Source organism: Pristiophorus japonicus, chromosome 21 (genome assembly GCF_044704955.1).
Source record: "Pristiophorus japonicus isolate sPriJap1 chromosome 21, sPriJap1.hap1, whole genome shotgun sequence".
NCBI classification, from domain to species: domain Eukaryota; kingdom Metazoa; phylum Chordata; class Chondrichthyes; family Pristiophoridae; genus Pristiophorus; species Pristiophorus japonicus.
Window position 1 is genome coordinate 4,787,199 of NC_091997.1, and position 1,043,407 is coordinate 5,830,605.

The window sequence follows — 1,043,407 nt, forward strand, 5'->3', positions numbered from 1 at the left end:
TTCTCCCCATTCAAATAATATTCCCTTTTACTGTTTTTTTTCCCCAAGGTGGATGACCTCACACTTTCCGACATTGTATTCCATCTGCCAAACCTTAGCCCATTCGCTTAACCTATCCAAATCTCCTTGCAGCCTCTCTGTGTCCTCTACACAACCCGCTTTCCCACTAATCTTAGTGTCATCTGCAAATTTTGTAGCACTACACTCTGTCCCCTCTTCTAGGTCATCGATGTATATTGTAAACAGTTGTGGTCCCAGCACTGATCCCTGTGGCACATCACTAACCACTGATTTCCAACCGGAAAAGGACCCATTTATCCCGACTCTCTGCTTTCTGTTCGCCAGCCAATTCTCTATCCATGCTAATACATTTCCTCTGACTCCGCGTACCTTTATCTTCTGCAGTAATCTTTTGTGTGGCATCTTATCGAATGCCTTTTGGAAATCTAAATACACCACATCCATCGGTACATCTCTATCCACCATGCTCGTTATATCCTCAAAGAATTCCAGTAAGTTAGTTAAACATGATTTCCCTTTCATGAATCCATGCTGCGTCTGCTTGATTGCACTATTCCTATCGAGATGTCCCACTAATGATGTCTTCCTTAATGATAGTTTCAAGCATTTTCCCCACTACAGATGTTAAACTAACCGGCCTATAGTTACCTGCCTTTTGCCTGCCCCCTTTTTTAAACAGAGGCGTTACATTAGCTGCTTTCCAATCCGATGGTGCCTCCCCAGAGTCCAGAGAATTTTGGTAGATTATAATGAATGCATCTGCTATAACTTCCGCCATCTCTTTTAATACCCTAGGATGCATTTCATCAGGACCAGGGGACTTGTCTACCTTCAGTCCCATTAGCCTGTCCAGCACTACCCCCCTAGTGATAGTGATTGTCTCAAGGTCCTCCCTTCCCACATTCCTGTGACCAGCAATTTCTGGCATGGTTTGTGTGTCCTCCACTGTGAAGACCGAAGCAAAATAATTGTTTAAGGTCTCAGCCATTTCCACATTTCCCATTATTAAATCCCCCTTCTCATCTTCTAAGGGACCAACATTTACTTTAGTCACTCTTTTCCGTTTTCTATATCTGTAAAAGCTTTTACTATCCGTTTTTATGTTTTGCGCAAGTTTACCTTTGTAATCTATCTTTCCTTTCTTTATTGCTTTCTTAGTCATTCTTTGCTGTCGTTTAAAATTTTCCCAATCTTCTATTTTCCCACTAACCTTGGCCACTTTATACGCATTGGTTTTTAATTTGATACTCTCCTTAATTTCCCTGGTTATCCACGGCTGGTTATCCCTTCTCTTACCGCCTTTCTTTTTCATTGGAATATATTTTTGTTGAGCACTATGAAAGAGCTCCTTAAAAGTCCTCCACTGTTCCTCAATTGTGCCACCGTTAAGTCTGTGTTCCCAGTCTACTTTAGCCAACTCTGCCCTCATCCCACTGTAGTCCCCTTTGTTTAAGCATAGTACGCTCGTTTGAGACACTACTTCCTCACCCTCAATTTGTATTATAAATTCAACCATAATCACTCATTCCGAGAGGATCTTTTACTAGGAGATCGTTTATTATTCCTGTCTCATTACACAGGACCAGATCTAAGATAGCTTGCTCCCTTGTAGGTTCTGTAACATACTGTTCTAAGAAACAATCCCGTATGCATTCTATGAATTCCTCCTCCAGGCTACCCCGTGCGATTTGATTTGACCAATCGATATGTAGATCTTATGGAGACGTGCAAGATGCAGGTTCGGGGATAGGATGGGGGAAGCCTATGGGAGGTTTGGCTTGGTGGGAAAGGAGAACTGCTGGCTGAAGCAACAGCGGCAGTTGAACAGATAGTCTCAATTGTAGTGTCAAAGAAGTTCATGAGCTCCTCGCAGTGGGAAGTGAGGTTTGAGGGGGGTAGGAGAGAGGGGAGAAAACAAACCGGGGGTTAAATGTTTTTCTCTCCGGGGTGCTCCTGGAATAGTGGGTGTTTTGACAGAAGACAGCAGGGCCTTCTAGCACTTGCTGTGGTCCAGCTAGATCTGGCGATGGACTGGTAAACTAGTTGTGCATCAGATACATCCAAGTCTGCATCTCATGGACTTGAGGGTGCAATGCTAGTGGGCCACTCACTCAGTGTACCAATCGTCACTATAACGTCCAGCCCTGAGTCTGAAGGGCGGGAACTCCCTGCTTGGGGAGCCTCTCAATGGTTGTCATTTGTCTTGTAAGGAAAAACAACGGTAGAGACCGAGTACAACCTGCTGTCCTCCATTTTTCTGGTATTCTACCAAAACCCTGTGGAATTTCAGAACCAGGAAAAAAAAGAAAGATTTGCATTTATATATTGCCTTTCACAACCTCAGGACTTTCCAATGCGCCTTACAACCCATGAAGTACTTTAAGAGTGCAGTCACTGTTGTAAGGTAGGCAATGCGGCAGACAATTTGCACACAGCAAGCTGCCATAAACAGCAATGTGATAATGACCAGATAATCTGTTTCAGTGATGTTATTTGAGGGATAAATATTGGCCATGACACCTGTGAGAACTCCCCTGTGCATCTTTGAATAATGTAATGGGATCTTTTACATCCACCTGAGGGGACAGACGGGGCCTCGGTTTAAACGTCTCATCTGAAAGAATACACCTCCGACAATGCAGCACTCCCTCAGTACTGCACTGAAGTGTCAGCCTAGACTGTGTCTCTGAAGTGGGGCTTGAACCCATAAATGTCTGACTCAGACGTGAGACTGCTGCCAGTGAGCTAAGGCTGACACCAGCAAGTCTAAAAGTGACAGAAAAGATAGACTCATGGGACTGACACTAGTGACAGGTATGACGGAAAAGGAGAGATACTTGTACAAATGGTATGCTATATGCAAGACTTTTATTGTACACAGATAAGAACATATATTTTCCATCCGTCTCCATTATATATTTTCTTTTACACTAAGAACCACAGAGAATGCGGGGGGGTGTGCGGGGGTGGGGGGGGGCGATTGGGGGCTGGGGGTGGTTGTGGTAGAGCTTGTGCCAGGCTCTTATCAACATTACTCTAAACAAAAGCTCCAAAATTTGTCAGGGCCATTGGCCTTCTGTTTCTTCTTGTTAGGCTGTGCTTTGTTTCCACAAAGTGCCTCTCCTGATGGATCAGATGATATTGGTAACTTCCTGCATGGGGAATTGCAAGCACAGACTCATATCCTATCATATTCCAGGGACTTGAGCACATAATTCTAGGCTGACATTCCAGTGCAGTGCTGAGGGAGTGCTGCACTGTCGAACATGCCATCTTTCGGATGAGACATTAAATTGAGGTTCCGGCTGTTCTCTCAGGTGGACGTAAAAGATCCCATGGCACAATTTGAAGAAGAGCAGGGGAATTATGCCCGGTGTCCTGGCCAATATTTATTCCTCAATCATCATTTAAAAAAATCAGATTATCTGGTCATTATCACGTTGTTGTTTGTGGGAACTTGCTGTGCATAAATTAGCTGCTGCGTTTCCCACATTACACCAGTGGTTGCACTTCAAAAGTACTTCATTGGCTGTAAAGGGCTTTGAGACGTCCGGTGGTCGTGAAGGGCACTGTATAAATCCAAGTCTTTCTTTTTTTACGAATGAGTGGAACATGCTTTCAGGCACCAATGTGTCATTCTAATAAGGCAGATTTACCAGACGTTGATTGAGGATTGGTCCTGAGGGAAGATCCGCCCTCCATTTTGACAACCATTTCAACAGTACTGTATTTCGAAAACATTTCCACAAATAAATTACAGTTCTTCCACAACACTCTGATAAATGGGAAACTGATATTGTGGAAAAAGCGTCTCAATTTGGACAGGAAGGCATTGTACGCTCAAAAAACATTTGTCCAAGAAGTAGACGATAAGCTGATGATTAGCCAAGGATGAAGGAACAAAAGCAGAATCAGAAAGAGCCACACGTCAAATGAAAAGAATCTCATGGAGCTCAGGACTCACAGATTATAAACCTTTTCCAAATGTGTCAACATTTTCTGTGTATTTTTAATACAAGTTGAATGGGGCAGTCATTTTTGTACATGCCTATTGTTATTCCTGCAAAGGTCTTATTTCTCTGCATCAACTTTTCAAATTACATTTATTTACAATTCATCCTGATTACATAGCGGGGGATAAGAAAATTATAGCCCTTTCTCAGTTGGGTTATTAATTCCAAAATTACAGCCCACATAAACCAACAAAGGGTCATTCCTCTAAATCACAAAGAAAAGTCCTTTTGCTGCCCCTCCTCCCTACTGCTCCACACCAACCTACAATTAAAACCAATTAAACAAGAGATGAAAACAGTGCCTTGAACCTAGGCCTCAGGGCTGCCCTGGAAGCCCGGATAACTCAGGTGCCTTGTCATTATCAGGAATAAGAAACAACTATCAAAGAGAAATTTGTGAATTGCAATGGAAGCCTCTTGCTGGGAGCATTCAAGTGGATGTGACTGTGACTTTCTTGTGACTGTGGCTCTCGATCTACAAGATAATAAACTGACCCGAGCCGCAAGTACCAAATCGGAGTGTGGAGTGAACGATCCTTAAGGGACAGTTTTGGCTGATCTGCATCTAGCCGGTGCCAATATAACCAGCAGGTGGTTTAACCAGGAGTGCTTCTGGTTTAACTAGGGCAGTAAAGCATTTCAATAAATCAAATATAGTGGATGTGTTGTGGGTGGGAACTTCCATTACTTACACAAGGAATTCAGGACATATATTTGGCCAGTGGAATTCAATCAGAAGTAATCGGCAAAAGAACCAGAGGTGGCATAAGGACATTTTTATTTTACACAGTGAGTTGTTGCGATCTGGAATGCGCTGCCTGAACGGACGGTGGAAGCAGATTCAATAGTAACTTTCAAAAAGGGAATTAAATAAATACTGGAAGGGGAAAACTTTGCCGGGCTGTGGGGAAAGTGCAGGGAGCGGGATTAAGTGGATCGCTCTTTCAAAGAGCCAGTACAGACACGATGGGCCGAATTGTCTCCTTCTGTGCTGCAAGATTCTGCGATTCTATGAGAAGTTCCATAAAATTATACATGGTTAAAGCTCATATCAACTAAACTGCAAACGCCACTACATGAACGTGATGATTTAAAATTATTCCCTGACTTTCCCTGCTTCTCTGTGGAAAATGCCTGGCCCCTGCTCCACCATTTCTCCCAGTGGCACAACATTGCAAACTCACTGGACAGGAAATGATGGTCGTGAGCTCACTTCCTGCCACTCTGCAGCACAGAGTGCTGGTATTCCTTCTGTTATGTCTGTAATGTACCTATGAATGACTCCACGAGGCAATGTGTTGCACTCAGACTGTAGTGACCTTGGTCCTTTATTCATAACTCCAGAGTGAGGCACAAGCCTGGTGGGCAGCCTTTTATACTGGGCCCTGCACACCTATGCAGGTGACCCTCAGATCTCCCACCGCAGTGCCCTCTGGTGGACAGCCTCTGCCACAGGGGCAGGAAACCCCGGTCTCCACCAGTTGCATCCCCTAGTGGTGCCAGCATAGTATATACACAGTGTGAACATTATTGATAGTACATCAGGTAACAAGTCTCCATCTTATGCAACTATACAGTGACTACACAGAGAGTATATCTATAGTCTGCATATATAACACCATCAGCCTGCAACTGCACCTTCAATATCCTTACTAAATTGGAAATGTATGAATGGGAACATCCGTGTATCAAACAAAATACCCACTTTATCCAATAGTCCCTTTTAGCTAACCTTAGTGAATGTATGGGGAATGAATCAGTATATGAGTGAAAATCCCAATTAACAGGCATCCTTTGAGTGAACTTCACTAGTAACAGGGGATCCTTTGAATGAATGTCCCCATTAACTTCTCTTCTTCTTATGCGGTCCCTCGTATCGAGGATGACTTGCTTCCACACCAAAAAGGGATGAGTTCACAGATGTTTCAAAGAAGGACCCGAACTACATGTTGAAGGGTGGAAGATGCCTGTGCGTGGATTGTTTTAACGTGGGGTGGCCGTTGCACACCAGCCACCACATGGGCTTGACAGAGCTAGGTCTTGGTCCAGTAGCAAGGATTACCCAAGACGACGGGAGACCAGCTCTGCTGCACGGACCTAGTGCGTGTGGGCTGGCCCGTGCTGCCCCAGGGCCTTCGCCTCTCCTGGGCCCCGATCACGTCGCTCTACAATCTCTCACCGTTCTTTCACCCCGACCTCGCCGCTCCTGCTGTACCTGCCCACGCTCTAATCACCGACCTGGACCTTGTTGATGTCCAATCCTGGCACCCTCCTCCAAGACGTCGCTCTCCTGCACCAGCTCGTGCTGCTCCCTGAAATGGTACACCGCCACGCTGGTTCCAGGGCCGCTCGCCTTTAATGGCCCCGACCTGCCTCTGGTGTTTCCTTGCAGGTTGGGGCCGCCAGGCTGTGCACCATAAAAGGCGAGCGGTGAACGGCCCTTGAACCAGCGTGGCAGCTCCCCATTAACAGGCAGCCTTTGAGTGAACTTCGCTAGTAATAGGGAATCCTTTGAATGAATGTCCCCATTAACAGGCAGCCTTTGAGCAAACGTCCCCATTCTTTGAATGAGTATCCTGATTAATGGATATCCTTTGAATTAATATCTCCATTAATGAGATACCTTTGAATGAAAAATCACAATTAATGGGTTTCTCTGAATGAAGATCCCATTGACAGGCATCCTTTACGTGGATAATTGGACATTGGAACCAGTTCTGGGGGAAGTGGGACCTGTACAAAAGGGACAGTCTGCACTTGGGCAGGACTGGAACTGATGTCCGAGGGGTAACATTTGCTAATGCAGTTCGGGAGTGTTTAAACTAATACGGCAGGGGGACGGGAACCTATGCAGTGAGATAGGGCGAAGTAATATGGAGTCAGAAACAGATGGTAGAAAGGTAAAAAGCAATAATGGAAGGCCGAGTAAACAAAGGCAAGAAACAAAAAGGGCCACACTACATCATAATTCTAAAAGGACAAAGGGTGTTAAAAAAACAAGCCTGAAGGCTTTGTGTCTTAATGCAAGGAGTATCCGTAATAAGGTGGATGAATTAACTGTGTAAATAGATGTCAACGGATATGATGTGATTGGGATTACAGAGACGTGGCTCCAGGATGATCAGGACTGGGAACTCAACATGCATGGGTATTCAACATTGAGGAAGGATAGAATAAAAGGAAAAGGAGGTGGGGTAGTATTGCTGGTCAAAGAGGAGATTAATGCAATAGTTAGGAAGGACATTAGCTTGGATGATGTGGAATCTATATGGGTAGAGCTGCAGAACACCAAAGGGCAAAAAACGTTAGTGGGAGTTGCGTACAGACCTTCAAACAGTAGTAGTGATGTTGGGGAGGGCATCAAACAGGAAATTAGGGGTGCATGCAATAAAGGTGCAGCAGTTATCATGGGGGACTTTAATATGCATATAGATTGGGCTAACCAAACCGGAAGCAATACGGTGGAGGAGGATTTCCTGGAGTGCATAAGGGATGGTTTTCTAGACCAATATGTCGAGGAACCAACTAGGGGGGAGGCCATCTTAGACTGGGTGTTGTGTAATGAGAGAGGATTAATTAGCAATCTCGTTGTGCGAGGCCCCTTGGGGAAGAGTGACCATAATATGGTGGAATTCTACATTAGGATGGAGAATGAAACAGTTAATTCAGAGACCATGATCCAGAACTTAAAGAAGGGTAACTTTGAAGGTATGAGGCGTGAATTGGCTAGGATAGATTGGCGAATGATACTGAAGGGGTTGACTGTGGATGGGCAATGGCAGACATTTAGAGACCGCATGGATGAACTACAACAATTGTACATCCCTGACTGGCGTAAAAATAAAAAAGGGAAGGTGGCTCAACCGTGGCTATCAAGGGAAATCAGGGATAGTATTATTAGTCAGGAAATTGTGTTGGGGAAATTGATGGAATTGAAGGCCGATAAATCCCCAGAGCCTGATGGACTGCCTTCCAGAGTACTTAAGGAGGTAGCCTTGGAAATAGCGGATTCATTGACAGTCATTTTCCAACATTCCGTAGAGTCTCGATCAGTTCTTATCGAGTGGAGGGTAACCAAAGTAACCCCACTTTTTAAAAAAGGAGGGAGAGAGAAAACAGGGAATTATAGACCGGTCAGCCTGACATCGGTAGTGGGTAAAATGATGGAATCAATTATTAAGGATGTCATAACAGCGCATTTGGAAAGAGGTGACAAGATAGGTCCAAGTCAGCATGGATTTGTGAAAGGGAAATCATGCTTGACAAATCTTCTGGAATTTTTTGAGGTTGTTTCCAGTAGAGTGGACAAGGGAGAACCAGTTGATGTGGTATATTTGGACTTTCAGAAGGCTTTCGACAAGGTCCCACACAAGAGATTAATGTGCAAAGTTAAAGCACATGGGATTGGGGGTATTGTGCTGACATGGATTGAGAACTGGTTGTCAGACAGGAAGCAAAGAGTAGGAGTAAATGGGTACTTTTCAGAATGGCAGGCAGTGACTAGTGGGGTACCGCAAGGTTCTGTGCTGGGGCCCCAGCTGTTTACATTGTACATTAATGATTTAGACGAGGGGATTAAATGTAGTATCTCCAAATTTGCGGATGACACTAAGTTGGGTGGCAGTGTGAGCTGCGAGGAGGATGCTATGAGGCTGCAGAGTGACTTGGATGGATTAGGCGAGTGGGCAAATGCATGGCAGATGAAGTATAATATGGATAAATGTGAGGTTATCCACTTTGGTGGTAAAAACAGAGAGACAGACTATTATCTGAATGGTGACAGATTAGGAAAAGGGCAGGTGCAAAGAGACCTGGGTGTAATGTTACATCAGTCATTGAAGGTTGGCATGCAGGTACAGCAGGCGGTTAAGAAAGCAAATGGCATGTTGGCCTTCATAGCGAGGGGATTTGAGTACAGGGGCAAGGAGGTGTTGCTACAGTTGTACAGGGCCTTGGTGAGGCCACACCTGGAGTATTGTGTACAGTTTTGGTCTCCTAACTTGAGGAAGGACATTCTTGCTATTGAGGGAGTGCAGCGAAGGTTCACCAGACTGATTCCCGGGATGGCGGGACTGACATATCAAGAAAGACTGGATCAACTGGGCTTGTATTCACTGGAGTTCAGAAGAATGAGAGGGGATCTCATAGAAACGTTTAAAATTCTGACGGGTTTCGACAGGTTAGATGCAGGAAGAATGTTCCCAATGTTGGGGAAGTCCAGAACCAGGGGTCACAGTCTGAGGATAAGGGGTAAGCCATTTAGGACCGAGATGAGGAGAAACTTCTTCACCCAGAGAGTGGTGAACCTGTGGAATTCTCTACCACAGAAAGTAGTTGAGGCCAATTCACTAAATATATTCAAAAAGGAGTTAGATGAAGTCCTTACTACTCGGGGGATCAAGGGGAAACTTGGGCCCTATGTGTCTATGTTTCTATAACCCCATTAAGAAGCAGTTCATTAACTGATACGTGTACTATTGACTGCTCCATAATGGCTGCTGTCATTGAAGAAATCCAAGCCGTCAATTGTTTATCACTCTGTGTTTGATGCTGATTATTTAAATGATGGCTCTTGATGTATCTTATGTAAGAACACAAGAATATATCACCATGTCTTACTGTGCTTCCTGAGACCAGGAGCTTGTTATAGTTTAAAGGGCCCAAGTTTCCACATGATTTGCGCCTGATTTTTAGGAGCAACTGGTGGAGAACGGACTATCTTAGAAATCGCAATTCTCCACATTTTTTATTCTGCAGTTCTGGTCAGGTAGAACAGTTCCACTTTGGAACAGAATTTTTTCTTCAAAAGGGGGCGTGTCCGGCCACTGACGCCGGATTTCAAAGTTTCCACAGTGAAAACGTACTCCAAACTAAGTTAGAATGGAGCAAGTGAAGATTTTTGTAGAACTGAAAAAACCTGTTCTACACATTAAAAAATCAGGCGCAGGTTACAAATTAGGCGTCCAGAACGAGGTGGGAGGGGGAGGGGAGGGGAAGTCATTAAATTCGACAATAAATCCTTATTTATACTTCTACAAATATTATACAAATAAATCCAACCTGAATAAACATTTATAAGCAAAGAAAAGATTAAATAAACCATCTTCCTACCTGTGTGAAAGTGCTTCAGGCAGGCCTTTCGAGACTTCGGGCAGGGCCCGTCCCCAGCACCAGATTTACAGGTAGGGTCGGGTCGGGGGGGAGGGAGGGAGGGAGAGGGAGGGAGAGAGAGGGGGGGGGAGGGAGGGAGGGAGAGAGAGGGGGGGGGAGGGAGGGAGGGAGAGAGAGGAGGGGGAGAGGGGGGGGAGGGAGGGAGGGAGAGAGAGGGGGGAAGGAGGGAGAGAGAGAGAGGGGGGAAGGAGGGAGAGAGAGAGAGGGGGGAAGGAGGGAGAGAGAGAGAGGGGGGAGGGAGGGAGAGAGAGAGAGGGGGGAAGGAGGGAGAGAGAGAGAGCGGGGGAGGGAGGGAGGGGGAGGTCAGGTCGGATCGAGTCCGGGGGCGGGAGTTGAGTTGGGTCGGGTCGGGTCGGGGGAGCGGAAACAGGAGCACGGGTCAGGTCGGTCCGGTCCGGGGGGGGGGTGGGGGGAGCGGGAGCGGGAGCGGGAATCGGGTCGGGTCCAGTCCGGGGGGGGGGTGGGGGAGGGAGAGCGGGTGTCGGGTCTGGTCGGGGGGGGGTGGGGGGAAGCAGGAGCTGGCCGTGGGAGGAGCCTTATTCACGCAGCCCCAGTGAGGCCATTGGGCCAGGGCTAGGGGCTGCGTGCTTCGGGCCCCTCCCACACAGTTCGGCGCCTGGAGCTACTGCACATGCGCGCCCACTGTAGCGCGCATGTGCAGAGGTCCCGGCACTGTTTTCAGTGCAGGGACCTGGCTCCGCCCCCTACAGCTCCTGCTGCGCTGCGCCGAGGGCCAGAGGACCTGCAGGGAGCTGGAGAATACCGATGATTTTTTTAGGCGCACTTTGTGGCGCGAAAAACGGGCGTCCAGGTCGGGACTGCGCCGTTCTAGGCGCGTGTGGAAACTTGGGCCCAAAGAATTACTGGCTCCATTCATCTTTAAATTGTTTACTTATTTAAAGATGTTAATACTGCTGAATGTTTTCAGCCAAATGGCATATTGGTAATAGGTTTCTGCCCAAGGCGGCATTGCAATTAAACAGTAGCCACTTAAATCACTGCACTGGATGGTCGACAATCCACACATTAAACATGGACCGTTTTCTCTCCTGTTTTATAAACCGGTTTCCCTTGGATATGTCAAAAGCCAGGGGGTGTAGTAATTCCCTTCATTACAATACTCATCTTTCTCTCCATTTAATTACTAAGATGTTTTGCAGCTCTTGTAAAACCCTCTGGTAAATGCACTATTTGCTCACTTATTTAGGCCACCCGGGTTGTTGCCATGACATTATTCTCCTGAAGCATTGTGGTTAATTAACACCGCCACTGCTTTCGCGTTTAAGCTGTTTACCCATAATCCTTCGCAGTGAAAGACAAAGATATGGCAACCAGAGTGCATTAATGGAGACTGTGAGCACAGAGTGCTCTGACCACAGGCACTTGAACCATAACTGAACGTGTGCCAATGTGTAATATAATGTGAGGAGGAATCCAAAAAGGTAAATTTAACCTGGAAAGTCCTACTGGTAAGATTCAGATGTGAATTATGTTCTGAATCCCTCCAAAGAAGAAATATGCTCATGTGCCTTGAAAACCTATTGGGGAACAAAAGTGCCTACCATATTTGTCTGAAATTCTCTGTCTGCCATTTTGAAAGAAAGTTAGCATTTTCATTAAAACGGTGAACAAAGATATTTGATAGGAACACATTCAAAGAGCAGGATCTCAAGGCAATGATTCCTAGAACAGGTTTATTAATGTGTCTGAAGAACACACACATTCAGTTAAAAGCGCAGGAGAAGGATTCTGGGATTGCCATTGAAAGAAGGGTTTCCAGCTGCTTCCGGAGATGGCCTGCAAACGAACTGTTCATAATGGAACGGTTCTGGAACAGAACGACTTTTTCTTATAACAGGGCACAACCAAAGGGTCTGTGCAGATATTTTACATTCTGTACAATACGGGGTAAATGTTGTGAACTCTGGGTGGCTGATGGTGGTTTGCATGTACCAGAGTGCCCGCACTTTCCCGATATTTACTGACTTTATGCGAGGCTCCAGAAATGGTGTAGGATGTGACAAAATGTACTTATGTTTTTATCATAAAGGCTCCGATCTGTTATTGTGTCCCTGATAAATCTACATCTGGTTCAACAAAGGAAAAGATTAAAGGTAATGCCACTGAGTGACCCAACAAAAAGTTTATATACAAATATTCTTAATCAGTTTTTCTTTGCCAATCAGAGTATGATATATATAATCACTTTCAAGGATAGGGTCAAGGGTGATTATAACAGGGTGCTATTCTTGTTGTATGTTCTGGTGCCTTTTAAGTATCCCTTCCAGTAAAGGGGAGGGCCGTTGCACACTCTGCAGGGCCTCTGATGGCCTCCACTGGGTCAGCAGGGCGGTGCGCAGCACCAGGCTGCACGATGGCGGCCAGACCACGCCACGGAGCAGTAAGCCAGGTGAGTCGGCCAAATCGAGAAAATTGCAGCGCGCCTCCCCTTTAACCTCTGCCCCAGGCGCGGAGGGCGGCCCGGTTCGCGACCCGCGAGGCTGGTGCTGACACTGCTCGCGGGGCGCTGGCCAATTTCCGCCACGGGGCGGAAAGGGGATGCCACAGGGCGCTAAGGGGTCGCCGCGCACGGCGATGACGTGTTAGTGCCTCCGTTAACTCTCGCGCAATTTGGCGGGAGCCAGTAGCGCTCCCCCACTGCCCCGCCCCTGAGCGAAAACAGGTTCGCGTCCCATTAGCGCCCCCTGAAGGCGCTAAGGGGAGGCGCACAACAGGGGAATTTTGCCCCGAGTGTATTAAACTGTTCTTTGATTTAAAGTACTTCCCACTGTAGCCAATTGATGTCAACTTGAATAATTCAGAACGATACAACAGGGTTGCCCATCCTAAGTATTATAGCAGATAGGATTCAATTTCATATTCCCGACAAACTGTTGGGTGTGCCTTGTCCTCCAAGGGGACCAATCAGAAATATGGTCCAATCTACTTGTGTTACAAATAGACAGAGCCTTCTTTCCTTCAGTGCCCTGTGTAGACTGGAGCCCAGTTAAGGTGACTACCTTTCTGAAGGGGCACTCAGAGTAGGGATCCCTGCTTGAACCATTCTCAGCATTTCCACACCATCTGAAGATGCAAAGTACAGAATATAATTTTGCACGACTGAGTGTTGGAAACAGAAACATCCTTCCAATCACAAACACTTACAATTAAATTAAATAAAACATGAATTCATCCAACCATTACTACATTAACCATTATTTTCTTGAGGCTTTTATCTGTACCAAGATAGAGTAGAATATTGCCCTTTTAAAAAGAATGAGATTTTGGTTAAGGGCCAAGGTGCATAGTACAGCTCACCACCAAAGTTAAAAAGAGGTTGATGAGGAAAATCAAGACGCAATGATTAGGTGACACCAAGGTTGAGATTTAAAAGTGTGATCAGACGTCTCTGCTTTAATCAATAGAGGTTTGATTAGTGTCGGACTGTAAACTTTTCAATCTGTTTTTCTTTGCTATTGGAAATATAATTGATTTATTCCCCTCAACAGTGGTCATGATGCGGTCTGATATAAGACGTACAGTATTTATAAGAGGTGCAGCCCCGACCTGTGTGAGAACACCACCGCAGGTCGGGTCTATAAATAGAGCTGGAGCACCGGGCCCTGGAACATCGTGGGTGAATGAGGGTACGGGGCCCAGAAGAGCCGAGGGCCCAGGGGCAGCACGGGCCCAGCCCACACTGCGATATGTGTGCACATGGTCCGTGCAGCAGAGCAGGTCTCCAGTCGTCCTGGTTCAATCCTCGCCACTGGATAAAGACCTAGCTCTGTCGAGCCCGTGTGGTGGCTGATGTACAACGGTCACCACACGTTAAAAAAATCCACGCACAGACATCTTCCACCCCCTCAACTGGAGTTCAGGACCTGAACATCGGGTCCTTCATTGAAACATCTGTGAACTCTCGTGGAAGCAAGTCATCCTCGCTCGAGGGACAGCCTATGAATTACAATATCTGAGTGTACGCTTTGCACAGCCTGGACCAAGCTTTTCTGTGTGGGAGATCTCCTGAAAATTTTAACACACTGCAGGGAACTGTTGTCTTCATTTCCAAAAGACAGTGTCAGCTATCCAAAGGAAAACAATGCAATCATTGCAGAAAACCAACGAGTGGAGAAAAATACAGAAATCTGATGACGAGCAGACAGATGTCGGACAATCCTCCGTTTGAAAGCCTATAACCTCGGCTGTAAAGATATAGTGCAGGGTTTGAACTGAGAGCCCACTGCACAACATGTCACTCCAAATCGCAACAGCTCTTCTTCGCGGCTCGGCCTGTGACAGACTGATCGTGACAGATATTAAAACAACTAATTGACAATGTCCCCCTTGTGAATGTTTTTAAACGATTCCTTTCCAACGATAGGATATTTACATTTTACAGCAGTCATCATTCTCACTCCTTGCACTGTGGACAACATGGTGATCAATGGCTGCCACATTTAGAATTCATGGAAATGACCTGATACTAGATGGTCAGACAAGGGGAGCTGAAGCTTTAGTATTGAAGAATTATTTTGTGCTGCAGAAATTTGTCAGCTGTTTATGAGACAAGAATGTGATTTATTTTACACTGTACTGCGCAACTCTCTGGTAATGTATGTAGTTAGGTGGTGTGGTGCGTATTACATAAATATGACCCAGTTGGAGTTTGATCGTGGACAGGACCTTTTGCTCATTTGTATCCATTTTCCAGGTCTCCCTGCTAATCTAAATTGAAGTGAAGAAATAAGTATTGGATATTTGACAGGCAACGAAGATTTATGAATAATAAAGCCATCGTTTATAGGCCGTGTCTATGGTCTCTGAAAGGCATGGGTTAATCTCCCAAAAACAGTGCACCAAAGGCAACCTTTTCACGAGCCATTATGCTATCACATTTTGTCAGAGCCATATAAACAAGTCTCCATAAAGTGTCTAAGAAAGCTTGGAGGTAATTTGGAAGTTATGCCCCAATCGGACGTGACGTTGATAGTGTATCTGAGGTGTCCGCCCAAAGCCACCAGTGGGAGGCCCAAACCACGTTCAGGTTTACGCCTCATTTGAATTTAACCATCAAGCTGCGGGCACCAAACGTGGCACTCTGTTGCTACAGGCTGAAAATTGGAGCTGGCTGGTAGGTTCGGCCTGGTGGGGCTGGCTGGTGGGCAGAGGGGGGGGCGGCTGTGAAGTGGAGCTGAACGGGGGAAGAGGGGACGAGAACCGGCCAGCAGTGGGCCACTCTACTTTTGTTTTGCCAGGAGAAGTATGCCTGCTTCTCCGGGCCCCACAACATTCCCCTTGCAAAAATTGCGAGGTTGCTTTTGAAGTTGGCTCCAGCCTCTTTAAGGATCGCTGGTTTGGCCACTCAATGCCTGGTGGAACTAGGCCAAGCATGCTGCACGAAAATGGCAATCAGCGTCCTATAACTGGGGTAGAACCTCAATTTGCATCTGTACACATGGCCGTCCATTTAAAAGCCCACCTGAAAATTGAACCAGGCAGGCCTTGGGTAACATAGGGGTGTCCAACGCCCAACCCAATTTATCTCTTCCAGTTGCCTGTTCGTGAGATGAGAAATGGGCAGCCAGCAGTTGAAAATCACTCCTGTTAGTATTCTTCTCTCAGAACAACGGTTTTCATAGTATTTGACCAAAAAATGCATCTTGGTTACAGCAACAACTTGCATTTATATAGCACCTTTAACAGAGTAAAACATTCCAAGGCGCTTCACAGGAACGTAATCAAGCAATGTTTGACACGGAGTCACATAAGTTTAGAAGGTTTTAAGGAGCATCTTAAAGAAGGCGAGAGGCTTAGGGAGGTAATTCAGGAGCTTAGGGACTAGGCAGCTGAAGGCATGGTTGCCAATGGGGGAGCGATTAAAATTGGGCATGCGCAAAAGGCCAGGATCAGAGGAGTGCAGAGATCTCGAAGGGGTTGTAGGGATGGAGAAGATTACAGAGATAGGGAGGGGTAAGGCCATGGTGGGATTTGAAAACAAGGATGAGAATTTTAAAATCAAGGTGTTGTCTGACCAGGAGTCAATGTACGTCAGCGAGCACAGGGGTGATGGGTCAAATGGACTTGGTGTGAGTTAGGATAGGGGCAGCCGAGTTTTGGATGAGCTCCAGGTTATATAGGGTGAAAGATGGGAGGCCGACCAGGAGAGCATTGAAATAGTCAAGTCTAGAGGTAACAAAGGCATGGATGAGGGTTTCAGCAGCGGATGAGCTGAGGCAGGGCGGAGTCGGACGATGTTATGTCGGGGGAAGTAGGCAGTCATGGTGATGGAGCGGACATGTGGTCGGAAGCTCATCTCGGGGTCAAATATGACACCAAGGTTGCGTACAGCCTGATTCAGCCTCAGACAGTCGTCAGGAAGAGGAATGGAGTCGGTGGCTAGGGAATGGAGTTTGCGACGAGGACCAAAGACAATGGCTATCCAATATTTAGATGGAGGAAATTTCTGCTCATCCAGTAGTGGATGTTAGACAAGCATTGACAAATCAGAGAGAGTGGAGGTGTCGGGAAAGGTGGTGTTGAGGTAGGGCTGGGTGTCGTCAGCCTGCATGTGGAACCTGGCATTGTGTTTTCGGATAATGTTGCCGAGGGGCATCATGTAGATGGGAAATAGCAGGGGGCCAAGGCCAATATTCCCTTTTAATTTTTTTTGAGTACGCGGCCGCTTTAACAGGCTGTGTGGCTCATTCAAATTCTCGCGCATGCACTGTGTTTCCTATCATAAAGCCAGCAAGTGGCCTGCGCGAGAGCTCCAGACAGCTGCGTGAGCATATGCCTTGAAGGGTTTATTGGCCAAGGATAGATCTTTGGAGGACTCTGGAGGTAACGGGGCGGGATGTGAAGCCTTTGCAGGTGAATCCCTGGCTACGACTGGACAAATAAAATGGAACCAGGCAAGGTGGTCTCACCCAGCTGGATGACAGAGGAGAGGCGTTGGAAGAGGCTGGTGTGGTAAACCGTGTGAAAGGATTCAGACAGGTCAAGAAGGATGAGGAGTTTACCACAGTCACAGTCACATAGGATGTCACTTGTGACTTTGATAAAGGCCATTTCAGTACTGTGGCAGGACGGAAACCTGATTGGAAGGAATCAAACTATGGCGGGAACGGTGGGCACTGATTTGTTAAGGACTTTGGAGAGGAACAGGAAATGGGGCATAGTTTGCAAGGACAGAGAGGTCAAGAGTGTTTTTTTTTGAGGAGGTGAGTGATGACGGCGGATTTGAAGGGGAGGGGTCAGTACCTGAGGAGGGGTAACCGTTAACAATATTAGCTAACATAAGGGCCAGGAACGAAAGAAAGAAAGACTTGTATTTATATAGCGCCTTTCATGACCACCGGACATCTCAAAGCGTTTTACAGCCAATGAAGTACTTTTGGAGTGTTGTAATGTGGGAAATGTGGCAATTTGTGCATAGGAAGCTCCCACAAACAGCAATGTGATGATGACCAGATAATCTATTTTTGTTATGTTGATTGAGGGATAAATATTGGCCAGGACACCGGGGATAACTCCCTGCTCTTTGAAATAGTGCCATGGGATATTTTACATCCACCTGAGAGAGCAGACGGGGCCTCGGTTTAACGTCTCATCCAAAAGACGTCACCTCCGACAGTGCAGCACACCCTCAGCACTGCACTGGTGTGGCAGTCTAGATTTATGTGCTCCAGTCCCTGGAGTGGGACTTGACCCCACAACCGTCTGACTTCGAGGCGAGTGTGCTGCCCACTGAGCCACAGCTGACACTGTGAAAGAGAAGGGGAGCTGGATGGCCAGCAGTTTTGTGGGAATAGGGTCAAGGAAGCAAGAGGTAGGTCACAAGGTGAGCTCGGAGAGGGCATAAAGGGAGATAGGAGAGAAATTAGAGAAAGATGCAAATTCAGGGATTGGACAGGTGGGAACCTTGGGGGAAATTTGGCCTGGTGAGCTAGGGGAAGGGAGGGAAGTGGCAGAGGCAGCTAACTGGATCATCTCAGCTTAGAAATTTGGGTAATTTGCGCCTCCTGTTAGCGCCCCCAGGGGGCGCAAACAATCTTTTTGCCCCGGGCGCGGCGCCGCTAACGACTCCCGTTAAATTCGGTCGGAGTTTAGTTGCGGCGGTAACCCGTAGCGCCCCGCTGCGCTGGCAATGATGATGTCATCACCGTGCGCAGTGCCCCGTTAGCACCGCGGACCCTAACTTGGGGAGCGCCCCCTGAAGCTGCGCCGGGCGATGACAGCTTCAGGGGACGTGAACCGAGCGGGGGGGGGGGGGGGGGGGTGGGGCGGGGGGGGGGGGGGGCGCTTGTGGGGCGATAGTTAAAGGCGAGGTGCAGTGCTTTTAAAACAAAATGCTGCCACTTTTTCCTGCGCCCTGTTGGTGCTTTGAACGCGGGGTCTGTGTAGTGATCGGTCAGCCCGGCAATCTGTTCGAGTACTGGGCTTTTGCCACGGGACCCCTGCTCCCCGGTGGTCTGGGTCGGACATTTTTATAATGTAGAGTTTACAGCTTGTGCCTTTTCCCTTTAATTAAGGGAGAGCCCCTCCTGTGCGGCAGCGCTACACACTGCGCCTCGCTCCTGACGCGTCTGCCCCAGAAAGGAGGAGGAGCACGCCTTTTTGCTTTCTTTCGGGGGCAGTAACCCCAATTTCGTAACCCCAAATTGCACTTGGGGCAGCATGCAATTTTTCCCCTCAACCTTTCTGAGAAAATCTAACGGCTAAAATAGAAATTAAAAAGCAACGTCTGCATTCATATCATTGACTCACCTCTACTTGTTCCAGCCTAGATGCTTTGACTGTGTGTTCTCTGTGTCCGCCATAAGTTGACAGCTACTGTTACAGCTGACCAACCAGGGCCCTGCCTTTTCACTGAGCAGGGAGATTAGCTAGAAGGTCATGTCTGGCACAATGTCACAACTGAGGGGTTTTTGTGAGACATTTAATACTATTTGACCAAGACATGTGGATGCAGTTAAGATACAGTTCAGCCATAATCTAATTGAATGGTGGAATAGGCCCGAGCGGATGAATGGCCTACTCCTGATCCTATTTTCACACAAGCTGCACCATAGTGCACTAAAACAGAGGCTCGATAATCACTTTTTAAAAATAAAACTTTCAAACTGAAGCTCCAGAAGTTTTCTCTTTATGTTTTAGATACATTAATGTCAATCATATTTCCAGCCAAACTGGTGAACAGGTGACCTTGCCCTGAGTCTCTGTTGCACCACTGTGTGAACAGGCACGAGACATGTGTCAGAGTAGTTATCCTCTGATTTACGCGTCCTGCATATGAGAAAGTATTTTGCAATGGATCAGGGCTCCTACCCTTACGATTCAGTCAAAATGAGGGAAACTACCCTGTCGAAAACCACGGAGTGAAGCTGTTTCTCGCCAATAAATCAAATTCTGGATGATCCCCTCGTTATTTAGATACACAGTTCTCCCGTTTCAAAACTATCTGAGGGCTGTGAATTTGCCTGTGAGCTTATCGTGTGTTTCTCTTTATAATCGTTCAGCAGCCATGGAACTTGTAACAGGCCAACACACGAATGGACAGAGAGCACAGTTTTACAGTTCTAACCTCCTCACTGCAATCATATGATCACTCGCTGATGCAGATAAAGGAAATTGAAGGGAAATCATTTGTTTTCGAGAAACTGTAGCCACTTACCTGGTTGAATGTTCTGCATTGATCCCCACTGGGGGATAGTACGGAGGGTGCATTACCAATACAAACATATGCAATTACTGCCAGTGTTAAGGGATTGAGAGCAAATGAAGAATCCATTTTGTAAGTAAGGAATCCATTTTGTATTAAGGCCCTATTGTTAAACACCTGCAGAATTTTTCCAACAGTGCAATCATCAGTGAAGTCACAAACAGCTTGATCTTGAGGTTAAACTATACATTGATAACATTTAGCTTGTGACTTTCATACAGTTATTGCATAGTAAGGGACTAACTTATCTACAGCATAGCCATAATAGAGTACACTCTACACCTTGCTAAAATTTGAAACATCTGACCTGGTCCCAGGCTGGTGTTTGAGAGTTTGGAAATTCTTGATAAAGACTGGAGAGAACTGGTGCAAAGTGCATCAAGATCATGTGAAATAATATAGTTAGAAAGATATAAAAATGGCGTAAATATAACGTGAGATTTGACGGTGAAGTAGAAGAGATCTAGAATGTTGAGCTCATCGACTGTAATTTGTGACTTCTACAGCAAAACAGCGACGTGTTGCTGTATGTTCATGTAACCCTTAATAAATGTGTAAATGTGTGACTTCTGCATTTAGATGCCTAATTTCTTGCATAGAGTCTAAGGGGGAACAATTTCTGTTGTTTGCGTCTCCTATTAGCGTCCACAGGGGATGCTAATGCGGGAGTTTAGGGGCGACATCAGTAGTGCCTCGGGCCGCTGTGTCAGCAATGACAATGGCAGCGACCCGTTTTTGGCCGAGTGAAAATTTTGTAGCGCCTCATGAAGCTGCAGTGGGTGATGCCCACGACAGCTTCGCGGGGCGTGTACTGGGCTGTCGGCCGCTCGTGGGGCGAGAATTAAAGGGTAGGTGTGGCAGTGACAAGTAAAAAAATGGCCGACTTACTTCGCTGCACTGCCTTGCAGCCTGGCACTCCGATTGTGTGCTGGGCTGCTGCCATGGACCCCGCTCCCTGGAGGTCCAGCGATGGTCCCTTCTCCCTCCTGCAGAGTCTGCAGATGGCCCTCCCCTTTAATGGAAGGGGAGGGCCCTGTCTTCCCGCCAGCGGTACGCGTCCCTCCACGGAACGCTGGAAAATTCATGTCCCGGTCCCACTCCTGTCCCGCCCCCGACAGGAAGTGGAGCATGAGATTTTGTGCTCCACTTCCTCTTGGGAGCAGTAAGCCCAACATAGCTCGCGGGATGAGACTTCTGCGTCAGACACAGGAACCCCCGCCTCGCGGCTGGTACTGCCCCGACCAAACTTTCAGCCGTACAGCTCAGCAACAGGCCATTCAGCCCAACTGGTGCGGTGGTGAAAAATTAAACAACGCCTGACTTACCGGTCGCGGAATTCTTCACTGCATTTATGCTCCACACGAGCCTCCTTCCATCACATTTCATCCTATTATATCAGCAAAACCTTCCAATCCTTTCTCGCTCATCCAGCTGGTACATAGACAAGGGCAGCAACTTCGGTCTCTTATAACCAGGGAATATTCAGAAAAAGTGTCTGAGGCAGCTGCTTTTAGGGATAGAGGATTATGTAAGGTGAGTTGGATCCACAGTTACTTTCACTGGAGTGTCCTATCATACGCCTCCCTAACTCAAGTTTGGCCAAAGCTCCAAAAAATGAGTCGTGGCTTAAATATATAGTTAAACCATTTACTTGTTTCTTTTCACATGTCCCATTCACTGTAGAGTAATCTGCTGTTAACCTGGATTTACTACTTTCACAGGCTACGAAAGGACAACATCATTGTCTTGTTCCACGGGGTCCTGATTCTAAAATATGCTTCCGGCAATTCCAGCGGACACCAGTTCAATAAGAACTACACTAAATGATTTTGTTTTAAATACTGAACACTTGGGGCCATCAAACCTGCAAAATCTTTCTTATGCCACACATCGCTTTTAAATCAAATGCCAATTGCATGAGGTAAACTGGTCTAATTGATGAGATTGCCAAAATGGCTTTGTAGTGAGGTTGGAAGATTTTAATTTGTAGACACACTTAACTCTGTTGAGCATGTACCCATCTCCCCGACATACTCCCATTTACATTTCTGCATTTTTAAGAATGTATTTTATCTAAAAATAGTAAAAAGTAAATGCATTGTGCCAAGTGTTAGAGTTTTGACTCCTATTGAGAAGGTCCAAGTTTGAACTTCAGCCTTGAGTACTGTTTGAGCGAATCCCTTTGTGAGTCACGGTGCTGGACACAGTATCAGGTGTTAATCAGAAGGCGGTAATTCAGCAGTGGAATCTGTCCAAACCTATACAGAGAGGGAATGTTGCCGATGTTGTCCATGGAGAAGCCCACAGTATATCATGTGTCCCCTTTATGGATGATGGAGGCATGAAGGTAGAGGAATGAGGAAATATTAAAATGAAAGAAAGAAAAATACCAATAAACCAATATTGGACCTTCTTCAGCTGAACATCTCCAATTTGAAAAATACTGTTTCTAACAATTATTGCAGTGTGGTTTTGTCGACACTGCATGTTGGTGCATTGACATAGTGCATCATGGGTTGGTAAAACCAGCGAACACAACTTCACAATTGCTTAAACAGTGAATTCCCACATAAACAGTCAGATCCCAGGTTCAGCCGGGGTAATGTGACAGGTCACCAAGCAGATATGAGGAATCTCCCCCACTGGAGGTCAGGGCAATGTGCATCACTCTTGTACTGGACAAAGTTGGAAAAGTGGGGCTCAACAATTAAATTACAAGAAGATATAAACTTTTCTTCTGAGTGTTCCAGTACATGAACCCAGCCACGAACCCCATTTTTGTAAGTGTACAAAATGTGTGTGTGGAGGGTGGGCGGAGGGGCGGGGGGGAGGTTCCAGAAACAGGACAGGCAGGAAATCCTGCAGGTGACGTCACCCCACCAGTTCTGCCTCCTCATTCCTCATCTGGTCGAGGGTTGGCCTTAGGAAGTGCCTCTGAGGGAACCCTGGGGCAACTGCCCACTGCCTCAATCTCCATCCTTACTAGCCCCCGGCTGTGACTATACCATCAGCAGCCCCCCATTCCCGAGGATATTTGGGACCCTCATTTCTCCCTGTGTCACATCGCCATGTACTCAGAGTTAAGATGCAAAACTGACAGGATCAGCAGCATAATGGAAACATGGCCGTTTTCAGTTTTCAATGCAATCTTATTTTGTAGATAAAAATAAATTTGACTTTTGTGGAAGACCAGCATTTGATTTATTAAACTTGAAATATTACATTTTCATCCAAGTGTTCACTCTGTATTATTATGAGGCCCTTTCCAGGGGAATGATGGACTGGTGGCAGCCCGCGTTGACAGAAAAATTGTTATTAGCAAAATACTTTTCAACAGTTGTTCTATTTTCAAATATCACATAAATGACAGCCCAAAGAGAACATTACACGATTGGTCACAATCCTGCATTGTTCTCTAACCAAACGGAGGTACATGGTCACATGACTCCAAATAGTTAACAACATTCAGACACAAGAACTATGACCCATTGACCGATGGCATTTTGAGCTCGGGGGAGCAGTTAGATGATATTCACAGTGTTTATTTCAATCTCACATTAAGGGAGTCGCAGGTAAATCTGGAGCCGTGGAAGAGCGTTTTATTAAAAATAATTGACGAGAAAGTATAAGAACTGAAGGTTAGCATTTAGTCCACGTATTAGACACCCCCAGTTCCTTTTGTATGTTTCACACAAAGGTAACATGATAATGATGAGTGCTATGAAACCAATTACCTTCTATATGAAACAAATGATCAGTTCAGGTTTTGTAGCATATTTGTATGGATGTGAAAAAATTATAATTGTAGAATATCAACATGGAGGCCACCAGAAAAACTATTTTGCAAAAAAACCCCTTAAAAAATCCAATATCTCAACCTATACAAATTACACGGCAAAACAGTACAAGCTGTGTTAATGCATTTGTATGGAAGTATTTATGCTACTTTTTCCATTGAGTTGCTGTCATCAACCAAGCAAAACAGGGTAGGCAAATAGGATGTGGGTTTCTCCATAACTTCAGACACCTGTGTAATTCTGTGACGTTTTCCGATGGTAAGACAGAGTGCCAGTTGTTCCCAGTGAGTCAACACTTCTCCCAGCAGAGAAGTAGGCCAGTAGAAATTCTTAAGAGTCATCAAGCGAGCATCAGTTGGAAGACCATATTGGACAAATAAAAAGTTACTTCTTTTGGCAAAATGCGTATCCTTACTAGCCTTACTGCTGACTCAGAGGGGGGAGTTTTAACCGCAAAATAGCAGATTGGGTACGAGGTTAAAGTGTTAAAAAACTGAATCCTGACTCCAACCAGCTTAACTCCGGTTTTCACAGAGGTGGGTCAGGTGATGGGCAGCCAATCCACTCCCAGAAAGCTGGTCGCCCATTTAAATATTATAATGAGGCTGGCGTGCCTCATGGTGATCTACCATTACAAATTTAACTCTGGCTGGTTGAGTTTTCTGGGCCTTGGGGAAACTGGCAGCTAAAGGTGAACACTGCCGGATCCAGGAGGTAAGTGGCATTCCCACTTACCATCTGAATCCAGTGTCCCTGCCCCCTGCCTCTCCCTCCCCCCCCACCCCCGAGACCTCCGATCACCACCCCCCCCACCCCCACCCCAAGACCTCCGATCTCCCCGCCGCTGAGACCCCGGATCTCCCACACGAGGTCTCCGATCCCCTCCCACTGATGCTCCTCCGTTGAGTCCCGACCAACCCCCATCCGAATCTCCTCCACGCCCGAGTCCTGACCACCACCTCACCCTGCTGATGTTCCTCTGGCTCGCAACCACCCCCCCGACCCGAACCCCCTCAGTTCCTCCTGTCATGTATTCAACCAGCATTGTAACCCATGTATAATCTGACCTAAGTTGTACACTGTGAGAACAATGACCACTAGGTGGGAGACACTCCTAACCTGGACCTTCAGATATAAAAGGGGAAGCTCCACTCACCTTCATCACTTGAGTGTTAAGGAATAAAGGACAGGTCACAGAGTGGGCTTCTCTCAAGCATGGGCCTCGTGTGCATTTATACTGTGTAGTAAGGACGTATCAATGGCGACGAGAAACTGGGATTTAAACCACGCGAGCATGGCCACTAGCAGAACAGACGAGAGGTACTGTGTTAAGGAATGGTTGGGACAGAGATTCAACATTGTTAAAGCAGCACAAAGTTCTCCAGGCAGACAAGGGCAGTCGGGCATGCCCCAACATGTAGTCGAACCCAGAGGGGGAGTTCGACAGAGACAATGGCAAGCTGAACGGCGATTCACGCCATTGCAAGGGACAATGCGGCCAGTAATGGGGCCATCAACACCTGTTAATGGCGCATTCAAGGACAGTCACAGGGGCAGTCAGGGACGATCGACTGGCAAGGGACCTTTTGTTTCCAACAACAGCTCATGTTGGGGGCATGGAGTCACACACTCAGCCGGAGTATGCAGAGATGAGCAAAATACCTGCAGAAATTGCAGAAATGAACGCTGGGGGAAATCGCTGGAAGCTGAAGTTCAGCGAGTACATGTGGAGCACGTATACAGTTCACACACCAGGACGCCACCGATAATGATGAAAGTGCTCCTCAATGGCATCCCAATATCAATGGAGTTAGACACGTGGGCCAGCCAGTCCCTGATGGGTATCAAACAGTTCGAAAAGTTGTGGGCGTCCAAGGCCAGGAGGCCAAAATTATCGCTGATTGACGCACAGCTATGGACTTACACAAAGCAGATCATTCCGGTGCTGGGCAGCGCCACGGTAGTCGTGACCCACAAAGATTCGGAGAACAGGTTGCCACTCTGGATTGTCCTAGGGGATGGTCCCGCACTACTGGGGAGGAGTTGGCTTGCTGTCATAAACTGGAAATGGGGCGATGTCAATGCAATTTCTTCTGTGGAGCGAGTATCATGATCACAGATCCTGGACAAATTTGACTCATTATTTCAACCCGGCATCGGCACTTTCATGGGGGCCAAGGTGGTGATTCACATAAACCCGGACGCCAGGCCAGTACACCACAAGGCCAGAGCGGTGCCGTACGTGATGCGGGAAAAGATAGAAAGCGATTTGGTCCGCCTGCTGAGGGAAGGCATCATCTCGCCAGTCGAATTCAGTGACTGGGCGAGCCCGATCGTGCCGGTGCTCAAGGAGGATGGGTCGATCAGGATATGTGGTGATTACAAGGCCACCATCAATCGGGTGTCACTCCAAGACCAGTACCCGCTACCGAGAGCAGAGGACCTCTTTGCGACGCTATCCGGTGGCAAACTTTTTTCAAAATTGGACCTGACCTCAGCTTACATGACCCAGGAGCTGGCGAGTGAGTCGAAGAAGCTGACCACCATCACGACACACAAGGGGTTGTTTGAGTACAACAGATGTCCGTTCGGGATTCGCTCGGCCGCCGCGATCTTCCAACGAAATATGGAAAGCCTCCTCAAGTCGATTCCAGGGACGGTGGTTTTTCAGGACGACATCGTCATCACGGGTTACGATACTGAAGAAGACCTCCACAACCTGGAGGAGGTGCTACGCAGACTGGACCGGGTAGGGCTGCGACTGAAAAAGGCGAAGTGCGTCTTCCTAGCTCCAGAGGTAGAATTCCTGGGGATGAGGGTAGCAGCAGACGGGGTTAGCCCTACTGCGTCCAAGACGGAAGCGATCCAGAGAGCACCCAGACCCAGTAACACGACGGAGCTGCGTTCGTTCCTGGGGCTCCTGAACTATTTTGGTAACTTTCTTCCCAAATTGAGCACGCTGCTAGAGCCGCTACACGTGCTCTTACGCAAAGGTCGCGAATGGGTCTGGGGGGACAGCCAGGAAAGGGCTTTGAATAGAGCACGCAATTTGTTATGTTCCAACAATCTGTTAACGCTATATGACCCATGTAAGAAACTTGTGTTAACGTGCGATGCGTCGTCCTATGGTGTCAGGTGTGTGTTGCAGCATGTCAATGTCAAGGGTCAGTTACAGCCGGTAGCTTATGCCTCCAGGAGTCTGTCCCAGGCAGAAAGGGGTTATGGGATGGTAGAAAAGGAGGCGCTCGCATGTGTATATGCGGTAAAGAAAATGCACCAGTACCTGTTTGGCACGAAATTTGAGCTGGAGACAGATCACAAACCCCTAACGTCCCTTTTGGCTGACAACAAGGCCATAAATGCAAACGCATCGGCCCGCATACAGAGGTGGGCGCTCACGTTAGCCGCCTATGACTATACAATTCGGCACAGACCGGGCACCGAAAACTGCGCCGATGCACTCAGCAGGCCCCCACTAGCCACCACTGAGGGGGCTACCGAGCATGCTGCTGAGATGGTCATGGCTGTTGAAGCTTTCGGAAGCGAAGGCTCACCCGTGACAGCCCGTCAGATTAAAGTCTGGAGAAATAGAGACCCGCTATTGTCTCTCGTCAAGAAATGTGTCCTGAATGGGGACTGGGCAGCCACGTACAGGGCATGCCCTGAGGAATTTAAACCATTTCACAGGCGCAAGGATATACTCTCGATTCAGGCCGATTGCCTACTGTGGGGAAACCGAGTAATCATGCCCCAGATGGGCAGAGAGGTGTTCATCAGAGAACTCCACAATGAGCACCCGGGCATTGTCATGATGAAGGCAATTGCCAGATCACATGTTTGGTGGCCAGGGATAGACTCAGATCTGGAACTTTGTGTTCGCAGGTGCAACACGTGTGCCCAGCTGGACAATGCACCCAGGAAAGCCCCCCTTAGTCCCTGGCCATGGCCCGCCAAGCCTTGGTCATGCATCCATGTGGACTACGCAGGTCCTTTCATGGGAAAAATGTTTTTGGTTGTAGTAGACGCCTCCTCCAAATGGATCGAGTGTGTCATTTTAAATTCAAGCACAGCCTCTGCCACGGTAGAAAGCCTACGGGCAATGTTCGCCGCCCACGGTCTACTAGACGTCTTGGTCAGCGACAATGGCCCGTGCTTCACAAGCACTTAATTCCAGGACTTCATGGCAGGCAATGGAATCAACCATGTCAGAACGGCACCGTTCAAGCCGGCCTCAAACGGCCAGGCAGAACGAGCCGTGCAGATAATCAAACAGGGGATGCTCAGAATCCAAGGGGGTTCTCTACAAAGCCGTTTATCATGCCTCCTGTTGGCCTATAGATCCCGACCACACTCGCTCACAGGAGTTCCACCCGCAGAGCTGCTAATGAAAAGGACGCTCAAAACCCAGCTGTCCCTTATACACCCCACCATGAAAGAAATTGTCGAGAGCAGGCGCCAGTCACAATATGACTACCATGACAGGAATGCGAGGGTGCGATGTATTGAAGTAAATGATCTTGTTTTTGTCCTCAACTACGGTGCAGGGCCCAAATGGCTCGCAGGCACTGTGATTGCCAAAGAGGGAAATAGGATTCTGGTAGTTAAACTTACCGATGGACAAATCTGCCGCAAACACGTGGATCAAACAAAAAGGAGGTTCAGCAACCCCATAGAAGAAGCAGAGGAAGAACATGCTGTAGAGTTCACTCCACCACAGGTGACCGAACACCAGAACCAAAGGGAGGAGAGCCCAATCACTGTGGGCAGTCCGGACAAGCCTGAGGCACCGCAAACAGCAGACACTCAGGCCAGCGCCCAACAACCGGAGCCCCAACTCAGGCGCTCTACAAGGGAGCGTAAACACCAGAGAGACTTAACCTGTGATCCCAATAAGACTTTGGGGGGGAGGTGATGTCATGTATTCAACCAGCATTGTAACCCATGTATAAACTGACCTAAGTTGTACACTGTGAGAACACTGACCACTAGGTGGGAGACACTCCTAACCTGGACCTTCAGGTATAAAAGGGGAAGCTCCACCCACCTTCATCACTTGAGTGCTAAGGAATAAAGGACAGGTCACAGACTGACCTTCTCTCAAGCATGGGCCTCGTGTGCATTTATACTGTGTAGTAAGGACGTATCACCTCCCTCCTTCCTTTCTGTGTTCTGGGGCTGTAGGCCCTCCTGCCCACAGTCAGGCAGCCTCTCCATCTGGCTGGCTGCGGGTGGTAATCAGTGATTTCAAATGCTAATGGTGCCCTTCCATTCTCCCTTGTTTCCTGAGGCTTTCCAGCCCTGCACCCCCATCCCCGCTCCTGTCCCGCCTCCAGATTGAAATTCCGGCCAGCATGATTGAACCAAATTCCAATCCTCAAATGAATAAAACTGGGGCTTTGGCGTAAAATAGTGAATACCAAGTAATGAGTTTTGGTCTAACTCAAAATAATTTGAATCAGATTTAATTTTGATTTGCTGTCACTGCACTTCAAATACTATTTATTATCTGAAGTGCTTTGCGCAATCTCAAAGCTGCTGTATAAATGTGTATGACCCTTTCAACAAAGTTGGCACTTACACGTATAAAATGTACCTCTATAGTTTTTGAAACTATTCAACATTAAAACATGAACTTTGCCAGAAAATTAAATGGCCTGTGTGACATAAAACATAAACTAATATTTTAAGCAAATAATTTCGCTTTGAATGTTATCAAGATGTTTTAAATAGAATTTATTAAAAATGGTGGTAACCTATTCATCTAAAATGCTGGAACATATGATATGGTTATTTGATGCCGTCTTTCACCATTATTTTCTTGTTGGGTCTGCGAGAGCAGACAGCAATAAACTCAGTACACATAGACAGTGTGCTCATTATTCCAATTATCATCAAATACACTAAACCCTGAAATGTTTCAGATAATATTCTGTTGTATCCACTTCCAGCCGTTACACATGGGCTTGAGATTTGTGGAGCTCCCAGGATGATGGGTGATGATAACTGCCGGATGATGGGCCAGTACAGGAAAGTCAGTTGTAATACTGGACTTCTTGGTATTGCCTTCAAGTTGCCTCCTGAACTTCTATATCAAGAAAGTACTCTTAGCTGCCATGGGGGTGATATTTCATTTCCTCCATGTTATCAACCCAAACAGGCGATTGAACTGGGACCACGCTTGTGCTATGGGTTCATGTTTCCTTCCTTGGACAACAGCAAGCCCTGTAATGTGCTACTGATTTTTCATCAACCATTTTGGTTTCAAAATCATTTTTCTTCAAAATGTTCTTTTTTTTCAGATTTTTGTTTCTTTTTCTATAAAAAAAACCGCCCTCACACAGAATACCTTTGCTAATGACTGACACATGTTAAAGAACTCACAAAAATATTGTGCAAAAAAGACTGGTAATCCATGGTTCTACCAGAAATCTACGCACATCTACATCAGCTCTGTAATAGATTTTGTAACTGAAACCATATTTTCTTAATATGAAGTTCATCTAAATATATTTGCAGTATAAAACTGCTGATAATAGATTTTTAAGCAAGGAGGCAGAGTTCTGCCATGCATAACTTATAATGTTCACATTTATGACTGCATAGTTCCCTTTTATTTTCCAAAATGTCTAATGATTTGAACCCTGAAGTCAATATGGTGCAAAAATAAATGGTGTATGTGTTGCCCTCAGAGGACCTGGAGTGGCTCTGAAGAAGGCTGGCCCAAGAAATGGTGTCTGGAAGAGTGTGGTCGGTCGAAGGGCGAGGTTTGGCAAAGCACAGACAGCAGCTGCTGTTAGAGGGTTTGGTAAGAAACCAGTTGCCAATGGTTTTGCGAGATGCTTCTGAAAAGCCAACTTTGTCTGTGGAAAGAAAACACATAAAAATGATTAAGTTGTCTCAACCATTCCTGCCAATACCGGACTTAAATAGACTTCTTATGGTTCTCCTCAGCTTAGTCCTCGTCAGGACTCTTAACATATTGAGCATATGGAGTATAAAAGTAGGGAAGTCCTGCTACAACTGTACAGGGTGTTGGTGAGACCACACCTGGAGTACTGCGTGCAGTTTTGGTCTCCTTATTTAAGGAGGGATATACTTGCATTGAAGGCAGTTCAGAGAAGGTTCACGAGGTTGATTCCTGAGATGATGCGGTTGTCCAATGAGTATAGGCCTAACCTGCTCAAGAAAGGTTGAGCAGGTTAGGCCTATACTCATTGGAGTTTAGAAGAATGAGAGGTGATCTTATTGAAACGTATAAGATTCTGAGGGAGCTTGACAGGGTAGATGCAGAGAGGATGTTTCCCCTCGTGGGGGAATCTAGAACTAGGGGGCATAGTTTCAGAATAAGGGGTCATCGATTTAAAACGGAGATGAGGAAGAATTTCTTCTCTCAGGGCCGTGAATCTTTAGAATTCTCTACCCCAGAGAGCTCTGGAGGCTGGATCATTGAATATATTTAAGGTGGAGGTAGACAGATTTTTGAAAGATAAGGGCCTGCTCCTATTTCTTATGTTCTTTACAGCACAGAAGGAGGCCATTCAGCCCATCTGTACTGGCTCTTTGCTAGAGCAATCCAAAACACTGACCAGCTCTCTTCCGATTGCTCTGTATCTTTCTCTGCTTAAAATACTGAACCACTTGTCCTTCAGAAGATACAATGGTCTCTGCCTCATGTTCTCCCTGTGGCAAACTATTTTATGCTCTAATAACCCTCTGTAAAGAAATTTCTCCCAATCTCTCTACTAATTTTTTCAGTGACAATTTTAAATTGATAACCCCTCGTCACAAATTCGCCAACCAGAGGCAATAGCATGACCCTACAAATAAAACCTTCGTAATTTAAAAAACCTCCAATAAATGTATTCTTGGCCTTCTCTGCTCCTGTGGAAATAATCTCAATATACCAATCCCCTCAAAGGCTCTGGTGTCTCATTACTGATATCATCCTGACCTGATGACATCGTGGCCCAGGAGTGGCGGGGTCGGGGCCCAGGAACGAGCTGGAGCCCAGCAGCGAGGTCAAGGCCCAAGAGTGGTGCAGTGTGTAACAACAATGGGGTCAGGGCCCTGGGAGGGTGCAGCCTGGGCCAACAGCGAGGCCGTGAGGCCCACACTGTGTCCTATGAGTATGTGTGCGCACTAGGCCCGTGCAGCGGAGCCTGGTCTCAAGTCGTCTTGAATCTCCTTGCCACTGGACCAAGACCTTGCTCTGTCAAGCCCATGTAATGGCTGGTGTGCAACGGCCACCCCACGTTAAAATAATTCACGCACAGACATCTTCCAACCTTCAAAATGAAGTTCGGGACCTGGAACCTCAGGTCCCTCATGGAAACACCTGAGAACGAATGTTTTGGTCTGGAAGCAGTCATCCTCCACCCCAAGGGACTGCCTAATACCTACTATATCATACATCTTGACCTGGGTTTTGTTACTGTTGTAATATTACTATATATAGGTGAAGTTGACCCTTTTTTAAAAACTTTATTTGTATTTTTCCTCATACGTTATAGCTTTTATTATGCAATTCAAAATTCCAAAATCTAAAAAAAAAATCTGGGCTCAACCTTTCTGGAGAGAAGGAGGTAGATGTTGTGTTCTTTAAGATCTCAGTAGTGGAAGTTGGATCTTATAAGGCACTTCCAGATCAGGTACAATATATATTTTCAATTGTACTTTGTATAGTGTATGCACCTGTGAGGATGCTCACAGATTTGTAGAGCAGTTGCATTGTGAGTGGCTTAGCCAGTCACATGATGTTCACACGACCCAATAAAACCACAGTCAGTTGGGTCTAGGGTATACAATTGTGAGCCTAGTGGATGAACTGGTAATGTGTCATCATCATCATAGGCAGTCCCTCGGAATCGAGGAGGACTTGCTTCCACTCTTAACATGAGTTCTTAGGTGGCTGAACAGTCCAATACGAGAACCACAGTCCCTGTCACAGGTGGGGCAGATAGTCATTGAGGGAGGGGGTGGGTGGTACAGATTTGCCGCACATTCTTTCCGCTGCACTTGATTTCTGCATGCTCTCGGCGATGAGACTCGAGGTGCTCAGCGCCCTCCCGGATGCACTTCTTCCACTTAGGGCGGTCTCTGGCCGGGGACTCCCAGGTGTCAGTGGGGATGTTGCACTTTATCAGGGAGGCTTTGAGGGTGTCCTTGTAACGTTTCCTCTGCCCACCTTTGGCTCGTTTGCCGTGAAGGAGTTCCGAGTAGAGCGCTTGCTTGGGAGTCTTGTGTCAGGAATTGAGTGTAATATCTCCAAGTTTGCAGATGACACTAAACTGGGTGGCGGTGTGAGCTGTGAGGAGGACGCTAAGAGGCTGCAGGGTGACTTGGACAGGTTAGGTGAGTGGGCAAATGCATGGCAGATGCAGTATAATGTGGATAAATGTGAGGTTATCCACTTTGGGGGCAAAAACACGAAGGCAGAATATTATCTGAATGGTGGCAGATTAGGAAAAGGGGAGGTACAACGAGACCTGGGTGTCATGGTTCATCAGTCATTGAAAGTTGGCATGCAGGTACAGCAGGCGCAGAAGAAGGCAACTGGTATGTTGTCCTTCATAGCTAGGGGATTTGAGTATAGGAGCAGGGAGGTCTTACTGCAATTATACAGGGCCTTGGTGAGGCCTCACCTGGAATATTGTGTCAGTTTTAGTCTCCTAATCTGAGGAAGGACGTTCTTGCTATTGAGGAAGTGCAGCGAAGGTTCACCAGACTGATTCCAGGGATGGCTGGACTGACATATGAGGAGAGACTGGATCAACTGAGCCTGTATTCACTGGAGTTTAGAAGGATGAGAGGGGATCTCATAGCAACGTATAAGATTCTGACAGGACGGGACTGGTTAGATGCAGGAAGAATGTTCCCAATGTTGGGGAAGTCCAGAACCAGGGGACATAGTCTTAGGATAAGGGGTAGGCCATTTAGGATTGAGATGAGGAGAAACTTATTCACTCAGAGCGTTGTTAACCTGTGGAATTCCCTGCCGCAGAGAGTTGTTGATGCCAGTTCATTGGATATATTCAAGAGGGAGTTAGATATGGCCCTTACGGCCAAAGGGATCAAGGGGTATGGAGAGAAAGCAGGAAAGGGTTACTGAGGGAATGATCAGCCATGATCCTATTGAATGGCGGTGCAGGCTCGAAGGGCCGAATGGCCTACTCCCACACCTATTTTCTATGTTTTTATGTTTCTATGCGAACAATGTGGCCTGTCCAGCAGGGCTGGTCAAGTGTGGTCAGTGCTTCAATGCTGGGGATTTTGGCCTGGCCTGGTAATGTGTAGTGTGATTGTGAAACCTTTGTTAATAAACCAACTAGTTCTTAATAGCAATGTGTTGCTATGAATTCTTAAGCAAAGAACCCATGAAGCAAATGCAATACACTTTGTATCATCATATCATCAGAGGCGGTCCCTCGAACAGGATGACTTGCTTCCACGAGTTCACAGATGTTTCAATGAAGGACCCGAAATTCCAGTCCTGAACTCCAATTGAGGGGGTGGAAGAAGCCTGTACGTGGATTTTGTTTTAACGTGTGGTGACCATTGCACATCAGCCACCACACGGGCTTGACAGAGCTAGGCCTTTATCCAGTGGCAAGGATTATTTAACTCTTCTGAGTGTATCTTTTCAAATGACAGCCATCATTGTTCTACAGCAAGTGACGTTCATTGTACCTTTGAAGTGCAACTTTATCCCAACGTCAAAGATATTTTCTAGGATAAAACGTAGATTTATGCTGCAGCTGTTTAGTTGATTCTAAACTCCGAGATTGCGTCAGGAGGAGAAACTCGGTCAAGTAAAAGTAACGTTATGTACCTCATGAGAAATGGTCTCTTCAACATGGAGATCACCTGGGTCCAAGAGGATGAAGTCAGGCAATATTTGCCCACCTGCAGATTTTTTTTTTTTAAAAGGACTTTCTCAGAACCTCTACAGAAGTTACATTCTGAATAAAGCAATTCGGACCTTGTGGACATTGCTCAATACATTTATGTTGGGTTATTGTATTGTTTTAATATTACCAAATTAATTTATGCTTCTTTTTGCATATATTTGTTATTTTAAAAAAAGTATTTTTTTTTAGTTGTTTTGGTTTATAAAATCTCTGGTCTGAGTTTAACATTCCACCAAGTGATGATGGCAGTGTCGTAAACAGATTATGGCAGTTGGGATCATTGTTAACTATGGCTCATGGAAGTCTGCATTGAGCAGATTATCAATAAAAATACAGCTTCTGGATCAAAGCCCCCTTTACAGAATTACTTTCAAAGTGTTGAGAGAGAAATGGTACATTAGAGTACAGGTAATACCCAGTAACAACTGAATTCTATTTGCGTAGCGGAGTTCTACTCAAACCATTTTTTGTTGATCTATCACGATAAATATTATAATGTTTTTGTTTGTTGTAATGTGATATTACAAGCTCCCATGGACTGTTCAGTGTATGTGACAGTGTTCAGTCTTTGGGGTAGGGCAGCCAATGTAATATGGTCAGAATGCATCGGAGCCTCTATGGAGGCAGCACCCAACGTGGTTATAAACTTGCAATCATTCCGCAATCCTCCGAAAATGTCAATAAACAAACTGGGATTAGATTACTCACTGCTAACACCGCAGTCTGTTGAAGCTTGGTATAAGGACTGTATTTGGGCTTGGATGGTTTTCCTGTAAGCCTCTCCTTATGTCTTCTACTGGTCATATGCTGCATTGGAAATCAAACAGACTTAAAAATAAACAGCAATACAAAAACAAAATACTGCGGATGCTGGAAATCTCTATTAAAAAGAGAAAATGCTGGAAATACGCAGCAGGTCAGGCAGCGTCCGTGGAGAGAGGAATGGACAGCAGCTGTTGGTGATTCTTGCCATCTACAGCTCCTCTAGACATTTAGGGGCGGAAATTGCCCCTTTCAATAAGGCCTCTGACTGCCAGAAAGCAGCGACCACGGAGGGCCATTTTAACAATTGCCCTTCCTCAGGAGCGGAGTGTCCGGGACCACTCTGCCTGTTTTCCCGCCGCGGCGTGCATGCGCCGACCCCTTACCGTTGGGTGGGGCCTGCCCTCGCGAAATTGGCCCTTACCCGCAATTGCCCCGGGGGAGCAGCCCCACCACCGGCCGATGCCCTCGACAGCTTTTACTCTCGATGCACTCGCTGTGAAATGGTACCACGGCCGCCTTTAAAGGGGAGGGCGTGCTTCCGTGGCTGCCATGTTATTTTGTTTTGTCGACCAACTGCCAGGTCGGCCCGACAATTGTGCCCCCAGGTTGGGCTGGGCCACCAACAGGCAGCCTGGCGACCCCTCTTACGTGCCAGGCCCCCGGCCCGGCCGATACCCTCCCTGCTGACCCAGTGGACTGAACTAAAATGAATGCACAGTTTGCAGCGGCCCTCCCCTTTAACTGAAGGGGAGAGTCGGTGTGACGCACCAGCGCCATGACTGACATCTGCAGACACTCCGTCCCACCCCCCCCATTTCCGCACCGCTAGTGAAGACCACTGCGCTCTGCTCCCACTTCCGCCCCCAAGATGATCCACTTCCGCCCCGCTGGAATCCCCCCTCCCCCCATTCCCGAGGACCTGAATTTCACCGGCTAGGCCACCGCATCCATTGCGCCGGCCAGAACACTTCCCAATGGGTGTTGTGAGCCTTAACTGGCAACAAACGTCATCCAAGTAACATCCACGCCTTATAATTCAAACTTACTTCATTCAAATTATCTGATAATTCAACAATTTTTTTTTTGTACTAAATTCCCAACTGCTGATATGTGTTTTTTCATTCAAATTATTGTCGAATTCAAATGTTTTTTTAGTGCAGGAATAGTCTAATCAAAAACGGTAGGTGTGCCCCGTTTCCGGCGGAGGGCAATTTCTGCCCCTTAATCTCCCCTGCCTTGCACCCTATCACAGACCTTCCCTTTTGTCCTTTGCTCCTTTCCCCTGCCTCTGCACTTGCTTAAAACCTGTCACACACCTAATTTTTTTTCCAGTTCTGATGAAAGGTTATCGAGCTGAAATGTTAACTCTATTTCTCTCTCCACAGATACTGCTTGACCCACTGAGTGTTTCCAGCAATTTCTGCTTTTGTTAAAAATAAACAGAGTGCTTGAAAGAAGTACTTTGTTCAGTAATTTTACTGAAAGCACAATAATGTGATTATATTGCTAGCCCCTTGTCTTCATACAACTTTTAAATAACATTTACATTTTGCCATAACCTTTTAATCTGTTAAACAGATCTATTGCAAAAGGGCGAGCCCTATAATGACTTCATCTATCAGACATTACATTATCAGTAATATGTTCCTTATCAGAAGTGCAAGGGGCAAGCTACAATTTAAAAAATAAAGGTATTGCTTATTAACTGCCACGGTAACCTTACTTTGTTCTGTAATTTAGTTCAGTTGTAATCAACGAAAAGCTCAAAAACATCTGTGATCTTGCCTTGCCTGATCAATATCTGCCGTTTGAGATGTCTGCTGGTCGTGAAAGATGCTAAACAAGTGGCAGTCTTTCTTTTTTCTTTCTATTTAATTGCAACAGTAGATTCTCAGAATCCTTTTACAGTCTTCAGCAGCTTGCTTCCATCTCTTCATCTTACTCCTCACAAGATCTCTTTTATAGAACCTCAGCTACTACAGATTTTTATCTAGTTCACCTAGGAGATATCTGAGCACCTACCAATGCCAGCTCTCTCTGACTTTGCAGAGCTCAAAAACACTGTAGGATATTTAACTGCTGTAAAGCCCTTAGAAATCCCAGCTTCTCTTGGGTCCACTTTGGCTGCTGTGGAGATGAGTCACGGAGGTTCTGCATGTATCCGGGACAGCCAATCAATGGCAGTTGCTTACATCAGAAGTCTTGCCAGAATCAGACCTGCAATCTTCAACTGGATCTCTATTACATTTGTGTTGACTTTCTCCAATCATTTCCATATATCAATCTAATTAACTTTGCTGGGCTGCTGATAATATCCATGGAAGTATGGGGAAGGTTTGTGTATTTCTATTGAGAGTAGTAGCATGATATCCACCATGGAACACTCCAACATATGTCGCTGTTCCTTCATGGTTTCTGGGTCAATATCCTAGAATCCTACGGAATGGCACTGCGGGAGTATCTTCACCACGTGGATGGCAGTGGTTCAGGAAGGCAGCTCACCACCACCAACATCACAAGGGAAACTAGGGATGGGAAATAAATGCTGGCCTTGCTGGTAACACCCACATCCCGAGATGTCAAAATATTAACGCGTAATGCTGAAGCACATTGAACAATTTGTGAATGTTGGTTTGCTATCTCAAAATGATTGCACATAGATTTTTCCTCTACATACTTTGGTTATATTTCAGCAGAGGAAACACCACTGCATCACAATGCCAGAGCCTCTGGATGATAATCAGAGCACAAGGCATAGAATATTTCGCAGCATAGTGTAACTTTTAGTGCAACATGAAGCTCCAAAAGTTTTGTGAGTCTACAATAACAGTGAAGGAACAACAAGAAATCGCCTGGTCATGTATCAGTGAAGGTTTTGCTTTATGTCAATGTGACTGCAGCTTTTATGTCTCAGTAAAAGTTGACACTCCAAATTGGCAATCAGAATGGTGATGAATTTCATTGGCTCTCAGCTAGCGGTGGAAACTGAAGGAAATACACCTCTCCTATGTTCCTCTCCCTGGCTGATCTGTCGGGCAGCATTGAATCACAGCTCAACACTCAGTAATTCAGCTTACGGGCTCCTTGGCTGAAGGTTAATAGTTGCAGTTATGAAAGGAGAATCAGAGATAGAGGAAATGTAAGAAAAGTATTTTTTTAAAGTACCTCTTTTAGCCTAAAATCTCGTTTATTCATGGCTCAGTTGGTAGCTCTCTTGCATCTGAGTCAGAGGTTGTGGGTTCAAGTCCCACTCCAGAGACTTGAGCACAAAAATCTATGCTGACATTCCAGTGCAGTGCTGAGGGAGTGCTGCACTGTCAGAGATGCCATATTTTGGATGAAACATTAAACTGAGGCCCCATCTCCTCTATCAGGTGGACGTAAAAGATTCCACGGCACTATTTCGAAAAAGAGCAGGGTTTCCTGGCCAATATTTATTCCTCAATCAACATCATAAAAAAAAAAATTATCTGGTCATTATCACATTGCTATTTGTGGGAGTTTGCTGTGCGTAAATTGGCTGCTATGTTTCCCACATTAAAGCAGTGACTACAATTCAAAAGCACTTCATTAGCTGTAAAGCGCTTTGGGACATCCTGAGGTTGTGAAAGGTGCTATATAAATGCAAGTCTTTCTTTTTATTCTTTCTAAAGCTTGAGCCTTGTACACTGTACAAATAAATCCTGAAGCTGATATTTAGCCCAATCATTAAACACAGCTAATGTATATACAAATTACCTGAACACAACAATTAACATATTTCTAAAAATCTATAGCTTCATAGTTTTTCTGAATATTTTATGTAACCAGATGGATTTATTCTTTGCCATTGAATGACCTTTTCAGTGATTGTTAAAGAGTGAAACATAGTTGAAGGGTGTATTTGTCTAATTAAACTAGTTTGCATGTTAGCCTCTGTATATTTTGTTTGAAGTTTTCAGGTATGCACGGATGAGTCACTCACTGTATATAATCCTGTTAGGTATTGTTAGGTATTGAGTTGAGTTATTGTATGTATTGAGAAATTGTGTGTATTTAGGGCCTTATACAACTAGCAAAGACGTCGTGGCCATAGAGGTTGTATTAGGGCGATGTTGCTGGAGTGAGTAGTCAAGGGGGAAGGGTTAGGGTCAGAGAGTTGCAGAGGTTGACATTTTTAGTTAAATGAGACCAAGCAAAGGTCCAATTTTAAAAATTAATAACAACAGCTCACAACTTTGTACCACCTTTCCCGTAATGAAACATCCCACGATGCTTTACAGGGAAGTTGGAGAACCTGAGCTGGAAGAGGGAGAGAAATGAGGGGCAAGGTCAAAATGGTTGTTTTTGAATAGGCTTTCATGGAGCAAAAGATAGCGAAGCGGAGGAGAATTGCAGACTCAAGGGGGTGGTGGCTGTAACCTCTGCTGGCTAGGGTCACCAACTCTGGTTGGACGTGTTCCTGAAGGTTTAGTCACAAGACCTCCCACCTCTGACAGCCCGACATCATCAAATAGATTTTTTTTTTACACTTCCAATATTTCTATAACTAATAAACAAAAGTATTTCAAGAATATGAAAAAAAACATAATTTTTTTAATGCCCGTAAGATTTTCCTCCTAAGTTGCTCGCAGAAGTGTTCAGGAAATTAATCTTAAATTTCTGTAGACTCCAGAGAAATCCTGCTGGGTTGGCAACCCTACTACGGTCCTGGCCTGCGGGACCGTCGGCAGGCCGGGGCCATTGGGGGGAGCAGCGTACGGTGGCATACCACTGCAGGGAGCAGCGCGTGCTGCTACAGGAGGGCGACGGCTGCGAAGCCAGGTCGCTGATTGCAGTGCGGGCAGGCACAGCAGGAGGGGGCGAAGGAACAGCAAGAGTTTGTAGAGGGAAGTGACCGGGGCCCAGGAGAGGTGTGAATCTGGGGCCCAGAAGAGGCAAGGGCCCAGGGGCAGCACAGGCCCAGCCCACACTGCGATATGTGCGCATGCTCGGTCTGTACAGCAGAGCTGGTCTCCAGTTAGTCTTGGGTAATCCTTGCCACTGGACCAAGACCTAGCTCTATCAAGCCCGTGTGGTGGCTGGTGTTCAACGGCCACCACACGTTAAAAACATCCAAGTACAGGCATCTTCCACCCTTCAAGATGTAGTTCGGGATCTGGAATATTAAGTCCTTCATTTAAACACTTGTGAACTTATCCCATTTTGGCGTGGAAGCAAGTCATCCTCGTTTCGAAGGACTGCCTATGATGATGATGACTGGGACTAGTAGAGTGGAGGAGGTGGGGGGCCGGTGGCAGAGAGTCAGAAGAATAGAGGGTGCATGCTGGGGTGTAGGGTTGGAATAGATTGCAAATGGACAAAGGAACATTAGCTGCACTAAAACTGCTTGCTTGGAATTCAGTAAAGCAAGTTCCATCTGCTTCCACGTGACCAGAGATTGTACGAACTTTACTGTACAGGTCGCTTTAGAAACTGCATTTACCCAGTCAACTACTGAGCCATGAAAAGCACTCTTTAAGTAATGAAATTCTTTGGACAAATGCACAAAGTGAAATTCAAGACCTCAGCTTCATAAATCTCAGGAGAAATAATCCCAACTTTAACTCACCTGTTTGAGTTGTGTTTCCGAGTTGACATATATTTCACAGATATTACAGTGAAAAGCCTTGCTCTGTAGGCCAACGCTCCCCTTGTTACCAATCCGCTTGGTTTTGTACAAAGTCCGAGGGAACAGTCTCAGTCTGCTTCTTCTGCTGTGACTGTTCTGACCCTGCAGCATTGACTTATGCTTGGACCCTAAAAAAAACAACCAAATAACTATTTTACAACAGACTTTTAACTGTGCCATTTTTAGTTACAGCAACACTAGTCACAAAGCTTTTATAAATACATATGATCAAACAAAACCATTGCACAGTGAGCTTGTTCAAATTCAATTACCAACTGTGTGAATTCAATTACCAATAGCATTTCAGTATTACAACTGCAGATTGTTTAAGATTAAAATTCAAATTCCTTTAGAACGTACTGGAATACATTAATGCCTTGCTCTGATCTGAAAATATGTTTCTCATTTTTTTTAGAGCCTTGTCCCTTTGTTTATGTGTTAATGGTTGGAGGTTTTACAAAAAGACTGCCGGGAATTTCCTTAGTGGAACATGGGGGCGTTTCCTGATTGGCTGCTATAACTTCAGTGGAAACCTCAGGGTAGATGAATAAACCGGGTTTCAGCCGATCTTTTCCCTTGAAGTTACAGCAGCTGATCAGGAGGATGCTTGAGGCTAGTCCCGGCTGATGTCTATGATTGCAGCAGTAAATCATTTTTATTTTTATAGGATAGTGGTGTCAACATATTTGACTCAGTGACACTCTTGCCTCTGAGTCAGGAAGTTGTGGCTTCAAATCCCACTCCAAAGACTTGAGCACAAAAATCTAGACTGACTCTCCAGTGCAGTGCTGAGGGAATGCTGCACTGTTAGAGGTGCCATCTTTCAGATAAGATGTTAAATTTTGAAGAACAAGGGAGTTATCCCTGGTGTCCTGGTCAATCGACATAACAAAAACAGATTATCTGGTCATTATCACATTGCTGTTTGTGGGAGCTTGCTGTGCACAATTGCGGTCACGTTTCCTACATTACAACAGTGACTACACTCCAAAAGTACTTCATTGGCTGTAAGGTGTTTTGGAATGTCCTGAGGTCAGGAAAGATGCTATATACATGTAAGTCATTTTTTGTTGTTGCAGATTCATTGGCTGTAGAGCACATTGGGATGTCCTGAGATTGAGAAATGCTAGTTCATTCATTTCTTTTCTAGACTGGACAGGCTAAAAATTAGACTTCCCAATAATAGTGGAAACATGTTTGATGCATTTGCATGACATTCCTCCACCCATTACTTTAATGAAAGTGTTAATCTGCATAATTTATTGCTTCTGTTGAAATAGTGAACACAGGAACAACAATGAATGTGTTAAATATTTTCCTGCGGCTATGAGCAACAGTAATTTCTAGCCTTCCCTCTTTTGAGAAATTACTTGTTTTGTAGTATTGAGTTTATTAAACTCATACCAAAATATCCCATCAGACATCAGGCATCCAACAATTCTATACAATTGATGTACATTTTTGGATCTAACACTAATGAAAACAGATTATTTGGACATTATGATGTTGTTGTTTGTGGGAGCTTGCTGTGCGCAATTGGCTTTGCATTTCCTACATTACAACAGTGACTACACTTCAAAAGTACTTAATTGGCTGTAAAGCGCTTTGGGACGTCCTGAGGTTGTGAAAGGCGCTATATAAATGCAAGTCTTTCTTTTATATCTACTTCAATGGAACTGTGCAATTACCAGCGTTGGCTCCACAGTATAACTGCACATTGACTTTGGAGTCAATGACATTAATTTCCAAGTAGAAGTACTTTCACAAGGGTGACCTACACTTTTACTTAAGTGAATGGAGCGAACAATCTGATAGATGACTAAATGCTACACACAATTGTTCTAATCCTCCCACACCCTCGTCACTATCTGTTTGAAGCAAGAAAAGGGAACAGTGTAAAGAAGATCAATACACGCTACCACAGACCTTCTGAGTCTGAATAATAAGAGGATCTTGGAATCAAGCACTATATTTTACTCAGAAGGATCCAAATCAACAAATTCTTTCTTTTGCCAATAAAATGTCAAATCAGTATTAATTCATTCTGTGGTTTTGGTTTTCTTGCTTCAGGCTGTCAGTTCTTACCCCTCCTTCTCAGTTGGTGGTTCTGGTGGTATTTAAAGGTCCCGCCTGGCATCCAGATAGAGCTGTTGTGAATTTTGACCAATAAGAGCAGGTGATTTACAAAGTTGGTCAAGGATGGGATTCAAATTCACAATCCTTTGGCTGGGCCACCAATTATCTTTATTTTAATTTTGCAATTTTTGATCCTTATCCCTTCTCTCTTCAAAGTGATAATTCATTTTCGCCCTGAAACTTTAACTCTGTTTCTCTCTCCACAGATGCTGCTAAATATTTCCGGTATTTCCTGTTTCAATTCGTTCTCTGGTATGGTTTTTTAGGAAATGGCCGGATCTTGCCCAAATGAATGTTCCATTGTGCGAGCCTAGCACTTTGCCTTTTTATAGTCTTTCGGGACAAGCTTAAGGATAAGATTGGCACAATTTTTAATGTACCGGTACTTTGTAGATTAATTTAAAGCTCCTTTTTTCTTGATTAAGTAATTTCTTCAAATTCATAATCCATTCCCTACCATACTTTTAGGGTCTTCCTCCGCTGATGCCTCCCAGAGACAAATAGCAGGATAGTCTGGGTACAAATCTCTCTGTAATGGGTGTAATACTTTATGTGATTATCAGTCAAGAGATGTGCTACTATGGAGAACAACTAGTCTTCTCAGATTCACTTGACTCCTCCAAGATGGAATGCTCTGTTGTCATGCAGTACCCCATCTTTCAGCCAGCTGAGGACTGGTGGCATTAACCCAATGAGAGCTGTTGTGCAACATCGTGGGTTGAGGATGGTACACAAACCTCTACCTGTTGTTTTCTGATAAGAGAGCTTATTGTGACTGTACAAGAGGCAGGAATGGAATCAGAACTAAAACAATTTGAGGGGAAGCCAGATTAGTACATGAGGGAGAAAGGAATAGAAGGTTCATCATCATCATCATAGGCAGTCCCTTGGAATTGAGGAAGACTTGCTTCCACTCTTAACATCAGTCCTCAGGTGGCTGTACAGTCCAATATGAGAACCACAGTCTCTGTCACAGGTGGGACAGATAGTCGTTGAGGGAAGGGGAGGGTGGGACTGGTTTGCCGCACGCTCTTTCCGCTGCCTGCGCTTGATTTCTGCATGCTCTCGGCGTTGAGACTCGAGGTGCTCAGCGCCCTCCCGGATGCGCTTCCTCCACTTAGGGCGGTCTTTAGCCAGGGACTCCCAGGTGTCAGTGGGGACGTTGCACTTTATCAGGGAGTCTTTGAGTGTGTCCTACTCGGCGCTCTACTTGGAAACCCTTCACGGCAAATGAGCCAAAGGTGGGCAGCGGAAATATTACAAGGACACCCTCAATAGAAGGTTATGCTGATAGGGTTAAATGAAATAGGGTGGGAGGAGGCTCGTGTGGAGCAAAAACATTGGCATAGACCAGTTGGGCCTAATGGCCTGTTTCTGTGCTGTAATTTGTGTAATATGCACCTGAATAAAAATCACTCCTTTTCCCTCTGGGCACTGTTACTCTTTCCTACATAACTGTACACAGCTGTGTTTCACAGAGGTCAAGCAGTAAGGACACTTACCATTGTTGTGTGCCTCGAGTTGCGATACGGAGTTCACCGTCACTTTGCAAACTGCACAGTAGAGCTGTTGTTTTGTTTTCTCTCCCTCTTTCTCACTCTCAGGGACCGAGCTAACACTGTCGGTACCCTCACTTCTAATGATCTCTGCGGTGTGTACAACTGAGGTGGCGATGCCATTTTCCGACCTGGCGTTAGTGGCTTCTGAACAGGAGAATGTAGCGGATGTCTTGGTACCAGCAGATTCCATCACAAACATTTTTGATACGTGAACCAATGAGGTAGTATTACCTTTTGCTTTCTCAACTGTTGGTGCTGTCGGATAATCCTCTGCAAATCAAACAAAGAACACAATAGGTTGAGCGAGTATAACCTTTTACATGTACCGATATTTTTTTGACGGAGAAGGAGCTGCATTTAAATTTGAATTCGATTATTTTCACGTATTCCGTATATTAATGCTTAATTTAAGTCATTTTGGATTTATAATCTGCTACATCTCTTGTCTATCGGCAGCTTCCAAACATAGTGTCTGAACCGCTTGTTCTTATTATGGAATATCATCTTCTACAATGTGAACACTGTTAATGTAAAAAGTAAATTAACTGGAAAAGGTTGGCTCTTCAGAAGGTAAATGTCATTCAGACTTCAAAATGCTGCAAATTCAATACTACACCGCAGAATTATAAAGTCAGCACCTCCCACTGAAAGCAAGTTTCCCAATCTAAATTACAAGGAGCAATTTCAACACTGACAAGTTGTGGATCCCATATTAAAGTTCTAAAGTTCAAAAGCTTAAAATTACAGATGTAATGCTATGTTGCTCTCAAGTTCCAAATAAACTGTTGTACTGATGGTATCACTGATGGATTTCAGCCAAACTCTTCACATTTTCTTTTCAATTCAGAACATTATTGAATAACACATAATTCACCAGGAAAACTAGTGAGGATGAATTTGCCTGGGTCTTATTTGCAGCCACCAGGGTTTGGAAAATAAAGTGCCCACCCTGGTGTACCTGATTTGTGGGCTTCTGATTTTCCGACTGTCCAACTTTGTAAAAACTGGGTGCATTGAAGCCGAAACTGGAGAGGCCAGTTTTGTTGGCCATCTTAAGCATTGACAAAGAAAGTTTTCTTTTGTTTTTTCTGAGTGTTTTGGTACCCTCGGCTGCATTATGCTCCACGCTGGGTCAGGCATTCATTTCTGCACATTTGGGTTTTTCCCCTGCCAAAGTTTTTTTTTCGGTTTCTACTGGCTTTGCCATAGCAGCTTACAAAGAGGTGAAGCTGGACACCCCTTTGGAGATTCTGAATGTAATGCATAATTGAGATTGGGAAGAGGAGTTTGTAAGGAGCCAACAAATCAGGTGCAAACAAACCTCGAGATATGTTGGTCACATCTGTCGCTACCCCATTCATGTGCAACTGGAAGTGGTAGCACTTGGGGCCTTCCTGGTCTGCCTTGCTCACTAGTACACTGGTCTTGCTCACTAGTACACTGGTCTTGCTCACTAGTACACTGGCCTTGCTCACTAGTACACTGGTCTCGCTCACTATTACACTGGTCTTGCTCACTATTACACTGGTCTTGCTCACTAGTACACTGGCCTTGCTCACTAGTATACTGGTCCTGCTCACTATTACACTGGTCTTGCTCACTAGTACACTGGCCTTGCTCACTAGTACACTGGCCTTGCTCACTAGTACACTGGCCTTGCTCACTAGTACACTGGATGTTGTAGCCAACCAGGGCTTTGCTTCTTTGGGGAAAAATTGAAGAACCAGATTATTGAGTGAAGAGTAAACAATTAGTTTGGATTTGATAAATTTTAATACATTTTTATGTTAATGAGAAAAATACACTCCCACCATTATAGCTGTTTAGTTAATAGATCGATTTCAAATCAATGAGGAATACTCTCAGAAAACACATCAAGTGAGTTGAAATGCTACATGTGTTCTGATTTTAAGCCTGCTTATTCCATACCTGTTTTAGCTTTGTGAAAATAGCTGTAGCTTATCCTGTTGAGAGATGAAACATGAAAATCTCAAGGGAAAAAACTACTATGGCTAAAATCTTTAAACAGCTTCATATTATATTTTATAGTGACATTCTTCGCTGTGGTATTTGAATAAAGATTCGGAAAGTACCAGAACATTTATATGGTGTAATACCAGGCAATTTATTATTTGATACTTCTCAAATGAAATGTAAATTTCATTTTCAATTTGGTTGCACATTGCAAGTCCAATTTCATACCAAGTGTGATGTTATATATCACTTCATGCAGAGAAATCCTCTCTACAATTATGTACAACTGATCTCATGTATTTTGATACGCAATAAAAATATTAAATATCTAACATCCAGAGATTTGATTGCCATGTTGCAGCTCAAAGGGGCCAACTCACAGTTGTCTGTGGGGAGTACAGGAGCAGTTAGAGGAATAAGCAATCGCATTTACCCCGACCTGTCATTCTGAAAACCACCATAAGGTTAAAACCAGCGGCATTCCAAGCTATTACGAAAACAAGCTATGTATTTGTATGCAGATTCTGTGGAGCTTGATTTCTTTTGAAATGACTAAATATAACATCAAATGGACTACTTAGGACTTTCAAGTAGATTTGGCACATAATGTGCAACAGGTTTATTTCTAGGCAAATGAAAAGGACTTTTAAACATCTATATCATTATGGCCCTGCTATGAGCTGTAAGTAGCACTCTGATCATCCTGACACGATAATGATCATGTTGCACTTGGAATGAGCTGTAGCTTTTGTCCACCACTGTTTTAGCCTTTCTGCGTTATGTGGAGGCTCACAGATCGAACATGCTCTCACAGAAGAAAAGATGACTGAGAGGGGACACAAGCCAGGTTTAAAAAATATTGAAAGGCATGGGTAATATAGATACCCCATACAGTATAACCAAGCTACATAACTTGAATTGTGTGCACTGAACTGAAGTATAAGTATTAAGTTGACAAGTCTTCCAGCAGAGTATTGAATACGTGGAACCGACTCACAACAAAAGTTGACAGTATTAACTCTTAAAAAGGGCTAGAAAAATATTGGGTTAGGAATGGGATGGAAAGTTATAAACATAAGTGTAAGGGGATGTGGTAAAATAATCCAAGGCATGGCAGTTCTTGCGCTGTTGGGACCATGCAGTTGTCAACTATAGACAATTGGTCAGGGCTGGATAATATAGAGGTTAAATATACTGGAGTTTAGCTTGATTACCTTTGCAGGCAAGAATAAATTTTGCAGCACTTTCCCTTGGGAAAATTGCACAGTCTGGAGAAGAAAAGGGCTTAATTATGTGTCCTTATTTTGAGCTTTCTAATTAGAATTGCCACCTCATCAGTTATTTAGTTCTATTTACAGGGACATGTGCAGAACATAAGAAAAAAGAGGACCATATGTACCAGATGGAGGAAATTACAAAGCAGTAATTGATAGGGCCCAGATGACGCTACAAATGTTTTTTGAACTTACATATTAGAGTTAATTCCTTGTTAAGTCTCTGATAGTTGTAATCTATCTTTTTATTTGGTAGTGATGTTTGAAAATGAAGTGATTAGAGATTGAGTAACGTGGTGGGTTAACACCTAGGAGTTAGATTCAAATCCAGCCCAGGCTGATGAGTTGAAAGTTGTGTCTCTCAATTGGCTGTAAGAATCCGATGTAAATTGTGTTTGGCTAGACCCAACTCAGTTCTTATTGGGTGCAGATCAACAGCACAAAAGCCTTCACAACTTAGCACTAAAGTTTCAAAAGATACAAAGCAAAAGCTATGGCCCTGGACAACATCCTGGCTGTAGTGTTGAAGATCTGTGCACCAGAGCTATCCACTCCCCTAGCCAAGCAGTTCCAGTGCAGCTATGATGCTGTCATTTATCCCACAACATGAAAGATTGTCCAGATATGTATTATCCACAAAAAACAGATCACCCCATGACCTTCAGTGGCACCACCATCACTGAGTTCCCCACCATCAATATCTTGGGGTCACTACTGACCAAAGGCAGAACTGGTCCAGCCACATTAACACTAAGGCTACACGAGCAGGGCAGAAGCTGGGTGTTCTATGACAGGCTCACCTCCTGATCCCCCGCCCACTTCCGCAAAGTCTCTGCACCATCTACAGGGATCAAATCAGGAGTATGACTGAATACTCACTACTTACCATGCCTGAATAGGTGCAGCCACAACAGTACTCAAGACACTCAACATTATCCAAAGCAGAACAGTTTGTTTGATCAGTGCCCCTGCCACTGGACTCAATATCCACCCCCTGCACCACCAGCCTACTGCGGCTGCCTTATGTACGATCAATAGGATGCAGTACAGCAATTCATCTAGGTTACTTCGATAGCAATTCCCTCCTCTGCAACCTCTAGCATCGAAAATGAGAAGAGCAACAATATTATGGGAACAACATCACCTCCAAATTTCCCTTCAAGTCATACACTGTCCTGATTTGGACATATATCTCCACTTCTTCATCATCACTGGATCAATATCCTGGAATTCCCTACCGAACACCATGCAATCTGACATCAGCTGTCTTTTGTTGGTTCAATATCAGCAGAGCCACTTGTGCTACAGCCACACTAGCTTTCATCAGTATGTAATGTTTGCCATCCAATGGAACTGCACCCAACAGTGTTTTTGTCGCCTGATGGAACTGAGAAATATAACAAATAGAATAGAGAAGTATAGCAGAGAATTCTTCCATGGGGTAAGGCGTGCTGAATCACGATATGGCTTTACTCTATATCCACACATTAAAAAAAATTCATTGCTGATAATAGTCTAGCTGTTTCTTTTACTCAGGATCTATTTATGTTTTTACAGTCCATCATTTTGTCACTTTCTGTTTTACACTTATCCAGATCCATTGCACGATTCCTGCCAACACGGTTCTATTTATTCTTTGTTCAATACAAATAAAGACAGGCAGGAGGAAATGCCGTATTGTTGTTGCACAGGCTCTAGCCATTATAAAGAGTCCTTTCATGAAAGTATAAAGCTCTTGTGGGGCGCTTACAGCACCTTGTATCAACTTCTTTCCAAACACAATAATGAAAATAAATCTTTGGCTAATAACTGTTTCCATCTCTAGATTTATAGAGGTATCTTTCTTAAAATAATAAAAAACCCAGCAAATCCATGTTCTGTCTTGCATTCTTTTGTCTAAATCCAATTGAAATTTGATTTGGGCGTGGATGCCAAATGGATGGTCTCGCATTGGTCGCCTGTTGACCTCAATGGATCAGAGTATTGGACAGGGCGTATACCGACGGCAAATGTGATTCATAGAAACATAGAAACATAGAAAATAGATGCAGGAGTAGGCCATTCGGCCCTTCTAGCCTGCACCGCCATTCAATGAGTTCATGGCCGAACATGCAACTTCAGTACCCCATTCCTGCTTTCTCACCATACCCCTTGATTTCCCTAGTAGTAAGGACTTCATCTAACTCTTTTTTGAATATATTTAGTGAATTGGCCTCAACAACTTTCTGTGGTAGAGAATTCCACAGGTTCACCACTCTCTGGGTGAAGAAATTCCTCCTCATCTCGGTCCTAAATGGCTTCCTCCTTATCCTTAGACTGTGTCCTCTGGTTCTGGACTTCCCCAACATTGGGAACATTCTTCCTGCATCTAACCTGTCTAAACCCGTCAGAATTTTAAACGTTTCTATGAGGTCCCCTCTCATTCTTCTGAACTCCAGTGAATACAAGCCCAGTTGATCCAGTCTTTCTTGATAGGTCAGTCCCGCCATCCCGGGAATCAGTCTGGTGAACCTTCGCTGCACTCCCTCAATAGCAAGAATGTCCTTCCTCAGGTTAGGAGACCAAAACTGTAGACAATACTCCAGGTGTGGCCTCACCAAGGCCCTGTACAATTGCAGCAACACCTCCCTGCCCTTGTACTCAAATCCCCTCGCTATGAAGGCCAACATGCCATTTGCTTTCTTAACCGCCTGCTGTACCTGCATGCCAACCTTCAATGACTGATGTACCATGACACCCAGGTCTCTTTGCACCTGCCCTTTTCCTAATCTGTCACCATTCAGATAATAGTCTGTCTCTCTGTTTTTACCACCAAAGTGGATAACCTCACATTTATCCACATTATACTTCATCTGCCATGCATTTGCCCACTCACCTAACCTATCCAAGTCGCTCTGCAGCCTCATAGAATCCTCCTTGCAGCTCACACTGCCACCCAACTTCGTGTCATCCGCAAATTTGGAGATACTACATTTAATCCCCTCGTCTAAATCATTAATGTACAGTGTAAACAGCTGGGGCCCCAGCACAGAACCTTGCGGTACCCCACTAGTCACTGCCTGCCATTCTGAAAAGTCCCCATTTACTCCTACTCTTTGCTTCCTGTCTGACAACCAGTTCTCAATCCATGTCAGCACACTACCCCCAATCCCATGTGCTTTAACTTTGCACATTAATCTCTTGTGTGGGACCTTGTCGAAAGCCTTCTGAAAGTCCAAATATACCACATCAACTGGTTCTCCCTTGTCCACTCTACTGGAAACATCCTCAAAAAATTCCAGAAGATTTGTCAAGCATGATTTCCCTTTCACAAATCCATGCTGACTTGGACCTATCATGTCACCGCTTTCCAAATGCGCTGCTATGACATCCTTAATAATTAATTCCATCATTTTACCCACTACCGATGTCAGGCTGACCGGTCTGTAATTCCCTGTTTTCTCTCTCCCTCCTTTTTTAAAAAGTGGGGTTACATTGGCTACCCTCCACTCCATAGGAACTGATCCAGAGTCAATGGAATGTTGGAAAATGACTGTCAATGCATCCACTATTTCCAAGGCCACCTCCTTAAGTACTCTGGGATGCAGTCCATCAGGCCCTGGGGATTTATCGGCCTTCAATCCCATCAATTTCCCCAACACAATTTCCCAACTAATAAGGATTTCCCTCAGTTCCTCCTCCTTACTAGACCCTCTGACCCCTTTTATATCCGGAAGGTTGTTTGTGTCCTCCTCAGTGAATACCGAACCAAAGTACTTGTTCAATTGGTCCGCCATTTCTTTGTTCCCCGTTATGACTTCTCTTGATTCTGACTGCAGGGGACCTACGTTTGTCTTTACTAACCTTTTTCTCTTTACATATCTATAGAAACTTTTGCAATCCACGGTGCTGAACTTCAGGCACGCCATAAAGCTGGCGCACCAACGATTTCTTACCTGTTTTTTTCTGCCGGGAGCGATGAGGTGAACTCTGGATCGATTTTAGGCACTTTGAAATTTTTTTGATGTCGGACCGGAAGTCGGTCATAGTGGGGGCAGAAGTGCGTCGGTAAGTCCTGCTGAGGGACGGAAGTTGGGGCGGGATCGAGACTCCGCCCCTGTCACTCAGCGGCGTAGCGGTGGTGATGTCACTGTGCGTGTGCGTCACCACGCTCTCTTCCCTCCGTTAAAGGGGAGAGAATCGGGGATTTTTTTAGCTTCGCCCACTGGGCCACCAGGGAGGGTTTTGGCCGGGCCAGCGGCCTGGCACCCAAGAGCGGGTGTCAGGTTGCCTGTTGGCGGCCCGGCCGAACCCGGGGGCCACAATTTGCCGGACGATCGGGAAGTCGGCCGGCAAAAATAACAACTCGGCAGCCGCGGCAGTGGGCCCTCACCTTGAAGGGCCACCGCGCTGCCGGGCCGCGCACACACACAGGACAAGGAGCCCCGACAGAAAAAGCTGTCGGGGGCACCATCCAGCGGCTCGTGGATTTTTTTTTACCTAAATTTGGGGCGGATTAAAATGTAGGTGCGAGATAGTGGCGGTGCACGCTTTGATGATGCGCTTGCGGCGTCGGCAGCAGTGGGGACAGGCCGAAAAATCCCCGAGCTGAATTTGGGCCAATGGACTGCAATGTGGCGGCCACTCGATTCCGCCGCATGGCTGCTGCAAAAACGGCGGAAACGGGCCTTATACGGACCCTGGGTCTCGGCCCCCGCCTGTTTTGCAAACCCCGCCCAAGTCACATTTCAACCCCATTTCTCTTTTGTTATTCTTTTCGATTAATGAAATCAGCTTCAAGCAGCATTTGAATTTATTCCTGGTTGTCTCAAAGGGTGGAATTGTGGCCCCAAAAAACAGGTGGGTTGGGGGCGGGTGGGAAGTTAAAATGGTAAAAACCTGAATCCCGAGCACAGCCCACTTCCAAGCCGCCCACTTCAGGTTTCAATGAGTTAGGAGGGTCAGCCATTTAAATATTATAATGAGGCTGGCCTGCCTCAGATTTAACCAGCATCTAATATTTAACTGTGGCTGGCTGGGTTTCTCAGGCCTCGGGAAACCCGACAGCTAATGGAAGGTGAGGACTGCTGGATCCAGGAGGTTAGGTGGCTTTACACTTAACTTCTGGATCCAGCGTCCATGCCTAAACCACCCCCTGTGATCGGAGACACCCCCATGAGTCCTCCTATCCCCCCCTGATCCCCCCAGACTCCCGCCCCCACTAGGCCTCCGGCCTCCCCCTCCCCCACCGGATTGTTCTCCAGGCCGGCCCCGATATTCTCCCCCTCCCCCCAATGGTTGGGTCCGGCTCCCGACCACCCCCCCCCCCCGGCCCCCACTTGATCCCTCCCTCCCTCCTCTCTGCGCCTTAGTGCCATAGGCCTACTTGCCTGCAGCCAGCTAGTCTCTCCATCTGGTTGGCTGCGGGTAGGAAACCGAAGTTTCAAATGCTGTTAAATTTGACAGGGCCCTGCAGGAAACCCACTCTCCCGGGTTTCCCGACTGCTTCCTAGCCCCCCCCCTGCTCCCAACCCTCCTCCTGATGAAAACTCTGCCCAGTATCTCCAGTGTGATTGTGAGGAATGGTTCCATAAACTTTCTACCGAGTCAAACAACGGTCTTTGACACAGGTATCTCTGAAGTGATATCAAACCCAATATCTAAATAACAAGCAAGAAAAATCTGATGTGAGGAGAATGTCTGGCTGTCTTTATGTGCCTTCTTCACGCTGGTGATTGGCAAGTGCACTTCATAGTATCTGAGGTCTCTGCATGGGTGGGCTGTGTCAACATCTGATGTTATACTTATCCCTATTCCATCATACCACCTAGCCATAGCCTTTGCCTGCTCCTTCAATTATTACCATTGACTTTTTCAGACAGTAACAGCCCCCACAACAGAATTCCTCAGGTACCCCAAATAATGTGTACATGGTTGAAAAATTCAGTTGAGACTATTTACCCCATGTAGTCAAATGTTAGGTTAGCTTTCAGCAAATGTTGGTTCCTGGTTGTTGCAGACAATTTGCTTGGTAACTCGCCAATGTGAAAATACCTTTAAGTGAAGGTCAGCATTTATAAACACCCATCATGATATCATTACTCATGATCAGAAAAGTGAAACACATAATGGAGAAAGAGTTTCCTTGTTACACAGATGGGGCACTGTGTGTGATGTACATTAACCTACATCCCCTTATTATCGCCAGTGAAGTTATGCTGGCTGATTTCTTCTCAAATTTAAAGAATCACTTTTCAGGGGCTGGCACACACATGTGGCGCCAGGCATTGCATTGACAGCATGCCAGTATACGTCCATCGCTGTTCTTGTTTCGGAAGAGACCAGGGCAGCCAGTGTGGTCCAGTTCGGGAAAGGGAAATTGGATTTGCAGTGGTGAGCATCAGGGCAGTTTAAAAACAAGTCAAGAGAGATGTTAGGGTAGAGCAGATAAACTGCACGTAGTGGAGCTGACCCAGGATTATGTTGAGTCTTATTTACTCTAGCGGTGCTGAGGCACCTATTTAAACGGGTCTCAATTAGGGTTGCCAACTCTCCAGGATTGTCCTGGAGTCTCCGGGAATTGAAGATGGATCTCCAGGTCACAGCTGTGAGCAACCCCAGAGAAAAACCACAGGAGCATTAAAAAAGCTGTGCACCCTTTTATCATTGTCTTTGAAAACATTTTTCTATTACTCCTAAAAAAAATATATAGAAGTTGACAATCGAGAACCATCAAGGATCATTCAATTGTGTCATAACGAGTCTGTTCACTGTCCAACTAGTATAGGAAGATGGCGCGTCAGGAGGATGGGTGTGTCGGGCAACCAGTGGCAGGAGTGTAGAGACGGGGCAGCCATGGGAGGTGGGACTTCAAGTAATGAAACCTCTAGGAATACATCCAACTAGAGTTGGCACCTCTAGTCTCAATGGAAGCAGAGCAGCTGCCACAGATTATAATTTGAAAACGTTACACTATGATCTTCATGCCAAATTTTCCTGCTACAGACAAAAGTTTGGCATGAAAATCTTGGCAGGCAAAAATGGTCAACTGCTCAATTGTGTGGAGGTGAGGGAACTTTCTTAGCACTGCTGTGATTCCAAGAGATACTGACTCAAAGGTACAGGTAGATAAGGTGGTTAAGAAAGCATACGGATACTTGCCTTTATTAGCTGAGGCATAGAGTATATGAGCAGGGAGGTTATGGTTGATCTGTATAAAACACTAGTTAGAGTACTGCGTGCAGTTCTGGTCACCACATTACAGGAAAGATGTGATTGCACTAGAGAGGGTACAGAGAAGATTTACGAGGATGTTGCCTGGACTGGAGAATTTTAGCTATGAGGAAAAATTGGATAGGCTGGGTTTGTTTTCTTTGGAACAGAAGAGGCCAAGGGGAGACGTTATTGAGGTGTATAAAATTATGAGGGGCCTAGATAGATAGGAAGCACCTATTTCCCTTAGCAGAGGGGTCAATAATCCAGGGGTATTGATTTAAAGTAAATGGTAGGAGGTTTAGAGGGGATTTGAGGAAAATTGAGGGAGGTGGGGGTCTGGAACTCACTGCCTGAAAGCATGGTAGAGGCAGAAACCCTCACCACATTTAAAAAGTACTTGGATATGCACTTGAAGTGCCGTAATCTACAAGGCTACGGACCAAGAGCTGGAAAGTGGGATTAGGCTGGATAGCTCTTTGTCGGCCAGCACGGACACGATGGGTCGAAATGGCCTCCTTCCATGCTGTAAGTTTCTATGATTCTATGACAGAATAAAATGGCAACTAAGCTCATGTTGCCAATGTGGAGCTTCTGGTCGGGAGATTCATGGACTGGCACCACGCTCCCATTTTTAGTCTCAACGGAGCTACTGACCTGACTGCCCTGGCTGTCACTTACAAGGAGACGAGTAGCTGGGTGATGGGATGATAACTTTAAAAAACTAGCAGGGACCTACTGAATGTGAGAAGCAAACTGAGGACTTGTGTGACGGCTAACACTGAATCATAACAAATCGGCTCTTAAGCTAAAGTTCCCTTGTAATTATATCCTCTCTGCTACTATAACTTCACCAGAAGTGTGATGGAAAGCCTGTTTATTTTTGTAAATTAACAATCGATCATTCATTGCTAATGAAATATTTACATTCTAAAATAGAACCTGAATTATCCGCAATAATGCTGGAACCGCCTATTAGATATTAGAAATTGATTGCTAATCAAAAGTATCCAACTTGCCAGTACTGATAAATATCTGAGACATTACATTACTGAACTGACCAGTATTTTTTACTTCTACAGTAGTTTACTGTTTAAAAACAGTGAGTGGAGTCTCGAACACATTGCAGTTTTTGAACCAAAGCCACCATATCAACAACAAAAATTATAGTCCGGATTCAGGTCTGACGGGTATCTGCAAAGTATCAGTAAGACCCAAGTTATATTGCCGGTTGTGCCTCATTCTGGATCACATGGAGCAGAGACAAAGGGCACTGTTCATGCTTCCTTGGAAATAGGTGCGGAGCTTCACTTGAGTTCAGCATTACGTGAGTGAGGTTGAGAGTAACCTTTCACTCATTGCATGTAAAATAGTCAAAAGTTAGTTTATAAAGTTCCGAGAAATTTGAATGAAACACCTGACACTTTTACTATATGGCCTTCGGCCGCCTGAGGAAAAGAGTATTTGAAGACCAGACCCTCAAAACTGCCACCAAGCACATGGTCTACAAGGCTGTAGTAATACCCGCCCTCCTATATGGCTCAGAGACATGTACAGCAGATATCTCAAGTCGCTGGAGAGATACCACCAACGATGTCTCCGCAAGATCCTACAAATCCCCTGGGAGGTCAGACGCACCAACATCAGCGTCCATGGCCAGGCTAACATCCCCAGCATTGAAGCCCTGACCACACTTGATTAGCTCCGTTCGGTGGGCCACATTGTTCGCATGCCTGACACGAGACTCCCAAAGCAAGCTCTCTACTCGGAACTCCTTCACGGCAAACAAGCCAAAGGTGGGCAGAGGAAACATTACAAGGACACCCTCAAAGCCTCCCTGATAAAGTGCAACGTCCCCACTGACACCTGGGAGTCCCTGGCCAAAGACCGCCCTAAGTGGAAGAAGTGCATCCGGGAGGGCGCTGAGCACCTCGAGTCTCATTGCTGAGAGCATGCAGAAAACAAGCGCAGGCAGCGGAAAGAGCGTGCGGCAAACCAGTCCCATCCACCCCTTCCCTCAACCACTGTCTGTCCCACCTGTGACAGAGTCTGTGGTTCTCGTATTGGACTGTTCAGCCACCCAAGAACTCATTTTAAGAGTGGAAGCAAGTGTTCCTTGATTCTGAGGGACTGCCTATGATGATGATGATGGCTTTGCACAGGATTGGAGTTATACTGCAGCTGGTGTGAAGGTCAAGAAGTGTAAGGCAACACATTAGAGGTGGTCTCACATCTCTTGCTTTACTACACTCTGGTGTCAGATTGCTAACCTGACACTTCCATGTTGATGTGCCCCAAAGCCATTTTGCATCAAAGCAAAAGTGAAATGGCAGCCTTGGGACAATAGTGATTAAAAGTATAAAATGCACAAAGTCAGCCATCTCTAATAGAAATGGGGCAATTAACCTGTTTTCTCTGGATCGCTCATGGTGTCATCAAGGTTGTGAATGGATTGTGTCATGTTGTCCTCCTTGGATGCTGCAATTTTCTGCTTATTTTTCAGGGCCTCCAGTGCTTTGAGTTTTCGAGCGTGTTTGTGACCCTTGTAGTGGGCCTCAGCCTGGTTCTACAAAGTAAAACAAAATGAACCATTCAGTTAAGACCAAAATAGCTTGATCAGAATGCTTTTCATGCAATCTAACCTTTGTATAAAGATGAGTGCATATAATGTCATCAATCAAAAGCCAGAGATGTCACTAGGTTATTTAATGTATTGGTACCAATATGCTATAAGAAGAAAAAAAATCACATAAAAGCCAATTCACCTCTTTGGCGATCTTCCCCTCATATCCCATCCACTGATATTATACAGAACTGTAACCACCAGTACTTCATTCTATCATTCAGCTTAAAATGCTCTCTACAGGACAACCCAGGTTTCAAGGATAAAATCTATAGTCCAACTGTACTACTAAGTTCAAGTACAAACATTTTCAACACCCACCAATACATTTTGCTGAAGTCCTCGGGATAATAATGAAAACAGACGCAGCAACAAACATTGGTTTTCTCCAGATGATAATGGACACCAAATGTTCTGAGTTCATTTGGGCTCTATCATATTTATTAGATTAATAATAAATATTACCTTACTTAAAGGTAGTCTTATCAGAGAGACATTTTTTCTTCATTTTAGAAACACTTCATTAAAAAAATATTACGAATCCATTCACATATTGCAGAGTGAGACAAAGGGCAAACATACTGTTAGAAATCATTACAGGAAGCCAATTATGAGCCTAGGGTTCGCAAGTCTTGTTGAGCGATATCTATTTCACCACAACCTCTGCAGAATACGATTTAACCCCTTTGTTCTTTTCACTCCATAAATAAGCTGTTCCTATTTGTTGACATGCAGTATCTCACTCAAACACGAACGCTGGAAGATGAAATAGGTTTCTGAGCTATCAGCAAACTCACTTTGATCTGGATTCAAGTTAGACAGATTCCCTCAGGGTACACAGCTCATCCTCAAAGCTTCTTTCAGAAACTCAAGCACTCTCTTGCAAAAATGTCCCCAATGTGGGACATTCCACAAGGGTATGCAGGACAATGCCTTCCTTCTCCCCCAGCCATTAGTACCCTTTTTTAAAATCAGTGACAAAGGGTTCTGATTCATTTGAACGTCTTTTTGTTTACTTCTGTCAACATACTCATACCCAGCAGAGCTCGACAGAATAATTTAGCGTTTGGAAGAGGCAGCTCTTAAAAAAACAAACAGTCGCCAACTCACAGCAGCTGGTGGCCTGGAACTCAAGCCCCTCAGGGCAACCACTGACTTCATTTCCGTCTTCACGTCCACACACCCTGCATTACTCACTCAGTTACTAGCATTGGCATTTTTCATTATGTCGTATCTTATTACAGGCGGAAGAAATATATCAAATCAGCCAACTGACAACTGACAATTCTGATCATATTTTTCTTTGTGGCGGATTTGAATGTGTCCAAATAGTAAGAGGCCAACCAAATTATCTTTGTTTTTTTAGTGTTCATCAGCAATATTGGTGCTGATAACAGCTTACATTTATAAAGTACACTTCATGTAGAAAAATGACTTCGGTGGGGGAGGAATAAAGACTCTGAAGGCACTTTAAAAAAAAACAACTTGTATTTATATAGCACCTTTAACTGAGTGAAACATCTCAAGGTGCTTCACAGGAGTATTAAGAGATAAAAAATTTGACACCGAGCCGCAGAAGTAGAAATTAGCGCAGCTGACTGAAAGCTTGGTCAAAGAGGTATGTTTGAAGGAGCGTCTTGAAGGAGGAAAGAGAGGTAGAGAGGTGGAGAGGTTTAGGCAGGGAGTTACAGAGTTTGGGGCCTAGGCAACAGAAGGCATTAATGATTGAACGATTATAATCAGCGATGCTCAAGAGGGCAGAATTGATGGAGCGCAGACATTTTGGGCTGGAGGAGATTACAGAGATAGGGAGGGGGCGAGGCCATGGAGGGATTTGAAAATAAGGATGAGAATTTTGAAATTGAGGCATTGCTTAACCAGAAGCCAATGTAGGTCAGCGAGCACGGGTGTGATGGGTGAGTGGGACTTGGTGCGAGTTAGGACATGGGCAGCCGAGTTTTGGATCACCTCTGGTTTATGTAGAGTAGAATGTAGGGATATAAAGGAGACATTCGAAAGCAGGCAAGGGGTGGTGGGGTGGAGGTAGTGAGGTGAAGAGAATTGCAGAGGGCAGAGGCTCAGAGGCTTAAAAATTGGCCTCTATGCGCCCAGGTTTGCCCTCCCCCGCTTCGAACGGCGCACCTCATTTGTAGAAGAAAAACCGTGCCTAAAACTTACCTTGGTATTCTCCTAGAGTGTACGCACATGTGCAGTAGATCCTCACCCCCGCAATCTCTGCAGGCTGTGTGGGAGGGGCCCTAAGCACGCCGCCCCTAACCCTGGCCAAATGGGTTCCCTCATCGGCGGCCCGTTGCTGTATCCAGCCACACACATGTTGACCTGGGAAACCCGGCTGCTGAAGGGAGATGAGATCAGCTGGATGAAACAGGTTAAGTGTCTTTTCAGCACTGCTTGTGGGTCAGAAAAAGCAGGAGTGCTGCCCCCGGCCCACCAAGCTCACCTGTAAGCCACCCGTGATCAGACCCCTGTAATCAGCCGACTCCCCCCCCACGATCGGACATGCCTCCCCCCACCCGTCCCGATGTCAGCTCCCCTCCCAATAGCGGACGCCAGCTGTGGCCTGGAGCTGCAGGCCTACCCACCCGACAGCCAGGGGAGGTGCGTCGGAGGCCAAAATCGGTCAAAGAACCCGGCATGGCCAGGGACGTGGAGGCCCCGCGCTCCCACCCCACCCCGCCCGCTCACAGGTCTCCCTGCCTCCCCGTCCAACCGGTAGCTTCCCCCCGCACCCCCCCCCCCAGGTCTCCCAATCGACAGCCTTCTAATCACTGACCAGGGCTGATGCTCCCTTCCCAGTTCTGGGGACCAAACCCAAGGGTCCCAGGCTGCAGTCTCCTGCCACAGGTGGTCCCATCCACCCACCAACCAGACTGTCCATTCGGCCGGCAGCTGGGCAGGAGACGGTATAGACTCTGTGCAACACTACCCAGCTGCTCGTGTTTTTCTGCTGTAAACCTTTGCTGAAGGTAGGACTTCTATTTTGTATTTGTTTATTTATTTATTTATTGATTGATTATGTGATCCTAAATTCTTGTTTGATTTACATTCAAGTTTACTCTTTATCTGCTTTCAAAAGAAATTCGATAAAATAGTTTGGGTGAAATTCTATTTACAGGACTTGCTATAATGTATTTGCTAGTTTACCAATCTATTTTTAATCTAGTTGTTTAGTGCTTTGTAAGTCTTGGTGCTATGTGCAGGTCCTCTCAGCTTCCTTGTATTTTTTATTTGTTTTTGGTGCTTTAAATGTACTTACCTGTGCTGATTTTTTAGCTCACCACAAGGTTTTACTGTGCGGCCACAAGTGGCCACATACGCTGGCCTAAGTTAGTTTGGAGTAACTTTTAGCTGTCTAAACATGCTTAACTGGCCAAAACAGGCGTAAGTGGCTGGTAATGCCCCCTTTTGAAAAAAAAACGAAACCAAAAAAAAAACTAAAAAAAAAATTAAATGGGTAGAATTGCGATTTTTAAGATATTCCAAAAAATCTAGTTGCTCCAAAAAAAACAGAGCAACTCCTGGGCAAACTTGGGCCCTAAGGGGAGGTGGAGGTGGAGGTGGGGGGGGAAAGTGCAGAACGTTAAACAGACGAGCCTGCCCGGGTCCCATCCTACTCATATCTTGCCCCCAATCTCTTTGCTTTCCTGCTATCCCCTGCTCCCCGAACATCTCTGAGACAGTCCCAAGGAACACTCGATGGCCTCAGTCATCTTCCTTCTTGATGGTCACTTTTGCCAGCTCCTTCTCCCTTTTTTTGTTTGGCTTTCTGTTCCCGGGATCTCCTGTCTCCGATGACGGACATTGCCGTCTGTTCCCTCGCAGGTCGCGGCGGGGAGCCCATTCGGCCAGGGCTAGGGGTGGCGTGCTTCGGGCCCCTCCCACACAGCCTGCGGCACACGCACACGGAACCTGGGGGCCAGGAGCTACTGCACGTGTGCGCACACTCTCGCGCGCATGTGCAGAGGTCCTGGTACTGTTCTCAGCGCTGGGACCTGGCTCCACCCCCGCTGGTGCTGCTGCACTCCGCCGAGTCCGAAGGAGGCCTGATGATCGTGGAGAATACCACGGTAAGGATTAGGCATGCTTTTTGTTCCAGAACGTCGGCGTACCTCACAGAGGTGCACCGTTCTAAGCGTCGGTGGAAACTTGGCCCCTAAGTGTGGAGTGAAGGTGCAGGTTCCAAGTATTAATCCAGAGTCAGAAGAGGGCAGCATTGGGGCTCAGTGTATGACTAGGGAGGATTTCTTAGATGGGAACAAATAAAACAATGTGGAGAATGTGAAGACACACAGGGTGTTTTTCCACCTTTGATCTAACTTCAACATTAAGTACTCTCAGTACAGGTACAGTACAACCAAGTCTATTTATTCTGTCCTAATAATGTGCATTAACCGTAGTCTCAGAAGGGCAACCTCTATTGCAGCAGTGTAATGGTCTCGGAAACATTTATCCAGCCGGTGTGAGTGAGACATTGATTTAGTTAGTGCGAGTGAGACTAAACTGAGCTGTTGTGAGTAAATCATTTACATAGCTAGTGTGAGCGAGACATTTGTTTAGTTAACGTGAGTGAGATGCATCAGAAAATCCTTTATTCACTTTGACTAGGTTACAATCCCTGGTCACAGAAGCATGCCCGTTTCCTCTAAAACTTGTGAACTTAATTGGGTTTCCATTGTTCTCTAGTCAAAATTTTATGACTCATAAATAAGAAAATTAATTGGAAACAAGTTGAATTAAAATGCTATCTTATTCTATTGACTGCACTGTTATTCACAACGCACTTCTCACAATTGACTTAATCCATAAGGCATTTGGTCATCTATTTATATGTCTTTTATGTTGAGTTCAGTTTTGTTTATTTGGTTTTTCCCTGGTCTGCTGCCTCTCAAATCTGACTGTTCCCAAATTTGAAAGCATGTTGGAATGGGATTTAAATGGAAAAGCACCTATCATTGAGGACTTGCCCATCTGCTTAAAGTTGATAATACCTCATATTATTTCTAGCCAACATCGTGTTTTACATATCGTGGCTGTGCTGCATTATTGGTTTGTGGACTAGTAATGCATAATAAAATAGGCGGTCATTCACAAAATCTCAGCTTCATCTTCTTAATAAATCTTACTGAGGCAATGTGTGATTTAAAAATTCATCCTACACAAAACATTGACTGATACGGTAATTATAAACACAGTGCACTGTGAGTAGCGATAAGGACATCTGGTAACAAACTGACCAGTTCTGTTCTTGAAAAATAGTTTCAACACTAACCAAAAGCATACAATGGACTGCTGATGTATAAGTAATATTCGAAATGGCATATTTTATCACACAAATACTCGCTCTGTATGTGATTTATATGCATAATTGTGCTTTGCATGGGAGCAAGCATAAAATGTGAAGGTACAAAATTGATTGTACAGCCCAAAGATAATATTTTAAGCACAGAAGTGTTACTTAAATTTGACAAAAAGCTGGCAAAATTTGAAAATGTATATCGGACAATTTGGGGTTTATAAAGATCATGCTCAAACACTGACAGGACCTTTTCAGTCCTAATGAGCGTAATTAAAAAGGTATTTATTTTCTTTCATTAATATATTTATGCAAAGTAACCATAAGGCTTGTCAAACACAATGATAAAAGACAAAAGAAAAAATTAACTACATGGAAAAAAAGTGTCTAGAGCAACAAGCATGGCTATATTAGACTAACAAACGATATATCAACATGTCTTATCCTTGCCAGTCTTGCTACAGGTCAGTGGCAATCATAATCACTTGTGATGCAGTCCATCTAAGACAATTATTGAGTGCCCTCTTGACTTCTACATTTCATTTTTTGTAAACTAGAGAAGTGCATGGGCAGAATGATGATCCCAAGTCCAAATTAGATCAGTGAACAGCATCGGGAGCTAAATCACCTGCACAAGATCACCTTGTCAACTTGTATGACCTTGAAATATGGGATATCATCCCACTACATAACTCGTGTCTTCCATCACAACAATAGCAAGCTGGATGCAAATCCAGTTTGCAAATTGAGATACAAAAGTGAAATTTGGATATTTTTAGCCAAAATAAATGATGGACTCAAGCACCTCTGTAACTTATCCCATCATAACCTGTTATTTTTTAAAATAATATATGAACAAGGTACATTTCTCTCTTGTTTGCATGGTGATAAACAGGCAGAATACGAGACTGCACAAGGAGCCCATTGATAACAAAGATATATAGGCATGGAATATCACAGGCGCTACCACGGAAGTACTGATTTGATGACAGGATTGTAAAATCTAGGACAGTAATCTATCCCTCCTGAGAAAAGAGTATGAGGTTAAAGGGATATAGGGGGCCATTTTGTTCTCCCTAATGCCCCGTGCGTGACAATTCTAGGTGTTATGTAAAAGTCAAAGTTGCGGAGACCCGTAATGTTGGGTTTCAACCTCCCACCCCCTTTGCCTTTAATACACGTTTCCTGGGGCATTCCTAGTATGGCTGAAAGTTCTTGTCTCAAAGAGGCCTTTAAATTGTATGTAAATGATGCAGGCCTTTGAGGCCACAACATCCCTCCCTCAACCTGCTGACAGCATTACCCAGGATATGACAATGAGCTAATTCCAGATATACTGGTGGATTCAGCCAAGGTCAAGTCGGGTGCCTGTGAAAAGCACACCATCTAACTTATGCTGGATGGGGTGAGGAAGGCAAATCTGCCCCTACATGGGTCAAAAATACAGGAGATAATATGCCTGGTATATATTCACATCATAATTGCACATGTGCTATCTGAAGACATAATAAAAATGTCTTCTCTGTCCTGTTTACATGCCTTTATTGAGATACTTCAGATTGACAAGTGTGTCACTGTGACTGTAAAAAATGATAGTGTTCAGAATTGGTCATTGAGTCAAAGTCGTAATTTAACAGACAGAACCAGAGCACTGTGTGTATAAGCATTACAGAAGAAGAAATAAATAAAGATTTCCATTTATATAGCACCTCTCATGACCTCAGGATGTCCTCAATCGCTTTACAGCCAATAACGTATTTTTGCGGTGTAGTCACTGTTGCAATCTAGAAAACGCGGCAGCCAATTTGAGCACAGCAAGATCCCACAAACAGCACTGTGTTAATGAGCAGATAATCTGTTATTAGTGACGTTGTTTGAGTGATAAATATTGGCCAGGACACCAGGGAGAACTCCTCTGCTCTTCTTAGAAATAGAATGATGCTCAGATTTATCCACATGTACTACATAGGGTGGAACTATGTGACAAAACATAATTCCACCCTATGTATCATATTGTATCATATTACTGCACATTATTCACTCAGCAACCAGATCTGACTAAATCTGAACTCAGCCAACATATCTGAAGCCTACACAAGCCAGCTCTTTGAATGCTTTCCCTTTGGTTTGATAATATTGTTCCTAACACAAATTCAAATCATTTTAGTCTGTTTGGTAAGTACTAGTGAATCCCCCGGGCCTTTGCTCACAATTAGTCAGAAGATATGGTGGCTCCTATATTCTTTGAAAATGCGCTCCGCCAACTTGGCCTGCCAAGCCCCCGAATTCTACCTGTAAGAAGAGCAGAAGAGTTCCCCCCAGTGTCCTGGCCAATATTTATCACCCAAGGCTATTAATATGGTGGCCTGTAGGCCTGTATCCTGGCAGGGTCCTGCACTGGGGATTAGAGGCGTGATCAAGGGTGCAGCTATAGTGCAGCAGGGGATCTTCACCTTGTTGCCGAGACCCAGTGCAAGGCATAGAATCAGCTTCCTTTGGAGTCACTAAAAATGGGCATCCATTGGTCATAGAGAAATTGAGGCTGAAGGACCAGGACTGTCTTTTTCATCTCATTTCGAATACAACGCTAGGCTTATGCCCATTTCGACAAGCCCCAGGAATTCCAGGACAGCACACAGTAGGTGAAGATCTTATGACACAGGTCTCTGCCCTCATTTTCTCTTTGTAGCACCTTGGACAATGAGTACAACCCTGGTGCTATACAAAGGAAGATTGGTTCGGTGTTTTTAGCTGTGCTTTTTTGTTACAGGCTGCAAGAGATTATAGCACCACATCAGAAACAAGTAAAAATAACAGGAAAACAAAATGCAAAATATTGCTGAAAATCTGAAATAAAAACACGAAATACCAGAAACACCCAGGTCACGCAGCATCCATGGAGAGAAGGCCGGGTTAACAGTTCAGGCCAATGACCTATCATCACAACCGGACGATGTCAATGAAGAAGAGCTTATGAGGAGAAGCAGAGTTCATCAGCAATGTGTGCAGAGATTAATCTTTGACCCCAAGCAGCCATTCCCAATTTCCTGTCAGGGTGGAATAGTGAGGGGATGGATGAGTGTTGCTGGATGAAGCCATTGTTACACATACTTGTGAAACTGGCACAGACCTACACGATCCTCCTGTGGTGATCACATGCCAACCCTTCCAGTTAACATAAGCTGCTGGCTCATGTTCTGTTGCCTTGATGGCTAAACGAGTGCAATCTAATAACACCCTGGATACGAGGGAAGCCAGCCACTGCTGCAAATTCCAGAGCTCTCTCATTTTGAGTGCTGACATCCATAGGAAAGGTGATGCATTGGTTGGCCTTGGCAAATGGGGCGTTAGTGACCTGCTGGATGCTGCTGCACACTACAGACTGGGAGATATGGGTGATGTTCCCGGCAACAGCCTGGGAGGAACCTGGGCCAGCAGGCAGTAGGCCCTGTTGCTACAGGCTACATGGATCAGCAACAGCCTGCCTGGTGATGCAGTGTTCCTCGGTCATACCCAGAAAAGTAGCCCTTGGCCTACAGATCCCGTGAGCTGGATAAGGCCTTCTACGAGCGTGTTGTCTTCTAACAGACCCACCTGCTGCTCCTCTTCCTCCAACTGTTTCACCATCCAAATCAACGATGCAAAAAAATGGCACCCATGATAAGCTGAGAGGGTTAAGGCAGAACAATACAAACACAAGCACTCTCCAAGCTGAAATATCTCTTGGAGATCCACTAAGCCCAATAGCACATAGATCCATATCACCGGAGTGGCTCCAGCTCAGTGCCCCTTTAAATCGTACTTCGAGTGTAGTCAGTCATTGCCTGACGCCAATTCTGCGAGGTTTTCTCACCATGGGTTGGCTGCTGCCCACTCAGTTAAAATCACAACTGGGGTCCTAACTATATCATAGGATCCCGAGTTGCACGCAGTTCATGAAAGCAACTCAGCCATCAAGATGGAATGAGCAGTTAAAATGCCGGCCAGCACAAGAAATAGACGGGTAAGACTTTAAATGCCACCCACCCGAGTCCCGCTGGATGGGTTGGGTTAAAATCGACCGCATTCTTTCTTTTGAGGTAGCAGAACCTTGCTGTGAAGGAATGAAGAATAATAGCTGTTACTGCAACGCTCATTGCCACTTACCATTACACCGTTATATCTATTTCAATGGACTAGGGATATTACAGCATTATCAATAAGGAATTTATTATATATTTTAATATGTGTGTGTAATGTATGATGATGAGATATCCCACCTTCCGCAATTAGCTGTAAATATCTGTTTCCATACAATCCAAAAAAATAATTAAGGATTTACAAGTAATTGGATGGATTGTACTGCCTAAATAAGGTCAGATTGACTAAGGGTGATAAATAGACTTTAAACGGTTTCCTTGACTGGCATAAGGTCTTAAATTGTAGCAATTTGCCATTTCCTACAGTGATTCACTATTCTGATCAATACATGGGGTTAGATTTTAATCCTACTTGACCTGTGGAAACCAGGCGGTTAAATATGAGCAAGCTACTTAATCACCGCGACCCCGACCATCTCCAACCGCTTGCAATGTTAACCCTGAGGCTGCTACTTAAAGCAGGGAGGAGCTTCAAACATTTATGCCAATCGGGGCCCTATTATGTCAATGGTACTCCGATGCAATTTTAACTGGAGCTTGAGCCAGAAAGCTGCAGAGGCTTTCTCACAAGGCAGACGCAGGTCTGCGGTTGGTCCGGAGACAGAAGTGACCCTTCTGGTAAGTCTAAAGCTTTCTTCCGGGCCCCACAGGGGAAGTTGCGGCCTCCCCCGCCCCGGAATCCCCCCACTTCCCTCCTGCAAATCCTTTCCGACAGCCCCTCCGCGTCACTTAACTCGGAAGCCGATGGGCCACCATAAACTATCTCCGAGTTAAATCTCTCGTAGGCCGTCCCTCGTATCGAGGATGATTTGCTTCCACACCAAAAAGGGATGAGTTCACAGGTGTTTCAATGAAGGACCTGACATTCCAGGTTCCCGAACTATATATTGAAGGGTGAATTCTTTTAACGTGGGGTGGCCGTTGCACACCAGCCACCACACGGGCTTGACAGAGCGAGGTCTTGGTCCAGTGGCAAGGATTACCCAAGACGACTGGAGACCAGCTCTGCTGCACGGACCTAGTGCGCGCACATATCGCAGTGTGGGCTGGGCCGTGCTCCCCCTGGGCCCTCGCCTCTCCTGGGCCCTGAACCAACGCCTCTCCTGGGGCCCCGACCAGCGTGGCAGCCCCGAACTGCGTGAGAACACCAGCAGCAGGTCGGGGCCATAAAAGGAGCGGAGCTGCGGGCCCTGAAACCAGCGTGGCGGAATAGCAGCTCAGGGAGCAGCGTGAGCTGGTGCAGGAGAGCGGCTGGATTGGACATTGCCACAACCCAGGTCGGTGATTGGAGTGTAGGCAGGTACAGCAGGAGCGGCGAGAGGTTGCAGAGCCACCGAGTTAAAATCCAGCCCGTGACAATCACTTGCTTCTGTAGGTTTACACATGACTGAAAAACCAAGCTGCATATTTTCCAAAATAATCCCTAATTTTTCAAATTAAATTCCTGTTTTTCCCTTTTGGGACAGGTCATGACACTTCTTCACATCATACAAACCCGAGAAGCATTCCCAAAACCGGATTAATTATTGTACGATACCACAGCAAAATAGGTTATTAATAATTTTGAAAGTTGTACATGGAGTGGTGGCACTGTGTGTTGGTATTGGACCATGGGGTGGTGGCACTGTGTGTTGGTATTGGACCATGGAGTGGTGGCACTGTGTGTTGGTATTGGACCATGGAGTGGTGGCACTGTGTGTTGGTACTGAACCATGGAGTGGTGGCATTGTGTGTTGGTACTGGACCATGGGGTGGCACTGTGTGTTGGTACTGGACCATGGGGTGGTGGCATTGTGTGTTGGTACTGAACCATGGGGTGGTGGCACTGTGTGTTGGTACTGGACCATGGGGTGATGGCATTGTGTGTTGGTACTGAACCATGGGGTGGTGGCATTGTGTGTTGGTACTGGACCATGGGGTGGTGGCACTGTGTGTTGGTATTGGACCATGGGGTGGTGGCACTGTGTGTTGGTATTGGACCATGGAGTGGTGGCACTGTGTGTTGGTACTGGACCATGGATTGGTGGCACTGTGTGTTGGTACTGGACCATGGAGTGGCGGTCTGTGCAATATTGCCCGACATTCTCCACTTGGCAAGTTTTTCCAATTTCAATGGGAGTACAGTGAAGGGATCTATGTCCAATTGAACTGGAAGCAGGCCCACTACACATTTATCAGTGCTGGATACTCCTTGCGAGTATCCCCTGTGGTAGAGGCTTTAGTCTAATAGCCTCTGAAGAGTTTTAGTTCCTTTTTAACCTTCTATGCAGCTCACCAGGTGGCTCTTCATCTGGAATGATAATTTAGAGATCAGCCTGAATGCTCGAATTCCCCAGAGGAATTCCACAATGTCAGGATAAGGGTCTGACTAATCTTCACATAGACACACAAGATTTTAAATTGTATAAAATGTTATTTATTTGGTAATTCACATCCTGTACTATGTTTCTACATTTGTGTTGAAACTTGTCCTAAGTAATCATGTAGGGCACAGCAAAATTCTTTTCTGGGGAGCGATAAACCTTAATAGATAACAAGGATTTTTAATAAAAAAAAGGTCCCAAAGGTATTTAGATTCAAAAGCCTGATTATGATTTACAATGGTTAAACTGAAGTGAGGCCAAAGTGCCTAATCATTGCTGAAATCAGCATTTCAAGGTCAGCTTGAATGCTAGGATTTCCCCAAGAAGTTGTAAGATTCTGCAAAGCCAGGGTTTGGAACAGAGTAATCATCATGACAAGCTTGCTGATCTACATTGGCTCACAGTTCGACATTACCTCAATTTTAAAATTTTATCCTTGTTTTCAAATCCCTCCGTGGCCTCGCCCCTCCCTATCTCTGTAACCTCCTCCAGCCCCACAACCCTTTAAGGTTGCTGGTGCTGGTTCCCATCACTTCTGTGCCAACTGACCTACATTGGCTCTCGGTTGAACAACGCCTCGATTTTAAAATTCTAATCCTTGTTTTCAAATCCCTCCGTGGCCTCGCCCCTCCCTATCTCTGTAACCTCCTCCAGCCCCACAACACCCCCACCCCCCACCGAGATCTCTGCACTCCTCCAATTTTGGCCTCTTGCCCATCCCCCGATTTCCATCGCTCCACTGTTGGTGGCCGTGTCTTTAGCTGCCTGGGCCCCAAACTCTGGAATTCCCTCCCTAAACCTCTCTCTCTTCCTTTAGGACACTCCTTAAAATCTACCTCTTTGGCCAAACTTCTGATCGCCTGTCCTAATATCTACTTATGTGGCTCGGTGTCAAATTTTGTTTTGTAACGATCCTGTGTAGCGCCTTGGGACATTTTGCTACATTAAAGGCGCTGTGAAAATACAAGTTGTTTTTTTATATATAGATATATAAAGGTGCAACGTCCCGAATCCGGAACTCCGAAAACTGGAATTGTCTGAAAACCGGAAATTTTGCGCATAGTTGATGGAGTTGTGCGGAATCCGGAATTATTGTCCAAAAAACGGACATTTTTGATGTGGCCAAGATGGCGGCATCGGGCAGCGAGGGACAAAGAAACTGGTAAAACGTGCAGCTCCGGGGGCCCCTGGGCGGTGGGAATTGGTGGCCGGCAAGGAGCGGAGTGAATCGGCGGGGGGGGGGGGGCGAAGTCTTCCAGACAAGAAAATCAATCGTCTGAAATCCGGAATCCTCGAGGGAATTCGTGCCGGGTTTCAAGTTTTGCCAGATTTCGGACCTCGCTGCTCAAAACCCGGCATTAATTCACTCGAGGATTCCGGATTTCAGACGACTGATTTTCTTGTCTGAAATCCAGAAAAACCCAAAACCCGGCACAGACTCGATCCCGAGGATTCCAGACTTTGGTCGTTGTACCATAATTCCTGTACTATTTTGCTGTGATAACTTTGAAACTTACCATAAAAATAAATAAGCAGACACCCCAATGTCTGAGGAATGAAGGGTGAGAATTCTGTTTTTGTAATTCACCTTTGGTTGTAATGATCTATGGGTTAGATTAACCTAAATTTGTTTTTAAGTTTCTGCTCTTTGATGGAAAAATTAAAATCTTTATAATCCCAGAAATATCTGGGTTCAATCGTCCAGGCAGCCTGGTAAATGCAGTGTTGCTCACTGGAATTTAAATCATGGCAGGAGAGTCATTACCAACCTGAAAATGACATTTCCTGGATTTTCTTTTATATTCAGGAAGGTGTTGCAGTTCCTATATAAAAACATAAGAAATAGGAAGAGGAGTAGGCCATTTGGCCCCTCAAGCCTGCCCTGCCATTCAGTGAGATTGGGGACAAAAACACAAAGGCAGAATATTATCTGAATGGCAGCAGATTAGGAAAAGGGAAGGTGCAACAAGACCTGGGTGTCATTGTACATCAATCATTGAAAGTTGGCATGCAGGTACAGCAGGTGGTGAAGAAGGCAAATGGTATGTTGGCCTTCATAGCTAGGGGATTTGAGTAGAGGAGCAGGGAGGTCTTACTGCAGTTGTACAGGGCCTTGGTGGGGCCTCACCTGGAATATTGTGTTCAGTTTTGGTCTCCTAATCTGAGGAAGGTCGTTCTTGCTATTGAGGGAGTGCAGCGAAGGTTCACCAGACTGATTCCAGGGATGGCTGGATTGTCATATGTGGAGAGACTGGATCAACTGGGCCTTTATTCACTGGAGTTTAGAAGGATGAGAGGGGATCTCATAAAAACGTATAAAATTCTGACGGGACTGGACAGGTTAGATGCGGGAAGTATGTTCCCAATGTTGTGGAAGTCCAGAACCAGGGGACATAGTCTTCGGATAAGCGGTAGGCTATTTAGAACGGAGATGAGGAGAAGCTTCTTCACTCAGAGAGTTGTTAACCTGTGGAATTCCCTGCCGCAGAGAGTTGTTGATGCCAGTTCATTGGATATATTTAAGAGGGAGTTAGATATGGCTCCTTCGGCTAAGGGAATCAAGGGGTATGGAGAAAAAGCAGGAAAGGGGTACTGAAGGAATGATCAGCCATGATCTTATTGGATGGTGGTGCAGGCTCAAAGGGCTGAATGGCCTACTCCTTCACCTATTTTCTATGTTTCTATGATCTGATCATGGACTCAGCTCCACTTCCCTGCCCGCTCCCCATAATCCTTTACTCCCTTATCGCTCAAAAATCTGTCTATCTCCGCCTTAAATATATTCAATGACCCAGCCTCCACAGCTCTCTGGGGCAGAGAATCCACAGATTTACAACCCTCAGAGAAGAAATTCCTCCTCATCTCAGTTTTAAATGGGCAGCTCCTTATTCTAAGACTATGTCCCCTAGTTTTAATTTCCCCTATGAGTGGAAATATCCTCTCTGCATCCATCTTGTTGAGCCTCCTCATTATCTTATGTTTCAATAAGAGCACCTCTCATTCTTCTGAACTCCAATGAGTATGGGCCCAACTTACTCAATCTATCTTCATAAGTCAACCCCCTCATCTCCCGAATCAACATAGTGAACCTTCTCTGAACAGCCTCCAAGCAAGTATATCCTTCCTTAACTACGGAGACAAAAACTGCATGCAGTACTCTAGGTGTGGCCTCACCAATACCCTGTACAGTTGTAGCAGGACTTCTCTGCTTTTATACTCTATCCCTTTTGCAATAAAGGCTAATATTCCATTTGCCTTCCTGATTACTTGCTGTACCTGCATACTCACTTTTTGTGTTTCATGCACAAGGATCCCCAGGTCTCTCTGTACTGCAGCACTTTGCAATTTTTCTCCATTTAAATTACAATTTGCTTTTCTGTTATTTCTACCAAAGTGGATAACCTCACATATTCCCACATTGTACTCCATCTGCCAAATTTTTGCCCACTCACTTAGCCTGTCTATATCCCTTTGCAGATTTTTTGTGTCCTCCTCACAATTTGCTTTCCCACCCATCTTTGTATCATCAGCAAACTTGGCTACATTACACTCGGTCCCTTCATCCAAGTCATTAATATAGATTGTAAATAGTTGAGGACCCAACACTGATCCCTGCGGCACCCCACTAGTCACTGTTTGCCAACCGGAAAATGACCTATTTATCCCGACTCTGTTTTCTGTTAGTTAGCCAATCCTCTATCCATGCTAATATATTACCCCCAACCCTGACTGAGTTACAATGACTGCCAGAACCAAATGCACTCCAGATGAGAAGAATTGGAAGAGAAAGGATGAAGAGGATTATTTGAAATGTTAAAAGGTCAGACATATTCTGTTAAATGGCCGTTGTTGGGAGCAAAGTTCATCAACATCTAATAGAAAATTAAGTTGCCAAAACAAATAGAACAGAAAGTTGAGGGAGTGGAGAAACAAATTAACTGTAAAATAAAAGGAACTGGGTAAGAGGAGGAAATAAACAAATACAAGTTGTTGTTTTTTATATATATATATATATATAAATATAAAATTCCTGTCTCGCTCTACGAGCAAAGTGCAACCCGATTCGCCTGTGGCAGACTCACGTAGCACAACCCATTTTCTGACATGGGTTGAAAAGGTGTCACCACGTACAGCGATGACATCATCGGCGGAGGCTCAGTGGCCTGGGGAACTACCAGCAAGGGCACGGCGCTACTGGTTTGGCGCCTCTGCTCACTCCTGCGCAATTTAGCGGGAGCCAGTAGCACCCTCCCCCCCCCCCCCCAGGAGGCACTAATGGCGGGCGCACAGCAGGGGAATTTCGCCCCCGGGAGTGTGAGGGGGTGAAATTGCCCCATGCCCCGAATCAAGGGCGGTAATCTTCCGGAGCCGGGACTTTTATCAGCCGGCCCAGAAGTCCCCTCCCCGACGCGGAATCGGTCCGAGCGCCCCTAACGGATACGGAGGGCTGACGCTGGCCATCTGCGCCCTTTGTGGGTGGTGTCAGGGCTGTAACGCGCCACGGAGCCCGGCACTAGGCGGATACTCCATGTAGCGCTAATGCGGAGTGCCGGGCCGCACGATGGTGGCTGCCATCGTCGAGCTCCCCCACGAGTCAACCAACAAAAAAGCTCTCAGCCCGGGGCACTGCAGGCCTCCCCTTTAAACAGCGTCCCGCGAGCGGATGTCAGCCAGCCTCGCAGCCTGTGGGGCTGTTTCCCCCCGCGGGGCGGTGAGAGGTCGCCGTGCACGGCGATGACATCATTGCTTCTTGCGCGGTGGCCCGGGGCTCTAACTGCTGGGTGCAGTGCTGCCAAGGCAACACCTCCCAAAACCTCCGGGGAAAAACTGCTGTGAGCCCCATTAGCGCCCCCCAGAGGCACTAACGGGGCTATAAAAAGTGATAATTTAACCCGTTGAAAATTTTGTGATGTGCCGCCAAGAGGAGAGACAAGTGTCTTTCACCTCATGCTGCCATTACTCTGTCAATGTGTATACAAAGTGTTTCATATCCATTTGAAGTGGCTCTATAACTGTACTCGTAGGCGGGGGTTTCCAGCGCTCTTCTGGCGAAGCTACATTAGCATATTGGAAAGAGCTTAGAGGAAATTCCTGTCTTATTTTCCTAGCAGATGCCATCTTTGCTTGTGAGCAACAGAGTAGGTTCATATCAGTAACTCTGACATGTCCTATAAGAGCGCAGGAAATTATAGGACGAGAACAGATTCTGTGCTCCATCTGGCTGGCCCCCAAATTAATACCTCTCAATGGTCCAGTCCCTCAAATATATAGCCAAATCTCCCATATATTTTTCTGCACCTTTTCCATGGGTAGTCCATTCTACACATTCAGCACTCCCTGCATAAAGTAAAATAAAGAGCTGCATTTATATAGCACCTTTCAAAATCTGAAGATGTTTCAAAGCGCTTTATAACCAATGAAATACTTTATTTGTTGCAATTTGAGAATTGTGGCAACCAATTTGTGCACAGCAAGGTCCTGCATAAATCTAAACTGTTGGTGTACCTTCCCTCTTCTAAGTTTGAGCCCGTGTCCCTTGAATCTAGAGTTTGTGGCAATGTCAAACATGTTATCAGGGCCCAATTTATCTATTTCCTTAACAATCTTAAATATTTGAATAATATCTCCATTGAGCATTTCTTTCTCCAGATTAAACAACCTCAGTATCTTCATAGTTCTCATAGTTCAGATACCTTAAACTAGATATTAGTTGGGTTGTCCTTTTCTGCACTGCCTCCAATGTCGGGATGTTCTTGCTGCAGTATGATGACCAGAATTGTATACAGTGCTCTTGCTGTGGTCATACCAGCTTTGCTTCGGTCCCCAGCCCCGAGTCATTTCTATATGCTGTAGACAGCAGTGGCACCATCACTGAGTCCTGTGGCACCCACTCGTGACTCTATGCTGTGTTGAGACAACTCCATTCATAACATCCACGCAAGTGTTCCTTGCTTTAGCTAATTTTCAGTCAACCTCAGAATCTTGCTCTCATGCAACGCCTTCCTATCTAATCGATTGTGTGACTCAATATCAAAAGCTTTGCTGAAATCATATTCCTCACTTCTACAGAATGTCAGTCTGCAAGGCCTGTTCATTCCTCAAGGAACTCCAACAAATTTGTTAGAAAGTACCTTCCTTCCTGTAAATCAATATCTATTTTTGCTTACCATACCAAACCTATTTAATTGTTCATTATCTTTTCTCTGCAGACTGCCTTCTAATTCTGTACCCACAACAGATGTTAGACTCATTTGCTTGGAACTTCCAAGGCCATGCCTATGCTCCTTTTTGAAGACTGGCATAAACTCCCAATCCTCAGGCAGTATTCCTCTTTCTAATAAATCTCTAAAGGATGTCTCCGATTTCACTAGCCTTTTTTTTAAGTATCCTTGCATGAAGTCAATCAGGATGTACTGTCTCAGCTTCTTTAACTTCTTCATTTTATCAGTGATCACCTTTTCTGACAGTTTTATTTCTTTCGTACTTTGTCCATTCCCCCACCAGAAATGTAATTTCTATGTTCAAGGATTGCCCATGGTTTCTTCGATGAATGTGGAGAAGAAGTCATTTAGTATATTTTCTATCCCTTGGTTACTTGATACCATGTCAGCTTTGGGACCTTTCAATGTTCGTACCCTATTACCTTTAATAACTGTTTGCCGTGAGTCTATTAATAGAAATCTTTGACCTATCTTTTAATATCCCTTGCTACCTCCTAACCTAATTTCCTATTTTAGCTCTCCCGAGACCAGCTTCTTAACCTCATTTAACTTTTATATTTATCTTGCTGCACTAAGCTATCTTTAGCTTTATACATTGGGGACATTCTCTTTTTTTTGCCTGCTATCAAATAACTTACTGTGCAAATGTAAAATCTTTAAATACAAAACGAGCAAGAAAATATGCAATTCTACATCTTGTAAACATCGAATCAGCATCCTCATGAACTAGCACAACTTTTCTCCCCAGTGAAGGATAGAATTCATTAATGATTTTCACTTCACTTATTATAATTAAATTTACTTCAGTTCGGTGAAACAGGTTCCTGACATTCTTTATCCCATCAGCCGTGTATCTTTTATCACTCTACTTCATCACATTTTATTAGAATTCCACAAAATTTCATTGGTACCATTAAAATGCAAATTATACAGCAAGTTTAACCATGGAACTTCAATAAGACAAAAATGAATTGAGTCATAAAAGCAATTTTCACTGCATCACTGTTCCCGAAGGACATTGAATGCAATTATGCACAAAGGAAAGGGCTTCAGTATGACTCTCTGCTTCATTCACTCTCCCTGCTCCCGCCAAACATATTGTGGCCACATTAACGGAAAGCTTCAAGACCACCTGGCCAAATGTGTACAGGGTTTGGGAGGGCGCAGGCAGAAATACCTATTGATGGACATGTTCATATTGATGGGCAGCTACAAACTTCGCGTTGGTTTGTATCTCAGCGTAGTTATCATTATCGCTTCAATTCTAAGAATGCTGCTGAGAAAAGGAAAACTCCAACATCTGAGGCCAGGGCTAGATGGAAAGGCTTTAAAAAGTATCTTCTTGGAGCACAAACACGGCCCCACACAACAAGGAGATGAGCATAACTCCTGCTACTAGTTGCAAGGAGATGCGTTTCCCCCTTCTGTGGCCAAAATTGGGCTGAAACATTTATGATTTTTTTTTTACATGGGACTTTGGGATTTTTACTAGTGCTTTGAGGGATCACATTCCACAATTCCCCATGGCCCTTGGTGAATAAGTAAAACTCCATTTTTATTATATGGGATCATGGGGTTTTCCAGGATTTTTACCAATGTTTCTGGTATTATATTCCGTGATTCTGTCCATTCTTCCACACAAACTGCAAATCAGTGAGTTTCAGCAGCACCTAACACCCCGCCCTCGCCCAAATCCAACTGATCAAGCGATGAAGAACAAACTAATTGCCTCAGTCCCTAAACTCACATTGCTCCCAGTATGAGCATAGTTACGCCAAGAAATCTAAATACATTCCTCTCGTAAGCTCTCCATAATCAAAATGTACACATTTCCTAAACTATATATGTGAATGTACATTCTTCAGAATTCAACAAAAAAAAGGCACCAAAATTCCATGGGCGGCAATCACGGTTGGGATCATGCCCACCAGCCCTGTTCAACACTAATCGCTGCCAAACAGTGTGGGGTCAGTGGAAGGGCACCTCATTTGCATGTGGGGCACCTCAGTTACATGTGGAACTAAGCAAGGGCAGTCCCACAGAGCTGGATAGTGGAGGAAAGGCACTGGCGGAAGATGGTGCGGTCAACTTTGTCAAAGGCTGCAGAGGAGGCTGAGGGAAGATGATGGTCACAGTTACAGAGGGTGACATTTTTGAATTTGGTTAGAGCCATTTCAGTTCTGAGGCAGGGGTAGAAACATGATTAGAGAGATTCAAACATGGAGTTGCAGGAAAGATATGCACTGATTTGGGAGGTGACAATATCTTCAAGGTTGTGCGAGAGGAAAGGGAGATTAGAGCAGGGGCTGTAGTTGGCTAGGACACAAGGGATGAAGGTCATTTTCTTTTGAGAAGTGGGGTGATGACAGTGGTTTTGAGATGGAACCTTTACAATGCCAGCTAGCAAGGAAGAGAAGTTGGGTGGTTAGCAGTTCAGTGGGAATGGATCAAAGGTACAGGAGGTTTGGCACACTGGGCTGGAAATTTGGTATCGCTCATTTTGAGGCATTAATCATGTCGGGGCGGTAACTGCAGCACCCTCTGAAAGTTCGCGCCGCCTACCGCGAAATTAGGTCACAGCGCCCCAAGAGGGAAAGGGAGTGCTAACTCAGTCGTTGACCAATTCTCTTAGGGCAGTGGAATCAAAGATCCTCACAGATGAAATTCCACAATGAATGCACAAGCTGCGAAGGCCACTGTACATCCCGTGCACAGCCGATTCTTAAAGGCGCGGTAAGATAAGTATGCGCAGACGCAGTTCCAACTGCTCAGTCTGCTCAGAGTGGGAAAATGGAGGAGGAAGTAGATCGCCAGAGTGCCCACTGCTTCTTGGTTGTCGAGACATTAGTGGAGGGAGTGGAGAGGCGGTGGAATGTGCAGCGATGTGGAAGGAGGCCTGTCCCTACAGAGAGAGGTGGCCCAGCACGTCTCCGCCAAGTGGCAAGAAGTTCAACAGCTTCACTAGGGTCATCAGGGTGAGTACCCTTTCTAGTAACGTTGCCATGCCATAATGTGAACCTCACTGTCTCACACAATGTCAGGTCTTTGCAGTACCTGCTCCTTCACTATGTGTATCAGACCATGGTCTTCATTGGTGACGACACCATAAAAGTTCAGGCCATGTTCAGCAGCCATGCCCTGGCCATCCAATTGTCGCTGACCTTCTTGTTCCCTACTCAGCCTGACCTTTCCTCGCACTACCGTTTCACTCTCGATATGCATTGGCAACACTGCAGCCCCATCCTTCCTTAGGTGGTTGTCCCCCAATCCCACCGTTCACACAGCCACTCTGCGCAGCCACGCAGGTTCAAATGAAGATCTGCACACTTCCATACAGAAGCAGCTATTCAACTATGGAAGGCACCTGTGGTACACGATGAGCTGCACTCTCACTCACACTTTTTTGTGTTTGTTATTGCAGTCGAAACTGGCACACAACAGGCGTGTGCAGCAGCGCACCGAAGGAAGGGGAGCCTGACATCCAGGACATCACAGAGGTGGAGGAGCGAGTGTCTGCTCTCATTGCAACAGTGACTACACTCCAAAAGTACTTCATTGTCTGTAAAGCGCTTTGAGACGTCCGGTGGTTATGAAAGGCGCTATATAAATGTAAGTCTTTCTTTCTTTTTCTTTCATGGGCACCCCAGTTGGTGCAGTAGTGGCCGTGAAGTCGAGCCCCCTGGGGACAGTGACAGTATGATAATGCCCTTTGTGGTTTATGTGAGGTCCTTTATCCTTGATACCACATGCATTACCTCTTTTACATGTAAATGTCCCAAGCCAACTCCTTCGTCTCTTCCTGCCCCCTCCCATGCAGTCCTGTTGCGTTGTGCTTACAGATTGTCATGTATCTAGACATGTTACTGTCTGTACTATTACCTATGATGTGTCACCAGAGGGCACTACTATGGGAAACTTGTACACCAGCTGTATGGTCACTAAGGTGTGCCACCAGAGGGCACTGCAGTGGGAGGCTTGTAGGTTATCTGTACAGGTGTGCCAGGCCTAGTATAAAAGGCAGGCCACCATGTGTGATCCTCACCCTGGAGTTACATTAAATGGACTAAGGTCACTACAGTTCAAGTACAATACATTGCCTCGTGGAGTCATTATCAGAGCATCCAAAGACATAACACAGATGATGAACCAGAAGTGCAGCAGCCTGCTCGTGAGCCCTCCACATCCAACAACGGGGGAGACGATGAGGAAGGGGACGAAAGAGTTGCATCAGAACGGGACCCTCCATCAGCAGTGTGGACACCACTTTGGTGGAAAACACGATATTCCTGGGCTTTGAAGAGCCTGAGGCTCCTGGCCCAAGTGGCCATTCGAGATGCATTAACGCCCCTCTGGGGTGCAAAATGAGGCACTACACAGTCAAATTTCTCGCCCACTATCTTTCATGAAAAGTAGCTAGATAAAATGTTTATTTTGGCTTGAGAACAGCAAAGAACGAGGCATTAATCTTGTCACCATGACATTCCGTGCAAGTGCTGTAATTCAATGTGACTTACATCAACTCATTCTGAGTTTGTTAACATCATAAATAGTTGTCACGCAGTTTCATGGTGAAGTTGTCCCTTTAAATTCCTTATATTAATCCACGTTTTTAAAGCTGGGTTATGATACCATGCAAAATAACGTAATGCTCGTGAGCAATAAAATCTGAATTATCAGGAGACTATTTATGAAGATGCTTTTCTCCATGTCACACATCATTAGCATTCTGGTTTCTTTCTGCAGTAAAACTTTGGATTTTATTGATGTAGAACATTCTGTCTTGCTGCATGATGTTCCAGTGAACATACTTATAACGGAGTACTGAGAATAAATGCTGAAGTCAAATTTGAAAAAAATGAGTGCAATAATTCAGGTTGATAAACTACATTATAGAATTGGAAAATGTGGGATTTTGATGCTTGATTCCCCAAGTACCAAGTCTTGATTTGAGTCGTCAGGGAAGCTTTGAGTGGCGATATACCACTCCCTAGCATGCAAGGGAATGAAACTAGAAGGATAGGTTAATCTGGGTGGTGCTTCCATACCTTCTGTCAGGCTAATATTGAGTGGTACTGGCATAGGTATGGGAATCAGCTGCATGCCATCGCACCCAGGAATATTGTAAGGCACTGGGCACCTAAGGAGGAGCAGTAAACCAATCTTAAAAAATAAGGGGAGGAAAATTTAACAAAAGGCAAATAATAATTTTAATAAACAATCGGAGGTGAAAAGGTAGAAATTCCTCTGCAACAACAAAAACTTGTATTTATATAACGCCTTTAATATAGTGAAACATCCCAAGGTGCTTTGCAGGAATATTATAAGACAAAATTTGACACCAAGCCACATAAGAAGAAATTAGGGCAGGTGACCAAAAGCTTGTTCAAAGAGATAGGATTTAAGGAGGGTCTTAAAGGAGGAAAGAGAGGGGTAGAGAGGTGGAGAGGTTTAGGGAGGGAGGGAATTCCAGAAGGCACAGCCACCAGTGGTTGAGCGATTATAATTGGGGATGCTCAAGAGGGCAGAATTAGAGGAGCGCAGATATCTCGGGGTGGGGGGGGGGGGGGGGGGTTGTGGGGCTGGAAGAGATTACAGAGATAGGGAGGGGCGAGGCCATGGAGGGATTTGAAAATAAGGAAGAGAATTTTGAAATCGACCATTAACTGGGAGCCAATGTAGGTCAACGAGCACAGGGGCTCTGACACAGCAAGTGAGCCCCAGGTGGGCAGAGGAAACACTTCTAGTGATATGTCCTTACTATACAGTATAAATGCACACGAGGCCCATACTTGAAAGAAGGTCACTTTGTGACCAGTTACCTTTATTACCAAGATCTCAAGTGATGAAGGTGGGTGGAGCTTCCCCTTTTATACCTGAAAGTCCAGGTTAGGAGTGTCTCCCACAAGTTCCCCCCTTGTGGTCAATGTTCTCAAGGTGTACAACTTAGGTCAGCTTATACATGGGTTACAATGATAGTTGAATACATGACATCACCTCCCCCCAAAGTCTTATTGGGATCACAGGTTAAGTCTCTCTGATGGTTTACGCTCCCTTGTAGAGCGCCTGAGTTGGGGCTCCGGTTGTTGGGCACTGGCCTGAGTGTCTGCTGTTTGCGGTGCCTCAGGCCTGTCCGGACTGCCCACAGTGACTGGGCTCTCCTCCACTTGGTTCGGTGTTCGGTCACCTGTGGTGGAGTGAACTCTACGTCGTGTTCTTCCTCTGCTTCTTCTATGGGGTTGCTAAACCTCCTTTTAGTTTGATCCACGTGTTTGCGGCAGATTTGTCCATTGGTAAGTTTAACTACCAAAACCATATTCCCCTCTTTGACAATCACAGTGCCTGTGAGCCATTTGGGCATAATTAAGGACAAAAACAGGGTCATTGACATCAATACATCGTGCCCTCGCATTCCTGTCATGGTAGTCACATTGTGACTGACGCCTGCTCTCAACAATTTCTTTCATAGTGGGGTGTATAAGGGATAACCTGGTTTTGAGCATCCTTTTCATTAGCAGCTCTGCGGGTGGAACCCCTGTGAGCGAGTGTGGTCGAGATCTATTGGCCAACAGGAGGCATGATAAGCGGCTTTGTAGGGAACCCCTTGGATTCTGAGCATCCCCTGTTTGATTATCTGCACTGCTCCTTCTGCCTGGCTGTTTGAGGCCAGTTTGAAGGGTGCCATTTTGACATGGTTGATTCCATTGCTTGCCATAAAGTCCTAGAATTCAGTGCTTGTGAAGCACGGGCTATTGTCGCTGACCAAGACATCCGGTAGACCGTGGGCGGCGAACATTGCCCGTAGACTTTCTATCGTGGCAGAGGACGTGCTTGAATTTAAAATGGCACACTCAATCCATTTGGAGTAGGCGTCGACTACAACCAAAAACATTTTTCCCATGAAAGGACCTGTGTAGTCCACATGGATGCGTGACCATGGTTTGGCGGGCCAAGACCAGGGGCTAAGGGGGGCTTCACTGGGTGCGCTGCCCAGCTGAGCACACGTGTTGCACCTGCGAATACAAAGTTCCAGGTCTGCATCTGGCCACCAAACGTGTGACCTGGCAATTGCCTTCATCAAGACAATGCCCGGGTGCTCATTGTGAAGTTCTCTGATAAACACCTCTCTGCCCATCTGGGGCATGACTACTCGGTTTCCCCACAGTAGGCAATCGGCCTGAATTGAGTGTCCATCCTTGCGCCTATGAAACGGTTTAAATTCCTCAGGGCATGCCCCGTACATAGCTGCCCAGTCCCCATTCAGGACACATTTCTTAACTAAAGACAGTAGCGGGTCTTTATTTATCCAGCCATGACCATCTCAGCATCATGCTCAGTTGCCCCCTCAGTGGTGGCTAGTGGGAGCCTGCTGAGTGCATCGGCGCAGTTTTCAGTGCCTGGTCTGTGCCGAATGGTGTAGTCATAGGCGGCTAACATGAGTGCCCACCTCTGTATGCGGGCCGATATATTCGCATTTATGGCCTTGTTGTCGGCCAAAAGGGACGTTAGGGGTTTGTGATCTGTCTCCAGCTCAAATTTTCTGCCAAACAGGTGCTGGTGCATTTTTTTTACTGCATATACACATGCTAGCGCTTTCTTTTCTACCATCCCGTAGCCTCTTTCTGCCTGGGACAGACTTCTGGAGGCATAAGCTACCGGCTGTACTGACCATTGGCATTCACATGCTGCAACACACACCCGACCCCATAGGACGACGCATTGCACGTTAAAACAAGTTTCTTACATGGGTCATATAATGTTAACAGTTTGTTGGAGCATAACAAATTGAGTGCTCTATCAAAAGCCCTTTCCTGGCTGTTCCCCCAGACCCAATCGCGACCTTTGGGTAGGAGCACGTGTAGCGGCTCTAACAGCGTGCTCAATTTGGGAAGAAAGTTACCAAAATAGTTCAGGAGCCCCAGGGAACGAACGCAGCTCCGTCGTGTTATGGGGTCTGGGTGCTCTCTGGATCGCATCCATTTTGGACGCAGTAGGTCTGATCCCATCTGCTGCTACCCTCATCCCCAGGAATTCTACCTCTGGAGCTAGGAAGACGCACTTCGCCTTTTTCAGTCACAGCCCTACCCGGTCCAGTCTGCGTAGCACCTCCTCCAGGTTGTGGAGGTGTTCTTCAGTATCGCGACCTGTGATGAGGATGTCGTCTTGAAAAACCAGCGTCCTTGGAATCGACTTGAGGAGGCTTTCCATATTTTGCTGAAAGATCGCGGCGGCCGAGCGAATCCCGAACGGACATCTGTTATACTCAAACAACCCCTTGTGTGTCGTGATGGTGGTCAACTTCTTCGACTCACTCGCCAGCTCCTGGGTCATGTAAGCTGAGGTCAGGTCCAATTTTGAAAAAAGTTTGCCACTGGATAGCATCGCAAAGAAGTCCTCCGCTCTCGGTAGCGGGTGCTGGTCTTGGAGTGACACGCGATTGATGGTGGCCTTGTAATCGCCACATATCCTGACCGACCCATCCGCCTTGAGCACCGGCACAATTTAGCTCGCCCAGTCACTGAATTCGACTGGCGAGATGATGCCTTCCCTCAGCAGGCGGTCCAATTCGCCTTCTAACTTTTCCCGCATCACGTACGGCACCGCTCTGGCCTTGTGGTGTACTGGCCTGGCGTCCGGGTTTAAGTGACTCATTATCTTGGTCCCAATGAAAGTGCCGATGCCGGGTTGAAATAATGAGTCAAATTTGTCCAGGACCTGTGAGCATGGTACTCGCTCTACAGAAGAAATTGCATTGACATCGCCCCATTTCCAGTTCATGACAGCAAGCCAACTCCTCCCCAGTAGTGGGGGACCTTCAACCAGGACAATCCAGAGTGGCAAATTGTTCTCCGAATCTTTGTGGGTCACGACTACCGTGGCGCTGCCTAGCACTGGAATCAACTCCTTTGTATATGTCCGTAGCTGTGCGTCAATCGGCAATAATTTTGGCCTCCTGGCCTTGGACACCCACAACATTTTGAACTGTTTGATACTCATCAAGGACTGGCTGGCCCCCGTGTCTAGCTCCATTAATACCGGGATGCCATTGAGGAGCACTTTCATCATTATCGGTGGCGTCCTGGTATATGAACTGTTCATGTGCTGCACATGAACTCGCTGAACTGCAGCTTCCAGCGATTTCCCCCAGTATTCATTTGGCCTCGTAGGGCTAACATCGGGCCCGTCCTCCTCGTACATCAACCTGGCTGCAGGCTTCCTGCACATACGCGCCAAGTGACCGCTGACGTTGCAGTTTCTGCAGGTATATTGCTGATACCTGCAAGCTCTGGCTGGGTGTTTGCCTCCACACCTCCAGCATGAGCAGGAGGCCCCGTTGTTGGAAACAAAAGGTCCATTACCAGTCGATCATCTCTGACTGTCTCTGTGACTGTCCTTAAGCGCACCATTAACAGGTGTTGATGGCCCCATTACTGGCCGCATTGTCCATTGCGATGGTATGAATCGCTGTTCAGCTAGCCATTGTCTCTACTGAATTACCCCTTTGGGTTCGACTACATGCTGGGGCATGTCCGATTGCCCTTGTCTGCCTAGAGAACTGTGTGCCGCATTAACAATGTTGACTCCCTGGTCGTTTGCCGCATTTGAGCCAAGATTTTGTCATACATCATTCTGGTCTCTTCCTCCCCTGTGATAAATGTCTGGGCTATCAGAGCCGCCGCTTCCAAGGTCAAGTCTTTGGTCTCAATCAGTTTCCTGAAAACCCCAGCGTGCCCGATGCCCTCAATAAAAAAGTCTTGCAGCATCTCCGCTCTGCATGCATCTGGGAACTTACATAGGCTCGCCAGTCACCGGAGGTCTGCCACGAAGTCTGGAACGCTTTGCCCTTCTCGCCGCTGGTGCGTGTAAAACCGGTGTCTCGCCATGTGCATGCTGCTCGCCGATGTTCCCCGATCAACTTACTGAGCTCTTCGAACGTCTTGTCCACCGGCTTCTCTGGCGCTAGAAGGTCCTTCATCAGGGAGTACGTTCTGGATCCACAAACCGTCAGGAGATGAGCCCTGCGTTTGTCGGCCGAATCCTGGCTCAACCATTCCTTAGTGACAAAACTTTGCTGTAGTCTCTCAATAATCACCAACACAGTACCTCTCTTCTGTGCTGCTAGTGGCCATGTTCGCGTGGTTTAAATCCCAGTTTCTCATCGCCAATGATATGTCCTTACTATACAGTATAAATGCATACGAGGCCCATACTTGAGAGAAGGTCACTTTGTGACCAGTTACCTTTATTACCAAGTGATGAAGGTGGGTGGAGCTTCCCCTTTTATACCTGAAAGTCCAGGTTAGGAGTGTCTCCCACAAATTCGCCCCTTGTGGTCAATGTTCTCAAGGTGTACAACTTAGGTCAGCTTATACATGGGTTACAATGATCGTTGAATACATGACATCAAGGACAAACTCAAAGCCTCCTTGAAAAAGTGCAACATCCCCACTGACACCTGGGAATCCCTGGCCCAAGATCGCTCAAAGTGGAGGAGCGGCATTGGGAAGGCGCTGAACACCTCGAGCCTCTTCGCCGGGAGCACGCGGAAGCCAAGAGCAAACAGCGGAAGAAGTGTGCGACAACCGAAGTACCCCAGCCACCCGTCCTTCCAACCACTGTCTACCCCACCTGTGACAGAGACTGTAGGTCCCACACTGGACTCATCAGTCATCTGAGAACTCATTCGTGTGGAAGCAAGTCATCCTAGACTCCAAGGGACTGTCTAAGAGAGAGAGAGAGATGGGTGAACCCTCATCATCATCATCATAGGCAGTCCCTTGGAATCGAGGAAGACTTGCTTCCACTCTTAAAAAATGTGTTCTTAGGTGGCTGAACAGTTCAATATGAGAGCCACAGTCCCTGTCACAGGTGGGACAGATAGTCGTTGAGGGAAGGGGTGGGTGGGACTGATTTGCTCTTTCCGCTGCCTGCGCTTGATTTCTGCATGCTCTCGGCGATGAGACTCGAGGAGCTCAGCGCCCTCCCGGATGCACTTCCTCCACTTAGGGCGATCTTTGGCCAGAGACTCCCAGGTGTCAGTGGGGATGTTGCACTTTATCAGGGAGGCTTTGAGGATGTCCTTGTAATGTTTTCGTTATAGGTGAACCCTATTGGTTAACAAACTGGTTAATTGGGTCAAGTAAATTGCCATGGTGTGCTGTTTTAAAGAAGTTGGCAACCCAACTTAGTTAATATTGGCCTTGAAATCGCAGCCTCACCGGGTCCATACGCAATGCACATGCGCCGAAAACCGGCTTTTCCAATCTATCAAGTTTTACCTTGACAGATCAAACGCATCTTTGGGAGAAGGATATTTGCACGGGTAAGATTGGGCTATTTGCCCAACGAATGTCCTTCAAACTCTTGCACGTGGTAAAAGCTAGCGCATAGCCTACTTTTACCAACATAAGAGTTTAAAACATATAAAAATAATATTAAAAAACATATTTTTATGTTAAAAACCCTGTCCACTAAGGTAAGTTTATTTTAAACACTAATTACACTTTTTAAAAAAAAAAAATTTTTTTTTTTCTAACACATTTCATTAACTTTAATTTAAATTAATGTTAAGTATTAAGTGTTTTAAAAATTTTTTATGATGTGCTTGAATGTTTGCGGGGGGAGTTTTTCATTCATAACAATGAGAGCTCCTACTTACGGAGTTTCCATTATTATGAATGAGAATACTGTACCTTCATTGGCTGCCCAGTGCCACGTGACTGCAGCTTCTCCCTCCGCATCTCCAAGACAAAGTCCTCAAACCGGGATCGCTGGAGTGCGGAGGAGCAACAGATAGCTGCGGGTTATTTTTCTTATTTACAGGCAAACACCCACGGGAACACCAGGACCGGGATTTCAGGCCCATAATGTCCAAAGGAATTTCTACTCGAAATGGTTAAGTGGAACCAGCTCCTTTACAGCACAGAGTGACGGCATCGTCATTCAAAATTTGAATATTTTTGTAGGATTCATCAAGGCTTTAGTTGACATTGCCAAGTATTTAACAGGAAAAATAACTAGCTGCGTTTACGACGTACAACAACAACTTGTATTTATATAGCGCCTTTAACGTAGTGAAACGTCCCAAGACAGGAGTACTATGAGATAAAAACAATTTGACACCGAGCTGCATAAGTAAAAAGTGCATAGTTGAAATAAACTAATGGGTCTACTTAAAAATGTTGTAGAATTTGTATGACAGGAGATTTTAGCAGCCATACTAAGTGCACTCCACAGCATCACATAGCATCAGTCAATGTTCCCTCTTATTTTTTTGGTGCGCGGCCTCTTTAAGTGGCTGGGCGGACCATTCAAACTTTTGCACATGCGTGGCTTCTCCCATATAAAAGCTGATGAGCGGCCTGAGAGGGACCTCCAGATCACTGCGTGGCTGCACAGCTTAGTGGGAACATTGGCCTCAGTGCAGTCACTCGATATTACCTGGCACAAGTAGGTTTTAAAGCTCTTACTTAGAAATATAGGCTATGGACTAAATTTTCCAAGTGCCTGTTGGTGGTGAGCCTCTTACATTTCTTTGTATCAGTGCAAAAAGTTGCGTTACCAGCTATGAGCATCTTACTGCGTTTAGAGATGGACAGTTTATTAACATCACAGAGAATAGGCAGAGCTGAAGAGATGGGAACTGGGTCCTGAAGGATAAGTTATGCTTCTTTATCTATAAAGAAATGACTGATTAAGGCTTCCAAAGCATGCTCTGGGCTTCATCATGTCTCCACATGCCTTCATCATGACCTCTGCTAATTTGCCATATTCCCCAGATATGGACCCTGTAAGAACCTGGGCCAATTGAGCATTTCATTTTACTGCATTATTCATGACGCATGTTGTGCAAAGAGACTAAGCGGGGGATAATTTATTCTATTTTTGAGGAAGCCAGGTTTCCTCACATGTGTTAGAACAATTCTGTTCTCCAAGGTTCTATTATAAATAGTGTCTATTTAAACACAGAGTGCTTAGCAAGAAATTGTTGCATATTTTGTATGTTTAAAACTTGCATTTATTTTTGCACCAGTTGCTAAGATCAGAAAATATCCATGGACGTAGATAGAATTGCTTTATATCAAATTGTCTGACAAGAGGTGCATGAAAATGCTTTGTGACTGACCCTCCCTCAGGACATGCCTGAACTCTATTTGGTAGCACAGCGAAGATTGGAAAACTCACTGGGTGTAGTTTATTTGCTTCATGGGTTCTTTGCTTAAGAATTCACAGCTACACATTTGCTGTAAAGAACTAGCTGGTTTATTAGCAAAGGTTTAAAATCAAACTGAACACTGCCAGCTCATCCACCAGGCTCACAACTGCATGCCTCATCGTGGAGAACCACGACTCAATTAACTGGGGTTTTACTGCGCCTTGTGAACATCACAGCCACTCACAGTGCAACAGCTCTACAACTATTTTTGTTGCAAACAGTAATACAAGTGCTCCCTGATTAAAGAAGGGACACTAAAATCAACACATTAAATTTTTGCCAGTAAACTTAAAATGTGGTTGCCGGGGGTGATGATGCACTCCAGTCCCTCCGGCGCCCACCTCTCACGGAAGGCCGCGAGTGTACCGGTGGACACCGCGTGCTCCATCTCCAGGGACACCCTGTCTCGGATGTAACCGCGGAGGAGAAGCAGGCAGTCGGGCTGAATGACCCCCTTGACCGCCCGCTGCCTGGACCGGCTGATGGCCCCCTTGGCCAGGCCCAGGAGCAGTCCTACGAGGGGGCCTTCCGACCTGCCCACTCCCCTCTGCACAGGGTGCCCAAAGATCAGGAGTGTGGGACTGAAGTGCGGGCAGAATTTGAGGAGCAGCCCCTTCAAATAATGGAAGAGGGGCTGCAACCTCACACATACAACATACACATGAAAATGGACTCCTCTAGACCGCAGAAATTACAGGTGGCCTGGGAGTCCGTGAAACTTATTGCACAGGACTGCTCTGTGCAACACCCTCCAGGCCAAGTCCCCAATAAATAAAGGGATGACTCCTGCATAGAGAGCACTCCACTGGGGACCCCCGCCTCCTCCGGCAACAGCTCCACAAACCTATGAGCATGCTCACAGGTGCATACATTACACGGGTGGTAGAGTTTCCGCTAGGTTGCGCTGATATTTTCAGCGCAATTCGCCTAAAATGGGCTAAAGATTGCTGAATTTCAAGCGCAATTTACGCTCAGGACATTTTGAGTTCCTGCGATCTTTAACGCTGGTTTAAAAAACATCGCACTGGCAGCCGGCCCCGCCAACAAATCTGGCCACGCCCCCAGATTGAATTAATCACCATGATAAGCTGCTGCTAATAGCACTTGTTTATGGACCTTCGAGGGAGCTCTTAAAATTAAGGTGCATGGGCACTAATAGACACCTTTTAAATATTAAAAAATATTTAATTTACTCAGAAACTGACTACTGCACACCAATGAAACAAGTAAATGGTGCTGTATAGTTTTTAAAGTAATTTTCAGTTATTTAAAATCGAGTTACTCACAGGTGGTGGATATGCACTCTTATTAAAAATACTTTTTTTTGGTGGTAAATCTATTTTCAACTGTATTCATAAAACTGCACCAGGTAAACCAAACGCAGGCAGCGGAAGGAGCGTGTGGCAAACCAGTCCCACCCACCCCTTCCCTCAGCAACTACCTGTCCCACCTGTGACAGAGTCTGTAGCTCTCGTATTGGACTGTTCAGCCACCAAAGAACACACTTCAGGAGTGGAAGCAAGTCTTCCTCGACTCCGAGGGACTGCCTATGAAGACTACTCTTAAATATATCAAGGAATATTTTTTTGATACAAGGAAAGAATTACGCTCTCTTATGCTGCCCGATTGTACTGGTTCATGGGACAATTTTATGTTTGTGAATATGCAAATGAGTTTGAGCGGAAACTTGAACCCCGGGCTCAATTTGGAAAACTAGCGCAATTTTAAGCGCGATTTGCGTCCGGATTGCCGATTGCGCCCAAAGCGGAAATTCTTCCTCACTATGTCAGGGAATGTGAAGGTTTACTCCTGCAACAAAAGCCCATGTCCCACCATTCCATGTTGTCATTTGAATAGTAAATTTGTTAATTTTTTTTTTGTAACTGCAGCACAATACAAACAGCACAAAACAAACACAGGTAATGGCTCTCAGATGGTTCCTACAGAAAGAAACACCTTACCTCCGAGTTGAATCTCAGATGGCAGATGTTGCAAGAGATAACCTGTTTCTTTTTTGGTGGTAGTGTAACGCCAAATGTGTGATTTATTACTGCCTTTTGTACTGGATCCATCTGCAATTTAAAAAAAAAACATTTGCAAGCATGATTAACCTTGTTAAATATTGCGAAATAAACTATCGGCCGAAAATTTGGCTCCAGCCGCAAGGCAGGGGTTCCTGCGCCAGGCGCGGAAAGTCCCGCCCCGCGAGCTATATTGGGCTTACTGCCCCCGAGAGGAAGTGGAATGCAATATCACACGCTTCACTTCCTCTCGGGGGCGGGAGCAGGCCGCAAAGGGACGCAAATTTTCCAGCGCTACATGGTAGGACGCGTAGCACTGGTGGAAGATGGGGCCCTCCCCTTCCCTTAAAGGGGAGGGCCAAGCTACCGTCTCTGTGGGAGGGAGAAGGGGCCATCGCTGGACCACCAGGGAGCGGGATGCAGTGGCAACAGCCCGGCACGAAAGTGGAGTGCCAGGCTGCGAGATCGCGGCACGGAGCCCCCGCGATCTGCAAGCAAGAGGGCCGCGACCAGTGAGTCGGCCATTTTTGTACTTTTCACCCCCTGCACCTCCACTTTAATTGTCGCCCCGCGAGCGGCCTACAGCCCGGTACGCGCCCCGCGAAGTTGTCGCAGTCATCGCCCGTGGCAGCTTCAGGGGGCACCACCGGATTTTTGGTCCGGGGCGAAAACGGGTCACTCCGCACGGTGATGACGCTGTCACCATGGCGGCCCGGGGCACTACCGGTTAGTGCCGCCGCTAAACTCTCGCGGAATTCCGCGGGAGTCGGTAGTGGTGTGCGCCCGGGCAAAAAGTCGTTTGCGCCCCATTTAGCGCCCCCTAGGGGTGCTAAGGGGAGGCGCAGAGGACCCGAATTTTTCCCCCCATGTTTTATCATCTTAAAAGTGAAACAGAAACATAATATACAATAAAAAAGGCTCCCCTGACAGCTGAATTAGTAAAGGCAATGTGCAGCTAAGCCATATCGACTTGGAGGTCCCAGGTTTGATTCTCCAGGGGTAATTTAACCTAACCCTCCCAGTGAGACACGGATGGGTTTGGTTTGGCTGTTTGTTTTACACCTTGCCAGATTTTACTTACGTTGCCCATGAAAGGATGTCTATGACACACAAGTTGTCTGCAGTTCGGCCTCCAAGAGATGGAACTTCGGGAGCATTGTTAGCACCTTCTGCCCAAGACTCTGGCACCCCCCCTGCCAATGAGGGGACGGAGGAGACAGAGTGTTTGCCCAGAGACCACCCTGGCACCACCTATGGTCCCATTGAATCCCATGAGCAAGTGGCTAATCACTGGCTCCCCTTCCAGCCTCAAGGGTGGGAATTCTCAGCTACAGAGCGCCTGGTCCTGGGTCCACCACCTGGCTGGCATTTGCCTTTTAAGGCTGCATTCACTTGGCACTATTTGAGTGCTTTGTTGGTTTGGGAATTGTTGACCTTTCTTTTGCCTAATGGCGTTGTTTCTGTTTTGTTGAACATGAGAAGTGAAATACTCGAATCTTAAAGCTCTCTCTCCCTTGGATCATCAAATAGTCTCAGTTATTTATTCTCAGGTTGGACATTGTCCGTAGACCACTGTACTCTGACCTGCTTGCTATTTGTGAGCATATTGGTATACAAGGGCCGATTTGCTGATCGTTGGGGAAAAGCAGCCTTGGTCATGGTGCTCGTGTCCTGATGGAGTAGCTGCAGACACTGCCAAGTTGACACTGCCAAGTTCAGTGAGCTCACTTGGTTTAAATAATGCCACCACATGTGGACTGGTATGAGTTGAAGGCATCATTGCTACTGCCCGTTCACCTGCATTAGTCTGTTTTTGTAGTCTGATACCGTCCTTTATGCTGATAGAATGAAAGCCTTTCTGAATCACCTATGTCACAGGATTGTCATTAGGGGCCTTGATGGTTAGCTATGCCATCAATGAGGTCCTGTCACTTGATAAATGCACTGCACCCATTCTTCCTGTTGCCTCTTTTCATTGGAATATGTGACAAAAATGGTACCGTGCCAAACAGGGAACCTGTAACCTGATTGATGCATCGGTGGACCGAGGGGTGACTAATGTGACAAAGGTGGCTTGAAAGAATCCAACAGCATAAACATTTGTGGCTGTGCGGTGGGAAGGGCTGTTCCTGTATGAGATCTTCTCTGCAAGTAAAGTTCCATTTAATACCATAACTATGCACAGTCTCCCTCGTGAAGCAAAAATGACAAAGGCAGATCTCCACAGACCTGACTAGTTAGGAGTGCTGGGGTCTGAAAAATTTAGTTCCATGGCCAAAACCAAATGGGCACCAGGTATCTAAGATGCAGGTACAGCTGCCTTTCCTCCCATTGCCCGAATGCCTTTTCCTCCTCCAAATTCATAACAGCTATGGCAAGGCCCAATGGAATGGCCATGCTGAGCAGAGCTGAGATTAGCAGCTACTTGTTTGATTCTATGATGCACGTGATGGTTGCTTCCTGAATAAATTACCTCTGTCTAAAATACCTGGGCCACCCCCCCAAAAGTGCAAATCTTGACCCAGGGAATTTGGAGCTGCACTGTTTATTGCTTAATCAGTTTAGCTGATAAATGTGATGTATTGCATTTTGGGAGGAAGAATAGGGAGGTTACTTATTACTTGGAAGGTGAGAATCTGGGTGGGGTAGAGGAGCAAAGGGATCTCGGAGCACAAATACACAAATCACTAAATTGCAGGTTAACAAAAAAGCAAACCAGGAACTAGGGTGTATTTCGAGAGCGATAGAATTGAAAAGTAGTGAATTTATGCTAAACTTGTATTGAACGTTGGTTGGACCACACTTGGAGCACTGCATACAATTCTGGTCACCATATTATAAAAAGAATATAGAGGCACTGGAGAGAGTGCAGAGAAGATTTACAAGGATGATACCAGAAATGCGAGGGTATATATATCAGGAAAGGATGAACAGGCTGGGTCTCTTCAAAAAAGGCGGCTCACGGGTGACCTAATAGAGGTCTTTAAAATGATGGAAGGTTTTGATAGAGTAGACACAGAATGGGTGTTTCCACTTTTGGGGAAGAGCATAACTAGAGGCCATCAATATAAGATAGTCACCAAGAAATCAAGTAGGGAATTCAGAGGAAACTTCCTTCCCCAGAGAGTGGTGAGAATGTGGAACTCGCTATCACAAGAAGCGGTTGAGGCAAATAGTATAGCTGCATTTAAGGGGAGGCTAGATAATCATATGAAGGAGAAGGGACTAGAGGGTTATGTTGATATAGTTAGATGAGGAAAGATGGAAAGAGGCTCGAGTGGATCAGAAATGCCGCATGGATTGGTTGGGCCGAATGGCCTGTTTCTGTGCCAGATATCCGATTTAATCCTATGTAACTACAATGCAATTGTTACCAGGTAAGAGGGAACAGTCAAGTAACTTCCTATACTTGACTATGAATGCAATATTAAACAAGGTTGATGCATTGGATAAAAACAATGAAAAAGTAATGGTGTCAAGTATGTAAAAATTCAAATAAAACTAGTTTGTATAATAAGGCTTGTGTTTGCAATTAGTGCAGCCTTGACAATGCCAGGAAATGTCTTCCCCATAATATGTGGCACACTGCAAATCAGGTGCTCTATCAAAATTTATTTTCATTATACATCTGAAACAGGGAATATAAAAGTGACAAGTGTTCAAGAAAACCTACATGTACTTTGCAATAAATGACTGCTGAATACAAGGTATACCTTTCCCTTGAACCACAGCATTTATTCATTTAATGCCTCATAAATTCAGGTATTCCTAATTATACATTTATCACTTAATTAACCTTTACACTGTTGCTAATCCAACATGTGGCATAAAGTGGTGAGCTGCTCTTAAATGGAATGGAATTAATTGTTCAGAATTTGTTGGAGCGGGGCATCTTGCAATGTGCCCTGTTAGGGAGACTTTCCCCTCACCTTTCAGCCCAAATGTTTTTTGCCCTGTAAGTTGCTGGAAGTACGAGCTGATAATGGGGTAACGAGGGCAACGGGACATCTGGAACCTTAGTGAATGACAAGACCAGGGGCTGGATTTTACCAACCCCGGCGGGTCCATGGCCGGTGATGTCGATGGTGGGTCCCAATCCCGTTGCTGGCTCCAGTCCACTGTGTAGAATGAATGTACCTTGATTGTTAAGCCTGCCCTGCATGATTCCAGGCCAATTAGAGGAAGTGGGTCTGATAACGTCATTTGATGACGTGTCATCAGCTGGTTTCCTTAAAGGGACCATGGCCAACTTTAAATTGTCATTTGTGCTGTCAGTGTTCCACAGCATTGAGGTGCTGCAAACACTGACAAGCATTGTACAGAGGTGCACAGCTGCACCCAGGCTCTCCCATGATTCCCTCCATGTGTTTATGGAGGGAGTCACAACATCCAGGGAGATCCTCTTCCCTTTCCATGGGCGGAAGGAACCTTCCCAAGAGATCAACACAGTCTGGTTGCACATTGCAGAGGGCACAAGCAGGGATGTGGTCAGGAGGACCTGACTGCAGTGCTGCAAACATTTTAATGATCTCAGTAGATCAAGAAATATTACTACAAAGCCACACTCAACCTCATCCTGCTGTGCCACTCATCACATCCCCATCACTCTTCCCTACCCTACTCCTGCACATCCTTACTCACACCAACTTACCTTACACCTCTATCCATTCCTCTCTATCTACATTATCACTTCCCCATCTCACTAGCTCCCCCCTTACACTCACCCTCATCCTAGTCCAATCATACCAACTAACAACACATAAGTGTAGGCACTTGGGTCTTTTAGCCAACGTTCATGTGAAGTTTCTGTTAATGTGCTGTCAAACATTGAAATCTTTATTTTCAACACTTTGCTTTCTTGGACAGATGTGTGTGCACCTTTGGAAATGGCTTAGTGAGTTGCAGTGAATGGTGAGACATAATGGTAGCCCCCGCTATGCTGATGAGAGTGAAAGGAATGGCTTGGGCATTGTAGGGATGCTTTATGTTGTTGGTGTGGGGCGATGCCAACCTGGCACATCATATGGCAGCCAGGGTGTGCGGCATCAAGTGAAGTAAATCTGGCCATGGTGGGGCCATCCCTGGCGTCCGGGCATCAATGTGGTCGGGTGCTGATGCCTTGTGTCCTGTGCAGTATCAGGTGATTGCGGAGAAGGTTGGTGTGGTTGTTGGTGCTGCTGGTGTGCCTGGTGACGCTGGTGTTGGGGATGATCGTGGTCAGATTCTGAGGACCAAGGTGAGAGAGTATAAAGTACACCCATTCTGATGGAATAGATGGCAGGTGAAGTAGAGATGTCTGAAACGATCTGTCAATGGTGGGAAAGATCGTAAGGTCAGACTGCATCGATACTTGTGTAAAGGCTTGTAGCATCCTGAATCTGTAGTGGAAATGCAGTTTAGAGATGCTAGTGCTTGAGGGAAGACATCTGAATCAGCTGGTAGCTTTGAGTTGCCATTTGAAGCTGTCAATTCATCAGCTGATTCAATGGCCACTGACCTCCTGTCTCAGCTTCACTGACAAGGTCTCGGCACAGCGGGAAACCGGTGGGAGACCTGTGAAAGTTAAAAAGCTGGGGAAAAATGCATTAAGTGTCTGTAAACAAGCCAATAATATTTTGAATTGGGACCCCTGCCACTGCCTATCGGCTCTGCTCAGCACTGGCAGACCTGCCATCAGGAAATGCAGGTGAACGCATTTTGACAGCGGGTTCCCGGCCCGCTGTCAATCATTTTAACTTGCACAGCTGACCCACCACCCATCCTGTCTGCTGAGTGCCGGCAAAATCGCGGCCCAACTTTCTGTGATGAGGTTAAATGGCAATTAATGCGCAAAGGCAGCAATTTCATGAAACTAACGAGGAGTTTGAGGTGGAGCTGACATTTTTGCAAAGCCATCGACAGAGCAGCGCAAATCGTCCATCAATTTGTGGCGATTCACAATTCACGGAGAATCTCTTCATTGCCACGAGCTGCTGCACTAGTTACACATTAAATAACGCTGAGCACCATGAAACTCGCTGTTATTTCGGCAGCAAATTCTGGGCCAATGCTTTTTTAATGTAAGGTAACTATAATAGGTGACTAATGTTTTATTTGGTGAAAATCCATATGTGTTGTTAAAAATGGAACATTAGCTTATCGGCACTTTATAGAAACAGTTTATTGAGGCAACAGAATAGGTCATTAATAACTGATCAAGACAGCCAACTGAAGCTGAATATTATGGTCCTGTATTCGGAGTTCACAATGTGTTTATGGTTATCATGGCATGAACGTGGCATTAAAATTCTAGTATAGTGTTGCTAAATTCGTAGCACCTCTGACTCCACTGCAACCTATCTATGGTGGGTCCTTATATTGCTTTGTACGTATTCCCAAAATGGTACCAGCCTGCGTTCCATTTCCGAGGTGGCCCTGATTTACTTTGATTCTTAATGCACAATTTGAACAGGGTCATATTCAGTAGTGGTAACTTGAAGCAAAAGGATGAGTTCTCACAAGGATTCTACAAATAAAGCGGCTTGACAAAACTAGAATTTCTGTTTTAGCCTCACATCTCCTGTATTATATATGTCTTTTAAAAGTTGTGCCCAGTTCTGAGAGGAACTCTGCTTATTTTGATGAGATTTAAAATGGTGTGAGATGATTTGTCTGATTCATAGCTACAATATTCTGTGATCAAGAATTAGTCAAGATACTCTGATGGGACAATTGGGGTATTTCTCAGCTGAAAAATGGGCAGCTGCAATTAAAAATCTGGGGGTGGGGGTCACCTTGGCTACTTCATTAACACTCAAGGCCCCAGCCTGTTGCAATTTATCAGATGGGCCTGTAAATGGGTGAGCCACCAACCCTCCCGATAGATAAGAACATAAGAGCATAAGAAACAGGAGCAGGAATAGGCCTTATGGCCCCTTCGAGCCTGCTCCGCCATTCAATACGATCATGGCTGATCAGATCATGGACTCAGGTCCACTTCCCTGCCCGCTCCCCATAACCCCTTATCGGTTAAGATGTGGGAGGCTGCTACATATGTAAACAGGGGCTGCTTGCAAGTTGTAGGACCCTGATTGTAATTTTCACACAAATGCGGTTAACTGTATGCTGTGCATGCTCCGCCTAGTTATCCTGCGCACTGAACAGCCTGCTGACTGGCAGTCCTTAAAGGGGCTGCTGGAGATACTCGCAAACAACGTGGGAAACTTGCAAATTCCTTTTTAGATGTGTCCAGGAGGAGCAGGAGTGCTGTAACTGGACGCCCCCCCCCCCCCACCACACACAAAAAAAACTCCATTCCGCTGCCGGCCAGTTTGAGGGTATCCCCCAGGATCGCCTTGGGCCCGAGTTACCGGCTGGCTCAATATAGGAGCTGGCCAATTTCCCACCCTCTCGGAACTAGCGAGCTGCAGTGGGAGGAGCCCACTCGGTATTTGCAGTTTGACAGCGGCATGCTAATGGGGTCATGGGCCTCAAAATGGCTCAGGCTTCGAGCCGGCGAGAAGGCCATTCGACTGGCTTGGGTCCATTTCGGGAGCTAGTTTAAAAACATCCACAATGTGTCCAAGGTGCTAATGACAGCCTCCAGGGTGTTAACTGCTCAGCACTCTACTTACACTGTAAGTTAGACTATTGTATTTGTTAAAGGGTTCCATTTCAACTGTATCCAGTTTACTCCCGGTGCTATTGTATGTTAATCACAGGGGAAATATTATTATGTCACAGGGTAAAACTGCATTGTTACTTTGATATTTGAGTTAATTAAGGTTGATGGGTATTCCCATTTTCTAAAGGAGAACTATCCTTACAAACAGCACCATGTCCACAGGCCTAAAGTTCTCTTTCTCTGTCTAAGCATGTCAGAAGAGAGAAGCTGTAATATAAACCTATTTTAAGTACATTATCGCTATGGGAAACATCCCACAATCAAAAGACATTTCTATAAAGCTTTGTGGACTTTTTATATCTACCTAGACCAAGTCTGAGACTTATAACGGATAATTATTACTTGATGGACGATATCCAAATTTTTTATAGTTATCGTGCCATATAATATTTTGTCTATATCTTTTGTTCCCTAAAGGGCTAATAATAAATTCGATCAATATTTTAAATTTGCATAGAGTGTGTCTAGTGTTGGTTATTTTCAAGCACCACGGCTGACAGGAGATGTTGTGGAAATTTGACGTAAGTTCCAGTGTGCAATGTTAGTGCTGGAAGGGGTAATTGCTAGCCCAGGCCTGTGCGAATCCAATAAGGCATCGAGTGAAATACCACAGATTGCAGATAATAATCAATGTGATCCTCATCAGAAAACTGTTGTCAGATCTTTGGCATGAAAAGGCAAGGTTGAAAAAACTCAGCACTAACAGCAGTAATATTGACAACACAACCCCAGTAAACTTTAAAACCAACTCTCAAAGCAGCATAAAATCCAAGTCTAGGCATCTGTTGGGTTGAGCTGGTTGTTACTATGTCAAATCCAAAACTAGACAGAATCATGGACTGCGGCAAGTTCCCATGTTTCCTTTGCTTATGATAAAAATTCACTGATGGTATTTAAAATGAATGACAGCACATCATAAGATGGGAGATGGGGGAAATGGATTTATTTCTTAAAAAACGGACTCTGGTGTTTTGAAATTCCTTTGAACAAAAATAATTGGGGAATACCTGTTTTCCTTTCATTAATGGGCCGATAATTGAATCACGAGAAGCCACAGAATGTGGAGGTTAAATTGGTCTCGGGCGGTTGCAGTAAACGGGCCACAGCGAATCGCCGGCCTATTTTATACCCCACTCGATTTTCTTTTCCATTGACTGACTTCAAAGTAAGAAAGACCGTGGATTCCTACCACGCCTCTTATGATCTCGGGCCATCCCAAAGCACTTCACAGCCATTGAGGTTACTTTTCAAGTGTAGTTGTAATATATGGAATTGTGGCAGCCAATTTGTGCATAATTAGTGTTGGCCAGGACACTGGAAGAACTTCCCTGTTCTCATTTGAATAGTGCTGTGGGATCTTTTACATCCACCTGAGAGGGTAGATGGGGCTTCAGTTTAATATCTCATCTGAGAGTTGTCCTGTGGTGAAATAGCTTGATGACACTTATTACCCAGGATTATGTATGAAAGGGGCCATTTAGATGAGATGCAGGTATCTAAGAAACTGTACTGCAGCACGGGTCAGTACACATGGAGAAGGTAGTAAAGGGGAGATACCTGGGGCAACAAAAATCTCCATATGGGAGATGAGTCAAAACATCTTAAGAAGAGCTTAAAGCCAGCGCTATAGTTGCTTTAAGCACATGGTCTTTCTCAATATAAGGTACCAATAGCAGGAATTCACTCACTGCAGATAGAAATACCTTCCCCCTCTGGCAAACTAGAGTCCACAATACAGTTACTGCTTTATGCTCCTGAGGAACACAGAGCTATCTGTTTGGTTTCTTTGTCAGTCCCTTTCCTCCTTCCCAACACAAATACACAATATCGGATTGCCTTTCAGTGTATTTAATTACAAAGGCAGGTGCATCAGTCTCCGAGGCACACGTCTGCACAGAAAAACCATTATCAGGACACTGAATTCCATTCCAGGACTGAGCAGACAGGTGATTACAGAATTATCAACCCACAGACTGTCTCAGCTCACTATGACTTGCTCGTAGCCTGCCCCTTTCCTGGGCTTTGTTCCAAAAGTTAGTTAGCAGCCACAGTACAAAGACTGTAAAAATAAAGATTTGCTAAAATAGATGCTGACAGTAAATTAGCCAGAGAACCGTCTTTGTTCAAAGACTGCACTAATCAGATGGAAACGCCGCGTTGACCTGAATTCCTGCTGACAAAGGAAAACAATTACAGTCAGGAGCATGTAATCCATTTCTGAAATGTAACATATCGCATAAATATTCATCATGTCTTTCTCCCTGTACAAATTACGCAAGTGAAACCAAGAGCTTTTCAGTCAATGTGATCCAATCCATACCAGGAAATACACCTTTTGCCTTTTCACTGTCATCTGGCCCAAAAATATATTTTCTACCAAATTCCAGGTTTCATTAACTGCCAAAATGCTATTAGTCAATAGGTATGTTACCAGCACAGCAGATAACACTTGTCGTCAAGTCCAAGAAAGGACAGGACCAGAATAGGAGTAAGGCAGAGGGTGAGATCATGGCTGAAGTTCTGATAACTGCTTTGCTGCTGCTGATATTTCATTGGAAACCTTAATAATTAATGCCTCCAGATCTCAGAGGGCAGAAGTGAAGAAAAGAAAATAGACTCAAAGACAGAAAAGCCAGCACAAGAGGTCATTTGGCCCTTCTTGGCTGTATTGACTTTAGGTCCCCCTTAAGGGCTGATTTTACATAGTCCCAAGTCCTTTTTCTTGCATTCTCCTTGTAACCTTTTGTATTTTTAAGTAATTTTAGTCACGTAATTAGTTCAAGTGAATACAGCCCGAGTTGTGCTAGTCTTTTCTCATAACTAAGACTCCTTGGCCCCGATATTTACTGGTGTGGGGTTTTGGAGTGGGGGGGTGGGGGGGGGGGGTGGGAAGGGGGGGGGGAGGAGGGAGGAGTTATGCTCAAGAAACCCGGAAGTTCAGGAATGCCGTGGAGCTTTAATAGATTTCCTGCCTGGCAAGTAAGGCTCCGGAAAAGGCCATACCTGAAGATCAGGTAGGTTTTGTGGCTGTTGGGGATAGAAATTGCAAAGACAGGGAGAGGGGAGGGGCCACAGTGGGTAGATTAAAAAGTAGGACCTCAAAAGTAGTAATCTCAGGATTGCTATCAGTGCCACTTGCTAGTCAGAGTAGGAATCGCAGGATAGCTCAGTGGCTTGAGGAGTGGTGCAGAAGGGAGGGATTCAAATTCCTGGGACATTGGAACTGGTTCTGGGGGAGGTGGGACCAGTACAAACCGGACGGTCTGCACCTGGGCAGGACCAGAACCAATGTCCTAGGGGGAGTGTTTGCTAGTGCTGTTGGGGAGGAGTTAAATTAATATGGCAGGGGGATGGGAACCTATGCAGGGAGACAGAGGGAAGTAGAATGGAGACAGAAGCAAAAGAGAGAAAGAAGAAAAGTAAAAGTGGAGGGTAGAGAAACCCAAGGCATAAAGCAAAAAGGGCCAAATTACAGCAAAATTCTAAAGGGGCAAAGTGTGTTAAAAAGACAAGCCTGAAGGCTCTGTGCCTTAATGCGAGGAGTATTCGGAATAAGGTGGATGAATTAACTGTGCAGATAGCAGTTAACGGATATGATGTAATTGGCATCACAGAGACATGGCTCCAGGGTGACCAAGGCTGGGAACTCAACATCCAGGGGTATTCAACATTCAGGAAGGATAGACAGAAAGGAAAAGGAGATAGGGTGGCATTGCTGGTTAAAGAAGAAATTAATGCAATAGTAAGGAAGCACATTAGCTTAGATGATGTGGAATCGGTATGGGTGGAGCTACGGAATACCAAAGGGCAGAAAACGCTAGTGGGAGTTGTGTACAGACCACCAAACAGTGGTAGTGAGGTTGGGGACAGCATCAAATAAGAAATTAGGGATGCGTGCAATAAAGGTACAGCAGTTATCATGGGTGACTTTAATCAACATATTGATTGGGCTAACCAAACTGATAGCAATGCGGTGGAGGAGGATTTCCTGGAGTGTATTAGGGATGGTTTTCTAGACCAATATGTCGAGGAACCAACTAGAGGGCTGGCCATCCTAGACTGGGTGATGTGTAATGAGAAGGGACTAATTAGCAATCGTGTTGTGCGAGGCTCCTTGGCGAAGAGTGACCACAATATGGTAAAATTCTTTATTAAGATGGAGAGTGACACAGTTAATTCAGAGACTAGGATCCTGAACTTAAGGAAAGGTAACTTCGATGGTAAGGGACGTGAATTGGCTAGAATAGACTGGCGAGTGATACTTAAAGGGTTGACGGTGGATAGGCAATGGCAAACATTTAAAGATCAGATGGATGAATTTCAACAATTGAACATACCTGTCTGGAGTAAAAATAAAATGGGGAAGTTGGCTCAACCGTGGCTAACAAGGGAAATTAAGGATAGTGTTAAATCCAAGGAAGAGGTATATAAATTGGCCAGAAAAAGCTGAGGACTGCGAGAATTTTGTAATACAGCAGAGGAGGACAAAGGGTTTAATTCGGAGGGGAAAAATAGAATATGAGAGGAAACTTGCTGGGAACATAAAAACTGACTGCAAAAGCTTCTATAGATATGTGAAAAGAAAAAGATTAGTGAAAACAAACGTAGGTCTCTTGCAGTCAGATTCAGGTGATTTATAATGGGGAACAAAGAAATGGCGGACCAGTTAAACAAGTATTTTGGTTCTGTCTTCACGAAGGAAGACACAAATAACCTTCTGGAAATACAGGAAACCGAGGGTCTAGTGAGAAGGAGGAACTGAAGGAAATCCTTATTAGGCGGGAAATGGTGTTAGGAAAATTGATGGGATTGAAGGCCGATAAATCCCTGGGGCCTGATAGTCTGCATCCCAGAGTATTTAAGGAAGTAGCCCTAGAAATAGTGGATGCATTGGTGATCATTTTCCAACAGTCTATCGACTCTGGATCAGTTCCTATGGACTGGAGGGCAACTAATGGAACATCATTTTTTAAGAAAGGAGGGAGAGAGAAAATGGGGAATTAGAGACCGGTTAGCCTGTCATCAGTAGTGGGAAAAATATTGGAATCAATTATTAAAGATGAAATAGCAGCACTTTTGGAAAGCAGTGACGGGATCGGCCCAAGTCAGCATGGATTTATGAAAGGGAAATCCTTCTTGACAAATCTTCTGGAATTCTTTGAGGATGTAACTGGTAGAGTGGACAAGGGAGAACCAGTGGATGTGGTATATTTGGATTTTCAAAAGGCTTTTGACAAGGTCCCACACAAGAGATTGGTGTGCAAAATTAAAGCACATGGTATTGGGGATAATGTACTGACGTGGATAGAGAACTGGTTGGCAGACAGGAAGCAGAGAGTCGGGATAAACGGGTCCTTTTCAGAATGGCAGGCAGTGATTAGTGGGGTACCACAGGGCTCAGTGCTGGGACCCCAGCTATTTACAATATACATTAATGATTTGGATGAGGGAATTGAGTGTAATATCTCCAAGTTTGCAGATGACACTAAGCTGGGTGGCAGTGTGAGCTGTGAGGAGGACGCTAAAAGGCTGCAGGATGACTTGGACAGGTTAAGTGAGTGGGCAAATGCATGGCAGATGCAGTATTATGTGGATAAATGTGAGGTTATCCACTTTGGTGGCAAAAACACGAAGGCAGAATATTATCTGAATGGTGGCAGATTAGGAAAAGGGGAGGTGCAGCGAGACCTGGGTGTCATGGTACATCAGTCATTGAAAGTTGGCATACAGGTACAGCAGGCGGTGAAGAAGGCAAATGGTATGTCGGCCTTCATAGCTAGGGGGTTTGAGTATAAGAGCAGGGAGGTCTTACTGCAGTTGTACAGGGCCTTAGTGAGGTCTCACCTGGAATATTGTGTTCAGTTTTGGTCTCCTAATCTGAAGAAGGACGTTCTTATTATTGAGGGAGTGCAGCGAAGGTTCACCAGACTGATTCCTGGGATGGCAGGACTGACATATGAGGAGAGACTGGATCAACTGGGCCTGTATTCACTGGAGTTTAGAAGGATGAGAGGGGATCTCATAGAAACATATAAAATTCTGATGGGACTGGACAAGTTAGATGCAGGAAGAATGTTCCAGATGTTGGGGAAGTCCAGAACCAGGGGACATAGTCTAAGGATAAAGGGTAAGCTATTTAGGACTGAGATGAGGAGAAACTTCTTCACTCAGAGAGTTGTTAACCTGTGGAATTCCCTACTGCAGAGAGTTGTTGATGCCAGTTCATTGGATATGTTCAAGAGGGAGTTAGATATGGCCCTTACGGCTGAAGGGATGAAGGGGTATGGAGAGAAAGCAGGAAAGGGGTACTGAAGTGAATGATCAGCCATGATGTTATTGAATGGTGGTGCAGGCTCAAATGGGCCGAATGGCCTACCCCTGCACCTATTTTCTATGTTTCTATTGTGGTTGGGCTGATCGCGGGGGTGGGGGTGGGGGTTAAAGATCACAGGGGGCCGGGGTAGATTGAAGGGGTGGGGGGGAGGGGGTCAGGGGTACATCAAATGGGGAGTTGGAGATCGGGGAGGGATTGTGGCGGGGGGAGGGGTCGGTGAAGAGTCCGAGATCGCGCCGGAGATCATGGACCAGTGATGGGAGGGTCGCTGATCATGAGGGTGGGTCATGGCGGTGGGGGTGGGGAGTTCGGTGATGAGGAGGGGATGTCAGGGGGAGATTGTGGTGGTGGGGCTATGGATAAGTTTGTTAGGCCTGGATGACAGGCTCCTGCTCGTCCTGGTCCACAAGCAGTCCTATAAAGGCTCTTACCTGATGGATTCAGTCCTTCTCGCCTCCTTTTATCTGCCAGGTTTCCCGAGGCCCAGGAAACCTGACCAACATGGGTTAAAAATAGAAAAACTATAAAAATAGAAGTATGCAGCTTCCTTAAAAGATTTCAACGACCAATTCGCCTCCTGTGAGTAGATTTATTGCCTGCCCCTCATCCCATCTCTGTTAAAATCAGAAGTGGGTGGATTGAAGGCGGGTTGGCTTCCTGTTTCAGATTTTTAACATTTTAACCTCCCACCTGAACCAAACCCACTGTTTTTTTGGGGGGGGTTTAAAATCACAGGCTTTATTCCTGGTATCATCCGGGTGCTTTTCCTGGGACTATTATAACTGTCCTGTAGTGAGAAGCCCTAAACTAACCACAATGGTGCAGATGTGGCCTAATCATCATTTCATCCAGTCATTATATATTTGCTTTTGTATTCAATCCTTTTCAATATAAACCTCCAAATCCCATTTTCTACCTAATGCCTTATTTTTTTCACCTGTGAACCCACTTTGAAAGATTTACGTGTCTGTTTTGATGTTTGTTTTTCATTTCAGAAACTTCTGATATACTCAAAATCCAAGTGCCCAATTATAAACTAGACACACGATAACCCCAAGGATAATACACAAAACCTCTAGACTCGGCATCATCTTCACTTAAAAAAAAAAGAAATATTTAGTCTGGAAAATATCACAAATTTGAATCAGTTTTGTGCAGAAACTGTGTAGCACGTCAATCACTCACTGCAGTCACTTAACAACCTGAAGCCATTTTTATTTCATTTATAAAGGACATAAATTGTATGGAGGCCAATCTCTCTAATTTAGTATTCCTTCTGAATAGCATTTCGGCTTTGTTCCTGCAGTCTTTTTTGATCAGATCTAGCTTCGTGAAGGCAGTTTTGCCGCTGCCATATTAGATTTTAACTGAACAAAACCTTGATAAGAACACCTGGCGGATTGATTTATTACCGAGATGAATAAGCTCAATTAACATTAGATAAAAAATAGAAGGATTATCAGTCTGCACTACACAGATTAAAAACAAACTGAAAATTGAAATGATGCTTAAAACTATTTGAGTTGATGGGGCTGATCCCAGCACAGCGCAGCCATGGAGGTATTGAGTGGGCCTTCTTGCAAAGCCAGTCCACCAACATAAATAATAAATGATTGGATGCTAAGTTGGGTGGGCTTGGTTGCGCTCATGTAATCCTTCCCTCCTGATTTTCCTGCTTGCACTGCACCAAGGTGATCCAATGCACCCAAACACAACAGCAAGAACATCTGTCCCACTACATACAGGAAATGAGAATGCACAAAACCTCAGCCAACTATTGGCGACGTGAACCAGTGGCTCACAGATGTCATCCCCATTTCCTGTGGAACTCTGGGCAAATGCATTATCACCTTTAAATGCCTTAATTTTAGCCAAGACCATTTCAGCACACTTACTCTTTACCATCAGGAATACAGCATCATTTTAAGAAGTGAAAACAAATGCAAGGTATCTATTTAACATATCAGCAATTCAGTTTGGTGTGGGATGTGTTGCTGTCAATAGAAACTGAGGCTCCTTCAAATGAAGAGTATTTTAATGGAAAACGATTTACTAAAGTCTACAAGTGACATGTCAGTAGCTTTAATGGACAAGTGACTTGTAATGTTCTTGTAAAGTGAGAGTTTTGCACTAAAGACTGTAATGTATTTGCTGCATGTGTTCTTTGCTTAAGAATTCATAGCAACACATTGCAATTAAGAACTAGTTGGTTTATTATCGAAAGGTTTATCAATCACACTACACATTACCAGTTCATCCACCAGGCTCACAACCCCCTGCCTCATCGCGGATTCCCTGAACCCAACTGGCTGGAGTTTTATTGAGTCTTGTGAACATCACGTGACTGGCTAAGCTCTACAACTATTTTGTTGTATCTGTAAAACAATAAATCATTAAATCAAGTGCCCCCTGATTAAAGGGGGGGGGGGGGTTTGGGTGTGGGGGGGCACTAAAACCGACAAACTTAAACAAATGAAACTTTAGACATTACGTGGTTCAAATTAAAATTTTGTTGCTGGGGGTGATGATGCACTCCAGTCCCTCCGGCGCCCACCTCTCGGAGAAGGCCGCGAGCGTACCGGTGGACCCCGCGTGCTCCATCTCCAGGGACACCCTGGTTCGGATGTAACCGCGGAAGAGAGGCAGGCAGTCGGGCTGAACGACCCCCTCGACCGCCCGCTGCCCAGACCAGTTGATGGCCATCTTGGCTAAGCTCTACAAATCTGTGAGCATACTCACAGGTGCATACGTTACAAAGACAAATATAACTAAATGGCAATTTCAGTTGCATTTCATCATTGAAAGTCACATGTATGAATCTTACTTATAGAAGGCTTAAAGCAGTAATCATCGGGCCATTGTGTATTTGAAAAGTTTTAAGGCAAGCATAGTTCCTGGAATGGATGGGACTAAAACCAGTTTCTTCTGGTTGCAAGGACGCTACATGAAATCACTTAATCTTGCCCTCCTATTTCTCATCTACATGCTATTCTTTGGTGACATCATCCAAAAACTTGTCAGGTTCCACATATACACTGACACCACCCAACTCTACCACAACACCACTTCTCTTGGCCCCTCCACTCTCTCTAAATTGTCAGACTGCTTGTCCGACGTCCAGTACTGGATGAGCAAAAATTTTCTCCAACTATATATTGGTAAGACCGAAGTCATTGTCCTCGGTCCCTGCCACAAACTTTGTTCCCTAGCCATCAACTCCATCCCTCTCCCTGGCAACTGTCTGGGGCTGAACCTGACTGTTCAAGACCTTGGTATCATATTTGACCCCGAGATTAGCTTCCAACCACATATCTAAGACCGCATATTTCCACCTCTGTAACATCGACCAACTCCGTTCCTGTCTCAGCTCATCTTCGGTTGAAACCCTCATCCATACCTTTACTACCTCTACATTTGACTATTCCAATGCACCTCTGACCATCTTCAACCCTCCATAAACTTAAGCTGATCCACAGCTCTGCTGCCCATATGCTAACTCACACCAAAGTTCTCCCCTGTGATTGCTGACCAATACTGGCTCCAGTTAAGCAATGCATTTTAAAATTCTCATTGTTGTTTTTGAATCCCTCCATGGCCTCGCCCCCTGTATCTCTGTAACCTCCTCCAGCCCTACAATCTCCAGAGATCTCTGTGCTCCTCCAATTCTGGCCTCTTGCACATCTCCGATTTTAATCGCTCAACAATTGGCACAGGTGCCATCAGCTGCCAAAGCCCTAAGCTATGGAATTCCCTCCCTAAATCTCCCTGCCTCTCTACTTCTCATTCCTCCTTAAAGACGCTCCATAAAAACCTCTCTCTCTGACCAAGCTTTGGGCCATCTGTCCTAATATCTCCTTACGTGGCTCGGTGTCAAATTATGTTTGATAACGCTCCTGTGAAACACCTTGGGACATTTTACTACTTTAAAGGTGCTATATAAATGCAATTTGATGTTGTTATCTCAACCTATTTTCTACTGGGCTTGAGTGCACAGTGCTAAACATTCCCTTAACTTGGCTCTACTTGGCACTCAGACAGGAGAGCTGGTGTGGAAAGTAGAAAGTAGCAAACTTCACACTGGTACATTACAGCAAAAGGTGCTTTCTTGAAGTTGTGGAGTGCTGTTGTGGCAGAAGAAAGGGAATTTTGCTTTGCAACTGGCTGTGCTGTATCTACCTGGGAGTATTTGATGTTGACATCAATGATAACATTGGATAAAGTATTCCACTACCCAACAGCGATATTCTTCAATTTAATGAGTACAAAATTCACCTCCCAATTTTTATTTGTAACAGTCACAGTTATATAAGTTTTTTTGTTTTATATTACCAGATGAAAGTAACATTTTTTTTCTCTTCTCCAATCTACCTTTACATTTTTTTCCTCGCTCATCTCTCCTGAAGGCACCGATGCATGTTCATTGCATTGGTTCTGACACCTCACCTAAATGGCCACATTTCACATGTGGGCCTTGAGAGTGAGTTGCACCAGGCTGTTTCACTGTGGGTACCACAAGCCCAATCCTGTCCTCAGCTAATGTCTATTACACATGTGTAACGTAGGCACCTGCCGAGTGTGGTCAGTGCTTCGATGCTGGGGATGTTGGCCTGAACGAGGACACTGACGTTGGCGCATCTATCCTCCCAGTGTATTTGCAGGATCTTGCGGAGGTAGCGCTGATGGTACTTTTCCAGCGCTTTGCGGTTTCTACTGTGTATGGGCCTCGTCTCTGAGCCATATAGGAGGGCGGCTATCACTGCTGCCCTGTAGACCATAAGCTTGGTGCCAGATTTGAGGTCATGGTCTTCAAACACTCTCTTCCTCAGGCAACCGAAGGCTCGACCACACTCGACCAGCTCCGTTGGGCGGGTCACATCATCCACATGCCCGACACGAGATTCCCAAAGCAAGCTCTACTCGGAACTCCTACACGGCAAGCCAACCCCAGGTGGGCAGAGGAAACATTTCAAGGACACCTTCAAAGCCTCCTTGATAAAGTGCAACATCCCCACCGGCACCTGGGATTACCTGGCCCAAGACCGCCCTAATTGGAGGAAGAGCATCCAGGAAGGCGCTGAGCACCTCGAGTCTTATCGCTGAGAGCATGCAGAAACAGCGGAAGGAGCGTGCGGCAAACCAGACTCCCCACCCACCCTTTCCTTCAAACACTGTCTGTCCCACCTGTGACAGAGATTGTAATTCCCGTATTGGACTGTACAGTCACCTGAGAACTCACTTTTAGAATAGAAGCTAGTCTTCCTCGATTTTCAGGTACTGCCTATGATGATGATGCACCTGTGAGTATGTTCACAAGTTTGTAGAGCTGTTGAGACTACGGCGATACTAGTCTGAAAAAGCCCAATCTCGTCTGATCTCGTATGTGAAACAGAGTGGCATCAGGACCGCCATGTAGGGGCTGCCTGTCTTTTACCAGGAACTCATCAGGGTCTGGAACAGAGTCGCCACCAAGCGCAGCTCTCCACCGTCTGGAGTGGCGACTGTCCTGCAGGAGCCGTACCTCCACAACCGAGGTTTTAGGTGGCGGTCGGACGAGAGGGCTGTGGCTGGCGAGGTGACCAGGGTCAGGGACCTGCTCGATGGCGGAGGAGCGGGCTGGATGGCGCCAGACGAGCTGGCACGGCGCCTAAACTGGGCCGACGTCCGGCGCACGGCCAATGCCATCGAGTCGCTAAAAACAGCGCTGGGTCCTGACTCCGTTAGGTGTGTCGAGGAGCTCAAGCACGTAGGGAGATCCCGTCCGAACTGACTGGACGGAATTCCTCCTCAGCACAAAGCCCCGAAACCTCCCTCGGGAGCCGGTGCTCACAACTTGAGCCGCCTCGGGGAAATTCCCTCCGTGCCTTTCAGTTCTGTGCGGAGGGGTTTCCTGTACGGGCTGCTCCTGCACACTCTCAACTTTGCCATCCTCGCCTGCCGTCCGGACACGCCATGGCGTACCATCTTGCTGTCCGGAGGAGGCGGGGGTCTCCAATGGAGTGCACTCTACGCGGGAGTCCTCCCCCTATTTATTGGGGACTTGGCCTGGAGGGTGGTGCATTGGGCAATAAATTTTTGTCGGTTCACGGACTCCCAGACCGCCTGCAATTTCTGCAGTCTGGAGGAGTCCATGTTCCACGTTTTTATGGAATGTGTGAAGTTGCAGCCCCTATTCCATTATTTGAAGGGGCTGCTCCTCAAATTCTGGTTGCACTTCAGTCCCACACTCCTGATCTTTGGGCACCCTGTGCGGAGGGGAGCGGGTAGGTCCGAGGGCCTCCTCGTAGGACTGCTCCTGGGCACGGCCAAGGGGGCCATCAGCCGGTCCAGGCAGCGGGCGGTCGAGGGGGTCATTCAGCCCGACTGCCTGCCTCTCTTCTGCGCGTACATCTGAGCCAGGGTGTCCCTGGAGATGGAGCACGCGGTGTCCACCGGTATGCTCGCGGCCTTCCGCGAGAGGTGGGCACCGGAGGGACTGGAATGCATCATCACCCCCGGCAACCAATTTTAATTTGATTATTATGGTTTAAAGTTTAATTTGTGTTAATTGCTGGTATTAATGTGTCCCCCTTTGTATAATTTGTGTTTTTAGTGCCCCAAAAAAAAGCACTTGAAAAGTGTTTGGAGTGTCCTCCCCTTTAATTAGGGGGCACGTGATTTAATGTTTATATTTTTGATCTCAACAAAAGAGTTGTAGAGCTACTGAGTTGGGAGTGGCTTAGCCAGTAATGTGATGTTCACAAGACTCAATAAAACCCCAGCCATTTGGGTTCGGGGGATCCACGATGGGGCAGGTGGTTGTGAGCCTGGTGGATGAACTGTAATGTGTAGTGTGATTGTTAAACCTTTGCTAATAAACCAACTAGTTCTTAATAGCAATGTGTTGCTATGAATTCTTAAGCAAAGAACCCATGAAGCAAATACACTAAAAACATGCACTTCAGGAGCAGGCATCTTGGCCATGCTTTGAGTCTGGGGACACTGAGACTAGATATGCCACAACGACCATTTAGATCAGCTAACATAGTTTAAAGAATGTTGTGATTTTAGCCAGAAATTTTATACAAGGTTGCAAATTTTGCTATTATGCTGTCCATGATAACAGGCTTGAGTGTGTGTGTATATACAAGACCATCAGCAGGCCGGGGCCATTAGAGGGAGCTGCGACAACATACCACTGCAGGGAGCAGCGCGTGGAAGAGCGGCGAGGTCAGAGTGAAGGAGCGGCAAGAGTTCGTAGAGGGATGTGACCGGGGCCCAGGAGAGGCGAGAGTTCAGGGCCCAGAGGAGGCGAGCGCCTAGGGGCAGCACGGGCCCAGCCCACACTGCGATATGTGTACGCGCTCGGTCCGTGCAGCAGAGCTGGTCTCCAGTCGTCCTGGTTGATCCTTGCCACTGGACCAAGACCTAACTCTGTCAAGCCCGTGTGGTGGCTGGTGTGCAACGGCCACCCCACGTTAAAACAATCCACGCACAGGCATCTTCCACCCTTCAGGATGTAGTTCAGGACCTGGAATACTAGGTCCTTCATTGAAACACCTGTGAACTCATCCCTTTTCGACATGGAAAAAAGATCCTTGTTTCGAGGGACTGCCTTTGATGATGATGTATATATTCATGTAGACAAAGATCAGAACTTCTGCCCCCATTTCTTTCAGACAGCATTGTTGCTGAAGATTCTGCTATTCCCGTTTACACCTTCTCTAGACCCATCTTTTGCTTCTTTACCTGTCCCATTACCATCTCCTTTTGCCTCGCACCATCACCCCTTTGGTCATTTAATCTCTCCTGCCTTCCACCCTGTCACAGACTTTCCCTTTTATTCTTTCCACCCCTCCCCGCTTTCCCTGCCTCTGTACGTGCACGAAAACCTGTTACATCTCTAACTTTTTCTAGATCTCATGAAAGGTCACACAGACGCTGCCTGACCCGATGAGCATTTCCAGCATTTTCTGTTTTTATTTCAGATTTCCAGCATCCGCAGTATTTTGCTTTTGTATGTAGATGTCATGAATGGTTAGTTTCAATTCTATTGACCATTCCTTTTTAAACCTGAGAGATCAGCAATCCAAAACACAGGGGGCTGAATTTCAGGCCATCCACCATGCAGGCTCCACAAAACCAGCCGGGCCCTATGATATTATGGTGGCCTGGAGCCAACGGGCTGCCCCAGGGGGCTCAGTTTCCAGTGGCAACCAGCCAGCCTGATGCTGATGATGTCCAGCCTCCTGGTGGGACCAGCGTCCAACATGTTCCGCCGTACGGCCGTCTGAAGTCCTCCCCTGGATACTCTGGCTACTCTTTGCCAATATTTAAGAGAGATGACTTTGATTGAATGCATGGTAAAAGAAAGACTTGCATTTATATAGCATCTTTCATAACCACCAGATTTTTTTTTTTTTTTTGAAATTCGTAGCCAATCGTTCCAATTCTTTGTCAAATCACAAACGCCAGAGGTCACCTTGCACACGCCAAGGATCACTCTGCGCCAATGCTCTTAGCCAAAAGGCCTAGAGCCACTGCACCGTTCCTGGAAGTACTGCAATACCAGGTTCGTGCCATGGAGGTGGATGGGTCAGGTCCCCCACACACCTCCGTGGAGGTGGATGGGTCAAGCCACCCCACCCACCTCCTGTTTTCTCTCACCAGATGTCTCAAAGCACTGTTTGGAGTGTAGTCACTGTTGTAATGGGGGAAAACACAGCAGGCAACTTGCACACAGCAAACTCCCACATACAGCAATGTGATAATGACCAGATAATCTGTTTTTGTGATGTTGATTGAGGGATAAATATTGCCAAGGACACCAGGGGTAACTCCCCTGCTCTTCTTTGAAATAGTGCCATGGGATTTTTTACATCCTCCTGAGGGAGCAGGCAAGGGCCTTGGTTTAAATGTCTCATTTGAAAGACAGCACCTCCATCAGTGCAGTGCAGTACTCCCTCAGCAGTGTCAGTCTAGATTTATGTGCTCAAGTCCCTGGAGTGGGATTGTAAACCCACAACCTTCTAACTCAGAGACAAGTGTGCTACCCAACTGAGCCACAGCGGACACTGGCAGTGAAAAACTTCTCCCAAAGAAGGCACTCAGCTGTTTGATCAGTTCAGGAGAGGAACACTCGAAAAGGGAGGGCGACTGTAGGCCAAAACTTTGAAGAGGGGGGGGGAGGGATTTTTTAAAATTAACCTAAGATGCTAAACATCTTTGTTCTTGTGCATTTGCTCGGAAACCGCCACCTGTCTTTTAGTCTAACCCAACTGGAATCAGTTGGTCGTGTAACATTATGCTTACTCCGTTGTCTGCAGCTGCAATACCACTGGACCTTGAGACATTTCAGTCTATTTAATATATTGTAAGTTTGCTTCAAATTTCACACTTTAAACGAAGTATACTTTGAATATTCTAGACCAAAATTACTTTTTTTTGTTAATCGGAAGGATTTACTTATTGTGCTTCATGTTATGTATCTTAAACCTTAATCAATATATGTCTCAAACACAACATGTTAATCCGTCTGGCTGGTCTGAGCACCCAACAAGTTAGAGTTAAAAATATTTTTTTGGCACTGTAAAAAGATAGCCTTGGGATGAATGCTGAATTTTCTTTGCTCCCATTCAGCACTGTGCCTGAAAACATCGTTTCTCACTTGCATTTCCAGCATTTCCTGCTTTTACTTCAGCTTTCCAACATTCATTGCTTTTTTTCTTATCTCTAGTTTTGAAAGTTTTCTTCCTGTCATCCTTTTTGTTTTGATGCTCCCTGCTGCAAGCAAGTCCCAAATGACTGAGTAGGCTAATGACCTTTTCCCAAGCTTCTGCTACAGTGCTCTTGAACTGGCAGCTTGAAGGTGCACAGGAATGGTTTGAGGCAGCACACCTGCCAATCTTCTATCTCTCCCAGTGAGTAAATACCCATCCTTTGCTCAGCATGTTAGAACAGCACAGAGATAGCATGCTACCTTTCTGCGTTGGACTTTAAAAGCAATTTGAATAGTTAAAGGGATACTTCCTTCATGAAAATTGTATTTGGTAAACATTCGCCATTTGCTTGCAAACACCCAGGGGCCTATCCTTAACAGCCTAAGTGGACCAGTTCCTGGGTGCATTGAGGACAGGAAGTGGGGCAGAGACCAGGAATGCTGAGTCTCTGCCAACTAATGCTTACTTGCTGAGCCCATATGGGCATCGGCAGCAAATAAGCAGGCAGCACTGAAATACTTTTAAATGATACTGAAGTGACATTACAGTCCCTTATGCAGTACGTTCTGCAGTAGTAGTTGTGGGACTGCATTTTCAAAAGATTTATAAAGAGGCAGCCATCAATTTCCACTTTCTTTGGTGCTGCAAGGCTAATTTCTCACCATTTTGTTTGGCAGGACAGCACTGTGACTGACATAACTATGTAGTGACATCATTTGCAAGAAAATATCCAACTTCCTTACGATAAAATGATGCATGGCTTTTTCTCCCATACATAAAAAGCTCTCCAAACACATTTTCCATGACGATGGGTCTCTTTGAATGCTGGTCACTTCTTTATGCCTTGCCTTTCATTGAGCCTAGCCATGGCTCAGTGGGTAGCATGCTTGCCTTTGAGTTACAAAGGTTGTAGGTTCAAATCCCACTCCAGAGACTTGAGCACAAACATCTAAGCTGATGTGTGAATGCAGTGCTGAGGGTATGCTGGACTGTCAGAGGTGCCATCTTTCAGATGAGATATTAAACTGAGGCCCCATCAACTCCCTCTGGTGAACATAAAATATCCCAGGACACTACTTCAAAGAAGAGTAGGGGAGTTATCTCTAGTGACCTGACTACTATTTATCTTTCAATTAACATCACTAAAACAGATCATTACATTAGTGACTACACTTAAAAAGTACTTCATTGGCTGAAAAGCGCTTAGGGATGTCCTGAGGTTGTGAAAGTCGCTATATAAATGCAAGTTTTTCTTTTTTCTTTTCCCTCCGTTAAATTGAGAAGTGATCATACAACCTTAAAGCATATTGGCATATGAACAATTTTTCTTAAAGCTTACTGGTACCAACAGAATAAATAAACCTAGTGACTATGCTATGGGGGTTTTGAGGCTGTGTGCCATTTCCAAGAGGTTTGTCCTCGCTCCTTGTTACTTCCACGACAACGAATTCCAAATGCTGCTCACTGAGACAAGCATTCTTTCTGCTTGAGGACGCAACTGCTACAGGACCAGCAGCCGTTTCCACTTCACTCTGCCACATTCTGTAGATGCCAACCTTGAGTCTGCCGGTTTGTAACTGTCTGGTTAATTTGAAAACACTGCGACAGTACACGTTATTGCTGTGCATTATATATGTACGGCAAAATAAAATGGAGTGTCTTGCCAAATCTGCAAGAACCCTTTGTAAATATCAAGTTTTCCTCACTAAATACATTTTCAATAAAAATATACTTCAGACAATTTTGCTCCTGAGTTGCATCTGATGGATAGGAAACTTCTCATAAGTCAAACTGGATGCAAATGAGACAAATAAGACCTACCTAAATCTTTCAGAATCTGAACAAGTTGGGAAATCTATTTTAGTTCGCAGCTCGTCCCTATTGTTTGATTTCATTCTCACAGAAAAATAATGCGCCATACTCATTAAATATTAACTCTTTATTCTAAGAGCTGGAGCGGCGGGCCTTGGGACATCGTGTCCCTCCGACCTGCGAGAGAGCAGCTCCGCAGGTCGGGCTATAAAAGAGCTGTAGCGGAGTATTGCTTCAACCTCCAGCGCGAGCTGCTCCAAGTGTGCGACAATTTTGAGATGGGCGACTGGCTGACGTCATCAAAACCCTGGTCGCCGTTTTGGAGCGTGGGCAGGAACATCGGGAGGACCCAGGTACAGAGGAGTGGGAAGGTCGGGGCGGAGGAGCGGCGAGTGTTTGTGGCGGAGGTGCGACAGATGAGGGTGCGGGGCCAGAAGAGCCGAGGGCCCAGGGGCAGCACGGGGCCAGCCCACACTGCGATATGTGCGCGCACTAGGCCCGTGCAGCAGAGCAGGTCTCCAGTCGTCCTGGTTAACCCTTGCCACTGGACCAAGACCTCGCTCTGTCAAGCCCGTGTGGTGGCTGGTGTGCAACGGCCACCACATGTTAAATAAATCCACCCACAGGCATCTTCCACCCCCTCAATTGGAGTTCAGTCCTTCATCGAAACACCTGTGAACTCGTGGAAGCAAGTCATCCTCGTTCGAGGGACCGCCTGTGATAACTCTCTATTGGCTACAGTTAAACCATTTAGAAATAAAACTTGGTGATGATTTTCAAAACTCTCCAGGTAACTCTGAAAAATGAAACTAGTGCAGTGTCCTTAACAACACTTTTAAATAGCATGATTATTATTTCTGGTTCACACTGGGGTTGACACTCAGGGTGAGAACCTCCACTTTTATGCTTATCGCCCAAAAATGGGCGTTATTTCCGGCGTGGGCTTTAAAAAAGGGTTTTCAGATCAACGGCTTCTCGCCCATTCTCAAAACACCTAGTTTACATTTTTGAAAATGGGCGTTACCGTGAGCGATATCAAATGGGCGGTAACGTTAAATTTTTTTGACCTTCTGCCGTAAAGTGTGGCCCTGCTTAGCAAGTCCCGCGATTCAGGAGGTCAAGGGTCATCAAGACATGCGCAGAAGAGGAGACAGAGAGAGAGGGAGCTCAGAGGCATTCAAAGCATGTGTGGCTGTGGTGTGTGTTTGTCTGGCTGTTGTGGGAGGCACGAGGGAGATTCACCAGCAGCAAAAAGGCTACTAAGCACCAAGAACTTAGTTGGCACCGAGTTTTTGTCCAACAAATAATATATAACATGGAAGGGATGGAGGAGGCCCTGGAGCTGGTAGCCAGGAACACTGGTGACAGAGGGCTCCTAATGGTCCCGGAGCACCGCACTGCACCCCAAAGTGCCACACCCCCATTGCCAACCACACGAGAGCCAGCAGCAACATCCTGCTTATGGCTCGGAGCACGTTCCTACCTCGGGACCATCCTCTCCCGTATCCGTCCAAGCAGCGGTTCGGCCATCATCCCACCGCCCCCAATGAAGCATCGCCTGAGGACCTCCTCGGCCAGGCGGCTTGGAGTCAGGAGGGGAAGGGGAAGGGGTAGAGGTGGGGAGGAGAAGTGGGGTGGGGGGGGTGTGGTGGGGAGAAAGGGTTGGTTTGTACAGAAATATTGATGACTTCAGACTAATGTTCGGTTTAAATGTTTTTTATTTAACAAAACCTTCTAGCACATTGACTCAGATAGCTACACCATTACTGATGATTCCTTTACATCAAAGGGTATAATCACACTTAACTTCAATCAAATTAAACTTTAACTGTCACCAAGGTAATGCCTACCATTGATGTATGACCTGCACACCCAGCAGTTTGTCAGCCTTGTAAATAACACCAGCACTCCTTCAGGCAAAGTGATCATTGATGAGCACCTGACGTAAGGCTCTTACAGCTATCATGCCACCATGGGCCCTTTCATGTGGTCTACAGGGGGTCAGGAGCATGGCTTCAGCGCCAGCCTGATTGTCTGGGCTGATGTCAGCGTCCGTCTCCTCGTCCTCCTCTGCCTCTCTCTAATGAGGTGGACTGTCAGACTCATCAGGCAATTCTAGGGGGATCAAGGGGTATGGCGAGAAAGCAGGAATGGGGTTCTGAAGTTGCATGTTCAGCCATGAACTCATTGAATGGCGGTGCAGGCTCAAAGGGCCGAATGGCCTACTCCTGCACCTATTTTCTATGTTTCTATGTTTCTATGTTTGTCCCCTCCTGATAGCCAAGTTGTGTAGCATGGAGCACACCACCACGAATTGAGCTATCTGCTCAGGGTGGTATTGGAGCTCACCTCCTGAGTGGTCCAGGCATCTAAAGCTCTGCTTCAGCACTCCAATGGTTTTCTCCATGATATTGCGAGTTGCTCTGTGGCTCTCTCTCTGTGGCTCTCAAACCACAAGGTGATAGGAAGGGACAATATGTATGAATATAAAGGGGCTGTAGGAGGGGTCAAAACTAAAAATCATGGTTTAAAAACTAGTATTAAAACACTCTACCTAAACGCACGCAGCATTTAAAACAAAGTAAGTGAGTTGACGGCACAAATCATTACAAATGGGTATGATTTGGTGGCCATTACTGAAACGTGGTTGCAGGGTGGCCAAGTCTGGGAATTAAACATACAGGGGTATTCTGACAATTCGGAAAGATAGACAAGAAGGGAAAGGAGGTGGGGTAGCTCTGTAAATAAAGGATGATATCAGGGCAGTTGTGAGAGATGATATTGGCTCTAATGAACAAAATGTTGAATCATTGTGGGTGGAGATTAGAGATAGTAAGGGGAAAAAGTCATTGGTGGCCGTAGTTTACAGGCCCCCAAATAATAACTTCACGATGGGGCGGACAATAATCAAGGGAATAATGGAGGTATGCGAAAAAGGAACGGCTGTAATCATGGGGGATTTTAACCTACATATCGATTGGTCAAATCAAATCGCACAGGGTAGCCTTGAGGAGGAATTCATAGAATGCACACGGAATTGTTTCTTAGAACAGTATGTTACAGAACCTACAAGGGAGCAAGCTATCTTAGATCTGGTCCTGTGTAATGAGACAGGAATAGTAAACGATCTCCTAGTAAAAGATCCTCTCGGAATGAGTGATCACATGATCTCGGAATGGTTGAATTTGTAATATAGATTGGGGATGAGGAAGTAGTGTCTCAAACGAGCGTACTATGCTTAAACAAAGGGGACGACAGTGGGATGAGGGCAGAGTTGGCTAAAGTAGATTGGGAACACAGACTAAATGGTGGCACAATTGAGGAACAGTGGAGGACTTTTAAGGAGCTCTTTCATAGTGCCCAACAAAAATATATTCCAGTGAAAAAAGACGGTTAGAGAAGGGATAACCAGCCGTGGATAACTAAGGAAATTAAGGAGAGTATCAAATTAAAAACCAATGCGTATAAGGTGGCCAAGGTTAGTGGAAAACTAGAAGATTGGGAAAATTTTAAACGACAGCAAAGAATGACTAAGAAAGCAATAAAGAAAGGAAAGATAGATTATGAAAGTAAATTGCGCAAAACATAAAAACAGATAGTAAAAGCTTTTACCGATATATAAAACAGAAAAGAGTGACTAAAGTAATTGTTGGTCCCTTAGAAGATGAGAAGGGGGATTTAATAATGGGAAATGTGGAAATGGCTGAGACCTTAAACAATTATTTTGCTTCAGTCTTCACAGTGGAAGACACAAAAACCATGATAAAAATTGCTGGTCACGGGAATGTGGGAAGGGAGGACCTTGAGACAATCACTATCACTAGGGAGGTAGTGCTGGACAGGCTAATGGATATCAAGGTAGACAAGTCCTCTGGTCCTGATGAAATACATCCCAGGGTATTAAAAGAGATGGCGGAAGTTATAGCAGATGCATTCGTTATAATCTACCAAAATTCTCTGGACTCTGGGGAGGTACCAGCGGATTGGAAAGCAGCTAATGTAACGCCTCTGTTTAAAAAAGGGGGCAGACAAAAGGCAGGTAACTATAAGCCGGTTAGTTTAACATCTGTAGTGGGGAAAATGCTTGAAGCTATCATTAAGGAAGAAATAGCGGGACATCTAGATAGGAATAGTACAATCAAGCAGACACAACATGGATTCATGAAGGGGAAATCATGTTTAACTAATTTACTGGAATTCTTTGAGGATATAACGAGCATGGTGGATAGAGGTGTACCGATGGATGTGGTGTATTTAGATTTCCAAAAGGTATTTGATAAGGTGCCACACAAAAGGTTACTGCAGAAGATAAAGGTACGCGGAGTCAGAGGAAATGTATTAGCATGGATAGAGAATTGGCTGGCTAACAGAAAGCAGAGAGTCGGGATAAATGGGTCCTTTTCGGGTTGGAAATCGGTGGTTAGTGGTGTGCCACAGGGATCGGTGCTGGGACCACAACTGTTTACAATATACATAGATGAACTGGAAGAGGGGACAGAGTGTAGTGTAACAAAATTTGCAGATGACACAAAGATTAGTGGGAAAGCGGGTTGTGTAGAGGACGCAGAGAGGCTGCAAAGAGATTTAGATAGGTTAAGCGAATGGGCTAAGGTTTGGCAGATGGAATACAATGTCGGAAAATGTGAGGTCATCCACCTTGGAAAAAAAAACAGTAAAAGGGAATATTATTTGAATGGGGAGAAATTACAACATGCTGCGGTGCAGAGGGACCTGGGGGTCCTTGTGCATGAATCCCAAAAAGTTAGTTTGCAGGTGCAGCAGGTAATCAGGAAGGCGAATGGAATGTTGGCCTTCATTGCAAGAGGGATGGAGTACAAAAGCAAGGAGGTCCTGCTGCAACTGTACAGGGTATTGGTGAGGCCGCACCTGGAGTACTGCGTGCAGTTTTGGTCACCTTACTTAAGGAAGGATATACTGGCTTTGGAGGGGGTACAGAGACGATTCACTAGGCTGATTCCGGAGATGAGGGGGTTACCTTATGATGATAGATTGAGTAGATTGGGTCTTTACTCGTTGGAGTTCAGAAGGATGAGGGGTGATCTTATAGAAATATTTAAAATAATGAAAGGGATAGACAAGATAGAGGCAGAGAGGTTGTTTCCACTGGTCGGGGAGACTAGAACTAGGGGGCACAGCCTCAAAATACAGGGGAGCCAATTTAAAACCGAGTTGAGAAGGAATTTCTTCTCCCAGAGGGTTGTGAATCTGTGGAATTCTCTGCCCAAGGAAGCAGTTGAGGCTAGCTCATTGAATGTATTCAAATCACAGATAGATAGATTTTTAACCAATAAGGGAATTAAGGGTTACGGGGAGCGGGCGGGTAAGTGGAGCTGAGTCCACGGCCAGATCAGCCATGATCTTGTTGAATGGTGGAGCAGGCTCGAGGGGCTAGATGGCCTACTCCTGTTCCTAATTCTTATGTTCTTATGTTTATGTTCTCGTTGTATCACCTCTCGGCCTCAGTGTGGGTGTCACACAGGGGGGTTATCAGCCAGGTGGCGAGGCCATAGCCTTTGTCCCCAAGCATCCAGCATTGACCTTGTGGCTCATTGTTAAACAAGTCAGATACTCTGCTCTCACGCAGGATGTGAGCATCATGGATGCTGCCCGGAAATTGAGCATTCACTGCCAGTATAATTTGCTGGTGGTCGACAACCAGTTGGACATTCAGGGAGTAGAATCCCTTGCGGTTCCCGAAAACCTCAGTATCCTGAAAAGGTGCCCGCATCGCGATGTGCATACAGTCTATTGCTCCCTGCACCTTGGGGAAATTTGCAATTCTGGAGAATCCTTGAGCCCTCACACTCTGTGCCTTCCTGGTCTTAGGGAAGCTGATCAAGTCCTCCTGTGTCCGTACAGGGCTTCAGTGACCTGTCTAATGCAGCGATGTGTGGCATGCTGAGAAAGTCCGCAAACATCGCCAGCTGTGGCCTGAAAAGAACCCGAGGTGTAGAATGACAGTGCTGCAGTGACTTTGACCTCGATGGACAGTGCAGCACTGATGGTGCTGGCAGGCTGCAGATCTGCCCTGATCAGCTGGCATACCTCAGTGATAACCTCTTTGTGGAAGTGTAGTCTCCGAAGGCAGGTGGTGTCGGGCAAGTTGAGATAGAAACATAGAAATTAGGTGCAGGAGTTGGCCATTCAGCCCTTCGAGCCTGCACCGCCATTCAATAAGATCATGGCTGATCATTCAACCTCAGTACCCCTTTCCTGCTTTGTCTCCATACCCCTTAATGCCTTTGGCCGTAAGGACCATATCTAACTCCCTTTTGAATATATCTAACGAACTGGCCTCAACAAAGATAAGAATGCTTCTCCTTGTACTTGCGGGGGGTGTAACATCTGGTCCTCCTCATCTGTCTGTCACTTCTTACATTGGGCACATAATGCAATGGAGCGTTTCTTCGGCGATGTCGAGTCTGCTGCATGTATTTGGTCACCAAGAGAGGGTGAGAAAGGACAGGCCCCACTGCAGTAGCTCTCTGTTTTCCACCGATTGCTCACAAACAAGGAATGTCCCAATGAACACACCTCTTCAATTCCAATCTGTCACAGTGTAGTCAAGATGTCTTTAGAGATGTTCACATCAACTCCAATGACCGGCAGAGTATAAGCGAACTCCGCCAAGACTGAAGCACAGCGGCCTTTTAAAGGACGCGACATGTGATCTAGAACATGGCGTCCATAACGCTGGGATTCGTTCCGCTTAGTCCCACTTTTTCTGGGTGGTTTTTTGGGCGAGCAATATTGTGGGCGATATGTGTGTGAGGTGGTTAAATTAACGATGGGAGATCTCCATGGCCGCTAGTTTGGGCAAATATACCTTTACGACAAAAAATAGTGGGCGGGCGTTAATATTGAATCTCGGCGTTAATTCCGTGCGGAAAGTAACGCTGGGCGATATTATGGCCGTTGAATTTGCCCATTCTGCTGATTCCGCCCCCAAAAAATGGGCGGGCGGTAATATTTATTTTCGGCGTTAGGCTCATGGGGAAAGTAACGCTCGCCGAGAAGTTTCCGGGAAATGCCCATCAGTTTCCATTTTGTGCCAAAATGGGCGATATATGGTCATTATATGTCATTTCAGTGGTAAAATGGACGTTAAGTGGGTGTTAAGCATGCAAAAAAGGTGGAAGTTCTAGCCCACAGATACAAACAGGCATCCTCATTCATTGATATGAACACCAAAACCTATTTGGGATTACACCAGATGAAATATCCATCACCAACTATCAGGGTTAAATATAAATGTCCTTAATGTGCAGATTGGGACTGTCCATTTGATCTGCTCTCTGTCAGCAGGTCCACAGGCTTATTTTACGCCCTCTTACTTGCAAGTAGGTGCCACTTGCATGGATCAAAAACAAGGTTAAATTGGGGCTGTTTATTAATATGTGGCAGGGCAGTGGTCGGATAGCAGGGAAGTGAATGTGGTGAGTGAATAGGGTAGATGCAGTGTATGGAATCACTGGATTTGTTGAAAAGGATTTCAGTCATGAATAGGATTGCTACTGTTATATATGTAAACCTGTAAATATCTTGTTTAACCACCAGAGGGCTCATTCCCTGGAGTCCCAAGGGATCCCACAATACCTTGGGAGCACCGGTACTTAAGGAGGCCTCACAGGCTGGAGTGGCACTCTGGAGACCTGTAATAAAAGACTAAGGTTACACGTTACAGTATCTGGTCAGACTCTTTATTCATATACAACAACTGGCAACGAGATACAGATGACGAACCCCATCGCAACAATGCAGAGAACAGTGGGCATCCTGGAGAAATTTTTGGAGGGAGATGATTGGGAAACCTTCGTGGAGTGACTTGACCAATACTTCGTGGCCAACGAACTGAAAGGAGAAGCGAACGCTGCCAAACAAAGGGCGATTCTCCTCACCATTTGCGGGGCACCAACGTATGGCCTCATGAAAAATCTGCTTGCTCCAGCAAAACCCACAGAGAAATAGTATGATGACGTGCACACTGATCCAGGAGCAACTTAACCCAAAGGAAAGTGTTCTGATGGCGAGGTACCGGTACAAGAGGTCTGAAGGCCAGGAAGTGGCGAGCTATGTCGCCGAGCTAAGACGCCTTGAAGGACATTTGGAGCACATGCTCAGGGACTTCTTTGTACTTGGCATTGGCCATGAAGTAATACTTTGCAAACTTTTGATTGTAAAGACCCCAACCTTGAGTAAAGCCATAGCGATAGCCCAGGCGTTCATCGCCACCAGTGACAATACTAAGCAAATCTCTCAGCACACGAGTGCTGCTACAAGTACTGTGAACAAAGTGATGTTGTTTTCGAATCGTAACGTACAGGGCAGGCCTCACATGCCTGCAGCTGCACATCCGCAGATGTCTCAGAGTCCACCATCAAGGGTGATGAATGCTAGGCCATTAACACCTTGTTGGCACTGTGAGGGTGATCATCGTTTCCATTCATGCCGCTTCAAAGGGTACGTTTGCAAGGGCTGTGGAACAATGGGACATCTCCAACGTATGTGCAGTCGAGCTGCAAACCCTGCTAATCATGCAAACCACCATGTTGCAGAGGAGGACAGATCCACGGCGGATCACGACGAACCAGAGCCTGAGACCAAGGAGGCAGAGGTATATGGGGTGCACACATTTATCACAAAGTGTCCCCCGATAATGCTGAAGGTTAAATTAAATGGACTCCCGGTGTCAATGGAGCTGGACACGGGCGCAAGCCAGTACATTATGAGCAAAAAGACTTTCGATAAATTGTGGTGCAGCAAGGCTTCAAGGCCAGTCCTGACTCCCATTCGCACTAAACTGAGAGCTTACACAATGGAACTGATTCCCGTAATCGGCAGTGCTACTGTAAAGGTCTCCTACGATGGAGCGGTGCACAAGCTACCACTCTGGGTGGTACCGGGCAATGGTCCCACGCTGCTCGGCAGGAGCTGGCTGGGGAAGATACGCTGGAACTGGGATGACGTCCGAGCGCTCTCGTCCATCGATGACACTTTGTGTGCCCAGGTCCTAAACAAGTTCCCCTCGCTGTTTGAACCAGGCATCGGGAAGTTCCAAGGAGCAAAAATGCAGATCCACCTAAGTCCGGGGGCGCAACCCATCCATCACAAGGCGAGAGCAGTACCGTACATGATGAGAGAGAGGGTGGAGCTCGAGCTGGATTGGCTGCGACGAGAGGGCATAATTTCGCCGATCGAATTCAATGAGTGGGCCAGTCCGATTGTTCCAGTCCTCAAGGGAGACGGCACCGTCAGAATCTGTGATGATTACAAAGTAACTATCAATCATTTCTCTCTGCAGGATCAATACCCACTACCAAAGGCAGATGACCTTTTTGCGACGCTGGCAGGAGGAAAGACATTCACGAAGCTGGACTTGACCTTGGCCTACATGACGCAGGAGCTGGAGGAATCATCGAAGGGCCTCACCTGCATCAACACGCACAAAGGTCTCTTCATTTATAACAGATGCCCGTTTGGGATTCGATCAGCTGTGGCGAAATTCCAGAGAAACATGGAAAGCTTACTGAAGTCGGACCTGCGCACGGTCTTCCAGGGCGACATCTTGGTTACAGGTCGGGACACAGTTGAGCATCTGCAGAACCTGGAGGAGGTTCTTAGTCGGCTCAACCGCATGGGGCTCAGGTTAAAACGCTCGAAGTGCTTTTTACTGGCGCTTGAAGTGGAGTTCCTGGGGAGAAGAATCGCGGTGGACGGGATCAGGCCCACCGATTCGAAGACGGAGGCAATCGAGAACGCACCGAGGCCACAGAATGTGACGGAGCTGTGGTTGTTTCTAGGACTCCTGAACTACTTTGGTAACTTCTTACCGGGTCTCAGCACACTGTTAGAACCAATGCACATCTTACTGCATAAAGGAGATGAATGGGTATGGGGTAAAAGCCAAGAAAATGCCTTTGTAAAAGTTAGAAAACGATTATGCTCAAACAAATTGCTTGTGTTGTATGATCCATGTAAGCGTTGGGTCCTAGCATGTGATGCGTCATCGTACGGTGTCGGGTGTGTAATGCAACAAGCCAATGAATCTGGGAAATTGCAACCGGTTGCTTATGCATCCAGAAGTCTATGTAAGGCTAAGAGGGCCTACAGCATGATTGAAAAAGGAGTGTTAGTGTGTGTATGGGGTAAAGAAAATGCATCAATATCTGTTTGGGCTCAAATTTGAATTGAAAACTGACCATAAGCCCCTGATATCCCTCTTTTCTGAAAGTAAGGGATAAATACGAATATATCGGCCCGCAACCAGAGATGGGCGCTCACGTTGTCCGCATACAACTACGCCATCCGCCACTGGCCAGGCACAGAAAACTGTGCCGATGCTCTCAGTAGGCTGCCATTGCCCACCACGGGGGTGAAAATGGTGCAGCCCGCAGGTTTAGTCATGGTAGTGGAAGCATTCGAGAGTGAGCAATCACCCGTTACCGCCCGACAGATTAGAACCTGGACGAGCCAGGACCCCTTACTGTCCTCAGTAAAAAACGGTGTGCTTTACGGGAGCTGGTCCAGTGTCCTATTAGAAACGTAGGAAGGAATAAAGCTGTATCAGTGGCGCAAAGATGAAATTCTATACAGGCAGACGGCCTTCTGTGGGGTAATCGGGTAGCGGTGCCTAAAATGGCAGGAACACTTTCATTAGTGATCTCCACAGTACCCACCCAGGCATTGTAATGATGAAAGCGAAAAACCAGATCCCACGTGTGGTGGCCCGGTATCGATGCAGACTTAAAGTCCTGCTTGCACAAATGTAACACATGTTCACAGTTAAGCAATGCACCCAGGGAGGCGCCACTAAGTTTATGGTCTTGGCCCTCCAAACCGTAGTTTAGGGTTCATGTCGACTATGCAAGCCCGTTCTTGGGTAAAATGTTCCTAGCGGCTGTAGATGTGTACTCCAAATGAATCGAATGTGAGTTAATGTCGGCAAGCACGTCCGCTACCACCACTGAAAGCCTGCGGGTGTATGGCAAAGGGGGTGGTAATGGGACACAAAAAGAAACAAAAGAGGGGTCTAGAGGAGCTGTAAATGGCAACAGTGGAATCATTACCAGCCCCCGCTGTCGGAAAAAATGGGAGCAGTGGTTATGATCTCGATGTTGAGTCCGGAAGGTTGTAAAGTGGCGAATCGAAAGGTGACGTGCTATTCAGCGACTTTTCGTTGAGCTTTACTGGAACAGTGTTGGAGGCCGAGGACAGAGAGGTTAAAGTGGAAGAATTAAAATTGCAAGCGACCGGAAGCTCAGGTTTATGCTTGCGGATTGAATGGAGGGTGTTGTGCAAAGCGATGATCCAATCTATGTTGGGTCTCCCCAATGTAGAGGAGTCCGCATCGTGAGCAGCGAATACAATATTTTAAATTGGAAGAAGTACAAGAAAATTGCTTGCATTTGGAAGGAGTTTTTGGAAATGTTCCACTTAATTTTTTGGGGTGGTGCATGACCTCTTTAAGGGTCTGCGCAGCCCATTCACATCATGGGCAAAACGTAACAACGGTGCCGGGCTCCATGGGACCAACAGAGAGTTCAGCTTAGAGGGAACACTGGTGTATGGGACCCTGGACCCAAACACTCCTTCCAGAGGTGTTGGCCTTTAGATGACATGTTAAATCAAGGCCCCAATGGAGCAAAATACTACTGGTGTCCTGACCAAAATTAGAACATAAGAACATAAGAAATAGGAGCAGGAGTAGGCCATTTGGCCCCTCGAGCCTGTTCCGCCATTCAATAAGATCATGGCTGATCTGAACCTGGCCTCAACTCCACTTCCCTGCCCGCTCCCCATAACCCTTGACTCCCTTAACATTCAAAAATCTGTCTATCTCCTCCTTAGATATATTCAATGACCCAGCCTCCACAGCTCTCTGGGGTAGAGAATTCCAAATATTCATGACCCTCTGAGAGAAGAAATTCCTCCTCATCTCAGCTTTAATTGGGCAACCCCTTATTCTGAAACTATAGAAACATAGAAACATAGAAAATAGGTGCAGGAGTAGGCCATTCGGCCCTTCGAGCCTGCACCACCATTTGATAAGATCATGGCTGATCATTCCCTCAGTACCCCTTTCCTGCTTTCCCTCCATACCCCTTTAGCCGTAAGGGCCATATCCAACTCCCTCTTGAATATATCCAATGAACTGGCATCAACAACTCTCTGCGGCAGGGAATTCCACAGGTTAACAACTCTCTGAGTGAAGAGGTTTCTCCTCATCTCAGTCCTAAATGGCCTACCCCTTATCCTAAGACTGTGTCCCCTGGTTCTGGACTTCCCCAACATTGGGAACAATCTACTCGCATCTAACCTGTCCAGTCCCGTCAGAATCTTGTATGTTTCTATGAGATCCCCTCTCATCCTTCTAAACTCCAATGTATAAAGGCCCAGTTGATCCAGTCTCTCCTCATATGTCAGTCCGGCCATCCCGGGAATCAGTCTGGTGAACCTTCGCTGCACTCCCTCAATAGCAAGAACGTCCTTCCTAAGATTAGGAGACCAAAGTTGAACACAATATTCCAGGTGAGGCCTCACTAAGGTCCTGTACAACTGCAGTAAGACCTCCCTGCTCCTATACTCAAATCCCCGAGCTATGAAGGCCAACATACCACTTGCCTTCTTCACCGCCTGCTGTACCTACATGCCAACTTTCAATGACTGATGAACCATGACACCTAGGTCTCGTTGCACCTCCCCTTTTCCTAATCTGCCACCATTCAGATAATATTCTGTCTTCGTGTTTTTACCCCCAAAGTGGATAACCTCACATTTATCCACATTATACTGCATCTGCCATGCATTTGCCCACTCACCTAACCTGTCTAAGTCACCCTGCAGCCTCTTAGCGTCCCCCTCACAGCTCACACCGCCACCCAGTTTAGTGTCATCTGCAAACTCAATTCCTTCATCTAAATCATTGATGTATATTGTAAAGAGCTGGGGTCCCAGCACTGAGCCCTGCGGCACTCCACTAGTCACTGCCTGCCATTCTGAAAAGGACCCGTTTATCCCGACTCTCTGCTTCCTGTCTGCCAACCAGTTCTCTATCCACATCAGTACATTACCCCCAATACCATGCGCTTTGATTTTGCACACCAATCTCTTGTGTGGGACCTTGTCAAAAACCTTTTGAAAGTCCAAATACACCACATCCACTGGTTCTCCCTTGTCCACTCTACTGGTTACATCCTAGTTCTATAATCCCCAATGAGGGGAAACATCCTCTCTGCATCTACCCTGTCAAGCCCCCTCAAAATCTTATATATTTCAATAAGATCATCTCTCATTCTTCTAAACTCCAATGAGTATAGGCCCAACCTGCTCAACCTTTCTTCATATGATCACCCTTCATCTCAGGAATCAACCTTGTGAACCTTTTCTGAACAGCCTCCAATGCAAATATATCCTTCCTTAAATAAGGAGACCAAAACTGTATGCAATCCTCCAGGTGTGGTCTTACCAATATCCTGTACAGTTGGAGCAGGATTTCCCTACTTTTATACTCCATCCCCTTTGCAATAAAGGCCAGCATTCCATTTGCCTTCCTGATTATTTGCTGTACCTGCATGCTAACTTTTTGCGTTTCATGCACAAGGACCCCCAGATCCCTCTGTTCTACAGCATTTTGTAATCGCTCCCCATTTAAATAATAATTTGCTTTTTTATTTTTCCTACCAAAGTGGATAACCTCACATTTTCCTACATTATAGTCCATCTGCCAAATTTTTGCTCACTCACTGAGCCTATCTATATCCCTTTGTAGATTCTTTGTGTCATCCTCACAACTTGCTTTCCCACCTATCTTTGTATCATCAGCAAATTTAGCTACATTATACTTGGTCCCTTCATCCATATCATTAATATAAATTGTAAATAGTTGAGGCCCCAGCACTGATCCCTGTGGCAGCGCACTAGTTACAGTTTTCCCAACTGCATATGACTCATTTATTCCCACTCTCTGTCTTCTGTTCATTAGCCAATCCTCTATCCATTCTAATATATTACCCCGTGAGCTCTTATCTTGTGCAGTAACCTTTTGTGTGGCACCTTATCGAATGCTTTCTGGAAATCCAAATATATGACATCAACTGGTTCTCCTTTATCCACTCTCCTTGTTACATCCTCAAAGAACTCCAGCAGATTTGTCAAACATGATTTCCCAGTCATAAAACCATGCTGACTCTGCTTGACTGTATTATGATTTTCTAACTGGTCTATAGTTTTCTGTTTTCTGTCTCCCTCCTTTCTTAAATACACTTCTGTCAAGTGTAGGTTTTCCAACCCTCCTGGATTGTGCGGGAGTTTCCCAGAATGGAAGATGAATCACATGGGCACTGCTGCTAGCAAGCTGGGATCAAAGGAGAACTTCACGCCTGTGGTTTTCACAAGTGCACTTCCTTCCCTCCTCCATTTTTTTCTTTTTGTGGATCTGAAAAACGTGACAGAAGTGGTCTTGCCCAATTGTATTGCACTTTTGTCCATTGCCTTTCAGATCCCAGAAGTCATGCCCTTGGTGTAAATAGTGCTTCTTGACTCAGTTCCGGAATCTGCCTGCTTACTTTTCATAGGTGCTAAATGAGATCACAGATTGGTTCTGAGCAAAAGTCTTTGGCGGACCAGGTGATTAGTCAGTGTTCGCCGGCAAAGTGGTTGCTCCCTGGGGGAGTGATGTAGTGGAGGTGCGGCAAATGAGGGTACGGGGCCCGAAGAGCTGAGGGCCCAGGGGCAGCACGGGCCTGCCCACACTGTGATATGTGTGTGCACTAGATCTGTACAGCAGAGCAGGTCTCCAGTCGTCCTGGTTAAACCTTGCCAGTGGATAGAGGCCTAGCTCTGTCGAGCCCGTGTGGTGGCTGATGGGCAATGGTCACCACACGTTAAAAAAATCCACGCACAGGCATCTTCCACCCCTTCAAATGGAGTTCAGGACTGGAATATTGGGTCCTTCATTGAAACATCTGTGAACCCATGTGGAAGCAAGTCATCCTCGTTCGAGGGACCGCCTATGATGATGATGATGATGGAAGGTCAAGTGCTGAATGGGTAATCAGGGGCCCTGACTAATAGCGTCGCCAGCTCTCCCGGACTGTCTGGGAGTTGAACGACGAATAGCCTGGATACTGCTGCCAGCAACCTGTGAGAAAGGTGGAGTTTGCACTTTGCAGTCGCAGCTCGCGCCTGTGTTCTTTCTTCTCCTGCGCGTGGGTGGCCTCCTGGTTCTTGGGACATGTCGCACAACAGCTGCTGGTGCAAAAACCACAAAAAAATATACTCGCCCGCAGGGGACACAACCATTATATGGTACATGCAGTAACATTTGCAAATTTTGGGGGGCTCGTCACATGACCATGCGTCATGTGATCTAACCTCCAGGAATACCTCCAACCAGAGTTGGCAACTGTAGTCAACCAATACCACGAAAAAAACAGATTAGCTGGTCATTCATTTTATTACTGTTTGTGGTACCTTGGTACACAACAAATGGCTGCCATGTTTAACAACACAGCATTCACTGCACTACAAAGCAATTCAAGTTATGTACTAATCTCACTTTTTAAATATGGATGGGTGACCCAAGTCTCTAAATCTTCTTCTTAGGCAGTTCTTCGGCGTCGAGGATGACTTACTTCCACACCAAAGATGAGTTCTCAGGTGACTGAAGAGTCCAATGCAGGGACCTATAGTCTCTGTCACAGGTGGGGCAGACGGTGGTTGAAGGAACAGGAGGGTGGGGAGGTCTGGTTTGCCGCACGTTCCTTCTGCTGTCGACGCTTGGCTTCAGCTTGCTCTCAGCAAAGAGACTCGAGGTGTTCAGCGCCTTCCCGGATGCTTTTCCTCCACTTAGGGCGGTCTTGGACCAGGGATTCCCAGGTGTCGGTGGGGATGTTGCACTTTTTCAAGGAGGCTTCGAGGATGTCCTTGAAGCATTTCCTTTGCCCACCTGGGGCTCACTTGCCGTGTCAGAGCTCTGAGTAGAGCGCTTGTTTTGGGAGTCTTGTGTCAGGCATGCGGACGATGTGGCCCATCCATTGGAGCTGGTTGAGCGTGGTCAATGCTTCAATGCTGGGGATGTTGGCCTGGTCGAGAACACTGACGTTGGTGCGCCTATCCTGCCAATGGATTTGCGGGATCTCGCAGAGGCAACGGTGGTGGTACTTTTCCTGTGTCTTGAGGTGTCTGCTGTACATAGTCCATGTCTCTGAGCCATATAGGAGGATATCACTACTGCTCTGTAGACCATGACCTTGGTGCCAGGTTTGAGGTACTGGTCTTCAAACACTCTCTTCCTCAGGTGACTGAAGGCTGCACTGGCACACTGAAGGCGGTGTTGGACCTCATCGTCGATGTCTGCCCTTGTTGACAGTAGGCTCCCGAGGTATGGAAAATGGTCCACATTGTCCAAGGCCTCGTTGAGGATTTTGATGACTGGGGGGCAGTGCTTTGTGGCGGGGGCCAGGTTGGTAGAGGACCTTTGTCTTACAGATGTTTAGTGTAAGGCCCATGCTCTCGTATGCCTCGGTGAAGATGATGATAATAGCTTGGAACTCGGCCTCCGAGTGTGCACAGACGCAGGCGTTGTCTGTGCACTGTAATTTGATGATGGAGGATGGGACGACCTTGGATCTGGCCTGGAGGTGGCGGAGGTTGAACAGATTCCCATTCGTCCTGTAATTTAGCTCCACTCCAGCGGGGAGCTTGCTGAGGTTGAGATGGATAAGGAAATGTTTAAATAGAACTAATTCCCAATTGGTCCTGGTGTGCAAATTCTCCAAGTGTTAGGTTTCCTTGAAACCAGGACTGATTCAAAACAAAAATTCACAGAATTTCTGCTGGCTTTACATAGATTCCAGCTCTAATCCAGCCCCCAATTGCTAGTTTAAATGGGGTTAGTTTCAATGAGTAACCTGTCAAGGGGCCCCACCATTCATTAAACTCAGAAACCTGTTCCATTTTCTGCGAAACCAGTCTGCTTTCCCCTGGAGGCAGAATCCTCAGCAGGGAGGGAACCTCTATCAACGCTTTTCATCTGGACATGAATTTATTGACTTGCAGTCATTTTTAGCGATTGAGTGTTGTTTTGTGAGCAATCAGGAGTCCAGTGAGCACTTAATAGATTTTGTGCCCCTAGAAAAGCTTTATAAAGTACTGCAAAGCGTGTTAGACGGTTGCAATAAACAGCAAACTGTACGGAAAGTTATCAAAGCACAATTTAAATAACCAAAAATGCAACAGTTTTTAACATTGATCTATTGCATTCTTGTGTTTACTAGATCCTGCTGCCCATTCCCAGGCCTTGTGATGATGATGATGGTCCTACTTCTCTACGTTTCCAGTTTGTCCCGTTCTCTGTTTTCTGGATACAATGAACTGCTTCCCAAACTATCTTACTTGTCACTATCCCTGTTCTAATCTCACTACCCTGTCCCATTTTCTTTTGTTTTCTCTGTCTCACTAACTGCTCCTGCACACTCTCTCAGTATTGTACATTGTGCTATTGTTCACAGTCTGCTCTGCTCCTATATGGTTGTGGACTGTCTATTTCTACATTCAAAATGATTATCCGCGCGCATTTTTGTGTCCTTCCACGCAGTTAATTAAATAAATCTGGAATAAAAAGCTAGCATCAGTAATGGTGACCATGGAACTACCGGATTGTCGTAAAACCCATCTGGTTCACTATTGTCCTTTCGGGAAGGAAATCTGCCACCCTTACCCGGTCTGGCCTATATGTAATTCCAGACCTACAGCAATGTGGCTGACTCTTAATTGCCCTCTGAAATGGCCTAGCAAGCCACTCTGTTGTACACAACCGCTCAGAAAAACAGTAATAAGAATAAAACCGGACGGAGCACCCGGCATCAACCTCGGCACTGGCTTCGGACACGACAACGGCACGCCCAGCCCAGCCGACCCGGCAAAGTCCTCCTCGCCAACATCTGCGGACATGTGCCAAAATTGGGAGAGCTGTCCCACGGACTAGTCATGCAACAGCCTGACATAGTCATACTCACAGAATCATACCTTTAAGCCAATGTCCCAGATTCCTCCATTACCATCCCACTGGCAGGGCAGACGTAGCAGGAGTGGTGGCACAGTGATATACAGTCGGGAGGGAGTGGCCCTGGGAGTCCTCAACATTGACTGTGGACCCCATGGAGTCTCATGGCTTTCGGTCAAGCATAGGCAAGGAAACCTCCTGCTGATTACCACTGTAAGATTAGGATCACAGGTCACACACAGATACCCAAAGGGTCTTAGAAGTTGTAAGGTATTTTATTAAGGAGTGGCAGTTCAAATATAGTCAAGTACAACACACAATCAGGATAGACATAGTACATACAACCCATGACAGATGAGAAAGATCTACAGCCCCGAAACGGAACAGTCGGACGTTGAGGCAGAACGGTAGTCTCCGAGCTGGTGGAAGTGTTAGGCCGAAGTCAGCGTGGGGGAGTCCACCTCAGAGGTTTGAGCTTGACCAAGGTGTTAGGCTGAAGCATGAGATCCACCTTGAGGAAATTCTCTCCTCAGTCTGTCTGTTTCTCTCTCGGTTGCCCATTTTTATACCTTGCATCAATCATTTTTTTTACCCATTGAATTGTCCAATCACAGGGGAAAGTGTACTTATGAGGTAATTTTCTTCTTTATTTCTGTCTGAATGTCTTGTTGCCTTTTCAAGAGACAGCTTGTTTATCTTTAAGGCTTCTTGCTAAATCTTTTATTGCCAAAGCAAGGCCTTGAAGGCCTAATTTTCTGACTTGACCCTAGCTCTCTGTGTCTGCTGAGCTGACACAAGTATTTATTTTATTATTTCTTTTATAATTCGCAATTTCTTTGGGTTTAAAAATGTTCTACACCACCTACCGCCCTGTCTCAGTTGATGAATGAGTACTCCAAGTTGAACACCACTTGGAAGAAGCACTGAGAGTAGCAAGGGCACTGAATGTACTCTGGATGGGGGACTTCAATGTCCATCACCAAGAATGGCTCAGTAGCACCAGTGCTGACCGAGCTGGCCGAGTCCTGAAGGACATAGCTGCCTGACTGGGCCTGCGGCAGGTGGTGAGAGAACCAACACAAGGGAAAAACCTACTTGACCTTGTCCTCACCAATCTACCTGTCTCTGTCCATTGGTAGCAGTGACCACCGCACAGTCATTGTGTAGATGAAGTCCCATCTTCACACTGAGGACACCCTCCATCGTGTTGTGTGGCACCACTACTGTGCTAAATGGAATAGATTCAGAACAGATCGAGCAGCTCAAAACTGTGCATCCATGAGGCACTGTGGGTCATCAGCAGCAGCAGAATTGTATTTCACCACAATCTGTAACCTCGGCCCGGCATATCCCTCACTCTACCATTACCATCAAGCCAGGGGACTAACCCTAGTTCAATGAGGAGTGTAGAAGATCATGCCAGGAGCAGCACCAGGTGTACCTAACAATGAGGTGCCAACCTGGGGAAACTGCAACACAGGACTATGTGCATGCTAAAAAGCAGAAGCAGTATGCTATAGACAGGACTAAGCGATCCCACAATCAACGGATCAGATCAAAGCTCTGCAGTCCTGCCACATCTAGTCGTGAATGGTGGTGGACAATTATACAACTAATGGAAGGAGGAGGCTCCATGAATATCCACATTCTTAATGATGGCGGACCCCTGCACCTGAGTGCAAAAGACAAGGCTGAAACATTTACAACCATCTTCAGCCAGTAGGGCCGAGTGGATGATCCGTATTGGCCTCCTCCTGAGGTCCCCACCATCACAGAAGCCAGTCTTCAGCCAATTCGATTCACTTCACGTGATATCAAGAAATGACTGAGTGCACTGGATACAGCAAAGACTATGGGCCCCGACATCATCCCAGCTGTCATGCTGAAGATTGTGCTCCAGAACTAGCTGCGCCTCTCGCCAAGATGTTCCAGTACAGCTACAACACTGGCATCTATCCGACAATGTGGAAAACTGCCCAGGTATGTCCTGTCCATAAAAAACAAGACAATTTCAATCCGGCCAATTACCACCCCATCAAGCTACCCTCAATCATCCCCAAAGTGATGGAAGATGTCGCTGACAGGGCTAGCAAGCGGCACTTACACACCAATAACCTGCTCACTGATGCCCAGTTTGGGTTCCGCCAGGACCGCTTCACTCCAGACCTCATCACAGCTTTGGTCGAAACATGGACAAAAGAGCTGAATTCCAGAGGTGAGATGAGAGTGACTGCCCTTGATATCAAGGCAGCATTTGACCGAGTGTGGCATCAAGGAGCCCTAATAGTTGCCTTGGCCCCAAGCTCTGGAATTCCCTGCATAAACCTCTCCACCTCTCTACCTCTCTTTCCTCCTTCAACACGCTCCTTAAAACCTACCTCTTTGAGCAAGCTTTTGGTCACCTGCGCTAATTTCTACTTATGCGGCTCGGTGGCAAATTTTTTATCACATAATACTCCTGTGAAGCGCCCTGGGACGTTTCACTACGTTAAACGTGCTATATAAATACAAGTTGTTGTTGTTGAGGTGTTCTGCAGCACTGACTGTACAGGCAAGGCATGGGGTGGGGGAATAAGATTATTACACAAAACAGCACACAGCAAGTCACTCATAATGAAATACTGTGTTATATGCAGCTCCAGGACATCGCTGCAGGAGTTCCTCAGGGCAGTGTCCTGGGCCCAACCATCTTCAGCTTCTTCATCAATGACTTTCCCTCCATTATAAGGTCAGAAGTGGGGATGTTCGCTGATGATTGCACAGTGCTCAGTGCCCGTGCCCTCATGCAGCAAGACCTGGATGACATTCAGGCTTGGGCTGATAAGTGGCAAGTAACATTCGCGCCATGCAAGCGCCAGGCAATGACTATCTCCAACAAGCGAGTGTCTAACCATCTCCCATACATTCAATGGCATTACCATCGCCGAATCCCCCATGATCAACATCCTGGGGGTCACCGCTGACCAGAAACTTAACTGGACAAGCCACATAAATACTGTGGCAACAAGAGCAGGTCAGAGGCTGAGTATTGTCCGGCGAGTGTCTCACCTCCTGACTCCCCAAAGCCTTTCCACCATCTACAAGGGACAAGTCAGGATTGTGATGGAATACTCTCCACTTGCCTGGATGAGTGCAGCTCCAACAACACTCAAGAAGCTCGACACCATCCAGGACAAAGCAGCCCATTTGATTGGTACCTCGTCCATCACTCCCTCCACCACCGGCGTACTGTGGCTGCAGTATGTACCATTTACAAGATATACTGCAGCAATTTGCCAAGGCTTCTTCGACAACACCTCCCAAACCCACGATGTCTACCACCTAGAAGGACAATGGCAGCAGGCGCATGGGAACACCACCACCTCCACGTTCCCTTCCAAGTCACACACCATTCTGATTTGGAAATATATCAGCCGTTCCTTCATCGTCGCTGGTCAAAATCCTGGAATTCCCTCCCTAACAGCTCTGTGGGAGCACCTTCACCACACGGACTGCAGCGGTTCAAGAAGGAGGCTCACCACCACCTTCTCAAGGGATGGGCAATAAATGCCAGCGACGCCCACATCCCATGAACAAATTTAAAAAATGCGCGCAGGCGGGCCTGCCCCTTTTGCGCATGTGCACGGTCACTGAGGTCCATGAGCAGTAGCCCACAGTTGCGGCTGCAGTGCATTGTGGGCCACGTTGTGTTCAGCTTCGGGGTTCGAGAAGGCCCATGGATTGAGGCCCAGGAGAAGATTGGATCGAAAGTCGAGAGAGAGGGGGAGGAATCGAAGAGAGTGAGAGAAAAGAGGGGGGGGGGGGGGGATTGGCGAGAGAGAGGAGAGGGGGGTGGGGGGAATCAGAGAGAAAGTGGAGAGAGAAAGAGAGGGGGGAATCGGAGAGAGTGAGAGAAAAGAGGGGGGGGGGGATTGGCGAGAGAGAGGAGAGGGGGGTGGGGGGGATCAGAGAGAAAGTGGAGAGAGAAAGAGAGGGGGGAATCGGAGAGAGGGGGAATCAGAAAGAGGGTGAGGGGGGGATCGGAGAGAGAGAGAGAGAGGGGGGATCAGAGAGAGAGAGGGGATCAGAGAGAGAGAGAGGGGGGAAGAGAGAGGGAGGATCGGAGAGAGAGAGGGGAATTGGAGAGGGGAGAGAGAGAGTGGGGATCAGAGAGAGAGGGGGAGAGAGAGAGGGGAGATCTGAGAGAGAGAGGGGGGATTGGAGAGAGAGAGAGAGAGAGAGGGGAGAGAGAGAGGGGCATTGGAGAGACAGGGGAGAGAGTGGGGATCAGAGAGGGGATAGAGTGGGAATCAGAGAGAGAGGGGGGAAGAGAGAGGGAGAATCGGAGAGAGGGGGGGAGAGAGGGAGGGATTGGAGAGGGGGGGGAGAATCAGAGAAAGAGGGGAAAGGGAGAGGGGGGATCGGAGAGAGAGGGGGGCGACTCAGAGAGAGAGGGGAGGAGGGGATCGGAGAAAGGGGGAATCAGAAAAAGGGGAGAGAAAGAGGGGGATTGGGGAAAGAGAGCGAGAGGGATCAGAAAGAGAGAGGGGGAGAGGGGAGGATGGAAGAGAGAGATGGGAGAGAGAGGGAGAGAGCGGAAGTGGAAAAGGAGAGGAGGGATCAGAGAGAGAGGGGGATTGGAGTGGGAGAGACGGGAGGATTGGAGAGAGAGAAGGGGATTGGAGATAGGGGGGAAGGAGAGCGAGATATGGGGGTCTGAGAGAGCGAGTGGGGAATCGGAGAGAGATATATGGGGGTCCGAGAGAGAGGAGGGATCGGAGCGAGAGGGGGATTGGAGTGGGAGAGACGGGAGGATTGGAGAGAGAAGGGGATTGGAGATGGGGGGGAATGGAGAGAGAGAGAGGGGGGAAAGAGAGCGCGATTGGAGAGAGAGATATGGGGGTCTGAGAGGGAAAGAGAGAGAGGGGGGATCGGAGAGCGAGATATGGGGGTCTGAGAGAGAGAGGGGGGCATCGGAGAGAGATATATGGAGGTCCGAGAGTGAGGAGGGATCGGAGTGGGAGGGACGGGGGGTGGGGGAGGGGAGGGATTGGAGAGAGAGAGGGGGGGAATCGGAGAGAGAGGGGGTTTGGAGAGAGGTAGTATCGGGGAAAAAGGGCCGAATCAGAGAGAGAGGGGGAGAGGGGAGATCGGAGAAGGGGGAAAGGGAGGGGAATCGGTGAGAGAGAGGGGATTGGAAGGAGACCGAAAGCGGGGATTGGACGGTGAGAGAGGGAGATGGGAGGGGGTGGGGGGGGGGGGGGGGAGAGAGGTCAGGAACTCGATTGGGGGGGGGAGGGTAAAGAGTACAGAGAGCATAGTGGGGATGGAAGAATATGATCCAGGTCTAAAGGGGTGGGGGTGTGGGGGGGGGGGAGGGTTGAGAGCGAGAACGTGATCCAGATGGTAAGATTGGACGAAATCCAGAGGTCACGACACTGTCACTATTCGGTTCATACCCAATAGACCTGTTAATAATCCGTGACCCACATAAATGCCCCATGTATGGCGGAGGGCAGGGCTGGGGGTGTGGGGGGGGGGGGGAAGTCAGGAACTTGTTGGGGGAGAAGGTCATGAATCCATGGGGGAAGAACTTGGGCAGGGGGAGGTCAGGAACCCGAGGTGGGGGAAGAAGGTCAGGAACTTGGGCGGTAGGGGGCAGGAACCTTTTGGGGTGATGGGAGAAGGTCTAACCCGTGAGAGTGAGCCCTGTCTGTTCCAAGTGAGCTCTGTTCTATCTGGAGTCGCATTCAGAATGGCTCGAATTACACTTTGCAAAGAAAAACTGTTCGGTATGTCTAATCCTCCAAGGGGACCAATCAGCAATCAGGACCTGTCATCAAGGGGGCCCAATCAGAGCTTTAGGTGTTGCAAATTAACGCATCCTTCTACATTTGGCTAACTGGTATGTGTCAGTATTCTGCCTGCTTCGCTGCCAGAGTCTATTAAAGTTGGTGCATGAAGAATCATGTAACATAGAAAAAGAAAACACCAACAGCATTACAGAAGCAAGAGGGAAAGATGGCACATGCTTCAAACAAGAAAAATCAAAACTATCTGGTTAGAATCAGCTCTACATGTGTATTATAGAACACATATATAAAGGACTTTGAAGCACTGTCTGGGTTAACACTTGTAGTGGCTAGGCCCTTTCATCGTCAGATGCCAGAGGTATGAAATCAGAAGTTCAAAGGAACAATTATCATCCAACAAGTAACAGCATCCTGACTGAGACAGTGTTATAAGGAACAGTTGTATTTTGAAGACCGACTGCAGCTGTAAAAGATTTATTAAATATTGTACTGTATGAATGCTGCATTAAACTGAGTTCGCTTAAAGTCATTTTAAATATTAATTCTGGAGGATCCCAGAGAATATAGCCATCATCTGTGACGTAGTTAGTTGAGATTCTAGACTTCTTGGTCTAAAAATACAGATGTGTTTATTCAGGCACAACTCACACAAGCAGAGCAGCACGAACAGAAAAATAATCTCTCACACTCAAGCTTATGTACCATGTAGCAGCAGAATGAAAAGCAAGGACAGCAAATGTAAAGGCTCAAGCACATCCTCCCACTGCTAAATGGAAAGTGAAAGAACATTTTAAAAATCTGGACAACATCATCTGTCCCTCATGAAACCAAATCATGTGAGTCAGTGGTTGATAAACAAAGCTTGAGGACATTTTCTATTAATGCCCTCCCTCTCTTGCATAGTTACGAGCTCAGTAGTAAAGAGCGTTAGAATTCTTAAGGATAGGAAGAAATTCAACTAGGCCCAAAGCCCATTTTTTTTTCACAGATCAACTCCAGCTACCTACTTTCATATCACCCTTCTGTTTCATAAGAAACAGGTAATTGCCTCTTGAACCCATTTATACTGTTTGCTTCAACAGCATTTCTTGATAATTACCATCAATGCTTTCCTATTGATGCTGCTTGGCAAATCAGCCCACACTTGCTGTGTTACTTCACCTCCCATTTCTCAAGCATTCAGAATTTGGTGGGAGTTTCCAACATTTGGGGTGAGATTATGAAAAACACGCTCAGAAATGTTTGGTAAAATGTAGCTGTTTTGACATCATCGTTGCAATATAGTAACTAGCCAAATCAGGGTAAAAAATCCATTAAGAATAACAATTGGGAAAACATTTAAGCTCTTTAGAAAGAAAATTGCAAACATGTTCTTTATGCTGGCATTTACAATTTAGTTACAAATAGCAAATAGTGGAAATCTTCCCACATTGTTATTTGCAGCAAAACATGTTCATAGTAAACACCCACGAGACTGATGTTTGGTGGTCTTTACTGGCAGGTAGGGTTAAGTGTGCATTAGCTTAATAATCAAGTACTGATATTATTCAGTGGCGTACAGAGATAGTGGCATGCTTTTATTTAGTGTGGAGATTGGTGCAGGATTTTGTGACATGCCACTCTGCAGTGAGTGAAGAATGAAATCTTCATTAATGGTGTCTCGCGTAATCTGTAGTTAGCTGGTGTATGGGCTTCACTCATGTGCCACAACCATGTGGCACCATGCCATTAACCTGAGTATATATTTAAATAGGTAAATAAAAATACTTCACAAATATTTATCCAGCTTTATTTTGTCTCAGCCCTACTACAGAGGGTCAAATGTTTATTAGAATCTCCTCCTCCATGTAAGGACATTGCTCCCCCCGGCAATGTGTATAATTTTGGTAGCTGCAATATGCAAAGTGCACTGAAAAGATATTAAAGCAAGGGCCCAAATAAACCTTCAGTGGCACAAAGCACTGTAATTTATTACAAAATAAAAATTTATTTAGTTTTACCACCGGCACAAATCTCAAAACAAGCACCAAAAGGTAACATGCCCTCTGCGATTTCTTATTACAGATTTGAGTCCGAGTCAATAATACATTGTTCGGATCTCATTTACTGGTAACTATATACCTGTGTGCAGGTGGTCTTTGAGACAAGCTCCACAGTGTTATCCGTGATGAAGCTAAATACCACAGCAAGAACAATTTTCAGAATGAGGTTGCAGCTCAATGCTTAGAGTTAATGACTGGTAAAACTAATTACGATGAAAGGATGATAGTAGATGCAGTTCAGAGTCAAGCCCCTGGGTTAATCTGCTTCTTTCACAAAGAGCAAGTCAGCCTCTTGGCAGATTTCTTTTGATGTTTTCTTCCAGCTCAAATGCACTCCTAAAACTGGGTTGCTTTTTGATATCTTCAGGATTCAGTTTTCTTATTTTTTTTAAGCTACAGCCTCAGTAACAGTTGTGTTATTGGCACCAATACACCCTGATTGGTACCTATGACTCCTCATCTTTCTGAGTTCCCAAGCTCTGTTGATCACGAGACAGTGGGAATGACAGGAAGCCAGCCCAGTACTGGATTGGGAGACACACATACTGAGTCAATGTGGGCTGCTTTCAGAAAGGAGTACAGGATAGTTGTGCCAGAGGCCTGGGCAGTGGTCACCTGCCCTCTCGGGTAGCAGGATGCTGCATTCCATGGGGAGGGTGTAATATATGCACCTGTGAGTATTCTCACAGGTTGATTGAGCAGTTGAGTTGTGAGTGGTTTAGCCAGTCACATGATGTTCACAAGACTCAATAAAACCCCAGCCAGTTGGGTTTGGGGGATGCACGATGAGGCAAGTGGTTGTGAGCCTGGTGGATGAATTGTAATGTGTAGTGTGATTGTTAAACCTTTGATAATAAACCAACTAGTTATTAATAGCAATGTGTTGCTATGAATTCTTAAGCAAAGAACCCATAAAGCAAATACATTTCAGGGGGAAAGGAACCCAAACGGATGAGAGGATCATAAAAATAAAAAGTATGTGAGAAAGGATAATTGCTAGTTTAGAATTTCATGAAAAGACTGCAAGAAAATCACAATTTTCAACACACTGAGATAGAATATAACTGTGAAAGCTTGCAACTTCCCCAGACTGACTGCACGGTGAATCTGTGGCCTCGACAGTATGTAGTGCTTAGGATATTTATTTCAGTGGTTATGATGTTGGGATGTCACTCTGGCCTATCCGAAACAGATGAGCCGGACAGACCTTTTTGTTGAATTAAGTTGCACACTGAATGTCTCTCAATAACTTTTTGCAGTTAACATCTTTAATACTCCCATTGAGCTAAGACTGGTGTCATATATTTTTTAAAAATTCATTAGCCCCGATTTTAACTCTGGGCAGGATTGCGGTGTGTGGGGTCTGGGCTGAAGCGAGCGGCAAGCGTTGGTGTGAAGCCCGGACCATTTTAACTTCCGGGCCTCATGTGAATGCTACAAGGCTGATTCTCACCCAGATCCAGCGGGAATGATGATGTGGCTGGCTGGCGGGAGCGGGATTTTGTTCGGTAGGAGTTTGCTGCGAGGGTCCCAAGGGAACAGTCCCTGCGTATTTACTTGCTAAAATGGGCGAAGGGTTTCTGCAAAGCCGGTTGATTTAAGGAGCTGAGATTAATGAGGTTATAAAGCCCCACTACCATGCACACTTTAGCAGCAATTGGAGTGTGCAAGGATTGAAATGGACGGGATTAATTAGCTGCAAATGAATGGGGATTAGAAGATTGGTGTCACCTGACACCATTTGGAGCTAAATACTAAAAAGTATTGATATTGACATTGACACTGGTATGGGTATTGGTAAGCCAGGCCCTGATTCCAACAAGGGGACAAAAAGTCTGGGAAAGGAAAACAATGGGAAAAGATGGCTGGGAAAAGTTTCACGATGGATACTAAATTTCAGGGTGATTTAGTAAAAGTAGTATCACAAAGCATTCTGGGTATAACTGACATGAATGTTTTCAGGTGGGACTTTGACTAAGCTGTATACAACCACCAATGTTTAAGATCTGACCATATTTATTTTACAAGAGTCCTGCATAATCTCTCTGTTTCTGAATTTTTGTAGATGATATGATTTGTTCCCGAGGATGTTACATCGTACAAACTACTTCATAGTCAAGGCTTTCCCTTTTGTTTTGGCAGCATCCTGACATTGAAACATAGGAATGTACAGGACCAGGAAAGACCATTTGCAATCCATCTAATTAATCCTTTCACTCATCTTACATAAATATATTTTCTAGTTAACAAATACTGCTAAATATATTCTCAACAATAAATCGGTTCAGTCTGAATTTGTCAAATTATCAAATTGTTGCACTTAGTAATATTGGAAAAGGAAGGGCAACAATTCAGATATGGTTTTATGACAAACATTTATTGCAAGTACTTCAAAATCTTTTGTCATAAAACAGCTCAATGTATCGAAATAAACAGGCCTGTGTGTTGGCATAACAGATTGGTATGCCAATGTACTCCGCCAGGAAGACTAGCGTTCTGGGCTTGCAATGTCCACACAGCAAGTTTGTTATCTTGGCTACAGAGAGATGCCTTAAGAAGTGAGTTGGTTTCTCACAGGGAAGGAGAGAGGAAAAAATAAAAAGTTATTCAACTCAGGCTTTTGTCATTCCTTTTAGCATGCATTTATAGAGTAGTTTACCTTCTGCTTCGGAGTGGGGAAATATATGTCATCATCTACAGAATGGGAGAAAATATAATTATATACATGTATAATGGGCAGCCGATCCACTCCCGCCTGTGTTATACCCCCCACTAAAGTTGAAAGTTCCGGCCATGGTCTTTTCTACCGCACTCCCACCTTTAAAGGTTTATGTATCTGCATCCCATAAATCTCTCTGTTCCTCCACTCTGCTAACAGTCTTATCATTTAAGGTATTCTTCTGTTCACTGATCTTTTTCTCAAAATGTACAGCTTAATGTTTCTCTGCAGTGAACTGCATCAATCATCTAACTTTGCTAATCTGTCCACATTCCCCAGTTTGTTATATCCCTCAATCAGCATGCTCCTGTCTGTGCCCGTGTCCAATTCATTTACATAAATTAAACCAAAAGAGATCCCAGTACAGATCCCTGGGAACACCACTACTGATATCACCACAATCTGAAAATTATCCATTTACCAACAACCAAAAGAATGTATCATAAAGGTCTTGCGATATTCCTCATATTAACGTTTTCTTAATTAAATGTTGACATGCAAGAGACTGCAGATGGACCTTTTGTATTTTAAAATTGATTGCCAGTAAGAATGACCATTCGCAGAATGTGATGGCTTGCTGTTTGCAAATTTCATTCCTTCCCCAGTCTGGTGATGAAACAAAACCAACAAAGCCATTATTAGGACCAGTTAATACAGCAGTTCAGGAGATCGAGGCCCTGATAAAAGGGCGCGGAGCTCGGGAGGAGGAGCAACAGTTCAGGAGATCGAGGCCAAAGGTAAAACAAAGAAATAAAACAAAATTGAAGTGTGACGTCACAGCCAAGCGGGTAAGTGATTGGCTAGTGGATTGGTGAGTATTTAATCTTTTTCTTTTTCTTTTTCTTTCCTTATCAGTAGGTAACCTTTGACATTGTTGCCAAATTAAGTTAATTTTAGGGTTAAGTCATGGCAGGAGAGCCCAGATCCATGTCATGCTCCTCCTGTGCTATGTGGGAAGTCAGGGACGCTTCCAGTGTCCCTGACTACTATGTGTGCGGGAAGTGCATCCAGCTGCAGCTCCTGACAGACCGCATTGTGGCACTGGAGCTGCGCATGGATCCGCGATGCTGAGGATGTCATGAATAACATGTTTAGTGAGTTGGTCACACCGCAGGTAAAGGTTACTCAGGCAGATAGGGAATGGGTGACCATCAGGCAGAGCAATGGAAGGAAGGTAGTGCAGGGGTCCCCTGCGGTCATCCCCCTCCAAAACAGATTCACCACCTTGGGTGGCTCTGCTGCACAGGAAGGCAGAAAAAAGAGTGGGAGAGCTATAGTGGTAGGGGATTCTATTGTAAGGGGAATAAATAGATGTTTCTGCGGCCGCAATTGAGACTCCAGGATGGTATGTTGCCTCCCTGGTGCAAGGGTCAAGGATGTCTTGGAGCGGCTGCAGGATATTTTGGAGGGGGAGGGTGAACAGCCAGTTGTCATGGTGCATATAGGTACCAACGATATAGGTAAAAAACAGGATGAGGTCCTACAAGCTGAATTTAGGGAACTAGGAGTTAAATTAAAAAGCAGGACCTCAAAGGTAGTAATCTCAGGATTACTACCAGTGCCACGTGCTAGTCAGAGTAGAAATAGCAGGATAGCTAAGATGAATACGGGGCTTGAGGAGTGCTGCAGGAGGGAGGGATTCAAATTACTGGGACATTGGAACCGGTTCTGGGGGAGATGGGACCAGTACATTCTGGAGGGTCTGTACCTGGGCAGGACCGGAATCAATGTCCTAGGGGGAGTGTTTGCTAGTGCTGTTGGGGAGGGGTTAAACTAATATGGCAGTGGGATGGGAACCTATGCAGGGAGACAGAGGGAAGTAAAATGGGGGCAGAAGCAAAAGATAGAAAGAAGAAAAGTAAAAGTGGAGGGCAGAGAAACCCAAGGCAAAAATCACAAAGGGCCACATTACAGCAAAATTCTAAAGGGAAAAAGTGTGTTAAAAAAACAAGCCTGAAGGCTCTGTGCCTCAATGCGAAGAGTATTCGTTATAAGGTAGATGAATTAACTGCACAGGCAGCTATTAACGAATATGATGTAATTGGCATCACGGAGACATGGCTCCAGGGTGACCATGGCTGGGAACTCAACATCTAGGGGTATTCAACATTCAGGAAGGATAGACAGAAAGGAAAAGGAGGTGGGGTAGCATTGCTGGTTAAAGAGGAAATTAACGCAATAGTAAGGAAGGACATTAGCTTGGATGATGTGGAATCGGTCTGGGTGGAGCTACGGAATACCAAAGGGCAGAAAACTCTAGTGGGAGTTGTGTACAGACCACCAAACAGTAATAGTGAGGTTGGGGACAGCATCAAACAAGAAATTAGGGATGCGTGCAATAAAGGTACAGCAGTTATCATGGGTGACTTTAATCTACATATAGATTGGGCTAACCAAACTGGTAGCAATACGGTGGAGGAGGATTTCCTGGAGTGTATTAGGGATGGCTTTTTAGACCACTATGTTGAGGAACCAACTAGAGGGCTGGCTATCCTCAACTGTGTGATGTGTAATAAGAAAGGACTAATTAGAAATCTTGTTGTGCGAAGCCTCTTGGGGAAGAGTGACCACAATATGGTAGAATTCTTTATTAAGATGGAGAGTGACACAGTTAATTCAGAGACTAGGGTTCTGAACTTAAGGAAAGGTAACTTCGATGGTATGAGACGTGAATTGGCTAGAATAGACTGGTGAATGATACTTAAAGGGTTGACGGATAGGCAATGGCAAACATTTAAAAGTCACATGGATGAACTTCGACAATTGTACATCCCTGTCTGGAGTAAAAATAAAATGGGGAAGCTGGTTCAACTGTGGCTAACAAGGGAAATTTGGGATAGTGTTAAATTCGAGGAAGAGGCATATAAATTGGCCAGAAAAAGCAGCAAACCTGAGGACTGGGAGAAATGTAGAATTCAGCAGAGGAGGACAAAGGGTTTAATTAGGAGGGGGAAAATAGAGTATGAGAGGAAGCTTGCTGGGAACATAAAAACTGACCGCAAAAGCTTCTTTAGATATGTGAAGAGAAAAAGATTAGTGAAGATAAACGTAGGTCCCTTGCAGTCAGAATCAGGTGAACTTATAACGGGGAACAAAGAAGTGGCAGACCAATTGAACAAATACTTTGGTTCTGTCTTCACAAAGGAAGACACAAATAACCTTCTGGAAATAATAGGGTACCGAGGGTCTAATGAGAAGGAGGAACTGAAGGAAATCCTTATTAGGCGGGGAATTGTGTTAGGGAAATTGATGGGATTGAAGGCCGATAAGTCCCCAGGGCCTGATAGGCTGCATCCCAGAGTACTTAAGGAAGTGACCCTAGAAATTGTGGATGCATTGGTGATCATTTTCTAACATTCTATAGACTCTGGATCAGTTCCTATGGGCTGGAGGTAGCTAATGTAACACCACTTTTTAAAAAAGGAGGGAGAGAGAAAATGGGGAATTATAGACCAGTTAGCCTGACATCAGTAGTGGGGAAAATGTTGGAATCAATTATCAATTATTAAAGATGAAATAGCAGCGCATTTGGAAAGTAGTGACAGGACCTGGGGACTGGGAGAAATTTAGAACTCAGCAGAGGAGGACAAAGGGTTTGATTAGGGCAGGGAAAATGGAGTACGAGAAGAAGCTTGCAGGGAACATTAAGGCGGATTGCAAAAGTTTCTATAGGTATGTAAAGAGAAAAAGGTTAGTAAAGACAAACGTAGGTCCCCTGCAGTCAGAATCAGGGGAAGTCATAACGGGGAACAAAGAAATGGCAGACCAATTGAACAAGTACTTTGGTTCGGTATTCACTAAGGAGGATACAAACAACCTTCCGGATATAAAAGGGGTCAGAGGGTCTAGTAAGGAGGGGGAACTGAGGGAAATCTTTATTAGTCGGGAAATTGTGTTGGGGAAATTGATGGGATTGAAGGCTGATAAATCCCCAGGGCCTGATGGACTGCATCCCAGAGTACTTAAGGAGGTGGCCTTGGAAATAGTGGATGCATTGACAGTCATTTTCCAACATTCCATTGACTCTGGATCAGTTCCTATGGAGTGGAGGGTAGCCAATGTAACCCCACTTTTTAAAAAAGGAGGGAGAGAATTATAGACCGGTCAGCCTGACCTCAGTAGTGGGTAAAATGATGGAATCAATTATTAACGATGTCATAGCAGTGCATCTGGAAAATGGTGACATGATAGGTCCAAGTCAGCATGGATTTGTGAAAGGGAAATCATGCTTGACAAATCTTCTGGAATTTTTTGAGGATGTTTCCAGTAAAGTGGACAAAGGAGAACCAGTTGATGTGGTATATTTGGACTTTCAGAAGGCTTTCGACAAGGTCCCACACAAGAGATTAATGTGCAAAGTTAATGCACATGGGATTGGGGGTAGTGTGCTGACATGGATTGAGAACCGGTTGTCAGACAGGAAGCAAAGAGTAGGAGTAAATGGGGACTTTTCAGAATGGCTGGCAGTGATTAGTGGGGTGCCGCAAGGTTCTGTGCTGGGGCCCCAGCTGTTTACATTGTACATTAATGATTTAGACGAGGGGATTAAATGCAGTATCTCCAAATTTGCGGATGACACTAAGTTGGGTGGCAGTGTGAGCTGCGAGGAGGATGCTATTAGGCTGCAGAGTGACTTGGATAGGTTAGGTGAGTGGGCAAATGCATGGCAGATGAAGTATAATGTGGATAAATGTGAGGTTATCCACTTTGGTGGTAAAAACAGAGAGACAGACTATTATCTGAATGGTGACAGATTAGGAAAAGGGAAGGTGCAACGAGACCTGGGTGTCATGGTACATCAGTCATTGAAGGTTCGCATGCAGGTACAGCAGGCGGTTAAGAAAGCAAATGGCATGTTGGCCTTCATAGCGAGGGGATTTGAATACAGGGGCAGGGAGGTGTTGCTACAGTTGTACAGGGCCTTGGTGAGGCCACACCTGGAGTATTGTGTACAGTTTTGGTCTCCTAACTTGAGGAAGGACATTCTTGCTATTGAGGGAGTGCAGCGAAGATTCACCAGACTGATTCCCGGGATGGCGGGACTGACCTATCAAGAAAGACTGGATCAACTGGGCTTGTATTCACTGGAGTTCAGAAGAATGAGAGGAGACCTCATGGAAACGTTTAAAATTCTGATGGGTTTAGACAGGTTAGATGCAGGAAGAATGTTCCCAATGTTGGGGAAGTCCAGAACCAGGGGTCACAGTCTGAGGATAAGGGGTAAGCCATTTAAGACCGAGATGAGGAGAAACTTCTTCACCCAGAGAGTGGTGAACCTGTGGAATTCTCTACCACAGAAAGTAGTTGAGGCCAATTCACTAAATATATTCAAAAGGGAGTTAGATGAAGTCCTTACTACTCGGGGGATCAAGCGTTATGGCGAGAAAGCAGGAAGGGGGTACTGAAGTTTCATGTTCAGCCATGAACTCATTGAATGGCGGTGCAGGCTAGAAGGGCTGAATGGCCTGCTCCTGCACCTATTTTCTATGTTTCTATGTTTCTATGACCGGTCCAAGTCAGCATGGATTTATGAAAGGGAAATCATGCTTGACAAATCTTCTAGAATTTTTTGAGGATGTAACTAATAGAGTGGACAAGGGAGAACCAGTGGATGTGGTGTATTTGGACTTTCAAAAGACTTTTGACAAGGTCCCACACAAGAGATTGGTGTGCAAAATTAAAGCAAATGATATTGGGGGTAATGTATTGACGTGGATAGAGAACTGGCTGGCAGACAGGAGGCAGAGAGTTGGGATAAACAGGTACTTTTCAGAATGGCGGGCAGTGACTAGTGGGGTGCCGCAGGGCTCAGTGCTGGGACCCCAGCTCTTTACAATATACATCGATGATTTTGATGTAGGAATTGAGTGTAATATCTCCAAGTTTGCAGATGACACTAAGCTGGGTGGCGGTGTGAGCTGTGAGGATGCTAAGCGGCTTCAGGGCGACTTGGACAGGTTAGGTGAGTGGGCCAATGCATGGGAGATGCAGTATAATGTGGATAAATGTGAGGTTATCCACTTTGATGGCAAAAACATGAAGGCAGAATATTATCGGAATGATAGCAAATTAGGAAAAGGGAGGTGCAACAAGACCTGGGTGTCATGGTACATCAGTCATTGAAAGTTGGCATACAGGTACAGCAGGCGGTGAAGAAGGCAAATGGCATGTTGGCCTTCATAGCTAGGGGATTTGAGTATAGGAGCAGGGAGGTCTTACTACAGTTGTACAGGGCCTTGGTGAGGCCTCACCTGGAGTATTGTGTACAGTTTTGGTCTCCTAATCTGAGAAAGGACGTTCTTGCTATTGAGGGAGTGCAGCGAAGGTTCACCAGACTGATTCCCGGGATGGCAGGACTGACATATGAGGGGAGACTGGATCGACTGGGCCTATATTCACTGGAGCTTAGAAGAATGAGAGGGTATCTCAGAGAAACATATAAAATTTTGACGGGACTGGACAGGTTAGATGCAGGAAGAATGTTCCCGATGTTGGGGAAGTCCAGAACCAGGGGTCACAGTCTAAGGATAAGGGGTAGGCCATTTAGGACCGAGATGTGGAGAAACTTCTTCACCCAGAGAGTTGTTAACCTCTGGAATTCTCTACCTCAGAGAGTTGTTGATGCCAGTTCGTTAGATATATTCAAGATGGAGTTAGATATGGCTCTTATGGCTAAAGGAATCAGGGGTGTGGAGAGAAAACAGGAAAGGGGTACTGAGGTGAATAATCAGCCATGATTTTATTGAATAGTGGTGCAGGCTCAAAGGGCCGAATGGCCTACTCCTGCACCTATTTTCTATGTTTCTATGTTAAGTTGTATTTTTAACATATAACAATAAACAAAGTAAAGCAGGGTCTTTTGAGCTATATTTGAGGTACTTTTGAAAGGAAAACGAATGTAACGAACTATAAACAAGGGCTTGTAATATTAATAAACATTAATAGTGTAAATAAGCTATTTTTGATACAGATCCAAACCTGTCCCTGTCCCCAGCCTCAACCAGTTGATATCTCCCTGCTCAGTCTGTCTCAGGAATCTCTCTGCTCTCAGTATCACCTTCTGACCTCTGCCCCAGGAAAGCCACTGCTCCTGGCTTCAGCCCCAACCCAAGGGATTTCGCTCATGGCTTTTGCCACAGGGACACTTTTGCTCCTGGCCTCTGCTCTAAGAATGCCTCTGCTCCTAGCTCGGTCACGTGAATGGCCTTAAACCCAGGAATGCGTATATTTTTGCTCTTAGCCCTAGGAATACCTTTCTTCTTGGCCCCAGTTTCGCAGTCTCAGCTCCAGCAACATTTATAGCTGCTTCAGGCCCAGGTGTTTGCCACTTCCAGTTACCAGCTGACAGGAAACTGACCCGTCTCTATCCCTTGGGTCTCATGTCCCACTTCAGCTTCCAGTTCACCCAACTCTCGAGCTCCATGTTACATTTCCTAACGGCCTTCAGCTCCCACTCCATGCTTTATTACCCACCTGACAGCTTCACTCCCTGGCCAGTGGACTACATGTGAGTAATGTCACAGGAGTTCTAAAGTTTTTTTTTTAAAAGACATTAAATTTAGCAAAGTTCTGGACTGGTGGAAGCTTTACAGTGCTTCCATAGAACAAAGATCTTTATCACATATCAAGCATAAAAATGGAAAGACTGAAGGCAATAGACTAAGATAACAGAGTATGTCAGTTAAACAATTTAAATGTATCTGAAGATAACTATCACTTTATTATGTCTGTGCTGCACTCAGGTGAGCTGTAGCAAAGTAGATGTCGTTATACCATAAACCACATACTTCTCAGGACAAATGATCATAGGTGAATTAATGGCATTATATTATTTGTCTAATGAAATATTGCAACTTATTGGCCAGATTTTTGCATACAACGCTCACCGTTATCATGGAGTAAATCAGACTGCAACTTCCGGTGTCCGGACATGCGCAGTTAAATGCAGAAACCAGGAAGTTGCTGTCCAATTGACCCTGCTCCTTCCCAAGCTACACCGGTACCTTGTCAACAGATTCGCCATTCAAATCTATGAAGGACAAGAAATTGCGGTACTTACTCACCAAACACGCGAGATAAAGTTCGGGGTGGTGCATTCAGGTGTAAGTGAATTTTTAATACCGTGATAAATCTTAATTGCTGTCAAACAATCGCTCTGAAAAATAACTTTTACAAATGTGGGGGTAGAAATTCATCCCACCGGAAACCTGCCGCACTGACCGTTTTCCAAGTGTTTTTACCGTCGCGTCAGACAAGGCGGACTCTTGATCCATTTTCAGCTCTTTGGCAATTTTTTGGGAGCGGACCAGAAGTCGGTCATAATGGGGGCGGAAGTGCGGCAGTAAGTACTGGTGAGGGGCGGAAGTGGGGGCAGGGCGGGGTCGCCACCGCTGACAGTAATGATGTCAGAGCGCGTGTATGTCACCACATCTCTCCCCTCATTTAAAGGGGAGAGAAACAGCGATTATTTAGGTTCGGCCCACTGGGCCACCAGGGAGGGTTTCGGCCGGGCCAACAGCCTGGCACCTAAGAGGGGGAGCCAGGCGGCCTGTTAGCGGCCCGGCCGAACCCGGGGCCACAACTGTCCGGCCGATCGGGAATTCGGCTGGCAAAAAAAAAAACATGCCGGCTGCGGCAATGCACCCTCCCCTTGAAGGACCGCTGCGCTGCCGTGACTCACACACACAGAACACAAGGTGCACTGTCAGAAAAAGCTGTCGGGGCCACCGCGCGGCAGATCATGGGTTTTATCACCAAAATTCGCAGGGGGTGCCATGGAGATGTGGGAGAGCAGTGGTGCGCCCTTTGATAACGCGCTTAAGGCAGTCGGCAGCAGCGGGAAGGAAACTGGGACTGCCAGAAAAGTCCCCGGGGATGAATTTCGATCGTGGCGGCCATTGGACTGGAAGTTGGCGGCTACGCAATTCCGCCGCCTAACTGCCGCTTTCTGGCGGTAAGTGGCTATTTTGGGAGGCTGAATTTTGGCCCCGTGGTCTCTCATTCCTTCACATTCTAATTATTGATGGAGATTTATCTGTCTCTTTTATCTCTCTCTTAATCCCATCTTTCTTTCCTTCACTTTATTTTGCTTTCTTTTCATAATCTTACAATGAATTAAAAATTCTAATTTATACTTCCTGGTTTGGATTCTGTTTATTACACTAGATGCCAAAGTGAGAACATTTTGAAATCTGCTGCCTTGAGAATCATACAATTATTATTATTAAAAAAAGAAAAACCTAACTCACATTTATATAGTGACTTATTATGACCTCATGATGTCACAAACTGCTTCACAACCAATGAATTACTTTTGAAATGTAGTCAATTTTACTATATAGGCATATGTGATAGGCCAGCAAAATCCCACAAACAGTAAGTGAGCTGAGTAACCAGATAATCTGTTGTTCGGTGTGTTGGTTGTGGGAAGAATGTTGGCCTGGACACGGAGAATTTTCCAGTTGTCAGCTGTGGCTCAGTGGGTAATGTTTCTGCCTCTGAGTTGGAAGGCTGATGGTTCAAGGCCTGCTTCAGAGACTTGAGCACATAGTCTAGGCTGGCACTTAAGTGCAGTACTGAGGGAGTGCTGCACCGTCAGAGATTTCACCTTTCAAATGAGATGTTAAATTGAAGTCCCATCAGGTCTTCTCAGGAAGAAATAAAAGAACGCGTGGCATTATTTCGCAGAAGATACTAGCCAGTATTTGTCTCTCAACCAACATCACAAAAACATATCGGGCCTGAATTTGCGGTCAGAGGCTTCCTGCGGCCTCCGAACTGCAAGAAAAGTACAAACATACCTGATGGTCCCAGAGGTCCACCCATACACTTGCGTAAAAGCGCACACTGTTCGCAAGCTCCCCTGGGATCATGTGGGCCGGCCCAACCAATCAAAAAGGGGAATTCCCACTATGTTTAAGGGGATTTAATTTACGTATGAAATCCCCATTAGCATGAACAGGAATCCCCGAAAAACACAATTACACACCAGATAAATAAAAATAAATCATTACATGAAATACAATTTAATTAAATATTTAAAACAAAAATGTAATTTTTAAAAAAATAAATGTAATAATTTTAAAGTTGCTAAAAATAACTTAAACTAATTTTAAAGGTAATTAAAATTAAATTATTTGAATATTTAAACACCAGCGAATGTCCATTTCCCAGGGATGTGGTAAATCTGTCAAACTGAAACTTGACAGATCCCAAGTTCTGGGTTTTCGCGCATGTGCATTATACGCAGAAACCCAGAACCTACAGGGTACTTACGGCTGCGTACTCACTGTGTGTGCGCTCATCGGCCCCGGAAAATCTGGGCCATTATCTGGTCATTATCACATTGCCTTTTGTGGGATCTTACTGTGCGTAAGTTGACTGCCGCGTGTCCTACATTACAACACTACCTGCACTTCAATTATACTTCATTGGTTGTAAAGTGCTGATGTCATGAAAGACATCTGTAAGTCTTCCTCTTCTTTCTTTCCTGCTCTTCTTTGAATAGTGCCCTGGCATCGTTTATGACCACCTGAACAGATAAGTGGAGCCACAGCTTAAGGTCTCATCTGATCAACGACGGGGAAAGATTCTTTAAACGGGCTTCTAGAAATGGTTGCCAACATTTTTATTCTGGACGTTTGGCAATATTTTCACAGCAGATGAAATACTTCAAATTTTGATCGTTTTTTTTTAACCATATTCCCGTATGTTATTTTCAAGTGCTCAATTTTTACGCAGTGCTCGGTCGCCCAGTTGGTTGTGCACTCGGGATTTGAATAGCAGCCAGGTTTACTCAGTCTTTCAGCCTTCCCCACAATGGATAAAATGTGCACGATATCTGGGATGTGAAAGAAGAATGCGAAATTTCAGAGACTGTGCAATGCTTGCCACACGTCATATTGTCTGCCTTTGGACACTCCTGGCTGTCAGCAAAAGAAATGGAAATCAGCACTACCTTATGCTACCTTGCGGCAGCAATGAGATAAAGCTCACTCTCCCAATTTTTTTATTTCTAATAACACTTTTATTTCTAATAAAAATGAGATCACTGGTGGTACAACAGCAACACTGTGTGTGGCTAAAAGGTTGTAAAGCCCCACTATGATTTCTCAGATGCTTGAATTACATTTTTCATTAGCTGTTAGTTAGTTAGAACCCTACTCAGCATAGATATTCAGCCTCAACACTGATATAACCTGTCAAGGTGATATAGTAACAATAATGAACTCAAAGCTGTATTGGGACCATTACTATTCCAATCACTACTGTACTCATTTGCTTTTTGTCACTTGGCAAACCTATTATTTGCATGGTACACATGCCTATGTTTTTCATTATTGGCTAGCTAGTCTTTTAATTCCTCTATAAATCTGCAGAATAATCGTGAATTGTACGATGAGGCTAAAGTGATGACAGCACACAATCTTTCTCATCTTTCCTTATTTTTTCAATACCCTTATTGTCCTTCTAGAGATTTTCAGGAACTCTGTCTTCTATCTTGGTTTCTCATTAGGTATGTTCTTTAGGCAAGTTTTATCTTTAAATTATACTTTATGTTAATTTTTGGATGATTTTTACAGTAGTTTTATTTATTTTATCTTCACGGTCTCCCACTACCACTTTTCAGCACCTGCCCATCTGCCTCTGGGCACTTCAACTGTGGCTACTGCAACTGCAACTATCGGAAAAAAACAATAGTGTGGTAATGAACAAGAGATACAGGAGATCTTTCAGAACAAGGTCACAGGCAAAATGATAATTGTTTGTGATGAAAACATTAATGGCAGATGTGTTCCTTAATCTAGCTCCTGTTTAAATGTGCATCCGGTGTCTTGCATAGTAATGCGTCAATGTCATACAGAACAGCATTTAGATCTTTTACATTGCATTGCAGTAAGTGCTTATGCCTATCAAGGATAAGGATTGATATAATTGTCGACCACATCCAATTTGATGGGGAGAACAACCATATCCCCATCCAGACTGCTAGGAATTGGATGCATCCCCTCCCCACTCAGGAATGAAAACTCACACTCCTCTATATCACCAGAGATGAGGTTCCATCCCCACATCTAGACCACCATGACGCACAGATGCACTAATAAAAATGGATGCAACTCCCTCTACTCAAGGCCACTAGCCATCAGTTGCATACAAGTTGGGGCATTTACTAATCAGAAAGCTAGAAAGTTGGATCACATGCATCAGACAGCATGGAAGCTTACATACTAACCAGACTACCAGGAAGATGGCCATGTACCTCCATATTCCCATAAACTGTTTGGGTATGCACTTTCTTCTTCTTAGGCAGTCCCTCGAATCGAGGAAGACTTGCTTCCACTCTTAACATCAGTCCTTAGGTGGCTGAACAGTCCAATACGAGAACCACAGTCTCTGTCACAGGTGGGGCAGATAGTCGTTGAGGGAAAGGGTGGGTGGGACTGGTTTGCCGCACGCTCTTTCCACTGCCTACACTTGATTTCTGCATGCTCTTGGCGACGAGACTCGAGGTGCTCAGTGCCCTCCCAGATGTGCTTCCTCCACTTAGGGCGGTCCCCTTGGGCCAGGGACTCCCAGGTGTCAGTGCGGACGTTGCACTTTATCAGGGAGGCTTTGAGGGTGTCCTTATAACGTTTCCGCTGCCCACCTTTGGCTCATTTACCGTGAAGGAGTTCCGAGTAGAGCGCTTGCTTTGGGAGTCTCGTGTCTAGCATGCGAACTATGTGGCCTGCACAGCGGAGCTGAGCAAGTGTGGTCAGTGCTTCGATTCTGGGGATGCTGGCCTGGTCGAGGACGCTAATGTTAGTGCATCTGTCCTCCCAGGTGATTTGTAGGATCTTGCGGAGACATCGTTGGTGGTATTTCTCCAGAGACTTGAGGAGTCTACTGTACATGGTCCATGTTTCTGAGCCTTACTGGAGGGCGGGTATCACTACAGCCCTGTAGACCATGAGCTTGGTGGCAGTTTTGAGGGCCTGGTCTTCAAACACTCTTTTCCTCATGCGGCCGAAGGCTGCACTAGCGCACTGGAGGTGGTATTGGATTTTTTCGTCAATGCCTGCTCTTGTTGATAGGAGGCTCCTGAGATATGGGAAGTGGTCCACGGTGTCCAGAGCCACGCCGTGGATCTTGATGACTGGGGGACAGTGATGTGTGCTAAGGACAGGCTGGTGGAGGACCTTTGTCTTGCTGATGTTTAGCGTAAGGCCCATGTTATTGTATGCCTCAGTAAATACATCGACTATGTCCTGGAGTTCAGCCTCTGTATGTGCGCAGACGCAGGAGTCGTTCGCGTGCTGTAACTCAACGACAGAGGTTGGGGTGTCTTGGACATGGCCTGGAGACAGCGAAGGTTGCACAGATTCCCACTGGTTTTATAGTTTAGTTCCAATCCAATGGGGAGCTTGTCAACTGTGAGGTGGAGCATGGCAGCGACGAACTGCATATTGAAGGGTGGAAGATGCCTGTGCGTGGATTTTTTTAACGTGTGGTGACCGTTGCACACCAGCCACCACACGGACTTGACAGAGCTTGGTTTTGGTCCAGTGGCAGCAGTTAACCAAGACGACTGGAGACCAGCTCTGCTGCATGGACCTAATGCGGACACATATCGCAGTGTGGGCTGACCCGTGCTGCCCCTGGGCTCACGCCTCTTCTGTGCCCCGAACTCACGCCTCTTCTGCGCCCCGATCATGTCACTCTGTGATCACTCGTCGCTCCTTCGGCCCAACCTCGCTGCACATGCTGTACCTGCCCACTCTCCAATCATCAACCTGGACACTGGTGATGTCCAATCCTGTCGCCCCCTTCACCACTGTTGCCCTCCTGCAGCAACGCACGCTGCTCCCTGGAGTGGTATGCTCCTTTTAAGGGCCCGCCCTGCCGCTGATGTTCCCGTGCTGATGGAACCTGCACCACCAGGAATTTGGCCACATATCCACAAAATCTCCAGGATGTTGGAGGCATACCGGGGAAGATGCAACACGTCCATTTATCAAGGGGAATGTGAATAACGTGCTGCCTGTCCTATACAGAATCAGTGGTTCAATTACTTGCTAATTAAAATCTATACTCCAGTTAGTCAAACTGTAAACCCTGTCATATAGCAGGTTATCTTGGCAATGAAAATATTTGAAGGAAAGGAAGTGATTTCTTTGGTTGCTTTTACACTCGTCAATTTAGGAAAGTCCAAGGGTAGGTTGGGGGCAGGCATTGGGAGGGTCAGTGGTCGGCTGGAGTGCGGTTGGGAGGTGAGTAAGGAGTGGGAGAGTGGGAGAGTCACAGCCATTATGCTCACCAGTTAGAAGAGGCCATGTCATCAGTGGGGAAGGACAGGTCCAGCCGTAGTCGAGGAGAGGCCTGATCACTACTGGAGGGATGTAGGCCCGCCGCTGGAGTGAGGGTGATGTCCCAGCCGCTGGAGGGAGGGTGATGTCCCAGTCGCTGGAGGGAGGGTGATGTCCCAGTCGCTGGAGGGAGGGTGATATCCCAGTCGCTGGAGGGAGGGTGATGTCCCAGCCGCTGGAGGGAGGGTGATATCCCAGTCGCGTGGTCGGAGGCTCATCTGCTCGCCGGGCGTCGTCGCTGATGGGTGGCATGGTGAAGCCTGAGGTAGGCCCGAACCCGTGGGATTCGCAGGGTTGACAAATTCATTGGGTTTAGAGCAGGGACTTAAGTGTCCAAGACTCCCTATTAGGGTCTATTAGGGCTAGGGGAGGTTTAGAAAGTGAGAGGGGGAGGCTGGGGGTGGGAAGTTGCCAGATGGCAGAAGATGTGATTATGCATTCCTGGTGTGCAGAGCTCCATGTTGTCATCACTGTGATGGCCGCCGGGATCAAACAGGGCTGCATCATCGCCCCAAACCTTTTCTCAATCTTTCTCGCTGCCATGCTCCACCTCACAGTCAACAAGCTCCCCGCTGGAATGGAACTAAACTACAGAACCAGTGGGAACCTGTTCACCCTTCGCCATCTCCAGGCCAGGTCCAAGACCGCCCCAACCTCTGTCGTTGAGCTACAGTACGCGGACGACGCCTGCGTCTGTGCACATTCAGAGGCGAACTCCAGGACATAGTCGACATATTTACTGAGGCGTATGAAAGCATGGGCCTTACGCTAAACATCCGTAAGACAAAGGTCCTCCACCAGCCTGTCCTCGCGGCACAGCACTGCCCCCCAGTCAGCAAATCTACGGCGCGGCCCTGGACAACGTGGACCATTTCCCATATCTCGGGAGCCTCTTATCAACAAGAGCAGACATTGACGACGAGATTCAACAGCGCCTCCAGTGCGCCAGCGCATCCTTCGGCCGCCTGAGGAAAAGAGTGTTCGAAGACCAGGCTCTCAAATCTACCACCAAGCTCATGGTCTACAGGGCTGTAGTAATACCCGCCCTCCTGTATGGCTCAGAGACATGGGCCATGTACAGTAGACACCTCAAGTCTCTGGAGAAATACCACCAACGATGCCTCCACAAGATTCTACAATCCCCTGGGAGGACAGACGCACCAACATTAGCGTCCTCGACCAGGCCAACATCCCCTGCATTGAAGCACTGACCACGCTTGATCAGCTCCGCTAGGCAGGCCACATTGTCCGCATGCCAGACACAAGACTCCCAAAGCAAGCGCTCTACTCGGAACTCCTTCACGGCAAACGAGTCAAAGGTGGACAGAGGAACCGTTACAAGGACACCCTCAAAGCCTCCCTGATAAATTGCAACATCCCTACTGACACCTGGGAGTCCCTGGCCAAAGACGGCCCTAAGTGGAGGAAGTGCATCCGGGAGGGCGCTGAGCACCTCGAGTCTCATCGCTGAGAGCGTGCAGAAAGCAAGCGCAGGCAGCGGAAGGAGCGTGCGGCAAACCTGTCCTACCCTCAACGACTATCTGTCCTACCTGTGACGGGACTGTGGTTCTCGTATTGGACTGTTCAGCCACCTAAGGACTTATTCGACAAGTGGAAGCAAGTCTTCCTCGATTCCGAGGGACTGCCTATGATGATGATTAGGAAAGTAGTTTTCAAATTTTTCTCTGTGTCTTCTCAGAAGCTAGCTGTAATCCATCAGACTGGCAGGTAGCAGGAGTGTACCCAATACAAGTCTCTCAAAGAAAAGTGAATTCATATCCTGTAAAGTACCTTTAAAAAGAAATTGCTGCCAGACTATTATAGAATGGGTGGAAGAGTGCAATAAAATCAATGGTAAAAACAAAAGTCCCTGGGAGTTCTACTGCTGGCTTGATTAGTAAAGACACTGCCCAGTGTGGAGCGAGCATTTCCTCCAAGCTGTGCAGCGGTCTGGAGGTCCCACACAGGCTGCTCACCATAATTTCATTGGAAATAACTGCGCATGTGCGGAAATTTCAATGGGCTGTGCAGCCAGTTAAAGGATCTGGGGCTCAAAAATATAATTACAGGGAACATTGGTGTGGAACTGAGCTATTATTTCAGTTATTTCAAAGTCCCATGTTTTATTCCAGGTCTGTGCTGAGTTAGATAATCTCATCCATAGTGAAGGTAATAGTGTTATAATTGGCCTCAGGATCCGAGGCTAAGGAAGGCGAAAAATGAGTCATGGTTTTGGCTCCAGATCCCCATGCAGTGACCATTTATCAAGTGGAATTTGTGTAACATACTGGCTGTCCTTTACAGAATCAGTGGCTCAATTACTTGCCAATTAAAATCTGTACTCCACTTAGTCAAACTGTAAATCCTGTTGTATACTAAGTTACCTCAGCAATGAAACCATTTAGTGATTTATAACTTGCGGAAATGGAAGTGATTTATTTGGCGAATTTGATGCTAAGGTAGGGCAGTAGTTTTCAAACTTTTCTGTGTGGGAAATTCCTGCAAATCTTGAAGTACTTCTGAGGACTGCTGAAATATGAACACAGGTCCAGAGACCCCTATCCTAACTTCCAGAGGATGGTGTCAGCTGTCCAAAGAAAATTGGTGTGTCAATTGAGGATTTTTTTCATTAGTACAAATGGAAATCTAATGGCAAGATCCCAAGGGTCAAAATCGCAGTTTGAAACCCTTTGAAATAAGGGATATTATTGCTGGGGATTGGTACACGGACCCCACTTTGAACATAGTGTCAAGACCATGTATTCCCAGATTAGGTATAGTACAGGCTAGTTGTTACTGTTGCTCACCTGCAACAATTTTCATTAATCTCAATTTTGGGTTTTCCAACTTCATCAATGCATTTTTTTCTAGGTCAGCCACCAACCACCTTCATGCTCTCCTTGAGTGAAGCTGCCAATTCAGAGCAAAACTGTGACCAATTTTCTGCTGTCAATCACCCAAAGGAACTGGGCTGATGTATTCAAAATTATTTCATGGAGAGTCTTTGCATCCGATGAAGAGAAAAGACTTTCATCCCATCATGATAGGATCAAAATCGAGTCCCAAAGCTGAGATTACTTTTCAAACCTAGTCTGGGGTAGAGTTTTTACTGCTCTTACTTTAGTGCTTTATATTAAAACAAATTGATCTTCTGAAAACATTTCAAGCCTGCAAAACACTAGATGCCAAATGCAGCTCACATCAACTAGCGTCTATAAAATCCTGTTGAAGGTACCACTGATGAAGATAACTCTTTTTGTCTGACAGGTGACCTTGTTTTAGGTCCATATTATCCAGTATGTTTTAGAGCAACAGGCAAGGAGGGGCAGCTTTCCCAGTGTCAGCCCCTAAATCTGTTGGTAGAGGTGTGGTCCCTTATAAACCCAGGAGCTTTATAGACTACTTACTGTGCATTTCAGATGCCAGATTAAAGAGCAGATACTCATTTTTCCCCCTCGATGCTGTATTAAGCATTGTGCACTTTACAGTTCTTAAAAATGAAAAAGTACAAACTATAATAGCACTTACTGTGTTGAAATTGGGAAATAATCCAACGGGGGACGGGGTGTTTAGTCGAAAAGGGAGGAAGTGTTTGATATCGAGAGCTGGCTGCATGACTCGTCCTTGCAGCTGTAAGGATGCTAAAAGACTATTGTTTTGGCTTGTGGAACCTGCAGAAACACAGAAGGAAGATACAGTGATTAATTATAATTGCTTTGCTAACTATGCCAAGCTTATAAAGCACATACACAGCACATGCCACCCATTCAGCAGCAGATTTGAAATAATTGTTCAGTATTTAGCATTTTGAAGTAAAGGTTTGCTGGCAAAATCAATGCCAGGTGAGCCTTCCCTTTTCAAAGTATGTCACGAGCTATTTCAAGAACATATCTCAAACAAAATGAATTTCCCCATGGAGTATGCCATTCCTGAGCTTCAAGTGAAAGCAGACACCTGTTTGTGAGCGTGCAAAACTTGGCACTGCATTCCTGAACTTTGAAACAAGAACTCTTTTCACATTTTGGATTTATCTGAAGCAAACCTACCTCCATAACCTATCCGAATAGCCATAGTTCATGTTGAACCGAGAGAGTGAAGGTCCAATTTAAACCTGGAGCAGTAATTGGGCGGATGGAGCGTAAGGTCAGTGCCACACCCCCTTGGTCTCGGCAGTGTGAATTTCAGAGATTTTAATTTCTGGGCCTCATCTGTGTTGTGTATCTGCACTCCCATGTTCCGCCACCAGGGAGCTCATCCCCTAAAGTCCCAAGGGATCCCAGCATCCCTTGGGAGCACTGTATATAAGCCGGCCCCTCAGGCCTGTTCCTCACTCTGGAGTGTCTTATTAAAGACTGAGGTCACCGTTACTTTAACCTTCCTGTGTGCAGCCTCATCTGTGTTAGAAACACAATAACTGGCGACGAGTATACGAATCCAATGCAAAGATGCAGAAAACTGTGGGCATCTTGGAGAAGTTCTCGGAGGGTGAGGACTGGGAAGCCTATGTCGAACGGCTAGACCAGTACTTTGTAGCCAACGAGCTGGACGGAGAAGGAAGCGCTGCAAAAAGGAGAGCAGTCCTCCTCATAGTCTGCGGGGCACCGACCTACACCTTCATGAAGAATCTTCTGGCTCCGGTGAAACCCACAGATAAGTCGTATGAAGAGCTGTGTACACTGGTTTGGGAGCAAGCTACAAAGCCGAGCTAAGGCAACTTGCAGGACAATGTGAGTTTGATGGCTACCTGGAGCAAATGCTCAGAGACCTTTATGTACTGGGCACTAGCCACGAGACCATCCTACAAAAACTTTTGACTGTAGAGACACCGACCCTCAGTAAGGCCATTGCAATAGCACAGTGATAACACCAAACAAATCTCTCAGCACACAAATGCTAGCAATGTTCATAAATTAACTGGAACTGTGTTTGCGAGCAGAAATGTACAGGGCAGAACCCACAAGTCTGCTACTGCCAGCAGGCCCCAGGTGACCCAGATGACTCAGAGTCCCCAACAAAGGATGAATGCAAGGCAATTCACACCTTGTTGGCATTGTGGAGGCTTCCATTCAGCCTATTCATGTCTCTTCAAAGGGTATGTTTGCAAGAGCTGTGGAACAATGAGGCACCTCCAACGAGCTTGCAAACGAGCTGCAAACTCTGCAAAACCTGCTAACCACCACGTGGCAGAGGAAGATCGGTCCATGGTGGATCAAAGCAATTTCGGGCCTCAGAGAGAGGAGGCAGATGCTGAAGTACACGGGGTGCACACATTTTCGACGAAATGTCCACCTATAATGCCAAACATAAAATTAAATGGCTTACCCGTAGCCATGGAACTGGACACTGGCGCTAGCCAATCTATCATGAGTAAAAAGATGTTTGAGAGACTGTGGTGCAACAAGGCAGTCAGACCAGCCCTGAGCCCCATCCACATAAAACTGAGAACGTACACCAAAGAGCTTATCACTGTCCTGGGCAGCACCATGGTCAAGGTCGCCTATGAGGGTACGGTGCATGAATTGTCCCGGGCGATGGCCCCACACTGTTTGGAAGGAGCTGGCTGGGCAAAATCCGCTGGAACTGGGATGACATCCGAGCGCTATCACATGTCGATGAGGCCTCATGTACCCAGGTTCTGAACAAATTTCCTTCCCTTTTTGAGCCAGGCATTGGAAACTTTTCCGGGGCGAAGGTGTGGATCCGCTTGGTCCCAGAGGCACGACCCATTCACCACAAGGCGCGAGCGGTACCTCACATGATGAGGGAGAGAGTGGAAATCGAGCTGGACAGGCTGCAATGCAAGGGCATCATCTCCCCAGTGGAATTCAGCGAGTGAGCCAGCCCGATTGTTCCAGTACTCAAAAGTGTTGGCACGGTCAGGATTTGCGGCAATTATAAAGTAACTATTAATCGTTTCTCGCGACAGGACCAATACCCGCTATCTAAGGCTACCTATTTGTGACGCTGGCAGGAGGCAAGACGTTCACCAAGCTCGACCTGGCTTCGGCCTACATAACGCAGGAGCTGGAGGAGTCTTCGAAGGGCCTCACCTGCATCAACACGCACAAGGGACTGTTCATCTACAACAGATGCCCGTTTGGAATTCGGTCGGCTGCAACAATCTTGCAGAGAAACATGGAGAGCCTACTCAAGTCGGTACCACACACGGTGGTCTTTCAGGACGACATATTGGTCATGGGCGGGACACCACCGAGCACCTACAAAACCTGGAGGAGGTTCTCCAGTGACTGGATCGCGTAGGGCTGCGGCTGAAGAGGTCGAAATGTGTCTTCATGGCAACAGAAGTGGAGTTTTTGGGGAGAACGATCGCGACGGACGGCATTCGGCCCACAGACGCCAAGACAGAGGCTATCAGGAACGCGCCCAGGCCACACAATGTCACGGAGCTGCGGTCGTTCCTGGGACTCCTCAACTATTTTTGTAACTTCCTACTGGGGTTAAGCAACCTTTTAGAGCCCCTCCATGTGTTATTGCGTAAAGGTGAGAACTGGGAATGGGGAAAAAAAACAAGAGAAAGCCAGAACCATTTTATGCTCCAACAAGCTGCTTGTATCGTATAACCCGTGTAAAAGACATGTGCTAGCATGTGACGCGTCGTCGTACGGAGTCGGGTGTGTATTACAACAAGCTAACGTTGCAGGGAAGTTGCAACCTGTCGCCTATGGCTCCAGGAGCTTGTCTAAGGCTGAGAGGGCCTACAGCATGATTGAGAAAGAGGCATTAGCGCGTGTGTTCGGGGTAAAGAAAATGCATCAGTACCTGTTTGGCCTCAAGTTTGAGCTGGAAACCGATCACAAGCCCCTCACATTTCTGTTCGCTGAAAACAAGGGGATAAATACTAATGCCTCAGCCCGCATACAAAGGTGGGCACTCGCGCGATCAGCATATAACTATACCATCCGCCATAGGCCAGGCACCGAGAACTGTGCGGATGCTCTCAGTCGGCTACCATTGCCCACCACGGGGGTGGAAATGGCGCAGCCTGCAAACTTGTTGATGGTGGCGCAGCCCGCAGACTTGTTGATGGTCTTGGAAGCGTTTGAAAATGATAAATCACCTGTCACGGCCTGCCAGTTTAGGACTTGGACCAGCCAAGATCCTTTGCTGTCCCTAGTAAAAAACTGTGCACTGCATGGGAGCTGGGCCAGCATCCCTGTTGAAATGCAAGAGCCAATCAAGCCATTCCAGCGGCGAAATGACGAGCTGTCCATTCAGGCAGACTGCCTGTTGTGGGGTAACCGCGTAGTGCTACCAAAAAAAGGCAGGGAGACGTTCATCTTGGATCTCCACAGCACACACCCGGGTATAGTAATGATGAAAGCTATAGCCAGATCCCACAAGTGGTGGCCCGGTATCAACACTGACTTAGAGTCCTGTGTACAGCAATGCAGCGTATGTGCTCAGTTGAGCAACAAGCTCAAAGCTAAATGGGACCAGCATTTTAAACATCAGGCTCTGATCCTAAATAGTTGACGGCATTTCAACCAATCAGGCTGCCAGCGGGGTGCTGAGAATTGTATTGTAGAGTAGTGGCCTTGCACTGTGTCAGCTTGCCCAGAGAGGCACCACTAAGTTTGTGGTCCTGGCCCTCCAGACCATGGTCGAGGATCCATGTTGACTATGTGGGCCCGTTTCTCAGTAAAATGTCCCTGGTGGTGGTGGATGCTTTTTCAAAATGGATTGAAGGTGAAATAATGTCGGGAAGCACCGCCACCGCCACCATTGAAAGCCTGAGGGCCATGTTTGCCACCCACGGCCTGCCTGACATAGTGGTTAGTGACAACGGGCCATGTTTCACCAGTGCTGAATTTAAAGAATTCATGACCCGCAATGGGATCAAACATGTCACCTCGGCCCCGTTTAAACCAGCCTCCAACGGACAGGCAGAGCGGGCAGTACAAACAATCAAACAGAGCCTTAAACGAGTCACAGAAGGCTCACTCCAAACCCGCCTGTCCCGAGTACTGCTCAGCTACCGCACGAGACCCCACTTGCTCGCAGAGGTGCCCCCAGCTGAGCTACTCATGAAAAGGACACTTAAAACCAGACTCTCGCTGGTTCACCCCAACCTGCATGATCAGGTAGAGAGCAGGCGGCAGCAACAAAATGTAAACGATGGTCGCGCCACTGTGTCACGGGAAATTGATCTGAATGACCCTGTGTATGTGCTAAACTATGGACATGGTCCCAAGTGGATCGCGGGCACAGTGATAGCTAAAGAAGGGAGCAGGGTGTTTGTAGTCAAACTAGACAATGGACAAATTTGCAGAAAGCACCTGGACCAAACGAGGCTGCGGTTCACAGACTGCCCTGAACAACCCACAGCAGACACCACCTTTTTCGAGCCCACAACACACACCCAAAGGATCAACGACACCACGCCGGACCAGGAAATCAAACCTATCACGCCCAACAGCCCAGCAAGGCCAACAACACGCCAGCCCAGCGAGGGCACAGCCAACACATCAGAACAGACATTTGTACCGAGGCGGTCCACCAGGGAAAGAAAGGCTCCCGACCGCCTCACCTTGTAAATAGTTTTTACTTTGACTTTGGGGGGAGTGATGTTGTGTATCTGTAAAGCATGCGCTCCCATGTTCTGCCACCAGGGAGCTCATCCCCGGAAGTCCCAAGGGATCCCAGCATCCCCTGCAAGCACTGTATATAAGCCAGCCCCTAAGGCCTGTTCCTCACTCTGGAGTGTCTTATTAAAGAATGAGGTCACTGTTACTTTAACCTCCCTGTGTGCAGTCTCATCTGTGTTAGGAACACAATAACCTGCATGCCCAGTTCAGTTGCCCGCCCAAAACCGGTCAGAAGCGGACACTCACCGCCGGCTGGACCGAAAGAATGGTCGCTGGCCCTCAGATAAGTCACGGGGCGGGGGTTTCGAGAGAGTCTCCCGATAGGGGATGTTGGTGGTGCCCAGGGCAGGGAAGTCCTAAACTTTCCTTGTGGGGCCCGGAGGAACAATTCTGCTCCTCTGGACTCACAAGAACATTTTTTTTTTAATGACCTGTTTAGGCCTCTGCTGGCCTCGGCTACTCTTCCTGCTAGCTTCACCCGACGGGAAAGCTACAATGTCTTCCTTGCTCAGGCCAGCAGTTAAAATTGCTGTCAGGGGCCCGATGACACCAATAGAAGACAGCGGGAACACAAGCGGAGGTAAAAACCCCTAGCTGATATTAGCTGCCTGGTTTCCGCTGCATGGGGAGGGTTAAAATCGGCCCTCGAGTGTCAGCAGGATATGTGATCATCGAAGGATATCTCAGGTGTGCCAGATTCTGTCCTTACCCTTATGCCTGTGTATGTTCAGAATGATTGGAATTGGACTGCCATCTTATTCGAATTGGTGTCAGCCAGTAGTGTATAGAAAGATTGTAAGACTGCGCACTGAGTAGTTCAACCAAATGTAGACCTTGTGAACACTCTCAATCTAAAGTTGTATGGAGCGCTATTTCTAATCCTAAAATATATTTTCTAAATCCCATATTAAACTTAAAGGCTCTAGAGATCTATAAAATATAACAGTAAGTGTAACTCCAGTCTCACTTCGCCCCTGCCCTGTATCTTTACACATCACTTGCTCGTTTCCTCATATTTTATTTAACAGAAGATTGTTTACAGCTGCTTTTCTTCACAGTTCATTTGCAAGCTGACTCAGTGCAAGGCCACTACTCTACAATACAATTCTCAGCACCCCGCTGGCAGCCTGATTGGTTGAAATGCCGTCAACTATTTAGGATCAGAGCCTGATGTTTAAAATGCTGGTCCCATTTAGCTTTGAGCTTGTTGGTTCCCATCACTCCTGTGCTCACTGACCTACATTGGCTCTCAGTTGAGAAACCCCTCCATTTTAAACTTCTCATCCTTGTTTTCAAATCCCTCCATGGCCTCGTCCCATCCTATCTCTGTGACTTCCTCCAGCCCTACAACCCTTCGAGATCTCTGTGCTCTTCCAATTCTGGCCTCTTGATCATCCCTGCTCCATCATTGACGGCTGTTGCTTCAGCGGCTGTGGCGCTAAGCTCTGGAGCTCCCTCCCGAAACTCTCAACCTCTCTACCTCTCTTTCCTTCTTTAAGATGCTCCTTAAAACCTACCTCTTTGACCAAGCTTTTGGTCATCTGCCCTAATATCTCCATATGTGGCTCGGTGTCAAATTCGGTTTGATAACGCTCCTGTGAAACTCCTTGAGGCGTTTTACTATGTTAAAGGCGCTATATAAATACAAGTTGGTATTGTTTCTGAGAGACATGATTACATTGTATGTAAGCAGAATGACTTTCTCTATATAGGCAGTGGCTGCCCTCCGGGACTTTACTCAAAAGACCATTTTTCATGTGTGCATCCAAACAACGAATGCTGACAGGTTAGTGAACTGTGGAGGCATCACAGGTAAGCCCAAACAAGTCCTCACTAAACATTCACACAGGACAACAATCAGAAGCAGGGATCCGCTGTTTGCACCCCCACCCACCCCCCACCCCCGTTGCCCCACCTAACCAAGACTCAGTGATATAACTGTAGGACCACTACTGCCAGGTTGGCTCAGATCAGTTAATTCAGCACAGATGAGGGATTAGACCTGTTATATATGCAACCCTATGCAACCAGTATTCTACCGCCACCAGAGGGCGTATCTGCTGGAGTCCCAAGGGATCCCAGCATCCCTTGGGAGCACTGTATATAAGCAGGCCTCCCATGCTGTACAAGTACTCTGGAGTTAGAATAAAGAGACTAAGGTCACACTTACTCATGTCTACAGTACTCAGTCACATTGCTTTATTCAAGAAATAACAACTAGCGACGAGATAACGAACCATCACGCGAAAATGCAAAGAACTGTTGGTATCCTGGAGAAATTCTCAGAAGGAGATGATCGGGAGGCCTTTGTGGAGCGACTCGACCAATACTTCGTGGCCAACCTGCTGGAAGGGAGTGTGAATGCTGCCAAACGAAGGGCGATCCTCCTCAGTGTCTGCGGGGCAACAACCTGTGGCCTCATGAAGGATCTTCTTGCTCCGGTGAAACCAACAACCAAATCGTATTAAGAACTGTGTACACTGGTCCGGGAGCACCTAAATCCGAAGGAGAGGGTTCTGATGGCAAGGTATTGATTTTATACATGAAGGCCAGAAAGTGGCGAGCTACGTTGCCGAACTAAGGCGCCTTACAGGACATTGCGAATTCGATGGATTCCTGGAGCAAATGCTAAGATACTTTTTTTTGTTCTTGGCACTGGCCATGAGGTTATCCTCCACAAACTATTGACTGTTGAAACACCGAACCTGAGCAAAGGCATTTATGTCCACCAGCGATAACACCAAACAAATTTTGCAGCATAAAGATGTTTCGGTAAGTACTGTACACAAAGTAACGTCGTTTTCAGGCAGGAATGCATGTGGCAGAACGGACATGCCTGCAGCTGCAAGACTTCCGATGACCCAGAGTCCGCCATCAGGCATGAATGCGAGGCAATCAACACCCTGTTGGCACTGCGGAGGTGATCATCGAGCCAATCAATGCCGCTTCAAACACTATGCGTGCAAAGGGTGTGGAACAATGGGACACCTCCAGTGAATGTGCAGACGAGCTGCAAACCCTGCAAACCACCACGTTGCAGAGGAAGACCGATCCATGGCGGATTAAATGGAACTAGAGACTCAAACCGAGGAGGCAGAAGTGTACGGGGTACACACCTTCACCACGAAATGTCCACCGATCATGTTAAAAGTTGAACTGAACGGAATTCCAGTATCCATGGAATTGGACACGGGTGCGAGTCAGTCCATTATGAGCAAAAAGGCCTTCAACAGGCTGTGGTGCAACAAGGCACACAGGCCCAAGCTGAGCCCTATTCATACCAAGCTGAGAACTTACACTAAAGAGCTGATCCCTGTAATTGGCAGCGCAGCAGTAAGAGTCTCCTATGATGGAGCAGTGCATGAACTACCACTATGGATTGTACCAGGAGATGGCCCCACAGTGTTCGGCAGAAGCTGGCTAGGAAAAATCCACTGGAACTGGGACGACATCCGAGCGCTTTCGTCCGTCGACGATGTCTCATGTGCCCAGGTTCTGAGCAAGTTTCTGTCGTTGTTTGAGCCAGGCATCGGAAGCTTCTCGGGGGCGAAGGTGCAAATCCACTTGATTCCCGGTACACGACCCATCCACCACAAGGCATGGGCGGTGCCATATATGATGCGAGAGAAAGTGGAGATCGAGCTAGGCAGGCTGCAGTGAGAAGGCATCATCGCGCTGGTGGAGTTCAACGAGTGGGCCAGTCCGATTGTTCTAGTTCTCAAGGGCGATGGCACGGTCAGAATTTGTGGGGACTATATGCAATTTCACACCCTATGAATCTCCACTGTGGCTGGGCCGTTGAAGTTCTTTTGTCAGAGGTTAGTTACCTAGTTGTATTTTATCTCTTAAGGGCACTACAAGGAGAACATCGAGCAGAAGGTTATTCTTTCCTTCAGCTATTTCCTTCACCCCTCCCCATCTTTTCTGAAGGCACTGACTCTTGGGATGGAGTTCCATGGGCGGGAGTAGCCCTCTGATGCCTTGCCTAAGTTGGCCTTTTCAGTGTACCACTTAAACGTGTAGACAGCTCCTTTCTTGCATCCTTCTATCGCAATGTCATTAGTGCCCGGGAAGAATGATGCAGCCATTGCTAGTTACTCACGAATGCTTTCCCGGTGATCACCGGTGTGCCAGCATTGATGACAGTGCATTTGAGATTGAGCATACAACGCATATGAGTAATGATGAACAGGTAAAGACCACCTGGTGCATCAAGCCTGTCCCACACAATTGCGATACCCCGTGCATCGCAACATATACACTCCACCCCACCCGAAACCATGTGATATCCTGGGTGAGGCAAAAAAACAGATTAAAAAACCCAGACCAATTTGGGGAAAAAAATCTGAAATTCCTCTCCGACCCATCTAGGCAATCAAAACTAGTGCAGGAGATCACTCTGGCCTTTAAGTTCCCTGCAGTACCAACCTTCTGAAAGAGTTAATCTCCGCTGCAGCCAAAAACAAATCCAGCTCTCGCTTGAAGGAATTCAGTGAGTCTGCATCCACCACATGAAACGGCAGCTTGTTCCAGAGCTCTACTCTGGGAAACAAACCACCTCCTACCTAGATCTAGCCTTATACAACTTAAATTTTTGTCCCCTGGTTCTGCCTAACCTATTTAATTGAAATAAACGGAACACCATCTATTCCCTTCATTATCTTATGAACGTCAATCATATCCCCCCACTAAGTTTACGCTGCTCTAAGGTAAAGACTCCCAACTCTTTTAACCTGTCTTGATGACTAAGATGCTTTAGACTTGGAATTAGTCTAGTGACCCTTTTGTAGGGTGTTTATTTTTCCCTCTACTCTGATTCTTAAACCTCGGAACTTATAGTGGGAAAGGACAACACGTGGCACAAAATTTAGGCTTAACCCAGTGTCAGTTTTATTACGCACAAGAAACTACTAAAACTACAGGACTAAACTTATGAGAGAAATCGACTGAAAATATACAATCACCCTTCCTGGCTGTAGCTATTGTAGGTTCGTGGTCATTGGTTCCGTGACCGGTTGGTGGTTCTTCTGGCCGTTCTCTGCAGTGCTGTTCCTTTCGTGTACGTTCCGTACTACATGTCCTTCCGTCCGTTCATCTGTTCGTTCTTTTGACCTGTGTCCGTCTGTACACGTGTCCTTCTACTTCTTCTGTGTGCTTCTTCTTCCGTCTGATCCTGTCCTCCTTCCGTCTTCTGCTGAGCTGCTTCTAGCTCACATATTTATATCCAGGTTTGACTGATCTCTCGTCACTGCGGTTTCTGACAAAGTGTTTGCATCAATGCATTGTTTTGTGATCCCCTTGGTTGATTGACTGCAATAATGAACTTGTCTGCTTTCCCATTTGCACACTGAGTCTGCAAGGCTCAAGATGATTTCCCATCTTAACACCTCGTTCCCAAAAAATGTGCAGCTGGTGTGGTTCTTTTGTTGTCCGGTCTTTTTACAGACTTGGTGTCTCTACTGGGCTTGTTTTCCCCACCCTGGTCAATCAAGTCCAAGGCCTCATGCAACAACTCCATTGTTGTTAAGCATGAAGTCAGTTTTGGTTCCTGACCACAGAATGTCCTTAATTGTCCAGCTTAATTCCAAAAGCTTGTATTAAATTCAAAAAGCTTGTATCTTGTATTGATCAATTTTTAGTTCATGGTCTCCTTCTGTGCTTTTCTAAAGATTAGTAACCGTAAGAAAGCAAATGGCATGTTGGCCTTCATAGCGAGGGGATTTGAGTACAGGGGCAGGGAGGTGTTGCTACAGTTGTACAGGGCATTGGTGAGGCCACACCTGGAGTATTGTGTACAGTTTTGGTCTCCTAACCTGAGGAAGGACATTCTTGCTATTGAGGGAGTGCAGCGAAGGTTCACCAGACTGATTCCCGGGATGGCGGGACTGACCTATCAAGAAAGACTGGATCAACTGGGCTTGTATTCACTGGAGTTCAGAAGAATGAGAGGGGACCTCATAGAAACATTTAAAATTCTGACGGGGTTAGACAAGTTAGATGCAGGAAGAATGTTCCCAATGTTGGGGAAGTCCAGAACCAGGGGTCACAGTCTAAGGATAAGGGGTAAGCCATTTAGGACCGAGATGCGGAGGAACTTCTTCACCCAGAGAGTGGTGAACCTGTGGAATTCTCTACCACAGAAAGTTGTTGAGGCCAATTCACTAAATATATTCAAAAAGGAGTTAGATGAGGTCCTTACTACTAGGGGGATCAAGGGGTATGGCGAGAAAGCAGGAATGGGGTACTGAAGTTGAATGTTCAGCCATGAACTCATTGAATGGCGGTGCAGGCTAGAAGGGCCGAATGGCCTACTCCTGCACCTATTTTCTATGTTTCTATGTTTCTATAAAGTAACGATTAACCATTTTTCACTGCAGGACCAGTACTCGCTACCCAAGGCAGACGACCTATTTGCGACGCTGGCAGGAGGAAAGACGTTCACCAAGTTGGACCTGACCTTGGCCGACATGACGCAGGAGCTGGCGGAATCTTCGAAAAGCCTCACCTGCATCAACATGCAAAAAGGTCTGTTCGTCTACAATAGATGCCCGTTTGGGATTCGATCGGCCACGATTATTTTTCAGAGGAACATGGAGAGTCTGCTAAAGTCGATTCCGTGCACCGTGATTTTCCAAGACGACATATTGATCACAGGTCGGGACCCCATCGAACACTTGCGGAACCTGCAAGAGGTTCTAAGTCAGCTAGCTCATGTGGGACTAAGATTGAAACGCTCAAAGTGTGTTTTCCTGGCACCAGAGGTCGAGTTCTTCGGGAGAAGAATCGCGGCAGACGGCATTAGATCCACCGACGCCAAGATGGAGGCCATCAAGAACGTGGACGGAGCTGCGATCGTTCCTGGGAATCCTCAATTATTTTGGTAATTTCCTACCCGGGTTAAGCACCTTGCTAGAACCTCTACACGTGTTGCTACACAAGGGAGATAACTGGGTATGGGGGAAATCACAAGAGACAGCTTTTGAGAAAGCCTGAAATCTGTTATGTTCCAACAAACTGCTTGTCCTGTACGATCCTTGTAAACGTTTGTGCTAGCTTGCGATATATCTTCGTACGGGGTTGGGTGTGTGTTGCAACAAGCAAACGAATTGGGAACATTGCAACCGTTCGCTTATGCATCCAGGAGCTTGTCCAAGGCCGAAAGGGCCTACAGTATGCTTGAAAAAGAAGCTCTGGCATGCGTTTACGGGGTAAAAAAAATGCATCAGTATCTGTTTGGGCTTAAGTTTGAGTTAGAAACTGACCATAAGCCGCTCATATCGCTATTCTCAGAGAGCAAAGGTATCAATACAAATGCCTCTGCTCGTATCCAAAGATGGGCGCTCACACTGTCTGCATATAACTATGTAATTTGCCACAGGCCAGGCACAGAGAACTGCGCTGATACCCTCAGTCGGCTACCATTGCCCACCACCGGGGTGGAAATAGCACAGCCTGCAGACTTGCTCTTGGTGATGGATGCATTTGAAAATGAAAAGTCACCCGTTACAGCCTGCCAGATCAGGACCTGGACCAGCCAGGATCCTTTACTGTCCCTTGTAAAAAACTGTGTCCTCCATGGGAGCTGCTCCAGCGTCCCAGCGGAGATGCATGAAGAGATCAAACCGTTCCAGCGGCGTAAAGACGAAATGTCCATACAGGCGGACTGTCTTTTCTGGGGTAATCACGTGGTTTTGCCCAAGGAAAAATTCATATGCGACCGACACAGTACCCACTCAGGCATAGTAAGGATGAAAGCTATTCCCAGTTTCCATGTGTGGTGGCCCGGCATTGACTCAGATTTGGAGCCTTGCGTGTGCCAATGCAACACTTGCTCTCAACTGAGCAATGCACCCAGGGAGGCACCGCTAAGTTTGTGGTCATGGCCCTCCAAACCGTGGTCTAGGATCCACGTTGACTTCGCTGGCCCGTTTCTAGGCAAAATGTTCTTGGTTGTTGTGGATGCTTATTCAAAATGGATTGAGTGTATAATAATGTCTGTAAGCACGTTCACTGCCATCATCAAAAACCTACGAGCCATGTTTGCCATGTACGGCCTGCCTGATGTCCTTGTCAGCGACAATGGGCCGTGCTTCACCAGCGCTGAATTCAAGGAATTCATGACCCGCAATGGGATCAAGCACGTCACATCTGCCCCATTCAAGCCCGCATCCAACGGCAAGGTAGAACGGGCAGTCCAAACTGTTGTGTATCTGTAAAGCATGCACTCCCATGTTCCACCACCAGGGAACTCATCCCCTGAAGTCCCAAGAGATCCCAGCATCCCTTGGGAGCACTGTATATAAGCCGGCCCCTAAGGCCTGTTCCTCACTCTGGAGTGTCTTATTAAAGACTGAGGTCACTGTTACTTTAACCTGCACTGTGTGCAGCCTCATCTGTGTTCGGAACACAATAACTGGCGACGAGTATACGAATCCAACGCAAAGATGCAGCAAACTGTGGGCATCCTGGAGAAGTTCTCGGAGGGTGAGGACTGGGAAGCCTATGTCGAACGACTAGACCAGTACTTTGTAGCCAACGAGCTGGACGGAGAAGGAAGCGCTGCAAAAAGGAGAGCGGTCCTCCTCACAGTCTGCGGGGCACCGACCTACAGCCTCATGAAGAATCTTCTGGCTCCGGTGAAACCCACAGATTAGTTGTATGAGGAGCTGTGTACACTGGTTCGGGAGCATCTTAACCCGAGGGAGAGCATGCTGATGGCGAGGTATCGGTTCTACACGTGCCAGCGATCTGAAGGTTAGGAAGTGGCGAGCTACGTCGCCGAGCTAAGGCGACTTGCAGGACAACGTGAGTTTGATGGCTACCTGGAGCAAATGGTCAGAGACTTTTTTGTGCTGGGCATTGGTCACGAGACCATCCTACGAAAACTTTTCACTGTAGAGACACTGACCCTCAGTAAGGCCATTGCGATAGCACAGGCGTTTATGTCCACCAGTGATAACACCAAACAAATCTCTCAGCACACAAGTGCTAGCAATGTTCATAAATTAACTGGAACTGTGTTTGCGAGCAGAAATGTACAGGGCAGAAGCCACGAGAGTCTGCAACTGCCAGCAGGCCTCAGGTGATCCAGATGACTCAGAATCCCCAACAAAGGATGAATGCAAGGCAATTCACACCTTGTTGGCGTTGTGAAGGCTTCCATTCAGCCTATTCATGCCGCTTCAAAGGGTATGTTTGCAAGAGCTGTAGAACAATGGGGCACCTCCAACGAGCTTGAAAACGAGCTGCAAGCTCTGCAAAACCTGCTAACCACCACGTGGCAAAGGAAGATTGGTCCATGGTGGATCAAAGCAATTTCGAGCCTCAGAGAGAGGAGGCAGATGCTGAAGTACACAGGGTGCACACAATTTCAATGAAATGTCCACCTATAGTGCTTAATGTAAAATTGAATGGCTTACACATAGCCATGGAACTGGACACTGGCGCTAGCCAATCCATCATGAGTAAAAAGATGTTGGAGAGACTGTGGTGCAACAAGGCATTCAGACCAGCCCTGAGCCCCATCCACACGAAACTGAGAACGTACACCAAAGAGCTTATCACTGTCCTGGGCAGCACCATGGTCAAGGTCACCTACGAGGGCACGGTGCACGAACTGCCACTCTGGATTGTCCCGGGCGATGGCCCCACACTGCTTGGAAGGAGCTGGCTTGGCAAAATCTGCTGGAACTGGGATGACATCCGAGCGCTATCACATGTCGATGAGGCCTCATGTATCCAGGTTCTTAACAAATTTCCTTCCCTTTTTGAGCCAGGCATTGGAAACTTTTCCGAGGCGAAGGTGCAGATCCACTTGGTCCCAGAGGCACGACCCATTCACCACAAGGCGCGAGCGGTACCTCACATGATGAGGGAGAGAGTGGAAATCGAGCAGGACAGGCTGCAATGCGAGGGCATCATCTCCCCAGTGGAATTCAGCAAGTGGGCCAGCCCGATTGTTCCAGTACTCACAAGTGATGGCATGGTCAGGATTTGCGGCGATTATAAAGTAACTATTAATCGTTTCTTGCTACAGGACCAATACCCGCTACCTAAGGTAGATGATCTATTTGCGATGTTGGCAGGAGGCAAGACGTTCACCAAGCTTGACCTGACTTCGGCCTACATGAGGCAGAAGCTAGAGGAGACTTCGAAGGGCCTCACCTGCATCAACAAGCAAAAGGGACTGTTCATCTACAACAGATGCCTGTTTGGAATTCGGTCGGCTGCAGCGATCTTCCAGAGAAACATGGAGAGCCTACTCAAGTCGGTACCACACACGGTGGTCTTTCAGGACAACATATAGGTCACGGGTCAGGACACCATCGAGCACCTACAAAACCTGGAGGAGGTCCTCCAGCGACTGGATCGCGTAGGGCTGCGGCTGAAGAGGTCGAAATGTGTCTTCATGGCAACAGAAGTGGAGTTTTTGGGGAGAAAGATTGCGGCGGACGGCATTCGGCCCACAGACGCCAAGACAGAGGCTATCAGGAATGTGCCCAGGCCACAGAAGGTCACAGAGCTGCGGTCGTTCCTGGGACTCCTCAACTATTTTGGTAACTTCCTACTGGGGTTAAGCACCCTTTTAGAGCCCCTTCATGTGTTATTGCGCAAAGGTGAGAACTGGGTATGGGGAAAAAAACAAAGTAATTGCTTTTGAGAAAGCCAGAAACATTTTATGCTCCAACAAGCTGCTTGTATTGTATAACACGTGTAAAAGACTTGTGCTAGCATGTGACGCGTCGCCGTATGGAGTCGGGTGTATATTACAACAAGCTAACGTTGCGGGGAAGTTGCAACCTGTCGCCTATGCTTCCAGGAGCTTGCCGAAGGCCGAGAGGGCCTACAGCATGATTGAGAAAGAGGCATTAGCGTGTGTGTTCGGGGTAAAGAAAATGCATCAGTACATGTTTGGCCTCAAATTTGAGCTGGAAACCGATCACAAGCCCCTCACATTCTTGTTCGCTGAAAACAAGGGGATAAATACTAATGCCTCAGCCCGCAAACAAAGGTGGGCACTCGCACTATCAGCGTATAACTATACCATCCGCCACAGGCCAGGCACCGAGAACTGTGCGGATGCTCTCAGTCGGCTACCAATGCCCACCACGGGGGTGGAAATGGCGCAGCCTGCAAACTTGTTGATGGTGGCGCAGCCCGCAGACTTGTTGATGGTCATGGAAGCGTTTGAAAATAATAAATCACCTGTCACGGCCCGCCAGATTAGGACTTGGACCAGCCAAGATCCTCTGCTGTCCCTAGTAAAGAACTGTGTACTGCATGGGAGCTGGGCCAACATCCCTGTTGAAATGCAAGAGCCAAAAAAGCCATTCCAGCGGCGAAAGGACGGGCTGTCTATTCAGGCAGACTGCCTGTTGTGGAGTAACCGCGTAGTGCTACCAAAAAAGGGCAGGGAGACGTTCATCTCGGATCTCCACAGCACACACCAGGATATAGTAATGATGAAAGTGATAGCCAGATCCCACGTGTGGTGGCCCGGTATCGACTCTGACTTGGAGTCCTGTGTACGGCAGTGCAGCGTATGTGCTCAGTTGAGCAACGCGCCCAGAGAGGCACCACTAAGTTTGTGGTCCTGGCCCTCCAGACCATGGTCGAGGATCCATGTCGACTATGCGGGCCCATTTCTCGGTAAAATGTTCCTGGTGGTGGTGGATGCTTTTTCAAAATGGATTGAATGTGAAATAATGTCGGGAAGCACCGCCACCGCCACCATTGAAAGCCTGAGGGCCATGTTTGCCACCCACGGCCTGCCTGACATTCTGGTCAGTGACAACGGGCCATGTTTCACCAGTGCCGAATTTAAAGAATTCATGACCCGCAATGGGATCAAACATGTCACCTCGGCCCCGTTTAAACCAGCCTCCAATGGGCAGGCAGAGCGGGCAGTACAAACCATCAAACAGAGCCTTAAACGAGTCACAGAAGGCTCACTTCAAACCCGCCTGTCCCGAGTACTGCTCAGCTACCGCACGAGACCCCACTCGCTCACAGGGGTGCCCCCGGCTGAGCTACTCATGAAAAGGACACTTAAAACCAGACTCTCGCTGGTTCACCCCAACCTGCATGATCAGGTAGAGAGCAGGCGGCAGCAACAAAATATAAACGATGGTCGCGCCACTGTGTCACGGGAAATTGATCTGAATGACCCTGTCTATGTGCTAAACTGTGGACATGGTCCAAAGTGGATCGCGAGCACGGTGATAGCTAAAGAAGGGAATAGGGTGTTTGTAGTCAAACTAGACAATGGACAAATTTGCAGAAAGCACCTGGACCAAGCGAGACTGAGGTTCACAGACTGCCCTGAACAACCCACAGCAGACACCATCTTTTTCAAGCCCAAAACACACACTCAAAGGATCAACGACACCACGCCGGACCAGGAAATCGATCCCATCACGCCCAACAGCCCAGCAAGGCCAGGCTCACCTAGCTTCCCTGCAGGGCCAACAACACGTCAGCCCAGCGAGGGCACAGCCAACACACCAGAACAGACATTTGTACCGAGGCGGTCCTCCAGGGAAAGAAAGGCTCCCGACTACCTCAGCTTGTAAATAGTTTTCACTTTGACTTTGGGGGGGAGTGATGTTGTGTATCTGTAAAGCATGCACTCCCATGTTCCGCCACCAGGGAGCTCATCCCCTGAAGTTTCAAGGGATCCCAGCATCCCTTGGGAGCACTGTATATAAGCCGGCCCCTAAGGCCTGTTCCTCACTCTGGAGTGTCTTAATAAAGACTGAGGTTACTGTTACTTTAACCTCCCTGCGTGCAGCCTCATCTGTGTTAGGAACACAATACAAACCATCAAGCAAAGCTTGAAACGCGTTTTGGAAGGCTCCCTGCAGACCCGCCTATCCTGAGTCCTGTTCAGCTACCGCATTAGACCCCACTCGCTCACCGGGGTTCCTCCAGCAGATCTGTTCATGTAAAGGGCGCTCAAAACAAGGCTCTCTCTCGTCCACCCTGATCTCCATGATCACGTTGAGGGCAGGCGGCATTAACAAAGCATGTACCATGATCGCGCAAATTTGTCACGTGATATTGAAGTCAATGACCCTGTATTTGTACTCAACTATAGACATGGTCCCAAATGGCTTGCTGGCACTGTCACAGCCAAAGAATGGAGTAGGGTGTTTCAGGTCAAACTCGCAAATGAACTAACTTGCAGAACGCATTTGGATCAAACCAAACTGCGATTCACAGACAGCCATGAGCAACCTGAAGAGGATACCACCAACTCAATCCTCCGACACACACACAAGTGGCAACCGACATCACGGTTGACTACGAAGCTGAACTCATCATCCCCAGTAGTCCAGCAAGTCCAAATGCGCAGCATCCCAGCGAAGAACCGACCAACTCACCTGCACCTGCATTTGTACCGAGGCGATCGACTAGGGAGCGGAAAGCCCCAGATCGTCTCACCCTGTAAATAAGTGTACTATTGACTTTGGGAGGGAGTGATGTTATGTATGCAACCCTATGTAACCAGCATTCTACCACCACCAAAGGGCGTATCTGTTGGAGTCCCAAGGGATCCCAGCATACCTTGGGAGCACTGTATATAAGCAGGCCTCCCATGCTATACCAGTACTCTGGCGTTAGAATAAAGAGACTAAGGTCACACTTACTTATGTCTACAGTACTCAGTCACATTGCTTTATTCAATATATAACAGGACCGAAGACCTTCCTGGGATCAACAAATTTACCAAAAGAGCCATTGCAAGACCTCATTTGCAATTGCAATCACCAACAGCAGGGCACTATGAAAGAGACACACCAACTGCTATCACACAAGCTCACAATTTTCATTCGCTACTGTTTCCCTTCAGGAGGTATGCAGTGTATCCAATGCATTTTCTCACTATTTGGCTCTATTAAATCGAATGCAAGGCTTACTGCTTCGGCTGCTTCAGATGTGAAATAATTTTAATAAGAATTTAAGTAAATATTGTTTTTTAAAAAATCCACACTGATCAGAAAAAAATCATTGCAGAAACTTAAATGGGAACTGCTGTGCATTTGCCTGGAGTTTAAACAGATTGGCTGGTATTTGCGGTTTCAGTGTTCCAGGCGCAGACTGGGAACGCATATTGCGAAATTCCACATCCCCAGCCCGTAATGTTTCAGTCATTAATTTAATGGTCTGAAAGTCACAGGCTGGGGGTGTATAATTTCCTCATACTTGCTCACCACACTGTTCCAGGAGTTCAGAAGCAAAATATTCCAGCCATTGTATCTAGGTTTATAAAACACTTGAAATAAATTGTGATCAATGAATATAACAGAACAAAAATCCGATTCATACCTTGCAAATAACTAGTCCTGTTCTTTCCATCTATAGTCTTTGACAAAGTATTCTGATGTTTCACAAATATTAAATCTCATATTCCTACAGATTTCAGGATCAACCAACTAAAAGTGATTCTTCTTACCTTATTCCTCTTAAACAGGGTATTCCAGTGCTTAACGTATGTGATCCAGATGGTTTAGCATTCCACACATGCTTTTAAATTTCTACCCTTTCAATTTAGTCTTGTCGACTGAATGAAGAAATGAATACACTACTCAGTGATTTCGCAGATCGGCAAAGCCCATGGTCACAAAAGGCATTTGTGTAAATAGTTGTGTGTAACTGCCAAAAACCCAATGGGATTGGGCCTTGTTCATAACCCATGACCTCCACCAAACATTACTGGCGCCAGGGGAGAATTTGATTAACTGTACTTACCTGTGCACAGCTATATCTATGTGCCATATATTCCTTGTTTATTGTTGGTCTGAAGAAACTGAAATTGTCTGTGTCTGCAGTAGTTTGACTTTTAGTGTTACATAAATGAATATGACCTCTTTGAACAAGGAGGCTTTTTAAAAATGCAGTCTAGCCAACATTAAAGGGAAACTATTCCAAAGGGAAGGAAACAGTATGGGAGAGTTCATCATAACTTTCAATACAATGACACGGTTGATGATGTTTTTGCAATATTCATTATGTTATTGTGACATATTGATAAACACAGTGAACTATGCTAATAAGTTTAGAACAGCAGTGAGCCTCTCTAAGGTTAATCCATGATTATAGACTGAATGGACAGAAATTAAAACGGGGAAGTGTCAGCTTGGCTCAGTGACAACACTCTTGCTTCTAAATCAGAAGGTTATGGGGTGAAGTTGGGGCGGATTATTTCAATTAACTGAAGATTTAGCGCCAGTAGGAATGGTGCGGAGAATGGAGCAATATTCAGGACCTGGGTTTTTGGGAAGCTTCCCAGCGCTCTCGGGCGCTGCTGAAGACGGGAGTGGGGTGGAACAGAGTCGGGAGCGGGGCAGGACACAGTCGGGAGCGGGGCGGGACACAGTCAGGAGCAGGGAGGCAGAGTCGGGAGCGGGTTGGGGGGGGGGGGACGGAGTTGGGAGTGGGGCGGGACACAGTCAGGAGCGGGGCGGGACAGAATCGGGAGTGGGGCGGGACACAGTCAGGAGCAGGGAGGCAGAGTCGGGAGCGGAGGGGGGGGGGGGGACAGAGTCGGTGGCGGGTGGGGGCCGGGGAGGGGCGGTGTCGGGAGTGGGGCGGAAGGCAGGCGGTGTCATTTAGCGCCACGCTGAGCACGACGCAGTGTCCCTTCCTTCACTTAAAGGGGAGGGCCACTGTGAGGCCTAATGAGTCCGGACCAGCGGCCACCATTGTTGTGCCAGCTCCAGAGTCAGCCGACAATTAAAACAAAATGGCGGCTCCGGCGGTATGCCCTCCCCTTTAAGGGCGACCACAGTGCCCAGCCACCGGCAGCTTCAAGCCCCGCAAAACTGTCGGGGACTGGCACAAACTGCGCTCCCGCGGGGCTATTCCCGCGCTCCTCCCCCCCACCCTCCCTTCTGGGCTCACCACTAAAAGGCCTTCAAGGTGCGCAGTGGCCTCCTCTTTAAATGAAGTCCAGCGCGCACCTGCCCTGGGAGTGCCCCTCTAAGAAGCGGAGCATCGGAGACAGCTCCTCCGCTTCCTTTGAGGGGTGCACGTGCCCAATTCCACGTCGGGGGTGGGACTTCCGGGCTGGGCGCTAACAGTCCCAGCCCCGGAAGGTTATCGCCCTCAATCAGGGCGAGGGGCAATTTCAGCCCCGAAATCTGATGTTGGTATTACAATGCAGTGCTGATAGAGTGTCACATTGATGGAGGTGCTATTTTACAGTTGAGGCCTTAGCTGCCTATTCAGGTAGATGCAGGCTAAGGCAGAAAGTTCTCCAATTGTCCTGACCAACATTCATCCCTCTACCAAAAATCATTGCTATTGTTGGGACCTTGCTTTGAGGAAGTGCACAGTGCTGATTCTCCAAATAGCCCAGATCTCTTTCAGAGGAATGGCCGATGAACAGAAAACAGAGAATAGGAATAAATGGTTCATTCTCGAGTTGGCAATCAGTAACCAGTGGGGTGCCGCAGGGATCAGCTCTGGGACCCCAACTATTTACAATCTATATTAATGACTTGGAGGAAGGGGCTGAGTGTAACGTATCCAAGTATGCCGATGATACAAAGATGGGAGGAAAAGTACTATGTGAGGAGAGCACAAAAAATTTGCAAAAGGACATAGACAGGCTGTGTGTGGGCAAAAATTTGGCAGATGGAGTATAATATTGGAAAGTGTGAGATCATGCTCTTTGGCAGGAAAAATCAAAGAGCAAGTTATTATTTAAATAGAGAAAGATTGCAAAGTACAGTGAACCTGGGGGGTACTTGTGCATGAAACACAGGTTAGTATGCACGTAAAGCAAGTGATCAGGAAGGCCAATGGAATCTTGGCCTTTATTGCAAAGGGGATGGAGTATAAAAGCAGGGAAGTCTTGCTACAGTTATACAGGGTATTGGTGAGTCCACGCCTGGAATGCTGCGTGCAGTTTTGGTTTCCATATTTACGAAAGGATATACTTGTTTTGGAGGCAGTTCAGAGAAGGTTCACTAGGTTGATTCCAGAGATGAGGGGGTTGACTTATGAGGAAACGTTGAGTAAGTTGGGCCTCTACTCATTGGAGTTCAGAAGAATGAGAGGTGATCTTATCGACAGGTATAAGATTATGAGAGGGCTTGACAAGGTGCATGCAGAGAGGATGTTTCCACTGATGGGGGAGACTAGAACTAGAGGGTATAATCTTAGAATAAGGGGCCGCCCATTTAAAACTGAGATGAGGAGAAATTTCTTCTCTCAGAGGGTTGTGGAATTCGCTGCCTCAGTGAGCTGTGGAAGCTGGGACATTGAGTAAATTTAAGACAGAAATAGACTTTCTTAAACGATAAGGGAATAAGGGGTTATGGAGAGCAGGCAGGGAAGTGGATCTGAGTCCATAATCGGATCAGCCATAATCGTATTAAATGGTGGAGCAGGCTTGAGGGGTCGTATGGCCTACTCCTGCTCCTATTTCTTATGTTCTTATGTTCTAACTTGACCTTTGGCCGGATGAGCATCATTCATATATATCCTTCTATTTACTCTTCTACTTTTGCAGTGCCTTCTAATTATCTGTATTGAATTTTCATCTACCACCATTCTGCCCAATTACAGGTTTTATCCAGCTCATTTTGTAGGCCCTTGGCTGCCTCATCAGGCATGACTGCTCCTGCTGCACCCCAGTTTACTATTGTCTGTAAACCAACATTGTTGTGCATTGTTAGACAATGTTACACAACTTTGAGCAAAGTGGGCCACATAGGAGGGAGAGTCAGTCCTACTTTTAAAAATTGAGAAAAACAGGTGAAGGGCAAAGGCCCATAGTACTGTTTGAAAAGTGTAAAAACAAATGAGGTCAATCAGGATGTAATAGTTAAGTGAAGCCAAGCTTAGGTTTTATAAATCTGTGGATTGCAGATGGAAGGAAATCTCGAACTCCACAATTTTGAAATTCTGGGAAAGAATGTAAGAGTAAAAGACACAATGACGGGGGAAAGGACATGGAGGATGGAGCTTAAGACAAGCAAGAGAGGAAAGTTCAGAGGAGCACTGATCTTATTAGCATCGACAAAATATATAGAGGTAAGAAATGTTGTTATGTCTGTAATGTACCTATGAATGACTCCACGAGGCAATGTGTTGTACTCAAACTGTAGTGACCTTGGTCCTTTTATTTGTAACTTCAGAGTGAGGCACAAGCATGGTGGGCAGCCTTTTATACTGGGCCCTGCACACCTATGCAGGTGACCCTCGGGTCGCCCACCGCAGTGCCCTCTGTTGTCAGCCTCTGCCACAGGGGCAAGAAACCCTGGTCTCCACCAGTTGCACCCTCTAGTGGTGCCAGCATAGTATATACACAGTGTAAACCTTATTGATAGCACATCAGGTAACAAGTCTTCATCTTATGCAACTATACAGTGACTATAAAGAGAGTATAACTATAGTATGCATATATAACATCTTACATCAGACTGAGGGAGATTAGAGGCTCAAGGTGCAAGGGAAATCATGTTCAGATGACACTCTTTTGCCTGTATCCTGGCCAGAACTAGGAGGCAGTTATTTGGAGAGCTTCCCCAAATATGAGAGCAGATTCAATTCTTGGACAGATTTGTTGAGGTGAAAAGAAGTGGTTGAAATGAAACAAGAAACCATGCTTCTCGGAGGCAGCTTTAGCCAAAGAGGATGGAAGAGAGACAGGGGGATGTTTGGTGTGGATCTCCCCTCTCAGGTTCAGCACAGAGGGAGGAAGTCTCTGGAGGTTGAGGTTTGCTGAACTGTTATTAGGTCACATGACTTTGCGCTCACACATTTCATTCCAAGGTTCACCTTTTCTTTTTGTGGATGCCTAAACTGCTGATGTAACCTATGTAACCACAGGGACAGAGAAAGCAGAGATAAGCAGCTTCCCTAAAGCGAGGGAGGGATAGCCACAGGGAGAGCTACCCTCACACACCCCCTAGTGCTAAACACAGAGGAGCAATGCTGTGGCCTGAGAGCAAGACGATTGTTCTCTCCAATATGGATGGTGCCAATTCCAAGGAAAGCAGAGAAAGAAGGAACGGTTGGCCACAAAAGAGAAAAAAATTAGCAACCCTCATTCCGACGACATCTCTAGCTGCAATATTTTGAACTTCTCAATTGCTCTGCCACAGAGTAGTTGCCTCTGCCACATCCAGGAAAGGAATACAGAGCAGGGTCGAGTCTAAAAAGGGACACAAATACGATTTAGCATCTGTGCCTTAAATTTGTTTTGACCGTTTTTCTGCCCCATTTCAGTCAGTTCTGATTTATTCCCACAGCAGCAGATGCTGTTTCTTTGGCAGAGGATGTTTTGTTCTTTCTCAGCACCTGCAACTCTTGAAGCATGAACTCTCCCTGGCAGCTGCTGGCCTGAATCAATATGATTTTACTGAAATCACCTCTTTTAACCACTTGACAGCTACTATCATCCTGCATATTAAAAATGCATGCACTATGGCTATCTGGAGCTATTTCTTGCTTTATTGGCTCCCACAACCATCAGCCTCATGGCATTGCGCTGTTGGGTTGATGTCAACGTCACCAGGATGGAGTGTACGCAAAGAATCTTATGTCATGAAGCACTTGATTAATTTGCTTACGTTTACTGACATGAATGCCAGTAGAATATATCAGCCATTGCCTATAAATGTATTTACTTATTTTATTGCACACTCATGGGAACAGGAGAAGGCCATTCTGCCCCTTGAGCCTGTTCCACCATTCAATTAGATCATGGCTAATCTGTACCTTAACTCCATCTACCCACTTTGGTTCTGTATTCCTTAATACCCTTGCCGAACAAATACCTATCAATCTCAGTCTTTACATTTTGAGTTGACGTTTTGGAGGAAGTTTTTTGGTGGAAGAGGGTTCCAGATTTCCACGACTTTTTGTGTGAAGAAGTGCTTCTTGACATCATTCTTCAATTGCCTAGCTCTAATGTTAAGGTTATGCCCGCTTGTTTTAGGCCTTCCCATCGCAGGAAATAGGTTCTCTCTATCTACTTCTTCATATGTTTGCTTTCTATCTTCAGATACACAATAATATATAAGTACTCCCAACCAGTATTTTCCCCCATTCATAAATAAAATATATAATGCATACGTATACAGTAATGTGATAAAGGAACCTAACTGGCAGGAGAAAACCTACAATGGATTAAAAAAATTAAACTCAAAAAATATCTGACTCAACTGTCCTGTCTCCAAATCTCCTTTTGTGTTTGAAACTCATTTGACATCACTTTCAGTTTTATTAACAATACTCCACCCCAGATTTATAGTGAAGGCGATCTCTGTCAGTTCTTACAGTAGGAGGTCTTAATTAAACTATCTGTCTAATGCTTGCTCTATGTATTTTAATTTACAATTGAAATCCACTGGAGATTCACATCGGGCTTCTGTATTAATGTGATAAATCTTCTTTTTATCTCAAGCACAGCTGAAGGAAGTCTAGGCCCCAAGCGCTGGAATTTCCTCCCTAAACCTCTCTACCTCTTTTTTCTCCTTTGACATCCCTTAAAACCTACCTCTTTGTCCAAGCTTTTGGTCACTTGTCCTAATATCTCCTTATGTGACTCGGTGTCGAATCTCGTTCAATAACACTCCTGTGAAGTGCCTTGGAACTTTCTATGTTAAAGTTACTATATAAATGCAAGTTGTTGTTGAACTGGGAACTTTTAACTTGATTGGAGCAAATAACACTCCATCTTCACATTTCCAACACTGCTACAATTATGCTGAACATTTCCAGTGTATGTGAATTTCCAGGCCTTGCACATCTTTCAGTGAAATACAACACATAACCCAATCATTGTGGGGTTCAGATCACATCACAAATCCAAAAAAATCAAAGCTTGAGTGGGCTTATGTTTCTTAACAAAACCGAGAGGCTGGAGCATCAAAATTCACCAAGCAAAGCATTTGTTGCTTTTTCTACTTCATACACAAAGGTAGTGTATTTTATGTACAGTTTTTAAGCCACTCTCATTCTATATCTTCAGGTCTACCTCTGTGGAATTGATGTTTCTTTATGCTGCATCTTGACATGGAATTCTGAAGTGATAGAGCTATCTGCTAGTGCTACAGTGGAAGTACTAAATGAATGAGAGTGGATACAAAAATGATGTTGAATGCAATTGTAATTTCTGTGTTTAAACCTTGATTTCTGGACACTTTAGTCAACTGTGATTTTGGCTCAATGGAGCAGATGGAAGCGAGATACAAAAAATGCACACTTCCAATTCAATAAGGTCATGTTATTTTTTTCTGTCCGTCATTGTGGTCAAAGGTTGTGAATGAAGCCGATTGAGATCACATACATTGTTTATTTATATTGGCCTGGAATTTGCAGTCCCGATGACAGCGAACTGGCAATGTTTGCCGTAATTTTGTCTTTGAAACTGGCGACAACTTCAGGAATTCGCGCATGCGCAGCCCGACGCTGAAATCTTGAAGTTGCGGTCTGTCATTCACTGCTCCTCCGCATGCTACAGGGCCCAGAAGAGCCGAGGGCCCAGGGGCAGCACGGGCCCAGCCCACACTGCGATTTGTGTGCGCACTAGGTCCGTGCAGCAGAGCAGGTCTCCAGTCGTCCTTGTTCAACCCTTGCCACTGGATAAAGACCTAGTTCTGTCGAGCCCGTGTGGTGACTGATGTGCAACGGTCACCACACGTTAAAAAAATCCACGCACAGACATCTTCCACCCCCTCAATTGGAGTTCAGGACTGGAATATCGGGTCCTTCATTGAAACATCTGTGAACTCATGTGGAAGCAAGGTATCCTCGCTCGAAGGACCGCCTATGATGACATGCTGCGCTGTGACCCCCTCTCCCCCAAACATCCCCCAGAGTCAGCAATCAGTGTAATCTGTCAAATCCTTGAAACTGCTGAAAACGTTGGCGCTTCCATGGTAATACTGCTGTTAAACTGCCCTTTAAAAATTAGACCCTTTTGAATTAGATATAACTTGGGTTTTAACAGCATAATGACTGCTCAACAAAGGTTGTGACCCTGTGGAGTGTCAAATCTATCCATTTTAAATAAATGTACAATTTTTAAGAAACTTTAAAAAAAGTTATATTTTTTCAAAGTTTATCCATCTTTATTTCAGGTTTACCGTTTGCCCATGAGGGCGTCCCGATCTTTGTTTTGCTCTCACACATTAAAAAAAAATGAGAATGAAAGGAGCTTACCCACTTCCTGGTTTGCTGTCTGTGAAAAGTCTGCATTGATTGGTTGCTTAGATATCTTGTTGATGTCACAGCAGCTCGAGCTATGGGATTCCCCATTAACTGCCGTTGATTTCAATTATGCATCACAAAACCTGAACCTCTCAACTCAGAAATTGGGAGATCTTTGTGTGAAGCTTACATTGGAGTCGGCAGCGAATGGCTTTGCTTCGCCACTGACCGCAACTTATGGGCCACAATATTACATAATCTCTTTAAACAAGGTGTGCTGAATTTAGGCCTGGCTAACAAATAGGCACTGTAACAGTTAATTTGACAGAAATCCAGTAGCACATACAGAAATACTGCTTTCTTGTCGATTACTGTAGTGCAGATTTGATCACGAAATCAATGTTGAAGTCTATATCATTGTTTCCACCTAGAAAATCCATTCATGGTGCTGGGGGTGGCTACCATTGTCTTTCGGCCTATGACATGCCATGAAACTCTTCATTGTAAGTTCCATGACTAGCCTTGCTGCCAGAACTCAAGGAGGAATTAGTGGGATTGATTTTCATGTGTGGCGTACATCAGGCATGTGGTGGCTGGGTCAACTGCTGCACCCGTCGAATTACATCTGTTCCACCCACCCGAATACATCCGTTCCACCTGTCCAAATATATCTGTTCCAATCGCCCGAATACATCTGCTTCACCCGCCAGAATACATTAGCTGGAGGCCCAAACAATTTTTGTAATCTGACCTCAGTTAAATTTGACTGGTGAGCTGCCGGCACTCATTGAACTGTTGATAGTCACCTCGCCTTATGAGAGGGTGGGAAATTTGGCACTTTTTAAAGCCAGCCTGCACCTCTTAAAGGTGGGGTGTGGAAATTGTGTTCCTGGGGCAGCAGCCAAACTTTCGGCAGTCAGGGTATCCCGATATTACGACACTGCTGTGGAGGTGCTTACTGAACAAGGAAAGGCCAGGAAGGAGGTCCTGTTTCCTTCAAATGGCAGACTGATGCCGAGCCAAGTAGGTGAGGCAACAAATGGAGAGGTGGCTGAGCAGGGCAGCATCTTTCCCAAGACCTGGCTGCAGTGCTGGAAAAAATGTAATGACCTTACCAGGTCTGCCAAGGTGAACCTGCTCTTCACATTTTGCTGACTCTGAAAACAGCCATGATTCAAAATAACATAAATCTCACTATTTCTATTCATATTTACCCCATAACGTAAGTGTGAGTTCTCTGCCTTAGTCAAGGCCTGCATCTTGTAATGAGGCGGGAGAGCATCGGCTTGTCAGTGGGCAGAATTCACCACATATTCCCAGCCAATGGGTGAAATTCCATCGATTTTGAAGGAATTCAGCTTGGGTTACAAGCATAAAATAGGTCAGATTACAGCTGACACATTACTTAAAATTTGCTTTGAACTTTGAAAATGAAACGGCCTGGAAAGATATCTTTGCAGAAATTCAAATGACAACTGTTTTGTTGATTTATCTGGAGTCAACTGTATTTCCTGGAAACAAAAATTTATCAAATGCTAACTTTTATTTCTGGGTCTTTTGAATGAGTCGATTTTTAATTCATTTTTCTAGGTTTCTCCTTGTTAATTACTAATAAGATTAACATTCAGACCATTTTCCCCATCCTGTTTTATCACCTCCTGAAAGTACTGACACTTGCTGGTATATGATGTCTGTAAGGGTTACATGTTTCATGATCAGGGCACAGCAAGAGGCCACGGACTGATATAGTTTAAAACAAAAAGCTGTGGGACTGTTGGGCGGGAGAAAGAGTACCAGCCGGGGGCAAGTGGTAACTCATAACTGATTAATGCAATTTCTGCAATCAGGAGCGAGACCCGATTCACATCGAGACAAAAGGTTTTGATAAAATCAAACAGCGAAGCCCATGGATTAATTGGCTGGAGGGGAAAAACCAGTTCCCCATGGAGACTACAATCTGTGAAAATCCAGGAACGCAAAGGATCCCACAAGGCGTGCATTTTTGGATAGCGAGGCACAAAAGATAAGGAGTTATCTTTAGCCCTGTTGATTGCGTGCACAGACAAGTGGTGGAAGCAAAAGTTAACGAGGTGCGAATTGTGGCCATCCAAAACAGATCCAAACCCATCATTACAGCCATCGAGACCCATCCAGACGCATTAACTGACAGCAGCCCTGCAGGAGACATGTATAATTGAATGGATATATATGAAGGAGCTCACAGAAGTAAAACACATCAGAACAACAGGTCAAAGGAACAATGACCACGAAGAAGAACAATGGAAAGAAGACCAAGGAGAGACGACAAGAAGGAAACACAAGTAGGAGGAGAGACAAGCAGAGAAGCACTCAGGAACCAACCATCTCCCGAGCTCCACGAGCCTACAATTGACAACAGCAGCAACTGGCTGGATGGGTGATTGTATGTCTTCGAACAATCTCTAAGAAGTCTTGTTCTGTAATTTTTAGTTGTTTTTTGTGTAATAAACTAACAGTTGGGTTTAAGCCTAAACTTTGCGTTACATGGAGTCCTTCCTGTAATTCCCGAGGTCTATGAATCAAAGTAGAGTGGAAAATGAACAGCCTACACGCCATAGGTTTCACTGACCCATGTAATCGTGCATTAGCCTGGATAGTGCTGCCAGACTCTTCAACCTTGGGAACGTCAGAGTCCATTCGATCCTGTCCTCACCCTGATATCTTGATCACTATCCAGTCAGCCCTTTGAAACGTCATGTGTGCAGAGCAGGAACCCCGGGCGATTTCTGCCCTTCCGGATGCAGAGATACTGCGATCAATCTCAGCAACCTTGGTGGCATCCTGATGGAGATCAGTTATTTGAGCACAGACCAGGGCACAAACCTGAGACCTTGGTGGCTCAGTGCTACACCAGAAAGTGCATTTATCAACCACGCCACTGAGGGAGCTCTGAAATTCTTTAGAAAGGTGAAACAGCATCTTCTTTTAGCTGCAGTAATTTAAAAATGGCCAAGCTGAAAGTATGTTTTTAAAAAAAACCTTTTGGGTGGATGAGAATGAACTGCTGCTTCAGATGGAATTTACTGTCAAGACTATTATTTTAATCTGGAAATGTAACTAAATGTAAGTAATGCAAGAACATTTGGCAATGGGAATTTTGCTAAGTAATTAAAGCTGCTGGATAAACCAGTAATGTAGTCAAGGTATAAATATAGCATCAAGTAAATTACAGCACAGAGGTCATTAGGGCTAGTGTGCTTGTGCCAGTGTTAGTTTTTCAACTGGAGCTATCTGCTGTAATCCAATTTCCCTGCCCTTTCCCTGAATCCTTTTATATTATTACTTTTCAAATTACTTGTCCAATTCCCTTTTAAATTATGTTACAATATTTGCGTCAATAGCCACCTGTGGTAAAGCATTCCAGGTTTCAATAGTGATGAAAAAGATTCCATCTAATATCCATCTTCATTCTTCTGGTGATAACCCTGTTTCTCTGCCCCTTTGGTACCAATTCTCCAAACAGTGGGAACAATCTTTCACTATTTGCCATCTCACTGCTTTTCCTAATTTTTAAAAACCTCTATTAAAATTGTCCATTAACTCTTTCTGTACCAGGAAAAAAACAAAATGTTTCAAACCGTTCTTAATAACTCTCATTCCTGGTATAACTCTAGTAAATTTTCACTGTCATTTCCATGGCTCTAATATTCGTCCTGTAATGGGTTGTCTAGAACTGCATGCAATATTACAACTGTGAGCTAACCAATGTCTTTCACAAATGTAAAATCATTTACTTTGCTTTTCTATTAAACGCCCCTATGTAAAAAATCCAGAATCACTTTTTGACCTGCTCCCACCTTTAGACTCTATGGCCTCGATTTAAAGGGAAGCACGAGCACATTGTGTGCGAGCCCCAAAGCAGGCAGCGCGCCAAGAAAGTCCAGGGACTCGGAGGCCCAGCCGATCCTAAAAGCTGGACCTCATTAACATAAATGTTCCCGGAGTCCTACCCCAAACCAGCCAGGAGTTTGGCGGCTAGAGGAGGCATCCGATGACCTGTGAGAACAGTCCCCAGCAGTCAGTGGGGAGAGGGGTCTGGAGGCGAGTGGGGGTTGCAGCCACCATTGGGGATTGGGTTTCCATCGTGATTGGTGTTGAGTTCCACTGCATTCTGGGAGGGAGGGGGAAGGGGGGAAGCCGGGGTTGGGGAGGCCCAAGGACCCCTTGCAGGGTCTGTAGGGAGCATTGCTCATTTAAAAAATTTACCTTGCCCTCTTCTGGTCAGGTGGTGCCTCCCGCTGTGGTTCAGCTGTTGGGTTTTACACATTTTGGGACTCATGCCTGACAAGACGTTAAGATCACGTCGTGACACTGGTAACGTTATTGAGCCACGATTTTTGAAATTAAAGTAGCCCCCCACCTGCCTGAAGCAGGTGCCTTGGCCGACTTGAAAATCAGCGAAGATTTAATAGCACCAAGCGGGAGCAGTGACCTCAGGCCGTTAAATCAATTCAGCCTAATCTTAACCCCTTCTACGCACCATTCTCGCTCGCTAAAGGAGGATTAAAATCATGGTCATATGTACCTAGATCCCAATTTTATTCACTCTAGTAAGGGTCTTATTGTTTAGGGTATAATTTCTTTCACAGTGTTTCTTGTAAAATATACTATGCATTAAACTGTATGTGCCACTTATCGGCCCACTCAGTTGACCTGTCTTTGCTCCATTGTATTCTTCCTTACAGTTTGTTATGCTCCATCTGCCCTAATGTACATATTTGCATATAACCTTGAGCTTACTAATTGAAATTGTTTGGCCCCTTCACTGTACTGATTTTTAACCCTCCTTCATATGCTACAAGATTTGCCCCTTCTCTCTTCCTTACCAGTTTAAGTGCCTCACCGCTGCTTTATTTGCATGAATTATCAAGTTATTAGAATTTAGTTAAAAAAAAACATGACACACCAGTTTCAAAAATGGTAGATCACATTTGGTAATTGTTTGTGTTGGGAAACATAATGAGCTCTAGATAAATATACTCCTGATTCAAACAAAACTCTGACCACAGCAGATAAAACAAATGGAACAAACCACTTCCTATTTATTCTCACTGTAGAATTCCAGTGGACGAAGCCACTTCCCACTTCTTCCCATTCTATTGAGATTGCAATGGGAAAGCATTTCCTATTCACTCCCACTGTACATAATTCTTGATCCTGGTATAATATTAAAATATAAAATCACATTCCAAGCAAAAGAATTGCAGGTGGTTGCACAGTTTGGAAGTCCTATGATGTTTGGTTAATTGTATGTCTCTGTTCAGCTTAATATCTTTTTAATGTTTTCACTGATTTGCTGAATCAATGGACTGAAATACATAGGTTTTCTGAGCTATTTTTATCTGAGTTAATGGAAATCCTGAGCAAATATAATTCTTATTAAAGTATAATCTTTTACAAACTTTAATCAACATCCAAAAAACACTATGCAATTTAAATATTTATTCTAAATTAGATATGTATTTGAATATCCAAAGAAGACAATGGAAGTGAATTTTCCTCGTAGGCAAGTGTGACCTCTTTAAGGAAGAATGCACAAATTCTTGCAGGAACTGTCCTGAAGCAAGAAACAACCATAGGGTAAAAAAATTACTGCTCGGTTCATCTAATGCATGACAATCAAATTAGTTTTGAATATGCCAGAAGGTACGTTGAGAAATGTGAAAATAGTGAAAACTACATAAATTGGAAATAATATATTAACCTTCTGAAGGCTGGAGCACAGTTTTTTTTGCATCAGATCATTAAATATGACAAGGTTACTGTTGAAAAGAGAATTCAGCCCTCCAGGGAACAACATCCAAGACTCACTTTGCAATTACAATCTTGTCATCACAAGCTATGTCTGTTGAAACAAGATAGAGGTTATTTATTTGCTCGACTTTCTAAGCATTTAAAATCTCATTGTGTCGGAAAAGACATTGACCACAGCAGATTACCAAGGGACCAATCTCAGGTTAGATTTTCTTTTAAAATTCAATGCCTTTGAATTGAACCTTAAGAATAATCATATCCTCCAATAATGAAAAAGACTGAGTGCACAATAAAACTGGATGCGGTTTAAAACGATATGGTAGCACACTAGATTTGCAGCTCGAATGCATTACACCAAAGAGTGGTACAGGAGTTCGGTGAAAATCAGAAGGATATTATCATAAAATCTGAATTTGTTGTTGTCACAAACATTGTACGAGTTTCATCATCATCACAGGCAGTCCCTCGAATCGAGGATGACTTGCTTCCACGTCAAAAAGTAAAGGGGTGTTTCAATGCAGGACCTAAAATTCCAGGACCCAACTACATCTTGAAGGGTGGAAGATGCCTGTGCGTGGATTTTTTTAACGTGGGGTGGCCGTTGCACACCAGCCACCACACGGACTTGACAGAGCTAGGTCTTGGTCCAGTGGCAAGGATTACCCAAGACGACGGGAGACCAGCCCTGCTGAACAGACCTAGTGCGCACACAGATTGCAGTGTGGGCTGGGCCCGTGCTGCCCCTGGGCCCTCGCCTCTTCTGGGCCCTGAACTCACGCCTCTCCTGGGCCCTGATCACATCGCTCCTCTCTCTGTTTATTACTCACATGGCAAACTCACAATCCGAATGGTGCTAACGAAGGGAGGAGATACGTGCTTCACCTTAGAGAAGGGGTAGAATTTAGTGCTGCATCATTCAAGGCTAATTTCATACACTTCATAGTCATTGATTCAAGAGTAACATTGGTAGAGGGTTGGGGGCTAGTTGTCTGTATACTGGCATAACTGGGATCATATGCATGATATTGCAGAGGGTGTGGAGCCTAAAACAGGAAGAAATATATTTATCTTTTCAGTGAGCACAGGTGACATGGTGGTTTCCCAGCATATTGGAGCACCAATGTATAGCATCACTAATTGATGTGAGGTGATCTCACCACTATGAATGGCTAGACTACATGAGTTCCAAATCTTAATTACATCACGTGGAGAATACTGAGCTGACTGACAGAGTATGAGAGGAAAACTGGAGGAAGCAGTTGCTATTTCCCGCATCCTAGCAACTGGTTACAAAGCAGCATCAGTAAAAACTTGGGAGTAGATTACCAAGTCTTGCATCTTGAATGGGGATGGTGCAAGGCTGTGAAGATCCAATTGGAGAAAGAAGAAAACAATGACTTTAAAATAGTTTTGAAAACAAAACAAAATAATACCTTTTACATGTTACATTAATGGAATATATTAATGTTAATTACAATATAAGTGACAACAACAAATTCAGATTTGATGATAATATCCTTCTGACTTTCACCAGGCTCCTGTTTCTCTTCTACCTTCTGTGCATGTCTTTATTAGAGCACTTTCCTAATAATAAAACATCTTCAAAGTCTAGACTTCCTTGAACTGGTAAGATGCTGGGATATCTGTAGCCTAGATATCTGACGTGAATCTGTACACTGCATGGAGGAATCATGTTTTCCCTCCTCCTTTGATTCTGCATGTCAAAGATAAGTATAAAGAGCCTATGGGGCCAAAATTGCCCCTTTTTATAGCCCCGTTAGCCCTTATGGGGGGGCGCTAATGGGGCTGAATGCCGTTTTCACCCAAGGGAGATGGGCGTTACTGCCTCTAAGGAAATTGCCCCAGAGTTTTGGGGTTGCGCTATGCTGACCTTTCACCGCCCCATGCTGACCCCTTTCTGCCCCGCGGGGGAAATTGCCCCATGAGTCACGAGGCTGCCACGGGCGGATGTCAACGCCAGCTTCGCTATCCACTGCCAGTGCCTTATTTAAAGGGGAGGTCTTTAGCGCCCCGGGCTGCCATCTTTATTTGTCGGCTGACTCTTGGGTCGGCCCGGCAATGGCGGCCCTAGCGCGACCGAGTCACCATCGTGCAGCCCGGCAATCGTTTTAGGTGCCAGGTCTAATGTATCTCTGGTGGCCCAGTGGCGTCCACCAAAGGGCCATGCAGAGTGCGCAGTGGCCCTCTCCTTTAATAGACTCAGCACCTCGCTACTGTCCCGGGAGCGCCCCTCAAAGGAAGCGGAGCACCTGAAACCGCTCAGCTTACTTTGAGGGGTGTGGCCCAATTCCGCATTGGGGACGGGCCTTCCGTGTCGGGAGCGGACCTTCTGGGCCGGGTGATAAAAGTCCCATCCCCGGAAGGTTACCGCCCGAATTGGGGTGAAGAGCAATTTCGCCTCTCATAAACTAAGAGGGGGCATACATTCTCCCACCACCACCCAAATGTAACATAGAGCTGATAATTTAACCAATAGATATTTGAAAGGTACAATGCTTGTTCTCCTTAATATTTATATTTATAGAGTAATGTTCCTGTTGAAGTTCTTCACACTGTGAATTACTTTAGGAGTATAGGTCCTGTTACATAGGCCAACGTTATAGTCATTCTGCCTCAACTACGACCCACAACCAGAATTGAGGTTAATCTGTTTCCTTGGTCGGTAATTGTTAAGGGAAGAACCTTGAACAGGACACCAGAAGAATCTTCTTATATCCTTTTATTCATGCCATGGGATCTTTAACATCCACTTGGACATGCAGATGTGACCCCAGTTTAACATCTCACCTGAAGGGAGATACCTCCAACAATGCAGCACTCCATCAGTACATTTTTTTAATAACCAAATAACTTTTCTGCATGGTTACCGGAAGCAGTGGCCAAGAGATTAATCTTTAATTCCTGGAGAGTCCAGAACAATCCTGCAGTGTTGGCAACCCTGCTCTCATCAGTGACTTTGAGCAGGTAAAGTGGGCACTCTACCCACCGCATTGACTGCCACATCCAATATTAGTATTAAATATTTAATGTGCAGCATAAAGAGATTACATGATGATCAATATGATCTACCTGGGGTACAGTAAGCAATTATAAAATAATTTAGTTTCATTGGAAGAAATATTCTCTAATAACAATCTTTGGATTGAATTCAAATGCTTTAAATAAAATTAAATGCTAGTACTGTGTACTAATTTAGAACTGAAAAGGATCTATTAAAAAACATTTTCTGACATTTAACCTAAACACTGCCTTAGGAAACTTTAGCACTGGTAGGGCCAGATAGAGGCCTTGTTAATGAAAACTTTTCTAATGGGATTCTGAAGAACATTAGACTGTGTCTTAAATTAGTTTATAGGTCACTGGAGATTAAGTAGAGAAAAATGGATACTGTGGCCAAATTGCCAGGCAGTATTCTCATCAAAGTGGTTCAGGTGGCAATATAAGTAGTGAAAACTGGGAGCAAGCGAGAGATAAATGAGCTGAGCTACACAAAGCAAGTGGGCTAACATGTTGGAGTATGATGCTTGTTAACTGCACTTCAGTTTAACCACCAGAGGAAGTACATTTTCACTTTGCCAACTATTCATCTTTCTAAATGTACAGGCCTGCTCATATTATACACTGTGTGATGTTGTCATAATGATGTGTTGACATAGCAAAAGCACCAATTATACAGCCAGCACAAGGGGCCTGAATGCCACACATTCACACACCCCAGAGGATGATTGATTGCCTGGGTATTTAATGGCATCCATCTTCTGTTACATTTCTTGCTCCAACATATGTTCCTTTTATTTCTGCTTGTGGGAGGGGTCCGCACATAAGTGGTAGCTCATGTGAGAGTTCCTGTTAACTGTACAGAGGCTGTTAGTGCTGGATGTAGCCCGAGATCAGACAAGGACTATTCCTATATATTAGCCATCAGACTCAGGAGGAGCAGGACCAGGGGAGGTGGGAAAGGGACCTGGCTGTATGGATTTTTGTCAGCGAAGGTTGACTGGGCTCTCCGAGTGCTGCATGGTAGCATGTACGACTCAAGCATAGGTACCATTATGAATGCTATGACTGAGGCTCTACAGATTGAGGGCTACAATAAACAGCAGTCTGTCTTGTCGGAATTCACCATGTTAGGGAATCTGAGACAGCCATGACACAGGTCTTTAATAACCTTATTATTGTCCTGCAGTCTCATCTCGCACAGATCTTTATCTGCATTGAGGGAGTGATCAGCATGAGTGAGATTATAGAATCAGAGAAACTTACAGCACAGAAGAGGGCCCATTATGCTTGTGCAGGCTCATTGAAACAGCAGTCGTGCTTAGTCCCACATCCCTGCTTTTTGTCTGTAACCCTATAAGTTCATCATCCTCAAGCACCTGTCCAATTCCCTGGTAAAATTATTTATGGAATCCTGACAACTCAGTGAAAATGTTTTCTCTCATCTCCCCTCGAGATCTATTGCCAATGATTTTGAATCTATGACCTCTAACTATTGACCCACTCGCCAGGGGGAATAATTTTTCTCTATCTATTCTATCAAAATCTCTCATCGTCTTGTAAACCTCTATTAGGTCGCTTCTTAACCTTCTCTGTTCCAAGGAGAACAGTCTTAACTTTTCCAACCTCTCCTCATGGCTGAAGTCCCTCATCCCTGGTAACCTCCTGGTAAACCTCCTCTGCACCCTTTCTAAGATGTCTCCTGAGGTAACATTACACCTGCATCTCCCTCCCATGCCATTGATGATTCCTGTTAACTGAGCTGTTTGTTGAACAGCCAAGAGTCCTGTCTCACGGTTGGGCTCATCCACTTCCTTTGATTGTTGCAGCCTTCCTTCGCTATGGCTGTGTATTTTTGTAGAGCAAAGTTGTGCAGAACACTGCGGGCTACAGCACTCCTCTGTCCAGGTTTCTGAATCACTGCTTCAGCAACAACTGGCATTTATATAACACCTATTACATAGTAAAATATTCTAAGGCGCTTCACAGGAGCATAATCAGACAAACAAATCAAGATGCTGATGGCGTGCTTGACTGAGAGCTGAGTGCAATGCATTGAACTTTTTCCCAGATCTTGTTTTGGGGTTATGCAGTGGTATCAGGGGTAAGGGTACGTTTGGCCACATGAGTACAGTCAATCTTGTCACATAGCAGAAATTAAGGGGTCTTTCCTGTTGTTGGCTGCTTTCCAAAGGGATACTGATGATTTCATTGGCCCTGGCAAACAATGCATCAGTGACCTGGACGACACATGTTGGTTTAAAAATGTGAAAGTTCTCCTGTGGGTGCCAGTATAGAGCTTGTATATAAAGTTCAGCAAAATGGTAACGTTCACAACCACTGACAGAACAGTTTGTGTTCTGGAACTGGTTCCCAAGTCCGGCTACATAGTGTGCATAATTCAGTTATGGCCCCTTTCGTGAATGCTAAACTCCATATGCAAGTGTCTTCTGATATGTCCTGATTTAAGAGTCAGATCCTGTACACATAAACAGCAGCATAAGGACAGGTTCTAATGAAGTATCTAAACTGAGAATGCACCTATCTGGCTTGCCTCCTCTGATTCTCCTCCTTCTCACCAAAACCTGGTATGCCATAGGTATGTCCATAGCCCCTTGCAAATCAGCACAGAAGAACAGTTCATTGAGCAAACAGGCACAAATTACTTTAAGAAGCTGTCAAGGAGCTCCTGGAAAATTCCTTGGCTTCCTTTGTTCAACAACAGCAATGTAACATAGAAACAGTGACTTGCAAACCGATACACCAGTAAAGCAAATGAGCAAGAACCTTATCGAGAGGAAATGGCCTTCCCTGCAGTGCCCTATTTACGTGGCCATGTAATCTATGCAGTGATGTTCAGGTGCTCCATTCTCATTATGAGAATCTTCCCTCATTTGTTTCTGAATCAGGACTTTAAGGAGTCCAGAGCACAATTAGTACACGTGATCCAAATTCCTGAGACAGTTCTGGGCTATCAAGTGCTGTGTGTATTGGGTACTCCGTTGAACTCTGCACCCCATAATGTGAGGAGCTGATACCTGGATCTGAGCAGGCCATCAGCAATGTGACATGGGCTTCCTTTAAAAATGTTTCTTTCTGGAAGCCCAGATGGAGGCAAAATTCTTTAACAGCAAATTACATAATTATAAGACCATCACATTTCGTAGGAAGTCTTAAAAGAAAAACTATTTTTGATGTGATAAAGGCAAGCTCTTCCTAATCAGGTTTATATTATATTGTATAAACTAGTTTCATATATATATGAGATTGGATAGATGAGTGTGGATTACAAGGCAGTGATTCTATTGAGTAGGTTCAGATGAGATCATAAATCACAAAGTAAAGCTTCAATAATCAGTCATCTGAATTCCAAAATCTGTACTTAATATCCGTGATCCTCTGCCTTCAGTCAGCTTGTGTTTGTATTATGAGGATTTTCCTCTTTTAGCTACTGTTAATGCCACCGCTTCTCTCTTTGTGTTGCTGTTCAGCGATGACACAAAATGACGAGAGACAACACGAAAATATCTTGACATATGGTTTCTGATCAAACCCCAAAATCTGAAACAATAACCTACCTGGAGATAATGAAGGGAGGGTTTGGGGCAGAGGGTGGGAGTTTTGAAATCATCACCGATGTGAATTGAATAGTTTCACGAGACCAAACTAGACTATTGGACAAGATTGGGGACAGTAAACTAAGCTTCATCAAAGCAACAGCAGAAATATCTGCGCTCTGCTGTTGGGAGAATATGTGGATCAAGTTAGAGATCTCTAGATCTTTGTAAATTACACAAAATATATCTTCAAAATCCACATAATTGGGTCAATTTGACCATGGAAGAGGAACAAATATATTTCCCAGGAAGGAAAGATTTGCAATGGATTTTATTAACAATATTCTTTTATGTTAGCCAAACAAAAATCATGAAGAATATAAATTTTTTAGACATTGAATTTTCCTAATTGATGGGAAGAAACATAGAAACATAGAAACATAGAAAATAGATGCAGGAGTAGGCCATTCGGCCCTTCTAGCCTGCACCGCCATTCAATGAGTTCATGGCTGAACATTCAACTTCAGTACCCCATTCCTGCTTTCTCGCCATACCCCTTGATCCCCCTAGTAGTAAGGACCTCATCTAACTCCTTTTTGAATATATTTAGTGAATTGGCCTCAACAACTTTCTGTGGTAGAGAATTCCACAGGTTCACCACTCTCTGGGTGAAGAAGTTCCTCCGCATCTCGGTCCTAAATGGCTTACCCCTTATCCTTAGACTGTGACCTCTGGTTCTGGACTTCCCCAACATTGGGAACATTCTTCCTGCATCTAACCTGTCTAACCCCGTCAGAATTTTAAATGTTTCCATGAGGTCCCCTCTCATTCTTCTGAACTCCAGTGAATACAAGCCCAGTTGATCCAGTCTTTCTTGATAGGTCAGTCCCGCCATCCCGGGAATCAGTCTGGTGAACCTTCGCTGCCCTCCCTCAATAGCAAGAATGTCCTTCCTCAGGTTAGGAGAACAAAACTGTACACAATACTCCAGGTGTGGCCTCACCAATGCCCTGTACAACTGTAGCAACACCTCCCTGCCCCTGTACTCAAATCCCCTCGCTATGAAGGCCAACATGCCATTTGCTTTCTTAACCGCCTGCTGCACCTGCATGCCAACCTTCAATGACTGATGTACCATGACACCCAGGTCTCTTTGCACCTCCCCTTTTCCTAATCTGTCACCATTCAGATAATAGTCTGTCTCTCTGTTTTTACCACCAAAGTGGATAACCTCACATTTATCCACATTATACTTCATCTGCCATGCATTTGCCCACTCACCTAACCTATCCAAGTCGCTCTGCAGCCTCACAGCATCCTCCTCGCAGCTCACACTGCCACCCAACTTAGTGTCATCCGCAAATTTGGAGATACTACATTTAATCCCCTAATCTAAATCATTAATGTACAGTGTAAACAGCTGGGGCCCCAGCACAGAACCTTGCGGTACCCCAGTAGTCACTGCCTGCCATTCTGAAAAGTACCCATTTACTCCTACTCTTTGCTTCCTGTCTGACAACCAGTTCTCAATCCACGTCAGCACACTACCCCCAATCCCATGTGCTTTAACTTTGCACATCAATCTCTTGTGTGGGACCTTGTCGAACGCCTTCTGAAAGTCCAAATATACCACATCAACTGGTTCTCCCTTGTCCACTCTACTGGAAACATCCTCAAAAAATTCCAGAAGATTTGTCAAGCATGATTTCCCTTTTACAAATCCATGCTGACTTGGACCTATCATGTCACCTCTTTCCAAATGCACTGTTATGACATCCTTAATAATTGATTCCATCATTTTACCCACTACCGATGTCAGGCTGACCGGTCTATAATTCCCTGTTTTCTCTCTCCCTCCTTTTTTAAAAAGTGGGGTTACATTGGCAACCCTCCACTCGAGAAGAACTGATCCAGAGTCAATGGAATGTTGGAAAATGACTGTCATTGCATCCACTATTTCCAAGGCCACCTCCTTAAGTACTCTGGGATGCAGTCCATCAGGCCCTGGGGATTTATCAGCCTTCAATCCCATCAATTTCCCCAACACAATTTCCTGGCTAATAAGGATTTCCCTCAGTTCCTCCTCCTTACTAGACCCCCCAACCCCTTTTATAACCAGAAGGTTGTTTGTGTCCTCCTTCGTGAATACCGAACCAAAGTACTTGTTCAATTGGTCCGACATTTCTTTGTTCCCCGTTATGACTTCCCCTGATTCTGACTGCAGGGGACCTACGTTTGTCTTTACTAACCTTTTTCTCTTTACATATCTATAGAAAGTTTTGCAATCCGTCTTAATGTTCCCTGCAAGCTTCTTCTCATACTCCATTTTCCCTGCCCTAATCAAACCCTTTGTCCTCCTCTGCTGAGTTCTAAATTTCTCCCAGTCCCCAGGTTCGCTGCTATTTCTGGCCAATTTGTATGCCACTTCCTTGGCTTTAATACTATCCCTGATTTCCCTTGATAGCCACGGTTGAGCCACCTTCCCTTTTTTATTTTTATGCCAGACAGGAATGTACAATTGTTGTAGTTCATCCATGCAGTCTCTAAATGTCTGCCATTGCCCATCCACAGTCAACCTCTTAAGTATCATTCGCCAATCCATCCCAGCCAATTCATGCCGCATACCTTCAAAGTTAGCCTTCTTTAAGTTCTGGACCATGGTCTCTGAATTAACTGTTTCATTCTCCATCCTAATGCAGAATTCCACCATATTATGGTCACTCTTCCCCAAGGGGCCTCGCACAACGAGATTGCTAATTAATCCTCTCTCATTACATAACACCCAGTCTAAGATGGCCTCCCCCCTAGTTGGTTCCTCGACATATTGGTCTAGAAAACCATCCCTTATGCACTCCAGGAAATCCTCCTCCACCGTATTGCTTCCAGTTTGGTTAGCCCAATCTATGTGCATATTAAAGTCACCCATTATAACTGCTGCACCTTTATTGCATGCACCCCTAATTTCCTGTTTGGATTGTTTGTGTAGAAGACTAAGGACATGTATATAGGAGGAAAACCAATTGAATAAAGTTTTTTTTTCCAAGACCATTATTTGAAAAGTTCCTTCTATTCACTGAATCAACAACCAGGGAAACCATTAAACACAAGCTAGTTAATGCAAGAGTTAAGGGTTGCAAAGTCAATATTTTTAGTCTAGTCCAGTCACCCAGACAAGTTTCCACTCAGACATACACAATATTGACAACATAAACATAAAACGAAGTCGACAATACTGAAAATAACCACCTCAGGAAGATGCGGTAAAAGCAGCTAATGAAAAACACTCAGTTATCTGTCTGGGAATGTGTAATCAAACCCAGTCTAGGATGGACTGAAAAAAGACCAAAACCTGCAAATTATCATTGGCAACATTAGCGAACAAAATGCCTAACAGGTTTGTGTAACATTCCTTTGTCCTCAATTCTAGTGAAGCACTATCACCTTTAAAATAGACAAACACATACTTAAAAATAATGGACAGAAGAATGTCATACGTGCGCATTAAGTGTACCCCCATTAATGCTGTCAACAGATATTTCTAGGCTTAATTAAAATAATGTAAATGTTGGAGAGAAATATTATTATGCAAAAAATATATGCAAGAAATCAACAATTTCTTCTCTGTCGCACAAAATCAGCTGAGGGACTGCAGCCCTTCAGGTTATATAGGAAACATGTTTTCCCATTCAGTGATAATGGAAGAAAATAGTGCTACATTCTTTAGCTTCTACACTGTCCCGACAACACAACAATATTGGAATTGGTGCAGCAGTGTAGAATTCCAATGTGTCGTGCGAGATAAAATGTATTGACATATGTCCTGGAAAGTCACATTCTCATTACGGTAGCAGCTTCTGCTTCTTGGGGCTGTGTTGTTTTTTGGGATTATTCGCAAGTCAACTTCAGTCTACCGCAGCCAAAGCTGGCACTATATCAATCCAACATGGATAGGGTAAGATTGGAGAGAATGTACCATCAATCTGAACAGGACAGTAGGGCATTGAGGAGAATTTAGTGGCAATTAATGTGAGCAAGGAAGAGAATAATTTTGTAGTGACTGCTTCAAGTAGCTGTATTTCTAATATCTGTCCTTCAAGACCAGTGATGGATGGATGTGCATGTTATAAATACTGATACAACCACCACACATTAAAAATATATTTACTTTATCACATTGCTGTCTGTGGGAGCTCGCTGTCTGCAATTGGCTGCTGCATTTCCTACCATCATTATCATAGGCGGTCCTGCAAACAAGGATGACTTGCTTCCACATGGGTTCACAGATGTTTCAATGAAGGACCCGATGTTCCAGTCCTGAACTCCAATTGAGGGGGTGGAAGATGCCTGTGCGTAGATTTTTTTAACGTGTGGTGACCGTTGCACATCAGCCACCACACGGGCTTGACAGAGCTCGGCCTTTATCCAGTGGCAAGGGTTAACCAGGATGACTGGAGACCTGCTCTGCTGCACGGATCTAGTGCGCTCACATATCGCAGTGTGGGCTGGGCCCGTGCTGCCCCTGGGCCCTCGGCTCTTCTGGGCCCCGTACGCTCATTCGCCGCTCCTCCAACACGATCTCTCGCCGCTCCTCCGCCACAAAAACATTCGGCGCACCTCTGTCACGATCTCTCATTGCTTATCCGTCCCAACCTGCCCGCTCTTCTGCTGTACCTGGGCCCCGCCGATGTTCCTACCCACGCTCCAAATGGCGACCTGCGTTTTGATGACGTCACCCAGTCGCCCACTTCGAAGCCATTGCACACTTGTAGCAGCTTGCACTGGAATCTGCAGTGGTATGCTCTTTTATCCTCCCAACGTGCGGTGGTGTCCTCTCGCAGGTCGGAGTGGCCCACAATGTTCCAGGGGCCCGCACTGCTCTTTTATCCTCCTGACCCGCGGTGGTGACTTTCTACATTATATCATGACTACACTTCAAAAAGTACTTCATTGGCTGTAAAGTGCTTTGGGACGCTCTGAGGTCGTGAAAGGTGCTATATAAATGCAAATTTTTCTTTATTTTACACTAAATAGGAATGTAGGAAAGTATATGGCAAAGTGGAAGGGCGACAAGCCACCTAGCTGACTGAGAACCTCCCAGGTGTGACAAAAAAATTCCGAACCAGAACCCTAGCCAAACAAAAAGGGAAACACAGTAAACTGTGGATACGGCACCTCAGGAGCAACTTCGCAAGACTCCACTCCCGGATAATTCTGTGACCCAAGTTGCCATCTCATGAGGCTCCATGACAGATGCCTTGCTTCTCAAAATTAACCCTTTGCTGCTAAACCTTCCACTCACGAGTATATCAACAATGTAAGATTTTGATGGAGTAATTGGTTTATGCTTTCAGTTGTTTAAACCTGGATGTATATTCACTTTTCTCTTTTTCTGCAGTTCTTACCCAAAGCAGGTCACTCGGGTCAATTCTGTATTATATTCTTTATACCCTTTAGCCTTTTTCAGACATGTAGCTTGGAATAATTTCCATGAGTACAAAATCTCTACACTTACATATATGTCAAAGTCACACATACCTTCATAGTTAAAAATTCAGAACTGGCTTACATAATATAAAGACATTAGTAATCTGAATAGACTACATCTGTCATCAAGCTTTCCTTGTTATAGCTATCCATCCCACTTCCCATGCGTACCTGATTTTTCTTTCTCATCCCTATTTCTGTATTGGGACTGTACTCCTCTACTTCAATCTACGTTATAACCGCTCTAGAATAGTTTATTTGGTGACAGTTTATTCTACCCAAAGGTTCTTGCTATCAGTGAAGACGTACAAAACTAGAAGTGAATGACTCCAAGTAGGTGCAAAGTACAGCACATTGTACAGTAAGTTGAAGTAATGTCCCAGGAACTGGATAATGAATGCCCAGTACTCAAACCTATACTACATTTTTGGAATGAGTTTTGGAAATCAATATGTAACCCTAAAAGAACAGTCAGGGCTACAGGATGAAAACACCATAGTTTACCGCATAGAAGGATGCCAAAGTGGGGAATTTTGCGGGAGGTCAGCGGGCATGATTGGTGACAGTGGATCGGGACCCCACTGTCAACCCACCGCCACGCGCCTTTCCCAAATGTCAGGTCTGTCAGCGCTGAGCAGACCCAACACGAAGCGGCGGCCTTTCAAACTATCTCACCTTGGTTCTCAGAATCCCACCAAGATCAGCCCCAACACCAGCAGCACCAGGCACACCAGCAGCACCTTCTCCCGCAATTAACTGATGTTGCACAGGACACAGGGCATCAGCACCCAATATCATTGCTGCTCGGGAGACCAGGGATGGCCTCACCATGGCCAGATGTACTTCGCTTGACGCTGTACATTATGCGCCAGGTTGGCACCATCTCACACCAATATCATAAAGCATCCCTCCAATGCCCAAGCCATTCCTTTCACACATTACCATTGCGGGGTTACTGTTCAGTCTCACCATTCACTGCAACTCACTAAGCCACTTCCAAAGGTGCACACAGATCTGTCCAAGAACGCAAAGTGTTGAAAATAAAGGTTTCAATGTTTGACACCACATTAACAGAAACTCTACATGAACATTGCATAAAACACCCCAGTGCTTACCCTTGTGAGTTGTTAGTTGCTATGATTGGACTAGGATAAGGGTGAATGTGAGAGGTGGCTAGTGAGATGGGGAAGTGATAATGTAGATAGAGAGGGATGAGTGGAAGTGCAAGGTAAGTTAGTTTGAGTAAGGATGTGCAGGAGTAGGTCAGGGAAGGCAGAGTGATGGGGATGTGATGAGTGGCACAGCAAGATGAGGTTTTATGTAGTTTGCAGTAACGTTTTGTGATCTACTAAGATCATTGAACGGTTTGTGTCACTGCAGCCTGGTCTTCCTGACGACAACCCTGCTTATGTCCTTCTGTACAATGTGCAACCAGGCTGCGTTGGTCTCCTGGGGTGGTCTCTTCCACCCATTGGAAGGGAAGAGAACCTCTCTGCGTGTTGTGACTCCCTCCATAAGCAGACATTGTCAGTGTTTGCAGCACCTCAATGCTGCAAACACTGACAGCACAACTGTCAAAATTAATTTACGCATGGTCCCTTTAAGGAAACCGTCTGATGACGTGTCATCAAATGACATCATCAGACCCGCTTCCCTCAATTGGCAGGCAAACGGCGCTGGGCAGGCTTAACTAGCCCAATCAGGGGACAATCGTTTTGACAGCAGGTTGAGGCCAGCAGGGAGGTCGGGACCCGACACCGACATTGCTCGCCACAGACCCCCGAGGTCGGTAAAATCCAGCCCATCGAGTTTGTGCTGGCTCTTTGCGACAGCAATCCAAAACTAATCTACGACCCTGCTCTCTCCCCAAACCCTCTGATTTAAAAGTTTATCTAATTTCACCTTAAAGGATGCAATGGCCTTTGCCTTGTATACTCCCTGTGGCAAGCCATTCCACGCTCCAGTGAATCTCTGCATAAAGAGATTTCTCCTAACCTCGCTCCTCAATCTCTCTGTGACAGTTTTAAATTGATGACCCCTTGACACTGGCTCCCCAAGCAAAGAAAATGGATTTTCCCTATTCATTCCATCAAAACCTTTCATCATTTTAAAAAAGCTTTCTTAAATCTTTTAGCCCTCTCTGTTCCAGTGGAAATAGTCTCAGTATCTCAAGTCTCTTCTCATAACGAAGGTTTTTCATCCTTGCTATCATCTTGGTTAATCCCCATTTTATTCGCACACAGTGCTCTAACTGTGGCCTAACCATTACCTTATATAAACTTAACATTTTGTGGCACTTCCATCAGCCGCTCCTGGTCCTTTTTTCGCTGCTCTCTGATCCCCTGCCTGCTCCTTGTGGCCTCAGGCCCGGGGGTTACGTGCTTTCTACCCCCACTGTACTCCCTGCCACTGGGAAACGGGCAATTTGTTCTTAAAGCACTTGAAGCTTGAACCTCTGCTGCTGTATGGGCAGCATGGCATTGCACCCTTCCAGCCACCATGCAGGTGTAGGATGCGACAAATGTGCGGCCGGCCTGAGGGACAGCACTATCACAACAAAAACAGAAAATGCTGGAAGCACTCAGCAGGTCTGGCAGCATCTGCGGAGAGAAACAGAGTTAACGTTTCAGGTCGATGACCTTTCGTCAGAACTGTAAAAAAAAGTTCTAAAACTGGTTTTAAGCAAGTGCAGAGGTCGGGAAAGTGGGGGGGGGGCGGGGGGTCATTCAAACCAATCTCCAGCCGTGCCACTAAACTGGCCACGAGCTCCGCACAGCCACTGATCTGTGGGAAGGAAGACTTAATAGTTCCTGATGTCTGGAACTACCTTGAATTATTTTGATTAGACTAACACCAAAAACTACAGCAGGGTCAGCCCATTTCATACTGGGTGAGCGGGAATTAGGATTTTTCCTATCTCTGCTTGGAAAATCTAGGCTGTTGATTTGCTGGGTACGGTTTCACAGCTGGAAGTTGATCTCTGGTATTTTTTCCAAGTAACATTATTCATGTGTGGACTGTGACAATGTTGGTAGGCTCTTTTTTCAGAAGGGGCATCATAACTGTACCTCACTTTGTCCTCGCCTGATGTCCACCCATTTATATTTCCAGCAGAGGTTACTGGATAACGATGAGGGACAAGGGCAAGAATCCTGTCTGGTTTTTCCCTCCCTCACCCGGGCCAACTGTACCACGCCCGACTGTCAGCCTAGCTCATATCATTTGGCACACCCTGGGAAATGAATGGAGGACCTTCCAGCTCTTGTATGGCTCAGCTGTTCATGGGATTACCTGTGTAAAGCCATCACGGAGTCTTGAGCCCTACAATAACAAGGTGTTGAAACTATCAAGACTCCACAAGGTTGGGCTATGAGTCAGGCAATGCAAACAAGCAAGTAGAGGCAAAAATTATTTTGCACATAGAACAAACGGTGGCACAATTTCAGACTGAACACACAGTGTTAGAGAGAATGGCATTTACTGTAACCTTTTGCTGCCTTCATTAAATTCAGCTAAAGGGTGGAAACATGGTTCAGTAACTTCTTTGGACAAAGAAATAAAAATGCACAATTTTATGTGACTTGCATTCAATATCCAGACTAAGAAACATAAAGAACAGATATTGACTGCTGCAGATCAGTCAGCCAGAAAGCTGATCATTTTCAGGCAGGCAACATGGTTCTAATAAAAATGTAAATAGATAATGTCCACGATTTACTCAAAAAAGCATTGCCTGAAGATAAATGGCTTAATGCTGTCTTATAAAATGCTACTGAGAATGGAATTAGAGGTCAATCAGTAGCTGATGGAGAAAGACAAGTTAATGTTTTGCGTGATGCTGGGAAGCCATCATATCAGGACTGCCATCTGCCTGTTTCATTATATCGGCAGAGGCACTGCAAGGTTACACTTGTGTTTTTTTTGTAGCTGACTCCTGATCACCCCATGAACATTGTTGCCCTTTACTCTCTGATTTGATCCTTGGCACTGCTCCTGATTCTGTCCTAATGCTGCCATGCTCGGAGATCTAACTCTGCCGCAAGCTGAGAGTGTGAATTCCTGATGGCGTCATAGTTTTCCAACATCAGGACTTCCACCTACAGGCCGGAACTTCCCAGCCCTGCGAGTGCAGGTTTGGAGGCCCTGATTGACAGAAGTCATAGAAACATAGAAACATAGAAAATAGGTGCAGGAGTAGGCCATTCGGCCCTTCGAGCCTGCACCGCCATTCAATGAGTTCATGGCTGAACATTCAACTTCAGTACCCCATTCCTGCTTTCTCGCCATACCCCTTGATCCCCCTAGTAGTAAGGACCTCATCTAACTCCTTTTTGACTATATTTAGTGAATTGGCCTCAACAACTTTCTGTGGTAGAGAATTCCACAGGTTCACCACTCTCTGGGTGAAGAAGTTCCTCCGCATCTCGGTCCTAAATGGCTTACCCCTTATCCTTAGACTGTGACCTCTGGTTCTGGACTTCCCCAACATTGGGAACATTCTTCCTGCATCTAACCTGTCTAACCCCATCAGAATTTTAAATGTTTCTATGAGGTCCCCTCTCATTCTTCTGAACTCCAGTGAATACAAGCCCAGTTGATCCAGTCTTTCTTGATAGGTCAGTCCCGCCATCCCGGGAATCAGTCTGGTGAACCTTCGCTGCACTCCCTCAATAGCAAGAATGTCCTTCCTCAGGTTAGGAGACCAAAACTGTCCGCTCTGAATCCGCCTCCTTGTCAGTTTCTCAAGTGTCGGGTCTGCCTGCGGATCGCAAGCCCAACACCAAGTCGCGGGCTAGCCAATTAAGATCATTGAGAGGCACTTTAAAGGTAATTTAAATACATTTTACCAAGTTTTTAACAAGTTTGCTGTCCCTCGAGTTTCACGCCAGGTAAGTGACTGGCGTGACTCAGTGACTCAGTGACTCTCCATTGCTTTGACTAGTTGACAGCTGCAGAAGTGGTATAAAAGTTACCATTTCACAGCTGTTCATTTTCCAATCTCAGAAGCTGAAGCCTTCAGGATTTGGAAGATACTTTTGAGCTGTATGCAGTTTGGAAGAGTTTGCAGTGAACTCTCTATGCATTATCACCTGCTTGGAGCAACCTCTCTCACCATTGACAGATTGCTTCTGTCACCTCAACTTCAGCTGCCATCTATTCCAGCAACATTGGTGCCCTTGAAAAAATCTCTCCTCAGAATTGCACCTCGATCAGCCCCAACATCACTAAGCACACCAGCATCACCAACAACAACACCAACCTTATCCGCAATCACCTGATGCTGCACAGGACACAGGGCATCAGCACCCGACCACATGGCTGCCTGGGATGCCTGAGATGGCCTCACCATGGCCATTTTTACTTCACTTCACACTGTACACCCTGGCTGCCACATGATGCGCCAGGTTGGCACCACCCCACACCAGCATCATAAAGCATTCCTGTAATGTCCAAGCCATTCCTTTCACACTCACCACCATTGTGTGGGGGGGGGGGGGGGGGGAGGGGGGTTACCGTTATGTCTGACCATTTACTATAACTCACTAAGCCACTTCCAAAGGTGCACAGAAATCTGTCCAAGAACACAAAGTGTTGAAAATAAAGATTTCAATGTTTGACAACACATTAGCAGAAACTCTACATGAACATTGGTTAAAACACTCAAGTGCCTACCCTTGTGTTTTATTTGTTGGTATGCTTGCACTAGGATGATGGTGAGTGTGAGGGATGGCTCGTGAAATGGGGATGTGATAATGTAGATAGAGAGGTGGTGGTAGGTGGAAGTGCAGATAGGTGGTGTGAGTAAAGATGTGCAGGATTAGGGTAGGGAAGGCAGAGTGATGGGGATGTGATGAGAGGCACAGCAGGATGAGGTTGAGTGTGGCTTTGCAGTAACGTTTCGTGATCTGCTGAGATCATTGAAAGGTTTGTGCCACTGCAGTCAGGTCCTCCTGACGACATCCCGACTTGTGTCCTCCTGTGCAATGTGAAACCAGGCTGCGTTGGTGTCCATTGGAAGGGAAGAGAACCTCGCTGTGTGCTGTGACTCCCTCCATAAGCATCTAGAGGGAGTTATGGGAGAGCCCGGGTGCAGCCGTGCCCCTTTGTGCAGAGTTTGTCAGTGTTTGCAGCAGCTCAATGCTGTAGAACACTTGCAGCACTACTGTTAAAAAAAAATGTTGTCATCAAATGACGTCATCAGACCTGCTTCCTGTTAATTGCCCGGGAACCTCGCAGAGCGGGCTTAACAAGCCCCATCAATGCAAAATTGTTGTGAGAGGGCGGACTGGAGCCGGGATGCCTTCCCCACTTGTCACTGTTGTCAAAATCGCGGCCACAGTGTGCAGCAGATTTGGATCCTCTGCAGCAGCAGAAGATAATAGCCATAAGTAACACTGAGGGGCAAATTATGAGAAGACGAGTATCTTCTGTGAATTGAAGTGGGGCGGGGGGAAGGGGGGGCTTTGCAATGTTTCAAGAAGAAAGCCCACCATCATCACCTTCTCAAGTGCAACTGGGGATGGACAATAAAAGACTCCTTTTCAGTGATGCCCACATCACGAGAATGATTTTTGTTTTAAATTGGGACCTCTGAATCTCAGGGTCACTAACATTTATGCTCTGTGGATTACCAATTAAAATAATGACTCCCTTTCCCTTTCAGATGCTGATCGACCTTATCATTTGCAGCATTTGGATGAATAAAGCCATAAGGGAAAAATTGAGGGTGAGGAACGAGGCATACCTTAAGTACATGGACAGCAAGGGAGAGCATGATGAAGGAAAATATGAAGAGATTAGGAAAGAAGTCAAAAAAAAATTAGGAAGGCAAAGAGGAACTATGAAATTAAATTATCAAGGAACATAAAATAAAATAGTAAAATATTTTACAGATACTTCAATACAAAAAGGAAGGCCAGGATGGAAATAGGGCCACTAAGGGATGGACAGGGCAATACCAAAGGCAGTGATGGAGAGATAGCAGCAATATTAATAAATACTTTGACTCAGTATTTACCATGGAGATAGAACAGGTGGACATGACATTGGATCATGAGATTAGTAATGAAATAATTGCATTTAAAATAAAAAGAGGAGATATATTAAATAAACTAATCAAACTCAACGAGGAAAACAACCCCTGGTCTGGATGGATTACATCCGCGCATTTTAAAAGAATCTAGGGAAGGGATAGCAGAGGCATTACTACACATATTTAATAATTCATTAGAAAAAGGTATAGTGCTAGAGGACTGGTGGATAGCTACTGTAATACCTGTATTTAAGAAGGGAAATAGAGCATGTCCCGGGAACTACAGACCAATCAACTTAACATCAGTGGTAGGAAAAGTAATGGAATCTACAGCTGCAACTCATTACTGAAGATCCCTTTAAATAATGTCCCTGGAGCCAGTTTCCTGTTGCTTCATGCCAGCTCTCCCTGTCACTGTTTCTTCCAGGCGCTAAGGTAGGTGGCGACAATCAATTTTGCAGATCGGGCGCTCAGTGAGCGATGCACACTCACTGACGTCATGATCCACCTGGCGTTGAGGCTCCTGGCGATAATTGTTAGAGGCAGCGCTGCGGGGGAGGGTGACTGGATTTGACGTGTGGCGTTTGATTCGCCTCGCCCTGGCGATAATGCTCTCGTGCCTCATTAGCGCCATCTGCTGGTGTGACAGGAGGTGCTAAGGTATTGAATTATTTCCCCCATAATGCTTTCTTATTGTACCATCTTTCTCCCCTGGTCTGAATGGAAGCGCGGTTATCGACAGAAAAAGAGCTCAAACATCAATAAGATTAACTATTCTGTGTTTCCTTGTGCATTTGAAGTGAAGACTTTGACTGCAGATCACTGTAGACTTTAGATAATGCATGTTAGATTCTAAAATATGACATGCACGTGTAGATAGATTTTGACCATCATTTTGTTTAACAGATGCAAATCCAAGCAAAAGAAGATTTTCTACTTGTTGCAATTGAGATATATTAATGGATTTAAAACCCAGCCCATATAGACTGTTAAACAATATTGGCCCCATTTAATTCCACACAGACAAATGTACCAAGTTGGGCACATTAGTTCATTATTAGTATATAAATGACTTTGGTATAAAACAGCATGGATATCATGGTGGTAATGTTGTCAGTATGCAATCTCCTGCAAGGAATCTCCCTTGCTATCAGGGCAAATTAGAAAATACTTCCCACTGTTACTCCTCTATTTGATCTGTCAACTTTTCCATCCAATTAACTTCAGTTAAGTCTCCGTTAGTTTGCTCTATGCCAATGTGAAGGTCCATATAAGTACTAGATAATCGGTTATAGATAATATTGTGAATGTTAAGCCACTAGTTGATCCAACAACTATTCATGAGGCATCTTTTAATATATTTTTATTGTCTTTTGTTGATAGTGGAGCGATGTGATTGGGTGAGGGCCCAGGGGGAGCACGGGCCCAGCCCACACTGCGATATGTGCGCACTAGGTCCGTGCAGCAGAGCTGGTCTCCAGTCGTCTTGGTTAATCCTTGCTACTGGACCAAGACCTCGCTCTGTCAAGCCCGTGTGGTGGCTGGTGTGCAACGGTCACCCCACGTTAAAAAAATCCACGCACAGGCATCTTCCACCCTTCAAGATTTAGTTCGGGACCTGGAATATTAGGTCCTTCATTGAAACGCCTGTGAACTTTTTTGCGTGGAAGCAAGTCATCCTCGATTCGAGGGACTGCCTATGATGATGATGATGATGATGATGATGAAATAATAGGGCCTTCAACTTCTTTCAGGCAAAGTTCCAAGCACAGCTTTGCACGTAGAACTGGGCGTATTTCACAATAATGAATAGCAATAATACAAATTAGCAACTGCAACAGCAATTGGTCTTTCAACTGTCTGTTTCTATCTCCATAGAATCGTTTGGATCTTGCCTTATATACCCTGCTATCCCCAGGGGTGGGAGGGGCAGAACTTCACTTTCCCATAGCCCACTCCTGGAGGACTGTTACACCACTCAGTAATTTTGCTTTTCACTTTGTATTTATCTTTAATCTTCTGACTATCGACTTAATTATGTTATTGTTGTGTATGGAGAGTCAGACTGAACAGTGTGAACTCAAAGTAAAATGTGACCTTCGTCTTTTATTGCAGGTCTCCAGAGTCCTCTCCAACCTGTGAAGCCTTCTTAAATACCTGTGCTCCCAAGGGATTATGGGATCCCTTGGGACTCCGGGGAATGAGCCCTCTGGTGGATGTACAGAGTAAATACAAGTCCACATATATAACAACATTCCCCCCCCCCCCAAAGTCAATACTGTAACTATTTACAATGTGAGTCGATCTGAGGCCCTTCTTGCCCTGGTTGATCATCTCGGTGTGAAAGCTGGTGGTGTTGACTCATTTGTTGGGCCCTCGCTGGGCTGCTGTGCAGCTGGCCTTGCTGGGCTGCCTGGTGTGTTGGGCCCTGCAGGGCTGCTGTGGATGATGGGTTCTGCTTCGTGGTCAACCGTGGTGTCGGTTGCCTCTGGTGTGTATGTATTGGGGGATCAAAAAAGGGAAGGTCCAAGGTGGATTGCTCAGGGTAGTCCGTGAATCTGAGTTTGATTTGGTCCAAGTGTTTCCGGTGAATGAGTCCATTTGAAAGTTTGACCCGAAACACCCTGCTCCCCTCTTTGGCCACGACAGTGCCGGGAAGCCACTTGGGACCTTGTCCATAATTTAATACAAATACAGGATCATTGACTTCAATCTTGCGTGACACGTTTGCGCTATCATGGTGTGCACTTTGTTGAAGCCGCTTGCTCTCTACCTGTTCATGTAGATCAGGCTGAACTAACGAGAGCCTTGTGTTAAGTGCTCTTTTCATGAGCAGTTCAGCAGGTGGGATCCCAGCGAGTGAGTGTGGTCTCGTGCGGTAGCTAAGCAGGACTCGGGATAGGCGAGTCTGCAGTGAGCCTTCAGTTACCCTCTTCAAGCCCTGCTTGATGGTTTGCACTGCTCTCTCTGCCTGACCATTGGACGCTGGTTTAAACGGGGCAGATGTGACATGTTTGATCCCGTTACGGGTCATGAATTCTTTGAACTCAGCACTGGTAAAACATGGCCCATTGTCACTCACCAGGACATTGGGTAAGCCGTGTGTGGCAAACACGGCCCGCAGGCTTTCAGTGGTGGCAGCGGACGTGCTAACCGATATTATCTCACATTCGATCCACTTGGAGTACGCGTCTACAACCACAAGGAACATTTTACCCAAGAACGGGCCTGCATAGTCGACGTGTACCCTAGACCACGGTTTGGAAGGCTAAGACCATAAACTTAGCGGTGTTTCCCTGAGTACATTGCTTAATTGCGAGCATGTATTACATCTGTGAACGCAGGACTCTAAGTCCGCATTGGTACCGGGCCACCACACGTGGGATCTGGCTATCGCTTTCATCATTACGATGCCTGGGTGGGTACTGTGGAGGTCATTGATGAAGGTGTCTCTGCCCTTCTTGATTGCCCCACAGAAGGCAGTCTGCCTGTATAGACATTTCACCTTTGCGCCGCTGGAACGGCTTTATCCCTTTCTGCATTTCCACTGGGACACTGGACCAGCTCCCGTGAAGCACACAGCTTTTGACTAGAGATAATAAGGGGTCCTGGCTTGTCCAGGTTTTGATCTGCCGGGCAGTGATGGGTAATTGCTCACTCTCAAATGCTTCCATAACCATGGCTAGGTCTGCGGGCTGCGCCATTTCCACCCCCGTGGTGGGCAATGGCATCCTACTGAGAGCATCAGCGCAGTTTTCTGTGCCTGACCTGTGGCGGATGGCACAGTTGTGTGCGGAAAACGTGAGCGCCCATCTCTGGATGCGGGCTGATGCGTTGGTATTTATCCCTTTACTCTCGGAAAACAGGGATATAAGTGGCTTATGGTCAGTTTCCAATTCGACTTTTAGCCCAAACAGGTATTGATGCATTTTCTTTACCCCATAGGCACACGCTAACGCTTCTTTTTCAATCATGCTATAGGCTCTCTCGGCCTTCGACAGACTCCTGGATGAATAAGCAACCTGTTGCAGTTTATGAAATCATTAGCTTATTGCAAAACACACCCGACGCCATATGACGACGCATCACATTCTAGTACCAAATGCTTACACGGATCATATAACACAAACAATTTGTTTGAGCATAACAATTTGCTCGCTTTTACAAAGGCATTTTCTTGGCTTTTGCCCCAAACCCATTAGCCCCCTTTTCGTAGTAAGACATGTAGTAGTTCTAGCAGTGTGCTGAGACCTGGTAAGAAATTACCAAAGTAACTCAAGAGTCCCAGAAACGACCGCAGCTCCGTCACATTCTGTGGCCTCGGTGCGTTCTCAATTGCCTCCATCTTCGCATTGGTGGGCCTGATGCCGTCCGCCGCAATCCTCCTTCCCAGGAACTCCACTTCAGGCGCCAGGAAAATGCACTTCAAGCGTTTTAACTGAGCCCCACGTGGTTGAGTCGACTAAGAACCTCTTCCAGGTTCTGCAGGTGCTCGACATGTGACCAAGATGTCGTCCTGGAAGACCACGGTGTGCAGGACAGACTTCAGTAAACTTTCCATGTTTCTCTGGAATATCGCCGCCGCTGATTGGATTCCAAACGGGCACCTGTTATAAACAAAAAGACCTTTGTGCGCGTTGATGCAGGTGAGGGCCTTCGATGATTCCTCCAGGTCCTGCGTCATGTAGGCTGAAGTCAGATCCAGCTTCGTGAATGTCTTTCCTCCCGCCAGCGTTGCAAAGAGGTCGCCGGCCTTTGGTAGTGAGTATTGGTCCTGTAGGGAAAAACGATTCGTAGTTACTTTGTAATCGTCACAAATTCTGACAATGCCGTCTCCCTTGAGGACTGGGACAATAGGACTGGCCCACTCGCTGAACTCGATCGGTGAAATGATGCCCTCTCGTTGCAGCCGGTCTAGCTCGATCTCTATCCTTTCTCTCATCATGTATGGTACTGCTCTCGCCTTGTGATGGATGGGTCGTGTCCCCGGAATTAGATGGATCCGCACTTTTGCTCCTTGGAATTTTCCGATGCCTGGTTTGAACAGCGAAGGAAATTTGTTTAAGACCTGGGCACACGAAGTGTCGTCAGCGGGCGATTGCGCTCAGACGTTGTTCCAGTTCCAGCGTATCTTTCCCAGCCAGCTCCTGCCGAGCAGCGTGGGACCATCGCCCGGTACCACCCAGAGTGGCAGCTTGTGCACCGCTCCATCGTAGGAGACCTTTACGGTAGCACTGCCGATTACAGGAATCAGTTCTTTAGTGTAAGTTCTTAGTCTCGTGCGAACTGGAGTTAAGACTGGCCTTGAGGCCTTGTTGCACCACAACCTTTCGAAAGTCTTTTTGCCCATGATGGACTGGCTCGAGCCCGTGTCCAGCTCCATTGACACTGGGAGTCCATTTAGTTCAACATTCAGCATTATCGGGGGACAATTCGTGGTGAATGTGTGTACCCCATGTACCTCTGCCTCCTCGATCTGAGGCTCTGGTTCGTAGTGATCCTCTGTGGATCTGTCCTCTTCTGCAACGTGGTGGTTTGCAGGTTTAACAGGCCTGCACACTCGTCAGAGGTGACCCATTGTTCCACAGCCCTTGCAAACGTATCCTTTGAATCGGCATGAATGGAAATGATGATCACCCCCGCAGTGCCAACAAGGTGTTCATGGCCTTGCATTCATCACCCTTGATGGTGGACTCTGACATCTGCGGACGTGTAGCTGCAGGTATGTGTGACCTGCCCTGTACGTTAGGATTCGGAAACAACATCACTTTGTTCACAGTACTTGTCGCAGCACTTATGTGCTGAGATATTTGCTTAGTATTGTCACTGGTGGCAATGAACGCCTGGGCTATCGCTATGGCCATACTCAAGGTTGGGATCTCTACAGTCAAAAGCTAGCGAAGTATGGTTTCGTGGCCAATGCGAAGTACGAAAAAGTCTCTCAGCATGTTTTCCAAATATCCTTCAAATTCACAATGTCCTGCAAGGCGTCTTAGCTCGGCGACATAACTAACTACTTCCTGCCCTTCAGACTTTTTGTAGGTGTAGAACCAGTACCTCGCCATCAGAATGCTTTCCTTCGGGTTCAAATGCTCTCGGACCAGTGTGCACAAATTGTCGTACGATTTCTCCGTGGGTTTCGTTGGAGTGAGCAGATTCTTCATGAGGCCATACGTTGGTGCCCCACAGACGGTGAGGAGGATCTCTCTACGTTTGGCAGCGCTCTCTTCCCCATCTAGCTCGTTGCCTACGAAGTATTGGTCGAGTCACTCCACAAAAGTTTCCCAATCATCTCCCTCCGAAAATTTCTCCAGGATACTCACTGTTCTCTGCATCTTTGGGTTCGCCACCTGTATCTCGTCGCCAGTTGTTATGTATGGAGAAAGAGTCAGACTGAACACTGTGAGCTCAAAGTAAAGTGTGACCGTTGTCTTTTATTGCAGGTCTCCAGAGTGCCTCTTCAACCTGTGAAGCCTTCTTAAATACCTGTGCTCCCAAGGGATTATGGGATCCCTTGGGACTCCAGGGAATGAGCCCTCTGGTGGCTGTACAGAGTAAATACAAGTCCACATATATAACAGTTATGATCCCTAGCTCCTAAATGTTCTCCAATGTTCAGGTTTCTTACTTGCTCTGGTTTGTTACCCAGAGCCAGCCAAGTAATGCATCTTTCCACTTTGGACTTGTAACATACTAATTTAGAAAACAGTCCTGAATACTGTCGATGAACCATTCCCTGTAACCACCATTATTGATGTATCATAGTCCACTTCTGGTAAAGTTAACGACCCCATTATCGCCGCCTAATTTTTCACCAAGCCTCCTTCAATTATGTACAAATCTCTTTCTCTACTTCTTCACTATGTGGTAGTCTAGAATGGATGCTCAGTATTGTTGCAGAGCCCCAATTATTTCTCAATTCGATCCAGAGGGACTAAGCCTGAACACTACTTCAATAATACCCTTTCTTTCTAATGATGTAACTGTGCAGCACTAAAATCTTAGTTCCATCTTGCGCTCTTTGAAGCCATTTCCATCAAAACCATGACATATGTCCCTAAAGCAATTAGCCCTTCTAAGTACCCAATTTTATTCCTAATTCTTCATCCATTTATATTCTATACACTGATACCATTTTTCGTTGGTATCCTTTTCCCTTCTACTTGTTATCGCTGCCATATTAAAGAAAGAAATAATTTGCATTTATATTGCACCTTTCAAGTCGTCTGGATATGTCAAAGTACTCTACAGCTAATAAATCATTTTGAAGTGTAGTTACTGTTGTTATATAGGCAAATACAGCAGCTAATTTGCACAACGCAAGGTCCTGCAAACAACAATGAGATAAGTTCCGAATGATTCAATTTTTGATGGCATTAGCTCAGGGATAAGTATTGACTAAGACACCTGGAGAATTCCCTTGCTGTTCCGTGAATAGTGCTATGGGATCTTTATCATCCACCTAAACAGCAGACTCATTTTAACTTTTCATCTGAAATATAGCACCTTTGACAATGCAACACTCCCTCAATATAGCACTGGAGTGACAGCCTGGATTTTGTGCTCAAGTCTCTGGACCGGTCTTTGAACCCACAGCCTTCTACCTCAGAGGAGGTGAAAGTACTACCACTAGGTCAAGCTGATATTAATTATTCTTAACTCCTACCCTATCTGCTAGAAGGTAAGTCTCTCCGCCCTCCTCAGCTTACCAGTTTATACTCACATCCACAGCTTTATTTAGTCTTGCTGCCAGGATTTTGGTTTGTTTCAGATGGAGCCTTAACCTGCTGCATTGCTATCTCCCATTCCAAAACTAGTTCCATGGTCCCCGAGTCTTGAAACCCTCCCTTCCATATCACCATTCCAACCATGCATTCAGTTGCTTAATCTTTCTCTGTCTATCGGTCCTAGCATGTGACATAAATAGTATTCTGAAGAAAATTAATCTTGAATCTGTAAAGTCCTTACACAATACCACAGATCCACACAAGGCACATTCTATGGACAAGGTCACTACGTGACCTGAACCTTTATTCACAGGACCAAAAGTGCTGACCCTGCGTGGGACCTCCCTTTATATACCTGGATGACCAGGTGAGGAGTGTCTCCCACAGGTTCACCCCCCGTGGTCAAGGTGTGCATTTCTTACGTATATACAGTGTACGGTGTTGTTACATAAAGATTACATACATGACATCGCCTCCCCCTCAACATCTTATTGGGATCATAGGTTAAGTCTCTCGGGTGGTCGACGCTCTCTCGTGGAGCGCCGCAGTTGGGGCTCTGGTTGTTGAGCCTTAGTATGCGTGTCTGTCACCTGTGGTGATTCCGGCCTGTCCGGACTGACCGCAGGGACTGTGCATGCTGCTGAATGTTCTTGTTGCTCGTTCACTGACGGTGGTGTGAATACCATCTCATGATCTTCCTCAGGTTCCTCCGTGTCCATGCTGAACCTTTTTTTTACTTGGTCCAGATGCTTGCGGCATATCTGCTCATTGTTAAGTTTAACCACTATGACCCTATTCCCCTCTTTGTCTATTACAGTACCCTCAAGCTATTTGGGCCCCAAAGCGTGATTGAGAACAAATACGGGGTCATCAATTTCTATACATCTCCCCCTTGAATTACGGTCATGATACTCGTTTTGGGATTGGCGCTTGCCCTCAACAATGTCGGACAGGACTGGATGAATGAGGGGCAGCCGAGTTTTGAGTGTTCGTTTCATGAGTAGCTCCGCGGGCGGGACCCCCGTGAGCGAGTGCGGTCGGGACCTATAGACCAGCAGGAGGCGCGATAGGCGGCATTGAAGAGAGGGTCCTTGAATCCGGAGCATGCCTTGTTTTATGATTTGACCGCACGTTCCGCCTGGCCATTGGAGGCTGGCTTGAACGGTGCTGTCCTGACATGGTTAATGCCATTACCCGACATGAACTCCCGGAATTCGTAGCTTATGAAACATGGGCCATTATCGCTAATAAGGATGTCCGGCAAGCCATGAGTCGCAAAGACCGCACGTAGACTATCCACAGTGGTGGATGTCGTGCACGAATTCAAAATGATGCACTCGATCCATTTCGAGTGCATCAACAACAATGAGAAACATTTTTCCCATGAACGGGCCTGTGTAGTCTACGTGAATACGTGACCATGGCTTGGTGGGCCAGGGCCACGGGCTGAGTGGGGCCTCCCTGGGGGCATTACCTAGCTTGGCACATCCCGTGCACCTGCGAACACAGTGTTCCAGGTCTGAATCAATTCCCGGCCACCACACATGTGACCGGGCAATGGCCTTCATCAGCACGATGCCTGGGTGCTCACTGTGGAGTTCCCTGATGAATGCTTCCCTGCCCCTCTGGGGCATGACTACCTGGCTGCCCCATAGTAGGCAGTCGGCTTGGATGGAGAGCTCATCCATCCGTCTGTGAAACGATCTGACCTCTTCAGGGCATGCTCCGTGTGCGGGCGCCCAATCCCCAGTCAAGACACATTTCTTAATCAAGGATAGGAGGGGATCTCTGTTGGTCCAGATTTTGATCTGGCGGGCTGTGATGGGGGAGCCTGCGCTGTCAAAGGCATCGACAGCTATGACCATCTCAGCACTTTGCTCCGCTGCCCCCTCAGTGGTGGCCAGTGGAAGCTTGCTGAGCACGTCAGCGCAATTTTCAGTGCCGGGCCAGTGCCGGATGGAGTAGTCATACGCAGCGAGTGTGAGAGCCCATCGCTGTATGCGAGCTGACGCATTGGCATTGACAGCCTTGCTGTCTGACAGCAGGGATGTTAACGGCTTGTGGTCCGTTTCTAATTTGAACCTCCTGCCAAAAAGGTACTGATGCATCTTTTTCTCCCCATAGACACATGTGAGTGCTTCCTTCTCAACCATCCCATATCCCCGTTCAGTTTGAGAGAGCGACCTGGAGGCATAGGCCACAGGTTGGAGTTGGCCCTCAGCATTGCCCTGCTGCAACACGCACCCAACCCCATAGGATGATGCATCACATGTCAGAACCAATTTCTTACAGGGGTTGTACAGAGTCAACAACTTATTTGAACAAAGTAGGTTCTGCGCCCGATTGAAAGCCCGTTCCTGACAGTCTCCCCAAAACCAATCGCAACCCTTAGGCAGGAGCACGTGTAGCGGCTCCAACAATGTGCTTAAGTTCGGCAGAAAGTTCCCGAAATAGTTCAAGAGTCCCAGAAATGAACGCAACTCCGATGTGTTGCAGGGCCTGGGTGCTCGTCGAATCGCCTCCGTTTTGGATTCGGTGGGCCGAATCCCGTCTGCGGCAACCCTCCTGCCCAGAAACTCGACCTCGGGAGCCAAAAACACACATTTAGACTTCTTGAGTCACAGGCCTACCTGGTCCAGTCGGCGTAGCACCTCCTCCAGGTTGTGGAGGTGTTCCTCGGTGTCACGACCGGTGATGAGGATGTCGTCCTGAAATACGATTGTTCCAGGAATGGATTTGAGCAGGCTTTCCATGTTTCTTTGAAAAATCGCGGCCGCTGATTGAATGCCAAACAGACACCTGTTGTAAACAAACAGTCCCTTGTGCGTGGTGATGGTGGTCAGTAGTTTAGATTCGTCGGCCAGTTCTTGGGTCATGTAGGCTGAAATGGGGTCCAACTTGGTGAACAGCTTGCCGCCTGCCAGCGTGGCAAAAAGGTCCTCTGCTCTCGGGAGCGGGTATTGGTCTTGTAGGGACACCCGGTTGATTGTGGCCTTGTAGTCGCCACAGATCCTGACCGAGCCATCCGCTTTTAGGACGGGAACGATGGGGCTCGCCCAGTTACTGAATTCAACGGGCGAGATGATGCCATCTCTCAGCAACCGGTCCAATTCACTCTCAATTTTCTCCCACATCACATACGGCACAGCTCTGGCAATGTGGTGCACTGGTCCAGCGTCCGGGGTGATGCGTATCACTACTTTTGTACTTTTGAACGTTCCGACGCCAGGTTGAAATAGTGACTCAAATTGCTGTAGGACCTGTGAGCATGAACTTCGCTCCACAGATGACATGGCGTGCACATCCCCCCATTTCCAGTTCATCTCAGCTAACCAGCTCCTCCCCAACAGTGCGGGACAATCCAGAGGGGCAGCCGGTTCACCGATCCATTGTGTGTGACCGCCAACATTACACTGCCTAGCACTGGAATGATTTCTTTGGTGTACGTCTGTAATTGTGTCTCAATGCGTTCTAGTTTGGGTCTGCTGGCTTTGAGTGGCCGCAGTTTTTCGAATTGTTGAACACTCATGAGTGACTGGCTGTCCCCCGTGTCCAGCTCCATGCGTACAGGGACGCCGTTTAATAGGAATTTCATCATCATAGGTGGCGTTTTGGTATATGAGCTGTGAATGTTTGCCACATGAACCCGCTGAACTTCAGCGTCCATTAATTTGCCCGAAGCATCATCCTGCCTCGCAGACCCCTCATCTGGTTCATCTGCCTCGTATATTAGCCTGGTTACAGGCTTTCTGCACAATATGGCTAAATGGCCACTGAGGTTACAATTTCTGCAGACAAACTGTTGAAACCTGCAAGTCCTGACAGCATGTCTGCCCCCACACCTCCAGCATGAACTGAGATTCCCATTGTTGTGAACAAAAGAGCTGTTACAAGACATTCCTCGCTGATTGTCCTTTGACTGCTCTTGAGCACCCTGTTAGTGGGTGTCAATGGCCCCATCCCGGGCCGCATTGTCCACTGGGGGGGGGCGTAAATGTCCGTTCAGCCTGCCATTGTCTCTGTTGGAGACTTACTCTGGGGTCTATTGCTGCCTGGGGTGTCTCGAACTGCCCTTGCCTGCCTGCGGGGCTCTGAGTCGCGTTTATGATATTGACTCCCTGATCCAGGAGGCAGAATTGCGCGCGTATATTATCTTGGTTTCCTCCTCCCCCACCATAAAAGTCTGAGCCATCAACACCGCTGCTTCCAAGGTCAAGTCCTTGGTCTCAATTAGCTTTCTGAAAATCCCAGCATGACCAATGCCCTCAATAAAGAAATCCTTTAGCATCTCCCCCCTGCAGGCGTCTGTGAACTTACAGAGGCTGGCCAAGGTCCGCAACGAAATCCGGTATGCTCTGTCCTTCCCGACGTCGGTGGGTATAGAATCTGTGTTGGGCTATTTGTAACCTGCTCGCCAGTTTGAGGTGCTCACCGATTAGTTTGCTGAGCTCTTCAAAGGTTTTGTCCGCCGGCTTCTCAGGTGCTAGCAGGTCTTTCATGAGCGCGTAAGTCTTAGGTCCACAGCTGGTCAGCAGATGAGCCCTTCACTTGTCGGCCGCTGCGTCTCCCAGCCAGTCCTTCGTGACAAAACTCTGCTGGAGCCTCTCAATGAAATCGTCCCAGTCCTCACCAACACAGTATCGTTCATCTGTGCTGCCGGTGGCCATTCTCGTGGGTCGCTGATTCCCGTTTCTCGTCGCCAATGTAAAGTCCTTACACAATACCACAAATCCACACGCGGCACATTCTATGGACAAGGTCACTCCATGACCTGAACCTTTATTCACAGGACCAAGAAGTGATGACCCTGCGTGGGACCTCTGGATGACCATGTGAGGAGTGTCTCCCACAAGTTCACCCCCTGTGGTCAAGGTGTGCATTTCTTACGTATATACAGTATTGCAGTGTTGTTACATAAAGGTTACATACATGACAGAATCAACCTGAGGAACCGACTCCCGACAGAGATGGAGGGAGCAGTTAGTATTGATTCATTCAAATGCAAATTAGACAGATTTATTTCAGAAAATAACATTTTGGGATTCAGTGTATGAGTCATTTGAGACATGACATGTGGTAAGTGTAGCATGCTTGGGAGGAAAAAGGTGACTTTGGATCTATGGTTCGCAAATCTCTCCACAACTAGGGTTTTGAGTTCTTTCTGGGTCTGTTAAAGACTAATTGGCAGAGATTGATTGCTGTCATTAGTCAACAACTCTATTATCATTAATAACAAATCGTTCATCAAGCGATCACAAGGATGGTACAAGGTGAACTAGATGCATGATCTTTTTTCATCTTCTAATTCCTATGTTCCTTGAAGTCTTGTTCATTGCTTTCTTCCTAGTTCCTTATATTCCTGTGCAAAACCCCTTCCTCAGTTCTACCTAAATCATTAGTTTCCACATGACTATGGTTTGATCCCTGTCTGCGCTGAATTGATTGATTTTAGCTGCGACAACAATAGCTTGGCCCACATAGAACTGGTCTCAGGGCCCTTGGATCAGGCAGAGGAAAGTCTGGCATAGTTCCTGCTTCCTGGTCACTATCCAGTAACTGCGGCCGGGACGTGCGTGTGCATGTTAAAGGGCTCAATGTTCCCCAAAGCTGTTTTTTGGTGTACTTGAAGAGTTACGCCCGTTTTTTGGGGCCCATCTACGGCAAAAAAAAAATCTTCCACGGTTCCCAGTTTGAATTCTTCATTTTGTCACCGCCTAGCCTATCCTTTAGTTTTGGGGGCGGAGCCCAAGATCTGCGCCAAAAAGATCGGGTTGCCACGATAACCAGGGACACCATGTGGGCTGAGGCTGGAAAGTGAAACAGACAGCCAGCTCACAGTAACCTGCACAAGCACATTACAGCAACTTACCTTCATTAAATGATTAAACCCCCTCCTCACCCCCCCCCCAATGCTGATGCCGGTCCCTGCACCTATCCCTGGCCAAATGGCCTCCACCCACCCCCACTCCCCCACCCCGGTCCCTGCTCCTAACTATACCCGAAAGGCTCCCCCCTCCCTCCCCACTCTCTCTCACCTCTCCTGCTGCTGCTATCCGTGACATGGAACTACATCTGCTGCGCTAATTTACTTACCTGTGCCGATTTTCTTAACTCACCAGAAGGTTTTTCTACAGAGGCCACATACCCCGTCCTAAGAAGAATTGGAGTAAATCGGAGCTGGCTAAACTTGCCTAAATGGCCAGAATTGGCGTGGGCGGCAGGTTACGCCTCCTATGACTCAAATAAAAAAACTAACCTAAAAAGAGCGTAACTAACTGAGTTACGCTGGCGCACATTGATTGGGGAAACTAGTATTTTGTAACTTAGGCCAAAAAAACAGTGCAAATCACCGAGGTAGGAACCAGACTGACTTGGTTACAATGTATCCCACAACTACTGATAATCATAATTTAAGCCCACACAGGAATCATGGACACTTGGGACAAGATACCAAAAATCAGCCAGTGCCTGTGGAACTATACCCAGCACTCAGAGGAGGAGGGAAAAGCAGTGGGGGCAAGGAGTAGAGGGTTGGGATTGGTGTGGCTGGAGGATTTCCTTCCACTATAATAACAATGGGGTTCTTACAATTTATATTACAGTAAAATATTTGATACCCTGAATTGAGCACAACTTCAGGTTGTTAATATTTTTCGAAGTCGGTTAGTGACTGTTTTCTCTCAGAAGTTCACCTTGTTTGATTTTTAATTTAGAAAACTTCTTACATGAACTGATTTGTAATAGAAAACCAAATCACACAGAGCATGTGGGCTGAAAATTCATCAGGTCTTAAATGAAGAGATTCAAATTGCACCATATAAGCCAGCTTCCTAACTGCTGCCAATGCTCTCGTTTCAAGATAATGTACAGCTAACATGCTATTTTTAACTTAATTCATCTGTGACTTCAGAGCACAGTCAGATAAAACTGCAGATACATGACATTGTTTAATCTGTGTTTTAAAATTACAGTTGAGCTGTGGAGGGGTGACTAGGAATAAGATCATTCTGGTTTACAAGATGAATTACAAAAAAACGATGTTGCAATGATTTCAATATTCCAAAAATAAATATTTGTACGATCTGAAAGAGCCGATTTTCCTCCAACATCCTTTCAGCAGTGTGTGATCTGTGCCTGCTCTTGCTTGTGCTCCTGACCCTAGCTAATTTTCCAGGTTGCCCTGAATATTTTCAGCAGTCCCCTGCAGGATTGGGGATTGTTGTGGGCAAGATTCGGGTACAATCGAGTACCCTACGATCGACGAGATTCTTTCGTGGCCGTAAAAATGCAAACACCCCTTCCCCTGCTACGCCAACCCTGGATTCCCGGAACATGAGCAGGATTCCAAGTACCTAGCACTGCTCTGGTGGAAATGTATGACACATTCTCATTTGCAATTCATTTGCAATTCATCTGTCGATGTTTGAGCAGATGTAACGTGCACCTTTCATCACATCTGATGGGAAATTCTGGAACTGGTGGCAGCTGATGGGGAGCCAGTGGAGCAGTGCCCCACCCAATTTTCCTCACTGCCCGCTGGAATTATTGATGGATTAGTGTAACTGCCAGAGAAAAATCTACCCTAAAGTACCTTAATTTTATAATGAATATATTGGCCCCGAAATTGTTGTCTCCATGACAGTGTAAGAATACGTCATTGTAATCCATCTGAAAGGTCCCGCAATGTCTGGATTTCCGCAAGCGCTTGCACATGTGCGATATCCGGAATTTACGATCCACCAAGGTATGCTCGACAGATCATCCGAACTGCCTGAAAACTGATATTGCTGGTGCAGAGATGGGCTATTTGCCCAACAACTGCCCACGCAACTCTTGCGGCTGGTAAAAGCAGACATAGGGCCTGCTTGCATCAGCATAAGGTTATATATAAGGCTTAAATAAAACATTAAAAAATCCAAAATTATGCACAGTTTGGCCGGATGGTCAGCGGGTGCGATCGTTGGCGGGTTGGCTGGGAAAGTGTGTTTTTTTTTTACCCCGCTGTAACCCCCACGTGTCTTTCCCGATGTCGGGTCTGTCAGCGCTGAGCAGACCCAACAGGCAGCGGTGGGCGACCCAATTCAGGTAATTAGTGGCTTGTTTACAGCCACCTAAGAATAATTTTCAGCTTACCTGTTGCATGTGACAGTTCGCCCATGGGGTCCATGCTGGTCGTGCACTCTGTCTGTCAAGCTGTCAGTGGCCATTCAATCAGCTGTTGAGTTGACAGCTTTAAACGTGGAAATCTCCTACCTTACATAAGAACATAAGAAATAGGAGCAGGAGTAGGCAGTTTGGCTCCTCGAACCTGCTCCACCATTCAATAAGATCATGGCTGATCTGATCTTGGCCTCAACTCCACTTGCCTGCCCGCTCCCCATAACCCTTGACTCCCTTATCATTCAAAAATCTCCACCATAAGCCTCCACAGTTCTCTGGAGTGGGAAATTCCAAATATTCACGACCCTCAGAGAGGAAATTCCTCCTCATTTCTGTTTTACAGAGATATCTTCCCTCAGCCCCATGCTGTTTCTCACTGCATTTCCATAGATTCACCATGCTGCAAGTCTTTACACAAGTATCCATCCAGTCTGACCTCATTACGCCTCTCACCACTGACAGACCGCTTCTGTCATCTCTACTTCACCATCTATTCCATCAGCATGGGTGCCCTTTATACTATCTCACCGTGGTCTTCAGAACCCCACCACGATCAGCCTCAGGTAATACCAGCAGCCTCAGGTAATACCAGCAGCATCAGGTAACCAGCAGCACCAACAACCACACTCTCCTTCTCTGCAATCAATAGATGGTGCACAGGACAGAGGCCATCAGCACCCGACCACATTGCTGATCGGGAGGCCAGAGATGGCCTCACCATGGCCAGGTTTACTTCACTTGAAACTGTACATGATGCGCCAGGTTGGCATCACCCCACACCAACAGCATAAAGCATCCCTACAATGCCCAAGCTATTCCTTTCATTGTGGGGGGTACCATTATGTCTCACCATTCATTGCGACTCACTAAAGCCTCTTTCAAAGGTGCACATAAATCTGTCCAAGAATGCAAAGTCTTGAAAATAAAGGTGTCAATGTTGGACAGCACATTAACAGAAACTTTACATGAATATTGCATAAAACACCCAGAAACTTTACATGAATATTGCATAAAACACCCAAGTGTCTACCCTTGTGTTGCTAGTTGGTATGATTGCACTAGGATGAGGGTGAGTGTGAGTGGGAGCTAGTGAGATGGGGATGTGATAATTTAGATAGAGAGGGATGAGTGGAGGTCCAAGGTAGGTTGGTGTGAGTAAGGATGTGCAGGAGTAGGATAGGGAAGGCAGAGTGATGGGGATGTGATGAGAGGCACAGCAGGATGAGGTTGAGTGTGGCTTTGTACAATGTTTCATGATCTACTGTGATCATTGAAACATTTAGGGGACCACAACCAAGTCCTCCTGACCACATTCCTGCTTGTGCCCTCCTCTGCAATGTGCAACCAGGCTGTGTTGATCTCCTGGGACGGTCCCTTCCACCCATGAGAAGGGAAGAGGACCTTCCTGCATGCTCTGATTCCCTCTATAAGCATAAGGAGAGATTCATGGGAGATCCTGGGTGCAGCCCCATGCCTTTGTGCAGTCATTGTCAGTGTTTGCAACACCTCAGTGAGGTCCCTTTAAGGAAATCGGCTGATAATGTGTCATCAAATGACATCACCAGACCCGTTTCCTCTAATTGGCTGGGAAATGCACTGGGCGGACTTAACAAGCCCTATCAAGGGACCCGCCACTGATGTCACCCCTCACGTCTCTGCCGAGGTCGGCAAAATCGCGGCTTTTAAGTGGATTTTTACAAATATTGGCCCTGATTAAGATGTTCAAAATTATTTATCAGCAAGTTACATTTTTATTGAAGTTGGTGCCATGAGAGAACTTTATAAATAAATTTGCAATTCAGTAAACATGGTTTAATTATTAAAATTCTGTATATTCAATGATTATTTGGGGATTCCATTCCATATCATAAGGGGATTTCCTTCATAAATGAATGCAATGGAATTCTCCTTTGTCAATGGGGTACTGGGCCCATGTGATCCCAGGGATGCTTCCGAACCTGAATCCCTGAATCTATCGGCCTTTACGTTGCCATCTGCCTGGAGGTCTGAGACCGGAACTCTTCGCAGCCTGGACGCCAGGTGATAATTTCGGAATTGTTTCGCGGGTCGGAGGGGTACTCCAGAGGTACGTCTCTGGCTGCAATTTCTAGGCCAATATTCTGTGGGAAAGTAATTTCATTTCCGTCAAGCTTTCAGAGCTTCATGTTGACATACTGTTGCACTGAGTTGGAAATAAGTATTGATACAGCTCCTGCAAATGGCACAGTGGTTAACGCCAGAGTGCAATTCAGCCATTTAGACATGATAGTTCAAAGTTCAATCCTTGGCCTAACATAAGAACATAACAATTAGGAACAGGAGTAGGCCATCTAGCCCCTCGAGCCTGCTCCGCCATTCAAAAAGATCATGGCTGATCTGGCCGTGGACTCAGCTCCACTTACCCGCCCGCTCCCCGTAACCCTTAATTCCCTTATTGGTTAAAAATCTATCTATCTGTGACTTGAATACATTCAATGAGCTAGCCTCAACTGCTTCCTTGGGCAGAGAATTCCACAGATTCACAACCCTCTGGGAGAAGAAATTCCTTCTCAACTCGGTTTTAAATTGGCTCCCCCATATTTTGAGGCTGTGCCCCCTAGTTCTAGTCTCCCCGACCAGTGGAAACAACCTCTCTGCCTCAATCTTGTCTATCCCTTTCATTATTTTAAATGTTTCTATAAGATCACCCCTCATCCTTCTGAACTCCAACGAGTAAAGACCCAGTCTACTCAATCTATCATCATAAGGTAACCCCCTCATCTCCGGAATCAGCCTAGTGAATCGTCTCTGTACCCCCTCCAAAGCCAGTATATCCTTCCTTAAGTAAGGTAACCAAAACTGCACGCAGTACTCCAGTTGCGGCCTTACCAATACTCTGTATAGTTGCAGCAGGACCTCCCTGCTTTTGTACTCCATCCCTCTCGCAATGAAGGCCAACATTCCATTCGCCTTCCTGATTACCTGCTGCACCTGCAAACTAACTTTTTGGGATTCATTCACAAGGACCCCCAGGTCCCTCTGTACCTCAGCATGTTGTAATTTCTCCCCATTCAAATAATATTCCCTTTTACTGTTTTTTTTCCCAAGGTGGATGACCTCACACTTTCCGACATTGTATTCCATCTGCCAAACCTTAGCCCATTCGCTTAACCTATCTAAATCTCTTTGCAGCCTCTCTGTGTCCACTACATAACACGCTTTCCCACTAATCTTAGTGTCATCTGCAAATTTTGTTACACTGCACTCTGTCCCCTCTTCCAGGTCATCTATGTATATTGTAAACAGTTGTGGTCCCAGCACCGATCCCTGTGGCACACCACTAACCACTGATTTCCAACCCGAAAAGGACCCATTTATCCCGACTCTCTGCTTTCTGTTCGCCAGCCAATTCTCTATCCATGCTAATACATTTCCTCTGACTCCGCGTACCTTTATCTTCTGCAGTAACCTTTTGTGTGGCACCTTATCGAATGCCTTTTGGAAATCTAAATACACCACATCCATCAGTGCACCTCTATCCACCATGCTCGTTATATCCTCAAAGAATTCTAGTAAATTAATTAAACATGATTTCCCCTTCATGAATCCATGCTGCGTCTGCCTGATTGCACTATTCTATCTAGATGTCCTGCTATTTCTTCCTTAATGATAGTTTCAAGCATTTTCCCCACTACAGATGTTAAACTAACCGGCATATAGTTACCTGCCTTTTGTCTGCCCCCTTTTTTAAACAGAGGCGTTACATTAGCTGCTCTCCAATCCGCTGGTACCTCCCCAGAGTCCAGAGAATTTTGGTAGATTATAACGAATGCAACTGCTATAACTTCCGCCATCTCTTTTAATACCCTGGGATGCATTTCATCAGGACCAGGGGACTTGTCTACCTTGAGTCCCATTAGCCTGTCCAGCACTACCCCCCTAGCGATAGTGATTGTCTCAAGGTCTTCCCTTCCCACATTCCCGTGACCAGCAATTTTTGGCATGGTTTTTGTGTCTTCCACTGTGAAGACCGAAACAAAATAATTGTTTAAGGTCTCAGCCATTTCCACATTTCCCATTATTAACTCCCCCTTCTCATCTTCTGTGCTGAGTTAGCTTGTTAGTTCTGTTCCCTCGAGCTAGGGAGGAGAAAATCAGCTGGAGTTGCTGCCCCTAATCGTGATCTACTGATCCTGCTGGAAAGGGCCCATTGGATGATGAGTAGGTTGGATTAAACAACCACTCTCTCTGTGTTCAACTAACCTGCTTAAGCTCATCAAAGACGAAGGGGCACTTGACCAAGTTACTGCAGGGTGACTGGCATTTGTAGAACAACACCCAGTAGGAGAGAACAACAACAACAACAACAACTTGCATTTATATTACTTCCTCAGGTTGGTCTCCTAACCTGAGGAAGGACATTCATGCTATTGAGGGAGTGCAGCGAAGGTTCACCAGACTGATTCCCGGGATGGCGGGACTGACCTATCAAGAAAGACTGGATCAACTGGGCTTGTATTCACTGGAGTTCAGAAGAATGAGAGGGGATCTCATAGAAACGTTTAAAATTCTGACGGGTTTAGACAGGTTAGATGCAGGAAGAATGTTCCCAATGTTGGGGAAGTCCAGAACCAGGGGACACAGTCTAAGGATAAGTGGTAAGCCATTTAGGACCGAGATGAGGAGGAATTTCTTCACCCAGAGAGTGGTGAACCTGTGGAATTCTCGACCACAGAAAGTTGTTGAGGCCAATTCACTAAATATATTCAAAAAGGAGTTAGATGGAGTCCTTACTACTCGGGGGATCAAGAGGTATGGTGAGAAAGCAGGAATGGGGTACTGAAGTTGCATGTTCAGCCATGAACTCATTGAATGGTGGTGCAGGCTAGAAGGGCCGAATGGCCTACTCCTGCACCTATTTTCTATGTTTCTATGTTTCTATAGCGCCTTTAACATAGTGAAACATCCGAAGGCACTTCATAGGAGTATTATGAGATAAAAAATTTGACACCGAGCCGCACAAGTAGAAATTAGCGGAGGTGACTAAAAGCTTCAGCAAAGAAGTATATTTTAAGGAGCGTCTTGAAGTGGAAAGGGAGGTAGAGAGGGAAAGGTTTAGGCAGGGAGTTCCAGAGCTTGGGGCCTAGGCAACAGAAGGCACGGCCACCAATGGTTGGGCAATTATAATCAGGGATGCTGAAGAGGGCAGAATTAAAGGAGCGCAGACATCTCGGGGGGTGGAGTTGTGGGGCTGGAGATGATTACAGAGATAGGGAGGGACGAGGCCAGGGAGGGATTTGAAAACAAGGATGAGAATTTTGAAATCGAAGCGTTGCTTAACCGGGAGCCAATGTAGGTCAGCGAGCACAGGGTGATGATGGGGGAACGAGTTAGGACGCGGGCAGCCGAGTTTTGGATGACCTCAAGTTTACGTAGGGTGGATCGTAGGAGGCTCGCCAGGTGTGCATTGGAATAGTCAAGTCTAGAGGTAACAAATGCATGGATGAGGGCTTCAGCAGTGGAAGGGCGGAGGCGGGCGATGTTACGGAGGTGGAAATAGGTGGTTTTAGTTATGCTGCAGTTATGAAGGAAGAAATAGAAGAAAATTCGTAATTTAAAGAAAGGATATACCATCATAATAGAAGACTAGAAAGTACCTTCAACATACCCAACAGCACTGAAACCCCTCATTCCTAAGTACTGGTAGTCAACACCTCTCAAAGATACCAGTGTTTCTCAATGAGCAGCATTCAAGGATGATTAAACATGAAACAGTAGGCCCTTCAGAGAGTACTCTGAAATACTAGCTGACAGGCACATGATAGCTGGCTGACAGATGGGTGTAGTAGTGCAGAATATCTTTACTGGTTTTTACATGTTAATGCTCTTAGACAAATGACAAAAAGACCCTTGGATGGTCTGGAAGCCCAAGGAGTTTCAAAACAATTACAGTTGCCAAGATATTTGACTCCAAAAGGAAAAAAAAATACGTTTTTAAAGAATTAAAAATTCAGCTTGATCAAAGTTTGTTCTTCGACAAAAACAAATCTATAACGGCAAGTTCCTTCCATCTTTCTATCTAAATATGGTAGTCTTTCTTTCTTAGAGTTGTGATGGCATTAATGCACTTACATCTCACTAACGAAATTAAGCCATAAACAACGTTCTATTTCTGTACGTAAGCTGCTGGCCAATTTCAATTTATATTTTAAGTTTTGATATTTATACCAGGTCACAGATTTAAGCATTCCCACAAGCTCCATGACTCAGAGGAATTATGTTTTATTTCAATGTAACACGATGCACAAATTTAATGTTTAATCCTACTTTGGGGATTTTCAAGATAATATGCCAATGCCTTTTTTTAAACCTTAAGTATTAGCCTGGAAATGATTCTCAGTGATGTTAATGTACAAAGGCTTCACCTACTTGTATTCCATTCTTCCTTCTGCTTTTTAAAACATGTGCCAACTGGTTATTTTAATTGGTTAAAACAGTGGAGAGACAAATTAGATGCAAATGTGCTGAGCATATGTACAATTACGTCGGTGCACAGTCATTTCAAGGCTATTATTTTTAACCACTATATACTTGTTTCCTCATCTACACGTTGTCCCTTGGCGACATCATCTGAAAACACAGCTTCAGTTTCCACATGTACGGTGATGACACCCAGCTCTACCTCACAATCACTTCTCTCGACCCCGTCACAGTCTCGAAATTGTCAGACTGCTTATCCAACATTCAGTTCTGGATGAGCAGAAATTTTCTCCCAATTAAATATTAGGAAGACCGAAGCCATTGTTTTTGATCCCCACCACAAACTCCGTTCCATAGCCACTGACTCCATCCACCTCCATAACATCTGACTGAGGCTGAACCACACAGTTCGCAACCTTGGTGTCATATGTGACCCTGAAATGAGCTTCCGGCCACATATCCGTGGTATAACTAAGACCGCCTATTTCCATCTCCTTAACATCGCTCTTGCCTCAGCTCATCCGCTGCTGAAACCCTTAACCATGCCTTTGTTACCTCTAGACTTGACTGTTGCAATGCATCACTGGTTAGCCTCCCATGATCTACTCTATGTAAACTTGAGGTCATGAAAAACTCAGCTGCCCGTGTCCTAACTTGCACCAAGTCCCGTTCCCCCATCACCCCTGTGCTCGCTGACCTTCATTGGCTCCCAGTTAAGCAACGCCTTAATTTCAAAATTGTCATCCTTATTTTCAAATCCCTCCCTGGCCTCACCCCTCTCTATCTCTGTAATCTCCTCCAGCCCCACAATCGCCAACCCCCCCCACTCCCAGATATCTGCATTCCTCTAATTCTGCCCTCTTGAGCATCCTTGATTATAATCGCTCAACCATCGGTGGCCGTGCCTTCTGTTGCCTAGGTCTCAATCTCTGGAATGCCCTGCCTAAACCTCTCTTTCCTCCTTTATGACGCTCCTTAAAACCTACCTCTGTGACCAAGCTTTTGGCCATCTGCTATAATTTCTCCTTATGTGGCTTGGTGTTAAATGTTTTGTATTACAATACTCCTGTGAAGCGTCTTGCGATGTTTTGCTATGTTAAGGGCGCTATATAAATACGAGTTGTTGTTGTTGTTTTGAATTCATTCCAATCATGCATCAGTATCAGCTAGTTCATCTGCAAATGTTGCAATGTTGTTAATATATAAGCTACTTTTCCTAAGTACCTGTCAGCAGCAAGCAGCGGAAAGCCATTAGTTTGGTACTAATATTTGTGTTGGATAGAATTCATCTGAATGCAGTCTTCAGCCATTAGTGAATATCTTGCCAAAGCAGCTGCATCGCAAGATCAAAGATAACTACAGATGGGGAAGGCCGTTTGCCCATTTTAGTTCATCCATTCAGAAAGATCCCACCTCTCCACAATGCAGCAATGCAATGGTTCGAAAATGATTACAGGCTTTCCTTCTCTGCTACTCGTTGTGGGATTCCATTCCCTGTGATTTTCGCTCTTGCTGTGAGGAAGAATTCCTGACATCAGCCCCATATTTGCTTTTTATTAGTTTAACCTCTGACCCCTGACGCGATCGTCACACTCTAATTAGAAGTAATTTTCTGGATTTACCTTTTCCATAATGATTATTATCTTACATTAAAAAAGATGATTAAAAAATATATATATATAATTAAATAATATACATTGGGGAGACCAAACGCAGATTGGGTGACCACTTTGTGGAACGCCTCCATTCTGTCCGTAAGTGTGACCTTCGAGCTTCCAGTCGCCTGTCACTTTAATTCTCCGCTCCACTCCCACTCTGATCTCTCCGTCCTCGGCCTCTTACACGGTTCCAACGAAGCTCAAGGAACAGCGTCTCATCTTTCGATTAGGCACTTTACAGCCTTCTGGACTCAACATCCAATTCAACAATTTCAGACCATAACCTCTGCCCCTATTTTTTTCATATAGCAGCTGTTAATGATTCTATCATTCCCATTTACACCTTATCTCGACTCATCTTTTGTTTCTTAACTTGTCCCAATACCATCTCCTTTTGCCTTGCACCATTATTCCTTTTGTCATTTAATCTCGCCTGCCTTCCGCCCTGTCACAGAGCTTCCCTTTTGTTCTTTCCTCCCTTCCCACCTTTCCCTGCCCCTACACTTGCTTAAAAATCTGTTACATCTCTAACTTGTTCCAGTTCTGATGAAGGGTCATCGACCTCAAACATCAACTCTGTTCTCTCTCCACAGATGCTGCCTGACCTGCTGAGTATTTCCAGCATTTTCTGTTTTTATTTCAGATTTCCAGCATTCGCAGTATTTTGCTTTTGTTTATATAAATAATATTGCATTACCCTCTCGCATACATAATTCCCCATTTAAAGACATAAAGAGGGAATTACTTTTGCAGGAAAGACTGAAGAGACTTGGACTTTGAAAGGAGATATTTTAGATATGATCTTATAGAGGTGTACAAGATACCGCTTTAAATTTCTTGATCTCAAGGACGGTAATAACAGACACATTAAAAAAAGAGAATTTGTGGGAAGAAAGGGAGCACGAGAAACACAGTGGGACTACTGAAATGGATTTGCTATGAATTATAAGAGAGAGACTCACCCTCCAGCACTCTTAACTTTCAAATTACAATGTTTAGTTTATAAAGCTTTCCTCTATAGGCTGGATTATTTACTACCTGGACACCAGGAATAGCCCCGTTAGCGCCCTCGGGAATTGCCCCGGGATGCTGTGGGCGAAAATGGATTTGTGCTGCGCCCCTTACCTTTTGCCCTGGGTGGGGGTGCACACGACGATGATGTAATCACTGTGCGCGCCGATCCTTATTGCCCCCGCGGGGCAACCGGTCAAAACGGGCATCCAGGGGCAGCTCACCAGTATTGGGCCAGTGAGGGAACTTGCAGAGGGAGGGGTTTCATGAGAGTTTTGTGGGACGGAAGAGAGGGCAGCAACACAAACTTTCTTTGCAGGGTGCAGGGGAGCACTCCTGCTTTTGCTAGCCCCACAAAGAAAAGTTGAGTGTCCGCTGGGTATTGCAGGGCGGAGCGTTTACGGAGCATGCTCAGTGAGCAGTTAAAACTGCATCAGGATCGTATCGACATCATAGGACCCCAATTTACATTTCGTCATGAGACCCCTGCCCGAGTCAGGTGGGCACTTCAATCTCCCAAGCAAACTGCAGAATGGGAAACAAGTGGTAAGTCCAGCACTTGGAGTTTAACCCCCATTCCATCTGAGACACATTTAGAGAGTAAACGGTGGATAGGAAATGTAGTATAGGGAGGGCAGTTGGGCAGAAAATGAAACACAGGGCTAGGGAGTAGAACAAGAATGGAGTGGGAACGAGTTGAAGCAGGGCAGCGTGAGATTGGTTTGCTGCCATGCAGGAGTGACAAAGTTCCAGAGCTGAGGTGTTTTTGGGGCTGTGTACGGGAGCGATGTCTTGCTTGGAGCTATGCCTGAGAGAAAAGACGGTCCTTGGGCTATTCCTGTGAGATGAGGCATTCCTGGGACTGAGGTCAGGAGTGAAGGTGCTCCTGGGATTGAGGAGGCTGGTGAGAGCAGCAGGGTCAGATGTGAATAATATATACCATTTTTGCATTATTATTCTATTATATTTTACAGGCCGTAGTACTTTGAAAAATGACAGATGCAGCAATTTCCCATTTCGTGCAACAAATGCCAGCATCATACTTTCCCCAGTTAATCTGACATTTCTATTGCCCATGCATATTATCATCCAGGTGTCAGAGTGAGATGGCCATTTTAGTACCAATTTTGTGCAATGGGCTCATGCCCACTAAAACTCATTTCACAGAACATCTTTATAGGAAAGCAGGCAAGCGAGACTTTCATCCCATTAATTGAGTCTGGATTTAAAGCTAGGACTCAGCAGTGAAAGGACAGAGCGCTAACAGAGGAACAGGAGGAGGCCATTCAGCCCCCCAAGCTTGATCTGCGACCTAACTCAATATACCCGCCTTTGGCCCATATCCTTTAATGCCTTTGGTTAACAAAAAGCTATCAATCTCAGATTTAAAATTAACAATTGATCTAGCATTAATTGCCATTTGTGGAAGAAAGTTCTAAACTTCTACCAACCAATGGGCTCAAGTTTCCCCAGGAGTTTTTTTTGGAGCAACTCGATTTTTTTGGAGTAACTTAAAAATCACAATTCTCCCCATTTAATTTGCTCCAGTGTGAGTGAGTTAGTTAGGTTTTTTTTTAGTTTAATTTTTTTTTCAAAAGGGGGCGTTCCCAGCCACTTACACCTGTTTTGGCCATTTAAGCAAGTTGTTTAGCCAGCTAAAAGTTACTCCAAACTAACTAAGGCCAGCGTATGTGGTCACTTGTGTCCGCTCAGAAAAACCTTGTGGTGAATTAAGAAATCAGCGCAGGTAGCCAGAGATAGGGGGCCGGGGTGGGGGTAAGGGAAGTGAGAGGATTTTGCAAAGCACGAAATACCTTCACAACAACATTAAAGATGCATAAAAACCATCATCAATAATAATTGAAAAATAAATCAATTACTAAAAAATACAAAGTCCTACCTTGCCGACTGCAGCAGGCACCGGCAAGCCCTCCGGCCCGTGCTAGGGGCAGGAGGCTCACAACAAGCAGCAGGAGAGCCCTCCAGGGCACGACATGCTGCAGCGGCAAGCCCTCCGGCCCGTGCTAGGGGCAGGAGGCTCACAACAAGCAGCAGGAGAGCCCTCCAGGGCACGACATGCTGCAGCGGCAAGCCCTTCGGTCAGGGCTACGGGTGGGAGACTTGCAACAAGCAGCAGGAGAGGCCATTACCCATGCAGGAGACCAGACAGTGTCAGCACACTGTTCAAAGATATGAGGCTCCACAGCAGAACCCAATCCAGTCCTCAATCGACCCCTTAAATTTTTCCAACATGGATCAGTCTGTAATAATCAGGAGTAGCAGCTCTGATTTTTCTCCTATTCTACCCAAGGATATGGAAGACTTGCGTGGCGCCCTTAGTAACCGAGATCAATTAACGCAGCACAGATTGACAATATAAGTTGGGAGCTTTTTAATCTGTACGAATCAGTACAGGTACCAACAGTACAGTCCACTGACCTACTGAGCCCATCATACACCTCTGAGCTAAAAAAAATTTAGAGGGAATATTTTTCATTGCAAACCTTTCTACTTTACCTCACAGTGCAGAGCAAGTTGTAGCTTGGCAGCAGAGGATGCAGGCAATGGGGGTGCAGGTGCAGGAAGGCAGCGGCTGGCCTGTGCATTAGGCCACTCAGCCCGGGTTAGGGGCGGCGAACATCCGGTCGTCCCTTCGGCCAGGCATAGGGGCGGCGAGCATCGGGACGCGCTGGGAGGGCGAGGAGCTACTGCGCATGCGCGCAGACTCCACTGCGCATGCACACAGCTGCCGGCACTGTTTTCAGTGCAGGGCTGTAGCTCCGTCCCCCACTCAAACAGAAACACCGCCCCAGGACTCAGGACACACAGAAGAGCTGCCAGAATACGCAGTAAGTTTTTTGGCGCCGTTTTGAGCACACAAAGTCGGCGCATCTCGTGTTAGTGCATCGGAAAAAGGGGTTGGGGAAACTTGAGCCCTTTGTGTGGTAAAAGTGTTTCCTAATTTCACACCTGAAAGGTCTGGCTCTAATTTTTAGACTATGCCCCCCTAGTCCTAGACTCCCCAACCAGCGGAAATAGTTTCTCTCTATCTACCCTATCTGTTCCCCTCAATATCTTGAAAACTTAGATCAGTTCATCCTTTAACCTTCTAAATTCTTGGAATACAACCCTAATTTATGTAATCTCTCCTCGTAACTTAACCTTTGAAGTCCAGCTATCACTCTGGTAAACTTAATCTATATTCCCTCCAAGGCCAATATATCCGTCCTAAGCTGTGGTGCCCAGAACTGCTCACAATACTCCAGGTGTGGTCCAACCAAGGTTTTGTATAGCTGCAGCAGAAGTTCTACCCCCTAGCATTCTAGTCCTCCAGATATAAAAGCCAGCATTCCATTAATCCCATTAGCCTTTTTGATTATTTTTGGTAGCTGTTCATGACATTTTAATGATCTATGTACCAGGACCCCCAAGTCCCTTTGGACAGCCACTGTTTTAGCTTTTCACCATTTAGAAAGTACCCTGTTCTATCCTTTTTAGGTTCAAAGTGGATGATCTCACATTTGCTTACATTGAAATCCATTTGCCACTGTTTTGCCCATTCACTTAATCTGTCAATATCCTTTTGTAATTTTATGCTTTCATCTACACTGCCTACAATGCTGCCTATCTTTGTGTCATTGGCAAATTTGCTTATATGACTTTCTATACCATCATCTAAATTGTTAATAAATATTGTGAATAGTTGAAGCCCCAACACAGATCCCTGCGGGACACCACTATTCACCTACTGCCAATTTGTGTACCTACCCATTATCCCTACCCTCTGTCTCCTGCAGCTCAGTCAAGTTCCTAACCAGATCAATATTTTCCCTTAATTCTATGGGCTTCTACCTTAGATAACAGTCCCTTATGTGGGACCTTATCAAATGCCTTCTGGAAGTCCATATAAACAATATCCATAAACATTCCCCTCTCCACTACTTTAGTCACCTCTTCAAAAAATTTCATTTCAGGTTTGTCAGGCATGATCTACCTTTCACAAATCCATGCTGACTCTCTCTGATCAACTGAAAATTTTCAGTCACTCTTTCCTTAATTATAGACTCTAGCAATTTCCCAACAGCAGATATTAGGCTAACTGGTCTATAATTCCCTGGTTTCCTTCTCTTGACATTCTTAAATAGTGGACTGACATGCGCAATTTTCCAATCTAAAGGAACGGTTCCTGAATCTAGAGAACTTTGGAAGATTATAGTTAGGGCATCTGCAATGTGTTCATTTACTTCCTTTGAAACCCTGGGATGCAAACCATCTGGTCCTGGAGATTTGTCACTCTTTAGTGCCATTATTTTCTTCTATTCCTATTATTTTATTTACGTTAATTTCATTGAATTCCTGTTCCTGATTCAATATTAGTTTCTTTGGGATTTCCGACATGCTATCCTCTTCCTCTACTATAAATACTAACGCAGAGTAATTATACAACATGTCCGCCATTTCCTTATTATTATTGACAATATCACAGCTTCCAGTTTTTAAGGGGCCAACATTGCTACTGACTACCTTCTTTCTCCTAATGTAATTGTATCCCACTGTGTCACCTAGTTCCCCCCCAAGAAATATTACCTACCCACAAAAGAGTCACCTTTAACAACATATAGTGAGCATGGTGTTTCAATATTTGAGAGTTTGAGTGAAATGTCATTAATATCAATAGCACTGGAAAAGTAGTATAACTAAAGGCATTTGTGTGTATGTGCCAATATAGTAGACTGAGATGGAGGAGCTAAGTGTACACAGGTTTGGCTGGTCGTAATTGGTAAATCAATTCAATTAGGCCATGAATCAGGTTGTAAAACACAAGTTAATGTGTCTGCAATTTTCATGGCACAGTTTAGTTTCAGAAGATTGCTGGTACTTTCAAAAACAAATATTTATCTTTAACTCTTTGTCATCTCAGTACAAATAAACTCTATCAGATCACTTTCAAAAAGCTAATTCTAGTGAAAGAAAACGCAGAATACAGAGCAAGTAAGGAAACAGCTCTGCTCCAAAAAACTATAAAATAAAATAAACAAATAAAACACTCCAACTTTATAACCCAATTCATTTTTTTTACCTAAAACTACTCGATCACATCTATCTTGATGATGAATTATAACTCTGTAATACTTCATACACACTGATAACTAGATATATGTGACAAATGTTGTGTATATGGTCGGAATGACATATTTAGTGCACAAGTGTCAATAGGCTTACATGTAGCGGTGTAAGTGTCAGTGCTCTAAGATTCCCTTTGAGACCAGTTCTTTATTGAATGCTATGTTGCATTACATTGGTTTGATGTGCGTTTTCTTACACAGCAACCTCAGTTTTACTTTTAGATAGCTCTCCCAGGTAGAAGAGGAAATAAATAAGTGTATGAACGTTTCTAAGCAGCTTACTTCTGTGCATCTGCTAATGATGAATTTCAACAGTGGCACTGGGACAGAAATTGGATACATCACTTGACCACTGTCCTGGATGGGGAGGAGACTAAAACGTAGCACAAAATAAGTTAAAATGGGTAAAAACAAAATTTCCTGTTGCTTTCTCCTATTAGAATAAAATAATTGTCAAAATAGAGCCTTAGGCAGTAATTTCTGCTTCTCGATGCCCCAGCCCACAGCTTCCTGCTCATCTATTTTAATGGGCAGGAAAATCGTGGATTACGGTTTGCAGAAGTGGAAATTCCTGGCCTTTTGTGTTTGTAAATAGGTGGTTAGAAATTCCTGCATTCATTATAAATATGCATATATAACAATCCATGCACTTCAAAAAGTTGTGCAAAACACTGAGAGTTTGATATGCAATGAATATACAAACATTATCCATCCCCTGGGCAAAGGCGTGCAAAATTGCTTGTGGAATAAATTTAATGCATGGAAAAATTTCATGGCACAAATCTTAATACTTTTGATAACAAAATGGTGTGATAAAAAAATACTAAATACAATTCCAGTTTATAATGTGAGTTCGATAGCCTAGTGGTTATGGTACTAGATTAGCATACCTGAAGTCATAAATTAAGATCCCACCATGGCAAATTGTAAAATTGAATTCAATAAAACTGGTCATTTGTGGGTTGGCACCAGGAAAACAATAACTATGATGGTGATTAGCAATCTTGTAAGTGGTCCCAGCACATGTTGAAATGCTGTACAGTGCTTCCCCTATCTCTGCGCAAGTCACTTTACCCAGTAAGCCTGCTCACCCTGATCAAAGAGAGATGCAAATCGTTAGCCAGAGGGAGGGATTAGATCTGTGCAGTGAAAAAATGAAACACTTGGGACATAGATTGACTGAGCTCTTATGGTCCATTCTGTGAAGGATTTTTTATATAAGATTGTGCGTACGATCAACTTTTTATTTGACCAATAAGAACTGATTGTACGAATGGCTTCACTTGGTGGAAACTGCAAATAAAATCAAACAATTGTGACTAACATATAGAATTGTTGTTGACCTAATGCAGCAAATTCAGGCAGGGTGTCATCATCCTCAAACTCAACAACATTTGGTGCTGTGTGTGGTGCAGTGTAAATCTGTGCAGTAAAATAATTTACCAGTTGACTGTGCCCGTTTAATTAGGAAATTGTCACTCACTATTAAAAAATCTGGAACTGAAGTGGGTTATAAACTTTATAATCAAATTGAGGAGATTGAGTTATTATAAACTGCTAAGTCAAAGTTTGCGATTGTGTATATTAAAGAACATGCACTTATATAACACCTTGTCACATTGTTTGATGTCCCAAAGCACTTCACATACAATGAAGTGCAGTCACTGTTATTATGTAGGCATAGGTATGATTGTCTCCTAACCCTAACCCTGAAATTCAATCCCAGCCTCAAAATCACATTAATGGGCAAAAATCGCGGTCTCTACAGGCACATACAATGTGTGCACACACCCGTAGAGGCCCCAAAAGTGCCGGTTCTCGGCATGTATCAAAATCCAATACTTGCGAATTTTTGACAGTTCCAACGCAACCTCGGGAGAAATGTCTTAGCGGGCGGAGATTTGGGCTATTTGCCCAACTTCCACCCAGCGAATGTTCTTCAGACTCTTATCCTTGGTAAAATCAGGTGTAAGGCCTGCTTTTATCAGCGTAAAAGTTTTAATAGACAGAATAAATAATTGTTAATACTTATTTTTATATTAAAAACCCTGTCTATGAATGTAAGTTTATTTTTAACACTATTAAAACATTTTCTTTTTAAATTCCAAAAAATTATTTTTTCTCTAATTTCTATTAATTTAAAAAAACTGGGTTTTTAAAAAATTTATGTTTGTGTTTCATTTGATTTTATGAGTATTCTCATGGACAGTAATGGGAGCTCAGGGCACCCATTACTATGAATGAGGATACTACTTTGTGATTGGTGGTCCAGGCCCACATGATCCCAGGATACGCATACGCCCCTGAAATACGTGGGCCCCTACGCTGGGGTATGAGGCTAGACCTCGGAGCGCAAGTCTACGTTCCTCTGGGACCACCAGGTAATTTTGTAAAAAAACATTTTGGTTGGAGGCATCTGCCCACGGGAAGCCTTTGACTGCGATCTTTGGCCCATAGTTTCTGACATTTTGCTTATGTCATTACATTTGTTTGTTTTTCGGCTGTGGTGATGATCCTGGAAATCGGGTGAGAGAAGGAAGCTGGGATTTGTTTCACATCCATCATTTTTTTTTTGCAGGTCACAGTTGTGTTTGCTCATAAAAATATTTACCTCCATTGACAACAGTGATAAAATAGGATTGACAGAAGCAGAGATTTGTGTTCCTTTGTTGTTACCGTTTTTGAGGCACTGTTTTTTTCAGTCCCTGTGCTAAGCTGACAATCAGCGATGTGCCAGTCACAATTGGGTATTAAGGGTAGTTGTGAAGTCATTACTTCAAGTTTACAAAGAAATAAGCTGCAGTTGATTGCAGCAAAATTGTTGTGCAGCATATATTACAAACCAATCAAATGCCTATTTTTCATTATGGCATATTTGAACCGTTATCTATAAGAACCCCACTTTGACTGGTCGTGTACAGCATAAACATCACTTTGTGTGAACCTATTTTGGATTCTCCCAGAAAATCAAATATATACAGATTTTAATTCATACAAACTTCCCTTGTCAGAAAGTCCCTGATGACTGGGTTTGATAAAAACTGTTGCATTGGTGCCTGGAGTGTTTACAGTAACAAGTGAAAAAAGATGGCAGTTGAATAATGAAGTAGTTTGGATGCTGTTGACATTTCCATCATTTAAAATCTCAAAAAGCCCTGCATGGATCATTAAAAGGATTCAGAGCCTGTATTCGGGGAATGTTGTGTATGACATACATTTCAAAACTGGGCTGTTGGCCAAGAAAATAAGCATTAGAGATTTATAAAATTATCCTAAATGTTCTGGTGGCACAGAGGGTAATGGGCTTGCTCCATAATGAAATGGCCAACGGTACATTTCTTGGCAGAGTTACACTTCCTGGCTGATGTGTGATGGATATTTTATGCTGAGCTACCAGATGGAGGATACCAGACTGTGAAAATACCAGTTCTGTATTAATCCATCGCAGCCACACATACATACCACCTCACTGCTTCAACCAAGCCTGTTTCTTTCTATTTTATTTCTACTACTGCTCCTCAGAAATATCCACTTTTGTTCCTCATAAGCCACCAACACGCAATTCTACATGCTCTTCCTCTCTGCATCCTCATTGTGTTGGAATTAAAGATTTATCACACTGTCTTCTACTCTCATTATTTTCCAGGATCTCTAAACTTCTCATCGTCTTCAGTCTTCCCTTCTTGCTACAATCTTAAAACCTTTTAAACAAAAACCCAGGCCTCGATATTTACAGGGTGGTGGGGAGGTGTGGGAGTGGTGAGGGCAGGGGGTGGGGGAAGGGAGGAAGGTGTGGTGGCCGGGAAATCTGGAAGTGCAGAGTTAATTTTTTTGACTTCATTTCCAGATTGAGAGGCTGGCGGGCTATCAGGCGGGGAGCAGAGAGGAGGGAGGCTGGGAGAGGGAGAGATTGTGGGTTGGGGGTGGGGCCATCGCGGGAGGCTGTGGATAGATCGCGGGCCAGATAGATCGGGGAGGGAGCCATAGAGAGATCGGTTGGAGGTCGGAGTGATCGGTTGGAGGGTCAGAGAGATCGGTTGGAGGGTCAGAGAGATCGGTTGGAGGGTCGGAGAGATCGGTTGGAGGTCGGAGAGATCGGTTGGAGGTCAGAGAGATTGGTTGGAGGGTCAGAGAGATCGGTTGGAGGGTCAGAGAGATCGGTTGGAGGTTGGAGGTCGGAGAGATCGGGGTGGGGGGGAGGCATTGCGGAGCAATCGGTCTGGGGCCAGAGAGATCGAGGGGTGCAGAGAAATCGGTCAGGGGCCAGGGAGATCAGTCAGAGGTCAGGGAGGTCGGTCCGGGGTCAAGGAGATCGGTCAGGGAGATCGGTCAGGGGTCAGGGAGATCGGTCAGAGGTCAGGGAGATCGGTCCGGGGTCAGGGAGATCGGTCAGGGGCCAGGGAGATCGGTCAGGGGCCAGGGAGATCAGTCAGGGGTCAGGGAGATCGGTCAGGGGTCAGGGAGATCGGTCAGGGGCCAGGGAGATCGGTCAAGGGACAGGGAGGTCGGTCCGGGGTCAAGGAGATCGGTCAGGGAGATCGGTCAGAGGTCAGGGAGATTGGTCAGAGGTCAGGGAGATCGGTCCGGGGTCAGGGAGATCGGTCAGGGGCCAGGGAGATCGGTCAGGGGCCAGGGAGATCAGTCAGGGGTCAGGGAGGTCGGTCCGGGGTCAAGGAGATCGGTCAGGGGTCAGGGGGATCGGTCAGGGGCCAGGGAGATCGGTCAGGGGTCAGGGAGATCGGTCAGGGGCCAGGGAGATCGGTCAGGGGCCAGGGAGATCGGTCAGGGGCCAGGGAGATCAGTCAGGGAGGTCGGTCTGGGGTCAAGGAGATCGGTCAGGGGTCAGAGAGATTGGTCAGGGGCCAGGGAGATCGGTCAGGGATCAGGGAGATCGGTCGGGGGTCAGGGGTCATCAGGGAGATCGATCAGGGAGATCAGTCAGGGGTCAGGGAGACCAGTCAGGGGCCGGGGAGATCAGTCAGGGGCCGGGGAGATCGGTTAAGGGTCAGGGAGATCGGTCAGGGGCCAGGGAGATTGGTCAGGGGCCACGGAGATTATGAGGTGCGGAGAGATCGGTCAAGGGCCAAGGAGCTTACCCCTTCGTGTTACCTACTTATTACTCTCCAATTTAATTTGACATTTTAAAGCTCCTTCGCGTCCAATCTTATGAGCACTGGCTCTTCATTTAGGTTTCTCAGTGAAAAAGCAATAGGGATAAATTTATGGTGTAAGTAAAGCTCAAGTCTGATCACATTAACTTCGGCTAATGTGTGGACCTACCTCCCTCCCTCCCCCCCTTCCCATCTTGGTTGCTCATGCATCCCTCTCCCTCTACTATAGACAGGATATATTATTCACTGTCTGGGAAATAGTGACATATCTTTTCCTTTTCCACTGGATAACCAGGATGCTGACATTAACTCTGCCATGAAACCAGCAAAGATTGGATTATTTAACTATTAAAGGGTTGAAATTCCCCATTGCACTATTTTGTTCGTGCACTGGTTGAAGCATCCGTGTCAAAGTCCTGTGTGCACTATTTTAACCAGGGCATTAAGATATCTTAAACAGTTTAATGACTTCACCCCTTGGATGTGACCAGTAGGCACACCTCCAATTATTAATTAGTTTTTTTAAAGACACCTAACGTTGATGCTGTGATTGCAGCACCAGACAGCAACCACTGCAATACCATGAGAAACTTAAGATGTGATCTTGAAAATAAGAGTTTGGAAAAAGTGGAGCACCAACAATGTCATTGCCACAAACTGCAATACAGACAGTTTTATGATTCATCATCTTTAAAACTGAAACAGATTCTTTCATTTGGATGAAAAGTCAATGAAGGATGAATCCACATGACTGTCCCTCACTATCTTTCAATTACTTGCTTGAAAATGCCAGTTGAGCATGGCAGTGGATGCAGCTATCCCACATCTGGGCTGTTGAAGAGTAAAATGCTCTCTGATATTGGACAATGTAGTCATGAGCGACTACCACAAGGGAAGAAAGTAAGTGAAAAGTATCGCACAATTGTTTGAAAGCTCTAACAAAGCTATTGTTTACAAAAAAAAACTGTCACTTAGCAAAGAAATACAACAGCCTTTCGCGTCATATCAACTGGATATGTTTTGTCATCTTTTAGTAGATTTGGGTTAATTTTACTGAAAGCAAGAAGAGTACTGGGTCACTTGCAGTCAATCTACATTAATGCATTATTAACAGACTTTTCTGCTATCTCATAAGCTGCCACATTGTTTCCTCTTCATGTGAATAAGCGTCTATTTACTTCTATATGCTTGTACAAAGTAAGATATTTTGTAATAATGTGACAAAATTGCCCAATATATACATGCATCATGCAAATAACATCACCCTGTCTAGTAGACAATAAAAATTTCAAAACTCAAGGGGATATCACATAGATATTTGTGCTGATAATGTCAAAATGTGAGTCTTTAATCATTAGCATGCGTGGTGGTTCCAAAATATGTTATTAATGATAGATTTCATTTGTCCCTGCTTCTAGGTGTACAATTCAGAACAACGACATTGTCTGCGGAGAGGAGGCGTGTAGGTAGCGATGGTTTTCAGCTGGGTGGAGACAGGGCAATATACAATGTGCTCATCTATCAGCTTGGCATTTCTTCACTTTCTCATCTCAGTGCTGCACTTTTTCTTCATCTCAGCTGGTCTGCATTTGAACCACAGAATTCTTGATAGCTTGTACTGGAATTTGGTGAACATAATCATATTGCTTTGGGACTGGCTGATCGATTTATCCACTGTTCTCACATCTCACATCTGGTAGAAATTATACCTCTGCCAAGTATCTTAGCAAAATTGGAATTGCTCCATATGCTTCTGACTGGCATTAAGATATTTTCAAGTATGTAATCATTTTTCTGGGTTCTATTTTTTAGTCCAGCTTCTACACTGGATTCATCAGCAATGTGAAGTTTTGCTGCTCGACAGGAACACCACTACTCTCATTGGTGTTTCCTGATTTTTATTTGGTGAAACAAAAGATTATACTAAAAACAATTTGGATTTATATATCTTCTTTAACGTAGAAATATGGCCAAAGCCTCTGGGAATGGTACCATAGTGGTTACGTGTAATGTATTTGCTTCATGGGTTCTTTGACATCGCTATTAAGAACTATAAACAGAAAATGCTTGAAATCTCAGTGGGTCAGGCAGCATCTGTGGAGAGAGAAACAGAGTTAATGTTTCAGGTCGATGATCTTTCGTCAGTTCTGAAGAAGGGTCATCGACATGAAATGTTTCTCTCTACAGATGTGCCTGACCTGCTGAGATTTTCAGCATTTTCTGTTTTTATTTCAGATTCCAGCATCCGCAGTATTTTGCTTTTGTGCTATTAAGAATGAGTTGGTTTATTAACAAAGGTTTAACAATCAAACTACACATTACCAGTTCATTCACAAGTCTCACAACTGCCTACCTCATCGCTGATGACCTAGACCCAACTGGCTGGGGTTTTATTGAGTCTTGTGACCATCACGTGACTGGCTAAGCCACTCACAATGCAACAGTTCTATAAACCTGTAAGCATACTCACAGGTGCATATATTACATTATGTTACCAGACTAGTAATCCAGAGGCCTGGACTAATGATCCAGAGACATGAGTTCAAATCCCACCACATCAGCTGGGGAATTTCAATACACTTAATTAGATAAATCTTGAATAAAAAGCTAGTATCAATAATGATGATCATGAAACTACCAAAACTACTGTTGTTCTGGTTCACTGCCATCCTTACCCATTCTGGCCTATATGTGACTCCAGACCCACAGCAATATGGTTGACTCTAAACTGCCCTCTGAAATGGCCTAGCAAGCCACTCAGTTGTATCAAACCGCTAGGAATACCAATAATAAAACCAGATGGACCACCCGGCATCGACCTAGGCACCGGATTCGGACACAGCAAAGGCACACCCAGCTCCGTTAACTCTGCAAAGTCCACCTCACTAACATCGAGGGACTTGGGCCAAAATTGGGAGCGCTGTACTACAGACTTTCAAGCAATAGCTTGACATAGTCATACTCATAAAATCATATCTTTCAGCCATGGTCCTAGGGTTGTCGAGTGACCTCTGCACAACCCTTGTGGAGACAAAGTCCTGTCTTCACACTGAGGGCACAATTCATAGTGTTGTGTGGCACTACCACCGTGCTAAATGGGATAGATTCAGAATCGATCTAGCAGCTATCGATGAGGCGCTATGGGCCATCAGCAGCAGCAGAGTTGTATTCCACCACAATCTGTAACCTCATGGCCGGCATATCCCTCACTCTACCATTACCATCAAGCCAGGGGACCAGCCCTGATTCAATGAGGTACTAGAAGCAGCACCAGGCATACATAAAATTAAGCTGCAATCTAGGGAAGCTGCAACACAGAATTACATGGATGCCAAACAGCGGAAGCAGCATGCTATAAACCAATGGATCAGATCAAAGCTCTGCAGTCCAGCCGCACCCAGTCATGAATGGTGGTGGACAATTAAACAACTCCAGAAGAAGACTCCATGACCTCAATAATGGCAGAGCCCAGCACTTTAGTACAAAATACAAGGCTGAAGTGTTTGCAACCATCTTCAGCCAGAAGGGCCGAGTGGATGATCCATATCGGCCTCCTCCTGAGGTCCCCACCATCACAGAAGCCGGTCTTCAGTCAATTCGATTCACTTTACGTGATATCAAGAAGTGGCTGAGCGGACTGGATACAGCAAAGGCTATGGGTCCCGACACCATCCTGGCTGTAGTGCTGAAGACTTGTGCTCCAGAACTAGCCGCACCTCTAGCCAAGCTGTTCCAGTACAGCCGCAACACTACCCGACAATGTGGAAAACTGTCCACAAAATGCAGGACAAATTCAATACGGCCAATTACCGCCCTATCAGCCTACTCTCAAACATCAGCAAAGTGATGGAAAGTGTCATCGATAGTGCTATTAAGCGGCATTTACTCACCAATAACCTGCTCACCAAAGTTCAGTTTGAGTTTCGCCAGGACCACTCGGCTCCAGACCACATTACAGCCTCGGTCCAAACATGGACAAAAGAGCTAAGTTCTGAGGTGAGATGAGAGTAACTGCCCTTGACATCAATGCACCATTTGACTGAGTGTGGCATCAAGGAGCCCCAGTAACACTGAAGTCAATGGGAATCAGGGAGAGAACTCTCAACTGGCTGGAATCATGCCTAACATGTGGGAGGCAAATCATCTCAGCCCCAGGACATTGCTGCAGGGGTTCCTCAGGGCAGTGTCCTAGGCCCAACCATCTTCAGCTGGTTCATCAATGACCTTCCCTCCATCATAAGGTCAGAAGTGGGGATGTTCGCTGATGATTGCACAGTGTTCAGTTCCATTCGCAACTCCTCAGATAATGGAGCAGTCCGCACCCGCATGCAGCAAGATCTGGATGATATTCAGGCTTGGGCTGATAAGTGGCAAGTCACATTCGCGCCACACAAGTGCCAGGCAACAACCATCTCCAACAAGCGAGAGTCTAGCCATTGCACCTTGACATTCAACAGGATAACCATTGTCGAATTCCCCACCATCAACATCCTGGCGGTCACTACTGAGCAGAAACGTAACTGGACCAGGCACGTAAATACTGTGGCTGCAAGAGCAGGTCAGAGCAGGGTATTTTGTGCCGAGTGTCTCACCTCCTGACTCTCCCTGACTCTGCTACATACAAGACACAAGTTAGGAGTGTGATGGAATATTCTCCACTTGCCTGGATGAGTGCAGCTCCAACAGCACTCAAGATGCTCGACACCATCCAGGACAAAACAGCCCACTTGACTGGCACCCCATCCACCACCTTAAATATTCACTCCCTCCACCACCGGCGTACTGTGGCTGAAGTGTGTGCCATCTATAAGGTGCACTGCGGCAACTCGCCAAGGTTTCTTCGACAGCACCTCCTAAACTCGCGACCTAGAAGGACAAGGACAAGGGCAACAGGCACATATGAACACCACCACCTGTCAGTCCCCTTTAAGTCACACACCATCCTAACCTGGAAATATATCGGCCGTTCCTTCATCGTCGTTGGGTAAAAATCCTGGAATTCCCTCCCTAACAGCACTGTGGGAGTACCTTCACTACACAGACTGCAGTGGTTCAAGAAGGCAGCTCACCACCACCTACTCAAGGGCAATTAGGGATGGGCAATAAATGCTGGCCTTGCCAGCGATGCCCACATCCCGTGAATGAATGAAAAAAATAACTTCACAGAGCTGTAATCAGAAAAAATGACTATTGTTGAGAAATGCACAATGGCACAGATTTTCACAACTTTATCTCACATGCTGTGAGACAGGCTAAGCCAGCTATATGTGCAGCGCCGTGCTGATGTGTCACAACGCCCCTCCCCTTCAGTTAAACGGGAGAGCCACTGTGAACTCTGGCAAACACTGGGCCACCAGGGAGGGTTTCGGCCAGGCCAGCAGTCCGGTACTCAAGCGGGGGTACCGGGCTGCCAGCTGAGTCCGTGGCCACCATTGTCGGGCCAATCTGACAGTCGGCCAACAATTAAAATGAAATGACGGCCGCGGCAGTGCGCGGGGTGTAAAGGGGATCGCCGCTGGTCCGTAATGGGTTGACGGGGCGGCAACACGGGCAAGGTGGAGATGTTCTCTGCCGGGAAAATCCACGAGGGCAATTTTCAAAATGGTGGCCCCTCCGCGCCGACCAAACAGTGAGTGCTTACCGACCCGTGGCCGTCTCTTTGGGCAGTCAGGGCTCTTACAGAAAGCGGCAACTTTGGCCCCCAACTTTCTGACTTTGCACTGCCCATTATGAATATATTTTGAAAACTTGGTGCAATTTAAATAATCAAAAAAGCACGTGTAACACATGCTTGGATTACCTGGAGTACTGCTGCGGGCAGCATGAAGATGGAATCACCACTATGAGCAGTTTCATCCTTTCTAAGAGGTAGAGATAAGATACATGCCAAAAATATAATTTTGTGGGTTCTGGGCAGACTGGACTGCAGAAGATATATCGAAGAACTGATCACAAGAAACTGAAGATTTGCAAAAGATCAGTTTATGTGTGGATCTTTATCAGGGACACAGACAAGCCTGTTACCTATACTCGGCTCTACAGATGTTGAGCTGCAGTAGCCTCTATCGATACAGATTGAGGGCGTCAAAAACATCCCCATCTTCTACCTCTCCTAAATTTCACCCATGTATCTAAAAAACCCTTTTTTTTTCATAAGAAGAAACCACTTAATGAAGTCAATTTGAAGCCGCTATCTGCACCACTGGACCAAACAGTCTGAGGAGATTCCTCTTTCACCTTGCTCCCAGTGAAGTATTCCTCTCTGCATTTAGTTACATGCTGACTGATGGTCATGATCTGCCTGCGCTGCATTCTTCCAGCAGATGCTTACTGCATGCGCACTTACACCCTCACCAATATGCCGTCCGGCGCGACACGCATCAGAAGTGTGCGCGCGCCGCGGACACCATTTTGGACCTCATAGCGTCCAAAATCCGGGCGCAGCAGATCCGAAATTTGCGGCCAATGTCTTTCATTTAAATGCACAATGCTTCATTCCATGAACCGCTAATTCTCTATTTGTACTTTCATTTATAAACTCGGGAGGTTCCAATTCCCAATCCACTCTGGATTGCAAATGTCATTATTGACAAAGAAGATAACTCATGCAGTGGACTAGATTATCTTGACTTGTGAAGCTTAGTCAGTTTCAGTTGGATCTGGAATAAAATTAGAATAGTTCCCATTCCTTGCACCAGAAGCAGTGTAAGCAGGTCAGAAGAATTGATTTCATTCCCATTATGAATGCAACCTACTAGATTAGATACAATTAGTTGCATAAATTGCGATTTGCTCCTTATTTGGAAGTAAATAAGCATTTTAATTAATTTCTGATTTCTCTTCGAAAACTTTATTGATAATCGTAACAAACACACAAATGTAATGATCCTAGAAAAAGATACAATTCATTTAAAGTCACTTGTTCGCTTAACCTGCTTATTTTGCAGTAGTTAATGATCCTGACGTTATACAATTAAGCAGATCATGTAATAAAGAGTAATGAAATGGAAAAACACAATCAAAATACCAGTGAAGGCTTAAGATTTTGGTCAGATTTTTGGTTCCAAATGAATTATTTCTTGCTAGGGCAGTTCAGTGCTTTCAAATTAAAAAAATGTCAACCTACCTCTAGTACAGTACTGATCATAAGGGTTATACTGAGGAACACCATGCAGATGTTCAGTGAACACAAGTACTAGGATCTTATGAGATAAAACATGCAAATGCATAATAGGGATACAAATACATTTCGATGATAAACTATTTTGTACTTAAACCTATGCGTTTCTTTTATTCATTGGTATTGTTTATATGGATATGTAATAGAAACAGGTAAAGGTACATTGATTACAGTCATCAGATATCCAAGTGTGTAACAGCTGAATGGAAAGGGGGCATGTGAAATGTGGCAGTAAATATTGTTGAAGAAGATTACATTGCTAAGAGAAATGTCCTTAGCTGAACTGACATACGATGAAGTTGTAACAAGCCTCCTTGTCATCAACAATAAAAATAACAACTTGTATTTGTATAGCTCCTTTAATGTAGTAAAACATCCCAAGGCGCTTAACAGGAGTATTATAAGACAAAAAATTTGACACCGAACCACATAAGGAGACGTTAGGGCAGGTGACCACAGGCTTGGTCAAAGAGGTAGGTTTTAAGGAGCGTCTTAAAGGAGCAAAGAGAGGTGAAGAGATTTAGGCCGGAAATTCCAGAGCTTGGGGCCTAGGCAACACAAGGCACGGCCACCAATGGTTGAGCGATTATAATCAGGGATGCTTAAGAGGGCAGAATTAGAGGAATCCGATGTCTCGGGGGGTTGTGGGGCTGAAGGAGATTACAGAGATAGGGAGGGGTGAGGCCAGGGAGGGATTTGAAAACAAGAATGCGAATTTTAAAATTGAGGCGTTGCTTACCCGGGAGCCAATGTAGGTCAGCGAGCACAGGGGTAATGGGGGTACGGGACTTGATGCGAGTTACGACACGGACAGCCAAGTTTTGGATCACCTCTAGTTTATGTAGGGTAGAATGTGGGAGGCCAGCCAGGAGTGCATTGGAATAGTCAAGTCTAGAGGTAAAAGGCATGGATGAGGGTTGCAACAGCTGTGGCAAAGGCGGAGACAGGCGATGTTACGGAGGTGGAACTAGGCAGTCTTAGTTATGGCGGCGATATGTGGTCGGATACTCACTTCAGGATCAAATATAACACCAAGGTTGCGAACAGCCTCAGACAGATTTTAGGGAGAGGGATGGAGTCAGTGGCTAGGGAACGGAGTTTGTGGCAGGTCTTTGGTCTTCCTCAATATTTAATCCTTAGTGCACACTGATGGAGCTCCACCTAATCCATAACAGGTCTGGTTCTTGCTCATATCAATATTGGAGCCCGCCTGAATGGCAAGATTATATAGTATGCAGCTCAATATAGAGTTTATGCATTTTGGACGGTTTGTACTGCCAAATCACCTCTTTAGCAACTAACTGTTTACAATTAAATAAACTACATCGGTCCACGAACCTGGCTGTACCTATTTGGCATAATGTAACATGGCGAAAACCTGTGGTCTCTTAAAAGCCAGTGTGAAGTTGGTTATCTAATTCAAATAAAACAGGCCAAGAATGAAGGATATATGTGTTGACTTCAAGAATTTGACAGTCATCAGGAGAATCATTTGCTGAGCCAATGCCTTACTAAAAGGATGGAAACCCTTAGATGCCATTTAATTAACTGATGATATCTAGAACACCAATCTGTCACATCCAAGACTCTAGTTATGTGCCCAAATGCTTTTCACTCTTGGAGAAATGAATGAAACTGTTGACTTTCCAGTGTCTCCGTTCTTGCTGCAATACAGCTGGACATGATACTTTGACTAAAGTCCTTCTGATGCCTAAAAAAACTCTGTAGTCAAACAAAGTGGACTACTGTGAGTAGCAGCCACAGGCAGGGCAGTTAGAGTCACTGGCATGTTTGCCCAATCTGTAGCCAGCATTTCACATTAATTACCTCCCTGGTGAACTCATACTTTCAAATGCACTGCTTCTCTCATAAGGTCTGGCAGTTCATTCATGGCCTGTACAGCTTTTCATGAGGGAACAGCCATCTCTTTGCTATGTGTGTTGCATTCTCTGTTCCTTCTTAGACAGCACAATGGCTAACATGATTTGTAAACCGTGATTGGACTGTGTTTTGTCGGTCGGCAGGATTATTCTAAATATAACTTTGGTGCTGGTATCATATGTTAATTTTAAAAGTTTGGACTATGGCTACTGCATTTAAGACAATCGAAGATCTGCCCTCGTATAATTGATACTTTTTAATTTGAAAGCAGTATTTATACTGTTGCATTAAATATGTATCAGAATGTGACAAACATTCTGCTTGGCAGTAAGATTACTGGCACTCTGAATTAATATCTGTCCTATTATTTCTGACATTTCACAAAATAAAATGAAAACCTGAATTTTGGTAACACTGCTGCAAAAAAAATTAATAAGTATATTTAATTTAAAAGAGCACTTTATAATGTAATTGCTGTGCTGTTTATTTGAAGTTGGTTAAAAAAGTGATAGGTCAATAAAATGACCTTGTTTGTCAGTGAAATAGCTTAAGAAAAGCGGTTAGCAAGCCGGATCCAATTGTAAACTGCATTATAGTCTCCTAATTTTCCCCAGAATGTACTTTCAGAGACCTGATGTGTATCAACATGGAACTCCTAATCAGATTATATTCTATGACAGGCTTTCAGTCTAACACAGTTAACCTCTTTGCTCAGCACTGACTAATTTTGCTGAGGGGCTCTCAAACAGATGTTAAGCCCCTCGTTAGAATATGTAAGAGGCCCAACCCCTGTTTAAGGCAGCTGCCCAGGATACTTAAAAAGTGTCTGAGGTCAATATGGTGTCAAATGCACTTCCGATATCCATCTGGTGCAGGTTTTAAACCCCGGTTACCGCCCAGAAAACGGGCGCAACCAGGACCAATTTCAAACCCTTTTTGCATTTTGATCACCATAAGTGCACCTCACTTTGTTAACTTTATATTTATCATCAAAATGAGACACTAATAATAACACACTATCTCTTAACTTAAATTTAGGAGTTACCCTTTTCCATTGTATCATGGAACCTAAGGTTACACACAGGAAAAAAACCCAAACATTTCAAATCAATTTTAATTTCCCAGTAAAATCCATCTGTCCTAGAGAAAATTTGTACTCCAGCCAAGCAGCTGCCAAAATTGAATGCAACAACGCTCACTTTATCGAACTGACACCAGAATACATTATTCTAATCACACTCTCTATATCTTACTTCACTCTATACTCCTATTAACATTAAGTGAATTTGGATTGATTCAGTGCCTAATGAACTCAGTCCACAGTAGAAAAACAACAGATGTAAAATTTAGCAATCAGTTATGACAAATAGTCAATATATGGTCAATTTATTGAAATTTTGTTTTTAATCACACTTCTTTTCTTTATTTTTTTGTATGTGTATTTTAGTCTCCTTTATTAACCTCTCATCTCTGCTTTCATAAACCTTTATCAAGAAGAGTAAAATCTCAGTTGCAATGGTTTCTTCTATGATACTGGTGTTAGGCTCCAGTACTATGTGGTGTGTTTTGCATTTCTTATGGTATTGACTAGGTTAGGTGACGTCATTGGTTGTAGAATCAAATGCTGTCACCATTGTGGAGTAATGCTTGTACTGCTGGCGCTGTGTTCCATATAGTTTGATAATAATGTCACTTCCAATCCTAGCACAATCCTGCGTAGAGAACAAAAGGCTAGACATAATACAGCAAGAGGGCAAAATTGGGTGATGCCCTGTTTGAGAGGGGGAGGTAACCGACAGGAGGTGGGATGTCCTGCGCCCCTCGAGCCTGCTCCGCTATTCAATAAGATCATGGCTGATCTGATCATGGACTCAGCTCCATTTCCCTGCCCGCTCCCCATAACCCTTTACTCCCTTAACTCCCTTATCGCTCAAAAATCTGTCTATTTCCATCTTAAATATATTCAATGACCCAGCCTCCACAGTTCTCTGGGGCAGGGAATTCCATAGATTTACAATCCTCTGCGAGAAGAAATTCCTCCTCATCTCAGCTTTAATTGGGCAACCCCCTATTCTAAAACGATACCCCTTAGTTCTAGATTCCCCCATGAGTGGAAGCATCCTCTCGAGGCCCCTCATTATCTTATATATCTTAATAAGATCACCTCTCAGTCTTCTGAACTTCAATGAGTATAGGCCCAACCTTCTCAACCTTTCTTCATAAGTCAACCCCTTCATCTCAGGAATCAACCGAGTGAACCTTCTCTGAAGTACTTCCAATGCAAGTATATCCTTCCTTAAATAAGGAAACCAAAACTATATGCTGCACTCTAGGTGTGATCTTACCAATACCCTGTACAGTTGTAACAGGACTTTTCAGCTTTTATACTCTATCCCCCTTGCAACAAAGGCCAAAATTCCATTTGCCTTCCTGATTACTTGCTGTACCTGCATACTAACGTTTTGTGTTTCATGCACAGGGACCCCCAGGTGCCTCTGTACTGCAGCATTTTGTATTTTTTCTCCATTTAAATAATAATTTGCTTTTTTATTTTTTCTGCCAAAGTGGATAACCTCACATTTTCCCACATTATACTCCATCTGCCAATTTTTTGCCCACTCACTTAGCCCTGTCTATATCCCTTTGCAGATTTATTGTGTCCTCCTCACAACTTATTTCCCACCCATCTTTGTATTATCAGCAAACTAGACTACATTACACTCGGTCCCATCATCCAAATCATTAATACAGATTGTAAATAGTTGAGGCCCCAGCATCGATCCCTGTGGCACCCCACTAGTTACTGTTTGCCAACCGGAAAATGACCCATTTATCCTGATTTTCTGTTTTCTGTTAGTTAGCCAATCCTCTATCCATGCGAATATATTACCCCCAACCCTGTGAACTTTCATCTTGTGCAGTAACCTTTTATGTGGCACCTTATCAAATGCCTTTTGTAAATCCAAATACACCACATCCACTGGTTCCCCCTTATCCACCCTGCTCGTTACATCCTCAAAGAACTCCAGCAAATTTGTCAAACATGATTTCCCTTTCATAAAACCATGCTGACTCTGTTTGACTAAGTTATGCTTTTCCAAATGTCCTGCTACTGCTTTCTTAGTAATAGACTCCAGCATTTTCCCAATGACAGATGTTAGGCTAACTGGTCTATAGTTTACTGCTTTCTGTCTGCCTCCTTTTTTAAATAAGGAGTCCCGCTCCGGCCATGAAATTGCAGTTACCGCCCCTCACAGGTATTGGAACGCAATGTCGCGCACTCCACTTCCCTTTTGGGCGGGCTCGGGGGCACTACTCAGGCATAGTGCTGATGCGTTTCAATGGCCCTCCCCTTCTGTTAAAGGGGAGGGATGCTGCGAACTCTGCACGGCCACTTCAAGGCTTTCACTGGGTCACCAGGACTGCATAGTGTCGTGGCCACAGCCCGGCACCAAGACGGAGTGCCAGGCTACACAATGGCAGCCTAGACCACATGATAGCAAAGCACAACGGGCCGACCAATGAGTCGGCAAAAGAAAAAAAATGGCACCGCGCGGTGCAGCGCACCTCCCCTTTAATTTCCGCCCCACGAGCGGCGTCAGTCCGGTTCGCGACCCCGCGAGGCTGAAGCTGACATTGCCCATGGCAGTCTTGTTGGGCACTGGCCAATTTACGGTGCGGGGTGAAAAGGGGTCGCCGCGCACGGCAATGACATCATTGCTGGAGGCACGGCGGCCTGGGGCACTACCACCGGGGTGTGGCGCTTCTGTGTTCACAAGTCCGCTAACTCCCGTGAAATTACGTGGGAACCGGTAGCGCTCCCCCCGCGGCGAAAACTGTTTCGTGCCTCGTTAACACCCCCGGAGGCGCGAACGGGAGGTGCAGAACAGGGGAATTCTGGTCCCCAAGTGTATTCAGCCTAATATTTGAATGCTGAGCACAGCCAGGACATGCCTCAAATGAACAGTATGAATAGTCTGATGCATGTGGCCATCACATTTGACCACTAAACTGCCAAGACATTGGGAGAAGAATACAATGCTGCAAATACCGCAAGAACATAACATCCCTCTACTACGCGCTACTGTCTGTATTTTATGTCTCTGTGTCACGTAATATCACAGAATCTCAGCTGTAAGCACCTGACACTGCTGATGTATTGCATAAAGGGTACATTAGTGACTCCGCAGTCATGGGCAATCTCAAAAGATTACTTTGTGTATTAACCCTGACGAGCCAGAAGAAGAAAACTGATGGTGGATTATTTTTTATATTGCAAGGAAAGAAAGCTGTATGCTTGTTCCAATGGATTTCTATCAAACATCTGCCACTCCACTGTTCATTCCTGGAAAATTGCATCATACCATTGCATAGGCTTGTGAAGAATGACACGTACTTACACTAAACATGACAAGCACATGTTAAAAGTCTCACCTTCTTGCACAGATTGAAGTGCACACATTGTTTTCTCAGGGAGGAAAGGAGCTATTTTACTCCAACAACTATTAGAATCATAGAATAATACTGCACAGAAGGAGGCATTCGTCTCATCATGCCTCTGCCAGCTCTTTGGTAGAACTATCTAATTAATCCCACTCCCCTCCCCGTAGCCCTGTACATATTTTCCCTTCAAGTATTTATCCAATTCTTTTTTGAATGTTACTATTGAATCTGCTTCCACCGCCCTTTCAGGCAGTGCCTTGCTCGCGGTGTAAAAAAAATGTCGTATTTTATTCCCCCAAAAATGTTGTGGACTTCATGATATAAAACCAAAACAGAGAAATTCAACCATACACTATTTACTGGGGTTCTTAATACACGGGGGTACAAAGCAAAGCTGTGAATGCTGGGGACCTGAAATTAATGGCTTACTATTTTTTCTGGACTGACATTGTCCAAGACTAACGGTATTTTAGAGCACAACAATTCCGAGAGCCCGAAATCGGTGAAACCCAAGGCCTGCCCAAAGGATCACCGATGGCCGCCGAGAGACCGGGCGGCACTTTGCCAGGAAGATTCCACTAAAAGTGTTGGCAGTACCACCCGGCGGCAAAATAACAGCTTACGCCGTCAATCTGGGCGGTAGCGGACAGGAGCTCTCAATCTCGGCGGCAGAGGTGCTTGCCGCCCAAGTGCCATCAAGGATGGAGTCGGGCCCAGGGAAGGTGGAAGACCTGAAAATAAAAATAATTAAAAAGGAAAAAAAAAAAAACACTATCAGGGGACCCCATCCAGGTAAATCGCTGTAAAAATGTTTTTAAAAAAGATGTTCACTAACCTTTTATTGCAGGTCTTCTTACTTACCGTTGGGGGTTGGACCAGCCTCCATGCAGTGGTCCTTCCCCCTGCTGGCACCGACTCCTGCCTACACCAGTCTGGCAGCTCGGTGGGCGGGAGGTCACTTACGCTACTTGGCCACCAGCAGCCTGTCAGTCCCGGCGGTACTCTCCTCCCGCCCACTCCAGCCCAAGTGGAAACTGGCACAGAGGGGAGACCAGAGGCAAAACTCGACGGCAGTGGGCAGTAAGGCCACCAATATCGGGGCCTAATACTTATTGGGCTAATTTGCCTGCTCAGCAGATTTCTAATATCAGAACTGCCTCAAAGGAAGCAAGAGTCAGTTTTATAGTTAATCGACATGAATCACTTGGGGGGAAAAAATGAGAGCTTAAATTGTTTTTTTTCAGCCTTCCTGTAAATACTATATAAAGCCACATTTTAGCCTTGCCATGCAGCTGTGAATTTTTCATCTGTCAGAGTCAGAAACTATGTAATGGTTCCTCCCTTCCATCTATCTCTCCCCTGAACTGCCACCAAAGATCCATATTTTAATTAATTCTAGTTATGCATGTGAGAGACAATGCTTCATAAAGTGCCGGGTTCCATGTTTCTCCTTCTGTTGCACTTTCTTCTGCTTGTTCTAAAAAAACAAAACAGGAAAACTTGGCAAGCAGATCTGTCCCACCAAGAACAGGACTTGACCTGTTTTCCTTAGATGAAGCTTCCAGAATTGTCGTATCAAACGCTAAGGTCTCCACCTCTCCAATCTCTAGTTAGACTTTGCTCTGCCTTCTTCAGCACTGGGGAAATTTGAGTTTGATTGTCGAGGCTGATTCTCTTTTTCTAGACTTCTCCCACAGCTTTACTTTCTTTTCGCTGAGCCTTGGCAGTAAACTAAGAATGAAAGAGAACATGGAACAAGAAAGGTCATTTGACCTACCAAGCTCTCTCCTTGGGTACACTATTTCAATGTTTACAATAAACCCCAGTATGGATTCTGCCCTGTCCATTTAATCTCCTGAACAGAAGTGCTATATAAATACTGTTTGCTCTCCAAAAGCTAGCCAGCAAAACTCCAGTATATTTATTCATACCAACATTTCCAATATTCACCTCTGGACCTCTACTCAGACAACAGAGGCGAGTTGTAGGTACATGTGTAGATCCAACAGGAGGAGAGCACGGAGCCAATACCGCACACACTGATTAGGTGAATTTTCAACTTGGTGGAATTTCTTAGGTCCATTTCATTGTAATAACTTGAGAGCACTCTCCATGTGAATAAAGCCTCCAGTTAGGAGCTTGTTGATTGAGAGTAGCATGTGTGTGTGTGTGTGTGTGTGTGTGTGGGGGGGGAGGGGCATGAAGCGGAAAATCTAACCGCATTGTAGATCTTAAACTCCTGTATCATCACTTTGAGGTTATTTTTTGATGGTCAAATTGCATAAAACTTCACTGTTAAATTTGTAGTGACAAACGAAATGTCAACTTACAGAGAAACAGTACCAAGAGCCTTCAGAATCACCGATGTTTCAGTAGTAGCACTGACCGAGCAAGTGCACCAGAAAACTGTGGCACTCTGTCGCCTCTGTGCTTCAGCTACACAGGCAAGCAGCACAGACTGCGTACAAAGAGGTAACAACACATGTCAATGCTGAACTGAGCATTCAAAAGGATCTGAACATAGGTCAAAAAGTTTACACACCTCACCAGGTCAGCCAAGGTAGAAGTAGCTTTCATGACATATGCTAATTAGCTGTCCGAAGTATGCGTGTTACAGATCAGTTCTCCCCCTCACACTATCTTAGAAACATAGAAAATAGGTGCAGGAGTAGGCCATTCAGCCCTTCGAGCCTGCACCACCATTCAATATGATCATGGCTGATCATGCAACTTCAGTACCCCTTTCCTGCTTTTTCTCCATACCCCTTGATCCCTTTAGCCGTAAGGGCCACATCTAACTCCCTTTTGAATATATCTAACGAACTGGCCTCAACAACTTTCTGTGGTAGAGAATTCCACAGATTCACAATTCTCTGAGTGAAGAAGTTTCTCCTCATCTCGGTCCTAAATGGCTTACCCCTTATCCTTAGACTGTGACCCCTGGTTCTGGACTTCCCCAACATCGGGAACATTTTCCTGCATCTAACCTGTCCAATCCCATCAGAATTTTATATGTTTCTATGAGATCCCCTCTCATTCTTCTAAATTCCAGTGAATATAAGCCTAGTTGATCAAGTCTTTCTTCATATGTCAGTCCTGCCATCCCGGGAATCAGTCTGGTGAACCTTCGCTGCACTCCCGCAATAGCAAGAATGTCCTTCCTCAGATTAGGAGACCAAAACTGCACACAATACTCAAGGTGTGGTCTCACCAAGACCCTACACAACTGCAGTAAGATCTCCCTGCTCCCATACTCAAATCCCCTCGCTATGAAGGCCAGTATGCCAATTGCTTTCTTTACCGCCTGCTGTACCTACATGCCTATCGTCAATGACTGATGTACCATGACACCCAGGTCTTGTTGCACCTCCCCTTTTACGAATCTGTCATCATTCAGATAATAATCTGCCTTCCTGTTTTTGCCACCAAAGTGGATAATCTCACACTTATCCACATTATACCGCAATAAGGTGGATGAATTAACTGTGCAAATAGATGTTAACAAATATGATGTGATTGGGATTACGGAGACGTGACTCCAGGATGATCAGGGCTGGGAACTCAACATCCAGGAGTATTCAACATTCAGGAAGGATAGAATAAAAGGAAAAGGAGGTGGGGTACCATTGCTGGTTAAAGAGGAGATTAATGCAATAATTAGGAAAGACATTAGCTTGGATGATGTGGAATCTATATGGGTAGAGCTGCAGAATACCAAAGGGCAAAAAATGTTAGTGGGAGTTGTGTACAGACCTCCAAACAGTAGTAGTGATGCTCGAGAGGGTATCAAACAGGAAATTAGGGGTGCATGCAATAAAGGTGCAGCAGTTATAATGGGTGACTTTAATATGCACATAGATTGGGCGAGCCAAACTGGAAGCAATACGGTGGAGGAGGATTTCCTGAAGTGCATAAGGGATGGTTTTCTAGACCAATATGTCAAGGAACAAACTAGGGGGGAGGCCATCTTAGACTGGGTGTTGTGTAATGAGAGAGGATTAATTAGCAATCTCATTGTGCGAGGCCCCTTGGGGAAGAGTGACCATAATATGGTGGAATTCTGCATTAGGATGGAGAATGAAACAGTTAATTCAGAGACCATGGTCCAGAACTTAAAGAAGGGTAACTTTGAAGGTATGAGGCGTGAATTGGCTAGGATAGATTGGCGAATGATACTGAAGGGGTTGACTGTGGATGGGCAATGGCAGACATTTAGAGACCGCATGGATGAACTACAACAATTGTACATTCCTGTCTGGCGTAAAAATAAAAAAGGGAAGGTGGCTCAACCGTGGCTATCAAGGGAAATCAGGGATAGTATTAAAGCCAAGGAAGTGGCATACAAATTGGCCAGAAATAGCAGCGAACCCAGGGACTGGGAGAAATTTAGAACTCAGCAGAGGAGGACAAAGGGTTTGATTAGGGCAGGGAAAATGGAGTACGAGAAGAAGCTTGCAGGGAACATTAAGGCGGATTGCAAAAGTTTCTATAGGTATGTAAAGAGAAAAAGGTTAGTAAAGACAAACGTAGGTCCCCTGCAGTCAGAATCAGGGGAAGTCATAACGGGGAACAAAGAAATGGCAGACCAATTGAACAAATACTTTGGTTCGGTATTCACTAAGGAGGACACCAACAACCTTCCGGATATAAAAGGGGTCAGAGGGTCTAGTAAGGAGGAGGAACTGAGGGAAATCTTTATTAGTCGGGAAATTGTGTTGCGGAAATTGATGGGATTGAAGGCTGATAAATCCCCAGGGCCTGATGGACTGCATTCCAGAGTACTTAAGGAGGTGGCCTTGGAAATAGCGGATGCATTGACAGTCATTTTCCAACATTCCATTGACTCTGGATCAGTTCCTATCGAGTGGAGGGTAGCCAATGTAACCCCACTTTTTAAAAAAGGAGGGAGAGAGAAAACAGGGAATTTTCTGACCACTGACCTCAGTAGTGGGTAAAATGATGGAATCAATTATTAAGGATGTCACAGCAGTGCATTTGGAAAATGGTGACATGATAGGTCCAAGTCAGCATGGATTTGTGAAAGGGAAATCATGCTTGACAAACCTTCTGGAATTTTTTGAGGATGTTTCCAGTAAAGTGGACAAGGGAGAACCAGTTGATGTGCTATATTTGGACTTTCAGAAGGCTTTCGACAAGGTCCCACACAAGAGATTAATGTGAAAAGTTAAAGCACATGGGATTGGGGGTAGTGTGCTGACGTGGATTGAGAACTGGTTGTCAGACAGGAAGCAAAGAGTAGGAGTAAATGGATACTTTTCAGAATGGCAGGCAGTGACTAGTAGGGTACCGCAAGGTTCTGTGCTGGGGCCCCAGCTGTTTACATTGTACATTAATGATTTAGATGAGGGGATTAAATGTAGTATCTCCAAATTTGCAGATGACACTAAGTTGGGTGGCAGTGTGAGCTGCGAGGAGGATGCTATAAGGCTGCAGAGTGACTTGGATAGGTTAGGTGAGTGGGCAAATGCATGGCAGATGAAGTATAATGTGGATAAATGTGAGGTTATCCACTTTGGTGGTAAAAACAGAGAGACAGACTATTATCTGAATGGTGACAGATTAGGAAAAGGGGAGGTGCAACGAGACCTGGGTGTCATGGTACATCAGTCATTGAAGGTTGGCATGCAGGTACAGCAGGCGGTTAAGAAAGAAAATGGCATGTTGGCCTTCATAGCGAGAGGATTTGAGTACAGGGGCAGGGAGGTGTTGCTACAGTTGTACAGGGCATTGGTGAGGCCACACCTGGAGTATTGTGTACAGTTTTGGTCTCCTAACTTGAGGAAGGACATTCTTGCTGTTGAGGGAGTGCAGTGAAGATTCACCAGACTGATTCCCGGGATGATAGGACTGACCTATCAAGAAAGACTGGATCAACTGGGCTTGTATTCACTGGAGTTCAGAAGAATGAGAGGGGACCTCATAGAAACGTTTAAAATTCTGACGGGTTTAGACAGGTTAGATGCAGGAAGAATGTTCCCAATGTTGGGGAAGTCCAGAACCAGGGGTCACAGTCTAAGGATAAGGGGTAAGCCATTTAGGACCGAGATGAGGAGAAACTTCTTCATCCAGAGAGTGGTGAACCTGTGGAATTCTCTACCACAGAAAGTTGTTGAGGCCAATTCACTAAATGTATTCAAAAGGGAGTTAGATGAAGTCCTTACTACTCGGGGGATCAAGGGGTATGGCGAGAAAGCAGGAAGGGGGTACTGAAGTTGCATGTTCAGCCATGAACTCATTGAATGGCAGTGCAGGCTAGAAGGGCTGAATGACCTACTCCTGCATCTATTTTCTATGTTTCTATGTTTCTATGCATCTGCCATGCATTTGCCCATTCATCTAACCTGTCCAAGTCACCCTGCAGCCTCCCAGCATCCTCCTCGCAGCTCGCACTGCCACCCAGCTTAGTGTTATCTGCAAACTTGGAGATATTACATTCAATTCCTTCGTCCAAATCATTAATGTATATTGTAAATAGCTGGGGTCCCAGCACTGAACCCTGCGACACCTCACTAGTCACTGCCTGCCATTCTGAAAAGGACCCATTTATTCCCACTCTTTGCTTCCTGTCGGCCAATCAGTTCTCTATCCACGTCAATATATTACCCCCAATACCATGTGCTTTAATTTTGTACACTAATGTGGGACCTTGTCAAAAGCCTTTTGAAAGTCCAAATACACTACATCCACTGCTTCTCCCCTATCTACTCTACTAGTCACATCCTCAAAAAACTCCAGAAGATTTGTTAAGCATGATTTCTCTTTCATAAATCCATGCTGATTTGGACCGATCCTGTCACTGCTTTCCAAATGCACTGCTATTACATCTTTACTAATTGATTCCAGTATTTTCCCCATCACCGATGTCAGGCTAACCGGTCTATAATTCCATGTTTTCTCTCTCCCTCCTTTTTTAAAAAGTGGGGTTACATTAGCTTCCCTCCAGTCCATAGGAACTGAACCAGAGTCCATGTAGTACATTAAAAGATAATTACGTGTGGGAATTATGCATCAATAACTTACACGTGTAAGTATTCCGTCAACTGTAGTCTTAAAGGGATTCACCTGAATCAAATGTTTTCATCTTAATACATTTTCATGATGCATGGACGTACTATCACTTCTATATGACTGTGTTTCCTCCTGCCTATTTTAACTTCTCAATTCAGTGTCTTCATTTGTGGGAGAAAGCTGCACATAACAAAAGTAAACAAATACAAACAAGAGGAGGACATTCATCAATTTTGGGAAGGTCTCCCATCCAGATCATTGCCATGTCGTCACTTTGGGAATTGATGATCGTGAAGTTCGAGGCCCCTCAGCAGCTAAGGGTTTAATATTTTCCTTCTATAGTTCATCCTACTCAACCCTACTCACTGCCGCCATAAAGCATAAACTCAAACACAATACCATGTGACTCATTATGCCGTAAGCTATATTTCAAATGTTGCCTTGATGACAGTAGTGTAACCTCCTCTCTTTAGGTATGCCCAGGAACCTGAGCCACTGTCCAGTGGCCTTTTGCTCAGAAGCCTTGGCTCCACGATGGAGCCAGCTCCCTTGTCTGGTTCCTAGACGGTTGGTAATTACATCAAGAAAATCATTACTCATGGCTTTACTGCTCTTATTGGTGCCATCAGCTCTGTTAGCTCACTGATCAGTAGGCGTGATGAAACAGTAGCCAGTGTTAAGGGCATGGTTAGAGTTGACACAGATGAAGTCTCTTGCAATAGCATCACATCCACAGGCCACCGCCTTCTGTTGACTGCACACATGGTTAGAAGCGTGCAGTATCAGGCAACACACACAGCTGCACACGAGTTAGGCTGCACTTTAATGTTTCATCCAAAAGATAGCATCTCTGACCTCGGGTTGCCAATCCTCCAGGATTGTCCTGGAGTCTCCAGGAATTAAAGATTAATCTCCGGCGCACTGCTATGAGCAACCCAGGAGAAAAAGCACAAGGACAATTTTTAAAAAAGAGTAATTTTTAAACATTTTCTTTGAACACGTTGATTTATTAGTGATAAAAATATTGGAGATGGGATTAAAAAGGCTGTTTGATTGACAATGAAGCATCATCAGACTGTGAGGATAGACTTGTCGGGTGACCAATGGCATGAGTGTGGGGGCGGGGCAATTGTCGGCAGGAGGTCATGTGATGAAACCTCAAGGAATACGTCCAACCAGAGGTTGGCAACCCTAGCTGCACTGCTTCAGTGATCCTCACCTACTTGAGATGGATTTTGCACCCACCACAGTGACAGTCGGAAGAGGGGGCTCATTCCAGAACTGAGACCAGCCCCTGTGCAGCCTTTCTGACATACAAAGGGAGGTCACATGCAATATTTTCAAGCAGTCGCCAGTGGTGAATACATTTTAAAAAGTCTGTACTCACACTCAGGTAATTCTACCTTATTGAATAAACGGCATACGCCTTGCAGCTACATGACTGGAGATTACTATCTCCTGCCTGACATCCTGGTTGGATGTTAATCAAAGGTTGCTTAAGGGTGAAAATGAGCTGTGAGCTACCTAACAGCAGATTGGTTTCATACCTTTTTGTTAATAAAAGAAAATATCAAGCATTTTTCCTTGTATGCTTTATATAGCACTTATAAATTATTTATTGAAGAAAAAGTATTTTTCCTCCAACATGTAGTTTACAGATAACTAACGTACACTTGCCGTGTTCTAGTCTGTAACCTTTAACCTGTATAGGTTGAAAGGATATCTCTGTCGGTTATTTGGCCAACAATTTATATGAGTATGAAGTAAAGGAAATATGTGCAGTTCACCTTTAATTAAATGTGCTTGAAATGATAGCACAGATAATGACGACCGCAGTCTTGCTGATGCTCATCTTAACACCAGCACTCTTCAACACAGAAGGTCACACTGCCCATTCACAGATTTCTCATAGCCACCACCAGACAACATCCGACTTTTAAATCAGAGGACTTTCCTCTTGGAACAAAGGCCTTAATAAACCAGATAATTACCTCAGCCGCTAATGTGTCAAGCACAGTAGAATTTGGAGGTAACTGAATATCTGCTTTAAGTGATTAGCAAACATTTTATGCCTTATTAACCAGATCAACAAAGAGCTCTCTTACCAGTCAGCTTGCTGCTATGTTGCAGTAAAATCTTGATATGTTTTCCTAGCAAGTGGTTGCCTGTTTCAGCGTCTACCAAATATTTTTTTGATGATGAGCACTTAAGATAACAAGTACAGTATAATGAGCTCTGCGGACATTCATTCAAAAGGTATTATGACCATACTTTATCATAGTAAGTAAACTGAGATTGAATCCAGTTTCAACCTTGCTCGGCACTGAAAAAGGCTGCTCGACTTTTCTGTCGTGTTGCTATCTGTATAATCACAAGCTGAGCAATGCTATTACTTTGCCAGAAAGAAGCAGAAATTCCACTATTCACTGAGCTTAAAGTTCCCATTCCTTTTCTTACTTACCGAGTAGCATTTTTTCATAAAATGAAGTTGTTGGAATCCTGCTGTTTGTTCAAATGTTGGGAAATCAGCCAAAACAAAGACCTCCTTGAAAAGAATACCTCTCCCGGCCAACTTAATTCCAAATGCTACAGTTACACCTTAAAACTCAGCGCTCCACTGCTCTTTTGCCTTTAGGGGAGCAGAATGTCCTCTGCAGCTACTGGCCTCGTTTAACCCAATCACAAGGGGAGATGAGAATTAACAGCCATAGCCTTTCCCACCAAAGGTCCCGCAGACAAAAGGGAAAAATCAGCATGAGAATTAGAGGGGAGGGAACACAAGTGACTGAAGTTCAAATATCTCTCTTCACAGTGTAACGCACACTGGCACTCTTTCTCTCTTCAGGATCAGCTCAGTATAAACTGCGGAGCTGCCAGAGCACAGAAGCCTCCAGAACGAGGGGGCACAACTGCATCAATCACATCCCGAGAATCCCTCTCCTTTTCCTGTCTGCATTAACATGCAAGACAGCACCTTCGAAACACAGGAACTTAAATAGAGTTATTCATCTTTCCTGCCTCCGATACTGCCTCCCGTTCTCCACAGCTATATGCACCAGACTGGCAGAGGATGCCTGACGGAAGGGTGAAAGATGACAGCTGGTCAATTTATTTTCTTTTATACAAGAATCATAACATTCCTGTGAAATGAAAGAGCTTCTCTGTCTGACGTTCACTGTACATACTTGCCGGCTTACCAATTCGGGCTGTAGGTCTGCCTGACTGAAGCTGTTTTGAGTGCTGTGGTGCTAACAGACCTTCAGTGTCTCATTGTATTCTTTGAAAAGCTTTGGTACAGCATTGCATTCTGACTCGTGAACCCATGGTTGAAGTTCTCTTTCCTTTGCAATTATTATTTTTAATAACAAACTCCATTAAATGCTTTGTCACACTTGGTTTTTCTCACGTTTTACAGGTGATAATTTTTTTATGATCTTGTAGCAAAGAAAACCCAGCAGAGATGTATATATAGGTTTGCATTGTCTTGGAGGTATTTAAATAAAACAAAAACTCTCCTTGATGGCTCAGTGGATGAATATACTGTTTGGCATTGACATCAGGACAAGGGAGGTCTCAGTGTCCCGAAGGATTGGGATTGCTATCTAGTAATCCCGAACCAAAAAAAAGCATGTGAGTGTGTATGAGAGGAGAACACCATTGGACTTGTTTGTGGTACTGCTGCCCCATTCAAACAGCCTGCCAACACTGATTGTGCAAGTTTACATGGAGGATGGCAACTTGGGTGGGAATCCAGCAGCCTGCTCCTGCCCATTGATCTGTACCCAAGCATGAATCGCCTTCTTCAGGAGAAGAGGGCAGGAAGATTATATATCAACCAAAAATATGTAAACCATCTTAGGAAATCTCCAAAAACAAAATAACAAGTTTAAGAAGACAAAGTTCTTATATTAAAAAACTCAAAAGAAAATTAAATGTAAAAAAAAGTAGCGAAGCTTGCCTTAAAACTTAAAGAAAAGGTTAGTTAAAATAAAACAACTGAAATGGCTGCCATGGTGTTCTGCGGCCTAATGCAACCAGAAAAAGATGGTGTGGTGAATTTATCACCACAGAGGACAATGGATTGGACTAGGTGTAATCATTACCTGGGAAACAGATTTTCCATCGAAAACACCACATAGATATTGGGATGCATTCATCATCATCACAGGCAGTCCCTCGGGATCGAGGAGGACTTGCTTCCACTCCCAAAGTGAGTTCTTTGACGGCTGAACAGTCCGATACGAGAGCCACAGACCCTGTTACAGGTGGGACAGACATTCGTCGAGAGAAGGGGTCGGTAGGGCTGGTTTGCCGCGCGCTCCTTCCGCTGCCTGCGCTTGGCCTCTTCACGCTCTTTGCATTGAGACTCGAGGAGCTCAACGCCCTCCCGGATGGACTTTCTCCACCTCGGGCAGTCTGCGGCCAGGGTCTCCCAGGTGTCAGTGGTGATGTCGCACTTTACCAGGGAGGCTTTGAGGATGTCCTTATAACGTTTCCGCTGCCCACCTTTGGCTCGTTTACCATGAAGGAGCTCTGCATAAAGCATTTGCTTAGGGAGTCTCGTATCTGGCATGCGAACTATGTGGCCTGCCCAGCAAAGCTGATCGAGTGTGGTCAGTGCTTCAATATTGGGGATGTTAGCCTGGTCGAGGACACTGATGTTGGTGCGCCTGTCCTCCCAGGGGATTTGCAGGATCTTGCGGAGACATCGTTGGTGATATATCTCCAGTGACTTGAGGTGCCTTCTATACATGGTCCATGCCTCAGATCCATACAGGAGGGCGGGTATTACTACAGCCCTGTAGACCATGAGTTTGGTGGTAGATTTAAGGGCCTGGTCTTCAAACACTCTTTTCTTCAGATGGCCGAAGGCTGCACTGGCGCACTGGAGGCGATGCTGAATCTCCGCATCAATGTCTGCCTCTGTTGATAAGAGGCTCCCGTGGTATGGGAAATGGTCCACGTTGTCCAGGGCCGCGCCGTGGATCTTGATGATTGGAGGGCAGTGCTTTGCGGCAGTGACAGGCTGGTGGAGGATCTTTGTATTACGGATGTTAAGCGTGAGGCCCATGCTTTCATATGCCTCGGTGAATACATTGACTATATCCTGGAGTTCAGTCTCTGAATGTGCGCAGACGCAGGTGTCGTCCGCGTACTGCAGCTCAACGACAGAGGTTGGGGTGATCTTGGACCTGGCCTGGAGGCGGCGTAGGTTAAACAGCTTCCCACTGGTTCTGTAGTTTAGGACCACACAACCAACAAACTAAAAAATTACTCTCGTGCAAAGAAGCTGAAATGCAAGTGCATGTTGAAAGAAGCTGCTACATCGACAACCTACATATGAATATTGAAAACCTCCAGCCTCCCTACCTCCCCTCCCAACCTACCCCCACACCCTCCCCCCCCTCACCTCCAGTGAAATGCCACAACACTTACACCCCTCACATACCGGAAAACTCCACTCTTCCATGCTAAATAGGTCTTCCATGTTGAATGTAAAATTCTCTGCATCTCCCTGCCAACTCACAAAACCTCACTGGTAACCTTCCCCACCCACCGAGGTGGCAGTCATGCTTTGGTCCCTCATCTGAGGCAACATTCGCACTCCACTGCCTGCCTCCCCCATCCCCACTGACTTACAAATTGCAATTTCCTCCACTCACCTCACTCCACCTTATCCCCATCCTCACTCACTCTCCTCTCACCCTCCCTTCCCTCCTCTTCATTGCATCTCCAGTGCCCTTCCCCCTCCTCACCCTCTCCTCCCTCCTATTTGCCACAATTCAATTATCCTTGGTTTAATTATCTTCCTACCTTCTAACCCTATTTTACCTGAACAGTTCCATGTGCGTGCGTGTGCATATATTCTGCTGCTCCTTCATGGTGCTGCTTACTAATAGTGTGGGACCTGGATCTCAGTTACGATGTCCCACACCAAGCCAGGGAGTGAAACACAGTGCGGAGAGAGTACATGTCCAGAAACTTAAAATTAAAATCACTGGACCTCAGGAATAGTAGGGTTTACCCTTTTGACACTCAAACACAAAAAAACATGCAAAATGGTATCATTACAAATATTGGGGGCGAAATTGGGCCTTTTTCAGAGGCCCCTTAGCACCTCTGGGGGGGGGGTGCTAACAGGGCACGAGACACTTTTCACCCGGGAGAGGTGCCCCGGAGTTTGCAGTGACCCCTCAGCGCAGCGTGTCGACCCCTTACCGCCGCGCAGGGCCTGTGGGGCTGGCGCGAGTGGGTGTCAATGCCAGCTTTGCGGGTTGTGAAGCTGGCCGACATCCGCTTGCGGGACGGAAGGTAAAGTGGAGGTCACCAGCGCCCCGCCATCTCTGATTTTTTTTTGCCGACACTCGGGTGGGCTCACCAACCTGTTTTGTGCCGTGGGCCGGGCCGCCATCGTGCAGCCTGACACTCCGCTTTGGCTGCTGGGCTGCTGGCCCGGTCCCACACTGCCCTGGTGGCCCAGTGGAGGCCATCCGAGGCCTTGCAGAGTGTGCGGCAGCCCTCCCCTTTAAGCGAAGGGGAGGGGCGTTGAAGCGAGTCAGCGCTACGCGGAGCATCTGCGTATCACTGCACAACTCACCCCAGCATCGCCCGGGGACTCGCCCCTAAAGGAAGTGGAGCGCACGGGATTGTACACCACTTCCTTTGAGGGGTGGGAAGCCCAATTCAGTGGCTGGGGCGGGACGTCTGCACCTGGCGCAGGAAATCGCGGCCCCAGCAGGTTATCGCCCCAATCTGGGTGCAGGGAAATTTCACCCCCATTATATCTGTGAGGCTTGCATTTTCAGAATTGGTAAGTATCATGTCCATCAGATTGACATATACTGTCACTGGTGTGGTCTCCATTTATAGTGTACCAGTGTGACATGGATTAAAATTGCCTATGTTTAAGCATCTGTCACAGTAACCAGGCTGGAAACTTTTTTCCTTCACTCTTAGGCAGGATTAGCGAGGTAGAACATCTGCACTTTAAAATATACGGTGGATTACAATTAAAGTTTTGTCATGTAAAACACTCCTATCATTATGTAACATCTGTCCTCTGACTTACCATGCTGCACAACATCACCTGATATATAAAACTTTGACATTCTTCTCTTGCACCTCAGGCATCACACTTTGGCACAAATGCAAATTTAAATCTAACTTGAAAATTATGGAAAAGAAAGCTGGATCTGACTTTGAAGAGGAGACAGTTGTTTACAAGCAGCTGTTTACAAAAATAAATACTGTTTACTCTCTAATTGACCTTAAATTGCACCTGAAGATTTAACCTGTAATAATCTCAAGAAATGCCTATTTACAGCAATGAAGACATTATGGTCTTAAAGATATAGGCTAGGTTACACATAGCCCCACTTCAGAAACAAAATAATATATTATGCATTATATGGTATAATACTTTCATGCCTTTAAAATAGTGTATCATCCAACTCTGTGAACAATGTCTGGACCTGATATATGGCTTTGATGTTCACAACAATGTTCTTGCTGGAACCGATGCAAAACTGCAGTTCATCCAACACGAGCAATCCATCACATGACTGACGTGAAGCAAAAATATCACACATGGTATTGATATCGAACAACGCAAGCCTCATAGATACATTTGCAATGCTATTTAACTCCCTATTTATGATGCATGTCTTATGCATGCATAATCTTAAAATTAAAAGCTAGGCCATTCAGGAAAAAATCAGGAAACACATTTTCACACAAAGGGTAATAAAATATGGACCTCTCTCCCTAAAAGGCTGTAGATGTTGGGTCAATTGAAATTTTCAAGACTGAAATTAATAAATTTTTGTTAGGTAATTGTGATATATTCACAGAGCACAAGCACACACAGCTTCCTACATGGCAGGCAGCTCTCTCAGAAATCTGCCTGGTCTGTTTAATGATTAACTATGCAGTTGCAGTACACAATTCGTCCACATCCACAGTGTGGAGCTACAAACATTACAAGCTTACAGACATTACACTTCTCCCTCCTTAATGAAGAAGTTATTATAACAAATATCATACATAACTTTCATGTTTATACATAACACAGGATATAAACTTATTTTTTTCCATATTTACAAATTTAACTTTACCACTTGTTTTCTGTTTCGAAGAGGATACCTTCGCTCTTGAACAGAATCTTCCAAACATGGTGTCGATTTCACACTCATTCGAGGCTCATCCTGAGGAACGTTTTCCTCCACGGAATTTCCTTGATTTTCATTTGAACTCACTCTAACTTCAGGCTCTTTGTTTTCCTGACTCGGACTCAGACTTTCATTCTGATTCTCTCCTGGATTTGTTTCTAGTATATTGGATTTAGGATTTGCTACTGGTGTATCAAAACTATCTGATGAGTCAGAAATAATTGAATCATTCCCACCTTCAACTCCTTCCATGTCTGTAGGTAAAATATGATCAATATGAACAATCCTAACCTGTCCATTATCAAACATCTTTACCGAATATCTGCGAGGACCACATATCTTCACCACTCTTCCTGGTAACCACTTTAACCATTTATGGTGATGGTTCTTCATTCTCACCTTCTGGTTTAATTTCACACTTCTCTCTTTTACTCTACCTCGATCATGATTCTCTTTCTGTCTTAATTGTGTCTCTTCTACGGACTGTGCCAAATTTGGTTTTAACAACGAGAATCTGGTTCGTGGCTGTCGTTTGAGAAACAACTCTGCTGGTGTTCTACCAGTTGTTGTATGAGGAGTATTTCGATATGTAATCAAAAAATTAGCCAATTTGTGATCCATTGACAACTGTCATTTCCTTGGATTTGGATCTAACATTTGTTTTATGAGGGCACGTTTTACAATTTGTACAGTGTGCTCTGCTGCACCATTCGAAGCAGGATGGTATGGTGGAACCTTGGTATGTTTCACTCCATTTTTGCTCGTGAATTGTGCAAATTCTTCTGAACAAAATTGTGGTCCATTATCCGAAACAATTTCTTCAGGGAGGTCAAATGAAGAAAATAATTTTCTAAAATGTCCAATGTTTTACTTGTTATTTCCCACATTGGAAACACCTCAACCCACTTCGAATGGCTATCATTCACACTGAACAATTGTTGTCCTTCTAACTCAGCAAAATCAATATGTAGCCTTTGCCACACCCTGGGAGGTCATTTCCATGGCTGTAATGGTACTGGTGGTGGTTGCTTGCTTACCGATTGACATGTCGTACACTGACTCACGATGTACTTTATATCTTTATCAAGACCTGGCCACCATAAATAACTGCATGCAAAACTCTTGGCCAAGCACATTCCCAGGTGCTGGTCATAGAGGTCTCCTTATAATTTGGACCTGAATTTATTTGGTATAACCACTCTTGCACCCCACATGATAAAATCTTTATTGACTGATAATTCATTCCGACGAATGACGAATGGATGTGTATCTTTGTCTGTTACCTGGTTTGGCCATCCATTTGCAATATACTCATACACCTTTGACACCTGGGTCACGTTTGGTTGCTCTACCAATCTCCTCAGCTGTGACTGGCAGTTCATCAATGTATGAAAAATAAAACACTTCTTCCCTATCGGGTGTAACTTGTGATGGGGAAGGCAATCTAGACATTGCATCAGCATTACTGTGATCAGCTGATCGTCTGTATTCAATATCATATGTATATGCTTACAAAATCAAAGCACATCTCTGCATTCGGGCTGCAGCTAATGTGGGAACTGGGGACTTTGGATGGAGGATTGCTGTTAGGGGCTTTTGGTCCGTAACGATGGTAAACTTACGACCATACAAGTATTTGTGAAACTTCTTGACCCCAAAAACTAATGCCAAAGCTTCCCTTTCAATTTGGGCATAATTACTCTCACTGGCACTGAGAGTGCGTGAAGCAAAAGCAATTGGTCTCTCCTCCCCACTACTTAATACATGAGAGATTACTGCACGAACTCCATACGGAGAGGCATCACATGCTAGCTTAATCTCCTTAGATATGTCATAGTGAACTAACATGGTGCTCTCTACCAATTTGCTTTTACACTCCTTGGATGCTATATCGCATTCTTTTGACCATTTCCAATGGACCTGTTTTTTCAAAAGTTCATTCAGTGGATGTAATACTGTCGCCAAATTTGGTAGGAACTTCCCATAATAGTTCAAAAGACCCAAGAATGAACGAAGTTCAGTGGCATTCCTGGGAGTGGGTGCATTTCTGATCGCATCCAATTTTTCCATGGTTGGATGTAAACCATCTTTATCTACTCTGTACCCTAAGTACTCCACTGAGTTTTTAAATAACTCACACTTACGAGCAGACACTCGTACTCTGTGCTTCTCTAGCCGTTTGAGGACTTCATTCAATATGTTATTATGAATTTGCCTATTTGCTGCTGAAATTAGTATATCATCCAAATAACATACTATCCCTTCAATACCTTGTAAAATCTGGTTCATCACCCTTTGGAATATGGCAGGGGCAGAAGACACTCCAAATGGTAGCCTATTAAATTGATATAGGCCTAGATGAGTATTTATAGTCAAACATGACTTAGACTCCTCATCTAGTTCAAGCTGTATGTAGGCATTCGTAAGATCCAGTTTTGAGAAGATCTGACCACCTGTCAGTGTTGTGAACAAATCTTCTATATTCGGCAATGTATTGGGGACATTACCCTCTAGAACCTGGTTTACGGTTACTTTATAATCACCACACAATCTTACCTTACCATCGGACTTAGGTACAACAACAATGGGTGTAACCCAATTACATCGATCTATCTTACAAATAATGTTCTCAGTCTCTAGTCTTTTGAGTTCTTGCTCAACTTTCTCCTTGAGTGCATATGGTACGGAACATGGCTTGTAGTAAACCGATCTAGCGTCCTTCTGTACCCTGACACTCGCCTTGAAGCCTTGGATCGGACTGCCCGTTTCGCAGAACACCTTCGGATACTGCTTGATAACCTCATCCGTTGATGAAAATCTCGCTTCCACACAGAAAATCTTACTCCAATCCAGCTTCAATGAGCTCAACCAATTTCTTCCTAGTAAGGCAGACTTGTCTCCTTTCACTACTATTAGAGGCAAGTTCTGAAATTGATCTTTACATTTCACCGGTACAGTGATACGACCTACTACAGGAATTTTCTCTCCCGAGTAGCCTCGCAGCTCTATCTTGGATTTCTCCAGTTGGAAATCACGCAATTTGTTGAGGTACAGTGACTCCGTTACTACACTCACGGATGCACCGTGTCAATTTCCATTGGTATCTTGAATCCCGCAACATCTATGTGGATTTTGATGCTTTCCGAATCGCTGTCCGTTAACCTCGTGCTCCTGATGACGTGTAACTCTAACATCTCCTCGTCCTGTTGTTGTTCTTCCATGCTATGTAGTCTCTTGGGATTTTTACTCATAGCTTTGAATGCTGGACTCATAGCTTTAAAACTGGTTTAACCTTCCGTCGGCATGCCTTCGCAAGATGCCCAGTCTTTCTGCGGAAGAAACACTCTGCCTTCACGTATGGACAACTTTGAGCAATGTGTTGTCCCAGGCACCTATAGCACGACTTCGACGCTCTGTTAGAATTTCCAGTTTCTGAGACTTTGGGCCATGGCTGTCTTTTACTTTGAACCTGCAGGTGATTTACCTCGGTTGACTGATGACCGTAATCATTATTTAATTCTCAGGAATATTGTTCGGCCATGCCCATTGACCTCGCTGTCTGACAAGCAATCTCAAAAGTCAAGTCATCCGTCGTCAATAACTTCCTTCTGATCGCATCATTTTTCACCCCACAAACAAAACGATCCTGTAATGCTCGGTTTTGAAAGTTTCCAAAATTACAGTGCAGCGATAGCTTTTTTAATGCTACGATGTAATCACTGATAATTTCATCAGCCTTTTGATTCCGAATCCTGAAATGATAGCTTTCAGCAATTTCTAACGGTTTGGGGTTATAGTGCTGCTCCAGCTTCATTAAAATCTCTAAGCGTTGTGTCCTTTGGCTTGTCAGGCACAAGCAGATTTACAAGGGTTTCGTACAATGTCGGATCCACCTCCGATAAGAAGATCGCTTTCTTACGTTCCAACACAGCCCGGTTCTGGACTGCATTGTGTGGAACTTCAATTATGTTATTTGCAGTGAAATACATTTCTAGCCGATCCACATAGGCTTTAAAACGTTCCCGGTCGTGTCTATATTCCCCCAAATGTCCAATTACACCTGCCATTTTAATCTCTAGCTGTTCACACCGTGTGCTGTATTTTACCTCGGATTTTGTAGCTTTTTTCCAAAGACAGAAACTTCCAAAGTCTCTGTCGGCTGGCTGAACCCTTCACCAACAAAATTTAAGCTTTAAATCATCCGAAAAATCCCATCTCACCGCCAAATGTGATATATTCACAGAGCACAGCACACACAGCTTCCTACATGGCAGGCAGCTCTCTCGGAAGCCTCCGGAAATCTGCCTGGTTCTGTTTAATGATTAACTCTGCAATTGCAGTACACAATATGTCCATATCCACAGTGTGGAGCTACAAACATTACAAGCTTACAGACATTACAGTAATAGTACCGAGGGATTTGCTTAAAGGCAGGTAAATGGAGTTGAGGAACAGATCAGCCATGATCTAACTGAATGGTGGAATAGGCTCGAGGGGTGAATAGCCTGCCCCTGTTCCTATGTTTAGCATCCAAAGACATAGAGAGAAGGGTGGCCTATATGGGGGAAACTGTAGGTATTTCTAACATTAAATAACGAGTATCATTCATAAGTGTAAGGTCTTGTTTGTTACATGTGATCCTTATCCTTTGTAGTAGAGAGTATTTTCCATGGCGAAGTTGGACATCTTTGACACATAGCTGTTGGAGGGGCCTCCGATCCTGCCGACAAATACTGAACTTGGTGCTGGCTGATATTTGCTGCCTTTTTAAAATCAATAAGGATGCTCAGAGGTTGATTATCCGGTAAGGTTTGAAGGGTGGTGGAAAGTATGTGGATTGGAAGTAGATGATATGATCATCCACTTTATTACTGGTCCCTTTTAACCATGAAGGATTGGTTGCCATAAGTGAAACATAGTTACATTTTAACACCTGCGCATCTCACAGGAGAAATGTAGGCAAATGATGCAGCTTATCTGGCTGGAAATCACTTATTTCATCTCTATAACTTAACTCATCAGTGTTTCTGTGATAGGTTTATCGGAATGAAAAAAAACAATGAATAAATAGACCACACTTTGGCAAATGCTAGGTTGTTCTTGTTAAGGAAGAAATTTCAAGAAAGCATGGAGCCATTGTGGCCTCTAGATCAATGCCCCAAATTGCATGGTCATCCTGATGCCCAAGAGGAAATAGCTGAGGCGTTTCCAAAAATAACTATAACTGGAATGACTGTAGTGAAAGGTTCACTGATGCAGAAATGTCTGCCAAAGACAAAACTTCCTTTAACAATTAAAGAGATGGAAGAGCAATTGCTAGGCCAACAAACATTGAACCTTCAGATGTAAAGGTGCCTCAACTATATTGAATAGTACCCATTGAGATGGCTTGTGGTGTATATCTTGGCACCGAGCCCCCCATTGATTCGGCAGATTCTGCTAAGTCATTACATTTAAAAGCTTAAAATATTAACGGCGTTTCAACACTGAAATGTGACTGTGTAACTTTAATCCTTGTGCAATCATATATAATTAAGATATTTTGTCCAGTTTCACAATTCTCCCAGTAATGCAAAGAGCATTCATTTAGTAATTTGAAGTTTATAATAAATGCAGTGTTCTCTCACTCCATGTATGCAGTACTTTGTTTAATTGATGAGCCTGGACTTTTTGGAATGACATTATCAACACTTAGTGCAGGAACATACTGACACAACCATAGAGGGTCAGATGAGCCAAAGGAACATAAGCCACTGTCAATTGGGGACATTTCATTTATTTTGCTCGGCCAGGCTTGCTAAACAGCAGATATAAGTATGGGTCATAGGAGATTCTATGGGGAGACATGAGCATCACCATCCCCAAGACCGTAAATCAGGCACAATGACAAAATCAACCATCAAGATATCCATCGTGTCAGCCATGGCTGAGTGGTAGCACTCTCGCCTCTGCGTCAAAAGGTTGTGGGTTCAAGTCCACTCCACAGACATCAGTACAAAAATCTAGGTTCACACTGCAGTGCACGACTGAAGGAGTGCTGCACTGTTGGAGGTGCTGTCTTTTGGATGAGATATTAAACTGAGGTCCCATCTGCCCTGTCAGGTGGACATAAAAGATCACATGGCACTATTCGAAGAAGAGCAGGTGAATTATCCCGGTGTTCTGGCCAATATTTATTCCTCAATCAACTTCACTAAAAACAGATGATCTCATTGCTGTTTGTGGGACTTTGGCTCACTTCCTACATTACAACAGTGACAACACTTCAAAAGTACTTCATTGCTTTGGGACATCCTGCGGACATGAAAGGTGTTGCATAAATCCAAGTATTTCCTTCTAAATAGCAATCTCTGTCGAACTTTTTAATCTGCAAGCAGCTTCATGGCTATGGTATTGGACTAACAACCCAGAATTCATAATCCCACCAGTGCAACTTGAATTTAATAAATGTTGGTAATGGGCCAGCACGAGATCAATAACCGCAAAAGCTTCTGAATTGTTACAGAATTGTTCAGTAATGCCCTTCAGGAAGTAAGCCTGCCACCTTTACCTGGTCTGTCCTTCATATGACTCCAGTACTTGACTGTTAATGCCCTCTGAAGTCACCATTGACCAGAAGCTGAACTTGACCATATATAGCAACAGCATGGCTACAAGAGGAGACCAGAGTGTGGGCACTCTGTGATAAGTGGCTCATCTCCCGATCCCTCAGTCACTTCACCATCTACAAGACTCAAGTCAGAAGGGAGATGGAATATTTTTGACATTCAAGATACAGTTTGATGAGAATTGCAGAAATATAGGATACTTTCTGGATTGGTTCATCCAGATGGACATTTATGCCAAATGTATTAGCTCATCTGGTACAAACTACCAAAGAAGTTTGACTTGGTGACCAAGTGATTGATGGAACTAGTCATAAAACTGCTCAAAGATAAACCCATCAAGCTGGCCAAGTAATACCAATGGCGTTACTGAAGGATACGTCGAGACTTTTTCAGGTACTACTTCAGGTAGATTCCAGCCAGAACTTCTCCACCTGCAGTTCTGTAAGATGTAGCATGGAGTTGTTGCTGACAGCAGGGTAAAATATGTCATCATCATCGCAGGCAGTCCCTCGAAGTGAGGATGACTTGCTTCCACGCCAAAAAGGGATGAGTTCACAGGTGGTTCAATGAAGGACCTAATATTCCAGGTCCCGAACTACATTCTGAAGGGTGGAAGATGCCTGTGCGTGGATTTTTTTAATGTGTGGTGGCCGTTGCACACCAGCCACCACACGGGCTTGACAGAGCTAGGTCTTGGTCCAGTGGCAAGGATTACCCAAGACGACTGGAGACCAGCTCTGCTGCACGGACCCAGCGCGTACATATCGCAGTGTGGGCTGGCCGTGCTGCCCCTGGGCCCTCGCCTCTTCTGGCTCTGAAGTCACGGTCAATACATGGCCAGCGAAGTAAATATGAATGTTTAAAATGTGCAACATCATTGCTTAAATTTGTTTTGTTCATTTTTTTATGTTGAATTAGATTCTAAATTTGTTTTGGTAATTCAAAACAATTTCTATTTTTCATTGGGCCAATGAGGCTGTGAGGGGTTTATGCTGGACAATCCTTCCAGTTCTTTACGAGCCATTCTTGCCATGATTGAGACGGGATTGCTTTTATTGCGCTTACCCATAATATGAGTATCGATTTTCATTATTTTTAAAAGCCAACACATCTCTTGTGGTGTTGCTTGTGGTAAGTTGCATGATGTACTGTTTTATTATGACAAGATTGCTATACCATGAAGTAACACAGTGCATTTTTCTGTTGCTAAGTTGGTGCTTGTACAAACTGCTCACTCCTTTAAGACCAGGAAGCCTAATTGCTATAAGTAAACACAGCCTGAGGTCAGGGTTTACTTGTTAGTTGATGAGGTAGTTTGCAGATTGGAAATTGCATATAAATGTCTGATAGAAGTCAGAAAAAAAAACTTTTGACACTTTGAAATGTTCATGCTAACAATTTTAATATTTAATATATTGGATTTGTATGACATGGGCAGCAGGAAGAATGATCTGTACCTGTAGTTTATATTTGGTGTTAATCTGATTACGACAGGTTCATAACCAACATTGCTGGGTTGCTATAGCACCAAAGACAAAATATACTATCCCTTTTCTGGAAGGTTGAACGTGGATCCATGCTGAATGGTGACAGCTCGCATACTATGAATGTTTTGCAGACTTTCTCAGGATCATACTGAAGGGCGCTGTCTGAGCTGCCAACACATTATATATGTACTTTCAATAACTGCATATCTGTGCTAGCAAAAGTTGTGGAGGCTGACTAGAGAAGTCATTAACGATATCCTGAAATCTTTCATCTGTCTCAAATACGTTGAAGGGAAACATAATGAAGGAGTCAAATGTAAAACCATGGTAATCTGCATATGCGTGTGTGATGGCATTTTTAGCATCAGTTGCATACCATAGGCTAAAATCCCTTCCTTTTTTGTACATGAAATGATTGCAGTTAGATGTACCTTGACATTCACTAGTATCCTGGATCCCGTAGATCTAGCAATAACATAAAATCATTACCGAGTTTCCACTTGTTGCTGCTGCTTAGCTTTAGGAGTCAAAATACGATTGTGTGCACTTGTAGGCAATGTAAAATGAACTTTGCAGATGAATAAAGAGAGCATGTAGCACCAAAGTTAACAGCACCTGTCACCTTCACAGGTACTGGAAATGCAGACTTAAATTATAGATTGAGATTGTAAATCCCTCTGCAATTCTTCATACAGGTCAGTCAGAACTTAATCTTAAACACTGCATCCCGATAAAGAGTCAGATAACTCAACCCTGGTGTAATACATCCTGGTGATATGGTAATGTTTGCAGCTCTTGGGTTCATTATCAAATAAGATCTAGGGTTCTCCGAGGGTGTGTTCTGTGAGAACACTTCAACAGCACTCTGGTGGGATTGAATCCAGTTTTTACTTGGACTAAACCTCACTAGTGTTGGAAATTGTCACTGAAAGTAGCAAAGAATTTAAGTCGTTCTGTCCCTTCATTATAGCTTGCCTCTGAAGCTCCTTTTTTACTAGCATTTGAAAACAGTTTGAAGTTCCTGCCAATCTAATTTTCTCCAGACAGTGGGCTCAATTTTCCACAGGCCCGTTTTTTAGCGTACTTGCCCGACTTGCGCCGCTTTATTAGGTCAGTAAATGCCCAGAAAAAAATCTTCGGACTTGCACCGATGTTTGGCCTTTACTCTGGACCTGCGCAGCGTGGCCAGTCACCTCGGGGGTGGAGCCTGCGGTCTGCGCCGGAAAAATGTGCCGGGACGTCTGCGCATGCGCGTTGGCAGTTCAGCACGACCCTTGAGTGAAAGGCTGTGTTCAAACTGCTTTTGAAGTGGCAAACCTGAGTGTCGAGCTCCCAGCCAACAAACTGCGCTGCAACAGGTAATGCCATCGGTACAGCAAAACGCTGCAATCACCATATTGTTAAGAGACTGAAGGCTGTTTGTTCAAAATACCACGGCTGAGGGAATAGTTGAGGGACTGCGTTGAAAATGGTCTCATTGTTGAAGTCACTCACACTACCTCGTTCATATTCCTTAACAAGAGATTAATTACATTAGGACATACACAATATTGTGACCGTGCTTATTGTTAAAGGGGCTGTATGGCGTGCTATTGTTTACCGGGTTGTTGGAGGGTCTGTATGCTCCCTTCCTCCCCCCCCCCACCCCACTGCCATCCCCAGCTTCTACGTTGACTTGCCGCCGCTCTGTGGCCCTGATGCCGGCCAGTTCGCTCCCTCCCGCCCCTAGCCCAGGCCGAGTGGCCTCCCGCCCCTAGCCCAGGCCGAGTGGCCTCCCGCCCCTAGCCCAGGCCGAGTGGCCTCCCGCACCGGCCCAGTGCAGAAAGGTGAATTGGAGTTTGATGCTGAAGGTACGGCTTCAATCTGTTATTTCTTATAGAATTGCAGTAATGATTATTTCTTGATTATTTTAATTGTGCGAAGGATGGTTTTGCAAGTCTGTTCCCTCTGAGAGGTGGCGTTTCTATTGAATAGATTTTATTTTTCAATGTCTCGTTAGTAGTTTTTGTTTGCACATGCACTCCGCAATGATTTATTTAACATTGCTAAGGCTCGGTTGGTTCAGGTCCAGGTCCTCTCCGCTTCCCGCCCTTATCCCAGGCCGAATGGCCTCCGATGTACTTACCTGCGCCGATTTCTTTATCTCTCCGCAAGAGTTTTCTCGAGTGGCCACATACGCTGGCCTAAGTAGAAATGGAGTAACTATTAACTGGTCAAAGTTGCCTAAATGGCCAGAACTGGCGTAGGTGGCTGGTAACCCACCCTTTTGAGAAAAAAATGTACCTAAAAAAAAACGTAACTAAGTCAGTTACGCTGGTGCAAATTGATTGGGGAAACTGGGGATTTTTAAGTTAGGCCAGAAAAAGCAGCCTACTCCATGAAAAATGGAGCAAATACTGGGGAAAATTGAGCCCAGTATAACCAACATGGGCTGCCTATAGAGTGACTACCTACAAATCTGTAATTATTGGTGGAAACTAGGACCATCCAACATCTACTGTCCCCTGAGAAATAGAATTAACAGGTGCATTATTTACTCTAGTATAAACTCCGAGTTGCTGATAAATATTCTATGTGCATATTTACTACTGGAAAAAAACCTATCATTAACACCAATTGCTGCACATGAGAAAACCTAACCTACATGTGGCACAATAAACAAGAACACCGAAGTGATGCTCTAAAAGGAATGTCTCAAAAAATTATACAACAAACTTTACTCGTGTGATCTCAGAGGACACACGAATGATACTGTGCAACATTAATAACAAACTTAAAATGTTCGGACAAAATTTATTTTATTTAACACAGAGATAACCTGTTTCAAAAATGGTAAATGTGCTTTACTAATAGTGCAAAACACAATTGGAACCCAATGCCATATTTTCTTAAGTACTATACTTTGATCATCCACCCAGCCAATACATTTGACTTCCTAGGATTTTTAAGGATAGATTAAACTTTTCTATTAAAATACATACTTGCACGATGAATAGGTTTTATTGGTAACGTGTAATGGGTTAACCTATTATATTTAGTTTCTACCTATGTCATCCTCGACTCCGGGGGACTGCCTAAGAAGGAAGACGTTTGTATATGTAGTACAGGTTGAACCTCCCTTATTGGGGACTCACTTATCCGACACCACCCCTCCCCCAAAAACACAACCGGATTGTTTTCTGAAAATTATCAAAAATTATAAGCTCCATGAGAAACCATAATTTCAGAACTGATTAAGAAAAATGAGTAATTCAAAAAGCACCAAAATGCTGTACCTCTGAGGAATGTAAATACACCAATGTCTTATTGGAGACGTACTTTAAAAAAATATTTTGCGTTTGCTGCATGAATTCCCAAGTGTTTCATGCCAGAGTCAACAGCTTCAAGGGTCTGATTTTCGATTTGCTTTAGAAACTGTTTCTTTTATCATCGGTAGTAGTGTTGGTTTACACTGTTACACACTGTGCTCTATTTCTGTTCCCTGAGGCAGCCCAGCATAAACTCTTGACAAATTCATATTGATTTAGAAGAAGTAGCTGCAGCTTTTCTGGCTTGGTGAGTGCATCATTGAAAAAGTAATTGGTGCAATTTAAAGTATATTTCAGCATAATCTGCACTAATAGATCGACTCTAATAAAAGAATACCGTTGTGTTTTGAAGTCTCCATCCGTCGCTGCACCCTCCCCCCACTCCCCTGTTCTACAATCTCCGGGCACCTCTCAAGTGACCATACCTCACGTGTAATGCTGGACTCAGTGAGTGTGGTGAGTGCAAGTATGGGGAGTGCACTTTATAGTAGCTATCGGTGGATGGCAATCTGGAACAGGAACCGTAACTGATTTCTCTGCTCCAAGCCCATGGGTACTAGTGCTGTATATGGAATCCCGAATGCTGCCCCAATTGCGATCTGTTGACTCAGCACAGAATGCTTAAAACAGGACAGCTCCACAATGGAAAGGGCTGCTTTTCCCACCCTTAGTGGTTTTGCTGTGAACATCTAGCGGGAGGTGGAGGGCGGCAGCTATCATTGTTGGTACCGAGAGTTGAAATGGCATGTGGCACCAGGGGAGGGAAAATGGGATGGATGTAACAGGGTTGATTTGCATCAAGTTTGCCGCCCTCTTAGAGTAGCATCTGAATCAGCGGCACTGTCAAACCAGCCCTTGGTGGCACCTGTTTACACTGGCACAGATTCTGAGTGTACGTCAGCTTTAAGAAAATTCTCCTTTAATTGATCCCATGTTTTGAACTGACCTTCAAGCTGTAGTGTGACTATTGGATAGGTTTAAATCCAACTTAAAATATTCCCTGCATTGCAGCCAGCCCCATAATGATTAAGGTTAACACAAAACCAATTCTACTTCAACTGCTTAAGATCACCGTTTCAAGTTTAGTGCCATACAGGATTAAACCTTCACGACTGCTGTACCATCTACAAAGTCAGATCAGCTGCTAAGAATTAAGGTTTTTTTTTTAAACATTATTTAAACGCATTTATTACTGATTTTTTTCCAAATGTCTTTGGGAGGGATTTTCATTCTAGAATTTGTGACAATTATTCGAGCATCTTGTGGCAATGGAGGGAATTTTAACCCCAAAAAACGGGTGGGGTGAGAAGTCAAAATGTTAAAAATCTGAATCCTGACCCCAACCCGCTCACTTCTGGTTTTAACAGGGGGCAGGCAGTCAACCTGCTCCCAGGAGGCGGGACACCTTATATTATAATGATGCTGGCAGACCTCAGATTTACCCATCATTTTAAATTTAACAATGGCTGGTTGGGTTTTGCAGGCCTTATGAAGCCTGCCAGCTAATGCAAGGCGAGGACTGCTGGATGCCTGTACACTTACCTCCTGGATCCAGCGTCCCTGCTTCACCCACCCCGGCAATCAGAAATCCCCCCCCACAAGGCCTCTGATTTCCCCTCCCCCACAAGACCTCAGATTCCCCCATTCCCACAAGGCCTCTGATTTCCCCTCCCCCACAAGACCTCAGATTCCCGCATTCCCACAAGGCCTCTGATTTCCCCACCCCCACAAGGCCTCAGATTTCCCTCCCCCACAAGATCTCAGATTCCCCTCCACCACAAGGCCTCTGATTTCCCCACCCCCACAAGGCCTCAGATTTCCCTCCCCCACAAGGCCTCTGGTTTCCCCTCCCCCACAAGACCTCAGATTCCCCCATTCCCACAAGGCCTCTGATTTCCCCACCCCCACAAGGCCTCAGATTCCCCACCCCCACAAGGCCTCAGATTTCCCTCCCCCACAAGGCCTCTGATTTCCCCTCCCCCACAAGGTCTCAGATTTCCCTCCCCCACAAGGTCTCAGATTCCCCTCCCCCACAAGGCCTCAGATTCCCCTCCCCCACAAGGCCTCAGATTTCCCCACCCCCACAAGGCCTGCAATTCCCCTCCCAGGCTTACAATCGCCTTACTGGCCTCCCGGCCCCCTCCATGTTCCTCTGGGTCCCCGATGTCATCTGCCTCCTCCCTCCCGATGCTTCCCTGGCCCCCCCCAGGTAATCCCCCCCTCCCTCTTCTGTGTGGCCTGGTGCTGCAGGCCTACCTGCCCGCAGCCAGTCAGCCTGTCCATCTGGCTTGCTGCAGGTGGGAAACAGCGGTTTCAAATGCAAATCAGGCCCTGCTGTTAAATTAGTCAGGGCCTGCGATAAACCCGTTCTCTTAGGTTTCCCGACCGCCTCGGAGCCCCTCTCCGCGCCCCCCCCCTACCCCCTCACCCCGGGCTGCCAACCTGCAGAAATATAAAAATTCAGGCCAATGTTCCAGTGTTTTTGTTGCAGTGTCAAAGATGCTTTCTTGCAAACGTGTCATATTTTCTCAGCAGATGTCATTTTCAAATCAATGCTTTTGTCACAATTCCTTGACTTGTAACAAAAGAGATTTAAGGGCAGTGTGTCTCCAGATGAAAGAGGAAAATCAGACGAGTTGTGTGTGACTTTGTTACAATATCACGTACAAGTGGCACGATGATGTATTTCAACAAGATTTACACAATAATGTTGTGAGTTTGCCAAAAAAAGATGTAAAAGATCTGACAAATACATTTCCACAAAAAGACTGTTTTGGCATCTTCCAGAATTGTCGCAGTGAAGGTGGCAATGATGGCAATAAGAGGAACTGTGAAGGACTATTAGACACTTCAGAAATGTAAGTCAGTAGACACATGCATCATATCGTGGCATCACTTACACTATGTAATGGGATACATAAATCACAGTTGCTTTCATTTGTGATGACCAAATTGGAGAAAATGAGTGCTTTGGGTTATCGATTTATTTTTTAGAAAAGAATAAAAAATACTTTTATTCTGAAATTCAGGGCCTTAAACTAAACTGAGATTATCTTTGAGAAATCTAAATTAATATTCAAGTTTCTGCACTAACAGCATTGCGGTGTGAGAGAGACTAATGTCACTGTATACAGTATAAGGTTATATAATACTTTCCTAACATGCAATCTTTCAGACTATGAGACACGCATAGCATGATGTAACATAAATTCAGTTATTTTATGGGATACTGTAGAAAGCTGCTGTACATGTCTCACCACCATGTATATATTCTTAATAAATGAGATTGGTTCATGCACCATGGTGACTTAAAGATTTATACTGAACCAGCAGGAATAAAATGGACGACGGTTTTAGACATTGGCGTGACTTCAATTCCAGATTTTACAGTGGCAGCTTTGCTATATTTTTAAAAAGCCTCAAGTCCTCCCTAGTTCCATCAATCGGTGATGTCACATTGTAATTGTGCCAGAAGAGACCAAAACAATCTTGAGCCAATTGGCCCTGATATTCGGGGGAGGTGGGGAGGGTGCGGGTGAGGCCAAAAACAGACGAAGAACCAAGCTAGCCTGGGGATGTGGAGGCCCCCACCAAACTTAATGGCAGGACCTCATTAACATTTTTGGGGTCAATGAAAATCTTGGCCCGGATTTTGCGGTGGGTAATGGCAGTGAACTTTCAGCGTTCGCCGTCATTGCCCCTCTGAAACTGACCGCGACTTCAGGATTGAGCGCGTTGGCATCTAAACACGGAAATCCTGAGGTGGCGGTCAGTTATTCAATGCTCCGACACTGGCTGTGCTGTGGACCCCCTCCCCATAGCCGGCAATCAGAGGAAACCAAAACTTGGGCTTTTCGCCATTAAACACCCCATTAACACCGCATTGACTGGTAAATAAGCATTCTGGCCCTGAAAAACTAATTTTTATATTTGTGGAATGTCAAATTTCTCCACTATTTAAAAAATTGTAATTTTTATAATAAATGTAACAATTATTTTAAAAAGTTTGCTCATGATATTTCAGCTTCTACCTTATCCCCAGGTGGAAGTCCCAGGGGTCTGGATTTTTGGTTCCTGGCTGCCTCTGTTTTTGCCCCAGAATAGCGGCAGTGGTGGTGGTGAGCTCTTCAAGCTTCCAGCGCCCGCCGGGGTTTTTGGTGTCGGTTTTGGCAGGGCGCCCGGAAGAGGCGAACCGACGTGCAGCACACCTTGTTGTGACACCGGCTCGGTTTTTGACTCCCGCCTGTGAAAACAGGCGGTCCCAGCAATACCGGCTGCAATGAGGTAAGTAATGTCCACTTCAAGTAAGTGTGATTTTTTATTTTGCGATTTATGATGTGGTGGCGTGGGCAATGTATTTAGAATCTCTTTATGCTTTTTTTTTCTCCCCAGGCCTCTCTTAGAGTGCTCCCAGGCCGGCTGTTTAGCTCGGGATTTTCGGATGCTAAGCCGACTTCGCGCCCTCAGAGAGGTGTTCAATGCCTCACTTACCACTTTGCCCCACACTCAGGGCCCAGCTGCCCAATTTTGCTGGCTGAGGTGCAAACCTTTTCCAGGCAGTATTAGGATCGCCCCACCGTCATTAACGCCCCGAAAATCCAGCACTCAATTTTTTATTTTGGTTTCTGTAACATTTTTTAAAAGTGTGGATAAAGCTGTTTGTCATTTCCTGGTTTGCTGTCTGTGATAATTCTTCAATATGATTGGCTGCTTAGACAGCTTGTTGACGTCACTGCAGCTCTTTGCGGGGGATTCCCATTACACAGCGCTACAAATTGCATGTCAAGAAAGGCAAACCTTGTCACAGGGATCGTGAGATCTCTGTGAGCAGCTTTCTTCAAGGTTAGTGGCGACAGCCTTAGCCTGCCAGTGACCGCAAATTACAGGCCATAGTTTCTTTCAATTCTACAAAGACACTGTTTCTTCAAGTCTCTTGCAAGTCTAACCAATTGTCTAACCAATAACCTTTACGTAAGAACATAAGAAATAGGAATAGGAGTAGGCCATACGGCCCCTCGATCCTGCTCCGCTATTCAATAAGATCATGGCTGATCTGATCATGGACTCAGCTCCACTTCCCCGCCCGTTCTCCATAACCTCTTATCGTTTAAGAAACTGTCTATTTCTGTCTTAAATTTATTCAATGTCCCAGCTCCCACAGCTCTATGATGCAGCGAATTCCACAGATTTACAACCCTCAGAAGAAATTTCTCCTCATCTCTGTTTTAAATGGGCGGCCCCTTATTCTAAGATCGTGTCCTCTAGTTCTAGTCTCCCCCATCAGTGGAAACATCTTCTCTGCATCCACCTTGTCAAGCCCCCTCATACTCTTATATGTTTCGATAAGATCACCTCTCATTCTTCTGAATTCCAATGAGTAGAGGCCCAACCTAGTCAACCTTTCCTCATAAGTCAATCCCCTCATCCCCGGAATCAACCTCCTCTGAACTGCCTCCAAAGCAAGTATATCCTTTCGTAAATATGGAAACCAAAACTGCACGCAGTATTCCAGGTGTGGCCTCACCAATACCTTATATAGCTGTAGTAAGACTTCCCTGCTTTTATACTCCATCCCCTTTGCAATAAAGGCCACGATACCATTGGCCTTCCTGATCACTTGCTGTACCTGCATACTATCCTTTTGCGTTTCATGCACATGTACCCCAGGTCCCACTGTATTGCGGCACTTTGCAATCTTTCTCCATTTAAATAATAACTTGCTCTTTGATTTTTTCTGCCAAAGTGCATGACCTCACACTTTCCAACATTATACTCCATCTACCAAATTTTTCCTCACTCACTTAGCCTGTCTATGTCCTTTTGCAGATTTTTTGTATCCTCCTCACATATTTACCATTGATAGATTTACCTTTGTTCATCAATATTCCTGGCCTTACTATCTCCACTGCTCTCAAAAGGAAATCCTTTACCTCCTCTATTAGTAAAACTGCCTTCAAAAAGCTTGGTTTCCTTATTTTACCGAAAGATTAATTTTCCCATCAGCAATTCTTAACTCTCTATACAGCGTAGGTCTATTCAGGAGTTCAGTATCGCGTTCATATCTGGGGGGGGCTCATCTAGCAACTTTTTCAAACTGCTGAACCGAATGCAATGAAAAAAAAAGCTCGTCATCTCATAGCCGACAAGATTTCCAACAGCGTTCTGAAATTAACATATCTGAGAGGTGGTACAAGAGAACAGTGTGGGGTGATGCTTCTGAAAAAAAACAACAAAAACCTCTGTACACATTAGCTTCATACATGCTAAAGGCAGCCCTGAATTTAGGCTCATGATCAGGGACACAAGTTTTTGGTGACTGACTGGGGATAAATTTTCATTTTAATTGACAGGTAGGATTCAGGCAGGTGGATCACCCACTCTTCATAGAACCACTGAAATCAATGGAAATAAAATCAAGCGGGCTCCATAAAAGATGGACAATCCACCCTGCCAGATTATCGCCCAGGCACCAACGACAAAAATCGATCTCAATAAGTCAACTTATATTTTAATAACATGAGATTTTTACTAGTGCTTTGAAGATCGCTTCCAAAGATTTCATCTGTTCGTTGTGAACACCAAAATCTAGTGCAGGTAGTATTACCTGTGACATGTGAAAACAAGTAATTGCACTGAAAATGCAATAAAATCTTGTTTATTGTAATTTAACTGCAGCTTCAATGAAAAGAAAAATCGGTCGAGGTGTATAACAGGCGGCCAATTCGCTAACACTTATTTCACTCTCGCTCATTATCTCCAATATATATTAAATGCAGACTGCCCATGTATGCATGAAGTTCCTGTAGTGTGATTTCAAATCCACCACTATCCTGACATGGAGCTACTGTTTTTATCTTGGTTTCCACCTGCCTTGCGCCCTGTTGTGTATGGAGAGTCAGACTGAACACTGTGAGCTCAAAGTAACGTGTGACCTTAGTCTTTTATTGCAGGTCTCCAGAGTCCTCGCCAACCTGTGAAGCCTCCTTAAATACCTTTGCTCCCAAGGGATTATGGGATCTCTTGGGACTCCGGGGAATAAGCCCTCTGGTGGCTGTACAGAGTAAATAGAAGTCCACATATATAACAACATTCACCCCCAACGTCAATAGTGTAACCATTTACAATGTGAGTCGATCTGGGGCCCTTCTTGCCCTGGTTGATCGTCTCAGTGTGAAAGCTGGTGTTGTTGAATCATTTGTTGGACCCTCGCTGGGCTGCTGTGCAGCTGGCCTTGCTGGGCTGCCTGGTGTGTTGGGTCCTGCAGGGCTGCTGTGGATGATGGGTTCTGCTTCGTAATCAACCGTGGTGTCAGTTGCCACTGGTGTGTGTGTTGGGGGATCAAAAAAGGTAGGGTCCAAGGTGGGTTGCTCAGGGTAGTCCGTGAATCGAAGTTTGATTTGGTCCAAGTGTTTCCAGTGAATGAGTCCATTTGAAAGTTTGACCCGAAACACCCTGTTCCCCTCTTTGGCCACGACAGTGCCGGGAAGCCACTTGGGACCTTGTCCATGATTTAAAACAAATACAGGATCATTGACTTCAATCTCGCGTGACACATTTGCACTATCATGTATGCACTTTGTTGAAGCCGCTTGCTCTCTACCTGTTCATGTAGATCAGGGTGAACTAATGAGAGCCTTGTCTTGAGTGCTCTTTTCATGAGCAGTTCAGTAGGTGGGATCCCAGTGAGTAAGTGGGGTCTCGTGCGGTAACTAAGCAGGGCTCGGGATAGGTGAGTCTGCAGTGAGCCTTCAGTTACCTTCTTCAAGCCTTGCTTGATGGTTTGCACTGCTCTCTCTGCCTGACCATTGGATGCTGGTTTAAACGGGGCAGATGTGACATGTTTGATCCCGTTACGGGTCATGAATTCTTTGAACTCAGCACTGTTAAAACATGGCCCATTGTCACTCACCAGGACATCGGGTAAGCCGTGAGTGGCAAACATGGCCCGCAGGCTTTCAGTGGTGGCAGCGGACGTGCTAGCCGACATTATCTCACATTCAATTCACTTGGAGTATGCATCTACAACCACAAGGAACATTTTACCCAAGAACGGGTCTGCATAGTCGACGGGTACCCTAGACCAAGGTTTGGAGGGCCAAGACCATAAACTTAGCAGCGCCTCCCTGAGTACATTGCTTAATTGCGAGCATGTATTACATCTGTGAACGCAGGGCTCTAAGTCCGCATCGATACCGGGTCACCACACATGGGATCTGGCTATCGCTTTCATCATTACGATGCCTGGGTGGGTACTGTGGAGGTCATTGATGAAGGTGTCTCTGCCCTTCTTGGGGACCACTACTCGATTGCCCCACAGAAGGCAGTCTGCCTGTTTAGACATTTCATCTTTGTGCTGCTGGAAAGGCTTTATCTCTTCCTGCGTTTCCACTGAGACACTGGACCAGCTCCCGTGAAGCACACAGCTTTTGACTAGAGATAATAAGGGGTCCTGGCTTGTCCAGGTTTTGATCTGCCGGGCAGTGACGGGTGATTGCTCACTCTCAAATGCTTCCATAACCATGGCTAGATCTGCGGGTTGTGCCATTTCCACCCCCGTGGTGGGCAACAGCAGCCTACTGAGAGCATCGGCGCAGTTTTCTGTGCCTGGCCTGTCGCGGATGGCGTAGTTGTATGCGGACAACGTGAGAACCTATCTCTGGATGCGGGCCGATGCATTGGTATTTATCCCTTTACTCTCGGAAAACAGGGATATAAGTGGCTCATGGTCAGTTTCCAATTTGAATTTTAGCCCAAACAGGTATTGATGCATTTTCTTTACCCCATAGACACACACTAACGCTTCTTTTTCAATCATGCTGTCGGCTCTCTCAGCCTTAGACAGACTCCTGGATGCATAAGCGACCGGTTGCAGTTTCCCGAAATCATTAGCTTGTTGCAATACACACCCGACGCCATATGACGAAGCATCACATGCTAGTACCAAACGCTTACATGGATCATACAACACAAGCAATTTGTTTGAGCATAACAATTTTCTCGCTTTTACAAAAGCATTTTCTTGGCTTTTGCCCCAAACCCATTCGCCCCCTTTTCATAGTAAGACATGTAGTGGTTCTAACAGTGTGCTGAGACCCGGTAAGAAGTTACCAAAGTAGTTCAGGAGTCCCAGAAACGACCGCAGCTCCGTCACGTTCTATGGCCTCGGTGTGTTCTCGATTGTCTCCGTCTTCGCATTGGTGGGCCTGATGCCGTCCGCCGCAATCCTCCTTCCCAGGAACTCCTTTTCAGGCACCAGGAAAACGCACTTCGAGACCCATGCGGTTGAGTTGACTAAGAACCTCCTCCAGCTTCTGCAGATGCTCGACTGTGTTCCGACCTGTGACCAAGATGTCATCCTGGAAGACCACGGTGTGGGGGACCGACTTCAGTAAACTTTCCATGTTTCTCTGGAATATCGCCGCCGCTGATCGGATTCCAAATGGGCATCTGTTATAAACAAAAAGACCTTTGTGTATGTTGATGCAGGTGAGGGCCTTCGATGATTCTTCCAGTTCCTGCGTCATGTAGGCTGAAGTCAGATCCAGCTTCGTGAACGTCTTTCCTCCCGCCAGCGTTGCAAAGAGGTTGTCGGCTTTTGGTAGTGAGTATTGGTCCTGCAGGGAGAAACGATAGTTACTTTGTAATTGCCACAGATTCTGAGGGTGCCGTCTCCCAATAGGACTGGCCCACTCGCTGAACTCGATCGGTGAAATGATGCCCTCTCATTGCAGCCGGTCTAGCTCAATCTCTACCCTTTCTCTCATCATGTACGGTACTGCTCTCGCCTTGTGATAGATGGGTCGCGCCCCCGGAATTAGGTGGATCTGCACTTTAGCTCCTTGGAATTTCCTGATGCCTGATTCGAACAGCGAAGGAAATTTGTTTAAGACCTGGGCACACGAAGTGTCGTCAGCGGGCAATAGCGCTCGGACGTCGTCCCAGTTCCAGCGTATCTTTCCCAGCCAGCTCCTGCCGAGCAGCGTGGGACCATCGCCCGGTAACACCCAGAGTGGTAGCTTGTGCACCGCTCCATCGTAGGAGACCTTTACAGTAGCACTGCCGATTACAGGAATCAGTTCTTTAGTGTAAGTTTTTAGTTTCGTGCGAATTGGAGTTAAGACTGGCCTTGAGGCCTTGTTGCATCACAACCTTTCGAAAGTCTTTTTGCCCATGATAGACTGGCTAATGCCCGTGTCCAGCTCCATTGACACCGGGAGTCCATTTAGTTCAACATTCAGCATTATCGGGAGACAATTCGTGGTGAATGTGTGTACCCCATGTACCTCTGCCTCCTCTATCTGAGGCTCCGTTTCATCGTGATCCTCCTCTGCAACATGGTGGTTTGCAGGTTTAACAGGCTTTGCAGCTCGCCTGCACACTCGTTGGAGGTGTCCCATTGTTCCACAGCCCTTGCAAACGTATCCTTTGAATCGGCATGAATGGAAACGATGATCACCCCCGCAGCGCCAACAAGGTGTTAATGGCCTTGCATTCATCACCCTTGATGGTGGACTCTGAGACATCTGCGGATGTATAGCTGCAGGTATGTGTGATCTGCCCTGTACGTTACGATTCAAAGACAACATCACTTTGTTCACAGCACTTTTAGCAGCACTTGTGTGCTGAGATTTGTTTCATATTGTCACTGGGCTATCGCTATGGCCTTACTCAAGGTTGGGGTCTCTACAGTCAAAAGTTTGCGAAGTATGGTTTCGTGGCCAATGCCAAGTACGAAAAAGTCTCTGAGCATGTGCTCCAAATGTCCTTCAAATTCGCAATGTCCTGCAAGGTGTCTTAGCTCGGCGACATAACTCGCCACTTCCTGGCCTTCAGACCTTTTGTAGGTGTAGAACCGGTATCTCGCCATCAGAACGCTTTCCTTCGGGTTCAAATGCTCTCGGACCAGTGTGCACAAATCGTCATACGATTTCTCCGTGGGTTTTGCTGGAGAGAGCAGATTCTTCATGAGGCCATACGTTGGTGCCCCACAGACGGTGAGGAGGATCGCCCTTCGTTTGGCAGCGCTCTCTTCCCCATCTAGCTCGTTGGCCACGGTCAAGTCCCTCCACAAATGTTTCCCAATCATCTCCCTCCGAAAATTTCTCCAGGATGCCCATTGTTCTCTGCATCTTTGGGTTCACTATCTGTATCTCGTCACCAGTTGTTGTGTATGGAGAAAGAGTCAGACTGAATACTGTGAGCTCAAAGTAAAGTGTGATCGTAGTCTTTTATTGCAGGTCTCCAGAGTGCCTCTCCAACCTGTGAAGCCTTCTTAAATACATGTGCTCCCAAGGGATTATGGGATCCCTTGGGACTCCAGGGAATGAGCCCTCTGGTGGCTGTACAGAGTAAATACAAGTCCACATATTTAACACACCCAACTTAAGAACAATAATTTATTTCCCACTAATAAAACCTCCAAACCATTTTTTCTGCTCCTAGCATCTTCCAGTACTTTGGGATGGGGACTGGAAACCCTTCCCCATATGTTCAACACTAAGAGAATGGACAAAGTTAAAATATCACTGGCCACAGAAGTTTTCCTGTCAAGTACCTGCATGTCGAGGATGACTGCTGGAGATCTTTTCAGATTGATTCTAAAGCTGTCAGATTCATTAAATATTCTTTAAATTGTTAAAACATTCTATTTAAATATATGGAATCAATGGGACATATACTGCAAATCCACTGTGTCTTATTCAATCTATTCTACCAAGTGCTGGAGCATGCACAGAACAAAGGAAAGGAACGGACTTGTATTTAAATCGTGCCATTCATGGCCTCAGAATGTCCCAAAGCTCTTTACAGCCAATGAAGTACTTTTGAAGTATAGTCACTGGTGTAATTTGCACACAGCGAACCCCTCCGCTCTTCTTTGAATAGTGTCATGGGATCTTTTAAGACCAACTGAGAAGGCAGATGGGCCCTCGGTTTAACATCTCATCTGGAAAATGGCACCTCTGACAGTGCATCACTACCTCAGTACGGAACTGAAGTGTCAGCCTGGATAAGTACTCAAGTCTTGAACCCATGACCTTCTGACTCAGAGGCAAGAGTGCTATCACTCAGTTGAGACTCTTAGTAAAACTGAGCTAGGGTAACCTTGGAGAAGTGTGTCTTGATAATCAGGAACACATACAGATAAGTTGACACTGGTCCAATTTGCTAAATATCCATGTAAAATACAGATGGTTGCCGTGTGTGCAATTTGGAAATGGCAGTGACTTTGATGATGAAAATAATTGGAGTCACACATTGAAAAGGTGCCCACAATAGAAACCAAATAAGTTGTTAGGAATATAAGTAGGCCATTCAGCCCCTCGAGCCTGTTCTGCCATTCAATGAGATCACGGCTGATCTGTGACCTAACTCTATGTATCCGCCTTTGGCCATATCACTACATATCTTTGATTAACAAAAATCTATCTATCTCAGATTTAAAATTAACAATTGATTGTTCCTCCCACCTTTTCTTGGACAACTTTTCCCGCACCCACAATGTGAACACTTCTATACCATTTGGAACTACTCCTTCTGCAAAACAGATTTGGTGGAAAACTTTGTCTAATGCTTGAATTTTGAAAGTAATTAGCGATGGATTGTGAAGTAAATTTAACAGTCTGTTTGGACGACACCTGTAAATGTGTCTTAACTCATCTTTATAGCTTTCTTCTTTCATTTAAGCAGCAAGAAAGACTGTACTTGGCTGAGAATAAGATGTTTCTTTCTTCTGCTGAATGTCTTTTATTAGATTCAGGCGTCTTTAGGCTTTGTTACATATCTGAGCTTTAAAAGTGCCTGTTCATGACATAGTTATTACTGTAACTAAAGTTATCACTTCAGGGTATTACTTTAAACGGAATAATTCAACCATTGTCCAGATATTGCATATTAGGGGAGCCGTGAGTCAGTTTTTCCCATGGATAATGCAGTCATTATAACCAATGAGTGACACAATCACTCATGTAGGAAAGTTTAACTTAGAAGAGCAACAAGTTTTGTGCTTTTACTGTACTGCATTGCAGACTGTACGTTGATTCAATATTTTGTCCCAGTGGGAGTTTATAAGCTTAGGGCAGTTAAACAATTCCTATGGTGCCTCTGTGAATTACTGCAGATGGGTCAAATTTATTCACTGACGCGCAGAATCTAATCATGCCTGCTGTAAAGGAAAGACGGGCTGGGAATCGCCAGTCTCATGGTTTCAACAGGGTTCAAAAGCCTTTGGGAATGTCAGACTATAAAAATATAAAATAATATAACAAGTAATGAGAGCAAAATGAGAGAAATGGAAATAGAGAAATAGAATATGAAAGCCAAGGGGTACGTACCGACTATGACAGAAGAGATTTTGTCCTAAAGGTAGTTCCAAACAGTCTAAACTGGATCAGACTGGAACTGAGCATGGGTGGTGAGCATCTGAAAAGTTTGTACAGTGTCCCCTTGTCCTTGCTTGCTGATTGCAAATAACATTTTAGTTACATAATTTATTTTTCCAGGTATAAAGCATAATAAACCCAAATTTTAAGTGGCAAAGCTGACTCCTTGTTAACAATCATGGGCAATCCGTGCACTCAGATGGGTAATACATTGTTTTATCCCCCATTGATAACCAAGGCAGAGGGCCAAGCTCAGAATACAGAATGTCATAAAGGTTGAAAAGAGTAAAAAAGGATGAGGTAAAACAGGAAGTCATGGTTAGGTATTGGTAAGCTGGGGTTTTGCAGCCTCTAGATCATAGGAGGAAAGAATGGTTAAGGGAGGCAAGAAGTTCCACAGTCGGGATATACAGAACAGAAACATCATGTCGGATAATATATTTAGAGAATAGTAGTACTGATCGCAGTAGCATTGAGAAATTAGAAAAAGTCAAGAAAGATTCATGATAGCGAGAGACAGAGACACTAGTGGCTACATGTGGGGGAGGAATCACTGATCTGATGGCTAGCCTTTTCTTTTAACCTGTGAAAAATGCTGTAAGAGACTTGCCCGATATTGGCGCAGTAATAATGTTTTGGATTGACTTGTGGTTATAAAGAATTACGAGGTGTTTAAGGGAAAAGAAATGTTTGGCAGAAAATAGGAAACAAAATCACTTGGCAGCCGCTTCAGCAATGGAGAAGTGGGCCTGTCAGTCAGATCCAAGGTGATAGTATGGTGAAGGATGTAGTTGGATGAATACACAAGGGCCGAATGTAACCCCCGCACCTGGCAAGCCGGTGGTGCATGTGGAGGGTTAAAATAAGGGCAGCAACCTGCCCTCTGACTTGGTGCTGCAATCTTGCCGGCCATAATAACTCTTGGGTTCCAGGAAGCGTGCGAGTTACCTCATTAAATATTGAAAACTAGAGGTCCAATAATGTCAACCGGATCCCAACTAAATTTTAACGCACAGTTCAGTGCCAGCATTACCAGGAAAGTCTGGCATCACTTGGGAGCAGGCCCAGAAGAGGGTCGTTGAGGCAAGTTACTTTAAATTTTATAAGTTACTTTGCAGGTTAGAAAGAGCAGGATGAAATACATTTTCCTTCTCTGATGGCTATAAGGATTATTGATAAAAATGAATTTGGACTATCTCAATCCAAATCCTAATGAGTACCAATGCGTAGCGCAAAAGGTCTCCTAAAGTCAGCACTAATTGTTACTAAATTAAGTGTCATGTATTCAACTGTCATTGTAATCCATGTATAAACTGATCTAAGTTGTACACGCTGAGAACACTGACCACTAGGTGGTGAACTTGTGGGAGATACTCCTAACCTGGACTTTCAGGTATAAAAGGGAAAGCTCCACCCACCACTTCAGTGCTGAAATACAGGTTACTGGTCACAGAGTGACCTTCTCTCAAGTATGGGCCTCGTGTGCATTTGTACTGTATAGTAAGGACATATCATTAAGAGCCTCAGAGAAACTGCAGGGATGGTTGACCTGGGAGTGCCCAATGCTGACATTGAATGCTGAAGAGAAAAGTGATCCATTCCACAATACTGGCACCTTGCAGCTTGACGAGCGCCATTAGCCTTCCTGTCTTTTACAGCAAGCACTTTCACCAGCTCCTCTCCATATCATTATCAACTTTCAGACTCAACAAAGAACATGTGATCATCCGTGCAAAGTGTGGTCCAACATTGTCATGTTCTCTAATTGAGCTGCAAAACAAAATGCTCCTGAACTTTGAACTCACATAATTTATAAATGCTATTTAAAACTAATCTGCAGATTAAAAAGCAGCTGCTGTACAAACCATTATTTCAGCACTTCTTCAATCTATACTTTTTAATGTGTAGATGCAAGATGCCTTTGATGCTAATACATGACTTGCAAAGCTCAACATTGAGGCTTCCTACTTAAAGGGGAAGAATAGGGTAAAATGAATGCTCTGATCTAAATTAACTTTTTAACTGCCTTCTTAGTTGCTGGGCTGCTAAACCCAAGAAGACCAACATATGCTGGAGATGACAGACAATTAATCTTCAAAGAGTATGGCGGCGAAATTGCCCTGTTTTGCGCCTCTGCGGGGCGCCAACGAGGTGCAAAACTGTTGGCGTCCGGGGGGGGGGGGGGGGGAGGGGGGAGGAGAGAGGGGGTGCTACTGGCTCTCGCGAAACTGTACGGGAATTAGCGGAGACGCTGACATGGTAGCGACATGCCCCGGGCCACCGCGCAACTGGTGATGGTGTAATCGCCATGGGCGACGACCCCTTTCTGCCCTGTGGGAGAAATTGGCCAGCACCTCACGAGGCTGCCGCGAGCGGTGTACCGGGCCGACCTCCGCTTGCGGGGCGGAAGTTGAAGAGGAGGTGGGGAGCACCACATGCCGCAATTTTGAACGTTTGGCCGACTCACCGGTTGGCTCGTCTTGCTGCTCCGTTACATGGTCTGGGCCGCCATCGTGCAGCCCGGTGATCCGTTTGGGTGCCAGACTGTGGCCTCGGCACCCACACCGCCCTGGTGGCCCAGTGGAGGTCATCAGAGGCCGTGCAGAGTGCACAGCGGCCCTCCCCGTTAACGGAAGGGGAGGGGCATTGAAACATAAGAACATAAGAACATAAGAACATAAGAATTAGGAACAGGAGTAGGCCATCTAGCCCCTCAAGCCTGCTCCGCCATTCAACAAGATCATGGCTGATCTGGCCGTGGACTCAGCTCCACTTACCCGCCCTCTCCCCGTAACCCTTAATTCCCTTATTGGTTAAAAATCTATCTATCTGTGATTTGAATACATTCAATGAGCTAGCCTCAACTGCTTCCTTGGGCAGAGAATTCCACAGATTCACAACCCTCTGGGAGAAGAAATTCCTTCTCAACTCGGTTTTAAATTGGCTCTCCCGTATTTTGAGGCTGTGCCCCCTAGTTCTAGTCTCCCCGACCAGTGGAAACAACCTCTCTGCCTCTATCTTGTCTATCCCTTTCATTATTTTAAATGTTTCTATAAGATCACCCCTCATCCTTCTGAACTCTAACGAGTAAAGACCCATTCTGCTCAATCTATCATCATAAGGTAACCCCCTCATCTCCGGAATCAGCCTAGTGAATCGTCTCGGTACCCCCTCCAAGGCCAGTATATCCTTCCTTAAGTAAGGTGACCAAACCCGTCAGTGCTACGCAGAGCGGCTGCGTAGTGCCTCTGAACGCGCCCAAGTAGTGCCCCCGAATCTGCCCCAACAGGAACTGGACCACGCGACATTGCGCTCCACTTCCTGAGAGGGGCGGTAACCGCAATTTCGCGGCCGGGGTGGGTATTCCGTACCGGACTCAGGAAGTCCCGCCCCCACTCGGTTGCCGGCCCCAAATTGGGCGCTGGGGTATTTTGCTCCCTATGACTAATATTTCCCACCATTTTCAGACTAATTAAAATGCCATTTAAAATTTTTATACGGACTCCATTAAGCTTTGACTATTTAGCAGAGAGTCAGGGAAGGCAGAGTTAAAAAAAAACGACCGCTAAATTCGGCAACTTGTGGCCTGCTGGTAAGGCCAGTTTTGATAGAAAAATGGCGTCCGTCTCGCTTCCGCCCATTTCCGGCACAGGCTGTGGTGGCCACCACTTTGAGAAGGTCGGTAGCGCGGCCATTGCAGTCAAGAGGCTGTTCGCAGAAGGCCTCACCTACCTCGAGTCTTCCGAGAGTACTTCTGCTACCTGCACTTAAACCAGGAGCAGTGTATTAGGAGGCTCCACTTCATCAAGGATTCGGTGCCACATTTTGGAACTAGACCTGCAGCCTCAGAGCAGGGCGACAACAACACTGCCATTGGCCCTCAAGGTCACCGTGGCTCTCAACATTTGTGCCACCGAATCCTTCCAGTATGGAGCAGGAGACGTAGCTAACATCTTCCAGTTTACAGTCCATCGCTGTATCCGGGAGATCACAGAGGCTCTGCACTCCAGGAGAGGGGACATAATTGTGTTCTCTCTGAACAGAGAGAAACAGGAGGTGCGCGCATGTGGCTTTGCCAGGCTATCAGGTTTGTCATAGTGCAGGGCGCCATCGACTGCACACACGTGGCTCTGCATATCAATCCTGAGATGTACCACAACCGCAAAGGCTACTACTCACTTAATGTACAGTTGGTGTGCGACAACACCCAGCACATTATGATGGTCAATGCCTGGTATCCTGGCAACAGTCATGATGCCTTCATACTACGCCAGTCCGGTGTGCCAGCAATCTTCCAGCCATCACATCAAACCCGAGGGTGACTGCTCAGAGACAGGGACTATCCGCTCTACGCCTGGCTGATGACTCCCCTCCGCAACCCCACCACTGGCCGCCAGCAAACCCATAATGAGAGCCATGCTGCCACCAGGAATCTAAAGCAATGGTTCCGCTGCCTTGACCATTCAGGAGGAGCCCTCCAGTACACGCCAGACAGGGTATCCCATTTCGTGGTAGTCTGCTGCATCCTCCACAATTTGGCCATTATGAGGGCATAGCCCCCGTCACCATAGGTTCTGCGACCACCTCAGGAGGAGGAGGAGGAAGGGAGGAAAAATAAAGGGAGACATATTTTTATAGCGCCTTTCACGACCTGAGGACATCCCAAAGCACTGTACTGAAGTGTAGTCACTGATGAAATGTAGAAAGCGCAGCAGTCAATTTGCACACAGCAAGCTCCCACAAACATAAATACGATAATGACCAGATAATCTGTTTTTGTGATGTTGGCCAGGACACCGGGGATAACTCCCCTGCTCTTTATCAAAATAGTGCCATGGGATCTTTTACGCCCACCTGAGAGAGCAGAGGGGGCCTTGGTTTAACGTCTCATCTGAAAGACGGCACCTCTGCCAGTGCAGCACTCCCTCAGCATTGCCCTGGAGTGTCAGCGAAGATTCTATGTGTGGCATTTCCTCATTCCTAACTCTTATGGTGCCAGAGGAGACAGGAGTGCAAGTGGGATCTGACAGTGTGGAACAGAAGCTTCACAGAATTCATCCCTTGGCTCTTGAACCTTTTTTTTAATTCATTGACGGAATGTGGGTGTCGCTGGTATTGCCCTTGAGAAGGTGGTGGTGAGCCACCCTACTTTAACTGTTGCAGTCCATGTGGCGAAGGTACTCCCACAGTGCTATTAGGGAGGGAGCTCCAAGATTTTGACCCAGCGATGATGAAGGAACAGCGATATATTTCCAAGTCAGGATGGTGTGTGACTTGGAGGGGAACTTGGAGGTGATGTTGTTCCCATGCGCCTGCTGCCTTTGTCCTTTCTAGGTGGTAGATGTCACAGGTTTTGGAGATGCTGTCAAAGAAGCCTTGGTGAGTTGCTGCAGTGCATCTTCTAGATGGTACACACTGCAAACATGGTGCGCTGGTGATAGAGCGAGTGAATGTTTGAAGTGGTGGATGGGGTGCCAATAAAGCAGATGCTTTGTCCTGGATGGTGTTGAGCTTCTTGAGTTTTGGAGCTGCACTCATCCAGGCAAGTGGAGAATATTCCATCACATTGCTTCCTTGTGCTTTGTGGATGGTGGAAAGTCTTTGGGGAGTCAGGAGGTGAGACACCTGCCACAGAATACCCAGCCTCTGACCCGCTCTTGTAGCCACAGTATTTATGTGGCTGGTCCAGTTAAGTTTCTGGTCAATGGTGACCCCCAGGATGTTGATGTTGAGGGATTTGGCGATGGTAATTATCGTGTCCCTAACACAGATAAGACTGCACACAGGGAGGTTAAAGTAACAGTGACCTCAGTCTTTATTAAGACACTCCAGAGTGAGGAACAGACCTTAGGGGCCGGCTTATATACAGTGCTCCCAAGGGATGCTGGGATCCCTTGGGACTTCAGAGGATGCGCTTCCTGGTGGCGGAACATGGGAGTGCATGCTTTACACACATCACTCCCCCGCCAAAGTTAAAGTGAAAACTATTTGCAAGGTGAGGCGGTCGGGAGCCTTTCTTTCCCTGGTGCACCGCCTCGGTACAAATGTCTGTTCTGGTGTGTTGGCTGTGCCCTCGCTGGGCTGGCATGTTGTTGGCCCTGCAGGGCTGCTAGGTGAGCCTGGCCTTGCTGGGCTGTTGGGCGTGATGGGTTCGACTTCCTGGTCCGGGGTGGTGTCATTGATCCTTTGGGTATGTGTTGTGGGCTCGAAAAAGTGGTGTCTGCTGTGGGTTGTTCAGGGCAGTCTGTGAACCGCAGCCTCGTTTGGTCCAGGTGCTTTCTGCAAATTTGTCCATTGTCTAGTTTGACTACAAACACCCTGCTCCCTTCTTTAGCTATCATCGTGCCCGCGATCCACTTGGGACCATGTCCATAGTTTAGCACATACACAGGGTCATTCAGATCAATTTCCCGTGACACAGTGGCGCGACCATCGTTTATATTTTGTTGCTGCCGCCTGCTCTCTACCTGATCGTGCAGGTTGGGGTGAACCAGTCAGAGTCTGGTTTTAAGTGTCATTTTCATGAGTAGCTCAGCCTGGGGCACCCCTGTGAGCGAGTGGGGTCTCGTGCGGTAGCTGAGCAGTACTCGGGACAGGCGGGTTTGGAGTGAGCCTTCTGTGACTCGTTTAAGGCTCTGTTTGATTGTTTGTACTGCCCGCTCTGCCTGCCCATTGGAGGCTGGTTTAAACGGGGCCAAGGTGACATGTTTGATCCCATTGCAGGTCATGAATTCTTTAAATTCGACACTGGTGAAACATGGCCCATTGTCACTGACCAGTATGTCAGGCAGGCCGTGGGTGGCAAACATGGCCCTCAGGCTTTCAATGGTGGCGGTGGCGGTGCTTCCCGACATTATTTCACATTCAATCCATTTTGAAAAAGCATCCACCACCACCAGGAACATTTTACCAAGAAACGGGCCCGCATAGTTGACATGGATCCTTGACCATGGTCTGGAGGGCCAGGACCACAAATTTAGTGGTGCCTCTCTGGGCGCGTTGCTCAACTGAGCACACACGCTGCATTGCCGTACACAGGACTCTAAGTCAGAGTCGATACCGGGCCACCACACGTGGGATCTGGCTATCGCTTTCATCATTACTATACCCGGGTGTGTGCTGTGGAGATCCGAGATGAACGTCTCCCTGCCCTTTTTGGGTAACACTACGCGGTTACCCCACAACAGGCAGTCTGCCTGAATGGACAGCTTGTCCGTTCGCCGCTGGAATGGCTTGATTAGTTCTTGCATTTCAACGGGGATGTTGGCCCAGCTCCCATGCAGTACACAGTTTTTTACTAGGGACAGCAGAGGATCTTGGCTGGTCCAAGTCATAATCTGGCGGGCCGTGACAGGTGATTTATCATTTTCAAATGCTTCCAATACCATCAACAAGTCTGCGGGCTGCGCCACCGTCAACAAGTTTGCAGATTGTGTCATTTCCACCCCCGTGGTGGGCAATGGTAGCCGACTGAGAGCATCCGCACAGGCTGATAGCGCAAGTGCCTACCTTTGTATGCGGGCTGAGGCATTAGTATTTATCCCCTTGTTTTCAGCGAACAGGGATATGAGGGGCGTGTGATCGGTTTCCAGCTCAAATTTGAGGCCACACAGGTACTGATGCATTTTCTTTACCCCGAACACACACGCTAATGCCTCTTTCTCAATCATGCTGTAGGCCCTCTCGGCCTTAGACAAGCTCCTGGAAGCATAGGCCACAGGTTGTAACTCCCCCGCAACGTTAGCTTGTTGTAATACACACCCGACTCCGTACGACGACGCATCACATGCTAGCACATGTCTTTTACACAGGTTATGCAATACAAGCAGCTTGTTGGAGCATAAAATGTTTCTGGCTTTCTCAAAAGCAATTACTTGTTTTTTTTCCCCATACCCAGTTCTCACCTTTACGCAATACCACATGTAGGGGCTCTAAGAGAGTGCTTAACCCCGGTAGGAAGTTGCCAAAATAGTTGAGGAGTCCCAGGAACGACCGCAGCTCCATGACGTTCTGTGGCCTGGGCGCGTTCCTGATAGCCTCTGTCTCGGCGTCTGTGGGCCGAATGCCATCCGCCGCGATCTTTCTCCCCAAAAACTCCACTTCTGTATGCCATGAAGACGCATTTCGACCTCTTCAGCCGCAGCCCTACGCGATCCAGTCGCTGGAGGACCTCCTCCAGGTTTTGTAGGTGCTCGACGGTGTCCCGACCCGTGACCAATATGTCGTCCTGAAAAACCACCGTGTGTGGTACCGACTTGAGTAGGCTCTCCATGTTTCTCTGGAAGATCGCAGCAGCCGACCGAATTCCAAACGGGCATCTGTTGTAGATGAACAGTCCCTTGTGCGTGTTGATGCAGGTGAGGCCCTTCGAAGACTCCTCCAGCTCCTGCTTTATGTAGGCCGAAGCCAGGTCGAACTTGGTGAACATCTTGCCTCCTGCCAGTGTCGCAAATAGGTCGTCTGTCTTAGGTAGCGGGTATTGGTCCTGTAGCGAGAAACAATTCATAGTTACTTTATAATCGCCGCAAATCCTGACCGTGCCATCACTTTTGAGTACTGAAACAATCGGGCTGGCCCACTCACTGAATTCCACTGGGGAGATGATGCCCTCGCGTTGCAGTCTGTCCAGCTCGATTTCCACTCTCTCCCTCATCATGTGAGGTACCGCTCGCGCCTTGTGGTGAATGGGTTGTGCCTCTGGGACCAAGTGGATCCGCACCTTCGCCCCGGAAATGTTTCCAATGCCTGGCTCAAAAAGGGAAGGAAATTTGTTCAGAACCTGGCCTCATCGACATGTGATAGCGCTCGGATGTCATCCCAGTTCCAGCGGATTTTGCCAAGCCAGCTCCTTCCAAGCAGTGTGGGGCCATCGCCCGGGACAATCCAGAGTGGCAGTTCGTGCACCGTGCCCTCGTAGGTGACCTTGACCATGGCGCTGCCCAGGACAGTGATAAGCTCTTTGGTGTACATTCTCAGTTTCATGTGGATGGGGCTCAGGGCTGCTCTGAGTGCCTTGGTGCACCAGTCTCTGAAACATGTTTTTACTCATGATGGATTTGCTAGCGCCAGTGTCCAGTTCCATGGCTACGGGTAAGCCATTCAATTTTAGATTTAGCATTATAGGTGGACAATTCGTCGAAAATGTGTGCACCCTGTGTACTTCAGCATCTGCTTCCTCTCTCTGAGGCTCGAAATTGCTTTGATCCACCATGGACCGATCTTCCTCTGCCACGTGGTGCTTAGCAGGTTTTGAGCTGCAAGCTCGTTGGAGGTGCCCTATTGTTCCACAGCTCTTGCAAACATACCCTTTGAAGCGGCATGAATAGGCTGAATGGAAGCCTCCACAACGCCAACAAGGTGTGAATTGTCTTGCATTCATCCTTTGTTGCGGATTCTGAGTCATCTGGGTCACCTGAGGCCTGCTGGCAGTTGCAGACTCGTGGTTTCTTCCTTGTACATTTCTGCTCGCAAACAGTTCCAGTTAATTTATGAACATTGCTAGCACTTGTGTGCTGAGAGATTAGTTTGGTGTTAACACTGGTGGACATAAACGCCTGTGCTATCGCAATGGCTTTACTGAGGGTCGGTGTCTCTACAGTCAAAAGTTTTCGTAGGATGGTCTCTTGGCCAATGCCCAGCACAAAAAAGTCTCTGAGCATTTGCTCCAGGTAGCCATCAAACTCACATTGTCCTGCAAGTCAACTTAGCTTGGCGACGTAGCTCACCACTTCCTGACCTTCAGATCGCTGGCACGTGTAGAACCAATACCTCGGCATCAGCACGATCTCCCTCGGGTTAAGATGCTCCCGAACCAGTGTACACAGCTCCTCATATGACTTATCTGTGGGTTTCACCGGAGCCAGAAGATTCTTCATGAGGCTGTAGGTCGGTGCCCTGCAGATTGTGAGGAGGACCGCTCTCCTTTTTGCAGCGCTTCCTTCTCCGTCCAGCTCGTTGGCTACAAAGTACTGGTCTAGCCGTTCGACTTAGGCTTCCCAGTCCTCACCCTCCGAGAACTTCTCCAGGATGCCCACAGTTTGCTGCATCTTTGCGTTGGATTCGTATACTCGTTGCCAGTTATTGTGTTCCTAACACAGATGAGGCTGCACACAGGAAGGTTAAAGTAACAGTGACCTCAGTCTTTATTAAGACACTCCAGAGTGAGGAACAGGCCTGAGGGGCCGGCTTATATACAGTGCTCCCAATGGATGCTGGGATCCCTTGGGACTTCAGGGGATGCACTCCCTGGTGGTGGAACAGGGAGTGCATGCTTTACAGATACACAACAATAATGCCATTGAATATCAAGGGGCAGTGGTTAGACATTCCCTTGTTGGAGACAGTCACTGCCTGGCCCTTGTTGGCGCAAATTTTACATGCTACTTATGAGCCCAAGCCTGAATCTCATCCAGGTCTTGCTGCATGCGGGTATGGACTGCTTCTTTATCTGAGGAGTTGCGAATGGAACTGAACACTGTGCAATCATCAGCGAACATCCCCATTTCTGAAGTTATGATGGAGGGAAGGTCATTGATGAAGCGGCTGAAGATGGTTGTGCTGCGGAACTCCTGCAGCAGTGTCCTGAGCATGAGATGATTGGCCTCCAACAACCACAACCATCTTCCTTTGTGCTAGATATGACTCCAGCCAGTGGAGAGCTTTCCCCGATTCCCACTGGCTTCGATTTTACTCGGGCTCCTTGATGTCACACTCGGTCAAATGCTGAGTCACTCTCACCTCACCTGTGGATTCAGCTCTTTTGTCCATGTCTGTAATGCGTTCTGGAGCAGAGTGGTCCTGGCGAAACCCGAACTGAGCATTGGTGAGCAGGTTCTTGGTGAGTAAGTGCCGCTTGATAGCACTGCTGACAACACCTTCCATCACTTTGTTGATGATTGAGAATAAACTGATGGGGCGGTAACTGGCTGGATTGGATTTGTTCTGCTTTTTGTGGACAGGGCAAACCTGGGCAGTTTTCTACATTGTTGAGTAGATGCCAGTGTTGTAGCTGTACTGGAACAACTTGGCTAGAGATGTGGCTAGTTCTGGAGCACAAGTCTTCAGCACAACACCCAGAATATTTTCGGGGTCCATAGCCTTTGCTGTATCCAGTGTGCTCAGCCGTTTCTTGATATCACGTAGAGTGAATCGAATTGGCTGAAGACTGGCTTCTGTAATGGTGGGGACCTCAGGAGGAGGCCGATATGGATCATCCACTCGGCACTTCTGGCTGACGATGGTTGCAAACACTTCAGCCTTGTCTTTTGCCTCCTGCTCCCATTAGTTCTTTAATGGTTCACCACCATTTCCGACTGGATGTGCAGGACTGCAGAGTTTTGATCTGATCCATTGATTGTGGGATCACTTAGCTCTGTTTATAGCTTGCTGCTTCCGCTGCTTAGCATGCATGTAGTCCTATGTTGCTGCTTCCTCAGGTTGGCACCTCATTTTTAGGTACACCTGGTGCCGCTCCTAGCATGCTCTTCTACATTCCTCATTGAACTAGGGCTGGTCGCCTGGCTTGATGGTAATGTTAGAGTGAGTAATATGCTGGGCCATGAGGTTACAGATTGTGGTGGAACACAACTCTGCTGCGGCTGATGCCCAGATTTGAGCTGCTAGATCTGTTCTGAATCTATCCCATTTGGCAGGGTGGTAGTGCCACACAACACGATGGAGTTTGTCCTCAGTGTGAAGACGGGGCTTCGTCACCATAAGGACTGTGCGGTGGTCAAAGCTACCAATATTGTCATAGATAGATGCATCTGCGTCAGGTGGATTGGTGAGGATGAGGTCAAGTAGGTTTTTCCGCGTTGGTTTTCTCACCACCTGCTGCAGACCGAGTCAGGCAGCGATGATCTTCCGGATTGCCAGCTCGGTCAGTATTGGTGCTACCGAGCCACTCTTGGTGATGGACTTTGAAATACCTCGCCTAGGGTATAATCTGTGCCCTTGTTACCCTCAGTGCTTCTTCCAAGTGGTAGGTGGTTATCAGCAGGAGGTTTCCTTGCCCATGTTTGACCTGATGCCATGAGACTTCATGGGGTCCGGAGTTAATGTTGGGGCCTCCCAGGGCCACTCCCTCCTGACTGTATACCACTGTGCTGCCACCTCTGGTGGGTCTTCCGGATGGTGGGACAGGATGTGATGGTGATGGAGGAGTCTGGGACATTGGCTGAAAGGTATGGTTCTGTGAGTATGACTATGCCAGGCTGTTGCTTGTGGGACAGTTCTCCCAATTTTGGCACAAAGTCCCCAGATGTTTGTGAGCGGGATGTTGCAGGGTGGACTGGGTTGGGCGTGCTGTTGTCATGTCTGAAGCCAGTGCCGAGGTCAATGCCGGGTGGTCCGTTTGGTTTTATTCTTATTATTGCTTTTTGTAGTGGTTTGTTACAACCGACTGACTTGCTAAGCCATTTCTGAAGGCAGTTGGGAGTCAACTACATTGTTGTGGGTCTGGAGTCACATATAGACCAGACCAGGTAAGGACGGCAGATTTCCTTCCCTAAAGGACATTTAGTGAATCAGATGGGTTTTTATGGCAATCTAGCAGTTTCATGGTCACAATTACTGATACTAAACTAATGGTGCAGTTGGTGGGATTATGGCATTTGAAAATGCATTCACTTACCTTGACCACTCGTGCGAGGTCATTACATTTCTTGCGGCACTGGGTCCAGGTCCTGTGGGCAACACAGGTGGCACTGATGGGTTCTGCTAGCTCCTCCCATTTCATTCTATCGTTCTGCCTGGATGGCCTCCTGCCTCCCTGTGCGTGGAGGACCTATCTTCTTCTGTGTACCCCCTGGACCAAAACCTCCAGTGTTGCATCGGAGAAGCACCTTGCCTTTTCTTTTCCCTATTGCGATATGGCTTCATCCAGAGTGACAATGAGGTGTTTCTGCAACAAAGCACTTCCCTTTTATGAACCCGAGGCAAAATGTGTTATTGGCCAGTAGACTGCACCCGATATTCGATCCCTGTTGCGCACTGAGCCAACCAGCAGCGCGATTAGCACTGAGCTCAGTGCTTCAGTCATTATAATGAGCAGGCAGGACTAATTATGCATGCTGCCTGCACCGCTTTGAACGGGCGTGGGCAGATCCAATTCCACCCCCAAAATATCTTCATAACTGTCTGAAAACAGACTAGGTAGACTCAATGATAGCATAGCAGTAATACTCCCCTGCGGCAGATATCACTAGAACAGATCCTCAAAGGTGAACTGCACATCTTCTGAATTTCATGGGGCCCCATGCACAATTCTATGAAAATAGAGTGGACTGTTTAATAATAACCACGCATGCTACACGAAGGCTAAGTATTTTATACTGAGAGTAAAGTTACCTTCATCGGTAGACCCTCTGCAATAGCAATATACATTGGGGTAGAATTTCCGTTTTGGCCGCAATTGTAGATCTGGGCGCGAATTGCTCTAGTTTTGAGAAGTATTTTTCTTTCTCAAGTTTCTGCTCAAACTAATTTGCATATTGCCGAACATAAAATCTATCATGAACCAGCACAATTGAGCAGTGGTTGAGAACGTAATTTAAAAATAATGTTTAAAAAAATATTCTTTGGTATATTTAAGAATGGTAGTTTGTGCAGTTTGATTAATACAGGTAAAAATGGGTTTATCACAAAAAAATAAGCATTTTAATCAGTGAATAGTTCACCAGCTGCGAATAACCTGACAGAACCATTTCCTAGTTATATTGGTGTACAGTTGTCTGTTTCTTCATAAATCAAAAAAAAGTTAGGTTCAAAAGCTCTTAAAACATGTCTACTAATGTCCTTGGACCTAAAAAAAAAGCTTAATTTTTAAAACCTCCTTGAAATCACAGAAACGAGTACAATTACCAAAACTGGTCGCTCTGGGGGCGCGACCAGTTTTGTGGACGGGGCTTCTTGCACAATGTTTTTTAAACCAGCGCAAAAGATCGCAGAATCTCGAGTTTCACTGAATGTAATTTGTGCTTAAAATTCTGCGATCTTTTGTGCTGATTCGGCTGGTTTCAGGTGCACTGCGCCAAAAAAACAGCACAACCTAGCGGAAGTTCCAGGTCAGTAACTTCAGCCACTGGAATGCTTCCTTCTGTGACTGTACAACATCATCCAATTTGAAGCACCATAAAATCTGCTGTGCAAGTTTCACATTCCTGCAAGTTTATGATGCCCTCTAAATATACACCTTTATTTGCACATTTTGTTTCTCCGCCCTACAGGTTGCACGTGTACTGCTCCCAGGTCACTGCTGATGTCCAAAGTGGCTTGGTGAAGCTTCACCACTCATTCACATCACCAATACTGCTTAAAGATTTCTATCTTGTAATTTTCTTCCATCCTCTCCTGAAGAAATTAAGTCAACACCATGTGTGTGAGTTTCCCAAGTGGACCTTCGTCACGTGTCAGCCTACATAGCGAGTGTTAGCAGGCTAGTTCTGGGAAAGCAGAGCCAAGCCCCATACTGTACTTACTTGATGTCCGCATGTGCACTTCTTCCAGGACAATTCACTGGTTAGCGGGCATGAGCAGTGTCATGTATGTAACCATCATACAACTGTAACCTTCATGTAACTGTAAGCTTCATGTAACCACTGCACACTGTACATATATCCTAGAAATGCACACCTTGACCACAGGGGGTGAACTTGTGGGAGACACTCCTCACCTGGGCATTCAGGTATTTAAAGGGAGGTCCCACGCAGGGTCAGCACTTCTTGGTCCTGGGAATAAAGGTTAAGGTCACGTAGTGACTGTGTCTGCAGTACATGCCTCGTGTGATTTTGTAGCAAGGTGCAGGGACACCACATTTGGCGATGAGAAACGGGAATCACCGAACCACGAGGATGGCCACTGGTAACACAGAGGAACGTTACTGTGTGGATGAGGACTGGGACGATTTTGTGGATAGACTCCAGCAGAGCTTTGTCACGAAGGACTGGCTGGGAGCGACAGCGGCTGACAAACGGAGGGTGCATCTACTGACTAGCTGTGGACCACAGACGCATGCGCTGATGAAAGACCTGCTCGCACCCCAGAAGCCGGCGGACAAGTGCTTCGAAGAGCTCAGCCAGCTGATCAGTGAGCATCTCAAATCGGCGAGTAGCGTACACATGGCCCGGCACCGGTTCTACACACACCGGTGTCCGGAGGGGCAAAACATCTCGGACTTCGTTGCGGACCTGCAGCGCTTGGCCAGCCTCTGTAAGTTCACAGACGCCTGCAGGGGGGAGATGTTAAGGGATTTCTTCATTGAGGGCATTAGTCATGCCGGGATTTTCAGGAAGCTCATAGAGACCAAGGACTTGACTTTAGAAAGGGTGGCGTTGATAGCTCAGACCTTCATGGCAGGGGAAGAGGAGACCAAGCTAATTTACGCGCGCAGCCCTAGTTCCAACGTGGCGATGGACCAAAGAGTTAACATTGTGAACACGGCTCAGGACTCCGCAGGCAGGCAAGGGCATTTCGAAACCGCCCAGGCAGCAACAAACTCTAGGGTGGGCCCGCAACAGGGACAATGGAAAAGGGATCAGCAATTCACGCCATCATGAGGAACAATGCGTCCCGTGATGGGACCATTGACACCCACCATCAGAGTGCTTAGAAACAACCAAAGGGATAATCAGAGAGGAATGTCTGGTAACAGTCCTTTTGTAAACAACAATCTCAGCTCATGCTGGAGGTGCGGGGGTAGACATACTGCGAAAAGCCTCAGGTTCCAGCAATTTATCTGTAGGAATTGTAACGTCAGTGGACATTTGGCCAGAATGTGCAGAAAGGCAGTAGCGAGGCTAATCTATGATATAGAGGAACCATACGAGGGGTCTGCAATGCAGGATGATGCTTGGGGCAAAACCATGGATGCTGAGGTTCAGCGGTTCATGTTGCTGACGTCCACAGCTCATACACCAAAATGCCACCCATGATGATGAAAGTTTTATGAATGGCATCCCGGTGCACATGGAGCTGGATACGGGAGCTAGCCAGTCACTTATGAGCGCCCAACAATTTGAGAGACTATGGACACACAGAGCTAGCAGGCCCAAACTGGAACGCATTGACACGCAGCTACGGACATACACCAAAGAGATCATCCCAGTGCTAGGCAGTGCAAACTTGGTGGTAACACATAATGGATCACAGAACCAGCTGCCACTCTGGATTGTCCCGGGAAATGGCCCCGCGCTTTTGGGGAGGAGCTGGCTAGCCGAGATAAACTGGAAATGGGGGGATGTGCACGCCATTTCATCTGTGGAGCGAAGTTCATGCTCACAGGTCCTACAAAAATTCGAGTCACTGTTTCAACCCGGTGTCGGAACTTTCAAGGGCACCAAAGTAGTGATACGCATCACCCCGGACGCCAGACCAGTGCACCACAAAGCCAGAGCGGTGCCGTATGTGATGCGTGAGAAAATTGAAAGTGAATTGGACAGGCTGTTCAGAGAGGGCATAATTTCACCCGTGGAATTCAGTGACTGGGCAAGCCCCATCGTTCTTGTCCTTAAAGCAGATGGCTCGGTCAGGATTTGTGGTGACTAGAAGGCCACCATCAACCGAGTGTCACTGCAAGACCAATACCCGCCCCCGAGAGCGGAGAACCTTTTTGCCACGCTGGCAGGTGGTAAGCTGTTCACGAAGCTGGACCTCACTTCGGCCTACATGACTCAGGAACTGGCTGAAGAATCCAAGCTACTGACCACCATCACGACGCACAAGGCGCTATTTATCTACAACAGGTGTCCGTTTGGCATTCGTTCGGCGGCCGCTATCTTTCAGAGGAACATGAAAAGCCTGCTCAAATCCATTCCTGGAACAATCGTATTCCAAGACGTCATCCTAATAACGGGTCCAGACACCGAGGAACACCTCCACAATCTGGAGGAGGTGCTATGCCGACTGGACCGGGTAGGCTTGCGGCTGAAAAAGGCCAAGTGTGTGTTTTTGGCCCCAGAGGTCGAGTTTTTGGGCAGGAGGGTTGCCGCAGATGGGATCCGGCCCACCGAAGCTAAAACGGAGGCGATCTGTTGTGCGCCCAGGCCCGGCAACACATCGGAGTTGCGATTATTCCTGGGACTTTTGAACTATTTCGGGAACTTTCTGCCGAGCTTCAGCACATTGTTGGAGCCGTTACACGTGTTCCTGCATAAAGGTTGTGAATGGTTTTGGGGGGACTGTCAAGAGCGGGCTTTCAATAGGGCGAGGAACCTGCTTTGTTCTAACAAGCTATTGACCTTGTACGACCCCTGTAAAAAACTGGTTTTAACATGTGATGCATCATCCTACGGGGTTGGGTGCGTGTTGCAGCAGGGCAACGATGACGGCCGACTCCAACCGGTGGCTTATGCCTCCAGGTCGCTCTCCCAGGCAGAGCGTGGATACGGCATGGTCGAGAAGGAAGCACTCGCTTGTGTTTACGGTGTGAAAATGATGCACCAGTACCTTTTCGGTAGATGGTTCGAGTTAGAAACAGACCACAAGCCGTTAACATCCCTATTGTCCGACAGCAAGGCTGTCAATGCCAATGCGTTAGCTCGCATACAGCAATGGGCTCTCACGCTGGCTGCGTATGACTACACCATACGGCACCGGCCAGGCATCGAAAATTGCGCTGACGCGCTCAGCAGGCTCCCACTGGCCACCACGGAGGGGGCGTCGGAGCAAAGCGCTGAGATGGTCATGGCCGTTGAGGCTTTTGACACTGCAGGCTCCGCTATCACAGCCCGCCAGATTAAAATCTGGACCAACAGAGACCCCCTTCTGTCCATGATAAAGAAATGTGTTCTGACTGGGGATTGGGCGCCCGCACACAGGGCGTGCACTGAGGAGGTCAGACCGTTTCACAGACGGATGGATGAGCTCTCCATCCAAGCTGACTGCCCGCTATGCGGCAGCCGGGTAGTCATGCCCCAGAAAGGAAGGGAAGCATTCATCAGGGAACTCCACAGCGAGCACCCTGGCATCGTGCTAATAAAGGCCATTGCCCGATCACATGTATGGTGGCTGGGAATTGACTCAGACCTGGAACACTGGGTTCGCAGGTGCACGACGTGCGCCCAGCTGGGCAATGCCTCCAGGGAGGCCCCACTCAGCCCGTGGCCCTGGCCCACCAGGCCATGATCATGTATGCACATAGACTATGCGGGCCCGTTCATGGGAAAAATGTTCCTGATTGTTGTCAATGCGTACTCGAAATGGATCGAGTGCATCATGTTAAACTCCTGCACGACATCCATCACCGTGGAGAGTCTGCGTACGATTTTCGCGACCCACGGCTTGCCAGACATCCTGGTCAGCGACAATGGGCCGTGCTTCACCAGCCATGAATTCCAGGAGTTTATGTTGGGGAATGGTATCAAACACATCCGGACAGCGCCGTTCAAGCCGGCTTCCAATGGCCAGGCGGAACGTGCGGTCCAAGTCATAAAACAAGGCATGCTCGGTATCCAAGGACCCTCCCTTCAGTACCGCCTATCGTGCCTCTTGCTGGCCTATAGATCCCGTCCGCACTCGCTCACGGGAGTCCCGCCAGCGGAACTCCTCATGAAACGTACGCTTAAAACGCAGCTGTCCCTCATTCATCCAGCCCTGGCAGACATTGTTGAGGGCAAGCGCCAGTCCCAAACCGAGTGCCATGATCGAAACTCAAGGGGGAGGTGTATAGAAATGGACGACCCGGTATTTATTCTTAACCATGCTTTGGGACCCAAGTGGCTTGAGAACACCGTAATTGGCAAAGAGGGGAATAGGGTCATAGTGGTCAGACTCAACAATGGGCAGATATGCCGCAAACATTTGGATCAAGTAAAGAAATGGTTCAGCATAGACACTGAGGAACCTGAAGAAGAGCATGAGATGTCACCCACACCACTGCCAGTGGACGAGCAACAAGGACATTCACCAACATGCACACTCCCTGCGGCCAGCCCGGACAGGCCGGAACCATCTCAGGTGACAGAGACGCACGCCAAGGCTCAGCCACCAGAGCCACAACTGCAGCGCTCCACGAGAGAGCGTCGACCACCTGATAGACTTAACCTTTGACACAAAAAGATGTGAGGGGGGGAGGTGATGTCATGTATGTAACCATCATACAACTGTAACCTTCATGTAACCACTGCACACTGTACGTATATCCTAGAAATGCACACCTTGACCACAGGGGGTGAACTTGTGGGAGATACTCCTCACCTGGACATTCAGGTATTTAAAGGAAGGTCCCACACAGGGTCAGCACTTCGTGGTCCTGGGAATAAAAGTTAAGGTCACGTAGTGACTGTGTCTGCAGTACATGCCTCGTGTGATTTTGTAGCAAGGTGCAGGGACACCACAAGCAGGGACCCTGAATAATTTTTCTCTTCCCTAGCCCACAGGCACTGAAGCCAATTGTAATGCCCCAATTATTTGAGATCAACCAACTCAGTATCTAGAACCTTCCTAGTCTGTTATGTCCTGGTTCCATATCAAGCAGTGTACTTACCAACTGAGCCATCAGGGACACAAAGCAAATTTTTAAATTGAAAAGCCAACTATAATATCTGAAGCTTATACACTGTGAATTTCACATAGAGTTTTGCCTCAAGCATTTTCTATGAAGCAAGTGAAAAAGCTAATTGTTTTTTCAGTAAATAAATAAAAAAGTTAATGTACAATCTTGGTTGAAACAGCATAGAATACGTTTCTAAGACAACTAGTACTGATATTAAAAGAATTAAAATGAGTCAATAATTATATTAGTCCCAAATTGTTGAAGCACCATCAATAAGTGCAGCACCTGAAAGACATTCTGGATATGTCCACATATGTGTTTGTCTCCTTCGGGACTCTCTATAAATGCACATTTGTGAACCTTAGTAACAATCTCCCTGGATAAGCCGCTGGTGTATTAATGAAACTTGCGGCTGACTTCTCTAGATAATTGCCTTGAATGCCAAGGGACTGCTACTGCTACTGTGCTTTTCTAAAATATAAATTTTTACTCCTACTTTCTTTTCTCTTTCTGAACTCACTGACTTCCTCACTGGGATATGATTTCACAAGAGGTGATTACCCTCCTGTATCTCACTAAGTGGTTATTATTCATGCATGAGTGCCAGTTGAATATCTAATGCTGAGGCACATACAGCTAAGCCTGATCCTGTCCTCAGCTGGAAGGAGAAATTCAAATCACGGAGATCTATTTTGTACTTAAAAAAACAGATGGCCAGGAGTTGAAAATCGTCCGTGATGGGGTGGGGGGGGGAGGGGTTGGGAACTAGGGTGGATAATTCAGCCACTGCACTGACGCCCAGGACCCACCTGATGCCACATTCAGGCAGGCCTGTAACTGGGTGTGCAGCCCATCTGGTTGAAACAAGCATAATGCTGGTTGTAGGGTCCCTGATGCAAAATTTAGGAACAAATAGGCTTACTGTGACGCAAGCTATGCCTGCTTGTACCAGGTCTTGTGCGGCTTATTTTGGGGCTTACAATACATTCTAGATGTGATCAAGTGAATGTTTGTACGATATGTAACTTCTTGCACAGTAATTTTGTAGATCAATGAACTGAAATGTTTTCTTGAAATATCAGCCACCGAGAGGACAATAAATGCCAAAATGAAAGGGTAGAAGATATCTTCAAATCAGTTTTAAAATCACACCAAGCAACACATTTACTGATGATATCCTCTATGCTTTCCACATTTCAGCATTCTCCAAGACAGACTAATCAACTAGTGTCTTCTGTGAACTTTGGTTGGCTTAGAGACAAATCTGTCAATAAAACACTGCTAGAAGTAGTGATAACATAATTATTGCAATCAAATGCAAGATAAAATGTACCTGTAAAAGACTTATTCACATCTTGAAAAGGTGAAACTACATACAGTACTTCTGCATGTTTTATAAGAGGCTGCACTTCACAGTATTAGAACATAAGAATATAAGAAATAGGTACAGGAGTAGGCTATTTGGCACCCTTGAGGCTGCTCCTCCTTTCAATAAGATCATGGCTGATCTTCTACCTCAACTCCACTTGCCTGCATTATTCCCATATCCCTAGATTCCCTTAATATCCAAAAATCTATCATCTCTGTCTTGATTATACTCAACGACTGAGCCTCCACAGCCCTCTGGGGAAGAGAATTCCAAAGATTCACCACCTTCTGAGCATATAAATTTCTCCTCATCTCAATCCTAAATGGCAAACGCCTTGTTCTGAGACTACCTGGTTCTAGACTCCCCAGCCAGGAGAAACATCCTCCCTGCATCTACTCTGTCAAGCTCTGTAAGAATTTTGTATGTTTCAATGAGATCACCTTTCTTTTTCTTCTAAACTCTAGAGAATATAGGCCTGGTCTACTCAATCTCTCCTCATAAGACAATCCCCGACATTCCAGCAATCAGTCTGGTGAACTTTTGTTGCAAGTATATCTTCCACAGGTAAGGAGACCAAAACTGTACACAATACTCCAGGTGCAGTCTCATCAGGGCCCTATATAATTGCAGTAAGACGTCTTTACTCTTATACTCAAATCCTCTTGTAATAAAGGTCAAAATAACATTTGCTTTCTTAATTGCTTACTGTCCCTGCATGTTAACTTTCAATGATTCGTGAACAAGGACACCCAGGTCCCTCTGAACACCAACTTTTCCCAATCTCTCACCATTTAAAAAATACTCTGCTTTTCTATTTTTCCTATCAAAGTGGATAACGTCACATTTCTCCACATTATATTCCATTTGCCATGTTCTTGCCCACTCACGTAGCCTGTCTATATCCCCTTGAAGCCTCTTTGCATCCTCCTCACAACTTACATTCCCACCTAGCTTTGCATCATCAGCAAACTTGGATATATTACATTTGGTCCCCTCATCAAAATCATTGATATAGATTGTAAATAGCTGGGGCCCCAGCACTGATCCTTGCGGTATTCCACTAGTTACAGTCTGCCAACCCGAAAATGACCCGTTTATTCCTACTCTCTGTTTTCTGTCCGTTAACCAATCCTCAATCCACGCTAGTATATTACCCCCAATCCCATGAGCCCTAATTTTGTTTAATAACCTCTTTGTCTGCTATGTTGACAGCAGCGGATGTTTTTTGTGCACGCAGTTCTTGGGAAGGCTGCAATGCTTCCCTATCACCTATAAGCAGAGACACAACTGAGATCGCCGAGAATAACTTATAATTTACTTGGAGATTTGTGCCATGAGGCTGGTTAGGTCACGTACAAAACACCCTTAAGGGCCCTTGCCACAATATTACCAAATAGATAGTCATTGCAATTTGCAGATAATTGTTCAAACAACTACGGGTATGTTACATTTCCAGCTGAAGTGTGAGAGCAAAGAAAGTGTATGCACCCCTTTTTATGACCATTGTAAATCTCTTGTGCAGCAGCAGCTAATGGAAATATAGAATAAGTAGAACAGTGACATGAAGTCCTGACTCCTGCTGCTATTGTCCTGACCCTGACTCAACTCATACTGTTCTCTGAATCCTTGCCAACTCCTGTGGCTTTCTATCCTGCCCCAACACTTGTGGTTCGTCTGATGTTGCCTGAACTCTTTCTCCTTTCCCGACCAAATCCTGACTTCTACTCCACTGACTGCCTTTCACTCTCTCTATTCTCTTGATCTTGTTCTAACTCTCACTTTTCTCTTGACAATGTTCTGACTCATGCTGCCAACTCCTGCTCTTCTTAAGACCCTTGCTTGACTTCCACTGATCTCCCTACCCTGTCCTAATTCCCATTGTTGCTCTGACCGTATCCCAGTTTTGCTGTTGTCCTGATCCCATACAACAAAATTTTTCATGGATAGATGAATAAATAGAACATTTAGGTTTTATTGTAAAAAGGAAAAATGCTAATGCTGGGGATCTGAAATAACAGAAAATACTAGAAATACATGTTGATGTTTGGAATGCACTGTTCAGAGGACACACCTGAAATGTTAACCGCCTTCCTTCTTTAGATGCAGACAGACCTGCTGTGCAGTCCCAGCACTTTCAGTTTTTGTTACACCAAATACTTGTTAGGTCATTTATGGATCAATATCAAGTTCACAAGGCTACATCCCTCTTCTATTTTTTACACTGGTGTGTTTATAGGAATTGGTTGATCCACCCATCACACACACACTCCTTGATACTAGAAATTTACCGAATTATAAACCCTAAAAATATCAGATGAATTGTTTCAATAAGAAAATTAATTTTGAACTGAGAAACACTTTAATTTGGTTTGGAATTTTTAAATGAGTTCAATGTTTGAGGGAACGCTGATATGATTGCTGCTACTCAGATCATCTACAATCTGTTTTATTTACAACAACAACTTACATTCATGTAGCGCCTTTAACATAGTAAAACAACACAAGATGCTTCACTGGAACAAAATTTGACACTGAGCCACTTATGGAGCTATTAGGGCAGATGACCAAAATCTTGGTCAAAGAGGTAGGTTTTAAGGAGTGTAAAAATCGGGGAGAAAAAATTAGAAATAGAAGTGATGGGCTCGGGTCTGGAGCAGCAGCCAAAACCCGCGTGCAAATGGACATCGGGAAACTCAAGTTACATCGGCCTGTTTAGCTAGCAAGATTAGGATAGACATCAGAGTCTAGACATTAGTATCAGTAGGCTCTTTGACCATTAGGTGGATGGGAATGAGGGAATGAAAAGAAAAGGAGGAAGAAAAAAAAAATTACATCGGAGGCAAATCACGTGTGATGCACAAACACACACACTAGCTGTAGTGCCTGCACCCCAATTTCAATCAAGATTTGAAATATAAGAAATGCAGCAGAAAAGACTGAATATGAGATTTTCTTGGTTTGTTTGTCTCCGTACCACATCATAAAATGCTTTTAACCACCGAGCTATTCTCGAGTTCCATCATAGAGCTGGTCTTTCTTTAGTAACTGATTATGGAGACCCAGCAGTGGTAGTGGTGCTCAATTGAGTGGAATGAGTGCAATCTGACCATTAACGCACATGCTTTCATGTAGCCAGCAGGATAGTATGGGTGTATGTGCACATGCATACATGTGTGTAGGGTTTATACTTTGGGTTACATGGGCAAAACACTTTACAGGTTTTAAAACCCCCCACAAATGCATGGTAGATTAGATACTGACCCTCAAAACAAAATTCCTATGTATTCTCAAAACCACAATAGGTAAACAAAAATAAAGTTCACCAATGGCTCAGTACATTTTTCCAGTGGTTAACTGACTAAAAAGGCCCCAGTTTCAATCCCTGGTTTATTAATTAATTAAACTCAACATAGGCATGCGTATGAGAGCTACAACTGGCCTTAGAGCCTGTGGTCTGGGAAGAGATAAAATTCAACAGGGTTGTTGCTGTCTGTTGGAAGTATGGGCGTGGATGTCAAATGAGAATTGGATCAGGGTCAGTCATAATGTCTCATGCAGCTGAATACCCAATATTTGCTGTCAAGGCTTATACATGCTTAATGGCCACTTGAGTCAAACACCAGAGGGCAACCAGAGCACCTGCATCCATACCCCAGCAAATAGTCAGTGTGTAAGAAAATTGACAAAAAGTCCTGAGATAAATTTTTGCTTGACAGAAGGGGCAATCGGCAAAAATTAAAAAAAATAAAGATTATTCTTGTGGATAGAGATGGAAGATGGGAAACATTCCAGATTGTTAATATGTTAATCTACGCAAGCAACATTTTTGCAGATTACACCCTTGGGATATTTGACAAATGAACCATCAAACTGTCGATGTTTTTGTGCAGCAGATAACACAGTCGACCTGTATTTTAACATCTGTTCTTATCTTTTCAATTTAAAAATAATCTTCAGAAATCCTGGAAGTACTTTTGATCCATGTAAACTACATTGTTGGACCTAGAATAACATTACCGATCGCTGGCAATTAGACTGTTTTACAATTTTTTTCCAGTGATAAAATGTCGAATAATAGATACAATCACAATGATTATAAAGAAGTAATCAGCTGGAAGGATTAATGTAACATGATGAACCATAAATGTGCCTTTTGCAGGAATTTTAGCCAGATTTTAAAGGTCAAACTGAGATTCTCTGCTTATTTGTTACTGTATATAATTAACAGTTTCAATTTTATGTGCCTACCTTATTCAATTCTGGGTCAGTAACGGTCATTGTGACTGCCAGCTATCTGTACACTCTCAGCTCTTGATGAGAGTTGACATTCACACAAGAGCATTAACAATTTGGACATCATTACTATCAGGAAAGAACTTGCAGTTAACTGCTGAAAAATTCTTTAACCAACATATATTGTCCAGAAACAGCAGTCTTTAACTGAATATGTATGGAGTTAATAATGGTCAGGAAATGCATGAAAGATTTTCAACCCAACACAAAACAATGTTTCGTTTTGAAATATTCACTATATTGTATTATTTCCATTTTGTCTTGCTTCATTCGGTTCCCTTCTCCTCCAATCATGCCACACATCATTCCCCAACAGAAAGAGCCTCTGGCTCTCTGCCATTGCTAGCGATGACTTGGCCAACAAGAAGTGTGCAAGTGTAATGTGGATTGACTTGGCCTTTGAATTTTATTTCCTACCTCTGGGGAAGTGTCTGATGTCTGCTTGACAACTCCCCTGGATAGCTCAGCTGAAACCACGGACTGTATGTGTGTGTGGAATCACTGTTTGTGTTTCTTTAAGCTGTTGTGTCATCTGTCTTCTTGCTTCCAGCAAGGATGCAGACAATGAACATTAATAGAGTAAGGTCCTTGCTGCTTACAAGGTAGCAGGTTCAGCAACTTTAAACATGGCAGTAACATATCAAGTCTACCTAATGTTGCATTTTTTCCTTCCAGCCAGAAACAAATGAGATCACAGTTCTAAAGTCAACATGCACTGGACAACCGTGACTATTTCTTTGAACTGGAATATTGCTTGATCTTGTTGATGAATCACAGAGCTGTATCTTGGAATGTGAGTGAGGCCATATGATTGCAGATTGGCTGTTACCATACTCATCTTCCATATAGTTGGCCAAGGCTGGTGCTAAGCACCTTCTGCTTCTATTTACTATAATTAACACTCAATGTGGTGGTGTCACACTCCGCTAAATCTCTCCTAATATATTTTTCTATGTTTTGAATATAATGATTGAAAGAATATTTTAACAGAAAGCAACATTACAATAAACCTTTTGATTTCAGTGATTGAAAAATGTTAGTGAAATACAGAAGAACTATTGCTGACAGTACAGATATTCTTTACCCTAGAGATGCAACAGCATGTCTATGAAGCTGAGATACATTGGTTGCGGACCTGACTGCAGGGCCTGTTGACATCCCCCATCCCCACCCCCCTCTCCATAGAAGGAGCCTCATTAATGTGTATCAGTGCTGCCCTCTCCAGTTCGCAGGGCATGATTGTCTAGGTGACCTCAAGTTATTACTGTCATATGTCAACTGGCAGGAAACGGAACTCAAGCAGGGCAAGGCAGAAAATGACAGTGCTCCATTCCATCTCCCATCCCCAATCACCTTCTTTTGTATGATGCTCAGGCAAGTGGTCTAAAGCCCATTCCATTGAAAGAAGTGAGCTTGAATGATAGGTAGCCCTGAAATGTGAACTGGTGGGCATTTGTTTGGAAGTCAAACAGTCAATCACTTAAGCTACTGAACTTCCCTAGGCAAACTGTATTTTGTTTATAAAGGGAAGAAAAAGGAACCGTAGAATCAAAACTACTTTAGATGTTTGGTTTGCACGGAAACCACTCACCTTACTAATTGCTTGAGGCAATTGGCTGCTGCACTGAGGTAACAAATATTAAAACAGTGCCTTAAACCCAATTTTACCAAATAGCAATTCTAAGATGCTGCTTAATAATGCACTTCACACTTAATTACATTTTTATTATTGTACTATATGGTAATGCATGATTTTCTCCATTAACTTTTACCAATATAATTTTTTCCCACCCAAAGGCAGAAGTGATGAACTGATCTGCAGGCACTATCCATGAAAGTTTTGGAAGTGGTTTCTAGATCTGGATGATAGATCTGGATGAACAAGGCCATCCTGCCTATTTCAGCTCATCCATTCAGAAAGAATCCCCGCTCCTCCATCATGGCATCCCACTGTTTCTTAAAGGAGTCTTTGGCTCCACGATCCTACCTGAAAATCCATTCCATGTGTTGATACCTATCCATGTGAAGAAGAATTTCTTGAAACCTGTCCTGAGTTTATCTTTCACTAGTTCAAATGTGAGCCACCTTTAGCTGCCATTAATTTAATTTAGTATCCAAAGAAGTACGTGGTACAATACAAAACCAATACATACCCTTAAAAGGTAAAAGCTCCATTTGTGTAGTTAAGCAACCATGGTTAACAAACTAGGTAGATGGTATCAATTCTAAAAGTAAAGGTTTAACCAAATGCAAGGAAAAGTGGAAATCTAGCAGACTGGGAGAGCAATAAAAAGCAACAAAAGAATACACAGAAAGTAATAAGAGGTGCAAAAAGGGAATTATGGAGAAAACTTACAATGGATATCAAAGCTAACAGCAAAAGTGTCTTATAAATATATGAAGACAAAAAGAGCAATAAAGGGGAATGTGGACCTATTAAAGATGATGCAGACAAAACTATAATGGCTAATAAGGAAATAACAGACTTGTTAAAAGGAGTACATTGTACCTGTTTTCACAGTGAGTGAAGATGACAAAATACTAGCAGTACAAGGCAACCTAAAAATAACCAAAGGGCAGGAACTAAGTGGATTTGGTATAAGTAAAAAATATGCTAATGGAGAAAATATAAGGTAGCCACCCCAAGGGTATTAATAAAAACAGTTGAGGAAATTTCAGATGCATTAGTCATAATTTTCCAAAGCTCTCTAGATTCAAGAATTGTGCATTTTAGATTGGAAAATTTCACTCCATTATTTAAGATGGGAGGGAGCGAGGGAGAAACTAGGAGCTCAATTTTCCCCGTTCATTTGCGCCGTTCTTTTGCTGTGCGCCACTTTTTTTTGGCGTAAGTTTTTAAATTTAAGTTTCCTCAAGGAATCTGCGGCATGGGGGCGTTACCTCATGTCTGTGCCAGTTTTTTAATCATTTTTCAAAGTTTGCCCCCAAAAAAATGTATCCTCGGTCGGCGTATCTGGCCACTCCCGAGAAAGCTTCTGGTGAGTTACGAGAAAGCAGCGCACATTGAAAAATCGGCGCAGAAAGACGCCATTATTTTTCATCGAAGTTTTGGAAGGAGATAAAAACACTTTAAATATGCATAATAAAGATTAAATTTTTTTACCTTACAGCGGAGTAGATGGAAGTTTGATGGAATTCTGAACTTTTCGTTTTTTTTTAAACTCACGCCACCACCACCACCACCGACGCTGGAGGGTCGGAGTGTCGGCCGGCAGAATCAACCCCATGCCTGGACACAGGGCCTCGGGACTTGGCTGCAAAACAAGCCCAGGGAGGGGAGGGGAGGTGGGGGGGGGGGCGGGGTGCTGGGGGAAGGTGGCGATTGGAATACTGCACTCGGCATCAAATGAGCCCGAGGTTTGGGAGGGTGGACGGGGGAGGTGGAAGGTGCTGTTGAACGCGGTCGGAAGAAGTCGCAAGACTGCAATGAGTCCAGGGGGTTGGGGGTTGGGGTTCCCGATCATGGCGCTTGCTCAGACCTGGGTGTGGTGCATACAGACCTTGGGGAGAGAGAACACCGAACCTGTCCTGCCTTCCTGCCGCTTTGAGTTTCTTGCAAAGGTATAATTTAAGTATGGGGGCAATACTGACAATGATATACCTTGTGCGAGCCTTCTACTGCGGAGGAGACAATTGATTCGATGTCATTGCATCAGGAACATCAGAGCCCGTAGGGTGCTGGGCAGGAGGCCTTACCCACCTCGGGACAGGCATTTGTACCACCGCCTGAGTGATGCAGACTGTGTCAGAAGGTTGCATTTCCACAAATAAATTGTAATTGAGATCTGCGAGTTGGTCAAAGCAGACCTGCAACCAAGAAGCATCAGAAGGACTGCTTTGTCAGTTGAAGTGAAGGTTATATCTGCACTTTCATTATATGCATCCGAATCCTTCCAAGCTACAACTGGGGGATGTGTGCACCATTTCTCAACATGCAACATCTGTCTGCATTCGGCAGGTGACTGCTGCACTATATGCCTGGAGGAATAATTATATAAAGTTCCCCATGACCGCCCAGGCAATGCGTGACAGGGCTGTGCGCTTCTCCAGGATTGCTATCTTCCCAAAGGTACAGGGCTGCATTGATTATACTCACATTGCCTTGCGAGCACCTTTGTAGGATCAAGAGATGTACAAGAGCAGAAAAGGCTTCCATTCCATTAATGTACAGCTCGTGCATCATGCCAGTCGATGCAAGATACCCTGGGAGCACCCATGATGCGTTCATCCTACAACAGCACATTATATCTGCCACGTTTCAGCAGCAGCCAGAAGGGCAGAACTGGCTGCTGGGAGACAAAGTGTACGGCCTCGCCACCTGGCTCATGACGCCCCTACGCATATGGCGAGAAAGCAGGAATGGGGTACTGAAGTTGAATGTTCAGCCATGAACTCATTGAATGGCGGTGCAGGCTAGAAGGGCCGAATGGCCTACTCCTGCACCTATTTTCTATGTTTCTATGTTTCTAACGCAGACGGAAGCTGACACGGAATCTAATATGTTGTACATTGTGACATGCAGCATCATAGAGAGGACCATTGGCATCTTGAAACAGCCTTTCCCCCGATGCCAGGACCATTCCGGAGGCTACTTGCTATACTCCCCTGAGATTGTCGGTCAGTTCACTGTTGTGTGCTGCATGCTGCATAACTTAGCCATCATGAGGCAGCAGCAGCTGGTAGTAGAAGACCCACCTGTAGTGAGAGTGGCTGATGATAATGATGAGGAAGATGCAGATGATGAGCAGGAGGAGCAGGAGGAGGAGGAGGAGGAAGCCAACTGCAACTACCTGAACCCAGAGCACGACAGCGGAGGAGGGCGGGCCGTCGTGCCCCTTTAACGATTGCTCGAGCCTTGCGCCAGCAGCTCATCCGTGAACGCTTTGCTGTCTGAAGGCTCAGCGGCAACTGGTCCACACGGATCATGTTTACTGTTTGGACCTGTTCCGTAATGTTGTGTTGTGTTAATGGAGCAAATAATGGAAATGATTCTTGTTTACTTCAAAAGTTGTGTTAATAATAGAGCAAATAATGTAAATGATTCAATTATAATTTAAAATATATTTTATTCAAAAGTTTAACAAACATTTGTACTTAACTTAAATAAAAATAGTCTTGTATCAAACTTTTTAGTTTGATCACTTACAAACTTTAAGATCACTTACAAACTTTAAGATCACTTACAAACTCTAAGATCACTTAAAAACTTTAAACTTGTAAATTTACATAACTTACAAAAAAACTTTTAATTTGAGAACAGTTACAACAGTAACAACAATAATAACAACAGTAACAACAACAGCAACAAAGAAAGGCAGAACCCATCTCTCCTCCACCTTATTCTAAGACCGCCCGCCGCGCTTGTCCTGGTGACTCCACCACCCCTGCCCGCAGGCAGTGGCGCAGTGTTTCTGGGGTTGGTACCAAGCTTGTTCTTTCTAACATCTTGGAAAATGCACACCCGTTGAGGGAGGGGGAGATGGGGGGGGCGGCAGGTGGCAATATGGAGGGTCCGGTTTCGGGCTCTTCAGAGACTGGTCTGGGGATTGGAGTGGGAGTGGCAGTTGATTCATGGGCGCGGGGTCTGTTCGTGTTCCCTTATTGCAGCAGCTAACTCCAACATGCCTGCCCTCATGTCTTAACTACCTGTGACATTCCCTCCCTCATGTTCACTGACATGGTTTCAGTTGACTGAGACATTCCCTCACTTATGATCCCGGCCATCGTTCCCATTTCTCGTGAGCGTGTTGTTATTTCTCCCGACAGTCCCGATACCTCATCACCCACCCCACTGATGGTGTCCAGGAGTGATCGCGTAAGGTCAATGCTCTCCGCACTCATTGCCATCATGTGAACCACGTCTGTCAGATCCTGCACCTCAGGAGAGCACAGTCGAGCTCTCCTTCCCCTCCTTGCAGGGTATGGCTCACAGCATCCCAGTGGGACCCGCAGCCTGGGACGGTGGGGTCCTGGGTGTGCCTCGCTGCACCCCACTGGAATTTCCAGCCTCGGACGGTGGGAAACCATGGAATGTCCCACCCAACATTCAAACCACTAGTAAGGGAAGGGGCTGGCACCTCCTCAAAAGTGAGTTCAACGATGGGGGCTTCATCCATCCCCTCCCCCTCACCCGTGGAAGGTGGGATTGGAAGATGTTCTCTTCAGGCTCGTCCTTGTCTGAATCTTCTTCTGCATCATCAGGGTTGGCCTCAAATTCTGCAAAATATAACAGAACAGACAAAGGGTTATCAGCAGAGGAGGGGGCAGGGTGGGTGGTATGAGTAGGCTCACACAGCGCAGGCAGCAGGCTCATTTGAAGGACCACGATGAACGACAACACATTGCATCAACCCAAGCATAGCCGACGGAGACATCCCATGAACCGATGCGTGGCTAGCCCGCGCAGTGTTTAACATTTAGAAAAGCCAGACTGTAGAATTTGCAGGACTTACCCTCTCCCTCGAGTGTGGGCCCAGCTTGTGCAGTGGTGGTTGCTTTTCTCCAGGCAGGACCTACCAAAGCAGCGACCCTCTCTTCCAAGGGTATCAGTGGGTGCAGATTTGCCGGGCCTCCTCCTGTTCGAGTTCTTTCCCTTTTGTTATGTGCCACCTTCCTCTGCAAAGATGAAAATACAACTTTTTAAGAGCAGGTGTCTTTCTGCTGGGTGGGGCATATACAGCTGGTCACATTTACATTATAATTGCAATTGCATTGAATAAATGAAAATATTACTTACACTAATTACTTGACCAAGGTCCTGCCACTTCTTTTTGCACTGGCCTCCAGGCCTCGGGGTGGTCACCAGTGCACAGTGATCTTCTGCAACTTGGTTCCAGCGTTTCTTCATTTCTTTGGGTGGAACTTTTATGTGACCTCTGCTGGTGTCCAGCTCCTGCCATCTGGCCTCAGTCACAGTAACTAGTGCCTCCACTTCATCCTATAAGAAATTCTTGGTCCTTGCATTGCATTGCATCTTGTATTGCAGCTCCGATTTTTCCAATGTTCACATCCAGCACTCAACATTCTCACACACACAATTGGCTCTATAAAAATGGGTGATTGCAAACCGGGAGCTGTACTGCGCATGCATGCCCATAGGAATAACATCAAAAATGGCCTTTTATTTGCGCATGCGCAGAAGGTGCGGAATCGTTTTTTCGGTGCAGACAGCAGGCTCCACCCTCTGAGGCGACTGTACAGACTGTGTGGCACCAATTTTGAAAAATACAGTGGGAAACTTGGCACAAATATTTTTGGAATATTTCTAGCCTAGAAAAATGGGCATAACTCTGGCAATATGCCAAAAAACGGCTTTGGGCAAAATTGAGCCCCAGGTAACGACAGACCTGTCAATGTAACATCAATTGTGAAGAATTTACTGAAATCTATCAAAAACAACTTGATTGGGTACTTGCGTAAGTATAAGCTGATCAAAGAGAGTTAGCATGGATTTGTGAAGGGTAGGTTATATCTGAATAATATAGTTCAATTCTTTGAGGAGATCACGAGCATGCTGGATAGGGAAGTGTCCATGGATGCGGTCTATATGGACTTCAGAAACGCATTTAATTAATTTTCCGCACAAGAGATTATTAGCAAAAATGAGAGTGCACAAAATTGAAAGTAGCCTAGTGGCATGGGTCAACAATTGGTTGGGAGGTAGGAGACAGAGAGTCGGGAGAGTTTGTTCTCCAATTGGCGGGATGTGACAAGTGGTGTTCCCCAGGGATCTGTACTGGGTCCTCAGCTTTTCACCACATATATTCATGATTTGGATCAAGAAATAGAGAGCTGCATAGACAAGTTTGCAACTCCACCTTCAAGCAGCTGCGGCACAATGAAAGTGTTTGTGCAAAAGGCATTTTCTGTGCACAATACTTTAAATAATACTTCCCAATTCCCAATTTAGGTTTGTATCAAGTTTGATGTTGAACAACATACTTACCTTTGACGTGTTCCTGATAGGATCTTCAACTAGGTAAAAGGAACCTGGGTGAGTGCACTGATTTTATTCGTGTTCTCCGTTTATGTAGCTGCCATTTGTACTTATTCCTGGGAGGGGTGTCCTTCAACCTCAAATAGGGCTTCCCTCTTTCAGTACATTTTTTCAGCAGGACATCCAGATCTTCAGCATCAAAGGGAACAGTGTTACCCATTATGAACTTTTCTATGGAGCCTCTCTATGGGATATGGAGCGACGGTGGGTAAATGGAGTTGAGGTACAGATCAGTCATGATCTAACTGAATGACAGAACAGGCTCGAGGGGCTGAATGGCCCACTTCTGTTCCTATGTTCCTACATTCCTATGTTCTGCCCCCATCACATCTACCCCTTTAATGGAAAGCTGCAGCTCTTTAAGTGCTGCTTCCCAATTGGATTTTGCATTCTACAGGCCAAGCTCTCTGCCAAATTATCCCTTGTCAGTATCTATTCAAATTAGCAGCAGGAACTCCCATTGCAAAATTCAGCACTGCCTCCTACCCCCGAAGATTGCTAGCACAGAGTTACTAAAACCATGGGCCAATTAAAGCCGATTTTTGCCACTCTCACAAGATTGGGGCTATGATCTATGGCTGCTCATTCAGGTTGCTTGTTTTCTTTTCATGTTTTGAGTCATTTTGAACAATGTTGAATACAGAGTATTGCTCATTGTCCTGGACTTTAATAAATACAGGCAATTGAGTTGCATTTGATGTAATATTCGGATTTTACTGTGACTAGCTGTCTGCAAAAGTAAGTCATTTTTTCTACTGAATGCTGAGTTGCAGTGACAGCTTTACACTCGACTACATATCCCTTCACATTAGCTAAATCACTTGCCCTTCTTTTTATGACGTTATGAGGCTATTCAAGCTCACTATACAGGACGTGAGAATTGACAATAAGACTGCAGGCTTTGGAATATGGAATTTGGACCACTTGCCTGGCATAATCATGGTTTCTGCTTTTTTAGATCCTTTAAGTTAGTGAACCCCTGATCCTCCTGAGGTCTGAAGACATGCTGATATTTTAGAAATCTCAAATGGCCGTTTCTGGACTCAATCTGCCAGTGTTTTCTATCTAAGGATATTAAAACATTGATATGCATAGCATTGAATTTCAACACATTTTCTGAAGCACTGACATTCCCGGTGGGAATATCATTTTGTCTCATTATTAAACGTTGCCATTGAGCATTAGTTGTTATATCCATCAGCTGATTAAATTTTTGTTTCAGCTGATGGGAGTTAAATCCTTATTAGTTTATTTATAACCCACAAACAAAAAGCACACATTTGTTCTTTCAGTTTGTGATCTGTTTGCAACTGACCCTGACAAACACATGGTGAGCTTTATTTCACACACATTAATTTCCAAGTAAACATGGATACTGTACTCTACAAAAGTATGCACTCCACATTTTGGCCATGTATATTGTGCTACATATTGAACCTTTAGATGTTCAAGTTAACATTGATTATGTAGTATTTGTCTACATCACTAAAGCTCTCGTCTCCAGGGGAAAGACTTACAGTATGTCCAAGGATGAACCCACAATTAAAAAAAAATTCATATATAGCAAAACTATAGGCCAAATTAATTCTCTGACAGTTGGCATATGTTCTTGGCTATGGCTTGCTTCCATGCTGTCTGGTTCCTTGTTGATATACATGTCTGCATTTTTCTTTGTTACATTTTGTGTTTGGCTAACCTGAAGTTCAATGGGGAATGAGAGACGAAATCCAACTTCATTTGAATGCTCATACGCTGTTCCTCTTTACCAATCCATGATCCTGAGCTGCCTCTTTACTAATCCATGGAACAGTATAGGAAACATGAGCATATGTGCAACCAAGTAAGATGCTCAGTACCCAGAATGGCAGACTAAAAAGACTGAAAAATCAGAGATATATAAAAAAGAACTGAGACGAGAAGAAGACATACATAGAAATGAAGTGCTGCCATAATCATAATAATAGCGATGAGTAGGAAACTGTGTCTGAAGTCTGACTGCACCAGCCTTTGGAGAGTTCAAAACTTCAAATGTACAGCTCTGATTTAACACAATGACATGTTCATGTGGAGTTATAATCACACAACTGTGTTCTCCGCAGTTCTGATAAACATTTTACGGCTCAGAAAAGCTTTGTTGCAAATATATAGATTATTATATGTTCACAACTGAGGGTTTCCTTTCCGGCAGTCAGTAAAGGTTGTTTACACTTGAGCAAATGTGTGGTTTAGGAGGAAGAAAGGGGAGGAGTATTAAGACTTGCGTAACAATTTTAAAGATGATGACTCCTCAATTTGGAGCCAGCTTCTAATCCAGTGAGTTTGAATCAATTTTGTGAAAATAACTAAAAATCAGAACCAAAGCTAGCTGTTGTGGGAAGTTATTTTGTTGTTATTTAATTTTATCGGGCTATAACAGATAAAGATTTAGTTGCGCAAGCAACTATTTTAGACGCCTTAAGTGATAGATGTCAAATATACACAGATTATCTATTTGTGGCACAGTCTGAACAACTTGATTGAAACATGATGACAAAGCAGTAACACATCTATTTACTAGTGATAAACTAGTGACACTCCAGCATAGGATGAACATTTAAATGCATCAACACTTCAACTCTTGTTATGCATTTCAATGTGAATACTTAAATTATATAAAGAATACTTATATTCTTTGGAAACAAAATACAATGGATGGTTGACTCCAAGTAACAGGTACCTGATCCAAACCCAGAGTTTGAATCACTTCTATTTCATACAAGAATGCTGATCTAAATGCAACATTTAAATATATGATCCTGATCTGAGCATAAAATGTTCCTCAATTATTGGATGTCTTCATCACTCAGCACTCTCTATATTTCAGTTCAGCACTTTAATACCTTTGACACATTAACAACTTCCTGGTAAAGATTTGCACAACAAATTGTTTTAGTCTAATCTAAATTGCAGAATGGGAGGTTAAATGGACTAAATCACAAATATATATTTTTAAGAATCATTTAACAGCATCCTACAGAATTTGTGATTTGAGGATAGCAGTTAGTAGCAATCTAATTCTAAGATTCAAAAGTAACACATGAACTAAAAACAATGATTTTTTTCTTGTAACAAAAAACAATACATTTCATCAACAAGCTTATTTCAGCAACATTCTCGGTCCATGGTTCTCCAATTTACTGGCACCCAAGGCATATAAATATATAGTGGAGCAAACAGGGGGTATCTACATCGTGTGCCTACATCATACTTTGCCAAGTACAGTTTTCAATAGTCAATATTTATGATATTATTGTGCTTTAGAGTAAATTACACTGGTCTAATGCACACCAGAAATTACTGTGCATCAAAAATAAAATGCTTACCAGGAGTGAATAAAAAAGGGTCAGCCATCAATTTGTCATCATCTGTACCTTAATATTGGAAATTCAATTTAGCTTTACATTTTCAAGTGCTGCATTTTATAGGGATCCTTGAACTCTAAATTTATGTCACTCAGATCTACCATCCAAATACTTGTTTTACTTAACAGTTTCATTCTAAAAGCTAATTCTGTATTAAAAAGTCACAGCATCAATATTCTATGGATATCATTGGGTACCAAATTTTATGAAAATTAAATGTGATTACTACTGCTCCATCTTATCTGTATCCTGATATGTCAATAAGGTGTAATGTTTTCTCATTCACAAAAAGAACAAACTTAAAACAGAACATACAGTGCACTCTATTTGATCAATACCATCAGGTACAACACCATCAACATGAAGCTCCACTACTAGTTTGTAAGTGAAGTCAGTTCACAAAAGCCTTTTCTGTTGTAAAGACTGACATATTGATTCTAAGAAATCTCACTATAATATTTCCTTTCACATAAACGGTAACTACTGCAACGCACACGAAAGACCAATATAAAAAAACTCCATAAACATACCTCTCTTCAGAAGTCCTGCCCACATTGTTTTAGGTTTTCACTTGTGTTGTTAAAGAGTGTTTTAAAGTCTGACTGCAAAAAGCACAGGAACACTTGTTTGTGATGTGCTTGAGGTTTAGGAAATGAGAATGAGAATGAGAATGAGAACACACGTTCTTGGATATCCATAGTACATCTTGCCAGAGTGCGTTACCTTCACAGAGTCACTCAGCTGATCCAGGCAAATGTGGCCTGGCAGCAAAAAACAGCTGTGGTCTCTCGCACAATGGCAAACTAAACCAAGAAATCCTAAACCAGGGCTGCATGATTATTCGATTACAGAATTGCATCATCAATTAGTTCTTACCAATTGAGGGGGGCTTTACACTGTTATTGATTTACTATACATCAGTTGGTGTCAGTTTGCTTTGGCTAATAATTGGAAAGCTAAGCAAAATTTTGAATGTCACCATTTGAAATGTCCTTTGCAGTCACTTGAAGGAGACACCCTGGAAGACAGTTTGAAGAAATATTTTCCCCTCTTTCCTATCACATGCAGAAACCGAATAGAGTTTTCTTGTGTTAAAAATTCAATGGTTGTGGGTTGAAGCCATAAATAAAGACTTGTGCCTATCTGACTGCAAAGAAACATGCTTCTGCCAGTTAATCTGAAAACACAATTTGCACTGGGGAGGCAAAAGCAACTCTAATTCACTCAATAGGGAATGTATTCATGGTTAAAAAATGGGTAAAGTTGGGTAAAGACTAAAAGGAAACAAACATAGGTCAAGAACTAGAACACAACACAAACATACAACAAGGTGCAATTTGATTTGAATTTGACTGAAAGAGTATTAAAAGATTTTTGGAATTATTACAAAATTATAATTTTGCACCTATGCACCAGGAGGTCAAAGCCTTAGTGAAATTCAAACTTACTCACATCTTCAAAACTATCCTCATTTAATGAAAATATTAGACATGAAATGAAAAAAAAATCAAATGTTGGCAATCTGAAATAAAACAGAAAACGATTCTCAGTCAGCATCTGAAAAAAAAAATAGGCGAATGTTTTGAGTTGAACCCTTGACCAGAACTAATCAGAACTCTGATGCTGAGCACCATCCAAAATGTTATCCTATCTTTTCTTTCCAGATATTAACTGAACCTCTGCATATTTCCAGTACTTTCTGTTTTAATTACTTGAAACGTTGAAATTGGAGATCAACTAGGCTACAAATATTTCTGTATTACATCTTTTCACATTATTTGTTAGCTATCCGAATATGGATTCTTTGAAGGACAATTCATACTTTGCTTTTATATTTTGCCTTCAATCAGTGAGGTGTCAAAAAATGCAAGCTTGCAGACGCAGCTATTATCTCTAATGGCTGACCTATCAGAAGTAAGATTTATTCTACAGGACAACGATCTGGTGCTTTGCTTTACAAATCAGTCAGATTGTGGAAAGATGATTATGCCTTGTCAAAACAGTCAATGAGTGGATGAAGCCTGGACAAGGTGTCAACTGTGGCTCCTGAAATCAAGCCAGGTTCAAGATGCTGCACTCGAACTTTGGTCTGGTTCTCTATCCAGTGGCTGAAGGATGAGGGAAAACATTTTGCAGGCTGTTGGCCATTTCTTAACTTCATTTGTTTCAACCATTTATGGCCACATAATGACTGTGAGATAAATGTTCATGGGGTCAAGGCATGCTCCATGCAAAGAAATATCAAATGACCTATTTAAGAGGACTCTGAAAAGTACCAATTCAAGTTAATAACTGTATTACCTTTAACCTGAACTATATAGTATGACAGTATGGTGTTTTTTGTCTCTCAAATAAATCAGGTGTATAGTGAACATTTCATACGAATTCCATTATGCAATCCAGCAATACGAGGTATATCATTAGCCCTAAGGCACAAGCACTACATGCTTTAAGTTATGTTTAGCCTCATGGATTCACCTAGGGAAACTGCATTTTGTAGAATGGAGGGAATGGTAACACAAACTACCCAGAGAAAAGCAGGAGACAGAGTAAGGCATCTCTCATCTGCTGAATGCTCCCCTGAGGTTTAGAGACGTAGTTGTTCCAACATTTAATCTCTAGGTGACTGCTCATTATTGGATGGCAGTAGATCAGATCAGATGAAGGAAGAGGACAGGAGACTAATTGGTAACAACTAAAGATTACACAGTAAAGCTGTCAACTCCCCAATGTATTATGGGACAGTCAAATAATTTATGATGATGTGTAGTGTAATTTTGGTGAAAAGTTATTTGTGGCACACTTGGGTGAGAGACGCAAGACTATTTTCAGGACATAGGCTCACACCAGTTGGGCTCACACCAGTTGGGCATCACAATCGCTGTGATGCTAATGTTAAATGCATTTCCATTCGCTCTCTGCTCACATTAAAATTTACCAGGCAATTAGAAGCCAGTTACCAAATCTCTAACAAATATGTACAATTGATACAGGTACTGGTCTGAGACCAGCATCTGCAGAATAAACAACAACTTTAAAATAAATACTTTCCCTACATTATCTTTTTTCATACATAGTATTTGGAGTATAACCATATGATTTGTTAGTTTTTCATAGAAACAAGGCTGGAATGTTTGGCTATCACAAATTAATGCAGACAAAAGTCTCACATGAGCTGAGCTCAGAAACCCAGAATGAAGAGTGGCAGCTGTTAAGCAACAATATACAATGATTCCGTCCTAAGGCGGTCATTGTCCACATTAAATAGAAATAAATTGAAGCATAAAAGTGACTCGCCCCGAAGCACTTTTGTCCTAGTATCACAATTTTAATAAAAGATATTCATGTTTGGTTTTCAATCATTTTGTTCCAGGTTTAAAAATGATTTATTAATGGTGTTTAGGGATTTTTACAGACATAAGACCTTTGTTTGTCAATCTAAGGTTACACAGTAATTTGTACGTGACTGTCCCTAACTCAAGCCTGAGGGTAGGTGCGTCACAGAGAACTTGTTTCATTTATTCAGGTTAAATTATGGCTCATTGCTCATTTTCATTGAATTTAATCTTTTCTCCTCGGGATTTAATAGGCATTTGTCTGTGTTTGACTACAGAAAGAAGCTCTATTTAAATGTAATAATTTAACTGCAGGCTTTGAATGATAACTCCAGTGGAAGAATGCTGGACTTTTGTGCTGGGGACCCGGAACTGAATCCAAAACTCAACTGACATTTGAACGTGGTTATCCCTGGTTGATAAGTTTCCTTGGGTTGCAGTTAAGTCACTCCAAGGAGGACTCACATCAAAAGGGAGGAGGAATTTGTAACAAGGTCCATCACCATCACACACTGTCTTGCTACTGCTGGCCAGTTTGGAGCAATATTGGTAACAGTTGTAGACACGCTTACTAAGAGATGAGATCGTGGCCATGGGAAGCGAAGGTAGCAGAGTAGGGACAAAAAGGTTGCAAATTATTTCAAAGCTTTACAAAAAAACACAGCAGCAAGATTCTGCATGTTGTCGTCCCAAAATATAATGGGCTGGATCTTACTGGAGCGGGAAATCTCGCAGCATGCCCTGTTAGTTAGACTTTTTCCTGTACCCTTCAGCTCAAAGAATATTTGGCCGTCACATGCTGGAAGTGCAAGCTGATAATGGTGTGGCAAAGGCAATGGGGCATCTGGAAACTCAATGAATGATGGGACCAACTGTTTATCTCTTTAACCAATTAGATTTAAGGATTGAGAAAGAAAGAATGTGAGAAGGAGGGTGAAATAGAGTGTGTGAATTAGAGTCAAATCAGGTACAGAAAGAGAAAAAGAGAGGGAAAGAAAGACTAGATTAAGAGATTAAAAAAAAGAAAAGAAAAGTAAGAAGAAAATTAAATGATTTAAAATTTGACATTTAAAAAGTCTCGAAGAATAATTTACTACCTGAAGGAATGAGACTTCATAGTTTAAATTGTTCACTTGCTGAGCCAGAGGCCAGAATTTTGCAGCCGCTCAGTGGGTGGCAGGTCAGTTGTTAAATTTAAAATGATTGACAGCGGATCAGTGATAGGAAGGGGATGGGGTAGTGAGCAGGTAAAGCAGTTAGGAACGTGTTGGGAGCAAGGGGGTGGGGGTAAGTAAGAGTGACTGAGAGAAGGGACGGGTAGGGAGCTAATGAGGCCCACAGTTTCACCACAACCCCACCCAAAATGCAGCCTGCAGCCATTTATGGATCCTTTTCCTGCCAAACCACACCACCTGAAAGGAAAAGTGAAAAAATGAAAAAGAGAGAAAAGCAGAAGGCGAAAGAGAGAAGCCAAAAGAGTAAGGGAGAGATGGGGGGGAATTTTGAGGAGGTGGAGTGGGGGTCAGCGGGCGTGATTGGTGGTGGATCGGGTCGGGACTGAGCAGATCCGACAGGCAATTCAGGTCATTATGACCTTGTCACAGATGATTAAGAACTATTTTCAGCTCACCTTCAGTTTACGAGGTCGGCCGCAGGGTCCATGTTGCTCGGGGATCATGTCAGGTAAGCAGGGCGGGAGTTGAATGGCCATGGAATCATCTCATTACTTGACAGCTGGAAATGTGCTATAAAAGCACCCATCTCACAGCTGTTCACTTTCCAAGCTCAGAAGCTGTAGCTTACTGCATTTGGAAGACAATTTGAGCTTTATGCAGGTTGCAAGTGTTTGGAGTAAAGCCTCTATCCAGTGTCATCTCATTGGAACAACCTCTCTCACCATTGACAGATCGCGTCTTTCATCTCAAGGTCACCTGCCATTTTACAGATCAGCAACAGTGCCCTTGAAATTATCTCACCTTGGTCCTCAGAATCCCACCATGATCAGTCCAACACAAGCAGCACCAGGCACACCAGCAGCACCAACCAAGTGTTGAAAATAAAGGTTTCAATGTTTGACAGCACATTAACAGAAACTTTACATGAACATTGCATAAAATACCCAACTGCCTACCCTTGTGTGTTGCTAGTTGGTATGATTGGACAAGGATGAGGGTGTGTGAGCGTGAGGGTAGCTAGTGAGATGGGGAAGTGACAATGTAGATAGAAAGGGATGGATGGAGGTGCAAGGTAAGTTGGTGTGAGTCAGGATGTGCAGGACTGGGTGGAGAAGGCAGAGTGATGGGGATGTGAAATGTGGCACAGCAGGATGAGGCAGGCGGGCTTAACAAGCACAATCAGGGGCAAATCATTTTGGACAGCAGGTTGGAGCCAACAGCGAGGCCCGGACCCGACTCCGACATCACCCGCCACAGACCCGCCGAGATTGGTTAAAACCAGCCCACAGTAGCCGGAACAGAGAGACAGACAGAAGCAGAAGAGGACAGACAAAAAGCAAAACAGGAGCTTGAGTGCAGCTGAGACAGGTCAGGGAGACCATATTCTCTGACTTACTGTGCACTACACCATGGGGGATTGACTAACAAGAGCCATTTTCACCATTGCTTTTAAAGCTTTGTATTATTAAAATGACTCTTACTCTTATCTGTTTTGCCAAATTCAGATTTCTGATTACTCTTTTTAAACTGGGGCATCATCATTGCTATACCATCAGATTTGTGTTTATTTTTCTGTATGCTGGACAACATTTCAATAATGTACTGCTCCAAGATGTCTGTGGCAGTGGAATGCTCTTCACAGAGCTGGCACATCACCTTTAATTGACTGTAATGCCGTTGTAATCTCTGGCATCAGCACTCTGAGGCTGATTAAAATGAGAAAACTAGGTGCCACATTGGGTTAGCAAAATGTCCTTTCAATTTTAGAACCTAGATTTTCAATGCAGCTTGTGCTGATGGTCGACATTTTTCTGCTATTTTTGTTTAAAAGGGGTTTAAGGGAAATCAAACAAAAATAGAAGATGCTGGAAATGCAGCTGTTCAGTTGACATCTTTAAAGAGAAAAGACAGGTTAATCTTTAAAATGCAACCCTTCATCAGAACTGAAAACTTAAAGATTAGCAAATATTCTGACAGAATTGAGCAAAAAAAGGGGAAATAAAGAGCAGACATTCCAATCACAGAGAGGATGTTCATAGGTTGAACGATCTACAAACTGCTTAACTGAAAACAATGAATATAAAAACTCGCCTCAAAAGGGGCAAGTCAAATGACTAGGGAGAGGCCCACACATAGAAAAAGGCAACAAAATGGGGAAAATTGGAAAAAGCTAGACAGCAAGCAAGAGCCCTTCAGATGTAGGAGGATGGAAATAAAAATAAAAGCTCAGCGGGGTATATCTTGACTTAAGCAATGGACATAAAAATTGGGAGAGATGTAAAACAGGTTGCCAGTTCACTATCACCCGTTTTACACAATCACACAAATCAAGGTCTATCCCATTAAGTCTGCCTTGAAGATAAAATAAAACTGTTTTCTGACCAAAGGGTCTACCTCTGAAATGTCAACTAGCTCCCACTCCCTCCACACACTGACAGACCTGGCCCACATTACTAGCACTCCCCGCTGTAAAGAAAATGGGGCTAAAGCTAAAGTCTGAAGGTACACAAGGCAATGTTCAAATACAGAGAAAGAGGAGATGGCCTAGATTTCTGGTCAGCAGTGAAGGAACGGCGCTAGCCGTTCATTATACTTACACTTGCCTCCAGATTTTCTATGGGGTTTTGTACTAGAATTTGCAGTGATTTGAGCGTAGTGCCCTCTATAGGAGATCTGGGACTTGTGTGGACAGGACAAGCAACTGTGTAACATCTTAACCAATCAGATTGAAGAATCCTTTCTGTGACAAGCAGTCCGAACCAGGAAATGTAAGTTGGAATATTTAATTCAAATGTAAAATCATGTACAGATAAGGAAATAAAGAGAGGGAAAGAAAGATGGGATTAAGAGGGAGAGATAAAAGAGACAGATAAAAGAGTCATTTAAATGTTTTAAAATCTCCAACCATAACTAAAATCGAATGAGGCGCTACACTTGTCAAAGTTAATTTTCAGTGCCAAAAAAGTTGGTTGGCAGTAATTAAGACTTATCATGCCATTAAAAATCTACTTCCACTGGTATGGACAAGCACTAACTTTTCCCAGCATGCAAAGTGGGTATCAAAAGTACTGCAATTTCATGGCCATCGTGGTGTTTGAATGGCGAGTCTCTCAGTGAGAAGCTTCTGGAGGAGCAGCGCAACTTGTCAGCAACTTCCTGCTTTCTGTGTTTAACTGCGGCTGTGCTGGCACCAGAAGTTGCTGTCTGATTTACTCTTCAATAATGGTGAGCGCTGACACGCCACCATTATTTTTATCGCAAAATCCGGACCAATGTTCCTGACGCTTGTGTTCAGCCTTGTTATAAAAGTAGGAACCCAAAAGAGAAATCATAATTCAAATGGTGAGCCACATGTAGTCCAGAGTCACACACATGGACAGACTGAAAGTGTTCGACAAAGTGATCGCCTAGTTTGCGCTAAGTCTCCCTATTTCATTTGGATGGGCATACCTACTGCATGTTTCTACTATTTCCTGCTTTCATTTCATTACTGCAGTTGCATTTTTCTTTTTGTTTCTTTATCATTCTCCAAATTCCTATTTTCGTGCCTTTTACATATGGGCCTTGAATTTGCCGTTGGAGGCTTCCCGCGGGGAAATGCCTCCGATCCGCAAATAAGATGCCCGCATACCTGGTGGTCCGGGAGGTACGGAGATTCGTGGTCCTGGGCCTCTCCGGCTTCCCGCGGGTAGAGACCCATGTATTCCAGGGGCGCACGCAGTTCGCAAGCGCCCCTGGGATCACGTGGGCCGGCCCGACCAGTAAAAGGGATTCCCCATTCATTCTTCTGGGGATTCGCTATGTATAGAAACACCATGGGCTAGAGTGTCCACTTTTTTTGCATGCTTAACGCCCATTTAACATCCATTTTACCGCTGAAATGACGTATAAAGCCCATATATCGCCCATTTCGCCACGAAATGGAAACTGACGGGCATTTTTCAGAAACTTATCGGCGAGCATTACTTTCCCCATGTGTGTAACGTCGAGGTTCAATAATACCGCCCTCCCACTTTTTTTGGGCGGAATCATCAGAATGGGCGAAATCAACGGCCATAATATCGCCCAGCGTTCGTTTCCACACGGAATTAACGCCGAGGTTCAATAATACCGCCCGTCCATTTTTTTTTTGTCAAAAAGATCATATTTGCTGAAACTAGCAGCCATGAGATCGGCCAGCGTCACTTTCACCACCTCGCACACATATCGCCCACAATATCGCTCGCCCAAAAAACTGGAACTAATCGGAAAAAGTGGAACTAATCGGAAAAAGTGGAACCAATCGGAACTAAGCACAGCGTTATGGACACCATGTTCTACATCACATGTCGCGTCCTTTAAAAGGCTGCTGTGCTTCAACCTCGGGAGAGTTCTAATGTACTCTGGAGGTCGTTGGTGTTGATGTAAACATCTGTAAAACATCTTGACCATACTGTGACCGAATAGAATTTAATAGGTGTCTTCGTCGGGACATTCATTGTTTGTGATCAATCGGTGGAAAACAGAGAGCTATTGCAATGGAGTCTATCCTTTCTCACCCTCTCTTGATGACCAATTACATGCTGCAGACTCGAGATGGCCGAAGGTACGTTCCACAGCATTGTGTGCCCAATGTAAGATGTGCCAAACTGATGAGGAGGACCAGACGTTACAACCCCCGCAAGTACAGGGAAGCGGTCTTACCTCGACTTGCCCGACACCACCTGCCTTTGGAGACTGCACTTCCACAAAGGGGTTATCTCTGAGGTATGCCAGCTCATAAGGAGAGATCTGCAGCCTGCCAGCACCATCAGTACTGCACTGTCCGTCGAGGTCAAAGTCAACGCGGCACTGTCGTTCTACGCCTCGGGTTCTTTTCAGGCCTCAGCTGGCGACATTTGTGGTCTGTCTCAGCATGCCACAAATTGCTGTATTAGACAGATCACTGAAGCCCTGTATGCACGCAGGAGGACTTGATCAGCTTCCCTATGACCAGGGAGGCACAGAGTGAGAGGGCTCTAGGATTCTCCAGAATTGCAAACTTCCCCAAGGTGCAGGGAGCAATAGACTGTACGCACATCGCGATGCGGGCACCTTTTCAGGATGCTGAGGTTTTCAGGAACCGCAAGGGATTCCACTCCCTGAATGTCCAACTCGTTGTCGACCACCAGCAAATTATAATGGCAGTGAATGCTCAATTTCCGGCAGCATCCATGATGCTCACATTCTGCGTGAGAGCACTGTATCTGACATGTTTAATGATCAGCCACAAGGTCAATGCTGGATGCTTGGTGACAATGGATATGGCCTCGCCTCCTGGCTGATGACCCTCCTGCCTGACACCCACACCGAAGCCGAGAGGCAATACAATGAGAACCACAGAGCCACTCGCAATATCATGAAGAAAACCACTGGAGTGCTTAAGCAGCGCTTTAGATGCCTGGACCACTCAGGAGGCGAGCTCCAATACCACCCTGAGCAGGTAGCTCAATTCGTGATGGTGTGCTCCATGCTGCACAACTTGGCTATCAGGAGGGGACAAGAATTGCCTGATGAGTCTTACCAGAGAGAGGAAGATGAGGATGAGGAGATGTTGCTGACATCGGCCCAGACAATCAGGCTGATGCTGAAGCCATGCCACTGCCCCCCTGTAGACTGCGTGAAAGGCCCGTGGTGGCATGATAGCTGCAAGAGCCTTACGCCAGGAGCTCATCAATGAGCGCTTTGCCTGAAAGAACGTTGGTTGTATTTACAAGGCTGACACACTGCTGGGTGTGCAGGTCATACATCAATGGTGGGCATCACCTTGGTGACAGTTAAAGTTTAAGTTGATTGAAGTTAAGTGTAATTATATCTTTTGATGTTAAGGAATCACCAGCGTGTAATGGTGCAGTTATCTGAGCCAATGCGCAACAAGGTTTTGTTAAATAAAAAACATTTAAACTGAACAGTTGTCTGAAATCATTAGTATTTCTGTAAAAAAAAACATGCCACCCCCCCCCCCCCCGCTTCTCCTCCCCACCTCTATCCCTTCCCCTCCTGACTCCAAGCCACCTGGCCGAGGAGCTCCTCAGGCGATGCTTCATTGGGAGGGGGGGGGGGGGTGATGGCCGAACCGCTGCTTGGATGGATACGGGAGAGGACGGTCCCGAGGTGGGAACGTGCTCCGAGCCAGAAGCAAGATGTTGCTCCTGGTTCTCATGTGTGATTGGCAATGGGGGTGTGGCACCTTGGGGTGCAGTGCCACGTGCCGGGACCACTGGGTGCCCTCTGTCACCAGTGTTCCTGGCTACCAGCTCCAGGGCTTCCTCCATCCCTTCCATGTTATATCTTATTTGTTGGACAAAAACTCGGTTCCAACTATGTTCTTCGTGCTTAGTAGGCTTTTTGCTGCTGGTGAATCTCCCTCGTGCCTCCCACAACAGACCACACCCACACACGCTTTCAGTCCCTCTCAGCTCCCTCTCTCTCTGTCTCCTCTTCTGCGCATGTCATGATGACCCTTAACCTCCTGAATCGTGGGAATCAAGCGTTGCCATGCTGTTGCTAAGGACGACAACACTTTACGGCAGAAGGTCAGCGAGATTTAACGCAACCGCCCATTTCATATCGCTCGCGGTAACGCCCAATTTCAAAAATGGAGACTAGGTGCTTTGAGAATGGGCGAGAAGCCAGCGATCTGAAAACTCATTTTTACTGCCCAGGCCGGAAATAACGCCCATTTTTGGGCGATAAGTACAAAAGTGTAAAATCTAGCCCCAGAAGCCTGAATGGGAATAACCCTCAAAATACAAAAAAAATACATTACATATTTAAAATGAATTAAAATGCAGTTTAAATAAATAATTAAAACAAAACTGTAAGTTTTTGAAAAATAAATTGAAATGTTGTAAAGGGGCTAAAATAAACTTATCTTATTATACAGGTTTTCTAATGTATAAATGATTTCTAAAAATTTATTTTAATGTTTTTTTAAACTCTTACGTTGCTAAAAGCAGGCCTTGCACCTGCCTTTACCAAGTGTAAGAGTTTCACGGGCATTCGCTGGGCAGAAGTTCTCAGCCTGTGAATACACTTTGCCCGGGGATGCGTTGGCTCCGATTGTAAGTTCTGGGTTTTCTCGCATGTGCTTTGCGCTCGAAGACCCGGAACTTGCATGTCCCTAATGGGCGTGTGCGCAAATTGTATGCGCCGTAGCGGCTGCAAATTACGGCCCATTGTGTTTCCATTGCCACTCGGAGATGATCTTACAGCAGTTTGCAGGTGATTCAAACCATGAGCAATATTTCTGTGCTTTGTTTCTTAATCCTACTACATTACAACAGTGGATACACTTCAAAAAGTACTTAATTGGCTGTAAAGCACTTTGTGATGTCCTGAAGTCATGAAAGGCGCTATATAAATGCAAGACTTTCTGGGCTAGAAATTCAGTCGTGCCCCGGTTGGAAAGTAGAAAAAGTAGCGCCAGGCACAATTGATTCTCTCCTGCCGGGAAATTCAGCTTTAGTGCTCCAAGAGGGAAGCGGAGCGCTAAATCAAGCGCTAACCACTTCTCTTAGGGCGCTAAAGTCCGAGAGTGGGGCAGTAGTGGCAGAGTGCTGAACAATTCAGAATGCAGCGCATCAGAGTCTGCTTCCCTCGCTCAAAGTGACGGGCCAATGATGGTGCTCAACCTATTTGGCAGCAGTTCTGCGTTGCAAAGTGACCTGCGCGACTGCCATTACAGCCCCAAACGCTCTCATAAAGTGGAGGGCTGGGACATCTTGCAGTCATGAAACATGAAAAACTTTGAGCCGTCCTCAGACTGGTGCAAATAATAAAGGCCGGCCTACCTGAAAACCATTCCATTTAATTAGCGCTCCCCAAGCGGACAGCCGAGTGGACAACGCCTCCTCTTCCTGCCGTTGTTCACGCCCGGCGATACAGCAGGGAGCGGGAGGCAATATCACATCCGGGGTGGTAACGGGGCGCTGTGCACTTTATGATGTCATGATCTGCGAGGCGCTAGAGGCCCAGGTGGTAAGAGTTAGCACCAGCGCTAAACCGGCAATGAAGTTCGCGGGCGTCGCTGCGTTCACCATGCCCGGTTGCTAACTCCTTAGTGCCATGTTAACACCGCCCCCCACCCAGGTGCTAACAGGAGGTGCTAAGCAGCCGAATTTCACCCCCTCTTTCTTTTACTAAAATGCTTGTTTATCGTTCAGTTTTCAGTACCTGAAATGTTACCCATCGTTTCTCTTTACAGATGCTGTTGGATCTGCTGTGTATTTCCAGCATTTTCTGTTTCTGTTTCAGATTTGCAGTTTCTTTCTTTATGTTGCTATGCAAAAGTTTGGGAGTCTCAACCCAGTGCCTGGTAATGAGTGGGTCGGTAGCACAATATTTGGCAAAATTTGGCAGTAAATGGATTGTTTCACTCACTTACTATGAGATAGATGACACAACTTATGTGCAACAGTTCCAGTAGACTTTGATAGTTTATGAATAACAAGGTTTTCACTGAACATCAAACAGAATGTGCAGCTGATTGTACCACTGAGTGCATGCAATCACCTTGATTGTGTCGCTAATGGAATGGGCTTCCAAAGAAATGAACAGGGAAAAAGTTGTCTTTAAATGAACCAATGCCACCAACAGGTACATATTTCAATGCAGAATAAATGGTGCAGAATAATAGAATATAAAAGGGAAAAATGATTGTATTTCATAGACTGCTCTACCAAATAATTTGCATTTTATTATTATAACATTGGTCTAACAGAGTTTTATTTATGTCAATTGTTAAAATTTCATTACTGTTTTGCATGTTTTGGATGAGACGTTAACCTATTCACTCAGGTGGATGTAAAAGATTCCATGACACTAATTCGAAGAAGAGCAGGGGAGTTCCACTCAGTATCCTGGCCAATATTTATCCCTTAACCAACATCAATAACGATAGATTAACTGGTCATTTATTTCATCGCTGTTTGTGGGAGCTTGCTGTGCGCAAATTGGCTGCCGGGTTTCCTATATTACAACAGGTGACTACACTTTAAAAGTACTTCATTGGCTGTAAGGTGGATTGAGAAGTCTTGAGGTAGTAAAAGGTGCTATATAAATGCAAGTCTCTCTTTCTTTCTTTCAATGTTGTTTATTTCTACTTTTGATTCAGTCTATCCATAACATGTAACTTCCCATTTAAATTTACTCTACGATAATTGTGCTAAAAGTTTGCATGTAATTAAAAGGTATAAACATTCCTAAGCCAGAAAAATAATATTCACTTAGCTTACATTACAACAAAAAGTATCTAGCTAACAGCAGGCTTATACATAATATGTATATATATATATTTTAACTTTCCTGTTTGTATTTACTTGTTTGGATTCTCAACATTACTTTCCCCAAAGCTCTGTCTTATCAGTGTGATCCAGCACTGCTCAGAGGTCACCATCCGGATTTAATCATTTACGGTTATCATTATTGGGCAGGGTTTTTGTATTACCTTAATCCCCTGTATCAGAGAATCCAGCCTGGTTTGCAGTTGCAACCATCACAGGTAAACGGGATCTTTTTTATTCCATTAGCGCAGAGGCTAGCTCATGGTAATGGATCCTTGTGGGAATCATTTCACTGGAAGTATTCCTACAACCTTGAATCTTGTAGCACAACTGAATCAAATACCTGAGCTGTACTGGTACCAGATGTACACAAACTAAAAGGCCTTATCATTGCTGACTTGTTTAGGATAGGCCCTGCTGCAATGTAGTGGCTGTTCCACTATTTTTCTGTCAGCAGTTGACTGAAACCAAAATCTATAGATACTGCCAATATTTTAAGCCTCTAAGTTGTTCAAAGTCATATCAAATGTCTGAAGGTGTTTGGTTTTTCCATTATTGAAACTACAAATCACTGTAAAAATGACTCCAACTCCCCTTAATCCTGAGCGTACAGTGTACTCAGTAATGGCGAAATAGAAATATGGAATTAACTGAATGCATCTGGTCTATTCCAACAGCTGCTGACACCTCAGCTTCAATGTTAACCCTTTAGGGTCTTCCATGGAATTTCTGCACTGAAATATAACACTACTTTTTAAATTGATTATTCATAGAATACAGCATATTAAGATGTGTGCTGCTTGCATTATGTAATTCTGCAGATTTACCGTAAATACATTTTACTGATGCAAATTGGTAGGAAACTTTGACCATTGCAAACAACATTGAGCATTCAATATGTGGTTTACATGACACCCCAAACCTTGGAGAATCCAGTTAAAAATGTTTGCTCAAGAAATCCGTGAGGAACGTTCCAAGGAATTGGAAGTGGGGGATAACTTTTTAATTTGTCAATACAATGTGCTTCAATTAAATGCAGCAATAGGAAAATAAAATTCAACTAGATTCACATGAAATCAGTGTCTCATACATCTCAGACACAAATTTCTCACATGACGTTGTAACAAGTACACAGTACTGTGAATTATTCTTAACTTCTTTCAATGTGTTCATTCTAATTAATCTTTGTACAGCTGAATAAGCTCTACAGATGGTTTGTTTCCAGTTTTAGCGATGATAAGAATGGAGTTCTACGCTCCATCAACATCGTCGAAAAGTTTAAATAATGACGGCTTGCTTCATTGAACATCCAACTGCAACAAATTTATTTAAACGAACAAGAAAAATGAGGTAGTTATGAAATATCAACGTTTACAGTATTGATGCTCAGTGACATCGGTAGCCTGAATGAGTTAATAATGGCACTGGCTGACCCAATCGGCTTTGATCCTGGATTCTGGGAGTCAAACACACTTCACTAACACATTCAGGACAGTAAACAATATTTCACTGCCAGTCCACATGTGCAGTAATCAACATCATACTGCAGTAATGCCATAACACCAGATTCACACCAGTTTAACAGACCAATCTGTTAAACAGACTAAAAGTATGGGAGCGATTTTTGTCTCCATTTGAGTGGGAACAGGGCAATTGTGATTTGAAAATTGGAGTACGCTACTTACATCCCCGTTCCCAGCTGCCGTGCATTTGGAGTGGGCCAAGAAACAGTCAAGCATTGCTCCTGCCCAATACAGGCGGGATCCTACTTATATATCCTTTGCCATCTGTGGGGTCCCGATGCAATTTTAGCGTTCCGCTGGGAAGAGCATGTGCTCCGACTTGTGTAACTGAGCATTGAACGGTCATACCAGTGGTCTTCAAGTTGCTCAGAAGGGGCACAAATGCCTCAAAAAAAGTCTTTTCACTTGCAGCTGGTCCCTCCATGACCTCTCACCCCGCCCCTTTTAAGGGTCTACATCTGACTCAGCTCCGCACAGGAGCCACCAAATTTCCTGCCCGCTTGATTGGTGAGATGTCTATGTGGTCGCAGCTCGCCAAAAGTATTCTAATAAGGCCTGACCTTGAAAATGATTCAAGCCTCTCACTGGTGCCATACACAGTGCACATAAAATGAAAATCAGTTGTGTGTGAATATTCATTTGATTCAGTGGATTATCAATACTATGTAGAAAATCAATGTTTTTCAAAAGGTCCATTAAACAAACATTACAATATAATGCCAATGTCCTCCACTTGTACATTATGGTTTATCCCATTGGTTCGTGCAATTACCCAAATCTACGAAAAATGCAATAATTCTGGCACTAATAAATGGATCCTTTTTGAATATGCTTCATGTATTACAGTTAGTATCTTAAGACTGAGTAAAAACATGTACAGCAAAATCTGGTTAATGTGTTTGCTTGATAATTCTAATCAAAGGGCTCATTTTGTGGGAGGAAAAAAATCAATTGCTCCAGCTCATTATAATCATCATGGTGAATAAATGAAGACACAAACTCAAATGTGTATGATTTATGAAACATTTATTGCTAGAGCCACTTCAGCAATATACAGTCTTGTGCTGTTTGGATGTGATTGCTAATGAACAGAATTCAGAAGAAAATGACAACCTCCTGAGCTGATGATAATGTGCCCATAATGCAGCAGAATGAAAATCAGGCCATAACATTTAAAACAATTTTATGCCCAAAGTATATTTTGGGCATGCACAAGACAATCTTGCTGCTCAAGCATGTTTAATGCATAGATGTGCAATATTTGTCTTTCCTTTCAAAATTCATTGCTGCAAATTACAATATGTAAGCTGGCGTGGGTCCCAGCATTACATGCCCAAATCAAAATGCACCTTCAAGCCAGCCTTCAAGCCCATAGGGCTTCTTGGAAGCACCCTCCAGGTTGGGAAATTTCAATGGCAATATTAGCCTAACACATTCGTATAATATTCCTCTGTCCTCTATTTTAATGGAGTAGTAATTCCGTTCATTTTCAATATGTTAATACCTCCATTAAAATAACAAGTAGAAAAATGAATTAAGCATTCATCCATTAATATTGTCAAAGATTTCTAAGCTTAGAACTTCACAAATTTATAAAAATTCCTCCTTGTTCAAATCAATTGACAAGCAATTTAAACTGACTTTTTTTGTTTTGTTTATATTGTAGAAGCTTAAGTACATTTTAAATGGTACATTGCTGTTGGTAGATTGGTAATTGTTACCCTTAAATGGCCAAAGGCTCCACAGCAAATGTAATTAAACTTTTACAAGCAGTGCAAATCAGCAAACAAAAGCTAAAATCACATGAGTTGGTATTGCTAAAGACTGCAAGAGCAAGGTAGGCTGCTCGAGTGTTTATTTTTGTGACACAAACTGATCCTGGGCAGAGTTCCCACAGAGGGCTGATTATATAATTAAACAAAAAAATCAAACTCAGCAATTCCATGAACTGATGAATCACACAAAGCAGTTTCGACTGTGCAGGTTTAATTTTTTTTTTAACTATCCATACTTTTTCTTCTACTGAGAGACTGACTGAAATGTTCTTGCTAGCCATATTGCTCATTTGTACCGAGTCTGTGGGACAGGAGACAAAAGAATGCATCTGCAACTTCAAGTTAGCATATCTGGGGCATAATGAGTTAAAATAAAAGACTTAATTGTGGTAATTGGATGAGTGTAAAATCATGCAGCTATGTGCCATGCTCAAGTTGCCAACTCTGGTTAGACAGAGCCATGGAGATTTGATCACGTAACAATCATGTGATGTTTGTCCCCTGTTATTGCATTTACTTTCACTGAGTGTCTCAGTATCACCAAAGGCTGTTTAAAATATTTAATTCTTCTCGTTTTGCAGAATACAAAGATTTCAGTGAGATGAATTACAACTTAATTTGTAAATCAAAGCAAGACTGCAAACTAGAAAGATTTAAGGATAAATAATTTTAAAATAAAAATTCCTGTGATGTTTCTACACTACTGACCACAATGAGACACACCAAGTAAATTCCACTGATTCTACAAAATCATTGCTATAAATAACTTCTAACCGATGTTTTCGTGCAATTTTACCTTTTTTCAATACACAGCAAGTTGTAAAAATAATAAATAAAACCAAAACCAAACCTAATTCAATTCACTGACTCCCACACCTCACCACAGAAACCCAATTTCAAGTATGTGAGGCTCAGTCCTCAAGGGAGAATCACTAAAGCTGCCTGACTCCCATAATAAAACACATTCTAGAACAGCGCACAGCACAGGCCGACATGAACTGTTCCTCTCCCACCGACCGGGTTAGTTCGCCCGGGGCCTCCTGCTGGGGGCTTATCTCCTTCCTTCTCTCCTTCAGTCACTGGAGAACAGGTCACATTTAGTGCATGCATCATCCACTTCACCTCAGCTTGCTTTTAATGATTCAAATGTTGATCCCGAATCTCGCAGGCTGGTTTATAGACAGAGAGCAGAGTTGAAATTCTCAGAATTGAAAGCGGGCAGGGAATTTCCTCCTGGCTGTTCTTGCTCCACGAGGCACATTTCTGGCGATGTTGCATTGTTGGGGGTCACAGGGCGGGACCAGCTACGAAGAAATTCCTGGCCGGTTCTTGAAATGGGATGCTGGGAATGGCTGGGATCTCCTCCAGGAGACAGCCAAGATTGAAAGAGTAACGCTTTTTATATAGAGTAGAATTGGATCTAGAGAGGCAACAGATCTTTTCTATTGACAGTCACAGCTAATGTACAGAAACACTCAAAAATCCCTTTATTCTGAATAAAATAACCTCAAAAATTGTCCATGATGAATATTTTAAGCGTCATATTTTCTAGGCAGAGATTGTATACAAGCAAACCTCGTCTTTCTCCAATGAAGTTTGAGATTAACATTTGGACAAAAAGATTGTCTCTCCCCTATGTGTGTTTGTGAGTAGCAAACCCAATAGGATTGTTTCTGTTAAAGGATAAGCCAGATGTTCTAGTTTATGGGATATCCTTTTTTCAGCACATCTAGTTCCAACCTTACCTTGGTTTGTGGGCATTTTTCCATTATGAAGCTTTTTTAGTCGTTTTTGGTGGGATTTGCCATTGTAGTGGATCTGGGCCTGAGCAGCTGAGTTGAGTTGAATGTTACACACCCCACAAAGAGTGTAAGTCTGTGGTTTTCTTTCTTGCTTCTGTCCGCTGTCTGTAGAAACAGATTGCAATTCCGTGTCGTCGTCATTCACCAAGGAACCATCAACATCACCACTTTCAGGAGGTAGAGGAGGACTTAATGGTCGTTTCATACCTTTAAGAAGAAAGGTCATTAACTGTATTTTTGATTATAGAAAGATTTTTTCAGCTTTCAAACTGAGTGTCTCTTTCCTGTTACATAGGATCTACAAAACTGAATTTATTCTCAATATCAATGTAGGAAATCAGATTCAGAGAAACGTAGAAGATCAAAAAACGTAATACATTCTATCCAATTTTTTAGGTCTCGTGCATGGCGTGCCATTTTCTATCCCAGAGTGAGTAAGCAACAGGCCCGCAAGTCTCTCTAAACATTGCAATTCATTCACATTTGAAACATGAACACAGTGATACAGTGAGATGGAGCATCACTGCACTGCACCAGTATGCCTAATTTCAGACTTCCCTTAATTCTTCAAATGATAACTGCGAGCTTTCAATGCTTTTTAAAAAATATGAATCAAAATGGTAATTCCTGCTGAAGGCATTTTCTATATTAATTTGTAATATGTTATCTTTTTTTGTAATTTGTAGGGGGAAACAGCTAACTATACCAATAAATATTAATACAAAGATTAGTGTTGCCAATTAAATAGGAATTTCTTAATTTAAATGTATGTTTTACATTGGTAGTACTGATTTAAACCATATCGAGGAGAAATGGACTAACATAGCACCAGAGACTTAATGAGCCATTCCACCCAGCCCTTGCTCCTGGCTGTAGCAGCTGAAAACGTGTCCATGTCAGTAACCATATTAGGAATCGCAGTACTAGAAGTGGGTGAGTATCTGTTTTTAGAATTTTGGTGGAAAGCTAGAGTAGGGACACCTGTTTGTCTCCAAAAATTGAAATGAGGAGGCGGGGCAATGGACTAAATATCATGGGCCACTGATAAAGATATCAAAATACGATTGCTGCAACTTTAGGCACAAGATTCACACAGATTTACATTTCTGTTTCATTTTCATTGTGGTATGGTATGTGAATCCACATATTGGCTGATGAGTTCTTTAGTAGCAGTGTAAATGGAATATAATCTCCAAACATTGCTTTTAGCTGCATGGTGGTTACAATGCTTTGCTTTAATCCTTAGATTTGAATACATATCTTGCCAATACCAGCTGTAATATAAGTTCACACTGTTGCAAGGTGCTTGTCACATTTATTACATATTGCTGTTTATTTAACAGGGTTTAAACCTTTTGGATATTTGTGCAGCATTCTGTTAATTTAGTGTGAATAGAAAAGGCAATGTATACTGAGCATTTTTGTTAAATAGTCATTGATAAAATAGCAAGCTAGAAATTACATTCAAGGATGCTATCACAGCATCAAATCCTAGAGCAACAGTTGCTACTATGGCATCACAACTGGCTAATGAATGATCAACACAGAATAAAATCAATCTTCAGTATTTTATTTGAAGGCTATAGTTTACACACATATGTTCATAAAGCAGGAGTGGGAGAGGAGGAGAGCGAAGAGGAGAGGGAGGAGGTGGAGGAGAAGACAGTGCGAGAGGATAGGACAGGGGAGGCGAGAGGATGAGAAGATGAAGGGAGGAGGTGAAAAGGAGAGAAGAGGGGGAAGGGAATGCTGAGGAAAGGGAATTCAGATCAGTAGAGGTGGACGGATTGAAGTATAGAAGAGCCAGTCATCAGGAGAGGAGAACTATAGAAAGTAGGGATGGGCTTCCTCTGGATCGTAAATCCATTCGGGGAGGGGGAGGTTTATGTAAAAGAGGGTAGGGGTAGCCTGTAAGTGAGAATTGTGGGCTTCAGAGGGGTTAGGAATGGCAGTCAATGGATGGGTTGAAATGGAAAAGATGGACGGCTTTGCTTGGATTATTTGTTTTGGGGTTTTGGGTTGATGGGTACTTTTCCTCTGCTGTTCTTTCCTCTTCTGTTTTTACCCGTGCTATTTAGCATCTTTAAAATTTTTAACGTTTTGGCTTTAACTTTGGCTTTTCAATTTTTAAATGAAATGTGAATTGAATTCTCCCGAAAGTGATAGGCCTGTCATGTAGAAAGATAGGAACAGGAGTAGGCCATTGAGCCCCTCGAGTCTGTTCCATTATTCAATGAGATCATGGCTGATCTGTGACCTAACTCTTTAGCCCATATCCCCTAATGCCATTGGTTAACAGAAAGCTATCAATCTCAGATTTAATATTAACAATTGATCTAGCATCAATTGCCGTTTGCGGATGGGAGTTCCAAACTTCTACCATCCTTTGTGTGTAGAAGTGTTTCCTAATTTCACTCCTGAAAGGTCTGGCTCTAATTTTTAGACTGTGCCCCCTAGTCCTAGACTCCCCAACCAGCGGAAATAGTTTATCTCTATCCACTCTATCTGTTTCCTTTAATATCTTGAAAACTTCGATCAGATCGCCACTTAACCTTATAAATTCTAGGGAATACAACCCTAATTTGTGTAATCTCTCCTCGTGACTTAACTCTTGAAGTCCGGGTATCATTCTGGTAAACCTACGCTGCATTCTCTCCAAGGGCCAATATATCTTTCCTAAGGTATGGTGACCAGAACTGCTCACAGTATACCAGGTGTGGTCTAACCAGGGTTTTGTAAAACTGCAGCATAACTTCTACCCCTTTGTATTCTAGATATAAAGGCCAGCATTCCATTAGCCTTTTTGATTATTTCCTGTACCTGTTCCTGACATTTTAATGGTCTATGGTACCTGGACCCCAAGTCTCTTTTTACTTCCACTGTTTTTAGCCTTTCACCATTTAGAAAGTACCCTGTTCTATTCTTTTTAGGTCCAAAATGGATGACCTCACATTTGCCTACATTGAAATCCATTTGCCACAGTTTTGCCCATTCACTTAATCTGTCGATATCCCTTTGTAATTTTATGCTTCCATCTACATTGTTTAATATGCAACCTATCTTTGTATCATCAGCAAATATGGATATATGACTTTTTCTATACCATCATCTGAGTCGTTAACAAATATTGTGAATAGTTGAGGCCCCAACACAGATCCCTGTGGGACACCACTATTCACCTCCTGCCAATTTGTGTACCTACCCATTATCCCTACCCTCTGTCTCTTGCTGCTCAGCCAAGTTCCTAACCAGGTCAATAATTTGCCTTCAATTCTGTGGCCTTCTAGTTAACAGTCTCTTATGTGGGACTTCATCCAATACCTTCTGAAAGTCCATATAATTAACATCCATAGACATTCCCCTGTCCACTTCTTTAGTCACCTGCTCAACAAGTTCAATCAGGTTTGTCAGACATGACCTACCTTTCACATATCCATACTGGCTCTCTCTGATCAACTGAAAATTTGAGGTGTTCAGCCACCCTATCCTTAATTATAGACTCTAGTAATTTCAAGACAACAGATGTTAGGCTAACTAGTCTATCATTCCCTGGTTTCCATCTCTCACCATTTTAAATAGCGGAGTGACATTCACAATTTTCAAATCTAAAGGAATGGTTCCTGAATCAAGAGAACTTTAGAAGATTATAGTTAGGGCATCTGCAATGTCCTCACCTACTGTTATGTATGCAACACTATGTAACCTGCATTCTACCGCCACCAGAGAACATTTCTGTTAGAGTCCCAAGGGATCCCAGCATCCCTTGGGAGCACTGTATATAAACAGGCCTCCCACACTGTACCAGCACTCTGGAGTTAGAATAAAGAAACTAAGGTCACACTTACTCACATCTATAGTACTCAGTTACATTGCTTTATTCGAGACATAACACCAACTTCCTTTAAAATGCTGGGATGGAAACCATTTGGTCCTGGGAATTTGTCACTCTATAGTGCCATTATTTTCTTCATTACTGTTATTTTATTTACATTAATTTAATTGCATCCCTGATTCAGTATTAGATGCAGTATTGCCTAGCGTAGCGTTAGGTAAAATAACTTTACACTGACAGTGTCACCTACAGCTGCAGTTCAAATTGCAACCAGTTTTTAATATATAATAGATTTAAAAAATACAGACAACTCTCGATTATCCGCACACGGATGCAACGGGAAACCGTTGTAACGGCATTTAAAATTCCGCATGTGTGCACGCTGCTGCATCCGCTGTCTCTCGCGGCCGCCGCAGACGTCGGAGTCCTTTCAGCCTGGGAAGGCATCGGGCCGGTGTGTTCAGAGTCCTTTCGGCCCGGGAAGGCAGCGCGCTCCAGAACCCTGGAGCTAGAAAATCTCCTCCTCGAGGCCACCTGCATGCTTGCTGGTAATGTCCATACTTAACTGCCTTGTTACTGTTGTATCTGATTGCACAGTATTTATTCATTGACGTTTTAACTTTATAATGTCAACTCGCTCTAACGGAGAAATCGTTTACCCGGCATAGCCCAATCCCCGAGGGACCCGGATAATCGAGAGTTGCCTGCAGTACAATTACCAGAGCCCTGGGATGAAGTTATCCATCCCATTGCTTGATCTCAAATTAATGATGTGGGAAAATCTATGGAGAATCTACAGTGGAGCAAGGAATGGATTTATTGCAAAATAAATGAGAGTATCAATGAAATTAATATTTTGACTGCAGTTATTATTTTAAATTAATTAAAAATATATATAGTTCCACTACTTTGTATAGCACAATGGATACTTTATTACGGAAACAAACATTCAGTGATCAGAGGAAAATTATGTTTTTTCTTTTTAAAATATGTTTCCAAGTTTCTCCTTATTGATTCACAACATTACCATTCTCCTTTACATAAGAACATAAGAACATAAGAAATAGGAGCAGGAGAAGGCCATACGGCCCCTCGAGTCTACTCCGCCATTTAATACGATCGTGGCTGATCCGATCATGGACTCAGGTCCACTTCCCTGCCCGTTCTCCATAACCCCTTATTCCCTTATCGTCAATTTCTGTCTTAAATTTATTCATTGTCCCGGCTTCCACAGATCCACAATCCTCTGAGAGAAGAAATTTCTCCTCATCTCAGTTTTAAATGGGCGGCCCCTTATTCTAAGATTATGTCCTCTAGTTCTAGTCTCCCCTATCAGTTGAAATATCCTCTCTGCATCCACCTTGTCAAGCCCCCTCATAATCTTATATGTTTCGATAAGATCACCTCTCATTCTTCTGAATTCCAATGAGTGGATGCCCAACCTACTCAACCTTTCCTCATAAGTCAACCCCCCTCATCTCTGGAATCAAACTTGTGAACCTTCTCTGAACTGCCTCCAAAGCAAGTATATCCTTTCATAAATATGGAAACCAAAACTGCACGCTGTATTCCAGGTGTGGCCTCACCAATACCTTATATAGATGCAGCATAACGTCCCTGTTTTTATACTCCATCCCCTTTGCAATAAAGGCCAAGATTCCATTGGACTTCCTGATCACTTGCTGTACCTGCATACTAATCTTTTGTGTTTCATGTACAAGTACCCCTAGGTCCAGCTGTACTGCAGCACTTTACAATCTTTCTCCATTTAAATAATAACTTGCTCTGAGTTTTTTCTGCCAAAGTGCATGACCTCACACTTTCCAACATTATACTCCATCTGCCAAATTTTTGCCTACTCACTGAGCCTGCAGATTTTGTGTGTCCTCCTCACATATTGTTTTTTCTCCCATCTTTGTATTGTTGGCAAACTTGGTTACGTTACACTCAGTCCCTCCCTCCAAGTCATTAATATAGATTGTAAATAGTTGGGGTCCCAGCACTGATCCCTGCGGCACCCCACTGGTTACTGGTTGCCAACCAGAGAATGAACCATTTATCCCGACTCTCTGTTTTCTGTTCGTTAGCCAATCCTCTATCCATGTTAATATATTACCCCCAATTCCGTGATCATTTATCTTGTGCAGTAACCTATGTGGCACCTTGTCAAATGCCTTCTGGAAGTCCAAATACACCACATCCACTGGTTCCCCTCTATCCACCCTGTTCATTACATCCTCAAAGAATTCCAACAAATTTGTCAAACATGACTTCCCCTTCATAAATCCATGCTGACTCTGCCTGACCAAATTTTGCTTTTCCTAATGTCCTGCTACTGCCTCTTTAATAATGGACTCCAACATTTTCCCAACCACAGATGTTAGGCTAACTAGTCTATAGTTTCCTGCTTTTTGTCTGCCTGCTTTTTTAAATAGGGGTGTTACATTTGCAGTTTTCCAATCTGCTGGGACCTCCCCAGAATCCTGGGAATTTTGGTAAATTACAACCAATGTATCCACTATCCCTGTCGTTACTTCTCTTAAGACCCTAGGATGCAAGCCATCAGGTCCAGGGGATTTATCTGCCTTTAGTCCCATTATCTTACCGAGTACCACCTCCTTAGTGATTGTGATTGTGTTACGTTCCTCCCTCCCTATAGCCCCTTGACTATCCACTGTCGGAATATTGTTAGTGTCCTCTACCGTAAAGACTGATACAAAATATTTGTTCAGAGTTTCTGCCATCTCCATGTTCCCCATTACTAATTCCCCGGTCTCAGCCTCCAAGGGACCAACATTTACTCTAGCCACTCTTTTCCTTTTTATATACCTATAGAAACTCTTTAAAAATTCTTCTTTTTTTATCTACACGCTGCAATCTCAACCTTATATATCTACAGAAAATTCAGTGTTACATGACAGAAAGCTTTGAGCCACAGTCAGCATTCAAAGGAACTGCTGCACTTACAAGTGTCTTTCAACATTTCAAAGGTGCAATTCCTTTTTGAAAAGCTTTCACATGATAAATAAGCTGACAATCTATTTGTGAACCGGATAAATTCAGATTCTGAAAACTGGGATGTCTGCAGATTGTCAAATATATTTTGTAGCAATCTTTCAAACAGATAATTCTACAGCAGTTATTATCAGATTATGTGAGCACCATCACAAAACTGAGTCGTCCACAGATATCACATAGAATTTAATAGAATTTTACAGCACAGAAACCGGTTATTTGGTCTAAGGTCTCTGCCGGTTTTTATTCTCCCCATGAGCCTCCTCCCACCTTTATCCTTTTTCTCTCATGTATTTATCAAGCTTCTCCCTCAAGGCATCTATGAAGTCGTCTCAACCACTCCCTGTGGCAGCGAGTTCCACATTCTCACCACTCTCTTGCTAAAGAAGATTCTCTTGAATTCCTTATTGGAGTTATTAGTGACTATTATATTTATGGCCCATAGTTTTGGAGTCCCCCACAAGTTGAAACATCTTCTCTACATCTACCCTGTCAAACCCCTTCATAATTTTAAAGACGTCTATCAGGTCACCTCGCATTCTTCTGTTTTCTAGAGAAAAAGAGACCAGGTCTGTTCAGTCTTTGCTGATAGATCAATAAAAACATCCAAGTCAATGGTTTCCGCTATTTACTCATTTTAGCAAGAATGTAAATGAGTAAGAGTGCACTACTGGTGAAAAACACTAGCATATTATTTAGTTGTGCTTAGTGCTGCTCTAAGTATTCCTATCTCTCCAAAAGAAAACTAGAAAACAAAATCCTGAACAAAGTCCATTTTGCCAGTTACGGCCTTGTCACAGGTGAATTGTGGGAAGAAAGTGAGGAGGATAGTGAGTAGTTAACTCCACGTTAGACTTGGACTCTGAGTTTAGTGGAGAGGAAGATTTCAAAGCATCATCGCGGCAGTAACACAGCAGTTTTTTGCCCAAAATCATGGGTGCAGTGCCCATTGCCTGACATCAAACAGTGCAGCAGTAAGAAGAGTAGAAGAGGGCAGTTAGATGGGCAGATGGAACACATTACTTGCCACAAAACAGCCCCGTGCAGCAGGTCTACCTGAACAGAGCCAACTAGATGGACGTCATGAAACAGCAGTGCATTAGCAGGCTCAAGCTCAGCATGAAGGCTGTGACTGCAGTCTACAATCTGCTCCAAGACAATCAACCATTCACACTGCATTACCAGTGCCAGTGAGAGCCACCATTGCTCCCAACTTCTGTAGTATGCACTGCTCCATTAACAAAATTACTAAAGCCCTGTTTCTCCAAGCACCTGATTACATACATTTCAGTAGCAACTACCAGCAATAGCCAACCAGATATTTTTTCCAAAGTATTGCCTCCTAGTGTCAGGCTTGGCTCAGTAATAGCACAGTCACCTCTGAGTCAGACGGTTGCAGGTTCAAACCCCACTACAGAGACTTGAGCATAGAATCTAGGCTGACACCTCAGTGCTGTACGGAGACAGAGCTGCACTGTCGAGGTGCCGTCTTTCAAATGAAATGTTAAACCAAAGCCGTGTATTGCTTCTCGGGGGATATAAACTATTCCATGGCACTTTTTGAATAAGAGCAGAATGAGTTATCCTGGTATTTATATCTCAACCAAAACCACCAAAAACAGAGTGGTCATTTATTTCATTCCTGTTTGAGGGACCTTGCTGTGTGTAAATTGGTTGCTGCCGTTTCCATATATTACACCATCGGAGCAGGCTGGGGAGCGGAAGGAGTAGTGTGGCAGTGTATCACTCCAGGGAGCAGCACGTGCTGGAGCAGGAGAGCAGCCGGCAGTGAAAAGGGACATCATCAAGGTCCAGGTCGGCGATTGGAGCGTGGGCAGGTACAGCAGGAGCGGCGAGGCCAGGGTGAAGGAGCGATGAGAGATTGCAGAGGGACGTGATCGGGGCCCAGGAGAGGCACAGGCCCAGGGGCAGCTCAGGCCAACCCACACTGCGATATGTGTGCGCACTAGGTTTGTGCAGCAGAGCTGGTCTCCAGTCGTCTTAGTTAATCTTTGCTACTGGACCAAGACCTGGCTCTGTCAAGCCCGTGTGGTGGCTGGTGTGCAACGGCCACCTCATGTTAAAACAATCCACGCACAGGCATCTTCCACCCTTCAAGATTTAGTTTGGGATCTGGAATTTTAGATCCTTCATTGAAACACCTGTGAATTTTTTGACGTGGAAGCAAGTTATCCTCGATTCGAGGGACTGCCTATGATGGTGATGACTAGTGACATTGCATCAAATGGTGAAGCACTTTGAGATGTCCTGAGGTCATAAAAGGAACTATATAAATGCAAGTTATTTCTTTCTAACAGGACATTCATGACTATATATATATATATACAGCGACGTGCACCCACAATCAACCTAATGGCATCCATAAATAGAAAGGGCAATTGTTTCGTGAACAAATGGCAAGTGCCCGCCATCAGAAACTAAAGCACCCCGATGCACAGTTCCTTGTGGTACCCACTTTAGAAAATAATGCGCCATTCCTGGGGGTATCATGATGCTTTCATGGCAGTAGAACATGATCCAGCTCATAAGGGAGAAGGAACATTGGCTTGGTCCCTGGAGGCATGGGTCATTCAATTCCACAGTAACTGATAACATGTCTGCACAAACCCACTAACCCCAAGCAGAGAACAGATATAATGAGAGCATGTGGAAGAACACAGCTTTCATTGGGCAGATATTTGGAGTGATAAAGCATCATGTTAGATGCTTGAAGAAATCAGAGGTCTTGCAAATGCCCCAGAGGTCTGGGCAATTAGGGCAACATGCAGTACAATACTATTATAGACAAAAGTCTCACTATGGACATGGACAATAAGAAGCTACAGGCCTTGGAAGAGGAAGATAAATATCATGTGTAGAAACCAACTGGAGAAAACTGGCTGTAATGTATTTGCTTCATGGGTTCTTTGCCTAAGAATTCATAGCAACACATTGCGATTAAGAACTAGTTGGTTTATTAACAAAGGTTTAAGAATCACACTACACATTACCAGTACATCCACTAAGCTCACAATGCATTCCTCATTGTGGATGACCTTGACCCAACCTGACTGGGGTTTTATTGAGTCTTGTGAACATCATGTGACTGGCTAAGCTGCTCACAATGCAACAGCTCTATAACTATTTTGAGTTGTAACTTAAATCAAGTGCCCCCTGATTAAAGGGGGGGGGGGGGGGAGGGGGTGCGAGGCAGTGGGGGGCACACTTCAAAAACTTTTCAAGTACCCACTTGTGTTTTTTTGAGGTTTTTTTTGAGGACATTAAAACACAAATTATACAAGTTCCGCCTGGCTAAAAGGGGAGCGGGAGGGTGGGTGAGACTAAAACCGACAAATTAAGCTTCAGACATAAAAATAAAATTGAAATTTGGTTGCTGGGGGTGATGATGCACTCCAGTCCCTCCGGCGCCCACCTCTCGTGGAAGTGGGATCAAGGGGTATGGCGAGAAAGCAGGAATGGGGTACTGAAGTTGCATGTTCAGCCATGAACTCATTGAATGGCGGTGCAGGCTCGAAGGGCCGAATGGCCTACTCCTGCACCTATTTTCTATGTTTCTAATTAAATCAAGTGCCCCCTGATGAAAAGGGGGGGGGGACACTCCAAACAGTTTTCAAGTGCCCTTTTTTTTGTGTTTTATTTTTGTGTTTTCTTTTGGGCACTAAAACCACAAATATACAAGTGCCCCCTGGCTAAAAGGGAGGGGACACTAAAACCCGGCACAATAAAACAAATTAAACTTTAAAACATATAAAATCAAATTAAAATTTGGTCGCCGGGGGTGATGATGCACTCCAGTCCCTCCGGTGCCCAACTCTCGTGGAAGGCCGCGAGCGTACCGGTGGACACCGCGTGCGCAACAGCTCTCCAAACCTGTGAATATACTCACAGGTGTATACATTGACTACTTCCCCCCTTTTTGTTAGAAGCAAGGTATTTATACAATATTTCAAAAGATTACTTATGATTACAATTTTACAAATTTGACTGCTGAGCCTGAGTATCTTGTTGTAAGTATTGTGTTCCTAACACAGATGAGGCTGCACACAGGGAGGTTAAAGTAAGAGTGACCTCAGTCTTTATTAAGACACTCCAGAGTGAGGAACAGGCCTTAGGGGCCGGCTTATATACAGTGCTCCCAAGGGATGCCGGGATCCCTTGGGACTTCAGGAGATGCGCTCCCTGGTGGTGTAACGTGGGAGTGCATGCTTTACAGATACACATCACTCCCCCCGCAAAGTCAAAGTGAAAACGATTTACAAGGTGAGGCGGTCGGGAGCCTTTCTTTCCCTGGTGGACCGCCTCGGTACAAATGTCTGTTCTGGTGTGTTGGCTGTGCCCTCACTGGGCTGACGTGTTGTTAGCCCTGCAGGGCTGCTGGGTGAGCCTGGCCTTGCTGGGCTGTTGGGCGTGATGGGTTCAATTTCCTGGTCCGGGGTGGTGTCGTTGATCCTTTGGGTGTGTGTTGTGGGCTCGAAAAAGGTGGTGTCTGCTGTGGGTTGTTCAGGGCAGTCTGTGAACCAGAGCCTCGTTTGGTCCAGGTGCTTTCTGCAAATTTGTCCATTGTCTCGTTTGACTACAAACACCCTGCTCCCTTCTTTAGCTATCACTGTGCCCACGATCCATTTTGGACCATGTCGATAGTTTAGCACATACACAGGGTCATTCAGATCAATTTCCCGTGACACAGTGGCGCGACCATTGTTTACATTTTGTTGCTGCCGCCTGCTCTCTACCTGATCATGCAGGTTGGGGTGAACCAGCGAGAGTCTGGTTTTAAGTGTCCATTTCATGAGTAGCTCAGCCGGGGGCACCCCTGTGAGCGAGTGGGGTCTCGTGCGGTAGCTGAGCAGTACTCGGGACAGGCGGGTTTGGAGTGAGCCTTCTGTGACTCGTTTAAGGCTCTGTTTGATGGTTTGTACTGCCCGCTCTGTCTGCCCATTGGAGGCTGGTTTAAACGGGGCCGAGGTGACATGTTTGATCCCATTGCGGGTCATGAATTATTTAAATTCGGCCCATTTTCACTGATCAGTGTGTCAGGCAGGCCGTGGGTGGCAAACATGGCCCTCAGGCTTTCAATGGTGGCGGTGGCGATGCTTGCCGACATTATTTCACATTCAATCCATTTTGAAAAGCCATCCACCACCACCAGGAACATTTTACTGAGAAACGGGCCCGCATAGTCGACATGGATCCTCGACCATGGTCTGGAGGGCCAGGACCACAAACTTAGTGGTGCCTCTCTGGGTGCGTTGCTCAACTGAGCACATACGCTGCATTGCCGTGCACAGGACTCTAAATCAGAGTCAATACCGGGCCACCACATGTGGGATCTGGCTATCGCTTTCATCATTACTATACCCGGGTGTGTGCTGTGGAGATCTGGGATGAACGTCTCCCTGCCCTTTTTGAGTAGCACTATGCGGTTACCCCACAACAGGCAGTCTGCCTGAATGGACAGCTCGTCCTTTCGCCGCTGGAATGGCTTGATTAGCTCTTGCATTTCAATGGGGATACTGGCCCAGCTCCCATGCAGTACACAGTTTTTTACTAGGGACAGCAGAGGATCTTGGCTGGTCCAAGTCCTAATCTGGCGGGCCGTGACAGGTGATTTATCATTTTCAAACGCTTCCATGACCATCAACAAGTCTGCAGGCTGCGCCACCATCAACAAGTTTGCAGGCTGTGCCATTTCCACCCCCGTGGTGGGCAATGGTAGCCGACTGAGAGCATCCACAGTTCTTGGTGCCTGGCCTGTGGCGGATGGTATAGTTACCCGCTGATAGCGCGAGTGCCCACCTTTGTATGCGGGCTGAGGCATTAGTATTTATCCCCTTGTTTTCAGCGAACAGAGATGTGAGGGGCTTGTGATCAGTTTCCAGTCAAATTTGAGGCCAAACAGGTACTGATGCATTTTCTTTACCTCGAACACACACGCTAATGCCTCTTGTTTTTTTCCCCATACCCAGTTCTCACCTTTACGCAATAACACATGTAGGGCCACTAAGAGGGTGCTTAACCCCAGTAGGAAGTTACCAAAATAGTTGACGTTCTGTGGCCTGGGCACGTTCCTGATAGCCTCTGTCTCGGCGTCTGTGGGCCGAATGCCGTCCACCGTGATCTTTCTCCCCAAAAACTCCACTTCTGTTGCCATGAAGACACATTTCGACCTCTTCAGCCGCAGCCCTACGCGACCCAGTCGCTGGAGGACCTCCTCCAGGTTTTGTAGGTGCTCGACGGTGTCCCGACCTGTGACCAATATGTCGTCCTGAAAAACCACCGTGTGCGGTACCGACTTGAGTAGGCACTCCATGTTTCTCTGGAAGATCGCTGCAGCCGACCGAATTCCAAACGGGCATTTATTGTAGATGAACAGTCCCTTGTGCGTGTTCATGCAGGTGAGGCCCTTCGAAGACTCCTCCAGCTCCTGCGTCATGTAGGCCGAAGTCAGGTCGAGCTTGGTGAACGTCTTGCCTCCTGCCAGCGTCGCAAATAGGTCGTCTGCCTTAGGTAGCAGGTGTTGGTCCTGTAGCGAGAAACGATTAACAGTTACTTTATAATCACCGCAAATCCTGACCGTGCCATCACTTTTGAGTTCTGGAACAATCGGGCTGGCTCACTCACTGAATTCCACTGGGGAGATGATGCCCTCGCATTGCAGCCTGTCCAGTTTGATTTCCACTCTCTCCCTCATCATGTGAGGTACCGCTCGCGCCTTGTGGTGAATGGGTCATGCCTCTGGGACCAAGTGGATCCGCACCTTCGCCCCTGAAAAGTTTCCAATGCCTGGCTCAAAAAGGGAAGGAAATTTGTTAAGAACCTGGGTACATGAGGCCTCATCGACATGTGATAGCGCTCGGATGTCATCCCAGTTCCAGCGGATTTTGCCCAGCCAGCTCCTTCCAAGCAGTGTGGGGCCATCGCCCGGGACAATCCAGAGTGGCAGTTCGTGCACCGTGCCCTCGTAGTGACCTTGACCATGGCGCTGCCCAGGACAGTGATGAGCTCTTTGGTGCACATTCTCAGTTTCGTGTGGATGGGACTCAGGGCTGGTCTGAGTGCCTTGTTGCACCACAGTCTCTCAAACATCTTTTTACTCATGATGGATTGGCTAGCGCCAGTGTCCAGTTCCGTGGCTACGGGTAAGCCATTCAATTTTACATTTCGCATTATAGGCGGACATTTCGTTGAAAATGTGTGCACCCCGTGTACTTCAGCATCTGCCTCCTCTCTCTGAGGCTCGAAATTGCTTTGATCCAACATGGACCGATCTTCCTCTGCCACGTGGTGGTTAGCAGGTTTTGTAGAGCTTGCAGCTCATCTGCAAGCTCGTTGGAGGTGCCCCATTTTTCCACAGCTCTTGCAAACATATCATTTGAAGTGGCATGAATTGGCTGAATGGAAGCCTCCACAATACCAATAAGATGTGAACTGCCTTGCATTCATCCTTTGTTGCAGACTCTGAGTCATCTGGGTCACCTGAGGCCTGCTGGCAGTTGCAGACTTGTGGTTTCTGTCCTGTACATTTCTGCTCGCAAACATAGTTCAAGTTAATTTATGAACATTGCTAGCACTTGTGTGCTGAGAGATTTGTTTGGTGTTATCACTGGTGGACATAAACGCCTGTGCTATCGCAATGGCCTTACTGAGGGTCGGTGTCTTTACAGTCAAAAGTTTTCGTAGGATGGTCTCATGGCCAATGCCCAGTAAAAAAAGTCTCTGAGCATTTGCTCGAGGTAGCCATCAAACTCACATTGTCCTGCAAGTCTCCTTAGCTCGGCGACGTAGCTCGCCACTTCCTGACCTTCAGATCACTGGCACGTGTAGAATCGATACCTCGCCATCAGCACGCTCTCCCTCGGGTTAAGATGCTCCCGAACCAGTGTACACAGCTCCTCATACGACTTATCTGTGGGTTTCACCGGAGCCGGAAGATTCTTCATGAGGCTGTAGGTCGGTGCCCCGCAGACCGTGAGGAGGACCGCTCTCCTTTTTGCAGCGCTTCCTTCTCCGTCCAGCTCGTTGGTTACAAAGTACTGATCTAGCCGTTCGACATAGGCTTCCCAGTCTTCACCCTCCGAGAACTTCTCCAGGATGCCCACAGTTTGCTGCATCTTTGCGTTGGATTCGTATACTCGTCGCCAGTTATTGTGTTCCTAACACAGATGAGACTGCACACAGGGAGGTTAAAGTAACAGTGACCTCAGTCTTTATTAAGAAACTCCAGAGTGAGGAACAGGCCTTAGGTGCCGGCTTATATACAGTGCTCCCAAGGGATGCTGGGATCCCTTGAGACTTCAGGGGATGCGCTCCCTGGTGGTGGAACATGGGAGTGCATGCTTTACAGATACACAGCACTAAGCTTTTAGCTTCCTCCTGCTCCGACTTCTATTTCTTTACAATTGGCTGGCTATGCCCATTTTCTATATTCTTATTTGACTCAGGAGACTGTCTTGAGGATTTTCTGTTTTCAGGGCTTGCCGCCCAAGATTCCTGACCTCTATCTTCCGGTGTCTTCTTGAGTTTCCTTGAAACCCTTACATCAGTCCTAGTGTTAGCTTTCATCCTAAGATCTTGATATTCCCAGTTATCAATATCCTGTCTAGTTGGTTTGCGCTTTCTCATTGATCTTCTCAACTGAACCCCAACTCCACCTCCCCCCTCGGAAAATACAGAGTCTCTGTGAAATTGTCCCATACCCTACAGCATGGGCCCGGGAAGTGGAGCTGAGCCCAAGATCAGATCAGTCATGATCTTATTAAATGGCGGAGCAGACTCGAGGGGCCAAATGGCCTACTCCTGCTCCTGTTTCTTATGTTCTTATATACCTGTAGAACGGCCTTCAGTGGGCTGCATCTGAGTTGGTGGGGATATGGACACTGTGTTCGTTGAAGTCCTTGGACCTGCCAACTCACTCTGATCATCGTCCAATTCAGACTCAATCATCCACTTGTGGTACCGAATGTGCATCACTCGCTAGAAAAATTTGATTCACCTGAACCTTCCTGATGTATTCACCAATTTTGACTAAGTACTGTTTGGTGCTTCATACTCACATAATTATACCAATGTCCCATTTGAGTAGACTTGCACTTTTCGACAGACTGAGAACTCCGACGTAATCACCCTTCTGAAAGCACCGCTCTTTAATGCTGGAATAACAATGACTGTACCGATTGTGCCTTCTCTACCTTATCAGACAAGTTCGGTTGCAGTAAACTGAGAAATGTCCTCGGCCTACGGCTTCATCAGTAATTCAGCAGGTATGTACCCTGTTGTAGAATGGGGCATAGTTCTATATTTGAAGAGAAAATTCGCTAACCTATGCTTCATGCTCACCGATGATCCAGTCTGAAAAACTTGTTTCTGCAAAACCTCCTTGACAATCCTGATCGACCTTTCAGCTGCACCATTCGAAGCGGGATGGTATGGTGCTACCGACGTGTGTTTGATACCGTTGTGTTTGGCAAAATTCGCAAATTATGTGGACCGAAATTGCAGCCCATAATCTGACACCATTTCTTCAGGCAGGCCATGGCTTGCAAAAATCTCCTGTAATTCATCCAACGTACATCCTGTAGTCATAGATAACCCCATATGCCATACTTCCAGCCATTTCAAATGGCTATCGATTAGAAGAAGAAAATTATCAATGCCCCTCTCGCAAAAATCAATACATATTCTTTGGAATGGTCTCGTTGGCCAAGTCCAATGTTAGCTGGCATGGTCTTGCAGTCTTGGCAGATAGTACATTTACTTACTAATACTTCTCATCCAACCCAGGCCAATAAACAAAACCTCAGGCCATCGCTTTCATGCCCACGATGCCAGTATGCTCAGCGTGAAGTTCCATTCAGACTTTGGCCTGTACTGCACTGGGAACGACCACTCTCGGGCCCCATTTTAGATATCCCTGCTCACATGATACTTCATGCCGACGATGATAAAAGAGCTTTATCCCCTCATCTAAATGTGTCTGATCTTCAGACCACCCTCGCAGGGTGTGCTCATAGGCCCACTGTAACGTGGCATCTTTCTGTGTGTGCTCTGCAATAACAGAGGTGGTGACTGGAAAGTCCACATCAATGACATCTCGAGTAAAGGTTAAGTGTTCGCGGACAATTTCGGAATCCTCATCAGGCAATCTTGAAAGGGCATCATGAGTCAGATTATAATGGACAAGAAGAGGACTACTGCTCAAGCGTCGCTTGCATGTGTTGTATGCATTCTGTTGCTCTTTATCCCATATCCAACACACACGTTTCTTTAATAAATAATGGAGTAGTGCGAGCACCGTTGCTAGTCCTGGAAGGAAACGAGCATAATGTTGGACCAAGCCTAAAAAGGATTGAAATTCAGTCACATTTTTTTGGCTCCGGAGCCTTCATGCCGGCTTGCACTTTCTCCTTAACTGGTTGGAGACCATTTTAATCTACCCACAATCCTAGATAAACCACCTCACGCTGTATGAATGCACAGTTACTCCTCTTCTGCTTCAGATTATGGTCATTGAACCGTCTGATTACTTAAACAGTGATTTATTCCTTGTAAGATCTGATCCATGGTAGTCTCAAATATCTTTGGTGAGAACTTGATATCATAGGGGCAACTTTGTGCATGAATATAAACCTTTGTGTGTGTGTTGACTGTCAGATACTGCTGACAAACGTTGTCAACATGGACGTGAGCATAGGCGTGGGAGAGATCCAGTTTTGTGAAGACTTTCGCTCCCGCCAGCTCTGCATACAGGTCCTGTGATGTCGGTAAAGGGTACTGTTCAACATCAACTGCTTGATTCAGGGTCATTTTAGAATCCCTACTGAGCAGTACCGTTTTGGTTGCCTTAGGAACTACAACGAACAGGGTGGCCCATTCACTCCTATCAGTCTTCACTAAAACTCTGTTTTTCTCCATTTTACCAAACTCTTGCTCAACCTGTGACTTTAATGCATATGGTACGTGCCTTGGTCGACAAAAAGTAGGTTTGACATCCGACCTAATCCGAAAATGTGCATTGGTATGAGTCCTCAAACATGTTAGCATATTTCTCCAGCAGAGTATTTGGTTGAGACTTAACCATTTCTGTACTTACAGATGCTGTACCAATCCAAACAAAGCACTCTTAGCCAATCTTTGCCTATAAGTGTCGGCCGATTGACGTATTTCACTATAATAATAAATAATCTTGCTTGTTGCCCCTGGTATTGTACTATACATTCCATTTGTCCAAGCGTCTGCAGTTTTTTCCCTGAATATGTTTTCAGCTTTGCTGAGCTCATATGCTCTGAAATTCTTGTAATACGCATCCTGACTCACCAGTGAGCAATCAGCCACTGTATCTATTGTCATATTAATCCATCGATTATTAAACAGTACTAATGTTCTAAAATCCTTACGTAAGGAAGGCATTGTCTTGCCCTTTACTGCATATACATCAAAAAACTACACTGTTTGGATCAGTTTCCACCCAGTGAAGTTTCTGATTATCGTTGGGCCTGACCTTGGCTTTACATGCAGCTGCAAAGTGTCCCCTTACTTGGCACCAGTAGCATCTTGCCCACTTGAACCGACACTGTTGTGCGGTATGGTTGCCTTTACACCTATAAAAACTATTCGTCTTGGGTTCATAACTCTCCCTCCGACGAGGGCTCATAATCTTCTGCGTTTCTACAGCCCTGTGGCTGTGAACTACTACTACTGCCGGTAAATGGGTGTAATTCCTTAATATTTTTTTCTGCCATTTCCATGGAGGTAGCTATCTTGCAAGCTCTCTCAAAAGAGAAATCATCCATACTTAACAATTTTGACTGGATGCGTTCTTCTGTTAATCCACGCACAAATTTATCTCGAAGGGCCTGTTTTAGGAATCCTCCAAAATTGCACTGAAGAGATAATTTTCTTATGGCAACAATGTATTCACTGATAGTTTCACATTGCAAACTTATAGCTCCCTGCTATTTCTAAATGCTGTGGATCAAAATGATTCTCCAATATTTGTAGTATGTCTGAGAACGAAGCATCCTTAACCTTTCTCCAGGTTTACAAATTCACTAAGATACCACAATTCTCTGCTCCAATCATGACTGACAGAATAGCTTTCATTTCTCCTGAACTGCTTCATACCTTAATTGCGAATCAGCCACACCTGCTGGGACTTCAATGACATCATTAGCTCTAAAAAAGGTTCTCCACTTTGGCAGTAAAAATAGAAAAGCAAATTTTAATTTAAATGGAGAAAAATTGTAGTGTTGTAGTACAGAGGGACCTGGGGGTCCTTGTGCATGAAACACAAAAAGTTAGTATGCAGGTTCAGCAAGTAATGAGGAAGGCAAATGGAATGTTGGCCTTTATTGCAAGGGGGATAGAGTATAAACTCTTTTAGGTATAAAAGCAGAGAAGTCCTGCTACAGCTGTACAGAGTATTGGTGAGGCCACACCTAGAGTACTGCATGCAGTTTTGATCTCCGTATTTAAGGTGTCATGTATCCTACATGGCTACTGTTTGTACCAGAGGGCACAGCAGTGGGAGACTTGTAGGTTACCTGTACAGGTGTGCCTGGCCTAATATAAAAGGCAGGCCACCAGGTGTGATCCTCACTCTGGAGTTATCAATAAAGGACTAAGGTCACGACAGTTCAAGTACAACACATTGCCTCGTGGAGTCATTATCAGAGCATCCCAGGACATAACAATTGGCGATGAGATTACGGAGTTTCACGCGAAAATGGCTACCCTTGGTACGTTGCAGCAGTTCGCCGATGGTGATGACTGGGACGCCTTTGTGCAGAGGCTCGACCATTTCTTCACAGCAAACGACCTGGCAGGAGACAACCCGGCCACACTGGCTGGCAAGCGCAGAGCTATCCTGCTAACCAGTTGTGGGCCCACTGTCTATGGGCTCGTCAGGGACTTGCTGGCACCAGCGAAGACCATGACCAAGAAGTACGAGGAGCTCGTAACACTGATCCATGAGCAACTTAAGCCCAAGGGGAGCATCCTCACAGCCAGACACTGCTTCTACACCCACCGACGGCCCGAAGGCCAGGAAATCGCGAAATACACTGCAGACCTCAGGAGGCTGGCGGCACTGTGTGAGTTTGGCGACCAGCCACACTGCAGAAGGCCATCTCTGTGAGCCAGGCATTCATGACCTCGACCTGCGGCTCCAGGCAGATGACTCATCCTCAGGACTCAAACCCGGCAAGTACTGTGCACAGAGTTTTAGAGGCTGGACTGTAGAACGCGAACCTCCTTAGGGAAGAGTGAACAGGCCCCACGAGTCCCTTAATTCAGAATCTGCCGAGGGGGGGCTAACCGAGTAGCCCCATGCTGGCGTTGTGGAGGGAATCACGGGGCTCACCAGTGCCGTTTTAAAGACTATGTGGGTAAAGGCTGCAGCACAAAGGGCCACCTGTAGTGAATGTGTAAGTGAAATATGACTCACTGTATCGATGGAGAGTCTGCAGATGGCCATGAATCCAGCGTGGATTATGAAACGATAGGTAGAGAGGCAGTTCAGCCCCACGACGAGGTATATGGCATGTTTACCTGCACCACCGAATGTTCCCCATTGAGGATGGAAGTCGAGATAGATGGCATTCCAGTCTTCATGGAAGTGGACATAGGGGCGAGTCAGTCAGTAATGAATCAAGACGCCTTTGAGAGGCTGTGGGACAATCAAGCTGAACGACCCAAGTTGGTCCCGGTTCAGGCAAAGCTGCGCACCTACACTAATGAACTTATCCCAGTCGTTGGTAGCGCAGATGTAAAGGTACTCCATGATGGCACGGTGCACAAGTTACCTCTGTGGATTGTTGCAGGTGATGGACCAACGCTACTTGGAAGAAGGTGGATGGAGAAGATCCATTGGAAGTGGGAAGACTTCATCCCTCCAGCGATCGATGTCCTCTGCGCTCAGAGGCAAAGCAAGCCCCCACCTGAGGGTGGACCCTGCACCAGAGAGCAGACCAGCACAGCACCCGAGGCACAGACCGCTCAGCACGACTGCGTGGAGATGATCCAGCTGGGACGACCTGAACGCACCTTCCAGGCTCCAGTGGCAGGATTCCGGAGGAAGAAAATCGGATCCAAAGGCGACTTCCCAGCTTCAGAACCTGGGGAGAAGAGGATCACCGCAGTCGACATCGTGGATGGAGGAAAGATGGCGCCCGAAGCACGAGCTGAGGCGCTGAAGAAAAAGATGGCGGCAGCGGCCAGACCACGAGGTGCAGCGCTGATGGAGCAACACGTGGCACCAAACGGAGAAGAGGATTGGGGTAAAGAAAGCAAGGCTGTCTTAAAGGAGGCCTGCAACCCACCACACTTAAAGGGACAATTCCACACACTCAAGCGATGTAATAGCAACTGTGAGTTAGAGGTAAAATGTGTAACTGATGATCAGAGTTGTGTACATGCAACAAGCAAGAAAAAGTCATGCAATTGTGATCGGAGCTACAGGTTATTCACAATAAGTAATGAAACATTGTGCGATGTAGGATTTCTACTGCATACAGCCAATGCAGCGGGCAAACACTCATTGGGAGCACACAGGTCCAGCGAGCTATCCAACGCTGTGGCCTGCATCCCTGAGACCAGAGTTATGCACCATGGAGTGTGGCCACAAGCAGCCAATACACACAAGCTGCAGATCAAGCGATCTCAGGAGGGCAACGGCACTGGTATTGATACCCTACCCCTGATCGGCTCCACCTCTCAGGCACCCGATGGCACCAAGCGCCACGAGCCTGAAAGAGCAGACTGTGCTAAGGCGCAGCCCCCAGACCCCATCGCCACCAAGGCCATACCCGGGAACGAAGGGTCACCCGCAACAGTTCTCCCAAAGGGGACCGGGACCAGCCAGGATCCCAAACCAAACAACGCCCAGGCCAGCGAGTCAGCAGTTCCCTGTGCACTGCGAGACGACAGCTCCTCAGGGGGCAGCAGCGACCCGGGGCGCAAAGAAAGGACAGGGAGGTCACAGGCATCTGTGAACCTGCCCGACGCTAGGAGCAATGGCATCAGCCCCGAGAGCAGGCAGCTCGAGCCAACCGGGTTCCCACTGCCAGCACTGGGCACCGCGCTGCCACCAGACTGCAGGGACACCATCCAGCAGTTCTGGAACTAGTTTGTCCTCACGCACCGGTTACCGATCCCCAATACGTATCAATAATGTACCTCACCAGTCTAATGTACTTGTCTCACAACTGAACCACAAATGTAATGCAAACTTGTTTTTCTGGACTTGAATGTATGTGAATGCAACGACCCTTCGGCATAATCTATTTGTGGTGCGGGGGGAGAGAATGGAGTGGTTAGGGACACACACAAACAGCAACCACCAGCACTCTACTGCCAACGAAACACCAACCATTCACCCAAGATAGAAACGACCCGCCAGGAGTCAATCAGATAGAGCTAAGCCCAGAGCACAGTCAATGCAGAGGTGATTTACACTAAAGACTTAGGGGGACAGTGATGTCATGTATCCTACAAGGCTACTGTTTGTACTATCACAAGGTGTGCCACCAGAGGGCACAGCAGTGGGAGACTTGCAGGTTACCTGTACAGGTGTGCCAGGCCTAGTATAAAGGCAGGCCACCAGGTGTGATCCTCACTCTGGAGTTATCAATAAAGGACTAAGGTCACTACAGTTCAAATACAATACATTACCTTGTGGAGTCATTATCAGAGCATCCCAGGACATAGCATAAGGAAGGATATACTTCCATTAGAGGCTGTTCAGATTCAGAGAAGGTTCACTAGTTTGATTCCAGAGATGAGGGGGTTGACTAATGAAGATAGATTGAGTAGGTTGGGCCTATACACATTGGAGTTCAGAATCTTATCGAAAACATATAAGATACTGAGGGTACTCGACAAGGTGGATGCAGAGAGGATATTTCCACTCATAGGGGAAACTAAAACTAGGGGACATAGTCTCCGAATAAGGGGCCGCCCATTTAAAACTGAGATGAGGAGGAATTTCTTCTCTCAGAGGGTTGTAAATCTTTGGAATTCTCTGCCCCAGAGAGCTGTGAAGGCTGGGTCATTGAATATATTTCAGGCGGAGATAGACAGATTTTTGAGTGATAAGGGAGTACAGGGTTATGGGGAGCGGGCAGGGAAGTGGTGCTGAGTCCATGATCAGATCAGCCATGATCTTATTAAATGGTGGAGCAGGCTCGAGGGGCCAGGTGGCTAATCCTGCCCCTATTTCTTATGTTCTTAAAACGTTTGCAATCTTTCCCTGTAGGATCCAAATGTTTCCTTATTCTTGTTAAAAGCTCCCAAATTAGTGACATAACTCGTTGTCACATCCATGTTGCCTTCTTAGCTTAATAGCCATTAATCACTCAATAATCTTGAATTGCTTTTCAATGACTCTAAATGGCTTTCCGCAGCTCTTTTTGTCAGTTCCACAGCTCTTTTTGTCAGTTCCACACTGTTCACTAATCACGAAAAAAATGGCACTTGCCAGACTCTCATTCGGGAACCATGCTGCCGGTATATCTTCTTGCACTGCTTCATTTGCGTTTGCCTTCAAAAGAAATTCCACCGACATTTCTTCATGAAGAAACTCCCATTCTCATCGCCATTTTGTAAGGTATTTGCTTCATGGGTACTTTGCTTAGGAATTCATAGCAACACATCGCTATTAAGAACTAATTGGTTTATTAACAAAGATTTATCAATCACACTACACATTGTCAATTCATCCACTAGGCTCACAACTGCATACCTCACAAGACTCAATAAAACCCCAGTCAGTTGGGTTGCTAAGACCCAACTGACTGGAGTTTTATTGAGTCTTGTGAACATCATGTGACTGGCTAAGCCACTCACAATGCAACAGCTCTACAACTATTTTAGTTGTATCAATAATCAATTGGGGGTGGGGGGCACAATCCAAAAATGTTTCAAGTGCCCCCTTGTTTTTTTTTGAGGGCATTAGAAACACAAATTATACAAGTGCCCCCTGGTTAAAAGGGGGTAAGGGGGGGCCCACTAAAACCGACAAACTCGGAATCGAGGAAGACTTGCTTCCACTCTTAACATGAGTTCTTAGGTGACTGTACAGTCCAATACGAGAACCACAGTCTCTGTCATAGGTGGGACAGATAGTCGTTGAGGGAAGGAGAGGGTGGGACTGGTTTGCCGCACGCTCTTTCCGCAGCCTACGCCTGATTTCTACATGCTCTCGGCAATGAGACACGAGGAGCTCAGCGCCCTCCCGAATGCACTTCCTCCACTTCGGGCGGTCTTTGGCCAGGGACTCAGGTGTCAGTGGGGATGTTGCACTTTATCAGGGAGGCTTTGAGGGTGTCCTTGTAACGTTTCCGCTGCCCACCTTTGGCTCGTTTGCCGTGAAGGAGTTCCGAGTAGAGCGCTTGCTTTGGGAGTCTCGTGTCTGGCATGCGAACAGTGTGGTCAGTGCTTCAATGCTGGGGATGTTGGCCTGGTCAAGGGCACTAACGTTGGTGCGTCTGTCCTCCCAGGGGATTTGTAGGATCTTGCGGAGACATCGTTGGTGGTATTTCTCCATCGATTTGAAGTGTCTACTGTACATGGCCCATGTCTCTGAGCCATACAGGAGGGCAGGTATTACTACAGCCCTGTAGACCATGAGTTTGGTGACAGTTTTGAGGGAACGTACATCAACAACAAGAAGTTATATTTATAAAGCGCTTTTAACATCGTAAAATGTCCCAAGGCGCTTCACAGGAGCATTATGAGGCAAAATAGTTTGACATCATAGAATATCTGAATAATATGGTACCTGTCACATACTCTGTGCAGTCCTCTAATCTCCACAGACCACACACCTTCCAAACACATCCTTCCAAGCTGTTTTAAATCTGGGGCTTCATCATCTTTTGCACAGTGCCAACTCCAGTTATCTGCAAATGTAGCCTCTAATCATACGAGCAATAAAGACTGAGATAAGCGATTTGGATCATGCAAAATCATAATATATTCTCCTTGCCAGCATAGTGCATATGTCATTTGCATAACACTGCTATTTTCACTTCTTCAATCTTGCTAACATATCTCTGTAACCTCTTCTAGCCCTACAACTTTCTGAGATCTCTGTGCTCCTTCAATTCTGGCCTCTTGTGCATCAGCTATTTTGATCACTCCAACATCGGCGGCCCTGCTTTCAGCTGCCTAGGTCCTAATCTCTGGAATACCCTCCCTAACCCTCTCCGCCTCTCTACCTCTCTTTCCTTCTTTAAGATGCTCCTTAAAATCTATCTCTATGACCAGGCATCTGTCCTAATATCTCCTTATGTGGCTCGATGTCCAATTTTGTTTGATAACTCTCCTATGAAATGCTTAGGGATGTTTGACTATGTTAAAGTCGCTATATAAATGCAAGTCATTGTTGTTAAGTCTGGGTTTTTTTGTATGTGACCATGAAAATCCTTAGGCCTGCTTCACTGGCATAAATGCAACGGAGCAGGTGCTGCTGCAAGGCACTGGTCACCCCACTTGAATAAACAGGTTTCGGCTGGGTCACATATTAATGTACATTGGGCACTGCCCCTCCCTCCCCACCACCCAACCCTCCACCAAAGTGTAGCCTGTTCTGCTGATTGGCCTCCTTTACAGGAGGATGAATCGAAACTTTGCAGTGCACCACTTCTAAGATCTTTCCGTCCTTGACCTGCCTGGAGTCCCTGGTGGTTCACACTTTGGTTTCTTGCCTGACCTGTATGTATACGTTAATCTGGCATCCAGATTGCCTGGTGGTAGGGTGGCAAGAGCTGAGGAAGTTCCCAGTGTGGCAATTCCCTCCCCTCAACTCCGACCCCTTTGATGTCAGTGGCCATGTTTGGGCTAGGTAACGGCCCACCTTTCCCCCAGGCCCCTGTGCAAATTGGGAGGCAGCTGTCTTCTGGGTATGTGTCCCATTTGAATTTAGGGCTGCACCGGGTCTCTAAAGCCCGACTTCCTCCAGGGAACGACTGCAGACCCGAGGGTGCTTGGTACCTAAATCTTTAACAATTCCTCCTTCCCCTCATGCGCAGATATGTTCTGTACTTCTCTCTTGCGAAAGTACATTCATGCCTTACCTTAGCGCTCATTTTACATCACAGAGCTTCTGGACCTCCCATCAGGCTCTCCGAGTTGTTGAGACCACAGTGACTGTCACTTCTCGACATGCTTGTTCCCTCCTTTGCAATATTGTACAGCTTGAGTACAGGACCTGAGTACCGGAACAGAGACTTTTCCGGAGCACGGGAGGTCACGCCAAGCCTAGGCTTACCGGTACCTGAAGGCAGCGCCCGGGCTCCTGAACGCTTCTGCCATGCTCCAGCTCCGGCTCCGAAACCCAGGCCTCGCTCTCTCTCTCTCTCTCTCTCTCCCTCCATGTAGAAATCTCCCAGCCACATTTGTTAATTAACACGCTGGTTTGGTGCTCTTTTTTTTTTAATAAACCCTCCTCTCCCCTCAGGCCCAGCTTTGGCGCCTCAGTCAGCCGCCTGCCTTCCCCTTTCCTTGCCTGGCCACCTCACTGAAGCGCGGGAAACCGGGACACCACGCACGCAAAGCGACAGTTGCGCACTGATCAATGGGAGCCAGGAAGCACAGGAAACCGATGCCGAACCTGAACCATGGATGTTTCCGGACCAGAGAATACCGGACCAGGGAGGTCTAACCTGTACTTTACAATACAGTGATATAGACATCATTATGTAGTAATGCCCTGTAAATAGCTGTAAAGGATTAATGACAGTACCAGTTGAGCCACAACATTTGAAATCAGAATATTTCAAAACTTTTGACCAATTTAATAGCTTCAGAGTTTAAAGTCAAGATAACTGTCACAAACTGTATTATTGCAAACAAATGATGAAAAGAAAATTGAGAACAAGGTCATGCACAACCAACACCATCAAGAATAGAGTGGCTGGTCTCATTTGTCTCAGTGCTGTTTGTGGGATATTGCTATAAGCAAAATGACTGCTGTGCTTGTCCACATATCAATTATTGTACATCAAAGTAATTCATTGTGCCTGAGATGTTTCTTGGAAGATGATAAGGCTCTATATAAATATAAATATTTCTTCAAAGATGAAATAATTGCAGAATGTGTACATTTATTCTGTTGGAGCGTGTGATTCAAGTTGTGGTCTTATATTGAAAGAATATTCAGGTTTATGTAGAAATTGGAAACCACTCTGATGCTTCACATCTCTACTGCTGAACACATACCTGATGCTAAAATCTTAATTTTATTCCAATGTTGACAGCAACCTTCAATAATTCCCCCCTGTGTACATTTCACAGAAACTGAAATTGCACGAGAAATAAAACATCAGTCATTTGTGCCAATTATGCCTCAAGATGGCACTGCTGATCTACATTCAAGAATTCCTTGACTGAACAGAAGATAATGGGGACTGCAATCTGAGGAAGGCATCATCTAGAAATAACACTCATTATTTTAATAACAGCCATTAAGGAGAAGATTATGAAACAATTTTGAATCTTTCTTTTCCAGAGAAATCATCCAGGGAAATACGAAAAGAAAAGATGATGTGCTGCATTGTAGTATCAGGTATTTGCTTTTTTAAAAAACAGTGTCTGTCTTTGTAGAATTTATAACTTCATTTCAACTCATGAGCAGGGCTGATTGAATGCTCAGAATAAGAGGATTCTGGATGTGTTTTATGTCACAATTACTGCAACCATCTTCAGCTGCTTCATCAATGACCTTCCCTCCATCATAAGGTCAGAAGTGGGGATGTTCGCTGATGATTGCACAGTGTTCAGTTCCATTCATAATTCCTCAGAAAATGAATCAGTCCATGCCTGCATGCAACAAGGCATTCAGGCTTGGGCTGAGAATTGGCAAGTAACATTCGCACCACATAAGTGCCAGGCAATGACTATTTCCAACAGAGATAGTCTAAACGTCTTCACTTGACATTCAGCGGCATTACCATTGTCAAATCCCTCATCAACATCCTGGATGCCACCATTGACCAGAAACTTATTGGACCAGCCACATAAATACTGTGGCTGCAAGAGTAGTTCAGAGGCTGGGTATTCTGCAGCGAGTCACTCACCTCCTGACTCCCCAAAAAGACTTTCCACCATCTATGAGGCACAAGTCAGGAGTGTGATGGAATAGCCTCCACTTGTCTGGTCTGTGCAATCATTAGCGAACATCTCCACTTCTGATGCAGCTCCAACAACACTCAAGAAGCTCGACACCATCCAGAACAAAGTAGCCCACTTGATTGGCACCCCTTCCACCATCTTAAACATTCAGTCCCTCCACCATTGGCGCACCGTGGCTGCAGCGTGTATCATCCATGAGATGCACTGCGGAAACTTGCCAAGGTTTCTTTGACAGCACCTGCCAAACCTGCGATCTCTACCACCTAGAAGGACAAGGGCAGCAGGCGCAGGGGAACACCATGACCTCCATGTTCCCCACCAAGTCACACACCATTCTAACTTGGAAATATATCGCCATTCCTTCATCGTCGCTAAGTCAAAATCCTGGAACTCCCTACCTAACAGCACCGTGGATGCATCTTCAATGCAAGGACTGCTGCAGTTCAAGAAGTTAGCTCACCACCACCTTCTGAAGGGCAATAAATGCGGGCCTTACCAATGACGCCCACATGAATGAATTAAAAAAAACATGGTTGTGATGTTTAGCTGCTAATAAGGGTACACTGGTAGGCCTTCCTCTTGGAATAGAGCATGTCTGGGAGAATGAGCAGAGGCAACAGAGAGCAGGATAAGCTGCTTGAAGAGGGAGGAGGAGGAGGGGGAGAAGGGCTCTCAGAAGGAGGCCATATCTGCCCAGGGTGTTTAGGGAACCATTCACCTACCCGAACCTCAACGACAACCAATGTTTGAGATGTCTGCGTTTCACTAAGGAGGTCGTCACTGAAATCTGTCACCTGCTGCAGCCATAAGTCCAGCCTCAGAGCAGTGTAAAGACCTCCTTGCCAATGGCTGTGAAGGTGGCGTGGCTATGAACTTTTAAGCATCTGGCTCCTTCAAGGCTGCTGCTGGAGATAGAAGCAACATCGCGGAGTTATCAGTGCACTGCTGCATAAGGGTAGTCACTGAGTCTCTCTATGCAAAGAGAGAGAACCTAATTTCATGCCCTCTTGCCAGAGAGAAGCAGGCAGAGTGAGCACGAGGGTTTGCTCAATTGCAAGCTTCCCCATGGTGCAGAGTGTCATTGACTAGACATATATTACTTTGCATGTGCCTCATGTCAATACTGCCATATACCTGAACCAAAAGTGATTCCGCTCCCTCAAAGTGCAGCTTTTGTGTGACCATAGGCAGAGCATCACCCAGGTCAATGCTCAGCAGCCTGACAGCAGTCATGATACCTTCATTCTATGGCAGTTCGCTGTGCCACATTTATTTCAGCCACCATGTCAAACCAAGGGGTGGCTATTGGGCAGCAAGGGCTATGCGTTGATGACATGGTTCGCAACACACGCAAATGTGCTGCCACAAGAAATCTGATAGAACAGGTCATCGCCATCCTGAAGCAACGAATCTGTTGCCTGGACTGCACTGGAGGAGCTCTGCAGTTCTCGGCTAAGCGAGTCTCAAGTTTTGTGGTGGTATGCTGCATGCTGCACAGCCTTGCCACCTTGAGGGAACAGTCCATGCCACTACCTATCAGGCGAGAAGCTGAGGAGGAGGTGGAGGAGGTAGAGGTGGAGGTGGAGTTGGAGGAGGAGGAGGTGAAGGAGGAGGAGGAGGAAGAGGAAGAGGCTGCAACCGTGACAGCCCCTTTTTGTCCGGGCTGCATGTGAAGAACTAATTCAAGTACGATACCAGTAACCTCAACCCCAATTCCCCATTCACCAACAGTCCTACACTCCTTACCTTTCCTCGGTCACTGACCATCACATCGTCCTCTTGCGCATAATGGAAAAATAAAAGCCAACACATTCCAATCCAAATTTATAAATTCAATCATGACATAATGCATACAAAGGTCAACCAATCACCCTTGAGCATTCCCTTAGTGTCTGTCTTCCGTGTGCCTTTGCCTCGCCTACTGCTCCTACCCCAGTGGCTGCAGCATGGTTGGTGGAAGGCTCCTGACTTTCAGTGGAGGAGACTGCAGATGCCCTTGGAGGATGACCTGGGCCTAGAAGGCCAGGTTTCAGACTGCACCATCTCGACATGTGGGGTAGCACTCTGGGCTGGCTGGCTGACAGGCAACAGCAAGGGCACTGGTGGAGCGACAGGGGTACGAGCACAAATGCTGTCATCCTGAGAGGGGACAGCAGGTTCATGCTCCATGGAGCCATTGCCACTCTCCTGGCGCGGCACCCTCAGCAATCCTAGTAATCTGTTTTAGGACAGATTGCTGGATTGCTATGACACCCTGGAAGCCCCTTGAGCACTGGTATCCAGAGCCATAATGGCAGCAAGCCAAGTCTCCGCTTCCATTGCAGCACTCAGATTTTTGGTGGAAGCTGCTTGTACTGTAATCGAAGCTGAGACCTTGCCTCGGCCATCAGGTGCTGCACAAGTGTTTTGATGGAGTTGGCCACAATTCTGTGCTGGAATGGATGGGTTCCAAGCTGTCTAAGACCTGTGGTAAGTTGATGCTAGACTCCTTCCTGCTCCTTGACATTGAACGCAGGCTTTCTGGCAAGCTTCAGAATGCACCAAGCATTTTGGTGTGTTCACCCATCAGTCTTCTTCTGTAGCCTGTCCCAATTGAAGTTCTCATCTGAGTCCTTTGCAGCAGAACCCATGTCCGACCGCGCCCCACAGTGAGCTGGTACCTGGGCTATCCTTGCCTCCTGCCCTGGCTACCAGCACACTTGTGCCCAGTGTCTCACCATGTGCATATCCCGCCTCTATGCTATGTCAGTATCTGTCTTCATCATCACTGTCTTCCTGCTCTTCCGTCATTGCCTGGACAGGTTGCAGTTCTTAAAAAAGGGACAAAGCTTGGGTTGTGGTGAGGGCGGAGGAGAAAGTAAAAAGTGTATGCTTACACAATCTGCAGCTTGTAAGTCAGAAGAGAGTTAGCGATAAGAGAGAAGTGGGATGTGCAAAGAAGGGTTAGGTATGAGGATACCGTCATCTTCAATGGATTCAGCAATGACCCTTCCCATAATGGCCAGCACCATCTCCTCAATGGGTGTTGGAACATGCAGGCGCATCTCTTCCCCTCCAGTTAGTTCTTGCTCCATCTGATTGTGCGGCATCTTCTCCTGCAAGAGGGTGGGGGGGGGGGGAAAGAGTGTGTCGTGCAATGTTTGGGTGATGTGGCTGTCGTAGTTAAATAGCTGCCATTTCTGTGCAAGCTGTGAGATGTGGGTTTGAGGCTTGCAACAGTGCTCAGTGTGACGGTGACGGTTATGAATGTTAGTTATGAGTCCTGATTGTCCGTAGGTGAGTGACGGGAGTATGGCGAATTGAGCATTTGCTGAGGCGAGTGGTGCAATTGGTGGGATAGGGCATTTGAAGCTGTAGTCACTGACCTTGACCACTAGTGTGAGGTCATTAAACTTCTTGTGGCACTGTATCCAGGGCCTTGGAGCTAAACTCTTGGCATTGACCTCCGCGGCTATCTGTTGCCACTGCTTGAGAAGAATTTGCATTTGAAAATGAAGTGCTGCTTTTCAAAACATTTTCTCGAAATTGTTCCTGGATGTTTTACTGACTCTCATTCCAGTTAAAGGCTACTGCAGACATTTTGGAAGACTTTGCTTTGCCTTGTGGAAATATAATTTTAGTCAAATAAATGTGCAAAAAGAACTGTGACTAACAGCAATGCATCACTGCTTCACTGATAATATAGCAAACTCTTTACTATTTACAACCTGGTAAAGCATCTTAGATAATGTACCATTGTTCTTTTAACATCTTGTTTACCCTATTTCATAGGGATATTGCCACAGTAAATTATGAGTACAGATTTAATAGCCTTGAATTAACAGCATACATAAAACAAAGCATCATTGAGAAATGCTCATTAATTTAATGACAGCAATTAAGGAAAATAAGACTAGTCGCTTTTCAGAAGCTGACTTTTCTGTGGGTGGTAAAAAAAATGATCATTCCAGATTAGTTGGAAGAATTGACTAATAGGTGCTGCAAATAGTAGAAGCCTTTTAATGGCAACACTCCCGTGGTGAACTAAGCATTCCTTCCAGCCAGAAAAAAACAGAAAATGCTGCAAACGCTCAGGAGGTCAGGCAGCATCTGCAAAGAGAGGAAAGTCAAGTTAATGTTTGAGGTCGATGAGCTTTCTTCTGACAGGTTAGGCCGGATCTTGCTGGAAAAATAACTTGAACCTCACTTATCCGGAACTCTCGGGACCCGGCCTGTTCTGGATAAGGGATTTTTCCGAACGAGGGGAGGTCACGTTAAATTGGATGGGACAGGTACTAAGCAAGGGGATATCGGGGCTGGCTGGCTTGGGGCTGGAAGTGCAGCAGACAGATCATGGGAGAGCAGGGCAGGCGGGGGCGGGGGAGCGGTGGTTGGTGGATCGCGGGGCGGGGGGGGGTGGGGGGTCAGGCCAACGATTGTGGGAGTCGGCAGTGAGGAAGGACTTCAATTTGTTCATGTTGGAGTTCTGCGCATGCGCCACCCGGTGGTCGGGAATGGTTCCGGATGAGGGGTGGTTCCGGATAAGGGAGTTCTGTATAAGGGAGGTTCAACCTGTATTCATGTACAAATCGGCCAGCAAAATCCACAAATTGCATCTTGCTCTTTGCCTTCCCATTATTTTTTAAAGTTTGCTGGATTTGCACATTAATTGCCCATTAAACCCGCCGCAGAAAGTTAGGGCTGGAATTTGATAGCGCAGGTACTTTTTAAATAATGTGATCATTGTTAATGCGATGCCAATCAACCCCTCTGGCCCAAAATGGGAACAATGTAAACTGTTCTCATTCCTGCAGGTAGCAAATTGTTCTAGAGGTTTTAAAAAAGTGGTAAATTAAATAAAAAAAATGTTTTTCTTACTTTTCCGTTGCCGCTTTTTTCTCTCTGTTAATCCGATCTTTCCCTCTCTTTATTTCTCTTTCTCTACCTGATTTGACTCTAATTCACCCTCCTTCTCCATCGATCCTCTGTTTCTTTCTCAATCCTTAATTCTCATTGGTGAAGGAGATGGACTGCTGGTCCCGCTGTTCACGGAGGTTCCAGATGCCTCACTGCCCTCACCGAGCTGTTATAAGCTCGCAATTCCAGCACATTACGGCACAAAAGAATTTCGAGCTGAAGGGTGCAAGAAGAAGTCTAACACTGTACGCTGCGAGATACCTCACTCCAGCAAGATTCTGCCCTACGTTAACCCGACCTTTCTCTCTCCACAGATGCTGTCTGACCTGCTGAGGGTTTCCAGCAAATTTTATTTTTATTTCAAATTTCCAGCTTCCACAGCATTTTGCTTTTTATTTTTTGGAGCTAATCTTTCCTATTGAGCAAACACTACTCAAGGTATGTATACTGATCTTGATCGGCAGTAACTTCTCTTGTGTTAAATGTCCAGGAACTAAAGTCATTAATTTAATATTAAATTATAAGACTGTGTAAAAATGGCCCATTGAGCGCCTCAGGACTGGGCTGATTGTATACTTTTATGACTTCTTTATGAGGACAAAGCTTTTAAAGACGGCCTTTATACCCCAGTTATATTGCACAACCATTTCTACTTGAATTAATTTTGCAATTTCCAATGGCTGACCCTTTGAATTCACTTAATTCAAATCAGAACTGAGAAATAACTTTTGTGCAGGTGGATTAGCACTATGATCTAATCAGCAAACCACTGTAATATGAGAAAGGAAAGAAAGGAAGGAAGGAAGGAAGGAAAGCAAGAAAGAAAGAAAAAATAAATAAATGCATTTATATAGCACTGAATGAGATAAAGTGTAAAAGAAAAATACTACAAGGTATGGGAAAGGGCAGAAACAGATTTAGAGCAGATAGTTCCTATGTAGAGTCAGCACCAGATTTGGCCTCATATTGTGCTGAAAAATATATGATTTAATGATTATGGCCAGGTTTGTGGACAGCAAATTTAGAATTATGTATACCCCTTGCAAGCAATCCCATCCTACCCCCACCTGCTACTCATTGGCAGGCATATTTCCAGGTGGGTCCATGTCATGCTCTTCTTGACAATCTTGATTTCTTACATGAAAAATCATATGTTCTGATTAAATTTTTTAAAATATTGGAAAAATAAGTGACAATCACTTAGACCATCACATTCAAAAAAAAGTATTTTCTCCCTGGCATAGAAGCACTCTTTGCCTTTTAACCTCTCCTCCACCAATGCTTCTCCTTCAAACTCTTGTCCACAAACTCTTGCCCACAGAGGCATTCTCCCTTTTACATGACCTTCGCAGTGCCTATCTTGATTCTGCTCTGGCGGAGGACTCCGTGGTGCAGATGAAAATTCCTGATCTGCCCTACTTGCAACTTGAGGCACAGAATCGACCTCCGAGAGAAGCAGCATAGCCAGACATGAGTTGCAGCTGTGGCAGGCAGTGTGAAGTTCATTCAGGAGCAAGGTGGCACACAATATATATAAAAAAATCAGCTGTTGCATTATTAGCTCATCAATTTTCCCTCCTGGGGAATAAAAAATGCATGAATTTATGAATGATGCACATTTCTGACTGTACTACTAATAAAACAATCAAACGATAATCAAGTTTCTGTGAAATTTCATGAATCCTGTTATTTCTGTGATACTTAATCTCTTTTGTCCAGGTTAAAAGACTATACATAGTTGTGATATTTTATGATAACCATAACAGATTTTACCTATTACAGTGCAACAGTACTTAACATTTGTACACTGGTAGTTGAGTTGAATCCACTTCACACTGCACTGCAGAGTACAATATCCCATAAAAGCAGGGCATTATAAAAGTCATACTTAAACCCAGGATGTGCATGTAAATTTGCAAAAGCTAAATGTGATTCCTGTTGGACAAACTTCAGAAGCTTCATTAAATCAAAGAATGTAATGCACGTTTGATTGGTGGACATTCAATGCATCGTGAATAATGAAAAGATTGCTTGTATTTAAGAGAATAGCAAAATGTGGAATGCAGCAATGCCTGATTGCACAGTACACTGGTGCTATGTCGGTTTACGGCCACAGTTCTACTTGCTGCTTAGCCATATCGCAGTGGGCAAAGTGCTACCCCACAGAGAAGGAAAGGAAAATCAATGTGGGAAGCATTTATGGGTCTGGCTATTGGTTCAGAGCTCCACAACAGCACGCGTGAGAGCTGGGTTCTCATCCTCTCGGTTACAGATGATGTGTGGAAGAGGAAGAGGAGTCATGGGGACAAAAGAGAGTTATCCTTACCTTAATGTTTTCCGAAGTATATGGAACCAATAAATAGGTCATTCATTCCATTAAACCCACTTCTTCCAACAGAGAACTGTCATGGGAATATCCACAAATGAAATTCAGCATGACAACAAAAGTCTTTGCACAAAATTGCCAGGATATTAATTTAACATTGCAGTCAATGTTATTCAAATACTAGCTGCATTCCATAGGTAACATTCTATTGTTTCAAGAGGACAAGTGCAATAACATTATATAGTCTATTTGATCACTAACTTTCATTTGCTTTGAAACCAGATGTCTGTCCCAATTATTGTCACAGTAAAAATACTTTTGATGTTGCTTTATTCTACATATTTGCTAAGGTGTTAGGAAAACTTCTTCAATCTTTTGTCTTAATTGAGGTTTTCCAATTTTGAACTCACAACTTGCAGTCCTGCAATCACAATTTAAATTAAATCATGTCAGACAGATTGATTGTGATGTTGGCAATCTATCTATGTTGTTTAAGGCTACCAGCCTTTCTTCAGCTTCAGAAATACAAAGATCACAGCCAAGAGATTATTGCAACAGAATAGTGGTGGATGTGTTGTAATCTGGGGTTGAACCTGTACCTGCCATGTTTCTGTCCCATTTCTACTGCCACGAAATCCTAGTATAGGGCAGGGGTTTCATATGACTGCCAACTATACATCTTGGCAGCAGTTTGGGGGCATTCCTGTGCTACCTGGTAATTTTGAAAGAGGTATCCTGGATAGACCCAGCAAGTTGTATAGGTCCTATTCTGCTCTAAAAGTGCACAATCCAATGATAATCAATCCAGTTACTGAGTGGTACTGCTATTCACGGGAAAAATGTGAGTTATTATGACCTTTTGCTTTGGTATGATCTTGAGTCTCTGGCTCCACCTTATGGAGTGTCAGAATGATGTTCCAAGTTCAGCTTCCTTACATGGAACCTGTTGCACGAGTAGCGCAACAGTTATTTAACTGATCTTGCTCCTAGGATCTAGGATGGAGTCATGACCAGAACATAGAACTTCCAACAATATAAAAGTGCAAAGAGATTTCTGGGCTCAGTTGCTTAGCATATTAATCATATTTAATCTACACAGGGTTTAACGAGTCGTGACAATAGTTGGAAAAGCTGGCAAATGAATGAGAATCTTCAAAAACACAGGACCCCATTTGTCACCATTGGTAACCTCAAAGTTATGCAAAGTCAGTGATGGATTAATAGACCTGTGTTGACAGGCTGCAGGGAAGAGAAAACCCAGTTCTTGCTTCTGGATGAATGACCACCCAGTCTAAGTACTTTGATAAAGTGGTATGCCAAAGTTCATTTTCTAGAACATCAGAAAGATCTAGTCAGGCTACAAGTCCCAAAAAGGGCTATGACGGAGCAGCATCATGTGAAATGTTAAAGCTCTATTATTTTTGCTATAAACACAATTTTTGCATCAATCCAAGAGGTCTACAGAGATTTCCAATGAAGTTGCGTACATAATTTATCATGTCTTATGGACTTTTTCTCAGACAGGATTGTTGCCTCAAACGATTGTTCTATGAATATACAAGACAAAATATAGAATTAATCATCCCTTGCTTATTCACTGCTACTGGGTTAGGATTTTGGAAATCGGTAACTTGCTCACTGATGGCCCAGTATAATTTTTCCAAGGCTTAGAAACATAGAAACATAGAAAATAGGTGCAGGAGCAGGCCATTCGGCCCTTCTAGCCTGCACCGCCATTCAATGAGTTCATGGCTGAACATGCAACTTCAGTACCCCCTTCCTGCTTTCTCACCATACCCCTTGATTCCCCTAATAGTCAGCAAGCTCAAATTTGTGAGGCATTTATCCTTGTTACAGTTGTCACCAGTTGCATCCTGTTGTTATGTCACCCAGTAGCCAATTTAATAAAATCTTGCTCACATCCACATTAGCCATAACTTTCAACATATTGCAAGTCTAGTTCTATCAGCTTATTCAGAAAACGTAAGCAGAGATTTTCCTTACCTCAGCGGGTCCGGTGCGGTTGGGGTTGGTGGCAGCTCACGGCCCTGCTGCTGGCTCCATCCCACTCTGGAAATTGAATTTCTGTTGATAGGGCTTGTTAAGCCCACCCAGTGCGTTTCCCGGTCCAGTTAGAGGAAGCGGGACTGGTGACATAATTCATGACATGTCATCAGCCGGATTCCTTAAAGGGACCATGGACAAATTTCTTTTGACATTTGTGCTGTCAGTGTTCTACAGGACTGAAGTGCTGCAAACACTGATAATGACTGCACAGAGGTGCACGGCTACACCCAGTCTCTCCCATGACTCTTTCCATATGCTTATGGAGGGCGTCAGAGCACACAGGAAGGACCTCCCCCTTTCCAATGGGCCGAAGAGACCTCCCCAGGAGCCCAACACAGCCTGATTGCACATGGCACAGGGAGGCACAAGCAAGAATGTCGTCATGAGGACCTGGGTGCAATGGCACATATCTTTCAATTATCTCATTAGATCACGAAAGGTTAGTACAAAGCCACACTCACCCTCATCCTGCTGTGCCTCTCATCACATTCCCATCACTCTGCCTTCTCTAACCTATCCCTGCACATCCTTACTCACACCAACTTGCCTTGCACTTCCATCCATCCCTCTCTATCTGCATTATCACATCCCCATCTCACTAGCCGTCCCTCACACTCACCCTCATCCTAGTGCAATCATACCAACTAACAACACACTAGGGTAGGAACTTGGGTGTTTTATCCAATGTTCATGTAAAGTTTCTGTTAATGTGTTGTCAAACATTGAAATCTTTATTTTCAAGACTTTGCCTTCTTGGACAGATGTGTGCACACCTTTGGAAGTGGCTCAGTGAGATGTAGTGAGTGGTGAGACATAACGGTATTCCTGCAATGGTGGTGAGTATGAAAGGACGGCTTGGGCATTGTAGGGATGCTTTATGGTGTTGGTGTGGGGTGGTGCCAACCTGGTGCATCAGCTGGCAGCCAGGCTGTACGGTATCAAGTGAAGTAAATCTGTCCATGGTGAGGCCATCCTGGCCTCCCAGGCAGCAATGTGCTCGGGTGCTGCTGTCCTGTGTACTGTGCAGCATCAGGTGTTTGCAGAGAAAATGTGCCTGGTGCTGCAGGTCAGGTTGGGGCTGATCGAGGTCAGATTCTGAGGACCAAAGTGAGACAGTATAGAGGGCACGGCCCACGTTGATGGAATAGAAAGCAGATGAAGTAGAGATGACAAATCTCAATGTTGAAAGAGTTCTTTCAAAGATGTACGAGTGGATGGAGAATGGAAAGTGGAAAGCCTGCAGAATCTATGCTGGAAATGGTCTGAGAAACAGCTTGTGGCTGAGGAAAGTGATGATCTGTTAGGTGGGAGTTTCACTGTATATTTGAAGCTGTCAAGTAATCAGCTGGAGCAATGGCCACTGAACTTCCACCTCAGGTTGACAGATGTGGTCCCCGAACAGCATGGTTCCCGTGGTCATGCAGTTAAAGTCAAATGGTAAGTTAAAAAGCATGTTAGTCATCTGTCATCTAGATGCTAATGAGTTTAATTGGGTTGCCCGCCACTGCCTGTCGGGTTTGCTCAGCGTTGACAAATCCAACATTGGAAAAGGCGCATTGTGGTGGGTTAACAGCGGGTTCATGAACCGCTGTCAAAAGAAAACATTTGCCCACGCGACCTGCCACTGATCCTGCCCGCTGACCCCCTGGAAAATCTCAACCATGGTCTCTGTTCTTCTCTGACTCCAGTTGAAAGAATCAACAAATTCTTTGACAGCCCCTCTCGAGCACCTCACCTCTCAAACCCGTGACCTCTGCCACTTAGAATGACAAGGGCAGCAGGCGCATGGGAACACCATCTCCTCCAAGTTACACACGATCCTAACTTGGAAATATATCACTGTTCCTTCATCATCGCTGGGTCAAAATCCTGGAACTCTCTCTCTAACAGCACCAAGGCAATAAATGCTGGCCTTGCTAGCAACGCCTACATCCCAGGAACAAATGTTAAAAATGGTTTTGAGTGTAGGATATACAGTCAAACTTAAAATCGGAAAAATTCTGCTAAAATATTAAGACCATAGAACGCACGTCAACAACATAATTAACAGCACATTAAAACAAAGGTTATAATAATGATGGAGCAGTCTTTGTAGCAAAACCACAAGAAACCAAACATTGTCTAATAGAGCATCACCTACACTGGTATCTTCCATAACTTCACCGACATGGATTGAGCCAAATGTTTATGCCTCAACAATCATGCCAGGCAATGACCTTCTTCAACAAGAGAGAGTCTAACCACCTCCCCTTGACATTAAATTACATTACCATCGAATCTCCCACCAGCAACAACAACTTGTATTTATATAGCGCCTTTAATGTAGTAAAACAACCCAAGGTGCTCCATGGGACCATTATCAAACAAAATCTGAAACCAAGCCAGATAAGGGGATATTAGGGCAAATGACCAAAAGCTTGGTCAACGTTGTAAGTTTTAAGGAGCATCTTAAAGGAGGAGAGAGAGGTAGGGAGGTGGAGTGGTAGGGAGGTAGGGAGGTGGAGAGGTGGAGAGGTAGAGAGGTGGAGAGGTAGGGAGGTGGAGAGGTAGGGAGGTGGAGAGGTGGAGAGGTGGAGAGGTAGAGAGGTAGAGAGGTAGAGAGGTGGAGAGGTAGGAAGGTGGAGAGGTAGAGAGGTAGAGAGGTAGAGAGGTAGGGAGGTAGAGAGGTAGGGAGGTAGAGAGGTAGAGAGGTGGAGAGGTAGGAAGGTGGAGAGGTAGAGAGGTAGAGAGGTAGAGAGGTAGAGAGGTAGGGAGGTAGGGAGGTGGAGAGGTAGAGAGGTGGAGAGGTAGGAAGGTGGAGAGGTAGAGAGGTAGGGAGGTAGGGAGGTGGAGAGGTAGGGAGGTGGAGAGGTAGGGAGGTGGAGAGGTAGGGAGGTGGAGAGGTAGGAAGGTGGAGAGGTAGGGAGGTGGAGAGGTGGAGAGGTAGGGAGGTGGAGAGGTAGGGAGGTGGAGAGGTAGGGAGGTGGAGAGGTGGAGAGGTGGAGAGGTGGAGAGGTGGAGAGGTGGAGAGGTGGAGAGGTGGAGAGGTGGAGAGGTGGAGAGGTAGGGAGGAAATTCTGGAGCTTAGGGCCTAGGCAACTGTAGGCACGGCTGTCAATGGTGGAGCGATCAAAATCGGGGATGCACAAGAGGCCAAAATTGGAGGAGCGCAGATACCTCGGTGGTTTGTAGGGCTGGAGGATACAAAGATAAGGAGGGGTGAGACCAGGGAGAGATTTGATAACCAAGATGAAAATTTTAAAATCGAGGCATTGCTTAACCGGGAGCCAATGTAGGTCAACGAGCACAGGGCTGATCAACATCTTGGAGGTCACCACTGACCAGATACTTAAGTGGACCAATCACATAAATATTGCTGCTACAAGAACAAGTCAGAGACTTGGCATTTTGTGGCAAGTGACTCACCTCCTGACTCCCCAAAATGCCTTTCCACCATCTTCAAGACATAAGTCAGGAGTGTGTTACTCTCCACTTGCCTGGATGAGTGCAGCTCCCACAACATTCAAGACGTTCGATCCAATTCAAGACAAAGCAGCATGCTTGATTGGCACCCCATCCACCACCTTAAACATTCAGTCCCTCCACCACTGGCACATCCTGGCTTCAGTGTGTACCATTTACAAGATGCACTGCAGCATCGCGCCAGGGTTTCTTTGACAGAATCTTCCAAACCTGCAACCTCTACAACCTAGAAAGGCAAGGGCAGCAGGCGCATGAAAACAACACCACGTGCAAGTTCCCCTCCAAGTCACACACCAACCTGACTTGGTAATATAATGCCGTTCCATCACTGTCGCTGGGTCAAATCCTGGAACGCCCTCCCTGATAGCACTGTGGGTGCACTCTCCCTGATAGCACTGTGGGTGTACTCTCCCTGATAGCACTGTGGGTGCACCCTCCCAGATAGCACTGTGGGTGCACCCTCCCTGATAGCACTGTGGGTGCACTCTCCCTGATAGCACTGTGGGTGCACCCTCCCTGATAGCACTGTGGGTGCACTCTCCCTGATAGCACTGTGGGTGTACTCTCCCTGATAGCACTGTGGGTGCACCCTCCCAGATAGCACTGTGGGTGCACCCTCCCTGATAGCACTGTGGGTGCACCCTCCCTGATAGCACTGTGGGTGCACTCTCCCTGATAGCACTGTGGGTGCACCCTCCCTGATAGCACTGTGGGTGCACTCTCCCTGATAGCACTGTGGGTGCACCCTCCCAGATAGCACTGTGGGTGCACCCTCCCTGATAGCACTGTGGGTGCACTCTCCCTGATAGCACTGTGGGTGCACCCTCCCTGATAGCACTGTGGGTGCACTCTCCCTTATAGCACTGTGGGTGCACTCTTCCTGATAGCGCTGTGGGTGCACCCTCCCTGATAGCACTGTGGGTGCACTCTCCCTGATAGCACTGTGGGTGTACTCTCCCTGATAGCACTGTGGGTGCACCCTCCCAGATAGCACTGTGGGTGCACCCTCCCTGATAGCACTGTGGGTGCACCCTCCCTGATAGCACTGTGGGTGCACTCTCCCTGATAGCACTGTGGGTGCACCCTCCCTGATAGCACTGTGGGTGCACTCTCCCTGATAGCACTGTGGGTGCACCCTCCCAGATAGCACTGTGGGTGCACCCTCCCTGATAGCACTGTGGGTGCACTCTCCCTGATAGCACTGTGGGTGCACCCTCCCTGATAGCACTGTGGGTGCACTCTCCCTTATAGCACTGTGGGTGCACTCTTCCTGATAGCGCTGTGGGTGCACCCTCCCTGATAGCGCTGTGGGTGCACCCTCCCTGATAGCGCTGTGGGTGCACTCTCCCTGATAGCACTGTGGGTGCACCCTCCCTGATAGCACTGTGGGTGCACCCTCCCTGATAGCACTGTGGGTGCACTCTCCCTGATAGCACTGTGGGTGCACTCTCCCTGATAGCGCTGTGGGTGTACTCTCCCTGATAGCACTGTGGGTGCACTCTCCCTGATAGCGCTGTGGGTGCACCCTCCCTGATAGCACTGTGGGTGCACCCTCCCTGATAGCGCTGTGGGTGCACCCTCCCTGATAGCGCTGTGGGTGCACCCTCCCTGATAGCGCTGTGGGTGCACCCTCCCTGATAGCACTGTGGGTGCACCCTCCCTGATAGCACTGTGGGTGCACCCTCCCTGATAGCACTGTGGGTGCACCCTCACCACACAGACTGTAGTGGTTCAGGAAGGTGGCTCACCACCTTCAAGGCCAATTAGGGATGGACAATAAATGTTGGCCTTGCCCTGTGACACCCAAACCACATGCATCAATAAACAAAAATCCACAATTAATGCTAGCCAATTTAGTAAATTTTAATCTCAAGTATTGAGGCTGTGTAATCTTCTACAGCTGTATTATTTTAACTTGTTCTGATCCGTTTTTTGATTGCCCTAGAGTGCCAAACAAGTAATTTTCTTTCTTGTCCAGTATAGCCTTGTGATATTGATTTAGATTTAATCACAGGCAAAATGCAAGTAACTGGATTAATGTGTAGAAACTATTATTTCTATTTTTCAATCTGCTTGAGAGCTGTGACCCAGAAACCATTAAGGCCAAGTGCATTTATTTACTATTTTCAGAAAGTGTGTTTGATTCTCAGCATAAAACAAAGACAACAGTTCATTTAAATTCCTCTGCTGTAACACCATTTCTGTTAGTATTTGCCATTTAAGAATGATTCTACTTTTGTGAATTCAATTTTACTTTGGTAAATAATATTTTTTCTACAGGCTTGATACATCTATATAATACCTTAACTAAATCTACTGCTTACTTTGTAAAACACTCTACATAAAGCAATATGGCATAGATAATCCAAAACACTGATGTCTGAATGTACAGATCTATATAATGGTTAGTTGTGGGATATGCATTTTCACTCCCAGGAGCAAAACAAACAGCCTATTCAAGGGGATGATTGAATGAGCGCTGATATGATAACCTGGTTTCAGTTAAAGTTGAACTGATTCAAAACTACTGAACCCATTGCTGGAAATGGCCCTGAAAGCACTGCATCTGACTTGATCAACCTGCTAGCCACACTGCCAGGCCAGTTCGTTTATTACGCACTGCTAACCTACATCAACACACACCTTATATTTATGTTATTACTAAAGCAAAAAACTGCTGGAAATCTGGGGAAAAAAACTGAAAATGCTGGCAATACTCAGCAGGTCAAGCAGCAACTGTGGAGAGAGGAACAGAGTTTCAGTGACCTGAAAGGGAATTTTCCAGGGGATTCAACGGGCAGGATCAGTGGAGGGTCGGTGGGAAATGTGATTTTTTTTTTGACAGCGGGTCGGGACTCCGCTATCAACCCACTGCCACACGTCTTTCCCAATGTCGGGTCTGTCAGTGCTGAGCAGACCCGACAGGCAGGAGCGGGTGACCCAATTAAACTCATTAGCATCTAGTTGACAGATAATTAAGAGGATTTAAAAAAACTTATCTTCTGACTTTAACTGCATGACCATGGGAACCACGTTGTTCGGGGACCACGGCTGTCAACCTGAGGAGGGAGTTCAGTGGTCATTGCTCCAGCTGATTACTTGACAGCTTCAAATGTACAGTAAAAGCTCCCACTGGACAGATCATCACTGTCCTCAGCCACAAGCTGTTTTTTAACCCATTTCCAGCACAGATTCTACAGGCTTTCTACTCTCCATCCACTCTTACCTCATTGGAAGAACTCACTCACTATTGACAGAATGCTTCTGTCATCTCTACCTCACCTGCCATCTATTCCATCAACATGGGTGCCTTTTATACTGTCTCACCTTGGTCCTCAGAATCCAACCACGATCAGCCCCAACACCAGCAGCACCAGGCACATCATAAAGCATCCCTACAATGTCCAAGCCATTCCTTTCACACTCACCACCATTGCAGTGGGTCCCGTTATGTCTCACCATTCACTGCAACTTACTAAGCCACTTCCAAAGGTGCACACAAATCTGTCCAAGAATGCAAAGTGTTGAAAATAAAGTTTCAATGTTTGACAACACATTAACACAAACTTTACATGAACATTGGATAAATTACCCAAGTGGCTAGCCTTGTGTGTTGTTAGCTGGTATGATTGCACTAAGATGACGATGAGTGTGAGGGATGGCTAGTGAGATGGTGATGTGATAATGTAGATAGAGAAATAGGGATGGGTGGAGTTCCACGGTAAATTGATGTGAGTAAGGATGTGTAGAGTAGGCAGAGTGATGGAGATGTGATGAGATGCTCAGTAGATGAAGGCGAGTGTGTCTTTGTTCTAACGTTCGTGATCTAGTGAGATCATTGAAAGGTTTGTGCTACTGCACCCAGGTCCCCCAACGACATCCCTGCTTGTGCCCTCCTGTGCAATGTGCAACCAGGCTACGTTGGTGTCCTGGGGAGGTCTCTTCCGCCCATGCTGTAGAACACTGACAGCACAAATGGCAAAAGAAGGTTGACTATGGTCCCTTTAAGCAAACCGGCTGATGGCGTGCCATGAATGATGTCACCAGACTCGCTTCCTCTAATTGAACCAGAAAATGCGCTGGGCAGGTTTAACAAGCCCTATCAATGTAAAATCATTTTCCAGAGCAGATGGAGCCAGCAGCGGGGTTGGGAGCCACCGATGTGGCTCGCCCTGGACTCACCGAGGTAAGGAAACTCTCGGCCTCTGTGTCTCTCGCCACAGATGCTCCCTGACCTCCTGATTATTTCCAGCATTTTCTGTGTTTACACCTTTATGTTGCACTAGTATAAAAAGTGCAATGTATATAAAACTAATGCAAAAAGCTGAACTTTCTCAAATATCTTTTGCACCTGTTACTGTTACTGCGAACCCGTAGCATTGCCCAGGGTCCCGCATGCTCCATTTTCATGCCACAACAGAAAGGGGCTGAACGTTTGTTTCTTTACCCATAAATACATGGAGGCATTTGTGTAAACTCAAATGGTGAAATTGGCCAAGGGCGTTAGCACAAAACGACGGTAGTGAATCGGCTGTCCGTGTTACACCCCGTCCGATTTTCTTTCTTACTGAAGTCAATGGAAAAGTCATGGGGCAGAGTGTAAAATGTGCTCGCCATTTTGCGCTTACGTCCAAGACCAATTTCCCCCAATGAATGCATGCTAAATCTGCAAGTGCACGAAAAATACTGGAAGTAATTCAAGTCGCCCTGCTGTGGTTTTGAGTGCAAGCACAACTGTTGCAGATGGTACTCAAAAGGTAAAACATTATTCCAAAGACCAACCTAAACACTTTAAACCTGAAAACAAATCCAGAAAGTACAATTTCATGTATAAATTCAAATCCTCCCGACACACACACACAATATTATGTCAAGTCTGTGTAAAAAAATGTTTCACAGTGAAACGTAGAGCAAGGAGCATGGGTTCAATAAAAACAAGCTTTATTCAAACACAACAATATCAACTTGCCTTTATATTGTGACTTTAATGTAGTAAAATGCCCCATGGCGCTTCACAGAGGTTAAGTCACAAAAGAACTGACTCCAAGGGCTGCTAATCCAGTGGACAAATTCATTTTGCTGCACTCCGACATTACTGTAATAATTGAGGTTGAAGTTAGAGCATCAGGCGTTTCAACCTGGGTCCCGAATTCCCAGTTCTGAACTTTGCCAGAAATGGGGGAACAAAATGTGCTGGCGATATTTAAAAAATATATATAATTAAATCCTATTCCCTAGTTTTGTTTTAGTCAGCAAACAATTAAGGGAATGACCTACTGAAAGGTTCACCTCCTCCCCAAATATTAGATGGTACAAGAACAGGATACTCTTCGACACAGTTGTCGCAAAAATAGATCTCTAATCAACTTCTCTCTGGTTGTTGCTGGGAGAACAGTTGGAGAAATTGTGTTCAGATACCAGCAGGGAGACCCGGTATTTCCCCAAAGCTAACTGCATGTTGTAGCAACCCTGGTTTAGCAAGGGATGGTAAACTGTGGAACAAGCAATCACTGCTCAGCATCTTTGTTGGCCTCCACCAATTAGTAATAGCTGTACTTGACTGGTACAAAAACTTGTAACAAAAACTTCCATTTGCGGACATTGCAGTCACTCTCTGTCAGAGTGTCAGCTGTGGCTCAGTGGATAGCACCCTTGCTTCTGAGTCAGAAGGTTATGGGTTCAAGTCCCAGGTTCCCGCACACACTCCAGGGACTTGAGCACAACAAACCATCTAGGCTGACCCTCCAGTGCAGTGCTGAGGGAGCGCTGCAATGTCAAAAGTGCCATCTTTTGGATGAGATGTTAAACCGAGGTTCCCTCTGCTCCCTCAATTGGACGTAAAAGAGCCCATCGCACTATTTCGAAGACGACCAAGGGAGTTTTCTCTGGTGTCCTGGCTAATATTTATCCCTCAATCAATATAACAAAAAAATCCAGATTATCTGGTCATTATCACATTGCTGTTTGTGGGAGCTTGCTGTGCGCATACTGGCTGCCGCATTTCCCTCATTACAACAGTGACTACACTCCAAAAGTACTTCGTTGGCTGTAAAATGCTTTGAGACCTCTGGTGGTTGTGAAATGTGCTTTATAAATCCAAGTCTTCTTTCTTTCATTATGGTCTTTGGCATGTTCTTAATCAATCCTTTCAAAATGAACATCTGGGGGATGCGAATGTAGCAATACTCAAAATGATATTACTGTTCTTATTGTTAATTCATGCACCCTGTTCCAACTTCTTTGTTATGGCGGCATTATTTATGAAGTTTTCATCAACTGAATGAAACCCTTTTCCAGTTTGTCAGACTCCAACAACTTGCATTTATATAGTGCCATTAATGTTGTAAAACATCCCAAGGTGCTTCGCTTGAGCATTATCAGACAAAATTTTACAACCAGCCACACAAAGAGATGTTGGGACATTGGCCAAAGTGGTAGGTTTAAAGGGATCTCTTAAAGGAGGAGAGAGAAGTAGAAATGTAGAGAGATTTAGGGAGGAAATTCCAAAGCTTAGGGCCAAGGCAGCTGAAGGCATGGCCACTAATGGTGGGGCGACTAAAATCTGGGATGCACAAGAGGCCAGAATTGGAGCAACGCAGAGATCTCAGAGGGTTGTAGAGCTGGAGGAGGTTACAAAGATAGGGAGGGGCAAAGCTATGGAGGAATTTGAACTCAAGAAAAGGAATTTTATATTCAAGGTGTTGCTGGACCGGAAGTCAATGGTGCCGAAATTGGTGGCCTTGCTGCCCACTGTCGCCGATTGCCGCTGAGATTCCTTTTCGAGTTGCGCCCAGTGCCAGTTTCGATTTGGTCTGGAGCAAGTGGGAGGGGAGAACTGCTGGGAATGGCCAAGTGGCGCAACTGACCTCTCGCCCGCCGAGATGCCAGATTGATGCGGGCGGGAGTCGGCGCTCGAACGGGGAAGGACCACTGCAAGGAAGCTGGTCTGTCCCCGACGGTGAGTATGAAGAGCTGAAAAAAAAGGTTAGTAAACAATTTTAGAAAGTTTTCTTTACAGCGACTTACCTTAATGGGGTCCCCTGAAGGTCTTCCGATGTTTTCTTTTGATGCTTTTTATTTGCGGCTCTTTGACCCGCCTTGGGCGGCAAGTGCCTTTGCCGCCGAGAATGAGAGCTGCCGCCCAGATTGACGGCGTAGGTCCCTCTTTTGCCGCCGGCTGCCCTTTCATGGACATTTTTGCCGAACACTCCGCCCTGAGCACCTCGAGTCTCAATGCCGAGAGCATGCAGAAATCAAGCGCAGGCAGCGAAAAGAGCATGTGGAAAACCAGTCCCACCCACCCTTTCCCTCAACGACTATCTGTCCTATCTGTGACAGAGTCTGTGGCTCTCATATTGGACTGTTCAGCCACCAAAGAACTCACTTCAGGAGTGGAAGCAAGTTTTCCTCGATTCCGAAGAACTGCCTATGATGATGATGATGATGATGGACCCAACCATGGTGCAGGGTCTGATGGCTGAGCTTCCATTGCAGCACAAGCAGAAGCAACCCAACGTCTGAGTGTTGCAGTAAAAGCTCAGACTGCTCTCATGCAGGCTCAGCTTGGTGCTACGAAAGCTAAGACTACTGTCACTGTGGCTGCATTTACCAGTGTTGAAAGGGGCTCACAGGGTTTGACATCAGTCCAGCAATCTGTCCTCCAACAGATTACTAGGATTGCTGAAGCACCGCCCTGAGAAGCGGCAGTGGCTCATGAACCCGCTGTCCGCTCTCAGGAGGACAACATTCATCCTCCCATCACTGCCATGGATGAACTACAACAATTGTACATTCCTGTCTGGCGTAAAAATAAAAAAGGGAAGGTGGCTCAACCGTGGCTATCAAGGGAAATCAGGGATAGCATTAAAGCCAAGGAAGTGGCATACAAATTGGCCAGAAATAGCAGCGAACCCGGGGACTGGGAGAAATTTAGAACTCAGCAGAGGAGGACAAAGGGTTTGATTAGGGCAGGGAAAATGGAGTACGAGAAGAAGCTTGCAGGGAACATTAAGACGGATTGCAAAAGTTTCCATAGATATGTAAAGAGAAAAAGATTAGTAAAGACAAACGTAGGTCCCCTGCAGTCAGAATCAGGGGAAGTCATAACGGGGAACAAAGAAATGGCGGACCAATTGAACAAGTACTTTGGTTCGGTATTCACTGAGGAGGACACAAACAACCTTCCGGATATAAAAGGGGTCAGAGGGTCTAGTAAGGAGGAGGAACTGAGGGAAATCCTTATTAGTCGGGAAATTGTGTTGGGGAAATTGATGGGATTGAAGGCCGATAAATCCCCAGGGCCTGATGGACTGCATCCCAGAGTACTTAAGGAGGTGGCCTTGGAAATAGTGGATGCGTTGACAGTCATTTTCCAACATTCCATTGACTCTGGATCAGTTCCTATGGAGTGGAGGGTAGCCAATGTAACCCCACTTTTTAAAAAAGGAGGGAGAGAGAAAACAGGGAATTATAGACCGGTCAGCCTGACATCGGTAGTGGGTAAAATGATGGAATCAATTATTAAGGATGTCATAGCAGTGCATTTGGAAAGAGGTAATATGATAGGTCCAAGTCAGCATGGATTTGTGAAAGGGAAATCATGTTTGACAAATCTTCTGGAATTTTTTGAGGATGTTTCCAGTAGAGTGGACAAGGGAGAACCAGTTGATGTGGTATATTTGGACTTTCAGAAGGCTTTCGACAAGGTCCCACACAAGAGATTAATGTGCAAAGTTAAAGCACATGGGATTGGGGGTAGTGTGCTGACATGGATTGAGAACTGGTTGTCAGACAGGAAGCAAAGAGTAGGAGTAAATGGGGAGTTTTCAGAATGGCAGGCAGTGACTAGTGGGATACCGCAAGGTTCTGTGCTGGGGCCCCAGCTGTTTACACTGTACATTAATGATTTAGACGAGGGGATTAAATGTAGTATCTCCAAATTTGCGGATGACACTAAGTTGGGTGGCAGTGAGAGCTGCGAGGAGGATGCTATGAGGCTGCAGAGTGACTTGGATAGGTTAGGTGAGTGGGCAAATGCATGGCAGATGAAGTATAATGTGGATAAATGTGAGGTTATCCACTTTGGTGATAAAAACAGAGAGACAGACTATTATCTGAATGGTGACAGATTAGGAAAAGGGGAGGTGCAAACAGACCTGGGTGTCATGGTACATCAGTCATTGAAGGTTGGCATGCAGGTACAGCAGGCGGTTAAGAAAGCAAATGGCATGTTGGCCTTCATAGCGAGGGGATTTGAGTACAGGGGCAGGGAGGTATTGCTACAATTGTACAGGGCCTTGGTGAGGCCACACCTGGAGTATTGTGTACAGTTTTAGTCTCCTAACCTGAGGAAGGACATTCTTGCTATTGAGGGAGTGCAGCGAAGGTTCACCAGACTGATTCCCGGGATGGCGGGACTGACCTATCAAGAAAGACTGGATCAACTGGGCTTGTATTCACTGGAGTTCAGAAGAATGAGAGGGGATCTCATAGAAACGTTTAAAATTCTGACGGGGTTAGACAGGTTAGATGCAGGAAGAATGTTCCCAATGTTGGGGAAGTCCAGAACCAGGGGACATAGTCTAAGGATAAGGGGGAAGCCATTTAGGACTGAGATGAGGAGGAATTTCTTCACCCAGAGAGTGGTGAACCTGTGGAATTCTCTACCACAGAAAGTTGTTGAGGCCAATTCACTAAATATATTCAAAAAGGAGTTAGATGAAGTCCTTACTACTAGGGGAATCAAGGGGTATGGTGAGAAAGCAGAAATGGGGTACTGAAGTTGCATGTTCAGCCATGAACTCATTGAATGGCGGTGCAGGCTAGAAGGGCCGAATGGCCTACTCCTGCACCTATTTTCTATGTTTCTATGTTTCTATGTTTCTATGCCACTCAGCAAGTGCCCTTGCTGTTGCCTGTCAGCCAGCCAGCCCAGACTGCTGCCATCCATCCAAGGTAGTGCAGTCCATAGCCAGACCTTCTAGGCCCAGAGCTGTTCGAGGTCGACCTGCAAGGCCATCTGCAGTCTCGCCCTATGAAAGTCAGCAGCCTTCCACCAGCTGGGCTAGCACTTGGGAGGAGCACTAGGACAGGCAAAGCCACATGGAATACAGGCACTAAGGGAATGCATAAGGGTGATTAGTTGACTGTATTGTGTAATACTGGATTGGTTGATTTATAAATCTGGTTTGGAATGTTGGTTTTGTGGTGGCTTTCATTTCACCATTGTGCTCAAGAGGACACTGTGATGTTCCGTGGATGGTAAGGTGGGAAAGTGTTGAGCAACGGGGAACTGAGATTTCAGTCAGGGGAACTGGAGTCTGATTATTCGCTCACGGACAGCCTGTCCGGAACATGGATGTGCAGGCTGCCTCCTCCCTTCATCCTCCTTCTCCTTTCTCTGCCACAGCTTGTCTTCTTTGCTGCCTCTGCTCCATCTCCCTGTCATGCTGCATCCCAAGGGGGGCTGTAACTATAGCCCCCATGACGTGGTGAACTCAGAGGCTTTCCACTAGCAGTCAATGCCTTCAGAAGGTCCAGCCACAGTCCCTGCACACTTTACCAACTTTTCTAATCTCTGCCTGCAATCCAGTACTCTTACAAACTCAAGAACCAGTATATAGCACTAAGCAATCAACCTGCAAGTTGGATGTATCCCTATAAGTAGTGCTGGTGAAGGGTCCTTCATGCAGCTGAACACAGGTACAGCTGTTCATATTTAGGAGAGGACGTTGAATAGAGCGGCAAGCTTGAAAATGGCAGGTCGTGCGTCAAATCAGCGTTATACGATGACCGACGTCACGATTTGCCTACTCTGCCTACTGCCGGCACACGCACGTCTCGCCCACGCTATCGCCCTCACCAAGATGCCGTTCACCGCCGGCCACAACAGAGGTGGGTGGAAGCAAGGCAAACGCTATTTTATTCTTCAAAACCTGCCAAAACTACCAGCACTATGGAGCCTAATTTCGTAGCCTATGACTTTCCTAAAAAAAAATGTTATCCTGCATAGGTATTAAAAATGCTATAAAAATAGATTGAGGAACAACATGGTAACTACTGATAAATCACACACTGAGCAACAGGTGAGTAAAGAGCTCCTTTCCCAACTCTAGGTCAGAGGTTCGAAGCCAGCCATGAAGAAAGTGGAAGTCAGAGAATCGGTGCTACAATGTCCTGATTCCATCATTGAAGTGTGCTCCCTGTGACAATGTGTCCCCACTAGGAGCACAGGATCACTGAATTCACTCTCTCATGCCTGCTAATGGCTGGCATTTCTCACTACTGGCTGTTTCTATGATGAGTACCAGTCATTTTTGTCCAGACATGGACATCCTGTTGGACTCAATGAAATATTTGATCTGTTTAATTGAATAGGAGGGACTGTGTGTCTGCGTGGGTAGATATGTGCATGTATGTACATGTTTCAACTGGAAAAATATTTTAAAGTTATCCAACTGACAAAGGGGACCTATTTCAGAAAAAAGCAAACAACTTACCTAAATTAAAGGGCTGTACAAGAAAGTTTAATATATTGTACTCCTCTCTTCCAATTTTTGTACAAAACTAGATTTATTATTCCCTTGCTATAGTTTCAAGGAGATCCACCATTTTGGGTCTGAAAACTGGCAAAAATCTGCTTCTCTGATGTTAGCAGTGATCCATCTGTGAATAGCTGAATTGAGTCAGTGGAATCGATATCTGTTTCAGCCTTGGATCAACACCTCAGTACTAGCTGTCATTGAATTTTAAAATCGCTGGCACCTTTCAATTGGCACCCAGCCTAAAATGGATCCTAATTGCTGCTGATCTAAGCAGACAATCAGAGATGACAAAAGCCCATTTCATGGCTGATTGTTAAAACTCCAGACATTGGCTACCCATAAGACTCAGGGGTAGAAATTGGTCATCGTTGCACTCTTTTTCCGGATGGAAAATGGGGGAAAAATGACCAATTTTGCACGGCTGTGCCTTGCATCCCAAGCACAGATGAAAATGTCCGACACCATTTCGGCATCAGACGATTTTCAGGCGTCCGGGGAAACTGTCTAAAAACAGGTGTTAGACCCCTGTGCATACACATATGAGGGGCTTAACGCACCACAAGTGCCGGCTGTTTGCCTAAATTATTGAAATGAGGGCTGAGGCAGAATTTCAGGGTACAATGCTTATGCAATGCTGATTCTGAGCCCAAACACAGGCCCAGACGAATTTCTATCCCTCTCAAACCAATTTCTTCTACCAGTTAGGAGAGATTAAAATGACTCATGTAACAGTCGTGTAAGGGGAGAGTGCCTTAATGTAAAGAACACCCTGCTACAGTAGTGTCACCATTTAATTTTTTTATCCAGCAAAAATGTCTCGTCTTTTAACAAGAAAAGGTGAATCTTAAAAAGAAACAGAGTACACCTTTTGGTGTGGACAAGGAATCACTCGGTGGATTAGGAGAGTTTCAATGAGCTTCACGGGATGCTTAAAAAAACACTGTTGAAAGAAAGATTTGGATTTATATAGCGCCTTTCACGACCACCGGACGTCTCAAAGCGCTTTACAGGCATTGAAGTATTTTGTGACGTGTAGTCACTGCTATAATGTGAGAAATTAGAGATTGATCAAGCGAAAAAGAAATAAAAAATTGATATCAAGTGAGTGGTCTGGTTTTCAGCTTTGCTAAATATAGAAAGTAACTCATATGTGGCTAACTGGTGAGTGCAATTTTCCAGTCCCGATAATGGGTGTATGTGTATCTAGTCACTTCTATCATATGCAGTATTTATATTACAATATTTTCACAGACATCAAGTTTTCCCTAGCACCTTAATAGATTGCTTCATACTGCAGTTTAGTATTCCATAGTATACAGATAGTTTATTTTGCTAACTCTGCTCCCAAAGTATTCATCAGTGTTAAGGTTAGTATTAGTTGGCACTACACAAACATTCAGAGTATTTTTTAGATTGCACTGACAACATCAGTTGTTGTAAAGGGCAGCCTTGCTCTAGGGGCTGATTAACAGACATAAATGTAATAATCTACTTCCCTGGACTTGAAGTTTGTTGCTGATACGGATCATGTCTCAGTGTAATGCTTTTTTTTTGTACATGATGACTTCAGTTTCTCCATACCATCTTTAGACATAACGGTAAGAATACAAATGTGCCAGAAAATAAAACACAATTAATTTTAAAGCTCAAATTTTGATGGAAAACAAATTGCATCTGACTGGGGCCAAATCCCAACAGCTGGCTTAGTTTTATATATCTGAAATGATCAGGTTGGGACTTGAGAACATTTTCAGAGCCTACTTTGGCCACATGGACACCGGAGTCCGGATTTTGTTCTCTTATTTACCAGTTGCAGTGGAATAAATCGAGGGAGGTGGCAGCGGGGCAGGTGGGGGTTGGGGGGGGGGGGGGGGGTGGGGAGTAGCAGAACTTGGGTGCGAACTCCAGTCCACCAGAACTCCACCTACTTTGTCCCTGCCCTATTTTACATATCAGTAGGTTGGAGAAGCGCCAGACAGCACCGGCCATTATACAGAGAGCACCCGCCATTATACAGACAGCACCGGCCATTATACAGACAGCACCGGCCATTATACAGAGAGCACCCGCCATTATACAGACAGCACCCGCCATTATACAGACAGCACCGCCCATTATACAGACAGCACCGGCCATTATACAGAGAGCACCCGCCATTATACAGACAGCACCCGCCATTATACAGACAGCACCGCCCATTATACAGACAGCACCGGCCATTATACAGACAGCACCGGCCATTATACAGACAGCACCCGCCATTATACAGACAGCACCGGCCATTATACAGACAGCACCGGCCATTATACAGACAGCACCCGCCATTATACAGACAGCACCCGCCATTATACAGACAGCACCGGCCATTATACAGACAGCACCGGCTATTATACAGACAGCACCGGCCATTATACAGACAGCACCGGCCATTATACAGACAGCACCTGCCATTATACAGACAGCACCCGCCATTATACAGACAGCACCCGCCATTATACAGACAGCACCCGCCATTATACAGACAGCACCCGCCATTATACAGACAGCACTGGCCATTATACAGATACACTGCGCTCGGTTCCTTCATCTAAGCCATTAAAAGAAATTGTAAATAGCTGGGGTCCCAGCACTGATCCTTACGGCACCCCACTAGTTACAGCCTACCAACCTGAAAATGACCCGTTTATTTTTATTCTCTTAACGTTTCGGGTCGACGACCCTTTGCTGATCCAAAACGTTAACTTTGTTTTTCTCTCCACAGATGCTGCCTGACCCGCTGAGATTTCTAGTATTCTGTTTTTATTTCAGATTCCAGCATCCGCAGTATTTTGCTTTTGTATTCTTACTCTCTGTTTTCTGTCTGTTAACCAATCCTCAATCCAATTTAATATATTGCCCAATTGCTTGAGCACTAATTTTGTGTAATAACCTTTTGCGTGGCACCTTATCGAGTGCTTTTTGAAATTCCAAATACATTACCTCCACTGGTTTCCCCTTGTTTACCCTGCTAGTTACAACCTCAAAAAACTCCATTAGATTTGTCAAACACGGTTTCCCTTTCATAAATCTGTGTTGACTCTGCCCAATCATATTATAATTTTCTAAGTGCCCTGTTACCACATCTTTAAAAATAGATTCTAGCAATTTCCCTACTACTGATGTCAGGCCAACTGGTATATAGCTTCCTGCTTTCTCTCTCCCTCCTTTTTGAATAGTGGGGTTACATTTGCTACCTTACAATCTGCGGAGACTGTTCTTGAATCTAGGAAATTATGGAAGGTGAAAACCAAAGCATCCACTGCCTCTGTAACTACCTCTTTTAAAACCCTAGGATATGGGTCATCATGTCCAGGGGATTTGTTGCCTTTTAGTCCCATTGATATCTCCAGTACTATTTCTTTACTAATACTAATTTCTTTAAGTTCCTCATTCTCACTAAATCCTTGGTTCGACACTACTTCCGGAATGTTTTTTGTGTATTTTTCCGTGAAGACGAATACAAAATATTTTGCTTACACATGCATGTGCGTCCCCTCTGCCCCACATTCTAACTCCCCTGAGCTGGTGCCTTGGAAGGAGAGAGTGAATGGTGGTGCACACAGCAAAATGCTGGATGCCGAGAAGCCCATTTCTGGTTCACGCAGTAGCACGTGTCGGAAAGGAGAGGTTCGAATGGTTTCTGGAGGAGTGGAGCTCATTTTCAGTAGAAGGTGAAACCTAATGGTTCATTAACACTGAATGTAGGGTACAACAGGAAGATTAGGCAGGGTGCCATGCAAAACCCTCAGGTGGGGCATGTCTTTCTATTACTTTTTCACTGACACCCTCAGATTTCCCTTCCAAGAACTGCAAAACCTTCACCTCATAGGGAGTGAAAGGTCTCTATTTTTGGTCTCATAATACTCCTGTGAAGCGCATTGGGACGTTTTACTACGTTAAAGGCGCTATATAAATACAAGTCGATGTGTTGTTGTCGCCACCGCCTGTCACTGATTCCTGCTGGCTGTTATGAGCTGCCTGCTCATTGAAAAGGAATGCAAAACATGAGAATTACTCTTTGTTCCTATGCCATGCAATTAAACCCAGTGTCAGCATGCAACCAATGATGAGCTTGATGACAGGCGAATGTAGCAAGCAGTTCCCTGTGAGGATTTTGTGGGGTGAATGTACTTAAGGATGTGAGTGAAGGAACATTGTAAATGACAGATAATCCTTGTATAATGTATTCTTGAAATGTGTAGCGGACTCCCCTTACCTTGCCTGAACTGCAACAGTCATGAAGCTTTTTGCAGCCTAGAATGGCCATGTGTGGAGTAACTGACCATTTCCTATTAATCTGTTGTAACTCTACTTTTGTTGGCTCCAAAGACAGCCTTCCTCCTTAGCCTAACCTACTGAAGCAGCATTTCAAATGTGGTGTCAGCTGTGGCTCTGTTGTTAGAACTCTCGCCGCTGAGTCAGAATGTTGGAGGTTCAGGTCCCACTCCAGCACCATAAATCTAGGCTGACACTCCAGTGCGGTGCTGAGGGAGTGTTGCACTGTTGGAGGTGCTGTATTTCGGGTTGACGTAAAAGATCCGATGGCGCTATTTCGAAGAAGAGCAGGGGAGTTATCGCTGGTGTCCTGAGAAATATTTTCCCTCAATCAGTATCAATAAAAACAGATTAGCTGGTCAGTATTACATTGCTGTTTGTGGGGGCTTGCTGTGCACAAATTGGCCTACATGACAACAGTGACTATACTTCAAAAGTAATTCATTAAGGCTATAAAGCACTTTGGGATGTCCTGCGGTCGTAAAAGGCGCTATATAAATGCAAGTCTTTGTCAATGTCGGAATTCATAAAACAGGGCTCTTTGGTCCTTGCAGCTGACCTTTCTCACATTTGAATAGCAAAGTTCTTTCAGTTAAAATGATATTGAGAATTCCGAACCAGAATATTTAAACTTCCTAGGAATTTAAGTCCCACAGAAGCACAGACTATTTCCAACCCCCAATGGGTGCGCTCTCAATCAGAGGTGCCTACAAGTTATACAAGTATATATCTAAATTAGCAGTGGATGATAAAACATACCCTATGATGGGTCTACTTTGTGCTGGTGCTGATGAGATTTACAAGCTAAGGCCTGATCCTAGGGGTTAATCTGTACTTAGAGAGCAGCAGCATCATGGAAATAATGTAAAAAAATTATATCTCAAGAACACCCTATGACTTGATCATGATAATTACGTGCTCTCCTCCTGCTGGTACAAAGTTTAAGGTGTTATTACTTTCCCATTTGGAACAAGAGACCGTCTAACCTCCGCCCCTTGACAGTCAACGGTATTACCATTGCTGAATCGCCCAACATCAACATCCTGGGGATCACCATTGACCAGAAACTTAACTGGACCAGCCACATAAATACTGTGGCTCCAAGAGTAGGTCAGAGGCTCAGTATTTTGTGGCAAGTGTCTCACTTCCTGATTCTCCAAAGCCTTTCCGCCATCTACAAGGCACAAGTCAGGAGTGTGATGGAATACTCTCCACTAGCCTTGTCCACAAGGTTGCAGCTCCAACAGCACTCAAGAAACTCAACACGATCCAGGTCAAAGCAGCCTGCTTGATTGGCATTCCATCCACCACCTTAAACATTCACTCCCTCCACCACTGGTGAACCATGGCTGCAGTGTGCACCAGCTACAAGATGCACTGCAGCAACTCGCCAAGCCTTCTACAACAGCAACGGGAATGGTGGCATAGTGGTTATTTCACTGGCTTAATAATCGAGAGGCTTTCATTAATGATCAGGAGACATGAGTTCAAGTCCCACCACAGCAGCTGTGGAATTTGAATTCAGTTAATTAAATAAATCTGGAGTAAAAAGCTAGTATTAGTAATGGTGACCATGAAACTACCAGATTGTCATAAAAACCCATCTTTTTCTTTAGGGAAGGAAATCTGCTGTCCTTACCTAGTCTGGCCTATATGTGACTCCGGCCCCGCATCAATGGTTGACTCTTAACTGAAATGGCCTAGCAAGCCACTCAAGGGCAATTAGGGACAGGCAATAAATGCTGGCCTTGCCAGCGATTCCCACATCCCGTGAATGAATTTTTAAAAAAACCCCTCCCAAACCCCCACCTGGAAGGTGCATGGGAACACCATCACCCCAAGTCACACACTATCCTGACTTGGAAATATATCGTTGTTCCTTCATCGTCGCTGGGGCAAATTCCTGGAACTCCCTCTCTAACAGCACTATGGGAGTAGCTTCACACAGGGACTGCAGTGGTTCAAGAAGACAGCTCACCACCACCTTTTCTGGGCAATTAGGGATAGGCACTAAATGCCGGCCTTGCCAGCGATGCCCACAATGAATTTTTAAAAAGTACTACTATCCTGCATTTACGCGGCAATATGGAGTGAGCTTCCACACCTGCAATTACCTTCAGTGGATATTACAACCTTTTCAGCAATGTGCACATACCGACGTTTTTGTGGTGTGAGTTTAAAGTTATCTGACACTGAGCTGGCACCATGATGTAAGCGTGCTGCTAAACTGAACTAGCTCCACAGGCAGCAAATGAAGCTCCAAGCACCGACAGAAGTTTGTGAGGCCCAGGAAAAAAGCTGTGTCTCTGCTATAGCTGGATCCACGAAGATGTTTGATAAAATCGTTGATTGTACACGTTCCAAGTGTCAGAATTTGATGAGCACTACAACAATTTACGTGCCTTCAAATTATTATGTAAAGCAGTGCAAAAGCACCTTTACTTAGTAATCTCTTCTACTTAGTAATCTGAATATAATTAAAAATAGAAGATGGTCCTGAGAAAGAATATACAATACTTGTTTCAGCAACAAAATATTAGCTATATTTCCAATACCAACTGCTGCTTTTTCACTGAAGACTGTTATCCTAGTTTCAGGGGTGTTTGTCCGAGGTGCTAAACACATTATGCATGGTCAAAACATTAGTGGAATGGATGAGAAATCTGGACAATGTATCAATACCTGTTACATAGCAGAATATGCAATATCCCAGTGCTATTAATAAAGGATGATCCACAGGCGGAGGATCTGAATTCTGTGGGTTGACTGAGAATTGCGCTAAATTTAAGGTTGTCTAGGTCACTCCCTGTCTCCTTGAGGTTACAGAACTTAGTCATAGTGGGCCCAAGTTTCCACAAGAAAAAAAACGGGCGCCCCTCCGAGCTGGGCGCCCGTTTTTCGCGCCTAAAACGGCGCCTAAAAAGAAAATCGCGATTCTGGAGCGTTCTGCAGCTCCTTGTCTGCCTGGCGCGGCGCCCGGGGGGCGGAGCCTACACTCGTGCCGATTTTGTAAGTGGGAGGGGGCGGGTACTATTTAAATTAGTTTTTTTTCCTGCCGGCAACGCTGTGCGTGCACGTTGGAGCGTTCGCGCATGCTCAGTGTGAAAAAAACATTGGCACTCGGCCATTTTTGTAGTTCTTTGTAATTCTTTGTAGCTGTTTAGTTTTTAAAATTTTTTTAATAAAAGTACATTGCCATCAGCACAGAGGCTTCTTGTAGCAGTGAGAAGGCTGCAGGAAGCCGCAGAAAGTTGAGGCAGTCGTTTCCCGACGACCTCCCCCTTTTGCCGTCCGGAAATGGCTCCTCAATTTCTGAGGCTTCCTGCAGCCTTCTCTCTTTCCCGCCAGCCGTCTGGAACGGCTCCATTTCCTTCCCCCCGCCGTGTTCGTCGGCTCCCTCCCTCCACCACCCCCACCCGCCCCCCCCGCGTTCGGTCGGCTCCCTCCTCCCTCCTCCCTCCTCCCCCCCCCCCACCCGCGTTCGTCGGCTCCCTCCCTCCACCACCCCCACCCGCCCCCCTCGCGTTCGGTCGGCTCCCTCCTCCCTCCTCCCTCCTCCCCCTCCCCCCACCCGCGTTCGTCGGCTCCCTCCCTCCACCACCCCCACCCCCCCCCCCCCGCGTTCGGTCAGCTCCCTCGTTTCGTGAGGCTTGCTGCACCATTCTCCCTGGCTGAAGCACTTTCACACAGGTAGGAAGATGGTTTATTTAATCTTTTCCTTGCTTATAAATGTTTATTCAGGTTGGATTTATTTGTATAATATTTGTATAAGTATAAATAAGGATTGATTGTAGAATTTAATGAGTTCCCTTCCCCCCCCCTACCCCCCCCCACCTCGTTCTGGACGCCTGATTTGTAACCTGAGCCTGATTTTTTAATGTGTAGAACAAGTTTTTTCAGTTCTACAAAAATCTTCACTTGCTCCATTCTACTTTAGTTTGGAGTACGTTTTCACTGTGGAAACTTTCAAATCAGGCATCAGTGGCCGTACACGCCCCCTTTTGAAGAAAAAATTCTGTTCCAAAGTAGAACTGTTCTACCTGACTAGAACTGCAGAAAAAAAAATGTGGAGAATTGCGATTTCTAAGATAGTCCGTTCTCCACCAGTTGCTCCTAAAAATCAGGCGCAAATCATGTGGAAACTTGGGCCCAGTGTGTCATCTTAGCTCAGCTGGTTACATTCTTCCTTCCGAGTCAGAAATTTGCACGTTTAAGTTCCACACAATTCAATACTGAGCAGTGCTGTCCTTAAGACGGAACATTAAACCAAGGTTCTGTCTACTTGTTCAGGTACACATTAAAGATCCTGTGACATAATTCAAAGAAGAGCATGGAGTTCTCCCGATGCCTTGACCAACATTGTTCCTTCAACCAATTCCACAAAAAAAGAAAGATTTATTGGCCATTACTGTTGTTAAATGTTGTTGGTATAGAACACCTGCTGCATTCCCTACATAACAACAGTCATTCTTTGTGTGACACATTTTAAAATACATTTCAATGATGTAATATTATGCTATAAAAATATAATCATTTGGGGTTTTTTCAGACTTTGTGCATCTAGTGCCATTTACATTGCATAATCATATTAATGAATAGTGACGACATACGTACAATGTTGCAAAACTTTTGTAACACAGATTTACAGTAAAATAGCATAAATTTGTCCCGACAATAGGTTTAGCCTTCATCTTGAAAGCATGAAGTTATTACTGGATGCTGCCCTCTATTAGCCTTTTGAAGTCCATATTTTGTTAGCAGCATGGACCTGAATGAAAGACTGGGATCACTTGTCCTTAATCTGTCTAACTTTTGTTGTTCATGAGATTCTCCATTAATATTTCTCATTTCATACGGGAATGCAGTGTTGCTTCATGTTAGATTACATAATCTACAGTCATAATTCATGCAGCACATAATAAACCTTGTTACTTGACCCCCTTTGACCTTTACTGAGCATGTCGGAATACCACCCCTCTTAGTGACAGGTGAAATAACATATTGTCAATTTATCATTTGGCCTTGTACCACTGAATGATGTGCGCTCATTAACACAGCACTCAGAACATGTGCTCCCAATAGCACACGACACTGACCCTACAAATATGACATTTACTTCAAATCCACAAGCACAATGTTGCCAAGCCAAATCTGCGGTAATATAATTACTCATCAATTAGCAGATTCTTTTTTGAGAACAGCTACAGACCAGTAACTCTACTTCAATTTCATGAGGGAATATTTGTAAGCAGCAAGGGAAAGAACGTCCAGCTCTTCAGCGTTGCAAACTTCTGTTTGGGCTGTTCCTGGAGCTTGTGTGTTTGCTCTTTGGGTCAGAAAACCTCATTTTTGCCTGTTTCACAAAATCAAGAATTGTGGTGATAAGTGCACACTCGTACCAGAGGATGGCTCTTCTGAATACTAATGTGACAAGTTTGTTGGAATAAAAACAGATGGTCCAGGAATTTCAAACAACAATTTGTGAAGAAGGATATGACATTTACTTCAAATCCATAAGGCCAAATGTCACCAGGCCAAATCTGTGGTTCTGTAGTTACTCATTAATTAGCTAATTTAATCTCAAAGTGTAGAAAGAACTGGATTTATGACCCAATTTTTTTTACAGGAACATTTGGGAACATCTGTTGGAAAAGAGAAATTAAGTTCATAGAAACAAAACTGCAGTACTTGCTGATTGCTTTTTAAAGTCCAATTCCTAGACGGCTTATTATGCTTTTTATTGTCTCAAGGAAGTAGAACTGACACAAGTATTGTATTCTATAGACTGCAACAACTTCACCTGGCAGTAACTGTGAAAATATGCTTTTATAGCAGTAAGTAAAGTTTAAAAATCCAGCCTTATTTTTAGCAGAGGTTAACAGACATGTGCAAAATTTCTCATGCGTCTATTTAACAAAATTGTTCGCTCCACTAATTCAAAATGTCATTAAAACTGCCTGGGAATGTGGGCTGGTGGGGGGTGGGGGGTTAGTGGGGAGAAGACAGAATGAATGGAACATATTCCCCTTACATTTTTTGGCAAGAGTTATGTATCCCCTTCTCAAAATCCTGCAATTGATCACAATGTCCCACCCAACCCTTAATATATGGCTGAGTTCTGTGCACAGGGATGGGATAAAAAAAAAAGTGTTAATCAGTGTATAGAGATATCAATCTATTTATTTAAAATGTGCTAATATCACCTTTAAAAATCATACATAGGAACCACAATCTTGATGGCATGCTAATACAGTAGTCAAACAATACAATTTTAACACCAAAGGATGTTAAAGAAAGGGATGCGTACTCTTTTCAGTGAGGACCAAAAGAAACATGTTATAGCAAAGGTTATTATATTCAGCATCATAGGAGGGGGCTTGTGTAAGTGTTAAACACTTCTATTCAGAACTGCTTTCATTTGAACAAGGCAAGAAAACATCATAATCATCATAGCAAGAAAAGTTCGACGAGTAAAGGGCCAATTCTGCAAAGGCTATTTGCAAGTTGCCCAGCCTAAAGGCACTAATGGCCACTCTACATAGCATTATAGAGTCATGGGGGCGAAATTCAGTTACGCCCCATTTGGGTGATAACCGAGGGGGGAAAGTCCCGCCCCGGCCGTGAAATTGCGGTTACCACCCCTCACAGGAAGCGGAGAGCAATGTTGCGCACTCCACTTAGCTTTGGAGCGGGTTTGAGGGCGCTACTTGGCCGGGTTCTGCAACGCCTGTCCCCTTCCGTTAAAGGGGATGAACGCTCCGAACTCTGCCGGCCATTTGAAGACCTCCACCGGGCCACCAGGTCTAAGGGATGCCGTGGCCACAGCCTGGAACCGTAACGGAGTGCCGGGCTGTGCGATGGTGGCTCGGACCCCGAGAAAGGAGCAGCAATCGGCCTGACCGGTGAGTCGGGGAAAAAAACACGATTGTGCCGCGCATTGCAACGCACCTCCCCTTTAAGATTTGCCCCGCAATGGGCCATCGGCCCAGTTCGTGACCCGTGAGGCTCGCGCAGTCACTGCCTTTGCGGCCTCGTGGGGTGGAAAGGGGTCGCCGCGCACGCCGATGATGTCATCGCCGGAGGCGCATCTGCTATCAGCGGGGGCATAGAGCTACTGTAGTGCCGTCCCCCGTTTCCCCCCCCCCCCCCCCACCCCGGGCGAAAACAGTTTCGCACCCCGTTAGCGCCCTCTGGAGGCGCTAATGGGAGGCCCAGAAGAGTGGAATTTCGGCCCCATAGAATTTTACAGCACAAGAGGCCCATTTCGCCCATGAAGCCTGTGCTCGCTCTCTGAAAGAGCTATTCCCTTAGACCCAACCCCCTGCCTTTTCCCCATATCCTTTAATGATTCATTTATCCATTTCCCTTTTAAAAACTATTATGGATCCTTTTTCCACTCCTGTTTCTAGCAGGGTATGCCATATCCTGACAACCCTCTGTGGGGGAAAAAAAATGTTCCTACTAACCTCTCCCTTTGAGCTTAAATTCATGCACTTTAGTTACCGTCACACCAACTAGTGGAAATAATTTTTCCCAATTTACCTCATTATAATGCTTCAATTTTGAGCAACTCTATCAGATCTTTGTTCTAATGAAAGAGACAAGTTTCTCCGGTCTCTCCTCATAACTAAACAGTTCTGACGAAAGGTCAATGGCCTGAAACATTGGCCAGGATGTTACTAAACTCAGCGGGTCTGTAGCAGGCGATGTCGGTGATGGGTCACAAACCTATTGCTGGCTTCATCCCACTCTGTGAAATAAATTTCCCTTGATTGGGCTGTTAAGCCCGCCCAACGCGTTTCCTGGTCCAATAAGAGGAAGTGGGTCTGATGACATAATTTGATAAAGCGTCATCAGCCAATTTCCTTCAAGGGAACATGTCCAAATTTATTTTGACATTTGTGCTGTCAGTGTACTACAGCATTGAGGTGCTGCAAACACTGACAATCATTGTATGGCTGCACCCAAGCTCTCCCATGGCTTCTTCCATGTGCTTATGGAGGGAGTCACAGCACGCAGGGGGTCCTCTTCCCTTCCAATGGGCGGAAGAGACCTCCCCAGGATATCAACACAGCATGATTGCACATTGCAGAGGAGGGTACAAGCAGGGATGTGGTCAGGAGGACCTGGGTACAGTGCCACAAATGTTTCAATGATCTCAAAAGATCACGAAACATTAGTACAAAGCCACACTCAAACTCATCTAGCTGCACCACTCATCACATCCCAATTATCCTGCCTCCCTACCCTACTCCTGCTCATCCTTACTCACAGCAACTTACCTCGCACCTCCACCCATCCCTCTCTATCTATATTATCACATTCCCAACTCACTAGCCAGCACTCACACTCATCATCTTCATAGGCAGTCCCTCGAATCGAGGATGACTTGCTTCCACGTCAAAAGGTTCACAGGTGTTTCAATGAAGGACCTAAAATTCCAGATTCAAACTAAATCTTGGAGGGTGGAAGATGCCTGTGCACGGATTTTTTTAACGTGTGGTGACTGTTGCACACCAGCCACCACACAGGCTTGACAGAGCTAGATCTTGGCCCAGTGGCAAGGATTAACTAAGACGACTGGAGACCTGCTCTGCTGCACGGACCTAGTGCACACACATATCGCAGTGTGGGCTGGCCCGTGCTGCCCCTGGGCCCGAATTCACGCCTCTCCTGGGCCCCAATCACGTCCCCCTGCAATCTCTCGCCGCTCCTTCGCCCCGACCTCGCCGCTCCTGCAGTACCTGCCCACTCTCCAATCACCGACCTGGACCTTGGTGACATCCCTTTTCACTGCCGTTGCTCTCCTGCTCCAGCACATAGACATACAAACATAGAATTTAGGTGCAGGAGAAGGCCATTCGGTCCTTCGAGGCTGCACCGCCATTCAATAAGATCATGCTGATCATTTTCAACCTCAGTACCCCTTTCCTGCTTTCTCTCCATACCCCTTGATCCCTTTGGCGGTAAGGGCCATATCTAACTCCCTTTTGAATATATGTAACGAACTGGCCTCAACAACTTTCTGCAGTAGAGAATTCCATAGGTTAACCACTCTCTGAGTGAAGAGGTTTCTCCTTATCTCAGTCCTAAATGGCTTACCCCTTATTCTTAGACTGTGACCCCTGGTTCTGGAACTCCCCAGCAACGGCAACATTCTTCCTGCCTCTAACCTATCCAATCCCGTCAGAATTTTATATGTTTCTATGAGATCCCCTCATCCTTCTAAACTCCAGTGGATACAATCCCACTTGATCCAGTCTCTCCTCATATGACAGTCCTGCCATCCCGGGAATCAGTCTGGTGAACCTTTGCTGTACTCCCTCGATAGCAAGAAAGTCCTTCCTCAGATTAGAAGAACAAAACTGAACACAATATTCTAGGTGAGGCCTCACCAAAGCCCTGTATAACACCAGTAACACCTCCCTGCTCCTATACTCAAATCCCCTCGCTATGAAGGCCAACATGCCATTTTCCTTTTTCAATGCCTGCTGTACCTGCATGCCAACCTTCAATGACTGATGTACCATGACACCCAGGTCTCGTTGCACTTCCCCTTTTCCTAATCTGTCACCATTCAAATAATATTCTGTCTTCCTGTTTTTGCCACCAAAGTGGATAACCTCACATTTATCCACATTATACTGCATCTGCCATGCATTTGCCCACTCACCTAACCTGTCCAAGTCACCCTGCAGCCTCTTAGCATCCTCCTCGCAGCTCACACTACCACCCAGCTTATTATCATTTGCAAACTTGGAGATATTACACTCAATTCCTTCACCTAAATCATTGATGTATATTGTAAATAGCTGGGGTCCCAGCACGGAACCCTGTGGCACCCCACTGGTCACTGCCTGCCATTCTGAAAAGGACCTGTTTATTCTGACTCTCTGTTTCCTGTCTGCCAACCAGGTCTCTATCCACGTTAATACATTACCCCCAATACCATGTGCTTTAATTTTGCACACCAATCTCTGGTGTCGGACTTTGTCAAAAGCCTTTTGAAAGTCCAAATATACCACATCCACTGGTTCTCCCTTGTCCATTCTACTAGTTACATCCTCAAAAAATTCCAGAAGATTTGTCGAGCATGATTTCCCTTTCATAAATCCATGCTGACTTGGACCGATCCTGTTACTGCTTTCCCAATGCGCTGCTATTTCATCTTTAACAATTGATTCCAACATTTTCCCACCAATGATGTCAGGCTAACCGGTCTATAATTACCTGTTTTCTCTCTCCCTCCTTTTTTAAAAAGTGGTGTTACATTAGCTACCCTCTAGTCCATGGGAACTGATGGGAACAAAAATTGAAACCTTTATTTTCAACACGTTACGTTCTTGGACAGATTTGTGTGCATCTTTGGAAGTGGCTTAATGAGTTGCAGTGAATGGAAAGACATAACGGTACCCCCTGCAATGATGATGAGTGTGAAAGAAATGGCTTGGGCATTATAGGGATGCTTTATGGTGTTGGCATGGGCTGGTGCCAACCTGCCCTATCATGTGGCAGCCAGGGTGTACAGCATCAAGTGATGTAAATCTGGCCATGGAGTGGCCATCCCTGGTCTCCCGGGCAGCAATGTGATCGGGTGCGGTGAGAGAGTATGAAGGGCTGAAGGAATAGATCGCAGGTTGAGTAGAGATGACAGAAGTAATCTGTCAATGGTGGGAGAGTTGATGAGGTCAGACTGGATGGAGACTTGTGTAAAGACTCCCAGCACGGTGAATCTGTTGTGGAAGTGCAGTGAGGAACTGTTTGTGGCTGAGGGAAGATTTCTCGGTAAGGTGAGAGCTTTTACTTTACATTTCAAGCTGTCAACTCAACAGCTGATTCAATGGCTACCGAACCCCCACCTCAGCTTGACAGACGTGGTGCACAACCAATGTGGTCTCCGTAGGCGAGCTGTCAAGTGCAAAAGGTAAGCTGAAAATCATTCTTAAGTGGCTCTAAACAAGCCACTAATTACCTGAATTAGGTCGCCCGCTGCCGCCTATTGGGTCTGCTCAGCGCTGACAGACCCGACATCAGGAGAAACGTGTGGCGTTGGGTTCACAGCAGGGACTCGACTCGCTGCCAAAAATATCACATTTCTCACCTGACCCCCCCACCCCCCCGGAAAATTCTGGCCTTAAACTCTGTTTCTCTCTCTCCACAGATACTGCCTGACCTGCTGAGTATTTCCAGCATTTTCTGTTTATAAATTGTAGAAATACAATGGGGCTGAAATTGATGGCCTTACCGCTCACTGCTGCCGAGATCCCACTGACATTCCTCTCCGGGTTACGCCCAGTGCCAGCCTGCACTTGAGCTGGAGCGGGAGGGAGGGGAGAACCGACGGGAACCGCCCATTGATGTCAGCGGACGGCCAAGTGACGCAAGTGACCTCCCGCTCGCCGAGATTCCAGATTGGTGCAGGCGGGAGTCGGCGGGAATCGGCGCCAGCAGGGGGAAGGAACGCTGCATGGAAGCTGGTCTAACTCCCAATGTAAGTTTAAAAAACTTTTTAAAAAAAAGGTTAATGAACTTTTTAATAAATTATTTTTGACAGTGACTTACCTTAATGGGTTCCCCTGAAGGTCTTCTGGGTAATTTATTTTCCCCAATCATTTTTATTTGAACGTCTTCGACCCTCCGTGGGCCCGACTCCATCCTCGGCGGCACTTGGGCGGCAAGAGCCTTTGCCGTCGAGAATGGGAGCTTCCGCCTCGGCGTACGTCGCTCGTTTGCCGCCGGCCCAACTTTTAAATTATTTTTGATCAATTTCCCGCCCAAAGTGCCACCCGGTCTCTCGGCGGCCTTTTGGACAGCACTTGGGCGGGACTTGGCCTTCGCCAAGTTCGGCCCCAGTGTTTGTTCATCTTGTTGAAGGGATTGAGGAAACATGTGTGTCCCTACAGTATTCCTTTTTGGACATCATAGCCGTTACCTGGATATACATACACGTAGTGCACTGACTGGTTTTAATCACGACTACATTTGGAGGGAGTGTAGAGTACATGGGCCGACCACTAACATTGCCATCACTACTGTACTGCATTAGTGACAACTATCAGTTCCGAATCCATATAGACTTTTTCTGCACATCAGTAATTATCTGTTTGCTGAACTCAAGGTGCCCAGGATATTATCTATCCTCTAAAACCAGATAAATCATTTGGATAGCAATAGATTCTGAAAGGATGGTGCTGTCTCCTCATCTTAGGCCCTTGTCTTTGAGATGAGCTTGTGTCAATAGATTTATAAAGCTTTGTCAGTAAGGACAGGTGAGGCTGGTGAATGCTGCTCTAAATGCTACTAGCAATTACAGCTATAAGTGATGAAGGACAACTGTAACTGTAGCTTTACTATACACAATACCCTCTCAATAATGGCTCTCAATTGTATTTTTTGATGGATTTACAGCTTGTATTTTGGCACAGACTCTGGCATTAGTGGAAATAACACCCACTTTCAGACACAAAAATATATTAGCGCTGACAGCAAGCCTGCATAAGACTGAAGTCAAATGTCAAACCCCACCCACTTTAAATTAATGTGGATAACACCAACCCTCTAAAATGTGTTTCTTTAATCTTCTTTGCATTGGAATACCTTTGAAGTACTACTAATGACTTTTTTCTCTGCACATTCATAAATAGAGGATAGTACGGAGTGGGTAATGGGATAAAGAAAGATGAAGAGGTATTGGATTTCATATGATTGCAGTGCAGTGAGCTCTATGGGTACTCAGTACTGATAGAGGCTTGAAATACCTCACGACCAAGTAATGGAGTTATACTGCTTATACTGCTTTATTTTGTGGCATTTAGGAACCATGGCCTAGAAAATCTGCAGGATGAGTGGATGGGGCTACGAGGAGGGAGTCTTTGAACGCAATGGAAATGACTATAAAAAGTTTGTTGTCCAGTGTGTGTGTGTGTGTGTGTGGGGGGGGCGCGCATGGGGTTTGGTGCTGCTGAATATTTAGTAGCACTTCGAAGGAATCCCTCTCTGGAAAGGTGATGAGAGGGGACCACTTGTAAAAAATTCTGTCCCTCTAATTACCAGGAGCGAGGCGATGTGTACCTGCGCTGACTAAGGGTTGAACAGTCTGACTTAGGTAGACCCTGCACCTGACCCTAACACCTCCCCCGCAAGGTCATCTTTGAAACTGCAGCCACATTAGTGCCAGTTTCTGCCAGCTCCCACCAAAAACATAACGGAAGTCCGCCAGAACAGGTTGTACATTTTTTGGAGCCCATAGAACCAAGTTAGTTTAATGCTCACAAAGGCACCATTCAGCCCATTGCATCCGTGCAGGCTTTTTGTTAGAATAATTCAATACTAATCACATTTCCCTGAATCTTGCTCCATTTCCGATATTTATCATAATTTTCCTGTAAAGGAAGCAGTGTTTCTTTCTCAGCAATGCCCTGGAGTAAGGCAATCCATATTCTACGGAGAGCGAGATTGGTAGCTAGTTTGAAGATACTGCATCTGTAGAGGTTGTGCACTCTGCATACAATCATAGAATAGTACAGCGCAGGAGCCTGCCATTCGGCCAATCGAGTTTGCGTCAGCTCATGCAAAGAGCAATCCAGTTAGTCCCACTCCCCTGCTCTTTCCCCATATTCTTGCAATTTTTTCTCCTTCAAGTATTTATCCAATTCTCTTTTGAAGGTGACTACTGAATCTGTATCCACCAGCCTATCAAACAGTGCATTTCAAATCCTAACCACGTGTGTCACCTCTGGTTCTTTTGCCAATCACCTTAAATCTGTGCCCTCTGGTTATCAACCCTTCAGACATTAGAAGCGGTTTCTTTTTTTTACTCTAGCGAAACCCTTCATGATTTTAAACACCTCGATCAAATCTCCTCTTAAATGATATGTTAAAGATGGCAAGATAGTGACAACCATGTCACACTAGAAACATTCTCTGCTCTAAATCTGACTTGGCAATTGAATTTGGAAATACTGTTTTTGAAATAAAAAGGCTGCACATAAATAATGATGTTAGGATAAAAAGTTATGGATCAGTTGGCAGTTCCTGTGATCACTGAGCTTGTTATAACATCATGCCTGTCTAAAGAGGTGATGTTAATATTTGTATTAGGCAAACTAAACATGTAGTTCATGCGCATACTTTCCTTTGTTCAATAAATGATATGTTAAAGATGGTACGATAGTGACAACCATGTCACACTAGAAACATTCAATGGGTAATCTAACACAAGTTAGTAGTTAGAAGTTCAAGGGATTTATAAGTAGCTAGCAGGAATTTTACATCAATACTTTTGACAACAGAGTTCAAAGCATACATAATCTATTATTCTAGGAAACCGAGTGTCAGTACAGAGCAACAGTATTACAAATGTGTGTTGAGTTTTTGGATTTCAATGTATGCTGTTAGACATGTGTGACTATAGTCAATCATCATTGGTAGACACGCTAATAAAGACCCCTCCTCTTTTTTTCATTTTAGCTTATCTAATTGTAAGCTCTGGCTTGCTTCCACATTTCTGACACACCATCTCAAAATATATTTTACAGATACGGTTCAATGAAGGTACTGTGGGGGCTTTAATAATCTCTGCGCTATGTTCCTTCAGTCACTTGTAACAGTTTAAATCCCCATGAAATGCAATACTGATGCCACTTAGTGGGTACCAAAAATAAAGCAATGACTTTCACAATAACCTTCAAATTAATCAATAAAGTCAAACTATTCTGGATTAATAAGTGTCACAAATTAAGAAATTTATGGTCTATTTTTATTGCTGAAAAAAAACCATTAGCAGCTATCAGCAGAATGGTTATTTATCATTCAAAGAGGCCCAAACACACCACCCTGAATTACCAAAATTAATTAACCCTTTTTGAAATATTAAATTATCTTCACTACTGTGAAAGTTTATATCCTATTACAGCTAATAATTCTGTACATCTGGAATTTTGTTTAAAGGCAGTTTGTTAATTGATTGATGTCAGACAAGAATGCAGTTTGCAACTGGTGTGATGTGTCAAACTGCCACCCCCCCCCCAAAACCCCCTTGGCTTTATGCGTTCCTGTGATTTCTGGAGCCTCATGTCAATGTCAACTTTGTCAATTGTGTACATTGCTGTAAACTAATCAATGTTGGCTGTTAAAGATTATAAAATGTTTCTTAGAGTTCATCAATACTTAGCAGTATTCGATATGCATGTTTCGATATAAGAACATCAAGCAGTTGGCATATATGTTACAACAATAGATTATGTTATTTCAAGAGGTTGCCTGAAGTAGTTGGGAGAACAGGTTTTTTTAGGCAGACATAGGGGCTGCCATTTTATTCTAGCTAAAACCTCTGCCTGCCTGTGCAGCCCAACAATCCAATTTTCTCATTGTTCAGCTATGCAGACCTTCCTTCAACATCAGGAAAGCCCACAACCAGCACCATAAAGTTTCAAATGCAACAGTCATACTTGCAGCTATAACTGAAAAACACTTCCAATTTATAAGGACCCTTATCACATCTCTCAGAAATGTGGTGCGACAGTAACATGCTATAGTGCCTATTAATTAATTTCAAAAACACTGACTGCTGTTATCTAGGCAAGTGCAGATGTGGATTTGCACACAGCAAGATCCCACACACAACCAAACAAAATGCCTGATACGTTTCATGACAGGCAAAGGCTCGGTTCAATGTCTTATCCAAAAAATGGCACCTCAAGCAATTCTACACTTTCTCATTGCAGCTCTGGATTGTCAGCCGAGATGATCCTGGGGGTCGAAAGTGCGACAACCGTTAGCGCTTCCGGGGGGGGTGGGGGGGCTAAAGGGGCTAAAAACTGTTTTCGCCCAGATGCGGAGGGGTGGGGCTATCGATTCCCGCGAAATTGCACGGGAGTTAGCGGAGGCGTTGCCACGGGAGCACTGTGCCCTGCCGATAGCGCCCAGGCCCCCCGCTCAACCGCCGATAACGTCATTGCTGTGTGCGGCGACCCCTTAGCGCCCCGTGACGGAAATTGGCCAACGTCCCACGAGAGCGGGAGGTCGAGGCCCAGATAAAAGAGCCCGAGAGTCGGGAGGAGCCAGCTGGTGCAGGGATAAAGAGTAAAAAAAAATCAAAATTTAAAGATCACATGGATGAACTTCAACAATTGTACATCCCTGTCTGGAGTAAAAATAAAACGGGGAAGGTGGCTCAACCGTGGCTAACAAGGGAAATTAAGGATAGTGTTAAATCCAAGGAAGAGGCATATAAATTGGCCAGAAAAAGCAGCAAACCTGAGGGCCGGGAGAAATGTAGAATTCAGCAGAGGAGGACAAAGGGTTTAATTAGGAGGGGGAAAATAGAGTACGAGAGGAAGCTTGCAGGGAACATAAAAACTGACTGCAAAAGCTTCTGTAGATATGTGAAGAGAAAAAGATTAGCGAAGACAAACTTAGGTCCCTTGCAGTCAGAGTCAGGTGAATTTATAACGGGGAACAAAGAAATGGCAGACCAATTGAACAAATACTTTGGTTCTGTCTTCATCAAGAAAGACACAAATAACCTTCCGGAAATACTAGGGGACCGAGGGTCTAGCGAGAAGGAGGAACTGAAGGAAATCCTTATTAGCCAGGAAATTGTGTTAGGGAAATTGATGGGATTGAAGGCCAATAAATCCCCAGGGCCTGATAGCCTGCATCCCAGAGTACTTAAGGAAGTGGCCCTAGAAATAGTGGATGCATTGGTGATCATTTTCCAACAGTCTATCGATTCTGGATCAGTTCCTATGGACTGGAGGGTAGCTAATGTAACACCGCTTTTTAAAAAAGGAGGGAGAGAGAAAAATAGCGAATTATAGACCGGTTAGCCTGACATCGGTAGTGGGGAAAATGTTGGAATCAATTATTAAAGATGAAATAGCAGCGCATTTGGAAAGCAGTGACAGGATTGGTCCAAGTCAGCGTGGATTTATGAAGGAGAAATCAAGCTTGACAAATCTTCTGGAATTTTTTTGAGGATGTAACTAGTAGAGTGGACAAGGGAGAATCAGTGGATGTGGTGTATTTGGACTTTCAAAAGGCATTTGACAAGGTCCCACACAAGAGATTGATGTGCAAAATTAAAGCACATGGTATTGGGGGTAATGTATTGACATGGATAGAGACCTGGTTGGCAGACAGGAAGCAGAGAGTGGGGATAATTGGGTCCTTTTCAGAATGGCGGGCAGTGACTAGTGGGGTGCCGCAGGGCTCAGTGCTGGGACCCCAGCTATTTACAATATACATCAATGATTTAGATGAAGGAATTGAGTGTAATATCTCCAAGTTTGCAGATGACACTAAGCTGAGTGGTGGTGTGAGCTGTGAGGAGGATGCTAAGAGGCTGCAGGGTGACTTGGACAGGTTAGGTGAGTGGGCAAATGCATGGCAGATGCAGTATAATGTGGATAAATGTGAGGTTATCGACTTGTGGCAAAAACATGAAAGGCAAAATGTTATCTGAATGGCGACAGATTAGGAGAAGGGGAGATGCAACGAGACCTGGGTGTCATGGTACATTGAAAGTTGGCATGCAGGTACAGCAAGCGGTGAAGAAGGCAAATGGCATGTTGGCCTTCATAGCGAGAGGATTTGAGTATAGGAGCAGGGAGGTCTTACTGCAGTTGTACAGGGGCTTAGTAAGGCCTCACCTGGAATATTGTGTTCAGTTTTGGTCTCCTAATCTGAGGAAGGACATTCTTGCTATTGAGGGAGTGCAACGAAGGTTCACCAGACTGATTCCCGGGATGGCAGGACTGACATATGAGGAGAGACTGGATCGACTGGGCCTTTATTCACTGGAGTTTAGAAGAATGAGAGGGGATCTCATAGAAACTATTGTGTTCCTAACAGAGATGAAGCTGCACGCAGGGAGGTTAAAGTAACAGTGACCTCAGTCTTTATTAAGACACTCCAGAGTGAGGAACAGGCCTTAGGATCCCTTGGGACTTCAGGGGATGCGCTCCCTGGTGGCGGAACATGGGAGTGCATGCTTTACAGATACACAACAGAAATGTATAAAATTCTGACGGGACTGGACAGGTTAGATGCATGAAGAATGTTCCCGATGTTGCGGAAGTCCAGAACCAGGGGTCACAGTCTAATGATAAGGGGTAAGCCATTTAGGACCGAGATGAGGAGAAACTTCTTCACTCACAGAGTTGTTAACCTGTGGAATTCTCTACCACAGAGAGTTGTTGATGCCAGTTCGTTGGATGTATTCAAGAGGGAGTTAGATATGGCCCTTACTGCTAAAGGGATCAAGGGGTATGGAGAGAAAGCTGGAAAGGGGTACTGAGGTGAATGATCAACCATGATCCTCATATGGCCTACTCCTGCACCTATTTTCTATATTTCTATGTTTCTAAAATCGAAGTGTGACAGCCAAGCTGGTAAGTGATTGGCTGGTGGATTGGTGAGTATTTTTCTTTTTCTTTTTCTTTTTCTTTTCAGGAGGAAACCTTTGGCATTGTTGTAAGTCGGATCTGCCAGTAAATATATGTGATCTTTATTATCTAAGGAGAGCCAGTTAATTAGTTCGACTGTTTGCTGAGTAGCGGCTGGGTGTGTTGTGCTAAGATTTAGAGTTTAGTTTGATTTGATAGTTGCGAGTGTAACTAGAGGGATGGCAGGGCAGTTTAGTCTCGTGGACTGCACATCCTGTGGCATGTGGGAAGTCCTGGATGCTTCGCACGGCCGGGACGACCATGTGTGCAGGAGGTGTCTCCTGCTGCACCAATTCGAGCTCTCTGTTTTGGAGCTTGAGCGGCAGCTGGGGTCACTGCGGTGTATCCGCGAGACCGAGAGCAACGTGGATAGCACGTGTCTGGAGGCGGTCACCCCACAGCTTAAGAGTATGCAGGCAGATAGGGTTTGGGTGACCCCTGGACAGAAGAGGAGGACTAGGCAGGTCCCCTGAGTCCATCTCGCTCTCCAACCGGTACTCTGTTCTGAGCATCGGTGGGGGCGATGGTGGCTCTGGGGAGTGCAGCCAGAGCCAAGTCCATGGCATCTCGAGTGGCTCAGCTGCACGGGGGGGCGGGGAGGAAAAAGAATGGAAGAGCTATAGTTGTAGGGGATTCGCTAGTCAGGGGAGCAGACAGGCATTTCTGCGGCCGCAGACATGACTCCAGGATGGTATGTTGCCTCCCTGGTGCCAGGGTCAAAGATGTCACTGAGCGGCTGCAGGGCATTCTGGGGGGAGCCGGTGAACAGCCAGAGGTTGTGGTCCACATCAGCACCAATGACATAGGTAGGAAGAGGGATGAGTTTAGGAAGAGGAGAGAGATTAAAAAGCAGGACCTTAAAAGGTAGTAATCTCCAAATTACTCCCAGTGCCACGAGCTAGTGAGTACAGAAATAGGAGGATAGAGCAGATGAATACGTGGCTGGAGAGATGGTGTATTAGTTTCCTGAGGCATTGGGACCGCTTCTGGGGGAGGTGGGACCTGTACAAGCCGGATCGGTTGCACCTCAACAGAGCCGGGACCAATATCCTCGCGGAGGGGTTTGCTAGTGCTGTTGGGGAGGGTTTAAACTAGCTTGGCAGGGGGATGTCTGAAAATAGATTCAGTAGGGAGGGGAGTAAAGCTGGAATTAGAAAGCAAAAATAAAGAAAGTGAGTTTGAAGGAGAGAGGAAACAAGCAGGAAAAAAGGGTAAAAAAACAAACTTAAAGGCACTTTGTCTAAATGCATGTAGCATTTGTAACAAAATAGATAAGTTGACGGCACAAATTGAGACAAATGGGAATGATCCGATAGCCATTACAGAGACGTGGTTGCAAGGTGACCAGGACTGGGAATCAAATATTCAGGGGTACTTGACAATCCGGAAGGACAGGCGGAATGGAAAAGGAGGTGGGGTAGTTCTATTGATAAAGGATGGAATCACTGCAATAGTAAGAAACGATATTGGCTCAGATGATCAGGATGTTGAAACAGTTTGGGTGGAGATAAGGAACAATAAGGGGAAAAAGTCACTGGTTGGCGTAGTCTATAGGCCCCCTAACAGTAGCAACTCTGTTGGTCAGAGCATAAACCAGGAAATAGTGGGGGCTTGTAAAAAGGGAACAGCAATAATCATGGGTGATTTTAACCTCCATATTGATTGGACAAATCAAATTGATCAGGGTAGCCTTGAGGAGGGGTTCATAGAGTGCGTAAGGGATGGGTTCCTTGTGCAGTATGTAACGGAACCAAACAGGGAGCAGGCTATCTTAGATCTGGTCCTGTGTAATGAGACAGGATTAATAATCAATCTTCTAGTAAAGGATCCCCTCGGAATGAGTGATCATAGCATGGTTGAATTTCAAATTCAGATGGAGGGTGAGAAAGTTGGATCTCTAACCAGCGTACTAAGCTTAAATAAAGGAGACTATGAAGGTATGAGGGCAGAGTTGGGTAAAGTGGACGGGGAAAATCGATTAAAGTGTAGGACGGTTGATGAACAGTGGTGTACAGTTAAGGAGATATTTCACAACTCTCAAAAAAAAAAATATTCCAGTGAGGAGGAAAGGGTGTAAGAGAAAAGATAGCCATCCGTGGGTAACTAAAGAAATAAAGGACGGTATCCAACTAAAAACAAGGGTATACAAAGTGGCTAAAACTAGTGGGAGGACAGAAGACTGGGAAACTTTTGAAAGCCAGCAAAGAATGCCTAAAAAAATGATTAAGAAAGGGAAGATAGACTACGAAAGTAAACTAGCACAAAATATAAAAACAGATAGCAAGAGTTTCTATCGGTATATAAAAAGGAAAAGAGTGGCTAAAGTAAATGTTGGTCCCTTAGAGGATGAGACCGGGGAATTAGTAATGGGGAACATGGAGATGGCAGAAACTCTGAACAAATATTTTGTATCAGTCTTTACGGTAGAGGACACTAACAATATTCCGACAGTGGATAGTCAAGGGGCTATAGGTGAGGGGGAGGAACTTAACACAATCACAATCACTAAGGATGTGGTACTCAGTAAGATAATGGGACTAAAGGCAGATAAATCCCCTGGACCTGATGGCTTGCATCCTAGGGTCTTAAGAGAAGTAGCGGCAGGGATTGTGGATGCATTGGTTGTAATTTACCAAAATTCCCTGGATTCTGGGAAGGTCCCAGCAGATTGGAAAACTGCAAATGTAACGCTCCTATTTAAAAAAGGAGGCAGACAAAAAGCAGGAAACTATAGACCAGTTAGTTTAACATCTGTGGTTGGGAAAATGTTGGAGTCCATTATTAAAGAAGCAGCAGGACATTTGGAAAAGCAAAATTTGGTCAGGCAGAGTCAACATGGATTTATGAAGGGGAAGTCATATTGGCCAAATTTGCTGGAGTTCTTTGAGGATGTAATGAACAGGGTGGATAAAGGGGAACCAGTGGATGTGGTGTATTTGGACTTCCAGAAGGCACTTGACAAGGTGCCACATAAAAGATTACTGCACAAGATAAAAGTTCACGGGGTTGGGGGCATGTATAGAGGATTGGCTAACTAACAGAGAACAGAGAGTCGGGATAAATGGTTCATTCACTGGTTGGCAACCAGTAACTAGTGGGGTGCCACAGGGATCAGTGCTGGGACCCCAACTATTTACAATCTATATTAATGACATGGAAGAAGGGACTGAGTGTAACGTAGCCAAGTTTGCTGATGATACAAAGATGGGAGGAAAAGCAATGAGTGAGGAGGACACAAAAAATCTCCAAAAGGACATTGACAGGCTAACTGAGTGGGCAAAAATTTGGCAGATGGAGTATAATGTTGGAAAGTGTGAGGTCATGCACTTTGGCAGAAAAATATCAAAGAGCAACTTATTATTTAAATGGAGAAAGATTGCAAAGAGCCGCAGTACAGCGGGGCCTGGGGGTACTTGTGCATGAAACACAAAAGGTTAGTATGCAGGTACAGCAAGTGATCAGGAAGGCCAATGGTATCTTGGCCTTTATTGCAAAGGGGATAGAGTATAAAAGCAGGGAAGTCTTGCTATAGTTATATAAGGTATTGGTGAGGCCACACCTGGAATACTGCGTGCAGTTTTGGTTTCTATATTTACGAAAGGATATACTTGCTTTGGAGATAGTTCAGAGAAGGTTCACTAGGCTGATTCTGGGGATGAGGGGGTTGACTTATGAGAAAAGGTTGAGTAGGTTGGGCCTCTACTCATTGCAATTCAGAAGAATGAGAGGTGATCTTATCGAAACGTATAAGATTATGAGGGGGCTTGACAAGGTGGAGGCAGAGAGGAATTTCTTCTCTCTGAGGGTTGTAAATCTGTGGAATTCGCTGCCTCAGAGAGCTGTGGAAGCCGGGACACCGAATGAATTTAAGAAAGAAATAGACGGTTTCTTAAATGATAAGGGGATAAGGGGTTATGGGGAGCGGGCGGGGAAGTGGAGCTGAGTCCATGATCAGATCAGCCATGATCGTATTAAATGGTGGAGCAGGCTCGAGGGGCCGTATGGCCGACTCCTGCTCCTATTTCTTAAGAGACTGCCGTGAGCGGTGTCAGTGCCAGCCTCGCGGGTCACGAACCAGGCCGACATCCGCTCGAGAGGTAGGGAGTGCCGCGTCCCGCCTTTTGTTTTCTCGCTGACACACCGGTCGGGCCCTTGTTTCTTTGGCATGGTCTGGGCCGCCATCGTGCAGCCTGGCACTCCGTTTGGGTGCTGGGCTGCGACGTCGGCAGCACGCTGCCCAGGTGGCCCAGTGGAAGCCATCATAGGCACGGCTGATTGCACCAAGGCCCTCCCCTTTAAGCACTGACGAACGAGCCCGAGTAGCGCCTCTGACCCCGCCCTAACAGGAAGTGGAGCGTTCGACATTGCGCTCCACTTACCGAGAGGGGCGGTAACTGCAATTTCGCGCCTGGGGAAAATCCCACCCCGAGTCTGTTACTGCCCCCAATCGGGGCGCTGGGGAATTTCTTCCCCCTGCTGTCAAACTTGAATCTTGTGACTTAACAAACAACAAACTAAGCCAAGCTGACACCTGCTTCAAGTCGTATTTACAACTTTTGGATGACTTTGCATGTGTAAACCCTGCACTACTGCAGCTGTTCCAATGTTGTTGCTGATGCTCTGAGTCTGTCCCACAGTGTAAGCAGGTTGAATTCAGAATGCCAGCAATATTATTATATCAGAGATCTGCTTTCAGTGGGAGCAAGACTTTATTCTGGGGTTTATTGGCAATTATCCTTGAATAAAATGTAAAAAATATTCAATTGTAACTGAACAAAAGGTAATATTTAGATTAGTTGATGTCTTTACTTTCAATAGGGCTATACAATAGACTTCTCCTTCGGAAACAAACAAAATAATTATTTAAACTGACCATCTAATCGGTGTCACCATCTTTAATGCCCAAAACTGTGCAGTGAATCATTGGAATGATTTTCTACTTTCGCCCAAAACAGGTGCGAAGTGGACACGCACATGATGACATCGGCGAGAGGTATGCGCCTCATTCCCATTGAAAGGCCCAGCTGTCAGTGCTGCTCATGTTAATTGGCATCTCACCAATGGAGGTGGTGGGGCGTTGGGAATCCAGCACCTCCTCGGTGGAACTCAGCATTAAGTTAAATTCGGGGTGGGGTGGAGGGGGGAAGCAGCAGAGGCAGCTGAGAGGGGACTGCAGACATGTGGGGAGCGGGTGGTTTAAAACTTTTGTGAGGCCAGGAGGAGTATTAATGTTCCTCCTAGCAAACCCCCTCAAAAAAAAAAGTTTCAGCTACTTCTTTTTTTAAGCTACCTGCAGCGATTTCTTTTTAAGGACTGCTGATTAGTCTGCTCAATGTCTGGTGCCAAAGGGTGCAACTTGAGCAGTGCACCGTTTCCCCCATTGCTACCTGAAAATTGCATCAGGGCTCTATAACCAGCATAGGACGATGAGTTAAATGTTGAGTCAGCCGTCCATTTCAAAGCCCATCTGAAAATCACATTGCTCGGACCTGGGGCAGACAATGGGTGGGTGTTTTGTTTTCCAAATTTCTGCTGCTAGCTTCCCCGTTTTCCAGCGTGAATGGGGCGTACACAAGTTGAAAATCACCCCTATGATCTCCTGGACTAGTTTCGATCGCCTGGATGGGTCAGAGAGGAATTTTCCCAGATTTTTTTCTCCCTAAATTGGCCTGGGTTTTTATCTAGTTTTTGCCTCCCCCAGGAGATCACATGGCTCCGGTTGGGATGGAGTGTAGAATGTTTTGGTACAAGGGATGTCGCAGTTGTGTGGGGTGGACTGGTTGGGCCGGGTGCTCTTTGCCTTTCCGCCATTGTTCATCGTTCATAGGTTTATATGTAACCTTCAGGGCTCTTTGTCGGCCGGCGCGGACACGATTGGCCAAAATGGCCTCCTTCTGCGTTGTAAATATCTATGTTTCTATGCTGCCCAGCCTGGAATCAGTGTGACCCTTTCCTGGAGGATAAAATCATATCAGATTTTATTTGATAATTATATAGCAATAATAGACTAGAGATAAAGAAAATGATAATTAGTCCTGGAAATATGAACTGTAAACAGAAAATGCTGGAAATGCATTGCAGGCCTGTCAGCATTTGAAGCTAAAATATTTCAGGTAAAGGGAAGATGCAAAACATTAATCTATCTTTCCCTTTCAGGTATTAACTGGCCTGCTGTGAATTTCCAGCTTTCTTGTGTAGAATTATAGCTGCCCCTTGCATCAAAAAGGACTGGACCATCAGGAATTTCTCAGGTTCTTTGGTGTAATGGCTGACAATGCCAGATAGACAATTTGCAATAAGTTGCTTTCTTTATCCCTTTTAACAGTTTTATGGTTTTCTTATTTCCAACTCAACCAGCACAGGTGTTTATTTTGATTTTTAGCAACTTCCAAGGAACGATTTGCAAGCTGCTGTTGCCATTATTTATCCTGGGGAAGATAACTAAGTATCTAGCCGTGACTCTGTGGTCCCACGCTCTCAGTGGGGAGCCTGCTTTGCAGGAAGCATGGGCCGGAGAACTGGGAGCACAATATTGTGGCCATAGCTCTGGCCTGGCTCCCTCGGAGAGCTGCATGTCCCTCAAAATTTAAAACATTGATATTTAACTTGCTTCCTCGGGTATCACTTCAATTGATCCATATTAGTTTCTATGTTGCTATACAAATACTCCCTCAAGTCATAGATATTGAGAAGAGATGAACAGATCCATTGCCCATGATTACACCATAGCAACAGCTAAATTCCAATCTGAGTGATTAAATGCATGCTTGTTATTAACTGTGTTCGTTCAATCACGTGAATCTAATTTTCAGAATCCAAAATAGCTTTCTCAGTGAATATGAAGGGTGTCTAAAACTTACCCCCCTCAAAAGAAAATCAAAGAAACTGTTCATTTCTATAGCAGCTTTCATGTCCTTTGGATGTCCCATGTGCTTTACAACCAATTAATTATTTTTGAAGTGTATTTTTTAGGCAAACATTGCAGGCAATTTTCACACAGCAAGGTCCCACAACAGTAATGAGATAAATGATCAGGTAATGTGTTTTTGGTGATGTTGGTTAAAGAATAAATGTTGACCAGGACACCACGAGATCGCCAATAAAAATAGAAAATGCTGAAAACACTCAGATGGTGAGGCAGTATCTGTGGAGAGAGGAAGGCAGTGTTAACATTCCAGGTCTATGACCTTTCGATAGAGTCCTTTCCTCAACGACTCTCTGTCCCACCTGTGACAGAGTCTGTGGTTCTTGTATTGGACTGTTCAACCACCTAAGAACTCATTTTAAGAGTAGACTGCCTGTGATGATGATTCTAAGAATAGGAGAACTTCCCTACTCTTCTTCAAATAGTGTGCTAAGGGATCTTTTGCATCCGCCTGAAAAGGCAAATAGGGTCTTAGTTTAACATCTCATCCAAAACATGGCACCTCCAACAATGCAGCACTCCCTCAGTATTGCACTGAACTGTCAGCCTAGATCATATGTTTAAGTCCTTGAGTGAGGCTTGAACCCACGGCCTTCTGACTCAATTGTGAGCGTGCTACCAATGTGTTAAGGCTGCCATTTATGTATTATATCTCCCACTTATCAGACTTTACAAGCAAACTTGAATAAAGATCTGCAAGGAACATCTCATTTTCATGAATAATTCATCCATCCATTAGTTTGAGCATTTTGTGCTTTGCCCACCACTGCAAACTGAAGTTGACAAGTTGATTCAACGAGTACACTAACAGCAATATTTTCTGTGATGACATCGCACAAGCTGTTGTTTTCATGCTTCGGAGATCAAAAAGGAAATACCTGGCAACATAAAATAAGGGCTCTGTGATTTCTGTTTAGATTTTGTTACAAATTCAGCAGCTGCCATAGTGAAAGAGAAACTGTTGAAACAGACCTTGGATTTGCTTCAAAATGGTTGTGAACATAATGAGTAGGAGGCCATTAATGTAAGAACCCTTCCTTAATGTACTGCTATTTTATATTTCTGAACAACAGCAAGGGCACTCTGCATATAAACAAACAGTTATTTACAAATTATCTTTGTTTTAAGGGCACTATTTTACATGCGTGGCTTGTGATGTACTTGTTTCTCTTCCTTTTATGGAAAAGCAATTGTCATTTTGGTTGTGCCCGATGTTCACAGTAAATTACTTTGTGTAAAAATGTAATTGCAAAATTCTGAATATCTTCCAGTTCGCAACAATAAACTAGTCACCTGGAAAGCAGTGCTCAAATGGGTTTCTCCTTCAGTGATGATAAACTGATAAATATTTTCATCAGGCCAACCCAACTGTGCTGGATTTATTCATATCAGTGTGTACACAGCTTCAAAATTATCTGGAGCAGCAGTGCAAGCGGTCTCTTCCAGTAGATACATCCCTTATAATTCACACTGGTTTCAGTCATAAAACTTTAAAATAAATTGGCAATCGTTTTAAAAATATGAGAAGTTTGTTTTAAACAAGAGACGAGATTAATACCCCCAGGATACCAAACATTGGGTGTGTGTTTGAAAAGAGACAGCATGTTGTTATTAGAATTAGACAATGACTGCTTGTGAATTATAGTTCAGGACATGTTCTTCACTGGTGTAATACTCTTACTTGATAGATTCTGCTTCCGAACCCCAGTAAGCAGCTGTTTTCCATTATACCTTAGGCTATATTTTCACATATAAAATCAAAGTAATTTTTTTAGAACTAATTTTACTTCTACTTAAAATTCTAATAAAAAATCGTTTAACAGCAATTTAATGCCCACTGAACTTTCTAGCTAATAGCTATTACATTTTCATTACATCTGCGTGTAGTTATCCAAGAATAGCAGAATGATTGATATGATTGATAGTTAAAGAGGCTCTTGCATTCTTGGACAGGATACAAGAAAACATTGTCATTGGATAGACAATCCTTCTCCATACTCAATTTCTCTTTCTCTCTCTTTCACTCCATTGCAACCTTTATTGTTTTGACTCTATTAATACCACTCTGGTTCCTTCCAAGCTCCATATATACCATCCTATAAGTTCCTTCCCCTGCATGAATCCTTACTGTGATGAAATCAAGTCTCGTTGCACTCCCATTTACGCTAATTTTTCCCAATATCTCAAAACTAGAGCTGTTTACTTTTGTTAGTATCTCCTACTTTTACCATCTGCAGGCTTTTTGCAACCTAATTTTTGCATCATCCAAGTCACTATTTAATAATCGTATTGTCTTCTCTCCTGCTCTTACTAAGCCTCAGTTGTGGCCTGAACTATGAGCTGTAGTTCTTCATATAAATTTATAAGTATTGTCCATGAAACATGTGATTTTGTAATTTTCAATCCTCGTGTTTTATTGGAAGATGTTTTTCAAATACTTCCCTGCAGGCAATGTAGATTTTGCAGGAAAATATACCTTTGCTTCCCCATCTGTTTGCACTTGATCATGCTCTCACTTAGATGTCCATATATGTGCACTTCCATCAGTTGTCATCATACAGTAATTCAGAAGCAAGAATGCTGGCCGATTTCCCACTTCCTAAATCACGGGTGCCGTAGGCAGTTGTAGAACCCTTGCACTTCCTTTGCGAGGTCAAGGATTCAAACCCGTGACCTTCTTGGTCGGTTTAACTCAGCTGCTTATTGCCTTAATCAGCTGAGTCATCTGGGGTGGGGATCCTACTCAGAATTCTAAATGATCAGAAGTCTCAATATGTCCCCAAATTGGGTCTCTATCCAAATTGCACCACAACCAAGATCAGCCAAGTTTCATCTTAAATTGAAGCTTAACTTGGAAATGGTCGAACTTATGTACACAAAAAAATGGAATATACAATTGCCTAAGCAATTCCAGACACTAACTACTGGTGGAATGACAACTCTGGCAGTCTGACTCTGTAATAAGGATTTAAAAGTTGGAATTGCAGAAAGATAGCTACTATATTCACAAGAATACGTCCTCTTCAGGTCATCGCAAATATTAACCTTTAACAAGATTGTAAGAGTATGAACCATCAGACACTAATATCACACTGGACAACCCTTAGCTATGCTCTAAAACAGATATTAGATGGTTTTCAGGGATACAAGGAGAAAACAAATGAATTCCAATTTGTTTAGTGGGACTGAAGGCTGATGGCAGTGATTGAACACATTATTCTGTGAGCTGTGCAAATCTGTCTGCCACAAAAATATATACAGTATTTTAAATTACACCTCCTTCTTTGAAGCAGGACACCAATTTTTTTCCACTCACTGTTTACTGCAGCACACTATTAAACTGGCTGCTGGTAAAGCCAACCTTATACTATTTCTGGTACTCACTTTTTAACACCTTCTCTCCAAGACCAGATGATAGCCTATATTTTATTACCACTGCACTGCTTGCTAAATTGCATTTGTTCAGTGGTCCGAACTGCTGTGCATAACCCACATGATTAGCAGTGGTATAGGTTTCTTACAGCATGTTGCTGGGGAGGGGTAATCTTCATGCAACACTGGTGGCAAAACATTTTTTCACTTGTTGAATATTTCGCATCAATAAACAGTACATGCCACTCATAAAATAGCAAGTGTAGAACTAATTTAATTGCAGCTGGCTCATCATACAGTGTAATTTGCATTTGTGTGCAGCCAAATGAAAGTACAATGGAATTTAATTCTCTTGTGCATTTCAAGATGGTGGTCCATGCAACACACTACACTGCACCTGTAAAATCCATGGTGCACTGATCTCTTCCCCCTCACTGCCAGTACCACCTCCTCCATGGAGGCACAGCACCATTTTGCTATTCTCAGCAATATGTTAAAAGGTTTTTTTTATACTTACTTGACCTAGATGGGACAAGGAATTCCAAAGGCTACAATGCCATCTTTGAATATATTTTCTCAAACAGAAAATGCCTTTCTAAATCTCTGCCAGAGAACAAGATCATTTCCTTCTTCTGTATATCTGATAGGCCGAATGGTCTGATAATGACTCTATTCCTGCAACGAGTCTACATTTGAGTGACCAACATGCCAAAAGCATGCTAAGAATGAGTGTAATTGAATTAATTGGGCACCATAGAATAGTTTTTTTTACACTGTGTTGCATGGAATTCTGCTCCATGTCACTTTAGCAGTGACGTAATCAGTACAAAGATATATATATATTTTTCAAAGCACAGTCTAAAATCACACATTTTAGTCAGCAACACTCTAGCTCCCTCTTTATCTCAATATAGACAACAGCCACTTCCCGACACTCCATGCATCATCCTGAAGTTTTGCCACAGAAAAGCTGGTCCACTTAATTGATTATAATAAATCAACAAAAATTTCAATAACTGATTAATGAGCTTGAAGCTGAGCCACCTGGCATGTGCATGACAGAACTCTGCACACATTTGATATGGTCATTCATATCTGTTTTATAGAAAGATGCTCACAGCTACAATAAGCACACAAACTTTGGAATATATCTATCATCCTTATTGTCAATAGCTGGATCATTAACATACGTATTGACTTTGGCTCGTTCACAGTCTGTGAGAAAGGCATTGAACCCAATTTCTACCAGAGAATTATACACTGTTGTACTGGTTTAATATATCTTGAGTATTTGATTCATACTTCAAAAAGGACGGCTATCTGATAGCCATAGCAAATTTACAGTTTAAATTTGTTGTAAATTATTGCTGATGCAACTGAACACTTCAGAAAAATCTCTAATGATATTTTACATCAGTCCATATTTGCTATGCTTTCTTCTACAATCCAACCTTCTGTGATGCGTGGCATTTTAATTATAACATTAAAATGTAGGGAACAAGAAAAAGCCATTTGACTCATCAAACCTGCTTTTTCCAACAGACTGCTCTGTCATCAATGCACAATTCGTAGGTGTAATATTTTCAGTTGTAAACGCATACCCAAGGTGTCGACTTGTGATAAACAAACACGATTAAAAGCAGCAGAGACAACAGTCGCATGGACAACCGAGATAGCCAAGAGAATTTAAAAGAAAAAAAACTTGCATTTATACAGTACCTTTCACAACCTTAGGATGTCCCAAAGCGCTTTATATGCAACTAAGTACTTTTGAAGTGTAGTCACTGTTGTAATGTAGGAAATGCAGCAGCTAATTTGTGCACAAGTTGCCTCAAACAATGTGATAATGACCAGATAATTTGTTTTTTAGTGATATTGGTTGAGGTATAAATATTGGCCAGGACACCAGGGAGAACTCCCCTGCACTTCTTTGAAATAGTGCCATGGGATCTTTTAAGAACACCTGAATGGGCAGATGGGGCCTCGGCTTTAATGGCTCATCCGAAAGATGGCACCTCCGACAGTGCAGCACTCCCTCAGTGCACTGGAGTGTCAGCCTAGATTTTGTGCTCAAGTCTCTGAATAATAGCTGTCTCTCCTCGCTTATTCTATTTTTGTTTCTGCCTTTTTTTCTTTCTCTCTTCATTGCCCACATGGCTGTATGATTTGAGAGTGTTTTCCTTGCTTTTATTCATTATAAAAAGTGATGAAAAGCAGGATGGGAGAGCTAGCCCAGCATTCACAGCAACAGCAGAAGCCCTCCGAAACTATTGCTATACCCAGAGACCAGGGGCTGGATTTTAGCAACCTCAGCGAGTCCGGGACAGATGACATACTTGGTGAATCCCGACCGGGCAGCTGTGTTGATCCTGGCCCCCGACATGATTTTACCCTGATTGGGCTCGTTAAAGCCCTCCCTGTGAGTTTTCCGGACAATTAAAAGGATGCGGGGTCCGATGACATCATCTGATGACATCATCTGATGATGCGTCATCAGTCGGTTTCCTTAAAGGGACCATGTCCACATTCATTTTAACAGTTGTGGGAGCCGATATTCAGTGCCGCCAGAAAGCTTTTCCCCGATTAGCGGCGCTATGGTTGCGGCGGCCACTGGATCCAAATTCAGCTTTTTGACCCCAAAAAAGTCCTCCAGCGCTGATAGCACTTCAAAACTGACAGTTTGCAACGGTGTGGGTGGGTTGATTGGGGCGGTATTCCCACAGGGAAATTCACCCTTAGGGTGATGGGTAGCCAACGAGCGATGCCGATGAGGGTAAGTGAAGGCCCTTCTTTAATATCTCTCTGAATGCTGCAGCAACTACCGTGCCTTTGCCTCTGAAAGTCTGCTATTTATAGGCTGCATGTGTAAATTCCCCAGCTCCCCCACACAGCAGGCCTTCTCCCACGTATGTTTGCAGATGAGATCCCACCCTGTGGGCTCCGGTACTGGCGGTACCGATGTGGGCATTATGGGTAAGTGGAGGCCTTCCTTTAATGCCAGCTCTCCCTGAAAGCGACAGCGCACACTCTGCTTTCCTCCTGAAAGTCTGCTAGTTGCAGGCTCCATGCCTCAACCCCCTACCTCCCCCTCACGGCAGCCCTTCTCTCATCGGTGCTTGCAGATGAGAGGCCGAGGGGCAGGCGAGGCGAGGGAGAGGATCCTGCTGAAGGACCGTCGCCAGGCCTGCACCAGACCCCTGATGAGAGCCAGCCAGGAGAGCTTACTGACAGCATTGAGGACACTGAGTTTTCGAGCATTGCTGACACCCTGGATCTGACTCCATCTTTTGGCGACCTGAGTGATGAGGAAGAGGGAGGACAGTGCTGAGAGCACCACGTCATTGCTTCCACCCACACGCGCCAGCTCAGATACTGGGAGTGCGCGGTCCGATGTAGTTAGTGTAGTACAGGGGTCTGCACTGGGTGTTACACTGGGGCCTAGCGGGCTGCAGCATGGTGACAGGGCTAGGCAACCTCAGGTACCACCTCTCCGGGGGGAGAGTCCGCACCGGAGTTCTGCTGAGGAGGACTCAGGTGAGCCCATCGATGTTGCGGCTTATGAGACAAGGGTGGAGGCCAGGCATTCCCAGCTGTCAGGGGCACTGGCAAGGTGCCAGCGAGCCTGTGGGAAATGGTGAGGAACGTGGAGGAGTCTGTCTCCCGCATTGTCAGCAGCTCTGCGCACTCCATGGAGCCCATCGTTGCCAGAAGGTGGTGGACTCCCAGAATGTCCGTGCGGATCCAGCTGTGATGCCGCAACCTGCAGGTGATGTGGCAGCTGCCATTGCAGCACAGGCGCGAGGGAACGAGCGTATCGGTGCTGCTTTGGAGAGGATGGCCGCAGCTCTGCAAGAGTCGACACAGCGTCGAATGTGGTGGCTTTGATAGTCTGGCTGCTCTCATGCAGTCTCAGGGCGATGTCACCCAAGGCCTCAGTGTTGCTATCGCGGCTGGGTCCACCAGGGGCCACCGGGGGACCTTCCGGTGTGGCACCACAGCACCGACCTGAGCTCCCTCGGATTGGTGGTGGTGCTATTGTGCCGCCCCCCGGTGAGTGACTCAGGCTCCTCGGGCCAGGATACGGAAGATGCGCTCCCTCCGGCTCGCAGCATTCCTGGCCCCAGACCTATCCACTCTGCCAGTGCCTCCACGCATGGCCTCACCCAAGCCAAGCCAGACTGAACCCTCCCAGGAGGGTGTTGACCAATCTCCAGCCAGGCCTTTCAGGCCCAAAGCTGCTCGAGGGCGTCCTAGAAGGACATCTGCAGTTTCCACACAGGGAACACAGCAGCCTTCCCAGACCCAAGAGGCAGCCACAGGGGAGACACTGAGGCGCAGTAGTAAGGTAGGCACACGTAAGAGGGGTTATTTGGAATTGCACACGGATGGTAAATGATGTGTATAAGTTACTTTTCTGCACTCTTTATTGTTCTGTTAGTTGTTTGGAATTATATTGATTATGTATTAAATCTTTATTTTTTGCACCTATATCTGTATAATGTGACGGTGGGCAATGATGTATCAAGGCACTCATTGGGATGGCCATGGAAAGTAGAATTTGAAAGGTCATGTGGGGTTGAAATTATCGTAATCGAGCAGCAATCAGACGTGAATGGACTTCCCTTGCAGGACTGGGATGGTGATGACACCTCCTGGGTGGCTCAGGACGCTCCTCCTTCTCCTCCTCCTGTTGCGCCTCCTCCTCCTGAGGTTCATCAAAATTAAAATCAAAGGTTGGTTCGGCCTCGAGCTGATGTCAACTCATGACAGCCAGGTTATGCAGCATGCAGCAGACGACCACAAAGATGGAGACCCGTTCAGGCGAGTACTGCTATGCACCACCAGGCAATGGAACCTTTGTTTCAGCAAGCCAATGCAGTGTCCGATGATGCACCTGGTCCCAGAATGAGCGTCGTTATAGGCACGCTTGGCTGCAGTCCTGGGGTTGCGAAGTGGAGTGCGCAGGTAAGTGGACAGGGGATATCCCTTCTCCCCAAGCAGCCACCCACAGTCCTGGTTTGGCCCAGTGAAGAGGGCGGGCACACTGCTCTGGCGCAGGATGAAGGCATCATGGCTGCTGCCTGGATACCTGGCATCAACTGCCAGGATCCTCCGCTGGTGGTCGCACACCAACTGAACATTCAGGGGGTGGTATCCCTTTCTGTTGATAAACAGTTCGGGATGGTGTTGTGGTGCCCTCAGTCCGACATGTGCGCAGTCGATGGCCCCTTGCACCCTGGGGAATCCGGACAAATCCGGCCTGGCGCTCCACCTGTTTCTCCCTGGTCATGGGGAAGGAGATATATTGCACTCTTCCCTTGTTACAGCGCATTGGTGACCTGCCAGATGGAGCGATGGGCGGAGAATTGGGAGATGTGCGAGGTATCTGCACTTGCAGACTGGAACGAGCCCGTTGCATAAAAGTTCAAAGCTATCGTTATTTTGGTCTCCACGCTGAGCGCTGTCCTCAGCCTTGTGTGAGGCTCCAGATCTGGCCGCAGGACATTGCAGAGCTCGGTCAAGACATCCTTCGTGAATGTCAGCCTGCGCACACATTGCTCGTTGCTGAGCTATAGGAACGAGAACTTGCGGCGGTAGACCCTAGGACGGTAGGGCCTCCTTGCCAGAGGTATGTGCTGGGTCCCTCCCATGCCAGCTCCCCCTCACGCCATCTCCCTGCTGTCCAGCCTCTGGACGCTGACGTCTGTGGCCATCTGCAGGCCCTTCTACATGTTGGGCAGCCATGGCTGCTGCCTCCCTTGCCCGCTGCCTGAGGAATCGTTGGTGCCAGTGTTGCCTCCTCCCGCCTGCCTCCCTGCCTCTGAAAATCTGAAGCAGGCATTCCCCTGCCAAAACTGAGCCCATTATGGGTGGTGGCTCTGTGCAGCAGAGATTTATTCCCATCCGGCCGCGACGAATGATAGACAGGGGGAAAAAATCTCCACTCAGCGAAAGTGTTCCGAATCCTGCTGCCCTTGTTGAGATGTTGAACAAAAAGCTCCGATAAATTTTGATGAACAAAAAAAACTCTCAAGACACCAACTGGCGCTCTCTTACTGGCTGCTTGGGGATCAGGGCTCTCCCCTGTACTTTGCTGACAGTGGCGGAGGCTTACAGAAAAAGGACCGGCTTTTTAAAGCTGAAAATGGATTCGGGGGCGGAGCAGCTGCGGTACGCACTTTGATCGTGTCATCACTGTCGCAAGCCCCACACCACCACAAAAGTCTGTTGATCGAGGCGACGGCCCACACCGCCACAAAACCTCCCGGGTCAAATTTCTGTCGTGGCGGCCAGTTGACAGCAAACCCCGGCGGACCACGGCTGTCAGTGTTCTGCCACATTGGGGTTACTGCAAACAGTGACAAGCACAGCACAAAGGTGCATGGCTGGACCCAGGCTCTCCCATGACTCCTTCCATATGCTTATGGAGTGAGTCACAGCACGGAGGGAGGTTCTCTTCCCTTCCAATGCCACTTCCAAAGGTGCACGCAAGTCTGTCCAAGAAGGCAAAAGTGTTGAAAATAAAGATTTCAATGTTTGACAACAACACATTATCAGAAACCTCCCCAGGCCACCAAAGCAACCTGGTTGCAAACTGCACAGGAGGGCAGAAGCAGGGCATCGTCAGGAGGAGCTGGCTGCAGTGGCACAAACCTTTCAATGATCTCAGCAGATCGTGAAACATTACTGTAAAGCCACACTCAACCTCATCCTGCTGTGCCACATATCACATCCCCATCACTCTGCCTTCCCTACCCTACCCCTGCACAACGTTACTCACGTTAATTTACCTTGCACTCCACCCATCCCACTCTATCTACATTAATACTTCCCCATCTCACTAGCCGCCCCTCACATTCCTTGTCCAATCATATCAACTAACAACACACAAGGGTAGGCACTTGGGTGTTGGCGCCAATGTTCACGTAAGGTTTCTGATAATGTGGTTGTCAAACATTGAAATTATTTATTTTCAACACTTTGCCTTCTTGGACAGACTTGTGTGCACCTTTGGAGGTGGCTTAGTGAGTTGCAGTGAATGGTGAGACTGAACAGTACCCCGCCCCGCCCCCCTCCCCACCCACAATGTGGTGAGTGTGAAAGGAATGGCTTGGTCATTGTAGGGATGCTTTATGCTGTTGGTGTGAGTTGGTGTCACCCTGGAGCATTCAGGGTAAACAGCCTCAAGTAAAGTCAATCTGGCCATAGTGAGGCCTTCCATGACCTCTTGGGCAACAATGTGGTCATGTGCTGAGGATCGTGGTGGGATTCTGAGGAGCAAAGTGAGATTTTTTTCCAAGGGCACCGATGCTACTGGAATAGATGGCAGCTGAAGTTGAGATGACAGAAATGATCATGTCAATGGTGAGAGAGGTTGCCCGAAGGAGGTGACAATGGATAGTGTTCACTGCAAACATTTCAAACCCGCATAAAGCTTGAACAGCTGTGAAATGGTTTCTTTTTGTACCACTTTTGCAGCTGTCAACTATTCACAGCAATAGGGAGTCACTGAGAACCCGACACACTTGTCTGATGTGATCCCCGAGCGCCAGGAATCTCGTAACAAAACTTGGAAACATCGTTAGTGTTATATATGTATACTTGTATTTACTCTGTACAGCCACCAGAGGGCTCATCCCCTGGAGTCCCAAGGGATCCCATAATCCCTTGGGAGTACAGGTATTTAAGGAGGCTTCACAGGTTGGAGAGGCACTCTGGAGACCTGCAATAAAAGACTACGGTCACACTTTACTTTGAGCTCATAGTTCAGTCTGACTCTTTCTCCATACATTACAACTGGCGACGAGATACAGATAGTGAACCCAAAGATGCAGAGAACAGTGGGCACTGGAGAAATTCTCGAAGGGAGATGATTGGGAAACTTTTGTGGAGCGACTCGATCAATACTTCGTGGCCAATGAGCTGGATGGGGAAGAGAGCGCTGCCAAACGAAGGGCGATCCTCCTCACCGTCTGTGGGGCACCAACGTATGGCCTCATGAAGAATCTGCTCACTCCAGCGAAACCCACGGAGAAATCGTACGACGATTTGTGCACACTGGTCCGAGAGCATTTGAACCCAAAGAAAAGCGTTCTGATAGCAAGGTACCGGTTCTACAGCTACAAAAGGTCTGAAGGCCAGGAAGTGGCGAGTTATGTCGCCGAGCTAAGACGCCTCGCAGGACATTGCGAGTTTGAAGGACATTTGGAGCATATGCTCAGAGACTTTTTCGTACTTGGCATTGGCCACGAAACCATACTTCACAAACTTTTGACTGTACAGACCCCAACCTTGAGTAAGGCCATAGCGATAGACCAGGCGTTCATTGCCACCAGTGACAATACGAAGCAAATCTCTCAGCACACAAGTGCTGCTAAAAGTACTGTGAACAAAGTGATGTTGTTTTCGAATCGTAACGTACAGGGCAGGTCACACACACCTGCAGCTACACCTCCGCAGATGTCTCAGAATCCACCATCAAGGGTGATGAATGCAAGGCCATTAACACCTTGTTGGCGCTGTGGGGGTGATCATCGTTTCCATTCATGCCGATTCAAAGAGTACGTTTGCAAGGGCTGTGGAACAATGGGACACCTCCAATGAGTGTGCAGGTGAGCTGCTAGGCCTGCTAAACCTGCAAACCAACATGTTGCAGAGGAGGATAGATCCATGGAGGATCACGACGAACCAGAGCCTCAGATCGAGGAGGCACAGGTACTTGGGGTGCACACATTAACCACTAATTGTCCCCCGATAATGCTGAATGTTGAACTAAATGGACTCCTGGTGTCAATGGAGCTGAACACGGGCGCGAGCCAGTCCATCATGGGCAAAAAGACTTTCGAAAGATTGTGGTGCAATAAGGCCTCAAGGCCAGTCTTAACTTCAGTTCGCACGAAACTAAGAACTTACACAAAATAACTGATTCCTGTGATCGGCAGTGCTACCGTAAAGGTCTCCTACGATGGAGCGGTGCACAAGCTACCACTCTGGGGGGTACCGGGCGATGGTCCCACGCTGCTCGGCAGGAGCTGGCTGGGAAAGATACACTGGAACTGGGACGACATCCGAGCGCTATCGCCCGCTGACGACACTTTGTGTGCCCAGGTCTTAAACAAATTTCCTTCGCTGTTGTAACCAGGCATCAGGAAATTCCAAGGAGCAAATTCCGGGGGTGTGACCCATCCATCACAAGGCGAGAGCAGTACCGTACATGATGAGAGCAAGGGTAGAGATTGAGCTAGACCGGCTGCAAAGAAAGGGCATCATTTCCCCGATCGAGTTCAGCGAGTGGGCCGCTCCTATCGTCCCAGTGGTGAAGGGAGATGGCACCGTCAGAATCTGTGGCGATTACAAAGTAACTATCAATCGTTTCTCCCTGCAGGACCAATACCCACTACCAAAGGCCGACGACCCTTTTGCAACGCTGGCAGGAGGAAAGACATTCACGAAGCTGGATCTGACTTCAGCCTACATGACACAGGAACTGGAGGAATCATCGAAGGCCCTCACCTGCATCAACATGCACAAAGGTCTTTTTGTTTATAACAGATGCCCGTTTGGAATCCGATCGGCCGAGGCGATATTCCAGAGAAACATGGCAAGCTTACTGAAGTCGGTCCTGCCTACCGTGGTCTTCCAGGCTGACATATTGGTCACAGGTCAGAACACAGTCAAGCATCTGCAGAAGCTGGAGGAGGTTCTTAGTCGACTCAACCGCATGGGGCTCAGGTTAAAGTGCTCGAAGTGCGTTTTCGTGGCGCCTGAAGTGGAGTTCCTGGGAAGGAGGATTGCGGCGGACGGCATCAGGCCCACCAACGCAAAGACGGAGACAATCGAGAACGCACCGAGGCCACAGAACGTGACAGAGCTGCATTTGTTTCTGCGGCTCCTGAACAACTTTGGTAACTTCTTACCGGGTCTCAGCACACTGTTAGAACCACTGTATTCTTACTACGAAAAGGGGACGAATGGGTTTGGGGCAAAAGCCAAGAAAATGCCTTTGTAAAAGCGAAAAAATTGTTATGCTGAAACAAATTGCTTGTGTTGTATGATCCATGTAAGCGTTTGGTACGAGCATATGATGCGTCGTCATATGGCGTCGGGTGTGTATTGCAACAAACTAATGATTTCGGGAAATTGCAACTGGTTGCTTATGCATCCAGGAGTCTGTCTAAGGCTGAGAGAGCCTACAGCATGATTGAGAAAGAAGTGTTAGCGTGTGTCTATGAGGTAAAGAATATACATCAATACCTATTTGGGCTAAAATTCGAATTGAAAACTGACCATAAGCCACTTATATCCCTGTTTTCCGAGAGTAAAGGGATAAACACCAACGTATCGGCCCACATCCAGAGATGGGCGCTCACGTTGTCTGCATACAACTACACCATCCGCCATAGGCCAGGCACAGAAAACTGCGCCGATGCTCTCAGTAGACTGCCATTGCCCACCACAGGGGTGGAAATGGCGTGGCCCACAGATCTAGCCATGATTAAGGAAGCATTTGAGAGTGAGCAATCACCCGTCACTGCCCGGCAAATCAAAACCTGGACAAGCCAGGACACCTTATTATCTCTAGTCAAAAGCTGTGTGCTTCACGGGAGCTGGTCCAGTGTCTCAGTAGAAATGCAGGAAGAGACAAAGCCGTTCCAGCGGCGCAAAGATGAAATGCCTATACAGGCAGACTGCCTTCTGTGGGGCAATCGAGTAGTGGTCCCCAAAAAGGGCAGAGACACCTTCATCAATGACCTCCACAGTAACCACCCAGGTATCGTAATGATGAAAGCGATATCCAGATCCCACGTGTGGTGGCCCGGTATCGATGCGGACTTAGAGTCCTGCGTTCACAGATGTAATACATGCTCGCAGTTAAGCAATGTACCCAGAGAGGCACCGCTAAGTTTATGGTCTTGGCCCTCCAAACTGTGGTCTAGGGTACACGTCGACTATGCAGGCCCGTTCTTGGGTAAAATGTTCCTTGTGGTTGTAGATGCGTACTTCAAGTGGATTGAATGTGAGAATGTGAGGGTGAACAGCCAGTTGTATGGTGTCTATAGATACCAACGATACAGGTAAAAAATGGGATGAGGTCCTACAAGCTGAATTTAGGGAGCTAGGAGTTACATTAAAAAGTAGGCCCTCAAAGGTAGTAATCTCAGGATTCTTACCAGTGCCACGTGCTAGTCAGAGTAGGAATCGCAGGATAGCTCAGATGAATACGTGGCTTGAGGAGTGGTGCAGCAGGGAGGGATTCAAATTCCTGGGACATTGGAACCGGTTCTGCGGGAGGTGGGACCAGTACAAATCTGATGGTCTGCACCTGGGCAGGACCGGAACCAATGTCCGAAGGGGAGTGTTTGCTAGTGCTGTTGGGGAGGGATTAAACTACTATGGCAGGGGGATAGGAATCTATGCAGGGAGACAGAGGGAAGTAGAATGGGAGCAGAAGCAAAAGGTAGAAAGAGGAAAAGTAAAAGTGGAGGGCAGAGAAACCCAAGGCAAAAATCCAAAAGGGCCACATTACAGCAAAATTCTAAATGGTCAAAGTGTGTTAAAAAGACAAGCCTTGAAGGCTCTGTGCCTCAATGCGAGGAGTATTTGTAATAAGGTGGACGAATTAACTGCACAGTTAATGAATATGATATAATTGGCATCACGGAGACATGGCTCTAGGGTGACCAAGGCTGGGAACTCAACATCCAGGGTTATTCAACAATCAGGAAGGATAGACAGAAATGAAAAGGAGGTGGGGCAGCGTTGCTGGTTAAAGAGGAAATTAACGCAATAGTAAGGAAGGACATTAGCTTGGATGATGTGGAATCGGTATGGGTGGAGCTGCGGAATACCAAAGGGCAGAAAATGCTAGTGGGAGTTGTGTACAGACCACCAAACAGTAGTAGTGAGGTTGGGGACAGCATCAAACAAGAAATTAGAGATGTGTGCAATAAAGATACAGCAGTTATCATGGGCGACTTTAATGTACAGATAGATTGGGCTAACCAAACTGGTAGCATTGCGGTGGAGGAGGATTTCCTGGAGTGTATTAGGGATGGTTTTCTAGACTAGTATGTCGAAGAACCAACTCGAGGGCTGGCCATCCTAGACTGGGTGATGTGTAATGAGAAAGGACTAATTAGCAATCTTGTTGTGCGAGGCCCCTTGGGGGAAGAGTGACCATAATATGGTAGAATTCTTTATTAAGATGGAGAGTGAGAGTGTTAATTCAGAAACTAGGGTCCTGAACTTAAGGAAAGGTAACTTCAATGGTATGAGACGTGAATTGGCTAGAATAGACTGGCAAATGATATTTAAAGTGTTGACAGTGAATAGGCAATGGCAAACATTTAAAGATCACATGGATGAGCTTCAACAATTGTACATCCCTGTCTGGAGTAAAAATAAAATGGGGAAGGTGGCTCAACCCGTGGCTAACAAGGGAAATTAAGGATAGTGTTAAATCCAAGGAAGAGGCTTATAAATTGGCCAGAAAAAGCAGCAAACCTGAGGATTGGGAGAAATTTAGAATTCAGCAGAAGAGGACAAAGGGTTTAATTAGGAGAGGAAAAATAGAGTATGAGAGGAAGCTTGCCAGGAACATAAAAACTGACTGCAAAAGCTTCTATAAATATGTGAAGAAAAAAAAGATTAGTGAAGACAAACGTAGGTCCCTTGCAGTCAGATTCAGGTGAATTTATAATGGGGAACAAAGAAATGGCAGACCAGTTGAACAAATACTTTGATTCTATCTTCACGAAGGAAGACACAAATAAACTTCCGGAACTGAAGGAAATTGTGTTCGGGAAATTGATGGGATTGAAGGCCGATAAATCCCCGGGGCCTGATAGGCTGCATCCCAGAGTACTTAAGGAAGTGGCCCTAGAAATAGTGGATGCATTGGTGATCATTTCCCAACAATCTATCGACTCTGGGTCAGTTCCTATGGACTGGAGCGTAGCTAATGTAACACCACTTTTTAAGAAAGGAGGGAGAGAGAAAACGTGTAATTATAGACCGGTTAGCCTGACATCAGTAGTGGGGAAAATGTTGAAATCAATTATTAAAGATGAAATAGCAGCGCATTTGGAAAGCAGTGACAGGATCAGTCCAAGTTAGCATGGATTTATGAAAGGGAAATCATGCTTGACAAATCTTCTGGAATTTTTTGAGGATGTAACTAGTAGAGTGGACAAGGGAGAACCAGTGGATGTGGTGTATTTGGACTTTCAAAAGGCTTTTGACAAGGTCCCACACAAGAGATTGGTGTGCAAAATTAAAGCACATGGTATTGGGGGTAATATACTGACGTGGATAGAGAACTGGTTGGCAGACAGGAAGCAGAGAGTCAGGATAAACGGTCCTTTTCAGAATGGCAGGCAGTGACTAGTGGGGTGCCGCAGGGCTCAGTGCTGGGACCCCAGCTCTTTACAATATACATCAATGATTTAGATGAGGGAATTGAATGTAATATCTCCAAGTTTGCAGATGACACTAAGCTGGGTGGCGGTGTGAGCCGTGAGGAGGATGTTAAGAGGCTGCAGGGTGACTTGGACAGGTTAGGTGAGTGGGCAAATGCATGACAGATGCAGTATAATGTGGATAAATGTGAGGTTATCCACTTTGGGCGCAAAAACACGAAGGCAGAATATTATCTGAATGGCGGTCGATTAGGAAAAGGGGAGCCGCAATGAGACCTGGGTGTCATGGTACATCAGTCATTGAAAGTTGGCATGCAGGTACAGCAGGTGGTGAAGAAGGCAAATGGTATGTTGGCCTTCATAGCTAGGGGATTTGAGTATAGGAGAAGGGAGGTCTTACTGCAGTTGTACAGGACCTTGGTGAGGCTTCACCTGGAATATTGTGTTCAGTTTTGGTCTCCTAATCTGAGGAAGGACGTTCTTGCTATTGAGGGAGTGCAGCGAAGGTTCACCAGACTGATTCCCGGGATGGCAGGACTGACATATGAGGAGAGACTGGATCGACTGGTTCTGTATTCACTGGAGTTTCGAAGGATGATAGGGGATGTCATAGAAACATATAAAATTCTGACGGGACTGGACAGGTTATTTGCAGGAAGAATGTTCCCGATGTTGGGGAAGTCCAGAACCAGGGGACACAGTCTAAAGATAAAGGTAAGCCATTTAGGACTGAGATGGGGAGAAACTTCTTCACTCAGAGAGTTGTTAATCTGTGGAATTCCCTACCACAGAGATTTGTTGATGCCAGTTCATTGGATATGTTCAAGAGGGAGTTAGATATGGTCCTAACGGCTAAAGGGATCAAGGGGTATGGAGTGAAAGCAGGAAAGGGGTACTGAGGTGAATGATCAGCCATGATCTTATTGAATGGTGGTGCAGATCGAAGGGCCGAATGGCCTACTCCTGCACCTATTTTCTATGTTTTTATGTTTATATAATGTCGGCTAGCATGTCCGCTGCCACTACTGAATGCCTGCGGGCCATGTTTGCCACACATGGCCTACCCGATATCCTGGTGAGCGAAAACGGGCCATGTTTTACCAGTGCTGAGTTCAAAGAATTCATGACCTGTAACGGGATCAAACATGTCACATCTGCCCCGTTTAAACCAGCGTCCAATGGTCAGGCAGAGAGAGCAGTGCAAACCATCAAGCAAGGCTTGAAGAGGGTAACTGAAGGCTCACTGCAGACTCGCCTATCCCGAGACCTGCTTAGCTACCGCACGTGACCCCACTCACTCACTGGGATCCCACCTTCTGAACTGCTCATGAAAAGAGCACATCAGACAAGGCTCTCGTTAGTTCACCCTGATCTACATGAACAGGTAGAGAGCAGGCGGCTTCAACAAAGTGCATACCATGATTGCGCATATGTGTCAAGCGAGATTGAAATCAATGATCCTGTATTTGTATTAAATTATGGACAAGGTCCCAAGTGGCCAAAGAGGGGAGCAGGGTGTTTCGGGTCAAACTTTCAAATGGACTCATTCACCGGAAACATTTGGATCAAATCAAACTCAGATTCACGGACTATCCTGAGCAACCCATCTTGGACCCTACCTTTTCTGATCCCCCAACATACACACCAGTGGCAACCGGCACCACGGTTGACCATGAAGCAGAACCCATCATCCACAATAGCTAAGCAGGGCCCAATACAGCAGACAGCTCAGAAAGGCTAGCTGCGCAGCAGCCCAGTGAGGGCCCAAAAAATGATTGAACAACACCAGCTTTCACACCGAGACGATCAACCAGGGCAAGAAGGGCCCCAGATCGACTCACATTGTAAATAGTTGCACTATTGACTTTGGCGGGGGGAGTGTTGTTATATATGTGGACTTGTATTTACTCTGTACAGCCACCAGAGGGCTCATCCCTTGGAGTTGCAAGGGATCCCATAATCCCTTGGGGGTACAGGTATTTAAGGAGGCTTCACAGGTTGGAGAGGCACTCTGGAGACCTGCAATAAACGACTACGGTCACACTTTATTTTGAGCTCACAGTGTTCAGTCTGACTCTTTCTCCATACACAACAGTTAGCACCTAGTAAAATGCTGCTTAAGTATCTTTAAGCAGCTTAAGTATTTCAAATTGCCTGACCCGCCGCTTAGTGCCGGGTCTGCAAACCGCAGGCAGAGTCGTCACTTGGGAAATGAAGAAGGAGGCGGGTTCAGAGTGAACTTCCACCCCGTTGTCAATCACAGCCATTTTGACAGCAAATGTTTTGAGCCAAAGGTGGGCAGAGGAGACCTTACAAGGACACCCTCAAAGCCTCCCTGATAAAGTGCAACATCCCCACTGACACCTGGGAGTCCCTGGCCAAAGACCGCCCTAAGTGAAGGAAGTGCATCCGGGAGGGCGCTGAGCACCTCGAGTCTCATCGCCGAGAGCAAGCAGAAATCAAGCGCAGGCAGCGGAAAGAGCAGTCCCACCTACCCCTTCCCTCAACGACTATCTGTCCCACCTGTGACAGGGACTGTTCAGCCACCTAAGGACTCATTTTTAGAGTGGAAGCAAGTCTTCCTCGATTTTGAGGGACTGACGATGATTTGACAGAGACCCGCCTCCAAACTTGCACTCGCAGCGCCGGTAAGATTCCGGCCCATAACGGCAGTGGAAATTGCAGCGAGTAAATCATTTCACCAATGTTGACCACTGTCCACAGAAATATAGGACATTTGTACACCTCATCTATCAGAGTACCAAATCCCTGTAATTTATAACTGCTATTACAATAACTAAAACTTTCGACACCAGCAAAGACATTCTGATTCACCTCTAAAAGGATCTCAGTACCGAACGCAAACTGACAGAAAAAACAGCTTTTCATAATATCCGTAAGGAATTGAAGTTCAGATCATTTTGCATTTAGTGAGGCAGCCTTTCACTTCAGAAGATGATCACATTCAAATTACTAAGTATTTAATATCGACTGGGAAGAACGTAACAAACAGATTGATTTTGAATAGTGGGAAATTGGACTACCAACAGTACAATCCGACAGGGAGGAGGGGTGGTAATTGTTTTTAGTACACAGTGGTAGAAGGCAAGGCTCCCCGTTGTCAGTGCAGACTTGGAAAATTATCTCCCACCCTCTGAATCTGAACCCAATCCCAAATGCTATTCAAATTCAGGCCCCCTTTACAATGACTTTTGTCAGTTCTCAGTTGGAGTCCTTGATGGAGCAGTTCATAATTGTGCCATGCTCCATCTTAGGCTAGAGAAATAAGAGTAAACATTGGCAGGATTAACCCTACCTCACACGTGTTACAGACTAAACACAGGCATTTACAAAATTTGCTGGGCTCTGGGGAAAGAGTGGGGAAGTGAGACTAATTGGATAGCTTTTTCAAAGAGCCGGCACAGACACGTGCTGTGCTGTATCATTCTATGATTCTATATCCAATGACAACAGAATTAGACTTGACCCGAATTCCCTCAGTGTTGATAGCCTGCTGACACTGAGGGCTGGATTTTTGTTGGGCTTGCGCCTCTACTGACGCCCCGGAAATTTGGTGCAGGTTTTGCGGGGGCGATGAGCAGTACATAAGAACATAAGAATATAAGAATTAGGAACAGGAGTAGGCCATCTAGCCCCTCGAGCCTGCTCCGCCATTCAACAAGATCATGACTGATCTGGTCGTGGACTCAGCTCCACTTACCCGCCCTCTCCCCGTAACCCTTAATTCCCTTATTGGTTAAAAATCTATCCATCTGTGATTTGAATACATTCAATGAGCTAGCCTCAACTGCTTCCTTGGGCAGAGAATTCCACAGATTCACAACCCTCTGGGAGAAGAAATTCCTTCTCAACTTGGTTTTAAATTGGCTCCCCCGTATTTTGAGGCTGTGCCCCCTAGTTCTAGTCTCCCCGACCAGTGGAAACAACCTCTCTGCCTCTATCTTGTCTATCCCTTTCATTATTTTAAATGTTTCTATAAGATCACCCCTCATCCTTCTGAACTCCAACGAGTAAAGACCCAGTCTACTCAATCTATCATCATAAGGTAACCCCCTCATCTCCGGAATCAGCCTAGTGAATCGTCTCTGTACCCTCTCCAAAGCTAGTATATCCTTCCTGAAGTAAGGTGACCAAAACTGCACGCAGTACTCCAGGTGCGGCCTTACCAATACCCCATACAGTTGCAGCAGGACCTCCCTGCTTTTGTACTCCATCCCTCTCGCAATGAAGGCCAACATTCCATTCGCCTTCCTGATTGCCTGCTGCACCTGCAAACTAACTTTTTGGGATTCATGCACAAGGAACCCCAGGTCCCTCTGCACTGCAGCATGTTGTAATTTCTCCCCATTCAAATAATATTCCCTTTTACTGTTTTTTTTCCCAAGGTGGATGACCTCACACTTTCCGACATTGTATTCCATCTGCCAAACCTTAGCCCATTCACTTAACCTATCTAACTCTCTTTGCAGCCTCTCTGTGTCCTCTACACAACCCGCTTTCCCACTAATCTTTGTGTCATCTGCAAATTTTGTTACACTGCACTCTGTCCCCTCTTCCAGGTCATCGATGTATATTGTAAACAGTTGTGGTCCCAGCACCGATCCCTGTGGCACACCACTAACCACCGATTTCCAACCCGAAAAGGACCCATTTATCCCGACTCTCTGCTTTCTGTTAGCCAGCCAATTCTCGATCCATGCTAATACATTTCCTCTGACTCCGCGTACCTTTATCTTTTGTGTGGCACCTTATCGAATGCCTTTTGAAAATCTAAATACACCACATCTATCGGTACACCTCTATCCACCATGCTCGTTATATCCTCAAAGAATTCCAGTAAATTAGTTAAACATGATTTCCCCTTCATGAATCCATGTTGCGTCTGCTTGATTGCACTATTCCTATCTAGATGTCACGCTACTTCTTCCTTAATGATAGCTTCAAGCATTTTCCCCACTACAGATGTTAAATTAACCGGCCTATAGTTACCTGCCTTTTGTCTGCCCCCTTTTTTAAACAGAGGCGTTACATTGGCTGCTTTCCAATCCGCTGGTACCTTCCCAGAGTCCAGAGAATTTTGGTAGATTATAACGAATGCGTCTGCTATAACTTCAGCCATCTCTTTTAATACCCTGGGATGCATTTCATCAGGACCAGGAGACTTGTCTACCTTGAGTCCCATTAGCCTGTCCAGCACTACCTTCCTAGTGATAGTGATTGTCTCAAGGTCCTCCCTTCCCACATTCCCGTGACCAGCAATTTTTGGCATGGTTTTTGTGTCTTCCACTGTGAAGACCGAAGCAAAATAATTGTTTAAGGTCTCAGCCATTTCCACATTTCCCATTATTAAATCCCCCTTCTCATCTTCTAAGGGACCAACATTTACTTTAGTCACTCTTTTCCGTTTTATATATCTGTAAAAGCTTTTACTATCCGTTTTTATGTTTTGTGCAAGTTTACCTTCGTAATCTATCTTTCCTTTCTTTATTGCTTTCTTAGTCATTCTTTGCTGTCGTACCGCCCGAGAGTTTCGAGCCAGTGTACAACGTCCCCGGTTGTGACAGCGCGGAGAAATTTGTTTCGAGCGGGACCCACAGTGCCCCCTAGTGGGACCGCCTGGGAAAGCGGGCGGTCCGAGCTGTTCCAACGGCCGTGAGGGAAGGAAGTGAGGGACGGCCTGAGGTAAGTGTGATTGTTTTTTTTTGTTTTATTTCTGCGATTTCTCTTTATGTGGGGTGAGCAAGGTATTGGGAATGTTTTTTGTGGTTTTTTGGGCGATTCTTTTCCCCAGGGAAGCCTCTCTTAGGCCGCTCCGTGGACATAAGAACATAAGAATTAGGAACAGGAGTAGGCCATCTAGCCCCTCGAGCCTGCTCCGCCATTCAACAAGATCATGGCTGATCTGGCCGTGGACTCAGCTCCACTTACCCGCCCGCTCCCCGTAACCCTTAATTCCCTTATTGGTTAAAATTACGGCTCTTTAGCTCAGGATTTTCAATTGCTCAGCTGGCCTAGCGCCCTCAGAGAGGTGAGCAATGCCTCCCTTAGCGCTCCGCTCCACACTTAGGGCCCAGCTGATGAATTTTGTGGCTCCAGACACAAACCATTTCCCGGCGCAAACTTTACCGCTCCGCCGCCATTATCGCTGGAAAAACACTCGTACCGAAAATCCAGCCCTGACGGTCTTGGCTCACTATTTGGGCAAGATTCAAGAGAGCTGCTGGAAACTATGCAATTATATCCCAGCATAATGCACAACCTTCAGGAATACAGTTGAGTAAAGAAGAAAAAGTGCTGGTTGTGGTTGGGGTTGGGACAAGTCTGTAGATTTAAGTAACAGCCTGTAATCAAATATAGTAAATTCTGAATCAGTTGAGATATTCAAAGGAAATTACATTAACTAAGCAGGGAGTAAAGACCTGGTCTAAGAAGCATAAACCACGAAACAAAGAAAGTTCACGGGATCCATCAATTCCATTTTTGCCACTGACCATGTACAATCGATCATCGTGGACTCTACCCATGAAAGATCAAAAAAGATGAGACCTTGAATGACAAGAGCAAGTTTAATAGTCTAATGACCTAGTCTTGTTCGCACATTCTTATGTCTTTATTAGCTTGACTTTCAAAGTGTACTTGGTAGGACAAAACACGAGAGATGTAAAGCTAAAATAAAAGCTTAATTGATCCAAAATAAAGCTCTAAATTGGATTATTAATTAGATAGATAATAGAGAAGAATGAGGATAGTAGCCAATGATAATAGTTCCAATTGGGCAGCTGCGAGCAGGCTTGTTCCCTCAAGACTTAATAACCTTGACAAAGATATTGTAAATAGAATGTCTACAATTGAGAATGACACTAAGATGTGCCGAAAAGCAGGATGTTCCTACGTGAGGAATTATTGTTAAAAGAGATCTTCAAGACACTAACCAGGCAGATGAGTATCAAATTACATTAAATCAAGAGCAATGAGAGACTATTGACGTTTAAAATGGAAAATATAAGCACCGATTTTAACCTAGGGCGCCAAGATTGTGTGGGGCTCAGTGATCAAGCTGCAGACTCACCCTGATTTGCCAGTGCGAGGCCGCTGGTTATTTTAACTCCTGAGCCCCATTAATATAGTGCAGGCCTGATCTGGCCCGAACCAGGCGGAAATGACATGAAGCCATTGGGCAAGTGTGGCGGGGGGGGGGGGGGGGGAACACCCGCAGTCAGCTGAGTGGATCGGGCGGGGGGAGAGGATAAGGGGGGTTGGAGTAGGTGGCTGGGGGCGGGGCGCGGGGGGGGGACGGGTTGGGGAAGCTCGGGGAGGCCGAGGACCGAGGATTCCTTTTGGGGGCCCGGTGGAGTGCTCTTGCTTCTCCTAGCCCACAAGGAAACCTTTTGAATTTTTTTAAGTTACCTGGGCCTCGTCTAGCCCTGGGGCCTTCTCATGCTTGATTCTCCCTGCTGGATTTTTGGGTCGTTTTGCGCTCTGGTTTTCACCGGGTTTTGAGCCTCCGCGACGGAAAATGTGTCGGTGAGGTCTTTTGCGGCTGCGTTTTGCCGGGCGTGTAACGGCTCTCCTTGCGACACCGGCAGAAGTTTTGACTCGCACCCGATCCATATGCCCCGAAACACGCCCCGCGATGACCGCCCGGGAAAACACAGTGGTCCAGCCCTGCCGGCAGCAGTGAGGTGGATAAGCTGCAAAAAAGTTAAGTTCCAGTTTTTAATCTTTTATGTTTTTGTAGCGATTTGTGCTGCAAGGGCGTTGGCAATATTTTTTGTATGTTTTTGTGAATCTTTTTTTTTCTCCCTCCCCGGGCCTCTCTCCGATCGCTCCCGGCCCCTGCACTTTAGTTGGCGAGGTTCCCGCTCTTGTGCCGCGAAGGTCGTACAACGCCTCCCTTTGCGCTGCCCTGCTGGCACAGGAGCCAAATGACAAAAGTTGCTCCACACAGCGCCAACGTTAATCGGGTGGGACCTTTCCCACCCTGCCTCCGTTTTCACCCCGAAACAGGCAACGCCGAAAATTCAGTCCGGATCCAAGTGCAATCGCTGCTGTGAGCGAGCTGTGCGGCCCGGGGTTAAAATAAAACCGCCCTCAGATCCTGACCCCCCGTTGCACATCAATGTGCGTCTGAGACCGTTAAAATGGCATGCCGCACGAAGCCAACGTGAAGCTGATGAGTTGCACGCTGTCGCAATACCCCGCATGCCCTGTTCTCAGTACACACAGGCTGTCAAAATCAGGGCCGTAGTTTCACAACGAGCGAAATAAGATTAAATATGGTGCATTACCCAGTCAGCAAACAGAGGAATCACAAACAACAGTTCCAAGCGTGAAGAAGTTATCATTTAATTAAATTCAGCTGGAATGTAGCAAGGTTGCAAGCAGCAATTTAAAGTGCTAACATATTGGGGCCAAGTTTCGGCCTGAGTTGCTCCTGTTTTTTTGGAGCAACTGGTTTAGAACAGAGTATCTTAGAAATTGCAATTCTCGGCATTTAGTTTGCTCCAGTTCTAGTCAGTTAGAACAGTTTCAGTTTGGAACAGATTTTTTTTCAAAAGGCGGGGGGTGTCCGGCCACTTACGCCCATTTTGAAAGTTTAGGCAGTGAAAACTTACTCTAAACTAATTTAGAATGGACTAAGTGTAGATTTTTGTACGCTCAGAAAAATCTTGTCTACACTTAGAAAATCAGGCATAGGTTACAAATCAGGCGTAGGGAACAGAGGGGGGGGTGGTTTAAAGGGAAGTTTACAAACATTAAACACTTCAGTTTTACAAATAAAGAGCCATCATCAATAATAAATGATAAATACATCAATAAATCAACCAATAAATCAATCCAAAAAAATTCATAAAAAATAAAAAAAATAAAAAAATCAATAAATAAAACATTTTCTACTCACTGACTGCAGCACCGGGAGCCCTCCAACAGCGTGCTGGGACGGCCCCCCAGTGTGTCTCTGTCAGTGTCTCTATCTCTCTCTGTCTGTCTGTGTGTCTCTCACTCTCTGTCTGTCAGTGTCTGTGTCTCTGATAGCGAGGGGAGGGGGAGAAGGGGGGTGGGAGGGGGAGAGGGGGGGAGGGGGGGAGGGAAGGAGAGAGAGAGGGAGGGGAGGAGGGAGGGAGGAAGGGAAGGAGAGGGGAGGGGAGGGAGGGAGAGAAGGAGGCTGAACGGCCGGGCCCAAGACTTCGGGCTCGATTTACAGGTAGGTGGCGTCGGGTCTCGGGTCCCGGGGTGGGGTGTTGCAGAGGTCGGGGGGGGGGGGGTTGCAGAGGTCAGGGGGGAGGGGTCGCGGAGGTCGGGTCGGGTCGAGATCGGGTCGGGTCGCCGGGGGGAGCGGAGTTCGGGGGCGGGGGGAGAGCAGAGGTCGGGTCGGGTCGGGGGGGGGGGGGGAAGAGTGGAGGTCGGGTCACCGGGGGGGTAGCGGAGGTCGGGTCGGGGGGGGGAGCGGAGGTCGGGTCGCCAGGGGGAGCGGAGTTCAGGGGGGGGGAAGAGCGGAGGTCGGGTCGGGTCGGGGGGGGGGGGAGGGGGGAGCGGAGGTCGGGTCACTGGGAAGGGGGGGGAGCGGAGGTCGGGTCGCCGGGGGGGGGTGGTGGAGCGGAGGTCGGGTCGCCGGGGGGGGGGGGGGAGCGGAGGTCGGGTCGCCGGGGGCGGGGGGGGGGGAGCGGAGGTCGGGTCGGGGGGGGGGGGGAGGGGGGAGCGGAGGTCGGGTCACTGGGAAGGGGGGGGAGCGGAGGTCGGGTCGCCGGCGGGTGCGGAGTTCGGGGGCGGGGGGAGAGCAGAGGTCGGGTCGCCAGGAGGAGCGGAGTTCAGGGGGGGGGGGGAAAGCGGAGGTCGGGTCGGGTCGGGGGGGGAGGGGTAGCGGAGGTCGGGTCACTGGGAAGGGGGGGGAGCGGAGGTCGGGTTGCCGGTGGTGGGGGGTGGTGGAGCGGAGGTCGGGTCGCCGGTGTGGGGGGTAGCGGAGGTCGGGTCGCCGGGGGGGGGGGGGGATGGGGGAGTGGAGGCCGGGTCGGGTCGGATCCGGTCGGGTGGGAGGTGAGCCTTATGCACGCAGCCCCAGCGAGGCCATTCGGCCAGGGCTAGGGAATGAGTGCTTCAGGCCCCTCTCACAGTTTTGGGCGCCTGGAGCTACTACACATGCGCGCCCACTGTAGCGCGCATGTGCAGAGGTCCCGGCACTGTTTTTAGCATAGGGACCTGGCTCCGCCCCCACAGCTCCTGCTGCGCCGCGCCCAGCTCAGAGGACCTGCAGGGAGCCAGAGAATAGGTGAGTTTTTTTTAGGAGCACTTTGAGGCATGAAAAACGGGCATCCAGGGCCGGGCTGCGCCATTTTATGCACGGCCCGAAACTTGGGCCCTTTGTACTTCAATCATTGCCAAGGGGAAAAAAAAGTTATAAAATCAGACTGATGGTGTACAATTTAGAGACCATTACACTGATACGATATGAATTATTTGAAACATAACATTTGGAATAGTGTAAATGTTTGCATCACCATATTTACAAAGAGATACGGGGCTATTACGTGAGGATCAAGAGGAGCAACGAGAGTGGTAACAGGTTTCAAATGAATAATTTTTGAAGAGAGACTGAGACAGCTTCTGCCAGAGTATAGTCGGTAAACACACCAGGACTAGAAGCCCCCATATTTAATTGCCATTAGTGCTGAGTTAGTTGATCTCAGCTAGTACAAACTTAGGACAGTGTCAACCATGGCTCAGTGGGTCGCACTCTTGCCTTTGAGTCAGAAGGTTGTGGATTTAAGTCCCACTCCGGAGACTGGGGCCGAAATTCAGCTTCCCAAAAATGCTTCTTACGGCTGGAAAGCGGCAGGCGCGCGGCGGAATCGAACGGCCGCCGTTTTGGAGTTGAATGGCCGCTGCTCGCGAAATTCTCCTTGGTGCTTTTCCCAGCAGTCCTTACTTCTGCCCCACTGCTGCCGTCCCCTCCTAAGTGCGCCATTAAACGCACACCGCCGGTCTCCCGCACCTCAAGTTAAATTCAGGGGAAAATAATCTTCGTGCCGTTGAGCGGTACGCTGCGTGTGCGAAATGGCTGTGCGGCGGGCATTTAAGGGGAGGGCGCACTGCCGCGGCCGCCATTTTTTTTTTGTCTGCCGACTGCCAGGCCAGCCACACAATTATGCCCCCAGGTTGGGCCGGGCCACCAACAGGCGGCCCGGCACCCCGCCAAAACCCTCCCTGGTGGTCCAGTGTATCTAACTAAAATAATCGCAGAGCTCGAAGCTGCCCTCCCCTTTAGGTGATCCACAACGTCAAGACGTCATCAGCACTGCACTGATGACTGACAGCGGCGGAGCCTCCGTCTCGCCTCCACCTCCGCCCCACTTGTGATCGACCTTCTGCTCTCCGCCCCATTTCCGCCCCCATTTTGACCGACATCCACCCCGCGTGAAGGAAAATGACAAAGAGGTCACCTCATCCACCGCGGTGGTGAAAACACAACAAAAGCGGTCGGTGCAACTCGGTTCGGGCAGCAGTGAATTTCGGCCCTTTGAGCACAAAACTTAGCAGAAACTGCGGTGCGCTACTGAGGGAGTGCTGCATTGTTGGTAGGTGCTGTAAGATCCCATGGAACTTTTTCGAAGATGATCAGGGGAGTTTTTCCGGTGTCCTGGTCAATAGTTACCCCTCGATCACTATCACTAAAACATTAATCTGGTAATTTTCACATTGCTGTTTGTCTGAGTTTGCTGTGCTCAAATTGGCTGCCATGTTTCCTACATTACAACATTGACTACACTTCAAAAGTACTTCATTGGCTGTAAAGTGCTTTGGGGCATCCTGTGGTTGTGAAGGGTGCTATATAAATGCAAGTCTTTCTCTTTACAATTGACCTCATTCTCCTGGGCTATGATGCGAGCGATTACCCTCATCGCTATCCAGTGACACTGGTAGAATTTGCATATCTAAAGAAATCAGAGATCAAAAAAGTTTGGAAAATAAAGTTAAAACGAGGGTAAGGATTCTAATTCTGTTTCCATTGGAAAATAGACTAAGAATGTAGATTCATTCAGTTTATTTTTTCCAAATCAGAAATGGCATTAACGGTAGAGGAGTTTTTTTTGTGTGGAATGAGAAAATAGGAACGGGAGATATCTTGAGAAGCCACTGGTACTTCTCTCATGGTTGACTAGCCTGCAGACATTCATTCACCTTGTTAAGTTTATGATGGATGATGATGATGATGATTATGCTTGGAAAGTAGATACTTGGCTCAGGCACAACATGGGCCATGGCTGGGGTGGGATAGTTGATGGATGAGCTTTGAAAAGCCAAATGGTCTTTTCTCATCCCTGATTTCTGTTGCATTACTACGCTCAGTATGATTATTCCACTTCAAGGGCCCAAGTTTCCCCCCCCCACCCCAACCCTGTAAAAACGGAGCATCTCCGTGAGGTGTGCCGACTTTCTAGACTAAAAAGGGCGCCGAAAAGTTACCTTCCGATTCTCCCTGCTCCTCAGGATGTCTTCGGCCTTGGCGTGGTACATCACATCCAGTGGGGGGGGGGGCGGAGCCAGGTCCCGGCGGTGAAAACAGTGTCGGGACCTCTGCACATGCGCGCTAGAGTGTGCGCACATGTGCAGTAGCTCCTCGCAGCTCGAATCTCTGCGACGCTCTCCAGGCTGTGTGGGAGGGGCCCGAAGCATGCCGCCCCTACCCCTGGCCGAATGGACACCCTCATCTGCGACCTGCTGCGTTCCCTAAGGTAGGACTTCTATTTTTTTATTTGTTATTTATTGATTGATTGATTGCTTATTACTTTGGTCTTGGTGCTTTAGGTACAGGATTCCTTCTATGTTTTATTTGTTAATTAATTGCTTATTACTTTTTGTGCTTTGCTTAGTGCTTTGTAAGTCTTGGTGCTAGGTGCAGGTCTCAGCTTCCTTGTATTTTTTATTTGTTATTGAATGCTTATTTTTGCGCTTTGTTTAGTGCTTGGTGCTTTAAATGTATTTATGCTTCTTTAATGTTGTTGTGAAGGTGTTTAGTGCTTTGCAAGGTCCACTCACTTCCTCTCCCCTGCCGCCCCCCTACCTCCCAACCTTTGGCTACCTGCGCTGATTTCTTAGCTCACTGCAAGATTTTTCTGTGCGGACACAAGTGGCCACATACACTGGCCTAAGTTAGTTTGGACTAACTTTTAGCTGTCTAAACTTGCTTAAATGGCCAAAACAGGCGTAAGTGGCTGGTAACGCCCCCTTTTGAAAAAAAAACTAAACTAAAAAAAAAACCTAACTAACTCACTTACACTGGGGCAAATTAAATAGGCAGAATTGCAATTTTTAAGATACTCCAAAAAAATTTAGTTGCTCCAAAAAAAACAGAGCAACTCCTGGGGAAACTTGGGCCCAATAAGAGGAGAGAAAATTCAGGTATATCAGTGAAAAAAGATGGGCTTAATGATACGTCACACTCCTTTGTGTTTTGGTTGCGGTATAGCCGAAGGCACTGCTAATTGGCCTACTGTTGTGTGATTTAAGTGGGATGCTTATACTTTCAATATTTGCTTCAGTCAAATTGTCAAAGAAAACTAGTTTCAATAATTAGAATGTGATGTGACAAGGTTTGAAAAATATTTAACAGAAATGAAATTATATATGGTATAAAAGAAGGATTCGTAGTCTTACAAAAATTGCAAAACGAAACCTTCACAGAATTACGGTGCAATTGCAACTCATCTTCCTGAATGTTTGAGAAAAATTGGAATGAAACCTGTTATTTTCACCTCCTGCTGATTGTCAGTTTTTTTTGATTGCCAAATTGATTGCAACAGTAAAAGGGCTTCAATGTAGAAAGTAAATGTGCATTCAATTCCAATTAAGTCACAGATAAAATAGAAATTGAAGTACAGTATGTGCTACTGGTTGTGGCTAGAACACAAAAATCAAAGTTCTTTAGTGAAGAATAATACCACGGAATTGAAGATCCTGCCAGGCAAAGAATTGACTATAACTTAACCCCTTCAACATTACAGACAAGTTGTTTTGTCTAGGGATGATCAGGCTATCCTGCCTGGATGTTGCATTTCAAGCAGAAATTGAGCATTGTTCCTTCCCCGTGCTCTCTCCAGCAAATGAAAGCCAAGGACCTCTTAAGATGCAGGGCTATCTCAAGATTCATGACACAAATAATAGAGCATTTCACTGGCATTTGAGACAGTCCCAACCCCCAAAAGAAAGAAAAAGAGGAAGTAAGAAGAGAAGAAAAAAAGAGACACAAAGAAAAAAATGGAGTGAGAAAACACACAACAAAGAGAGGTAGAACTAACTAAAACAGATGAAGATGGGAAATATAATCCTCTTCTCTCTTTCCTGGTCATTTTTATCATGTCTTTTTCTTCCCCGATGTACACTTTCTCCATCCAAGAAACACATTAGAATGCTACTCAATAACCAGCCAGTAGGAAATAAGCCTTGTGGCCAACTAAGTTCCCTCTTCTGTGGGGAGCATGTGGCTTCCATTTGGTAACTTCTTATTGTAATAAGGTTTAATTCAGTAGTTCACAATGTGGGGAAACATAGGTACAAGACTGCATCTCTTCATTCCAAGGTGCCTTCAAGAAAGTGGTCTTGTGCAAGATTGGGAAGATGACCTACGATAAGAGGTTTGCGAGTAAGACTGTCGGGAGCCTATACTTTGAATGCGTAGGATCAAAATCTGACTGATTTTTTTTTAAACCATAAGATTCCAGGGGATTTTCACCATTACACTAACAACAGACTCTACTCCTTTATTGGAACCTATAAAACATTCAAGAAGCATACAATTTTAATTCACCCTGGAGAATAAAACGCCAGCTGAAAAACTAGCTACAACAGTAAATATTTCAAGAGTGTACTAAACTAAGCTTTTATCTGCCATAAGCAAGCAAGCTGAGGTCATTTACAGTATCTACATTTCCTGCTGCCTGAGTTTCACGCATATTCCTTATTACGTTGATTTTTTTTTTTGTTTAAGCTGACTTTGACGGTGAATGCCAAGATCTCTAGAATTGCCCTTAAACCACCTTAGAAGTACTGAAATGCATGGATCAGGTAGAGAACAAATAATGCTCCCATAGTATTTAGTGGAAAACAGGGAGTAAATCTCCCGTAGCTGGCTGACTGTACAGTGGTCCTATTGAGAATGGATGTGTGTGTATCTTCATCATACTTGTGTGGTCTGGCACCTGTGGAAGAAAAAATCTTTTCACAGTTGCCACATCATCAAGTAGCATACTGGCATAGTTGACCCATGACAGATCTTCCAGTAGCTGAAATTCTCATTTTATTAAGGCCATTAAAATAAAAATCCGTGGCAACTCCATGAATTACTGGTGAAGCAAGAGGTTTCGGGTCATGAGCGTACAATAAATGTAACAATTAGAAAGAATGAGGATAGACTAGGGGGAATATTTTCAGTACAAAATACTTTGTATTTGTATAATTTAGCAAGAAAAATTGAGGAATGTATCTCCTTCCACACCATCAACACAATTCACTGAATTGGAGATGTTTCATCATCAATTAGGAACATGTTATCCCACTATGATTGTGGAATGTAACTCGGGGAGCAATTGGCATGTTAGCTTGTAAAAAAAAAAGAGGCTGTAAAATGTTCGCCTTTCTACACATTTCTGCCATAATCCTGACCCGGATACGCCAGGTCCCAGCCTGCATGGAGAGTCACTACACAGTCTTGTAGAGGGCGGAGTCGCTGCCTGTCCCTTATAAGGCCAGTGACGCCGGGAGATCTCCTCACATTGGGAGTGGGGTTGTGAGAGGCCTACCTTGGAGTCGTGGCTGGAATCCCTGAGGATTTACAGTAAGTGGATTATTTTTGTTTACTGGGGGCTGAATCTAACAGTTTCCGGGGGTGGGGGGGGGGGGAGAAGTGGCACCCCAGATATCCTGGGCATCCTGTCCACACTTTGTGGCATCCAGTGGCAGGCAGGGACACGAGATGCATCCGTTGTGATGTGAGCACCTGTCACCTGTATTTGAATGAGGTGACCTCTGTTGCTGACCCCAATATTCCAGCAAGGTCAGCAGCACAGGTCATTGGTGGGCACGATCCTGCTGTAATTTCCTTGAGGAATTTCTAAGTTAATACATCAGGAATTTGTTGGTCAACAGCAGCACAACTAAGTTCAGTATCCTTCTACTGGGAAATAATGATGCACTAATAAAACCAGCACGGACACGAGGGGCTGAATGGCCTCCTTCCGTGTCGTCATTTTTCTATAATTCTATGAACAACTGTTTGCATTTATCCAGCACCTTTACAGTATTAGAAAACTACCAATGCTGCACATTGGAGGCAATGGACGCTGAGCAGAGGTTGAAGTATTCGGGGAGGTGACAAAAGGCACGGTTAAACAAGTAGGTTTTGAAGGAACAAAAAGAGTGTGCAGAGTGGTGGGAGAGCTCGGTCTAGGGCCAAAATGACTGAAAGCTCTGCCACCAAAGGTGTGGCAAAGGGTTTTTAGAGATGTTGGGAGTCAGACAAATGTAGAGACTGGTGATGCGGCGGAGTTGGAGGGCTGCCTTCTGCCTGTTGTACATCGTGCTCAGGGCAGGTGTGGGCAACGGACAGCAATTTATTTTTTAAAAAGCAATGCAAGCTTCCCTTCAGTGCCTGGTTCCAAATAGGCGCTATGCAGCTGGAGCATTAAGTAACATTAAGTTAGTGGGCAAATGAGCCGAGCACACAGCGGTCCCCAGTCCACTTTGCACTCCTCGCCTGTACTGGTGTGTACCGAGGGCCTCTGGTCTCCCCATCTGAATATCCAGAGGCATCTGCCATCAGTTTATTGGTACCAGTTGCCGAGGTGGTGGACAGAATATGGGGTTTGAACTTCAGCTTATGTTCAAAGTATGATACAAGGCTTGTGCAATTTGGTGTCCTGTCTAAGCTAGCAGCCAAAGGAGGGGATAGAATTGGAACTAGCTTTAGGAATTTTTGGCTGGAATCTAAAGAGCAGGCCATTGTATTTGCCAAAGTTAACCCATTGAGAAGAATTGTGTTGAGCTGGTTATGAAGTTGGATTTGGTAAAAGATGTAAAAGAAGAAACAAAGAAAGCGTGATGAAAAATTCCACATTCAGACTCTGTTCTGGTGTCAATCTGCCACGATTAGGCTGGTATATAGACAATAGCAAATAGTGTTTGTTGCACCACAGTTATTTGAGAGAATGTCATTCAAATCATAAATGTCAGATGGAGTCTTGTCATAAAAATAATGTAACTTCACATTGGACTGTATTTTCTAGCCATAAAACATAAATTGCCATTGTATTATAAAAAAATAGAATAACAAACGGTAAAAGCTGTCCAGCATACAGCCCCAACATATAGGACGCACAAATGCTAATCTTATGGATTCAGTAGACTTAAGAGGATTTAGGGCTGTTTTCTGAATTAAAACGGAGGTGGACCAACGTTACGAATATCTTGCATTTATTTATTTCTCCCCAAGTCACTTAATCACCGAAGTGATCCCCAACCAGCCACTCATGACCTGTAAAATATTTGTCATATAAAATATATGCTGTTGTTTATTTACTGTTAAGTTTCCTGAAATGTGTGAAAACAAACTTAAGATAATTATAGGCAATAAAAGACGGTTTATTTCATTGATCGATAGTCTCTGACCTTATGAGCTGGAAAGTACTAGCTTGTTTCTAAACAAAATGATGTGTGTATCGTCCCAGTACCTTAAATGTAATGTAAGCACTATGCCACACCACAGAGGGCACTGCGGTGGGAAACCCTGGTAGTACCTGTAATAAGGACTATATAAGGCTGACCACCACACATGGGAGGCACTCTGGAGCTGAACAATAAAGGACGAAGGTCACAGCAGTTAGATTAACACCAGACCGTGTGGAGTCAGTGATTTGTGTGCTACATACACCACATTGGCGACAAGGAAGTGGACGAACTCCACGCAACCATGGCTACTCTAGGCTCGCTAAAGGATTTTACCGTGGGCAATGATTGGGAGGCCTTTACGGAAAGGCTCGAGTACTACTTCACAGCAAACGACCTGACGGAGGACACGAACGCACTGAGAGAGAAGCGTAAGGCGATATTGCTCTCCAGTTGTGGAGATGAGGTTTACTGTCTCGTCAGGGATTTGCTGGCACCCGCGAGCGCCAGGGACAAGTCATACGAGGAGCTGACTGAACTCATTCGTGACCAGTTGAAACCGAAGGAGAGCATCCTCATGGCCAGATACAAGTTTTACCATCACTGCAGACCTGAGGGCCAGGATATCACCAAATATGCTGCGGACCTCAGGAGACTCGCGGCGCCGTGTGATTTTGGGGCACACCTTGATGAGGCTTTGCGGGACGTTTTCGTTATGGGGATTGGCCACGAGGGCCTCCTTCATAAGCTGCTAGCCACGGAACCCACAGTCACTCTGACAAAGGCCATCGCCATCAGCCGGGCATATATGATCTCGACTTGCAGCACCAAGCAGATGATCCACACAGTCTCGAAGCCGGCAGGCACTGTCCACAGGATAGCGCCCACCATGGACAAAACTGCAGAACGTGGCTCTGCCCGGGGCAGAGAGCACGGACCTCGGGATCCTGGAGCTCAGAGTCCGCCAAGGGGGGCCAATCAAGCAGCACCATGCTGGCGTTGTGGAGGAAGCCATGGGGCTCACTGGTGCAGGTTTGCGGAGTACACGTGAAATACCTGCCACCTTCAGCGTATGTGTAAAAGAAATCGGACTCACCATGTGGCTGAGGAGATGGGGGATGATCCACTGTTCAGCGAGGAGCAGGCAGAAGAAGATGAGGTGTTTGGACTGTACACGTGCACCGACGATTCACCCCCAGTGATAAGGGAAGTAAAAATCAACGGAGTCCCTGTGAGTATGGAAGTGGACACGGGCTCGGGTCCGTCGTTGATGAGTCGGAGAACTTTTGATAAACTGTGGATGAACCCAGCTGCACGACCCAAGCTGGTCCCGGTCACGGTGAAGCTGCGTACCTACACCAGGGAACTGATACCTGTTCTCGGCAGAGCGATGGTGCAGGTATCCCACGGGGACGAGATGCACGCTTTACCTCTGTGGGTCGTTGCAGGCGATGGGCCGACACACCTCGGCCGGAGGTGGATGGGGACGGTCCGTGGGAGCTGGGAAGACTTCATTCCTCCACAGGCTGCTGCTCCCCGGGGTGCTGCCGTGCCCCGGGTCCCTAGAGAGTGGGGCCACATGCAATGTGCTACCTCTTAGATACTTACCAAAAAGCTTAAAGATAAAAGAATCCAGGACAATACTGTCATTATATGACAACCATGCAACCATTCCAGTGGTAGGGATGTGTAATGTGCACTGTAAAATATAAAGAACAAGCAAACGTACATTGTGCCCTTTGTGATCATTGAGGGCCAAAGTGCACGACTGATTGGCTCACGCACTGCTCAACAGCTACAACTGGTAAAAGTGCAGCATCAGAATATCGCGGTAGTTAATGAACCACGTGAATCGCAAACTATGAACAAGGCAAGCATCTCGCTAGCTTCAAAAACTGATGTCAACAATGTGTATCCGGATGTGTTTAAGGGACTTGGACACATGCCAGGGACAGTTCACCTTGAACTTAATGAATCAGCGACACCAGGTGTAGCGCCCCCCAGACGGGTGCCAATAGCGATCAAACAAACGCTAAAAGAGGAATGCGATTGTTTGGAAAATTGACAAATCATCACGAAAGTTGTTGAACTGATGGACTGGGTATCCAGTCTAATGACTGTACAAAAAACAAATGGAAAGATATGAGTATGTATCAACCCTCAAGATCTGAACAATGCCCTGAAACGTGCACACTATCCACTTCCTGTAATCGATGATATCCTGCCACAGATGTCAAATGTAAAGGTCTTCACTAAAGCAGACAGCAAGGAGGGTTTCTTGCAATGTGAACTAGACAGAGTCCTCCTACCTCACAACTTTACAGACTCCATGGGGATGATATTGATATAATAGAATGCCATTTGGCATCAGTCCTGCCCCAGAAATCTTCCAGCAGAAGCTAGATGGAGTCGACAAGATTGCAGATGATATCTTGATCACTGGAGGTGGTGAGACACTTAGAGGCCAATCACGATCATGACGCAAACTTACGCAAATTCATGCAGAGAGGCAGAGAGCAAAACATCAAACTAAACTTCGATAAGTTCGAATATAAGAGCTCCCAAGTGAATACATGGGACACATACTGTCGAGTGATGGACCCAAAGCCAACCCAAGCAAAATCGTCGCAATCAACAAAATGCAGAAACCGCAGGATGTCGCAAGTATACAACGATTTGTCGGCATGACAAAGTACCTCGCAAAATTCTTGGTAGATCTTTCAGACCTCAGTGAGCCTCTGCGACAGCTTACTCAAAGGCCACGGTCTGGAGATGGGCTGACGAACAAGACAAAGTGTTTGAAGCTATCAAACAACGCATGACAGATTCTCCAGTGCTCAGGTACTTTGACCACAAACTTGCAACCGAAGGTCAAGGAGATGCTTCGAGCAAGGGTCTTGGGTTCGTCCTTCTGCAACAGGGACAACTGATTGCATATGCGAGCCGAGCGCTCACTCCAGCAGAAACACGATACTCTCAAATCGAAAAGGAGCTGCTTGCTCAAGTCTTCGGAATGGAACAAAATCATCAATATGTATACAGTCGCAAGATCACACGATGGACAGACCATAAGCCTTTGGTTGCAATACGATGCAAGCCGTTATCTGCAACACCCAAGTGACTACAACATCTGCTCATTTGGCTCAACCAATGTGACGTTAAAATAAAGTATCAACCAGGAAAAGAAATGTACCTAGCCGACACCCTCTCGCGCGCATACCTTGAAAACGTGGAGAGATCACCAACAGAAATTACAGTGGGATACATCCACATGGTGGACTTTCTCCCTCTCCAAACAAGGACTGACTACCATACAACACGCAACTGCAAGCGACTCCACACTACAACTGGTCATACAACAAATCACAACGGGATGGCCAGGAATGACACGTGAATGCCCGCCTGAAATGCATACATACCTCAAAGTTCGTGACAAATTCACAACACAGGATGGCATAGTCTTCAAAGGCTATCGCTGTGTCATACCAAAATCCCTGAGGTCCGACATTCATCAGCGACTTCATGCTGCTCACACTGGTGTCGAGAACACTCTTCAACATGCCAGAGAATCTGTTTACTGGCCAGGACTGAACAGTGATATAAAAGATGATGTTTTGAAGTGTGAAACATGCAACACTTGGATGAAGAATCAATAAGACAAAGTTTTGTTGTTGTTTGTTAAACTTGCAGTTGTTTAATACATGTATTCATAAGCAGTTAACTACCTGTTTATATTGAAGCTAACTTTAATTCATTTTTGTTTCTTATGAAAGCAAAGGTGTAACGAGATAATGTATAGCGTCCTAGTTAGGAAGTATAGATATAATATATAGCACCCTCTAGCCAGGAATTATAGGGGAGCTGTATTGGGAGAGAGGGTCTGTGAAGGAATGTCATTTTAAAGCTCCATATGGCTGTCTGAGATCTCCCAAATAAATACAGTTAAGTTGAAGTAAGAGTGTTCAAGAGACTATAAAATACAGACGGGACGTCCATGCCTGGCGCAGGAAGACCCACCTCTCCTCGGGTACTGCCCCCAAATGGGATGGTACCAAATTTCGCCCCCTTTTACTCTTGTATTCCAATCCCTTTGTAATAAAAGCCGACATACCATTTGCTTTCCTAACTGCTGTACCTGCATGTTAACTTTCTGTACAAGGACATCCAGGTCCCTCGGAATACCAACATTTCCCAGTCTCTCACCTTTAAAAAATATATTCTGCTTTTCTATTTTTCCTACCAAAGTGGCTAACTTCACAGTTCTCCACAATATATTCCATTTGTCACGTTCTTGCCCATTCACTTTAACCTGTCCCTTCACAGCCTCTATGGGTCCTCCTCACAGCTTACTTTCCCATCTAGCTTTCAACACAAGAAAGGATTGAACAAGAGAAGGCCATTCGGTCCATCTAGCCAATACCTTTCTCAATCTGCTTCAGCACAGGTTCTGCCCAATCCACTTAATTACTTGGAGATCGATTTTTCAAAACATTTTTCCTGCCAACCCCTTCAAGAAAGATAAATGAAACAAAATCCAAGAATACCCATATAACTTTACATTCTATATCCTAGGCCAGTTATTTTCCTTGGCCCCGACATTCTGTGTCCCCCAACAGATCCACAGCTGGACGTAACATTCGATAATGCCGATCAGTAATGATTTTTTTCTTAATGATCCTCAATGTAAGTTTCAATCCATAATCACAGTCCAGGCAATTTATGTAGAGCTCTTAGCATTGTTGGAAAGGCCAATATCACTGGTCTACTGCCACCAAAATAGCAGATACAAACAAGCCAAAATATTAGATATCTTTTGGTTGAAGTTAAATCGGAGGGGTCTGAATGGAGAACACAAATGGTGATACATAGAAACATAGCAAATAGGTGCAGGAGTAGGCCATTCGGCCCTTTGAGCCTGCACCGTCATTCAATGAGTTCATGGCTGAACATGCAACTTCAGTACCCCATTCCTGCTTTCTCGCCATACCCCTTGATCCCCCTAGTAGTAAGGACTTCATCTAACTCCTTTTTGAATATATTTAGTGAATTGGCCTCAACTACTTTCTGTGGTAGAGAATTCCACAGGTTTACCATTCTCTGGGTGAAGAAGTTTCTCCTCATCTCGGTCCTAAATGGCTTACCACTTATCCTTAGACTGTGACCCCTGGTTCTGGACTTCCCCAACATTGGGAACATTCTTCCTGCATCTAACCTGTCTGAACCCATCAGAATTTTAAACGTTTCTATGGAGTAGGAAATGTATTATGGCAGTGGCACAAGAGTTGTATAAACATTACATTCCATTCTGATGATTGTTCTGGTCAGGTTGCTCTGATAGAAATTGTGATCCTCGCCACCCCCGTCCATCCGCCCCCAACCCCTCCCCCCGCTCCCCCCAACCCCACAGTTCTGTTAACGAACAGTCATGCTATTGGGATGCTGGAAGCTTGTCTCGGCCTAGAGGAGAGGCTTTTGTGGAGTTTGCATATAACAACATAAGAACATAAGAAATGGGAGCAGGAGTAGTCCACCTGGCCCCTTGAGCCTGCTCTGCCATTTAATATCACGGCTGATCTGATCATGGACTCAGCTCCACTTCTCAGCCCACTCCCCAGAACTCTTTATTCCCTTATTGCTCAAAAATCTGTCCATCCCTGCCTTAAATATATTCAATGACCCAGCCTCTACAGCTCTCTGGGACAGAGAATTCCACAGATTTACAACCCTCAGAGAATAAATTCCTCCTCATCTCAGTTTTAAATGGGCAGCCCCTTAATCTGAGACTATGTCCCCTAGTTTTAGTTTCCCCTATGAGTAGAAATATCCTCTTTGCATCCACCTTGTCGATCCCCCCTCATTATTTTATGTTTCAATAAGATCACCTCTCATTCTTCTGAGCTCCAATGTGTATAGCCCAACCTACTCTCTCAACCTATTTTGATAAGTCAACCCCCTCATCACCGGAATCAACCTAGTGAACGTTCTCTGAACAGCCTCTAATGCAAGTATATCCTTCCTTAAATACAGAGACCAAAGCTGTACGCGGTACTCTTGGTGTGGCCTCACCAATACCCTGTACAGGTGTAGCAGGACTTTTCTGTTTTTATACTCTCTCCCCCTTGCAATAAAGATCAACATTCCATTTGCCTTCCTGATTACTTGCTGTATCTGCATACTAACTTTTTATGTTTCATGCACAAGGACCCCCAGGTCCCTCTGTACTGCAGCACTTTGCAATTTTTCTCCATTTAAATTATAATTTGCTTTTCTATTTTTTCTGCCAAAGTAGATAACGTCACATTTTCCCACATTATACACCATCTGCCAAATTTTTGCCCACTCACTTAGCCTGTCTACAGACCTTTGCAGATTTTTTGTGTCCTTCTCACAATTTGCTTTCCCACCCATCTTTGTATCATCAGCAAATTTAGCTACATTACACTCGGTTACTTCATCTAAGTCATTAATATAGATTGTAAATAGTTGAGGACCCAGCACCGATCCCTGCGGCACCCCACTAGTCACTGTTTGCCAACCAAAAAATTACCCAATTATCCCGACTCTGTTTCCTGTTAGTTAGCCAATCCTCTATCCATGCTAATATATTACCCCCAACCCCGTGAACTTTTATCTTGTGCAGTAACCTTTCATGTGGCATCTTATCGAATGCCTCCTGGAAATCCAAATACACCACATCTACTGGTCCCCCTTTATCCACCTTGCTTGTTATGTCCTCAAAGAACTCCAGCAAATTTGTCAAACACAATTTCCCTTTCATAAAACTATGCTGACTCTGCTTGATTGAATCATGCTTTTCCAAATGTCCCGCTACTGCTTCCTTAATAATGGACTTCAGCATTTTCCCAACGACAGATGTTAGGCTAACTGATCTATAGTTTCCTGCTTTTTGTCTGTCTCCTTTTTAAAATAGGGTCGTTACATTTGCAGTTTTACATTCTGCTGGGACCTCCCCAGAACCCAAGGAATTTTGGTAGCTTACAACCAATGCATCCACTATCTCTGCAACCACTTCTTTTGTAAGCCATCAGGTCCAGGCAACTTGTCCGTCTTTAGTCCCATTATTTTACCGAGTACTACTTCGTTAGTGATGGTGATTGTATTAAGTTCCTCCCTCCCTATAGCCCCTTGATTATCCACTATTGGGATGTTTTTAGTGTTTTCTACCGTGAAGACCGATACAAAATATTTGTTCAACGTCTCTGCTGTTTCCCTGTTCCCCATTATTAATTCCCCAGTCTCATCCTCTAGGGACCAACATTTACTTTAGCCACTCTTTTCCTTTTTATGTACCTGTAGAAACTCTTACTATCTGTTTTTATATTTCGTGCTCGTTTACTTTCATAATCTATCTTCCCTCTCTTTATAATTTTTTTAGTCACTCTTTGCTGGCTTTTAAAAGTTTCCCAAAGCTCTGGCCTCCCAATAGTCTTGGCCACATTGTATGCCCTTGTTTTCAATGTGATACCATCCCTTATTTCCTTAGTTAGCCATGGATGGTTATCCCTTCTCTTACAGTCTTTCCTTCTCATTGGGATATATTTTTGTTGCGAGTTATGAAATATCTCCTTAAATGTCTGCCACTGCTCATCAACCGTCCCATACTTGAATCTATTTTCCCAGTCCACTTTGACTAACTCTGCCCTCATACCTTTGTACTCTCCTTTATTTAAGCTTAGGACACTGGTTTGAGAACTAACTTTCTCACCCTCCAACTGAATTTGAAATTCAACCATGTTATGTTCACTCATTCCTCAGGGATCCTTTACTGCGAGATCATTTATTAATCCCGTCTCATTATACAGTACCAAATCTAAGATAGCCTGCTCCCTGGTTGGTTCCACAAAGTACTGTGCATGGGCTAATAGAGATCATTCTTACAGCAGAAGATTGTATTGAAAATGCTTTTGAGAAAGAGGTATACTGTGGGGAGTTAAAGATTGACAGTTGAACAGCAAAATTGTGCAGTAACATGAATATAAGTCCTTGGTTTCAAGGCATGCTGGGAACTCTTGGATGAGCATTACAGTTCCCAATTTTCATGATATAAGTACTTGTGTGAAGAGAGTATTTAATACTTTCAGCACATTAAATCGAGAATAGACCATATTTGTAAAATATATTTTTTAAGGGCTGTTTAGAATGTGAGTGCAGTATATGCTGATTTGGGGAAACTATTTCTCGGAGTTTTTTATACAATATAAAGTACCATCTTGTGGACGATAAAATAAAAGGTTTATTTTTGAGTAAAATACTGCATCACATTTATTTTAATTCTCAAGATATGACCATTCATTAACACCACTTTTTTTTCTTATAAACATTCTCCTGCCACATGATGTGAAACCAAACGACAAAAGTTGGGAGCCGTTCTCCTACACAGCTTTAAAAAATTCCCATGGGTGTTAATATGAAAACATTGCAATTGTGGCCCAGCTTTTTTCTAAGTAATAAATATTGTGACTCATCCACATTTAACATTACAAAACATTAAAACAAAGAATTAAGAAAATAATTATACACAATAAACATTTAAAAGCTACTTCTAAACCTAACAATCCATTTCTGAAATGATGATTAAATTAAAAGATTGTTTAATGTAAATTAATTATGAAAAATAAAGAACTAGTCATGAAATGTAAGGAGACAGCAATTAATTTACAAGATAAGGCTATTATAATATTTCCACGGTGTCTCCGATGATCTGCAGCCTGTTTTTCTGAAGAGTCACGGCCAACTGGATTTTAGGTGCTCTGGTTTAAATCATGTTTCCAGTTTTCTTCCTTTTCACAAGACACTCGGGCCAGAATCCGCTGTCGCTGAAGGGTCAGAATCCAGTGTCGCTGAAGGGCCAGAATCCAGTGTCGCTGAAGGGCCAGAATCCAGTGTCGCTGAAGGGCCAGAATCCAGTGTCACTGAAGGGCCAGAATCCAGTGTCGCTGAAGGGTCAGAATCCAGTGTCGCTGAAGGGCCAGAATCCAGTGTCGCTGAAGGGCCAGAATCCAGTGTCGCTGAAGGGCCAGAATCCAGTGTCGCTGAAGGGCCAGAATCCAGTGTCGCTGAAGGGCCAGAATCCAGTGTCGCTGAAGGGCCAGAATCCGCTGTCGCTGAAGGGCCAGAATCCAGTGTCGCTGAAGGGCCAGAATCCAGTGTCGCTGAAGGGTCAGAATCCAGTGTCGCTGAAGGGCCAGAATCCGCTGTCGTTGAAGGGCCAGAATCCAGTGTCGCTGAAGGGCCAGAGTCCAGTGTTGCTGAAGGGTCAGAATCCAGTGTTGCTGAAGGGCCAGAGTCCAGTGTTGCTGAAGGGCCAGAATCCAGTGTTGCTGAAGGGCCAGAATCCACTGTCGTTGAAGGGCCAGAATCTAGTGTTGCTGAAGGGCCAGAGTCCAGTGTTGCTGAAGGGCCAGAATCCAGTGTTGCTGAAGGGCCAGAATCCAGTGTTGCTGAAGGGCCAGAATCCAGTGTCGCTGAAGGGCCAGAATCCGCTGTCGCTGAAGGGCCAGAATCCAGTGTCGCTGAAGGGCCAGAATCCGCTGTTGCTGAAGGGTCAGAATCCGCTGTCGCTGAAGGGTCAGAATCCAGTGTCGCTGAAGGGCCAGAATCCAGTGTCGCTGAAGGGCCAGAATCCAGTGTCGCTGAAGGGCCAGAATCCAGTGTCGCTGAAGGGCCAGAATCCAGTGTCGCTGAAGGGCCAGAATCCAGTGTCGCTGAAGGGCCAGAATCCAGTGTCGCTGAAGGGTCAGAATCCAGTGTCGCTGAAGGGCCAGAATCCGCTGTCGTTGAAGGGCCAGAATCCAGTGTCGCTGAAGGGCCAGAGTCCAGTGTTGCTGAAGGGTCAGAATCCAGTGTTGCTGAAGGGCCAGAGTCCAGTGTTGCTGAAGGGCCAGAATCCAGTGTTGCTGAAGGGCCAGAATCCACTGTCGTTGAAGGGCCAGAATCCAGTGTTGCTGAAGGGCCAGAATCCAGTGTCGCTGAAGGGCCAGAATCCGCTGTCGCTGAAGGGCCAGAATCCAGTGTCGCTGAAGGGCCAGAATCCGCTGTCGCTGAAGGGCCAGAATCCAGTGTCGCTGAAGGGCCAGAATCCGCTGTCGCTGAAGGGACAGTTACCGTGGGGTTTAGGCAGCCAATTGAAAAAAATCGAACGGCCACCGCGTCCAGTTATTTTTTTTCCTCCTTGAGCCATATTCAGCTCGGGGGGGGATTCTAGCGGTGCACACTTGCGCCACAAACGGTGGGGTGAAGCCACGTAAAGGTCGCTGTGTAGCGGTGATCTCAGCAGTGTGCAGGCCACTGACATGCAGCCACACCGGCGATACTGAGCATCAAAACAGTAGGATTTTTCCCAGTGGCCCTGTGCCGTTTTTTAATTGGTCCTCAGACACGACACCACTGGATTCTTCTCGCAATCGGATCCATTTATTCGTTTTTGTTTCTCAATAAGATAGTCCCAGGAATGAGAGGCTTGAACCATGAACATAGTGTAAATAAATTGGAGCTCTGTTCATCGGAACAAAGGAGGTTAAGAGTAGATCGGATTGAGGTCTTAAAAACTCATGAAGAGTTTGATAAGGTGAACTAGGAAAAAAATATTTCCACTGGTCAGTGAGTCATTTATTGTAAGGCATAAATGTAAGATCTTACTAAAAGAATGAGGGGGGAGGATAGGCAATATTCTTTAGAAACAGTAATTGTTAGACAAAAAAAGACTAAGGCCCATCTACTTCGACTGCTACTATCCTGGTTGTTGCAGGTATAATGATAAAGGAGCAGGGTTTTTTTTGCCTCCATTGAAAGTGTAATGTCCTTACTCTACAGCATGAAACCACACGAGGCACATTCCAGGGACACGGCCACTCTGTGACCTTAGCTCTTTATTACAGGACTCCAGAAGTGATGACACTGCATGGGACCTCCCTTTATATACCTGTGTGATCAGGTAAGGAGTGTCTCCCACACGTTCACCCCCCTATGGTCAAGGTGTGCATCTAAGTTGAGTGTATACAGTAATACAGTGGTGTTACATGGTAGTTACAAACATGACAGAAAGAGGTTTTGAGAGACTTTTGGAGGACTTTCCGGTCTGACTCTTTAGTAGAGGCCTGTAGGCCTCATTCTGGGCTCCAGTAGACCTGCTTGGCAGGGTGCACCCTGAGGATGGGATCAGGGCAACACCTGGTCAGACGCAGGGTGGCATGCAGAAGAAGGCGTTGCCATCCGCACCGTGCAGAGAGGCAGCGGGCAAGGGAAGCAGCAGCTATGGCTGCCCAACAGAGAGAAGGGCGTGCAGATGTGCGCAGACCTGCAGCTAGAGAGGGTAGCCAGGAGGGAGATGGCAACAGGAGGAGGGTGAGGGATGCTGACCTCCCCCATGCAAGTACTGGGAGAGGAGGCTTTGCAGCAAGAGCCTGCAGAGGAGCCCGAGGGAGATGGCCAGCAGGCAACTGCCAGGGGAGGTGGCCAATGCAAACATGGGGGAAGGAGGCCCTACCCTCAAAGGGTCTACAGACCTCAATTCTCCTTTCTTCAGTTCAGTGAGAGAACATAGAAACATAGAAACTTACAGCGCGGAAGGAGGCCATTTCGGCCCATCGTGTCCGTGCCGGCCGACAAAGAGCCGCACGGCCCTCGGTCAGCAGCCCTGAAGGTTACATATAAACCAATGAACAATGGCGGAAAGGTAAAGAGCACCCAGCCCAACCAGTCCGCCCCACACAACTGCGACACCCCTTACACTAAAACATTCTACATTCCACCCCAATGCTTGCGAAGGCTAAGCTTCTGGAGAGAAGTATTCAGGGAGCTCTGCACTGTGATAAGATCTGCAGCCTCAAACAAGGCTCAGGATCGCCCTCACCATGGAGACCAAGCTCACTATCACCTTGAATTTTAATGCCATGGGGTCTTTCCAGTCTGCCACTAGAGCCATTGGCAACATCTTCCAATTCTCGGCACATCGGTGCATCTGGCAGGTGACAGATGCACTGTACAGGAGAAGGGTCCAGTACGTCTCCTTCCTGATGACAAGGGAGAAACAGGTGAAGCAGCAGGCCGGATTTGCCCGAACTGCAGGTTTCCCGAGGGTGCAGGGTGCCATTGACTGCACACAGGTTGGGCTGAGGGTGCCACAAAAATCACCCCGAGATCTTTGTGAACCGCAAAGGCTTCTACTCGCTGAATGTGCAGCTCATGTGTGACCACCAGCGTCGGATTCTGGCAGTTGATGCGAGATAGCCAGGCAGTAGCCATGATTCGTTCATTCTGTGTCGGACCAGTGTGCCCGCCGTCTTCACCGGCCCGAATAGGATTGCGGTTGGCTGCTTGAGGACAAGGGACATCCCCTGTCGACTTGGCTGCTCACTCCACTGCGGAACCCTAGGACAACCCCAGAGCATGCATACAATGACGCTCATTGTGAAACCAGGTGCATCATCGAGCAGTGCATAGGCATCCTTAAGCAGAGGTTCCGGTGCCTGGACCGCTCTGGTGCCACCTTGCCGTACTCTCCTCAAACGGTCTCCATAATCATCGTGGTCTGCTGCATGCTGCACAACCTGGCCATCATAAGGGGACAGCCACTGGAGGTTGAGCCAGCAGTACCACCTGAGGAGAAGCAGGAGGAGGAGGAGGATCTCCTTCACCCCAGAGCTAGGAGGCATCGTCCCCATCGCAACCCTGGAAGTGAGGTGCAGCTGCGTCTCATAGCTGCTTGCTTCAGATAATCCCATCCAACATGACCCTTCAGATCCCACTTTCAATGGCCATCGCAATGAATGCCTTCATGCAGAATTGCCCAGTCCCAAATAAAACACCTGGTCAGATATATGTGCCAAAATTAAAGATTTATCAAATTATCCAAATGACTGCAAAAACAGAACATAAAGAACAATATAATACTCTAATAATTTTTTACCTCTGTGCATCTCACTATAACACCTGTTAAACGTGACTACTCTAATACCACACCCAAGTGTCTTCCATGTTGCTGCATCATGGGTCCGGGAAGGCTGCTATGGTTGTTGTCTGGGACCTACAGCCGTCCTTCTAGGATGCCCTGGAACACCACTGGGCCTGGAAGGGCTGGGTTCAGACTGGCCAGCACCCTCCTGGAAGGGTGCGTCCTCACATATATGGAGGTGCCTGACACCTTCCCTGCAATCTCCCTCCATGCATTATGTACTGGCGGTCTTCCAGGTGTCCCCACGTCAGGAAACAGTATTCTTCTTCTGTCCTCCACACTGTCCATCAGTGTCTCCAGCTCCCTATCAGTGAACCTGTTGGCTCTCCTTGCACCTCTTACACCTGCCATCCTTCCAAACTGTTTCTAAACTCCTTTCCCTCTCAGGGCCTTGCTGCAAACCCTGGCCTTTTAAACCCTTACCTGCGTGCTGAATTTCTCAGTGGTGATAGCGCTCCAATTAAGACAGCCACACCATTCAAAAAATCCACTTTGAAAGGGTTCATTCGCGCTGGAACCCATTTTTTCACTTTTGGAGCTGAATATGGGGTGGCCCAACCACGAAAAAATGTTGGCGCTAATGGCCCCACAAAGGTGGGGGGGCGGAGCACCAGCTTTCCAGCGGTACTGAATTTCGAGCCCATTGAGTCAAGTTGAGGAGCAATCTCATGGTTACCTGCAACATTCCAGTCCCTCATGTACATAATCATTATTGTAAGTCTTGATTGGAAGTACTGTCAAATTATTTCACCCCAGGGGATATGACAGCAGAGCCTAATCCTGTCCCCATGTGACATCCATACATACACACATTCAGCAGTGGGGTAGTAATCAGAAGCAGGAACTTTGCCTGGTCTTCGTTCTCCCTAGCCTGTAGATTCTGAGGTCAAATGTAGTGTCCCTACTGCTATCTGTCCAGCTGAGATCAGCTAATTCAGAACAGACACGGGATCCAACTGATCTATATGTTTCACTACTGTACCATGCAGTAAATCTACCAACCAAGGAGGAGAGGGAGGTGGAGATGTGGGGGGAAGGGGTGGGGTGGGGTGGGGCGTTAGGAAGGGAAGTCCAGAGAGAAGACATAGCCACCAATGGTGGGGCTGTGAGGGATGGGGTGGCTGGGGGGTGGGCGGGGGGTGAGGAGAGATAACGACAAAACTGGAGGCCTGAGTCAGAGGGGTATGATTGTAGGTTGGAAGAGGTTACAGAGATAGGGAAGGACAAGGCATTGCAGGGAATTAAACACAAGGAATAAAATATTTTAAGCGAGGCATTGGGGCACTGGGAACCAATGCAAGGTCAGCTTGATGGCTGACCTACTCAATGGTAACTGATTTCACAACAGCATCCTTCAATAAGCATTAGGCTCTTTGAATATGTAAATTAAGGGTCGAATGCCTGTTAAAGAACCCTCTATAATTCATGCATGATTATGCTGTTTAAGTGTGCGTCTTGGAGGGAACCACAGAAAGACCATAAAGCAAGGAAGGAAAGAGACAAATTGGCAGAAAAGAATCTGAGTTGAAGATACATTGGAAAGTCTATATTAATGCAGGTAAGAGAACAGGAAGGCAAAACATGAATGCTGATAATGCAGAACAGTGAAGAATTGTAGAGATAATAGTGTTTTTACATGACTAGACTGATGGCCTCTTTTTTTTTTAAATGCGTAAGTGTGGTGTTCTTTATTATTCTTTCCCTTTTGCCCTCTTTATTTCTTCCTGCATAGTTCATTGTGTCGGTGACCCAGGGGAGGGAGAGAACCTGCTCCCAGTGAGTGTTGATCACAATAAAACTGCAGGAGAAGTGCATAGCTTAGGAAAAGTCTTTCACATCCCTTTTCTGTACTGAAGCACCGAGATCTTGTTCTGCTTGCTGATGGCGGAAGAAATATCTCCCTCACATTACATGGATGTCTCCTCTATTTATAAATGAATCAAATCAACACCAGTGGCAGTGGATACATTGGAACTCACCTTGGGAGAGGTTTCCACTGGTGCCTTCGCCAATAATTCTAACAAGCTTGGGCCTGCCATTGTGCGTTCAGCCACAGATGGATAGATCTCTCAGCTGTCCGCACAAGACACCAGTGTATTTTCAAGACTGCTGGCTTGTAGTGAGCTCAGACCTAAAGTGGATAGCTTCCTGGTCAAATCCTCAAAGTAGCAAATGCAACTTTGCACTAACTGTGGATGAGTGCTTGTGACTCTGGAGCCACTGTGCATGCACAAAACTCAGATATGTGCAGTTTAAAACTTTCTTGCCAAATTTACCCCACAGTATAAATTACACCAATTTAGCTAAAGTAACTGGTTATATTACAGAACCACTTCCAATGGAATTGGTTCTTTTATGTAAACGGGCTATAATATGGAAATTCAGCATGTGCCAAATTAAATAGAAACATTTGCATTTATATAAGCACCTTATCATGTCTCTCAAACGTTTCTCATAAAATGAATCACTTTGAAGTTATTTGACTGTTATGTAGGTGATGCAGCAGGTGCATTGCACACAGGCAAGATCTCTCAAATAGCAACGCTATGATTGACCAGTAAATGGGACGGCAGAGGCACCAACATGTATCTTTGTGGGGCTAAGGGAGCAGGAGTGCTTCCCCAGACCCCAAAAGAAAATGTTTATACTTACCTTTAGGGTCCTTTTCTTCTGCTCATTCAGATTTTACTGGTAGGAGCATTCAGGGCAGATGGACCAGCCAGTAGATCATTACAATTGCCTCGGGGTCCTATCTGAGTAATAGGATCCCAATTTGCAGGATGCTTTAACCATTAGTTGTGGAGGGATATCCGTGAGGCAAAAAGTACCGCATCACTTTAACTCCTGTTCCGCCCAGTTTCTGCCTGGTGGAGGTGTGCGTATGGGGGGGGGGGGGTTAAAATCCACACCACACCCTCCATGACCCTTCACACCTTGTCCATTAATACATGTCAGCAGCTACATGTTGGAGTATATTTACACATGCCCCAAAATATAAAACTATTGCTTTCAGGTTGAAGTTCAGCTCAGAGTGGAAAATTCCTCATAATTCATTCTTTCCCCCCGCCCGCCCGGCCGAGTGCGTGAATTTTCTTAAATCTAAAAATCAAATCAGTTCAACGCAATTCCAACACTAGATGGTTTCTGCAATCAAACCTACTTCCCCCGAGAGCTAGAAACTTAAAAATGTGTGAAATAACATACAAGATGGAATCAATCTACCACATCAGCCTCCTGGGAGGAGCTTAATGGCTCCTACACAGTGTTAGTCTATCTTGTATATAGAAAAACAAATACATCGAGAAAGTCCTGGTAAGGGAATGCATATTTTCTTCCGAAGAAACTGCTTCCTATCACGCAATTCTTTTACAAGAGTACTTTTGTTACTTGGCTGGTCAATATACACTTTTCGGTTTAATGCCCCTTGAGCAGACTACTTTTTTATTTTTAAAATGGAAACTGGGCTTCAAAATCAAATGTTCTGGATTCTTGTCCTGTTTTTAACCCATTTTTGTCAGATTAGTTTTAGTATTGCAGAATCTGCAGTAAAATATTAAAATCGGACTAAGCTAAAATATTCCAGTAACTGCAAAACCACCAACAAATAGAGGTGCAGTCAGCTCTAGCTATAAAAATATCAATTGTTTAAACAGAGAAAAAGTGCAAAACAATACCCTGTATTACACTTGGGGAGAAATACAATACAAACACGAAACAATAATAAGGAGTCAGAGACACTGCATCTTAATCTGGTGCTTTTAAATAAAGGCAGGAATCGGGAAATCCTGAAACAACAAAGAGACTGCATTGAGTGTTGAGACCACGTAATAATTGGAACAGTGGTAGGCAAATTAAGCCCCTAGAGATTGTCCCACCGTTCAGTTAGTTCAAGGCTGATCTGTATTTCAACTCAATTTATTTGCCTTTGATCCATATCCCTTTTAGTCACAATTCTGTGACCCGTCTTCCCGATGAGCATGGATCTCCAGCAGGAAGGTGCAATTGTGGAATTTATTCTATAATGCCCTTTAAACCCCAAGACTTTGCTACAGCTTTGTAACATATTCAAACCCAACTACTATTCTGTACGGAGCACACTGCCACCCATCTGTTACTTTCTATATAATACAAAATAGATATGGGAGTTAAATTGGATAAGACGGCAAAATGAGCGCAGGTATGCATCAGCAGAGGGTCCGATATCGCGAATGCCTAGTGCTACCTAAAGTCAGCCTGCACCTCTTAAAGGGGAGGTGCATTGTGGCTGCTGGAGTCGGTGAGAGTATTTTCATAAGTGTGCTGTGAAAGATTCAACAACTGCTCACCATAGTAGACAGAGTGCACCAAGGATTTCAGACACTGCACTGGAGGTCTTGGTGGAACGGAGGATAGATAGAATCATAGACACTTACGGCCCAGAAGGAGGCCATTCGGCCCATCATCTGTGTCAACTGAAAAAGAGCTATCCTGCCTAATCCCATTTTCCAGTTCTTGGTTCGTAGCCCTATAGGTTGCAACACTTCAAGTACATATCCAAGTACTTTTAAATGTGATGAGTGTTTCTGCCTCAATCACCCTTTTAAGTAGTGAGTTCCAGACCCCCACCACCCTCTGAGTGAAACCGTTTCCCCTCAACTCTTCTCTAATCCTTCGACCAATTACTTTAAATCTATGCCCCCTAGTTATTGACCTCTCTGCTAAGGGAAATAGGTCCTTCCTATCCACTCTATCTAGGCCCCACATAATTTTATACACCAACACCTGCAAAGCTGCAAAGAGTACTCTTGGTCCTCAAAGGATTTATTTATTTATGTAGTTCTGACACTAAAATGACAGAGTGAGTTGCATGTATTTTTCATTGACAGAATGCCTTACTAACATGTAGAACCCATTAAACCAAGATTTCAATATTCTCACTGCTAGCTATAAGGCTGGTATTTTTGTTGCAACAACTCACTCCAATATTAAAATTCATCAAATAGTTTAAAATGCATTTTAATGTTGTGGTGTCTTTAATTAAATAAAGGACATTGTAAACTCACCCTATATAGACTATGTACGTATAACAAAACTAAATGCAAATGTCCCGTTTCCTCGGGGACAGGAGGCCCTCCAGATACATGCTCAGGAGGCAGTGGGAAGAGATAGCGGCAGAAGTCAATGCCAGTAGTATAGCAGAAAGAACCTGGATGCTATGCAGGAAGAAGTTTAATGTTCTTACACGAGTTGCCAAGATCAGTGAGTTTATCTTCAAATGCCATATCCCTGCAACTGCACCACAAGCTTCATCCGTTGCCCGGTTCTCGATATCGCCTTCACCCATCTACCAACAATCTCTATCAACCAGGACTCAACCCTACCATTCACACGCTTTATGTGACCGTCACACTGTTGCAAGCCTCACACTCACATCTCACAGCTTGCACAAACTGGCAGCTATTCAACCATGACTGCCGCATCACGCAAACATATTACAAGACACTCCTCAAGCGCAGATATCCATGCTCACAGTCCAAGTGCAGTACTGAGATTGATGGAGCTGAAAATGGCTGGTAAGTATTTTTTAATTCATTTTATTTGGCAGTGCATCTACTTGGGCGGGATGGGGTTCAAATGCTGCATTGTCGGAGGTGTCGTCTTTCGGAGAAGACATTAAACCGAGGCTCCAGCTGCTCTCTCTGGTGGATGTAAAAGATCCCATGGCACTATTTTGACGAAGAGCAGGGGAGTTATCCCTGGGGGCCGAAATTCAGGGTCTCAACGAGACCCGTTAAAGCCCGTTTGCAGCGGCCATTCCTAAAAATCGAATGGCCGCCGCTTTGGGGTCAAGAGGCCGACCCAATCAAAATTCAGATCAGGGATTTTTTGGCTTGAACCCCACCCCGCTCATGTAGATGCATTGCCAAATAAAATGAATTAAAAAATACTTACCAGCCATTTTCAGCTCCATCCGTTGATCCCCCGCTGTGCGGTGGACCCTCTGAAGACTGTGTCCGGCCAGCAGTGCGGCTGCCCTTAAAGGAGAGGGCCCACTGCCACGGCCGCAATGCAAACATTTTTGCCGGCCAACATGCCGATCGGCCGGCAAAATACCGCCCCCGGGTTTGGCCGGGCCGCCAACGGGCAGCCTGACAACCCCTCTTGGGTGCTGTAACGAGGTAATGTATAGCGCCCTCTCGCTAGGAGGTATCGGCAGCTGTATTGAGAGAGAGGGTCTGTGAAGGAACGCCATCTTAAGCTCCACACGGCTGTCTGAGATCTCCCAAATAAATAGAGTTTAGTTGAACTAAGAGTGTTCCAGAGTGTTCAAGAGACTATAAAATACAGGTGCCAGGCCGCTGGGCTGGCCAAAACCCTCCCTGGTCACCCAGTGGCCAAGGTTAAAAAATGCTCGAATCTCTCCCCTTTAACGGACGGCCCATCCGACCCATTTTCAGCCAGTCAGCCTGGCTTTGAGTCTAAGGTCCGCCCCCATTGTGATCCATTTCCTGCAGGACTTTGAAAAAAATTCAAAGTCCTCCTGAAAATGGATCTACTTACCAACAGTTCCAGCAGTGAGTAGGCCCCTGGTGTCTTGGCCAATATTTGTCCCTCAACCAACATCACTAAAACAAATTATCTGATGATTATCACATTACTCTTTGTGTGAGCTTGCTGTGTGCAAATTGGCTGTCGCGTTTTCTACATTACAACAGTGACTACACTCCAAAAGTACTTCATTGGCTGTAAAGCGCTTTGCAACATCCGGTGGTCGTGAAAGGCGCTATATAAATGCAAGTCTTTTGTTCTTTCACTCACTGACATTGCTTTGCATCCACCTGATGTCATCGCTGCCATTTTCCTGAACCGAAAGGGATTCCATTCCCTCAATGTGCAGCTGGTGCAAAGCAATATGCAGTCAGTCAGTGGCACCCTACACCATGGGGAAGCCTGCAATCGAGCAAACCTTCGTGCTTGCTCCGCTTGCTTGTCTCTGGCAAGAGGGAATGAGATGAAGTTGTCTCTCTGTACAGAAAGTGTCAGTGACTGCAGACTGTGAGATGCTGCTTATATCTCCAGCCTGGAAGGAGCCAGATGCATAAAGCTTCAGAGCCACAGTCACCTTGACAGCCACAGGCAATGTGGTCCTTGCCCTGTTCTGAGGTTAGAACTGCGTGGCTGCACCAGTTGGTTATTTCAGACATGATCTATTTCGTGAAGCGCAGACGCCTCAAGCATTGGTCGACAATTACTCCCTGATTACCCTCTGCGGATATAGCCTCCTGCTGAGAGTCCTTCTCCCCTACCCCCTCCTCCCTCTTCTAGAAGCTTGTCCTGCTCTGCGTGGCCTCTCTTCATTCTCACAGTTATGCTCAATTGCAAGAGGAAAACCTGCTTGGCCACCCATGTCTACAAACTGTAGAAATATAATTTGCTCCTTAGTAAGATAGTTTAAACTCATTGTATTAGAATAAAACCTGATTAAATGCAATTATTACATCTCAAGAGATGAATTCAAGTTATGGTTAAAATTGCCAACATCGGGAAATATCAACTTTGGCATACTGCCATTATAGTGCAATGCGTTCACCCACATTTTCTTTTCGGCATGGGCAGCACTTCATCAGCAGTGTCAGCACAAGAGTACACCTTCAGTTTCCTATGTCACAGACATCTGAATTTGTGCATCTGTGAGGTTAATTTTACAGCATCTTGAGTCAGTGTAAAAACATAATTTGCTCCTTCGTAAAATAGTCTAAACGCCTGGGGCTGGATTTTGCCGTTACTCAGCGGGCGGGTTTGGAGGTGGGTCCACTGTCAAAATCTAAAAGATTGGTGGTGGGGCGGAATCCCACTCTGAACCCGCCTCTGTGGATCTGCCTGCGCTTTACAAACTTGCCACTAATTGGCGGGTGAGCCAATTGAAATAGTTAAGAGGGTGTTTAAAGGTAGTTGAACAGCATTTTACCACTTCCAAACCATTTTTCCAACTTTTTCACGAGGTTCCATGTCGCTCAGGGATCACGTCAGGTAAGTAGATTGGGTTTTAAACAACTCTCCATTGCTTTGAATAGGTAACAGCTGCAAAGGTGGTATAAAGGCTATCATTTCACAGCTGTTCGCTTTCCAATGTTAGAAGCTGGAGCCTTCAGGATTTGGAAGAGATTTTTCAGCTTTATGCATTTTGGAAGTGTTTGGAGTAAACTCTCTATTCACTGTCACCTCCTTGGAACAACATATTTCACCATTGACAAATTGCTTCAGTCATCTCAACTTCAGCTGCCATCTATTCCAGCAGCATCAGTGCCCTTGAAAAAAATCTCACCTTGGTCCTCAGAATCCCACCACAATCAGCCCCAACACCAACATCACCAGACGCACCTGCAACACCACCAACCTGCTCCCCAACACCAACATCACCAGACACACCAGCAACACCACCAACCTGCTCCCCAACACCAACATCACCAGACACACCAGCAACACCACCAACCTGCTCCCCAACACCAACATCACCAGACACACCAGCAACACCACCAACCTGCTCCCCAACACCAACATCACCAGACACACCAGCAACACCACCAACCTGCTCCCCAACACCAACATCACCAGACACACCAGCAACACCACCAACCTGCTCCCCAACACCAACATCACCAGACACACCAGCAACACCACCAACCTGCTCCACAATCACCCGATGCGGCACAGGACACAGGCTATCGGCACATGACCACATTGCTGCCTGGGAGGCCAGGGATGGCCTCACCATGGCCAGGTTTACTTCACTTGACGCTGTAAACCCTGGCTGCCATATGATGCGCCAGGCTGGTACCATCCCACACCAGCACCATAAGGCATCCCTGCTGTGACCAAGCCATTACTTTCACACTCGTCACCATTGTGGGGGGGGGGGGGGGCCTTATGTCTCACCATTCACTACAACTCACTAAGCTACTTCCAAAGGCACACACAAATCTGTCCAAGAAGGCAAAGTGTTCAAAATAAAGATTTCAATCTTTGACATCACATTAGCAGAAACTCTACATGAACATTGGCTAAAAGACCCAAGTGCCTACCTTTGTGTGTTGTTAGTTGGTATGATTGGACAAATATGAGGGTGAAGTGTGAGGGATGCCTCGTGAGATGGGGAAGTTGATAATGTAGATAGAGAGGGATGGGTGGAGGTGCAAGGTAAGTTGGTGTGAGTAAGGGTGTGCAGGAGTAAGGTAGGGAAGGCAGAGTGATGGGAATGTGACGAGTGGCAGATCAGGATGAGATAGAGTATGGCTATTACACTCATAATAAAGGGTGAGACTGAGTACTGTGTGTAATGAGCAAGTGTAATCTTAGCTCCTTTAATAAGATTCCTGAGTGCAGGTACCTTGTGGGTGGCCTGCTTATATACTGTGCTCCCAAGGGATGCTGGGATCCCTTGGGACTCCAACAGGTGGGCCCTCTGGTGGTCAGGTGTCATGCAGGTTACAATGGGTTAAATACACAACAGTGGCTTTGCAGTAACCTTTCATCATCTACTGAAATCATTGAAAGGTTTGTGCCATTGCAGCCAGGTTCTCTTGACGTCATCCCTGCTTGTGCTCTCCTGTGCAATGTGCAACCAGGTTGCATTGGTGTCCTCGGGAGGTCTCTTCCTCCCACTGGAAGGGAAGAGAACCTCCCTCCATGCTGAGATTCCATCCATAAGCATTTTGAGAGAGTCATGGGAGAGCCTGGGTGCAGCCATGCATCTCTGTGCAGTGCCTGTCAGTGTTTGCAGCACCTCAATGCTGTAGAACACTGACAGCACAACGGTCACAATAAATGTGCGCATGGTCCCTTTAAGGAAAACATAGAAACATAGAAAATAGGTGCAGGAGTAGGACATTCAGCCCTTCAAGCCTGCACCACCATTCAATATGATCATGGCTGATCATGCAACTTCAGTACCCCATTCCTGCTTACTCTCCATACCCCTTGATCCCTTTAGCTGTAAGGGCCACATCTAACTCCCTTTTGACTATATCTAATGAACTGGCCTCAACAACTTTCTGTGGTAGAGAATTCCACAGGTTCACAATTCTCTGAGTGAAGAAGTTTCTCCTCACCTCGGTCCTAAATGGCTTACCCCTTATCCTTAGACTGTGACATCTGGTCCTGGACTTCCCCAACATCAGGAACATTCTTCCTGCATCTGACCTGTCCAATCCCGTGAGAATTTTATATGTTTCTATGAGGTCCCCTCTCATTCTTCTAAATTCCAGTGAATATAAGCCTAGTCAATCCAGTCTTTCTTCATATGTCAGTCCTGCCAGGAATCAGTCTGGTGAATCCGCGCTGCATTCCCTCAATAGCAAGAATGTCCTTCCTCAGGTTAGAAGACCAAAACTGTACACAATATTCAAGGTGTGACCTCACCAAGGCCCTGTACAACTGCAGTAAGACCTCCCTGCTCCTATACTCAAATCCTCTCGCTATGAAGGCCAACATGCCATTTGCCTTCTTCACCGCCTGCTGTACCTGCATGCCAACTTTCAATGACTGATGTACCATGACACTCAGGTCTCTTTGCACCTCCCCTTTTCCTAATCTGTCACCTTTCAGATAATATTCTGCCTTCGTGTTTTTGCCACCAAAGTGGATAACCTCACACTTATCTACATTATACTGCATCTGCCATGCATTTGCCCACTCACCTAACATGTCCAAGTCACCCTGCAGCCTCTTAGCATCCTCCTCACAGCTCACACTGCCACCCAGCTTAGTGTCATCTGCAAACTTGGAGATACTACATTCAATTCCTTCATCTAAATCGTTAATGTATATTGTAAATAGTTGGGGTCCCAGCATTGAACCTTGCGGTACCCCACTAGTCACTGCCTGCCATTCTGAAAAGGACCCATTTATTCCTACTCTTTGCTTCCTGTCTGCCAACCAGTTCTCGATTCACGTCAAAACATTACCCGCAATACCATGTGCTTTAATTTTGCAAACTAATCTCCTGTGTGGGACCTTGTCAAAAGCATTTTGAAAGTCCAAATACAGCACATCCACTGGTTCTCCCTTGTCCACTCCACTAGTTACATCCTCAAAAAATTCTAGAAGATTTGTCAAGCATGATTTCCCTTTCATAAATCCACGTTGACTTGGACCGATCTTGTCACTGCTTCCCAAATGCGTTGCTATTACATCTTTAATAATTGATTCCAACATTTTCCCCATTACCGATGTCAGGCTAACCGGTCTATAATTCCCTGTTTTCTCTCTCCCTCCTTTTTAAAAAAGTGGTGTTACATTAGCTACCCTCCAATCCATAGAAACTGATCCAGATTCTATAGAATGTTGGAAAATGACCACCAAAGCATCCACTATTTCCAGGGCCACTTCCTTAAGTACTCTGGGATGCAGCCTATCAGGCCCTGGAGATTCATCAGCCTTCAATCCCATCAATTTCCCTAACACAATTTTCTGACTAATAAGGATTTCCTTCAGTTCCTCCTTCTCGCTAGACCCTCGGTCCCTTAGTATTTCTGGAAGGTTATTTGTGTCTTCCTTAGTGAAGACAGAACCAAAGAATTTGTTCAATTGGTCTGCCATTTCTTTGTTCCCCATTATAAATTCACCTGATTCTGACTGCAAGGGACCTACATTTGTCTTTACTAATCTTTTTCTCTTCACATATCTATAGAAGCTTTTGCAGTTAGTTTTTATGTTTCCGGCAAGCTTCCTCTCATACTCTATTTTCCCCCTCCTAATTAAACCCTTTGTCCTCCTCTGCTGAATTCTAAATTTCTCCCAGTCCTCAGGTTTGCTGCTTTTTCTGGCCAATTTATATGCCTCTTCTTTGGTTTTAACACTATCCCTAATTTCCCTTGTTAGCCAGGGTTGAGCCACCTTCACCGTTTTATTTTTACGCCAGACAGGGATGTACAATTGTTGAAGTTCATCCATGTGATCTTTAAATGTCTGCCATTGCCTATCCACCGTCAACCCTTTAAATATCATTCGCCAGTCTATTCTAGCCAATTCATGTCTCATACCATCGAAGTTACCTTTCTTTAAGTTCAGGACCCTAGTCTCTGAATTAACTGTGTCACTCTCCATCTTAATGAAGAATTCTATCATATTATGGTCACTCTTCCCCAAGGGGCCTCGCACAACAAGATTGCTAATTAATCCTCTCTCATTACACAAGACCCAGTCTAGGATGGCCAGCTTTCTAGTTGGTTCCTCGACATATGATGACGTCATTTGATGACGGGTCTGATGACACGTCATCACATGACATCATCTGACTCGCTTCCTTTTAATTGCCTGGGAACCTCGTAGGGCGGGCTTAACAAACCCAATCCGAGCAAAATCACTTCAACAGAGCACGATGGAACCGTTAGTGGGGTCGCAATCCGCCACCTACCTCGGCTGCACTTAGTCCACCTCGGTAGCGGAATCCCGGCCCTGGTGTCAGAATAAAACCTGATTGAACCCAATAATTTACACACAAGTTCCATAGGAGATAGGAGCTAATGATGCAGCTGGTGATGCATATCAATTTTTTGGCATTATACTTTATGAAGACAATTGTAAGTGTCTATTATTTGAAGTAGTTTAATTGTCCCTTCCAAATCATTTTGCTGATTAAACCCAAAGCTTCCGGTTTTATTTTTGACCTAAAAAAACAATTCACAGAGTTTTTATGACCCAAATTCAGGAAAAAGATAACTTAACTATGCAAAGTCATTTATTCCATATGTATTATATGAAAATTTGAAGACAGGAAAAACTTGATATCTTTGGCTTGGGAAGATGTTAATTGTCTATCCAGGTTAACACACTCAGCAACATCTACTCCTTTTGGATGTGCTTGATTCTTTATAATTTGAGTGAATTTCAGAGCGCACTTTCATAAGATTAACTATTAGCATCATAAAGAGTGGGGGGAGAACGGGAAGGAAAGGACACAAATATGATTGTTTTGTTTTCCCACTCGTCCCGCTCCTCTACACAGCCTTAATGGACAAATATGATTGCTTGGATATGGATGTCACATTCCTATGCACCAACCGAGGTCCCTAATGGTAGGCCGAGAAAGAATCCATTAAAAAACCTCGGAGAAACTCCCTGAGAAAGTAGCTCAGCAGGGAAGGGGATGCTGAAGCAGGGACACGAGTAAATGGAATCATGTTCAGACAGGACAAACTCTGTCCTGGACAAAAAAAATAAAACAGGATATTTCTCAGATCCTGTTACCAACACAAGAAATCAATACTCTTATCCTTGTCATTTATTTCGCAGTCTCCGATATAATAAAAATTACAGGAAAATATAAATGCATGTTCATGGAAAAGAGAATCTGGGTTCAGAATACAAGATAAAGCTACTCAATGCATGAATAATTTAAGATACTTTATGTCCTACATAAATAGAATTGTAACATCACAAATTAAACTTGCACAGCATTCCTTTTAGAAAATCTTTATTTAAATTGGATCAAATCTGAAGATCATGATCCTTCAAGATTAAAAAAAGATAAATTCAGGAAGATAAAATCTTGTTTTAAGGTTTAAAGTTTTACAGCATGACGAGTTTGCAATTATTTTAATTTGCCTCTTGTACTGCAGATCAGCTCTTACTTGAAAGATTGTGCAAAGTGTTGAGGCTCCTGGAGGCACAGTCTGGATCGCAGCTTTCATTTTCTGGGTTTCGGACCCTAACAGGAGTGACTTGGAGGAGCCGAAGTTCAGGGTCCCGATAAGGCCCGTTCCCGCCAGAAAGCAGCGACCAGGCGGCAGAGTCGAGCGGCCGCTGACTTCCGGTCCAATGGCTGCCTCCAGCGAAATGCACCTCGGGGAATTTTCTGGCAGCCCCCACTTACTCCCTGCTGCTGCTGACCATCTGAAAGACGTTATCAAAGGGTGCACCGCCAATTTCCCACCTCCCCGCAAAATGTAGGTACTGTATAATAACCATCAACCCGCCGCGCGGTGCCCCCCGACAGCTTTTTCTGTTGGCGCACCTTGTTTTCTGTGTGTGAGCCACGGCAGCGTGACGGCCCTTCAAGGGGAGGGCGCACTGCTGCGGTCGCCATGTTTTTTTTTTTGCCGGCCAACTTCCAGATTGGCCAGCCAAATATGCCCCCCCCCAGGCCTGCCAACAGGCAGCCTGGCACCCGCTCTTGGGTGCCAGGCCGCTGGCCCAGCCAAACCCCTCCCTGGTGGCCCAGTGGACCGATGTCTCAAAATGCTGAACGCTCCCCCCTTTAAGTCAAGGGGAGAGCGCGGTGACACACACATGCGTCGTGACGTCATCTCCGCTCCGCTGCTGACTGACAGCGGCGGAGACTCCGTCCCATCCCCACTTCCACCCCCCATTATGACCAATTTCTGGTCCACTCAAAAAAAATTGCCAAAGAGCTGAAAATCAGGAAAGAGTCCACCTTGCGACGGTAAAAACACTTAGAAAATGGTAGGTGCGCCAGGTTTCCGGCGGGGGTGAATTTCTCCAGGACACTGCTGCAAGCCACCAAGGAGAAAAATTATCAGGGCATTAGAAAATAATTGTGGTTTTGTTTTCATTTTCTTTGAACACTTTCGCTTATTAGTTATAAAATTATTGGAGATGATTCTTGACTTTCAATCGAGTAACGAAGAAGCTGTTAATTTCCCAATTGCTGTGGGAAGGCAGTGCGCAGTGAGGATGGACGTGTTGGGCCATCAATGGCGTGAGGGTGGGGCAGTTTGAGGCAGGAGGTCATGTGATGAAACCTCCAGGAATACGTCCAACCAATGTGGGTAATCCTAGCCCAACGGTCTAAACATCAACACCCTGTTCACAATAATCTGTTAAAACTTAAAAACGGTAAGTGCCCACAATATCGTAATGATACTGTAATTGAACGTGGCGCTTAAAACATAATGTTAGCTGATCAATTGATTATTACATACAACCAACACACAGAAACAACAACCATCAAGCCCCCAACACTGAGCAAGATTACAGGCCTAAACCCCAACTTGCTACAGAGGAAGTCTTCATATCTTAAACCCCCTCCCTCAACCCAGTCTGGCTTTCAACACACAATCCCATTGAGATTAATGCAAACCCCCACCAGCCCTCCAAAATGAGCCTGTTTTCTGTTCTCAACTGCACCCTGCACCCCGCCACCCCACCCCCACGTTTTGTGTTTTCAACCCCTACCTCTTCAACTGAGCAAGGTTTCAGCCCCATTTCCACCGCATCCCACACCCACCCTGATGAACAAAGTTTCAACCCCTTCCACCTCCCCATCCTATTTGCTCCTCTCCCCTGCCCCCTCCCCACCGTCCTTGCTCCCCAGATTGGTTTCATTATCCCCCACTCTCTAACCCGGTTTGACCTGAAAAAAATCACATTGGTCTTCACTATCCGTGTGAAATGCCATAAGAGACTGACTAGTAATTCAGATAAAACAATTGGTGCCACAGCTTTGAACTATGCATCACTTGAGTAGGTTTAGCATCCTTGCTAAATGCTTTGTAGCACCAGTTATGCAAAGTAGCAACATCTGCTATGTAAAGCGACAACTTCTAATTGCAGCCACATTCAATTTTTCTTTATTTTGAATGCAGAAAATAAAATGTAGTGAGATCTATTGAGAACTAATCTCAATTAAGACCATTTTTCTCTCTGCCAAACCATATTTTGTTTATAATCTCTTAAGACTGCTGGCAGGTTGAGGGAAAACCCCGTCACACTCTGGACAGATTGGTTCTCTGTTTTCATGTCAAACACCAAGAAAAACTATCGGAGTAATCAAGCTATTTGAATATTCAGGCTAAACAACTGTAATAAGCACGCAAAATACAATGCTAACATTACCTGTGTACATATCCCCCTCCCCTTCTGTTCAATCTGACCTATCATATCTGACCTCTATAATGTTACTTTTACTCTTCGAACTAATATACTCTTCTATCTATTCTTTCAAAACCATTAAATTTTTTTCTTCGGACTTCAAATTTGGAAGTGGATGCAACTTCATAAATTTGCCATTTTACAGGATAAATGGTTGGCTCCAAAAGTTTCTTTTTCAGCCTATCAAATGGCATAGAGATGGAGATTGCTGCAGCCATGACAATGTTTAACACACTTTTCAGCATCAAACCAGGGGTGGCTGCCAACAAGCATTTTTGTTGGTAGCCAAGAAGTGTCAAGGTGAGTAAAGCCCTTTCTGTGGCATTTGAAAAGTTCAGAGGATGTGCCAACCTAATGGTTTTGGTAATAGGTTAATGAGTGAGAGGTTGAGAGTTGAAATCCCACCAGGGAAAGCTGGGAAACTAAATTCAGTAAAACTGACTATTTGCAGGTTGGCACCAGATAAAATGACCATGATAACTGGTTTGCTAACGTCAATCAGTATGGGAATGTGCCACACCTACCCGACCTGGCCCTACAGGTGACTTCAATCCATACCACATGCTTAACTCTTAAATTAGTCCCCTCGGGAAAGCGAGGGGTGAGCAATTAATGCAGCTTTTCCACTGACACCCACATTGAGAATATTAAACAAAAATTGACAGGTGGTGTTTTATTAGCTTCAATGACATAAAATGAAAGAGTTCCCAACAATATTGGACATTTGCCAGGTGGAGTGAGAATTTCTGTAGGTCTTACAGGCCGCTTGCAAGAAATGATGGGTGAAATTAAAGGGATAAGCCACTTAAATTGAGTGGCTGCATATGGAATAAAAAATGTTGGTCAACTCTACAGAGGCTTCTAATATCTGTAATGTATATTTCAGGATTTACAAAGGCTGTTTGGGCAACAAAATTGGCTGACAAAATCCAGTGGCTGGCACAATAAATGTGGAAACAGAGCATGGCCATGTGATGAAATGACGCAACACCTTGTTTGATGGCTGGCAAAATGCAGATGGTGTAGAATGAGGAGGTGTCGAGGAGGGTGACCACTTCTCTTATTGTGGCATCGCAGATGCCGGGATCAGATGCAGTAGATGTTTTTTTTAGAAACACAACTTGTAAAGTTCCCAAGCAAAATGAATCACGATGATCAAAATATTAAAAAAGGACAACATTTCCATCAATTTGTTCAGCTGAAAAAGCTTAGCTAAAGCTTTACTTTTAATATATTTAGCTCCTTTAATAAAAAGTACAAAGAAACCTTTTAGGATGATTTCTCCTAATGAAAATATTGTCGGTATTTACATTTGTCACAGGATATAACTTGGGCTTTTTCATACTGGAGGTATTATTGGAATGCACACAGACAATTTTTAGGAGTAGAATTTCTTTGATGGTATTTTCCCTTCTTTTTTTCTTGGGGCCCTCTGTGTCCTGCACTATCCCTAACTAAGAAAGCAGGGAATGATTTCCTCCCAGTACTCTGCTACTCTGAAAACAACTCGTAGGAGTAACCTAGGGTCAATCTCTGAATCTCCTATCAATTTTCTTATACTCTCTTTAGAAAATGCCTGGAAATTTTCTCATAAGCCCCCCAAAACCATAGAGTGGAGATCAAGAATCAGTACATGAATCCTATCACTCCATGCATCACCCTGGCACTTATTAACAACAGAACTGCATTTATAGAACACCTTTAATATAACATCCTGAGGCGTTTCACAGAAAAATTCTAATCATTTTTCCAAATACCATAATTCACAACAAAATGAATCATGTGGCTAAAATACCATTTTGTTGAAGGTGAGGTGAGCCTATTCCAATGGGCAATCCTTCCCAGTGGTCAAGACGGTGCTTCTTATCGCAGTTTAAATTTAATCAGAAAAAAAATTCTAATTTGTAGTCATTGGACAGCCCGTCAGGAAGTCTGCTTCACACAAACTAAGCTGCCTTCTTCCAGTTCCAACCTAAAACTCTAGGGGTTGAAGTTCCTCACTACTGTTGGCATATCATATCATTGTGTATTCAGTAAATTTTTGTGGCAGAAAAAAAGAAATCAGGCGGAAGCCATTTTTGACATTTTTCCACCATTGGATTAGTTCCTCCGAATTCCCTTGCACTTTTTGGCCCTTCCCTCAATCCACCCACCATCTTCCAAGTACCCTCACGGGATAAATGAAGGTCAGCGGCACTGCAGCTGCAAGTTTCCTGCTTCTGACAGGGTCAGAACCACCGGCAGATCTCGCTCCCTCCACAAACCACAAAGAAGGCTTCTCAGGAGCAGGTATGGCATTATCATGATTGAGGAGGATGAACAGCACTGAACGGAGCAAGTGAGAGTCGGGCAGTAGTCAACAAGCACACTGTCCAACAAAATGTATCTCTCTCTTCCGTTCCCCCGCACATTAGAATATACAGATAGCAGAGGTTATATGAGGACCTTATTGAGGAGATGTGTACAAGAAGATTGCATTTCACCAACGAGACAATGGCACTGGCTCATTTCAGACAATCTTGGGTGATCTATGTAATACCGCAAGGGTCTATGGAGCGTCCTCCTCCGTTTCGGATGCTCCCAAAAGTTCGTCAACATCCTCCGCCTGCTCCACGACGACATGCAGGCCGTGATCCTTACCAACGGATCCACCACAGACCCAATCCACGTCCGGACCAAGCTCAAACAGGGCTGCGTCATCGCCCCAACCCTCTTCTCAATCTTCCTCACGCCATGTTCCACCTCACACTCCCAGCTGGAGTGGAACTAAACTACAGAACCAGTGGGAACCTGTTCAACCTTTGCTGCCTCCAGGCCAGGTCTAAGACCACCCCAACCTTTGCCGTCACCCAGAGCTGCAGCACAGTCAAGCATTAATCAGGTGGCTGATACACTATACAGGAGAACTAGTAAATTCATCATCTTTGGCATCACAGCAAGGCATCTGCAAGATAGGGCCATTCATTTTTATAGGGTTGCTGGCTTCCTCCAGGTCCAATATGCAATTGTTGCCACCCACCTTGCTTTGCGAGATCCCACAGAAACCCTCAATTAACTCAACAGGTAGGGTTTCCACTTCCTCAATGTACAGATTACGTGTGACAACATGTAGAGGATCCTACAAGATAATGCCAGATATGTTGGAGGTTGGCACAATGCATTCATACTTCTGGGAAGAAAATCACATCAATAGATGACATCTGACTGACAAATACTTCCTTCTGCTCCCATGGAGAATGACCCCACTAAGAGTGGCCCAAACACCAGGAGAGAAGCTCTACCATGAGGTACATGCTTCTGCTAAACTGCTCATCAAGAGCACCCTTGGGCTCTTAGATACGCTTGCACTAATGTAAAGGGACAATGCAGTATGCTGCAGATTGTGTGTCATGAATAGTTGTTGTAGGCTCAAGAGACTGACCTCAGAGCCTGCACATAGGCGTTCTTCAATTATTCATCTTTTCAAGTGAGTACCCAGGAGTTCTGGCTCCAATGACTCCAAAAGCATAGGCAGACTTCTGTTCAGCCTCCGCTGGGAAGATGGCACACTCTCATCCATTTCCCAATGCTCGGTTAACCCAGTGCTCTCTGAATCACTCAGTGCCACATCCTCATTATCGAATAGACTCCGGGCGGATGCGTCTGATGTGGTGCCTGGGGATGAAGAAGCAAGTAGCAAGTTAGAGGGGTGTAGGGCAGAGTAGCACAGGGCTGGAAGCCTCTGCAAGAACTCATGGGTGGACTTCAGTCCAACTTTATCTCCCGCTTCATTGTCATTCACAAGAAGGCAGCTATGTCTTCTTGTTCCTGCTCTTGTGCCTCCTGTTGCAGTAGTGGCTCTGCAGCAAAGGAGGGTAGAAGCCAACAATGGGTGAACATTACCCTTTTGGAATTAAGGGCAGCAAAGGAAGTAGGTGGAAGCCTGAGCTTGTGTTATGCTTCACAGAGAAGCCAGGCTGCGGTGTTCAGTCACAAACTTGGCTTTGGCAATATGCCTCAACCTTGCTATCACCCACAGCAAGAGCAGAGTGCCTCCTAATGAGCTCCATGACATTCTCATAGGACATCAGGGTCGGGGCAAAATTTCCCCTTTTTTGCCCTCCATTAGCGCCTCCAAGCAGTTTTCACCCGGGGGAGGAGGGCTCTACCGCCTCCCGGAAAATCGCTCCACACCAACCCCTTAATGCCTTGCGTGGGCGGATGTCAACAAAGCTGGCAGACATAAACTCCGGGGCCTGGAGGAGGCCTGCAGCGCCTCGGGCCCACATCTTTATTGTCAGTCAAATCTCGGGTGAGCCCGACCATGGCGACCCCAGCGTGGTCCGGGCCGCCATCGTGCAGCCTGGCACTCCATTTTGGGGGTCAGGTTGGTAGCCCGGTCTCACACTGACCTGGTGGCCAAATGGCAGCCACCAAAGACCCATGTAGGGTGCACAGCGGCCCTCCCCTTTAATCCAAGGTGAGGGACATTGTAGTGCATCAGAACTACGCGGCGCATCCGCATAGCGCCGGCATCAGTACCGCATTACCACCCCAGGACCGTCCCTCAAAGCCGATAGGCTCAATTCTGCGTCGGAGGCGGGACTTCCGGGCTGGGTGATAAAAGTCTTTACCCCGGAGGTTTTACCACCCCCAAGCAGTGTTTAATTGTAGGGATGCCCAATCCAGCCCTGACCTCCCGGCAGTGGCCTATCCCTCGTGGTCATTTTGTTTCAATTTTCACAGTCAACAAGTTCCCCGCTGGAGTCTAACTAAACTGCAGAGCCAGTGGGAGCCTGTTCAACCCTCGTCGACTGCAGGCCAGGTCCAAGACCGCCCCAACCTTTGTCGTCGACCTACAGTACGCGGACGACGCCTGCGTCTGCGCACATATAGAGGCTGAACTCCAGGTCATAGTCAACGTATTTAGTGAGGCATACAAAAAGCATGGGCCTTACGCTAAACATCCGTACGACAAAGGTCCTCCACCAACCTGTCCTCGCTGCACAGTACTCCCCCACCCCCCCCCCCCCCCCGCCCCAGTCATTAAGATCCACGGCGCGGCCCTGGACAACGTGGACCATTTCCGGGAGCCTATCAAGAAGAGCAGACATTGACGACGAGATTCAACATCGCCTCCAGTGTGCCAGTGCAGCCTTCGTCCGCCTGAGGAAAAGAGTGTTTGAAGACCAGGCTCTCAAATCCATCACCAAGCTCATGGTCTACAGGGCTGTAGTAATACCCACCCTCCTGTATGGCTCAGAGACATGGGCCATGTAAAGTCCTTACTCGACAATATGAAACCACACGAGGCACATTCTGGAGACAAGGTCACTCTGTGACCTTCTCTTTATTCACAGGACTCCAAAGACGATGACCTTGCATGGGACCTCCCTCTTTATACCTGAGTGATCAGGTAAGGAGTGTCTCCCACAAGTTCACCCCTTGTGGTCAAGGTGTGCATCTAGGTTGAGTGTATACAGTAAAAAAGTGGTGTTACATTGTGGTTACATACATGACATCACCTCCACCCCCCACCCCCAAAGTTTTATTGGGATCATAGGTTTAGTCTTTCAGGTGGTCTACGCTCCCTCGTGGAGCGCCGCAGTTGGGGCTCTGGTTGTTGGACGCTGACGTGAGTGTCTGTCACCTGTGGTGATTCCGGCCTGTCCGGGCTGACCGCAGGGACTGTGCATTCTTCTGATTGCTCTTGTTGCTCGTTCACTGGCGGTGTTGTGAGCTCCATCTCATGGTCTTCTTCAGGTTCCTCCGTGACGATGCTGAACCTTTTTTTTTACTTGGTCCAGATGCTTACGGCATATCTGACCATTGTTAAGTTTTACCACGATGACCTATTCCCCTCTTTGTCAATTACAGTGCTCTCAAGCCATTTGGGCCTCATGGCGTGATTGAGGACGAATACAAGATCATTTATTTCTAGACATCTCCCCCTCGAATTACGGTCATGGTACTCGTTTTGTGACTTGCGCTTGCCCTCAACTATGTCGGTCAGGACTGGGTGAATGAGGGACAACCGAGTTTTGAATGTCCATTTCATTAGTAGCTCTGCGGGCGGGACCCCCGTGAGCGAGTGCGGTCGGGATCTATAGGCCAGCAGGAGACGCGATAGACGGTATTGTAGGGAGGGTCCTTGAATCCTGAGCATACCTCGCTTAACGATTTTGACCGCACGTTCCGCCTGGCCATTGGAGGCCGGCTTGAACGGCACAGTCCTGACGTGGTTGATGCCACTGCCCGACATAAACTCTCGGAATTCGTAGCTTGTGAAACATGGGCCATTATCACTAACCAGGATGTCCGGCAAGCCATGGGTTGCAAAGATCGCACGTAGGCTTTCCACGGTGGTGGATGACGTGCGTGAATTCAGAATGATGCACTCGATCCATTTCGAGTATGCATCTACCACAATAAGGAACATCTTACCCATGAACGGGCCCGCGTAGTCAACATGAATCCGTGACCATGGCCTGGTGGGCCAGGGTCACGGGCTGAGCGGGGCCTCCCTGGGGGCACTCCCCAGCTGGGCACACGTCGTGCACCTGCGAACACAGTGTTCCAGGTCTGAATCAATTCCAGGCCACCAAACGTGTGACCGGGCAATGGCCTTCATCAGCACAATGCCTGGGTGCTCGCTGTGGAGTTCCCTGATGAATGCCTCCCTACCCTTCTGGGGCATAACTACCCGGCTGCCCCATAGTAGGCAGTCGGCTTGTAAGGAGAGCTCATCCATCCATCTGTCCGACCTCCTCAGGGCATGCTCCGTGTGCGGGCGCCCAATCCCCAGTCAGGACACATTTCTTAAATCAGGGATAGGAGGGGATCTCGGTTTGTCCAGATTTTGATCTGGCGGGCTGTGATGGGGAAGCCTGCGCTGTCAAAGGCATCGACAGCCATGACCATCTCGGCGCTTTGCTTCGCTGCCCCCTCAGTGGTGGCCAGTGGAAACCTGCTGAGCGCGTCAGTGCAGTTTTCAGTGCCGGGCCAGTGCCGGATGGAGTAGTCATAAGCAGCGAGCGTGAGAGCCCATCGCTGTATGCGAGCTGATGCGCTGGCATTGACAGCCTTGCTGTCTGACAACAGGGATGTTAATGGCTTGTGGTCCGTCTCTAATTCAAACTTCCTACCAAAGAGGTACTGATGCATTTTTATTACACCATGGACACATGCAAGCACTTCCTTCTCGACCATCCCATATCCCTGTCCTGCTTGAGAGAGTGACCTGGAGGGATAAGCCACAGGTTGTAGTTGACCCTCAGCATTGCCCTGCTGCAACATGCACCCAACCCCATCGGACGATGCATCACATGTGAGAACCAATTTTTTACAGGGGTTGTACAGGGTCAACAACTTGTTTGAACAAAGTAGGTTTCGCGCCCGATCAAAAGCCCGTTCCTGACAGTCTCCCCAAAACCAATCGCAACCCTTACGCAGGAGCACTTGTAGCGGCTCCAACAACGTGCTCAAGTTCGGCAGAAAGTTCCCGAAATAGTTCAACAGTCCCAGGAATGAACGCAACTCCGATGTATTGCAGGGCCTGGGTGCTCGGTGAATCGCCTCTGTTTTGGATTCGGTGGGCCGAATCCCATCTGCAGCAACCCTCCTGCCCGGAAACTCAACCTCAGGAGCTAAGAACACACATTTAGACTTTTTGAGTCGCAGGCTATCCGGTCCAGTCGGCACCTCCTCCAGGTTGTGGAGGTGTTCCTCGGTGTCTCGACCCGTGATGAAGATGTCATCCTGGAATACGATCGTTCCAGGAATGGATTTAAGCAGGCTTTCCATGTTTCGTTGAAAAATCGCAGCCGCTGATCGAATGCCAAACATGCACCTGTTATACGCAAACAGTCCCTTGTGCGTGGTGATGGTGGTCAGTAGTTTAGATTCGTCGGCCAGTTCCTGGGTCATATCGGCTGAAGTGAGGTCCAACTTGGTGAACAGCTTGCCACCTGCCAGCGTGGCGAAGAGGTCCTCCGCTCTCGGGAGCGGGTATTGGTCTTGTAGGGACACCCGATTGATGGTGGCCTTGTAGTCGCCACAGATCCTGACAGAGCCATCCGCTTTTAGGACGGGAACGATGGGGCTCGCCAGTTGCTGAATTCAACAGGCGAGATGATGCCCTCTCTCAACAGCCGGTCCAATTCACTCTCACATCACATACGGCACCGCTCTGGCTTTGTGGTGCACTGGCCTGGCGTCCGGGGTGATGTGTATCACTACTTTAGTGCCTTTGAAAGTCCCGATGCCAGGTTGGAATAGTGAATCGAATTATTGTAGGACTTGTGAGCACGAACTTCGCTCCACAGATGACATTGCGTGAACATCCCCCCATTTCTAGTTCATCTCGGCTAACCAGCTCCTCCCCAACAGTGTGGGACCATTGCCCGGGACAATCCAGAGTGGCAGCCGCTTCAATAACCCATTGTGTGTGACAGCCAGCATTGCACTGCCTAGCACCGAAATGATTTCTTTAGTGTTAGTCCGTAATTGTGTCTCAATACGTGCTAATTTGGGTCTACTGGCTTTAAGTGGCCATAGCTTCTCAAATTGCAGAACGCCTATGAGTGACTGGCTGGCCCCAGTGTTCAGCTCCATGCATACTGGGATACCGTTTAATGAAACCCTCATTATCATTGGTGGCGTTCTGGTGTATGAACTGTGAACATTCACCCGCTGAACCTCGGCGTCCATCGATTTGCCCCAAAAGTCATCCTGCCTCAAACAACCCTCTTCTGGTCTATCTGCCTCATATATTAGTCTGGTTGCAGACTTCCTGCACATTCGAGCTAAGTGGCCACTGAGATTGCAGTTCCTGTAGACAAACTGTTGAAATCTGCAAGATCTGGCTGAATGTTTTCCCCCACACCTCCAGCAGGAGTTAAAGTTTCCATTGTTGAGAACAAAAGGACTATGGCCAGGCATTCCGCGCTGACTGTCCCTTTGACTGCTCTTAAGTACCCTATTGGTGGGTATCAATGGCCCCATCCCGGGCCGCATTGTCCACTGCGATGGAATGAATGTCCGCTCAGCCTGCCATTGTCTCTGTTGAAGTCCCACTCTGGTGTCTATTGCTGCCTGGGGAGTGTCGGACTGCACCTGCCTGCCTGCGGGGCTCTGAGTCGCATTGATGATGTTGCCTTCCTGATGCATCGCCGTGTTTAGAGGCAGAATTGAGCGCGTATATTATTTTCGTCTCTTCCTCCCCCGCCATGAAAGTTTGAGCCATCAACGCCGCCGCTTCCAAGGTCAAATCCTTGGTCTCAATTAATTTGCGGAAAATTCCCGCATTACCGATGCCCTCGATAAAGAAGTCCCTTAGCATCTACCCCCTGCAGGCGTCTGTGAACTTAGAGGCTGGCCAAACGCCGGAGGTCCGCTACGAAGTCCGGTATGCTCTGTCCTTCACGACGTTGGTGGGTGTAGAATCTGTGTCCTGCCATATGTATGCTACTCGCCGGTTTGAGGTGCTCCCCGATCAATTTACTAAGTTCTTCAAAGGTTTTGTCCGCCGGCTTTTCGGGTGCGAGTAAGTCCTTCATGAGCGCGTAAGTCTTTGGTCCGCAGCTGGTCAAAAGATGAGCCCTTCGCTTGTCGGCTGCTGCATCCCCCAGCCATTCTTTCGTAACGAAGCTTTGCTGAAGCCTCTCGACAAAATCGTCCCAGTCTTCCCCAACACAGTACCGTTCCTCTGTGCTACCGGTGGCCATTCTCGTGGGTCGTGAATTCCCGTTTCTCGTCGCCAATGTAAAGTTCTTACTCTACAGCGTGAAACCACACGAGGCACATTCTGGGGACAAGGTCACTCTGTGACCTTCTCTTTATTCACAGGACTCCAAAGACGATGACCCTGCATGGAACCTCCCTCTTTATACCTGTGTGATCAGGTAAGGAGTGTCTCCCACAAGTTCACCCCTTGTGGTCAAGGTGTGCATCTAGGTTGAGTGTATACAGTAATACAGTGGTGTTACATTGTGGTTACATACATGACAGACCATGTACAGTAGACACCTCAAGTCGCTGGAGAAATACCACCAACGATGTCTCCGCAAAATCCTACAAATCCCCTGGGAAGACAGACGCACCAACATTAGCGTCCTAGACCAGGTCAACATCCCCAGCATTGAAGTACTGACCACACTTGATCAGCTCCGCTGGGCAGGCCACATCGTTCGCATGCCAGACACGAGGCTCCCAAAGCAAGCGCTCTACTTGGAACTCCTTCAGGGCAAGCGAGCCAAAGGTGGGCAGAGGAAACGTTACAAGGACACCCTCAAAGCCTCCCTGATAAAGTGCAACATCCCCACCGACACCTGAGAATCCCTGGCCAAAGACCGCCCTAAGTGGAGGAAGTGCATCCGGGAGGACACTGAACACCTCAAGTCTCGTCGCCTAGAACATGCAGAAATCAAGCGCAGGCAGCGGAAAGAGCTTGCGGCAAACCAATCCCACCCACCCTTTTCCTCAATGACTATCTGTTCCACCTGTGGCTCTCGTATTGGACTGTTCAGCCACCTAAGGACTCATTTTTAGAGTGGAAGCAAGTCTTCATTGATTCCGAGGGACTGCCTATAATGATGATGATGATCTCTCGTGGTCATTTTGGTACAATTTTCTGCTGTTACTGAGTAAATGAGGGGAAGGCTCGTAATTGAGTGGAATGCGCCAAGTGTGATGACAGATAAGTGAGGTGGGAATTTTAGCCTATTAAAGTGAAGGAATGGATTTTAGCGCTGTGCGTATAAGCAGTTACTGTGAGGGAAGCTAAGTTGCCATAGTGCAAGATCTATAGTTAACCAATCTCAAGCAGAGTGCATTGTGAAGGGTTAGTTGTACAACTGCTTCTGTTGGAGAGTGAAGAATGTGCTTGTGCACACGGTGACCAAGAAAGAAAAGGGAGAGTCTGATGTGTTACCCTGCCTACCCCGCTGAGCTCATCAAACTTCTTGAAGGACTTGCCTGCAGTGCTGGGGATGAGAGATAGCATTCAATGTCAGTGCCTTATCCTCAAGCTGTGAGGTTCCCGACAGGTTTTCTTTCAGCAACACGCAGCAGTCTGTGGTTCCTTAAACTCAATTTCCTCAAAACAGAGCTTGCAAATCAGAGTCTGTGAAATCCTGGGTGGTTCTTCTGTGCCTGGACGCCATGCCCTGCTGCCTTGTTTGACTGCTTGTTCCAGCTGTTCCTGTTGTAAACATTCTTGCAAAGCATGGGAACTAGATTGATGACTCTCAGCTAACTTCACTGCATGTCTCAAGTGAGTGAGTCAAGCACTTACTTATCTGCTTGTCCCCCCACTCTGCCGCTGAAGTGTTCAGTCAGACCTATCTTCTTAAAGGTTGCTCTCTAATTTCCATACACTCCCACAGATTCTACTTGTTTGACACAGGATTTATGCCAATCGCTACTGCAATGGATATTCAAATGAGCTAACCCAAGGAACCGTCATTTAAAAACCTCTAAACCTCTGAATAGCATTGAGGGGAACAGGGCGGGGGGGGGCGAGCAATACATTTTCATTGGTGTAAAAGCGGTACAGAAATTTCCCCCCCCCCCCTCTATAACTTTATAGAGAAATAGCAGATGATGAATTTCACTTTGTTAGTGCATCTGAACAATCTGGTGTCTCTCCTAACCGAACATACTATATTAGTCATTGACGTACTCATGACTTCGGCCCATTAAGCCTTCGATACTTTCTCCCCCCACCAAGGGGATCTTTTTGAATGCATTTATGAATTCACAGCAATTCCTCACAATACTTAGAAACATAGAAAATAGGTGCAGGAGTAGGCCATTCGGCCCTTCGAGCCTGCACCACCATTCAATGAGTTCATGGCTGAACATGCAACCTCAGTACCCCATTCCTACTTTCTCGCCATACCCCTTGATCCCCCTAGTAGTAAGGACTACATCTAACTCCTTTTTGAATATATTTAGTGAATTGGCCTCAACAACTTTCTGTGGTAGAGAATTCCACAGATTCACCACTCTCTGGGTAAAGAAGTTTCTCCTGATCTCGGTCCTAAATGGCTTACCCCTTATCTTTAGACTGTGACCCCTGGTTCTGGACTTCCCCAACATTGGGAACATTCTTCCTGCATCTAACCTGTCTAAACCCGTCGGAATTTTAAACGTTTCTATGAGATCCCCTCTCATTCTTCTGAACTCCAGTGAATACAAGCCCAGTTGATCCAGTCTTTCTTGATATGTCAGTCTCGCCATCCCGGGAATCAGTCTGGTGAACCTTCGCTGCACTCCCTCAATAGCAAGAATGTCCTTCCTCAGGTTAGGAGACCAAAACTGTACACAATACTCTAGGTGTGGCCTCACCAAGGCCCTGTACAACTGTAGCAACACCTCCCTGCCCCTGTACTCAAATCCCCTCGCTATGAAGGCCAACATGCCATTTGCTTTCTTAACCGCCTGCTGTACCTGCATGCCAACCTTCAATGACTGATGTACCACGACACCCAGGTCTCGTTGCACCTTCCCTTTTCCTAATCTGTCACCATTCAGATAATAGTCTGTCTCTCTGTTTTTACCACCAAAGTGGATAACCTCACATTTATCCACATTATACTTCATCTGCCATGCATTTGCCCACTCACCTAACCTATCCAAGTCACTCTGCAGCCTCATAGCATCCTCCTCGCAGCTCACACTGCCACCCAACTTAGTGTCATCTGCAAATTTGGAGATACTACATTTAATCCCCTCGTCCAAATCATTAATGTACAATGTAACTTGACTGACTAAAACCTTTTGATCAGTCGAGACATCACTTAAGTTTCAAAACCCGTTTCCCATAGCACACCATTCGGGTCTAAAGTTTCTGAAACAGCTTTGGTGCCAAAAATTGTGGACAAAATAAATGACAGCAACACTAGTATGCGAGGCATAATTCATGTTTCTGATGCGCAAGAGATAATCCACACAGACTGGCTCTAATATAACATGGACAAGCAAGTGGATAATGCGCAAACTGGCTCCAAATTTGGGTGGACCGGTTGATAAAGGATTAATTGATGTCTAAAACAAAATGCATACATTATTAAAATCACATCCAACATTTAACTAATTTTTAATTATGCCCATTTATTCATAATTTATTTTTAAAATTTGGATGAGAACAGAAATTGTACCTGCATTCTGTTTTTCTCAATAATTATTATGCAAGGACCTCTGTAGGAATTAAATAAACATAAATTAATCAGCGGAACTCTGTGCAAATGTGTTTAAACTGATTAAATGTCATTCAGGATCAGTCAATCAGACTTGCACCAATCCTGTCCAGATTCATTTATCCTCTTCTTATGAAACTGTAGAAAAAGGAATATGCTAAAAGGCACATAATCTCTAATTATATATTAAAGATTTCTTTGTGAATGCTCTTTGTCCAAATTGTGTGATGGTGGTGCAGTGGTAAACATGGTTGCCTTCCAAGCAGTTGACCTGGATTCGATTCCCATCGCATCTCTTACTTTCTTACAGTTTTGGTCTCCTTATTTAAGGAAGGATATACTTGCACTGGAGGCAGTTCAGAGAAGGTTCACGAGGTTGATTCCTGAGGTGAACGGGTTGTTATATGAAGAAAGGTTGAGCAGGTTGGGTCTATACTCCTTGGAATTTAGAAAAATGAGAGGTGATCTTATTGAAACATATAGGATTCTGAAGGGGCTTGACGGGGTAGATGCAGAGAGGAGGAATCTAGAACTAGGGGGCATAGTTTCAGAATAAGGGGTTGCCCATTTAAAACGGAAATGAGGAGGAATTTCTTCTCTCAGAGGGTCGTGAATCTTTGGAATTCTCTACCCCAGAGAGCTGTGGAGACTGGGTCATTGAATATTTTTAAGGCGGAGATAGACAGATTTTTGAAAGATAAGGGAGTCAAGGGTTATGGGGAACGGGCGGGGAAGTGGAATTGAGGCCAGGATCAGATCAACCATGATCTTATTGAATGGTGGAGCAAGCTCGAGGGGCCAAATGGCCTACTCCTGCTCCTATTTCTTCTGTTCTTATGTAAATACTTCACACAAGAGCCGAATAAACAAAATGCTAAACCAGCTTTACTGTGCTTTAGCTAAAGTAATACTTATGTAACTTTTCACTGTAGAACAGCAGAAATCTAAGCAGGATACTGTAAATATCCATGAATGCATTTCCATAGATGTGTATGGACATCTTAGCGTGAATGGTCGGGCTATGGGCTAAGTGTTTGATTACATTCTCTAGGCTCCAAGTTTCCCCAGGAATTGCTCCTTTTTTTTTTGGAGCAACTTGATTTTTCGGAAGTATTTTAAAAGTCGCAACTCTGCACATTTAATTTTGTAAGTGAGTTAGTTAGGATTTTTTTCGTTTAGTTTAGTTTTGTTCAAAAAGGGGCGTTACCAGCCACCTACGCTTGTTTTGGCCATTTAAGCCAGTTTGGCCAGCTAATAGTTGCTCCAAACTAACTTAGGCCAGCATATGTGGCCACTTGTGTCCGCACAGAAAAACCTTATGGAGAGTTAAGAAATCAGTGCAGGTAGACAGAGATGGGGGGGGAGGGAATCACAGAGGACCTTGCAAAGTACTAAACACCTTCTCAACAACATTTATGAATCATAAAAACCATCAATAATAATTAAAAAGTAAATAAATAAAAAATAAAAATAAAAAATAAAAGTCCTACCTTCACACTGGGCTGGGGAAGTCAGTGGGCCGGGAGGCCACTCGGCTGGGGATAGGGCGGGAGAACTCACCCAGGAGAATGAACCGATAGGCAGGCAGGCAGGAGAGAGAATTCACAGAACACACCGGCAGGCGAATGCAGGGGCAAGCCCTTCAGCCAGGGCTAGGTACGGCAAGTCGGCAGGACGCTGGGAGGGCGAGGAGCTACTGCGCATGCGCGCAGACTCCACTGCGCATGCGGACAGCTGCCGGCACTGTTTTTGGCGCAGGGCTGTAGCTCCGCCCCCCCACTGCTTTTGCCATACCACGCCAAGCCCTAGGACGGTCCACGGAGCGGGAAGAATCCAGAGCTACATTTTCGGCGCCGTTTTTGGAGTAGAAAGTTGGCGCACCACGGGTAAGTGCGCTGGAAAAAGGGGTTGGGGAAACTTGGGGCCAAGAGCACTGTGGAGAAACAGCAAACTATCAAGGTTGCTCTTGGAGGGGAAAAAGTACTGGATTATAAGAACACTTCTGTTTTAAATAGCTTTTTAAAATGAAAGGATGTCCTTACTCATTACACTTAAAAGTGTTTTTAAATGTATTTCAATGAAAAGCTTGTAGTAAGTCAGCTGCACAGTCCTCTGAGGTACAATAACAGATGCAGTGGTGTGCCTGTCGAGTAGGAGTGAATATTCTGAGTTATTTAATGTTCTGGCTTCACAATTCAGTGCAAGACAGCCTTGCTAGAGCACCCAGAAACATAGGTATAACCCAGTCACTAGAACATGATGGATTCAGCATATATTCACTTTGCAGACTACCAAACAGCATCGATGTATAGCAACCGTAAGATTTTAAGCACACGTTATTTTGCAGAAGAAAAATAAAACAGACCGTTGTCGTGTTGCTCCAGCAACAATTGGTAACTGCCACCAAAACTAACTGCTAAGATAGTAACCAATGGCAGTATAGGCACATCCAAATCTAAAGTAGTTATTGGCTAAATTTGAAAATTCAGCAAATTACTCCCCCAAAAGCTACTAATTTGGAATACTTTGTAATTCCATTTGATTCTCAGTCAGAAATATCATGCCACATGGGAAACTAGTGCATACTTTAACAGTCAAATAGCTTTTTTTTGTTCCATGCTCTACGGGGGCAATATTAACCTAACCCACTTTCGGAAAGCTGATGGGATCAGGTGGAACACTGATTTAACACCCTGCCTGGATTTACTCTCCACTGAAGTCGAATCAATCGTGTGGGCTTCCCGCCCGACAAGATAGGTTAAAATTTACCCCCTGTGTTTTTATGATTACAGGAGGAATAGTAGTGTACAGCTCTAGCAGGTCTACTTTAACATCCTCCGGTCACACAGGAAACCGGAGAGGCTGGACATCAGTCAAACAATTAACACCAACATATATATCATGATGTGCTCCTCAATCATGTACAGCTTTTACCATATGACATTGGTTAGGGATAATAAGGAAGGGTGATCAACACCAGGCATGCTTGAGAATAAAACTGAGAAATCAGAGGAAGTATATTTCAGCAATAGGATCTGATACTTAGAGGAATTTATATTTTCAGTTATAGAAAGAACTTGCATTTACATAGGACCTTTCACATCCTCAGGATGTCCCCAAATATTTACGGGCAATTAATTACTTCTAAAATATGATCATTGTTGTTTTGTTGACAAATACAGCAGCTCATTTGCATAGAGGAAGGTCCGATAAGCAGCAAGAGGAATTGCCATTTGATCCGTTTTCGATGGTGTTGGTTGAGGAATAAATTCTATACTGTGATGGCAACATTTTAATGCAAGGGAGCTGGATGGTGCAATGGGCTAGCACATTGTCCCATTCATCTCTGCCCCTAGGTTCAAATCCAGAATAATGAAAGTAGAAGAATTAGGAACGTTGACCAAATGTATGGTCGAAAAGATAGGTTTTGAGTAGGAAAAGGAGGTAAGTACCAGATCCTAAAAGCTCTGCCACCCAACGAGAGGTGGGGGTGGCTACACAACGGGCCAGACTCAGAGGATCAGAGGGTGTTGCCTCCATGTTGAATTTGGCAAAGTGTTTTTTCAAACTTAGAACACTGGAATCTTTACCAAGAAGAAGGATGAATGGATGTATTTATTTTCCTTTTAAAAGGAGTGTTACATAAAATGTGTTAGGACACACGAAACCCACTTCCCAATAGCTTGGAAACCACCAAAAGTTTAGCACGAACGATAAATCTCATCGAGTGGCAGTTAGGGTGGAAAGTGTGGGAAATGGAACCATGCACGGGTAGGGAGGGCTGCTTGTCTGAGATTTAAAGTTAATTTTAAGCTTTGCATTGCATCTGTCTGTGCTAAACCTTAATTGGGAATATCTAATCTGAACACTGGCTGCAAAAAACTGGATAAGTGTTCCATTCCTTGCTAGTAACAATCCTCACCTTGATGAGCACAAGAATGGAGCACAAATATACATATTTAAACAAATAGAAGTTGGAGTAACCATTGTGATCTGTCACACAGCTGCTTTATAGATCTTATACAAGCTTATAAAACATAGCAATTAATCAACAGAATTTACTATTTCATAGAATCATAGAATAATATAGCATAGGAGGCCAGTCTGCCCATTGTGCCTGTGCCAATCTCTTTGAAAGAGCTATCCAATTAGATCCACTCCTTGCTCCTTCCCCATAGCCCTGCAAATCCAGTATTGATTGTACTGGATCTTGCAGATTTGTACGAAAAACAAATTGTCCTAAAAATTCAACTATTGGCTTATAAGATCTATGTTGAAAATATATTTTAGAAGGAAAGTAAATACATCCAATCTTCCTTGTTCTTGGTAAAGATTCCAAATGTTCTTAAGTTTGAAAAAGAACCATGCCAAATTCATCATGGAGCAACACCCTCCTATCAACAAGAGCAGTCATTGATGACGAGATCCAACTCCGCCTCCAGTGCACCAGTGCAGCCTTCGGCCACCAAAGGAAAAGGGTGTTTGAAGACCAGGCCCTCAAAACTGCCACCAAGCTCATAGTCTACAGGGCTGTAATAATATCTGCCCTCCTGTATGGCTCAGAAACATGGACCATGTACAGTAGACACCTCATGTCGCTGGAGAAGTACCATCAATGATGTCTCCGCAAGATCCTACAAATCCCCTGGGAGGACAGACGCACCAACGTTAGCGTCCTCGACCAGGCCAACATCCCCAGCATTGAAGCACTGACCATACTTGATCAGCTCCGCTGGGCAGGCCACAAGACTCCTAAAGCAAGCGCTCTACTCGGAACTCCTTCACGGCAAACGAGCCAAAGGTGGGCAGCGGAAATGTTACAAGGGCACCCTCAAAGCCTCCCTGATAAAGTGCAACATCCCCACTGACAACTGGGAGTCCCTGGCCAAAGATCGCCCTAAGTGGAGGAAGTGCATCCAGGAGGGTGCTGAGCACCTCGAGTCTCATCGCCGAGAGCATGCAGAAATCAAGCGCAGGCAGCGGAAAGAGCGTGTGGCAAACCAGTCCCACCCACCCCTTCCCTCAACGACTATTTGTCTCACCTGTGACAGAGACTGTGGTTCTCGTATTGGATTGTTCAGCCACCTAAGAACCTACGTTAAGAGTGGATATAAGTCTTCCTCGATTCCGAGGGACTGCCTATGATGATGATGATGATCCTCTGACGCTGGCCTATCATGTGGCCATCTCCAACCCTTCCATCCCTTGCTGGGTGACAGAAATCTCCATCCTAGGATCCGAAACTACCTCCTTTTCCTCCTCAAAACCTAACTTTTCGATCATGCATTTGGCCAAAGCTCCTAATTTCATTCTCTCCTGTGTAAAGTGCTTTGGCACCATTATGTTAAACATGGTTTACAAATGCACATTGTTGTGGGAGACAGCTTGATGTCAAGAAGCCAGTGAGGAATCTATAGCCATCAGGTCTTCTGCATCTACATACAAAAGTTCCTCTTCACTTTGTAGACCCTGTTTCATTGGATCAGTAATTCTCATCATATTCTCCCCAGTATATCAGTACTATACTAGATAGTGGATATCAGCAGCATTTAATTTTAATTTAATTTAATTTCAAATTAATATAACTTGAATGAAAGGAGCAGTTAGATCGACTTAGTATTTCCTTCTCAATTTGACTGGCCTTTAACAATGTGCAAGCATTCATAATTTCTCCATCTGCTATGAATGTACCGTCAGTGTCTCAGAATCTCATTCTTTGGCTGTCTGCATCACTCCTTAAGCCTGGAGTCTTAAGAAATTGAAGGAGAGTATCAACAGATCATATTGCTGGTTTAATTCACATTCAATTGAATTTTAATAGGCATCAGCAGCATCAGAATGATTTTCAAATTTAAATTGAATTTTATTATTCTGGATATTAGACATTCAGTAAAGTATGATTAGAATTATTATTAGAATAACAATGAAGGGAAAGTCTGCAAAGCAAACAGAAATAGGAATTTCAGGAAATAGAGTGTACTGCAATTGTTCCATCTTTTCAGTTCATGAAGCAATGGAGAATTCAACAGTATCTTGCTTTACATTCAAACCAGGATTGAGATTTTATAGGCACAAGTGTGAGAAATATTACAAACCCACTGAAATATATTCGACCTGTGTGGTTGAAATCATCCTGGGTGATATTAGTAATAAACCCTGTTAAAATAAATGGACAAAGAAATGTTATACAAATGCATCAACAAGTTAATTTTAACATGTTCATTGCTAATGTAGCACAGCATATGATTTCAACCCACTGGCGTTGTTTTCCAAGAGTGACATATAGATTAGAAACAAATTGCCATTTAACCAAGAGAGTCTTAATTACAAACAGAGAGATTTGAGAGCTTTCCAATATCATAGAAAGAAAATAAAGGCTTGGATTTATATATCGCATTTCATGACCACCGGATGTCTCAAAGCGCTTCACAGACAATTAAGTACTTTTTGAAGTGTAGTCACTGTTGTAATGTGGGAAACATGGCAGCCAATTTGCACACAAGCAAGCTCCTGCAAGCTCCCACAAACAGCAATGATTATTTGTTTTTTTTGTTATGTTGATTGAGGGATAAATATTGGCCAGAACACCGGGGATAACTCTCCTGCTCTTCTTCGAAATAGTGCCATGGGATCTTTTACGTCCATTTGAGAGAGCAGACGGGGCCTCGGTTTAACGTCTTATCTGAAAGATGGCACCTCCAAGGAAAAGCTTCACATTGGGCGCATTGGCAACCATCAGTGACCCCTGTACTTTGGGAAATGCACTAGTGTGACCACATTGGGCAATCACATCTTCCTATTTTCGTCATACTATTTAGAGAGATGAATGTGCTGGCCATGCTGAGTAATTCGTCAGTCAACTGTTTGGTCCGTGACTGAGCAACTCTATTTGCACTTCCCTCAATCAACATAACAAAAACAGATTATCTGGTTATTATCACATTGCTGTTTGTGGGAGCTTGCTTGTGTGCAAATTGGCTGCCGCGTTTCCTACATTACAACAGTGACTACACTCCAAATTGGCTGTAAAGTACTTTGAGATATCTGGTGGATGTGAAAGGCTATATAAATGCAAGTCTTTCTTTCTTCCCCGTGTGTTAGTAAGTGATCGTGTGTGTATGTGCAATAGTTTGATGCAAGGCATGAATGTGACAGGCTTTTAACTGTACATTTATCTTGACTCTGTACTCTGCTGGGGTAAATGTATGCAAGAGATGCAATGGATCAGATCAAAGCTCTGCAGTCCTACCACATCCAGTCATGAATGATGGAGGACCATTAAACAACCAACAGGAGGAGGAGGCTCCATGAATTTCCCCATCCTCAATGTTGGCGGAGCCCAGCACATGAGTGCAAAAGACAAGGCTGAAGCATTTGCAACCACCTTTAGCCAGAAGTGCCAAGTGAAAGATCCATATTGGCCTCCTCTGAGGTCCCCATCATCACAGAAGCTAACCTTCAGTCAAATAAATTCCACGTGATAGCAAGAAACGGCTGAACGCACTACATACAGCAAAGGCTATGGGCACCAACAACATCCCGGCTGTTGTGCTGAAGACTTGTGCTTCAGAACTAGCCGTACCTTTAGCTAAGCTGTTCCAGTACAGCTACAACACTGGCATCGATCAGACCATGTGGAAAACTGCCCAGGTGTCTTCTGTCAACAAAAAGCAGGAGAAATCCAATTCGGCCAATTACCGCCCCATCAGGTTACTCTCAATCATCAGCAAAATGATGGAAGGTGTCATCGACAGTGCTATCAAGTGGTACATACTCACCAATAACCTGCTCACCGATGTCCAGTTTGGGTTCTGCCAGGACCACTTGGCTCCAGACCTCATTACAGCCTTGGTCCAAACATAGACAAAAGAGCTGAATTTCAGAGGTGAGGTGAGAGTGACTGCCGTTGACATCAAGGCAGCATTTGACCGAGTGTGGCATCAAGGAGCCCTAGTAAAACTGTAGTCAATGGGAATCAGGGGGAAAACTCTACACTGGTTGGAGTCATACCTAGCACAAGGAAGATGGCTGTGGTGATTGGAGGTCAATCATCACAGCCACAGGACATTGCTGCATCAGTTCCTCAGGGCAATGCCCTAGGCACAACCATCTTCAGCTGTTTCATCAATGACCATCCCTCCATCACAAGGTCAGAAGTGACGATGCTCGCTGATGACTGCACAGTGTTCAGTTCCATTCGCAGCTCCTCAGATAATGAAGGAGTCGATGCCCACATACAGCAAGACCTGGACGACGCTCAGGCTTGGACTGATAAGTGGTAAATAACATTCGAGCCAGACAATGACTATCTCCAACAACTGAGAGTCTAACCACTGCTCCTTAACATTCAATGGTATTACCACCACCGAATCCCCCACCATCCTGGGGGTCACCATTGACCAGAAACTTAACTGGACCAGCCACATAAATACTGTGGCAACAAGAGCAAGTTAGAGGCTGGGTATTCTGCAGCGAGTGTCTCACCTCCTGACTCCCCAAAGCCTTTCATAGAAACATAGAAACATAGAAAATAGGTGCAGGAGTAGGCCATTCGGCCTTTCGAGCCTGCACCGCCATTCAATGAGTTCATAGCTGAACATGCAACTTCAGTACCCGATTCCTGCTTTCTCGCCATACCCCTTGATCCCCCGAGTAGTAAGGACTTCATCTAACTCCTTTTTGAATATATTTAGTGAATTGGCCTCAACAACTTTCTGTGGTAGAGAATTCCACAGGTTCACCACTCTCTGGGTGAAGAAGTTTCTCCTCATCTCGGTCCTAAATGGCTTACCCCTTATCCTTAGACTGTGACCCCTAGTTCTGGACTTCCCCAACATTGGGATCATTTTTCCTGCATCTAACCTGTCTAAACCCATCAGAATTTTAAACGTTTCTATGAGGTCCCCTCTCATTCTTCTGAACTCCAGTGAATACAAGCCCAGTTGATCCAGTCTTTCTTGATAGGTCAGTCCTGCCATCCCGGGAATCAGTCTGGTGAACCTTCGCTGCACTCCCTCAATAGCAAGAATGTCCTTCCTCAGGTTAGGAGACCAAAACTGTACACAATACTCCAGGTGTGGCCTCACCAAGGCCCTGTACAACTGTAGCAACACCTCCCTGCCCCTGTACTCAAATCCCCTCGCTATGAAGGCCAACATGCCATTTGCTTTCTTAACCACCTGCTGTACCTGTTGCCAACCTTCAATGACTGATGTACCATGACACCTAGGTCTCGTTGCACCTCCCCTTTCCCTAATCTGTCACCATTCAGATAATAGTCTGTCTCTCTGTTTTTACCACCAAAGTGGATAACCTCACATTTATCCACATTATACTTCATCTGCCATGCATTTGCCCACTCACCTAACCTATCCAAGTCGCTCTGCAGCCTCATAGCATCCTCCTCGCAGCTCACACTACCACCCAACTTAGTGTCATCCGCAAATTTGGAGACACTACATTTAATCCTCTCGTCTAAATCATTAATGTACAGTGTAAACAGCTGGGGACCCAGCACAGAACCTTGCGGTACCCCACTAGTCACTGCCTGCCATTCTGAAAAGTACCCATTTACTCCTACTCTTTGCTTCCTGTCTGACAACCAGTTCTCAATCCATGTCAGCACACTACCCCCAATCCCATGTGCTTTAACTTTGCACATTAATCTCTTGTGTGGGACCTTGTCGAAAGCCTTCTGAAAGTCCAAATATACCACATCAACTGGTTCTCCCTTGGAAACATCCTCAAAAATTCCAGAAGATTTGTCAAGCATGATTTCCCTTTCACAAATCCATGCTGACTTGGACCTATCATGTCACCTCTTTCCAAATGCGCTGCTATGACATCCTTAATAATTGATTCCATCATTTTACCCACTACTGAGGTCAGGCTGACCGGTCTATAATTCCCTGTTTTTTCTCTCCCTCCTTTTTTAAAAAGTGGGGTTACATTGGCTACCCTCCACTCGATAGGAACTGATCCAGAGTCAATGGAATGTTGGAAAATGACTGTCAATGCATCCGCTATTTCCAAGGCCACCTCCTTAAGTACTCTGGGATGTAGTCCATCAGGCCCTGGGGATTTATCGGCTTTCAATCCCATCAATTTCCCCAACACAATTTCCCGACTAATAAGGATTTCCCTCAGTTCCTCCTCCTTACTAGACCCTCTGACCCCTTTTATATCCGGAAGGTTGTTTGTGTCCTCCTTAGTGAATACAGAACCAAAGTACTTGTTCAATTGGTCCGCCATTTCTTTGTTCCCCGTTATGACTTCCCCTGATTCTGACTGCAGGGGACCTACGTTTGTCTTTACTAACCTTTTTCTCTTTACATATCTATGGAAACTTTTGCAATCCGTCTTAATGTTCCCTGCAAGCTTCTTCTCGTACTCCATTTTCCCTGCCCTAATCAAACCCTTTGTCCTCCTCTGCTGAGTTCTAAATTTCTCCCAGTCCCCGGGTTCGCTGCTATTTCTGGCCAATTTGTATGCCACTTCCTTGGCTTTAACGCTATCCCTGATTTCCCTTGATAGCCACGGTTGAGCCACCTTCCCTTTTTTATTTTTACGCCAGACAGGAATGCACAATTGTTGTAGTTCATCCATGCGGTCTCTAAATGTCTGCCATTGCCCATCCACAGTCAACCCCTTAAGTATCATTCCACCATCTACAAGGCACAAGTCAGAATGTGATGGAATACTCTCTACCTGCCTGGATGAGTGCAACTCCAACAACACTCGAAGAGCTCGACACCATCCAGGACAAAGCAGCCCCGCTTGATTGGCACCCCATCCACCACCTTAAACATTCACTTCCTCCACCACCGGTGCACCGTGGCTGCAGTGTGCACCATCTACAAGATGCACTGCAGCAACTCAGCAAGACTTCTTCGGCAGCACCTCCCAAACCCGCAACCTCTACCACCTAGAGGGACAAGGGCAGCAGGGGCATGGGAACACCACCACCTCCACGTTCCCCTCCAAGTCACACACCAAGACGTACATGTCTGCAGAGATCCGGCTGCCCTCCTGCACAACCTGCTCAAGCAGAGGTGGGAAGGGGCAGGGGTGCGGGCCGCCATCTTGAAGGCGGGTCAAAGAAGAGGATGATGGGCCTCACATCAAGAGAGGTGGCGGTAGTAGGTCGAGGGGTGGGTGTCGGTGGTGCAGATATTCGTAAATTCTGTAAGGTTGTGTCATTTTTGTAATTACGCACTTTTAAATACAGTCACAATGTTCACCCTCTCTTGGTCAGTGTCTCATTTCCACGTGATGTGTGATGCCTCAGGGGTTCTGCTGCATCAGGAATATATTGCATTCCACATATGATTCCACTGTATAATGGGTCCCGTCATCAGGACATCGCAACACGACAAGGGCGACCAATGCAGAAAGGCTGCCATCCAATCAGAGTCACTTGAACTACTTGCAGGGCACACAATAACGCTTGCAGGTCAAGCCATTTTTTAAGACGGCAAACATGGCGGAGTGCCACCCTGAGATGACATGTTCATCATCTACATTGCAGTACATTATATGTATTCTGCCCTCTTCCACACCTCATGTCATGATGTTCTCAGTATCAGTTACAGCTCTGTGTCATAGCTTGACATCCTATCACTTTTGCATAATAACTCTGGCATAAGCTCATACCATCTGCGCAGTCACATCAGTCACTAAATAGGTTCCGCATGAAATGGTCTCCAAACTCTTGCAGGGCATCTCCATTGAGCCTTCACCATCTTCCGCGACTCATTGCCGCTTCCTCCACCACACCTTCCCTTCAACGGAGTCAAGGGGAGTAACATATCTGAACTCTCTCTGGGCAGATCAAGGTCCATCACCTCAATATTTATGTGTGACTGATAATGCTGCAGGATGTGAATGATATCCGGGAAGTGCAGCGCTGCAGCACTCTGAGCGAGTCTCCCTGCCACCCGACTCACAGCCAGCTCAGACCCCGCTTTACCCCAGCGGTCCTCCTGGCGGGCGGCAGGGGCCATATTCGATGGTCCTCGGTGAGGAAAAAGCCGGATTTCCAGCCTCCGGCATGGGCGGGTAGCAGGCCGGCGTGCCGGGGGAACCACCGGGACCAATCTAGCGGCGGCCGGAACGCGGGCGGCAGAATTGCCAAAAAAAACGTCATTTCTGACGGAAGCTCGGCGGCTGTGGGCGGGACTTCCACCAATATCGGGGCCATGGAATCTTGTGTCATCTATCTGGCACATGGGACTGTTGGTTAATCTTACTTTGCCAGATTCCTTAAAGTGTGCCATCTTACCCCACGTTTCTTTCCATGTTCCGCAGGTACTGTACACATCACTCAGCCTGACTGTCACCTCCTGCCATGTATAGCGCTTTGAGTTGCCGAGTAGGACAACCCTCCAAGCATTCAACACATGCAGCAGAATTTCCACTTGACAGTCATCAAACAGCCAGTGTGTCATGTGACCAGACTGCACCTCATGTGTTATTGTCCTTTCAGCTTTGGTTATCATTTCTTACCTCCCTTACAGCCTTTGCACAGACTTATAACCTTATTGAGCCTTTAACAAGGTTCACATTTTTTGCTCCATCATTTTTAGCTCTTTAACTTGGAGCAACCACCTTTCAAGGACTGTACTCTCCCAATATTCTCTGACATGCCCTTTATCATGCCCCTTTTGTAAGGCTTAAGCTGCACAGGGGAGCATATTCAAATGAGATTCTTGAGCTGATGTCACTGCATTAGGTGAGCTCTGCTCATCAATCTGCCGGCCTGGTTTGGATCTCGAATTGCAGTCTCAGTGGCATTTTAACTGTGGGATGGCTGAATCATCCCTTAATTTAAATAGTAAAAATAAGGTTAAAAAAGATCAAGAAACCCGTGAAATTAAATTGTAGGATAATTATGAACACTTAATGTGTTTGTCTAAAATTTTATTTCTCCACTATTTATTTTACTTGCCTCTGTTAAAAGTAGATGACCGAGGAATATCAGCTTAATGCATTCAGGCGCAATTATCCCATGGTACAATTTCAAGGCCAAAGTTTTTCATAAAACCGGCTTTGCCTGTGTTTAAACTTAAATTTGCTAATGGTGTTTTGAACCAAAAGGGAATTCTAATCACCCAAATGTTATTTCTGAATCTTGCCGAATTATATTCCTCATTCCTCTTTGTATAAGAAAGCTAATGAACCATTTATTTCACATTCAAGAGTGTGACAGCCCTAAAAAGTGTTTTTTTTTTAATCATTCACAAATCATACATTGAGCAAAATGTTTTAACATTAACTGGTTACCGAGGACAGGTTGAACCTCTCTTATCCAGGACCCCCTCATCCGACACCACCCCTCGTCCGGCACCATTCCCGGCCGGGGGTCGGGTCTGTGTGTGAAAGGGGCGGGAGCTGCTGCAGTATCGAATGTGGCATGGCCGGTGTTCTGGAGAATCAGTGCCAGCCTCCCCCCCTCCCTCACCGACTCCCCCACACCCACAGCCCCCGAGAGAGAGGGAGACAGCCCGACACTCACACAGACAACTGCAGCCATCAAGCTGCAAAACGCTTGCCATTTTGCAGCATTCCAGCGTCGGCAAACCCAACCTGGGTTAAAGCAGCCAGGTCTCTTGGTGCGAGGTCAAGCCCAGCGGCGGTTACGGGGTCCAGAAGAGGTCGGGGTCCAGAAGAGGTCGGCGAGCAGCAGGAAGAGAGGAGGTCGGAGAGCAGCGGGAGGTGAGGAGGTCGGAGAGCAGCGGGAGGTGAGGAGGTCGGAGAGCAGCGGGAGGCGAGGAGGTCGGAGAGCAGCGGGAGGTGAGGAGGTCAGTGAGCAGCGGGAGGTGAGCAGGTCGAAGAGCAGCGGGAGGCGAGGAGGTCGGAGAGCAGCGGGAGGTGAGGAGGTCAGTGAGCAGCGGGAGGTGAGCAGGTCGGAGAGCAGCGGGAGGTGAGCAGGTCGGAGAGCAGCAGGAGGTGAGGAGGTCGGAGAGCAGCGGGAGGTGAGGAGGTCGGAGAGCAGCGGGAGGTGAGGAGGTCGGAGAGCAGCGGGAGGTGAGGAGGTCGGAGAGCAGCGGGAAGCGAGGAGGTCGGAGAGCAGCGGGAGGTGAGGAGGTCGGAGAGCAGCGGGAGGTGAGGAGGTCGGAGAGCAGTGGGAGGTGAGGAGGTCGGAGAGCAGTGGGAGGTGAGGAGGTCGGAGAGCAGCGGGAGGCGAGGAGGTCGGAGAGCAGCGGGAGGTGAGGAGGTCAGCGAGCAGCAGGAGGTGAGGAGGTCGGAGAGCAGTGGGAGGTGAGGAGGTCGGAGAGCAGCGGGAGGCGAGGAGGTCGGAGAGCAGCGGGAGGTGAGGAGGTCAGCGAGCAGCAGGAGGTGAGGAGGTCGGAGAGCAGCGGGAAGCGAGGAGGTCGGCCCGAGGACACAGCGTGGGTGTTGTTGGTGCCCCAGGTCAGCAGTACCTGGTAAGGCTTGCGGGGGGGGGTCGGCATGACCTCCCATTGTCCGGCAAAATCCCTTATCCGGCACAGGGCAGGTCCCGAGGGTGCCAGATAAGAGAGGTCCAACCTGTATTACATCGTATTTACAGCACAGAAACAGGCCATTCGGCCCAACTGGTTTATGCTCAACAAGCACCTCCCACCCCACTTCATCCAACCACATCAGCATAACCCTCCATTCTCTTCTCCCTCGTGTAATTATCCAGCTTCCCATAAATTCATCTATGCCATTCACCTTAACCACTCCATGTGGACCAAGTTCCACATTCTAACCCAACTCTGGGCAAAGACGTTTCTCTTGAATTCCGTATTGGATTAATTAGTGACGATCTTACATTCATATCCCCCAGTTTTGGACTTCTCCACAAGTGGAAGCATCTGCTCTACCTCCACTCTACCAAACCCCTTCCTATTCCCATTTAGGTCACCCCTCAGCCTTTGTTTTTCTAGAGAAAGGAGCCCTTGCCGTTTAGTCCCCTCTGATAGTTATAGCCTCTCAGTTCTGGTATCGTCCTTGTAAATCCCTCTTGAACCTATTGATATTTTTCATCCGTTGGTTGGCTATTAATTGATTTGTGGCAATTCAGTAAGTAGAGCATCCACAGTATAGCTCAAGTACTATACAGATGGTCTGAATATTAATTTAAATCTGAACATCTGCTTCAAAGTCCAAGCTTCAGGTTGTCGTAAACCTGGAGAATTGGACTTCATGGTAGTTTCTAAAAACTTGACCCTAAATATGACTATATTTTCTCCTCTTTTTCCCTGGCTGCACACCATGAAGAAGATTTCCCCGTCCCTGAACCTGGCTGTATTTGAATATAGAAAAATCAGGTGGGGAGGAGCACTCGTCCATAAGCCAGTCCCCCTGATTTTCAATGGACAGAAAATTGAGACAGGCTCCCCTAATAGGCATGTGCTCTAACCACCCAATGTTCTTTGTTGTTGTGCCCTGGTGATACAATATGCCCAGGCACTGGATGAGGAAAAATCTACCGCCCTATCTCAGCCAAGTGGGAAGCCAGGCACACAGATCCAGCCCTATGCCAATGCTAATCCATAACCAGCTACATAGATACAGAAGCTGTGCCAGAGAACTGGAGGATTGGCAGCACATCACCTCTGGTCAAAAAGAGAGAAAGGGATAAACCAAGTAACCATCAAACAGTCAGTCTAATGGTAGTTCATAAGCTTCCAGATGTCATAGTATAAAATTAATGTTCACCTAGAATGACATGCATTTATAAAAGACAGCCAGCATTAATTTCTGATGCCAAGTAACTACTTGGATCGTGAGTTTAGAAATTTTGGGAGCAGTTATCGCTCCTTTTCTCTTTCCTCTCCTAAAAGCATGTGTAAAAGTAGTGCAGCAAAAGCAGAAGTTACTTGGATGATAGAAAAAAAATTAAAATGAGACTTCAAAAATAGGCATATGACAAGTCTAGGGCTAATAATACAAGAGACAATCAAGTTGAAAATAGAAAGTATAGAGGGAATGCAAAAAAGATTAGAAAGTCTAAGGGAGAGTATGAAGGAAGGCTGGCTTTTAATGTAAAGGATTTTACAAAGACAAACAGTAAAAAAATAGCTAAAAGATAAGGGCAATTACAGATGAAAAACAAAATCTTATGGAGGATGAAGAAATGGGACAGATAATAAATTAATACTTTGCTTTAATTTTCACAGAAGATTGTGGCAGTGGGAATGAATAGGCACAAGAGTAGGTGGAACAATTAGATAGGATAACAATAGATAAGTAAATAGTTCTGAAATGTCAGTGGAACTCAAAGTGGAATAGGTATTGGACATTGATCATAAGCAATCTAGAATGATCAGAGAAGTCAGAGAAGAAATGCAAAGATTCTGACCATAATCTTTCAAACATCCTTGGATGTGCAAGTTATGCCAGAGGAGTCATCATCATAGGTGGTCCCTCGTATTGAGAATTACTTGCTTCCACGCCAAAAAGGAATAAGCTCACAGGGTTTCAATGAAGGACCTAATATTCAAGGTCCCGAACTACATCCTGAAGGGTGGAAGATGCCTGTGCGTGGATTTTTTTAACATGTGGTGGCCGTTGCACACCAGCCACCACACGGGCTTGACAGAGCTAGGTCTTGATCCAGAGGCAAGGATTAACCAAGACGACTGGAGACCAGCTCCGCTATACGGACCCAGTGCGCACACATATCGCAGTGTGGGCTGGGCCGTGCTGCCCCTGGGCCCTCGCCTCTCCTGGGCCCCGATCACGTCGCTCCACGATCACTCGCCGCTCCTGCCGTACCTGCCCACGCCCCAATCAGCAACCTGGATCTTGCTGACAGCCAATCCAGTCGCCCTCTTCACAGCCGTCGCTCTCTAGCACACGCTGTACCTTTGAAGGTCCCGATCTGCTGACGGTCCTTGCAGGCTGGGGCCGCCACACCGCGTTGCACATCTACACTGCACTGTTAATATATTAATGTACATTAAATGGTAGGACACTGAGAAGTGTAGAGGAGCCTAAGTAACCCCTCTATTCAAACAGGGCGAAAGGGATATCCTCAGCCACTACAGATCAGTCAGTCTAACACGGGTATTTGGTATGCTTCTAGATTAACAACAAATATTTACATAGCGCCGTTAATATAATAAAACATCCCAAGACACTTCACAGGAGCGTTATCAAAAAATAAACCAGGATAAAGTTAGTTGTCACCTAGAAAGACCTGGGTTATGTATTAGCATTGGCATAGGGCTGGACTTGTGTGCCTGGCTTCCCTCTTGGCTGAGATAATGGATTTTGTGCCTGACAAATTTAATAGTGCTCTTGGAGGAAATAAGAGAAATGCTGTTGATGTTGTGTGCATGAATTTTCAAAAGGCAATTTATAAGGTACTATATCGGAGACTTGTTGCTAAAATTAAAGCACACGGTATTAAAGGGACTGTGGCAGCATGGATAGAATGTTGGTTAAAGGACAGAAAACAGAGAGTAGTAGTTAATGGATATTTTTCAGACTGGGGGGATGCAAACTGCTATCCCCTCGGGATCAATTTTGGAACTATTCCCAAGGGACAGCATGTAGATGAGCAAGAGGAGGATGGCTACGATACATCCTTGGGTGTCTTGGGAGGCGATGGTGCAAGAAACAACAACAACTTTTATTTATATAGCACCTTTAACGTAGTGAAACGTCCCAAAGCGCCTCACAGAAGTAATATGAGATTAAAAAGTTAACACCGAGCCACATAAGGAGAAATTAGGGAAGGTGACCGGTCACGAGGTCGGTTTTAAGGAGCATCTTTAAGGAGGAAAGAGAGGTAGAGAGGCAAAGAGGTTTAGGCAGGGAATTGTAGAGCTTGAGGCCTTGGCAACAGAAGGCACGGCCACCAATGATTGAGCGATTATAATCAGGGATGGTCAAGAAGCCAGAATTTGAGGAGCGCAGACATCTCGGGGGGTTGTGGAGCTGGAGGAGATTACAGAGATAGGGAGGGGCAAAGCCATGGATGGATTTGAAAGCAAGAAAGAGAATTTTGAAATCGAGGTGTTGCTTAACCGGGAGCCAATGTAGGTCAGCGAGCACAGGGGTAATGGGTGAGCGGGAGTTAGCACATGGGTAGCCGAGTTTTGGATCACCTCTAGTTTACATAGGAGGCAAGCCAGGAGTTCGATGGAATAGTCAAGTCTAGAGGTAAGGAAGGCATGGATGAGGGCTTCAGCAGCGGATGAGCTGAGGCAAGGGTGGTTTGGGCAATGTTATGGAGGTGGAAATAGGCGGTCTTAGTTAAGCTGTGGATATGTGGTTGAAAGCTCATTTCAGGGATAAATATGACACCTAGGTTGCGAACAGTCTGGTTCAGCCTCAGACAGGAGTTGGGGAGAGGGATGGAGTCAGTGGCTAGGGAACGAAGTTTGTCCCGGGGACCAAAAACAATGGCTTCGGTCTTCCCAATATTCAAGAAAGGGAAGAGATGCCATTGCTGGAGATGTGCTGGCTATATTCAGATATTAATTTAGCAACTGAACCATCAGGGGAGCAATAAAATACTGTTAAAGGAATAATGTGCCTTAAGTGCCATTGGTGGTCGCAGTATTGCTAATAATGTGCTTTTACTATAAACAAAAAATCATTAAAATATTCAATTGAATACAATTTTTTATATTACACCAGAGTCACCTGTTAAAGGTCTCTTATTTTCAATGCAGGTAGAGAGTGATACGACTGCTCAAACAGCCACGAAAGCCTCTGCTGTATTGCTTCTTATTCCCTAATCAAGTAGGAGCAATTGCTAACGTAATCATTTCATCCTTTAATGACTCCAAATCATTTGTTAACATGTCGAACCATATTCTATTTGTGGCATTTTGAATAAAAAGTTAAGTGCAGCTGCATTCTCCAGCCAGCCAGCCAGCGGCAGCTACTTCACAGGCAGTTAAAGATGCTTGTTTTTCCAGCCTATTCAGGGTAGAGAACTCTGGGAAACTATAATAAACCATTTTAAAAACAGCCCATTCACGTGTGTGTGGAGAAAATACTGCTCCTTTAAATAAAAACAGAAAATGCTGGCACAAGGTCAGTCAGCAAATGAAAAAGAAAAAGCGGGTCATTGTTTCGGGTGTGACCTTTCACAACTCATCAACCCTTCTTTTTTGTTTCCAGGATTTTCTATTTTTATTTTAGATTTTTAACATTCGTTGTTTTTCTTTTCTAAAATCATTTAAACACTTGTGCACCAACCCTCAATAGACGCTGCACAAATTATGTAATACAACCATTATAATGGAAAAGATGTAGAGCTGGATTTTTGGCTGGCTTGACGCCTCAGTTACCGCCCAGCCCCCTAGGTTCACTGAGATCATGACGTCAATCGTCGAACAACACGCCGTTAACACCCCAGATTTAAAATTTGGCCTCAACGCCTCATTAAACGCCCGCCCCAGGAAACGTCTGAAAAGCTAGGCATTCCCAATATGCAGCAGGCGGTATTGGTGGCGTATTTAAATGGTGGGAGGAGGATCCAACATCGCAGGTCACGCTGACTGCAACGGCTGCACACATCACGCTGCGTGACGCCCTGACTTGAAAGCGGCAGTTTTATCTGCCATTACAATGTCCTTGCAACGTCAGAGAGAGAATTTAATGAGGGCATTATTAGTTCGCCAGCGTGTCATGTTGCATGCTATTGCCAGGCAGTGTCAAAGCTAGAAGAAGGGCTCTTGGCCATGTCGCCCCACGGGTGAGGAGAGGCCAACGATGTCTGGGGAGGAGGGCTTACCCTCCCACGGGTTTACAGGCACCAATGCTCATACCTCGAGCTCTCTGAGGAGCAGTGTGTGAGAAGGCTGCGCTTGCGAGAGGAAGTGCTGACAGAGATATGCCGTCTCCGACAGGCAGATCGATGCCTGGACCGCTCTGGAGGCAGCCTTCAATACTCCCATCAACAGGTTTCTGAATTAATTGTGATGCGCTGCATGTCGCACAGCTTGGCCATTGTGAGGGGCCAGGCATTGCCCCTGGGGATTGCAGGCCCACCTCAAGAGGAGGACGATGAAGGGGAGCATTGGATAGCCACACCACCCACGGGAGAGGCAGCGTGGAAATGCTGCCGGAGTCATGTGTCCCCAGCTCATAACGGACCAGTTCTCCTAAATGGAGGAAACTGACAGATGGAGCTAATACTGGACACGCTATGTGCACTGATAAAGGCACATCTCCGGTGAACATTGGAATGATACACAAGACACCAAAGGATCAAACAGACATTTTACTGCAACAAAGTAACACAAACTCCCCCCACCAAATGAAAACCATACAATATACAACATTATGTTGCAGGCACTAAACAACAAAAGTGCCTTAAATCAAAGAAACTATTTATAAGTGTAATCAACAAACATCAGGGCATCTGCATAACCTTGTCCTGCACCTTATTCTGACTTATTTAAAGCTGCCATTTTAGGCTGGAGTGCAAAAATCTCCTTGTGTTATGCCTGATTTTACTCCTGATCATGGAACCTCATTTTTTGCCGAATTTTGCAGACAAGGGCGCAAACTTTTTCCGGGCGGTATCAGGACAGTCCTGTCGCCATTACTGCCCCAAAATCTCAAAAGCCGTAAATCCAGCTTATAAACTGTAAACTTAATACATGTTAGTATTTAACATAGGGAGTGTCATCCACTGCCTGCAATGTTGCTGAATGAACCTGTAACGTTAAGACTCTCACCATACACCTTACATATACCAGCTCACAGCTTGTCGGCTCCAATTTGCCTCAATGGAAATTAGGGAATTATTTTATTAAATGCTAATGTGGCCTTCATTTGGCTTTGAGTAATATTTGCTGCATTAAACGCTTAGAACTTCCGTCCCAAAGGGAACCAATAACTGCAACCATTAATGAGGTTTGATTCCCATTAAAGATGCTTTAAACTTAAGTGCTACTGACAAAAAGGGATGCTCCAGATAGTGCAGTCTTTGCTTTTCCTATTGTGATGACTAACATTTTTGACTTCTTCTGACAAATTTTAATAATGATTTGAAACTTGCGGTGATCAGTAGCACCTCAAGTTGCAGCTGAAATTTCTATTTAGAGGAAACATTTTCAAATCAGATCAGTTTAAAGATATATTCACTCGCTAATTCCACCTATTTTAGGAGGACAGGGTGTAAGGGGCTGATTTTGATGAACTTACCACCCACTGCCGCCGACTGCCACCGACATTCCTCTGCTCGAACTGCCCAGTGCCACTTTTGACGTGGCCTGGGGCGGACGGGAGGGGAGAGTCGCCGGGAAGCGCCTGCGGACGTCAGCGGACGGCCGATGCGCGTAAGTAGACTCCTTACCCGTCGTGATGCCAGATTGGTGTGGGCGGGAGTCGGCTGGAGTTGGCGGCAGGGCGGCGATGGACCCCTGCGTGGAGGCTGCTCCGTCCTGAATGGTGGGTGACAAGATTCTGTAAAAAAGGTAAGTGGAATGTTTTTAAATTATTTCTGTTGAGTCCTTAACTCTTAAACATAACCACACGAGGCATGTACTGCAGACACAGTCACTCTGTGACCTTCACCTTTATTGCCTGGACCAAGGAGTGCTGGCCCTGCGAGGGATCTCCCCTTATATATCTGAATCTCCAGGTAAGGAGTGTCTCCCACAAGTACACCCCCTGTGGTCAAGGTGTGCATTTCTAGTAAGTATGTACAGTATGTAGTGGTTACATGAGGGTTACAATTGTATAAGGGTTACAGTAGTATGCTGGTTACATACATGACATCACCTCCCCCCTCACGTCTTTTTGACTCAAAGGTTAAGTCTATCAGGTGGTCGACGCTCTCTCGTGGAGCGCCGCAGTTGAGGCTCTGGTGGCTGAGCCTTGGCATGCTTTTCTGTCACCTGAGGTGATTCCAGCCTGTCCGGGCTGGCCGCAGGGACTGTGCATGCTGTGGACTGTCCTTGTTGCTCGTCCACTGGCAGTGGTGTGGTTGACATCTCATGCTCTTCTTCATGTTCATCGGTGTCTATGCTGAACCTTTTCTTTCCTTGGCCCAAGTGTTTGCGGCATATCTGCCCATTATTGAGTCTGACCATTATGACCCTGTTTCCCTCTTTACCAATTACGATGCCCTCCAGCCACTTGGGTCCCAATGCATCGTTAAGTACAAATACCGGATCATCCATTTCTATACACCTCTCCCTTGAGTTACGATCGTGGCACTCAGTTTGGGACTGGCGCCTGCCCTCAACAATGTTTGCCAGGGTTGGGTGGACGAGGGACAGCCGTGTTTTGAGTGTACGTTTCATGAGGAGTTCCGCTGGCTGTGAGTGAGTGCGGCCGGGACCTATAGGCCAACAGGAGGCGCGATAGGCAGTACTGCAGAGAGGGTCCTTGGATGCGGAGCATGCCTTGCTTTATGACTTGGACCGCACATTCCGCCTGGCCATTGGAAGCCGGCTTGAACGGCGCTGTCCGGATGTGTTTGGTGCCATTAGCCGACATAAACTCCTGGAATCCATGGCTGGTGAAACACGGGCCATTGTCGCTGACCAGAATGACCGGTAAGCCATGGGTCGCGAAAACTGTGCGCAGGCTCTCCACGGTGATGGATGTCGTGCACGAGTTTAATATGATGAACTCGATCCATTTCGAGTATGTATCGACAATTATCAAGAACATTTTTCCCATGAACGGGCCCGCATAGTCCACGTGAATACGTGACCATGGCCTGGTGGGCCAGGGCCACGGGCTGAGTGGGGCCTCTCTGGGGGCATTTCTCAGCTGGGCACATGTCGTGCACCTGCGAACCCAGTGTTCCAGGTCTGAGTCAATCCACGGCCACCATACATGTGACCGGGCAATTGTCTTCATTAGCACAATTCCAGGGTGCTCGCTGTGGAGTTCCCTGATGAATGCTTCCCTCCCCTTCTGGGGCATGACCACTCGGCTGCCCCATAGCAGACAGTCGGCTTGGATGGAGAGCTCACCAATCCGTCTCTGAAACAGACTGACCTCCTCGGGGCACGCCCCGTGCGTGGGCGCCCAATGCCCCGTCAGGACACATTTCTTTATCATGGATAGGAGGGGGTCCCTATTGGTCCAGAGTTTGATCTGGCGGGCTGTGATAGCGGAGCCTGCGGTGTCGAAAGCCTCAACGGCCATGACCATCTCCGCGCTTTGCTCCGACGCCCCCTCAGTGGTCGCCAGTGGAAGCCTGCTGTGCGCGTCAGCGCAATTTTCGGTGCCTGGCCGGTGCCGTATGGTGTATCATACGCAGCCAGCGTGAGAGCCCATCGCTGTATGCGAGCTGACGCATTTGCATTGACCGCCTTGCTGTCGGACAACAGAGAAGTTAATGGCTTGTGGTCCGTTTCTAACTCGAACGGTCTGTCGAAAAGGTATTGGTGCATTTTTTTCACACCATAAACGCAAGCGAGTGCTTCCTTTTCGGACATGCCGTACCCACGCTCTGCCTGGGAGAGCGACCTGGAGGCATAAGCCACCGGTTGGAGTTATGCGTCTCCATTACCCTGCTGCAACACACACCCAACCCCGTATGATGATGCATCGCATGTTAAAACTAGTTTTTTTACAGGGATCATACAACGTTAACCGTTTGTTGGAACAAAGCAGGTTCCGCGTCCTGTTGAAAGCCCGTTCTTGACAGTCCCCCCAAAACCATTCGCAACCCTTACGCAGGAGCACGTGTTACGGCTCCAACAATGTGCTTAAGTTCGTCAGGAAGTTCCCGAAATAGTTCAAAAGTCCCAGGAACGATCGCAACTCCGATGTGTTGCCGGGCCTGGGCGCGCGACGGATCGCCTCCGTTTTGGATTCGGTAGGCCGGATCCCGTCTGCGGCAACCCTCCTGCCCAAAAACTCGACCTCTGTGGCCAAAAACACACACTTGGCCTTCTTCAGCCGCAGGCCTACCCGGTCCAGTCGGCGTAGCACCTCCTCCAGGTTGTGGAGGTGTTCCTCGGCGTCTCGACTCGTTATTAGAATGTCGTCCTGGAATACGATTGTGCCGGGAATGGATTTCAGCAAGCTTTCCATGTTTCTCTGAAAGATGGCGGTCGCCGAACGGATACCAAAAGGACACCTGTTGTAGATGAATAACCCCTTGTGCGTCGTGATGGTAGTCAGAAGCTTGGATTCTTCAGCCAGTTCCTGAGTCATGTAGGCCGAAGTGAGGTCCAATTTAGTGAACAGCTTGCACCTGCCAACATGGCAAAAAAGGTCCTCCGCCCTCGGGAGTGGGTATTGGTCCTGCAGGGACGCCCGGTTGATGGTGGCTTTGTAGTCACCGCAGATCCTGACCGAGCCATCTGCTTTAAGGACAGGAACAATGGGACTTGCCCAGTCACTGAATTCAACGGGCGAAATTATGCCCTCTCTGAGCAGCCTGTCCAGTTCACTCTCAATTTTCTCATGCATCATGTACGGCACCGCTCTGGCTTTGTGGTGCAGTGGTCTGGAGTCCGGGGTGATGTGTATAACTACTTTTGTGCCCTTGAACGTTCCGACACCGGGTTAAAACAGTGACCTGAATTTTTGTAGTGCCTGTGAGCATGAGCTTCGCTCCACAGATGAAATGGCGTGCATATCCCCCCATTTCCAGTTCAGCTCAGTTAGCCAGCTCCTTCCCAAAAGCGCGGGGCCATCTCCTGGAACGATCCAGAGTGGCAGCCGGTTCTGTGACCCATTGTGTGTTACCACCACATTGGCACTGCCCAGCACTGGAATGATCTCTTGGGTGTACGTCCGTAGCTGCGTATTAATTAGTTCCAGTTTGGGCCTGCTAGCTCTGTGTGGCCATAGTTTCTCAAATTGTTGTGCACTCATGAGGGACTGGCTATCTCCCGTGTCCAGCTCCATGTGCACCGAGATGCCATTCAATAAAACTTTCATCATCATGGGTGGTGTTTTGGTGTATGAGCTGTGGACGTCAGCCACAATAACCCGCTGAACTTCAGCATCCATAGCTTTACCCCAGGCATTGTCCCGCACTGCAAGCCCCTCGCCTGATTCCTCTGTTTCATAGATTAGCCTCGCTACCGGCTGTTTGCAAACCCTAGCCAAATGTCCTCTAGCATTACAATTCCTACAGACGAACTGATGAAATTTGCAGCTTTTCGCATAATGTCTGCCCCTGCATCCCCAGCATTGGCTGAGATTGTTGTTCACAAAAAGATTGTTAGCAGGCATTCCTCTCTGATTGTTCCCTTGGTTGTTTCTAAACACTCTGATGGTGGGTGTTAATGGTTCCCTTGATGGCGTGAATTGCTGCTCCCCTCTCCATTGTCCCTGTCGGGGGCCCACCTTAGTATCGGTTTCAGCTTGGGCAGTTACAAAATGCCTTTGTCTGACTGCTGCAGTTTCAAAATGCCTTTGCCTGACTGCGAGATCTTGAGCCGCGTTTATCACGTTAATTCCTTGGTCCGTCGCCACGTTGGACAAAGGACTACTTGCGTAAATTAGCTTGGTCTCTTCTTCCCCGGCTATGAAAGTTTGAGCTATCAATGCTGCCCCTTCTAGAGTTAAGTCCTTGGTCTCTATGAGCTTCCTGAAGATCCCGGCATGGCTAATGCCCTCAATGAAAAAATCCCTTAAAATCTCCCCCCTGCAGGCGTCTGAGAACTTACAGAGGCTGGCCAAGCGCCGCAAGTCTGCCACGAAGTCCGAGATGTTTAGCCCTTCCCGACGTCGGTGTGTGTAGAACCGGTGCCGGGCCATGTGTATGCTGCTCACCGGTTTTAAGTATTCGTTGATCAGCTGGCTGAGCTCTTCAAAAGACTTGTCGGCTGGTTTGCGGGGTGCGAGCAGGTCCTTCATCACCGCGTACGTTTTTGTCCCGCAGCTTGTTAGTAGATGCGCCCTCCGCTTGTCAGCCACATCCTCTCCCAGCCAGTCCTTCATGACAAAGGTCTGCTGGAGTCTCTCCACAAAATCGTCCCAGTCTTCACCCACACAGTAACGTTCCTCTGAGCTACCGGTGGCCATCCTCTGGGTTCAGTGATTCCCGTTTCCCGTCGCCAGGTGTCGAGTCCTTAACTCTTTAACATAATCACACAAGGCACGTACTGTAGACACAGTCACTCTGTGACCTTCACCTTTACTACCTGGGCCAAGGAGTGCTGGCCCTGCGAGGGACCTCCCCTGATATACCTGAATCTCCAGGTAAGGAGTGTCTCCCACAAGTACACCCCCTGTGGTCAAGGTGTGCATTTCTAGTAAGCATGTACAGTATGTAGTGGTTCAATGAGGGTTACAATTGTATAAGGGTTACAGTAGCATGCTGGTTACATACATGACAATTTCTTTACAGGCAGTTACCTGGATGGGGTCCCTGAAGGTCCTCAGATGTTTTTTTTTTGTTGGAGAACATTTTTATTTTGACCTTTTTGCCCCTCCGTGGGCCCGACTCCATCCTCGGCGGCAACTGGGCGGCAAGTGCCTCAGCCGCCGAGAATGAGACCTCCCGCCTGCTGCCGCCCAGGTTGGCGGTGTACGTCGTTGATTTGCCGGCTGCCGACCTTCGAGGGACCTCGGTGATGAAAACCCTGCCGAAAGTACCGTCCGGTACCTCAGCGGCCATCGGCGGCACTTGGGCAGGCGGAGGCCTGACCAAACTCTGCCCCTTAGTTTCCAACAAGAATTTTTTTTTGATATTTTACAAAGTGAAGCATGAAGTCCAAGGTATTAGCCAATGAAAAATATAAAGATCAGCATCAATATGGTAAATTTTAAGCCAACACTACCATAAAAAGGAAATTGATGTAAGCTGCTTTATAAAGTATCAGTTAAAAAAAAGTATTTATCATAGACAAATGTCATACCAATAAATTGGGCTTGGGCTTAGCAAGCCAAGAATTTTGTTGGCATTCCATTAAGAATCGAATGCTTAAATTATTTTCTTAAAACTTTATTACTAAGTAATAAATGACTACCAGGGCAACCCCAAGTTATTTATAATTAATGTTGATGTTGATCTGTGATGCAGAGCATGGTTGGTGCCATTGAGTCTCAGACTGCTCTCATGCAGTCTCAGCTGGATGCCACACAAGTTCTGACTGCTGCCATCGCCGCTGGCTCCACCATTGCCGGGGATCTCACAGTGTCTGCAGCAGCCCATTAATCTGTTCTCCGGCAGATTGGTGGGGATGCTGAGGTGCAGCCCCGGGGGAGTGGCAGTGGGTCAGTGGAGCAGGGACCTGCTGTCCTCTTTCAGGACGACAGCATTCCTGATCCCACCACTGCCACTCTGCCACGGCACTTGTCGCTACCTGTCACCCAGCCAGCCCCGGCTGCCCCAGCCCAGCAGAGGTGGTGCAGTCTGCAGCCGGGCCTTCCAGGCCCAGAGCTGGTCGAGGGCAGCCTGCAAGGCCATCTGTAGTCTCTGACCCTGACACACAGCCTTCCACCAGCCGTGCTGCAGCCAAAGGGGACATGCTGCGGAGGAGTCATAGAATAGTTAAACCAAAGAGGGGATATAAGGAAATGCACAAGGATGATTCATAAATACATTTGTTCTTTATGATACTGTTAATTGTTATTACACAAATTTTAATTGGAATGTTTCATCTTAGCTGGTGTCTCTCATTTCAATTTTGGGGCTTACATATGGAAGGGCAAATTGAGGTGGTGATGGGGACACCCAGAGGAACTGGGAAGTGGGATGGAATTCACTGGAACTGAAGTCTGATGAGATGGTTGCGCACTGCCCTTCCAGAATCCCAGTTGGAGAGATAGCTGCACAGAGGAAGAGGACTGCAATCAGGTTCTCTGATGACTCCCTCATTATGCTTGAGGAGGGAGTCAGGGCACGCAGGGAGGTCCTCTTCCCTTCCAAAGGGGTGGAAGAGACCTCCCAAGAGCCTCCAAATTGCACACGAGATCAACAGCAGGGATGTGTGCCCGAGGACCTGGGTGCAGTGCCGCAAATGTTTCAATGATCCCATTCGATCTGGAAATGTGAGTACAAAACCACACTCAACTTCCTCCTGCTGTGTTGCTCATTACAGCCCCATCACTCTGCAATCCCCACCCTACTCTTGCACATCCTTAAACACACATCAACATATCTTGCATGAGCACCCATCATAAGAACATAAGAATTAGGAGCAGGAGTAGGCCATTCGGCCCCTTGAGCCTGCTCCACCATTCAATGATATCATGGCTGATCTTCAACTCAACTCTACTTTCCTGCACTGTCCCCATATCCCTTGATTCCATTAATATCCAAAAATCTATCGATCTCTGCCTTGAATATACTCAAAAGACTCAGCATCCATAGCCCTCTGAGGTAGAGAATTCCAAAGATTCACCACCCTCTGAGTGAAGAAGTTTCTCATCTCAGTCCTAAATGGCCGACCCCTTATTCTGAGACTCTGATCCCTGGTTCTAGACTCCCCAGCCAGGGGAGACATCCTCCCTGCATCTACCCTGTCAAGCCCTGTAAGAATGTAGTATGTTTTAATGAGATCACCTCTCATTCTTCGAAACACTAGAGAATATAGGCCTAGTCTACTCAATCTCTCTGCATAGGACAATCCCCCCATCCCAGGAATCAGTCTGGTTAACCTTTTCTGCACTCCTTCTATGGTAAGTGTATCCTTCCTTAGTTAAGAAGACCAGCCATCTCTTGCTACCTTCATTATCACATCCCCATCTTCCCAGCCACCCATCGCAATCACCATCAACCTAATGCAATCATACCAACTAACAAGCAAGTAGCCCATTCCTTACACTCATTCCAACACTCTCACTCAACCTTCTCTTCATTCCTTCCTTGCAGAAGGGAGCGCGCAGTAAAAGGGAGAGGGAGAGAAATGGAGATGGGCCTCCATCATTTGCCACCCTCACAACAGCAGAGGAGGCTGCATTGGAAGTCTCGAGAGTGGCTGAGCAGCTGGAGCTGGGAGACGGAGAGAGGGGGACATCTCAGAAAACCGGTGACAGAATTATATATCATACAGCTACATGGCATACATCAGTCACTCAAATGGGGACTGATGCCAGCAGCCATGAATGGTCATCATGTGCATAATAGTATGTGCACCCATTCTTCATGTGGCATATCTAACTTATTTCTTCACCCCCCTGCAGGTCCATCAAGAAGAGCCCTCCCCCCCCCCCCGCACCACTGTCCAGGAGGAAGAGCAAGATGATCCCTCAGAGGAGCCTCCAGCCTCCAGGGGCACATCGTCACCAGACATGAGCGCACACAGCACCAGCACGGAGACACACATCTCAATAGGTCCAACGCGAGACAGAGTAGAGTCGTCATCGGGTCCATCACAAGTGAGCACGGGCAGATGGTGGAGACAGGGACAGCAGTGGGGACTCCTCGCGAGAGGGCGCAGGGCACTCCGAGCTCTGCTTGGCTGCATGCAGATGCTGAGCCTCGGGGGCCTTTCAGAAAGAGGGCAATTCAAGAGGTGCGGCAAAAAGTGCAGGAGGCTCGGACAGGTTTTGCAATCGTGATGTCTGCAAATGTTCAGAGAATGGGAGTCCATCTCCAACATGAGCACCACTGTGTCGCAGGCGATGGTGAGTGTCGGTTCTTCCATGGATAGGAAGGCCACCTGCATGGAGTAGCTAATAAGCCACTCACAGAAGCACATTCTATCGATGAAGAATAGATGGTTATCTATGGAGAATAGATCTCAGGAACATACAGCCGAGACTTATAGACCTCTTGTCTAGGAGGGATGTCAGCATAGACGTGGATCCTCATGGCCCCACTACTGTGCAGCAAGATGCTCTCCAGCTCCTCGTTAGCAGGGAAGTGTGGGCGGCCCATGAGAGGATGACGGTGAGAGGGGAGAGGGAAGTGCGTGTGGCCCATGAGCGGGATCACAGTGAGAGGGGACATGGAAGTGTGGGCTCCTCTCAATGCGCTTATACTTCTCCCCCATTGCCACCCCCTCAGTCACAGCCTCCTCGATAGCGATGGCTGAGTCGGCCCCTGCACAGTCACAGGAGGAGCAGACTTTGGCGGGCCCATCACAGGCGCCAAAACCCAGAGGCTGTCCGCCAAGAGTGTCTAAGCAGTCACAGCAGGGAAGTGAGCAGGTTGTTCTACCTCTGCTGAAGTCGCAGCTCATAGAAGCACACAGAAGAGGAAAATGACACACAAGTAGATTCACAAAGGTAGCCACTTGGGTGGTTTCGTCAATGTTCATGGCAAGATTCCATTAATGTATTGTCAACCATTAAAATCTTTATTTTCACCACTTTGTGCCATCTTGGATACATTTGTGTGCACCTTTGGAAGTGGCTTAGTGAGTTGCAGTGAATGGTGAGACATGATGGCACCTCAAGCAGTCGTGGTCAGTGTGAAAGGAATGGCTTGGTTATTGTATGGGTCCTTCATGGTGTTGCTGTGGAGTGGTGCCAACCTGGCGCAGCATGTAGCAGCTATATGGGTGTACAGCGTAAAGTTAAGTAAATCTGGGCATGATGAGGGCATCCTTGGCCTCCCGGGCAGCAATGTGCTCGGGTGCTGATGCCCTTTGTCCTATGCAGCATTAGGTGGTTGCGGAGAAGGTTGGTGGTGTTGTTGTTAGTGCTGCTGGTGTGCCTGGTGCTGCTGGTGTTGGGGCTCATCTGCACCGATACTGAGGGCCAAGGTGGGACAGTATTAAACGACAACCATGCAGATGGAATAGATGGCAGGTCAAGTAGAGTTGATAGAAGAAACCTGTCAATGGTGAGAGAGGTTCTTCCAATGAGGTGTCACTGGATGAAGACTTTGCTGGAAACACTTGCAGCCTGCAGAAAGTTAATTCTGTGCTGGCAATTTAGTCAGCAACAGCTTCTGCCTGAGGAAAGTGATCAGCTGTGAGGTTGGAGCTTTTGCTATACATTTGATGCTGTCAAATAATCAGCTGGAGCAATGGCCACTCAACTCCTGCCTCGGGCTGGCATAGATGGTTCCCAAGCTGCGTGAATCCCGTGGCCATGCAGGGAAATTTGAAATGTAGGGGGAGAAGGGCTCTTAAGTGTCTGACAACAAACTTATAATGATTTCAATTAGGTCGCCTGTCTCTGCCGGTCGAGTCGCTGCCACACCGGCAAACTCGCCCGAAGGAAAGGCGCGTGGGGGCAGGACGGTGCCAGGTTCCTGACCCGCTTCGACTTCTTTCAAATTTCCCACCTGACCCGCCGGCGATCCCGCCCACATGGACCACAGAAAACTTTGGCCTTAGACCTTGGAATCAAAAATACAATTTCTAAATTTGCAGATGTTACCAAATTGGTGGGGGAAGAGTCAATACTGAGGAGGTCTGTAACAAATTACAGGAAGACATTAATAAACTTGCAGAATGGCCAAATGATTGGCAAATGAATTTCAACACAGACAAATGTGAGGCATTACATTTTGGTAAGAAAAGTAAGGAGGTCACAAATTACTTGGAAAGTAAGAATCTAAATGGGCTGGAGCAGCAAAGAGATCTCGGAGTACAAATACACAAATCACTAAAAGTAGCGACGCATGTTAATAAGGCTATTTTAAAAGCAAACGAGGCACTAGGCTTTATTTCTAGAGGGATAGAATTGAAAAGTAGAGAGATTATGCTAAACTTGTATCAAACCTTAGTTAGATCACACCTGGGGCACTGTGTACAAATCTGGTCGCCATCTTATAAAAAGGATATAGAGGCACTAGAATGGGTGCAAAAAAGATTTACAAGGATGATACCAGAAATGCGAGGTTATACCTATCAGGTAAGGATGAAAAGGCTGCGAAAGAGAATGCTGAGGTCTTTAAAATTATGAAAGGTTTTGACAGAGTAGACACAGAGAGAATGTTTCAACTTGTGGAGAAGAGCAAACTAGAGACCATCAATATAAGATAGTCACCAAGAAATCAAATAGAGAATTCAGAAGACATTTTTTTAGCCAGAGAGTGATGAGAATGTGGAACTCGTTCCCACAAGGTGTGGTTGAAGCGAATAGTATAGATGCATTTAGGGGAGGCTAGATAAGAATATGAGGGAAAAGGGAAGAGGGTTATGCTCGAGTTAGATGAGGAAAGATGCGAGGCTCTAATGGAGCCAGTATGTAACAAGCCCAACAAGGGAGGGGGCGGTTCTGGACTTGGTTTTGGGGAAAGAAGAGGGGCAGGTGGAAGGGGTATCAGTGGGAGAGCATTTTGGTGCTAGTGATCAGAATTCAGTAAGATTTAGGGTAGTTATGGAAAAGGAAAAAAAATTCTCAATGGGGTAAAGCCAATTTTGTTGAGCTGACATGGGATTTGGACTGGAAACGGCTACTTGACGGTAAATCAGTGTCAGAGCAGTGGGAAGGCATTCAAGGAGGAGATCCTGAGGGTACAGAGCAAGTATGTTCCCTTAAAAAAAATGGTGGAGCTAACAAATCTAGAGCCCCCTGGATGTCAAGGGACATACAGAGTAAAGTAAAGAAAAAAATTGAAGCTTATGACGGATTCCGAGAACTCAATACTGCAGAGACTCTAGAGGAGTATAAGAAGTGCAGGGATGCAATTAAAAAAGATATCAGGAAAGCAAAGAGAGAGTATGAAAGAATGTTGGTAAGTAAAATCAGGGGAAACCCAAATATGTTTTATAAATACATTAAGAGCAAGAAGATAACTAGAGAAAGAGGTGGGCCTATTAGAGATCACAAAGGAAATCTGTGTGTGGAGGCAGAAGATGTGGGTATGACTCTTAAAGAACTCTGTTTTCATAAGAGAGGGGAGATGCAGACTTTGCAATGAGGGAGGAGGAGTGTGAAATATTAGATGAGATAAACCTAGTGAGAGAGGAAATATTAAGGGGCTTGGCAGCTTTGAAAGTGGATAATTCCCCAGGCCCGGATGAAATGTATCCCAGGCTGTTAAGAGAAACAAAAGAGGAAATAGCAGAGGCCTTGACCATTATTTTCCAGTCCTCCCTGGCTACAGGTGTGGTGCCAGCAGACTGGAGAACTGCTAATGTTGTACTATACTTTTGTTTACAAAGGGAGAACGGCATAGACCGAATAATTACAGGCCAGTCAGCCTAACCTCAGTGGTGGGAAAATTATTGGAAAAAGTCCTGAGGGACAAGATACATCTTCATTTGGAAAGACACAGATTAATCAAAGACAGTCAGCATGGATTTGTCAAGGGAAGGTCGTGTCTGACTAACTTGATTGAATTTTTCGAGAAGGTAACCAGGAGGGTTGATGACGTCAGTGCGTACGATGTAGTTTATTTGGATTTTAGCAAAGCTTTTGATAAGATCCCACATGTCAGACTGGTCACAAAAATAAAAGCCCATGGGATCCGGGGCAAAGTGGCAAACTGGATCCAAAATTGGCTCAGAGACAGAAAGCAAAGGGTAATGGTTGATGGGTGTTTTTGTGACTGGAAGGCTGTATCCAGTGGGGTTCCATGCTGGGTCCCTTGCTTTTATGGTAGTCAAGGCTTGGAATACAAGAGCAAAGACGTTATGCTTGAACTGTATAAAACACTGGTTAGGCCGCAGCTGGAGTACTGTGTGCAGTTTTGATCACCACATTACAGGAAAGATGTGATTGCATTGGAAAGGGTGCAGAGGAGATTTACAAGAATGTTGCTGGACTGGAGAATTTTGGCTATGAGGAAAGATTGGAGATGCTGGGACTGTTTTCTTTGGAACAGAGGAGGCTAAGGGGAGACCTGATTGAGGTGTATAAAATTATGAGGGGCCTGGATAGAGTGGTTAGGAAAGACCTGTTTCCCTTGGCAGAGGGGTCAACAACCAGGGGACATAGATTTAAAGTAATTGGGGGGAGGTTTAGAGGATATATGAGGGGAAATGTCTTCACCCAGAGGGTGGGGGTCTGGAACTCACTGCCTGAAAGGGTGGTAGAGGCAGAAACCCTTACCACATTTAAAAAATACTTAGATATGCACTTAAAATGCCATAACCTACAGGGCTACGGACCAAGAGCTGAAAAGTGGGATTAGGCTGGATAGCCTCTTGGTCGGCCGATGTGGACACGATGGGCCAAAATGGCCTCTTTCCATGCTGTAAATTTCTATGATTCTATGATTCTATGATAAGCGCCGGCATGAATTGGTTGGGCCGAATGGCTGTTTCTGTGGTGTATATCCCATGTAATCCTATGCAAAAATCTACTTAAACTCCATACATGCACACTAATGACAGCAGGCTACCTGCTCAGTTATTTCCCACTCCACTATGCACAGTTGAGGCAGATATTGAGAAACGGTGAACAGGATGACTCCACTTGTGTCTCAGTCTTAAACTTTGATTAGTAAATATAGGTATGTACTTGCGAGGCTAGCTCAAATATCGAATGCAGTATTTGCAATACACAGGAAAAAATGATTAGACGCATTTAGCAGTCAGTATGGGCCAGATTCAAATGAGCTCTTTTGAAGATCAATTCATAGCCACAGCAAATAAAATACAGTTGTTGTTAGCTGAGCAATGATGCCTTTACTCTGCAAATCATGGGAAATAGTCATGACTAAAGTTTAGAGTGTCAGTGCAAAGGTTCGACTGTTTGCTTTGGAAGGCAATTTGTCATTAAACAAGGATCAAAGCAGCTGCTGCAAACTCTGAAACCTGGAGTGTAAAACAGCAGGACAGAGACTCCTTTATCGACACCCTGCAGCGTGAGCATATGTCCATAATCACTCCAACCTGTACACAAAAGTCTTCCTGTACTTAGGAGTGGCCAGCAGATTGAAAACGGCATACATGCTGTACCACAGACTGCACACCGTCTGTTCCCTGACCAGCCCTGCACCAGCCAACATCAGCAGAGCACAATCCACCCCTTCACAGCATATAAAAGAGGGCACTGATTGCTGAGCCCAGTGCACAAGGAATCCACTAAAACAGACCCATTTACACAAGCCAAAAAATAAATCTCAGATTGCCATGACAAGAATTTAGGCAACCATTCAAGCACATTCCTTAACTACTTATGTATGGAAACCTTCATTTAGAATCTCCAATTATGACACGTGAAATTGTTGGACACTTCCAAGTCCCTCTTTCAGATTCATATTCATGCAGTATTGAATGCGCTCTCTCTTCCACCCCTTGTGGATTAAAAGAGGAATGACTGATTAATTATAAACATTTAGGGGGTAAAATTTAACCCAATAGTGCCCATTTTCCAGGCATAAAATGGGGACAGAAAATACTAATTTCCCAGTACTGTCTCCCATGCCTCAAGAACACCTGAAATAGATCCAATGTCCAATTGGGTTGGGCATTATACAGGCATCGGTACTGGCTGCCCAAAACAGGCGTTAGTCCTCTTGCCGATGTTAATGAGGGGCTCAATGCCTGTTTCAGGATCTCTCCTTTAATTTCGTTGGGACTAAGTGGAACCATGTGCCAAGCATTACTAACAGCCACTGCCTGCCCCACGCTTATCCACCTTCTGACTTTCCTCCACCCCATCCCAGGAATTACCTCAAAACAGCTGCTGGCAAGGCTGCCTGCACAAATTAATCCTCTTCAAACTGGCGAGTTGCCTTTGGACACCCGATTGATGTCTGCTTTTCACCGTAAGTATGAGGCAGGAGGCCAGAGGCCCAATTTTGGTCAAACTGCGACCCACCAGTTTCTGGATCCCAGTGCCATCCATTCTACTACCGAAAACCAGCCAAAATTAATTTAGTGTTATAGTCAATTTTATAATACACAACCCACAGTAAGCAGAATATCACTGCATAATGTTGTCTTTGGGAATCGTCCAGAAAGGTCATTATAGCAAAGGGTAGAGATGACTGAATCTGAAGTCTAAATACAAACAAAGTACTCTATATAGAACTTAGAGCCTTTAAATTCTAATCTTAAATTTAAATTGACATATATGCAAGCAGGAAGGTCTCTTCTAAATCCCTGGAGACTGGGGAATTGGAAGTAATTGCTAAAGCTGTACAGTGTATTGGTCAGATCACACTTTGAATACTGTATCTAGTTCTGTTCACATGGGCCGGAATTTTCTGGATGTTCAGTGGGTATAATCGATGGCGGGTCGGGTGGGGAAGTGTTTTTTTTTTGTCAGCACGTTGGGAACCCGTTGCCACGCGCCAATGTCGGGTCTATCAACACTGAGCAGACCCGACCAGCAGCGGTGGGGGACTTAATTAAAACGATTAATATCTAGTTGCCAGATGCTTTTAAACTTATCCTTTGTCTTTAACTTCATCGTCATGGGATCCTCGCTGTGCGCAGACCACGGCTGTCAACCTGAGGTGGGAGTTCAGTAGCCATTGCTCCAGCTGATTACATGACAGCTTCAAATGTACACAAAAGCTCCCAACTGACTGATAGTCACTTTCCTCAGGCAGAAGCTTTTTCCCACTCCATTTCCAGCACACATTCTGCAAGCTTTCCACTTTCCACTCTCCAACCACTCTCACCTCTTTGGAAGAACTCTCTCACCTTTGACAGGATGCTACTGTCATCTCTACTTCACCTGCCAACTATTCCATCAGCATTGGTGCCCTTGATCATCACCTTGGTCATCAGAATCTGACCACGATCAGCCCCAACACCAGCATCATCAGGTACACCAGCAGTACCAACAACACCAACCTTCTCCGCAATCAACTGATGCTATACAGGACAGAGGGCATCAGCACCCAACCATATTGCTGCCTGGGATGCCATGGATGGCCTCACCATGGCCAGATTTAATTCACTTGATGTTGTACATCATGATGTTCACATGATGCGCCAGGTTGGCACCACCCCACACCAACACCATAGAACATCCCTACAATGCCCAAGCCATTAACAGAAACTTTACATGGACATTGCATCAAACACCCAATTGCCTACCCTTGTGCGTTGTTAGTTAGTATGATTGGACTAGGATGAGGGTGAGTGTGAGCTGTTGCTAGTGAGATGGGGAAGTGATAATGTAGATAGAGAGGGATGGGTGAAGGTGCAAGTTAAGTTGGTGTGAGTACGACGTGTGAGAGTAGGGTAGGGAAGGCAGAGTGATGTGGATGTGATGACTGGCACAGCAAGATGAGATGGGTTTGTACTAACACTTTGTGATCTACTGAGATAATTGAAACATTTGCAGCACCGTACCCAGGTCCTCTTGATCACATCCCTGCTTGTACCCTACTCTGCAATGTGCAACCAGGCTGTGTTGATCTCCTGGGGAGGTCGCTTCCACCCATGGGAAGGGAAGAGGGCCTCCCTGTATGCTGTCACTCCCTCTGCGAGCATATGGAGGGGGTCATGGGAGAGTCTGGGTGCAGCCCTGTGCCTTTGTGAAGTCACTGCCAGTGTTTGCAGCACCTCAATGCAGTAGAACACTGACAGAGCAAATGTCAAAATAAATTTGGACGTGGTCCCTTGAAGAAAACCGGCTGATGACACATCATCAAATGATGTCACCAGACCTGCTTCCTCTAATTGGCCATGAAATGCACCAGGCGGGCTTAACAAGCCCTATTAACGGAAAGTCATTTCACAGAGCTGGATGAATCAGCAATGGGGTCAGGACCTGCCACTGATATCGCCCACCATGGACCCGCCGAGCTGAGCAAACTCCTGGTGTATGACATTACGGAGACATTCCAGTCCTGGGAACGAGTAGAGAAAACAGCCATGAGACTTATCCCCATCATCAGAAAACAGAGTTGTAAAGAAAGACTGGAGAAACTTGTACCTTTGAACTTGAAAAGAGGCAACTGAGAAGTGATCTTTGAAGTATACAAGATAGTAAACAGTATAAAAAAGATAAATCCAAAACACTAGTTTAAACTGAACCATGAGAATGTCAAGGGGGCACATGTTTGAACTGATAAAAGGGAAATTTAGGACTACTGCAACAAAAACTTGCATTTATATAGTGCCTTTAACATAGTAAAATGTCCCAAGGTGCTTTACAGGAATGTTATTAAACAATTTTGACTCTGAGTCACATAAAGAGGTAGGACAGGTGATTAAAAGCTTGGTCAGAGGTAGGTTTTAAGAAGTGTCTTAAAGGAGGAGAGAGAGGTTGAGAGGCAGAGAGATTTAACAAGGGAATTCCAGAACTTAGGCTTAGGCAGCTAAAGGCATGGCCGCCAATGGTGGGGCGATGTAAATCAGTGATACACAAGAGGCTAGAATTGGAGAAGAGAGAGAGATCTCAGAGAGTTGTAGGGCTGGAGGAGGTTACATGGGTAACATGGGGTGAGACTATGGAGGGATTTGAACAAAGTTGTAGAAGGTGTGAAGCCGGCCAAGAGAGCACTGAAATAGTTGAGTCTGGAGGTAATAACGGCCTTGGTGAGGGTTGCAGCAGCCGATGACTGAGGCATAGGAGGAAACGGGCGATATGAATAATGCAAGAGGTTCTTCGTCACATAACGAGCGATCAATGCATAAAATAGACATCTAGGTAGAGTAGTGGGGGTGAAAATCCTGATTCATTGCATAACAGCTGAATGCTGTGATGGGGTGACTATAGGGTCTTTCTGAATGAATGAGATGATCTAAATGACTTACATATTTATCTATCTTTTGATCTTGTGACTCAGAATATTATTATAACTGGATGCATTGACCCATCTGAAACACCAAAATACTACTTGGAGATTGAGTGTACAAGAACTTTCTTTATGATTGTACATTCCTGTCTGGAGTAAAAATAAAACGGGGAAGGTGGCTCAACCATGGCTAACAAGGGAAATTAAGGATAGTGTTAAAGCCAAGGAAAAGGCATATAATTTGGCTAGAAAAAGCAACAAACCTGAGGACTGGGAGAAATTTAGAATTCAACAGAGGAGGACTAAGGGTTTAATTAAGAGGGGGAAAATAGAGTACGAGAGGAAGCTTGCAGGGAACATAAAAACTGACTGCAAAAGCTTCTATAAATATGTGAAGAGAAAAAGATTAGTGAAGACAAATGTAGGTCCCTTACAGTCAGAATCAGGTGAATTTATAATGGGGAACAAAGAAATGGCAGACCAATTGAACAAATTCTTTGGTTCTGTCTTCACTAAGGAAGACACAAATAACCTTCCGATTGTACTAGGGGACAACTGAAGGATATCCTTATTAGGCAGGAAATTGTGTTAGAGAAATTGATGGGATTGAAGGCCGATAAATCCCCGGGGCCTGATAGTCTGCATCCCAGAGTACTTAAGGAAGTGGCACTAGAAATAGTGAATGCATTGGTGATCATTTTCCAACAGGCTATCGACTCTGGATCAGTTCCTATGGACTGGAGGGTAGCTAATGTAACACCACTTTTTAAAAAAGGAGGGAGAGAGAAAACAGGTAATTATAGACCGGTTAACCTGACATCGGTAGTGGGGAAAATGTTGGAATCAATCATTAAGGATGAAATAGCAGCGCATTTGGAAAGCAGTAACAGGATCGGACCGAGTCAGCATGGATTTATGAAAGGGAAATCACGCTTGACAAATCTTCTGGAATTTTTTGAGGATGTAACGAGCAGAGTGGACAAGGGAGAACCAGTGGATGTGGTGTATTTGGACTTTCAAAAGGCTTTTGACAAGGTCCCGCACAAGAGATTGGTGTGCAAAAACAAAGCGCGTGGTATTGGGGGTAGTGTACTGACGTGGATAGAGAACTGTTGACAGACAGGAAGTAGAGAGTCGGGATAAACGGGTCCTTTTCAGAATGCCTGGTGGTGACTAGTGGAGTGCCGCAGGGCTCAGTGCTGGGACCCCAGCTCTTTACAATATACATTAATGATTCAGATGAAGGAATTGAGTGTAATATCTCCAAGTCTGCGGATGACATTAAACTGGGTGGCGGTATGAGCTGTGAGGAGGACGCTAAGCGGCTGCAGGGTGACTTGGACAGGTTAGGTGAGTGGGCAAATGCATGGCAGATGCAGTATAATGTGGATAAATGTGAGGTTATCCATTTTGGGGGCAAAAATACGAAGGCAGAATATTATCTGGATGGCGGCAGATTAAGAAAAGGAAAGGTGCAACAAGACCTGGGTGTCATGGTTCATCAGTCACTGAAAGTGGGCATGCAGGTACAGCAGGCGGTGAAGAAGGCAAATGGTATGTTGGCCTTCATAGCTAGGGGATTTGAGTATAGAAGCAGGGAGGTCTTATTGCAGTTGTACAGGGCCTTAGTGAGGCTTCACCTGGAATATTGTGTTCAGTTTTGGTCTCCTAATCTGAGGAAGGACGTTCTTGCTATTGAGGGAGTGCAGCGAAGGTTCACCGGACTGATTCCAGGGATGGCTGGACTGTAATATGAGGAGAGACTGGATCAACTGGGCCTTTATTCACTGGAGTTTAGAAGGATGAGAGGGGATCTCATAGAAACGTTTAAGAATCTGACGGGACTGGACAGGTTAGATGCGGGAAGAATGTTCCCGATGGTGGGGAAGTCCAGAACCTGGGGACATAGTCTTAGGATAAGCGGTAGGCCATTTAGGACTGAGATGAGGAGAAACTTCTTCACTCAGAGAGTTGTTAACCTATGGAATTCCCTGCCGCAGAGAGTTGTTGATGCCAGTTCATTGGATATGTTCAAGAGGGAGTTAGATATGGCCCTTACGGCTAAGGGGATCAAGAGGTATGGAGAGAAAGCAGGAAAGGGTTACTGAGGGAATTATCAGCCATGATCTTATTGAATGGCGCTGCAGGCTCGAAGGGCCGAATGGCCTACTCCTGCACCTATTTTCTATGTTTCTATGATCCCCAGGTCTCTAAAACATACTGCTGTTAGAGGTAACCAGAAGCAATGCAATCCTTTCATCCTAGATCTCCATGATGCATGCCCACTAGGAGTGGAGCACATACCCAAATTAAAAACAATAACTGATTTAAACATCAACCACCTTTCAAGCCCCAACCTGAGATCCTGGATATAAAGGAATCTTTTCATGAGATGTTGACTATGGATGTACAGAAGTTAATCTGCATAGGTGTGGACCACTGAATACCATCATTGTGCATGAGCAAAGTGACCATTTTGTTCAGTATTTGAAGTAACCAAAATTTGTATTCTGCCCAAATTCAGATAAAGCTACATTAAGACTGAAGTACTTATTCCTAACAGAAAGAATGTTTTCTCTGGCTTTTATAGTAAAAACGAATTCAGAAAAAGTCCATAAAGGGGATGTTTGTTCTGTCAGAGGTAATATCAGAGTGTTATATTCAAGGACTGCTGCATTTATGATTTGAAAAAGCAGGCTTTCATGATGAAATCTCCAACTTTCAGAAATACTCATTACTCATACTCTAAAACCCATTTCACATTCCTCAAAGGAAAAATCTGTCTCAATTTTGCTTAATGATGAAGGTTTACTCTTATCTGGAAAATTCCTAAGCATTTTGCAAATGGTTGTGCACAGCTTCATTTGTAACTCCATTTACAGAAATACGACTAAACATTATTGTACAGTACTAGTGAAGGATTATAATATAATTTGCTATTTAAATAATGAAAATAGGACACAGTAGTGGCCAAACAGTTACCTGAATAAACAAATTTGAAGTATGAGATTGTTACACCGCAAAGCAAGCCATTTGACTTATCGATAATACACTAGTGTTTTTCTCCACGAGTTGCCTAGTCTAATTGCACTCTCCTTACTTCTGTATTATATGTCTTTAAATATAAATCTAAAGTTTCCATTTGTCATTTTTAAGCCCTTGCCACGCTGGCACTGTTCCTTTAATGTCCTATGGAGCTGCATACCAAGGCTCCGCTATCATTCAAAATCTTACCACATAATACCTGTTGTATATTTTCTTTTTTCTACAGTGGCACTGAACTGCCCTTCCTGTTATGTTTTCCTGCAGATTTTTACAATCTGCAATTTGCCATACACTTCTCCCAATTTGGTGTCATCAGCAATTTCAGTATTGTTCCCTCCATTCCCAAGTCCAGACCATTTATATATACTAAACAAGAGTGGCCCCAACAAGGAACCCTATGGATTTCCAACCACCACAACTTTTCCATTGAGAAACATCCTTTCAGTCCTACCTTTTACTTTCTGCCCTCCAACCATTCCCCTTAATTCCATGTGCTATTATCTTTACCATAAAATGTATGTGGTACTCTTCCAAGTGCTTTTTGAAAATCCATATCAATCATATATATCCTGTTATTTCTACAAAGAATTCTATATGGTTGATGAATACAACCTACCTATTAAAAATTCACATTGACTGGCACCATTACTCCAAGCGTTTAGTAATTTCATCCCGTATTATAGTTTACCAACAAATAAAGAAAGATTAACTGGCCTATAATTTTCTGATTTAAGTCCAATCTCACTTTTGGAAGAGAGGTGTCGCATTAACCATCCTCCGATTCACTAGTACAATTCGGAAAATTATAGTTGAAGTATTTCCTTAGCTTATACAAGATCCTTGGATATAAGGTTCAAATAATTTGCCTGCCTTAAGTTTGAATAACTTCAGTATCATTTATCTTTGCATAATAACCATTAACTGTTCTGAATTGACTTCTGGTAATTCTACAATCTCAATATCCTCTTCTTCTGTAAAAACTGAGGCATACGGCAAGAAGTCCCGCCCGGCGAGCTATATTTGGATTACTGCCCCGAGAGGAAGGAAGCTCTACTTGGCCTGCAGAGCAGGTAGGCAACTTCAATATGAGGAAACATTTGGGATGCAATGAGCGCAATAAAATTAGATTCAATGTAAAAATAGAAAAAGAAAGAAAGAAAAGTCAAGAACAAGGGTACTCATGAAAAATAATACCCTTGTTCTTGACTTTTCCTTCTTTTTCTATTTTTACATTGAATCTAATTTTATTATGCTCGCTGCATCCCAAATGGTTCCTTACATTTAGATTGCCTACCTGCTCTGTATCATTTTCCTTAAGCAGGCCAAGTAGTGCTTCCTTCTGTCATGTATTCAACCAGCATTGTAACCCATGTATAATCTGACCTAAGTTGTACACTGTGAGAACAATGACCACTAGGTGGTGAACTTGTGGGAGACACACCTAACCTGGACCTTCAGATATAAAAGGGGAAGCTCCACCCACTTCCATCACTGGAGTGCTATGGAATAAAGGACAGGTCACAGACTGACCTTCTCTCAAGCATGGGCCTCGTTTGCATTTATACTGTATAGTAAGGACATATCACCTTCCTTGTTGGACTAGCAACATACTGACTGAAAAAAAATGTTCCAAACCCACTGAAAAATAAAAACCTTTCCCTTTCTCAATACAAATATTTTCTTTATCCCAGTCTGTTTCTGGATGATTAAAATATCCTACAACTCTAATGCTATGTTAATGTGCGCTTAATTTGGCTGAAAGTTTCAGCCTTAATTTCCTTTCCACCATTCATCACTCTGTAATATCCTCCCATGTAACCAATCACTTGCTATTCTTCAGCCCAATCCAAAAGAATTCTGATTGGACCACTTCTCTATTTAAATCCTTATGCTCCAGTGCGATGATATTTCATTAATTAATATTTCTGTCTCTTTTCTATGTTAGATCTTGTTCACTTTAATACTGTCATCATCCCTCTAATTTTCTCATGACAGTTTATAAGGGAAAGTGACATGAAGTGGAGACTGAGAAAGTGTCTTCTCACATGATGTAAATCTTAATGGAATAGGCTGATAATTGGCAGATAAAGTGCATGTCAAAGATAGCCCGTCAGCAAATAATACTAAAAAGGGCCATACTTTAGATATGTGTTTCTGGGTGACCATTATAATTTATGATTTCCATTACCTAAAGAAAGCTTTAAATGACCTGCATGCAGTCTCATTCACCACAGGTTACATAAATGTCATCTGTATATGGCCACATTAAGAATTCCTGGGGCCCTGGGCACTAAACATTCAAGGCCCACCTGCACAGTATTTCCAATGTTGTGTGTTACCCAGCCGTGAGGAGGCATTAGCTTGTGTATTAGAATTGGTGGTTTGCTGCTCTAGATTGTCCCCTGCCATAGAGTTTAATAAAGAAAGACTTGAATTTATATAGCATCTTTCACAACCACAAGACGTCCCAAAGTGCTTTACAGCCAATGAAGTACTTTTTGAAGTGTAGTCACTGTTGTAATATAGGAAATGCAGCAGCCAATTTGCACACAGCAATGTGTTAATGACCAGATAATCATTTTTTAGTGATGTTGATTGAGGATAAATATTGGCCAAGATACCAGGGAGAACTCCTCTGCTCTTCTTCAGAATAGTGCCATAGGATCTTTTACGTCCACCTGAGAGAGCAGATGGGGCTTCGATTTAATGTCTCATCCAAAAGACGGCACCTCTGACAGTGCAGCACTCCCTCAGTACTGCACTGGAGTGTCAGCCTAGATTTCTGTGCTCATATCTTTGGAGTGGGTCTCAAACCCACAACCTTCTGACTCAGAGGCGAGGGTGCTACCAACTGAGCTGGCATACAATCCGATTATCTACATTCTACATTACTAGCCAGCACACCAACATTAACATACTTTATTTAAGATAACATAACAAAAAATGAAGCCCCACAAAACACCAAGTAAGTTATATCCACTTCTACTTCACAAGAGAAGCTACCAACAGGGAAGAGAGAAGGACAAAGAGGAAGAAGAAGAATAATTCCAAGTCACTGCAGACTGTAAGACTGGGTATGGGAATATTTGATTTTAGAAGCTGCCATTTCTTGTGGAAGTAGGTCAACATCCAGTACGTTTAAGCCGCATGTTTGGTACGTAAACATTAAAATCTATCTCCGTATTTTCTTACACACCAAAGCCCGGTTGCTATACCGTTGGCGGTGAAGAATCAACAACCAAAAACCATCTCGGTTCGCATCCGTGATCCTACTCTCGAACAATTCCCAGGTTGCTTGCAGCAGCCTGGCAGATCATAAGGCTCCATATTGGACTGTGCCCCCGGGTACAGGCCACATAGACCTGTGCATTAATCCGCCCTGCCTCTGTATATTTGTCTCACAACAAAAGCAGCTTCCAAATTAACTTTGGAGTCAGTACATCTCATCTACTGATTGTCATCCATGGATCAGTCCTGCTAGTAGTTTTGGTACAGAGATAATTTATATACTTTTTTTTCCTTGATGTCGTCATATGCAAGTTCAATATGGCAAGAAATAAATTACATTTTGGAACTGTGGCTTTCACTGCTCAAGGGAGCTAATCACTTGCCATTACTTGTTCAATCCCAACCATTCTGGCATTTAGTTAATGTTTACATGTGACCAGAATCAGAAACTAATGAATGACAATTGTACATTTTAGGTGAAAGGTTCAATTAATCACACATGCACTTCAGTTGTTCGGCAGCCCTGGATTCAATTCAGGTGCTTTTCAGAGACAGACAGAGGCTCAGTGAGCTGTTCAATAAAATATATATTAAAAGGCTCATACATCCCTGCTTGCCATGGATTGTGAGAGCTTACATTATCATTAACTAGTCAGTCATTAGAATATTTGGCTAAAAATCGTTTTTCCCTGTTACTTAAACACCTACCTCATTTGGCCAAGGAATAAACATATATGTTGATGTGGGTGGTACTTTTAACAGAGAGCTTAACTAATAAACCGTACTGACAGAGAACTGAAAGTCACCGACTCATGGGTACTTATAACAAGACAGTTCTGCTGTTAAGGACGGCCTAGCAGTCAGATACGAGTGCCATAGAGCTTCATAACCTCATTCTTTTGCCCATTTTGCAGAAACAGGAAATGTCGCCCAAAATGACAAACCTGAACATAACACAAAAAATGTGTTTACCTCAGTTACAATTCCTCCAAACCACACAAGTGGGAAGCACAAACACTCCCAGTTCTGCTGCTCAATTCAGTTTGATCAGCTTGTTTAAATGTAAGCTAGTTCATATTCTGAAACACTTGCCAGAAGTTACACTTAGTCAGCTAAGCTCTTAGGCCTTGAAATTACAACATGCTGTATTGCTAAGTGCACTCAAACAAAATTCTTTTGTCCATTATTTAAAAAAGGCATCAATCAGTTTAAAATAAATGGGTTAATGCTTCTGTAAAAATAGCTGACATTGGAATTTTTTAGAAATACATAAGCATTTGTACTGTTATCATACAGCATAATTTCAACTTTCTTTACTGAATGCAATAAAACATACTTCTAATTTTGGTTGCTTAAATAGAGGCAAAAATAGTTACAGCCATATGATTACCAGCAAGGCCTGATGGCATAATGCGTCAGCTCATTGTGCCATGTACTGGGAGGCCAGAGTTCAAATCGCACCTAATGTTCAAACTCAGGCTTCCTCCCCCTCAACAATTTTCTGCTAATTGTTTCAGGAATCATCAGGCAGAGCAATAAGGGCAAGCCAAAGGGAAAGATTTCTTCTGTTTTCTATGTGTACAGCAATTGCAATGTGTGTACAAAAAATTGGGCAGATTTTTGTCTTTACTGCCTGGATGATATATGTCACCTGGGTGGAGGGCGGAAGGATAAATCTGGCCAGGGACAGTCATGTGTCAGTAAGAGAGCCTGCCTGATGTTCTTTCCATTTAAATGAATGGCAGGCTCTGTAAACAGTATGCAATCCTTCCCAACCCGGACTTCCTCAACGATCTCTGCCCAGGTGATGTTCAAAGACAAAAATCTACTCCAATGTGTTAACAATTTCATTAGAAATAACAAACTGAGGAAGTATTTCCCACAAATGTCTCGCCAACAGGAGGTTCACTGGGAGATTTTCCTTTGAATCATGCTTCAACATACTTGTACAGTCTCAATGGAGTAAGCCATAGGGCTCAATTTTCCCCAAAGCTGTTTTTTGCCGTACTTGAAGAGTTACGCCCGTTTTTTGGGGGCCCCAAGTACGCCAAAAAAAAAATCTTCCAAGTTTCCCCGTTTGATTTCTTCATTTTAGCACAGCCGAGCCTGTCATTTAGTTTTGGGGGTGGAGCCTTGATCTGCGCCAAAATGATCGGGTTGCCACGGTAACCAGGGACACAATGCGGACTGAGGCTGGAATGTGACACCTACAGGGAGCTCACAGCAAGCTGCACAAGCACATTAAACATTGCAGCAACTTACCTCCATTAAAATCCCCCCCCCATGCTGGTCCCAGTCCCCACCCATATCCCAGGCCGAATGGCCTCCTGGTCCCAGTCCCTGCTCCTAATTATACCCGAAAGGTTCCCCCCCCCATCTCTCCCACTCTTTCTTACCTCTCTGCTGCTGCTGTCTGGGCATCTACTGCGTTGATTTACTTACCTGCGCTGATTTTCTTAACTCACCAGAAGGTTTTTCTACAGAGGCTACATACGCCGGCCGAAGAAGAACTGGAGTAAATCGGAGCTGGCCAAACTTGCCTAACTGGCCAGAATTGGCGCAGGTGGCAGGTTACGCCCCTTTCACTCAAAAAAAATGAATCTAAAAAAATCATAACTAACTGAGTTACACTCGTGCAAATTGATGGGGAAACTTGTATTTTTTAAACTTAGGCCAAAAAAAAGCAGCACAAATCACTGGGGAAAATTGAACCCATAGACTCACCGTGCAACTACCTGCCGATGTTATCAAATAATGTCATGGTAGCACTTGTTATACTGAGATGGCTTTTGTGGAACCTAGAGCTTTACATTTTATGTTGGCAATAGTAAATTGATGGTTACAATTTTTTGTTAAATCAGGATAAAACTGATTCCTGCCACCATATCAGCAAGCTACTAGATCATCAGATAACTGCTCGAACATGAAAAGATTTGAGACACCTATAATATTGTCAACAGCACTAAAATTACAATACCATTTTCCTTTTTCTAAGTGTTCATCTAAAGGTTATTTTTTTCTATACTGCAAAAGATTTCCACCAAAATTGATGTCACAGTTAATGTCTGTTTAGTAACTTTTTCCGCCATGCTGGTGCATTCTAAACAGGGTTAATCAACAATTATACTGTGACTTTTGAATAACTCAGGAAGGTCACCTCACACGGTTTGTTCAGACTGTGTGGAATATGGTGTAATGTCAAGCTACATTTAAAAGGTGCCACTGCTGTATATGTTAGAGATCGGGCTGGATTTTTCACTGCTGTCCGCCTCTGATTTCGCCCCGGAGGGGCGGCAATGAGCTCTTCCGGGGCGGGCAGCCAGCTTCCAGCGCCGCCCCACCCCCCACTCCCCCCCGGGGTTTTCGGGGCCGGTTTCAGCAGGTAGCGGAGCATTCCCGCCCAGAAGAGGTGAGCCGGTGTGCAATGCCCCTGGTTGCGACACCGGCTCGACTTTTGACTCCCGCTCAACCCATAGCGCCCCGGTGGGGAAGCGGGCATTCCAAGTAGTAGCAGCAGTAATGCGGTAAATAATGCCGAACTCAGGTAAGTGTGATTGTTTCTTCTTTTTTTTTTGCGATTTATGTTGTGGTGGCGTGAGCTATGTATTGGGAATGTTTTTGGTGGTTTTTTTTCTCCCCAGACCTCTCTTAGAGCACTCCCAGGCCGGCTCTTTAGCTCGGGATTTTCAGATGCTCAGCAGGTCTAGCGCCCGAAGAGAGGTCTCCCTTAGCAATTCACCCCACACTCAGGGCCCAGCTGCCCAATTTTGCTGACTAAGGCGCAAACTTTTTCCAGGTGTTAACAGGACTGCCCTGCCGTCATTAATGCCCCGAAAACGGAAAATCCAGCCCATGGTATGTACAGAAAAATGCAAGATGACTAATTTTATCAACATAGCAGCTAGGTGTCAGCTGTGGCTCAGTGGGTGGCACACTCGCTTCTGAGTCAGCAGGTTGTGGGTTCAAGTTCCACTTCAGGGACTTGAGCCCATTAATCCAGGCTGACACTCCAGTGCAGTGCTGAGGGAGCGCTGCGCTGTCAGAGGTGCCGCCTTCTGGATGAGACGTTAAACCGAGGCCCCATCTGTTCTCTCAGGAGTCCACAGGATTGTGTCTGTGTTTACAGAGAGTCTACCAGAATGTGCCAGTGTTTACAGTGGGTCAATCTGTGTGTGGCAGAGAAGTCCTGCTACAACTGTACAGGGTATTGGTGAGGTCACAGCTAGAGTACTGTGTACAGTTTTTGTCTCCGTATTTAAGGAAGGATATACTTGCATTGGAAACAATTCAGAAAAGGTTCACTTGGTTGATTCCGGAGATGAGGGGATTGACTTATGAAGATAGGTTGAGTAGGTTGGGCCTATACTCATTGGAGCTCAGAAGAATGAGAGGTGATCTTATCAAAACATATAATATAATGAGGGGGCTCGACAAGGTGGATGCAGAGAGGATATTTCCACTCCCTTGGGGAAACTAAAACTAGGGGACATAGTCTCAGAATAAGAGGCCGCCCATTTAAAACTGAGATGAGGAGGAAGTTCTTCTCTCAGAGGGTTGTAAATCTATGGAATTCTCTGCCCCAGAGAGCTGTGAAAGCTGGGTCATTGAATATATTTAAGGCTGAGATAAGACAGATTTTTGAGCGGTAAGGGAATAAAGGGTTATGAGGAGCGGGCAGAGAAGTGGAACTGAGTCCATGATCAGATCAGCTATGATCTTATTAAATGGCAGAGCAGGCTCGAGGGACCAGGTGGCCTAATCCTGCTCCTATTTCTTATGTTCTTATGTCAGTGGCACTATTTCAAAGAAAAGCAGGGGAGTTATCCCCGGTGTCAGATTATCTGGTCATTATCACACTGCTGTTTGTGGGAGCTTGCTGTGCGCAAATTGTCTGCCACGTTTCCCACATTACAACAGTGACTGCACTCCAAAAGTACTTCATTGGCTGTAAGGTGCTTTGAGACGTCTGGTGGTCATGAAAGGCGCTATATAATTGCAAGTCTTTCTTTTTATCTTAAAGTCAGCTTGGCATTCTTACCTCTGAGTCAAGGTTATGGATTCAAGCCACACTCCAGGACTTGAGCATCTAGGTGTTTCAGTGCTAAGGGAGTACCGCATTGCTGGAGGAGCTGTCATTCAGATGAGGCATTAAAGTGAGGCTCAACTGCCTGCTCAGGTGTACGTAAAAGATGAAAAAGAGGAGCAGTAAGTTATCTTGGTGTCCTGGCTAACCTTCATCTTCCATCCAACACCGCCAAAAGCAGATTAACTGATCATTCATGTCATTGCTGTTTGTGGGACCTTGCTGTGTGCAAATTGGCTGTTGCGTTTGCCTATGTAACTACACTTCAAAATTAATGAATTGGCCATGAAATATTTTGAGACTATCTACTATAGTGCTCTTTAAATCCACGTCCATAATGATACCATCCCCAACAACCTGATTTGACTGGGCATTCACTATATGGGTAGAGTTCTAGTATATTCAATCTCTGTCTCTTTCGCTACTCAGTTATTTCCACTTTACCCTACTGTCTCTCATTTCAATGTTTCTATGTAAATCAAGTCCACATTTTTCTTTAAAAAATGTTGATCCCTCAATAAAACTGAAAGGACCATTATTGTACATTTTATGTTACCGTTGGTATATTTCTGCCTGTGGTTTGTTGTAACAGATGGCTCGATGTTCATACTAAAAACTGCCATGTTCGCCTCAACTGCATAACCTTATTCATAAAATTAAGCTAATATACACGAGTAATATTTACTTTGCGTTATATAAATTAGTGAGTGATTTTGAAAACTTGCTGGAAAAGGTGTTTAAAACATGAAATACAGGAATTTTTAACTCTGTTGGACACCAATGACTTTAATATAGGACATTAGTCAAGTAATTGTTAAAAATACTGTACTAATTAGAAAAACATTTAGTAGAGATGTGTCGGATCAATGCTTTCAGTGATCAGTGCAAACTGATGTAGTCATTAAAAACACACCGAGACTGAGAAATCTTTTGATACTTGGGGCTGTCAAAGAGCTCACCCAGCTCAGACCTGGAACGTACTCCCAGGTCACTCACACTTGCTTATTATGATTGGATGAAGTCAGTTAATTTTGTGTAGGGCAACCAGAGGAATGCTGCAAGAAAGTGGACTGCTCTCCATTTTGCCACTCTTGATCGGAACCTCTTTCCAGCCATGCATAATTCCAGATTATCCCATGCTTCTAACTGGAGAAGGATGTAAAATGGCAAGCAACCAGAAAAAAGGAGAGGCAACTTAAAGAGAAATATAAAAATAAAGTGCATTTTTGGCCTGAGAGGGGACACTTTTGGGTAATTTTAGCATTGAGCTTCATGCTCTACAAGGATTTATCGGGTACTTGAGCAGATGCCTCAAAATTTTTCCGGCCATTCATTCTTTCTGTGAGTGTAAATTTAGTATTAGAATTTGCATACAGATTGCAAGCACTCAGAATCTACACAAGTACTCACACAGACTTTTAAACTGCATGTACAGAAAATATTCTTAAGGAATGAAATTACAGACCTAATTTAGTGAAACAATGATTCCTTAAACAGGGGACATCTTTTCTGTCCACGATGCCTTTATGGAGGTGGGTAGAGTGTACATTACTTATAGTGAGGCAAGCAATCCTCAAAGAATGAAACCATGCTTCTCATGGGCTTACACTCCTGACAAATTGAGTCAAAGGATATACTTGCCATAGAGGGTTCACCAGACTGATTCCTGGGATGGCAGGACTGTCGTATGAGGAGAGATTGGGTCGACTAGGTCTGTATTCACTAGAGTTTAGAAAAATGAGAGGGGATCGCATTGAAATGTATAACATTCTGACTGGGTTGGATAGACTGGATGCGGGGAGGATGTTTCCCCGGGGCTGGGAAGTCTAGAACAAGGGGTCACAGTCTGAGGATATGGGGTAGGAAATTTAGGACTAAGATGAGGAGAAACGTTTTCACTTAGGGGGTGGGGAACCCGTGGAATTCTCTACCACAGAAGACTGTGGAGGCCAAGTCACTGAATATATTTAAGAGGGAGATAGATAGATTTCTAGAAACAAAAGGGTATGGGGAAAAAGCAGGAATATGATGTTGAGATAGAGGATCAGCCATGATCATATTGAATGGCGGTGCAGACTCGAAGGGCCTACTACTGCTTCTATTTTCTATGTTTCTATGTTTTATAAAGTATTCATTGTGCTTATGCATCATTCTGCCTCTACTACAGATTCTCACATGTACAGGGCAGTTGATAGTTCCTGTGCTATACAGATAGGCTGTTGACCTTATGTAGATTATAATCAAAAACCTAATAAGCAAACACTCAATATGCAGCTGAGATTTTCAGAACTTCACATACTCTGTCCAGGAAACAATTATTAGCTATAGTCCTACTGATTAAAGATATTTTGATTTTTTTTCCCCCCAAACTGGAGTAGATTAAACTCACCAGTAAAAAGTCTCATCGGGGCATTAGATGAATGAAAGAGCAAACTGTTTCACATTGAATCTGGGCCAGATCTCAAGAGGTAAAAATGCATTTCTTTCCTTCAGCTCAAAGGCAGCATCAAAAGTTGATTCACTGATGAAGGTGAACCTATCAGTGCTCACATTTGGCGCAGATCATTTAAATTCAGTTACACCTGGATTTGTTCTCATCTCTGTACATCATTAAAGTCACATCATCAGGATTTACTCCAGAGTAATAACTCATTTGATCTGTTACTACTGTTTTGGCTTTGGTATAAATACAAATTGAATGATACCTAAATAGTAAAATAGAAACATAGAAACATAGAAACATAGAAAATAGGTGCAGGAGTAGGCCATTCGACCCTTCTAGCCTGCACCGCCATTCAATGAGTTCATGGCTGAACATTCAACTTCAGTACCCCATTCCTGCTTTCTCGCCATACCCCTTGATCCCCCTAGCAGTAAGGACCTCATCTAACTCCTTTTTGAATATATTTAGTGAATTGGCCTCAACAACTTTCTGTGGTAGAGAATTCCACAGGTTCACCACTCTCTGGGTGAAGAAGTTCCTCCGCATCTCGGTCCTAAATGGCTTACCCCTTATCCTTAGACTGTGACCCCTGGTTCTGGACTTCCCCAACATTGGGAACATTCTTCCTGCATCTAACCTGTCTAACCCCGTCAGAATTTTATATGTTTCTATGAGGTCCCCTCTCATTCTTCTGAACTCCAGTGAATACAAGCCCAGTTTATCCAGTCTTTCTTGATAGGTCAGTCCCGCCATCCCGGGAATCAGTCTGGTGAACCTTCGCTGCACTCCCTCAATAGCAAGAATGTCCTTCCTCAGGTTAGGAGACCAAAACTGTACACAATACTCCAGGTGTGGCCTCACCAATGCCCTGTACAACTGTAGCAACACCTCCCTGCCCCTGTACTCAAATCCCCTTGCTATGAAGGCCAACATGCCATTTGCTTTCTTAACCGCCTGCTGCACCTGCATGCCAACCTTCAATGACTGATGTACCATGACACCCAGGTCTCTTTGCACCTCCCCTTTTCCTAATCTGTCACCATTCAGATAATAGTCTGTCTCTCTGTTTTTACCACCAAAGTGGATAACCTCACATTTATCCACATTATACTTCATCTGCCATGCATTTGCCCACTCACCTAACCTATCCAAGTCGCTCTGCAGCCTCACAGCATCCTCCTCGCAGCTCACACTGCCATCCAACTTAGTGTCATCCGCAAATTTGGAGATACTACATTTAATCCCCTCATCTAAATCATTAATGTACAGTGTAAACAGCTGGGGCCCCAGCACAGAACCTTGCGGTACCCCACTAGTCACTGCCTGCCATTCTGAAAAGTACCCATTTACTCCTACTCTTTGCTTCCTGTCTGACAACCAGTTCTCAATCCATGTCAGTACACTACCCCCAATCCCATGTGCTCTAACTTTGCACATCAATCTCTTGTGTGGGACCTTGTCGAACGCCTTCTGAAAGTCCAAATATACCACATCAACTGGTTCTCCCTTATCCACTCTACTGGAAACATCCTCAAAAAATTCCAGAAGATTTGTCAAGCATGATTTCCCTTTCACAAATCCATGCTGACTTGGACCTATCATGTCACCTCTTTCCAAATGCACTGCTATGACATCCTTAATAATTGATTCCATCATTTTACCCACTACCGATGTCAGGCTGACCGGTCTATAATTCCCTGTTTTCTCTCTCCCTCCTTTTTTAAAAAGTGGGGTTACATTGGCTACCCTCCACTCCATAGGAACTGATCCAGAGTCAATGGAATGTTGGAAAATGACTGTCAACGCATCCACTATTTCCAAGGCCACCTCCTTAAGTACTCTGGGATGCAGTCCATCAGGCCCTGGGGATTTATCGGCCTTCAATCCCATCAATTTCCCCAACACAATTTCCCGGCTAATAAGGATTTCCCTCAGTTCCTCCTCCTTACTAGACCCCCCGACCCCTTTTATAACCGGAAGGTTGTTCGTGTCCTCCTTCGTGAATACCGAACCAAAGTACTTGTTCAATTGGTCCGCCATTTCTTTGTTCCCCGTTATGACTTCCCCTGATTCTGACTGCAGGGGACCTACATTTGTCTTTACTAACCTTTTTCTCTTTACATATCTATATGTAGACTGGAGTCTAATTTGAACAGGCCTAAAGATCCAAGCAAAAAAAAGACACCGGTGCTATGATGTGACTTCACCATACTCAAGACTTCCTGGGTATCATAGCCATTTAAACTATGCAAACAGAAAAAACATTTACTTTATGGAACAAAGCTATAAATAATAACTATGTAGTCTATGGTAAGTTTAGGTTTAGGCAGCTGCCTGAGTTGAACAGGATACCTTACAAAAACCCCAGTTCCTCCACCCCAATAACTGAACATGTGATTATTGCTCTCCTACACATTTCATATACAGGCGACAATCGGAATTAAACAACTATTTGTTTCACCAGGAACAACTATGCAATGGGAAATAAACATTTCCACTGTAAAAATTCTTGTGACAATATGGTTAGAGTGTCAGCTTTGTCTCAGTAGTGGCACTTGCACCTCTGTCAGAAGATCATGGATTCAATAATATACAGGAACTGTACCACTTGGTAAAACTGCACAGCATTCTCAAACTGCTACCAACTATCCACAAGGAAAGAGAAGATGCTTGCTTGAGCAACACAGTATTCAATAACTTGCTTTATATATCCAGGTACAGCGTACTGAGGACTGAATAATGTAGGTGACATCAGCAGTGACACTTTCGAATGACCCACAGGCACATGTTAGAACTGATGTGACTTTCGCAGCCACTGCAGTGCTGTGTCTGTGGATGAGTTTGGCTGCAGAACACTTTGCAGAATGTGGCACAACTCAGACACAGCGTCTCTTGTGAACCTGTGCAAGCACTGCTCCTGTGACAGATGATAGTATATGCACCTTGGTCTGTAAGTACAGTAGCACCAAATGGCTGCAGAGTGCCTTTTATGGAGCCTCGCCTGCCTGGCATTCTTAATTTGGCCCTTCCTCCAAAAAACTACAAACACAGGGGATTCCCATGAGGAAACCCCCTGCAGTTCTATTAATGAAATTGCAACAAAAATGGCACTGGCCCAACAGTTGACTCAAGGGTATCGGAACAGCATAATGACTAAAAACAAAAGACAATAATAAAGGTTAATAAATGACATGTAAATTCTCCTTGCAGCCTTTAGGCAGGACCCTTTAAAAGCACTTCTGTCAATACTCAGATCGTAGTAACCCTAGATGTCTATTTGATATGAAAAGATTGATGAAAATAACCCAGCAAGAATAACAGGAAATTGCCTGAACGACGTTAATACATTGTAGAGGCCTCACTTCTATACGAAACGTTCAAACTTGTGGGTAATAACAATGCCAGAATAAAATACTGGCAGGAATATGCATGGAACTATGGCCCTAAGTTTCCACATGATAAAAAACGGGCGCCCCTCCGAGCTGGGCGCCCGTTGTTTTTCGCGCCGAAAACGGCGCCGGAAAAAAAAACGCGCGATTCTGGAGCGCCCTGCAGCTCCATGTCTGCTTGGCGCGGAGCCCAGGGGGGCGGAGCCTACCACTCGCGCCGATTTTGTAAGTGGGAGGGGGCGGGTACCATTTAAATTAGTTTTTTTCCTGCCGGCAACCCTGCGCGTGCACGTTGGAGCGTTCGCGCACGCGCAGTGTGAAGGAAACATTGGCACTCGGCCATTTTTGTCGTTCTTTGTAGCTGTTTAATTTTTGAACATTTTTTAATAAAAGCACATTGCCATCAGCACATCAGCACTGAGGCTTCCTGCAGCAGTGAGAAGGCTGCAGGAAACCTCAGAAAGTTGAGGCAGCCGTTTCCCGACGGCCTCCCGCCCCCCTGCCGTCGGGGAATGGCTGCTCAACTTGTGAGGCTTCCTGCAGCCTTCTCACTATCTCCTTCCCCCCCCGCCCACCGTCTGGAACGGCTTCCTCCCCCCCCCCCCCCCCCCCCCCCCCGCTGCGATCGGTCAGTCGGGCCCGCACTCCCTCCCTCCCCCCCCCACCCCCCCGGCGGGAACGGCTGCCTCAACTTGTGAGGCTTCCTGCACCATTCTCCCTGGCTGAAGCACTTTCACACAGGTAGGAAGATGGTTTATTTAATCTTTTCTTTGCTTATAAATTTTTATTCAGGTTGGATTTATTTGTATAATATTTGTATAATTATAAATAAGGATTTATTATAGAATTTAATGACTTCCCTTCCCCCCCCCACCTCGTTCTGGACGCCTAATTTGTAACTTGTGCCTGATTTTTTAATGTGTCGACAAGGTTTTTTCAGTTCTACAAAAATCTTCACTTGCTCCATTCTAAGTTAGTTTGGAGTACGTTTTCACTGTGGAAACTTTGAAATCAGGCGTCAGTGGCCGGACACGCCCCCTTTTGAAGAAAAAATTCTGTTCCAAAATGAAACTGTTCTAACTGACTAGAACTGCAGAAAAAAAAATGTGGAGAATTGCGATTTCTAAGATAGTCCGTTCTCCACCAGTTGCTCCTAAAAATCAGGCGCAAATCATGTGGAAACTTGGGCCCTATAAGTGGGTTGAGAAGTGGTGCCATCAAATATTACGCAATAATATTTGTTAATGTCTCTTTTTTTGGTTTTGTTTCCAGGGACTATTGAATGTAACATTCAGGGACCTAAATACAAGTGTATAGCATTCATAATCACACAAGAACACATCCGAAACAAAACGTAATTATGTGATAGGAATAACGGTGAGGTTATCAGCGGTCCGGAATCTGGAAGTTGCTGTCTGATTTGTCCTGATCCTCCACAAGCTTTACTACTCCGGTACTTCACCGATAAATACATGAAAGGCATGAAGTTGCAGTACTCTCCCACTAGTTACCCACTAAACACGCCAGAAAAAGTTACAGCTGGTACATTCAGATGTATGTGCATTTTTAATGGCATGATAAGTCTTAATTACATAGGCTTTACAAGTGTGGAGTCTTATTCTTTCAGAATGTAATTACTCTGTATTGTTGGAGATTAAAAAAAAAATTACTGCATCTTTCTGTCCCTTTTATTTCTCTATCTTTTAATTCTTAATCCCATCTTTCTTTCCCTCTCTTTATTTTGCTTTCTGTACATGATTTTACATACAATAAAATATTCTAATTTATACTTCCTGGTTTAGATGCTGAGCGAGAATTCTGCAATCTGTTTGGTTGAAGACACACGCTGTTGCTTTCCCTGCTCACACATGCCATAGATGCCTGTAGATAGTGCGGCACTGAGAAGACTCTCTAAATACCGCAGGTTGCCGCTCAAAAGCCCACAAAAAGTCTGTGGACAGCTGCAGGCATAATAAACGGCAAGTGTCGTTCCTTCACCACTGACCGCAAAATCCAGGCCATTATATGAGGCAAGTAAAAATGATTTTACCTGAATGCTGTTTCTCTTCAAAACTGGCAAAATAATTCATTTTCTTTCATCCTTCCCAAACAAGTGGCATTAGAAGCATTTTATTTTTTTAGCACAATCATACAAGGAAAAATTTAATACCCTACTCTTAAGAATAATTAAGCTATTCTGTCAAGACATTCTCTCAAGCTACAACTGAGATTCATAAATTAAAATAGCAAATAAGCAGTTGTTCTATGGATCCCACAAACAATGTTGCTATCTTTACAAAATATTCTGATTCCAAGAATTCAAATGAAAATAAAACACAAAGAAATCAGACTTACCATTTGAATTCTGTTTCCAAATGCAGCTGGCACTTTTAAAACAACGGTTGCCACTGAAAATCGACATCAGCCCCACCAGCCAATAAACTCAATGAAAGAGCTGCCCCATCATTCATAATGGCTGTCTGCACAAATCACAAATGAAAGTAAAATTCTGACAATCCTGCCAAAATGCCCACAGCTCGAAACCTCTGCCACAAACTATATCACTGCTACTTGAACTCATCTGTCAATCACTCAATCTGAACTTTTCAAAACTGCCGCACAACGAAACCAAATCAATAAAGCATTCCTAAAGTGTTCATGCTGCATAAAAGTCCCAAATTGCCTTCATCATTGCTTCCCTCTATTTTCTTCTTTATCTTCTTAATAGAAAATAGGGACATTCTGTAAGCCCAAAGCGAAGCCACACTCACAGGGTATGGCTACAATATCATGGCCTAAGTTATAGTTTGAGAACCGGATTACCGGTGTAGAGATGAAGGATGTCTGTGTTGGAGAATGGAACACTTTTGCATCTTTGGAGTGTTAGCAGCAAGTATTCACTGGCGAGGTATAGGATAGGCCAAAGTACAATAGGATTCTCTTTTATCTTTCGCATTCAAGTATCTAATTTCCGAGTGGAAAATAGCATCCTACTATATCTGTGCAATATTTTTTCTTTTCTCCTATCAGCCATCTTTGTGGATTCCCTGAGTAAAAATGACATTTTAGTGCTGAATTGTGAATAATTTTGCACTCTGGACTCACTGGACTTCTCAAACTCATTTCAGTTAAGTTTATTACATCTGGCAGAGATATGAAACATTGAGCTGAATTTCAAGCACAAGTCCCAGAATTGGAAGCACAACATGCTAAATCACTGTAGAGCCAAAGATAATGTTTGTCTTCAGTCATTCTTAATGAAAGCTATATGGACTTTATATCATAGAAATGTCAAAAGTTATCCATAGGTCATCAAAATATTATGCCAATATCTATTAAGTTCACTAATGAATAATTTGTAGCTCTGTCCCATAATTACAGTACTGTATTTTCTATCCTTACTTGCAATGTAAGGTAGAAACAATGTGAACCCACAGTAAGAAGGAGGAAGTAAACTGAAGCAACTCCAAAAGCTTGTGCTAAACACTATTCTTTAGAGACAGGCAAAGAGCCCCTGGTTGAGATAGTTGCTACAGTTCAATCTAATCCGATCTAATTTAATTGAATCCAAGGCACGTTAGAAATCAACCACAACAGCTTGTATTTATATAGTGCCTTTAACATAGTAAAACATCACGAGGCGCTTCACGGGATTATTATCAGATAGAAAATTGACACCGAGCCACAAAAGAAATGAGAGCAGATGACCAAAAGCTTGGTCAAAGAGTTAGGTTGTAAGCAGCTTCGACTGCTCGAGCTCCGCGTTTTGGAGTTGGAGCAGCAGGTGGAGTCAATACGACACATCCGCGAGGCTGAGAATTACGTGGCTAGCACGTTTCAGGAGATGGTCACCCCGCAGCTTAAAGGTGTGCAGGTAGAGGGGAAGTGGGTGACCACCAGACATAGTAACTGTGCTAGGCAGGTAGCGCAGGAGTCCCCCCGTGAGTCCATCTCACTTTCAAACCGATATTCACTTCTGAGTATCGGTAAGGACGATGGTGCCTCTGGGGAGTGCAGCCAGAGCCAATTCCGAGGCACCCCGGGTGGCTCAGCTACAGAGGGGGAGGGACAAAGAACACAATGGCCCTAGTGATAGGGGAGTCTATAGTTAGGGGAACAGACAGGCGTTTCTGCGGCCGTAGACGTGACTCCCGAATGGTTGTGTGCCCCCCTGATGCCAGGGTCAAGGATGTCAAGAGCAGACGCAGGGCATCCTGTGGTGGGGGGAGGGTAAACTGCTAGAGGTCGTGGTCCATATTGGGACCAATGACACAGGTAAAATGAGGGATGAGGTGCTACAGGAAGAATTCAGGGAGCTAGGAAGAAAATTAAAGGGTAGGATCTCAAAGGTAGTAATCTCCAGGTGCCACCAGATAATGAGTATTAGAATAGAATGATAGAGAGGATGAACACATGGCTGGTGTCGGAGGGAGGCTTTAAATTCTTGAGGCGTTGGGATCGCTTCTGGGGGGGAGATGGGACCTGTACAAACCGGACGGGTTGCACCTCAACAGCCCCGGGACCAATAGGGGAGTTTTGCTAGTGCTGTTGGGGGAGAGTTTAAGCTAGCTTGGCATGGGGATGGGAACCTGAGAATTAATTCAAAAGGGAAGGAAGTAAAGCAGAAATTGGATAGCAAGAATCTAGAAAGTGAATCTGTAAGACAGAGGAAACAGGGCTTAGTATGTGGTAAGCAAGGAGATCTTCCTATGTTGAATGGTATATACTTTAATGCAAGGAGCATGGCGAATAAGGCGGATGAGCGAAGAGCACAGGTAGACACTATAGGAGTATGACATTATAGCCATTACAGAAACATGGCTGAAAGAGGGGCAGGTTTGGCAGATCAATATTCCTGGCTACAGGATTTTTTTCACAAGCTAGAGAAGGGGGTAAAAAGCGGGGGGGGGGCATTGTGGTACTGATTAAATAAACTATTACAGTGGTGAGGAGGGATGATATGTTAGAGGGATCATCAAATGAGGCCATATAGGTCGAATTGAAAAATAAAAAAGGGGCGATCACACTGCTGGGCGTGTATTATAGACCCCCAAACAGTGGGCGGGAGATAGAGGAGCAAATATGTCGGCAAATTGTTGTGAAGTCTAAAAACCTGAGAAGTAATAGTAGGGGATTTTAACTATCCAAATATTGATTGAGACAAATATTAAGGGTATGGAGGGTGCGGAATTCTTGAAATGCATTCAACAGAACTTTTATAGTCAGTATGTAGCAAGCCCAACTTGAGAGGGGGCGGTCTTGGATTTAGTTTTGGGGAATGAAGCTGGGCAGGTGGAAGGAGTATTAGTGGGAGAGCACTTGGCTGCCCATGACCATAATCAGTCAGATTCAAGTTGGTTATGAATAAGGACAAGAATAGGCCTGGAATTAAAGTTGCGAATTGGGGAAAAGCTAATTTTGCTAAGTTAAGGAGCGATTTGGCCATAGTGGACTGGAAACAGTTAGTTGTGGGTAAATCAATGTTGGAACAGTGGGAGGCATTCAAGGAGGAGATCCGGAAGGCTCAGGCCAAACATGTGCCCTTAAAGAAAAAAACTGGGAAAAATAATTCTAGAGCCCCTGGATGTCTAGGGACTTATAGCGGAGGATTAAGAAAAAAAGGGACAGTTATGTCATATACCAACAGCTAAATACTTTAGAATCTTTAGAGGAATATAGAAAGTTAAGAGACAAAATTAAAAAGGATATTAGGAATGCTAAGAGAGAGCACGAGAAATTCTTGGCCAGTAAAATTAAGGAAAACCCCAAGATGTTCTATAAATATATTAAGAATAAGAGGGTAACTAAAGAAAGGGTAGGGTCTATTAGAGACCATGAGGGTAATCTTTGTGTGGAGGCGGAAGATGTTGGGAGGGTTCTTAACGAACACTTTGCATCTGTTTTCACAAAGGAAAGGGGTAATGCAGATACTGCTTTCGAGGAGGAGTGTGATATTCTGGATGAAATAAATATAGTGAGAGAGGAAGTATTAAGGGGTTTAGCAGTTTTTAAAGTAGATAAGTCCCCAGGCCTGGATGAAATGCATCCCAAGCTGTTGAGCAAAGTAAAAGAGGAAATAGCAGAGGCCTTGACCATCATTTTCCAGTCCTCTTTGGATCTGGGCATGTGTTGGAGGATTGGAGGACTGCTAATGTAGTACCCTTGTTTAAGAAGGGAAAAAGGGATAGGCCGAGTAATTACAGGCCTGTCAGCCCAACTCAGTGGTGTGAAAATTATTGGAAAAAATCCTGAAAGACAGGATAAACCTGCATTTGGAAAGGCAAGGATTAATTAGGGACAGTCAGCACCGATTTGTTAAGGGAAGATCGTGTTTGACTAACCAGATTGAATTTTTTGAGGAGGTCACCAAGAGGATCGCTGAGGGTAGTGCGTACAATGTAGTATATATGGACTTTACCAAGGCTTTTGATAAAGTCCCACATGGTAGACTGGTCATGAAGGTTAAAGCCCATGGGATACAGGGCAAAGTGGCAAGTTGGATCCAAAATTGGCCTGGAAGCAGGAAGCAAAGGGTAATGATTAATGGATGTTTTTGTGACTGGAAGAATGTTTTCAGTGGGGTTCTGCAGGGCTCAGTTCTGGGTCTCTTGCTTTTTGTGGTATGTATCAACGATTTAGATTTGAATATAAGGAGTATGATTAAGAAGTTTGCAGACGACACTAAAATTGGCTGTGTGGTTGATAATGAAGAGGAATGTCATGGGCTGCAGGAGGATATCAATCTACTGGTCAGGTGGGCAGAGCAGTGGCAACTGGAATTTAATTCAACGAAGTGTGAGATGATGCACTCTGGGAGGGCTAATAAGGAAAGAGTATACATATTAAGCGGTAGGCCATTAAATAGTGTAGATGAACAAAAAGACCTTGGAGTGGTTGTCCACAGATCCCTGAAAGTAGCAGGCCAGGTGGATAAGGTGGTTAAGAAGGCATACGGAATGCTTGCCTTTATTGGCCGAGGCATAGATTATAAGAGCAGGGAGATTATGCTTAAATTGTACAATACTTTGGTCAGGCCACAGCTGGAGTACTACGTGCAGTTCTGGTCGCCAAATTATAGGAAGGATGTGATTGCACTAGAGAGGGTGCAGAGGAGATTTACTCGGATGCTGCCTGGAATGGAGAATCTTAGTTATGAGGACAGATTGGATAGGCTGGGTTTGTTCTCATTGGAACAGAGGAGGTTGAGAGGAGACTTCATCGAGGTGTACAAAATATTGAGGGGCCTAGACATAGTGGATAGTAAGGGTCTATTTCCACTAGTGGAGGGGTCTATTACGAGGGGGCATAGTTTTAAGGTGGTTGGTGGAAGGTTTAGAGGGGATTTGAGGGGGGGGCTTCTTTACGCAGAGGGTTGTGGGGATCTGGAACTCGCTGTCTGGTAGAGTGGTGGATGCAGAAACCCTCACCACTTTTAAGAGATGGTTGGATGGGCACTTAGAGTGCAGTAACCTGCAGGGTTACGGACCTAGAGCTGGTAATTGGGATTAGACTGGATGACCTTTTGTTGGACGGCGCATATATAATGGTAAGTACTGCAGGGAATAGAATATGGCCAGGGTGATCTCCTGGACTAGTGTCGATCGCCTGGATGGGTCGGAGAGGAATTTTGCCAGATTTTTTTCTCCCTCCCTAAATTGGCCTGGGTTTTTATCTGGTTTTTGCCTCTCCCAGGAGATCACATGGCTCTGGTTGGGGTGGAGTGTAGAATGTTTTCAGTATAAGAGATGTTGCAGTTATGTGAGGCAGACTGGTTGGGCTGGGTGCTCTTTGCCTTTCCGCCATTGTTCATAGGTTTATATATAACCTTTAGGGCTGCTGACCAAGGGCTGTGCGGCTCTTTTCGGCCGGCGTGGACACGATGGACCGAAATGGTCTCCTTCTCTGCTGTAAATTTCCATGTTTCTATGTTTGTATGTTAACGGAGGAAAGAGAGGTAGGAGAGGTTTAGGTAAGGAATTCCAGGGCTTGGGGCCTAGGCAACAGAAGGCGCGGTTGCCGATGGTTGAGTGATTATAATCAGGGATGCTCAAGAGGGCAGAATTTGAGGAGCGCAGATATCTCGGAGGGTTGTGGAGCTTAAGGAGATCACAGAGATAGGGAGGGGTGAGGCTATGGAAGGATTTGAAAACAAGGATGAGAATTTTGAAATCGAGGCATTGCTTAACCGGGAGCTAATGTAGGTCAGCGAGTGCAGGGCTGATGGGTGAGCGGGACTTGGTTCGAGTATGGACATGGGCAGCCAAGTTTTGGATGACCTCAAGTTTACGCAGGGTAGAATGTGGGAGGCCAGCCAGGAGTGCGTTGGAATAGTCACTTAAAAATCACTTAAAAACACAGTAAAATTCAACAGTACAAATTAAAACTTGCATGACCTTTTGTCTGCGAGAGTGAGAAAGAGGCTGAATGAGAGAGAATGTATGCTCATCGATATGTGTATTTCGTTCAGACTTTGCACTTCGTACAGAATAAATGTATATCCTTTCTTAGAATCTTTACCAGAATTAGCATTAGGTTTGTATACTTTCATTAACAACATTTAATCACTGTTTTAAATATTGAGAATTAACATAAAATCATTTTTGAGCAATGCTCACTTTTGGCTGACCTCCATTAACACTACAAGATTCAGATTATCTTGAAATTCTGGCCTAGATTACGCTCATTCCTTCTTTTCATCGCACGAGCTGGAAATGTGTTTTTTTCTTCTTCTGGCCTTAAGCTGGACTTCATTTGCTGGATATATTAACTATCCATTTAAAGCATTGTTGTCCAATACAGTAGCCACATGTGGCTAATTGAGAATCCAGATGTGGCTAATTGCATTTCCGATTAGTAAAAAAAAATGAGTAATAGGCACCAGCATGTGATCCAAATACTTATATTCGCATGATGTATCATGTGTACTTTAACCATTATGTGCGTTTGTTGGTAAAATGTTACGATGAAAAGCAGAGTGTGGGAGTGTTTTTTGATCATTGTGAGTGCTTTACATCCTTGGTTACAGAACAGTGATCAATGTTTGTTAATATACATATGTGAAATACATTTATCTGTTATCATGTGAGTGTATAAGAACATAACGTAAGAAATAGGATCAGGAAAAGGCCATATGGCCCCTCGAGCCTGCTTCACCATTCAATAAGATCATGGCTGATCTGATCATGGATTCACTCCACATCCCCGCCCGCTCCCCGGAAGCCCTTATCCCCTTATCGTTTAAGAAACTGTCTATTTCTGTCTTAAATTTATTCAATGTCCTAGCTTCAGCAGCTCTCTGAGGCAGCGAACTCCACAGATTTACAACCCTCTGAGAGAAGAAATTTCTCCTCATCTGTTTTAAATGGGCGGCCCCTTATTCTAAGATCATGCCCTCTAGTTCTAGTCTCCCCATTAGTGGAAACATCCTCTCTGCATCCACCTTGTCAAGCTCCCTCATAATCTTATACGTTTCGATAAGATCACCTCTCATTCTTTTGAATTCCAATGAGTAGAGGCCCAACCTATTCAAACTTTCCTCATAACCCCCTCATCTCTGGAATCAACCTAGTGAACCTTTTCTGAATTGCCTCCAAAGCAAGTATATCTTTTCGTAAATATGGAAACCAAAACTGCACACAGTATTCCAGATGTGGCCTCACCAATACCCTGTATAGCTGTAGCAAGACTTCCCTGCTTTTATACTCCATCCCCTTTGCAATAAAGCCAAGATACCATTGGCCTTCCTGATCACTTGCTGTACCTGCATACTATCCTTTTGTGTTTCATGCACAAGTACCCCCAGGTCCCGCTGTACTGCAGCACTTTGCAATCTTTCTTCATTTAAATAATAACTTGCTCTTTGATTTTTTTCTGCCAAAGTGCATGACCTCACACTTTGCGACATTATACTCCAACTGCCAAATTTTTGCCTACTCACTTAGCCTGTCTATGTATGGTCTTTTCTACTAAAAATGCATCTGACTAAAATGGTGTGAATTTCTATTGGACAACACTTTGGCTATTTTCTCCTGAAACCATAATCACATTTCTATTAAATATGGTTCCTCAACCTCTTTCTGACTTCATGTTGCTGATGTATCAAAGACATTGCTCTTTTTGAGGAAAAAAACACATTAAACTTTAATGCGTTTTCATAATACATTCACGCAGTCAGCTGTTTTGAATCAACTTCACCAGTCTTAACTTCTGTTCATTTTGGCTCCAACAAATAAAACTTCAAAACATCTTTAGGGCCATTTTTCAAGTGGCCAGAAGCAGTCCCTTTAGGGACCACTGTTTAGGCCGCTCAACGTCAAGACACATGGGGTGGAACATGTGCAGTGCCACCCATATGTTGCTTGAAATTGCAATCGAGGACCTAGCTACGTCATAGGACTTTGATTTTCATAGTAAAGATCCACTGCCTTATACAGATGGACACTCCAGCAGCCCATGAGATGACCCCTTAAAATGGCAGTGAAAGGTGTTATGTTCAGAATAACTCCACAAGACTGTATTTTAAGCTCAAACCATTGTGACCTTGGTCTCTTTAATGTAACTCCAAAGTGAGGATGCAACCTGGTAGACTGCCTTTTATACCTGCTTGCCCAGTGTGCACAGGTGACCCTTAGGTCGCCCACAAGTGTGCCTCCTGGTGGCAGGTCTTACACATTGGTGAGGTTTGCATACATAACAAAAGGATTGTTGGTGTTAACGGAACTGTAAGTGTACAAAACCACATTTTAAGAATGTTATCACATTGTTAACTGGGATTTTGGCGAGTTAAAATTGTCCCCATTGTCTGAGCACGTGGGGCGGAATAATCACTTGAATGAGGCACTAGCATGAGTCACTGCCTGTGGGAGAAAAAGGGAGAGGGGGATAAAATTGTTTTTCTTCCCTACTTTAGGTGCCATATGTGCCATAAACTATTATCCAACCGAGAGGGTGAACAGGTGACATGCTCCCATGTGTTTGCCAATAATGTTCTTTAAGAACTTACACAAAAAGTATTCCAGCTAACTTGTTCTCAAATGTTATTTCTTCTTTTGGGGAAACATCCTTTACTCTGCTGTCTGTCTTCCCCCAATTGCCTCGCTGACATGGAGGGAATCATGATTGTTTTGAATTACATGACACAATCACATTACATAGAAATTACAACACAGAAACAGACCTTTTGGTCCAACCAGCCCATGTTGGTGTTTATTCTCCACACAAGGTGTAGTTCTAATCCCATTTCTCCACCCTATTTCTCTATCTAATTAAACCCTCCTCCTTCAGTCACCATCTATCTAACCTGTTGTTAAATGCTGGCATGATCTTTGCTTCAGTGTGTCGGCCGTGGCTCAGTGGGTAGCACCCTTGTCTCTGCGTCAGAACGTTATGGGTTGAGGTCCCATTCCAGGGACTTGAGCATATAAATCTGGGCTGACACTCCAGTGCAGTGCTGAGAGACCGCTGCACTGATGGAGGTGGCATCCTTCAGATGAGACATTAAACCGAGGTCCTGTCTGCCCTCTCAGGTGGACATAAAAGATACTATGGCAATTTTTCGAAGACGAGCAGGAGAGTTATCCCTGGTGCCCTGGCCAATATTTATCCCTCAATCAACATCACAAAAACAGATTATCAGGTCATTATCACGTTGCTGTTGCTGGGAGCTTGCTGGAAGCAAATTGGCTGCTGCTTTTCCCACATTACAACAGTGACTACACTCTAAAAGTACTTCATTGGCTGTAAAACATTTTGAGACGTCCGGTGGTCGTGAAAGGTGCTATATAAATGTACGTCTTTCTTTCAATCATTGTGTATTCCAAAGCTTCATAGCCCTCTGTGTAACAATAATTCTCCTCCTCTCTGTTCTGAGTGCTTTGCAGTCAATCTATGTATTAAACCTATATTAGCTTGTAACTTTGATCAGCCTCAGGTATAGTCGGATTGAAAAGCAAACCGTCTACATGTTTTCCACCATCTAACAAAACAAAAATGATAGCAGTTTCTAAATTAGTCTGACTCTCACAGCATTCCCATCCCAAAGCAAACTAATTGGTACAATCCAACATCCAACCGTGCAGCCTAAATTACACAGCACCCTGCCACTCCAACTGCTACATCACACGACTCAAAAAGTTGAGTGTAATGTATTTGCTTCATGGGTTGTTTGCTTAAGAATTCATAGTAACATATTGCTATTAAGAACTAGTTGGTTTATTAGCAAAGGTTTAACAATCACACTGCAAGCGGATGATGCCTGCGTCTGTGCACACAGAGGCTCAACTCCAGGACAGAGTCGACGTATTTACTGAGGCATACGAAAACATGGGCCTTATGCTAAACATCAGTAAGACAAAGATCCTCCACCAACCTGTCCTCGCTGCACAGCACTGCATCCCAGTCACCAAGATCCACGGCACGGCACTGGACAACGTGGACCACTTTCCATATCTCGGGAGCCTCCTATCAACAAGAGCAGGCATTGACGACGAGATCCAACACTGCCTCCAGTGCACCAGTGCAGCCTTCGGCCGCCTGAGGAAAAGAGTGTTTGAAGGCCAGGCCTTCAAAATTGTCACCAAGCTCACAGTCTACAGGGCCATAATAATATCCACCCTCCTGTATGACTCAGAGACGTGGACCATGTACAGTAGACACCTCAAGTTGCTGGAGAAATACCACCAACGATGTTTCCGCAAGATCCTACAAATCCCCTGGGAGGACAGACGCACCAACATTAGCGTCCTCGACCAGGCTAACATCCCCAGCATTGAAGCACTGACCACACTTGATCAGCTCCATTGGGCAGGCCACATAGTTCGCATGCCACACTTAATAAAAATGTGGAACACGGACTCCTCTAGACCGCAGAAATTACAGGCGGCCTGGGAGCCCGTGAACCGATCTTAAAACTTATTGCACGCGACTGCTCCGTGCAACACTCTCCAGACCAAGTCTCCAATAAATAGAGGGAGGACTCCCGCATAGAGTGCACTCCATTGGGGATCCTCGCTTCCTCTGGACGGCAAGAGGGTGCGCTATGCCGTGTCCAGATAGCAGACGAGGATGGCAACGTGGAGTGTGTGCAAGAGCAGCCCGTACAGGAAACCCCTCCGCGCAGAATTGAAAGACAAGGAGGGGATTTCCCGGAGGAGGTTCAAGTTGTGAGGCACCGGCTCCCGAGGGAGGTTTCAGGGCTTGGTGCTGATGAGGAATTCCGCGCGGACGGGATCTCCTAAAGTGCTTGAGCCTCCTCGACACACCTAACGGAATCAGGGTTGAGTGCTGTTTTTAGCGACTTCAACAGCTCTACAACTATTTTGTTGTAATCTGTTAAAACATAAATCGTTAACTCAAATGCCCCCTGATTAAAGGGGCACTAAAACAGAAACTTTCAAACAATTGCCCCCTTGTTTTTTTGAGAGCACCAACACAAAGATTATACAAGTGCCCCCGGCTAAAAAGGGGGTGGGGGGGGGGGCACTGAAACCGACACAATAAACAAATTCAATTTTGGACATTAAATCAAATTATAAACTTGGTTGCCGGGGGTGATGATGCACTCCAGTCCCTCCGGCGCCCACCTCTCACGGAAGGCCGCGAGCGTACCGCGTGCTCCATCTCCAGGGACACCCTGGCTCAGATGTAACTGTGGAAGAGAGGCAGGCAGTCGGGCTGAACGACCCCTCAACCACCCTGGACCGGTCAATGGCTCTCTTGACCATGCCCAGGAGCATGCCTATGAGGATGCCTTCCCACCTGCCTGCACCCCTCCGCACAGGTCGCCCAATGACCAGGAATGTGGGACGGAAGTGCAACCAGAATTTGAGGAGTAGCCCCTGCAAATATTGGACGAGGGGCTGCAACCTCGCACATTCAATAAAAAAGTGGAGCAAGGACTCTTCCAGACCGCAGAAATTGCAGACGGCCTGGGAGCCAGTGAACTGACTTATAAACTTATTGCATGGGACTGCTCCGTGCAACACCCTCCAGGCCAAGTCCCCAATAAATAGAGGGAGAACTCCCGCGTAAAGTGCACTCCATTCGGGACCCCCACCTCCTCCGGACGGCAAGATGGTGCGCCATGGTGTGTCCGGACGGCAGACGAGGATGGCAACATGGAGTGTGTGCAAGAGCAGTCCGTACAGGAATCCCCTCCGTGCAGAACTGAAAGGTACAGAGGGGATTTCCCGGAGGAGGCTCAGGTTGTGAGGCGCCGGCTCCCAAGGGAGGTTTCAGGGTTTGGCGCCGATGAGGAATTCCGCCCGGACGGGATCTCCTGACATGCTTGAGCCTCCTCGGCACACCTAACGGAGTCAGGGCCAGTGCTGTTTTTAGCGATTTCAACAGCTTACAAGTATTTTTGTTGTAATCTGTTGAAACATAAATCGTTAACTCAAATGCCCTCTGAATAAAGTGGGGGGGGGGGGGGGGCACTAAAACAGAAACTGTCAAACAAGTACCCCCTTGTTTTTTTTTGTTGTTTTTTTTCTGAGTGTACCAACACACAAATTATACAAGTGCCCCCTGGCTAAAAGGAGTGGGGGACACTAAAACCGACACAATAAACAAATTACATTTTGGACATTAAATCAAATCAAAATTTGGTTGCCGGGGGTGATGATGCACTCCAGTCCCTCCGACGCCCACCTCTCACGGAAGGCCGCGAGCGTAGCGGTGGACACCGTGTACTCCATCTCCAGGTACACCCTGGCTTGGATGTAACCGCGTAAGAGAGGCAGGCAGTCGGGCTGAACGACCCCCTCGACCGCCCGCTGCCTGGACCAGCTGATGGCCCCCTCGGTCGTGCCCAGGAGCAGTCCTACGAGGAGGCCCTCGGACCTACCCACTCCCCTCCGAACAGGGTGCCCAAAGATCAGGAGTGTGGGACTGAAGTGCAACCAGAATTGAGGAGCAGCCCCTTCAAATAATGGAATAGGGGCTGCAACCTCGCACATTCCATAAAGACGTGGAACACGGACTCCTCCAGACCGCAGAAATTGCAGGCGGCCTGGGAGCCCGTGAACCGACTTAAAAATTTATTGCACGGGACTGCCCCGTGCACCACCCTCCAGTCAACAGCTCTCAAATCTTTGAGCGTACTCACAGGTACATACATTACATCTAGCTTTACTGACTAGCAGTCTACACCTAACAAGACTGACACAGAGACCCCACCTTAGCCTGATTCATGTAGGGTCCCTCTCCAAAAACTCCAATTAGCTTGAATGATACAGAACTTAACCCCACTTGTTGAATTGAAATGTATTCCTTTCCGTTAAAGTATTCTAATGCAATGTGACAACAGGGAATAATGACGTTTATGTCTTGAAGGCACATGAAATATTTATGTCATAGGCCATGGTATTTGCAACACAATTTAAACAAATCCAATAAAAAGGCATTCACACAGACACAAACACGTTTTTAGTTTTTAATGAATATAAATGTAGAAAAATCCAAGCTCCCATTAAAACAATGATCAGCTGTAAAAGAATTATAAACCACTTTATTTGACTAAAGACTGAAATTAGATTTATTGCAAGATGTTTGACAACATTAAATCGGTTAACTACTAGGTGTTAATTAAATCCCTATTTAAAATCATAACAACAGCTATTTGTAGGTCCCATATGAATAGAAATGTAAACTCTGATGTAAATGACTATTTTTATGGTCAGAGGTAAGAGCTAAACAGTGCTGCAAAATTAAATGGCATTTCGCAGCCAGTTAGATACAAACGTGATCCATCTAAACTGTTCAACCATAGGATTCTGAAGCATCTTAATCACTCAGCATTTACTCCCATCATATAGAATTCCTGATTCTCGTAGGGCAATTGGATGCATAAACACGAAATGAGGATCAAATATTTAATAGTTCTCTAAGCAGTCATTGCAAAACACACCAATCACTGTACGCCTAACGCACAGTTGATCTTTCTTACACTAACAACCTGCAAGAAGAAAATGTTTGCAAAGTTAATAGATTCAGCTATAGCAGGAGTATATCAATGAATTACAGTACATATACTATCAAAATAAAATTATAATTTCATAAGTAGTCTCTATAAATCTTGATCTAAACAATACATTTATTCCTTAGCAAACTAGTGCCGTATTCACCAATGTTTATACCATATATATGGGTTTACCAGCAGTGTTTTGCAGGTCCCAGCAGTCACTGGCTAGAACTATAATTTTAACCGTTTCAGTATATGTGCCAATCCCATCCACCGCTTTATATTTATTCAGTTGCCTTCTGGCCACTCAACTCTTTTCAATGTTTCTCTGTCTTTCTCATGGTCTGTCCCTCACCACAGTGTTTCTTTCTCCTGGCTCTCTTTCCTCCGCAATGTTTTCCATTTCAGTTTTTTCTCCTACAAGCTCCCTGATGTGAACTGAGACACACATGGTAGCCTCGGGAAACTGAGCAAAGAACGAGAGAACCATGGGAGTTTACAAGATGGAAGAGGGTAATTGGTCATCATGTTCATGCCAGGTTTTTGCTTGAGCAATACAAAACTAATCAGTCCTGCTCTCTCCTTATAGCCCTATTTCTCCATCCATTTTTGAATATGAATCCACTGTTCCCTTCAAAGACGCAATGGCTTTTGCCTCATCTATTCCTTGTGGCAAAACACTCCATGCTACGACCTATAAAGAGCCACAACATCACTGGCATCAAAATGATCATCATTCCCCATCTGTGCTGCACAGAGGAATCTAAATAAAATCAGCATTAAACTTAATACATTTTACAAAACACAAACAACGGGGCAGAGAAAGTATTTATTCTATGTTATGCTTAATCATTCCCAACATCCTGTAATTTATGCTGATTTTAGGAAGTCCCTGAATGCCCTTGTACACAAGTTCCTGATGCACTCTAATTCACAAAACAATAGTTAGTATTAAAGGTCTCACAAATAGCATTAGTATACTCACAGGGATTCATAAAAATAGATATAGTTGAAGGCCCAGCAATTATAGTAATTTAAGGACACACATCAGGGGTGTTCAGTACAGTTGATTCAGTATTAATTCATTAGGTGGATGTCAACAAATAATGCATAAATAGTGGAATCACAGGTGCTCTTGGATTGGAGCCAATGGGTCTCTCGTATATTTATTGTTCATAAGAACATACGAAATAGGAGCAGGAGCAGGCCATTTGGCCCCTTGAGCCTGTTCCGCCATTCGATAAGATCATGGCGGATCTGATCATGGGCTCAGCTCCACTTCCCTGTCCGCTCCCCATAACCCTTTACTCCCTTATCGCTCAAAAACCTGTCAATCTCCACCTTAAATATATTCAATGACCCAGCCTCCACAGCTCTCATACAAGGAGTACAAACAGAAATCTTGTAAAGCACCTTGTGCATTCTCAGAATGACCCGAAATGCCTCACAGGCAATGAATTAACCTAGAAATGTAATCACAGTTGTAGGCAAACGCACCAGCAATTTTCACACAGCAAGATCTCAAAAAGCAACAAATGAGGTAAGCACAACATAATATGTGTTGCCTAAGGGATAAATATTGGTCAAGGCACAAGAAGCATGTCATGCTCTTCTTCAAATAGTGCTATGGGATCTTACAGATCCATTTGAACAAACGGACAGTATCTTAGTTTCACCTTTCTTCTGAAAGATGGTGACTGGGAATCTCTTCTTCAGGGTATAGTTAAAGCCAGGAAAAAATTTCCACCCATCCCTAACTCATTTCCCTCGGTCAAGGCTCATCAGAAATGCACAGCAGGCTCCCAGCGGGATTCCTGTCAGCAAGAGGGAACATGCTGGTGTGAAGAATAGAATGTTGATGTGAATACAGATACAAAATCAGAAAACCCAGAGAGGGAACTTAAAAGGACCCAAGTTCCCAAAGATGATGTCCCACTAAAGAGCTTGGCTGAGACTGAGACCTTCAGCAGATGTGTTATGGGGCCGGTCTACGAGGCCCTCCCTTGCCATGGGGGCACGGCAGGGCTGTTATTGCCACCAACCATCACTTTCCACTTGGCAACCGCAGGACAAGGGGGAAATCTGCCAGGTCCCATTCCAACAACCATTTCAATGTGACAGGCGGTGACGGACAGGCTAGCGGTGGTCTCGGCTGGGGTGGGGCAGGGAAATACAGGTCGGCTAGTGAGGCGGCGCTAAGCTGCATTAGATCTCCGCCACGACCCCAACCAATTTCAGGTGGGATCGCTGAGGAGAATGCTGGCTGGTGCCTCTACCAGAACGCACTGAAGCATCAGTTGAGGTTACGTGCCAACGTCCTGGAGTGTAGCTGAAATTACAACTTTTTGATTCAAAGACAAGAGTGCTATCACTGAGGCAAACAATGAATGTTACAGCTGAGAGGTCAGAAAACAGAAATATAATGAGAATCACTGCAGATTAAAACAATGTGGCAGATGGTGATGTAATGATGTCATAGAAAATGTGGTGTCATCTAAAGGCAGTTCAATTATTGGTTGTGTAATTGTTGTCATGGTTTTGAATATGCAGTCATTCAATTTAAGTCTGTTTATTGGTGGCATTTTGTTCACGAAGGGAACATTTTCTGAGGCACACGGTTCAACGAGGAACAAGTGTTACATTTTAAATATTCAGTATATACAGTCGTGTCCATATAAGGAACAAAAATATTTCTGCAAAAACTATTGCTGATGGTGTTACTTTATAGGCAAAAGAATGCAACCTATGGTGTAAATTATACTATTCTGTGCTTAAATTAATATCTATGAATCAAAAAATCCATCGGTGGCTTTCTATTTCCACATGCACAGATGGTGCCCGTCAGTGTGCCAAGGGATGAGTGAATAAAGCTATTACCAAATCGTCTTTACTTCGGACTGGTAGCATAGACAGATTGCACACCACCATATTGTCACAGTGCCCAGTGCTTCATGCATTTTACTTTTATCCGTCTATACATGTAAAACCTCTAAGATTACACCAACTGTGCTGGATAGATACTGTCTTGATCACATTTTATTGATAGTATATAATTATACTTGCATTTATATAGCACCTTGTACATTGAAACATCTCAAAGTGCAACATACAATGAATTAATTTTGGATATGCAGCAACTGATTGTATGTATGCAAAAATAGCAGCCATTCTGTGCTAACGCGAGGTGAATGACCAGCCTGTTTTTAGCAGGTTTAGTTTGCAGTGTAACTATTTTACTGCACTTTTTTTGACAGACCTGCATCTGTCAAGCCCCTCCCCCCCTCCCCCTCCCAGCACCGAATCATTTCCTCCACGTGGTGGCGAGAAACAGGACCTAAGGCTCCGACTTTCTTCGCCTGCTCAGGCCCCAGCCCCTGTCCTCTCTCCCCCCCCCCCCCACCGACTCTCTCCCCACCACCCCCCGATTCTCTACTCCTCAACTCGTCTCTCACCCCCGAGTCTCCTCACTTCCTTGGCATGGGGCCGAGCTACCGGCAGCGGTGAGCAGAGAAGCGGCGGGGGGCCTGGGGGGAGAAAGAGAGAGAGGCTCGGGGGAGAGAAAGAGACTGAGGGGAGAAAGAGAGAGAGAGGCTGGGGGGGGGAGGGAGTGAGAGAGACTGGAGGGAGAGTGAGAGAAAGGCTGGGGGAGAGTGTGAGAGAGAGAGGCTGGGGAGAGAGTGAGAGAGACTTGGGGGGTGGGGGGAGAGGCTGGGGGCAAAGAGAGAGAGAGGTTGGGGGGAGAATGAGAGAGACTGGGAGAGAGAGAGAGACTGGGAGAGAGAGAGAGACTGGGAGAGAGAGAGAGACTGGGGGGGCTGGGGGAGAGAGAGAGAGGCTGGGGAGAGAGAGGCTGGGGGGAGAGTGAGAGAGAAACTGGGAGGGGGGGAGAGTTAGAAAGACACAGGTGGGATGGGGGGGGGGGAGACACGGGGGGGGGGGGGAATTGGAGGGGAGAGAGGGAACTCAGGGAAGATGATCACGTTCTTCCAACCCCCTTCAAGGGACATTGTTGGAGTGGATGATATCCAGAAGTCACGACACTGTCACTATTCACTTCATACCCAATAAACCTGTTAACAATCCTGCCCCATCTATGGTGGGGTGGGGGAGGAGGGATGCACTTGCGCTGGGGTTAAGGCACTTTGGTTGGGGGAGGCATGCACTTGGACTGGGGTAAGGCACTTCGGCTGGGGGAGGCATGCAGTTGGACTGGGGTAAGGCTCTTTCACTGGCCCTTGCAGTCTTCTGGGGACTTCAGGAAGTAAAAGTGGATCGAGTTACAATTTGCAAAGTCAGTGAGACCTTGGGATGGGTGGTTCCAATTACACATTCCAGTGAAACTTCAGGGTGTGGCTGATCCTCCAAGGGAACCAATCATAGACAAAGGGTGGAGCATGGTGGCCATTTTTGCAGTACAAATAAGCGCATTCTTTAGTTTGCGGGGGAAATGTTGGCCAGAACACCTGGAGAACTCCTTGTTCTTATCAGATACTATACTAAGTGCTGTGGAATTTTCAACAGCCACCTGAACAGTTGAAACAGACAAACACATTTCCGTTCATCCTCTCATCCAAAAAATGAATTTCTGTGTTGATCTTGTGTTCAAGGTAATACACCACAGAACAGCAAGGGATATTCTAAGTTTTCAAATGCTACAGCTCAGACCTGAAATGTTTTGTCTTGTCTCAGAAGAGTCTGTGAGCATCATGATGTGTAAAGGGTTGCAATTAAGTGGTAAGCAGAAGTTGTTGCACACCATGCAAAGCATCTGCTTAAGAAGGAATGCCAGAAGAAATTGCATAAGCAAGACTAGAGAGCAGCTAGTGATAACCAACTGCCAATTCAGAAAGGTGACATAGAATGATTATACAGTAAATTATACAATTATTATTTCTGACCAAATGATACAAATATAGCCTACAAAATCTTTTTATATATTTTGAATTATAACATAGATCTGCAAACATATTTTTGAAATATGTTATCCTGAGAGAAACAAACCTTCCACTGCCTCATCTTCTGACCTCTTAAGCATGACATCATTTTGTTTATATTCTAAAACTGAAAATCTACTGCTGGCCAAATTTGCAAACACTTAACTCATTCATTTAACATTCCTCTGTCTGCTACTGAAAATAAATGGGTTAACACCTGCATTAAGATAGCAAGAAAAACCCTGTGTTTTAAGTAATTTAAGAACTTGTTTGTTAATAATGCCAACAGTAATTTCGAGATTAAATCTTGTTAATATAGTGCAAGCATGAAGGAACAGGGGGTGGCTGAAGATTCTTTTGAGAGCATCTACAATAGGTTCAACTGCATATGTATTTTTCTGACATTATTAAATTGACTTATATTGTTAGAAGTTTTAATTTTAGCTTAGCTGACCCCCTAGTACCTGGAGAGTACTGAAAGTCCACAAACAGATATTTTAATCTTTATCATCCTACTTGTTGGGATAGTGAGGAATGTCCTTATTCTAGGTGTGCTGGAGAGTTATGCCACTACATGTCAATTAATTGTCATAATTAACATCGCAGCATACAGCTCTCTGACCTACTATTCTGACATAAAAGACACTCGGATGTTCATTATATTTGCCCGATTGATGGGTTTAGATTGTGACAGTAAACCTCAAATGGAGTGATTTTTTTCTTACTGAAAACAGGACATACATGGTTTTCTCCATAACTAACAACCCACTAACCCATTTGCATTCTCAGAAATCACAAAACCATATATTTTCCTGATATTTGAGAGTGGGTTGTTAAGTACAAAGAAGTAGTAAGTAGTAAAGGAACAATCAGTAGATGATAGAATACTCCAATTTCTTGAGATTCACTGTGTTGGATGAGTGTGTCTCTGCTGTATTCTCAAGTGTAAGAGTTCTTGCCCTACCCCATCGGTTAAATCTTAGGAATATGACTGTGAAAAGGAGAAGGGATCATCTCTGACATGGAAGTTGACTTTGGTTAGCTTCAGAAACAGGAACGAGTGAAAACTCTAAATTATTGGAGGGACACCAAGTTGAAAAAAAATACATAACTTAAATATTTTGGAGCAAAATACTTTAAATTATTCATTCCTGCTGCCCAGATTTTGTACATACTCCCCCCACCCCCCCGCCATCAAGAGTCTTTATGTCCATTGGCACCACATGCCATTTCAAGAGAAACAGGAACCTGTGCCCATAGGCTCTGCCAATGCTGGTCTTGCCTGGCCAATGGGAAGTTTGCGCGAGGTATATGCTGATCTCCCTGCCTCTCCTCAGCAACTCTTCCCGATGACCTGATTGAGATTGGAATGTACAGAGCAAAGAATCCTGAGCGAGATCCCTGAACAAACTTTTTTTTTCTCAGAATATGAGGACTTCAAAATGCCTACCCAATGATAAAAACAATAACAACTGAAAAATAATTATATCCAGTTTTTTTTTAGGAAAACAAGTTCCATTATATAAAAATATATTTCATGCAGTGATAAATGTCACATCCACTGAAAACATTAAAAAGTACTTTGAGAGTTAAAATGGGGGGTTAAATCAGCATAACTGTTTCAACTCCAGGTATAAAAAGTCAATAGCTCAAAGTTAGAATATCATAGAAGTTGTACACCAGTTATTTTCACAATGATAAAAATGTAATTAAAATGATTTTCAAAATAAATATCTATAATCCACCTAACTAGTATCTCCTCTTTCTAATTATTACAACTGATCCCAACGGAACTCGCACAGACAAATGGACAAAGGGTGAAAACACACTGCCAAAGCACCGAGGTCCTTTTCATTTCAGAATAAGATTACAAGGATGCTTTAGATGCCCCTAGTGCAGTAGCTGCGATGTATTTCACAAAACTGGATTACCCACAGAAAAAAAGAGGACTGAGCAAGTGTCTAACGTCTTTGGTTAGCTGTTTGAAATGCCGACGACATCGCTGGCTATTCCCTGAGGCTTTCATGATTTGAACCAATTTAACAAACTATTAATGAAATGCAATTCCCCTGCAGTGAAACTTTTGAACACAAGAAATCTAGACAACACAAGCAGGATATTTATATCGCCTCGCACACGTTCATTCAGAATACAGTCCAATATTGACAAGCTTTTTAAAAAAAAAATGCCTAGTTTGTACATCAAGCGAAATGTATTTGAAAAATACAACGAGGCTGGCAGCAGCAGCACAAGTTTATCTCTCTGAGATGGGGGGAGGGTTTTACTCATTTTGCAATCAAATGTTTGACATACTATTCATGTTTGCAAATGATTTCAGTGGAACTCCGTGCATTAAAAGCAGCCAGAGAGAAAAAAAACTTCGACCAAAATAGGGTGGGATAGCATCATTTCCACACGCTCTGTCCCATACCTGAATCTTTCTGGACCTCTCAGCTTTGCTCTCTTCAGAGAGGATTCACACTCAATATTATCTGGCAGGCAATATCATTTGGTTTGGGGTGGGGGGGGGGGGTGGTTTGGAAAGAAAAAGAACAGTTTCAGAAATGTGTGATCATTCCCTAATCTAAATATTGTATTCTGCTTTTTTAATATATATATGTACATGTGGGTAGAAACAAAAAAAAAGTCATCCTACCTGCTGTGTTTATCCCGAGCTCTATCTCCTTCGCTGCCTCTAACATTCTTTCAATCCAGACTGAGCAGTGAGCAGCAGCAGGCGCGCCGCCGACAGCAGCAGCAGCAGCGCGCGCGGGCGCGGGCGCGCACGTGCGTGCACGCGCACCAGAGGGAGGGCTGGGGTGGGTGGGCGCGCGTGCTCCAGGGAGGACCAGAGCAGCGATTCCCGGGCTGGGCTGGGGGCACCTGTAGGCAGTGCAGAGTGACAGGCAACCCATGGCAGCGCGGAGCATCCTCTGTCTCTCTCTCTGTCTCTCTCTCTGCACCCTTTGCAGATACATAGTAGTCGTTTCTCTCTCTGTCTGCACCCCACCCGTTTGCAGATACATAATAGTCGTAATAATCCAGTGCATGAATATGCAGGGAGCATGATAATATTGTATCATTATCGGATTAAAGCGGCGTGTGCATCAGCTCTTGGACCAGGAGCTCCCCCCCCCTGTGCACACCCAACAAATAACAAAACACCGCGCCGTCAGAACCAGCCTGCACCAATACACCAGGCTGTTTGTGCCAGTCTGTCAGCATTATCACCAGCAACATTATTTTGTTTTGGCATGCCAAATTTAATGTGGTATCCTCACGGCGCTCCCTGAACTATTCGTTATATAAGTATATATATGCCCCGTTTCCCCATCCCTGATTTTTTTTTTTAAGAACAGGCTTTTATGTGCCAACTTCGGATAATCCTGGAGGATTCAGATATTTGAGCGTCGGTCGTCTTTGGCTCTTCAGCCCTAAATGTGCTGTTGCAACGATGGGCATTTTTCACTCTAATTATGGAACGCCTGGTGTAACAGGAGAGAGCACGCTGCTGGGATAGAAATCATGGTCAGAGAAATCATGGTCAGTCAACACCTTCGGCTATTTTCCTCTCTACGTTTGGGCAGGTGAGAACAAACACATAAATAACCGGGAGGATAGTTCTCCTTCAACGCCGGAGAACTTGAGAAGGATCTAAAGTAACAGGTTATAATGTTGTCATATCCTGGGAATATTGCTACAGTCGTGGAATCTCTTGAAAGTTTTAACATATCACATATAGGATCATTTTACTTATTGAATACAGCTCAACAATTAATTACTTTCCCAAAGCTATCATGCTGTATACTTTAAATACATTATTAATTAAATGAACGTTTATAATTTTCTTATTAAAAAAGATTGAATTAAAAATTATTTTTTTTGCTTAAAAAAGAACTTGAATTTCCATCACATCTTTAATATCATCCATACATTGCTAAGTGCTTCACTTAACCTTTGAAGTATTGTCAGCATTGCTTTGTTGGTTAAGGTTTCCCGACAGCAAGGCAATGAGATGAATGGCCAGTTAATCTGCTTGTAGTAATACTGGTTCAGGATGAAAGTTAGCCAGAATGCCCTGCTGTTCTTCGAAAAACCATTGCTGTTCTTCGAAAAACACAATGGAATCCTTTACACGCCTACCTGAACAAGTAGATGGGGCTTTGGTTTAACAGCTCACCTGGAAGACAGCACCTCCTACAATGCAGTATTCCATCAATACAGCACTGAAGTATGCTCCAGTCCTCGAATAGGGCTTAAGCTCAAATACCTCTGATTCAGAGGCAAGCGTAATACTTCTGAGCCAAACTGACTATCTACTATAAACATAATATTATAATATTGGTTAAAGAAACAGTACAGCTGTGAGGAAGGATGTTAGAAGAATCATCAAATGATGCCAAATGGGTTGAACTGAATAACAAAAAAGGGACAGTCACATTATTCGTTGGTGTATTATAGACCTCCAAATAGTCAGAGGGAGATAGAAGAGCAAATATGTAGCCTAATTTCTGAGAAGTGCAAAAAATAGGACAGTAATAGTTAGGGATTTCAACTACCCTAAAATTAAATGGGATAGAATCAGTGTAAAAGGTATAGAGGGCGCAGAATTCTTAAAATGCATTTAAGAGAACTTTTTTAGCCAGTACGTAGCAAGCCTAACAAGAGAGGGGGCAGTTCCGGACTGAGTTTTAGGGAATGAAACTGGGCAGGTGGAAGGGTATTTTGGTGGTAGTGATCATAATTCAGTTAGAATTAGTGTAGTTATGGAAAAGGACAAAGATAGACCAGGAGCAAATGTTTTTCGGGAAAGGCTAATTTTGCTAAGCTGAGATGTGATTTAGCAAAATTGCACTTGAAACTGCTACTTGAAGATAAGTCAGTGTCAGAGCAGTGGTAGGCATTCTAAGAGGAGATAGTGAAGTTTCAGAGCAAATATGTTCCAACAAAGAAAAAGCCCCCACAAATCTAGAGCCCCCAGGATTTCAAGGAGCATACAGGGCAGAATAAGGAACAAAAGGAAAGCTTTTGTCAGATACCAAGAGCTCAATACTGCAGAAAGCCTGGAGGAGTATAGAAAGTGCAGGGGTGAAATTAAAAAGGAAATTAGGAAAGCAAAGAGAGGGCATGAAAACATATTGGCAAGTAAAATGAAGGAGAACCAAAGATATTCTATAAATACATAAAGAGCAAGAGGATAACTAAGGAAAGAGTAGTGCCTATTAGAGACCAAAAAGGTAATCTATGTGTGGAGATGGAAGATGTGGGTATGGTTCTGAATTAATACTTTGCCTCTATCTTCACACAAGAGGGGGACGATGTAGATATTGTAGTTAAGGAGGAGGAGTGTGAAATATTAGATGAAATAAACACAGTGAGAGAGGCTATATTAAGGGGTTTAGCATCTTTGAAAGTAGATAAATCACCAGGCCCAGATGAAATGTATCCCAGGCTGTTAAGAGAAGCAAGGGAGGAAATAGCAGAGGCTCTAACCATCATTTTCCAACCTCTCTGGCTATAGGCATGGTGCTGGAGGACTGCTAATGTTGTACCATTGTTTAAGAAGGGAGAAAGGGATAGACCAAGTAATTATAGGTCAGTCAGTCCAACCTCGGTGCTGGGCAAATTATTGGAAAAAATTCTGAGGAACCATATTAATCAACATTTAGAAAGGCACAGATTAATCAAGGCAAGTGATTTGTTAAGGGAAGGTCATGTCTGACTTACTTGATTGAATTTTTTGAGGAAGTAACAAGGAGACTCGGTGAGGGTAGCACGTTTGATGTAGTCTACATGGATTTTAGCAAAGCTTTTGAAAAGGTGTCACATCACAGACTGGTCAGAAAAGTAAAAGCTCATGGGATCCAAGGGACACTGGCAAATTTGGATCCAAAATTGGCTCAGTGGCAGGAAGCAAAGGGTAATGGTCGACGGATGTTTTTGTGACTGGGAGGCTGTTTCCAGTAGGGTTTCACAGGGCTCAGTACTAGGTCCCTTGCTTTTTGTGGTATATATCAATGATTTAGACTTCAATGATTAAGAAGTTTGCAGATGATGCAAAAATTGACCGTGCGGCTGATAGTGAGGAAGAAAGCTGCAGACTGCAGGGAGATATCAATGGACTGGTCAGGTGGGCAGAAAAGTGGCAAAATGGTATTCAATCCGGAGAAATGTGAGATAATGCATTGGGGAGGGCTAACAAGGCAAGAGAATACACAATAAATTTTAGGATACTAAGAAGTGTAGAGGAACAGAGAGACCTTGGAGTGCATGTCCACAGATCCCTGAAGGTAGCAGGACAGGTAACTAAGATGGTTAAGAAGGCATATGGGATACTTTCCTTTATTAGCCGAGGCATAGAATATAAGAGCAGGGACGTTATGCTTGAAATGTATAAAACAATAATTAGGCCACAGCTAGAGTACTGCGTACAGTTGTGGTCACCACATTACAGAAAAGATGTGATTGCACTAGAGAGGATACAGAGAAGATTTACGAGGATGCTGCCAAGACTGGAGAATGTTATCTACGAAGAAAGATTGGATAGGCTGGGGTTGTTTTCTTTGGAATAGAGGAGGCTGAGGAGACATTTAATTGAGGTGTATAAAATTATGACAGGCCTAGATAGAGTGAATAGGAATGACCTATTTCCCTGAGCAGAGAGGTCAATAACCAGAGGGCATAGATTTAAAGTAATTGGTAGAAGGGTTTGAGGGGAGTTGAGAATTTTTTTCACTCAGAAGGTGGTGGGGATCTGGAACTCACTACCTGAGAGAGTAGTAGAGGCAGAAACCTCATTGCATTTAAAAAGTACTTAGATATGCACTTGAAGACATGATGGGCCGAATGGCCTCCTGTTGTGCTGTAAACTTCTATGATTCTATGATTATGATTATTGCATTGTATAGTTTCCTAACTGATATATGTCTGAAATCCCATAACAACTGTACAGTGTATTAAACATACACCCTGATTAGAGTTATTCTTTTTATAAAATTTACGTAATATAAACCATAGATAGAATAATGATAGGGAAAGCACCCAGAGGGGATTTGTATCATTAATTTGTTATGACCCTCTCACACCCATTCTAAGTCAGTGGTAAGTGTGCAATGATGTGTTAGAATAGTATTTATAGAAAATCATTTACTGTACATGTTTTACTATAGACAAGGCCACTGATTTGCAAGTTTCGTGAAAAAATGGATGGAGTCACAGACTGCGGTCTCTAAAATGCTGCCGTTAAACTAGAATTTGACTTTTTTTCTGTTACCATAAACTAATCGGCCTAATTATAAATCGACAGAATTGAAGAATACAATCCCAAAACACTGGTAAAAATCCTGTAATTAAAAACGGAATGTAATTTATTCAATCATGATAGAAAGGTGGCCATGACTATATCAAGTAAGTGCCAAGGCGGCCAAAGACCACAGGATTCTCACAGGCACAGGAAAACCTGACTCAAAATTTGCTCTGAGCAGGAACATACCCTCTCCACGCACTACCACTGTTGTTCCAGGTCAGTCCTCTTTCAGCAGATACACGTGTCAGGAGGAACGGGTTGTATATGGTCTGGATATTAATGTTTTCAGTATAAATTATCTGAATAATTAGCTATGAAGCAGTCAATATTTAATATTTAACTAAATAGTATCACAATTACAATGTTTCTATATTTAACATTGTACTTAGCTTTTTACAGTGTGCGAAAAAAGAACATGAAGGTGTAAAGATACAGTAGAACATTTTGTTGCAAAGTAGTAACACATTAGATTAACTCATAAACTAGTAGCTGAAAGGTTCAACAGTGTATTGATGTTATCTGAATTCAAACCTGTGCAATTCTAAATACCATTGGCAGGCAGAGGAGGGACATTGTTACATTTTACAAAGGTTCTTTTGCTGACAGCAGACTTGTGCACTCAACTACTTGACTTGAAGGGAAGTGCTACAGCATTGATCTAACTGGCAATGTGTAATTAGGATTGATCACCGTAATAGCTCACCAATGTAAATAAAACTTAGTGAAATATTTAAAAGTCACAAAATGAATTTAATACTCATCGTGATGCAATATCATATCAGGAATATGTGGTGAGGATGACAAAGAAAGTGCGCCACCGTGGGCATAGCATTGTAAAGGAAAAGAAAACTTGCATTTATATAGCACCTTTCACGACCAACGGACATTTCAAAGCGCTTTACAGTAATTTTGGAGTGTAGTCATTATTGTAATGTAGTTATGTTGCGTTATGGATGGAGCTTACATGTGCAGTTTGTATGTTTGGAGTATTTAGAATTTTTAGCCACAGTCCTATAGCTAAAGGCAGCATGAGAGAGATGTGACTTATTTTGATCCGACCTTTATTTTTAGATGCTACTTTCATCTGTCTTAATATTGCTGAGGGAGCTAAAAACTTTAAATGAAGGATTAAAGTCTGGGGAAGAATCCCCTAATCCAGACAATCCTTATTTTACCCAACATCCAAACAAGGCCGAATAGCAGATACCATGGGAAGCCCATGATTACAAAGCCAATGGTATCCACTGCTCCTTCAAATCTGCCAAACACACTCATTTGGATTTGATTACTTTGGTAGCATAGTTACATATATACTTGTTGATCAGATTATAAATCGGATAGAGGTGAGAATTCAAGATTTTGTTTAGAGACATTAAGTAAAATAATCTCTCACTAGAAAGTTCTTGAAAATTACACTTTGAATTAACTATATAAGCAAAATTAAAATGTGTAAAATTACAAATTTGAAATTAGTTTTTTATCCTATTATATTATTAAAAAATATACCTGATGAGTAGAACTAAGATCAGAATTGCAAATATATTATAATTAATTTGTAGAATGTATTGGGAATGAATCTCCAATCAAGCTAATCATGATCCTTTTAAAGTATCATTAAACTGCTAAAATTAAAAATTTTACATCTAACATGTGACCAGAGTCACAACTAAAATGTAACCTCAGAAGTAAAACAGCTCACGATATTATATCTCTTGCGTGACACCTCCAAGCTTCACACATCTGTCACAATATAATAACCAAATGACTAAATGGAAACAAATCAAAACTAGCAAAAATTATCAATGAGGAATAAGTATCCAGGAGAAAACCAAGCGATCAAATCACTCAATTATTTTCAAAGCTACTATTCACGAACCAGCAAGTAATATAAAACTAGCAGTCAAACTGGCCAAAAATTGTTCTCATAATGTAGTCAGGTGCCCTTTTCCTTTATCTCTCAGGTGAGCACATGCAGTCACTAACATTATCAATGTAGAAAAAAACTCTTATCCAATAAACTTAGCCATAAATTGGTAATTTAAGAAGTTTTTCTGACATAATCCTGCCGTTCTGTCCATGGCCCAGGGCTTCAGATAGAAATTTCACTTTGGCCTTGGATGCTGAAATTTCAGATGCCGTGGGCCAATTGGAGGAAAATGTGTATCATGTGAGTTGTCGTTTTCACACACTGCTACTGCGAAACTACAATGGCCAGAATGCACCATGAGAATCTGTCTCACATATCAACCAGGTAGACAATAACTGGGAGGTTATACCCTTGTGTGGACAAGTTGTGTCCATATGGGATTTATAGGGCCTGAAATTGATCACCTTACTGCCCACTGCCACCGACATTCCTCGTGAAGATCTGCCCAGTGCCATTTTCGATGCGGGCGTAAGGGGAGAGCCGCCAGGAACTGCCCGCTGACGTCAGCGGGCTGCCGAGTAGCGTTAAGTGGACTCCCACCTGCCAAGATGCCAGACTCATGCGGGCGGGAGTCGGCGCCAGAACGGGGGCGGACTTCTGCGAGGAGGCTGGTCTGTCCCCGACAACCGGTATGAAGATCCTGAAAAAAAGATTAGTAAACGTTAAAAAAAATTTGCACGATGACTTACCTCAATGATGTCCCCTGAAGGTGTTCCAATGGATTTTTTTGCTGATGATTTTAATTTTCAGTTCTTTGACCCTCCGTGGGTCCGACTCCATCGTCACTTGGGCGGCAGGTGCCTTTGCCGCCGAGAATGAGAGCTCCCGCTGGCTGCCGCCCAGATTGGCGACATACGTCGCAGATTTGCCGCCCGCCAACCTGCGAGGGACCTGGGTGATGAAAACCCTGGCCAAAGAACCGTCAGGGACTTCGACGGCCATCGGCGGTTCTTTTGGGCGGCACTTGGGGGGCGGGCCGGGGCCTTCCTCAAATTCGGGCCCATAGTTTTCACTCTGGAACTACAATACCCAGAGTGCACTGTGCTAACCAGGCAGAAACTTTAACACAAGATACGGGGAATAAAAATGAAATACTTTCAAGTTTTTTTTAAGTGTCTATATAGAGTTGAAACCATTAAATAAAAATGATGTGCTAATGGTGTTTTTTGGGATGGGACTTATCCTGTCACTGAGGGAGCCTGATGTTTGAGACAGGACTAGAAGGAAACATTTGTGAGCTGCTTTGATGCTGAGCTCATAATGGAATCAGTCCATCAGACCCACACGATGGAAAATGACTGACTGCACAGATACTGGCCCTTTGAGACTCAATTGTTGGAAAGAAATATCTGGGCAGTCTGACACCAACAGCCTCAGCAAGATTTACAAATCTACCATGGGAAGGGGAAGAAAAATAACTTTTATAAATCATGTAATTAACTGAGAAAAGGGGAAAGGTTTTGGGGAGGTCAGAGCAAAGACAGATCAAACAATCATACTGCACAGAAAGAGGCCGTTCGGCCCATTGTGCATCTTACGGCTCTTTGAAAGAGCTATCCAATTACATCCCTCCTCTTTCCCCACAGCCTTGCAAATGTTTCCTTTTCAAGTATTTATCCCTTTTGAAAGCCACTATTGAATCTGCTTCCACCATCCTTTCAGGCAGTGCATTTCAGATCATAACAACTCAAAGTGTAAATAAATTCTCTGGTTCTTTTACCAATTCCCATAAACCTGTATCCTCTGGTTATCAATCCTCCTGCCACTGGAAACAGTTGCTCCTTATTTACTCTATCAAAATCCTTACTATTACGTTAAGTAAATACTGTGAATCCATCCAGGAAGGTAGAACAAAAACTATTTTATAAATAGCAGTGATTAAGAGATTTGTGAGGGAGGAATAAGGTTACTTGTAACTTAAGCAAGTTTTGTAACAAGGAGGTAAATAGTATTATTATATCTGTGAGGCATGTGTCTTTGGTATCAGTAAGGTGTGTAACATTTTTACCTCCAGTAGATCATATGATATACTGCTTCAGGAAATTTGCTGTATTACAGTGATGGGTAAACCATTATCATGTTTATGTAGCAATGAACTATGAAAAACATCAGAAACTGTGCATCGGGACTTGTACTATCCATGAGCAATACATTTGGAGATCTACTAGTAAAAATGAAATTTCAGAACAGTTGGTAGTCAAAAGTTTAATTAAATTATTCATGTCTGAAACATGAGAGTTGTATAATGAGGAATGAAGATCAATACCTGATAATGAATTGTAAGTCAATGTTCATTATTTGTTAATTTTTAAAATCACAATGTTTCATTCTGCCATGGTAACATATTACCGTAATTTGTTGTGAGGGCACATGCATTGTCATTTCACCTCATCTATTTCTTTCTCCCTTTTGATTGTTTTCACAGATGAAAAAACTGCTGTTGGTGCAGTGATTTTCACAGACTGAGCGTTACAAGCCATACTTTCCTGAAGGTTACATTTGCCTACAGGGCTAAGAGAATGTCAGGGAGGCCGATTCCATTTCAGGAGCATAAATAGCCATTTCCCACTAGATCAAACCCATTTTTCATGTAATGTAATGTAATTCAGAAATTTTAACATTTCACTGTTGAGACAATGTCCCTTTTGTTAGTCTACATAAATTGTTATTTAATTACTGTTAAAAATCAAACGTACACAAGGGAAAAGCAGTATGGTGGGCGAAGACATGCCCTTTACAGATCCCAGCATGGCTGATTCTGCAGCCTAGCAACACCATAAAAGCATAACAACATAAGAAATAGGAGCACGAGTAGGCCATATGGTCCTTCGAGCCTGCTCCGCCATTCAATAAGATCGTGGCTGATCTGATCATGGACTCAGCTCCACTTCCCCGCCCACTCCCCATAACCCCTTATCCCCTTATCGTTTAAGAAACTGTCTATTTCTGTCTTAAATTTATTCAATGTCCCAGCTTCCACAGCTCTCTGAGGCAGCGAATTCCACAGAATTACAACCCTCTGAGAGAAGAAATTTCTCCTCCTCTCAGTTTTAAATGGGCGGCCCCTTATTCTAAGATCATGCCCTCTAGTTCTAGTCTCCCCCATCAGTGGAAACATCCTCTCTGCATCCACCTTGTCAAGCCCCCTCATAATCTTATACGTTTCATAGAAACATAGAAACATAGAAAATAGGTGCAGGAGCAGGCCATTCAGCCCTTCTAGCCTGCACCGCCATTCAACGAGTTCATGGCTGAACATGAAACTTCAGTACCCACTTCCTGCTTTCACGCCATACCCCTTGATCCCCCGAGTACTAAGGACTTCATCTAACTCCCTTTTGAATATATTTAGTGAATTGGCCTCAACTACTTCCTGTGGTAGAGAATTCCACAGGTTCACCACTCTCTGGGTGAAGAAGTTTCTCCTTATCTCGGTCCTAAATGGCTTACCCCTTATCCTTAGACTGTGACCCCTGGTTCTGGACTTCCCCAACATTGGGAACATTCTTCCTGCATCCAACCTGTCCAAACCCGTCAGAATTTTAAACGTTTCTATGAGGTCCCCTCTCACTCTTCTGAACTCCAGTGAATACAAGCCCAGTTGATTCAGTCTTTCTTGATAGGTCAGTCCCACCATCCCGGGAATCAGTCTGGTGAATCTTCGCTGCACTCCCTCAACAGCAAGTATGTCCTTCCTCAAGTTAGGAGACCAAAACTGTACACAATACTCCAGGTGTGGCCTCACCAAGGCCCTGTACAACTGTAGCAACACCTCCCTGCCCCTGTACTCAAATCCCCTCGCTATGAAGGCCAACATGCCATTTGCTTTCTTAACCGCCTGCTGTACCTGCATGCCAACCTTCAATGACTGATGTACCATGACACCCAGGTCTCGTTGCACCTTCCCTTTTCCTAATCTGTCACCATTCAGATAATAGTCTGTCTCTCTGTTTTTACCACCAAAGTGGATAACCTCACATTTATCCACATTATACTTCATCTGCCACGCATTTGCCCACTCACCTAACCTATCCAAGTCACTCTGTAGCCTCATAGCATCCTCCTCGCAGCTCACACTGCCACCCAACTTAGTGTCATCCGCAAATTTGGAGATACTACATTTAATCCCTTCGTCTAAATCATTAATGTATAATGTAAACAGCTGGGGCCCCAGCACAGAACCCTGCGGTACCCCACTAGTCACTGCCTGCCATTCCGAAAAGTACCCATTTACTCCTACTCTTTGCTTCCTGTCTGACAACCAGTTCTCAATCCACGTCAGCACACTACCCCCAATCCCATGTGCTTTAACTTTGCACATTAATCTCCTGTGTGGGACCTTGTCGAAAGCCTTCTGAAAGTCCAAATATACCACATCAACTGGTACTCCTTTGTCCACTTTATTGGAAACATCCTCAAAAAATTCCAGAAGATTTGTCAAGCATGATCTCCCTTTTACAAATCCATGCTGACTTGGACCTATCATGTCACCATTTTCCAAATGCGCTGCTATGACATCCTTAATAATTGATTCCATCATTTTACCCACTACTGAGGTCAGGCTGACCGGTCTATAATTCCCTGTTTTCTCTCTCCCTCCTTTTTTAAAAAGTGGGGTTACATTGGCTACCCTCCACTCGATAGGAACTGATCCAGAGTCAATGGAATGTTGGAAAATGACTGTCAATGCATCCGCTATTTCCAAGGCCACCTCCTTAAGTACTCTGGGATGCAGTCCATCAGGCCCTGGGGATTTATCGGCCTTCAATCCCATCAATTTCCCCAACACAATTTCCCGACTAATAAAGATTTCCCTCAGTTCCTCCTCTTTAATAGACCCTCTGACCACTTTTATATACGGAAGGTTGTTTGTGTCCTCCTTAGTGAATACTGAACCAAAGTACTTGTTCAATTGGTCTGCCATTTCTTTGTTCCCCGTTATGACTTCCCCTGATTCTGACTGCAGGGGACCTACGTTTGTTTTTACTAACCTCTTTCTCTTTACATACCTATAGAAACTTTTGCAATCCGCCTTAATGTTCCCTGCAAGCTTCTTCTCGTACTCCATTTTCCCTGCCCTAATCAAACCCTTTGTCCTCCTCTGCTGAGTTCTAAATTTCTCCCAGTCCTCAGGTTCGCTGCTATTTCTGGCCAATTTGTATGCCACTTCCTTGGCTTTAATACTATCCCTGATTTCCCTAGATAGCCACGGTTGAGCCACCTTCCCTTTTTTATTTTTACGCCAGACAGGAATGTACAATTGTTGTAATTCATCCATGCGTTCTCTAAATGTCTGCCATTGCCCATCCACAGTCAACCCCTTAAGTATCATTAGCCAATCTATCTTAGCCAATTCATGCCTCATACCTTCAAAGTTACCCTTCTTTAAGTTCTGGACCATGGTCTCTGAATTAACTGTTTCATTCTCCATCCTAATGCAGAATTCCACCATATTATGGTCACTCTTCCCCAAGGGGCCTCGCACAATGAGATTGCTAATTAATCCTCTCTCATTACACAACACCCAGTCTAAGATGGCCTCCCCCCTAGTTGGTTCCTCGACATATTGGTCTAGAAAACCATCCCTTATGCATTCCAGGAAATCCTCCTCCACCGTATTGCTTCCAGTTTGGCTAGCCCAATCTATGTGCATATTAAAGTCACCCATTATAACTGCTGCACCTTTATTGCATGCACTCCTAATTTCCTGTTTGATGCCCTCCCCAACATCACTACTACTGTTTGGAGGTCTGTACACAACTCCCACTAACGATTTTTGCCCTTTAGTGTTCTGCAGCTCCACCCATATAGATTCCACATCATCCAAGCTAATGTCTTTCCTAACTATTGCATTAATCTCCTCTTTAACCAGTAATGCTACCCCACCTCCTTTTCCTTTTATTCTATCCTTCCTGAATGTTGAATACCCCTGGATGTTGAGTTCCCAGCCCTGATCATCCTGGAGCCACGTCTCCGTAATCCCAATCACATCATATTTGTTAACATCTATTTGCACAATTAATTCATCCACCTTATTGCGGATACTCCTTGCATTAAGACACAAAGCCTTCAGGCTTGTTTTTTTAACACCCTTTGTCCTTTTAGAATTTTGCTGTACAGTGGCCCTTTTTGTTCTTTGCCTTGGGTTTCTCTGCCCTCCACTTTTCCTCATCTCCTTTCTGTCTTTTGCTTTTGCTTCCTTTTTGTCTCCCTCTGTCTCCCTGTATAGGTTCCCATCCCCCTGCAATATTAGTTTAACTCCTCCCCAACAGCATTAGCAAACACTCCCCCTAGGACATTGGTTCCGGACCTGCCCAGGTGCAGACCGTCCGGTTTGTACTGGTCCCACCTCCCCCAGAACCGGTTCCAATGCCCCAAGAATTTGAATCCCTCCCTGCTGCACCACTGCTCAAGCCATGTATTCACCTCTCATTCTTCTGAATTCCAATGAGTAGAGGCCCAACCTACTCAACCTTTCCTCATAAGTCAACCCCCTCATCTCTGGAATCAACCTAGGTGAACCTTCTCTGAACTGCCTCCAAAGCAAGTATATCCTTTCATAAATATGGAAACCAAACCTGCACGTAGTATTCCAAGTGTGGCCTCACCAATACCTTGTACAGCTGTAGCAAGACTTCCCTGCTTTTATACTCCATCCCCTTTGCCATAAAGGCCAAGATTCCATTGGCCTTCCTGATCACTTGCTGAACCTGCATACTATCCTTTTGCGTTTCATGCACAAGTACCCCCACTTTGCAATCTTTCTCCATTTAAATAATAGCTTGCTCTTGGAGTTTTTTTCTGCCAAAGTGCATGACCTCACACTTTCCAACCTTATACTTCATCTGCCAAATTTTTGCCCACTCACTTAGTCTATGTCCTTTTTCAGATTTTTTGTGTCCTCCTCACATATTGCTTTTCCTCCCATCTTTGTATCGTCAGCAAACGTGGCTACGTTACACTCAGTCCCTTCTTCCAAGTTGTTAATATAGATTGTAAATAGTTGGGGTCCCAGCACTGATCCCTGCGGCACCCCACTAGTTACTGGTTGCCAACCAGAGAATGAACCATTTATCCCGACTCTCTGTTTCTATCACCATATGTGATGAATTCCATCAGGTTATAGTTGGACAGTGACAGAGGTCTAACCAATATGGGGAAAAATAACAATTCTACTGCAGTTTACCAGGAAATTATGAACTTAGATTATAATTTTGGATTTATATAGATTACTTATTTTTAAAAGTTAATAAGAAAAGTTGTAACATTTTGCACTTCAGCCCACTAATCATTCAGGCTACAACAGAATATAAATTAACAATGGTCTTTACTCAGAGAGTAATGTGCACTATTCGATATAATGAATTTCTGCTAGACTGACAATATTTATATATTCTGGGCAATAAAAACATGAATGACAGGAGAACATTTTATTCTAGGGCCAGAATTATATATGAAAGTAATGTAACATTGTGGGTTTGATTCAAGGGGTTCACAAAAGACCCACATTACAAGGCTTAAATATATCGCTGCACAACAGGTATCAGTAATTTTGTTGTTCTAGTGGTCTGCATGTACATCAGAATGTACATGGTTTAGGGTAGAGTATTTGCTAGTATTTAATTGCATATACAAACAAAAGTATCACACTTGGTAAGTTATTTTCGATTCTGACTGCCTGCTCTGGAGGTTAAGATGGATATTAAAGATCCAGTGGCAGTATTCAAATAAAATCAGAGCATTTGGGTAGTGCAGTAGGTCTGCACATGACACTGTACCTTCTGGGACCCATGTTTAAATGTGGAATCATGAGATGAAAGTCCTCACTCTTATAGCTGTAAAGGCCTTGTGTGTGTGTGTGTGGGTTGGGGATGGGGGGAGGGGAAGCTTTGCCCTCTAGCTGTTTATCAGTGACTTAGAAGATTCTGGAAAAAAATCAAAAGATTGAGGTTTGGTTATCATGTAAGTCCAGCATTGTACTGCTGGTTACTTGCTGTACAATTTTGCTTCTGCAATGATCTTACTTTAAATAAATTCCACTATTAATTTTATATTGCACACAATGGTCAGACAGTATGGTATTTGCCACGCTTTGAAGTGGACAGGACATTGTGATGGGCAGCCCCTGTAATCTCCAGTGCAAAATACTGAGGTTCAAAAGGATAATCTTTGGTCCTGTGGTACTCTACCTCATTCATGCCATGCATAAGATTTCAAGTTTCAGTTTATAGAAGCTGCAGGTCCATTTATGGGAACTGACTTACTGCTGTGAGTCTGAATTATAAGATGTAAAGGAACCTCAGTTGTAAAACTCGCTGCCCCAGATCATGTCGTGAGTCAGCAGACCAGTAGAACAGCAGAGTTACTGACTGTGAAGGATTATTGGCAATAATATAATAAAGCCACTTCGGCTCTTTTTAGGATGTGGTCTTCCTGAATCAAACATATGTTACAATTGTGTAAAAAATAATTCTTGGGTTGTAGGCGTTGCTGATAAAGCCTGCATTTATTGCCCATCCCTTGCAGTTAATATGTAATAAATGAGTATGGTTCAAGAAGAAAATGTTCCCCGATTATTCATGGGTTGTATAATAATCTAGAACATTGTGCACATAAAGGAAATAGCTAACTGAAGTGAATAAGCTCTCCCGAACGTAGTTTTGTGCAGTATTGTTATTGGGTCAGGAACAGGAATTAATTGGAAAGAATTGGTAATTGATTAATTTATGTGAAGTTAATGCAGTAACCACAGTGCAACAGACCCTAATACCTTGAGCATGCAATCCACATACTACTGGAAATGGATCTAAGCTCTTAACAATCCAAATGAGTGACACAATGCCCAGTATAGAACTGACCCATGCAGACCAGATTGTCTGAGGTTCAATCCCCAGTCTGTATTAAGTTAGCTGACCTCAACTGTGGTAATGGGACTACAATTGGTATCAAATTAGCCATTCCTGATTTAGTGGAAACGGCATGTTTGTGAAGGTTAGCTATTGAACAGTGGTTGGTGCATGTGGAATTGTATCCCAGCATCAGTCAGCAGCTAAACAGAGAGCAAATCAAATAACTTCAAAAATGGATTTGCGCTGAATGCTATTTTTCCAGAAGCAGTCTTCTTTAGGTTTTACATACGTTTCAACATAGCACAATTGCTGGATTACAGTTTTAACTTTATACTGTTAATTTTTTTCTGATCAAAAAAGGTGCCTCCCACTGTTTTGACTATAACTTCACATTGTGATAAAAGTTATGGAAAAAAAATCACCTACTAGTTTGCTTGTCCTTTCAGCCGTGGCCCAGTGGGTAGCACACTCGCTTATGAGCCAGAAAGTTGTGGCTTTGAGACCTACTACAGGAACGTGAGCACATAAATCTAGGCTGACACTCCAGTGCAATGCTGAGGGAGTGCTGCACTGTCGAAAGTGCCGTCTTTCGGATGAGATCTTAAATCGAGGCGCCGTCTGCTATGTCAGGTGGATGTAAAAGATCCCATGGCACTATTTTGAAGAAGAGCAGGGGAGTTATCTCCAGTATCCTAGCCAAAATTTATTCCTCAATCAACAAAAAAACAGATTATCTGGTCATTAACACATTGCTGTTTTTTTGGAGCTTGCTGTGCACAAATTGGCTGCCGCGATTCCCACGTTACAATAGTGACTACACTTTAAAAAGTACTTCATTGCCTATAAAGTGCTTTGAGACTTCTGTTAGTTGTGAAAGGCGCTATTTAAATGCAAGTCTTTTCTTTCATTAGAAAAGAATTTGTGGAGGTCATTGCCTATGAGGGACACAATAAACTAAATAAAAATGGCATGTACTCTTTTCTCTGGGAATCTAGCCAGGCTCAAGTGATGAAGATTGCCCCATTACTGTCAAGATTCATAAATCAATTTTGGCCAGTCTAAGAATACTCCCTAGTCTCTATTCCCGCCCCAAATTCCAATCATTTTGATGCATCTTTTTGGTATTCCTACACCTCACACAGAAACCCCTCTCAGGTTTCTGTTAGGGCTAGTCTTCCGCAGAACACGAGCAGATGCTTTAGAGTAACGCATGGTGACTCAGCATCTGATTTTCCCTTCTGTCGCTGGGGACAAATGGCTGGCCTTGGCTCAGTGCCCCCTCTGACAGCACAGTCCATTTCAGCACCAATTTGCTGAATCTACATAACTCCCTCCATTTACGTTGAGTTGCACAAATTAATTGAGGATATAAAGTAAAGGGTACAATCCTAAAGGGGGTGCATGAACAAAGAGACCTGGGGGTATATGTGCACAAATCGTTGAAGGTGGAAAGCAGGTTGAGAGAGCAGGTAAAAAAGCTTATGGGATCCTGGGCTTCATGAATAGAGGTATAATAGAGTACAAAAGTGTGGAAATTCAGATGAACCTTTATGAAACACTGGTTTGGCCTCAACTAAAGTATTGTGTCAAATTCTGGGCACTGCACTTTCGGAAGGATGTGAAGGCCTTAGAGAGGGTGCAGAAAAGATTTATGAGAATGATTCCAAGGATGAGGGACTTCAGTTATGTGGATAGACTGGAGAAGCTGGGATTGTTCTCCTTAGAGCAGAGAAGATTGAGAGGAGATTTGATAGAGGCGTTCAAAATCATGAGGGGTCTAGACATTGTTGATAGAGAGAAACTGTTCCCATTGGCAGAAGGGTCGAGAACCTGAGGACACAGATTTAAGGTGAATGGCAAAAGAACCAAAGGCGACATAAGAAAAAGCTTTTTTACGCATCGAGTGGATAGGATCTGGAATACACTGCCTGAAAGGTTCGTTGAGGCAGACTCAATCATGCCTTTCAAAGGGAGTTGGATAATACCTGAATGAAAAACAATTGCAGGGCTACGGGGAAAAGGTGGTGGAGTTGGACTAGCTGAGGTACTCTTGCAGAGAGCCAGCATGGACTCAGTGGGCTGAATGGCCTTCTTCTGTGCTGTAACCATTCTATGATTCTATAGCTGAAGAGCACTACTCTGAATTTGAAGTTGACAATGTGTCAGGAGTATCTTGTCTTTGTGGTGACTTGTTACTTTCCCTCATCATTAATCACTATGTATGAATGTATGTAGCAGGAAAATTCCCTAAAATCATACCAGGCATGGTTTATACCTACCTTGTAGTTTAATATTGCTGTTATTTTGCTCCATAATCTTCAACTTTTCCCCCTAAACCCTTCCACTTTGTTACATCTTTTCCCACCTTCCAAAACCTCCTTAAATTGCACCTCTGACCACCTTCCATAAGTTCTCTCCTATTCCTCTCAAGTCTTTTTAATGTATATTGCAATGCTAAATGCACTATGTAAGTGCAAGTTATTGATGTCTAGCTGAATTTGTTCATTATCACAGTTGTACCCTGTATTTGGCTTCAGTGCAGCACAATCCATTGTCTCACTCCAACACCAAACATGCAGCAGAACATTAATTAATAAATTAGCAACTGGTGGTAAGAACTAATGCTATCCTATTAGTTATTTTCTGTCACTAAAAAAATCTGCCTTCAAGAGATTAGCCAGAAGAGATTGTGCAAAGTTTGTGAGCCAAGTGCATGTGTTGAGCCCTACTTTCCTCTGTGAACTAATAATGCTAGTAGGCAGTATAATTGCTGTGGCTGCTTGCACCATCATTAAAGATGCACCCAACATTGTACCATTTAGTGCAGTATTACTGGGATGATGGACTTCAGTTATGTGGAGAGACTAGAGAGCCTGGGATTGTTCTCCTTGGAGCAGAGAAGGTTGAGAGGAGATTTAATAGAGATATTCAAAATTATGAGAGGTTTTGATAGCATAATTAAGGAGAGACTGTTTCCACTGGTCGTTAACCAGAGAACATAGATTTAAGGTAATTGGCAAAAGAACCAGAGGGAAGATGAGGGCACATTAAGGGAATAACAAGAGCAAGAATTATTCTGTATTCAGTTATTCACTGTCTTGAATATGGAAAATATTTCCTTAAAAATTACTCCTGAATATCTGAGTTAACGGACTTATTTCTACCCCTTTACATGGAAGTTAGTTCCAAGTAGACGAGAGCTCAATTGAGACAGAAAGATAGCTCATCTGGAGATTTTATACTTCCTCATTTCAGTATCTAAAGGTAATGCGCCAAGAAGGAAAATACAGATTCTCCCAGCTAATAGCGCCAGCTAAAAGATAACGCAGCAGAAAGCAGTCGTCAGTGCTGCTACCTATAACTCAGAGGTAATGACACTGAAGAATTTAAGCCACTTTTATATAGGCATTGCTTAATTCAAATTCCAGGAGACTAGCATATGTGAGATGGCTCCCAGATAGCTAAGCTGCTAAATCCAACTCCCTTATCCTGCTTATAGATCGTGGCATTCCGGAATCTAAATTAAAGCAGAAGCTATCGATTCCATAACTAGTTTGTTCTGCTCGGGTTTCCTACTCAAATTAAAATCCCAGAGGAGATAAACCTGCCCTAATCAGCTTTCTAGGTTGGAATTATAGAACTGCTCTTCATAGTTGTACTGTTGATTATTTTTAACATATTCAGGTATGGCTTTTGCTTTTGTTTCTAGCAACACTACTATCCCTATTTTTCAGGTTAATTAACAATACTGTTTTCTGCTTTGAACTCTTGTGTTGTTTGCTGGGAGTAATCTTTTTTTAATACATTTTGAGATTAATGTTCATGCTGAAAATCTCAGTTTCCCTCTGATAATCCCAGTTTCACACTTCTAAGGTAGTTTAATAGCCACATAACTAATGTAGCAACTAAGGTCATGAGGTCAATGGAATCAATGGATTGGAAAAGGTGGTGGTTTCTGTAACGGGTGCCCAATCTGAGCACCAGTTTTACAGTCCAGTGCTCAATTGAAAATTAACCCCTTGGTCTCCTAACAACTGTCTGTTTGTTCATCAAGAATTTCAAATAATGTAAGGTAATGTGAGGGAACATAGGTGCTCTCTGGATAACTGGCAGTAATAATAGGATCACATTTCTGTGGTCTGAAACCATTTGATGTCTGCATTAAGGTTGCCCTGATGGCCAAATGGATTCCATCTATAATGGGAAGACTGCCAGGCAGTAACGTTCTATGCCCTGTCCAATCAGTGCCTCCTTTCCACCGGAAAAGTGATGAAAGATTTTTCCCCCTTAAACATCATGTCAGTCACTTGCTTTAAACAAAGTATGTGCTATGTACTCCCCCCCCCCCCCCCACCCCCCAAAGACTTCTGTACAAGTTATTTACAAGTTGAGGCAATCTGGAACTCTGCGTCCCCGGGTCGATCGCCTGAGTTGGAGTCCTGGCATGGGTGAGTTGATCGGATCATTGCTGCACGGCCGCACAGCTGGTCTGATCGGACTGACAGGCATGGTGGGTTCATTCTCGTGGTTGACAGTGAGGTTCGATTGTGTTAGTGGGTCGCTGGGGGCCAGGTCCTTTCACAGTGGTTCCTGGTTATCTGTAGTTCGCAGTTTGGTCTGGTCCAAATGCTTCACAACAAACACTCCATTTTCATCACAAACACTCCATTCCCCTCTGTAAAGTCCTGACCCTGCAGTACAAATTCATACGAGGCACATGCTGAAGTCAAGGTCACTCAGGACCTGCACCTTTATTACACAGCTCTCGAGTGCCACACTTGCCTGAGACCTGTCCTTATATACCTGTCTGGGACAGGTATCCAGTGTCTCCTGCAAGTGCACCCCTGGTGGTAAGGTAAGCTAGTGGTTACAGGTCGTCTCTAGTTACAGTCATGTATAGCATGGTAAGATACTGTTATGTACAGTAGTGTGAGATACATGACATCACCCTCCCCCAAGGTCTTATTGTCTTTATAGGTTCAGTCTCTCAGGTGGTCTACACTCGCGCGGAGTGTCTTAGTTGTGGTTCAGTTGTTTGCCTTGGTGCCTGTTTTTCTTTCGGTGTGATTGCTGGTATCTCGCCTGGGCTGTCTGTTTCGTTTATTATTATTGTTGGTGTCTCGCCTGGGCTGTCTGTTGGGATTGCCCTTTCCTCAGGTTGTTCCCTCTGTCTGTCCACCAGGTGTGGTGTGAGTTCCACATTGTTGCCTACTTCTGGTTCAGCAGTGTTGTTGGTAAATCTACTTTTGATTTGGTCTACATGCTTCCAGCAGGTTTGGCCATTGTCCATTTGTATTACCAGTAGCCTGTTTCCTTCCTTGCCTGTTACTGTCCCTGCAAGCCATTTTGGACCCCTGCCATAATTTAGCACAAACACTTTGTCCCCTATCTCATTCCACCTCCCCCTCGAATTTCGGTCATGGTGCTCAGTTAGCTTACGGCGCTTTGCCTTAACGATTTCATGCATGTCTGGGAGGATTAATGAAAGTTGTCTTTAAGGTCCATTTCATCAATAGTTGCACGGGGGGAACTCCAGTCAATGAATGCGGACGAGATCTGTATGCCAGCAGCAGTCGCGACAGGCGGCCCTGTAGCGTGGGACATTGGATTTTGAACATTGTTTAATGATCTGCACTGTTCACTCCGCCTGGCCATTGGAGGCCGGCTTGAACGGTGTCCTCCTAACGTGATTTATGCCGTGGTCACTCATGAAATCTTGGAATTCTGCGCTGGTGAAGCACGGTCCATTATCACTGACCAATATGTCAGGAACATGGTTCCAAGGCTCTCCACAGTGGTGGAGGTGGTGCTCGAGTTTAAAATGGTGCATTCGATCCACTTTGAAAATGCATCTACAACTACGAGGAACATTTTGCCCATGAATGGGCCCGCGTAGTCTACGTGCATCCGCGACCACGGTTTGGTGGGCTAGGGCCAGGGGCTCAGGGGGGCCTCCCTGGGGGCATTACTGAGTTGGGCACAAATGGTGCACCGTCGGACGCAGAGCTCCAAGTCCGCGTCAATGCCAGGCCACCAGACGTGGGATCTGGCTATGGCCTTCATGAGAACGATCCCCGGGTGCTCGCGGTGGAACTCCCGGACAAATGCCTCTCTGCCTCGCAGAGGCATGACTACTCGGCTGCCCCACATCAGGCAGTCTGCTTGTAGTGACAGCTCATGCATGCACCTATGGAAAGGTTTGATCTCCTCGGGGCAGGCATCACGAGCCTCTGCCCAGTCACCAGTTAAGACACATCTTTTTACTAGGGATAACGTGGGGTTGCTGGCCGTCCAGGCTCTGATTTGGCGAGCCGTCATGGGCGAACCTGTGGACTCAAAAGCATTGATTGCCATGACTATCTCACAGTCCTGTTCGTCAGACCCTTCCGTGGTCACCAGGGGTAGCCTGCTAAGCGCGTCGGCGCAGTTGTCTGTGCCTGGTCTGTGCCTCATGGTGTAATCGTAAGAGGCCAGCATGCGTGCCCACCGTTGAATGCGCGCCGAGGCGTTGCCGTTTAGTGCCTTGCTGTCGGATAGTAGGGATGTGAGGCGCTTGTGGTCGGTTTATAACACGAACTTGGCCCCGAAAAGGTATTGGTGCATCTTTTTGACACCGTACACGCACGCGAGCGCCTCCTTCTCTACCATTCCGTACCCGCGCTCCGCCCGCAAAAGTGACCTGGAGGCATAAGCTATGGGTTGTAATTTACCCGCACTGTTGACATGTTGCAAAACGCACCCGACCCCGTACGCTGATACATCACATGTAAGAACTAGCTTTTTACCTGGATCAAAGAAAGCCAAAACACTGTTGGAACACAGAAGTTTGCGTGCCTTGTTGAAGGCGCGTTCTTGGGCGTCCCCTCAAAACCAATTGTACCCCTTTCTGAGTAGCACATGGAGAGGCTCCAGCAGCATGCTTAAGTTCTGCATAAAGTTCCCAAAGTAATTGAGCAGCCCGAGAAAGGCGCGCAGTTCTGAGACATTCCGGGGCCTGGGTGCCAGGCGAATTGCTTCTGTTTTGGACTCTGTTGGGCGGATTCCATCAGCGGCAATCCTTCTGCCCAAAAATTCAACCTCGGGCACGAGAAACAGGCATTTGGATTTCTTAACTCTTAGGCCTACCCGATCCAACCGCTTTAGTACTTCCTCCAAATTGCAGAGATGGGAGTCGGTGTCACTGCCCATGATAAGTATGTCGTCTTGAAATACAACCGTCCCCGGGATGGACTTGAGCAGACTCTCCATGTTGCGCTGGAATATAGCAGCTGCTGACCTGATGCCGAATGGGCATCGATTGTACATGAAAAGGCCTCGATGTGTGTTGATGGTGGTGAGTAGCTTGGATTCCTCGGTCAATTCTTGCGTCATATACGCAGATGTGAGATCTAGTTTTGAGAAAAGTTTTCCTCCAGCCAATGTGGCAAATAAGTCCTCCGCTCTGGGCAGCGGGTATTGGTCCTGTCGGGAGACTCTGTTTATGGTAGATTTGTAGTCCCCACAGATTCGTACGGATCCATCAGGCTTCATGACTGGGATGATGGGACTTGCCCAGTCGCTAAATTCCATGGGTGAGATAATGCATTCCCGCAGAAGCCTGTCCAGTTCATGTTCAATCTTTTCCCTCATCACATAAGGTACAGCTCTAGCCTTGTGATGGACCGGTCTAGCATCCTGTGTGATGTAGATTTTAACTTTAGCCCCTTTGACGGTGCCCACACCTGGCTGAAAGAGATGTTCAACTGTTGAGCAGGAGATCCGTTCCTCTGACGACATGGCGTGAACATCATCCCATTTCCAGTTTAGTTTTGCCAGCCAGCTTCTCCCCAGCAGTGCTGGAAGATCTCCGGGGACAATCCACAGGGGAAGTCGGTTCACCGTCCCTTTGTATGTGACTGAGAGCATGGCGCTGCCAAGGACTGGGACGATTTCTTTGGTATAGGTCCTTAGTTTGGTGTCGGCTTTTGTGAGCTTTGGTCTGTCTCTTTTGTGCGGCCACAGCTGTTCAAATTGTTGAGCGCTCATGAGAGATTGACTCGCTCCCGTATCCATCTCCATGTTGACGGGTATTCCGTTGAGTAGGACTCTCATCATTATTGGAGGCGTCTTGTTGTAAGAGCAGTGACCATTGATCGTGTTGACCTGCTGTACCTTGGTGTCCCGGGTCTTGTCCCCACCTTCTTCTGATCCGCTTTCCGACCCTTCCGATTCGTATACCAGCCAAGCTGCCGTTTTTCTGCACATGCAAGCCAGATGCCCTGTATAGTCACAGTTTCTGCAAACAGCATGCTGAAATCGACACCCCCTTGATGAGTGCCTTCCCCCACATCTCCAGCACAGACCGCTTCCATTGTTTCCAAAGGATGAGCTGCGCCTGGCTGATCTCTCTTGAGCTTCTCTCAGTTTGTAGTTGATTGCTCGCATTGTGGGTTGATGAGGTGTGAACGGTCGTTCATGTTGCCCTTGATGGTTTCTGGCGCCACTGCCTGCTGTTGAGGGCCTGCTCTCCTGCCTTTGTCTGTGTGTGGGGGTAGCGGCTTGTTTCACGCTGTGAACCCCTTGTTCCGATGTTTCGTTAGTTGTCGTATCCGCAGTGTAGGTCAACCTCGTTTCTTCTTCTCCTGCCAAGAATGTCTGTGCGACCAGTGCTGCTGCCTCTAGGGTCAAGTTCTTGGTCTCTATGAGCTTTCGGAATATAACTGCGTGGCCTATTCCTTCAATAAAAAAGTCTCTCAGTACTTCTCTCCTTAGTTCATCGGAGAACTCACATAAGCTAGCCAACCTCCGAAGTTCCGCCACGAAGTTGGGTATGTTCTGGCCCACACAGCGTCTGTAGTTGTAGAACCTGTGTCTGGCCATGTGTAGGCTGCTCGCTGGCTTCAGGTGGTCTCTCACCAGTGTGCTCAACTCTTCAAATGACTTGCTTGCTGGTTTCTCGGGTGCCAGCAGGTCCTTCATCAAGGCTTATGTTTTCGAGCCACAGCTGGTCAAGAGATGGGCTCTTCTCTTGTCTGCCTTATCGTCGCCCAACCAGTCTTTGGTTACGAAGCTTTGCTGGAGCCTTTCTATAAAGTCCTCCCAATTATCTCCAGCATTGTATTTTTCATCTGAACCGTTGGTAGCCATTCTGTGGATTCTGTGATCCCGTAACTCGTCGCCACTGTAAAGTCCTGACCCTGCAGTACAGACTTACACGAGGCACATGCTGAAGTCAAGGTCACTCAGGACCTGCACCTTTATTACACAGCTCTCGAATAACACACTTGCCTGAGACCTGTCTTTATATACCTGTCTGGGATAGGTATCCAGTGTCTCCCGCAAGTGCACCCCTGATGGTAAGGTAAGCTAGTGGTTACAGGTCATCTCTAGTTACAGTCATGTATAGCATGGTAAGATACAGTTATGTACAGTAGTGTGAGATACATGACACCCTCTTTGGCTAGCACAGTGCTAGGAGCCCATCTGGGGCCATTTACATGGTCTACATTATTTATTCTGATGTCGCGTGGAGGAGCCTTGCGAACATGGTATATTCTCTGCTGATAGCATCCTAAGGCTCGGTTCTGAGTGATTCTGTCCAGTGACTGCATAGCACCCAGGATAGCCGGGTCTGTAGGGAGTCCACCGTGACACATGTAGTGCTTGGCTTTATGATTTGGGCTGCCCACTCCGGACTATTGTCGCTGACCCTAAGGTCTCGCAAGCCAAGAATGGCCGATGTGGCCTTGAGACTTTCAGTAGTGGCGGGAGGCCACGTGGTCCCCGTGGACCTTGGGCCATGGTATGGAGGCCCCGGACCACCGTCTCTGTGTAGCCTCCCTGCCTTTCTTTGCTACGTTGCAGGGTTGCCCTATAGGGGGAAATCTGATGGGATGAGCATTTCGTCTTTGCGACGGATAAGCTGCAACATCCCCGTCTAGCGGTTCGCCGTTAGCAGGGGTAACGTGGGATCCTGGCTGGTCCAGGTCCTAAACTGGGGAGCCATTACGGTTGTCCCCTCGCTCTCTAGCACTTTCATAACAACGAGCAGGACTGCGGGCTGTGCCGTTTCCACCCTGGTGGTCGGCAACAGTAGCCAACTGAGGGCATCAGCGCCGTTCTCAGTGCCAGGCCGATAGTGCCTCTGCTCTCCAAAAACTGTGGGATGGGCAGCTTGTCTGACTCAAGCAAATATTGGGACATTCTTTGGTACGTCTCTTTTGTCCCATGAACGCAGGCTACTTTCTTGGTTAACTTATTGGATACATGTACAACTGATTGGGGCTCACCCACTACTTTGGCATGCTGCACAACACGCCCGACCCCATGGGATAACACATTACTTGCTACAAATACTTTGTTAGATACATATACAATTGGTTGGGGTTCGTGCGCTACTTTGGCTTGCTGTACAACACGCCCGATCCTGTGTGATAACACATCACTTGCTACAAGTACTTTGTCAGATACATATACGACCGGTTGGTGTTCGCCCGCTACTTTGGCTTGTTGTAAGGTACTCCCGACCCCATATGATAATACATCATTGGCCGCGAAAGAGCGCTCACATGGGTTACACAATGCCAACAACTTATTGGAACGTAGTGGCTTCCTGGCCTTCTCAGCGGCCGCCCCTTTACCTTTGCCCCAAGCCCAGTTGTCTTCCTTGCTGGACAACACATGCCTCTGTTTCGTTGCGGCGACATCCTGTGGTCTGGAAGCTCTCTCATCCCATGGTCTGGACGCACTCTCGTCCCGTGGTCTGGATGTTCTTTCGTTCCGTGGTCTGGATGCACTGTCGTCCGTGATGCCGACTGCCGCGATCTTCCTCCCCAGGGATTTTGCCTCTGGCGTCGGGAAGACGCATTCGGATCGTTTCGGCTGGAGTCCCACTCTGCTTGGTCGACCTGGGGCCTCTTCCATCGTCGCGAAGAGGTCATCGGCTTTGGGTGGTGGTTACCGCGCCTGTACCGCTGCTTGGTTGATTTTCACCTCCTCGTGGTCGTGATGAGCGGCCTGTGCCTCGGGGATCTGCAAATGGATCTGCACTTCGATGCCTGGTTCAGCTGAAGGTGGGGGCTTGCTCAGCCTTTGATTAAGGGAGACGTCGTTCACCGGAGAAGGTACACCGAGGTCTTCCCAGTTCCATTGAATCTTCCCCATCCACCTCCTGCCAAGCAACGTTGGCCCATCACCTGAAACAATCCACAGCGGTAAATCGTGCACCGCTCCCTCATGGGATACTCTTATGTCCGCACTACCAATAACTGGTATCGGTTCCTTGGTGTAGGTGCGCAGCTTTGCCTGAATCGGGATCAGCTTGGGTCATTGTGCTCTGTCGCTCCACAGCCTCTTGAATGCCTTCTGGCTCATTATTGATTGACTCGTCCCCGTGTCCAATTCCATGGAGACTGGAGTGCCATTGAGTTTAAATTTTAACATTATTGGAGGGCTTTTGGCGGTGAAGATGTGTATCCATATACTTCCTCTTCATCCTCAGGTTGAGTTGCTTCTCCTGCTCGTTCCGCGTGATCCTCGCTGGATCGGTTGTCCTCTCCTGACTCTGCCATGTGGTGAATCACAGGTCATTTGCATATTCGCTGGAGGTGCCCCATTGTTCCACAGCCCTTGCACACATAGTGCTTGAATCAACATTGATGGGCTCTATGACTGCCCCCGCAGCACCAACATGGTGTTAATGGATATGCATTCACGCCCCATGGGTCTGATCTCTGCGGTCGTGTAGGCCCTGCCATGTACAGTTCTGCCTGCTGAAAGCATTATTTTATGCACAGTACTTGCTGGTGAGCTTTGATTCTGTGAAGATATCTGTTTCGTGTTGTTGCTCATGGATATGAAAGCCTGGGCTATCGTGATGGCCTTGCTCAGATCTAGGGATTTGGCAGACAGCAGTTTGCAAAGAATGACTTCGTAGCCGATTCCAAGCACGAAAAAGTCTTGCAACATTTCCCCCAAAGATCCTGCAAATTCACACTGTCCCGCAAGGCGTCTTAGGTCAGCGACAAAGCTCACACCTTCTGGCCCTTGGAGCGATGGTGCGTGTAAAAGCGATACCTGGCCATTAAGATGCTCTCCTTCAGCTTGAGGTGTTCACGAACCAGCGTGCGCAGCTTTGTGTAAGTCTAGTCTGTTGGTTTGTCTGGTGCCAGCAGATTTTTGAGGAGGCCATATATCGAAGACCCACATACCGTGAGAAGAATCGCCCTGCGCTAGACCACCGTCTCAGCCTTGTCCAGTTCGTTGGCCACGAAGTACTGGTCGAGACGCTCAACGAAGGCTTCCCAATCATTACCCTCAACAAATCTCTCAAGAATACCAACGGCAGCCATTACCACGTGAAAGTTCGTGATCCGTTACTCGTCGCCAATTGTTATGTTCAGAATAACTCCACCACACTGTATTGTAAGCTCAAACTGTTGTGACCTTGGTCTCTTTATTCAGACTCCAGAGTGAGGAAGCAACATGGTAGATTACCTTTTATACCTGCTTGCCCAGGGTGCACAGGTGACCCTTAGGTCTCCCACAGGTGTGCCCCCTGGTGGCAAGTCTTACATATTTGTGAGGTTTACATACATACATAACAGTATGAACTACAGATTGGCTTACCTGACAGATATCCCCTGTGGTGGCATGGAAGAGTTCTGTTACATAGAAGCTAATGCTATTGTGACCTTTGCAACTATGGTAAGAACAATTCCTGGTCCTTGAAGTTATCTGGAATGCAGCCTATAGTCTACAGCATAGCTCAGTCACTGCCTCTGCAGTGAAGCATTGGAGCAAAAACCAGTCTCATCTGACATACCCAAGTAGGAGAGCATGCCTTGTAAACATGTCCTTCAACATTAATAGAAGCGAACTTGATCGAACCAACATCACAAAAACATACTATCTGGTCATTTTATCTCATTGCTGTTTGTAGAGCCTTGCTGTGTGCACATTGGCTGCCACGTTTCCTACATTACAACAGTGGCTACGCTTCAAAAAGTAATTAATTCGCTGTAAAGTGCCTAGGGATGTCCTGAGATTGTGAAAAGTGTTATATAAATGCACATCCTATCTTTGATGTGTTGGACTCCTTGGACATGCAGATTTGGCCCCTCATAAATTGGTCTTCTTCATCCAGTTCATGCAACACTTTGGGAATACCCAAAGGGAATTCCAGTCTCCCAACATCATTAGCTGCACCTTGCATTGCAGCACCAATTGCCAAGGCTTTAGGAGTGTTACTTAGCAAATTCTAGAGTCCAGCAAAAAGGCAGAAATGTACAGAGAGAAGGAACATAAGAATACAAGAAATAGGAGCAGGATTAGGCAATTTGGCCCATCGAGCCTGCTCCGCCATTCCATAAGAACATGGCTGATCTGATCATGGACTCAGCTCCGCTTCCCTGCCCACTCCCCATAACCCTTTATTCCCTTATCGCTCATAAATCTGTCTATCTCCGCCTTAAATATATTCAATGACCCAGCCTCCACAGTTCTCTGGGGCAGAGAATTCCACAGATTTACAACCCTCTGAGAGAAGACATTCGTCCTCATCTCAGTTTTAAATAGGTGGCCCCTTATTCTGAGACTATGTCCGCTAGCTTTAGTTTCCCCTATGAGTGGAAATATACTCTCTGCATCCACCTTGTCGAGCCCCCTCATTATCATATGTTTCCATAAGATCACCTCTCATTCTTCTGAACTCCAATGTGTGTAGGCCCAACCTACTCAACCTATCTTCATAAGTCAACCCCCTCATCTCCCGAATCAACCTAGTGAACCTTCTCTGAACAGCCTCCAATGCAAGTATATCCTTCCTTAAATACGGAGACCAAAACTGTACGCAGTACTCCAGGTGTAGCCTTACCAATACCCTGTACAGTTGTAGCAGGACTTCTCTGCTTTTATACTCTATCCCTCTTGCAATAAAGACCAACATTCCATTTGCCTTCCTGACTACTTGCTGTACCTGCATACTAACTTTTTGTGTTTCACAGGTCCCTCTGTACTGCAACACTTTGCAAATTTTCTCCATTTAAATTATAATTTGCTTTTCTATTTTTTCTGCCAAAGTGGATAACCTCACATTTTCCCACATTATACTCCATCAGCCAGATTTTTGCCCACTCACTTAGCCTGTCTCTATCCCTTTGCAGATTTTTTGTGTCCTCCTCATAATTTGCTTTCCAATATGCAAAATGTTCAGTGCAGAGGATGATAAATGTTCTCTGCCAAAAAAAATCGACACTTCAACACAAACGAGTTTTAAGAATGAATTCAAATCAAGCCAGGCACCCATTTTATTTGGATAAGCTGTGCATTGGGGACAGAGTCTCAACCAAAGTCATGGGGCTAGATTTTCCATTATTTTTGCATGCATTTTCCAACTTATGAACTTATTTACACCACCAGCAAGATATGGTGCTATGAGTAAAGATTGGGCTTGAGGTCTAGAATTAACTTTTAAATAATGCATAAGAAATACCAGTTTGTGTGCAATATTAGCATAATAACATTTAATCATTTTAAATGAGTTAACGGCTCTTGTTGAAATAGCAAAGTAATATCAATGTTTTTAATATCAGAATTAGTAATTTCTAGCCTACCTTGCTTTAATGAAGTAAGGTTATTACGAGTGATTTATCTGTTCTATTTGCAGGTTATTTTCTGTGATCATAAAGTAAAAAATGGGACCTGGTACTCTGATGGAAGCAATGACTCCACTCAGTCTGAAGGAGAGAACTGTGCCCTCTGTGCTTCTCAACATCTGACTGCATCTTTATCAAATTACACCTTAATACCAGCAAAACCAAAAGAGTAAGATTACCTCAGCCTTACCAAGAAATCCATTTTCTGCTATTTGAAATGTGCTGCAGGAACAGGTTGCCACTGTGCTGCTCCTCGCTGAATAACAAAAACATCAGTAAGTGAAAATGGTTTCTCAGGTAGTTTCAATCAGCTTATCCTCCATCTTAAACATTTTATTCACTGTACATTTATAGTTAGAAGCAATACGGCACACTGGTGAATGCACTGAGATTGGACATGAGGGTAGTTGGATCAGCAACATGCAGTCTCTTTGGGAACTATATAAAAAGTATGTTATAGCAGGGATATGTTTGTATACATATAAATAAATACCTAACCGTTAATGCTTGAATCAAGGGTCAAAGCCTAATCAAAATCAAGCCTTCTCTAATACGTCAATTGTAGTTGAATACTTACAACATCTAATTACTCACTTTCAAATGATTTTTAAGGCAATGAACACTGGCACATCAAATAGCAATTGAACTGAATCATTAATGGGTACAAAGAAAAAGAGAGATTGGTCCATTATAAAAAATTGTAACACAATTATTGGGTTTTATCTTTTGCCCTAAAGCAACCATGTTATGAAAAAGATTTAACAATTTATTTCTAAACATTTATAGGATTAACTTAGTTAAGCACAACAACACTGACCTTTTCATTTAGTCTATTAATTTGCAACAATTATCTCTTTCATAGAATCATAGAATGGTTACAGCATGGAAGAAGGCCATTCGGCCCGTCGAGCCCGTGCCGGCTCTCTGAAAGACCACCTCAGCTCGGCCCACTCCCCCGCCCTTTCCCCATAGCCCTGCAATTTTTTTTTTCTTTCATGTACTTATCCAATGTGTACATCTTGTACAAAGAAAAATAGGGCTGGAGATATTGCATACAGAAGTAGTACAAAAGTCAACAATGCAACAGTACTACTGGAACTTCCCCGCTAGCTCCTCCCACTGTGCCAATGCTAAGTAAATCCTTATTGTTTTCTAGTTACAGCTTCAGGATGAGTTGGCACCAGTGCAATTCTTTATTATGGAAAACTGTGCATCAGCTCAGTGGAGCTTTGAGATGTTCAAAGAGGCAGCTCGCTCGCTGAAGCATCAATAAGTGAAAATAGTTTCTCAGGTAGTTTCAATAAGTTCATCCTCCATCTTAAGGAAGAACCCTTCTCAGGGATGCCCCATTATTCCAATTCTGAATTTGGAGTTGCTGAAAGTACATTCCCATATTGCAGCTTTGAAGATTGAGTCTCACCTTTAGTAAATCAAACAGTTATACATTTTGGGAATAGTTTGAATTTTTGATGGTATTTGGTTAAGCATGTTTTGGTTTTGTTCTGTTTTTCTCTTTTCCTTTCCTAAGTTTATGATAAAGTTTAAATTCCAGTTAAAGTGACTTACAGTTAACTTCAAAATCATTTTCTTTTCACTGTTGTTTTGTCTGAATATTTTTGTTCAAAAGCACACGATACTGTTGTGAAGATGCAATGCAAAAATTCCACTTTAATTAAAAAGATCACAACTTCTTTTGCTTGTTACTACAAATCAGCACTATTAAAAAGCTGTTACACGAGGAGTGAATCGCCAGAAAGAGAAACATAACTGATGTTGGCAGCAATCCTCTCGGTGAGTAATTCCATTGAGTTAGTGTAGATTAGGCTCACTCTCACTGCTGGAGACAATAACAATTGAAGATTTTAATGACTGCTCGATACTGCTATGTGACCAAAAGAGCAAAACTAAATGGGCCAAAAATAACATTGGAAGGAAGCTTACAATAGAATACAAAACATTCTTGCCTCTGTGAAAGTTCTATCTTTTAAAAAAAAAATGAGCCTTTCAAACAAAATCGCTGTGAAAGAAATAAAACAAACCATCTCACTAACCTTTCCTTGCAGGTCATCATACCTATCGTTCCGGTAAGACCTACCTCCACGCAGTGGTCTTTTCTCCTGCTGGAGCGGAGGACCGCCCGGACCAATCTCGGGTGGGAGCAGGCGGGAGGACTTTTTTCGGCGTTGCACGCCGGCGCACACCAACGGACGCTCCCCAGCGGTTTTCTCACACCACTGGCGCGAGGGCCTCACCAAACCCGCTCGGAGAGGATAGCGCCGAAAAAACAGGGAGACTGCCGAGAAAACTCAGTGGCAGCCAGCGGTAGGTTCACCAAATACGGGCCCATGGTCTGTTAACACAATGTTATATTGAATAAACGTTATATTATTTGTATGCAATAAAATAATAATTTGTTTTTGAATACTTGGGCTATTTTCATTAGTTAATGTTTTGATCTTTTGTTCATTGGCTGTATTGCAATTGCTGAGGAAATAATTGTTTTAATCTACAATTTTTTATTACGTGCAGATAGAAAGCAAACACTAGCATCTGAAATATTCACTGCTCTATCATTCTCATAAACAACAGCAATTCTATGAAATCAGAAATGATGGGTGCTGTAGATGAACTAATGCCCTTGGTATGCCCCTGCATCTTTTTCAATATCTGCTATTAGAATACTACAGTTCTTTAAATTCAGCAGACTATTGAATTAATGCTGAAATGCCAACCATCAGGGAGGAGGAAACTTGGGGGCCAAAATTAGTGAAGGCCAAAGGTCGCCCAAAGGACTGCCGAGATACCTGACGGTACTTTGGGCGGGAATTTCGGCAAAAAGTCCTTTGAAAGTCCCAGCGGCAAAAGAGGGACTTACGCTGTCAATCTGGGCAGCAGTGGGTGGGAGCACTCATTCTCGGCGGCAAAGACGCTTGCCGCCCAAAGTGCCGCCAAGGATGGAGTCGGGCCCAGGGAGGGTTGAACAGCTGGAAATAAAAATCATCAAAAAACATCGGAACACCGTCAGGGGACCCCATTCAGGTAAGTCGCTGTAAAGAAAACATTTTAAAAATGTTTACTAACCTTTTCTTGCAGGTCTTCATACCTACCGTCGGGGATAGGCCAGCCTCCTCACAGCGGTCCTTCCTCATCCTGGCACCGACTCCCGCCCGCACCAATCTGGCATCTCGGCGGGCCGGAGGTCAGTCGCGCCACTTGGCCGTCCGCTGACGTCAGTGGGCGGTTCCCGGTGGTTCTGCCCTCCCGCCCGCTCCAGACCAATTGGGAACTTATACAGGGCGGAACCCAAGGTGTAATGTCGGTGGATCTCAGCGGCAGTGGGCGGTAAGGCCGTTAATTTCGGCCCCTTGGAACTTTACAGCAAGCAGGTGCACCCTTGGACACATAATGGCAAAGCTTTCAACCACAGCAAAATGGTTACTGTTTACTCAATGATTCATTAGGTTAATGCACTCTATGGTGTGGCACAGGACCATAGAAACCAATATATCCCTAGATTTGACTCCAAAAACAGTGACGGCTGCTCTACTTGACCACAGTATTGCCAGATTGCAGAAGGAAAAACATGACCATGGTGCCTACTTGCTGCTGGAAGCCTACAGGCATGGATATAGGCTGCAAACAGGACTAGGCTGGCAGCGACAGCCCCTGCAGTTGTATGGCCTGCTGACATTTACTGTTCTGGCTCAAGCAGGATGATTGGCCATTTGGGTCAGGAACATTTGCCAACTTCAGGAAAGGAGAAATAAAGGGAAAAGAAGGGAAGAAAACAAAAATGACTTCTGCTGGTAGGTCAGTGTGTGGCGGCTGCTGTCAGAGAAGAGAGATTAGACATTTCTAACCGCAGTGTCAGCTGTGGCTCAGTGGGTAGCATGCTTGCCTCTGAGTCAGAAGGTTGTTGGTTCAGGTCCCACTCCAGGGACTTGAGTACAAAAAATCTAGGCTGACACTCTGAGGGAGTGCTGCACTGTTGGAGGTGCTGTCTTTCGGATTAAACCAAGGCCCTGTCTCCTCTCTCAAGTGGGCAGAAAAGATTCCATGGCACTAGTTTAAAAAAAGAGCAGGGGAGTTATCCCTGGTGTCTTGGCCAATATTTATCCATCAATCAACATAACAAAAAAACAGATTATCTGGTCATCATCACATTGCTGTTTGTGGAGCTTGTCGTGTGCAAATTGGCTGCTGCGTTTCCTACATTACAACAGTGACTGTACTTCATTGGCTGTAAAGCGCATTGAAACGTCCAGTGGTCGTGAAAGGCGCTATATAAATCCATCTTTCTTTCTTGATATGTACACAAACCATTTATATCTTCTTGTTTTTAATAATACATTTAAACACAGCACTATTTATTTGGTTAGTATATAATTTAAAAAGGAATAATATGCTGGAAATAGAACATTTCAACAAAATCTGGATGTTGTGATGTGTGCTATTGTTGCTAAATTTTTCACCGTCAGCATTTTGAGATCATTTAAAGTTAATTTTGTTCATATTCACACAGCAGTGGTTCCACAATACTTTTGCTAGAATAATTTTATTTTCCTCATTATGAATAGCATACCTACTCGTTCCTATCAGAGAGCAAGTCCTCTAAATAGTTACTTGCCAGCTATTATTGCATTTCTGCTTGGTCAGCTTCAGACCCGAAAAGATTGTCTAAGAATGATTTCCCTTTCCCTGCTAAGGCATGGGTACACTGCCACAGTTGGTAGCACCGCGACCGGTGCTTTTGCTACAACAACAAAAACATCAACTTGTATTTGTATAGCACTTTTAACATAGTAATACATCCCAAGGCGCTTCACAAGAGTATTATAAGACAAAAACATTGACACCGAGCCATATAAGGAGAAATTAGGACAGGTGACTAAAAGCTTGGTCAAAGAGGTATGTTTTGAGGAGCATCTTAAAGGAGGAAAGAGAAGTGGAGAGGCGTGAGATGATTAGAAACACAGAAAATAGGTGCAGGAGTAGGCCATTCGGCCCTTCTAGCCTGCACCGCCATTCAATGAGTTCATGGCTGGGAATTCCAGAGATTCCAGAGATTAGGGCCGAGGCAACACAAGGCACGGCCACCAATGGTTGAGCGATTACAGTGAGGGATGCTCAAGAGGGCAGAATTAGAGGAGCGCCGATATCTCGGGGTTGTGGAGCTGAAAGAGGTTACAGAGATAGGGAGGGGCGAGGCCAGGGAGGGATTTGAAAGCGAGGTTGAGAATTTTGAAATTGCTAAATGGCTGATCTTCATACATGGGCCTAGACGCTATTCAACTCCAGAAGAACTTGAGCCCAAACCATTCCTCACCGGATGGTAATAATAGGGGACAAACGATCAATGTGTTCTGATGACATCCCTCTGCTGTTTTAACGGAGGCCTGCATCAGTTTATTTGAAATGAGTTCATGCATTCCATTAAATTAGCAGACAGACAGTGTTATGTCTTTAGATGCTCTGATAATGACTCCACGAGGCAATGTATTGTACTTGAACTGTAGTGTCCTTAGTCCATTTAATGTGACTCCAGAGTGAGGATCACACATGGTGGCCTGCCTTTTATACTAGGCCTGGCACACCTGTACAGGTAACCTACAAGTCTCCCACTGCAGTGCCCTCTGGTGGCACACCTTGGTGACCATACAGCTGGTGTACAAGTTTCCCATAGTAGTGCCCTCTGGTGGCACATCATATGTAATAGTACAGGCAGTAACATGTCTAGATACATGACATCACTCTCCCCCAAGTCCTTAGTGCAAATCGCCTTCACGCATTGACTGTGCTCTGGGCTTAGCTCTGTCTGGTTAACCCTTGTGAGGTCATTTCCATCTTGGGTGAGTAGGTGGTGTTTCATTGACAGTAGAGGTGCTGGTGGTTTCTGTTTGTGAGTCCATGACCATTCCATTCTCCCCACCCCCGCCCCACATATAGATTATGCCGGTAGCTAGTTACATTCATATACATTTGTGGTACAGTTGTGAGGCAAGTACATTTGACTGGTGAGGTACATTCTTGATACATACTTGGACTCAGTACTGGTGTCAGCACCGGTGCGTGAGGACAAGCTAGTTCCAGAACTGCTGGGTGGTGTCTGGGTAGTCTGGTGGCGGCGCGGTGCCCAGTGCTGGCAGTAGGGGCCCGGTTGGCTCAAGTTGCCTGCTCTCTGGGCCTTTGCCGTTGCTCCGAGCGTTGGGCAGGTTCACAGATGCCTGTGACCTCCCTGTCCTTTCCTTGTGCCCCGGGTCGCTGCTGCTCCCTGAGGGGCAGTCGTCTAGCAGTGCGCAGGGAACTGCTGACTCGCTTGCCTGGGCATTCTTTGGGTTGGGATCCTGGCTGATCCCGGTCCCATTTGGGAGGACCATTGCGGGTGACCCTTTGTTCCCGGGTGTAGCCTTAGGGGCGATAGGGTCTGGGGGCTGCGCCGTAGTGTGATTTGCTCTTTCAGGTTTGTGGCGGTTGGTGCCATCGGGTGCCTGAAAGGTGGAGCCAATCAGGGGCAGGGTATCGATACCGGTGCCATTACCCTCCTGAGATCACTTGCTCTGCAGCTTGTCTATTTTAGCTGCTTGTGGCCACACTCCGTGGTGCATCACTCTGGTTCCAGGGACGCAGGCTACAGCATTGGGTAGCCCGCTGGACCTGTGAGAATTAGAGGAGCACAGATATCTCAGGGGGTTGTGGAGCTGAAAGAGGTTACAGAGATAGGAAGGGGTGAGGCCAGGGAGGGATTTGAAAGTGAGGTTGAGAATTTTGAAATTGCTAAATGGCTGATCTTCATACATGGGCCTAGACGCTATTCAACTCCAGAAGAACTTGAGCCCAAACCATTCCTCACCGGATGGTAATAATAGGGGACAAACGATCAATGTGTTCTGATGACATTCCTCTGCTGTTTTAACGGAGGCCTGCATCAGTTTATTTGAAATGAGTTCATGCATTCCATTAAATTAGTAGACAGACGGTGTTATGTCTTTAGATGCTCTGATAATGACTCCACGAGGCAATGTATTGTACTTGAACTGGAGTGTCCTCAGTCCATTTAATGTGACTCCAGAGTGAGCTGTTTGCCCGCTACATGATCAGAATACTGTTGAAATTCTACATCGCACAACGTTTCATTACTCATTGTAGATAAACTCTATCTCCTATCGCAATCGCATGACTTTCCTTAGCTTATTACATATATAAAACTCTGATCATCAATTACAAGCTTTACATTTAACTTACAGTTGCTATTATATTGTTTGAGACTGTGGAACTGTCCCTTTAAGTGTGGTGGGTTGCAGGCCTCCTTCAAGAGAGCCTTGCTATCTTTACCCCAATCTTCTTCTTCACTTGGTACCACATGTTGCTCCATCAGCGCTGCACCTCGTGGTCTGGCCACCGCCATCTTTTTCTTCAACGCTTCACCTCGTGGTTTGGGAGCCATCTTTATTCCTTCCACGATGTCGACTGCGGTGATCCTCTTCTCCCCGGGTTCTGCCACCGAAGCTGGGAAGTCGCCTTTGGATCCGATTTTCCTCCTCCGGAGTCCTGCCACTGGAGCCTGGAAGGTGCGTTCAGGTCGTCTCAGCTGGATCATCTCCACGCAGTCGTGCTGAGCGGTCTGTGCCTCGGGTGCTGTGCTGGTCTGCTCTCTGGTGCCAGGTCCAACCTCAGGTGGGGGCTTGCTTTGCCTCTGAGCGCGGGGGATGTCGATCGCTGGAGGGATGAAATCTTCCCAGCTCCAATGGATCTTCTCCATCCACCTTCTTCCGAGTAGCGTTGGTCCATCACCTGCAACAATCCACTGTGGTAAGTTGTGCACCGCGCCATCATGTAGTACCTTTACAGTCGCACTACCAACGACTGGGATAAGTTCATTAGTGTAGGTGCGCAGCTTTGCCTGAACCGGGACCAACTTGGGTCATTCAGCTTGATTGTCCCATAGCCTCTCAAAGGCGTCTTGATTCATTACTGACTGGCTCGCCCCCCCCTGTCCGCTTCCATGAAGACCGCCGGAATGATGTTTATCTCGACATCCATCCTCAACGGGGAACATTCTGTGGTGCAGGTAAACATGCCATGCACCTCATCGTGGGGCTGAGCTGCCTCTGACTATCGCTTCATAATCCGCTCTGGATTCATGGCCCTCTGCAGACTCTTCATCAACACACTGAGTCATATTTCTTTTACACATTCGCTGGAGGTGGGTGGCCCTTTGTACTGCAGCCTTTACCCACATAGTCCTTAAAACGGCACTGGTGAGCCCTGTGATTCCCTCCACAACGCCAGCATGGTGCTACTCGATTAGCCCCCCTCAGCGGACTCTGGGTTAAAGATCCCGGGGGCCTGTTCTCTCTCCCCTGAGGCACCACTCTGTGTACAGTACTTGCTGGGTTTGAGTCCTGAGGATGTCATCCGTCTAGAACCTCAGGTCGAGGTCATGAATGCCTGGCTCACGGAGATGGCCTTCTGCAGTGTGACTGTGGTATCCGCAGATAGTAGCCTGTGAAGAAGGCCCTCATGGCGGATTCCGTTAACAAACATATCCTGCAGCGCTTCGGTGAGGTGGTTGCCGAAATCACACGGTGCCACCAGCCTCCTGGGGTCTGCAGCATATTTCTCGATGTCCTGGCCTTCGGGCTGTCGGTGGGTATAAAACCTGTGTCTGGCTGTGGGGATGCTCTCTTTGGGCTTAAGTTGTTCTTGGATCAGTGCTACAAGCTCCTCATACGTCTTGGGTCGTTGTCTTCACTGGTGCCAGCAAGTCCCTGACGAGGCTAGAGACGGTGGGCCCACAACTGGTTAGTAGGATAGCTCTGCACTTATCAGCCAGTGTGGCCGGATTGTCGCCTGCCAGGTCGTTTGCTGTGAAGAAATGGTCAAGCCTCTCCACAAAGGGATCCCAATCATCACCATCGGTGAACTGCTGCAATGTGCCAAGATTAGCCTTTTTCGCGTGAAAGTCCATAATCTCGTCGCCAATTGTTATGTCTTTAGATGCTCTGATAATGACTCCATGAGGCAATGTAATGTACTTAAACTGTCGTGACCTTAGTCCATTCAATGTAACTCCAGAGTGAGGATCACACATGGTGGCCCGCCTTTTATACTAGGCCTGTCCCACCTGTACAGGTAACCTACAAGTCTCCCACTGCAGTGCCCTCTGGTGGCACACCTTAGAGACCATACAGCTGGTGTACAAGTTTCCCATAGCAATGCCCTCTGGTGACACATCATATGTAATAATTCAGGCAGTACATGTCTAGATACATGACAGACGGAATATCATGTGAATGCATGAAGCAATTATTCTCAACACTGATATCAACTGTCTGATGTTCATTTTGAACATGAATTCGGCATGGTCTTTTATCCTTCCTTAGCCCAAGGGTGCTGAGGCCACATCTACCATGTTGCCACATCCTCAGGTTAGTTTAGCAATTCAGCATAAACCGTGAAATCAAACCCGGGGTCTTCCTAGACTATAATTCAGGGCCGCATCATGTAACATCTTGACCCACTACGTCATTTGGGAACTTTAGATTAAAAAAAAAGGTCTGGAAATATTTAATTTATAATTGCAAAGTTGACACTATGGGGGTAGAATCTCAACTTGCCCCTTGGATGTAAAGCTGGCAATGAGCCTGTTATGCAAGGTGCCCAATTTTCATTTCTCTTGTGGGAATGAAAACTAGATGGTATCTATAGTGATCCAATCTGCAATGGCAGTTCCACGCCCAGATGGCAAGTTAAAAATCTACCCCAATCTATCTTGTGATATATAAACAACAAGTGAATAACCCACTCTTACCCTTTGCTCATTGGTCAGAACCATCCCGTTTTTGCCCTCTGTAAGTGGCATAGATACATATACAAGGTGCAGAGGACAGTGGTTCATACAATGACTCAACTAGACCCAAGAACGATGTTAGATACTTCACCAATATGTAAGTTGAGGCTTCATGGATAGGTAAATATGCATCTGATATTTCGTAAATACTGGGGCCAAAATTGTTCCTTTTTCTAAGGCCTCTGGCCGCCTGAAAGCAGCGGCCACAGGTCGGTGCAGAATGGCCGCCGTGTCTCCGCGGAGAGGCTGCCATTTTTGAAATTGCCCTTCCTCAGTTTTGGAATGGTGTAGGGGGACCGCTCTGCCCATTTTCCCACCGTGGTGTGAACACGCCGACCCCTTACCAACCAGCGGCGACCCCTTCCCAAAATTGCCCCGCGGGAAATTGCCCCGCGGGAGCGGCACTGCCACTGGCCGGTGCCCCCGACAGCTTTTGATGTCGGTATGCTCTCTGTGGCTTGGCAGTGCGGCCGCCCTTAAAGGGGAGGTGGTGCTGCTGGCGACGCATGTTATTTTTTTTTTGTCGGCCGACAAAACCATCTCCGGTGGCCCAGTGTTTGCCACTAAAGTGGCTGCAGAGTTCGCAGCGGCCCCTCCCCTTTAACTGTTGGGGAGGGACATTGTGATGCGCCTGCGCGATGACATCATCAGCGCGGCGCTGATGCCTTGCAGCGTCGTTCACTTTGCCCTGCCCCCACTTCCACCCCGTTAGTGATGGCCACTTCACCGCACACCCATTTCCGCCCCTATGATGAGGCCACTTCCGCCCTGCTCCAGAAAACACCGAAATGGGGAATTTCTCCGGTTTGGCCGCTCCATGCATTGGGGTGGCCGGATCGCATCAAAAACAGTAGATGCGACTCGTTTCGGGCGGTGAGCAATTTCAGCCCCACCGTGTTGTGCAAGTTGTTTTGTTGAAAGAACTGATACCTCTTCTACCTTGGGGGAAAGCAATGGCCTGCGGAAAAGTGATGCGGCCATTATCAATGGCACTCTGAAATGTAAATGGTGAGAGTCGTGGAGTTTCAAGGGCTCGTGGGTCTTGCAGGTTAGATTGGTGGGGTGCATCTTACACCCTAGAGCAGCTTCATTTGGACTGACCTGGGGACTTAACTGGAATAGCCCAATCCTAGGAAATATACTGTTTGCAAAGTATGTAGTATAGCCAGCCAGTACCATGTTTCCTGGCGTCTGTTCAGCAGTTCCCTTGCTTCCAGGTTATCTTAATTTAATATATTTTTTCTCAGCAACACAACTATAGGCCCTATTACACAAAATGAAATATACCTCAATTGCATAGACTTGAAGGAACTCATGGGTAGAAATTCGCATGGTTTGTGCCTTCCCTTGGTGGTAACGGGGTGCCAAGGGGTTACCAACCCGGCGTGGTGAATTCACCGATGTCGGCGAACCTCCCTGGTGGGCTTGTGCTGGTACTAAAACTTACCGCCTCGCTCTCTTGTGCCCTGTAGATCGTGACATCATTCGGTGCGCAGCGCCCCGTTAGCGCCCCGGATGTGATATTCATTCCCGCCCCCGCTCCTCCCCCCCACCCCACCCCCCCCCCCCCGCAGCATCACTGGGTGTCAACAATGGCAGCTGCAGGAGGCATTGGCACCGAGGCCGGCCGCTCGGGAAGTGATTTTTAAAGGCAATGGTGGTCAGGTAGAGCAAAAATTATTAATCTGCCCAGTCTGGTGCCTTCCGATTGATTTTAAACCCGTGATTCCTCAGCCCTCCACTCTCTTAGAGTGCTTGGAGTTGTTATGCACGTCGCACAGCTCCCCTGGCCCCACAGAGAGAGCAGCAAAATACATTCAACCCATCATTGGCCCTTCCCTTTAAGCGAGGGAAGGGGCCTCAAAAGAAGGCAGCGCTGCACGGAACATTCTTCAGCGCTCTGCCGTTACCGCCCCTCTCGCTCACTCTCGTGTTCTAATCCATTTCCCTCTTGGAGCGCTAAAGCGGATGTTGCTGGAAGTACAAAATATTTTTCGTCTGTCGACACTTTTGCGCTCCTTCCAAACTTGTCGCCCCAAACAGGGTGCTACACAATCTCTAGCCCTCAAACTGTGGAACATCTCTCACTCGCTCAGAGTTAGTTCTACCGTGAAATCTGTACCATATGTTGCATTTCTTCAAGCCACCATTTGACATTCACGGTGCAGCATTTATTCCATTTGGATTTCAGCAGATGTTGGGTTATTTCTGCTATTAAAAGGGCAAAATAAATAGGGTATAATTAAGATTGGAAGAGCGCCAAGAGACAAAAGCTGAAACCAAGAACCAAACAAAATGCAGTGGGTGGAACCAGCTGTCTGCCTACAGATTTATGTGGTCTGCAAATTGGACTAACTTGAAGGGCTAACTGACAGCGAGGCCACTTGCATAATTTGTTACAAGGATGTTTTGCTATTGTGCAGATGGTGCAAAGCAAACTGCATGGCACTCATCAGAATTTCAATGCACTGAGTCCTGAAGTGGGGTCATTTCTTACTTCCTTCCAGTTCTGGTATTAACAGTAGATCAGGGCATGGATACCTATATTTGATTTTTTGCGTGATGTATTGAGGTGGCTGCTCAGATGACCTTCACATTTGGCAATGAGGATCATAGAATGGAGGGCTGTCCTTCCTGCATCTGTTCCTTGAATGTTGGTTTTCTAATGGTCACAGATTCTATCTCTGCCTTTTCCCTTGAATAATCTGATTAATTTTCCTCTTCCCCTCTGCAGACAAGAGAATGAAAAAAATAAAACTGGAAGACAAATAGTGGGGGGGATTTTATTTTCTAATAACGCAAGTGAGTCGAACTTTGGATTCATGTCCTGTTCCAGTGGATACATTGCTGGTTAATGATTGCATTTACAAAGGCAGATACACAGAAACACACATCTGTCTGGGTTGGGATAACAATACAGCATTTAAATGTAAAATTAAAATTTAGTTTTTATTCCAAAATGACTTCACAGAAAAATATAATAACTTGTTGATTTTATTTCACTGTTAATTTTAAGGAAAAAAAACTCTTCTCTGAAAGTGACTTTTGGTATCATACTACTACCCATTATCGACGTAAGGGTCTGATATCGCAGAAAAGACCAGCACTGATATCTGATTTCTCCTTTAGTAAGCTCATTATTATTCCAGGACCTATTTATAACCTCTCTCTAATGTGTCATCAATAATTCAACATAGTCCAACAACACTTAGACTAAAAGGTTAGGGTTGTGTACTTATTAACAACTTTTCACCCAATTGTGGGGTTTTGATGAATGAAAATTCGCACACAAAAAAGTCCTCAATATGCATTATTTTTTGCTCTTAAAATTAAAGTCAAATGTACATCATGAGGTCAAGTAATGAAACATTAGAAAGGTCACAGGGACCATTGGGTAAAGTCTGTTTTCAAAATCCACAAAAAGCCCGTCAGCCTTCTCCTTTCCAGGCTAAAAGAGATTTTATTGGTCCAAAATTCTTTGCAATTTCTTTGTTCCAAGAGGAGACTGCCCAAGCATAAACTGTCCAACAAGATGGATCACCAGTCTGACAGGGTGGATGATATTCAGAATGTGACTTTGTACCAATATAAAGTTATGTACTTGCCAGTTGATTGCTACAAAAGCAAAACACCACGGATGCTGGCAATCTGAAACAAAAGCAGAAAATGCTGGAAATGCTCAGCAGGTCAGGCAGCATCTGTGGAGAGAGAAACAGAGAGAAACAAAGTCAATGACCTCTGTCAGAACTGAAAACAATTCGATATGTAACAGGTTTTAAGCAAGTGCAGAGGCAGGGAAAGTAGGGAGGGGACGAAAGAACAAAAGGGAAGGTCAGTGATATGGTGGAAGACAGGAGAGATAAAAAGACAAAATGGATGATGGGCATCTTATTGTTACTTAACTGATCTCTAGTCACAGGAGAACATTGTTTTTGCATCTCTTAATAAGTCCAAAGGCACTCTTTCCCATGATTGATAAAGCACTTTGCCCTTCCTTCACCAGACATCTTGTTTACATGATGAGAGGCACTATAATCACCCCGATCTAGATCACTAGCCTAAACAGCTTCCGATGATTCTCCCAGTCTTCATAAGATGTTGTGAATTAGATCAACTGCAAAAAGCAAACCCACCTATAATTAAAAGTTTTACATCTAGTACATGTCTGTAGCATGCGTGAAACTTGCAAAAACGCTTGCAAAACATCACACTTGCAAAGTATCCCTCACACTTGATTGGCTTAAATAACCACTATCTGTTGGGCAAATCCGCATGGTTAGCATAAGAATAAACGTAACGGAAAAACAATCAATGACCAGCACACAGGTAGGAAATATCACACAATTCTGGATAAGTTACAGAAAGAAAGAATTTGCACTCATACAGCATCTTATCACATCATTCAGGAGATCACAAAATGCTTCATATATATATATAGGGAATTTATTTTAGAATTGCAGTTATTATGGCTAATGTGGCTGCCATTTTGCCACAAATGGCAGCAAAATAAATCACTGATTTTTGGTGGTGTTGGTTAAGGGATAAAATGTTGACCAGGACATCAGGAGAACTTCCTGTTTTTCTTCAAATAATGCCATTGGATCTTTAACGTACATCCAAATGCCAGATAGAGTCTTGGTTTAATGTTTCATTGAAGAATGGCACCTGCAACAGTGCAGCACTCCCTCGGTAGGGCACTGGAGTGTCAGCCTAGATTATGCACTGGATTCAAACTTGAACCCAAAACTTTCTGACTCTGAGGTGAGAATGCTACTACTCAGAAAAGCCACATCTAATGTAAGCAACTGAGATTGAGAGAGAACAAAGTTACTTGCATCATAAGCAAGTTTTGTCAAATGAAAGAAAGAAAAAATTGCATTTACATTGTACCTTTCACGACCACCAGATGTCCCAAAGCGCTTTTCAGCCAATGAAGTACTTTTGGAGTGTAGTCACTGTTGTAATGTAGGAAATACAGCAGCCAATTTGCACACAGCAAGCTCCCACAAACAGCAATGTGATAATGTCCAGAAAATTTGTTTCAGTAGTGCTGATTGAGAGATAAATATTGGTCAGGACATCAGGGATAACTCCCCTGCTATTCTTCGAAACTGTGTCATGGGATCTTCTACGTCCACCTGAGAGAGCAAACGGGACTTTGATTTAATGTCTCATCCGAAAGATGGAATGATAGGTAAATACAAATATAATATCCTCGAGGGAGTTGAATCAAGGGAAAGTGTCTCTGGTGACACAAACAGAAGATGTTGGAAGTGTCAGCGGGTCAGGCAGCATTTGTGGGCAGTAACAGAGTTAACGGTTTGGGTCAGCGACCCTTCGTCAGAACTGGAGAGTGTTGGGAAAGAACAGATCCTGAAGGAGCACTAAAAGGGGGAGGGGAAGAAAGAACAATAGGAAAGGTCTGTGATAGGCTCTCCCCCAGCAGGGGCTCCAGCCCAGCGGAGACACCGAGAGAGCAGGGGCTCCAGCCCAGCGGAGACACCGAGAGAGCAGGGGCTCCAGCCCAGAGGAGACACCGAGAGAGCAGGGGCTCTGTAAAGTCCTGTCCCTGCAGTACAGACTTACACGAGGCACATGCTGAAGTCAAGGTCACTCAGGACCTGCACCTTTATTTCACAGCTCTCGATTGCCACACTTGCCTGAGACCTGCCTTTATATACCTGTGTGGGACAGGTCTCCTGCAAGTGCACCCCTGGTGGTAAGGTATGCTTGTGGTTACAGGTCATATCTAGTTACAGTCATGTATAGTATGGTAAGATACAGTTATATACAGTGGTGTGAGATACATGACATCACCCTCCCCCAAGGTCTTATTGTCTTTATAGGTTCAGTCTCTCAGGTGGTCTACGCTCTTGCATGGAGCGTCTTAGTTGTGGTTCAGTTGTTTGCCTTGGTGCCTATTTTACTTTTAGTATGATTGCTGGTATCTCGCCTGGGCTGTCTGTTCATTCAGTATGATTGCTGGTATCTCGCCTGGGCTGTCTGTTCATTCAGTATGATTGCTGGTATCTCGCCTGGGCTGTCTGTTCATTCAGTATGATTGCTGGTATCTCACCTGGGCTATCTGTTGAGATTGCCCTTTCCTCAGGTTGTTCCCTCTGTCTGTCCACCAGGTGTGGTGTGAGTTCCACATTGTAGTCTGCCTCTGGTTCTGCAGTGTTGTTGGTGAATCTACTTTTTACTTGGTCTACATGCCTCCGGCAGGTTTGGCCATTGTCCATTTGTATAACCAGTAGCCTGTTTCCTTCCTTGCCTGTTACTGTCCCTGCAAAGCCATTTGGGACTCCTGCCATAGTTTACTACAAACACTTTGTCCCCTATCTCATTCCATCTCCCCCTCGAATTTCAGTCATGGTACTCAGTTAGCTTCCGGCGCTTTGCCTCAACAATTTCATGCATGTCTGGGAGGATTAACGAGAGCCTAGTCTTTAAGGTCCATTTCATCAATAGTTGCGCGGGGGGAACCCCAGTCAACAAATGTGCACGAGATCTGTATGCCAGCAGCAGTCGCGACAGGCGGCTCTGCAGCATGGGACCTTGGATTTTAAGCATGCCTTGTTTAATGATTTGCACTGCTCGCTCCGCCTGGCCATTGGAGGCCGGCTTGAACGATGCCATCTTAATGTGATTTATGCCGTGGTCAACTATAAAATCTTGGAATTCTGCGCACGGACCATTATCACTGACCAATATATCAGGAATTCCGTGCATTGCAAACAGTGGTGGAGGTGGTGCTCGAGTTAAAAATGGTGCATTCGATCCACTTTGAAAATGCATCGACGACTACGAGGAACATTTTGCCCATGAATGGGCCCACATAGTCTATGTGCACCCTCGACCATGGTTTGATGGGCCAGGGCCAGGGGCTCAGGGGGGCCTCCCTGGGGCTATTGCTGAGTTGGGCACAAATGGTGCACCGTCGGACGCAGAGCTCCAAGTCCGCGTCAATGCCAGGCCACCAGACGTGGGATCTGGCTATGGTCTTCATGAGAACGATCCCCGGGTGCTTGCGGTGGAGCTCCCGGACAAATGCCTCTCTGCCTCGCAAAGGCATGACTACTCGGCTGCTCCACATCAGGCAGTCTGCCTGTAGTGATAGTTCATGCATGCGCCTATGGAATGGTTTGATCTCCTCGGGGCAGGCATCGCGAGCCTCTGCCCAGTCACCAGGTAAAACACATCTTTTGACTTAAGATAACGTGGGGTCGCTGGTCGTCCAGGCTCTGATTTGGCGAGCCGTCATGGGCGAACCTGTGGACTCAAAGGCATTGATTGCCATGACCATCTCACAGTCCTGTTCGTCGGACCCTTCCGTGGTCGCCAGGGGTAGCCTGCTAAGCGCGTCGGCACAGTTGTCTGTGCCTGGCCTGTGCCTTATTGTGTAGTCGTAAGACGCCAGCATGAGTGCCCACCGTTGAATGCGCGCCGAGGCGTTGGCGTTTATTGCCTTGCTCTCGGATAGTAGGGACGTGAGGGGTTTGTGGTCGGTTTCTAACGCGAACTTGGCCCTGAAAAGGTATTGGTGCATCTTTTTGACACCGTACACGCACGCGAGCGCCTCCTTCTCAACCATACCGTACCTGCGCTCCGCCCGCGAAAGTGACCTGGAGGCATAAGCAATGGGTTGTAATTTACCCGCACCATTGACATGCTGTAAAACACACCTGACCCCGTACGCTGACGCATCACATGTAAGAACTCGCTTTTTACCTGGGTCGAAAAAAGTCAAAACACTGTTGGAACATAGAAGGTTGCGTGCCTTATTGAAGGCGCGTTCTTGGGTGTCCCCCCAAAACCAATTGCACCCCTTTCTGAGTAGCACGTGGAGAGGCTCCAGCAGCATGCTTAAGTTCTGCATAAAGTTCCCAAAGTAATTGAGTAGCCCGAGAAAGGCGCGCAGTTCCGAGACATTCCGGGGCCTGGGTGCCAGATGAATTGCTTCGGTTTTGGATTCTGTTGGGCGGATCCCATCAGCGGCAATCCTTCTGCCCAAAAATTCAACCTCAGGCTCGAGAAACAGACACTTGGATTTCTTAACTCTTACGCCTACCCGATCCAATCGCTTTAGTACTTCCTCCAAATTGCGGAGATGGGAGTCGTGTCCCTGCCCGTGATGAGTATGTCGTCTTGAAACACAACCGTCCCCTGGATGGACTTGAGCAGACTCTCCATGTTGCGCTGGAATATGGCAGCTGCCGACCTGATGCCGAATGGGCATCGATTGTACATGAGAAGGCCTCGATGTGTGTTGATGGTGTTGAGTAGCTTAGACTCTTCGATCAGTTATTGCGTCATATACGCAGATGTGAGATCTAGTTTCGAGAAAAGTTTTCCTCCAGGCAATGTGGCAAATAGGTCCTCCGCTCTGGGCAGCGGGTACTGGTCCTGTAGGGAGACTCTGTTTATGGTAGACTTGTAATCCCCACAGATTCATACGGATCCATCAGGCTTCATGGCGGGGACGATGGGACTTGCCCAATCGCTAAATTCCACGGGTGAGATAATGCCTTCCCGCAGAAGCCGGTCCAGTTCTTTTCAATCTTTTCCCTCATCACATAAGGCACAGCTCTGGCCTTGTGATGGACCAGTGTAGCATCCTGTGTGATGTAGATTTTAACTTTAGCCCCTTTGAAGGTGCCCACACCTGGCTGAAAGAGATGTTCAAATCGACTTAGAACTGTTGAGCAGGAGGTCCGTTCCTCTGACGACATGGCGTGAACATCATCCCATTTCCAATTTAGTTTTGCCAGCCAGCTTCTCCCCAACAGTGCTGGGAGATCTCCGGGGACAATCCACAGGGGAAGTCAGTTCACCGTCCGTTTGTGTGTGACTGAGAGCATGGCGCTGCCAAGGACTGGGACGATTTCTTTGGTATAGGTCCTTAGTTTGGTGTCGACCCTTGTGAGTTTTGGTCTGTTGCTTTTGTGTGGCCACAGCTGTTCAAATTGTTGGACGCTCATGAGAGATTGACTCGCTCCCGTGTCCAGTTCCATGTTGACAGGTATCCTGTTGAGTAGGACCCTCATCATTATTGGAGGCGTCTTGTTGTAATAACAGTGGACATTGATCGTGTTGACCCGCTGTACCTTGGTGTCCCGGGCACTGTCCCCACCATCTTCTGGTCCGCTTTCCGACCCTTCCGATTCGTATACCAGCCGAGCTGCAGTTTTTCTGCAAATGCGGGCCAGATGCCCTGTATCGTTGCAGTTTCTGCAAACGGCATGGTGAAATCGACACCCCCTTGATGAGTGCCTTCCCCCACATCTCCAGTACAGACCGCTTCCATTGTTTCCGAAGGATGAGCTGCGTCTGGCTGATCTCTCTTGAGCTTCTCTCAGTCTGTGGTTGATTGCTCGCATTGTGGGTTGATGATGTGTGAACGGCCGTTCATGTGGCCCTTGATGGCTTCTGGCGCCACTGCCTGCTGTTGAAGGCCTGCTCTCCTGCCTTTGTCTGTGTGTGGGGGTAGCGGCTTGTTGCACGCTATGAACCCCTTGTTCTGATGTTTTGTTAGTTGTCGTACCCGCAGTATAGATCAACCTCGTTTCTTCTTCTCCTGCCAAGAATGTCTGTGCGACCAGTGCTGCTGCCTCTAGGGTCAAGTTCTTGGTCTCTATAAGCTTTCGGAATATGCCTGCGTGGTCTACTCCTTCAATAAAAAAGTCTCTCAGTACTTCTCTCCTTAGTTCATCGGAGAACTCACATAAACTAGCCAGCCTCCGAAGTTCCGCCACAAAGTCGGGTATGCTCTGGCCCACACAGTGTCTGTAGTTGTAGAACCTGTGTCTGGCCATGTGTAGGCTGCTCGCTGGCTTCAGGTGGTCTCTCACCAGTCTGCTCAACTCTTCAAACGACTTGCTTGCTGGTTTCTAGCAGGTCCTTCATTAAGGCGTATGTTTTCGAGCCACAGCTGGTCAAGAGATTGGGCTCTTCTCTTGTCTGCTTTATCGTCGCCTAACCAGTCTTTGGTTACGAAGCTTTGCTGGAGCCTTTCTATAAAGTCCTCCCAATTATCTCCAGCATTGTATTTCTCATCTGAGCCGTTGGTAGCCATTCTGTGGATTCTGTGATCCCGTAACTCGTCGCCACTGTAAAGTCCTGACCCTGCAGTACAGACTTACACGAGGCACATGCTGAAGTCAAGGTCACTCAGGACCTGCACCTTTATTTCACAGCTCTGGAATGCCACACTTGCCTGAGACCTGTCTTTATATACCTGTGTGGGACAGGTATGCAGTGTCTCCTGCAAGTGCACCCCTGGTGGTAAGGTATGCTTGTGGTTACAGGTCATATCTAGTTACAGTCATGTATAGCATGGTAAGATACAGTTATATACAGTGGTGAGAGATACATGACAGGCTCCAGCCCAGCGGAGCTCCAGGGACACCAGCCGCACCCAGACCACCGACACCAGCACCTTCAAGCCTGCTCAGCGGGATATTGACCAGAAATGCGGCCCAACCTCAGCAGCTGAGCCGGAGACTGACTGTATCCATCTGTCCCCACCCGAAGGGACTCTGCACCGTCCTGGACCAAAGGGACTCTGCACTGGATTCGGAGGGCGTCTGGCCGGCCGAGGGGACACTGGGACGACCTGCCAAAGGGACTCGAGGACGTGGGGCCGGCTGAAGGGACCGAGACGTGGCGTCGTCTCATACTCCCAACCAACTTTTAATTAATTTTTAAACTTTTAGCCAACTTTTAAACTTATTAAACAATTTGGGAGAACTTTTAAAACTTACATTTTAGACTCTCAACCGAAATACTTTTAAACATCTATTATTAACTTACATCTTTGACTTTTAACAACTTTTTGAAACTTTTTAAAATGGGAAAACTTTTATAATCTATTAATGATTTACATCTTAGATTTTTAACAACTCTTAGAAACTTCTTAAAACGTTTTAACAACTCTTAGAAACTTTTGAAATAAATTGGGAACCTTTATCAACTTTTAATCTTTTAAAATAACTTTGGAAGTCACCTTCCTAATGCCTGCCCCCGCAACCAAGCCTCGGGCCATCTACCATCAATGGCGCTACCCGGCGCCGAGCTTGTGGCCAATACTTCGCCGTAGGCAATTAGGCTTATCGAGCTGTGCCTGGTCTCCAGTTGTCTTGAACCCCCTTGCCACTGCACCAAGACCTTGCTCAGCTAAGCCCGTGTGGTGCCGGTGTGCAGCGGCCACCCCACGTTAAAAGAACTCACACACAGGCATCTTCCACTTCGTCAGTATGAAGTTCGGGACCTGGAACCTCAGGACCCTCATGGACAATCCCAACAGCAACAGGCCGGAACGCCGCACCGCCATAGTTGCCCGGGAACTCAGATGTTTTGACATTGACATCACCGCCCTAAGCGAGACTCGGCGGGCAGGGGAAGGCCAGTTGAAGGAACATGGTGGAGGTTACACCTTCTTCTGGAAAGGGAAACCAAAGGCAGAATGCCGCCTTCATGGAGTCGGCTTTGCCGTCAAGAATGAGCTGGTCAACCGCCTCAAAGACTCCCCCTGTGGGGTCAACAAATGCCTCATGACTCTCCGTATCACCCTATCTCGGAACCAATGTGCCACAGTCACCAGTGCGTACGCCCCCACACTCGGTGCAACGGATGAGGCTAAAGAGGGTTTTTATTCCAACCTTGAGACATCCTTGTCCTGTGTCCCCATGGGCGACAAATTGATCCTCCTGGGTGATTTTAATGCCAGGGTTGGCAAAGACACAGCCCTCTGGGGAGGCGTGATTGGCAGAGAGGGGGTAGGGAAAGCCAATTCCAGTGGTACCCTACTCCTGACAAAATGTCTAGAACATGAACTCCTCATTACCAACACCTTGTTCCGCCAGAGGGACAAATACAAGGCATTGTGGCAACACCCTCACTCCAAACACTGGCACCTGCCTGACTATGTCATCGTCCGAGCCAGGGATCGCAAGGATGTGCGCATCACCCGCGCCATGACAGGAGCTGTCGACTGCTGGATGGACCTGCTGCCTAGTCCGATCCATCATCAACATTAACATTGCCCCAAAGCAAAGGGGACAGCAGAAGCAGTTCCGCAAAAAAGTTAATGCCGGGGCACTTAAGAGACCCAGCTAAGAGAGCCGTATACAGCCAGCGCCTCACAGCCAATTTGATATGCCTTGATGACCCTAAGATGCTGAATCCCAATAACACTTGGTCTGCCCTCCAGGCCTCTATAACCAGTGCCTGTGAAGAGACACTTGGTCACTCAACCAGAAAACATCAGGACTGGTTTATGAAAATGATCAGGAGATCGAAGAACTAATAGACCGCAAGCTCAAAGCATTTCTGAGTTTCAAGCAACAGCCCAACTCGGGAGCTGCAAAACAACATTACAGACAGCTCAAGGCTCGGGTCCAACAAAAAACTTGGGATGTAAAGAACAGGTGGTGGATGGAGAAAGCACAGGAGATAAAACAACTGGCCGACAGCCACGATATGCGAGGATTCTTCGCTGCAGGCAAGGCCACCTACGGTCCAAACTCCCAAGGCCCCACCCCACTCCTGGCCAAGAACGGGAAACACTCATCAAGGACACCGAGGCTGTCAGGGCCCGATGGAAGGAGCACTTTGAAGATCTCCTCAATCGAGACTCTGCCTTTGACTTGCGTGTTCTCGATTCCATCCCGCAGCATGCGACCCGTCACCAACTCAGTGAAACTCCAACATTGCACGAGGTAGGCAAAGCCATAAAACAGCTTAAGAATAACAAGGCTACGGGTGTGGATCGAATCCCTGCTGAGATGCTAAAATATGGTGGAGAGGTGCTGTTGGCGCGGATACATGACCTCATCTCTCTCATCTGGAAGAAGGAGAGCATGCCGGGTGATCTGAGAGATGCAGTGATTGTGACCAATTTTAAAAAGGGGGACAAATCCGACTGCAACTACAGGGGAATCTCCTTGCTATCAGCCACTGGGAAAGTTGTCGCTCGAGTTCTCAATCGTCTTCTCCCTGTGGCGAGGAGCTCCTCCCGGAATCACAGTGCGGATTTCGTCCCCCACGGGGCACAACAGACATGATCTTTGCAGCGCGACAGTTGCAGGAAAAATGCAGGGAGCAGCGCCAGACCTTATACATGGCCTATTTCGATCTTACAAAGGCCTTTGACATTGTCAACCGCGAGGGTCTATGGAGCATCCTCCTCCGTTTCGGATGCCCCCAAAAGTTTGTCAACATCCTTCGCCTGCTCCACGATGACATGCAGGCCGTGATCCTTACCAATGGATTCATTACAGACCCAATCCACGTCCGGACCGGGGTCAAACAGGGCTGCGTTATCGCTCCAATCCTCTTCTCAATCTTCCTCGCCGTCATGCTCCACCTCACAGTCAACCAGCTCCCCGCTGGAGTGGAATTAAACTACAGAACCAGTGGGAAGCTGTTTAACCTACGCCACCTCCAAGCCAGGTCCAAGATCACCCCAACCTCTGTCATTGAGCTGCAGTACGCGGACGACTCCTGCGTCTGTGCATATTCAGAGGCTGAACTCCAGGATATAGTCAATGTATTCACTGAGGCATATGAAAGCATGGGCCTCACGCTTAACATCCGTAAGACAAAGGTCCTTCACCAGCCTGTCATCACCGCAAAGCACTGCCCTCCAATCATCAAGATCCACGGCATGGCCCTGGACAACGTGGATATTTCCCATATCTCGGGAGCCTCTTATCAACAAAGGCAGACATTGATGCGGAGATTCAGCATCGCCTCCAGTGCGCCAATGCAGCCTTTGGCTGCCTATGGAAAAGAGTGTTTGAAGACCAGGCCCTCAGACCTAGCACCAAACCCATGGTCTACAGGGCTGTAATAAAATCGGCCCTCCTGTATGGGTCTGAGGCATAGACGATGTACAGAAGGCACCTCAAGTCGCTGGAGATATATCACCAACGATGTCTCCGCAAGATCCTGCAAATCCCCTGGGAGGACAGGCGCACCAACATCAGTGTCCTCGACCAGGCTAACATCCCCAGTATTGAAGCGCTGACCACACTCGATCAGCTTCGCTGGGCAGGCCACATAGTACGCATGCCAGATTCGAGACTCCCTAAGCAAATGCTTTATGCAGAGCTCCTTCATGGTAAACGAGACAAAGGAGGACAGCGGAAACGTTATAAGGACACCCTCAAAGCCTTGCTGGTAAAGTGCGAAATCACCACTGACACCTGGGAGACCCTGGCCACAGACCGCCCGAGGTGGATAAAGTCCATCCGGGAGGGCGTTGAGCTCTCTGAGTCTCGACGCAAGGAGTATGAAGAGGCCAGGCGCAGGCAGCGGAAGGAGCGCGCGGCAAACCAGCCCTACCGACCCCTTCCCCCGACGAATGTCTGTCCCACCTGTAGCAGGGTCTGTGGCTCTCGTATCGGACTGTTCAGCCATCAAAGAACTCACTTTTGGAGTGGAAGCAAGCCTTCCTCGATGCCTATGATGATGATGATGAATCCTGTATCTTTCAGTACTTATAAAGTTGTTATTTTAGTCATGTGATATATTGGTTCAATAAATTTGCCGTATGACAGCAGTGAAGGAATCACTGTTGTGTTTCCCGGTAAAGATCAGAAATTGCACTCAAGGTTCCAGACGACACGTGAGCAATGCTGATTTAAATCAAAGCACATGGAAGTTTCATTTCCTTTCAGCATGCTGAGAGTGCATTAAATGCTATTTAATATTTAGTCCTTTTTGATGCACTAGAAAGACTATGTAACTTTACTCAACATTGCTATGAGGTCAATACATTACAATGCATGAGTAAGTGAGAGCCCAATCAGAATGCAACTAAAATAATGTTGCTAAGTAATTAAGCTGCTAATCATGCAGTTAATGAGCTAACACCTGCAAAAATTGGCTAATTTCCCAATGTTGCGTGCATCCCTCTAGCGTATTTTGTTTTGATTGGCTTGCGAGAAGTGTACCCAGAAGGACCCACGTTAGCTCAGTCCCGTGAATGGCAACCGCTCTGCTTTTTACTTATATGAAAAAAGTAGAACGCGTTGAAATAATTATGCACCAAAGCACTCCCACCTGCCCTTTTCATACAGCTTATCTCCAGCTAGGTAATACATATGCACTGACTCATTGAACAGGTCAGTAATTTTTCAAATTGTGATGATGAAATCTTATAATGTGTCTCAATAGGATGTATGTGCGAGGAATAATAAAATCTATCGGGTCATGTGTAGGAAATGCAATGAAGCATTTAAAAGGAAATAAAATTGAAAACTGACATAAAAAGCAGAACATGTTAGAAATATATGGCAGGTCCATCAGCATCTGAAAAGAAAAATGTACATTTCAGGTACAGACCCTTTCATTGGTTCTGATGAAAGGTCTCTACCTGAAATATGAACCTATGTTTTATCTTTTTGGAATCTAAAAGACCGGCAGTGTATTTCCACCATATTCTGTTTTTATTTCCAATGTAATTAAGTCATGCCTGTCATAATGTGACAAATCTTAATAAAATCAAATTCATGATATTTGCAAACTTGTCACTATTTTGTACTGTATGTAATGGAAAAGTGTGCAAATATTCTGGAACTGGCAGCAATAGTAGACAAATCATATGATCAGTTCAGAAATAAATTCTTTTTACACATCACAACCTGATGAACCATCTGATGCTGAAATACATTTTCAGGTAGCCTGTAGTGTATGGAAAAGTTAAATTCAATCATTCTATCATCACAGCAAGTGCAATGTTAACAGGTATAGCACATGTCAACAATCCTGATAATAATATGCTGATTCCGAGTACATAATCATTCACAATGCAAAATTCCCATTTTCACAGAATATTGTGCTAATTTTTTTTTAGTTCTACCTTCTCAATAACAGGCATGCTGTATGATAGCAACATAACTGTGTTGACATTAATGCACTCATATGAGGGTGCTTGCAGTACCTGGAATGCTTTTCTATCAGGACAGTCTGAATTTTCTGCACTTTCCTTGCGACACCATGCATTTGTCTCAAGCTTTTCCACTGGTCCACATGCTGGTCATGTCTATTTTATGTCACTTTATGCACCATTCTACCAGCTGCTCTATTGCGAGCTTTGAACAGACACGATTACACCTTTCCAAGTAAAAGCCAATCCTTATGAACTTAAGAAGAAAGCCTTCAGTTGCTCTTCAGGCTCACTGTGTTGATGGTGTTACATCCATTTAATCTGCTTTAGCAGCATGAACAAACTTTAGCAATGCTCCATAATCCCAAAATTCTTACACCTCAATGGTGAATTAATGCATGCACTAGCTCTAGTGAGACAAAGAAAATTAACCCCCACATGTAAAGTGGCTTTGAGCTGCTGGGTTCACAGAATGACTCACTGTCATCTTAGAAATATTAAAGTATGAACATGATCATCAACCCCCTTTTTGAGGAATGGTCCTGGTTACAGCACTTTTAATTGTAAATATGCACAGAAGTGCACAGAGTTACATTATTTTCTACGTCCATATATGGTGATTTATCAAGGGAAACTTAAACTACTAAATCAGAACACATTTGTAATAATTATTTTAACAAGGTTAGGAAATTGTAAATAGAACCATTAGTGTCCCCAAATTGTGGAAACAACTGATGATTTTAATTAGGACGAGGTGATCCAGAGGAAGCCAGCCATATTTGAGAGGAGAGTCAATCAATTCCCCCTCTCCCCTTTGGCCTCAGCCAAGGAATGAACACCCAGATAATCTACAACATCCTGTGCAGTTTCAAACCCCATTTGACAGGACAAGGAATGTTTGTTCAGTATTGTGCCAAAGATGGTCTCAACTCCAAGCTGCACATGACCTGGAGCCACAGCAGAAATAATTTTGCTCTCCAGTGAGGTGTCAGATGGTCTCGGCTGCAACAGCAGTTTAGGATACTGCCCCACCAATCAGCTCTATGTACGGATTTGGATGTGCCCACATACATTAACTAGTTAACACAGGTCAAACACAAAAGGGTCACACACAAAACCAAAAATAAGCTCATATTGAGAAGGAGCTCCTGAAGATGACATAACAGAACATAATGAACAGAATTCAGACACAAACATTTTATGATAAAGTTGGACTACGTATGTGTGATATATAATTTGAACCTTTTAATATCAAGTATATTTAAAGGCACAAATGTATCACATAAAAGTTCATTTCTTGGCACAAAATTGATAAGTTTCAAGGCAGTTTATAAAGTCATCTAGGTTACATTGCATATTTTTTGTCTGGAAGGTATAAATTGAAAACAAGTTGTAGTTTTTTTTCTGTTATTATTACCATAGTAAAGGTTATTGCTATTGTATCATTCCTGTTGATTTTCAGCCTTCACACACTGCGACCATTTCTGTCCTCAGGGTTTGATGCAATTTCCAATTTCAAGGTGTTTTACATGTCGGCCACGAATTACGTGAAGTGTGTGCCTATTAAATTTGCATGCATCTCCTTTGCCATTGCCTGGTAGTCTCCTTTGGTTACTGACTGTTGGAGTTTACTGTCCTCCATGGCAATAGTTGATATCTGAATGCCCTCTGAATTCTCTATGTTAAGGATCCTTCTGTATAGTCATATTATGGAACATATGCCATGCAATAAAACGATTATTCACTTTAGGTAGTACAGTATATATCAGACGACATCTTTTGTTGCCATTATTATGAATGGTTAAAGCGTCTCGGGGGCTATTTTTCAGATTAGATATTCAATCGAGGTCCCATCTGCCCACTCAGATGGATGTAAAATATCCCACGGCACTATTTCAAAGAAGAGTAGGGAAGTTCTCCTCGATGTCCAGGCCAATATTTATCCCTCAACCAACATCACTAAAATGGATTATCTAGTCATAATTATATTGCTGTTTGTGAGACCTTGCTGTGCGTAAATTGGTGTTCCCTACGTTACAACAGTGACCACACTTCAAAAGCACTGTATTGGTTATGAAGCACTTTGGGATGTCCTGAGGTCGTGAAAAGCGCTATATAAATGCAAGTCTTTCTTTTTTTTAAATGGTTGGTCATTCGACATGTCTTGGGCAACAGTTCTGCTATGGGGCTTGCGAATGCTAAAATATTGTCATTAGCCAGCTATTCAGCCTCATGAGATTGTACAGATTAACTTAATGTGAAAACATCATGAGAAAAATCAAAAAAAACTTGGCATCCCTTGCAGGATGTAATTTTTTGCATTGAACAGTTAAAACCTGTATGTTAAGAGTGACATTGCTTACCAAGGAAGCTGAATTAATGCCCTTATTTCTATACGCAATTAGCCCACCACCAAAACCCACATAAAAGTGTTACTAGGTGGCAAGTGGTTGATTACAAGTTTATGGAAAGGATGTGAATCATTATGTCTGCACAGCAAGAATATCTATCACCTATGACGGTGTGTGCATTACTGGTGTAGTCTTCTCATAGTGCCTTGAAAGATCCTATAGCATAAAAATGAATAATTATCTTCACTGGAGCAAGTAATCATCTGGGGCAATTCCACTTAAGCATGTACTTGATGCAGGTGAGTGCACCCCTGGCAAAAATAAAACCAGCAGACACAATGCTGCTCAATCAAGGCCGAATATATAATAATACTTGCATTTATATAATGCATTTCACATTGGAACATCTCAAAGTGCTTTACAGTGTGAATTGTATTTTTGAAGTGCAGCGACTGTTATGTAGCCATTCTCAGCAAGATCCCATGAAGAGCCATGAGGTGAATGATCAATCTCCTTTAGGTGGTATGGTGAGGGAGGAATATTAACCAGGACAATGGAAGAACTACTTTATTTTCTTTGAGTAATTCGTTCCTGGCTTATAAACTTTTGTCAAGTATATACTTTCCTCCAGTCACCTTTGTACCTATCCCTTCTCTTCTGCTACACAACATCAGTGACCAAAGTGATCACGTCACTCTTGAAACGTTTGCAAACTCAGATGTAATCTGGACATTCAATTTCTTTATAGCCTATTTAAATTTGATCCAAATACAACACAAATGATGAAGCTCGTGGAAACTTGAGACTATTATTTTCACACAGTTAATTCACACCGAGTCTTCTAATAATTGCCCTAATTGGTATTTAAGTCAATGGAGGGAATTTTAACCTAAAAAAAATAGGTGGGTTGAGGGGATGTTTGAAGTTAAAGTGTAAAAAATCTGAATCCCGACCTGAACCTGCCTCCAACCCGGTCCCTACCTAACCATCTAAATTGTCAAGACTGCTTGACCAACATCCATAGAAACATAGAAAATAGGTGCAGGAGTAGGCCATTCGGCCCTTCGAGCCTGCACCACCATTCAATCTGATCATTCACCTAAGTACCCCTTTCCCGCTTTCTCTCCATACCCCTTGATCCCTTTAGCCATAAGGGCCATATCTAACTCCCTCTTGAATATATCCAATGAACTAACATCAACAACTCTCTGCGGTAGAGAATTCCACAGGTTAACAACTCTCTGAGTGAAGAAGTTTCTCCTCATCTCAGCCCTAAATGGCTTATCCTCAGATTATGTCCCCTGGTTCTGGACTTCACCAACATCTGGAACATTCTTCCTGTCAGAATTTTACATGTTTCTATGAGATCCCCTCTCATCCTTCTAAACTCCAGTGAATACAGGCCCAGTTGATCCAATCTCTCCTCATATGTCAGTCTTGCCATCCTGGGAATCAGTCTGATGAACCTTCGCTGCACTCCCTCAATAGCAAGAACGTCCTTCCTCAGATTAGGAGACCAAACTGAACACAATATTCCAGGTGAGGCCTCACTAAGGCCCTGTACAACTGCAATAAGACCTCCCTGCTCCTATACTCAAATCCCCTAGCTACGAAGGCCAACATACCATTTGCCTTCTTCACCGCCTGCTGTACCTGAATGCCAACTTTCAATGACTGATGTACCATGACACCCAGGTCTCATTGCACCTCCCCTTTTCCTAATCTGCCACCATTCAGATAATATTCTGCCTTTGTGTTTTTGCCACCAAAGTGGATAACCTCACATTTATCCACATTATACTGCATCTGCCACGCGTTTGCTCACTCAACTAACCTGTCCAAGTCACCCTGCAGCCTCTTAGCATCCTCCTCACAGCTCACACCGCCACCCAGCTTAGTGTCATCTGCAAACTTGGAGATATTACACTCAATTTCCTCATCATTAATGTATATTGTAAATAGCTGGGGTCCCAGCACTGAGCCCTGCAGCACCCCACTAGTCACTGCCTGCCATTCTGAAAAGGACCCGTTTATCCCGACTCTCTGCTTCCTGTCTGCCAACCAGTTCTCTATCCACTTCAGTACACTACCCCCAATACCATGTGCTTTAATTTTGCACACCAATCTCTTGTGTGGAACCTTGTCAAAAGCCTTTTGAAAGTCCAAATACACCACATCCACTGGTTCTCCCTTGTCCACTCTACCAGTTACATCCTCAAAAAATTCCAGAAGATTTATCACGCAGGATTTCCAGTTCTGGACGAACAGAAATTTTCTCGAATTAAATATTGAGAAGACCGAACCCATTGTTTTTGGTCCCAGCCACAAACTCCGTTCCCCAGCCACTGACTCCGTCCCTCTCCTCAACATCTGTCTGAGGCTGAACCAGACTGTTCGCAACCTTGGTGACATATTTGACCCTGAAGTGAGCTTCCGACCACATATCTGCGGCATAACTAAGACCGCTTATTTCCACCTCCGTAACATCACCTGTCTCTGCCCTTGCCTCAGCTCATCCGCTGCTGAAACCCTCATCCATGCCTTTGTTACCTCTAGACTTGACTATTCCAACGCACACCTGGCTGGCCTCCCACATTCTACCCGAGTAAACTTGAGGTCATCCAAAACTTGGCTCCCCGTGTCCTAACTCGCACCAAGTCCCGCTCACCCATCACCCCTGTGTTTGCTGATCTACATTGGCTCCAAATGCCTCGATTTCAAAATTCTCATCCTTGTTCAGAAATCCCTCCATGGCCTCACCCCTCCCTATCTCTGTCATCCCCTCCAGCCCTACAACCCCCTTGAGATATCTGTGCTCCTCTAATTCTGCCCTCTTGAGCATCCCTGAATATAATCGCTCAACGATCGGTGGTCGTGCCTTCAGCTGCCTAGGCCCCAAACTCTGTAACTCCCTGCCTAAACATCTCCACCTCTCTTAGCTCTCTTTCCTCCAATATCCTTGTGGGGAGTTTTGCTAGTGTTGTTGGGGAGAGTTTAAACTAGCTTGGCAGGGGGATGGGAACCTGAGAACAAATTCAAAAGGGAAGGAAGTAAAGCTGAAATAGCAAGAATCTAGAAAGCGAATTTGTAAGACAGAGGAAACAGGGCTTAGTATGTAGTAAGCAAGGAGGTTTTCCTGTGCTGAATGGTATTTACTTTAATGCAAGGAGCATGGTGAATAAGGCGGATGAGCTAAGAGCACAGGTAGACACTATAGGAGTATGACATTATAGCCATTACAGAAACATGGCTGAAAGAGAGGCAGGTTTGGCAGATCAATATTCCTGGCTACAGGATTTTTAGACAAGATAGAGAGGGGGTTAAAAAGGGGGCGGGGTGGTGGGTCACGGTACTGATTAAAGAAACTATTACAGCGGTGAGGAGGAATGATATGTTAGAGGGATCATCAAATGAGGCCATATAGGTCGAATTGAAAAATAAAAAAGGGGCGATCACACTGCTGGGTGTGTATTATAGACCCCCAAACAGTGGGAGAGAGAAAGAGGAGAAAATATATAGACAAATTGCTGTGAAGTCCAAAAATCATAGGGTAGTAATAGTAGGGGATTTTAACTATCCAAATATTGATTGAGACAAATTTAGTGTGAAGGGTATAAAGGGTGCGGAATTCTTGAAATGCATTCAAGAGAACTTTTTTAGTCAGTACGTAGCAAGCCTAATACGAGAGGGGGTGGTCTTGGATTTAGTTTTGGGGAATGAAGCTGGGCAGGTGGAAGGGGTATTAGTGGGAGAGCACTTGGCTGCCAGTGACAATAATTCAGTCAGATTCAAGTTGGTTATGGATAAGGACAAGGATAGGCCTGGAATAAATGTTCTGAATTGGGGAAAAGCTAATTTTGCTAAGTTAAGGAGTGATTTGGCCATAGTGGACTGGAAACAGCTACTTGTGGGTAAATCAGTGTCAGAGGCATTCAAGGAGTAGATCCGGAAGACTCAGGCCAAACATGTGCCTCAAAGAAAAAGGCTGGGAAAAATAATTCTCGAGCCTCCTGGAAGTCTAGGGACTTACAGGAGAGGATTAAGAAAAAAAAGGGCCGCTTATGTCATATATCCAATGGCTAAATACTTTAGAATCTTTAGAGGAATATAGAAAGTTAAGAGGCAAAATTAAAAAGGGTATTAGGAATGCTAAGAGAGTGCACGAGAAATTCTTGGCCAGTAAAATTAAGGAAAACCCTAAGATGTTCTAAAATATAACAAGAATAAGAGGGTAACTAAAGAAAGGGTAGGGTCTATTAGAGACCATGAGGGTAATCTTTGTGTGGAGGCGGAAGATGTTGGTAGGGTTCTTAACGAACACTTTGCATCTGTTTTCACAAAGGAAAGGGGTAATGCAGATACTGCTATCGAGAAGGAGTGTGATATTCTGGATGAAATAAATATCGTGAGAGAGGAAGTATTAAGGGGTTTAGCAGCTTTGAAAGTAGATAAGTCCCCAGGCCCAGATGAAATGCATCCCAGGCTGTTGAACGAAGTAAAAGAGGAAATAGCAGAGGCCTTGACCTTCATTTTCCAGTCCTCTTTGGATCTGGGCATGGTGCTGGAGGATTGGAGGACTGCTGATGTAGTACCCTTGTTTAAGAAGGAAAAAAGGGATAGGCCGAGTAATTACAGGCCTGTCAGCCTAACTTCAGTGGTGGGAAAATTATTGGAAAAAATCCTGAAAGACAGGATAAATCTACATTTGGAAAGGCAAGGATTAATTAGGGACAGTCAGCATGGATTTGTTAAGGGAAGATTGTGTTTGACTAACCTGATTGAATTTTTTGAGGAGGTAACTAAGAGAGTCGATGAGCGTAGTGTGTATACGATGTAGTATATATGGACTTTAGCAAGGCTTTAGACTGGTCATGAAGGTTAAAGTCCATGGGATACATGGCAAAGTTGAAAGTTGGATCCAAAATTGGCTTGGAGGTAGGAAGCAAAGGGTAATGGTTGATGGATGTTTTTGTGACTGGAAGGATGTTTCCAGTGGGGTTCCGCAGGGCTCAGTACTGGGTCCCTTGCTTTTTATGGTATATATCAATGATTTGGATTTGAATATAGGGAGTATGATTAAGAAGTTTGCTGACGACACTAAAATTGGCTGTGTGGTTGATAATGAAGAGGATAGTCATGGGCTGCAGGAGGCTATCAATCTACTGGTCAGGTGGGCAGAGCAGTGGCAAATGGAATTTAATTCAGAGAAGTGTGAGGTGATGCACTTTGTGAGGGCTAATAAGGAAATGGTATAAACATTAAGCGGTAGGCCACTTAATAGTGTAGATGAACAAAAGTACCTTGGAGTGTTTATCATTAGATTCCTGAAAGTAGCAGGCCAGGGGGATAAGGTGGTTAAGAAGGCATAAGGAATGTTTGCCTTTATTGGCCGTGGCATAAAATATAAGAGCAGGGAGGTTATGCTTAAATTGTTCAATATTTTGGTTAGGCCACAGCTGGAGTACTGCGTGCAGTTCTGGGCGCCATATTATAGGAAGGATGAGATTGCACTAGAGAGGGTGCAGAGATTTACTAGGATGCTGCCTGGAATGGAGAACCTTCATTATGAGGACAGATTGGATAGGTTGGGTTTGTTCTCATTGGAACAGAGGTAGTTGAGAGGAGACCTTATTGAGGTGTACAAAATATTGAGTGGCCTAGACATAGTGGATAGTAAGGGCCTATTTCCATTGGTGGAGGGGTCTATTACAATGGGGCATAGTTTTAAGGGGATTTGAGGGGGGGGGGCTTCTTTATGCTGAGGGTTGTGAGGATCTCGAACTCCTGCCTGGAAGAGTGGTGGATGCAGAAACCCTCACCACTTTTAAGAGATGGTTGAATGGGCACTTAGATGATTGGCTAACTAACAGAGAACAGAGAGTCGGGATAAATGGTTTATTCTCTGTAACTAGTGGGGTGCCGCAGGAATCAGTGCTGCAGAAATAGACAGTTTCTTAAATGATAAGGGGATAAGGGGTTATGGGGAGCGGGCGGGGAAGTGGAGCTGAGTCCATGATCAGATCAGCCATGATCTTATTGAATGGCGGAGCAGGCTCAAGGGGCCGTATGGTCTACTCCTGTTCCTATTTCTTATGTTCTTATGTTCATAGGTTCTTAAAGTGCAGTAACCTGCAGGGTTACAGACCTAGAGTTGGTAATTGGGATTAGACTGGATGACCTTTTGTTGGACGGAGCAGATATAATGGTAAGTACTGCAGGGACTAGAATACGGCCAGGCTGATCTCCTGGACTAGTGTCGATCGCCTGGATGGGTCGGAGAGGAATTTTCCCAGATTTTTTCTCCCTAAATTGGCCTGGGTTTTTATCTGATTTTTGCCTCTCCCAGGAAATCACGTGGCTCTGGTTGGGGTGGAGTATAGAATGTTTCAGTATAAGGGGTGTCACAGTTGTGTGAGGCGGACTGGTTGGGCTGGGTACTCTTTGCCTTTCCGCCATTGTTCATTGGTTTATATATAACCTTCAGGGCTGCTGACCGAGGGCCAGGCGGCTCTTTGTCGGCCGGCGCGGACACGATGGGCTGAAATGGCCTCCTTCTGTGCTGTAAATTTCTATGTTTCTATGTTTAAAACGCTGATTAAAACCTGAAGTGTTTTGTCGTATAATACTCCTGTGAAGTGCCTTGGGACGTTTTCCGACTTTAAAGGTGCTATATAAATATATAAATGCAAGTTGTTGTTGTAACCCATCCTCCGCGATCGGAGAGCCTCTCCCCCGTGAGGCCTCCTCCCCCCCCGCCCCCACCTTGCTCCTCCGGTCCTCCAGTGTCATCTGCAGCCCCCCCTGCTCCTCCTCCTCCTCCTCCTCTCCCCCACCACTTCAGACTGCTCCCCCCCCCCCACACTCTCGTGCGGCACCCGGTCCGCCGTTCCTCACCCGACACCCCCCCCCTCCCCACCGCCCGTGCTCATCCTGGCCCATGATCTCTTCTGACGCACCCCCCCGCCCCATGCTGGTTCCTGTCCCCAATCCTCACCCAGCTCTCTCCTATGCTGCTCCCGGCCCCCGATCTCCTCTGATCCCCCTCCACCACCATCAGCCACACCATGATCTCTTCAGATTCCCTCGTTCCTCCAACCGCCCCCCCCTGACCCCAATATGATTCCTCCCTCCCTCCTCTCTGCGCCTGCCCTTACATTTGGCAGGGTCTGCGGGAAACCGTTCTTGCGGGATTCCGGACTGGGTCAGTGCGCCACCAACCTCCCCCCCCCCCCCCGCCCCACACTCCTGATCCGCCTTCTCCAATAAAATTCATCCCAATGTGTGGTGCTCTATAACTGTTTGAAGGAATCTTTTAAGAAACTAAGGAGAGCTGGCAATTACTGTAAGTGCTGAGTTACCATCAGTATTAACATACTGTAAGCAATGGTAAATGCAGAGTAAAATGACCACACGCACAATCATCCAGGCACAATTAGCTACTATGAATTATGGTCAACTTTAGCATCTTCGGGTGGGGGTGGGGGTTTTTTGTTTATGATTAAGGAGATTGTCTGGGAAGAGCTACTGAGTCTGACAGGATGTTGGTCCTGATTTAGCATCCCAAAGGGATTTCAATAATTGTGTTATTTGAACTGCATCCATTAATGGAGCTCCTTCACACTCCTGGAATCAGTGGAACATATTTTTGTCTTCTTTTTTACTAGGTAAATTAATCTATCACCTGCTTTAGACAGGAATGTCTACTACTTGCCCAGTGTCAAATGGAAAATCTAACGGACAGAAAGTAGGCTGAAATCAAGTGCATTTGTCTCAGTTTCCCCATTGTTCCACATGCTAATCTTGTCTATTTCAGGTCACTTTATGGATCTGACCATTTGTTTAACTGCTGCAATGCCAGTAGAGACTAAATATTGATTTGAGACCAGCAGAACCCTCAGGGAATGTTGGGGTCTCCTTCTCCACTTGATTTTAAACGTACACTAATCTTGCAGGTCACTGGTCCTCATAGAAGTTAATCCAATCAGTGACCTTGGATTGAAGGATCAGTATTCCAATATTTTAGGATGATGCACTTTGCTTACATAATCCATGCCATAACTAATTACAATTGTTGGTTGGTTTTATTAAGTATCTGAATTGAATCACCTAGAATATCCATCAATCACTCTGTAAGGGTTCTGGCAGTATCCCAACCAAACTCAAGACAATCACAACAAGGCATACAAGAGTTGACATAAAATCTGTGCCAGTGTGGCCCAGCCCCTTTCACAATGTCAATACTGAATCATTGATCAATTCTGGCCTCTTGTGCGTCCCTGATTTTAACCACTCTACCATTGGCGGCCAGGTCTTCACGTGTCTAGTTCCTAAGATTTGGAATTCCCTCCTTAAACTTCTTCATCTCTTTACCTCTCTCTCCTCCTTCACGTTGCTCCTTAAAACCTACCTCTTTAACCAAACTTTTGGTCACCTGTCCAAATATCTCTTTATGTGGCTCGGTGTCAAATTTTGTCTGATAATGCTCTTGTGGAATGTTTTGCAATGTTTTTACTATGTTAAAGCACTATATAAATACAAGAATAGTAGAATTTTGAATTTTACAGCACAGAAAGAGGCCATTCAACCCGTTCTGAAAGAGCTATTCACTTAGCCCCATTCCCCACCTTTCTCTTAGACCTTTACATTTTTTTAATCTCAAATGTTTATCCACTTTCCTTTCACAAGTTATTGTAGATGCTGCCTCCACCAATGTTTCTTGTCGGACATCCCCTGCACTAACAACCCTCCACATAAAAAAAATCTCCTAATCTCTCTTTGTAGGATGCCCCTGTTCTAAAACAGTTGCAATTTCAATTTTGTTCCAGCTTCTTTGGTGGATGTAGAGCCATCCCTATAAGCATTCTGTCACCATAACGGTACCTCAATCATTTCTCATCTTCATTTCAATCTGCCCATAGATGGGAAATCATTGTCATAAGTATTGATAAGTCTTTTAATGAACTGTATGAGATCACACGGTAAATAATTCAATGATTGTGATTATTTAGTAATGTCAAATATGGATGTTAAAAAGGTATTTGGCATTATGGAGAGCTTTTATTGAGTGAAGTCAAATGAAATAGATAGAACTCAGAGTGATCTTTTTCTCAACATTCCCGAGAAAGTATCTTAAAAATATGAAAAATTTCCAGACTATTTCTGTGTTACATACCAGCCAAATGGATCAGTGCACACATACAAATCCATCTGGAGATAGCTGCATGGATATTACTTGTGGATAAAGAGTAACTATTAAGGTTACAGTAAAGTGCGTTAATGGACTAAAAGAGCAGGACTGAGGTAACTGTATTGTATTAAATTGGGTCGTGGTTTTGTGGGTTTTCTCCACAATTTATTAATGTGCTTATTAAGATGAAAGTAAACATCTACACTAGGTTTATGGCTTTTGTTGAGATATTCATGATGGAACATGTAATGTAAGCAATGTGTGGTTACAACAATATTTTTTTCTGTTCCTTTATAGATCCATCATTCATTTTAAAACAACCGAGGGGCAGAGAGGCTGTAGACAACCCTGCTGTTGAGTGCCAATATTGCTGCATTTTTCTGTCCGCACCCTTACCTTTCTTCTGCCACATTCCTGGACCATGACAACCCTCTCCTCTTTGCCAAATCTTCCGTGCTTCCCTCCTCCCTCCGCAATTCACATACCCTCTGGACCCATCACTTGAGTCTATAATTGTCCCATTATCACCTCCTTTTGCCTTGCACCATCATCCCTTCTGTCATTTAATCACTCTTGCCCTCCAGCCTAGCACAGACCTCTCCTTTTTGTTCTTTCCCGGCCCCCCTTTTCCTTGGATCTGTACTTGCTTAAAAGCTGTTCATCTCTAACATCTTCCAGTTCTGATGAAAAGTCATTGACCTGAAACGCTAACTCTGTTTCTCTTTCCACAGTTGCTGCCTGATCTGCTGAGCATTTTCTGTTTGTATTTTAGATTTCCAGCATCCGCGTTATTTTACTTCTTGTTCATTTTTCCATCAGTTTTCACTCCTCTCCTGCAGATTTCGACCGTCTGCTGGGATCGAGTTCCACAGGCACTGATCACCCTCAATTGGTACTTCAGCCAAGTGGGTGTTACTCATGCGCTAGCCTCGGTTGTGAATGTCAGTGGGCTATTTCGCTGCGGGAAGGAGCATTGCAACCGAACTCGATCCGGTCTTCATTCCACGCCCACACACGTACACCTTCAGCAGCAGCAAGAGCAGAAACCCTGGCTGACTTCCCCCTCCTTAAGTCAGGGAGGCCAGTTTGCCACATCTCTACTGCAGGTGGAACTTGGAAAGTTTTCCGGTCTGCCTGGCTCAGATAGTCACTGTGACCGGGACCCGGGAGAGGCGTGAGTTCGGGGCCAGAAGAGGTGAGGGCCCAGGGGCAGCACAGGCCAGCCCACACTGCAACATGTGTGTGCACTAGGCCTGTGCAGCAGAGCTGGCCTCCAGTCGTCTTGGGTAACCCTTGCCACTGGACCAAGACCTAGCTCTGTCAAGCCCGTGTGGTGGCTGGTGTGCAACGGCCACCACACGTTAAAAAAATCCACGCACAGGCATCTTCCACCCTTCAGGATGTAGTTTGAGATCTGGAATATTAGGTCCTTCATTGAAACACCTGTGAACTCATCCCTTTTTGGCGTAGAAGCAAGTCATCCTCGTTTCAAGGGACTGCCTATGATTGATGCTATCAGGGGATACTGACACAATTCATCTAACAGAATAGACGCAGGTGCCAATGTTTGCAGGAGCTATACATGCATGCACAATGGGTATATTGGAGCGCTAAATTTTTACTTCAGAATAATTTTAAATGTCACAAAAATCATCTGAAATACTAACTATTACCCTTGGCTCACCTTAATTGGTATGATTTTAAAACTATATGTTCGAAATGCTTGTCTGAGATGACAGCACCAAAAATGTAATACCACAGGAAGGATAATTGGTTGACAAGCCTGAGGCTTGAAGTGAATTAATAGTTAATTTTCCCCAGTGATTTGTGCCATTTTTTTTGAGCAGGCTGCTTTTTTTGGCCTAAGTTAAAAAAAACACAGTTTTCCCGATCAGTTTGCACCAGCGTAACTCACTTAGTTACGGTTTTTTTAGGTAAGTTTTTTTTTCAGCCAAAGGGGGTGTTATGTTCAGAATAACTCCACAAGACTGTATGCTGCAAGCTCAAATTGTTGTGACCTTGGTCTCTTTAATGTAACTGCAGAGTGAAGAAGCAGCATGCTGGACTGCCTTTTATACCTGCTTGCTAGGGATGTGCAGGTGACCCTTGGGTCTCCCACAGATGCTCCCCCTGGTGACAATTCTTACACACTATTTAAAGTTTACATACATAACATCACTCCCCTCCCCCCCCCCCCTCCCCCCCCCCCCCCAAAGCCTTAGATACAAGTTATTTACAAGTTGAGGCGATCTGGGGCTTTACGTTCCCGGGTTGATCGCCTGAGTTTAAGTCCTGGCGTGGGCGAGTTGGTCTGATCATTGCTGCACTGCAGCACGGCTGGTCTGATTGGACTGTCGACCATGGTGGGTTCATCGTCGTGGTTGACTGTGAGGTCGATTGCTGGTTGGGTGTGTGTGGGTGGATCATTGATGGTAATGTCCTCTTCAAACTGTTCTTGGTTGTCAGTGAATCACAGTTTGGTCTGATCCAAATGTTTTCTGCACGTTTGTCCATTCAAATGTTTGACAACAAACATGCTATTCCCCTCCTTGGCTAACACAGTGCCAGCAACTCATTTGGGACCATGACCGTAATTAAGAACAAACACGGGGTCATTAATCTCAATGTCACATGATACAGCCGCGCGATCGTGGTACACGTTATGCCGGTGACGCCGGGTTTCTACATGATCATTGAGATACGGGTGGACTAAGGAGAGCCTGGTTTTGAGTGCTCTCTTCGTTAACAATTTTGCAGGGGGAACACCAGTAAGCGAGTGGGGTCGTATCCTTTAACTGAGCAGAATCCGAGATAACTGGGTCTGCAGGGAACCGTCCGTCACACGTTTCAAGCTCTGCTTGATAGTTTGGACTGCCCGTCCCGCTTGACCATTGGATGTGGGCTTAAACGGGGCAAACCTGAAATGCTTGATGCCATTGCGGGTCATGAACTCGTTGAATTCCGAGCTTGTGAAACATGGTCCATTGTCACTAACAAGGACATCTGGCAAAATCATGGGTGGCGAACATGGCCCAGAGGCTTTCAATGGTGGCAGTGGATGTACATGACGACATTATTATACATTCAATCCATTTAGCATAAGCGTCCACTGCTACTAGGAACATCTTTCCTAGAAAGGGGCCAGCGAAATCTACGTGGAGCATGGACCACGGTTTGGAGGGCCATGACCACAGACTCAGTGGGGCCTCCCTTGGTGCATTGCTCAACTGTGAGCAAGTGTTACATTGGTGTACGCATGACTCCAATTCCGAGTCAATGTCGGGCTACCAAACGTGCGACCTGGCGATAGCCTTCATCATGACTATGCCTGGGTGAGTACTGTATAGGTTGGGTATAAACGTTTTCTTGCATTTTTTTGGCAAAACTACGTGATTCCCCCATAGGAGACAGTCCAAATGGATGGACATTTCATCCTTGCATCGGTAAAACGGCTTAATTTCATCTTGCATTTCCCCGGGAACAACCGACCAACTCCCATTAAGGACGCAGCTTTTTACTAGCGATAGCACAGGGGCCTGGCTAGTCCAGGTCCTGATCTGGCGAGCCGTGATGGGTGATCCCTCGCTCTCAAAAGCATCCATTTCCACCCCAGTGGTGGGCAATGGCAGCCGACTGAGGGTATCAGCACAGTTCTCAGTGCCTGGTCTGTGGCGGATTACATAGTCATACGCAGATAACGTTAGTGCCCATCTTTGGATGCGGGATGAAGCATTGGTGTTAATACCTTTGCTTTCTGAGAACCACAAAATGAGCGGCTTGTGGTCGGTTTAGAGTTTGAACCAGAGCCCAAATAGTTTTTGGTGCATTTTCTTAACCCCCGTATATGCATGCTAATGTTTCTTTCTCAACCATATTGTAGGCTCTTTCAGCCTTAGATAAGCTTCTGGATGCATATGCAACCGGTTGCAGTTTGCCTGACACATTCGCTTGCTGTAACACACAACCGACCCTGTACGAAGATGCATCACAAGCTAGTACTAAACATTTACACGGGTCATACAATACAAGTAACTTGTTAGAACATAGCAGGTTTCTGGCCTTATTAAAGGCTGTCTCTTGAGATTTACCCCAAACTCAGTCGTCACCCTTACATAGCAATAAATGCAAAGGTTCCAGCAAAGTGCTCAACCCCGGTAGAAAGTTACCAAAATAGTTGAGGAGTCCCAGGAACGAACACAGCTCCGTCACATTCTGTGGTCTGGGTGCATTCTTGATGGCCTCCGTCTTGGAGTCCGTGGGTCTGATGCCGTCCATCGCAATCTTTCTCCCCAGAAATTCGACCTCTGGTGCCAGGAAAACACACGGAGCATTTCAGCCTGAGTCCCACTCTGTCCAGACGCTTTAGAACTTCTTCCAGGTTGTGCAAGTGTTCGGTGGTGTTGCGACCCGTGATCAGGATGTCGTCTTGAAACACCACGGTGCGCGGAACTGATTTCAGCAGACTCTCCATGTTCCTCTGGAAGGTGGCTGCAGCTGAGCGAATCCCAAAAGGGCATCTGTGGTATATGAACAGTCCTTTGTGCGTGTTGATGCATGTCAATTTTTTCGAAGGTGCAGCCAGCTCCTATGTCATGTAAGCAGAGGTTAGATCCAGCTTGGTGAACTACTTCCCCCCTGCTAGTGTTGCGAACAGGTCATCTGCTTTGGGTAGTGGATACTGGTCCTGTAACGAGACTCAGTTGATCGTTATCTTGTAGTCTCCGCAGATTCTGACCGTCCCATTGCTTTTCAACACCGGAACAATTGGACTGGCCCACTCGTTGAACTCGACCGGCAATATGATCCCCTCTCGTTGAAGTCGATCTTGACTTTCTCTCACATCATATATGGAACCGCTCGGACCTTGTGATAAACGGGTCGTGGATCAGGGCCTAGATGGATCTGCACTTTGGCGCCTGTGAAGTTGCCGATGCCTGGCTCAAATAACGACGAGAATTTGTTTAGCACTTGGGTGCACGAGGCGTCATCCACCGAAGACGGTGCTTTGATGTCGTCCCAGTTCCATCGGATCTTTCCTAGCCAGCTTCTGCCGAACAGCATTGGGCCATCACTCCACAGTGATAAATCATGCACAGTTCCATCGTACGATATTTGTTATGTATGGAGCAAGAGTCAGACTGAACACTGTAAGCTCAAAGTAAAGTGTGACCGTAGTCTTTTACTGCAGGTCTCCAGAGTCCTCTCCAACCTGTGAGGCCTCCTTAAATACCTTTGCTCCCAAGGGATTATGGGATCCCTTGGGACTCCAGGGGATGAGCCCTCTGGTGGCTGTACAGAGTAAATACAAGTTCACATGTATAACAACACTTCCCCCCCCCCCCCCCCTCTCCCAAAAGTCAATAGTGTAACTATTTACAATGTGAATCAATCTGGGGCCCTTCTTGCCTTGGTTGATCGTCTCGGTATGAAAGCTGGTATTGTTTAATCATTTGTTGGGCCCTCGCTGGGCTGCTGTGCAGCTGGCCTTGCTAGGCTGCCTGGTGTGTTGGGTCCTGCTGGGCTGCTGTGGATAATGGGCTCTGCTTCGTGGTCAACCGTGGTGCCGGTTGCCACTGGTGTGTATGTTGGGGGATCAAAAAAGGTAGGGTCCAAGGTGGGTTGCTCAGGATAGTCCGTGAATCTGAGTTTGATTTGGTCCAAGTGCTTCCGGTGAATGAGTCCATTTGAAAGTTTGACCCAAAACACCCTGCTCCCCTCTTTGGCCACGACAGTCCCAGGAAGCCACTTGGGACCTTGTCCATAATTCAATACAAATACAGGATCATTGATTTCAATCTCGCGTGACACATTTGCGTTATCATGGTATGTACTTTGTTGAAGCCGCCTGCTCTCTACCTGTTCATGTAGATCAGGGTGAACTAACGAGAGCCTTGTCTTAAGTGTCCTTTTCATGAGCATTTCAGCAGGTAAAATCCTAGTGAGCAAGTGGGGGCTCGTGCGGTAGCTAAGCAGGATTCGGGATAGGCGAGTCTGCAGTGAACCTTCAGTTACCCTCTTCAAGCCTTGCTTGATGGTTTGCACTGCTCTCTTTGCCTGACCATTGGACGCTGGTTTAAACGGGGCAGATGTGACATGTTTGATCCCATTACGGGTCATGAATTCTTTGAACTCGGCACTGGTAAAACATGGCCCGTTGTCACTCACCAGGACATCGGGTAAGCCGTGAGTGGCAAACATGGCCCGCAGGCTTTCAGCCATAGCAGCGGACGTGCTAGCCGACATTATCTCACATTCAATCCACTTGGAATATGCGTCTACAACCACAAGAAATATTTTACCCAAGAACGGGCCTGCATAGTCGACGTGTATCCTAGACCACGGTTTGGAGATCCAAGACCATAAACTTAGTGGTGCCTCCCTGGGTACATTGCTTAACTGCGAGCATGTATTACATCTGTGAACACAGGACTCTAAGTCCGCATCGATACTGGGCCACCACACGTGGGATTTGGCTATCGCTTTCATCATTACGATGCCTGGGTGGGTACTGTGGAGGTCATTGATGAAGGTGTCTCTGACCTTCTTGGGGACCACTACTCGATTGCCCCACAGAAGGCAGTCTGCCTGTTTAGACATTTCATCTTTGTGCTGCTGGAAAGGCTTTATCTCTTCCTGCGTTTCCACTGGGACACTGGACCAGCTCCCGTGAAGCACATAGCTTTTGACGAGAGATAATAAGGGGTCCTGGCTTGTCCAGGTTTTGATCTGCTGGGCAGTGACAGGTGATTGCTCACTCTCAAATGCTTCCATAACCATGGCTAGATCTGCGGGCTGCGCCATTTCCATCCCGTGGTGGGCAATGGCAGCCTACTGAGAGCATCGGCACAGTTTTCTGTGCTTGGCTTGTGGCAGATTGCATAGTTGTATGCGGACATTATGAGTGCCATCTCTGGATGTGGACCGATGCATTGGTATTTATCCTTTTACTCTCAGAAAACAGGGATATAAGTGGCTTATGGTCAGTTTCCAATTCGAATTTTAGCCCAAACAGGCATTGATGCATTTTCTTTACCCCATAGTCACACGCTAAAGCTTCTTTCTCAATCATGCTGTAGGCTCTCTCAGCCTTAGACAGACTCCTGGATGCATAAGCAATCATTAGCTTGTTGCATTACACACGCGACGCCATATGACGATGCATCACATGCTAGTACCAAACGCTTACACGGATCATACAACACAAGCAATTTGTTTGAGCATAACAATTTTCTCGCTTTTACAAAGGCATTTTCTTGGCTTTTGCCCCAAACCCATTCATCCCCTTTTCATAGTAAAACATGCAGTGGTTCTAGCAAGGTGCTAAGACCCAGTAAGAAGTTACCGAAGTAGTTCAGGAGTCCCAGAAACGACCGCAGTTCAGTCATGTTCTGTGGCCTCGGTGCGTTCTCGATTGCCTCCATCTTCGCGTTGGTGGGCCTGATGCCGTCCGTCACAATCCTCCTTCCCAGGAACTCCACTTCAGGTGCCAGGAAAACGCATTTCGAGCGTTTTAACCTGAGCCCCACGCGGTTGAGTCGACTAAGAACCTCCTCCAGGTGCTACAGATGCTCGACTGTGTTCCGACCTGTGACCAAGATGTCGTCCTGGAAGACCACGGTGTGCGGGACCGACGTCAGTAAACTTTCCATGTTTCTCTGGAATATCGCCGCCACTGATCGGATTCCAAATCGGGCACCTGTTATAAACAAAAAGACCTTTGTGCGTGTTGATGCAGGTGGGGGGCTTCGATGATTCCTCCAGTTCCTGTGTCATGTAGGCTGAAGTCAGATCCAGCTTCGTGAACGTCTTTCCTCCCGCCAGCATTGCAAAGAGGTCGTTGGCCTTTGTAGTGGGTATTGGTTTTGCAAGGAGAAACGATTGATAGTTACTTTGTAATCGCCACAGATTCTGATGGTGCCATCTCCCTTGAGGACAGGAACGATCGGACTGGCCCACTCGTTGAACTCGATCGGTGAAATGATGCCCTCTCTTTGCAGCCGGTCTAGCTCGATCTCTACCCTTTCTCTCATCATGTACGGTACTGCTCTCTCCTTGTGATGGATGGGTCGCGCCCCCAGAATTAGGTGGATCTGCACTTTTGCTGCTTGGAATTTCCCGATGCCTGGTTCGAACAGCGAAGGAAATTTGTTTAAGACTTGGGCACACGAAGTGTCGTCAGCGGGCGATGGCGCTCGGACGTCGTCCCAGTTCCAGCGTATCTTTCCCAGCCAGCTCCTGCCGAGCAGCGTGGGACCATCGCCCGGTACCACCCAGAGTGGTAGCTTGTGCACCGCTCCATCGTAGGAGACCTTTACGGTAGCACTGCCGATTACAGGAATCAGTTCTTTTGTGTAAGTTCTTAGTTTCGTGTAAACTGGAGTTAAGACTGGCCTTGAGGCCTTGTTGCACCACAATCTTTCGAAAGTCTTTTTGCCCATGATGGACTGGCTCGCGCCTGTGTCCAGCTCCATTGACACCGGGAGTCCATTTAGTTCAACATTCAGCATTATCGGGGGACAATTCATGGTGAATGTGTGCGCCCCATGTACCTCTGCCTCCTCGGTCTGAGGCTCTGGTTCGTCGTGATCCTCCATGGATCTGTCCTCCTCTGCAACGTGGTGGTTTGCAGGTGTAACAGGACTTTCAGCTCGCCTGCACACTCTTTGTGTCCCATTGTTCCACAGCCCTTGCAAACGTACCCTTTGAATCGGCATGAATGGAACCGATGATCACCCCCGCAGCGCCAACAAGGTGTTAATGGCCTTGCATTCATCACCCTTGATGGTGGACTCTGAGACATCTGCAGACGTGCAGCTGCAGGTATGTGTGAACTGCCCTGTACGTTACGATTCAAAGACAACATCACTTTGTTCACAGTACTTGTAGCAGCACTTATGTGCTGAGAGATTTGCTTCATATTGTCACTGGTGGCAATGAAGGCCTGGGCTATCGCTATGACCTTACTCAAGGTTGGGGTCTCTACAGTCAAAAGTTTGCGAAGTATGGTTTCGTGACCAATGCCAAGTACAAAAAAAGTCTCTGAGCATGTGCTCCAAATGTCCTTCAAACTCGCAATGTCCTGCGAGGCGTCTTAGCTCGGCGACATAACTCACCACTTCCTGGCCTTAAGACCTTTTGTAGCTGTAGAACCAGTACCTTGCCATCAGAACGCTTTCCTTCGGGTTCAAATTCTCTCGGACCAATGTTCACAAATCGTCGCATGATTTCTCCGTGGGTTTTGCTGGAGTGAGCAGATTCTTCATGAGGCCATACGTTGGTGCCTCACAGACGGTGAGGAGGATCGCCCTTCGTTTGTCAGCGTTCTCTTCCCCATCTAGCTCGTGACTACGAAGTATTGGTCGCGTTGATCCACAAAAGTTTCCCAATCATCCGCCTCCGAGAATTTCTCCAGGATGCCCACTGTTCTCTGCATCTTTGGGTTCGCTATCTGTATCTCGTCGCCAGTTGTTATGTATGGAGAAAGAGTCAGACTGAACACTGTGAGTGCAAAGTAAAGTGTGACCGTAGTCTTTTATTACAGGTCTCCAGAGTCCTCTCCAACTTGTGAGGCCTCCTTAAATACCTGTGCTCCCAAGGGATTCTGGGATCCCTTGGGACTCCAGGGGATGAGCCCTCTGGTGGCTGTACAGAGTAAATACAAGCTCACATATATAACAATACCTTCACTGCCACATTGCCAATGACTGGCATGAGCTCTTTGGTGTACCATTGTCAAATTGTGCAACTCTCCATTTGAAAGTTTTTGATGAGGTAACAAAGAGGGTTGATATGAGGGCAATGCGGTTGATGTGGTATATATGGACTTCCAAAAGGGATTTGATAAAGTGCCACATAATAGGCTTTCCAGCAAAGTTGAAGCCCATGTAATAAAAAGGGAGAGCGGCAGCATGGATACAAAATTGGCTAAGTGACAGGATACAGAGAGTAGTGGTGAATGGTTGTTTTTCAGATTGGAGGAAGGTATGCAGTGGTGTTCCCCACAGGTCGATACTAAGACCACTGCTTCAATATATATTCATGACTATGGAGCCGAAATTCATGGTTGACTGTCGCCCATTGCCGCCGACATTCCTCCTCGAGTTGTGACCAGTGCCAGTTTCGATATTTTTCCCCTTCAAGTATTTATCCAATTCCCTCTCGAAAGTTTCTATTGAATCTATTTCCACCACCCTTTCAGGCAGTGCATTTTACCAAATACTTGGAGCGGGCAGGAGGGGAGAACCGCCAGGAACCGTTTGCTGACGTCAGCGGACGGCCAAGTGTTGCAACTGACCTCCTGCCCGCCGAGATGCGGGCAGGAGTCGGCGGGAGTCGGTGCCAGAACGAGGAAGGGCCGCTGGTCTGGAGGCTGGTCTGTCCCCGACGGTGAGTATGAATAGCTGAAAAAAAAGGTTAGTAAACAATTTCTAAAAATGTTCTTTACAGCGACTTACCTTAATGGGGTCCCCTGAAGGTCTTCCGATGTTTTTTTTTTATGCTTTTTATTTGCAACTCTTTGACCCTCCGTGGGCCCGACTCTATCCTTGGCGGCACTTTGGGCGGCAAGCGCCTTTGCCGTCGAGAATGAGACCTCCCGCCCACTGCTGCACAGATTGACAGCGTAAGTCCCTCTTTTGCTGCTGGCTGCCCTTTCAAGGACCTTTTTTGCCAAAAACCCTGCCCAGAGTACCGTCAGGTATCTCGGCGGCCATCAGTGGTCCTTTGGGTGGCCCTTCCCCTTCACCAATTTCAGACCCTTGGACTTTGGTGCACAGGGCACAATCAAAATTTGCAGGTGACACAAAACTTGGAAGTGTAGTGAACAGTGAGGAGGATAGTGATAGACATCAAGAGGACATAGACAGGCTGGTCAAATGGGCGGACCTTGGCAGATGAAATTTAACATAGAAAAGTGCGAAGTGATACATTTTGGTTGGAAGAACAGGGAAAGGCAATATAAACTAAAGGGTACAATTCTAAAGTGGGTGCAGGAACAAAAAGACCTAGGAGTATATGTGCACAAATCGTGAAGGCCTTAGAGAGGGTGCAGAAAAGATTGACGAGAATGGTTCCAGGGATGAGGGACTTCAGTTACGTGGATAGACTGGAGAAGCTGGGGTTGTTCTCCTTAGAGCAGAGAAAGTTGAGAGAAGATTTGATAGAGGTGTTCAAAATCATGAGGGGTCTAGACAGAGTAGATAGAGAGAAATTGTTCCCATTGGCAGGAGGGCCGAGAACCAGAGGGCACAGATTTAAGGTGAATGGCAGAAGAACCAAAGTCAACATGAGGAAAAACTGTTTTACGCAGCGAGTGGTTAGGATCTGGAATGCACGGCCTGAGAGGGTGGTGGAGGCAGATTCAATCGTGGCTTTCAAAAGGGAATTGGATAAGTACCTGAAGGAAAGATTTTTGCAGGGCTCCGGGGAAAGGACGCTGGAGTGAACTAGCTATAGTGCTCTTGCAGAGAGCGGGCACGGGCTTAACGGATCGAATGGCCTCCTTCTGTGCTGTAACCATTCTATGATTCTATGAACAAATAATTCCTATCTGTATTTATCTCATCATTTATGTACAAGCACTGAATGCGCGTGTAATATCTTCCTGTGTACACTATTGTTACACAGGTGCTAGGTTAGTTGAAATAAATAGGTAAACACCTGTGTAAAGGTAATGCATGCAGGAAGGTAGCAAGTATACTTTACATGAACTTCTGCCGTATAGTGACATAGTAAATAAGAGAAAAAGACTTGCATGTCTATAGCATCTTCCTCAACCTCAGTACCTGGTGCACGAGGGCGACGGCAGCGAAGAGTGAAGTCACCAAGGTCCAGGTCGGTGATTGGAGCGTGGGCAGGTACAGCAGGAGCGGCGAGGTCGGGGTGAAGGAGCGGCGAGAGATTGCAGGGGGACGTGATCGGGGCCCGGGAAAGGCGAGAGTTCGGGGCCAGAAGAGCCGAGGGCCCAGGGGCAGCACGGGCCCAGCCCACACTGCGATATGTGTGCACTAGGTCCGTGCAGCAGAGCAGGTCTCCAGTCGTCCTGGTTAACCCTTGCCACTGGACCAAGTCCTAGCTCTGTCAAGCCCGTGTGGTGGCTGGTGTGCAACGACCACCTCACGCTAAAAAAATTCCACGCACAGGCATCTTCCACCCTTCAAGATGTAGTTCAGGACCTGGAATTGAAACACCTGTGAACTCATCCTTTTTTAGCATGGAATCAAGTCATCCTCGTTTCGAGGGACTGCCTATGATGATGATGATTTGTGCACAGAATGGCTGCTGTGTTGTCTACAAAATTATGGTCTTTGTTAGTCATTGTGTGAAGTACTTTGAGACATTTCTGAGTGAGGTGATCAGTTGCTCTATAAAAGCAAATTTTTCTTTTCTATTTTAACATTTGCTTCAATTTAAACCATAAAGTATTTATTTTCAATGACACATACCTATTTTGCTTGCCTGTACCTATGCAGTGTTCATTTTGGGGTTAGGGCTCACATCTTTAAAATCTGTGTCTGATTAGTTAAAAATTTAGAGGTTTAAATCAACACTGGTCTTATTGATATCTGTGCCGATCACCTCAGGAACATGATAGGTCAAAGGAAGCCATCTTTTCCTGGAACTGAAACAAAACCACTGCCGCTCAATATGATCATTTATTGGCAGCTTTGGCACGTGATCTCACTGAAGTGAGATAACTGCTGAGTGACATTCTGAGGCTGATTTCTGAGATAAGATTTTCTAAACTGTAAGCAACCTATTAAGGTCGCGGCTTTAACTTCTCGCAATTCTGTAAAATATTGAACTAAAGAAGAAACAATTCACATTCTTTATAAAGTGTCAATGTAATTCAGGCTGCAGACATGGTAATGCATGCAATCTGACCTAAAATGATTCACTCAAACGAGTCAATAAAATGTCTGCAGATAGAAAATGAAATTGGAAATTTCAGTTTCCACAGAGAGTAATAACTTATCAGCCATTCAGGAAAATAGACTGAACAACAAATGAGTTTGAATTCTGTTGTCCTTTAGTGCAGTCACTAGTATCTCTAAAAGTTAAATGGTACCATTCTCTAGGAGAGAGGTTTATCTTTTCTTACACTGGTGTGACAGCACAAGACACTTCAGTGAAGACATGTTCAAGGACAAAGTGAATTTTCATTAAGATCCAGAAAAGCAGTCAGTAGCCCAATGTAAATGTTTCACATGTGACTTATAAACTTCAGCACGAGTCATTCGAGATAGCGGGAAATGAACATTGATTACACTTTCTTTAACACCTTCACCCGTATTCATGTCAGCTTGAGTTAGATCACAAATGCTGACCCCAGACTTTCATCAATTACAAACAAAGGAGAAATTACTCTCTCTCTGTATATAGCCTTGTTAATTAAGGAAAAAGTGCTAGCCACAGTAAGGGAATCTTTTAAATCAATGCTGGTGCTCAAATGCAGTCTGTTTTGGTACAGCTTAGAATAATAAGGGGTCTTATTATTCGTCCTGGGTCCTCGTGTGAGTTGACATTGTAAATGCTCCCCTCTCCTCAAGTGCTGTTCCCTCCCTTTCAAATCTGCCGTCATCACCCAGTCTTCAAAAAACCCAAGCTGGACTTCTTTGTCTTTGCAAATTACTGCCCTATCTCCAACCTGCCTTTCCTCTCCAAATTCCTTGACCGTGTTGTCACCAATGTTCCCTGTAAGCTGCGCTTTGTTCTGCGTGGCCTGTTCCTTTTAGTGCATGCACGGTATTCCCAATGCTGAGCGGGCGGCACGGGGCCGTTCCCACTTAAATCCATGCCTATCCTTGCTGAGACTCCATGGCCGAGATTTTTCAGGGGCTCAGCGGGTGTATTCGATGACGGGTTGGGTGGGAAAATATTTTTTCTGACAGTAGGTTGGGAACTCGCTGTCAACCCACTACCACACTACTTTACCAGATGTCGGGCCTGTCAGGGCTGAACAGACACAACACGCAGCGGCGGGGGAGGCAAGTTAGGTCATTATGACCTTGTTAACAGACAATTAATCAGTATTTTGAGCTCACCTTACCATTTTACCAGCTCATCCACAGGGTCTACACTGCTCGGGGGTCACGTCAGATAAAGAGGTCGGGAATTGTGTCATCGTGAATTCATTTCTTTACTTGACAGCTGTAAATGTGCTATAAAAGCTGCTATCTCACAGCTGTTCGCTTTCCAAGATCAAAAGCTATTGCATACTACACTTGGAAGACAGATTGATCTTTATGCAGGTTGCAAATGTTTGGAGTAAATTCTCTATCCAGTGTCACCTCAATGGAACAACCTCTCTCACCATTAACAGATCGCTTTTGTCATCTCAAGCTCACTGCCATCTATTACTTCAGCATCGGTGCTCTTGAAACTATCCCATCTTGGTCCCCAAAAATCCCACCATGATCAGGCCCAACATCAGCATCACCAGACACATCAGCAGCACCAACAACAACACCAACCTTCTCCGCAATCACCTGATGCTGCACAGGACACAGGACATCAGCACCCGACCACATTGCTGCCTGGGACGCCAGGGATGGCTTCATCACGGCCAGATTGTCTTCACTTGACGCTGTACACCCTGGCTGCCACATGATGCGCCAGGTTGGCATCACCTCACACCAACACTGTAAAGCATCCCTACAATGCCCAAGCCATTCATTTCACACTCATCACCATTGCGTGTCTCACCATTTGTTACAACTCACAAAGCCACTTCCAAAGGTGCACACAGATCTGTCCAAGAAGGCAAAATGTTGAAAATAAAGATTTCAATGCTTGACAACACATTAACAGAAACTTTACATGAAACTGGATAAAACACTCAAGTGGCTACCCTTGTGTATTGTTAGTTGGTATGATTGAACTAGGATGAGGGCGAGTGTGAGGGATGGCTAGTGAGATGGGGAAGTGATAATGTAGGTAGAGAGGGATGGGTGGAGGTGCAAGGTAAGTTGGTGTGAGTAAGGATGTGCAGGAGTAGGGTAGGGAAGGCAGAGTGATGGGGATGTGGTGAGAGACACAGCAGGATGAGGTTGAGTGTGGCTTTGCAGTAACATGTTGTGATCCACTGAGATCATTGAAAGGTTTGTGTCACTGCAGCCTGGTCCTCTGACCACATCCCTGCTTGTGTCCTCCTGTGCAATGTCTAACCAGGCTGCGTTGGTCTCCTGGGGAGGTCTCTTCCACCCATTGGAAGAGAAGACAACTTCCCTCTGTGCTCTGACTCCTTCCATAAGCATAAATGTCAAAATAAATTTGCGCATGGTCCCTTTAAGGAAACCAGCTGATGACGCATCATCAAGTGACTTCATCAGAACTGGAACGGCCCGAATAAAAGTCACAAATGGCATTATCTGTGAATGTGACCAAGGTGCATTTTCCCTCCGTATCCTTCTCAACCTGACTGCAGCCTTTGAAATAGTCGACCATGCCATCCTCCTCAAACGCCTCTCCTCCATTCCCCAGCGGAGTAGAACAGCCCTTGCTTGGTTCCACTCTTATTTTTCCAGATATCCAGAAATTCTCCTGCTGGGGCTTCTCTTTTCAGCCCTGCACTGTCACCTCTGGAGTGCCTCAAAGATCCTTGACCCCCTCCTACTTCTCATGTACCAGCTGCCCCTCAATGACATCTTCCAAAAATACGGCACTAGATTTTTGGTCCTCTGCCGTCCCGGTTAGTGCCCCAGAGGGGCGGCAATGGCGGCGACGGTGAGCACTTTCGGGCGGACGGCCGGCTTCCAGCACCCCACCAGGACATTCGGTGCTGGTTTCGAGGGAGCATTACCGCCTGGAAGTGGCAAGCCGGTGTGCATCGTCGGCCCAATACTTGGATCACGTCTGACCCTTAGCGCTCCATGGTGCCCCTGGTGGCAACGCCGGTGGAAGCTGGCGATCCAAGCTGTAGTGGCCGCAGTGAGGTAAGTAATGTTGACCTGAGGTAAGTGCGATTGGTTGTTTTTGTGATTTATGTTGTGGTGGCGTGAGTTAGTTATTGGGAATGTTTTTGGTCGGGGTTATTTTCAGATTTTTTTTTCCCTCCGAGGCCTCTGTTATGGCGCTCCAAGGCCGGCTGTTTAGCTCAAGATTTTCCCTTGCTCAGCCGGCCTAGCGCCCTAAAAGAGCGTGCAACGTCTCCCTTAGCGCCCCGCTCCAAACTCAGGGCCCAGCTGATGAACTTTGCAGCGGCAGACGCAAACCATTTGCCGGCGCAAAATTTACCGCTCCGCCCGGAGTAATGTCGCGACTGAATTTCCACCCCATGATGTCAGGTTCCAGATATATGCTGATTACATCCAGCTCTACCTCAGCACCTCCTCACTCAGCCCCTCCACTGCCTCTGTGTTTTCAACTTGCTTGTCCAACATCCAGTCTTAGATGAGCCACAATTTCCTCCAATTAAACATTTGGAAGACCAAAGCCATTGTCTTCGGGCCCTGCCACAAACTCAGTTGCCTCGCTGCTGTTTTCATCCCCCAATCTGGCCAATGTCATCTGCAAAATCACAAATGCAAAATCATCCATGGTGGACCAGTGCAATCGTAACAGAACGTAATGGTTTCCTTTTTTTTTCAATTAAAAAGTATTCCTTGATGTTTTAAAGAATGGTAACCTGGTGCAGTTTTATTAATTCAGCTGAAAATGGGATTATAACTAAAGACAAACATTTTAATAAAAGTTAAAATTCCTCCATTTGTGAGTAACCTGATTTAAAATCACTGCAAATTACTTTAAAAAGAACTATATTGAATTGTTTAATAGTTTCATTGACTAGTCAGTAGCTTAATAAATTAAATATATTTTGATATGAGAAAACTTTTAAAACGTGGCTCCTAGTCTTTGCGCAACTTAGAAAATGAAGAGCCTTCCCGAACCAGTGCAATTGCCGGAGTCTTGCAATTTCTTCCTGGGGATGTGACTAGGTTTGGGCACAGCTTGATTTGGGCAAATCGACCCTTGAACCAACGTAAAAGATCGGGGGAAAAAGGAATGCAAGTGGCCATAATTAACTTGCATTTAAAATTTCCCAATCTTTTGCATTGCTTCAGCCAATCCCACCTGGATTGTGCTGATGTTACTGGTGTAAACAAGCGTCAGCTTTACACCCATGATGCTGAATGTGGTATCATTCTGAGCTACGGAATAGCACACAACAGAGGGGCGGGGAGGGTTACGGGGGCGACGGGGGGGGGGGGAAACGGGGACGAGCAGAGCACAGTGAGGGTTACAGGGGAGGGGAGGGGGGAGCAGAGCACAGTGGGGGTTACAGGGGAGGGGGGAGCAGAGCACAGTGGGGGTTACAGGGGAGGGGGGAGCAGAGCACAGTGGGGGTTACGGGGGGGGAGAGGTAACGAAGGGGAGCGGGGTGGGAGTGGGGCACCAATTTTTTTAAATTAACGTGGTTTAGTTGAATATTTACAAATATGGCAATTTTTAATTCCTAAAGAAATTCTGAAAGTTCAAAAATTACCTACTTCAGGGTCAATTTTAAAATAAAACTTTTAATGAATATCATCTGGCAACCTCACTCTACAAATTACAATATCATTTCAATTTGCTGACTTTTAATGGAAGATATCCAAGAGTTGGTGAGTAATCTATCCCCCGCTGAATTGTTAAGATATATTTGTACTCCTTGAAAAACAAATACTTGGATTTACCTGAGCCTGATAGGATGCTATTTTTATCCAACTTATTAACCAGACTTCCATAACCTACTTGTGATTCATTCTCTTGTGTATTAGTTGGTTGGGTTCATGAGCTCCATTAAAATCCTACACAATAGCCTGCAACCTTGATGCAGTGTATCAGCTCTCTACTGCTTAGAATGGCAGAAAGTGGCTGTTGCAATTTGCCCATGAGAAATAGGCCACTTCACATTGTTAAAAGGTGTCATTTGTAAAAACGACGTATTTTACTGCGTAAAATCATCTGCTGAATGCTTTCACAAGCAATACTATCACTTCCTTTAAGTAGTTGTTTTACTTCAGCAAATTAAGTTCGCATTTATTTAACCTTTCTTGTTACACGTATTCAGGTAAGTAGTTAGTTAAAATGTATTCTTTCATGGGCTGTTTATTATAATAAATTGATGACTCATTGGCAGGATGCAGTAGAACAGCCTCTTTTTACAAATGGAACTCTTCTCTCTCTGATAACTATTAAGGATTCTGAGTGAAATGCGTTGGCTATCTTAATCCCATTTCCAGGTTTGAATGAGTCCAGAGCATCAAACACATCAAATTCAACATTTGCTGATATTTGTTCAGAGAGTCTACGAGGAAAGAAAGGAAGTGAGTGAGTGAAATAATAGTTATGGTGGTATAAATTGCGCCTCTTTGGGTATTGAGTGTGGTGCTAATGTTCATAGACACCTAATGGCACCTGGACATTTCATATCTCCTACCTAACCCGAGTTAGGTTGTTGCTGTGGAAACAATAAAAAGTTGCATTTATATTGTGCCTTTAATGGAGAAAATTGTCTCAAGGTGCTCCATAGAGACGCAGTCATAAGTAAAATGGATGCCAAGCCAAAGAAGGAGATGTTAGGAAGGGGTAACCGAAAGTTTCATCAAAGAGGTGGATTTTGAGGAGTGTCTTATAGGAGGAATGGGAGCTGGAAAGGCAGAATGGTTTCGGGAAGAAATTCCAGAGTGTGGGGCCTAGGTTGCTGAAAGCACAGCTGCCAATGATAGGGTGAAGGGAGAGGGGAAGCACAAGAGGCCAGTCAGAGCCAAAGAGAGGGGTATTGTAGGGCTGGAGGCATAAGGGAATGGTGAGGCTCTGGAGTGATTTAAAAATGAAGATAAGAATTTTAAATTTAAGGTATTGGGAACCAGGAGCCAATGTAGATCAACAAGAACAGGACGTGGTGTGGGATAGAACATTGGCAGCAGAATATTGGATCAGCTGAAGTTTCTGGAGGGTGAAGGATGGCCTGGAGAGTATTGCAATAGTTGAAGCTGGAGATGACTGAAGCATGGATGAGAGTTTCAATGGCAGGGATGGAGGCAAGTCATGTTACGGAGGTGAAAGTTTTTGTGATGGCCAGGTTATGTGATCGGAAGCTCAGCTTGGGTTTGAACTTAAAGAAAGAAAAGAAAGAAAGAATGTGTACAAAAACCAACTTCAATTAACAGTAGAGAGTAAAAACATTTTTACTATTAGAGAAGGCCTTGGTTTCCACAAAGTTGTAATAAAAAAACGTTATAATTTATCACAATGCACTTGACAAAACTATACATTATACATTTCCGTCAGATTACCACCGGACTATTCTTCTCCTTTTAACCAGAAAAAATATTAAGTAGCCCTGAACTTAGTCCATCATTAAGCCTTAAGTAGACAATCAGATCTGGAGGGTAGCGGTGCTTGGGAGGGATGGTACCAGCCGATGGCAATCAGGGAGGGCAGAGACTGGGATCAAAGGGGGCAGAAGGTGGGATCAGCCAGTATATGGGAGCAGGGGGAGGGGAGCGGGGCGTGGAAACACGGTGATCTGCTGGGTGGCAGGGAGCAATGGCCGCCAGAGGCCCGCAGCGTTCGAGTGTGGTGCCAGGAGGAGTAGTCCCCCTCCATCTACCCGCCTCCACATTCAGGTAACCATATTTTAAAATCTTACCACGTTGATTGCAGGCATATAGACCTGGTTTTCCTGAATGCAGACGGCTGCCTCGGAATAAACCAATATTGCAGAGGGGGCTTATGTAAAGGGTCCAATGCCTGTTTTAGGCCTCCAATTTTTTTATGTCTATGCCAATATGGCAGGCTCACCACCAGCTCTCTCAGCCCCTCCATTGGTGGTCAGAACGTCCAGCTGGCAATGAGCAAGCGTTTCCTACTCACCATATTGGAGGCTTCGGAGGCCGTTTAGTGGCTGAAAAACAGCTGCCCTGCCAAATTCCTAGGCCACAAGATGGCAAGATCTTTTGATTCCCTCGCTTTCTGCTACATTTGAACTAAAATCCCAGCTAAGCCGGGGCAATGATGATAGTTAACACTCAACCACCATTTGGAGTTTTCAGTTTCATTTTATACAGTAGAATGATTGTGGAGATTAAATGTATTTTTAAAGATAAACACAATTTGAGATTACGTAATTTCCAGTTTCATAACTTTACGTGTACAGAAATAGTGCCAGCCACTTGTCAGTTAAATGTTATTGTTAAAAGAAAGCTGAAAGTGCAGCTGTTTCTGCTAATATTACAAAGTTTAACAAGTTCAAAGGAGGTTCAGTGAGCTTTTCTTTGAACTTGGCTTCACATAGGACTGTAGTTATATCACATCAGATGTGAAACCAAGGGGTAGATTTTCACTGCCACCTATAGGCTCCCGATCTGTCCAACGCCAACTTAAGAAGGGCCTACTGCTGGGTAGCAGAAGCACCCGCCTGAGTCAGTGATAGGCCAATTTAATATGCAAATTGCAGTCTTATAATGTATGCTGGACCCCGATAGCCATTTTAGGACAGTACTAGGAGGAGCTGTGTATGCTCCATCCAATATCAGCTGGCAGTCAAGCCAAAGAGGAGCCCAACAGGTAAGTGTTAATTTATTTTTGTGAGGCTTGGAGGAACAACTATGTCCCCTAGGGCTCCACAAAACCAATCTGGCCCGCTAACGCACCAGGTTCCCTCTCCCCTCCCCCACACTCGATAATGGACGCCCTCTAGAATATACATTCTTGTGGACATGAGGCCGGCTGGGTCATCCGATATAGCGGCAGCCCAGAGATGATGGGCTGCCCCAGGGGTGTTACTTTACTGGCTGCAGTCTGCTAGCCCTGGTAACGAGGCCTGGCCATCAAAATGGACCAAGCCTCCCCTCGGGTGGCCAGCCAGCCAGCGAGCTTCACCAGTTGGTCGCCGATCGTTAAATCTCCCCCTCGAGTGTGCAAGTCTCCCTTCTGCCTTGAGTGTTTCTGCAGGGGAACAGGGACATCACACCCAGATTATAGTGCACAATTTTTATTGGTGTGAAACTGCCTTTAAATTATGTCATCATCATCATCATCATCATCATCATAGGCAGTCCCTCAGAATCGAGAAAGACTTGCTTCCACTCTTAGCATGAGTTCTTAGGTGGCTGTACAATCCAATACGGGAACCACAGTCTCTTTCACAGGTCGGACAGTTAGTCGTTGAGGGAAAGGGTGGGTGGAGAGCCTGGTTTGCCGCACGCTCCTTCCGCTGCCTGCGCTTGATTTCTGCACGCTCTCGGCGATGATACTCGAAGAGCTCAGCGCCCTCCCGAATGCACTTCCTCCACTTAGGGCGGTCTATGGCCAGGGACTCCCAGGTGTCAGTGGGGATGTCGCACTTTATCAGGGAGGCTTTGAGGGTGGGTGTCCTTGTAATGTTTCCTCTGCCCGCCTTTGGCTCGTTTGCCGTGGACGAGTTCCGAGTAGAGCGCTTGCTTTGGGAGTCTCGTGTCGGGGCATGCGGACAATGTGGCCTGCCCAGCGGAGCTGGTCAAGTGTGGTCAGTGTTTCAATGCTGGGGATGTTGGCCTGGACGAGGACGCTAACGTTGGTGTGTCTGTCCTCCCAGGGGATTTGCAGGATCTTGCGGAGACATCGCTGGTGGTATTTCTCCAGCAACTTGAGGTGTCCACTGTACATGGTCCACGTCTCTGAGCCATACAGGAGGGCGGGTATTACTGCGGCCTTGTAGACCATGAGCTTGGTGACAGTTTTGAGGGACTGATCTTCAAACAATCTTTTCCTCAGGCGGCCGAAGGCTGTACTGGCGCAGTGGAGGCGGTGTTGGATCTCATCATCAATGCCTGCTCTTGTTGATAGGAGGCTCCCGAGATAAGGGAAGTGGTCCACATTGTCCAGGGCCGTGCCGTGGATCTTGATGTTGTAAATTGTATGTAACAGTCCAAATGAAGCACAGCACTGCATCAATCTATTCTGTTGTACTGTTTCACATGATGTTTTATCAAAGGTAAACCTACACTATCCATGGATTCACCCCTCTCCCGCCCACACAAAAGATCTTACCATCATTCCACTGCATTTCTGGACCAGTAAACCTGCCTGTAATTAGTACCATCCCCTTCTCTGGGCCTCGGATAAATCTCTAGAAATATATTACTTTTGCCCACGTGCTCTTTAACAAATCTTACATTTTTTTTCTTACCTCTTTGGTTTCATAGATTTATATCAAAATAAATTCAAGCGTCCCTTCCTCTGGGGTTAAATTATCTTCTTTTTGATTAGTATCAGATTCTCATTTGTGAGCAATGTCACCCCTTCTCCGACCTATTTTTCTATTATCCCTATAAACCCTCCTGCTTATCATTCATGTCAATCCTTCGGATTTCACCACATCTCACGTTAAGCAATTATGTACGTAAGTAGAAGGCAGATGTGACCTTGAAGCTTCTCACAGGAGTAGCGTGGTTTACCACCAGTAATCACCACTGCAGCTCCTATACTCTTTGTGGTTTTATCAATAATTGGCCCACAGGTAAAAGTTCAAGAGGAACAATTATTTTCAATCAAATGGGTCTGTTCCCAAACATGTCAGTATGCGCAGGATCTGCTGTTGTAGTTGGCAAGCCTTGAACAATGAATCATGCTTTCAGTCCGACTAAATGAGGGCGCAGTTAAATTATTACTTTCACATTTGATTGTTTGACTCAGAGTTTGAAACGACTTCAAAAGTTGCTCACTCAAAATAACTTAATTAAGAATCTCGCACTTTGTGCCAATTGAATATGTTTTTTTTTGTGTTTTTTTGGTTCATGGAGATTGGCTATAAATAGTTGCACTTATTTGACATGTTCCAGTTGTTGTGTAAATCCTTTGAATTTAAGGACATAGATAAATGCGAGTGCAATACTTTTTTGGACAATCTTAACAGCTGATTACATTCTTCCAGAAGAGAGGAGGCCCAGTCTTAAAGCAAACATGATCATTTTCATTGGCAGCTTTTTCTTGGGGGTGGGTGGGATGAACTCTCCCAATTTTTAATGCGACACATATCACACACCATTTCCCACGTTGAGTCTGTGAGCAGGTACAAAATGTGTGATTTACTTTTCTAGAGTCAATGATTAGGTGATGTGTAGCAGCAGCCAAGACTAACCCTTTGGTGCTCTCTCCTTTGGGATGCAGCTGACCTCTATTCTATGCTTCTCTGTGGCCAAGACTAGGACCACGTGACCTGCAATGTATTATTTTAATGTAACATTTACCGTGAACCTTACAAATGCCTTTATTCAGTTTAGGTTTTTTTGCTGTCAGCAAAGCTACTGAGAGCCATTGCATGGCAGGTAGCAGAGGTTATGGTGTGGAACCATAATATTCCAAGGGCACTTCACTATTAGACAGCACTGTCAGAATAACAATACTTGACATAACGTTACGCAACAGACCCATTCTGAACACCCTCAATTCAACACTTGATAGATTGCTAAAGGAGCTTCTTACCCCAATAATTCCCTAGGTTAAAAATGTACTAAAGTTTGCCTAACAGAACAGGAAAGTAAGAATTGTAAAAAAAAAATCACCTGAAAAGAAAGCAAATGCCCTGAACTGTGTGTACTGTGGGAAATTGACTAGGAATGTTTAGGTGTAAATTACATCGGAATGTACAGGACCGGAAAAGAGCACTTTAGTCCTCCTGGCCAGTCCTAGTGTCATGTTCTATGGTACTCCCATCATACTCATACACCAGTTTTTTCTGGAAGTAATTTATTGTTGCTCTGTCAGCTTGGCTCAGTTGGTAGTACTCTTGCTTGTGGTTCAGACAGCTGTGGCTTTGAATCCCCAGACTTGAACCTGTAACTCGAGCTGATACTCCATTGCTGTCTTTCAGATAAGGCATTAAAGTCTGGTCCTGTGGTTCAAGGGCATGTTAAGGATCCCATGGCATTGTTTGAAGAGCAGGGGTTTGTTGGTGCCCCAGCTAACATTTCTCCCTCAACCAACACCCCCAATAAAACTGATTAACTGGGAGTTCATCTAATTTCTGATCATGGGACTTTATATACAGTATTGTAAATCTTAGAGAAGTAATCAACGATGGATGTATGCCTAAAATAAAAAATTTGCAGGGCTATGGGGAAAGAGTAGTGGAGTGGAACTAATTGGATAGCTCTTTCAAAGAGCCGACATACACACGATGGGCCGAATGGCCTCCTTCTGTGCTGTACAACTCTATGATTATTCGGAATTAAAATGCCCGGTGTATATAATATACTTAATAGCTGAGGTTACATTGTGAAATAACTATTATTCTGTCTTTCAGTCTATTTTTAAATGTATAAAATCTACGAAAATAAGAAAAATTGCAACACGTGCATATTTTAAAAGTTGTACGCTGCATAGAAGGTTAAGCTGAACAGAAATATAGATCAACACAGGAGGCAAACGTTGGAAATAAAAATAAAACAGCACAACAAGACAGGGACCATCTGTAAAGAGGAGAGTGTTAGGTAAAGGGGAATAAAAATCATAGGCATAAGGGGCCCAAATTTCCCCAGGAGTTGCTCCGTTTTTTTTGGAGCAACTTGATTTTTCTGGAGTATCTTTTTAGTTGCAATTCTGGGCATTTAAGTTGCACCAGTGTAAGTGAGTTAGTTAGGTTTTTTTTTCAGTTTCGTTTTTTTTTCAAAAGGGGGCGTTCCCAGCCATTTATGCCTGTTTTGGCCATTTAAGCGAGTTTGGCCAGCATAGTTGCTCCAAACTAACTTAGGCCGGAGTAAGTGTCCACTTTTGCACGTTCTAAAAAACCTTGTGGGCACTTTAGAAATCAGGTGCATAACCAAAGTTGGGGGAGTGGGGGGCAGTGGGGAGGGGTTGGGGAGGGAAGTTAGATGATTTTCCAAAGCAGTAAACACTTCAGTTTAAAAAAATAAAGAACCATCATCAATAATAAATGATAAAATCAATCAATCAATCAATAAATAAAAAATTTTAAGTTCCTACCTCACCTACTGCAACATACTTAGTCATCGTGTAAAATGCTGATACATAGACATCAAAGGGGTAAGTTCTGGCAGGGCTGCTAATCGAAGAACAAAGGGTCCTGCTTCCTGAAAAGAATGCTAGGTAAATATGTCATATTTGCATGCTCAAAGTAATTAAGTTTATATACTGGAGTATATTATATAGACTGCCAACATTATTTCCTTAGCACGGCAAACAAAGTGGCCTAAATCTCCCTGTGTACACGCTCCATACTGCCGTGTTGCCATGGGAACTGTTCAGGGAGTGCCGGAAGGCAGCGGCCGACCTGTGCGGCAGGCCACTCGGCCCAGGATAGGGGCGGCGAACATCGCGTCGTCCCTTTGGCGAGGGATAGGGTTGCCTGGAGACAGGGCGCGCTGGGAGAGCCAGGAGCTACTGCGCACGCGCGCAGACTCCACTGCGCATGCGCGCAGCTGCCGGTACTCTTTTTGGCGCAGGGGCTGTAGCTCCGCCACCAGAAGCTCCTGCTGCACCGAGTCCAAAGCAGGCCTGGTCATGGTGGAGAATACCGAGGTAAATATTAGGCGCGCTTTTCGTTCTAGAAAGTCGGCGGACCTCTCGGAGCTGCGCTGTTCTACAGGTCGGTCGAAAGTTGGGCCCAAGGAAACCACATTCTCAGGGCAACTCGTGATGGGCAATAAATGTGGCTTTGCCACCATCACAAGACATATAATATAGATCTATATACAGGATATAGATACCCTTAATAAATGCCCTGTATCTGTCTGAAAGCCAATTTCAACCCTTTTGGTGTCCAGATAGGTACTTTTTGAAATCCTCAGAGACTCATAAAGCTTATGAGGAGAGGGAAATGTTTTAAAACAAAAGTAAAACATTATCCGTTGAGCTGTACAACAGCAAGAATAGTGTTTCTGGAGCAGAGGGAAGTATAAAAACAAGGGACAGTGGCAGCATGGATACGAAATTGTCTAAGAGACAGGAAACAGAGAGTAGTGGTGAACAGTTGTTTTTCAGACTGGAGGAAGGTATACAGTGGTGTTCCCCAGGGGTCGGTACTGGGACCACTGCTCTTCTTGATATATATTAATGACTTAGACTTGGGTGTACAGAGCACAATTTCAAAATTTGCAGATGACACAAAACTTGGAAGTATAGTGAACAGTGAGGAGGATAGTGAGAGACTTCAAGAAGACATAGACAGGCTGGTGGAATGGATGGACACGTGGCAGGTGAAATTTAATGCAGAGAAATGCAAAGTGATACATTTTGGTAGGAATAACAACGAGAGGCAATATAAACTAAAGGGTACAATCCTAAAGGGGGTGCATGAGCAGAGATACCTGGATGTTAAAGATCCCATGTGCACAAATCGTTGAAGATGTCAGGGAAGGTTAAGAAAGTGATTAAAAAAGCATCCAGGATCCTGGGCTTCATAAATAGAGGCATAGAGTACAAAAGCAAGGAAGTTATGATGAACCTTTATAAAATACTGGCTTGCTCTCAACTGGAGTATTGTGTCCAATTCTGGGCACCGCACTTTAGGAAGGATGTGAAGGCCTTAGAGAGGGTGCAGAAAAGATTTACAAGAATGGTTCCAGGGATGAGGTACTTCAGTTACATGGATAGACTGGAGAAGCTGGTTATTCTCCTTAGAGCAGAGAAGATTGAGAGGAGATTTCATCGAGGCGTTCAAATTCATGAGGGGTCTAGACAGAGTAGATAGAGAGAGAAACTGTTCCCATTAGCGGAAGGGTTGAGAACCAGAGGACACAGATTTAAGGTGATTGGCAAAAGGTCCAAAGGCGACATGAGGAAAAACTTTTTTACGCAGCGAGAGGTTAGGATCGGGAATGCACTGGCTGAAAGGGTGGAAGCAGATTTAACCATGGCTTTCAAAAGGTAATTGGATAAGTACCTGAAGGAATAGAATTTGCAAGGCTGTGGGAAAAGGACGGGGGAGTGGGACTAGCTGAAGTGCTCTTTCAGAGAGCCGGTACAGGCTCGACGGGCCGAATGGCCTCTTTCTGTGCTGTAACCATTCGAAGGGGGAAAAAAAAGAGACAGACAGAATGATAGAGAGACAGGTAGTTAGACACGATCAACAGATGGAGTAATAGATAGGGAGAAGTGATCAGCATACATATGGACATCCTGATTGATGGATAGATGGAAACAACGATAAATTGTTTGACACAGCAATAGAAAGAAAGACAGAGTGACAGATATTTATCCGCTGACCACTCACCGAATTAATATTTTTTTCCCAGTGTCTTATATTTGACAGGCATGGAGATGATTTTTTTTGGCATATGTATGTTGGGACGAAACTTGACGTTCTGCTGATTCTCCTCTTCCTGAGCCTAGAGCTGAAAGCACAGAACAATCTGAAACACTGCCATAAAATTCCAAAGTTAGCCTTGAAGCTGTGTGAGTGGAAACCATTCTTGTTGATAGCTGCACATTAAGCATGAGGGATTTTGACACATTCAATTATAAAGCAAAGACGTAACAGAATCTGAATGTCTGATATTTAGTTCGTGGAATTTTGTATTCCACCTTTTCAGATTTTTTTATAGCTACAACGAGCTTCAACAAACTTTGAAAGAGATACTTCTGCTTACATTTAACAAGACTGCAATGAGTCGTGTTATGGAATAATTAACTAACATAAGGAAAAAGGTACAAGAGATTTGCAAATAGAAGGCTTGAGTCATGCTGTATGATATTAGCATGTAAACAATTCAAATGTTGATATAAAATAACTTTGTGAACTATTTTAATACATATTGATCCCTATTTTCCTCTTTTGCATTTGGACATAAATAATGACCTTGGTAGAGCACACAGAGGAACATTGGACAGGAAGGTCACATGCCGACAGTAGAACTCACCCAATTTTCCATTCATTTAAATTCGCTGCTGTGTTCTCGTCCCAATTTAAGAATCACTGGCGGGGATTTTGGGTTAAGAATAATGGTGAGGCTATCAGCGCTCACTGTTATCATGAAGTAAATCAGACAGCAACTTCTGGAGTCTGCACAGAAATTTGGAAGTTGCTGTCCGATTCTCCCGGCTCCTCCACAAGCTACGCTACACTGGTACCTCACTGAGAGACTCGGCATTAAGAAAGAAAGAAAGAAAGAAGAAAGACTTGGATTTATATAGCGCCTTTCATGACCACCGGACGTCTCAAGCACTTTACAGCCAATGAGGTACTTTTGGAGTGTAGTCACTGTTGTAATGTAGGAAGCATATTAAAATACATATAAAGGTGTGAAGTTGCGATACTTACCCACTAGTTACCCACTAAACACGCCAGAAAAAATTAGGGCTGGTGCATTCAAGTGTAAGTGATTTTTTTAAAGGCGTGATCAGTCTTAAATACTGCCTCTGAAATTTAAATTTTACAAGTGTGAAGTCTCATTCCTTCCAAATTTAATTACTGTTGGAGATTTTTTTTAAAATTAAGAATTAAAATACTTTTTTTTACTTTTACTCTTTGTCTCTTTTATCTCTCTCTCTTAATCCCATCTTTCTTTCCCTCTCTTCTATACATGATTTTACATTGAATTAACTATTCTAATTTATATATCCTGGTTTAGCCTCTACAGAGGTGTGCGGGACCCGATAGCATGTGCAAAACCCGGAAATATGTTAAACACTTCTGCCAGTGCCTTTTTAACGCAGCTACTTCATTAGCATTTTATTTCCGGTTTCATAGAAACATAGAAAATAGGAGCAGGAGTAGGCCATTCGGCCCTTCGAGCCTGCACCACCATTCAATAAGATCATGGCTGATCATCACCTCAGTACCCCTTTCCTGCTTTTTCTCCATACCCCGTGATCCCTTTAGCCATAAGGGCCATATCTAACTCCCTCTTGAATATATCCAATGAACTGGCCTCAACAACTCTCTGCAGTAGGGAATTCCACAGGTTAACAACTCTCTGAGTGAAGAAGTTTCTCCTCATCTCGGTCCTAAATGGCTTACCCCTTATCCTTAAACTGTGTCCCCTGGTTCTGGACTTCCCCAACATCGGGAACATTCTTCCTGCTTCTAACCTGTCCAGTCCCATCAGTATTTTATATGTTTCTATAAGATCCCCTCTCATTCTTCTAAACTCCAGTGAATACAGGCCCAGTTGATCCAGTCTCTCCTCATATGTCAGTCCAGCCATCCCGGGAATCAGTCTGGTGAACCTTCGCAGCACTCCCTCAATAGCAAGAACGTCCTTCCTCAGATTAGGAGACCAAAACTGAACACAATATTCCAGATGAGGCCTCACCAAGGCCCTGTACAACTGCAGTAAGACCTCTCTGCTCCTATACTTAAATTCCTTAGCTATGAAGACCAACATGCCATTTGCCTTCTTCATGGCCTGCTGTACCTGCATGCCAACTTTCAATGACTGATGTAACATGACATCCAGATCTCGTTGCACCTCCCCTTTTCCTAATCTGCCGCCATTCAGATAATATTCTGCCCTCATGTTTTTGCCACCAAACCTCACATTTATCCACATTATACTGCATCTGCCATACATTTGCCCACTCACCTAACCTGTCCAGGTCACCTTGCAGCCTCTTAACATCCTCCTCACAGCTCACACTGCCACCCAGCTTAGTGTCATCTGCAAACTTGGGAGATATTACACTCAATTCCTTCATCTAAATCATTGATGTACATTGTAAATAGCTGGGGTCCCAGCACTGAGCCCTGCGGCACCCCACTAGTCACTGTCTGCCATTCTGAAAAGGACCCGTTTATCCCGACTCTCTGCTTCCTGTCTGCCAACAAGTTCTCTATCCATGTCAATACATTACCCCCAATACCATGTGCTTTAATTTTGCGCACCAATCTCTTCTGTGGGACCTTAACAAAAGCCTTTTGAAAGTCCAAATACACCACATCCATTGGTTCTCCCCTGTCCACTCTACGGGCCCAAGTTTCCACATGATTTGCGCCTGATTTTTAGGAGCAACTGGTGGAGAACGGACTATCTTAGAAATCGCAATTCTCCACATTTCTTTTTCTGCAGTTCTAGTCAGGTAGAACAGTTCTACTTTGGAACAGAATTTTTTCTTCAAAAGGGGGCGTGTCTGGCCACTGACGCCTGATTTGAAAGTTTCCACAGTGAAAACTAAGTTAGAATGGAGCAAGTGAAGATTTTTGTAGAACTGAAAAAACCTGCTCTACACATTAAAAAATCAGGCGCAGGTTACAAATTAGGCGTCCAGAACGAGGTGGGGGGGGGGGGGAGGGAACTCATTAAATTCTATAATAAATCCTTATTTATACTTATACAAATATTATACAAATAAATCCAACCTGAATAAACATTTATAAGCAAAGAAAAGATTAAATAAACCATCTTCCTACCTGTGTGAAAGTGCTTCAGGCAGGCCTTTCGGGACCGAAGGCTGAACGGGCTGGCTCGAGACTTCGGGCAGGGCCCGTCCCCAGCACCAGATTTACAGGTAGGTGGCGTTGGGTTGGGTCGGGTCGGGGAGGGGAGGTTCGGTTCGGGTCGGGGGGGAGAGAGAGAGAGGGAGAGAGAGGGGGGGGAGAGAGAGGGGAGGGGGGAGAGAGAGGGGAGGGGGGAGAGAGAGGGAGGGGGGGGAGGGAGGGAGAGAGAGATAGGGAGGGGGGAGGGAGAGAGAGAGGGAGGGGGGGAGGTCAGGTCGGGTCCAGTGGGGGGGGGAGCGCGGGTCGGGTCGGGTCCAGGCGGGGAGCGGGAACAGGAGCACGGGTCGAGTCGGGTCAGTCGAGGGGGGGGGGGCGCGGGTGTTGGGTCTGGTCCGGAGGCGGGGGGGGGGGGCGGGGAGCGGGTGTCGGGTCTGGTCTGGTCCGGAGGCGGGGTGGGGGGGAGTGGGTGTCGGGTCTGGTCGTGGGGGGGGGGAGCAGGAGCGGGCCGTGGGAGGAGCCTTATGCACGCAGCCCCAGTGAGGTCATTCGGCCAGGGCTAGGGGCTGCGTGCTTCGGGCCCCTCCCACACAGTTCGGCGCCTGGAGCTACTGCACTGTAGCGCCCACTATAGCACGCATGTGCAGAGGTCCCGGCACTGTTTTCAGCGCAGGGACCTGGCTCCGCCCCCCCACAGCTCGTGCTGGCTGCGCCGAGGGCCAGAGGACCTGCAGGGAGGTGGAGGATACCGAGGATTTTTTTAGGCGCACTTTGTGGCGCGAAGAACGGGCGTCCAGGTCGGGACTGCGCTGTTCTAGGCGCATGTGGAAACTTGGGCCCTACTAGTTACATCCTCAAAAAATTCTAGAGGATTTGTCAAGCATGATTTCCCTTTCATAAATCCATGCTGACTTGGACCGATCCTGTCACTGCTTTCCAAATGCGTTGCTATTTCATCTTTAATAATTGATTCCAACATTTTCCCCACTACTGATGTCAGGCTAACTGGTCTATAATTCCCCGTTTTCTCTCTCCCTCCTTTCTTAAAAAGTCGTGTTACATTAGCTACCCTCCAGTCCATAGGAACTGATCCAGAGTCGATAGACTGCTGGAAAATGATCACCAATGCACCCACTATTTCTAGGGCCACTTCTTTAAATACTCTGAGATGCAGACTATCAGGCCCTGGGGATTTATCGGCCTTCAATCCCATCAATTTCCCTAACACAATTTCTTGACTAATAAGGATTTCCTTCAGTTCCTCCTTCTCACTAGATCCTCTGTCCCCTAGTATTTCCGGAAGGTTATTTGTGTCTTCCTTCGTGAAGACAGAACCAAAGTATTTGTTCAATTGGTCTGCCATTTCCTTGTTCCCCATTATATGTTCACCTGATTCTGACTGCAAGGGACCTACGTTTGTCTTCATTAATCTTTTTCTCTTCACATATCTATAGAAGCTTTTGCAGTCAGTCTTTATGTTCCCAGCAAGCTTCCTCTCATACTCTATTTTCCCCCTCCCAATTAAACCCTTTGTCCTCCTCTGCCGAATTCTAAATTTCTCCCGGCCCTCAGATTTGCTGCTTTTTCTGGCCAATTTATATGCCTCTTCCTTGGATTTAACACTATCCTTAATTTCCCTTGTTAGCCACGGTTGAGCCACCTTCCCCGTTTTATTTTTACTCCAGACAGGGATGTACAATTGTTGAAGTTCATCCATGTGATCTTTAGTGTTTGCCATTGTCTATCCACCGTCAACCCTTTTAGTATTATTCGCCAGTCTATTCCTGTCCAATCAGCATCAGGACGCGATGACAACCCACATGACGCAATCTCAACTCCAGTATTTAAAGGGACAACCAAAGATGCAAGTTGAGGATGTTGGAGTTGAGAAGAAGGGGGAAGCTCAAAAATGGAAGCAAGATGTCAAAGGATGCGCCCCGCTTCACGGACATCTCCCTGCCTGTGCTGCTGGAGGCTGTAATGACCAGAGGGAGAGACTCTTCACTAGCAACGGGAGGAAGGCGACTGCTGGGGACACCAAGAAGGTGTGGTTGGAGGTGACCGAAGAGGTCAGCATCAGGAGCATAGTACTCTCCTCCTGGATCCAGTGCAGAAAGTGGTTTAATGACCTAACCAGATGAGGAAAGGTAAGATCAGTGGTACATTCACCTACATGCTGCTGTGCATATCATCCAACCTCCTCACTCCTCCTACCAACTTAGCTTGCAGGTGTATTCATCACTTTCTGACGATGCATTTCCCCATATCCCCATCTATCCATCGGGTCACTCATAGGTCACTTCCTTAACCCATCTTCAGCATACGGATGGCTTGTTCGTCGACACATCTGGTGGTCATATGCATTCGTTGTAGTGCTCCTGGGCCTTGTTCCTCAGGTTTCTGAGAGGTGCCATCAGCCACGTTTTAAGTGGGTATCCCTTGTCTCCGAGCAGCCAACTGATAACTCTGCTTCCAGGTACGAAGACGTTTGGGGGCGTGGACTGCCGCAGGACAAAAGCATCATGCCCAGGAATCTTGCATATACCTGCATAAAGCACTTTTTGTGGTTGTGCAGCAGCTGCACATTGATGGATGGAAGCTCTCGCGGTTGACCAACACTCCCGGGTGATCTATGGGTGCCCTAGTTGCCACGTGTGTGAAGTCGATAACGCCCTGCACCTGTGAGAAGCCAACCAGAGCCGCAAACCTGAGACCTTGCTCATTCTGACTGGTGTATTCGCTGGCAAAGTTGACATAATTGTCAGCCCAGGCAAAACGGCCATCAGTCACCTGTCTTACAAATCTGTGTGCCGTTGACAGGGAGATCCTGCAAATATCTCCGGCAGAGCCCTGGAAGGATCCAAAGGCAAAAATGTTGAGGGCGGTGGTGACTTTGACAGCCACTGGTAAAGCATGGCCACCAGGTCCTGCTGGCAGCAAGTCTTGTGCCAGCAGGCTACAAATGTCTGCCACCACCTGACGCGACACCCTGAGCCTCCTGAGACACTGTTGGTTAAACATGTCGAGGAAGCTTACCCTCTGCCTGCAGGCCCTGTGTGTCGGGTATGGCCTCCTGTGAGCGGCACCTATCTGCTGCTCCCCTCGCTCCTGTGGAGCTGCAGGTCTGTGGGAGCAATCTGCTGCTGTTGCTGGTCATCTTGGTCCTGATCTGAGGTCCAATCAAAGGCAGCATAAGTGGCACCCATCCTGATCTGATAGATCAGATCTTCAAAGTGTGGAAGAACCCTCTAAAGTGTGTAAGTTAACCTCTCAGCAAAAGTAATGAGAGAAAAGCATTTCCCACAAGCAGGGAAGTAAGTAGCTGTAAGCACTGAGTATTTATTGGCCTATTTCCCTGCGATTGCTTCAGTCCCCTCAATTGCTGCCATGCCCCCGCCTTGCTTTCACTGGTGAGTTCCAGGAAGCCCAGGAAACCAAGGTTAAAGTGAAAAATCAGTGTCAATATCGCTCAAATTGAGCGACTACCATATGTTAATAGGCAACCCGCCTCTCCTGAGGGGGTTACGCGCAGGCAGCCTAACGCACTGGAGCGAAACCTGGAAGTTGGCGGGTTGGAGCCGGCTTCCTGATGCACTGCCAATTTTGCTGATTTTTAAACCCTCCCTACCTCATCCCCGCTCCCAAACCCACACGCTCCTGCACATTAAAATCCAGCTCTGTGTGTCTCAGTGAGGATTCTTCAATCTGATTGGTTGAAGAGACACGTCACAGATCCCCTGTAGAGGACGCCACGCTGAAATAAAACTCTAAATACCGTACACTCAAAAGCCCGCAAAAGGTCTACGGGCTGGTGCAAGCGGACTGAACGGTAAGCGCCATTCCTCCCCCGCTTTCCGCAAAATCTGGACCAATATTTTTCTCTTTGGTCTTTCCTGGAGAGAAAGAGAAGCAGCGAGATGAGGTCACACAGAGAAAGGTCAGGGGAGAAAGAGCATGCGACAGGTCAGCAGGGCAGAAATCAGCACTGAAAGACAACAAAGGGAGGCACAGATCAGGTGAAAAAAAGTGATTGATACACAGAGATCAGAGGAACAGAGACCGAGGGGAAAGAAGATCAGAAACAGATGGACATCAATTAGGTACACAGGCATCAGCAAGATAGAGAGACTGAGATCTGGAAGGGGCAGAGAAAGAAAGACAGAGAAAGAGAGATAGTGAGATAGCAAAAGATAGGGTGTAAATACGGATGCAACTATTTGTACTGCATTTCTTTTGTGCATGCATCTGTCAAGCTCCTCCCCCCCCCCCAATATGGTGTCTGTCAAGCTCTGCCCCCTGCCCCCCCTCAGCCCCGCATCATTCACTCCACGTGGTGCCGAGAAGCAGTACCTGAGACCCGAGACCGCCGACCTGATCTTGGCGGGGGCCGAGAGCAGTGGTGGGGGCGGGGGCCGAGAGGGAGTGGAAGAGAGAAAGAGACTGGGGGAGGGAGAGGGAGAGAGATTGGGGAGTTAGAGACAGAGAGATCACAGCAACATAATGAGAGCCGCACAGATATCAGGGACAAAGACCTCACCATGAGAGAGCTACTAGAATAAAGACATGGTTTTCTCACACAATTTAGGCATTTTGTTACTTGTGGCGAGATTGATATCAGTAACAATATTGGCCCTGAAATTCCGATGTCCCGGGTCCGTAAGAGGTTCCTACGCACTCGGGAAGGCATCGGAAAAGCCAATGCACATGCGCTGGAAACCGACATTTCAGATCTGTCAAGTTTTTGGCATCTCGGGAGCGAGGACACTTGCAGGGTAAGATTTCTGATATTTACGAATATCTTGCCCTGCAAATGTCCTTTAAAATCCTGTGCCTGAAAAAGCAGGCATATAGCCTACTTTTACAGGCACAAGTGGTTAAAAGTACACATACAAATAAAAAATAAAGTTATAAAAGCACTTTTTATGTTTAAAAACCCTCCCCACTACGGTAAGTTTATTTTAAGTGTTAATAAAAAATGTTTAAGTTGGAAAACTATTTTTTTTATAACAATTTTAATTTAAATTTGTATACTTTATTTTCTATTTTTTATTGGTTCTTAAGTGTTTGGGGGGGGAGCGGTTCTCATTCATAGCAATAAGGAATACCATACTTACGGAACTCCTATTGCTATGAATGAGAAACTATACTGTACCTGATTGGCTGCTGTCACTAGATCCCGGCCTACGTGCACGAGCTGCGTGCGCAGTCACCTCTGGGCCTCAGGCTCGGAAGTTCGGACAGTCGCAGCAGCGGCGGGTATGTGTGAATCTTTTCGCATTTTTTAGGTCTTTTCCCCGTGGGAATGGAATTTCAGGGCCATTGTTTATGTACTTTTTGTACTAAGCTCTTCTTTTCATTAATGACCTGTGATCAGTGATCAAGGAGGGTACACAAAGCACATGTTACACACATATCCGTCCTGTTGATCTGGTCCATCCCATACCTGCTCTAAGCAGAATGTTGTTGTGAGATACAAAGGCCCCAAGTTTCCACATGATTTGCTCCTGATTTTTCGGAGCAACTGGTGTAGAACGGAGTATCTTAGAAATCGGAATTCTCGCCATTTAGTTTGCTCCAGTTCTAGTCAGTTCGATCAGTTTCACTTTGGAACAGAATTTTTTTTTCCAAAAGGGGGCATGTCCGGCCACTTACGCCTGTTTTCAAAGTTTCGTCAGTGAAAACTTACTCCAAACTAACTTAGAATGGAGTAAGTAAAGATTTTTGTAGGCTCGAAAAAACCTTGTCTACACTTTAGAAAATCAGGCGTAGGTTACAAATCAGGCGTAGGGAATGGTGGTGGGGGGGGAGGTTTAAAGGGAAGTTTACAAACATTAAACACTTCAGTTTTACAAATAAAGAGCCATCATCAATAATAAATGATAAATACATCAATAAATCAACCAATAAATCAATCAAAAAAAATTTATAAGAATTAATAAGAAAAAATTAATAAGAAATAATTTTTTTTTTAAATCAATAAATAAAACATTTTCTACTTACCGACTTCAGCACTGGGAGCCCTCCAACAGCGTGCTGGGGTGCCCCCCCACCAGTGTGTCTCTGTCAGTGTCTCTATCTCTCTGTCTGTCTGTGTGTCTCTCACTCTCTGTCTGTCAGTGTCTGTGTTTCTGACAGTGAGGGAAGGGGGAGGAGGGGGGTAGAGGGAAGGGGGAGGAGGGGGGTAGAGGGAGAGAGGGGGAGAGCAGAGGGAGGGAAGGGGGAGGAGGGGGGTAGAGGGAGAGAGGGGGAGAGCAGAGGGAGGGAAGGGGGAGGGATGGGGGAGAAGGGGGAGGGATGGGAGAGAAGGGGGAGGGAGGTAGAAGGGGATAAAGGGGAGAAAGGAGATGGGGGGAAAAGGAGATGGAGGGGGGGAAAAATAGATGGAGGGGGGAAATGAGATGGAGGAGGGGGAAAAGGAGATGGAGGGGGGGAAAGGAGAAGGGGGGAAGGAGATTGGGGGGGGAAAGGAGATTGGGGGGGAAAGGAGAAGGGGGGGAAGGAGAAGGGGGAGGGAGGCTGAACGTGCCGGGCCCGAGACTTTGGGCAGGGCCCGACCCCAGCACCAGATTTACAGGTAGGTGGCGTTGGGTCGGGTCGGGGGGAGCGCGGGTCGGGGGGTGTGGTGGGAGGGAGGTCGGTTCGGTTCGGGTCGGGGGGAGGGAGGGAGAGGGAGGTCAGGTCGGGGGGAGGAAGGTCAGGTCGGGGGGAGGGAGGGAGGGAGAGGGAGGTCAGGTCGGGGGGAGCGAGGTCAGGTCGGATCCAGTCCGGAGTTGGAGTTGGAGGCGGAGGTGGAGGGCGGGGGGGAGCACGGGTCGGTGTCGGTGTCGGGTCCGGTCCAGAGGCGGAGGCGGGGGGGGGGAGCGGGAGTCAGGTCGGGGTCGGTGTCGGGTCCAGTCCGGAGGCGGGGGCGGGGGTCGGGTTGGGTCCGGTCCAGGGGCAGGGGCGGGGGGCGGGAAGCGGGAGTCGAGTCGGGTCGGGAGGAAGCAGGAGCTGGCTGTGGGAGGAGCCTTATTCACGCAGCCCCAGTGAGGCCATTGGGCCAGGGCTAGGGGCTGCGTGCTTCAGCCCCTCCCACACAGTTCGGCGCCTTGAGCTACTGAGCATGCGCGCCCACTGTAGCGCGCATGTGCAGAGGTCCCGGCACTGCTTTCAGCGCAGGGACCTGGCTCCGCCCCCCCACAGCTCGTGCTGCGCTGCGCCGAGGGCCAGAGGACCTGCAGGGAGCTGGAGAATCTGGAGGTTTTTTTTAGGCGCACTTTGTGGCGCGAAAAACGGGCGTCCAGGTCGGGACTGCGCCGTTCTAGGCGCGGCTCGAAACTTGGGCCCAAAGTGGGGCATAAATCTATTTTCTCAGCAGACCGTGATAAACCCATTTAGAAATAAATACCTGTGTGTATTCCTTTGGTGTAAGTTTTTTTCAGTTACAGTTAGGCTTTGAGTGTAGCACACACTATGAAATAATTGTTCTTTCCAACTTGGATGCAGCACACATATAAATGGTCTACTGCCTTCTGTTTTTACTAGAGCATCACATTGGAAAGGAATGCACTGTATAAATAGAATACAAGTCAAGGATTGATGGTTCAATTAAAAATAAACAACTCTTGATAGCCGTCAAAGTCATAAGCATCCATTTATGACAAAATGGTTTATTTTTCATTGCAAACTTCTCTCTATCCTGAATCATTTTGATTTTCAATTTTCTTTAAGTACTGCAGAATGCCAGTTCTGTTGTTTGAGATTCTGTTGTTTGAGATCACCCTTAAATAATATTGCGATGCGCTGTGATGATTATTTCACATAGTAATCTGAAAAAAATGTCTTAAGTTCCATCTTTAAAATGCATAGAGGAAACATTCACCTCAGTTAATTGGCATTGTGTGAAATGCAAATGCATTATTTTCAATAAAACTTTTACCATAATGCTTATATCTCCAGTATTGTGGTGTTGATTTTCTGCAAAGTTCGCTGTACACCGCAGTATGGCTGCTGGAGCTGCCCAGACATTTACTAGAAAAATAACCTGGATTGAAATTAATGCAAAACTATTAAACAGATACGGGAAAATGTTATGACTTCATATACCCAGCACAGACCTTTCCTTGGAAAGACCACATATTAGGAATGCCAGTAAGAATTTTAGATTGTCCTACAGGATTTTCCATCTATTAAACTGAATAGACAGAAAATCTTCACTGTATAGTATCATGCCCTAAATTATCTCCAACAACATAGAAAAAGGTGAATACGTAGAATTACAGGAATTTACAGCACAGAAACAGGCCGTTCGGGCCCAGTGGCCTGTTCTGGTGTCTAACCCTTACCCTTTGACCTCTGTGCCCAAATACACTCTGTGAGCGAAGTTCTCCACCAGGAGTGCAAATCTGTAGAATTTATCTTACATAGGCTATGAAAGTGCCCCTAAAGGGAAAACAGTAATAGACCTCCTCCTGCTCAACTTCAATGCTAAATGAGTTATGCAACTCTGTACTCTTTAAACCGATAAACAGGGCTTTAAACTAATTAGTGGGGGGAGGATTCAGGTGAGTGAAAATGTAAATAGTCAAAGAATAAGGAGAAGGCATTAGAGCAGGGTAGCACTGGGGGAAATGAAAACCAGAGCGTGACAGGAAGTGACACAATGTATAAACATAAAAGTGAATCAGAAAGTGGGGTCAAAGCAGGAAAAAATGGTAAAAATACAAATTTAAAAGCTCTTTATCCGAATGCACGCAGCATTCGTAACAAAATAGATGAGTTGACGGCACAAGTAGATACAAATGGGTATGATCTAATAGCCATTACAGAGATGTGGTTGCAAGGTGACCAAGGCTGGGAACTAAATATTCAGGGGTATTTGACAATTCGGACGGACAGACAGAACGGAAAAGGAGGTGGGGTAGCACTGTTAATAAAGGATGAGATCAGTGCGTTAGTGAGAAACGATATTGGCTCAGAAGATCAAGATGTTGAATCAGTTTCGGTGGAGATAAGGAATAATAAGGAGAAAAAGTCGCTGGTGGGCATAGACTATGGGCCCCCTAACAGTAGCTACATTGTAGGATGGAGTATAAATCGAGAAATAATGGAGGCTTGTAAAAAAGGAACAACAATAATCCTGGGTGATTTTAACCTTCATATAGATTAGACAGAGCAGATTGGCCAGGGTAGCCTTGAAAAAGAATTCATAGAGTGTATCCGGGATAGTTTCCTTGAACAGTACGTTGCTGAACCAACCAGGGAGCAGGCTATCTTAGATCTGGTATGGAGACAGGATTAATAAACAATCTCCTCGTAAAGGATCCTCTAGGAATGAGTGACCATAACATGGTTGATTTTCAAATTCAGTTGGAGGGTGAGAAAGTTGGATCTCAAGCCAGTGTTTTAAATGAAGGAGACTACAAAGGTATGAAGGCAGAGTTGGCTAAAGTGGACTGAGAAAATAGATTAAAGTATGGGATGGTTGATGAGCAGTGGCAGACATTTAAGGAGATAGAAACATAGAAACATAGAAACATAGAAAATAGATGCAGGAGTAGGCCATTCGGCCCTTCGAGCCTGCACCGCCATTCAATGAGTTCATGGTTGATCATTCCCTCAGTACCCATTTCCTGCTTTCTCTCCATACCCCTTGATCCCTTTAGCCGTAAGGGCCATATCGAACTCCCTCTTGAATATATCCAATCAACTGGCATCAACAACTCTCTGCGGTACGGAATTCCACAGGTTAATAACTCTCTGGGTGAAGAGGTTTCTCCTCATCTCAGTCCTAAATGGCCTACCCCTTATCCTTAGTCTGTGTCCCCTGGTTCTGGACTTCCCCATCATCAGGAACTTCTTCCTGCATCTAACCTGTTCAGTCCCGCCAGTATTTTATATGTTTCTATGAGATCCCCTCTCATCCTTCTAAACTCCAGTGTACAAAGGCCCAGTCGATCCAGTCTCTCCTCATATATCAGTCCAGCCATCCCGGGAATCAGCCTGGTGAACCTTCGCTGCACTCCCTCAATAGCAAGAACGTCCTTCCTCAGATTAGGAGACCAAAACAGAACACAATATTCCAGGCGAGGCCTCACCAAGGCCCTGTACAACAGCAGTAAGACCTCCCTGCTCCTATACTCAAATCCCCTAGCTATGAAGGCCAACATATCATTTGCCTTCTTCACCATCTGCTGTACCTGCATGCCAACTTTCAATGACTGATGAACCATGACACCCAGGTCTCGGTGCACCTCCCCTTTTCCTAATCTGCCGCCATTCAGCTAATATTCTGCCTTCGTGTTTTTGCCCCCAAAGTGGATAACCTCACATTTATCCACATTATACTGCATCTGCCATGCGTTTGCCCACTCACCTAACCTGTCCAAGTCACCCTGCAGCCTTTTAGTGTCCTCCTCACAGCTCACATTGCCACCCAGTTTAGTGTCATCTGCAAACTTGGAGATATTACACTCAATTCCTTCATCTAAATCATTAATGTATATTGCAAAGAGTTGAGGTCCCAGCACTGAACCCTGCGGCACCCCACTAGTCGCTGCCTGCCATTCTGCAAAGGATACATTTATCCCGACTCTCTGCTTCCTGTCTGCCAACCAGTTCTCTATCCACGTCAGTACATTACCCGCAATACCATGCGCTTTGATTTTGCACACCAGTCTCTTGTGTGGGACTTTGTCAAAAACCTTTTGAAAGTCCAAATACACCACATCCACTGGTTCTCCCTTGTCCTCTCTACTAGTTATATCCTCAAAAAATTCCAGAAGATTTGTCAAGCATGGTTTCCCTTTCATAAATCCATGCTGACTTGGACCGATCCTGTCACTGCTTTCCAAATGTGTTGCTATTTCATCTTTAATAATTGATTCCAACATTTTCCCCACTACTGATGTCAGGCTAACTGGTCTATAATTACCCGTTTTCTCTCTCCCTCCTTTTTTAAACTCGCAACAAAGATATATCCCAATGAGAAGGAAAGACTGTAAGAGAAGGGATAACCATCCGTGATTAACTAAGGAAATAAGGGATGGTATCAAATTGAAAACAAGGGCATACAATGTGGCCAAGACTAGTGGGAGGCCAAGGATTGGGAAACTTTTAAAAGCCAGCAAAGAACGACTAAAAAAAAATAAAAGAGAGGGAAGATGGATTATGAAAGTAAACTAGCACAAAATATAAAAACAAGGAAAAGAGTGGCTAAAGTTAATGTTGGTCCCCTAGAGGATGAGACTGTGGAATTAATAATGGGAAACAGGGAATTGGCAGAGATGTTGAACAATATTTTGTATCGGTCTTCACACGGTACAAGACACTAAAAACATTCCAATAGTGGATAATCAAGGGGCTATAGGGAGGGAGGAAATTAATACAATCACTATCACTAAACAAATAGTACTCGTTAAAATAATGGGACTCAAGGCGGACAAGTCACCTGGACCTGATGGCTTACGAAAGAAGTGGCTGCAGAGATAGTGGATGCATTGGTTGTAAGCTACCAAAATTCCTTGGGTTCTGGGGAGGTCCCAGCAGAATATAAAACTGCAAATGTAACGCCCCTACTTAAAAAAGGAGGCAGACAAAAAGCAGGAAACTATAGACCAGTTAGCCTAACATCTGTCGTTGGGAAAATGCTGGAGTCCATTATTAAGGAAGCAGCAGCGGGACATTTGGCAAAGCATAATTCAATCAAACAGAGGCAATGTGGTTTTATGAATTGGAAATCATGTTTAACAAATTTGCTGAAGTTCTTTGAGGATGTAACGGGCAGGGTGGATAAGGGGGAACCAGTGGATGTGGTGTATTTAGATTTCAAGAAGGCATTCGATAAGGTGCCACATAAAAAGTTACTGCACAAGATAAAAGTTCATGGGGTTGGGGGTAATATATTGGCATGGATAGAGGATTGGCTAACTAACAGAAAACAGAGAGTCGGGATAAATGGGTCGTTTTCCAGTTGACAAACAGTGACTAGTGGGGTGCCGCAGGGATCAGTGCTGGGGCCTCAACTATTTACAATCTATATTAATGACTTGGATGAAGGGACCAAGTATAATGTAGCCAAGTTTGCTGATGATTCAAAGATGGGTGGGAAAGTAAATTGTGAGGAGGACACAAACAATCTGCAAAGGGATATAGACAGGCTAAGTGGGCAAAAATTTGGCAGATGGAGTATAATGTGGTAAAATGTGAGGTTATCCACTCTGGCAGAAAAAATAGAAAAGCAAATTATAATTTAAATGGAGAAAAATTGCAAAGTGCTACAGTACAGAGGGACCTGGGGGTCATTGTGCATGAAGCACAAAAAGTTAGTATGCAGGTTCAGCAAGTAATCAGGAAGGCAAATGGAATGTTGGCTTTTATTGCAAGGGGGATAGAGTATAAAAGCAGAGAAGTCCTGCTGCAACTGTACAGGATATTGGTGAGGCCACACCTAGAGTACTGCGTACAGTTTTGGTCTCCGTATTTAAGGAAGGATATACTTGCATTGGTGGCTGTTCAGAGAAGGTTCACAGATTGATTCCGGAGATGAGGGGGTTGACTTATGAAGATAAGTTGAGTAGGTTGGGCCTATACACATTGGAGTTCATAAGAATGAGAGGTGATCTTATCGAAACATGTAAGATAATGAGGGGGCTCGACAAGGTGGTTGCAGAGAGGATATTTCCACTCATAGGGGAAACTAAAACTAGGGGACATAGTCTCAGAATAAAGGGCCACCCATTTAAAACTGAGATGAGGAGGAATTTCTTCTCTCAGAGGATTGTAAATCTGTGGAATTCTCTGCCTCAGAGAGCTGTGGAGGCTGGGTTGTTGAATTTATTTAAGGCAGAGATCGACAAATTTTTGAGCGATAAGGGACTAAAGAGTTATGGGGAGCGGGCAGGGAAGTGGAGCTGAGTCCATGATCAGATCTTATTAAATGGTGGAGCAGGCTCGAGGGGCCAAATAGCCTACTCCTGCTCCTATTTCTTATGTTCTTACAAATAATAAATGATTGTACCTCATTTTCTTCCAAAACAGACCTGATGACTCTTTACGCTAGAATTGAGGCACAAGAGGAAATTTAACTTTCTTTCTTCTGATCAGGACTTCACTGTGTGGTATCATGCCTCAAGTTATCCCCAGCAACAAAGAAAATGTGATTACGTAGAAGTACTAAGAATTTACAGCACAGAAACAGACCATTCCGTTCTCCCTCGTGTGCTTATCTAACTTCCCCTTAAATGTATCTATGCTATTCACCTCAACCACTCCTTGTGGTAGTGAGTTCCACATTCTCGCCACTCTTTAGGTAAAGAAGTTTCTCCTGATCTCCTTTTTGGATTTATTAGTGGCTATATTATATTACGGAGTGACTGCTGCCAATGAACCGGAAGCTACCAGAAGCTGCCGGAAGAAATTCAACATTAGTCGACAGAAACACCAATTCAAATTTTAATTTTAATTTTATTTTTGGCTCAGTTCGGCAACAGCGATTTTTTTCCTTACCCCCTCCCTATTGTTGGTAATATTTAACATTAAACCATCGTCAGTCATGCCTATTATTACTTACAGTTAAACCTCAGTGTAGCTGATTGTTGACAGACTCCAGGAGCTTTCACTTCTCAAGCACACCAGCTCCACGGGAGGATCCCGGAGCCAAGCCGGACTGCACTATCAAACCACCACATCGGTGACCAGAAATGCATTAGAAATTACCGGAAACTGTCAATATCTTCACTTTTAATAATTACAAAAATGACTTATTGTATGAAACATAGAAACATAGAAAATAGGAGTAGGCCATTCGGCCCTTCGAGCATGCACCGCCATTCAATAAGATCCCCTCTCATCCTTCTAAAATCCAGTGAATAAAGGTCCAGTTGATCCAGTCTCTCCTCATATGACAGTCCAGCCATCCCTGGAATCAGTCTGGTGAACCTTCGCCGCACTCCCTCAATTGCAAGAACGTCCTTCCTCAGATTAGGAGACCAAAACTGAAGACAATATTCCAGGTGAGGCCTCACTAAGGCCCTGTACAACTGCAGTAAGACTTCCCTGCTCCTATCCTCAAATCCCCTAGCTATGAAGGCCAACATACCATTTGCCTTCTTCACCGCTGTACCTGAACATGAATATATCAGAGTGACTGCTGCCTACAAAGTCCGCCAAGAACAACCAAGAAACCATTGGAACTGCACACACGCAATTACTTTATGTCATTTGCAGTAGTAACGTCCATTAAATTAATGGCTCTTCATTTTGGACACCCCCACAAATGGAAATATCTTCTCTACATCTACCCTATTAAGTTCTTTCGTAACCTTAAAGACCGCTATCAGGTTGCCTCTACAACAACTTGCATTTATATAGCACCTTTAATGTAGTAAAACATTCCGAGATGATTCACAGGAGTGCCATCAAACAAAATTTGACAACAAGCCACATAAGGGGATATTAGGATAGGTTTGTTAAATAGGTAGATTTTAAGCAGCATCTAAATGGCGGAAAGGGAGGCAGAGAGGTTTAAGGAGAGAATTTCAGAAGTCAGGGTCCAGATAACTGGAGGCATGGCCGCCAATGGTGGAATGAAGAAAATCGGGGCCAGAACTGGAGAACTGAAGAGACCTCAGAGGATATTGTTATTTTTATATGTCGGTAACTCCCAAATCCATGACCTCTCCCACCTAGAAGGACAAGGGCAGCAGGTGCCTGGGGCCACCATCACCCCCATGTTCCCCTCCAAGTCACTCACCATCCTGACTTGGAAATATATCGCCATTCCTTCATCTCTGCTGGGTCAAAATCCTGAAACTCCGTCCCTAACAGCACTGTGGGAGCACCTTCACCACACGGACTGCAGCGATTCAAGAAGGTGGATCAACACCACCTCTCAAGGGCAATTAGGGATGGGCAATAAATGCTGGGCTTACCAGCGAAGCCTACATCCTATAAACAAATAAAAAAAACCCTGCAAAATGTCATTTTTGCATTCATCTGAGAAACAGTTCCATCAATTGCAAAGACATTGTAAGTCAAAAGAAAGTGTTCAAAGTGCTGCAGGTGGATTGTTAATGTGAGATGCAATGAGATTCAAAGCCTTGCTCATCCTCAATCAATTTGACTTTGTATTTATACACAGGGAGGCTAATTTAGATATTGCGGTTGATGTGAACAGTTCATTTCATCTGTGTATTCAAAGTTTAGCATTGGTGTCGGTGGAGAGATTTAGTATTAGCTGCAATAGGCTGACAATTAGTTCGTAGAACTATCTCAAATCCCCAAAAGATTTCTGGGCTAATCATAGGTTAACTCAGCCGAATGAAGGTAGACAACATACCACATATACCCAGGGACTCTGGGGAATATTAAAAGATGGCCGAATTAGCATTGGCTGCTAATCACATTCCAAAACTAACAGTGCTTCACTCCCCAGTCAATAGGAGATGATGAGATAAACTAAAAGTTACCCTTAAATAAAAACAGAAAGTGCTGGAAATACTCAGCAGGCCAGGCAGCATCTGTGGTGAGAGAAACAGAGTTAGAGTTTCAGGCCTTTTGTCAGAACATTTATTTCAAATTTCCAGCATCCGCAGTATTTTGCTTTTGTCGAGGTTACCTTTGCCTAAGGAGAGCAAGTTCAGCTGTACATCTTAAGGTTTAAGTGCCTGCACTAGGGAACACTTGGTCAACAGTTTAACCTGCTGAAAGGGAACTGTAAAGTCCTGTCCCCTCAGTACAGATTCACACGAGGCATGTAGTGAAGTCAAGGTCACTCTGGACCTGCACCTTTATTTCACAGCTCTGGAATGCTGCACTTGCCTGAGACCTGTCCTTATATACCTGTCTCTTGCAAGTGCACCCCTGGTGGTAAGGTATGCTGGTGGTTACAGGTCATATCTTATTACAGTCATGTATAGCATGTTGGGATACAGTTATATATAATAATGTAAGATACATGACAGGAACTCATTCTGATTCAAAATATCTAATCAGGTAATTAGAATTTTGGTTCTGATGGGGTGAGCTCCCCAGTCAACCAAAGTATTCAATCAGATGATTGGACTTTCTAATGTCGAGTTAAGTTGTACCCTCATGTAGAATTAATTGCCCCACGTCAGGATATCTTGGACACTTTTGTAACATCTTTGGTTTTAGTCACATTGCCTTGGGGGGGGGGGGGAAAGAACAAAATGTGTTCTCTGCCCTCTCTTACACAGCGCAGTATTGGCATCGTAGTTCAGGATAGCTTTATGAGCATGAACCCTCTGGAATCAATGCCTTAATAATTTATCTATAGCTATACTCAGTCTTCAACTTATGGCACCTGGAGTTAGCTTTTGATCCAACCACAAAACACCCTTTAAATTCTTCCCTTGGTGTTTGCAAATAGCTCATGAATAAAATGTAATAGGCAGATACGAAAAACATACACATTTTATGGAACAATTTTGTCAGCAAAATAAATGTTTCTTCTGAGTCAATCCCACCTCCCCCTCGACATCCTTGCAACACTTTGCACAGTTCCAGCAGGTTAGATCAGCTATTTTACATCAAATTTTGTTTACTAAGCATCCTACAACAGTTGATTATATACTGGAGTTATATACACTGAAGAGTTGCATTATTCTACGTTATCTGAAATTTAAAAAGCAACATCTTCTTGAAAAGATAGATGAAGGCAAACAGCTCCAGAATTTTGGTATTTATGGAAGAAAGGATTGTGAAAATGCTGTCACATCTTGGCAAAAGAAACAGTTTTTGTGAATTAACCTGGGACAGCTGTGAGCTGATCTGGGAAACACAGCCAAAGGAGGAATCTGTTTGAAAGGTCCAATGTGGAATTATGCCAATTGAAATGAGAAAATATAGTCCTCGGGAGGCAACATCCTCCCATGCAGGAAAAGGCATACTTGCAGAGTGTTTTTGTGCTTGCCACTTCTGTAGATGGTTTGATGGTGCGATGCAGAGCAGTATTCAATGCTGCAAAAATAGAATAGATACAATTTCAAATGTGTGACCCATTTTCACTCGTAGAGATGTGAGTTTTATACCAGCCTGTGAAAAATTTCGAAGAGAGTTGCTGTCTTTACAGGCCGAAAATTCCAAGGGCTGGATTTTTATTTGCCTAACGTCTCAGTTGGCGGCCAGAGGGAGCGTTAATGGAAGCATAAGAGGTTACTGACCGGGAGCTGTGTTTAGCGCCCCGACCAAAAATTCATTAGCGGCTCCCCAGGGGTGCAAACTAGTAGTGCCTGGCTGCTGACGATCACTCCGATCAGGATGTATTCCTGGTGCCAAGCCCACGCTTGCACCCAGTTCGGTAAATTAGATGTGGCCGCCTCATTTAGCGACCGTCAATAATCACGTTTGAAAAAAAACAGTCAGTACAGCCTTTCAGAGGCGTTACACGGTGGCTACTTAAAGGGGTGAAGAAGCGCTTCCCTCAGAGGTCACAGTCAGTGCAATGTTTACAAAAAGCACGGTGCGTGAACCTCTGGGTTTGCAGCCGGCAGACAGGCATAACAGTACAGGTGGGAAAAAAGTGATTTTGAAAACTTCAATGGGTGCATTACTATACCATGCCTTTAAGACTCGGCTTTTCCCGGGATCTGAATCGGAGTTCGGCGCATGAACAATGGCTCCGCAAAATTTTCCGCAAACTTTCATTATCCTCCCCCTCCCCCTCCCCCCTCACCTCCAAGTCAAGTGTGTAATGGCTGATTCAGTGTCCCTGTCAGGTCATCGTCCACTTCTGCCGAATTTCTGGGCGGAGGGTGCAAATTTTTTCAAGGCGATAAAATTACTGCTCCACCTGGGTTACCGCCCCAAATGAGACGCGACCGAATTTCCATCCCCAAGTCTCCATGGAGATATGTATGTTGGAGGCAGTTTCACGGATGTGTCGAGAGTAATGATACCTGCTCATGAATCAAGATACAATCGGGTTTTTTTACTAAACTGGAGCAGATGGATACCTGAACCAGAGAAATATACAGGGCTATTGGGAAAGGGTAGCAAAGTGAGATTCATCTTGGCTTGCTTTGACAAAACGCCAGACAGACACGATGGACCAAATGCTCTCCTTCTGCAATTTAAACTTCTATGCTCCTAAACAGAAAATATTGAACTATATTTCCAGACTATCTGTCATGATTCTGATTTAGTCCTGTTCAATTTAACGTATCGCTTTTTCCCCCACTTTTGGCAATTTAGGTGATTAGTATGTCTCTTGGACCCACCAGAGATTGGCAATTAAGACAGCAAGTCCTGACACACTATGAATATCCAGTTATGCCATCCACAATAAAACATTCTTTCAACTGCCAGCACAGGTGAATGCCTCAAGCTGCAGTTTGCTGCCTTATTGGCTCTCCTCACCTGATAATAAATCTTAGAAGCTGCACAGATCCAAGATTCAGGCTTTCATGCAGGTCTCAAATCAAATATTTTATTGCAGGTATCTCAAACACAGACAATGCTATTTTATAGATAAGTTTTATAACATAATGTTGCATTTTGTTTGTCACGTACATTACAAACCTCAATTCCACAGTAAGTGCTCAGTTTAGTGGTGAAATCAGGATGGAGGCCGAAAGAGTTTTCAAATTTATTTGGCGCAATTTGATTTGTTGTTGTTGTGTTCATACTCTGTTACATGACACTAGACAGGCATTAGGACCCTGCGGGAGTTATTCCCATACTGCTGTAAACATGCTGGTTCATGCTGGTTTTGGGACACCATTTTGGGAGTTGCTATAAAGGACACAGTTAGTTACATTTCTCCTGTTCCAGTTAATCTGTTTATTTACGTACACAACAGTTGTCCTATTCTTTATTTGTAAATTTCACTGACTGCTTCTGTTTTCATAATGTCCTTAGATCCTCGTTGGAAGTTTATCTACCGGCTTTCCTCGCATTGGATTCATACATTTTCAACTTCTTCAATTGTGATTTTTTGTTACTTTACGAATATGAAATTTAAGCTGCAAGACATTTGTACATAAAAATGTGTGATGCAAAGAGTAATGGGAAAAGTTGTGGCAGAGAAAGTACAATGTGCTGGAAATAATGTGCACCGGATGCAACATTTTCATATACAAATAGATTGGTGTAAGGGCTGATTCGCTAAAGGACACCTGTTTTGATGGGAAGTGGATTTGTTTTGTGTCTCTTAGCAACAGATTGTGGAGAACTATTCAAGAAATTTTCTAATCAGGAAAATAGCATCCTACTTACACTTTTGTTTATAATTCAAGTTGCTTATGCCAGACATCATTAAAAGCTATCATTAAAAAGCCCTGTGGGAAAAAAAACACTCAAGAAACCAAAATTCCGATTACATTGAGCTAAAAATCACTGACACGGATTCTTAAGTATATTAGCTGTGAAATGTATTATAAAAAGAGACTATATTAAATTGTGTATCTGTGCTGTTATACAGTGATATATTGTTCTTCAAGTACCATTGGAATATAAATCAACCACTCGTGAGAACAGATTAAAACCCATAGCCCATTTACTATTAAATACTGTATTTTGAAGAGTGTAGCATTCTGTCATCCAGATAATCAAATATCTTTTGTTCTTAGCTAATTAGGTCTTCTAATGGATTTACTGCTGAAATGTGGTTCATCATGCATTAGGAGTTGGTTAATTTAATTACATAATACGCAATTCAATCGTGAATGGTTTGTCTGTCTAAACCCCTATAAAGGAGGTAATCGTGCATACAAGGTTTACACAGATGTTCATTCACCAGTCCCCCACTGGAACTTACTTCTCCTCCACTTAAAACCTCATTGGCACAACTGCTCTGAAGTTTATGAAACTTTTTAATGCCGATGTGAGGAAGCTGAGGTAAAGACTCTAGTGACCCGCACAATGCGGCTTTCAAATGGGAAAGAAAGCTAGAAGGGTTCTAATTCACTGAGCTAGACTTGTTTTAGTGGAGCATTGAGGTGGAGTTGCTGCTTCGATTTATTTTTCCCTCCCTAAAAGAAAAATATACATTTTCTTTTCATATTTTTCCCCCGTGTCTTTTTAAATCGACCTGACTTTCCTTCCCGTTCCTCACCTCAAGGCACCAGCCCTTACTCCAGGGGATTCAAGGGACATGGGGGTCGGGTGGGAAAGTGGAGCTCAGGTCGAAGATCAGCCATGATTTTATTGAATGGCGGAGCAGGCCCGAGGGGCTTTATGGCCTACTCCTGATGTACCACCCTCAAGTACCTTGTCTAAATGACCACTCTTCCCATGTAATCCTGCAAGTTGGCAGGCTATTTGATAACGAAGGACTTCCTAGCTGAACCGAATGCTTGTCTTAATCTCAACATCCACACTTTGCAGAAGAAGTTGCTGGATAGCGATCACAAAGAGGAGGCTTGGCTGATGTATCCCTTGTTAACCTGGGAGAACCGAAGCCAATTGTACTTCCCACCTGAGATCAGCTAACTCAACAGCAGCAACTTGAACTTGGGATATTCCTGTTGGCACGGTGCACTTAGCAACTAAACAACCAGGGGAACTCCATAAGCACTGATTCTTAGAGGGAAAAAAAGTCTTGCTGGTGATTGAATATCACCTGTCACTGGGTGTTTCACTCTCTGCACATAAGTGGGCACCGTGGTGGGGGCAGAAAACATTTTGGGGCCGAAATTCACTTCTGCAAGAAAGCTGGTGCACCTCCCGACTTTTTGAGACCATCGGCGCCGAAATTTTTTTGGCGGTGTCCCGATCGAGATTCAGCCAAAAAAGTTTTTAAAAGGGTCCCTGCGTTAATGAGCATCTCCAAACTGCACTCTGCCGGGGTGTGGGTGTGTTAATTGAAGCGGGATCACCATGGAGAAATTCAGCATGTTGGTAATGTGGATCTAACAAGCCAACTGCTCTCTGGCCTTCTTAAAGGTCAGGGTTCACAGCTAGGCCCTGAGCAGGGAAGGAGTTTACTTTGAGGATGGCTGGTGTTAGAGGAGCAAGGAGGGCAAGCCATTCACTGATGCAGAGTTGGAGACCCTTACGCAAGGTGTGGAGGGCAGGAGGAGACTGCTGTATCCCGACATGAGGAGACCAACTCGGGAGGTCTTGAGTCATGCATGGAGGGAGATAGCAGAGGAGGTCTCAGGCACCTCCATTCATGGGAGGACTCCCGTGCAGTGCAGGAAATAATTTCACGATATCATCCATCTTATGAAAGTGAGTACCTCTTCCACCAACTGCTGACCTTGTATCTGCAAGTCCCTCCTTCAACATTCTCTTAATTCCCATCCTCACTGTTTAGTCACTCAAGCAGCAATTCATTGTTCACGCCTCCATACATATATATGTGGGTTTGCGCAATGAAGGCTCCCTTTCATCTCACAGCTGCATGTCAGGGACAAAGACTTGTGCACTCATTTCTGATGCGTAATCATAGTGGTACTCACCAACCATTCTTTTGCAGGCCAAACTGGCACACAATAGAGCTGAGCAAAGGAGGACTGGTGGTGCCGAGGCAGACACGCAGGTCCTCACACCTTTGGAGGAGAGGGTTGAGGCACTCGTCGGTGGACATGGTGCCTTCCCTGTGGGCGAAGGTCGTGCTGACGCGGATGTGGGAAAATGAAGGCCCTCCTTTAATGCGCCAACGCCTCCTGTTCCTTTCCTTCATGGAAGTCTGCTAGTTGCATCCTCCATGCCTTCATCCCCTACTTCCCCCTCACAGCAGCCCTTCTCCCATTTATGCTTGCAGATGAGATGCCCCCTGTAGGACTGGTGACACCAATGTGGGCAGCATGGGTAAGTGAGGCCGTCCTTGAATGCGCTCTCTATTGAATGCGCCAGTGCCTACTGTGCCTTTTCTTCTGGAAGTCTGCTATTTAAAGACTCCATGCATTAATCCCCCACCTCCCCCTCACGGCAGCCCTTCTCCCATTAATGCTTGCAGATGACAGACTGAGTGGCAGCACACCCAGCACAGTTGCCAGTCACGAGAGACATCGCAGGTCAGCTGGAGGCCTGCATCACACCCTTCTCCACATAAGGCCTGAAATTTCAAGTTGCAGCAGTGAGGACAGTGAGGGTTCAAGCCCTTCTGAGAGCATCCATAGCACTCTATTGTTTGGGGAGGCCATTGAGGTGGAAGAGAAAGAGGAGGACACTGATGGCACCAATGCATCACTGCTTCCACCCACACGCGTCAGCTCAGATACTGGGAGTGCGCGGTGTGAAATAGATAAGGTAATACAGGGGTCTGCACTGGGTGTTGCACCGGGGCCTAGCGAGCTGCTGCATGGTGTCGGAGCTAGGCAACCTCAGGTGCCATCTCTCCGGGTGGAGAGTACGCACCGGAGTTCTGCCAACGAGGACTTAAATGATGCCATCGATGTAACAGCTTATGAGAGAAGGGTGGAGGCCATGCATTCCCAGATGTTGGGGACACTGGCAAGGGTGCCCGAGAGCCTGTCGGAAGTGGTGAGGAGCGTGGAGGAGTCCACCTCCCGCATAGTCGACAGCTCTGCGCACTCCACGGAACCCATCATTGCCAGTGTGCAGGCGATGGTGGACTCCCAGAGAGACTGTGCCGATCCAGATGTGAGGCCGCGGTGGTGTGGCAGCTGTTATTTCAGCGCAGGCGAGAGGGAACGAGTGTAGCGGTGCTGGTTTGGAGAGGATGGCCGCGGCCTTGGAAGCCCAGAATGCTCTGGTGCACTCTGGGCAACAGGCCGTGGGGCGTCAAACTGCTGCCCAGTCTGCACCCAGCCTTTCCAGGCCCAAAGGTGTTCGAGGGCGTCTGACAAGGACATCTGTGGCTCCCACACAACAACCACAGCAGCCTTCCCAGACCCATGATGCAGCCACAAGGGAGACACTTAGGCGTGGTGTTAGGATGGGCATACATAAGAGGTGTTATAAGGAGGCGCACAGGGGTAAAAAAAATGATTATTTGTGTTCGTTTATGGTAGTATTTTTAGTTCTGTTATGTTTTTGCACTGACTTGATCAATCTTTATTTTTAGCACATATATCTGGCCAGATGTTTCATTTTGGAGTGGGCAATTCTGAGTGAAGGGCCTCATTGGGATGGCCATGGAAAGTAGGAGCTGAAGGGTTATGTGCGGATGAGATTATGTGAATCGAGCAGCAATGAGACGTCATTGCACCTCCCTTGCAGGGTTGCGATGGGGACACCGCCTCCTGGCTGGGCGGCAATGGGGATCCTTCTCCTCCTCCTGTGCCTCCTCCTCAGATCGTACTGCTGGATCAACCTCCAGCGGCTGGCCCCTCATGAGGGCCAGGTTGTGCAGCATGCAGCAGAACAACACAAATATGGAGACCCGTTCAGGAGAGTACTGCAAGGCGCCCCCAGACCGGTCCAGGCAACGGAACCTCTGTTTGAAGATCCCAATGTAGTGCTCGGTGATGCACCTGGTGCCAGAATGAGGGTCGTTGTATGCATGCTCTGTCCTGGGATTCCGCAGTGGAGTGAGCAGCCAAGTGGACGGGGGATATCCCTTGTCGCTAAGCAGCCAACCACAATCCTGATTTGGGCTGATGAAGAGGGCGGGCACACCGGTCTGGAGCAGAATGAAGGAATCATGGCTGCTGCCTGGGGTGCCTCGCATCAACTGCCAGGATCCGACGCTGGTGGTCACACACGAGCTGCACATTGAGGGAGTGGAACCCCTTGCGGTGGTTGACAAAGATCTCGTGGTGGTGTTGTGGCGTCCTCAGCCCAACGTGTGTGCAGCTGATCGCACCCTGCACCCTGGGGAACCCTGCAATGTGGGCCAATCCGGCCTGCCGCTCCACCTGCTTGTCCCTCATCATCGGGCATGAGATGTAGCCCACTCTTCTCCTATACAGTGCATCGGTAACCTGCCGGATGGAGCGATGGGCAGAGAATTGAGAAATTTTGGAAATGTCTGCAGTCGTAGACTGGAAACACGCTGTAGCATAAAAGTTCAGTGCTATGGTGATCTTGGTCTCAATGGTCAGAGCGGTCCTGAGCCTCATGTGAGGCTCCAATTCTTGGTGCAAGACATTGCGGAGCTCCCTCAGTGCCTCCTTTCTGAATCTCAGTCTTCGCAGGCATTGCTCATCACTGAGCTCGAGGAAGGAGAATTGACGTCTGTAGACCCTTTGAGGGTAGGGTCTCCTTCTCCCAGCTCGGTGCTGGCCACTTCCCATGGCAGCTGGATGATGGCCATCTCGCTGGTCCTCCTCATGTTCGGGTGCCTCTACAGGCTGTTGCTCACCGCTGAAACCCCCCCCCCCCCACCCCCGTGCTGAATATGCGTCTGGGGGTGGGGGGGGGGGGGGGAGTCAATCGACCAGAATGCGGCGGCCAATCGATTTTACCGAATGGCCTCCGAAAACCCGCGATAACGGTCCTTCCCGGGACCCTGAATTTCGGCCCTGTATCTTTTAAGAGAAAATTGGACAAATATTTAAATCAAATGATACAAGGATAGACAGCAAAATAATGGAATTAGTTTTGGATTGCTCTGGAAAATGCAATCACTCATGAAGGGCCTCACTTCTGTACTGTAAACTCCAATGGTTTCACGTCAATCTAGAAAACTCATGAAAGGTGACCAGCAACATCAAAAAAGTGGACACTCAAACAATTTCAAATATCTGCCTGGAACAGACAAAAGTAAGTAATTACAGTAAAAGTGGAATACGGGCTTGTAAATTGAACTGTAGATGTATTCAATATTCAGTCATTCATATCGGAGACAAAAGAGTGAAAGTATATGAAAGTCTGAATGGCAAACAAGTATTGAAGGCACAAAGCTCCACATAAATTTGAACACCTCCATTAAACCTTCTCAGCTTCTCTAGTTTTTCCAGGTAACTGAAAGCTCTTCAACTATTTTAGTATAACGTAAAATCAGGTGCCCCCTTTAGGCGAGGGCAACACAACCAACAAATTTCAAATGAAACTTTACCAGTAACTTACATCAAATTTAAATTTGGTTGCCGGGGGTGATGACGCACTCCAGTCCCTTCGGCGCCCACCTCTCGCGGAAGGCCGCGAGCGTACCGGTGGACACCACGTGCTCCATCTCCAGGGACACCCTGGCTCGAATGTAACGGCAGAACAGAGGTAGGCAGTCGGGCTGAACGACCCCCTCGACCGCCCGCTGCCTGCTTCATCCCTGGTTGGTAGCATTCTACTACATCTCCTCTGCACTCTCCCCAAGGCCCTGGCGTCCTTTCTAAAGTGAGATGCCAGAGGCTGCCATCGCCTGTGAAAATGTACGTCAGCCTCCGGAGAGAAGGGGGGAAAAATAATATACTGAAAAAATATGGGATTTAGTGGCCCTGAATGCCACCTGTTGAACACTGACTCACTTCATTTGAAATAGGGGCGATAATGGAACCAGCCAAGTAAATGAGCATCATTATAATTAGAACTCAGCATCTAAACTGCCTCTCTCCACACCCGTCACCTGTTCTCAAATTGAGCCCCGCCTAACTTCTCTCACTTCCTGGTTGACAAACGTATTTTGAGACCTTTTATTGGATGAAAGGCACAATATAAATTTAAGTTGTTTGCTTTTGGAATTAATTAACTTGCCAATTGAAAGAAAATCTTATGATTCTACTGTGCACGTTCGGCTTGGTACAGTACATTGTAAAATGGGACAGATTTATTCCATACCAATGACTAATGGTTGTGTGATATATTTACCTTCAGTAAAAACTAAATCCTAATCTTTTCTTGGAATATCAGGCAAAGCACACCAGAAAAAGCTCTTGTGTGAAGGACATTTCTTTACTTTTCTACATTAGATGTATACACAAGCCTTCAAATCAGGCACTTAGACAAGCATTGAATGATTGATGACGGGAAATAATAATGGAGAGCCTGTGACAGCCCTGCCTCTCACTCGAGGCTTCTCACCTATTTCTCGCTGTTGGAGCTGCTTGGCTCCTGTTTCCTTTAACCACTACACTTCTGCATTTACAGGAATCCCATTCACGTCATCATTTTCAGTCCGCACTGTGCATCACAGTCAAAAAAGATTCAGTTGCTGAAATTGTCCTAACTAGAGATTATAAAAATAAATATTTTAATAATTTACACTGTCAGCTCCACACCAAAATCAAAAGTGCGGCAAACAGATAAAAAAATGAAAGGAATTGTATTGGAGAGGGAATGGATCAAAAATTCTGTGGACAGATCAGGGAGTTGAGTAGGAATAATAAAATTATTCTGGGAGCTTTTAATTGACCACCCATTGACTGGGAGTAAACGGAGCAAAGGGAATGGAACTCCTAAAACGTGTTTAGGACTCCTTCCGCAATCGATATGTTTGCATGTTTACAAAAGGATAGGCATTGCTGGATCCCATTATAAGCAAAAAAAATAGGTCAAGTAAACAAGTTAAATTTGGATGAGCTCCTTGGGAGCAGTGACTATAATATGATAAGCTTTATAGGTCCAAATTGAAACATAGAAAGTGTGTGCAAAAACAAGGGCACACGATTGGAATAGGGCAGATTTTAGAAAGATCAGGAGTGAGCTAGCTGAGGTGAGGTGGAAAGAGAAATTAGCACACAGGACTCGAGATAACAATAGAATATTTTTAAAAAGGAGATTGTAAACGAGATGAATAAATATATACCATTATAAAAGGCGATTATTTCCCGTTTTAGGATGCTATGGATAAATAAAGAGGGTAGAAACAAACTAAAGTTGTAGAAGAGGGCACATGGGGCCTATATGTATGGTAAGGAGAGAGTTTTGAGCAAGTAAGGAAAGAGGTTAAGAGAGGAATAAGGAAAGCAAGTAGGGGGTATGAGGAGAGAACCTCAAAAAATATTAAAAAGAACAGTTAAAGTATTCTACAAATAAAACAGTAAAAAGAGAATTGTTAAACGTGGTGTGGGTGCCCCTGAGGGAAGAGGATAGTGAAATTGCAGGAGGACGAGGGCCGGAGAAGTCTGTGTGGCTAGTGGTGCAATTGGTAAGAGATGACTTTTGAAGATGCATTCACTGACCTTGACCACTGGTCTGAGGACATGAAGCTTCTTTGGGCACTGGGGCCAGGGGATGGAGCGACACTGCTGACAGTGATGTCCCCTGTGACGTGGTCCCACATCCTTCTTTCTGGAGGGCCTCTTTACCCCTGCAGATAGAGGACCTTTCTTGCAATGTTGATCCCTGCACAAAGCTGGAATGCTGCGTGTGAGATACTGGGTGCCCCTTCCCGAGCTTGCTGAGCCATTTATGTTAGTGCTGAAGCCCTTTTTCCCATTTTTGTTTAGGTGCGGAAGGGAATTCAGCTTGAAGAGCTGAAGACTCCCATTTTGGAATTCTTTTTAATGTTAATCTTTTTTCAGTTGAGCTGTAAGGGTAAAAATTGCCTACTTTATATCATTTTTATTTTTATCATTTCAGAAGGCATTGTCCTTTTAAGAAAACGGCAGTGCATTGCCCTTTTAAGATCCCACAATTCTTTGCAAAATCACATCCTCACTTTCAGAGGCTGTTGAAGCAGCAATGCCACTTATGCACGCCACATTGGGGCCTGCTGCCGGGACAAACACCACCAGGACGGTGTTACACCGTGAGTTTAGCACTGGGCTAAGGACAATTAGTCCCCAGTGCCAATTATTTGGTCCTGCTATCGCTACCATTTTCGGTGGCAGTTAATGCCCGGCCAAGGTGGTACCGGTAGCTTTTGTGGCGGCCACAAAATTTCTAGGCCAGTATGATTACAGTGTGTGTTGCCCAATTCCCAACTGCCCATAATGTGTAACTAATTGCCACAGTGCCACACTCTCGCCTCGGAGCCAAAAGATTGTGGGTTCAAGTCCTACTCCAGAGAATTGAGCACAAAAAAAATCTAGGCTGATACGCCAGGGCAGTGCTGCCGTCTTTTGGATGCGACGTTAAACCGAGATCCCGTCTGCTCTCTCAGATGGACATAAAAGATCCCATGACACTATTTTGTAAAAGAGTGGGGGAAATTATCCCTGGTGTCCTGGCCAATATTTATCCTTCAATCAACATAACAAAAAAACCCCAAATTATCTGGTCATTATCACATTGCTGTTTGTGGGAGCTTGCTTGTGTGCAAATTGGCTGCCGTGTTTCCTACATTACAACGGTAACTACACTCCAAAAGTACTGAATTGGCTGTGAAATGCTTTGAAATGTCAGGTGGTTGTGAAAGGTGCTGTATAAATACGTCTTTTTTTCTTTTCATTAAATTGGTAATCACACTCAGTGAAGTTGTAAGGATGGCTGTGTAATCAATGGAAAAGTCAAACTGATGCAATGGGAAATAGTCTACTAAGTTCGCAGCTGAGGCACATTGTTGAGAGACAGAATCATGGAAGCTTTAGTCTGCGCAATGCTATATCTTGGAGTACTCAATACCAACACTAGCAATTCAAAGTAGAAAAATGTTTCTTTATTGAGTGCTGGCATACTTCAACTAAGGTTAGCAGAACATTGCATCAAAATTAAAATTAAAAAAAACATTACTAATTAGAATTCTTATGCCTGTGATCTGTTGGTCCCAAACCTACATTCTGTCAATAATCTATTGGGATAATCTCAGGAGAGAAAGTCTTAATAACTGTAAATTCAAAACAATTGATTGAAGATAAATGATTAAATGGTTCATTCATTTTCATCTACAGTCATCATCTATCGCTTTTGCAATGTTCTTTCCAAAGGATTAACCTTTTGATAACTAGCAGTATTTATGAATCTAGAAAAAAATTACAACCTTTTAATTTGTTCCTTTTGTTCAGACAATACAGTGAGTTTTCTATTCAAAAGTATTCAATGGCTTGACCAAATGCACCGATATGTAAATTATCTATGTGGAAACTCCATTTATATACAAGGTTTGCCCTATTTAAAAACCCTGATATCTCTCCCATTCTCATCTATTTAATTAAAGATTCTGTATACAACAATACAATGTATGGAGGGAACAATATAAAATGAGGGGCAATGCCAATTTATAAACAAGTGTTACAATTTCAGGTTTTTATGCAACCCTCTTTTCTTCATAGAACAGCAATTTCTGTAGGTGGACCATGCACCCTACACATGGGAACTGTCCATTTTCTATTGTCTGCCTTTAGAATTGTGTACACAATGGAATAAAAATTATACCATTTACAGTCAGCAGCCTAGTGGGATTAACATAGTTTTGCAATGCATTACATAAAGACCAGGGGGTTATGTTAAAATAAACATCCATATAATTTTAAAAAGTGTGTTTTGGGCCAAGTGCCCTTTATGGCAATATATTTGAATGGAACTATAAAAGTTTGCAATGGATAAGAAATCTTACAGTCTACCCTCCGCCTGCAAATATTGGAAAGTCGTGAGTGTACTGTTCACAATTCTGTGATCAGCACTGCTAGCAGGCGACATTCCTCACTCCATCTGTGTACTGGCAACATTATCTCAATAAAACTGACCATTAATAGTCATTGATGTTTGGTTATTCCTTTGAAAGCCACATTATAAAACATTTATGATTGAAATAGTAATACAATAAATTATCTATTTTTGGTTAAGGGAAAAATAATTACATCTTTAAATTGCCTCATTTGCTTATTCTCCTATCAATTTTACAAAAACTATTAGCAGGATTTTCCTATTTTGATCTCAAGCTGCCTCTTCCACGTAATTATCGCTCTTCTATATCTATATTTCACTGGTCTTTATAGTACTCAACATGAGACAGGCCTCATATCTTTCTGCGCGGTTTGAAAGGTTTAAAAGAGCAAGTGCCTAAAGTGTTAATGCAAACCTGCCAGCTGGCACATGAGACTACAATTCCTCAATTTAATATCTCCTCTATAAATGCTTTTTATAAATATATTGCTCTACTTTGATTAGGACCAGTAGGAAACGATTTTATCCCTTCTTGCTCTTAGGGGAAATGGTTTTATTTTAATCGGTTGTATCCCTAGAGTACTGACATACTAACACCACACGTTAACTGATCAAGCTGAGCTGGGGAGCGGAAGGGAAGGAAAATACCAAACAAATTCCTTTCATTCTAAAAAAATCAATCACAAGTTTCCACCTAGGAAAAAAAAATTCCAAGAATGCACGAGATAGTTTCATTACCTGATGATATACAACATTATACACATGGTACAGTGGGATCGTTTATAATTCACAGAGGCACATCTCAGCATTCTACTGGTCCCAAGTCAGTTGTTCTATTTATATCATGTTTGCAAGAGACAAATAATATTACAATTAAAAAATAATTGTGGCAGTTTTGGCACCTCGCATCACTTGAAGCCATTTTTCCCCAATATTTCCTGGTTAGAAAAAAAACTGAAAATAATCCAACTTCATTGAAGAGTTATTTTGTTATTTTGGTGCTCAAATTAACTTTTTTTTTGTACCATGTACGGGCACTTGAAAGAAGTTGGTGAGAGATGTTAACCTCGAGGATGGAATTCTTTCCGTTTTGAGCCCTAAGCGTCAGTGTACATGTACTCACAGGTGATGGATAACACAGTTCGTTGCATAATAAATCTCCCTCTGCTCTGTCCCAATAATGCACCTCAGTCCCAGAAGATCACCACCCCCCCACCCTCCGCCCCCCCCATTTCATCAGTGTGACTTTTTGATTTCACACGCCAGGTAGGCTTTAACCGTTGAGTTAAGTTGTTACCTTAAAAACAAACTATCCACAGCTGGCTTCTCAATTGAGAGTTGGCAAAATTACTGACTTAAAAAATAATTTGGATATAATGGTAAAAGGCATCTTTCACAGATATTCCAAGGTAAGGCTAGTGTCACTTAACAGTAAGCTTTGAGTTTTTTTGAGGTCAGCCAAATTATTAAAAAGTTAACAAAGTTTTGTAAAAGTGATTATTGTATTTGCACTAATTTTATTCAGTAACAGAATGTAACCAGTACAAAATGCTTTAGTTCCACAACTGTCATTGAACAGGATCCTTAATTGTCACTATCAAACTGCCTTGAATAATACTATTGCACATCCTCGAGCCATGCAAGCGAATGTTCTCTTATTTGCATGATGATACCAAATAAACACATCAAAGGCTGCCTTTAAGTGTTTTAATGGTGCAGCAATCACATTATTGGAGAAGCTTATCTCGATATACCCCACAAACACTCAGCTGGCAACTTCCATTATAAAGAAACACCTCTGGTTTAAGTTTTAAGTTTTAGAGGTTAAATTGCAATTAGTTTTGACAACATTTTATATTTCTGTTGCATCTTAAATATCACCAGACATTATCTAGCACAGTCCTATGATGATTACGTGAAATAACTGCTATATTTCAACAAGTGCGATGCAGTCTTCAATCTGTCATCATGCCTTAGCACCATCTCGCCTTGTATAATAGATTGTGCACTCAATCACAGCCATTGAAAATGAAACCGATATTCATGTGCCAGGGTCATAATATTACATTTCTTTCATGTCTTGCTGCTAGGTGTATTTTGTTGGTGCTATTTTGGATTTCTGCAGTCACATGAGGAGCTATTGTCAACTCTCACAAAGCAGAAGGTAGAAATGATAGCAATCAGCATCATTCTTCAAGACTACAGCTGCCAGAATTGCATCAAGGACAATCATAAGTGGCTGAGATATGTATTTTAGTTTATTCTGACAGAAAAAGGCTTGAGGAATATTCTTGAGCCTTTTGTTAAACTCTTGACTTTCTTTTTCTAAGTTGCTTTTCTTTCCTCGAGGTATCCTCACATCCTGCAACTTCTTCAGCTGAAAGGAAATAGATTCCTGCCCTCAGGTCTCTAGCACTGCAAAGAGCATTTGACTTGGGGCTGGAATGGATTGAGACTTAAATGTGCGGTGCCATGGATGTAGGTCTGTGCTACAATTCACCACATGGGGTGAGCTTGTTGGGGCCAACTGTGTTGCCATGGTATGGCGCCAGTTGGAGACTAGACACTTCCCCACAGGCAGTGCATGAAAATGGCCCAGAGCTAATCACCCTTGCATTCTTCCTCCATTCCTTTATAAAAATGCTTGGCCACTGACTGCTGGGTTTCCACAGTAACATGGTTGTGGATTGGGAGCCTGTTCTGCTCTACTTGTCTTCGGCATAGTGCAGTGGCACTCCAATACACTGTGCCACCAAACCCTGCTCCTACACTTATGATTGACATGAGGTATCACTCTTCGTTTCCAGATGGGCAGGATCCAAGCTCAAATATTGGAAATTAATTGAAAATATTTTACAATCCAGCTATACTCTTCAACTTAAAGTCATCTAAAATTAACAATTGATTAAAATACAACAACAGTGATACAAGATAATAACAGACGTTCACCGAATATAATCTGCCTATAAATTCCTTTATTGAATCTAAATAACTCCCCTGTAATGCAAAAAATGATTCCATGTTTAGACAGCCAATTGTGTCCTGTAAATACAATGCAATATTCTTTCTATACAGTGTGCAAAATATCTGCAGTAAATTCCTCAGTTATCATTGAGGGGCCAAGCTTCAGTCATCAGAAGAAATGTTAGTACCTTTTATTGCCATTAGTTACTGTCATGTATTCAACTGTCATTGTAACCCATGTATAAGCTGACCTAAGTTGTATACCTTGAGAACACTGACCACAGGGGGCGAACTTGTGGGAGACACTCCTAACCTGGACTTTCCGGTATAAAAGGGGAAGCTCCACCCACCATCTGCCTCTTGAGGTCTTGGTAATAAAGGTAACTGGTCACAGAGTGATCTTTTCTCAAGTATGGGCCTCGTTTGCATTTATACTGTATAGTAAGGACATATTATTGGCGATGAGAAACTGGGATTTAAACCACGCGAGCATGGCCACTAGCAGCACAGAAGAGAGGTACTGTGTTGGTGATAATTGGGACGACTTTATTGAGAGACTACAGCAAAGTTTTGTCACTAAGGAATGGTTGGGACAGGATTCGGCCGACAAATGCAGGGCTCATCTCCTGACGGTTTGTGGATCCAGAATGTACTCCCTGATGAAGGACCTTCTAGCGCCAGAGAAGCCGTGGACAAGACGTTCGAAGAGCTCAGTAAGTTGATCGGGGAACACCTTAAACCGGGGAGCAGCATGCACATGGCGAGACATCGGTTTTACACGCACTGACGGCAAGAAGGGCAAAGCGTTCCAGACTTCGTGGCAGATTTCAGGTGACTGGCGAGACTATGTAAGTTCCCAGGCGCATGCAGAGCGGAGATGCTGCGAGATTTTTTTATTGAGGGCATCGGGCACGCTGGGGTTTTCAGGAAACTGATTGAGACCAAAGACTTGACCTTGGAAGCGGCGGCTCTGATAGCCCAGACAATTATCTCAGGGGAGGAAGAGACCAGAATGACTTATGGCAAAAATCTTGGCTCAAATGCGGCAAACGACCAGGGAGTCAACATTGTTAATGTGGCACACAGTTCTCTCACAGACAAGGGCAATCGAACATGCCCCAGCATGCAGTCGAACCCAAAGGGGGAAGTCAACAGAGACAATGGCTAGCTGAACGGCGATTCATGCCATCGCAATGGACAATGCGGCCAGTAATGGGGCCATCAACACCTGTTAATGGTGCGCTTAAGGACAGTTACAGAGACAGTCAGAGATGATTGACTGGTAATGGACCTTTTGTTTCCAACAATGGGGCCTCTAGCTCATGCTGGAGGTGTGGAGGCAAACACCCAGCCAGAACTTGCAGGTATCAGCAATATACCTGCAGAAACTGCAATGTCAGCGGTCACTTGGCACGTATGTGCAGGAAGCCTACAGCCAGGTTGATGTACGAGGAGGACAGGCCCGATGTAAGCCCTACGAGGCCAAATGAATACTGGGGGAAGTTCAGCAAGATCATGTGGAGCACATATACAGTTCATTTACCAGGACGCCACTGATAATGATGAAAGTGCTCCTCAATGGCATCCCAGTATTAATGGAGCTAGACACGGGGGCCAGCCAGTCCCTGATGAGTATCAAACAGTTCGAAAGGTTGTGGGTGTCCAAGGCCAGGAGGCCAAAATTATTACCGATTGATGCACTGCTACGGACATATACAAAGGAGATCATTCCAGTGCTAGGCAGCGCCACGGTAGTCGTGACCCACAAAGATTCGGAGAACAGGTTGCCACTCTGGATTGTCCCGGGGGACGGTCCTGCACTACTGGGGAGAAGTTGGCTTGCTGTTATGAACTGGAAATGGGGCGATGTCAATGCAATTTCTTCTGTGGAGCGAGTATCATGCTCACAGTCCTGGACAAATTTGATTTATTATTTCAAACCCGCATCGGCATTTTCATGGGGGCCAAGGTAGTGATTCACATAAACCCGGACGCCAGGCCAGTACACCACAAGGCTGTACGTGATGCAGGAAAAGATAGAAGGCGAATTGGACCACCTGCTGAGGGAAGGCATCATCTCGCCAGTCGAATTCAGTGACTGGGCAAGCCCAATTGTGCCGGTGCTCAAGGCGGATGGGTCGGTCAGGATATGTGGCGATTACAAGGCCACCATCAATCGGGTGTCACTCTAAGACCAGTACCCGCTACCGAGAGCGGAGGACCTCTTTGCGACGCTATCCGGTGGCAAACTTTTTTCAAAATTGGACCTGACCTCAGCTTACATGACCCAGGAGCTGGCGAGTGAGTCGAAGAAGCTGACCACCATCACGACACACAAGGGGTTGTTTGAGTATAACACATGTCCGTTCGGGATTCGTTCAGCCGCCGCGATCTTTCAGCGAAATTTGGAAAGCCTCCTCAAGTTGATTCCAAGGACGGTGGTTTTTCAGGACGACATCCTCATCACGGGTCACGATACTGAAGAACACCTCCACAACCTGGAGGAGGTGCTACGCAGACTGGACCGGGTAGGGCTGCGACTGAAAAAGGCGAAGTGCGTCTTCCTAGCTCCAGAGGTAGAATTCCTGGGGATGAGAGTAGCAGCAGATGGGATCAGCCCTACTGCGTCCAAAAGGGAAGCGATCCAGAGAGCACCCAGACCCCATAACACGATGGAGCTGCGTTCGTTTCTGGGGCTCCTGAACTATTTTGGCAAATTTCTTCCCAAATTGAGCACGCTGCTAGAGCCGCTACACGTGCTCCTACGCAAAGGTCGCGATTGGGTCTGGGGGGACAGCCAGGAAAGGGCTTTTGATAGAGCACGCAATTTGTTATGCTCCAACAAACTATTAACGTTACATGACCCGTGTAAGAAACTTGTTTTAACGTGCGATGCGTCGTCCTATGGGGTTGGGTGTGTGTTGCAGCATGTGAATGCCAATGGTTAGTTACAGCCGGTAGCTTATGCCTCCAGAAGTCTGTCCCGGGCAGAAAGGGGCTACGGGATGGTAGAAAAGGAAGCGCTAGCATGTGTATATGCAGCAAAAAAAAATGCACCAGTACCTGTTTGGCAGGAAATTTGAGCTGGAGACAGATCACAAACCCCTAACGTCCCTTTTGGCTGACAACAAGGACATAAATGCGAATGCATCGGCCTGCATACAGAGGTGGGCACTTACGTTAGCCGCCTATGACTACACAATTCGGCACAGACCGGGACTGAAAACTGTGCCGATGCACTCAGCAGGCTCCCACTAGCCACCACTGAGGGGGCAGCTGAGCATGCTGCTGAGATGGTCATGGCTGTTGAAGCTTTCGAAAGCAAAGGCTCACCCGTGACAGCGCATTAGATCAAAGTCTGGACAAATAGCGACCTGCTACTATCTTTAGTTAAGAAATGTGTCCTGAATGGGGACTGGGCAGCCACATATGGGGCATGCCCTGAGGAGTTTAAACCGTTTCATAGGTGCAAGGATGAACTCTCGATTCAGGCCGATTGCCTACTGTGGGGAAACCGAGTAGTCATGCCCCAGAAGGGCAGAGAGGTGTTTATCAGAGAACTTCACAATGAGCACCTGGGCATTGTCATAATGAAGGCAATTGCCAGGTCACACGTTTGGTGGCCAGGGATAGATGCGGACCTGGAACTTTGTGTTCGCAGGTGCAACACGTGTGCTCAGCTAGGCAACGCACCCAGGGAAGCCCCCCTTAGCCCCTGGTCCTGGCCCGCCAAGCCATGGTCACGCATCCATGTGGACTATGCAGGTCCTTTCATGGGAAAAATTTTTTTGGTTGTAGTAGACGCCTCCTCCAAATGGATTGAGTGTGCCTTTTTAAATTCAAGCACATCCTGTGCCACATTAGAAAGTCTACGGGCAATGTTCGCCGCCCATGATCTACCGGATGTCTTGGTCAGCGACAATGGCCCGTGCTTCACAAGCACTGAATTCCAGGACTTCGTGGCAGGCAATGGAATCAACCATGTCAGAACGGCACCGTTCAAGCCGGCCTCAAACAGCCAGGCGGAACGAGCAGTGCAGATAATCAAACAGGGGATGCTCAGAATCCAAGGGAGTTCCCTACAAAGCCACTTATCACGCCTCCTGTTGGCCAATAGATCCCGACCACACTCGCTCACAGGGGTTCCACCCGCAGAGCTGCTGATGAAAAGGACGCTCAAAACCAGGTTATTCCTTATACGCCCTACTATGAAAGAAATTTTTGAGAGCAGGCGTCAGTCACAATGTGACTACGATGACAGGAATGTGAGGGCGCGATGTATTGATGTCAATGACCCTGTTTTTGTCCTTAATTACGCTGCAGGGCCCAAATGGCTCGCAGGCACTGTGGTTGCCAAAGAGGAGAATAGGGTTTTGGTAGTTAAACTTACCAATGGACAAATCTGCCGCAAACATGTGGATCAAACTAAAAGGAGGTTCAGCAACCCCATAGAAGAAGCAGAGGATGAACACGACGTAGAGTTTACTCCACCACAGGTGACCGAACACCGGAACCAAGTGGAGGAGAGCCCAGTCACTGTGGGCAGTCCGGACAGGCCTGAGGCACCGCAAACAGCAGACACTCAGGCCAGCGCCCAACAACCGGAGCCCCAACTCAGGCGCTCTACAAGGGAGCGTAAACCACCAGAGAGACTTAACCTGTGATCCCAATAAGGCTTTGGGGGTGGAGGTGATGTCATGTATTCAACTGTCATTGTAACCCATATATAAGCTGACCTAAGTTGTATACCTTGAGAACACTGACCACAGGGGGCGAACTTGTGGGAGACACTCCTAACCTGGACTTTCTGGTATAAAAGGGGAAGCTCCACCCACGGTCTGTCTCTTGTGGTCTTGGTAATAAAGGTAACTGGTCACAGAGTGACCTTCTCTCAAGTATGGGCCTCGTGTGCATTTATACTGTATAGTAAGGACATATTAGTTACAGTAGAAACATAGAAACATAGAAACATAGAAAATAGGTGCAGGAGCAGGCCATTCAGCCCTTCTAGCCTGCACCGCCATTCAACGAGTTCATGGCTGAACATGAAACTTCAGTACCCACTTCCTGCTTTCACGCCATACCCCTTGATCCCCCGAGTAGTAAGGACTTCATCTAACTCCCTTTTGAATATATTACACAGCATTGAGGCGAATAGCATAGATGCATTTAAGGGGAAGCTCGATAAACATATGAGGGAGAAAGGAATAGAAGGATATGTTAATAGAGTTAGATAAAGAAGGGTGTGAGGAGGCTTGTGTAGAGCATAAACACCGGTATGGACCTGTTGGGGCAAATGTTTTGTTTCTATGCTGTAACTATTTTGTAATATAAGATTGGGACCTTTTGCACCGAGCCAGTAAAGAGTAATTTATTCTGGGGCAACCATTATTATAAGCTAAAAATCAGGTCTTATCATCTGCAAAATCTTCTTGAATGATACTAGAACTTTAAAACAAGAAGGCACATTAACCATGACCAAAATGAGATGTTCAATTAGGTAACAGAATCATATGCTTAAACACAGCGATTCTGGGCACATGGTTTAATGGTTTGCTAATTTTTTTCACCCCATTTAGAGATACCTTGCACCATGGAAATTATCATTTAGAAATATTAATTAGAATATATAATCAATATATTCTTAAATGCATCTATGCTATATCTATCACTATAGAAGTAGTACTCAGTAAAATAATGGGACTAAAGGCGGACAAGTTCCCTGGACCCGATGGCTTACACCCTAGGGTCTTAAAAGAAGTGGCTGAAGAGACAGTGGATGCATTGGTTGTAATCTACCAAAATTCCCTAGATTCTGGGGCGGTGCCAGCGGATTGGAAAACCGCAAATGTAACGCACCTATTTAAAAAAGGAGGTAGACAAAAAGCAGAAAACTATAGACCAGTTAGCCTAACAGCTGTCGTTGGGAGAATGTTGGAGTCCATTATTAAGGAATCAGTAGCAGGACATTTGGCAAAGCATGTTTCAATCAAACAGAGTCAGCATGGTTTTATGAAAGGGAAATCATGTTTGACAAATTTGCTGGAGTTCTTTGAGGATGTAACGATGTAATAAGGGGGAACCAGTGGATGTGGTGTATTTGGATTTCCAGAAGGCATTCGATAAGGTGCCACATAAAAGGTTACTGCACAAGATAAAGGTTCATGGGGTTGGGGGTAATATATTAGAATGGATAGAGGATTGGCTAACTAACAGAAAACAGAGAGTCCGGAATAAAGGGGTCATTTTCCGGTTGGCAAACAGTCACTAGTGGGGTGCCGCAGAGATCAGTGCTGGATCCTCAACTATTTGCAATCTATATTAATGACTTGGATGAAGGGACCGAGTGTAATGTAGCCAAGTTTGCTGATGATACAAAGATGGGTGGGAAAGCAAATTGTGAGGAGGACACAAAACATCTGCAAAAGATATAGACAGGCTAAGTGAGTGGGCAAAAATTTGGCCGATGGAGTGTAATGTGAGAAAATGTGACATTATCCACTTTGGCAGAAAAAGTAGAAAAGCAAATTATAACTTAAATGGAGAAAAATTGCAAAGTGCTGCAGTACAGAGGGACCTGGGGGTCCTTGTGCATGAAACACAAAAAGTTAGAATGCAGGTACAGCAAGTAATCAGGAAGGCAAATGGAATATTGGCCTTTATTACAAAGGGGATAGAGTATAAAAGCAGAGAAGTCCTGCTACACCTGTACAGGGTATTGGCGAGGCCACACCTAGAGTACTGTGTACAGTTTTGGACTCCGTATTTATGGAAGGATATACTTGCACTGGCGGCTGTTTAGAGAAAGTTCACTAGGTTGATTCTGGAGATGAGGGGATTGACTTTTGAAGATAGGTTGAGTAGGTTGGGTCTCTACACATTGAAGTTCAGAAGAATGAGAGGTGATCTTGTCGAAACATATAAGATAATGTGGGGGCTCGACAAGATGGATGCAGAGAGGATATTTCCACTCATAGGGGAAGCTAAAACTAGGGGACATAGTCTCAAAATAAGAGGCCTCCCATTTAAAACTATGAGGAGGAATTTCTTCTCTCAGAGGGTTGTAAATCCATGGAATTCTCTGCCCAGAGAGTTGTGGAGGCTGGGTCATTGAATATATTTAAGGCGGGGATGGACAGATGTTTGAGCGATAAGGGAATAAAGGGTTCTCGGGAGTGGGCAGGGAAGTGGAGCTGGGTCCATAATCAGATCAGCCATGATCTTATTAAATGGCGGAGCAGGCTCGAGGAGCCAGGTGGACGTGCTCTCCAAGATGGGGTTTGGGGAGGGTATCCGCAATTGGATCCAACTGCTCTACACAGACATCAGTAGCACAGTTCTAATCAACGGGTGGGAAACTGAAAGCTTTCTGATCAGGTCTGGAGTCAGGCAAGGCTGTCCCCTCTCCTCTGTCTTGTTTGTGTGCTGTATCGAGCCCTTTGCCAAGTCCATCAGGAAGGATGCGGGCATTAGAGGGGTGACGATCCCAGGCAGCGGAGGCGCTCAGGTCAAGACCTCCCTGTACATGGACGACGTCACCGTCTTTTGCTCGGATCCGCAGTCGGTCCGCAGATTGCTCACAATCTGCGACCAGTTTGAACTGGCCTCGGGAGCGAAGGTCAATCGCAGCAAAAGCGAGGTCATGCTCTTCGGCAACTGGGCCGACCGATCCTTTATTCCCTTCACCGTTAAGCCAGATTACCTGAAGGTGTTGGGAATATGGTTCGGAGCGGACAAAACTGGGAAGAGCGTATCGCCAAAGTGAAGAAAAAACTGGGATGGTGGAAGCTGTGCTTCCTGGTCATCTGGAGTGAGGTGCTCTCGGTGGTGTTGTACGTGGCACAGGTCTGGCCCATCTCTCACTCCTGTGCCGCGGCAGTCACCCGGGCCGTCTTCCACTTTGTCTGGAGGTCCAAAATGGAACGTGTCCGCAGAGACGATGTACAAATCTCTGGACAGTGGAGGAAAGGATGTTCCGAACGTGGCCCTCATCCTGATGGCCACCTTTGTGTGCGGCTGCATCAAGCTGTGCACAGACCCCCGGTATGCAAACACCGAGTGTCACTACGTGCGGAGGTTCTACCTGTCCCCGGTGTTGCGAAGGATGGGTCTGGCCACGCTGCCGCGAAACGCCCCACCAGTTGCACCATGCCTGTCCACCTGTCCTTCGTGGAAATGTTTTTCAGAAAAAATCTCTTTGACCACAAGGCCATAAAGCAGTGGTCGGCACGTAAGGTCCTGGACGCCTTATGAAAGAAGGAGAGGGTGGACCCTGTCGGGTGGTTCCCCGAGCAAACTGTCAAACTCGTCTGGCAGAACGTCTCATCGCCAGAGCTTTCACACAAGCACCAAGACGTAGCTTGGTTGGCGGTGAGGAGGGCCCTAACCGTCAGATCCTTCATGCACAGCCGGGGTTTCAGAGACACGGCACTCTGCCCCCGAGTTGGCTGTGGTGCAGACGAGACAATCATCCATCTCCTTTGGGATTGGCCCTTTGCAAGGCAGGTCTGGAAGGAGATGCAGTGGTTGCTGTCGAGGTTCATCCCAAGCAGCTCCGTAACACAGGACTCTGTGCTCTACGGGCTGTTCCCAGGGACACACACCGAGACAGACATCATCTGCTGCTGGAGGGCCATCAACTCGGTCAAAGACGCTCTTTGGTCTTGCCGAAACTTGCTGGTCTTCCAGAGCAAGGAGATGTCCATGTCTGCGTGTTGCAGACTGGCGCAATCCAAGATCCAGGAATACGAGCTGAGGGACGCACTTAAAATTGGTGCAGTCGCCGCAAAGGCACGGTGGGGAAGGGCCACAGTTTAAAGCCCTTCTGCCACGGTAAACCCCGGGGCAGGAATCAGTACAAAACTCCCCTCGGGCCGTACTTGTAAACTTTCTGTATACATAGAGCACCGTGATCTGAAAAAACCTATGTAGTGCCATGTATAATGCAAGTTCTGTTTAGTAATGTATGTTGCAAAGAAATGTAACTGTACCCTCACCCATTCCGTGTACCGTATAGTGCCACTAGTAAATTAATTTGATGACTGTATTACAATGTATCCTGGATTGTACTGAAATGTACCTCGAAATGTAAAGCAAGCAAATGAAAAGAACGGAACTGCCATCAGCATCCAAACATATTGTATGGAATTGCTGACTGCATCCAAACGTACTGAACTGTCTTCCAATGTATTGTGCAAATTTTTTAGATGAATAAAGTATATTTTGGAAAAAAAAATATTTAAGGCGGAGATAGACAGATTTTTGAGCGATAAAGGGTTATGGGGAGTGGGCAGGGAAGTGGAGCTGAGTCCATGATCAGATCAGCCATGATCTTATTGAATGGCGGAGCAGGCTCGAGGGGCCAAATGGCCTACTCCTGCTCCTATTTCTTATGTTCTTATGTTCTTATATACTTGAGAAAAGCAATTGGAAGTTGCTCTGGGTTTCTGCCAATGTTGCTTTGTAACCAGCCACCAGGCAGCATGGACGTGACCAACTTTCTGATTGCCCATTGCTGCAGATGCAGAGCTCCGCTGGTCTGAGCCCAGGAGCAGCGAAGGTAATCAGTATAATCGAGGCTGTGCACTTGTGCCGCTGTCAGGAGTACCTCAGGTGTGGTACCTTTTGCCCGAATACACCAGGGCCAAGACATTGCAAAATGATCCAAATCCGCTTCGGTCCTCATCAGCTGCCCTGGCCTCTACACCGGATGCTTATCACCCCTATATAAAGGGTGACATAAACAGATCATTATATTTCTGAACAAGGAACAAATGCTTCACGGACCTGAAAAATTATTTAAAAACCGTGGCGTTTTTTAAATCAGAATTTTCCATGCTGATACTCCCTTCCAATCCCGACATTATCCCTTTTTATTATCCCACTGATGTGGTCCTGCTGGAATAGCCATTTTGCTGCAACGACTAGAACAAGCTCAACATTCTTTTGCGGCTTTTGAGATTAGGCCTAGTGGGCATTTGTTTTCTTTCAAGTAAATTCCCAACCTCAATTACTGGTAAAAGGAAACTTTTTTACAATTCAGAGAATTATTTTAATCTTCAAATGTTTAAACACCTGGATGTACAGCTTTCATTTTATTTTTTATGTTTCTCCTCATAAAAGTTCCATCTGTTGTCGATGATTCGGACACTGTTAATTCAGATGGGTACAGCACAGGCAAGATGTAGTTAAGTGCATGTACAATTACCCCAACTAACTTAATTCAGTTTCCCTCTCAATTCTGATGGTGCTTTCAAGGCAGATAGAAAATTTAGTGCCCCATAGGGCTGGATTAAGGAATAGCTTTGTGCTGTGGATTTGTTTCCAATGGGAACTGAATCAAACTTCTCTGAGCTATACATAACAATCCGTCTTTTTAAACACAACACAACGTCTGATTGGAACAAAACCGCTGTAGCTCAAACCATTATATCAACATACTAAAACAGACAGGAAAGGACCAAATGATCCATCCAACCTGTCCCAGCCAGGCGTGGTGTCATTTACACAAACTATCACCACACTCCTCTTCCTACCAGCCACCCGCCTGTCACCCCACCTACACACAATATACTGAGTGGCGCAAAAATATCAGAGGAACAAAAGTTACGCCAATTTAGGAACAAACTTAGGGGAATTAATTTATCTGATGGTACAGTTCCAGAAGCTATCTTTTACTTGATTTCACTTGGCACAATACGTGTTCCTAATTCTCTGAGCCAATACAAATAATTGCGCTGGTCTCAGACGCCATAAAGAATAGCCAGAATTCCTTGTACAGAACCAGTCTCCACGTCGCTTCCCCTGGGTAGGGCTTTTAATAGACTCACAGCGATTAAGAAAAAGCTGAAAAAATTAACATCCTGAGTTGGCTCCTTTTTAATAATCAGCCCTCCTCATTTACGGTGCCAATCATGTGAAAAAGAGGTACTCTGATGCAGCTCCTCGCTACAATGCATAGCCAGGAGTTCAAAAACATCTCAAAATAATCAACAAAAACACATTTATATAGCGCCTTTAACGCAGTAGAAATGTCCCGAGGCTCATTACTGGAATGCTAACAGACAAAATTAGACATCGAGCCATATAAAGAGATATTAGGATAGCTGACCAAAAACTTGGTCAAAGAGATAGTTTTTAAGTCCCATCATTATCATATTGATATACTGTCTCCTCCAATCTAGACAGTTCTATTCTAAAGTTGAAATTTTGCACTAACTAAACACTATTTATTGATTTTTCTTGTTTTTTTTATCCTACTATTTGGATGTTAATGGCGTCCTACGCAATGGGCTTTAGTCCTGCACCTTTCTCAATTGAAAAGCTCTCAGAAAAATGGGCATATTACTGTTCTATTTTTTTCTTAGCTGTTGTCCTTGATGGTTGAGAGCGAACATAATCTCTTTGATTCTAAAGATCACACCAGAAACAAGCAAAATGTTGGGATCATGCTCTTCACCAGATTTTGAGACGGATAGATGAGGGGGCGCGGCACAACAGAACAGTTCAGACTGCGATGATTTAACTGCCAACCAAATTGAAAGGTTCCATCCTCACTCTTTAAATTGCTCATTTCAGAATTTCCAAAGAGCCTTTTATCTCACAACTTGTGAACAGAGACGAAGATGTAGCTCCAATAGTCACACCCCTTTGTACTCGAATCGAATCTTGAGTGCACTTGTTAAAAGCACTAAGAGTGACTCAAATATTGCACCCTGTACTCTGGTGCTAATTGGTAGCTATTTTACACGTCACAAAACAAATGCCTCTCATTGATTGACTTTTACGTGGGACACCAGTGCACCATGATGTACTGAAAGTCTGTTGTTTGATTCTGGTTTTTCATTTTGTTTGGAACAAAACTAAATGCAAATGAAACCAGCAATTAATAAATTCATTTAACAATTGTGATTCCTAATCCAATGCCACCTATCGTGCAGTAATCACTGTTATTTGTGATCCATTCAAAGTAAGCAATCTTAAAATCATCTAATACTGTCTTTGTGCTACCCACACAACATTAGTCTCAGAATTCAGTGTTCTCGCTCAGGCCAACATCCCCAGCATTGAAGCACTGACCACGCTCGATCAGCTCCGCTGGGCAGGCCACATCGCCCGCATGCCTGACATGGGACTCCCAAAACAAGCGCTCTACTCGGAGCTCCGACACGGCAAGTGAGCCCCAGGTGGGCAGAGGAAATGCTTCAAGGACGCCCTCAAAGCCTCCTTGAAAAAATGCAACATCCCCACCGACACCTGGGAATCCCCGGCCCAAGACCGCCTAAAGTAGAGGAAAAGCATCCGGGAAGGCGCTGAACACCTCGAATCTCTTCGCCGAGTGCAAGCTTAAGCCAAGCGTCGACAGCGGAAAGAACACGCAGCAATCCAGACATCCCACCCACCCGTTCCTTCAACCACCGTTTGACCCACCTGTGACAGAGACTATAGGTCCCGCATTGGACTCTACAGTCACCTGAGAACTCATTTCTAGTGTGGAATCCTCGACTCCGAGGGACTGCCTATGATGATGAGTCTCAGAACCCACTTAAAGTGCATAGATTAAGACATGTAGACTTTCACAATCCAGCAAACAGAAAAATATAAAACCAATGAACATCTCCTGCAGTGGATCAGTAAATACGCATAACTGAACAGAAAAGGCTTGCTAATTCCAGCTGGGGAAATGGTATAGATGCTATGAGTAAATGGGGAAAGAGCAGGGGAGTGGGATTAATTGGATACCTCTGCCATAGGCCCAACGGGCCAAATGGTCCCCTCCTGTGCTGTATCATTTGATGATTCTATGAATTGGCGTGAGCAGTCCAGGTTAGGTAATACGAAAAAGAAAGAAAAGAATCAGCCAGCATTGTTGCAGCTGATGATGACTGCGTTGACTCCTGCGAGAAAGTAAGTACGTATATATAAAGCAGATCTACATGAAATTTGATTAAAATAGTTTCCCGCAATTTTATGCTTATTTTATGATAAATGCACAATAGCATTTTAAAAATCAATTTTTTATAAAGTGAAACTCACTTTAAGAAACCAAGCGAGAAGTTAATCTGCTTCATTAGGATTAGGTTTCTAATCTGCTTTGAAAGTCCCAGAGAACCCGTGTCTCAAATCCTCCCTGAGGAAAATAATCAGGGTCTTTTACGCATAATTTACAAAAATATTCCCAGCTGCCTGAAAGCTTTGCCACCAGTCTCCAAGGTTACGGTTCAGACAATATACATATGTAAAATTTTCCAATAATCGTTGCAGATTATTTTTTAATGCAGTACAGGTTACAACTAATAGACGCAAGGGCCGTATTTTAATTTGGAGGCGATAGTGAGCGGACGGGCTGGAAAGTGCCTGGGCCGGCTTCCTTCAGGCCCTGATGAATTTAATGGCAGGGCCTGATTAGCATTTCAAAGCACTGATTCGCGGCCACAGCCAGCCAGGTAGAGAGGCTGGCTGGTCGTCGAGTAGGTAAGCCTGTGGCACCAGGCTACAGAGAGGAGGGAGGGACCGGGGGGGTGGGGTGAGGGGGCGTTGGAGGCCGGAGGAAGATTGGGGGCCAGAGGAAGGCAGGTCGGAAGGGGATCAGAGGCCGGAGGGGGAGATTGGAAGTGCATTGGGGGCCGGAGGGGGGGAGCTCGGAAGGGGATCATGGCCGAGAGGTGGGAAGTTTAGAAATGGATTGGGGCCAGAGCAGGGCAATGTCGGAAGGGGATCGAGGACAGAGGGGGTCAGAAGGGATTCGGGGGTCGGAGGCCAGAAGAGGATCAGGGAGATGGGGGAGGGGAGGCAGGTTGGAAGGGGATAGGGGGCCGGAGGGAGTATTGGGGACCGGGGATTGGAGGCTGGGTGGGGTGGTGGGTGGAGAAAAAATTGGAAATTGGAGGGCTCATGGGGAGGGCTCGGGGAAAAGATCGGAGGCCTCGGGGGGCGGTGGGGGTGGGGGGGGAGATTGGAAGGATTGGGGTGGAGGGGCTCCGATCGCGGGGGGTGGCGAGACTGGGGTGCTGGATCCAGCAGGTTCTTGGAGAGGCACATAGCTCCTGGATGCAGTAGTCCCCGCCTTCCTTCAGCTGCCGGTTCCCCCAGGCCCGGGAAACCCGACCTGCCAGTGTTAAATTTAAAATGGTGGATTGCTGTGAGGCATGGAGCCTCATTATAATATTTAAAATGCCAACCTGCCTACCGGTAGTGGGATGGCTGCCCAATTTGGTATAAGGCACATCAAATAGGCATTAGGCCCCTCAACTACATACACAGAGCCCCTACCTCCTGGTTCAGGCACGGGACGCCTCTTTATACCAATATGGTACCGGAACACTTCCAGCGCAGAATGTGCGTGCTCATACTGCTGCTTTGGTGCCCATTTACACCAGTCAAATGGGCAGGGTGGCATTAAATTTCTAGGCCTGAGTGTCAGCAACTTATTCAATTGTGTGAGGCACCACAACTGATCCCAATGCTATCCTCACCTGCATGTGATGTCAGGGGTGGGTTCCTCGCCTGGAAGTCAGCCTGATTGACAGACTGGCTTCCAGTTGTGCGGGGCACTTGGAGGAGGAGGCTGCAGCAACAGGCAAGTACTGGGCCCAAGATGGGGGGGGTGGGGGGGGCGGTGGTCAGGTCCCATCAGGGGGCTCCGATCCCCAGCTTAAAGTAGAGGTTTCAGGGCCTCATTATAATATTTAAATTGCCAACCCCGCCTCCTGGCAGTGGGTTGGCAGTCCACTCTCCCCCTCCCCCCACACCCCCCCCCCGCCCCCCCCACCCCCCGTCCCTCCTGAGTTAAGGGTGAAAGTGGGCGGGTTGTGGTCGGGGCCCACATTTTTTCAACTTTTACTTCCTCCCCCACTCCTCCAACCCACCCGCTCGTACCTCTGAAAATTCTGGCCAGATTATCTGGTCGTTATCATATTGCTGTTTGTGGGACCTTGCTGTGCGCAAAGTAGCTGCCGCGTTTCCTACATTACAACAGTGACTACACTTCAAAAGTACATTAGTGGCTGCAAAGCACTTTGGGACGTCCTGAAGTAGTGAAAGCTGCTATATAAATGCAAGTTTTATAAATGTGGCTGGTGTAAAGGGTGAGGACCGCATTGAGTATGTGCCCCTCATGACCTCATTCCGTTTTGTTGTCGGCCGTTCCATCTAGGTAACAACAACTTGTAATTACCTCTTCATAAGCTGTTTATTCAGTAGCTGATATATAATCTTCTGTTGGTTTCTAGTTATTACACGTACTCATTATTATCCCTTATTGATTCCGTTGTTTACTGTCTGCCGCAGTACACAGGAGGAAACAAGCAAAATAAAATTGATCTGGTCAGGGCCCAGCAAATGACTAAGGCATTTCTTTTAATAAGGTCAATCATGTCATCATTCTGTTGATAGTAATCAGATCTGTCTGTCCATTGCTGCTTAGTGTTATAGTTCAATAACCCATTTTATGCAAAATCGCTTATCAGGAATTCAGAATTAAATATTAGTAACATTCATTGCATGATTTCTACTAATTACATTGAATGATCTATAAAGCGCAAGATGTTATGTTACCATTGTTACTATCTAATTTAGTGGATTGGCTAAATGACAGAAGTGGTGAAGGGTCGATAACCAGAGGGCAGAGATTTAAGGTGATTGGCAAAAGAGCCTGAGGCGACATGAGGAAAAACTTTGTTACACAATGAGTGGTTAGGATTTGGAATGCACTGCCTGAGAGGAAACAGATTCAATAGTAGCTTTCAAAAGGCAATTGGATAAATATTTGAAGGAAAAAACATTGCAGGGATACAAGGAAAGAACCGAACAGTGGGACTAACTTCCAATGAGCCAGTGCAGTCTCGATGGACCAAATGGCCTCCTTCTGTGCTGTACTATTCTATGAATGTATGTTGTCACAATTTGTCTAATAATGCTCCAATGAAGCACCGTGTGATGTTTTTACTACATTAAAGGTGCTATATAAATGCAAGTTGAAATCATATACAGATTACAACATGGGTCCAAATATAACACAATATTTAATCGCACAGTGGATCTAACTAGATGTCATACTTATATTTGTCATATGCTTGTTACATGGTTGGATGAAATCTTTACACTGGGATCAATGTATCTATGCTCCACTTGATTGAGAGGCTGGGTGATTTTTGCATCCCCAAGAATGACATGGTGCCCTGTTTTATTTTAATGTTGTCAATCCAATTTGTAATATGGCTGCTCAGTGAAGAGCAATGCATCAAAAGAGCAGCAGAGTTGTTGACAAGGCACAGAAATATTACAACCTTCGCAAGCAGCAGCTCAAGATGGTGCCAGAGAAAGAGGCTTAAAAAAAACATATCAGGCAGCTGAAAATACCCAGTTGGAAATATTCGGTGCATGTTGTAGCTGTTGTGAACCATGGGGAGAGGCAGTAAACTGGGTAATAATTGGGTAATTTAAGAGCAGTGAATACTAAATTGGCTGGAAAATTAATCTGAAACAGACACTCATCATCTCCAGAGGAACAGGCATTTGTTTCTTGGGTTACATTGAAGCCAATGGGGACATTGATGCAAAAATCAATGTGATATCTTAAAACTGCAGCAGTACTTACATGTACGAGAGACCTTGGTTGCAAAGCCATTTTCTAAAATTGGGTTACAAGAGTTATCGAACAATGAAAAAGAAGAGGAAGTAATTATTCAAAAAGGTAATTCAATTCAGGCATTTTTTTCTTTTTAACTGACTTCAAATCTCAATTAATTTGAACAACCAGTGCCATAAAAAAGGAAAAGAAGAAAAGGCTTTTCTGTCTGTTTTCACACTGGGCAGATAACCCAGCAGCGAGGTATATTTCCTCTGAGTGTTAATGGAAATTAAATGTTCATGTGTGCAGTATTAAGTACAAAATACTTTCTATTTTTAAAGCGTGGTGAGCAATTAGTCCTTGCTTTTGTCATTGTGCTGAAATGGGTTGCTTCAAAAATGTCACAGAGACTTTATACAGATGCCTGTCAGCAAGCAGGCAATTTACAGCGCTTACGTTTCGCATCAGGTTTTTGTGCAACTTAGCGGAAGTTCTGCTGCCGCTTTTACGTCAATTTATTTGAATTTTCTGCCGTTTTTAAACTTAAGTTGGGGAGCGTTTTTAATGTTTTGAGAAGACAGGCATTCCCAATGGGCAGAGCTCAGTCCTGCCCGACTGTGCGATTTCTAAAAATCAGATGAGTTCTATGACAGGTGAGTGATGCGTACACCAGTTTACTGCCACACTGAAGGTGAAAATTACCCCCAATATTAAGTGTAATAGAACTTGAAAATCTATTGCCATTTACTCCTCTAAACGCTCGTATCTGCTCCTCTTGAGCACTATATACACCACATGCTATTCTTCCTCCCTCCATCCCCACTGTGTTGAAATGAAGCAATATCACGCTGTCTCCAACTCTAAGTCATTCTTTGCAAGACCTCAAAACAACAGAATTCCTTACCTCGGTCAATCTCACTTCCCTCTACAAACTATAAGCTTTTAAACCCACACTTTGCATCACTTAATTACTAGTTCTCAGTTTACTGCTTCCTCTCCCCTACTGTTTTCAATCTTGGTGATGTCCTGCACAATGACCCCAGGCCTTTGGTCGAAGGTTCTCTGTTTAGAAAAAAATCTACACAGTATCTTTGGAGAGAGAAACCGAGTTAACGTTTCCGGTCAGTTCTGACAAAAGGTCATCGACCTGAAGCATTTACTCTGTTTCTCTTTCCACAATTGCTGCCTGACCTGCTGAGTGTTTCCAGCATTTTCTGTTTTTATTAACAGTATCTTTGTTGCTTGTGTGTATTCAGTTGGGTCTGATTGCATAAATATCACATCCAATGGCAGCTAGTTAGATGTATCAGAAATAAATATTAGAAACATCAGAGAACAGGCTTACAGCAAATATTAAGGTGGTGCAGAGTGTTGTGACGTCATGATGTCCTGAACAATGTGGGAGTATATCCTTCCCCATTAGCCCATTTTAGTGAAGAAGTAGAATTGTGTATAAAGATTTCCCGCGTCCCTGCATTATACTCACAACTACTATTTAACTAAAATTATTCAACGCAGTAAAATTATCAGCTTTGTCGTGGCTGTGATTGGTGGAACCATCTTAATAAGTGAATTTGAATCCCGCATTCATTGGCTGGAGTTACATGGTTGCTAGGGAAATAAATCTCTGTTAAGCCAATATAAGGAATAAAGAGGTCATGGTTCAGATGATAGCTAGGCATCTCCTAATTTACAAATTTGTCCAAACTCTCCAAAGAGATTGTAGCCTTAACATAATTTCAGGCATCCGTTACGGTCTATATGATCCAAAGTATTTGTTTTTCGGAAGTCTTTCTCCCTCAAAAGAGGTCAATCATAGCACGCGAAGACCATATAAGTTAAGTCAAAGGAGAAAAAAAACAGCCTTTAATCTGACAGGATAATATTGGAATAGCATGACAGATTTCATTCCAGTTAATAGCATGCTACCTGCAATTCAGTAAATCAGGTCATTTAAACAGAATCGAAGGATTTCAGCACTGGGTCAATGATTATCTTATTAAATGAGTGACTGAACTGTATCATCTCTAATATAACAAAGCATCAGAGTTTAGAACAGCTTTCATAATCTGGAACAGAGCTGCTTCAGAACGACCTCCTTTGAAATAGAATTTACATCAACATTGCATGACTCGACAGGGCAGGATGCAGCACAGATTTTTAATGTTTTCTTTGAAATTCACTAGATTGCTACATGTTAGTAAATTCCATTTAAAGTGACTGTGCAGCAAAATTGATATTCAGGTCGTCACTCCTGATGCTCTGAATTTGCATGTACTAGTGATTATTTACAATGGCGAATTCTTGATTCATAATGCTCTTCGCTGTAAACCCATAACAACTGCAAGCTATTAACAGACACAGAACTATTGGAGTTTTTTTTCCCCAAAAAGCACCATACCTCAGAATCTAATGGATAAAAAAACAAATTGGATGTGTCATCATCAAAGGCAGTCCCTCGAAATCGAGGAAGACTTGCTTCCGCTCTAAAAATGAGTCCTTAACTGGCTGAACAGTCCAATACGAGAACCACAATCCCTGTCACAAGTGGGACAGACAGTCGTTGAAGGAAAGGGTGGGTGGGACAGGTTTGCCGCACGCTCCTTCCACTGCCTGCGCTTGATTTCTGCATGCTCTCGGCGATGAGACTTGAGGTGCTCAGCGCCCTCCGGGATGCACTTCCCCCACTTAGGGTGGTCTTTGGCCATGGTCTCCCAGGTGTCAGTGGGGATGTTGCACTTTATCAGGGAGGCTTTGAGGGTGTCCTTGTAACGGTTCCTCTGCCCACCTTTGGCTCGTTTGCCGCGAAGGAGTTCCGAGTAGAGCGCTCGCTTTGGGAGTCTCGTGTCTGGCATGTGGATGAAATGGCCCGCCCAGCGGAGCTGATCAAGTGTGGTCAGTGCTTCGATGCTGGGGATGTTGGTCTGGTCGAGGAGGCTAATGTTGGTGCGTCTGTCCTCCGCCATATTGGGTAGGAGTTTAGCGCCGGCACTAAGGCTTTGTGCCCCCATCTCCTGCGCCTGGAGATCATCGCGGCGCACATTGCCCTGTTAGTGCCCGGCCCTGAAATTCATTTTCGCCCTCTGCAGCAGCGCTAGGTGAATGCACCGACAGCTGCAGGAGGCTCAGCTTGGGCAACTGGCTGCTACCAGGGCAAAAATTAATGGCAAGGTGGCCGATGGAAATTAGAAGAAAAAACTTACATAGAAACATAGAAATTTACAGCGCAGAAGGAGGCCATTTCGACCCATCGTGTCCATGCCGGCCGACAAAGAGCCACACGGCCCTTGGTCAGCAGTCCTAAAGGTTACATATAAACCTATGAACAATGGCGGAAAGGCAAAGAGCACCCAGCCCAACCAATCCGCTTCACACAACTGCGACACCCCTTATACTGAAACATTCTACACTCCACTCCAACCAGATCCATGTGATCTCCTGGGAGAGGCAAAAACAGATAAAAACCCAGGCCAATTTAGGGAGGAAAAATCTGGGAAAATTCCTTTCCGACCCATCCAGGCAATCAAAACTAGTCCAGGAGATCACCCTGGTCGTATTCTATTCCATGCAGTACTTACCATTATATCTGCGCCGTCCAACAAAAGGTCATCCAGTCTAATCCTAATTACCAGCTCTAGGTCCGTAACCCTGCAGGTTACTACACTTTAAGTGCCCATCCAACCATTTCTTAAAAGTGATGAGGGTTTCTGCATCCACCACTCTTCCAGGCAACGAGTTCCAGATCCCCACAACCCTCTGTGTAAAGAAGCCCCCCCTCAAATCCCCTCTAAACCTTCCACCAACCACCTTAAAACTATGCCCCCTTGTAATAGACCCCTCCACCAATGAAAATAGACCCTTACTATCCACTATGTCTAGGCCCCTCAATATTTTGTACAACTCAGTGAGGTCTCCTCTCTACCTCCTCTGTTCCAATGAGAACAAACCCAGCCGATCCAATCTGTCCTCATAACGAAGATTCTTCATTCCAGGCAGCATCCGAGTAAATCTCCTCTGCACCCTCTCTAGTGCAATCACGTCCTTCTATAATACGGTGACCAGAACTGCACGCAGTACTCCAGCTGTGGCCTAACCAAAGTATTACACAATTTAAGCATAACCTCCCTGCTCTTGTATTCTATGCCTTGATTTTCCCGCTGCTGACCCGGTTTCTTCACGGGGCCTTGGCTGCGATGGCTCAGCCCGGCTCTCTGCTTGAGTGATGGGTTGATCGCGCAACACCACCCCCCCTGCTCCATGATAGTCCAGGTAGGTCCTTTGTCCATCGCAGAGTTGGCAGCGTGGGCCCTTCTGTTAAGTGAGGGAAGGGCCCCTCCGACAAGTGAGGGAAGGGCCCCTCCGACGCGGCAACGCTACATGGCCCAGTGTGCAGCGCTGCTGAAGTGTCCGTCCCATTGGCGCCCCAGGAAGGGAGTGGAGCGTTTGATTTAGCATTCCACTTCCTTCTGGGGGAGGGTGTGTTAACGCAAATTCAGCGCCTGCCACTTAGTCTCGTGGCTCCCAACTGTTACCGCCCGAAATGGGGCGATTCTGAATTTCACCCCCTGTATGTCCAAATATCCTGCAGGTTAGTGGAGGCTTGCAATTGCCCTAAAATAGTGAAACGTTGCTGCACTAGTTCTGGGACAGCAGTACTCGACTGGCACAACTCTTCTACATTTCATACCTTATACAAGTTTTACATTTTCATCTGATACTGTTCTCCAGTAAACACTGGCCAGAAGCAAGTGAATCCAGCAGCTGCTCCCAAGACCCAAGGTAAAGATTGGCCTCTGCTGCAGACTAAACAATGCAAGTTAATAAACTTATATTTCTAAGTGCAGCCAACAGTGACAGAACCATGCTTTTTCCATCAGTTGCAATTTTATAACAATGCCTCTTTAGCTTAAAGACTTTACTAATATAGTAATTCATTACATAACACAGAAAAGGTAATTTCGCCCACTGAAATTCATCCCTCTGGTATCTCCAGTCTCCTCTCACAGTGCCCTCCTCCATTCTGCATAACCCCATTGTCTTTGTTTATAATACCCTGTCTGGTAGATTGTTCCAAACATTCTTCACTCTTTGAGTAAGGTTAGAATCACACAATTTAGAGCAGCGAAGGCCATTTGTCCCATCGTACTAGTGTTAGCTCTTCAACTGCAGCTTCCTGACCCCATTTCCCTGCCTTTCCCCATATTCTTTCATATCCTTTTAAAACACTTATTCAATTGCCTTTTAAATAAGATTATTGTCGCTCCCTCATTAGCCACTTGTGCTAAAGTGTTCTGTGTTCTAATCTCCCTGTGAAAAAGTTGCTCTCAATATCTGTTTTGAATGCACTTTACACTGATTTCCATTTATGTGCTTGGGACGCCTTTTCCGAGCTTACTTTGAAGTCATAATTTGAGTGACTTTATCTATAGCGTATGATATGTTATATGTGGTGTATGAAATGATACAATGAACTCCATACTGTGAGCCAGTGAACAGGTGTAACCTGGTTAGTCTTTAATGGCTCCCAGAAGTGAAGATACAAAGGTAAAGTTCAGGTTATATACTGGGACCAGCACACATGTACCTATGACCCTAGGACCTCCGACGGTAGTGCCCCCTGTTGGTGGGCAGACCTTATGTACATACATTACACTATACAGTTTGATAAGGTTCATCCTTTACAACCACCATTTCTAACAGACTGTAAAGCTTGAGCGTTCTAATCTTTCCTCACAGCTTTTACACTTGGGATCAACCTCGTTGCCCTTTTCTGATGATTTTTTTTTCTGGTTTGGTGGCCAAAGCAGAATACAGCACGCTAAAAATGGTTTTAATAAACTCATCAGCACATCCAAGTGAAATTCTTTTGGGTGCTATTTAACTTGGTCATTAGCTTGCTTAAAATAACCCAATTAATGACTTTATGAAAGTAGCCAACTGAAAAATATCAACTCATAAGTGTAGTCTGATCAGTATAGTTATATACATTGCCTATGGGTATTTAACTTAAGTAATAAGACTCTGTGTCTTCGCACTTGATTATACTAAACCCATCAAAAAATGAAAATGTTGAGATACTGTCTAGATTAAAGGGCAATTGTGAGTTCATTGACTCAGTGCGAATGAATGATTATTTAGATCCAAACCGTTGTACCCCGTACTGGATGAAATCTGCACTGTGACTCCGGGAGGAGCTCCTCAGCCACAGGGAGATGATGGTTGAGGAGGACTCTAGCGATGATTTTCCCAGTGGCCGAAAACGGGGAGATTCCTCTGTAGTTGCCGCAGTCGGACTTGTCCCCTTTTTTAAAGATGGTCACAATTACGACATCTCTGAGATCTCCAGGCATGCACTCCTCCTTTCAAATGAGAGAGATGAGAACATGCATTCGCGCCAATAGTGCTTTTCCGTCATACTTTAGTGCCTCAGCGGGGATTCCATCTGCTCCATATGTCTTGTTTTTCTTGAGCTGATGGATGGCCTTTTCTACCTCATGCAGGGCTGGGGTTTTGCTGAGATGGTGGCGGGTAGCATACTGCGGGATGGAGTCGAGGACACTCATGTCAAAGGCAGAGTCTCGATTAAGGAGATCTTCAAAGTGCTCCTTCCAGCGGGCCCTGACTGCCTTGATGTCCTTGAAGAGTGTTTCCCCGTTCTTGGCCAGCAGAGGGGTGGGGCCTTGGATGCTTGGGCTGTAGATAGCCTTGACTGCAGTGAAGAATCCTCGCACACCATGGCTGTTGGCCAGCTGCTGAATCTCCTGTGCTTTCTCCACCCACCATCTATTCTTTTTTTGTTGGACCTCAGCCTTAAGCCGTCTGTAGAGCTGCTTTGCTGTTCCCGAGTTGGGTTGTTGCTTTAGGTTCAGAAAAGCCGTGCGCTTGCGGTTTATTAGCTCCTGGATCTCCTGGTCATTCTTATCAAACCAGTCCTGGTGATTCCTGGTTGGTTGACCAAGCGTCTCTTCGCAGGCACTGGTTATGGTTCATATTCACACATGCGCACATTGAGAGTCTGAACTCCAAGCCATCGTCAACTTCTTCACCGAGGTGTACACTAAACATCCGTAAGACAAAGGTCCTCCACCAACCTGACCCTGCCACACAACACTTCCCCCCCAGTCATCAAAATCCATGGTGCGGCCTTGGACAATGTGGACCACTTTCCTTATTTTGGGAGCCTACTATCAGCAAGGGCAGACGTCAACAACGCGGTCCAACACCGCCTCCAGTGCGCCAGCGCAGCCTTCGGTCACCTGAGGAAGAGAGTGTTCGAAGTCCAGGCCCTCAAATCTGGCACCAAGCCTTATAGTCTACAGGACAGTAGTGATACCCGCCCTCTTGTATGACTCAGAGACGTGGACCATATACAGTAGACACCTCAAATCGCTGGAGAAATACCACCAACGATGTCTCCGCAAGATCCCTGGGAGGACCAACGTCAGTGTTCTCGATCAGGCCAACATCCCCAGCATCGAAGCACTGACCACACTTGACCAGCTCCGATGGATGGGCCACATTGTCCGCATACCCGACACAAGACTCCCAAAGCAAGCGCTTTACTCGGAACTCCTACACGGCAAGCGATCCCCAGGTGGGCAGAGGAAACGTTTCAAGGATACCCTCAAAGCCTCCTTGATAAAGTGCAACAGCCCCACTGACACCTGGGAGTCCCTGGCTAAAGACCGCCCGAAGTGAAGGAAGAACATCCGGGAGGGCGCTGAGCACCTCGAGTCTCGTCGCCGAGAGCATGCAGAAAGCAAGCGCAGACAGCGGAAGGAGCGTGCGGCAAACCAGCCCCACCCACCCTTTCCTTCAACCACTGTCTGTCCCACCCGTGACAGAGACTGTAATTCCCATATTGAACTGTACAGTCACCTGAGAACTCACTTTTAGAGTGGAAGCAAGTCTTCCTCGATTTCGAAGGACTGCCTATGATGATGGAGGGCAAGTTTATGATTTTATTATAAAGTGCTTTAGACATAGGTACTTCTATGCAAAAAGATGCTCTAAGTAAGGGGTGACTCCACAATAATACACAACCCCAACAATGATCTGTGCTCAAAGGGGCTGTTGGTTAGAGATACCTGGGGTCAAACTATTGAAGACCAGTAGCGCAAAGTGGGCTGATGGCAGATCAGCAGTGCATTTACATAATGCTCAATTTTCTTAAACATAACTTCAATGGGAAAAAGAAAAATTGAGCACAAAGTAAAATGAGCCTCTGATTAGCTATCATCCTGTTTTTGTATGACTGTGTTGCAGTATCTGATTAGTTTTTGGTTTGAATGAAACACTCCTTAATCCCCCTTTGTCAGACTTCATTTAAAAATAATGTCGATTCCAAGGTATACTAAATGAGCGCAAAATATCTATTACACAAGAGATTCTACAAATTAGCACGTGGTATTCATGCAATATTACATGTGCTGAGTAAGGTTCTTCATCTAACAGGCTGTAACCGTGAACTAAACAGAAAGTTACCAATCTGGGAGAATGTTCCACCTTAAGAATCATAGAATCATAGAAATTTACATCACAGAAGAAGGCCATTTCGGCCCATCGTGTCCATGTCAGCCAATAAAGAGCTATCCAGCCTAATCCCACTTTCTAGCTCTTGGTCCGTAGCCCTGTAGGTTATAGCACTTCAAGTGCACAGCCAAGTACTTTTTAAATGTGGTGAGGGTTTCTGCCTCTATCACCCTTTTAGGTAGTAAGCTCCAGACCCCCACCACCCTCTGGGTGCAGAAATTTCCCTTCTAAACCTTCTACCAATTACCTTAAATCTATGCCCCCTGGTTTTTGCTCCCTCTGCTAAGAGAAACAGGTCCTTTCTATCCACTTTATCTAGGCCCTTCATAACTTTATACACCTCAATAAGGTCTCCACTCAGCCTCCTCTGTTCCAAGGAAAACAAACCCAGCCTATCCAATTTGTCCTCATAGCTAAGATTTTCCACTCCTGGCAACATCCTCATAAATCTACTCTGTACCCTCTCTAGTGCAATCACATCTTTACTGTAATGCGATGACCAGAACTGCATGCAGTATTCTAGCTGTGGCCTAACTAGTGTTTTATACAGTTCAAGCATAACCCCCCCCTGCTCTTGTATTCTATGCTTCGGCTAATAAAGGCAAGCATTCCATATGCCTCCTTAACCACCTTATCTACCTGGCCTGCTACCCAACTGGGCTTGTATTCACTGGAGTTCAGAAGAATGAGAGGGGATCTCATAGAAACTTTTAAAATTCTGACTGGCTTAGATGCAGGAAGAATGTTCCCAATGTTGGGGAAGTCCAGAACCAGGGGTCACAGTCTAAGGATAAGGGGTAAGCCATTTAGCACCAAGATGAGGAGAAACTTCTTCACCCAGAGAGTGGTGAACCTGTGGAATTCTCTACCACAGAAAGTTGTTGAGGCCAATTCACTAAATATATTCAAAAAGGAGTTAGATGTAGTCCTTACTACTAGGGGGATCAAGGGGTATGGCGAGAAAGCAGGAATGGGGTACTGAAGTTGCATGTTCAGCCATGAACTCATTGAATGGCGGTGCAGGCTCGAAGGGCCGAATGGCCTACTCCTGCACCTATTTTCTATGTTTCTATGTTTCAGGGATCTGTGGACCCTTTGTTCCTCTACACTTCTCAGCCCTACCATTTAATGTGTATTCCCTTTCCTTGTTAGCCCTCCCCAAATGCATTACCTCACACTTCTCTGGATTGAATTCCATTTGCTACTGTTCTACCCAACTGACCAGTTTATTGATATCTTCCTGCAGTCTACAGCTTTCTTCTTCATTATCATGCAGCCGATTTTAGTGTCATCTGCAAACTTCTTAATCATACCCCCTGTATTCAAGTCTAGATCATTGATGTACACCACAAAAAGCAAGGGACCTAGTATTGAGCCGTGCGGAACCTCACTGGAAACAGCCCTCCAGTCACAAAAACACCCATCAACCATTACCCTCTGCTTCCTGCTTCTGAGCCAATTTTGGATCCAACTTGCCACTTTGCCCTGGATCCCATGATCTTTTACTTTCGTGACCAGTCTGCCATGTGGGACCTTATCAAAAGCCTTGCTAAAATCCATATACACTACATCAAAAACGCTACCCTTCTTGTTATCGCCTCAAAAAATTCAATCAAGTTTGTTAGACACGACCTTCCCTTAACAAATCGGTGCTGACTATCCCTTTCTCCCTTTTTAAACAAAGGTACCACATTAGCAGTCCTCCAATCCTCCGGCATCACAACTGAAGCCAGAGAGGATTGGAAAATGATGGTCAGGGCCTCTGCTATTTCCTTTTTTGCTTCACTTACATTTCATTCGGGCCTGGGGATTTATCCACTTTCAAAGCTGCTAATCCCCTTAATACGTCCTCTCTCACTATTTTTATTTCATCTAACATTTCACACTCATCCTCCCTGATAGCAATGCCTGCTTTGCCCCTCTCCTTTGTGAAAGCAGATGCAAAGTATTCATTACGAACCCTCATTAACTGCAATTGTCAGATTTCTTATCCTGGGGGTGCACTGTACTCAACTAAGCTGCTAATTGCCCCTCTACTTAAGTCCTGAAACTGCGGCCTATATGACTCTTGGCAAACCTGCCTATTAAACAATTGTCCTGAAGGAAAGTTACAGAGCAAACAATCTCAAGCGGTGAAATTAGTGGACTAATAAAGGCCTTCGATCTAATTAAAGGAATGTTACTTCCTGATCATCTAACGCCATTCCTTTCACAGGCCGGTGGTCTTGTTGGATTCTTTTGGTCAAAGGGGTCATTAGACTGCTATGTCAGCTACAATTCAAGATGTTGTGCATAGTGCTTTCATTCAAAAATGAACAGACCTTATCTTAAACATCATGTTTATAAAATAAAGCGGATCTGTCTGGTGATTACATGCTCATTCTAAATCTAATTTACTAACAATTGCTGTTGACTAGTTTCACCCCCAGTGCTACAACACTGTAGCTCCAATTCTTTGACCCACGCTCTCTTGGAGTTCAGTTTCCTGCTGGGAGCACAGAATTGTAGAATCACCCCTATAGCTTCAGTTTTTGCACAACCATAGGTAGTAGAGATGAGTAGTGGTACACTTGGGTGAATAATCTATAAATTATAATAAAAATATTACATCTACATGCACTTCCTGTGTCAACTTTTCCATTATAAATTCCTATGTCCATATTAATATATAGTGGAAAGTGTTATATAAACCTGTAACACTGTAAATATGCCCTCCTGCCAGTGGTGATACTGTCTGTAATGCTTCAGTTTTGTGTCTCCCAATTCCTCAACCTGCATTGCAAAAAAAATTCCTGTGCTCCAACCAACCTTATTTCTTTGCTTCCCAAATTGCTCTCTGTTTGCTTCGCGGAACATCTCCGATCAATCCACCAGCGTGACCTTGATCTTCCAGTCGCCTATCACTTTAATTCTCCGCTCCATTCCCACTCTGACCTCGACCTCCTACACTGTTCCAATGAAGCTCAACGTAAGCTCGAGGAACAGCACCTCATCTTTCGATTGGGCACTTTACAGCCTTCCGGAATCAACATTGATTTCAACAATTTCAGATCCGAACCTCTCCACTCATGTTGATGATTCTGCCATTCCATTTACACCTCCTCTAGATCCATCTTTTGTTTCTTTACTTGTCATAGAAACATAGAAAATAGGTGCAGGAGTAGGCCATTCGGCCCTTCGAGCCTGCACCACCATTCAATAAGATCATGGCTGATCATTCCCTCAGTACCCCTTTCCTGCTTTCTCTCCATACCCCTTGATCCCTTTAGCCGTAAGGGCCATATCTAACTCTCTCTTGAATATATCCAATGAACTGGCATCAACAACTCTCTGCGGCAGGGAATTCCACAGCTTAACAACTCTCTGTGTGAAGACGTTTCTCCTCATCTCGGTCCTAAATGGCCTACCCCTTATCCTAAGACTGTGTCCCCTGGTTCTGGACTTCCCCAACATCGGGAACATTCTACCCACATCTAACCTATCCCGTCCTGTCAGAATCTTATATGTTTCTATGAGATCCCCTCTCATCCTTCTTAACTCCAGTGTGTAAAAGCCAAGTTGATCCAGTCTCTCCTCATATGTCAGTCCTGCCATCCCGAGAATCAGTCTGGTGAACCTTCGTTGCACTCCCTCAATAGCAAGAAAATCCTTCCTCAGATTAGGAGACCAAAACTGAACACAATATTCCAGGTGAGGCCTCACCAAGGCCCTGTACAACTGCAGTAAGACATCCCTGCTCCTATACTCAAATCCCCTAGCTATGAAGGCCAATATACCATTTGCCTTCTTCACCGCCTGCTGTACCTGTATGCCAACTTTCAATGACTGATGAACCATGACACCCAGGTCTCGTTGCACCTCCCCTTTTCCTAATCTGCCGCCATTCAGATAATATTCTGCCTTTGTGTTTTTGCCCCCAACGTGGAAAACCTCACATTTATCCACATTATACTGCATCTGCCACGCATTTGCCCACTCACTTAACCTGTCCAAGTCACCCTGCAGCCTCCTAGCGTCCCCCTCACAACTCACACCGCCACCCAGTTTAGTGTCATCTGCAAACTTGGAGATATTACACTCAATTCCTTCGTCCAAATCATTAATGTATATTGTAAAGAGCTGGGGTCCCAGCACTGAGCCCTGCGGCACTCCACTAGTTACTGCCTGCCATTCTGAAAAGGACCCGTTTATCCTGACTCTCTGCTTCCTGTCTGCCAACCAGTTCTCTATCCACGTCAGTACATTACCCCCAATACCATGCGCTTTGATTTTGCACACCAATCTCTTATGTGGGACCTTGTCAAAAGCCTTTTAAAAGTCCAACTACAACACATCCACTGGTTCTCCCTTGTCCACTCTACTAGTTATATCCTCAAAAAATTCCAAAAAATTTGTCAAGCACGATTTCCCCTTCATAAATCCATGCTGACTTGGACTGATCCTGTCACTGCTTTCCAAATGCGCTGCTATTTCATCCTTAATAATTGATTCCAACATTCTCCCCACGACTGATGTCAGGCTCACCGGTCTATAATTACCCGTTTTCTCTCTCCCTCCCTTTTTAAAAAGTGGTGTTACATTAGCTACCCCCCAGTCCATAGGAACTAATCCAGAGTCAATAGACTGTTGGAAAATGATCACCAATGCAGCCACTATTTCTAGGGCCACTTCCTTAAGTACTCTGGGATGCAGACTATCAGGCCCCCGGGGATTTATCGGCCTTCAATCCCATCAATTTCCCTAACACAATTTCTTGACTAATAAGGATATCCTTCAGTTCCTCCTTCTCACTAGACCCTCAGTCCCCTAGTACTTCCGGAAGGCTATCCGTGTCTTCCTTCATGAAGACAGAACCAAAGTATTTGTTCAATTGGTCTGCCATTTCTTTGTTCCCCATTGTAAATTCACCTGAATCAGACTGCCATTACCATCTCCTTTTGCCTTGCACCATCACTTTGTCATTTAGTCTCTCCTGCCTTCTACTGTCTCAGACTTTCCCTTTTGTTCTTTCCTCCCCCACTCTTGCTTAAAAACTTGTTACATCTCTAACTTTTTCCAGTTCTGATGAAAGGTCATCGTCCTCAAACATTAACTCTGTTTCTCTCTCTCCTCAGATGCTGCCTGACCTGCTGAGTATTTTCAGCATTTTCTGTTTTTACTTGCTCCATGTTTTCCTGCATGAGTGATGCCATTGGATTATGTCGAGTATTGCTTCCAAACTAGTATTTAATAAGACCATTAATATTTTAAAGAGCCCATTTATGAAGTAATTCTCCCGTAAAACTGTTTCACCCCACTTAAAAGAATACTTTAAAATTAATTCCAGCAGAATGTGGAGTTTGCAAGTCTGATCTTTGTCCTTTATGTTCTCTGCGGAAGAGAAAGGCAATAAATGTCAGCAGCCTTTCAGAAACAATCCACTGCAGTGGAATATCACACCCATGCTCATATCAGTTAGAACATGCTGACAAGGAATATCATCTGAAGCAATTCAGCTACAGCCGACAGAATTAGAACTTCCCATCGATTTTTCCATTAGCAAGCAGTCCACACAATATTTTTTCTCAAGAATATAGTCAATCACAAGATAATATCCATTGAAACACATGACAATCCATGTAACATATTAAATTCTTTCCAGCTGCCCTCTCTCTCAACAACACAAAGGGAATACAAAAATCTGAAGTATGAATTTAATTTTTTTTTCTTATTTCGCCCTTTTTCTATTTTGTCTTAGTCCCTCGTTTCAGGAAAGGATGAACAGGCTGATCTCTTTTCTCTTGAAAAAAGAAGGCTGAGAGGTGATTAATAGAAGTCTTTAAAATTATGAAAGGTTTTGATCGAGTGGATACAGAGAGAGTGTTTCCACTTGTGGGGAAGAGCATAACTAGTGGCCATCAATATAAGATAGTCACCAAGAAACCCAGTAGGGAATTCAGAAGAAACTTCTTTACCCAAAGAGTGGTGAGAATGTGGAACTCGCTATCACAGGGAGCGGTTGAAGTAAATAGTATAGATGCATTTAAGGGGAGGTTAGACAAGTGTAATATATTCTTAAGACATCACTAAAGCACACACACTCAAGATGGCTGTGCAGGAACTCCCTTTATTGTCTAAACATCAGTGGCTGCATTACCACAGTAGTCCACTAGGTGGAGCTCTATATTACAACAAGCATATGAGGGAGAAGGGAATATTGGATTATGCTGATAGATTTAGATGAGGAAAGATGGAAGGAGGCTTGAGTGGTGCATAAACGGCGACATGGACTGGTTGGGCCGAATGGTCTGTTTCTGTGCCATATATCCTATGTCGACCTATATAATTCTATGTTTCACAGCTACTCAGAAAGGACTGTCACTTCAGCCCAGTTAATTGGCAAGAAAGGCTCACTTGTGACTTTCAATTATATTCCTTTTGTTCAGTTTCCATGAGGGAAGGGTGGTATCGCTTTCTTCATTGTATGGAGTGATAAGCACAAGGGAGGAGGGGAGAGGAAAGTTCAGCCCCTAGCCTTCAAATGGAATTCCCACCACACACCACCAATTTGTCCCTTTCTTCTCTCTTTATTGCAAGAAATTGACAACAGCTCTAAGAAAAAAAAACTTTCATTTATGTAACAACAACAACAACTTTCATTTATATAGCGCCATTGTAGTTAAAAAGTCCCAAGGTGCTTCACAGGAGCGTTATCAAACAAAATTTTGCTCCAAGCCACCTAAAGAGATATTAGGATAGGCGACCAAAGACCTGGTCATAGATTTGAGAGGGTTGTGAGGTTGGAGGTGGTTACAGAGACGGGGAAGCGCGAGGTCACAGAGGGATTTGAAAACAAGGATGAGAATTTTTAAATCAAGGTATTGCCGGACCGGGAGCCAATGTACGTCAGCAAGCACAGGGGTGATGGATGAACGGGACTTGATATGAGTTAGGATATGGGCAGTAGAGTTTTGGATGAGCTCAAGTTTATGGAGGGTGGAGTTGGGAGGCTGGTCAGGAGACCATTGGAATAGTCAAGTCTAGAGGTAAAAAAAGCCAAGGATGAGGGTTTCAGCAGCAAATGAGCAGAGGCCCCATCATCACATCCTCAGATGTCCCAAAGCACTTGACAATCAATAGATTATTTTTAAAGTGCAGTTAGTGTTGTTATGAATGACTGGATAATCTGTTTAGGATAGTGTTGCCTGAGGGAGGAATATTAGCTGGGATACCAGTAGAATTATCTCTGCTCTTATAGATAGTGCTGTGGGATCTTTTACATCCAACTGAACAGGTAGACAGGGCCTCGGTTTAGTCTCCTCTGAGAGACACTGCCCCCAATAATATAGCACAAAATCTTGACTCCGAGACAAGCTGGCAATCAAATGAGCCAAGCTGACACTAATGTCTATTCGCAGGCCAGAATGTCGAAGCAGCAAAGGTCATGGTCCAGAGGACAATTCCTAAAATCTGGAAGGATACTGTTTTAGCTAAATGTTTAATACTGGATCCATGATTTCAGAAAAAAACACGCAAGGATAAATGGCTTCCCTCTGTGACAGTATGGAACCACCACCTGAACCCTGAGAAGAGGTTACTGCCTTGAAATCATTCTTGGGTATTGAATTTTCACCTAATCAGTCCGGTAAGGTTGATTGCGTGCTTCTATTCAGGTTTTTGTCTGCATTGTGCTGACAGCTAATGTCTGTGCAGATGCCTCCAGTCAATGTAGTTCATGTCATTGTACAGACATTCGTATTTTCCTTCACTACAAAGCTGTTGATTAAGTTGGGAGAGGGCATGCCCCAGTACCGTGACCAATTTCTCGGGAAAGAGGTTGAACAGGGGTGTGTGTGGGGGGAGGGAGAGGAAGGGGAGGGGAATGTGGATTCCCCAGGTTGTTGGTGGAGACTTCATCATAATTCAATGCTCTAATTAGACATTTACCTAACTAGTAACATAGAAACCTAGAAATTTACAGCGCAGAAGGAGGCCATTTCGGCCCATCGTGTCCACGCCGGCCGACAAAGAGCCGCACGGCCCTCGGTCAGCAGCCCTGAAGGTTACATATAAACCTATGAACAATGACGGAAAGGCAAAGAGTACCCAGCCCAACCAGTCCACCTCACACAACTGCGACATCCCTTTTACTGAAACATTCTACACTCTACCCCTACCAGAGCCATGTGATCTCTTGGGAGAGGCAAAAAGAGCAATGAGATTATCATCTGATTATCAAGGAAACAATGGAGCCCAGTGTCGAGGATTGGGGTTAAGGTTTAGGGTTCACAGATGACTGGGGATTGCGTGATTTATAAAAGAAGAAAATTAAAATGTTGATCCAGGACTAGAGTACAGGCTTGGGAGCAAAGTACTTAAATTGAGTCAATGCATGTGGAGACGCAGACACATCAGCATATGCAGGTAATCTCTGTCATTGGCCCATAATTTGCGGCCCTATGGGTGGATACCCGTAAAGGGCCATGCAAATTCCGGGTTTAACGCATCCCCGGGAAAAGGGCATTCGTGGGTGGAGAGTTGGGCTAACTTCTGCCCAGCGAATGCCCGTAAAATTCCTACACCTGGTAAAAGCAGGCTTGCTTTTACAACAACAACAACATATTACTATAGCGTAGTAGCGTAGTAAAACGCTCTAAGGCGCTTCGCAGGAGTGTTAAAAGGCAAAAAATACATATTTTGACACTGAGCCTCATAAGAAGAAATTACGGCAGATGACCAAAAGCTTGGTCAAAGAGGTAAGTTTTAAGGAGCGTCTTAAAGGAAGAAAGAGAGGTAGAGAGAACATAAGAACATAAGAATTAGGAACAGGAGTAGGCCATCTAGCCCTTCGAGCCTGCCCTACCACTCAACAAAATCATGGCTGATCTGGCCGTGGACTCAGCTCCACTTACCCGCCCTCTCCCCGTAACCCTGAATTCCCTTATTGGTTAAAAATCTATCTATCTGTGATTTGAATACATTCAATGAGCTAGCCTCAACTGCTTCCTTGGGCAGAGAATTCCACAGATTCACAACCCTCTGAGAGAAGAAATTCCTTCACAACTCGGTTTTAAATTGGCTCCCCCGTATTTTGAGGCTGTGCCCCCTAGTTCTAGTCTTCCCGACCAGTGGAAACAACCTCTCTGCCTCTATCTTGCCTATCCCTTTCGTGATTTTAAATGTTTCTATAAGATCACCCCTCATCCTTCTGAACTCCAACGAGTAAAGACCCAGTCTACTCAAGCTATCATCATAAGGTAACCCCCTCATCTCCGGAATCAGCCTAGTGAATCGTCTCTGTACCCCCTCCAAAGATAGCATATCCTTCCTTAAGTAAGGTGAACAAAACTGCACGCAGTACTCCAGGTGCGGCCTCACCAATACCTTGTACAGTTGCAGCAGGACCTCCCTGCTTGTGTACTCCATCCCTCTCGCAATGAAGGCCAACATTCCATTCGCCTTCCTGTTTACCTGCAAACTAACTTTTTGGGATTCATGCACAAGGACCCCCAGGTCCCTCTGCACCGCAGCATGTTGTAATTTCTCCCCATTCAAATAATATTCCCTTTTACTGTGTTTTTTCCCAAGGTGGATAACCTCACATTTTCTGACATTGTATTCCATCTGCCAAACCTTAGCCCATTCGCTTAACCTATCTAAATCTCTTTGCAGCCTCTACATGACCCGCTTTCCCACTAATCTTTGTGTCATCTGCAAATGTTGTTACACTACACTCTGTCCCCTCTTCCAGGTCATCTATGTATATTGTAAATAGTTGTGGTCCTAGCACCGATCCCTATGGCACACCACTAACCACCGATTTCCAACCCGAAAAGGACCCATTTATCCCGACTCTCTGCTTTCTGTTAGCCAGCCAATTCTCGATCCATGCTAATACATTTCCTCTGACTCCGCGTACCTTTATCTTCTGCAGTAACCTTTTGTGTGGCACCTTATCAAATGCCTTTTGGAAATCTAAATATACCACATCCATCGGTACACCTCTATCCACCATTATATCCTCAAAGAATTCCAGTAAATTAGTTAAACATGATTTCCCCTTCATGAATCCATGTTGCGTCTGCTTGATTGCACTATTCCTATCTAGATGTCCCGCTATTTCTTCCTTAATGATAGCTTCAAGCTTTTTCCCCACTACAGATGTTAAACTAATCGGCCTATAGTTACCTGCCTTTTGTCTGCCCCCTTTTTTAAACAGAGGCGTTACATTAGCTGCTTTCCAATCTGCTGGTACCTCCCCAGAGTCCAGAGAATTTTGGTAGATTATAACGAATGCATCTGCTATAACTTCCGCCATCTCTTTTAATACCCTGGGATGCATTTCATCAAGACCAGGGGACTTGTCTACCTTGAGTCCCATTAGCCTGTCCAACACTACCTCCCTAGTGATAGTGATTGTCTCAAGGTCCTCCCTTCCCACATTCCCATGACCAGCAATTTTTGGCATGGTTTTTGTGTCTTCCACTGTGAAGACCGAAGCAAAATAATTGTTTAAGGAAGGTCTCAGCCATTTCCACATTTCCCATTATTAAATCCCCCATCTCATCTTCTAAGGGACCAACATTTACTTTAGTCACTCTCTTCCGTTTTATATATCTGTAAAAGCTTTTACTATCCGTTTTTATGTTTTGCGCAAGTTTACTTTCGTAATCTATCTTTCCTTTCTTTATTGCTTTCTTAGTCATTCTTTGCTGTCGTTTAAAATTTTCCCAATCTTCTATTTTCCCACTAACCTTGGCCACCTTATACGCATTGGTTTTTAATTTGATACTCTCCTTTATTTCCTTGGTTATCCATGGCTGGTTATCCCTTCTCTTACCGCCCTTCTTTTTCACTGGAATATATTTTTGTCGAGTGCTATGAAAGAGCTCCTTAAAAGTCCTCCACTGTTCCTCAATTGTGCCACCGTTTAGTCTGTGTTTCCAGTCTACTTTAGCCAACTCTGCCCTCATCCCACTGTAGTCCCCGTTGTTTAAGCATAGTACGCTCGTTTGAGACACTACTTCCTCACCCTCAATCGGTATTACAAATTCAACCATACTGTGATCACTCATTCCGAGAGGATCTTTTACTAGGAGATCGTTTACTATTCCTGTCTCATTACACAGGACCAGATCTAAGATAGCTTGCTCCCTTGTAGGTTCTGTAACATGCTGTTCTAAGAAACAATCCCGTATGCATTCTATGAATTCCTCCTCCAGGCTACCCCGTGCGATTTGATTTGACCAATCGATATGTAGGTTAAAATCCCCCATGATTACTGCCGTTCTTTTTTTACATGCCTCCATTATTCCCTTGATTATTGTCCGCCCCACCATGAAGTTATTATCTGGAGGCCTATAAACTATGCCCTCCAGTGACTTTTTCCCCTTACTATCTCTAATCTCCACCCACAATGATTCAACATTTTGTACATTCGAGCCAATATCATCTCTCACAACTGCCCTGATGTCATCCTTTATTAACAGAGCTACCCCACCTCCTTTCCCTTCTTGTCTATCTTTCTGAATTGTCAGATACCCCTGTATGTTTAATTCCCAGTCCTGGCCACCCTGCAACCACATTTCTGTAATGGCCACCAAATCACACCCATTTGTGATGATTTGTGCCGTCAACTCATTTACTTTATTTCGAATGCTGCATGCGTTTAGGTAGAGTGTTTTAATACTAGTTTTTAAACCATGATTTTTAGTTTTGACCCCTCCTGCAGCCCCTTTATATTCATACATATTATCCCTTCCTATCACCTTGTAGTTTACACTTACCCCAGTGCTACTCTGCTCTGTTGCCTCCTGCCTTTTGCATTCTTTCTTGGGATCTTGTTCATCTGCGCTCTCACCCACTCTAACTAGCTCAGAGCCTTCTCCTGGGTTCCGAATACTCCTCGCATTGAGGCACAGAGCTTTCAGGCTTGCCTTTTTATTACACTTTGACCCTTTAGAATTTTGCTGTATAATGGCCCTTATTGGTTTTTGCCTTGGATTTCTCTGCCCTCCACTTTTACTCATCTCCTTTCTGTCTTTTGCTTCTGTCTCCATTTTGTTCCCTCTGTCTCCCTGCATTGGTTCCCATCCCCCTGCCATATTAGTTTAACTCCTCCCCAACAGCACTAGCAAACACTCCCCCTAGGACATTGGTTCCGGTCCTGCCCAGGTGCAGGCTGTCCGGTTTGTACTGGTCTCACCCCCCCCCCCAGAACCGGTTCCAATGCCCCAGGAATTTGAATCCCTCCCTGCTGCACCACTGCTCAAGCCATGTATTCATCTGAGCTATCCTGCGATTCCTAATCTGACTAGCACGTGGCACTGGTAGCAATCCCGAGATTACTACTTTTGAGGTCCTACATTTTAATTTAGCTCCTAGCTCCTTAAATTCGTCTCATAGGATCTCATCCCGTTTTTTATCTATATCGTTGGTACCAATGTGCACCATGACAACTGGCTGTTCACCCTCCCTTTTCAGAATGTCCTGCACCCGCTCCGAGACATCCTTGACCCTTGCACCAGGGAGGCAACATACCATCCTGGAGTCTCGGTTGCGGCAGCAGAAACGCCTATCTATTCCCCTTACAATTGAATCCCCTATCACTATCGCTCTCCCACTCTTTTTCCTGCCCTCCTGTGCAGCAGAGCCACCCACGGTGCCATGAATCTGGCTGCTGCTGCTCTCCTCTGATGAGTCATCCCCCTCAACAGTACCCAAAGCGGTGTATCTGTTTTGCAGGGGGGTGATCGCAGGGGACCCCTGCACTACCTTCCTTGCACTGCTCTTCCTGTTGGTCTTCCATTCCCTATCTGGCTGTGGACCCTTTACCTGTGATAAGACCAACTCGCTAAACGTGCTACTCACGTCATTCTCAGCATCGTGCATGCTCCAGAGTGAATCCACCCGCAGCTCCAGTGCCGCAACGCGGTCCGCCAGGAGCTGGAGGCGGACACACTTCCCGCACACGTAGTCGTCAGGGACACCGGAAGCGTCCCTGATTTCCCACATAGTACAGGAGGAGCATAACACGTGTCCGAGCTCTCCTGCTATTCACTAAAGTAGAAAATACCCAATTAGATGGTCACAAAGTAAACAGACTCGACATACATGACAGACAGGAAATCGTTGATAAAGAAAATCTAATCTATACATTACCCTGCCAAACATTAATGTGTAGCAGATTATTCCTAGAATTTACAGAACTAGCTAATGTTACTTTTTGTTCTCATTAACATTTGTCTCTATTTCCCCATTACAGCACAGGAAGATTAAAAAAAAATTAAATCATGCATAATGCAAGGCTGGAACTTTCATGCCTCTTTAGTAAAACCAATTCAATGCTACTCAGCGTAATCCCTAAAGAAGTTCTTAAGACAGTGCTGGGGCATTAGTAACATTGATTTGTCACAACCGTGACTGGCAGCCCTTCCAAACACTAACTTCCTAACACTGACAGATGTGTTAAGGCTAGATAACAGGTGAAAACTGTTTAGCAGTGCACTGACTGCCACAATGACCAGGGCTCTGTGTCTTCCACACATGGTTTTATTTATTTATTTATTTATTTATTTATTCACAGGACGTTTGAGTCCATCTATTTATTGTCCAGCCCTAATTGCCCTTGAGATGGTGGTGGTGACAATTGAGTGGCTTACTAGGCCATTCCAGGGGGCAGTTAAGAGTTAACCACATTGCTGTGGGTCTGGAGTCACATATAGGCCAGACTCGGTAAAGACAGCATGTTTCCTTCGCTACCGGACATTAGTGAACCAGTTGGGTTTTTATCCGCTAGCTTCATGGTCACTATTACTTTATTCCAGATTTATTTAATTAACTGAATAAAAGTTCACACACTGCCAAGGTGGGATTTGAACTCAGGTCCTACTGGATGATTCGTCCAGGCCTTTTGATGACGAGTCCAGTAACATAACCACTATGTTACCGTACCCTAGAGGGCATTGCTTCAAGTCATCTCTGAAGTTGGGGGGCAAGCCAATGTTTTTCATACACAAAGTATTTCATACATTATTCCATACACTTGTATGAAATATATTGGATTCCCCCGCCCCCGCCAAACACCGCATGGACCTGTTGGGCCAAATGGCCTGTTTCTGTGCTGTAAATACTTTGTAAATTAGTTTCAAAATATGACTGAGAATAAAAGGTTTTGCAGAAGGGAGAATAAAATCATTATACCTTAAGAATGTTTTCGAAAACGATAGACAAGTATATCTGGGAGGCCTGTATCTTTCAGTATTAGTAAGGCAAATAAAATATTATTTATCTTGTGTCAGTCCTGCACAATATTGCTGGTAAATTGGCTGTATTACAGCAATAGGTGAACTTCGGTCATATCAGAAACCGCCCTCCAGCATTACATGAGCAGTGCCACCGGAGATCTACTAGTATCACATTACATTGATAGTCAAGTGAAAAAGAACATCTTTGGCACATCACCCCAAAAAATTCCATCCTGGAATCCACATATCCTGACAAAGTTCACCCAATTTCTGTCAAAAAGTTATCTTTACTCAACTGGCTGCATTTTTTAGTTATAGGCAGCTATAGGCAGGGTGGAGAAAAATGTCCTTTGAGTTGCATCTGGAGGACTCATACTAGATGTGAAGGTAGTAATGAAATGTGAATTACGATATTTTAGTGTGTCTTGTTTGCCCAATATGCACACAATACAGTCCACATTCTACCACATTTCTTCAAACTAATGGTCCAGGGTCTATATTTAGTTTGGTACTTACACACTTGCTGAGCCAAAAATCAGTCCAGTTTGAATGCATTGCCTACAGAAAAGTTCTTTAACAAATGACATGTTTCCATTGTGAACAAATACAAGTACTATTGGATATTTCAATCAAAGTTTTAAATTGAAACTCGTGCCTATTTTAGTTTCTGTTTGCCAAGAAGTGAAGGCCACTGTTGGGGAATGAACATAATCCACTATTCCACCATTGACAACACTGTGCGCCCTGTCCCTGTACGTTGTTGTGCTGGATTGTAATTATTTTGCAATCATAAGAGAACCCCAACACTTCAGAGAACACTCTTGCTTGACAATTCAATTTATATACTACCTTTTTTGGTCTTCTAAGTGTAGATGACCAATTTAGGCCAGTTTGTGCTGTGGGATTAATGCCCGATAGTAACTGGACTAAAGTGCCCAGAAATTATTTGCATATGATCCTTAACAGCTGTCTAATTGCAGAATATTTTTATCCTCTTTAGGCTTGGCTTGAACTCAAGTCTTGAGGTGGAATAACAGTTCTTTAGAACAGAGATTTAAGATTCTGTAGATTGGAACTGTCTTTAGAACCGAGTTTAGACATAGATGAGTGAAGGTTTGTTGGTCAACCACGTAAGGGTAGAGGTATTTTACAAATTCTTACAAAAGGGGTTTACGTTCCTTTCAATGAGCAGCTCTGAAACCTTCAAATCTATCTTCTGTCTTTGCGAATGCTGATGAACCAGCTGTTTCTGTTTAATGAAGAATGAAAAAGATTACTAATGTATCACCCGTGATTTTAGCCAGAATTTTGTGGATCAAAAGTACATTATAGTGATGCGGGATCTTTTATCAAAAATACCTTTCATTACATTATGTGAAAAACGAATAACTGCAATATGTTGTGGCCCATTTAGAAATGGAGTGACAGACATATCAGACCCTAACTAGTTAATCGAACCAATATGATTTTATATTGAGCACGCACATCCAAAGAAATGTTGCAGTCTCTGACAAAGAAAATGGTGCAAAATTTGAAGTGCCTGTTCATACAACTAAAAATATATTTTGTTCACAAAGTCAACCTTTCACTTACAGCTACGGGCAATTCTTCCTTTCTCCTCTGCAGAGGCACACTTTATTGCCACTCCTGGGTTTAGTTTATTCTTGGCTTTTGTACAGTGATTTCCCAACATGTCTGGAGTGGGATCTCCCAAAGCTGATCAGAACTGACATCTAAACGTAACATTTTAAATTGAAACCTGCAGGTTTACTCTTACTGGTTCTTTTAGCAGTACATAAATCAGTTATGTTTAAGTCGAAAATCAGCTCACCAATTTGTATATGTATAAAAAAAACAGTCAGATCTGGTTGGAGTTGAAAGCTAGGGCATTTTGCGTACAATTTTAAAACCAATGATGAATATCCCAGGGTACATCTCCCTTTCTAACTGGGGGACGATACTCCACTAGCCCAGATGTCCTCTCTTCAGCTGGTTCAGTCATTAACACTTTGGTCTTTGTGTTAGAAGGTTGTGAGTTCAAACCTTAATTCAATATTTGAGCACATAACCTAAGCTGGCAGTTCAGTGTAGTGCCGAGAGAATGCTGCGTTGACAGACATACCATCCTTCAGTTGTGATGTTAAACCAAGATCCCACCTGCCAAATCAGGTGATTCAGGCGGATGTCAAAGATTTTATTTGAAGAACAGGGATGTATCCCTCAAGCAACACCATCAAAAACAATGTAATCTCTTTGCTTCTTGTGGTATCCTGCTGTGCACAAAATAACTGCTACATTTTCTTAAATAACAGTCACTTCAAAGCAATTCTTCTAATGCGCGCTGCTTTGAGATACAAGGTGCTACATCAATTCAAGACTTCATTTTCTTCAACCTCAGCCTCCTTTTCCATGACCCAGAAATTGCTGGGGGACATGTACCTCCAGAGTACAACTCCGACCTGAAATTACCAGCTGGCGCCCAGGCTGGGAAGAGTTGCAGTCTCGGGCCTTGAGGTGGAGAGCAGCGTAATGGCCCATGGATCCCAGAGACGCAGGCAGTTCAGAAGAGTACCTGGGATCACATGGGCCTAGTCCTCCAATGACAGGAGAATTCCATTGCAATCATTTACAAAGTGAATCTCCTAATGATATGCAATGGAATCCCCAAATAATTATACAATGTACAGAATTGCAATATCATTGCACCAACCTCAATAAAAAATTCATGTTTTGATAATTTTAAACATCATTAAGACTGCAATCCTGGACAATATTTGCATTAACTCATTTAATAAAGTGTATGTGCATAATTTTGGATTTTTAAATATTTTATTTAAGCCTTTGATATCCCCTTATGCTGGGGCAAGCAGGCCCTACCATAAAACTTACGTAGGCAATTGCTGGCCAGTTGCTGGGCAAATAGCTCAACTCTACACCAACGATTGCTTTTTTGATGCCCCTGCTGATCCTGTCAACGTGTACTTTGATAGGCTGCAAGTTCCGGATTTCGTGCATCTGAAACTTGTGGGACATTACAACGAGATAATCAGAGTCTGCCATCACAGACACTGCAATTTCAGAGCCCATGAGCTTATAATCATCCCATTACACTATCATTACTTCTACAATCATTGTACAGTTAATTCAGCATATTTTCCATTAACCTGAAATAACATCTTTCTTGACACAGTAATACTGTTTCATATACTGTAGCTTGCCTGGTCTGTTTCTTGATTAATAAAGTTTGAAGTAAGAATGCTCGAAATATCTGCTTTGCTTAAAGTAGACACAAAAGTAACCAGCTGCTTTATTGGAAACAAGAGGTTTCTCAATGCGGTAACATAAGAACATAAGAAATAGGGGCAGGACTAGGCCATTCGGCCCTTCAAGCCTGCTCCGCCATTCAATAAGATCATGGCTGATCTTCTACCTCAAATCCACCTTCCCGCACTATTAACTAAATGGTAAACCTGTTTATAAAGATGGGATTTGTGGCTTCATTTCACTGAATACATAAGGGAAATCTTTCCCAAAAAGCTGTTAAGTGTAAAGTGCTGAATATGAGTGTCACCAACTTGTTCATACTTTGTCTCTCCATTATCAATCAGAGACAATGCGGCCATTTTGGTAGTACAAATAAGTGCCTCCATAATCAATCCCTTCTGTTATCAGTGCCTTTCCTGGTTAAGAATTTTTGGGCCTTTTTTAAGATCCAGTACAGAATCCACGCCTGATTCTCCTGGGCCTAACAAGGTATACTGACTGAAATTCCTGGGAACACCCTCAGAAGTGGATAATTGCCGATATATGGCCTATCCACACAAAGCAGAACAAATCTACCCCAGCTTATTACCGTTTTATCGACCCACTCCTGATCATCAGCAAAGTGATGGAAAGAGTTGTCAACCGTGCTATCATAGAATTGCAGAATGGTACAGCACAGCAGGAGACCTTTCGGCCCGTCAAGTCCATGCCAGCTCTGTGCAAGAGCACGTCAGCTAGTCCCACTCCCCTGCTCATTCCCTGTAGCTCTGCAAATATTTTTCCTTCAGGTACTTATCCAATTCCCCTTTGAAAGATTGAATCTGCCTCCACCACCCTTTCAGGCCGTACATTCCAAATCTAACCGCTCACTTCGTAAAAAAGATTTTCCTCCTGTTGCCTTTGGTTCTTCTGCCAATCACCTTAAATCTGTGTTCTCTGGTCTCGACCCTTCTGCCAATGGGAACAGTTTCTCTATATCTACTCTGTCTAGATCCCTCATGATTTTGAACACCTCGACCAAATCTCCTCTCAAACTTCTCTGCTCCAAGGAGAACAGCCCCAGCCTCTCCAGTCTATCCACGTAACTGAAGTCCCTCATCCCTGGAATCATTCTCATAAATCTTTTCTGCGCCCTCTCTAAGGCCTTCACATCCATCCAGTACTTCAGCTGAAGCCGAACCAGTGTTTTATAAAGGTTCATCATAACTTCCTTGCTTTTGTTCTCTATGCCTCTATTTATGAAGGCCAGGATCCTGTATGCTTTTTAAACCGCTTTCTGAACCTGCCCTGCCACCTTGAACGATTTGTGCACCTATACCCCCAGGTGTCCCTGTTCCTGCACTCCCTTTAGAATTGTATCTTTTAGTTTATGTTGCCATTTCTCGTTCTTCCGACCAAAATATATCACTTCGCACTTTTCTGTGTTAAATTTCATCTGCTACCTGTCCGCCCATTCCACCAGCCTGTCTATGTCCTCTTGAAATCTATCACTGTTCACTATACGTCCAAGTTTTGTGTCGTCTGCAGATTTTGAAACTGTGCTTTGTAATCCCAAATTCAAGTCATTAATATAAAGCGAGAAAAGCAATGGTCCTAGAACCAATCCCTGGGGAACATCACTGTGTACCTTCCTCCAGTCCGAAAAACAACCATTCACCACTACTCTCTGTTTTCTGTCACTTAGCCAATTTTGTATCCATGCTGCCATTGTGCCTTTTATTCCACGGGCTTCAACTTTGCTGGCAAGCCTATTATATGGCACTTCATCAAACGCTTTTTAGAAATCCATGTACACCACATCAACCACATTGCCCTCATCAATCCTCTCTGTTCTTTCATCAAAAAACTCAATCAATTTAATTAAACGCGATTTGCCTTTGACAAATCCGTGCCGGCTTTCTTTAATGAATCCACACTTGTTCAAGTGACTGTTAATTTTGTCCCAGATTAGCTTTCCTATCAAGTGCCATTTACTCACCAATGATCTGCTTACTGATGCTCAGTTTGGATTTCGCCAGGACCACTTGGCTCCAGATCTCATTACAGCTTATGTCCACTGAAACAAGAGAGGAAGTGCAAAGGTGAGCTGAGAGCAATTACCCTTGTTATCAAGGCAGTATTTGACCGAGTGCGGCACCAACACCTGAGTAAAACTGAAGTCAATAGGGATTGGAGAAAACCTCCCCAGTGGCTGGAGTCATACCTGACACAAAGGAAGATGGCTGGTTTTTAAAGGCCAATCTCAGCCCAAGGACACCACTACTGAAGTTCCTCAGGGCAGTGTCCTGCACCCAACTATCCAACTGACTTTCCAATGACTTTCTCTCCATCATAAGGTCAGACGTGGGCCTATTCATTTTTGATTACACAGTGTCCAGCTCCATTCACAATTCCTCCGATAATGAAGCAGTCTATAGGGAGTATTCGGAATAAGGTGGACGAATTAACTGCGCAGATAGCAGTTAATGGATATGATGTAATTGGCATCATGGAGACATGGCTCCAGGGTGACCAAGGCTGGGAACTCAACATCCAGGGGTATTCAACATTTAGGAAAGATAGACAGAAAGGAAAAGGAGGTGGGGTGGCGTTGCTGGTTAAAGAGGAAACTAATGCATTAGTAAGGAAGGACATTGGCTTGGATGATGTGGAATCAGTATGGGTGGAGCTACGGAATACCAAAGGGCAGGAAATGCTGGTGGGAGTTGTGTACAGACCACCAAACAGTAGTAGTGAGGTTGGGGACAGCATCAAACAAGAAATAAGGGATGTGTGCAATAAAGGTACAGCAGTTATCATGGGACGACTTTAATTTACATATAGATTGGGCTAACCAAACTGGTAGCAATGCGGTGGAGGAGGATTTCCTGGAGTGTATTAGGGATGGTTTTCTTGACCAATATGTCGAGGAACCAACCAGAGAGCTGGCCATCCTAGACTGGGTGATGTGTAATGAGAAGGGACTAATTAGCAATCTTGTTGTGCGAGGCCCCTTGGGGAAGAGTGACCATAATATGGTAGAATTCTTTATTAAGATGGAGAGTGACACAGTTAATTCAGAAACTAAGGTCCTGAACTTAAGGAAAGCTAACTTCGACAGCACGAGGCGTGAATTGGCTAACATAGACTGGCAAAGGATACTTAAAGGGTTGATGGTGGATAGGCAATGGCAAACATTTATAGATCACAAGGATGAACTTCAACAAGTGTACATCCCTGTCTGGAGTAAAAATAAAACAGGGAAGGTGGCTCAACCGTGGCTAACAAGGGAAATTAAGGACAGTGTTAGATCCAAGGAAGAGGCATATAAATTGGCCAGAAAAAGCAGCAAACCTGAGGACTGGGAGAAATTTAGAATTCAGCTGAGGAGGACAAATGGTTTAATTAGGAGGGGGAAAATAGATTACGAGAGGAAACTTGCCGGGAACATAAAAACCGACTGCAAAGCTTCTATAGATATGTGAAGAGAAAAAGATTAGTGAAGACAAAAGTAGGTCTCTTGCAGTCAGATTCAGGTGAATTTATAATGGGGAACAAAGAAATGGCAGACCAATTGAACAAATACTTTGGTTCTGTCTTCACGAAGGAAGACACAAATAACCTTCCGAAGGTACTAGGGGACCGAGGGTCAAGTGAGAAAAAGGAACTGAAGGATATCCTTATTAGGCGGGAAATTGTGTTGGGGAAATTGATGGGATTGAAGGCTGATAAATCCCCAGGGTCTGATTGTCTGCATCCCAGAGTACTTAAGGAAGTGGCCCTAGAAATATTGGATGCATTGGTGATCATTTTCCAACAGTCTATCGACACTGGATCAGTTCCTATGGACTGGAGGGTAGCTAATGTAACACCACTTTTTAAAAAAGGAGGGAGAGAGAAAACAGGTAATTATAGAGCAGTTAGCCTGACATCAGTAGTGGGGAAAATGTTGGAATCAATTATTAAAGATGAAATAGCAGCGCATTTGGAAAGCAGTGACAGGATCAGTCCAAGTCAGCATGGATTTATGAAAGGGAAATCATGCTTGACAAATCTTCTGGAATTTTTTGAGGATGTAACTGATAGAGTGGACAAGGGAGAACCAGTGGATGTGCTGTATTTGGAATTTAAAAAGGCTTTTGACAAGGTCCCACACGAGAGATTGGTGTGCGAAATTAAGGCACATGGTATTGGGGGTAAAGTACTGACGTGGATAGAGAACTGGTTGGCAGACAGGAAGCAGAGAGTCGGGATAAATGGGTCCTTTTCGGAATGGGAGGCAGTGACTAGTGGAGTGCCGCAGGGATCAGTGCTGGGACCCCAGCTCTTTACAATATATATTAATGATTTGGATGAAGGAATTGAGTGTAATATCTCCAAGTTTGCAGATGACACTAAACTGGGTGACGGTGTGAGCTGTGAGGAGGATGCTAAGAGGTTGCAGAGTGATTTGGACAGGTTAGGTGATTAGGCAAATGCATGGCAGATGCAGTATAATGTGGATAAATGTGAGGTTATCCACTTTGGTGGCAAAAACACGAAAGCAGAATATTATCTGAATGGCGGCAGATTAGGAAAATGGGAGTTGCAACGAGACCTAGGTGTCATGGTTCATCACTCATTCAAAGTTGGCATGCAGGTGCAGCAGGCGGTGAAGAAGGCAAATGGCATGTTGGCCTTCATAGCTAGGGGATTTGAGTATAGGAGCAGGGAGGTCTTACTGCAGTTGTACAGGGCCTTGGTGAGGCCTCACCTGGAATATTGTGTTTAGTTGTGGTTTCCTAATCTGAGGAAGGACGTTCTTGCTATTGAGGGAGTGCAGCGAAGGTTCACCAGACTGATTCCCGGGATGGCAGGACTGATATATGAAGAGAGACTGGATTAACTGGGCCTTTATACACTGGAGTTTAGAAGGATGAGAGGGGATCTCATAGAAACATATAAGATTCTGACGGGACAGGACAGCTTAGATGCGGGAAGAATGTTCCCGATGTTGGGGAAGTCCAGAACCAGGGGTCACAGTCTTAGGATAAGGGGTGGGCCATTTAGGACTGAGATGAGGAGAAACTTCTTCACTCAGAGAGTTGTTAACCTGTGAAATTCCCTGCCGCAGAGAGTTGTTGATGCCAGTTCATTGGATATATTCAAGAGGAGTTAGATATGGCCTTTACGGCTAAAGGGATCAAGGGGTATGGAGAGAAAGCAGGAAAGGGGTACTGAAGGAATGATCAGCTATGATCTTATTGAATGGCGGTGCTGGCTCGAAGGGCTGAATGGCCTACTCCTGCACCCATTTTCTATGTTTCTATGTTTCTATGTTTCTGTGCCCACATGCATCAAAACCTAGACATTATCCAGACTTGGGCTGATAAATGGCAAGTAAATTTCACACCACACCTTTGCCAGGCAATGGCCATCTCATACAAGAGTGAGCATAACCACCTCCCCATGACATTCAATGGCATTACAATCACCGAGTACCCCACCATCAACATTTTGGGAATGAGCACTGATCAGAAATTCAACTGGACCAGCCATATACATGGCTACCAGAACAGGTCAGAGGCTGGATATTCAGCAACAAGTGGCTCAGCTCCTAATGCTCATCTCTTCATCACCTAAAAGTCGTAAGTCAAGAGAGTGATGGAATATTCTCCACTTACCTCGATGAGTAAAGGTGCAAAAACACTTAAGCGGCTCGATACCATCCAGGACAAAGCAGTGCACTTGATGGCATCTTATCCAATCCCTCCACCATCAGTGTTGTGTGGCTGCAGTGTGCACTATCTACAAGATGCACTGCAGCAACTCACTTCTGCTTATTCGGCAGCACCTCCCAAACCCATAATCTTCACCACCTAGAAAGATAAGTAAAGCAGGTGCATGGGAACACCAACTTCAAATTCCCATTAAAGTCACATCCTATCCTGACTTGCACATATATCGTTGTTCCTTCATTGTTGCTGGGTCAATGCTGGAACTCCCTATCTAACAGCATTTTGAGAGCACCTTCAACATACACACTGCAACAGTTCAAGAAGCAGGCCCAGCTCCAACTTCTCAGGGGTGGGCAATAAATGCCAGCAGTGTCCACATCCCGAGATTGAATAAATAATTAACCCCCCCCCCCTTCCCCCAAAAGCTGGCTGTGGATTTAGGGGAGAGCTGACAGAAGACAGGACCTGGTTGATTTTCTGCCCGCTCCATTGCACTCCCAGCCAACATAGTGTGCTGCTGGGCCCACTGTACCTCCCCAACTTCAGAAACAGTGGCAATAGCCATAACACAAGGGCTTGGATTTTTCTGTGAGTGGCGAAGGAATGTTTTTCGACAATCACCTCACGTAAAGTGGACCTGAGTCCATGATCGAATCAGCCATGATCGTATTAAATGACGGAGCAGGCTCGAGGGGCTGTATGGCCTACTCCTGCTCCTATTTCTTAAGTTCTTATGTACAGTTGCCCAGAGACTTTTTGTGAGCTTGTCAGCAGAGATTTCTAGTTTTGGAGTGTCTGATCATGTGCGGTGTCATCTCCAGGGCATCTGTAGTGTCTGCGAGCAGATCAAGCAGCAGGGAGGCTCTTCAACCATTCAGATTGAAGAATCGTCACCGAGACACGCAGACTGCAAAGCGGGAAGTAAAAAACAGGAAATATAATTTACATTTAACTCATTGTACAGGAAGTGATTAAAGGTTGGGACATACACATGGGATTAAGGGAAAGGCATAAATGAGAAAAACTGAAAAAAAGATTAAATTTAAAAATCTGCAATATTAATTTTCACTGAGGAAAGGAGACTCTGCGCTTTTAAAATGAATTTTTCAGGGCCAGAGCGGTTGTTCAGCAGTAATTACTACTTATTATGCCGTTAAAATCTCAGTTACTCCGAAGTTTTTCAGCTGTCTTTAGAGCGAGAACAGTGGGCAATGAGCCCAAGTTCACGCCGTCACAGTGATCTCTGTGCAGATTCCATCGACGAAGGTTCAACAGCGCACCCTGTGGAGGAGGATGGTATCACTGACAGCAACTTCCAGATTTCCGGTATAACTGCGCATGTGCAGACGCCAGAAGTTGCTGTTAGTTTTATCCAGAAATAATGGCGAGTGGTGACAGCCTCTTCGCCATTAGTACAGCAAAAGCTGGGCCATCACCTCAAAATCTTCATTTATTAACCGACAAGGAAGTTTTAAACAATGTGGGGAAGTAATTTTTTAGATGAATGCTCAATGTTAGGGTCATTATAGGGCCTTAATGTCAAGTGATAATTTGGTGGATGGAGCAAAAATATAAGTTATGGCTCTGCGGGGATTTGAGGCCAAAGGCTACACTCGCCCTTTGATTAAAAAGCATGACCGAAATCATCACAAAGCCAAACCGCACAAGCAGTGAGGATATAAACACTCCAGCACCTTTGGTGGATAGTATTCAGGGACAAGCACTTCCTCAATAAGTGCAAATGAGCCAGAAAAAACATTTTCTGCAGAAAGACTGTAGGATGTCACATATCCAGAGAGCTGCTGAAACCTGCACGTGTGGACATCTGGTGGGAACGGGGCACCCGGCTTTGGCTGCGATGCTACTCACAGTAGAGCAGTCGGCCATCACTCACTGTCTTGGCTCACCTGTAAGCGACGGCCGAGGTATCACAGAGCTGCGGGTGCCTGTGGGATGACCCCTTCAAAAGAGGTGGGAAGAGAATTATGGGGGTTGGCGGGGCTGAATTAATCTGGTAACATTGTGGATCTTAGAACAAAATCTAGGATAGACTCAAAGGAAATAAATGATTCTGCGAGCAAACAACCTCTGCAGAGCAACTTGTACTAATAATTAATCAGCAGTGTCCTTTGTTGCCAATCCCTTTCACTTTGCTGCTATAGAATGATACAAAATAAGCATTCCTGTTCCTGTGGCTGCTTTCTTTTCTCACAGTGTGTTACTAAACTCAGAAAAACAACAATTGCCCTCCTTCCCCCCCTCCCTCCAGTAAGATTGACTTCTGCATTTTCATATGTCGTAACAGTGCATATTTATCACCATGCTCAGTCTCTCTCGAAGAGGTCTCTGCTCGCTCAGCTGTGCAAAATCGTAATTACAAACCTTTCACACAAGCCAAGCTGTCATTTGAAAAACAGGACAATCGAAAATATTTCAGGCACTTTTTTCTTCTTCTTTGCATCGCAGGAGGGTCCATTTGCCCTAAATCTCACCCCTGTGCTTGTCTCAAACCTCATCAGACTGCGCTGGGAGAACTCGGTGGTAAGCTGAAGTGATGGATAATATTTTATTATGCATTTATTGCAGTATATTAGAGAGCAGCTGTTTGCAATGATCTCTCATACCTTGAAGGCACAAAAGGATACACAAGGAACATAATGCACTCCAGGCCATCACAAGGAGTCTATATGGTTATGATGCTATTTTGAGGGTAGCAATCACATAAGTACGGCCAGTGATTAATTAACCTCTATTACCTAAAACCAATAAAGCATCAAAAATTGACCAATTGGTCCTTTTTCTTGTGCTGAGAAAAGGCAATGGAAAAATGTTGCTGTAATTTAGTTTATGTGCGGAGTTTGAAGGATTAGGCTTCACTTGGCAATCATTTCTGCCGTGTCTTCACTGCCTTTCCCACTCCTACAGCTTTTTATCTCTTCTATAATGTCAATGAGATGGAGTGTCGATTATTAAAAGGTAAAATATGCCATTCAATGATGCGAAATTGCACGCGTCTTGAGTTTCATAAACACACAAAGGTTCATGTCAGCTGAAACAAGCTGCTTATTTTACATAATCCCAATGATCCTATTCATGTATTGTATTAGTAGAACACAGTTTAATAGCAGATCGTTTATGTTTTAGTAACCTTTCAATACCCTTTGTTTTCTGAAACATCTTATCACACGTGAATGAGTTGAACTGTGATTCATTGCCCATGGGTTCAACAAGCTTCGAAATAATGTTTCAAAGAGCATTGAATAGAAATAATACATGGATAAACATCTGAAGCAGAGCTCGAGATGCAGAGCTAAGGGGAAAGAGCAGGGCAGTGGGATCAGTTCTGTGTTGCTCCAGCAAAAAGCTGGCACAGACACGATCAAAGAAAGAAAGACTTGCATTTATACACTGCCTTTCACAACCACCTGACATCCCAAAGCACTTTTTTTGTGAAGTATAGTCACTGTTATAATGTGGGAAACATGGCAACCAATTTGCGCACAGCAAACTCCCCCACACAACAATGTGATAATGACCAGATAATCTGTTTATTGTTATGTTAGTTGAGGGATAAATATTGGCCAGGACACCAGGGATAACTCCCCTGCTCTTCTTCGAAACAGTGCCATAAGATCTCTTATGTCCATCTGGGAGAGCAGACGAGGCCTCAGTTTAACGTCTCATCTGAAAGACGGCACCTTCGACAGTGCAGCGCTCCCACAGCACTGCACTGAAGTGTCAGCCTCGATGTACTTGCTCAATTCCCTGGAGTAGGACTTGAACCCACAATCTTCTGACTAAGAGGCGAGTGTCCTACACACTGAGCCACAGCTGACACAGATGGACTGAATAGCCTCCCCCTGTGCTGTACATTTCTATAGTTCTAAGCAGGTTTGATCTGACTAGAAATTTAACAGCACTGCAAGGTCATTGGCAACCAGTATGGCTACTGACACCTTCATTTTAGTAGCCTGCAATAATCTTTGCGATAAAATCATAAAATGCTGCACATACATCCACATACAAAGAGAAAAGGTAAGATAAAATGTCTCAGGTCCCGTTTAGACTCTTTGTCAAAACAGTAACCTTTGTGGCCTGATACATCTCATCATAGATGAGTGAATTCTTGAAATGATTTCTTGGAACAATACATTGTGGAACCAACCAGGAGCAAACTATGTTAGATCTGGTAATGTGTAACGAGTCTGGATTAATTAATGATCTTGTAGTGAAGGATCCTCTTGGGAAAAGTGATCATAACATGGTAGAATTTCAAATTCAGTTTGAAGGTGAGAAAGCTAGGTCTCAAACTAGTGTCCTGAACTTAAATAAAGGTAATTACAAAGGTATGAAGGCAGAGTTGGTTAAAGTGGACTGGGAAAATATATTCCAGGGTAAGACTGTAGAAATGCAGTGGCAAATATTTAAGGAGATATTTCATAACTCTCAGAAAAGATTTATTCCAGTGAGAAATAAAGGTGTTAAGAGAAGGATGACCATCCCTGGCTAACTAAGGAAGTAAAGGATGGTATCAAATTGAAAACAAAGGCATTCAATGTTGCAAAGGACAGTGGAAGGCCAGAGGATTGGGAAATTTTTAGAAACCAGCAAAGGATAACTTAAAAAAAGGACTTTTTCTTGAAAGTTTCACCCAAAGTACCGTCAGGATCTCAGCAGTCCTTTGGATAGCACTTGGGCGGACCTTAGCTTCCACCAAGTTCAGGGCCATAAAAATAGACAGTAAGAGCTTCCACAGGTATATAAAAAGGAAATGAGTAGCTAAAGTAAATGTTGGTTCCTTAGAAGGTGAGACTGGAGAATTAATAATGGGAAACAGGGAAATGGCAGAGACATTGAACAAATATTTTGTATCTATCTTCATGATAGAGGATACTAAAAACATCCCAATAATTGATAATCAAGGAGCTATTGTGGGGGTGGGGGGAGAACTTAAAACAATCACTATCACTAGAGATAAAGTACTTGGCAAACTAATGGGACTAAAGGTGGACAAGTCCTCTGGACCTGATGGCATGTATCCTAGGATCTTAAAAAAAGTGGCTGCAGAGATAGCGGGTGCATTTGTTGTAATCTACCAAAATTCCCTGAATTTTGGAGAGGTCCCAGTGGACTGGAAAACTGAAAATGTAACACCTCTATTTAAGAAAGGAGGGAGACAGAAAGAAGGAAACTATAGACCAGTTAGCCTAACATCTGTCATTGGGAAAATACTGGAGTCCATCATAAGGAAGTAGTAACAGGACATTTAGAAAATCATAATACAGTCAAGCAGAGTCAGCATGGTTTTATGAAAGGGAAATCATGTTTGACAAATCTGCTGGAGTTCTTTGAGGATGTAACGAGCAGAGTGGATAAAGGAGAACCAGTTGATGTTGTATATTTGGATTTCCAGAAAGCATTCGATAAGGTGCCACACAAAAGGTTACTGCACAAGATAAAAGCTCACGGGGTAATATATTAGCGTGGATAGAGGATTGGCTAACTAACAGAAGACAGAGAGTCGGGCTAAATGGGTCATTTTCTGGTTGGCAATCTGTAACTAGTGGTGTGCCACAGGGATCAGCGTTGGGGCCTCAACTATTTACAATTTTTGGTAATGACTTGGATGAGGTGACCAAGTATAACGTAGCCAAATTTGCTGATGATACAAAGATAGGTGGGAAAGCAAGTTGTGAGGATAACACAAAGAATCTACAAAGGGATATAAATAGACTCAGTGAGTGAGCAAAAATGTAGCAGATGGACTATAATGTGGGAAAATGTGAGGTTATCCACTTTGGTAGGAAAAAGAAAAATGAAAATTATTATTTAAATGGGGAGCGATTACAAAATGCTGTAGTACAGAGGGATCTGGGGGTTCTTGTGCATGAAACGCAGAAAGTTAGCATGCAGGTACAGCCAGTAATCAGGAAGGCAAATGGAATGCTGGCCTTTATTACAAGGGGGATGGAGCATTAAAGTAGGGAAGTCCTGCTCCAACTGTACACGGCGTTGGTAAGACCACACCTGGAGTACTGCGTACAGTTTTAGTCTCCTTATTTAAGGAAGGATAAACTTGCATTGGAGACAGTTCAGAGTAGGTTCATGACATTAATTCCTGAGATGAAAGAGTTGTCATATGAAGAAAGGTTTAGCAGGTTGGGCCTATACTCCTTGGAGTTTATAAGAATGAGAGGTGATCTTTTGAAACATATAAGATTCTGAGGGGGCTTGACATGGTAGATGCAGAGAGGATATTTCCCCTCATGGGAGAATCTAGAACTAGGGGGCATAGTTTCAGAATAAGGGGTCACCCATTTAAAATAGAAATGAGGAGGAATTTCTTCTCTCAGAGGGTCGTAAATCTGTGGAATTCTCTACCCCAGAGAGCTGTGGCAGCTGGGTCATTGAACATATTTAAGGTAGAGATGGACAGATTTTTGAATGATATGGACGTCAAGGGTTATGGGGAATGGGCGGGGAAGTGGAGTTGAGGCCAGGATCAGATCAGCCGTGATCTTATTGAATGGCGGAGCAGGCTCGAGGGGCCAAATGGCCTACTCCTGCTCCTATTTCTTATGTTCTTATGAATTCAATTCTCCAGCCTAGATTTAAAAATGATTGATGTTATTTTAATGCTGGAGCTAACCTGGGGAAACTACCTGAGGGCTGCTGCTGGCCCAGATTGATCTGCAGCAAACCTCCATGCAGCCACTGAATGACTCAGGCCACTGCAGCTCACCAAAGTATCTCAGATGAGGCCCGAGGCACAATGTAGGACAACCCTTAGGCCTCCGGGTGTCTGGCATGCACTCTGTGCTTGCCGCTACCTCTCACCTGCAAACAAGCCAGAACCAACTTCTCCCCCTGTTTGTTGAAAAGAGAAAAGGAAACAATGAAATACAGGAGGTAGCAGGTTAAATAAACAGATGCTGCTTGTTATCTACTAACTTTTTTTTTGCTTTTCAACTCTCCAAAGCTGCACAGTGACTCATTTGCCCCTGGATAGTAGGTGAGTGGATTGTTTGAGCCCTGCTCACAGTACTTCATAAACTCTATGAAAATTATTTAAGAATCATGAGATCGGATGTCCCTTTAAGTGAATGTTCCATTTATGATAGTGCCCACATGCATTACCCAACCAATGCTTGTCTGTACTGGACTTTGCCATCTCACTGCTGCTCTGGATTGGATGCCTGCATCAAGTAGGACATACACAACATCAAAAGATTTATGATGTCCGCAACATAATTTTCCCCGTTTCCAAAGGCCCATCAATCAACTCAAGAGAAAGAATGATCTCAATCATATAGATTATCAACAGGAAAATATAGGTTTTGTATGACCACAATAACCATTTTATATTAAATATTACTTTTATAAATAATATACAAGATAATTTTCTACTAGGCCAAAGCAAACCAATGCACGATTTTGCAATGCATACCAATGCTAAAACCTTGAACGCCTTTTACCTTAGGTACACAATCATTGCGTTACATGTTACTTCACTGCTTGCAGCAGTAGTATTTGATGATAAATTATACTTGGTCATTTTCACAAGATCCCACAATTACCTAATGGTGATCACGATTAGCAGCAAATCTAGTGCACAGAAAACTATTTACAGTGTGTCTACTTGCTGTGTTTTTGAGGGCCCAGGTTGCAAGTAAAGTCAGAGAGATGACACCATCTGTATAGAATGCCTGTCCTCCTCGCACAGCACGGCCCCCCAGTCATCAAGATCCACGGCGCGGCCCTGGACACCGTGGACTACTTCCCATATCTTGGGAGCCTCTTATCAACAAGAGCAGGCATCGACGGCGAGATCCAACACTGCCTCCAGTGCGCCAGTGCAGCCTTCGGCCACCTGAGGAAAAGAGTGTTTGAAGACCAGGCCCTCAAAACTGCCACCAAGCTCATGGTGTACAGGGCTGTAGTAATACCTGCCCTCCTATATGGCTTAGAGACATGGACCATGTATAACAGACACCTCAAATTTCTGGAGAAATGTCACCAACAATGTCTCAGCAAGATCCTACAAATCCCCTGGGAGGACAGGCGCACCAACATCAGCGTCTTCGTCCAGGCTAACATCCCCAGCATTGAAGCACTGACCACACTCGATCAGCTCCGCTGGGCAGGCCACATAGTTCGCATGCCAGAAATGAAACTCCCAAAGTAAGTGCTCTACAGTGGAAACGTTACAAGGACACCCTCAAAGCCTCCCTGATAAAGTGCAACATCTCCACTGACACCTGGGAGTTCCTGGCCAAAGACTGCCCGAGGTGGAGAAAGTGCATCCGGGAGGGCGTTGAGCTCTTCGAAATTCAACGCCGTGAGCATGAAGAGGTCAGGCGCAGGCAGCGGAAGGAGCGTGCGGCAAATCAGGCTAACCCACCCCTTTCTTCAACGACTATCTGTCCCACTTGTGACACAGTCTGTGGCTCTTGTATTGGACTGTTCAGCCACCAAAGAACTCATTTCAGTCAATTCCGAGGGACTGCCTATGATGATGAGAATAACCGTGATCGTCTGTAGTAAGCTTTTTCCTTCTTATTTTGTACTGATCATTCAAAAATTTGTATAGGTGTCATACCTCAGAGATGATAATCAAATATTGTGTCACAGACAGAGAAACATCAGGCCAGAACAGGTGGCAATGAAGAGAGGAGGGAGTACAATAGTGTAAATGCTTCCACTTCAACAACAACATTTGCTTTTCTATAGCGGCTTTAATGTCATAAAATGTCCCCAGGTGCTTTATAGGAGCATTATCAAACAAAATTTGACAGTGAGCCACAGATGGCGATATTAGGACAGGTGAACAAAAGCTTGGTCAAAGGAGAAGGTTTTAAGGAGTGTCTTAAAAGAGAAGAGATAGGCAGAGAGGTTTAGGGAGGGAATTCCAGAGCTTAGGGCCTAGGCAGCTGAAGGCTCAGTCGCCAACAGTGGAGCGATTAAAATCAGTGATGTGCATGAGGCCAGAATCGGAGGAGCGCAGGTATCTTGGAGGGTTGTAGGGCTTGTGGAGGTTATAGAAATACCACAAAAAGGGTGCAAGGATTTATTTTAACTAATCGGAGCTTCATGGAAAAAGAATGATGTATTTTACTTAAGTCAGGTGCAACTTCTTTGCTGACATCAAAAAGCGTGGAATGAGAAAAGACCATTTGAACAAATAATTCTACTTCTTCCATAAAGTATGTACAATCCATGATGGAAAGCTTCCTCAAATGTCTATATTTTTACTAAATCGCTCAGATATCACCTGGCCGCCGCTGTACCTAAAGAAACTTCTTTATCCAAAGAGCAGTGAGAATGTGGAACTCGCAACGACAGGGAGAGGTTGAAGTGAATAGTATAGATTCCTTTAAGGGGAGGCTAGACAAACATATGGGGGAGAAGGGAATAGAGGGTTATGCTGATAGATTTAGATGAGGAAAGACAGGAGAAGGCTCGAGTGGAGCATAAACGCCGGCATGGACTGGTTGGGCCAAATGGCATGTTTTTATGACGAATATCCTATGTAATACGATGTAATCCTATGTAATTCTATGTAATCCTATGTATCTTTAGATAGATGAATGTTATTTACTAAGCATCAGGAGGTTGCACACAAGATGTAACCACCCGTATTTCAATGTTTAATTAAACCTCCCCCCGCCTCAGACAATGCTTCCTACATCTGTCCCCATTGGTCCTGGAAATGTACATCTGCTACAGAGGTAAAGGAGACCTTTTCTTGGCCCATTTTCCAAGTCCATTACATCCTGTGACCAAGCAATCGCAGAGCCATACAGACACAGAAACTTGCCTCAATGTCTCTATTTGACAGTGTAGTCAAAGGAAAGGACATCAGTGCTAAACAAAATCAGACAACATTTTAGCAAACAGACACAGTGGTCTGATTAGCTTCCTTCTGTACTATAAACATCTATGGTTCTATTTTACTTACAAGCTCAAAAACAATAGTTGATTATCACACGGAATCTCTCCCCAACCTACACGCCCCATACTCCCATTTGAAAGTGTCGATAAAATTCACTTCTAGATGTGACTATTGATACGTCCTTACTATACAGTATAAATGCACACGAGGCCCATGCTTGAGAGAAGGTCAGTCTGTGACCTGTCCTTTATTTCATAGCACTCAAGTGATGGAAGTGGGTAGAGCTTCCCCTTTTTATATCTGAAGGTCTAGGTTAGGAGTGTCTCCCACAAGTTCACCACCTAGCGGTCAGTGTTCTCACAGTGGACAACTTAGGTCAGATTATACATGGGTTACAATGCTGGTTGAATACATGACATCACCTCCCCCCCGCCTCAAAGTCTTATTGGGATCACAGGTTGAGTCTCTCTGGTGGTTTACGCTCCCTTGTAGAGCGCCTGAGTTGGGGCTCCGGTTGTTGGGCGCTGGCCTGAGTGTCTTCTGTTTGCAGTGCCTCAGGCCTGTCCGGACTGCCCACAGTGACTGAGCTCTCCTCTACTTGGTTCCTGTGTTCGGTCACCTGTGGTGGAGTGAACTCTACATCGTGTTCTTCCTCTGCTTCTTCTATGGGGTTGCTGAACCTCCTTTTTGTTTGATCCACATGTTTGCGGCAGATTTGTCCATTGGTAAGTTTAACGACCAGAATCCTATTTCCCTCTTTGGCAACCACAGTGCCTGTGAGCCATTTGGGCCCTGCAGCGTAGTTGAGGACAAAAACAGGGTCATTTACATCAATACATCGCGCCCTCGCATTCCTGTCATGGTAGTCACATTGTGGCTGGCGCCTGCTCTCGACAATTTCTTTCATGGTGGGGTGTATTAGGGATAACCGGGTTTTGAGCGTCCTTTTCATTAGCAGCTCTGCGGGTGGAACCCCTGTGAGCGAGTGTGGTCGGGATCTGTAGGCCAACAGGAGGCATGATAAGCGGCATTGTAAGGAACCCCCTTGGATTCTGAGCATCCCCTGTTTGATTACCTGCACTGCTCGTTCTGCCTGGCCGTTTGAGGCCGGCTTGAACAGTGCCGTTCTAACATGGTTAATTCCATTGCCTGCCATGAAGTCCTGGAATTCAGTGCTTGTGAAGCACGGGCCATTGTCGCTGACCAAGATATCCGGTAGACCGTGGGCGGCGAACATTGCCCGTAGACTTTCTACCGTGGCAGAGGATGTGCTTGAATTTAAAATGTCACACTCGATCCATTTGGAGTAGGCGTCTACTACAACCAAAAACATTTTCCCCATGAAAGGACCTGCGTAGTCCACATGGATGCGTGACCATGGCTTGGCGGGCCATGGCCAGGGGCTAAGGGGGGCTTCCCTGGGCGCATTGCCAGCTGGGCACACGTGTTGCACCTGCGAACACAAAGTTCCAGATCTGCGTCTATCCCTGGCCACCAAACGTGTGACCTGGCAATTGCCTTCATCGTGACAATGCCCGGGTGCTCATTGTGGAGTTCTCTGATGAACACCTCTCTGCCCATCTGGGGCATGACTACGCGGTTTCCCCACAGTAGGCAATCGGCCTGAATCGAGAGTTCATCCTTGCGCCTGTGAAATGGTTTAAATTTCTCAGGGCATGCCCTGTACGTGGCTGCCCAGTCCCCATTCAGGACACATTTCTTGACTAGAGACAATAGCGGGTCTCTATTTGTCCAGACTTTGATCTGATGGGCTGTCACGGGTGAGCCTTCGCTTCTGAAAGCTTCAACAGCCATGACCATCTCAGCAGCATGCTCGGTAGCCCCTCAGTGGTGGCTAGTGGGAGCCTGCTGAGTGCATTGGTGCAGTTTTCGGTGCCCGGTCTGTGCCGAATTGTGTAGTCATAGGCGGCTAACGTGAGTGCCCACCTCTGTATGTGGGCCGATGCGTTTGCATTTATGGCCTTGTTGTTGGCCAAAAGGGACGTTAGGGGTTTGTGATCTGTCTCCAGCTCAAATTTCCTGCCCAACAGGTACTGGTGCATTTTCTTTACCGCATATACACAAGCGAGCGCCTCCTTTTCTACCATCCCGTAGCCCCTTCCTGCCTGGGACAGATTTCTGGAGGCATAAGCTACCGGCTGTAACTGACCCTTGGCATTGACATGCTGCAACACACACCCGACACCATAGGACGACGCATCACACGTTAACACGAGTTTCTTACATGGGTCATATAGCGTTAACAGATTGTTGGAACATAACAAATTGTGTGCTCTATTCAAAGCCCTTTCCTGGCTGTCCCCCAGACCCATTCACGACCTTTGCGTAGGAGCATGTGTAGCGGATCTAGCAGCGTGCTCAATTTGGGAAGAAAGTTACCAAAATAGTTCAGGAGCCCCAGGAACGAACGCAGCTCCGTCGTGTTATGGGTCTGGGTGCTCTCTGGATCGCTTCCGTCTTGGATGCAGTAGGGCTGACCCCGTCTGCTGCTACCCTCATCCCCAGGAATTCTACCTCTGGAGCTAGGAAGACGCACTTCGCCTTTTTCAGTCGCAGCCCTACCCGGTCCAGTCTGCGTAGCACCTCCTCCAGGTTGTGGAGGTGTTCTTCAGTATCGTAACCCGTAATGAGGATGTCGTCCTGAAAAACCACCGTCCCTGGAATCAACTTGAGGAGGCTTTCCATATTTCGTTGGAAGATCGCGGCGGCCGAGCGAATCACGAACGGACATCTGTTGTACTCAAACAACCCCTTGTGTGTCGTGATGGTGGTCAGCTTCTTCGACTCACTCGCCAGCTCCTGGGTCATGTAAGCTGAGGTCAGGTTCAATTTTGAAAAATGTTTGCCACCGGATAGCGTCGCAAAGAGGTCCTCCGCTCTCGGTAGCGGGTACTGGTCTTAGAGTGACACCCAATTGATGGTGGCCTTGTAATCGCCACATATCCTGACCGACCCATCGACCTTGAGCACCGGCACAATCGGGCTCGCCCAGTCACTGAATTCGACTGGCGAGATGATGCCTTCCCTCAGCAGGCGGTCCAATTCGCCTTCTATCTTTTCCCGCATCACGTACGGCACAGCTCTGGCCTTGTGGTGTACTGGCCTGGTGTCCGGGTTTATGTGAATCACTACCTTGGCCCCATGAAAGTGCCAATGCCGGGTTGAAATAATAAGTCAAATTTGTCCAGGATCTGTGAGCATGATACTTGCTCCACAGAGGAAATTGCATTGACATCGCCCCATTTCCAGTTCATGACAGCAAGCCAACTCCTCCCCAGTAGTGCAGGACCGTCCCCTGGGACAATCCAGAGTGGCAGTCTATACTCCGAATCTTTGTGGGTCACGACTACCATGGCGCTGCCTAGCACCGGAATGATCTGCTTTGTGTAAGTCCGTAACTGTGCGTCAATCGGCGATAATTTTGGCCTCCTGGCCTTGGACGCCCACAACTTTTCGAACTGTTTGATATCCATCAGGGACTGGCTGGCCCCCGTGTCTAGCTCCATTGATACTGGGATGCCATTGAGGAGCACTTTCATCATTATCGGTGGCGTCCTGGTGTATGAACTGTATACGTGCTCCACATGAACTCGCTGAACTTCAGCTTCCAGCGATTTCCCCCAGCGTTCATTTCTGCAATTTCTGCAGGTATTTTGCTCATCTCTGCATACTCCGGCTGAGTGTGTGCCTCCACGCCTCCAGCATGAGCTGCTGTTTGAAACAAAAGGTCCCTTGCCAGTCGATCGTCCCTGACTGCCCCTGTTATTGCCCTTGAGTGCGCCATTAACAGGTGTTGATGGCCCCATTACTGGCTGCATTGTCCCTTGCAATGGCGTGAATCGCCATTCAGCTTGCCATTGTCTCTGTCGAACTCCTCCTCTGGGTTCGACTACATGTTGGGGCATGCCCGACTGCCCTTGTCTGCCTGGAGAACTGTGTGCTGCTTTAACAATGTTGAATCTCTGTCCCAACCATTCTTTAACACAGTACCTCTCATCTGTTCTGCTAGTGGCCATGCTCGCGTGGTTTAAATCCCAGTTTCTTGTCGTCATTGATACGTCCTTACTATACAGTATAAATGCACACGAGGCCCATGCTTGAGAGAAGGTCAGTCTATGACCTGTCCTTTATTTCATCGCACTCAAGTGATGGAAGTGGGTGGAGCTTCCCCTTTTATATCTGAAGGTCTAGGTTAGGAGTGTCTCCCACAAGTTCACCACCTAGTGGTCAGTGTTCTCACAGTGGACAACTTAGGTCAGATTATACATGGGTTGCAATGCTGGTTGAATACATGACAACTATAGAGGAGGCTTTTATGCAATCTGTGGTGTATGAAAAGATACAATGAACTCCGTACTGTGAGCCAGTGACTAGGTGCAACCTGGTCAGTCTTTAATGGCTTCCAGAAGTCTGGTGATACAAAGGTGAAGTTCAGGTTAGATACCGGGCCCAGCACGAGTGTGCCTATGACCCTCGAACCTCGGACGGTAGTGCCCCCTGGTGGTGGGTAGACCTTATATACATACATTACACAATCGATGTCCTTTGATAGGAACAAGTAGAATAGCACAGCAATATTTGCTGATGGCATCCAGTAAACGTCTCATCATCATCATAGGCAGTCCCTCTGAATCAAGGAAGACTTGCTTCCACTCCTAAAGTGAGTTCTTTGGTGGCTGAATAGTCCAATACGAGAGCCACAGACCCTATCACAGGTGGGACAGAAATTCATTGGGGGAAGGGAGGGGTGAGACTGATTTGCCGCATGCTCCTTCCGCTGCCTGCGCCTGACCTCTTCACGCTCGCGGCGTTGAGATTCGAAGAACTCAACACCCTCCCGGATGCACTTTCTCCACCGAGGGCGGTCTTCGGCCAGGAACGCCCAGGTGTCAGTGGTAATGTTGCACTTTACCAGGGAGGCTTTGAGGGTGTCCTTGTAACGTTTCCGCTGCCCACCTTTGCCTCGTTTGCCGTGAAGGAGCTCCGCATAGAGCAATTGCTTAGGGAGCCTCGTGTCTGGCATGCGAACTATGTGGCCTGCCCAACGGTGCTGATCGAATGTGGTCAGTGCTTCAATGCTGGGGATGTTGGCCTGAGCGAGGACACTGATATTGGTGTGCTTGTCCTCCCAGGGGATTTGCAGGATCTTGCGGAGACATCGTTGGTGTCTTCTGTAAGTTGTCCATGCCTTTGATCCATGCAGGAGGGCAGGTATTACTATAGCCCTGTAGACCATGAGCTTGGTGGTAGGTTTGAAGGTCTGGTCTTTGAAGACTCTTTTCCTCAGGCGGCCGAAGGCTGCACTGGCGCACTGGAAACAATGTTGAATCTCCGCATCAATGTCTGCCTTTGTTGACAAGAGGCTCCCGAGGTATGGGAAGTGGTCCACGTTTTCGAGGGCCGCGCTGTGAATCTTGATGACTGGGGGGCAGTGCTGTGCGGCGAGGACAGGCTGGTGGAGGACCTTTGTCTTACGGATGTTAAGCGTAAGGCCCATGCTTTCATATGCCTCGGTGAATACAGCGACTGTATCCTGGAGTTCAGCCTCAGAATGTGCGCAGGTGCAGGGGTCGTCCGCATACTGCAGCTCAACGACAGAGGTTGGGTGATCTTGGACCTGGCCTGGAGGCGCCGTGGGTTAAACAGCTTCCCACTGGTTCTGTAGTTTAGTTCCACTCCAGCGTGGAGCTTGTTGACTGTGAGGTGGAGCATGGCGACGAGGAAGATTGAGAAGAGGGTTGGAGCGATGACGTCTAAGTCTAAGTCACACATGGAACACAGTGAGAGATATTCTCAGTGTGAACATCAGCAAGAAAATTTAAATCAATTTGCCTTGCATTGCTAATTACGGAGAACACATCATCTTCAATCCCAGTCCTTTCATCCCTCATTTTAAATGCCAGTCGTTGCCTTGTAATTCAATCATAAATCTGAAAAGAATAGCTATCACCAGAAGAGAAGCTTATTCAAATCCCAAACGCAAACACTGGTACTTAATGGACAGCTAAACATGTAAAGCGTTTATTATTAGCTTAACCCCTTTAGCACTCTGACCCAGAATAGATGCAAGTAGAATCTGTAGTTTGGTTGTACTAACCTTTTGTTGAAGGTCATAATCCCAGGCATTATCTATCTCAGGGACTGCTCGCTCTTAGTTATGCTCCAGCAAATGACACCAATTGATGGGATATAGATCTATTTTTTTTTTTGAGTACCCCTAAGAACATTCTCTTGTTGAAGATTGTAAGGGGGTGGTCTCTATGAGGGGGTCAGGTTCACTTCTGACCAACTTGAGCGGTTCGAATCGCTCCCACTCCCTTGGGTTCTAGACTCTGGATTTATTTGGGGGATGTGACAAAGTGCAAAGGGACACTGGTTTGATGCAAAAGAACTTTGATTTTATTACAGTCAAGAAATTACAAACTTAGAATTACTCTAATAAAAAAGTACAATGTCCAAACTTATTCAAATTTATTAAAGAACAATACCTTACACACTCAGAGGGGGTTACAATAGCTTATAATGACTCTAATAGAGAACAACACATTACATTCAAAGGGGGTTACAGTAGAATTACACCTCCCACCTCCCAATGCCTAATCCTAGCTCGGTTAGACTCCAGGGCAGGCAGGGACTATGCTTACCAATCCTTTTGACAGTTAACGGTAGATCGCGGTTTCAGGGTTTGCTGGATGTGGTAGGGTCTGCTTGCCGTACCCCGAACGTTGGAGAAGACTTCTTGCTGCACAATCTTCAGTTGTGTCCGCTGATGCGGTAAGGCACGTTTTGGATCTGTGAGGTAAGTACCCGGTTTTCTTTGTTAGAAATATGTTTCTGCAGTCTGTTAGGTAATGTTTTACCCGTTGGTAGGTCAGGATTAGATTGTAGAGTGGAAACTTTTCGATTCTTCAGTTTTTCCCCGTTAGAGTTTTGTTTCGAGTTTGGTCGATCGCGGTGGTTTTTTGTTGATACCACGTTGGTTGTGGTCGGTTGCTGCTGCGATGGTGATGTGCTTCCTTCCTTCAGGACTTCAGGACTTCGAGGCTGGAGAAGTTAGTTTACAACTGTCGGGTTGGTTTCTCTCCTTGTCTTGATGACACAAGCGTGGTCTCGGTTGTATAGCCAAGTATGTCATCTGAGGTAGTAGCAGCCTTGTAGCTACTTAGAAACGTAACTTCTGTTGAAAACAGGGGCTAGTTATACGATTTCAGTGGTTCTAATCTTGGCACCAAATCAGTTCAAAATCCTTTGTTTAAATTTGGCGGGCTTGACTCTTCTTTGTAATATTTTGGCGGGCTCATTAAAAGTTGATGGAAATATTAGTTTGGTAATTGCAATGTCCTTTTGTGCTTAGTTTTTCACATACAGGCTGGATTGGGCCTCTTTGTGATGCATATGCTGAAGTGGTTTTCCAGTTTCAAGCTGATGGTAAGCTATTTCTGGGTCACTTTGTAATGTTAATGTCTCTTGTGGAAAAGGATTCTTGAATACCCATTTCTCCATACAGGTTACTTTAGTCCTCACACCCAGGTAGTCTCACTAATCAGGTTGTCTCCTGTCAGTCCTTTTAGGCTCGCCCACAGCCCTGAATTTGTCTTGTAAAAGTTCAAAATTCTATTAAAGTTCGTAGTTTCTTCCATAAGCACTTTAGGATTTCAAACTTTCCGGTAGATAGTCCCAAATTAAATTTCCTTTTGAATGAGCTCAAACACTGGCGAGGGTGGGGGCAGGGGGGGGGCAGGGGGGGGGGGGGTGGCGGTTCTTGTGAATTTTGCATCCTTCATGATCAAGAGAACAAGAGCAGTGCCTGATGTGTGCAGGCCATGAATGGAAGCCAGAGCAGCAAATCTTGTGGAGGCCAGTGGGTGATGGGGTCCACATGGAGCAACAGGCCTGGTTATCAGTGCCATTGCTTTAAGACTAATGATATGGAATAATTTCAACTGCAAACTGTGAGCTGAGCAAAGAAAGAGGTGGCATGAGGGTGTCGCCTAATGTCTCAACATATCAACAACACAAGAAACGGGATAATTCCAGGACTAGGAAAGCTGGTAACAGTGGAACCTGGAGATCAACAAAGAAACAAAACTAAGTGAACAAATAAAGGCACGGAAGGAATAGAATGTAACAAACCTGAGACGTGCAACTTAGACAGAAACAAATTATCTCACAAAGTGAGCCACACAACAGACAAACAGGCAATGTAAAAGACGAAGCAGACAGAGAGACCGAGGAACAAAAGAAAATGGGACAGTGCCAAAAATGAATGTGTCAAAGTGAAGGAGAGACAAAAAACAGAAAGTGACAACTGTGGAACCAAAGTAGAGATGAAGTGAGAGAAACAGGTACAATAAATTGTGACAACGTAAGCCACACAGAAATCAAACCATGAGACAGGCTAACACAAAAGAGGCACAGGCAGAGACTGAAACAGAAAGAAAAAGTGAAATGGAAAACCAAAGAAAAACAGGCAGTTTGAACAAAACACCTCCAGCACAACATGAACCTGTATTTGTATTATTTTCCTTCACTCCTTATACAATCAATATAAGAAATGATAGAAATGAAATTCAGGGATTGTGTTCAAAGGTGTATGGGTTCTAATACTACTGCTCCAGAGTAAAGGATTAAATGATAGATTGGTCCAGAATTTACGATCCGAATGATGGCAACCTGGCAGGGTTTTCCGTCATTCCACCGTTGGAACTGACAGCAACTTTGCGATTTGGCGCCAGTACATGCACATGTGGAGGTGCAGAAGTTGTGGCCTGTCATCCGCAGCTCCGACACAGGCTGCGCTGTGGAACGCTTAGTCCGGGACCACTGGCGGACCCCATTGCTTGGTCGCTGATCGCAAATTCGGGGCCATTGTCATCAGTTCAGGAGAAGGGAATTTGCCTAAAAGTTAATCAAGCCGACACCTGCATCTCTTACCTTTACAATGGTTTGGAACAAGCTCCGTTTGAAGTAGCAGAGAGACACCAAGCAGCCATTTACCAACAATAGAATTGTTCACATGATTCGTACCAGACTCTGAAGCCAGATTTTACTTGCAATGCAATGTTTGGTACTGTTTAGTTCTGTTGGGGAGCAAAGGGGGCGGGAAATCTGTCTGCCAACAGCTGCCATTAATATTGGCACAGCAGCAGAAGCACAGCTTTGAGGAATATTACTTTCAGATTTGTGTGTCAGCTGTGGCTCAGTTGGAAGCACCCTCGCCTCTGAATCAAAAGGCTGTGGGGTCAACACCTACTCCAGAGACTTGAGCACAAACATCTAGGCTGGCACTCCAGTGCAGTAAAAACAATTATGAACAATCACCTGCACTACTGGTGAGCCAGCTATAGTGAGCTGGTGCAAGAGGGCGTCGGCTGTGAAGAGTGACGTCATCAAGACCCAGGTCGGTGATTGTAGCGTGGCCAGATACAGCAGAAGCAGCGAGGTCGGGCAAAAGAGTGGCAAGAGACTGTAGAGGGACGTGATTGGGGCCCAGGGGAGGTGCGAGTTCGGGGCCAGGGGCCCAGGGGCAGCACGGGCCAGCCCACACTGTGATATGTGCGCACTAGGTCTGTGCAGCAGAGCTGGTCTCCAGTTGTCTTGGGTAATCCTTGCCCCTGGACCAAGACCTAGCTCTGTCAAGCCCGTGTGGTGGCTGGTGTGCAACGGCCACCCCACGTTAAAAAAATCCATGCACAGGTATCTTCCACCCTTCAGGATGTAGTTCGGGTCATTCATTGAAACACCCGTGAACTCATGCTTTTTTTGGCGTGGAAGCAAGTCATCCTCATTTCAAGGGACCGCCTATGGTGAGTACTGAGGGACTGCCGCACTGTCGGAGGTGCCGTCTTTCGGGTGAGACGTTAAGGCGCGGCCCTGTCAGCTCTTGCAGGTGGACGTCAAAGATCCCATGGCACTATTTTGAAGACGAGCAGGGGAGTTATCCTTCAATCAACATCACTAAAAACAGATTATCTGGTCATTATCACAATGCTGTTTGTGGGAGCTTGCTGTGTGCAAATTGGCTGCCACGTTTCCTACATTACAACAGCGACTACACTCCAAAAAGTACTTCATTGGCTGCAAAGCGCTTTGGGATGTCCAGTGGTCGTGCTAGGCGCTGTATAAATGCAAGTCTTTCTTATACCTGGGTCTACAAGTCTGCCGCCAGTCTATGAAAACTAGATTTAACAGAAGAAATGAGGGAAACCAGCTCCTGGAATCCGATTTAAAAGATGGCCAATATAAAAGTCCCTAAATATTAACTGTAAAATAAAAAGTGAACTAATAGTTAAATGCTGGGAAACAGAGACGGAATGTGAACGTTTTGGTCCCTAAAGCATCATCCGTAGACTGACCCTTTGACCTGTCAAAAGCTGCCACCACTGAGAGCCAACACTCTGTGCCCAGATGCAGCACTATTTCTGACATCATTAATATTTTACAAATCTGGAGACATCGATTTTTAAATAGGGCAAAATCGGTTTGTGAAACAGAAGACATCCTGACATGATACTGCAAGAATAGACATCAGAAGGACACAGGAATTCCCTCTCACACTGGGACTCTGCTGTTTCCCATCTACTGCAGGTCAGCAACTTGCAGGAATCTCATTTTCTGAAGTACAGGATGCCGCCCGAGTGCCATCTCCATAAAGCTGCACTTTAATGAAGTCACAGTGGCCCACACTGTACAATACTGGCACTGTACAGCATCAAATCACAGCACAAAAAGTCACACGCCACTTTTGCTCTGACTTATAGCCGTTAACAGGGGAGTTGTGCTGATTAAAGAGGAAGTGAGCAAATATTTATAATCTCCTTCCTAATCAAAGTGGCTATTTCTGTGAATTATTAATCACGCACTAAGATCAGACTCTATAACTGACGATCAGTGCTTCCGACCGCTCTGTCTTGTAAAACAGGAACAACATATCCAGCTTCAGCAATTACTAAGTAACGTAATGGTGGCTTGCCCGAGCATGTGAGCCGTCATCATGTTCCACCAATAACTCCAACCAAAATGCCTCATGCTGAACTTGGGAATTATTTTGAGAAACTATCATAATAAATTTTGCAGCTCAAAAATTTCTGTCAGCGCAGGGTCTTTACAAATGATTCATGTGGCTTTTGTTTATCCTGAGTCATCTCTGTTTAAATAAGCTGCTACATTATTATCAGTACAGCAAGCTCCAAGACAGGTGTAAAGGGGTTCTCAGGGACTGTTGTTGTGCCTTGGGTGTCTCTCTCTGGGCTTCTGCCCTCACAGCTTATGCCTGGCCTGTGAAGTACCCTGAGTGCTGCAAGAACACCCCTGGAGAGACTGTGTCCACAGCTTATGAAGGGGCTTTTGAGACTCGTGCGTCCCCACAGCTTATGCCTAGCCTGTGAGGCACCTGTGAGTGTCAAACACTCCTAACCCCTTCTTCCCGAGCCTGTGACACACAGTTGAGCGTTTTCGAGGCGCTCCTAGCTTCCCTTACACGGTTCTGACATAAGACTCACGATCAGGAGATGTAATACAATAGAACTGAGACAAGGTGATTCCAAGAGGAACTTAGGCTTCCAATTTATTTGACAAGGTATATCTCAACAAACAGCAATACACCAACAAAACAATCCCCCTAAATCCCACTAAACGGACACAACGAAAATCTTTACACAAGTTTAGCAGTACAATGCCCAACCTCCCACCTTTCCTGGCCTAACTGAGTTGGGAGTTTCGGGGACCAGAGGTTATACTCACTACTGTGCCTTCTGCAGTCTAGTGGTTTGTTTCTTCTATCTTCGGTGTCTTCGGACACTGGTTTTCCTTCAGTGTCAAGAGGCTTGCTGGTTGTTGGATCACGAGGGCAGGGAACCACACACACTACGTCAGAAATCCCTTTTTATAGCCAGATTATCCAGTCCGCCTCTCCTGCTGAAATCGATCCTTTCCATTGGTGGGCTTTGTGATTTTGAAAAATGCAGCAGTTTTAGATTATTGCGGGTTTTTTCCACTGATGTTAACCTATTCAAGGTTTGAGTGGGTGTTGATTGCGTTGGCCTCCTGTAGCCATTGTGTAGGCCCTTGGGTTGTTTTGAGTTCCCTAGTTTCTGAAGGTCTGCATAATTTTCCTCCAATTCAGTTTTTCTAACCTACTCAAGGTTTGAGTGGGTGTTGATTGCGTTGGCCTCCTGTAGCCATTGTGTAGGCCCTTGGTTTGTTTTGGGTTCCCTAGTTTTCTGAAGGTGTGCATAATTTCCTTCCATCGTGTAAACATGGGGAAGACAATAGCCCGATAATGGCTATGAGTCAGTCCCACAGTTTTCGAGCAAGTGCGCTCCCATTGGCTTGAAAGCCCCATGCTTCGGGCTGACTCTGTACCACCATTGGCCCTCCGGTGTCCTTCCGCCTCCAATCACTGCTCTGCCAAGGTCAAACCGCCTCGGTTTGAATTCACAGCACAGACCGATCCCACAGCCCTTTTCCTTCTGGGTAAAATGAGGGGGTTTTCGTCCTCCCCTACACATATTTCCTCCACCTCCATTTTGTCAGCCACCTTCTCTCCTTCTGCACCAACAACCATTAACAATCACTCCATCGCTTAAACGTATCACCACATAAAATGCTGACACTGTAGAAAGTACTATGTTTTTTGTGTACCATTAGAGATAGAAACATAGAAATTTACAGCGTAGAAGGAGACCATTTCGGCCCATCGTGTCCGTGCCGGCCGACAAAGAGCCGCACGACCCTCGGTCAGCAGCCCTGAAGGTTACGTATAAACCTATGAAGAATGAACAATGGCGGAAAGGTAAAGAGCACCCAGCCGAACAAGTCCGCCCCACACAACTGCGACACCCCTTACACTGAAACATTCTACACTCCACCCCAACCGGAGCCATGCGATATTGCAGTATAGCTGGGTAGAAGCTCCTATCAGACTGCTCCCAGCCACACTTACATGGTAAACTGACAATTATAAAGGTGTTTTAACGGAGGGCACTTATACAAGCAGCTTTAGTGTTTAGAATATAAAGCCGGGTGTGAGTTACCCACAAAGCATGTAAACTAACTCAGGGATCAGATGAATTTAAGGGCCTAAGATTTACGAGGCCCTACTCTGCCAGCAAAGTTTTGGTGGGGGGGTGGGACCTCCAGCTGCCCCCCTGAAATCCCCTGGCCCTGTCAGAAAAATTGGCGATTGGGTCATTTTCAGGCGGCCAACCATGACATTGGTGGCATTGCTTGAGATCCCACATTGGCAGGGAGCAGGAATTTTAGAGTGCCGTTTCACGGCATTGTAAAGGAAGCCAGGGGTTCTAGCCAAAGTTGGCCACAGGGATACAAACATAGTAAAGAACTTAAAGTTGCCATTGGGAAACTATAACTTGAGACGGTAATGCGCCCCACTTTGGCCAGGATCCGGTCCTGGCCCGCACCACACAGGCGTTTTTAACATTGGCAGGATTTCTGATGGATCATGTCATTCTGCCAGTCCCGCCTCCTCCAATTATGTTCACAGAGAAGGGGCAGGGACACAAGAAATGCCCGTTTCCACTTCTGGGCAGAATCGGCCAATGTACCAAAAAAAGGGGTTGGAGAACTCCAAATTCCAGCTCAGTGGCCTCATTTGCTGCTATTGCTATTGCACCGCTCCTTCCTTTTCCAGTTCCCCGAGCCAGGGAGTTCCTGGCCCGCAGTCTCCAATAATAATGAAGCTCGAATGCTTTATGATCATGTCGACCCCGAGAACAGTCTTCTTTTTTTTTTCCGCAGACTATATTGACCAACTATTTTATCATTACAAAGGTATTCTGTCAAACTAAACTATGCAGCACAACCAATAAAAGTTATAAACAAAAGATACGAACTATCCAAGTTATACTTGGGCACTATACATTCAGGTCTGCACTCCAGACAAGCTCGATGATAGCAAGGTATACCTGGGTTACAGTGACAAGCACCCCTAGGACGAGGGGTCATAGTCTAAAAATTACAGCCAGGCCTTTCAGGAATGAAGTTAGGAGACATCTTCACAAGCAAATGTGGTAGACTTCGAAACTCTCTTCTGCCATCAGCAATTGATATTAGGTCAATTATTCATTTTAAAGCTGAGATTGATAGATTTTTGTTAACCAAAAGTATTAAGGGTTAGGGGGCAAAGGCAGATATGGGGCTCGAGGGGCTGAATGGCCTACTCCTGTTCTTATGTCTGCAGGAATGTGGAGCAGCAGCAAAGAGTGCAATGTTGTTGTACCTGATGTATCATTTCAGAGGTTCCCATTGGTGACAAATATTCACATTTTGTCCATAATTTATGGCGTTGGAAATTTGGTCGGGCCTCAGTTGGGGCGGTGTCCGGTTGAAGCGATAAATTTTGTGTTGGCAAATGGTTTGCGTCTGCTGCCTCAAAAAAACATCAGCTGGGCCCGGTGTTTGGAGCGGGGCATTAAAGGAGGCGTTGCAGGCCTCTTTTAGGGCACGAGGCCGGATGAGCAAGGGAAAATCCTGAGCTATACAGCCGGCCTCGGAGCGCCATAACAGAGGCCTGGGAGGGAAATAAAACCCACCAAAAACATTCCCAATACATAGCTCACGCCGCCACAACATAAATTGCAACAAAAAAAACAATCACACTGACCTGAGGCCGGCCTTACTTACGTCACTGCGGCCGCTACAGCTAGGAATGCCCGCTCCCACCGGCGTTCCCACCAGGGCGCACTACAGCTCAGGCAGCAACCAAAAATCGGGCCGGTGTCGCGACCAGGGGCGTTGCACACCGGCTCGCCTCTCCTGGGCGGTAATGCTCTGCGCCTCATCGATACCGGCACCGAATGTCCCGGTGGGGCACTGAAAGCTGGCCGCCCGGACGCAAGGGCTTTCCACCGCCGTTGCCACCCCTTGGGGCCACTAAGAGGGGCAACAGAAGACCGAATTTTCACCCCATGGTCTTTTTCTCTGAACTTGCTTAAAAATACATTCTATTAAGAAAAGTTCTGCCTTCAACATGGTTTTTGCAACTGTATCCTGGGTCAATGTCTTCTAATCTTTTAGCTTTATCTGAAATATCTTAAGAAAATCCCTTTGTATAAAGTATATAAAAAAACCAGTCACGGCAACAGAATTGATTGCCAACAGATTTATACTTATGCATAATCAGTCACAAAGCACACCCAAGTGATAGACATAACTAACAACATCATCTGTTTAACATTTTCATGAATTGGTTCAAATCTTCTTTCATCTGAACGTATTCAACAATTCCCTGTAAATGACTAACTACAAATAAAGCTAAATATTAGTTAGCCTGTACTGGCGGTACTGATATTAATCATCATCTGAAGGGATGCGGGCGCGAAATGGAAATTGTATGTAATGGAGTCGGCTATTCCCCCAGGGATTGCCATCCCATTCCAGATTACTTTCTGTGCACAAGGCCTCACCTCAGTTCACTTCTGCATTGGGCATGAGAAACACAATCTGGAGAAGCCCAACTTTAACAATTATCTTGGATACAGTGTATGAAATTCGACAGTTAATGTTTTCCAGTCCGAGAGTTCTTGCTGCTGTTGGCAATGTTTTGGAATCTCAGTGGAAGTGCAGTGGTGTACATAGAGGGGCATTAGCTTCCTTTGTGCTGCAAGCTTACTAGGAAATGATCTGCAGGGAAATCCTATACAAGGTATAACATGGAACAGCTGAGTGGGAGTGCTGCAAGGTTATACCATGGTTGAAGGGTTCTGATGACATTATAAACCACAGAAACATATCTCGGATGCTTTAGAAGTCATTAACACCCCAGAGACTGCGTCATAGTTCATAAATCATTTCAATCCAACTGGTTTTATTTAAAGAAATAAACGACATCAATAGGATAGGTCCTCACTTGTGAGTGTTGTGCAGCTTGGCACTTTGCGCTTTAGCGCAACAATATTTATTTTTGTGAAAGATCACTGCACCAAACCTGGACTGGAACCATTGGCCATTTTTGTTTCTAAAATTGAAACCATCTACATGGCTGCCTCTGGCTTATTTGCCCTCTCAGTCATCCCAGTTTACCCTCTGCCCAACCCCTGGCATTCTCTACCTTCACCACCATCTCTCCCCATTCTGCGCCTTCATCAAACGTATCCCTTCTGTGAAGCCCACCACCTGTTCCTTTGACTTTTTTGGCATTCAATTCTTCGCCCTACTTCCACTGATTGGCTTTGTGCTCATCGACACCAGGACTCCCTGCTTATGGTCCAGCACATTCCACATTTCCTTCGAAACACCCCTCATCGTACCTTTCCAAAAAATCCACCCTTGTCTCTTTCATTTTGTCCAACTGATATCTTATTTTCAATCTTAGCTGCCTGACTTGGCTCAGTGGTAGCTCTCTCACCTCTGAGTCACAAGGTCATTTGATTTTTTTTTAAATCTCCTAAACAAATCTCCTGGTCAAGCCCAGGACTCCCACTACATAAATGAGTCCATGCTTAGTTTTAAAAACCTGTAGATTGGAGGAGAATATAACAGTCTGAAGTTGGGGCATCTGGAGGTGAAATGGAACAGGTGATGGAAAGGGTTGGATATAACTAGCTCGCTGATGCAACAAAAATAATTTGTCTTAGTCCAGGGTGGATTTTCACTGTCAATTAAATGGCACAGTATTGGACAGGACTGTCAGATGAAGAAAACCGCCGGAATGCAAAATTGGTAATGTCTGTCGGTAGTTTTAATACATTGTTTTGATGTTTATTTAAACGGGACAGAAAGAGCCACAACTGAGAAAGTTGTCAGCAAAGCCTTCAGAATCTGAAAAAGCGTCATGTGATTTCAGGGCTGGTAATGTTATGGCTGGAAACCGAATGGGGGTAAATTGTCTTCATTGGAACCTTCCAGGAGCACCTGTTTCCTGGGTGCTCGAATAAGGAACAATGGGCAGAGTCCCCGTGATCCCTCTGCAGTGCATACCTCACATTGTTTGGCTCGGCGGGGCGTGAGCAGTGGAACTTCCTGCTTCACACAGTTTAGCATCTCATACGATGCAGAGTTACCCGCCTCTCTTTCCTCCTTTCCAGCCATGTCTGCAGCTGTAGAAACTAACGCCTCATTGTAACTATGCGTCCAACGGTGCCAAGCAATGAGCAGTGGTGCATTTAATAGGCCACAGAAAAACCTGCTTTATCTGTATGGAGACCATTTCAGGTCTGCTGTACTTTCCTCTTCTTTTTCTCATGGCCCATAGGTTCTTATGAATCTTTGTGCCAATTGTTTTATTTACTAGTCCTCATTTTGACAATTAATGCAGGCGGAAGCTCCAACTATGAAGGTCGCTTATGGCAGCAAGCAGTTAAATATGAAGGCCTTACTAACTAGATGGTTGTTCTGAAGCTCTTCAATCACAGCATGTCATGGTTTACTTAATACAGTGTTAACAAGGGATGTCAAAGTGATCATCGGCCAACAGAGCATAATTAGATCAAGTAGCCTAGTGGTTGTGGTATGGGACTATCAACCCAGAGGTTGTGAGTTCAAAGTTCACCATCCCAAAAACTGCAACTTGCTCTGAATGCCCTATGTGTGACTCCAGTCCCACACTATGTGTTTGATTCTTAATCCCCTCAGGGAAATCACGGATGGGCAATAAAATACTTTGTCACCTCCCGAGAAAAAATTATTTAAAAAACTGGCCACACCTAGCATACTAACCATTGTTGCACCAATCTAGAAAATAGCTGTGGGGGAAATGTTTTCATACAATCAGCAGTCAGATGCAATGATGTGCCATCTGCTATAATGACATCTGCTGCTAACATGCTCCATTGGGCCAGAACAGCCAGAGATAGAACCAGTCAGCTGGGGCCTCCAGCCTGTGTACAGGCTTTGCTTTCCCTTCCTATTTGTCTATCAATTCTAAATCCCCTATTCTTCTTCTTCTTTCGTATAGTAGTAGCAAAGCAAATCAAACGTTGCTATCCAAGTCAGATATCCAGGCCAAAGCTTCCGGTGTAACAGCGTGGATATCTTGTAGGCTGCCTGCAAATTTCCTCTGAGGGCAGTGCTCGATCATGTGCCCCAGGGTCCGATTAGGAGCTCCACAGTCGCGTGATAGGGATACTTTAATCTTCCACCTGTGGAGAAAGTGGCAGCATCTACCATGAGGCAGTTGATGGTTGTCCACTGTTTGCCAAGGAAGATTTGATCCAACAGACTGTACTGTGGGGTCCTCTATAAGGAATCCATTCCATATGTCGTAGTTCTTCCAAGCATTTTGTCATTGGTCATCAAGGCTGAAGGGCTTCGGCGACAGTCCAAAATGGCCTTCTAGATTTGAGACGGGTTGGTGGTAGGTTGTTCAAGTTGGCCTGGATCGGCATGTCTTTACTGGTTTAATTCTCTGGTGATTGCATATTCGTGGCATAGGTGTGTTGGTACGATGTTTGCAAGCATGGGCAGCCAAGGTGTTGGTGTCGATAAAAGTGTACCGGTGATAATTCTCTGTTCATTTAGCCTTGGACAAAGCTGCTAATGGATTGGGATACATTCTGAGCCTTTCAAAAATGTTGTGTTCCCCTCAACCTGCCAATCACTTTTAATTGTCCCCATCTCCTTAAACTTCACTTACATGCAATTTTCCATTCCCACCATTACTGTATTCCTTACACTTGACCTGGCCTGTACCTGGATTTGTGACTAATATGCAAATGAACTGAACCAGGAGGTTTGGGTGCTATCAACAGGTAACAGTTGAATTTTTCCTCAATGGCATGATTGCCACCAGGGCAGACTCGAGGTGGGACTTCCACCTATTGGTCCAACCCCGCTAGGACCCCGTCCCATTTACCTTGGCCAGGGTCAATTAAGTATTCCTGGCCAGCTCTGAGCGCTAATTGCATGCTCCAACGTAAGTACACCTTGTAGGGAGGGAAATCACGTGGTGCTGCAATGGATCATGTGGTGCTGCAATGAATCACATGGTGCTGCAATGGATCACATGGTGCTGCAATGGATCACGTGCATGGGCAAGGCAAAGCTTATAGGGAGTGGAAGCCTTCAAAATCTGCAGCGGGAAAACTTGGCTCTGAGTGAGCCCAGCCATATATCATGGGCTGTTGGAGAAGTGTAAGAAGCAGCAATGTCTAGAGCCCTCCAGCCGCTCCGTAACCTGCCATTAAATCTCTGTCTGTCTGTCGCTAGCTGACACAGTGCCCCATGGGAAAATAGGAATAGGAACAGGAGTAGACCATTCAACCCCTCAAACCTATTCCGCCATTAAATTAGATCGCGGCTGATCTATATCTTAACTCCATCTACTCACCTTGGTTCCATAACCCTTAATACACTTGCCTAACAAAAGTCAATTAATTTCAGTTTTAAAATTTTCAATTGACGGCCAGCCTCAACAGCTTTTAGGGGAGCATGTTTAGATTTCCACTACTCTTTGTGTGAAGAAGTGCCACCCGACATCGCCCCGAATAACCTAGCTCTAACTTTAAGGCTATCCCCCCCTTATTCTGGACTCCCCCACCAGAGGAAATGGTTTCTCCCTATCTGTCCTATCAATTCCTTCAATCATCTGAAACACCTCAATTAACAGCCCTATTTCTCTTCCTTGCAGGAGCTCAATCCAACTGGCCAAGCAGAGACGCAAACAGAATGAAATCTACCAGACACCCAAGGTCAATCTATTGCCATCATTTGCATGAGCAGAGCGGAAAAATGGCCGACAGATCATTTTTTCACAAGGGGCCGTGAGGAAAATGCATGCGGTTATTTCCGGAGTAGAAATTTGGTATAAGACTCCTCAGCCAATTTGCCCTCAGTTTCAGACCCTAGTGTCACTCAAAAATGGGTAGAAATTGAGGACGAGAATTCCAATTTAGCATTCAGGTAGATTTAGCACCATTTTCTAATCTTTTAGACAAAACTTGCATTGGATGTTGAAAATCGGCCCCAATATCTGCAGACATTTATGGGGTGAAATCGTACTTTGTGGTATTAGCGTACAATTGCATTAAGTCATTGGTATGAAATTCCTCTGCCCCCTATCATAATGGAGGTGTTAACTCATGCAGTTTAAATATGCTAACACTGCACAAAACAATATCAACCCATTAGTCTTAAAGTTCAGGTGACCAAGTGCTGCCGTCCTGGTGGGCCTTAATGGTACATGAAATAGGTCAGTTATCCATAAGGTCAAAAGTTTAAATCATGTAATTCGGATCCCCATAACACGTGATTTAATTCTGTTCTCTTATTAAGGATAGAATTTATTTCTAAAATGTGTAAATAAAAAAGTACAAGTTTTTGCAATTGAAAATTTTAATCACAAGTAAATTTTGGGTCTAACTCCATATCTGGTTTTATCTTTTGCAGCTGTTTCCATCGTGTAACCCATGAACGTTCCACTTCGGTCACGTAATAATGGTTTAAATGCAATGACATAGGTCTGAAAGCAGGTTGGTTTGTCTGCCAGGATACATGATCAAGTGTTTTCTCCCACAATGACAAATTTCTCTTGCTGCAAGTTAAAATTAAGAACACAAGAAAACATGGAATGATAAAAGGCCATTCAGCCATGGAACCCACCCCTTCCTAAAGACCCTCAAAACATCCTGTGTCAGTAAAACTTCATAAATTATTTGAATAGTCAATTATTCCCAAGTTGATGAACTATTTACGACGTATATGTCATAATTACTGATAATACAGAGCTTTAAATCCCTTTCCCATCAGATAAAAAGCGTTTCTGTTGTTGTAGAGAATCAAGTGGACCAGTGCTAATACAATATGCAAATTAGGGTCAGTCCTGTCATGTTCATGGGTCTGGATACTCTCCAACTTATTTCATTTCTGTAGAGTGATAAATTAATCACTGCTAAAACTTCCCAGATAAAATTCTATTATGAAATTCCTCTGTTGCCAGAGGTAATCAAACAGATTCTCCAGGGTGTCCGTCTAATACTACAGGGCTAACCTATTTTTCATCTTCTATTAGTGCTGATCCGATTGATTCTTGACAATAAAGAAAGTTTTTTTATCTGATGGGAAAGAGATTTACGACTCTGCATTGTCAGCAATTATGACACACAAGTCATAAATAGTAAATAAACTTGTAAATAATTGACCACTCAAATAATTTATGAAGTTTTACTGGCACAGTCGGTTTTGAGGGATGCCAACTCATTGGTTTTAATTAGTTGCTTTCTGAAATCCTTGTTACGGCTTTGTGAAAAGCCTAGGAGCAAGCCTCCATTACATCCGTTCATTAGCTGAGTACAGTTAGTGACTGTAGCAGGCCTAGAACAGCTACATAAGAACATAAGAAATAGGAGAAGGAGTAGGCCATAAGGCCCCTCGATCCTGCTCTGCCATTCAATAAAATCATGGCTGATCTGATCTTGGCCTCAATTCCACTTTCCTGCCTGTTCCCCATAACTCTTGACTCCCCTGTAGTTCAAGAATATGCCTACCTCAGCCTTGAATATATTCAATGACTCAGCTTCCATAGCTCCCTGCGGTTGAGAATTCCAAAGATTCACGACCCTCTGAGAGAAGAAATTCTTCCTCATCTCCGTTTTAAATGGGCGACTCCTTATTCTGAAACGATGCCCCCTAGTTCTAGATTCCCCCACGAGGGGAAACATCCTCTCTGCATCTACCATGTAAAGCTCCCTCAGAATCTTATATGTTTCAATAACATAAGAACATGAGAACATAAGAATTAGGAACAGGAGTAGGCCATCTAGCCCCTCGAGCCTGCTCCGCCATTCAACAAGATCATGACTGATCTGGCCGTGGACTCAGCTCCACTTACCCGCCCTCTCCCCGTAACCCTTAATTCCCTTATTGGTTAAAAATCTATGTATCTGTGACTTGAATACATTCAATGAGCTAGCCTCAACTGCTTCCTTGGGCAGAGAATTCCACAGATTCACAACCCTCTGGGAGAAGAAATTCCTTCTCAACTCGGTTTTAAATTGGCTCCCCCGTATTTTGAGGCTGTGCCCCCTAGTTCTAGTCTCCCCGACCAGTGGAAACAACCTCTCTGCCTCTATCTTGTCTATCCCTTTCATTATTTTAAATGTTTCTATAAGATCACCCCTCATCCTTCTGAACTCCAACGAGTAAAGACCCAGTCTACTCAATCTATCATCATAAGGTAACCCCCTCATCTCCGGAATCAGCCTAGTGAATCGTCTCTGTACCCCCTCCAAAGCTAGTATATCCTTCCTTAAGTAAGGTGACCAAAACTGCACGCAGTACTCCAGGACCTCCCTGCTTTTGTAGTCCATCCCTCTCGCAATGAAGGCCAACATTCCATTCACCTTCCTGATTACCTGCTGCACCTGCAAACTAACTTTTTTTGGGATTCATGCACAAGGAGTTCCACTATTTGAAGGGGCTGCTCCTGAAATTCTGGCTGCACTTCAGTCCCACTCTCCTGATCTTTGGGCACCCTGTGCGGAGGGGAGCGGGTAGGTCCGAAGGCCTCCTCGTAGGACTGCTCCTGGGCACGGCCAAGGGTGCCATCAGCCGGTCCAGGCAGCGGGCGGTCGAGGGGGTCGTTCAACCTGACTGCCTGCCTCTCTTCCGCTCTTACATCCGGTCCAGGGTGTCCTTGGAGATGGAGCACGCGGTGTCCACCGGTACGCTCGCGGCCTTCCGCGAGAGGTGGGCACCGGAGGGACTGGAGTGCATCATCACGCCCGGCAACCAAATTTTAATTTGATTTTACATTTTAAAGTTTAATTTGTTTTAATTGCCGGTGCTTTTAGTGTCCCCTTCCCTTTTATAGGGGGCACCGGAGAAATTGTGATTTTAGTGCCCAAAAAAAAAACAAAAAAAAAACAAAAAAAAACACAAAAAAAAACCAAAAAAAGGAAAAAAGGGCCTTGTAAATGTCAGGTGTGTCACCCAGGTCGGGTGGCACAGTTTAATATTTATGTTTTGCAGGTAGACTCTAAAAGAGTTTCATGCACAAGGACCCCCAGGTCCCTCTGCACCGCAGCATGTTGTAATTTCTCCCCATTCAAATAATATTCCCTTTTGCTGTTTTTTTTCCCAAGGTGGATGACCTCACACTTTCCGACATTGTATTCCATCTGCCAAACCTTAGTCCATTCGCTTAACCTATCAAAATCTCTTTGCAGCCTCTCTGTGTCCTCTACATAATCTGCTTTCCCACTAATCTTTGTGTCATCTGCAAATTTTGTTCCAATACACTCTGTCCCCTCTTCCAGGTACAATATGTATATTATAAACAGTTGTGGTCCCAGCACCGATCCCTGTGGAACACCACTAACCACCAATTTCCAACCCGAAAAGGACCCATTTATCCCGACTCTCGGCTTTCTGTTAGCCAGCCAATTCTCTATCCATGCGAATACATTTCCTCTGACTCCACGTACCTTTATCTTCTGCAGTAACCTTTTGTGTGGCACCTTATCGAATGCCTTTTGAAAATCTAAATACACCAGATCCATCGATACACCTCTATCCACCATGCTCATTATATCCTCAAAGAATTCCAGTAAATTAGTTAAACATGATTTCCCCTTCATGAATCCATGTTGCGTCTGCTTGATTGCACTATTCCTATCTAGATGTCACGCTATTTCTTCCTTAATGATAGCTTCAAGCATTTTCCCCACTACAGATGTTAAACTAACCGGCCTATAGTTACCTGCCTTTTGTCTGCCCCCTTTTTTAAACAGAGACGTTACATTAGCTGCTTTCCAATCCGCTGGTACCTCCCCAGAGTCCAGAGAATTTTGGTAGATTATAACGAATGCATCTGCTATAAATTCCGCCATCTCTTTTAATACGCTGGGATGCATTTCATCAGGACCAGGGGACTTGTCTACCTTGAGTCCCATTAGCCTGTCCAACACTACCCCCCTTGTGATGGTGATTATCTCAAGGTCCTCCCTTCCCACATTCCCGTGACCAGCAATTTTTGGCATGGTTTTTGTGTCTTCCACTGTGAAGACCGAAGCAAAATAATTGTTTAAGGAAGGTCTCAGCCATTTCCACATTTCCCATTATTAAATCCCCCTTCTCATCTTCTAAGGGACCAACATTTACTTTAGTCACTCTTTTCCGTTTTATATATCTGTAAAAGCTTTTACTATCTGTTTTTATGTTTTGCGCAAGTTTACCTTCGTAATCTATCTTTCCTTTCTTTATTGCTTTCTTAGTCATTCTTTGCTGTCGTTTAAAATTTTCCCAATCTTCTATTTTCCCACTAACCTTGGCCACCTTATACGCATTGGTTTTTAATTTGATACTCTCCTTTATTTCCTTGGTTATCCACGGCTGGTTATCCCTTCTCTTACCGCCCTTCTTTTTCACTGGAATATATTTTTGTTGAGTGCTATGAAAGAGCTCCTTAAAAGTCCTCCACTGTTCCTCAATTGTGCCACCGCTTAGTCTGTGTTCCCAGTCTACTTTAGCCAACTCTGCCCTCATCCCACTGTAGTCCCCTTTGTTTAAGCATAGTACGCTCGTTTGAGACACTACTTCCTCACCCTCAATCTGTATTACAAATTCAACCATACTGTGATCACTCATTCTGAGAGGATCTTTTACGAGGAGATCGTTTATTATTACTACCTCATTACACAGGACCAGATCTAAGATAGCTTGCTCCCTTGTAGGTTCTGTAACATACTGTTCTAAGAAACAATCCCGAATGCATTCTATGAATTCCTCCTCCAGGCTACCCCGTGCGATTTGATTTGACCAATTGATATGTAGGTTAAAATCCCCCATGATTACTGCCGTTCCTTTTCACATGCCTCCATTATTCCCTTGATTATTGCCCGCCCCATGAAGTTATTATTTGGGGGCCTATAAACTACGCCCACCAGTGACTTTTTCCCCTTACTATCTCTAATCTCCACCCACAATGATTCAACATTTTGTTCATTAGAGCCAATATCGTCTCTCACAACTGCCCTGATATCATCCTTTATTAACAGAGCTACTTCACCTCCTTTCCCTTCTTGTCTATCTTTCCGAATTGTCAGATACCCCTGTATGTTTAATTCCCAGTCTTGGCCACCCTGCAACCACGTTTCTGTAATGGCCACCAAATCATACCCATTTGTAATGATTTGTGCCGTCAACTCATTTACTTTATTTTGAATGCTGCGTGCGTTTAGGTAGAGTGTTTTAATACTAGTTTTTAAGATCACCTCTCATTCTCTAAAAATTAATTTGTGGAATTTGACCTGAATTTCTTAAAAGCAACTTGACTGTGGAAATGCTAGAACACTGAACGGCTTGTTGAGTGATCTAGAAAAAAAAAATGTATTACTGCATAATGGTGAATATTCTGAACAGCACGATGCATTGCAATTCTTTTTGAAAGGTATCAGAACAGAATACAATTCAATCACACTTCCAGATCGTCATATGATGAAATTCCTTTGTAAACTAGCTCTCGGCAGTGTAGAGCTACCCAAGAATACAATCTCACAATGCAACCTTCTACCTTTCATTTCAAGAACGTCTCCGGATCTTGACATTCCTTCAGAACAGGCGCCATCTTTTAAATATCAAATCAGAAAGCCTCTCCTTGTATGAACTGAAAATATTCACAGTAAATATAAACTTGCTGATTACCACAGCTGTGTTCTTCTTTCTTTCAAATATTCCTTCCATCTATAGTTTTTTCTTTAGCATTATTGCAAAAATACAAATAAAAAACACAAAGGCACTCTCTTTAATTTTGTGTAAAGTACTGTTGTTCTGTTTGATGGAAATTTATTTTGGTGCTTTTCCCAATTAAATTCAAACCTGTTACTTTGCATGTAGCAGAAGACTAATCGTCCTTTAAAATTGTCAATATACTATTAGCAGTTTGACAGCACAATCCTATAAATCCCACCTCACCGCTCCAGCTGATATTAGTAACTATAAAATACTCTGATGTTTTGTTTCTTAATTTAGACTCCAATAGCTAAGAGTGTAATCGTGTTAAGTTATCAACAGTTTAGTAGCATTACTATCGGTGCGATTACCTCACTTATGCAATTGAGCGAAGCATTGCCTCCCAATATAAAGTATGAAATTACAATAATACCAAAATTGTAAATCTTCTGAATATTAAACCCAATTCTGGGACTGCGGGAGATCAGTGAGGGATGGAGAAGGATCCCATTTGGAGATACATCCACTTACAATTAATAGTAGCTGAACTTTATAAAAGAAACCTTACCCTCCATCAGTGCAAAAATCACAGGCAGTCTACATTTTCCAATATGCACTGGTGACTGGTAAGATTTTAATGATCAGTGCATACCCCCATGTGTCCAGTCTGTAAATTGAAATAAGCTCTTCCCATATCTATTTAAGCTAATGCCCATTCTACTTTGGCGTGTGATGAATTAAAAAAAAAGCTGGCATTGGGACCTTTGGGCCCAGTGGAATTCAAAGACTATCTGGGGCAGGAATTTTGGATGTGAACTATGGAGGGCTCTGCCACCATTTCAGATGAAATGGAGATGACTTGCAACTGAGGTTGGAATAGCTTAATTCCAGGTTGCATTCATCATCCTATCTGAAGCATGGTGATCAGAATGTATTTTGTGACAATGCACAGGTTGCCTCTGTTGGAAAGTGCCACACCTCTATTGAGCTTTATGTCAATGGTAGTCATGGGTACAAGGGTATATCAACTGACAAAATATTAAGAACTAACCCAGTGACACAACAGGTTGGAATGGTAAGACATGGTTCACACTGCTGATGTACCAAAGGGCACATTCTCGAAACTGGTTGGGTCGCTAAGTGGAGCAGCGAAATAGAGACGAAAGGGCGAGATTTTCACCAACTTTGCGACCGTATTTTTTGCTGCGGTTTGACCCTCCGCGGTGAAAACCCGGTCGGCAGGATCTTCGGGCACCTTTTTGTGGCGGCACTTCCACGTACCGCCAGGGAAGGGAACATGAAACGATGTGCAACATCGCGGATTGCGTTACTGTCGTACCTGTACGCCACACCTGTCAAACCTGTCGTTGCAGTCCTGCCAGCAGCGGTAAGTGTAAAGAAAGGTAAGTTAAAGTTTTTATTTTTAATTATTTTTCAGCGATTCAGTAGGTAAGAGTTTTGTGACTGTTTCTTTCAATTTACCTCTCCCCCCACCGCCCCCCCCCCACCCCCCAAGGCCTCTCTCGCAATGCTACTGGCCCTGGACTAAAGTTGCCGAAACTCGCGATTTGTGTCATGTTTGTAACCTTCACATAACTGAAACCTTTATGCAACAACACTGTACACTGTATACACCTGAGAAATACACACCTTGACCACAGGGGGTGAACTTGTGGGAGACACTCCTCACCTGGTCATCCAGGTATATAAAGGGAGGTCCCATGCAGGGTCAGCTCTCCTTGGTCCTGTGAATAAAGGTTCAGGTCACAGAGTGACCTTGTCTGCAGTATGTGCCTCGTGTTGATTGGCTGTAGAGTAGGACACAACATTTGGTGACGAGAAACGGGAATCAATGACTCAAGAGAATGGCCACCGGTAACACGGAGGAACGGTACTGTGTTGGTGAGGACTGGGACGATTTAATTTAGAGGCTCCAGCAGAGCTTTGTCACGAAGGACTGGCTGGGAGCGGCAGCGGCTGACAAGCGAAGGGCGCATCTTCTGACCAGCTGTGGACCTAAGATGTACGCGCTAATGAATGACCTGCTCGCACCCCAGAAGCCGGCGGACAAGACCTTCGAGGAGCTCAGCAAACTGATCGGTGAGCACCTCAAACCGGCGAGTAATATACACATGTCCTGACACCGATTCTATACACACCGACATCGGGAAGGACAGAGCATACCGGACTTCGTTGCGGACCTTCGGCGCTTGGCCAGCCTCTGTAAGTTCACAGACGCCTGCAGGGAGGAGATGTTATGGGATTTCTTCTTTGAGGGCATTGGTCATGCCGGGATTTTTAGGAACCTAATTGAGACCAAGAACTTGACCTTGGAAGCAGCGGCGTTGATGGCTCAAACTTTCATGGCAAGGGAGGAGGAAACCAAGATCAACTCTGCTCCCAACGTGGCGATGGATCAGGGAGTTAACATGGTAAACGCGACTCAGAACCCCGCAGGCAAGCAAGGGCAATTCGACACCAACCAGGCAGTAACAGACTCTAGAGTGGGTCCTCAACAGAGACAATGGCAGGTTGAACGGACATTTACACCATTACAAGGGACAATACGTCCCGGGATGGGACCACTGACACCCACAAACAGAGTGCTCAAGAGTAATCAAAGAGACAATCAGAGAGGAATGCCTGGTAACAGCTCTTTTGTTCACAACAATCTCAGCTCATGTTGGAGGTGCGGGGGCAAACATGCTGCGAAGACCTGTCGGTTTCAACAATTCATTTGCAGAAATTGTAACTTGAGTGGACATTTAGCCAGGATGTGCAGGAAGCCTGCAGCGAGGCTGGTTTACGAAGTGAATGAACCACAAGAGGGGTCTGCAAGGCAGGGGTATGCCTGGGACACAGCAATGGATGCTGAAGTTCAGCGGGTCCAGGTGGCAAACATCCACAGCTCATACACAAAAACACCACCTATGATGATGAGAGTACTGTTAAATGGCATCCCAGTACGCATGGAGCTGGACACAGGAGCCAGCCAGTCATTTATGAGTGTGCAACAATTCGAGAAACTGTGGCCACTCAGAGCTAGCAGACCCAAACTAGAACGCAATTACAGATGTACACCAAAGAGATCATCCCAGTGCTAGGCAGTGCAATGTTGGTGGTCACACATAATGGATCTCAGAACCGGCTGCCACTCTGGATTGTCCTGGGAAATGGTCCCGCGCTTTTGGGGAGGAGCTGGCTAGCCGAGATGAACTGGAAATGGGGGGATGTGCACGCCATTTCATCTGTGGAGCGAAGTTCATGCTCACAGGTCCTACAAAAGTTCGAGTCATTATTTCAACCTGGCGTCGGGACTTTCAAAGGCACCAAAGTAAGGATACGCATCACCCCGGACGCCGCACCAGTGCACCACAAAGCCAGAGCTGTGCCGTATGTGATGCGGGAGAAAATTGAGAGTAAGTTGGACGGGCTGCTAAGAGAGGGCATAATTTCGCCCATTGAATTCAGCGACTGGGCAAGCCCCATCGTCCCTGTTCTAAAAACGGATGGCTCGGTCAGGATCTGTGGCGACTACAAGGCCACCATCAACCGAGTGTCCCTTCAGGACCAATACCCGCTTCCGAGAGCAGAGGATCTTTTTGCCACGCTGGCAGGCGGCAAGCTGTTCACCAAGTTGGACCTCACTTCGGCCTACATGACCCAGGAATTGGCCGAAGAATCCAAGCTACTGACCACCATCACCACGCACAAGGGGCTGTTTATCTACAACAGGTGTCCATTTGGCATTCGTTCAGCAGCCGCTATCTTTCAGAGGAACATGGAAAGCCTGCTCAAATCCATCCCTGGAACAATCATATTTCAGGCCGACATCCTTATCATGGGTCGAGACACCGAGGAACACCTCCACAACCTGGAGGAGGTGCTACGTCGACTGGACCGGGTAGGCCTGTGACTAAAGAAGTCCAAGTGTGTGTTTTTGGCCACAGAGGTCGAGTTTTTGGGCAGAAGGGTTCCCGCAGATGGGATCCGGCCTACCGAATCCAAAACGGAGGCGATTCGTCGTGCGCCCAGGCCCGGCAACACATCGGAGTTGCGTTCATTTCTGGGACTATTGAACTATTTCGGGAACTTTCTATCAAACTTAAGTACATTGCTGGAGCCGCTACACGTGCTCCTGTGTAAGGGTTGCGAGTGGTTTTGGGGGACTGTCAGGAACGGGCTTTCAATCGGGCGCGGAACCTGCTTTGTTCTAGTAAGTTATTGACCCTGTATGACCCTTGTAAGAAATTGGTTTTGACATGCGATGCATCATCCTATGGGGTTGGGTGCGTGTTGCAGCAGAGTAATGATGAGGGCCAACTCCAACCTATGGCTTATGCCTCCAGGTCGCTCTCCCAAGCAGAAAGGGGGTATGGGATGGTTGAAAAGGAAGCACTCGCTTGTGTCTACGGGATGAAAAAGATGCACCAGCACCTTTTTGGCAGAAGGTTCGAGTTAAAACAGACCACAAGCCGTTAACATCCCTGTTGTCAGAGAGCAAAGCTGTCAATGCCAATGCGTCAGCTCGCATACAGCGATGGGCTCTCACGCTCGCTGCGTATGACTACACCGTACGGCACCGGCCAGGCACCGAAAATTGCGCTGACGCGCTCAGCAGGCTTCCACTGGCCACCACTGAGGGGGCAGCGGAGCAAAGCGCTGAGATGGTCATGGCTGTCAATGCCTTTGACAGCACAGTCTCCCCCATCACAGCCCGCCAGATCAAAACCTGGACAAACAGAGATCCCCTCCTATCTCTGATTCAGAAATGTGTCCTGACTGGGGATTGGACGCCCGCACACGGAGCATGCCCTGAAGAGGTCAGACCGTTTCACAGACGGATGGATGAACTCTCCATCCAAGCCGACTGCCTACTATGGGGCAGCCGGGTAGTCATGCCCAGAGGGGTAGGGAAGCATTCATCAGGGAACTCCACAGCGAGCACCCAGGCATCGTGCTTATGAAGGCCATTGCCTGATCACATGTATGGTGGCCGGGAATTGACTCAGACCTGGAACACTGTGTTCGCAGGTGCATGACATGTGCCCAGCTGGGCAATGCCCCCAGGGAGGCCCCACTCAGCCCGTAGCTCTGGCCCACCAAGCCATGGTCACGTATTCACGTAGACTACGCAGGCCCGTTCATGGGAAAAATGTTCCTCATTGTTGTTGATGCGTACTCGAAATGGATCGAGTGCATCATTTTGAATTCGTGCACGACATCCACCACTGTGGAGAGTCTGCGTGTGGTCTTTGCGACCCACGGCTTGCCGGACATCCTGGTTAGCGACAACGGCCCGTGTTTCACTAGCTATGAATTCCGGGAGTTCATGTCGGGTAATGGCATTAACCATGTCAGGACAGCACCGTTCAAGCCGGCTTCCAATGGCCAGGCAGAACGTGCAGTCCAAATCATAAAGCAAGGCATGCTCCGGATTCAAGGATTCTCCCTTCAATGCCGCCTATCGCGCCTCCTGCTGGCCTATAGGTCCCGACCGCATTCGCTCACGGGAGTCCCGCCCGCGGAACTACTCGTGAAACTTACACTAAAAACTCGGCTGTCCCTCATTCATCCAGTCCTGTCAGACATTGTTGAGGGCAAGCGCCAGTCCCAAAATGAGTGCCATGACCATAACTCAAAGGGAGGATGTATAGAAATCGATGACCCTGTATTTGTTCTTAATCACGCTTTGGGGCCCAGGTGGCTTGAGGGTACTGTAATTGGTAAAGAGGGGAATAGGGTCATAGTGGTCAGACTCAACAATGGACAGATATGTCGCAAGCATCTGGACCAAGTAAAAAAAAGGTTCAGCATGGACACTGAGGAACCTGAGGAAGATCATGAGATGCTGCCCACACCACCGCCAGTGAACGAGCAACAAGAACTTTCAACAGCATGCACAGTCCCTGCGGCCAGCCCGGACAGGCCGGAATCACCACAGGTGACAAAGACGCATGCCAAGGATCAACAACCAGAGCCCCAACTGCGGCGCTCCACGAGAGAGCGTCGACCGCCTGAAAGACTTAATCTTTGACCCAAAGACGTTGGGGGGAGGTGATGTCATGCATGTAACCTTCATGTAATTGTAACCTTTTTGTAACAACACTGTACACTGTTTACACCTGAGTAATGCACACCTTGAGCACAGGGGGTGAACTTGCGGGAGACACTCCTCACCTGGTCAGCCAGGTATATAAAGGGAGGTCCCACGCAGGGTCATCACTTCTTGGTCCTGTGAATAAAGGTGCAGGTCACAGAGTGACCTTGTCTCCAGTATGTGCCTCATGTTGATTTGCAGCAGTGTGTAAGGACACAACAATTTGCACCACGAATCCTCGTGCAATGCCAACTTTACCAATGCAGACGTAAAGGCCGAAATTTTGGCCTAAAAAAGAAAACGGTAATTTTGGCGTAAAACTATCGTTTTTGCCGACAACCGAAAATCTAGCCCTTTAAGCTTTTCTCATAGGAAAGAAGGTGGGTTGGGTGGAGATGAACAACTCAGTTGAACCTGCTATCACTAAGTTCCAAAATTACAGAGGATCATGACTGGAGATACTGAAGTAAACGGATAACCTACCCACTTAAGTAAACGGTCTGAAGGAGGGAATGGAAATACAAGGAGAGCTTGGATCAAACACGTTTCTTTGAAGTGTAGTCTGTAGTTTTGCCAATGCCAGCTCTGAAAATGAGATAAACACCAGAATGAAGACAACCTGTGCTTTGAACAACACTATTCTGTTAAATGTGTATTTTCTGTGCTGAAGAGGTTTCACTTCAGGGAATTGGTACAGGAAGTGAAATGACTTGTAGATCAACTTCACATGTTCTTGTGACAAGTCACAAAGATTTTCAGCACTTCAACAAATCTGGACAGCATGATCACTCAGGGCTGTCCCCTTTTTTTTTGACCTTGGAAATCTTATGAGTGTTTAATGCAAAGTCACAGTCCAACGGAAAGCAGTGGTCATAACCATCAGTCACGGGAAAGGAGTCTGACATTTGACAACATTTTAAAGCCAGGATTTGATATGAAGTGGTTGATAACACCAAGTTATTCGATCAAATGACCAGTGCTGGGGAGTTGCTAAAATTCAAAGAGATCGTGACAACTTAAGTAGATGAGCCAAGAAGTGGTTTAATGTAAGTGTATGTAAGCGGCAGTTGGGGAGAGGCGGGAGCAGTGTCGGAGCGGCCTATAAAAGGCCCAGCGGTGCAGCTACAGTGGGAGAGAAAGCAAAATAGAAGTATAAAGGAATCAAAAGGTGACGTCACAGCAAATGGGGTAAGTGATTGGCTGGTGATTGGTGAGTAGCTTTTCTTTTTCTTTTTTATATCAGTAAGTGAACTGTAACATTGTTATTATCAATTTAAGTGTATCTAAGGGTTAAGTCATGGCAGGAGAGATCGGTCAGTTGATATGCTCCTCCTGTACCATGTGGGAACTCAGGGACGCTTCCGGTGTCCCTGACGACTACGTGTGTGAGAAGTGTATCCGCCTCCAGCTCCTGACGGACCGCGTTGCGGAGTTGGGGCTGAGGGTGGATTCACTCTGGAGCATCCACGATGCTGAGAATGACGTGAGTAGCACGTGTAGTGAGTTGGTCTTTCCGCAGGAGAAGGGTCCACAGCCAGATAGGGAATGGAAGACCAGCAGGCAGAGCAGTGCAAGGAAGGTAGTGTAGGGGTCTCCTGTGGTCATCCCCCTGCAAAACAGATACACTGCTTTGAGTACTGTTGGGGGGGATGACTCATCAGGGGAGGGCAGCAGCAGCCAAGTTCATGGCACCATGGCTGGCTCTGCTGCACAGGAGGGCAAGAAAAAGAGTGGGAGTGCGATAGTGATAGGGGATTCAATGGTGAGGGGAATAGATAGGCGTTTCTGCGGCCGCAACCGAGACTCCAGGATGGTATGTTGCCTCCCTGGTGCAAGGGTCAAGGATGTCTCAGAGTGGGTGCAGGACATTCTGAAATGGGAGGGAGAACAGCCAGTTGTCATGGTGCACATTGGTACCAACGACATAGGTAAAAAAAAGGGATGAGGTCCTACGAAACGAATTTAAGGAGCTAGGAGCTAAATTAAAAAGTAGGACCTCAAAAGTAGTAATCTCGGGATTGCTACCAGTGCCACGTGCTAGTCAGAGTAGGAATCACAGGATAGCGCAGATGAATACGTGGCTTGAGCAGTGGTGCAGCAGGGAGGGATTCAAATTCCTGGGGCATTGGAACCAGTTCTGGGGGAGGTGGGACCAGTACAAACCGGACGGTCTGCACCTGGGCAGGACCAGAACCAATGTCCTAGGGGGAGTGTTTGCTAGTGCTGTTGGGGAGGAGTTAAACTAATATGGCAGGGGGATGGGAACCAATGCAGGGAGACAGAGGGAGACAAAAGGGAGGCAAAGGCAGGAGACGGAGGGGAGATGGGGGGGGGGTGGGGGGCGGAGGGGCCCGGGGCGGGGAACAGGAAGGGCCACTGTGCGGCAGAATTCTAAAAGGACAAAGGGTGTTAAAAAAACAAGCCTGAAGGCTTTGTGTCTTAATGCAAGGAGTATCCGCAATAAGGTGGATGAATTAACTGTGCAAATAGATGTTAACAAATATGATGTGATTGGGATTACGGAGACGTGGCTCCAGGATGATCAGGGCTGGGAACTCAACATCCAGGGGTATTCAACATTCAGGAAAGGTAGAATAAAAGGAAAAGGAGGTGGGGTAGCATTGCTGGTTAAGGAGGAAATTAAGGCAATAGTTCGGAAGGACATTAGCTTGGATGATGTGGAATCTATATGGGTAGAGCTGCAGAACACCAAAGGGCAAAAAACGTTAGTGGGAGTTGTGTACAGATCTCCAAACAGTAGTAGTGATGTTGGGGAGGGCATCAAACAGGAAATTAGGGGTGCATGCAATAAAGGTGCAGCAGTTATAATGGGTGACTTTAATATGCACATAGATTGGGCTAGCCAAACTGGAAGCAATACGGTGGAGGAGGATTTCCTGGAGTGCATAAGGGATGGTTTTCTAGACCAATATGTCGAGGAACCAACTAGGGGGGAGGCCATCTTAGACTGGGTATTGTGTAATGAGAGAGGACTAATTAGCAATCTCATTGTGCGAGGCCCCTTGGGGAAGAGTGACCATAATATTGTGGAATTCTGCATTAGGATGGAGAATGATGCAGTTAATTCAGAGACCATGGTCCAGAACTTAAAGAAGGGTAACTTTGAAGGTATGAGGCGTGAATTGGCTAGGATAGATTGGTGAATGATACTTAAGGGGTTGACTGTGGATGGGCAATGGCAAACATTTCGAGACCGCATGGATGAATTACAACAATTGTACATTCCTGTCTGGTGTAAAATTAAAAAAGGGAAGGTGGCTCAACCGTGGCTATCAAGGGAAATCAGGGATAGTATTAAAGCCAAGGAAGTGGCATACAAATTGGCCAGAAATAGCAGCGAACCTGGGGACTGGGAGAAATTTAGAACTCAGCAGAGGAGGACAAAGGGTTTGATTAGGGCAAGGAAAATGGAGTACGAGAAGAAGCTTGCAGGGAACATTAAGGCGGATTGCAAAAGTTTCTATAGGTATGTAAAGAGAAAAAGGTTAGTAAAGACAAACGTAGGTCCCCTGCAGTCAGAATCAGGGGAAGTCATAACGGGGAACAAAGAAATGGCAGACCAATTGAACAAGTACTTTGGTTCAATATTCACTAAGGAGGACACAAACAACCTTCCGGATATAAAAGGGGTCAGAGGGTCTAGTAGGGAGGAGGAACTGAGGGAAATCTTTATTAGTCGGGAAATTGTGTTGGGGAAATTGATGGGATTGAAGGCCGATAAATCCCCAGGGCCTGATGGACTGCATCCCAGAGTACTTAAGGAGGTGGCCTTGGAAATAGCGGATGCATTGACAGTCATTTTCCAACATTCCATTGACTCTGGATCAGTTCCTATGGAGTGGAGGGTAGCCAATGTAACCCCACTTTTTAAAAAAGGAGGGAGAGAGAAAACAGGGAATTATAGACCGGTCAGCTTGACCTCAGTAGTGGGTAAAATGATGGAATCAATTATTAAGGATGTCATAGCAGTGCATTTGGAAAATGGTGACATGATAGGTCCAAGTCAGCATGGATTTGTGAAGGGGAAATCATGCTGGACAAATCTTCTGGAATTTTTTGAGGATGTTTCCAGTAAAGTGGACAAAGGAGAACCAGTTGATGTGGTATATTTGGACTTTCAGAAGGCTTTCGACAAGGTCCCACACAAGAGATTAATGTGCAAAGTTAAAGCACATGGGATTGGGGGTAGTGTGCTGACGTGGATTGAGAACTGGTTGTCAGACAGGAAGCAAAGAGTAGGAGTAAATGGGTACTTTTCAGAATGGCAGGCAGTGACTAGTGGGGTACTGCAAGGTTCTGTGCTGGGGCCCCAGCTGTTTACACTGTACATTAATGATTTAGACGAGGGGATTAAATGTAGTATCTCCAAATTTGCGGATGACACTAAGTTGGGTGGCAGTGTGAGCTGCGAGGAGGATGCTATGAGGCTGCAGAGTGACTTGAATAGGTTAGGTGAGCGGGCAAATGCATGGCAGATGAAGTATAATGTGGATAAATGTGAGGTTATCCACTTTGGTGGTAAAAACAGAGAGACAGACTATTATCTGAATGGTGACAGATTAGGAAAAGGGAAGGTGCAACGAGACCTGGGTGTCATGGTACATCAGTCATTGAAGGTTGGCATGCAGGTACAGCAGGCGGTTAAGAAAGCAAATGGCATGTTGGCCTTCATAGCGAGGGGATTTGAGTACAGGGGCAGGGAGGTGTTACTACAGTTGTACAGGGCCTTGGTGAGGCCACACCTGGAGTATTGTGTACAATTTTGGTCTCCTAACTTGAGGAAGGACATTCTTGCTATTGAGGGAGTGCAGCGAAGATTCACCAGACTGATTCCCGGGATGGTGGGACTGACCTATCAAGAAAGATTGGATCAACTGGGCTTGTATTCACTGGAGTTCAGAAGAATGAGAGGGGACCTCATAGAAACGTTTAAAATTCTGACGGGTTTAGACAGGTTGGATGCAGGAAGAATGTTCCCAATGTTGGGGAAGTCCAGAACCAGGGGCCACAGTCTAAGGATAAGGATAGGACCGAGATGAGGAGAGACTTCTTCACCCAGAGAGTGGTGAACCTGTGGAACTCTCTGCCACAGAAAGTGGTTGGGGCCAATTCACTAAATATATTCAAAAGGGAGTTAGATGAAGTCCTTACTACTCGGGGGATCAAGGGGTATGGCGAGAAAGCAGGAATGGGGTACTGAAGTTTCATGTTCCGCCATGAACTCATTGAATGGCGGTGCAGGCTAGAAGGGCCGAATGGCCTGCTCCTGTACCTATTTTCTATGTTTCTATGTTTCTATGGTAATACCCACTGGTACAGGGAACAATATATGTGTTTACATGTGGATGGGTGGCCATCGGCAATGGCAACATTTTTGAGTGTTATATTCAATGCATGTTTTCAGTCAATGCAATACTTATGTCAGCATGGACAGTTAGGTAGCAGGATGCACCTAAAATGTGCTCTCTCAATCAAACAGATTACATTAACCCAGCATGCTCCTTCAAGAAATCTATATTTGGAATGCTGTATACGACTTTGGGCACACTATCTTCACAATAATGTTGGCACATGAGGTATGCTTTTAATAAGTGTGATAAGCATGTGCTCAGATTTAAGTTGGAAAGACTGACAGAATGGAACTTCTCATTGGAAAAGAGACGACTTAAAGAGGTGTTCTCAAAGCCATAGGTAGTGTGGATACAGGAAAACTATTTTAACTGATGTAATGTATTTGCTTCAAGGGTTCTTTGATTAAGAATTCATAGTAACACATTGCCATTGAGAATGAGTTGCTTTATTAGCAAAAGGTTTAATAATCACACTATACAATGCCAGTTCACCCACGAGGCTCACAAACACCCGCCTCATCGTGGATCCCCTGAACCCAACTGGCTGGGGTTTTATTGAGTCTTGTGAACATCACGTGACTGGCTGAACCACACACAACTCAACACTTCACAACTATTTTAGTTGAAACTATAAATCAAGAGCCCCCTTATTAAAGGGGCACTAAAACCGACAAATTAAACAAATTAAACTTTTAACATTAAAGGTTCAAATTAAAATTTGGTTGCCGGGGGTGATGATGCACTCCAGCCCCTATAGCGCCCACCTCTTGCGGAAGGCCTCCACATGCTCCATCTCCAGGGACACCCTGGCTCGAACGTAACCGCGGAAGAGAGGCAGGCAGTTGGGCTGAGCGACCCCCTCAACCGCCCGCTGCCTGGACCGGTTAATGGCCACCTTGGCCATGCCCAGGAGCAGTCCAACGAGGAGGCCTTCCGACCTACCCGCTCCCCTCCGCACAGGGTGCCCAAAGATCAGGAGCGTGGGACTGAAGTGCAACCAGAATTTGAGGAGCAGCCCCTTTAAATATTGGAATAGGGGCTGCAACCTCGTACATTCAATAAAAACGTGGAACACGGACTCTTCCAGACCGCAGAAATTGTAGGCGGCCTGGGAGTCCGTGAACCGACTTAAAAACCAATTGCATGGGACTGCTCCGTGCAACACCCTCCAGGCCAAGTCCCCAATAAATAGAGGGAGGACTCCTGCATAGCGAGCACTCCATTGGGGACCCCCGCCTCCTCCAGACGGCAATTGTTGCAAACAAAACAAACGTTAATCCACTGCCCCCTGATTAGAGGGGCGGGGGGGGGAAACACTCCAAACAGTTTTCAAGTGCCCTTTTTTTTGTTTTTTGGGGGGGGTGGTTTGGGCACTAAAACCACAAATTATACAAGTGCCTCCTGGCTAAAAGGGGAGGGGGACATTAAAACCCGGCATTAAAACAAGTTAAACTTTAAAACATATAAAATCAAATTAAAATTTGGTTGCCGGGGGTGATGATGCACTCCAGTCCCTCCGACGCCCACCTCTCGCGGAAGGCCGCGAACGTACTGGTGGACACCGCGTGCTCCATTTCCAGGGACACCCTGGCTCGGATGTAGGCACGGAAGAGAGGCAGACAGTCGGGCTGAATGACCCCCTCGACCGCCCGCTGTCTGGACCGGTCAATGGCCACCTTGGCCAGGCCCAGGAGCAGTCCTACGAGGAGGCCCTCGGACTTACCCGCTCCCCTCCGCACAGGGTGCCCAAAGGTCAGGAGCGTGGGACTGAAGTGCAGCCAGAATTTGAGGAGCAGCCCCTTCAAATAATGGAACAGGGGCTGCAACCTCGCACATTCCATAAAAACGTGGAACATGGACTCTTCCAGACCGCAGAAATTGCAGGCGGCCTGGGAGCCCCTGAACCGACTTAAAAACTGATTGCATGGGACTGCTCCGTGCACCACCCTCCAGGCGGAAGGCGGTTTGGGAGTGGAGTTGGGGGAGGTTTCCGAGGCAATTGGGAAATGCAGGAGGCCAGGTTTTCCGCAGGCCCTGCCGACTTCAACAGCAGGGTCTGATTTGGATAAGAGGCCTCGATTTCCTGCCCGCAGCCAGCCAGATGGAGAGGCTGGCCGGCTGTGGGCAAATAGGCCTGCGGCACTAGGCCGTACAGAGGAGGGAAGGAGGGATCAGGTGGGAACCGGTGTCGATAAAAGATCGAGGACATCGTGGGACTGGGGGGGCGGGCGGGGGGAGGAAGATCGGGGACATTGAGAAACTGGGGTGGGTTGGGGGTGAGGGAGAGAAGTTTGGGGACGCTGAGGTGGGACGGAGGGAGGGTAAGATGATCGATGACATCGTCGGGGGGGGGGGGCGCGGGGGGAGGAGATCTCTTTGAGCCAGCCACCGGAAGCTCGTGGCCAGCCTCAGAATGATTAGCGGGGGGGGGGGTCGGGAGGGGGGTGGCAGAGGAAGATCGGGGCTGGCCTCTAGAGGATCGGGGCCAGCCTCAGAATGATTAGCGGGGGGGGGGGCGGGAGGGGGGTGACAGAGGAAGATCGGGGCTGGCCTCTAGAGGATCGGGGCCAGCCTCAGAATGATTAGCGGGGGGGGGGGCGGGAGGGGGGTGACAGAGGAAGATCGGGGCTGGCCTCTAGAGGATCGGGGCCAGCCTCAGAATGATTGGGAGATGAGGGAAGGCGGGGTGCATGAATGTAATTGGAGGCCTCGTGATGGGGTCTCCGATCATGGGGGAGTGGGTTCGTCAGGGACCCTGGATCCAGGAGGTAGGTATAAAGACACATACCTCCTGGATGGAGCAACCCTTGCCTTGCTGTGACTGCCGCGTTTTATGTGGTTTGTAAAACTGACCACTTGCAGTTAAAAGCAAAATGGAGGTTATAAAAGAGGCTTCCAACCTCATTATAATAATTGAAGTCCCACCTCCTGGCAGCAGGTTGGCGACCCGCTCTGTTCTGCTTCCCGTCCCGCCTCTGTTAAAACCGGAAGTGGGTGCGTTGGAAACGGGTTCAGGTCGGGAATCACTTTTAACAATTTAAATATCCTCACGATCCAAACCCACCGTTTTTTTAGGTAAAAATTCTGGCCTAGAGATTTGAAGATTTTATTTTTGAACAAATGAATGGACACCTGCAGATAGTTGCTCATCAAAGTAACTAATGTTGTGTTTGAAAACTTCATTATAAAGGAGCTGGTTCAGAATGTGATTTGAGGGAATAGAACATGAAAGGTCAAGGGTGAGAAATGGCCATTCTACCCATCAGAGCTCATCTCTCCAATATTCCCAACTCGCCCAGCATAGCATCTAACACATTTGCACACTCTTTGGGGGGGGCAATTATCAACTGCTCGTCGCCTATTTCATACCTGAATAATGCGTAGCTGCCAATTGAAGATTGTGAGAGCACCTCCGCTGTCCCATTGATGCATCAGGCCTGTCTGATACAATTTTCAGGTGGGCCTGTAAATGGGTGAGCATCGCACCCGCTTGTTTCCACCGGGAGGCTGGTTAAATAGGCAAATTGGGATTCTATCCTGGTTGCATGGCCTGTTTTGACATTTTCAGGCACAAATGGGCAGAGCATGGTCTGCATACGCACCGCCCATTTGTAGCAAGCGTTGAGCGGCCTAACCAGCAATCGGGATCAGTGGGGGACGCTCGAGAAAAATGCCAAAAATGTATTAGAGAGAATTCTTTTGGGGGCCGAGAGGAACAAAAGCATTCATCTATGTTCATCTCTACAGCATTCTTTCAACCACAAAATTCTTTTGTCCTATACTTCGTCCAAATCTCTGCCCCTCCTTTTCACTGTAAGCACAGAGTCGTTTGTTAGGTTAGTATCTGGAGTTTTGGCTTGGTTATTCTCTGAGACGCAGTTTCAAAACCTTATCGATTTGGAAGATTTTACCTATGGTCATTCATCTCCCTCAGAAGCTTAAACAAGCTGGGCAAAGCCTATGGTTATCATAAGAACATAAGAACATAAGAAAGAGAAGCAGGAGTAGGCCATTCGAGCCTGCTCCGCCATTCAATAAGATCATGGTCATCCTCATTATAAATTCTTATGAATCAATTGATTCTGATAAGAATATTGAAGTGAATCGGTTTATTGAAATAATTTTGAACCAAATATGAATGCAGTGCAGTCTAAACAAATAATTTTTTCTCTCACTTACGGGCGAAGAACATACAATGGTTCCTGGCTTCAGGGGAAGATAAGTAAAGATGAGATGTGAGGGGTGACTTATGTCAGACTTGAGAAGAATTATCACACAGTTCTTGCTGAAAGAGTCTCTTCAAAAGACTCTTCTGTATGATGGGTCAAATGGTCTTTTCTCATTACATGCTTTATGATTTGTTAATTTTCCTGTTGGTTTGCTGACTTCATCCACAGTGGATTAGAGTTAGCAAATAAAGCAGAAGTTTCTTGACACATTTTCTTTGGAAATTCAAGCTTCATTCTTTCTCTTGCCTGCTGTCAAATTCCAGCCATGTCGATAAGACAGTTGAGCTATTGTCTATGGTGATTACAGACAAAAGCCGACACAGACAAAAGCATTATAATTATTTTCGTAGAGCTCACTAAAATGAATGCATCCTTCGATCAATAGTAAATCTTTGTGTTTTTCATTTCACTTTTTAATTTATTCAGGTCAATAACTGTCTGAAACAGTTTCCAAATTGTATCATTACTTACTCATTCAGGCTTTTCCCGTCAAAATCAATTGGTGAATGAACCAAGTACTAAATCCATTAACCATATAGCTACACCACTGTTCAGTGCCTATCAGAGAGATTAATTGTTTTCAATGTTTCCCAACATCCCAGCTACGCAATGTTCTGTTCCAGTCTGTGTTTATTTTCTCGAGCACACTTCAGTCTATTTCTTTTTTGAAAGGCAAAGGATTTCAAAGTAATCATGAGCCTTACAGTGTCAGGCATATTTATACCCCTCTTAGCACATAGGAACATAAGAAACAGAAGCAGGAGTAGTCCATCCGGCCCCTCAAGCCTGCTCTGCCATTCAATAAGAACATGGCTGATCTTCTATCTCAACTCCACTTTCCTGCCCTATCCCCATAAATTTCATTTCTGCAAATAAAGCATTCAATTAAAAAAAATGTACCGCCATGTAACGCAGGGAAGATTTCTGCTTTGTGAGCTGCTCTTTAGCTGGCTGTTTTGCTTTGAGTCATCATCATAGGCAATCCCTCGAAATGAGGATGACTTGCTTCCACGCCAAAAAGGGATGAGTTCACAGGTGTTTCAATGAAGGACCTGATATTCCGGATCCCGAACTACATCCTGAAGGGTGGAAGATGCCTGTGTGGATTTTTTTAACATGTTTTGGCCGTTGCACACCAGCCACCGCACGGGCTTGACAGAGCTAGGTCTTGATCCAGTGGCAAGGATTAACCACGACGACTGGAGACCAGCTCTGCTGCACGGACCTAGTGCGCACACATATCGCAGTGTGGGCTGGGCCCGTGCTGCCCCTGGGCCCTCGCCTCCTCTGGGCCCCGAACTCTCGCCTCTCCTGGGCCCCGATCACTTCCCTCTATGAATTCTTGCCGCTCCTTCGCCCTCGACCTTGCCGCTCCTGCTGTACCTGCCTGCCCTGCAGTCAGCCGTCGCCCTCTTGCAGAGCACGCGCTGCTCCCTGCAGTGGCATGCCACCGCACGCTGCTCCCTCCAATTGTCCCGGCCTGCTGATGGTCTTGCAGGCCAGGACTGTGCCTTTGAGCACAAATTATTGGGTAAGCACACTGCGTTTTCATTTCTGGTACTTCTGCATTAGTCCAGGAAGATGAGATGAAATGAGTGGGGTCAATCTCAGCTGAGTTCATAGTAGTTCATAGTTTAGTGTGTCAGCTGTGGTCAGTGGGCAGCACACTCGCCTCTGAGTCAGAAGGTTGTGGGTTCAAGTCCCACTCCAGAGACTGGAGCACAAAAATCTAGGCTGACACTCCAGTGCAGCACTGAGGGAGTGCTGCACTGTCGGAGGTGCCGTCTTTCAGATGAAGCGTTAAACTGAGGCCCCGTGAGCCCTCTCAGGGTGGATGTAAAAGCTCCCACGGCACTATTTCGAAGAAGAGCAGGGGAGTTATCCCCGGTGTTCTGGCCAATATTTATCCCTCAATCAACACAACAAAAAACTGTTTATCTGGTCATTATCACATTGCTGTTGTGGAAGCTCGCGGTGTGCAAATTGGCTGCTGCGTTTCCCACATTACAACAGTGACCACACTCCAAAAGTACTTCATTGGCTGTAAAGCGCTTTGAGATGTCCAGTGGTCATGAAAGGCACTCTATAAATACAAGTCTTTCTTTCATAGTAGGCACATGTCCACAGCACAAAACTACCCACAATTCAGCACAGGTTGGCACTGAGCATACCAATGTAAGTATAGGAAAGTAATCCTGGTTCCATAGGGGATGCTTATTGAGAATTTGAGTTAAGACACATTGGTTGGACAGAATAGCAGGAACCTTACTCTATATCGTCATGTCCTATACTTGACTTGGGACTGATTTGCAGTGGTGCTGGGTACCCAGAGTGAAAGGGTTGTAATTTCCCCCAGCATTGGCATCCCACACCCTAATTAGAGCAACAATACAAAATCACCCAAATGTATCAATTTTAAAAGTGTAAACTATTGTTAATTCTTAGTAAAACAAAGAAATGCTGGCTTCTTATATGCAAAAGCAAAATACTGCGGATGCTGGAATCTGGAATAAATACAGAAAATGCTAGAAATCTCAGCGGGTCAGGCAGCATCTGTGGAGAGAAACAGAGTTAACGTTTCGGGTCAATGACCCTCCGTCAGAACTGGAGAGTGTTCGAAAAGAACAGATTCTTGACAAGCCATGAAAGGGAGAGGGGGAGGAAAGAACAAAAGGGAAGGTCTGCAACGGGTTGGAAGACAGGAGAGATTAGAGAGACAAAAGGGATGATGGCCCAAATTCAAATGGTAATGCCAGGAATTAGAAAAACATTAGTCAAGATAGGGTGTGAATATTGGGATAATGATCAACTGCCATTAGAGACAAGGAGAATAAAAGAAAGAAAGACACAGCTCTGAGGAGGGTGGGGGGGGGGGGCGGGGGGAAGGGAGCCAAAGGTCGGCAGCGGTTACGCTTTGAAATTTGAAAGAACCTATTCAAGGCAAATTCCAAAAGGGACCATTAGCTTTTCTAACTGCTTACCTTAATGAGAAAAACCAACCATTTTTTCAGAATTTCAAATATACTGCAAGGTTGTAGTACCAAACTTTGAAAGTAGTATATTCAGGTTTGAGGTCCTTTGGGCAAAAATAGGTTAAGTAACCTGCTCAACTCTTTGGGGTGGGGGTAGATATGTCTCCATGTGCAGTTAATTGTAAGACAGTTAAATTTGGTTTCACATCATACTACAGTATTGTAGGAATCAATAATTGGGCTAGCCAAACAACATTTTATAAATGATAATTGATTTTTTTTCTCACGATATAAACAATGGAGCAGGAATAAAATTTCGAGAGTAAAAGCATCAGAGAATGAAATTAATGTGAACAGTCCAAATTTCAACTCAATCAACTTCCAATTCTGAAATAACCAAACATGAACTCCAATGTAATTCAATCATATTGTTTTTAATCATATAATTTTTTTTAATTTTTAAGGTAATATACAGCTGATAAAATAAACAAATTTTCTTCAGTCAATTATTCGTTTGAATTTGATCCCCTTAATCATATCAATTTTTAAAATTAATTTAGTTTTCCTCTCAAGTTTAACGCTATCTTCTGGAGAAGTCTATGAGTAAAATACATACTTTAAAGGTTCTGTATAGTGTGCATCTCCTGTGTCACACTTACTCCCCATCACACTTCAGCCATCACACTACAGATGTCAGGGGGCATGATCTTAGAATAAGCGGTTGCCCATTTAAAACAGAGATGAGGAGAAATTCTTTCTCTCAGAGGGTTGTAAATCTGTGGAATTCGCTGCCTCCGAGAGCTGTGGAAGCTGGGGCATTGAATAAATTTAAGACAGAAATAGACAGTTTCTTAAACGATAAGGGGTTATGGGGAGCGGACAGGGAAGTGGAGTTGAGTCCATGATCGGATCAGCCATGATCGTATTGAATGACAGAGCAGGCTCGAGGGGCCGTATGGCCTACTCCTCTCTTATTTCTTATATTCTTATATTTGTCACACTTTAGTGTATTCTCTGACTCACTGTGAGCAACTGTATGGGAGGTCTGCGATCAATATATGGAACGTTTTGCATGCCACACTTTAAATGTGGCTGTAGTACAAAAAAAAATTGCCACACTGGGGCAAATGAAAAAAAAAAATCACTTTACCCCCATTCATTGACTTCAGTCTTTCACCATATGTCTCACAACTTCTGCCAGATTCTTTCACTCATGATAGTCCATGGGGATTCACTAGCTTGGTAAAATGTCACCATTAATTTTTTCACAGTAGTTTTCACTGTTTCTGCAGTCTCTCCTAACATCTCGAATCATATCATTAAATTTTACCAAATAGGAGGAAGCCATTTTCCCCTTAGTGCCTGTGCAAGCTCTTTGAAACAGTTTTTTTTATTCGTTCCTGGACGTGAGCGTCGCTGGCAAGCTCAGCATTTATTGCCCGTCCTTAATTGCCCTTGAGAAAATAGTGGTGAGCTGTCTTCTTGAACCGCTGCAGTCCACAGTGCCGTTACGGAGGGAGTTCCAGGATTTTGACCCAGCAACGATGAAGGAACGATGATATATTTCCAAGTCAGGATGGTGTGTAACTTAGAGGGGAGCTTGGAAGTGCTGACATTTCCATGCATCTGCTGCCCTTGTCCTTCTAGGTGGTAGAGGTCGCAGGTTTAGAAGGTGCTGCCGAAGAAGCCTTGGCGAGTTGCTGCAGTGCATATTGTAGATGGTGCACACTGCAGCCACGGTGCGCCGGTGGTGGAGGGAGTGAATGTTGAAGGTGGTGGATGGGGTGTCGATCAAGCGACTGCTTTGTCCTGGATGGTATCGAGCTTCTTGAGTGTTGTTGGAGCTGCATTCATCCAGGCAAGTAGAGAGTATTCCATCACACTCCTGACTTGTGCCTTGTAGATGGTGGAAAAGCTTTGGGGAGTGAGGAGGTGAGACACTCGTCACAAAATACCCAGCCTCTGACCTGCTCTTGTAGCCACAGTATTTATGTGGTTGGTCCAATTAAGTTTCTGGTCAATGGTGACCCCCAGGAAGTTGATGGTGGGGGATTCGGCGATGGTATTGCTTTTGACTATCATGGGGAGGTAGTTAGACTCTCTCTTGTTGGAGATAGTCATTGCCTGGCAATTGTGTTGTGTGAAAGTTACTTGCCACTTATCAACCCAAGCCTGAATATCGTCCAGGCCTTGCTGTATGTGGGCATGGACTGCTTCATTATCTGAGGAGTTGCTCATGGAACTAAACACTGTGCAGTCATCAGCGAACATCCCCCCTTCTGACCTTATGATGGAGGGAAGGCCAGCTGAAGATGGTTGGGCCTAGGACACTGCCCTGAGGAACTCGTGCAGCAATGTCCTGGGCCTGAGATGATTAGCTTCCAACAAACTACAACCATCTTCCTTTGTGCTAGGTATGACTCCAGCCAGTGGAGAGTTTTCCCATTATTCCCATTGACATCAATTTTACTAAGGCTACTTGATGCCACACTCGGTGAAATGCTGTCCTGATGTCAAGGGCAGTAACTCGCACCTGACCTCTGGAATTCAGCTCTTCTGTCCATGTTTGGCCCAAGGCTGTAGTGAGGTCTGGAGCTGAGTGGTCCTGGTGGAACCCAAACTGGGCATCGGTGAGCAAGTTATTGGTGAGTAAGTGCCGCTTGATAGCATTGTCGATGACAACTTCCATCACTTTCCTGATGATTGAGAGTAGACTGATGGGGCGGTAATTGGTCGGGTTGGATTTATCCTGCTTTTTGTGGACAGGACATACCTGGGCAGTTATCCACATTGTCGGGTAGATGCCAGTGTGGTAGCTGTACTGGATCATTTTTCCAGTGTGCTTAGCCGGTCCTTGATATCACGTGGAGTGAATCGAATTGCTGTAGACAGGCTTCTGTGATGGAGGGGACATCAGGAGAAGGCCGATATAGATCATCCACTCAGCACTTCTGGCTGAAAATAGTTGCAAATGCTTCAGCCTTGTCTTTTGCACTCGTGTACTGGGCTCTGTCACCATTGAGGATGGGGATATTCATGGAGCCTCCTCCTCCCATTAGTTATTTAATTGTCCACCACCATTCACGACTGGATGTGGCAGAACTGCAGAGCTGTGATCTGATCCGTTGATTGTGGGATCGCTTAGCTCTGTCTACAACATGCTGCTTCCGCTGTTTAGCATGCATGTAATCCTGTGTTGCAGTGTTCCCAGATTTATACCTCATTTTTAGGTATGTCTGGTGCTGCTCCTAGCATGCTCTTCTGCACTCCTCGTTGAACCAGGGTTGATCCCCTGTCTTGATGGTAATAGTAGAGTGAGGGATATGCTAGGCCATGAGGTTACTGATTGTGGTGGAATACAATTCTCAGCTGCTGATGGCCCACACCATCTCATGGATGCTCAGTTTTGAGCTGCTAGATCTGTTCTGAATTTTTTTTTAAAGCACGATGTTAGTGCCACACAACACAATGCAGGGTGTACTCAATGTGAAGACGGGGCTTCGTTGCCACAAGGACAGTGCGGTGGTCACTGCTCCCGATGCTGTCATGGACAGGTGCAACTGTGACAGCTAGATTAGTGAGGATGAGGTCAAGTAGGTTTTTCCCTTGTGTTGGTTCTCTCACCACCTACTGCAGTCCTAGTCTGGCAGCTATGATTTTCAGGACTCGGCCAGCTCTTGGTGATGGACATTGAAGTCTCGACCCAGAGTACATTCTGTGCCCTTGCTACTCTCAGTGCTTCTTCCAAGTGACGTGAAACACAGAGGAGTACTGATTCACCAGCTGAAGGAGGGCGGTAGGTGGTAATCAGCAGGAGGTTTCCTTGCCCGTGCTTGACCTGAAGCCATGGGACTTCATGGGGTCCAGAGTCAATGTTGAGGACCCCCAGGACCACTCCCTCCTGACTGTACACCACTGTGCCGCCACCTCTGGTGGGTCTGTCCTGCCGGTGGGACAGGACATACTCAGGGATGGTGATGGAGGAATCTGGGATATTGGCTGAAAGGTCTGATTCTGTGAGTACGACTCATCTGTGTGATAGCTCTCCCAATTTTGGCACAAGTCCCCAGAGGAGGAGGACTTTGCAGGGTCGATTGGACTGGCTGTGCCATTATCGTGTCCAAAGCTGGTGCCAACATTGATGCCAGGTGTTCCGGACAGTTTTATTCTTATTGCTTTTTTGTAGTGGTTGTGTACAACTGAGTGGCTTGCTAGGCCATTTCAGAGGGCAGTTAAGAGTCAACTGCATTGCTGTGAGTCTGGGGTCACATATAAACCAGACCGGGTAAGGACAGCAGATGGTTTTTTTACAACAATCCGATAGTTTCATGTTCAATGAAATAGTTATTCTCCTACCTACCTCATCAAAACCCTTTTTCATCTAATCAGATCCAATTATTTTGTGAATGAGTTAGCATTAATGACTTTTATTCCTGAGTTGTTACTAAAATAGGAAAATAGTATTTATTTTCCAAATGTACGTTGTGTAATTAACAATTTTCTTCTTGAAGGGAGCAACCTTTGGAAATATGCTGGAAGTTCCAATCCCTTCTGAACCTCTCCAGCAACAGCTCAGATAGACTTACCCCACATCTGAATACATGCTGGGACGATGAACTATCACTCCACGCATCCCCTGCAGCTCCCTATCACGCCCACCCAGAGGTCTGTGTCCTTGCCAACCCTGGCGTTGAAGTCACCGAGGAGGATCAGTTTGTCACCCGTGGGGACGCAGGACAGGGATTTTGAGGGGGGTGTGATTGGCAGAGAGGGGGTCGGGAAAGCCAACTCCAGCGGTACCCTACTCCTGACAAAATGTCTAGAGCACGAACTGGTCATCACCAACATCTTTTACTGACAGAAGGACAAATACAAGGCATCGTGGCAACACCCTCACTCCAAGCACTGGCACCTGCTCGACTATGTCATCGTCCGAGCCAGGGATTGCAAGGATGTGCGCATCACCCGCGCCATGACAGGAGCCGATGACTGCTGGATGGACCACCGCCTAATCCGATCCATCATCGACATTAACATAGTCCCAAAGCGCAGGGGGCAGCAGAAGCAGTGCCACAAAAATGTCAATGCCGGAGCACTTAAGGACCCAGTTAAGAGAGCCCTATACAGCTAGCGCCTCACAGCTAATCTGGCGTGCCTTGATGACCCCGAGACACAGAATGCCCATAGCGCTTGGTCTGCCCTCCAGGCCTCCGTAATCAGTGCCTGCAAAGAGACGCTCGGTCACTCAACCAGAAAACACCAGGACTAGTTTGATGAGAAAGATCAGGAGACTCAAGAGCTAATAGATCGCAAGCGCAGGGCATTTCTGAACCTTAAACAACAACCCAACTCGGGAGCAGCAAAGCAGCATTACAGACGGCTCAAGGCTAAGGTCCAACAAAAAACCTGGGACCTAAAGAACAGGTGGTGGATGGAGAAAGCACAGGAGATACTGCAGCTGGCCGACAACCATGATATCTGAGGATTCTTCATCGCAGTCAAGGCCACCTCCGGTCTAAACACCCAAGGCCCCACCCCACTGCTGACCAAGAACGGGGAAACACTCATCAAGGACACCTAGGCAGTCAGGACCCGCTGGAAGGAGCACCTCGAAGATCTCCTCAATCGAGACTCTGCCTTTGACTCGAGTGTTCTCGACTCCGTCCCGCAGCATGCTACCCACCACCACCTCAGTAAAACCCCAACACTGCACGAGGTAGAAAAAGCCATAAGACAACTTAAAAACAACAAGGCTGCGGGTGCGGACGGAATTCCTGCTGAGCCACTGAAGTATGGCGGAGAGGCACCGTTGGCGCGGATACATGACCTCATCTCTCTCATCTGGAGGGAGGAGAGCATGCTGGGGGATCTCAGAGATGCAGTAATCGTGACCATCTTTAAAAAATGGGACAAGTCTGACTGCGGCAACTACAGAGGAATCTCCCTGCTATCAGCCACTGGGAAAGTTGTCGCTAGAATCCTCCTCAACCGTCTTCTTCCCGTGGCCAAGGAGCTCCTCCCGGAGTCACAGTGTGGTTTTCGTCCCCTACGGGGCACAACGGACATGATCTTTGCAGCGCGACAGCTACAGGAAAAATGCAGGGAGCAGCGCCAGCCCTTATACATGGCCTGCTTCGACCTTACAAAGGCTTTTGACACTGTCAACCGCGGGGGTCTATGGAGCGTCCTCCTCCGTTTCGGATGCCCCCAAAAGTTCGTCACCATCCTCCGCCTGCTCCATGACGACATGCAGGCCGTGATCCTTACCAACGGATCCACCACAGATACAATCCACGTCCGGACCGGGGTCAAACAGGGCTGCGTCATCGCCCCAACCCTCTTCTCAATCTTTCTCGCCGCCATGTTCCACCTCACACTCCCAGCTGGAGTGGAACTAAACTACAGAACCAGTGGGACCCTGTTCACCCTTCGCCGTCTCCAGGCCAGGTCCAAGACCACCCCAACCTCTGTCGTCGAGCTACAGTACGCGGACGACGCCTGCGTCTGCGCACATACAGAGGCTGCACTCCAGGACATTGTCGACGTATTTACTGAGGCGTATGAAAGCATGGGTCTTACGCTAAACATCCGTAAGACAAAGGTCCTCCACCAGCCTGTCCTCACCGCACAGCACTGCCCCCCCCAGTCATCAAGATCCACGGCGCGGCCCTGGACACCGTGGAGCATGTCCCATATCTCGGGAGTCTCTTATCAACAAGAGCAGGCATCGACGACGAGATCCAACACCACCTCCAGTGTGCCAGTGCAGCCTTCGACTGCCTGATGAAAAGAGTATTTGAAGACCAGGCCTTCAAAACTGCCACCAAGCTCATGGTCTACGGGGCTGTCATAATACCCACCCTCCTGTATGGCTCAGAGACATGAACCATGTACAGTAGACATCTCAATTTTCTGGATAAATATTACCAACGATGTCTCCGCAAGATTCTATAAATCCCCTGGGAGGACAGGCGCACCAACATCAGCGTCCTCATTCAGGCTAATATCCCCAGCATTGAAGCACTGACCACACTCGATCAGCTCCGCTGGGCAGACCACATATCCGCATGCCAGACAGGAGACTCCCAAAAGCAAGTGCTCTACTCGGAGCTCCTTCATGGCAAACGAGCCAAAGGTGGGGAGTGGAAACGTTACAAGGACACCCTCAATGTCTCCCTGATAAAGTGCAACATTCCCACTGACACCTGGGGGTCCCTGGCCAAAGACCGCCCTAAGTGGAGGAAGTGCATCCAAGATGGCGCAGAGAGCATGCCGAAATCAAGCGCAGACAGCGGAAAGAACGTGCGGCAAACCAGTCCCACCCACCTCTTCCCTCAACGACTATCTGTCCCACCTGTGACAGAATCTGTGGCTCTTGTATTGGACTATTCAGCCACCAAAGAACTCACTTCAGGAGTGGAAGCAAGTCTTCCTCGATTCCGAGGGTCTGCCAATGATGATGGTGATGAGCTCCCTATACGAGGCTGCTCGAACCAATTCACTAGGTAATATTGGAATGAACAACTCTGGGTTCTAATTAACTCATGAGATGTCAGTTCAACCTATTATTCTATTAGTTAAAAAGTCCATACGAACTTAATTAGACACTATGTTAATAGACAGCTAACAAGAGTCTATCAGACCTATTCTAATACAAGCTGCAATTAAACAGTTGACTGCATACTCATGTTTGAGACACTCAGCCGGGTTCAGATACTGTTCTCCAGAACAGATAAATAGCAAGAGCTTTTCCCACTCTTTCTAATCTTTTCACTGCCCATACATGGTCACATTTGTGACAATTACAATTCCCTTGCTTTTTTTTAATTCGTTTACGGGATGTGGCTGGCAATGCCAGCATTTATTGCCCATCCCTAATTGCCTTTGAGAAGATGGTGGTGAGCATCTTCTTGAATCGCTGCAGTCCTTGTGGTGAAGGTACTCCCACAGTGCTGTTAGGAAGGGAGTTCCAGGATTTTGACCCAGTGACCATGCTTCCAAATCAGGATGGTGTGTGACTTGGAAAGGAGAGTGGAGGTGGTGGTGTTCCCATATGCTTGATGCCCTGGTCCTTCTAGGTGGTTTGGGAGATGCTGCCGAAGAAGTCTTTGCGAGTTGCTGCCGTGCATCTTGTAGATGGTGCACACTGCAGCCACGGTGCGCCGGTGGTGGAGGGAGTGAGTGTTGAAGGTGGTGGATGGGGGGCCAATCAAGCATTTTGTCCTGGATGGTGTCGAGCTTCTTGAGTGTTGTTGGAGCTGCACTCATCCAGGAAAGTGGAGCATATTCCATCACGCTCCTGACTTATCAACTGTTAGCTTGTGACCCTCAAGCCGTTGAGTTTGACTTCATTGCGCATCTTATGGGTCATTGTTGCATTGTCTAAAGTTATCATCCTTTTAGACAGTGGTCACTATCTTTACACATAACTCGACTGGAATATCTTCCTGGCAGCTGGTAAAATATGCTAAAATGTTAAACTGATGTCCTTATTCTGAGTTGAGATGTTTTTTATCCTGAGTTAAGGATTTCAGAAAGGCTATGTGCAAAAGTACACACTGCTTTAATAGATTAATTTTATTTACTTATATTGCTATATTTTATCCTACCCATAATTCTTGCATGAGCCGTTCTGCCTTGGTTTCAGTAAAAACTGCAAAAGCGAATACATATTCTCCAACATGTGGATAGTTACATGTGGATTAATGTTTAGAGTACGATGAAACAATTCTGGCTCGAAAGTCACACTGAAAACTGCACCAATTTGTCAAGTATAATTGGAGAACATAATGAGCAAATGACTAGCCCATTATTCATCTTGAATGGGTGCAATTTTCTTCTCGCAGATTTCTCATTTCCCGATTTACAGAATTTGAAAGAACTTGCAAATACACTGTATATACATGGATAGAGAGAAACAGGTGGAAATAATCTCTACAGGGTTGGAACTGGGCTGAAACACAAATGTTTCTGCCCATTTCTCAGATCAGACTTTCCTTATGGGGAGTCAATTTCCTTTCCTTCTTCTCTGCTGAAGATCTTTGGGCCAATTTTCCTGCCCCTCCCCCGACCTCTGCCCAAGTGCGAAACAGAAGCAGCAAACCTGAAGTGCACTGCATCTTTTCAGCCCGAGGATTACTCTTACTTCCCAACTGCTGAGTCCTGCACATGCCTCCCTAGCCCGAGTGATCAGAATCTTTCTGGTTGTTAACGGAGATCAGCAACCAGAAAATCCTGCTTGAATTGCAGATATCTGGTGGAGGGTGTTATACTCATAATAAATGGTGAGACTGAGTACTGTGTGTAATGCGTAAGTGTGACCTTAGCTCCTTTATTAAGGTTCCAGAGTGCAGGTACCTCGTGGGTGGCCTGCTTATATACTGTGCTCCCAAGAGATGCTGGGATCCCTTGGGACTCCAACAGGTGGTCCCTCTGGTGGTCAGTGTTGTGTATCTGTAAAGCATGCACTCCCATGTTCCGCCGCCAGGGAGCGCATCCCTTGAAGTCCCAAGGGATCCCAGCATCCCTTGGGAGCACTGTATATAAGCCGGCCCCTAAGGCCTGTTCCTCATTCTGGAGTGTCTTAATAAAAACTGAGGTCACTGTTACTTTAACCTCCCTGTGTGCAGTCTCATCTGTGTTAGGAACACAACAACTGGCGACGAGTATACGAATCAAACGCAAAGATGCAGCAAACTGTGGGCATCCTGGAGAAGTTCTCGGAGGGTGAGGACTGGGAAGCCTATGTCGAATGGCTAGACCAGTACTTTGTAGCCAATGAGCTGGACGGAGAAGGAAGCGCTGCAAAAAGGAGAGCGGTCCTCCTCACAGTCTGCGGGGCACCGACCTACAGCCTCATGAAGAATCTTCTGGCTCCGGTGAAGCCCACAGATAAGTCGTATGAGGAGCTGTGTACACTGGTTCGGGAGCATCTTAATCCAAGGGAGAGCGTGCTGATGGCGAGGTATCGGTTCTACACGTGCCAGCGATCTGAAGGTCAGGAAGTGGCGAGCTACGTCGCCGAGCTAAGGCGACTTGCAGGACAATGTGAGTTTGATGGCTACCTGGAGCAAATGCTCAGACTTTTTTGTACTGGGCATTGGCCACGAGACCATCCTACGAAAACTTTTGACTGTAGAGACACCGACCCTCATTAAGGCCATTGCGATAGCACAGGCGTTTATGTCCACCAGTGATAACACCAAACAAATCTCTCAGCACACAAGTGCTAGCAATGTTCATAAATTAACTGGAACTGTGTTTGCGAGCAGAAATGTACAAGACAGAACCCACGAGTCTGCAACTGCCAGCAGGCCTCAGGTGACCCAGATGACTCAGAGTCCCCAACAAAGGATGAATGCAAGGCAATTCACACCTTGTTAGCAAAACCTGCTAACCACCACGTGGCAGAGGAAGATCGGTCCATGATGGATCAAAGCAATTTCGAGCCTCAGAGAGAGGAGGCAGATGCTGAAGTACACGGGGTGCACACATTTTAGACGAAATGTCCACCTAGAATGCTAAATGTAAAATTGAATGGCTTACCCGTAGCCATGGAACTGGACACTGGCGCTAGCCAATCCATCATGAGTAAAAAGATGTTTGAGAGACTGTGGTGCAACAAGGCATTCAGACCAGCCCTGAGCCCCATCCACACGAAACTGAGAACGTACACCAAAGAGCTTATCACTGTCCTGGGCAGCGCCATGGTCAAGGTCACCTATGAGGGCACGGTGCACGAACTGCCACTCTGGATTGTCCCGGGCGATGGCCCCACACTGCTTGGAAGGAGCTGGCTGGGCAAAATCCGCTGGAACTGGGATGATATCCGAGCGCTATCACATGTCGATGAGGCCTCATGTACCCAGGATCTAAACAAATTTCCTTCCCTTTTTGAGCCAGGCAGTCGAAACTTTTCCGGGGCGAAGGTGCGGATCCGCTTGGTCCCAGAGGCACGACTCATTCACCACAAGGCGTGAGCGGTACCTCACATGATGAGGGAGAGAGTGGAAATCGAGCTGGACAGGCTGCAACGCGAGGGCATCATCTCCCCAGTGAAATTCAACGAGTGGGCCAGCCCGATTGTTCCAGTACTCAAAAGTGATGGCACGGTCAGGATTTGCGGGGATTATAAAGTAACTATTAATCGTTTCTCGCTACAGGACCAACACCCGCTACCTAAGGCAGGCAACCTATTTGCGATGCTGGCAGGAGGCAAGACGTTCACCAAGCTCGATCTGACTTCGGCCTACATGACGCAGGAGCTGGAGGGGTTTTCGAAGGGCCTCACCTGCATCAACACGCACAAGGAACTGTTCATCTACAACAGATTCCCGTTTGGAATTCGGTCGGCTGCCAGAGAAACATGGAGAGCCTACTCAAGTCGGTACCACACACGGTGGTTTTTCAGGACGACATATTGGTCACGGGTCGGGACACCATTGAGCACCTACAAAACTTGGAGGAGGTCCTCCAGCGACTGGATCGCGTAGGGCTGCGGCTGAATAGGTCGAAATGCGTCTTCATGGCAACAGAAGTGGAGTTTTTGGGGAGAAAGATCACGGCGAACGGCATTCGGCCCACAGACACCAAGACAGAGGCTATCAGGAATGCGCCAGGCCACAAAACGTCACGGAGCTGCGGTCGTTCCTGGGACTCCTCAATTATTTTGGTAAATTCCTACCGGGGTTAAGCACTCTCTTAGAGCCCCTACATGTGTTATTGCATAAAGGTGAGACCTGGGTATGGGGAAAAAAACAAGTAATTGCTTTTGAGAAAGCCAGAAACATTTTATACTCCAACAAGCTGCTTGTGTTGTATAACCCGTGTAAAAGACTTGTGCTAGCATGTGATGCGTCGTCGTACGGAGTCGGGTGTGTATTACAACAAGCTAATGTTGCGGGGAAGTTGCAACCTGTCGCCTATGCCTCCAGGAGCTTGTCTAAGGCCGAGAGGGCCTACAGCATGATTGATAAAGAGGCATTAGCGTGTGTGTTCGGGGTAAAGAAAATGCATCAGTACCTGTTGGGGAGGAGTTAAACTAATATGGCAGGGGGATGGGAACCAATGCAGGGAGACAGAGGGAAACAAAATGGAGGCAGAAGCAAAAGACAGAAAGGAGATGAGTAAAAGTGAAGGGCAGAGAAACCCAAGGCAAAAAACAAAAAAGGTCACTGTACAGCAAAATTCTAAAGGGTCAAAGTGTAATAAAAAGACAAGCCTGAAAGCTCGGTGCCTGAATGCGAGGACTATTCGGAACCCAGGAGAGGGTGAGAGCTCAGATGAACAGGACCCCAAGAAAGAATGCAAAAGGCAGGAGGCAACAGAGCAGAGTAGCGCTGGGGTAAGTGTAAACCACAAGGTGATAGGAAGGGACAATATGTATGAATACAAAGCGGCTGCAGGAGGGGTCAAAACTAAAAACCATGGTTTAAAAACTAGTATTAAAACACTCTACCTAAACGCACGCAGCATTCAAAATAAAGTAAATGAGTTGACGGCACAAATCATTACAAATGGGTATGATTTTGTGGCCATTACAGAAACGTGGTTGCAGGGTGGCCAGGACTGGGAATTAAACATACAGGAGTATCTGACAATTCAGAAAGATAGACAAGAAGGGAAAGGAGGTGGGGTAGCTCTGTTAATAAAGGATGATATCAGGGCAGTTGTGAGAGACGATATTGGCTCAAATGAACAAAATGTTGAATCATTGTGGGTGGAGATTAGAGATAGTAAGGGGAAAAAGTCACTGGTGGGCGTAGTTTATAAGCCCCCAAATAATAACTTCACGGTGGGGCGGACAATAATCAAGGGAATAATGGAGGCATGTGAAAAAGGAATGGCAGTAATCATGGGGGATTTTAACCTACATATCGATTGACAAATCAAATCGCACGGGGTAGCCTTGAGGAGGAATTAATAGAATGCATTCGGGATTGTTTCTGAGAACAGTATGTTACAGAACCTACAAGAGAGCAAGCTATCTTAGATCTGGTCCTGTGTAATGAGTCAGGAATAATAAACGATCTCCTAGTAAAAGATCCTCTCGGAATGAGTGATCACAGTATGGTTGAATTTGTAATACCGATTGAGGGTGAGGAAGTAGTGTCTCAAACGAGCGTACTATGCTTAAACAAAGGGGACTACAGTGGGATGAGGGCAGAGTTGGCTAAAGTAGACTGGGAGCACAGATTAAACGGTGGCAACAATTGAGGAACAGTGGAGGACTTTAAAGGAGCTCTTTCATAGTGCTCAACAAAAATATATTCCAGTGAAAAAGGAGGGCGGTAAGAGAAGGAATAACCAGCCGTGGATAACCAAGGAAATAAAGGAGATTTGGAAAATTTTAAACGACAGCAAAGAATGACTAAGGCCTGTTCCTCACTCTGGAGTTTCTTAATAAAGACTGAGGTCACTGTTACTTTAACCTCCCTGTGTGCAGTCTCATCTGTGTTTGGAACACAACAATCAGTTGTCTTGCAAGTTACAATGGGTTAAATACATAACAGAGAGCAATTAAATATAGTGGCCTACCTGCAAATCTTCAGCCAGTCCCTGGTATTCTGAGGATCCTCCAATTGACAGGAGTTTGGCTGCAGGCCATGGTACCCGCTTTTTCTGGACTTCCCTGCATTTGGATACCCAGCAACCATGGCAAATGGAAGTAGGTCCCCAGTTTCTTTTTCTCAGCCATTGTGCCTGTGGGATGCTTAGTACCCAGGTATAAGGATAATCAACCTTATTAAAGCCTGTTGGATTGCGATTCTGTTGGTGCCAGGTTCGCACTGGTACATTGCCCAAGTGGTCATTCTTCATATGTGACCTGGGGCAGAGAGTAGTGGATCGTGAAGGGGTCACATATGAAAAATGACAACTTGGGCAAGCAGTCAATCACAGGGCCAATCTCACCTAATGTGCATATGCACACTATCTCTCAAGGGGTAATGTATTGACGTGGATAGAGAACTGGTTGGCATACAGGAAGCAAAGAGTAGGAATAAGCGGGTCCTTTTCAGAATGGCAGGGCTCAGTGCTAGGACCCCAGCTCTTTACAATATACATCAATGATTTGGATGAAGGAATTGAGTGTAATATCTCCAAGTTTGCAGATGACACTAAACTGGGTGGCGGTGTGAGCTGTGAGGGGGATGCTAAGAGGCTGCAGGTTGACTTAGACAGGTTAGGTGAGTGGGCAAATGCATGGCAGATGAAGTATAATGAGTGTAAATGTGAGGTTATCCACTTTGGGAGCAAAAACACGAAGACAGAATATTATCTGAATGGTGGCAGATTAGGAAAAGGGGAGGTGCAACAAGACCTAGGTGTCAAGGTTCATCAGTCATTGAAAGTTGGCATACAGGTCCAGCAGGCGGTGAAGAAGGCAAATGGTATGTTGGCCTTCATAGCTAGGGGATTTGAATATAGGAGCAGGGAGGTCTTACTGCAGTTGTACAGGGCCTTGGTGAGGCCTCACCTGGAATATTGTGATCAGTTTTGCTCTCCTAATCTGAGGAAGGACATTCTTGCTATTGAGGGAGTGCAGCGAAGGTTCACCAGACTGATTCCCGGATGGCAGGACTGACATATGAAGAAAGACTGGATCGACTAGGCTTATATTCATTGGAATTTAGAAGAATGAGAGGGGATCTCATAGAAACATATAAAATTCTGACAGGATTGGACAGGTTAGATGCAGGAAGAATGTTCCCGATGTTGGGGAAGTCCAGAACCAGGGGTCACAGTCTAAGGATAAGGGGTAAGCCATTTAGGACTGAGATGAGGAGAAACTTCTTCACTCAGTGAATTGTGAACCTGTGGAATTCTCTACCACAGAAAGTTGTTGAGGCCAGTTCGTTGGATATATTCAAAAGGGAGTTAGATGTGGCCCTTACAGCTAAAGGGATCAAGCGTTATGGAGAGAAAGCAGGAATGGGGTACTGAAGTTGCATGATCAGCCATGATCATATTGAATGGTGGTGCAGGGTCAAAGGGCCAAATAGCCGACTCCTGCATCTACTTTCTATGTTTCTATGTTTCTATGACACTGGGTAGCACTCAGGAACAGGACCACTAGCTGATCTAGTCCAATGTAGTGAGTCCAATTGTAGCACCATTACTGTCACCCAGCTGAGCTCAGTTAACTCAGCACTAGATTAGACTTTAATTTAATTTAAGTACTGAGAGCTGTGTAATATAGAGCTCCCCCTAGTGGACTACTGTTGTAAAGCAACTACCGATGTAAATACAATAAAAGGGTCATTTGACAAGTTCTTGTTGAAACATCTAGAGTTGTGTCTGTGATGTCGTAAAGAATATATCACAAGCTGGGACTGAGTTTGAAGACTAATCTAGCTAAGTGTTTCAGTGAAATCATGAAACGCTGGAGGAAAATATTGATCTTATAATTTTCATCTGAAAGCCTCAATTAGGTTCCAAGTTCCTAACCCGATACCTTATTTAGGAATTATAATTTATTGTTTCATGCATTTCCATCTTTTACCAAATGCACTTTTGGATGGTTTTGTACTCATGCTGTGCTCAGTGATCTCTGTGTTCACCTGAATCTGACTGCAAGGGACCTACGTTTGTCTTCACTAATCTTTTTCTCTTCACATAACCTAACCTGTGTTAAACCAGTAGTATGGCATCCTTCATCCAACTACTGCAGTCGTCATAGAAACATAGAACCACAGAAAATAGGTGCAGGAGTAGGCCATTCGGCCCTTCGAGCCTGCACCACCATTCAGTAAGATCATGGCTGATCATTCACCTCAGTACCCCTTTCCTGCTTTCATGGTGGTCTCGCCAAAGGTGCTTTCAAGGTCTCTGTTACATAAGAATTTTTTTTTTAAGAACATAAGAATTAGGAACAGGAGTAGGCCTGCTCCGCCATTGAACAAGATCATGGCTGATCTGGCCGTGGACTCAGCTCCACTTACCCGCCCTCTCCCCGTAACCCTTAATTCCCTTATTGGTTAAAAATCTATCTATCTGTGATTTGAATACATTCAATGAGCTAGCCTCAACTGCTTCCTTGGGAAAAGAATTCCACAGATTCACAACCCTCTGGGAGAAGAAATTCCTTCATGTCCTTCCTGTTCCTCCATGTCCACGGAAAAATGAATTAAATCATAAAATGCGACCCTCAAAAAAATAAAGATGTTGGAATGCCATTTGCTAACAATGGAAATCGGCCTATTCATGTGCCATAAGTCAGCTGCCTTGATTATAGGGATTAGCAGGCCCTTTGTGTATTGTAGCAAGTGCCAGTGGTTTGGGGTCTTCAAAGAAATTTTGTTGGAATCATGAATGATGATCTACAAAACACTGGAAAAATCATCAAACTGTATGAACGGAAGGATTTATTCAATCAGTGTAAAACGGGCACATCATGTTCCTTGCAATACAGGCAACGCAATGGCATCATTGTGCCTGTTCCAGAAAACAATAGATTGCAGTCGAGTTATATACAGATGGTTAGTTCAAGTTCAACACTGGCATAGGTCCTAGGAGTAGCTCACGTGTCTAATTCCCAAATGGAGAGCAGAAGGTAATTTGGAGATGAATAAAAAATAGAAAGGTGGACCAAATATTCATGTATATATTTGCTTGTGATTTCTCAGAATTCTGTCCTGCTTCAATTCGTTAAAAGCTCTTAAGTTTTCAATACTTCTTTATGGTGTCTGGTCTGTATTGTAATAACAGCACCACCCAACATCAAGGGGTTCAAAACAACCAGGTCCGTACATTGTCTGTGCAACAACGATGGTACTTTGCCAATACAAAAACGATGATACTTTGCCAATATGTGTTTTACTGACGAATTAATCAGTCTGATGCATACTGGGCAGTGTGCAAAAAAACAAACCAAATAAGTAGGATAGTTAGATGTACCGAGAAACTGTTATCAAGGTTGTAAAACAGCTGAATAAGCAGACAGCAGGTTCTTTTTTTAAATCAGGGGATTTAGTCGTCCCATCTGCCTGAACTTCCTGAATAGAGGAATGATGCAGTATTTGTGGATCAAAGCTGTCAATCATTCTGAAACTCAGAAAAACCCAACTCGTTGACCTTTGCAAATGGGTTACAGTAATTCTACACACGAGTGTAAGGTTACTAGGATTAAAGGGAGGGTGGGTCCTGCAACCTGCTGAAGTACAGTAAGCGCAGTTGCAGATGTTGTGGAAAACGTTGCAGAGAAGGCTAGTTCTTTGTTGCAAGAAAAGTGAAATGACTGAACAAAATAAACATACAAGAAACAGCCAGTCCCAGAATCATTAAACTATTTATGGCTTGAAACCTGGAATGCTCACTGTTCTACATGCTTTTAGAATCCATTATAAATCAGGTTGAAAGTGTCAGACAATAAAATTGTCAATACTGTAAAACTAATGTGTCTCTTGTCAATACACAGGATAATTCCGAACATTGGATTCCTCAACAGTGCCCTCATGTCAGTTCCGTCGAATTGAAATTACTTTTATTGCTCGCTTCTACTGAAAGTAGCTCCACATCAGGTCAACTGGCAAAACAATATCAACAACAACTTATATTTATATAGCCTCTTCAACGTAGTAAAACTTCCCAAGGCGTTTCACAGGAGTGTTATCAGACAAAATTTGACACCGAAACACATAAAGAGATATTAGGACAATTAACCAAATGCTTGATCAAAGTGGTAGGTTTTAAGGAGTGTCGTAAAGGAGGACAGAGAGGTAGAGAGGCGGAGAGGCTTAGGGAAGGAATTCCAGAGCTTAGGGTCTACGCAGCTGTATGCATGGCCGCCAATGGTGGAGCAAAGGAAATCGGAGATGCGTAAGTGGCCAGAATTGAAGGAGCACAGAAATCTCAGAGAGTTGTAGGGCTGGAGGAGGTTACAGAGATAGGGAGGAGCAAGGCCATGGAGGGATTTGAAAACAAGGATGAGAATTTTTAAAAGGTATCAACTAATCCCTAGATGAATTAATAGCTGTGAAAACAATTCGACACCACCCAGGCAGTAACAGACTCTAGTGGGTCCTCAACAGAGACAATGGCAGGTTGAACGGACATTTACGCCATCACAAGGGTCAATACGTCCCGGGACGGGACCATTGACACCCACTAACAGAGTGCTCAAGAGTAATCAAAGAGACAATCAGAGAGGAATGCCTGGTAACAGCCCTTTTGTTCACAACGATCTCAGCTCATGCTGGAGGTGCGGGGGCAGACATACTGCAAAAACCTGTAGGTTTCAACAATTTATCTGTAGAAATTGTAACTTCAGTGGACATTTAGCCAGAATGTGCAGGAAGCCCACAGCAAGGCTAATTTACGAGGCAAATGAACCAGAAGAGGGGTCTGCAAGGCAGGTTGATGCTTGAAACAAAGCAATGGATGCTGAAGTTCAGCAGGTTCATGTGGCAAACATCCACAGCTCATTTTTTTTTTTTTGAAATTCGTAGCCAATCGTTCCAATTCTTTGTCAAATCACAAATGCCAGAGGTCACCTTGGGCCCATTCAAGGATCACTCTGCGCCAATGCTCTTAGCCAAAAGGCCTAGAGCCACTGCACCGTTCCTGGAAGTACTGCAATACCAGGTTCGTGCCATGGAGGTGGATGGGTCAGGTCCCCCACACACCTCCGTGGAGGTGGATGGGTCAAGCCACCCCACCCACCTCCTATTTCCAAAAAAGCAAGCATATACCTTCCTGATCCAGGGAGAACCACCTTGGGGTTATGGTGGTTACTCCCCTGTCAGGTCAGTTACGCATGATCTTAGCCAAAAGGGGAGAAGCGCAAACATCCACAGCTCATATACCAAAACGCCAGCTATGATGATGAAAGTCTGATTAAATGGCATCTCGGTACGCATGGAACTGGACACAAGGGCCAGCCAGTCACTTATGAGTGTCCAACAATTCGAGAAACTATGGCCACTCAGAGCTAGCAGACCCAAATTAGAACACATTGACACGCAATTACGGATATACTCCAAAGAGATCATCCCAATGCTAGGCAGTGCAATGTTTGTGGTCACACATAATAGATCAGAGAACCGGCTGCCACTCTGAATTGTCCCGGGAAATGGTCCCGCGCTTTTGGGGAGGAGCTGGCTAGCCGAGATGAACTGGAAATGGGGGGCTGTGCACGCCATTTCATCTGTGGAGCAAAGTTCATGCTCACGGGTCCCACCGAAATTTGAGTCACGATTTCAACCTGGTGTCGGGACTTTCAAAGGTACCAAAGTAGTGATACGCATCACCCCGGATGCCAGACCAGTGCACCACAAAGCCAGAGCTGTGCCGTATGTGATGCGGGAGAAAATTGAGAGTGAGTTGGACAGGTTGCTAAGAGAGGGCATCATTTCGCCCGTTGAATTCAGCGACTGGGCAAGCCCCATCGTCCCTGTCCTAAAAACGGATGGCTCGGTCAGGATCTGTGGCGACTACAAGGCCACTATCAACCGAGTGTCACTACAAGACCAATACCCGCTTCCGAGAGCGGAGGATCTCTTTGCCACGCTGGCAGGTGGCAAGCTGTTCACCAAGTTGGACCTCACTTCGGCCTACATGACCCAGGAACTGGCCGAAGAATCCAAGCTACTGACCACCATCACCACGCACAAGGGGCTGTTTGTCTACAACAGGTGTCCGTTTGGTATTCGATCAGCGGCGGCTATCTTTCAAAGGAACACGGAAAGCCTGCTCAAATCCATCCCTGGAACAATCGTATTTCAGGCCGACATCCTTATCACGGGTCGAGACACCGAGGAGCACCTCCACAACCTGGAGGAGGTGCTACGCCGACTGGACCGGGTAGGCCTGCGACTAAAGAAGTCCAAGTGTGTGTTTTTGGCCCCAGAGGTCGAGGTTTTGGGCAGGAGGATTCCCGCAGATGGGATCCGGCCTTTCGAATCCAAAACGGAGGCGGTTCGTCGTGCGCCCAGGCCCGGCAACACATCGGAGTTGCGGTCATTTCTGGAACTCTTGAACTATTTCGGGAACTTTCTGCCGAACTTAAGCACATTGTTGGAGCCGTTACACATGCTCCTGCGTAAGGGTTGTGATTGGTTTTGGGGGGACTGTCAGGAACGGGCTTTCAATCGGGCGCGGAACCTGCTTTGTTCTAACAAGCTGTTGACTCTGTACAACCCCTGTAAGAAATTGGTTTTGACATGTGATGCATCATCCTATGGGGTTGGGTGCGTGTTGCAGCAGAGTAATGATGAGGGCCAACTCCAACCTGTGGCTTATGCCTCCATGTCGCTCTCCCAAGCAGAACGGGGATATGGGATGGTTGAAAAGGAAGCACTCGCATGTGTCTATGAGGTGAAAAAGATGCACCAGCACCTTTTTGGCAGAAGCTTCGAGTTAGAAACGGACCACAAGCCGTTAACATCCGTGTTGTCAGAGAGCAAAGCTGTCAATGCCAATGCGTCAGCTCGCATACAGTGATGGGCTCTCACGCTGGCTGCTTATGACTACACCATACGGCACCGGCCAGGCACCGAAAATTGCGCTGACGTGCTCAGCAGGCTCCCACTGGTCACCACTGAGGGGGCAGCGGAGCAAAGCGCTGAGATGGTCATGGCCTTTGACAGTGCAAGCTCCCCCATCACAGCCTGCCTAGATCAAAATCTGGACCAACAGAGATCCCCTCCTATCTCTGATTAAGAAATGTGTCCTGACTGGGGTTTGGGCGCCCGCATCCAAGCCGACTACCTACTATGGGTCAGCCGGGTAGTCATGCCCCAGAAGGGAAGGGAAGCATTCATCAGGGAACTCCACAGCGAGCACCCAGATATCGTGCTAATGAAGGCCATTGCCCAGTCACATGTGTGGTGGCCAAGAATTGACTCAGACCTGGAACACTGTGTTCGCAGGTGCACGACGTGTGCCCAGCTGAGCAATGCCCCCAGGGAGGCCCCACTCAGCCTGTGGCCCTGGCCCACCAAGCCATGGTCACGTATTCACGTAGACTACGTGGGCCCGTTCATGGGAAAAATGTTCCTCATTGTTGTTGATGCGTACTCGAAATGGATCGAGTGCATCATTTTGAATTTGTGCACGACATCCACCACTGTGGAGAGTCTGCGTGCGGTCTTTGTGACCCACGGCTTGCCGGACATCCTGGTTAGCGACAACGGTCCGTGTTTCACTAGCTATCAATTCCGGGAGTTCATGTCGGGTAATGGCATTAACCATGTCAGGACGGCACTGTTCAAGCCGACTTCCAATGGCCAGGCCGAACGTGCGGTCCAAATCATAAAGCAGGGCATGCTCTGGATTCATAGAAACATAGAAACACAGAAAATAGGTGCAGGAGTAGGCTATTCGGCCCTTCGAGCCTGCACCGCCATTCAATAAGTTCATGGCTGAACATGCAACCTCAGTACCCCATTCCTGCTTTCTCGTCATACCCCTTGATCCCCCTAGTAGTAAGGACTACATCTAACTCCTTTTTGAATATTCAAGGACTCTCCCTTCAATGCCGCCTATCGCGCCTCCTGCTGGCCTATAGGTCACGGGTGTCCCGCCCGCAGAACTACTCATGAAACGTACACTTAAAACTCAGCTGTCCCTCATTCATCCAGTCCTGTCAGACATTGTTGAGGGCAAGCGCCAGTCCCAAAATGAGTGCCATGACCGTAACTCAAAGGGGAGATGGATAGAAATCGATGACCCTGTATTTGTTCTTAATCACGATTTGGGGCCCAAGTGGCTTGAGGGTACTGTAATTGGTAAAGAGGGGAATAAGTTCATAGTGGTCAGACTTAACAATGGACAGATATGCCGCAAGCATCTGGACCAAATAAAAAAAAGGTTCAGCATGGACACTGAGGAACCTGAGGAAGATCATGAGATGGTATTCACACCACCGCCAGTGAACGAGCAACAAGAACATTCAGCAGCATGCACAGTCCCTGCGGCCAGCCCGGACAGGCCGGAATCACCACAGGTGACAGAGACACATGCCAAGGCTCAACAACCAGAGCCCCAACTGCGGCGCTCCACGAGAGAGCGTCGACCGCCTGAAAGACTTAATCTTTGACCCCATAAGATGTTTGGGGGGGAGTAGGTGATTTCATGTATGTAACCTTCATGTAACTGTAACCTTCACAACAACACTGCATTCTGTATACACCGAAGAAATGCACACCTTGACCACAGGGGGGTGAACTTGTGGGAGACACTCCTCACCTGGTCATCCAGGTATATAAAGGGAGGTCCCACGCAGGGTCATCACTTCTTGGTCCTGTGAATAAAGGTTCAGTTCACAGGGTGACCTTGTCTGCAGAATGTGTCTCGTGTGAATTTATAGTAGTGTGTAAGGACATTACAGGAACTCCTTCACGGCAAACGAGCCAAAGGTGGGCAGCAGAAACATTACAAGGACACCCTCAAAGCCTCCCTGATAAAGTGCAACATCCCCACTGACACCTGGGAGTCCCTGGCCAAAGACCATCCTAAGTGGAGGAAGTGCATCCGGGAGGGCGCTGAGCACATCGGGTCTCATCGCCGAGAGCATGCAGGCAACAGAAAGAGCGTGCGGCAAAACAATCCCACCCACCCCTTCCCTCAACGACTATCTGTCCCACCTGTGACAGAGACTGTGGTTCTCATATTAGACTGTACAGCCACCTAAGAACTCATGTTAAGAGTGGAAGCAAGCCTTCCTCGATTCCGAGGTACTGCCTGTGATGATGATGATAGACATCAGCAACACTTGCTTCCACTCCTGAAGTGAGTTCTTTGGTGGCTGAACAGTCCAATACGAGAGCCACAGACTCTGTCACAGGTGGGACAGATAGTCGTTGAGGGAAGGGGTAGGTGGGACTGGTTTGCCACATGCTCTTTCCGCTGCCTGCGCTTGATTTCTGCATGCTCTCGGCGTCGAGACTCGAGGTGCTCAGTGCCCTCCCGGATGCACTTCCTCCACTTAGGACGGTCTATGACCAGGGACTCCCAGGTGTCAGTGGGGATGTGGCACTTTATCAGGGAGGCTTTGACGATGTCTTTGTAACGTTTCCACTGCCCACCTTTGGCTCGTTTGCCATGAAGGAGCTCCGAGTAGAGCACTTGCTTTGGGAGTCTCGTGTCTGGCATGCGGACTGCCCAGCGGAGCTGATCGAGTGTAGTCAGTGCTTCAATGCTGGGGATGTTAGCCTGAATGAGGACACTGATGTTGGTGCGCCTGTCCTCCCAGGGGATTTGTAGGATCTTGCGGAGACATCGTTGGTAATAGTTCTCCAGCAACTTGAGGTGTCTACTGTACATGGCCCATGTCTCTGAGCCATACAGGAGGGCGGGTATTACTACAGCCCTGTAGACCGTGAGCTTGGTGGCAGTTTTGAGGGCCTGGTCTTCAAACACTCTTTTCCTCAGGTGGCCGAAGGCTGCACTGGCGCATTGGAGAGGGTTGTTGGATCTGATCGTTGATGCCTGCTCCTGTTGCTAGGAGGCTCCCAAGATATGGGAAGTGGTCCACGATGTCCAGGGCCGCGCCGTGGATCTTGATGACTGGGGGGCAGTGCTGTGTGGTGAGGACAGGCTGGTGGAGGACCTTTGTCTTATGGATGTTTAGCATAAGACCCATGCTTTCGTACGCCTCAGTAAATACGTTGACTATGTCCTGGAGTTCAGCCTCTGTATGTGCGCAGACGCAGGCGTCGTCCGTGTACTGTAGCTCGACGATAGAGGTTGGGGTGATCTTGGAGATGGCGAAGGGTGAACAGATTCCCACTGGTTCTGTAGTTTAGTTCCATTCCAGCGGGGAGCTTGTTGACTGTGAGGTGGAGCATGGCAGCGAGAAAGATTGAGAAGAGGCTTGGGGTGATGACGCAGCCCTGTTTGACCCCGGTCCGGACGTGGATTGGGCCTCTAATGGATCCGTTGGTAAGGATCACGGCCTGCATGTCGTCGTGGAGCAGGCGGAGGATGGTGACGAACTTTTGGGGGCATCCAAAACGGAGGAGGACGCTCTATAGACCCTCGCGGTTGACAGTGTCAAAGGCCTTTGTAAGGTCGAAGAAGGCCATGTAAAAGGGCTGGTGCTGTTCCCTGCATTTTTCCTGTAGCTGTCACACTGCAAAGATCATGTCCGTTGTGCCCCGTAGGGGACGAAATCCGCACTGTGACTCCGGGAGGAGCTCCTTGGCCACGGGAAGAAAACGGTTGAGGAGGACTCTAGCAATGACTTTCCCAGTGGCTGATAACAGGGAGATTCCTCTGTAGTTGCCACAGTCGGACTTGTCCCCTTTTTATAAAGATGGTCACGATTACTGCATCTCTGAGATCCCCCAGCATGCTCGCCTCCCTCCAGATGAGAGAGATGAGGTCATGTATCCGCACCAACGGTGCCTCTCCGCCATACTTCAGTGACTCGGCAGGAATTCCGTCCGCCCCCGTAGCCTTGTTGTTCTTAAGCTGTCTTAGGGCTTTTTCTACCTCGTGCAGTGTTGGGGTCTCACTGAGGTGGTGGTGGGTAGCATGCTGCGGGATGGAGTCGAGAACACTCGAGTCAAAGGCAGAGTCTCGACTGAGGAGATCTTCAAAGTGCTCCTTCCAGCGGGCCCTGACTGCCTCGGTGTCCTTGATGAGTGTTTCCCCGTTCTTGGTCAGCAGTGGGGTGGGGCCTTGGGTGTTTGGTCCGTAGGTGGCCTTGACTGCAATGAAGAATCCTCAGATATCATGGTTGTCGGCCAGCTGCAGTATCTCCTGTGCTTTCTCCATCCACCACCTGTTCTTTAGGTCCCGGATTTTTTGTTGGACCTCAGCCTTGAGCCGTCTGTAATGCTGCTTTGCTGCTCCTGCGTTTGGTTATTGTTTAAGGCTCAGAAATGTCCTGCGCTTGCGATCTATTAGCTCTTGGATCTCCTGATCATTCTCATCAAACCAGTCCTGGTGTTTCCTGGTTGAGTGACCGAGCGTCTCTTTGCAGGCACTGGTTACGGAGGCCTGGAGGGCAGACCAAGCGCTGTGGGCATTCTGTGTCTCGGGATCATCAAGGCACGCCAGATTAGCTGTGAGGCGCTGACTGTATAGGGCTCTCTTAGCTGGGTCCTTAATTGCTCCGGCATTGACTTTTTTGCGGCACTGCTTCTGCTGCCCCCTCCGCTTTGGGAACATGTTGATGTTGATGATGGATCGGATTAGGTGGTGGTCCATCCAGTAGTCATCGACTCCTGTCATGGTGCGGGTGATGCACACATCCTTGCGATCCCTGGCTCGGACAATGACATAGTCGAGCAGGTGGCAGTGCTTGGAGCGAGGGTGTTGCCACGATGACTTGTATTTGTCCCTCTGGCGGAACAAGGTGTTGGTGATGACAAGTTCATGCTCTAGACATTGTGTCAGGAGTAGGGTACCGCTGGAGTTAGCTTTCCCTACCCCCTCTCTACCAATCACAACCCCCCCAGAGGGCTGCGTCCTTGCCAACCCTGGCGTTGAAGTTGCCGAGGAGGATCAGTTTGTCGCCCGCGGGGACGCAGGACAGGGATTTTTCGTGGTTGGTATAAAAACTCTCTTTGGCCTTATCAGTTGCATTGAGTGTTGGGGCGTACGCACTGATGACTTGTGGCGCACTGGTTCTGGAATAGGGCGAGTCGAAGAGTCATGAAGCGTTCGTTAGCCTCGCAGGGGGAGTCTTTGAGGCGGTCAACCAGCTCGTTTTTGATGGCGAAGCCGACTCCGTGGAGGCGGCGTTCTTCCTCTGGTTTCCCTTTCCAGAAGAAGGTGTAACCTCTGCCTTGTTCCTTGGGCTGGCCTTCCCCTGCCCGCCGGGTCTCGCTTAGGGCGGCGATGTCGATATCAAAGCGCCTAAGTTCCCGGGCAACTATGGCGGTGCAGCGTTCCGGCCTGTCGCTGTTGGGATTGTCCATGAGGGTCCTTACATTCCAGGTCCCGAACTTCAGGATGACGGACATGATGGGCTAAATGGCCTCCTTCAATGTTGTACAATTCTATCATTTTGTGAGATAGTTTGGTTGTAAATGTTGTAGTATCAGTTATCAAGGCCAATAATTCGAAGTTGATTTAAAATGTCATTAATCAGTTGTTAATTGTATAAGTTTTCTGAAATAAAAACATTGTCATTTTCCAGTCCATTTATATCAGTCAGATGGCAATTTCTAACAGTCTTAATTGTTCGACTTGCTTGACATGAGAGGATTATGTACTTATGCTTCTGAGCAGTCTCATACCTTTAAAGGTCAAGGTTTGGAGGCAGCAGCTAGAATTCCAACTTTAGCACATCACTGGCACAGTCTAAAGAATCCATTCGTCAACAGTGTACATGTATTAAAATGGATGAAGTTCTGAATTTCTACTGCAGCACAACAGTAAGTCCTCGAAAGACTCAGAGGAGTTGAGGAAATTCCGTTGTAATGTGAGTGTAGTGATTTTTACAACAATTTCGCTGCAAAATGATTACAAACACTGGCCCAAAGCTTGCTGGAGCAGAGCATCTCATGGTGTGCGCCATTAGTTAGACTTTTTCCTGCACTCTCCAGCTCAAAACTTTTTTTGCCCTGTAAGTTGCTGGAAGTACAAGCAGATCACGCAGCGCGGGCAACAGGGCATCTGGGACCTTTATTTAAGGATTGAAAAAGAAACAGAAGGAGAAGGAGGGTAAATTAACGTCAGATCAGATACAGAAAGAGAAATAAAGAGAGAGAAAGAAAGATTGGATTAAAAGAGAGAGAAAGAAGAGACAGAAAGGAAAAGTAAGAAAAAATAATTTAAAGTTAAAATTAATGCTTCAGCTTTCTGAGTTAGAAGAATCATAGAATGGTTACAACACAGAAGGTGGCCATTCTGCCCATTGATCCTGTGCCGGCTCTTTGTAAGAGCAGAGTTAGGAACGGAAACAAAGAAAATCAGCTGGTGCTTCTGCTCCCAGTCACTATTTGGTGAATCCTGCTGGAAAGGGCGAGCACAGGGATATTGTGTGAGGATAGGATTGGGTTTGACCTTCCTCAATCAAAGAGGCTGCCAACTCTCACTGCTCAGGTCTCGGCATCAAGTCTGACTAAGAACTGTATCTCAGTCGCTTCAACTAAGAAGAAATTGATGAAAAAAAAGCTACTCTTTTTGGGTAGATAACATTATTCCTGGATGGTACAGTGAGTTAGGTAACGGTCTATTTGTCTTTGGGATCCAGGTTCAAGTCCAGTGCAGATTGATGGGCTCAATCACTCTCTAATCACTGTAAAACTTCTATTTGAAATAAGCGTATTCAATCAAAGGGTGGTAGAGGCAGAAACCCTTAAAGCATTTAAAAAGTACTTGGATATGCACTTGAAGTGCTGTAACCTACAAAGCTACGGACTAAGAGCTGGAAAGTGAGATTAGGTTGGATAGCTCTTCGTTGGCTGGCATGGACACGATGGGCCGAATGGCTTCCTTCTGTGCTGTAATTTCTCTGATTCTATGAACTCAGCTAGGGAGTCTGGACTTATAGCATAAACTGCTTACTAATTGCCATTAAATTGGCAAACTTGCTTAGAAGCTGCAAGAGGAGTTGGACAGGGAGATGGAAAACTTCACACTGGTACAGCACTGAGTGAATTTCTGAGGTGACAGTAGTGAAAAGGGAATTTTTCTTTGCTTCTCTGTGCTATTCTGTACCTGATCTGGACTTGGTTGACACCAACACTGGATGGCACTGCTCATTTTGGTGATTTGACCTATTTGACCTAGTCATAACATTACATCATCAAGTCTTGCATTGCATTCAGTTCCACTGTAAACCTTGTGAACATATGCTTAATAAAATACTTGCACCAGTAACTGTTAGCAAGTGCCATGCTATTAATGAAGAGTGTCTGTACTTTTAGGCAAAATTTACAATATATACTTAGTGCATTAGAACATCCATTAACAAGATGGAAACTTGACCATTTACTGCAGAGACCCATCAACAATAAAGACACATCAAAATCACCATGAAATGTTATGTATTGATCAAGATGTATTTCTGCATTATAGTTACATGCAGTGCCAACTGATTGAAGGGAGGGGGAAGCAAAGGGCAAACCATTTTGTTCAAAGTACTTCCCCGATGACTATGTGAAGGATAAGTTATCAAAATATTTCTGAATGGCACCATTAATTGTCAAAGAGCCAGTACCAGCGGCTTGCGAGCTGCCCGCGTCGGGAGTGGTGGGGGTGGGGAAGGGGTGGAGGGGGGGGGGGGGAAACGCTAGTTGACAGAGTACATATTCTGTCACATTCTTCCAGAACCAGATGGTACCACCAGACCTGCTGGCTCCAGACTGTATTGAAGCTGCAGCCCCCATTCTAGGTTGAAGGTAGAACCTCCTCGTTATTTACAACACCCAAATGGCCAAGAGGGGATGAGAACCTTTGGGGTAGGATACATGGCATTAGTAAATGGTGTGGAATGCTTTTTTTATGAATATAAATGGAGTTTTAGTTATCAAATGTTTTTGTATAGTTTTTCAACATCTGAGTTTATTTTACGTGGACATTAGGTAAGACTCATCTAAATCTAAAAAAACAAACCAAGCACTAGGGTTTATTTCTACAGGTATGAAAGTGAAAAGTAGTGAATTTATGCTAAACCTGTACTGAACCCCCTAGTGGACTACTGCTCTACCTAGTGGACTACTGTGGTAATGCAACTGCTGATGTAAATATAATAAAAGGATCATGTGACAAGGTCACGTGACAAGTTCCTGTAGAGCCATCTTGTGTGCTAAGTGATGCCGTAAAGAAGATATAACAGTCATATAAAAATAATTCTGCTTTCTTTCAAATATGGCCAACAGGCCTGTAACAAGTAAACATTTGAACTTTAGCTCCATGCTAATAGATTTATATTGATTGTACAATGATAATCTCAAATATCCAATGCTAGTTTGCAAAGTTACTATTTACTTTAAATATATGGCTTTTCCAAAATAGCGCACAGTATTCAGGCCTGAACATTTGATGGGGATCGGGATTTAAATGTTTGAACTTGAATCTGAATTGTTTCAAAATCAGAGGACCTGGTTATGAGGAAACACTGAAGAAACTTGGGTTGTGGAATCTAAAAGAAACATATAAGATAGTAAATGTTATGGAAAATGAAACGCTGGAGCATTACTGCAAGTTACACTATGACAGCAGGAATAGGGGCCACAGGTTCAAACTACTGAAAGGTAAATTATGGATTGATGTCAGCCAAGGAGTGAACACTTGGAATGGGCTTTGGATAGGCCAGTGGAGCCAAAAATCCTGCAACCATTTAAGCAAGAGTTGGGTGGTATGGTTGGGGGAGCTGCACATTTGTCTCTAGGGATGAGCTAGGATTGGCTGATTAGTCTTCCCTATCTGTGTGTGGTTTACAAGCTCCAGATAAAGAATTTGAATAAAGATTCCCTTCTCTAATGTAATATCTGTACACTGCCATTTCAAATGTTTGAATGCCATAACCTACAAAAGCTGCGTTACTTCAGCCAGCTGTGGAAAGCATTCAAATCCAAACGAGGCCAGCTGAGAAAAGGCCAAACAGACCCAATAGAAATGATCCAGCCTCAAAAACAGCTATGGGCTGCTTCTCTGACCATATTAAATTATGATATCAGTGTGAGCCTCAAGGCACTTTTATTTTGTGGTATTACTAATCAATTAACCAACTGCTATTCATGAATTGCCGAGGCCCGAGTTTCTCCAGGTCTCCGCGCATCACTCCTTTGTCGACTTGTTCTTAGTTCTGTCAGAGCAGCTCTTGGGGAACGAGGAGCGCAGTGCAAGAGCAGCTCCACATTGACTGATCCTCCAAAGTCTTTGCTTCTTCCCCCTGCCAATGCGCTGCGTCTCCATCAATCGGTACTCCCTCCAACAGCGAGAAGGAGATAGGTAACTCATCGGGAGAATTTTAACCTGAAAAAAAACGTGTGGGTTGAGGGCAAGGAGATGTTAAAGTATCAAAAAATCTTAATCTCGACCCCAACCCGCCCACTTTTGGCTTTTACTCAGGTGGAACGGGGCGGGCAGTCAACCTGCTGCCAGGAGGTGGGTTGGCATTTTCAATATGATAAAGAGGCCCTGAAGCCTTTGCTTTAACCTGCATGGCTGGGGTTCCTGGGCTTCGGGATTCCTAATAGCTGCAGCGAGGCAAGCACAGCCTTGGGAGCAATCCGTGTGGGCCAGAAAGCTCACCCACCATCAATCATCCCCATACATAAATCACCACCCCCACCGGTTAGGGTATATCAACAATCCTTCAAGGTTATTAAATATGTATTAGGAGAGACATAAATAACCCCCACTTCATGTTGCAAGCAGACGGCATTAATAATTACAAGGGCGAGATCTGTTTGAACCCTGGCTGACCCCTTTTGCTGCCCTGCTATTGAAAAGAACAGTAGACGACTGGGGACTTGCATCAAATATTAAATACATCACAAAATAGTTAAAAGAAAAATATTCTTGTACAAATTTGTATAAGTGTCAGCCGTGGCTCAGTGAGTAACACTCTCGCCTCTGAGTCAGAAGGTTGCGGATTCAAGTCCCACTCCAGGGACTTGAGCATATAAATCCCAGGCTGATACTCCAGCGCAGTGCTGCAGGAGTGCTGCACTGTTGGAGGTGCCATCTTTCGGATGAGACATTAAGCTGAGGCCCATGTCTGCTCTCTCAGGTGAATGTAAAAGATCCCATGGCACTATTTCGAAGAAGAGCTGGGGAGTTATCCCCAATGTCCTGGCCAATATTTATCCCTCTATCAACATAATAAAAAAACAGATTATCTGGTCATTATCACATTGCTGTGTGTGGGAGCTTGCTGTGCGCAAATTGGCTGCTGCATTTCCCACATTACAACAGTGACTACACTCCAAAAGTACTTCATTGGCTGTAAAGTGCTTTGAGATGTCCGGTGATTGTGAAAGATGCTATATAAATGCAAGACTTTCTTTTATTTCATGTAGCCCTTCGCCTGATTTATATTGCCTAGTTGTGAGGCTAGTCATAACTCAGTCAGTGATTAGTTTATAGCACAGTCATGAATTCAAATCAAAATCATGTCACATAAACCTTCTAAAGGATTTAGTTTGTAGCATTTAGCTGTTCATTTTGAGTATTGTTGACATCTGTATTAGCTTTTTTTAAGAAAAACGTGGATTTGTAAGAATGCTTAAAAATTGATTTTATGCTGATAATAATGAAATCACCGATGAGGTGACACCTCTATTCTGTTGCTGTATCAATAAGGGGAATATTTCTACTTCCAAATCTCAGGACTAAAGGAGTATTCAAACTTTATTTTTTTGAACTTTTATTTAACGAAAAAAAAATGGTTTTCCATTTATTCACCAAGATTGAATGAGAGGTGCTCAACCTTTGAAAAGATCCTTGGTATTTCATAGCTGACTGAGCATATTTAACTGGAAGAGCATTCCTTAGAAAGGACCATTTTCTTCTGACAGCTGGTTGCCGAGGATATACTATGATCTATTCCAAAGCGTCTTACCAGAGGGCTAAAGGGGACAGAGAGAGAAATAAAGAATCATCTGATGCTAGATATAAGTGTAACAGCCTTCTGAACTCTCAATTCCACAGGGGAAGCAGAGTAAACTTGGACTAAACATGATGTGCGATGACTGGCTCATTTTTGTTTACCTAACCACTTTACAGAGGGGATGCAGGTGACCATGTGTGCACTCTGTGTGTGCCATTGCATATCGCTTTCAATCTCAGTGACATTACAGAGAATGTATTGCATTCGGGTGGCTGATGGAGCATTCGAGCTACACATTGACAGTTGGTGCAAAGCAAGTTTGGCTTTGCATCAACACAGAACCTGTGCAGTGTAAGTTGGATGTCAAGACCTCAACTGACTCTGAAGCAAAGTGGGGAGTCTCACTCCCTTTTGCCCTGGTATCAGCCATGCTAGGTCTCTGGATTCAGGATACATTTACACTGTAATTACTGCACCGGTGTGAAATGACGTTGGCCCTCAAATTCCGATGTCCCGGGTCCATACAAAGTTTCTACGGACCCGGGAAGGCATCGGAAAAGCCGGTTTTTCAGCGCGCAATGCGCATGCGCTGAAAACCGACTTTTCCGTTCTGTCAAGTTTCTGGCTTGACAGATCATCCGCAGATCGGGAGCAAGGACACTTGCAGGGCAAGATTTCCAATATTTACGAATATCTTACCCAGCAACTGACCTTTGAAATCTTGCGCCTGAAAAAGCAGGCGTATGGCTTACTTTTACAGGCACAAGTGTTTAAAAATACACAAAAACATTTTAAAATAAAGTTATAAAAACACATTTTATTGTTAAGAACCCTCCCCACTACGGTAAGTTTATTTTAAGGCTTAATTAGAAAAACTTTTTAAAAAGTCAGGAAAATATTTTTTTATATAACAACTTTAATGTAAATGAATGTTAAATATGTAGTTTATTTTCTATTTTTTATTGTGTTTTGGGTGTTTAGGTGGGGGGGGGGGGTTTCTCATTCATAGTAATAGGAGTTCCGGACTTACGGAACGCCTATTACTATGAATGACAAGCTAGCCCACATCTGATGGGCTGCTGTCACCAGATCCCGGCCTGTGCACATCCCCACGTGCACACGCTGCGACACACAGTCACCATAGGCCTCAGGCTCGCATGTTCCAATGGGCGCAGCAGCAACAGGTAAGTGCACATCTTTTTTGTCTTTTTCTTTTGTTTGCCCGCGGGAAGAGCTCGATCGGAATTTCAGGGCCAATGTTTCAATCCGGATATGTATCTATCCAAAGTCAACTTAGAGTGAGATAATTTAAACCAGTTTGCATTATGTGTGAACAAGTAATTTGAGAGTTTATCTTTAAAGAGAGCATCTTATCAAGGACTGCAAGCAGGCCAGCTTGCTTTCCTCCTGGTATGGTGGCATAGTGGTTATGTTACTGGATTAGTAATCCAGAGGCCTGGACGAAGAGCTCAAATGCCATCGTGGCAGCTGGGGAATTTAAATTGAGTTAGTTAAATAAATCTGCAATAAAAGCTAGTACAGGTTGAACCTCCCTTCTCCAGAACTCCCTTCTCCAGAACCACCCCTCGTCCGGAACCACCGGGTGGTGCATGCGCAGAACTCCGACATGAACAAATTGAAGTCCTTCCTCGCAGCCGACTCCCGCAATCATAGAAACATAGAAAATAGGTGCAGGAGTAGGCCATTCAGCCCTTCGAGCCTGCACCGCCATTCAATGAGTTTATGGCTGAACATGCAACTTCAGTACCCCATTCCTGCTTCCTCGCCATACACCTTGATCCCCCTAGTAGTAAGGACTACATCTAACTCCTTTTTGAATATATTTAGCGAATTGGCCTCAACAACTTTCTGTGGTAGAGAATTCCACAGGTTCACCACGCTCTGGGTGAAGAAGTTTCTCCTCATCTCGGTCCTAAATGGCTTACCCCTTATCCTTAGACTGTGACCCCTGGTTCTGGACTTCCCCAACATTGGGAACAATGATCCTGCATCTAACCTGTCTAAACCCGTCAGAATTTTAAACGTTTCTATGAGATCCCCTCTCATTCTTCTGAACTCCAGTGAATACAAGTCCAGTTGATCCAGTCTTTCTTGCTATGTCAGTCCCGCCATCCCGGGAATCAGTCTGGTGAACCTTCGCTGCACTCCCTCAATAGCAAGAATGTCCTTCCTCAAGTTAGGAGAACAAAACTGTACACAATACTCCAGGTGTGGCCTCACCAAGGCCCTGTACAACTGTAGTAATACCTCCCTGCCCCTGTACTCAAATCCCCTCGCTATGAAGGCCAACATGCCATTTGCCTTCTTAATCACCTGCTGTCCTGCATGCCAACCTTCAATGACTGATGTACCATGACACCCAGGTCTCGCTGCACCTCCCCTTTTCCTAATCTGACACCATTCTGTCTCTCTGTTTTTACAACCAAAGTGGATAACCTCACATTTATCCACATTATACTTCATCTGCCATGCATTTGCCCACTCACCTAACCTATCCAAGTCACTCTGCAGCCTCATAGCATCCTCCTCGCAACTCACACTGCCACCCAACTTAGTGTCATCCGCAAATTTGGAGATAATACATTTAATCCCCTCGTCTAAATCATTAATGTACAGTGTAAACAGCTGGGGCCCCAGCACAGAACCTTGCGGTACCCCACTAGTCACTGCCTGCCATTCTGAAAAGTACCCATTTACTCCTACTCTTTGCTTCCTGTCTGACAACCAGTTCTCAATCCACGTCAGCACACTACCCCCAATCCCATGTGCTTTAACTATGCACATGAATCTCTTGTGTGGGACCTTGTCGAAAGCCTTCTGAAAGTCCAAATACACCACATCAACTGGTTCTCCCTTGTCCACTCTATTGGAAACATCCTCAAAAAATTCCAGAAGATTTGTCAAGCATGATTTCCCTTTCACAAATCCATGCTGACTTGGACCTATCATGTCACCTCTTTCCAAATGTGCTGCTATGACATCCTTAATAATTGATTCCATCATTTTACCCATTACCGATGTCATGCTGACCGGTCTATAATTCTGTTTTCTCTCTCCCTCCTTTTTTTAAAAGTGGGGTTACATTGGCTACTCTCCACGCCATAGGAACTGATCCAGAGTCTATGGAATGTTAGAAAATGACTGTCAATGCATCCGCTATTTTCATGGCCACCTCCTTAAGTACTCTGGGATGCAGACCATCAGGCCCTGGGGATTTATCGGCCTTCAATCCCATCAATTTCCCCAACACAATTTCCCAACTAATAAGGATTTCCCTCAGTTCCTCCTTCTTACTAGACCCTCTGACCCCTTTTATATCCGGAAGGTTGTTTGTGTCCTCCTTAGTGAATACCGCTTGTTCAATTGGTCTGCCATTTCTTTGTTCCCAGTTATGACTTCCCCTGATTCTGACTGCAGGGGACCTACTTTTGTCTTTACTAACCTTTTTCTCTTTACATATCTATAGAAGCTTTTGCAGTCCATTTTAATGTTCCCTGCAAGTTTCCTCTCGTACTCTATTTTCCCTGCCCTAATCAAACCCTTTGTCTTCCTCTGCTGAGTTCTAAATTTCTCCCAGTCCCCTGGTTCACTGCTATTTCTGGCCAATTTGTATGCCGCTTCCTTGGCTTTAATATTATCCCTGATTTCCCTTGATAGCCACGGTTGAGCCACCTTCCCTTTTTTATTTTTACGCCAAACAGGAATGTACAATTGTTGTAGTTCATCCATGCGGTCTCTAAATGTCTGCCATTGCCCATCCACAGTCAACCCCTTAAGCATCATTCGTCAATCTATCCTAGCCAATTCACGCCTCATACCTTCAAAGTTACCCTTCTTTAAGTTCTGGACCATGGTCTCTGAATTAACTGTTTCCTTCTCCATCCTAATGTAGAATTCCACCATATTATGGTCACTCTTCCCCAAGGGGCCTCGCACAATGAGATTGTTAATTAATCCTCTCTCATTACACAACACCCAGTCTAAGGTGGCCTCCCCCCTAGTTGGTTTCTCGACATATTGGTCTAAAAAAAACATCCCTTATGCACTCCAGAAAATCCTCCTCCACCGTATTGTTTCCAGTTTGGTTAGCCCAATCTAGATGCATATTAAAGTCACCCATGATAACTGCTGCACCTTTATTGCATGCACCCCTAATTTCCTGTTTGATGTCCTCCCCAACATCACTACCACTGTTTGGTGGTCTGTACACAACTCCCACTAGCGTTTTCTGCCCTTTGGTATTCCGTAGCTCCACCCATTCCGATTCCACATCACCCAAGCTAATGTCCTTCCTTCCAATTTCATTAATTTCCTCTTTAACCAGCAATGCCACCCCGCCTTCTTTTCCTTTCTGTCTATCTTTCCTAAATGTTGAATACCCTTGGATGTTGAGTTCCCAGCCTTGGTCACCCTGGAGCCATGTCTCTGTGATGTCAACCACATTGTATCCATTAACTGCTATCTGCACAGTTAATTCGCCCATCTTATTCTGAATACTCCTCGCATTGAGGCACAGAGCTTTCAGGCTTGCCTTTTTACTACACTTTGACCCTTTAGAATTTTGCTGTAAAGTGGCCCTTTTTGTTTTTTGCCTTGGGTTTCTCTGCCCTCCACTTTTACTCATCACCTTTCTGTCTTTTGCTTCTGTCTCCATTTTGTTTCCCTCTGTCTCCCTGCATTGGTTCCCATCCCCCTGCCATATTAGTTTAACTCCTCCCCAACAGCACGAGCAAACACTCCCCCTAGGACATTGGTTCCGGTCCTGCCTAGGTGCAGACCGTCCGGTTTGTACTGGTCCCACCTCCCCCAGAACCAGTTCCAATTCCCCAGGAATTTGAATCCCTCCCTGCTGCACAACTGCTCAAGCCACGTATTCATCTGAGCTATTCTGCGATTCCTACTCTGACTAGCACGTGGCACTGGTAGCAATCCTGAGATTACTACTTTTGAGGTCTTACTTTTTAATTTAGCTCCTAGCTCCTTAAATTCGTCTTGTAGGACCTCATCCTGTTTTTTACCTATATCGTTGGTACCAATGTGCACCACGACAACTGGCTGTTCTCCCTCCCTTTTCAGAATGTCCTGCACCCGCTCCGAGACATCCTTGACCCTTGCACCAGGGAGGCAACATACCATCCTGGAGTCTCGGCTGCGGCCACAGAAACACCTATCTATTCCCCTCACCATTGAATTCCCTATCACTACCGCTCTCCCACTCTTTTTCCTGCCTTCCTGTGCAGCAGAGCCAGCCACGGTGCCTTGAACTTGGCTGCTGCTGCCCTCCCCTGGTAAGTCATCCCCCCCCCCCAACAGTACTCAAAGCGGTGTATCTGTTTCGCAGGGGGATGACCGCAGGGGACCCCTACACTACCTTCCTTGCACTGCTCTTCTTGTTGGTCTTCCATTCCCTATCTGGCTGTGGACCCTACACCTGCGGTAAGACCAACTTGCTACACGTGCTACTCACGTCATTCTCAGCATCGTGGATGCTCCAGAGTGAATCCACCCTCAGCTCCAATTCCGCAACGCGGTCCGTCAGGAGCTGGAGGCGGATACACTTCCCGCACACGTAGTTGTCAGGGACACCGGAAGTGTCCCTGAGTTCCCACATGTTACAGGAGGAGCATATCACGTGTCCGAGCTCTCCTGCCATGACTTAACCTTTAGATACACTTAATTTGGCGACAACAATGTTAACAGGTTACTTACTGATATAAAAAGGAAAAAGAAAAGCTACTCACCAATCACCAGCCAATCACTTACCCCTTTGGCTGTGACGTTACCTTTTGATTTCTTTCTACTTCTTTTTGCTTTTTCTCCCAGCTGGAGCTGTACAAGCTCCGCCTTTATAGGCCTCACGATACCACGCACTCCCGCCTCTCGCTGGCCTGACCCCACGATCCACCCCCCCTCCATGATCTCTCTGCTGCACTCCCAGCCCCAAGCCAGCCAGCCCCAATATCTCCTTGCTCAATATCTGTACCATCAAATTTAACGTGACCACCCCTCGTCCGGAAAAATCCCTTATCCAGAACAGGCCAGGTCCCGAGGGTTTTGGGTAAGGGAGGTTCATCCTGTATCAGTAATGGTGAACATGAAACTACCGGATTGTCGTAAGAACCCATCTGGTTCACTAATGTCCTTCAGGGAAGGAAATCTGCCCAGACCCACAGCAATGTGGTTGACCCTTAAAAGCCCTCTGAAATAGCCTAGCAAGCAACTCAGCTGTATTCAAGAAGGCGGCTCACCACCACTTTCGAGGACAATTAGGGATGGGCAATAAATGCTGGCCTTGCCAGCGACGCCCACATCCTGTGAATACATTTTAAAAAGGATGCACGTGGCTGAAGAAGGCTAGGGAGAATGGAAAAGAAAAGGCGTGTTTGGCTCCTGATCCAACATATTTTTTAACTAATCTATGTTGATTAGAAATGTTTGTGCTCAATTTGAAAGTAGTCCATATTGAAGAGTGGAGCATATTTCCAGATTTTAGCACCCAGTTTCAGGCTAAAGAATGAGTTGCCGACAGGGTAAAGTTCAATCTACTCTGCCCCAACAATGTGCCTTAACCACAACCTTAGACCATCATGTCTGCCTGCACCTCTTTGACATTTACGCTTTGCACAGATGTTTACAGTCTTCTGTACAAACTCTCTGAGCAAGATTGCTAATTAGAAAGAAATAGGAAATAAGAGGAGTAGGCCATTTGGCCCCTCGAGCCTGCTCTGCCTTTCAATAAGATCATGGCTGGTCTTCTACCTCAACACAGCTGGCCTGCACTATCCCCATTTCCCCTGATTACCTTAATATCTAAAAATCTATCGATCTCTGTCTTGAATATACTCAATGATTCAGCATCCACAGTCGTCCGGGTAGAGAATTCCAAAGATTCACTACCCTCTGACTCAAGAAATTTCTACTCATCTCAGTCCTAAATGACCAACCCCTTTATTCTGAGACTGTGACCCCCGGTTCAGGAGTCCCCAGCCAGGGGAAGCATCCTCCCTGCATCTACCTGTCAAACCCTGTAAGAATTTTGTATGTTTCAATGAGATCACCTCTTATTCTTCTAAACTCTAGAGAATATAGGCCTAGTCTGCTCAATCTAAGAATATAAGAATTAGGAGCAGGAGTAGGCCCCTCGAGCCTGCTCCGCCATTCAGTGAGATCGTGGCTGATCTTCTACCCCAACTCCACTTTCCTGCACTATCCCCATAATCCCTTGATTCCCTTAATATCCAATTAATGGAGAACTATGTGCAGTTTCATCCTGTGGACTCACACCCAGTAGAAATTGGATGGATATGGTCTAAACTCCTGGCACTTATGATCTGTCTAACTGCCAGGGAGAGGAGCGGTTTCATCCTATTGATCTAGGTTACATTCAATGCCAGAGGGTGATAAGGGATTGCCTGCTTATAGCCACTGTACTAGGCTCCGCTATGGATTTTCTTTTAAAAAAAGGAAGTCTAAGTACTTCACTAGAGAGCTGTCTCAGAGATGGTACTGAGCTTGACAACGTGAGGAAATTAAAATATATTCGGGGTGCTCAGTGGTGTATTGTTTTACTGTGTGATAATTCATCTCCCTCACACAATAACTCCTTCTAGCAATTCCTTTGATTAAGTCATTAGTATTTAAACTTCCATCAACAAATAGCAACAGAAATAAATGAAAAAAAGGATTGAAGTAAAATGTAATCTTTTTAAAGAAGGGCTGCCAAAGTTGAGACTCGGAGCTGAGATTTTCCAAGATTTTTAAAATGATGAAGGGGTTTGATATGGTCAATGTAGAAAATACGTTTCCACTTGCAAGGGGAGACCAAAGCTCGAGGCCATAAATATAAGATAGCCACTAATAAAGCCAAATAGGAGAAACTGCGTTACTGTCAGCTGTGGCTCAGTGGGTAGCACTCTCGCCTTTGATGTTAGAAGGTTGTGGGTTCAAGGCCCATTAAAGGAACTTGTAGCACAAAAAAATCTAATCTGCCACTCCATTGGAGTGCTGCACTGTTGGAGGTGCCATCTTTTGGATGAGATGTTAAATCGAGGCTCCGTCTGCCCTCTCAGGTGGACGTAAAAGATCCCATAGCACTATTTTGAAGAAGAGCAGAGGAGTTATTCCCGATGACCTGGCCAATATTTATTCCTCAACCAAGATCACAAAAAAACAGATTGTCTGGTCATTATCACAATGCTGTTTTGTGGGAGCCTGCTGTGCGCACATTGACTGCCACGTTTCCCACATTACAACAGTGACTACACTTTAAAAGTACCTCATTGGCTGTAAAGCGCTTTGAGATGTCTGGTGGTCATGTACGGTGCTATATAATTCCAAGTCTTTCTTTAAAGAGCAATGTTCCCTTTAAGCTACGTGTCCACGTGTCTGCGCAACATCTAGGGATCCCGCGCAGCCGGCTTGTAAATAGAAAACCCTTGGTATTTAGAACGCAATAACTATTTGTTCCAAGTCTCCCGACGCATGCGCAGAAGCGAGAGTTGGGACAAATATCAGCGATTCCACCCCTCCCCAGCGCATTTCCCACTAACCCTTTTCTGCGCATGCACCCAACACCACGTTGCCTCCGATCCATCCAGCAGCAGCCCCGAGACCCGAGCCTCTAAACGCATCCACCGAGTCTCCCGCAGCGAGAGCGAGAAGTGGGGAGAGAGATTTTGGGGGGCAGAGAGAGAGAGCTTGGGAGGGGAGAGGAGAGAGAGAGTGAGAGCCTGGGAGTGGGAGAGAGCTTGGGAGGGGGGTGAGAGAGAGAGAGAGAGAGAGAGAGCTGGGGTGGTGGGTGGAAGGGGGGTGGGGGAGAGAGAGAGAGAACCTGTGGGGGGGGGGGGTGGGGGCAGAGAAAGAGAGAGAGAGAGAGACAGAGCTTGGGGTGGAAGAGAGCTTGGGGGGGTGGGGGGAGAGAGAGAAAGAGATTGGGAGGGGGGAGAGAGAGAGTGAGAGAGCCAGGTTTGGGGGAGGAGGGGGAGCGAGAGAGAGCCTGGGGGGAGGCAAGAGATAGACATAGGTGGGGGGGGGATTGGAGGGGAGAGAGGGAACTCGGAGAAGACGGATCATGTTCTTCCTACCCCCTGGTGCGTACAAGCTCAGTGCATGTGTTACAAGAAACATCGTTGGGGTGGATGAAATCCAGAAGTCACAACACTGTCACTATTCACTTCATACCCAATAAACCTGTTAACAATCGGCACACAATCCTCATCTATGGGGGTGGGGTATGGTCTTGTGATTGGGTAAAGGTCTTCGGCTGGCGGAGGGATTTCTGGGCTAAGGGTCTTCAGCTGGCAGAGGGATGGACTTACACTGGGGTAATGGACTTAAGCTGGCAGAGGGATGCCAGCTGGAACTTGGTGGCTTTTGGGGAGATCTATCCTCTGTGGCTTCTGAAGTCAAAATGGATCGAATTACAAATTGGAAATTCACTCGAACTTGGGCTGGGCGGTTCCAGTTACACATTCCAGAGGAACCTCAGGGTGTGGCTTATCCTCCAAGGGGACCAATCAGCAATAGGTCTGGAGAGCCAATCAGAGAAACGGCTGCATTTCAGTTAGTATAAATAGACGCATCCTATTTAGAATGGGCCGCGCAGCCTGTTAAAGGGGCAAAATAATTACAGGGACGGTTGCTAAAGAGTGCTTAGTGTGGAACTCAGTACCACAGGGAAGTAGTTGAAGCGAATAGCATAGATGCATTTAAGGGGCAGCTAGATAAACACATGAGGGAGAAGGGAATAGCAGGTTATGCTGATAGTGTGAGATGAAGTGAAGGAGGTTTATGTGGAGCTTAGACACCAGTACAGACCAGTTGGGCCGAATGGTCTGTTTCTCTGCTATACATTAAAAAAAAAGTTACTTTTAACTCAGATGTTAACCAGTTTAAAATAAATGGGCTAGTGTCAGCGCTAAAATAGTGCTGATCATAAAATCGAGGTATCTAAGAGGCTTGTTGTTTGGTCAGTTTGTTTATACTGAGGGAATTTTGGCCTACTGGATAAAAAATTCTCGAATACTAACAAAGTGCCCACTCTGTACTATCCAACACAATATCCAGCAATCTTCCAATACAAAGCAGTGCAATATTGAGCACATAACTTCCACTCAATCTGGAGATAGTGCTGTTCAAGCACGTCAAGGATACTGCTATTAATACACTGTCTGGTGCCTTTTATATCACGAATGTTATCAGCTTAGACTGCTAAAATGTTCACTCTCTCCCAGAGGTTTATGTTGGAAAAGTCCTCTGTTGTTGTCTTTCATTTTTTCTGATTTTAAAATTATATTCAAGAATCCAGCTCCCTGTAGATCACTGACTCGGTGCAGATTAACGTTTCAGTGCTCCACAGCGGAGATTGCAAGCAGTCAAGTGCTGCAATTGAAACCAGTAATGTTGCATTTGGTCAGCAGGATTGGGAGAATGTTTCATAGGTGCCTCGTCTCTCACCTCAAACCTTCCAGCTTGCTCGTTCTGTCACAAACTGTCTTGTCTCTCCCCATCTTATCAATGCTACTATGGTCATCGCTATTATCTTCTCCTGTTCTTTCTGGGCTCTAATTATACCACCTTGCCCAGTCTTCATCCTCAGAGAGTTGGGATTGCACTGTCTTCTTCTCATCTTTACCGGCACGGGCTTGATGGGCCAAACAGCCTCCTTCTGTGTTGTATCCATAAGAACATAAGAAATAGGAGCAGGAGTAGGCCATTTGGTCCCTCGAGCCTGCTCCGCCATTCAGTAAGATCATGGCTGATCTGACCTGGGCCTCAATTCCACTTTCCTGCCCGCTCCCCATAATCCTTGATTCCTTATCGTTCAAAAATCTGTCCATCTATGATTCTTTGATTCTAACCATTTGGCCCTCCGGTTTTTTCGGCGCACCTCCGAGCCCTCCCGCTGACATTTTACATCAGAAGCAACGCCCCAAAAAATCCATGCGATCACGGCCGATTCTCGGGCCGCCTGTGGAGCTGGTGTGGGGCAGAACAAAGAAGAGGGGGGTGGAGCTAGGTCCCGGCGCTGAAAACCGTGCCGGGACCTCTGCACATGCGCGCTCGAGTCTGCGCGCATGTGCAGTAGCTCCTGGCAGGCCGTTTCGGCAAACACGCGCTGCAGGCTGTGTGGGAGGGGCCGGAGCACACCGTCCCTAGCCCTGGCCGAGTGGGCTCCCTCATCGGCAGCCCGCTGCCTTCCCTAAGCTAGGAGTTCTATCTTTTATTTGTTATTTACTGATTGATTTTGGTGTTTTAGGGGCAGGGTTCTTTCTATTTTATTTGTTAATTAATTGCTTATTACTTTTTGTGCTTTGTTTGGTGCTTGGTGGTGCTTTAAATGTAGTTACTTGCGTCGATTCCTTAACTGTAAGTAAGGTCTTTCTGTGCAGACAAAAGTGGACACATACGCTGCCCTAAGTTAGTTCACTACAACTTTTTTCTGGTCAAATTGGCATAAATGGTGTAAGTGGCTGGGAACGCCCCCTTTTGAAAAAACCTAACTAACTCACTTACACTGACGCAAATTAAATGGTCATATTTGCAACTAAAATGATACTCCAGAAAAATCAAGTTACACCAAAAAAAACAGTGCAACTCATGGGGACATTTGGGCCCTATGATTCTATTTTTCCTGGAGACTTCAAAACTGTGAACATAAATCTCTCTCAGTCTTTCCTTCCTTCTAGACTCTGCAGGCTTTTAAAATCCAAGCTTGCCAACTAATCTCTACCTGAATCGTCTGGTTTGCTCTCCAACTCTTTTCAATTTGCACAATGTCCTGCACTATGGGCTATGTGCAGAACCAAAGTTAAACAAAAGTGGGGAATTAAACATTTTGGCAACCAGCGACAGCACTAGGACTCCTTTAGTCAGATAAACATAGGCTGGACACACAGCAAAGCTCTCCCTTCCCAGCCTCATTACCATCCGTGTGACACCACAAAAAACAACTGACAGTTCAGGGCTGTTGAGTGTCAAGTGTCAGGTCTCATAGCCACGAAGATACAGTCCCACATTTACTTCACTTTTGATGCTTATCACCAGCAAAGAAATCTTTCCAAACAAGACAATGCACCAAGCCACTGCCACCCAACCCCCTTTCATAGCACTTAAAGAAAGCATAACGAAAGACTTGCATTTATATAAGCGCCTTTCACGACCACCGGACGTCTCAACGCTCATTAACAGTACATTTTGAATTATTCCCACTTAAAAAATGTGTTGGAAATTACAATTCAGTTGCAAAATTTTCTGCGACTGGTTCTGTGTGGAAAGACATGGACCTGCTCCACTTGCCCATGTCTCATCAGAGTGCTCTGCTTCACATCACAATGTTGCTCCCAAGCGTGTGGGCATCGGAGGAGAGCAGAATCGGGCTCAGCTGTGATACCCACTGCAGTCAAATAGCTTGTAAGTACTCACCGTCAAGGCTCAAACCTGAATAATAGCCTCTCGGTGAGGTAATAGAGAGTGGTTAATGTGCTTGGAACTGCACATTTACACACCTTTAATGTTGAACCCAAGGTGCTTCGCAGGAGTGATTATCAAACAAAATTTGACACCAATCCACATAAGAAGATATTAGGACAGGCTTAGTTAAAGAGGTAGGTTTTAAGGAACGTCTTAACGGAGGAGATAGAGGTAGCGAGGCAGAGAGGTTTAGGGCTGCTATTTGTTACATCAGGGCATCACGTAAAACAACCACGATTTAGGAATTGTGTACCTCAGATCTTCAATACATTCCTTCTTTCAAAAGTGAAAATATCTTCAAAGGGCAGATATGGCAAAAACTCCAATAACAGTTGGAGACATGCTGTGGGCTACTAGCGAACATGTGATACAAAAGGGAAATGCAATTTGAATGGTCAAATCTTGAGAGGCATCACATTCAGGAGACCATCAGGTGGTAAATAGCCAATGAAAACAGGTTAAACCTGTGAGGGTCATAATGCAGGTAACAGACTAAGCTTTTGGGTGTGTAAGGCACATGTGTCCGTGTAAAATACATGGGCTGGATTTTCCCGTCCTTTCTGCTCCGGGTTTCGCCATCCGGTCGGGTTTTGCGGTGGCGCGGAGCAGCCCGGGGGAAGAGCTGCGTCCGGTGTGCAGCGCCCCCTGGTTGTGACACTGGCGCGAGTTTGAGCTCCGGTCTGACCCGGAGTGCGCCCGCAATGACCGCCTGGGAACTCAGAGCGGTCCAGCATAGCCGGCGGCAGAGAGGAAGGTAAGCACGGCAAAAATAAGTGCGAGTATTTTCTGTTTTAATTTTTTGTGTGATTTGTGTTGTGGTGGCGTGGGCAACGTTTCCGGAATGTTTTTGTGGGTTTTTTAAGGTTCCCCCTCTGCCCCCGCCCCCCCCCCCCCGCCAGGCCTCTCTTGGACCGCTCCCGGCCCGGCTCTTTACCTCGGGAGTTTCCCATCCTTGCGTGTACAGAGGTGTACAATGCCTCCCTTAGCACTGCGCCCCCTGACGCAGGGCCCAGCTGCCCTAACTTTCATCCTGAGAGGCAAACTATTCCCAGCCGCTAACTTTCCCACCCCGCCGCCATTATCGCCCCGAAAACAGAAAAGCCGAAAATCCAGCGACAGTCACTACACACACAATGCCTGTCACTACACACACAATGCCTGTCACTACACACACAATACCTGTCACTACACACACAATGCCTGTCACTACACACACAATACCTGTCACTACACACACAATACCTGTCACTACACACACAATGCCTGTCACTACACACACAATACCTGTCACTACACACACAATGCCTGTCACTACACACACAATACCTGTCACTACACACACAATGCCTGTCACTACACACACAATGCCTGTCACTACACACACAATACCTGTCACTACACACACAATGCCTGTCACTACACACACAATACCTGTCACTACACACACAATGCCTGTCACTACACACACAATACCTGTCACTACACACACAATACCTGTCACTACACACACAATGCCTGTCACTACACACACAATACCTGTCACTACACACACAATGCCTGTCACTACACACACAATACCTGTCACTACACACACAATACCTGTCACTACACACACAATGCCTGTCACTACACACACAACGCCTGTCACTACACACACAATGCCTGTCACTACACACACAATACCTGTCACTACACACACAATGCCTGTCACTACACACACAATGCCTGTCACTACACACACAATGCCTGTCACTACACACACAGTACCTGTCACTACACACACAATGCCTGTCACTACACACACAATGCCTGTCACTACACACACAATACCTGTCACTACACACACAATGCCTGTCACTACACACACAATGCCTGTCACTACACACACAATACCTGTCACTACACACACAATGCCTGTCACTACACACACAATACCTGTCACTACACACACAATACCTGTCACTACACACACAATGCCTGTCACTACACACACAATACCTGTCACTACACACACAATGCCTGTCACTACACACACAATACCTGTCACTACACACACAATGCCTGTCACTACACACACAATACCTGTCACTACACACACAATACCTGTCACTACACACACAATGCCTGTCACTACACACACAATACCTGTCACTACACACACAATGCCTGTCACTACACACACAATGCCTGTCACTACACACACAACGCCTGTCACTACACACACAATACCTGTCACTACACACACAATACCTGTCACTACACACACAATGCCTGTCACTACACACACAACGCCTGTCACTACACACACAATGCCTGTCACTACACACACAATACCTGTCACTACACACACAATGCCTGTCACTACACACACAATGCCTGTCACTACACACACAATGCCTGTCACTACACACACAGTACCTGTCACTACACACACAATGCCTGTCACTACACACACAATGCCTGTCACTACACACACAATACCTGTCACTACACACACAATGCCTGTCACTACACACACAATGCCTGTCACTACACACACAATACCTGTCACTACACACACAATGCCTGTCACTACACACACAATACCTGTCACTACACACACAATACCTGTCACTACACACACAATGCCTGTCACTACACACACAATACCTGTCACTACACACACAATACCTGTCACTACACACACAATACCTGTCACTACACACACAATACCTGTCACTACACACACAATGCCTGTCACTACACACACAATACCTGTCACTACACACACAATACCTGTCACTACACACACAATGCCTGTCACTACACACACAATACCTGTCACTACACACACAATACCTGTCACTACACACACAATGCCTGTCACTACACACACAATGCCTGTCACTACACACACAATGCCTGTCACTACACACACAATGCCTGTCACTACACACACAATGCCTGCAAACAGTGCGTTGGAAGGTGGCTTCCCAATCTCAGCCACAGCGAGGCATGGAAAAGGAGAGACAGTCAACTGTGTCATACCTCAGTCAACGATGCCCATCCCTACCTGCACCAGCTCAACTAAGACTGGTGCTTGTCATAGAATACTGGGACAGAATGAGAGAAAAGCACAGTCAAAAATAAATCAATACATTGAATTTTTCTAACCAAAAGTGAAAGTACTAATAGCCTCTATTTAACTGCAGTCACCTCTGGTCTCCATCGATTCACAGGATTTTAGACAGATGTTAAAGGATACTGTTTTATGTAGAAAGGAATCAACAAATATTGACCTGAAGTGGAGGGCTATAGCACTAAACTAAAACTTTCCCATTCCTCCAAGGTCATTGAATTAACTACATTTCAATAGAGTACCTGAAGCCAAAAGCCAGGACTATTATTGCACCATTCAGGCCACTTCCATAACCAAGTATGTTTACCAAGTATGGCCAGAATATTCGATGATACCTTTAGGCTAAGTTTGCTTAAAAACTTTAGCCCTTGCAAGTTGTAACTTAGAATTTGTGACATTAGGCAGTAACAGTTATTATACAATTTTACCACTAATCTCAATTCACAGCCTACAGTAAAAATGTTTCTCTAGCAGGTAAAGGCTCCTTGGATACCCATGCAATATAGCATTACAGCACACGATGAAATGCTGGAGTTTACTCTAATTGGGCAATGGTTTGCAAATGTTTAATTTCCTAACCCCAGGCTAGATGGCATCAGGTTTTTCAGTCAGTACAGCAAGCTACACAAAACGTTCAATGGTCTGTTATTCCATTAATTAAAAGAGTTCATGCAGAATGATTAACCTGAATCTTGCAGGGAATAACTCTTTCCTGACCTATGCCTTACAGGTAACTGTGGTAAGCAGTTTAATTAACCTATTCTCCTTCAGGTTTAAGCAGTTTTAAGCAATCCTCCAATTGTCTCTTTCACTGAACACTTTGTCAGAACTTGTAAAATCCTTGTAGACAATGTGACAGCGCACTGGGGAGACACTCAGCACCACAAAAAGATGGCACATTGCGCTCTTGCCCACAAATCTCCCAGGCTCTGGAGGTCTGGATTTGTGCCTGTGTCCACCCTTCTGGAGGTCTGGATTTGGGCCTATGTCCATCCTTCTGGAGGTCTGGATTTGGGCCTGTGTCCACCCTTCTAGAGGTCTGGATTTGGGCCTGTGTCCACCCTTCTGGAGGCCTGGATTTGGGCCTATGTCCACCCTTCTAGAGGTCTGGATTTCGGCCTGTGTCCACCCTTCTGGAGGTCTGGATTTGGGCCTATGTCCACCCTTCTAGAGGTCTGCATTTGAGCCTGTGTCCACCCTTCTGGAGGTCTGGATTTGGGCCTGTGTCCACCCTTCTAGAGGTCTGGATTTGGGCCTGTGTCCACCCTTCTGGAGGTCAGGATTTGGGCCTGTGTCCACCCTTCTAGAGGTCTGGATTTGGGCCTGTGTCCACCCTTCTGGAGGTCTGGATTTGGGCCTGTGTCCACCCTTCTAGAGGTCTGGATTTGGCCTGTGTCCACCCTTTTAGAGGTCTGGATTTGGGCCTGTGTCCACCCTTCTGGAGGTCAGGATTTGGGCCTGTGTCCACCCTTATCACGTCCCTGCTCGAGTGAGTAAGCACTACAATTCTAAAATAGCCAAGTGTGTCAGTGCTTGGGTTCCCGTTTGTCAGGAGAGATTCTTCACACACTAGTCTGTTTATCATTGTGTACCATTTGAAGTCGACAAGTGAATTTGGAATAAATTAGAATAGTTGATTGTCATGTATGTACATTCAGTTTGTAGCCACCAGATGGTGTCATTGTTGGAGGCCACTGAGCAGCACGCACATGGTGCTGCTCAGGTATAAAAGGCCAGCTATTTTGAGAGTCAGGCACTATGGGCCTAAATAAAGCAGAACCAAGGTTGTACCTTGCTTAGTTAAACAGTACTCAGTTTGAACCTTTATTGCATACATAACATTTGACGACGAGAATACAAGAACCTTTGTTTGCAAGATGAGCACGATTGGGTTTATAGAGTGATTCGTGGAGGGAGAAGATTGGGCAGACTTTTTGAGCCGTTTGAACCAATACTTCATGGCCAACAAAATGGAGGGGTTCAACGATGCAGATAGGCGCCGGACCGAGTTCCTCACTGTGTGCGGTTCAAAGATCAGATCTACAGTCTGATAAAGAATCTACTCATGCCCAGTGATCCAACAGAGAAAACATACGAGGAGTTGTGTACATTGGTACGGGAGCACCTCAAGCCAGACGACGGCATCATCATCTCGAGATACAGGTTTTATACACACGTTCGATCAGAGGGCCAGAGCACGGTGGAATTTGTTGCCGACCTGAGATGTCTAGCGGGACCGTGAAAGTTCGGGACCGTGTTGGCAGACATGCTGCGGGACTTCTTTGTTATCGGTATTAACCACGAGGTGATCCTGTGCAAACTTCTGGCAGTGGAGGAGTTGGATTTAAAAAGGGCCATCCAGATCGCTCAATGTACGACGACGGACAGGAGTCTAAAGAAAATAGCGGTGAAGAACCGAACCTCGGCAAGTACTGTAAATGCGATTGATTCGGCGTTCGGCAGAGCGGCACACGGCAGGGCCTATCCGGCTGCGTTTGCGAAACCTGTGGCTGCCCAAAGTCCGCCAGCGGGAAAGTATCCGACTTCTCCCTGGTGGCGTTGTGGGGGAAATCATCGACACCAGCAGTGCCGATTCAAACAATATAGTTGCAAAGGCTGTCTGAGAGTGGGGCATCTCCAGCGCAAGTGTCCTCAGATGAGCAAGCGTGCTGCGACACACCACGTGGAGGATGAGAGTCAGACTAGCGCGGATCCGGATACGCAATTCAAGATGCCAGAGGAGCAAGTGTATGGACTGTACTCCTTCATAACCAAGAGTAAACCAATTTTGATTAATGTGAAGTTTAGCGGGATACCGGTATCGATGGAACTGAACACGGAGGCGAGTCAATCGATCATGAACGAGAGGGCATTTAATAAGCTGTGGGATACTAATATTGTGAGGCCCAGGCTGAGCCCAGTTAACGCCAAGCTGCGCACATACACCAAAGAACTGATAAAGGTAATTGGCAGTGCACAAATTAATGTGTCATATAACAGTGCGGTTCACGAGTTACCGCTGTGGATTGTTCCAGGCAATAGCCCAACGCTGCTCGGCAGGAGCTGGTTGGAGAAAATGAGATGCGACTAGAACGACATAAAGGCATTGTCATCGGAGGAAGATACATGTGCCCAAGTATTGAGCAAGTTCCTCTCGCTGTTAGAACCAAGTATCGGCAACTTCACGGGAGCCAAGGTGCAGATCCACACGGACTCAGATGCAAGACCCGTCCATCATAAAGCTCGGGCAGTGCCATATATGATGAGGGAGAAGGTTGAAATTGAACTGGACAGACTCCAGCGTGAAGGGATCATATCACCAGTCGAATTTAATGGATGGGCCAGCCCCATTGTTCCTGTGCTGAAAAGTGATGGCACAGTCAGAATCTGCAGAGACTACAAGACTACGATCAACAGGGTTTCGAAACAAGATCAGTATCCGTTACTGAAGGCTGATGACTTGTTTGCAATGCTAGCCGGAGGGAAGTCATTCACAAAACTGGACTTGACATTGGCCTATATGACACAAGAGTTGGTCGAAACGTCAAAGAGACTTACGTGCATTAACACGCACAAAGGACTGTTTATTTACCAACGTGCCCTTTCGGAATTCGTTCGGCTGCAGGAATATTCCAGAGGACTATGGAAAATCTACTGAAGTCCGTTCCCAGAACCGTTGTGTTCCAAGATGACATCCTGATCACTGGTCGTGACTCCAAGGAACATCTGAACAACCTGGAAGAGGATCTACTGCATTTGGACAGAGTGGGACTCAGACTTAAACACTCGAAGTGTGCCTTCATGGCACCGGAGGTCGAATTCCTCGGGAGGAAAATCACTGCTGATGACATCAGACCTACTGACGTGAAAACCAAGGCCATCAAGAATGCACCCAAGCAGCAGAACGTGATGGAGCTGCATTCGTTCTTAGGTCTATTTAACTACTTTGGTAACTTCCTACCTAAATTGAGCACCTTACTAGAAACACTGCACATGCTATTGAGAAAAGACGACAACTGGGTGTAGGGCGCATCGCAAGACAGAGCTTTCGAGAAAGCCACCAATTTGCTTTGCTCGAACTAGCTGCTGGTACATTATGCCCCATGTAAACGTTTAGTTTTGGCCTGTGACGCATCGTCATATGAAATTGGTTGCATACTCCAATAAGCCAATGAGTCAGGGAAACTTCAACCTGTCGCGTATGCATCCAAATGTTTGTCTAAAGCAGAAAGAGCCTACAGCATGGTAGATAAAGAAGCTTTAGTGTGTGTGTACAGTGTTAAAAAGATGCCTCAATACCTGTTCGGTCTGAGGTTAGAATTAGAGACTGATCACAAGCCGCTCATTTCATTGTTTTCCGAGAGCAAAGGTATCAATACCAACGCTTCATCCTGCATCCAAAGGTGGGCGCTGACATTATCTGTCTATGATTATGTCATTCGCCACAGACCTGGCAGAGAATTGTGCCGATGCTTAGAGCCAGTTGCCGTTGCCTACACCGGAGGTGGAAATGCCACAACCGGCAGATCTAATATGGATGCTTTTGAGAGTGAAGGAACCCCTGTCACGGCTCAACAAGTTAAGACCTGGACCAGCCAGGACCCTATTTTATCGGTGGTAAAGGGTTGCCACCTTAAAGGAGATTGGTCTGCCATACCTAAGCAAATGTGAGAGGAGGCCAAACCGTACATTCGTCGCAAGGACGAACTGTCTATTCAAGCAGATTGCATATTGTGGGGCAATCGCGTTGTAATGCCCAAGAAAAAGACGAGAAAAGTTTGTGTGTGAGTTACACAGTACACATCTTGGTATAGTGATGATGAAGGCCATTGCCATGTCCCATGTATGGTGGCTAGGAATTGTTTCTGAGTTGGAAGCATGCGTGCATCAGTGCAACACTTGCATGCAGCTCATCAAAGCACCAGTGGAATCACCACTGAGTCTGTGCTCGTAACCATCCAAACCTTGGTCCAGGATCCATGTAGATTTTGTAGGTCCCTTCCTGGGCAAGATGTTTTTAGTGATGGTGGACGCTTATTCGAAGTGGATAGAATGCATAATCATGTCATCCAGCATGTCCATGGCAACCACAGAGAATCTCAATGTCATGTTCGCGACACATGGTCTGCCTGACATAGTGGTGAGCGACAATGGGTTGTGCTTCACCAGTCAGGAGTTTCAGGAGTTTGTGAAACTCAATGGCATAAAACATGTAAGGTCAGCACTGTTCAAGCCTGCGTCTAACGGGCAAGCTGAACATGCAGTACAAATTATCAAGCAAAGCATGAGAAGAGTAACCCAAGTGTCACTGCGGACCCGCTTGTCCTGCATACTGCTGAGTTACAGGACAAGACCCCACACACTCACAGGGGTCTCGCCTGCTGAACTCATGATGAAAAAAGGTCTTGAGACCAAGCTATCTCTGGTACACCCGGACTTAAATAATCATATTGAATACAGAAGACAAAGTCAAAAAGGGTACCACGATCGCGCAACTGTGTCACGTGAGATTTCTGTTAGTGATCCTGTATATGTGTTGAACTATGGTCAGGGCCCCAAATGGATCGCTGGTACGATCATAGCCAAGGAGGACAACAGTGTATTCATTATTAAGCTCAAGAATGGGCAAACTTGCAGGAAACACATGGATCAGACACAGCTGAGGCACACAGACGAGCCAGAGCAGTCGGACGAAGAAACCATCGATGACCAACCAACCTACCAGCAGCCTTCAGTGGACTCAAGGGTCATCAGTGAACCCGGAATTTCCATCACGGACCTGTTCAATAAAAACGGACTTGCAATTCCTGACATGACCACTGGCACCTCCAACAAGTCAGTCATCCAGCCATCAGCCACAACAGACCCCGCACACTCACCCAAGGCTGGAATTGAACTGAGACGGTCAACCCAGGAGCACAAAGCACCGGACCGTCTCAACCTGTGAAAGACTGTGATAAGATCTCAGAGGGGGGTATTGTCATGTATGTACATTCTGTTTGTAGCCACCAGATGGCGTCATTGTTGCAGGCCACTGAGCAGCATGCACATGGTGCTGCTCAGGTACAAAAGGCCAGCCATTGTGAGAGTCAGGCACTTTGGGCCTAAATAAAGCAGAACCAAGGTTCTACCTTGCTTAGTTAAACAGTACTCAGTTTGAACCTTTATAACATTGATATTCAAAAACACTTGCACCCTTCACGGCTAACTGTATATATAGTATATATCAATGGATAATTGGGAGCGGGTAACAGTTGGAATTGAGGGGTCAGATGCTATTTTACATCATGAAGGCAAATCTAAAATACTTCCAATTAACAGGCCGCAATCTCGCCAACCGTGGTGGGTCCAGGGCGACCAGCGTAGGTGGTGGGTGCCAAAGCCACTCCGGGCTCCAGCCCGCACTGTGTGAAGAATCATCCGTTGATGGGGCTTGTTGAGACCGCCTTGCGAGGTTCCCAGCCAATTGAAGGAAGCGGGTCTGATGATGTCATTTGATGACGCGTCATCAACCGGTTTCCTTAAAGGGGCCATGGTCACAATGATTTTGACAGTTGTTCTGTCAGTGTTCTGCAGCATGGAGGTGCTGTAAACACTGACAAACACTGCACAAAGGGGCACGGCTGCACCCAGGCTCTCCCATGACTCCCTCCAGATGCTTATGGAGGGAATCACAGCACGCAGGGAGCTTCTCTTCCTTTCAAATGGGAGAAAGAGACCTCCCCAGGACACCAACGCAGCCTGGTTGCACATTGCACAGAAAGGCACAAGCAGGGATGTGGTCAGGAGGGATGTGACTGTAGTGGCACAAACCTTTCAATGATCTCAGTAGATCACGAAATGTTACTGCAAAGCCACACTTAACCTCATCCTGCTGTGCCTCTCATCACATCCCCATCACTTTTCCCTACCCTACTCCCACACATCCTTACTCACACCAACTTACCTTGTACCTCCACCCATCGCTCTCTCTCTATCTATATTATCACATCCCCATTTCACTAGCCACACCTCACACTCATCCTTGTCCAATCATACCAACTACCAGCATACAAGTGTGAGCATTTGGGTCTTTTACCCAATGTTCATGCAGAGTTTCTGCTAAAGTATTGTCAAACATTGAGATCTTTATTTTCAACACTTTGCATTCTTGGACAGATTTGTGTGAACCATTGAAAGTGGCTTAGTGAGTTGTAGTGAATGGTGAGACATAAGGCACCCCCCACCCCTCCCCACAATGGTGATGAGTGCGAAAGGAATGGCTTGGGCTTTGCATGGATGCCTTATGGTGCTGGTGTGGGGTGATGCCAACCTGGTACATCATGTGGCAGCCAGGGTGTACAGCGTCAAGTGAAGTAAATCTGGCCATGGTGAGGCCATCCCTGGCCTCCCAGGCTGCAATGTGGTCGGGTGCTAATGCCCTGTGTCCTGAGCAGTGTCAGGTGATTGTGGAGAAGTTTGGTGTTGTTGGTGGTGATGCTAGTGTGTTTAGCGATGTTGATGTTGGGGCTGATCATGGTGCGATTCTGAGGACCAAGGGCACCGATGCTGCTGGAATGAATGGCAGGTGACATGAGATGACAGAAGCGATCTGTCAATGGTGAGACAGGTTGCTCCAAGGAGGTGACAGTGGATAGAGAGTTCACTCCAAACTGCATACAGCTTAAAAGGGTCTTGCAAATCCTGAAAGCTTCAGCTTCTGAGATTGGAAAGTGAACAGCTGTGAAATGGTAACTTTTATACCACTTCTGCAGCAATCAACCAGTCAAAGCAATGGAGAGCCACTTACCTGGCGTGATGCCCGAGTGATGGGAAGTGCGTTAAAAACTTGGTGGAATCCTTTGGAGCTGGTAATATGCTGTTTAAATAGGTTTAAGCAGCTTGTTGACTATCACAATTGCCTGACCCGCCGTTTAATGCCGGGTCTGCAATCCGCAGCAGGACCTGGCACTTTAGAAACTTACAAGGAGGCATGTTCGGAGCGGACTTCTGCCCCGCTGTCAATCAGGGCCATTTTGACAGCGGGCCCACTTCCAAACCCGCACTTACAGCACCAATAAGATTCTGGCCACAGTATGGGTTCAATAAAATGCTTAACTAAAAGGAGAACTGGAGTTCTTGTGACCAGAGAGGAATTTTGGAGTTTAAAGTTTATTCCAGGATGGTACAATACTAAATGTAAACAGAAAGGTTGAGAAACTCTCTGGGGCTGAAATTCATCCCCCGCCCGAAACGGGACGCCCTTCCGTTTATGAAGTGATTTCTCCACCATGCCGGGTGAGGTGGCCACTTTCATGAAATTCAGCTCTTTGTTGTTTTTTTTGAAGCGGACCGGAAGTCAGTCATAATGGGGGAGCGGAAGTAGGGCGGTAAATACTGGTGAGGGGCGGAAGTGAAGGTGGGACAGAGGCTCCGCCGCTGTCAGTCAGCAGTGGAGCGGTGATGACGTCATTACGCGTGTGCATCACCATGTCTCTCCCCTTTAAACACTTAAAGGGGAGAGAAGCAGCAATTCTCTAGGTTCGTTCCACTGGGCCACCAGCGAGGGTTTCGGCTGGGCCAGTGGCCTGACACCCAAGAGGGGGTACCAGGCTGCCGGGCCGAACCTGAGGTACAATTGCGCGGCCGACCTGGAAGCTGGCCGGCAAAAAAATTTAGATGCCGACCGCGGCAGTGAACTCTCGCCTTTAATGGCCACCGCGCGGCCAAGTCCCACACACAGAAAACAAGGAGCACCGACAGAAAAAGCTGTCGGGGGCACCACTCGGCGGAGCGAGTATTTTTACAGCTGAATTTGGCTGGAGTGCGGGGGATGGGCGGTGCACACTTTGATCACACACTGAGGGGAGGAAGTGGGTACCACCAGAAAAATCCCCACGCTGAATTTCGCTGGCGGCAATCATTGAACCGGAAGTCGGCGGCCACTCAACTCCACCGCCTGGCCACCACTTTCCGGCGATACACGGCCTTTTGGGGAAGTTGAATTTCAGCCCCAATACATCTCCAAATATTTTATCTATTTCGCTCAAATTGTTTCAGACCCACACAGCATTTGTTTGTTCGCCAATAAAATGCTATGTCAATCGATCATCTGCACTTTGCCATCTTTTATTGCACTTAAGACTTCTGTAGGGGGTGGTGTGGGGGGTCAGGTTCACCTCTGACCTTCTGAGTGGTTCGAATCGCTCCCATTTCCTGGGCTCTAGACTCTGGGTTTATTTGGGGGATGTGATAAAGTGCAAGGGACAACTGGTTTGGTGCAAAAGAACGTTGGTTTTATTAAAGACAAGAAAATACAATGTCAAACTTATAATTACTCAAATAAAGAACAGTACATCACACATTCAAAGGGGTTACAGTGAATAATACACCTCCCACTTCCCAATACCTAACACTGACTAGATTAGACTCCAGGGCAAACAAGGACTATGCTTACCAATCCTTTACTGGTAGTTAGCGGTAGTTCTCGATTTCGGGGTTCACTGGATTCTATAGGTTCTGCTTGCCATACCCCGAACGTCGGAGAAGATTTCTTACTGCGCAATTTTCAGTTGGGTGGTGTCCGCTGATGCGGTAGGGCACATTTTGGACTTATGGGGTAAGTACCCGTTTTCTTTCTTTAAAAATAGGTTTCAAAGTCTTTTTAAATAATGTTTTCACCTGTTTGTAGTCAGGCCTAGGTTGTAGAGTGGAAACTTTCGATTCTTCGGTGCCTTACTTGTGGAGTTTTGTTTCGAAGTTGATTGCGGTGCTTTTGGTGGTACCACGTTGGCTGTGATCAGTTGCTGCCGCAATGGTAATGCTCTTCCTTCCTTTTCGATAGCAGGACGTCGAGGCTGGAGAAGTCAGTTAAAAAAAAAAACTGCTGCGGTGGTCTCTCTCCCTTCTTGATGCTCTATGATGCTAGGCTGCTGTGTGCATACCTTCTGCTAAGCATCCCTAGCAGTGTCTTCTGAGGAAGTAGCATCTGCATAGCATGTCCTTTGTTAAAGCAGGGCCCAGTTATACCTTTGGAGCTGTTCTAATCTTCGCGCCAAATCAGCCTGGATTCTTTGTTTAATTTTGGCGGGCTTGATATTTCTTTGTCATATTTTGGCGGGCTCATTAAAAGTTAACCTGTCTCGGATGTGTCAATCGTTTAAATCTGTTTGTTGATGGAAATATTAGCTTTGGTATTTGCAATGTCTGCCTGTGTTTGGGCTTGCCATTCGGGCTGGATGTGTCATTGTTATTATGCATATGCTGGAATGGTTTTTCAGATCAGGATAATGGTTAGCTATCTCTGGGTTAATTGTTGCTGTGTTAATGTCTCCTGGTGAGAAGGGTTTTCGAGTATCCATAATTCTCCAGACAATTTACTTTAGTTTCAATACCCCAGACAGCTTCAATACTCAAACTGGCTCCCTTGCTGGATAGTTATCCTTTAGTTCTTTAGCCCTGCCCACAGACTCAATCTGCCTTGTAAAATCCCAAAATTCGATTAAAGTTCATAGTTTCTTTCATGAGCACTTTAGGATTTCTAACTTTCTGGTAGATAGTTCCAAATTAAATTTCCTTTCCAATGAGTCCAAACACTGGGGGGTTCTCCCACGAATTTTGTAACCCTTCAAATCTTTGGCCTTTATGACTAAGTTGTGAAAAGGAAAAGCCGTTATTGTGTAATTTTGCTTTTTAACTGCATCACCTCATCTGTCAGGATAAATAGTGAGGCAACCGAGTTACCTTGGAGGAATTATTGATTCTATATATCAATTATTGATTCTATATATAAAGTTTCAAGTGTATGCAAAAATGTTATATTGTTCTGGTTATTCCTCTCATTGCGGGCTCTTCTATGTAGCAAAATGCCTGCTGCATTTGCCTACCTAAGTCACAGAATTTCAATAGTAAGAAAGCTTTGGAGATGGTTCTCAGAAAATTGATACGGCACTATACAAAGGCAAGCCTCATTTGTTATTCCTGTACTGGTTGCATCCTTTGATGTTAATGCAAACCTGCTGGGATGCCCTTCTTCTATTTGCGCAGCGATGTTTACACAAGTGGATCAGTAATCATGATGCCAGTACAGCAGGTCTGTCCAGCAGTAATCCACAGCTGAGCACTGGGAAATTCTAATTGTAGCTTTAGAGGATAATGGTTGTTTGTGGATTACAAGGCAGCATTTCAATCGAGGCTTGAGATGCCATTATAACTTGTGATAGGGAAACTCTCGATTTACTCTCTATGGAGCTCAGCCAATCCAAGATTTGAACACTGGCCCATTCTAAGAACATAAGATATAGGAGCAGGAGTAGGCCATTTGGCCCCTCGAGCCTGCTCCGCCATTTAATAAGATCATGGCTGATCAGATCATGGACTCAGCTCCACTTCCCTGCCCGCTCCCCATAACCCTTTATTCCCTTATCGCTCAAAAATCTGTCTATCTCCGCTTTAAATATATTCAATGACCCAGCCTCCAACGCTCTCTAGGGCAGAGAATTCCACAGATTTACAACCCTCTGAGAGAAGAAATTCCTCCTCATCTCAGTTTTAAATGGGCAGCCCCTTATTCTGAGACTATGTCCCCTAGTTTAGATTCCCCTGTGAGTGGAAATATCCTCTCTGCATTCTCCTTGTCGCGACCCTCATTATCTTACATGTTTCGATAAGATCACCTCTCATTCTTCTGAACTTCAATATGTATAGGCCCAACCTACTCAACCTATCTTCATAAGTCAACCCCCTCATCTCCGAAATCAACCTAGTGAACCTTCTCTGAACAATCTCCAATGCAAGTATATCCTTCCTTAAATACGGAGACCAAAACTTATGCAGTATTCTAGGTGTGGTCTCACCAATACCCTGTACAGTTGTAGCAGGACTTCTCTGCTTTTATACTCTATCCCCCTTGCAATAAAGGCCAACATTCCATTTGCCTCTCTGCTTACTTGCTGTACCTGCATACTAACTGTTTGTGTTTCATGCACCTCTGTAGGAAGTTATTCTGGGGAAGTTATTCCCACATGTCGCTCACATTCTTGGGAAGAACGCAAAAAGATTGTCAATCCTTCTCTCCCCTCCAGTCTATGATCTCTTTCCACTTTATCAATATTACACTGGTCAGTATTCCTTTGCGTGTTCCTCTCTCACTTCTCCTAAACTTTCATGTTCTTCGTCCTTCTTGCATCCTCACTCTGTTGAAATCAAGACCCATGGTTCCTTCTCCTATTGTAACTCATGTTTTCGCAGGATCTCAAACCCCTTATCTCTTTTTGTTTTTCCTTCCTCCTAAAATCTAGAGGCTTTTAAAACCCAATTACTTGTCAACTTGATGTCACTGCAGTCTACTGCTAATTTGAAATCAGTTTTTACTGTCAAAAATCAAAATATCCTGTAGTCAAAATTAAGCTATTTAAAAAAAAAACACAGGAAGCCTTTTGTTTGCAATTGAACTTGCCCTGATTCCATAGGAATGTGAAAAAAGAGAGTGTTGGTGTTATTGAACCGAAGTTTGGAGCTGTTACATTTTTAGTTTAAGTGGGTGGTTTGCTGTGGAAGTGCAATATGGATCGATTACACGTACTGCATCGATTGACTGACTGCTTTTATGTACCAAATGATGATTGTTGTGTGTGATCTATCATCAATTTGAGTGTTTATTTGGACATAACAGTGGCGATGAAGATGGGATAACAACACAAAGTCTGTGAAGGAAACATCCATCCTTGATCGACATTCCATCTCGATATCTGCTATATAATTGTAGTTCTGATGGCAAAACTCCATCAGGCCAGCCATTCACCACATAGTACATAACACGGGATAGTACAGGGTCGTGCACTGTAGCATTGCGCATTGCGTGATGAGAAGTAAGTTCATCTTATCGGTATACAATTACTTGGTCAAATCTTCAGCAATATCTGAACCTGATTATAGGTAGACGGGACAATTAACTCTGTATTTGCATTCAATTTTGATTGTTTAAACTTGACGTCACACTGATAAGCGGATTCTCATCAAGCTAAAGCAGATATTTCTTAGTTTTCAGAGGATATGAAAGACAAAAGCAGCAAGAAACAAAAAAAAATGACCGACTAGGTATGTGTGAAATTTATTCACTCCAGATATGATTGCAGGAGCTTCTCATCAGGTCTGTAAATAACTGGTCTCGGAGGAAGTTAGGATACGTGAGGGTAACAGTGAGAAATCACAGCATCGCCATCCACTGGAGACACATCAACTAATAAAATCAGCTGCAAATTAGGGTCATAATGGCCCATTAGTGGTGCGCTTGTTATTAAAGTCCTCAGCCGTTCAAAACTACTTTATGTTCTTAAGAAAAGGCTACTCAACAGATATGTGGCCATCAAGATGTTTGAGAGAAAGTTCAGTTAATAATTGACTAGACTCAGACTAGACTGAGGTTACTAGACCCAGTTCGTTGGAGCAGGTGCAGAAGTCATTGCTCCAACCTCCTTCTTTGATGGTCGAACACCAAACCTGTTAACAATGAAAGAAAAATACTAACGGAGACTTGTAACAGCAAGCATTGGGAGACCATGGGCTCAATTTTCCCCAAAGCTTTTTCTTTGGTGTACTTGAAGAGTTACGCCCATTTTTTGGGGGCCAAAGTATGCCAAAAAAAAGATGTTCTAAGTTTCCCCGTTGCATTTCTTCATTTTGGCGCAGCCTAACCTGTCCTTTAGTTTTGGGGGTGGAGCGTTGATCTGCTCGGGTTGCCATGGTAACCAGGGACACAATGCAGGCTGAGGCTGCAAAGTGAAACATACAGACAGCTCACAACACATTAAAATACATTGCAGCAATTTACCTCCAATTATTAAAGTGTTCCCCCTTCCCGATGCTGGTGTCAAACCCCGCCCTTATCCCAGGCCAAAGGGCTTGCCAGTTCGCTCCCCCGCCCGACCCTAGCCCTGAGTGGCCTCCCAGTCCACTCCCCCGCACGACCCTAGCCCTGAGTGGCCTCCCAGTCCACTCCCCCGCCCGACCCTAGCCCCGAGTGGCCTCCCAGTCCACTCCCCCGCCCGACCCTAGCCCCGAGTGGCCTCCCAGACCACTCCCCCGCCCGACCCTAGCCCCGAGTGGCCTCCCAGTCCACTCCCCCGCCTGACCCTAGCCCCGAGTGACCTCCCAGACCACTCCCCCGCCCGACCCTAGCCCCGAGTGGCCTCCCAGACCACTCCCCCGCCCGACCCTAGCCCCGAGTGGCCTCCCAGTCCACTCCCCCGCCTGACCCTAGCCCCGAGTGGCCTCCCAGACCACTCCCCCGCCTGACCCTAGCCCCGAGTGGCCTCCCAGTCCACTCCCCCGCCTGACCCTAGCCCCGAGTGGCCTCCCAGACCACTCCCCCGCCCGACCCTAGCCCCGAGTGGCCTCCCAGTCCACTCCCCCGCCTGACCCTAGCCCCGAGTGGCCTCCCAGACCACTCCCCCGCCTGACCCTAGCCCCGAGTGGCCTCCCAGTCCACTCCCCCGCCCCTAGCCCAGGCCGAATGGCCTCCTCTCTCCCGGTCCACGCACCTAACTATACCAAAAGGCTTTCCCCCTCTCTCCCCCTCTCTCGTACCTCTCCTGCTCCTGCTGTCCGGGCATCTGCTGCACTTACCTGCGCTGATTTCCTTAACTCTCCAGAAGGTTTTTCTACAGAGGCCACATCCACTGGCCTAAGAAGAACTGGAGTAACTCTCAGCTGGCCAAACTTGCCTAACTGGCCAGAATTGGCGCAGGTGGAAGGTTACGCCCCCCTTTGGCTAAACAAAAACACCTAAAAAAATCGTAACTAACTGAGTTACTTTGGTGCAAATTGATCGGGGAAATTGTTTTTTTTAAACTTAGACCAAAAAAAGCAGCCTGCTCCAAAAAAACGACACAAATCACTGGGGAAAATTGAACCCATAATACGTCTAAACACTTGAAAACTACTTTGAGATTTCGCAGATGTTCTTACTCTGATCTTTTAACCAGGAGATTATCTAAGATACACTGAGTTCCTTGGGGACCAACTAAAATTGTCTTCATGGTTTTCTGAAATATGGCTGGAGCAGATGTGACACCAAAAATTCAGACTTTTCTCATGATAAAGTCCTCGATGGGTATTTATCGTTAGCAAATTCCAACGTCCTTCAGCAAGTTCTAATTGCAAGTAAGTCTGGGAAAGATCTTATTCAAAAGAATTATTTTTTCTCTTCTATAACAGTGAGTAAACTTTAACATTGTTGTTGCCAATTTAAGTGTATCTAAGGGTTAAGTCATGGCAGGAGAGCTCGGTCGGGTCTTATGCTCCTCCTGTACCATGTGGGAACTCAGGGACTACTCCAGTGTCCCTGACGACTATGTGTGCAGGAAGTGTATCCACCTCCAGCTCCTGACGGTCCGCGTTGCAGAGTTGGAGCTGAGGGTGGATTCACTCTGGAGCATCCACGATGCTGAGAATGACTTGAGTATCACGTGTAGCGAGTTGGTCGTACCGCAGGGAAAGGGTCCACAGCCAGATAGGGAATGGAAGATCAACAGGAAGAGCAGTGCAAGGAAGGTAGTGCAGGAGTCCCCTGTGGTCATCCCCCTGCAAAACAGATACACTGCTTTGGGTACTGTTGAGGGGGATGACTCATCAGGGGAGGGCAGCAGCAGCCAAATTCATGGCACCGTGGCTGGCTCTGTTGCACAGGAGGGCAGGAAAAAGAGTGGGAGAGCGATAGTGATAGGGGATTTAATTGTAAGGGGAATAGATAGGCGTTTCTGCGGCCGCAACCGAGACTCCAGGATGGTATGTTGCCTCCCTGGTGCAAGGGTCAAGGATGTCTCGGAGCGGGTGCAGGGCATTCTAAAAAGGGAGGGAGATCAGCCAGTTGTCGTGGTGCACATTGGTACCAACGACATAGGTAAAAAAAGGGATGAGGTCCTATGAAACGAATTTAAGGAGCTAGGAGCTAAATTAAAAAGTAGGACCTCAAAAGTAGTAATCTCGGGATTGCTACCAGTGCCACGTGATAGTCAGAGTAGGAATTGCAGGATAGCGCAGATGAATGCGTGGCTTGAGCAGTGGTGCAGCAGGGATGGATTCAAGTTCCTGGGGCATTGGAACTGGTTCTGGGGGAGGTGGGACCAGTACAAACCGGACGGTCTGCACCTAGGCAGGACCGGAACCAATGTCCTAGGGGGAGTGTTTGCTAGTGCTGTTGGGGAGGAGTTAAACTAATATGGCAGGGGGATGGGAACCAATGCAGGGAGACAGAGGGAAACAAAAAGGAGGCAAAAGCAAAAGACAGAAAGGAGATGAGGAAAAGTGGAGGGCAGAGAAACCCAAGGCAAAGAACAAAAAGGGCCATTGCACAGCAAAATTCTAAAAGGACAAAGGGTGTTAAAAAAACAAGTCTGAAGGCTTTGTATCTTAATGCAAGGAGTATCCACAATAAGGTGGATGAATTAACTGTGCAAATAGATGTTAACAAATATGATGTGATTGGGATTACGGAGACGTGGCTCCAGGATGATCAGGGCTGGGAACTCAACATCCAGGGGTATTCAACATTCAGGAAGGATAGAATAAAAGGAAAAGGAGATGGGGTAGCATTGCTGGTTAAGGAGGAAATTAAGGCAATAGTTCGGAAGGACATTAGCTTGCATGATGTGGAATCTATATGGGTAGAGCTGCAGAACACCAAAGGGCAAAAAACGTTAGTGGGAGTTGTGTACAGACCTCCAAACAGTAGTAGTGATGTTGAGGAGGGCATCAAACATGAAATTAGGGGTGCGTGCAATAAAGGTGCAACAGTTATAATGGGTGACTTTAATATGCACATAGATTGGGTTAACCAAACTGGAAGCAATACGGTGGAGGAGGATTTCCTGGAGTGCATAAGGGATGGTTTTTTAGAACAATATGTCGAGGAACCAACTAGGGGGGATGCCACCTTAGACTGGATGCTGTGTAATGAGAGAGGATTAATTAGCAATCTCGTTGTGCGAGGTCCCTTGGGGAAGAGTGACCATAATATGGTGGAATTCTGCATTAGGATGGAGAATGAAACAATTAATTAAGAGACCATGGTCCAGAACTTAAAGAAGGGTAACTTTGAAGGTATGAGGCGTGAATTGGCTAGGATAGATTGGCGAATGATACTGAACGGGTTGGCTGTGGATGGGCAATGGCAGACATTTAGAGACCGCATGGATGAACTACAACAATTGTACATTCCTGTCTGGCGTAAAAATAAAAAAGGGAAGGTGGCTCAATCATGGCTATCAAGGGAAATCAGGGATAGTATTAAAGCCAAGGAAGTGGCATACAAATTGGCCAGAAATAGCAGCGAACCCGGGGACTGGGAGAAATTTAGAACTCAGCAGAGGAGGACAAAGGGTTTGATTAGGGCAGGGAAAATGGAGTACGAGAAGAAGCTTGCAGGGAACATTAAGACGGTTTGCAAAAGTTTCTATAGCTGTGTAAAGAGAAAAAGGTTAGTAAAGACAAACGTAGGTCCCCTGCAGTCAGAATCAGGGGAAGTCATAACGGGGAACAAAGAAATGGCGGACCAATTGAACAAGTACTTTGGTTCGGTATTCACTAAGGAGGACACAAACAATCTTCCGGATATAACAGGGGTCGGAGGGTCTAGTAAGGAGGAGGAACTGAGGGAAATCCTTATTAGTCGGGAAATTGTGTTGAGGAAATTGATGGGATTGAAGGCCGATAAATCCCCAGGGCCTGATGGACTGCATCCCAGAGTACTTAAGGAGGTGGCCTTGGAAATAGTGGATGCATTGACAGTCATTTTCCAACATTCCATTGACTCTGGATCAGTTCCTATGGAGTGGAGGGTAGACAATGTAACCCCACTTTTTAAAAAAGGAGGGAGAGAGATAACAGGGAATTATAGACCGGTCAGCCTGACATCGGTAGTGGGTAAAATGATGGAATCAATTATTAAGGATGTCATAGCAGTGCATTTGGAAAGAGGTGACATGATAGGTCCAAGTCAGCATGGATTTGTGAAAGGGAAATCATGCTTGACAAATCTTCTGGAATTTTTTGAGGATGTTTCCAGTAGAGTGGACAAGGGAGAACCAGTTGATGTGGTATATTTGGACTTTCAGAAGGCTTTCGACAAGGTCCCACACAAGAGATTCATGTGCAAAGTTAAAGCACATGGGATTGGGGGTAGTGTGCTGACATGGATTGAGAACTGGTTGTCAGACAGGAAGCAAAGAGTAGGAGTAAATGGGGACTTTTCAGAATGGCAGGCAGTCCCTAGTGGGGTACTGCAAGGTTCTGTGCTGGGGCCCCAGCTGTTTACACTGTACATTAATGATTTAGACGAGGGGATTAAATGTAGTATCTCCAAATTTGCGGATGACACTAAGTTGGGTGGCAGTGTGAGCTGCGAGGAGGATGCTGTGAGGCTGCAGAGCGACTTGGATAGGTTAGGTGAGTGGGCAAATGCATGGCAGATGAAGTATAATGTGGATAAATGTGAGGTTATCCACTTTGGTGGTAAAAACAGAGATACAGACTATTATCTGAATGGTGACAGATTAGGAAAAGGAGAGGTGCAAAGAGACCTGGGTGTCATGGTACATCAGTCATTGAAGGTTGGCATGCAGGTACAGCAGGCAGTTAAGAAAGCAAATGGCATGTTGGCCTTCATAGCGAGGGGATTTGAGTACAGGGGCAGGGAGGTGTTGCTACAGTTGTACAGGGCCTTGGTGAGGCCACACCTGGAGTATTGTGTACAGTTTTGGTCTCCTAACCTGAGGAAGGACATTCTTGCTATTGAGGGAGTGCAGTGAAAGTTCACCAGACTGATTCCCGGGATGGCGGGACTGACCTATCAAGAAAGACTGGATCAACTGGGCTTGTATTCACTGGAGTTCAGAAGAATGAGAGGGGACCTCATAGAAACGTTTAAAATTCTGACGGGGTTAGACAGGTTAGATGCAGGAAGAATGTTCCCAATGTTGGGGAAGTCCAGAACCAGGGGTCACAGTCTAAGGATAAGGGGTAAGCCATTTAGGACCGAGATGCGGAGGAATTTCTTCACCCAGAGAGTGGTGAACCTGTGGAATTCTCTACCACAGAAAGTTGTTGAGGCCAATTCACTAAATATATTCAAAAAGGAGTTAGATGAAGTCCTTACTACTAGGGGGATCAAGGGGTATGGTGAGAAAGCAGGAATGGGGTACTGAAGTTGCATGTTCAGCCATGAACTCATTGAATGGCGGTGCAGGCTTGCAGGGCCGAATGGCCTACTCCTGCACCTATTTTCTATGTTTCTATGTTTCTATCACTGAGATTGGTGAACAGGCCTTCGGCCCTGTACACAGGATATCCATTAGCATCCATCCAATAGTCAATAGTGCTATAAATTCAAACTAATCAACTCCAAATGAAGAGGATCAGACTGTACCTCCTGATTTACCTCATTTTACTTTTTCAAACCTTCATAGAATCATAGAAATTAGACATTCACAGCACAGAAGGAGGCCACCTTGGCCCATCCTGTCCACACCGATGTACTTCCTGATGTACTGTGCAATGTGTCTCAAGTTTTCACCTAACTTTGATATTTTGCTGCCTAACACATTGATCAACACCTAATTTGTTCATTTGAAGTATTTCTTTAAGCAACGCCAACCTTTCTATTTGATAATGTGGTTTAATGTTGAGTGGCCTACGACCTATTGGGATAGTGAGCCACAGCACAAGATCTCAGAGGACGCTGGATTATTCTGGAAGGTGAAAGACCAAAGAATTCACTACCCTTCACATATATTCCAGCCTATTTAACTGAAGTTATACTACCACAAATGCTGTTGGTTTTAAAAAGACCAGGGTTAAATCAAGACACTAAAAGCACTTAATGGCACCAAAGCACAGCTATAATAATGTTCAACAAGTAAATATTTAATGATGTGATCATTTAAATCCCTCACTCGCATCAAGTCCTTTGCCGTATCAAGATCACACATTACACTTCTATTTGAAACCATAGAGATGTGTGTCATTATTACTGTGTGGACCCTGGCACTATGAGCAAAGCAATAGCCAGTGCAGCACACAGACATGTTTATATTGAACGTTATTAGGTTTTTTTAATGTTAATTTTTCTTTCTCCCTTCTCTCCACCTGCACTATCCTGATGGATAAAGCAGACAGGTGCGAATCTTCCGTACCCAGGGTTATCCAAGCTTTTTGCCTTAGTGGGCCATACAGATGTGTAATATGGAGCCTGGGCAACCACGTATGAAACTTAAGTGAATGCTCCCATGAAATCGCAAACATCTCGCAGTACAAATTCAACTTGGGCGGCAGTGTGAAATGGGCAGTGTCACTTGGACCGCCTGTTCTACTCCCCAACCCATATTCAGTTTCAAAATGGATGAGGTGTATAACGAAGTGCGGGGGGGGGGGAATGAGACATCACCCAATTTGCACTCCGCCCAAGGCAGATTTCTCCCCCCTCAAGTTGCTGGCACTGACAGATTTTGGTGTTCTGATTAGGATTGAATCACAAATGAGGAAGTAGCACATACCTACAACTACATAAAATATGAACAAGATAAACCAGAAAGAACAACTGAGTTGTCAGGGGCCTTGAGGGCTGGATTACAAAGCTGGGGGTGGTAGGAACAGTATGGACACCTTTGCCATTTCTGCATGAGGTAGTACAGAAGACTGAATCTGGGTGTTCACTCCCCAATTCTTTTACCCTGTGGCTCAACCAAGACATGCAATTCACGGTGTCAAACCTCTTGTGGTACAGTGCTCTTGAAACACAACCTACTGTGCCATTGGAGAAGCGTACATTCAGTGCTGATAGAGATATTTAGAAATTCCATTACATCATTAACACCCTTTACTTCAAGCATAGAACTATAAAGGCTGGACAGTCAAGGTTTGGAGGGAAAAATAGTTGAAACCCAACACATAAACCTTTCAAAGCCTGAATGATTTCAGTGCCTAAAACTGATTAAACCCAAGTCTCGTTCCAGTGAGCAACCAGCCATTAGTTTTGAACCAACTGTAATTTCAGCCCATGTCAGGCTGTGAGCACAAGTGACTGATATCACTCACGGCCCCTTGTGGCATTGTGACCCTGAAACCTAGCAGGGGACTCGTGAGATTTGTGCAGTTGCAACCAAAAATAGCAGGCGTTCCAGTGTGGATGCGGAAAAGCTGAGTCGAATCACATTTTGACCATTTTATTTTTGAACTACCAATCCATCGAGAAGCTGTCACAATTGATAAAAAAATGAAATTGATACTTTCAAAAAATGACATAATTCCTCAAAGGCATTTAAGCGGTTTCATTTTTTTCTTTAAATATTGATACAATGCAGCCTCTGATAATTAAGCCCCTAACGTAACCTAATCACTGGACCTACAGGTACAGGCTTTCTAATATTATCCTATTATGTAGTAGGACTGGATCACATTTAATCTGACCCTGGCATGCACAGTGGAAACTAGCAACTCAAATTGTTGCAGTCAAAACAACAGGTGTGTCAAAGAAATATAAATATCCACTTCCTTGATGACAGTAAAATAAAGTATTAAAACTGACACACAGTGAGAGGAAGCTTGTTTGCTGTCTAATTTACTTTCAAATGTTTATAACAGTGTAGACAGTGATCAGTGCAGGACACTAATGAAACATTATGTACTGAAGCATCAAACCCATCATTGGCCCGTAATTTGCAGTCATCAGCGATGTGACGGCGATCGCCGCTGACCTCGGAGAAACTTTAGGTTTCTTGACGCATAATTGATTGTAGCGCTGTCAAAAGGGGATACCGAGAGTAGAGTAGCAGTGATGTCATCAAGCTGTCTGAGCAACCAATTACATTGAATAATTCTCACAAATAGCAAACCAGGAAATGAAAAACACTGATTATCTGCACCTTTCCCAAAAAGTTACAGAAAGCAAAATAAAAATTGAAACTTACACATGGGGTTGAGGGAGGATTTAAAAAAAAGATCTAGTCATTTTTATCATAATGGAGAAATTTGAAATTCCATATATGTGAAAAATAGTTTTTCAGGGCCAGAATGTTTGGTTACCAGTCAATACGCTGTTAAAAACCCAGTTACACTAATTCCAACAAGGCTTATCATTTAATAGGTGCTTAACAGCAATATTGGTTTGGAAAAGCTCAAGTTTCCATCAGTTGCAGTGATTTCACAGACTGCCGGCTATGGGGAGGGGGTCCACAGCGCAGTCAGTGTTGGAGCAGTGACTGACCAGCTGCAACTTCAGGATTTCCACGTTTAGATGCGCACGTGATAACTCCTGAAATTAGAGTCAGTTTCACAGGGGTAATAATGGCGAACGCTGGCAGTTTGCTGCTTTTACGCACCGCAAAACCTGGGCCATCAGAGCAAAGGGAATGTGAAGGTTTACTCGTACCAGGCCGAGCTCCTGTTCTGGTGAAACACAAAGTTTGTTCTCCTTACTCCAAGTGTGTCTAAGTTATTCAGCAAAAATTATAGGTTTGACTGCTGGCATGCCAGCCCACTGACTTACAGACTGATAGAGAATTCAAGCTCTGCAGCCCGGCTGCAGTTTTGAAAAAAACACGGACCACATTGCATTAAGTCATCAATCAACTTGACATTTTAGGATCTTGGGTAGCGAGCCAATTAAGGGTTAACAGACTATCAAATGAACCAATAAGGTCAAAGAAGGCGAGTTCTTTTCTGTAAATTAAACCAGGTATAAGTACAGCCATTTTGGCCATGTGGCCTCAGAAGGACAAAGGCCTGGCTTAAAGCCAGAAGCTTGTTGCTGCTGCCAGAATAAAGTTACATTAAAACTACAATCGGAGTTCGTATTTCATTGGAAATTAAGAGATCTAACACAGACCCACAATTTGGGTAAGGTCTAATGCTCGCTCGATATTTATTGATGTTTTTCCTGTCCCTAGGCAGCTTGCCGGTGAAAAGGATTTCAATTTTGGGATGTTGCATTGCGGCAGCGACTGCCAGATAGGCCCTAGGAGATATGGGGGGTGGGGGAGGGGTGGGGGGGGGGTGGGGGGAGCAATCAGGAGGGAGAAAGGGAGGGAGGAAGAAATCAGGAGGGAGGGAGGAAGCGATTGGGAGGGAAGAGGCTGAGTGAGGGCAGCAATAGTCTTTGACACTACAGTGGGGCCAGGAGGAGCAGTCCTGCTCCTGACTCTACACCAAGCAGGTGCTTTTCTTAAACTTACTGTCCTTTTTCCAGTAACACTCTGCGCCCAGGTATGAAATGTGCCAATGTCAAAATTGTACAGTTCAGTCACAGGGAGGCTTAATGAAGCAATATGTTTTGTCTTGCTGGCTCCAAATGGTCAACTTCCCTGATCATTACAGCATGTAGTTCAGTGGAAAGGCATTTTTACAAAGTTATCTTATTCCTAATTGAAACAGAAATGACATTAGAGTCAGCAAGAAACTCAAACGAGTTAGTGTAAAAAGAACCAGTTTGACAGTGCCTACACATTAATACAGTATTAATGTACCTTAGGAGTGAGTGCTGCAAAGGGTTAGTACAAAGTCCATTCACCTCTGGCACCTGTTTTGGAATCGAGCACAGACTGATTCTCTGTGCTCGTTGTAAATATCCGAGGTGAAATGAGATTTGACATTGCCAAGAATGAGAGGTGATCTCATTGAAATATACAAAATTCATACAGGGCTTGACAGGGTAGATGCAGGGAGGATGTTTCCCCCGGGGCTGGGGAGTGTAGAACCAGGGGTCCCAGTCTCAGAATAAGGGGTCGGCCATTTAGGACTGAGATGAGAAATTTCTTCACTCAGAGGGTGGTGAATCTTTGGAATTCTCTGCCCCAGAGGGGTGTGGAGGTTCAGTCATTGAGTATATTCAAGACAGAGAGCGATAGATTTTTGGATATTAAGAGAATCAAGGGATATGGGGATAGTGCAGGAAAGTGGAGTTGAGGTAGAAGATCACCATGATCTCATTGAATGGCGGAGCAGGCTTGAGAGGCCGAATAGCACACTCCTGCTCCTATTTCTTATGATCTAACCTAGATTCTAATTGACATGGGCCTACAACACAAAATTAGGCAAACTTGGCAACGTAGTAATGGAGCTTCGAAAGGCAATTCTGTGAGGATGGGCTTCAGTCAGTTTTGAGCAGCACAGAACAGAAGAAGCTTTACTCTGCAGACAGGTGCTCCATACCTCAATGATTTTCAAACCTTTCTGTATGGGCAACTTCCTGCAAATCTTGCCTCACTAGGATCTCACCCTCCATTTTAAAAGTGATGTATATTTTAGTAAATCTTACTGAACGAGATCTAAAGCTAAATAACATAAGAGCTGCATAGATAGCAAGTTCCACAAAAAAAAACTTGCATTTATATAGCACCTATCATGACCCCCAGGACATCCCAAAGCGCTTTAAGGCCAATTAATTACATTTGGAGTGTAGTCACTGTTGTAATGTAGGAAGCACAGCAGCCTATTGTAAACAGCAAGCTCCCACAAACAGCAATGTGATAATGACCGGATAGTCTGTTTTTGTTATTGTCATGTATGTACTTTTGGGATCACTAGCCACTAGATGGCGTCACTGTTGGAGGTCATTGGGCTGCACGCACTGAAGTGCAGCCCAAGTATAAAAGGCCAGCCATTTTGTTCATTAGTCACTTTGGGCCTTAATAAAGCACAGCCAAGGTTATACCTCTTGGAGTTAAACAGTATTCTAACAGTTATTGCACACACAACGAGGCAACAAGAACCTTTGCATGCAAAAATGAGCACAATTGGATTGTTGGAGCGATTTGTGGAAGGAGATGATTGGGCAGACTTTGCGAGCCGTTTGAGCCAGTTCTTCGTGGCCAACAAAATGGAGGAGGTCGGCGACGCAGATCGGCGCCGGGCGATGTTCCTCGCGGTTTGCGGTCCAAAAATTTATAGTCTGATAAAGAATCTACTCCTGCCTGTGAGTCCAGCAGAGAAGCCGTATGAAGCACTGTGTACACTGGTACAGGACCACCTTAATCCAGACGAAGGCATCATCATCTCAAGATACAGATTTTATACGCACGTTCGCTCAGAGGACCAGAATGCGGCGGAATTCGTTGCTGACCTGAGATGTCTAGCGGGACTGTGTAAGTTCGGGGCTGTGTTGGCAGACATGCTGCGGGACTTCTTTGTAATCGGCATCAACCACAAAGTGATCCTGCGTAAACTACTGGCGGTGAAGATGTTGGACTTGAACAGGGTCATGACAACGGATAGAAGTCTAAAGCAGATATCAGTGAAAAATCAAAACTCGGCAAGGACTGTAAATATGATCGATTCAGCGTTCAGCAGAGCAGCACATGGCAGGGCCTACCCGCCTGCGTACGCGAAACCTGTGGCTGCCCAAAGTCCACCAGTGGGAATGCAAGACCCGTCCATCATAAAGCTCGGGCAGTTCCGTATATGATGAGGGAGAAGGTCGAATTCGAACTGTACAGACTCCAGCATGAATTTAATGAATGGGCCAGCCGCATTGTTCCTGTGCTGAAAAGTGATGGCACAGTCAGAATCTGTGGAGACTACAAGGTTATGATCAACAGGGTTTCGAAACAGGATCAGTTCCCATTACCGAAGGCTGGAGACTTGTTTGCAACGCTAGCCGGGGGGGAAGTCGTTCACCAAACTGGACTTGACGTCGGCCTACATGACACAGGAGCTGGTCGAGATGTCGAAGAGACTTACGTGCATTAACACGCATTAAGGACTGTTTATTTATCACAGGTGCCCTTTTGGAATTCGCTCGGCTGCAGCATTATTTCAGAGGAACATGGAGAGTCTACTGAACCGTTCCCAGAACCGTCGTGTTCCAAGATGATATCCTGATCACAGGTTGTGACTCTGAGGAACATCTGAACAACCTAGAAGAGGTTCTACATCATCTGGACAAAGTGGGACTCAGACTGAAATGCTCGAAGTGCGTCTTCATGGCACCAGAGGTCGAATTCCTGGGGAGGAAAATTGCTGCTGACGGCATCAGGCCCACGGACGTGAAAACCAAGGCCCCCCAAGCCGCAGAATGTGACGGAGCTGCGTTCGTTCCTGGGTCTACTCAACTACTTCGGTAACTTCCTACCTAAATTGAGCACCTTATTAGAACCACTGCACATGCTGCTAAAAAAAGGCAACAGCTGGGTGTGGGGTGCGTCTCAAAACAGAGCTTTTGAGAAAGCCACCAATCTGCTTTGCTCTAACAAGCTGCTGGTACATTATGACCCGTGTAAACATTTAGTATTGGCCTGTGATGCTTTGTCATATGGAATTGGTTGCGTACTCCAACAAGCTAATGAGTCGGATAAACTTAAAACAGTCGCATATGCTTCAAAAGGTTTGTCTAAAGCAGAAAGAGCCTACAGCATGGTAGAGAAAGAAGCACTAGCCTGGGTGTATGGGGTTAAAAAGATGCATCAGTACCTGTTTGGTCTTAGGTTTGAACTGGAGACAGATCACAAGCCGCTCATTTCACTGTTCTCTGAAAACAAAGGTATCAATACCAATGCTTCATCCCGCATCCAGAGGTGGGCGCTGACATTATCCGCTAATGATTATGTCATTTGCCATAGACCTGGCACCGAGAATTGTGCTGATGCTTTGAGCCGTCTGCCGTTGCCCACACCGGAGGTGGAAACACCACAACCGGCAGACCTATTGTTAGTCACGGATGCTTTTGAGAGTGAAGGAACCCCTGTCACGGCTCAACAAGTTAAGACCTGGACCAGCCAGGATCCGATTTTATCAGTGGTGAAGAGTTGCAACCTCAAAAGTGATTGGTCTTCCATACCCAAGCAAATGTGCGAGGAGATCAAACCTTACATTAGTCGCAAAGACGAACTGTCTATTCAGTCAGATTGTATACTGTGGGGCAATTGTGTTGTTATGCCCAAGAAAGGGAGAGAGAAATTTGTAATGATGAAAGCCAGCACCAGGTCTCATGTATGGTGGTTGAGAATTGACTCTGATCTGGAATCATGTGTGCATCAGTGCAACACTTGCATGCAGCTCAGCAAAGCACCAGCGGAATCGCCGTTGAGTCTGTGGTTGTGGCTGTTGAAACCATGGTCCAGGATCCACATCGACTTTGCAGGCCCCTTCCTGGGGAAGGTGTTTTTAGTTGCGGTGGATGCATATTCGAAGTGGATAGAGTGTATAATCATGTCATCCAGCACATCCATAGCTACCATTGAGAATCTCAGTGTCATGTTCACAACACATGGTCTGCCTGACATCGTTGTTAGCAACAACGGATTGTGCTTCACCAGTTAGGAGTTTCAAGAGTTCATGAAATTCAATGTTATCAAACATGTAAGGTCAGCACCATTCAAACCTGCATCCAATGGGCAAGCAGAACACGCTGTCCAAATCATAAAGCAGAGTATGAAGCGAGTAACTCAAGGGTCACTGCAGACCCGCCTGTCATGAATACTGCTTAGTTACAGGACAAGACCACACACGCTTACCGGGGTCTCACCTGCTGAACTAATGATGAAGAGAGGTCTTAAGACCAAGCTTTCGCTTGTACACCCTGACTTGAATAATCATGTTGAATATAGAAGACAAAGTTAGCAAGGATATCACGATCGCGCAGTTGTGGCACGTGATATTTCTGTAAATGATCCTGTATATGTTCTGAATTATGGTCAGGGTCCCAAGTGGATCGCTGGTACTGTCATGGCCAAGGAGGGCAACAGAATATTTATTGTCAAGCTCAAAAATAGGCAAACATGCAGGAAACATATGGATCAGACAAAGCTGCGGCACACAGACGAACCGGAACAGTCGGAGGAAGAGACAATCGATGACCAACCAACGTACCCCCAGTCATCAGAGGACTCAGTGGTCATCAGTGAATCGGGACTTTCAATCACTGACATGTTCAATGAAAATGGACTTTCAATCCCTGACATGGCCATTGCCACTCCCACCAGGTCACCACCCAGCCACCAGTCACAACAGACTCTGAACACTCACCCAAGGCTGGAGTTGAACTGAGACGGTCAACCCAGGAGTGTAAAACACTGGAACATCTCAATTTGTAAAAGACTGTGTTAATATCTCAGAGGGGTTATTGTCATGTATGTAATTTTGGGATCACTAGCCACTAGATGGCGTCACTGTTGGAGGCCATTGGGCTGCACGCACTGATGTGCAGCCCAAGTATAAAAGGCCAGCCATTTTGTATATTAGTCACTTTGGGCCTTAATAAAGCAGAGCCAAGGTCATACCTCTTGGAGTTAAACAGTACTCAGTCTAACAGTTACTGCATACACAACAGTTATGTTGATTGAGGGATAAATCAACCTGCTTGAAAGGGTGGTAGAGGCAGAAACCCTCATCATTTGTACTGTACAAATGGCCACTCCTTGTCTCTGATTGGTCCCCTTGAAGGATAGCCTCACCCTGAAGTTTCTCTGGAATGTGTAACTGGAACCGCCCAGCCCAAGTTCTCACTGACTTCGCAAATTGTAACTCAATCCACTTTGATTTCCAGAAGCCACAGAGGATAGACCTCCCCAGAAGCCACCAAATGCCAGCCAAAGTCCCTTACCCCAGCACAAATGCATCCCTCCCCACAGCCAAACTCCCTTGCCCCACCACAAGTGCATGACCCCCCTCCCCCCACCATATTTGGGGCATTGTGTGTGGATTGTTAACAGGTTTATTGGGTATAAAGTGAATAGTGACAGTGTCATGACTTTTGGATTGGAAGACCTCTCTCCCCTCCGATCCCCCCCCCGTGTCTTTCTCTTCCCCCCACCCCCGCCGTGTCTCTCTCCCCCTGTGTCTCCCTCCCCTCCAAAGCTCTCTCTCCCCATAGACTCTCTCTCCCCCTCCCTCCCCCAAGCCGTCTTTCCCTCACCCCCCCATACTCTCTTGCTTCCCCAGGCTCTCTCTCTCTCTCTCACTCTCTCCCAGTCGCTCGGAGCCTTGCGGAACGTGGTCGGACTGATTACAGGGCCCTACTTCCGGTTCGGGCAGGAGGCATCGGGGGCAGAGTCTCGACAGAAAAAGTACAGTACAATAGTCAGTCCCTTTAAAAAGTACTTGGATGTGCACTTAAAGAGTCGTGACCTACAGGACTACGGGCATAGTGCTGGAAGGTGGGATTAGGCTGGGAAGCTCTTTTTCTACCGACATGGACACGATGGGCCGAATGGCCTCCTTCTGTGTCGGAATTTTCAATGATTTTATAAATGTTGACCAGGACACCGGGGATAACTCTCCTGCTCTTCTTCGAAATAGTGCCAGGGGATCTTTTACATCCATCTGAGAGAGCAGACGGGTCTCGGTTTAACGTCTGGTCCGAAAAACGGCACCTCCAACAGTGCAGCACTCCCTCAGTACTGCACTGTAGTGTCAACCTAGATTTTGTGCTCAAGTCTCTGGAGTGGGACTTGAACCCATGACTTTCTTACTCAGAGGTGAGCATGCTTCCCACTAAGCCACGGCTGATACCAGGTACCGGACATCCAGAGAATGACACATCCTGCTGGATAAAGACCATTAAAAATCAATTAAAAATGCTCAAATGGGTTTTACTTGATTTATGCAAAACAAAAGCCAACTTCTAATGGTCGCTCACATTCTGGTGGATAATCAGGAGTGCAGAGGCTCAGCTATAATTAACTGTAGCTATATCATTCAATAAAGCAGCCCCAAGCAGGAAGATGAAATCAGAATAAAAACAGACACTTACAGACCTCCAATTCTGGCCTGTTGGGCATCTCCGATTTTATTCGCTCTATCAATGGGGCCATGCCTTCAGCTGCCTAGGCCCTAAGCTCTGGAATTCTTTCCATAAACCTCTCTGGCTCTCTACCTCTCTTTCCTCCATTACGACGTTCCTTAAAACCTACCTCTTTGACCAAGCCTTTGGTCGCTTGCATTCTGAGAGTATGCCATCACACCGCCTTTGAAATGGACAGTAAGTCCTGGATTTCCGCAGTATGCGCTAAATCCCGAACTTGCAATCTGTCAAGTTCCGACTTAACAGATGGTCCGCAACGACGGGGAAATCCTAATTGCTGGCGCAGAGTTGGGCTAATTGCCCATCAACTGCTCAGCAATTACGCCTGGAAACTTTACGGCTGGTACAAACAAGCACAAGGCCGGTTTGCACAGTGTAAAGCAATATCTCCTGACAAATCCAAGTAATTTTAAAGGCTGTATGAGGCTGTAAATGAAAGCATTTCAGGATTTTGTCCATGAAAAGTATTTATTGTCCGTGAAAAGTTCGGAGGAAGCAGTTGCTATATTGAGGGTTAAATGAAAACCCTTCAGAAAGAGGAGGTGGGGAACAAAAACAAATCCTCATTAATAGAACCTTCCGGAATTTAACGTGCACAAACATCTGTGTTATAAATAACGAGAGACCTCCTGTTTGCTGATTGGAGCACTGGCCCACTGCTCCCAGATACGTTACCATACACGGTGTGCCCCTGGGATCCGTGGCCATGATGCTGCCCTCTACTATGCAGTAACCAACAGCAAGTTCTCGAAGGAGGGTCCCCATCAGGTAAATGCGCATTCTGTTCGGATGCCAGCAGCGTAATCCATTGGGCTGTGCGCACATGTGTGCGGCCCAGGTATAAAAGGCCAGCCACCTTGTGTAATCACTTTGGGCCTTAATAAAGTAGAGCCAGGTGTGTACCTGTTCGGAGTTGACAGTATTCAGTCGATTGAGTTATTGCATACACAACATTTGGCGACGAGGTAACAAGAACCTTCGCATGCAAAAATGAGCACAATTGGAATTCTGGAGCAATTCGTGGAGGGAGAAGATTGGGCAGACATTGTAGCCCGCTTGAACCAGTACTTCGTGGCCAACAAAATGGAGAAAGAGGCAGGCGCAGTTCGGCACTGGGCGGTCCTCCTCACGGTTTGCGGTCTGAAAATCTATAGACTCATAAAGAATCTCCTCTCGCGCCTTAAGTCCAACAGACAAGGACTATGAAACATTGTGTGCTCTGGTACCTGACCATCTCAAACAAGATGAAGGCATCATCATCTCAAGATATCGATTCTATATGCATGTTCGTTCTGAGGGCCAGGATGTATCGGAATTCGTTGCCAACCTAAGACGTCTAGTTGGACCGTGTAAATTTGAAACTGCATTGGCAGACATGCTGCGGGACTTCTTAGTAATCGGCATCAACCACGAGATCCTGCGTAAGCTACCGGTGGCGAAGACGCTGGATTTGAGCAAGGCCATCACAATTGTCCAATCATGCATGACGACGGACAAAAACTTAAAGCAGATATCATTGAAAAATCGGAACTCAGCAAGTACTGTAAACAAGATAGTATCGTTGTTTGGCAGAGCTGCATATGGCAGGGCCTACCTGGCTGCTAAAAGTCCGCCAACAGGAATGAATCCGATATTACCATGTTGGCGTTGTGGGGGAAATCATCGACATCATCAGGGTCGATTTAAAAGGTATATTTGTAAAGGTTGTTCAAGAGTGGGGCATCTCCAGCGCAGGTGTCCGCAACTGAGCAAGCGTGCTGCGACACACCACATGGACGATGATGACTAGTCTAGCACGGATCCGGATATGCAATCTGAGATACCAGAGGAGGAAGTGTATGGACTATATTTGTTCCTAACAAAGAGCCAACCGATAATGATTAATGTAAAGCTTAATGGTGTGCCGGTATCGATGGAATTGGACACGAGTGCGAGTCAATCAATAATGAGCCAGGCTGTGGGATACTAAGGCTGTGAGGCCTAAGCTGAGTCCAGTCAATGCCAAGTGGCGTACGTACACTAAAGAACTCATAACGGTGATTGGCAGTGCAGTAATCAAGGTGTCATATGATGGTGCAGTTCACGATTTACCATTATGGATTGTTCCAAGCAATGGTCCAACGCTGTTTGGCAGGGACTGGTTAGAAAAAATCAAATGGAACTGGAACAAGATCAAAGCGTTGTCGGTGGAGGAGGATACTATTGTGTTCTTAACACAGATGAGGCTGCACATAGGGAGGTTAAAGTAACAGTGACCTCAGTCTTTAATAAGACACTCCAGAGTGAGGAACAGGCCTTAGGGGCCGGCTTATATACAGTGCTCCCAAGGGATGCTGGGATCTCTTGGGACTTCAGGGCATGAGCTCCCTGGTGGCGGAACATGAGAGTGTATGCTTCACAGACACACAACATCACTCCCCCCCCAAAGTCAAAGTGAAAACTATTTACAAGGCGAGGCGGTCGGGAGCCTTTCTTTCCCTAATGGACCGCCTCGGTACAAATGTCTGTTCTGGTGTGTTGGCTGTGCCCTCGCTGGGCTGGCATGTTGTTGGCCCTGCAGGGCTGCTAGGTGAACCTGGCCTTGCTGGGCTGTTGGGCGTGATGGGTTCGATTTCCTGGTCCGGGGTGGTGTCGTTGATCCTTTGGGTGTGTGTTGTGGGCTCGAAAAAGGTGGTGTCTTCTGTGGGTTGTTCAGGGCAGTCTGTGAACCACAGCCTCGTTTGGTCCAGGTGCTTTCTGAAAATTTGTCTATTGTCTAGTTTGACTACAAACACCCTACTCCCTTCTTTAGCTATCACCGTGCCTGCGATCCACTTGGGACTATGTCCATAGTTTAGCACATACACAGGGTCATTCAGATCAATTTCCCGTGACACAGTGGCGCGACCATCATTTACATTTTGTTGCTGCCGCCTGCTCCCTGCCTGATCATGCAGGTTGGGGTGAACCAGCGAGAGTCTGGTTTTAAGTGTCCTTTTCATGAGTAGCTCAGCCGGGGCACCCCTGTGAGCGAGTGGGGTCTCGTGCGGTAGCTGAGCAGTACTCGCGACAGGCGGGTTTGGAGTGAGCCTTCTGCAATGTCCTGTCCCTGCAGTACAGACTCACACGAGGCACATGCTGAAGTCAAGGTCACTCAGGACCTGCACCTTTATTACACAGCTCTCGAATGCCACACTTGCCTGAGACCTGTCCTTATATACCTGTCTGGGTCTCCTGCAGGTCTCCTGCAAGTGCACCCCTGGTGGTAAGGTATGCTTGTGGTTACAGGTCATCTCTAGTTACAGTCATGTATAGCATGGCAAGATACAGTTATGTACAGTAGTGTGAGATACATGATGTTTGAGGGGAGAGAGGGAAGGCTTCTCCTCCCACGAGTGGGCCCACTGATATAGAGGGTCGACGCTCACCCCAGCCCACGGAGCAATTCTCGGAGTTAGCAGACAGAGACAGATGGCAAAGTATAATGATCTTTATTACGAACGTCCACGAACAACCCTCATCACAGCCGCCTGTGAGTGGAGATGCTCCCCGAACAGCACAATCATACAACTTTTATACATTTCAAAAACCCCTCTGTTCCCGGACAAGACCTCCCTAGATTTCTAATTGGACTACCTTATCAGTGCTACTCCGGATTGACAGGCCATGATCTCTGACCATCTTAGACCGTTCCAGAATGGTATCATTAGGTTAACCCTTGTCCCGCTGGTACCCCTAATGCCTAATTTTTCTCTTACATATCCCCCCTTTTGGCCCTTGGCTATATGCCAAGCTGGCCATATTTCCCAATAACTATCTCCCTGTAGGCGAGTTCCAAATCGGTTCGTTCATCTGGGTGGCCATCTCCCAAGCTTCGGGACCTCCTGAAACCTTCCCATACAGTTATATAAGGTAAGTCCTTCCTGTAGGACTACTTAAATTTTCATCCCTTATGGCCTTAATCATAGCATGTGCTCTACCGTGTATTTTGGCCTGGTTATTCCGTGCACATGTTAATCCCATCCTGACCATCAGAACCAGGCCCTGTATTACTACAAGTACATGTGATATTCTTATCCATGGGTGAATTTGAATATTATGACCAATGTCCCACAGCTTTGAGTACCAGGGCTGATCAGCCAGCATTGCGTTAGTGTCTCTCTGTAAATTGTCTATTTCTTCCATCAGCCGGATATACTGTCGTCTTTGATTTTGGATTCCTTGCACCAAACGTAACTGTTCCTCATTTAATTCCGGTATCTGTTTGCCTTGCGGTTCCCATACCGCCGCCTTGTACCCCTCTCAGAGAGTATCCGTGACTGTTCCGTGGATGATTTCGGTTGTCTCGGGATGTATGTGATATCCGTCTATGTCCATTTCTCCCTTGGGTCTGAAGCAGAAGTTAGGACTAATAAGGACACAGGGGGTGACTCCTTCCCTGGTCTTAATGGTTAAATTGGCTGCCCTCGTGCTTACGCATCACTCTCCATTCCCTTGCGGGGCAGCGATGGTCTCCAGATCGTGTTCAAGAGGAGTGATACTCAGCATGCATCCGTTTATCTGGTGGAATCCACAATCATCATTCGTCATTCGTGGCATACCTCGACATAAAACCACTTGGTTATTTTCATAGCAGTCGGTTATGGCAATGCCTTTGGTACTATTGTTAACTTTAATCGCCCATCTGGCAGGCTGATGGTAACATAACCGAGTTTGGTTTCTCACTTCACCAATATTATCGATCTGGTATAAGGGGTCTCCCTTTGTTACATCATACTGTGGTATGGACAACACAAATCCGATCATATTCACCCGCCCAGTAATACATCTGAATTTTGGCACCCATGCGTGACTATTCCTTCGTACCTCGCATGTGTTATTCATTTTTTTATCTAGAGTCCAATTGTTAAGTATGCTGTTCGGAATCCAATCTGGTGTGTCTCCATTCTGGAGTTGCTCCAAATTATGTTGTACCTCACTTAATATCCAGGCCCCATACCCGGAGCAAACTATCTCAGCTTGTAATCATTTATTTATATCGTTCCCCATTGCGTGGATCAAATTTATTGTCTTGGCATGTTTCTGTAATGTATGGGCCACCTGTAACAGTTCCCCTTCTGCGCTATCTCCCAGCCGCGCTTGTAGGGCTTGGTTATCCATGTCCCTCCCCAATAAACCCCTTAAGATTTGCATCAAGGTATTGACCCTATCGTCTATCGCATACAGGTCTATGGTATTCACTGTTGCAAGGCCCGCAGCGTAACCCGTGCCCAGCATTTCCAGTATATCCCTCTTCGTTCAACCTCGTTCTATCCCTTTTCTGATATTGAATCTCATGGTTGTGGATTCTGGGCCTTCAAGGATTCTCTGAGTCAGATTCTGGTACAGACTTATAGTCTCATTCCCACAGAAGCTAGGAAGGATGATATCCGTGAGGTTTAGGATCACCATAAGTAGCCATTGCCGCACCCCAAAATGTATCCTCTTCTTAGATTCCTTTATTACTAGTCCCCCTGTGACTCCCGTCTTCATGGACGGGCATGTGGGAGGCGGATGTGTGGTGGTACTATAAAGAGTTGTAGTTCCCAGAGTGGTTGTTGGAGCAACGGTGGTGGATCTATTCTGGACCCAAATGTCCCAACACCACTGATCTGTACCCACACATGGGGAGGCCGGGCATATTCTCCACCTGGTGTCCCCTGGTTGAGGTCTCCCTGAGAATTGGGCAAAGACAGGCGTGCACCTTATTTGTGTCCCCTCCCTATAAGTGCAACTTCCTCATTCCTTCTCTAGCACGAAGCACACTGCGGTCTCGTTTACTATTACTGTTATGCCCTGGTTATTGGTCCGCCCCCAATGTCGATTGACATCCGGGTTGAGTTGAGTTATGCCTGTTAGTCCTATGCTACAATTTAAATCTACTGTTGTACCGGCTACCACCACTAAGGCTCTCGAATCACAGTTAATGGTTTCAGATGTTTTATAGTATAGGCCTTAGGGTCTGTAGCTTCCTTCGTCGGAGGACGTCCCGGCTTCAAGGAGGAATAGGATCCTGTAAAACACAATGTTTCCGGTGTCCACCGGTCGGTTAAGATCTAAATCGTTTCAACTGGGTCCAGTGCTTCCATCTACCAATACCCCCCATATCTATGCAAGTGCATGTATCGCTGATCATGATCACTTGGTGGGGTCCGGTCCATTTTGGTGAGAATCCGGGTCTTTCGGGATTTAACCTCACCATGACCTGGCTCCCTATGGGGGGGTACCTGAACCCTTTGTTCCTGTGTATCCCTTTCTAAATCTTTAATGGCTTGTTGGTCCCTAGTTTGCGCTCGTAATCCATGTAGCTGTTTACATAGCTCCATGATGAACCTCCGTATCTTGTCCTTGGAAGGTCCTACGTCCTCACTCCCAGACACTAATACTTCTGGCAATCTCATAGCTCTTCCTGTCATTAGCTCAAAGGGGGTCAGCCCGGTAGTTCGGCTCGGGGTGACTCTTAATTTCATTCCTTCCATTAAGGTTGCGTATTTGTTATTTAGTAACTCTAATAGAGACCCTTCGGGTCCCCAGTTACACTCTCCCTTCTTCCCTTGTTTAATGGCCTGGGTCCCCGTTCCCTCACCAGCTCCATTTGTTCTTTTACTTGCCAAGTTACCCATCTTCTTCGGGCTATGAGGGTCTTGGGTACTCCCTTTAATTTGTGTTAGGTATGCAGGACGTTATTTATATCTCGGTCTTCCCTTGGCGCCGTACACTCGTACTGCCACGCTTTGGGTCAATATATCCCGTCATTGTGGGGACGTCGTCTCTATGTCCTCACTCTCTCGTCCCTGCACCGTGCACTCGTACCGCTTTGGGTCAATAGACCTCCCTCTATATCTTCCCTTGCGTCGCACCCTCGCACTGCTGTGCTACCTACACGCGCGCGTCTTAGGATATACCTTTGACCTCTTCCCACCCCTAGATTGTCCTTGTCCTCCGTCTCCATCCCTCCGGGACTCACTACAGATGGTTCTTTGTATGGATATCCTTCCCTTGTGGTTTACAATGCCACAGCTCTAACTTGAAGGTGGTAAATTAAAACATACTCACCCCAACAGCTGGGTCATTGTTCTGTTCGGGAAGTCCGTACCCTGCTCACAGCGCCAAATGTTGAGGGGAGAGAGGGAAGGCTTCTTTTCCCACGAGCGGGCCCACTGATATAGAGGGTCGATGCTCGCCCCAGCCCACGTAGCAATTCTCGAAGTTAGCAGACAGAGACGGATGGCAAAGTATAATGATCTTTATTACGAACGCCCAGGAATACCCCTCATCACAGCCGCCTGTGAGTGGAGATGCTCCCCGAACAGCACAATCATACAACTTTTATACATTTCAAAAACCCCTCTGTTCCTGGACAAGACCTCCCTAGATTTCTAATTGGACTACCTTATCAGTGCTACTCCGGATTGACAGGCCATGATCTCTAACCATCTTAGACCGTTCCCAGAATGGTATCATTAGGTTGGAATTTGTTATACATTTCCTTTGGTGCCATAAAGTCTATCTCGGGTCTCTTCTCACGGTCTTATCAGCGGTCTGTTTAGGTTCTCTCCTATTGACATTCCTTGTTGGAATACTATCTGGTATCCCAACCCATAACAGTACCTTCTGGAGCCTTGGTGCTGGAATGTACAAGGCGTGAGAAGAAAGGTCTTTTACCTCCTTATGGGTCAGTGCAGGAACCAGCACTTTAACCCTTGTCCTGCTGGTACCCCTAATGCCAAATGTTTCTCTTACACATGACATCACCCTCCCCCAAGGTCTTATTGTCTTTATAGGTTCAGTCTCTCAGGTGGTCTATGGTCTCGCGTGGAGCGTCTTAGTTGTTTGCCTTGGTGTCTGTTTTTCTTTTGGTGTGGTTGCTGGTATCTCGCCTGGGCTGTCTGTTTTGTTCAGTATGATTGTTGGTATCTCGCCTGGGCTGTCTGTTGGTTGTTCCCTCTGTCTGTCCACCAGGTGTGGTGCGAGTTCCACATTGTAGTCTGCCTCTGGTTCAGCAGTGTTGTTGGTAAATCTACTTTTGACTTGGTCTACATGCCTCCGGCAGATTTGGCCATTGTCCATTTGTACCACCAGTAGCCTGTTTCCTTCCTTGCCTGTTACTGTCCCTGCAAGCCATTTGGGACCCCTGCCATAGTTTAGCACAAACACTTTGTCCCCTATCTCATTCCACCTCCCCATCGAATTTCGGTCATTGCACTCAGTTAGCTTATGGTGCTTTGCCTCAAAGATTTCACGCATGTCTGGGAGGATTAATGAGAGCCTTGTCTTTAAGGTCCATTTCATCAATAGTTGCGCGGGGGAAACTCCGGTCAATGAATGCGGATGAGATCTGTATGCCAGCAGCAGTCGCGACAGGTGGCCCTGCAGCGTGGGACCTTGGATTTTGAGCATGCCTTGTTTAATGATTTGCACTGCTCGCTCCGCCTGGCCGTTGGAGGCCGGCTTGAACGGTGCCGTCTTAACGTTGTAAGGGGTGGTTTTCAGGGGGTCAGCTTTCCCTTCTGACCTTATATGAGCGGTTCCGAATCGCTCCCATACCCTTGGTTCGAGACACTGGAATTATGAAGGGAATGTGACAGACTTGGACAGACAATCGGTTTCAAGGTAGGAAGCAGGTATGGCTTTATTGTGTTTAAAAAGAAGTAAAAGGCACACCTTTAATAACACACACAGACCAATACACACTGAATGGTACAACACATTGAATCAAATGTCAAATTACAGCCTGTGGGGAAAAGAATACAGCTTAAACTCTGTATTCTGGGATAAAGAGGAGAATGCAGATACATTTACACAAGTTATCCCAGCCTCCCCCCTTCCAATTCCCCTAACTAACTAAGTTATAGCTCTGAGGGTTCAGGGGCTATGCTCACCAATCCCTTTAGACAGTTGCCGGTGAATCGCGGTTTCGGGGTTCGCTGCACTTGGCTTTCTAGGCGAGCCGTACCCCGGACGGAGGAGAGGACTTCGGACTGCGTAGTCTTCGGTTGGGGTGCGTCCATTGATGCAGTAACTTGCGTTTTGGATGTATGGGGTAAATACCCACTTTCTTTGGTTAGGAATAGTTTTAGTTAGTCCCTTTTGGTAATTTCTCACCCGTTGGTCGTTCAGAAGTAGATTGGAGAGTGGAAATAAAGGTCGATTCTTCAGTTTTTGATGAGTTGGTTTCGGTTGGTCGTTTCGCTGGTTGTGGTGGCCCGGGTTGTCAATTTGGTTGCTGACAACCTTCCGTTTTGTGGGCCTCGAGCTCGGTCGGTTCCTGATGAGTTCTGGTAGTTTCCTTCACTATTCCATTTCTTCACTGTAGAGCAAGCAGGCTGCTTGTGTCTGTCTGTGTTCCTTTCGAGTCTGTGCGACTTCCAGTCTCTGTGTTCTGGTAGCTTCTGTCTACTGCTAGTTTCTTGTAAAACTGGGGGATAGATATATCCCAAAAAAAGGCTCCGTTATCTCCCATCAAATCTCTTGGGCTCTTTTTAAACTGTTCTGTCCATTGATTTTCAAATGTCTCCTTTGTCAGCAGTAACTCGATTAGGGTGTGAGAATGTGGTATCACTGGGTTTGCATTGTTTCAGGATTGTCCAGTTTTTCTGACCATGATTTCCATTGTGCTTGATTGGGTAATTCAATTATCTCTTAGAGGGTGAATAGTTCCCCCAGACAGTCTGGGATCCTTAATACACGAATTTGGCCCCACCTCCTGTATTTGGTAACTCCTTTTCGCAGCCAAAATGTTGTAGAATCTTAAAATTGATATGCTCCTTCCCATAGATGTTTAGGGGATCTCAAGCTTCTGTAATTTAGGTCCATTTTGAATTCCCTTTCCAATGAGTCCAAACACTGGGGGGGGGGGTCTCCATGAATGCATCCCCTTTTATCCCCCGCAGGCTTCGTCTGCCCCTTTAAACTCATTTTAAAAGCCCAGAAAGGGATTCTTCTCCTCTGTAGGGGAAAGGTACCTGGAATCTTTGCAAGATATTGGTAAATTCTACAACGTGATTTATACCGTGGTCACTTATAAAATCTTGGAATTCTGCGCTGGTGAAGCACGGACCATTATCACTGACCAATATGTCAGGAATTCCGTGCGTTGCAAACATAGTTCCAAGGCTCTCCACAGTGGTGGAGGTGGTGCTCGATTTTAAAATGGTGCATTCGATCCACTTTGAAAATGCATCTACAACCACGAGGAACATTTTGCCCATGAATGGACCCGCATAGTCTACGTGCACCCACGACCACGGTTTTGTGGGCCAGGGCCAGGGGCTCAGTGGAGCCTCCCTGGGGCCATTCCTGAGTTGGGCACAAATGGTGCACCGTCGGACGCAGAGCTCCAAGTCCGCGTCAATGCCAGGCCACCAGACGTGGGATCTGGCTATGGCCTTCATGAGAACGATCCCCGGATGCTCACGGTGGAGCTCCCGGACAAATGCCTCTCTGCCTCGCAGAGGCATAACTACTCAGCTGCCCCACATCAGGCAGTCTGCCTGTAGTGACAGCTCATGTATGCGCCTATGGAAAGGTTTGATCTCCTCGGGGCAGGCATCGCGAGCCTCTGCCCATTCACCAGTTAAGACATATCTTTTTACTAGGGATAACGTGGGGTCGCTGGTCATCCAGGCTCTGATTTGGCGAGCCGTCATGGGCGAACCTGTGGACTCAAAGGCATTGATTGCGATGACCATCTCACAGTCTTGTTCGTCAGACCCTTCCGTGGTCACCAGGGGTAGCCTGCTAAGTACGTCGGCGCAGTTGTCTGTGCCTGGTCTGTGCCTCATGGTGTAATCGTAAGAGGCCAGCATGAGTGCCCACCGTTGAATGCGCGCCGAGGCGTTGGCGTTTATTGCCTTGCTCTCGGATAGTAGGGACGTGAGGGGCTTGTGGTCGGTTTCTAATGCGAACTTGGCCCCGAAAAGGTATTGGTGCATCTTTTTGACACCAAACAAGCACGCGAGCGCCTCCTTCTTCACCATTCCGTACCCGCGCTCCGCCCGCAAAAGTGACCTGGAGGCATAAGCTATGGGTTGTAATTTACCCGCACTATTGACATGTTGTAAAACGCACCTGACCCCGTACGCTGATGCATCGCATGTAAGAATTAGCTTTTTACCTGGATCAAAGAAAGTCAAAACACTGTTGGAACATAGAAGGTTGCGTGCCTTATTGAAGGCGCGTTCTTGGGCGTCCCCTCAAAACCAATTGCACCCCTTTCTGAGTAGCACGTGGAGACGCTCCAGCAGCATGCTTAAGTTCTGCATAAAGTTCCCAAAGTAATTCAGTAGCCTGAGAAAGGCACGCAGTTCCGAGACATTCTGGGGCCTGGGTGCCAGACGAATTGCTTCTGTTTTGGACTCTGTTGGGCAGATTCCATCAGCGGCAATCCTTCTGCCCAAAAATTCAACCTCGGGCGCGAGAAACAGGCACTTGGATTTCTTAACTCTTAGGCCTACCCGATCCAACCGCTTTAGTACTTCCTCCAAATTACGGAGATGGGAGTCGGTGTCCCTGCCCGTGATGAGTATGTCGTCTTGAAATACAACCGTCCCCGGGATGGACTTGAGCAGACTCTCCATGTTGCGCTGGAATATAGCAGCTGCTGACCTGATGCCGAATGGGCATCGATTGTACATGAAAAGGCCTCGATGTGTGTTGATGGTGGTGAGTAGCTTGGATTCCTCGGTCAATTCTTGCGTCATATACGCAGATGTGAGATCTAGTTTTGAGAAAAGTTTTCCTCCAGCCAATGTGGCAAATAAGTCCTCCGCTCTGGGCAGCGGGTATTGGTCCTGTAGGGAGACTCTGTTTATGGTAGATTTGCAATCCCCACAGATTCGTACGGATCCATCAGGCTTCATGACTGGGATGATGGGACTTGCCCAGTTGCTAAATTCCATGGGTGAGATAATGCCTTCCCGCAGAAGCCTGTCCAGTTCATGTTCAATCTTTTCCCTCATCACATAAGGCACAGCTCTGGCCTTGTGATGGACCGGTCTAGCATCCTGTGTGATGTAGATTTTGACTTTAGCCCCTTTGACGGTGCCCACCCTGGCTGAAAGAGATGTTCAAATCGACTTAGAACTGTTGAGCAGGAGGTCCGTTCCTCTGACGACATGGTGTGAACATCATCCTATCATCATCGCCACTGTAATGTCCTGTCCCTGCAGTACAGACTCACACGAGGCACATGCTGAAGTCAAGGTCATTCAGGACCTGCACCTTTATTACACAGCTCTCGAATGCCACACTTGCCTGCGACCTGTCTTTATATACCTGTCTGGGACAGGTATCCAGTGTCTCCTGCAAGTGCACCCCTGGTGGTAAGGTATGCTTGTGGTTACAGGTTGTCTCTAGTTACAGTCATGTATAGCATGGTAAGATACAGTTATGTACAATAGTGTGAGATACATGACATACTCGTTTAAGGCTCTGTTTGATGGTTTGTACTGCCCGCTCTGCCTGCCCATTGGAGGCTGGTTTAAATGGGGCCGAGGTGACATGTTTGATCTCATTGCGGGTCATGAATTCTTTAAATTCGGCACTGGTGAAACATAGCCCGTTGTCACTGACCAGAATGTCAGGCAGGCCATGGGTGACAAACATGGCTCTCAGGCTTTCAATGGTGGCGGTGGCGGTGCTTCCCGACATTATTTCACATTCAATCCATTTTGAAAAAGCATCCACCACCACCAGAAACGTTTTACCGAGAAACGGGCCCGCATAGTCGACGTGGTTCCTTGACCATGGTCTGGAGGGCCAGGACCACAAATTTAGTGGTGCCTCTCTGGGCGTGTTGCTCAACTGAGCACATACGCTGCATTGCCGTACACAGGACTCTAAGTCAGAGTCGAAAACGGGCCACCACACGTGGGATCTGGCTATCACTTTCATCATTACTATACCCGGGTGTGTGCTGTGGAGATCTGAGATGAACATCTCCCTGCCATTTTTTGGAAGCACTACGCAGTTACCCCACAACAGGCAGTCTGCCTGAATGGACAGCTCTTCCTTTCGCCGCTGGAACGGCTTGATTGGCTCTTGCATTTCAACGGGGATGCTGGCCCAGCTCCCATGCAGTACACAGTTTTTTACTAGGGACAACAGAGGATCTTGGCTGGTCCAAGTCCTAATCTGGCGGGCCGTGACAGGTGATTTATAATTTTCAAACGCTTCCATGACCATCAACAAGTCTGCGGGCTGCGCCACCATCAACAAGTTTGCAGGCTGCGCCATTTCCACCCCCGTGGTGGGCAATGGTAGCCGACTGAGAGCATCCGCACAGTTCTCGGTGCCTGGCCTGTGGCGGATGGTATAGTTATACGCTGATAGTGCGAGTGCCCACCTTTGTATGCGGGATGAGGCATTAGTGTTTATCCCCTTGTTTTCAGCGAACAGGGATGTGAGGGACTTGTGATCGGTTTCCAGCTCAAATTTGAGGCCAAACAGGTACTGATGCATTTTCTTTACCTCGAACACACACGCTAATGCCTCTTTCTCAATCATGCTGTAGGTCCTCTCGGCCTTAGACAAGCTCCTGGAAGCATAGGCGACAGGTTGCAACTTCCCCGCAACGTTAGCTTGTTGTAATACACACCCGACTCCGTACGACGACGCGTCACATGCTAGCGCATGTCTTTTACACGGGTTATACAATACAAGCAGCTTGTTGGAGCATAAAATGTTTCTGGCTTTCTCAAAAGCAATTACTTGTTTTTTTTCCCCATACCCAGTTCTCACCTTTGCACAATAACACATGTAGGGGCTCTAAAAGGGTGCTTAACCCCGGTAGGAAGTTACCAAAATAGTTGAGGAATCCCAGGAACGACCGCAGCTCTGTGACATTCTGTGGCCTGGGCACATTCCTGATAGCCTCTGTCTTGGCATCTGTGGGCCGAATGCCGTCCGCCGTGATCTTTCTCCCCAAAAACTCAATTTCTGTTGCCATGAAGACGCATTTCGACCTCTTCAGCCGCAGCCCTACGCGATCCAGTCACTGGAGGACCTCCTCCAGGTTTTGTAGATGCTCGGTGGTGTCCCGACCCGTGACCAATATGTCGTCCTGAAAGATCACCGTGTGCGATACTGACTTGAGTAGGCTCTCCATGTTTCTCTGGAAGATCGCTGCAGCCGACCGAATTCCAAACGGGCATCTGTTGTAGATGAACAGTCCCTTGTGCATGTTGATGCAGGTGAGGCCCTTCGAAGACTCCGCCAGCTCCTGCGTCATGTAGGCCGAAGTCAGGTCGAGCTTGGTGAACGTCTTGCCTCCTGCCAGGGTCGCAAATAGGTCGTCTGCCTTAGGTAGCGGGTATTGGTCCTGTAGCAAGAAATGATCAATAGTTACTTTATAATCGCCGCAAATCCTGACTGTGCCATCACTTTTGAGTACTGGAACAATCGGGCTGGCCACCCGCTGAATTCCACTGGGGAGATGATGCCTTCGCGTTGCAGCCTGTCCAGCTCAATTTCCACTCTCTCCCTCATCATGTGAGGTACCGCTCGCGCCTTGTGGTGAATGGGTCGTGCCTCTGGGACCAAGTGGATCCGCACCTTCACCCCGGAAAAGTTTCCAATGCCTGGCTCAAAAAGGGAAGGAAATTTGTTAAGAACCTGGGTACATGAGGCCTCATCGACATGTGATAGTACTCAGATGTCATCCCAGTTCCAGCGGATTTTGCCCAGCCAGCTCCTTCCAAGCAGTGTGGGGTCATCGCCCGGGACAATCCAGAGTGGCAGTTCGTGCACCATGCCCTCGTAGGTGACCTTGACCATGGTGCTGCCCAGGACAGTGATAAGCTCTTTGGTGTATGTTTTCAGTTTCGTTTGGATGGGGCTCAGGGCTGGTCTGAATGCCTTGTTGCACCACAGTCTCTCCAACATCTTTTTACTCATGATAGATTGGCTAGCGCCAGTGTCCAGTTCCATGGCTACGGGTAAGCCATTCAATTTTACATTTAGCATTATAGGTGGACATTTCGGCGAAAATGTGTGCACCCTGTGTACTTCAGCATTTGCCTCCTCTCTCTGAGGCTCGAAATTGCTTTGATCCACCATGGACCGATCTTCCTCTGCCACGTGATGATTAGCAGGTATTGCAGAGCTTGCAGCTCGTTTGCAAGCTCATTGGAGGTGCCCCATTGTTCCACAGCTCTTGTAAACATACCCTTTGAAGCGGCATGAATAGGCTGAGTAGAAGCCTCCACAACGCTAACAAGGTATGAATTGCCTTACATTCATCCTTTGTTGGGGACTCTGAGTCATCTGGGTCACTTGAGGCCTGCTGGCAGTTGCAGACTCGTGGGTTCTGCCCTGTACATTTCTGCTCGCAAACACAGTTCCAGTTAATTTATGAACATTGCTAGCATTTGTGTGCTGAGAGATTTGTTTGGTGTTATCACTGGTGGACATAAACACCTGTGCTATCGCAATGGCCTTACTGAGGGTCGGTGTCTCTACAGTCAAACATTTTCGTAGGATGGTCTCGTGGCCAATGCCCAGTACAAAAAAGTCTCTGAGCATTTTCTCCAGGTAGCCATCAAACTCACATTGTCCTGCAAGTCACCTTAGCTCGGCGACGTAGCTCGCCACTTCCTGACCTTCAGATCGCTGGCACGTGTAGAACCGATACCTCGCCATCAGCACGCTCTTCCTCGGGTTAAGATGCTCCCGAACCAGTGTTCACAGCTCCTCATATGACTTATTTGTGGGTTTCACTGGAGCCAGAAGATTCTTCATGAGGCTGTAGGTCGGTGCCCCGCAGACCGCGAGGAGGACCGCTCTCCTTTTTGCAGCGCTTACTTCTCCATCCAGCTCATTGGCTACAAAGTACTGATCTAGCCGTTCGACATAGGCTTCCCAGTCCTCACCCTCCGAGAACTTCTCCCAGATGGCCAGTTTGCTGCATCTTTGTGTTGGATTCGTATTCTCGTCGCCAGTTATTGTGTTCCTAACACAGATGAGGCTGCACACAAGGAGGTTAAAGTAACAGTGATCTCAGTCTTTAATAAGACACTCCAGAGTGAGGAACAGGCCTTAGAGGCCGGCTTATATACAGTGCTCTCAAGGGATGCTGGGATCCCTTGGGACTTTAGGGGATGCGCTCCCTGGTGGCGGAATATGGGAGTGCATGCTTTACAGATACACAACAGATACTCCATGTGCTCAAGTGCTGAGCAAGTTCTCCTCGCTGTTTGAACCAGGCATCGGCAATTTCATGGGAGCCACGTGGACTCAGATGCAAGACCCGTTCATCATAAAGCTCGGGCAGTTCCATATATGATGAGGGAGAAGGTCGAAATCGAACTGGACAGATTCCAGCGTGAAGGGATCATATCACCGGTCGAATTTAACGAATGGGCCAGCCCCATTGTCCCTGTGTTGAAAAGTTATGGCATTGTCAGATTTGTGGAGACTACAAGGTTACGATCAGCTGAGTTTCGAAACAGGATCAATACCCATTACCTGATGACCTTTTTGCAACGCTAGCCAGGGGGAAGTCGTTCACAAAACTGGATCTGACGTCGGCCTACATGACACAGGAGCTGGTTGACATGTCGAAGAAACTTACGTACATCAACACTCATAAAGGACTGTTTATCTATAAAAGGTGCCCTTTTGGAATTCGCTCGGCTGCAGCTATATTTCAGAGGAACATGGAGAGTCTACTAAAGTCCATCCCCAGAACCGTCGTGTTCCAAGCTGAGATACTGGTCACACGTTGTGACTCCGCCGAACATCTGAACAACCTGGAAGAGGTTCGACATCGTCTGGGCAAAGTGGGACATAGAAACATAGAAACATAGAAACATAGAAAATAGGTGCAGGAGTAGGCCATTCAGCCCTTCTAGCCTGCACCGCCATTCAATGAGTTCATGGCTGAACATGCAACTTCAGTACCCACTTCCTGCTTTCTCACCATACCCCTTGATCCCCCTAGTAGTAAGGACTTCATCTAACTCCCTTTTGAATATATTTAGTGAATTGGCCTCAACTACTTCCTGTGGTAGAGAATTCCACAGGTTCACCACTCTCTGGGTGAAGAAGTTTCTCCTTATCTCGGTCCTAAATGGCTTACCCCTTATCCTTAGACTGTGACCCCTGGTTCTGGACTTCCCCAACATTGGGAACATTCTTCCTGCATCCAACCTGTCCAAACCCATCAGAATTTTAAACGTTTCTATGAGGTCCCCTCTCACTCTTCTGAACTCCAGTGAATACAAGCCCAGTCGATCCAGTCTTTCTTGATAGGTCAGTCCCACCATCCCGGGAATCAGTCTGGTGAATCTTCGCTGCACTCCCTCAATAGCAAGAATGTCCTTCCTCAAGTTAGGAGACCAAAACTGTACACAATACTTCAGGTGTGGCCTCACCAAGGCCCTGTACAACTGTAGCAACACCTCCCTGCCCCTGTACTCAAATCCCCTCGCTATGAAGGCCAACATGCCATTTGCTTTCTTAACCGCCTGCTGTACCTGCATGCCAACCTTCAATGACTGATGTACCATGACACCCAGGTCTCGTTGCACCTTCCCTTTTCCTAATCTGTCACCATTCAGATAATAGTCTGTCTCTCTGTTTTTACCACCAAAGTGGATAACCTCACATTTATCCACATTATACTTCATCTGCCACGCATTTGCCCACTCACCTAACCTATCCAAGTCACTCTGCAGCCTCATAGCATCCTCCTCGCAGCTCACACTGCCACCCAACTTAGTGTCATCTGCAAATTTGGAGATACTACATTTAATCCCCTCGTCTAAATCATTAATGTACAATGTAAACAACTGGGGCCCCAGCACAGAACCCTGCGGTACCCCACTAGTCACTGCCTGCCATTCCGAAAAGTACCCATTTACTCCTACTCTTTGCTTCCTGTCTGACAACCAGTTCTCAATCCACGTCAGCACACTACCCCCAATCCCATGTGCTTTAACTTTGCACATTAATCTCCTGTGTGGGACCTTGTCGAAAGCCTTCTGAAAGTCCAAATATACCACATCAACTGGTACTCATTTGTCCACTTTATTGGAAACATCCTCAAAAAATTCCAGAAGATTTGTCAAGCATGATCTCCCTTTCACAAATCCATGCTGACTTGGACCTATCATGTCACCATTTTCCAAATGCGCTGCTATGACATCCTTAATAATTGATTCCATCATTTTACCCACTACTGAGGTCAGGCTGACCGGTCTATAATTCCCTGCTTTCTCTCTCCATCCTTTTTTAAAAAGTGGGGTTACATTGGCTACCCTCCACTCGATAGGAACTGATCCAGAGTCAATGGAATGTTGGAAAATGACTGTCAATGCATCCGCTATTTCCAAGGCCACCTCCTTAAGTACTCTGGGATGCAGTCCATCAGGCCCTGGGGATTTATCGGCCTTCAATCCCATCAATTTCCCCAACACAATTTCCCGACTAATAAAGATTTCCCTCAGTTCCTCCTCCTTAATAGACCCTCTGACCACTTTTATATCCGGAAGGTTGTTTGTGTCCTCCTTAGTGAATACTGAACCAAAGTACTTGTTCAATTGGTCTGCCATTTCTTTGTTCCCCGTTATGACTTCCCCTGATTCTGACTGCAGGGGACCTACGTTTGTCTTTACTAACCTTTTTCTCTTTACATACCTGTAGAAACTTTTGCAATCCGCCTTAATGTTCCCTGCAAGCTTCTTCTCGTACTCCATTTTCCCTGCCCTAATCAAACCCTTTGTCCTCCTCTGCTGAGTTCTAAATTTCTCCCAGTCCCCAGGTTCGCTGCTATTTCTGGCCAATTTGTATGCCATTTCCTTGGCTTTAATACTATCCCTGATTTCCCTTGATAGCCACGGTTGAGCCACCTTCCCTTTTTTATTTTTACGCCAGACAGGAATGTACAATTGTTGTAATTCATCCATGCGGTTTCTAAATGTCTGCCATTGCCCATCCACAGTCAACCCCTTAAGTATCATTAGCCAATCTATCTTAGCCAATTCATGCCTCATACCCTCAAAGTTACCCTTCTTTAAGTTCTGGACCATGGTCTCTGAATTAACTGTTTCATTCTCCATCCTAATGCAGAATTCCACCATATTATGGTCACTCTTCCCCAAGGGGCCTCGCACAATGAGATTGCTAATTAATCCTCTCTCATTACACAACACCCAGTCTAAGATGGCCTCCCCCCTAGTTGGTTCCTCGACATATTGGTCTAGAAAACCATCCCTTATGCATTCCAGGAAATCCTCCTCCACCGTATTGCTTCCAGTTTGGCTAGCCCAATCTATGTGCATATTAAAGTCACCCATTATAACTGCTGCACCTTTATTGCATGCACTCCTAATTTCCTGTTTGATGCCCTCCCCAACATCACTACTACTGTTTGGAGGTCTGTACACAACTCCCACTAACGATTTTTGCCCTTTAGTGTTCTGCAGCTCTACCCATATAGATTCCACATCATCCAAGCTAATGTCTTTCCTAACTATTGCATTAATCTCCTCTTTAACCAACAATGCTACCCCACCTCCTTTTCCTTTTATTCTATCCTTCCTGAATGTTGAATACCCCTGGATGTTGAGTTCCCAGCCCTGATCATCCTGGAGCCACGTCTCCGTAATCCCAATCACATCATATTTGTTAACATCTATTTGCACAGTTAATTCATCCACCTTATTGCGGATACTCCTTGCATTAAGACACAAAGCCTTCAGGCTTGCTTTTTTAACACCCTTTGTCCTTCTAGAATTTTTCTGTACAGTGGCCCTTTTTGTTCTTTGCCTTGGGTTTCTCTGCCCTCCACTTTTCCTCATCTCCTTTCTGTCTTTTGCTTTTGCCTCCTTTTTGTCTCCCTCTGTCTCCCTGCATAGGTTCCCATTCCCCTGCAATATTAGTTTAACTCCTCCCCAACAGCACTAGCAAACACTCCCCCTAGGACATTGGTTCCGGACCTGCCCAGGTGCAGACCGTCCGGTTTGTACTGGTCCCACCTCCCCCAGAACCGGTTCCAATGCCCCAAGAATTTGAATCCCTCCCTGCTGCACCACTGCTCAAGCCATGTATTCATCTGCGCTATCCTGCGATTGCTACTCTGACTAGCATGTGGCACTGGTAGCAATCCCGAGATTACTACTTTTGAGGTCCTACTTTTTAATTTAGCTCCTAGCTCCTTAAATTCTTTTCGTAGGACCTCATCCCTTTTTTTACCTATGTCGTTGGTACCAATGTGCACCACGACAACTGGCTGTTCTCCCTCCCATTTCAGAATGTCCTGCACCCGCTCCGAGACATCCTTGACCCTTGCACCAGGGAGGCAACATACCATCCTGGAGTCTCGGTTGCGTCCGCAGAAACGCCTATCTATTCCCCTCACCATCGAATCCCCTATCACTATCGCGCTCCCACTCTTTTTCCTGCCCTCCTTTGCAGCAGAGCCACCTACGGTGCCATGAACTTGGCTGCTGCTGCCCTCCCCTGATGAGTCATCCTCCCCAACAGTACTCAAAGCAGTGTATCTGTTTTGCAGGGGGATGACCACAGGGGACCCCTGCACTATCTTTCTTGCACTGCTCTTCCTGCTGGTCTTCCATTCCCTATCTGGCTGTGGACCCTTCTCCTGCGGTAAGACCAACTCACTACACGTGATACTCACGTCATTCTCAGCATCGTGGATGCTCCAGAGTGAATCCACCCTCAGCTCCAATTCCGCAACGCGGACCGTCAAGAGCTCGAGGCGGATACACTTCTCACACACGTAGCGCCCAGGGACACCGGAAGTGTCCCCGAGTTCCCACATGGTACAGGAGGAGCATATCACGTGACTGAGCTCTCCTGCCATGCCTTAACCTTAGATACCCTTAAATTGGTAATAACAATGTTACAGTTCACTTACTGATATAAAAAAGAAAAGAAAAACTACTCACCAATCACCAGCCAATCACTTACCACATTGGCTGTGACGTCACTTTTTGATTACTTTCCACTTCTATTTTGCTTTCTCTCCCGCTGTAGCTGCACCGGTACGCTGGCTCTCGATCTCCCGCTGGGCCTTTGATAGGTCGCTCCCCTCTCACCAACTGCTGCTGGCTCTCGATCTCCCGCTGGGCTTTTGATAGGTCGCTCCCCTCTCACCAACTGCCGCTGGCTCTCGATCTCCCACTGTGCTTTTGATAGATCGCTCCCCTCTCACCAACTGAAATGCTTGAAGTGCATCTTCATGGCACCGAAAGTCGAATTCCTGGGGAGGAAAATTGCTGCTGACAGTATCAGGCCCATGGACGCGAAAACCAAGCCCATCAAAAATGCACCCAAGCCTCAGAATGTGACGGAGCTGCGTTCGTTCCTTGGTCTACTCAACTACTTCGGTAATTTCTTACCTAGATTGAGCACTTTACTAGAGCCACTGCACATGCTGCTAAAAAAAGGAGACAACTGGGTTTGGGGTGCGTCTCAAGACAGAGCTTTTGAGAAAGCCACTAATCTGCTTTGCTCTAACAAGCTGCTGGTACATTATGATCCGTGCAAGCATCCAGTATTGGCCTGTGATGCTTCATCATATGGAGTTGGTTGCGAGCTCCAACAAGCTAATGAGTCGGGCAAATTACAACCTGTTGCATATGCTTCAAAAAGTTTGTCAAAGGCGGAAAGAGCCTCCAGGATGATGGAGAAAGAAGCATTAGCCTGTGTGTATGGGGTAAAAAGATGCATCAATATCTGTTTGGTCTTCGGTTTGAACTGGAAACAAGCCACTCATTTCATTGTTTTTGGAAAACAAAGGTATCAATACCAATGCATCGTCCCGCATCCAGAGATGGGCGCTGACATTTTCTGCCTATGATTATGTCATTCGCCATAGACCTGGCACTGAGAATTGTGCCGTGCATTGAACCGTCTGCCATTGCCCACACCGGAGATGGAAACGCCAAAACAGCAGACGTACTGTTAATCATGGATGCTTTTGAAAGTGAAGGAACCCCTGTCACAGCCCAACAAGTTAAGACCTGGATCAGCCAGGACCCGATATTATCGGTTGTGATTGGTTTGCCATACCCAAGCAAATGTGTGAGGATACCAAACCTTACATCCATCGCAAAGACGAACTATCCATTCAATCAGATTGTATACTGTGGAGTAATCGTGTTGTTATGCCTAAGAAAGGCAGAGAGAAATTTGTACATGATCTACATAGCACACATCCCAGTATTGTCATTGGTACGTTCATAATAAAAGATGAAACTGAGCACTGTGTACAATGAGCAAGTGTGACCTTAGCTCCTTTAATAAGAATCCAGAGTGCAGGTACCTCGTGGGTGGCCTGTTTATATACTCTGCTCCCAAGGGATGCTGGGATCCCTTGGGACTCCAACAGGTAGGCCCTCTTGGTGGTCAGGTGTCATGCAGGTTGCACAGGGTTAGATACATTACATCACTCCCCCGTGAAGTCAACAGTACACTTATTTACAGGGTGAGACGATCTGGGGCTTTACGCTCTCTTGTCGATCGTCTCGGTACAAATGCGGGTGTGGGTGGGTTGGTCAGTTCTTCACTGGGCTGTTGGGCAGCCGGCCTTGCTGGGCTGCTGGGGATGGTGAGTTCGGCATCGTGGTCAACCATGATGTCAGTTGCCACTTGTGTGTGTGTTGAAGGGTCAAAGTTGGTGGTGTCCTCTTCGGGTTGTTCGTAGCTGTTGGTGAACTGCAATTTGATTTGGTCCAAATGTTTTCTGTGTGTTTGTCCATTGGCCAATTTCACCTGAAACACCCTACTCCCCTCTTTGGCTGTGACCATGCCAGCGAGCCATTTGGGACCATGTCCATAACTGAGCACAAACACAGGATCATTGACCTCAATATCGTGTGACACATTTGCGCGGTCATGGTACACACTTTGTTGATGCCGCCTGCCCTCCACGTGATCATGGAGATCAGGGTGGACAAGAGAGAACCTTGTTTTGAGCGCCCTTTTCATGAGCAGCTCGGCTGGGGGAACCCCGGTGAGTGAGTGGGGTCTGGTGCGGTAACTGAGCAGCACTCGGGACAGCCAGATCTGCAGGGAGCCTTCCGACACGCGTTTCAAGGTTTGCTTGATGGTCTGAACTGCCCGTTCTGCCTGGCCATTGGATGCGGGCTTGAATGGAGCAGATGTGACGTGTTTGATCCCGTTGCGGGTCATGAATTCCTTGAATTCAGCACTGGTGAAGCACGGCCCATTGTCGCTGACTAGGACATCGGGCAAGCCGTGCGTGGCAAACATGGCTCGTAGGCTTTCATTAGTGACCGTGGACGTGCTTACAGACATTATTGCACATTCAATCCATTTTGAGTAAGCGTCTACGACAACCAAAAACATTTTGCCTAGAAATGGGCCCACATAGTCCACGTGGATCCTTGACCATGGTTTGGAGGGCCACGACCACAAACTTAGCGGTGCCTCTCTCGGCGCATTGCTCAGCTGAGAGCAAGTGTTGCACTGGCGCACGCATGACTCTAAATCTGAGTCGATGCCGGACCACCACACATGGGATCCGGCAATGGCTTTCAACATTACAATGTCTAGGTAGGTGCTGTGCAGTTCACATATGAACGTATCTCTGCCTTTCTTGGGCAAGACCACACGATTACCCCACAACAGACAGTCCGCCTGCAGGGACAACTTGTCTTTGCGCCTGTGGAACGGCTTAATTGCCTCCTGCATCTCCACTGGGACGCTGGACCAGCTCCCATGGAGGACACAGTTTTTTTACCAAGGACAGTAAAGGATCCTGGCTGGTCCAGGCCCTGACCTGGCGGGCCAGAATGGGGGACTTCTCGTTTTCGAATGCCTCTATGACCATGAGCAAGTCCGTTGGCTGTGCCATTTCCACCCCGGTAGTGGACAATGGCAGCCGACTGAGAGCATCTGCGCAGTTCTCTGTGCCCGGTCTGTGGCGGATTACATATTTGTATGCCGACAGCGTGAGCGCCCATCTTTGGATGCGGGCAGAGGCATTGGTATTAATCCTTTGCTCTCAGAGAACAGCGATATGAATGGCTTGTGGTCAGTTTCAAGCTCAAACTTGAGGCCAAATATGTACTGGTGCATTGTTTTCACCCCGTAAACGCACGCCAGAGCCTCTTTTTCAATCATGCTGTAGGCCCTTTCAGCCTTGGACAAACTCCTGGACTCATAAGTGACTGGTTGCAAAATCCCCGATTCATGAGCCTGTTGTAACACACACCCAACCCCTTATGACAACGCATCGCAAGCTAGCACTAATCGTTTACAAGAGTTATACAGAACAAGCAGTTTGTTTGAACACAACAGATTTCTGGCTTTCTTAAAGGCAGCCACTTATGAATTCCCCCAGACCCAGTCATCTCCCTTGCGCAGTAGCGCATGTAGGGGTTCGAGCAAGGTGCTTAACCCAGGTAGGAAATTACCGAAATAGTTAAGGAGTCCCAGGAACGACTGCAGTTCCATCACGTTCTGTGGTCACGGCACGTTCTTGATGGCCTCCGTCTTGGTGGGTCTGATGCCGTCTGCTGCGATTCTTCTTCCCAAGAACTTGACATGCTGTGCCAGGAAAACACACTTTGAACGTTTCAACCTGAGTCCCATGCGATCCAATCTACTAAGAACCTCTTCCAGATTCTTCAAGTGTTCCATGGTGTCCCAACCTGTAACCAATACGTCATCCTGGAAAACCACTGCGCAAGGAACCGACTTTAGCAGGCTCTCCATGTTCCACTGGAAGATTGCCGCGGCCGACCGAATCCCGAACGGGCACCGGTTGTAGATAAACAGACCTTTGTGCGTGTTGCTGCAGGTGAGGCCTTTCGAAGACTCCTCCAGCTCCTACGTCATGTAGGCTGAGGTAGGTCCAGCTTGGTGAACATCTTCCCTCCAGCCAGGGTCATCTGCCTTAGGTAGCGGGTATTGGTCCTGCAGCGAAAAACGGTTAAGCGTTACTTTATAGTCCCCGCAAATTCTAACCGTGCTGTCCGCCTTAAGTACCGGGACAATCAGACTGGCCCAGTCATTGAATTCCACCGGTGTGATGATGCCTTCACGTTGCAGCCTGTCCAGCTCAATTTCCACTTTTTCATGCATCATGTACGGTACCACCCGAGCCTTGTGGTGGATGGGTCGCGTACCGGGAACCAAATGGATCTGCACTTTCACCCCCTGGAAGCTTCCAATGCCTCGCTCGAACAACGATGGGAACTTGCTCAGAACCTGGGTACATGAGGCGTCGTCGATGGACGAAAGCGCTCGGATGTCATCCCTGTTCCAGTGGATTTTTCCCAGCCAGCTTCTGCCAAACAATGTGGGGCCATCCCCTGGCACAATCCACAGCGGGAGTTCGTGCACTGCTCCGTCATAGGAGACTTTGACTTCAGCACTGCCAATTATAGGGATTAGTTCCTTGGTGTGAGTCCTTAGTTTGGTGTGAATGGGGCTGAGCTTGGGTCTGTGTGCCTTTTTGCCCCACAGCCTGTCAAAGGCCTTTTTACTCATTATGGACTGACTTGCCCCCGTGTCCAGTTCCATAGATGCTGGAATACTGTTCAGTTCAACTTTCAATATTATTGGTGGACATTTCGTAGTGAATGTGTGTACCCCGTACACTTCTGCCTCTCCGTATGAGTCTCCAATTCAGCCTGATCCATAGTTGATCATTTGCAACATGGTGGTTTGCAGGGTTTGCAGCTCGCCTGCACATTCGCTGGAGGTGTCCCATTGTTCTGCAACCGTTGCATGCATAGCGCTTGAAGCAGAATTGATGGGGCCGATGATCACCTCCGCAGCACCAACAAGGTGTTAATTGCCTCACATTAACGATTGATGGCGGACTCTGGGTCAATTGAGGTCGGGCCACAGCAGCCGGCGTGTACGTTCTGCCCTGTATATTTCTGCTCGAGACCGACGTTACTTTGTGCACAGTACTGGCTGAAACTTCTTTACTCTGCGAAATCTGTTTGGTGTTGTCGCTGGTGGACATAAATACCTGGGCTACCGTTATGGCTTTACTTAGATTCGGAGTTTCTACGGTCAACAATTTGCGAAGAATTGTCTCATGTCCAATGCCCAGTACAAAAAAGTCTCTGAGCATTTGTTCTAGGAAACCCTCAAACTCACAATGTCCTGCGAGGCACCTTAGTTCGGCGACGTAGCTCGCCACTTCCTGGCCCTCTGATCGTTGACACGTGTCGAACCGATACCTCGTCATCAAAACGCTTTCCTTAGGATTTAGGTGCTCCCGGATCAGCGCACACAATTCTTCATAGGATTTCTCTGTCGGGTTTTGCCGGGGCCAGGAGATTCTTCATGAGGCCATAGGTTGTTGCCCCAGAGACAGTTAAGAGGATCGCCCTTCGTTTGGTAGTGTTCTCGTCCCCTTCCAGCTCGCTGACCACGAAGTATTGGTCGAGTCTCTCCACGAACGCCTCCCAATCGTCCTCTTCCGAGAACTTCTCTAGGATACCGACTGTTCTTTGTATTTTCACGTGGTTGTTCGTTACCTCGTCGCCAATTGGTACATTCATAATAAAGGATGAAACTGAGTACTGTGCACAATGAGCAAGTGTGACCTTAGCTCCTTTAATAAGACTCCAGAGTGCAGGTACCTTGTGGGTGGCCTGCTTATATACTGTGCTCCCAAGGGATGCTGGGATCCCTTGGGACTCCAACAGGTAGGCCCTCTGGTGGTCAGGTGTCATGCAGGTTACACAGAGTTAAATACATTACAGTCATGATGAAAGCCATTGCCAGGTCTCATGTATGGGGGCCGGGAATTAACTCTGAGCTGGAATCATGTGTGCATAAGTGCAACACTTGCATGCAGTTTAGTAAAGCACCAGTAGAATCAGCGCCGAGTCTGTGGTCGTGGCCATCTAAACCATGGTCCAGGATCCTTCCTGGGAAAGATGTTCTTAGTTGTGGTGATGCTTATTCCAAGTGGATAGAGTATACAATCATGTCATCCAGCACATCCACGGCTACCATTAAGAGCCTTCGTGTCATGTTTGCTACGCATGGTCTGCCTGACATTGTTGTAAGCGACAACGGATCTTGCTTCACCAGTATGGAGTTTCAAGAGTTCATGAAACTCAATGGTAACAAACATGTGAGATCAGCATCATTCAAACCCACATCCAATGGTCAAGCAGAGCGTGCGGTCCAAACCATCAAGCAGAGTATGAAACGTGTAACTCAAGGTTCACTGCAAACTCGCTTGTCACGCATATTGCTTAGTTACAGAATAAGACCCCAGACGCTGACCGGGGTCTCCCCTGCTGAACTATTGCTGGAGAGAGGTTTCAAGACCAGGCTCTCTCTTGTCCACTCTGACTTAAATAATCGTGTCGAATACAGACATCAAAGTCAGCAAGGGTATCATGATCGCACTACTGTGTCACGCGACATTTCTAGCAATGATCCTGTGTATGTACTGAATTATGGTCAAGGTCCCAAGTGGATCGCTGGTACTGTTACGGCCAAGGAGGGTAACAGAGTGTTTATCGTCAAGCTCAAGAATGGACAGACATGCAGGAAACATGTTGATCAGATAAAGCTGCGACACACGGATGAACCGGAACAGTCTGAGGAAGACACAATCAGTGACCAACCAACCTACCCTCAGTCATCAGAGGACTCCACTGTCATAATGGATCTGGACTTTCAATCCCTGACATGGTCATTGCCACTCCCATCAGATCGGCTACCCAGCCCCCAGTCATAACAGACTCAGAACGCTCGCCCAAGGCTGGAGTTGAACTGAGACGTTCAACTCGGGAGCGGAAAGCCCCGGACCATCTCAATTTGTAAAAATTCAGTTACTAATATCTTAAAGAGGGATATTGTCATGTATGTATGCTTGGGGTTACTAGCCACCAGGTGGCGCCACTGTCGGAGGTCACTGGGCTGTGCGCACGTGTGCGCGGCCCAGGTATAAAAGACCAGCCATTTTGTAGTGTGATCACTTTGGGCCCGAATAAAGTAGAGCCAGGTTTGTACCTGTTCGGAGTTGACAGTATTCAGTCTATTGAATTATTGCATACACAACAATCATCATCATAGGCAGTCCCTTAAAACGAAGATTAGTTGTTTCCACGCCAAAAAGGGATGAGTTCACAGGTGTTTCAATGAAGGACCTAATATTCCAGGTCCTGAATTACATGTTGAAGGGTGGAAGATGCCTGTGCGTGGATTTTTTTAACGTGTGGTGGCCGTTGCACACCAGCCACCACACGGGCTTGATCCAGTGGCAAGGATTAACCAAGATGACTGGAGACCAGCTCTGCTGCACGGACCTAGTGCTTTACACAGCTCGTGCCGCCCCTGGGCCCTTGCCTCTTCTGGGGCCCGATTAAGATGCAAGCATGCTGATAACCATTTGCCAATTGACAATGATGTAACAATACAGCAATCAGATTTTGACCAATCTCGATGAGTAGCTACTTGTCATCATACACTGGCTTGCTTTTCAAAGTAGGGATCTGTGCATCCAGGTTTCCAAAAACCAGGCACAGACTTTTGTCAAAGCTCTGAGCAGGGAACCCAGTCTCTATATGTGGTTAGTGAAGCATTTTCAAGCTCATCTGTGAAAACAGGTCTATTTGATATATTGACAATTTTGAGGGGGGTGAAAACACTGACTGAATCAGTCAAAAGTCTTTTGTCAAGAGTTACAATCCCTCACTTGGGAATTTTATTCTGTACAAGCATCAAATAAGACAAGCCAGTGTGCACTCTAAAGTCAAAGAAAGCAAAGATTGCATTTTATTCTGTACCAATGTGTTTTTGCAAGGATATTTTCACCTGTCTATATACTTGTCTTCACATTTCAACCATTTTCTCAATGACTTTTGGAGTGATTTTTAATCCTACCTGCCCAGGTTGGCTAAGCTGTCTACCGATAGCCAGCAGGGGCCTTTAGATATGCAGATTGGCGTCCAATGAGGTTATCGGGCCCTAACTGCTATTTCAACTATGCCCTGAGCAGGGAACCCACAGTGTCTTTCCTGTCAGGCTCAGGCCAGATGGGCATTGGGACATGAAAAGGCCCTGAAAGGTTAAGTTTGTCGCTTTTCTTTACGGGATCAGGAGGACTCCTATGGGACCTACAAGGAAAGTTTAGGCATCCCCATCTCCGGATTCCCCACCCTGCTCTCCTGCGAGGTGCTTTGGGAACTCCCTCCCCACATGTCGGTGGGCAGTCATGGGCCACCAATTTCCGTAGGCCGCAGGTCCACCGGTGGCATGTTAATGAGACCCCGGAGTTGAAACAGCCCGAGCCTGATTTCTGCAGCATCACCCACCTGCCAAAACCCGCCCGGAGTTAAAATCACGACCAAATTCTCTTTTCAAGTTCAAATTCTATTTTCTGCAATGCTTTCTTTGCCGTTTGCTGCAAGATTTTCTGCATTCAATTTTCAGGAGTGGTTGCAAAACTAAAACCGATTTGTCACGGGTTTGTAAAAGACTGAGACTGTTTAAAATAAACCAAAAATCCAAACTTTTGAAGCAACAGAGATATAAAATAGAATGTCACTGTGACAAAGTTGGAATTTCTGTCTTTACTTTAGTTTCAAGTAGCTGAGGTCCAAAATGGAGGCCATTAGTTAGACACAAAATGGAAGGCAAGAGAAGGGTGCAAGAAATAGATCAAAAGCCATTGTTCAGAAATCAGTAAAGGCAATGCTGTCTCGATGGCCTGTGCAGCATATTTAAAAAGCTAATGTCTGCAGCTTGACAGATGGAGATGTAAGATTAGATTTTCCGATCGACTGTGTAATTGTCGTCACATTTTAACTCGTTTTTCAACTATTTTCAGGTTTCAAGTGGCTTTATCCCACTTAAAATTAATAGGTTAATGTCTGTTTAAAATAACATCAATCTAGTTTCTGGTGTGGTCCAAGTGAAAAGATTCGTCTAGAAATAAAAAAAGAAAGACTTGGTATTTATATAGCGCCTTTCACGACCACCGGACGTATCAAAACATTTTACAGCCAATGAAGTACTTTTGAAGTGCAGTCACTGTTGTAATGTGGGAAACGCGGCAGCCAATTTGTCTACAAGCAAGCTCCCACACAGCAATGTGATAATGACCAGATAATTTTTGTTATGTTAAGGGATAAATATTGGCCAGAAAACCAGAGCTAACTCCCGTGCTCTTCTTCCAAATAGTGCCATGGGATCTTTAACATTCACTTGAGAGAGAAGACTTGGTTTAACATCTCATCTGAAAGACAGCACATCTGACAGTGCAGCATTCCCTCAGCACTGCACTGGAGTGTCAGTCTAGATTTTTTCGTGCTCAAGTCCCTGCAGTGGGACTTGAACCCACAACCTTCTGACTCAGAAGTGAGAGTGTTATCCACTGAGTCACAGCTGACACTAGCAAGAAGAAATATGTCTAAGAGAACTATGTAGTGGACGCAAGCAGTTACAATTCATTATGCCGTTCTCTGTCAATGTGTGAAAATTGCTGACAGTTTAGTTAGCTTCCGCCTTTACAGTAAAGGCCGATGGGATATTGTATCACGGGGCTGACTGATCTTGTTAAAACATACCAGATTCCTTGAGCTTGTTATGCATGTAACATTTCATCACAGAAGACTGTGGAATATGTACCAACAAAATGAAAGCTTAGCTAATTTTTCCAAAGCAATTGCTACATTCTAAGACACTATAAGGAAGCAGCTTTCTGAATAATTTATGTTAATCCTTTGTGGGTTTTTTTTTAACACACCATTTTTTCACAAAGGGTAAAGAAATCTGGAACAAAAAGGGAATTGGATAAGTAACTGAAGGAAAAAAATTTGCAAAGGGAGTGGGACTAGCTGAAGTGCTCTTGCAAAGAGCAGGTACAGGTTCGATGGGCCGAATGGCCTCCTTCTGTGCTATAACCATTCTATGATTTTATGAAAAGGCTGCGGATGCCATATCAACAGACTGAGATTGATCGATGTTTTATTAGGTAAGGATATTAAGGGATTATGGAGAAAAGTTGGAGAAATGGAGCTGAGGGATAATCTAATGGAATGGTGGAACAGGCTCGAAGGGTTGAATGGCCTATTCCTGTTCCTAGGGTCTGGTGAGTTCTCTCATATACACACTTTATACTATTTAGTGGTTTGCTTATGTCTTTTTACTTCAATGCACCATTTTATAAACAAACTAGCAAGTCTAAAGTGGCCTGTTGAGGTGATACCTTTTACTGTCCGACCTGACAGGAGACATGGGGGCTGAAATTCAGGCCCATCCGAAACCTGGTGCACCTACCGTTTTTGAAATGTTTTCACCACCGCGTCGGATGAGGTGGCTTCTTTCGCGAAATTCAGCTCTTTGTCTTTTTTTTAGGAGGCGGTCCGGAAGTCGGTCATAATGGGGGCAGAAGTGGAGCGGTACAGAGTCACCGCCGCTGTCAATCATCAGCGGAGCGGTGATGATGTCATGACCCGTGTGTGTCACCACGTCTCTCCCCTTCACTTAAAGGGGAGGGCCGCTGCGAGCTCTGCGAATATTTTAGTTAGGTCCACTGGGTCACCAGGGAGGGTTTCGGCCGGGCCAGCGGCCTGGCACCCAAGAGTAGGTGCAGGCAGCCCGGCCGAACCCGGGGGGGCATATTTGAACAGCCGATCTGGAAATCGGCCGACAAAAAAAAAAAAAACCAGGTTGGCCGCGGCAGTGGGCTCTCGCCTTTAATGGCCGCCGTGCAGCCAAGTCCCACACACAGATAACAAGCTGCACCGACAGAAAAAGCTGTCGGGGGGCACCGCTTGGATTTTTGACGCTGAATTTGACTGGAGGTGCAGATTGACGGTGCACCCTTTGATGACGCACTTAGGACTGGTCGGCAGCAGCGGGGTGGAAGTGAGAACCGCCGGAAAATCCACCAAAGTGAATTTCGCCAGCGGCGGCCATTCGACCGCAAATCGGCGGCCACTGGACTCCGCCGCTCTCTGGGAGGCTGAATTTCGGTCCCATCGTCTGATAGGAGACAGCCCTGTAACAACCCGAGGTATCTGCACTCCTCCAATTCTGGCCCCAAGAGCCCCGATTTTAATCGCTCTGCCATTGGCAGCCGTGCCTTAAGCTGCCAAGCCCCTAAACTCTGAAATTCCCCACCACCCCCCCAGCCAAACCTCTCCGCCTCGCTATACCTCTTTCCTCTTTTAAGACGCTTCTTAAAACTTACCTTCATCTGCCCTAATATCTCCTTATGTGGTTCAGTGTCAAATTTTGTTTTATAACACTTGGGGTGTTTTACTACGTTAAAGGCGCTATATAAATACAAATTGGTGTTGTCGTCCGACATGCAGCTTACCACGGTTCTGGTTAATTGTTAGGCCTGAGCTGTGCATGTCACAAACACGGCATAGAAAGAGATTTCAGTTCATGATGAAATTGATCCGCTAACAAAACCTGTCTTCATGAGACAAAGATGTTGGAAACTGTAACAATTGCACAGCATATTTTTTCAGTTACGTTTATTAAGTGTTGTGCCCAAAGATCTATGCTGAGAACTCTTGTTTTCCACTTATATTACTGATTTGGACACAAGCACAAGAGGAATATCAAAGTTTGCTAATGATATCAAATTAGGGGACATGGCAAACCATGAAGAAGGATGCAAGAAATCATAGACAGGTTGGTGGAAAGAGCAAATAAGGTGGCAAGTTCAGATCAATGCAGAGAAATGTGAAGTAGTATATTTTACCAGTGAAAGGAAGTATACACTAAACAGCAAGATCTTTGAGTGGAAAGATGTAGGTGTACAGATACAAAGATCTTTAAAGGTAGAAGTGTAGTTGGAAAATATATTTTAAGATATATGGGCCATTGAATATAAAAGCAAGGAAGTGACTTTGAATTGGTACATGACTTTGTTTAGCCAGTTAGAGCATTGTGTGTAGCTCTGGGTATTCCATTATTAAAAGGATGTTAGCACGAAATATAAAAACAGATAGTAAGAGTTTCTACAGGTACATAAAAAGGAAACGAGTGTCTAAAGTAAATGTTGGTCCATTCGAGGATGAGACTGGGGAATTAATAATGGGGAACAGGGAAATGGCAGAGACTTTGAACCAATATTTTGTATTGGTCTTCATGGTAGAAGACACTAAAAACATCCCAATAGTGGATAATCAAGGGGCTAAAGGGAGGGAGGAACTTAATACAGTCACTATCACTAAAGAAGTAGTACTCGGCAAAATAATGGGACTAAAGGCGGACAAGTCCCCTGGACCTGATGGCTTGCATCCTAAGATCTTAAAAGAAGTGGCTGCAGAGATAATGGATGCATTGGTTGTAATCTACCAAATTCCCTGGATTCTGGGGAGGTCCCAGCGGATTGCAAAACCGCAAATGTAACGACCCCATTTTAAAAAAGCAGCAGACAGAAAGCAGGAAGCTATAGACCAGTTAGCCTAACATCTGTCATGTGGAAAATGCTGGAGTCCATTATTAAGGAAGCAGTAGCAGGATATTTGGAAAAGCATAGTTCATTCAAGCAGAGTCAGCATGGTTTTATGAAAGATAAATCATGTTTGACAAATCTGCTGGAGTTCTTAGAGGATGTAACGAGCAGGGTAGATAACGGGCAACCAGTTCAACTCATTGGGCTGTGCGCACATGTGTGCAGCCCAGGTATAAAAGGCCAGCCATCTTGTAATGTAATCACTTTGGGCACTAATAAAGCAGAGCTAGGTTTGTACCTGTTCAGAGTTTACAGTATTCAGTCTATTGAGATATTGCATACACAACAGCCGCCAATTGCAAAATCCAGGGCCAATATTTCCTATCTGGGGATGGTAGCATAGTGGTTATGTTGCTGAACCAGTAATCCTAAGGCTTGGTCTATTAATCTGGAGCTGTGAGTTCAAATCCCACCACAGCAGCTGGGGAATTTAAATTCAATTAAATAAATCTGGATTAAAATGCTAGTATTAGTAATGGTGACCATTGTTGTAAAACACATCTGGTTCACTAATGTCCTTCAGGGAAGGAACTCTGCCATCCTTACCCGGTCTGGCCTACAAATGACTCCAGACCTACAGCAATGTGGCTGACTCTTAACAGCCCCTCTGAAATGGCCGAGCAAGCCATTCAAGGAAGGTGGCCCACTGCCACCCCGTCAAGCGGGGCAACAAATGCGGCCTTGGCGGCGAAGTCTATATCCTGTGAATGAATAAAAATAGAAACAAAATGTGGCTCGGTGTCAAATTGTGTTTGATAATGCTTCTGTGAAGCACCTTGCGGCGTTTTGCTACGTTAAAGGCGCTACATAAATCAGGCTGTTGTTACTTTAACAGTCACTGGTGTGGAGCACAAATCTTAACTGGTAAATGTTGTTGAAATTTGGGCCCCTTGCAGTAATAACACCTGCCAGCTCCTGAGGCATTTAGAATGATTTATAATGACTATACAACAGAATCTACTTACGGCAAGCTCGGATTTACGCCTCTCATCTGGGGGTATAGATAGCCGAGTGCATTTTATGTTATTCAACAATCCCTTATTTGCATAATTTATTCAGCTGCAGGAGCTGCGACTAATTTCCTGCTTCCAGAACTGCTCAGTTAATGCTTGGAAAACAGTATATATTTTAATAAATTTGCTTTGGTGAAAGCCTAAATTGCTATCTCCCTGAATCACTGACACTGTAAATTTTAATCTAGTCAGCCTTGGAAGTCACTGAAAATGAGGTGGGTGTTCCTGTAGGTGGTTAGCATTCAGGTCACCCACTGGGAACAGTTTGCCCGCCCATGGTTTTCTCCCCTCCTCTGCTGATGCCAGGCGCCCTGCGTAACCTCACCCCAGCGGGCATTTTTCGCGGGCTGAAACTAAACAGTCAGCAGTAGTCAGAAGGCTATTGGACTGTAAGGGGCGTCGCAGTCACGCCCAATCCTGTCCCCAACCAACCTCCAGACACAAGCAGTTACTGGTCAATGATCAGGAGCCTTGGCTGGCTTTTCTCCTCACTAGCCCAAGAGGCTGAGGCCAACTGCAGTTCCTCTCCTGATTTCCTGACTCCGCACAGACTAATGATCAAACCGACAGCAGTTGGAATGTTGCAGCACCATTCCAGATGATGTATTTAGCCATCACCGGGGGAGCTATCTAAATGTTTGTAAAGTGTCAGAGAGTAAGTCTTTAAAACAGTTGGATGATAAGTTGTTCAAATATACAGCCTCTGAGCTATACCTGTCGATAATTTCTAAATTTAATCCCGCTTTACTGTTTTTTTTAAACGGTAGAGCAAATTGTCTGTTGGGAAACGAAAGCTGCTCTATACAAAGATTCAGGATCTGTTGAAGTGCTTTCCGCAAGTATTAATAGCCTGGAATAAAATACTATCGATGTAGTAATAAAAATAATGATCTTGTATTATATTTTATGTAATGTAGAAATAGGGGACACTCAATGTTGCACCATTTAACCCAGAATGTGTCAATTCCTCCTGTTGAGTTCACTTGACAGCTTGCCAAAGTAGCCTGTATTATTAACACATACGAGCCATACAGATCAGTGAATATACGTATTTACATTTTGTTTTAAGTTCAATGTCCCCTTACTTTATTCCAGTGTGCGAACTGGGATTAATTTTCCTGCTCCACTTAGGCCCCAGAACAGCTCCAGAATTGGTACTTTACAGTAATATCAGATTGGTAATTGAAGTTTCTATTTTGCACCGTGTTCTTACTGTAGATGTAAATAAATATTTCAAAATTGGCTGCATGGGAAGCAGAGGAGGCAGGGTGTGGCAGTGTCCTATTCCACACCAAGTGCCATTCACCTTGTTGTTCACTGACCTGCATTGGTTTCCAGTCACTCCATGCCACAAGTTTAAAATTTGGATTCCTTGGGCCAAAAAATTGCTGCCAGAGGCGAATGTCAAAGACAACAAAAAAAAAAATCCGAAAGTGCCTGATGGTCCCGCTCCAATGTAGACTTGGACCAACAATCACAATGTAGTATTCTCATTCATAGTTCCGAGCTCCCATTACTGTCAATGAGAATACCCGTAAAAAACAAAAAAACGCACACATAAATAAAAAGAACACTCCACTTTTTTTTTTAAAGTAATAGAAATTAAATGTTTTATAAAAAAATTATTTTTTTGAAAATTAAAAAAAACTGTTTTAATAGTGTTAAACATAAACTTACCTTCATGGACAGGGTTTTTAATATAAAAATAAGTAAAACATTTTTTTTTCTATCTTTTAAAATTCTTACGCTGGTAAAAGGCCTTATGCCTGATTTTGCCATGCGTAAGAGTTTGAAGGACATTTGCTGGGCAAGAGTTGGGCAAATAGCCCAAATCTCCGCCCGTGAAGGCCTTTCTCCCAGAGAGACGCACAATCTGTCAAATTGACAGATCACAAGTGCAAGGTTCAGGCGCATGCGGTTCACCGCCTAACCCTGGAACTTGCGGGGCCTCTTCGGGCACGTGTGCACATCGTACACACCTGGGACTCTATTTTCCCCAGTGATTTGCGCCGTTTTTTTTTTGAACAGGCTGATTATTTTTCCTCAATCAGTTTGCCCCAGCGTAACTCACTTAGTTACGAATTTTTTAGGTACGTTTTTTTTTTCAGCCAAAGGGGGCGTAACCTGCCACCCGCGCCAATTCTGGCCAGTTAGGCAAGTTTGGCCAGCTGAGAGTTACTCCAGTTCTGCTTAGGCCAGCGTATGTGGCCTCTGCAGAAAAACCTTCTGCGGAGTCAAGGAAATCGGCGCAGGTAAGGAAAATCGGCGCAGGTAAGGAAATCGGCGCAGGTAAGGAAAATCGACGCAGGTAAGGAAAATCGGCGCAGGTAAGGAAATCGGCGCAGGTAAGGAAAATCGGCGCAGGTAAGGAAATCGGCGCAGGTAAGGAAATCGGCGCAGGTAAGGAAATCGGCACAGGTAAGGAAATCGGCGCAGGAAAGGAAATCGGCGCAGGTAAGGAAATCGGCGCAGGTAAGAAAATCGGCGCAGGTAAGGAAATCGGCGCAGGTAAGGAAATCGGCACAGGTAAGGAAATCGGCGCAGGTAAGGAAATCGGCGCAGGTAAGGAAATCGGCGCAGGTAAGGAAATCGGCGCAGGTAAGGAAATCGGCGCAGGTAAGGAAATCGGCGCAGGTAAGGAAATCGGCGCAGGTAAGGAAATCGGCGCAGGTAAGGAAAATCGGCGCAGGTAAGGAAAATCGGCGCAGGTAAGGAAATCAGCGCAGGTAAGTGCAGCAGATGCCCGGACAGCAGCAGCAGGAGAGTTACGAGAGAGGGGGAGAGAGGGGGGAAGCCTTTCGGTATAGTTAGGTGCAGGGCCCGGGAGGGAGGAGGCCACTCGGCCTGGGCTAGGGGCGGGGGAAGCAGACCGGGGAGGCCACTTGGGGCCAGGGTCAGGCGGGGGAGCGGACCGGCAAGCCTTTCGGTCCGGGCTGGGGGCGGGGGAGCAGGACCGGGACCGGCAAGGCACTCGGGGCGGGCTAGGGAAGCAGACTGGCAATTTGAGGAAAGAATTCAGCAGATTAAAACTTGAAGCGACTGAAAAGCAGAGCAGAGTCACAGCAGCTGAGTCAAACAGTGTAGTCAGTCAAGCAGCTTAGTCCTGTTGGTGAGAAATCCGGATTCAAGTCAAGTGGAAGTCAAGTTTCAGCAGAGTTCCAGCAGCTGAAAGAGCTCAGTGAGAACAAAGACACGCAGGGTTGGGGTGTGGGACATGGGTTCTGCAGGGGTAACTTTGAACTTGTAGTTTGAACTAGTTTGGGCTGAAATGCTTTAACTATCAGAGCCAGGGTATCTTAAGCAATGGGAGAAAGGAGATTGGGGGAAGCGGGAGTAGAAAGGGCAAAGGATTCCAATGGATGACCAACGATATACAGTTGAAGAGACGAGCAGCTCAGTAAGGAGCCATCTTGGATAAAAGGTAACGACACTTAAAGGGGGTTGAAATCTCCCATTTGAAAGGAGAAATTAGATTTACTAACTCAGAATGGAGTTAAGTCTCTCCTGCTAGCTTTAAAAACACTTAGGAGACAGCAGGGTTCTTTGTAAACTGTGTAAAAAAACTAGTGGTAGTCAAGTGTGCAAATAAAGCAAAAAGGATCTAGAAGGGACGGGTGGGAGTAAATAATATTTTATGATTTTCTTTATATTTCCCTAAATTGCTACTCTCTCTCTGGAGAGTTGCTGCACTGAATGAACAGAAACATTGAAACAGTAATGGTCCAAACAGATGATTTTTCATTAAAGCTATCAATTAACTGATTTCTGAAATGGACTATACTTATTGAATATGACAGGGTGGCACCCACTGAACACGGCGCAATGGTACCACCTTTATGTCTTTTCAGTTAAAATGGTTAGAATGCCGCTCATCGACATACTACTGAAGTGTTGTCCCGACGGCATATCCCTCGACAAGCCAGGATTAGGCTCATGAAAACGTTTATTTATTCAATGACAGCTGTTGGATAAGATGAGGTTTGATCGAATGGCAACGGGTTAATGCTCTGCCTTTTTATGTTAGCTTGCCCTTCGTAACAGAAATTTCACAGGTAATGAAGACACCACGAAAATTTATGACAGAAGTCAAGTGTGTGGACACGGTGCATTAACGATCTGCCTCGATTTCTATAAAAAGGCATCCCAGTTCCCAGGGGAATGAAGTTTGCAGATGTTGCTTTCTAAGTGCGATGCAAGGAACCAAATGAGTCATTCGTAAACCGCACGTTTGAGAGAGGCTGTTTATGAGGCATCCTACTGGCACAGCACTTAATGGCTGCTGCTGGTGGAAATGGGTTAGCAATGTCTGCATCACATGTGTTAGATCAATGCTCAGAGATAATGTTTAGCCTTTTAATATTACACTGTATTAAAAAGCAAGCATTGTAAAAAAACAGACTGGATCTGTCTACATTGTCAGAACTATGACCCAGCACTGCCAGCTATCACACTTTTGCAACATGTTGCCATTTTTACTGCATCCCCATTGATTCTAATTTTCGTCATTCGAAAGAACTTTATTAATTTCAACTTCTTTCTAAAAAGCTCCATAAACCTCCATTTTAACTTTTTCGCTCCTGCCTTTTCAAAAATAAAAGTTATTTTCTCCCAAGTTTCGGTTCGTGCTCTCACCCTGTCTACAGTGATATCCCGTCCCCTGATTAGAGAGGCCAGCAGGAAACCTGCTCCCAGGCCTCTGTCACTTACATCAGACATTCAGCATTCAAAGCTTTCTCTGCCGATCTCCGCCAAAGCTCTCCTCAGACACACGAGAGGCTGCACAGCGTGACCCTGCTCTCGAGTTGTGTCACAGAGCTGCCCCCAGTGATGTTCCCTCCGAATTCACAAGATCACAAGATGGCTTTGGTGGAGAGGCCCTGCAGGACCTTTGGTTACCATTCTTTTGGAATAACAGCTCCACAGTTTAAGAAACATAGAAAATAGGAGCAGTAGTAGGCCATTCGGCCCTTCGAGCCTGCACCACCATTCAATATGATCATGGCCGATCCTCTATCTCAACACCATATTCCCGCTTTTTCCCCAGACCCCTTGATGTCTTTTTTGTCTAGAAATCTATCTATCTCCCTCTTAAATATATTTAGTGACTTGGCCTCCACAGCCTTCTGTGGTAGAGAATTTCACAGGTTCACCACCCTCTGAGTGAAACAATTTCTTCTCATCTCGGTCCTACATTACCTACCCCGTATCCTGAGACTGTGACCCTTTGTTCTAGACTCCCCAACCCAGGGAAACATCCACCCCGCATCCAGTCTATCCAACCCAGTCAAAATTTTATACCTTACAGTATCTGTAATGTATGCACCTGTAAGTATGCTCACAGGTTTGTAGAGCTGTTGACTTGATTTAACGTTTATTTTTGTTTTGCAACAAGAGTTGTAGTGCAGTAAAAAAGGGCACTTGAAAAGTGTTGGAGTGTCCCCCCCTTTTAATAAGGGGGCACTTTGATTTACTGTTTATTTTGTTTCAGCACAAAAGAGTTGTAGAGCTGTTGCATTGTGAGTAGCTTAGCCAGTCATGTGATGTTCACAAGACTCAATAAAACCCCAGTCCATTGGATCTAGATCATCCACGATGAGGTATGCAGTTGTGAGCCCAGTGGATGAACTGGTAATGTGTAGTGTGAGTGTTAAACCTTTGTTAATAAACCAATTAGTTGTTAATAGCAATGTGTTGCTATAAATTCTTAAGCAAAGAACCCATTATCGTTTCTAAGTTGTTTCTCAACTGATTGGATGGTCTGCACCTGGGCAGGACCGGAACCAATGTCCTAGGGGGAGTGTTTGCTAGTGCTGTTGGGGAGGAGTTAAACTAATATTGCAGGGGGATGGGAACCTATGCAGGGAGACAGAGGGAGACAAAAATGAGGCAAAAGCAAAAGACAGAAAGGAGATGAGGAAAAGTGGAGGGCAGAGAAACCCAAGGCAAAGAACAAAAAGGGCCACTGTACAGCAAAATTCTAAAAGGGCAAAGGGTGTTAAAAAAGCAAGCCTGAAGGCTTTGTGTCTTAATGCAAGGAGTATCCGCAATAAGGTGGATGAATTAACTGTGCAAATAGATGTTAACAAATATGATGTGATTGGGATTACGGAGACGTGGCTCCAGGATGATCAGGGCTGGGAACTCAACATCCAGGGGTATTCAACATTCAGGAAGGATAGAATAAAAGGAAAAGGAGGTGGGGTAGCATTGCTGGTTAAAGAGGAGATTAATGTAATAGTTAGGAAAGACATTAGCTTGGATGAGGTGGAATCTATATGGGTAGAGCTGCAGAACACTAAAGGGCAAAAATCGTTAGTGGGAGTTGTGTACAGACCTCCAAACAGTAGTAGTGATGTTGGGGAGGGCATCAAACAGGAAATTAGGAGTGCATGCAATAAAGGTGCAGCAGTTATAATGGGTGACTTTAATATGCACATAGATTGGGCCAGCCAAACTGGAAGCAATACGATGGAGGAGGATTTCCTGAAGTGCATAAGGGATGGTTTTCTAGACCAATATGTCGAGGAACCAACTAGGGGGGAGGCCATCTTAGACTGGGTGTTGTGTAATGAGAGAAGATTAATTAGCAATCTCATTGTGCGAGGCCCCTTGGGGAAGAGTGACCATAATATGGTGGAATTCTGCATTAGGATGGAGAATGAAACAGTTAATTCAGAGACCATGGTCCAGAACTTAAAGAAAGGTAACTTTGAAGGTATGAGGCATGAATTGGCTAAGATAGATTGGCTAATGATACTTAAGGGGTTGACTGTGGATGGGCAATGGCAGACATTTAGAGACCGCATGGATGAATTACAACAATTGTACATTCCTGTCTGGTTAAAAATAAAAAAGGGAAGGTGGCTCAACCGTGGCTATCTAGGGAAATCAGGGATAGTATTAAAGCCAAGGAAATGGCATACAAATTGGCCAGAAATAGCAGCGAACCTGGGGACTGGGAGAAATTTAGAACTCAGCAGAGGAGGACAAAGGGTTTGATTAGGGCAGGGAAAATGGAGTACGAGAAGAAGCTTGCAGGGAACATTAAGGCGGATTGCAAAAGTTTCTATAGGTATGTAAAGAGAAAAAGGTTAGTAAAGACAAACGTAGGTCCCCTGCAGTCAGAATCAGGGGAAGTCATAACGAGGAACAAAGAAATGGCAGACCAATTGAACAAGTACTTTGGTTCAGTATTCACTAAGGAGGACACAAACAACCTTCCGGATATAAAAGGGGTCAGAGGGTCTAGTAGGGAGGAGGAACTGAGGGAAATCTTTATTAGTCGGGAAATTGTGTTGGGGAAATTGATGGGATTGAAGGCCGATAAATCCCCAGGGCCTGATGGACTGCATCCCAGAGTACTTAAGGAGGTGGCCTTGGAAATAGCGGATGCATTGACAGTCATTTTCCAACATTCCATTGACTCTGGATCAGTTCCTATCGAGTGGAGGGTAGCCAATGTAACCCCACTTTTTAAAAAAGGAGGGAGAGAGAAAGCAGGGAATTATAGACCGGTCAGCCTGACATCGGTAGTGGGTAAAATGATGGAATCAATTATTAAGGATGTCATAGCAGCGCATTTGGAAAATGGTGACATGATAGGTCCAAGTCAGCATGGATTTGTGAAAGGGAGATCATGCTTGACAAATCTTCTGGAATTTTTTGAGGATGTTTCCAATAAAGTGGACAAAGGAGTACCAGTTGATGTGGTATATTTGGACTTTCAGAAGGCTTTCGACAAGGTCCCACACAGGAGATTAATGTGCAAAGTTAAAGCACATGGGATTGGGGGTAGTGTGCTGACGTGGATTGAGAACTGGTTGTCAGACAGGAAGCAAAGAGTAGGAGTAAATGGGTACTTTTCGGAATGGCAGGCAGTGACTAGTGGGGTACCGCAGGGTTCTGTGCTGGGGCCCCAGTTGTTTACATTGTACATTAATGATTTAGACGAGGGGATTAAATGTAGTATCTCCAAATTTGCGGATGACACTAAGTTGGGTGGCAGTGTGAGCTGCGAGGAGGATGCTATGAGGCTGCAGAGTGACTTGGATAGGTTAGGTGAGTGGGCAAATGCGTGGCAGATGAAGTATAATGTGGATAAATGTGAGGTTATCCACTTTGGTGGTAAAAACAGAGAGACAGACTATTATCTGAATGGTGACAGATTAGGAAAAGGGAAGGTGCAACGAGACCTGGGTGTCATGGTACATCAGTCATTGAAGGTTGGCATGCAGGTACAGCAGGCGGTTAAGAAAGCAAATGGCATGTTGGCCTTCATAGTGAGGGGATTTGAGTACAGGGGCAGGGAGGTGTTGCTACAGTTGTACAGGGCCTTGGTGAGGCCACACCTGGAGTATTGTGTACAGTTTTGGTCTCCTAACTTGAGTAAGGACATTCTTACTATTGAGGGAGTGCAGCGAAGATTCACCAGACTGATTCCCGGGATGGTGGGACTGACATATCAAGAAAGACTGGATCAACTGGGCTTGTATTCACTGGAGTTCAGAAGAGTGAGAGGGGACCTCATAGAAACGTTTAAAATTCTGACGGGTTTGGACAGGTTGGATGCAGGAAGAATGTTCCCAATGTTGGGGAAGTCCGGAACCAGAGGTGACAGTCTAAGGATAAGGGGTAAGCCATTTAGGACCGAGATAAGGAGAAACTTCTTCACCCAGAGAGTGGTGAACCTGTGGAATTCTCTGCCACAGAAAGTAGTTGAGGCCAATTCACTAAATATATTCAAAAGGGAGTTAGATGAAGTCCTTACTACTCGGGGGATCAAGGGGTATGGCGTGAAAGCAGGAATGGGGTACTGAAGTTGCATGTTCAGCCATGAACTCATTGAATGGCGGTGCAGGCTAGAAGGGCTGAATGGCCTGCTCCTGCACCTATTTTCTATGTTTCTATGTTTCTATGAATCCAATCCTGACCTTAAACATCTTTTTTGGGCAACCCAATACAGCTGCTAATCACCCTCCGTGTAAACAACTTGACATTTGCTCCAAATTTGCCCTTCACAACACAGAATCTGTTCTCTCTAGTCCTGCTCCATATTCCACTCAGCACACATCATGCTCACAAGGTCAAGGCTGGGAACTCACAGTATAAACACAGATACCACCACCTGTGACTCCATCTCTACTGCATATTATCTCTAAATTCATGATATTTCACTTAGAAACAAATATTTTAAACAACATTAAAGATATTAAAAGCGTAATGTATGTATGCCTGAGTTTACCTGCCACCAGGGGGAGTGACCATCGGAGGTCATTGGGCCACAGACACACACGTGCAGCCCTTGTATATAAAGAAAGCCTCCATGTCTAATCCTCACTTTGAGAGCTAATAAAATAGAGTCAGGTCGCACCTGATTGAGTTCACGGTACTAAGCCTATTGAGTTATTGCATACGCAACAAAAAGATTATCTAATTCTCAGTCTCACTCCTAATCATAGATTCATTGAATATATTTAAGGTGGAGATAGACAGATTTTTAAATGATAAGTGAGTCCAAGGTTATGGGGAGCGGGCGGGGAAATGGAGTTGAAGCCAAGATCAGATCAGCCATGATCTTATTGAATGGCGGGGCAGACTCGAGGGGCCAAATGGCCTACTCCTGCTCCTATTTCTCATGTTCTTATGTAATCAGGCCTTTATCCTGTTTTGGTTCTCTCTTCTCCTCTCCCAAAGGCATTGACTGCTTTTTGGGATAATGTTCTGCAGGCACCAAATGCCTCCCAGTACCTCACTGAAACTGACCATCACTCACGTGTTGTCATGCTAAATCCATCGGGGTGAAATTGGTCAACTCTGGACCAATGGCTACCTCATTTTACCTGGGGCCTGCGGAGAAGGCTTTGAGTGTGTCAAAACAAATCCACATTAATTCATATTAATCTCAAACACCCTCGATTCCGGGAGGCGGATGTCTCAAAATAAGTGACAATAGGCTCAGGCACATGTTGCGATATGGGGCACTTTAGTTGGGGGAAAAAAACATTAAATATATGCAGATGCAGGCAGCATAGCCTCTTTATGACACTGTCATCGTCCATAATACACAAATCATATTCTAGCAGAGTGTTTAAATGAGCTGTCTGTTAATGAGGAAGCTATAAATTATGTGCATTATATCAGAGGCTGTGGCATACCAGTCAGTGTTAGAGTGTTGGAATTACTATATATATATATTCACATTTTATCAAATGCTGTCATATGCATCCAGCTTATCAGAATCATGTGACTTGGACATCTCCCCTCACATTGTCAAATTAATGTCTTTTGCCATTGCAGAGGAACAAATAATGAATTTTAACCCATAGCACTGAAAAAAAAACTCTGTGTACAATTGGCTACAGAGGCAAGTGGCTACTCAAATGTAATTTCAACATTTGCAAAACCAGAGTAGGACATTGTCATTGTAGTCAGTTCCATTGTCTCCACCCCCCCCCCCCCCCCACCTTTAATTTCAGATTCGTTTCCTAACTCTAAGGCTGCCATTTGTCCTGTTTTGAACCAGTTATTTTTTTTAAGTGGACTGTCCAGAATTTTGTAAGAGGCTAACTATCACAAATCTTCTGGCTTGACCAATGCATTGTAAAATCCTTAACATAATCTCCAAGACTCTACTGTTCTAATTATATATCCTAGCACTCAGATAGCTTCTTCACTTGCTTAATCAGATGGTCTCTGCATCACTTCTGCATCCTTTCTACATCTTCCTCGGTTAGTTCAATGCATTCCTTGTTTCCTTTTGACATGCGCTTTTTGAGCAATACTTTGTATTAATAAGTTTAATTGAATTTACTATTTCTCTGCCCAGTTTTCAACCATGTTGAATTCTTCAGCAAGTCCTCTGCTGCAGCCTCTGCCTTGCCAATTCTCTGTCCGTGTTGTCAGCAGATCTGGCACCCTTACATTTGGTTTTGACATCCAGTGCATTCATGTAAGCTAGAAACACAGATGTCCATGTACTGACCCCTGCAGGACTCCACTCAAACCTCGCCTCAGTCTGACATTACACCTCTTGTGAATCCTGTTTTTAATGTTTTAACCAGTCCCATTTTGTACCCTGCTTTTAGTATTATTAGAAGTCTTTCATGTGCAACTTTATCAAAAGCTTCCTAAAAGACCGAATAAACTAAATCATGGCCAGTCCCACTATCTACTTTATTTGTAATGTCCTCAAAGAAGTCAAATAGGTTTGTGCACGATGTTTTTCCTTCGAAATCTATGTTGGCTGTGTCATGTCATTCCCATACACGTACTCCTCCAGCCTACCTCATGGAATAGTTTATATTAGTTTAGAAGCTATTGAAATCAGACTAATGGACCTGCAGTTGTGTGGACCAGATGTATCACCGCTTTTAAATATTAGTTGAAATATAGGTGCTATGGGAATACACTGCACTCTGCAGTCTCCTTCAGAACCCAAAGATACATCCCACCTGGGGCAGGCGAATTGTATGTCTTAAGTGCCTATCATTTATCAAGTGGCTCTGCCATACAGACCTCAAAATCCTCGAGGAAACTGGATGTTGGTTAGAGCATCTGCTTCAGTAAATGCTATAAAGCACAAAAAAAAATCATATTTCAAATGGCATGCATTTTGAAGTTGGAATCAAGATGGACAAGCTTGCAGTTTGTACATATAAAGGACACTGACTTCTATTCTCTTTCTCTGGTGCTGACCAATCACTGAACCTGGACCCCAAATCAAAGGTCAGAGGCTAATCCTAGAGACCAATCACTGAACCAGGAACCCAAGTTGTAAAGTCCTTACACAATACCACAGATCCACACAAGGCACATTCTATGGACAAGGTCACTCCATGACCTGAACCTTTATTCACAGGACCAAGAAGTGCTGACCCTGCATGGGACCTCCCTTTATATACCTGGATGACCAGGTGAGGAGTGTCTCCCACAAGTTCACCCCCCGTGGTCAAGGTGTGCATTTCTTATGTATATACAGTATTGCAGTGTTGTTACATAAAGGTTACAGACATGACATCGCCTCCCCCTCAACGTCTTATTGGGATCATAGGTTAAGACTCTCGGGTGGTCTGCGCTCTCTCGTGGAGCGCCGCAGTTGAGGCTCTGATTGTTGAGCCTTAGTATGCGTCTCTGTCACCTGTGGTGATTCTGGCCTGTCCGGGCTGGCCGCAGGGACTGTGCATGCTGCTGAATGGTCTTGTTGCTCGTTCACTGGCGGTGGTGTGAATACCATCTCATGATCTTCCTCAGGTTCCTCAGTGTCCATGCTGTACCTTTTTTTTACTTGGTCCAGGTGCTTGCGGCATATCTGCCCATTGTTAAGTTTAACCACTATGACCCTATTCCCCTCTTTGTCTATTACAGTACCCTCAAGCCAATTGGGCCCCAAAGCGTGATTGAGAACAAATACGGGGTCATCAATTTCTATACATCTCCCCCTTGAATTTCGGTCACGGTACTCGTCTTGGGATTGGCGCTTGCCCTCAACAATGTCGGACAGGACTGGATGAATGAGGGACAGCCGAGTTTTGAGTGTTCGTCTCATGAGTAGCTCAGCGGGCGGGACCCCCGTGAGCGAGTGCGGTCGGGACCTATAGACCAGCAGGAGGCGCGATAGGCGGCATTGAAGGGAGGGTCCTTGAATCCGGAGCATGCCTTGTTTTATGATTTGGACCGCACGTTCTGCCTGGCCATTGGAGGCTGGCTTGAACGGTGCTGCCCTGACATGGTTAATGCCATTACCCGACATGAACTCCCGGAATTCGTAGCTTGTGAAGCATGGGCCATTATCGCTAATAAGGATGTCCGGCAAGCCACGGGTCACAAAGACCGCACGCAGACTCTCCACAGTGGTGGATGTCGTGCACGAATTCAAAATGATGCACTCGATCCATTTCGAGTACGCATCAACCACAATGAGAAACATTTTTCCCATGAACGGACCTGTGTAGTCTACGTGAATACGTGACCATGGCCTGGTGGGCCAGGGCCACGGGCTGAGCGGGACCTCCCTGGGGGCATTACCTAGCTGGGCACATGTCATGCACCTGCGAACCCAGTGTTCCAGGTCTGAATCAATTCCCGGCCACCACACATGTGATCGGGCAATGGCCTTCATCAGCACGATGCCTGGGTGCTCGCTGTGGAGTTCCCTGATGAATGCTTCCCTGCCTCTCTGGGGCATGACTACCCGGCTGCCCCATAGTAGACAGTCGGCTTGGATGGAGAGCTCATCCATCCGTCTGTGAAACAGTCTGGCCTCCTCAGGGCATGCTCCGTGTGCGGGCGCCCAATCCCCAGTCAGGACACATTTCTTAATCAAGGATAGGAGGGGATTTTTGTTGGTCCAGATTTTGATCTGGCGGGCTGTGATGGGGGAGCCTGCGCTGTCAAAGGCATCGACAGCCATGACCATCTCGGTGCTTTGTTCCGCTGCCCCCTCAGTGGTGGCCAGTGGAAGCCTGCTGAGCGCGTCAGCGCAGTTTTCAGTGCCGGGCCGGTGCCGGATGGTGTAGTCATAAGCAGCGAGCGTGAGAGCCCATCGCTGTATGCGAGCTGACGCATTGGCATTGACAGCCTTGCTGTCTGACAGCAGGGATGTTAACGGCTTGTGGTCCGTTTCCAAAATCAAACCTCCTGCCAAAAAGGTACTGATGCATCTTTTTCACCCCATAGACACATGCGAGTGCTTCCTTCTCAACCATCCCATATCCCCGTTCAGCTTGAGAGAGTGACCTGGAGGCATAGGCCACAGGTTGGAGTTGGCCCTCAGCATTGCCCTGCTGCAACACGCACCCAACCCCATAGGACGATGCATCACATGTCAGAACCAATTTCTTATGGGGGTCGCACAGGGTCAACAACTTATTTGAACAAAGTAGGTTCTGTGCCCGGTTGAAAGCCCGTTCCTGACAGTCCCCCCAAAACCAATCGCAACCCTTACGCAGGAGCACGTGTAGCGTCTCCAACAATGTGCTTAAGTTCGGCAGAAAGTTCCCGAAATAGTTCAAGAGTCCCAGAATTGAACGCAACTTGAATGTGTTGCAGGGCCTGGGCGCTCGCTGAATTGCCTCTGTTTTGGATTCGGTGGGCCGAATCCCATCTGCAGCAACCCTCCTGCCCAGAAACTCGACCTCGGGAGCCAAAATCACACATTTAGACTTCTTGAGTCGCAGGCCTACCCGGTCCAGTCGGTGTAGCACCTCCTCCAGGTTGTGGAGGTGTTCCTCGGTGCCACGACCCATGATGAGGATGTCGTCCTGAAATACGATTGTTCCCGGAATAGATTTGAGCGGGCTTTCCATGTTTCTTTGAAAAATCGCGGCCGCTGATCGAATGCCAAACGGGCACCTGTTGTAAACAAACAGTCCCTTGTGCGTGGTGATGGTGGTCAGTAGTTTAGATTCGTCGGCCAGTTCTTGGGTCATGTAGGCTGAAGTGAGGTCCAACTTGGTGAACAGCTTGCCGCCTGCCAGCGTGGCAAAAAGGTCCTCTGCTCTCGGGAGCGGGTATTGGTCTTGTAGTGATACCCGGTTGATAGTGGCCTTGTAGTCGCCACAGATCCTGGCTGAGCCATCCGCTTTTAGGACGGGAACGATGGGGTTTGCCCGGTCGCTGAATTCAACGGGCGAGATGATGCCCTCTCTCAGCAACCGGTCCAACTCGCTCTCAATTTTCTCCCGCATCACATACGGCACAGCTCTGGCAATGTGGTGCACTGGTCTGGCGTCCGGGGTGATGCGTATCACTACTTTGGTACCTTTGAACGTTCCGACGCCAGGTTGAAATAGTGACTCAAATTGCTGTAGGACCTGTGAGCATGAACTTCGCTCCACAGATGACATGGCGTGCACATCCCCCCATTTCCAGTTCATCTCAGCTAACCAGCTCCTCCCCAACAGTGCGGGACCATTGCCCGGGACAATCCAGAGCGGCAGCCGATTCACCGATCCATTGTGTGTGACCACCAACATTGCACTGTCTAGCACTGGAATGATTTCTTTGGTGTACATCCGTAATTGTGTCTCAATGCATTCTAGTTTGGGTCTGCTGGCTTTGAGTGGCCACAGCTTTTCGAATTGTTGAACACTCATGAGTGACTGGCTGGCCCCCGTGTCCAGCTCCATGCGTACAGGGATGCCGTTTAATACGACTTTCATCATCATAGGTGGCGTTTTGGTATATGAGCTGTGAATGTTTGCCACATGAACCCGCTGAACTTCAGCGTCCATTGATTTGCCCCAAGCGTCATCCTGCCTCGCAGACCCCTCATCTGGTTCATCCGCATGGTTACAGGCTTTCTGCACATTCTGGCTAAATGGCCAGTGAGGTTACAATTTCTGCAGACAAACTGTTGAAACCTGCAAGTCCTGGCAGAATGTTTGCCCCCACATCTCCAGCATGAGCTGAGATTCCCATTGTTGTGAACAAAAGAGCTGTTGCAAGGGCATTCCTTGCTGATTGTCCCTTTGACTGCTTTTGAGCACCCTGTTAGTGGGTGTCAATGGCCCCATCCCGGGCCACATTGTCCACTGGGGGGGGGCGTAAATGTCCATTCAGCCTGCCATTGTCTCTGTTGGAGCCTTACTCTTGGGTCTATTGCTAATAATATTCTGCCTTTGTGTTTTTGCCACCAAAGTGGATAACCTCACATTTATCCACATTATACTGCATCTGCCATGCATTTGCCCACTCACCTAACCTGTCCAAATCACCCTGCAGCCGCTTAGCATCCTCCTGATAGCTCACACCGCCACCCAGTTTAGTGTCATCTGCAAATGTGGAGATATTACACTCAATTCCTTCATCCAGATCATTAATGTATATTGTAAAGAGCTGGGGCCCCAGCACTGAGCCCTGCGGCACTCCACTAGTCACTGCCTCCCATTCCGAAAATAACCCGTTTATCCCAACTCTCTGCTTCTTTCTGCCAACCAATTCTCATCATTATACCCAATACCATGTGTTTTGATTTTGCACACCAATCTCTTATGTGAGACCTTGTCAAAGACCTTTTGAAAGTCCAAATACACCACATCCACTGGTTCTCCCTTGTCCACTCTGCTAGTTACATCCTCAAAAAATTCCAGAAGATTTGTCAAGCATGATTTCCCTTTCATAAATCCATGCTGACTTGGACCGATCCTGTCACTGCTTTCCAAATGCGTTATTTCATCCTTAATAATTGATTCCAATATTTTCCCCACCACTGATGTCAGGCTAACCGGTCTATAATTACCCACCTTCTCTCTCCTTCCTTTTTTAAAAAGTGGTGTTACATTAGCTACCCTCCAGTCCATAGGAACTGATCCAGAGTCGATAGACTGTTGAAAAATGATCACCAATGCATCCACTATTTCTAGGGCCACTTCCTTAAGTACTCTGGGATGCAGACAATCAGGCCCATGGGATTTATCGGCCTTCAATCCCATCAATTTTTCCAACACAATTTCCTGCCTAATAAGGATATTCTTCAGTTTCTCCTTCTCATTAGATCCTTGGTCCCCTAGTACATCCAGAAGGTTTTTTGTGCCTTCCTTCGTGAAGACAGAACCAAAGTATTTGTTCAATTGGTCTGCCATTTCTTTGTTCCCCATTATAAATTCACCTGAATCCGACTGCAAGGGACCTACGTTTGTCTTCATTAATCTTTTTCTCTTCACATATCTATAGAAGCTTTTGCAGTCAGTTTTTATGTTCCCGGCAAGCTTCCTCTCGTACTCTATTCTCCCCCCTCCTAATTAAAGCCTTTGTCCTCCTCTGCTGAATTCTAAATTTCTCCCAGTCCTCGGGTTTGCTGCTTTTTCTGGCCAATTTATATGCCTCTTCCTTGAATCTAACACTATCCTTAATTTCCCTTGTTAGCCACGGTTGAGCCACCTTCCCTGTTTTATTTTTACTCCAGACAGGGATGTACAACTGTTGAAGTTCATCCATGTGATCTTTAAATGTTTGCCATTGCCTATCCACCGTCAACCCTTTAAGTATCATTTGCCAGTCTATTCTAGCCAATTCACGCCTCATGCCGTCGAAGTTAGCTTTCCTTAAGTTCAGGACCCTAGTTTCTGAATTAACTGTGTCACTCTCCATCTTAATAAAGAATTCTACCATATTATGGTCACTCTTCTCCAAGGGGCCTTGCATAACAAGATTGCTAATTAGTCCCTTCTCATTACTCATCACCCAGTCTAGGATGGCCAGCTCTCCAGTTGGTTCCTCAACATATTGTTCAAGAAAACCATCCCTAATACACTCCAGGAAATCCTCCTCCACCGCATTGCTACCAGTTTGGTTAGCCCAATCTATATATATATTAAAGTCACCCATGATAACTGCTGTACCTTTATTGCACACATCCCTTATTTCTTATTTGATGCTGTCCCCAATCTCACTATTACTGTTTGGTGGTCTGTACACAACTCCCACCAGCGGTTTCTGCCCTTTGGTATTCCGTAGCTCCACCCATACCGATTCCACATCATCCAAGCCAATGTCCTCCCTTATTGTTGCATTAATTTCCTCTTTAACCAGCAATGCTACCCCGCCTCCTTTTTGTTTCTGTCTATCTTTCCTAAATGTTGAATACTCCTGGATGTTGAGTTCCCAGCCTTGGTCACCCTGGAGCCATGTCTCTGTGATGTCAATTACATCATATCCATTAACTGCTATCTGCGCAGTTAATTCGTCCACCTTATTCCGAATACTCCTCGCATTGAGGCACAGAGCCTTCAGGTTTGTCTTTTTAACACACTTTGACCCTTTAGAATTTTGCTGTAATGTGGCCCTTTTTGCTTTTTGCCTTGGGTTTCTCTGCCCTCCACTTTTACTATTCTCCTTTCTATCTTTTGCCTCTGTTTTCCTTTTATTTCTCTGTCTCCCTGCATAGGTTCCCATCCCCCTACCATATTAGTTTAACTCCTCCCCAACAGCACCAGCAAACACTCCCCCTAGAAGATTGGTTTCGGTCCTACCCAGGTGCAGACCGTCCGGTTTGTACTGGTCCCACCTCCCCCAGAAACAGTTCCAATGCCCCAGGAATTTGAATCCCTCCCTTCTGCACCACTCGTCAAGCCATGTAGTCATCTGAGCTATCCTGCAATTCCTACTCTGACTAGCACGTGAATAGCATATTTAGCGAGTTGGTCACACCGTAGGTAAAGGGTACACAGCCAGATAGGGGATGGGTGACCAGCAGGAAGAGCAGTTCAAGGAAGGTAGTGCAGGGGTCCCCTGCGGTCAACCCCTGCAAAACAGATACACCGCACTGGCAGCAATCCCGAGATTACTACTTTTGAGGTCCTGCTTTTTAATTTAGCTCCTAGCTCCCTAAATTCGTCACGTAGAACCTCATCCCGTTTTTTACCTATATCGTTGGTACCTATATGTACCATGACAACTGGCTGTTCACCCTCCCTTTTCAGAATGTCCTGCACCCGCTCCGAGACATCCTTGACCCTTGCACCAGGGAGGCAACATACCATCCTGGAGTCTCGGTTGCAGCCGCAGAAACGCCTATCTATTCCCCTTACAATTGAATCCCCTATCACTATTGCTCTCCCACTCTTTTTCCTGCCCTCCTGTGCAGCAGAGCCAGCCATGGTGCCATGAACTTGGCTGCTGTTGCCTTCCTCTAATGAGTCATCCCCCTCAACAGGACCCAAAGCGGTGTATCTGTTCTGCAGAGGGATGACCGCAGGGGACCCCTGCACTACCTTCCTTGCACTGCTCTTCCTGCTGGTCTTCCATTCCCTATCTGGCTGTGTAACCTTTACCTACGGTGTGACCAACTCACTAAATATGCTATTCACGTCATTCTCAGCATCGTGGATGCTCCAGAGTTCATTCACCCGCAGCTCCAGTGCCGCAATGCGGGCTGTCATGATCTGCAGGCGGATGCACTTCGCGCACACTTAGTCGTCAGGGACACCGGAAGCGTCCCTGAGTTCCCACATTGTACAGGAGGAGCATAACCCGTGTCCGAGCTCTCCTGCCATGACTTAACCCTTGGATTAACTTAATTGGGCAACAACAATGTTAAAAGGGTACTTACTGATAAAGAAAGAAAAAGAAAAAAGAAAAACGACTTACCAGTCACCAGCCAATCACGCACCCCCTTGGCTGTGACGTCACCTTTCGATTTCTTTCTACTTCTTTTTTGCCTTCTCCCTGTAGCTGCACAAGCTCCGCCTCTCCATGCACTTCCCGAGCCTCTCGCCAATGCACCACGAACTCCCGACGACTCACGAACGCTGGGCCTTTTTATAGGTATCTCCATGCACCTCCCGAGCCTCTCGCCGATGCACCAGGAAGCAGCATGAATGGAAACGATGATCACCCCCGCAGCGCCAACAAAGTGTTAGTGGCCTTGCATTTATCACCCTTGATGGTGGACTCTGAGACATCTGCGGACATGCAGCTGCAGGCAAGTGGGGCCGGCCCTGTACGTTGTGATTTGAAAACAACATCACTTTGTTCACAGTACTTGTAGCAGCACTCGTGTGCTGAGAGATTTGCTTAGTATTGTCACTGGTGGCAATGAACGCTTGGGCTATCGCTATGGCCTTACTCAAGGTTGGGATCTCTACAGTCAAAAGTTTGCAAAGTAGCTTTTCATGGCCAATGCCAAGTACGAAAAAGTCTCTGAGCATGTGCTCCAAATGTCCTGCAAGGCGTCTTAGTTCAGCGACATAACTCGCCACTTCCTGGCCTCCAGATCTTTTGTCGGTGTAGAACCGATACCTCGCCATCAGAACGCTTTCCTTCGGGTTCAGATGCTCCCGGACCAGTGTGCACAAATCGTCGTACGATTTCTCTGTGGGTTTCGCTGGAGCAAGCAGATTTTTCATGAGGCCATACATTGGTGCCCAGTAGACAGTGAGGAGAATCACCCTTCGTTTGGCAGCGTTCATTCTTCCTTCCAGCTCGTTGGCCACGAAGTATTGGTCGAGTCGCTCCACAAAGTTTTCCCAATCATCTCCCACCAGGAATTTCGCCAGGATGTCCACTGTTCTCTGCATCATTGGGTTTGTCATCTGTATCTCGTCACCAGTTATTATATATGAATAAAGAGTCAGACTGGATACTGTGAGCTCAAAGTAAAATGTGACCTGAGTCTTTTATTGCAGGTCTCCAGTGTGCATGTCCAGCCTATAAGGCCTCCTTAAGTAGTGCTCCCAAGAGATTGTGAGATCCCTTGGGACTCCAGGGGATGAGCCTTCTGGTGGCTGTACAAGGTGTATACAAGTTTATATACATAACAGCTAGTATATTGACAGCAATATTGGTCTGGATCCTTCACTTATGGAAGTAAAAAAGCAATGAAGAAGAAAAAGTAAGTTGTCCCATCAGTGTCAATGTATCATTATTCTATCATCGACTCCCCACCTGAAACTCCAGCAGTGCCGCCTCCTGTTTTTCAATGGACACTAAACTCCCCGACCTCCCCTAAAAATTATCAGGCACTGATGTTAATATTGCTATAATTCTGTCCCCCTCCTCAACAGGTATCAATCCAAATCTCTGTTAAAACATAAGAACATAAGAAATATGAGCAGGAGTAGGCCATTTAGCCCCTCGAGCCTGCTGTGCCATTCAATAAGATCATGGCTGATCTGATCTTGGTCTCAACTCCACTTCCCTGCCCGCTCCCCATAATGTTAGACTCCCTTATCGTTCAAAAATCTGTCTATCTCCGCCTTAAATATATTCAATGACCCAGACTCCACAGCTCTCTGGTGGAGAGAATTTCACAGATTCACAATCCTCAGAGAAGAAATTCCTCTTCATCTCAGCTTTAAATGGGCGACCCCTTATTCTGAAACTATGTCCCCTAGTTCTAGATTTCCCTACGAGGGAAACATCCTCTCTGCATCTACCTTGTCGAGCCCCCTCATAATGTTATACGTTTCAAAAAGATCACCTTTCATTCTTCTAATCTCCAATGAGTATAGGCCCAACCCACTCAACCTTTCTTCATATGACAACCCCTTCATCTCAGGAATCAACCTAGTGAACCTTCTCTGAACTGCCTCCAATGCAAGTATATCCCTCCTTAAATAAAGAGACCAAAACTGTACGCAGTACTCCAGATGTGGTCTCACCAGTTGTAGCAGCACTTCCCTACTTTTATACTCCACCCCCCTTGCAATAAAGGCCAACATTCCTTTTGCCTTCCTAATTACTTGCTGTACCTGCGTACTAACTAAAACTGGCAACTGACCTGAATAAACTCCCTTCTTTAGGAGTCTGTTTCACATGCCTATGTTCTTTAACCTTGCTCAAGGATTTTGACCAATTTATTTTAACATTTTAACAGGTCCTACATTAGTTTAGAAAATTGGACGAGAGAAGTGCAAACAGCTTCAAGATGTAATTGTGAGAATTCTACCATGGCGACCCAAACAGCAGTAAATAAAACAAACAAGCTGATGCTACAGCACAGGGTGCATCATGCACCCTTCACAACAGGTGATGGATGTACAGACTGAAAAATAGGTGAAAGCATTTCTCACAGATAAAATCATCAGCTCCTCAATCCAACCAAGACTGGAGTGGCCAGTTCAACTGAATTACAGTTTACAACAGCCCTGTGCAGTGCAGATCAAACGATAGACTGTATGGAGTGCAAATCTTAATTGTGTTACACTGGGGGTCTACCTCAGGTTGGTGGAATTTAAGCCGTCCGATATTTGTTTCTTAATAAAAGTTCCAGTGAATAAGGGTAACATCAAATGTAACACATCTGGTTGATTTTTCTTCAGCAAGCTGTACAGAAATTGTTCATTTCTCCACAAACTTCTTTAAAGAGGAGACATCAATTATTAAAGCTTTAATGACATTTTCATTCATTGAAAAAGCTAACATCAAAACGTGTGCCACGATCCCACCCCTATCCTGCCACATGTCCAGTTTTGAGCTTGGTGTAAGGTGGTAACCCTCCCTGGCACAAGCAGAAGGCACTTTCAAATAACAACTCAAATTTATGATCAGTTGAGTCGCTTTTATCAGTGACAGCTGTAGTTCAAAAACAACATTACAGTCCTTTAAAAGCCTCAATATTTCTCCTATAAAATATGATCCATCTGCAATGGATGTGATTTGTAGAGGACGTATTCACATTCCCTCTCCACATCGTGTTCCAACAAGGTGTTATGTCTTTAGATGCTCTGAGAATGACTCCACGAGGCAATGTATTGCACTTGAACTATAGTGACCTTAGTCCATTTAATATAACTCGTGAGTGAAACATAGAAACATAGAAAATAGGTGCAGGAGTAGGCCATTCGGCCCTTCTAGCCTGCACCGCCATTCAATGAGTTCATGGCTGAACATTCAACTTCAGTACCCCATTCCTGCTTTCTCGCCATACCCCTTGATCCCCCTAGTAGTAAGGACCTCATCTAACTCCTTTTTGAATATATTTAGTGAATTGGCCTCAACAACTTTCTGTGGTAGAGAATTCCACAGGTTCACCACTCTCTGGGTGAAGAAGTTCCTCCGCATCTCGGTCCTAAATGGCTTACCCCTTATCCTTAGACTGTGACCTCTGGTTCTGGACTTCCCCAACATTGGGAACATTCTTCCTGCATCTAACCTGTCTAACCCCGTCAGAATTTTAAATGTTTCTATGAGGTCCCCTCTCATTCTTCTGAACTCCAGTGAATACAAGCCCAGTTGATCCAGTCTTTCTTGATAGGTCAGTCCCGCCATCCCGGGAATCAGTGAAGATCACGAATGGTGGCCTGCCTTTTATACTGGGCCAGGAACACCTGTATAGGTAACCTACAAGTCTCCCACTGCAGTGCCCTCTGGTGGCACACCTTAGTGACCATACAGCTGGTGTACAAGCAGTAAACATATCTAGATACAAGACATCACTCTCCCCCAAGTCCTTAATGCAATTTGCCTTCATACATTGACTGTGCTGTGGGCTTAGTTCTATCTGGTTGACCCTTGGAGGGTCATTTCCATCTTGGGTGAGTAGGTGGTGTTTCGTTGGCAGTAGAGGTGCTGGTGGTTTCTGTTTGTGAGTCTATGACCATTCCATTCTTTCCCCCCACCCCTCACCCCCCCCCCCCCCCAAATATAGATTATGCCGGTGGCTCATTACATTCGTATACATTCTAATATGTCCTTACTATGCAGTATAAATGCACACAAGGCCCATACTTGAGAGAAGGTCACTCTGTGACCAGTAACCTTTACTAGCCAGCACTGAAGTGATGAAGGTGGGTGGAGCTTCCCCTTTTATACCAGAAAGTCCAGGTTAGGAGTGTCTCCCACAGGTTCACCACCTAGTGGTCAATGTTCTCACGGTGTTCAATTTGGGTCAGTTTATACATGGGTTACAATGATAGTTGAATACATGACATCACCTCCCCCCCAAAGTCTTATTGGGATCACAGGTTAAGTCTCTCTGGTGGTTTACGCTCCCTTGTAGAGCGCCTGAGTTGGGGCTCCAGTTGTTGGGCGCTGGCCTGAGTGTCCGCTGTTTGCGGTGCCTCAGGCCTGTCCGGACTGCCCACAGTGACTGGGCTCTCCTCCACTTGGTTCCGGTGTTCGGTCACCGGTGGTGGAGTGAACTCTACATCGTGTTGATCCTCTGCTTCTTCTATGGGGTTGCTGAACCTCCTTTTTGTTTGATCCACGTGTTTGCGGCAGATTTGTCCATTGGTAAGTTTAACTACCAGAATCCTATTCTCCTCTTTGGCAATCACAGTGCCTGCGAGCCATTTGGGCCCTGCAGCATAGTTGAGAAAAAAGACAGGGTCATTGACATCAATATATTGCGCCCTCGTATTCCTGTCATGATAGTCACATTATGACTGGCGCCTGTTCTCAACAATTTCTTTCATGGTGGGGTGTATAAGGGATAACCTGGTTTTGAGCGTCCTTTTCATTAGCAGCTCTGCGGGTGGAACCCCTGTGAGCGAGTGTTGTCGGGATCTATTGGCCAACAGGAGGCATGATAAGCGGCTTTGTAGGGAACCCCCTTGGATTCTGAGCATCCCCTGTTTGATTATCTGTACTGCTCGTTCCGTCTGGCCGTTTGAGGCCGGCTTGAACGGTGCCATTCTGACATGGTTGATTCCATTGCCTGCCATGAAGACCTGGAATTCAATGCTTGTAAAGCACGGGCCATTATCGCTGACCAAGACGTCCGGTCGACCATGGGCAGCGAACATTGCCCGTAGACTTTCTACCGTGGCAGAGGATGTGCTTGAATTAAGAATGTCACACTGGATCCATTTGGAGTAGACATCTACTACAACCAAAAACATTTTTCCCATGAAAGGATCTGCGTAGTCCACATGGATTCGTGACAATGGCTTGGCGGGCCAGGACCAGGGGCTAAGGGGGGCTTCCCTGGGCGCATTGCCCAGCTGGGCACACGTGTTGCACCTGCGAACACAAAGTTCCAGGTCTGCGTCTATCCCTGGCCACCAAACGTGTGACCTGGCAATTGCCTTCATCATGACAATGCCCGGGTGCTCATTGTGGAGTTCTCTGATGAACGTCTCTCTGCCCATCTGGGGCATGACTACTCGGTTTCCCCATAGTAGGCAATCGGCCTGAATCGAGAGTTCATCCTTACGCCTGTGAAATGGCTTAAACTCCTCAGGGCATGCCCCGTACGTGGCTGCCCAGTCCCCATTCAGGACACATTTCCTGACTAAAGACAATAGCGGGTCTCTATTTGTCGAGACTTTAATCTGACGGGCTGTCACGGGTGAGCCTTCGCTTCCGAAAGCTTCAACGGTCATGACCATCTCAGCAGCATGCTTGGTTGCCCCCTCGGTGGTGGCTAGTGGGAGCCTGCTGAGTGCATCGGCACAGTTTTCAGTGCCGGGTCTGTGCCGAATGGTATAGTCATAGGCGGCTAACGTGAGTGCCCACTTCTGTATGTGGGCCGATGCATTTGCATTTATGGCCTTGCTATCGGCCAAAAGGGACGTTAGAGGTTTGTGATCTGTCTCCAGCTCAAATTTCCTGCCAAACAGGTACTGGTGCATTATTTTTACTGCATATACACATGCAAGCGCTTCCTTTTCTACCATCCCGTAGCCCCTTTCTGCCTGGGACAGACTTCTGAAGGCATAAGCTACCGGCTTTAACTGACCCTTGGCATTAACATGCTGCATCACACACCCGACCCCATAGGACGACGCATCGCACGTTAAACCAAGTTTCTTACATGGGTCATATAGCGTTAACAGATTGTTGGAGCATAACAAATTGCGTGCTCTATTAACAGCCCTTTCCTGGCTGTCCCCCCAGACCTATTCGTGACCTTTGCATAGGAGCACGTGTAGCGGCTCTAGCAGCGTGCTCAATTTGGGAAGAAAGTTACCAAAATAGTTCAGGAGCCCCAGGAATGAACGCAGCTCCATCATGTTGCGGGATCTGGGTGCTCTCTGGATCGCTTCCGTTTTGGACGCAGGAGGTCTGATCCCTTCTGCTGCTACCCTCATCCCCAGGAATTCTACCTCTGGAGCTAGGAAGACGCACTTCGCTTTTTTCAGTCGCAGCCCTACCCGGTCCAGTCTGCGTAGCACCTCCTCCAGGTTGTGGAGGTGTTCTTCAGTATCGCAACCCGTGATGAGGATTTCGTCCTGAAAAACCACCGTCCTTGGAATCGACTTGAGGAGGATTTCCATATTTCGCTGAAAGATCGCGGCGGCCGAGCGAATCCCGAACGGACATCTGTTGTACTCAAACAACCCCTTGTGTGTCGTGATGGTGGTCAGCTTCTTTGACTCACTCGCCAGCTCCTGGATCATGTAAGCTGAGGTCAGGTCCAATTTTGAAAAAAGTTTGCCACCGGATAGTGTCGCAAAGAGGTCCTCTGCTCTCGGTAGCGGGTACTGGTCTTGGAGTGACACACAATTGATGGTGGCCTTGTAAGCACCACATATCCTGACCGATTCGCCCGTCTTGAGCACCGGCACAATTGGGCTCGCCCAGTCACTGAATTCGACTGGCGAGATGATGCCTTCCCTGAGCAAGCGGTCCAATTCGCCTTCTATCTTTTCCCGCATCACGTACGGCACCGCTCTGGCCTTGTGGTGTACTGGCCTGGCGTCCGGGTTTATGTGAATCCCTACCTTGGTCCCCATGAAAGTGCCAATGCCGGGTTGAAATAATGAGTCAAATTTGTCCAGGACCTGTGAGCATGGTACTCGCTCCACAGAAGAAAGTGCATTGACATCGCCCCATTTCCAGTTCATGACAGCAAGCCAACTCCTCCCCAGTAGTGCGGGACCGTCCCCCGGGACAATCCAGAGTGGCAACCCGTTCTCCAAACCTTTGTGGGTCACGACTACCGTGGCGCTGCCTAGCACCGGAATGATCTCCTTTGTATATGTCCATAGCTGTGCGTCAATCGGCAATAATTTTAGCCTCCTGGCCTTGGACACCCACAATTTGTCGAACTGTTTGATACTCATCAGGGACTGGCTGGCCCCTGTGTCTAGCTCCATTGATACTGGGATGCCATTGAGGAGCACTTTCATCATTATCGGTGGCGTCCTGGTGTATGAACTGTATCTGTGCTCCACATGAACTCGCTGAACTTCAGCTTCCAGCGATTTCCCCCAGTGTCCATTTGGCCTCCTAGGGCTTACATCGGGCCCGTCCTCCTCGTACATCAACCTGGCTGCAGGCTTCCTGCACATATGCGCCAAGTGGCCACTGACGTTGCAGTTTCTGCGGGTATATTGCTGATAACTGCAAGCTTTGGCTGTGTGTGTTGCCTCCACACCTCCAGCATGAGCCGTTGTTGGAAACAAAAGGTCCATTACCAGTCGATCGTCTCTGACTGTCTCTGTAACTGTCCTTAAGCGCACCATTGACAGGTGTTGATGGGCCCATTACTGGCCGCATTGTCCCTTGCGATGGCATGAATCGCCGTTCAGCTAGCCATTGTCTCTGTTGAATTCCCCCTTTTGGTTCGTCTACATGCTCGGGCATGTCCGATTGCCCCTGCCTGCCTGGAGAACTGTGTACCACGTTAACAATGTTGGCTCCCTGTCCATTTACTGCATTTAAACCAAGATTTTTGTCACATATCATTCTGTTTTTTTCCTCCCGAGATAAATGTCTGGGCTAACAGAGCTGCCGCTTCCAAGGTCAAGTCTTTGGTCTCAATCAGTTTCCTGAAAACCCCAGCGTGCCTGATGCCCTCAATAAAAAAGTCTCGCAGCATCTCCGCTCTGCATGCATCTGGGAACTTACATAGGCTCGCCAGTCACCGGAGGTCTGCCACGAAGTCTGGAACGCTTTGCCCTTCTTGCCGCCGGTGCGTGTAAAACCGGTGTCTCGCCAAGTGCATGCTGCTCGCCGGTTTAAAGTGTTACCCGATCAACTTACTGAGCTCTTCAAAAGTCTTGTCCGCCGGCTTCTCTGGCGCTAGAAAGTCCTTCATCAGGGAGTAGGTCCTGGATCCACAAACCGTCAGGAGATGAGCCCTGCGTTTGTCGGCCGAATCATGTCCCAGCCATTCCTTAGTGACGAAACCTTGCTGTAGTCTCTCAATAAAATCGTCCCAATCATCACCAACACAGTACCTCTCGTCATGTATGTAACCACAATGTAACACCACTGTATTACTGTATACACTCAACCTAGATGCACACCTTGACCACAAGGGGTGAACTTGTGGGAGACACTCCTTACCTGATCACTCAGGTAAAAAAAGGGAGGTCCCACGCAGGGTCATCGTCTTTGGAGTCCTGTGAATAAAGAGTTAAGGTCACAGAGTGACCTTGTCCCCAGAATGTGCCTCGTGTGGTTTCATACTGTAGAGTAAAGACTTTACATTGGCGACGAGAAACGGGAACTCATGACCCATGAGAATGGCCACCGGTAGCACAGAGGAACGGTACTGTGTTGGGGAAGACTGGGACGATTTTGTCGAGAGGCTTCAGCAAAGCTTCGTTACGAAAGAATGGCTGGGGGATGCAGCGGCCGACAAGCGAAGGGTTCATCTTTTGACCAGCTGCGGACCAAAGACTTACGCGCTCATGAAGGACTTACTAGCACCCGAAAAGCCGATGGACAAAACCTTTGAAGAACTTAGTAAATTGATCGGGGAGCACCTCAAACCGACGAGTAGCAGACATATGGCCCATCACAGGTTCTACACCCACCGACGTCGTGAAGGACAGAGCATATCGGACTTCGTAGCGGACCTCCGGAGTTTGGCCAGCCTCTGTAAGTTCACAGACGCCTGCAGAGGGGAGATGCTAAGGGACTTCTTATCGAGGGCATCGGTCATGCGGGAATTTTCCACAAATTAATTGAGACCAAGGATTTGATCTTGGAAGCGGCAGTGTTGATAGCTCAAACTTTCATGGCGGGGGAGGAAGAGACGAAAATAATATACGCGCGCAATTCTGCCTCTAACGCGGCGATGGATCAGGGAGTCAACATCATCAATGCGACTCAGAGCCCCACAGGCAGTCAGGGGCAGTCCGACACTCCCTAGGCAGCAATAGACCCCAGAGTAGGACTTCAACAGAGACAATTACAGGCGGAACAGACATTCACGCCATCACAGTGGACAATGCGGCCCGGGATGGGACCATTGACACCAACTAATAGGGTACTTAAGAGCAATCACAAACAATGGGTTAGTGAATCGGCTGCCGCTCTGGATTGTCCCGGGCAATGGTCCCACACTGTTGGGAAGGAGCTGGTTAGCCGAGATGAACTGGAAATGGGGGAATGTTCACGCAATGTCATCTGTGGAGCGAAGTTTGTGCTCACAAGTCCTACAACAATTCGATTCACTATTCCAACCTGGTGTCGGGACTTTCAAAGGCACTAAAGTAGTGATACACATCACCCCGGACGCCAGGCCAGTGCACCACAAAGCCAGAGTGGTGCCATATGTGATGCGGGAAAAGATCGAGAGCGAATTGGACCGGCTGTTGAATTCAGCGACTGGGCGAGCCCCATCGTTCCCGTCCTAAAAGCGGATGGCTCTGTCAGGATCTGTGGCGACTACAAGGCCACCATCAATCGGGTGTCCCTACAAGATCAATACATCCTCCCGAGAGCGGAGGACCTCTTCGCCACGCTGGCAAGCGGCAAGCTGTTCACCAAGTTGGACCTCACTTCAGCCTATATGACCCAGGAAGTGGCCGACGAATCCAAACGACTGACCACCATCACCACGCACAAGGGACTGATCGTTTATAACAGGTGCCCGCTTGGCAATCGATCAGTGGCTGCGATTTTTCAAAGAAACATGGAAAGCCTGCTTAAATCCATTCCTGGAACGATCGTATTCCAGGACAACATCCTCATCACGGGTCGAGACACCAAGGAACACCTCCACAACCTGGAGGAGGTGCTACGCTGACTGGACCGGGTAGGCCTGCGACTAAAGAAGTCTAAATGTGTGTTCTTAGCTCCTGAGGTTGAGATTCTGGGCAGGAGGGTTGCTGCAGATGGGATTCGGCCCACCGAATGCAAAACAGAGGCGATTCGACGAGCACCCAGGCCCTGCAACACATCGGAGTTGCGTTCATTCCTGGGACTGTTGAACTGTTTTGGGAACTTTCTGCCGAACTTGGGCACGTTGTTGGAGACGCTACATGTGCTCCTGCGTAAGGGTTGCGATTGGTTTTGGGGGGACTGTCAGGAACGAGCTTTTGATCGGGCGCGAAACAAGTTGTTGACCCTGTACGACCCCTGTAAAAAATTGGTTCTGACATGTGATGCATCGTCCTATGGGGTTGGGTGCATGTTACAGCAGGGCAATGCTAAGGGTCAACTACAACCTGTGGCTTATGCCTCCAGGTCGCTCTCTCAAGCAGAACGGGGATATGGGATGGTCGAGAAGGAAGCGCTTGCATGTGTCTATGGTGTAAAAAAAATGCATCAGCACCTCTTTGGTAGGAAGTTTGAATTAGAGACGGACCACAAGCCGTTAACATCCCTGTTGTCAGACAGCAAGGCTGTCAATGCCAATACATCTGCTCGCATACAGCGATGGGCTCTCACGCTCGCTGCTTATGCTACTCCATCCGGCACCAGCCCGGCACTGAAAATTGCGCTGACGCGCTCAGCAGGCTTCCACTGGCCACCACTGAGGGGGCAGCTGAGCAAAGCACCGAGATGATCATGGCTATCGATTCCTTTGACAGCGCAGGCTCCCCCATCACAGCCCGCCAGATCAAAATCTGGACAGAGATCCCCTCCTATCCCTGATTAAGAAATGTGTCCTGACTGGGGATTGGGCGCCCGCTCACGGAGCATGCCCTGAGGAGGTCAGACCGTTCCACAGATGGATGGATGAGCTCTCCTTACAAGCCGACTGCCTACTATGGGGCAGCCGGGTAGTTACGCCCCAGAAAGGCAGGGAGGCATTCATCAGGGAACTCCACAGCGAGCACCCAGGCATTGTGCTGATGAAGGCCATTGCCCGGTCACACGTTTGGTGGCCTGGAATCGATTCAGACCTGGAACACTGTTCGCAGGTGCACGACCTGTGCCCAGCTGGGTAATGCCCCCAGGGAGGCCTTGCTCAGCCCGTGGCCCTGAGAGTTTATGTTGGGCCACGTTTACGTCAACCACGTTTGGACTGCGCCGTTCAAGCTGGCCTCCAATGGCCAGGCGGAACGTGCGGTCCAAATCATTAAGCAAGGTATGCTCAGGATTCAAGGACCCTCCCTACAATGCCGCCTATCGCGTCTCCTGTTGGTCTATAGATCCCGACCGCACTCGCTCACGGGGGTCCCGCCCGCAGAGCTACTAATGAAATGGACACTCAAAACTCGGTTGTCCCTCATTCACTCAGTCCTGACCGACATAGTTGAGGGCAAGCGCAAGTCACAAAACGAGTACCCTGACCGAAACTCAAGGGGGAGATGTCTAGTAATAAATGATCCTGTATTCGTCCTCAATCATGCCATGGGGCCCAAATGACTTGAGGGCACTGTAATTGACAAAGAGGGGAAGAGGGTCATCGTGGTAAAACTCAACAATGGTCAGATATGCTGTAAGTATCTGGACCAAGTAAAAAAAAGGTTCAGCATCGTCACGGAGGAACCTGAAGAAGACCATGAGATGGAGCTCACACTACCGCCAGTGAACGAGCAACAAGAGCAATCAGAAGAATGCACAGTCCCTGCGGTCAGCCCGGACAGGCCGGAATCACCACAGGTGACAGACACTCACATCAGTGTCCAACAACCAGAGCCCCAACTGCGGCGCTCCACGAGGGACCACCTGAAAGACAAAACCTATGATCCCAATAAGACTTTGGGGGTGGGGGGTGATGTCATGTATGTAACCACAATGTAACACCACTGTATTACTGTATACACTCAACCTAGATGCACACCTTGACCACAAGGGGTGAACTTGTGGGAGACACTCCTTACCTGATCACACAGGTATAAAAAGGGAGGTCCCATGCAGGGTCATCGTCTTTGGAGTCCTGTGAATAAAGAGAAGGTCACAGAGTGACCTTGTCTCCAGAATGTGCCTCGTGTGGTTTCATATGTAGAGTAAGGACGTTACACCTCTTGTCTGTGCTGCTAGTGACCATATTCGTGTGGTTTAATTCCCAATTTCTCGTCGCCAATAATATGTCCTTACTATACAGCATAAATGCACACGAGGCCCATACTTGACAGGAGGTCACTCTGTGACCAGTAACCTTTATTAGCCAGCACTGAAGTGATGAAGGTGGGTAGAGCTTCCCCTTTTATACCTGAAAGTCCAGGTTAGGAGTGTCTCCCACAGATTCACCACCTAGTGGTCAATGTTCTCACGGTGTACAACTTGGGTCAGTTTATACATGGGTTACAATGACAGTTGAATACATGACACATTCAAGTCCAGAAAAAAATAATTTAGCATTTACATCATTACATTTGTGGTACAGTTGTGAGGCAAGTACATTTGACCGGTGAGGTACATTCTTGGAATCAGTACTGGTGGCAGCACCGGTGCGCAAGGACAAGCTGGTTCCAGAACTGCTGGGCGGTGTCTGGGTAGTCTGGTGGTGGCGCAGTGCCCAGTGCTGGCAGTGGGGTCTCGGGTGGCTCAGGTTGTCTGCTCTCTGGGCCTTTGCCGTTGCTCCTAGCGCCGAGCAGGTTCACAGATGCCTGTGACCTCCCTGTCCTTTCCTTACGCCCTGGGTCGCTGCTGCTCCCTGAGGGGCAGTCGTCTAGCAGTGCGCAGGGAACTGCTGACTCGCTTGTTTGGGCGTTATTTGGTTTGGGATCCTGGTTGGTCCGGTCCCATTTGAGAGAACCATTGCGGTTGACCCTTCGTTCCCGTGTATAGCCTTGGTGGCGATAGGGTCTGGGGGCTGTGCCTAAGCACAGTTTTCTCTTTCAGGCTCGTGGCGGTTGGTGCCATCGGGCACCAGAGAGGTGGAGCCGATCAGGGGCGAGGTATCGATACCGGTGCCGTTGCCCTCCTGAGATCACTTGCTCTGCAGCTTGTCTATTTTAGCTGCTTGTGGCCACACTCTGTGGTGCAGCACTCTGGTCCCAAGGACGCAAGCTACAGCATTGGGTAGCCCGCTAAATCTGTGAGTTCCAGATGGATGTTTGCCCGCTACATTATCTGAATACAGTTGAAATCCTACATTGCACAACTTTTCATTACTCATTGTAGATAAAGTGTAGCTCCAATCGCAATCGCATGACTTTCCTTAGCTTATTACACGTATAAAACTCTGATCATCAATTACAAGCTTTACATTTAACTCACAGTTGCTATTACATTGATTGAGAATGTGGAACTGTCCCTTTAAGTGTGGTGGGTTGCAGGTCTCCTTTAAGGGAGCCTTGCTATCTTTACCCCAATCCTCTTCTTCGCTTGGTACCACGTGTTGCTCCATCAGCGCTGCACCTCGTGGTCTGGGCGCCATCTTTATTCCATCCACGATGTCGACTGCTGTGATCCTTTTCTCCCCGGGTTCTGCCACCGAAGCTGGGAAGTCGCCTTTGGATCCGGTTTTCCTCCTCAGGAGTCCTGCCACTGGAGCCCAGGAAGTGCGTTCGGGTCGCCTCAGCTGGATCATCTCCACGCAGTTGTGCCTCGGGTGCTGTGCCTCGGGTGCTGTGCTGGTCTGCTCTCTGATGCTGGATCCAACCTCAAGTGGGGGCTTGCTTTGCCTCTGAGCACGGGGGACGTCGATCGCTGGAGGGGTGAAATCTTCCCAACTCCAATAGATCTTCTTCATCCACCTTCTTCCGAGTAGCGTTTGTTAAGTCCTGACTCTAATATACTGACTTACACGAGGCACATGCTGAAGTCAAGGTCACTCAGGACCTGCACCTTTAATTCCAGCTCTCCAGTGCTGCACTTGCCTGAGACATCCCTTTATATACCTCAGTGGGACAGATATGGAGTGTCTCCTGCAAGTGCACCCCTGGTGGTAAGGTATGCTTATTGTTACAGGTCATATCCAGTTACAGTCATGTATAGCATGGTAAGATACAGTGATATACAGTAATGTGAGATACATGACATCACCCTCCCCAAGGTCTTATTGCCTTTATAGATTCAGTCTCTCAGGTGGTCTGCGTTCTCGCGTGGAGTGTCTTATTTGTGGTTCAGTTGTTTGCCTTGGTGCCTGTTTTACGTTCGGTGTGATTGCTGGTATCTCGCCTGGGCTGTCTGTTGAGACTGCCCTTTCCTCAGGTTGTTCCCTCTGTTTGTCCACCAGGTGTGGTGTGAGTTCCACATTGTAGTCTGCCTCTGGTTCTTCAGTGTTATCTGTGAATCTACTTTTTACTTGGTTTACATGCCTCCGGCAGGTTTGGCCATTGTCCATTTGTACAACCAGTAGCATGTATCCCTCTTTGTCTGTTACTGTCCCTGCAAGCCATTTGGGACCCCAGCCATAGTTTAGCACAAACACTTTGTTCCCTATCTCATTCCACCTCCCCCTCGAATTTCGGTCATGGTACTCAGTTAGCTTTTGACGCTTAGCCTCAACAATTTCATGCATGTCTGGGAGGATTAACGAGAGCTTGGTCTTTAAGGTTCGTTTCATCAATAGACTGGGAACCCCAGTCAACGAATGCGGACGAGATCTGTATGCCAGCAGCAGTCGCGACAGGCAGCTCTGCAGCGTGGGACCTTGGATTCTGAACATGCCTTGTTTAATGATCTGCACTGCTCACTCTGCCTGGTCATTGGAGGCCGGCTTGAAAGGTGCTGTCTTAACGTGATTTATGCCGTGGTCAACTAAGAAATCTTGAAATTCTGCGCTGGTGAAGCACGGACCATTATCACTGACCAATATGTCAGGAATGCCGTGTGTTGCAAATATGGTTCTAAAGCTCTCCACAGTGGTGGAGGTGGTGCTCGAGTTTAAAATGGTGCACTTGATCCATTTTGAAAATGCATCAACGACTACGAGGAACATTTTGCCCATGAATGGGCCCGCATAGTCTACATGCACCCGCGACCAGTTTGGTGGGCCAGGGCCAGGGGCTTAGGGGGGCCTCCCTGGGGGCATTACTGAGTTGGGCACAAATGGTGCACCGACGGAAGCAGAGCTCCAAGTTCGCGTCAATGCCAGGCCACCAGACATGAGATCTGGCTATGGCCTTCATAAGGACGATCCCCGGGTGATCGCGATGGAGCTCCCGGACAAACGCCTCCCTGCCTCGCAGAGGCATAACTACTCAGCTGCCCCACATCAGGCAGTCTGCCTGTAGTGAGAGTTCATGCATGCGCCTATGGAAGGGTTTGACCTCCTCGGGGCAGGCATCGCGAGCCTCTGCCCAGTCACCAGTTAAAACGCATCTTTTAACTAGAGATAACGTGGGGTCGCTGGTCGTCCAGGCTCTGATTTGACGAGCCGTCATAGGCGAATCTGTGGACTCAAAGGCATTGATTGCCATGACCATCTCACAGTCCTGTTCATTGGACCCTTCTGTGGTCGCCAGGGGTAGCCTGCTAAGCGCGTCGGCACAGTTGTCTGTGCCTGGTCGGTGCCTTATCGTGTAGTCGTAAACCGCCAGCATGAGTGCCCACCGTTGAATGCGCACCAAGGCGTTGGCGTTTATTGCCTTGCACTCGGATATTAGGGACGTGAGGGGTTTGTGGTCGGTTTCTAATGCAAACTTGGCCCAGAAAAGGTATTGGTGCATCTTTTTGACACCGTACACGCACGCGAGCGCCTTCTTCTCAACCATACCGTACCAGCGCTCTGCCCGCGAAAGTGACCTGGAGGCATAAGCAACGGGCTGCAATTTACCCGCATCATTGACGTGCTGTAAAACGCACCCGACCCCGTACGCTGACACATCACACGTAAGGACTAACTTTTTACCTGGGTCGAAAAAGGCTAAAACACTCTTGGAACATAGAAGGTTGCGTGCCTTATTAAAGGCGCGCGTTCTTGGGCGTCCCCCCAAAACCAATTGCACCCCTTTCTGAGTAGCACGTGGAGAGGCTCCAGCAGCGTGCTCAAGTTCTGCAGAAAGTTCCCAAAGTAATTGAGTAGTCCGAGAAAGGCGCGCAGTTCCGAGACATTGCGGGGCCTGGGTGCCAGGTGAATCGCTTCGGTTTTGGATTCAGTTGGGCGGATTCCATCAGCGGCAATCCTTCTGCCCAAAAATTCAACCTCAGGCGCGAGAAACAGACACTTGGATTTCTTAACTCTTAGGCCTACCCGATCCACTCAACTTAGTACTTCCTCAAGATTGCGGAGATGAGAGTTAATGTCCCTGCCCGTGATGAGTATGTCATCTTGAAACACAACCGTCCCCTGGGATGGACTTGAGCAGACTTTCCATGTTGCGCTGGAATATAGCAGCTGCCGACCTGATGCCGAATGGGCATCGATTGTACACAAAAAGGCCTCGATGTGTGTTGATGGTGTTGAGTAGCTTCGACTCTTTGGTCAGTTCTTGCGTCATATACGCAGATGTGAGGTCAAGTTTCGAGAAAAGTTTTCCTCCAGGCAATGTGGCAAATAGGTCCTCCGCTCTGGGCAGCGGGTATTGGTCCTGTAGGGAGACTCTGTTTATGGTAGACTTGTAATCCCCACAGATTCGCACGGATCCATCAGGCTTCACGATGGGGATGATGGGGCTTGCCCAGTCGCTGAATTCCACGGGTGAGATAATGCCTTCCCGCAGAAGCCGGTCCAGTTCATTTTCAATCTTTTCCCTCATCACATAAGGCACAGCTCTGGCCTTGTGATAGAAACATAGAAACATAGAAAATAGGTGCAGGAGTAGGCCATTCGGCCCTTCTAGCCTGCACCGCCATTCAATGAGTTCATGGCTGAACATTCAACTTCAGTACCCCATTCCTGCTTTCTCGCCATACCCCTTGATCCCCCTAGTAGTAAGGACCTCATCTAACTCCTTTTTGAATATATTTAGTGAATTGGCCTCAACAACTTTCTGTGGTAGAGAATTCCACAGGTTCACCACTCTCTGGGTGAAGAAGTTCCTCCGCATCTCGGTCCTAAATGGCTTACCCCTTATCCTTAGATTGTGACCTCTGGTTCTGGACTTCCCCAACATTGGGAACATTCTTCCTGCATCTAACCTGTCTAACCCCGTCAGAATTTTAAATGTTTCTATGAGGTCCCCTCTCATTCTTCTGAACTCCAGTGAATACAAGCCCAGTTGATCCAGTCTTTCTTGATAGGTCAGTCCCGCCATCCCGGGAATCAGTCTGGTGAACCTTCTCTGCACTCCCTCAATAGCAAGAATGTCCTTCCTCAGGTTAGGAGACCAAAACTGTACACAATACTCCAGGTGTGGCCTCACCAAGGCCCTGTACAACTGTAGCAACACCTCCCTGCCCCTGTACTCAAATCCCCTTGCTATGAAGGCCAACATGCCATTTGCTTTCTTAACCGGCTGCTGTACCTGTATGCCAACCTTCAATGACTGATGTACCATGACACCCAGGTCTCGTTGCACCTCCCCTTTTCCTAATCTGTCACCATTCAGATAATAGTCTGTCTCTCTGTTTTTACCACCAAAGTGGATAACCTCACATTTATCCACATTATACTTCATCTGCCATGCATTTGCCCACTCACCTAACCTATCCAAGTCGCTCTGCAGCCTCACAGCATCCTCCTCGCAGCTCACACTGCCACCCAACTTAGTGTCATCCGCAAATTTGGAGATATTACATTTAATCCCCTCATCTAAATCATTAATGTACAGTGTAAACAGCTGGGGCCCCAGCACAGAACCTTGCGGTACCCCACTAGTCACTGCCTGCCATTCTGAAAAGTCCCCATTTACTCCTACTCTTTGCTTCCTGTCTGACAACCAGTTCTCAATCCATGTCAGCACACTACCCCCAATCCCATGTGCTCTAACTTTGCACATCAATCTCTTGTGTGGGACATTGTCGAACGCCTTCTGAAAGTCCAAATATACCACATCAACTGGTTCTCCCTTGTCCACTCTACTGGAAACATCCTCAAAAAATTCCAGAAGATTTGTCAAGCATGATTTCCCTTTCACAAATCCATGCTGACTTGGACCTATCATGTCACCTCTTTCCAAATGCACTGCTATGACATCCTTAATAATTGATTCCATCATTTTACCCACTACCGATGTCAGGCTGACCGGTCTATAATTCCCTGCTTTCTCTCTCCCTCCTTTTTTAAAAAGTGGGGTTACATTGGCTACCCTCCACTCTATAGGAACTGATCCAGAGTCAATGGAATGTTGGAAAATGACTGTCAACGCATCCACTATTTCCAAGGCCACCTCCTTAAGTACTCTGGGATGCAGTCCATCAGGCCCTGGGGATTTATCGGCCTTCAATCCCATCAATTTCCCCAACACAATTTCCCGGCTAATAAGGATTTCCCTCAGTTCCTCCTCCTTACTAGACCCCCCGACCCCTTTTATAACCGAAAGGTTGTTCGTGTCCTCCTTCGTGAATACCGAACCAAAGTACTTGTTCAATTGGTCCGCCATTTCTTTGTTCCCCGTTATGACTTCCCCTGATTCTGACTGCAGGGGACCTACGTTTGTCTTTACTAACCTTTTTCTCTTTACATATCTATAGAAACTTTTGCAATCCGTCTTAATGTTCCCTGCAAGCTTCTTCTCATACTCCATTTTCCCTGCCCTAATCAAACCCTTTGTCCTCCTCTGCTGAGTTCTAAATTTCTCCCAGTCCCCAGGTTCGCTGCTATTTCTGGCCAATTTGTATGCCACTTCCTTGGCTTTAATACTATCCCTAATTTCCCTTGATAGCCACGGTTGAGCCACCTTCCCTTTTTTATTTTTATGCCAGACAGGAATGTACAATTGTTGTAGTTCATCCATGCGGTCTCTAAATGTCTGCCATTGCCCATCCACAGACAACCTCTTAAGTATCATTCGCCAATCCATCCCAGCCAATTCACACCTCATACCTTCAAAGTTAGCCTTCTTTAAGTTCTGGACCATGGTCTCTGAATTAACTGTTTCATTCTCCATCCCAATGCAGAATTCCACCATATTATGGTCACTCTTCCCCAAGGGGCCTCGCACAACGAGATTGCTAATTAATCCTCTCTCATTACATAACACCCAGTCTAAGATGGCCTCCCCCCTAGTTGGTTCCTCGACATATTGGTCTAAAAAACCATCCCTTATGCACTCCAGGAAATCCTCCTCCACCGTATTGCTTCCAGTTTGGCTAGCCCAATCTATGTGCATATTAAAGTCACCCATTATAACTGCTGCACCTTTATTGCACGCACCCCTAATTTCATGTTTGATGCCCTCCCCAACATCACTACTACTGTTTGGAGGTCTGTACACAACTCCCACTAATGTTTTTTGCCCTTTGGTGTTCTGCAGCTCTACCCATATAGATTCCACATCATCCAAGCTAATGTCCTTCCTAACTATTGCCTTAATCTCCTCCTTAACCAGCAATGCTACCCCACCTCCTTTTCCTTTTATTCTATCCTTCCTGAATGTTGAATACCCCTGGATGTTGAGTTCCCAGCCCTGATCATCCTGGAGCCACATCTCCGTAATCCCAATCACATCATATTTGTTAACATCTATTTGCACAGTTAATTCATCCACCTTATTGCGGATACTCCTTGCATTAAGACACAAAGCCTTTAGGCTTGTTTTTTTAACACCCTCTGTCCTTTTAGAATTTTGCTGTACAATAGCCCTTTTTGTTCTTTGCCTTGGGTTTCTCTGGCCTCCACTTTTCCTCATCTCCTTTCTGTCTTTTGCTTTTGCCTCCTTTTTGTTTCCCTCTATCTCCCTGCATTGGTTCCCATCCCCCTGCCATTTGGACCAGTCTGGCATTCTGTGTGATGTAGATTCTAACTTTAGCCCCTTTGAAGGTGCCCACACCTGGCTGAAAGAGATGTTCAAAATGGCTTAGTACTGTTGAGCAGGAGGTCCGTTCCTCTGACGACATGGTGTGAACATCATCCCATTTCCAATGAAGTTCTGCCAGCCAGCTTCTCCCCAACAGTGCTGGGAGATCCCTGGGGACAATCCACAGGGAAAGTCGGTTCACCATCCCTTTGTGTGTGACTGAGAGCATGTCGCTGCCAAGGACTGGGACGATTTCTTTAGTATAGTCCTTAGTTTGGTGTTGATCTTTGTGAGTTTTGGCCTGTTGCTTTTGTGCGGCCACAGCTGTTCAAATTGTTGAACGCTCATGAGGGATTGACTGGCCCCCGTGTCCAGTTCCATGTTGACGAATATCCCGTTGAGTAGAACCCTCATCATAATTGGAGGCGTCTTGGTGTAAGAACATTGGACATTGATCATGTTAACCCGCTGTACCTCGGCGTCCCGCGCACTATTCCAACTGTCTTCTGGTCCGCTTTCCGACCCTTCCGATTCGTATACCAGCCGAGCTGCTGTTTTTCTGCACATGCGAGCCAGATGCCCTGTGTAGTTATAGTTTCTGCAAATGGCATGCTGAAATCGACACACCCTGGTTGAGTGCCTTCCCCCACATCTCCAACACAGACGGTTTCCATTGTTTCCGAAGGATGAGCTGCATCTGGCTGATCTCCCTTGAGCTTCTCTCAATCTGTTGTCGATTGCTCGCATTGTGGGTTGATGAGGTGTGATCGGCCGTTCATGTGACCCTTGATTTTGATGGCTTCTGGCGCCACTGTCTGCTGTTGAAGGCCTGCTCTCCTGCCTTTGTCTGTGTGTGGGGGTAGCGGTTTGTTTCACAATGTGAACCCCTTGTTCCGATGCCTCGTTGGTTGTCGTACCCGAAGTATAGATCAGCCTCGTTTCTTCTTCGCCTGCCAAGAACGCCTGTGCGACCAGTGCTGCTGCCTCTAGAGTCAAGTTCTTAGTCTCTATATGCTTTCGGAATATGCCTGCATGGCCTATTCCTTCAAGAAAAAAGCCTCTCAGTACTTCTCTCCTTAATTCATCGGGGAATTCACATGAACTAGCCAGCCTCCGAAGTTCCGCCACGAAGTCGGGTATGCTTTGGCCCACACAGCGTCTGTAGTTGTAGAACCTGTGTCTGGCCATGTGTAGGCTGCTCGCTGGCTTCAGGTGGTCTCTCACTAGTGTGCTCAACTCCTCAAACGACTTACTTGCTTCGGGTGCCAGCACGTCTTTCATTAAAGCGTATGTTTTCAAGCCACAGCTGGTCAAGAGATGGGCTCTTCTCTTGTCTGCCTTATCATCGCCCAGCCAGTCTTTGGTCACAAAGCTTTGCTGGAGCCTTTCTATAAAGTCATCCCAATTGTCTCCAGCATTGTATTTCTCATCTGAGCTTTTGGTAGTCATTCTGTGGATTCTGTGATCCCGTAACTCATCGCCACTGTTAAGTCCTGACTCTAATGTACTGACTTACACAAGACACATGCTGAAGTCAAGGTCACTCAGGACCTGCACCTTTAATTCCAGCTCTCCAGTGCTGCACTTGCCTGAGACCTCCCTTTATATACCTCAGTGGGACAGGTATGGAGTGTCTCCTGCAAGTGCACCCCTGGTGGTAAGGTATGCTTATTGTCGCAGGTCATATCCAGTTACAGTCATGTATAGCATGGTAAGATACAGTTATATACAGTAATGTGAGATACATGACAGCGTTGGTACATCACCTGCAACAATCCACAGTGGTAACTTGTGCACCATGCCATCATCGAGTACCTTTACATCCGCACTACCAACGACTGGGATAAGTTCATTAGTGTAGGTGCGCAGCTTTGCCTGAACTGGGACCAACTTGGGTCATTCAGTTTGATTGCCCCATAGCTTCTCAAAGATTTCTTGATTCATTACTGACTGGCTCGCCCCCGTGTCCACTTCCATGAAGACTGGAATGCCATTTATCTCGACTTCCATCCTCAACGGTGTAAGGGGTGGTTTGCAGGGGGTCAGCTTTCCCTTCTGACCTTATATGAGCGGTTCCGAATCGCTCCCACACCCTTGGTTCTAGACACTGGAATTATGAAGGGACTGTGACAGACTTGGACAGACAATCGGTTTCAAGGTAGGAAGCAGGTATGGCTTTATTGTGTTTAAAAAGAAGTAAAAGGCACACCTTTAATAACACACACAGACCAATACACACTGAGGGGTACAACACATTGAATAAATTATCCAATTATAGTCTGTGGGGAAAAGAATACAGCTTAAACTCTAAATGGGGTAAAGGGGAGAATGCAGATACATTTACACAAGTTATCCCAGCCTCCCCCCTCCCAATTCCCCTAACTAACTAAGTTATAGCTCTCAGGGTTCAGGGGCTATGCTCACCAATCCCTTTAGACAGTTGCCGGTGAATCGCGGTTTCGGGGTTCGCTGCACCTGGCCTTCTAGGCGAGCCATACCCCGGACGGAGGAGAGGACTTCGGACTGCGTAGTCTTCGGTTGGGGTGCGTCCGTTGATGCGGTAAGTTGCGTTTTGGATGTATGGGGTAAATACCCACTTTCTTTGGTTAGGAACAGTTTTAGTTAGTCCCTTTTGGTAATTTCTCCCCCGTTGGGTCGTTCAGAAGTAGATTGGAGAGTGGTTGTCAAATTGGTTCCTGACAACCTTCCATTTCGTGCGCCTCGTGCTCGGTCGGTCCTTGACGATTTCTTGCAGTTTCCTTCACTACTCCATTTCTTCACTCCCCAGCTCCAGCTGCTTGTTTCTGCCTGTGTTCTGCTACTCTTCTGTCTTCTGCTAGTTTCTGTGTTCTGCTAGTTTTCCTTGTTCTGTTAGTCTGCGTGCTTCTCCTTTCCTTGTAAAAATTGGGGGATAGATACATCCCAAAAAAAGGCTCCGTTATCTCCCATCAAATCTCTTGGGCTCTGTTTGAACTGTTCTGTCCATTGATTTTCAAATGTCTCCTTTGTCAGCAGTAACTCGATTAGGGTGTGAGAATGTGCTATCACTGGGTTTGCATTGTTTTAGGATTGTCCAGTTTCTTGACCATGATTTCCATTGTGCTTGATTGGGTAATTCGATTATCTCTTAGAGGGTGAATAGTTCCCCCAGACAGTCTGGGATCCTTAATACATGAATTTGGCCCCACCTCCTGTATTTGGTAACTCCTTTTCGCAGCCAAAATGTTGTAGAATCTTAAAATTGATATGCTCCTTCCCATAGATGTTTAGGGGATCTCAAGCTTCTGTAATTTAGGTCCATTTTGAATTCCCTTTCCTATGAGTCCAAACACTGGGGGGGGGTGGGGGTGTCTCCATGAATGCGCCCCCTTTTATCCCCCACAGGCTTTGTCTGCCCCTTTAAACTCATTTTAAAAGCCCAGAAAGGGATTCTTCTCCTCTGTAGGGGAAAGGTACCTGGAATCTTTGCGAGATATTGGTAAATTCTACAACGGGGAACATTCTGTGGTGCAGGTAAACATACTATACACCTCATCGTAGGGCTGAGCTGCCATTCTGACCACGTCTTCATAATCCGTGCTGGATTCATGGCCGTCTGCAGACTCTTCATCAACACAGTGAGTCACACTTCTTTTATACATTCGCTGGAGGTGGCCCTTTGTGCTGCAGCCTTTACACACATAATCCTTAAAACGGCACTGGTGAGCCCTGTGATTCCCTCTGCAGCACCAGCATGCCGCTAACCGATTAGCCTCCCTCGACGGACTCAGAGTTAAGAGACTCGGGGGCCTGTTCTCTCTCCCCTGAGGAGATTCACGTTCTACAGTTCAGCCTCTAAAAGGAGCCAGTCTGTGTACAGTACTTGCCGGGTTTGAGCCCTGAGGATGAGTCATCTGCCTGGAGCTGCAGGTTGAGGTCATGTATGCCTGGCTCATGGAGATGGCCTTCTGCAGTGTGACTGTGGTATCCGCAGATAGTAGCCTGTGAAGAAGGCCCTCGTGGCCGATTCCGATGACAAAGATATCCTGCAGCGCTTCGGTGAGGTGGTTGCCGAAATCACACGGTGCCGCCAGCCTCCTGAGGTCTGCAGCATATTTCGCGATTTCCTGGCCTTCGGGCCGTCGGTGAGTGTAGAACCGGTGTCTGGCTGTGGGGATGCTCTCTTTGGGCTTGAGTTGTTCTTGGATCAGCATTACGAACGAGCTCCTCGTACGTCTTGGTCATTGTCTTTGCTGGTGCCAGCAAGTCCCTGATGAGGACAGTGGGCCCACAACTGGTTAGCAGGATAGCTCTGTGTTTATCAGCCATTATGGCCGGATTTTCGCCTACCAGGTTGTTTGCTGTGAAGAAATGGTCGAGTCTCTCCGCAAAGGCGTCCCAATCATCACCATCGGTGAACTGCTGCAACGTACCAAGGTTAGCCATTTTCGCGTGAAAGTCCATAATCTCGTCGCCAATTGTTATGTCTTTAGATGCTCTGATAATGACTCCACAAGGCAATGTACTGCACTTGAACTGTAGTGACCTTAGTCTATTTAATATAACCCCTGAGTGAAGATCACACATAGTGGCCTGCCTTTTATACTAGGCCAGGCACACCTGTACAGGTAACCTACAAGTCTCCCACTGCAGTGCCCTCTGGTGGCACACCTTAGTGACCATACATCTTGTGTACAAGCAGTAAACATATCTAGATACATGACACAAGGCTCTTCTGCACCCCCCATCATCATCATCATAGGCTGTCCCTCGGAATCGAGGAACACTTGCTTCCACTCCTGAAATGTGTTCTTTGGTGGCTGAACAGTCCAATACGAGAGCCACAGACTCTGTCACAAGTGGGACAGATAGTCGTTGAGGGAAGGGGTGGGTGGGACTGGTTTGCCGCTTGCTCTTTCCGCTGCCTGCGTTTGATTTCTGCACGCTCTCGGCGTTGAGACTTAAAATGCTATACGTCCTCCCGGATGCACTCTCTCCACTTAGGGCGATCTTTGGCCTGGGATTCCCAGGTGTCAGTGGTGATGTTGCACTTTATCAGGGCGGCTTTGAGGGTGACCTTGTAATGTTTCCTCTGCCCACCTTTGGCTCATTTGCCGTGAAGGAGCTCCGCATAGAGTACTTGCTTTGGGAGTCTCGTGTCTGGCAATGCAAACTACGTGGCCTGCCCAGCGAAGCTGATCGAGTGTGGTCAGTGCTTCAATGCAGGGGATGTTAGCCTGGACAAGGACACTGATATTGGTGCGCCTGTCCTCCCAGGGGATTTGTAAGATCTTGCAGAGACATCGTTGGTGAGGTGTCTCCTTTACATTGTCCATGCCTCTGAGCCATACAGGAGGGCTGCACCTCCACACAGCCTCTGGCTGGCAAAGTGGAATAATCCAGTCATGACATCCGTGCATTTGAAATCAAACATTCCACACAGCACTCTTTCTAACAACCTCATTTTCCAGATCATTATGCTCCTTTAGTTGAGTACTAGGTACTCATAATCGGCAACAGTTTGTACATAGTGACTGACTGACAGTGCTAAGGAGGCAACAAAGAAAAGAGCCATGTGATTGATTCCAAGTGTCAAAGGTGTGAGTTACAAAGAAAGATTTGGGCTATTCCGCCTGCAAAGGATGCATTAGAGCAGTTATCTTATTGGAGTGTGTAAGGTGGTCAAGGGCAGGGGTGAAGTAAATCTGGAATGTTACTAAATTAACTTGGGAGAGTAGAGCAAGGTAGTACAGGTTCAAACTTGCAAAAAGGTAAGTTTAGGATTGACATCAATAGATTCTGCACATAGAGGCCACAATTTCTCCATATGCGGCCGGGGTTACTGGCGGTGGAAAGCCCCCTCCTGACTCGAGGCCGCTGTCTCTCTTGAATCTTCCCATGATTGGGCTCGTTAACCCCGCCCTGCAGGCTTCCTGGCCAATTAAAAGTAAGCTGGTCTGATGACATCATTTGATGATACGTGATCAACCGGTTTCCTTAAAGGGACCATGCCAACAATTTTTGACACTTCTTTTGTCAGTGCCCTGTAGCATTGAGGAGCTGCCATCACTGAGATGCACTGCACAGAGATGCACCCAGGCTCTCCCATGACTCCCCTCATGGAGGGAGTCACAGCACGCAGGGAGGTCCTCTTGCCTTCCCATGAGTAGAAGGGGCCCCCCCCAGGACACCTACTGTAATGACTCAAGAGTCTTGTTACTGTAAACGGTCTCAGGTGTAAACCTAATCCAACTTTATTCGCGCCCAAAGTACCGGCGTGACATAGTACCCGCGCTTATATACCCGTGACCGCGCACACGCGCGTACAGCCCGAAGACCTCCGACAGTGGCGCCCCCTGGTGTCTGGTGACCCCAAGCATCAATACGTAACACCAATGCAGCCTGGTTGCACATTGCACAGGGGGTCACAAGCAGGGACGTCGTCAGGAGGACCAGGCTGCATTGGCGCAAAGCTTTCAATGATCTCAGCAGATCATGAAACGTTACTTCAAAGCCATACTCAACCTCATCCTGCTGTGCCTCTCATCACATCCCCATCACTCTGCCTTACCTACCCTACTCCTGCACATCCTTACTCACACCAACTTACCTTGCACCTCCACCCATCTCTCTCTCTCACTCCATATCTTCATTATTAGTTCCCCATTTCAATAGCCATCCCTCACATTCACCCACATCCTTGTGCAATCATACCAACTCACAACACACAAGGGTAGGCACTTGGGTCCTTTAGCCAATGTTCAGGTATAATTATTGTTGATGTGTTGTCAAACATTGAAATCTTTATTTTCAGGACTTTGCGTTCTTGGACAGATTTGTGCGCACCTTTGGAAGTGGCTTCATAAGTTGTAGTGAATGGTGCAACATAAGGGCTACCCCGCCAACCCCCCCACCCCCCACACAATGGTGATGGGAGTGAAAGGGATGGGTTGGACATTACAGGAATGCTTTATGATGCTGGTGTAGGGTGGTGCCAACCTGGCGCATCATGTGGCAGCCAGGGTGTACAGTGTGAAGTGAAGTAAAAATGGCCATGGTGAGGCCATCTCAGGCCTCCCGGGCGGAAATGTGGTCGGGTGCTGATACCCTGTGTCCTGTGCAGCATCAGGTGATTGCGGAGAAGGTTGGTGGTGATGCTGGTGTGTTTAGTGATGTTGGTGTTGGGGCGGATCGTGGTGGGACTCTGAGGAACAAGGGGAGAGTTTTGCAAGGGCACCGATGCTGCTGGAATCGATGGCAGGTGAGGTGGAGATGACTGAAGCCCCTGTCAATGGTGAGAGAGGTTGCTCCAAGGAGGTGACAGTGAATAGACAGTTCACTGCAAACACTTCCAAAGTGCATACAGCTCACAAATCCTTTCCAAAACCTGAAGGTTTCAGCTTCTGACATTGGAAAGTGAACAGCTGTGAAATGGTAGCTTTTATACCACTTCTGCAGCTGCCAACTCGTCAAAGCAATAGAAAGTCACTGAGAAGCCGACACGCTTACCTGGCGTGAAACCCGAGGGACAGCAAATCCGTCAAAAGGTTGGTAAAATTGTAAGTGCCTGCTTTTAAGCCTCTTAACTAGCATTTAAGTACCTTTTAATGATGTTAATTACCTGTCCCGCCGTTTGCTGTCAGGTCTGCTGTCCGAACGGCGACCTGACAGCTGAGAAACTCACACGGAGGCGGGTTCCAAGCGGGATCTCGACCCGCTGTCAATCAAAGCCATTTTGACAGCGGGCCCGCCTCCAAACCCGCACTCGCAGGGGCTGGGAAGATTCCGGCCAGAGTCATCAACGCGGAGAATAAACTCCTGCATCGTGGTTAAAAACCTTGGAATCATTTCAGAATTGCTACAATGGAGAGACTTTAGGGTCTTTCTGGCCGAATGGCCTTCCTTGTCTGGAATTATCTTGTGATCGGTCCCAGAGGTTTCTACAACATGTGCAAACAGGAAAGTAAGGTCTGGAATTACAGCCATTTATCTCAATACTTCCACTGACATTGCATCGAAAGGAATTTCAGTGGAGCTCACTAGGCTTTAGTATGCCAGTATCTTATGGCTTATTTTCGAGGCCGGTGGGGTAAATGTTATGATTTAGCATGCCTGGAGTGTAGCCCCAAGCAGCAGGAAAGCACACTGGGAATTCAGACTTGGAGGCCAGAGTACCTGAATCACAGCCCTATTGATTTTCTTTACAGTCAATACATTGAGCGGTCTGCAATTTGAGCTGGTTGATCTCTGCCTGAGTGGACTTCTTGAGGAGCAAGCCAAAGTTGTGTGAGCGATGATTCATAAAATTTACTTCAGCTTTTCCGTCCAGAAACTCTTACCATTTTCTAGAAATATATATATATATATATATATATCATCACATAATTTATCTGCTTCTTAAATGCTGACTTTCTTCAGTCAGTCTCCCTCCCGGCAAGGCCCGCTTTATTGACATCACTATGGGAGCACCTCAGGGTGACTCCATTGCAAGCCAGGCTGCAGTGTGTTTTCCTGGTACCAGCCAGTTCCAGACCAGTTCTCAGGTCAGCTCAAAGGCCATTGGCTCTCCTCCAGTCATTGGCACGCACAGGACATTCCCTATAATTCACATCACCAGAGCAGCCCAACAGACACGACTGGAAAAAAAAACATATTTCCTACATTACATCAGTGACTCCACTTCAAAAGTACTTCATTGGCTGTAAAGCTCCTGAAACCTCTCCACCTCTCTCTCCCCCTTTAAGACGCTCCTTAAAACCTACCTCTTTGACCGAGCTTTCGGTCACCTGCCCTAATTCCTCCTTATGTGGCTCGGTGTCAAATTGATTATTTTTTTTGTCTTCTAACACTCCTGTGAAACACCTTGGGACTTTTTTAAAAAAAAAACTACATTGAAAGGCGCTATATAAATACAAGTTGTTGTTGTAAAGCCCTTTGGGATGTCCTGAGGCCGTAAAAGATGCTATATAAATGTACATCTTGCTTTCTCGAGCCACTTTGTTGTGTATTCTTTTAAGCTGCAGGGCCGTCTAATTTGGGGCTCTTAGAGGACGTTGCACTGCTTTGAGGCTCCTGGGAACTTTTAATGTATTGGATGAGATGTTTTAATATTAAGAGAAAGCGGATTCTCCAGTTGCTGGCCGGTGGGGGGAGGGGCGGTGATGAAGCGCTGCACCTGCGTTGGATCACGTGCACAGCGCTCCACTGACACTCAGACTCAAATCTCTGTAATAAAACACGCCTGCTGACTGCACATTGCAACTGGCACAGACCAGTCTCAGGTCAGCAGCTGCAATATAAATGCAGCCGAATAAAAAGGTCAAAGAATTATTTTGATGAGAGTATCATTTTCTTCTAATACCTTGAACAAAATATCCCCCTGTAGGCTTTCCTGCTTTAAAAAAAACTCTCCCCCCCCCCCCCCCTCCAAGACAGAAAACTGAGGTCGAGGGAAAGGATCAGTATTAAATGAGGAGTGACTAGCAAGAAAGTGCAATGTTTCTAAGTAACATCTTAGTTGAAGAGGCCCTCAACAGTTGGGGAAATATTAGGATTGAGATTTACAATCAAAAAGACTGAAGCCGAACACAAACCATTTAAAAATAAATGGTTTAAGAGTGAGGTACACCATTTAAATTGAAATAAATGATGGCACTGCCTGCTCATTTTGGCTGGTATTTGGTTTCGTTTATACATTGTTCAGTCTTGACACTAAACATGAACACTCTGAGGCAACTTCAAACAAACTGCTTTGTATTCTTGCTCACAACACCTGCATTGATTTTTTTTTTTTTTAAAAGTCAAAATTATACAGGAATTCCCTCAGACTGGGCAAAATTTCACGGCGAAAACTTAGTCACAAAGTTCAGAAACGAGCAAAGTTCTCTCACATCTCACCACTTCCAATTGAGTCCGCACCTGGCTCTCCCTGCTATCTGCCGCCCCCTGCTGGTCAGCACCCCAGAATCATTCTGAGGCAGCTGCGGAATGCTAAATGTGCCCCAGAGCACTGCATGGGGTAATTCCACGATGGCAAGCTCCCCTCCCCTACCCCTCGGGTGTGGAGAATCACAGAATTACCCATTACACGGTAGATTTACCTCCGTAAAAATAAACCTTCTAATTGTGAACGGCTATCAATCTTTTGATTACGGTAAAGTAACAACCCATAATGTTGAAAATGAACTGCAAGTTAGTCAGCTCACTGGAAGATAAAGGTTAATCTTTCAGGCAACAATCCTGTTTGGTTCTTGTTAAGTATGGAAGAACTCCACAAGACTGAGTACTGTGAGCTAAAACTGATGTGACCTTAGTCTCTTTAATACAACTCCAGAGTGCCTAAGCAGCATGGCAGACAACCTTTTATACTCCCTTGCACGAGGTGTGCAGGTGATCTTTGGGTCTCCAACAGTTGTGCCCTCTGGTGGCAAGTCTTACACAGTTACAATGTTTACATACATAACAGTTCTGGCCAGACATTCTGCACCCTTGCCCTGGATTCCATTGGCCATTCTGGATTCTCACTCAGGTCAAACCCAATAGCATGCAACGTTGGTGTCCTATTTAACCCTGAGCTGAGCTTCAAATCCTACATCCAGCCCATAACCAACACCGCCTAATTCTACCTCCATATCGGCCGGTTTCATCCCCAACCCATCCTGAATGTTCCTGAAAATGTACAAACCTTTGTTGCCTTCAGGCTCAATTTTTCCAATGTTCTTCTTGCCAAAACTCCACTTACACAAACTCCAACTCCTATCCCACAATAAGTCCCCTCACCTATCATCTATCCCACAATAAGTCCCCTCACCTATCCCCTATCCCACAATAAATCCCCTCACCTATCACCTATCCCACAATAAATCCCCTCACCTATCACCTATCCCACAATAAGTCCCCTCACCTATCACCTATCCCACAATAAATCCCCTCACCTATCCCCTATCCCACAATAAATCCCCTCACCTATCACCTATCCCACAATAAGTCCCCTCACCTATCACCTATCCCACAATAAGTCCCCTCACCTATCCCCTATCCCACAATAAATCCCCTCACCTATCACCTATCCCACAATAAGTCCCCTCACCTATCCCACAATAGGTCCCCTCAACTATCACCTATCCCACAATAAGTCCCCTCACCTATCACAATAAGTCCCCTCACCTATCACCTCCATCCTCGTCAACCTCTATTGGTTCCGCATCACCCAACGCACTGATTTCACAATCTTCATTCTTGTCTACAAATCTCTACAACCTCCTCCAACCCTACATCCTTACTTATGCCTTCTGGTCTTTTGAGGCTAGACTACTGTATGTCTGTATGTTCTTCATCCTCCCCAGACTGTCATCAGTGGCAGAGGCTCCAGTCTTCACAGACCCACACTCAGACTTCAATCTTCAGACCCGAACTCTAGCCGTCTCTCCTGAAACCCCTCTTTTTCTGGCTTCTTCTCCCCCCACTTCCAAAGGCCCTCTCAAAACCTGCCTCTTTGACACCCTCAGCCATCTGCGATAACTCTTCTTGTTCTTCTTAATCCTAAAAAGTGTTTCAGACCTTTTGCTAAATATATGGTGCTATATAAATGTGGGTTTTTTTAAACTTTATTCTCAGGATGTGGGCATCATTTGCAAGGCCAGCATTTACTGCACATCCCTAGTTGTCCATGAACTGGTGATAAGCCTTCTTCTTGAACCGGTGCAGTCCATGTGACAATAAAGAGCAAAGACTCCGGCTGGCTTTCCCCTCTCTACTACTTGAACCATGGCAATGTCTGAGTGGTGTTTCAAATGTAACGCCATTATTTAAGAAAGGCGAGGAGAGATACCAGGAAATTATAAACCTGTTTGTCTAACATCTGTTGTGAGGAAGTTATTGGAATCTATAATTAAGGACAGAGTGACTGAGTACTTATAGAAATTTGAGCTGATTAGAGAGGGGCAACATGAATTTGTAAAGGGTAGGCCATGTCTAACAAAGCAAATTAAATTTTTTGAGGAAGTAACTAAAATAGTAAATAGGGGACTGTCTATGGATGCAGTTTCTACAGACTTCCAGAAGACATTTGATAAAGTTCCACATAAGAGATTGTTAGCTAAAATTGGTTAGGATTTGAAATGTACTGCCTGAAAGAATGCTGGAGGCAGATTTTCAATTGTGGCTTTCAAAAGGGAGTTGGATAAGTAACTGAAGGAAAAACATTTGCAGGGCTATGGGGAAAGGACGGGGGAGTGGGACTAGCTGAGGTGCTCTTGCAGAGAGGCGGCACGGGTTCGATGGGCTGAATGGCCTCCTGTGCTGTAACCATTCTGTGATTTCATTCTATGAGCTGGTTGTTTCTTCGAAATATACCTGAAAAATCCAGAGTCTATATTTTGCCCATGTCACCTCTGTATGTTCCACCTATTGTTCACTGTGTTTGAAAGTTTGTGAATTTCCCTGGAATTATGAATGGGGCTTTGAGCGCATGAACACTTAACGTTTGTCTGAAATTCCCTTTTCTACTTTTATTTTAAAACATTTATTCGTTCATAAGATGGTATCCCATGGCATATTTTCAGGGCCAACAGTCCATATTAACACAAATTTCTCTATCCCCACGAATTATGAGGTGAGATGATACAGCCTTCCATCCCAAACACCAAATCGTTTCTAAAGCACTTCCAAAATTGTTGGGATAGGATTACATTACATAGGATTACATCGGATATACAGCAAAGAAACAGGCCATTCGGCCCAACCAGTCCACGCCAGCGTTTATGCTGGCGTCCACTCAAGCCTCCTCCTGTCTTTCCTCATCTAAATCTATCGCATAACCCTCTATTCCCTTCTCCCTCATATGCTTGTCTAGCTTTCCCTTAAATGCATCGGTACTAGTCGCTTCAACCACTCCCTGTGGTAGTGAGTTCCACATTCTCACCATTCTTTGGGCAAAGAAGTTTCTTCTGAATTCCCTATTTGATTGATAAAAAAAAAGGCACAAAATGCACAGCCGTGTGTGTGTGTACAATCAGTGACTGAAAACTCAGCTCCCTCTTGTGGCCACATGCATGCATAGCCCAAAATCTTATGGTTTTGTTCTCAAAAGTCATCTCTCATTGAGCTTGAAGGACTCTTCAAATGATTTTTATGTTCAGTTTAAGATGAGGGTCAATACAGAAGTCTCAAAAGAGCTCAAATGCTGGCTCGATGCTGCCGTGAGTATTTACTTTGTCCACGTACCAGAGGAACCGACAATGTTTGAGCCAAATGATGTACTTCTGCCCCTCGTGAGTTGAAGAATATTCCAGTTGTGTATGATACTTACACAGACATTTCTGTATCTGAGGGAAGATTTAAAATGCTCAGAAAAATGGCTGTAAGAACCCCATTAAAAGGGAGGAGAGTGCATTTTCCAGACTTCGAGCTAGAAGAGATAAAAAGAAAACGGGTCAACACTCGAGGTCGGAAATGAAGTCAGAAAATACTAGAAAGACACAGGTCAGTCAGTCAGCATCTGGGAAAGAGCGGTCAGTGCTTCAAATGAGACTCTTCACTGGAGGGTCAGACCCTTTATAGGACTGGGCACAAGAAAGAGTGGAGGAGAACAATAAACAGATGTTGAGGATGCAGATATGAACGCAAAGAGGCAACTAATAGGTTTGTGAGCTGAAAAATGCCCAATCCGTCCCAGAGAACAGGTTCTACTCATCCTGTGACCTGCTACAGCTTACAACACCGAGCTCCCGCTCAACCTGGTACAATAAAGCATTTTATAAGATTACATCTAACAAAGGGATTCACAAAATCACAAGATAATTACAGTTGAAGGTGGTGATTCAGCCCAACTTTGTTCATCCATCCAGAAAAACACTACATTTCACCCATTCCAGCATCCAACGGTTTCTTAAATGATTCCAAGATTTTCGTCTCCATCACTCTACCTGGGCCTCTGTTCTATACACTGATCAATCTCTATGCTCAATTAATTAAATCTCAGGCGTTTCTCAGCGACTGTCCCAGAAGAACAGAAGAACAACATAAGAATTAGGAACAGGAGTAGGCCATCTCGCCCCTCGAGCCTGCTCCGCCATTCAACAAGATCATGGCCGATCTGGCCGTGGACTCAGCTCCAGTTATGCAGAGAATGCACTCCCCCCCTCAGGGTATAACCCATAAAGGTGCAAACTGCCATAGAGAGCAGTGTCAGTGCTGTTATACAGAATGCACCCCTATCCCAGTGTAACCCACAGGTAAAGGCAAATGACACCAGAGAGCAGTCACAGTGCTGTTATGTCGAATACTTCCTATCCAAAATGTAACCCACATGTAACACTGCACTTTGCCATACAGCACTGTTTTATACAGAATGCACTTCTATTCCACAGGTAAAGGTGCGTACTAAACTCTGCAGTGCTGTTATAGAGCGCACTATATACATATGTATAGAATGCACTCCTCTTTGCAAGGTATAACCCACAGGTAAAGATGCAAGTGCTGTTTTACATAGAATGTAGCCCCATGCACAGGATACATTCCTCCTCTAGGGTGCCCAGGGTGTCCAGTGCCACCAAGGGTACATACACCACAGGTCCTAGGTGGTGCTTTAACACAAAACCATGTTTGAATCCTAGGATTTAACTTTTTGCAAAAAAGAATTGAACAAATTCTGGGTGACACATCTTCAGTTGTCTATAATACCATTCAGCAAAAATAAACACCTGCTTAACAGCAGCAAATCGAACCTGTCACATAAACTACAGTGACTAATCAAATGGAATTAATCTATTCTCTTCTCATTACCCTTTCTTTTCTTCTGCCTTTCTCCCTTTTATAGTATCTCTTGGTATCTGCACAGCCCACCTAGCAGTGGGCAGACTAGGCTCAGTGTTTTATCACAGATCGAGAGACAGCAAGAGACCACAGCAGAGGGAAGGCTATTTACAGGCGTCAAAAAACCAATCACTACTTCTGATGTCCTTCACCTCATTTTATCTCCCACATGTTTCAACTTTGGTTTTGACCTGCATTATGGGCCCAGGCTCTTAATTTTTTTTCTAAAACAAACGGGGTCTCAGGAGCAGGTCTGAAACTCATCTTTTTGACTGTGGACAGTGCATGGTAAAGGGCGAACCAGATGCACCTTTTTCCCCGATGTCCATTCGGTTTCTTCCTGCATGAAAATACTTACTCGCCACCCAGCAAGTCCCTTACAGTGAGGGTATTTTGTTTTATTCGTTCCTGGGATGTGGGCGTCGCTGAAATACCCAGTATTTATTGCCCATACCTAATTGCCCTTGAGAAGGTGGTGGTGAGCCACCTTCTTGAACCGCTGCAGTCCGTACTCCCACAGTGCTGTTAGGGAAGAGAGTTCCAGGATTTTGACCCAGCAGCGATAAAGGACAGGCGATATATTTCCAAGTCAGGGTGGCTTGTGACTTGGAGTAGAACTTGGAGGTGATGGCGTTCCGATGCCCTTGCCCTCCTAGGCGGTAGAGGTCATGGGTTTGGGAGGTGTTGTCGAAGAAGCCTTGGTAAGTTGCTGCAGTGTATCTTGTAGATGGTACACACTGCAGCCATGGTGCGCCGGTGGTGGAGGGAGTGAATGTTCACGATGGTGGATGGATTGCCAATCAAGCGGGCTGCTTTTCTCTGGATGGTGTCAAGCTTCACGTGTTGTTGGAGCTGCACTCATCCAGGCAAGTGGAAAGTATTCCATCACACTCCTAACTTGTGCCTTGTAGATGGTAGGGAGTCAGGAGGTGAGACACTCATCACAGAATACCCAGCCTCTGAACTGCTCTTGTTGACCACAATATTTATGTGGCTGGTCCAGTTAAGTTTCTGCTCAATGGTGACCCCCAGGATGTTGATGGTGGGGGAATTCGGCGATGGTAATGCCGTTCAATGTCAAGGGGCGGTGGTTAGACTCTCGCTTGTTGGAGATGGTCATTGTCTGGCACTTGTGTGGCACGAATGTTACTTGCCACTTATCAACCTAAGCCTGAATGTCATCCAGGTCTTGCTGCATGCGGGCACGGACTGCTCCATTATCTGAGGAGTTGTGAATGGATCTGAACACTGTGCAATCATCAGCGACACATCTGACCTTATGATGGAGGGAAGGTCATTGATGAAGCAGCTGAAGATGGTTGGTTCTAGGACACTGCTATATCTATATGGCTTACGAGTAAATAAAATTAAAGGGCAGTGGAGAATGGGAAGAACTAAATTTTAAAAAAACTGACCTCAAAAAAAGGGACTCAATTGCTTACAGTTATTTATATGCATTTTATTTTCAATGACTAAATACAGGAAATATTCAGCCAAATGACATTGGGGCAACAAACGCCGCTGTATTTTGTCATCACAAATCAATTATTTTCACATCTCGCTGAAGTGTGTTATTCTGTGTGCAGCACGGTGAATAATATTAAAGATGCAAATACTAGTGATGGGCTTGACCCAAAGAAATGTGGTGTAATCACCATTAAATCCAAATTAAAAAGAACCAATGGAAGTGTGATATAATTACTGTTCACCCAGGCAATTTGGAAATCAAATGCTTGGTACCACCAGCTGCACTGAGAGTGCAGGCCCTAACCTCGGTTCCAGCTGTCTGCACTAATGATCGACGGCACGAGAATGCTCAGCTGCTTATTAACAAGCCACTGAATCTCTTACTCTGAGGGTGGAGGTGTACACATAACCTGAAATGTACCACTGGGACACATCGACTTCTAAATAATAAACTGGTGATTTTGAAAAGCCGTACATTACATACCTTGCATCCTCTTCAGGTTTGTGAATCCTCTATTAATTCCTGGTTTTAGAAGATTTCTTTTTATCTTGAGGGTTGTTTGGAGATGAAATGCCCGACAAGTGGATAAAAAACATTTTTAAACCATTAAGTGCTTAAGAGGACTCGGCAAGGGAATGTGACTGTGGTGGACAGTTCCTTCATAGAGCCACAACCAATGGACCAAGGGGTCTCCTTCTGTGTTGTACTCCGAGCAAAAGCCAGAGGCCAAACTCTTCCTCACAGGGTAAGGTGGAGAGTTGTCAGTCAGGTCACCCCAGCCTGCCCTGATTCATCATGTAGTAGCCACTTGTGGAGCAGCATGGACAGAAGCCTGATAAGCAGGCACCTCCCTGCTCTTACAGAACCTGGGATGTCCCTACAGGGGTAGGGTGGGGTGGGATTAGGGGAGGAAGATGGGCATTAAATAAAGGCTGCTGAGTATGTGATTTTCTATCAAATATCAGAAAATTCCCCCCAATGTGTGCTTTTACAGTTTGGGGTAAGGTAAAATACTTGAATTGATCGTATACTTGGCAAGTTTATACTTATTACAAATATGGCAGTGCCCACGGTATTTGAAGAGCAGAAGCCTGGTGGCATTCAGAGTTTCAGATAGAATCATTAGAGCACAGGATGCGGCCATTCGGCCCGTCGAGCCTGTGCCGGCTCTCTGCAAAAGCAATTCAGCTAGTCCCACTCCTGTGCCCTTTCCCCATACCCCTGCCATTTTTTTCCCCTTCAGGTACTTATCCAATTCCCTTTTGAAAGTCGTGATTGAATCTGCCTCCACCACCCTTTCAGGCAGATCCTAACCACTCGCTGCGTAAAAAAGTCTTTCCTTAAATCTATGCCCTCTGGTTCTCGACCCTTCCACCAATGGGAACAGTTTCTCTCCAGCTGCACTCAGTCCAGACCCCTCATGATCAAATCTCCTCTGCTCCAAGGAGAACACCCCCAGCTTCTCCAGTCTATCCATGTAACTGAAGTCCCTCATCCCTGGAATCATTTTCATAAATCTTTTCTGCACCTGCTCTAAAGCCTTCACATCCTTCCTAAAGTGCGGTGCCCAAAATTGGACATAATACTTCAGTGGTGGCTGAACTAGCGTTTTATAAAGGTTCATCATAACTTCCTTGCTTTTGTACTCCATACCTCTATTTATGAAGCCCAGGATCCCGTATGCATTTTGTGCACCTTCAATGATTTGTGCATACACACCCCCGGGTCTTTCTGTTCATGCACCACCTTTAGAATTGTACCCTCTAGTTTATATTGCCTCTCCTTGCTCTTCCTACCAAAATGTATCACTTATACTTTTCTGCCTTAAATTTCATATGTTACGTGTCTGCCCATTCCACCAGCCTGCCTATGTCCTCTTGAAGTCCATCACAATCCTCCTCACTGTGCTTTATACTTCAAACTTTTGTATCATCTGCAAATTTTGAAATATTGCCCTGTACACACACGTAAGTCCAAGTCATTAATATATATCAAGAAAAGCAGTGGTCGTAGTACCAGCCCCTGGGGAACACCATTCCTGTAACTGTCTTGCCAACAAAAGAGAAATCTACATAAATCTCCCAAATTTGAATGTGGAACTCTAGTGTGATTTCAATGTCTCATCCAATTTGGATTCCTCAGTCAGTGCAATGAATCATGGGAAATTGCTTCCCCAAAACAAAATAAAACATGGAGATTGAATCAAAGGATACTGCCTTCTGAACATTCCGAGCAAACAAGAGCTGGAACATACATTTGTTGACTTCATCATTGACCATTATTGTGTTGTGACCTGTAATATCAGTAGACTTCATGCAACAGCAAGATAGCTTCAGCACTCTTGGGAAACGATTTGCAGGATCAATATTGGAAGGATGCGTGCCATTAACAGCACAGATGTCCAACAAAAGTTTTCCTGCTAAAATCTAATTCCCAAAAATGATAATCTGAAAAATTCAAAAATCACTCAAACTGACTGAGAATCAATGGCATTGAATGCTAAGTTCTCAAACATGCTGTGCTTTGTGGTCAATTGGGTGATAATTAAATGCATAACCATTTAGCATATGTTAAGTTTTAAATTAGGTCTTTGCGACTTGAATTAACACAACCAGCGTGGATGACGCGTAACTGTCCTGTGAAGTGGTCTAGCAAGCCACTCAGTTGGAGCAAAGTTCTAGTTGAAGGCAGATGCTCACTGCCACTTTCTCAGGGCAACAAGAGACAAGCCTTGCCAGCAACGCTCACATCCCGAGAAATAGCTTTTTTTCCAAAAGAGAAGAGAAACAGTTTTCTACATTTATTTTAATTTTGACATTGAATTCTATCATTTAATTACAAGAATTTAGTAACAGACCAAGACATTGCTTATAAATCCCACATAGCAGTAACAGTTCACCTTAAAACATTAGCAAATGCAAGGATATCCCCTCCCTAACTAGCATTTAGAACAATACATTTTAGGATCTATTTTATTATCTAAAATTATTATACATTAAATTCTGTGGAATTTTTCTCATTATTGCAAACTGGAGGATGTAAATTCATTCCAGTTATACACTGAATAGTGGCTAAATGTATGGAGATTTAATGGATGATTAAAAGCCAGCTTTACATTTATGAGGAATGTGCGTATTTAGAAATCTGGAAGGTTGGCCTCACAAAATTCAGTGTAGTTGAATTCTTCCATCTGGCACGGGACACCTTTCCATTGTTTGAAGGTTTTTTTTTCCATTGGCAACTCAACCACAAAGTTCTTGATGCATAAACTTGGAATGGGCATAGACTTGTAGATCATCTGCATTCCCCAGTCCTGTGTGGAGACGTGTAATACAGAGGTAACTAGACAGTACTTCAAAGTAAAACTTCGAGAAGGTGCAACAGTTCAACCACATGAACAGTGAGTATCAGTGGGCTTTTTGGTCATGGGGACCTCACAGCTGACCTTGTATTAGTCGGGAAATTGTGTTGGGGAAATTGATGGGATTGAAGGCCGATAAATCCCCAGGGCCTGATGGACTGCATCCCAGAGTACTTAAGGAGGTGGCCTTGGAAATAGCGGATGCATTGACAGTCATTTTCCAACATTCCATTGACTCTGGATCAGTTCCTATCGAGTGGAGGGTAGCCAATGTAACCCCACTTTTTAAAAAAGGAGAGAGAAAACAGGGAATTATAGACCGGTCAGCCTGACCTCAGTAGTGGGTAAAATGATGGAATCAATTATTAAGGATGTCATAGCAGCGCATTTGGAAAGAGGTGACATGATAGGTCCAAGTCAGCATGGATTTGTGAAAGGGAAATCACGCTTGGCAAATCTTCTGGAATTTTTTGAGAATGTTTCCAGTAAAGTGGACAAGGGAGAACCAGTTGATGTGGTATATTTGGACTTTCAGAAGGCTTTCGACAAGGTCCCACACAAGAGATTAATGTGCAAAGTTAAAGCACATGGGATTGGGGGTAGTGTGCTGACGTGGATTGAGAACTGGTTGTCAGACAGGAAGCAAAGAGTAGGAGTAAATGGGTACTTTTCAGAATGGCAGGCAGTGACTAGTGGGGTACGCCAAGGTTCTGTGCTGGGGCCCCAGCTGTTTACACTGTACATTAATAATTTAGACGAGGGGATTAAATGTAGTATCTCCAAATTTGCGGATGACACTAAGTTGGGTGGCAGTGTGAGCTGCGAGGAGGATGCTATTAGGTTGCAGAGTGACTTGGATAGGTTAGGTGAGTGGGCAAATGCATGGCAGATGAAGTATAATGTGGATAAATGTGAGGTTATCCACTTTGGTGGTAAAAACAGAGAGACAGACTATTATCTGAATGGTGACAGATTAGGAAAAGAGGAGGTGCAACGAGACCTGGGTGTCATGGTACATCAGTCATTGAAGGTTGGCATGCAGGTACAGCAGGCGGTTAAGAAAGCAAATGGCATGTTGGCCTTCATAGCGAGGAGATTTGAGTACAGGGGCAGGGAGGTGTTGCTACAGTTGTACAGGGCCTTGGTGAGGCCACAACTGGAGTATTGTGTACAGTTTTGGTCTCCTAACTTGAGGAAGGACATTCTTGCTATTGAGGGAGTACAGCGAAGATTCACCAGACTGATTCCCGGGATGGTGGGACTGACCTATCAAGAAAGACTGGATCAACTGGGCTTGTATTCACTGGAGTTCAGAAGAATGAGAGGGGACCTCAGAAACGTTTAAAATTCTGACGGGTTTAGACAGGTTAGATGCAGGAAGAATGTTCCCAATGTTAGGGAAGTCCAGAACCAGGGGTCACAGTCTAAGGATAAGGGGCAAGCCATTTAGGACCGAGATGAGGAGAAACGTCTTCACCCAGAGAGTGGTGAACCTGTGGAATTCTCTACCACAGAAAGTAGTTGAGGCCAATTCACTAAATATATTCAAAAGGGAGTTAGATGAAGTCCTTACTACTCGGGGGATCAAGGGGTATGGCGAGAAAGCAGGAAGGGGGTACTGAAGTTGCATGTTCAGCCATGAACTCATTGAATGGCGGTGCAGGCTAGAAGGGCTGAATGGCCTACTCCTGCACCTATTTCCTATGTTTCTATGTTTTCTATGTATGCACCTGACATCTATTCATGCACGCCTTTCAAGCCAGCACAGAGCTATCTGAAATCAAACCTGGAATTTTATGAAAGAAGAGATCTCATATCTTAAATACAGAGTCCACATCCTACTTGATTTGGAGATGCAACAGTTGGGGGTGGAACAAGGAAAATAAACCATGTGTACATTAGTAGACCTAACTAAAGAATATCCAATTGAGGAAGTCAAGGATTTTGTTATATCAGGTCTGCTTGTTGGATGGATATTGCACCTGATATGCATGTCATATATATATATATATTGTACTTAAAAACCAATAACTTTTTAGTTGTATAAATGCATTGGTCAGATGAACTCTAATGTCCAGTGTGGTACTGAGCCATATAGACTAAGAAGGCCCCAGATTTGATTCCACATAGTCTTGGTTGGCTTAGGTTGTATATGATTATAGAATACTCCCAAAACTCCTCAGTACTTCTTCTGAGCATGATATTTCTAGTTAATATCTGCAACAACAAAAGGCTCTTCGGTTACAAATTGCACATCCCACTCATTCTAAATATTTTCATACTAATTTTCGGATATTTATGGAGCCTGATTTTAATTTTGCTAATGCAGTTATCTGCGTTTATTCCCATGTTACCATTGACTGGTTGGTCCCAAGCAGAGTTGCCTGGATTTTACATACCTGACCACATTTCCGACAGATCACTTTCCCGCCTGGTTCCCAGTCCTCAAATCTTTTTGGAAGATTTATTTTTCCAGATATTTCGTAGTACATTCTGGAAAAACAACACAGGAGGCAAAAGTGAGTGAAACAGACGTTTATCTTTAACTATAATCACAGAATACTGGACCATCCTAGTGACAATGGGCCCAAATTTCCCCATGAGTTGCGCCGGTTTTTGGTGTAACTTGATTTTTCTGGTGTATCTTTTTAGTTGCAAATATGGCCATTTAATTTGCGCCAGTGGAAGTGAGTTAATTAGGTTTTTTGTTAGGTCTGGTTTTTTTCAGCCACTTGCACCATTTATGCCAATGTGCACTAAACTAACTTAGGGCAGCGTATGTGTCCACTTTTGTCCGCACAGAAAGGACTTACAGTTGAGGAATCAGTGCAAGTAACTACATTTAAAGCACCACCAAGCACCAAACAAAGCACAAAAAGTAATAAGCAATTAATTAATAAAATAGAAGGAACCCTGCACCTAAAACACCAAAATCAATCAGTAAATAACAAATAAAAGATAGAACTCCTAGCTTAGGGAACGCAGCGGGCTGCCGATGAGGGAGCCCACTCGGCCAGGGCTAGGGACGGTGTGCTCCGGCCCCTCCCACACAGCCTGCAGCGCGTGTTTGCCGAAACGGCCTGCCAGGAGCTACTGCACATGCGCGCTAGAGTCAGCGCGCATGTGCAGAGGTCCCGGCACGGTTTTCAGCGCCGGGACCTAGCTCCGCCCCCCCTCTTCTTTGTTCTGCCCCACGCCAGCTCCACAGGCGGCCCGAGAATCGGCCGTGATCGCACGGATTTTTTGGTGCGCTGCTTCTGATGTAAAATGTCAGCGGGGGAGGGCTCGGAGCTGCGCCGAAAAAACCGGAGGGCCCCCCGGAAAAAAACGGAGGGCCAAATTTGGGCCCAATGTTCCCTCTGTCTGTCTTTGGGGATGAAATTACACTCCGCCTCAAATGGGGCGCACTTACTGATTTTTAATGTTTTGGGGTGGAGACTCGATCAATATTGAGCACTTTTTAATTTTTTTTTGCAACGGGGCGGTGTTCGGGCGGAAGTGCCGTTCTGTCAGGTCGGCCGTTGCTCCCAGTCATCAACGCCGCGCTAACGCGTCACAACGTTTCCCCCCCCCCCCTCCCACCCCCTTCAGTTAAAGGGGAGGGCTGCTGCGAGCTTAGCATATATTTTAGTTAAGTCCACGGGAACCACCAGGGAGGGTTTCAGCCGGCCGGGCCAGCAGCCTGGCACCCAAGAGGGGTGAACCCGTGACCTCCATTGTCGAGTCGGCCGGCGACTAAAATAAAATGGAGGCGCCGGAAATGCACCCCTCCCCTTTAAGGGCGGACGCGCTGCCCAGGCACACACAGCTTCCCGCAGGGGGGGGGGGCAAGCTGTCAGTGGCACCGACTGGTGGCCGCTCGGTCCCCATCACCGGTCAGTGTGGGGTCGGTACATGCCCGATGGGGGCGGCAACACGGGCGGTGCGGAAACCCGTTCCTGCCGCTCCCGGCCCGGGGGCAATTTAGGATGGGTCTGCCCCCGCTCGGTAGAGAAGGTAATGGAGCTTATTTCGGCAGTTTGAGCCCCTTTATCTTTTAAATGCACAGTTTTCAAAAGCTAGACTTTCCAAGCCATCTCCATGAGATGAAGGACAGGAAATGTCTGATCCTTTAATGGATGTAAAGAACTTGCGAGCTGTATCTCAAACAATTCTTCTTATTTAACTCTCTTCTCCCAAAATGCTGTCGGGGATCAATTGGAAATTTCAAAACTGAGGTCGATAGATTTTTGTTAGGCAAGGATCTCGAGGTTTACAGGACCAATGCGTGTAGATGGAGCTAAGATACCGAAATAAGGAATGTGCGTATTCAGAGATCTGGAAGGTTGGCTCTAATTGAATGGCTCGAGAGGCTGACGGCCTACTCCTGTTCCTATGTTCCTATGAACATGTTTAGCTTTAATCCATCCAAGAATATGAGAAGGCTGCAGCCAAACTCTCCTCGTTGCATCTCCCCCTCCCGCGGTATCATTACTTGCATGAAAATGATATCATATGTTGTTTTATTTACAGATAGCTTGGGTGTTCTCATAGTAGACTCGTGACTAAGGTCAGAACATGTGAGGTCAGGGACAAGTAGCAGAATGGATAGCTGGCTGGCAACAAAACAGAAAAGAGAGAGTAGAGGATAAAGGTAATTATTCAGACCAGCAAAAGGTGCGAAGTGTTGTTCCACAAGGATCAGTGCTGGGACCACTGTTGTTCACCATTTACATAAACCGATTTAGACCAGGGAATCGGAAGTACAATTTCAAACTTTGCGGATTACACCAATTTGCAGAGAATAGTTACTTCAGAGGAGGACAGTAAAATACAGGAGGGCATTAATAAACTTGCAGAATAGGCGTGTAATTGGCAAATTAACCAATATAAGTAAGTGTGAGATGGTACAATTTGGTAGGGAGAATAAGGAGGACCCTTTGGAAAATAAGTGTCTAAATGGGGCAGAGAAGTAGAGGAATGTGGGGGTACAGACACACAAATCACTAAAAGTAGCAACGTAGGTTAATAACGCTAGAAAAAGCAAACCAAGCACTGAAGTTCGTTTCTAGAGGGATAGAACTGAAAAGCAGAGAAGTTATGTTAAATTGTATAAAACTTTGGTTAGACCACAATTGGAGTACTGTGAACAGTTCTGGTCTCCATATTATAAAAAGGATATAGAGGCACTGGAGAAGGAGCAAAAAAGATTTACTAGGATGATACCAGAACTGAGAGGATTTACCGATCAGGAAACATTGAACAGGCTGAGGCTTTTTTCTCTAGAAAACCGAAAACCTGATAGAGGTCTTGAATATATTTAAGGCGGAGATAGACAGATTTTTGAGCGATAAGGGAGTAAAGGGTTATGGGGAGCGGGCGGGGAAGTGAAGCTGAGTCCATGATCAGATCAGCCAAGATCTTATTGAATGGCGGAGCAGACTTGAGGGACCAAATGGCTGACTCCTGCTCCTATTTCTTATGTTCTTATGTAGTTCTTTAAGATTATGAAAGCATTTGATCGGGTAGAAGTAGAGAAGATGTTTTCACTTGTGGAACTAGGACCATAAATATATGGAACGTAGAACACCAGCATAGACGTGTTGGGCCGAATGACCTGTTTCTGTGCTGTGAATACGATGTAATACTCAGTACTTTAAAAACTGCCACAAGTCAAGCAGCCTAAATAAATGAGCAAGGATCACCCTGACGAAGGACATGGAGAAAAAAAAAAGAGCTGTGAAAATTTGTAGGTTAACCTTGTAGGTTACGGCACTTCAAGTGCACATCCAAGTACTTTTTAAATGTGGCAAGGGTTTCTGCCTCTACCACCCTTTCAGGCAGTGAGTTCCAGACCCCCACCACCCACTGGGTGAAAAAAATTGCCCTGAAATCTCCTCTAAACCTCCTACCAATTACTTTATCTAATACTTTATTACATCTATGTCACCTGGACCACCCAGGACAAAGCAGCCCACTTGGATTGCCACCCCATCCACCACCTTAAACATTCACTCCCTCCACCACTGGCGCACCATGGCTGCAGTGTGTACTTATCTGCAAAATGCATTGCAGCAACTTGCCAAGGCTCCTTCAAAAGCATCTCTCAAACCCACGACCATTATCACCTAGTAGGACAAGGGCAGCATGCGCATGGGAACACCGTCAATTCCCTTCCAAGTCACACACCATCCTGACTTGGGAATATATCGCCGTTCCTTCATTGCCGCTGTGTGAAAATCCTGGAACTCCCTCCCCAACAGCACTGTGGGAGCACCTTCACCACACGGACTGCAGCGGTTCAAGAAGGCAGCTCACCGCCACTTTCTCAAGGGGCAACTAGGGATGGACAATAAATGCTGGGTATGCCAGCGATGCCCACATCCCAGGAACGAATAAAAAAAAACTCGCTAATGTTCCCACTCCTGATGCTATCCAGTGATACCTGTTGGAAGTGGGTGGTGCAGACAGGGCTGGGTGTGATACCCAACAATTGAACAGCCTGCTGACAATCGATCCCTGGCCTCACATGAAGAAAAGTCTTCTGGAGGATGGTCGTCATTGTAAAACCGTACCCCAACAGGGAGTCAGGCATTTACGAGAGCGCGAAGGGGCAGGGGATGAAAATTGTTGGAAAAGGAGAAAAAGGACAGAAGCAAAAAACAGCAGCATGGCATCCATTCAATGTAAAGGAACATTAAATGTGATTAAGGTCTCAGACAAAAGGTTAAGCAGTGGAAAGCCGCTTCTGAGTACTTACTGGAAGTGTGGGTTCACATTAACATGGTGCATGCCCTCAATGATTTGAATGTCACTGGCGTGGCACACTGCCTCATTGCAGTTCTGGCAGAAGAACCTCACGTCTTCAGGAGCATTTTGCATCCTTGTAGCGTTTTGCTTCCGATCTTTTGCTTTCTGGCTGATTATACCTTCCAACTGGAGCTCTCGAATCTAAAGAAGAGAAATCGCGTTGGGTTAAAGTGGCAGCACTTTGACATCTCAGCCAGATGGCCATCCCTTTTCTGTCACCATAGGCCGAGAAGAGCAGCCTGCCTACATTGCCAGTGGCCCAGGACAATCCAAAGTTTGCAAGCCCCAGGAAAGTTACACACATTGTGAAGGGTGATATTAGTGAGATTGAGGGGGCAGCACTGGGAGAGGCAGACTACACAGGTAAGGAGAAATCAGTGCTGATCAGACGGCTAATGGATCACGTTCCAAATCCCAGCTACCCATGAGCAATGGAAAATCTACTAGTCCAAAATAATTAGCTTCCAAAACCACTTCACCTTTCTTCTCTTCCCCGGTCTGCAAAGCCTCCGAAAAATCAATTTCTTTACCACATCTTCAATTTCCCTCCCCCTCCCCCTCCCTGCCCTCCCCACCACACACTAAATTCATTCACTCCCTGATCAGGGTTCACCTCTTCCTGTTGTAAAATTCTTTGAGGCAGGAGGAGTTTATATGAATGTAACCAGTTACTGTTGTAGCATGCAGAATGGTCAGGTACACAAGAGTCCGAAATTGCCGCAAGGACATTCCCCCATTGCACCATTGCTGTTCCAAAAAGGACGCGACTGCACAGTTTGTGTGAAATTATTCAAGTGCCTTACCTTTATGAGGTAGTCCCTTTCTGGCATATCTTGCACGGCCTCAATTGCACGTTTCATAAGGCCCTCACGATACTCGTTTGTATGTTCCCGTTGTATCTCTCTCCCTCCTTGTTCAGCAACTACTGAATAAATGCTGTCGGCAGCTCTGGCTCGTCCTCTGGCCTTGGAGAAGCAAAAAAGTGAAACAATTGTATAACAGGAAAGTACAGTAAGTGGTTTCAGATGATTACCTGTTGTCAGTCTTTTTGACAAGGAAGAAGGGGATAATATCACTTCATGGGTTATCTGCATCCAACAACAAAGTGCATTTATATTGCGCCTTTAACGTAGAAAGGCATGCCAAGGCCCTTCACAGAGGGTATGATCAGACAAAATGGATGCTGAGACAAATAAGGAGATATTAGGAAGGATGACCAAAAGCTTGGTCAAAAAATTGGGTTTTAAGGAGGGCCTTAGAGAACGAGAGGGAGGAGGAGAGTTAGAGCAAGGAGTTAGGGAGGGAAAGTGCATCTGGCCAAGACGGCTGAAGCACAACGCCAATGGTGGGCGAAGGGAGTGAGGATGCACAAAAGGCCAGAATTGGAGAATGGAGAGTTTGGGGAAAGTTATAGGGATAGAGGTTACCGAGATAAGACAGAAAGGACAGGGGTGATAGATGAGCAGGATTGTTGTGGATAAAACACAAGCTGACGTTTACGGCAGGTGAAAAATGGAAGGCTGGCCAGAAGAGAATCAGAATAGATAAGTCTGGAGGTGACAAAGGCAGAGATGAAGTTTTCAGCAGCACGTGGGTTGAAACATAGAAACATAGAAAATAGGTGCAGGAGTAGGCCATTCAGCCCTTCTAGCCTGCACCGCCATTCAATGAGTTCATGGCTGAACATGCAACTTCAGTACCCCATTCCTGCTTTCTCACCATACCCCTTGATCCCCCGAGTAGTAAGGACTACATCTAACTCCTTTTTGAATATATTTAGTGAATTGGCCTCAACAACTTTCTGTGGTAGAGAATTCCACAGGTTCACCACTCTCTGGATGAAAAAGTTTCTCCTCATCTCGGTCCTAAATGGCTTGCCCCTTATCCTTAGACTGTGACCCCTAGTTCTGGACTTCCCTAACATTGGGAACATTCTTACTGCATCTAACCTGTCTAACCCCGTCAGAATTTTAAACGTTTCTATGAGATCCCCTCTCATTCTTCTGAACTCCAGTGAATACAAGCCCAGTTGATCCAGTCTTTCTTGATATGTCAGTCCCGCCATCCCGGGAATCAGTCTGGTGAACCTTCGCTGCACTCCCTCAATAGCAAGAATGTCCTTCCTCAAGTTAGGAGACCAAAACTGTACACAATACTCCAGGTGTGGCCTCACCAAGGCCCTGTACAACTGTAGCAACACCTCCCTGCCCCTGTACTCAAATCCCCTCGCTATGAAGGCCAACATACCATTTGCTTTCTTAACCGCCTGCTGTACCTGCATGCCAACCTTCAATGACTGATGTACCATGATACCCAGGTCTCGTTGCACCTACCCTTTTCCTAATCTGTCACCATTCAGATAATAGTCTGTCTCTGTTTTTACCACCAAAGTGGATAACCTCACATTTATCCACATTATACTTTATCTGCCATGCATTTGCCCACTCACCTAACCTATCCAAGTCACTCTTCAGCCTCATAGCATCCTCCTCGCAGCTCACACTGCCACCCAACTTAGTGTTATCCGCAAATTTGGAGATACTACATTTAATCCCCTCGTCTAAATCATTAATGTACAATGTAAACAGCTGGGGACCCAGCACAGAACCTTGCGGTACCCCACTAGTCACTGCCTGCCATTCTGAAAAGTACCCATTCACTCCTACTCTTTGCTTCCTGTCTGACAACCAGTTCTAAATCCACGTCAGCACACTGCCCCCAATCCTATGTGCTTTAATTTTGCACATTAATCTCTTGTGTGGGACCTTGTCGAAAGCCTTCTGAAAGTCCAAATACACCACATCAACTGGTTCTCCCTTGTCCACTCTACTGGAAACATCCTCAAAAATTCCAGAAGATTTGTCAAGCATGATTTCCCTTTCACAAATCCATGCTGACTTGGACCTATCATGTCACCTCTTTGAAGCAAGGGTGGAGGTGGGTAATGTAATAGAGGTGGAAGTAGTCGGACTTTGTGATGGAGCGTGTACTTGGTGGGAAACTGAGCTCAGCGTCAACTAGAATGCCGAGATTGCAAACAGTGTGGTTCAGCCTGAGACAAAGGCCAGTGAGGGGGATGGAATTACTGGCGAGGGTTCCAAGTTTGTGCTGAGGACCAAAGATGATGGCTTCAGTCTTCTCAATATTTAACTGGAGACAATCTGGCTCCTCCAATACTGCAGATCAGACAAGCAGTCTGACAACACAGAGGCATTGGAGGGATCGAGAGAGGTGATGGAGAGGTAGAACTGTGTGTCATCAGCGTAGATGTGGAAGCTGATCCCATGGCTGTAGATTGTGTCGCCAATGGGTAGCATGTTGATGAGGAAGAGGAAGGGGCCAAGGACAGATTCTTAGGAAACTCTGGGTGTAATAGTGCAGGGTAGGAAAAGAAGCTATTGCTAGAGGTGTTGTGGCTATGGTAAGATAGCCAAAAGTAGAACCAAGCGAATGCAATCCCTCTGAGCTGAACAAGCGAGGAAAGGCATTGGAAAACAATAGTGTTAGTCGAAGATGTCATTTGTGATCTCGGTTAGGGCTGTTTTGAGTGCTGTGGTCGGGACGGAAACCAGACTGAAGAGATTTAAACATGGAGTAGCGGGAAAGATGAGCATGGATTTAGGAGGCCACAGCACATTTCAGGACTTGAGAGGAAAGGAAGGCTGGAGATGGGGTGGCAGTCAACAAGGACAGAGTGGGTGAGGGTGGTTTTTTTGAGGAGGAGGTGGTGACAATGGTTTTGAAAGTGAGAAGGACAGTACCTGAGGTGTACAACACCAGCTAGCATGGGGAATCACAAAGGGAAATTGGCTATCAGAAGCTTTGTGGGAATGAGGTTAAGGAAGCCTGCAGACATGGCCCTAGACGCTACCAATGTTGTCCCTTAGCAGACCCATCAAGAAGTATACTTGAGCAACCAGACTAAAACTAACACTGCCCTCTGGGAGTATGGCAGAGAGCAAATATCAAGTAAAACTAAATCTGCAATCTGATCTTCCATTCACTTGACCAACACAGCGCTGCAATGTTTGAGCATTACGAACATAATTATGAAAACAAGGTCATTGAGCTCATCTAGTATAATCTATCATCCACAAAAAGCAAACAACTGCAGATGATGGAAATCTGAAACAAAAAGGAAATGCTGGACATGCTCAGCAGGTCAGGCAGCATCTGTGCTGAGAACCTGTGTCTCAGTGGCAGAGCTAGTTTTGAAGAAGGGTCTATATCCTAAAGATTAACGGGTCTATTCTCTATCTTGTTCCAGAAGTCAATCTATTTCTCATCTTTCCCTGACTCACACCTGTACACTTCTGTTCTTTGCTCAATCAGAAATTGATCCAGTTCCCTTTAAAATGCTTCAACTTAGTTAGCATCTGATACACTAGGTGGCAATCTAGTCCACATGTTGATAGATTGTTGATAGATTGTTCACCTAATGGCCTCGTAGTCATTCCTCTAGTTCTTCTCTCCTAGCTATGCACAAAAAAATACGCCGTTGTTTCCCAACATGACTGGAAGAACTTGAATCTTGCCCCCTCTTATATAATGTTTCCAGTGAAAATGTGTTTAACTTTCATGCTCTCTCTTCATTGCTCAGTGATCTACAATTGGTTCTCAGTCAGCATCTAAGATAGAGTTTGCATTTGCGGTGATTGACCTCATACGGTTCTTGGCTGGGGAAGGGATTGTATCATATAGAAGGCAAGTGTCTTTTATAGATAGCACTTGATATCTCCTGGACTGGTTTCAATCACCTGAGGGCATCGGAGAGGAATTTTCCAGAGTATCTTTTCCCTTATTCATCCTGGGTTTTTACCTCTGGTTCTCATGCAAGCTTGATGGACCAGCTGGTTTTTATCTGCTCGCTCAAATGTGTATATTTGTGTGTACCATAGGGTCATGACTTATAATTAAAATAGAAATTGGACTCTGGATAAGCAACATTCTGCATACTATCAATCAATTTACCTGAACCATAGCAATCTCATTGGTGATAAGTCCATAGCGGATGATGACATTACATTCTTTTATGTCCAAGCCTTCTTCTGCAACACTGGTGGCAATGAGGAGGTTGATACTACCTTGTCGGAATTTCTCAATGACTTCCAGCTGCTCTTGCTGTAATGTTACAAACACACAGGAATCACTGAGTACTGAATGTTCTGTGCACCTGCCAACTTGTCTATAGACATATAACAAGGTCACAAATCACTTGTAATGCTAAATGTCAAAATATTAAAACGGCAGGATCATACAGTGCATTTCAAAATTATCAATATTCTTTTAATTGTTCCAGTTCATTAGCCTATTTTTTCTTATTTTAATTCATCTATCTACCTATCTATATAGAATATTAAAAGCATGATGGCGGTGTGCACTTCCTGTCTACAAAACCTTACTTCTTGTTGTCATGCGTTTGCCACACTTTTCGGTCAAGTTTTTCTATTATACACTTCTCTGTCCACATTTATAATGGAAACTGCCTATGTAAACTTTTCATGCTGTAATTACTGCCTCCGGCCAATGATGGCTCTGCAGTATAGGAACATAGGAACTGAAGTAGGCCATTGAGCCCCTCGAGCCTGCTCCACCAGTCAATGAGATCATGACTGATCTGCAGCCTAACTCCATATACCCGCCTTTGGCCCATATCCTTCAATACCTTTGGTTAACAGAAAGCTATCAATCTCTGATTTAAAATTAACAATTGATCTAGCATCAATTGCCGTTTGTGGAAGAGAGTTCCAAACTTCTACCATCTTTTGTGTGTAGAAGTGTTGCTTAATTTCACTCCTGAAAGGTCTGGCTCTAATTTTTAGACGATGTTCCCTAGTCCTAGACTCCCCAACCAGCGGAAATAGTTTCTCTCTATCTACCCTATCTGTTCCCCTTAATGGGCCCAAGTTTCGAGCCGCGCCCAGAACGGCGCAGTCTCGACCTGGTCGCCCGTTTTTCGCGCCACAAAGTGCGCCTTAAAAAAAACCTCCAGATTCTCCAGCTCCCTGCAGGTCCTCTGGCCCTCGGCGCGGTGCAGCACGAGCTGTAGGGAGCGGAGCCAGGTCCCTGCGCTGAAAACAGTGCTGGGACCTCTGCACATGTGCGCTACAGTGGCCGCGCATGTGCAGTAGCTCCAGGCGCCCAAAACTGTGTGGGAGGGGCCTGAAGCACGCAGCCCCTAGCCCTGGCCAAATGGCATCTCTGAATAAGGCTTCTCCCACGGCCAGCTCCTGCTTCCTCCCGACCCGACTCGACTTCCACTTCCCGCCTCCGGACCCGACACCGACCTGACTCCCGCTCCCCCCCCGGACCGGACCCGACCCCCGCTCCCCCCCCCACCCCCGGACCCGACCTGACTCCCGCTTCCCCCCAACAGCGCTGTGGGAGTTCCAGGATTTTGAACCAGTGGCGATCAAGGAATGGTGACATATTTCTAAGTCAGGGTAGTGTGTGACTTGTATAATGTATCATTTGCTGTGTGCGCTATTTCTTTAACTTTGCGCTTTGTGTCTCAGTTTAGAATCCATTCTACAAATGTGCAGGAGGAAGTTGATTGTAGTGCATAAATAATGTCACTTAAGGGTTTAACAGCAGCATTGGATGACCAGTCACAGAATCTGTTATTTCCCCTTTTTTTATATATATATATATATATAGGATGTGTCAACTTCCTAGCTGTGAATTAAAAGTGGACATCATTGTACTCAAATTAACAGATACAAGAAAGATTGACCAGAACTCAGTGGGGGAGAAATTGGGAGCATTTGTGCCAGGTACCATGGTGCCACTAACGACACCCACTAAATTCGGCGGGAGTTTAGCGGCAGTGCTGCACCTAGATCTCCTGCGCCCGGAGAGCGTGACCTCATCGCCGTGCACATCGCCCCGTTGGAGCCCCAGCCTCTAAATTGGGTTTCGTCCCCTGAAGCAGCGCCGGGCGACAAAAGCGGCTGTCTCAGGGGACAGGTGCCCGCTACCGGGGTGAAAATGAAAGAGGAGATGGCCGGCTGCAGAGAAAAAAAAAACATACCTTTTTTGTTGCCGCTCTGATTGCGGTTTCTTCGGGGGATCGGGGCTGCGATCACTCAGCTCGGTACTCTGCGCGAGTGCCGGCCTGATCGCGCGGCACCCCTGCCCCTCCAGTGGTCCATGTCGGTGGATTCTTCTTTGGCAGAGAACGCAGCTTGGGCCCTGCCCTTTAATTGAGGGAAGAGCCTCTCGCAACTGGCAGCGCTACATGGCCCAGTGCGTAGTGCTGCTTAGGCGTGCGCCCCCTCGCCATCCCAGGAAGTAGAGCGCTACCCAATTTCTAGACCAGTGAAACTTAATGGCCCAATAGGTAAAGGAATGTATGGTATGGTACTTAGCCATATAGCCCAGGAAGAGTCCCAGTGTGGATCTGCAGTTTAGAAAGAGGCACATAATCACAGGGCTGCTACGATTGGTCTGAGCACGCCTGGTCTAGGAAGGGGAAAATCTGTAACGGTTTCTTATGATGATCCAGTATGATTATCCTGCATGAACGTGCGCGTGTGTGGGGCTATCCCCAACAAAGGATTAGGTTAGCCGGAAGCGTCCAATCCACGATCAATTAATCTGACAATGATCACCATCTCAGCTCGTGCGTGAAAATGGCCATTTGGGCGAAGCACAGAAGTGTCACCAACAATGCAATGGTATTGCAGCGCAAGTCAGTAAGCTTCAGGAAAGGTAGGCAGAAAACAGCAGAGAAAGAACAGTGGGACATTAACCCCATACCTAGAATCCTAAACTGTAGTTTGTTTTAAGTTGTGTTTGTTGGAAAACTGCGGAAGAGAGTCGGGGAGAAATAAAATGGAAGCATGTCCATATATGGGTTAACTGGGCTACAGTGTCACTGATTGGTTGAGGGTGGACGATGTTAAGGTTGTGAGATTGCCCATGGAGTTGGGAGTATATAAAGAACCAGAGATTATTTGCACGAGTTATTTGAGCATCCTTCCATGCCTGCGCACCCTGGACTCCGCCCCCCCCCACCCCCATACTAAGAGAGAGACAAGGGAGAGAGAGGGGACATGGGAGAGGGGATCGAAGGGGAGAGAGGAAACTCAGGGAAGATGGATCACGTTTTTCCAACCCCATCCTCTTTACACCCACACCCGATTTCTCAGAAAGCTCGGTGCGTGTGCGACAAGGGACATCATTGGGGTGGATGAAATCCGGAAGTCACGACACTGTCACTATTCACTTCATACCCAGTAAACCTGTTAACAATCCGTGACTCACACACAATGCCCCATCTATAGCATGGCCGGGGGTGCGGGGGGGGGGGGGCGGTAAGGTCAAGAACTTGGGCTGGGATGGGGCAGAAACTTCGGCTGTGGGGGGGGGGCATGAACTTGGGGGGGGGGGGTGTGGAGGGAGTCAGAAACTTGGGCTGGTATGGGGCAGGAACGGGGCTGGGATGGGGCAGAAACTTGGGCTGGGGGATGGGACAGAAACTTGGGCTGGGATGGGATGGGGCAGGAACTTGGGCTGGGATGGGATGGGGCAGAAACTTGGGCTGGGATGGGATGGGGCAGAAACTTGGGCTGGGAGGGAGGAGCTCTTTCCTGTCTGGAGTCAGCAGTCAGAATGGCTTGAATTACACTTTGCAAAGTCACTGAGAACTTGGGCTGGGCGATTCCAATTACACATTCCAGAGAAACTGCTGGGAGTGCCTTATCCTCCAAGGGGACCAATCAGCAATCAGGTCATGTGATCACGGAGACCCAATCAGAGCATGTTTCTAATGCACATAACTACGTCCATAAAGAACTGCCTTAAGGGGGAAGGGCAGAAACGGAGCAAAGAAACAGACAGTTTCAACACATGTTCTCCTGTTCTCCAAAGGATTGAGGTAATATCTATCTTTTGTACTTACTGTCTCATTACTGTGTGAAACCAGTTGTACTTGGATTATTTAAATTACTAATTGCTACTGTATTGGTTGTCTTGTCGAACTGATCTGCACTGCCCATTGTTTCATTGTACTTAGCATGAGTAACAGTTCCAACCAGCTACAAAATTGGTAACAGTAGTTGAGAATGGTAATTTTGGTGCACGGCACTGTTCCGACTCACCTGAGTCATGTGCTTCGTCTGGTTACTGAAACCGGCCCCAGTTAGACATTCTGCTTTGATATTAGCTGCCATTAACAGACTACTGTTCTTAATCCAGGCCAGCATGGCATGCGTGCTCTGCCGTGTTTTCGTGAAGATAATCCCTCGGGAGTTTGAGTCGTTAAATTGTTCCAAGAGTGTTTTCTTCAATGTGTTTAGTTTTGGATTTTCATACTCTTTATTGAGGGTAAGTGCGTGCAGTTCATCCTTATTATCTAGGAGAAGAACAGGCAGTGTGTGGATGGGAAGAGCATAAGCAATCATGGATCAATTCATGCACAAAGTTACAATCATTCTGCTATCATTTTTATATGTATCTGCATAATAGCTATTCTGTTAAAAACTTATAAAATTTTTTCTTTTCCTCCCTTCCTCTCCTGAAGGTGTAAGTCATCCTAAGGTATTGTTCCACTCTGGTGACTATTCTTTAACATGCAAGCTTTGACAGTTGAGTGTAGCCAAGCTATTTGACTGTGGAAGTATCACAGCTGAACCTGATTCTGCTCACTGGATGACCATACACCTCCAGCAGATCTCATTGGATCGCAATCAGGAGCAGGAACCAGGGACTATTCTCCCTCCACCCTTTCCCCACCCAGGTTTCCCTGAATCAGTACTTTACAATCTTTAACTTTAAGTCCCACATTCACAGCACCCCTGTGCTCAACAAGCTCCATTGAGTCCCCATGCCATGGTTGATTTGAGTTCAATATTCTTGTCCTTCTTTTCAAATTGTTACATTGCTTTGTCCCACCTTGCCTTTGTTTCTGTATGGACTTTCCACTCCTTGAACACTGGACATCTCCTCAACTCTCAACCCCCCCCTCACACTTGCATTTATTTATGCAATCAACTGTTAAAACCCTAGTCCATACCTTCATCACTTCTCTAACACTCTGCTAGGGATGTGTGTGGGGGGGGTGGGGGGGGGGGGGGGGGGAGGGGGATATGGTGGTGATAATTGAGTAATATTGGCAATATCTGGTCTCCCTGCATTAACCCTCCACAAGCGTCAGCTCTTCCAAAATGCCACAACCCCCAGGGCCACATTCAGTTACAGATCCAGTGAATTATAGGTACATGTCTGTAAATTGTCCAGAACCTACCCTTACCATTAAACACCTTGAATAGGAATCGATCTGTTTGATCAAGAACAACTTTAGTGAGTTGTTCATTGGTGTAGAAATCCTCCAGGAAGTTGAACGAGTCAATCATGGGCACCGTGTCATTGATCAGAAGGGAATCGTTGTATTTCCGGAGATGGAGTGCACAGACACGTTTCTTTCTATTGGATTCAATGGCACCTAGCAACATCCAAGCACAGAATAAATATTAGAGACACAAAATACATGCGCTGGCCTGGAAATTCAATCGTGCCCAAATACAGATGTGTAGGATGTATGCTGCATGCACTTGGTGGTGTGTGCAGGTACATTGTGAAATCAGTGATGCCTGCCCATTATCAGGAGTCATTATTTTTCCAGCAATTTCTGGGCCATTGTTTTTGGCTTAGGCTTAAGTAAAGGAACCTTTATGAGCCCATCAGCTGATGTTGCATTATTGGAGTACCATATACCACTCCCTCCTTTTCTCAGTGGGGCTGATTAGTGTTTGAATTTCCTGATTAAAACTATCATCATCATAGGCAGTCCCTCGAGTCGAGGATGACTTGCTTCCACGTCAAAAAGTTCACAGGTGTTTCAATGAAGGATCTAAAATTCCAGGTCCGAACTAAATCTTGAAGGGTGGAAGATGCCTGTGCGTGGATTTTTTTAACGTGGGGTGACCGTTGCACACCAGCCACCACACGGGCTCGACAGAGCGAGGTCTTGGTCCAGTAGCAAGGATTAACCAAAACAACTGGAGACCAGCTCTGCTGCACGGACCTAGTGCGCGCACATATTAAAACTATACAATTGAGAGGTATGGCATCTATCCATGTAGAGTTTTACATGTGTTGCTTTACTTACCTTCCAAACCGATGCAAATTATTTATGTTACGCAACAAGAAATGGATCAGTAAAAGTCAGCCTCTCACCTTTTTTTTCCAGCAGTACAACTGTTTGTTCATAAATCTGTGACCCCAAATTCCCCTTGATTGAAGGCTCATCTAAATAGGAGTGAATGGTTTTCATCATCTTTTTAATTTTGTCCCCAAAAGGGTCCTGCATGAAGAGTTGGGAGAAAAAAAGTGAAAGCACGGTTAGAAAAAGACTTGCATTTATGTAACGCCTTTCACAACCATCCGACGCCTCAAATCGCCTTACAGCCAATGAAGTACTTTTGGAGTGTAGTCACTGTTGTAAATGTGGAAAACGCGGCAGCCAATTTGCGCACAGCAAGCTCCCACAAACAGCAATGTGATAATGACCAGATAATCTGTTTTGTTATGTTGATCGAAGGATAAATATTGGCCAGGACACTGGGGATAACTTCCCTGCTCTTCTTCGAAATAGTGCCATGGGATCTTTTACGTCCACCTGAGAGAGCAGGCGAAGCCTTAGTTCAAGGCCTCATCTGAAAGATGGACAAAGAACTGTTTTTTTTTTAATCACTGCGTTTGAGGAAAAAAGCTTCCTTTTTAAAATCAAATATTTCTCCATTCTTCCTTTTTAAATCTTCAGGTTTCCAATATCCTCTTTTAATTAGGAGAGGAATACATGGTGTAGGCTCAATTCAGATTCAGTGGTGCACAACTAGTATGCTGCATTCTAAACTGCTAGTTTAGAGCTGAACTACAGGATATACTTGGGCTATGTTTTCATGATCTACAGTTAAAGAGACATTTTGGCACAGTGGTCTATTGCATAGTCCTTTCATTCATAGGATGCAAGATGGTAATTGGTCTATTGACATTCTATGCAGTGTGAGTGAATGGGAAAGGGTTTAGTCCATCAGATTTCCAGGCTCAGATCGTTAGTGTTTATCGGAGCAGATTGCACTAAGACTGGTAGATTTGAGGAAGGGTTGTATCCGATGTTCCCTCTAAATTTTCCTTGTACTGGGCGGGCGACAAACTCCTGAGCACTACTTTTTGTCCATGGGCAGTTAATATTTTTAAAAGGTCACTGAATTGCTGGGTTGCTACAATTGTACAAATGAATTGAAAATACTTGACAGTATAGCGCGCTAAAAAAGGTGCCCTTACTTAAGTGAAAATTTTACACATATGCCAATAGCTAAAGGGCTTATTTATCAGTTACATGTAAACTGCAATATCTGTGTCTTCCAGTTTCCAAAACCCCCTACCAGAGACATTGATTGGTTCGGTTTCCTCAATTTTCAAAAAACAATCCTCTTTAAATGTTGAACAGCATTTTTTCTGAGACATTGTTGTTGCCTGGGCGTTTGGACATGGTATTAGGCAAAACACTCACAGGGTTATCGCCTGATGAAGTTGTAAGCGGCCTGTTTATTTTAATCTGCGGTACATTCCAGGATGTTGCGTGGCCACGCAGCATCTTAGAGGGAACATTGGTTGTATCCTCAATAGGCCGCTGAGCCAATGGTGACGTGGAGGAACATTGGTTGTATCCTCAATAGGCCACTGAGCCAATGGTGACGTGGGGGAACATTGGTTGTATCCTCAGTTAGGCAGCAGATCCACTGGTGACGTGGGGGAACACTGGTTGTATCCTCAGTTAGGCAGCAGATCCACTGCCTTCTTATGTTCTCATGTTATTGTGAGTCTAGGATGATCAGCATGTCTCGGGGCGGAGTTCCTGAGTATATAATCTGAATTTAATCAGAAACTTACCCCAGGGTACATAAGAACATAAGAACAAATGAATATAAGAATTAGGAACAGAAGTAGGCCATCTAGCCCCTCGAGCCTGCTCCGCCATTCAACAAGATCATGACTGATCTGGCCGTGGACTCAGTTCCACTTACCCGCCCGCTCCCCGTAACCCTTAATTCCCATATTGGTTAAAAATCTATCTGTGATTTGAATATATTCAATGAGCTAGCCTCAACTGCTTCCTTGGGCAGAGAATTCCACAGATTCACAATCCTCTGGGAGAAGAAATTCCTTCTCAACTCGGTTTTAAATTGGCTCCCCCATATTTTGAGGCTGTGCCCCCTAGTTCTAGTCTCCCCGACCAGTGGAAACAACCTCTCTGCCTCTATCTTGTCTATCCCCTTCATTATTTTAAATGTTTCTACAGTTTGTTTAAGAAGGTTTTAGTCAACATATGCCCGGGATCAGAATTCAGCATGTGGTAGATTGTGGATACTGCGATCCAGTGCACCATGGCACTGTGTCATATTGATAAAAGAATGCACTAGTTAATATGCTTTCAATATTATAATATATATTTTTATGGCCTTCATATTTTTAAGGTTATACGCAGGTTAAAATTTTGTACCTGTTTTCTTTCTTCTGTAAGGTCATATCTTTTTACAGGCTGAGGGACCTTATCTTTTAGCTGTTGGGCACAGTCCTTGGAGGATGTTATCATAGAGGCATCCATGTTAGCACAGATCTATGATAAATAGAAAATACAAACACAATGTATGTCAATAGATGAATACACTACAGTAACATTGTAATTAATATTAAAAATTACTGCTGAGCTCCAAATTAATTATATTTTTCTTTGTGTGTGAAAATTGGTTTCCTCTATTCCCTCAGTGCATGGCAAGTTGGCCTTGCCCCAGTCAGCCCAGCAGAAGCCAAAATATGAACTCAGCCGTGCTTGGAATTCCAAGTAGGCTGAGCCCATGCTTAGGGCATGAAAGCACTGATGTTATATAATTAGAATGTAAAAGTGCCGAAACCCAGATAAATCTGTTTTATTTCCACTGTGGATTTACTTTGAACCTGAATTTCAAAAACGCCTGAAAAGGCCAATTTGAATTATTCAGACGTCAAGTGCAGACTTCAACCAAGGGTATTACCCCACAGTGCATGCTCACTCCACATTTAGTCTCAGTGACCTCCATGCGAATCATTCCAGAGCAGTCTTTTTTTTAAACTCTGATGGGCTTTTGCTAATTATAACATTAACTCAAGTGAGGCAGAATTTACTAAAAGGTTTATTCAGTTTATATCGATTATTTGAATTGTGAGATTAGATTGTGCCCTTTGAAATTACTTTCTGCTACTTGGTTTATGAAGAGAAAATCCTTATTAATTTGGTTCTGTTCGATTTTCGAGCTATGATTTGGCTGGTAATTGTAGGTACACCATGCATAATATCACAGAGAATTGGAAGGTGAGTAGTGGGTAACAGTGATTTTACATCAGAATTTACAATAATTAGTATTAAAATTAGAACATAATATTATGCACTGAAGCTAATATAGTTATGAAGTCAACGCTATGTATATTGTTGTTTCTGGATTCTAAAGTGGGAACAACTAACAGAACAGCCTTGGTTCATCATTTGGTCCCAGGGTTCACCATTGTGGGCAGCAGAGATGGATCCTCAGGGTTTAAATGAATGCTATTAATTTGCTTACATTTCAAGTTGCCAATACTAACAGACCTATGTGCTCTGGTTTAGGATTTATTGAATGAGGCAACAGTGATTAAAAGAAACCCAGCCCTATACAAACCTCCAGGCCCATCAAATTCAAACTGGACAAACCATCAAATAAGAACAATAAGCGCAAATAGGACGGAGTTGCCAGGCCCTCAAGGGCTTATTTTCCAGGGCTCAGTGGCCGCATGCTTCACTGAAACCACTGGTTATACACCTCAGATTCAGGCGATTTGTTGCTCCAAAACAGAATTTTTTTTTCATTCATTCCCAGGATGTGTGCGTCACTGACAAGGCCAGCATTTATTGCCCATCCCTAATTGCCCTGGCCCAACTGAGTGGCTTGCTGGGCCATTTCAGAGGGGCAGTTAAGAGTCAACCACATTGCTGTCACATATAATCCAGACCGGGTTAGGACAGCGGATTTCCTTCCCTAAAGGACATTAGTGAACCAGATGGGTTTTTACGACAATCCGGTAGTTTCATGGTCACCATTACTGATACAAGGTACTAGCTTTCTTTTTAAATTCCAGATTTATTTAATTTAATTTCCCCAGCTGCTGTGGTGGGATTTGAGCACACACCTGATCATCAGTTCAGGTTTCTGGATTACTAGTCTAGTAAAATAACCACTATGCTACCGTTCCCTTATGCTGGAGATACCGGTGAGCCAGTCAGCACCTGAAAAATGGTTTGGGTGAGAGACTTCATTTGGAATCAAAATTGGATTAACCTGCAAGATATGGTTCTTTGCATTGTCAAAAGTATTGGCTCCATCGGTTCCAGGTGATGCCGTCAGTCCAATGATTTGCGGTAAGCCCCTTGTGTGCTGATGCTTTTTCTCAATGTACTGGCCCATGATTTTATTATATACTCCATCTTTCTGGGTGTGGTGACACTCATCAATTATCAGCAGAGAAAATTCTGTATTAAAAAAGAGAAAAGTTCTTTGTTAAAGAAAGCCTTTAAAAGCACTGAACGGCCAGAATTCCAGATTTCACTAAAGGTTTCAGCTGAGTTTCTTCTAACTTATTTTTCATGAAATCTGTCACATCAGTCAGAAACAAAAACTGTGCACAAACGCCAGATCTGTTATTAGCGCTCAGAAGTCGATTACATAGGTAGACATTGGTAATGAATGTGTTACATGAGGAAATTCAACGAATTGTATACGAGGAACCTGGTCCAGGTGGAATACATTCTAGAATCGTTAAAAATAGTTGAGGCTCCCATTAATATTTCATAGGGGCTCTGTAATTATAGGACTTGCATCTGAAGATTGGGGAATGGCAAACATAGAAAATAGGTGCAGGAGTAGGCCATTCGGCCCTTTGAGCCTGCACCGCCATTCAATAAGATCATGGCCGATCATTCCTTCAGTACCCCTTTCCTGCTTTCTCTCTATACCCCTTGATCCCCTTAACCGTAAGAGCCATATCTAACTCCCTCTTGAATATATCCAATGAACTGGCATCAACAACTTTCTGCGGCAGGGAATCCCACAGGTTAACAACTCTCTGAGTGAAGAAGTTTCTCCTCATCTCAGTCCTAAATGGCCTACCCCTTATCCTAAGACTATGTCCCCTGGTTCTGGACTTCCCCAACATCGAGAACATTCTTCCCGCATCTAACCTGTCCAGTCCCGTCAGAATCTTATGTTTCTATGAGATCCCCTCTCATCCTTCTAAACACCAGTGAATAAAGGCCCAGTTGATCCAGTCTCTCCTCATATGACAGCCAAGCCATCCCTGGAATCAGTCTGGTGAACCTTCGCTGCACTCCCTCAATAGCAAGAACGTCCTTCCTCAGACTAGGAGACCAAAACTGAACACAATATTCCAGGTGAGGCCTCACTAAGACCCTGTACAACTGCAGTAAGACCTCCCTGCTCCTATATTCAAATCCCCTAGCTATGAAGGCCAACATACCATTTGCCTTCTTTACCGCCTGCTGTACCTGCGTGCCCACTTTCAGTGACTGATGAACCATGACACCCAAGTCATGTTGCACCTCCCCTTTTTCTAGTCTGCCGCCATTCAGATAATATTCTGCCTTCGTGTTTTTGCCCCCAAAATGGATAACCTCACATTTATCCACATTATACTGCATCTGCCATGTATTTGCCCACTCACCTAATCTGTCCAAGTCACCCTGCAGCCTCTTAGCGTCCTCCTCACAGTTCACACCGCCACCCAGCTTAGTGTCATCTGCAAACTTTGAGATATTACACTCTATTCCTTCATCCAAATCGTTAATGTACATTGTAAAGAGCTGGGGTTCCAGCACTGAGCCCTGCGGCACCCCACTAGTAACTGCCTGCCATTCTGAAAAGGACCTGTTTATCCTGACTCTCTGCTTCCTGTCTGCCAACCAGATCTTCTATCCACGTCAGTACATTACCCCCAATACCATGTGCTTTGATTTTGCACACCAATCTCTTGTGCGGGACCTTGTCAAAAGCCTTTTGAAAGTGCAAATACACCACATCCACTGGTTCTCCCTTGTCCACTCTGCTAGTTACATCCTCAAAAAATTCCAGAAGATTCGTCAAGCATGATTTCCCTTTCATAAATCCATGCTGACTTGGACCAATCCTGTCACTGCTTTCCAAATGGGCTGCTATTTCATCCGTTATGATTGATTCCAACATTTTCCCCACTACTGATGTCAGGCTAACCAGTCTATAATTACCCACTTTCTCTCTTCCTCCTTTTTTAAAAAGTGCCGTTACATTAGCTACCCTCCAGTCCATAGGAACTGATCCAGAGTCGATAGACTGTTGGAAAATGATCACCAATGCATCCACTATTTCTAGGGCCATTTCCTTAAGTACTCTGGGATGCAGACTATCAGGACCCGGGGATTTAGCGGCCTTTAATCCCATCAATTTCCCGAACACAATTTCCCGCCTAATAAGGATATCTTTCAGTTCCTCATTACATGAACCTATTGTACATAATCATGTCCAGAAATGTATAGAGTAGCTAGCCTAACACTTATAAGTGGGAGAATGTTACAAGAGTATCTATGGTGCTTTCAATATTCATCCAAAGAGTACAGAGCCCATAATTTATGGTGTGGATTTAGAAGCAACAGATTGTGTCTCACAGATTTGCTGGAATTCTGTAAGGAGATAACTAAATTGGTTAACAAGGGCAATCCATTGAGCATACTATATTTGGATTTGCAGAAGGCATTTGATAATGTTTCACAAATGAAATTTATAAAGCAGATTAAAGCTCATGGAACTATTGGCAAAGAAGCTAATTCTATTGAAAGCTGGCTCTGCAATAGAAAGTAGAAGCCAATAAAAAAGCATGAAGCAAATATTCGCTGGGAAGAAGTTGGGCAGAAGTTTGCACCCGCAGGGGTCACAAATTACAGAAGATTTGTAGTTAAGATGAAAGCTTGGATTAGACTACAGCCCATTAACCGCAGTGATTCCCGAATGTGCTCGATCCGGAGCATATTCCAGAATATGTTTAATTTATTGTGTGCACTGTCACTTTACTAAATCCGAGTAGCGATTTTATTCCTCTTGCAAAATTTCACCCTCAGCCAATTAGTGATTAATTGGCCAAAAAAAGTGTTTGGTTATTATATAGGTGAACTGTTTAACGTGAAATCATTCAACTGATTGAACTTGCACAGAAAATTTGTGTCACATTAATAAATACATCAATACGAGGATACAAAATTAGGGAACATTTGTTAGTAAATTATTAAGCACAATTTAAATTGCTCACCAACTGCCTAACAAGCAAGGGCATTAAGTTAGTGAATAAATCTGTTAACTAACTTACTAATTATCAGTTAGCATAAATAATCAGTGTGAAATAAATACATTTGAGATCATTATAATGCTAATTAATAAACACAAATCAGTTTTGCATTAATTAGTTAGGTGGTAGTTAATAACTGGTTAACAGGTATTATCCATCAGTCAGCCCATCATTGGGGGTTGGGCCTGGGCTGGGGAGGGGGCCTGCACCCTCCTCGCTGCTGCACTCACCGCTCTCCACCAACTTAGGGGCTGTGCTGCTGTCGGCAATAGGCCCTGCCCCGGGGGAGATGGGGGCATGGCCCAATGTATCCCACAGAAGCCTGAAGACTTTCTGCAATATGGGTACAAACTTGTGCTTTTTCTAAAATCCATTGGCGGGCCAGATACGGCCCGTGGGCTGTATTTTGCTCGCCTAGTGTCTAAAGCATTCTAAATCCAGGAGCTTGTGTTTGTAATGATGTATAGCCCAGTGAATTAAGCTGTCCTACCTGTTAGATCGACATGCTTTTCTTCTTCAGTGCTGTTCAGTGCATTTTGCAGGATCTGTGCTGTGCAGATGATGACATCATTGTCACGTACAATATGTGCAAAGTTGGATTTAAGATCGCTGTCCCCACTGATTCGCATCACCTTGTACAAAGTCTTCAGGAATTTATTAAACTCGTTTTCATAATGCTGATTCACCAGAGGCACCTATATAGACAACAGTTTTAAAGATGGAATACATGCCTATCATTTCACTTACACTACTGATGTATATAATATTGATTGAGGGGGACTGATGTGGCAAGAATTCTATACAGATACCGCAATTGTCGTCAAAGTAAGTGAACAGTCGAAATGAACACATATGCAACAGTCCCATTTTATTTGCATACAATTACTTATCCAAACTTGCTGAATTAATTTGTTTCTTCAGAGAATTTCACCAATATTACTGCAGCATTAACAGCACTGATGCTCAACACTGGGGAATTGTTATAAGCAACATGTATTGGATGCACTGAGACCAAGTTATTTCAGTGCTCAAAACAACATTTTGAAAGCCACTTCTCTTCTGGTGACATGAGCTTGCAAACACTGGGCTAATATTCTCCTCTGCTTCCAGGAGTAATGCTTCTCTCAACCAAAACCATGGACAGATGCACTAAAAGACCAACATCACCAATGGGTTTGGAAGCTCGGGGGAAGAGAGGGGCAATGGAGGTCGGTGGATGGGGAGACTAGGGAATGGGCGGGGGTGGGGGTCAGAGAGTGATTGGGGTCAGAGAAAGAGGTAAAATGAGGGTCAGGAGGATGGAAATGGGGTCAGAGAGACAGGGAACCCCAGAGGGCTGTGGATACTCAATCGTTGAGTATATTCAAGACTGAGATCGATAGATTTTTGGCCACTATGGGAATCACGGGATATGGGGATAGTGCAAGAAAGTGGAGTTGAAGTAGATCAGCCATGATCTTATTGAATGGCGGAGCAGGCTCAAGGGGCCAAATGGCCTACTCCTGCTCCTATTTCTTATGTTCTTATGTTCATCCTTTTGGGAGAGTTTGGGGGCAGGACAATTTTGAACAGCTTAATCTGAATACTTCACAGTAGCCTTGATGGATGCTGCATTGCAGTAGATGTGATGAATATTGCTATCTGAAACTTCTGAAGCATTTGTGGCAGGTCATGATGAAACACATCAATGCTGCGCACATTTTGCAAATACGCCAAAACTCCAACCCCACTGACAAAGTGCACAATGGGAAATTTGCGATGCTGCTTTTGGAGTATTACACAACATTAAAGCTTATTTGTTTAAGCGCAATTTTTTCTTTAGCATATTGGTGTCAACATGTTGAGTAAACATTGTGCCATTGTTCACTGAGGGTGAATCAAAAGAAGTTCTTCAATGTTTGGCCTCCATTTCTACCTTCCTGCCAAGAACAGGTAGCACTGTATACACAGATGCTGACACTAAAACGGAAAGACGCAGTCACCCACACAGTCGAATGGAAAGAGGGGCTCAGTGGGTAGGTTTAAAGAAACCCTGAAATATGCTTTTCAAAATGCTCTTCCAAGTAACCATAAGAAAAGCTATCAGAAACTGTCACACATTACTGCATACCAATTATATATTAAATGCAATATTTAATGTACCTTAACATGCTGTTATTGTAAAACATTTGCAAAACCAAAGTTAAAAATTAAAGTGTAGTTATGGCTGTTCATGTGTTAATGCTACTGCATCATCAATTAGAATAGTGCAGTATAGGAGGCCATTTGGCAATCAAGTCTCCATTGGCTCTTTCAGTTAGCCCCACTGCCCCATTCTTTTTCTGCGCCCCTGCAAATTTTTCTCCTTCCAGTATTTATCCAATTCCCTTCAGAAGGCTACAATTGAATCTGTATCCACCACCCTATTCTGCAGTGCATTCCAAATCCTAACCACTCGTTGCATTAAAAAAGTTTTTCCTCGTGTCACCTCTGGTTCTTTTACTAATCACCTTAAACCTGTGCCCTCTGGTTATCGACCCTTCAGCCATTGGAAACCGTTTCTCTTTATTTACTGTGTCTAAACCCTTCATGATTTTAAAACACCTCTATCAGATCTCCTCTTAATGTTTCCCACATTACATCAGTGACTACACTCCAAAAATACTTCATTGGCTGTAAGGCGCTTTGAGACGTCCGGTGGTCGTGAAAGACGCTGTACAAATCCAAGTCTTTCTTTCTCAACCTTCTCTGCTCCAAGGAGAACAACCCCGGCTTCTCCAGTCTATCCACGTCACTGAAGTCCCTCATCCCTGGAACCATTCTAGTAAATCTTTTCTGTATCATTGTATCTTTGCAGATCCCCGCTTCTAAAGTAATAAGTTACTTTACCAGGCAATGATGATCCTTTAAACAGCATTTGCTTACTGGCCCCTAAGTTTATAACATAAAATGGTGACTATATTTTTACCTTATTTACAAGAACGGCTACTTTGCCTTGACCACCCTTTCTGTCCAGGTGGTGTCTGGTGGCAAACACAGCTGCTCGAGTCTTGCCTCCACCTGTCGGAAGCCATATGATGATATTTTTGCCCACAAGGGCAGGCTCCACAACCTCCCACTGGTAATCTCGCAAATCAATTTGCATTGTATATCTGCAACAAGACCAAAATAAATTAACCCCTCACCGCCACTCATTTGAATACAAACAAATAGCCTGTGAATTTAGGTTAGGATTAAATCATTCTATTTTTTTTTTTTAAACAGTTGACTGTTAAAAGAGGGTAATTTTTCCTGTCATTTCCTTGTGGCTTAAAGATGTGGTTTGGGCCATTAGTAAAATGGAATCTAGTGGGGACGAGGGATAAAGCAGTTGTCAGGATTAACAGAGGCACAATGCCATCTCAAGTGAAGGCCAGATTTGGTGGAATTGAAGTGTGAGGTGGCTTGTGAGAGAGAGTTGGGGGTAGCTTTTATCAGGGTACAAGGGAGAGGGATTAATGGCAGGTAGGGTATACAAGTGGGAAAGTAGATGAGGATGCAATTGAAGAGGGCTGTTTCAGTGATAGACACTTGGAGCACCACAAGAGATGCTGGAGCTGCATCCAAAGGCTACTTGTAAAGACTGTCAATATATAACTATGAATCGCCAGTGGCATTTCTCGTATTTAGTAACAGGAAATGGCAGGCCTTTCAGCTGTGTTTGCATTATCAACATATCTTTGTTCTTGTAGTATTGCAGTAGATTTTCAAGTTGCCACTTGAAATAAATAGAAATGAAGATTGGACAGTTTCTAAAGCAGCTGATCCACAAGGTCACATTTTATACCCAGGTGGCAAATTGCAAATCTATCCAATTGTTGTTCTTTTTGTTTTAAAGAAGTTGCAGTTCCACCTCTGGAAAAAGTGAGAATTACTGCTTCTCGTATTACTCACTGATTTCAATTTCCTGGGGGCTCTACAGCTCTATCAACTCAATGATTTTAATATATGCTATTCCCCATAACATGCAGTAAAATGAAACCCAATATTATTGCAATTCAATTCACACGATTCAAACACAGAAATCCCACTGTTTGTCATGACATAGATCACTGTCATAACAAAAATTGCAAAAATACATGTATATATTATAAGCACAGGATAGAATGTATTCAGTGATGTAACTCAAACTTAACATACAGCTTGAGACATTATCTGCCTTACACAGGCCAGCCAATGTTATTATATATATTGTACGTTTATTTTCTAGTATGTCAAACTTGCGTTAATCAGAGTTTGATCATCACCCTGTATGAATGGAATGGAGTTTCCAGGTCAAGGGTCATTGTGACGCCTATCCTCAGAAAAGGATCAAAAACAAATTTGAACTACCAAGGTGAAAACATGCACAATGTATCATAGTAATTATAAAATACCATTAACAAGTTATTGTTGATGCGACTTACTGCTACAAAATGGCTAACTTCACATCTGGCAGAGAAACATCGGCTGAATCACCGAAAAGAGAATGGGGCAGTGAGCAGAAAATCAGAGGCTGAGAAGCTCACCTAGTAACTGCTTAGAGAAAGATGCAACATGATGTTACCACACACGTCTTTTCAATAAGGGTACCTGTACCAATCACTCTTCAATTGTAAGGATTCAGCTACTTGTCTTCCTAATTGTAAATGTAATCTTAAAGATGCCTCAGCCCTGCTTATTAGCATCTTCAGTGCTTGACAGACCGCACACTGTCCCAGAGGAATACTGAGGTACTGTTTGGCAGATTGCACAACAAAAACAAAATTTTCTGCTCCTGAACTCAGTGTAGCCCAAATATATGAAGTAGATACGGATGGTCTACAGCATGCCAGGCTCCACAGTCTACTTTATCAGATAGACTGGCTGGGCTGTCTGTCTTTATACAAAAACATGACTGAAGCAATATTACACAAAATTAAACAGGAAAATGTGGTTTATATCGGGAGCGCAAGAGATGCTGGCACTGCAGCTCACGGTTCTGTACCAAAGCAAAATATCTGCACAGCATAGCACTAGCAAAGTCTCGCTTCTCCTATCTGGAATCCTCTCTATGACTCGTTTATAACCTGGACCACTATTTCATGTAACTGGGCTGTGATATGAACGAGGAAATAAAAGACATTTGAGTGTGTCTTTTGGCATCCCAATACAAATTTTTTTTTAATGTTTTATTCGTTGCCAATCTTTCCAATTCTTTGTCAGATCAACTTGTCAGATCATAAACGCCAAAGGTCACCTTGCGCCCAAACAAAGATCACTCTGCGCCAATGATTTTGCTCTTAGCCAAAAGGCCTAGAGCCACTGCACCGTTCCTGGAAGTACTGCAATACCAGGTTCGTGCCATGGAGGTGGATGGGTCAAGCCCCTAACCCATCTCCATGGAGGTGGACGGGGCAAGCCCCCCACCCACCTCCTATTTCCAATACAAATGCTCCACGTCACTCTGTGGCCCCAGAAACTATCAGGGTTATACTTCAGATACATTTGTCCTCATTACAGTCGCCTCCAGCTTTCCTCTGTTACGCCATGCAACAGATTAAAAAACAACTCATCGAGATCCACCAGCTCATTGGGGAAATGGAATCACACTGGTACAGTACATTTTACAGGTCAGGAAAATCCCAGGTTTGATCTCCAGTTTGTGCTGAGTTATCTCATCCCAACTCGCATAGTGACAGCAGCATTAAATTAACCACACCTATTGTCTTTGGGAAAGAGACAAAGCAGCTTCATGCTCCTGCTGGCTATCAAGGGGACAGTGTAGCCTAGTGGTTATGTTACTGGGCTTGTAATCTGGAGTCCTGGACTAATAATCTCAGACACAAAAATTCAAATCCTGCCATGGCAGCTAGGGAATTTAAATTTCTCTTTTTTTAAATTCTGAAATTTAAAAAAACTAGTATCAGTAATGGTGACCATGAAACTGCTGGATTGTTGTAACAAACCCATCTGCCGTCCTTACCCAGTCTGGCCTACATGTGACTCCAGACCCACAGCTAACTGCCCTCTGAAATAGCCTCTCAAGTCATTTAAGAGCAATTAGGGGTGGGCAATAAATGCTGGTCTTGCCAGCGACACCCACATCCTGTGAATGATTTTTTTTTTTAAATCGGTGATCCTGACTGTTCAGTCCCTGTTTTGGCTTGGCTGTGATACACACTTCCCCGACCCTCGCACACCCAGATAGGTTTACTGGCAAGCACTCACTGAGCTCAAAGAATGACCACTTGGGGTGAGATATTGGGCACTGCTGGCACCCATGGTACTGTACACCAGCACAAGCAGCTTCAAAAGGTGAGGAAAGTAAGGCAAGAAAATGGGGAGAGGGAAAAGGTTTTAAGAAAAAGTACTAACACACTTTTAAGAAAATGATCGTGGGGTACGAATTCTAGGAAGAATATTTAAAAATTATATGCAGGGAGAGGGAAGGAAAGCAGGATTTGAGCAGAAGTTCCAGCTGAAGAACCAACACAAATTTATGAATCAAACACTTAACTCACCGAAAAGCTCCTCTTGTTCTTAGGAACAGCCGAGAAAATGCTAGTGTCTGACGTTCTGCCTTGGCCTTTAAATAGAGTACATCAGTTTCGATCTGTTGTTCTCCAATAGGAATAGAAACCGAAACTGAGCAATGAAACTGCATGGGGGGGTCCCATTAAAGGGGTACAGTGACAGCCAACAAGCATTAAATGCTTCAAAGCTCAAACCTGTTTCATAATTCTGATGTCAGTGGCATTTGGGTTAACATAAAAGCGTCACATTTGCCACTGTTGAACATCTGTACAAATAATAAACAGACAGCGGTGTGTTCTGTGCCAGTGGATTGAAGATAGTGAGGTTGATTAGAAAATGAGATTGCAGACCAATTTGTTCAAGTTAGTCGGTGCGGGTCAGACACATTACAATCTGACAAAGCCATATGAACTACATAACAGGTACATCTATAGCAGGATCAATTTATGCTTGAAACCGACATGCTCTTTACTGAAAGCCACATTTCCCATTTGCTGGCTTTAGCCTAGTTGTATATTGTAGGTTTAAACTTGACTTCTCTTTTGCAATCCACATTTGTATCGTCCACAGGAACCACATTGTTTTTTTTTAATTTTCTGCCGGTGGAGGACAGTATTTTTAGGTTGAAGATCAAAATACCTTGAGGGGAAAACAAGAGTTATGAGATCTTTAAGATGAAAGGAGAGGGAGTCCAGCAGGGGGCACTGCTCCACATTGCAGTTCGGCGTACAATTGGTTAGTTCAGTAATTGTTTCACTGCGAGTTTCATTTCTGCTCTTTTGTGTGCAAGGGTAGGCCAGAGAGAGAGAGAGAGAGAGAGAACATTCGATTGAGTGATTCTGTTAAGCAACACCAGCAAACTTCCTGTCAGATCTTGTGTCTAGAGATATTTTGGAGGATATCACGCCTCCATTTCTCAGAACTAACCCACCTCATTACTCGTTTTGAGTTACTGTGCATACTCCTCTCCCACCATGGGACCCCCTATTATTATTTTTATAATTCAGGAGAGCGGTTTCTCTGCACTTCATGGCCTAAGGTAGCATGTTATGCAATATATATATATATATATGTACACATACAGGTGCAGCATCCAAAATCCGGAGTTCCGGAATCCGGACCGATTGGTGGCAGGGTTGTCGGAATTCGTAAAATGTTCCGGAATCTGGACCCGACGTCCCGCTGCTGCCTGACCTCAGGCCTCATCTCGCTGCCCTTGCCTCGGGGCCTCGTCTCCGGCCCGCCAAAACACCTCCTCCGCAGCGGCTGGGCCCGCCCGAACACCTCCTCGGCGGCTGGGCCCGCCCGAACACCTCCTCCGCGACGGCTGGGCCCGCCCGAACACCTCCTCCGCGACGGCTGGGCCCGCCCGAACACCTCCTCGGCGGCTGGGCCCGCCCGAACACCTCCTCGGCGGCTGGGCCCGCCCGAACACCTCCTCGGCGGCTGGGCCCGCCCGAACACCTCCTCGGCGGCTGGGCCCGCCCGAACACCTCCTCGGCGGCTGGGCCCGCCCGAACACCTCCGCGACGGCTGGGCCCGCCCGAACACTTCCTCCGCGACGGCTGGGCCCGCCCGAACACTTCCTCGGCGGGGCCGGCGACCCGAACAGCTCCTCGGCGAGCAACCCTCCCCCCTTCCCACTTTCCGACATTCCGAAATCCAGAAATACCCGAACCTGGGCTCGGGTGTTTCCGGATTTGTGACGTCAGAAAGACGGTCCAAAGTCTGGAAAAACACGGAATCCGGAATGGCCTCGGTCCTGGATTCGGGACGCTGCACCTGTATATATTTTTATTTTGAATAGTAAACATTGGCACATATTTTCCAAAACAGACCAAAGTATTTCCACATCCGTCTCATCAACTTAATGTATAAAAGTTTGGAGATGTGTTGGGCACATTTCAGGTGTCACATATGCAAATATCTATATCAGACTTTTAACAAAAAAAGAATAAAAAAAAATATAAAGAAAGGCAATTATTTTCTGATGGTTCCTTCTGACCATGTGGAGCAGCTGGGAATTTAAAAGGACAAAAATTCAATCATGAATTCGGCCCAAGAGCAATAGGTCTGTAACTGACCTCAGGATGCATCTTTTCGCAATTCGATCTTGTGGACACACTCGTTACACACAGCTCCCCTGCAATAGGAGACATCACGTGCTACATTGGACACTGCTTCAGTCTTTGTAAAGCGACGTATCCTGACTTACCAGGAGCAATGTCACAGGGGAGCTCCACTTCAGTGTGTGCTCACGTGAATGCGTATATACAAATACAAAGGAAAGTTCGGAGTATAACGAGCATGGTGGATAGAGGTGTACAGATGGAAGTGGTGTATTTAGATTTCCAAAAGGCATTCGATAAGGTGCCACACAAAAGGTTACTGCAGAAGATAAAGGTACACGGAGTCAGAGGAAATGTATTAGCATGGATAGAGAACTGGCTGGCGAACAGAAAGCAGAGAGTCGGGATAAATGGGTCCTTTTCCGGTTGGAAATCAGTGGTTACTGGTGTGGCACAGGGATCAGTGCTGGGACCACAACTGTTTACAATATACATAGATGACCTGGAAGAGGGGACAGAGTGCAGTGTAACAAAATTTGCAGATGACACAAAGATTAGTGGGAAAGCGGGTTGTATAGAGGACACAGAGAGGCTGCAAAGAGATTTAGATAGGTTAAGCGAATGGGCTAAGGTTTGGCAGATGGAATACAATGTCGGAAAGTGTGAGGTCATCCACCTTGGGAAAAATAACAGTAAAAGGGAATATTATTTGAATGGGGAGAAATTACAACATGCTGTGGTGCAGAGGGACCTGGGGGTCCTTGTGCATGAATCCCAAAAGGTTAGTTTGCAGGTGCAGCAGGTAATCAGGAAGGCGAATGGAATGTTGGCCTTCATTGCGAGAGGGATGGAGTACAAAAGCAGGGAGGTCCTGCTGCAACTGTATAGGGTATTTGTAAGGCCGCATCTGGAGTACTGCGTGCAGTTTTGGTCACCTTACTTAAGGAAGGATATACTAGCTTTGGAGGGGGTACAGAGACGATTCACTAGGCTGATTCCAGAAATGAGGGGGTTACCTTATGATGATAGATTGAGTAGACTGGGTCTTTACTCGTTGGAGTTCAGAAGGATGAGGGGTGATCTTATAGAAACATTTAAAATCATGAAAGGGATAGACAAGATAGAGGCAGAGAAGTTGTTTCCACTGGTTGGGGAGACTAGAACTAGGGGGCACAGCCTCAAAATACGGGGGAGCCAATTTAAAACCGAGTTGAGAAGGAATTTCTTCTCCCAGAGGGTTGTGAATCTGTGGAATTCTCTGCCCAAGGAAGCAGTTGAGGCTAGCTCATTGAATGTATTCAAATCACAGATAGATAGATTTATAACCAATAAGGGAATTAAGGGTTACAGGGAGAGGGCGGGTAAGTGGAGCTGAGTCCACGGCCAGATCAGCCATGATCTTGTTGAATGGCGGAGCAGGCTCGAGGGGCGAGATGGCCTACTCCTGTTCCTAATTCTTATGTTCTTATGTCACACCTCAAAGTGTCATACTTTGTATAGATGGTAAGCGTTTCTTTTTAAAAAAAAAGGAACTTGCTGTTTGATGTTTTGAGGAACCAGGGATTTACAATTAATTGAGAAACAATAACCATTAAATGACCTCAGGATGTCCCTATTTTATAGCAATTGAATTTCGTGGTCGTAGAGGAATATAGTTCCACCATGACACAAAATAACATTGTGCACTACATAGTATAATCCGTATCAAACAGCCTATCGTCCGATTAGCATCAACAATACCATTGAAGATTCCCTTAATAAATTTTGCTTAAGCAATGGTAACCAGCATCATATCCTTTGGAGTTTCAATGATAAATGAGATCAACTTGATAAAACAATTAACTGTAAAATATATTTTGCCTTTTAGTCCAATTATCACTCAGACTTCCAGTAATCACATTCACAATCGTTAAACCTTCAGTGAGGAAGTCAATACATGCCAACTGTATGGAGTGCCAGGTATGTTCTTCACAGAGTAGGAGTAGAAATGGAGAAAGTTGCTCCCACCCACACTGCACACATAATGTACAATGATGTGCATTGGATTGGGGACTAGAGCACATGCAGTGCAGTTAATAGTTACAAACTTTTCTCTTTTGAATTTTGTCACAATATTTTGGGACATTTGGGGCTGGATTTTCGGCTCATTTGCGCCCCGTTTAGCGCCTGGGCGGGGCACAAAAACAATTTTTTGGGGGCGTGAAACGAGGCGCACAAGATTTTGCGCCCTGGCAGAATTTTCGGTTTTGCGGCGGCTCTAAAACTTAGCCCCCGCCTGCTGTTTTCACCGTTTGGATGACACAAATCGTCGTGCATCGCTGCGCTAGCGTCCCGGGCGGAACTTTTGAGCATATCACCCAATTTAGCGTCCACCCGGGAACCCGCCAGCAAAAAGCAGTCGCACCCAGAATGCACCAGGCACTAACAGTGCCACCTTGGAAACGGAGGCGAAAGTCTCAGTTCTGAGTGATTTAAAGACATTGGGAGAAGAATGTTGCGTTACTGCATACTTTTGATTGTGAAGTTTGTGAGAGATTATAGTTTGTTTTAAAGGACATTTAAAAAGATGGGGGCCATAACTATGTCAACCATTAATCCTGGCTGCTATATTTATACGGCGTTGAGCTGGAAGAAGGCTTATTGATGATCATTTTCAACATAATCAAAGAGGTCACAGACGTATGGGGAGGAGGCCTTATCCCCATGAGTTTACAAGGAACATCGCTCATACCTGCAGCTCTCTGAGGCACAGTGCTTTAGAAGGCTGCGCTTCCGAAAAGAGGTGGTCATAGAGATATGCCAGCTCATACAGGCAGATCTACAGCCTACCAGCGGGAACAGGACTGCACTACCCGTCAAGGTGAAGGTGACTGCGGCACTTGCTACTGCAGTCGCTAGGTGACTACTGCACTGTACGTAAGCAGGATGGACTTCATAAACTTCACAATGACCAAGGAGACGCAAAATGAGAGGGCAGTAGGTTTTGGATGATTTGCTGGCTTCCCCAAGGTTCAGGGTGCCCTTGACTGTACACACATCGCCCTGCAAACACCTTTACAGAATGCAGAGGTTTACCACGAACGTGCAGATCGTCTGCGACCATACTCAGCACATCATGGCAGTCAATGCCCAATATCCAGGGAGCATCCTTGATGCTTTCATCTTGCTTGAGAGAGCTATCTCACGCATGTTCCAAGTGTCAACCACAAGGCCAGGGCTGGATGCTGGGGGACAAAGGTTACAGCCTCACCACCTGGCTCATGACATCTCCTCCGGAACCCTCAGACAGAAGCCAAGCATCGCTATAATGAGAACCATACAGCCACACGCAATATTGTCGAGCAGACAATTGGCGTGCTCAAGCAGTGCTTCCGATGCCTGGACCACTCTGGAGGGTGCCTGCAATACTCCCCTCTGCAGGTCTCCCAGTTCATTGTAGTCTGCTGCATGCTGCACAACTTAGCCATCATGAGGGGACAGGATTTGCCACTGGGGACTGCAGGACTACCTCAGGAGAGAGGGAAGAGGAGGAGGACGAGGAAAATGAGGAAGAGGAGCCTGGCGAGGAACCCATGCCAGCATCACCCCCACTTCAACCACAGGGAAGGCATTATGAAAATTTCGCCACTGCAAAAGCCTTATATCTGCAGCTAATAGTTGGGGCGACACTGGGCTAGCTCGTGGCATGGAAGGCCCGGCTTCGGAGTGACGAGCCTCTTCATCACCAGTCGCCAGGGTCTGGGTGTGACACTGGGGAATGCAGAGGGTATGGCGGAAGCACTTATGGACTGCATCACCTGCCCAAGCTGAAGCAGAGTTTGTGCCTGTGATGCACCATTTTCGGAAAGGCTTCTCGCCACACTCCGGGTTTCCAGTGTCACTGGTGGAGGCCACCAGCCTGGTGTGGGCACTGATGGCCTCGCAGGTTTCACAGCTCGCACCAACAATCTGCGACCCTACCTCCGTAATGGTCGTAGCAAGATTCTCGATGGCCGCAGGAATCCTACCCAAGACATCAAGGAGCTGATGGGTGGGGTGGATGCTCTCCCTGGACTGTCCCACCATGTCCAGTTCCACGTCTGCCTGTCTGTCAGCTGACCGACTTTGCCGACTCGCCCTCCGGAGAGATGGCATACGGGATTCGACCCCAGAACTGCGTTGCTGCACGCCACTAGTCCCAGGAGCCTCGGAGGTCTCAAACCCCGAGAAAGTCACATCATCCTCCTCAGGTGAGGTGTTTGCCGGTGGAAAAAGAGGGGTAGAATGCATCTGCCCCGAAGTCGGCTGATCTCTGAACTCCTCTTCCTCCTCCTCCACATGATGGCCTGATGTGGACAGTTGATCTGAGGGATGTTGTGCCTGTCATCTGGAAGTAGCAAGCAACAGACAAGAGGTTAGCAGCAGGGGAGGGGGCAGGGTGACATGAGGAAGGTCACATCGCACAGGCTCATTTGAAGGACCGCCGCTACTCCATTATATGTAGTCCAGAGATACTGCAGGACATTTCCCCAACCCTAGTCCACAGACACTGCATCACATTGCCCCAACACAGCCCAGGGGGTGTGCAGGACTTACCCTCAGTATCCAAACGGGGGTCAGTGCCCCCAGTGGCAGTTGCCCAACCTGAGACACCAATGAGGCCTGCCACTCGCTCCTCGAGGTCGGTAAATGGCAGGGTCTGAGGCAGACTGTCGCCTGCCCACACCTGCTCGCGGCGATTGTGTGACTTCTTTGCCTGCAAAGGTGAAAATGGGAATGGTTGCAAGAGAGTCCATCTGTTTTTGTGGGCACACACAGATAGCCACAAAAGCACTTATACCATATTGTCTAAATGTAATACAGTCCTCTGTTTAATGGCCTTGGAAGTTGCACGTGGTTCATCAGGAGGACATCGAAGAACGGAAACATCTTACAAGACCTCAGAAAGCAATCTTAATAATGTGTGAAGATCATTCATGGCAAATAGGGTGCCAAACTAAGCCTATCTATGTGTTAGCATTTTAAGAGACAGCCCAGAGAGTGCTTAGAGACAGCAACAGCATGAGAACAAATAGCGGGTCAGGTTTATAATTTGTACTCAATCTAACGATCTTACAAAGATCATTGAACTTTTTTTGGCATTGTTTCCCACTCCTGGTCACTGTTTGAGGCAGAGGCCTCCCTCAGCGATTTGCCTCCATATTTGATTAAAAATGGCTGACAGGGGTCTAGATCCACCCCTCCCAATATAATTCCCACCATCTTCTCTCCACAGCCCCCACGAGAACTTAGTTATTAGCCTCTTGGCTAAATCGCCTGGCACGCTGTCAGCTATCCCCCTCCCCCATGATCAAAATCGAATTTTAAAATGGCTGATTCAGGCCCGGGTGTACTGCACATACATGCAGCCACACCCTGCATGAGCGTTTGTGATCGGACGGAAGACCAGAAAGCTGGGAAGAAAAAATATATATTTTGCGCATGTGCAGAACCGCCGTTTTTTTCAGCATCGGAACTTTCGGCTTCGGCATACAAATTCTGTCGTAGAATGCCAGAGTTAGTGCTAACGCTCATTGTGAACTTTCATTTGACGAAAGTTGCGCGCTCTGGCGCTAAAATTTTGATTTTGCCGCGATTTGCGCCCAGAAATGGGCGAAATCGCAAAAAGCCAAAAATCCAGCCCTTGATGAAGTGATTGTTTAATCATCTTGGTTGTACTGGAAAATCCTGGGGTTGGAAACCTCATTAAAAAATGCTAACAGCTTAAAAACAGTTGGAGTTTAATCTAAAATGGTGTTTTCCCGGAACAGTTTCAGTTCCGAAGGATAAACAAAAAAAACTCTTGTGCAAGTTTTAAAAGGTAGTAAAACTTGGGGGAAAAAAGTAAAATGGAATTTGCTTCTTTTTTGATTGGGGAATTTAAAAAATAATTTACGCGAAATGTTGCAATTGCGTGCATCTGACGAGATTGTGCTTTGTCGTCTTGTAAACATACAAAGAAGTTAACCCTTTCCGCTGCCAGTTTACAACAAAAAAAAAATCACCCCACAGCAATGTTTGTATTGCTGAATGTAAATTTGTACATTAAAATTATTAATTTTTCATTTTTTAAATTTCAGTGGCTATTTACCCACGGTGACAGAAGAAAATTATCAATTGACAAATTAACCCCTTGGGCTCTCAAGTAGAACCACAATGGATTCACTGCTTTCCTTTTCTTTTAAATTGGGGCCATGGTTTTCCAGACTAGATGTATATTGATGGCTTGGCAAGGGATCCAGCAGTTTAAAGAATTTAAGACCTTATCTGCAGATATTAGCAGACATGCCTCCAGTTCTTTTTTATTGTTTTTTTGGAACTGGGGCCGTGATTAAGAGGGACGGCTGGAGGCATTTGTATTGTGCCTGCCGCAAGATGTGCAATTCTGGATCAGCACAAGATGAACAAAAGAAAAAGCAATCGCCAAGAATGTTTTCATTAATCAAGAATGAAGTGCGAGCATGGTGATGATTTGGACTTAAGATTTTACCATTCAGGGTCATTTTGTTATCTTCTGAGACAGAGTGCTCGAGTGGGGAGTGGTATGGAACTTAAGATGCAAAATAGAAATAAGGAAAATTGCACCACCAAATGGGAATTTTTTTAAAATCATTTTCTTCTGCGATTTGGGATAAATCACCAAACATATTAATCTAGGCACAATGTGCCTGACTTGGAAATATGTTGCTGTTCCTTCATCGTGCATTGTAGTGAGCTATTAAAAATTAATTCATGGGATATGAGCAGTGCTGGGAAAGCCAATATTTATTGCCCATCACTAATTGCCCTTGACAAAGTGGTGGTGAGCTGCCTTCTTGAACCGCTGCAATCCGTTTGGTGAAGGTACTCCCACAATGTTGTTCGGGAGGGAGTTCCAGGAATTTGAGCCAGCGACAATGAAGGAACAGCGACATATTTCCAAGTCAGGATGGTGTGCGACTTGGATGCGATTGTGATCCCATGCACCTGCTGCCCTTGACCTTCCAGGTGGTAGAGGTCGCGTGTTTTGGAGCTGTTGCCGAAGAAGAAAGTGTAGGTAAGAATGGTAAATTGATAGTTTTCTCTCAGAGATGTTTGTGCTTTGCCTATACTAAATAAAAAGAAAAGCACATTTGATGGCCTGGCCACTACCCGAGACATTAGGACCACGCAGGGGGAAGTTATGCAAAGATCTTCAGACAACCCCACCCCCCCACCCCCCCGATCTTTTGATAAGATCACCTGAAAGGCCAAAAATGGCTTGTATCGGAAGTCACTTGTTGCATGATACTGGGACACCAGTATGTGTGGGTGCAAATGTGAGGCAACTAGCACACGGAAATGCATGGTGAAGATACACTGTAGAACGGATATTAGACATGCTCAGTTACTTGACAACATCACAACATAAAATGGTAAATGTGGCTCAGGAGAATGAGACAACTTTTCAAATTAAAATATGCTCCATAGAGAAACTGACTGTTTCATTAAACAATCAGGATAGAGGTAAACACACTGGTACCTGTCAGACAGATGGAAATTAATGTAAAGAGGCACATAGAATTTTGATTTCCAAAATTCAGGGCTCAGTTCTCGAGAGTTAACAATGAAATTGGGACAATTGAGGGCTAGGGAGTAAGAATACTTAGCGAGAATTATACAGAAGATGGATAAGGGTAAAGGGAGAATCTTTTAAGTCTATGATTTCTTGATTATATGCACATTCTGTGCAATGTATGATTTTCTTTGCCTGTATCATGTGTTGCTTGAAATGTATGTTAAGAAGGCTTCACTGGCATGTTGTAAGGGACTGTAGGAGAATAAGAGGCCAAAATATACCATCCCTGAAGGGACTGTGGGGTATGGGCGGTTGGGTGTTTTTCCCTCTCCGAGCCATATTCAGCTCGGGGGGGGGGGGGGAATTTGAGCGGTGTACACTTCTGCCGGAACCGGCAGAGTAAAGCCACGCTAAAGGAGTTAGTGGTGCGGTGAGGTCATCAGCGGGCGGGCCACTGGAAAATGGCCACACCCGCGATATTCAGCAACAAAAACCGAGGACTTTTTCAGGCAGTGCACGAACGCGACACCGCTGGAGTTTTGCCGTGATCGGGTCCGTTTGGTAGGAAAAGTTTTAGTTATTATTTTGGCTCCATTAAACCTGCTGAGTGCTGCTCAGAGGTTTCACAGACTTTTGTAAAACTTTCAGGTCTGACTCTTTAGTGGAGGCCTGTAGGCCTCATTGTGGGCTGCAGAGACCTTCTTGGCCGGGTTCACCCTGAGGATGGGAGGAGTGTTGGGAGGTCGACACCTGGTCAGAAGCAGGGTGGCACGCCAGAGAAGGCGTCGTCTTCAGCATCGTGCAGAGGCGCAGCGGGCAAGGGAGGCAGCAGCCATGATTCGTTCATTCTGCGCCAGACCAGTGTGTCCGCCGTCTTCACCGGCCCGAATCAGGACTGCGGTTTACTGCTTGGGGTGATCAGGGACTCGAGGAATATCCCGTCCACTTGGCTGCTGACTCCACTGTGGAACCCCAGGGCACGCCAGGTGCATCATCGAGCAGTGCATAGGCATCCTTAAGCAGAGGTTCCTGTGCCTGGACCGCTCTGGTGCCACCTTGCAGTACTCTCCTCAACGGGTCTCCATAATCGTCGTGGTCTGCTGCATGCTGCACAACCCGGCCATCATGAGGGGTCAGCCGCTGGAGGTCGAGCCAGCAGTACCACCTGAGGAGGAGGAGGCGCAGGAGGGGTGGAGGAGGAGGGGAGGATAAGGAGGGGGAAGGAAGATCCCTGTCGCCCCAAAGCCAGGAGGCTTCATCCCCATCGCAACCCTGGAATGTAGGTGCAGCTGCATCTCATAGCTGCTCGCTTCAGATAATACCATCCACACATGACCCTTCAGGTCCAACGTTCAATGGCCATCGCAATGAGTGCCTTAACGCAGAATTGTCCACTCCCAAATGAAACACCTGGCCAGATAGATGTGCCAAAAATAAATATTGTCATCATTTTTTACCCATGTATCTCACACCCGTTATGCATGACTACCTTAACACTACGCCTAACTGTCATCCCTGTGGATTCATCATGGGTCCAGGGAGGCTGTTGTGGTTGTTGTCTGGGACCTACAGCTGTCCTTCCAGGATGCCCTGGAACACCTCTGGGCCTGGAAGGGTCGGGTGCAGACTGGCCAGCACCCTCCTGCAATCTCCCTCCATGCATTATGTACTGGCAGTCTGCCAGGTCTCCCCACATCAGGAAACAGTATTCTTCTTCTGTCCTCCAGACCGTCCATCAGTGTCTCCAGCTCCCTATCAGTGAACCTGTTGGCTCTCCTTGCACTGCTTACACCAGCCATCCTTCTAGCCTCCTTCCAAACTCCTTCCCCCCCCCTCAGGGCCTTGCTGCAAATCCTGGCCTTGCAGCTGGCTCGTTAGAAATCCTTACCTGCATGCTGAATTTCTCAGTGGTCATAAACGCTCAAATTAAGACAGCCACACCGCTCAATAATCCACTTTGGAAGGGTTCATTAGCATTGGAACCCATTTTTTCCACTTTGGGAGCTGAATATGGGGGGGCCCAGCCACAAAAACTTTCCGACACTAATGGCCCCAAAAAGTGGGGGGAGCACCAGCTTTCCAGCAGTACTGAATTTCAGGCCCTCAGAGTTTAAAAGAGCGTTCGGGAACTTAGCTTGGCAGCTTTTGGGGCATTATGGGATGGAAGCGCTTTGGACGGCTAAAGTCGTAAACATGTTCTCCTAGACTATTATTAACTTTAACTTACCTTTTTTGCAGGTAACCACTGCTGGGTTGCAGGGCTGCAAGGCAGGTTTTTCCCTGTCGCTATTCTGGGTGCAGAATACGGGTGCGGAGAGCGCCAAATTTCGGGAGAAAACGCTATTTCGGGTCTTGCACGGCTGCACTCCTCTCCCCAG

The 1,043,407-nt window shown here is 45.6% G+C and overlaps 2 protein-coding genes and 1 pseudogene across 2 annotated transcripts; all 3 read right to left on the minus strand.

Moving 5' to 3' along the window:
- Window positions 1-30,281: 30,281 nt before the first annotated feature.
- znf385c (zinc finger protein 385C) lies at window positions 30,282-575,814 on the minus strand. The gene is made up of 9 exons (XM_070863987.1): window positions 575,794-575,814; window positions 359,324-359,587; window positions 163,035-163,177; window positions 91,017-91,127; window positions 57,589-57,748; window positions 44,687-45,013; window positions 40,989-41,176; window positions 35,342-35,440; window positions 30,282-30,586 (listed from the first exon to the last, which is right to left on the minus strand). The coding sequence occupies exons 2-9, from the start codon at window positions 359,583-359,585 to the stop codon at window positions 30,374-30,376; spliced, it is 1,503 nt and encodes a 500-aa protein (XP_070720088.1). The 5' UTR covers window positions 359,586-359,587; window positions 575,794-575,814; the 3' UTR covers window positions 30,282-30,373.
- A 224,064-nt stretch (window positions 575,815-799,878) lies between these two features.
- LOC139234037 (uncharacterized) lies at window positions 799,879-855,381 on the minus strand (annotated as a pseudogene).
- Window positions 855,382-999,127: 143,746 nt separating this feature from the next.
- On the minus strand, window positions 999,128-1,031,469 carry dhx58 (DEXH (Asp-Glu-X-His) box polypeptide 58). The gene is made up of 13 exons (XM_070863989.1): window positions 1,031,393-1,031,469; window positions 1,027,840-1,028,023; window positions 1,025,383-1,025,587; window positions 1,021,844-1,022,034; window positions 1,019,995-1,020,111; window positions 1,017,666-1,017,792; window positions 1,016,740-1,016,931; window positions 1,015,589-1,015,842; window positions 1,011,459-1,011,608; window positions 1,007,291-1,007,452; window positions 1,006,438-1,006,628; window positions 1,002,098-1,002,191; window positions 999,128-999,650 (listed from the first exon to the last, which is right to left on the minus strand). The coding sequence occupies exons 2-13, from the start codon at window positions 1,028,014-1,028,016 to the stop codon at window positions 999,474-999,476; spliced, it is 2,037 nt and encodes a 678-aa protein (XP_070720090.1). The 5' UTR covers window positions 1,028,017-1,028,023; window positions 1,031,393-1,031,469; the 3' UTR covers window positions 999,128-999,473.
- Window positions 1,031,470-1,043,407: the final 11,938 nt, after the last annotated feature.

Bases quoted from the DNA above. Each gene is read 5' to 3' on its own strand.
- dhx58 (XM_070863989.1), bottom strand. From the start codon at position 1,028,016: ATGCAAATTGATTTGCGAGATTACCAGTGGGAGGTTGTGGAGCCTGCC. The intron at 1,017,793-1,019,994 runs GTACAAAATTTT...CTCTTCATGCAG, and splicing joins TTACAGAAGAAAGAAAACAG to GACCCTTTTGGGGACAAAAT. The intron at 1,016,932-1,017,665 runs GTGAGAGGCTGA...GGATGTTGCTAG, and splicing joins TGTACTGCTGGAAAAAAAAG to GTGCCATTGAATCCAATAGA.
- znf385c (XM_070863987.1), bottom strand. From the start codon at position 359,585: ATGAAACGACCATTAAGTCCTCCTCTACCTCCTGAAAGTGGTGATGTT. The intron at 57,749-91,016 runs GTAAGGTGTTTC...TTTACTTTGTAG, and splicing joins ATCTGAGATTCAACTCGGAG to AACCAGGCTGAGGCCCACTA. The intron at 30,587-35,341 runs GTGAGTAATCTA...TTCTTTCCACAG, and splicing joins AACAGACTGCGGTGTTAGCA to ACAAAGTTGGCTTTTCAGAA.